The 931,333-nt window shown below is 36.3% G+C and overlaps 56 protein-coding genes and 3 long non-coding RNA genes across 106 annotated transcripts; 31 read left to right on the top strand and 28 right to left on the bottom strand.

The window, feature by feature from the left end:
- Positions 1-4,972: 4,972 nt before the first annotated feature.
- LOC129793503 (proton-coupled amino acid transporter-like protein pathetic) lies at positions 4,973-30,197 on the top strand. 2 transcript variants are annotated; one of them, XM_055833598.1, is made up of 4 exons: positions 4,973-5,861; positions 27,998-29,022; positions 29,136-29,292; positions 29,508-30,197. In XM_055833598.1, the coding sequence occupies exons 2-4, from the start codon at positions 28,088-28,090 to the stop codon at positions 29,757-29,759; spliced, it is 1,344 nt and encodes a 447-aa protein (XP_055689573.1). In that variant the 5' UTR covers positions 4,973-5,861; positions 27,998-28,087; the 3' UTR covers positions 29,760-30,197. The 2 variants fall into 2 exon arrangements, with proteins under 2 accessions (XP_055689573.1, XP_055689572.1); XM_055833597.1 differs by lacking the exon at positions 4,973-5,861 and adding an exon at positions 15,718-16,416.
- Positions 30,198-43,357: 13,160 nt separating this feature from the next.
- On the bottom strand, positions 43,358-45,186 carry LOC129793558 (uncharacterized). The gene is made up of 2 exons (XR_008750933.1): positions 44,165-45,186; positions 43,358-44,073 (listed from the first exon to the last, which is right to left on the bottom strand). It is a non-coding gene; the product is annotated as an uncharacterized LOC129793558 (long non-coding RNA).
- A 45,548-nt stretch (positions 45,187-90,734) lies between these two features.
- On the top strand, positions 90,735-141,188 carry LOC129793520 (early growth response protein 4). Of its 6 annotated transcripts, none has more exons than XM_055833623.1 (4): positions 90,735-90,817; positions 92,244-92,805; positions 122,076-122,092; positions 139,089-141,188. In XM_055833623.1, exon 4 carries the CDS (start codon positions 139,232-139,234, stop codon positions 140,510-140,512), a length of 1,281 nt encoding a protein of 426 aa, XP_055689598.1. In that variant the 5' UTR covers positions 90,735-90,817; positions 92,244-92,805; positions 122,076-122,092; positions 139,089-139,231; the 3' UTR covers positions 140,513-141,188. The 6 variants fall into 6 exon arrangements, with proteins under 6 accessions (XP_055689598.1, XP_055689599.1, XP_055689596.1 ...); XM_055833624.1 differs by having other exon boundaries at positions 90,735-91,233; positions 92,495-92,805; XM_055833621.1 differs by having other exon boundaries at positions 90,735-91,233.
- Positions 141,189-198,446: 57,258 nt separating this feature from the next.
- LOC129793509 (BTB/POZ domain-containing protein 3-like) lies at positions 198,447-200,769 on the bottom strand. Its single transcript, XM_055833604.1, has 2 exons — positions 200,669-200,769; positions 198,447-199,934 (listed from the first exon to the last, which is right to left on the bottom strand). The coding sequence occupies exon 2, from the start codon at positions 199,931-199,933 to the stop codon at positions 198,497-198,499; it is 1,437 nt and encodes a 478-aa protein (XP_055689579.1). The 5' UTR covers position 199,934; positions 200,669-200,769; the 3' UTR covers positions 198,447-198,496.
- A 910-nt stretch (positions 200,770-201,679) lies between these two features.
- On the top strand, positions 201,680-207,088 carry LOC129793508 (BTB/POZ domain-containing protein 3-like). Its single transcript, XM_055833603.1, has 3 exons — positions 201,680-201,788; positions 205,045-205,119; positions 205,281-207,088. The coding sequence occupies exons 2-3, from the start codon at positions 205,046-205,048 to the stop codon at positions 206,650-206,652; spliced, it is 1,446 nt and encodes a 481-aa protein (XP_055689578.1). The 5' UTR covers positions 201,680-201,788; position 205,045; the 3' UTR covers positions 206,653-207,088.
- A 9,677-nt stretch (positions 207,089-216,765) lies between these two features.
- LOC129793484 (kinesin-like protein KIF18A) lies at positions 216,766-221,901 on the bottom strand. 2 transcript variants are annotated; one of them, XM_055833558.1, is made up of 3 exons: positions 220,266-221,901; positions 217,089-217,980; positions 216,766-217,017 (listed from the first exon to the last, which is right to left on the bottom strand). In XM_055833558.1, exons 1-3 carry the CDS (start codon positions 221,706-221,708, stop codon positions 216,944-216,946), a joined length of 2,409 nt encoding a protein of 802 aa, XP_055689533.1. In that variant the 5' UTR covers positions 221,709-221,901; the 3' UTR covers positions 216,766-216,943. The 2 variants fall into 2 exon arrangements, with proteins under 2 accessions (XP_055689533.1, XP_055689534.1); XM_055833559.1 differs by having other exon boundaries at positions 216,766-217,014; positions 220,266-221,892.
- Positions 218,915-219,858, bottom strand: LOC129793537 (ribosome-recycling factor, mitochondrial). Its single transcript, XM_055833644.1, has one exon. It carries the CDS (start codon positions 219,790-219,792, stop codon positions 219,040-219,042), a length of 753 nt encoding a protein of 250 aa, XP_055689619.1. The 5' UTR covers positions 219,793-219,858; the 3' UTR covers positions 218,915-219,039.
- Positions 221,902-222,694: 793 nt separating the features above from the next.
- Positions 222,695-225,410, bottom strand: LOC129793518 (RNA-binding protein 45). Its single transcript, XM_055833616.1, has 4 exons — positions 224,753-225,410; positions 223,679-224,264; positions 223,386-223,610; positions 222,695-223,201 (listed from the first exon to the last, which is right to left on the bottom strand). The coding sequence occupies exons 1-3, from the start codon at positions 225,247-225,249 to the stop codon at positions 223,386-223,388; spliced, it is 1,308 nt and encodes a 435-aa protein (XP_055689591.1). The 5' UTR covers positions 225,250-225,410; the 3' UTR covers positions 222,695-223,201.
- A 57-nt stretch (positions 225,411-225,467) lies between these two features.
- Positions 225,468-227,190, bottom strand: LOC129793511 (differentially expressed in FDCP 8 homolog). 2 transcript variants are annotated; one of them, XM_055833607.1, is made up of 3 exons: positions 226,370-227,190; positions 225,850-226,313; positions 225,468-225,738 (listed from the first exon to the last, which is right to left on the bottom strand). In XM_055833607.1, the coding sequence occupies exons 1-3, from the start codon at positions 227,085-227,087 to the stop codon at positions 225,514-225,516; spliced, it is 1,407 nt and encodes a 468-aa protein (XP_055689582.1). In that variant the 5' UTR covers positions 227,088-227,190; the 3' UTR covers positions 225,468-225,513. The 2 variants fall into 2 exon arrangements, with proteins under 2 accessions (XP_055689582.1, XP_055689583.1); XM_055833608.1 differs by having other exon boundaries at positions 226,439-227,190.
- Positions 227,191-227,792: 602 nt separating this feature from the next.
- On the bottom strand, positions 227,793-245,214 carry LOC129793532 (calcium release-activated calcium channel protein 1). 2 transcript variants are annotated; one of them, XM_055833636.1, is made up of 4 exons: positions 244,475-245,214; positions 235,177-235,495; positions 231,832-231,969; positions 227,793-228,911 (listed from the first exon to the last, which is right to left on the bottom strand). In XM_055833636.1, exons 2-4 carry the CDS (start codon positions 235,486-235,488, stop codon positions 228,375-228,377), a joined length of 987 nt encoding a protein of 328 aa, XP_055689611.1. In that variant the 5' UTR covers positions 235,489-235,495; positions 244,475-245,214; the 3' UTR covers positions 227,793-228,374. The 2 variants fall into 2 exon arrangements, with proteins under 2 accessions (XP_055689611.1, XP_055689612.1); XM_055833637.1 differs by lacking the exon at positions 244,475-245,214 and adding an exon at positions 239,664-239,682.
- Positions 245,215-254,667: 9,453 nt separating this feature from the next.
- LOC129793494 (uncharacterized) lies at positions 254,668-349,500 on the top strand. Of its 7 annotated transcripts, XM_055833587.1 has the most exons (7): positions 254,668-254,914; positions 273,672-274,868; positions 274,929-275,022; positions 275,108-275,218; positions 276,002-276,080; positions 276,803-276,932; positions 343,906-349,500. In XM_055833587.1, exons 2-7 carry the CDS (start codon positions 273,749-273,751, stop codon positions 344,010-344,012), a joined length of 1,641 nt encoding a protein of 546 aa, XP_055689562.1. In that variant the 5' UTR covers positions 254,668-254,914; positions 273,672-273,748; the 3' UTR covers positions 344,013-349,500. The 7 variants fall into 7 exon arrangements, 1 of the variants encoding a protein (XP_055689562.1); XR_008750927.1 differs by lacking the exons at positions 254,668-254,914; positions 273,672-274,868; positions 274,929-275,022; ... (1 more) ...; positions 276,002-276,080; positions 276,803-276,932 and adding exons at positions 304,422-305,479; positions 338,296-340,204 and having other exon boundaries at positions 343,906-344,720; positions 344,759-349,500; XR_008750926.1 differs by lacking the exons at positions 254,668-254,914; positions 273,672-274,868; positions 274,929-275,022; ... (1 more) ...; positions 276,002-276,080; positions 276,803-276,932 and adding exons at positions 304,422-305,614; positions 338,296-340,204 and having other exon boundaries at positions 343,906-344,720; positions 344,759-349,500.
- Positions 349,501-349,997: 497 nt separating this feature from the next.
- Positions 349,998-359,709, top strand: LOC129793525 (acidic leucine-rich nuclear phosphoprotein 32 family member A). Of its 2 annotated transcripts, XM_055833630.1 has the most exons (8): positions 350,036-350,296; positions 356,534-356,697; positions 356,760-356,972; positions 357,037-357,122; positions 357,357-357,659; positions 357,724-357,793; positions 357,858-358,063; positions 358,704-359,709. In XM_055833630.1, the coding sequence occupies exons 1-8, from the start codon at positions 350,249-350,251 to the stop codon at positions 358,745-358,747; spliced, it is 1,134 nt and encodes a 377-aa protein (XP_055689605.1). In that variant the 5' UTR covers positions 350,036-350,248; the 3' UTR covers positions 358,748-359,709. The 2 variants fall into 2 exon arrangements, with proteins under 2 accessions (XP_055689606.1, XP_055689605.1); XM_055833631.1 differs by lacking the exon at positions 357,357-357,659 and having other exon boundaries at positions 349,998-350,296.
- Positions 359,710-362,486: 2,777 nt separating this feature from the next.
- LOC129793557 (uncharacterized) lies at positions 362,487-364,608 on the top strand. Its single transcript, XR_008750932.1, has 3 exons — positions 362,487-363,621; positions 363,856-364,092; positions 364,172-364,608. It is a non-coding gene; the product is annotated as an uncharacterized LOC129793557 (long non-coding RNA).
- A 324-nt stretch (positions 364,609-364,932) lies between these two features.
- LOC129792335 (dynein axonemal assembly factor 3 homolog) lies at positions 364,933-366,332 on the top strand. Its single transcript, XM_055831246.1, has 2 exons — positions 364,933-365,471; positions 365,534-366,332. Exons 1-2 carry the CDS (start codon positions 364,933-364,935, stop codon positions 366,330-366,332), a joined length of 1,338 nt encoding a protein of 445 aa, XP_055687221.1.
- On the bottom strand, positions 366,333-367,014 carry LOC129793552 (ragulator complex protein LAMTOR2 homolog). Its single transcript, XM_055833660.1, has 3 exons — positions 366,824-367,014; positions 366,567-366,759; positions 366,333-366,502 (listed from the first exon to the last, which is right to left on the bottom strand). The coding sequence occupies exons 1-3, from the start codon at positions 366,892-366,894 to the stop codon at positions 366,377-366,379; spliced, it is 390 nt and encodes a 129-aa protein (XP_055689635.1). The 5' UTR covers positions 366,895-367,014; the 3' UTR covers positions 366,333-366,376.
- Positions 367,015-368,212: 1,198 nt separating this feature from the next.
- LOC129793490 (F-box/LRR-repeat protein 6) lies at positions 368,213-376,223 on the top strand. Of its 2 annotated transcripts, XR_008750922.1 has the most exons (6): positions 368,213-370,274; positions 370,345-370,512; positions 370,576-370,805; positions 370,887-371,088; positions 371,341-371,838; positions 372,359-376,223. XR_008750922.1 is itself a non-coding variant. In XM_055833582.1 (5 exons), the coding sequence occupies exons 1-5, from the start codon at positions 369,057-369,059 to the stop codon at positions 373,273-373,275; spliced, it is 1,965 nt and encodes a 654-aa protein (XP_055689557.1). In that variant the 5' UTR covers positions 368,215-369,056; the 3' UTR covers positions 373,276-376,223. The 2 variants fall into 2 exon arrangements, 1 of the variants encoding a protein (XP_055689557.1); XM_055833582.1 differs by lacking the exon at positions 371,341-371,838 and having other exon boundaries at positions 368,215-370,274; positions 370,887-371,021; positions 373,062-376,223.
- A 595-nt stretch (positions 376,224-376,818) lies between these two features.
- LOC129793499 (bifunctional coenzyme A synthase) lies at positions 376,819-378,758 on the top strand. The gene is made up of 4 exons (XM_055833592.1): positions 376,819-377,492; positions 377,562-377,911; positions 377,976-378,230; positions 378,290-378,758. The coding sequence occupies exons 1-4, from the start codon at positions 376,946-376,948 to the stop codon at positions 378,689-378,691; spliced, it is 1,554 nt and encodes a 517-aa protein (XP_055689567.1). The 5' UTR covers positions 376,819-376,945; the 3' UTR covers positions 378,692-378,758.
- Positions 378,759-378,910: 152 nt separating this feature from the next.
- LOC129793529 (alcohol dehydrogenase class-3) lies at positions 378,911-382,286 on the top strand. Its single transcript, XM_055833632.1, has 3 exons — positions 378,911-379,082; positions 379,162-379,503; positions 381,446-382,286. The coding sequence occupies exons 1-3, from the start codon at positions 379,062-379,064 to the stop codon at positions 382,214-382,216; spliced, it is 1,134 nt and encodes a 377-aa protein (XP_055689607.1). The 5' UTR covers positions 378,911-379,061; the 3' UTR covers positions 382,217-382,286.
- Positions 382,287-384,437: 2,151 nt separating this feature from the next.
- On the bottom strand, positions 384,438-403,391 carry LOC129793471 (spectrin alpha chain). 4 transcript variants are annotated; one of them, XM_055833538.1, is made up of 9 exons: positions 403,257-403,391; positions 395,810-398,189; positions 392,989-394,611; positions 392,739-392,780; positions 389,320-391,243; positions 388,640-389,243; positions 388,514-388,543; positions 384,904-385,504; positions 384,438-384,833 (listed from the first exon to the last, which is right to left on the bottom strand). In XM_055833538.1, exons 2-9 carry the CDS (start codon positions 398,171-398,173, stop codon positions 384,705-384,707), a joined length of 7,317 nt encoding a protein of 2,438 aa, XP_055689513.1. In that variant the 5' UTR covers positions 398,174-398,189; positions 403,257-403,391; the 3' UTR covers positions 384,438-384,704. The 4 variants fall into 4 exon arrangements, with proteins under 4 accessions (XP_055689513.1, XP_055689514.1, XP_055689515.1 ...); XM_055833539.1 differs by lacking the exon at positions 388,514-388,543; XM_055833540.1 differs by lacking the exon at positions 392,739-392,780.
- A 324-nt stretch (positions 403,392-403,715) lies between these two features.
- Positions 403,716-404,706, top strand: LOC129793554 (ragulator complex protein LAMTOR4 homolog). Its single transcript, XM_055833663.1, has 2 exons — positions 403,716-403,938; positions 404,461-404,706. The coding sequence occupies exons 1-2, from the start codon at positions 403,793-403,795 to the stop codon at positions 404,591-404,593; spliced, it is 279 nt and encodes a 92-aa protein (XP_055689638.1). The 5' UTR covers positions 403,716-403,792; the 3' UTR covers positions 404,594-404,706.
- Positions 404,625-406,908, bottom strand: LOC129793505 (vacuolar fusion protein CCZ1 homolog). 2 transcript variants are annotated; one of them, XM_055833601.1, is made up of 7 exons: positions 406,792-406,908; positions 406,534-406,725; positions 406,258-406,476; positions 406,020-406,195; positions 405,249-405,577; positions 404,788-405,192; positions 404,625-404,723 (listed from the first exon to the last, which is right to left on the bottom strand). In XM_055833601.1, exons 1-7 carry the CDS (start codon positions 406,864-406,866, stop codon positions 404,662-404,664), a joined length of 1,458 nt encoding a protein of 485 aa, XP_055689576.1. In that variant the 5' UTR covers positions 406,867-406,908; the 3' UTR covers positions 404,625-404,661. The 2 variants fall into 2 exon arrangements, with proteins under 2 accessions (XP_055689576.1, XP_055689575.1); XM_055833600.1 differs by having other exon boundaries at positions 404,625-405,192.
- A 17-nt stretch (positions 406,909-406,925) lies between these two features.
- Positions 406,926-411,849, top strand: LOC129793482 (mediator of RNA polymerase II transcription subunit 16). Its single transcript, XM_055833557.1, has 9 exons — positions 406,926-407,130; positions 407,196-407,324; positions 407,389-407,676; positions 407,737-408,005; positions 408,067-408,401; positions 409,295-409,964; positions 410,027-410,217; positions 411,112-411,417; positions 411,484-411,849. The coding sequence occupies exons 1-9, from the start codon at positions 407,066-407,068 to the stop codon at positions 411,751-411,753; spliced, it is 2,523 nt and encodes an 840-aa protein (XP_055689532.1). The 5' UTR covers positions 406,926-407,065; the 3' UTR covers positions 411,754-411,849.
- LOC129793498 (GA-binding protein subunit beta-1) lies at positions 411,815-414,080 on the bottom strand. The gene is made up of 4 exons (XM_055833591.1): positions 413,800-414,080; positions 412,827-413,638; positions 412,301-412,740; positions 411,815-412,232 (listed from the first exon to the last, which is right to left on the bottom strand). Exons 2-4 carry the CDS (start codon positions 413,626-413,628, stop codon positions 411,888-411,890), a joined length of 1,587 nt encoding a protein of 528 aa, XP_055689566.1. The 5' UTR covers positions 413,629-413,638; positions 413,800-414,080; the 3' UTR covers positions 411,815-411,887.
- Positions 414,081-414,504: 424 nt separating this feature from the next.
- On the top strand, positions 414,505-427,070 carry LOC129793524 (V-type proton ATPase subunit C-like). Its single transcript, XM_055833629.1, has 6 exons — positions 414,505-414,682; positions 417,052-417,365; positions 423,511-423,697; positions 423,773-423,871; positions 425,066-425,558; positions 426,259-427,070. The coding sequence occupies exons 2-6, from the start codon at positions 417,080-417,082 to the stop codon at positions 426,352-426,354; spliced, it is 1,161 nt and encodes a 386-aa protein (XP_055689604.1). The 5' UTR covers positions 414,505-414,682; positions 417,052-417,079; the 3' UTR covers positions 426,355-427,070.
- LOC129793543 (uncharacterized) lies at positions 417,372-422,288 on the top strand. Its single transcript, XM_055833652.1, has 2 exons — positions 417,372-420,435; positions 421,780-422,288. Exons 1-2 carry the CDS (start codon positions 420,146-420,148, stop codon positions 422,009-422,011), a joined length of 522 nt encoding a protein of 173 aa, XP_055689627.1. The 5' UTR covers positions 417,372-420,145; the 3' UTR covers positions 422,012-422,288.
- Positions 427,071-428,327: 1,257 nt separating the features above from the next.
- LOC129793541 (apolipoprotein D-like) lies at positions 428,328-429,227 on the top strand. The gene is made up of 3 exons (XM_055833648.1): positions 428,328-428,408; positions 428,479-429,042; positions 429,114-429,227. Exons 1-3 carry the CDS (start codon positions 428,364-428,366, stop codon positions 429,144-429,146), a joined length of 642 nt encoding a protein of 213 aa, XP_055689623.1. The 5' UTR covers positions 428,328-428,363; the 3' UTR covers positions 429,147-429,227.
- Positions 429,228-429,934: 707 nt separating this feature from the next.
- LOC129793539 (apolipoprotein D-like) lies at positions 429,935-430,995 on the bottom strand. Its single transcript, XM_055833646.1, has 3 exons — positions 430,728-430,995; positions 430,100-430,663; positions 429,935-430,032 (listed from the first exon to the last, which is right to left on the bottom strand). The coding sequence occupies exons 1-3, from the start codon at positions 430,851-430,853 to the stop codon at positions 429,994-429,996; spliced, it is 729 nt and encodes a 242-aa protein (XP_055689621.1). The 5' UTR covers positions 430,854-430,995; the 3' UTR covers positions 429,935-429,993.
- Positions 430,996-431,085: 90 nt separating this feature from the next.
- Positions 431,086-433,365, bottom strand: LOC129793540 (non-structural maintenance of chromosomes element 1 homolog). The gene is made up of 4 exons (XM_055833647.1): positions 433,159-433,365; positions 432,923-433,085; positions 432,556-432,865; positions 431,086-431,489 (listed from the first exon to the last, which is right to left on the bottom strand). The coding sequence occupies exons 1-4, from the start codon at positions 433,268-433,270 to the stop codon at positions 431,373-431,375; spliced, it is 702 nt and encodes a 233-aa protein (XP_055689622.1). The 5' UTR covers positions 433,271-433,365; the 3' UTR covers positions 431,086-431,372.
- A 45-nt stretch (positions 433,366-433,410) lies between these two features.
- LOC129793512 (nitrilase and fragile histidine triad fusion protein NitFhit) lies at positions 433,411-435,367 on the top strand. The gene is given in 5 exon segments (XM_055833609.1): positions 433,411-433,642; positions 433,731-434,049; positions 434,052-434,095; positions 434,168-434,666; positions 434,858-435,367. Coding segments are annotated over 5 exon segments (1,401 nt in total). The 5' UTR covers positions 433,411-433,456; the 3' UTR covers positions 435,211-435,367.
- Positions 435,236-477,583, bottom strand: LOC129793516 (autophagy-related protein 13 homolog). The gene is made up of 5 exons (XM_055833614.1): positions 477,305-477,583; positions 465,120-465,477; positions 445,477-445,675; positions 440,132-440,534; positions 435,236-438,116 (listed from the first exon to the last, which is right to left on the bottom strand). Exons 1-5 carry the CDS (start codon positions 477,434-477,436, stop codon positions 437,886-437,888), a joined length of 1,323 nt encoding a protein of 440 aa, XP_055689589.1. The 5' UTR covers positions 477,437-477,583; the 3' UTR covers positions 435,236-437,885.
- Positions 477,584-477,982: 399 nt separating this feature from the next.
- Positions 477,983-509,859, top strand: LOC129793018 (fibrillin-1). Of its 2 annotated transcripts, none has more exons than XM_055832542.1 (15): positions 477,983-478,249; positions 484,056-484,259; positions 488,996-489,191; positions 490,224-490,387; positions 491,651-492,073; positions 497,072-497,197; positions 500,569-500,922; positions 501,393-501,623; positions 501,686-502,429; positions 502,499-502,912; positions 502,981-503,590; positions 504,129-504,430; positions 504,698-504,828; positions 506,742-506,955; positions 509,358-509,859. In XM_055832542.1, exons 1-15 carry the CDS (start codon positions 478,192-478,194, stop codon positions 509,423-509,425), a joined length of 4,239 nt encoding a protein of 1,412 aa, XP_055688517.1. In that variant the 5' UTR covers positions 477,983-478,191; the 3' UTR covers positions 509,426-509,859. The 2 variants fall into 2 exon arrangements, with proteins under 2 accessions (XP_055688517.1, XP_055688516.1); XM_055832541.1 differs by having other exon boundaries at positions 491,648-492,073.
- On the bottom strand, positions 506,961-568,891 carry LOC129793019 (sushi, von Willebrand factor type A, EGF and pentraxin domain-containing protein 1). 2 transcript variants are annotated; one of them, XM_055832544.1, is made up of 15 exons: positions 568,361-568,867; positions 531,475-531,604; positions 528,568-528,902; positions 528,402-528,501; positions 522,777-523,066; positions 522,556-522,672; positions 521,296-521,339; positions 521,090-521,234; positions 520,763-521,011; positions 517,065-517,187; positions 513,106-513,366; positions 512,793-513,038; positions 512,355-512,494; positions 509,994-510,169; positions 509,784-509,808 (listed from the first exon to the last, which is right to left on the bottom strand). In XM_055832544.1, the coding sequence occupies exons 1-14, from the start codon at positions 568,413-568,415 to the stop codon at positions 509,999-510,001; spliced, it is 2,406 nt and encodes an 801-aa protein (XP_055688519.1). In that variant the 5' UTR covers positions 568,416-568,867; the 3' UTR covers positions 509,784-509,808; positions 509,994-509,998. The 2 variants fall into 2 exon arrangements, with proteins under 2 accessions (XP_055688518.1, XP_055688519.1); XM_055832543.1 differs by having other exon boundaries at positions 506,961-510,169; positions 568,361-568,891.
- A 1,321-nt stretch (positions 568,892-570,212) lies between these two features.
- Positions 570,213-573,738, top strand: LOC129793032 (protein henna). Its single transcript, XM_055832564.1, has 6 exons — positions 570,213-570,921; positions 571,343-571,718; positions 571,806-572,042; positions 572,494-572,810; positions 573,075-573,304; positions 573,374-573,738. Exons 1-6 carry the CDS (start codon positions 570,895-570,897, stop codon positions 573,534-573,536), a joined length of 1,350 nt encoding a protein of 449 aa, XP_055688539.1. The 5' UTR covers positions 570,213-570,894; the 3' UTR covers positions 573,537-573,738.
- On the bottom strand, positions 572,356-642,203 carry LOC129793022 (circadian locomoter output cycles protein kaput). Of its 3 annotated transcripts, none has more exons than XM_055832548.1 (10): positions 642,189-642,203; positions 593,779-593,991; positions 593,386-593,716; positions 592,866-592,986; positions 592,124-592,225; positions 591,556-591,867; positions 590,757-591,196; positions 590,522-590,684; positions 575,122-575,201; positions 572,356-574,530 (listed from the first exon to the last, which is right to left on the bottom strand). In XM_055832548.1, the coding sequence occupies exons 2-10, from the start codon at positions 593,814-593,816 to the stop codon at positions 574,027-574,029; spliced, it is 2,091 nt and encodes a 696-aa protein (XP_055688523.1). In that variant the 5' UTR covers positions 593,817-593,991; positions 642,189-642,203; the 3' UTR covers positions 572,356-574,026. The 3 variants fall into 3 exon arrangements, with proteins under 3 accessions (XP_055688523.1, XP_055688522.1, XP_055688525.1); XM_055832547.1 differs by lacking the exon at positions 642,189-642,203 and adding an exon at positions 596,350-596,765; XM_055832550.1 differs by lacking the exons at positions 572,356-574,530; positions 575,122-575,201; positions 642,189-642,203 and adding an exon at positions 596,350-596,752 and having other exon boundaries at positions 590,298-590,684.
- LOC129793042 (uncharacterized) lies at positions 575,778-585,803 on the top strand. Its single transcript, XR_008750872.1, has 2 exons — positions 575,778-576,285; positions 585,336-585,803. It is a non-coding gene; the product is annotated as an uncharacterized LOC129793042 (long non-coding RNA).
- LOC129793021 (LON peptidase N-terminal domain and RING finger protein 3) lies at positions 598,516-676,027 on the bottom strand. 2 transcript variants are annotated; one of them, XM_055832545.1, is made up of 8 exons: positions 675,428-676,027; positions 632,339-634,701; positions 611,935-612,053; positions 605,447-605,581; positions 604,246-604,519; positions 603,028-603,158; positions 601,195-601,914; positions 598,516-600,176 (listed from the first exon to the last, which is right to left on the bottom strand). In XM_055832545.1, the coding sequence occupies exons 2-8, from the start codon at positions 632,985-632,987 to the stop codon at positions 599,943-599,945; spliced, it is 2,262 nt and encodes a 753-aa protein (XP_055688520.1). In that variant the 5' UTR covers positions 632,988-634,701; positions 675,428-676,027; the 3' UTR covers positions 598,516-599,942. The 2 variants fall into 2 exon arrangements, with proteins under 2 accessions (XP_055688520.1, XP_055688521.1); XM_055832546.1 differs by lacking the exon at positions 675,428-676,027 and adding an exon at positions 654,782-655,082.
- On the top strand, positions 635,988-637,878 carry LOC129793033 (uncharacterized). The gene is made up of 2 exons (XM_055832565.1): positions 635,988-636,103; positions 636,175-637,878. Exon 2 carries the CDS (start codon positions 636,185-636,187, stop codon positions 637,472-637,474), a length of 1,290 nt encoding a protein of 429 aa, XP_055688540.1. The 5' UTR covers positions 635,988-636,103; positions 636,175-636,184; the 3' UTR covers positions 637,475-637,878.
- A 1,365-nt stretch (positions 676,028-677,392) lies between the features above and the next one.
- Positions 677,393-771,935, bottom strand: LOC129793035 (hepatic leukemia factor). Of its 15 annotated transcripts, none has more exons than XM_055832576.1 (6): positions 770,049-771,935; positions 734,027-734,077; positions 691,839-691,987; positions 688,419-688,647; positions 687,003-687,259; positions 677,393-686,133 (listed from the first exon to the last, which is right to left on the bottom strand). In XM_055832576.1, the coding sequence occupies exons 1-6, from the start codon at positions 770,149-770,151 to the stop codon at positions 686,047-686,049; spliced, it is 876 nt and encodes a 291-aa protein (XP_055688551.1). In that variant the 5' UTR covers positions 770,152-771,935; the 3' UTR covers positions 677,393-686,046. The 15 variants fall into 15 exon arrangements, with proteins under 15 accessions (XP_055688551.1, XP_055688552.1, XP_055688553.1 ...); XM_055832577.1 differs by having other exon boundaries at positions 687,003-687,244; XM_055832578.1 differs by having other exon boundaries at positions 687,003-687,244; positions 691,848-691,987.
- A 3,689-nt stretch (positions 771,936-775,624) lies between these two features.
- LOC129793037 (uncharacterized) lies at positions 775,625-791,964 on the top strand. Of its 2 annotated transcripts, none has more exons than XM_055832584.1 (5): positions 775,625-775,862; positions 776,880-777,421; positions 789,992-790,199; positions 790,266-790,461; positions 790,815-791,964. In XM_055832584.1, exons 2-5 carry the CDS (start codon positions 777,068-777,070, stop codon positions 790,999-791,001), a joined length of 945 nt encoding a protein of 314 aa, XP_055688559.1. In that variant the 5' UTR covers positions 775,625-775,862; positions 776,880-777,067; the 3' UTR covers positions 791,002-791,964. The 2 variants fall into 2 exon arrangements, with proteins under 2 accessions (XP_055688559.1, XP_055688558.1); XM_055832583.1 differs by having other exon boundaries at positions 776,877-777,421.
- Positions 791,965-793,189: 1,225 nt separating this feature from the next.
- On the bottom strand, positions 793,190-796,773 carry LOC129793026 (cytosol aminopeptidase). The gene is made up of 3 exons (XM_055832557.1): positions 796,289-796,773; positions 795,131-796,232; positions 793,190-793,940 (listed from the first exon to the last, which is right to left on the bottom strand). The coding sequence occupies exons 1-3, from the start codon at positions 796,499-796,501 to the stop codon at positions 793,633-793,635; spliced, it is 1,623 nt and encodes a 540-aa protein (XP_055688532.1). The 5' UTR covers positions 796,502-796,773; the 3' UTR covers positions 793,190-793,632.
- Positions 796,669-798,605, top strand: LOC129793034 (TBC1 domain family member 13). Its single transcript, XM_055832566.1, has 6 exons — positions 796,669-796,767; positions 796,835-796,908; positions 796,975-797,390; positions 797,635-797,833; positions 797,917-798,241; positions 798,308-798,605. Exons 1-6 carry the CDS (start codon positions 796,748-796,750, stop codon positions 798,420-798,422), a joined length of 1,149 nt encoding a protein of 382 aa, XP_055688541.1. The 5' UTR covers positions 796,669-796,747; the 3' UTR covers positions 798,423-798,605.
- Positions 798,606-799,833: 1,228 nt separating this feature from the next.
- LOC129793017 (uncharacterized) lies at positions 799,834-819,643 on the top strand. Of its 2 annotated transcripts, none has more exons than XM_055832540.1 (7): positions 799,834-800,222; positions 804,003-804,688; positions 805,089-806,482; positions 812,834-814,781; positions 814,842-815,059; positions 816,411-816,620; positions 816,695-819,643. In XM_055832540.1, the coding sequence occupies exons 1-7, from the start codon at positions 800,198-800,200 to the stop codon at positions 818,505-818,507; spliced, it is 6,294 nt and encodes a 2,097-aa protein (XP_055688515.1). In that variant the 5' UTR covers positions 799,834-800,197; the 3' UTR covers positions 818,508-819,643. The 2 variants fall into 2 exon arrangements, with proteins under 2 accessions (XP_055688515.1, XP_055688514.1); XM_055832539.1 differs by lacking the exon at positions 799,834-800,222 and adding an exon at positions 802,388-802,726.
- Positions 819,640-820,727, bottom strand: LOC129793041 (negative elongation factor E). The gene is made up of 2 exons (XM_055832587.1): positions 820,563-820,727; positions 819,640-820,497 (listed from the first exon to the last, which is right to left on the bottom strand). Exons 1-2 carry the CDS (start codon positions 820,641-820,643, stop codon positions 819,712-819,714), a joined length of 867 nt encoding a protein of 288 aa, XP_055688562.1. The 5' UTR covers positions 820,644-820,727; the 3' UTR covers positions 819,640-819,711.
- On the bottom strand, positions 820,682-823,058 carry LOC129793023 (pseudouridylate synthase 7 homolog). The gene is made up of 4 exons (XM_055832551.1): positions 822,393-823,058; positions 822,215-822,329; positions 821,162-822,142; positions 820,682-821,095 (listed from the first exon to the last, which is right to left on the bottom strand). Exons 1-4 carry the CDS (start codon positions 822,928-822,930, stop codon positions 820,768-820,770), a joined length of 1,962 nt encoding a protein of 653 aa, XP_055688526.1. The 5' UTR covers positions 822,931-823,058; the 3' UTR covers positions 820,682-820,767.
- Positions 823,059-826,519: 3,461 nt separating this feature from the next.
- Positions 826,520-834,017, top strand: LOC129793025 (zinc finger and BTB domain-containing protein 17). 3 transcript variants are annotated; one of them, XM_055832555.1, is made up of 8 exons: positions 826,526-826,851; positions 829,838-830,004; positions 830,131-830,230; positions 831,378-831,939; positions 832,001-832,458; positions 832,539-832,684; positions 832,896-833,011; positions 833,060-834,017. In XM_055832555.1, exons 2-8 carry the CDS (start codon positions 829,916-829,918, stop codon positions 833,203-833,205), a joined length of 1,617 nt encoding a protein of 538 aa, XP_055688530.1. In that variant the 5' UTR covers positions 826,526-826,851; positions 829,838-829,915; the 3' UTR covers positions 833,206-834,017. The 3 variants fall into 3 exon arrangements, with proteins under 3 accessions (XP_055688529.1, XP_055688530.1, XP_055688531.1); XM_055832556.1 differs by having other exon boundaries at positions 826,530-826,851; positions 833,082-834,017; XM_055832554.1 differs by having other exon boundaries at positions 826,520-826,851; positions 832,896-834,017.
- Positions 833,910-838,315, bottom strand: LOC129793038 (pyrimidodiazepine synthase-like). Of its 2 annotated transcripts, none has more exons than XM_055832585.1 (4): positions 838,092-838,315; positions 837,004-837,584; positions 835,614-835,735; positions 833,910-834,668 (listed from the first exon to the last, which is right to left on the bottom strand). In XM_055832585.1, the coding sequence occupies exons 1-4, from the start codon at positions 838,261-838,263 to the stop codon at positions 834,617-834,619; spliced, it is 927 nt and encodes a 308-aa protein (XP_055688560.1). In that variant the 5' UTR covers positions 838,264-838,315; the 3' UTR covers positions 833,910-834,616. The 2 variants fall into 2 exon arrangements, with proteins under 2 accessions (XP_055688560.1, XP_055688561.1); XM_055832586.1 differs by lacking the exon at positions 833,910-834,668 and adding an exon at positions 835,105-835,354 and having other exon boundaries at positions 838,092-838,307.
- Positions 838,316-839,340: 1,025 nt separating this feature from the next.
- Positions 839,341-841,044, top strand: LOC129792333 (UDP-glycosyltransferase UGT5-like). Its single transcript, XM_055831245.1, has 2 exons — positions 839,341-839,724; positions 839,878-841,044. The coding sequence occupies exons 1-2, from the start codon at positions 839,401-839,403 to the stop codon at positions 841,042-841,044; spliced, it is 1,491 nt and encodes a 496-aa protein (XP_055687220.1). The 5' UTR covers positions 839,341-839,400.
- A 328-nt stretch (positions 841,045-841,372) lies between these two features.
- LOC129792332 (uncharacterized) lies at positions 841,373-845,744 on the top strand. The gene is made up of 4 exons (XM_055831244.1): positions 841,373-842,111; positions 842,229-843,395; positions 844,006-844,419; positions 844,494-845,744. The coding sequence occupies exons 1-4, from the start codon at positions 841,716-841,718 to the stop codon at positions 845,661-845,663; spliced, it is 3,147 nt and encodes a 1,048-aa protein (XP_055687219.1). The 5' UTR covers positions 841,373-841,715; the 3' UTR covers positions 845,664-845,744.
- Positions 845,745-846,484: 740 nt separating this feature from the next.
- LOC129793028 (UDP-glycosyltransferase UGT5-like) lies at positions 846,485-848,827 on the top strand. Its single transcript, XM_055832558.1, has 2 exons — positions 846,485-846,938; positions 847,390-848,827. Exons 1-2 carry the CDS (start codon positions 846,543-846,545, stop codon positions 848,560-848,562), a joined length of 1,569 nt encoding a protein of 522 aa, XP_055688533.1. The 5' UTR covers positions 846,485-846,542; the 3' UTR covers positions 848,563-848,827.
- An 87-nt stretch (positions 848,828-848,914) lies between these two features.
- On the top strand, positions 848,915-851,036 carry LOC129793024 (UDP-glucosyltransferase 2-like). Of its 2 annotated transcripts, XM_055832552.1 has the most exons (2): positions 848,915-849,756; positions 849,820-851,036. In XM_055832552.1, exons 1-2 carry the CDS (start codon positions 849,214-849,216, stop codon positions 850,987-850,989), a joined length of 1,713 nt encoding a protein of 570 aa, XP_055688527.1. In that variant the 5' UTR covers positions 848,915-849,213; the 3' UTR covers positions 850,990-851,036. The 2 variants fall into 2 exon arrangements, with proteins under 2 accessions (XP_055688527.1, XP_055688528.1); XM_055832553.1 differs by having other exon boundaries at positions 849,658-851,036.
- Positions 851,037-851,043: 7 nt separating this feature from the next.
- LOC129793031 (UDP-glycosyltransferase UGT5-like) lies at positions 851,044-855,512 on the bottom strand. The gene is made up of 4 exons (XM_055832563.1): positions 855,075-855,512; positions 852,298-852,735; positions 851,541-851,882; positions 851,044-851,484 (listed from the first exon to the last, which is right to left on the bottom strand). Exons 1-4 carry the CDS (start codon positions 855,450-855,452, stop codon positions 851,095-851,097), a joined length of 1,548 nt encoding a protein of 515 aa, XP_055688538.1. The 5' UTR covers positions 855,453-855,512; the 3' UTR covers positions 851,044-851,094.
- A 1,610-nt stretch (positions 855,513-857,122) lies between these two features.
- Positions 857,123-859,139, bottom strand: LOC129793030 (UDP-glycosyltransferase UGT5-like). The gene is made up of 2 exons (XM_055832561.1): positions 858,429-859,139; positions 857,123-858,360 (listed from the first exon to the last, which is right to left on the bottom strand). The coding sequence occupies exons 1-2, from the start codon at positions 858,807-858,809 to the stop codon at positions 857,203-857,205; spliced, it is 1,539 nt and encodes a 512-aa protein (XP_055688536.1). The 5' UTR covers positions 858,810-859,139; the 3' UTR covers positions 857,123-857,202.
- A 448-nt stretch (positions 859,140-859,587) lies between these two features.
- On the bottom strand, positions 859,588-861,654 carry LOC129793029 (UDP-glucosyltransferase 2-like). Of its 2 annotated transcripts, XM_055832560.1 has the most exons (4): positions 861,391-861,654; positions 860,360-861,327; positions 860,045-860,304; positions 859,588-859,978 (listed from the first exon to the last, which is right to left on the bottom strand). In XM_055832560.1, exons 1-4 carry the CDS (start codon positions 861,578-861,580, stop codon positions 859,912-859,914), a joined length of 1,485 nt encoding a protein of 494 aa, XP_055688535.1. In that variant the 5' UTR covers positions 861,581-861,654; the 3' UTR covers positions 859,588-859,911. The 2 variants fall into 2 exon arrangements, with proteins under 2 accessions (XP_055688535.1, XP_055688534.1); XM_055832559.1 differs by having other exon boundaries at positions 859,588-860,304.
- Positions 861,655-862,915: 1,261 nt separating this feature from the next.
- Positions 862,916-865,156, top strand: LOC129793015 (UDP-glucosyltransferase 2-like). The gene is made up of 2 exons (XM_055832537.1): positions 862,916-864,180; positions 864,622-865,156. Exons 1-2 carry the CDS (start codon positions 863,014-863,016, stop codon positions 865,015-865,017), a joined length of 1,563 nt encoding a protein of 520 aa, XP_055688512.1. The 5' UTR covers positions 862,916-863,013; the 3' UTR covers positions 865,018-865,156.
- A 114-nt stretch (positions 865,157-865,270) lies between these two features.
- LOC129793014 (UDP-glucosyltransferase 2-like) lies at positions 865,271-868,370 on the top strand. The gene is made up of 2 exons (XM_055832535.1): positions 865,271-866,850; positions 867,533-868,370. The coding sequence occupies exons 1-2, from the start codon at positions 865,675-865,677 to the stop codon at positions 867,926-867,928; spliced, it is 1,572 nt and encodes a 523-aa protein (XP_055688510.1). The 5' UTR covers positions 865,271-865,674; the 3' UTR covers positions 867,929-868,370.
- LOC129793016 (SH3 domain-binding glutamic acid-rich protein) lies at positions 868,360-875,902 on the bottom strand. The gene is made up of 5 exons (XM_055832538.1): positions 875,463-875,902; positions 871,789-872,157; positions 869,660-870,298; positions 869,170-869,301; positions 868,360-868,704 (listed from the first exon to the last, which is right to left on the bottom strand). The coding sequence occupies exons 1-5, from the start codon at positions 875,505-875,507 to the stop codon at positions 868,612-868,614; spliced, it is 1,278 nt and encodes a 425-aa protein (XP_055688513.1). The 5' UTR covers positions 875,508-875,902; the 3' UTR covers positions 868,360-868,611.
- Positions 875,903-880,465: 4,563 nt separating this feature from the next.
- On the bottom strand, positions 880,466-881,305 carry LOC129793013 (farnesol dehydrogenase-like). Its single transcript, XM_055832534.1, has 2 exons — positions 881,257-881,305; positions 880,466-881,187 (listed from the first exon to the last, which is right to left on the bottom strand). The coding sequence occupies exons 1-2, from the start codon at positions 881,303-881,305 to the stop codon at positions 880,484-880,486; spliced, it is 753 nt and encodes a 250-aa protein (XP_055688509.1). The 3' UTR covers positions 880,466-880,483.
- A 3,090-nt stretch (positions 881,306-884,395) lies between these two features.
- LOC129793012 (fork head domain-containing protein L1) lies at positions 884,396-886,610 on the top strand. The gene is made up of 4 exons (XM_055832533.1): positions 884,396-884,742; positions 885,820-885,889; positions 885,991-886,161; positions 886,236-886,610. The coding sequence occupies exons 1-4, from the start codon at positions 884,489-884,491 to the stop codon at positions 886,524-886,526; spliced, it is 786 nt and encodes a 261-aa protein (XP_055688508.1). The 5' UTR covers positions 884,396-884,488; the 3' UTR covers positions 886,527-886,610.
- A 15,330-nt stretch (positions 886,611-901,940) lies between these two features.
- LOC129793011 (MIT domain-containing protein 1) lies at positions 901,941-904,467 on the bottom strand. The gene is made up of 4 exons (XM_055832532.1): positions 902,853-904,467; positions 902,549-902,787; positions 902,234-902,427; positions 901,941-902,176 (listed from the first exon to the last, which is right to left on the bottom strand). The coding sequence occupies exons 1-4, from the start codon at positions 902,965-902,967 to the stop codon at positions 902,026-902,028; spliced, it is 699 nt and encodes a 232-aa protein (XP_055688507.1). The 5' UTR covers positions 902,968-904,467; the 3' UTR covers positions 901,941-902,025.
- Between the last annotated feature and the right edge of the window lie 26,866 nt (positions 904,468-931,333).

Raw genomic sequence — 931,333 nt, 5'->3', positions numbered from 1 at the left:
TGCAAAAAAGAAAGATTTCTTTTATTGTGGACTTCCCGTCAGAGACAAAGGTGATCCCAAAGCGGGGAAATACGATGCGGTGCTGATCGATACATCTTATATAGAGAGCCCACAGATAAGAAGCCGCTGGTGGTCTGTAGTAGAGTTAAGAAAAAAAACCCTGCTGAGGAATGTCTGACGTGTGAAAAGTGAAATTTTCCACTCACTCCCACTTGAGGATTCTTCTTTTTTTTCTCCCCATTCTGTGATTACTTCCAACGCAACGACACACGAGTTCTCGGTGGAAAGCATCTGTCGATCAAGAGGTCACCCCCACATAGCCTCGTGACATCACGCAAATCCCTGATAGGGTGTGGAAATTTCTACATCAGTTGCAAATACCTCTGCAAGTAGTTCATACGCAGATAATCAATCCTCGAGTGGCTACAAAAACATTCTTATTTGCTTTCAACGGCTATGCGCATTAGTTCTATTAAATGTTTTTTTGCACTCCCGATAAAACCCTTGAAAATATTTCAACCCATCGCAACAATGCAATTATAGGGCTCAAAAGCGTGACAATGTTTTTTATTGTTTGACCCGAAAGAACCCATAAAACTCAATAATATTGAATAAACATCGCAATTCATGAACATTTTTTTGGCACTCAAGGGGAAATCCCAAACCAACTGTTTTTTTTTATTCCTACACTAAAGTACATATTTTTAGAGAAGAAAATTTATGAGGAATTTAGCAAATATTACATTCCATTCCAGAATCTCTTGACGTGGTGAAAGATTCAATGAGAGGTGGCAAAAAATGGAAATTAAAAATAAATTGAATTTCTTCTTTTATTTATGATTTTCTTTGCTTAGAATTTATAAATTTTAGAATTTGGGATTTTTTTTGGAGTCATGGTTAAAGAACTTTTATAAATCTTGTAAATTACATTTGAGGCTTTATCAATTGCATGACGGCAAAAGAATTTAATATTCATTCCAAATGAATCATTCAAATCTTACTTAATTGTTTGCTTAGAATTATTTTGAACTCAATAATCATTTTTAATGCAAATTCTGATAAAATAAATCACAGATTAATGAGTCAAAATGACTACATTGGCAAAATTTTATCCCTTCTAGTTGATCTTCACTTATTTAAGTTCTTAAAAATAATTATTGATTGCAATGGAGACGCCTGGTAGTTATTTGTCAATTTTCATTCAAAATAAATTAGATATTTTTAAGTAATAAATTGTTTGCATTGTAATAGCTGAGGAAATTTTAAAATTTCAGTGGAGGCGCCAGGTTAAAAAAAAGCACAAAGTCGCTGCATTTTTTGCCTGTAAAATTTCGTATTTTAACGATTCTTCTTATTTATTTAATTATTATTTAAGCGATAGAAATTTATCTTCCATCTAAAACTTCGTCTAAAAAAACAAAAATTCTATGAATTGACAAACCCCCCACAGTACCAGCCTCGAGATCTCCCTATAAATCTCCTCTAATCACATTTTTGCCTAATTTTTCCATTTCAAGTGCAGCTTTAAAGCTCTGCTGCTTAACAAGCTTAATAAGCTATGATTTATTTTTTAATTACTAGAACAACTGCTCTGTTTATAAATTCCTCACATCACTTACAACCACACTTCTTTACACATTTCTTATTCATTTTTTTTACACTTTAATTGCGTCGAGGTAAAAAATTCTCTGATTATCCGGTAGGAATGCATTTTGCTTCATTTTTCTCTCTCTCTCTTTTCCTCAATCAGGCATATTTTATCTTGCGAGATGAAGATCTAAGAAAAGAAGAGACGTTGATGCTTCAGACAGATCGTGCTATTTTTTTTGCTTTTAATAAACTTTCCGCTGCTTTTGGTGGGTAAATAAGGATTCAAGTTCAGTGGAGATTTGCTGAGTTTTATTTGCTTATTTATAAAGCAAATAAAGCACACAAGTGTGTGGCAAAAAAGCTCCAGCAAATTGGACCAGGGAACTTACAAAAAACAGGAGGTTTCAGAGGTTGAAGGTTCGCTGTAAGCATCGTGCAGATTGGTGGTTTAATTTGGTTTAACTCTGAGTTTAAATTTAAGAAAAATCTAAGATGACTTCTTAGGAATATTCATCTTGAATTTGATTAAAAAAATCTTTTTTCTATAGAATTATTAAGTATTTATTTTCTGCAGAAATAATTGTTTTATTTTCCAGTGATTTTTGATTTATTTTTAAAGACTTCTGGATCGTGCTAAAAATTAATAAAGCTTAATTTATGACATTAAATCACTCTAAAATCGAAAAATAATTTTCTTTATGTTTCAACATCATTAAAAAAATAATTTTACAAGAAAAATTATATGAAAGTGAATGAAAATTTTCTTCAGTGATAAAATTTTGGTTTCCAGCGACGTTTTGGATTTTTTGAACACTTCTATATCGTCTTGAAAATAGACAGAAATATTTTTTAGTTGTTGACTTGACTCTTTGTAGTTCATTCATCAACTAAACCTCAATGATCTCACTCTGAAAGAGACCTTAAAGTCAATTTACGTAACTTTTCTGTTACATATTTTCCATAACAACAAAGAAATTATATCTCCAATCCGTTAGTGGAATATTTTTTTTCTACTTTCAAATTGAATTTGGGAGAAGGATAGTTGCGGCTCCGTGAGAAGTACAAACAGTTGTGGCCTCTGCACGCAATTTAAAGCACTGCCCGGGTAATTTGAAAAGGTAATAAATTCGAGGAATGTGTCGTCAACAATCGAAAAGTGCTCAAATAAGGAAATGTCTACTTGAATATCCTATACGGACGTCGGAGAGGCACAAATGCTCCACTAATGGGGAATTATCGCCAAGGTTCTCTTGCGAAAAAGCCACCCGGGAGAAGTCAATTGGTGGTGATAAATTGACGAAAAAAATAGCTTCGGAGGAAGCGATTTAGCGGGATTGACAATAAATTGGCTAACGAGGTGAGTGGGTGAAGCGTTTGTTATCACCACTGATTGTACTCTTGTTTTCACACAACATCGTTGAGGAGCTGCTTCACTGTGTTACCGCCGGAAAAAAATGCGTTTGACGCCGTACAAAATGAAAATGAATTAATCGTTAGCTTTATGACTTCTGATTGTTGACGCAAACAACAACAAAAAAAACTCCTCTGGACAAGCGCGCGAAAGAGCAAATGAGAGAGACATTCTAGGAAGTCCACAGCAATTAATTTGTTCACGCAATACCTTGAAAATCACAACTTGAGCGCATGTTCTGCATGGTTCTTATTTTTCCAACACTATGCGAGCATTCCTTAAGTTTTTCGCCGAAAAAGTTGTGATTCCTTATTTAAATATTATCGTCCATGGCGCGTTTTGCTTCAATTAGGCCGTAAGAATCAAGAGGAAATTCCAGAGGTAATTGAATAAATATTAATCTGTATACGAAAACAAGACTCAATCGTCCAAAAATATAACTCCACTCACGATGTGTGGACAATTTTTCGCACATATTTCCAATCATCGTAAACTTGTCGAGAAGAATAGCCCACTCGCGCGCGTTTTTTTGGAAAGCTAATTCACATAAATTGTAAATTTTCTCGGAATTCGCGAGAAAATGGGCCGACAGAATAAATAAATTGTACGATGAACCAAAAAGCTCGCTCGTCAGCCGAAAAAGTACCAAAAATCATGCAGAATACATCGATGGAGGCGCCGGGTGTGGCACCAGGCGCCTCCACTTGCGAATTTTTATACGAGTTTCTTTCTTTCCCACTGCTGCATGACTTATCTCGAAAGCTTATCAGGTGTATGAATACAATTTGCACTTTGATAAGGTACTTAAATACCTGAGGTGCAATGGAAAAAATCTAGATATTGCTTTCCGGTATTTGCCGCTTAAGAAGTACAATAAAAGACTGCAACTTAATTCGCACAGTGAGTGTAGGAGTGGCACAATGGAGAAAATTGAGACATACCTTTTTTATTCGATTGTCTTTGATAGTTTTGAAATATTTGCTTATATCATTAATTAATTGTTAACCCTGATATGTCCAGGAAGCTTTTTTCTTTTAGATGGTTATGAGAAAAGTTTTAATGATTTTAAATTTGGTAAAAGAATTTTTAGAAACAAAAATGTTCTGGGGGAAACAGAGTCCGACTTAAAAAAACTGACTAAAAATTTTAAGTCTGACTTAAAAAAACTGACTTAAAATTTTAATCCAGACTTAAATAACTGACATAAAATTTTAATCCCGACAAAAAAACTGACTTAAAATTTTAATCCCGACTTCTAAAACTGACTTAAAATTAAAAAAAAAAATATTTCCAAAGAGAAAGGACATTATGCATTCATTAATTTTTTTTAATCATTTTTGTTTTTAATTTTGAAGAATTTCTATAAAGATTTCTAAGAAATACCTTTGTAGAAAATTCCATAAAGTCCTTAATTGTAAAAAAAAGGATTTTTCTACGCAAGATAATCACGTTAATTAATTCTTGTAGCTCTTACAGCTTTAGCAGAAGAAAGAGGCTTTTCAGCGCTTAAAAATTCAGTATGATAAACCCCTCAATAAGACCAAAAGCTCCCTATATATAGTGAAAAAGCTCCTTCCTTTGTGAAATGCGAAATTTTCGTGTGTAGGCTGTTTTTTACATCAAATTCCTCTGGGTGTTGGCTATTTCTGTGTCATGTAGCTGTTCTCATCATAACCACGTCATTGCGAATTTCTCTTTAGCTCTGGGTTTTTTCTTCCTCTCAACTAAAGACAGAGAGCTAAAAATCCACCTGCTAGGAGGCCCCATCAAAAGCCGCCAAAGCTCTCAAATTTGCAATGTGCTAAATGCGAAAGAAAACTGCAAAAATTGAGAAGAAATTGGAATTATCCAGTATGCCGGTGTGGCGTCCAATGCGCGACTGATATGGGTATGTTCTCACGTTGATATGCAACCACACACTGGCTAGAGTCCCGCGTGTGGGTGCAGTAAATGGTGCATTGCAACAGATCCGTCCTAAAATCCGTCTCCTGACCAACAATTAAATTTGAATTGGTAATCAACTGGAAAGCCAGAAGTGTTCGCAATGGTGAAGGTTAACCAAGAACCGCCGCCGCCCTGCGATTGGCATTGAATGCGTGGAAAAAAAAATCACGATAAACCTGAATTAGACGGGCACAGGTTCTAAGGTAGGGGCCTTTGGAGCTAAGCTCGAAAAAAATTGCCAATGTGTGTGTAAAAGTAATTCTTGGGGGCCCAAATAAGCCGCAAAGAAGTGTCGGTGGGTTTAGGAGAATTCTTCGCTTTTTTTCGCGCGAGCGTGATTTTTTTCTTAGCCGCAATGGCCCATCACATATTCGCAAACATCGACGGCCTCACGGGCGGTTGATGGGGCTTGATTAATTGAAAGGTTCCCGTCCGCATTTGAAGCAGACTCCGCATCAATCCGCCGTGATATTCCGTCGTGTACGGCTCGTGAGATTTTTGTGCGGTGGCATTGAGAGCTCTCCAACATATTATGTCAACCACTCTCCCAGTGATTTTGTAATAATAAAGAATTTGATTAATTCCTAAAGCAGTGCGAATACGCGCATCAGTGATTTATAAGCCGTGAGCCCGCAAACACTTTGCTCCCCATTTCAGTGCTTCATATTGCAATTTTTTTTATTTTAAATTTATTTCTCAACCGAAAAGCCCCCCAATTTGGACATTTTTCGTGCAATTTTAAATCATCACAGAGCAGGGGATTGGTGGACAATTACTTGGTGCTCTTGAGCGTGCAGAGTGAACTAAAGATCATCATTTTCGAGAGGATCGTACGGAGTGTTCTTCTTGACATTGAAGATCGTCTATTTGAGGAGTTTTTGTTGGCTTCAAAGAAGACAAAAACGCCAGATTTTGAGTAAGTTTTTTTTCAATATTTCTTTTAGAATTAATCATCCTCATTCTACAAGTTCTTCGTTCTAAGAAATTTTAATTTTATTATACATACTTGAAATTATTATTAAGAATTCTATCTGTCACCATTTTCTGTTTTGGGAAGAAAAACTATATAAAAGTGCGAGTTTTTAGCTCCTTAGTAAAAGCACAAAGAGAAGAATACTCGTGTGATTTAAAGGTCTTAAAAAAACATTAAATAAAAATGGATTTTTATGACAAAGAAATTAAAAGTTCTCAAGTATGAAATAGTAGAAAGAATCTCAGTAAGTGATATTAGTTGGTGTTCCACTTCGTGGCCAACACCAAGTATTGTAATCGTCGGATTTTCCGACCACCTCAGATCGGGCTCAAACTTGGTATGAGCACGTTTCAGACAACCCACATTCCAAAAATGGTGGTGGAAAATTTTTGATCCGGCCGGCCGGCCGGTCGCCCAAACTTTGCCTTATAGCTCGAGAACGGTAACAGATAGAGACTTCAGGTTTGAAGTTTTCTATAGAAATGTAGGTGTAAAATTTCATATTTTTACATTTTTAAAATCCAAGATGGCCGCCGTCCGCCATTTTGAAACACCGTCAACCAGTTCCCTTATAGCTAGAGGTCTGAAATTTTAGTATGATGTAGAGCTCAGTGAGACGTTTTCATCAATAATTCATACTTGAAAATCGGTCAAGCCGTTTAGCAAATATGGCGGCTCAAAGCAAAAAGTGTTTTTTCGATATAACTCGAGAACGGCTTGACCGATTTTGACCATCTTGGTATCAAATGAAAGGTATTGAGAAGCCCTACAACTGTCTAGAACATTCCAAGTTTCAAAAATATCCGCAAGAGGCGCTAAAATCAAAAACAAAAATTGCATAACTTTAAGGGGCTATATCTCCGAATTGCCATCATCGATTTCCTTTAAATTTTGATATGTTGTAGCCTGACTCAATATCTTTCATCAGTCCGAAAATGAAGAAATTCTATGTCGCCGTTTAGAAGATATAGCCATTTGAAAAATTCTTACATTTGAAAAGTTCTAAGAGCCATATCTCTTGAACCGCTTGTCCGATTTTGCTCAATTTGGTATCAAATTAAAGGTTTTGCAATTATCTACAACTTTCTAAAACATCAGAAACCTCTAAAGCCATTCCTTGAGGACGAAAAATGCGAAAAACTCTTTTTGTGAATCAAAAATCCGCCATTTTGTGTTCTAGAGGTGACCTTGAAAATCATTGAGATATATGTCAAATTATAGCTTATTTCAAGATCTTTCCAAAACTAGTCACGAAATTTCTGTAGGTTTTATAGAACTAGAGATATGTCTATTTTTATGCATCAAATTGCTGAATTTCACAAAAAAATTCAACTTTGCCTAATAGTTACTGCTCAAAAATCAATTTTAACGCATATATAAACTTTTCCACGTTGTGGGACACCAACTCTTATAACTGGACGCGTTATGATTGACTTTCTTCCGGTTTCCGTTCAATGAAAGTAATAAAAATACAAAAAATAATTGAGACCTTTAGTGCTTCAATGCTTCAATATATCGGTAAACGCGTCTTATTGTTTTACAGCACTATTATTTTGCTTAAGAACATAGAAGAATTATAAAATAGAATAAAAATGTGGTTTGACAAACCATGCCAGGGCCACAATATCAAATTATTATTTCTATGTACAATTCAATAGATGGTAATAAAATGTACAAACTAAATAAATTTCATTGCAGAGAATTTTCTGAGAAAATACCAAAGGGGCCTTCCCCTGAAATGCGTAAGGAAGAGTAAATGCGTAAGATAGTTATGAGATATAAATCGCGACAAAAACATTCAAAATATTTTTTCTAAGCATTCCTTTAAATTTAATTGCTAAGCGTAAAACGTAAGCGCGTAAAAAAGTCATCTGTGTAAAAAAAAAGTGTTTTGCTTGTTAAAAAGAGCTTTAAAGATGGTTTATACTTCATTTTACACGTTTTCCTTATGACTTTTATTGGGGAATTCACTGATATAATCATAAAATTAAAATAAATCCGGAAAACAATTATGGCGTAATTTTTTAACGCTTGTTAACACAAAAATCACAAATGTAACAATTAAACAATTGTCTTCTTAAAAAAATTGTAATAAATTAACAATTTGTTGTTTTAAAGACGACAAATGTGCAAAAAAAACGAATTGAATTTTGTTAGAAGGATGTAATCAATATGTGAGGTTATGTCTGTTTAGGTTTTGATTTTCGCGATCTAGAGAATTTTCTTACAGAAAATGTTCTAAAATTGATAGGTAAATGCGTACTGGGGTAAAAAAAAGATTAGATATTTCTTTATTCGATCTTAATTTTACTTTCACTCTGTGTCAATTAAACAACAAAGTTTGAGGTTATGTTTCTTGACAAGATGGTAAATTCCACAAAAGATATATTTTTTATAGCCTTAATCGTTAAAATTTTTTAAGGAAAACAGGAACTAAAATTTCTTATAATACAACTTACATTAACCTTTTACTTAAGTCCCTCTTATACGTTTTTACAAAAGTTTTCTAAATATTCTAATATTCGTACACAAAACTTTACAATCTACCAGGGAGTTCCCTTATTAGATTACCATACAAAATCTTTTTATTTTCCTCAAAAAATTCAATTTTTCCTTTTCTTTTACAATCAACTCTGCGGTTACTTAGCAGAGGTGAATAAGCCTAATATTTTCAGAGCAAGAGCATAAAATCTCAAAAATCACCACCAAAAAATTCCATTAAATGCTTTTCTTATAGACTTTCTGACCTTTTTGAATTTCGCAGCGGAGCGCACATTAAGAAATAATTTTTTTGCTCGCTGTTTCAACACAATTAAATTCCTGGCGGGTGTCTGTGTGTTGGTGGTTCAATTCTTCCACCAACTCTCTTTTTTCGGCAGATTTAATTCATATGAGATCATGATCTCATCGCAATCATCGTGGCTCACGTGTTGCACAGACTCCCGTGCGCGGGAAAAAATCCATATTGTGTGTTTTGTCACATTATAGAATTTCCTTGTTCTCACAGACGACAAATTGTCAATTTCCTCATCTCACTGTGTCCGTTAAAACAATTAAATATGCGGGGAAATTTATTCAACTTTTATAGAAAATCGCACGGTGTGTGGATAACTTTTCCACACGCGCGCGCGCCGTTTTGTTGCAAAAAGTTTGTCTTTTTGTCCCAAAAGCTCCCAGAAGGTGGAGCTTTGCAGGCGGGAGCTTTCTTCTTAATTTCAAAATCTGTTATACGAAATATTTCTCTAACGGGTTTTCTCAACTATGATAGGTATATATAATTTTCTTATCAGACAGGTAATTTATCATCTCTCTTCAAGACTCTTTAACGCTCTTTCGCAAAATATATTGCTCACAGATTTAGATAATTTGCAATATTGGGGATTAATACTTAATTGAGCTTGAAAGGTCGACATTTAATCGATTTTTTTCATACTCATGAATGGAAGCATTTACGTAATTTTCCATTCTGCGGTGGAGTCTTTTTATTCCGCACTGAAAGAGAACAAGAATGCAAATTGTTTAGTGGCTAAAAATTATTGGTGATTTCACCGTACTTCCTTCAATTGGAGTTCTGTCATGGAATTTATGACAAATCGCTTTTATTCTGAATACAAAAAGAGTCTAAAATAAACGTTGAAAGGTTCTTTTTTATGGCAATTTATTTTAAAGAGTTCTAGATAGAATTATTCGTTTATCAGAATATTTTTAAAATTTCTCTAAAACTCTTCTCAATTCCCCAGAAAAAAATATTCTTCTCTTTAATCGTTCAATTAAAAACTCTTAAAGGAATCTAAATATTCTCAATGAAATTATTTACATTTCCCCATTGCTTTTGGGCCACGATGTGCGGAGAAATGAGAAATTGAAAAATCTGGCAGGATATAATATTTTTCGCCATGATCATTGGAATGTCTCTGAAGTTATTAATTTGGGGAGGTGGTGTTGCTAAAATTAAACTTGTTTTGATCAAAAATTTCTTTGCCATACGTCACCCGGTCAAATTATGTACAACACACCTCCGCGTCCTCAGAGTGTGAAGAAAAAAAAACTCGCGACACACTCCCCCTTCTGAGATCTCGTGCCTCTGTCCTGAGAAGCTGAAAGTCCCGTCATTTGCGCGGGCTTTTCTTCAAGAACAACGCACTTTGGGGGGCTCGAATGGACTTGGAACGGACGCGCCATGTATTTTCAAATTGAGATAGACGTCCGAAAAATGTTTGTCAATTAATTGAGTTTATATAGATGTGCTGGAGCGACGTTTTGCGCACCCTCGTTAACTTTTTCTTCGCACCAATGACGTGCGACACACTAAAAGTACGCCGAGGGTCATTTTGGCCATTTAAGAACGGATGAGGATGTTATTTTGCAGTTAACTTTTACACACAGTGTGTCGTTTTTATCACTTAGCCCCATGATGTGGTCCACAATTGGTCAATTTGTCTCTCCATACAAAACTTCGCGACATACACACTTATCAAGCACCTTAAACCCCCTTTTTCCTCCATGGCCTATCCCCCACAAGATCCTCCACAAAGAAAAGAAAAAAAAAACGTTTCACTTCCATTTTATTCTATCTTTGGACATTTGTTTGGACTCGCGTGGTAAATTAACCGAATCACATGCCTCACACTTTATATAGAAACAAATAAACTACGTCTTTGCAGTGAGAAGTGAGACAACTTTTTCCGCAAAATTTCCACAAAAACGTCTCAATTTTTGCCCACGATGCCAGTTGAGTTTAGATTGACTGCGCTAATTTAATTAGCAAATTTATTGACTTTTCCATCGTTTGAGCAGAGAGAGAAGAAAAGCTCAAAACTCACAATAATTGCAAAAATATAAACACGTGGAAAATTCATAAGAAGTCACTTCGGTGTGGTTTACATTTCCAATTTCCAGCTGCACAAGTGTGTTTTCCTGTAAACAATTCTATTAGAATTATATCACGATGTTGGGAGCAATTAATGCGACAATATGGAAATCCCATGATCAATGCTAATTTATCCCATTACTCCGTTGAATCTTCAATCCGCGGGGATTTGTTGTGACGAGAAATGTGGTTTAAAGGCTAAAATGCAAGCCCACAGGGTGGATCAGTTGGTGGGAAAAAATATTATTAATTGATTGAGATTGGAAAGACTTGAAAAATCTAAAAAAAAAAGGTTTGATGAAAAAGCTCCAAAACTTAACTAGAATTGTTTTCAATTAAAAAGAATTGAAAAATTTGTTACACAGTGTTGTATTAATCCTTAAAAAATATTTGGATAAGAAATTGGATAAAATTAAAGATAATAAGAAAGTTTTTTAATATGAGCACTTTTTACCTATTTAGAAGATTTTATAATCTCTCTTCATGCAACGTTTTTAGAAAAAAAAGTTGGATAAAATAACATTTTTTAAAAATTTCGGGAAAATATTAAATAAGGAAAATAATCATAAAAAGTTTCCTTTAATTCAATAGGTTTCAGTCAAGATATCAAAGAAATATTAAAGAATAAAAAAATACTTCTAATTTAATTATTTTAAATTCTCTGGCCAATAGAGTTATGAATACTTAATTCATTTAAAATCCTTCAAAAATTGTTGCACAGTGTAAAATCAAGCAAAATTCACGCACGAAGAAAATTTAATCGTTTCGCTTCTTAGTTGAATATTTTTGTGATTTGCGGTTTATTTAATTTTTGCCAGTGAACAGAAACGGAATTATTGCGTCTAGAAGAGTCAAAAGACTCAAGAATTCTCGTGGATTTCCACTAAAAAGTCATTTTCATTGCAATTTAACGGGCACGTGTTTAACTTTTTCTCTTTTATTTTTAAATTTATCTCTTTTTGCATGAAGATTTTTATATTAAAAGAAAATTATTATTTTTCTTGGCAATAAAATTCCATCAATCATAAAATGTTGACGAAGCACGCAAAGGAATTTTCTTTGCGGGAGCTTTCACAGCAGCAAAAGCTCTTTAACCTTCACACGAGACTCGCAATTTGTGATGACTTGCAAAGAAGCCAAAGACGGTGGAAGTTTTGGTTATTTTATCTACCACAAGTTGTGATAAAGTTTAGAGTTTAATTAATTTTTTACGATGATTATTTTTCACAAGAAAAAATAATAAACACTTTGATACGTTATCTGAAATTTTTTCTGTGTTTTCCCCACGAAAAAAAAACGTTTTAAATGTGCAAAAGGTATTTTTGCCGAAAGGTTTGAAAATATTCCAAATTATTTGTGATCAATCAAAAGGAAAATTTGTTTTTTGCGCGAGCTAATTTTAGCGCGCGGAACAATAATATTAATTTACTGATTAAATACGCGGACGACACCTTGTGATTTGAGTCTTGTTAACACAAAGTTAATATCTTGAATCAATCTTGCAGACTGGTTGAAAAGAAAAACATCAATATTTGTGCATTGTGTGATTAAAAAAGCCCCCTCTCGAGCATTTTTTATTGGTTATTTGAATGGAAATGTGTGTTATATTTTATTTTTAGCTTCGTAGAACTTTTCGCTGCTGCTTTTCCTCATTGTTGCGCCTCTACGTTGGCAAATTAGCATTGCTGCAAGAAGAAAAAAAATACACCATAATAATGCATTCAATGGAATTGAACTTCATTCTCAGGAAGTAAATTAATTCTATATTATTGCCATGCAAAATTCCACACAGACTGAAATTATAGAGAACTTTTTACTTCTGCAGTTGAGCTTCCTCCGAACCAGAAAGCTCTTGCAGTGGAGACGCCGGGTGGATTTGGTGCATGAGCGGAAAAATCAATCACCTAATCAATAAAATTGCTTCCACTAATTGAAAAATTATCTCCCCCACTTGTGAATAACTGGAATTTTCTCACCACTGTGGCGCTATATCATTGACAATACGTCAGAGATTCATTTTTTTCCCTTGAATCGGATGCTATGCGTTCATTCAACTAATACCTTTTCGCTCCTCAACTTTTCCACGGAAATTTGTATTTTCTCACCTAAATTGACGTCACCAAATCAACAACATTGTGCCCATAGTGCACCTCACCATGACTACGAAGGTTCGTTTGTAGTGCTTTTGCGAATGCCTCAGAAGGGAGACGAAAAGGTCAAGAAAATTGTATGTGTGGGAGGTTGCATGATAAGACACATTAGTTTGTACGCCGTGTCTTTGATTTTTCAAAATGATTTTCAAGAGCAAAAGGTTAAATTGCTTTCCTTCTGCAGAATATTTTTTGACCTAGAAAAGTCATAATATAGTCTGCCTCGTCTGCTCAAATAAATGGTGAAGTTTTTAATATTCTTTTCCGAGAGGTGGAAAGATTTTCTTAAGAAAATACATTCTGACGTGAATTTTGAGACAGAAATTTTGGGAAAATCAAAAGAATTGGTTATAGATAAGGTTCTAAGCCCGTTCATAAGAAAGGATTTTCATAAGAATCTGTAAGAACTGTTGGGGGAAATTTTCAAAATTCTTACCTAAGAATCAATTAGAACTTTATGATCTGAATTTTTTTTTCAAATGTATTTTATTAAAACAAAATTTTAAAAATTCTTTATATTTTAAACGTGATCTTGAATTTAATAAATAGTTCTAAATACAATTAAAATTTAATAGTTAGAGTTTCACTTTTGCTATTAATTCATTTTCTTTAGAAAGATCATAATTCATTTTCAACATCTAACTGATTTAAAAGTTTTATTTAGAACTTCTAAAATCTAAAGTGATTCAAATGTTATTTAGAACTTCTTAACCAATTTGAAGTTTTTTTTGAATTTCTAAACTGATTTAAAAGTTATTTAGAGCTTTTAATAAGATTTAAAAGTTATTTAGAACTTTAGAATTGGGTCGAATAATAAATCGAATAATTTTAATATTTTTTTAATGTCTTCTACTGAAAACTAATAAATTTTTTCCAGAAATTTTATTTTTTAATCTTTTCATAGGGTGGCTCAGATTGATGATGTTATATCTCAAGTTTTTTTTTTTCTAAATAATGATTTTTTCCAAAAATTTCCACTTAAAAGCTTCAAGTTCTCCATCAAGCAATAGTGCTTTAGTCACAGCTTCTCAACATTTTTTCACGCATTTATCAGCCCTCCTGACTCACACATCAGTAAGCTTTTACAACAATTTATTATTTCTCCCATTATGAAATGGCTGTAAAATAATTTTCGCCACATACTTAAGAGCCCCATATATGACTAAATGGGGGGAAAAGGCTTCTCTGTGAGGAACTCTGCATTTTTCAACATAATGTAAATATTGTTTCTTTTTAAAGTGTTTATTCGTGTGATTATTTTGCCACTTTGCCAATTCAGCTGGTGCCATGGGTGGATTAGTAAAATTCCACACTAGAAGACGTCACGACCAAACTGAATGTGATTTATATTTTAATGCGAAAAAAGAATACCTACATTGTTCTCATATTTTAATCTTTGCCACCCCCTGAATCACGATGGGATGATTTTTAGTCACTCGGCAGACAAGTGATTTAACAACATAAAAATGCCGCATGCTCTTAAATCAAGGAGGGAATAAAGTCAAGGATGTTGAGGGAAGATAAAAAATAAAATAAGAAGACGTATTTCTCGTGCACGGACTCATCACAATCAGCAGTGTGTGTGGGGAAGTACTATCACACGACGGACTGATAAGTTTCGTATACACCTTGTGGTGGAAATTATTGATTGACTTAAGCAATTAGACACACATATCATGGCGCAATTTCTCAGCTTTATTTTTAAAATCGCACCACACATAAGCGCTCACTTGGAAAGAATATAAACGTTAAAATAGACGAAAATGTAAATAAATGAAAACGTAACTGAGAACGTAACAGTGTAAAGAAAAATGTTGAAGAATAAAAAGCAGAAGGTAAAATGTTGGTTGAAAGCAAACATTCATGGCAACATACTCGCGCATATGTGTTTGAAAATATCACGAGAATGGAAGATTTTTTTCTTTAATTAAAAAGTTTGACGACATAGATGAGAAAAGGAGAAGAAGAAATGTTTACAAAATAGATACACAACATCCAGAATATTTGCAGAAATTGATAAGAAAAAAATGTTAAATATTGAAATATATTTTGTAAAATAAATTTAATACGATGAGTAAATTCATTTTTTTTTATTCTTTAACGTAGCAAAGAATTTTTCGTGAAGAGTAGAGGTGGGTGTCTTGGCTAAATGTCAATTGAAAGTGCAACATCTTCGTTTGATCAGCAACGTTTTGCTTTTTGTTTAATAACTAATTTTGCAAGATTGTAGAGATTTTTTTTTTAAATATTGAAAATACATAAAAAAAATTAGGAAAACCGTCAATTTTTTATTCTTTTTTGTTAATTATTGTTGTTAATAAAAAATAATTTTTCAACAAACATAACAAGAAGCTCTCTATCAATTGCACAGCGAGACTCACAAGTTGATAAAACATCGAAATATAATTTTATTGCAGTTTCCCTGCCTTTTTCCCCCTATTTTCTCATTTTCAACTATGTTAAATCGATCACTGTGCCCCGTAGGTGGGGGCTTTACCGCAAGGCGGCGCCACAGAGATAGTTTATTCGATGCACAAACCATCTTTTCACAGTAAGAAGTGCACCGAATGCGCTACTGAGGGTTGAATATCGCTATCGTGGCAGTTTTCGGTTTATGAGTCTCGATCGAGCACCATCTCGAAAATTTACCACATACACACTCCACACATACGCACACCATTCAGCCCCAGGGTGAATTGGTGTGTGTCACCGTGTGGTATGAGAAGTTGGTCTGTGTGTTTAGGCGATGGTATAAATATTGGTCGCGTACACATAGTACGAAGCACAAGTGAAGAAGTAAAGGCACATGCCGTGGAAATCGGCATTCTATTTTGATATTCGCTGATTAAGAGACTCTCATTCCTATTTAGAACAGCTTGAAAAACGGTCGTCTCAGTGAAATTCCTCGAATCTTGCGCTCCGCCATTGAACTAAATTAATTATTTTATTTTAATTTGCGAAGCGCCCTGAGGAAAATTATTAATTTCTGTATTGATCTTTTCCAATACTGACAAAAAAATAAATATATATTTTTTTTTTTAATAATTTGGAGAATTTCTCTAACTTCGCGAAGCATTTTGTTGAAGAGGAACGAGAGAAAAGAGAGACAATTTTTGCTCGTCGTGGCTCAAAGTGAATTTCTTGCGTGTGCAGTGTTTGAGAAATTTTGTCGCAAAGTAGAGGGTCATTAATGTGGCAAAAATTGAGATTTAAGTGACCAACAAAAGGACTCTTTTTTTTTGCTGACCAAAGTTCCAAGAAAGTTTTTTTTTTCGTATTGTATTGTAAGAAACATTTGACTGTGCAAAGAGGCACATTTTGAGACTCAAACGAACGGATTTTTGGAAAGAGAAACTCGAGTGTGGTGAAGACCTCCAAAAAACATCTTCTTGGTGGGAATTTATCCAGAAAACTGACCAATATGGATCGAATTCACAAAAGTTCTTCCAAAACGCCACTGGCGCCAACGGAATACTCTGTAAGTTGATTAAAATCATAATTTTTTCTCTCTTAACACCATGTGTACACTCATAATCACACCCCGTGTGATAAAAAGCGCGGAAATGATAAATTTCCCTCCAAATAAAAAAATTCAACACAGTGGAAAAATTCCTATATATTAATCCCCCGAAACAACATGAATCAATACCCCGTACAGCGATTGTGGAATCAGCTTTAGGAAGTTTTTTTTTGCACTTGGGCGTATGCTTGCTCTGGCGCCTTGAAGGTTCTTCACTTATCTGGAAATTTTTCTCCAGCAAGAAAAATGCTGTGAAATTTCTTAATCACGTGCTTAGCTTTTTTTCTCCTCTCATCAACACTCAATAAAACACAAATTGGGCTTTGATAACGTTTCACGTACAATATGCTCAAGTGAGGTTACATAAAATGCTCTCGCATATAAAAAATTTGCCTTATCAGTGAGCCCTGTGCAACGATAAAAAGAGGAAATAGTTTTATGGTCAAAGATTGGGGGGAAAATGGAGTTTGTTGGCAAATTCGTAATGTATATAGAAGTTGAATTAAATATAGCTTGAGAGCGCGTCTGAAGATTCTCCGTTCGCGAGAATGTTTCTCAATTTTTTGGCAGGGGGTAAAATTCATATTCAATTCCCAATTAATCTAGGATACCTAGAGACGAATTTCCTGGACTTCCTCCACTTCCTCTTTCCCCCAGGGCACCTCACATGAAAAATTTTCCACACTCATCCAATTTCTCCAGCATCAGCAATTTTCTATCCACCAAAAGATTAAGTATGTTGTCCGTAGTCACCGCACTCGCACGGCGATGGCGCTGTGTGCTTGAGGATAGTTTTATTTTAAAGTTTTTACTATATACAACAAAAATGTATATTTATAGCTCCTCTCTCTCTCAGGCTACCATATAAACTACGTATGTAGTTGTGAGTGGAAAATTCCGTTCGCGAAATAAGCGAAAACGCATTCTGAAGAACATCCAACCCAGTGAGAGCTCTATACCTTCCTTTACGGTGTACGGAGCCCCCGATGTATTTGAGAAACGGGCATATGAGAAAGACGCGGCAAAAAGAGCATAAAACAGGGTGACACAATCATTCTTGTCGGAGATCACCACCCAAGATCATGCCGCAAGATCTTTTACGTGGAGTCTCCCTCTTTTTCTCGAAATTTCTATTTATATCTCAACGTTCTCAACGCAATCTCATCGCATTGGTCGTATGGAGTTTGCCTTAGAGCCCTAATGGCCACTAATACCACGTTATATAACATTAGTAGGTTCATTGGGCCGTGATCGGCTTATATGCCACATCTGGCAAATTCCCCAAGATAGCAGAGAACACCAATACCACCAAACTCATACCAAGCTCAGACTATGGAGTTTGACCTTTATAGAAGTAGTTTAGAATATGGTTTAAGTTGCTTTTTGCACAGCTTTCGAGATTACCTTCATCAACGTTTCCTGTCGTTCTTTATTAGATGAATAGCCTTTTGTAGCTTTTAGATTTAGATTTTTATTCAATCTTACCTTTAGAATTAATCTAAAAAAATTAAGGATTCAAGTCCTGAAGAAGATCCTGATCAGATTTTGAAAAAAGCATTAATCGAAGCTTTTTTTTTTAACTTAAATCTCTAGCCTCTTGTTGATATTATGCAGATCAGCTTAGACAACACCTGCTATCCATTAATGAAAGATTAGACGATTTCCTAGTTATTATTGATTAAAATTCAATTATTTGTACTCACCTCCTTTATCTTTGTCTTGAAGATAATTTTAATTCATTAAATTAATTGCGGAATTTACTTACTTGATTTTTTTACAAACCTTTACATAAGCTCAGATCTTGAAGGATTTGAGAAAGATATCTTGAAAAAATCTTATTATTCCGGCTCGTTGGATCATTCTAACCTTTTTGTCGCCATTTATGTATTTCCATGTCTTACGCCATCTTACCGTTTACTATTTGATAATCTTCAAGCTGAGAACGAAACTCTCGACGCTTGCTTTCAGTCATTACTTAAATAAATCTTACCTCACGAGTGGAATCCAAAGAATTTAACTTAAAACTTGCAGAAAAACTGACATTCGCGAAGAGTCTTTACATAATTGTTTGTATTCTCCGCAAGGTGCGCTCCTTGCAGTGCTATTGCACTTACCCGATAAAAATAGCGTCTGATGCGCGGAAATGTCTTCGGAGAAGTCGTAAAAGCCAACTAATTGAAGGAAATTAGTCAAACCACGATGAAAAAAAAAACTAAACGTCGCAGATAATGAACTTAAAATTTGCAGAATTACTCATTCAGCATTACTCATCTTTTTTTGACCTAATCTGTTTGACTTTTCTATCAATCTTCATTATCGCGCGTACTATTTGTCTTGCATTTTTTCAGTGTACCATGAAGAACAAGAAGTTAATGGTTTATGTGTACAAAAGACATGTTTGGAGATGTTTGTTGAATGGAAGAATTTATTCATTCTTTTTAAAGGTGGAATTTTTATGGCACACCTGAATACTTAAGTCATTAGTACATGAGACTGGAATTATCCTGAAACTTTTAGACTCTAAAACAACATCTGAGAATTGGTTTTTTTTCTCTATATTTGTTATATTTAATTAGATAATAAAAGTTTATTTGTCTTTTTTCGGAAAGATTTACAAAAGTTTCTGCGCAATATTTTAGGAATGTTTTTAACTGGTTTTAAGGAGTTTTGTTTTCCTGAGATTCATAAATCACAATTTAACTGTTTTTAAAGCTTTTTTAAAATGAAATCGGAGTTAATTAAACTTTATAGGAATATTCTAAAGGAAGTCAGAGTAAGGAGGTTTAGAACGCTAGTCCTTCAATATTTTCCTTCAAATGGAATAAACGTAAACTTACAAAACCGTTACCAATTAATACCCATTAACCATTTTATTCGATTTTATCCCAGTGAAGATCACATGATCTTCTACCCTATTTTCTTAATCCGTTGTCTAGGTTTCCAATCAGTCAATGTTATCTATTTTAGCACCTTAATCCATTCATGAGAAGCCCATGCGAGACTTGTAGAGCAAACAACGCATGTTGATCCCAAAATATTCCTACAAAACTCCATATTTATTTACATGGACGCATTACTCGCGATCGCGACCTTTTCCACATTCGGAAGATTCCACAGCAGCTGGATTGGATGAAGAACAGACCCTCTCATCAACTTTCTCTCCATTTAGACAGCTTTAAGAGGAATTTTCCGTAGCTCCCGTACCGCCATTAATGTGAAATCGAATGTAAACATTTCGCGCGTATTGTCAATGGAGATCATCTTCGTGCGCTATGGCGTCATTCATAATTTGGCTTCTGTTGCCCCAAAGATAGAGTGGTGATAATTTCGCAAGTGAGGGAAATTTATCTCCATTATCTTTATGATTCACGAGGTGTGCGTCACATGTAGGACATAATAGCATGGAATGGAGCACGAGATCACGCTGTAAGACCTCACACACAATATTTGCATTTGAATTAACCACTGATAGCGCGCGTGGAATGTTTCCAGAGAGTATGGGGCTATTTTTAGATGTCACTGGATTTTTCTGCTTCGTATAAATTGGTTGAAGTACGAAAAAAAAGTGATCTTCACGATCGTAGTTTGTCGAAATTTTTTTTCTTGGGCCTTGATTGATTTATCAGCGAGACGGGACCACAATTGAGGCGAGATAGTAACGTGGCGATGTGAATAACTGGCAATCAAGAGTCATTTAGCGAATTTGTGAATGATCGGGGTACGCACGATCTTTTAGACGAGATGATCAATGAGAGACCTAAAATAGTCTTAGTCATTCAATTATCGGCGTGACGTCGTTAGCGGAAGGCGGGAATAGTAAAAGAGAAATTGATAATGCACCCCACGCACGAGATCGCCGGCCAATGATCGCATCAAGTCGCGTGATCATCAATAGATGGAGTCGCGTGCGTTCGCTACCTACATTGATCGAATTGCTATATATCTCCACAATATATATTAATAATTTTCTGCAGCTTCAAAAGCCACTGAATCACCCTGCTCTTGAGAGTTTCAAGATCGTCCGCGTACCGTGGTGAGAGGCAAAAAGCCTCTACCGATGTGTGCGTTTTCGAACAGAACTGTGGACGTTTTTTTTGTACATATCCCCCTTTTTTGGGCTTAAATTTTTGTATGTTCCATACATATTTCAACCACAATGGCATTTTTTTTACATCTCCTACGATTTTGCTCTCCATTCTATACATAAAAGTCTCTTTTTCCCACTTCTTTTCCAATTTTTTTTGTTGTACAAAAACCCATTTCTTGTGAACTCGATCGTCGTCCGCTGGAATTAATGGTCTTTCACGTCTCGCACACATTCACAGTGCCATCTATATATGAAAAAGTAAATAAGTGATGGCCATAAAAATGATTGGTTCCAAACGTGAATTGAATACTCATCGCTCATTGAGCTGTGGTGACAAAAAAATTAATTCCATGAATTTGCATTTTACCTGCATACACAGTGCTACACGTGCCCTGGTCTGTTCATTAGCAGATTTTTTTCCTCTTCAACCAGCAGCGCCGCCACTCTGTCGAAAGTTCAGTCAATTTGAACTCGGCGCATTTTTTCGCGATTACTGATTGACTTTTCCTGAACTGCCGATGACACATTTCATCATTCCTGATGCCATAATACACGAGATTTGCGAGATTTCCCTTTATTACATTCCACCGCCGTGAGATAAGATAGGCATCTAGACGGAAATCTAGACTGGGGATGTCACGGAAAATTTGCAATCGTCATATCATATTTCTCAGCAATCAATCACCACACGTATTGATTGCGTGGCAAGTTGGGGGGAATTCGGATGTGGTGGCGTCTGATAAGGAAAATATAAAGAATCATGCGGAAAATTTGTGAACAACTGATTTGATTGAAAATGAATTTGAACTGATCTAACAAATATTTTACTGACTAGAAATAAATTTTTATGACCAAAGAAAAATTTTACTGATCAGAAGAAATTTTTAATGATTTAAGGGTGATTGTACGGTTTGATTATTAAATGAATATTTTTTTGATCAGACTAATCTAAACTACTACTGATCTAAAGACAAACCAGACAATTTTTTTTGATAAATAAAAAATTTTTAGTAAAGAAAAAATAGTTTACTGATCAAATTTAATTTTAACTGATCAAACGAATATTTTTTCAAATAAACGAACACTTTATCAAATAAATATTATATTTCGGGGAAATCATCTGAATTGATGGAACCCGTAATAAAAAAAAATAAATATTTTACTGGCCTAAGAAATATTTTTTTACTTAATTTTTTGAGTATTTTGAGAATTTGCTTTGATTATTCAAATCATTTTTCTACGATCCTAATTAAAAGAAATATTTTAAGACAAATATAGAACATTTTTGGGTCTGATAAAGATGCAAAAAAGCTCCAAAACTTCGAAAAAAAGCTTCAAATCTGCCTCACGTTGTAAAAACCATTCAAAATAAGAAAATCAACTCACTACAAAAACTCCAATTTCTGTTCATTACTCCTCAACTCTGAGGAATTTCTAATTTTGTATACAAAATCTCTGCAAATACATAAGCAACAAAAAATGTGGAAGCTCCTCTGTGCTAAAGATTACATCGACCCGCTCTCGCGCGGCACTTTTTTTGCCCTCATCCAACTTTTGCGATTTTCACGATGACCCTGTGAAATAGTAAACAATTGCAAACGAGAGTCATGACCTCAAATAGCAACAAAAATATATAAATCTGCGGCCAAAAAAAAATCTTCGTGGGGAGTCATCGTGCGTTATCTCATTTGGTGCTGTTTTTTCTTTTCATTTTTACTTCACCTCAAGACGGTGTGTGAGCTTAATAAGAAGCTCAATGGATCGCGCCAGGTGAATGGCAGTCCGGAAATCTCTCTGTGCGATTGATTGCTGGACGTGGCTCTTAGCGGGCTTTTTATGGGATTTTATCAGATGCAAAGTGAGAAACTAGTTGAATCTGGTTCCGTGTATGAGGCACCGATTGACGCCTTCTTTTAGCTCCTACACACACCGTGTACCATTTTGGCACTTATTGTGACTTTCACGGCGTGGTGTGCCGATGAATTGTGTGGGAAAAATGAAAAGGACAGTGACACGGTTTACGTGCAATGAGTTCCCGCATTCGCCAATTTTCCCGCCAAAAGACCTTCTTGGTGCGAAGGGACGCCGATGCGGTGTTAAAACGGAATTGCAACGGGAAGGAAAACCCTCGCGAGGCCTTTGAAGATTGTGCGGAAGTACACGCGTGACCCTCATTAAGGTATCTCGGTGTGGTTGGACTTTGAGCTGGCGATTGCACAGAATTGCTTAATGCTGCGCTAAATGTAAATATTTGCAGCACGAGGTTTAACCGAAATGCGCGCGCAACACAGAGATACCCAAAAAAAAAAAGATTAACATGTGCCAAATGCCAATATCTCCTCTTCTCTTTGGGGCCTTGAGGGATTTTATCAGGTGCTTGATTGAAGATTTAGTTCAACCACAGACACACACATAGTCAGGCAGGAATGATAAATCCCCCCGACATGGAATCTCCTTGACATTCTTTTTGGCAACGACGGGAAATTCAAATTCATCGACCCAAAGATGAGATTTTTGCTTCCTTAAAGACGAGTTTTTAGCTCGATATGATGCAATATTGAGTTGAGATGAATAACATTATTGGAAAGCTTTCCAAGCCTTTAAATTGGTTTGAAATTGAGAATTATTTGATAGAACTTTTAGCACGGATAAGCTGCAAATTTAGTTTTCAAAATAAGATATTAATTTGATTTGAATCATTTTATTGGTTTGAAAGTTAAAATCGTTAAATTTTTTTTAAAGATTTCTTGTTGTCCATAAACAAATATATTTTTTAAAATTATTTTCTGGATATATTTGATTTTAATCTGATTTAGTTCCTAAAAAAAATTTGCAAGATATCATTGGATAAATTAAAATAAAACAAATGTTAGGTATAAATTTTTATCCAAATACTAACAATTTCAGAATTAAAATTTTCATTCAGACTCGACTTCCTTGAACCGAATTCGAAAAATTTAAAATTTAACCGAAAATAGATTCATTTTATCAAATTAATCTAAAAAATAAATCTATTATCTTAAAATTATTAAAATGAAAACCCTTAAAAAAAATTAAAGAAATAAAACTCCATTGTAAGACTACTAAACCTGCTAAAGACTAAAATCTTTTAGAAACTTTTCGACCTTCAGACATTCCAGAGCTTTCTCAAACCAATATTCTGAGAAAGTGCAAAAAAACAACACAAAAACCAACATTTAGATTCTCCAAACCGCAAAATGAATTTCATGTGCGGAATGTTTATCATTTCGTTCTTGTGCGTGAATTTAATGTCTTTGTGCCATTTCGGTGGTGGTTCTTGAGATGTTTGACCTTTCTGTACGTTGTTTATAAAGTCTCAATGTTGAATTTACATTTCGCCACTGAATGTCTTTTTTATCTACTTTTGTTTAAATTCATTTTCTTGAGGAAGGAGAAAGTTTAGAAATTCTTTTCAAGATAGTTTAGTTTTTGAAGAATGCATCGCGTTCTTCATTGAAGAATTTTAGGGATAGTCTTCTGTCAAAATACTTCTGTCAATTTACTTCAGTCACTTTAACTCTGTCAAACTACTTCTGTCAAATTATTGCTGTCAGTTAACTTCTGTCAGATTGCCTCTGTCATAATACTTCTGTCAAACTACTCCTGTCAAACCATTTCTTCTGTCAAAATTCAAACTAACTTAACGACATCAACAGGAGTCTCCTTATATATTTTTCAACTGAAATTTCATATCAAGAAGAGATATATTGTGCATGATCTCAATGCAATTTTTGTGTCGCATTAGTTGGTGAAAGATGATTCTGAAGGTTGTTGCGCAGACCCAACGTGGCAACATGCTTCTCCTCTTACATAGCATAGCCACACTCTCTGCATTACATTGTCCACTTGCGAAGTCAATTTGGCACGTCAAAGAGAACATTTCATGTGGTTTGGGAGCAATGTGAAAAAATATGCGGATTCTTGGCAGAAGATCCCACAATTCCGCACCAGAGTGGATGATTTTTTTTAAACCAATCCTTCCTCAGAGTGTGGGCGAGGGTGGATAATTTAGCTACGAAGGCGGTAGCTGTATTTAATATTTGGTCAGAGTTTTATTTTTTGGCAATTAAATTACCATGTTAGTGGCTTTCTTTTGAGGGCGAAGCAATTTGTCACATAATTTCAGCGCATATGCAAATCCCGCCAGAGAGATTATCATTCAGATATGCGTTGCTGTAATGGGATCATTTTTTTCGTGGGAGGGAGAGGAGTATATACCCATTAATGTTCTCTCTGGATACATCCAAAAATATACAAACTCTCTTGTTTAATTTATTGTGCAAGATGGGCACTATGTGAGTAAACAAATCACTCGGTTAAACATCATCAAAAAATCACAAAAAAAGAAGAGAAAAATCCTCCAAGGCTTGAATTTTTTTTCTTCCAACAGTCTGAATGAAATCTGTGTCAGTCTTCAATTTGAACTTTTCTCCCCAAGGTTGTTAGTCGATTGGGCAAGATTGGGAGGGTGGGGAAATTTTTCACAATATATCCCCTCATTTTTGCGTGTTTGCTACCGAATGAAAGGCAAACATGATAGAGTATTGATTAAGAAAATAATTGAGCTGATTCACCCAAAAGGGTGGGCAAGTAAAGAAGAAAAACAAAACAATCTTTTCTCCTTAAGAATATTTATACGTTTGAAGGGGATTGAAATTCAAGTGGATATGTTTTGAATTTGATAAGGAAAATTTGTTTTCTCTATGAAAATTCAATTATTTTGCTGGAGTCGTTGAAGATGAATATTAATTGGAGTTTTGTATTTTATCTGTTTATTTTTTTTATCGTCCAAGAGTTTGTTAAAATCGCAAAAGATTTGAAATATTCGTTAAGAATGCTTGACTTGGAAAATATTCTCAATATTTAGAGAGAATTAAACGTTATGCGTTAAATATTCTAATTTTATTGTTCAAAAAATCTCCTTTTTTGTTAAAACAGCTCGATAAATTATTAAAAAAAATGATAATTTGAAGGAATTCTTCGTTATTCTTTGAATATTCATAAATATTCTTCGTTGTTTCTCAAATATTCTTCGTCATTCATCAAATATTCTTCGTTATTTCTTAAATATTTTGTTTAAGTGTTCTTTGTTCTTCTTGAAATATTCTTTTTTAATGTTTGTCTAATATTTTTCTTTATTTTACAAATATTCTGCTTAAATATTCGTCAAAAAATATTCATAAAATATTCTTCGTTATTAGTCAAATATTCTGTTTAGATTCTCTAATAATATTTTCAATATTCGCCAAAGTTCTAGCCTCATCAAATAAATAAAGAAAACCTTAGAATTATGAAATGTCCTAAAAAAGAATTCTCCAAAAACTCCCCCATAAAACGCAATGAGTCAATTCTTTTGGAGAACTTATCAACCCCTAAGGATTTAAATTCTTGGCCAATTTTGTGGGATGTCTGGGGTATCGGAAGGCGGTTATTGTGGCGAACCTTGAAAATTCGACGCTATTTTTAGTGGCGAGAGAGAGGAATAAAAAAAAACATCAACCACCAGGCGTCTCCATTAAAGAGGTCGCGCAATAATGCACAAGCACATGTCCTTCAATCTTGTCAAGTTTATCTCCAATTTGCAAAATGAATTGAAACCCCGAAAATTTGCGGAGATCCACCCACAATTTATCTGCGTTTCCTTCCACGCGGACAGATGATTTATTCCGCACACGATCGCGAGAAGGCGTGTTCCTTGTTTTCCAAGCTAAACGTTCTCGTGAATGAATGTTTAGAGATTCTATTTTCGACAATAGCTTTTTGGGAGAGTGAATTATTTAATAAGGTAAAATTTGTGTGTACAAACCCACTCAACCTTCCCCCGATTAACCAGTTTGAGGCCAGAAGGCGTTCATTGCACCAAAATCCAATGCCAAAAATTCCCTCTCAACACAAAAATTCGAAGAGGCTTTCACATAACAATTGACTATGTTTACTTCCACGCAATAATCCGCATTTTTTTGGTGGAATTTCAACTTTGAAAAAATATTTTTATGCATTTTTTGAATAATTCAGAGCTTTCGGCTTTTAGTTTTATAAATATAGCACCCTTGACACAAACCTGAAAACTATAACTTGTAGGAAAGAATCTTAATAAGAAGGAAAATGTTTACAAAATTTAATTGAATTATTCAAGACTGTTTAAGAATAAAAAAAAACTAAAGAACTGTTATAAATCATTTTTAAAAAAATTTTCAGAATTCTCAAAATTACAAAAAGGAATATTTCTTCTTTTTAAAAAATTTCTCAAAGTGTCCGACCTCTAACAAGGACACAGTGACCTTGACATAACCCCATAAAATTATCAAAAATTCCCAAAATGTTCAAAATTGAAAATTGGCCAAAAGACTGCAGAGAAATGAATGAAATTTCTCTAAATAGAAGCCATTTGACTCGGCAGATCAGCTCCCACGCAATTTTTCTTGCCCAAAAGAAATTTAATTCCCGCCTGAATCTCATTCACATACAGCCGGCGGCGGGATATTCAATCAACGGACATGATGAACATTTTGCTTTTGCTTCGTGAGGGAAGATTGCGGAAAAATGCCAAGTGCGTTGGATATCTCGGCACACATGAGATTTCTTTTCAAATGTTAAAAATAGCATTTTGCCACGACGCACAAAAATTCTCAATGCGAGGATCTTTTCTTTTATTTGTGCGCGCACGGATGAAAGACACATAAGAAATTGATTAGCATTTTATGCTGTTTGGCACCAAATGTGGGCGCACGAGAGGGGGGTGATTTTGGTAATGTTTTCATGTGATTTTCACACACTTTAAATCAAGCAAAAATATCAAGCATTTGGCGCCTTGTGGCAAGGGGAATGTGCTTCGAAAATAAACCAAAACATACGTCAATGGAGACGCCTGGTGAGATGGGGACGCCTAGTTTGCTATGTGGAGACATTTAGTGTAGACACATAGTTTGCTTCCGTGCGCCAAGAGGTTTTATTCACGTGAAAATTTCAATGAAAGATTTCATGAAAATTATTTTCTGTTAATGTTTTGTTATTTGAATATTTTTTTAAACTTCTTGATTACTTAGAAAGATTTTTTTTACTTGAACTGAAATGTTTATTTGAAATTAAATTTCTGTTAATTAAAAAGAATAATTAGAATTTATTGCGGAAGGTCAGAATTAGACAATCTTCCCCTATTTCGTAAGATAATAAAACTTTAATAAGAATTATGCAAAATATGCAAAATATGCAAAATTCAAGGTCAGGAGCAAGAATTTAAATTAAAGAGACAAGATAAAATTTGAAGATTGTTCTTGAAACTCCCACTTTCTAAATTTTCGGAATAATTAAATTCTTAATTGGATTTTATGTACAATACATAGCATACATATGTATGTATATAATTAGTTAATTTGTGGGAAATTAAATGAAATAATTTTCTAATTGAAAAATATCTTTTTTTCTTTGCAGGAATTCCCGATCATCACACAGTATGATCAGAGGAAGCAGAGTGCGAGGACTGAATTGAGAGACTCACTGTACACGAAAGTAAAGGCTGAGATGAATGACGTACCAGCAGCTCAGGCAGCCGGTTCAACGCTGCCCCTTGTGCAGCTCCGGAAGGATGAAGAAGCGGGCGAGTACAACCCCTTTGAGCACCGAAAGGTCGCCCATCCAACCACAAACACCGAAACCCTCGTCCATCTCCTCAAGGGATCCCTCGGCTCGGGAATCCTGGCTATGCCACTGGCCTTCCTGAATGCTGGGCTGTGGTTCGGTCTCATTGCCACCTTTGCCATTGGCATCATCTGCACGTACTGCGTCCACATCCTCGTCAAGTGTTCGCACATCCTCTGCCGTCGTGCCCAGATCCCGTCACTCGGATTCGCCGACATTGCCGAAACGGCCTTCCTGGCTGGTCCAGATGGGCTCCACAAGTGGTCACGATTCGCTCGATTTATCATCAATCTCTTCCTCGTGGTTGACCTCATTGGTTGCTGCTGCGTGTACGTTGTCTTCGTCGCTACGAATATTAAGCAAGTTGTCGATCACTACTACTCCGTGGATCTCGATGTGCGCGTCTACATGGCCGCCCTGTTGCTCCCACTGATCCTCATCAATCTCATCCGCAATCTCAAGTACCTCACTCCCTTCTCCATGGTGGCTAATGTGCTCATTGCTGCAGGGATGGGAATCACAATGTGGTACATTCTCACCGATACGCCCTCCGTGTCTGAACGCCATGCCGTTGCGGACTTCAAGCAGTGGCCAATGTTCTTCGGCACTGTCATCTTCGCCCTGGAAGGCATTGGTGTTGTCATGTCGCTGGAGAACAACATGAAGAGCCCACAGCACTTTATTGGATGCCCCGGAGTTCTCAATACTGGAATGGCCTTTGTTGTTGGCCTATACGCCTCCGTGGGATTCCTCGGCTACCTCAAGTACGGCGAAGAAACCAAGGGGAGCATCACGCTCAATCTTCCCACAGAAGAAATGTAAGTAAAGGTTTCTTTCTTTTTTTTTAAAGCTTAAAGAAGTTTATTAATTTTGGGATTTTCTTGAAATTAAATTTATAAAAAATGTTCTAATTGTGAAATTTTTCTTTCAGTTTGGCTCAATCTGTGAAGCTAATGATTGCCATTGCCATCTTCCTGACATACTCCCTCCAGTTCTACGTCCCAATGGAGATTCTGTGGAAGAATCTGAAGGGAAATTTCAATGAGCACAGGAATGCCGCTGAATATTCACTCAGGATTGGTCTTGTGGTAAGTTTAGGATCATTTTCGTTAATTTGCTCTAGTTTATACAGTGATGGTCATAAAAATCTTTTTATTGGGTTTGTTTTTAAGAAATTTCGGGATAAGATTTTTTTATTTCTATTTTAGAATTCTAATTGATTCTTTGTAAAGAATTTAAGTCAATTTCTGAACAATTCTCATCAAAGCTTAAACCTTTATTTTCTTTTCCTTAATCTTTGCAGATCCTAACAGTGGGTATTGCAGCTGCCATCCCCAATTTGGGGCCCTTCATTTCCCTCATTGGTGCCGTCTGCCTTAGCACACTTGGCCTGATCTTCCCATCAGTCATTGAGATCGTCACATACTGGGAAGATGGTATGGGCCGATTTAACTGGAGGCTATGGAAGAATATCCTTCTCATCCTTTTCGGCATTATTGGCTTCATCACTGGCACCTATGTCAGTGTAATTGAAATAATCGAATCGCATCTGTAGACTAAAATTATTTCGCCCCCACGAGAGAATCTTCTTGCGATGTATTTATCCTGACTCTGTCCGCAAAGGAAGCAGCAAAGAAAAATTCAAGAAAATTTTATCATTTCAACATCATCCTTCACGCATGTTTTATCCTTTTCTTTAGTTAGCGAATTTACTGTGTCGATTTTCTTTTCTTTTTCTAGTGAAAATGATAAAATTGTGATTTCTCTCAATGTCCTATATTATATAATATTTTATTTCTCTTTAGTTGTATGAAAGACAAAAATATTATTAAAAAAAATCAACGTTTTTTTAAAAAATAAATTAACGTACTTTTAGGCAAATTTCAGGATAGTATCTATTAGAAGGAAAAAAAAGCTCAAAAAACCCTTTGAAAAAAAAAGTCTATTGCATTGGAAGAATTTTCTAAAAAAACTGTGGTGAAAAAAAGAAAAATGTATGCGTCTGTTTTTAGATTTTAAGATGATTTTATTTAGTGAGAAGAAAAAGAAGAAAGTAAATAATAAGGCTTTACTTTTAGCTTTTAAATAATTATTTTCCTCAATAGGAAATGCCTATAAATATATTTTTCCTCATATGGAAAATAAAATTAATAATTCTAAAACTATCGGTCGCTATAAAACCGCATCATAGACTTGGAACAAAGAAGTAGAAGAAAATTGTTAAAAGAAAAAATTTTAGTCTCTTAAAAAGTAAGTTCTCGCACGTTGAAGCTTTATCTGGAAACGGAGATTGATCGATAAATTTATCGTTAGATACCAAAAATATTAAAAAAAAAACTTTTTATTTAGTATTTAATGATAACACCCAGAATCTTAATGCTTAGGAGAGCCTAGTTTTTAAGAAACCAAAATTTGTTTTTGCACCTCCTCCGTCTGTGATCGGCACAACAAACTACTAGACTTATCTTTTTTTTGTTTTTAATTTCCAAGTATTACAAAAAGAAAATCAATAAAAAAAAAGGAAACTTACCCCAATTTTTTTGGTTTCAGATTCAGAAAATTAAGAAATTCAGAAAATTAAGAAAAAAATCTTTTCGATAAACAAAACGCCAGAGAAACATTGATGAAAAGTGTGATAATATCATAGTTTTTAAAGAAAAAAAAATCTATTTACTCAAAAAATATGTGCTGATATGTATGATAAAAGAAAAATTCGAAGAAAAAAATCTCCCAGACCTAAAGCCGAAAGCTCACGTTGTCGTTGACTTTTGTGTGCTTGAAGTTCAACATAAAACTGTTTAAACAAAAAAAATCTAACGAATAATTAATTGTGGAATAAATGAAAAGTTAGTAAAAAAACGAATATTAGAACTTCCTAGACCTTCTTTCGAATCAAAAAAAAAAAATACAAACATGGAACTGTATAGAGTGTTAGTAGCTCGTAAGGACTAATTGGTTTTGTAGTGATAGACTTGAATCAATATTTTGTTATTTTTTAAAGACAATAAAAATACAATAAAGAAAATAAAATGAAAAGTTTTTCTTCTTTTTCTTATTGAATTTTCAAAAGTACAACGAGCATCAGTTTGGGGCAACGATGATCTTTTCTCAATTGTTCGTTATTTCGGTTATTATTCTTTGTAAAAATCTTTTTTTTTTTACAATTTAATTTATTAAATTTGTTTTAGATTTTTTCTTAGTCATCCTAGACACACGCTAACACATCCCGCGAAAACTTTTAAATTTTTGCATACCTTCAGGCAATCTACAACGATGCATGAAATTAAATCTACACACATTTTACAGACTTATGCTAAAAATAATGAATCAGACTAAGATTTTTTAAAATTCATTTTTCTTAAAGACCTTCTGTGTATTTTTAAAGTTTTTTTTTTTTCACTTGAAAATCTGTAAGTAGTCAAAAGCTCCTTAGAAAACTTTGTATATCAAATTCTTCAACATTTAAAGACGCCAAAGAGTCAACGAAAAATAAATCCTTTGTATTTATTTCCAGCACATACCTGTGGACTTCTTATCAATATTTTCCCACGCATGATAATCCGCACAAATCTCTCCCCGTATCGGAATTTCTCATGATAGATAAAAAAAAAATACAAAATTCCCCCACTTTTGTGATTATTTTCCCGTGAGAGTCTTCAGGGACACCTCGACCTACCTTATGAGCTACCAAACAATCGCCCCTGTTTATTGGGGCTCCCCATCGAGTAAATCCTTTCCCCTTTGGTGGCCTCTGATAAGGCAATCAATACTGTGCCGCTCTATTTGTTTGCACAGCAAGACGCAATCTCACGCCCAAGACAAGAAGCCGTGGGAGTTTTTTCTTCTTCTCAAATTGATGGAATGACTTCATTCCTCAAACACTTTCTTTCTCCTCTCAAATTCCCGGAATATTCTTTTCTTTGCTGCCTCCATCGTTGCCGATTAACATAATATTCAAATTTCACTGGACTCTGAAAAGTATGTGATCTGCTTTTGGAGAGCTTTCTGCCCAATTATAATCACATTATCTGGTGGGCCCATTGGCGGTGTTGGCTTTTAAGTGGTCGCACTCAGGCCACCCACCTCAATGGGGGCACCATCGTACAAGTGCTCCAAAGTGGATCGACCGCAGCATCTGGTGCTTTAGATGATGAAGAAGAAGAAAAATCAAGTAGAGAGATTCACATTTTATTGGGCAAAAGTCATAAAAATTGTGGAGAGAGACACTTAATGAGATAATCAACTTCCCCGCCATGTCCGCGTAATGAGTGATGATCTCCCGAAAGAGGCAAACAAGTAATTAAGCCGATTGGCACGTCATCCAATCCATCCTAATGCTCACCTCTAATGGGCCAGCTTCCAATCTGCAGTAGTTGGCGCTATTTTAGCTCTCATTTCTTCTCCGCAGAATGAAGAAAAAAAGTAAAGTTGTAGGTGGATTTGGATGGTGATGGTGCGAGATTTTGCTTGCAAATGAGGTGTGGGATGATGATCCTTACCATTTTAAATCAATTAAGAAGCAATAATGCGTAATTTTTGAGAGAATATTTAAAACACAAGAGAGATGAAATTGATCCAGTCTGATGCCATCGAGATTGCTAAATTAAGAAACTGACGGCGAGACTTTGTTTCGTTTCTTTATTAAATTAATATTTGTGGGAGGATTTTTTAAAGGCAAATTGTAATGAAGACTTTAATAAAAAAATTCGTTAATTAATTGAGATTTTTTATTTATTTCTTAAACTTTATTTTATTTCAGAGATTGTTTGGATTTTTTAATACAGAATGGAGTAGAATCAATTAATCTTTCATGGGCAGAAAATTATTCAGATCAAGATCAATAAGAAAAATAAAATTATACACTGTAATTCAAATTTTAATTATCATTACTAAAACTGGCACTGACGGAGCTGTTTTTTAGTAAAGAAAACTTTAATAAAAGAAGAAAAAAATTATTGTAGTTTTTTGTCCTAATATTCAAGTTGGCATAACTAAAGAATTTTATTACTTACTTATGTTCTTATACTGAAAACTTTAGTAAAGAATTTGACTAAATTGCCTACTAAGCTTTAGTAAGAGAGAAGTAAAACTGAAAATTTTAGTTACCTTCACTAAAAAATTTACAGCTAAATGGAATTTTAGTGAAGATAACAAAGACTTTAGTGATTCCAGGCATCATAACTAATATATTCTGTTATAATTACTAAAATTTTTAGTAAATATTCCATTACTACAGACTTTTGTAGAAGTTTACTAAAATTTTGAATGACAGTGTACATTTTAAGGATTAGAAAATAGTATTCCGCGTATTTCAATAAATATGAAAAAAAACTGTAAAACTTATTTAAGCTTAGTTTTATTTATTTTTTAATTCTAAGCTAGTTTTAAAGAATTTGAATAATTCTTGAATTCTAAGAAACTCAAGAATTCTTAGATATTGGGGATATTTTCTAAAACCTTAAAAGATTTTTGAATATAAATGTTTTCAAAGTTCTATACTTAAAAATTCTTTAGGATTTTGTTAGAACTAATAAAGAAAAAAAAAACATAGAGAATTTGTTAGTTCCAATTCCTTCGAATTAAACATTTTCTTTTATTTGTTCCACGCGGTGTTACGCATAGAAAATCAAAAGAAACTTGCCTACCACAAGAAGTAGAAGAACATTCATCATCTTGCCTCGTTGCTATCACAAAACAACCGCTTTAATTTGACAATTCAACAAAACTTCTTGTCTTTATCACACCAAGAAAACCCGGACATAAATCTCTGCGGCAATTTAACTTAATTCTTTTAGGAGTGGCCACGATCACAACAAATCGCGATCTATGTTTCTTCGATGGAGTGATTGTGGTTACACCGCGAGATTATCAAGAGGTTCGTTTTTTTTTTGTTCTTCAAAATAGATTTCTTCATCGAGTGGAGATTTGAGCATTTGAGAAAGGCGCAAAGGGCGACAATGGGACAATTTTAACGATCATTCCAGTATTTATGCTCAGTCATTTTAGGAGGGGGCCCCATTACTTCTTCGCCTGATATTTAGGGGGAAGCCCTTTCGCGTGATTGAACCGTGTGTGTGGGTCGATGGATTTCGATTCACTTTAATGCCTCAATCATTGCTCGATGGTAGCTTTTGGGGCACATACATGATGGTTCTAATTTGTTAGACAGGTGATGCATCGCGGAGAGAGAAAGAGCTATTAAATGGACTTTTCCATCTGCCTGAAGTCGTGTGTGATCGACCGTGTGGTCGCAGGTGATTTGGCCGCCTTCAGTGATTTCTCTGAGTCGTTTTGTCCGTGCATTCGCGTCCCACTGCTGTGGAGGAAATGGATTGCATTGGGGCGAGGGCAATTGATAAATCTCACCCAACAATAGAGGCATCTCTCAGCACGTGTCCCGCACAAGAATGTCTTTCAGCATCATAGCGTATGGTTTGAGGCGCGACTTTAGCTTATGAAGATCACCTCTAAGATCCTTCATCTTTCCACGATACTTTTGTGAGCTTTGTGAGTAATTCATATGACACACATTGGGGTGCAATAATTCCATGATTGACCGCCTTTATACAAATTTCCCGCGATAAAATTCAAAAGGATCACCTTTTCTTCGCAATCTCACGTACAATCGCTGATCTTGATCACTTTTGAAACTTCAATAGTCAGGGCGATCAATGACGGGGTGCAGAGGAAAGGTAAGAAGAGAGAAGATATAGCAAAAAAAAACGGCCAGTAGAGGCACTTGCAATGTGAAAAGAGATCTCTGAATAAATGATTTTTAATTAATTGCTCACCCATTTGTTATGTCTCATGTTGCGATCGCACAATTCTGCACATGAGACAAACTCACTACACTGCGTGAGAGACAATAGCCCATCGTCTGCGCAAAGAAAGAAAAAAAAAGCACCACAGAGCCCCCTTTTCCGGTGGATCGTGCACACTGAAGATGGTGATCCTCTTATTTGAAATTCACCGCCAACCGCCATATCGTTCGGTGATCGAGACGCGATCGCATGAAAATGGCAAGAGTCAGGGAGGAGTGAATATTTCAGCAAGATGCAAGAAACACTCCTGATTATGCTGCTTTTTACGCGTTACCCCTCTTTCCCCTACACCGCAATCTGCAACCCATCTTGTGTTCTACTTTCCTACACTACCCATGCATGAGTTAACGAACATTCCGTTGAGAAAATTTTATTTTTAAATGATTTTGCAGCATTAAATTTGGGTCTCATACTTTGATTAGAAAATTAGGTTTTATGGTCAGAAAATTATGCTTTTGGTTAGAAGAACATTCTGTTTTGCTCTGGAAAATGTTCTTTTTTGTCAGGAAAACGCTATTTTCGTTCATAAAAATCTGTCATTATGATCATGAAAATGTGCCATTCGATCAGGATAATAAGCAATTGATCAGTGAAACGGATTCTTGATCAGAAGAATAATGTTTTCTGGTCAGGAAAAACATACAGGATCATCATGAAATAAAGGCTTTTGTCATGAAAATAAGAGTTTTTTATACAACTGTTGAATTTTTCATATTCACTTTTCAGTTTAAAAAGATACGCCAAAACAATGAAAATGCCATTTTATAAAAATAAAATTATAAAATAAACCTAAAATATGGGAAAAAACGACAATAAAATATTTTATTTAAGCTTTCTTTAATTATTTTATTTTCTTCTTTTCTTTTTTTCTTATACTTATTCCTTTTGGCCTTCAAAGGATATCTGGAGAAGAGACAAATAAATTATTTGACCAAATAAATCTCCAATGAGGTGTACATTGAAGTGTATTTCCATCAACGGGAGTCCCACTGCATAAGCATCATGCTGATAAAAATTTTCTATACGACAAATCGAACATAAATTAAAATTGTTAATTTAATACATTTCCTTTAATTTATGTAATTAAATTTGTTTTACAAAATACCCCCTCAACGAATATCCACTTTTTACTCGCGCGCGCACACACACCTCACACTTATCATGCAGACTTTATGGGGGATTGCTAAAACGGACAAGGTTCTTCTTGGTGCACCTAGCTCCCAACTTTACTCACTCTTTATATTTTATTTTATTTTTTTTTATATCGTCGGCAGGTGTCCTTATCACGTCAATTTATTAATGTGAAATATAAAAAGTAAATACGATCAATTAATTACTCTAACGATTCATTTTAATTTGCAAAGCTCTCAAATGGTTTTGGCATTTATTTTTTTAAAATTTATTTCTTCTTAATGGAGAGAGAAAAAAGGCCGCTTGAGGTGACAAAAACGGTGCAATTTATTAAAATTCTGAGGGTTTATTTATGGCTTAATTCGCGATTTCCAAGTGTTGTTCCATTGGACATTTGGAGATTGATGGATACGATCTCTTACAGAGGCCATGGCATGAGAGATCACGGGAAAAAAAGTCCACGCAGCGGATGCCAATTAAATCAGAAATTTAAATTTGATAACAGGTGATAATTAAACCGTTTCCTCATCCGCCCAATCATCTCCCTCACGAAGCTCGATGATTTTATTGCCCATATAGCCACACAATCATTTGACCGCGAATCTATAAATTCCAATCAACCGCGGCTCACAGGTCGCTCACAGGCGCAACAGAAGAAAAGTTCCCTGTGAGGCCTTTTGATGTAACTTGAAATGAAAAAAAAAAAGAAATAAAAGAAAAATCTCCTCGAGTTTATTGGAAGCGCCAAATGATTCACAAAGTCCTCTTATTTTACAACACAGTGTCGCATAGCCAGTTAATTCCTTATTTCAATTAGTTTTTAATTGAATGGCGTTGTCAAACAAATTTACAATAATTTCAATTAAAATACGTTGGAAACTTGTTTAACGATGTGTCGCCAATACTTGGCGTATTTCTCCGTGGGGTGGTGAAATCTTCCTCTATGCGCGCGTATCTCTACGATGTCACTACGATGCCATCCTCCTATCCAAAATACTTTTCTCTGATGAGAATTGAGAAAATTCTAAATACGTACAAGGCTGGAATGTTTTGCTAAATGCTGTTAATTTGCGTATGAAAATTCATTAAAATTTGGTATTGTGTTTGAAAAATGCCATTGTGTATAGAGAGTATAGTAAGGAAATTTTTTAAAGGCCTTGCAGCGCCATCTGTATGTTGAATTATTTTTGTTAACCCTTGAAGGATTTTGCTGGACAAAGTGTCCAATTCGAATTTTTTTAATGGCCAAAAGATTAAAATCTATTTCACATTTCGTGATAATTTCTACATCTGTGTATAGGAAGTTTCATTACTTCAATATCGTCGAAAGAAAACATGGAAAAATATTTTCTTTTGAGAGAAAATGAAGGTCAAACATTTGAGGTTAAAAACCTCGATCCTCTAAGTGTTAAAAAAGGATTCTGATGCAGAATTACAAAGAAAAATCCGAGAAAGGCGCCATCTGTTGAAGTAATTGTACAACTTCTTTTTTTTTCAAACTACAAATGATAAAAGACAATGCATCTAAGAAAGCAACGATGTAGAAGAAATCCACAAATCGGAAAATATTGTAATTCCATCTGTGTGCCCGAGTTATTTCTAAACCACATCGATGCTCAAACGTGTCGGAGGTGGAATTGGAAATATCAGTTCTCTCATATACATAGCTATATGTAGGTATAAAACATAAATGTAGGAGAGTTGCTCTGCAATTCCTCCTTCGCACCCATTTGGCGAAGGTGTCGGATGGATAATTTATTTATTTGCTCAACTGTCGCTGTCCTCCTGCGCCTGGCCCTACAACCACCGTGGATTGGAAATTAAATATGAACAAGGCTATGCACTTGTTTTATGGTTGTAAATGCATGCTGGGGAGGTATGGAGCGGAGGGGCTGACCGTGTGAAACTACACGAAGGAGTTCTCCATCCTCGATAAGATCGTCTTATGGGGTATATATACTCTCACACGTGAGTTATTTAATTGATTAAAAGCGCCTAGTCTTGAGTCGCTTTTCGGGGTATAATGCATCTCTTAGCGCACCATCCATTGCGGATTTGTCCCATTCCCGCTGGTACACACACACGCCGTGTCGTCCCCATCGGCTACGGCACCGCGCTCCACCCATCGAACCCCGCGCGCGATTGATGTGATAATTCTCCTATATAAATGTTAATTAATAAATCTCATTCGTCGTCGAGTTATTTAATGTTTGCTCAGTGATCGTGCAGATGAGCTTCGCTCTTAAACCTGCTGGCGGCGAATGTTGGAACCATAGAAAGCCAGGAGAGTTTGGGAATTGAGATGAGTTGCTAAAATTCGCTATATACATACATAGTGAGCTAATTGAATTTTTTTTATGAACAAGAAAATAAAAAAAAGAAATCTCATTTCTTTGACAAAGTATAAAAACTCCTTTCTTACAGTTTAAATTGTAGTCTAAATGCTCTCAAATATCGCGCTAAGAATTACAGTCATTAGTGACGGAGTGACCGCCAATTTGCGCGGGAAAACAATAATTTCTCCCTCACCCGCCATTGAGGCCCATTTAGCGCCAACACTAAAACGCCCAGCAATTTGTTCCACTTTAAATTGCAGTTCCGCGAAACACTAATCAAACCACGCGTAATTACACCGCTGCTGCGTTCCTTTTTTTGTGCGTTTTTTCAGGTGCGCGGGTGTGCTTTGAAGGGATTTTTCTTCCTCTCTCTATCACCGTGAAAAAAAAAAGAAGAAAATTCTTCGTAACATTGAAAAGCTATGCTATATAGCTTCTGTTGTGTGCAGGAGGAGAAGGAGAGAGTAGGAGGATTGGATGAAGGGAACCTGTTGCCGTGATCAATCGTTAATTGCACACCTCATCGTCGGCAGCACTTTAATTGGGATCATTTTGCCTATATGTATAATGCAAGAATAGCTTTTGAAAATGCAAACTGAGAGAGCAAAATTTCCCGCGAGTCGAGATGGCAGGCGATAGCGTTGTGGGTGTTACTGTGTGAGGCTGTTGCTCCTGTCGCGCCATGAGGCGGTGGAATTCCATAATTTTTGCAACACCACCAGAGAGTGTGCATAGATCCTGTGGATGAGATAAAGATTAAGTGCGACCCGGTAAAGTGAGAAAGCACATCAAATGGCGTTTGCATGTGCCCAGAGGCAAATTTCTTCCTCTCGCAGCTCTCCCCCGTTCAAGGCGACAGACATTGTCCACAAGGTGTCCAACACACCGTCTATACCTGTCCTCCCTTCACCTTCACACCGCGTGCTGCAGCAATTTCGCGTGTGTGCACCATTTAAATGATCTCGCGGCGGCGTGCGAAATAAAATGGACAATTTATATTAACAGCTGCACATTGCGGGGCTCCTCTCACACTATTTTTCTGCGCGGTGATTTTCTTCATCTTCACCATCATCGTGGTTGTGGGACCTTTACCCATTGAATGGTAGAAACTCTCGCATTTTGGGGTTCTGCACGCGCGCGACAACCTAAAACTCGGGGAAAATCACCTGCGCTTCTGTCAAAATTAGCTTGAAACATGCAATTTTAATTGACCACCGAGCTCGCACAATATCCCCAATACAATCTACAAACAGATACAAAACCCAATTGATCTCAACTCTCCCTCCTCTCAATACCATTGCTGTGTCCTTCGGCCATCAATGAGATGCGCACCAGTAATGCTCGCAATCTTCCAAGCATTGTAGCGGGCTAGGAGATGATCTTCTTTCTCTTTTGAGTCACTTTTATAGCGTTTTTGTTATAAAAACTCCTTGTGGGAAGTTTGAATGTTTTTTTCTTTCAGATATTTCCAAGTAAAATGATTTTAGAACCTGATGAAAGGCTGATTTATACTCGAAGCTTTGAGGAAGATTTAGATGGAGACGCCTGGTAATTTACTTGAAATATATTTTTGCATTTATTTGAAACGTTTCCGGTCTTTGATTAATTTTATTAAGAATTTTTTGTAAAAAAAAATTACATAGAATTCAGAATTCAATTAAAATCTTGCTCAAAATTAATAAAACATCAAAATTTTGGCTCTTACACTGTCATTCAAATTTTCGCACCCAGTACTAAAACTAGAATTAAGAGTAGATCAGAAAAATTATGAAATTATAAGAAAAAGTAAAAAATTTCCAATTTTTTACTAAAAATTTCACTGAATTCAAAATTTGTCAATTTGATCAATTTAGTGAATAAAATAAATTTCTGATTGGCATTGCTAAAACTTTAGTTAAAAAAACTTTACTAAAATTCTAGTTGGAGGGAACTAAAGAATTTAGTACTTATGTATTTACTGGAAACTTTAGTAAATAATTTGACTAAATTGGCTACTAAAGTTTAGTTTTAAGGGTGTAGAACTAAAAATTTTAGATACCAGCACTAAGAAAAAACACATTTTAGTGAAAAGATCTAAAGAGTTTAGTGAATCGAGTCTAAATGACTAAAATTTCCAGTTATGGCTACTAAAATTTTTAGTATAAATTCAATTACTAAAGACTTTAGTAGGACTTTACTAAAATTTGAATGACAGTGTGCCAGGCGCCTCCACTGTTTTCTTAATTACACCAAAATGATTAATTTGAGCTTTATTCAAGGTTTTGTTTTAGCAACCTAGCGCCTCCATTGCAGCTCAAAATAACTAAAAATATCAAAATTATGTCCAAATGTTACACCAACCCGGCGCCTCCACTTTCCTCGAATTAAATTACCCAAAGCGAGCACACTGCGAAGTTTCATCTCTCCCTCCGTAGATCTTCACACCAATTTTTTCTCAGCCCCACAAGAGGGATATCAATTCATATTATTATTCCCTCATTAACATGTTTTGCAATTTTTTTCTTTGTTGCACTGTGCTGAGAAAAACAACAAGTGCACCTTCCTGTGAACGTCACGACTGCTCCGGAGGCTTAAAGCTTAGCGTATTCCGGGAAATGAGAGATATTTTGGGGATGTCCTGGCAGGTTTTTCCGCTCTTCTGGTAAAAAAGAGCAAAACAACATCAATTTTTGGCGGGATAATGATTGCCCAAAATATAATGCGTAATTTGCGCGTGCGTTAATGTGGTGTTTTGTGTACCTTTATACGAAAAATAAGAAAAAATAAAGAACAGAGACATCTCTTCGAGGCATGTTCCATCCACAATCATTAATTAGAGATTGTCTGCATGGTGTTCAATTGATGTAATAATTTGCTGTGTGCGAGTAATTAAAATGTAACAGAAATTATTGCTCAACTTGTCAACGGTTGCAGCTAATAAATCATAAAATTATGGTGCAAAATCCCAATGGCTTTACTGCTCCCCGGTGTGGTGGATTTTCTTTTTTTCCTTTCTTTTCAATTTCTTGACTCTGTGGGTTTTGCTGGTGGAGTTGTCTCTTGAGGGGGCTTTTTTGTGCTTTTTGGGGCGCTGTCTGGGTGACCTGATCAGGGTTTTGGGGGGAGGGGGGAGGGAAAATCCGTTTACATGCGGCAAATGGGCGGCAAAAGGGCGCGCGATTGCAAACGCAATGCATGGGGGGCAAAAAGTGCCGCCTCTTTGATATCAACAATCCGCGATTGATCGGATTGTCGTCCACCTTTTGAAACATGGAGCGCACATTTCCGACATAGCAGCGGAAAATCATTGGACGTACATGGAAGTATTTTTGGAATCTCAGCTCCTCGCACGCCATCCCATTGCGCGTTACGTGCAATTGCCGGAATCCGCCGCAAAGGGGAGATGATGCTCTCTTTCAGGTGCTCATCATCACCACACTCCGCCCCACCAGATCATTTCGGAGGAGGCGGAAAATGCAGCAAATCACGAGCAATCCATCGCGCGGCTAATTTCTAATCAATTATCTTTGTCTCCGGCACAGCTTTGTGACAATTTGCCGGAGATTTCCGCGGCTTACCTTTCCAATTGCGGTCATTTCAGACATTATAAGATCTGCTACATATGTACATACATATTGCACATAGCATAGATAGATAGTTAAGGTACACATAAGTGGGAGATGCGCGATATGGCAAAAAAAAGAGAGAGAAAGATGATTAAGGAAGGGGCAGATGATGGTATAGAAAATCAATTGATTGACGATAATTGATGGAGTCGACGCATTTGCAGGCAATTATCATCATTTCATTGTGAAATGGACTCACAACTCACAAGACTCACAATATGAAAGGTCTTCGTTTGCTTTGCCATCAAAGAACGCGCAAATGCGGGAGGATTATATGAAAAGCTTGTACATAAGCCTCAAGAATGGCTAAAGACAATGAATAAAGGAGGTTATTTGTGTCTGTATTTTATTTAAAAAAATATAGATTGTAGGACGATATTCCTACATGGGCTATTAAGTACCCTTAATTAGAGAGCTAACGGGTCCCGAACTGAATCGGACGAGCAACAGTGGGCTACTGATACCTATGAGTGCCTGATGAGCGGCATAGAGCTAACGACTCATCTCACTCTTTCACCCAGAGCAGTCCAACCCTAGACACACATAGTGCCACAGCTCAACGTATTATTACGGTAGAAGGGTTTCTCTACCGGGGCACATAGCATTGTTCTACATCTCGGCCTTCCTGATATGATCAATGTCCTCATTGATGAAGTGAATGGTCAATCCAGTGTACTGATTTCTTCCGCTATAATTCATCGTTGTCATCCTGTTTCTTTAATTTCTTGTTTCTTTCTTTTTCCATGATGGAGTACACATAGTACTATGAGCTCTGTGAAGCAACTAAGCCTGGGGCTCAGCAGGTGAAGACGAAGTCTTCTTGCTTCGGCTCTCGACTTGGCCAATGATTTTATCTTCCTTCTATCCAGTTTTCAATTCCTTTTATATGCGTCAGGTTGCTTTTCTTCATTGCATCTACTTGATCTTGAATCCTTGGTTTAGCGCACTCAGCTTTCAAGCGGCACACAGCCATTGCTTGACTTTGGCACATAGCCTTCCTTAAGATCTATCGAGTCCTCAATTCCTGTCGTACGCTTGAGATTCTCTTCCTTCTTTGCTTCTATCTTGTGTCTGAGCGGGGCATATAATATTTGATATTTTAAATCCTTGACATTTCTTTGTTGCATCCTCGTTGTATGGCCATAATCTAAAATGACAAAGAAATTATTCTCCATTCTATTTAGTAGTCTTACCTTGAGATCTTAATTTCATTTTTTCTGTCCTGAAAAACAACTAATTAAAATCTCGAAATAATAATAATGCCTTTCTGTAATTTCTTTTATTTGATCTCACACTTTACTACACTCAGTGGGCTTAAGATTCTTTATTTACACAAATTCAATTTAATTATCATCTGCTTGGAATTCATTGGAATTAGTTACTGATTGTGGCCATTGAACAATCAAATTTCCGGGCTTCTTGCACCTATAGTACAGTTTCTCAGAGCATTCGTCGATCTTCGGTGGTTTTCTGCTCTCTCTCCTTTTTTGGCTTCCTTGTGTGCTTCACATTGTCATTCTTCTTACCATGGCAGTACGGATGGTATCGCCCTGAATTCTACCCATAATTGCACTTGGAATCGTCTACGTTCAATGTTTTGTTCCACATCAATTAGTACGCGGAGAAGTTGCGGGAGAGATTCGAAAGTTTGTGTCAACAATGATGTCCTTAAATCCACAACGGTAGGAAAGAATTGCAACAATTAATCACGAAATTTTGCCACGTATCCAGCCTCGCTTTGGCTCTACGGATTCATTTTTCAGCTGCCCTCTCAATCTCATGGATGCACAGCACATAGAATTCTCACTCTCTCTTCCCAATGATACATAAACGTGCCTTTTCAACTTCTACAAGCCAATCTTCTGTGTCAATGCAGTCGGTCAAATCTGGATCAAATCGCTCAATTATTGCGCTTAGCTTCTTTGTTCCCATGGGCATGGCAACCGTGGTGTTTTGCCTTCTCGACTTTGTGTTTCCTGCAGTTGAAAGAATTGAATTACACATAGCATCTCTAACTTTTTACCTTTGAAAATCCTCTCTGTCTCTCTTTTCTATCATCTTACTTACTCTGCTGCGATTTCTTTGCGCAATTTATTGAAATTTTTCTTGAATTTCCTCACAAATACCTTGAAAACTCAAACGACGCAAATAAATAACAAAAATATGACACAATATCCGAACATTCAATCGGCACGACCGAAATGTCACGATGTGGTCAAATTCCAACAAAACATTTCGTGTTTCTCAATCTCGTCGAAACTTGTTTCATGAAACACGGCTAATTTCACTTTCGTATGAAACACTTCTACAAATTCGCATTTTTTCTCATGAATTTTTCTATGTAATTTAGCATAAAATATGATCAAGAATTTTCATATATCGCCTGAAAAGGAATTCTTGTTAAGACATGTTCTCAACACAGATAATTATTTTGTGCGGGTGGCCACCATTCACACAGAGAATACACAAAAGGGTTAACACAAAGAAATTTCTGGAATTGCCAAAAATTTCTCAGAATTCCATAAAAAAATGTCAAAGCTCAAAGAAACTCAATTTTTTTCTCTCTTTATTTCTTTTCCTGGGGGGCACTTAGGGGTACTTGCGGTACTTCCATCGCTGGGTGCTCCTCCACACAGTTGCTGGGGCGCTTCTCGATGGTCTTCGCAGTCCCATCTAGCCGCTTTTCGCTGCTTCTACGCCGCATTTTTTTCTCCACACGGTGGCGGCCATGTTGCTCTCGCTGCCCTCTGCGTTGTCCTCTCCGCAATTTTCCACTTTTTTCCTCACTCGCGCCGTGATTTTCACGGTTTTCCACACGCAGTGGCACACGCGGACCCTATCCCACTTCTGATATGTAGGACGATATTCCTACATGGGCTATTAAGTACCCTTAATTAGAGAGCTAACGGGTCCCGAACTGAATCGGACGAGCAACAGTGGGCTACTGATACCTATGAGTGCCTGATGAGCGGCATAGAGCTAACGACTCATCTCACTCTTTCACCCAGAGCAGTCCAACCCTAGACACACATAGTGCCACAGCTCAACGTATTATTACGGTAGAAGGGTTTCTCTACCGGGGCACATAGCATTGTTCTACAAGATTTTTACTTTAAAGAGTTTCAATTTATTTCCTAAATTTTGATCTCTAAACATGATCCATCAGAATCATCTAGAAATGATTTTTAATTTTTAAAATAGCAACGATTGCATTTCCTTTAAATTATATATTTTTCAACCTGTTGCAGGCCCCCCAAAAGTCACTCAGAAGGCACGAATTTAATTAAAACTTTATAAATTCTTTTTGTTCATTCAATAAATTTGTTATTTCAATTTGCTCACAACAATGTAAGTAATTGAGTGAAATTTCAAGAGATTCGACTTATAAATGAGAAGATCTCATTGCGGGGGGTGTTTATGCGTGCATCGTACCAGCAAAGTTATGCAGAACACCCCTTGGGGGCTCTGTGGGACCCTCCTGGTGCACAAAGTCAAAAAATTGAATGTTGAAGGTGCGTGAGATGCATATCGTGAATCAATCTAATAATAATTTACTTATTAACTTTCCTCCCTGCACCCCCAGTTCTTCCTCGCATTTGGGCACACAAATGGTGGCTAAGAGTGGAGACGGTGGAGAGAGTCCAACTGGTTGGGTTTCTTGGCGTTAAATTGGTGGACATCGGACGCCTCCTGCGGGGCAGATGGCTGCACAGTTAAGTGATTATTTTCGTTTAGCTCTTTAGCAGGTGAAGCCACGAATCAGTCGCTTTTGTGGTGTTATGCCCCCAACCACCCATCCGGAACTCCGCGACAGATGATGTGAAGAAGAAGCTGTAAGAGGAAGGGGGGACGGCTGATTGTGAAGCTTGATTATGTGACTTGACACAGCGGGGGCGGATGGGATCCACGCGAGTTTCCTGGAGGAGCCCTCTGCGTAGGAAACCCTGTCTGCTGAAGTCTCCTCATTATCTTGAAATTTATTCACTGCATCGCAGAGAGGTGACACTAATGACGATGCAATAAAGCATCTCTCGTGGGACTCGCGGAACTCGTCTGCCCCAGCATTGCCGAGCATTCCGCGAATTCATCAAACCATCCATTAAATTAATACTGAAATGTGAATTTTCTAATTATTTTGCAAAATAATTTATTTAAAGCATTAAAAAGATGTTTTTTAAATAAAATCTTTTTTAATTAGTTTTAGAGTTTGAGTAATTAAGTTCAGAAAGATATGAAAATGTTTCAAAAAAAATGCTTCAAGAATTTTATAAATTTTGTGAATTTCATTGAGGAAAAAGTAATTTGATGAAAGTTTGTTAATTCTTGCAAAATAATGCTATTTTTAAATTTTATTTTCTTTAAATATTTTTTCAAAATCAAACGTTTTAATGTATTTAGTAGCTAAAATATCTTCAAAGTCTTTAGGACCGATAAAAAATTATTTGTAATACTTCGTTATAATTGCCAATACCTTCAGGAATTTAAAATTGTTTATACTTTAGGGGTAAATTCTAATAAAATTTTTGAATTTGAATTTGTTGTTCAGGATAATAGTCAGAAAGATCTCTGCAGAGGCCTGGAATAGGAATTTTTCCTTCAAAAATCCGATTTAAGATAGAATTAAAAAATGTCAAAATGTCAAAAATTTTATAACTGACGAGTTGTATAAGAAAAGAAAAGATTTTTATCAGAATCTATTCCTTAGTTAAAAAATTAATTTTTTCCTCAATTTTGTGCGATTTTTAAATTCTCTTCTCCAAGTTTCATTTTCAAAATCTTTAAAATCACAAAATTCCTTAAAACTTAAAACTAAAAATTGCCCCTACTGAAATTTTAAACCCCATTTTACGATTTTTAATTTTTTTTTTGCATTTTTCAATTAATTTTATTTCATTCACAGCTCATTTCAATTGATCCATTAAGTTTTACTACTTATATACCTTTTGCCTGTGACTAAAGCCCAAACTAATAGAATTTGTGTTCAATTTATCTGCCCTGGAAGCTTTTTTTCTTCACGAACCTCATCCGTCTCTCGCTGGTCTGCCCCGCGAGAAGTGATTAATTGGCGCTCTTCATGTTAATTAGCAGGTTCCCATCGAGTGGGGCTGAATTGCCCGAGCAAGCTGACCCCGCTCGACCATTTCTCTATTAAATATACATTCCATTAATACAAATATTTTATGTGCAACCAATAAATTTTCGACACTCTGCGACCTCTTGGTTTATTATTTGTTGAACAAAAAAACAGCTTCCAAGCAGCGTCATGTAGCCACACGAATGCGTCCCCGAAAATTTCTGCACATAGACAAAACCTCTGCGTGAGGTGTTAGCTATATGCAATGGAATAATTTTCTCACAACAATATTATTCCATTTAAATGACTCCCCGAATGGCTTTTCTCGTACATAGTTGGAGCTTTCTGCAAATTGAATATTTCTTTTCCCGCGTGCACGATGAATATTCAGTGAGAAAAGTTGCAATATGTGGTGAATGGAAGGTACAAAAAAAAACAGAGTAGAAGAGGAAAAAAAAAGAAGTGAGCAATTGGAGGTAAAATTGCTATTTGGTATTTCACACAAATCCCCACAATGTGGTAAGAAATGAGACGGGGAATGCTATTAAAATGAAATGTAGAACACAGAGCTATGATGGGTATATAGTTATGTACATACATAGCGTATTATATATAGCAAACGAGATATGTGTATAGGTATGTGTGTATTAAATAGTATAATTTCTTGGACGGGAAATTGTAAATCCACCTGCCACAATTACCTGCCGGGGCAGAGATAGTCTCTCTTCTAAGTCCATTCGATTGCGTGTCAATCACCTTCGCGGCGTGGCTGCAATGGGTTTTGCGCGAAGACACCGCGATGTATTAGAGGTGGGTGCAGTGGGGTCAAGAGGGAGCGGCTGCTCCAATAAAATGTCCAATAAAAGTACATAAATCAGCTAATTGATTTAATTGTTGAACGCGTCAATTGTGCACAAAACCCGCGTGCACATTGATCCCGAATTGAGATGGCGCGCGATTAGTGCAATCAATGTCCGGCCGATCAATTTAGCCGCCCCAATCAGTGAGATTCCTGTCCACAACCTCATGGAATCTGCACTCAAGAAATTTCCACGCACATTGCACTTCTTCTTTTTTTCTCTCTCCACAGCAGCTTCCCCCTTGGGAAGGCGGGAGGGGGGAAAGGAAAACGGGGGACAAATTGAGCGCCTGTCGACGAGGAGCTGCAAAACAACATGGTCTCACCAAGTGGACAGAAATTGATGGTTGATGCTCAAATAAATCTCTCTCGGTGTCTCCTACTCCCCACACTTATTCCTCCAGCGTGACCCTTCCCCGCCTTCACATCCCTCACCATTGTGGCCCATCGAGAGCTTGTGTGTACAACATTATGCTCCCAGAAGAGACGCTCAGCTCGTCCATCAGCCTTCTTGTCTAATGGGAGTAAATTGGTTTTGATTAGGTCGCGGAATGCAACCCACCACCATCAAAGGGTACATGTGAGGTACATTGAAGGCGAACTATATAATTTTCTTCTTCAGCAGTGAAGGAGTATTATTTGATTGCTAATTGACATGTTTTTTGGGGTTGTTTCTTTTTACCAAAAATCCCACCAAAATTAACAGACTTTTTTCTCTGAATTACAAAGTATTTTCTGTTTGATTTTGGGAGTTTTTGAATTTAATTGAAGTTATTACGTCATTGAATTATTAAAATTATTTCATGTACTTAACGGGTGAGATTGTCAGACAGATTTAAGATTCCTTAATAAAGACTTAAATTTTCTTAAGATTCTTTAAGTTTTCTTAAGAATGTCTCAAGTTTTCATAAATTTTATTTATAAGATTCTTTAAAGTAAGAAATACCAACTAATAACTTAATATACCTTAGGAATTTAAGTAAATTAGCAAAATGCATATTTTTGATAATTTTTACGAATTTCAATGTCCAAAGGCGATCAGAAAATCATCGAAAAATGTGCATTTTGCCCAGCCTGACATAGAAAATCTTAAGTTTTGCTGAAGAAAATTAAAAATATTAAAGTTTTTTCTTAAGGAATGTTTAGAAATTTCATGAAAATTTTAGACATTCTCAAGAAAACTTAAAGAATCTCAAGTAAACTTAAGTTTTTATTAAGAAATCTTAAGTTTCTTGAGAAATGTAAAGTTTTTTCTTAATGAATGTTTAGAAATCTCATGATAATTTAAGACATTCTTTAGAAAGCTTAATGAATCTTAATTGATTAAAAAGTTGCTAAATCCTTAAAGTTCAAAATAACAATAAAAAGTCTTCTCTACATTTAATATTTATTCGTAAGATCTTCTATTATTCTTATAAAATAAGAGAATGCAAATCTTGATAAGACAACCCGGAAAAATTATGAAGAATTTCAAACCTAATATTTCTTATTAAGAATACATTATTGTGCATAAGAAGATCGCAGCATCTTTTTGCATATTCTTCTTCCTTGAACTCCATTTGCTCCCCATTGCAAATTGTCTAATTATTCCCGGAAATTTCCCCCATCTTTTGCGATTGTTGTGTTCGACAAAGCTGGTGGGTAGTACGACGAGCAACCTCTTCCACCAGCAGCCACCTGTGCAAATTCTGTCCCATCCGCCGTGGCCCCATGCGGGCATCGAACCACGAAGAAACTTCTCAAAGAGACCTCATCCCATCCTCTTGCTCTTGCAAAAAGATCTTGTGGTGTCGCCCCCACATTTTTGTGCTGTAGTAGCCCCACAAACGGTGTGTGTGTGTGAGTGTTGTGCTTTTTTGTGGTTTTTTTCAATTTGTCAGCAAATTCAGGTGGTGCGGCCTGTGTGTCGTGCAGAGAGAGAATTTCCATAATTGATGCTATTAGCGGAGCGAAATGTCTGTGCAATCCATTTCCGCGAATGGTAAGAAAAATTAGCCGCGAAGGGGCGACACAATAAAATTCAATTCACCAAAGAGAGCGTTAGCATCGCGGTTCCTTAATTGGACGATTTGATTGCATGCAATCGATCCACTGACACTGCAGATTGCATCTAAAAAAAAACGCGAAAAGAATAGTGGAGCAAAAAAATAAAACAGGAGGCACATTAAGATTTTTTTTGCTCATCTCTTTCTCTCTCCTTTTTTGCGATGTGTCATGTGGATAAAACGATGCAGGAGTATATAGGAATTCATCTGACAAATTGGCATTTCAAAATGTCTTTGTCCTTCGTTTTTTTTTGCACACATAAACAGGAAGAAGAGATGAAGGATTAAAAAGAAAACGATGAGAATTTGAATTTGAAGAAATTGTTTTTAATTAAATTTGACATATTGACATATGGAAGTGTCAGGCCGTGGTGTCAGCCTTCAGAATAAATGGACATGCACTTCTGATACTTCCATGTTGTGGGTTTTTTAATGTCCTGAATGCTAAAACATGAGTAAACAATTATTAGATTTATTTGCAGAAACATTAGAAAATTTGACAGGATGTTGTTATGATATTTAATATTTGACAGATGCTTTATCATTTTGACAGAATTGTCTAAGACGTTAGAAGAATTTATTATAAATCCATTTATTTGACAGAAGCTTTTAACAATTGTGTATAAAATGTCAAAATGATAACTTTAAACATCCGTTAGAATATCATATAAAACTCCCCTGTATTTTCTTTTAAATTTCCGTTAAAAAAATTCAAAAACGCAAGAGAAAGCAATAAAGATGAAAGTTTCTTACATAAAATTTTTAAAAGCTCCTCCAGTGTATATCCAGCACACCCAGAAGATATTATTGAACGATAACACATATTTAATTTCATTTTTTGTTCTTATCAAAAAGAAGATCCATCGTACTCTGTGCATTCTCAATTACATGGATATAATATCCCATTTTCTCAATGAGAATTTTATTGGGCCGCACATACTTCGAGGGCCATCTCTTCTGCGATGGTGCACACACTGAATTTGATGACGATCATCGTAAAAGTTAATTTATATCGTCAATTTGAAGATCTGTCAGCGACGATATTCGTGCGAGAGGTGTTTAATTGAAAAAAAGAAAGAAAGAAGCAATGTTGCTGCATGGCATCCGCGTGCGATCTTTCTCCCCAACATTTTAATTATGAATTTCGCTGTGAGCACCTGTCAACCGTGCAGAAATTAATAATAATAAGATGAAATGTGTGTGACATATGTCGATCACTGTAATCAACAAGGTATAAAGGGACAAGCGGTGCACGTGTATAAGCGCGCAGATGAGTATATGGTTTGAATTTGTCTCCACGCTTGCACTTTTCCGTGCCATACAATTAATGTAACAGAACAGTTTGTTGTGTACTCTTGTACGTAATAATGCACACAGTAGGTAGGGCCCAAGTGGATGCAGCAATTTGGGGCTCCCTACGAGGTGCATCTCTCTTTTTGGGGAAGAGAAATGTGTCGAATTTTTCACAGTCCTCGAGAGAACACGTGCTAAAAAGTGTTTTTAACCCTTTGGCGACTTCTATAAAGTTGGTTGATAGGAATAGATTTTTTTTAAAAATTTTATTCAACTTTTTTTTTATTATTCAATGAAAGCTTAAACATTGAAAATAAAGGCCAAAAGTTTTGGTAAAATCTGCAAAAATGAAAGACCAAGAAAAATATCGCAGTGGAGGCGCCTGGTAATGACTTTAGGCGACAATTTAACTCTTTAATTAGGAAGAACAGTTAAAAAGAAAGATAATTTTTTTTTAAATTGAAATTTCATATAAAATCAGTAAAATAATAAGATGGAAAAGCATGATGGTTATTGCTTGAAAATTCGATTTAAGTAGAAAATCTGCTACATAGTGGCAGTGGAGTCGCCTGGTGGTTTATTTTTATATCTATTGCACAGACTTCAATTAATATTGGTAATATTAATATTAATATTGGTTACCAGGCGTCTCCATCTCGATCTACCAGTGTATTCTGAAGCTTTTTACACAACCAGGCGGCTCCATTGTACATTAAATTGAAGCTATTTTTCATAAGAAAATGTCTATCTCTTGTTTTTTGTAAGAACTGTCTATCTAGTTAATTTCTTTGTACTTTCTTCAATCTTCAGTGTTTCATTAAGAATTAATAATTAAATTGAAAGAATTGGATCACGCATGGGCTAAACCGTCAAAATATGCCTCCTCCTAGCCACCCAGGCTGGTCACAGAGAACGACGAAAAGGGTTAATGAGACGGTTGACATTATGCATATATAAGTACCTACCTACATACATACATAGCTCCCCTCTCTGCTGGTGGTTGGATTAATGAATAAACATTGAAAAACTATGATGAGGCAGTGCGTCCATAACCGGTAGCGCATGCGGACACAACAAGATCACTCTCACTGATAAGATGTGCGATGTTTTGTGAAAATGCGTAAAGTGCACCGCGATGGATGATGGAAGGGCGCTCCCAGGGTTCAAGATGTTTTCGTTTTTGCTGGGTAGGTGCATCAGGAGGAAAAGGAGTGTGGTGGCTGCGCGATGTTGGTGCATTCCATTTGAGAAAATGCAGAGTGCAACGGTTTTTCAACCTCCCCTTTTGGTTCACCTGAGATAACGTCTTCGTCATAACTTGGCACACAGCGTGTCCAATGGTTGGGAGCCACACCAACCATAATATCAATTTAATGCGTATCAGCCTGCAGTTCTGACCTCATTATTGTCCAATTATGTGACTTAATTAATATGAATTTTCACATATATAACGCACTTCTGTAAGGTGCAGTATGATTAAAAAATGAAAATGTTGCTGCAGATGGTGCATTGTGCACACACATAGCGTATAAAGAAATTGCAATTGCAATTATGGGACTGCGAACAACGCACATTTGACAAGATCTCCTCTTCGGGGGCTCCTGCCCACTTTTTTTCTCCATACTTACTTGTACTCCAGCTTATACATAGTATGTACACAAAAATTACCCGTTCGAGTGCATGATCGTTACTTTTGTCACTGGAATGATCTGTTCATTTTTTTGCTTCATTCCATCCATCAAGGAAGATCTTCCGCGGTCAATTCACGCGAAAAATGCCATACAAGGAACCTCCCGTGAGTCCCCTTTTTATTCCTTTGAAAATTAAAGTAAAAAAAAGCCACGCGCAAATTGCAGAAAAGGTGGAAGTTAGGTGTGTGTGCGGCGGAGGTGCAAAAAGACGTATCACATGAGCCATGTCGCGCAGAAACGGGTGAGAAATTAATAAATAATTTAGAAGAAATGAAAGAATGTTTTGCTGACTGATCAAATGGAAAAATATGATCACGCATTGAGATCAACTTTTCTTATATTGCTCCGGTTGAATTGCAATTTGATTGGGCTCCAAGTGGATGGGGGAAGAAAAGCCAACCAGGTAGGACTTCTTGGTTTATTGCAAAGGAGATTCCTCTGTCTTAACTTGTAGTTTTGAAGAAGAAAGAAAGATTTTTTGAAAAATGTTTATGAAATTTTGTTAAATACTTTTGACTTTCTTAATTAGCTCTAATGATGCATTAAAATTAATTAAAATTGTTTTGAGAAGAAATTTTTACACAGAGGGGACTTGTTGAAGATCTTCTAGTACAGTGGGACCCCAGTACAACGACCACTCGGTTGAACTACTCTTGCGCATTAAAAATAATGAGTGTGAAGAGTACATCCGAGTGGTCGTTGTACTGGGGTCCCACTGTATTCTCGAAAGCTATAAAAATCAGTAAGACTGATTGAATAAAATCCGAATATTTTTGAAGAATTTTCCTTTCACAGATAAATGCTTTTGATGAATTACAATAGCTGTGCCCCAATTACAACTCCATAGGATAGTTCCTTCATCTAATAACCCCTACATATGTACATATGTATGTATAAGGTGTAAGTGAGAAATGTGCAAAATGCCTGTGTGCCGATCCTTTCTCTCGCACCTCATCCAGCATCATTTTTGCCGAGGTGTTTGACTCTATGATCGTTTCTTGCATTTCAACAGCATTTTTATGCAAATAGCAACACGTCTCATTGCACTTATCACTTTGACACGGTGACATGCGTCTAATCCATAACGATTACTCATTGTTTGCACAACATAACGCATACATACGTCATTATTCGGAGAAGGTGTGAGAAACATCATAATGGACAATGTATATAGCAAATTAGTTGGGTGATGATATGAGAACAGAGACACAAAATGTGAAAAGAATGGGGGAGCAGCGTGCCCAACAAGTTGCTCCGGAGACAATAGAATTGATGGCACGCGCCGGATATGAGGTGAGCGTGCCCCGCGTGGGGGTTCCACTTGGGCGCCTCCGCAAGTGGAGGCGCCAGGTGAATTCCTCGTGAATTCTTTCATCAACAATTAAAATGCTACCATTTGGGGGAGAGGCAATTTGTACGTCACACTCTTGGCACAATGCCTCGTGGATGCCACACTGTGACTTTCTTTTGCACCTTACTGAGTAATTTAGCACGAGGGTGGGTGTTATTCGATGCGGATAATTAAATTTAAAGGCCCCTAAAATTATATTTTAAAGCAAAAGAGGCTCGTTTAGCTGCTCATTTAGGAATTAAGATCATGAGGATTGATGAAATATGGTGGGAAATTTCTTAGTTCATTCATTTGTAATAATACCGTCAAGTGGGGTGAATAGGATGACAAGGAATGTTCTTAAGATCTTAAAGTAATCTACAAAAGAGAAATAGAAATAAAAACGATCATCAGACGCTTCCATTTCTATAGAATATTATTATTTAAATAAAATTATCGGTTTTATTGTAAAATTAAAAGTTCATTCTTTAAAATAAATGTAAGTATGAGAGAATCAAGAGAATACCAGGCGTCTCCACTGTGAAAATAATTTATACCTCCAAATTTAATGAAAAGAACTTTTTGATGAATTCTGGCTAACTAAGTGCTTTCATTGTGATCTCAAAGCCTTTTTTGAACGTTATAGAGACCGTTATAGAGGCGTCTCCATTGTAAAGTAATTTTAATATATTGATATTTAAATAAAGATTTTTATTCAATCCGATGAATTAGACGCCTCTACTGTGATATTTAAACTTATTCTCACTTGCAGTGGAGACGCCAACTACTCACCAGGCGTCTCCATTGTAAGATTAATTTATTAAACATGAATTAAATAAACATTTTTTGTATAATTCGTTTAACCAGGCGTCTCCACTGCAAAATTTCTTCAAAACCTTCCAATTAAACAGACTATCACAGTTTAAATGACGTTTTTGACAAAACCAGGCGCCTCCATCGTCTACCTATTTATTTAATATTGAACAAAAAGATTTCATTGCAAAGGAAATCTCATAAATTGAAGAGTTTTCCTCTCTTTCAATTCCCGATATGAGACACTTTTTAGAGGTAAAACAACAAATTCATGAAAGTGTCCAACACGATGGCGACTGGCGCTCACTTCTGGCAGTGCAAATGAGCAGAATATCAATTAGCACGTACAGCACGCCGGGGACAGATTAGAAATTACACGCATTTGCACGAGAAAAAATGCCACATTGCATTTCACATGGGATTGCGCACCTTTGAATTGCAATAATAATAATAAAATGCGCGTTTTATTTGATTGACTACCTTCAGCCTCAATATACTGTTAATCGGTGTGATTATGAAATCGATAAATCATGTCGACAGCCGATCTCAAATGCACGCGGTGAGCGCTTCCCCCCTTTACCCTGTGCTGTGCCAGCATTGATGGCGCAAAAGAAGGAGCGATGAGTGTGGCTTTGGTCGCCGGAGATTGTAAGATGAGCCTTTCTCTCATATGAGTGTTGTTGGTGTTCCCAATTGAGATGGAATCGCCACTTTGCGGATTTGTCATGAGGAGGAATCCCACTTAATCTGCAAGTACAGCCGCGGCAAACCAATGAACTTCTTTCAGCTGCACCCAGCACTCAATTGGCCGCCAATGGGTACTTTGCCGGCAATTTCACGCGCTATGACACTCTACACTGCTGCTGAGCAGCCCTCTCTGGTCACCCCGTCGCTATCCTCCCCTTCCCTACCCACTGGGTGCGCTGAGAAAATTTATTTTTCATGAATTATTAATCAAACCACACACATACAGCAATTTTCTGGACGTGAAGGAAAAAAATAGAAAGAATGATGACATAAATATTTGTACAATTTATTCACTCTTTTCTTCAGCTCGGCTGCGACGATTTTCTTGTGGCTTCTTATCGCACCGCGACTCCCTCAGTGCTGGGAGAGTCGCTGATATTGTCATTTGTTCGAGAAACTTGAAAACAAGACAATGAATTTTTATTGAATTTCAGCAAAAAAAATTCTAAAAAATCATAAAATCCTTAATTTCTAAAACAGAAATTCTGAAATTCCTGGGTTTGTCAAAAGTCTCAGAATGAAAAATCCTTGAAATTAAATTCAAATTTTCAAATGAAAATAGAATAGAAATTTAGGTCAAAAGATCTATATGGATTTCTAGAATTATATGTATGTTAAAAAAAGTTCTTATCCCTAGAAAATCACCTAGAAATTTAAAACTGTTTTTTAGTTTTAAAATAACGCTTTTTCTTCTTCTTTTATTGTTTTCTGGGCTAGACTTCGAAATATAAATGCCTAGAAATATTTTTTCCTGGAATCCTAGATTTTATTAGAAGCTTTTCTCCAAAAAATCTTGTTCTTAGTTCTTCTGATTTTACGCTGTTTAATAGCTCAAGAATTCTAGTTGAGCAAACTAAGAAAAAGAACTTTCAACAATTTTGAGACATTCTTGAAATTCCTTCTCTAGAACTCAGACTAGAAATTAAACTAGGAATTAAGTTAAAAATATTTTAGGTTTCTCATTTTTTTTAATGTTCTGCTTTTGGCGGGAATTTTCTATGGAACTATCTAGGAATATTGTTGGAAATTCTGCTAGTTTCAGCTGATTTTAATATCTAGAAATTACAGTCATTTTTTCTCATAGAACTTGAAAAGCAATAATCAGAACTTTGATAAGAAATAATCATTGTTTTAATCTTCTTTAAATAACTCTTACTATTCACCCCGATTTTTCTTCCAATAAAAATCCTAAATTATTAAAAAAAAAAAATTTAAATAAATAATTCATTTTACCCCACAAAGGTAATCTGGTCAGCACAAGAATCTCAACAACAGCAACGCAATAAACCTCTGTGGAGGACATTAATCTTTTTCGCGCTGTCGTCAGAGGATTGTGGTGCGTATGGTTGGGTAAAAATCAACAGGAAAGGAGTCTGCCTGTGCCACCACACTCTCTTTACCAAAGCCATGCCACGACAAAGTGGGTGATACAGTGAGAAATACAGTGTTGGAAAAATGTCGTCCATTTTTCCTTCAACTTTCTCAATTTAGTCATTGTCTTGCCGTTCCAGTCGCCGACGCGCAAGAAATGCGCAATAAAATGTGGATTTGTCAAAAAGCACAGAAAATGTGCATTTTGTACAATTTTATCTACAAACATGATCTGGCGCAAGACGACCTTATTGGGTGGTGGTGCTCAACGAGGTGCGGTGGTCAATTTACTTAAATGGCCAGACGAGATAACCGCACGACGATTCCGCGATAACGCTGCTTGGGAGCCGCAGAGGGTCCGTTGGAAAGTTCTTCTTTTACAACTTAGATTGGCTTTACCAGAGTGAAGTTGAGAAAAAAAGAAATAAGAAGAAACACGATCGCCCTGCATTGATAGCTATTTATGTTTTATTGCTTTGTCGCGATTAATCAATAATTTAGCATTAGTAATACATGTATTAGTTTGTAGAGTTTTTTTCTTCTCAGGAGGTCCAAGCTTTTATTCTAGAGAACTTCTAGAGCTTTAGAATTAGCTTTTAGTTTCTTCGTTCGTGTAACTTCGTGCATCTTCGTGCCGCGATCCTTTAAGAAATTCAATTGATCTTGAGCACGATTTTTTACGAAGTTGCACGATGGCTTCCGATCGTTTCTTTTATCACTTAAGGTCACTGAGGAAAGCTTCTTATCGATCTCAGTCATTCTTAATCAATTTTTATCGAACCTCATAGGTTCTCGATCGATTCTGATAGCTCTCAAATCTTCCTTATTGCTCTTCATAGTTCCTAATTGCTTTAAATCACTCCTGAAAGCTTCTAATCAATCTTGATCGTTTCTTATTTATCACTCTCGATCACTCCCGATACTTCCTAATCGTCCTTGACCGTTTTTAATAACTTTTAATTGTATTTAATTCCTGTTGATCACTCCTAAAAGCTTCTTAATCAATCTTAAAAGTTTCTAAATTATCCTTAAAAGATTCTAATCGCTCTTGATCGTTATAAATCTTTCTCAATAACTCGATCTTTAAAAAAAATTCCAAAAAAAATTTAAAAAAAATTCAAATTATAGTGCAAAATAACGCACGAATATTCCAACAAACTAACATTGATCTCCTTTATTAAGCTCTCTTGGGGCGTATTTACGAAAATTTGTGTGATGGGTAACACACCTAAAAAAAAACTCAACATAAATACCTACTAATATTCAATGTGACACGGAAATGCACTGTGGAAATGCCGCTGAAAAGTATCTGCGTAAATGCAATTTGAGGAAGTCTCAAAGGAGAGAGAGCTAAATGTCATTTTCATGTCAATCCCATTCCATTCTGTCGCAATTAAGTTAGAAAATCTCAACAAATCACTTTAATTGTTTCCACGCACGTTGCACATATTGTCCAGATTGGGATCGGCATTGCCATGCAGCCATTCTGCCGCAGCAGCAGACGATCTTGTATGAATGTTAGCAACCAATATGTCGCAGAGCGAAGGTGGATGGTGCAAAAAGTTGCCATGATGGCAAAAGGACAAGGTGAGGTTTATTGGGCGCACACAAGAGGCTAAGAAGATGAAATGAAGAGAGAAGAAAAAAAGAGTTGCACACAGAATTGCAGTTTAATGAGTTTGCCATCTGATTTATTGGGCACTGTGAGCAACAATTACCATGATCGTGTAGTAATCCATCCGCATGATCCACCTTCCATATCCAACTCCCTGACCAAAAGTATACGCGGCAGTCAACATGGAGCTGTGATGAGCATCTCTGCTGCTGCGATGGATCAAGTGTGGCAAAAATAGAGGAACTTTTATAAAATGTTTAAGGTGCGCGGGATAAAAAGAACTGGATGGAATGGAGAAATTCCAATATTGTATGAGAGGAAGAACAACAAAAAAGTGAACCTTAAAGAGGAACAATAAAATGCTCCTCCGTGATCATGACCCAAACAAGATAAATGATGTATATCATTAATTAGTTGCTCAAGTCCATCTAATTAATCGCACGCGATTAATCAATTTCCATTTGAGATCGCATACAATTCATTTTATTTCCACTTTTCTCATCTTCTATCTCACTCCAATTTTTTTTTCTCTCTCCACAGACTCTTCCTTACATGCTTTGCTTTTTTCCTACAACTTTCCTCAAGATGGTAAAGTATAAATATATTGAAAAGTTATGGGCATCCCAAGTGATCAGAAGGTGATTAAATTGCTGTCTTTGAGCTGCATGTGAAGTCTCTTAATTTGAAATGATAATCTCGACTCGATGAGTGCAGTTGATGTGAATGTCGTTGATAATATGTAGGAATGACGCGAAAAAAATTCTTGTTTTTTAGAAAAGTAAATTTCTAGAGATATTAAAACTATTGAGAGGAGAGAGGAGCAAAGAAATCACACAAGAGTCCAGGAAAAGCTCAAAATATTAGATATATTTCTAGGCGAGATAAAGTAAAGTATGGTCTGTTCAGTTTTTCCTGAGTCTTGTATGATTATATTTGTCTTGCTTTCCCCTACGGTTTTCTCTGAAAATCTCTTGTAAAAGTAGGTTAAAAAAAATTCCTTGTTTTTCTTATAAACAATTATAACAGATCGAATGAATAAGTTTTCTCTTTTTTAACAGCCTAAAAATTAATGTTCGTTTTCTTAATCTCGTATTGTGGGCCTGGGGTGCAATGGATAGAGCGCTTGAGTGCGCATCCAAAGGTCGCCGGTTCGAATACAGAACCCGGCAACGCACCCCATCCGCCAACGTGCAATTAGATCACGTTAACCGGTTGGATCAGGAGATTGATACACTCCTATCCGTAAAATGGCCCACACGTGGTAGTATCTCGCAAGCCGCCCACTACTTCTCCGCAAGGGGAACAACAACATAATAGGGCGGCCGGCCCTGTTCCTAATATGGGACGTAGTGCCAAAATATTTTTTAATCTCGTATTAATTTAAAATAAAAATATTATATTTACGGAAATGATCTACAGCTGAAAAAACAAAATTTTTATCAGAGCGAAAAGTCTTAAAAGACCGAAAAGGCTTAAAAGAATAATTTTTAAACGTCAGATCTTTGAAATTTTTTTTTTTAAGTTAAATATTAGACTCGGAAAAGAATTATTTAAAATCATCATCATTCATCAAGAATTATTTGAAATTCTTCTGAGAAGCAAAAAAAATCCTTTTAAGCACAAAACAACCCTATTCACCCCAGTTTCCTTTTAAAAATAAAACTAAAAACAATAATAATCTTTATTATAAACTTCCTCCATCGCACAGAGCATGACAAATAAGTTTAGTTAGGAGGCGAGAAGCTACGTAAAATACAAACCTACGCATTAGAATGGAAACTAACTTTAGGCTTGACCATTTGGGGTTATCAGGGAGGTTTTGTTTTAAGTATTTTAGTTGTTTCTCAAAATAGCCGCAGATGGTGGTTTTTGCCCCATGTCCCAGATGTTGATAGCAAAAAAAAAAACGAGGCATTTGAGAGACCTCCCGAGGTCTCCACCACTCTGCTGGGCAGCCAATAGAGCTTGAAAGTTGCAAAGGCAGACCTCTCTCTGTGAGCTACTCTATGTGAAAAAAAAAGCACGAACAGAGATCCCTCCGAAAATCTCCTCAGTCGTCACTGCTGGGTGGTGTGTTTTGCCTTGATAAGCTATCGCGAGGCTTGTGAGTCGATTCCCCGAAAGGTCAGTACTTGCGTCTCATCGGGTGGTGTCAAAGTGGGGGATTTCTTATCACACATATCGCACCCAAGTGGGATGAATACTTAAAAACCACGACAGTCCGACCACGCACACCACCAACATTTTCTTATGAGAACTTCTATCTTATATGTACATTTTTTTCCTCATTTAGGAAACATGAAAACAATTTTTAGCGCGCGTTTTGTGGTGGAAAAGGCCACGCGATCCATGATTTTTGCGATGTGTTGGGGTGGAGCAGCAAAAAAAAAACGCTGAGTGAGAAGAAAAACGGAGAGCTTCTGTATTATCACTTTGGTGGAGGTAGTAAGAAGAAAATAATAATTAAAAGAGATTGTGAAGCAACTTAATGTGCTGCTTTGGCACATCCAATACAAACCAACAAATCACAGATCCATTCATTAAAAATTGTGGGGTATCGCCGCGAGTTGTGTGTTCGAATCTCAATTGAGTGCGTAAATGATTGCGGCGGGGTCACAGGTCATCCCGTTGTGACGTAAATGCATTTCGAGTCATTCAAGTGCGACAAATGCTATAAATAATCACCCATCTAATGGCAAAATAGCGCTGTTCGCAGCAAAAAAGGAGCACAAGTAGCGGAAAATTTAAAGATTTATTTATTTTGCTAAATAAGATGTATTAAATATTGCTGGTTATTTGTTAAAGAGGATGATTTAGTAATTCTCAGAGCTTCTCAAGTCACTCTTTAGGAAAGGAAATTATGAAATTTAATTGATTTAATTTAATTGAGAAGAAGCTTCTTTTCTGTTGAGAATTTCTTCCTCTTAGATGATTTAAATAAAATATTTTTTACTAAAATGGGAAAATTTGTATATTTCCAGAACTTTTCCAGGAAATTAAAAAAAAAAATGAATTTTGTAAAAGAGAAGTTGTATCCGAAGAATACGAATAAGTCCTTTTCTTTATTAATTTTTCTTTTAATTTGCGATTTTATTTATTAATATTCATTGAAAAAAATTTATGTTTTTACAGGCATAAAAAACATTTTTTTTTAGAATTTTTAGCTAAGACACATTTCGTATTTTAAATAATTTTTTAGTGTAGGTACATACCTTATAAATCCTTTTATTTTAATTCAGGGAAACTAGAGGTGTTTTGCTTCCAATTCTAGGTTCATTTTATAGCAAGAAATTATATAAAACTATATATTTGAGAGTAATGTTTTTAATTTGAAAATTATGCAGATCAAAATAAAAAAAAAAACGTCGCTTGAAAACACCAAAATTTTCCTTTTCATTGACTGCCCTTTTAAAAAGAAAGGAGTTCATGCACAGGCCATGTAAAAACTTCTTCTATCGCAGAACAATTTTGAACCATTCCACCTTGTAGAAAATAAAAGATCAATGAAAATCCGTGAGAGAAACTCCCCAATACCCATTGGGATAACATTGAAAAATGCAAATAAAAATAAAAATTGTGTAATTTTATTTTACTCGACTAAAACATAGACCTAATAGCCAAGACACATTTCACACTATAAAAGAAATTTTTAATATTTTTCTTTGTCACACTAAAAGGACAAAAAATATTTCCAAGATAATAAATACGAATTATTTTAAACTTAAGCTTAACGGAAAAATGAAAAATGAGGGAATTTCAACTTTCAGACATTTTTTTTGCACAAAAAAAACCCAAAGTTTTGCCACCCAGAGCTATTCAGTTTTGCTGTGTACAATGTGGCGGCATTTTAGTGTAAAAGAGTTAAAAGGTGCGAGATGCTTTAGGAGAAGCAATTAATTTTCACTTTAATAGCAATATCGTGAGCAATGGGTATATAAGCATTAAGCAGCGAAGGGGGATAGAGACAAAGTCGTACAAATTGCTTGTGTCTCCATTGGGGCCTAATTGGTGTTGGTATGAAGCAGAAGATAGCAAGGAGCCCCTTTTCGCATTGAATTCGTATAGAGAATTTACATGGAAGCTCTTGCCGCACAAGAGAGATCGGACTCACGGTAATTGATTGTTCAATTAATGTCGCTCAATTGCCATCAAGGTTATCAATTTGTGCGTTTCCCACACCCGCCTACAAGACGGCGGCGGTGGGGCTGATTGGCGCGGCTGCTGTGGGTTAATAAATTGGAAAACAATTTGCCATGCGCCGGGAGATTTCTTTCGGAGCGCCGCGGCTTTCCACCGAGCACAGCAAATTGTGACCCTGATCGCTATTTGGCTTGTGGATCCCAGGCATGCAAAAATTTACCCACAAAACACAAAACGAAGGTCAATATCGTCTGCGGACAGAGTCTCCCCATATAGCTCCTGATTTCCATTGCAAATGGCCCGCCTCGTTTGGGGCACACACTTGCATAAATTGCATACAATTTTCACTATTTTTTCTCTTCTCTTTGACATTTTAGCTGTGTTTCTTTCAGACACAGCTTTTGTGTACCGAGCAAAATCGAAAGTCGTCAGATCGGGCTCAAACTTGGGATGAGCACGAATTAGGGTCCCCACATTCCAAAAAATGTATGCGCCAAAAAAATTTTTTTTCCGGCCGGCCGTCCGTCCGTCCGGCCGGCCGGCCGGCCGGATCATAAACTTAAATTGCGAGAGAACGGTGATAGATAGAGACTTGCGGTAAACGGCAAAGTTTAAATATCGACCTGAAGAAATCCGAATATGAGGTCAAATTCACCCCCCCACCCCCGCGTCCGCCATTTTGAATAACCTCAAAATTTTGTTTTCGTTATATCTCAGCCGCTATTATAGCTAGAGGTCTGAAATTTTGATATGTTGTAGGGGCCATCAAGACCTTTCCAACGATACTTCATTTTCGAAAATCGGTCAAGCCGTTTAGTCAATATGGCCGCCACAATTTTTCATCGAAAATCGACCATAACTCGAAAACGGCTTGACCGATTTTGATCAACTCGGGGTCAAATGAAAGATCTCAACAAACCCTACAACTCTCTAGAACGTCTGAAGTTTCAAAAGTGACCGCTAGGGGGCCAAAAATCAAAAACAAAATTTTCGATGAGTTTTCGATGAATATCTCGAAAACGACGACATAAATTTTTTTCATTTTTTGATATGTTGTAGCTGACCATATTATCTAGCTTCATGCCAAAAATGAAGAAAATCTATGGATCCGTTCTCGAGATATAGCTTTCCAAAGTTGACATGTCATATCTCGGGTTCTACAAGTCCGATCATGATCAACTCAAGCGCAAATGAAAGGTTTCGAGAAACCCTACAAATGTCTAGAACATTGCAACTTCAAGAAATGACCGCAAGAGGCGCTAAAGTCAAAAACAAAGTTTTCGAAAATTTCGAACTCGAATTTTTCGAAAATGGCGACATAATTTTTTTTCATTTTTCGATATGTTATAGCTGACTTCAAGACCTTTCAAACAAAAAAAAAATTATGAAAATCTATGGATCCGTTCTCGAGATATGGCCTTCCAAACATTTCTTAGGGTATGACTTTTCTACTTTTCCCGACTTTGCGCGTATTTAAACTAATTCGCGTTCTAGTTTGCTCTCACAAAATTGGTACACTGAAAGAAACACAGCTCCCGTAAGCTTGATCAGCTTACCAGTACATTTTTTCTTCAAACCATCTTCGTTGGGAACTTCTTTCTTTTTTTTCCATATACAATCTGAATAAAACAGTGCCCGCAAACTCCACACTCTCTGTATATATTTTCTTCCCATCCTTCCCAACGCCCAGCATTGAAGAGGCTGCTGACCTACAAAAGGCGACTGTCCCATTGGGGACAGGCTACGAAGGGGGGAATTTATTCCTTCTGGGTGAGAGAAAAGATTGAACTGTGAGATGTGTCCACAATTTTAAATTCGGGAGGTTACTGTTGCATTTTCAATTTCAACTCACCAAACATCATCAATTATTTATCCGTTTCAGGAGAGTGTCCCCATATCGGCTCTCTATATACATATATACGTAGAGATATACTTTCCATGCTCGATGGGTGACTGTGAGGAAAATCATTAACTTTTCATTTATTCTCACGTCTAAAAAAAAGACCTTCTGGCTGTTGGAAAACAGGGGAAAGAAATCTAAAGCAAAAAAAAGTGTCCGTTGCCTTCCTCTCTAAATAAACACTGCGAGAAATCGAATGGGAAAATGTTTTGTAAATGATTTTGTAAAAGCTTTTTTTTGTAAGAGAGGCGATCCTTTTAATTAAGAATATATTTTAAAAGTTACTATTAAAATATTTAAAAAGTGCAAAAAATAATAAAACATCGCAGAAGTCACAATATTGCAAAAAAAAACTTCAAAATCTTCAAAGTTGCAGAAAAAGCTTCAAAATCACAGAAAAATCTTCAAAATCACAGAAAAATCTTCAAAATCGCAGACAAAGCTTCAAAATCGCAGAAAAATCTACTTAAATATGAAAAAGCCAAAAATTCGTGAAATAAGTTTTAAGAATACTTAAGAAAGTAATTAAAAAAAAACAGAGAAAAAGTCTTAAAATTCAAGAAGAATAAATTTAAAGCAATATTAAAAATAAAGATATAGAGCTAAATATTAATTTGTGGTTTAGAACATTTTGGAAAGATTTTGAGATCTTATAAAAGTTATAAAAACTTTAATAAATTCATTAAAAAATGTTATTTAAAACCCTTGACACTTGCTTGAAATCTTTGAAATCTGTACTTAAATTTCAAGATTTTAAGGATTTCTAAGTCGTTGAATACTAACCATTATTTAAAGTTTAAGAATTTCAATTTCTATTGACTCTGAACCTTTTTCATCTTTTATTAGAACTCCTGGGAGTTAATTTAAACTTTTTAACGGTCTTTTCCAACAACTAGCACCATCTTTGAGACATTTAGAATTATATTAAGTACTACAGCACCATCTATTATCAAAACGATCACGTACAGAATGAACTCAACCAATATGACCAATTAATTCATTTCAAGATCAAGGAATAAGAATTTAAACTCAACAAGAAATAAAAAAGAATCAAATTATTTTTTGCAGTGTAGCTTTTTAAGGAAATGAAACCATATATAGCACAGTGTTGTTGGCCATGCTATATAGCTGTTTGTCTCATTGGGAATACACCAACCCCGCGAGGGGTGGCAGGAAGAAAAGGGGCGAAGAAGAGCTGGGAAAAAAGAGGAGGAAGTTGGGCATACACACAATATATGAATATGAGGCAGCAAATGGCCATTTATCAACTAGAGGGAAAATTTCCATCCAATTCATTTGCATTTTATTCTAATGCCAAATCTTTCTCCCCGCGCTTGGCTTGTACCATCAACAAACTGAATTAAATGCGCCTGGTGCGAGATACGCGCCGGGGAGACGGATCGGACAGAAAGGTGTCAATGGCCCAGGTCGATTGATCTGCCTGCCAAAGGCGCATTATCATATTTTGCTGGGCGATCTGGCGCGCATTTTTTCCCCACGAAGAGAGACAAACTGCACTACATGAATTTTCCTCCCGCACGGCGTCCCTTGTGCTCGGTGTGTGTACTGAGAGTGAGCTCCATGAGACATGGCGAAGGCGAGGTCGTCGAACATTTTGCGCGTTGTAGGCGTCGTCGGTCTGGAGGAGCGACCTCAATTATCATTTTCGCTTGGGCCGATATCTCGGATGCAAATAAATTCAAACGGAGAAAATTGCTATTCAGCGAAATACTTGTCGTGTCTCTTCTGCTTGAAATTTCAAATGCACAATCAAAGCTCTTTTTTCTCCCATTTTGCTCTTATACCGCAAATTCTCTCCCAAATTATGTACATAAATGGGCCCCATAGACGACACCACTCTTTAGGCCAAGCCGATCGGTTTCGATGACTTTGGGATTTAGAATTTCTTATCATTGAGACACCACAGCTGGGCTAGAGGAGTTGTGTAGTAGAAGAAAAAAATACGCAAAAGAACTTTCCCACACACTACTTTTTCTTCTAAATGCGACAACTTTCCCACAACATGCCCACAATGAGTGGTTCTGTTGTCGTCGCCATGTCACCCCAACTTCTTGTGCAAATTCCATCCAATCCGCGAATTCCCACACAACTCGCATTCTCGCAGATTGCTCTATTGGGCAAACACGCGCTCGCGAAAAAAAACTCACCCTAAATCAACAATTTCGGTGCTGATGAATACCCAGACATCGCGATCCACACTGATAAGGGGGCGAAGATCGCGTAATTCCTTTTCCCACGCGCGCCCCTTCTCATAACTTTTTTTTCTTGCCGTTCAACCTTCAGCAGATTTTTATGTACAAAACCCCCTCCGCGATTTTGGCCACACCTTTACTGAACGAAAAAAAAAATATGCCTGTGGGAAATTTTTGGCGCGAAATGACAAAAGTCCCTTTTCACATCATACACTTGGCTGAATAATTACGCGAACGGCTGTGGGAAGATGGCGAGAAGAAGCCATAAAATTCGTGGGTTGAGTGCTGTTGTGGATATTTTTGACAAAAACGACACTGCAATGAAATTTGCATGATTTATTCTTGAGACATTTAAAAGAAATTCATGAAAAATAAATTAATTAGAAAAAATGGGTTTGGTGGACATAACGGAAAATTATTTGAAATAAAATATCAAATTTTCTGTCAAAAATTAAATGTCAGAAAAGCGTTGTCAAAAAATTAATTCTTTTCCTATTTCTTACAAAGTGTTCTGGATTTTTAACAGGCACGAAATATAATTTAATTTGTTTGGAAAAAGAACCAGAAATTTTATGAACTGTTAAAATTATTTGACAAGAGAAAAATGTCAGAATACCTGTCAAAATAATAGTTAAATAATTCTGAATTAAATGAACGCTTTTAAATTTAGGGCTCAATTTTTTTGTGACTGAAGAGAATGAAATTTTAACACTGCGTGATGAAAAGTTTTAATGTCTGTCAAATATTAAACGTCAAAAATATGCTGTCAAATATATATTTTCTGATGTTCTATTTAAGAAAACTGTCTTAGAGATCTTAGATATCATTTTTACGTTTTATTTTAAATAATTTATCTCCTAATATAGGTACCATAATGAAAAGAAAAACAACGTAGCAAACTGTCAGATAAAATGTCAAATATACTGTCAAATATTAAATGTCAAAAAGAACTGTCATTATTTACCTGTCAAATTCAAAACATAATCAAAATAAGCAACCCACCATAATAAACATTTTTATCAATTTATTCACACCACAAACATTGCGATGATTAATAGAGAAAATTTTCATTCAAGGGCATTTTGTATGTCGCGCAATTACACGAATTTGTGTACACATAGCATACATATATTTTTTCGCTAGAACGCGCATTTATTAGTATTTGCATTTGTCAATCAACGATCGGGTTATTTTTTTCTCGATATGGCATTTAGGAAGGCAATATGAAGTGCATTTTTATCACAATTACATTTTCTTTCCTCCACCTCCATTTTATGCGCGACGCGCTATCGCCTAATCTATCACACCTTCGGGTGAACACGTGAGACCGTATACCGACCCATAATACCTCGTCGTTGGTTGTGGACTTCGAGGAAAGGGCAGGAGAGTGATGGATTTTTTTTTCGATGGGCAAATGCGGCAATAAATTATCAGCTCAACAAATATGTTTGACACGAAAATTGAACAAAAATCATAAATTTGTACAGCAACGAGGTGGCTTCTCCATAATGCTTTAGTAGAGAGAGAGGAAATTCAATGCCTTTGTGCTACATCTCAAAGGGATATTCGATGGGATCTCTCAGTCTACACAGTGAGGCCCCGGGAACTCGCCCCCGGTTGCATTGGTTTGGTATACAAGACGTTGAGATGAAAGGAAGAAGGCCTTTCTGAGCACGTGGCAAGATGTTTTCATTGTTAAATCGCGCCCACGACACAAATTGCACACATTAGAGATTTGCACACTGTTAGAAATCATACGCAGAGCGTTGCCTAAGTAAATAGAAGGGTATTAAGTACACTGTTTAGTTCATGGAAAATCCTAGAGATATTTTGAAGAATAATTTTTGGAAAATTTGTCTTTTTTTTTATTAAAGAAAAAAACAGACCTTTTTAAAAAGTCATTATTTAATACCACAGCTAATTGTTTTTCTCTCATGCGGCCACCGCCGTCTTAGCATTGACTGCAAATCTCCAAAATAAAAAAAGAAAAACTTCACAAAGAATATCCGCCAAACACAAAAGTACAAACAAAGAGTGAAAAAGAAAAATTGAAAGTTAAAAAGGAAAAATCTGCGGGAAACCCCAATGAGTGTGTGGAGCATAGAGAGAGGAGGACAATCCCCAAGTAACAACAAGCAAAACCACTGAAGAAGAGCCACTATTGGGCTCGAAAGCTTTGGCATAAATTGCTGCTTTTCCTTGGGTGAGCGAGAATTTTCCTCTGACGAACACCGGAAGCCTCTAGCAACATAAAAAAAGAAAATTTCTTTTTTCCATTTTTTTTAGACTGTGAAACATTACTTCATATTCTAAGATCAATTTAATTTCTTTTCAAATTATTCTAAAGAACTGTCATAAAATCCCAAGATATTAAAATCTTTACTCCAGAATTCGATTCAATGTAAAGCAAAAGAACTTTCAATATCCTTCTAATGTTTTATTCATTCAATTTCTAACAGTGTTGATGAAAGAAGCAAATCTACGGCAACAGAGGCAGCATATGGCGCATTTTGGAGCGCATCCTATAAAGTACAAATTCACCAAACATCTTTCTCACCTTCCCCCTTTTGTGTGATGTCTTCTGAGACTTTTATATTTTCCTCCTTGTCTGCTCCTTCGTGAAATCTCTTTGCAGTTGGATGCATTTTTTTTCTCCACACTCACAACACACTCGGGGTCCCTTTAAATCATTTCGTTAAACCGCAGCATATTACGGTTGTTTATGTTTAACATGCCTCCCGGAATTGTATGAGGTACAAATAGCACGGTGCACATTATGTAATAAACGACAATAGAGGACAGATTCAGTTACTCTCTCGGCAACAGCCATTTATCGAATGTTGATGAATGAAACATCCAGCTGGGCATTTTAAAATGTCTTTTCTCTTTGACTGGATTTTTTCTTGCGCCAGCAGCAACCATGAACTTGGTGAGATGAGGTTTTAAGGAAGCACAAGGAGGAGGAAAGAAAATAATATATAAATCTTCCTTCAAGAAGGGCAAACGGTGTGGAGGAGACGACATGAAAAAAAAGTAACATTGAAACTAAATAAAAATTAAAAGTTGAGGGTGAGGTATTGGCGTGAGGCTGCTAAGAAATTCCATCCACACCGAGCGTGTTAAAGAGACATAACATTTTCAATTAAGCTTGATGTGAATGCCTAATAGCCTTGCGATAGAACAAAATGCTAAATATATGCGATGAATTGATGCATTTTATTCTCACCTCTTTCAAACTATGTGACACTCTTTCTGTCTCCTCTCGAAGGTATATTATCGCAAACGACGTCGCGTGTGTTCCTTTTGTTGAGATGCGCAAGACGTATCAATGGGGCCTTGTTTGGGTGCTTTGTCACCCCATAAATTTCGATATCGTCCACCCAGAGAGTGAGAGAAATGCCTCCCAAAGCACCCAATGTGACTTATTGAACAGTTTAATCACTGGTGGATGGTTCAACATGATTTTCGTGGGCGTTTGGGTGACTCTCTGAGTTTGTTTTACATCACAAAATCCCCATACACCGTGAGTCGCACAAATGGCTCTTAATGTCACGATAGGTGAGCTCCAGCTATAAAATACCAAACTGACTTATTCGTTGGAGGTGGCTCTCACACTCACAACACTTTTTTATTTATTTGATAAACTCCACACAATCTATTTTACACTCATATATACTTCTTGGATATTTTCCTTCCTTCCTGGGAATTTTAATTCCAACAAGAAGTTTGAATTTTTATGTGGAAATAATTTTTTTGGCTTCGGGTTCCTCGTTTGTGTCATTGAAGTCTTTTGATTTCGCACTAAAGGCCGTGAGGGAAGGGTTGACGAAAAGGCTCATGGAGGCGCTGTTTAAGGGAGAATGTAAGGGGTTTGTTAAGAATTTTTACTAATTTTTAATTATTACTTAAGCTCTTCCCTCGTACAGTAATGTTTCATATAAAGATTCTGATTCACTTAAGGCTCTTTTAAATATTTTTTCTCAGAGAATGATTTAACGTCTAAATTAATAATTTTTCTTTTAATTCTAAGTTTAATAAATGACATTCTATTTTAATGAAAAAGTTAATAATTTTTTCATGAGTTTTTGGCATTTAAAAAGACCTTCGTCAGTAGATAAATATTCATTTTATTGAATTTCTGATGTTTTCCTTTCTTCTTATTCATAATTTCAATGAAATGAAAGAAATAATTATTTGAAAAAAGGAAGCTTTGAACTTCATTTCGACTTATTCTCTTTACTGCAAAGATAATTTCTCAAAGAATTATAAAAGAAAATTTGTCCTGTTTTCCCCACATCATCTCACCCACATTCACAAGGAAACCTAACAAAAAAAGAACCTAAATTTATTCAAAAAATGAGAAGACAACTTCCTTCTTTTCTTTTTACCATAAAACATCTCCCATGAAGAGAGTGCAGAAGTTTTGTAATTCAAACGGGAAACTTTTGTGCTTTGTTCTTGTTCACACTGCAAATTGGTCGTGACTTCTCTGAACTCTTCGGGATATGGAGAGAAAGGTGCAAATATTCTGATTTATATTTCACTTCTGCTATGCACTGAATTGTCTAGACTCTCAATGCGGGAGAACTCGCGCGCTGGGTTGCGATCAAACAAATCACAAACTCATTATTTGCATAAACACATGTTTAGCAAACAATGCTTAACCAAATATATACATAGAAGAGCACCTAAAAAGAGTCCCACAAAACTTCCAAATGCCCAAAGAGAAGAAAATATTTAAGAGACTCTATTTGACATTATGCCATCGCGCGCTGTACGAAAGGTATTCGGGGAGAGCTTGAAAAAATAATTCCGGTGAGATTTTTGAAGTGGTTTGTTGGGAATGAACCTCCCACGATTCCTCCTGTACACGAGATATTTTTTTTCTTCACCTGCGGGATTCATCATTTCATGTGTGACCCAACAATTGCTCTTTGGGAAGAGAAGCGTTTGAGACGTTGCCCATATATAGGAGAACCATTCAAATATTTTACTGTCAACAGCAAATATTTACAAATATTTAAATACTTTCCACACATTAGCTGAAGCGATTTGTTTGTCCGTAGCCAACGTTTGGGTGGATGGAAATTATTATTTAGTTGATGTTTGCAAACAATACAGCGCACCAAAATTATAATTTGGTATTCCGTGTGCCACACGGTGGTCAAAATTGCTCTATGGGGGCCACCTTCCGAAAATGGGGGTACACTAAAATTCAATTTTCCGCCAATTTGGAGACATAGAAAGGAGATAAGAAAAAGAAGAGAGATAGATCTGAAAATAGCATATATTTAGGGGAGGGGTGTTTATCTGGCGGGGAATTTATGTTAAAACCGAAGATTTTCGGAAATTTTTTATATGAATACCGGAGAATTTTGATCCAAATGTTTTGGCAAATAGATTGAATATTCTGAAGATATTGGAGAATTGCTTGAATATTCCGCAAATTGACAAATTTTCTGAATATTCCGAATATTTAAAAAAAAAAACTGAATGTTCTGAATATTGGTTTTAACCCAAATACAGAATTTTAGTTTTCGATTGTTATAGCTTTTTGTTATTCTTAAACTTAAAAAAAAATATCCATGAAATTATTTAGAATATATTTTTATTTATTTATCTTTCAAATTTCCTTCAGAAATTATTCGGAAGAATTGATTGTTATTTATTCTAAATTATTATTCATTCCAATTAATTTAAATTTTTGGATTTTCCAGAATACAAAGCAAAAGATTTAAATTGAAATAAACTTAAAAAAAAATCAATTGGAAATTCCAATTTAAATGAAAAGAATAAATATTAACTAATATATTCCTAATCACTTAATCACCCCTTGCAAAAAAGCTCCTTCTGTAGCACTTAAAATGGGAAATTGGAGAGAATTGAGGCAAAAATAGATGAATATGGCTAAATGTGATGGAATGATTCAACAATAAATGTGTGGATATTTTTGTGAAAGTACCAATTTGATCTTCTCACGAGATTTTTCACGCAATTCCCCGTGAGATGTTGGGGCACTGCGGAAAAAAAACGAGGCACTAAATCATTTCATGGGGCAGAAGAGATGAAAAACAACAGTGAGACACTCTAATCTGTTTCTATACCAGCACCAGTCATCAAATTACCACGGCGGGCTAACATAAAAAATTATGCTGCCGCGATGATTCTGGCATGTGTGTAGAAAAAAAAGTAAGAGAGAGAGATTTGGTGGACGCGTCACGAGGAGGTGAATTTGTTTGGAAGATGGGTGCTGAATGCTGCGAACAGGTGAATGTGGAGGAGTGGCTTTTATCGCTTTTATATATACGATATTGTATAATATGGCTTCATTGTTGCTCTCCAACTCTTTATGGGGAATTATAAAAATCTTTCAGTGTCTCACAAAGTGAGGAAACCCAATGCTATATATGGCTTAAGCACGCAAAGAAAGAAAAAAAATTCGACAACTCAATTTATTAAAACAAGGGGCATTGCGAGGGTATAACGTTTGTGATCACAACCATTTTTATTGGCATCCTCCTCCTTCTGAGAAAATATTGTTCAACTCTTTGGGTGTAAAACAGATACAATTTCCTGCTTTGTTTTTTTTGATATATCGTCAATGATGGAGAAATTGACCATGCGGGCCATACGGAGATGGGAACGAGAACATCCCAATAGACGCAAGAAGTGATCTTGGCAAGGTGAAAAAGTCATTCGAGCGATCCATCTGGGACTTGGCGGAAAAGATCGCGCGCGACAAAAAAACAGCGTCACAGAGTAATTTAGTGAAAAATTTATTGACTCTCCGCGGCCACGGAGTTCCTTCCAAAATAGAAATCGTGTGAAAATGTTTGCAGATCAATTTTTTTTTAATAGAAGTCCACACCAAAGTGATCATTATTGCTGATTTTTAGGCAATAATTCACGCAAAATTAGCTAGAACTGGGTCAAAGATTGTTTAACTTAACAACCTTTTCCACTGCAAATTAACCCTTTCGCGTCCACGTGAAACATTGAAACATGAGCTCTTTTTATCACGATATTTATTGCCTAGATCCTATCAGAGGATTTTTGCGTAAATTTGATGCATTTGTAACTTGGAAAAACAATTAAATTCATAAATAATTGGAAAAATAAAATGTTTCATGTTTGGGTCAGCATATGACCCTAAAAACGCGAAAGGGTTAATCAACGATTTTCTTTTTATTTTAAAAGCTTTTTTTCTTTAAACTCAACATGTTTCTTAAAGAAATTTAAAACTGTCGAAAATTTCAAACTAAAATCAAAGAAATTCTCAAAAAATCATTTTTGAGGGATGCTTTTGTACAACAGAAAGATGAAGCCCTACGCGTAATAGTTGATCATTGAAGTCTTTCGTGACTCTATGGGTCTTTGATGATTTTTTTTTTTTGAAGTTAAGAAGTTACCAACATAATGTTGCAGAGGAGCTCTTTGCTGAGGAGACGGGGGCATTGAAGTGGGAAACCGCAAATTTGCATCGCTCGCGGCATTTCCGATCATTTTCCTCTGCATTTGCGTGCTTTTCACCCTGGAAGCTCTCGGGAGTTTTGTTAAATGTAAGCACGCACACGGGTAAATTGGTGGCTCTGAAGATCGCGTGGGTAGCTGCCGGGTGGAGAGTGGTGGGCGACTTGTGGCCAGGAGTCCAAAGAAGAATTTCAACAACCAACAAGTAAGAAGAAAAAAGTGCAATGGCAAAGCACTCTTGAGATATGCATGAATGAGGCCACAAATGCCCTCGAGGGAGTAAATGCTCGAGCAGCACATGAAAGATGACTCCTCTAGGACGGAGAACGATCCACAACCTGATCATTACACCTTAAATGCTCCCCATCCGCCGAGGTCGCCGAGGTTCCATTAAAATATCCACCACACCGGTGTGCGAAGGTGTATACCTGCTTCGCAAAAATTCCTTTTTAATATTTAGCCACAACCGAGTGCAAGGAGTGATCTCATGTCCATTGGAGACGGAGCGGAGTTGAAGCACATCACCGGGGCCCGGGAGAGAAGATGATGATTATTATTTCCCTTCTTTTGCTGCTGCTACTTTGGCTACCTCCACTTGTGCAGCTTCTGCATCGGCTGCTGTTGGTGCTGCAGCAACCAAAGATAAATGGGGCGTCAATGGGAGCAAAAAGAATGCACATATTGCAATAATTTTGTAATATCGCCATCACATACGCATCCGTGGAGCAAACCCATTGGGATGATGGAGTGAATGGGCTGGAGATCCCTAAATTGCATCTCTCCCCCTCCATCCTGCGTATGCGATACGCCAATTCCAACATTTTTTTTCCATCCCAAAAGATAGCCCCCGGTCACGATGTTTCGATCGCGCTTTTTTGGGCCCTCACACACGCTTTTTCTCTGCCCCGTTTGCCACATATACTTAACATCTCTTATATGGTCTCACATGCCCGCCGCAAGAAAACACTCTGACTGTGTTTTTCAGAGTTTCTTCACCCAAATCACTTTGGGGAGTTTCATGTGCGGGGTTTTTTCCTCGTGTACACTCCAACTTGTACGCCTTCTTCCCAAATTGTAGGCTCTCGTTTTATTTTCAACCAAATGCACGCAGGTACAGAGGGAGGAAATTGAAGTGAAAAAAAAAACTTTTTGGGATATTTTTCTTAAAAATGTTTTCAAAAAAAAATTTAAATTGATTTTGGTTGATGCAAACAAAAATATGTCTAAATCAACAGGAGAGCCAGAAAATACGAAAAACTGATTTTAGCCAAAAATATGTCGAAACTTGAAGGAAAAAATTGAAAATTCTTATTTTTTGTGTCTGAAACTTCCCTTTGGTACATATCGATCAGGCTCATCGATGAACCTGCGGGTACGGGATGACCCAAAAATCCATTCAGATTTGCTCTAAAATCAACAGGAGAGCCAGAAAATGCAAAAAACTGATTTTGGCCAAAAATATGTTCAAACTTGAAGGAAAAAATTGAAAATTCTTATTTTTGTGTCTGAAACTTCCCTTTGGTACATATCGATCAGGCTCATCGATCAACCTGCGGGTACGGGATGACCCAAAAATCCATTCAGATTTGCTCTAAAATCAACAGGAGAGCCAGAAAATGCAAAAAACTGATTTTGGCCAAAAATATGTCCAAACTTGAAGGAAAAAATTGAAAATTCTTATTTTTTGTGTCTGAAACTTCCCTTTGGTACATATCGATCAGGCTCATCGATGAACCTGCGGGTACGGGATGACCCAAAAATCCATTCAGATTTGCTCTAAAATCAACAGGAGAGCCAGAAAATGCAAAAAACTGATTTTGGCCAAAAATATGTCGAAACTTGAAGGAAAAATTTGAAAATTCTTATTTTTTGTGTCTGAAACTTCCCTTTGGTACATATCGATCAGGCTCATCGATGAACCTGCGGGTACGGGATGACCCAAAAATCCATTCAGATTTGCTCTAAAATCAACAGGAGAGCCAGAAAATGCAAAAAACTGATTTTGGCCAAAAATATGTCGAAACTTGAAGGAAAAATTTGAAAATTCTTATTTTTTGTGTCTGAAACTTCCCTTTGGTACATATCGATCAGGCTCATCGATGAACCTGCGGGTACGGGATGACCCAAAAATCCATTCAGATTTGCTCTAAAATCAACAGGAGAGCCAGAAAATGCAAAAAACTGATTTTGGCCAAAAATATGTCGAAACTTGAAGGAAAAATTTGAAAATTCTTATTTTTTGTGTCTGAAACTTCCCTTTGGTACATATCGATCAGGCTCATCGATGAACCTGCGGGTACGGGATGACCCAAAAATCCATTCAGATTTGCTCTAAAATCAACAGGAGAGCCAGAAAATGCAAAAAACTGATTTTGGCCAAAAATATGTCCAAACTTGAAGGAAAAAATTGAAAATTCTTATTTTTTGTGTCTGAAACTTCCCTTTGGTACATATCGATCAGGCTCATCGATGAACCTGCGGGTACGGGATGACCCAAAAATCCATTCAGATTTGCTCTAAAATCAACAGGAGAGCCAGAAAATGCAAAAAACTGATTTTGGCCAAAAATATGTCGAAACTTGAAGGAAAAATTTGAAAATTCTTATTTTTTGTGTCTGAAACTTCCCTTTGGTACATATCGATCAGGCTCATCGATGAACCTGCGGGTACGGGATGACCCAAAAATCCATTCAGATTTGCTCTAAAATCAACAGGAGAGCCAGAAAATGCAAAAAACTGATTTTGGCCAAAAATATGTCGAAACTTGAAGGAAAAATTTGAAAATTCTTATTTTTTGTGTCTGAAACTTCCCTTTGGTACATATCGATCAGGCTCATCGATGAACCTGCGGGTACGGGATGACCCAAAAATCCATTCAGATTTGCTCTAAAATCAACAGGAGAGCCAGAAAATGCAAAAAACTGATTTTGGCCAAAAATATGTCGAAACTTGAAGGAAAAATTTGAAAATTCTTATTTTTTGTGTCTGAAACTTCCCTTTGGTACATATCGATCAGGCTCATCGATGAACCTGCGGGTACGGGATGACCCAAAAATCCATTCAGATTTGCTCTAAAATCAACAGGAGAGCCAGAAAATGCAAAAAACTGATTTTGGCCAAAAATATGTCCAAACTTGAAGGAAAAAATTGAAAAGTCTTATTTTTTGTGTCTGAAACTTCCCTTTGGTACATATCGATCAGGCTCATCGATGAACCTGCGGGTACGGGATGACCCAAAAATCCATTCAGATTTGCTCTAAAATCAACAGGAGAGCCAGAAAATGCAAAAAACTGATTTTGGCCAAAAATATGTTTTGTATGTTTCAATTCTCAATAAATATTATTTATTTATTTTTTTAATAAAATCTTCATGCAAAAAAAAATTTAGGTTTTTAATTTTTAAAGAAAATGAGAGAATAATTTGAGAGGTCAATACCAAGAAATCACAAAGATTTTTTTCTTTAACTTCAGCCGTCTGACAGATCATCTCAATTGGCTTACCCTGTGCCGGTCTCCTTTGCTCACATGTCTCACAGATGCAGAAAAAACCACCTCTATGAAGTGCTTGGATTCCTCTAATTAAATTTGACGGAATTATTGTAATAAACACCCGTAACATGGCGAGAAAGCCAAGGACAATAATTTTTTCCTTCACTTCTGCACGGAAAAAAATCGTCAAGAAACCCTTCACTTGTGGTGAACGTTTTTTTTGGTGCGAGTGGAGCGTTATGAAATGGTTTTAATGTTGACGATTTTTGCACCTTAGGTTCTCCGCCCATTGGGAGATGCAAACGTATTAATCATAAAATGTAATCATTGCGGTGGAAAAATGATGAAATGGAGCCATCACGGGAGTTTTTTTGCGTTCTTCATGGCGCCCAAAAAACTCTTCTACTTTCCTTGCATCACTTTCCATTTAAGTGGATTGAGTGCCATCTTCAGATGCTGAGATATGGGGGGAGTTTCTTGATTAAAACAATTTTTTATGCTTCATTGGAAGACTTTGCCATTCTAAAATGCAAATGAATTCCCTTCTTGAATTCCGCAAAAGGGTTTGAAATTGAAAGCGCGCTCTGTGTGAAGGAAAAAGACACCAAAAGACTTCTGAAGCTGAATTTCGTATCATTTTGATTGATGAGGATATAAATGGCGGGAAAAATTGTGAACTGACAAAAAATGGCCACTCTCCGAAGAAGCTGCAACAATTTTCAGTGAATGAATGCTGTGCAGATATAATTGATTCCAAGCTGGTGGAGGAAGACCAAAAAAAAGCCCCAACTGCAGCGATGTAAGTTAAGACAAAAAAAAAAACGACGAGTTGGAAAAAATTAAATGGCCAATCGAGGAAATTACAGGCAAGTTGAGCCAAAGAGTGGCATCCGCGGGACTTTTACTTGAGTATCCCACAAAAAATTGAGAGAAACTGCCAGCAGCTAGAGACGAAGGCTCCTCCGCAATTAAGCACGGAAAGGACACACCGGAGCAGTTCCATTGATAGATGATTTTGGGGTTTAGTCTCTTCAGCGATGCTTTTGAGACAAAAAAAAAAGAAGAAAAAAGGGAAAATAGGGCGCGAGGGAAATTGGAACTGCAGAAACAATGATGATGGGGCTTCGATTGCGTTGCCCGCCCCGTCTAAACGTTTCTGACCGATTTCCCTTTTTGGGTGCAAAAGGGCTATTAAAGTGTGATTAGAGGCAGACCCGCCAGAGAAATCTCTCTATTCCCTGGAGAGACGCAACGGACGTATAGCCATTCCAGAGCAGATCCTCCTGCATTGGACATGAAGCATTCTGCCATACTTCCAAAATGACCTGAAATTATCGCAGACTCTCTCACTTTTTTTTGGCATCTCGCACGCGATTGTGGCCACGCAGGGTTTTTGGTGGAAGTTGAAATGCCCCGAAAAAGATGCAGAAATTTGCAGGCGGAAGAAGCCAACGAAACAAAAAACTGGACCTGCATCCTCAATGGAATGCTTCGGGTGTGTGCCATTCTCCCTGCAATCGCAAAATGATTGCCGGTGACGCGAAATTAAGTTTGTCAATTAGCACACACATAGCGGAAAATCATGCAGCCGCCGTGGATATTTTTAATTCCACACACACCCGTGGAATGGAATGGACTTCCGGCGGGATTGGTCAGGCGCTAATTGAGTGAGTCTCTCTGTCAATTTTTCCATCTTATCTCGCGCACCTTCACCACATCTCATTTTTGCGAAGGGATTTGTCTCTTCAAATGCTTTCTTATTACGCTTCAAATGGTTATTTTGCTGATTTGATATTCATAAAAATCGAGAATTGCAGTGGAGACGCCGGGTGGGTATATACTAAAACTTTTTCAAGCTTCAAATAAATTATCTGAATAATTTTTTTTAAGAAATTCCAATTGAAGTCTTTCCTTTTACCTAAAGCTTAAAGAAAGAAGAATTCAATGGCAAAGACTTTTTATTTACAATATCATTTCTCTCGAATTTATGATCCCCAGAAATTCGCTTTTATCTATTGACAGCGCCACCCCTCAAATCTCTCGCAGTTTTTGTTCAATTTTCTCCTATCCAGGTGTGTGGTTCTCATCAACCCTCCATATGAGGATTTTCTCCTATGATGAAGAAGAAGTACTGCTGACGATGAAATTGCGATATTAAAGACACACACAGAGAGTTCCGTTGACGCAACAGATAAAGTTAAGATGGGCCATTCAATTGTACTTCACCCTCTTTGATTTTTTTTAACCACCCTTCTTTTGCATATAAATTTCTCCCCCTGGAACGTCTTCTCTTCCTTGCGCTGTGTGCGAATTGTAGTTGGAATCGGATTGAAGTATCGGAATGCCATGGGTATTGTTGACGCACCCTCCTTTTGTACATCGTTGTAGCCCAGATAGGTATGTAAGGAAGGAATTAAAAAAAACAAGAGAGACTTGAAGAGAACGGATGGATGAGCCGACCTTTTGATTTCCCTCCCCAACGCCACGCAACGGAAATGCCCTTGAAGGGAAGAATGTATATATTTTCGTGTTGTTTCAACAACAAAAAAGTCATCAAATTGGTAAAAATCGCGCCCTGTGAACATCTGCCGTGCAATCACAAATATATACAATTCACATTTGACCCCATCGCCCACCTTTTGTAGGGGGGTCACCCTCGTGGGAAGGTGAACGCGCGCATTTTTCTTTACGCGCGCAGTAGCTTAGTGACCTCCTATATGTGGGACTGTGGGGAAACTTTGTTTATAATTTGGGGCCTCTGCCCCACACTTTGCATATAATGACATCCGATGAATTAAAATTTATGCAAATTGTCGCCGCGTTGATTTCTTTCATGAGCCCAACACCTGCGTCAAAAGGCGGTTTTTCATGAGCAAAACCCCCATCAAAATAGCCACAAAGAAAGAAATTTTTACCGCATCCGAAACTTCTTTCGTGTCCTCGAGGAACTCATCCTCTGAGGGCATCTTTTTCATTTTATTTGACTTCCCGAGAAAATTGTTGCGATTCTACATCCAATAAAAAGACTTCTTCATGCTTTTTGCATCAATTCTTCCGAATATTGTGTCTTTGATTCAGCTTCTGGGCATGCTTGGGCACGGCTTGGGCAGTGCCTGGGCATTCGCAGAAATTGCCAAAAATAATCATTTTCATCCAGAAGAAATTGATCGATCTTAAAGAAAAAAAACAAGACTGATAGAATAAAATATTTGAGGGAGAAAGAAATTTATGAATGATTAGAATAATTTTATATTGAAATAAAAGAATTTCTTTTGAGGCTTTTCTTGAGAAATAAATTAGCAAAAATGAATAAATAATTCAGGGACGTTTTTTATTTATGTTTTTATGCATTTGATTAATTTGCATATATTTAGGGAATCTCTGATAGCAAAATCATCTAAAAAATTGCCAAAAAATTACAGAAAATTGTTGAAAAAAGAACTGAATTGATTTTTCCAAGGAAAATCTGAAGAATGAGAAACATAGCAAAATTGCAATTTAAATATTTCTTAAGATTTTTTTTCTATAATCTTTCTTTTTAATTTTCTCTTATTTCCCCACCTGTCTATATTCCTAAACATGCAATAAATACCTTCAATTTTTATTACAAAAATCTCACTGAAAAGCCATGAAAAGAAATGAAATTTCACATCATTTTAATTCACCTTTAATCTCCCTCACTTCTCTATTATAAAAGAAATTTCCTACAAATCCCCCCTCCCACAGGAGAAGAGGAAGAAGAAAAAGCAGCCAAATTTGTTGAGTCTGTATATAAAATGATTTGATACAAGTATTAAAAATTTTGGCTAATCGGCATTCCATCGAACGGAAAAAGATTCGTAGTTAGTGATCCAAGACGAGCAACAGTATCGCTCCACGGTCGAGTCAATTTCTCCATCCATCATCTCAAAGTCTTTTGGATTCGTTGCTGTTTCTAAATCATTCCAATCCGCCGCAATTAGAATATTTTTCCCACGAATGGATTTTGATGGGGCTTTTCCACGCTGCAGAACGCACCGCGCGATGTGAAAGACATCGATTTGCCGCAATTGGAGCCAACAAACGTGCGTTACACATCCAAAAATCAATACACAATTTTTTCTTGCTTTATTTGAAATAAAATGAATGAAAAAAACAACCAGAAAAGACGTGTTAAGAAGTGAGAAAAAAGTTATTCGGAAGAGGTAGAAAATTCACAGGGTTTTGTATGTCCATAAAATTCCCAATTTGATTGAGCTTCCTCTCATTCGAGATCTCTTTGAGTTGTTACGTTTTGTGATCTTTTTTTTTTATCCACGCGATCCAATGCTCTTATTTTCCGAAGAGGTCATCCCATTGACGACGATGGTAGCCGCGAGAGGTGAATTACTTTTTGGTGCTGCGGATTGTTACATTAGAAAATGGGAGGATGGAAGGAGTTGAGAAAGAATATCGGGGAGAATGAAGAAAAAAAGATGATTTATAGCTCATTGTGGAGGCTCTGCTTACGACAGGAGAGTGGTTTTTGAGATGATTTCCATTGAAATTGCTCCACTTCTGTGTGCCTCAACCATTTGCCTTGTTCTGACTATAATCTCCTCAATTTTGTATCCAATATGCCTTTTCAATTAATTCATATCGTCTTTATGTGTACCTATTCACCCCATTTGCAGAGATTTTTTGAAATTCTCACGCCATTTTCTCATTAATCAGACATTGATTGGATTTTTTTCTGCATCAAAATGGCGGGAGGAAATTATGGTTAAATTCATTTTAAAGAATTTTCTTTAACTTTAGCTATTTTATTGTTAAATTTTTGTATTTTTATTACAAAGAATAAAGAAAAGGTTGTGCTCAAAGTACAAATTAAGGACAACTTTTTCTCTCTTTCTCAATCTAAATTTAAGTGGGAAATTATGACTTTTCTTTCAAATATTCTCATTGCGCTCATTGCTAAAGCTTTGAAAAAAAAATCAGTTAGAGGATTCATAGAAAAATAGTTTTAATTGCGAGAAAAACGAGATCATAACACATTAGAAAATTCTAGACGGCGTCTGTTTTAAATTCTTTTAAATTTATGAATATATCCTCCTTTTGTTCGTTATACGAAACAACCAAAATAAAGTAAAACATTCTCAATGAGGTTCTTCACTGTAATATTTACAAAGAGGAATTTTTGCGTAAATCCCTACAACATAAGAAATTGGTGGGAAAACTCGTTAGAATGGAGTTGAAGGATAATTTTTCATTGAGAGTGACCAACAAATAGCTGAATATGTAGGAGAATAGAATTGCGGGGAGGCAACAAAACCTAAAAGGCGATCGAGAGAAATTGCAAATTGTGTGGCAAAATTGCATTTTAAATTCGATTGGAATTGTTCAATTGTTTGCTAATTCCTCGACGCGTTTCGTCGTTGCACTTTTTTTTCTTTTCCTCCCAGAAGACCATCCATAAAATGTGGAACTGTATGTACGTACATAGAGTTATTTTATATATATCGAACATTCCACCAAACATGCAAAAATGGCTAAAATGGCTAAAATGTTATAATAAAATAGCGAAATTGTGAGGAATTTGCGCATTCTTCACTCTCACTCGACGAGGAGTATCCCGGAAAGGACAATAATTTGCCTTCTTGACGCTGAGCAAATCCTTAATTTATGGTAATTTCATCGCATCTTGGCTCTTTGGTAGCATCAAACAATCACCCCATTCCCCCAGCAGCTTCTCCACTATCCTCCTTCATCTTTCTTATTTTTTTAAGTTTTTCTTGTTATTGTAGCTCCTCTCCTTGTGATGCCCCAACTTAAGCACTACACACGGGTATAATTTAGATGCAGCAGCAATTTGCGGTGGAGATAAGATCTCGCTTCTTCTTGGTCTCCTTCTTTTGCCGGTGCTTCCTCTCCTCGCTCTCTCTCTACGTGTAGATTCAAGTGAGAGTGGATTGCGAGCGCGAGGAAGCACCAAGTTAGTAGCTACTTATGGAGTCTTGTGGGCAATGAATTGAGATTGGTGATGTTACATGAAAAACCCAATTGTGCCTGACCATCATGTAGATGGATTTTGATGGAGTGAAGAAAAAAAGGCAATGAGATCGTGGAGGTGGATGAGAGAAGGAAGCGAGAATTAAATATGTGTGCACATAAATATTCTGTAGAGATATAAAAGTTCAAATGATTCTTATGTTGACCACGAGCTTTGAATTCGTTTATTATTATTTTTCTATTAATATTGTTTCTTTAATAATTTATTTATATAAGAAATTGATAACCTCCATTAATTTTGCAAAGTTTTTTTTTAGAATTCAAAGTCTTAAAAAGCTTTTTTTAAGGAATTCTTACGAAGCAATTTGGCGAAATGTTTGAAAGCAGTCAAGAAAACCATTTCGCTTCTTTATTATATGAAATTCATCTTAAAAATATTTTTTTGAAAATAGGGTAAGATGATAATTTTTGAAATCTTAACTGTTGAAAATGCATTCTCAGATTAGATAAAGCACAATAAATACAAAAACAACTTTCTGTTTTTAATTTCTAAAAAAGTAAGAAACATTCATGCAATAGATGGCGCTCAAGTCAAAGAAAATTCATAACAGATGGCTCCACTAAATCTTTATCAAATTTTAAGGCAGTAAAAAGAACAAAAATTAGGGAAAAAAAGAAAATATCTGAAAACAAATAAGGGAAAAATAGCAGTATATCTTAAAAGATTATGAAGACTTATCTTAATCTTTCTTAAAGATATTTAGATTCATTACAACATCAGTGAATGTTTTTGAATGAGAAGCAAGTAAACTCCCCAATCTCTGGAGATCAGGGGAGTAAATTGACTCAGAGGCACATACTTACAGAGATAGTTTTTGTAAAATATATATACTGCGGTGGGATGTTGGACCCACATTTTGAGATTGAGTCAAAAAATTCCGTGGAATCTTGGCTGTGGCATCGTCATCCTCCTCAACCATAAAATATGAAAGAAGATGAAATGTGTAAGAATTCATCAGTCAAGTGGCCTTCTCTTCCTCCATCGAACCACACTCAATTCTTCTCTGCAGGCGACAACGTGGTGATTATACACCAAACAAGTTTAGCAGATGAAGCAGCATCGGGATGGAGATGCGCGCGAGGAGGTTGAAAAAAAAGGAGATCCACAGCGAAGCAAAATGAAATCTAGACAGATCAAATTGATTGTCGGAGATATTTTTCTATCTGTGAGAGAGAAATTTTTTCGGTTGTTGAACCAAAACGAGCTTTGTTGTAGGTGTGGGAATTTCTTCCCATGGCGCATTATTCAAATTGTTTTCTTTTTCTTTTCTTATTCCCTTGTCCCTTTGGCAGCTTCGCCGGAGGCCATGAGAAGCTATTGGGCAATGTTGTTGGAAGCTAAAAAGGAAATTTTGTCCACCAAACGTTCCCACACATTGTCAAGCCACCTTCGAGGGGTGAGACGTTGAAAGACGCAATTTCTGTAAAGCAACGCGTAATTTCTGCAGGACGTCCTTTTGCACATGAAACACCGAAGGGGAGGAGGACAAAGGAAAATTATAGCAAAATTCCGTCATATACCTCCTACCAGAGGGGTGCTCTCTCTCTTTGAAAATCCCTCAAGTTTCCCTCCTTAATTCTCAACCCGGCTGGCTTTATGCGTTGAAGTATTTTCAATGAGTCCTTTTGAAGGATATTTTTAAATCAAATTTATATTAAAAATCACAGCTAATTGTAAGTCCAAAGTAAATAAGGACATGACTTTAATCCTTAAAACCCTTAAAATCGATAAAGAATTTAAGAAAAAAATTTTATATAGAATTTGTATTTCCAGAAAAATTCTTAAATAATATAATAATTCGGGGGCTAAATTGTAAAACCCGCTAAGACGGTTCGGATCCCATACAATGGTTAGCCGGTTTTACAATGTAGCATAGTTAGCTGTTAAAAATCAAATTGATCTAAATCGCATAAAACATTTAAATAAAGAATTGGATTTTTATTTTAAAAAAATTATAAAGAATTTAATATATTAAACATAAAAGATAGAATTTCTGAATTGAATTTTAAAAACAATCTAGAATGGGAATGAATGACAAAGTTAATCAAAATCGGATAACGTTTTTTTAACAATCATATTTTGTTTAAAATAAAAATTTAAAAATGAAATTCTTTTAACGAATATCCAACAATTAATACATAGCTATTAGGAACCAAAATCTAATTAAACAAAAACTTTTGAATTAAGAACGCTTTTATGAAATTTATCAAAATCGGATAAAAGATTTTATTTTAATTACAATAAAATAAATAAATAGATTTTTTTTTTAAATTTTAAACGAATAAAATAACTCAAAAAATCTTTGAAAGTTTAATGAAAAACGTTTTAAATAAAATAAATTAAATCAGATTTAAAACACTGACCCCTAAGGTATTCGTTTGCGGTTTCTACAAGAACCTTGAGGGCCTTGAAGCACCTGGTTATAGCGTGGATTTTTATTAAACAATCACCGTAATACCAGCCAACCATGCCCAAAGTCCTCAATCTTAAAGTTCTTTCTCTCTCGCTTTTTCCATACAATCACACCTCACATGAGAAAGAATCAGAGGATATATTGTTGAGGACGTCAAGGGGAAGACGTGCAGTTGAGGAAAATATTATAAATGTAGAGAGAGAAATGGGGTGGCGATTCCACCTCTATTGAATCAAACCATCTCTTGTGCTGTAATAAATTAACAATTCCATTCATTGTTGCGTCGTGATTTTCATTCTTTGGCAGCTCTACTGCGGCATTCTCTGTTGGATTCTGCAACATCTCGCAAGAGGTTTCCTCCTTCTCATGGGGTGGCTCACCGTGAGAAAATTGCACCCTTCCTTTGAGGTGCGCATTAAGGGTACACAACACACACACATTATGTGCCCATGAGGTCGTGGAGGGTGAACTTTTGGGTGGGGTGGCGGAGGCAAGCTAAATGCGAGGGAATTTCTTGTGCTATATGTGACGCAATGGTGTTGAACATCTGCCCGTTTGGATGATTTAATCCTCGAGGAAGGAAGAAAAGTGATTTGGGTGTTGTCTTCTCATTTTTTGGATAGGTAGGTTACACTACTAAGGGGTGGAAAGCCGGTTTTCTAGGGTGGAAGATGAGTTTTCTTCACATAGGCTACAATTTGGGTGGGTACTTAATGAACCATGCCATTCTCTCCTTCAACTACACGAAGCTTCAGCAAATATAAATCCTCTCACGGACTCTTAAATTGGGAGCCCATTGTGTACCCCTTGGGCAAAAGCATCCACCACAGCTGCCTTCGTAACGGGCTATGAGATCCTCACCCTCTCTCTTATTCCACCCTTAAAAAATCACTTTTCTTCCTGAATCATCTTCCCGCTTCTTCGTTTTTTCTTTCTTTTTTTACCTTCCACGAGAAATCTTCAATGAAATAAAAAAAAGAAATTCACTTTCAATCAACGAGGGTGTCTCGTGCGTCTTCATTTGCTGTGTGTAGCATCCCTCAACTTCTTGATCGCAGCTTGATTCGCAAAAAAAATCCTCAAGAAAAGCCAATGTGGCATATGGTTGGCGCATGGATTTTGGTACAAGATGTTCAAATATAAAAAGAAAACTTTCTTAAACATCCCAAAATTCGCACGTGCTAACGTCTTGGGAAGAAAAGAAGAAAAAAGGAACAATAATCCGATACTCAGAGTCCCTTCTTCGCATTGCTTTTGATATAGAGGTGAAATGAAAACGAAGACAACACGTGAGACGATGTGGATTTATATGCAAATCTGATTGTTATTTTTTCCGTTTCATTTAAAATGCACAAATTGGTTGAACTGATTCCGGATTTCCTCCCAAACTGACAAACTCTTCTTCCACGTTTGTTAGTTTGTGTGTTTGTAGAGGTACCTATTCATTAATATGCCGATTTTTTGGGTCATGCTGTATAAATTCGAGAAGATTTTTTAGATAGTTTCAATGGATTCGAACCTTTCAAACCCATTTTGTTAATTCCCCCCGTCGAAATGCAATCAATGTGCTCTAAATCATTTGGTAGAGAATTACGCGAAAGACTCTTTGAAGGGGAAAAAAAGAATTATTTTCTATAAATCAAATAAAATGTTTCAGATACAAAAAGATTTTTTGAATGAAAAAGTATTTAAAATTGAGTTTAATTTTAAATACGAAGAGTCGTCTAAAGGTGAGAATAATAAAGATTTTAATGATTTGTTTATACAGTGGAAGATTTCGAATGAATTTTATGATTTTAATTAAAAGTTTTTCTTATTGTTTGTTAAGGGGTTTGAGTTTTATTTTTAACAACTTAAAACGATTGTAAAAATAAAAGAAATTCCAACAAAAAAAAAATATTCTAAAATATTTATTTAATCAAAAAGAAAGTTTTTATAACTTGATTTAAAATTGTTTATAACTGAACAATAATTGAAATAGTCAGAATTGATAAAATTTGAATTAATTCAGCAAAATTCAGTGATAAGTTCACAAAATTAAAAAAAAAGAAAATTTGTGAATCTCAGAAAGTTCTCCAAAATTCATCACATATTACAGAATTCAGGGAAATAAAAGAAAATTCAATAGAATCCTGATAATTGATTGAACAAATAAATTATAAAAGAAAATTTATTAAAATAAGATTTGATGATTTATGTAAGGTAAAAATTTTTTGCGAAGGAGTTTATTCGTTTTCGTACAAGAAAAGTTATATTTTAGAGAACTAATCAAAGCACATGCACTAACTTTAATGAACAAAAACAAAGAATAAGATACTGCCGGATTTCTTATTTTCTATTGAAATCAGTTGTGAAAAGTCAGTAAATATTATTTCAAAAAATTGTAAAAAAAATTACGTTATTTTTGTGATTTTTGGACCTTTTAATGCATGAAGCATTAATGCTAATGCTTCGTGGATAGTTTGTAGCAGTTTATGATTCTTTAAAATTGTGTGAATCTAAATTAAGGGATGGTCACGTTATTTTGGAAACTCGGGGACTTTCAAAAGCGATTTTCAAGCTAATTTTGAAACCAAAAATTCGAAATTTGCTTGCATTCTTGTTAAATGGCCAAATATTGATGAGATTTCAGCAATTTCGATTTAGAAAAAGAAATTTTTGTGCTCAAAAAAATTATTTGAAATTCTCACATTTTGGCCATTTTGTTCCTGTAGAGTTTCCAAAATAACGTGACCATCCCTTATTTATTTGAAAATAGAATTCTCTGTAAGCGAAGTGAATAAATTCATTTCAATTTATTGATTTACAAAAACTTTTAAATAAATTCCCTGAAGACAAACATAAAAGACGTAAATCTTCTCAATTTACCCCTCAAACTCCTTCTAAAAATTAAACCAAAAATTCTTTTCATTCCTTACTCTTTTAAACCGCTTTAAACCCAATTAAAACCCCCAGAAATCCGTAAAAATATTTGCTACACGTCATCTCCCATGATTGCTCGCTGTATCTCTTCCTCAATTTCATTAACACAACATTCATCTTATAGCCTCAGAAGAAATTTGTGACTCTTTTTCTCACGTCCACCATTTTAATTGCTGACTATGTGGACATTTTTGCGAAGAGCCCCCCAAAAAAATCAATTAGTTTTAATGCGCGCGGAAATAAATTGGTTTGTGAAATGGTTCGTCGCGGCGACCGAAGATGGGCGATTTTGTTGTGCCCGATGGCAATTAACATAAAAATTCGTTTGTGTTAATTAATCAGCGCATGAGAAGTTAATTGTTGCCACCGTCGAAGGAATTTTTGGCTTTTCGTTGAGACACCCGCAATCAGCTCTTTCGTTTAGTTGGGAATTTGTTCTTGTGCCTCTTCCTCCCCTACCACCCCCACCCTGGGAGGATTGGGGGTTTTCTGTCCAAGAGTGTTAAATTAGGGAAGAAGGGGGGAGAGACGCGGGGGGGGGGGGTAGGGGTGGGTGTAGGTGAGAAGGGAGAGTTCTTGAGAATTTTATAGGCTCACCGTGTGGTTCCCCTCCCTTCCGCGCATGGTGGTGGGTGGGTGTGAGAGGGGGATGGTAGGGTTTAGCGCTTGTCTTCTCACTCCCACCCTCGCTTACGTGAAGTTTGGCGCTCTTCATCCAAGTGGCTCTAGCCTGCGCATTACGTAATTAACCGAGTAGTGGGGGAGGTAGTTGGGAGGGTAGGGGGAAGGGGAATAGTGTGCTGTCTGTCTCCTTCCCGGGTGTGAGGGAGATGGCATGCAATATTTGGCACATGGAGCATGATGGTGATGACTGCCGGTGTGAGAGAGACAAATAGGGGTGGATCTCTTGAAATTCGCGAACTACACGCACTTCTCTCTCTCTCTCTCGGTGCTCACACACACATATCCACCCCCTTTGCAATGCTTCAAAGAGAGCGTGGCTATACACGTGTGTGAGCACACTGTGAGCACCAATTGGCGCGCTAACGTAGTGGTGCGCTCTCTCACGCACACATACATGACGTGTAGGAAAGAGAAGAAGAATGCGAGGGAGAGTGAGAGGTACTGATAAAACTCCTCGTGCTGTTGTGTCGCGGGAGAATGTGAAAGAATGAGAAGGTGCCCCCGTGCTTGCGAACGTTCCAACACACAACACACTAAGTCAGTGTCGGTTTGGACGCCGACTAGAACCTTTAGTTTCTTTCTCACCCGAAACTCGTCTCTATTGTCGCCTTCGTATCGATGCGGTGCGGGTCAATTTCTTGTTATTTGCCAAACAATTGCAAAACTTCTTTAACAACACCCCTTAAGGAACAATTTGTCCCCCTCACTGGACAACTCAACCACTTCCCAGACGCCTCACGGGAATTTTTCATTTAAAACATTCGCAAATTCGCGAAACAAATTGAATTTCGCGCGTGTTTTTTGTGTTTCGGAAGCTAATTTTTGTTTCCGGTTTCTGTGAATTTTCCTTGCGTTTTCTGCAACAACAATAAATCTCTTAATTTTGTGGTAAAAATCAAAGAAAAAAAACTGTTGAACTTTTGCGTGTGAAGAAGTGAAAAATAAATTGAAGGAAAAATTCCAAAACGAAGCAAAAATGCGAAACAACAACTAAAACCGCAACAGTGGACAAATAAATCATCTGATTGTGAAGACGACGGTTTGAAATAATTTTTTTTCTTCGCATCTTGAATCATCAATAACTCCAATAAACATTAAATCAATCTGAATTGCATTAAAGTCCAATAAGCAAGAAGAATCTTATACGAGCTTCTTCGTCAATGTTGGAGATTGTGACAAATCAGCAATAAAAAGAATTATGATTGACTGTTTGTGATAAAAAAAATCGTGTGGAGAGCACCCCCAATTCTCTCTCTTTAAAACAAATAAATAATAAAAGAAAATCAATCTTAAATAAAACTCATGTGATTTTTGAATTAATTCAAAAAAATAAATAAATTCAACAATATCTCCGGATCTGAATGAAATTTTCGTGAAGCATCGAAAGACTTGTGCGAGACGAATCTTTTTTTTTTTACTATTAAACAAAACAATAATAAATAATAAAAAAATAATACAAAAGACAAAAAATCTCTATTGCTGACCAATAAAGCTAAAAACAAAAATTCATCTCTAAGCAAACAATCATCAATATCAAACTATCTTCCTTCCTATTTATATAAAACTTCTCTAATGAACGCCAATATACTAAAATAAACAACAAAAATACAATTTTACATTTATGTATTAAAAAAAAAACAAAGTGCAGTGCTTGAGAATTCTCGATGAACTTTCATTGTACAATATATAAGATATTATATACCAATATAGCAAACAAATAAATTATAAAGGAAAAAAGTTTAAAAGTACCTCAATTTAATGCTTAAATAGGCACACGGAGTTTTTCCAAGGAAGAACGCGGATTTTTACTGCATTAAAACTCTTCTTTTTTTTAATACAATTAACCACACGATATTCTTCCATGCAAACTTGGAAACGAGATTAAAATTGCGAATGAAAAAGCGCCAAAAAATCAATTTTTAATGATATTCCAACAATTTTTTAAACGTGGCAATGCCCAAACTGCAAGCAATACCTATACTTCAAGAAGAAATTAACGGATTCGTTGAACAAATTTCCTCATTAAAATCGCGCACTATGTGCATATAGTTATTTTAGGAAGAAACTAATAAAAGAAATTAAAAGAAAAAAATATAAATTGAGAAGCCAGCAACAAAGTGTCTTAAGAAATTGGTGATATTGAGAAAAAAAACACACACAACGTAAAGAAAAAACAAATCCCTATTAAGTCTCCGCAAGTGCGAGTGAAATTCCCAAAATGTGCTAAATAACGTTAATATAATTCAAAACTTGATAATTGTTTTAGTAAGATATATATAAAACATACATATATTTGATAGGCTATAAGCACGAAAAGAGTCGCGTTTTGAAATACATTTTTTTTTCACGGGAGAAGAAAAATTTTCGGAGACAGCTCAAGTGGAGACGACGCAGTGCCAGCGATAATTTTTTTTTTGAGTGCATTTCCCACTTTTCCTCCTCATCCGCCAAGAAGAAGTGTTTTGGAGACAAACTGTGTGTGTGTAACCCACGTGGTCCATCATCCCCCGAAAGAAAGGAAAAAGTCTACAAGAAAGTTTTATGCAGATACCCAAACAGTGCGGAACGGATAAATTTCTGCAGGAGCCGCCAACATTCCCATATTGCAGTGGTAAGTTTCCAACAATATTTTCAGCATGCAAAAATGACTTTCATACACCCCCCGCTGTGACCTCAGCCACTCAACAATGTAACAATGTATCCCACAATAATGAGGGTGGACCTAATTAGAGCCAAAACCCAGCATGAAATTTTTTCCTCAAAAGCTCATTTCACTCAAATTGTCGCCTTTTTGGAATTCTTTTTCCATTTCTTGGCAATTTATTTGTGAAGAGCTACCTGCCAATTTCTCCCACAACTGCCGCCCAACCCATTTACTACCTGCACATACCTACCAAAGAGGCGCTTGTCGTGTAAAAGTAAATTTCAAACAACGTCGGTGCTGATACAATCAAAACGACCTAATATTTTGTGAATAAGCACATAGCATCCAACTTAAAACAAGAACGGAAGCAATAGAAGATGTTTCAGATTGAAGATATTGTGCGTGCTTGATTGGCGGCATTTTACCTTAAGAGCTATCACACAGAGCTACCTACTTAGGCTGAAGGGCCTGCAGAGGTATAATTTGGACAAAGGATTCTCATTAAAAACACATCTCCTGGGAAAACCTCAAAAATAATTTAAATATGATTTATTTAAGAACATTTTAATGATTTCAAAGGTTTTTCCTACAAAAACCTTCAAAAGTAATTACTTAGGAGCATTTTTCTTTCTTAATATGTAAAGTTTTTCTTAACCCGAATTCTTGGGAAATCTTCTTTGTTTCCTTTGAGTTCTTAACCCACATTTGCATATAAATAATTGTTGAAATTTTCAATAAGTTTAATTTACATGATGAAACTTTAAATAATGATAAACGTAAAAGACTTTTCTCTGTTAACCTTGATATATCTAAGATGCAATTTCTGATTGAAAAATTATCTAAAAAGATTAATTCTTAATAAAAAAATTAAATTTCGTGCACAAAGTTCAAAAAAATATTCTTTTAACCCAAATTCGGTTCTTATGAATATAAAAATTTTATATTTTAAATTAAAAGTTTTATTTTTTTTTTAGCTTTTGGAAATCCATTTTCTAGAAAATCAGACTTATTTTTTAGATATTTGATCTTTAAGCTGAATAGGATTTTGTTTTATTATTCTGAAAATTTTATATTAAATTTCTTTAAAAATTGGGAATTTCTTCCGAATGAATCTTGAATTACAATTTAAGACCATTTCAATTAAATAGTTTAATGCATTATTTAATTCTCTCCATCCATCCTCCCCCACAATCCTAGAAACTAATCAAAATTGTTCATCCAAAGAAATCAAACTTTAAAGAATTAATTTGCATGAGAGTAAAAAAAAACAAATCAATGCGTTAAGTGCGTGACATATTTGACAGTATTTCAAAATTTTGAAAAATGACTGTACCGTTTATCGACACCTCTGCACCACCTTGATTCGCTTTGCCACCCAAAAATTCTCTTCCGCCTGAATAAATCTCAAAATCGAAACTGCATACATAATATGCGTTGTTTTTTTTGTCTCTCTCGAATTAAGCCATATAATATTATTTTTGTGAGAAGTCTCTTTGATATCTCTTCTGCATCTCTTCCTCACTGTCCATGTGTGGGAGGAAAGTCACCGCGTGAGCCCCCGAAATTTCAATCAATCCACCGACGCAATTTAAGAAGTTGAAGGAAAAAAAATTAATGAATTTTCTGTGCTTTTCTCACGAAAAAATTGCAAAGGTGGGAAATTAGTTCATTGCTTATGTGCAACGTGCTGTGTGCTAAATTGTGGGTCAGAAAGACATACTTTTTTTTTTGTCAATGTGCTTGATTGATTTTCGATGACGGTGTATTTGGGTAAGACGCGGGGGCGATTTCACCATTTTTCGTGTGATTTTTGACGCCCTGTTGACGCAGCAAATGGGCACTGAAAGCCAAAGAGAAAAAAAATCGCGCGATAATAAAAGAAGTTCAATATATTCAAAAATTCATTTCAAATATAGATGAAGAGAGAGACACCGTGGAATAATATTGACTTTGGGCACAATTTGCTTTTATTGCTGCCATGTGAATCTCACGCGCGCGCACGCGGGAGGTGGGCCAAGAGGACTCCTTTCTACGGTGGAACCATCAAAGCTCAGAAGATCCCACGATTTTTCCACCATTTGTCACTCTATTTAATGAGTGACATCACGGAAAAGTCAGTCAATAATTTTCAATCAAGCCTGCGCGAAAGAATTGTGGGGAAAAAAAAGAAGATCTTTGAATGCTGATTAGTCAGCATGATTTCTTATTCTTCGCAGTATTTTTTTATTTACCTATCTTCACATAAAAATTAATTCCGATTAATTTTATATTTATATTTATATACACAATTTTATATGATCCACCAACGAATAGGGGGAGCTTGTGTGTGAGCCGGCGGGTGGCTGGTCTTTTTAGCATCTTCCTCTCATCTCTCACCAAAACTATATTCATTCGTTGAAGTCTTTCATACAACAGTGGAAGAAAAAAAAATTGAAATAAATATTTCGCTGACTGTGCCGTCTCACGCAGCCAAGAGAATCGTCAATTTATACATCAAAAACCACCCGCATGTTTACTTCTTTCGTCTTCTCCTTCGCAGCATCTCTTGTGTGTGTCCCATTTGGTGGAATTCCATGCCCAATTGTGGCCTTAAAAATATTTCACAGCCATATACAGATGTGATGTTCACACAAAAAAAATCAAAATTTAATACTCGCGGTGCTAAATGGCCACACAAAGGCCATCCAGCCAGAAAAAAATGGCTTATGTTGATGAAAATCACATTTTAAATCAATACTCATTATTTAACATCGCATTGTGGTTCGGTAATGCCATTCCTGCACTGCGACAACTCTTTTTTTCGGGCCGTGCACTTTTGCCCTCCCCCCACACACGGTGGGTGGTGAACTGGAAAAAATATGCGCATTTTATGGAGAACATTTATGGTGCTCAACACTGAATTGTTTAGCAATTAGTCAACAAATTAGATTAAGTCCGAAAATAACGAAGGGTGTTGGATTGTATAAATGCGATGAAATTATCAGAGGAAACAGCGTGGAAAATTGTGTGGAGTTACAAAAGGTAGCGCGTGGGGATAGTATGGCTACCTATATACTCTGTGATGAGGTGCTAAAGTGCGAAAAATAGGGAGGAATTTTTACAACATCACCGACCTCACGTATAAGTGATTTTTATGGAATGTACGAGGGGAAGTAGGATAGATTTTTTCCATATTAATTCACGAAATTTTATGGGAAATATTATTTGAAGGGTACAGTGGGGACTCGCAGTATGGCTTTATTTGTGAAGTTTTCAATTTATGTATATTGTTTTTATTACGTGGGCGAAATCGTGACGACAGAAATTCCTCTTCAAGTTGAAAATTAAGGGTTCTTCCAATTTTTGTGTCTCCAAAGGAGTTTACGGAGTTTCCCGTTCCTGAACAAGAAAATCAATAATTTGTAATCAAAATAAATCTTTTAAAGATTCGGAAAGGATTAAGAAATTGCATACAAGGCTTTCCAATTTCTTCCAAAGTCATTATTGTGTTTTCTTATCACAGTATACGGAGGGTTAATGCTTTTTCCTAGCAAATCTCAGTGAAAATTGAGAAATATTTAGCGATTTTCTATTTATTTTCTAACTAAAAGATTTCGCGTTTCCACATAGTTTTCTCGAATGAAGAATTTCCCCAAGCTGTTCTGCTTGACACTACTGTAGTTTATTAAGAAGTAAATCAGGAACATTCTTCGCAATTTTCTATTCTCAAAAAATAAATTCTGCGCCTATATTCAGCAAAAGCTCTTCAGTGTAACTTCCAAAGAACTAAATTTAAAAAAAAGTTCTTAATCCATCTTGAAAATCTTGTAAAATCTTCTTGAGATATATTTATAATATGTGAGATGTTTAAGATGACAGAGAAGAGATAGATGTACTATTGAACATACTACTGCCACCATTTCTATAGCTTCTTTTACCACATTTATTAGGTAGCTCCTTGGCAATGTGGCTAAAAGGAGTTTTAATATTCATTCAATGATAGCCAATAACTTTTGCACAAACGTGCATTAAAAAGCCCTCCCCCCGTCATCCTTAAGCCTGCCTGTGTGGATAAAATATGCAACAGAAGCCACCAATTTGAGGTATCCAACGGCAACTGCCCCACTGCACACGGGGGTTTTATGTTCTCTTCCCCAGGAATTGTTAATTGGCACTCAAATTGTACAGGAGTGCAATTAATTCACGATTTATGGGTGTAACAATCGCTCGTGAGTGCGTGCGAGGGAACTTTCGCGAATTGACCGCAAAAGTGTCAAAAGTATTATGTTCCGGGGAGGGAATACTATATGCATGTGCTATCTATATTATGTAGGTATGCTTGTATGTTGTGTGTATGTGCAAGATGCGGATAAAAGTGATGCTTGTTTATTAAACACCACACAACATTTTACACATTAAAATTTTAACACTCAATATTCAATAAACACCTGAGCATAAGGTGAGACAGAGAGAGCTGTATGGGGCTCAAATTGACTTTTATTGTGAGATTGCGTGCCTGATTTATTTGTGTTGAAAAAAAATATATGTTGCGATTATATAAAATGTGTATATGAGTATGAAATTATAGGACTTACGGACGTTCTCTTGTGGCTGGTATAACAAATTTTTCCCATATCTTTGAGAGAGTTCTTTGGGGCCCGCGCGCATATCACCTTTCCTCGCGCGGTGAGGCTGCTCGCGAAAGGCGAGAGAAAGGGTTAAAGGGTTCCCATCTTATTGCGTGCCTTATGATTAACGGCCTCACACTCGGGTGCTCCGTACGTAAAGAGAGGAATATTCTCCTCCGGAAAAAAAGAACACCTTCTCCTACACGTTGAATTTGCACACCACACGCGCTAATGCCGTTGCTCAGGTGTTAAATTTGAAAATGTGCCTCTTTTTCTCGAAAAGGCAAATGAAACTAACCACCTTCTCGTGAGAGACACCATCAGAATCTCTTACATGTTTGATTACAAAGTTGTCTGTGGGTACCTCTTGCAGTGTGAGAGGTGGGATCAAGAATTCTTTTTCTTTTGCTTCTTTTTTTTTTTCAAAATAAACTCCCTGCGCACACACAAGAAAACCCGCTGAGGTTCTCCGGGTCTTGGCATGTCACGCATCCGGTGTGGGTGCTGCATTCCATCGAGAAACCACTTGGTCTCCTTCTAAATGAAGAAAGAATGAAGTATATGTAAAAAAAGAGGTCCACATCGGTGCACTTTACAACACCAATATAAAATTACCCAGCACGATTTAGTTCGCTCTCACCGCTGGACTTTCCGCACGCCAAATTGCCCCCAAGCGTACCTTTCGTGTTTCAGCGCAGTGGCAGGTTAAAAATTTCGAAAATTTTTCTATATGTCTCCCTCTATTTCTTCTAACTTGTTCTTAATTGCTCAGCAATCAGCAATACCAGCTATTTTTTTGCATTGTTTTTTTTTCTTCTCTTGTGTTTGTCTTTGCTCTCTTAACGGCTTTAACGGCAAATCTTTTAAACATTCCATCTCACGAAGTAATCTTGAAGGATCAGAATTTTTTCTTTTGGACTTCTTTTCAATATTCCCCCAAAAAGAAAAAGAAATTCTTGTTTATAAAGCATTGAAAAACATGACAGTGACGTCATTTTGTGTATTTTTTAACAAATTTCTGCTGAATTCTCTTAAGATGATCCTAAAAGTAAAAGAAACGTTTTTTTTTTCGAATCAAAGGTTTTCCAAGGGTTTTCCATACAAGAACGGATAAATTCCTTTATCAAAGCCTCTCTATCAGGTTTGAAAGAGACTTAAATCCGAAATTTAACGATCAAAAGTCTTAAAAATTTAATCCTTCATCTATTGCACAGAAAATCCCTGAACCCAGCTGGACAATAATTCTCGTCGACTCATTCGCTCATTCAAATCATTCTTCAATTCTCATAAAGCTCATTACTAGCTGCCAGCAGAGAACTTTAGTGGAGTTCTTCTACCTTCACTTGCTTCAATCACTTTCATAATATAATACCCAACAATGGCTTGACCACCTGTTCTGCCGGCCGATCAATACTTCTTCGCCACTCCGGATGGAATTTTGTCCTAAACGGTTAAATGAACCCATTCTTCACCCTCATCACAGATGATTTTTCGATACACGTGAATAATTTTCTCCCAAGAATCTCCATAATATAATCTCTCTCTTACCACCTAATGTGGGATAGATCTCTTCGTGTGGAAGATGCTGCATGAGGGAGCAAAAAAAACAGCGATAAAAACGACATGCTGGAGTCCGTTAAATTGGGATGAAGAAAAAAAAACGAATCCCAAAGCGTCCATTTGAATATGATTAAGATGCTATAATTCACAATTATTAATATTTTTTGTGCTCAAGCGGCTGTTTTTTTTTTTTGCACACACCAACCATAACGGCGATGGTTTTGCGGGAAGATTCAAAATTTCTTGGCAATCGTAAAAATCTCAATGAGATGATTTCCAATGGAAACGCCCTCGCAAGTCGATGTGAGAAAAATTCCTCGCGGCTTGATGCTGTGTGGTACAAACAAAAAAAAGAAGATCATGCGGAAAGAAAACGAAAATTTCGGGCGCACATCTTTTTCTTTGACTAAATTGCCCGCCGTGAAATCGCATGACAATTTGCCGCCACAATTAATTATGCCACAAAACATATTTATTATGCGTATTCAAAAGTGGGGGACCTATAACCATTCTTTCAATTCTTTCTCCCGCGAGGCCCGCGAATGGACGAAGATTGCGATGAGAAAAGTCCATTAAGGTCTTTCGTTGAGTTTTTTTTGTGTGTGTTCTTCATCTCTTCGTGGACGGAAATGAGATGAGAGATCACAATTTGTAGATCAATAATTAAATTCGAGTCAATGATTAGTTGGGAGTAGATGTTTTTCTTGTGTTTCATCTCTCTCTCCCATCCAGTGTTATCATCTCCCTTCATGCCACCACATCCCAACGAAAAGAAGACGATGCGGTGGGATGGAGACGGCAGGGTCGTCACCATTTACTATCACATGCCGATTGGAATATTTGAAGGCATTTTGTGCGTCATCTTGCCAATATATCTGTCCCATTCCTTCGTGTATTGTTGTTAAAGTGTTGTGGGAAAGATCAGCGGGAATGTACAATGATATGAAAAAAGATTGAAAAAGAAAATTGAGAGGAATAAGCAAAAGAATATGTTGATGAAAAAAAAAAGATCAAACTGCCCGGCACGGAAGATGGAAGAAGTAGCAACCGGAGAAACGATAGTCGATGGATCGATTATTCGATTGCTGGTGTTTCAGTTTTTTTTCATTCGTTTTCTCATTTTTTTTAACTGTACGTACATCTGTGTGTTCACATAGAGAAAATTGTTTTTAAAAAAGTTTCGAATTCGCGATATAAAATTGAAGATCAGTTGAAAAGTTCGTTGATTTCGTAATTTTTGGTTTTTCGTTAAGTTATCTGTCTGTGAATTTACGTTTGGTTTAGATAGTTGTCATTGCAGTGACATTTTGTTAAATTAGTTGTCATTGCATTGACTTTTCGTTAAATTACTTGTCAATACATTAAATTTTCGTTAAGTTTGTTATCAATGAGTTGATTTTCAGTATTTTCTCTAGGTAATTACGTATGAAGTCTCAAAGAAGTGGAAAAAAACCAAACAAATGGAATATGGCAAACTTTCGTTAAGTTTATAACTCGACTAAATATCTTCCCGTGAAAATTTAAAATTCAAAATTTCTTCACAAAAAACATTAAATCAAACCTCTTTTACTAAAATAAAAACTTAAAAAAAAAAAAACAAATAAAAAAAAATGATAAAAATCATTTCAACGAATTTCTCTCAGTGTCCAATTCAAATGGACTGTGCTGGTGTTCATCTCCTCCCGCATATTTCCCACTTAATTCCCTCGTCTTTGGCCACTCTTTCGTTCAGCCCAACTCAATGAGGGAGGCTGTGAGAGATGAAAAAAAATCCCGTCGTATAATAAATAGCCAATTACAAAATACATTTCAATACATTTATACAAAACATTTCTTGCTGCGCGGTGTTCGGGTAATTGGTGTGAGGGAGAGAGCGCGGCGGCTTACGTATGGAAATATCCGATCCAGCAGACATAAAAAAGGGGAACACAGCGCCAAACAGCAATAACCCGAAAAGAAGATGATGATGGTCAGAAAAAAAGGAGAATTAACAATCCTCATGGAGTAGTGCGATGGGTGCGGGGGGTGGAGGTATCCACACACCAAGAAATAAGAAGAGTTTTGAGGAGAAGACGAGAAGAAAAAAAACGAAGGCACACAAGAGACAAGAAACGAAGTAAAAGAAATCCACCTCCAATTTCCTACAAGCACACAAACAGCATCGTCAGAAGCACCTAAAGCCAAGAAGCATTAAATTCCCCGTGAGAGATCATCATCCGTGTGTGTTGAGATCTTTGCGCGCATTAAAATGGAAATAATGATGAAAAATACGGCATACCAGGCAGGATGACGAGCGCGATGGTTCGGAGAACAATGATGGAAACAAGTGCATAAATCCACAAGATACTAATTTTATTGACGAAGCAGGTGTCAAGATTGGATATCTCCTTCGTCGTTCCAAAAGCCTTCGCAAGTGGGCTTCTCTCCCTCACACCAAAATCACGATATGAGGGACAACGCAGAATCGTGAGAAAATTGTCAAGCATCTTTCGTGTGGATCAATTTTTTATTTTATTTGAGAAACGGATTACTCTCATGTGGCAATAAATGCTTGAGCAGTGCGATTTCGCATATCGATTAATCCACTCACATACACACACCTAACTAAGCTAGAGGTGGGAAAGTAACTGGGGAAGAGAACGGAAGATTCCTGTCATGAGAGATCTCCGAAGAATAAGTGAGAGGTGAATGGAAGGGAAGCTCAAGTCAAAAACATTTACAAGACTCTGAGATGAAAAGGTTCATTTAGTATGAATAAATTATGGAAAAATGCAATGGAGGCGCCTGGTGATTCCGAGCGGGAGTTTTCGTTAAGTATTTTAATGATCTGTTTTTTTTCGTAAAGTATTGATAGAACCAGAGAATTGTAGAAAAAATTGTCAGTGCATCTTAAGATGGTTAACGAAAGGGTTGTTTGTGATTTTTCATGATTGATTTTAACGACTTTTCTGCAAAAAATAATACTTTCGTTAAAATGTTAAGATCTTAACGATGTGTTAGAAATTGAATATTTTTAATTTTTACTTCCATTCAAAACTTACTTAATTAAATTACTTTAAAAAATTAAAGAAATAAAATGATTTAACGAAGACTTTTGCTGATTAACAATTGACAAATAATTCAACGAAACGTCAAATTCCTGATCTGTCGAACAGTACTCCTTCGATGAAAAAACTGAAATTACTTGACTTTCTTTTCTAATAAAAAAAAGTACCTGTGATTTAGATTCTATTTTATTAAAAAAAACAAGCAAAATAAGAAACGAAGAAAAAAGTAGATGGAGGCGCCTGGTATTTGTTAATTATTCTAATTTACTAATTCTAAGCTAAACATTGCAATTCAACAGAATTTCTAAAAATTAATATGTTCATTAATATATGTTTAGAAAACTTCTCTGTTTGACTGAATCGACTGAATATTGAAATCACAATGGCAATGGAGACGCCTGGTGAATATTAAATTAATTTTTAAAATATTCATTTCTGGTAAGATAGATTTTATCATTACCAGGCGTGTCCACTGTATTCCTTATTATATTTTGTAATAAATTTAAGACATTCATTGATAACCAGGCGCCTCCACTGCGTTCTTTAACTTATTAAATGATTAATAAGAAATTCTCGAAATTCTAGAACGACCAGGCTTCTCCACCTTTTTTTTTAATTGAAATCTTCAAAAACTAAGAAAAATCCGCAAAAGCTCAATTAGATAAAATGACCTAAGATTCCACTAGTTGTCAACCCCTTGACATATCTGCTCGCTATATGTCCAAATGACCCTGGGAAATCTTTTTTCGCACTCCACAAGCGAGAGAATTGATCACAATCAATAATTTATCTTTCCGTTGGGTCCACGGAGAATTTTTGTGTAACGGAGGGCGGCGGGAAGGGGAGGGGGCAGAGGAGAAAAATCTCACTTAACGGAAACTACAAAAAGCGGGAGAAAGACGGAAGAGCCAAAACACATCTTTTTGGTAGCATAAATTTGGTTTGATGTCCAACTTTTGTGTGGAGCACACACCGCGGGCACACACTGCCCAAAAAGCCATCCTGTGAACGTATATACATATGTGAGAGCTTTCCGCGCGAGATAGTTGAATGACGATCGTCCAGTAAATAAATTTTTATGTGCAATGAAACACATTATACGATCAGTCAACGATTGCGCGCGGCTATTTTTTTCTGCCTCCTTCATTTTACTTTAATCGCTCTCTCGGGGTCCCAACTTTGCTGGTTGTGAGGAGTGTTTTGTATTTACGCGAGCGCAATTGATACGGCGCGCGGGATGGGTGTTTAGAAAAACAATTCGGACGGGGACATTGGTGGGGAATGAATAGGGAAGATAAACATGGAGGTATTACACAAAAGGACATTACAAATGGGAATACAACCATTGTTTTGCTTAAGCCACGACGTATCTTTTTATCTTTCTCCACCAAAGAATTTCACCGAGAGCGCAGCTTTTTTTCCGTTGTACCTCCTTTTCTTTCGCTTCATTCCACCGCAAAGGTGTAGAGAGAGAGAGAGAGAGAGTCCATACAGTGGGTGGCAGAAGGATCGAGACGTCCTCATGATCACTAAGGGGTGATGATGAGGCACCTGATATTGAGGGAATTTGTTTGATCTTTCGCCGAAAGTTCGATAAAAATGAGGAATTTTCTTGTGGAATTTTTTTCATTGCCAGGAAATGATTGCAATTGCCAGAATGGGGTGAAAAATACGGACTGTGGGAGGAGATTGAGAACATAAAGTAAATTAAAGGAGAAAATGGGCTTGATTCAGCGACCAAGAAACCCTTGAAATCTTTGAATTTTGTACCGAAATTTCAAGATTTCAAGCGAATTTTATGGGTTTCTTGGTTCCTGAATAAGGCCCAATATGTGGAAAAATATGAAAAAAAAATAAATGATTAATTTGCAAAAATTCGTTACAATATAAAATATTTTACAATATTCAATATTTTTAAGAATATTTTTTAAAAAATCCTAAAATTATGTATTTTAAAATCAGTTTTAAGTTTCTTCAGTTTAAGTTTAAGTTGAGAACATTTTTCCTTTAGGAAGTTCTTCAATTCATCATAAATACGGCAAGAAAAATTGCCCAAAGCTCATGTAAAATATCTCCTGTAAAAAATTCATGAGGTATATTACCCGGAACTGAATATTTTAATATTTTTCTCTATACAAATTTTTCCCGCCTTTTTGTGGCTTTTCAAACTTTTCCACAGACAAATTCCTATTGATCGTCATTGCTTGTATAAAATAAAAAATCATGGGGCACGTAGTAAAACGAGCACGTTTCAGCTGTGGCTTATTTTTTGCTTTTCTTTCTGTGAAATGTTTTTATTTTAGATTGATAATCTCCACAGTGTGGCTTTAATGTAAAGAAAGGTCACAACAGTCCCCCAAGTGCAATCATTTTCATTTCACTGTGGCTTCTGCTTTGGGATGGGGAATCCCATCGTATTGTTGCAAAATGAGTGGGAGAATGGGTGGGAGATAAACCGGGATTTTTGAGAATCAATTTAGGTGAATTGATCTGTTTTTTTGACAGTTGCATTTGAACTTTTGTGGTTGAAACGTAAAGTTCTGTGAAGAAATTGATTAATTTGCTGGGATTTATTCGGTAAGAGCTTTTTACTATGTAGTTTCTATGTATAAAATAGAGATTAGCTTTGAGCTTTCGCATGAATTTGCCTCAATCTTTGTGCCACCCACTGTATGATCGTCAGTGCTTTTGTGACGCCACACGGCGAGGTTGGCTGAAGTTCCACATTACTGGAAAATTGCTGCTCACAAAAAAAGCTGCAGAGACGTAGATTCAGTAGGAAATTATCAATAGTTTTCTGTGACAAAGCACACAAACTGATAAAGTAAAACTTCACATTATTGTCGATAGTCATCGCATCATTTCCTCCCGCAGACGTGTGTGGTTTACGGACACATTTCTCAAAATAATGAAGAAAAAAATCTACAACTGCGGTTTTCCTCGAAAGAAGTCGCTCAGTGAGTGTGAAATATTTCACATGGTGAACAATGACACAAATTTTTCCTTTTCACCCGAAATGGTTGCGTGAGTGCGGTTTTTCGTAATGGCTCCGACGAGGGGCGGAGGTGCGAGGGCAGAAAATGTGGTGGCCGGGATAGCGCAAAAAGCACGCAGATATGGCCTGTCGAAGCTCCGGCAAAAGCAAGTTAAAATGGTGATATTATAAATAATTTATGTTCCCATTTTGATCGTTGACAATGCAACAAATAAAACAAGCATTCAGCAATAACAATAAATGGCCAACAATAATAATATAAACATTAAGAAGTTCCTCACCAACATCATGTTGTATGTTGCGTTGTGATGGGAGAAGGTGAAGATGTGGCCACATAGAGGAATGTCGGGATATGGAGGAAAATACGCGCGCACCATTGAGAAAAAATTAAACAATAAATGCAACCTGTTTTCACGCTTCCTCTCTGGCGTATCCCACACTATTTATTCGCATGAGGACATTGCACCACAATGCAGGCAAAACAATAAATCCCATTCTGGTCAAATATTCCTCAATTTTACAAAAAATATTCCGAATAATTATAAATATTCCCCGAATAATCCGTTTCTTGGCCGTTTTAGCGATTCTTTATTCGGAATACTTCGCAAAAAAACCGAATATTTTCAATTTTTAAAATTTAACAGCCTCTTATAAGTCAAAAGTAGCTTTATTTGGATCCTGTTTGGCATCATTCACAAATTTTCAACTCCCTCCGTGCTCTGCTGTGACCTGCCCCCCCGTAGCCATCCCACCCATTTCCACATGCCACACAACGCACTCATTTCCACTGAATAGCCGTCCGAGAAGCGTCCAAATGGCTATTTAGCAATTCAATCCATCGACAATATATTAATTATTCATTGAAATGTGCAATTCGATAAATAAATCAGCCACAAGGGGAGTTTATACGGCCATGGTGATGGCAAAAATATTATGGGGCAGCCAACAACACTATGAAGAATCTTTCGAAGAAGATGAAAGATTTAGAGACAAAAGAGAGACGCGCGGAGAAAATGTCACCCGGTTTGGCAACTTTATTGTCGACGTCGTCTTGCAAAAAGGAACAGGCCAGCGCGACGACAGCAGAATTGCTAAAATGCAACCACGTGTGGACCACAAAAAATATTGTTATATTGGTAAGTCTGCCAACAAGTGCAGCAGCAGATCTCGCACGAAGGTGACTCTCGCGGAGTCAGGGCACTCCGGAAGATCGCGCGCCATGAATGCAAAGTTCCCGAAGAAAATTGTCAAGAACAATGGCAAAATGTTCTATTCGGGCAAAACAACTCAAAAGCTTTCTCTCTGTGATAAATTTGTTCACACAAATTATTTTTATGTAGGAAGGACTTCGGAAAAGGGTTTTATATAGAGTCACGTAATTTATTGTTTCATTGAAGGTTTTTTGTGCTTGATTTAGAGGCTGAGATTAAAGGGGGTACTATAATTGGTTTATTCACATTCCATTTTTGATTACACATTTTCCCTATACATTTTTAATCTACAAATTCAATTTGCGATGTATGATGTAAGAGTGGGCGCGTAGATCATCTCTGGAATGGATACGCCGCACCGGAGTCTGTAGTGTAGACTGTGTTGGCTGCGGGGGGGATGTAGATTATCCCGTCTGCGGCAGAGGTCCGGCAACTGGAGGAGGATTTCACAACTTAGATGCAGTCCGCTGACAATCGATCTTTTATAGCCACCGGGAGACAGTTCAGGGCACTCGATCACTATAGTTGCATCTTTCGCCAGATAGATGGTGCTGCAGTTATGCCCGCCTCAAAGTAACTCGAATGTGCGTTGGAGCAGGAAAGGATGAACTGTGGAATGGAAAGGAAAGAGAGGATAGGAAGCACGGGCCATGAACGGCGAAAAAACCGCAGGGGGATTCGAACCCTCTACTCCGGGGAGGTATGACCAAGAGTCGTGCTTAAACCCTCTCGGCCTAACTAATTGAGGGAATAGAACCCAGTAGAACGTCTTGAGAATTTTTTTTTGATAATTGTTTTAAAGAAAAATTCTAAAGAATTGAGAAAATTCGATCATGTTGTGATCATTGATTAATTGTTAAAAAAAAACAAAGAAAAATAATTTTTCTTCCAACGGAATTGATAGTTTTTAAAATAAGTATGAAATTAGGTCAGCCGGGTCTTCTATTTGACGTGAGAAGCGTCACAAATTTTTTGGGATTTGGGAAGAGACAAAGAAGTATATTAGAGTGTCAGCCGGGTTATCATACTGAAATGTCAACAGGTTTAGAATTTTATAAATATTTTTTTTTCGTGAAAATTTAGAAAAGATATTGATTGTAATTGCACAGAAATTCAGTTTCAATAAAGTAAATCAGAATTTGAACCGCAGACTTATAAATTTGACAGATATTATGACGTCTGTCAATTGAAATTTTTCCCTATTCGTACTAAATGAAATACCAAAATAATAAGCAATACACCAAAGACCCATGAAATAAACAAATGTCCCACTGGGATCTCTGAAGAAATTTATTTCTTTTTAGCACAATATTCAGCATATCAGCGCGCGCGGCAATTAACAAGCAATATAAATTTCCTTTTACCACCGTTAAAATGAAATTTATTTAACACAAATTGCTAAGGAAATCTTTCGTTTTTCCGCATAATAAATAAATTAATATGATGATGATCCCCCAAGATGAATTTTACATTAAGTTCTAATGGAAATTGTATTAAAATTTTGAGATTCTCAGCATGTTAGTGCTCCTTAAAAGTGATGCAGAATTAAGTGATAAACATCATGAATATCACTATGGGTCAGCAGAGGTGTGGGAAAAAAAAAGCATACTTTATGGGAAGAAATGTAAAGAGACACTTGCTATTTAATCCTCCAGCGAAATCCTGCTTTTCACCTTGAAGCTTTATTTTTTTTCTTGATGGTTTTGTTGTTTGTTAAGTTAGGTCTTGTATATGTGGACAAATTCAACTCCCACGATGTATCCACTTTGTGTATTAAAGAACGTCTCCTCATGCTATCTTATCGCAGTGGTTTCCATTCTCTCGCCGCACTCGGTCGTCTCGATGAAATGTGATCTGTTGATCATTATTTTCCTCTTCTTTGCTTTTTTTCTCCTCTCTTTGTATCCATCGTCGTGTATAATTAACAAAACTCGAGGTTTCTCTCATTTCACATACACCCTCAATATTCACTTTTTTTTCGGAAGGAGTGGGGGAGAGCCGAGCAAAGGGGGGGGATTCTTGAAATTTCAATATAAAACTTTTCAGCACGATCAAGTGGAAAAGTTATTTCTCAAGATCCCATCGCTCGGACGCGCATATCAGTTAGTAGAATTTTTATATAAATAATGTCCCTGGCCAGTATTAATTCTCATGCAGAGATGAAGGAGTTGTGTGGCATTATAAATTCATGATCATCCATCGACAAGAGGCTATAAACCACTGTTTTTTAATGTCTTCTCTTTCCTCACTCTTTTTTTCGGCGTTGGTGGGGCTTCTTTGATAGAGTTGAAAGTTCAATAAGAAATAGAAAATTTACATAAAAAAATTGACAAAGCACAGCTGGTGCTATATAGTTTATTTCTTAAGCAAATATCTCCCGTAAGACGCCATATTATTAATTAATTCAAAATCAATTAGAAAGATTAGAAATGGGAAGAAATTGAAAAAAGTGTGAAGAACTTAAAAGACAAAGGAAAGGAGTTTGAAAGTGAAAAAAATAGAAATTATTTTTAAAAGAATTTTAAGAAATAGAATCTACCGCCTGACATTCAATAAAGCTTAGTATAGAAGGAAATAGCTCAATCGATAAGCGCATAAGCTTACACGCAAATTGTAGCAAGATCGAGTCCAAAGACGAATTATTTTTTTTTCTTTTTTTTTTCATTGACTGAAAGATAAAATTGAATAACTTTACAAGCAATATGAGTAAGATCGAATCTTAAGACAAATTATTTATTTTCTTTGACCTTTTTCTCATCATTTGCTTTTTTTAAGAAAACCAAATTAATATGTGTTAGAAAAAATTAGAACAGTAATTAAAGACAAGAGCTTAGAAGTAAATTGTTGTTTAGGTTCAAATAGATAGTTACTTAGATCAAATCCCACCCACAATAAGCTTGCTTTAGCTGCAGTGGATTGGAAACGACCTTAGTCGCGGCCACCCCAAACAAATCTGAATCTAGATCAAATCCCAGATCAAAATTCTTCATTTTTCTTAATTTTCCTACTTTCTCCAATATTTTTCCTAACTTTTCCATCATTCTCTTACCTTCTTCACCTCGTTTACATCTTATATTAATGCTAATTCATTTTCTTTAAAAAATAATTAATTGTAGTTTAAAGGGCATTAATCAAAAAGATTCTAAACTCAGACTAACTTCTATTTTTTTCTCGATCTTTTCCTCAACTTTTTAATCGTTTTCTTTATACCTTTTAATTGATGTTAGAAGTGAGTAAAAATGAAAAATTAGAATCAGTAAAGTGTTAAATTACCTGCATTACACAGAGACATGCACCGCGTAGAGATCATTTTATACCACAACTCGCATCACGTTTTCCCGCAGCAAACTATATTAGGTCACATTCTGTATTAGGCTAAATTGCAATTTCAAACTGAATTATTTTGTGCAGAAGGAGTTTAAAATGATGTTTATGAGTAGCATGTATTAGGTACTAAATCAACAATTTTTCTTTCTTTTTTTATTTGAGAAAAATTAATGTAGGTGTTTTGTTGGCATTTCGCGTTTCACCTACATACCATAAATCATGACATACAACCACGTTTTGGGTGCAAAATTCCACACTGCCTGTGAAAAATTATTAGCTTAAATTATTTTTTAATTGCACCTGAAACCAGGTGGCTCCCTTGGTGCTGCTACTGCTGTAATTGTGTCACGAACTATTTAGAGGTTGAAGTAGTTTAAACACACACCGAAAAATTACTCCTGCCTACCTTTTTTGGTGCCGTGGGAGTGTTTTTAAATGTCGTCTAGAGAATCGCTACTTCTGGGCTATATTGTGAGGAATGGAGGAGGGAAGGTCCCACATATGTGGATGCACATAGAGAGAAGGCACCTGGAGAGGAAGCAAAGGTGTGTGGAATGCAGTGAGAGACTCTATAAAGCAGCACACAAAGGGGAGCGCGGGGAAAAAATGCTACACAGAATTGCGCTTCAAATTGAGTAATGATATATAATTATGGCAAATACCTCTAATGTGTTGGACAAAGGTCTCGCGGGGGCCTGTGGAGGTAGAGGTATGAGCACAAATGGATCACAAAACAGTAGCAATTCCTTCACATACAAACCACCTCATTGTGCCGAAGTAATGGGATCTTTCGATTGATTTATTAGTCAAAAGCCAAGAGGTTTTATGCGGTGTGGGGATTTTGTGCCTTTTGGGCTAAGACGAGGAAGACTTTCTCATGTAAAGCTCTTTGTGGATCAATTAACCTTGAGCTCGTCTCTTAATTCTGTGAACGAATCTCTTTTTTGAACTTCTCGCCTGAAAATTCTTCACCACACGAAGATTTATCGTTTGAAACAAAAGAGACTAATTTAATGGATTTTAAGCTTAATTTTTGTTAAATTTATTGAAGCATAAAAAATATGCTCACCACCTGCCTTCTCTTCGTATTTCAGCATATTTTTTATGCCATGACAATTCCTCATTCGTTTTGAAGAAATCTCCATGGGGAAATGTCTCAATCTTCCACATTAGATTTATGTCCCACAGATCAAAAATTCTGCTGAGACATGAAAGATTAGGCGCCACTTGACAATCACATCAATCCAATAAAATCATCCATGAACATGAGATCAAGAATTGACTGATCTCGCTCACACAGAAAAATCTCAATTAACGTGATAATTTTGCTACTATATGGCGCAGCTTTTGAAGATGCCCGCGAAGGAGGTATTAAATACCTTACAGATTTCTTTTCATCTTATTCATTTCAATTTACTCGGGGAATTGCTCGTGTTTTTCAACATGTGGGTTTGTGAAGGTGGAAGAAAAAGTGCTCCAAAAGAAATTGAATGGAAGCACCAATTGAGGCCTTCTAACGTAGAGTTGTGTGTATGTCTCAAGATCTCACCAGTTTGATGATGATTTTAACGATGAATTTACCGTAATTGATTGATCGTTACTCATTTTAATAATTTAACTGTTTTGTTTTCTCCAACAATCAAAAACCCGTCAAGTGATTTTTCTTCTTGGATCGCTTAGCGCCAAGGTGCTCAAGACACACGGAATCTCCATTTTGTAGTGTTTTGGAATGAAAAGAAACCTCAAAGTCCGTTAAAAATTAATTTTTTGTGTTTGAAGTTTCTTTTGAAATTTGTTAGAATGTTTTCGTTTAGTTTTCAGGAATTGTTCGTTAAGAATTAGTTAGTGTTCCACTTCGTGGCCAACACCAAGTATTTTACATTGGAAATTCTTACGTCAGAAATTATTCGTTAAAACATTTACGAAAGAAATTCTTTGTGAAAAATCTTACATTAGAAACACATAGTCAAAAGTTAGATATTCTACCTAATAAATCCCTCGTTAAATATATTTTACATTGAAATACTTGAAAAAAAAATCTTACGTTAGATATTCTTCGTTAAAATCTTACATTAGAAATTCTTTAAAAAATTCCTACTTAAAAAATTTCTCAACCAAGTATTTTTATTTGAAATTATTTTATTTAAGAATTACTGCTGAAAAAGCCTTTGTTAATTAAGATTCGTTAAAAATTTATCTTGGTAAAATTTTCGTTATCCGTTAATTTTTTCCTGAGCATGTCTTTTTTAATTAAAACTTTTCTAGAAAAATTCTTTCGTTAAGAAATTTTGCTTGAAATTTATAGTCAAAATGATTTGATTTTATTAATTCTTCGTAAAAAAATATTCATAAAATATCATTCGTTAAAAATTCTTAAAATTCTTTCGTTAAAAAATTTTAGTTTGAAATTTATAATAAAAATGATTTGATGTTATTTATTCTTCATAAAAAAAAATGTTCATAAAAAATCATTCGTTAAAAATTATTAAAATTCTTTCGTTAAAAACTTCTTTTTAAATATTTTCTGAGAAATTCATAAGATAAAAAAAAATTTGAATATATCTCCTTTTACAAAATATTTAAAACTCTTTCGTTAAATATTCAAAAAATAAACATCAAAACAAACGTAATTTATGTCTGGAGCACCTTGTGCGTGTGGGGCTTTCTTATGTTCACCATTGAGCATTTTTATGTATATGGTTATCGTGAGAAATTTGCCAATTCTGCCAGATTTCATCAAACAGCCTCTCTCGTGTCTTTTTTCTCGTGCAGCACCTGTTGAAATTCTTTCTTGCGGGGTTCAAGCAATAAAAGTAGATTTTAGGAGCGCGCGCGCACACACGAGAAATTCGACGGGGACATTCGTACAGACAAGAAGGTGCTCAAATTGCGGGAATGACTCTCGATCACGCTAAAGAGCCGCCCACGCGCGCGCGCGCGAAGATCTCTCGAGTACTTTGAGTGGCACCAAGAAGGCAATCGTTCACCTGTGCCTCAACCAATTCCCCATGTCGTGCTGTTTGAATCTACTTTTTTTTCCACCACACTCCACCCCGTTTCTTGAGCGCATATACATTTCACACATGATGGCTGTGAGAAGCATAAAGCTCCATCGAAGCTCGCGGTATACATAATATGCCCAAAGAGTCATAAATACAGAAAATATGATGTCATTGTCTTGGCGATCTCACTCGCACCCGCCGCGGATGGTTTTGTCTCCGCCGATACTACATGGCGAAGAAGTCGCGCGGCTCCGTTATGTCTGGGTCCGTATGGTGAGTTTGGAGAGTTAAATATTATTTAGCAACAGCAGGCAGGAATGCTGTTTGGTTGTCACTTAAAAGCATTTAATATTTGGTCTTTTGGGGCCGAAAATCAATATTAATGGTCTGCTGGGAGAAGATGTAAAAAAAATCTTACCTATATTGTATATTCAAACTAAACTCGCTCTTTGCATAAAATGTTAATCAAACGCAACGTGAGATATTCGAGTGATTTTCAAATAAATAACAAATCCACCAAGCGACATTAAAACTTTAAATAACTATTCAATGATCACTGTCAATTGACTCAGCGTGTCTATTGAGTAATGGTAAATAAGTGTTGATTTATAATTGGCGATGGTGGAGATAGTCAATTCACATAAAATCCACCTTCATATGGAATTTCTTCTACATAAACTATTTTCATGTGAATTGCTGCATGGAAGTTGGGGGCGAAAGAATTTTAACACAGAAAAAAAAGAAAGGAAAATTGTGTGAGAGCGAATACAGCGCGTAGAAGGATTTTGGTGATGAGGAAAAAATCAATATGAAAAGAAGTGAATCAAAGCGGAAATTGACGCTTTGACCTCGTAGTGTGGACAGCTTCACAAATTGGTCCATGTCCATAAAGTGCTGAAAATGCGAAGCGACGATGGTGTTTCGGCATTGTTTGAGAATTGCATACACTCCCAGCCTTTATTTTAGGGACAACTTAACGATTTCTTTTTTGAAATTTTGTTTATATCTGTGTCATTTATGGTTAAGACGCTAAGACAGTGATAGACGCAAAAAGTCATTGAAATGAAAGAAAAAAATGATTTAGTTTTAACGTTTTAATTCAGTTCTGTCAATCTTTATAATGGTTGTCAAATCAGGTGCTGTCAGTTTTACTTTTTTCTGTCAAACTTGTCACTGTCATAAATTTTCTCAAAATATTCCAAGCCCTTTTTAGCTGTGATTCTTTTTTCAATTTTACATAGAATTTCACACAAAGAATTTTTAAATAAGAAAATGTTTTGAATGTATTTTTTTTTTATAGATTTAATGTTCGCGAAACCGTATTTTACGCGATAAATTACACTTTATTACGAAGCAAGTACGTTTGCATCCGTACACTTTGCCTTCTAAATTCGATCTGTCATATTTGCCGCCAAATCATTCTTTTTCCCCACATTCACTTTTTTCACCACTCGAATTCACCACTTCAAGTGCGCGCCAAATTCAAATATTAGGCTTTATTCAGCGACCCTTAAAATTCGCTTGAAATCTTGAAATTTCAGTACAAAATTCAAAGATTTCAATGGTTTCTTGGTCGCTGAATTAGGCTCAATTATTTTATTTCTTAAGTTTTCCAAACATTTAAAAAGTTATAAATTCAAAAATTAATAATTAATCTTTTAATCGTTGAGTTCTTTCTGAAACACTCTTTTTGTTAGAAAATCTTCTTAAATTCTTCTTCTTTATCTTCCTAAGACATTCTGATTTAATTTGCTTCTTCCGAAGAAGAATTTCAATTCCTCTTTTGTATTTATCCTTTGAAAATTTTTTCAAGCTAAAGTGCTTCAAAAAAAGTGCCATGAAGTGTATTTATTGTTCCCTGACGTCACCCACTCTCAATTCCACCCGCCGCCAAAAGCCCCAACAGTGAGTCCGCGTGAGAGCGAGAGAATGTTAATTAGCGGAATGGATATAGCCCGATGGTGACCATCGTAGCGGGCATGTGTATGGGATATTTATTCACAAAAGCACATTGGATGCATTTTGAGCTTGGCGCAGTATGCAAGAGCGGGAAGGCGATTGTCATGGGATGATGTTGCCAATTTGTGGCGGGCAAATAGAGTGAATGTGTGCTGTGTGGCGGAGACTGAGTCGCGGCACCTGCAAAGATCGCGCATTTCGAAAGCCCTCCACACACCATCGATTGCCATTGACTTTTGATGAGGCACACATGAGGAGTGAGAGACCAGAGAGTCACCCAAAAGAATGGGATGTAGTGTGAGAAAGTTTCCAAACCGAAAATTTTTCAATGAGATTCATGCCACACATCCGTCCGACTAATAGTTTTCCAGATAATAATAGCGCGATTAATTACAGTTACACCTTCCCCGGAGCACCGGTGATCGATGCTCGCGTTTTCGCGCCATGCCAGCTGTGGGCTGGGAAAGGTGTTGCGGCTTATCGTGTTTCAGGCTGTGCGACATCGCGCGGGCACAAAATTGAGAGAGGAGCACCATTAAATGTGAAGAGCCTTCGGTTGGGATGATTAAATTATTAGTGGCCTAAGTGCTGCTTCTCATTCTCCTATATAGTCCCCGCCATAATATATATAGGTATTCCTCATTCGCACCACAAAAGCTCCACCACACGCTCTCAAGCGCCATATCTCTCCCAGCTCCGGAATAATTAGAATGTATGAGAAAAACGTGTGAGAACCCATCCATTTTCCTCACCTTCAACTCCAAGATTAGACCACTCTCCGTGGAAGGTGTTAAAATTCATTTTGAAAAAAAAAGTCAAGACACTTTTCCGTTGGCGCAGTTAAATTTTTCAATTTTATTCAATTTATCCATTTTGACTGAAAACCCGACAAAAAGCCCCCTCAAAATGAGCGCGTAAGAAGTTCCCCCCATTAGCGCAGCAAACGAGAAGAATGGCTTTAATGAAATTTCCCTAATCGATGGCTATTATAATACAAATTTGGCTGGATGCACAAAAAAACAACAACACACACTGATCACATAAATCTTCCCCACAAATTCGTCTCAATTATTGTCTTCTGCTGTTTCGTATATTGAGGATGGTGGACAAAAAAAGCCGCAGCTTTTAGAGCTTCATTTTTTTTTCAAATTCAAAGAAATGCAACACAAAACACCTGAAAGTCGCTTCTTTTTTTATTTAGCTCTTTTACTGAGCCGTTTTAGGTGTTTTGTTGAAGCTAACCTCGTTGGTTTTTGTAGAATTTTCTTGGATTTTATTTTTGGAAGGAAAATTATAAAAAAAAAAATTTTTCAAAGCATTTTAAGTACATTTCATTCTTTTTGTTAGAAAGTGTACAAAGTGGATGTAGCTTTGGCCAATAAAAATATCAGATTTATTCTCTCGTTGAAATGTAGATGAATAAGAAGAAGAATTGAAGGTTTTCCCTGATTGGTTGAATAAACTTAAGCAGAACGTTCATTGGTTTATTTTTTACTGAATCTCTTGATTTATTGGTGGAGCTTTTTAATTTTTATTTATTATTCCAAAATTTCAACGGACCTTCATCAGGTCCTCAAATATTTTGTCTAACTTAAACTTCATTAGTTTGATCTTAATTTTTTATTTAAATTAAAGGAATTCTTTCTGAATTTTTTTTGTAAGTTTTAAACTTTTTTATTGAGAAACGAACAAGATAAAAAAAATTAAAATTAAATAATTACTTTCAAACAGTTTTCTAAAGCAAAAAATAAATAAAACTCAATTTTTTTTTAATTTCACTTGAAATTTAATTTGAAAAATTAATTTAAATGCTCTGTGGTGAAAATCATCTCACAAAAGCTCTCAAGCACTCGACATTCATTCACCTCTGACCAAAATAATCATCTTGCACCGCGCCAGCCTCATTGGAATGAAGCTTCCTAAAATTTTCTACACAAAAAGTTCCCATGGAGATTTCTTCTTGCGATATGATAATGGCTCAAACTTGTTGATTTCCATACGAAAAATATTAATTTAATAACCCATATAGTTAGAGGGGCAACACATAATTTTTAATGGGACCCACAAATTCTCAATCGATTCTCATTCTCATCCTCCCTCCTCTTGCTTGAAGGTAAATAATAAAGGTGTGCGAGGGAGATGCACAGGAAGGGTATCTGATCAATTTTATGACTTCATTAATTGCCAAGATAGCTATGGAGCTAATTAATCCCACTTCCCCTCCTCCCGCATTTCCATCTGCCCGGGAGATTTGCATTTCCTACGATGCTCTGGGTTGTCTCACCCAACTCCCATTCTGTATGAGGGGCATTTTGCATGTACATTGGCTAAACAGTTTAAGATTAAATCCGGGGGATTTGCAGAGTATTCGGGGTTGTAAATTGATGGTGAGGGGGTGACAGGAATTGATGCCTTGTGGGCTTCTCTGGCCTTTAGAAAGATGAAGCACTCCCGGCATTCTATAGCCAACCACCTATTGATTATCTCTCGATACAATTAATTAGTGTGGCCATGTCTCATGCTTTTTAGTCCCCCTGCATTGGCTCTGCAGACTTCTGACTCTTTTTTATTCTCTGAGTTCTTTAACCGAAATCTGTGACCGTTTTTGCAGTGAGAATTTAATTAAGCTAAAAGTACTTTCAGCCATCTTTAACCAAATTACAACAAGAGCGTCCCTTTTTTTCTTTCCCTTTGTTGGGTGAATTTTCTTATTAATGTTATGTCGAATGACAATAAAATTTTGAGAAAAGAAAACGTCAGCAGCAAGCACGACATATCAAAATGTTTTGATTGGGAATGCGCTAAAATGGCATAAAATGGTGGATTTTATATGAGAGAAGTGTGCAAATTTTATGGTTTTTCGTGTTAATTGCATTATATATACCTCCGATTATATATAAACTTTTCACTTGGTGAGTTGGTGGGATTCTTTAAAGCCCAAATGAGCCATGCTTAACGGTGTGGAGCAATGAAGTTAATGAGGCACAAGTTGCTTTAGCACAAGAGAGACATGAGCATTGCCTAATTCGGCAGAGCATTGATCGTCTTCCTCTCCGTATTTCTTCGCAAATAGCTTTGTGCAAAATGAATGATTAAAGTCGGTACCTGGAGGTGGGAGTGCGCAATCATCCAGCTTGCCCTGCCCTCGAATCGCGCGCATTTTACGATGTCCTCTGGCTTTTTTCGCGAACAAAAAGAAGAACTTTTAAAACCTTAACGAGGGTATCGCGTCGCAATTTAGATGTCATTCGTGCACAAGGTATACGTTTGATTGACGGGCACAGCGGAGCGAGGTGTAGGAATGTACACGAAAATTTAAAAGGGTCACCATTGGGTCATTTTTGCATTTTATTCTCCTTTCCGTTATTTTTAATTCAAAATCATTTTCGAAAGATTTCTATTTTGCTCTTTGTCTTTGGATTTTCTCATTGCCCTTTGAAATTTAAATGTGGTGGGAAATGTGTTGTGTCATGAAAGTTATGTCAAAAAAAAGGTTCTGTCAAACACGAATGTGACAAACGAAGTTCTTTCATTTATTCTCTTGTCAAATAAAAACTTACTGTTAAACACTCGTAAAATGAACCTCTATTGAGAGATCTGTCAATGAAACTTGTCAAATTAACTTCTGTCAAAAATAGTTTTTTTTTTAATCAGTTAAATTGTCGTCAAACAAATTTTCTGATGAACAGAATTTTTCAATTAAATTCCGGTAAAATTTAAAAAGACTTGTACTCATTTAAATTCTTACTAAACATGACTGTTTCATTGTCCTGTCAAATAGACTCCTGTCAAAAATAACTCCTGTCAAAACAATAGCTGTCAATTAAACTCCTGTCACAATAATTTAACACTCCTAACAATTTAATAAATCAAGAAATAAATGAATTACAATGTCTTTCGGTGAGACACCCCAAAAAGCCTCTTCTTCATTTCATTTCTTTCTCATAAAATGTTGAATGCGTGCGGAAGCTATGTGGAATGGGAGAGGTGTGAGAAATTAGATGACAGTAATTGTCAAGTCACATCCATTGAATTAACGCACATTTGCGTACGCAATTTACACATTCTTGAGCACCGCGACCTTTCCTCATACACCCATTGCGCCCACAACAGCCCCCCATTTTTTTCCATTTCATATGGGAAGGAAGACCCGAGCTGAGAGCGTCTTCTGCATTAGTTCTTATGCGCCAGATCAATTTGTTTAACAAGCAATAAATCAAATTGGATCGTTGGTGGCGGATCTGCGGATGTGATGGATTATCTGCAGGAGGAGAGCGAGAGCATGGTGATCAGTGGACGTTGTGGTGGGATCACGCGGTGGTGGTTTACCGACTCACGCTGGGGTCCAATAACAATTATAAACTTCTTCTTTAGGAATAAGGTGCCTTAGAAAGCGCACACAGTTCCCCCCTTTTAAAAATCTCCAGCATAGCCAGCATCAGTCAGCATGGCAAAAGAGATGCTTCATATGAGGAAGAGCATAAAATAAAAGGAAAAGAAAAAAGAACATACAAATTGTACTGCACTATTTGGCGGGAAAGAGAGACGCCACAGTGAGGTTAGGGAGGGAGAAGAAAAAGACGCCACATGGCGCGAAGAGGCTGCCAAAGGAAAAAGGGTGTATCGGGATGATTAATTGATTTCAATTATGAGAAAGGAGCGCGTTATTTGTTTACGGATACCTCATTGTGTTTGTACCTTCATTAAGACTTTTCTCTTCTCGTATCTCCAGTTGTTGGGTTGTCTGTCAGGTCTCCACCGGAATGGCCAGAGTGTGTGTGAATTATCTCAAGATGAGATGGGTGAAACGTGCCAACAGAGATTCCTGGGGCCGTTGATGGATGGGATGGTACTGAGAAATTGATTATCGCTTTCCATATTCACTCCATAGACGAGGCTGAGGGTGGGCATTCACCATCCATACCTGTAGCTTCACTTTTTTTCTCCTTTTCTTCTTTCTAAATATTATTTTGCGATTGAAACTTCCAAGTTATGTTGTAAGTTGCAAATTGTCTATTTATTTTGCACGTAAAACTGTTTAGTTGATTAAAAAAAATCGTTACTTCTTACATTTTTTTAAAACATTAATTCCATCAAACCGATTTTCATCGATCTTAACCAATAACTTCCAGTCCTTCCAGTAAATGGCTTGTGGGAAAAGCCCGCAAAAGTCAAAAATTCAATCTAACCTCAAAAGTTTGCCTTGGAGTGTGAAGAACTGAAGAAAAGTTCTCCAAAAATTCAATTAATTTCGTGATTTCTGTTAATTCTTTTACTTCAGTTTTAAAATTTAGTTTTCTTGTCTATTAAACGATAGAAGAAATTCGTGAAAATCAACAATTTTGAGAGGAAAAAATTTAAATACTTTGTAACAGGTTAGTAAAAGTTTGGCAAGAAAAAAAACAAAGCTCAATTTTCTCATTTTACGTTAATCTATAAAAATCTAAAAGTTACACGTTGTTCAAGGTAATGCCTTCGTTTTATGTTTAAAGATTCAGTAGGGGAGGGCGGGGCTAATAAAGTCACTTAAGGGTTTAGAAAAAGCTTAAAATAGCATATTTCCTAGCTATATAGAACAAAATGATCTGAGAAAGAGTTATAAGGCACTAAATCTCCTAAAGAGATGAGCTATACATTTCGCTTTATCCATTTGAGAAATATGATATTTTGAGCTTTTTTTAAACCCTTAAGTGACTTTTTTAACCCCGCTCTCCCCTACATAAAAAATAAAACTCTCAAATGTGCTCAACAAGCAGCTATAATCGATAATTTGCTGATCATTTCGCAAATGGTGTCAATCGAATTACTCAAATCGCCACATGATCAATGAGGAAAAGGTTCGCTCATTGATCATCTGTCACGGATGATCAACAATCGCGCGCTAAACTACAAAATGCAAAATTCATCATATAAGCAATTATTTAATATTAACTCGATTTCGATGCAATGGCACTCTCCACCAGCCCCACCAGCTTATGTATCGGGGATAAGACGTCGATCGCGGTTGCATCATCTCCCGCGCGAGCATTCAGCTCGTGATTTATGGCCACACCGCGTTGTTTTTGTCTGACAATTTTGCAAAAAGAAGCAAAAATGAAGAGAAGAAAAAAAGCAGCAGCAGAGAGCCTGAAATCTCCGGCACTTGCTCCTCACCGTCTCTCTTGTTTTATGGGTGGTGATCATGAGGTGCGTGCACCAAGTTTAAGTGCAGAAAACACACACTTGGTAGCCATTTGTTTGCCTTCTTGTTGCGCAATTAACTCATGTAGATTTGTTAAATTAATTGCTTTACTTGTAGCTTAATTGTTCTTCGGACAATTCTCTGGCGATGCCCCCTTCTTAAGGTCTCCCCCCGCTATTATTCACAACCGCATTCGCGCAGGGTCTGATCACCATCAACCCCTCAGAGATTTTTCGCATCATCAGTGAAGAAGAAGAACATCTTTCACCTTCAACTTCAAGTACCTCTTTGGCCTCTTTGCTCATATTTGAGAAATAATTGTTAAAGAATTTTCTGTTTGAAGGAAAATCTTAAGCTTTGGAAGCTTTTATTGTTTCTTGAAGATTTTTCAAGACTTATTTAAATTCCTAATGAAATTTGATAGAATGACAAATTTTTATCAGATTTATTCCAAAGGTTTTAAGCTTCAGCATTTTATAGGGGAGAATGGCGCGATTTGGACCCCTTTTTATTCTTTAAATTACTCTGCAAATTTTCTTATTACGAGAGCTTTTCATACTGTTCATTCATAGGTAGAAAATAATAATAATAATAATAATAATAATTATTGGTTTATTCACATTCCATTTTTGATTACACATTTTCCCTATACATTTTTAATCTACAAATTCAATTTGCGATGTATGATGTAAGAGTGGGCGCGTAGATCATCTCTGGAATGGATACGCCGCACCGGAGTCTGTAGTGTAGACTGTGTTGGCTGCGGGGGGGGATGTAGATTATCCCGTCTGCGGCAGAGGTCCGGCAACTGGAGGAGGATTTCACAACTTAGATGCTTAGAATTAACTTAGAATTAAAGGAGTAGATTCTGATAAAAATATTTTCTTTTGTAACAATTTAAAAGTTTGTTGTAAGATTTTTAAACCGTCTTTTTGTCGTTTTATACAAAAGAAAAGCAAAGAATTAATTGTTCCAGAAAACAGTCAGAAAGAACTATAAAAAGCCTTGGAGAAGTTATTTCCTTTCAGAAATCCATTTCAAGGAAGAAATAAAATGCTAAAATCTTATAACATTTTTCCCAGAATACCAAAATTCTTATAATTGACTCTCAAGCGATCTTTTTCCTTTCTAACTTTAAACTGTCTTTGTTGCTCAAAGCTACTTCACGGGTCCACCCTGGAGGGTCCGTAAATGTCACGCGGAAAGCTCAAAATTTATTGAAATGAATACCAAAAGGCCAATGAAGAAGAATTTTGTGATGAAAAAAAGATGAAAGCTAATTGAAATAGAGTCGTCATTTGTAATATTTCACTCACAATGGTTTTTTTTCTTCTCTCTCTCGTTACAGATCTCTCTTAGATGGTGGTAAGTCATAACTCGATCATATTTAACGTCTCTATCGAATGGTTGGTGCGCACGTTTGGTCGCGCGAAGGCAGCTGGATCTCACAATTGTGGGCACACTGTGTGAGAGTTGGGTACCACATCTAGATTTGAATAAATCAACCGCACTCACACAAATGACCACCAATATTGCTGAAGGAATAATTATTTTCAATTCAAGTAGCTAAAACCCCAACAAATTGACGGTGAGTGCAAAAAGGAGGTACAAAATGATACTTTATGCCTACATGGGGCTGCTTTATGGGTTTGTTTCGCAAAAGGAGTGATGCGGAGGAATGAAGGGAGGGAGGGGAGAGATGTGTGAGAAATCCTACAAGAAATCAACCACAATCTGTCAGTTGGGCGTCTCATCGAGACGCATTGCTTTGGCACCAGCAGACAAAGTTGTGTGGAAAAAGTGGTGCATAAAAAGGCATAATGTTGTAGGTAAAGAAAGAAATGAAGAAACAGACGATCCTCTCCGTGTTCTTTGTTGCCCTCATCGTAAGAGAAACATCATCTGGGCATGAAGAAGCTCGATGTGCTTTAAGAGTCTCTCCTTTAGATCTCTTCAAACGTGTATGCAAATCGCCCAATAATTCAACCTTCTATACACTACACCGCGCGCGATCGTTCTCGCGGTGTGATCGTAGCTTCCGCCACTTCACAATATACACTCAAATGAAGCAAAAGCATTTTAATACAGCAACTTCGTGATCTAATTTAGATTTGATGGCGATTTTACAATCGCATTTGACTACCTTTTTTCTCCACCCGGTTCCTATATAAGTTGAAGAGAAAATACCTATATATCCTCAGCATAATGAAAAATTTATGTTGAAAACACTAAAATACAGAAAATGATTATTTTTCTCCACGCCGTCCGTTCCCACAAAAACCGTGAAGAAATCTCTTTCTTCTCCTTCACTAGAAAAAAAAATTCCACCATCATTTCTCCTAGCTTGTCGCGCTTAAAGTGTCCCCCCCTCATCTCCCCACGCTTAAGCCATCCCGTACAGTGTCTTCTGCTGTAGTTCTTATCATAAACTACCAAAAGAGACATTTATTATCATGCTACTAATGCGTATTGAAAAATGTTACTCAAGAACCTTATCTCATCCCGGTCTCGGTCATCCCAGCGCGAGAGAATTTCTTCCCATCGAATGGCTAATTTTTTCTTTAAATTTTCATCGTTTGAAGGCGCCAAAGTTTGAGTTTTTCAAATAGATTACAGATACATTATAATGAAAATCTAAATGAGATAAGAGCATTCGTATTGATTTCCATCGACTAAACCATGGAGAATATGTATGACAATAAACAGTGCTTGAGAGAATTTTAGGGACAAATTAAATAAATATTTCTTTTTGGTGATTTGTAGTTGGTTTTCAGCTTTATTTTAAAGCTAAGAAAGATTTAAAAATTGAAACTTTAAATTAAACCGAATATTAAATTCGAATGGAGGCTCCTAAGAGGATAAATCGCCGTTCTTTAAATCAAGGTTCAACCAGGCGTCTCCATCGTGATACTTAATTGATTTTTAAAGTTAAAATTGTAGTCCCTTTAAAATTAACAACCCTGGTTTTGAAATTTAACGAATTTTGTATTTTTAAATTAAAAATTAAGTTCGTAAATAATATTAAACTACCCTAAAATTCCTCCTCACTTATTAATTAACACTTAAAGCTTTGTCTGACAGATCTGTCTTAAAAATTAAAGATTCTAAATTAAATCAGTTTTCTGAACTCTAAAAGCTGAATTAAGTATTGAAAACTAGAGTAAAAAATTTAATTTTTAAATAAATACACTGTCATTCAAAATTTTAGTAAATTGCTACAAAAGTCTGTAGTAATGAAACATTTACTAAATTTTTTAGTAATTATAACAGTAAGTTTTAGTTATGTTGCTAAATTAGTTATTTTTACATCTGCTTTAAAAAGTTTTAAGTTAGAAATTAAAGACTTAAAATTAAATTAAAAGTGTTTTTATTTTTAACCAGGCGTCTCCATCGTTATACTAAATTGACCTGGAATCAAAATTACACGAACAATTAATTTTTTTTTTTATAAAAAAAAGTATTACTTGACGAATTGGGATCATTTTTAATGCTAAAAGTCTAAATCAAATTGAAAGATTTTTCTTAAAATTGATTAAAAAATTCTTTTAAAAAACTGATCCAAATTTCCTCCTCTGCACTGTGCCCTTTACAGTTTCTTGCGGGGGGGGAGAGAAAAATAGATAAAGTTCTCTCAGTGCGGCGCTGTGTGTATCTTGGAAGTCCCAATGTGGTTTGCCGCAATTTCCTCCCAATATAGTAGACCGGATGATATGAATTATATTTTTTTTCATCATACCACTCAAATTGCAATTATTTGCTCAAACAGATCGTGGAGCGTGTAAAATCTGTCAATTGAACATTTCTCAGGTATTTTCCATTAATTTCCACCTTATTTCCAAGCAAACACACCACTTTTTTCTCTGTCTCACTCCCTGGCAATATGCCTCATGCTTAAAAGAAAACACCTTCTCTGTGCTGAGAGCCGTACAAGTCTTTTGAAGATGAAGCCCAAGATGGGGCAGAAAAAAAGGCATCTCCTCTAAGCTAAACAAGTTCTTCTTTTGCCGAGTTAATCTCCGCGGGCATTTTTTTCCACCATCGCCATTCTCTGTGTCCCATTGCTTCTATCTCAAGCATTTCAATTTATTAACAAAAATGGTGATATGCCATCTAAAATGTCTCTTAAGAAGTTACTTAGTTTACACGAGCTGGCGGGAGAGAATTGTATGGAATAGAGCTGTTTTTTTTTCTTCTTCGTTTTATTCCTAAAGGAGTGAATGGCTTTGGTATGTGCCAAACTGTGTCTTGTCTGTCGCTTTTGATGCAATTTTTCCATATTACACGTTATTAAGCGTTTTTTTCTGCTTCATCTCAATAGAGACTCTCTCAATAGCCCATTGGGGAGCTCTTGGCGTGTCGTTTTTGCCATAATTGCGTGGAAAAACTATTCCGAGGTTGAATGAATACGCGCCTGGGCAAAAATGACCAAATGTGGCTTCTCGGCATGTCGCACGCGCGTTCGCAATCACATTGACTTGTACTTGCCGTGATGATGATCCACCCAATGCTGCTGTGGAAGCCGATGGGGCGTCTCACAATTAATGCATTTTTATTTTGTTTTTATCCCTTAATTGGAAAAATTTGTGCTCCTATAATTTTTTTTAGTCAAGACACGTTTTTATGCTATAAAAATACGAAATTTCGGTTATAAATTATAAATAGTTCAAAATAAATGATGGAAGAACTCAATCAAGTCCTTATAAATCAAAAGAATCTATGAAAGCTATTTTAAAGTAAATGAAAAATTAAAGAATGAACCTTATGGTTTTATAGATTGCCTCTTTACTATAATTTTTTTTTCAGAATAAAACATTTTTTTCCAAAATAAAACATTTTTTTATACAGAATTTAGACATATTGACGTCAATTTTGTGAAATATATTTCCACTCTTCTCTTTCAAATTTTATTTTACAAATATAAAGTTCTTTATTTTATAGCACAAAATGTGTCTTGGCTAAATTGTTACAAACTTTTTTTTTTTCAAATCAGTCTTTAAGAATTCATTCCTTTTCTTTTTATAAAAAAAAATAAACTTAAAAGCTCAAAATTTCGACAGTCTAACCTTGCTGTGCGTCACCGGTGTGGCTCTCACCTCTCGAATCTATTTGAGAGTGATCACTTTCATACCTGATCTCTGGTGTGCGTATTTGTTTGCAGGTTAAGCTCGAAGGACCCCATGTAGCAGGCATGTAGCATAAAGTCTGTGCAAACGCGATGGTTTTGCCGTGTTGCGAATTTTAATTGAAATTTTCATTCGATACTGATCAATAAAGTCATGCCTTGCGTTTGCCGGCAATCGATCCAAAGTGAAAATTCATAAATTTTCACACGGTCTCAGTGTCACGGAGAGTAGAGGAATTCATAATTGGCGACTGTTACATGCAGATTTAATTAATTCATGATTAATGAGGTGAGCACTCGATAGTTAGATACATTTCCAATTTACACCTTCCAACACGATGATCGCATGTGGCGTGAAACGGTCTTATCTCGTCTCTGGACGTCGATGATCTTCTTTTTCTCCTTCCATCTCTGAGCTCCTCGCAGCTTTGTGAGATGTGTGTCTTATTGTTCCTCCGCCATGGAGATCTTTCTTGTCTTTCTCAAGAGGCAAAACTTTGCGATTATTTGACAATTTTTTGGAGATTTTTTCCTTCTTAATTCAAATCAAACTTTTAACGATCATTTGTACATGCAGATTGTTGATAAATAAAAAAAAAACATTCTCACATAACACCTCATGCAATACGAGAGAGTAAAAGATACATTTTCCTCTTTCCCTCTCTCACGAGCTTTCGGAAATTCAATATCGGCAATTTATGTGATGATTTGGGAGGGAAAAAGCTTCGTGAAGAATCATAAATTGTCAGATTAATTGCTGAAAGAAAAAAGAATCTCAATAGTTCGTGCTGATTTGTTTGCAATAAAATTACGATAATTTATACTAAAATCCCCGCAAAAGAAAAATCACATAAAGAAAAGAAGCATAAGATGGGAATTTAGCTATTCCCAAGACGCGACTCTTAATGATCTGTATTATTTCTTTCTTTTGTAATTAATAAATGAGAGATGTGTGCGATAGATGGGAAAGCACAGCTGGAATTTGACATAGATTCTATTGATAGTGATTATTTTAATTTACAGCCAATATCGACATTCACATATAGCTACTAAATTGCAACACGTGGAAGATTGTCTTTCACTACCTGTATTTTTGTGGGAGATTTATTCTAACGCCACACAAGATTTGTCTTCCTTAGAAGACGTCATTGATTGTTAATGAGAAAGTTGAGATTTATTGAAAAGAAATTTCTATTTTTAAACATCTTTTTTTTTGCATTCTTTCGGCTGAGATTAGATTTGGGGAATTTCATGGGAGGGTATTGAATTAATAATAAAATTTCTAGATAAAGAATTTTTGATAAGGAAAATTTAATATAAGCACCTGAAAATTCAAAAGGTTTTGTTTCTTTAAATTTTTTCTTATTTGTAATTATTCTGTTTATTTTGCTCATATTCTGAATATTCTTAAAGATTCTAAAAATCACTAATATTCTTTTTATTTGAGAAATAATATTCTCACTCGAATAATTTTATTAATTTTTTCAATATTCTCTTCGCAAAAGTACTCTTTATTCATAAATATTATATTCATTCCGAATCATTATATCAATTCGCAGAAATATTCCATTAATTCACAGACATTTTTCCAATTTACAAATATTCCGTTCCTTAGCTGAAATTTTGCATATTCGCAAATATATTCTGTTGATTCTGTACTCTTAAATATATCATTTCTTCTTAAAATTCGTAATTTTTCTACAAGACTGTATATAATTATTCCCAAAACTTCAGAATTACGTTCCACTATTCCATTAATTATTTGCCCCTTAAGAAATCCATTTAACAATTCTTTTTTTTACAAAAAAAATCACCAAACAAATGAAATTTAACGCCGTTAGATTTTACATTTAATTACATCCAATTTGGCAAAGTCTCGTCTAATATTTATCTAGGACACATACCAGTTATAAATTTTAACTAGTCTGCAAAAACGTCTCCATTGACTCTCAAAACTTTTCAAAAATCCATTTTCGAGACATCTTAAATTGAATTCAGATTTTATCTGTCCAGATAGAGAAATTCATTTAGAAATTCTAAAGTCTCAAGTTGATGCCAAAATTTTTGTGAATAAATTCATTTTTTTTTTTGGAAAAACAAAAAGATGAAAAAAGTCATCGTGTGGTTGTGAAAATTAGCATAAAATAATTTTTCGTGGTTGAAAGAGGAAGGGGTTGTGTTTCTGTGATAAATTCACAATGGAATAAGGAAGGAAAAATTTGCAAAATTTGATAATTTTTCAAGTGAATTGATGCCATGACAGAGATAAGGCATTGCCAGAAAATTCTCTTGATTTCTTTGAATAAATTCTTGTGTTCATGGCTGTTATGAGGAATCAGTCTCTAAGAAATTGTTGGGGAGTTGTCATTGAGAAAAATGGTAGTATAGCAATAAAATTCCATTGCAAATACTTCTTGAAGAAAAAAAGGAGGAAAATCACTTCCACGAGAGAAGAAAAGCTCCCTTTAGCCAGCTACCGCTCTCGCCTTATCATTGATCTCTGGGAGCCGTTTGATTATAAATAGAGACAAGGCTAATAAGCTCCCTACCATGGCTTGGTTGGGGGCAAGGGAGGGATCTCTTGTGAATTGGCTGCTGTTTGATGTAATCGCCACTTTAGCTCTTCTCTGCTGAAGCTCTTTTGCCACAGCATCTTAGCTCAAAATCTCAAACTCTCTCCCACTTCCCTTTGTCGAGGCATCTCTTACTCAATGTATGTAATTACTTGCTGCTGTGTAGGGAATTATGCCAGCCGATTGAGTGCTACACTTTTTTTTTTATTCTTTTACCATCATCCATCTTCGTTTCTTTACTTCTTTTTTCAATTTTTTTTTCCTCTTCCTTCCAACATATAGAGAATTATGTGCGACATGGCGGTGGAATTCGTCGTTCTTAAACCGCTGAAAGTGAGGAAAAATTAGCATATTCGATAGAAACATGAACATAATATATCTAACGTATAACACTAAAAATTACTGCTGAAGAGCCCCATCAGGGGCAATCAAAATATCTCCACTTTTATCTCTCACTCATGGACAAGATTCCCCTGAGCACAGTTTACGAGGTCGCACAACTTTACACGGAATTGGCTCCAAATCGATGGGCATTAAATTGATATTCTTTCTTTTCTTCGTTTTTTTTTCACCTCCTCTCGTAATTTTTATAGCGGGCGGAATAACAATTCCACTTGATTTCTCCCATTCTTCGCTGCCCCTCCAATCACATTTTACTCACCAGCTTGTGCGTCCCAAATTTAATAATAGGTTTTATAGTGGTACCAAACATAAATCCCGCTCGATTGTTATGAGTTTTATGCCTCTTCTTGGCGATCCGACAAGAATTTTCGGTGAGAGAATCTCCTTTTGCACAAAAAGGAGAATGTAAAGCTTCCTTATTTCAATCCATGAGAGGCGAAAGGAACATCAAAAGAAGAAGAATTTTATTAATCATCAAGCGAATAAATCTAAATTAAATAGTTTTTCTCTGATCTTGTTTATCGAAAAAATTGAAGAGTTTTTTTTTTCTTGGACTCGAATTGAAATTTCCATTAATTCTTCGACAATGTGACAAAAGCCAAAACCTCAATGCCCAAAGTCCATCGATAGAGAGAAAAGGAGATGAAGCGAAAAATTGGTGTGACGATGGAAGAAAAGCCCCCAAGTTTTTCCCCAAAAAGAAAAAAAAGAAAAACTAAAAAAAAATATGAAGAACTCCCCGAATAGACCAATGTAACGAAGAGCAAACTGTGAGACAATCAATCTCGGGTTAGGGTAGGGAAAAATACATGAAATTGCTACCAGCTGCAGCATCTTCGGGGGTTTTGGGTTTGAATTATTCATACACAACCACCCCCACGGTGTGTGGTATTTGTTGGCATCTCGTGAAATAAATATCCAATTCCCCAAAACCACGGGAAATGGGGACAAAAATCGCATTTTAAATTTATAATAGAGAGCATCAGTTAGATGCAGAAGAAAGCAGCTCGTTCGTGTCTTCTTTTTTTCTTCTTTCTTCTTTATTTGCTCCTGCCTTTTTCCTTTCGCCTTACCTTCTGGCAATCTTTGGATTCGGGGGTGGTAGGTGTGGCAACACCCCCGATATGGCTTTTGCAAACACATGGGCAATAAATTTATAAGCATATTGTGAAACATTTCGTGTAATCCACCCCTGCCCTATGACCCAATCCACCCCCGCATGGCGACAAACAGCAAGGCGAGAAGCTGCAAGCGCGCCAAGCGAGATGAACAAGTGCATGCCCTCCCTGAAAAAAAAAAAACGTGGAGCAAATCCCAAGGCGGAATAAAATCGCTAAAGGGTAGACGGGGGTGGGTGGGTGGTTGATGTGTCTTGGGGCCACCATAGCGCCTGGCAGCGTCATGGGTGCGGGAGGGAGAGCAAAATGGGAACAGTGGATCTTTTTAGAGTGCATCGAAAGGTTGCCAGGAATAAATTGTACAGCTCATTGTACACTTTTGCCACCACCCCTGCCCAGCTACTTCCACACACGCCCAACCAACCCCCATCAGCAACTCCCACCATTTCGCCTATCTTCTTGGCAAAATCCAAATGAATTTCACGAAACAGTGGTGGCTTCATCCGTTACGTGACCAAAAAGAAGTTGCAAGGCCCACTCCCCCTCGGGCAGCTCCGCCAAAAAAGAAAAAGAAATTTCTCGCCCTGGAAGACTTTTGGCTAATTTTTTTTTTACTCTCTCTCCTCATGCTTTAAGCTCACCCACCCCGTGGGCAAGGCATCGATTTCACTTGTCTTCCTCCAACTTCCGGACATGGTGGGTGAATTGCTCAGTGAATTTGCTCACTCGAAACAATGTTAGACGCGAAGAGAGAAAAATTCATGAACTTCCTTTCCGCCCTTCCGATCGTCATTCCCACAAGGGAGCCAAAGAATGTGCTGCAAATCCGGACACTAATGGTTTGACGGGGTGGCGGCCAAAGCTTTTATGCTGCTTGTGTGTATGTGGATATATATTAGTGTTGTTAGCCTACATTTTATGGAAGCAATTGAATAGAAATTGTTGGATTAAATTGAAGAAATTCCATTTAAGCGCCATTCTAATAAAGATGTTTTGTTGGTCAAAAAGAGAGGGAATTGAGGAATTAATCTTCTCTAAAACTTCGTCTTGAGATTATAATTTAATTAAATTTATTGTTCTTTATTTAGAACAGTTTTTAAGACAAGAACTTATGCAGAAAAAATTCTAAAAGCAAGATTTCTTCATTTTTTATTAAGAAAGCTTGCTTTTTAGATCTTCTTAACCACTAAAACAGCTTCAGATTTTAGTTTAAAGCTCTGGAGAATTTATCAGATATTTTCTAAGAAGAAAATTCTCCTTAATAAATTAAGCTAAGTAATTATGAATTTTGAAACTTTTGCACTGAAAATAATGAATTCCAGACCACCCACTGCTGCAAAAATTTGCCACAAATTCCCTCCATGTCGCAGAACACTATATCACCCCTTCTATCTAATTTTCAACCCTTCAAGATATTTTTTCTTCCTACAATTCCCCGAGAATTCCTTACAAATTAAAGCTTCTTGTCATATGGACAACCTGAAAAATTCCTGAAATATGTCCGTTCGCTATATACATACATAGCGAACTATATAATTTGTATATTGACATTCTTCTCCCCCCCCTCATTTGTGCCTCCCGACCGGAGAGAAATTGCAGTGCAAAATGGAACCAAAAAAGGGAATACACCATAAAACTCCTCCAAAGATGATTATCAATCACACGCATCATTCTCGCATTTTGTACATGAGGTAGAACATAAGAAGTTATATTGGATGGGGTAAAAATTGTGTGGCTTCGGTAAGTGATCCGTGGCTGCATGTGAAATTACATGAAACACGCAGATGAGTCCCCTAAGGGCACCCACAGTGCTCAGCCCTCTGCATCTGGGGCTCTCTTGTGTGGAGGAAAATAAGCATTCCTCCCGGATTGCCCGTGGGTGCTCATCAGTGTGGTTTCACCGATCCACACCGATTGATCGTCAGCCAGATGCGGTGCTAGCAGCCCTGGAGAAGCCATACAATAATGGTTTTCTCTTGAAAGTCCTGTGCAGCAGGAACTTTAGCCGGCTGATATGGTTTTGTTTGGCTTTGATGAGTTCTATCTTGGAACTTTTATCTTGTTTCGAGTCTTTATACATTTATTCTTAATTTGTTTTTGCTGTCTTAGTGATTTATATTCTAATTTCTTTATTATTTTTAATGAAATTAAGAGCATAAAAGGTGAATTTCATTGACGAAAGCTTTGAAAACTATAGAATGAATATTCTCTAGGAGAATATTTGATGAGAATAGTTTGAGGAAAAATAATTCAGTAGTAAAGATTTTCTTACAAGCAGCTAGAACTTTTGCAATTTTTTTTCAAACTAAATTTCCCATTAGATGGCGCTATTTGTCACAAATTTTTCAGAGCTTCTGAAGAATTTAGTTTAAGCAAATAAACCATTAACTCTTTAGTAAACTTTATGAAAAAAAACAGAACTATATCTTAATGTTAAAAGTGAAAATAAAACAAAAAAATCTTCTGCCATTTCCTTCTAACTAAATTTCCCACTAGATGGCGCTAGTTGACTCGAATTCTTTTAGAACTCTTTAAGCATTTAATTAAATCAAATAAACACGAAAATACTAAACTTATTGAAACAAAACTGAGCTTCAAGATCCTAAAACTAAAGAGAATAAACAAAAAATTAGCCGCCGCAAAAATTTCAAAAATTGCCGGCTAAGTGTAGCAGCGCAATGGTTGTCTTGCAATTTGAAAAGGTGCGCGAATAGATCGCGCGCGAGTCTTTGGAAGCTAGAGCCCCACTTAAACTCATAGTCGCAAACATTGTGGGGGATCCACAGAGCAAACTCCCCCCACCCACACTGAGTGCGAGCGCCAATAGACGCCTCCGAAAGCGGAACAGGTGCAAAGTCTTGCCATTTGCGCCGGGGCACCTTGTTTGCTCACCAACACTCACGCCGTACGAGTGAGTGAGACGGCGGCATTGTTGAGCATAATTTGTGTGTGCGCGGGCTTCACGTTTTGCCTCTTTGCTGAATGTGAATCAATGTGGATTTTTCAACCAACGCCACTGAGGCGTCAACGTGAATCCACTCTAATGGCGGCTTAGCCACCCAAATAACATTTAAAATTAAAAGAAAAAAAGTCCTCCGCCCCGCCGCGCAACTTTCCTTAAACTTATAAACTAATTAAGTCCTCAATTCTGGTGGATTTTCTGTAGCGCCGGGTGTGCTGCATTGCGTGATCAGGGATCATGTTTATGGCAAAAATGGAGACATTGTTGCTAATATTTTAAAAAATGAAAGGAAGACAGAAGGAAGAAAAAACGAAAAAAGGCGCAGATCACGATCGCCCTCGGCGGCGTCGATCACTTTTCATCAATCAAACGATCATACAACACAACACATACACCGAGAGAGGGTTGATCAATGAGTTTGATTGAGGATGGAGCAATTACTCACAACCCTCTGATTAGCATCGCGTTGATCGTAAAATGTATGTTGCGCACATCACCGCGAGAAGAGAGATCACAATCAGATGTGAGATTTAAATAAACATTGCTAGGTTGCAAATACCACCGCACAGCTGTAATTACTACTAATAATTTTCTCATTTCTCTGCTCCTTCTTCCCGCACCATTAAAATCTTTTACAGCCATTCACTTGATCATCAAAATCAGTTATCGTTTATTTAATTTATTTTCCATCGTATACGTTCAATTAGCATCCACTTTTTCATTTCACAGTAGCTTCACTTGCTACTACACTACACACAGCAGTAGTTTCGCAAGTTCCCCATAAACATCCCGCAGTGGGGTGATTTTAATCTGCAATTAAAAGGCACGAAATTGTTTTGAAGAATAAGTTGGGAAGATCCAAAAATTATTATTTTTAATTCTTTTTAAATAAATGTTGCAAAGTTCTAATGTTTGACAAGTTTTTAGCTGGCATGTTAAGAAACTAGAGAATTATAGTTCTGTGGAACATGCGAAACCAGTAAAAAGATTTTGTAAATGTGATAAATATTTATTTGAATGAAAATCTTTTAAAAAAAGAGAATAAAAAAATCTAATACGAGTTCCTAAGAAACCAAAAAAACATAAGATGACTAAATGAGCCGGGTAGAACCATAAAACTGTTCTGAACAAAGATTGTTTCGCAGAGAGGATAATTTAATTCCCGCGCATTTTCCTCTTTTAAAAATCAAGGTAAAGTTTTCCTTTCTTGACTAAAAAACATCCTCCTGAACGGGAATGGGTTAACCATATCTATAAATCTCAATAATCCTCAAAAGTGCTCCACTTGTCTCGAGTACTTGACTCACTTGACTTTATTATCTAGCAATAAGCTCTCGTTGCGCGCGCGAGGGTTCTGTAGTGGGTGTGAAGTGAAGGTCTCGGGTGAAGAAGGAGAGTTGAAAATAAATTTCAAGGGCTCATTGAGGCTAAATCTGTGCGAGAATTAATGGTGCTAAAACTAGTTGATTCTGGGTTTGTGATTCCTAATTAATTTCCTTTTAAAAATGCCTTCAACTTGCGCCAAGCTGTGTGATAAATTAGAGCTTTTTTCCCATCTTCTTCGTAAGGGGGGGTTTGTGTGGTGAAAGTCTGTGGGAATTTATTGGGATTTTATCATTTGGAAATGGCAATTGAAAGTTGAAAATGTGAAAAAGTATTGGAGATTCCCTAAAAATTTGCTGTGGGCTGTACGTGTAGATGGGGGGATGGGAGGTTGCAACACAAAAAGTTCTTTTATATATTATGAAAAGAGAATTTTATGTATGTAGATACATGAGAAAAATCTCTCAAAATGTGTACGAACTTGGAATGGTGTCCGGCTCCGGTTGGCTCAGCTCATGCCAAAAACTACTGGCTGTAAGTTACACTTTTATGTATCCACTTTTCAAATGGCTCTTCTCATGTTCCATTTTTTTTCGCCTCTCTCTATGCTGGCTTTCCCCGGCCCCCAAACTCCCCGTGTGCCACGCGGTATATATTTCAACACCACCCTCCCGTCCAGTTGCCGCCCATTTGTCTCATTTAATTTAAACCATACTCATTGTTTTATCGTGCCACTTTTCTCACTTTGACGAGGTCCGTCGTCGTTGTTTTTTCTCACGTCTTTTTTTGCGCAATGCCATCTCACATGTCGCGTCCACCCAAAGTGACGGAAATCACTCAAAGAGTCACACACAAGACGTGTGCCGTGGAGAAAAAGTTTCCTGTGCACATTGAGGAGCAAAAAAAGCCCCAACAAGTCACCCAAAATTTTCCCATTAATTCTCCTCCTTTTCTGCCCAATTCGCTGTGGCCAGTTGATTTAGCAATGAAGCTCCGCAGCTAAATTGGAATTCCTCAGAATGAGGGGGGTAGTGCGCCCTTTTTTTCTTCCCTCCCACCCACCCCCTTCGCCTGGCACACAGAGAGAGTCGCCAAACGTTAGAGACCCTCCATCGTTACACTGCAATGAAATAAAGACACACGAGGCTCTTCATTTCTAGTGCACTCTTGCGTGGGACATAAATGAAGCTATAAAAATTACAAATTTATAGCCTCCAGTGCAATGTGCGCGCGGGGAGATGTTGGAGCCATGTCTTGTGCAGCTACAGCTATATAGGCTCTCAGGGCAATAAGAATAGATATTCGTGATATTTTATTTGTCACGAGATTTCTCGCACATTTAATTGTACTCTCATACCTATAATACTATATGTATATATGTATGTATGTATGTACAACATTCTGCAGGTGTCCCCAAAGAGGGAATTTTCACTTAAAAACACCTTTAATTGCCCGCTTAAATTCATTTAACCTTCTCCATGCACACAAGAGACACACACCCAAGAATTGAAAAAAAAGGAAGAAAAAAAGATTCCCAAATGCAAGGAAAGTGATAATTCAATTTAGGCAGAGTCATATATTTCACCACAAGAATGGGGACGCAAGAAAGCGTGTGGGAAAAAATGGACACTGGAGATGATTTATTGGTACAATTTCGCCCTTCTTGTGCCTCCCTCCAAGGTCCTTTTCGCATGAGATTTCTACCATTGCAATGCATTTGCACTCTATTCACCGAATGGTGGAGCAAAGTGATGATGCTGCAAGCCTTTCAGGGGATTTCCAACACTTAAAGGATTGAATGTCTCTCAGTATAGGAATTTTTTTTTTTAAGGAGAGGCACATCTTTCCTTAAAGACTTTTCTTTTTGTCTCAAAGTGTTTGGTTATTTAAGACATTTTTGTGTTATTCGGATTTTTCTTTAATTTATTTTTGTTTTTTCTTTACTGCGTGGAATATTTTACACAGCAAGTTGCGGTTTTTTTAAAAGGTTAAATACCGGTATAATACTGGAGAATATTTTTATACAACATGTAATAAATGCGAATATAAAAATTTTACCCGACTGGTTCATTCATCTTATTAAACTCTCAAAAAAAATTTAGCAAAAGTTCGTTAAAATTAACGAACTTCTGTAAAATCTGACTTTTGTAATATTTTTGCCCAAGAATTTCAATAAAACTACTTCAAAACTTAAAGATTTTAATTGATTTTTCAAATCTTTTTAAAGCTTCCGAAAGCTTCATTAAGCAAAACTCTCAGAAAAATCCAATAAATCAGCATTAAAAATTCCTTATTCTCAAACAATCCTTCTGCTCTAAAACTTCAAGGAAAAAAATTCTTAAATTCATCTCATACATTAAAGGCATTAAAGTGATAAAAATCCTTAGAGGAGGATATGGAAACCTTGTCCATTATAATCATTCACATGGCAAAAAGCCTTGCGACGGAAATTTTAAAATATAAATTAAGCTTACTTTATGAGACCGGCAGAAGAGATGAATTTCTTGTTATATGCCCCAACCCCCTGCTAGAGTGGGGGTAGGACACAAATTTTCATGACCAAGAAAAATTTTTCGTTACACCCCGTTCCTTTTTCTGTCCAGGCGACAGAGAGAAAAATGCTGAAATGGACTTCGGAGGGGGTGGTGGTGGTGGTAGGAAAATCCGGGGGACACCACCCTCTGTGCTTTGGCGTTGACTTTAGCCAAAAATTATCCATTTTTCAGGCGTCTTCCGCCTGAATTGTATTTATGTATTTCATTTTGAAAAATTTCCTCTACTTTCATCCTATACGCATTTTGTGCTGTTAGCCCCATACTCCCCTCCCTTCTGGGGGACACTGAAAATTGATGCTGCAACATTGGGGAGCTATATGGGGTGGGCTGTGTGTGTAGCAGGGTGGTGGTGAAAGAAGTATGAGACACCCAGTGACAACGGACTTGGGCAAGTGGGTGGTTTCGGACTTGGTGGACAATGGAGTTTGTGCCCAGGCCTTTTGCCCAGACAACCCAGGCTATATCGCACAGTGTGGAGAAAATGTACTCGATCCATATATAAATTGTATCTCTCCGCGCCATGGCTATATGTGGAGCTTTTCCACAGAGAGACGACGAGATATGCTCGCTGGAAAATACTGCAGGGGACATTTTCGGTCGCTCACCCTCCACCCTTTCCCCCAGTTAGCCAGGCCCACCCACAAAGGAGCCCCCGCCTGCAATTTTTATTGTTTATCCATCCCGCTGCGATGCAAAAATCCAACACTGCACTGCCGCGGAGACTCCGGACTTCCAACGCGGCAGAAAAAAAAACACCCACAAGGAAAATCGTCATCGTCGCGACTCTATGAATACATAATGACACCCTTCCGCCACCCCCTCTAGGGCCTCTGTGGCCATTTCTCAGAAGTGGGATGAATTTATAGTCTCGCGAGTTTTTCTTTTTTTTTTGCACCCCCAGCTAGCTCTCTCTTTTTTTCTGCCAACCGGCCCACATTTTTGCATGCTCAAACCACCCTCTCATGCACTCTTTTGCCCAATTTTCACGTCCACCCACCCACCCTTTCTCTCTCAAATAAAAAAAAGCTCCCACCCCCTCATCCCATTTCTGATTTCCTCTCATAACCCTCCTCCTCCTCCCCGCCCCTCATATCGTTGCAGCAACCATACAGGCGTGGGGAGAAGGGTTTGAGGTGGCACGGGGCGTATAAGAGAGTACTTTAGCGCCGGAATTGGATGGTGGAAAAAAATTTTTAATGGCGCAATTAGTTTGTTGAAATGGAAATTAATGATATGCGGCGCCCAATGCACCACTCGTCGACGCCACCGCCGCCACCGAGAGGATCATCATGGGAATTTATTCGCTCAACACTATCCACCCAAGCACAGTGTTTTCCTTACACCCCCTTCCCCCCGCCATGCCTAAACTTTTGAAATTCCTTTTGGTTTGCAATGGAGAGAAACAATTCTACACAGCAAACACATTCTTTTTTATTGCCCCCAACGAGGCGGTAGAGGTTGCCCACTAAAAGTCACTCTCAAGTACTCATCGACAGTAGCTGTGTGTGCATCCTCCACCTCATGGGAGACACACCATTTGCCGTGCAGATGCACCAGCAGGAGGCGATAAACAGATTTGCAGCACACTGGGAAGGCGCAATTGGGATTCATTTGGAGGGCAATTAGAATGTGTGCAATTGGATTGATTTGAATGAACGTCATTAGCATAAAAAACACCGCGGTTTACGTGTGAGGGAGGATGCAATAATTGTCTCTTCTGCTTATGCTTCATTTGCATATGCTGCATCTAATTGCAAATTAATTTTATATTTCAATGTGAAATCAAATTAAATTAAATGAAATGGGAGGCTATTAAATTTTTATTCAGGGATATAAAAGATTTTACAAAATACAATTAAAATTAAGAATTATTTTTGAAAAAAAAGGATTTTTTTATCTATTCCATGTAGAAGTATTGTAACTTTACAGGATGTTGTATTTACTGTAAGGAAGCTTTTGCTCAAACGAAACTATATACTTTCTATAAAAAGCTTTAAAAGAATATTTCAAATAGATAAAATTATAAAGGTTTTCTTTAAAAATAATAAAATTCATTCACCTAGTCCATGTATAAGTATCCCAACTCAATGAACCTGCATTAATGTATCTATTTAATTTTAATGGAGTTTCTTACGATATAATTCAACAGAAAATATTTCTAGGATTTCTATCTAGCTGCCTACCAAATCTTCCAACCATTTCGATATTTTTTTATTAAAATTTAAATAAAAAAGATAAAAAATAATCAAAATTAAAAAAAATTAGGCAGTTAAACTAACCTCAATTTTTTTTCTTTCTGTTTCCAGGCATCACCGTGGCGAGAATCAAGACTGCTAGAGCGACTTTGTCAGCTGTGACCGATCTACCCAGGAGGTGGTAGATCGCAGCTGTGGGCGTGAAGATTGATTTATTTGTTGAGACACGAAACGCCACCATCAATCCGGACCCCATGACGATGGCGGAGGGCAGTGACCCCATGGGGCCCAGTCCGCATCACCATCCGCCGCCCTATCAATCCACAACACAACCCCAACCCAAATCATCACCCACAGTTCAGCCCGTCAACAACAATCATCCCCTGATCAGCAATCAGAATGTCCCGTGGAAGCAGCGCAAGAGGAAACGACTCAGTGCTGTGCTGGATAAGTTGCACAACAACAACATCATCAGCCTGCACAACAATAATCAGGGTGAGTCGAGTTTTAAGGTGAAGTGTACGGACAATAGTCGCTCAAGTGAGGAGGATCAGGAGTCAGATGTCTTCAGTACGGCCGATAGTCCGCGAATAAGTGTCAGCCCCCTGAGATTGGCTGATGTGGATACGCTGAGGTTGCAGGTGAAGCAGGAGCCACTGCCGAGCCCAAATGATCGCTACTTCCCAATGTCATCACCTCTATTTGGGTACTACTTGCAAGCCAAATACCTGCCAGACTTCTTCCGGCGACGCAGCCATTCAGATTCCGATCTCCAGACGACGCCTGAGATGATGCTGATGGCACAACAACCGCAGGAGTTCCCACTGGATCTCTCCATGAAGTCGTGCGGGAAGCAAGCACCCAGCATTGCGGACTCAATGTTTATGTCACGTACTCTGGGCGCCATGAGTGCTCTGAGTAGTATCCTGCCACCAGGAGCTGTAGGTGTGCCCGTTGTGAAGGGTGATGTGGCTTCACCGACAACAAAAGAATCCGTTGCATCACGCTACAACCTGGATGTGTCGCCCGTTGTTGAGGAGATGCCTCCGGGATCGGATGTAGCCTACGTGTGTCCTGTTTGTGGGCAGATGTTCTCGCTGCATGATCGTCTGGCTAAGCATATGGCCAGTCGTCATAAGAATCGCACAACATCAACGGACATCACAAAGGCCTACGTGTGTGAGGTGTGTCATCGATCATTTGCTCGTTCGGATATGCTAACACGCCACATGCGCCTCCATACAGGCGTCAAGCCGTACACGTGCAAAGTGTGCGGACAGGTGTTCTCACGATCGGATCACCTGAGCACCCACCAGCGTACACACACCGGCGAGAAACCCTACAAATGCCCACAGTGCCCGTATGCTGCCTGCCGGCGTGACATGATAACGCGCCATATGCGCACGCACGCACGCTACGACGCCCAACGACCAAGTGCGGCCGTTGCGGCACCCGTGAAGCTCGAAACACCGCCACTCACGATGGTCAAAATGGAGCCACCGCAGTTGGCAATCGTGAAGACGGAGAGCGCCTAGAGGCTCCCCCACACACACCCCCAAGACTGACAGCAGAGACATCCCCGCCATCCCCTTTCTTCATCCTCACCACCCGTGCACCACTTCTCTCAACACATTAGGAACAGCACTGAAGAGGTAGTTTGACTGACAAGAAAAAGTCACAAAAAATTTGAAATTCTTAACTTATCCATTCCCATTCTTCCTTAGATCAAGGTTGTGAGCATTTTTTAGTAGCGATTAGTTTTTTTTTCTTAGTTAATAGGTTTTTCAACTTGATAATGATAATTATGTTTTATTTTCTTCACAATGTGGCTTCATTTGAACTCTCTGTGGGGCCTTGAAAGCAATTAATTGAGAACTTTTTGCCCCTTTTAACGGATTTTTAAAATAAAACTTTTTCAATGACAGGAAGCAGTTTGACAGATGTTGGGAACTGTCAAAATTAACTTTTGTTTTGAATTTGGATTAAAGTTTAACATTCTGTTACTCTGTATTGATTAGATGAATTATTTAGAAAAAGTTGCAAAAAAATATGAAAACATCCGTAAAGAAATAACTGAGATTAAATGATTTGACAGATGTGTCAAAATATCTTGTCAATTTTTTGTTTTCAATTTAAAATAACTGTAAAAATTGTTCTTTGTATTCTTAAAATGAAAATAAAGTAGAACTTGCAACAAAAACAAATGAAAAATTCTCGTGAAAAAATTATGAAAATATTTTAATGATTAATATGTGACGGAAAATAATTTTGACAGGAGTTAAAAGCTGTCAAATAATTTCTCTCAATTTTCCCTTTTTCAAATTAAATTGAAAAAAATTTTAAAAATATTTATTCTGTTCAGAAATTATAAAGAAATTTCATGTAGATTTAACTTCAAATAAATAACAGAAGAAAGATTGACAGGTAATGAAGAACTGTCAATTTTCTTCTGTAATTGCAATAAAATTTCAAACTCAATTTAAAATAAATTCGTTCTTTCTTGAATAAAAGTTCGATTTTCTTTGTTAAAGTTTAAACCCTTTAATGTGATGAACCCTTTACTTTATTTAAGTAAAAGAACTACCTTCCTCCACAGTCGTGGAGCAGAAGAAAGAATAAAATAAAGAAAAAAACGACGAGGTTGGCCCTGTGAGAGAGTACGAGGAAGCTACACAGAAGAAAAATGTAATGAAGTTCATTTTTTCGTGTATATAAAAAAACGAAGAGATGTTAAGACAGAATTCTAAGAAATTAAGTGTCTTTTGCCAGCGACATAAAAAAAACTGTGAGAAAGCACTAAGCTGAATTAGATTTTTCTATACATAATAACATTACAGGATTCGTACATTTAAGCTGAGAGAAAAGAAGATGAAGAAATTTTGTGTGTTTGATAGTGATCTTATTTTACTTTTTATTTTCTCCCTCAAAAAAAAAAATGTGAATTTTTCATGGAAATGTTGCGAAGGAGGTGAGACAAAATATCTCTCGTGTGAGACATAAAAATCTCACCAAAGAGATTTCCACGGAATTGGTTAAAAATTTAAGAAATGCGGAGAAGGAGGAGAGTAAAACTCTGAAGGAGTGAATATTTTGTCTATCAATTTTTAATGGCAAAATCCCACTTCTTCGCCTTTTTATTGGGTTTTAGACCACAGCCGCAGAGTAAATCAATTGATTCTCAATACACATGCTCTTGGCAAAAATTTATCGTGAATTAGATGAAAATTTGCGGAATTTCTGAACATTTTCCATGCGAAGGTAGTTAAGTTTTCAACAAAAAAAGTTAGGTTAGCGTCCTTTCTAAGCTTTCATGCATCGTTATCAATGTTTTGCCCACTTTGCTATTTTTTAAAGCTTCTTTAAAGGCTCTAAATACATATTTTCCCTTTAAAATTAATCCTTAAAACTGCAAAAGAAACCAAACGAAAGGAACCAAGATAGATAAGAAAATGATTGAATACGCCATTTACGTCAGCACAAACGCCATATTGCTCAACATAACCTCACAATATTCAAAATTCGCATCACATTCGGTTATTAATCAATCCCATTCGGGGCCGTTTGGCACCAAAACTCCACCCGGGGTGTGTTTCACCCGCCCAAAGCGACGAAATCTCCACGATATGGTATCATCCAGGATCTAACAATAAATCATGTGGATTTGAATTAGCGTGGGATTGACTCGAGGCTGATGGTGAAAATGTGAGTTCATAGGAGAGGGGCAGAAGGAGGGGGGTGGGGGTTAGTGGGCAAATTGAGCGCACCAAAGGTGATACATCGATAATGTATGACGAGAGTATCGCGTTTTAGTATCACATAATCGGAAATGGATATTTGCACCCACCCCTTCCTACTACACAATATAGATAGTTTGCATATATAGGCCACCCCATGCCGCCCACCCCCACCTAGTGGAGCCACACAGCGACAGAATATGCAGTAGATGGCATCGATAATTCATCCACCCCGGGGGACCATCCGGGATTCGAGTCACATGGCGACTTCTTCAGCCACACCACTGAGTCGCATCCAATTTATTATTCCACCAACCACCCCACCCAGAAGCTTCTTCCCCACCCTCTACTCTACACGAATTCTCGCTCTTGACAATTTTCCCACTTATGCATCACCTTCAATTTACATCGCCCTCCTTTGCTCGTTTTTTTTTAAGTTCTTTCTTAAAAAGCAACACAACATACACTCAAACCACCACCTCCCACATTTTTCCCAAGCAGCGGAGATTCTTCCCCCGGGAGGGAAGGGAGTGTGGAATCCCATGTGAGGTTCCTTTTTAAAGTAGTCAATGGGGAGGATGAGAGAGAAAAAAAAGAGAGAGAAACGAGTGTACTTTTCCGCATTGAAAGAGTGACGGAGGAAATTTTAAGGAATTTCCACTTCATGACCCTTTCACTATGTGTCTGACTCCGCCTCTGAGACTGCCAGTGTGGGTGGTTTTGGGGGGTTAACAAGGCGAAATCATGTGTCGTCTGCTTGTTCTGAAGCTCGTCTCAAAAGGAATCTCGTTCTTGTGAGGGACTTGGGCGATTTGTTGTAATTTCTTGATAACGGACGTTTGAATTTAAATTAACAATGTTTTTTTGACGGATGTAATTTTTAAATGTCAAAAATCTATCGTTTTGTATGAAACTGATTTTATTTTAATTGTCAGTATTTCATTACTTTGCTGTTTTTTTGAAGATTTTGGTAGATTTTTGGAAAATTCTTGAGAAGAAAAATTCTTGCAGTTTGTCACTAGAATTTTTACAAATAACCTTTTGTTTATTTCTTAAATAAAAAAAACTCTAAATTAGTCAACTGCAAGAAAAAGGCAAATTACAAAAATTACAAGAAAATTCTATAACTACTTATCAAGAAATTGAAATTGATTTTTCTTTAAACTCTAAAAAATTCTCAAATTGCTTTAGAATTTCTTATTAGGTTTTTATAAAATTCTAGTAGTTTTCAATAGAAACTTTAATAGGATGTTTAAAGCTTTAAATTTTAACATCTTAAGATACTAATCAATAATTCTTCTATGGAAAATCTTATAAGGAAAAAATCGGCTAGAATTTAGTCCAAAATACAGGAATCTGCGAGAATAATTTTGAAAACTTCTTAAATTTTTAATTTCTTTTCCATAACATTTATAATTTTGATAAAGAAAAGACAAAAATAAATCAAGAACACAAATACGTCTGAAGTAATTACTAAAAACTGCAAGAAAACTAACAAAACTTTTAAAACTCCCCCTCAAACCGTTATTAATTTAAATTCAACGTTCCTGTTTCAAGAATCTTCACAATTTATCAAAAAAAAAAGAATTTTCCTCAATTTATTAATTTCATTTAAATGAAAAAGAACAAAACAAACTTAAGAAAAAAATCCATTGCGGCAATACAGCAAAGTTCTTTTGCTTTGAAAGTCTCTTTTTGCCTATGTGCCTGACTTTAGTGTGGCGGCAAAACTTGAACGACACAGTCCCAGTGTGTTGGGTGGGTGTGGGGGTAGCATCGTGCGCGGCAGAGAGGAAATGACTGCGACCAACCCCATCATCCGGCCACCCCCACACCCCGTACGCCCACCCAGAAGCGCTCCGACTGCAGCGGGTGCAATGCGGGTTGCGGCTAATGCTGACCCTGTTTCCTACATTCCGTGCGAGGGCGGCAAACTGCAACCACCCCCATCTTCTTGAGGTGTGTGTGTGTGCAGCACATGCGGGTGGTTTGTGAAATATATGTAGCAGCTCCCCCACACAATTCAATCAATATATGCCGTGTTTGAGGGAATTTTCTACACTCTAAACTGTTGCTCTCTGGGTATACGGCTTTACGCGGGCAAATCAATCTTTTTCCACCTTTCCGCCTTCATCCATGCGATTTCAATCGACCTGCCAGCACTCACCCCCACACACACGCTCATTTGCAATTGAAATTGCAACCAGAACCACTTTGCAACACTCAACAACAATACAAAACCTACCCTCTCACCATGCAGGGCACCGGGTTAGCAGGGTGGCAAAGGGGACAGGGGTGGGTGGAAAGTGTGGTGAACCAACACGGAAGGGATCGTTCTGTAGGGCAAAAAAGTCATCGCGTTTTATGCCTCTTTTTTGTGCTCTTTCTCCTTTATTCTCGTGCTGTACTGTGCAAGTTCAGGGGGTTAAAGCTGAGTGAAGGATTTTCAGTTAAAAAGGAATGTTAAAGGAACTTTCATTTAAAAGTTTCTTTCTTTCAAAAGTTTGCAAGATCCTATGATATCTTTATTGAATGGAATTTAAGGATTAAATTGGGAATCTAGCTAGACTATCTGATTTATTTTAAAGAAAAAAATCTTAAACTGGTTAAAAATTTTTGAAAAGAATTTGTAAAAATAATTAAAACTTAAAAAATTATCCGGCGGTTCCATCCTCGAACCAGTGACCTTTTGGTTACAAACTGAGAGTCCTATCATAGCACTATGTGGCTCTCAATTTTGTTGCTGTAAAAAATTCTTTATTAGGGATTTTTTCTTAAATAAAATGTTTATTTCATTAGATATTTACAAAATTTTTTAAGAGTTCACAGATCTGTCTTCAACTTACAATATATAGAAAAAGAACAATTAATGAACAAAATATAATATATATACATTAAATGAAGAGAAAATAAAAAAAACTCTTCCAAAATTGAAAAGAATAGAAATAACAAAGAAAACAAAACAAGACAAGGATTTTTTAAAGTTTATTATCCTTTAAATTTTTTCAAATCTTTTTAAAAAAATATCATTTTAATAATTATTCGAAAATATTTTTTTAATAAAAAACAGCACCTAATTAAAAAAAAACAGATTTTGCTCATTCTTCGTAGAATTTAAAGCCCTTTGAATCTAAGTCATTAAATCCAATGAAATGACTTTAAATTGAAGGACTTAGACGACGTAATACTGCGAGACTTCACTGTAATTAATTGTTCAATATTAGTTACAAACCCCTTGACTCAAAATGCATTGAAAACTCACCCTTTAAACTCTTCGGCTGTGCCCTTTACCCAATTTATATTTTCTTCGCAAATTTTTGAGAAGAAAACTCAAAAGAGTTTTCCCTTAAATTTCCTTCGTAATTACTCTTCATTCTTCTCGCGCGACATTTCGCAAATTAAATTGAATTAATGCGTTTTGTTACACTGCAATTTATATGTATACATTTTTTTGTATTGCAACGACGATCAAGTGCCAAAATTAGACTTTGCCAAAGGCAAGAGGGGGACAAGAAAATTAAAACAAAAAAATATTAAAGGAAATTGCAAAGACGAGAAGTCTTTAAGAAAAAAAAAACAAAATAAGAAATGAAAATATTAACATAAGAAGAGCACAGAAAACATGACTCCAGCATTAAATCTAAACATTTTTTTTCATTGAAGAAGTTATTACAAAAGCTGGATGAAGCTGTAGACACACACAAAATTGGAGCTTGAATTTTGCAATTTAGGAAAAACAGAAAAAAGAAGAAAATGATAAAAAGTAATGGCCAGTTTTTCTTTCCTCTCTCTCCATAAAGACATTTTGTAGTTATTAACAACAAAAAAAAGAATGAAGAAATAGAAAATCTCTTTATATACAAAAGACTCTCAAGAATAAAATCTCATGAAATAAATCGAATATTTTTTGTGTAAAACGTAGAATCTTTCCAATAGTTTGTATTTTTTACCGGATTTTTACTTAAAAACCATTTAGTTGTCTAATTAGAGGAAAGTATATTATGCTGAGTTTATTTCTTTGTAAAGTATTCCAAAAAGAGGATGTATTCCAAGGGGGCATATAGCTGGTGATTTTGCAGTACATTTCTATTCGTTTCAATGCAAATTTTGTTGAATTTTTCATGAACTACTGAAATTAATCTTTATGAGGAATTCAGAAGTATTCTGAAATATTCGAAATTGTTCAGAATCATTCGGAAATATGAAGAATCCTAAATAATATGATCGAAAAAAAATCGATTAGAAAACCATAAAAATCTAAATATTCAAAAATCAACAGTTGAATCCCCCTTGGATGTATTCCAACTATGAGTTCCCCCTAAATTTTAAGTGGAAATAAAATAATTAGAAAATAAAGAAAAAGAAAATTAAGTACCTTTGTGAATTTTTCTTCCTTTCTATCGAGAATTCTGTGAAAAGTTGAAAATTAAAAAAAAAATGTGGTGTTTAAAATACTTTTTAAAAGTATATTGAAGAAATATTTTGTTTTGAAAAGTAAAACTGAGGCTCTCTCGAGCGAAGAAAAGAAAAGCAAGAAAATAAATACTTTGTAAAAGAATCGTATACTCAAAACGAAGAGAGAGAAAAAAGAATAAAAAGATTTTTAAATAAAGAAAAAAAAAGAATTTTCAACTAAAGAAAACTTCTCATGTAATTTATATATTAAACTGTAAGGATTTCAAGTGAAAAGGACATTATATTTATTTATTATTTAAAAAACAAGAAAAAATTAAAAGTAAAAAAGAATTTTAAGTAAGGATATTTTTGCATTTTATTATTAGTTTTGTATGAAGTTGAGTTTGTTACTTGAATTATGTTTTTTTTCATGCTCTATTATCATTTTTTTCTCTTTATAAGACATCCTCTCCATTTTACTTATATACATATTTTATTTAAGGAACAACACAGTAGGTTTTAAGGATGAAGAAAATAAAAGATATTAGATTTTAGGAATCCTCTGTAGGACTTTAAGTTTTTTTTTCTTAAATTATTGACTTTTTTTCCTTTATTGTGAAATAAAAATTGTTTTGTGAGTACAAAATGAGAAATTTTTCTTTTATTTCTGGTTTTTTTTCGTTTCTTTTGGTTTTTCTCTATTTGCTCCAAAAGCAGGTTTTTTTTTTCAAATAAATTTTTAAAAATATTTTTTTTTTGTGTTTTATTTTTTTGATTTCTTTTTAAGTTTTCTCGCTTATGGTTTCGCGCAGATCTTTCAGTTCTTGCAGCAATTTATCCGTCATTTAGCAGTGCCTTCTATTGTATAGTATACAACAACAAGAAAAATAAAAGTATTAAAAGCATTGTAAAATAGATTTAATAAGAAAAAATGATGCGAAAAAATACTTATGAGCATTTTAATACAATTTTCTCCCGCAACAAAACTTAAGAAGAAAAACTAATAAAAAAAACATAGATAGGTTAAAAACAAATTAAACTTTCCCATAACTTAAAAGCCAATAGTTTAGACACTCTATCCAAGTTTGAAAGAATACAAAAATAAAATAATTAACGCCATGACTTTGCAGCAATAATACATTTGCAGAAAACACTAAAGAAGCTCAGCTGGAGGAAGCATTAAAATTAAATGAAAAAAAAAAACTCTTTAAAAAAGATTTAAAAATAAAAATGAAAAACATATCAAAGTGTCTTAATGAGGGCACATTTTATTAACTCCTAAATGTGTTTCCGTTTTTTTAATCTCCCCCTAAATAGCAATTAAAAAAAATTCACGTAATGGCCGAACGTAGAATTTTTGCTGAATGCAGAAAAACTTCAAAAAAAAAAAAAACAATTTATCAAAGAAATTTAGCGGATATTTTCTTAATCATATTCAAACGCCATAAAAATAATTTTAAAAATAAAAATAAATTAACAACTATTGTAAAAAAAAGAAAAAAAATATTTGAAAAAGAAAATTCAGGGCTTCATAAAATAAAAAATAACTAAAGCGCAATCTTAGAAAATTAATGCTCAAATTACCCGAAAAAAAAGAAAACTAAACAGTTGAATATTTTTAAAACTATTGTACAGAATATTTCCCCTAAAAACAAATATTAAATAAAAATTATATTAAAATTAAATAAAAATTACCAAAAAAGCAGCGCTGACAAAACTCGACAATTATTGTTAAAAAAAAGATACCATTTATGAACTGATTTTTGCTATACATTGTAAGAACTTAACTGGGAGGAAGGACAACGATACAATTTTATCTATATATTATAACGTGAAAGAAAAAAAAACAAATAAAATTTATGAAAACATTTCCAACTGCATAAATTCCGCAGCGGCTTCCTGTTGCGCTTCTTTTGCGCGAAGAAATTGAGGAATTTATAGGTGAGGAGGAACAGCGAATAACTCTCAAGGGGGCCAATTTGAGTGGAACAATAAAATATTCCAGGAGCGCCCAGGAGTGGTGCACACACCGACCCATTGACCCTTCTTGCACACACAGATGAGGAATCTTTTTTTTTCTTTAAAAAAAACGTTGCCTCTCATCGGGGGATCCTTCAAATGTTTTCCCTTTTATTTTTTTTCTTTTACTGGCGGGGACAAACGCTGCATGATGGATTTGTCTAGGGGGCGGTGAACTAATCGAATTGAATGCATTATTCTGTGAACAAGAGAATATTTCTCTTTTTTCTCTTTTGTGATGTTTCAGGATCAGAAGGTAAATTTTATAATAACTAAGAAAAATATACAAGAAGTTTATTCATTTTGGGTTTCTCTGGACCTTTCTTAAAAAAAAAAAAAAACTTCGGAATCTTGCAAAATTTTGCAATTTTACAACGAAACTAGAAGATTAGAATATTTTACGTAGAATTTTCTTTCTTTTCTTAGAAAGTATTATAAATCCCTCAAGTCCCTCACTTTTATACTTTAATTCTTTTAAATTATTAACTTTTTGTTCATTAAAAAAAGGTTTCCGAATATTTTTCTTTCAGTTAAATCGCGTTCAAAATTTTCTTGAATGAAAGCTTTTGGTTTTTATTCGTAGAGGAACGTGGCCCAATTTTGACCTACAAAGGTCTGGGCAGAATAAGAAAACAAAGGTAGAAAATAAAATAAATACTCTTAAAGGTACTATCTTAAAGCCAATTTAATGCTCTTTTTACTCCAATAACTTTCAACACTTAAAGTTTTATCAGTTTTAAGTATTAACGGATTCAAAATGGCTTTAAGAGGTTCGAATTGAGCCACGTTCCGTTATTGTCTTAAAAGTAAAAATAAGGAAAGAAAATAAATTCCCTCCAAATCCGTAATTATACGCCCCTTTGGATGAAACATGAAATCCATGCATTGTGAATCGAGAGATTTGTCACACAGAAGCTCCCATGCAGAGGTCCTGTGGATGAAGTTTTTGTTTGTAGCTAGACGAAGGTGCATAGTATGCAAAAGACATGTCGCAAGAAAATTCCTCCTGCCCATCAGAGAGAGGTTTGAGGGTAAAAAATTCCCACCCAGAGGTGCACGAGAAGTCTCCAAAAAGGAGGAAGTGAGTACAGAGGGGACAACAATTAGAGAAGACATGGCTTGGCCAAATGGGCGCACTGCTGGGATCCCAGGCAGTGAGAGAGAGCTTGGGTGGATGCAGGCAGGTCCCCGCGCAAGTTGAGAGTATCAAGTGGATTGCGAGACATCCAACGCCTCGGTGGTGCAATGGAGGCCAGCATGCAGCATCGGGCGCGATAGTTAAACGTGTTTGGCGTATGAGTTATGACCTCGCGAATGGTGGTGGCTCGTTTGTCTGTTTGTTCTACGGCGCGCGGTCCCCATTGCCGAGGTTCGCGTGTGTGTCCAAAGGTGCTCTCCTCCGTTGGGACTGCGCGCGGAGGTGCGAGAGACACTGTGCTGGCCATGGCGCAATGGAGGAAGGGGAGTCTCAGGTGCGGTGGCGGCAGTGACTAAGTACTCTTCCCAGTTTCCTGCCTCCAATATCAATTCGCGCAGCCCAGACAGACGCTGTAGCGCATTAAAATATATCATTTTCGTGGTGCGTGAGACTTTTCTTTCGTACTCCACGGCCAAGTCATCTTCCCACCGCCATTTGGACTGCGCCGTGTGGAAACATTTTAATTAATCTCCTTCTTGTCTTATGCGTGGATTTTATTGCTCTCACAATTTCCGCCCCACTATTATGAGTTCAATTAAAAAATTAACAAAATACCTCTCGTCGACGTAGTGTCGCCTCGTGGGATGGAACTTTTACAATATTACATTACATGTGAAATTCTTTAAACTCCTCTCGTTGGAATCTCCATCTTAATCCGCTGATTTTATACTCTTTTTAGCCCTTATTGACTCTTTAAGCCTTTCAAAGGTTCCCGCTTTATTCTTTCTGTTTTATGTAATTCAAAGAGAAGTTTTAAGAATAATTTTCAGCATTTTGATCTTGATTTCTTTTTATAAAAATCTCTTTTTTTTTAAATTAAATATCTTTATTAAGAAGCTTTCAGAATTCTCTAAAAAAAATTTAATATGATTTAAAAAATCAGTAGTTATAAACCCCTTAGCCAAGACACATCTCAGAAATTTTATTTAATAGCAAAGTTTTTTCTGACACATTTCTATAATATTTCGTGATAAATTTTACATCCTGTGTGTAGGGAAATTTATTTACTTCAAGCTAATCGAAAGAAAACTTGGAAAAATATTTTCTTTTTGAGTCAAAGCTCTGAGGTTAGAAATATTGATCTTCTATCTAAGGGTTAAAATTAAATAAAAATAAAACTTTTTACATAAAACGAAGCCAGAAACAAGTTTAGGCCTTAGAATTCTTTTTAAAAGTTCCAAATAAAGAATTGAATCTTATTGAAGCTTTAGCGGAGTTTGGGTTGTTTGTGGAGCAGAACGACCCAAATTTTCGTTCAGTGGGACATTTGGGTGCGCAGAGGGCATCAACGGAGCCAGTCTTGGTGCTGTATTTGCTTTCCATCAATCAACAGGTGATAATAAAGTCATTGACTAATCCATCAGTCGGTCCAATTAGTATCGCCAACTGAATGTCTTCATCCGCACAGTTTCCACACTTTCCACCGAACAGAATGTGAAATTTTTCAAATGAGAATCCTCATGAATTTGTGCCTAATGAATGGGCATACAACGACAAAAAAAATAGGATCAAATTGCAAAATTGACAAACCATTTGTCAGCATTTGGCAAAATGTGTGCAGTGTGACATACATGGGATGAACGCGACAGCATCTCACGGAAGCGCAGTGGGAGCTAAATGATGGACGACAGAGTGACAGGACAATGTGGTAGAATATTGTTTTAATACCTTTTTGCACGCGGTGGAGGGCGGTATGAGCCTCTGTGAGAAATTCCTCAATATGGGAAGGTTATTTGCAGAGGGAGAGAGAGAATGAGCTGCCAGGCAGCAGCAGCATGCGAAATGCAATTTTGAATTATTGATGATTCGACGGGAAGTTTTGTGGTTTGAAATTTGTGTGTTTGTATCCAATTCTGATTTATTGCCACAATGCGTGGGATGCTTGCCACGGAGAAGATGAAATATTCTCTGTGGATTTCTTATTACAAAGTACATTTATGTGAGCTTCACCTCCATTATCTCCTCAAGCATACCAAACACTGAGAGAAAAAATCATATAGTAGGGAAAAATTAATATTATCAGACCACCAGGCGTCTCCACTGCAATATTTAAATGTTCATTTAATATTTGTAAAAAAAAATCTTTTCCTTATAGTTTTTAATAAACCACCAGGCGCCTCCATTAAAAATAAAACTTAATAATGTCTCAAATATGAAGAATTCTCTTTTTTTTAATCCACCAGACGCCTCCATCAAAAAATATCTGAATTATTTGATCTTAAAAATAGAATTGTGTTTAAAAATCATTCAAACACATCCATCGGAAAGTATTATGATTTTTTAACCTAAAAAATTAGGATTTTTTTAAAAGACCTATTATATTTATGTAGCCTTGAAGGGTTAAAATAATTCAGCAAAAAAAATCTACATTGCGCCTTTATTTAAAAATTAGGAATTATGTTTAAAAGCAAGAATCAGGCGTCTCCATTGCGAAGTTTCAGAGTTTTTATAGATTTAAAAGGAGAATTTAATGTCTAAAAATCTACTAGGCACATCCATTGACAGATTACTGAGCAATTTAAGTGTAAAAATAAAATATTTTAAATCTTTTATTTGCTTTATATCCACCAGGCGTCTCCACTGCAACATTTATTTATCATTTTACCTAAAATAATGAATATTTTCAAGCCTGAAAACTCACCCGATGCCTTCATTGCAAAATTTTTAATATTCTGTAGCGCATATAAAAAAGAATCATTTTCTTCTTAGAAATTCACCAGGCGCATCCATTCCCAACGAGAAAAATCGCTTGAAAATAGGGAAAATTTTCGTAAATCCGTCGGCAGGGATTTGTCGAGAATTGGTCAAAATCTCGACGCCTCGACGAAAATGGGGAATAAAAATCCCAATTTTTCTGCCGACAGTTCGTCGAAAGCATCTTCCCTATTTCTGCCCAATTGGGAAGCTGATGTCGAAACGTGGCCGACCATATTCCGACCTACCGTCGAAATAGGGCAGAAATAGGAAAAATTTTCGAAAGTATGTCGACATATATTGCTTTGATTTCCTCGTTATTTGTCTCTTTCTCTCCAATAAGATTCAATTCAAACAACATATTTTTATATTCTTCTGCACTTTTCACACATCAGATGATTATATTGGGGCCTTCATGGCGTTATTTTACATAACAACAATAAAATGCCAAGACAAAATGGAACACGATATTAATAAATATTATTATTTTTATATTGAGACTTATCCTGACGCTTGGTCTTTGGAAAACCATGCCACACCCTTTTCCCGTCATGAATATTTGCCATAGGCGATAAAATGCCATTGCATTTCATAAAAAATTTAATTTTTAATTTTATTTTAATTACACATAAAAAATGAAATTTTCCAAAACCTTGTTGAAAGTATTTTTAAAATTTCTTTACACATCCTGAAACATATTGGTCAACTTATTTTGGATGCAAAAGTCTCAGATAATTAATAAATCAAATTTAATTTTAGCAAGTAAATTTTTGATTTGCCGCGCACGAATAATACGCCATTGAGCTCATTAACCTCCAAACCTTAAAGTCCATCTGTTGACAAAATATGAAATCAAAAATCTGGAGAAGGGCAGAAATTGGGAAGAAATAGGGCAAAAATTGGGAAGATTGTCGAAAGCATGTCGAATATTAGTCGACAAGTTGCCTTATTTTTTCCCTAATATTAAAGGAAATGGAGGAAGGAAAAATTTCGACAGACTGTCCACGCCCAATTCCCTATTGGGAAGGCGTCGAAACTTTTTCGAGATATCTTCCACTTGGGCTGCCCAATTTTTTTACTTAAAAATAGGGCAGAAATTGGGCTGTTTGATAAGGAAATATGCCGAATATATTACGAAAGATGATTTCCTTCCAAAATAGGGCAGCTTCTTTCGACATATTTTGGAAATTATTTCCACAAAGTCAACATTTGGGAAAATAGTTCTCGTTGGGTTGTAATACTTGGATTTATCTTACATTAAAAAGAGTTGAAAATCCTATTTTAAAAATCCACTAGTCTATCTATTTCTTTTATGATTTTTAAACCAAAATTATCATCTTTGTGCATCAGTTTTTGATAAGAATTTTCCTCTCAGTGTCTTAAAGTACATGTGAGGAGAGCGCGAGGGAATTTACTGGAGTGTATATGAGGAGGAGAGACACAGAAGCCACTGGGAAGCCGGCCTGAGGCTGGAAAAGAGATGGGAAGAGCTTAGAAACTCAACAAAACATAAATGCTGATGGAACTGGTCGTCGATTCCACCTGTGATACACACTGCATCATCATCATCCGGTCAGTTCTTTACACAGCCAAGTGCCGAGGGAATTATCATCTGTGTGTTGCCACAGTGTGCAGAATCATTGCGGGTGAGAGAGTGGGGAAAAAATCTCGCGCCATCCTCGAGAAAATAAAACCATGTCAAATTTAATCGCTTCCACTCTACCCAGAACTTTGGTTGCTCCATGAGAGAGAAAAAAATCCCCTGCGAGCGTCTTAAGCGGGTGAGAAAGGAGATGAGATTCTTTTTTTTTTTCTTTGAATTTTATTCTTTTTCTGGAGGAGAATGAGGCGGTAATGAGAGGAGAAAGATGCTTGACGGCAGATAATAAATGGAAGCTGGTGAAGAATTTTTTGGGCAGAACGATAGAGTCCACAAACTTTTCACGATCTCGCGCGCATGAATTTCTTTTAATTGAAATTCTTCCGAAAGATTTCCCGCCGATAGAAAATCACGGCGGGAAGAGGATCTTAATTAGCAGGTGGATGCCAGAGCGAGAGTTAGTACTACCGCGGGTGGATGAACCGCACAATCTCCCAAAAGGATCTCCGACGCAAAGCCATTTTTTGCTTTATTAAAAATCCATCGATAGACGCGCCAAGAAGAGTTTTGAGAAGAAAAAAAAACGTCCGTGGAATGATTTTTCGAACATCTGGCTGTGAGACGTCTGTGTGAGAGCTCTTTTGAGCAAAAAGTCAAAAGAAACGGAAGGAATGTGGCTTTTTCTTGCAAACCTTACCAAAAGGAAACTCAAATCGTGGGAGAGAAACTTTTCCCGCGTGTGTGTGCAAAAGTTCTTGCTTTCTGCAGAAACTCCCCGACAGCCGGAAAGGCGGGAGGAATAAACTGTCGGTGCAAATTTCCCACACTTTTGAAATTTGACACGTTTAATTGCCTTTTTTTTTCGCGTACCACAACCTGATTTTCTTGCCATGGGGGCTTTTTTTTTCAGCAACACCTCATTTGTCATTTCTTCAACTGTGTGGTGTGATTGCCTCTAGTTTGAAGTCTTCGCACAAGGAGTACGTTGAATACACTTTTGAGATTAAATAGTTTTGAAGAGGAAATGAGGGAAGTTTTCAAGTTTTCAATCGCAGAGGTTTGAATTAGAAGTATAAAATGGAGCTAAAAAGAGAGAAAAATAAATTAGAAAACTTCGTTTGAAATACGTTTTTTTTTTTAAAGAATTAATTTAGGATTTTTTCTTGGGTAAGAAGTAGAATTTTAAATCTAATACTGATCATTCAGAATTAAAATTAAAGTTGGACAAACTTGCATGACGCTTTCGTCTGATCTTGAAGGATATTTTCAGATGAGATTCTTCTTCCTTAAAAATGTTTAAAGTTAAAGTTAGTGTTCTGCTCTTCTTACAGCTAATCTTGAGGCGTAAAAAAAAAGAAATTGACTGAATTCAACAGTACAGACTTTAGTTCAGACCACGCTGTCAATTTTTTTTTAAAAAAAGAAGGTAATTTTTACGGTTAAATTTTTTTGAAACATTTTTTAATCTGAGTTAGTACCTATATTTAGGCTGCTGAAAACGAGAAAATTAATAAGAATTAGGAAATTGTATTAAGTTTTCTTCAAACATCAAAGTCTTTTGTTACAAAACGGTTTCGTCCGATCTCTGATAACTTTGAAATATTTGATAGATACTCAAAGCAAAGTTCGTCCTGAGAAAAATAAATGTTTTTAACGTTTTTTTTTTATTTAAGTTGGAGCTGCTAACGTGCCTTACTATTAACCAAAATTATGAATTGATTAAGATAAAAACTAAGAATAAAAATCAGAAGCTGTCTTAGTCAAAACTAGGTTTCATAATTTTCTTTTTTTATATTATTTTCTTAAATTTTTCTAGTATCTGAGTTTATCTATTTAGTTCCTTACAAAGCGAAAATTAAGCAGAATTCACCAAATTTCGTTAGATTTGTAACTCTGGACTCTTTCGTTGCAAGCCTGTTTCGTCTGATCTAATCTGTTTCACGACTTCTTCACTAAATATTAATGAAAATTTATATCCTGTACTAGGCTCGCAAGACTATTCATTCATTTTATTAAAGCTTCTCTCCTCTTTGTAAGAAATCGGTCTTTGAATGCTTCCTTTAGCAGAAATAAATCTGTAGCCCACAACTTTAAATCAATCCTCCTTCATACTCAAAAAAATTTATTTGGAAGAAATAACAACAGAGACCTTATTTTTGGGTCACATATGCCCATTCACAAGTTGATGAGAAGCTCCTCTCATGCATTGAGAACAAGCAAAACGAGAAAAGCTCCCAGAGCGAGGAGGAACAAAAAAAACGAGGAAAACAGTGCAGTGTGGAAGGAAAAATGCAGTGTGTGTGCAATTTTTACGATCTCTTCGTGTCCGTTTCAACCTAATTACAATCACGTCGTCTTTTTCGCGGTAGCTTAATTGAGAATTATTCGATTTCACGTCGGGAGGAAATGCTTAAAGCCAGATGCCCAATAATTCATTTATTGCATCCGAAACTGCCAATTGTGTCTGCGCACTGAGTTGGCTCTCCTGGGTGTTTTAATTTTCATTCCGCATCCTCCGTGGCTCATTCGCACTCCGCTGAAGCTCACACCCAAGATGATTGTTTTCTCCATCGCGCTCCGTGGCAATTTATTATCCACACCGACGCCACTTGCATTATTATTTTTTGGGAAGCTTCTTTCATCTTTTTTTTTGCAGTTCTCTCTTTGCTTTGACCCGAAATACCTTTCAATTCAATGGGCTTCGGCTCTTTTGCAATTTCCTCTACAATCCCTGTGTCCTGAGCATATGCATTCATTCGCCCTATCCTTTCATTGTGCTGGGAAAGATCAACCTAATCAATTACACCTCACCCCCCTTCCCAGTTTTTTACAAGAAAAAAAAGCAAGAAGAGATCTCCATTGATGAATCCCTCTACGTAGCCTAGAGGGCTACGGACGAACCCACAGTGTGTGTGTGAGACGCGCCCCAACATCCCCGGTGTAATTGTCTTAGCGGATGGGGTCATAAAGCAAAATTGTTGGGGGGCAGGCAGCAACAACGCGAAAAAAAAATCAAAACACATGCAGGAAAATTGCATGCGTGTCTGGAAGCGCAAGTTTCTGCCAACAATTACATCTCCCCCGGATCCTCTGCCATTCTTCATCTGTGCCGTCATCGGGCGATCTCCTCCTGTTCGTTATCGCGCCACCCGATCGCCGGACAAATTTTGGTGTTCAGTGGCAAATTCAGTGGGTGCATCCTGGGCCATTATTTATGTATGCATGATTTTTTATGCTCACTCCGTGCAATTCTGGGGCTCCCATTCTCCGAGTAATTGTTGCGTTGCGCGTACATCAAGTGGGCGAGCCCCAGGCTGAAGGTGGAATTGCATGCGTGATTCTTCGTTACACCCTCCCCGTCCTGCTGCATCAATGTACACTGCATTTTTCTTTTCCTTCCTTGACGTGAAAAAAGGGGCTACACACTTGAGGAGAAATCTGTACCTGATTGTTTGGAGATGTCTGAATGAAGACTTTTATAGCTAAGTTAGTATTGAAGAAGATTACAAGTTAGAGTTGCTTTAGTCTTAAGGCTGATCCTGAGAATTTGTTGGATTAGAAATTAAAAAAAAAATGATGCGAAAATATTCAGTAGAAAAGGTTTGATCAGTTCAAAGGCAGAATTCACTTATCAGTCAGACTTATAAATTTAAGTCGATTTTTAAGTCGGTCTTAAGGTTTTAGGTCAGTTTTTTTTTAAAGTCTGAATTAAAAATTTTAAGACCAACTTACAAATTTTAATTAAGACTTAAAACCTTAAGACAGACTTAAATTTTTACCCCGACTGAGTAGTGAATTCCGCTCCAAGTCAGATCTGTGCTTCTAGACTATCTTTCTTATAGTAAAATACTAGGCAAACTATAGCCTAGACAGACTTTCATATTCTCTAGACTAGATAAAAATTAGCTTAGTTGCTCTAACTCCTCTAACTCTAGGACTTCACTGTTTCTTTGCTCTAAAATTATTTTATTACAAAACGGTTTCGTCTAATCTCATTACTTCAACGACTTAAATGTTGATTTTTTTAATTAAAATTGATGACCTAATGACCTGTTTTCATAGAGCATGTACATATGTTTTTAATCTTAAATCTGATTTAATAATACTTGTTACGTAAGGGTAAAATTTTTTAAATTTTTAGATGTTTCAACTATTGATTAACTAACTAATATTATTAACTTATTTGCATTTGACTTATAAAGCCATGCTGATTTTATTTAAGAATTTTGTTTTGTTAAAAATATAAAAATAATTAGAAAAAAGAACTAAAAATCCTTTTTAGAAGGCCATTAAAATTCCATTCCCTAAGAAGGCATAAACTCCTTTAGCATTTACGCAATCTTTTAAATGAATTCTTAGTCTCAAAACCAAACTCTGTCCCTATTTGACTCTTTCTCTTCGAAAATAATTCGCAAAATGATTAAAGTCCTTCAAAAAAGGATCTCATCAGTATAAAAAACTTCAAAAAAGTATCTCAAATAGTGTACTGATACACCCCCCGTTGATTTGTGAATCAATGGCCCGGGTAGACTGGGAGAATTCGTCGATGAAGCCCTCGGAGGCCACCTCCAAATTGGTTTCTTTCGTGTATCTCAATTTTTCTTAAGAACATTCTCCGGTGCGTTTTTTTGCAGCAGCAAAAGGAGAAAAGTCGTTCTTGAAGCTGCTTTTTTTCGCCCCCCAGTGCAAAATTTTTAATTCATTGTCTCTCAGAGCAATGCTTGGCCGGAGAAGAAACTTGAATTCCTTAATGGCTTTCAATGGGGGCTGTGTGTGCTTGAAATTAAAGTGATATCACGAATGCATCTCAAAATCACTTCCTCAGCGACTTCTTTATCAATTGATGGTGGTTTGACCACTTGGGTGCTGCTCTCTGTGTGTGCAGCACCCAATGTGACGAGCAATGCGAACAAAATGAATGGGGAGCACACAGGAAAAGTCGGAGCGCTTGTGAGAATGAATCGGAAGGTGAAAAATAAGAGCAGAAGAAAATTGATTTTATGAATGAACGCCAAGAACTCACCGTACCACGTGTGCTGTCTCGCTCCCACCGATTGGGGCTCAGGTGAAATCGAGTAGCGTTCCCGCATGATGAGGTATTTCAGGTGTAGGCTGGCCGTGCGGCTCTTGCTGTGGCTCTTGGTGTGGTTTTTCAGCGGCGCGATCATTGCTTTAGGAAGCAAATGAAGGAGAAAAAAAAGGTAACAATTTTGTATGCATCCAGCACACAGAAATGCTGCATCTCTTTCGCGTGCACACCTGAGTTTGAGGTGAGTCTGATTGGGGTGTAGGTAAGGTACAACTCTGCGCGCGGCATGAAGAAGGGAAAAACGATCTATAATTTTGCCGTGGAATTGCTGCTGCACTCACTGTCGAGCCCCAATCATTCTGTGAGGGGGCCCCATTGCCGTTTGCGGTGATTTGTGGTGGCGAACGGACATGTGGCTGATGGACGGAAAGCACGAGTATTGGTGGCAAAATTATCTTCACCAAATTGCCCCTTTTGCTCTCTGGATACGATGATCATTCATTCATCCAACTGGATCGATATCTCTGCCACATCTTAAGCAAATCACCTCAAAGATCCTCCGTGGAGACAAATTATATCTTCAGCTTATCTTGAGCTTCTTCCCTGACTGATGCATCGGCGCAGATTCCTCAATGCTCAATGAAAATTCAAATGAGCACCGATAAGAGAATTTATGTCAAAATGCGCGCAAATGAATAAAATTTCACAGCAAAAGAGACTCAAAACATGCCGGAGAAACAAGACATTGTGGGTTGTCGTGGGTGCCTTCAGCAACCAAAGCGGTGATTCAGCGTCTGGCTATTGTTGCATGTGCTATATAATTAGCTTTTAGCTCAATGCGAAAGTGATTGAATTGCAAAGAGAACATGAGCAAAGAACCCACGGAATTCGACATTTCTGACAGACTTTTCCCTCAACATCCGACAACTCATTCAAAGACGACACCCATCTGGCTCCACGCCAGCGGACTCTCATATCTAATCACTCGCGCGCTCTCCACCCAGAAGGAACCACTCACAAATGGCGCAAACTCACACTCACTGCCCCACAATCTTGGACAATGATTCCTTCTTTGAGGGAAATTCCAAGGAAAATTCCTTATGGTTGGGATTTTCTTGAGGAGCTTTAAAAGGAAGCTCTTTTGATATATTCTTTAAGGATATTTTAATAAAATCAAAATTATTTAATTTTTAAATATTTTTTCTATGATTTTCTTGATCTACAAGGTGGGTCAAAAGTTGATGCATGTGTTTGGTCGTTTATATCTTTTGACTTAGGTAGTTGAGATATCTGAATACGTTAAAAAGCAAATGAATTAAAACTCAAAAATTCTCATTTGCTTCCAATTTGAAGTCGATATCTCAAAAATTCTGGGAGCTAAACCCAAAAATGTGGAGAAGGAACTTCGAAGATTTTCACATTTTAGAGTCTAGCTCCCACAATTTTTGAGATATCGACGTCAAATTGGAAGAAAATGAAAATTTTTGAATTTTAATTCATTTTGCTTTTCAGCGCATTAATATATTTCAACCCAGTCAAAAGATATAGACGATCAAACACGTGAATTAACTTTTGGCTCACCTGGTATTTTACCTTTTAAGGAGTTTACAGATTCAATATGTACCCTACTTGGCAACGCCACAGCTAAACTTCCCCTAAATCTCTCTTGCAGAAAAATTGAAGTCCATGGATGGCCGCTAGTTTAAGTCATGTAAATTCCATGTCTTAAGGTGCAAAAGCATGCTGGCAATTAAGGGACAACATACAGAGAGGGCCATCAGAGAGAATGGGAAGGAATCTCGCGCACGTCCTTCTCACCTTGGCTCAACATGCGCATAACATCTCACGTGACACAAGTGGGTGATGCATCGTGTTGGGTTCATTGCGATAAATAAATAATAGCACCACAGTGTGGAAGGCGATAGAGGGGCCCTCTTTTTTTTTCTCCTACTGCCATCTCCTTGTGTGCTACAATAAATCCATCACACCGCCACCCACACACACCGTCTGGGGCGCACATCTCTCCCCATTGAATTGCGCATTTTACCTTCGATATTTTATCCGTGCTGGTGCAACAATTTTATATGCCATCTAAAATATGCACACATACAGGTCGCTGCAACACATAATTTACTGATCAGTTGCACTTCATTTATTTTTCTTATGATGGCGCGATATCTTTTCTTTTCTTTTCTTTTTGCCCCCATGACACTTTCCCGCGGGTGAGGTCCACCACGCAGCATCAGGCGCGGGGGCAAAGGAGACGACGCAACAGTGTGATGGAGCCCACAAAGGAAGAGACACTGAAGAGGGAAAAAAACAAGAGAAAGATATTCATGCAATCAGTGACTAATTTGTTGGTTTTAGAGCCTCATCGCGTATCACACCACGCATCCACCACACGGAGATTGTAATCTTTGACAAACAAGAAATAATTTCACTTACTTTTCAATTTAAACTCGTTGCATGCAACTTGACTTTAATCACACTCTAATACAGATGACGATGATGCTAATGGCATTCCCGCGGTGGCTCCGCAGATTGCATCGAGCGATAATTAAGTCATTCCTAACGGCAATCTTAAGAGACTTAATACATGTACTATAGTGCATCATCTTTTCTTCCCCACATCATCTTCTTCTCACATTGTCGCGTGTCGTGGGGATACATTTTATGTTGTATGTATACCAGCAAATATGTATGTTCTCTTTGAGGCCAGGTTGCAATTGTTGGAGGATTCGCCTCCACATCCTGCCAGGATTAAGATGTCTATTGAAGCGTAATAGTTAGAGGTAGGAATTGAGGTAAATACTTATGGAAACGTGGCTAAACTCTGACCTTCAAAGGTCCGCGCAGAATGAGAAAAAAATGGTATAAAATAAAAAGCAAATTTTTTTAAAGGATACCATTTTAAAGCCCATTTAATGCTCTTTTCACTCCCATAACTTACTACATTTGTAGCTTTATCGGTTTTAAGTAATATCGGATTGAAAAAAGGTCGAAGGAGGTCGAAATTGGGCCACGTTCCCTTATAGTATAAGGCCTTTTTAAACAATTCAAAATCATACAAAAAATGTTTTATTCATTGTTATTCACAATTAACAATGTTTAAAAATTTTACAAAATATTCACTTTTTTGTGCCTTTTTAGTTTCAAAAGGAGTTTACGCGTATCTGTACACTAAAACTCCTAATTGTAAGAAAGAATAAAGATATGGAATTTTTTTATATACAGACGATAAAAAGTAGAATAAAAATTTGCTCATCTGATTATAAATTTCCATTGGGATCAACTGGGAAAAATTCCAACAAAGATTTCTCCAAAAATGTGTAAAACTACGTCATAATTGGATTTTTTGTCTATTTAAATGTCTTATTAAGCCTTTGTGCGAATGCTTCAATAATTTTAATTTTAATTTTTCCTTTAAATAAATCACTTTTAAAATGCATTGAAAAAGATTTAAAAAATGCAATAGTGACGTCATTTTGTGCATTTTAGAGCAAATCTTCGCCAATTTTTTTTTAGTTCATCTAAATGTGTTTTTATTGATTTTTTTATTCTTTCTGAGCCTGTCTACAAGATACACGTGTATCAATATTATATTTTCAAACGAGGTGTTTTCTCTGTAGAAAGCGGATAAACTCCTTTTTCAGAAAATTTACCAACTCACAATATTCTGATGATTTTCTTTAAAAAAAGTATTTTCTTGACTTCCTTCCTTTCCAAAATAAAACTTTAAAAATTAATTAAAGAAAATAAAGAAACCGGAATATTTGGCATAAAATAAAAGAATTTCTTTTTATTGTTCTCCCAGGCGAAGAGAGTTGAGAAATTCTTAAAGTGTTTTCCCCGTAAGAAAGGTGAAGTCTCGCAGAGGAGCTGTGTGTGCAGAAAAGAAGGTAATTCCTCTTGTATCACTCACATGGTGTGTTGTCTTTTTCGTGGAATCTGCCTGAATTTTTATAGCACTATAATGTGCCCGCATGTTGCGTTTGTTCTTTTGAGGGTAAAAAGGTGATGCGGTCAAAGTTTGAGGGGGACATGGGAAGCGAAGATTTTGGACTGATTTTCTCCTGCTTTGAGTATTTCCACTGAATCCTCGCGTGCTGTATTGTTCCGCCGCCGTGCGAGTTTTCGAAAAGAAAAAGGAATAAAAAAAAACTCCGCGAGAATCTTCCTGGATCATCGTCTTGGTCGTCTGCGGGGGGAATGGCTCTTGCTCGCGCAGAAAATTCTGCCGGCACAGAAGATGTGGTGACAACAGACAATACTTCGCATGATGTGTGTGTTTTATTTATCTCCTCAACACAAGAGTTGGGTATTTTGACGATGTCTCCATGGCCCCACATCTCCTTCTAAGCGAGCAGCTGTCGCTTTCATCGTCGACTTGGTGCATGATTCGCGACAGTCATCCTCCTCAGAATAGCGGCGTTGTGTGCACCTCCGCCCTCCGCTGAGATCAGCAAATTTCCCGTAAAGAAAATAATTGTTCGCAACTCATCCCTCGCGCACGATCCAGGCTATTCTTGGGCCTAAACCCCGCGCCATGCGATCAAAATAATTCCCACACTCCAACGTCTGGGCTTGAATTTTGTGGAATTGGCGCATTGTATGGTGTGTGTGTACAAAATTCAAAATTCAAACTAAATTTTGTACGAAGAGCGGGCGGATTGTGTGTGTCCCACCCAGGAGTGGGACGATGAAGAAACCCTCCGCCGCTGCAAAAGACGAGGGAGAAAGGGGGAGGAGAGAGAGAAAAGAAATGCAATGAGGCGTCTAATAAATTAGCAATATAAATTATGCTCGTATGAATATGATATTCGCACTACATAGCATGAGATTTATTCAGCAATTCCCGAAGAGATCACCGCCGTAAATGAGCCATTTCGCACTCTCTCCTCTCTCTCTCGCGCCGTACAATAATAAAACTCCATTCTGCCGCGAGAAGTGCGTCTGGGTGTTTATAAATAAATTTATTATGTATTATATTTAAAAGATTCCTCCCCTGATTAATTGAACCTCCACTGTTTCTCTCACTCTCGTTGCGCGCACCTCGATCACATGGCGATCATGTGGAATTTATGGTACAATACCTCACACACTATACATTCAACTTCACCCACAATTTTATTTTACACTGAATACCGCCGCCGCACGAAAATGATATAAAAGCAAAAATGGAAATCCAACCACTATCAGCACCCATAAATAACCCACGAGCTACATAATAATTCCTCCTGGCGTTGGAGATCTTCTCTCTCACCTTCCGAAGGTGAAATTCTTCAACGAAAGACTTTTTTTTAAAAGAGATTTTCTCTCCCACAAAAATCTTTCTTTTTTTACATCGCGTAATTAAACGCGATTTCTCTATCAGTTTTCTTTGAAAAAAAAAAACGTTTTTTTTTATTTAATGAAAGAAATCCAATAAAAATCACTTCTCGGTATTTTTTTCTTTAGAAATTCTTTTTCTTTGAGAATAAGAAGTGTTCCGCAGAAAAGCAATAAAACACCAAAAAAGCACGGAGAGATTGCGAGCATTGGTGTTGTGACCACCAATTTGTTTATGTTTTGTGAAGAGGTAAAAGAGATAATCCAAATTTGTGATTTAATTTTAGGAAAAAAACCGCTGTTTTTTTAAGTTAATAACCAATTTTTAATTTGTAGTGTACTTTAGTTAAAATTCGGAATAAAATTAAGGGGCAATTGGGCAATTAATTGAATCAATGAATTGAATGAAATGGTGAATTAATGGATCAAAAATTTGAATTTATCCTGAAAAATATCCTTTTAACATTTTAATCTTAAATCGCTCGATTCGCTCCTAAAATGTAATTACTTGAAAGCCCCTTTAATTTATTTTATGCTGCACTATGTGTGCGCATCGATTTGCCAGGGTTGTCTTTTTGAATTCCCGCGAGGATGAATCTTGTGCGCATGGGAGAGATGTCTTGGTGAGTGATGGTGAAGAATCATGTTTTTCGGATGAACAAATTAATTCGACGGTTGGTAACATCCAACAACGGCCTGCTGGCCAAGACACAAGCTCCTTCTGGGCAAACACCTGAAGACTTCTCCTCTTGCCCATTATGCGATCGCACCCAGCATCTCATCATCATCATGAATTGTACATGGGACGCATTGTGGGGAAGGCGCCGAAGAGAAATCACCAAACACGAAAACCCCCAATTATGTCCAATCCAAACATTTACGGGGGGAGTAATTCATGCACATATTTATGTACGATTAGTTCAATCTCCCGCCATGGACAATGGGGCATCCAAGAAGGAGGAGGCGGATGCCGGACACGCGGGGAAGAAAACAACGCACCGACAACAATCTCAAGAGAAGGTCCCGCCACTCCTTGTGCCACAGCTCATTCTCATCCTCTCTCTCTATGCTCTGCCTACCCTCCTATATGTTGCCTAACTTCCTCCCCACACTCTCCGCCAAGCCTACTGCCCTCCTCCTCCTCCTCCCAACTTCCCCCCATCTCTCAATGACTAACGACAATGGCAGATCATTTGCTGTTGAATTTACTGTTGCCGGTAATTACAATTGGCCACTATTATATGTTTACGATACAATAATAATTCCCTCGTCTCATTGAATACCATCAGCCGCATTACACTTGCTCCTGCTCTCTCTCTCTCTCACTGTGCACAAACCAAAGTACATTGAGCATAGATACGGCAGCATTAGGGGGAGGGGCAAAGAGGGGGGTTTAGTAGCAGCAGCATAAGCACATTGTATTGAGGTCTCTGTTCAGGAATAACACCCCAAAGGTATACTCCTCATGAGGGAAATTCGAGATATTGGAGCATAAGTGCTGTGTACTATGGATTTTGTTGACTATTAATAAGGTCCCAATAGTCAGGATGTTGGACAATTTCCTCGTGAGCTTTTGCAAGGGAGGAGGGGGGCTATTGGGCAAACCCCACTGTTTTGCTGACACATACAAATTGCCCCTTAGTTGCCAATAAAATGTAAAAATTTCCCCTGATTTCCACACAGTCAGAAAGCTTGCTCTTGGGCTTTTTCTTGGTAATTTTTTTTTTGATTTTTAACTGACATTTTTTTCTGTGAGGCTCTAAATAATGAAATTTCAGCATACTCGTTGCCATCATCAAGCTTTTCTTTATTGTATAAATGAAAATAATTGAGTCAATGAGTCCAACGGTTATTTAAATTTAAATTAGTCAAGCCACAAAAGTGAGGTTACGGCTAAATTCGAAAGGACGCCAAAAGTTTTCCCTTCAACGTATAAAACACAAAAGTTTGTCTCACGCTTTTCCACATGGCAGGATGTGCGCAATTAGAAGCTGGATCATATTTCACTCATTTTGGTATTAGTGATGGATCTGCCCTTTGAGCAAAATAAATCTCCCCACATATAGCTGTTGCCTAAGAAAGCCAATGGGTACCAAATGGAAAAATGTTTTCTTTCTAAGCAAATGACCATGAGGAGAGAAAGATGCTACGTACAGTGGTACGGGATGACTGAATGGAAGAATCAAATGGCCATTAAGGTGTAAAAGAGATTCTATGTAAAGAAGCAAACCCAGCACGACGGTGAAAAAGAGCGTCCATCAGCGAAGGAAATATAATTGCAGTAATTGGTAATCTCATTCAAAAGGTACTTCCATCGCACCTTTTGTATACACACACACACCTTCCCCTCCCCCCGCAAGTGTGGGCCTCTCTCGCGCGCACAGAATGAGAAATTAACATTGTAATTTGGACATAGTTACAGCCATTAGAACCCAATCTAATGCGCAAACGACCGGCAAGAAGATCGCCATGAGAATTATGTATTGAAGGAACTTTCGCGTGTGTTACGTGCAAAAGAAAATCATACAAATTTCACCACAATTCAACAATAATTCACCTGTCGCCTTCTGTTATAATCCCCGCCAAAGTGATGTGTGTGTACACCGTACCATATGTTAAGTGTGCTAAGTGAGAATTGCGAAGGGTTCGTATAATATAAATTCCTATATACTTATTCTCCCGTCACTTTAAATATCATCATAATGTACAAACATTGTTGTTTAATTTTAAATTTGTTGATGATATTGTTTGATATTTACTTAATTTTCTAATGCTATGTGTCAAGGATAACGCCAAGTGGTTTTTTATTGTTTCTCTATTACTTTTTGAATGTTCTCTGATTTTCTCTAGAAAATTATTTCTTACACACTTCGAGGTGTTTAACCCTTTGGGGGCTAATAGACGTCTTGAAGCATCTAATTGGCAGTTTTTTCCATGTAGAATAGGGGAAACGGGTTAAATGGTGAACGTGAAAAAAAATAAGATTTATATCTCAAAAACTAGTAGCTACTAATCTGTCTAATCTTGTCAGTAGTTGCACTTCTTACCCCTGCCTAAGCCTAGAAAGTTACATATTAATTGATCCAATATTTTGGCTTTTTGGCTAAACTAAAAAAAAAGGAAATTTCTTAAATTTAACGTTTTTTATATTTTTTGTCTTTTTTTATTAAAAAAAAAAGTTTTAACTGGTACACAAATCTCTCATTTTCAATAGATGTTACACTGCCTTGCTAAAATAGTTTCATTAAATTAAGATTTAGGGAACAAAAAACCGCAATTAACCATTTTACCCCACGGTTGGGGCGAAATGGTGAAAGTGCAAGGGTTTGGAAAATGAACTGAAAATGCATTTTCTCATTGAGATAGAATGAAATGGTCTGAGAAAAAGTTGTAGCCCGGAAAATTTGCTATAAGATAGTTGTCACGGGAAAATTCAAATATTTCCACGGAACTCAGGAAAATTATCTCCCAAAAATTCACCATTTTACCCCAGATTTCCCTACTGTTAAAAACAGTTAGAATTTTTAGTTCTAATATTTTTTTGTAATCTCCCTAGATTCCATTGAAATATTTCATAGGTATTCTAGAGGAAATTTTTGAAGATATTTCAGCATGAATCATAATGTTAAAAAAAAGCTTTTAACTCAACATCCAGATTTTTTTCTCTAAAATTTTTAAAGCATATCTGAGGGAATGAAAAAAATCTGCAAAGAAATTATGTCAGACATTTGTCTTGGCAACGACAAACCACATCCACAGTGGCGTTACAGCAATTGAGTTTTGGACAGCAATTTGGGTGGTTTAAAAAAAATGTCCCCAATATAGAGGCGGTCATATTATGATAGCAATCAGTGCTGAGTTGAGGAGTCAATGTGTGGCTGGCAAAGCACAAAAACCACACGCCACCCCCACAATTTGCCCTGAATCGTCCCACGGTGGGATCGTCAAACGAAATTTGAACAAATCCACACGGTAAATCTTGTCCATATGTGACAGATATACCGCTCATGGGTTCGATTTCGCGCCACTCTTTACCTACCAGAGAAGAGATTTTCTCAAGCTGCGTGATCGCGGCACAAGAACAAAAAGGCAAAGCAATAATAATGATAAAATGTGAGTGAGGCGTAGTGCAATATATTTCACAATTGCACCACAAAACTCCACTCTTTGTAGCGTTTTTGTGAGAATGTTCTTTTTGCGTTTTCTTCCATTGGCTATGTGTGTTTGTTTAGTTTGAGTTCTCTCCTCAAAATGCATTTTGAACACAACGAGAATGGGGAAATATAATACCACCAAATTGCAACCTGTTCCTTTCTCCATCACACACCGTATACAACGTACCTCTTGGGAGTGAGCAAAAGCCGCCACCGCCGTCATAGTATCCAAAAGAAATCCACCCAGCAAATTTATTCGCGCATTGTCTCGTTGAAAAATTTATATCATCTCACCACCATCCGGGAGTTTATTTTATATCTCCTCCTCCACTCAACTTCCTCTCTTCTATATATGTATAATGTTGGGTACCTCTAGAGCGGTCTTCTGTGTCCGCAGGGGGGTTCATCTGGTTCTATTTAACTGCAAGCAAAAGGTATTGCAATTTTAATGAATTTGATTGAATTTGAGGATTTTCTTTGAATTTTTAACATTTTCAATGATTTAATGAAGGAAAATTCATTTTTTTTAGTTAATTTCTTTCTGGGGTCTCGTTTTACATACTTGCTGATGGAGACGCCTGGTATTTGATCGATATCTCCATTTCTTTTTCAAAAATAATTCATAAAGAGTTTAAAAGTCTTCAAGTTTTATTTTAAAATTGAGAAAAGATGAAGATGGAGACGCCTGGTGAAGACTAGGCGTCTCCATCTATTAAAAACCTACATAAAGAGGTTAGAAAAACAAACATTTCAATGTTTTTTCAAAAGGAAAAACATTAATTCAAGGATCTCAATGGAGACGCCTGGTACAGAAAAAATACAAAAATTCAGGTTTAAGTAAACGTATGATCAAATAGTAATAAAAGGGTTATTGCAAAATATAGAACAAATTATTAAACATTCCCTTAACACATTTTTTCACCAGATAATTTCCCCCTCTGATTTTGCAAATCTATTCTCCAAACTCTCTACACACGCTACTCTCGTCCAAATCTATTGAATTGCAATTTTCTCTCGCCACTTGAGGCTCTTTTGAAGTGCCTCTAGTATTAAAAAAAATCCCAAGAATAAGCCGCCAAAAAAGAAACTCCAAATACCCCCTGAAAAATTTTCTTTATTGCACAACAGACCTCGATGATTTCCGGTCAAGTCATCCACGATAAAATTCCACTGAGAAGATGAAAGAGTAAAAACGGAAATAAAATATCCACTCCGGGAGACACATTCAGCAATTTGTACGTGAAAATTTATAAATCCGATTCGCATAAAAATATTTTTGCATGCCTTTCTCCTGTCCTCACCCACGGCCGCGTGCGCGTGTAAATTGATGATCATTATGGGGCTCCAATCATAAACTCCCGCGAGACTTCGTGACAAATATCACCGACACATTATTTCATGCCTGTCATGGTGGCAGCAGCAACGAAAAAAAACTCTCCTTGGTCATTTTTCTTAATTAATTAACACCCCTGTTAATTGGCACATTCATTTCTTTGTGATGTCAAAACAGCGAATTTTTGCTGCTTGCTTCTCTCCTCAGTTGAGGAACATTTATTTAGCGCGGGGTTGACAAGTCGGCTGAAAAGAGTGTTTGTGTGTGGCATAAATAAAGAGCCACAGCCAGATGGAAAGGAAATATATTTAATTTTTTTTAAATGAATTTAAACTGAATTTTAAACTGATCCTAACTGGATGGCCAGAAAGAGATTATATAAATTATATAAATTTCTTCACACTATTAGTTTGATAAATTCTTTGAGAAAAATTATTGGTCCAATTTTTTGATCAGAAAATTCTGCTTTTGATCAGAAGAATTATTCTGTTTTGATCAGAAAAATGTTCCAATTCGAAGAGGAATGTTTTTCCCATTTTCGGGCTCTCTGTTGATTTTTAGAACGAATCTGAATGGATTTTTGGGTAATCCCGTACCCAAAAATCTTAGTTTTCTGATCAAAAGCAGAATTTTCTGATCAAAAGGTTTGATGCAAAAATTATTTTAAGAAAATCCAATAATTGAAGAAAATTTCAGAAAATTCATTAAATTTTCTTCTATCATTTCTTAGCTTTATAAGTAATGGATAATACCTAAAATGTATGCATATAACATTCCTCTTCAAGGAAGGTATTATGACAAAAATTCCAACAGCAAAGTCATCAATGGCTGGATGAGAATAAATTCCACATTGATGCTACATGCTGGAGAGCTTATTATTGGATTTAATGTCCAATTGTTGTCTTGGAATTTTAATACAATTTATTGTGATTGAAAATGCATGCGGAGAAAAATTTACACTTTCAAAGAAAAGAGTAAAATTGAAAATCTTCTAGGAATTCCAATCACTTAGGAGAGTATGGCCAACTAGCGTCATCTAGCGCTTAAATCAAAGAGGGACATGTGGCTAAATCTTCTACACCCTTTAAACATTTAAAAATTATATTTGTTCTCACAAAAAAATCTTTATTATTCAGCCCAAAATATCACAAAAGACGGTTAAAGTAGATAATTATTCTCACATTAAAATATTCTTAAATACAATAAAACAATCCCGATGATCTACAAATGACTGAAATACTGCCTCAAACGATAAATCTTCTTCGTCTAAATTTGAAAGATTTATAACAATATTAGCCCATATTGCTATTATGAGATGAAATGCAGAGAAATGGATGAAATTATCGCAGAGGAAGATGCTGAGAATGGGTTGTCACATCAAATTCATTCATTGAGACAATTCGTCTCATTCAAAAAGTGATAGTAAACTCTCCAAATTAATGACCTCATGCGAAAAGTCACAATAGATTAAAAGAAAGGCCGGGCACACTAATTGCCACATTTATTGCATGCCAAATCCGCGAAATGCTTCATTCTTTCCTTCTTCTTTTTTTTCCTCTCGTTCTTTCACTTTGGGTGCAAAAGCCAAAAATTGTAAATCAAAATCCCCCTGTTTTCGCGCATACAGGCCTTTAGCCGACGCGTGGTGTGTGCAAGAATGGAAGCAAGATCTTGGCGGTGAAGCGTGAAAAGTCTCTCGCACAATTCATGTATTATTTTAAATAAAATGTGTATTATTATTAAATAAAGGAGCAGCCAAGAAGGGAAGGGGGGGGGGGCGACGGAAAGAAGGGGCCAAAAAGGAGAAGAGCCCATGATGGGCCAATTTGTTTGCAAAGTGAATGGGATTGTCTTCCCGTATGGTGGCCCGATGATGATGATTACGTGAATGTCGACCGGGCAAAGTAGAAGACACCACATTAATCAGGGAGATGTCAAGCGGATGATGTCGCTTGATTCCATATCAGTATACGCGCGTTTCTTCAGCCCAAGCACCCTCGTCCCTTTCACGGGCTGTGACCATCTTCATTTTATTTTATATATTTAACCAACTAAAATGCACTCCAATCTCGGGCGTGCAATTTATTTGTGCACTGTTGTCGCTTTAATTACGTCAAATTCCATGCAACTGGTCGTGTTCGACTTTTATTGTTGTCATTTGGCGACACGAGGTGGTTACACACAGTGAGAGATGCCCTCGTGCTCGCCCCTCGTAGCCGCCAACCCCGCGGGTGCCGCTGCTCGCGTCTCACCCAAAGAGAAGTGAACCACGCGGCTGCTGTGCGCGCTCCCTCCGCGAAATCTCATTAAAATGACTCAAAAGACACCAACAGTGAAAGATGCAGAGGATCGTCCACTCTTCATCAATTTTCCCACCTAACCCGCCACATCCCGCGGACGCCCTTCGTGGGATTCCTATTTTCGTTGTTGTTTAAATAAATCGCGTCCACTGTGCACATGTGTCATGTACCCGTCAGACCTCAACATTTGCTCAATCCCTCAATGATGAGACACATTGTGTGCGCACATCTCTTTTTCTTCCTTCTCTTTTATTCTTTCGCGCTCCTGCCTCAACATACCGCAACGTGGACAAGGCTGTTGCTATGCTATATGCTGGCTATGTCGGCATGCTCTCCTCAGTAATTCAATGCTTTTCCTCAAACAATTTGAAATTAACAGGCTCTCTTTTTAATCAGAAATTTAAAAGGAAAACGGAAAATTTTAAAAAAGAATTCAAAGTCTTGAAAATAATTCTATTTTTAAAAGCTTCCAGTATTAGATTTGTTTCAAAGATAGTAGTTGATTCTATATAAAAAAAAATTAAATTGTGTAAGTTTGATAATTTTGAGTAGGAACTTAAACAATATTTTATTGATGATGCTGATCGACCGTAAATAATTGTTTAAAAAAAATGGTTAATGTTAATTGATTTGATGCCCTGAGGAAGGACTCATACAGTCCGAAACGTCGGCGGTCAATAAAAAATAATTAGCCTAAAATAATACCGAAAATCCGTCTTCTAATTTTCTTAAACAATATTTTATTACTTTTTAGACATATTTTGATTCTGTTTTAAACAATTTTTTTGATAATAATTAATTTTTCAATGTCAAAAAGTTTTTTTTTTAAACTTCGTGTATTGTAGGCTAAAAGAAAACCTCAACCAATTTTTCCTAAATTGGACTGCCAAAATATCCTCCACATTAACTCCCTTCTTAGCCTGATAAATCAAGAAAATTAAAAGCTCCTTCCACTTAATATTTTCCATTCTTGTATATTGCTTTTAGACAAATTCATTGAGCTCTGTATGTATTAAAAATCCACAAAACTCTCAATTTCCAAGCATTAAATTACATCTGAAGTTCATAAATAAGTCATTAGTTAAAATGATATGAAAAAAAAGAAAAATCATCATTAGATAATCCAAAAGCTTTATTCTACTTTGATAAAAGTCATCCAATAATGGGAGATTAATAGGAAAGTCAATCATAACGCGTCCAGTTATTAGAGTTGGTATACCACAACGCGGATGGGTCAGTCTATGCATTGTAATTTAATTTGTGAGTAGTATTAGTAGGCAAAGTCTATTTTTTGTAAAATTTAGCAATTTGACGGATTAAAATGCTTATATCTTTAGTTCTATTAGACCTACAGAAATTTCTTGACTAGTTATGGAAAGCTATTAAAATAAGCTATAATCTGATGTATATTGCGATACATTTCAAGGTCATCTCCAGAACACAAAATGGCGGATTTTTGTTCTACGAAAACAGTTTTTTGCACTTTTTGTCCACAAGGAATGGTTCTAGAGGTTTCTGATGTTTCGGAAAGTTATAGAGTTTTGCAAAACCTTTAATTTGATACCAAATTGAGCAAAATCGGACAGACCGTTCAAGAGATATGGCTCTTAGAACTTTTCAAATTCAAGAATTTTTCAAATGGCTATATCTTCTAAACGGAGACATAGATTTTCTTCATTTTCGGACTGATGATAGATATTGAGTCAGGCTACAACATATCAAAATTTAAAGGAAATCTATAACAGATGTTCGGAGATATTGCCCCTTAAAGTTAGGCAATTTTTGTTTTCGATTTTAGCGCCTCTTGCGGATGTTTTTGAAACTTGGAATGTTCTAGACTGTTGTAGGGCTTCTCAATACCTTTCATTTGATACCAAGATGGTCAAAATCGGTCAAGCCGTTCTCGAGTTATATTGAAAAAACACTTTTTGCTTTAGGCCGCCATATTTGCTAAACCGCTTGACCGATTTTCAAGTATGATTTGTTGATGAAAACATCTCACTGAGCACTACAACATACTAAAATTTCAGACCTCTAACTATAAGGGAAGTGGTTCACGGTATTTCAAAATGGCGGACGGCGGCCATTTTGAATTTTGAAAATGTGAAAAAATGAAATTTTACACCCACATTTCTATAGAAAACTTCAAACCGGAAGTCTCTATCTGTTACCGTTCTCGAGTTATAAGGTAAAGTTTGGCGCAGAGGCCGGCCGGCCGGCCGGCAGGCCGGCCGGCCGGATCAAAAATTTTCCACCACCAGTTTCGTAATGTGGGATGTCTAAAACGTGCTCATACCAAGTTTGAGCCCGATCTGAGATGGTCGGTTTTTCCGACGATTACAATACTTGGTATGCCACGATTGTGGTATACCAACTAATGGAAGTCAGTGAGCGATCCCTTTGCCGCCTGAATTGATTCTCTCTTCCACGGGGAGTAATGAGCGTCACATTGAATTTCAAAGTGAACAATAAAGAAGGAGATGCGGCGTGGAAACGTTTGTACCGCCCGGGTTAAAATGGATGGTAAAACAATCGGCAAATCAATTGGAATTAGGAATTGCAATGCGAAAATGTGGCAAAAAGTGTACCGCAGAGCGATTGGGGAGCAAAGCGACAAAAAACGTGCCAAAAGGAGCATTCACAACGCGAGAAAAAAAAACTTTTGAGGAAGAATAAAATCTTCTTATAAGAAAAAAATAAAGGTTACGTTAAGAATTCAATTAGATTGGATTTGTTATTTTCTTAGCAATGAAAAAGCTTTCAAAATAGATTCTAAAAAGCTCTTTAATGCAAAATTTAATTTTAATATGAAGAATTTATTTGTTGACTAAAAAAGATTTCCAAATTATTTTGGGCCTGATGAAGAGATCCTTATGTTACTCAAAAACGTTAAAATTAAATCAAATTTTTGAAATTGTTATGGAATCTTTATTACATTTTCTGAGAGATTTTTTTTACTAATAGCCCAATTTTCAAGCTTTCAAAAAAGAACTAACAAAAAACATAATTTTCTCTGTGAATGCACCCCAAAAGCATTCTCATACCAACCCCGTAAGTACTGACGATTTAAATATAAGTGCGAACGTATAATAGAGGGGAGAGAGGGTGGAAGGCAACATATATGTATATGTTGCAAAGTAGAGGAGTGAAGGCAGAAAAAAGAGGAGAGAAGAGGGAAAAGAATATATGTATATAAAACACTGAAATCAAATGCAAGCGCGTTCGATTGATATCAGCTCGTGGGGCAGTCAAGTGTCGTCCATGCAGCAAGAGCATCCACCAACAGCCCTGGTTTAGATCCGTATAGATTATGGGGCCACAATATAGCGCATGAGGAGAGCATCATGTGTGAGCATTTGGTTGCGGAGAAAGAACACACGGAGGACATATGGGGAGAGCATATAGCATTGGTTGCGAGATTTAGCACACAAAAGCTTGAGCGCGCGCGGGTGACAGATAAGCCGGGCGGCGGTGGCACTTGAATCCCGAATATGGTGATGATGTTATCAGAAATTGAAGCGAGATGCGGACAATTTATTGCCAGCAAACATGTAATTTATGGTGAGCATGTAGGCGAAAAGTCATTTATTTGCGTAATTTTATTGATCTCAGCCTCGTCAATTTTCCACCCATTTAAATTTTCCCCGGGTCGCTTCAGCTTCCTGGGTTTGTGTATTCTGCTCGTCCGCAAGACAGGTAATCGCGATTGCAATCAAACTTCATGGAGGAGAGGTGATTGGCAGGTGAGGGAGAGAAAATCCGATTCAATGGACGAGGAGAATTTGTGCTATGCTTCAGCAACATTAGCATTTTATATATAAATTCTTTGACATTCAATGGGCAAATATGTGTCACGAAGAAGAAAGCTTTTCTCCTTTAGAACTTTCAGAAGCTTCAGAACAATTTATAGCCATTTAGTTTAGAGAGAAATTCTCATTCTTAAATAGCTGAAGTTTCTGTTAAAAAGAAATGAAAGTTTCTGAAGAAATTCTGAAGTTGAGGGAAAAATTAATTTGCAATTTTATGTGTAAATTTAGCACAGAAAATTGATCATTCTTCAGGTCTTTGGATCAAATGGAAAAAAAATATGATTTTCTGACCTGCAAATGTTGTTTGTATGTATATAGCCCGTAGTGGACATAGCTCGTGCTCTCTCGATCTGCCCACATGTACGGAACATCGCCCTTTGGGCTGTCACGATGCAAAAAGCAAAATCATCCCGCACAATTTGCACATAAATAAAATGCAATGGAAAAAGTTTAACAGACACTCTGGGCGTTTGTCAACACTCCATTCGCCTCTTTGATAGCCCCTCAAACAATTGTATGTTCTGGCTTTTCATGCCCGCGCGCGCATTGTTCTGCTGGTGGAATTTGCGCGCTGATTCCCCATTTGAACGTCTCTCGCTGACATTGCACGCGGCTCTTGGTTTTCCCTTCCAAACACACATATTTCGGGCATTGAAGTTTTCCCTCCAAAAAATCCACCGACAAAAATAACCTCCTACAAAATGTGATTCAACGCGCGGCGAAATACTTCCCAAAAAGAACGGATTTCTTCTTTTTCGTGAAGAATTCTTCTCATTCTTCGTGTGCTGCGGAACAATGTCAAACAAATAGAGCCGGAGAGCTACCAAATGGCGTGCGGAAGAAAAAAAAAAGAGAAGAAGTTCTTTTGTGGCCAGAAATCCCATTGTGTTGTGGGTTCTTTTTGACTTCTGTGGCGGAGTGAAAGCACACGAGATGATCGTATTGTGCAGTAGCTTTGGCAGAAGCCACAAAGTCTTTTGAGAATCCCTCCATCCGCACACTTCACGACTTCTAAACAAATCCATGCGAGAAAGTTGGGAATTTGATTTTAATGAGATGAGGTGTTGAAGCTTTTCAGTCTAGAGGCGTAGCTTAGAATCTATTTAAGGGGGTGGTTTGGAGAGAAATTTCTTTTAAATTTAAAAGACACCAAAATTGAAAAAATCGGAACAATAGGCATAATTCAGCGACCAAGAAACCTTTGAAATCTTTTAATTTTGTACTGAAATTTCAAGATTTCAAGCGAATTTTAAGGGTTCCTTGGTCGCTGAATAAGGCCCAATATTTGAAATATATTAATGGAGATTTCTTAATCATTTAATCTCTATTTAAACAATATTATTAGTCTGTAGTAATAGTTGGTAATTAAAAAAGCAAAATTCATTTAAAAATAAATCGTTTAAATATATTTTTGACAGTTATTTTTCAAATCAATTATTAAAATTTTTAAAATCTTTTGAGATAAATTAAAATCAATTAGTTTAATCAATGAGATCTCATCGCATCATCCGGGATGTGGCTTCCATGTTTTATTAAATTAAGGCGTCCTCGCAAATGAGGTATAAGAAAATGCGAAAGAACCAAACGAATAAGGAGTTTCCGTGAAAGAAATTTTCCTAAAGGTAATAAATTAAATCAAATTAAAACTGATTAGATTGTTGCGGAAGCTCTCTTGCAAGTTTAATTTATTGTAACCAATCACCCTTCAATCTAATACAGAGCAAAAGCATAATATGAGAGAGATTCACACGGACGTCGCGGTGCTTCTTTAACGAGAGTAATGAAGAGCACAGAGAGAGAGTCTCTACCTGTCCAACAATTTTGCAATATAGGCCCCTCACGAATAAAAGTCCGAATGTAATGCTGCTCATCACGTTTGTGCGCGGCAGCAAAAGGCCGGAGTTTCTTGTTACATAAAAGTAAAAGATTTATAATTGGGTTTGGCGAAGGCAGGGTGAGGTGGTGCGAGAGAAGGAACGATTACTGGGAATTTCATGGTGAGATCCATGGTGGTCTATTTATGTCAAAGTGGATTATCTTGACCCTTAAACGACTACCATCATTGTCATATTGCGCGGCGACGTTACCTGAAGAGAGGAAGGTTCTTGATGAATGTGTCTCAAGACGCAGTTTTATTATCACATTTTTATCATTACTTAATAATTGTGTCTTATATTCATGAGATCTTTTGCACAGTGCATCTTCCTCTCTCTCTCTTTCCTTCTGCTTTAGCGATCAAATTTAATGCTCCCTCCGCTATACATGGGCATCTCTTCGCATGCTGATGCACCGCGATAAGGCATTGCAAATCTCGTGCGAGGCACCTTTGGGGGATTTTTGAATCATCTCTTGTTTTTTTCTTCTTTCGTCGTATACCTTCTTCATCTTGGACACTCGACGAATCACTTCTTTTGGGGGGATCTGTTGACATGATGATGGGTCAAGAGACAGGTCACTCCAAGAGGAGAATGTCAGTGTCGAGTTTTCTCTTCATCGCCCGCTTTTACTCCACATACAAACAAACCACAAAAGGGGGTTATCATTTTATTAAAAAAAATGTTTTGCACTTGAAGTTAATTTTTCAGAGAAATGGCGCCATTTTACTTTTAACATTTACAAACTTTTTACAAATTATTTTAGCAAATTTCAGTCGAAAAATCTATGAATTGTATTTAATTTTGATAAAATACAATTAAAATAAAAAAAAAATAGAAAATAACAATGAACCATAAATTGCAGTAGAGTCGCCCGGTAGCTGCATTTTATTCCATTTCACTGATAAAAAATGAGATGGATTTTTTTTCAAGTTGTGAATTAACAATAAATTATAAATGTAAAATTCAATTCAATGCAAATCTACAAAAATTGTTTTAAAAATTAATTGAAAAAACTAAAAAGTAAAAATAATCATTTTTCTCTAATTCTTCTATAAAGAGAAAAAAAATTGTCAGCCTAGACACACTTCATGCTATAAAATAATTCTAATTCAGATGGCTCTTGTTCTAAAAAGAATAAACATTTTACAAAAGTTTTTTTAGGAAGTAAAATAATTAATTAAGTGCCGGTCTTTTTATAGTGTTAAATCTGTTTAATATAAATTGATAAAAAAGTAAAATTTTGTGGTATGTGTCTAGACTATTTTTTTAAATCATACAAATTATTAAAATTACTTTTACGATTTTCTTCATTTTCCTCAAAATTAAGAAAAATTGAATATTAAAGATTTTCACAATAAAGATCAATGATTTTTGGATTAAATACCCTCTTGAATTTTTATGGTGCCTCGTGTAGGTGCCCCCACTAACTCCCGCGGTAGAAAACTTACGGGAGATCACGGGGGAATTGAGATTGGAATTAAGATTTCGCGGAAAAGTGTCTTTATGTTGCAATGGTATGTCTCAGAGAATTCTTTTCTGGTATTTTTTCTGTCCCTCCACTTCTTCATCGCTGAGGTTTGACGAAAAGAAAGCCCTCCGGGGGAGACACGAGAACATTTCCAAGAGTAAGAGAGGGAGGTAGAGGCTGCACGGGGGAAAAAAAGAGGTCGTGTGAAATGCGAGAAGAGGGAATAATTTAATTGGGCGTCAGAAGAATTAGTTTTACAAGGTGTATGTTAATACATCGCCATTCTTGTTCTATCCAGAACTGCTGCTGCTGCTGCCTGCCCCTCTCTCGGGGGCCTCTTGTGTGGCTCACGGGCGCGCGATATTATATGGAAATGCTTTTGTGGATCTATGGGCAGGAGGGACGTATAGTATTTGGACTTTGGCGGCACAAAACATTCGAGCGTCTCCTTCCTCCCCAGATGGCAATTAATCTTCCAAGAATGGGCTATTCCCCGCTCACATCCTCACACAACCCCACTCAATAGCCCCATTGTCCATGTGCGCGCGCGATCTCCCCGCAAGTGCTATAAATAAAATATAAACCAAACTCCTCGTGACTTCCACGGAGATGGGTCCTACGGCACAGCGCGGTGTTTTGCCGTCGATGACAAAGGCTCGCGGGGCCACAAGATCGGTGTTGTGGCGCGGCTGGAGCATCGGCAGAAGCGCACGCGGGATGTGGAGGTGGCTACCTATTCAATGCCGCTTCTCCACCATCCGGCGCTATTGTTTACCATCCACAAACCTTTCTCCCTTTTATCCCATTTTACATTTATATACCCACTGTACCCCCCCCCCACAATCGATCCTTCCGCTGCGGGTGCAAAGCAAATCCCCCCACCCTCGCGTGAATCAATTTCTCACCTGAACGAGAAATCATTAATTGAACACGAAAGCGATTCAATGTCATCCACCAGCCATCCTCCACGTCCCATTCCTTATACTGCTCTCCCCCCCTCGCAGCCTCGCACCTCCCTCGCGACGACGACGGTGGAAGAACAATAACCATGCCGCTGGCATTGTGCTCTGCCGAAGAATGCGACGAAGAGGAGCACACAAGATCGACACGATGGGAAACAACAGCGATCAGAACAAAGTGGTGTTGCTTGGAAGCTGATCTCTTTCACTTGACACTCCCCACTGCACCCCCCACGGGGGCTCTTGTGAGAAGCGGGTGGAAGACACTCTCAGGTGTTTTTTGCCGTGGTGTGCACAAAAAGAGGCACCTTCACGATTGAATTGCGAGATTGGCCGCGGTGTGGTGAAGAGATATTGTATGAGAGACTCCAAAGAATCAAAGAAGGTATATAGTGACCAAACAGTTGGGGAAAGAAGTTTTGGGGCATTGAAATTTTCTATTTAATTTTATTCAATGATTTATGACAAGCTTTTGTAAAATTTGATGTGGAAAATATGAAATGTACTGGTAAGCTGACCAAGCTTACGGGAGCTGTGTTTCTTTCAGTGTACCAATTTTGTGAGAGCAAACTAGAACGCAAATTAATTTAAATACGCGCAAAGTCGGGAAAAGTTGAAAAGTCATACCCTAAGAAATCTTTAGAAGGCTATATCTCGAGAACGGATCCATAGATTTTCATAAATTTTTTTTTGTTTTAAAAGTCTCGAAGTCAGCTATAACATATCGAAAAATGAAAAAAAATTATGTCGCCATTTTCGAAAAATTCGAGTTCGAAATTTTCGAAAACTTTGTTTTTGACTTTAGCGCCTCTTGCGGTCATTTCTCGAAGTTGCAATGTTCTAGAGATTTGTAGGGTTTCTCGAAACCTTTTATTTGCGCTTGAGTTGATCAAGATCGGACTTGTAGAACCCGAGATATGACATGCCAACTTTGGAAGGCTATATCTCGAGAACGGATCCATAGATTTTCTTCATTTTTGGCATGAAGCTAGATAATATGGTCAGCTACAACATATAAAAAAATGAAAAAAATTTATGTCGTCGTTTTCGAGATATTCATCGAAAACTCATCGAAAATTTTGTTTTTGATTTTTGGCCCCCTAGCGGTCACTTTTGAAACTTCGGATATTCTAGAGAGTTGTAGGGTTTGTTGAGATCTTTCATTTGACCCCGGGTTGATCAAAATCGGTCAAGCCGTTTTCGAGTTATGGTCGATTTTCGATGAAAAATTGTGGCTGCCATATTGACTAAACGGCTTGACCGATTTTCGAAAATGAAGTATCGTTGGAAAGCTCTTGATGGCCCCTACAACATATCAAAATTTCAGCCCTCTAGCTATAATAGCGGCTGAGATATAGCGAAAACAAAATTTTGAGGTTATTCAAAATGGCGGACGGAGGGGAGGGGGGGTGGATTTGATCTCATAATCGGATGTCTTCCGGTCGATATTTAAACTTTGCCGTTTACCGCAAGTCTCTATCTATTACCGTTCTCTTGCAATATAGCGATAGGTTCCGGCCGGACGGCCGGCCGGCCGGCCGGACGGACGGCCGGCCGGAAAAAAAAATTTTTTGGCGCATACGTTTTTTGGAATGTGGGGACCCTAATTCGTGCTCATCCCAAGTTTGAGCCCGATCTGACGACTTTCGATTTTGCTCGGTACACAAAAGCTGTGTCTGAAAGAAACACAGCTAAAATATTTTAATTTCTTTGTTAGTAGATTTGAATCCTGATTTTAATTTAAGATTAATTAATTATCGTTTTTCTTTAAATTGTGGATTATTTTTTGAAATTGCTAAGGAAAGTTATTCAGATTTTTTCTGTAGGTTCGACAGATTTCTTATATTTTTTTTACTTTTCCTTTAAATTAATTTTAGCTCGTTTTCTTCTTGAGAAAGAAACTTCTTGTAGTTTTTTTCTTTTATAAAAAGCTTTATCTTTTTATTAAAACCTTTTAATTTTAATATTTAATTAGTTAATTTTAATTAATTTATTTATTCAAATTAATTTTAATCTTTTAAAACCTAATTAAAGAAACATATTTCAGTGTAAAAATTAATATAAAATATAAATTAACGAGGTAAATTGTCGCTTCGCTCCAATTTACCTCGCCCCGCTTCGCGGGGATTTGTTGCGCTTCGCGCAAATTTTAGAGGAAAAAAAATTGTGATGGTTTGATTGAGGCCACTTATAAATCCCGGAGAAAAATTTTGCAAAGAGAAGAAATCAATTTCATACAATACTTTAGGCGCCAAATTCAAAAATTTGCACAAACTGCATGAAATCTCTATGGGGGCTACCTGAAGGGGGGCTTTGGGGGGAAAATGAATACGGCCATCTGAAACGGCCTGTTATAAGGAGCCTCTGTACCAAATTTCATCGTGATCGGTCAAACGGTGTGGATTTGTATAGAAAAGTCGGAACGACGTTCACCAACAAACAGACCTTTCTTTATTATATAGATAATGTAATTAATGAAAGAATAAAAAAAACATTTTAATGGTTTTGTAGAATTTTCGCGTCATCATTTTTATGCAATTTAAATTCTAGTTTAGCTAAGGAACTTAATTTTAGATGTAGGATTTTTTTTAATATCTTGAAGTGTTAAAAGTCCTTAATATTATGTCTTAAGAACCCTGTAATTCAATGATTCATTAATACATAATTCAATGACTTTTCAATCAATATAGAACCTTCTTAAGAACATTATAAATTATCCCAAAATAATTAATTAAAATTCTCATCCAACAGATCAACTAAAATTCTTAATTTTTCTTACTTTAAACTGATTTGGCTCTAACTTCTTCTCCGTGAGTGTTTTGGTGGGAGATCATTTTGAAAACGAATCTTGTGTACATGCTCAGATCCATTGTTGTACACCATCACTCGATGGATATCGATAAATTAAAGTAGTTTTTCAGTACGAGGTGCTCATCTCAATTAACACCGTTCAACTTTATTGTTTCAAATGCTTCAACAAAAAAAAAAAAAGAATCTCAGACTTGGATGCTTTGTACAAAATGCAATTCAGAGGCGCGTCCAATGTGTGTCTCCTCAGTTTCTACCTTGGAGGCACAAACACTCCAAAAGACAAAAGTTAAGCACGATGTTAGAAAACAATTGGGCGGGTGTAGGAGGTGACTTTGGGGGCGTTTTTATTGGTCACACAGCAGTCGTATGAGTCACGATGTCGCCCCATTGAGGGGCCCCCTTGGCTTGAATCTTTTCTTTTTTTTTCGTGGGAATTCACGATGTGCAAAGTGTCTGGGGCACACACAGAGTGAGTAATTGCCACGGTAATTCATTGAACTTCTCTCACTCTCCTCGCACAAACGGGCGGCCACGCGGAGTGCGCAGAGGCAGGGCACTCCGCGGTGATCAAGAAGTGATTCTCCTCGTTTGTAAACCACGCACATCCATAAAAATGTCATTCATGTAGTGTAATTATTTTGCGATTATCTTAAACAATTGATGCGTTTGCACCTGGTGACGGGCTCTATTTTATGAGATACCACCTCACATATCTTGCGATCGCTCACGCAAAAGCAAATCTATGCAGGCTATAGGACCATTGCGCGACTATTTGTGGCATTTGTGGTCCATCTGAAGAGGAAGCTGACCGTTTGTACGTGTGGCGATAGATTTGCTAGCAAATGGCCCATTATTGTGGTCTTGTCTTTTTCTCTGTGAATGGCCATTCAAATTTCATTCTCATCCATTTGCCGCGCGCCACAAATGCTAATTAGAATTTGACACAAAGTACTCAACTTATGGCAGAAATCATTTATTTAGAAGAAAGCTTGATTTAAGGTAGGCTAGAAGCTTTTTCTTTTGATTCTTTTGAGAGAGCTTTTGACTACTTACTTGCATTTTTGTTCTTTTAGTACGTCTTACTGGTAGAAGGTATAGATGGAGACGCCTGGTGGACTTTACTTGACCTTATTTTACACTAAAAAATATTACCCGGCGGCTCCACTGCTATTTGTGACTCTCTGTGTATAAGAAAATGAATTTTTAGAGTAATTAAGTGAGGAAAAATTAAAAAAAAAAAAACCAGGCGCCTCCACTACCTGCCAAATGTCCCAATTTAATAAAATTAAAAACTTATTTATTAAAAAAAAAATGCCGTGAAATTCACATAAAAAAAGAAAACGGAAACACCAGGCGCCTCCACCGCAGAAAACATTTAATACCTTTTTTACGCCCTCCACGTAATTTTTCTTAGCCGCTCTTTTACTTTTTAACGGTGGCTTCCCGTAATATAAATTCTTTTAAAAAGAACGAGCAAATATTTAAGAGAAAAATCAAAGAAATTAAGAGTAAATTGAAAGAAAATTAATGTTAGATATCGGTCAAAGAAAACAACACCTTGCCACAGAAAGAGAAAGAGAGAGAGAGAACGGTAAAAGAATGGTGGAAATAAGGAAGTTCCTTCTAACATATCTCAAAAGCAAAATGACTCCAATGTTCCCGTGAGCAGTTCCTTATTGTTGTGCCAATGCTCAAATTGCCATTTGATGGAGAAAGCAGGAGGGAGAGAGTTATGCGAAGAAATTTTACTGTGTGAGGAAGATTGATAGGAATTCGTTTGTTGGTTGGGTATTTACATGTGAATAAATTAATAAATTAATAAATCCACATCTTACTCATTGTGATGCTGGGTGCACCATCAGAGGTACTTTCGCGCACACAAGGTCTCGCCGTGAGAGAGATTTTGCTCCGCTGTGGTGTGCAAAGTGGCAACTTTGTTGGCATCACTAATGCGCGTCTTCACGTGAAATTTATTGAATGGATTCTAATGGAAAAAGATCTTTCAAATGGGAGGTAAAAAAAAGAAATGAAATGGCAATGGAGCTCCTCTTGTGGATTCTCTGCAATGCAATATTTGTGCGGTGGATTGCAAAATAGTCTCCTTAATGAAATGTTCTGGATGCGATGGCTCTCATGGGAGTTGCGATGATGATGGTGGATGATGGTGTGTACGGATGGAGAACCAGTCCATCATTGGGCGGCAATTGCCCATCGAGGAGCCCCATTGAACATTGAAAATTGTCATTTCTTGCAATTTCCACAACACCCATCGTCAACCCGCGCGCGCACAATTCAAACCACAAAACGTCGCGCGAGACGTCGCGGGCAAAAAAAAAGGATTGCAAAAAAGGAACAAATGGCGCAAAAAGGAACTGGAAATCCCATTAGGGCTTGACGTATTATCCTCTATTTGCTCTCACTTCTCTCCTATATATCGCATCCACCCAAAGAGACTTCATTGCTGTGCTGAAATGTGACAAGACCATAAATAAAATTCTTTCGACTCTCCGCACATCCAATTTCAATTGGACTATAAAAATTCCTCCAGTCTAAATTTATATTATTAAAACACAAAATCCACGTCGACCGATGATCTCTTCCCCCGACGCTCTTTGGGTGTGCTGCCTTTGGTTTATATAGACGGAGCCCATGGTTGGGAGGGTGGGGAAGGGGGCAAAAAAGCGTTTGAGCTTTAATTAAATATAGAAAATGGCATCCCATCAGGACGCGACGAGACACTCTCTTAATGTGACGATGCACTCTTTAAGAGGCTGTGGTGCAGCCACCGCAGACAGTTGAATTGCACCAAGAGAATGAACAATTTATGGCAAATGAGACCATCCCCGCACTGACCCCATGCGTGGATTCATGCTCTCCTTCATCTTTGCCACGATCATATACATACAGAGAAGGTGCCTCAAATTGCCAAAGAGACGACACCATTTGACACATGGACATCCCTTTGATTTCTACTGCTCTCGATTTATCCGCACCACACTACATTTTTCCGTTTCTATTCTATCGATGCCAGATCAAAGGCGCCCCCAGTCCAGTAGAGGGACATATGTATGTAGGTATGATACTGCTATATACATATGTACGCAAAGTTATCTACCTATTATTGTAGATATTTTCAATATATGAACTGAACATATATCCGTTCGATTCAAATACTTATTTAGAGCTGAAATGTTTTTAAATGCTTAATCAGTAAAAAATAATTAATTTAAAAGGATTATTTAAAAACAAAAAAGAACTAATGATAAGTTAATTGATTGAAACATTAATACATAATTGAATTTAATTATTCTAAATATTCCCTACACTGTCATTCAAATTTTCGTTAGTACTACTTAGCACTTTACTAAAATTTAAATGACAGTGTAACATCAATAAATATCTCAAATCTTTCTACATTTTGTACAAAATTTATAATAAAATTTTCTAATATTAAGAGAGTAATTTAAAGATTTCTAAAATTGCAAATTCCATAATTTACAAAGAATTTTGACCTCAAACTTCTTGCTTATTCCTTTTTCAAAGTTAATCATTCAATGTTATTCTCCCCCGAAGTCTTTTATACCTACATTTTTATTTCTGGCTGCAATTTGGTGGATCCACAGTTCTTCCCCTGAGGTTATCCACACCAAAAACATATTAGAGGGTTTATTGTGATGGAATTTGATTTCGTGGAATTATTTTTCAACTCTGGCGATCTTCCTGGAAAAATTCTCGCGCACTGGAATGCCGCCATCCTTCGGGGGAAAAGGCGTTCTCATGCTTCATGTTCTGCATCAGTGCGTTGGAGTTTTGGGGGGCTAATGCCCACCTACAAATTCTTTTGCATATCCAACAGATCCCACAACATCGGGAAGTCCTTAAAATTCCATACATCAAAGGAAACGAGGGGGGGTATCAGGAAAGGCCGGATGCGTGAAGGTAAGAAAACAAGCACGCGGTGTTGTGAGTGAAAATGTTTTATTGACTGAAGCAAATTAATTGGAGGGATTTTCTACATGTTTTACCCACTTACGGGTGGAATGAGGGGAGAACGACAAGCTGTGGCAATAAAATTGAATTAAGTTGAACATCCAACAATCTAATGATGAGTGAGGAAAAATTATGAGATAGTTTAACCCATGTGCGCCTCTTTTTTTTCTTGCCTCCTGCACTCTCTCACTCATTGAGGAACAAGATGATTCCTCCTGTTGCTTCTTTGTTTATTCCAAATGACAGATTAAACAAGTGCACAAGGTATTGTAGAGGTACCTACTGTAGGTATGACGGATGGACAGGAGAAGGAATATAATGAAACTCGTTGCGCAAAGAGAGTTTTATGTGCATTTCATTTGGTTATGTTTAAAACACGATGTTGCATACCTACCTACATATATATCTGAACTTTTTATCTGTAACCCCCACCTCCCCTCTAGCCTCCTGCTGGCTCTTTTGCAATTCGGGATGCAATGGGTGGGAAGGTGAAGCTTGTAAACAATCATGATTCACTCGGGGAGTTGAACATGGCAGAAGCTGGGAAAGGTATCTGGCTACCTGTTTGCCCGGGCAGAAGTGAGAGAAACTCCTCCTGGTGTGCAAGAATGGGTGGATTGTGAGTCAAATAGAAGTTAATTGCTGTCCTACGGGCACATCTTGGGCCTATTTTGTAATATGTACCTCCACACACATTATAGAGGAGGCCCTAGGGTGGATCATATGAGCTGCGATCGAAGGATGGGAGATGGACGGAGATATCCTCTCACTATGATGCTGTTGGGTTTGTGCAATGAATGCATCTTGGGGAGAGGCGGCAACTTTGGGGTGTGATTTATGGAGTACACTTCTTCGTCTGACCATGACCAACAATCTCATATAAACAGTGTACTTTCTGTGTTTTTCCACAGCAAAAATCCAAGAAGGGGGTAATCATTGAGGGGAAAGTTTATCCAATTCTTTTGTGTTTTTCCTTTCAAATAAAGGATTGATTGTGAAAAAGATTTTTTTTTAAACATTCATTCTGTAAAATTTCTTTGATTCTGTAAGTTCTTTTTCTTCCTTTAATTTTTTACATTTTATAAATACTTTTCAATTTTTTTTTTAACTTTAAAAAAATGATTTTCCGACTCGTAGCGATAATAATGATTTTCCGGGTTTTGCGTCAGTTAAATGGGAGTTTCTCACCCAGAAAAACTCACGTTTTCCAGAGTTTTCGGCTCCGTTCAGTTCCGTTCGGCGCCCAAAAATAAGGAAAATTTCTTCACGCTTGAGTGAGTGGAAAATTGTTCCTTCAATTCCTTCTCTCTGTAGCCACTGAAGAAGGCTCGGAACGGAGCCGAAAGCTCTGGAAAATGTGAGTTTTTCTGGGTAAGAAACTCCCATTAAAACGACGAAAAACCCGGAAAATCATTATTTTAAATTAAAATTTTAACTCTCAGAAATAGCGGAAAAATTGTTGAAAAATAAGCTTAAAAAATTCATTCAATTCTTGTTTACAGAAAAGATGGAAAGCTTTGGGAAAAATAATTTTATGTATAAAATAGAGAAATAAATAACTACAAGAGACAAAAAAAATTAACTAAACAAGAAAAAAATATATTTAAAAAATAAGAAATATGTTGAATTTTTCTAAAAAAAAAAATTTAAGGAAAATTCTTCTTATCAGTTAAACCAGAGAAAATTCGGGTGATTACCCCCTTTTGTGTGGCAAAGCACCCGATTTTGAAGACATCTTTCTTCATCAACTCACACAAGATCATCAAGTAGCTGGAAGAGGCGCAATTTCGCGGATATATTCCTTTCTTGGCTTATGCCACATCTCCTGTCCATCGAGGAAAGAGAATATACCTTCCCATGTTTCCCACACAATGTTGTGCTCTTTGCCTGCAGCGGAAAGGAAAACAAGAAGAAGCAGCAAAAAAAAGCCAACAAGAGCCAGGGAGGTAGGGAGAGAAAAAAAGTCTTATGCGAAAATACTTTGTGAGGATGAAAATGTCTCTGCGTGCATTTATTATTGAAAATGTAACAAGAAAGATATTAAGAGCACATCGAGATGAAGGAATATAATAATAAAAAAAAACAGAGCAGAACAAGAGCGGGAGTGAGACACACGCAGCATCATTGATTGTTGGCATTTAACTAAATGATTGCTCTCTTGTGAGTTAATCAAAACAATGCCATTTATAGCATTTCAAACAACTCTCGGGTTTGATGTTGCCTTTTTTATGTTGCCGGACTTGTGATGCGAAAGACAGGAGGGGGGGGGGTGCGACGAGAAAATTCACTTTATTCGCGTAACTGAGAATTTATACATATATATACCATAGCGCTATATATATGTTTTGTGAACTGATTGCAAGAAAAACAGGGTGGTAGCATTTCTGCCATGTTGGTGGGATGCCCTCGTGAGAAGGATTGCAAAATTGCCATCCAAATGGTATCGCGGATGCATTTCTTCATTCACGCCCGTTTTTCTTGCAAAACTCTCCGCGGTGGATGGATCTTCTGGGAGAGACATTTTTCTCTTCTCTCCTGCAAAGCTAAAAATTCCAATCTTGTTCGGAATATTCGCAGTCATTTAAGTCATTGGTGCGTTAAGGAGAATGAGGATTGGCACCCTACAAGACAAAGTTATTGCTTCAGAAACGAGAAAAGCAAGTTACAAAAAAATAGAAAATAATTCATTTTTTTAAATCATTTTTAATTCAAGTCAAGCAATTAAAGAAAGATTTTCAATGAATGGGTTTTCTTAAAAGACGGATTTTCGGTCTCAAGCTTGGTTAATTAAATTTTATTTAAGTCCTTCCTCTGGGTCTACAACAGTTGTAGATTTTCTTTGAATCTTAATAAAAAAAATTTTTCTGCAACACCTGATGAAGGCTTGTAGCATAATCGAAATATCTGAAAAAAATAATTGTATTTTTTATTTATTTTTATTATGAGAATTATTTTATTTAGATAAACATTTTTTTTATTTAAATGATTTATTTGGAAATTATTCTGTTTAGTCAAATAAAATCGTTTTTAGTAAAAGACGTTTCTAGCCTAATTTGAGGTCCTGATGAAAATCCTATCTAGATCTAAACGTCAACAAATATGTAAAAAAAGAACTAAAAGAATTTTCACATTTTTAAAAAATAAATTTATTTTAAATCTTCATTCTGTGGAAAAGCTTTTCTTTCCTTAACAAATTCTGAGCTTTTCATTCAAATAATAAAACAAAAAACAAAAAAAGAAAAATTTTAATTGAAAGAAAAAAATAATCAAATAAACCTTAAATAAGTCTCAAATAAATAAATAAAGAAGCCCCAATAAACCAACTTCCCAATCAAACCCTGAAGTTGAGTATGAAAATTGTGTAAAAGAGAATTGCAAAACGATAAACATTAATGTGGATCATGTCAGCGTTATATAGTTTGTGGGATTGTGGGTGCCTAAATGGTGCAACCGATTGGCGGCAAAGTTCAAAGGATAATCTCTCAGAGTCATGGCTGGTGGGTTCCGCATTAATCGGGTCAGGTAATCTAAAAGGGAAGGAAAGGAGAAATGAAGTCAATTGCTTGGCGATTGCGCCACAGAAAGTCAACCAAAAATGCCGCAGCAGGTGGTTTTAGTTACGGTGGCAGGTAAAAGGCCATAAGAGGGTGGAATATATGTACATATATAGTCAAGAATGCATCCAAAAGATATCCTCGTTAAACCCAAAACTCTTTGCAAAGGGAGAGATTTTTGTGTTGACATTGAAGACTTTTCGATAAAATAATTTTTCTTAAGGAAGAAGAAAGTTCTGAGAGAAAAAAAAAGATAATAAAAAAGGAGTTTACTCGTTTCCGTACAGATTAACCCAAAATTCGAAGAAACAATTGGAAATCGAGAGGATAACAAAATTATAAGTCCTCGAAAACGTCATTGTTTGTATTTTTGAGCAAATACTCGCCGTATTTTTTCCAGCTGATCTCTCTAAATGTCTTGAACGTTTTAACTAAATTACAATATCTGTGACGCACGAAATTCACGTGAGTAATAAAATAGAGAAGAAAATTAGGGACAGAGAGACAATTTAGGGCAATTTAGGGAGAAATTGTGAGTCCAAGGGCGCCGGAAGGGTGAAGTGATTTTCACAAAAATGTCAATTCACGATTAATTTATTAGGGGACTTTCAAACCCAATTTGAGAATTTAGGGGTTGATGTTATATTTTTTCTGCCTTTTATGCGGGATGACCTTTTTTTGCGGCATTGCGCCACTCCCCCAATATTATCTCGCAACATTCGACTGAGGTCAAGTGGCTGGCACTTGAGGAAGGTGCAGGCAGAGACTCTTTCACCTGAGCAACTACCTGTTCGATTCCATGAGCGAGAGAACTCTGTGTTGCCACCTGTTGCATTCCCGTGTGGGTCGTTTCTAGTTTTCTCACTCTCGCTCCTCATCATGTGGCCAACTGTACATAATATAGCATAGAGGCCAATGCTGCAGTGAAGAAGAGTCCGCAGAAAGAGAGATGGAGGATCTAAATTGAGGGGAAGACGAATTATATGTATACAGACAAGTGCTGGCTGGGAATTTCATGAGTGTGGGTGGACGCGCAGTAATAAAAAAAAAAACGTTTCCACGAATAAATTGCCATCCACGGAGAACTTCTTCTTTTTTGTGCCCTCGTAGAGAGACAGACGACCAGAAGGATGTCAAACAAGCACGGAAAGTAGAAGAAAACACGACGAGGAATGGGAGAGAGAAAAAAAAAGGGAAATCACTCTGAAACCTTTAATGGGGAATCAACAAGTGGCAGATTTTCTCCCAATCGACACAACAAACACAGCAGAAGTTGCGGAGGAAATTGGGGATGGAGGCAGTACAATAAAATTCCAATAAATTAGTGTTATTAATTCATTTGGCTGAAACCAACAAAAAGCACCATCATTAGTTCCCAAAGAAAAATATATTAACCATCATCTGCACACCCTGCCTCACAACTTCTTGCTGGTTTGCTTGCGAGCACAACTCATTCTCCATTCAATCCTTGTGTAAAAATTCCCATACAGCACTCTTGTGGATGGAATAAAAGTAGGGAATAAAGCGAAAAACATGGCAATTTAGTTAATTAATTGGCAGATATTTGATGATGACACTCCAACATATTGAGAACATGCTCATTTTTCTTACACAAAGCAAATTGGTGGAATTTTTCAAAAGGAATCATCGCACACAGGAAGAAAATTGGCCTATAACTTACTCTTTATAACCGTTTTAATTTCTTTTTATTGTGCAAATTAATTAGCAAATGAAGTGTTTGATTTTTTTTTTCTTCTTTGGTAGATGTATACTTTATTGCTGAATTTATAAACTACTTAATCTATTATTTATTTTAAATTAATCAAATTAATTCTTCTTAATTGAATTTTAAATAAAAGTTTCTCAAGATAAATGAGAAAATTTATAGTTAAAGTTTTTATGGCACCCAAGATCACATGACGAAGGGGTGTTGAAGTTTAAAGGAAAATAAATGATAGAGATGTTCAATCTGTCACATATTTATTGCTTTTGATTACAATGTGCGCATTATAAAGTATTTTAGAAACTTTCAAAGTTACTTTTATAATAAATATGTGAATTATTAATAAATTTATAAATATTATTAATACTAAATATGATTTCCATACAAATTCACCAATTTTTCATTAATTTAGTATATTTTCTCTATTCTTAAGAATATGTTGGGGTACTCTATCTGTTCAACCCTCACTCACCCCTTCTTCTGATGTACGCCCCTCACTCTCCCTCACTATTGTACCTTCAAATGGAAATTGCTCACGCATGAGTGGGGGCTCGGGTTGATTAGCACTTCTATAAAATATTAAATAAGGTATAGCTTCAAAATCATTCCTCATTAAGTGTACTTGATGATCATCATCGTATGTCTTTGCGGAAGAATTAAATAATATTGGCACCCTTTCGTAGAATTTGCAGTAGAGGGCGTACCATTTTCCAGGTAGTATTGCTTTGGGTTTTTTAAAATGTGTCTCATTGTAGCTAAAATCCCAACAAACTTTGCAATATTCATACTGAAGTGGTTCCACATTGCATTTCTTCGCATTTGAGGGATCTTCCACATCAATTAATTCAGTAATGATGATGTTCGCTTCACATCCAACATCAATGAAGAAACCAAAACCCATTAATTCCTTCGGCGTGTCACTCTTGAATACAATGGACAACTCAGATGACCAGATGTTTGTCCTCTTTGGATCATCTTCGAAACAATTTACTGTATACTTCCCAGCTAACACATAATAACTTTGACTTTACTTACTATTTATTAACGTTATAATAACGTTAGATTATCGTCAAAAATGGTCAGAATTTAGTCATTAGCTTACTAAATTCTAACGTCAGAATAACGTTATTATTTGGTAAGTAAAGTCAGTAAAAATTGAGGCATTTTTAGTCATTTTGCAGAAATCAAAGTTTTAGTCATTAAAACATTACAAATCTATTTGTAGATGACCAAAAAGCTATTAAAAGACGTTTTTGCTTTATTTACTTCATTTTTTTCGCATAAATTCATTTTTTTGTGTAAACGTTGGAATATCGTCAGAAATAAGTCATTAAAGGTCAGTAAGATGAAAAATCAATCATTTTTTCTATCATCAAAAACTAATTAAAATGGCATATAAATGCATTAAAATGATTGTTTGAAAGAGAGCAAATAGTTTTAGAAGCTTTTTTGGGCAGAAAAATCTCATTTATTATAAGAAAATATACTTTCAATTTCTTCCTTGAGAACGTCAGTATACCGTAAGAAAGCACAAAATTTCTGACCCTCCATCAACTTTGGCCAAAATTCCTGCCGCAATCTCAACGTCAGAATACCGTAAGTATACTTACCCTCCACCAACCTTTGGTGTTGAGGAAGAGACAGAAAGAGAAAGACTGCGTGGGATATTTCTTTTTTGTATTTCTGCACTCTTCTTTTGACCTTTGACAGGCGTTTGTTTTGGTTTAGGTTTTTCACGATTTTCTCGAATAAATCAATAAAAATGAGCAAAATGATCAATGGAATCGTTAAGGGAGATCATAATGAGGGTGCGCCAGGTCTTGTTCATTAAGAAATACGTCATTTATTGCCGCAATTTGAGTATTTCGCGCATGTCATATAACTATAGGGAAGAATGCTTATGCGGGTGACCAAGATTGTGCGTAGGTGTCTTGGAAGACCTTTTCAGAAATTCCCTAAGGAAAAACGAGCGTTCAAAAAGGGACATCCGAACGTAAGGAAATCCGCATAGAATTTCTTAAGATTCAAATGTAAACCTATCGCGTGCACAAAATTAAGAATAATTAATCTGTTTTCTTTTCAATAAAAAAGATCACAAAAATATTTTTTTCTATTAGACCCATAAAATCATTTGATAGAAATGATTTTTATCAATTTATGGCAATATTTTCCTACAGTTTATTTTAAGCTTTTTTTCTAGAATAAGAGAAAAAATACATTATGGGCATATAATATGTATTGCATAAACTTTAATTGCCAAATCTTACATTTTTCTTTTCAAAATAAATATTTAAGGTCCTTAAAAACCCTAAACTATTCCCAGGTAGTCAATTTAATTGCCCTTGCTTTGCAGTTTACAAGGGTTGATCTCCTTATCTCTTAAATGTTTATTGCAGGCTTGCAGGTCATAATCCGTATAAGACAAAATGTATTAGGCTGAGTTTTCATTTTAGGTACATACTTTTAAAGAAATACTTCTGAGAAAATAGGTTCAGGTAAAAACTTATTTTGCTTGAAGATTAAACAATATTTAATTTGATCGCATTTAATATGTTTTCGTTTTACCTAAAATAATTTAATGATGCACACTTTACTTTTTGATTTGATTCGATAATATACGAAATCTATTCAAAAGTATAATAAAGTTTATTAGAAAAAAAACTTTTTTTCCTCTACATTTTATATCATTTATCTGTTCATTTTAACGTTTCGGTCAAATACAATATATGTGACAAAAATTTTCAAGCTACGAGATATGGCGTAGATTTAAGTGTCCGGGAGTATCAATAATTTTTATAGCGAAATTCAGGATATTTAATTGCCTTTGAATCAAGCCGGGTCAGCATTTTAAGCAATAGGAAGGATGTCTAAGACATTTTAAATAAGTAGTAAAGACAAAGTCTATTTTCCATCATCAGAAATATTTCAAAAATTTTTATAAAAAATAATTAATTTTTAATGAAAGGTCCATTTTAGGTTCTTTTTGACTTATTTGCGACGGTAAAGTATTTCGGCATATAAATTTGAGATATAGAAAATTTCGAAAAAAAATTATAAATATTCCTTGTAAAATATATCATATTAATAAATATGGTATATTGGTAGGGAAATAGAGAAGACACCATTATCCTATGCTACCATGTATGCTAGAGAGAGAAATATGTTTGGGAAATTTTTTTTGGGATGCCATGTCAAAAATTTCCCCTTTTGGTCTCAAATTTTAAAGGTCAGTAGAACGTAAGAAAAAGGTCAGAAATTTCTTCCAATAACGTTATTCTGACGGTGTACTGACTTTCAACGTGGGTCTTTTTTATTCCCCATTATCACGTAAAACGACTTATTTTTGACGAATAATCAACGTTATTCTAACGATCATTTTCGGCACATTAGACCTTATAATGACCTTTGGTGCCGGCTGGGTTCCTAACCAAAGGCACAGAGGCAGGTAATTCATTAATACCCCTGATATGATCATTTCCATATTTTCGTGGATTTTGCTTAAATTTGCAGCTGAATTGTAGTTTTTTCTTTATTAATTTCAAAATCATTGAAATTTCATGCGCTGTAAGAAGGCCTGGGTAGTATTCTTGAATTTCATTCAACCACTCTTGGCGCATAATTGGAAAGCGAATCTCATAGAAGACATTTTTTAGCACTCTTCTTAGATTTCTTGGTTCATCCACAATGCCAATCTTATTGCACTTATTCTTTGCCCATTTTATTGTAGTCATGAAAAGTTCCATTTCGTCACAAGTCAAATTTTCCGATTGAACAATTCGCTGCAATTTCTTCAATGGAATATCAATGCAATCGTAGTTGAAACTCACATGAAAACTCTCTTCAATCTTTTCAAAAATTCTCCTCTTCAACTGTGAATCTTCTCTGAGGAATGTATCGTTCACGTAGAACATTAGGCATGAGTAGGCATTCAAATTCTTACCCAAGAACTCCTCACACATTGCAATTAAGGGATGGTCACGTTATTTTGGAAACTCGGGGACTTTCAAGAGCGATTTTCAAGCCAATTTTGAAACCAAAAATTCGAAATTTGCTTGCACTCTTGTTAAATGGCCAAAAACTGATAAGAATTCAGTATTTTCAATTTTGAAAAATAATTTTTGTGCTCAAAAAAATTATTTGAAATTCACACATTTTGGCCATTTTGTTCCTGTAGAGTTTCCAAAATAACGTGACCATCCCTTAGTTCCTTCTCATTGAATCTAGAGGCTAATTTGAGGATATCCCATGCATTGTAGGGCGTTAACAATTCAAATTCAGTCAGATTAATTTTTCCCTTGTAGATAAATTGCAAAACGTACAAAAATACTTCGTACTTTGCATCCTCAATAATGAGAATTTCTTGTTGGTCCAACTTCAGTAGACGAAACGCAACGTAGAAGGTCCAACTGCACGTACTAAGTGCTAATCTATGACCTGGAATCAACTTTTGATCGTCCGCAATGACAAAGTAGATATCAGAAAGATTTTTATCCAAGAAGAGATCTGCAAATTGACCTTTGTTGCTGCTAAATTTTTCACACCATTCATCGTAGGTCGCTATATTAACTCTATCCGAACGGAGGCTTAATGTTAGATCAGAGCTTTGTCCAGTAGTGCCTGAAGCAGAACTTCTGCTACATCCTGCAGAGCTAGCCATTCTCAGATGAATTCTAAAGGGAAAATTTTCTTTTCTTCAAGACGTTCTTCAATTTCACGAATTCCTCTTAATTCGCAATGATTCACCATTTACTCGAAAAAGCCGATAAATCTCAATCTCACCCACTTATCGCGTAAGAAACAAAGTGAAACGTTTGATGTCTTCGCAGTCGTAGCTTGCAGTAGACTAAAGAGTCAAAATAGAAATGCGAAAGCTAAATGGTCTTATCGTGCAGATAAGCGCGAAATTAATAACTTTCTTGGAAAGCAATAGATTTCCGAAAAATATAATAATAGAAATCGACAGTAAGATAGTGAAGAACGTGGATAAGACAAAGAAAAGAGATTGCAAGTAGGGACGCCTGGTTCAGCACCTTATACAGTTGCGAGAATTTAATAAGCTTATCAAAATATAGATATGTAGCCTATAAAGTCGGTCCATTTTATCTTGACCGCCTTATTGATATAGATAGAAGCGTCACGTTATACCTACCTACCTACCTATCATATATCTTCTATTGGTACCTTTGTGTGCATATCGTATGGAAGAAAGAATGAATTTTAAAATCACAGTAAATATATTTTGCCAATAATTGATCAATTATTGAGCTAAATATTGTGTCAATGAAAATCCGTATAGAGGATCAATTAGCTGATCAATCATAATTGATATGATATTGATTAATTGCTAATGAACAATCTGATTGAGTCAACTATGATTGAATATTTTTTGGCTCAGTCATTTGTTTACTAGGAATGATTGACTTGCGTCAATGTTATCCTTTTTCCTTCACCTTGATGAATGGCCGTAATATGGTTGTCAGTCGAAAAAAAATCATTATTTTCTCAAAGTATTTTTTTATTTATTCAAAAAATGTTTAAATCAGTTTATTCATCAAATATCAAACAGGGTACATCTGCTCTGGAACGAACTGCGGAATGAAAATCTATTGTAGGATCTCTAAAGGAATCATCAATACAGGAATAATCGAAACAATATGGTAACTCTTCTTTAAAATGACCAAAAAAATCATAAGTATATTTTGGATCAATGTAAACTTTTTGTGTAAAATAAAATTCTCTATAAGTGACATTATTAGGTAATTTACTTGTCTTAGAACCCATCGTCCCATAAGAAATTACATGTGCATGTCTTACTAAGGGGGAAATTTTGATTTCAATAAAAAATTTATCTTGTAAATTAACTTTATCTTCTGCAAGAAATCCAAATCCAATTAAATTTCTTGGTTTTTTAGTTTTAAATGTTATAGAAATAAATGCTTTCGTCTTAGACATAAGGGGTGAACGACATGGTTCTTTATTGATGCAAAATACTCTTTTTTTGTTATCTGACAAAAAAACTTCGTTCATTATCCATGAAACTTTTATTCTACAATCTAGAATGTATCTTCTGAAAGTATTTTTAAATTTTCCACATGACTCTTCCTTAATATTAATGGGTGGCCTTTTTTCAACCTTTGCCTGAATTTCAATTTCTTCCATACATTTATACCACTTCCTATTATTTATACATTTAATAATCTTCGAAATTTCGTCTGTTGTAAATAAATCTGCATAATCTGCAAGAATATCAATGAATACTTCCATTCGCATATTTGGAAAACGAATCTCATAGAAGACATCACCCAAAATTCTTCTAAGATTTTTTAGATCACTTGGAATTCCTGCCTTTCCACAATTTTCTTTTGCCCAATATAACAACATATTAAACAAGAAAACTTCAGAACAATTCGTATTATGTGACTGTGCTAAGATTTTCATCTTACTTATTGAAAGATTCTTAGAATCAACATTCAAACAACCCAAACGACTCATGTGATTACATATCATATCCCTAATCTTGTTGTTAAGCTCTAGGCTCACATATCGAAATGTATCTCTTGCATAAAAATTCATACAAGTCCCAAGATTTAATTCTTTGTTCAGAAAATCTTCACAAAATTCTTCAAGATGCTTCACTTCGAATCTGTGGGCTAATTTAAGTAATTCCCACACATTGTCGATGTTAAGTACAATTGTTCCTTTGTACAGGAATTCCAGAAATAATTGAAAATCATTGAGTTTCACGTCCTCAATGATTATTTCGTCCAATTTCAGCAAACATAATGCAACGTTAAATATCCAACATGCAGAGCTCAATGCTTCTTTGTGTCCAGGAAAAGGCCAGCGTTTTGGTCCAACTAGTAATGTAACGTCAGATTGAGTTTCATCCAGGAATAAATTTGCAAATTTTCCTTTAGGAATCCGTTTTAATGTTTCACTCCATTGACTAAAATTCGTGAAGTTCGATGAAGAAGAAGCCATGCTGAAAAAATAGATAAATTTTCATTTAATCTGTACTAGATTAATACTGTAAAAATTTTAGTTCTTTTATGGGTTAAGAACACTTAGAGAGCTAAACTGATAAATATTTAAAATTGTTTTCTTCTTAAGTTAAAAATGATTAAATTGCTGTAAATGTCGTAGAAGCTAAAGAATTTATTTTCGCAAGGAATACCCTCTGGTGCAACATAAGACCCAATAGACGCGAAAGGGATAGATACATGATGAAATGATATGACCGAATGTTTCAATGTTTCATGCGATCTCGAAGGGGACCATAGGACTTCTTTCAGAAAATCTCTGGGTAAAAAAGTAAATATCATAAACTATACTAAAGATATCTTATCTTTTACACGATATTATGCTGACTTCGCTAAACGGAGAAATATTTATAAAACTATAGGGGAGCGTGGGGCTAATTATGTAAGTCAAATTGCATAAATCTCTATCTTCAGGACTTCCACGAAGCAAGAACTTCTCGATAAGTCATTCTTAAAGGAAATTTCCTTGCCAACAACTTTGTCTCAAACCATTTTTCTCTATCACTACGGGAAATATGAGTTTTCGAGCTTCCCTACAATGAAGAAAGTGAAATGAAACAAATCGTACGACTTATCTTCTGGTCTATCTTGGGCGTTTCTCCAACAAAAAGTTTCCGAAAACTTATACATATTTTAAGATTTTGAGTAAAAAATTTAATAAAACTTTTAAACTTACTTTTAACACCTTAAATGCTAAAAGAATTATCCAAAATATTGAAATTCACACACTTTAACAAAGAAAACTCCACAATTTCAAACTTCTTGTTGCTGCGAATGCTCCTTAACTGCTGAAGACTGCTTGCTTGCTTGACAAAGTGCTGTGGATTGCAGAAAATACAATTCAAAAGGGCAAGAAACACACACACTTTTATAAAGATTTTTCAATGTGTGCAAGAAATTAAGTCTTTTTCTAAGTAAGATCCGAAAGACCTGAAGGATCACAAGGGGGTCATATAATACCTTATACTTGTGTGCCATTTTTTTTATTTGGAAGTCATTACCATTACAGACACAATTATAAGTCCAGACGGATAATACAAGACAGAATTTTAAATGAGTGTCTCGAAAGAGATTTGAGTTAACCCTTTAAGGACCGTAAGGAATCCAATTATTCACATATTATTAAAAAGAATTTCTAAGGGTTACCTTTAAGTTTTTGGTGTTTTAGGATACCTTTAGCTCAATTAAGACAATTTTTGTCAAAACATTCCATCTCTGAACTTTATTTTCGTTAAAATGTTTAGAACTTATCAAAGCGAAGTCCTACAAAAATCATGACTCAACAAAAATTTTATAAAAATCATTTTCAAAAAAGACCTAAACGAAGAAAACTTTGAAGGCTCTTAAAGGGTTAAATCGAGCGTCTCAAGTTTTAAGGGCTTTTTAATCGATTGCTTCTAATTGCTTTAGCTTTACTTACTATGCAACATTTTTAGGTTTTTATAAAGACTCCCAGGCGTACCTAGAACTCAAATTTTGAGTACATTTTAATGATTCCCAATATGGACAGAACAGGACACATTAGGTAAAGCTTTATGACCATCGATCCTTCCTAGAAAATATTTCTTGAAAATTCGCACACATTGAAGAATATTTCGTACAAGTGTGTTTGTTTCTTGCCCTAACTCAATAGCTCGTCAGCAATTTTCAATACTTTGTCAAACAGTCTCAATCAAGGAAGGTTCACTAAAGGCAGCAGAGCATCAAGAAAACTTAACATTGTGAACTTTTCTTTGTGAAAGTGCGTGAATTTTTATATTTTGTACCATTCTTTGAAGATTCAACAAGTAAAAAAAGTAAGTTTAATAGTTTTTATTAAATTTTTCTGCCAAAATAACGAACTATGTCGAAGATTTTGGAGAGATTTAGTGGAAGAAAACGGTCATGATATATGCCATACATTATTTATTCTTTTCTTATCTCTTCCCTGTTTACATAATATGTTGAAGCGTCTTTTAAGCATGATGTTTATGTGTGGATGGATGCTTCAAGAGGAGATTTCTTATAGTTAAAACTTTCCATTGATATCTTCCACGCAAATTTTATTTCTATGAAACAAATTAAATTAAGTTTAATTTTAATTAACCCTTTCACGTTAACTTGCGGACTTTTTATCATAATATTCTATGGATGCTCTCAGAACACATTTCTCAGTCAGAACGTCTTCTTTATCCTTAATTAAATATATTCATCATAGTTTAACTTGAAAAGAAAAACTGAATTCATTAAAATTGAGAAAAAATAAAGTTCACATGTGTCGATCAGCGTCCAATGGACGCGTAAGGGTTAAATTTTTTATAATTTTCATTTTACTGCAAAAATACATTTTCTCTTGCTTTTTTCTTATCATTTTTAGTTGATTTAGCTTAAAATTTCCTAAATATGTAAAACTGAAACTATTAGCGTAAACCGTTTAGGACTTTCTTTTCCGTAGTTGAGACATAAAAGTAAAATTTAAAATCAAAATAGATCGTTGATTTATTGCAATTCCACGTGAAAAGGTTAAATATTGGGCAGAATATTCATAGATAGCAAAATATCATTGCAAAAAGCCAACTTAATTTACCATTTTGCAATCTCTGCTGGGGGGATAAAAATATAAATATAAATCAAAATGATGTTTGGGTGTGAAATACCAAGTACTTGCAGAAGGATAAAATTCCTCCTGTATGCTATAATAGAATTTATGATCACGCAAGAAGTTTTTCGCAAAATGCCAAACGATCATTTGCCGCTCACACACAGCGGCTTTCGGGCGACTACCTCTCCCCACCTTTGGGGCCCCACCAGAGTGCCTGGCCTATCCGGGATTGCATTGGAATGAAGATAAGTAGCGCATATAGATCTACATTTATGACGAGAAGAACCTCCCCCAAGGCCATTCATTAACTTAATTATAGCCCGTCTGGCGCGCTCTTCCTTCTTTATTTTTTTCTCATTGTGCCCCCCGCTTCATGCACGTACACACCAACAATTTTGGTGCAGTCACCGCGATGCTGTGCATCAGCTGCCGCCACCGCAGCCGCGACATTGCTGCCAGATGAAGAAGAAGTAAAGAGAGGCAAAAAAAAGAAAGACAACAGAAGCAGGAGAAAATCTTTGCGATTTCTCAATTCCACAGCTCTGTCACTGAATAAAAAAAATCCCGCGAATACGGAAAGTGCGTAACACACGGAGACTGTTGGGATGAGATGCCCAGCTGAGATCCACCGCGTGAGTCGTGTTATTCCGAAAAAGAAACCACGGAGCTGTGCAACATTATTAAAAGATTCCGTTCCTCCTTTTGCCTTTAACTCCCATTCCCGGATTGAACGCGTGAAAAATTAATGGGATGAAACTGCTTCAGTTATTGATCATTTTTAAGGGAAGGAAATTCCGCAAGAGATGGCGATAGTTGGTGGATAGATGATCTTAAATCTAGACCTAAACGACCTAGACTATTTCACATTTTCTATCACTAAAAGCCTTGAAAGCGCTCTTGTGTGCTTCCACAATGGACCTTATTTTGGAATTCTAATATTTTAGAAAATTAAGAAAATATTTAATTTCGGTTAGAACTGTTAGAACGTTTTTAATTGAAGCATTTTTTTTTATTTTTCCTTATTATATTTCACTGAGTAAATTCATCAACTGACAGCAACTTTTCAGCTCTGATTCTTTCTTACACGCAAAATCCTTTCATTTGGAAGAAATTTCTCAATTTTTGAAAAAAAAAAATTTATAACTTTAAAAAAAAAATTTTTCATCCTGTAAACAATTTTTTAATAAGAAAATATAAAATAATTTTTAAATTTTTTTAATTCTAAAAAGAATAATTAAAAAAAATGATTTTTTCTGATAGTTAAATGAAAGTAATTGCTTGGTTTTATTAATTAAAATCAATCAAAAAATATTTTAAAAGTACATCATTGACATACAAATTCCAGCTTCTGACATATTTTTGACAATTGTATTAACAGTGACAGAATATTCCAGATCTATCAATTAAAAATTTCAAACAAAATACCGTTAACAACGATTTTTCTATAGAAAGAAATTCATTCATAAGAAAAACCTTCTTCTAACAATTTAAAAGACAGCACAATGCAATGTTCAATCACCTCCCACCATTCCACGCAGTTTGTTGGAAAATCTCTTTAATTTTTTTTGCATCTCCCCGCACAACGCATTTTGTGTCTCGCACGGAGTTTGGGTGCATTCGCACATAACACCCAAAGTATATAACACAGAGAAAATGCAAATGGATGTAATTTTAGAAAATTTGCATTTATCCCCCCGCGCACTTGGCATTCTCTCGCCATGCAATGTGGTGTCTCATTTTCATATGAAGAATCTCTGAGGCTGCTGCAAGTGCGTGGGTGGTGTGACGGCTAGACTCGAATTTTGCTCTTTTACTCCTCATTTTGTACGTTGTTGTTGTTTTTCTTTTATTTTTTTGCAATGTTGGGGCGGCTGAGGAAAAAGCCATGCACAGACAGCGGGAGTCAAAAGATGTGTGCGATGCCAAAAAGGATGAAAGGAGGGGGCGCGCAAAGAAAATGTCTCTCCGCGACGACGGGAGACTCACGCCAGTCGTGCAACTGTTGATAATTATAATTAGTATTCATAAATCATTCGTCGTTCTCCTTTCTTTTTGCTGCTGCCCCCCACTCCCCCCTTGTTGGTCACATTCTGTATGGTATGGCAAAATAAAATAGCCCCGCGTGCACACAAAAACATTTTCCTCATCACAACAAATTGGAATTCACACCTGTCGCATAGAATTCTTAGGTCAGCACGCGGGAAAATTTTGTGCATTAGCTTACACCTAACTTGCTTAATTTGATTACTTATCGTTAATGAGAAGATAATAAGAATGATAATGTAATACAAATCATCTTTATTCGCTGATGAGTGATTTTGCTTTCTTTCCTTCAGTTTTTCACATTTTTTTCATAACTTATCGTACATTTAATATACCTACATATAAAAATTTCCTACCAGGATATAATATAACAAATCAATCTTTTTAGTTGAAATCCATAAAAAATACAAAAACATTTTTTTTTCTAGGATGGCTGTTAACCCACGTTACAGTGACTATCGGCTCGAGGAGCATTACGATATTTCAGAAAAAGAAAAATTTAGGTAAAACTACTTTAGATTCTGCGACATCTACAGTTATTTAATCATTTTTAATTTTTTAACTTGAAAAAAAATTGAACTTTATCAGTCGTGTCCTCCTGTGTGAATAATAATCCTTGTAAGGACCATATGAACTAAAAAAAATTAATGAAAAAACTTTTCAGGATGAATATGCATTTAGCGAGAACATTCGAAAAAAAAATTGATGAAGATAAATATGCTGATTTATTCATGGATGAAACTCAATCTGATGTAACATTCCTAGTTGGACCAAAACGATGGACTATTCCTGGACACAAAGAAGCATTGAGCTCTGCATGTTGGATATTTAACGTTGCATTATGTTTGCTGAAATTGGACAAAGACGAAATAATCATTGAGGACGTGAAACTCAATGATTTTCTATTATTTCTGGAACTCCTGTACAAAGGGAATATTAGAGTGGACATCGCAATTGCGTGGGATTTACTTAAATTAGCTTACAGATTTGATGTAGTGTATATTATAAATATGTGCGAACTGTTCCTAGGGGAGGAATTAAAATTTAAAAACTGTTGTTATTATTATGAAAGAGATACATTTCTGAAGGAAGATTCAGAACTTAAAAAATTTTATTCTTTTATGTTACATAAATGGAATAATTCCCTTCTTATTAATGAGTTAAAAAATATCCCATTAGGAATGATGATACGTATACTTCAATCAGAGAATCTAAATTATACTGAAATTAAATTGTTTAAAATATTATTAAATTGGGCAAAAGAAACTTGTAAAAAGGAAGCAATTCCGATTGATTCAAGAAATCTTCGCAGAATTATGGGTGATGCTTTCTATGAGATTCGTTTTCCAACGATGTCAATAGAGAGCTTTAACAATATCCTTGAAGATTTTTCAAGTTTATTTACCACAGAAGAGATTTCTATGATTATCAAATGCATAAAGGGTAAGAAAGAGTCATGTGGAAAATTTAAAAACAATTTTAGGTCGTATTGTAAATTATATCAGTCAATCTGCGAAGTTGAAAGAAAAGTAAGAGAATTGAAAGAAATTTTCTCGCAAGATGACAAAAAACGACTCTTTTGCATTTATACAGATATATCTTTAACAGGTTGCACGAATTTGTTTCTGTACTTTAAATTTAGAAGTGAATGTTCAAGAAATCTTCTTGGATATGGATTTTATTCCGAAGATGAAGGAAATTTAATTGCCTTATGTACTCACGTTGTTCTTGATTCAGATGTTGGAAGAAAATTGAATATTAAATGTAAAATTAGCCCCAAAAAACATAACGATAATGGCTATTTTTACAGAGAAGTCTATTTTAACGAAAGAATTCAAATAGAACCAAACTCATTGTACACATTATACTTATCAAAATATTCTAATTTAGAATATTTGTCTAAACTTTGTCACGAACCTATTGAAGAAACCTGCTATAATGCAGATTTAAAAATAAAACACTTTATGTGTTACAGCTTGGATTACTATCGATACGACTACCTACTGCCCGCACATTGTTTAATATTTGATAGATAAATTGTAGGTACTGCTTACAGATACAGAATATTAATAAAAAAAATTCTCTAAAAAATTGTTTTTTACTACTATTTACTACTTTTTGTTGTAATCAAAAGAATACTTATCAAACAAAAATATTATTATAATAAATAATACATAATCGAAGGCTAATCAATAAAAGGTCGTAAGTCCACAAAAGTGAATTTTACAGGAGAGCCGAAAAACGATATTGAAGAAAACCCCGACCGGAGGGGTCGTGGAAACAAAAATTCTTTTTTTTTATTCACGAGATTTTCTCTACACCAATATTTGTTAGATTTTGATTCACTTCTATGGCCAAATGATGAGCAGACTCTTTTATGATCTGTCCAGAAAATCCCTCTTTCCTTGTTTAGCCTTCAATATTTTAAAACATTCCTTCTGTGAGTTTTTCCTGATCTAAGAAAATTTTAAATCTTTCTTACCATAACATTCTTCTTTGATCTTCTACCTACAAGCTTACACATATCCTGAATTTTTCCTCTCATTTTATTTTATTTATTTATTTTATTTTATTCTGACAATAAAAAACCAATAAACTCTAATGAAAAAAATAACTTCTTTCTTGCAAAGAAAATTTCAAAACTTTTGGATTCCTTTGTGAGTATAAATTCCCAAATGGGGGATGATTGCTGTGCTGCTGACAAAAGCTTCCACTCTGGCAGGCAATCTTGTGCGGCACAATGGTCCAGCATAGCATAGAAGCACGGAGGAACGATTAAAGTGGTCACACAGATGATGATGGAAAATTGCCGATTGATCTTCATGGTCTCCGCCACATCAGGATGGAGAGTCAGAGGCCTTTGGATGCTGCCCTTTTTATCGCTCCACCACGCAGCGACACTTTTATTTAGCTCTGCGCGACATTCGAGCACGCATCTGGCGCACCTCGAAAAGTGGGAGCGAGGTCATTTTCAGTTCTTCTTATAGAAAATTGCGATAAATCTTTTTATGGTGAAGACACATCCACTGGAGAAGATGTTCCGCGCAGAGAAGGGAAGTACAAGAAGGAAAAAAGAAGAGACATCGTCTGAGATGTGCGAGAATTTTTCGGGCGACAAACCCGGGAATGCTCTTTCGGCATTTGTGGTGGCCTTTGAACCATGCCGCCGCACTCGTAATTGACCCCAAAAAGTCATCTTCTTTCCCCCCCCGCGCTTTGGCACAAGAGGTGGGAGGACGCATCACACAGGAGGGCAATAAAAAGATATCGCATTTCACCACATCATTCTCCATGTCCACTCTGGTGGGAGGAAGATTTGTGTTTTGCCAAAGAGATTTTTATGTTGCTTCTGAAACAGCATTAAGCAACTTCTCTCTGAGCATCGATAAAATTTCCAACATTTTTTATGCTTCATCCACCACAGCAAATTCTTCAATTTCAATCCATTCTTTTGCTATCGCGTACCATCAATCGCACGAATGTAGCATTAAAAGTGAAATTCAAGATGGCGGCAGAAGATTTATTGCATAAAATATATTTTTCGGGGGGCAATAAAGGTTGTCCCACAGAAAAAAAACGCGCGAGTCAATGGATATCGCGGAGGGGTGATCATTGCAGAAAAAGAGAAGAAATTAATTAAGAAATAATGTCTCATGCCGCTCAGAAGCGCAGCATAAAGCGAGTGACTTTTAGTGTTTATGGGAGTTAATGTCCATTCGGGAAGGGATTGTTTGCTAATTAAATTAAACCGTGTGTGCATAAGGTGAATGTTACGACCGGATGCAAGTTAATATCTCGCTGCTTTGGGAAGAATAAATGAGGGATGCAGATTTTTATTTGCCGATCAACACCATGCTGCAAAGTTTATGCTTCGCAGTTTTTTTTTTAATTTATTTTTTTCTTCAACAGCGAGATTAGAGTCGATTTTTAAGGGGTCTTGTGAAAATATTAAAGGATTTTTAATTGGAAATGTCAATTATTTAATGAATAAAGAAAACATCACAAAAGGTGCCTTATGAAAGTAAAAAGAAAATACCGAAACGTCGCTGTTTTTCCTTTTTCGGACATTGACTTTTTTATTGACTTTGATCATATTTCTCTGCAATCTGCTAAAATAATTCGCTAAAAAATACTAAATTCTTGATCCTATTTTACCAAATTAAGCTTTTCTTATTTAATATACGCACATAGAGCATATGCGTCAGTGCTTTCCAAGTGACTTTACTGGAAAATGGAAAGTTTGTTTAGCTTCCCTTTATTCTTCAAAATTTTCTTTGAATTCTTAATTTTATTTAAATTTTTTAGGAATGTTTTTACTTTTAAGTTTATGGAAACCCTCAAAAGTGAATAAACTCCTTTTAATAAAAATCCTTCAGTTAAGTATTTTGCCTAGCACTTGAATGCAAAAATCGCAGGAATAAAAAGAATTTTTTTTATATAAATTCACGCATTCAACCCCAGTATCCTCTATTATATTTTATTCCAATATAGCTTTAAAGTCAATTTAGAAAGTCAAAAGAAACACAAATTCTGCTGCCTGGTTTAATTCATCAGCAAAAGAGAAACATTTGCGGATAAATCAATCGCAATTCGACATCTTGTGTATTTTATTTCGCGCCTTTTTTCTCTCTCTCAATTTTCTCATCCACCGCCGATTTAAGCATAGATCCCGTATAGATTTTGCTATGTATGATGAACCTATGTTGCAGGAGAAGAGGGGGAGCTTCACAGAAAGTCATGACAAAATGCAAATCTCTCAATTTGTGCACAGAGTCATCGTGCAAAGAGAGAAAATTAATTTTGTACAATTTTCAATTTTAAAATGAGAATTTGGTAGTTGATTCCTATGCATAGAAGGGGGGGGGGGGAAGGGGCATCGCAGAACAAGCAAAATCGACAAGAGCGCGAATTTCCACACAAGAAAAGACACATTTTCGTTTGCAGCGCCGCAATGAATTTATGGGGACATTGAGTGGTGTGCGCGCTAAGTGCAAAAGCCGAGGGAGGAAAATTGTGCAATATCATCAGCATTTTCGCACTCATGTTGTGTGTCACATTTTGCCATGTAGGAGGCGTAATAAGTTTTGATTTGATTATCCAATAAACACCATAATAATTTGCATAATATCTCACGTCATTACACCACCAAATGCTGAAGCGCGCGGGATGGTTGGTGGCAAGCTCTCGCGTACACGGATGCTGGCTGAAGCGTCTCTCTCTTCTCAGCTTATGTTGCCGGCCGGTGATGGAGAAGCACGTGCGTGACACTCCGTGCATGCACTTTGTGATGCGACGTGACTCTCTCGCGCGACTTTATTGCAATGCAGAGTGACATTTTACACCAAGCAAAATTTTCCTGCTAAAACAAATAATCATCATTGAGACTTATTTGATATGTATAGGTGAATATAAAATCATAAATTGGGGGTGGAAATATATTTTTAATATTTTTTTAATTATTTAAATTAATTTGAAAAGAAAAATGCATTCTTCTGATTTAATTGAGTTTAAGCAAATTATTTTCTTTAACCCTTTCGCGTTCCTTGGGTCGCCCAATCGTGATTTTTTTTTTCAAATCTTTATTAATTTATCAATCTTTATTTGCATTTTTCTGTGTGATCCCAGTGGATATTGGCGAGTTTTTTCTCATAATCCTTCAATGTTTTTTCATCCTATCGTTTTATTGTCGTTCTAAAAGTGAAAAACGAGAAAAACAAAGTATTAGTTGTTCCAGAAAGTCAAAGAAAACCTTACAGAACTCTAGAAAAGTAATTTTCTTTTAGTAACCCGTTTAAAGAAAGAAATAAATATCAAAATTTTATAAGATTTTTCCCAGAATACCAAAAATCTTATAACTGACCTAACTAACGAATTGTGAGGAAAAAAAAAGAAAAGATTTGTATCAGAATCTATCTCTATATTTAGATTTTAATTTTTAATAAATGGGAATTTATTTATTTCTGTTTTATTTGAATTTTAATATTTTTTTAACTGACACAATACTCTATTTTCCTGATCAAATATCATTCTTCTCACTAATTTAAATATTTTTCTGACTAAAAAAAATATCATCTTTAGATTTTTAAAAAAAAATCTTTTTTTTTCAATAAATTTTAAATGATTTTACAAGCTTTGATGTCTTTCAAGGGCAAGAAGAAGCGAAAAAAAGAATGTTCAGTTCTGGCAATTTATTGTCTTAGGAAAATAGGTACCTTTCAGACAAGACAAGAAGTCCATCCATCTCTCCTTTCATGCGCCATCCCATCACCCTTCTTCTCAGCAACATCCAAAGCACTATTATGTGTATTTTCACCTGTAATTTACTTTATGACTTTTAAATGATATTGCGGGAAAATTATTCAAAGGAAAGGGCATCACAACAGACTGAGGGCTCCCTTTGGAGGAGAAGCAGAAAATCTCTCTGAGGTGCACGGAGGTGGATGCACAATGGGGGAAGAATTTGAATCTGTCAGGTAGTATAGCCGCGCGTCCGGTGCACGAATAAATTGAGGTGCGCACCAGAATAGACGAGAAGAAATTGAACCATAAAATAATGAGAGAACATGTAAGTGCCATTAAGGAGGTGATTTTATAGAGCTGCCCGCTTTTCTGCAACAGATGTGTTACACTTTGCACTCTCACGCATCCGGCGGTGTCCCGGATCTGTGCTGTGTGGCGGGATGAGGGATCGCGCGGTTTTGATCGCAGAAAGGCGCATAATTTGGCGCGCGCGTGAAATATGATCTGTTGCAGATCAATGCGATTTTTCTTCTTCCCTGCGCTCTTGCTCTGCTCTCTCAACTCCATAATTCATCTTTTCTGTAGACGAGGGTCAAGACGAAGGAGTTTGGTTGTCCACCCGGCATGATTGCAATGCGCGCAATGATCCACAATGTTGTGGTGATGCTTCTGCGCCCACTTGTGGTGGTTGGATCATTTAATGACGACAACGATGGGATCGTAGCAATTTGCAATCATCATGCCCTGGCGATCTCTCCAGCATCTCGCTCTTCTGGGACGCGGGATGGCGAAGAGCGCATCGTGCTCTCAGTCAGTGCAGGTAATTGACAAATTGGAGCGACAGGGATGTGACTTTGGTGCGCGATCTTTTCCGCCATTGCATCTGCCTGCGCCCATATCGCCATGGCATCGACAGCAAATTAACACGCCATCCCGCTCATCTCTCTTCTGCCCCAGCATCCTCAGTGCTGCTTTTTTATTGCCCCACACAGCCTAATTAGACACCACTCCGGTGCATCCTTCCCCTGCCTGCCCGCCTGCTCGCTTATCCAGAATCATTTGTGGAATGCAACAACATCGGAGGGAGAATGATGAGCATCCAGGTGTGTGGGAGCCAAAAGAGGAGTGAGACACATTTTCCTCATGCAGAAACAGCAGAAGATGAGCAACTTGGTCGAATGACTTTATGCTTTTGCCATTCCCGCCCTTTAAAATGTTTAAAATGCATAACTCTAAAATTCACACGCAATCCTCATTCTTTCAGACATCATTATTTTCCTTTCTTTTCTTATTTTTAAAAGAAATTTAATGAGTGGACAAATCAATGATCAGAAATTATTGAAGATAAATTAAAGAAAATTTATTGATTTCGTTACTATTAAAAAACCTTTGTTCCTTCGTTAAAACCGTTAACACAATTTCAAAAGTTTGACAGAAAATTTGACAATCTGTCAAAATTTGACACACAATATTCAAATTCAAATTTCACCCGTTTATCACACAAATCTCCCCCCGCATAGCGTTGAAGTGCAAAGAGAAGGCGCGAAAAAGAAAGACGGACGAAGAAGAAAATTTTTATGCTCACCCAGAGCAATTTGATTGAGGTCAATCGATGTCAAAAGAGATGGAGAGAATGATAGTTGATGTTCAAATTTTTTTTTCCATGATTGCCATGCTGAAGAGGTTGATTTAGCCCAACCAGCAGTGACTTGCGTTGCGCACTGCTTGTGGGAGTTTTTCGAGTATCTCTCCTATAACGTCTTGTTTGTCAAACATATCAATGTTGGCTGGAGGAAATATATACAATCTTTAATTGATTTCCACTTCTCCTACTTAATGCTTTGGATATTTCTTGATGTATCATCTCAATTTATGTTGAGGGAGAGGGGCATGGAATGTGCCAAAAAGCCCCCCAAAGACAGATCGACATGCTTTTCAGCAATTCACGCGCGCGCGCGAAGATTGAGCGTCATCAGTGAGTGAGAGGATGATGCCCAATGGCTTCTCTATAAGAAAATCTCGTTCATATCCAGATGAGAGAGACAATCATCAATAAATATCAAATACTCTGCAGAGATTCTGTGGCTGATGGAGATGGACGTGAGCAAGAGATTCGAGGGCTCCATCTTCTTTCTCAGATTTTTAGCATCAGCTCACACCGACTCTGACTTTCCGTGTTGAGTTGAATGATTGAAAGTGACTGTCTTGAGACTTTTTTCTTCTCTTTCTTAAACTTCTTTTGCCTTATCATTTTGGTTGGGATGTATCAATTGATGAAGATGGGGCCGCGTGTTCTTTCACGCCGAGCAACTTGCTGCATTTGCCACTTAGTTCATTTTATTATTCTTTTTTCCTCGAGAAGAGATCAATCACGAGAGTTGGAGGTGGAAGGCAGGTTGAGAGGTTCACCTTCTTTTTTTTTGGGGGCATAATCGGAAGGTTTATCACTTTTCAAATAAACTAAACGTCTATCCATGTTTCGCTGTCTTTCATTTCTTCTTCATTTCTTTTGTATTAGAGGAGCACACCCAGGTTGCCCTCTCAGTCTGAAGAGAAAGAAAAATTCAATGACTTGAGAGATTTTTGGTTTGATTCTTTTCTTTTCCAAAAGGGCATCACTAACCTATTTATTTTTCAAAAGGAAAAATGGATCAGATTTTGCTAATTTTTGTTCAAGGAAGGCTGAAGGTGGACGTGTTGAGGATTTGCTTTCGTCAATTTCAAATAAAAGTCGTTATTTTTTAAATCTTTTGGTCAGTTAAAATTTCAAATTTGATTTTATTTAATTTTTAACGGATTTTTCCATTATTTGGCCTTCTTTCTTCAGGCATTAGGTATCAATATGATGGAAAATCACAAAATAATAAGTTTTCCCAGCAGATTTCCACCAGAAGCAATATTCCAAATGAAAAGACATACAAAATACTACAAACCAGACAAACCTCGTAAGTATCACTTGTTTCTGTTCAATATTGTGAAAATTAGAGGTAAAAGAAAAGTCCGCGTCCGGAAAAACTCGCGATCTCTCCTCTTTCTAGGGACTCTTGGAAAACTGTCTTCACCACATTACATTAAGCATTGAAAAAGCTTTGATTTGGCACAAAAAAAAATTCTCCAAAAGCTCCAAAATTATTATAAATTGGGAAATAAATTAAAGTTTTTATTTATAATTTTATTTCTGAACACTTTTCGGGCTCTTTCAACCCTAAATATTCCGAATTAATATTTTTTGATGTGTTGTCTTGAATTCCTGCAATTATCAACCCCTTGAATTTTAAGAACTTCACCCCAAAATCTCATTTAATTGATTATCTTTTCTTAGATATTTTTACAAATAAAATTAAACTATAATAATGAATGTAAACAACTCGTCCCAATTTGCGTAATTTTTTAATAAATCTGATTATTTTATTGCTCATTTATAAGAGCATTTAGAAGCTCATTCTTTGCATCGTTTGCAATGCCGCTTGCATGGGTTTTCCTGCAAAAAAAATTAACTCTTTTTAGTAATACATAAAAGTGCTGCGTAATGTTTTAATCTTCCTTAATCGCCATAGTAAAACCAAACATTTTATGTCACATTATGTTGAGCCTGTTGAGCAGATTAATCCAGAGCGATCGCCAGGAGATATCAAAAATAAAATTGTAGGTAAATAAAATAGTTAAAATGGGTATTAATGCGTAATTTGAAAGAACATCTCGAGGAGGAGGAGGGGATGAGGAGGAAGAAAAAAAAGTGGAGGAAACTTGCAAAATCCACACAATTAATCGGAATATTATGGCAATTAGAGAGTCATATTGGGGGGCTTTTATATAATTTAATTGCCGCGCGCCACACCGCAATTTAATTGTTGACTCCGCACAGCACACACAGGAGAGCAGCTCCCCTAACCGCCACATTGGTCGTTGCTGTTCTTTTTTTTACATCATAAATTCAAACATCATTTAAATGTAAGTTTAAATGGCCTGCCCGCGGAAGATCTTCGCACGCCGACCCCGCACCCATCATCACAACGTGGTGGTGGTGGCAGTAAAGTGGCCATCAAAGCGCATTTAGAGAGTCATAGAGAGTGACTAAAATTTCTTTATTATGTACATATACCCCCCTTTGGATGCCCCCCTTTCCCTCATCCACTGCGGGATGTTTCATTCCATTCAAATACACACGCGTGCGCATTTTAATTTACGATTATTTATTTTTATTGAATTGCAAGTCTTCCTCCTTCTCCTCGATGGTGGAAAGAATATCGCGCGGCAGCATCCAAATGCGACACACAAGAGCATTATTATATTTCTTAACTGCGCGCGGCCACTCTTCGGCGTGTTGTGTATGCCTTTGGGTCCCTCTCATCGCAGTTTGGTGTTAAATGATAATTAAAGTGCGTTCTTTTTGTGCTTTCTCATCTATAAAGAGCGACATTTCTCAATTTAACGACCCACAAGACAAATAAACATGCGTGCTGAAACATTTTGAATTTATCCATTCGCTGCTGGGCTCTCCCTCCTCTTCTGCTTTAAGCTTTGATTGCGTTACTTTTTTTTTACATTAATTTATAGTAAAGAATATTTTATTTAGTCATTGAATTTGATTTTATTGCGAAAGGGTTGAAGGAATGATTTTTTAAGCATAAATTAGTTTAACCCTTTCGCGTCCACATGCACTCCTATTATCTCGATATTAATTCTATGGATGTTCTCAATAAACATTCCTTAGACAGTAGAACATCTTATTTGGCTTAATTTACATAAAGGAGTTCATGCACTGGTCATGTAAAAACTTCCTCTATCGCAGAACAATTTTGATCCATTTTATCTTGTGTTGTCCAATATTTATCCGGATTTTTAGCCTAACATTTTTACCATTACATTCAATGGGTGTGAATGAGACAGAAAATTTACTGAATTTATGTGAATATGTTAGGTTAAATATCCGTGTAAATATTGGACAAACCAATAGTTAAATACTCCATCTGTCAAAATCTTACAACAAAATTTTGAGTTGTTAGAAAAGAAAAGTTTTTTATCAGAATCTACCCCATACACTTTATTAAATGAAGAAAATAATAAAGAATGTGAATACAATAAAACTAATTAATTAAATATAAAATATTGTAGTAAACCGACGTGTAGGTATGAATTACGTCACACAATTAATTTAGATGTTATTTTACCACTGAGGGTGACACGTAGAGTGTCGAAAGCTCTGGCAATTCAAATGTTTTAATTGTTAAATTTAATTTACGCTCACCGGAGAAAATTCAAGAAATTTTCGAATAATTCTTAAATATAAAACTTTTTTCGCTTCTCTACTCTTTTCAACTTCTCACAAAATCCCTCCCAGCTAACACAGAATAGTTTTGACTTTTCTGACTATTTATTAATGTTATAATAACGTTAGATTATCGTCAAAAATGGTCAGAATTTAGTCATTAACTTACTAAATCCTAACGTCATGATAGCATCATTATTTGTTAACCCTTTAAGGTCTATTGGGTCATACGCTGACTCAAAGGCTCGATATTGAGTCCAAATTAGTACAAGAGTACTGTCTTAACAATCCTTGATCATTTTATGACCACAAAAGGACATCATCAAGGACTCACAGGATCAGGAAGAACGAAAAACTGAAAATTTTTAAGTTGGGATTATGAAAAAAATTGTTTAGTACCTATTTAAAAAAAAAAGAAAATTTTTTTTAATTCAATGCTCGCTAGATTGATCGCGGTCCTGAAAGGGTTAAGTATGTAAAGTCAGTGAAAATTGATGCATTTTTAATACTTGTTTTACACGAAAAACTAACGTTATTCTTACGCACATTTTGTGCAGATTTCACCTGAAAGTCAATCTTCAATCATGACAAATAACTAACAAAAATGAATAGACTCCTTTATTTTTAAGAATAAAACACATTTTTTTTAGCTGGGAAAATGTTCTTTTAATTGCAAAATATGTGCTCCTCCTGTTGTTTTGAAACATTTTTAATGTTGAAAATATGATTTTTCTCTCATGTTGGTGCAGTCTCTTCACTCGATTAATTTACAAAATATAAATCAAAATTCATCTGAAAATCTCTTCTTCTTCCGTTTTTTACTTCCAGAACTTCTGGACAGCTGATTCCTTCTTCTGCAACGCATTGATTCCATTGCGGAAAGGCAAACCTGCTGGAAAAAGGATTTAAATAGGAATAAAATTATTGACTTTTAACGATTTTTGAGGATCTTTAAAAATTTACCTTTGGCAATTGGAATTGGTCTCTTCATCGTCCGGGGACTCTTCTTTACGCGATATGGGGAATTGCGTTTGTTCTCATTATTTGTGGCCTTACTGAGTCCTGCCAATCTCTTTGGGGACGACCTCACAGCGTGAGCCTTTGTGCTGTTGCCACTTAGATTCCTCTTCTGATCCGTGAGGACCGTTGAGACGCGGAATGTGTGATTCATCTCCTGAGCAGCTGGGGCATCCTCAAGGGGCGCCACACCACTCATGACATGCGTCTCATTGGGATTGGGTGGGGCAAATAGGGGTACCGGTGGCAGTGATGTTGATGCTGCCGCCTCATCCATAAGGAGCCTCTTTCGCTTCGCCGGCATCCCCATGCTGTCATCCTCGAGCATCCTCTTCCCACCACCCACACCCACGACGGCCACATCAAAGTCCAACACACGAATCTTACTCAATGCCTCAAAGGAATCCTCCTGATCGTCATCGGCAAACTTTATACTCGCCTTCCCCTCAATGAGTTTCGCCAACTTCTGCAACTTCCGCTTGAGATTCACATCCATTGCCACATTATTTGCCCGCATTAGCAAATACATTTGCTGCACAAGTTCACATCCCATCAGCTGGGCCGCCTTGCCGCTCTCCATGTCATTCTTGATGAGCGTCATCATCTTATTGATGTGCAAATGCCTCTGATCCTGATACATAATTGTCCTCTCACGCTCCTTCGCTTTCATGTACATCTCCACCATCTCCTGCCCAGCTGTCCCCTGAATATCCTGCCGTAGGGCATCCAATTCCATCACTAGTGCCTGATACTTGCCCTGCCACTCATCCATCATCTTCTTCTGATCATCCACTTGGCGGGAATACTTGTCTATTGATGCCTCCAAACGGGAGATGTCCTGAAATAAAAGAATTTTCCTCTTCTGAACATTTTATTTTCTTTATAAATTCCTTTCCGGGATGGATTAAAATTCTCTTTTCTGGAATTCTATAGGAAATTTGAGAAGATTAAGGAATGTCTTATGGAACCACAGGAAGCTCTAAAAATCTTGCTGGAAGCGCAAAAAATCTGGAAATCCTTCTAAGTAAGAATTCAAAGCTCAGAAATTTTTTCCAGGAACTTTGCAACGCCAGAAAATTCAGAAATTTCCTTTCAAAAGCGCTCAAAGTCTAGGAATCCTTTAAAGAAATTCCAGGAAGGTTTAAAAACTCAGAATTCTTCATTCGGATCCCTCAAATGTCTTTGAATCCTCTGAATGAATTTCAGAAATGTTAGAAATCTTTCCCAGGGACCCCCCAGATAATCAGAGGAGCTTCAGAAAACTTTTATTGGATCAACAGGAAACAGAAGAATCCCAGAAATTAGTTCCGGAAGCTTAAAAAAAAACCTTTGAATCCGTTTAAAGAATCCCTGAAAGACTTCACGAACCCCGGAAATCCTCTCGTAGATGATAAATAAAAGTCTAAGGACCCTTTATCCGAATTCTGGAAAGCTTTAGTAGTTCAGAGATTCGTTTAAGAATCTCCAGAAATTCCAGAAGTCTCAGAAATTCCAGAAGTTAAGAGGAAGCTAATTTTTTTTTAAGTCAGAAGAAGATCCTTTAAAAAAGACTATCAGCAAGTCTCGAAAGCCCAGAAATTATTTTCAGATACTCAGGAAATCCAGAAATTCCCTTTTTGGACATCAGAAGAGCATGAGAACCTTAATAATCTTTTAATTTTATCATTAAAAATTTCTGGAAATTCTCTGAAGCATTCTTCTTAAAAACCAGGAAATTCAGAAATCCCTAAAATCTTCTCCAGGACAACCGAAAGTCTAAGAAAAAATCCCCCTGAATTTTCTATAAAAATCCTTTATTAATAAATCTCTATATTGAACAATTTTATTCGCCGAAGAAATCTCCTCAAAAAACCTTCCTCCAGCACCTTCCGGAAGCAACAGAGACAACAAATTAGAACTACTTCCTGTCCCCAAGAAGCTCTTTGTGCTTCACATCGTGAATTTTCTCTGCTTCTGCCACGAATTTATCCCCAATTGCCACAACTTGCTGCTGAATGCTGAAGCCAACATCCTCACTGATACTCCCGGATTTGCGGATCTTCTTCACTGTGTCATTCTGGGCCGTCCTGATGGTATCACGGCATTTGATGAAGAGCGCCTTTGCCCCCTTGGCGAGCTGCTCACGATGCTCCTTCGTCACGGGGGGCACAGTGACAAAGAGCGTCGTCCCATCCTGCTGTGGATTGAGGTTCATCCCACTCTTCTGCAGTGCCCCCAACACGGCGGGAATAGTCTGCGGGAATCCACTGAGATTTATCACAATCACCTGTGGATTCTTCCGGATAATCTGTCCCAATTCCTGCAATTTATGCTCCTTCCCATCCACGCGAACCTTCAACTCTTCCAGTGCGCCCGTTGAGGAACGCAGAGAAATATTCCGGATGTAGTCCTCCTTGAGATTTTCAATTGCCTTCTCCATCTGCCCCAGCAATGCTTCGTACTTCACATGTTCCCGCAGAATCTCCTCATTTATCTCCACCTTTCCCGGCTTCTTATCCTTCTTCTTGTCCTTACTCTTATCCCAACGCTGTGTGAGTGAGATACACCGCCGGTAGGAGATTCCCGGAAGTTCTGTGGGGAATTTTTGCAGGACAATTGCTTGCCTGAGATGTGGGAGGATTCTTGAACAGCTACGAATTGATGACAACATTCTCCGAAAGATATTTCAGGGTGTTTTTGGGGTTTTTTTGTTCCACAGCCGGTTTCACTTTGTCACTTTATTATGTTTATCTTAATTCATAACCTCACTTTTTTGCACGAATGATTTCAAAACAATGGGATTTGAAGGGTTTCTTTTGGGTTGGATATTTGAAACATTTGAAAAAACAAATAAACGATTTTTAATCTCTAAATTTTTTATGTTAAAAATCTTTTATAATAAATTTTTTATTGAAAATGTGTTTTTAATGAAAATAAAAAGGGACTTTATGCATTTTTTTGCCTAAAATAGTGCCAAATGCAGGAAAATGTGTTTTTAATGAAAATAATACTAAAAACCGAAAATATCCGAATAATCCCGAAGACAAAAAATGTCTCCAAAACACGCTCCCCGTGAGTTTCAAACGAATCAAATCACGCAGATCGATTGCAATATCAGTCAAAGGAAAAAAGAAGAAAACTCACCGAGTTCATTTGAGTCCCATCGAGATAGAGAAGCTTCTTCTGCTCCTCAATGCACTTCTTGAACTTTGTCTTGAGAATGAGAATGTTCTGCTTGCTGTTGATCTGAATGAGCGTTGTCATGGCGCTGCGGATTTCCTCGTAGATCCTATCGATCCTCCTGTAGGTCTCCTTGAGATCTGGCTGTGCTGGAGCTTCCCGGGAAAGCTCCCTGGGCTGAATGTTCTCCTGATTTGCTCCATTCTCCGCTTCGAGACGTTTTATTTCTGCCACCTGGATGGCATTGCGCTCCTCCAGCTGCTTCACGAGCTTCTTGAGTGCCTCAATCTCCTCTTCCTGCGCAACAGTTTTCTTCGCATAGAATTCCGCTGGGAGATTCGCCCGGAGGACATTCTGCTTGCAGGCAATGCGAATCTTCTTAGCCCTGCTGGCATACTTGAGAGTATTGTAGGTATCATCGTACATGAGGGATGATGGGGAAACATTGGCAATCATGACTGTTTGACAATTCCCCCCGAGGCTATCCTTGAGGATGCGCGTGAGATTGGAATCTCTGTAGGGGATATGGGCAATCCCATCGGCCAGCTTATTGATGCAATTCCCCAGCGCCAGGAGGGATTTATTGATGCTCGCGCCTTCCTTGAAACGCACCCCAATCCCCTTGGTACTCGAGGCACGCTCACTACCCGCCAAATCGATCATTGACAGCTTCACGGTGCGCTTCTGCCCGGTTTTCCTGTCCCCCATGCGGATGTGAACCTGGAAGATTGCATGACTCCTGCTACTCTCTGCATTGGCATCCGTGGGGTGCTGAGTACGATTGAGATTCCCCTGTGCCAGGAGCCCAATGAGCTCCTTTGAACTGAAGATTGGCTTCAAACTCAGCCCACTCACGACAACCCCCGAAGAGTCCTCACGCAACTTCAGCGGTCCCACCTTTGTGAGGAGATTCATCACCTGCTCATTGTACACCTCCAAGTAGGACACCCCAATGTCAAACTTCCGCTCATCACTGAGCTCCTCCATCTGCCGGAAGAGCTCCTGAATGGTGAGATACGTTATCCCCGGAACATTCTCCTTGCCAAGCATTGTGAATGTCTTCCCAGCTCCCGTTGCCCCGTACACAAACACCGAGCAATTGTATCCATCCATCACCGAGCTAATTAGGGGCTTCATGCATCTCTCGTAGATGTCGTCATTCGTAGCTTCCGCCCCAAAGACATGATCATACTCCATGGGCAGCTTCTTCCGGACGCGTTTTGTGATATCCCGATGCTTCATTTTGGAGCCATGAAAGAAGAATTCATCCTCATCGTCATCCGGATCAAACAGCAAGTTCTGCTCATCAATCACCCGGACAATTATCCGCTGATTTGCTTCCATTTCCTGCCGATTGAACGGCCGGATACGTACGGCAACTTTCATCTTTCCCTCCTTCTTTGCCATTTTCCCCCTCTTTTTTCCACGAAAATTCCACCAATTTCACAATCCTCCAACGCACGCACCGCTCACGAGCTGCCCTCGACACAAATTTCACGAATTTTTCACGTTTTTCCCTGAATTTTCGTACTTTTCCACACAATTTTCACCAAAAAACATTCAAAGAGCGTTTGTTTGCATCGAAAACCGTTTGTTTTCTAGCAGTAGGCGTCGTGCTGACTTGATTTCCCGCAAGAGGGCGAACTTCTCAAAAAAATTGTTAACGGTCATTTAACTCTTTGTTTTTCCCTTCGTGAAAAATCCCCGAAAAAAGGAAAGAAAATTAATTCATTCAAATAAAATGAATTTGAGCTAATTAAAAATAGATATTTTTAAAGTCTTTCAATGAAAATGTTGATTTCTTGAATGAATTTTCCTTAGAAAATGAATGAAAAATGAGCGAAGACAATTTGATGGTTTTCGTGAGAATCACAGATATTGTAATTGACTGAAAATAAGACATCGAGTGGAAAATTATAAAATAATTTGGAATTGATAAATAAATTAAAAGGAAAAATGTTAAACACAGCCAAAGCGTGAAAATTTCAATAATCATGAGAATTTTTGAAATTTTCACGAAGATTGATTTCAAAATTAGATCTTATTCAGCGACTAAGAAACCCTTGAAACTCGCTTGAAATCTTGAAATTTCAGTAAAAAATTCATAGATTTCAAAGGTTTCTTGGTCGCTGAATAAGGTCCAATGAATCTCTGGAAGTTATATTCTCATTCAATTTTCTTGAAACTCCCAATCTTTTTTTTTTTCCTTAATTAATTTTTTTCCTTATTTTTTCCCTAATCGAATCTGTTTGACTTTTGTAAAAAAAAAAAAAAAAAAAAAACAAGAGAATGAGATTTAAAAATACGCAGGACTCATATTAATAAAAATCTGCAACGATCTAATCTAAAGAAAAAGAACAATAAAAAAAAAGAATAAAAAAAAGACCAAAATGTAAAATTTTCATCCATTTATTTTACGTCAAACACCTGTTGTACAAGTTTTAAAAGGGAAAAAATACATTAATAAAAATACTTATTCCCTTTCCTCCCACACCATCTCAAGTTTGCTTTGCAAATTGCTCTTCGGCGTGAGAGAAATTAGGTGGAGTATTTTTTCATGCACACACACTATAATAAAATCATTTGCACAATTTAAAATTTCTCTCGAGAATTAAATGTTTTGCAATTAAATTAAAAATAAGAGAGAAAATTAATCCCACCAATTAATGTCCAATTTTATTAATCATGTGACTCACATCCTTGTCGTCAGTGTCAAGAATTTTGTGCGTTTCACACTCAAAATGTCAGGATAATGATATAAAATGTTTTCCTACTGGATAAGGTTTTATGTTGCGGTCTGTCCGTTTTTTTTTAATTTAATCATCAATACGTTAAATATTTTTTTAGTTTATGTGCGTTCATGCGTCTTCATTGTCGTCATCAGTGTGTCTCATCATTCTCTGTGAAAGATGGTATAAGGAAAGAAAGTGAATTTCCATTCACGCACTTTTGTCTTTTCTGAAAATTAAATTTTTGTTCTTTTAAAAATAACATGAGGACCTCTGTGGGAATCATTGAGATCCATTCAGGTACATTTGAGGGTGCTGAAAGTAAAAGAAAGAAACTGTGTTAGTTCGTACATACCTAATCATCACGTCGCTGCCTTTTTCTATCGCTCAGCTCTTCGGCTTCCATGACTTTCAAGCGAACCCCATAGACTTCGGCTCCATTTAGCTTCTCAATGGCCTTTCGACAGCTTTCCTCACGTGCAAATTTAGCATAGCCACAATTTTTGTTTGGCAACAAGTAAACCTCAATCAGGTCCCCGAAGCGGCAAAAAACATTGCGGAGTATTTGAACAGGAATTGCCTGACAAAAAACAGAAGTTGATCTTGCTTAATTTTGCTGAAAATTTGAATTTAAAAAAAAGTTCTAACCTGCGACACGCAGACGATAAAACAACGCTGTGCAACGGTGGCCGATGAACCAGCTAGTGGCTGTACAGGTGGCAACTGAACAGAGCACTGAATATCCCCCTGGGATTCACTCTGCGGCACTAGTGGTGGAATAGGTGCCGCATCAGCACCACCCTTCACAATTAACCTCTCCCCCATGGGATATTCAAAACCATGCAGCTTTTCTCGTGCATATGAGGCGGAATTTGAATTGGAATACGCAACAATGGCACAATTTGAATTCCTGTTAAACTCCCCCGTAATGTGGCAATAGTCAAGGCCGGGAATGATGTCAAAGAGACGCCAAAGTTGATCTTGATTGATCAACGAACTGCAAATCACATTGAGTGTAGATTCTTGTGTTGATATGGGTCGATTTAGGCCACTTGGGGGCTCACTGAAGAGTGGCGGAATTAATCCACTTCCGGACATTCTACGATTCACATTGGGGCAATTCATGAGGGAATCATGCGAAGAAATCATATCATTCTTCTGGGGTTTCGGTTCCGCAAACATGGCTTTGTACTTGCGATCGCAATTTTCAAAGGCATTTGCTGCACCTGAGAACCTAAAGCGAGGGGGATTTATATTTTAGTTATAAAAAGATGTTAAATCTTTTTTTTTAATGGATTTTTTTTAAATTATTCTTTTCTATAATTTGTTTTTTTTTTAATTGACAAATTGCCTCAATTTCCATAGCAAAGTTTTTTATTTCAGAAATCTTTCAAATAGATTTTTCGTCAGAACTAAAAAAGGAAATAAAGTAACAAAACCAAAAAGATTTTGGCAAAATCTTTTTTCGAAAAAATTATCCAAAAACGAATTAAAAATTATTTTATGTATTAAATACTTTTCAAATTATAGTAAGAAAGCTTTAAAAAAATTTAAAAATCCTAAACAAAAATTTTCCGTAAATAGTAAGGAAAAAACTAACCCCGTGGTTAATTTTAGAATCACAATTTGACAAGCAATGTCTTTAGCCTATCTCTTTGCATGTCCCTAAAATTTTCGCAGTAAGTGTAAAGAAAGAAAGAAAAATAATAATTCTCCACTTACTTTCTGAACTTTACGTAAGCAAATCCCTTTGTCTCCCTGCTGGCCTTATCCCGGATGATTGTCACGTAGTCCACCTCACCGAATTGGCTAAATTCTTCCTGCAGCTCATCCTCATTCATTGTCCGTGGGATGAGAACAAACAGCCGGACGCATTTTTCATTCTCATCAGCTGCCTTCCGTGTGCCCTGGGAACGATTTGAAGCCACCAGGACTTTAATGGGGCGCTCCCCATTCACGAGAACTTTTCCATTGAGTGCCTCCAGGGCCAGGGCAGCTTCGGAAGTTTTACTGAACTTCACATAGACTACCCCTTTACTCTCTCCCGTGTTCCTATCCTTCACCATCCACACCTCCTCCACATTCCCATAGGGCTGGAAGAGCTTCGTGAATTCCTCCTCGGTGTGATCCTTCCCACACACAACAAATAACCGAGACATTGGGGGCTCATCCAGGGCATGTCTCTCATCCCGGAATGAACTTGATCGCTTTGCTGCCATGCCCACGTGACGTCTTGCACTTCCTGGACAAACAAATTCAACGGGAAATTCAGGGAAAATCACGGAAAATGCTGCGAAAAGTGTGGAAAAGTGCACAGAAACATTTTCTCCTCGCACAGCGAAAGGTGTCAAAACTGTGACGTCATCATTATTTCGTCCACTCACTCAGCTATTCTTCAATGAGGTATGATGAGATGGGAGGATGAAGGAAATGCTCATTTAGTTGTTCAATTTTTTATTTTTAAAAAATTAACGAACTTTCTGTTAGCTCAGATCAGGATCATCGGGAATTCCTTGGGGCATTTCGGCATCTCTGGAGCGTCTCTGTTCAAGACGAATACACTTAATGCAGGTCTGGTTCTTCCTCAACCAGCAGACACGGTGGTAGATTGAGTTGCACTTCCGGCAGGGCATGGAACAGTCATCAAATGGAAAGATAACCTCATTGTTCCCACAGACTTCACAAAGGTATCCCTTTCCGGAACAAATCTAATGGGAATAGAGAGCTCTTCAGCCACTCAGCACTCGGAGAGTTACATAATACGCGCCCAGAAAACTTGATCCAGGTGACATAACCTCAAAAATTATGGGAGTTTTTACCTGACAATGGCGAATGTGTCGCTCAAAGGTATCAAAGATCTTCGTGAGGAACTCCAGCAGCGTTCCCGTTTCCACAGCCACGAGATCCGCCACACTGTACATCTGTGGGGTCTGCAGGAGGTACCTCCGAGCACCCGAGAGGGCATCCATTAGCTTATCTCCAGCAGCCAGGCGACATTCCGTGAGGTACTTCTTCATGTGATGCAGATCACTGCGAATCTTCTTAATATGCGCCAATTTCTGCACAAAAGAAAAGAGCTTCGGGTTGAGTTCTTCGAGATTGATGACTGGCTTATCGTGCAGCAGGAGGAGTTCCTGCAGCGATGCCCTTGCCACGCGCTTCGGCGTGAAATCCCAATTGTGGACAATCCGTGCTGGGATGGGGCTTGTATTGTTCCAGTGGCACGTTGGACAGAAGTGGAGGCCACTGTAGTCACACAGACGCGCCTCAGTCCAGGGAATTTCTGGAAAGATTGCAAAATCAAAGGGATAGAAGGTGGATCTCCAGGGGATGACAAACCTTCCAGCCGTAGGGGCTTCTTCATTCCGAAGCATGCGAAGGATTCATGCATGAAGGATGAGGACTTACTGGTGAATGTCAGTGGGATGCTGCATTCGGCACATTTGTACTTCTGCCCCGAAAGCCCCGCTTCCGGACAAATTTCCTCAACGGGAATCTTCCTCTCTGTGGCCACGACATGCGCACAAACCCGAAGCACGCTACTTAGGCACTTGTGATGGACGCAGAAGGAGCAATCGGAGCAAATGTACGATGCCTGGACAACACTCCAAATAATCCCCGTGCAGTGATCACAGTACTGCTTCGTGGTCACATTGAGCTGCCCTGTAACGAAGTGATGCCCCAACACGACCCTTGCAGCCGGTGTGGCAGCTCCTGTGGGATCCTCAGCCACGTCCTGAATCTCTCGCAGCCGGAAACGCAGCTCAACGAGATGTCGAACAATCCACTTTCTCTCCGTGCTCCCCTCCTCGTAGTCCAGCACCAACTTCCTGCACAACTCAATGGCATTCTGCAGATCAATCATCCCGGCTTCCTGGCCCAGTACCAATTGCCACTGTTCCCGGATCAGGGCATGTGGGATTGCCTGAGAAACATCCGATGATGTCGAAATCTCATCTGAGTGGGTGGAGGAACTCGATAAACTGCCCACAGCAGGATGATTCTCACTCACATCACCACCACGGGATGCAATAATACGTCCCTGAACTGATTCCATTCCCGCACTGTTGTCCTTAATCCATTTAAATGGAATTTCTGGGGCGATTTCTCTTTGTTGAAGACAAAACTTTCTGGCAGAACCTTGATAAAAATACCTCACAGTGAAAGCCCTTACTGAATCACTACGCGAATGGTATTGAGTAGGGAAACGTTCACCATCAGAGTGCGCTGTTGTCGCTGTTCTGCAAAGTCAAAGGGAGAAAGTTTTGGCGGGAAAAAATGTCGTGAGACAAGTTTCTCCAACGAAAAATGATAGCAAAGGAGACTTTAGGAGCACAGAACTTTTACCAGAACCGTTGGCAGGGAACCCGCGTCTTAATCCAGCCGAATTAAAACTACTATCTATCTATAAGAGTCCAGTAAAAAGTTGGAAATGTTGAAATGTTGGTCTGTAATCATGGAATGAAGTATTACTGCAAATTAGAAAAATGAAATCTAAAAGAAATACTCAGATTACGTATTCTTCAGGTCAATGAAGCCGTTCAGTATGTAATCCTAAGATGACTACTGCAGCTCCTATATTAGAATCTTCTTCTAATCGTGACACCGGAACATATAACTGATGAAATCTGATCTCAGAAACAATTCCTACACAACAAATCAGTAGAACATAGAATCAGATTTGTCTCTATTCGCAGATCTATGTCTCCTCTACAAAGCCCAGAAAACGAGGAATTTTCCGCAAAATCACACAATTTGGCTCTTATTTTGGTGAGTTTGTTGTTAAATTATTTATTCCATCTAAATTAAACCTATTTACATGTTTTATTATATAAAAAAAAACATTGGCGTGTACATATTGCTAGCAATTTGAGGTTATGTTCTCCGGCTTGAGGGCAACGCCGCAAATGAGCTTCCCCTCATTTGCCCCCGGATCTCAAATGGAAGACTTCTAGACGCGCATGAGTTCCCAAAAATTCTTAAAACAATAAGTACACCTTAATACTAAAAGAAATAAATCAAATTAAAAGCTCAAATTCTCTCCCTCAACATGGAGGTGCGCTCTTGAACTTGAATTTCCGGGGGGAAGGATGGTTAATTTAATTTACAAAAAATGAGATTATGGAAAGAATTATAAAAAAAATCGTTCTGTAAGTCATCTTCAGATCACATTCACACGGAAGGGGTTGTCTTTATGAATTTCGTCTTGCTGCTTTTTTGTAAAACGCAATCACATTTTTTTTAAGATTTAAGAGATTTCCATTCCGGGAATCTCCGCGCAGGCACTTTTGAGCTTGAGGGGACGCGCGTTTCCTCTGTGTGTCACAGTGTTGTGCACAACAGCTTAGACAATCTCAGCTGATGCACTGTTGTAGTGTAGGCCATTGTTAACACTCCGATGATGCTCCAAGTGGTCATGTTCCATTTGCTCCTTGAGGATCTCCAACTCCCGAATCCCGGACACCGTGACCTCATATTTGTGCGTCATGAGGGAACGGTAGAAGTGTATGGCGAACGCCAGGAAGACCACGAGGACGGGAATGAGCACAATACATGCTGACCATGCGGCAGCCTGGCTCAAATCGTAGAACTTCACCCAGCACAAGATGGCGATCTCGAGGAGGAAGAGAATGAGCCCCAGGAGTGTGGAGAAGGCCCACGCGGTCTCAATGTACCAATGAAGTCGCTCGTGCGGGGATTCGTGGACAAGTGAGATGCTATGGAGATTGCAGACAGTCTCAATATTGGGCAGGATGCACGTGCTGATCATGAGGGCTAGCATGTGCACAGCCACAAGGAGTGTCGTACAAATGGCGAAGGCTATTAGCATTCCCGTTGGCACCTCTGTATCATTGTTCAGCTGAACTTCCACCATTGCGACCTGCCAGACAGACAAATGCAAAACTTATTAGCATTAGAACGGAAGAGAACGTTTAAGTTGCGAAGATTCTCAACTGTTTTTTGTTCCCACCCTTGTCTCATCTAAGGAAGGAATTGAATTGATTTTATGGACTGTGGCGATTTACTGCATCTTGTACTGATTATTTTCATGCTTTATGTAGCATTTAATTTGATAATAAAGATTTTAATTGAGATTAAAAATTTTTCTTTTAATAAAAAAGCAACATGGCATCTTGCATAAAGACGCCGCGTCTATAAAAATTAGTTTGAAGAAATCCACTAGAGGCGCTACAAGCAATAAGGTTCCTAATAATTCTTCATTCTTGCACATCTAGCACAGTCTAGTTAGATGAGCTAAACAGTGCTTCTAGAATAAATAAAAAGATGAAGAAATAATTTTTTTAGCATTTAGTTGTCTCTTTAATAATTCAATGAGAGTTTTTAGATTTTTTAGAAGTAAAAGTCTTTTTTCCTGCTTGTGGCGCCTCTACAGGGAATTTTTTTCTTAACCTAAAAAATTAAGCGTCCTTTCAATACATGTTTAAAATCAAAATAATTTAGTATAAAATTACATATGGATGTTAAAGCAAAATCTTTTCCCTAATATAACAAGCCATTTACTTTATTTCAAAAAAAAAACCAATAAAAACAAACTATATAGAGCAGAAAAAACTAAACTCCTCGTGACTCCACGAACTACAAACTATAGGTAATTATAATTGTGAGAAAGTCGCTCAATTCAATGAACTACGAGGTGTTTGTGTTCACACCGCGACCTTACGATTTTTCTCTTTGATACTCCCAGACTTTTTTTTGCACAACCAATAATTCCCGATGCGTGAATATTTATTGATATTTGTGGGAATAATCTGAAGCGCGAAAAAGCAATTCGCGGGAAGTGTGTTTGGATGTATGCCAAACGTTCTAATGATGAATAATCTTGGAAATAATGAGAAATTAATTCGCATGCGGGGAAGGTGAAGCATAGCGAGGAGGAGGGTTCTAATATTAGATCTATTTTCACAATGAAGGTCCCCCCGGAAATCATGCGGAAGTATTTAGCTAAATTGAATTAGAAAATGGCGCTCTAACGGACAGAAAGCTTCACCTGATGGTTCTATTTAGAAATACCCTGTTCTTGAATTTTGGTTCAATTTTAGATAGGATTCCATGTTCATGATCAAGTTGTGGATTATTGGGATTGATATTAAACTTTGTGTGAGTGGATTTTAGGAGAGTGTCAGATTTGTTATTTTTGAATTTCAAAATGTCTCCATTCTTTTAAAATTTGGCACTTTAGCTGTAGAATGGTTTGTCCTAATTTATTAAAATGGAATTTCAAATATTCTTTTCTCTAAAAATGATTTAAAAGTCGCTGAAATTATAATAATGTGAAGTTTTTCTTCAACAAAAAAAGGAATAAAAAATAACCCCAGACTCTCCTATTTGAGAACTTTCCATCGTTTCTATCAGAAATATCTCTCTGGCTCATTAAAATTCATCAATAAATCACATCGATAAATTCCTCTTAAATATCTTTCTCAATTCAATTCTAATGAATTAATTTTTAACGCATACCATTCACTGAATCAATGAAAGTTTTGAATATCAAATAATTTAAAATTTGCTTTGGTTCATCTTAGATTTTTTCATATCTATAAAACTCAGTTTTTTTCACAGTGAAATTAATCATTCCTTTTATCCTACAAAAAATAAACGAACACGACAGCAGTCTACTAAAAAGTCATCGCTCTCTTGGTAGAATGCGAACAGCAGTGTTGAAAAGTCTATGTAAAAACTTTTAACTAAAGTAAATTATCTTAGGGGAGAATGGGCTTAAAATGATCTTTTGCTTTATTAAGAAAGAATTGAAATAAAAGAATAATTTTAAAAAGTTTGTTATAAAAACATTTCTGAGCATGAAGGAATAAAAATTAGTGTAAAAATTCATTGTCAAAAATATCATATCCGAGACACATTTTGTGCTATAAAATAACTAGAATTATCGCAAAGAATTTTCAAAGAAAACATTAATATGATTTATTAATTTCATTCAAATCAAAAAAATCTCATGATGATCTTTTCCAGTAATTTTCAAAGCTAACAAATCATTATTATTCTGATTTTATGGCATGTGTCTTGACTAGGTACTATAAAACTTCTTGAATGCAAAATTTCGTCCGGCTATGAAAATATTAAAAAAGAAAAAGAAACTAATGCAAAATTAACCATAAAAACGACAAAAAAATATTTTTTTAAAGATCTCATATCCGAGACACATTTTGTACTATAAAATAATTAGAAGTATCGCAATAAATCTGCAAAAAAAACCTTTCAAATAATTAATCAATTTCATTGAAATTTTAGAAACAATCTACAGATATTATCTTTTTTCATTAACTTTTAAAGCTAACAGGACATTATTCTGATTTTATGGCATGTGTCTTGACTACCATAAAATTTTTCAATGCAAAATTTTACCATAAAACTCTCTCTGGATATACTAGAATTTTGTTTCCCCTCTTTTGTAATTTTTTCATCGTGTTTTTTTTACGTTAGTTTTGGTCTGATTCAACCCACCCTCCCCTACACGTAGATTAAAGAGCGGATTAATATGCAAAGCAAATACATATATAGAGACGCAGAGAGAAATAAAATAGTGCTAAATGAGTATGATTGCGGTAGGAGAGAAGATTTGCGTTGAAAAGCTTGCCAAAATGGTGCAAAACAAATTAAATTGCGTCAATAAATCAGGCAGTTTTGCTGACTGAGGTGGGATGGGTGGGATGATAAATTCAGGGATGCAGAGGGTGTCCTTGAGTGATAAAAATAATTCTTTAAAAAAAATGTTCTTCTAAGAAGAAGAAGAAGATACTTAGGGGGGAGAGTAGTTGACTCACCATTGCAAATCCTGATAGGAGAGCCGATGTCTTGCTGGATGCTTTGAGCTTGGCACGACTTAGCTGTAGCTTTCGCCATGATAGGTAGCTGGGTGAATGGAGATCCTCACCTGACTGCGACATCCCGATTGAGCGTCTCTGCACGGAAGAGAGAAAATTCACTTTTTGACCACTGTGACCACCAAAGTACCTGCCACGAGTGTCACATTGAGGCACTAATGTGTAGTTGTGTCGTGAATTTGGGCACAAATTGTAATCTGAACAACTGGGATGAAGCAATGACATCGCAGCTTCTCTGTCTTTTGCACACACAAATTTATACGAAAATCTACAAAAGAATTCTTTGACTCTCTCCCGCCACAGGAGACGAGCGCGCACCACAAGTTCAGGGAAACTTCTTTCGGGGGAATTTAATTAAATTTATATAGACGTTTTTCTTTTATTTTTTTTATTCGGTTTTTGTCTTCACGAAGAGCACAACTGTGTGCACAACAACAGGCTGTCGTCCACACACCCAACGACACTACCTACAACTCATTATTGTTATACTTCACAAAAGCTTCTTCACAGACTTTTCACATATATATTTGATAATTTTTCTGATATTGTATTTTACGATTGTGAAGCTTTTCCCGCTTCAATACACACACGTAAAATTATATATAATCCAACTATATATAGTGTGTGCGTGTTTTATATATTTAACGAGATAGAATAAATTCACAAGTTTGAGAGAATTTATTTTCCGTTTTCATTAATTGAAAAGTCACCACGAAATTCATGTTGTTGCGATGTACAACAGTCACACGACCACCACTGACTTTTCCACGCGAGACAGAAGATTTTCTTGCTTTGCGGCAGAAGTCTTGACGGTGCCCGGAGTGCTCCGAAGTTGGGGAAAAACTGGATGACAAGCCTCGGGGAATCATTCATACGTGTCGGAAGCACACTGTTCACACGGTGCAGGGTGTTCAGAATTTTTTCTTTTCAACTTCATTTCATTCTACAAATCGCGGAAATTCCATGCGAGAGCTCATCTCACATTTTTCACTCCACCCACACACGTTGCACATTAATGCAGATTAATGTTCCGCGCGCAACGCACCCGAGTCTACCCTACTTTTTTTTGCACCTTTTTTCCCGCGATTATTTGGCACATTAATGGGTCCCCATTGCACGTTAATAAAAAATTGCAAACTGTGCCAACGACACCACAACGTTCATTGAGGCAGCAGCGTCAAAAAAGTCCTTGAATTGAATAAATCACGATCGATCGGCAATTTTGAACACTATCAGTGGCACCAAACGTCTCAATCGCGGACTGAATGAGTGTTGATAAGATTATTTTTTTTATTATTGTCTTCATTGTGTAAATATTTGAGCTTCTCTAGAGAGCTTTCTTCATACAATTTCTTCGCAATACTTAGCTAATTCGGGGAGCTTCTTTATCATTGAATAAAAAAAATATTCCTTATCAAATCTGTTTGAATTGCTAAACCTCTAATGCAAACGTTTTTGTTAGAAGTATATGTATATAGATAAGATAGATAACATAGATAAGGATAGAGATGAAATATGACCTCTATTGCGCGAATGATAGAGATTGTCTTTTAGATAATTTTGCTAGAAAAAAAAATTAAAATTATAGTATTTCTTTTGTATTTTTACTTTCTGCTTTCTTTTTTTTTACATTAAAATCTTTAGGGGAAATTGAGGTAAATTTGCATGTTTTATCGCGCTCACAACTAGCCTTTAACGTTTCAAACATAACCTCAATTTTCGAACGAGTTCTAACGATAGAAACTTGCTGAGATATTGATTTAGTTTTATTAATAAATTGTTTCTTAAAAAAAAAGAAATAAAAAAAATATTCAAAGTTTCCGTTTGTTTGATCGAATTTTTCGATTGATCAACATTTTTGTTAACAGAATTGTCAAATGAACTATCAAAGAACTATTTTGCCTTCAGAACCTACCTGAACGTCTCAGAGCTCAGAGCTCTCAAATCGATTAAGTCAATCTACCTTTTAAAACATTTTAATTTTACCTATTTTTTTTTAATTTGTTCAATCCCTAGGTAAGCCTTAAAGTCCTATAAAACGTGTTTTTTTTTAATAGAAATTTACTATTTCATGGATATATTTCCAATGCATAGTTTTTATTTTATGTAAAGCACATAACCTCAAATTTATTTTTAAAATAAAACTATAAATTGAGAGAAATAAGATTTTTTTTTTAAAAATCGTTTTAACAGAAAATGAAAAAAAAATATTAAGGTGAAATCTATTTCTTGATTTTATCTTATTAATGCATTTTATCAATGCTTATGTGTTGTTTTACAGTTTTATGAAAGTTTTTAAATCTATTTAGATGATATTTTAAACATTTTTATGAAATCTTCTATACAAATCTATGTAGAAGTATTTTCTGAAGCATTTTTTGAAAATTTTTAAGAGTTCCTAATTTTCTTTTTCACCGAATCAATTCGATTTTTGTAAGAAATAAAAACAACTTAACAGTTTTTATACTGTCAATGTCAAAACTTAAGTCATATTTTTAAGAACTTTTTATACCTAATGAAGAACGCAAAATTAAACGAAACGTCATAAAAAATAAAATCCCTCGAATAAAAAAAAATTTCAAAGAAATATTTATCTTTAATCTCTCATCTTTGTATGATCAACTCTGTATCAAATGGTGTGTTTTTATTTTTATTCCTGCACATTACCGAAACTGTGGGAAATACCACAATAAAATTAATTTAGATCAAAGAGGACACTAATTCCAATAAGAATTAACTTCTTCTTGATCTTCAAATGATCTTCTTTGCTCAATTTGGGGTTTTCTTTGTCCAAGATCGTTATTCTTTTGTAATTAATTATTGAACGTCTATAAACGTCTAATTAAATTCAAATCTTTAAGCTCAAAAGCTTATTTATGAGTTGTTTTGAGATGGATTTTTCTTGAGAAAGAATTGTTCTATATTTAGATCATTCATTGCATCAACTAATCAATCATTATTGGGTCATTTTAGCGTGTGCTCTCTCAGGGAGTTATTTGGAATTCTTTGTGGGCAAATATTTAGAAGAGAGAAGAAATCTCTGGAATTTGTTGTTCTTTTCAACTACCTATAGTTTGCTGCTGAATGATTGGATTCTGACACAGTACAGGCTGGGATTCTTTTTGTTTTGCTTGTTGGTGGCTAAACAATAGAATGATGGAGGAGAAACTGTGTGAAGTACCCACGAGGTTGGGGGGAAAAGTCTTTGTGGTGATTGATCTTTGCCTGCTATGTGCGGTGGCTGTGAGAAAATGATGCTGAGAGAATGAAAAAAAAATTGGTTACCTTGGGGTGATTGATGCCGGTACTTGTGGTGAAGTTGGGTTGCTTCCAGTACGTGGGCGGGGTGACGGGATAGCTGAAGCTGGGATTGCAATGGCCTCCTGGTGATGATCCGGAGACGGATCCACTGCCGCTACTTGGTTGCTGAGGCTGCGCCACCTGCTGCTGCGTCTGGTGGTAGTTGAGATGATGCGACGAATTTGATGGCTTCAGATTGAGGTTGTTGTGATGACGGGTGAGGCTGTGGCTGGCCGTGCCGAGTGTTGTGGCAAGAACTGTGTCCAAACCGGCACTACTCGTTGTCCAAATAGACATTGCTCACCTGGAATGCAGTGAGCGCCATTTTAGACAAATCTTTCCGCAGCATCACACAGAAAACTTTTTTTTTTCTCTATATAAATTGTCTCCAACAACGACACTTCTCAAGTCTAATTAAAAATGCTTTTTTGAGATTCAAGCGGAGAGAGAATGTATAATTATATATAGGGAGGTTGACACGAAAAAGGTGAACACACTGACAGCGTAGCGAAACAACTGTGGGATTGAGAATTTTCATTTTTTCATTACAAACTTTGCAAAAACATTCCCTATCTCACTTGCATATAGGCACCCTAGGTCTGTAGTTAAAGGGAGACAACCATAGTTACAAAATCAGCTGTCAGGCTATTTGACGTAAATGCTATTTCCCCATAGATGGAGCCACTCTCGCGGCGCGCAGTTCAAACTAATACGCAAACTATGCACTCATTTACGCACAAATACGGGAAAAATATTTTAATTAGATCAACGAAGATTCGCTTGAAGGGTATTTCCTTCTCAATCTTGTCAACACCATATTAGATTTCTTACACAGCATTAATTTTCACCTCCCCACCAAGAAGCATTTCGGTACACCTTGAAGTAATACAGCGAGGGGGATAAATAAATGTTTGCACACAATTTCCATATTTGCTTATCATGGCAAAAAAAAAGAATGTAAATTCCTCGTATAAGAGGAAAATTGTTCAAGACCTATAATTTGACTTTTAATTAGTCAACAAATTGCTTTATTTACGCACTTTTCAATACTTTCCCAGCTTTCGAAACATTTTCTCATATTTCCCTGAAGTTTGTATTGAGAATGTATGAACCATTAATTTACCTACTTCATCATTTGTATTAATTAACCTATTTACGACGTTACCTCAAAAAATAGGTTTTTTTTAAGATGAATTAGAAGAAAACTATTCGAAATTGAGTTTTGATATCGATATTTAATACACAAAGAAACGGTATAATACGCGGAAATTAATTACTAAAAGACGTGTATTAAAATCAATGGTACGTAAAAATTTACCAAACTGGTCCATAATTTTCTGACATTGTTCTTTCCTTATCGAAAGATAAATGAAATGAAATGAAAATGAGATATTTTTCTCTGATTTCCTATTTTCCATAAAACTTCTTTAATTTTTTTTTATGTTTCTTATGATCTTATGAAGGGATAATTAAATTCAACATTTGCCACAAATGGGTTAACAATATTTTACAAGTCGATTAACAAATTGTTTACATTCCAAAAAATTCCCCGTGAGATAAATTAAATTTCCTCCCACAAAGATGATTAATTAGTTTACGTGGAGACAAATACTTTTGCGGTTTAATGCGTACACCATCACCTGTTGATTTGGCTTAGTGCCAGAAAAGGATTATCTGGCTATAAGAGCATAACACATAACTTTTATAGACAAATCTCAATTCAAGCTCAAGGTGTAGTAATTTGAACGTAAATTCGCTGTATGGAAGATGGGGTGGATGGTGTGCCAAGCAGCATTGCTTTGCAGTGGCATTTTGGATTAGGGCCAAAAGACTCAGCTCAGAAGAAGCTAAAAGAGAAGGGGCTGAAGAGACGAAGAAAGAAATGCAGCAGGAATTACGATTAGCTGATTAAATTAATCCTTTTGCAATTTTGCTAAATGACTCGAAGTTTTTGTTTTAATTGATTAGCTAAATTGCATTTGAAGCTTTTAAATTTACTTCTCCGCCATATAGCGCCATCTATTGATAATAAATCATTCCCATTCCATGCACCTTATTAATCAACACCATTAACTCACAGTCGTATAATTAATTTTATGACGTTTCAAATGAAAAATTATGCTTAAAAATAACATGAAATGTTTATTTGAGCATACTCTCATAACTTTTTCCCCCCAATTCATTATTCATTCAGCTTTTGCGATAAAAAAAGTAAAAGAGCACTTAAAATTTTAATTCAATGAGTCACTTTATGAAAATTTCAATTGCCAATGCGTCACAATATTCAAAACATACCCATAGAAAAATATTAAAAATAAAATTGAGCGATTAAAGCATTTTAGAGCATTAAATCTCAAAGTATTTTCCTCGTTATTTTTTACATCAACGAGGTTTTTGCACCCAGAATGGGAATGTTTTTGTTTCATTTCTCAATCAAGACGTTTAAATTCAATTTAAAGAGGTACATTACGCGCCATGCGATGGGGATTTTGCATTGAAATTGATTCAATTTGCATAATAAATTGAAATTGATTATCGATGGAATGTGATAAACGTGAAATATGAGGAGTTTTCTTGGTTGCATTGCCAGCGTCTAAATCATTTTCTTCTCTTAGAAAATTAAATGGGGTTTTTTGCATGGAAAATTTTCACGATTTTCTTGTTTTAGGAATCCACATTGGTGTCTTTGAACTAGAAAACAGCAAGTATTAAATCAAGAACGAGTCACAGAATTAGTTGGAAAATTTATTTTAACTTGTTCAGCTAACAATGTCGCGGAGATTTAGCTAATTTATTACATTTATTGGATTGTTAATCAACGGATAAGTCTTTTATTTAAATTATTCATTGAAGAGGATTTAATTGAAGAGCTTTTTTTCTTTGCAAGTGCTATTGGAATGCGAAGGTTTGAAATTTTTAAAAATAATCAAAGAAGAAGTCTTAGATGCAGCCATAAGTCAATAAGTCTGTATGAATTATATTTTAAGTACAAGGCTTAACTAAATTCATAATATGTCGTATTAATTTCAAGAAAAAAGGAATCATTCTTAGAAAAAAATGGTCTAAATGACCAAAGTAATCTGCCATATGGCATTTTAGCCGAATTGGTCGTAATGACTGATGGACTTCAGTAAAATTGACAAAATAATTCAGTTAATGCTTAATCATTTGAATTGGTCAAAATCGATGAAAAAAATGGTTAAATATCTTTGACCAAATAAATTAGTCAATATATGTACTCTCGCTGAATAAAATGGTCAAATATCCTCTAAATAAATTTGTCAAAATAACCAAATTTTTGACCAAAGTAAATTAGTGGAAGATCGATATCGAAATTTTCAGTTAAAAGAGCTGAAATATTTTTTAGTGATAAAATGTAAAAAATTCATTGAAGACCGCATTTTTAAAGTACTAAAAAAGTACTAATTTTTAGACCTGTCAAGTCTTAAAATTTTTATTCACAGAATACCACAAAAAACTTCCTGAAAAACACAAAATCATTCGAAATGCGAAAGAAAACTAATTCTTATATCAAGATTTCCTATTCTATAGAACAGACTTTCAAGAATCTAACATTTTTTCTCTGTAGATTAGATGTTTCTCTAGACTTTTTTCAGCCCCTTTGCGATCACATTGATGCAATCATTTGTAGAATTTTAATTTAATTATTATTCATTACATCGACGACAACTCTATGCCATTGAACTTAATGTCTCTAACTTCGTGATATTTTTTTTTCAAATTATAAATTCAAAACATGTGGGTGGGGAAATGCATGTACGACGATATTCCCGCTGCATTTCACTTGTATTGTTCATTCTGTGAAATTCCAAAAGCGCACCGGAGACGTCCAAGTGCGAGATTTTTTTGACGTCATTGATTACAAAAGTCGCAATAGTATTGGAGAGAATGTAAATTTTATGCATAAAATATGGAAGAAAAAAAATAAGCCGGAGGCGTGTTATTTCTCTCGCATACTGTGGAATAAAAATATGCAAATTGAGTGTGAAAACATTGAGAAAATTTTCCGAAAAGAAATATCTTCCGTGTCGTTTTCACCTCTTTGAAATTGTCCTTCTTTTTTTTTGGAAAATGTTTTCTCCGCAAACACATCTGGATGATTTTCTCCCTCTTTCTCTCTCATTCACCTTTGTGTGTGGGTGGGTGGGATTCATTCAAGAAAGCATAGAAAGAGTGCTAATAATGAAGAAAAAAGTGTGATGAGACGAACGTGCAAAATGTGACTGCAGCTGAAGATCTCATCGTGCTCATCAGTTTGATTTGCAATAATTACAAATAGCATGAATTGTGAATTATTGGCACGTGAAATTTCCCTCCAGCTTTTCTGTGTCAATTCTCTGCGACAAAAACACTAATTTTTGAATTTCATTTCACGGCAAAATGCAATTTAATACATTAAAAATCGATTGTAGAGCAATAATTTTCGTTTAAAAAAAAACTATTTGGATCACCTGCTTTGCTGCATTTTAATAACACGCTCCATGGAGGTTATCAATGTTAAATAAAAATCCTCTTATCGTTGATGACAATTTGTTTTTTAACTCATTGCAAAAAAATCTGCAAATAATGCTTCAGACAGACCATGGCGGAAAATTGTGAAGCAGAAACATATTTCTTTGAATCAGTGATGTGTAGCTAGAGTAGGATGTTTGGCTTTGGAAATTACTCTAAAATTTGAGGGATTTTTCTGAATTACTCTTTTACTTTAAAAAGAGATAATCGAACGTTAAAAAATTGAAACATTATAAAAGAAACGAAATCTGTTGGAAAATAAACGTCAAACATTTGAAATAAAACGTCAAACGTTGGAAATAAAATATAAAACGTTAAGAAATCAAACATTATAAAGAAGTAGAAAAGATAATTAAAAATATTTATAATTTTTGGTTGATCCGGTCTTCGTCAGTAATTAAAAAGGAAAAAAAATTCAAAATGGCCGCAATTCTTTTCAAAATGGCGTTTTTTAGCCTCATATTTAGTAATGTTTAGTAAGTTTTTTTTCACTTATCAATTAATAATCCATTGAAACACAATTTTTGAGGCAGAGGTGGTGAAAGAACCTGGCGACCATTTTGAAAAAGGTCAAAAAATATTCAAAATTCGTTTTCTGCCATATTTTCGTTTTTAGGACAGCTAGAGAGCTGAAATTTTGATATGTTGCAAAGAATATCATTCTCAATAAGATGATAGACTTAGGACTCACTAGCGGCCATTTTGAAATTGTTTGATTTCTCAATATTTTCACTTCCAGAGCACCTAGAAGGCTCAAATTCGTATATGTTGCTCAAGTTAACATTTCCTATCGATTAAACGCTAGATGTTATTATGTTCTATTAAAACGTCAAACAAATTTGTCATTTTTACTATTTATATCTCTTTTTTTATGGAACATATTTAAAAATATTCATCAAACTTCTCCGCATATAAATTCAGCATTAAAAATAAATATTAATTGCTTCACAATTTTAGCCATGTATCTGTTGGTGCACAATGTAGTTCACTAAAATTATGGTTTTCCATGCAATTTGCTGTATGGAGGAAAAATTGTTGGTAATTCTGTCCCGGCACTAAAATGGCACTGAATGTGTATCCAATTTTTCATCGTCACACAAACTCGTGTAGTTTTTTTCTTCTCTTCCTTCTCCTATAACAATCTCATCACTATGGGGCGCGAGGGGCAGAATGTCGAGTCCCCCCAATTAATGGGGTATTTTGTATGCTGTGGCACGAAAAAAGCACTTCCTGCGACCACTTTGGGTATCTCGAGGGGAGCTGTAGCAGCACAGGCAGCGTTGATGATGATGAAAAGCACCAGCGAGGGAGCTTTTCGACGTGCGCGGTGTAGTGACAAAGAGAAGAAAATCACTTGTTGCCGAATGAAAAATGAGTTTTTGGGTGGAACGCGCGGGATGTGCAACGGAGGACGGGAAAAAGCGAACAAAATGGAAACTAGTTGGGGTCTTATAAGACCAATCGATCCGATTTGATGAATACTAATTGACTACTTGGGAGAGCTTGGTGCTTTGGTGCACAGTTCACTACATTGAGTTTTCCACTCAATATTCACATTGAGTTTGATCCATTGATCATTGCGGGTTATATCACAAAAGCATCTTATAGTGGGGATAAAATAGGGTGAAGCGTATTTGTCTTAATTAATTCCTCATTAATTTTATTATGAGCTTCTTTTTGCGGAATAAATCTTATGTGACAGAAGAAAAACCTCTTCCGGGAATGTTGAGTCAAGTACAAATAAAATTTGTTTTTCCCATTCCCGGAATTGTTGATCCGGAAACTGAAAGGGGTATTACTTTTATGAGACACCCAGTAAATTAATTTACTTCACACGCGCCGAGAAATTCCAACAACATTTTATTGGGATGAATTTTAATTGAAAGAATTTTATCTTTTACATCTTTTCAACATGAGAATAATTTAAAATATTTATAACAATGAATTTCACACAAATTTGAATATTTACGCACAGTTTAATGAATTTGTGAAAACAAATTTGAATTTAGAAAATTAGATCTTACACGGAATTCGCTTTAGGAGCAGTGCTTTTGCTATGAATTAGTTAAGAAAAAATTTTTAATAAATTCTTCAAGACTTTTCATGACTTTTCTTGGACAGTTAAAGAGAAGAGTTTTTGTTCTTTTCTACAATTTAAATATTCTGAGTGTGATAAACTGAATTTTGAAAAAGGTTTCAGGAAATTGTCTACGAAAAATAACGAACTAATGACGTGAAAAACATTATAAGTTCATCGAAGCTTAATTTTTCCCTTCTTTGACAACCTGTTTTCATGAAAATACTTAAAAGGAGGTTTACTTACTTAATAATTCTTTAAAGAAAAACAATTTTACAAAAAGCAAATGAGTCATAAAAATATATAAAATTTAATGAAGTATTAAATCTTTTCATTGCCATTAGGAAAAACTTTCGCAATAAAAAGTGAATTTTACACAACAAAAATGCCTCAATAGTCTTCCTAAAACAAAAAGCTTCAGCACCTTTCGGTAAAGAAAAATCTTCTTAAATTCTTCGTGAGATTTTTCCAGCTGTGTGTGGGTGTACGAAGTGTATGAATTAATAATTTGCGAGTAATTAAATTGGATACTTGTCGCGAGCTCCACCCACGTAACATAAAATAAAAAAAAAAACAAGCCACCGTTGCATTGTTTTGATTAATCCACCTTGAGTGTCTTGTTGAATGTTTTGTAGGTCTTTGTGAACAAACTACCTTCTGTGTTATCGTATTGTTTGCAGAGAATTATAAGACCACAATTACAAATCATGTTTACTTCCCTCGGATTTATCTTATACAAAGCACTTGCATGCGACTTGATGTCATCGTGAGATTTGCAAAAGTTGCAAAAAATATGCTGTGAGCTTTGTCATGGGATTATTTTTTAATTATTATTTAAGAAAATCACCGATGGGGGTACACTGTTGAAGAAAATTTCCGCAAAAACTACGAAGTGTTTTTGTTTGTTTTATTTCTTGAATTTTCTTTAATTAGTATTTTTTTTAAAACATTTCTAGAACATCATTGGGAACTTTTAAGACTTCTTAAAAACTTCTTGTAAAATTCTATAAACCTAAAACAGCTAGAATTTTTTATTAATAACGTCTTAAGAGATTTCTTTTCCATTCTAGAATATTTTGATAAGCAAACATTTTTTCAATGAATAATCAAAAAATTATTCAAATTTCCATAAAATAAATAAAAGAAAAATATTCCAACAACTATTTGCAGCCTTTCGTAAGTCTAAGAGAAATTTAATTTAGCCGTGTAATGGCCTTTAGTAAATATAGTAGCTTGAGTTGAGTGCAATAACTAATAAAGCTATTAATTGTTGCTTCTGCTTTTGCCATTTCAAATGACTCCTCACCACACTGACATCCATTGATGGGGTTAAGTGGCAAAGTTACAATGTTTTCTCTCCATCCTCTTCCATTCCACCCAACCAAACCGCTCTGTACGGACACAGTGTGAGAAGGAAAATAGCATGAGAAGTGCCTTCAATTGATAAGAAAACAATTCAACTTGTTATTTTCACCTCATTTCACACTTCTTTGCGTGGGTAGAAAAAAAATCATGGACAAAAAAGAGAGAAGAATAAACATTTTATTGACAATTTACGTGAGAAAAACAAACTTAATTTAGAAGAGCAACTAGCCAAGTCAAGAAGAACAAAAAAAAGAAAAAAAAAAAGCTTCTGATGTCGACAGAAAAGCTCACAGCTGGTGGTTGAAAAAAATCATTCTTGAGATTATTGATTTAACGTCAATTGCAAATGGTTCTTGCCATGCATGAGAGATTCAAGAGGAAAATATATGCCATGAAAAAAACTCAAACTTTGGTCAAAAAGCTCCACCACCAGGAAATTTCTGTGGAATAAATGATTTATTCAGTATGGCGCGGGGGATCAAAAGAAAGCTCAAGTTGCTGTATATATATTTTTGAGTTTTGAATTGAAATTGCATATAGCAAAGCTTTTTTCCTTGGGCGTCAAGAGGTAAACCTTCATTTTCGCATCTTTGGGAGGGAAACAAGAACTCTCTCTCTCGGGAAAGGATAAAGGTTCAAAGGATCAAAAGGTTATTTGAAAAGTTTTTGAGTATGTACTTCATACTTGAGTTTCTTTGAAGCCTTTCTGTTTTTCAATGAGATTTCTTTTAAGTATCCTTCTCATATCTTTTAAAACTCATTTTCTTCTATTTAAGGGAACTTCCTTGATAGCTTTTCAACACTTTTAGTTCTTTATATTACGGTATATGGGTGTATTTTTTTTGTTAATAGTTTGTGATGAAATTTTGTCGGTGAAAGTCGTTAAAAAGAATTTTTTTAAGGATCTTCTTGAATTAAATATGAGGAATTTTTCTATTCGGTCAGAAAGTTCTTTTATTTTGTCATCAAGATCATTTATTCTGTCAGCAAAATCAGGTTTGAAAATATTTCTTTTTTTTTAAGGATAAAGTTTAAATTATTTAACCAATTAATTAAAACGAAATTTTTTAGAGCAGAATTTCCATTCTTCAGTGAGCTTTTGAGTCAAGAAATTTCTTCTTTAACCCAATTTCTCTTTTCTCTCTCTCTCTGAATCTTTTAACTATTTTCATTGTTTGCTTATGCAGAACATTTTAAAGCTTTTTTGGAGCCAAAATCCACCCCAATTAATGCTTTTACACCCCACAAGCCCCATTTACAAAACACCTCAAATGAGAAGTAAAAAGTGAAATGATTTGTCACACTTACCACTTCCTTTTAGCAAATCTCAATTGAGGAGGGAATAAAGTGTGGGAAAGTCGGCGCGAACGAAGAAAAAGGCGCGGAAAGCACTTAAGATTGAGGAGGTCGATAAAAGGGCGCAGAATTATGGTGGGAAAACACGCGGAACTTTGGTGTGTGAAGGCACCAAAAAAAGCTCACGCCGGAATGTCACAACATATTCTCCATGTTCGCAGGAACTTATGCGTGCACCATCAGCACAAAAAAAGAGTAAAACCTCACTCCTCCTAAAGTTTATTGCACCAAGAAGGGATTGAGAATTAAATGTCGATTTTATTGGATGTCTTTTCGCGCACACACCACCACCTCTCGTTTGGCGCGATGTCAACTAAAAAACAATTCGATATGAAGGGGGCTTTTTGTCTTCCACTCGCCAGCACTATGTGTCCGCGTGATGATTGATTTCTCTTGCAATTGATGCGATACAAGGAATCATTGGGTCTAATATTAACATTACGCTATGAACGAGCACTTTGCAATTGACGGTTATCAATTTTGAAAAGAAATAACGTAAAAATTGCGCGCACTCATGGAGCCATCCGCAGCAGGAAGTTCTTGTCGCGCGAGCACTTTCACGGAAATCAGACAAATTTGAAACTTTATAAAATGAAATGAAAACACTTCACGCAACCACGTGTATGGCGTGGGAACGAATCAAGCGTTCAGAACAAATATGCGTCCGACGTCTGATAAGTTCAGAAGCACTGTGCATGTGGACTTGTGAAGCAAAAGCGTGAGATGCTCCGCGCTCACCTTCGCTCAACACGGAGTATTTGTACATTATGTCGATTCTATGACGAGATTTTCATTCTCAAACCCACACCGTCTCGCTCTGGCACACAAGTCGATATGTGAGCATATTAAAACCACATTAAATAACAGCCTGTGAGAGAATTTTATTGAATGAAGAGGGGGGAGGGGAGAGAGTGTTGCTCAAAGAAAGTGTTGAGATTCAGCGACGTATGACTTACACTGCGAGTCTATTTGATTTGTTGAATTAATTTAATCGATTTAATCACAATATGATAGATTCTTTAGCATATCTGAAGTTCAGTCTGCCGCAGCAAGTGCACGGTGTGAAGGAAATATTTGTATTGAGATTTTCAATATTCTTTTAATTTTGATTTTCTGACGGAGAAAAATATTTTTTGCTATTTATATTTTTTTATTCTATTAAGAAATAAATATTCTGTAAGCTAAATCTATTATTCTGTAAGAGGAACCTATTATTCGGTGGGCAAAATCTATTATTATGTAAGCTAAATGTTATATTCTGTCAGCGAAATATTTTATTCTATAAGCAATAGAATACAAATTAGTTTTTTCTTTCAGAAAATTAATTAATTTAGTGAGGATATACTTTGTTGTTAGCAAAATCTTTTATTCTATCAGAAAAATCTTTTATTCTGTCAGCAAAATATTTTCATTTTCTCGATTTATTCTCTCTGCAGAATACATATTTTTATTCTCTCTGAAGATTCTTAAACCTTTTTTTTAGCAAATTCTTGTTTCGTTTCTTCAAGAATTAGTTTATTCTGTCAGCAAATATTTTATTCTGCTAAATTTGTTTTTTTATTCTGTTTGCAACCATCTTCAAATAAATTTTAAATCAATTATTTTGAAGGTCAGTATTTTCATCAAGTTGATAAATTCACACCATAGAATCAGTGTGAAGCAGCAGAATGTCCCTCAAGCTCCAGTTTACTCCTTTCGTGATTTATTGCCTAAAAATCCCGAGCAAAAGCACCCCCAAGAGATAAATCTGTGTCGAATGAATGGAAAACTATCTAACGAGGTTGCATCACCTGAAATTTCTATCGACCAATTAATGCAATTGATTGAGTATCAATTTAAGCTTCGATGCTGTGGATAAAGTTTGAATATTCTCTTTACAATCAAAACCTCAATGTACCTAACCCATTGAATTTACTACCCAAAATCGATTTTTGAACTAAATCTCACACCGTGAGGTGAATTATGTTCAATTTGCATTGATGAGAGAGAGAGAGGGAAAAAAAGCTTCGACAAAAACAAGATGTGAAAAAGCTTCAAAAAATCAAAATTGCCACCAATTTGGCGTCATTCGGCCCAATATTTGTTTTAAAATCCCATTGTAACCAAAATAGTTTGAGGGGGAAAACCGCTGTTGCGGAAATGCAGAGAAAAACGAGTTAGCTTTTCGATAAAAAAACACGCAAACTATCCGGGTGGATTGTGGCTTTAATCATTCAAATGTTCTTACCGCGTGTCAATTGAACTATTTTCCTCTGTAAAAAGTCGCTTTTAAAGTTTATTTGTTTATTTTATTGTCTTTTTTCAAATGTAGGTAGTTATCTAATATTTTTTCACACCTAAAGTTAGTGAATCATCATATTATGCTTTTTTTTAAATTAAGAAGTATCTACTTCCTTGAATATTAAATTGTTCTTTGTTACTTTTGAGCTTTTTAGATAATTGAGAATTTATTGGCTCAAAGAAAAACAAGAGACAGGGAAGAAATGTTTTAGTATTTTTAAAAGAATAACGTAAAAAAGATTTTACTGTCATGGCTTCTAAGCGTCCCTCACACCGACATTAGCGCCACCAAAACTGAATTTAAACATAGAGAATAGAAAGTCAACAAAATCGTCCTTTACGATAAATTTTCTTTGCATATTTCTTTTTCCTTCCTTTTAAGCATTATGTTTATGCGAAATATACAAAATTATTTAAAAATAAATTAAAAATTATCTTGAAGAAGTCATTTGGTCGATATCAATGTTAACTAAGCGTCCCCCACGCTGACATCAGCGCCACCAAATACTGAATTGAATTTTAAACAATTAAAAATAGACAAAATTCATCCAATTTAATGAATTTACTTTGCAAGAAATTCTTCTTAGCTCTTGTTCTACTGACGCAAAAGGTCCCATAACTCCTGGAATTTTTTCTTGCTTTTCCGTCAATGGAAATCCAAATCATTTTTTACCGTAGCTTGTAACATTTTTGCAGTAAATGTTTGATAAATGTTCCAAAGGCCATGATTTTCTTGACGTCAACACACAATTTCTTTGCGATAGACTTCTATTGTCTGGTATTGTGTTTGAGTGACTCAATGAATTATATTTTATTGTGTATTATGTAGTTTTTTTCTGTCCGGTGGGTGGAAAACATTTTCACTACAACTGAAAGAAATTGATTTTCCCAGAAGCACGTGCGACAAACTGATTATTCTTTAGATGTTTTAGTATACATAGCTCTAACATAGAAAGAAGTTAAGAAATAAGTGAAGAATGGAAATGGTTTCAGTTGCTAAATACAATTTGTTATATGACTTGTGGGGAATTTATATGTTTAGAATGGAGATAAAAGAGTTTTCTCGAAGACTCCGCGTGAAAATGAACAGAAAACGTCTGGAGATGTCTCACCCGCAACCACAAAAATTTATTTCAAAAATAAATATTTTCCTTTTGAGCTCTTATCTCATCTTTTTTCTTTCTTTCTCTTCAGCATTCCAACGGAGATTCATTAACATTTTTTTCACGCGATTCTTATCAGAAATTAAAAGTTGTTTGCAAAAATTTGTCGAGTAGTGTTAGGAGTTTAAGTATTTTCCACGTGATTTGTATACATTTGGGCGCGTTATGAATTTTTCCCACCCACACTGTGGGCATAAGAATAAACTACACTGTGTGGTGCCCTTTTGTGCATGATGTAGCTCCTTTTGAGGTCATTCTGAGAGTCAATCTATCACCATCATCAGATTGACTTTGTCACTCAGCCAGACGTGCAAATGGGAAGATGGGCAATAAAATTCAATGAGAACATCAATCACGTAGACTTTTCCATCCCAAAGATGAGATCAAATGCCATGCCAGAGGACAAATAAATCGACAATTTTCACATCTAATTTTTGGGTCTCACAGGAGGAAAATTCCTCAAATATCTAACTCATGAAAATCACCCCATTGGGGTCAGTTTTATTCCAATCAAGCACGTCTTGTGATGGGAAAGATTCCAGTATCTTGAGGAATTTTCAGTGTGAAATAACTCACGTGAAATATGTTGGAAAATGGAGCAAAAGTGTGCATGAATTGTTCAATAAATTTTCAAATGGGTTGTGTGCAAAATTGGCGCAATTTATCCAATAAAACCATTACAATATGATTTATTCCACAAGAATTTATGTGTTGGGGAAGGTTAAATAAAAGAATACAAAGAGTTTAAATAAAAATGGAGACCGCTCTAACTTCCTGAGCGTTAAATTGGAAGCTTTAATGGAAAAAATTACTAAGAAATGCTAGAAAATAATTAAAAATACATTTAGCATGGTAAAGTTTTAGCTTAAATCTGCTAGAAAATTAGCAAAAACTTACCGTATAGCTTAAATTATCACATACAATTTGTATGATACAAAGCTTCAGCAATAATTTTATTGTTATGGATATAGCATTTATGTAAAAGCGGTAAAAGCTCATCATTAAGTAAATTTCATATTAGTAGTATTATCCTTTATTGCACTCGTTGTCATAAAATTACATAGAAAATCTACATACAATTTCCCTTCCACTTAAATCTCTTTATATTCCACAATTTCCACGAATAAATTCTAGCTAGAAAATTGTAACACTAAATTAGGTTTGTAATGAAGGTTCTTCGGGTTCTTCCTGCATTTTAATGCAAGAGTTGTGTCGCATATTTTTTTCCCCGTTGAAATGGAGATGAAAAGTAAATGGAGATTGGACCACTTTTTGTAAATTCAAGAGAGAACGCTAAATACGATGTAATTAAAAAGTTCCATGGAGAAAAATACGTTCTTTTGAAATTCTTTCCATGTTTCATGGAGCATTTTAAAAATTCTATTCTACCACGTCTGTTAGCCCTTCACAGGAAACTCAAAGTTGGTGCACATTTTATGAGAACATACAGTGTGGCGTGGGGGGAGGAGGTGGGACGCGCGGGAGCATTGCGATAGGAAAAGCAAGAGTGTGAAAATGGAAACTAAACTTTTGTGGAGATTGAACAAAAAAAAAACGCTGGTACTGTGCAGATGGATAAAAGTTATATGTAGAGAATGAGAAATATGCTTCAGCTGAAGGTGGATTTTGTGTGTATATTGCAAAAGGGAGACATGGAGGGATGTTAAAAAAAAAAGTTTCTGCATCACAGTGGTTGATATCTCTGTCTGTATGAAATAAATTCGAGAAGTGGGTGGAAGGATATTGTCCGACTTTTATATTTTTTGAAAACCTTTTGGAAAAAATAGATAAAATACGCCAAAAATATTTTTTTTACGCGAGATGTAATAAATGGATAATAGAGTCGTAAAAAATTGCCCGGCTGGACTACAACTGACATTTAAACCCTGAAGGGATTTATAGGTAAAAAAAATTAGCTAATTTCTGACTTTTCGCTCGTCATTATGGTCTCCATCAGGAGCTTTTTACATCATGGAATATATTATAAAAAAAATTAAGATGAAAACCATTGAAACTGAATAGACTCCTGTTCGAGAAACTGATAAAAAATATAATTTTTGATTTTGGCGCACACTCGAAGCGAGATAATCATGGTGGTGAATTCGAGTGGTGAAAACAAAGAATGTGGGGAAAAGGACAGATTTGGCGGCAAAAATGAGACATCGGATTTAGTAGGCAAGGTGTACGTATGCAAACGTGCTTGATATAAAATCGGACGTAGCAACTGCTTTAACTCTTATATACATAACTGTACTGTAGCGATTGTATCCATATGTATGTATACATGTGAGAATAATGGGAAAAAATGAAATTGAAAAGAGAAACCGTGAATGAGAGGCAAACATTGGGGTGCAGGCGGAGGAAAATCTCCCCAAAAAGTCTCCTCCTGTACACAAAGTTAATTCATGAACTCTCACACGGCTACCACACTCTCATGCCCAATCTTGCTACACAGTTTTCGATACGTATTGTTGGGAAAAATTTCCACGAGACCGTGGAAATTCATCGTCTCACAATGGGGTGGCTTTTCTGGGTGTGAGTACTCCCCATGGGTCGTGTGCGGACGGATGATGGTGTTGAGAGGCCCAATGCGATGAGGAAAATAGAAGAAAATATTCTGCCAAAACATAAATTCTTAACACGGCTTCGCTACTCTAATATACAGATGGGAAACTCTCTGAGTGAGAGGAGCTGCATCTTTAATTCATTTTTTGGGGGCTAAACCCCTCAAGATACACATAATTCTCAATTAATCAACATCTCATGGGGAGCGAGAGAGGAGGACGCGTCACCCCCACCCATAAAAGAAGAATTTAATCCAATCGAAAGCTCAATTAATTTTCTCTATATACAATGATGGTGGAAAAAGAAAATCGCATTTAATCAATTGAGAGTATCAATTGATCTGTAAAGCTTCTCTGAATCAAATCGTTCTCCGCAGTTAGTTACCAACAAATGTAGAGCCATTTTTCAAAGTGAAAACTTTTTGTGTGTACCAGAATGATTTTCATTTTCCACGCAGGAAAAACAAACGTTGTGAATTAGAATGCAATTTACTTAATAGTTTTGCGGTGGAAAGTGCAAAGTGAGAGCCATTTTGCATTTAAATGGAGATGAAATTTAAATAAAAAAGCATTTAATTTATTTCATTCTGACGAAATGAATGAATTTTCACGGAAAATGCTTCTTTTCCTCATCTACTTCTACTCTGTCAGCATATTTTAGGTGTTGAATCAAAATTATTCGTCACACGAAGGCTTTTTGTGCAGTCGTAGGGAAAAGCTTGACTAATTTTCCTTGCAAAAACCAGATGAAAATTCGTCTAAATCTTCTAATTTTCACAAATAAATTTCCTTCCGCTTTTCATCTACGACTTTGAAAGAAATGTAGCACGTGTGGTTTTCCACTGCAATGCACCAGAAACTCGCTCTCAATTCTTGCACAATACCAATGCCGTGCAATGGGACCATTTTCATACGGAAAACTCTTCGTGAAAATCTTCAATAATCTTTTTTTTCTCTGTGTAGTCATAAAAAGAAAAAAATCACAATGAGTCATTCTTCAGTGATTTTAGAAGCATACCTAACCGCTGCCTGACCACACTTTCAGATAAACATTACCCATGGTGGCAGAAGGAAAAAACTTTCCGTGTATGTGAGGATTAAAACAAAGCATTGGGGGAAATAAAGAATTTGTTAGAGAGAAAAATCAGAATGAAAGAGATTGCGGAAAAACAATAAATACCCATTTTACGACTCTTTTCGTCCGCAATTGATGTATAGCTCCGTGTGTTCTATGTGAGAATTTATACTCACAAACGTCCACTGCAGAACTTTTCTGCTGCTTGGTGGTGCTTTGAGGGTCAAAATGTAACAGAGTGGGATGGAAAAGTAGTTTGAAAATTCAGAAAAACTATTGGAAACTCTCACAGAGATTTTTTTTAAAGAAATCCAATTCAAATAGAAATTAGGACGTTACAAATTTTTTTTTTCATTCGTTTTTTAAAGAATTATGAAAAATATTTTCAAGAGAAAATAATGCAGCTGAAAGGCAGCTACAGTGATGCCTCGCAGTGAGACTTTTCTTAAATCCCTCAACCTGTATGACCCCAATTTCAACGGGAAATTAATCAGAATCAAATTTAAAGCCGATCCTAAGAAAATTGGGACTATACATGTCGTATTTTATTATTTTGAAGTTGAGATTAGAATTCCTATTACTTCTGCTGAACTATAAATAAATCATTTGCCGAATAACTAGCCAAAGCTTCAATTGGATTTTCCTAAATTTCGCGCTGTAATTCCACTCTCTCTATCTGTAGTTGCAACACACCGTTAACACGGATGTGAGGAAATTGCAAATGATGCTGACACATGAGATGCTTTTGTGAAGTCTGTTGCCCAAAATACTGAATTATCCATAGAGAGAATGTAATTCATCCTCGCATGTAGGCCAGCACGGGATTTCCGGAGTTTTCCTCTTAGAGTGAGGACAAGGTGTGGGTGGATGAGGGATGGTGTACCATGTAAACACAACGTATAAAGTGCTGCGAATTTTTGTTAATATTTCATGAGGGCAGATGCGATAAAGATTGAGAGTGTCGCACAATTTACTTCCTTCACGTGGGAGTTTGTTGTTTTTTTCCGAGAGGGATGAGGAGCTGTTGTGCCACACAAATTGATTGAATTTCCACCGCAAATTGACATTTTGACTTTTTGGCCGTTAAAAATATCTTTCCCCTTCCTCAATTTTTACCTGCTTATGGGTTGCTTACTCAATTACAGCTGAGAGATTACTTTTCCCTCTCATCCTTCTCCTGAATTTGAAGATTGTCTCAAGATTAATGCATTATTATTCATTGTTTTGAGATTAAAATTATGTTTAAATCATTTTCTAGCAGTTTTTAATAATTACTTTATCCGATATAATTTAATATCAAGGACACACTCCGGAGCCCCCGGAAGTCGTCAAGAAAAAAAAGTAATTAAGGAAAAGGAATTCTCCCAACCCTGACCTCCAATCCAACGTTGTTATGTATATGTAAATTTCCTTTCCATTTTCGCAGCTTTCTCCGTACAAGAAGTTCCCACAGCTCGCGTGCGTCATTTAATAAATTTCCGGAAATACTTCATTACCCACCATCGCAGATCACGACATTTTGTGGGGAATTTGCTCGATATCTTGCATGTTAAGCATAACTTGTTGCCACTCCGCTCGTCCTTTTTGTCTTTTATTGTTCTGTTTATCGGGAATTTCTGCCACTATATACCATCTCTTACCATTTCCTTGTGATATCATGGCTTTGTTTACCGCATATCCCGCGATAAAAAATAAATGAGCTTCTTTTGCCTCAACGAAGGACGTGCACCAGGCGCCTCCACCGTATGGGGGAGGCCTGTGCGCGCGGGGAGAAGTGCGAAGGCGTCCATTGCTCTCAGCTGGCATTTTTTTGTGTGTGCCTTCTCACACGTCACGCCGTACGAGCAGCCTCTCAATTTCAGGGCTGCCGATCATTTAAAGTCTCGGTGCTCTCGTTGTTTGGGGGGCTGAGACTCTTTTTCGCATTGGGGGTCCACCTTGCTATTTCTCTCTCTCTCTGGGGGAATGCCTCTCAACGTGTGCTTCCTCGCAAAACCAACACGGCGGCGCACAATGTGGAGTAGAGGAATGTGCTGGATGATTTTCCAAAGGCTGTAATCATATTTTTTGGATTTTTTCATGTTTTTTTTTTTAATTTTTGTTGTAAGAATTGTTTTTTTTAATGAAATTTTACGTTGGAATCCTGCAAATTCTAGCAGTTTTTTTTTCTTGAAGAATTTTCATTCAAAAGCTTACAGTGTGACGTATTAGGACGTCTAAACTGACAGATCTTGAATTGTGATTTTGTAAGAAAACAAGCACTAGAAAAACTGCTAGAATTGGATAATCTGTGACGTTTCTCTTCTTAAGAATTTTATGGAAAATGCTGTCATTGAACGTTAAACTTATGAAATTTTTAAATTGAAAGGACCATTTATTTTTGCATAAGTCTATATGCCTGATGAAGTAGAAAATTTTAACACGCGATACGTCAGAGCCTTCATCAGGTTCTTGAATCAGACATTGAACTTTTTCTTTATATTAATTTATTGTATTTATTTTTATTTGTTTGTTCTGAACCTTCAGAACATCTTCAAAAGCAATTTAAAGCTCTAGAACGTTAGAAAATAATTCTAACCGTTTAAAAATTCTCCAGTGCAGTCCTCTAAATTAGCCACGGTTATGAAGAGTAAAAGCCAAAAGCACTGAACAAGTGAGAGCAAGTAGAGAGAGCTTTTGAAAGCGAATTGTGAGTTGGTGGATAGGAGCTACCATCATCGTCGTTTGTATATAGCATGGAATTTGTGAAGCCCCTTGTACCGTGGCGGGAGAGCCGTCCAAAGAGAGCGACGTCGCGCGGCATCGTGCGGGGAGCTTCTCTCACCGCACTATGTACATGTTGAATATTTGACAAGAGTCGGTGGTATCGCAGTGCAAAATGGGACTTTGGCGCGAACGGATGTTGTGCTTGTCGTCTGCACAGAGTTAGCATCCACAAAAGTGCTCTTGGTGGATATCATTTTCCCAGCCACACACACGGGAGAGTGAGAGCGAGAGTGTGGTGTGTGAGAGGAAAATGCCAATGGGTGAGAGTGAGAGAGTGATATGTTAAGGATACGACGACTACAGCTCAAAAAAAAAAAAGATAAATTGAGAGTATAAAATTTTACAAGAATGTCTGCGTGTTATGTGTCTCAGTGGTTGTAGTTTTTTTTGTTATTGAGAGTTAATATATGTAATTTAAATATAGTGTGAGGAAAAATCAACAATTTTTTCCCCAAAGAACACACAGTAAGGAGCTGAGATAGTTCTCAACACAGGAGTTCCCACGCACCTGGATAAAAAAAATCGAGGAGAGGAGATACAGTGTGTAAGGAGAGCTTTTTTTCGTTGGAGGGATTTTCATTTTCATGAGGGAGATTTTCCACAAAATTCCCACATTTTGGGAGCATTTTCATTGTATTTGCGAAAGGAAAATTACTCTCGGGGAGCTTTTTAAAGCTTAAACTCTGCTGGAAAATTATTTTGTAAAATATGAAGGAGCAAAGGATCGAAAAGATCCATCGAAGAAAGTTTTTCATTTTTGCCAAAATGATTGCAACGACGAGTAGGTAGCACAGCATAAGAATGAGATTAATTGCTGCGAAATGTGAGAAAAGTTTTCCCTTGTGCTTTCCCTCCGCCACCCCCACACACCGTGTACACGCGAACAACCCTCGGAAAATGCAAATTTCATCCACCATGCAACTCTTCGCATTTCTAATTCTTTCACCCCATTATCCCTCGCAAGCTCCGCACAGGAACTTCTTCCCACCTCTCGATTCTGCAAAAAGCTCCAAAGTAGAAGGAAGAAAATAAGAGAAGAAAAAAAGCACAGAGATAATTGGAAAACTGAAGGAATCACAGTGAAAAGTCCCGCTAAAATGCGTGGGTGGTTTCCACAGGATACTTCGCCGTATAAATTTTAGCACACCCACCCCCGCATTCGTCTTCCTCTCATTATCATTTGTACCTGATTTTCGCTCCATCACACACATGTGGAATCAATTGAAAATACAAGAATTGGGGTGGCTATGAGCTCCTTCCACCACCCACACTCACTCTCCTCCTGCCTCACCCCCCGTCTCACGTTCCTGCCTGAGCGAATCCTCCTGGTATTTTCGTATATCCGGTGATCCTCTCGCTCACACAAATTTCCCACGCTCTCTATGTATTCCTCAGTTAGGATATTCAGGGGGGTGTAGGACACGTTGTGCGTTAGAGTGAGACAAACTGCTTGGTTCTTGTCCTGTCTTTATGTGCGTTTTCTCCCCAATGGTTTTGTTTGTATCCCATGTAGGTAGGAACAGGGATCGCTCATTGCTAGCATACTCATCCACCTCTTTTTCTCTCAATTATTTTTTTTTTGTTGGTCTTATGAAAAATCCAAGAAAAATGAATGATTTATTGTATAACCAGGCGTCTCCACTGCAGTCTTTGAACCACATTAATTAAGCTAAAAATGAAATTTTTAATTCGATACCTGGCGTCTCCATCTTGATCCAATCAATAATTTTAATGGATTAATCCTAAGCAGAAAATGCCTCAGTATTTTCTAGATTAACAGAAATCTATTATTTTTACAAATTTTGAATGAGAAAAAGTTTAAAAGCTCTGGATCTCTTCCATTTGAGATTTAAGATGTAAATTATATAGTTCAAATTATTTTAGAGCTTTTAGAATAACAATTCCAGTGAAACATTTAGTTCAATTAAATCTTTTTGCTTTGTTTAAAGTTTGAGGAACTTAATTTCCTTAAAAATTGTTTTTTAATTTAAACTTTTAAAATAAATTTATTAAACAATTTAAATTCTAAAATTCTTAAGACTTTAGGGTTTAAGTATCTCCCCTGTTTCCTTATCAGAAAGAGTATTTGACACAAGTTTAGACTAAACTTTAAAGGACTGAAGATGCTAATGCTTAGAATCTAAGTATTCGCCTTTTGAAAATCTTTAACATTAAAATTCTCTTTCTTTCGAAGAAAATTTTCCAATTTCAATGGATTCTTTTACTTGATTTTCTCCCACAAATATCTATACCTAAAGAGAATTTAAATTTTTTAGTTTTAACAGATAAAAGAGTATACTTTTAGACACCGACCGTATAAATTGTGCCTTGAGAGCAATGAAGGAGCTACAATGAGTAAGCCAAAATGCTGGTGTGGGCTTGATGAACATGAGAGGCTTGCGCCAAAAATGAAAAAGAGGAAATATGGGGTACTGGTGTGTATGTTATTTTCCATATATAGAAAACATATTCCCGTATTTCTCTCCTGTTTATGTTGAGAGAATATTCTCCCCGAGAGAACAAGAAACATCCGCTCGAGCCCAGAGCTTCGGGGCAGGGGGTGAGGTTTCTTTTTTGTCTGGGGCATGAGATTCCTCCAACAATGCTAATGACCACAAATGTTACTCTTTTGATCGTCTTGTTTGACTTTTTTTTTTTCACCATCAAATCCATCCTAAAATGCCTTTTGAAAATTCGATCGACAAAAGAGCTTTTCGTGAGAGAGAGAGAGGGAAAATGTATTTGGGTGTATGATTTTTTAAGCATAATTTTTGGGAGCTTTTAGAGTGCTACAAAATTTATTATACATGGTAGAGGAAAATTTAGGGGTATTGTTGAGAGTTTCGAGAGGATGTTGTGATAAAGCGGTACACATATGGGGGATGCGCTAATTTAGTCTCTTGCTTTAAAATAAATTTCCTCTTTTTTTGCTGCAAAAATTATCCGTGAAAATTGCTTCAGAGCCGGGAAAATTTGTGTGGAAATTCAATACAAAATCCAAATATCGATTTTCTTCATCAACGTTTCATCTTTCAGCCAGAATTTTCCTTCTCATATACACATTTTTGTTTACAAGCCAAAAGGGAAAGAATATTGTCTTTACGAGTTATTTTTATTTGTTACTTCAAGGCACAGAAGCTTTTCCCACGCAGACAGATGTACCACGTAGTACAGCCCGTAAATGATAAAAGGGAATGGATGGGAGAGATGCGGAAGAGTCAGGAGAAAAGTTTTGGCTGTTTTTGGGGATTTAAATATGTGTACGGTGACATACACACCCGGATTATGCAGAGGGAATTAATTTTGGGAATCCCATCAGTTTAATTTATTGCATGTAATTTAAATGCAAACTCCTGAGAAATTGTGCCACATGACACGGAAGAGCTCGCGCGAATTCGCATTATATGTGGAGCTTTCACCCATTTTGGCGAGGAGCGGGGAGGGAAAAGTCAATGAAAATGTAGGTGGTTCATGTAAGTTCTTAAAGTCATTGTAATTCTGCCTTTTTCCCCCGTCAAATTTAATACTAATACATAAATCATTCATTCGGCCCAACATCAAAAGAGAAAAAAAGAAAACTTCATTGCTTCTTCCTTCACAGAGATACATCGACGTTAAATTTGAAATCTCATCACAATTTTGTCGATTTGTTATGACAAGCCGCAATAATTTTGCAATATTTGACTCTTGATTTCCTTTTGAATTTTTGAGTTCTTGGCCTCCGCATATTCTTTGGTGCTCCCAAGAGGAGAATTTTCATTGAAAAATCTCCTTTACATTGTTGTGGGAGGAAAATCTTCATGTGGGAATGACTAAAAAAAACTTTCACAAAATAACTCAATGCGGGTCAGAAGCTTTCCAAAATTAACATACATATCATAATTATATATGTAGAGGTAGCATTATATATAATTTGCGATTGCGTATTTTGTACATTTAGCCGAGAACAAATATTAATGCGGATAGTGCTAAATTTCTCATTGTCTCGTACAGATTTTCAGCAACCCCGAAATGGTCAATAAATTGATTTCTCTTCACCACGCGCATGAGAAAGTTTCATTCGCAAAATAACCTTCTCTCAATTATTAGTTTACGCCAATAGAGTTGGTGTTGTAAGATAAGAACGGTGTTTGACATGAAGAAAAATCTCTCGAGCACTTTCACGATACAGTATGTAGCCCTCCGAATCATGATAAATGACCAACATCTCTATTTGATCGCCATGTGAAAAGTACACAGAAATACAATTTTCTGCAACAAAATTTATTGCTTACCCATTTTTCACGGGAAAAAGGGATAATTTTGCTGGTTAAAATGCATTTCCTTTAGATTAAAAGTGAATTTGATGGATTACCGGAAAGATTTAAATAGATTTTCCCGCCATTTTGTTTGTTTTATATGAATTTTGTAGGAGAGAGTGGAACTAACAGACTATGTTAACCCTTGGAGGATTTTGCTGACTAAAATGGTCACTTCGACATTTTTCGATCGAAGTTTTATTACTTCAAGATCATCGAAAGAAAACTTGGAAAACTATTTTCTTTTGAGAGAAAATGAAGGTCAAATTTTTGAGGTTAGAAACCTCGATCCTCCAAGAGTTAGCAATGGCGTATTCTAGCAGTTTCTTTCCAAAATGTTTTATATTAAAGAATTACTTATTTAATGTTTAAATTTATTAAGATTCAAAAAACAATTCCAGCATAATAAATTGTACAGGGATAAAACTGCTAGAATTTTTTTCAATTACTGCGTTAGAGCTTTTCAAAAGGATAATAAAGGCAAAATAAATGCATTTTTAACATTCTTATTAGTTGGAAATTAAACGAGCTTAATCAATCCCCCTTTCCACTGCCTTTAAAATTTTAAATCTTTTTATTTTTCTTGCAAATTTTGCATTCTTCTAATCAAAAGTAAGGATACTTTGATGCGAGATTAATTCTTTGTACCGTAAAATTCTGACAGATTTTTGTGTGTGTGGAATTTAGCAAGGAATGCGCACGCAGAGGAGCTTTTTTTTTGAATATTCAAAGAGAGTTCCTTGAATTACCTCAATCTACAACACACGGTGAGGAATTTTTATCTACCAGATAAAAATCTCCATGTCACATGAAAATTCCTTCTCAAGTGCCAAAAGATAGTACATCGTGTGCTTTTTATATGAAGTTACATTGACGTGCTATGTATACGTTTATATATGTATATAACATACATATCTGCAGTGGCACCTCGCAGTATAATTTTTTTTAATATTCAATATTCTTTTGGGGACTACTGGACGCTTTAAAACGTTGAAAGCAAATAAATTCTAGCAGTTTATTCTTGTAGAATTTTACATTAAGAACTCCAACCTGATAAGTCTTAAAGGATCAAGTTCTTCTTTGTAGTGAATTTTAAAACTGCTCGAATTTAACAAATACAAGCAAAGTTGTGTTAAAAACTGCTAGAATAAGCATTACCACATCAAAGTAATTACTCCAATCTGCTATAAATTTTACAAAAAGCAGAAATTCTGCTTTCAAAATCAACTACATTTTATTCTACAATAAAACAAAACAAGTCCTTAAAAATTCTTTTCAAATCTCTTTAGTATGCTATTGTGCGGAGCCTCACTGTATTTTCAAATTTCTCCCTCCAGCGAAGATATATGAATTTTTTCGCCATAGTGGTGTTCATATTCTTATTTCATGCGAGGAAGTCCTCGCAATTCGTGTTGGAGAATATGAGAGATTTTACTGCGTGAAATTAATATTTCAATTGGCCATAAAGGAATTTCTTTTTCACATACTTCCCATCCATCCCTTTTGTGCCATGCCGCATACACACCACTCCCACCCCCTGGGGGGCCACGTAATTGGTGTTCACATCCGTTAATATTGCAAATCATCGTGAGAGGGAAATGATTTTTTCCTTCACTTGGAAATTCTTCTCAATTTTCTCTAATTTTATCGGCAATTTCTCGCTTCCACTCACCCCCATGTACTTGAATTCTGGGGCCTTGTATGCCATTGAGGAAGTTTTTTTTACCCCTCATGTTTTACAGTGTTTTTGGAGTGAAAAAAAAAAGAAAAAGAAAATTCTCTGAACGGACGGTTTTGATTACAGGGCATTGGCACAGAGAAGAGAAAGAATTGAAAAATCAATCCTCAAAATAGGATATTTATTCAATTTTCTTCCTAGTTATTGCCTCATTTTGCATATTTCTCACATAACATCATTCCATCTTCTTGCCACATATTCCATTTTGCAACAGTTTAGCTTGTCTTCGGGGCTCTCTCTCTTTGCAAACACCTGTGACGGTTGAAAGTTACTTTGTATATACATATCGAAAAGTAAGAAGAAAAGTTAGAGACAACAACTTGTTTTAAATGATACCAAATATATATATTAAGAAAAGTTTCTCAAAAGTTTTTAGTCCTCTCGATGAAATTGATATGAAGAAGATTGTCCTGAAAGTTTTAACGATTTACGGGTGGTCTTAGAGATTTTTTAAAGGTTCTTTGTGGTTCTTAAGGATCTTTGATAGGTGGTAGAGCCGGTAGAGCTGTGGAGCCTTGATTTCCAGCTTAGAATTTCAATTTAGAGGTTCCTCTTTTGAAGAATTCGGACAAGAAAATTTAATTTTAATCGACTTTCATATTTTTATTAAATTTAAAAAGTTAATTTTTGAATATTCTACTAACTATAAAAAATCTTCTTTCAATCTGAAATAAATTGCACGACCTAAGCTTCATTTTCATTTTGCGCCTAAAAGTATGCTCTGCTCGTGTTTTCGCGAAGACGTGTAATGACCATTATTCCTCATAAAAATTTAAGAAATGCAAGGAAAAGGAGGTCGAATGAGGAGATTCTTGAACTCCCAAAGGTCGCATTTTCCCCACTACTTGCTGCACCGGATGCTGCAATTGGGTTCCTTTAGCATCCACTCTGTGAGGGATTACAAGGATCGATTTTCCATGCAGTACAGCAGGAAAAATTGTGGTGGGTGTGTGAGGGAAAAAAAGCTCCGTCAAGAGATAATCCTGCTTTGTGCAGAAATATTCTTCGTAAGCATATTTTGCATATATATACGTACATGCAAATGTCTGTTGGGACAAAACTTTACACCCACCCACATCCCGAGAAAACCCACAAGAGGCACAATTTAGAGTAGATTATTCTCCGCCGAAACTTGTGTTAACTTTCACCATCAAAATTATATCTCTCACATGGAGTTTAATAATCTTTGCCAATGTTATTTGTGTGGTTTGTAATTTTGAAACTAGAAAATGTAATATACGTTGCATAAAGCACAACGAACCACTATGTAGAGAAAGGAGGGGAGGGAGGAATTCTCAAGTTTTGTGCAAATATTGCAATTCTGTGCGTGACAAAATTGCAACAGGGAGCACTTCTCTAAGGAAAATATGTGGGGAATTCGTCTACAAAATAATTAGAGAAAAGTGGCTAAATTATGTTCTTACACTGAAAAAAAATTTGTAAAATTTTCTTCTTAATTTTTCTTTCTAGAATTATTTTTTTTAACAGAAAATTTGTATTCTAAGAATCTTTGCATTATTCATTCACAAAAAGTCTCACATTGAAATGTAAACAAATAAGAAGAAGAATTAAGTCTTCTCTGATTGGTAGATCAATTCGTAGTTAAGAGAGGGGTGGAGCTTCTGTGCTAAGTTGTTTTGAATAGATTAAATGATTGAGAAAAATTTAATATAAAATTGCTCTTTTCCATTTGCTCAAACAAGAACCTATTTAACGGCCCATTGCCTATTAATTTGTCTTTTTTTTATCAAATTTGAAAACCAAAATTAAAATGCAATGAAAAACATGCTAAAAAAATAATATTCTCTTGTGTTTTATATACAAAACCATGGAGCAATAATAAAGACATCCGGAAGCGCATAAATAAACATTTTGGGGAGTTCATTAAAATTCATATTCATCTCCGAATGGGCGTTTTGTTTGCAAATGTTTGATAAATGCAACATAAACAGAAGCTTTGCCAACAAATTTTTTTTTAGATAAAAATTCATCCACAAAATTCAGCTTTTACAATTTTCTGAATAAATTATAAAGCTTCCTGCTGCTCTCTTCTGTTATGTGGAGAAAGTTCTTTCAAATCTAACTTTAATTTTCTTTCTCTCCCTCCTCTTGGGGTCCATTTGGTGGAAATAAAATACTAAACATAAAAAAAGCTGACTGAGAGGATGTGGCTGTACTCATCCTTCCCGCATGCTGGCAAATGCGGGCAGTATGGTTAACAATCTGACTAATTAATCTCACATCAGCATTCTCCACGTGAAAGTGCCACATTCCGGAGAAATGCATTTGAAGTATCAATTTCAGATATTTCCAGCACAATCCACTGTCACGTCCACCTCTCGGGAATAATTAATTAATTCTGAGAGTTCTCTCATTTGGCGTAATTTATGATTAATGTTTGAAGGAATAACCTTTCGATAAACATTTCATCGGGTTGATTTATTGAGAATTAAAGTCTAGTTCTCAATATTACACCAAGCAACGATTAAAGTTGCTTTACTATTGTCTAGATTTTATAGAATAAATTTTGAGCGTTTTGACAAAGCTCTTAGAATTCATTAAATTTAAAATTGAGTGTAACGGTCAAAGTTTAATTCTCTAACATCTTGTTCCTTATTCAATAAATTGACTTTAAAAGTTCTTTAATTTTTCATTTAAAATTCAATTTTAAAAAGCTATAAAAATTTTCAATCTAAATCCCAATAAATCCCTCAATAAATCCCTCAATTAATCCCCCCCAATCCGCTAAGAAAAAAACCCAAAAATTCTTCATTTAATTTGATAAATCAAATAGTCTGCTTTTTAGCACCGCGACGACCTCAATAAAGCGCGTAATTTTGCATGAGGAAACGTCTCATAAAAGAACAAAGAGCTTTGTTTATTCCATGGCAGAGTTCAGGCCCAGGCATACACACAAAAAATCCTCTCGATTGCGAGCAATTTGGCTGTGAATGGTCGAATGAAAAAAGATTATGAGATTTTGAGGGAGATTTTTATGATTAATAACATTTTATTTTATCGAATTTTGGTAGTTTGAGGAATTTTTGGGGGGACAGCTTTAAGGTGGGGGGTGGAATGGGGAGGGAGCTTTTAATTAATTTCTCTCCAAAATTATTTGGCAAACTCCTTGGTAAGAGCCCTACATCCTGCACACACAGAAGAGGATTCAGGCTGGTGTACTCTGCATATATAGAGAGAGGTGCCGCTTTGTGGTCGCCACCCTGTGGAGAGGAGAGAGAGGGTGACCTCAGCAATATAACGCATTCACACTGCAGTGAACTATATTTAACCCATATGGGTCGGAATTCAGCAGTGTGACGTCACACGGCGAGACAACGTCGCTCCATTCCATTTGGGAGTCACTTTTGCACCGATATGTCGGCAAGTGGGAGTGTTTGGGGGGTAACATTTGGAGGAAATTGCGCCATTGTGGTGGGAAAAAGGAGGAGATGAAAGGCGCGGAAAAGCCATTCTTCGGGGCTTTGCACCTCGCGGCAGCAAATCTCTCTTCTCAATCTCAAAGTTTGTATGCCATGCCATTTCCTCTTGTTCTCCCTCCAACTCATTCAATTGTGGCAATTTTCGTCCCCCCACCCTCCCTCGTGAAATCGATGGCATCCATCAACACCCCAACCCATTGATTTATCGACAAGACCATTTTCTCCTTTTCACAACCAATATAATTGTTTATTAGTTGGTGTTCCACTTCGTGGCCAACACCAAGTATTGTAATCGTCGGAAAAACCGGCCACCTCAGATCGGGTTCAAACTTGGTATGAGCACGTTTTAGACATCCCACATTACGAAAATGGTGGTGGAAAATTTTTGATCCGGCCGGCCTGCCGGCCGGCCTGCCGGCCTGCCGGCCGGTCGCCTAAACTTTGCCTTATAACTTTCGAACGGTAAGAGATAGAGACTTCCGGTTTGAAGTTTTCTATAGAAATATGGGTGTAAAATTTCATTTTTTCGCATTTTCAAAATCCAAGATGGCCGCCGTCCGCCATTTTGAAATACTATCAATCACTTCCCTTATAGCTAGAGGTCTGAAATTTTAGTATGTTGTAGAGCTCAGAGAGACGTTTTCATCAACAATTCATACTTGACAATCGGTCAAGCGGTTTAGCAAATATGGCGGCCTTAAGCAAAAAGTGTTTTTTCGATACAACTCGAGAACGGCTTGACCGATTTTGATCATCTTGGTATCAAATGAAAGGTTTCAAGAAGCCCTACAACTGTATAGAACATTCCAAGTTCCAAAAACATCCGCAAGAGGCGCTAAAATCAAAAACAAAAATTGCCTAACTTTAAGAGGCAATATCTCCCAACATCTGTTATAGATTTCCTTTAAATTTTGATATGTTGTAGCCTGACTCAATATCTGTCACCAGTCCGAAAATGAAGAAAATCTATGTCGCCGTTTAGAAGATATGGCCATTTGAATAATTCTTGCATTTGAAAAGTTCTAAGAACCATATCTCTTGAACCGCTTGTCCGATTTGACTCAACTTTGTATCAAATTAAAGGTTTTGCAATTATCTACAACTTTCTAGAACATCAGAAACCTCTAGAACCATTCCTTCAGGACGAAAAATGCGAAAAACTGTTTTGGTGAAACAAAAATCCGCCATTTTGTGTTCTGGAGGTGACCTTGAAAATTATTGAGATATATGTCAAATTATAGCTTATTTCAAGACCTTTCCAAAACTAGTCATGAAATTTCTGTAGGTGTTATAGAACAAGAGATATGACAATTTTTATGCATCAAATTGCTGAATTTCACTAAAAAATCAACTTTGCCTACTAATATTGTTCACAAATAGTATTACAACGCATAAACAAACTTCTACACGTTGTGGGACACCAACTCTTATAACTGGACGCGTTATGATTGACTTTTCACATCGTAAAATTTGTTTATGCAACTCTCTGCTATAGTCTATTGGGTACTCATCTGAACTATGGTTTGTTTTTATTTAAAGATTATTGAATTCCACTCTCAATTAACCATCCGCACCTTTTTATTCGCTCTTTCGGGATGCAATGAGAGCCAATGAGGCGGCTAAACTTTCGTTTTATTGAAATGTTTTATTTTATTTCAATCACGGGGCCAAATGAATCAGTACGATTTTTGTGCAAAATTCTCAATTAATTTCACTTATTTGCATTTTTTATATTTATCCGATTAAAGCTTTTAACGATTTTGCTATTTTATTAATTTTTAAAATGAATAAACCAAACTTTTGTCAAAATTAAGCAATTTTGTTTTCACCAGGGAAATTCACTGGCTGAAAAAGATGAAAAAGCGGTTGAAAATTATTTTATTCTTTATGATTCAACGGTGAAAAAATATTTAAAAATGCGATTTAGTGGGTCTAGTACGTCTAAAGAAATCTATCGGATGATTTTATCCTAAATTCCAATTTGAATTTTATTCACAAAAAAGGAATTTGAATTTTCAGTTTTGGATAAAAACACTGAAAGAACGAGCTTGAAAGCCCATTTATATTCTAAAAAATGGTTTCAATAATAGATTTTAAGGTTTATCTTAATGATTTTGCGATTAATGAACGTTTATGCAGCGATTTAACACTTAAAATTGACAATCAACATTTTTGCCCCGTTCGTAAATTTTTTTTTTTTATTATTCTTTATTCTCAATCCACATTTGATCTTTACACTATTCTATACATTTATCATCTACAAATTCAATTTGTGATTATGATGTACGATGGGCATAGATACATAGAATTAAATACATAGAATTAACAGAAATTTAAAAGAAAATCGAGTAAATATGTCAAAAAATCATTTCATTTACAATTAGAACGATTTAATTTACAATATTATGTACTTTTGATTAAAAAAAAATATCTGTTTTACTCACAGACAGAAATAGATGTGACTGAAATGATCCAAATTACCCCTGAACTGGGGTCAATAAAATCACGATTAAATTTACTACTTTTCTACTAAATCAGAAAAATTTTCAAGCCGCCGCTAAAGCAATTTTCGACTCCTAAAAGTCATTTGAAAGCATAACATTCTAACAATTTTCACCACCAATTTTCATCTCACTATTTTTCTTTTATGCACAATTTGGTGGAAATTTATTAAGGAGAATTATCTCGCGTGATTATTGACCGTGATAAAATGGTGTGGTGAACATACTTTTCAGCGTATTCAGTTAGTTTTTATCTTACTTGACTTTCCAACACACCCCCACTCGGCGCCTCCACTGGCGACCATCAACAAGTGTCTTGTTTAAATTAAAATCTCCCTCGCATCTGAAGAAAAGTCCCTCCTGCACTGTGGAGGAGGAACTTTTGCATCACATGGCAACTGCCAAATGCAATCCAACTGTAAAGAATATTATAAACTTTGTTGCAGAAAACTTTTTGCCTCCTCCCACTTATTTTAAAGAGCAAAAAACATTTGTAGAAAGTTGTTTTGATGCGGGGGATGTGCCTTGGCAAGTACACGATGATATCAATTCTTTGCAACAATCTTCAGGTTGCATTTGACGGATGGGGAAAGAGGATGGATTGTTGAGAGAGCAAATGAGGCATAATGTTGTCGATAATCCTCAATAGAAAAAAAATGAAACCTCTTGCAAAAAAATCATCTTTTTGCCGAACTTTCCCCGCGCGTTGAGAGTTTCAATAAAAATTGATACGATGCTCTTGATTTATTGTGAAGAGAGTCAAATTGCTCAGTGGTGGTGGGAGCTCGGAGTGTGTGTTGGAGGAATCCCAAAAGCTCCGACATATGTATGTGCGGGGGGTGTGAGGTAATATTTTATGACTTACGCAATATATCCATCACGCACCCTCCACCCTGCCACTATGTCTGTCTCAATGTAATGAGGCAGAGAGATGGGTTTTATGTGTCATTCATAGGGCAATATATGGGCATGAATATCGTAAATCGGATTCTATTTATCCTTTTCATTCACCCCCACAACGCGTTGTGGGCTTCTCAGCTCCACAGGAGCTCCACCGCCCCATATTGCTGATCACTGTGTGTTACGAGAAGGACTCTTTCACATGGAATCACGTCGTAAAATATTTACAACTGCTTATTGCTGGACAACAACGTTGAAAGGACTTTCCGTGTGTGCTCACAGGCCAATGCAATGACCCAATGCAATAAATTAATTCTCATAAATCGTTAAAATGGATATCTGTTTAGTAGTCTTTTTCTATGTGGAATTTGTGGAATGTGTTCACTATTGAGCAGGTTAACATTTGTTTAAAATGAGCAGGAACGGCTTTAGAAAGCTTTGGAATTTTTTTAAATTTTTCTAAGCGCGTTTCTTGAGCCTTTGCTACGTTGATTTTACTTCACTTCGTGTGATTTTATGCTGAAAATGAGTTGAATAATTTTGCTCCAAAAACGAATATTCGGAATGAATTTGAATGAATTTATATGAATATGATACACCCGTCAATTAAGTCATACGATGATGATACAAACGAGAAACATTTCATTTTAAATTTATTTAATTATTTTCCCACTTTTTCTAAGCTACAAATGCGTTAAAATTTTGTACAATAGACCAAGGAAGACGTTTTGATTGAGAAGTGTCTTTTGACAGAGTCTATTGATTAAAAATCCATTTGAGAATACTGAATGTTTTAATGTTTCTATACTGTTTCATGTCGAAATGAAAGAGTTGTACAAAACAATTATACAAGATTCTTAAAGACGTTGGTTGTATTTTTAACACAACATTAAAATCATTCAACTATGCTCTATTTTAAATCATATTTCTCACATACAAATCATTATTTTATTGGCGAAGGGAACATTGCACTCACTGTGAACTAGTTAATATTTAATTTGAAATACGGAAGAGAAATCAATACGCAACCATATGCAATACATTTTAGGATGAAACTTATGCTATTTGCACTCCACTCGGATGTTTCTGCCCCAAATAATAAGTATTGTTATTGCAATTCAATCTTCTATGTTTATTTCAGAGTCTCTTCAAATTGATATACAATTTCATATTTTTAGATTTATTTTCCGGAGAATTTTCGCAATGAACGCAAAGTTCTGTATCGATGTAGTTAAATGCATAAAGCATATGCTTCAATTGATTTTTCTCTAGCTCTTTCGTGCCCACGTGAAACATAGAAACCTTGAAACATGCGCTATTTTTATCGCAATGTTTATTCTCCAAAAGATTTCAGAAGAAATTTTTCAGAAAAAATGTCTTTTTTAGCCTCTTCTGCGTGAATTTAATTCATTTATAACTTTAAAAAACAATTAAATCCATAAATATTTGGGGAATTTAAATGTTTCACGTTTAGATCTACGTATGATCCAAAGATCGCGAAAGGGTTAAAATTCAAATGCAAACGTAAAGAATAATTCGTATATCTATACTTGAATTGCTTGTAGCTTAATTCGGAGCCTCAGTGTAATTTTATCAAGAAATTTTCTTTCAAAATATTTTCTTTTGGCTTTTCTTTGATCCCCGCTCTTCAAAAGAACCCAAACACTCCGTAAAGTTTATTTATTAAAGACTCCTATATTTATTATTTTAGTCTCCCCCCGAAAGCTGATTGATTTTGTCCAACTAAATACCCGAAATTTTCCCACAAAACACATTTAATTTTCTCCAAGAATGCACAAGAGATGAATTTTAATAAAACTTTTAACTATTCTCACAGAAGTTTTTCCCCGACAATGCGACTCTGTGGCGCGAATCAACGTGCTGAGGAAATTATGCTCATTGCCGCGTGTATATGCTATTTGGCTTTTAAGAGGATGCGAATGCAAAGCAAATGTTTGTCGAAACATCATAATAAACGTTTAATTTGTTTATTTTCATTTCATTTTATGGGGCAAAGTGAATTTACAGTCTGTTTATTTCTTCCACCCCAAACGCGAAAGATTGCGTGTCATGTTGCAGTTGCAAATCCGTCTGTTTTTTTTTAAACAGGGTGTACCAATTGAATTGTTTGGTGTAAAAAAAATTCAAAAGAAAGATTTTTTTATTTGTCTGATTGATTGAATTCTCACAGAGATCGTTTTTTTTGCAATTTATTGAGGTTTCTCAATTCTCAATTGAAATTCAAAAATTTACGAAATTTGATAAGAAGAGAAATGAGAAATTGGCACAAAAGGAGATGAGAACAATTCTCAAAGAAGATATTTTTTTGAATTTCCAATTTGCCAGAAAGGGAGGGAAAAGAGAAAATTCATGCAAATTCAATTGCATTCCAAAGCAACTTCTATTTCTCCAGAGAGAGAGAATGCATGTGGAATTTTGTTCAAAGTTTGCCCGATTCCTTGAATATGCATCTAATATTGAACTTTTGGGGGGTGGGTGGGTGGTTTAGCGCCAATATGTGGAGGATTTTCGGTGTTGGCTGGATTTTGGATGCTTTTGCGCTCTCCCTCAGCAACAGGTTGCATTCGTAATTCATATAGAGCTTCGTGTAGGCGAATGAAGGGAGTTTTTTTGTGGGTCAGCATCGAGGAAAAACTTCGCAATCGATGGGCGGATTTTTTGCCATGATCGCTTCTGCGAAAATGGAGCAAATTATTCCTTGAATGTCCTGCGGAGGAATAAATCATTGAATATTTACAGTGTGATCCCGCATTAAGCGGCAGAACGTTATCTGGGACATGTAAAGTAAAATATTTTTGTGATTTTAACGATTTTCTGCATGCAAACTCGCATAAAAATTCACCCTTCATCCCTTTCATGATGTACGTGGGAGCTTTTCGCAATCGCACGGCGGAAACATTCCGAGAGATATTCATTCTTCTTATCCTTCCACCCTCCTCCGTTTCATTGTCAACATCATTTCTTCCGGACAATGCAAAAAAAAAAGCTTCTCAAGCATTATGTCAACGAGACAACTTTGGTGAGAGAAAGAGTGGAAAGTGGGTGGGAGACGATGTGGTGCAAGAAACTGCCACTGATTCCGCAAGTTTTTATCTCAACAAACCAAGGAAATTTGTGAGACGACGGGGAAGGAGGGGGATGTGAATTGTGAACAGACGGATATCCTTGAAAGTTGGTGGTGCGAAAATGATTAAATGCAACCAATTTGAATGGTATGATGGGGAAATCAAACAGGATATTGAAATTCTTGTCATGGGATTTGCCATTAAATATTTCAAGAGGAATCCCTTTCTGAGTGAAGGATTCCCCAGCACTATCCTTTATTCCTTGTGTGTGTGAGGGAGAATAGCAAGGAATCCTTCATGACAAAGTGAATTGCAGTGCAATTTTTCTCACACCGTGAGTGGCAATCACTTTTCTTTCTTCTTTCATTGCTGATGCAAAGAATCTGTGTGAAAACACACAGAGAGATAGAAGAGATAAAAGCATGAAAAGCTGGAATAAAAAATGCTTAAATTTGGTTGTTATTTTTGCCTGAGAAAAGAAGTTAGATTTCTCAATAGATGGCGTTGGAAAAAGATACTTTAATTTGCTGTATAATAAAAAAAAAATTTTCAAACGTTGAATTTAAGTTAGAAGTTTTGTCTTAATGGTTTAACAATTGATTTTATCCCTTTAAAATTCTAACGTTTGACGTTTCTAGCCTCACAAGCTTGTAACTTTTGACGTTTCCCTATATCAAAATTCTAATGTACGATTTTTCAATTATTTAAAAAAACGAATTTAAATGTTTTATTCATGCCTTATTCATTTAAATTCGTATTTTATAAATTATTCTAAAATCGTACTTTAGAAATTTAAGAAGGAAATATCAATTGATTGAATTTTCTAAAGTTAATGCCATTTGTTAGAATTTTAGAAGTAAAACGTCAAACATTAGAATTTTAAACGAATAAAATCAGTTAAACGGTTATAAATAAGAGAAAAGTCAAACGTTAGTAATTGTTACTGTTTAATTTTTGAAAATTCAGAATTTCTAATTGAGAAAATTTAACATCAATATATTTGGAAGTTTGACTTTAATTTCCAAATCTGTCTTACAATTAACGTGTGCCCTCCCACACAAACAATTAACGTTAAAATTTCAACAAGTTTACGTTTATTTTAGCCTCAAATACATTCTTTATTTGAAATTTTTAATTTTATCCAAAAAAGAATATTTTCTACCAATAATTTTAATGGTTTAAACTTTTATCTAGCTTAATGGGCTTAATCTAAGTCTGAATTGACTGAAATTAACGGAAATACATAAATATAATTGAAGAAAAAATACTTTTTAAAGGAATTCCAATATCTAGGTACGTTAGAAATTACTCTTCTTGAGCTTCATGATGCGTCTGCCGCAATTTTATGATTCTCAATCATTTCTTTCTCATAATATATTATTTTCTTGCCTTTCTAAGCCCCCAAATTACATTCAGATTATTACAAATTAATTCAGTGAATAATAAAAAAAATCAGGAAACTTCAAAGTTCATATTTATTGCAAAAAAAACCGAAAGCACAAAGTTGAAAAGTTAATGTTGGTGAGTTTTCCGTACGGGTGGCTAGAAAATTATTTATCGTCTTGAGTCTATTTTTTTCTCCTTGCTTGTGTATCGTGGACATGGTGCAAAAATCCTCACAGCATCCACAGCATAGAGATGTCCTTTTTATGTTGAAAAGCACCATGACATTGGCTTGAATGCCTCTCTTGGGGAGCTTTTTTCTTCCTGTGCTCATGGAAAATCTCTCGAGTATTTTATTGCATCAATGGGCCAAGTGGTGGAGCTTCAATCCCCGATTGGGATAAGTTCTGAATGCGTTTTGTATGCTCAAATAGAGCTTCACAAGTGCCCCCAACATGTGTGTCTGTGTGTGGATTTCTCATCTTCCTGCTTCTACAGGAAGTGAGGGAGTTCCTTTAGCAGCAACAACACAAAAAAGCCGCTCCTGACTCTGCTATTGATTTGCAAAACGAGAACGAGGTATGAAGGAGGAAATTCCACGCAGAAAGGGGGTTGAGTGAATGGAGCCAAAAGGTGCCTGAATTGAAACTAATTGACAGCCAAGGACGACAAAGAATAAAATCCTTCTTTTGATGTTGAGGATGGTGGTGGAAAAAAAAGAAGCCGCAATTTTCTACACACGCTGCGGGGGATGCTTAAAAATTCACAGGACGCACAAAGTTTGCTCTTTCCCCAGCTTCGTGGTTTACTACGAAGGTTTCATTTGACAAAACTTTCCTGCAGAGTGAAAAAATAAAAACATATTTTCATTCCTCCGGAAGTTTTGCATGTCCCACGCAGACAAGCGTCAAGGCAGACCTTCTGCAAAATATGCCCTTCATGCCAAGTTAAAAAAAAACTATTATTTTTGGACACAAAATGTGGGCGTTGAAGCACGAATGATTCCAAATTTACGACAACTGTGTGGCGGATATATATTTTGCAGCTTTTTGCAGGAGCTTTTTGGTGTAAAATCAATTTCTCTTCTGTTGAAATATTAAAAGCCAAAAAGGTGCTAACTTTTCAATTAAACTCGTTCACATTTTCACCCATTAATCACCATCCCTGTCCATTAAACTTTTAGATGTACCTACATGGTTATTTGCAGGATATCCTTCAGGAAATTTAGGGTATTGAAATATTCCAAAAAAAAAAATTCTCTGGAAAAAGGAAAATTATTTATTGATTTTTCATTCAAAAAAGGCTTATTTTTCATTTGAAATTTATGCCAAAACGGCCTTAAAAATCTCCGCATGTCCTTGAATAATCTACAGAAGTCTCTTTTCTCTTCAGGGGGAAATCATCTGTATGAATATTAAACGGATATTCGGAATTAAAAACAAATATTCTGTTTATTTGTAGAATATTTGAAAATTATTCAATAAATAAAGAAAAAAAAATAAAGAAATGTTTGGAAATAATTGATAAACATTCACGCGAATCAAAAAAGTCAATAAGACATCGATAAAGGGTGAAATTCACCATTCAGACAGTCTTAAGAAATCTTAAGAATTCTTAAGATTTCTTAAGTTTTCTTAACTTTTCTTAAGAAATCTTAAGTTTTTCTTAAGTAATCTTAAGATTTCGTAAGACTGTCTGAATGGTGAATTTCACCCAATGTCCAAATATCCCCCAGATAAGCACCCCTTGCTGAATTTCTTTTTGCAACTTCTCCATGAAAGGGTGGCTTTTCATATGAGAATGCGAACCATTAGCTTTAAGGACCATTATTTTGAAGCTTCGTTGTTGTATGGGAAATGGCCAGGAAGGGAATTTTCAATGCAAATTCCTTCCTTTTGTCCGTGATAAACTATCTTTTTCTCCGTCTTAACTAAAATGTTGCCTTTCATTTGCAGATCTCACCCACAACGAGGAATTGCTGAAAGGGCGAGAAATGTTGCTCCAGTAATGGTGAGGAAGTGCAGATGGTGCAATGAAGGTGGACAAGGCTGTGTGCACAAGCGATGTCCTGGAAGATCTGAGTCGTGCCATTAAATTCGAGGCGGTTTTCACGACACTCGTGGAGAACAAGATTGTGGCCATCAAGAGGGAATGCGAGGAGAAGGCACGACTGAAGCAGGCCAAAAAGAGGCGCTTCCTGTTTGGGAGGCGCTTTTTCGGTCGCCCACCGGATGAGGTGGATACAGAGTGTGCTGCTGCAGAGTCAGCAAATGGGAAGGTGCAGCAGGAGGATACTGTGGAGGCGGTGGAGATGGCACCCGTGAGGGCGGAAGTGGAGGAAGTGCCACGATGTGAATCACCTGCAGTGGACAGCCCACGGATGCTGAGTCTGCAAGCGGAGACGGATACAAGTGGGAGTGGGGTTGCTGTGGAGCTGGATCACTTTGATATCGTCAGCATCCGGAGCGATATGTGCCGGACCGGGGAGGCAGCAGCAACGGCGGCCATTAGAGATGTGGCCGATGGGGAGAAGTTGAGTCAGAGTGATGATGTCATTGTACGGATGAAGCCACGACGGCAGGTACGGGCGAGATTCAAAGAGGACATCCTGGAGACTCCGTGCGTATCACCCGAAGCCCCGCGGAAAGTGGATGTGGTCAAAAGCACAAAGAGGAAGTACAATTTGCGCGAAGCGAGTCTCCTGCTGGAACAGGAGCGACATCGTTTGCGTATCCTCGAGGCAAAATCCATTAGTGCACAGTGCAGCCCCATCCTGCCGCGGCATCTGCAGAGCGACTCTCCGGATCTCAGTATCCACTCTGGCCAATCCGCTCCAGCAGCTACGTCCGAGCCAAGGCCAGAGGTGGCCAGGACAGAGCCACGGGCACGGGGTCGTCGGGAAAGCACGGGTGCCAGTCACCACGAGGCCTCAGTCAATTATCAGGCGACAAATCCCCTGTCGCAGGGATTCGTGAGTAGTTTTAATCAATTAGCACAGTCACACATGCCTGTGATGGCGACTGCCAATAAGACTCCATGTGATATGATCAAGATGCATCGTTTGCCAAAGGCACGACATGATGACGAAGTGCCGCCCCCAGCGGAAGAGTCCATTGGCGAGGACTCGGCGAGGAAGAAAAAGAACTGGCACAGTAAGTCACCTCCTCAACAACACATCCAAAGTACTCACAAAAGTAATTTATCTTTCACAGAGAGAGCTCATCGACTCTCAGACCCCGTTCTCGTGTATCCGTCTACCAGTGGCCTCCAGCATTGCATCCTAAGTCGACCACCCAACCAACCCATGTAAGTCATCACCGCTGCCGCCATTCCCTCAGGGAAGGCATTTTGTTCTGGGCTAATGAAACATTGTGTATGCCATTTTGCACAGAGATCTCCACTACGATGAGGACTTCATCTACGATGTGTCGCTGCAAATCGACCCGGAGCGCAATGGAGACGTTGAGGCTGTCATCCCAGGACAACGGAGGCACAAGCACAAGTGAGTTGGAGGCCAAATTCTCATTTAGAATAGTCCTATAATTAATTAGTTCCCATGGACCGTGCATACCGAGTTGCCCAGCAGCTAAATGAGAGATTAAAGATTAAATTCATTGATTTTTGCAGAAGATATTTATGATATATACGTTTAAAAAATAAATTCTAGAAGAGATTAAGAGCTTTTTGTCTAAAGAAGCTAACCTAGCAATGGGATTTTCTAGAATCTTAAAAACTGAAGACTATTTGAGGATAAAGTATCGCAATAATTTTTAAGAAAATCCTATTTATGTGAATAAATGCTTAAAATATAAAATTTCTATTTATTTTTCTAAATTTCAATGTTTCTATTTTAAAGAAGATAAAAATTAAATTAAATAATTCTTCATTTAAAACTTTTATAAAAAAAATCTAACTTTGTTTAAAGAAACTGTGTATCATTCACAACGTTATAGCGCTATAAAATCAATTAAACAATTCAATCACTTCGAAATCTTATCTAGAATCCTGCAGAACTTCTTAATTCTACTAGAAAATGCTATTGTAGTATAATTTCGTTTTGCCATACAAATCCCCTGGCAACTTATCGTGTTGAGAGAGTATTTCACAAAACTTGAAACAATTAAATGGAATGAAGGCTCAAATGAAGATAAAACTACTTCTGGAATGCTTTAAAGTTAATTAAGAATATTCTATAAAGTTTCTGATGAAATATTCTTTAAATTTTTTTAAAAATAAATTATTAATTTTTAACGAGTTTTGTTTCTTTTCTTTTTTGTAATTTCAGACATCATAAGCATTGTAAGAAGAAAAGACACAAAACAAGGAAGATTTTGGTGCACGATCTCGATGAGCAGACTGTGAAAGTGAGTATTCTGTCTATAGAAAACTTTGTGGAATTATTTAGAATTTAAAGCTCCAGAAAAGAAGTTGATTTTTTAAGAATCTTTAGTTAACAATTCATTAGAATTTGAAAATTCTTAAAAGAGATTTGACTTCAATCCTTAACAGGTTAAGATTAAAGTTTGAAGGAAATTTTCGGTGCAATTTTTTCTCGTACTTAATAAAATATTTAATGATTTAATGATTAAATAAATTCGATTTTTTTTTCAATCAAATTCGCATCACATATTAAATCAATTAAATTTCAATTCAAAATACTAATTTTTTTTCTAAAACCTTCAAAAAACTTCTGGTCCTCAATCAATAAATCTTGTGGGAATTACAGACTAAACCATGTAGATTAGTATTTTGGTTTTTGGCCCATTTACCATGATGATTGGGATATGGTTCGTGGGTCCTTTCCTAAATGGAGCTTTTCCGCAGCAATATGTGGCCAATTGAAATATTTAAATTGTGAAATAGCACAAAGCTGACGCACGAAAGCTTCGTTGTAATATCTAATGGGGAGGGGGAATGGGGAATGGAATTGACATTCCCCAGAGAGACATCTTCTGTGTGTGTCTTTGACCTAAAACATGCGGAAACATCACCACAATATTTCCCAGACATAAAACCGTCTGTCTATTCCATCCATACTAACACGTGGCGATGGTTGGGCTCTCTCTCTCTCTCTCCCATCGCACAGGTAATCGATCCTGATGACCTCCCGAAGAGGGCTCGATGGACGATAATCGCAACGGCTTGTCTTCTTCTGGTAATGTGCCTCTTATTGGTAGGAGTTACCCTCCGTATGGCCCCAATTATCGACGACATGGGTAAGTCTCGTCTTCATTTAACTTAAAAAGCTCTTTAAAATTCCCAAAATGTTCCCTCCCTCCCACACATTTTCCCCCCACGTAGAAAGCATATAAAATTTTTGGCTGCATTTCAAGGAATTCTTGATGTGTGGTGGGTGCAACCGCCACCAACCCCTTTTGGTTGCCGAAAGAGTTGGAAGTTGTGTAGCAGCGATAAATTTAAAGTCCACAAACACATTTCCTGTTGCACAGAGAAACTTCCCTCACAGAATGGGGCGGGGGTGATGCTATTTGGGGGTTATATACACAACACTAATTATATTGAAGTCAGTTGCATTGAAACTGAAATATTTACTATATTCATCCCAAAATTGCTCATAATATTCTGCAGAAGTTGCTGGAAGTTACCATTTCAGAGAGAGGTTTGTATTGTACTTTCTAGCCAGTCTATCTTTAAACTTTATATTGCTTTGAAAAGCCTTTGGGGATTTAATTGATAAACAAATATCGAATTGTTGGGGGTGAAGTTTATTTATTAATTATTATAGTTTTGTATTAGTTTATAATTGAAATTAAACTAATAAAAAAGGAAATTTTGAAACAAGGGGTGTTTATCTGATTTGAAATATTCGGATTTTCACAGATGATTCGTTAGAAGAAATTAAAAGTAGTAAATTCAAGCATAAAAAGGAATTAATTTTAGCCGAAAAGTAGTAAATTCAAGCCTAAAAATACTGAATTCAAGCTTGAAACAGAATACATTCAAACTGAAAAATGTTATTTGGTTTTCAGTTTAAAAAGACATAGACTAAAAAGCAGATAGCATAAAAAAATATTTAGTTTAAGCCTAAAAAGGACTAAATTCAAGCCGGAAATTAGTAAATTCAAGTCTGAACAGTAGTAAATTCAGGCTGAAAAATATAATTTGGTTTTAAGTCCTAAAATAGGTCTAAATTCAAGCCGAAAAAAAGTAAATTTAAGCCTAAAATTATTAATTTTAAGTAGAAAAAACTATTCTGATTTTAGTCCTAAAGAGATTCAGATTATGGAGTAAAGAATCACAGCTAAAAGGCTTTTCGAAGATATTTTTAGACTTTCATCAGGCATTTAATTAAACTAAATTCTATATTGAATAAATTCAATCGAATTGAAATGTTTGAATTCGAATAAACAATTAATTTCCATTGAAAGAAATTATTTCCCTTTTTCATATAACTTTTTCCTGACCTCTTTGCTTAATTTTTTTTTGCTCCAAAGAAAAGTAATCTTTTAAAATTCTTAAATTCAAAGATTTTATTAGAACAACTTCTATCACATTCTCACCCAATTTTCTTACGTAATAAAACTCAACCCTTACCACACTTATTTTACCAAAAAAAAATAAACCAATAAAGGTAAAGCAAATGCAAACTTTTACATAAAACTATCACGAAGAACTTCCATAAAACATTCTCTACTCTACTGATGGGATTATTTTTTTTGTATGGAGAAAAAAGCTCAACGGGGGAGCTTTGACAGTGTTTTATGGGGAAAATTTTAATACTTTCTATGCTATGATTAAAAACTACTTGTCAGTCTTGTAAAAATAAACGTGAATCAATTTATTATGGTTTGCCACTGAGGTGTGTGCTGGAAAATTTGTGAGGAAAAAAGACTTTGTTGCGATATGTTACGAATTTGTGAAAAAAATGTGTTGCTAAGTGAATCTAGCTTAGACTCATGTACGCCATAAAATTTGAAATTTATCTACAATTCGGCTTTTAGCTGCTATAAAATTTAGAAACAGAACCCTCACAGAAAACATTTTCTTCAAAATAATTCAAGAAACAAATTTAATTTTCATTTCACTCGAAAAAAGCTTTTCTCAGAAGAATTTTCCATTTTAGAGCTTTAACATCCACGCGCGCGAAACACGAATGAATTTTTAATCGTTTCTTTTTTGGGAATTACATGAAAATTGAATTATTATCTGCAATAAGGACGAGGAAAATTTCAATAATTTATTATCATGGCATTAATTCCAAATAAAGCTCCCTTATTCTTGTCAAATTATTCGCATCAATCTAATTGAGAATAATTACTGCCACCATTTAGCATGAAGCTGCTTTTGGAATTTAATTATATATTATAAATTACGCACTTTTATTGCAAAATGGCTATTATATGCTTTATTTCATGGTGCTTTATATTTCTGCACAAGACATGATTATTGCAAATTATTTAGCTCCTTCACGGAGAGGGAATAAACTTCGAAATTTTATGTTACAACTTGGAGGGGATTTTTTTATTATTTCTTTTCTAGTACATTTTAATTTATTTATTATAGGAGATCCTTAAAATTAATTTAGCGGGAACTTTTATTAGGTAATAGCGTCTTTAAATACAAGATAATTGTTATGAAAATGCAGGTTTTAAAATTTTCATTGAAACCTTAACTATTTTGTTAAGTTTGAATGGATATTTGCATACTTTCAGGCGTAATTTGGCAGTAAGAACTATTCCCTATAAAAATTCTCTCTTAAATTCAAAATAAGTTTGAAAAATCGTTTAAAAATCCTCCTGAAAACAATTTTTAAAAAATATCTCAAGCGAAATTCAAAAGCCTTTAAGCATTTCTCTTTATTCTCTCTCCTTGAGGGAACTATGAAAGAAAACAAAAACATAGTCTAACATAAGAACAATGCCCATATCTTGTTGATTCTCGCCCCTTCATCTCCTCCTCATCTTCTCTATCTTCATTATTTTAAGACTGGAAACAGAGCAAAAATCATGGTTGGGAATTAATGCAAAATCCTCATGACCTATTTCTCCTCACGCGAGGCCAACAAGGGCTCTTTCTCTCTCTGTGTAGCACCTCTTTTATGGGGCGCTCTCCAAGTACAATCCATGTTAATTATGATTTTATTTTTTTTGTACATGTATAATGAGAGACCAGTGTGGTGTGGATTTGTGAAAAGTCAGTGAAAATTATCATGAAAACATCTCCATGCCGAACCACAAATTTTTCCGGAAGGTCTCCACGCAGGGCAGGTTGTCTCTTTTGCACACAAAAAGAGGGGAATTTTCCGGGAAATGAGGGGAAAAATGTGCGCAGCAACTTGTGTGGTTTCCTCCAGAATTTTCTTACATCAGTCTCCTCTGAGCTTTAGAGCTGAATGGGTGGGCTTTGAAGGAATCCTTTTCTGGGAGTTTTTCGCGAGATCGAGCGAGGACATCGTACCGAAGCCCTTTATTGAGGAATTTGTATGCATGAAAGCTCCTACGGGGAGATGTTCAATGAAACAGAGGGGGATGGATTTTCCCAATGTTAGTATATAGTATAAGAAAAATCTCAGCAACGTGCAATTTCATCGGAATTTGGCTGTTACGCCCACCCCCTAAACGCACTCACACTCCCCTCTCAGGCTCATACACAATGTTTTCATCCCTTTTTACATCCTTTCTTGTGGTTTGGGGCTTGTCAGCTTTTGGTTTTTAACACATTTTTTATCATTGCGCGAGGTTTGGGAATTATAAAATGGAGGAAGAGTAAAAGAAAATCTGGGGAAGGGGATGAGATGGTATCGGTTGTAAATTTTATTCATCTCGCCTTGCTACGCGTTGTTCTTTTTTTTACGTCTTTACATTCAGCCCATGGATGGTGGGGTTTTTGCGTCATTAGGCCCCAATTCATAAAGCGGGGATGGCTGGATGTATCGGGAGAGGAGGATCCCCCAGGAAGGCTTCTCAATACACGCGTACTACAGTGATTGATTGAATTGAAATGCAAATTCACGGGGAAATTTTGCAAAGGAAGGAATTTAATTCATTCTAAGTAGAACTTCCCATGTAGGTATAGAGGTTATTTATAATTTAAGTGATTCTTTTTATTATTTTTCTTTGTTCTTTAGAAATAATTTTTCTGGAGTTTAGAATAATCGAAAAAAAAATTCCAACATTTTATTAACTTTCAAAGAACTTATTTTCAAACACTTTTCAAATGAAAGCTTTCAAAGAAAAAAAAAATTTGAGAAAAAAAAGCTCCTCTCACGAAAAACAAAATTCTCCAGCTAAATCTTTCTCTCTAGTCAATCTCAGAGCTTTCACCTTTTCCACGGAAAAAAGTGAAGTCATTCCCGGAAAGGTTAAGGAAGAAAATCAACAAGAAAAAAATCAATAAACCCCCCCCCCCCTAAATATAAAATGATAACCAAACCCAATCACTCAGCCAAACCAACACTTCCAATGCGTTCTAATGGAAAATTTATATAAATCTCTGCTGCGGGAAAGATGTTTTATCAAACGACAAATGATTCGTGAAATCGATTGACATTGCGGCTTGTTTATTCAAGTACAACACCCCCATCTCTCCTCCTCATTGCCTTCCCCCCTCAAGTTTCCTCATCAGCGGGAAAAATTCTAAAAAACCACATTTTCCTCCCATATTTAGACAAGACGATAAAATATTCTTCAAATTGTTTGAGCAAAAAAAAAGTGCAAATAAAAATTAATATATAAATAATTTTATGATGGATGCCACATTATCGACAATTTATGTATCATGAGAATTTTATATCCCCGCAGGACATTTATCAAATATACAAATTCATCGCAAGAAAGTACCATAAAATACATATTAGTGTCTATATGATATTTTATATTTATACTTTATGGTTAAAAAATAGAGAAATTGATGAAAATTTGTAGAGAAATTGAATTTATCAAAGACGTCGTAGATAAATTTTCTCTGCAAGGGAAAACCTTAAATTGAGAGAAAGAACATCCAATTTTGGAATTTTTGGTCAAAATAAATCAAATTATGGGAATGGAGGAGACTTCTAAACAGACCCCTTATAGCTGTTGCATCTTATATGAGCAATAAAACATCTTGTATAGAAAGAAGAACATTAAACCAATAAAATGCAGTGAAGAATTTTCACGAATTTAATGTATTCTGAATTTTACTTTCTTCAATACTTTTATGAGAATCACAGACTGGAAAATTATAAATTTCCAACAAAATTCAAAGGAGTGTTCTTGTGTTTAAAATTATTCAACAGCCAAGATGTTCTAGGCATGTTTTCTTTGCGGAAGTTTTAAGAATCTTAGATTTCCATGAAAGTAGTTTTAAAAAGGAGCTTATGCATGCTTATATGAGTTATGATTTCATTCGAGAAAATAATTCGGACACATAATTTCATACGAGAGGGTTAAAGAAAAAAAGTTAAACGCCAAAAAAATCTTCTCATTCTGTTAATTGAACAGACTGAAAAATTCGCTAAAAATGCAAAAAAAAATGACGTCACTTTTGTGTTTTTATGTTTTTTCTTTTAACGCCAATCTACCTACAAATTGACGAAACATCAGCTCAAATGTTTCATGTATTTTTTTTACAAGTACATGAAACGTTATTGTTTACCTCCTCTTCCAGTAGAATAAGGAAAGTGCCTTTGGCGGATTCTTATTCCTTTCAATACCCTTCTTCAAGGACATTTCTTCTAATTGTTTCTTAGAATAAAACTAATTATGGGTCATATTGAAATGAATAAACTCCTTTCAATGCCTACTTCTTTTGCAAATCAGTCAACGACATTCGCCTCAAAAATCTCTTCTAATTCTCTGTGTCTCGAACATCTTGATCATTTTCATTCTCGCAGTCAAAACGACTTGTTCTGTTAGCACATTATATTTTGGGCTGTTTTTTTTTCTTCGGTCTGGGCATGGGGGAGGTTGCAGGGTGAATGGGGAAAGAGTAGAAATATGAGAAAAATTTCCATAAAACAATAAAATTACGATGAACGAGACCAGAATTGTGCGGAGAGAGTTTGGAAAAAAGTCATAAAAATAAACTTTCCTTCTCCAAGGCTTCTCTATAAGGGGGTTGCAATATTTTCCAATAACAAATTGATTAAATTTTTCCTTTCGACAAGATGTATGATTTTTCATGTTGGGCTATTGCATTCTCCTTAAAATCCCCCTTTCCCCTTCTTCGTGTCTTCTTTGCTTTTCCTGCTACACACTGTGCTGCGCATAAATGAAATAATTTGCAGTTTAAACTTAAAATGTATTTATTTGTGAACAACACATTATACACATCAAACATAAACAATAGATTTGCGCATATTGTATTGCAAAAATAGAAATGGAAAAATTCAATGCAGTCTATATGGATTATTTTTTTCCTCCATTTTCCGCTATCTGTATTCCGTATCTGTATATAATAATAAATACTGTATGTAAACAAAAAACCATCAGGAAAATGTAAATAGAGAGAAAGAGATTTAGATGCGGGGACAAGATTTAAACAGAGGAGTATTTGAGGAAAAAAAGCACCGAGAACTCCACTCAGTGTGGCCACAATATTTCGTACAGCTTTGGCGGGGTTATTAAATGAGTTTTTGAGAATATTCATGTAAAAAAAAATATGACTACTTTTCCCATTTTCATGTGGTCGGTGGTACACACAGAATGATTCCAGAGATAAATTTTAATTGGAAAATGTTTGGTTTGGTGTTGCTTTTAACCCAAATAATCCCCACATTATTATTTTGTGTGGTCGTCTGCATTTTTTTTCTTCCAAAATTATGTGAATTTTCATGGAAAGTAACTGAAAATCTTTATGGAGATCTTGTCAAGCTTTAAGCTCAGGTTATTACCTATATTGTATTGAATTTAGTTTAATCGGAAGTCGGAATCGGAGCTCTTATTTTCATAAAAAAATCAATTGAATTCGATTTAAGGAAATATTTTAGAACTTTTTCTGCAATATTTCAAGAATTTTAATTGAAAATTAAATGTTTTAGTCAGTTTTGAAAACAAACTTTGCGAAAATTTAAAAAAAAATCCTGGAGATTAGATTAGGAAGTAGAAATTTTGTTTAATTAACCATTTTTGATAAATTGTGAAAATGTATAAACATTTCGTCTTTAATGAAACTTTTAAAGTCTAAATCGGTTAATGGATTATTTTTTAAGGAATTTCAGTGAAAGGACTTAGATTTATAGATGCATTTGGGTTAATTAAAAATACTTTTTGATTCTTAAAACCGTTTTTTGATTGAATTTTGCATTCAAGATCCCCCGAACGTTATCTTGGAGAATCTCTGACCTCCCACCTCTACTAAATTATTCATTTATATTTTTTTTAATAGGATTCTAAAAGAAAATTTTTAAATTTCCTCTGATGAAACATTAATTAACAACTTCACCAAGAAAAATGAGAAAACTTTGCAAATTAAAAGTTCTTGAGAAATTGAAATAAATATATTGAAAAACTATTGATAAACATTTGTCATTTGGACACTCTTAATTGCACAAAACGCTTATAAATTGCAATTAAATGGAATGATGGTCTTTTGAGGAATCCATCGTACCTCCAGCAAATGTCTTTGTTTAATGTTTAAAATGTAAGCAAAAGAACAAAGTGTGTGTGTAGTTTAATTTCCAGAGAGAGCGGTCGTATTTCTTTCTCATGGGATGTATTTAAGTGAAATTAGCGGAATGTTATTTACCACAATGACAATTTGTTTGGTTTAATTAAATTTATGCGGTTGGCACGAATGTGTTTTCACTTCTTTCGCACATCCGCGTGGTACTTTCTTGTAAATCACCAACTTTGTTGTTTTGCGTGGGTGTGCCGACGTCGCTACAACAAAATACGGTTGTGTGTGATGGTGCAAAAAAGGGGCAATTAATTTCACTTTTTAATTACCTTCCCCAACTTTCACGTGTTTTATGCAAAAGTATATAGCTCACCCTTATCGAGCTTTCGTGTCGATGCTCAAAGAGGTGTAACGACAGAGCGGTCAGTTCGATGGAAAATTAACAAGCGAATATCCTAAATATACGGTTGAAGCAGCATCACGCCTCATGGAGCTTTACTTGTGGGGCTAAAAGCACGTCCTACAAAACCCCTCAAAGTATCCTCATCGTGTGAGATTATTGCTCCCAACATGGATCGTGTTGACATAGAATGTCTCTGTAGTCTGTTGGAGGGACCCCTAATGGGTATAGGTCCTCGAAAAGCGACTCTTAATACAATTTCCACGAAATCGACATGTGTGGCCAAATTGTATGTGAACGATGAGAGTCATTTAATGAATTCAATTTATATCTTTGTCTCCTCCGTGTAACACGTCAACCGTGATTTTGCATTTTCTTCCATGCCACCTTCCAATGAGCCACACATCGTCCTTTTCAACATAGGATAAATTCTTAACAAAGTTTTGTAGTTTAATATTGATTAACACGTGTTTATGTGTTTTGCGAACATACTTCAGCTTAATTTGAGACTCAATTAACACCTTGATAATGAATTTGAGAAGTTTTTGCGAGAGAACTTTGTTAAGAATTGATTGAATTGTAAAGGGCTGGAGAGCATGGAAGTCTATACGGGGTGAATTTAGTACAAATGGGTGGGGAATTTTATTCAAATACCATCAATTGGGGTGAGTTGGAACATCGAGAATTGTGTTTTGAATTTTTAAAAGGACTTCATAAATTTTCTAATAAAATAAAATTGTTTCCTTTGAGAACAAAAAAATCAAAAACTTGTACAAAAATTAGAGCTTTTATGGTTAACCAGGCGCCTCCATTGCAATGCAATATATGCGAAAGACTGCAGTGGAGGCGCCTGGTCTGCTTCTTTATTCCTAATTAATTTATCAAAAAAATATAGTGAGAATATTCAGAAATTGCTCAATTGTATCGCAAAATAAACATTCTTCACCCTTAAAAATTTATACCTGAAGAAGGAGCTTTATATCTACAAAACAATGAGCAAATGACAGCCGAGAAAATTCGTAAAAAGTCAAATCCTGAATTTCATCTTCTCCTTCTCCGACAATTGACCATAAAATGATCAATTTTTCTTCTTAAGAAAATGAAACGAGAAATTCCCAACAGAATGAAAGGAAAAGTTAATTTCCAAATAAGCTTAACTTTTCAGTGGAGGCGCCTAGTATCCTGTCAGATGGACCTTATAGTTCGCTCTTGTGGGAAGGATTAAATACTTCTATAAAAATAATTTCTCTCATGTGTTTTACATTAATTCAAGCAAAATCTCTTCTCTCTAAAATAAACTTTTGAGGAAAGTTGAAGCGTCAAAGCTTTATATACATATGTGCAATTTTTAACACCCTCCGGTAATCTTCTTAACAATTTTACGAACAGCCAAAAACATAATATTGTAGACTACATGTTTTTTTTTTTTGAGAAAGAAGCAGCAATATTATGTATTTTTGCACACAAAAAGAAATTCAAGTTTGAGTGGAAAAGAGTCTATCTTACTTAACAATAGTGTGCTCTCTATGGTGGAGTCTTTTACATTTTCCACTCGTGGGTGGGAGGGACTTTTTTCCGCAATGACGGGTGGAAATTCAAAAATGAAGGCAGAAAGTTGCACGAGAGAGTTCGGGATGAAAAGAAAGGAGAAAATGTACGAGAAGAATGGGAAAAATGGGAAGGGGGAATATGGGAATTTTTCCATCCATCCCTCCACCCCCCTAAAGTAAAGAATGTGTGCACGTTGGGAGCCTTTTAATGTGCAGACATAATGGGCAGGTTTATTTGGTGTACTCGCGCACCAGTGTATCCACAATGTCTACGACATGAGAAGCAAAAGGGGAGGAGTAGGATACTGCACCAGAAACTTCCCGACAAGATTTAGTTTTTATTTTCTTTCCGGATAATTTTCTTCTTCTCCTCTTTTTTCTGGGACTTGCAATACTTGTGCATTTTTCCACTTTCACATTGAAAAGAAAATTTGGAACACTTTAGGGAAATTTTTATGTGCTTTTAGTGGAAGTTCTGGGGAGCTTTTTTTTACATTTTACATTTGGGAATGAATTTCTACATTCGCAAAGGTTTTAGTGGCAAAATATTCAATTTCTTTCCATTTTAGAAGAAAGTTTGAAGCAATAAAAGCTTCAATTCTGAAGAAAATCTTTTCTAAGCATACTTAATTAAAATTCTCAAATTAAAGTTAATTAAATCAAAGAAAACTCCGAACCCATTCTCATGTTTACCCCAGTCTCCCCTAATTTATAAATATTTTGATCAAAAGTAGGTTAAAATAGTCAATATATCTTTAATAAAGAAATAATTTCCGACGGCAAAATACGAGTAAACATCCAGATAATGCAAATTTCCCCAAAGTTTCCCCCCAGCTCATAAAAGGAATTTCCTTTGCTTTCCAACTACCTCAGCCCCTGCCCCAAACGAAGCTATTTAGTTGGGGTTTCTTTTCCTGGCATGTATTTCCAATCTCCGTGTATGTTTTTTCCTCCCAAACCCCGAAAAGCAACACATAAAGCTATGAAATTGAAACGAGAAAATGAAAATGTCATCATCCATTGTGCTCACTTTATCCCTACTTCGTGAGCTCTTTCAACCCTTTTTCTCGCTCCTGGCCAGACGGGGCGAAATTTCCTTCCACCCTCTTTTTTTTTGCCAAAGCCAAACTATCGGTCTAACCATTTCTCTAATACAGATATTTTTACAAACTCCTGGGGGTGGAGAAGAAATTGTTTATTTCCCGGATTTTCTGTGCAATATTGTGGCACAACAGGGAGACCACATCAAGTATCTTTTCGTCCTCCCTGTGTAAGTACCCACCATACCTTTGGGTTGGTGCGGGAGAGCAGGTGATACGGAGTGGAGTTTGCCAAGCAAAAGGAGATAATTTCATTTCCTCCCGTATCTTTTCCACTGTGTGTGCAAACATTATGATCTTATGGAAATCTTCCTTCTTCTGTGAGAAGGTGTGAAAAAAAGTTACAATGAGAAGCATTTTGCGATACGAATCTGCATAAAATCGTTGTTTAAGTCAGTTTGCAGTCCTGTGTAAACTCCTAAACGAGCTAGACGTGATTGTGAGAGCACAGAGCGAAATTTTTGATTTTTAAGCCTTAAAAGGTTTATAATTTGATTTATTGATTTTTTTTTCACTCCTATCGGAAAAGTTCATCTAAAAAAGTTTTATTTAAGTGATGAGTGAATTATCGGGGGGCCCAGGCCCCCCTGAGCCATTTAACCTTTATAACATTGTACATCGTGGCGAAATGCCCGCTGTAAATGAAGTGCCAAAAAAGAAGACATACAAAGCTTTGAAGACATCATTCTTTACACATCCCTCGGATGTAGAAAAGTACTTCGTCTTGGGAGGAGACACCATAAGGAATCTTGATGTATTCGATATCCACGAGGGTCTTGAGCTCATAAGCAAAGATGGGTTCAAAAACTGCACAATTCTCGGAAGTGGCGACATTCTCATACAAACGCAAAATGCACAGCAAATTGAGGCACTGAAGGCAGCAAAAACTTTTGGGGCTAAAAAGCTTCCAGTTTCAATTTCTGAGAATGGTGTGCTTAATCAGTCACATGCACTGATTCGCTGCAAACACATCATGAAAATTAAACTTGAACGTATTTCCGAGAAATTGGCCGATCAGCATGTTATCAATGTGCAGCGTTTGAAGAAGAAAGAGGGCAACACATGGATCGACACACCAACACATTTGCTCACCTTCAACACCCCTGTATGCCCAGCGGAAGTACGGGTAGGATTTATCCACCTCAAAACCGAACTGTACATACCTGCCCCATTCAGGTGTGCTATATGTCAAAAGATCGGACACACCAAGAAACGCTGCAGTTCATCGGCGAAGCATCTTTGTGGTTTTTGTGCCCAAGATTATCACGGGAATGAGCAATGCACCTCACCGGCAAAGTGCGTCAACTGTAATGGGTCTCATCCCAGCTTCAGCAAGACATGCCCCATTTATTTGGAAGAACGGGAGATCAACGCTATTCGCGTGACTATGCGAATCCCATACAACCTTGCCAGACAGGAATTTAGGAAACGTAAACCTATTCCCACTCCACAACCTTCTTCTTCAAAAAATGTCAGCAAACCATCTTTCTCAAAGGTTTTGCAATCTTCACCATCCAAAGACATGCCTTCAATGGTGTCTTCAAGATCATCAATGGATACAACCACCTCCCATCCTACGGGCAACTCTCATTCTTCACTGACTAATTCTTCAAATTCTGGGAACGTAGCTGTGTCTGCGATGGATACCACTCCACCTAAGGATATGCCATGTACATCATCAACGGCCGCATCCACTACAACAAATATTAATACTAAAAATGACCATGAAAAACCTTTAAGCCTTTCTCCGAAAAAACAATCTCGCAAAATGACATTCAAACAAGCCAAACGCTTAAACATTAAGACGCAAGAACTTAAATCACTTAGAAAATCAAAAGGTATAAATCACAACCTCCCAAAGGCTCTTGACGACCAAAGTAATTATTCACACAAAAATTCTATAACTCAAACGACAACACCAACTCGTACACAAACATCCACAACAATGATGCCTGTTGGCACATCAAATGATATTCCCCCTTCCCTTCCCTTATTATCCCCTTCTGTCCCCTTTATCCCATCCATTTCTCCTGCTCCTGGCCCTATCCTCCGTCCTAAACCCCCTGATCCCCCCGACGATGATATTAACACTTCTGCGATCTCAGACTCTGATGAAAATTATGATTCACCCGAAGCCGGGTATTGTTAAAACTTTTTTATGAATTCTGAATTTCTCTTATGAGCTGAAACGGCTTTCTTAATAAAAAGTCGATCTTCATGCTCTTGATATTAAAAGAACTTAAAACTATTTTTCAAATAATTCCCAGTATCCTTTTTACATACTGGGATTGTATTAAAATTTTTGTTGGAAAAACACTTTCGGAAAAGGCAAAACTTGTAACTTGAAATTGTAATTATATGTACTGAATTATTACTACTCAAACTATACGGTGCAATATTAAGAAACGCACCTAATTTTTTGTTTTAAATAAAATAAATAAAATAAGTCAGTTTGTCTGTATTTAAATCCTATTTTTGTGTGGAGATTTGTGAGAATGAGAAAATCCTCAAGAAGTACTTAACATCATGAGAAACTTTTTAAACTACACACAAGAAGAAGCGTGCAGGGAAATTTAAATTACAACGGTTATTACTCGTTGAATATTTTAGAGGTTATGGTGAATATTTTAGGCAGATAATATCTTTTTCTTTTAAGGAATCGTGATAATTATCGTAATTATTTTCAAAATTAGTTGAAAACTAAATTATTTCCTTGAAAGATTTTTTATTATAGTATAAAATAAATCTTTATGACACCTCAGACACATACCACATTATTTCTACATTTTCTTTAGAATAAGAAAAAAATAGAGTAAACGTTTTCATCTGGACAACATTAAAGCATAAAAGTAGTAAGCATACAAACATTAAAACATTCCTCATGAATTCTCTTCAAATATACAGTTAAAACTTATTTTATGGCACAAAATGTGTCTTGACTAAAAATAGGGGAGACCGGGGTTAAAAAAGTCACTTAAGGGTTTAGAAAAAGCTCAAAATATCATATTTCCCAAATAGAGCGGAATGTATAGCTCATTTCTTTAGGAAATTTATTGCCCTACAACTCTTTCTCAGATCATTTTGTTCTATCTAGCTAGGAAATATGATATTTTAGGCTTTTTCCAAACCCTTAAGTGACTTTATTAGCCCCGGTCTCCCCTACCAATAAAAAGAAATTCTCGTATGTATAGAAGAAACTTATATTTTTTGGTGAATTTCACAAAAAGAAAAGATAATATTTTTCTCAAAATTTATGCCTAAATCTGTGTTGAATACCTTATGGTTCCCTTGTGTGCTATAAAAATAAACAAATTCATATAGACTCCCCTCAATCATGCTACTCTTCACCTTATTTTCTTGGTAAAAAAAATTTCTCGGAACTCTTCAAGGATCAATTCACAAATTTATCACAAGCTCTCATCGCTTTTGGCGCAAAATCAATGAAACATCCCGTAGCAGGATATTAAAATTAAAATTATCTTGCATATTTTATAGGAACGCAAAAAAATCTCTCATTTTTTTCCCTCATCTCTCTCACCTCCGGCTTTGACAAAAAATTAACCTTCTTTTTTTCACATTATTGTCTTTAAAATCCTCTTGAATGGATCCAAAGGATGAGGGAGAGAGTGTATTCAAAGGCACTTTCTCGGAAGAAAAAAAAGGCGAAAGGTGTACGACAAAAAAAGGATTAAAAAGGAAAAATTTTGCCATTAAAGCAAGAATCTCACCGTGATTTAATCAGTGCTCTCTTAATTATCTCTCGGTATCATTTTACATTTTTTCCACCCATCGTTCAACCCCTTTTTGAATCTAATTAAATTTTCACTCCACTCTTTGCCTGTGGAACGAAGAATTTTTTCTCGATAAAAATGCAAGCTGTGAGAATTTACTGCCTAATTTTTTTTTAAAGGGAGAGATTCTTGCAACGCTGCATTTTGTATGTTCTTTGAGGGATGAACTTCTGCGGAAAACCAAAGAAATTCACCAATAAACTTTACTTCCTCCCTCTGCGTATAAAACAGTATAAAGTCTCTAAGCAGGGTAATTTTAGCGTACACAGAGTACGTTAGGTCTGTTGTAAGGCAGTTTAGGGTTTAATAAGAAGCTTTCCCTTTGCACAAGAAAACTCCATTTGCTTGCAAGAAAAAGCTCAACTTACACAAGAAGCGCACACCTTTTCATTTTCCAACACGAAAATTGCCAGGCATTTACCAATGAAGAAACTCCACGCGCGGGCTTCATGTTATGTCTCACTATCACAACATGAAGGGAGAGAGAGAAAATTTCAATTAATTGAAAGGACTGCAGTGCAGCCAACAACAACAAAAAATGCAAAATGTTGCACATAAAACCAACATTTTATCCTACTGTGGGTTTTTTTTTTAATTACGATAAATACAAAAAAAGGATGCAAAATTAATTTTGCAATATTTTCCACAGAAGCCAGAGTGATAAAAAAAGGGTTTGTAGGTATATCAGATGACACATCAAAATCCATTAATTTATGTAAATCGGCATGAATATTTCATAATCAAAAGTAATGAGTTTTTGTTGTGAATTCATCGATAGTTTTTCTGTTTTATTATTTATTTATTTGGTCCATTGTCATACAAAATTAACTAAAAAAAAAAGTTTGTGGGATATTTTTTAATCATTAATTATGAAAATGAATGATTTAGTTATAAATATTTTAATTTGGGAGTTAATTGCATACTTTTAGGCGCTTTTAGATAATATTTTTCTGGGTTATTAATTGTTTTTAATGCAAAAGCCTTATTGTACAAAATTCTTAAAGAATTTTTTTTTTGAATTCTTAGTTAAGGAATTACAATTATTTTATTTTAAAAAAAATCATAGTTAAGGAATTAAAAAAGATTTATATTATTCTAAAGATTGCAAAATTGTTTAAATTTTCATATTTTTAGGCACTTATTTTTGTATTCTTTCAGGCACTTTTGTGATAAATATTTTTAAAGATTAATTTCTTATTTTTTTTCATTAAGAGAGCAATAATTCTCTTTAAACAAAATGTTTTTAAGACATTTCTTAAATGAATTATATTATTTTTTATTATTTATTTTTAAAAAAAAGTTTATAAAATTAAAGAACATTGTTTCTTTCTGATTTCTGATTTCACTCTGTGACAATTTAGTTTTAATTAAAAATAAATAACTAAAAAGTACTTTTAATTTCATTTTTTAATTAAAAATTATTTAATTAGCAATATTTTCATTTAATTATATCCACTTCATTGCGAAAGGGTTTGTCTCCTTTTGTGCTGCAATAAGTATACATTGAAAAGCGCCTGAGTGTAGATAAAACACAATTTTTTTGCACTGAACTATTCTTTGCTTTTGAGAGATTTCCAATATTAATTTTCCCACAAAAAAAGCAATACAAATAGACATTCTTCACCAGCTAAAATGGGATTTCAAGTGTGCAAAGAGGATGGCAATTTGCTCCTTCTGTGCAAACATTTTACAAAATATCTCCCGAGACTTTCGAAATGAAATCACTTCTCTCCCTTTTCCCTTCTATATGGGTGGATAAAAAAAGTGCACCATCAAATTGTTATTTACTTTTTCCTTTTTGGGTTCTACACGCGTGAAAAATGTGCAAGATGGTACAAAAATATTTCCACAAATCTTTATGAAATGTTCCTTTTTCGTAGAATTTTTTTTTTGGGGGAAAATTACAATAAATCTTTGACATCCATTCGCGAATGCATTCAAAAATTGAAAATCAACACTCACAGAGATGTTTCACACAATTCTCTGCACCTGCTGCCACCCCCAACCAACCCTTAAGCTCTGCCGTGTGAGGCAAAACAAGACAGGAGGCAGCACACCACGGAAAAGTATTCATTGTGGCTTTCAGTTTTTGCCAGATAATTCGTATATTTTCCCATCCGACAGATGTTCTCTCTGTGCACCCTGTTAACCCATAAAGGAGTCCTTTTGGATGTGCAAAGAAATGTAGATAATTTTGTACATGAGATATATCACACTGACAGCTTTCTCTTTATCTCCGCCACAGCCTTTTAAGGGCTCCCTTTCCCCCTCCTTTCACAAATTATACCAAAAAGCTCGCTCCATTCTTGAGCTCTGTTTTGGCTCAATGCAAATGGAAAACTGATAAGCTTTTTGCAGTAGTCAAAAGCAGCAAGAGAGCTTTTGGGGGAGAACGAGAACATTTTCAACTCCTTCATATCCTATTTATTTACTGCCTGTCCAATTTGACTATCACACTGCAAGTGGATTTTAGTCAGCAAAATTTACATTCAATTTTCCTTTCAGTATGGAGTACAACAGGGGAGGCTTTTTGTGCTTTTTTGAAGCTTTTTTTTACGATAGAAATTTTATGAAAGGAAAGTTTTTTTTTGAGGTCGATTAATAGTATTTTTAAGAAATATTTCGGATTTTACAAAAGCTAGATTAATGAGGTGAGGAATTAGACATTTTTTGAGTCCATAAAAAGCATTTTTTGGGTTCTTAAAAGATATTTTGTGACTCCCTAAATTTACATATTCAAAAACCAAAGAAATTTTGTAACGCCCAAATCATTTCTGTATATTCCATGTAATAGAGCCTGAAGATGCCAAAAATACATTTGGCGAAACGCGTCGCTGGATAGCATAAAATGCTGTTTTTAAAAACCAAAGATTTCCCACGAAAAAATCTCTTTTTTTTTAATTAAAAATAAAAAAAAATAAACAACTCCACCACACCCTGTACAAATTGAAGAAAGAATTACAGCTAAAAGGAAAAACTTCTGCATAATTTTTCAACTTCCTTCTGGCATTCGTCCTTACATTTTCTCATGACAAAATCACAAGAAACCCTCACAAGGTTGAAAATGGAGAAAAAAGGACTGAAGAAAGGCAAAGAGAAATGAATCTTGATTGAAGATTTATGCAAGGATTTTTCCTTTAGTGAACCTTAAAAGGATTTTTTTTCCATTCACAAAATGAAGAAAAAAATGCCAACAAGAACAGATGACATTTTAATTAATTCATAATGCAGTATTGCGTCTTAAAGTATAATCGCTTTTTTTCTAAGGAAAACTGCCGCGTTGAAAATCTCTTCAGATGACTCAGGAGGTTTATTTTAAATTGGAAAAAAATGAGAAATTTCCTCCTTATTATACGATGAAGAACTTCTTAGAAGCTTACGAAGGAATCAAATTTTCCTTAACAAGAAAAATTCAATTGAAACTTAGGGGAGACCGGGGTAAAAATAGTCATTTTGGAATTTTCAAATGCCAATTTCTCCCAAAATATAAATCGGAAAAATCGGAAAAAATTAGGGTGCAAAGCCCTACCAACCTATAATTTTTGACAGTAATTTGGAGGTTATGTGATCAGTACTTTGGGAGTTAAAAATGAAAATAGATTTTTGGCCCATTTCCCAAACTTTTGCGTATTGAGAAAAACGCGTTTTCCGAACATTTCCTTCAGCAGTTTTCCCATCTGATAATTTTTCTCACTAGCTGGATTAGTGCAGAAAATGTTGCCAAGGTGTATTCTTCAATAACTTTTAATGATTTTTCTCTACAATTTTTTGAATCAAAACATACCCCTTGGGGTAGATCGGGTCAACCCATGTAAATCATATGGGAGTTCGAAATTTTTGACACATTTTCTATCCAATTGTTGCAAAATGGTGTGTTTGAGAAAATCGCAAAATTCTCTGTTTTAGTGCGTATAAAAGTGAAATTCCTTGTCGCGGATCAAAAGGTGAGAAGTTTAGCTATCAACTACTATCAATCTCTCAGGTGGAAAATCATTGGAAATGCCGGAAAATTCGACCGACTTTATTTAGCCAACTGGTGACTATATTTACCCGCCGCGTCTAAAAAAAGTCAGATGCGGAAGGGTTTAGGAAAAGCTCGAAAACTCATATTTCCCGTGGAGATAGAGAAAAGTGGTCTGAGAGAAAGTTGTAGGCCAGGAAATTTCCTATAAGACTGACCTATCGAGGAAATTTTCTTGCCCTTGGGGAATCCTGCAGATAAGGATTTACGCAAATTGACTATTTTTACCCCGGTCTCCCCTATCAATTTTTCAAAAATACACGCTTAGTGGAGAGATTGTTGGCTAAATTAATCCTTCTTCTTGGTAAGAAAATAAAATCCATAAAATGGAGTAAGATTGAGTTTAGGAGAGAAAATGAAAAAATGTCACAAGTGAGAGAGATAGAGCACCACCGGGTGATTCAAGCGGGTTTGGGGTAAATGCGGAAGACACAAATTTAATGATGCATAATGGAGTTGAAGAATATTGAATTCTGAAGCAGATACGAGAGGAGCACACACAAAAAAAAAGACCCAGGATTTGCTGACAACGATGAAATTAGATCCTCGAGTACCCGATGTTCTTCAGCAAATTTTCAATGTCTCCCATGTCTCGCAAATTCTCCTCTTAAACTCCATCACTCTCACTTTTTCCAAGACTTTTCCTCTGCATTATGAAATTGTATGTTGTTGAGGTATTCAGGTCAAAATGAGAGAATTTTCTACTCGTAAAAGGTAAAATTTTTGTATTAGAAATTTTATTTGGGGTGATTTTTAAAGTTTTCGGCTCATTGAGGCTTTTTCAGGACCTCAATTGATTGAAATTTTTAGTTTTAAATGTTCTTCATCATTTAGATGTTTTTCAGTCTAAGTTTAAGGACAATGAGTCGAACCATTCACAAAATTAGATAATTATTATTGTGGAAACACCCTCGCATGATTTTCCTTTGACATTTTCAGCATGTGTAAACATCATGCTCTCTAAGAAGTAGATCCCAAACCCACCCCCATTCCTGCCACGCCATCAAACCCCAAGAGAATCTTCTAAGGTGATACAACACAACTCATATGTCATAAGCCTTGTGTCTCGATGGATTCCAATGGAGGAGAGTGAAATAATGTTTATTGGTGAAATCAATAAAGTCATCCCTACTTTTCACATAAATCATATCCACGAAGGATACGTGGAGAGACATGGGGGATGGGGATGCTAAACAGGCGACTCCCCTCATCCGATATTATGTCATTCCGTGCAACAAGATGAATCCGGATTCGTTGTCAGGCAAAGTACTCGGTGAGGACGGAATTTCTGTCAGCTTAAATGGAGGTGTGGAGATGGTTGTTGGGCGAAAACCCCAATGGTGTGGGCACTGGTGATAGATGATGGTAGGTTGGGGAAAGCTCGGTTGACGTGCATTGGGGTTATTGTTGGGTGGGGAAGGGAGGGAGGAAAAATTGAAAAGGAAACATTTTCACCATTCACGTGTGAAGGGATTCTTTTCTTCGATTTTGGACCAAAATGAGTGCATTGGTGCGGAAATCGGAAGCTTCACACAGAGAGCATTCAAACGGGCTTACAATTCAATATTTGCAACCATATATGTATGTACCTTCCTCTGTCATCCCCTAATAAATATTGCACATGATTTTCCTCACCCTTCACCACACCCCCACATCGGCATATTGTCTCCCAATGCAAACCATTGTTATGGGGAAAAGATTACAACTCTGGAAAATGTCTATTAATAAACCCCTCTCTAAGACTAGTTTGTGATATATAGCAGGAGGAAGGATTTGCATGAGGATTCCCCTTGATGTTTCCGCAATCACGTTGAGAGGTATACAATAAGAGGGTGTGTGTGTGTGTGGAAGAGAAAATTGGATGTTAGAATTGAATTGGAGGGATACCTATGTAAATACGGAAGTTGAATCAAATGAGAAAAATCCCTGAGAATTTATTCTTCTGGTTAAAAATAAACTTCTAAGACATTCCTTATTCTTTCAAAGTGAAATTCATGCTTTTACCTTTTCTGGACATAATCCTGAAATCTGTGAATTATTTCTGAGATGATAAAGAACCAGATAAAAACCTATAAGAAATAATTGAAAAAAAATCAGTCATATATTTGAATGTAAAATTAACGAGAGATGGCGCTCAGTTTAGACTTTAGACACAATTGTATTTGTATTTCTAAGACACACTCCCTAAATCTCTGAATAAAATCCTTCATAAAAAATACAGGTGAAGGCCACAAAAGCAATGAATGATATACAAGCAAAAATTTTTGTTAGTGATAATTAAATAAATTATCGTTTTTTTTATGGGAATGTAAAATCAACGATAGATGGCGTTCTATTACCTTAGACATAATCCTTAAATTTCTGAATAAATTCTTTATTAAATAGTACAGATTAGGGCCTTAAAAGCTATTGAAATTAATGAAAAAAAAGAAAAAGCTTCCTCAATCTTAAAAGCTCAAACTAATAAAAAATGCATAGAACGCCATCTTTTGCTTATTTCTTAACATTTACAATGTCAATTCACTTCTTATTTCTCAGGAAATGAATGGAGAATATTTGTGGTATCTCAAAGCCGCAAATTGTTCTATAAATATACCACGTTTTAATGGCATACCCAAGAATCTCTTTAGAATTGTCCGTAAACAGCTTATGAAGGTATAAAGTGGAGACGCCTGGTGGTTTTCAAGTTACTCCAAGAAATAGTTTTCTCCTCAATACGCATGAAACGTTGTAACTACTTTTTCTTTTTCGTAATATTTTTTTTTCTTATCAGTTTATAAAGAAAATATTACAAAATCTCTTAACCTCAAAATTTAACCTAAACCTCATAATCTGTACTGAGCTTTATTATGGAAATAATTTTTTCAAATTCCTTCAACAAACACCTTTAATCTCTATATAGAACACCTCAAAACACGATGGAATTTTTAATGGGAGACTGAATTTTAATTAAAAATTCGGGAAGGGGTCAGCGTTTTCGCAAGGGGGTTACGGAGGCTGCGAAGGGGTTTACGCCGTAGCCAATTAATAAATTTGCATTTTCACGGGAAATTTAGTTTGAATTTAATTATGTAAAACAGGATGAAAAAAATCAGTGAAAATTACTTCGAGGGGCCTCTAATACTTCCGCATATTGGGGGGTGTTTGGAATTGAATAAGAGCTAATGAAAAAAAAGGAAGCCACGGGGTTTATTTTTCTTTTACTTTTTTAATAAATTCTTTTGATTTTTTTTTAAATTATTTTCTGAAAAAAAAAATGTTTAAAAAAAATATTTTTGCTCCTTTTGGGGATTCTATTTATAGCAAATAGTTTAAACTATAATTTATATCACAAATAAACCCCATTGGGGATGTACTAAAGGGTATCCAAAGCCAAAAACTCACATTTAGAAGAGTCGAACCGAAAAGTTTATTATACATAAACGCTGTAAACTAGTTTAATTAAAAGGAATTTTCTAACTAAAGCACAAAACTTTCTCACAAGTTTAGTTAATGTAATTTAATGCTTCTTGCTCTCAAATGGGGGTAGTATATTTACGAAAAATAAATACACATAAGGATTCGAAACATCCCCCCTTCAATAGGAATTGAATTACATCCCCCAAAGGAGAAGGGTGGATGAACAAAGAAAAAAAAGTCCCTTTTGCTGAGGAGGTTCAAAGGTGAAGACGAACGATAGTTATTTTCCGGGAAGAGGAGGAAAAAATGTATATAAAAGAGAAGAATCATCTCCTTTTGCTATTGAATTTCCAAAAGACAAACACTTGAGCTTTTCTCAATTCTCAGAATATTATTTCTTCGCACAAAAGCATCTTTTATTGTATTTTTGTAAAATAAGAAAATTCTCACCCATTTCTTGTGTCCAAGAGTCCTTCTCCACCAGTACTCTTCCCATGGGATGAGCCCAAAGGAAATTGCGCAAAATCATAAGTTTTTTCTGTCTTTCTTTCCTCGTTGGAACATGAAAATGTAAATAATAAAGTTGGGAGGTAAAAGGCGAACAAGCTGGCAAAATTATATGTGCAAAGATACGCCAAAAGCTCTTTTGCTTAATGTTTGTGGCCAGAAGAGAAGAAAAAAAGTGTGTGCAGCGTGTGCAGAAAAAGCTGCGAAAAAATAAATAAAATAACACCATTCGTGGCAATAAAAGGAAATAACACAAATATCCTCCAAGCCAGTTTCCTTGCGTTTATTGCACGTCAAGATCCTGAATGGGGAGCTTCCTTGTCTTGCTAAGGGTAACAGCTCCTTCAACCCCCCGTCGAATAAAAAAAATATCACAAATCACCCAAAATGCTGCGGAAATATGCCAATATTTTGCAATTTAAATTCAATTTTATCAGAGCTTTATGGTTGAGATAACAAAAAGGGAAAGGTTCCGTGGAAAGTTCTCTGTGATGATATTCCTGGCGCGCAGGCCGAAAAAAAATTGAAGAAAAAAGTTTAATGGCAAACCCACAAAAGCTTCTGCAGACTTTCAAATGCTTTTTTTTCGAGCTATGATTTTTCCTCCTTTTTCTTTCCCAAAAAAAATTTCCACCCTCCCCAAAAATTTACTCCAAATTTTTTTTTACCCAAAAAAAAGTTCCAAAAGAAAATATCTCGCCTTTATCTGGCAATAGAGACGTGTTTTTTCCGAACAATTTGAAATGGAAGAATTTTTTGCAGCGCGGGGGAGAAGTGGCAAAACCACAGAGAGGAATCTTCACACAATTTTCCGATGCTTCAGGCCATTTTTAGTCCACACAAACAACAATAAACGGGCGTCCTGCAAAAAATCCCACCCCCCGTGCCACCCCCGCCCCATATGGGCATCAGCATGTAGAAGTACTATATATAGGGAGAAAAAGTTGATATATCAATAATAATGCCCCGTAGTAAGTCTGCATTAAGTCCAACTTCTATCCATTTTGCTCATTTCCTTCGTCGTTTCCTGGCACCCCTCATCCGGTATCCCCATCCACCACACCCTCCCTGCAAAACCACGAATGACCGAGTAAATCGTAAAAAATGCGAAGCTCCCCCCAATCCCCTGAAAAAAGCTCCTGGTGGTTGGGGCTTGAAATAAAATGTATTTTATTTTAGCCTTCGTATCCTTCCCCCTTTTTCACTCTCTCTCTCTGAAAAGCGAAGGTTACAAAATTCCTATGATTGATGACCATGGAGAATCATAAAAGTGCGTGATGCTTCAGGCACTCAAACTTTTTTTTTTACCATCCGTATTTATACGCAGAATCTCTTCGATTCCTGCGGCGAATTTACAGCACACGGAAGGAAATTTATTTGGTGCGGTATTAGAAGTTTTTTTTATGGAGATTGTTTGGAGTAAATCCCAGATTACAGCTCAATTCGCCTGAGACATGCACCTTTCACTGTGTCTGTGTCTTGGGTGACATGATAATCTACAGCTGTCGATTTAAGGTTTATGTTTTTCTTTTTATACACATAAATAAAATTGAGGGTATTTTGGGAGTGAAGGTGGAGCTTATTTTTCATTTTTTTTAAATTTTTTTAATAAAATTATTTTAAGAATAATTTGTTACGGATATAGGTCCTGATGAAGGTTATCTGAGAGCCGAAAATAATATTTGATAAAATGTTAAATTAGAAAAATTAAATAGGACCAACTCAGGCAGTTAGAATTGATTTTGAACGGTTTATCGATTGATCGAATAACTATTCGATTAGTAAATTGGGTAATTAACCATTAAATCGAAACAATAACTTACGTAGACTTCTTAACATGAAAATCATCTAAAATAACTTAAGTTAAATAACCGTTAAACGATTCATCATTTATTTTAAACCTAATTAAATAATAAATCGAATTTTGGGAAATTAAACGATCAAACAGTTTTGTTTAACCGAGATAGATTAATTAAATCCAATAATTAGTTTTTATTTAACTTATTTTACAAATATTTTCGATCATGATCGATTTATACGTCGAATAATTAGCTAATTAATCGACGAATTAACTTTCTTAGTTAATTGATTAATCGGTTATTTAATCCATAATCTGTATTGAAACAGGTTAAATATACAAACCGCCTAAAAATAAATCTTTTCTTTGTAAAAATATAAAGTGAAACGCAAATATGTGAAGAAAATCCCCCTGGTGGAGAATTTTTATCAAACTACCACCATCTAGTGGCCATCTTGACACCAACTAAAACAACAATAAATCTCTCATTGATACTGTATTCTATTTCATTAGGCACAAACACGGACACATGACATATTTTTCATTTGTAACAATGATTAATGATTTTCATAGCAAAATTTCTGCTATTGGCCAGTCAGTGACCCCTTGCGAAAAAAATGGCCAGAGTGGGTCAAAGTTCCAATTTTCAGTTGAACAAATTTACTCGTAGTTTGAACACAAATCCTCCTCCACCCACCCCCATTTGAATCAAAATTCAACACAAAAGAGGAGATTTACGGGGCGGGAAAAAATTTCCACCCCCAAAACATAAAAAGCCCTCAATCGGATAGCAAAAACATTAAAATGCTGCAACGCCACAAAATGGTTCACTTATTGTGAAACGATAAAAATTCATCCATGTCCATTTAATTCTTTTTTTTTTCGACATACCTCCATATCTTTGATTTTGCGTTTTTATCGTTGTCCAGCCACGTGGGCGTGTGTGTAGGAAATTCATGGTAAATCCAAAGCAACATAAAACAAACATTAAAAAAGAACATTTGAGATTTGACAGAGGGGTTGAATTTTCGGTCATTTCGGTGATGGTGAAAATTTATCATTGTCCATTGACCAGAGATTCTCAACGTTTTTTTTCCTCATGGATCTCGAGATATTGTTGCTTTTCTGTGATAAATTTTCTTCATGAACAAAGTCGGAGGTTTTCTCGCTCATGTACTGTAGAATGGGGGGAGTTTTTAGATGAATAATAGTGTTATTAGGGGTTAGTTTTGGTTTAAAGCTTTTCTTCTTGAAAACTTTAGAAATCTTCTGCTTTAGATCTCTTTATTAAGATGTTGTTCATGCAAACAGCAATAGAAATCTTTTTAATGTGTCATAAAAACAATTTCAATTCAATTCAAATAATTTTTAAAACAAAATAGGGTTAGTTTGATTTAATTTTTACTTTTAAGAGAAAGGAAATAGGAAATCTTCCAGAATTTCTTATAAAAAAAACTTGAATCTGTAAACATACAAATTTCTCCCCCCACAAGTATTCCTATCATCCCACCAACTCACCCCAATTTACGGTATTTTGATTAATTTTTCTTCTCCCGCATGGAGAAATAATTTCTTCGAGTTTCTCCATGGAAGGTTTCCTGTGAGAAAATTAATTTCAAATAATCTACAATCATTTTGTGTGAGTTTTAGTGGCTTCAGATTGATTACCGGGGCTGGGATAGATGTGGCCAATTGGAAGCATTAACAAACGCTCCCTCCTGCACCCCCCAATGACCCGTGACCCCCAGAGGGCAGAGAAATATTAATGCTTAATTAATTACTCTGTTTGGGATTGGAAATGTGCAAATCACAGAAATTATTATTTTTTTCTCAAAGGTCATGGCTCTCTTCGGAGAAATATTTCTTCTTTTTTTTCGTGGGCCGTTGGATGAGTTTGTTTTTAGATTAATTCACGCAAGAGTTCGACGAAGATATTTCTATAATGAGCTTTGGATTCCATCCCACGTTATTTGGTCATTGGAACGTGGGATGAGTTGGGGGAAAGAAAAATGTTCAAGAAAAGTCAAGTTTCCACATTTTTTCCTCATAAAAATCCTTCTAAGAAATCTGTAAAAGAGTTTTAGTATCAACTGGTGGTTTGCGTGAGAGTTGAGCATTAAGATTTTCAAGAAAGCTCAGCTAATGCTCTTGCCCAGAGATTTTGTGTCTTGTGGAAATTTCTGAAGACACTTTATTGAGAGAAGAAGTATTTTGGTGGGCGTTAAAGCCAACCCACCTCCTTTAAATTAAGGCTTCTCCTCTGCCAGAGAGCTAAATAAGATGGAGCCACTCCTTTGGAGGGAAAATGGGAGGAAAAACAAACCTCTGGCATGGGCATGACCATCAATTGAGCTCACAAAAAGTGGGCCATTTGATTAATTTTGTAGCCCTCTCGGGCAAATGGGGTTGAAATGAAAGACAAGAAATTAAATAAATGAAATATGACTCACGAAGTGCCCCAACCAAATATTTTTCATCCTCGATGGGACAAATTTTTCATTTGAATTTCATTCGGAAAAAGAAGAAATTAATTTCCGGGCCGTAATTCACAGAGACTCGCGTACTTCGCAGTTGATTGTTTTAATGTCCTAAAATTGCGAGGACAAAGGTTTTCTTCCATTTTGTCATTATAATGTCTTATTTATCATTTTTTTGTTTTATTTTTCTTGTAAAGTTCTTTCTATTTATTGTTCATCGTGCTTTCAGTGAGTTGTCGAGGGGAAATTCTTTTTTGAAGTAGAATTAAAATCAATTATTGAAGCTTATTTTGTATTCAACAAAAGCTTTGCTTAGCTGAAAAAGTCGTTCGGGTTTTAAATATTCCTTAGGAAGAGCTTAAAAAAAATCAACTGTTGAAAAGAAAAGATTTTTCTTCCATCTGGTTGATGAATAAAATACAAACAGCGCCATCTGTGAATGAAAAATTCTTTAAAATTAACTTTTTCTTAATTGATTAACAAACTCAGAAACAACAATTACGTGTACTGAAACTTAGATCTTAATAAATGAACTATAATGCGCTTTCCTTTAAAAAGAAAATTAAAAATAGTTATTTGTGATAGCGCCATCTATGAACAAAATTTCCTCCTCATCTAAAGTTTCTTCCCTAAATCCGTTAACAATCTACGTAAAAAAAATACTCCAGCTAAGGAATTCAGTTCTTAATTTTAAAAATTCAGACCTCATTCTGAATGTAAATGTAAAAGAATTTAAATAAGCGCCATCTATGGACAAAAAACTCTCCAACCTTTTACGTTTATCTCTCTAATCCGTTAACAAACCACGAAAAAAAACATCAGCAAAAGAGTTTTCTCTTTTGCAGACTATTTCTTCTCTATACATCATTCCATTTCCTGCATTTTAGACAGGGACCCCCTGTATAAGCTTGTAATTAGATAAGGGCTGAATGTAAGGGAGAAAAAAAGGCCTCTGCCTAGCCGTGCTTCTGCAAAATTGCAGTACAATGTGTGCCCAGTGGGTGGCAAAATTGAGCGGGGGTGGTTTTCGGGGTAGAAAAAAAACGTGAGTACAGCTACATGATGGCACAGTTCGTGCGAGAAATATCATTGTGGCATGTTCAGTGTCGCCACTCTGTGCTATATATGTAGCATACATATCGCAAGAGGTGGAGGAGGGCACAGGGTGTGTTAGTTGTGTGTGAGCTTTTTGGGTGAGCTTTCATGTACACACAACCGCCTGTGTGACCCCCTTTTGCACAGAATCCAACGCGCCGCCGTCCCCCCAATTGTATGGAGAGCTTTTTACCCACCCGCGCGCGCGTCCCGACGCCAACATGTTGCTTCTCACCATAAAATACAAAACGCTGAGACGCTCAGTTGGGAATCTGCAACGCTCCGAGCATGTGGTGTGGTTCCGCGTTTCGCGTCCATCCGATGAACCATCATCACTTCTTCAGCAAAATCTCCTCCACACGCAAAAAAGTGCCCTAAAAATCGGTGCCAAAAATTTGCTGATGCGATAAATTTCCTCCTGACCACAATCCTTTTTTTAATTTAAACTTTCCTTTTACATCTTCGCACGTACGCACGTTTTTTTTTGGGGAAAACCACACTGCACAATATTTTTTTCAACCTTAAATACTACGGAAAAAAGGACATTTATTGTTGTATTAAAAGTGAATTAAAAACTGCAATTTTGTGCATTTTTTTAAAAAGAATAATCAACCCTTGAAGACAATAGTGAAGCTCTTCCGTGCAAGCCAAATTTTGCAACAAAAAAGGATTAATTTTTTAAGCAGTTTCATTTTAAAATGAATTGAAAACTCCTTTTTAAAAAAAATTGTGCGTGTGTTCGCAGTGAAATCTAAAACAGGGATACTTTCAAATTAAAAAGAAAACTATTAAGTGTTAAGGAGAGAGGATTCCAAAAAAATCAGCATAAAGTGATTCTAGGGCACAAAAGTGCATGAATCTGAGTTCCTTCGAGAGACAGAGAGGACTTTATCATTAATATTTTTACTCAAGCAAAAAAAAGATCCTTAAATACAAATTGTGTAGAGTTTTTACCAACAAAAAAATCCGTGTCTTAAAAGTTAAAAAAAATGTTTTGTAGGAATGCTCTTGTAGCCGAGGATTAGTGTTTGTACTCAAAAAAAATTGTTGAGTGTTTCATCCCTCACGTTAGTTAACAATCTACCACTCCTCCTGTTGAGAGACCCCCCTTTTCTTCCATTTGGTGCAAAAGAAGAAAAAAAACCATCAGAAAAACTCCCTTCAGTGCTGCGAAAATCCCCTTTTTGAAAGAGATATCTTGTGTATATATTGTGTAGGCGCAGTTGTAAGGTTTCCTTGTTAACACTTTTTAATCAAGAAAATCCCGCGAGGGATGTATGAACTGTAAGAACTCTTAAGAAGCACGAAAGATGCTCATTGTTGCAAAGTGAACACAATATAGGATTAATGTGGCTTTAATTAATGTTTAACAAACAAAACAAGCACTGCAAAAAATAACGTACGGACATCATACTATTTTTTCCCACGCTCTGAAACTTCTTTTCCTCTTTGCCATGTAACGGATAAAAATCTCTCTCTCTGGATGTTTCCGGTCAAATGGGAATGGGAGTGGTTAAAAACGGAAGCACACTGCTAGAGAAATCGATCAATGGATGAGCTTATATACAGATGAGGAACAAAAAAAGGGTGGCAATTGTAGTCTTTTTGTGTAGAAGGGAATGTACTCAAATATGCACTCAACAGTTTTCCACTAAAATGCACTAAGAGAAAAAATTCAAAAGTGCCTTTTGTGGAATTTAGACGAGTTTTGCATCACAGAATGCTGACGAAGAAAAGAATTTGATGAAGCGAATTTGATTTTCTTCGATATTTTATTTAGTTATGTGAAAATACTCGAAAAACATACTTTAGACCAGTTTGTTTATAGCGTTCGACGAGTGTGATATCCACCAAATTAATATACTTGAAAAACCTTAACACAAAAGTGGCATAAACGTTCAACATGTGCTATATTCATTACGAAGTTTGAAAAATAGGACATTGTACCACTTTCGACGAATTCCTTATTACGAATTTTTATACTCGAAGAAGGTCTTCCTATTATTGGTTTTTCTTTTAAAATGAAATACAAGCCTGAGAATTCAACTTTGCTTTATTTAACAAACACATTTTGTACCACTTCGACTAGTTTCATGAATTTTTGTACTGTAAGAAAATATTTTTTTTTAAACAATTTTTAAGAAATGAAATATTAAACTATGAATATTTAAGCTTGACCTTTAAGCTTTTGTACAAAATTATTTTTGTAAGAAAAAATCCAAAGCTTTCGGCTCTAGTCTTACGAAATTAAATAAATATAAAAGAGGCTGAAAAAGTTTATTCTCATTTCTAACAGCTCAAAATAAAAGAATAGAAGTGTAGAAGCATTATTAATTAACTTTAGGGTAATTAAAATGATTTGATTCATTAAAATTTCAACTTTAGACCAGTTAGACCACAATTTTCAGCCGCAAAGTTTAACTCGCAAAAACTAATCTCCCTCTTGCCTTTTTTACACCTTATTTCTCTATGTGTATGTATTTCTATTCATGCAAACTTTTGCACATTTTTCTGAATTCTCTGCATTTACTTCTTATCATTTTACTTCAAAAAAAATAGCAAAGTGAAAAAGTAATAATTAGCAAAGTCTCGGAAAGCTTTTAAAAGCTTTCTACGAATGCTCAGCGAAAAACTTTTAATTTCTTTAATCAGAATGCATTTTTCTTCTGGCGTGAATTAGTTCTTCACTAAAAAAAAAGTCTCTGTGCGCAATTTCATTTAATTTTCTAAGCGACTTCCTCACTTGGAAATTCCATACAATATCATTTATCTCAAGTAGCTCCCCTATGAGTCATTCGCAGCTGGACGAATGGAGATGAAAATAGAAAAGAAAAATTCTTCTTTTCCTAATTTTCCCTTCAACTCATCCAGAGAGGAGGCTTCCTTCTGTTTGGTGCGAATTGTTCTCTCCCAACGTTGGCAATCTACTCGACAAGCAATTTACTCCTAATAATGTTCGCGTGTATATGAGAAAGAATAAGATGTTTTGGGTTGTGTCTGGATGACGGAGCGAGGGGGTGGAGGCGTACAAAAAGGAAAATGTGGGGCGCGTGGAAAATCCCAGTGTGTGAAAACTAAAAAGACATACCGTGTGGGTGGGGTTTTTCAAGGAGGAGCAGGGGGAGTGTGGGGTGAAAGTGATATGAAGTGGAAATCATCTCTGTGCTGCGAATATTTTGCATACTTTTCTCAATTCAGCTCCATGGCATCCCAAACGAGTCTCGCTGTAATCGGATTCTCCTCTTTTTGAATCCTCCGCGCGCGCCATTCCAGAACGGGTTGTTGTGTATGAGAATTCTTTAGCTTTTGGTATTCCCTCCATGTTCACTGCGAGGGGGAATGGGGTGGGTGGTAGACGCCACCCCCCACCCCTCCGAAAATGGGAGGTGATCCACCCTCGTGACATCGATGTTTGTTGCAGAAATGAAAAATCTGTGTAATAGTGAAATGGATGATCTGGTGAAGAGCAAAAAAAATCCCGAGTCTGAAGAACTCTGTGCGGAGGACCAGAGTAAAGGCATCCCAAAATGTCTGTGACACACCCAGAAAACTGCCACTGCGTCTCCGTCTTGGCGCGCAATTTTCCACCCTGCCCGAATGCTCTCGCAGCATCAAACTAAACTCATCGTGAACTAATTTCCCACAACCGTGTGGCCCCAAAAGCCACCGCCCCTACCCCCAAATCCCTAAAATTTAACTGCAAAATAAAATATCCTCTTCAAAATTAATTTCCAACGCGAGCTTCGGTTATGTAACCGACGCCATTTTGAAAATTAACCTCCCCCAATTCAAACAGACACCCCCCGCTCTCAACGGATGTAGAGACATCGCCCCAAAAATATGCTTTGTCTTCACGAATGCAAAACAAAAACTAATTAAAATTGCATTGAATGTGCAACATATCTGATACGCACGTATATGCAACACCAAAAAGGCAGAATATTGGGGGAAATTCGTTTTTTTTTTCTTTTAACTTTGTGTCCCTCGATGAGTCTTTTGTGTTGTCCCCCACCCTCGCAGGTGTGTGTGTGATTTACAGGATGGCAGTGTTTTTGTGTGGTTGGTTTTTTTGAAAAAAAAAAAACCTCAAAAGAGTGAATTTTGTGTGAGAGATACGCGGTGAAAAGAATGGGAAGCAACAGAGGTTATATAAGTACCAAAACCATTCAGAAGCAAAAAGTTGGGCAGAGTGCTCGCTCTTGGGAATCCATACTAATCTCCATAGACGGTTTAACTTTAAAAGTTAGTGGCATCGGCTAAATACATAGCAGTTACATTGAAGAAATATGAAAAAATAATCTTGTGTGAACTAAAAGGACATTATGTATGCACAAAGTATGGAAAAAAAATTCTTAAAATTTAAACGATATTTAGCTTTAAAACAATTAATTGGATGCTTATAGACTACCTAATGAAAATCGTGACAGTTTTCAAGAAAATGCTGTTGAATTTTTGAAACTATCTACGTCAAAAAATATTTTATCTTTAAACCTTGAAGGATTTTGCTGGCCAAAGTGGCCAAATCTACTTTTTTAATCGACAAAAAATTATTCTAATTGCTTACATTAGTTTTTAAGAGATAATTAAGATAGAAATGAAATTCTTACTTCTTTTACTCCCAAAAATTATTTGAACCGCTTTAAATAGTTTTTGAGCGAATAAAAAAAAAGATTTTGAACAATTTAAATTAGTTTTCAACTCTCAATTATTATTTTAACTGCTCAAAATATTTTTTTTTACGAGTTAAAAATAATTGCTTATGACTTACTACTTCAAATTGATCTTTTTATTCCATATATTGTGTAGAATTTCCATTAAAATACCACTGACTTTTGCTTAATTTGCAAGAAAACTAACTAAAAATCGATCGATTACATAACTCCTTCACCCGCGAGACAGTACCTGCGTGTTCATAGCCACAAAGTGAGCTTGCTTTACAAGCGGATTCCGTCAGAAATAATGTGATCTTTCGCCAATATGAAGAAAAACATGCCGTTGCGAAGCCATAAGGATATTTTCATTTTTCCCCTGAAAAAAGCCAGAAGGAAAAAAATGAGAAAAAAATGCGAATGGCAAAAATTAAGGGTGGGGCCGAGGTGGTGAATTGAAAAGAGACGTTCTTTGGAAGAAGAGAAAAAAAAAGTGGAGAAGCAGCCTAAATATTATTTATTCACGATGCCAACGTTTGAAAATGTTGGGGCGTCTCTGCCATATCTATCGCAATAAAATATACTTTGGCACGTGTATCAGCAATATTTTTGATGAATATTCCTTACTCGCATATCCCTTTTTTATGCTCCTCAAGCATAACACCTTGAGATAGTAAAATGTATAAATTTTCCCGCGCACAGCACCACATGTGCGACCCACTCACGGTCTTATATCCGTTTTAGTGGCAATTAGTTAAATGGAAAATTGTGTTTAACACCATCACCGTTCTTTAGACCCACCCTCACTACCACCCTCAACTTATTAACCCGATATACATGCACTTTTGGAAAACCCTTCCTCCCCACCCTTTTAGGGGACTTATTTTGTAGCATGAAATTCTCGTAGAAATTTTCACAGAGAGTCTCCTCTATTCAAAATAATTTATATTGTTTATGTGTTTGCAGTAGCAAAATCAACTTGCAGACTCTCTTGGCAAATTTTCACGAATTTTTATGGCATTGCTGTGAAAATGAAATTTACGAAAATTACTCTTCTTGCTCTCGTTTCAATGTTTATTCACTTACGAATCGTTTTCTGTATCTATGCTGCCCAATCACGCTGAATAATTGTGAGGGGTTGGAATGTGTAAACGGATAATTCTCTTGGAATATTTGGGAATTCGTAAATTTTGGGGCAAAGTAAAGAATTTATTTAACCCTTTCGCATTTTTTTTTTGGGTCATACACTGACACAAACGTGAAACATTTTATTTTTCCAATTATTTATGAATTTAATTGTTTTTTCCAAGTTACCAATGCATCAAATCCCCGCAAAAGGGGCCAAAGAAGAAGTTCTGAGTGTGAAAAGTCCTCTGAAAACATCCACAGAATAAATATCGTTATAAAAGAGTACATGTTTCAATGTTTTTATGTTTCACGCTAGACGCGAAAGGGTTAAAGGAAAAATTTAACGTATTTCAAGTATTGAGTCTATTTCTAACTCTTTATAGACTCTAATGAAGTGACCAAATAAGACAGTCAAAAGAAATTAAAATAAGTAAATAAATATTATTTAAAATATAGGGGAGGGCGGGGCTAATAAAGTCACTTAAAGGTTTGGAAAAAGCTTAAAATATCATATTTCCTAGCTAGATAGAACAAAATGATCTGAGAACGAGTTGTAGGGCAGTAAATTTCCTAAAGAAATGAGCCATACATTTCGCTTTATCTTTTTGGGAAATATGATATTTTGAGCATTTTCTAAACCCTTAAGTGACTTTATTAGCCCCGCTCTCCCCTACCTTTTTTGTAATTAAAAATTATTCATGGAGCTTTTGCCAACAGAATAAAATATTTAACAAAAGCGAGCATTTAGCGAAGCTCCAATTGACTGCATCAAAGTTTCTTTTCTTACCCGTATAGTTAGGGGGCACGAAGAAACAGTTCATTTAAAGCAATATCCGAAGAATTTCAGTAAATATTTACTCACTTAATTCCCAAAGTAGTTTAATATCGAAACCCATTTTCTTCCATTTACCGCAATTTACATAAATTACAGAGAAATATTCACAGTTAGAAGAAAGAATTTCCTCCAAGAATCATTGAAATTTCACTAATAAATCAACCATGTTGAGAAATAATCATGAGTTTTCAAAACTATGCTGTTGCTGATTCGCAACAGAGCATAGAGTGTTCAAATAATGCTATTTATGCTTGAATTAGGCATGTTTATTCCAGCCGAGAATTCCCTGCAAAATATGCTTTAGTTTATCGAGTTTTATACAAGCCGTAAAATGATTTATTGAGCTTTTAGAGCTTAAAAAATTAACGATAATATTCAAAGTATTTAATTAACAATTTCCGGAAAGAATGCAGAACTTCCGCAAAGGTTTTTTTTATGTGTTAATTAAATGTTCAATATAAATTCAAAAATTTAGTAAATTCCTATCGTGATTTTTTTTCGCCACTTTCCACTCAATTTATTGCTGCATGGAATTTTCATGTGAACTTTTCGGAAAATATTCTCCTCTTTGCGAATTGGAAAGTTTTCTCCACTGGTTTTCTCCATTATCGTTCATTTTGCAGAATTTAATTTAAAATTTTTATTACAAAAAGAAATCATTCGATGGAACTTTTCTCATCAGTCTTTCATTCAGAAAAAAGAAGTCATGGAAACATAAATCTTTCTGATTTCTGTAAAAGTAGTCAAAATGTGTTTTTTTTCCATGTATATTTCATGTGATTTTCCACACTTTAGAAGACTTTTAAATAAATTTCCTTTTGACAAGGGTTGTTAATGGAAAGTTTTTGCAACAAGTGCAAACGGTGCACGAGAAAATGTAAAATTTGTCAATTTGTGACAACTTGTCACATATTCTAGGGTTTAGAAGCCAAGTTTTTGATTTCCTGATTTTACATAAAACTTCAAAACAAGAAAAATCACTGATTTAATTCGTTTAAAATCGTAAAAGAAGCTTTAGTTTTCAATAAAGGAAATCAAAGGTAAAGGACAAAGGAGAAAATTTGTCGGTTATTTCAATAAATTTATTTGTAGTATTTAACTACCTACTAATTTTGATTATTGGGTACTTTCTATGATAATAATTACCTACAGGAATAATTATCCTATTTGCATGATATATTTGAAATATAGCCGGATGAATAAGCTTTTAACCTATTTATCTCCTTCAATGAATTTAAACGAACTACAAATGTTATAAAAGAAGTGTCAAAAAATCGTTAGAAGTTAAAATAAACGTCAAATATTTAGAAAAGAAATGTCAAACGAAAGGAAAGAAAAGTCAAACGTTAGAAAAGAAACGTCAAACATTATAAAGGATGAATTAGATGTTTAAACGAACTTCAATTGTTATAAAAGTATCAAGACTGAAAACAAACGTCGAACGTTAAAAAGAGATTGTCAAGCTTCTAAAATTAACGTCAAGCGTTTTAAAAAGAATGTCAAATCAAACACCTCTTCGAATTGATTTCTACTTACGCCCCTGAAGTTTATAAAGAAAAAAAATGCAGCCTGAAAAATTGAATTGCATTCTCCTTTACCCTCCTAAAACCCTAAAATATCTATATACCTACATACATACATATATGTAAATGGATCCGGGAAAAAGAGCATTCATTTTAGGGGAGTGGTTGTATTTACTTTGGTGCACGGTTTGTCATGTAATTCTATTTATCAGTGGCCAATTGGAGCGGAAAGTGCTCCAAGTGAGACCTGAAAAACTCATGCAATTATCCAGCAATTAAGTGTTGGATTAAATCCTCTTCTCTTCATTGCAAAACCGCTGTGCCACTCTCTCTCCCCCTGTATAGTAGAGAGTCCTCTTCTCATGGTATACACGTATTAATTCAATGTTTTAACATACCGCCAAATGTGTGGAAGGGTTCTCATTTGAAATCCCATAAAAAGACACAAATGCCACTAACAAACTCCTCGCTCGCTCTCTCTCTTAGTTAAGAACAAAACCCAAATAATTGTGGGTAGTTTTGTGGAAAATAGACGAGGGGCAAAAAAAGAAATTAAATAAAAGTCCGGAAAATTTGTGAATAAAAGGTAAAATTTAGGTCGAAGGGAAAATCTCATTTTAACTATAAGGCATTTCCAAGGGGGGCTGGAACAAGAGATAAAATTCAAGCTGAATCGTCGTGGGGGTGTAGTATAAAATTTAATATTTCGCGTTTCCACCTGTCAGCAGCAGAATCACTCGTCTGTACTTCCTCAGAATCTCATTCTCTTAAACTTGATGGTAAAACCAGACAATGATCCCTTTTGAGGAAATATCTCAACGACCAACCCATTTGAGAATTTCTCCCGTACAAAGTCACGAATTTGACCTCCATCGAGGTGAGAATGGGCGGAAAACCGACATGGGTTGAATAATTAAATATGTAATTTACATTATGCGATATATAGTTCCGTGAGAACTTCCATACGCAACCTGTGGAAACCCTGGAAGCCTGTCAGTACTAATTATAAAGCATCCAAGCGGGGGAAGGTCGAAGTTATTTTTATATTTTCGCAAAATGGAATAAAATTTTCCAATATAAATCACCTGGAAATTGAAAATTATCATTTCTACTGACCACAGAAAGGGGAAAATGGGGGAAAATGTGGATAAAAAACCGCATAAAATGTTAAATTTTATAAAAAAAATAATAATAATTAAAAATATTAAGTGTAAAGTAGCTACTTTATAATAATTAAAATGGAATTATTGTACGTGAGAGCGGGGTTAAGTTAGTCATTTGAGAGTAAATTTATTTTACTGCAAAGTTTTCTGTTAGGATGGTTAGGATGAACGAAAGAAAAATGAATAAAGGAGATTATTCATTTTGAGTGGTATGCAGGGAAAAATCATAAAAGGTCCAAGAAAATCTTAGAAAAAATCTTCAAAGTTTTATGCCAAAACAAGGGGTGTTTATCTGGCGAACATTTTCGTATTTTAAGGGAAATATCCACTAATTTACGAAGGTCTGAATATTTGACTTCACATGAACATTTTTTGCTAAAAACCGAACAACTCAAAACCGAAAAAGTTCCAAAAACGTATTTAGGACTTTTTGGTTTAAATTAAGTCTTTTTATGGGGTCAATTTACTGCTTTTCAACATTAGTTTACTACTTTTTTGCTTTGAATTTAGTTTTTTTTTTTTTTTGAGGCTTTAATGACTTTTTATTTTTAAACATTTTGTGTCTCAATCTATGTTGTTTTGGAACTAAAAACCAAACATTTATCGGCTTGGATTTAGTAGTTTTTGGGTTGAATTTACTACTTTTCGGTTTGGTTTAAGACTTTTTATGCTTGAATTTTACATTTTAAAGCTTAGAGTTGTACACGAATTTCTTTGGCAAATCATCCGAATAAAACCCCCTTGTGCAAAAAATCGCTAAATTAAAAATCAAAATTTTCACAATTGCCTCTAAATCAAGCCCAAAATGAAAAGAATTTTTTTTGTATTCAAAAATGGATAAATATTAAACAAATTTACCCCACTCTACCCTAATTTTGGGAGTATTTAAATTATTTCAAGAGAACAATTCCCATTTCATCTCACTCTATTGGCTGTTAATTTCATTGCGATTTTCACGTCAAATTTAATCAAATTTATTGAAACACGAATTGTAATTACATAATGTTTGCGATGAAATAGTTAATATTTTAATTAAAAATATTTAATTATGGTAAAAGAGTAATTTATGAAATTTAAACGCCGTATCCATCATTAACCCATTTGTGTCATTTATCGGATTTTGAGACAATTGAGAAATTTTTTTATTTGGAAAATTTTATCGTATTATGCTTTGTTTTTGAAAGACCTGAAAATTGCGGGAAAAATTGAGTCCACAAAAAAAAACTTTTCAAGTGCCAAAAACTCTTTTAGTCAATTAAGGTCAATTAACATTGATAACTATATTCCTCAAGAAGCACATCTGGAGTAAATAATATAAATTGCACCATAGAACCTATTTCTTCCATATCATGTAGCAATTTCAATAAAATTGTTACAAATTGCACAAAGGAACTTTTTTTTTCTCTTCATTTTGGCTCAAAAACATTTGCTTCGTTTCTGGGATTCATTTTGAAGATTACCAGAGTAATTGAATTCCATCGAGTGAGTCACTTACATTGCATATAAATTCGTTTGAAATTGATGCAGAAAAAGGCGCGCATTGAGAGAAAGAGAAATAAATAACGCGGAATTGGTCTATCAGGGTATATGTATGTTGAGTATATAGCATAGCCAAGGAATACGGGATGAACTTCAAGTGCCCACAACCCATTGCTCGTTTGCACGTACAACGGAAGCTATATGGAGAACACGTAGACAATGCAAGCTGAATGTTGTACAGAACGACACCCTGCCTTCTCTTATTTTCCACCACCCACACCACCCATGAAGTTTCTCTCTATAGTAGACACATACACACAATGATCTACACGAAGCGAGGATTCAGTTTGGAAGATTATTTGGGGATAAAAGTGACTCTATATGATGCACTACGCGAGTATTACGGAGCAAACTGTGATATATGATAAGTATCATGGCAATTTTAACGAAACGATAGTGTTGGAACCTTAATAGAGAAGGTATTAACACAGAAAGTTGTCATACTTTAACCATTAACCGCAGTAGAAGTTGATAAAGCAACATAAATTATATATCATAAACAAGTATACGATATAATGCCTGAAAACCAATTAAATCGTGCCAAGAGGTTTAAGATATTTTTGATATTTATTGGCTGTAAAATATACAAAACGAGGTAAATTGTCGCTTCGCTCCAATTTTCCTCGCCCCGCTTCGCGGGGGGTTTTGCGCTTCGCGCAAATTTTAGAGAAAAAAAATTGTGATGATTTATACGTTGATTGGAGTCACTCATCAACCCCAAAAAAATTGCAAAGAGAAGAAATCATTTTCATACAACATTTCAGGCGCGAAATTCAAAAATTCGCAAAAAATGCATGACTGTTATATGGGAGCTACCTGAAGGGGGGCTTTGGGGGGAAAATGGATACGGCCACTCGAAACCGCCTGTTATAAGGAGCCTCTGTACCAAATTTCATCGCGATCGGTCAAACGGTGTAGATTTGTATAGCCGAACACGACGGAAGATTACCAACAAACAGACCTTTCTTTATTATATAGATGGAGAGCTCTCATCAATCTCAAAAAAAAAAAATTGCAAAGAGAAGAAATCATTTTCATACAACATTTCCGGCGCCAAATTCAAAAATTCGCAAAAAATGCATGACTGTTATATGGGGGCTACCTGAAGGGGGGCTTTGGGGGGAAAATGAATACGGCCACTCGAAACCGCCTGTTATAAGGAGCCTCTGTGCCAAATTTCATCGCGATCGGTCAAACGGTGTAGATTTGTATAGCCGAACACGACGGAAGATTACCAACAAACAGACCTTTCTTTATTATATAGATGGAGAGCACTCATCAAACCCAAAGAAAAAAAATTTGCAAAGCGAAGAAATCATTTTCATACAACATTTCCGGCGCCAAATTCAAAAATTCGCAAAAAAAAGCATGAGAGTTATATGGGGGCTACCTGAAGGGGGGCTTTGGGGGGAAAATGAATACGGCCACTCGAAACCGCCTGTTATAAGGAGCCTCTGTACCAAATTTCATCGCGATCGGTCAAACGGTGTAGATTTGTATAGCCGAACACGACTGATTACCAACAAACAGACCTTTCTTTATTATATAGATGGAGAGCTCTCATCAATCTCAAAAAAAAAAAATTGCAAAGAGAAGAAATCATTTTCATACAACATTTCCGGCGCCAAATTCAAAAATTCGCAAAAAATTCATGACTGTTGTATGGGGGCTACCTGAAGGGGGGCTTTGGGGGGAAAATGAATACGGCCACTCGAAACCGCCTGTTATAAGGAGCCTCTGTACCAAATTTCATCGCGATCGGTCAAACGGTGTAGATTTGTATAGCCGAACACGACGGAAGATTACCAACAAACAGACCTTTCTTTATTATATAGAAGAAAGATAGATGGAGAGCTCTCATCAATCTCAAAAAAAAAAAAAAATTGCAAAGAGAAGAAATCATTTTCATACAACATTTCCGGCGCCAAATCTACACTGTTACTGTTATAAGGAGCCTCTGTACCAAATTTCATCGCGATCGGTCAAACGGTGTAGATTTGTATAGCCGAACACGACGGAAGATTACCAACAAACAGACCTTTCTTTATTATATAGATCGAGAGGTCTCATCAATTCCAAAAGAAAAATTTGCAAAGCGAAGAAATCATTTTCATACAACATTTCGGGCGCCAAATTCAAAAATTCGCAAAAAAAGCATGAGAGTTATATGGGGGCTACCTGAAGGGGGGCTTCGGGGGGAAAATGGATACGGCCACTCGAAACCGCCTATTATAAGGAGCCTCTGTACCAAATTTCATCGCGATCGGACAAACGGTGTAGATTTGTATAGCCGAACACGACGGAAGATTACCAACAAACAGACCTTTCTTTATTATATAGATCGAGAGGTCTCATCAATTCCAAAAGAAAAATTTGCAAAGCGAAGAAATCATTTTCATACAACATTTCAGGCGCCAAATTCAAAAATTCGCAAAAAAAGCATGAGAGTTATATGGGGGCTACCTGAAGGGGGGCTTCGGGGGGAAAATGGATACGGCCACTCGAAACCGCCTGTTATAAGGAGCCTCTGTACCAAATTTCATCGCGATCGGTCAAACGGTGTAGATTTGTATAGCCGAACACGACGGAAGATTACCAACAAACAGACCTTTCTTTATTATATAGATATAGGTATTGCAGGCATGTAGACAAAATTATCACCCAATAAGATTTTTTAAAAGCTCATAAATGGGTGTTAACTTTGTAGGGATTCTGTGTCGCAGGATTTTATTCATTTTTATGTCGTTTTATTATATTTCTTTTGAAAAAAAAAATATTTTTTCCTTTCTTTATGTTTCATGGAAAAAGAAAGGAGTTTATTCATCCCTATATGCACTAAAATAATATTTTGCCAAGACAACCCAAAATACAAAAAAATTTGCCTAAAAAATACAACAATGACGTCATTATTGTGTATTTTTGATCTCTTTTAAACCACAGTATAAAGTGAACCGAATTTCGAATCGTCCAATTCGTTGGTTTTAAATTGTTTTCTTTAATACTTGGAGGACAAAACTGGTAATCGCTGCCAATTTGGCTTTTCTAAACCACCATAGATTAAAATCTATCCAACTTATCTTGATAAATTCTACATATTTGTGTACCTAGGCGACTTTAAATACTAGAAGTTGGTCAAAAGAATTTCTGGAAAAAACGTTTTCTTAATCATAGAAAATTAAGTTCAAAGTTTGAGGTTAGAAATTCGTGTCCTCCAAGTGTTAAGTTAAACCCTAAAATTTTAGCCAAATATTTAAGTTTAAGCATTCTAGTATTTCAGCATTTTTTTCTTCAGAAAACATCCTAAAAGAATTCAAAATTGTACGTTTATATGATTTTAATCGTTTAATTGAGAGGTTCAATCCGTTTGGTGTGTATTTGGGTATTAATTATCTTGTGCACGAACTAATGTATCTACCAATTAAACACATATTTGAATACTTAATGAATGTTCGAAAATAATTCTCACTTATTGGTTTCAATTAAAATTTCATAACCACAGCAAATGTGTGTTCCATCGGGGAATTGAGTTTATCAGCTTCTGTGTATGATTTACCTTGGAATGCTTTCAATCGACTACATTAATATAGAATAAAATAGACAGAATCCATGATTGTGTGCCAAAACTTTTTGTATTTGAAGTTGAAGGGAAAAATCGATGCAAAAAAAAGTAGCTCTGACAGTAAATATGCTCTCGAATAGAGCAATGGGTGGGTATTTGTTGCGGAAATTGAGAATCATTTCTATTTGATTTATGTTGGCTATTTGAGAAACAATATATTGCTGAATTTTCATCCCCCACAGGCAATCATTTTTCAGTGTATAATCTACAAAAATTCCCCGTTTGTTCGCATTTGCTATACTCTAGAAAGCATATTTTACAACTTTACTATGTTGTGGAGCTTTTTTTCTACCAACATGTCAACGAAAAAAAAGAAGAACGAATTCAGAACTTTGGGGTTGTGACCTAAATATTTAAAAAATTCTCGCATAGAATTTATTAAAGAAGCATCTTCTTCATAGAATTTAATTATGAATATACAATGCAGCAATGCAGCATTGCCTAGAGGGGTGAAACTTTCAGGGAAAAGTTGCTTCATTTCTCTTGTTGTAGATTATTATGTTTCTTACATTATCTCAATTAGTCGTAATTACTTTCTGTATAGCTGAAGAATGCATAAATTGCATTGCAATTTCATTAAAGAATGGCAGTCATATGCTTTAGATTCAAAAATAAACCGTTTATATTTAAATCTTGTTCTAAAATCATTGTGATAGTCAGAATTATTTAGAAAATAGATATTTAGATATGTTCTTACGGCTTATCTAAAGCTACTTTCTACTTATATGTACGTTAAATTTAATCCTCATTCGAGGAAATTTGAATATTGAACTGATGCGTTCGTTATAGAGGGCGTGGCATCATGACCGCCCCCTCATTTCAATGAATTTATTATTCCAACAAGAAATATATTGATACATACATTCATCCACAATATTGGCAAGAGATTTTGGGAGCAATTTGCATTGAGGCATGAAATTCTGTGCCGCACGATAGAGTTAATCCGCTTACATTAATGGGGAATTTAGTATTGGAAAATGTCAAGAAATCAATGTTGGAAAATCATTTGAAAATTCATCAAAGAAAAGATTTCTCCATTTACGTTGACATGAAGTAAATTGAGCGAAAAATAGCCGCTGAAAAAAGCAGTCAAACCTTCATTTTTTATGACATCTGTCAAATTTTGAAAGCTAAAAGAACTGTCACATGAAGTTGTGTCATAGCACAATTCAATTTACCAGCAAATCCATGTAATGAACTCATTTTGGTATGATTATGTTCACAGAAAAGTTTACAAAACATCTCCCTGGGTGAAAAACAATACTCAACTGGCGGGAAATGAGATAAGAAAATGTGTCAGAGCTTTTGCATTCACTAAACATTGTCTGTCACCAAACTGTCGGGACGTGGAGTTCAATAAGTTTCACACAGAGCTGCTCTCCGTGTGAATTTTCTTTCTGCACCAATGTCCATGGAGCATTGCAATTGACAATTGTCCTTATGTAAGCTATTTCGCCAAACAACATGTTCAATAGTTTAGAGCGTGAGGGGGAGGTGGGTGCATCCGTCTTGGCGTCCTTTGGGGAATTGTGTAGAACGAAACGATGGTATTTGTCAATTTCTAAAGGGATGTGTTGCTGTAAATAAACAAGATTCAGGTAAAAGGTCAATAATTTGTTTGAATCCTTTGTCATTTTGCTCCTGAAGGCAATAAAATTTGCCAAATGGCACATCAGGGTTAACATATTCGCAATTTTCGTTAAATATTCACAGAATATTCTCGATATTTATTAATATTCTCATCGATACGCTAAATTTTATATAAATATTCTAAACAAATCATTTATTATTAATATATTTTCAATATATTCGCTTAATATTTATCAATATCCAAAATATTCATGAAAATGTACTTTTCTGGAACTCCTAAAATGCATTTCAATTTTCATTTCAAATTAATGTCACAATTTATTTGAAAATCTATTTCATTTGCATTTTAAATAAACACTAAACTTAAAAGCTGGCAAATATTGTAACAAACTCTGTGCATACATATAGAGAAACACGTCATGCTATAAATGGACACATTATGGGTCATGAACAATGAAAGTTTTGCGTTTCCGCAATCCGTTTTGCACCCCATTCAAATATACATTTGCACACCATTTAACTCCTCTACTAAACTTTTGTTTTATTTATATTAAAAACCCCCCCTCCGTCGCCATCACCCCCGCTCCTGTGTCCATTGCACTAAGAGAGTATTCTGGTAAAGCTAAAATATTACATTTTGCGAGAGATCTTTTGTTATTTTATACTTTTTTTGTTTTCTAAAAGTTTCTTTTTTTTTCAAAAAAGCTCCCCCAGTTTAGAAGCTTTTGTTGTCACAACAGAGAGAAAGGGGAAATTAGGTTAATAACTTATGGGAATCTATAGAGTTTACTTATCACCCTTCTCATGGATTTATCTCATATTTTATTCACGAGTGACAAATTTAAATTACTCAATGGATTCATAGTGTGGGGGGTGGTTGCCTGTAAATTATCCCCAATAGAGCAGCAATTTGCACTCACTGAAATATGCATCACTTTTACTTTGCACAAGAAAAAAATTATCTTGAATAGCTCAAGGGATTTCCATGCAATTTTCCATGTAAATGAAAAATGCACTACATTCACCATTTTACCCCAGTTACCCCTATATATATTAAAAATGGAACTATATGTAAAATGTTGGGATGAACAAAAAGAGAAAAAGAATAGAAAATATCCCATAAAATACATACATATTTATAGAAGCTCGCACAGTGTGGTGGAGAAAAGAAAATGCCTTTGGGGGTGTTTTCGTGTAATTTTTTGAGGAAAAAGTTTCGTACTAGTTATAATTTTCTTTTATTTAATTAGAAAATGGGGAAAAGCATCGCAGAGAGAGTTTTCTCTGCAGCTTTTGTGTGTTTTCTTTGTGAAGATCTATTGAAGAATTCTCCGGAAAATCTCTTAAAGACAATAATGCTGTTGCATAGAGTGGAGGCGCCAGGTGGTTTTATACTTAAACCCAGAAAAGCTTCTTTTCTTTTTAATTTCTATTATAGTTCATTTTGCTACATTTTTATTCGCAACGATGTTAAATTTTTAAATGCTTTAAAGAATTTTACTAAAAATTTTGCAAATGATTCGCAATGGAGATGCCTGGTGGTTTGGTAGTCAATTTATTCAAAGAATTATTAAAAAATGTTCATATGTTTTTATTTATTTCCTTTTAATTCGTTATTTTAATTGATTACAGTGTAATTTCAGTAGAAAGATTGAAAATCACAAATAAAATTCAATGGAGACGCCTGGTTGTTTGTCAGTTATTGAAAAGCATTTTCTTTACAATTTACAAATTGATTGTTTATTCATTTTAATTACTAAAAAAATTTAAAAAATTCCTGTAATTTATATTAAACAATATTCTTAAATTTTTCAAAGGGATAAAATGTTTTAAAAATAAATAACAATGGAGACGCCTGGTGGTTTGTAACTTATTCAAAGAAATCATTCATTTTATGCTTAATTCTAGAAATTTAGTGAGAAAATAGGGACGTTTAGGAGTGAATTTACGGTTCGTAGTTTCCTTTAACCTAGATGATTCCTAAACAGGCGTAAAAAATTTCCCATTACCCACAATTTCTGAGAAATTAAATCAATTAAACTTCGATCTCAATAAGATTAAAATACACTGAAAAAATAACTCCAAATGGAGGCGCCTGATGGTTTTAAATTTCTTTCCCAGCGGAGCTTTCTTTTCCACATAAAATCTATGATCATTTCAAGTTACTTTACCGCAGAAATCTTTGTATTATTGCCCTCAAAGGCGTTTTATAACTCAATTTTCCTTGAGGCAAGTCCAAAAGGGAGGACCCCCAAGGATTGCTCAGTTGAATTTTCGTGAGTCGATGGAATCGCAAACTTTGCAGAATGTTCTATGACGGAGAGATATTTTGGCAACAAGCAAGCTGCGGTGTACAGGGGTAGGAGTAGATGGGAATTCTATAACTTTGGTGCAGCCCAGAGAGCTAAAAGCCCCAGATAGTGAAATTGTTTTGTAACTCTTGCAAAAACCCTTTTCTCTCTGTGTTGTTGTACCCTTTGATCATGCAAAACTTTGCAGACCTTTTGGAATTTCTCTTCTTATCTCGAGCTTTTTGTAGGAGATGAGGTGTGGGGTGGCTGGAGGAAAACGGAGGGGGGGGGATGAGCATCGAAAAGGACTGACAAAAACCCTTTTTTGGAATGGAAGGGGGGGAGCTTTTGCATGCACTTGATGCAATTTTGAGGGTAAAAGCTCCCGAAGGCCATAACGTACAGAGACAGTAGTGTAATTAAATGCACCAAGAGGTATGTCATTAATTCACAAAAGGACTACACACACGGTGTGCTTTCTCTCCATGACAAAAATCCACTTTATCAGGAAATCCTCGTGGATTTTGTCTCACAGGATGTGATTTATTGGAAGAAATCTCGACTCTTGTTAGCTCTTCATCCAACTTCATCGTATAAATCCATCCAAATGGAGCGAGTGACTGAAGATGGATTAATTTTATTGTGTGTATGTGTGGGAAATTGACCAAAATAGAAAGGAGCCTTTGACTAAATAAACCACCACATATCCTATTGAATCTGAACGGTGTGTTTGTGAGGGGGATACGTGAAATAATTGCCAGCACCCTGTATTTGGTCACGCAATTCATTTTTATTTGGATGCGTGAAGATTTCTTAATGAAATTGTGCGTATGTGTGTGTCGCTTAAATAAACGACAAAATATATATATGAGGGGATATATAGAAAATCTCACTCTATGGGAACAAATAATACTCATTCACATGAAAACTTTTCTCCTATCTTCTCATGCACTAAAAGGAAGATTTATGATGCTTTATGCCTTGTTCTTATTGACTTTGCCTACAATACCCCAGGAGAGAAGACAAGTTTTTTTCTTCTTGCGCCCCGCCACATTATTGTTGTTTGCCCATGCGAAAATATATATAGTTGTAGATGAGTGTTTGAGTAATTTATTCGCCAATGTAAGTTCCTCAAGGATGGAAATTGATAAATATTTCACTTGTTGTGTGTGGGGGTGGTGTTGGGAAAAGTCAAAAGCTCACACACTGTGGAATCTCCCAGCATGGGGTCAAGCATAGGGCAGAAGATAGAAATCTTTCTCTCTGTGCTAGCACACGAGACCATTTGTATTAGTTCCTTCCGCACACACAAGAAAGTTTTTAGCATTAAAGGAAGACCACTAAGAAGGATAAAAATCACTGACATGGGTTGAAATATCTCGGTGTGATGTGAAAAAATCCTCGTAGACTGGAAATTAGATGGAATTCAGGGGAATTTTCTTCTGGAATTAGTGGGATGATTTATAATTTATTCAAATGAACTTTGAACTGAAGATCAACCTAGTTTGTCAGAAACTAACCAGTGATCAATCTCCTTTAATTCATTCAATTAATCAGAGAAGATTTCTTAAGAATCACCCTCTAATCCAAAGAAAACTTATGATTCTTTTGCTTAAATTCTTATCATTTATCAATTAATTTTTACTGCTAAAAAACTCAAGAAAAAATCCAAGAAGAAAATGACAGCTTCATGAACCAAATAAAGAACAGTTTAAGTTAAGAAGATTTAGAGCCAAAAGCAGTCATACAAACCAATAATTTATTTAGATTTATTGTCCCATTGAACTCCTAATCTCACAAATAGTTTCTAAAAATATCATGAAAAATCCCTTTTTCTCGGAAAACCTTCACCTCAACCTCATCCCCAACCTTCTTTGCTTTTTCACAAACTATAAATAATTCCTTCTTCTATACTTTCACCACCACACCGTACAACTCGATATTTCAAAAAGTCGACAAGCTTTATATTGAATTTCATTTTGAAGGATATCCCATGAGGGTGTGAGAGAGAGTAAGAATATAATGAGATATTTCCACCAAAACCACGTCAAATGTATCCAAAAAGCTCTTCGTGAGCTTTCCCCCCAAGAGAGAGCTTTTACTAATCCCTCCCCAACAAGTACTGACTTGAAACTTGCACACAACTGAAAATTTTTAACTGCGAGTAGCTTAAGAATTTTCTTCTCCTCCCTCACGCCCCAAAAGGCTTTTAAATGGAGGAGGGATGGCTCTTGAAAAAAAAAAAAGCCTCTTGTAGAAAAAAAGGCATTTTTCTCCCCTTGAGGGATAAGCGAAATACACTTTGTGTGAAAAATTGCAAAGCTCAATGGGAGATTGAGTGTGTAATAATCTGCTACGAGGAAGGTGTCCCAATTCATCTGCTGTTCCCAACTCTCACACACCTTTTGCGTGTAATTATTGAGATCCCCACGGTAAGCGAGGGATGGAGAAGGGTAGATGGGCGGGAAAAGTGATGAAGATGAATGTGGCGCGTAAGATGGGGACCGCTCTGATGGATGAGAGATGACTCAGTGGCTAGAGGAATTTGAACGATTAGGTGGTTGGAATTTTCACGACATTTTAAATTTAACACCACCACACCCGATGGCTTTCCCCCCCACTTTTCCCACCATCTACTGTGCTTTTCCGAGTTTTAAATAAAATTTTCCAACCTCCCTATATAAAGCTTTTAAAATTGCATTAAATGCTTTGAAATGGGAAAGTTCTAAATAAAACACAGAATATTCTTCTAATTCAATCGTCAACTGTGAATGTTTTTTTGAGAATCCTTCAAAAGTCAACATGCGTTGTGTTTGAAATTTGTATTCATAAAGTGAATTAAATTGATTTAATTACTCCCTGAAACATTCATCAGCAATGAAAATGTTGAAGTAAAAGTAAAAGTTCAGTGCTTAAAGCTCGAGCTTTTACACTTTAACAAGCGATAGGATAAAATCATTTTGAAGGGTTTAGAAGGCAAAAAAGTTGGGTCAAAAATTTATTTCTTTTTTTTATGTATTCTGAAATTTTTTTAATCTTAATTTTTTTTATTTAATGATTAAAATTCGATTAAAATATTTCATAAAAACCCCAAGAAAAGTCTTAATTTCTCTTTAGTTTAGTAAAACAAACTTAAGATTCCTTAAGACTTAAATTTTTCTAAGATTCTTTAAGTTTTCTTAAGATTCTTTAAATTTTCTTAAGAAAGAACTTAAGATTTATAGGAAAAATTTAAGATTCTTAAGTTTTCTTAATGCAAATTTAAGAATTCTTAAGTAAATCGAGAGTGAAATGAACGTATTTTAATGATTTTTACGAAATTTGATGCCCGAAATTGATCAGAAAAAATCGTCTGAAAATGCACATTTAGCCCGATTCAGCCTGACTGAAGAAATCTTAAGTTTCTCTTAAGAAAGTAATAAATTTTAGCGACGTGGGATGAACACTGAAAATGAATTTGAAAGCCAAACTCGCCGGTAGCGTCGCAAAGAGGAATTTGTGTCTCTTAAGAAAGCTTAAAATTCTTAAATTGTTCTTAACAAGAAATCTTATGAAAACTTAAGATATTCTTGAGGAAACTTAAATATTCTTAAGAATACTTAAGACTTTCTTAAGGAATCTTAAGTCTATCTGACTAGTAAATTTCACCCACTAAGTTCAAAAAAAAATAAGTTTTAGCCCAAAATGAATAATCTCTTTTGCAAAACTTTGGGAACAACTCAGTGAAAGGGAAAAGAATTCATACCGTATCCATCCTCCTTGAAAAGTTTGTCATACCAAAAAGAGAAGATACTTTTTGTGTGGAGTTTATTCAAAAATTTATCATCTTCTTGTTTTACGATATTCATTTTCAATTTGCACAAATTTTAACTCCTTCACATCTCCTCTTATTTCACGTGTCACCCGCAACTTTTCTCGGAAGCGCCTGTATTGAGGGATGGGGCGAAGTCGGTAGCAGAAATAACTCTTCTTTTGGGAATGTTCACACTTTTGTACACAGACTCAATGGGGGGTTCTTCAACACCACATTTTCTTGCATTTTATCATTCCCCAAACCCACAGAAAGGGGGATGAAGTTTGTGTGGATGGTGGGGGAGGTTGGGAAAAAGGGGTATATTTGTTTAGATTGGCTAAGGCGTGCCGAGGTTGTGGAGTTGGGTATTTGAACGGAAATACCATACACTCAATCATGCCATGTTGAATTCACATGCGGAGATGGGCGGTTTTTGGGCGACAACCCCAAAACCCCGTGGGTGGATCGTAGAGTCTTTTTACTTCGACATAGAAATATCTATGTACGTGTTTGCATATTATACCTCCACACCCTTTGATTTATAATCACAACCACCCCCACCCTCTCGTTGGAAGTTATGTTTGGAAAACTCCGTTCGGTACAGGAGAGGATCCCCACACACACACACACGATAGTCATCTGCCAGAGTGTCACACACATCCGCAGCGCGAAGGTCGACGGTCTCGGGGAAGATTCATCAATTCGCTTTTCCCCATAAATTTATCATAAAACGATACACCAGTTGGGGCATCATTCTGCCTCCCAGAGTATCACCCCCATCCCCCTTTCCCCATTGAAATATTGATGAGAGTCACAGAAGCTTCAAAGTTACCGAGTATAAATAGATTAATTATGAAGGAGGTTGGAACTGTGCGAATGGATCGAGGTGAAAATGAAATGAACAAAATGATGAAAAAGTTATTGTTGAAATTGGATGGACAGCCTAGTGGCTCTTTCTACCAGAGCTTTTTGAGCTTTCCTAGAAAAATTGTAACTTGTCAGCCTTTCAGTTTTTGTGACTTGTTGGGAATTATTTGTGCATCAGTGAAACTCATTGTTCGGAAATCTTACGAAATAGAGTAATATTTGAATATGGCGCGCACTCGAAGTGGTGAATTCGAATGGTGAAAATAGAGAATGTGGGGAAAAAGGAATGATTTGGCGGCAAAAAAGACAGATGGGATTTAGAAACGCGTATAATTTAGGAAATTTCGCGAACACTCATTTTTACATCTTTTCTCCTCTTAAAGTAAAGAGGGTGTTCTCCGGGACTCCACTGTACTAACGAATTATTTTCGAAATATGTTTTTTCCTCTAAATTACCTTTCAAGTAAATGAATATTGACGCAGTTGTTTATTAAAAAACTTTTTCCCTGCGTAGAAGCTGCTATTGACATTTAATAACACCATATTTTGCGATTTTTTTTTTTCGAGGAAATATTACCACCCACAGTCAACAAGAAATGACTCCTTGTAGCTTCTAGTAAAATTGAAATAATGACAAAAAATCCAGATTTGTACTTCCAATCAAATTAATTCATCATACAGAGAAGATAAAATGCGATTAAATGATTTTTTATTAATTTTTTTGGCGGGAATTAAAACGCATAAAATTCGTGATAAAAAATTTTGTCATTTTGTGCGCGAAAATTAATGTATCGCAGTTATTTTCACAAAGAGAATATCTAAAGTGAAATGCGACAGGTGAGTTGATGATCCCTTTTTGCAACGCGCGGGACCAATTATTTCCATGAATAATTGAGAAATACAACTCATTCGTGAAAATTTCAAAAAGCACACGCAATTTTCATGATTAACAAAACGAACGCTAAATCCACACAAATGGTGGAAAATTCGAGCTACAACACGTAAATTTTGTAATTACTTTTGCCATTGGCGAGAGATTTTCTTCACTGCACGGGAGTTTGTGCAAAATTTTCATCCTGCTCTTAGCTACTTCTTCATTTCTATAAGACAATCATCCATCTCTCTGGGAGAAAGCTTTGGTAAATTGCATTCGCAGCGTAGCTTTGTACAGAATGTGAATGATTTTGGATTTTAAACTAGAAACTCTATGTGAGAATGGAGGAAGAACACCTCGCTCGGAGGCGGCAGCGTGTTGGGTACCCATATATAGCAACAAGAAGAAGAAGTTGAAGGATATGGTAGAGAAAATTACATTTCTCATCCAAAGTCTCTTTGAATTTGGAGCTTTGCACAGACAGCAAAGTCATGTGAAATGCTATATTTGTGCTATGGCACATCCATTGGGCTTGGCACATCATGTCTTGTGCCAAAAGTGCCACAAAACAATCTCGCACACACACTGCAAAAGGAAAGCATAGTAGAGTCCATTTCCCAACGAGTTAAAGAGGAAAATTGAGAGTCCAGAGGAGTCGTTCGTGTTTTATCTCCATCCCCAATCTCTCATGCATATAAGTACCCTACTAAAAGCCAAAGGGGGGTAGTGAAAAGGGGGTGAGCTCCATGAGATACTTGGGCGTAGACACTGGAGGGCGGTGGCAGGCCAATAGCCCCATTGAATCTCTTTGTGGTCGCTCTGTTGGCAAAATATCATGGTCATTTATAAAATCCATACGCACATCTTTTGAATTTTCTCCCAACCACCCCCCCCCCCAGTCCAATAGAAAATAAACCCCCAAACCTTCAAGTAGAGGAACCATTGAATTCTCTCGCCTCATGACATATTCCTTCAACTATTATCACTTCCGGGTCTTTTTGGGGGTTGTAGCATTAAAAATGAGTTACATTTTGTTATTTTTTTTTCTTCTTCTTCAACGTGCCCCACACAAAGGAAATCCATTGAGTTAAGCTGGATGAAAAATAGCTTTGAAGGAGCACCACACATATTGATGCATTTTACCCAACAGTCTGTTTAACAAATGTGGAAATTTTATTTGTTTTTGAATGTTCGGAAAACTTATGATATAAAATAATATTTGAATTTGGCGCGCACTCAAAGTGGTGAAAATAGAGAATGTGGAGAAAAAGGAATGATTTGGCGGCAAAAAAGACAGATCGGAATTAGAAGATAGAAGACAAAGTTTACGGATGCAAACGTGCTTGCTGCGTAATAAAATGTAATTTTATCGCGTAAAATATGGAAATTTCACGAACAATCGCGGACCTTAAAGGGTTAATATTAATCTTTTTTTAACGCAAAAAAAATCAGCAATTTAGGATTTCTAAATAAACATTAAGCACAAATCTTTTAAGAATTTCGTCTTTGTCCAAGATTATGTTCCTTCCGGAAATATCTTTTTCCCTGCGTCGTCTCCTCTTTAGGACTTTGTCCTTTGATTCATCCACGCTAAACTTAGGTACAAAATAAGATCTTTTTGTGTGTTGTTTAGAAATGAATATCATCAGCTAAGCAAATACATTCAAAAGGCTTTTCTTTTCAATGACTCATTTTATTAAATTTTCCCATTTTCCACTGACCTTTTGTCATTTAATATCTCTCTGGGCTTTTGCTTTTCTTTGATGGGGAGGAGGCGCAACGAAATTCTCATTTAAATCCCTTCTTTCATCTTTTTGTGTGTGTGCTGTGCCGCAAATGAGCCTGAGGGGATGTGTTCTAAATATGTTCTAAATAGATTCTAAATCTGCAAATTATGTTGAATTTAATTTTAAACTTGAATCGCCTATTCTGCAAACAACTGGCTACTTTCCAGAATATTTTATTAAAGACTTTTAGATGTCTTACGGGCTTTCTCCTATCTGCATTTGCACATTTTTGGCACTTGAACAAAATGGCAAGTGGCAAAAGTTTAGGAAGTGTTCAGAAAATCACATTATCTCTATTGAGATTGAGTGAAATATTTTAAATGGAAAGTTATAGAGAAGGAAAGGAGCAGTGGCGTAGCCAGAAGGAAGTTTTAGGGGTCAAAACCCCCAATTCGAACCAAATTAACTCGAGAACAGATTGACCAAAAATTTCAAATTTGCAAAATATCTCATCAAGGCTACTTAACATCTTTTTTTATTTCGTACTAGCTACGTCCCTGGAAAAGAGATTATTCATTTTTGATTTTTTTTAAACATCTTTTGGGGAGTTAATAAAAAAAAACAAAAGGAATTTTATTGCAAGATAGAAAATCATTGTAAAGATCAAAATTTTCCACAACCTCTAAAAATTTTCCGAGAAATAAAATCATTTCAGACAAAAGTTGAAGGACAATTTCTTTGGAATTTCACTTAAATAAATAAATCAAAAGGCCATTTCAAGAAATTCTTTAAATTAAAGAGATCTTCATAGAATATAAAACACCTTAAAAGGTAATTTTATTGTAATTACTGGTGAAATAATTAATTCAAAAGACAACTGGCCATTCACACGAATTCACTTTCCTGTTTATGAATCCCAATTATTGTGATGTCCTTTAATGCATTGTTTGAACTTCTTTGGGTCCATTCCGCCCCCTTAATTCTTGGTCTTTGAGCGTAAACAAGAACTTACTATATATGTATGCTCACTTTAGTGTTCCCGGATGCAATGATTGAATGAGCGCTGTGCTACAGGGGAGACCCCATACACACTCTCTCTCCCTCTTTCCCCTTTTCATTGGCTTCTATTTGCCAGGAGAAAAGTTGAATGGGGGTGGCGAATTACATTGAGAGGCCAATATTGACATTGCTGGCGCATTTCTGTTTTCCTTGTAAATTGCTGTGTTGAAGCTTCTGACTCCACCCTTCCTGTTGAAACTTTTCTCCCCCAAAATGGGAGAGTCAGTCTCGCCCCAGCTATGGGGGAAAGGGTTGAAGAAAGCAAAACGTCAGGGTGCTGGGTTGCATTGAGAAATAATAGTACACCCGCTTCAGGTGAGCTGAACAGGTCAACTCTAAGGGATAATATTTCACCGCACACACACACTTGTGTTGAATTGTGTAATTACCAAACACCTCCTTACTTTTCATTACACCATTCTTTGTTTACCCACGTCAAGATGTTTTGTTTGCTATGAGAATCACTACATGTGATTTAAAAAGAGATTTTTGAAGTGAAATCGCCCGTTAAACCCACTCGTACGCCATTTTGTTAGCATCAAGGCGTCCCCTTTGCCAACACCCAGCGCCCTCTTGAGGAATTTTCAATACACCGCAAATACTATGAAATATTTAAATTGAATTAAATACAAATTCCACGAGAGATAATTAATCAAAATGAAGGGGAAATTTATAGGGAGATAAATGAGATAAACTACATTATTTCTTACCGCACCATTGAGAAATCTAACAGTGGAATTTCACACTGATTTTTGATTTTATAACCCATCTCTCTCACCTTTTTGCGTGTTGAGTGTGTGTGAAAAAGGGGTGTGAGAAAGTTAATTAGATTTGTGTTCTCTTCCCATCTAAATTCGCAAGCTCTTGAAGGGAGGTAGGTGGGATTAATTTGCAAAGTTGTTGACGAAAACTTCTCTATATAAGCCCATAAATCTTCACACTGTTTTCCGGAGGGTTCGTTAAACACAAAAGCCTATATACTGAAGGAATTAATGCACGTGAGATTTTAAGATAATTGATTATGAATTTTAATAATTATGAATAAATTTTGTAGTGACAAGGAGAGTTCTCATGTTTTGTATTAATATTTTATTGTGGTGTTGCCTTGAATTCAATATGGCGAATCCTTAAGTTCTGCGTCCCACATGTGTACAAGAATGCCATCTATCGTTACATATCCTCGTGTATTCTCCTCATTATTCGTTTAATTTGAAAAGTTGCTTTATTTACAAAATCTCTCCCATAAGACATTGTTTAAATCTCTTTGTGATAATTTTCTCTGGGTGTGTGTATAAATGAATTCTTTGAAATGAAATTTAATTACAACATGTGAGAATCCGTGTTTTCACTTTATTTGACTTTCATGGGGAAAATTTTCTCAAAATAAATAAGCAAAGAGAGTGAAAATTTAACATGATTTTGAGCTTGATTTTGAGTTATTCAATTTACAGCAATACTCTCAAGATAATCTCTATTTTAAATCATCTTTGAATTAGTATTTTATATAACTTCATGGTTGAGAAAGATATTTTTAGCTTTTAAATATTTTTTTCCTGAAAACCTTGAAGAGAGAGCTTTTCCCAAAAATCCTTTCACATGAAGAGAAAGAGAGCATTTTTCTGAATAAATAATATAAGATAAAAGAACCATTAATGAGACTTTTAAGGGCGAATTTCTAGAGATAATAAATCAATAAAGAAATAAAATTGATTCTAAATGAAATTTCCACCCTTAAATCTCACAAATCATAAAATTCTTTCCGTTAGAACTTTTAAATAAAAGGAAAAAGGGCCCCTCTTTCTAAAATTTTCTATTACATCAAATTATCCACTGTTGAGTGTGTGGCAAGGGAAGAGGGGGGTAGGGGTAGTCAAGGTGACACCCGGAGGATGCGAAAATTAGAAGAAAATGATGATGATGGAAACCATGGGGTATTGATTTCTAATTAAATCACACCGCAAAATTTACACGACTTTTCAATAAATCTCATCCGGAGGACACAAAATTGAACTCCTACCGTAGTTGGGTGGATGGGTGGGTGGTTGGTTTGAATTCCAAGAAGGTTTCCTCAAAATGGAATTCATCTCGCACAAGGTATTGACTTGGGGAGAGGTTTGAGGGTGAAATTTTCATTCGAGTTAGATCCCGGAATATGCAGAAAATTTACAATCTCATGGAATTTTTCGCATGAAGAATTTTGTGCCAAAATTTTCAATTGATTCGAGTATTGCGGGGGACGGGGAAGGGACTTTGAGGATTTTCTTGATTTGTGACAAGGAGAGAGTGTCCTGTCAAAAGGGATATCGTGTGGTCCATCCTTGCGTGTGAAGTCAACATTATTTCTTCATGAGTTGGGGAAGGTGAATTATTAATCCATCATGAGTGTAATCATGTGATGGAGGAGGCAGCACATCGGGAAAACAGGAGAGTCATGTCTTGCTCATTTCAAATCTATCAAAAGATCTTCCAAAGTTATTAATCACCAAAGTGTTTTCACTCAGTCGCCTACAAAATCCTTCGTCCTCCCCCCCTTTTCGCTCTCAAATACACATAGTATGAGCTTTCAACGGTTTAGTGGGAGAGGCACAAAATAAGGAGAGCTTCAGTGCTCATCTGTTCGACATGACATAAGCATAAAGCTTATAAGTAAGAGCTTTTGGCAAAGTAGCGCTTCTATAGTGAAATATTGCAAATATTTGCCGGTATTAAACGTCAATTTAGTATGAGAGAGAGTTATTTACAGTATTTATTATAACTTCTCCCTCATACCCAAAACGTAACATACTATACAGGTGGAAACATGCCTACAGGAGACTTGTGAAAATTTGCAAAATCAACAAAGAGCGACACAGGAAAAGCCGCAGAAAGTGATTTTCAAAGAGGCGATGTATACAAAATTTCCTCACATATAGCATCATATGTAGAGCATACATATATTGTTCCGAGAGACATTTACACACACACAAATTCACCCCCCTTTAGGGCAAAAAACAGAGGAAGGAAAGATGAAAAATACCAACCTATTCATACAAAACCCACTGACACAAATTAAACTTAAATGAAATGGAAAATTAGAATTTTATTTTGTTTACTCTGCGCGCCGCTTTTCCTCAAAACTTCCTCATGTAGGGTTAAAAAAAAGCCACATAATTTGCTTGTAAATTGAGTATTTGGGAAAATCATTTCTCTTTGCACAAGGGGTGTTTGTTCCGAATACAAAAAATATTCGGATCTTCGAAAATGTTTGGATAATTCGTTAAGAAAAGCAAAATATTCGACACCTTTTAGTTTTTAGTCATAAATAAACATGGATTAGAAAAAAAAAGCTTGAAAAGGTATTAAAATTAAAGCTGAAAAAAGTTATTCAGATTTTAATCCTAAAGAGGCTCTGATTGAGAAGAAAAAGCTTATATAAAAGAACTTAATTCAAGCCTAAAATGTAGTTAATTTAAAGCCTAAAAACTGTTAAATTAAACCCTAAAAATTAATTGAATAGAGCCTAAAAATTTATATGATTTTTGATACTAAAAACCTTAGATTGAGGATAAAAGGGATAAAAAGATTATAAAAGTACATATACTTAAATCAAGTCTGAAAAGTATTTAATTCTAGCCAAAAAAGTGCTACATTTAAGCCTAAAAAGTACTTAATTCAAGCTGAATAAAGTTATTTGGCTTTTAGCATGGGGTGTCTGTCTGAAGGAAATATTCGGCAGTTACACACCCCTTTTAATAGATAAAAAGGACGTTATGCAAAATATTCAAGTTCCTGGAAAAATTATTATCAATGAGCAAGACCTTTTCGATATTAATAGAAGAAAAGCTTACATTTTTTCCTGGAAAATGATGAAAAATTTTCATTTTCTCAACAATAAATGAATTTTTCACATTTAGAAGAATTTTGACATGAAAAGTTTGTTTTTTTTTTAATTCTTAATAAAAGAAAAAGCACAATTTTCTAAGGATCTCATCTTCTGTTCCATATTGGGATGAATAACCTCCTTTAACACGATTAGGACAATCTCAAATTTCTTAAACTTCTTTCTTCGAGTCTCTACTGTAAATTACAAAAGGAAACTCAAAAAAAGACTCAAAAAGATGATTTTTATGACATCCTGCTGAGGAAGCTTCTAATATATTTATTTTGCTTATCATTTTCTCACATTTCCCATTCATTCCCACACACAAACACACAAAAATTATCACCGGAAAAACATTCTGCGTGTAAAATATTCAATGAAAAATTCGCGACATTTATTTGATACTTTTTTGCCACATGTCGCTTTTTTCTACAAAAAAAATCCCAATAATCCGGCATGGAATTATTTTCTTGCAAAGCTCATAAAATATATGTTATGTTTAATATCAAATAACACGCGGGGCATGTTTGTTAGGCAAGAGTAAATATTTTAAAGCCATGAAAATGTTAATTATCGCACAATGTGCGAATAATTTGGGACTTTTGAATGCTCTACGAACATTCTCTCTGTGGTAGTTTTTGAAGTGGAAAAGCGAAGCTAATTTTGGGAAACTATTTCCCCTGCTATATAGGTACATAATGGGATTGATTTACATGCCAATGCACGATGTTCGCGTGGAATTTTGAGTCGTCATTTTTATCCCCATTGGGAAGGTAGCTCTCCCAACAATGAAAATTCCTGCATTATTTGAAGTTTTCAATGGGCCCAATCTGTGCCATTGATGGGCTGTCTTCCCATGAGAAAGGGTACATAAACACCCATCTCACGTCATCCCCCTTGATAGCTGAAGACATTGAAGGGGTTGTACGGAGCTGGGAGGGGGTGTGGGTGGGATGAGGCGTCCGTATTGTGAAGACGTCGCATAAAGATCGCCGCGTGATGGAAGTCAGGAGGGATTTAGATATCGTTATGGGGAGCCCTCAGAATATATACACCACACCTTATATTCACTTTTGATCCGTCGTCAGCCTAAAAATATTCCCATCAAACGTACGACAGGATTGGGGAGCGTAAGGATTTTTCCGTTGTGAAGCTCCATAAAGCGCGCTGTTCAGTTATGAAAGGATTGGAAAGTTCGGTGAAAGATTGAAATGATTGGAAATATTTCTTTTTCTGGGAAATAAAGGATGAAATCAGGCGAATCCATCTTCTTTTCTGCTTGATTTTGAAGGGAAGTTGAGACGATGAGTCATACCAGGCGCCTCCATCGTCTTCTCTACTTTATTTTGAATGAAAACGGAGGTGTTGAGTCTTACAAAGCGCCTCCATCTTGATTTCTGTTTACCTTTAAATAAAAAATAAGAAGCTGTGTCGCACCAGGCGCCTCCATCTTCAATTCTGCTCAATTTTAATGGAAAATAAAGCCGCAAACTCAAACCAGGTGCCTCCATCTTGACTTACGTTTACTTTAAAATCAAAATGGAAGGATCTTATCTAACTATGGCGCCTATTTATTGCAATTCCTTGTCAAATTTGACCTAAAGCCGGATAAATATCCTCCCACTGCCCTAAAAAAATCTATCATCACTCCTTAATTCCAAAACTCAAAGAAAATTATTCGTTTTATTTCAATCAATAGAGGCAATTTTAAATTAATGAAGTTCAATTTCCGTAATATCAGCAATTTCTTTTCTTTTTTTCTTGAGAAAATTTGCATAATCAGTAGCTGATAAGGAATGTGAATTTCCACGAGGTGGTGGTGAGGAAAACCTCTCCATTTTACCTTTACATGTTGAAATTTATCGAAAGATATAACTTAATGGTGGAAAGTCGCCGAAGGAATCAGCAGCGACCCACATCAGTTGGATCAGGGAAAATCCATAAGAGGGTGAAAAATCTTCATTATGCCTAACAGTCCTGCTTGCTGGCTTTTGGATTTGAGGGGGGAGGAGGGTTTGGAAAAAAAATTCAACGTAGGGATGGTGAGAGACAAGAAGTCATGGAGGAATGGATCAATTTTACAATGAGTGGAATTAAATCGGCATTTCCTCCGCAGCTCAAATTGTACGTTGATGATGATGAAGATAATTCACCGGGGAAGCGGAATGGGGGATTGGTGATGATGGCATATCTCTCGTGATAATCCACAAGTCGTGCGTGTTTTATTTTTAGTGCTCTTGAAGCCATCATTAACCTTCCGCCATCCGTTTTTTTGTTGCGCACTTTTTGGCACACAAAAAGTCAATCTAAATCCGCCATGAATTTTCAATGAGAATGCGACAAATGTCCTCAAACATTTTCCTTCTTCTGGACTTTCCACCCAGATGGAATTTCTTTGCTGAGACACTTGATGACTGTTGCCCTCCTTTGGAGTGTCTTTTTGTTGAGCTCTCTTAAAAGAACATTCAATATAAATTGCGAAGTCTTCCCATTGTGATTTTGTGCAAGATTCACATTTCATTTTGTGCACCATTTTGAATCTCAACTCTTCGCGCTTTTTTTCTTCTGTCTCTCTCAATTGAAAAGTAATTTGGAGAAAAGTAGGGTTATGCGTCCTTATGAATATAAAATGGCGAGTAATGCCCACAAATAGACAAAATGGACAAAATAGATTAAAAAGAACTCTGAAAGATACAAAATGATATAAATAAATGAAATTGCTAAATTGATTTTCTCTATCAACTCTCTGATATTATTCTTTCCGCTCCTGGCATGAATATTTCATCAGGAGCAAATAAATTTGTTCTCCCTTTGGGTGCTTTTGGAGATTCTTTTGCAATAAGCAATAAAATATGTGGCTAAAATGTTATTTGTTTTTATATTCTGCAGAAATACATGATAAAATTATTTTTAGCGCAATTTTGGTTGGTTAGCGTGCCCCACCCGGCTGGCCATGCGCGTGAATAACTCGCTAACCCAGCTGACCTGTTGTAAAATTTAATGAGGTCATTTTTTGTACCTTCTCGTGTATTTCCCGCCTTTTCCGCAGTATTTTCTGCTCTTTAGTTTGAGAATTTTTCAAGAGAAAATTTTCTCAGCAGGAAAGCAATATTTTGCGACTTGCTTTTAATTACACACAGCAGATTATCTCATAATCCGCAGAGAATGGGTCATTTTCCTCATATTTCCCACCGTGTGCTTTAGCTTCTTTTTATTTCTTTATAAACACAACAGTAAGAGGATGCACAAGCAGCACAGGTTAATGTAATCTTGTCCATTGATTAAGGAGATTAAAAAAGAAAAGATGGCAAAGAGGAAAGGAAAGGAAGAGACAAATATTAAAAATTCTAACGTTGGTGTCTTTTAGTGTTAAAGGTTCAGATGTACTTTATCCACTTTATGACAATAATTTGATTTAAAAATATAAATAAAACACAAAAAATAACGACATTTGCTCAAAAAAAATGTGCAGGAAATACTAAAAGAAAAGTGAAATATTTGTGCAAAGTGACAAGGAGTAGGTGTGAAAATCAAAAGAAAAACCAACATCCACCAGATTGACAATAATACGCCAAAAAGAAAAAAAGATTGAGGTGAAAAAAAGGGTTTTTATTAAACTAAAGAAAAAGGCGGTAAATTTGAACACCGAGTCTGTGCAGTCTTCCGGGTGTGCAAAGTGAGAGAGAACTTTTTTAACGCCACACATAGATTTATTCTTTGAGATAGCATTTTATCACGTGTGCCAATGGATCCAGACGGAGCTATGATACGCCAGGAGGTGTCAACGGGGGCGAAAAAGAGACCACCGAAGCTGAAAAACACCGATCGCACAATTTCAATAACAATCGAGAACTACAAACCACCAGCACCGGTCATTGTGGACGATGGCATGATCCTCGAGGAGATTGACAACCTACCACCGCATCCATCATCAGCACCACTAGATGACTACAACCAGCCAAATATTTTCTACGTCGACGGAGGAAGTACGGGCGCCATTAGTTACGACGACTACTCACACGGCCTGTATGCAGCACGAAGGGCTAGCTTTCGCAGATCCGATACCCTCGATGTGAGCGCTCCGGGATTGCTGCAGATGCGAAAGACACGATCTTTCCACACGAATGAACCACCAACGGTTGAGGATGTCCTGATGGCGCGTCGAACTAGCAGCAGTGTACGAAACTCACTGCTATATCCTAATGAATTAGCAGTTGCACCCTTAGCTACTCCGGAACACTCCCCCTCATCAGATCGTCGCAACTGCTCAATGCATCGCTCCTTCAATGATGCTCAAAAGCAGAGGATCATGAGTCGTAGGGATGCCATGAAGTGTCACTCCTTCAGCGAGAACATCTACCCCGATGACTCAGAAGAGCGACGAACAGATGTGAAAAAATTCAGCTCAGCCAATGTTTCCCTAGAAAATGAACTATTCCGATCACGAAGCAATAGTAGAACCCATAGTCAGCAGGGTGAGGAAACAGTGGATATCCGTGTGGAGTACAGTCCACGTCCTGCCCGTCCTGCCGTTCTCAAGCGCCAAATGACAACGGTGCACTCCCCCGAGCCCGCCCACGCTCTCAGTAGATCCTCCCGTACGGCAAAAAGTTTCTACCTATCGCCAGCATCATACGATGAACTACGTTCAGTTTCCCCGCGAAGATCACCAGCAGACGCAAGGAAGGTCTACAGTTCGAGTATGAAGTACAAAATGGACAAGGAGAATGCAGGTTTACTGGCACCTGGTGGTGCCAAAAAATCCAAGAGTTTCATTGCTGACGCCTTACCCGTGCCACGGGCCTTTGAACTAGAGCGAAACATATCACCCTACGGCTGGGATCGTGGCAAACTCTTTCCCACCGATGAAATTACAAAAGTACAGCGAAGTCCACGGCTGACGCAAAGTATAAAACTCCCAGAAACGCGATCATCGTATGAGAGTCGACGTAGTTCCCTTGGGTTCGATACAATAGGTGATGTTGACTACGACGCTGTACTACGGTCCTACAGGCAGAGTCATCGAACACGACGGAAGAGTAGCACGGCGTCGCGGAGTAAATCGAAACGCACGACGGACTTTGATGAAAGTGACGAAAGTATTCGGAAACGCAAGAAAATTGTTTGTATTGTAACGACGGTGTTTGTAAGCCTAGTTTTTGCAACGGTTTTCGTGGTTATTGTCTCACTAGCACACTCAAGTAGTTCAACGCAAACGCACACCAAATCACAGAAGTTCTATCCTGTAACCAGAGGGCTGCCGCTGCACTATAATGGTGAATAATTTTACTTTTTTTCTTACAGAGAAAGTCTTTGAAAGTTTTTCAAATGAAATAATACGTTACATTTGTAATTAGTACTTTACACCACTTACGTATTTCTTACAGAGTACTAATTGTAGGGAAATCTATTTTGAACTTCCTAATTTTTAATTGTGTGGTTTCTTGAATAAAAATATCATTAATAAATCAATTTGGTTTAATATGGCAGAAATAATTCAAATAAATTCAAATTCAATTTAAAAATTTAATATTGACATTTTTTTGTATTACTGTACCACTTACAGTATACCTTAGGTATCCCTTACAGAGTACAAAATATTACAAAAAGTACGTTATATTTGTAATTTCTACTTTACACCACTTACGTATTCCTTACAGAGTGCTTAAAAATTCTTAATTTATAATTGAGTGGTTTTTAGAATAAAAATATTATTATTAATTCATTTTTTTTTAATACGGCAGAATTGAAATTCAATTCAAATAAATTCAAACTGAATTTAAAATTAAAAAAAAATTAATGGCATTTGTATACTACTGTACCACTTACAGTATACCTTACGCATCCCTTACAGAGTACAAAATATTACAAAAATAGCTAAATAATTTTGAAATAACCCTAATTTCTTAGAAACTATTTCAAATAATTAATAAAATCAATACAACAAATTTTCAGAGTTTTCCTTACGAAGAAAATATGCAAAAATATGTAAATTTGCTAAGAAAACCTTCCTTTGCACCTTTGGCACGTCATAGAAGGGTTAATGGGTTCCTATCTAGCATACTAATTTCCCAATTGCCAAGAAAATCACGAATATGCCGGTGAATTTTGAATATGAATAACATCTACGCAAAATTTACACATTCGACAGATTTATTCCATCATCCTTAAGCTATTCAAAATGCGCCCCATTGTTTCACAGCCTACGGCATGTGGAGCAAACACCCCTTTCCGGAAATTACCTGAGCGATGGGGGAGATGATTTGAGAGACACGATAAGAGCTTTTTTTTAAGCATAAGTAACCTTTCCCGCAGTAATGTGTTGGCGGGAAAATGGACGAGAGGGAGGATTTTTAATTATTTTTCAAGTGAACAATAATTGGGGTAAAAAATTCACTTAAAAAAAAAGAATTACGTGGAAAAGTCGAGAAAATTTTAAGGGGAAAAATGGGCAGTTAAAGAAGGAAAATAAAATGAAAAGAAATTAATCAAAAGAACTTCACTAAAATGTCCAAAAGAAGAATCACAAATTACCATAAGTTTATGACTTGTAGCAACGCAACAATGCCACCCACATATGGGGCGAAGACACGTGAAAAATCTCTCAAAAGCACAAAGTTTTCCACATTGAAAATGAACGATTAAAATGATTATTTTATTTAAAGAGAGGCCTCTACATAAGCTTCCGTCGAGATAAGAAAGTTGTTTGAAGTTGATGCCACAAAAGAAAATTGCTTTCATTTTCCTTCTCACTTTGGGGGGGGATGGCTGGGGTGAGCCGGATGGGGGAAGTTTGTCCGCATAAGCTTTCCACGAGGAAGGACGCATAAAAATGATTTATATGTAGCCTCTGGAAGTTCCTGAATCCGCGCCACTCAAAGTTTATTCACCATTTTTTGGATGGAGGAGGTGCGATTATTTTAAAATATATAGCCTTTGGGGTGCTAAAAGAACGACAACAAAGTACTTTATTGTTTAAAAATCAGTGTGTAGCGGATAAGGAGAGGAAAATATGAAAAGTTCTCACCTAAGGGGAACCTATATTATTTAATTCTCACAGTACTGTGTCTCTTTTGAATGTAAAGAAATATGAGTAATTTCACGGGAAAAAGGGAAGTTATTCAAGCATGTATGGGGACATGAATTGATGAAACAATTTCAACCGGAATTATCTTTTAAAGAATCGATCAAAAAGAATAAGAAATTGCCAAAAATCTGACCTTTTTTCCCATTGGGATTACGTAGGCAGAAGCTGGAAGAAAATTACTCACATTTCCTATTTTATCCCTTTGAATGTTTCAAAACATTCGCGACAATGTTTCATTGATGAATATGTTGCTAAGAAACATTAACGCGAATCTTTTGAAAAATTCGCGCCTGAATAGCCTCCTTTCATGTGATTTTCATTGGAAATTCTCAAAGTGTTAGCACATGAAAAAAATTCATTCAATGCCATTATAAATTGAAAAATGAAATTTTTCCCGAAAAAGACGACGTATTGGTGAAAATTTTATATCAAAATTAATTCATGGATTGATTCCCATATACTTGAGACGGTACAACAAAAAGAGATTCGCAGCACATTGTTATAATCAAATTCAATATAAAGACTCTCCCTTTTTCTTCATCGAAATTTACATATGGCAAAGCAACAAAGAAAACTTTTCCCATAAAAGCCTTTTGTTGCTACCCGAGGAAGGAAAAGTGAATTCAGGACTTTTTTCTTCTTCTTAACTCGGTGTTGGCTCAATTATAATGGAATTTAAAATCATTTTTGAGGAATTTTGTGCATCATTGTAACGCACAAAAAAAATGTGAAAAGATCCCTTTTTCCCAGCAGAAAGGGTGGTGGTGGGAAATAACTAATGCAACGTGCCTTTTCATCCCCTTCTTTTATGACTTATGGGGACAAATTCACGAAGATTTCTCGTATTTCATCCTGGGGAAAGGTGACAAAAATACATTACCATAAATCTCAGAGAGGAGAGGTGCGTTGGGGCTTCCGTGTCCGTTGAAAGCACCTTTCCATGCCAGTGAGAACAGAATGCCAAAAAGCATTAAAATGTTTTGCTGAACTTTACATGTTGGCCATGCAGGTAGATGGGTGAGTGGGGAACACCCTAAAAAATCACTTCAAACAATCACTTTTATTAAAGTTATAGTTTTGATGGAATATTCTGTGAGGGAAGTGAAGTTTTCTACTTTCATCAGGTCTGAGAATAATTAGAAATATTCTTTTTTAAGGGAAAATTTTTAAATCTAAATTTTATTTTATAAGTAGCAATGAAAAGCACGTTTAAAGCTCCAATTAAAATATTTGCGAATCTTCATTCTAAAAATATTTGAAAAGAAATATTTTCTAATTCCATTTTATCAATTTTTAGTTAAAAAATATACATATAGTGGAAAATAAACGAATGAATTTTCATCTCTCACGTATTTATAGTTTCCTGCATATTTACGGCATTTTTCGTTAAACCTCCCTCTTGGTAATCTCAGCAATAATCTTCCTAAATTGGAAACCTGTGGCGAGGAACTTCCACGAACTACCCACCCACTCAGCACCCCCATCTCATCCCCTTCTAAAAACACGTGTTTGGGGATCGCATGTGAATCATGTCAGACGTCGTCATTTGGGGTTGGTTACTGTGGGAGGGGTTGCTTTGGGAGGACGTGGAGTCAAAACCCTGGGAGTTAAACAATCCACCGTGCGGTTGGTCTGTGTCACATTCATACAATTTCCCCAACATCTCTTTCGCCCTTTTTCCCCTTCATTCACCGTTGAATATGAAGGGAAAAGGCGTAAATTAGAGGGTTTCAATTCCGCCGGCACATCGTGAAAATTGCTTTCGTAACCACCCTGCATCCCCCCCCTACCCCCATTTTAGCATACATATATGCGAGAAGAATGGCAGCTTTTTAGAGCTTTTGGAGAATAACTTTTCCCCCCTTTTGTTTTCTTCTTTCTTTTCGGCAGTTCGGCAGGAGAATGAGCGCCTCATGCAGGAATCCCTGAATAGGGCAAAGTTTGCCAAAAATTTCACCGATTCTGCTGCTTTAACTGCACAAGAAGAAATTCCATAACGATGCTTTGAATTCTTCCCTCGGCATCCGCATCTTCATCCAGCACCGTATGGGCTGTGGGTGCTGCTGTTGCTGCTCTGCACGGAGGGAAGTGATGTGGGGTATTTTGGCAAAAAATCACCACACGGTAGCTGATGAGGTCTTCCACGTGGGACAATCTCGTGTGACCACCCTCCTCCTCAGGAAGGACAGGATTTTTTTTTCTTTTGATTTTCAGAGAGAGGGTGGAAGTCTGTTTTTGGCGCCCACGCATCTCCTTCGCCGCACACGAAGACGACACACCTTTCTGCAAGGAGGGTGTGGGTTGCTATGTACACAGAGAGGAAGACTCTGTCATCAAAGAGAATTTCCATTGTAGGTAGAGAAAATGCATTTTAAGCCGTCTCCCCCGCCGCAACAATGCAAAATGAGAGATAACTTATGCCGAGAGCACAATAGTTGGAGGGTTTATCAATTTACTATTTATGTGTGTATTACCTCTCCTTTATACATAGTTTAAAGGCCCCAAAGGGGGTTACAACGCAAAGGGTAATATGAAATTGAAATTTCCGCTCAATTTAGGATTTATAATTAATTTCTAAATGCAAAATTAAATGATTGACTAGATAGAAATTCATTTTTAATTGATTTTAGAGAAATTAATCATTAAATAATATCTTTGATGTTAGGAAATATAAACAAAACGAACAAAACAATTTAATTTACTAGGTATAAATTAAATTGTTTAATTTAATTTAATTTACTAGGTATAAATTAAATTGTTTTGTTAATTTTTTTCAAAGCAAAATGGTGGTAAAATAATTTGAAATCAATATTTTTGTGTTCTTTGGGCCTTATTCAGCGACCAAGAAACCCTTGAAATTCGCTTGAAATCTTGAAATTTCAGTACAAAATTCAAAGATTTCAAGGGTTTCTTGGTCGCTGAATTAGGCCGTTTATTCCATAAAAAACGAAAGGATCAATTACATTTTATTTATTTGATAGAAATCAATGTTGTTTTGAATGTATCAGGATTATTCAGTTAGTGATACATACGAATGAATCGATTACTGATCATTTATTTTAGTTATTGAATTGAAAACAAAAGAAACAAAGTAATAAATGATTGAATGAATAAGTAACTTAACGATTCATTAAAATCAATCCAATCTATCAATTTTTGGGTCAAATCGTTGAATGTTTCAATCATTGACTGAATCGTTGAATGTTTCAATCATTCATTGACTGAATCTTTGAATGTTTCAATCATTGATTGAATCTTATGTTTTTTTTTAAGTTTATTTTCTGTTTTTCATTCTAACTTTTCTCTGCTTTTAAATTTTATTTTTAGTTATTTTAACACTCTGTATTCTAACCTAAAATATCTATATTTTTTTTTAAATCCTTCATTAAAGATTCAATTCAAAGATCTCTTCATTTTAAAGTACAACATGGCCTTTTTCAAAGCTTTTAAAGCACATAAGTTTTGAAAAAAATATTCCCCAAACTCATTACACTGAAATAATAATTTGATAAACCCCTCAAGCTTTCTTCCAAAAAAAAATGAGATTTAAAAAAAATGAAAGGAGATCGCGAATCTTTAAAAAATCGCTTTGTAGGCCTATGCCAATGAATATTTTGTACGGTTGTAATAACAATAAATAGAACACACACACGTTAGCTTTTAAAACAAAGGTGAAAAAAAGAAAATTTTAATCTTAGAAGTGTGCAAAAAGAAAAGCTAAAAAAAAAGCGAGTTGTTGGACATTGGAAAATAAGTGTGATATGAAGAGAACCAAGAAGAGGAAAAAGAAAGTTGCTAGAACTTTGTATTTGTGTTATGTTTTTCTGTTTCGGATGTTATATAAAAATAATATATATTTCTGTGAGTGTTTTAGAAGAGAGGAAAAAAGCTTCCAATTCCTTGAAGAGACCCTGAAAGAAATTGCTGTGAACGAGAGAAAATTTCTCTTTCATGCGCATTTTCTCCCAATATAATACCTACGTGAAATCTGCAATAATTTGTTGAAATTCAATCCGCCCTGAAATTTTCTCTCCTTTCGTTGTAAAACAATAAAATAAAAAAAAGAATATTTTTTAAGAAAAATCATGCCAACTGCAAGAAAATATTACAAGCCAGTCAGTGAAAAAAAACGGGGAAGCTTTTAATGGGGCTTCCTGGCAGGAAAAGCTTTAATATTTTGAGCAGCTATAAATCAATTTGTAAAGTGGGTTATGTCCTTAATTGATTACCAATAAGTACTTCATATCCTAAATGGTGGTTATTGGAACAATGAATCAGTATTAAATCCCCAGGATTCAATCGACAGAGCAAAGTGGTCCAGGCTGAATAATTAATTTATTGGGTGAATAGGATTGAAGTGTCTCTTTTAGGAGGATCTTTTGTGAATTATTTCATTGAATTTCTCTCAGGATTTTCAATTTTATTCTTGATTTTATTACTTTGAAAGCTTCTAAAAAAATATTTATTAAAAATTCAAAGATGGCAATACGTTAGATTTTTCAAGGAAAAACTAAGGTTATGTTCATCATGTGAAAGTTTTGTAGCCATTTTGATTTTTTCATATTAATAACCTAAGATTGTAGAAATAAAATGGAAAATGGATAGAAAAATATCTCGTATTTACTTAGAAATCTTTGTTTCATATCTTTTACTAAATTTTATAGGTAAGATAATCAATGAAATCATTTACAATTGAGGTTAAGTTATTTAGAAAGTGGTTCAATTGTACTTTCTACCTGAATAAATTTTAATTCAGATTCCATTTTCTTTGTTTTTTTTTCTTGACTAAAACGTCAAGTCAATTTCTCTTCTATCTTTAAATATTTCCTGAAATCTCTTTGAATTTTCTTCTTCAATCTCTGATTTTTCATTTTCTTAAGTTTTTTATAACATTTTATTATTATTTTATGAATTCTCTCCATATTCCTCATAATTCGCAAAAAAAAGAATTATCTGGCATTTCAGAAAGATTGTATCGTTATTAAACGTCTATATTTCAACAAAAAAGGGACGCCATGTTGTACCCCAACGCCTCCATTTTATCTTATTCATCTCCTAACCTAAAAAAAACTTAACCCTCAAATGGACATTTCATTCCAAATCACCCAATAAATGAACTAAATTGGCTTTTTCACACCAAAATCCAACACAATTAAACTTATAGAGTGAACAATGTACGCTGTATTTAGTGAATTGTAAATAAAATTAGTTAAAATGGTTAAAATTGAGGGTGATTAGAAGAGAAAAAAAAGAAAATGAATCGAATGTCGAAAGGTACGCAGCCTTTCTATTGACACGATGTACAGAAATACTTTGCAAAGAAAAATCGAAAATAAATAGAAAATGGTATCAAAAAAAAACTCCTCAAACGGGTAAAAGAAATTTTCATAGATGAATCCACATCTCAATTAATTCTTGTCAATTTTATTCTCTATTTTTTTTACACTAAATACAACAAATGAAAATCTCATAGAAAAGACAAAAAAAATTTCTTTAATTTTCTTGCTTTAAAATCTCACTGGTAGCCTTTGAAATCAATAAAAAAATCAAGAATTTGCATTAGGAAAATATTCTTCACTAAATTAGAATTTTTAAAAGAAGAAAATCAGAGAAAAAAATGAAAAAGTTTTAAGTCACTAAATAGAAACGGTTTCTTAATGTTAACCCATCAATTTAAGCTGTGTAATGATGATGAAAAAAATTGTTGTATATTTTCTGTATTAAAGATGGCTGCTTTAGCGTGCGACGTATTTATTGCCCACAGAGCCAAAAAAAGAAAAAGAAATTAAATTTAAAAGAAAAGTGTTTTGAGATAAATTCCTCATCAATTTGAAACGCTTAAAAATCAACAGATACGAGATTTTAGGAAATAAAAAAAAATTGTTGACATTTTTGATTGAATGACAAATCTTCCTGACACTTGTCCCTAACAGCTGTCACACAGTTGTCAACAGGTTATGTCACCTAACAACCGCGTGTAAATTGTGAAAGAATGAATACTATTTCAGTGTTTATGTACAAAATGAAAGAAAAAAAACAATATCACTAAAAAAGAAAAATCAAAACCCATTTCAAAATGAAATAAAACTTGTAATCACATTTAAATGAAAACTAATCTCCAAGAAAAATCATAAAATAGCAACAAAATATTTAATTACACACATTATTATACATAAAATTAATAATCCGACGAAAAGTATTTAGAGAGAAAAAAAAATGAAATCATAACATTAGAAATCCGACAAGCTTTGAAAGTTCTAAAAAAATCAATTTTTACCTAAGCCATTGTACATAGGAAATAGTGTCAAGAAAAGCATTTATATAAAAAAAAATATTAGAAATATTAATCAACATTTTGATGCAAGAAAAGCTCTTCAGAGCTTTCATGAAAAAATCATGAAATTTTCAGCAGAAAAGAATCCGAAATAAAATTTAATAAATCTCTGAATAAAAAGTCATCAAATAAGGTTATTTATATAGACTTCATTTGAGCTTTTCAAAGGAAGGAAAAAATGCTTAAGAAAGAAGTAAATAAAAAAAAAGAACTGAGAATTTTGTCAAAATGTTAAGTTTTTGAGGTTTCTATTCCGTTTAGAAGTTCAGTAAACTCCGTTTAAAGCAATCTTTCAATTTCTTGTTGACATTTTAATAAACAAGAAGAAGAATTATAAGTTTCAGGGTCGAAAGCTATGGAAATAAATTATTTTTTATCATTTTTTTTGCTATAATTACTGTCTTTCTTTAATTCTTTAAGACTTTATTTTAACAAACCTTCTTAACATTTTGGCTCATTGTCAACAATTTGATAAAACATTCAAAATGGTGAAAAAGAAAAACATGGCGCGTGAAATACAATGAAGAAGAACAACAACAAAATGGAATTGAATGTGTTTTTAGAGAACCCACGAGTAGATTTATTGAAATAAATTTAAATTTAAAACTTAAATATAAAAATTAAAAAAGAAAATTGAACGAGAGGTGAGAAATCAAGTAAAAAAAAACGATGTTTAGTGACCATTTTACAGGGTTAATGACTACTTAAAAAAATGCTAAATGTACATTCACAAAATAAATGAAAGAGGTAAAATATCGAGGAAAAAAACGCAGAAAATTAGGAAAAATTATAGTCAAGAAGTAAATCATTTTGTGTAAATAATCGTGAATTTGTCAAAAAAAAAGAAATTATTGTTCCCTATGGAGATGACACCCTGTGAAGAAAAATCCTTGTGAAGAAACACAAAGAATTATCATCTTTAAAAGACAAAAAAAGCTGGCGAGAAGAATTTAAAAGCAACGCCGGAAGCGAAAGCGTTTTGTGGGAGTGAAGAAAAAAAGAAGAAAATACTCTAGAAAATTTTGAGAAAAAAATGACATTATATGAATTAATCGAATATACGTATGTTGTTGATGAAAAAAAAAATATTGAAAAAAAAACAAGAAAAAATGAAGTGGAAGAAAGAAAATAAATAATATTCCATGGTTAAATGTTTGTTTTATTGATGCCAAGACAGCAGTCTTGAAATTCTCAACAGGTGGCGTTAGTTGGCTAACGGAATTTGGGTAATTAAAACAAAATATTTTCATTGTTTTTATTTTTAACTTTATTCTCTTTATTACTCATTTTTTGTAAATCTTCTTAAAGGATTTCGTTCTATTCTTTTTATTTTTTCCTTTATCAAAATTCCGAATTTTTAATCTCAACTGTCAAAATTTCTGCGGGCCTCAATTTCTGCACAGAGGGACTCTCCGGAAGCTGAGAAGCACCTCCAGGTACTCTAGGAGCCCCAAACATGTATTCTGTACACAAGAATTTATGAGAAAAACAAGAAAAAAAATTCGTTAAAGTTCAAATTTTATTATTCGGGCTGGCCGTTCTATGGCGCTGTTAGTTGAGGAGAGAATGAGACGGATGTACATGCTATTTCACAGCGTTATTTTCATGCGTGAAATCCGTTAATTCAAAAAGAAAATGCTTCATCCATGTATCTCAGCATGGGAAGGCACGTGAAACATGAATTTCATTGGTGTTTGTCATGTGGGAATGGAGTAAACATGTCGTCGCAAAACAGCGCCTCTAAACAGCGCCAGCAGAATTAAAAGTGAAGAAGAAATAATTTTTTCTCCGTTGAAAAAACTGCAATATTATTGTTTATTTGGTGTGCGACCAAACAAGTACGGTGTGGCTAATTAATCGGTGTGTCCGTACGGTGTGCAAAATCAACGAAAAGTCGAAATGGAGAAGCGGATAGATTTGGAAAAGCGAGGAAGGCCGGCGTCGCAGGTGAGTTTCACTCTCGAACTGTTCTTTTTCTTTCCCTTTTTTTCATGAAAATCCCCCCTTCCGGATTGCACGCCTGCCCCGAAGGTGGCCCTGACGGAGGGCCGCTGTGCCTTTGGGATTTTCCCCCGGGGGCATTGTGGGGATTGTGTGCCCGTGGAATGCCCGCTGGGGGTGACTTTTCATTGTCTCCGCGCGAGGACTTCGTCACCAACTTCTCTCCCTCTTTTGCCCTCCGCACACACACACTGCTTGACCCCCTTTTTTGCACGATGCCCCCCCTTTCCTCATTGCATTGTCCCTTTTTCACGGCCCCGCAGTTACACAATTGAGGGGCCCCTTGTGTGCAAAATGAGGGGCACCGTGGCAGGAAAAATGTCGCGCATTCAATTTCTAATGGTGGCCAGGCCAAAAGAAGTTTTTCAATGCCACACACTTCCCATATTCGCGTAGATGCCCAAAAATGCAGTGACGCTCCACATTGAGGCCACGCCGTGGACTCACAAACCACCACCAAAGTGTTCCAACCACCAACCACCCGGTACGTTTCACCCCCGTGCGTGCTGCGTGACAATCCCGTTGTCCTCATAGTAAAATCAGCCGCGCCAAAAGGTGCCCTGCTTTGGACGCGTGGATAATTCACCGCCATGTCCTGAGATCTTCCACCCCCCCGTTTCGGCATGCCCCGCGACACAACCCATTCCAACCCACCCACCACACCGTCCACGGGGTGGGAAATGTCCCATGGGTGGGTGGACGTGTCGCGCGCGCTAGGAAAAACGGCAGAGTTGCCCATGAAAATTTCAAACCCGCCATATTGGGCTACATTGTGGACACACACACAGTCGCGTGCGTGCGTGTGTGTGCATTAATCGCCAATTTGTTGATGGCCATGTTTATAACAAACGAATAATGAGCTATTTGGCTGCGCGTCTATGCTCCTTCCCTGCCCCCCTTCTATGCCCCATCTACCACCCTACGCCCCCCCCCTCCACCGTGTAGTAGGAAATACATTACAAATAGAAAATCTACGGAAGTATGCGACCTATACCCACCAATACTATCTCACTATTCAACTTCCATGCTTCTCTCTATAAAGAAAAAAAAACAATGGGGCCAAAATGCGTTGAAAAGTGCAAAATGCTGCAATACCCACGGAGGGAAATGGAGCAAACAATATTGTGCATTAGCCCTCCCTCCTAGTAGGCCCTCCAGGGCACTGCGGGGCATTGAAACTAAACATGGAAAATACATCGTTGGGTGCGTGAGAGAGAGAAATAATTTGAAATGAGATAGCTCCCCTCACCCCCACATCATAGGTCAGAACAGTAAACAACGTAATTTCTAAAATTTTCAACACATTTCCTCAAAAAATTCCCCTTAAATTGCCACCCTGATCTACCTTCAAAAATTACGCGCAATTTAATGGTGGAAAAACATCCCCTAAGGCCCAAAATCAACCCTTAAAATGTGTTTAGGTGGTAAATTTGCCATCAATGTGGCAAACAAAAAAAATTCAATGAATATAGTGCGCTGTTGCACTAAAAGAAATCGGACAAGTCGTCTCGTTCACGCACCTTTTGATCTGTAAGAGCAACAAAGGGGTTTTCGCGCGCGCTGTCTCCCTCCCACCCTCATTGAACACACATCCAAAACCCTTTCGCGTGTATTGGTGCAGCCCTATTCGATGCCCATTGCCGCTGTATGGCATAGCGGTGGCGCTACTGTAGCACACACATTCATACAGCTGGTAGCCATTTTTCAATTGCGACGTTTCGTAATGCTCCCTCGCGTCCGCCATTGTGGTGAATGTCAAAAAATCCAACACATTTTCACAAATTTTGGATATTTCGAACCATACCACACGCATAAATAACCATCTAAGTACGTCAGCTGGGTGGTGGCCATATGCCGTGCACTTTTTTTCAACGTTTTTATCACTATAAGTGACCAAAAAATCATTGGGGGTGGCTAAACGGGAACTAATGGCTTCAATGAACGCGAAAAGGCGACTAGTTTGTCGAATTGGTGTACATTCACGAGATGAGGTGCCATTTCACACAAATACACCCCAAACTTCCTGTACGAATGTATGCGCATCATGGTGGTGGTATTTGGAGAGAACACTGTGTAGGTAGTGGTGGTGTGTGTGGGAATGGGTGAAAGAGCAAAGAAATCAACTCGTGCGTACTCACATAGATGAATGAGACAAAAAATGGGCCTAAGATGCGGTCACTGAGAATGTAAAGAGCAAATTTAAAAAATTAACCGGCAATTTGAAACACCTTGCATTGTTTTTTTGTTTTTCCATAGCTTTCGACACTATTGTTTTTCTTTACAAACAAATAAAATAAGTTTTCTAATTGATAAAGTTAGTATTTTTGTACATCTAAAGAAAAACTACTAATTTATCATAGCTTTCGACACTATTTTAAAAATTTTTCAGTGATTTTTTGCGAATTATCTAAAACTAATATTTCTTATCAATAAAAATTTTGTTTTTTTCAAGGGTTTAATTAAAAATTGAGAGGAAAATCTGAGAATTTAATCCATAGCTTCCGACATTAAACGTTTTGTTCACGAACCTGTGTGATGATTTATATAAAATTAGATGAAATGTAGACTGTATGAGCCCATCTGGAGAGAAGGATCAAAAATTTCCTTCCAGGATCCACTTTAATAAAATAACTGCTGAAACTTTTAATTTAATTTGCACTTTATTAATTTCTCTTTGCGCGAATGAAAAATGCGTCTTTCTTTCTTTGTGATTTTGGCTGAAGTGAATTTATTAACAGTATAAAATATAAAACTGGCTCAAGATTATGAGCAATGAGCCACTTGAAAAACAGGTGTCCACGCATATTGAGCGGGAGTTTCAATTTAGGTTTTAAATTAACCGAAAATCCTAAACATTCTCCCCCTTTTTCAAGGGGCGTTTAAAAATAAACATAATTTCAGTGAATTTGTATAAAATAATATAAATTTTGATAACAATTGATGTGAATATTCTAATTCAAAGAAAAATAACAATTCTAAATTTCAGATTTCAGAAATTATAGAGAATTTAACAATATTTCAAATAAATTTAGGACCTATCGAAAGCCTAATAAGCCACAAGAGAGATTTGTTGAGGTAAATCATGCTAGAGCTTGCCTTGTTTGCCATACGTAGATCCCTTTTTTATCAAATTTTCTCAAGTGAAGACGCCAAGAATTTATCTGGGGAGCTATCTTCAATGATGCAAAAGTCCTGGAGCCATCTTCCTTCTCCTGCCGCAGCACTTGAGTCACAAGAGAGCATGGTTGAGTGCCATTTGAATGTACAGATGCCATCAATCCATCGTTGTTCAAGCTCATCAAAGTTGAAGTCCCGAAAAAAGCCTTGGCGCAGAAATCTTCAATTTGTGGCGGAACCGTTGAGCTATAGTCATCCTTAGCTCTCTGATGTTCAAGATGGAGAGGTGGTCTCTCAGGTGTTGCCGAAATTCTCCCAAAATTCCAATGGGAATTGTCCATACTCATCAACATTGGCATCAGTGGCACCTTCTCAGGGGCAAAAAACTTCTTTGAGGGGAAGCATAAATTTTCCATGGGCCCTCTGAGGATAAATTGTTGGAGTAGGGCGAGATTTGTGTCATTTAACCATAAATGTGTGGAGTAACCGTGTGCTGGTGACGTAATCATCCCAAAAAACGTGTTCTCCAAAAATTTTGTGCATAGAAATGCAACTGGAAAAATCCATGAAAGTATTTTGATTGTGTTGGTGCAACGCACACATCGCTGTTTCTTCATCAATGGCCTGGGTGAGTCCTAATCCCTCAATCACACAAAATTTATGCTCAGGGTCCAAACTTTGGCACTGGCGCGTGGGAGTGGTTAGGTATTCTCCGTAGGATGCTACTGTGAGTATCAATCCCCAAGGCATCAAAAAATCAAGTCCCAAATTCTTCTCCATTGTAGTTGCAAGTTCAGCCGTAGATTTTGCTCCCCCAGTGGCTCCAAAAAATCGTGGGGTAGCACAAATGGTGGGAGGACAATCGCTACTAGCAAGAGGTAGGGCTTTTGTGGTACTCTCTTGGGCTTTTACAATGTCAACTACCTGAGTTCTTGAGCTTGAAAATTCTTTAGGCAAAAAACTGAATTGATTTTCATAAAATTCATGACAAATATTTTGAATGTCACTGTAAATTGAATTGAATTTAGTGCGACAATTTTGGCTAAGCTGAAGGCTTCGCATTGAATTTACCCTTTGCTTAATCTGAATGCTCAAGAATTGCCTACAATCTAAATTTCTTAATTGAATTTCTTTGGATACTGCGCAAGTATAAACGGTTAGGCTTGACTTACATTGATGTTGCTCTACCGCTGCTGGATGACATGGGAGATCACTACGCTCCTTGTGAAGTAGATCGGTGACATCCTGGGTGATCTGTGCATCCACAGGGTCCAATTCTCTGCACAAGTTCGCTGATTGATGGTCAAGAAGTTCCACGGTCAATTGAGAACACCGAGGCACCCGCTCAGGTAGCTGCAGAGAATCATGGGCAGTCGTAACTGGCTGGGATGCAATCTCCTGATGCTGTAAAATCTCCTTGGGACTCATGTGGATATTCATCGTGCCATCATTGTGAATCTCTGGAACATTCCATGCAACCTTGTCGCTGGTATCAATGAATGGGCGACTATTGAAAGCCAAATCACTTGGAGAAGCCCATAAATGCTCATCACTGTGTACCGTTGGGATGGCCACAGATCCATTGGAGCTTATCTCGTCACAGAGTGTGGTTGCTTCTCTGTGCGCGCGCAATTGAACATTAATGCCGTTGGCTGTGGGGAGCTTTGATGACTCCAAATTGGGCATTTGTTCACTCGAAATTTGTGCAATGATGCTGCATGGGGATTCACTAGGCACACCCTTCGTGGAATTCTCAACTAGGCTCCGCATATCCTTCGTGTGGGCAGAAATGACGTCCTCCAAATTTTCACATTCTCCACGGCGTTTTTGGCGATTCAATTGAAGTTCTTGCGACAATGTGCAGATCAATTGCAACACATTGTGATTTTGCGAATCAGCTGCACTCACCGGAGATGATGTGGGATGATGTGAAGACTTTGCAGCAATCGTCTCAAGGAGGATGCTACACTCCATTTCAGCGCACCGACAATCCTGAGAGAAATTCAGCAGCTCCCTTTTTTCACTCTCTAGGTGATCCTGAGGTGCTTCGTGGATGATTTCTGTCTGAATTCTCCTGAATTTTCTTTCTATGCTGCCTGCGAGCATTTTATTGGCCATTAGCTCCACCTGAGCATCTTTTTCCTCCAACAGTTTGGGATTTTCCTGGTAATTGGTGATAACTTCCTTCACTTTGTGTAGCTGCCCTTTGTAGGTGCGGAGACACAATTTTCTGGGCATCTCGCTGGGTGAAGATCCACTTGTCTTCTTCCAGGGTGTTGAAGGACCAAATGTTCACGAACCTGTGTGATGATTTATATAAAATTAGATGAAATGTAGACTGTATGAGCCCATCTGGAGAGAAGGATCAAAAATTTCCTTCCAGGATCCACTTTAATAAAATAACTGCTGAAACTTTTAATTTAATTTGCACTTTATTAATTTCTCTTTGCGCAAATGAAAAATGCGACTTTCTTTCTTTGTGATTTTGGCTGAAGTGAATTTATTAACAGTATAAAATATAAAACTGGCTCAAGATTATGAGCAATGAGCCACTTGAAAAACAGGTGTCCACGCATATTGAGCGGGAGTTTCAATTTAGGTTTTAAATTAACCGAAAATCCTAAACACGTTTTCTTGATCTATTTGTTAGATATTTTTTATGTGTAGATCTTGAAACATTTTGCACTATAATCGTTCAGAAAGTTCAGAATAAGTTCAATAATTTTCAAGATCTCTGCTACGAAACTCATAAGTCTTGAAATAAATTTAGGAAAAAAACAAATATTCGTAGGAATATTCTTACGTCGAAAGTACAAATTCCTTGGAATCCCATGCAGTAATATCCTTATTTGTTGCTAGGAAACGCGGTGATTTCTTAATGGAATATTATGGAATATTTTTGTTGGTTTACGCGGAAAATTCCTACGAAGTCCTACGATATTTAGAATCTTTGAATATTTTCTCTTATTTTCAAATAAATTCTTCAGTTCTTTTTTGTGAAGGAAGAAATTTTAAAAATTTAAATTCATAATTAACTTTAAAAAAATATATTGTAACGTCTTTAAGATCACTGAGCTTAACTTGGACAACTGCAGAAGTACAAATATTGTTGGCCTCAATGAAGAATTTGTGAATTTGAAGCAGCTCAGCCTGATAAATGTTGGTCTTACCACCCTCAAAGGATTCCCAAAATTACCAAATCTCAAAAAGTTGGAGCTCTCTGATAACAGGTAGGTCTTTCCTTCTCAATTGAACTTAAAACTGAAAAAATTAACCTCAAAATTTTGCTTAGAATTTCAAATGGCTTGAATTACCTGGAAGTATCACCAAACATTACGCACTTGAATCTATCTGGGAACAGACTAAATGAGTTGGATGCCTTGAAACCCCTTGAGAATTTCAAACATTTAGAAGTACTCGATTTGTTCAACAATGAAGTCACTGTCAAGGAGAATTACCGCGAGAAGACCTTCCAGATGCTTCCATCGCTGAAATATCTCGATGGGTGAGGAAAAATAAAATGAAAAATTGATAAAAAGAAAGAAAGTTCTAACGCTTAGTTTGTGTAGATTTGACTCCAAAGACATGGAAGCTCCGTCTGATGCTGATGACGATGAAGAAGTTAATGGGTACGCCAATGCAGATAACTATGAAGGTAAGAAATGCAGACACGCTGTTTAATGGGTGTTGGGAAGGACGCTTGTTTAAGGGGTGTCATGGCGGATTTGTGTTTGAAATTTGGCCGTTAAGACGCCATCTTTCAAACATTAATCAATTTTTTTAAGAGCTTTCTTAGGGAATTTGGTTAAATTTTTCTCACTCTGCTGAAGATGGGAAAAAAGAAATTCTCGTTGGATTTTATTTTTCCGTTGGGGAATTGTGGTTACAGATGAGGAAGAAGCCTTCAGCATAGGGGGTCTGGAGATTGATTTGAAGGAATTGGCACTCTTTGAGAAGCACCTCAAAGAGAAACGTGCCCAACAAGCGCCAAAGGAGGGAATTCGCGAAGAAAACTGTGATACAAATGTGCCAGATGATTTAGATGAATATTTAGAGCAATTAAAGCTCAATGAGAGTCAAAGGAGAGATTGCGTGGAGGTGGAGGAGAAGCAGAAAGAGGAGAAACGTGTTTCATTCCTCACGATGTTCTTTACCCTCCTGGCTATTCTGTCTTTGGGAAATTTAGTTTTTCGTAAGAAGACCTCAAATGGCATATCTGCAGGATTTCAATGTCTCTCCTGTGTTTTCTCTTGCAGGTTCCGGTGAGAGTGGCGAAGAGGATGAGGATGAAGATGATGATGACGACGATGATGATGAGGATGAGAAGTAAGAGGAAATTCTCTCACAATTAAAAATGTTTCGAATTAACTAAATTTTTGCAATTTTTTAGTGATGATGATGATGGGGACAATGGAGATGTTTCCCTGTCCGAGGTGTACAATGATGACATTGAGGAGGACAACTCGGACTGGAATGAGGAGAATGAGGAAGGTGGGGAGGAGGGGGATGATGATATTGATTCCGATGAAGATGCAGAAGAAGGTGCCCAACAACCCAAAGATGGTGAAGATGGAGCCGCAGCGGCTGTTGCAGAAGGTAAAACGCGAAATTCTTTGATTTCTTTGGCATTGAGATTTTTCTAATTTTGAAGCCCTGATGAATGTGCTAAATGAGATCGAAACGTCAAGATTTAAAGTTTAAAATGAGGAAACAGTGATGATAAGAAATTCAAAAGTTTTCGTTGAATGCTTCAAGCCAAATACGATTTCTTAGCGAGATGTAGCATAAGTCTCATGTGACATGAGCTTGCGACATATGCTCCACCTCTACACTACTTTTGATGCAGCATAATTTTTACATAAGTTACATTTTGGTATTCATCGCAAATAAATTAGAGAACAGGAAAAATTATACCAAAAGGGAATTAAAGTTAACATGATTAAAGAACTTGCAGCATAGAATGCACTTTAATTCAATTTGCAGCATAAGATGTGCGGGAATTGCATCTCACGCTAAGTCTTTGAATATTATTGCAGCATATGTCGCGTGTTAATAAACTTCTAATTTCAATAGATAAATAAGGTAATGCTTAAGGTCTTGTAATTACCAAGAAGCATAAGTCGCACGAATCATGGCTCCGAGGAAAAGAAACCTAAATCAATGAAAGTTTAATATAAAAATTAAACTTTTACTGATTGTATCGTTTAAAATTATGTTTTATTTTTCAATTTTACAGAAGAATCCCCTGCAAGAGGCAAAAAGCGGAAGCACGATGGGTAAATGAGTGTGAAAGAGGTGAAAAGTTGGGTTGCGACGAATAATGCATCACACCCCCACTTGTAGCATTTTAATTTTTTCATTGTACAATTTATTTTTTTTTTTTTTGAGTTACTAGCATTAGGAAGATTTAAGTGAAAGAACGGAGAGAGCATGCAAGGTAAGAGTAAAAAAAAATAAATAATTGAAATAGAAATGGTTTTAAGACATCCCCGCACATAAAAACACGCAAGTGAATTGAATAGAAATTGCGCTTGGAATCAAATTTAAAGAATACAGGACTGTTGAAGAGAGGAAAAGGTTGAAAAAAAGGGACGAAATAATTCAATGAAGCAGAATAGACATGAAAAATAAGGTCCATCATATCGTTTTAAAGGAAATATTTGCCATCAAAGAGAATGCTCTCGTTGTTTTTTGGATGTTTTTTCTCCCGAGTCTTGCTTAAATTTCTTTTTAAAAAAAACTGCAGTCTTTAATTTTTAATATTGTCTGTTTAAACGTCCATGAAGCTTATGCTTCTGACGCATCATGGCTGACTTTTTTCGAGTTTTTGTCCTCCATTTTTTTTATTTAAAAAAAGTCTTTCAATTTAATTCTAAATTCAAAGAAAAAGGGAGAAAAAAGGTGTAAGGAAAAGTAATAGAAAGTACATTAAGGTTTCATTTGTTGTACATAAGCACCACACAACTAACACTAATAAGATGCATTTTATTATAAATGTAATTTTTATGTTTTTTTTCTCTTCTTCCTGTATTCAAATTTTTGTTTTACTTTATCTTTTTGTTTTCAATTTTCTCCTTTTGCAAACTAATCACAATTTTTAATAAAAATTCTAAGTAGATTTTAATTATATATAAATACATAAATCACTTTATTTGTTTTTCTTCGCTACTAAGCAGTAAATGTGTGAACGTGAAAATTAATTATTCAGTGAAAAAGAAATATAAAAACCAGAAATAGAAAAATTTCCACAAGAAAAGCTTCAAAATTCAAACGAAGCATGCGAATTTATTTTCTTTCTGTCCTCAAACATTTGATGTATAGCTGTCTCATTCTCTCACAGTAGTAATGTGTGAAAGAGACAACTATATGTTAAAAGATTAAACATAAAGTGAAGCAGATTGAAAGATTTCCAGCGACGTTCTGCCCTTTCTTATTTTTGAAGCTTTTAGAAGAAGAAAAATAAATCCACTATCCAAGAACCAGAAATAACATAAATAAAAAAAAGGTCACTCTACACCAGAATACTTTTCTAAATATAGATTTAACAAACAAAAAATAAATTGGGAAAGTAAATAAAAAAGAGACGGAATAATTAAAGAAAAAACATGGAAAATTTCTTGTTGCAATGCAATGTGAAAAAAAATTTAAATAAATATTTTCGATATATTTTGTATATAATAAAAAAATGAAATTAAGTAAAAAAAAAAACTTCACAAAAAAGGACGAAATTCGAATTAATTGTAGTTAAATAAAAGATTTTTTGTGTAAAAGCGAAAAAATGCTGCAACAGGAAATTTTTCAATGAAGTTAATCAAAGTAAAAAGAAAATGATGATGAAAAAAAAAGAAAAAAAAACATTTTTTATAATTATCTACATTATATAAATAAAATTAAAATGAAGAAAAAAAATAGATTGAGAGAAAAGATATTCTCCTAATGATGGTTCAATAAAAAAGTATATATATATATATTCTAATACAACATAAAAATATATATATTTATTTTATGATTGTAGCAACTAAGTGAAGTTGTTTGATTTTTATTTTGGTCTCTTTTTTAATGTTAGATGAACCACACAATTCTAATTCATATATTGAATATTAATTATATTAAACTTAATGAAGAAAAAAAAGTAAAACTTGTATTATGGATAAAATTACAAAAGAAACCTACAAAATATATATTGAGATGAAAACACAAAGTAAGAAAAAAAAGCATTGTAAAGTTGTTTATAAATGTGTAAAAGAATGTTTTCTCTTCGTCACGAAATCTTCTTTTCCGTTTTTTTAATGAGAAAAAAAATTCTTCTCAATAATTTTTTTTACAAAATATATAATTTTTTTCTTTTGGTTTAGCAACTAAAAAAACAGAAAAAGACATAATTTTGAGAGTTTTTTGTTCCCAAACAAGAAGAAAAGAAGTTTATGAAAATATCAAAGAATAAAAAAAAAACATTTGGTAATTTAATTCCTCTGAACTTATGATAAAAATATATCTTCAATATGTTTTATCTTCTTTCATTGTACATTTTATTATATATTTTAGTATTTTGACAATAAAAAAAGTAAAAAAAAAAATCATAAAGGCTCTTTTAATTTTTCAAGATTTTCTTTATGGTGAAGAAAACATACTTCACAAAGAATTGGCGGTATTCTTGGATAAATATAAAGATCAAAATAAAGAAAAAAACCAAGATTTGGTATTCTAGTTTAAAATTCCAAGAAATTTTTAAGATAATCTTGGAAATTCAAAATATTTCAAGATTTGGTATTCTAAGATAGAGATTTACGGTCGAACCATAACCTAAAAATCTTGTTTCTCCATACAACTTCCAAGACTTTTAGTATTCTGAGATACGAATCAAAATCAAAATAAAGATTTACAAAATGAGCTGTCAAAAGAGACTTGGATAAAAATATTCCAAGATTCTGTATTCTACGATAGAGATTTACGGTCTTATTATAACGTAAATTGTCTTGGATTTATGTGAAATTCCAAGACGGTTTTGGGGTCCTTTGAAAAATTGGTTTTCAAATGAGGTAAAGACAAAGTAAATTCAGAATGGGAGATATGAAAACTCTTGAACAAATAGGGGATGCAGATGAAAAAAGACGGGTTTTTGCCGGATTTGTGTTCACTCCATCTTGCTATTGATGGAGTGACCTCCGGATTGGGGATCTCATCCCCGGATTGTCACATTCTGGACAATCCTGGGATGCTGGTGCAAAAATGTTTGTTTTTTGCCGGAATTATGGTCACTTCTCCTTTGTAATGATAAAGTGACCTCCAGATTGGGGATCTCATCCCAGGATTGTCACATCCTGGGCAATCCTGGAATTCTGGTGCAAAATTGTGGGTTTTTCGCCGGAATTGTGGTCACTCCTGATTGGTAATGATGGAGTGACCTCCAGATTGAGGATCTCATCCCAGGATTATCAAGTCCTGGACAATTAGGGGATGCTGGTGCAAAATTGTGGGTTTTTCGCCGGATTTATGGTCACTTCCTATTAGTAATGTTGGAGTGACCACTACTCTGGCGAAAAAACCACAATTTTGCACCAGCATTCCCTAATTGTCCAGGGCTTGATAGTTCTGGGATGAAATCCCTGGTCCGGAGGTCACTTTATCATTACCAATGAGAAGTGACCACAATTCCGGCGAAAAACAAACATTTTTGCACCAGCATTCCAGGATTGTCCAGAATGTGACAATCCGGGGATGAGATGCCCAATCCGGAGATCACTTTATTATTACCAATGAGAAGTCACCATAAATCCTGGAAAATTTTTTTTAAATTCCCCAGAATCCTAGGATTGTCCAGGATGTGACAATCCTGGGATGAGATCCTTAATCCGGAGGTCACTCCATCAATAGCAAGAAGAAATGACCACGATTCTTAAGAAAAATTCAAAATTTTGCAGTAGCATACCCCCCCCCCCCCCCAGTTACCACCAAATTATCATAACTGGAGGCAGAAAGCACCTCTCCGACAATATTCATTCTATTCCCGGAGCCATAATGCCTGGGAATAATAGCCGCGATTATACAATCAAGGCTCATGCATGTAATGGTCATAAGGAAAAAATTCCCATAAAGTGTTTAAATTTCGTTGAATTGTCATCCGAGAGCGAACGAGAAAGCGTAATAAAAAAATTTAATGCGTTAGAAAGAGATATCGCTAAAGTTTTCTTGGCGCGAAGCTGAAACCAAGAAACTGACAAGTAGGATAACGCAAATTTTGATTTTACTTTTCTGGATAATTCGTCGTAAAGTAGAATACCGACAGTCTTGGTCTTTATTTTGATTTTTATCTTGATCTGAAAGGTGTCTCTATCCTAGAATACCACCCAATATCCGCCAAACACAAAAGTACAAAACCAATAAAGAATGGAAAATAGAAAATAGAAAATTAAAAATTAAAAAGAAAATTCTGAGGAAATCCCTAATGAGTGAAACCACTGAAGAAGACCCGCTATTAGGGTCGAAAGCTTTGGTTTTAATTGCTGCTTTTCCTTGGGTGAGCGGGAATTCCTTCTGACGAACACCGGAAACCTTGAAAAACGAAGAAAACAAAATTCGAAAAATCGCTAGAACATTTTTTCAGCATAATAGGTTCTAAAAGAAAATAATCAGTCTAATGAGCAAAGCATTGAAGCATATGTTCCATGCATGTAAAGGGGAAAAGGCGTGGCTTTACATTTTTCTTTGCCTGTTCGAAATTTTTTAAGCAAATTTTATATGTAAAAAGAAAAAATCTCTGAATTTTCATGAATATGATTTGTTTTTTTTTTCAAACTCTTCATTATTTCATTAATTGTAGGCAGGCAAACTCTAAAAAATCCTTTTTTTATAATACTACAGTATTAGTACACAAAATTTTAACGATTCAAATCTCATGTTTCAATGAACTTCCTTAATTAGGAAAATGGTCGTGCAGCTACGGAAAATCGTGGTTTAATAAAGAAAATTATTTGCATTTTTTCGTGCAGAAAAATCACGATTGTCGCTCCTTTTAGCCACATAAAATGGAAAAAGAATAAAAGTTTCATTGTCTGTTTATTTTTCATTACAAACGGTTGTGTTGATTTTTCTTGCCAAAAAATTTTCTTTGTGTGATTTTAAAAATAAGGAAATTCCTGCTAAATTGGAGATTGGTGAGTGTTTAAAAGAAAAATCAGGAAGTTTTGTTTTAGAGAGTAATCAATGAAGATTATTTTGTGGGAAATAGTAAAAGAGGTAAAAGAAAATCTTAGGAAATGTCTAACATATGGTTACTTCTCAACACAGTAACGTGGCAATTTAACTACTTAACCATTTTCATTAATTTTCGTCCCTTTTATCTTTATTTAAATAAAAAAGAAACATTTTTCTTGCTTTTTACTTTTCAGATTGTAAAAAAAATGAAATTAATGGTTTTAATGATTTTCATTGGTTTCTGCTATGGAAAGCCACTTAGTTTGAATTTTCTGAATCCTGTTGATCCTGTTAAGCAATTTGAAATATTTTGTGCACAAAATCCATCAACAGACGATACCATGGAAGATCCTAATGATTGTTCTAAATACTACGAGTGCAACAATGGACAAGTAGAATCAGTTTCTTGCCCCGAAGGATTTTTTTATGACGTAAGTCACAATTTATGGGGTCTTTATAAGGCAAATAAGTATAAATTACAAATTCTTTAAAAAACATTTAATTAAATAGGAAGAAGATGACGAGTGTTATCAACCAACTGCACTTGAAATAAGGATGTGTTCTGGAATTGTAAATGCAGCATTAGGCCCAAGAGATTTATACTTAGATATATATGACAATATACGTTTCGAATATCAACCTCAGCGTTCCCTCGATCTTGCACGCTTTCTGGCAGGTTCCTCAGGAGGAAATGCAGTAAGTGTAACATTCAATGAATCTTATTATAAGAAATAGAAATTTAATCTCTTTACGACATTTATTGATGCAATTAACGATTTTATTCACAAGAAAAATATGTTTAATATTTTTATTTTCTAATGTTTTTTGCCTCTTATTTTGATTTTGAAGATTTTTTTTTAACATTTCCAGAAGTAATCTCGTTAATCTATTCAATGATTCAATTTTCACATTTTTTTTGGTTATGGAAATAAAAATTGTAAAACAAATTAATCTTTTAATACTTATTCTATATTTAGAAAAAAAAACTTTTATACACACAATCTCCATTTTATAACTTATTCGCTTGTGGGTAAAAATTCAAAATGGCGTACGGCGTCTGATGCTCTTCCTCGCACCATTTTGTATTTTTTTAAATAACCGTTAGAAAGTCGAAATGAAGAAGAATTCAAGGAGAAGAAAAAAAACGTTTTATTTCGTCTTGTTTGATCAATAAAATCCCTACAACCTTTCTCACAAATTAAAGGAAGTCAAGGAAACCAATCCTAAGCTTCTAAAATCAACAAATCCTCCAATTTGGCATTAAAATCAGGATGTTTTGGGGCTGGAGTGAATCCTTGAATTTGCTGGAGAAATGGCGGGATCATTTCAAAGCCGACATCCTTCCAGGGGACTTCAATATCCTCCTATTTGGCCCTGGAGATCCACGACATATCCTCACGCTCCTGGCCAAGAGCTACAACCTCCCTGAAGGTATTTCTGTGAATTTCTTCCAAGTGGACAGTTGTATGGAGCACGTTGCAAGGAATCTTCTGCTTCTCACGGTGGCATTGGAGAGTGGTCAGGAAATGTCTGTGCGCGGGAAGACGCACCTATTCATGGATATCTTTGGGAATAGCCACCTAAGACCGGCTTCTGCAAACTACCTCAAGGGACGCACAAAATTCTTCACAAAAGTAGCAACGGATGGGGATTTTGGGCAGGAAAATATGCCAATGGTGTCACTTGGGGAGTTAAAGTACCGCGAGAGGGATAAATTGGAAGCAACATTTAGTTTCTGGGCCAATGAAGGTGTTCCTTTTGAGATTAAATCCATCTGGGATCGTCGTTTGAGGGAGAATCTCAAGACCAGGTGAGATTCCTTGTCCCAAAGAAATTATTTCAGGGAATTAATAGAGATTTTGGGGCTGCCAGGTACGACTACCGGAATGGAGTCTTTGATTGGGACTTGCAGATGCAACTGAGGGATCGTGGAGCTGGTCAGATTTGTCCACAAGAGTACACCCATTGGCGTGAATGTGGGATTGGCTTTGTCTTCCCGGAATTTGAACAAGTCATCCCCAATAAGACTCTGGGAATTAATTCCGGGAATCAATGGGCTTTCCTGGGTGACATGACAGTGGGTCCTTTTATTTCCTTCGGCCTCAACTGTCCTGATGAGAGGATGCTGAAATCCCAGCATGGAGTCAATGAATACCGAGCCACGGATGTTACAGAAAGGAATCTAATGGAGATCTTCCACGAAATCCTGGAGAGGAAGCATTTTTCCCCAACTTCTGAGGATTATCATCGCTTTGGAGGAGCTTCCCTGAAAATGGGATCAATTCTTCCCTCTTCCGGACTTGACTCCGGTTCTTTGCCCAAATCCCGAGAAAACTTCCCACCACTCCTGAAATTCCCTAACTTTTCCCTTACTTTCGTCTCTCCGGAAGATTTGGAGAGATTTCTCGGGCAGGAGAGAATGCAGGAGAAGTTCTCCGTTATCTTTGTTGGTCAGAACTTCTTCCCTGTCTTTCGCGAAGAGTTTGTAAGCACCCTTCACCCCAAGGGATTGATTCTCTTCGAAACAAGACGCTTCACAACCCTCCGGAAGGACACAGTGAATGAGTTCTCATCCCAAATCCGAGATTTCTGCTCCAGGAACTCCCTTATATCCCTCAATCTGCCACTTAATCAACATTTCTCGATACTTTTGTACAAGAAAAAAGAATAATTTGCAATAAGAAACAAGGAATCGTGTTTTAATCATGTGGAATCTCAAGATGTATGACAGACTCTAGCAATTGAGGGTTCCAGGTACTTGGCCAGTGCCTTGGCCTTCTGACTCAGCATCCCCAGGCCGACGTTTTCTTTGGCATAGAGGCACAGCAGCAAGTTTGCCACCTAAAACAGGAAGATTTTCTTAATAAAAGGGAAAGTATTTGGTGGGCATGATAGGATTCCTCACCTGGGTAATTGCAACATTGCCATTCTCACACTGCAGCAGAACCACTTGGAGGTGATCTTCATTTCTTCTAAATGTATTCCGCCCGTGCTTCTCATACGCCGCCCACACATTGCTGGCAATTGCAGCAGTTACCCGGGCATCCTTGTCACCGTACCCAGAGTATGCCAATAAGCTCCCCTCGTGATTCAGGAGGCTGAAATAAAGCCACAGAGATCATTCTGCAGGAACTTGCAGGAAGAGAGACAAAAACAACTCACAGAGTATTCTCCACACCGCCTGTATTCGCCTGCCCCAGGACCTGTGTGAGGAGTTTAGGCTTCAGCATCATTTCCAATGGATTTCCGGGAGTTCCTGGTGGATGGAAGTGCAGGAATTTGCACAAAACTCCCCGCCCACAAAAACAACAAAACAATGAACGAAATTGAACCCAGTTGACAACACGCGACTCACTACAAAGTCATTATTTTCTCCTTACGCGTAAGTGAAAAATAAGTCTTTTTATTAAAATATTCTTGATTACTTGATTTTTGAAAGAAAATTCAATGTTTTTCGTGTAAAATGCATGAAAATATGATGGAAAGCAAAGAAAAAAAAACAATTTCAGAGTACTGAAAAAAAATTATCTCAACAAAATCACAAAAAAAAATTGAAAATAATAAAATTCAAGAACAGAAAATTGAAGAAAAATAAATATTTGAACTGAATTACCTTAAATCTGACTCAAAATATATATCAAATGAAATCGTTAAATTGAATTTATACGTATGTATTTTTCTTACTGGAAAATGCCATCTAAAATCATCTGGGGAATGAATATCGAAATAAAAAAGCCTGAATGTTTGATGCGGACCCGAAATGCAAGAAATCTTTAAAAAATCGAAAAAATCTGAAAAACTTCCCAGAAAAGTTTTCTTATGAATAGGTATTCAAAATTTTTAAAAATCTCAAAATGAACTTAACACTGAAGGACAAAACTGGTAATCGCTGCCAATTCGACTTTTTTAAACGGCCATAGATTGAAATCTATCCATCCTATCTTGATAAATTTTTCATCTCTGTGTAGACGACTTCAAATAATAGAAGTTCGTCAAAAGAAAATCTGGAAAAACGTTTTCTTTGAGGTTAGAAAATTGTATCCTCCAAGTGTTAAAAATTGCACAGAAAACCCTAAAATATTCTCAAAAGTCGTAAAATTATTTTAAGAAGTATAAAAATCTATATAAAATAATCCAAATTCGTTAAAAATTCGCAAAAATCTCTTTTTTACAAATCAGAAAAGATTTTATTTTCAAATCTCGCGCGGAATTTCATCGAAAACTTTCCAGCGCCATCTGGGAAAGAGAGAGACGTCTATTTTATTTCCTTCTCTTTCCCTTTCGCAAGAAGCCAAACTCAATTGAATTTTTTACACACAACTCTTACAAACTCCACTGAAAAATTCTTTCATTGATTTTCTCAATTTTCTCACATTTTCCTGCCATTTTATGCCTGTTTCTACTTGAGAGGATATTTAATAGAACTTTTCTAATGATTTCTTTATACTTTAGAGTTATTTTATGCAATCTTCTTTTATAAAAAGTATAAAAATCAATAAACTTTCCCAATAAGATTTTACTCCAACACCAATTTTACAGTGTACTAACGGTGTATTTTGACATTTTGTTTGTTTTCTTTGACACTGTTTTCAGTGTGGTGCGCGAGGGAGCTGCAATATCAGGAAATTAATTAAATTAGAGAACGATTGAGTGGCCGCACCGTGCAAAAGGCACCAAGAAGGTATCCCGGAGTACCGTGGCAACGTGCGTGCGTGCACAGTGGTAGTGTGGAATGTTTTGTGTGAGTGGTGTGTGACCTAAAAAGAAGCAAAAAGGTTTTCTTTTGCCATCAAAATACGCCTTTTTCCACACATAAATTGTGACAACTTCTCCCTGCGCCTACTGTGTTTGTGCCCGTGTGCCCCGGGGGCTTCCCCCCCTCAAGGTGCCGTACAGATGTGGCTTGGCTGGTGGTGCAGTGAATCCCAGTAGGGGGGCTACACACACCGTTGGTGTTTTGCCTTTTTGCAAAAGGGGCCCATCAATTTGCGCCGAGGTGTGTTGCTTTGGTGTTTACAAATTTCCCCCATATCTGTGTGTCCGGAAGACAGAGACACACATCTTTTGGGCCCCACGCAGTGCTGTGTGCGCGAGTGAGACGGGACGCTGTGGAAGATTTTTCGTGCGAGGACAGACCCGAAGTGTAACGGGGCCCGTGCCCGAGAGAGAGCCGCGCGCGAGAGAGAGAAAAGTGCGTGGAAAAGAGTTTTTCCTGACCCTCCTCCGCAAGAGACGCTCTTCATCTTACTCTCGCAATTACGCGCGCCAAAAGTTCTCATCCTCCTACACATAAGAAAAGAAAAACATTAATCTGTGCGGAGAGGAGACAATGTGAACTTCCAGTGAGGAGCCCCCAAGTTTAGAGTACGCGTGTGTGTGTGTGAGAGACTCCAGAATGGAGCAAGATAGTGATTCGAGGATTCCTTCTGTGGAGGAACTTCCACCAAGTACGAGTCCGGAAGTGAAGGAGAAGGAAGAGAAATCTCCTGTAGTGGAAGCAGCAGCAGCAACTCCAGTTGAACCTCAACCATCGTCTTCAACGCAGAGCGATGGGAGTACACCTCAACCGTCATCCAGTACATCCCCACCAGGTGATGCAGGCCCCGCGGGAGCCCCCGAGAAGCCCACAAGTCAAGAAGCACCGAAGAAGAGCACGGAGAAGGCATCAAAGCGCGATGGGGTGCGATCGTACGCCAATGGGAGCCTGCAGCCCACAACTGGTGGGAAACCCCTCATGGCTGCCCTCACGCGGAAGCTGTCAAAGCCCCGTGGCAGGCCGAAGCGCAAAGCCCTCGTGAAGATGTACCAGAGTGAGATAAGTGACAACAAATTGGGCATTAAGTTGTGCATCAAGAAGTCCGATGCAGCGGCTCCGGTGAAGCAGAAGAGCAGCCGGAAGCGCTCACGGAAGTCCAAAGCAAAACGCGCCTCAGACAGTGATGATTCGGACTATGAGAAGAAACGGCGGAAGGAGTTGATAAAGCAACGGGCAAACAACAATACGGATCGAGGGAAGGAAGTTGTGGAATTTGTGGAGCCCGAAGAGCAAAGTTGCTGGGGTTCAACCCTCCCGAAGAATGTCCTCCACACAATCTTCCTGTTTGCCGTCCAGGAGGAAGGATGCCTGCCAACACTAATCAATCTCGGACGTGTCTGTACCCTGTGGCATGATGTCTCACTGAATTCCGCCCTGTGGCACACACTGGATCTCAGTGCGTGGGTTAAGGATCGCTTCAAGACGGAGCTGAAGCTCAAGTGGTTCATTGACAATCGCCTGCGGGGGTGTCAGGATGTCAATGTGAGCAATTGGAAGGTGACAAATGTGCAATGTGTGCTGGAGAAGATGTACGATGCCTGTCCAAATCTCATTGGGATCACCCTTGCGGGCTGGAAGTTCCTCCTGAGTGATCATCTCAGCTACATCGTTGAGAACTTCCGGAAGTTGGAACGGCTCGATTTGAGCTCAATTAATCTCGAAGCGAATGCCAATAAGACCGCCGTGGGCTTCACATCACTCTGCAATGCCATTCAGGGGCTCAATACGCGCCTTACGCATCTCGTGCTGGCACACAATAAACTCGGTGGACTCCCACAGATCATCTCTGCCCTGGCGGTGAGTTCTCTCTCCTTCCGGGAAGTCTCTAAAGTCCTCTTAAATGTTTGTTTTTTCGTTATTCTTACAGACGCACTGCCCAAATTTAGTTTTGCTGGACTTTTCAAACATTTGCACCCTGGCCATGTCTCATGCCATCCTGCACATTGAGAAGCTCCAGCAGGGTTGTCCGAAACTCAAGGTGCTCCGGATAACAAATGCCCAAATCACGTTGAGTCAGATAACGCTTCAGGAGCAGGTAAAATAGCCCCCAAAACCCCCCGAAAAACCCAAAAAACTGACCAAATTCTCTTCCCTTTAGATGGACTCTCCGGGCTTTCCGGAATTGGAGGAACTGAGTGTGGCCTCCTTGGCGGAATCGCGCGTCATTAATGATGATTTCGTGCAGAGAATCCTAAAGACAAGTACAAAATTGAAGCTACTGGATGTGCGGGGTTGTGCACGACTCACGCACGACAGTCTCATTCGTCTCCCAGCGTGGGACATTAAGCATCTCTTCCTGTCCGGATGCTCAGTTACTCGGGACTATGGGTGAGAAAAACAGCAGAGAGAGAGAGAGTTAAAAAAAAAGGAGTTTATTCACTTTTGCGCCTCTTCTTGTTGTCTTTGTAGGTCCGGATTGGAGTTAATTGCCTCAAAGTGGGCACATAGTCTGACGGAGATTGATCTGGCGTGGGCTAATGTGCAAGGACCACTGGATAATGCTCTTAAAGCGCTGGCGGAGAAGAAATCTGAATCTCCTCTCAGGTAAATTCCATTTTTTTCTTTTTTGGTTAATTGATTAAATTTTTATTCGAATTTTGAATGAATAAAAGTCAAATTAAATGGAAAAGTGAATTTGAATTAAAAAAAAACCCCAAAATCTGTAATAAAATTCTACAAATTTTATTGTTCCCTAAAAATAGGGAAGACTGGGGCAAAGAAATCACTTTATTGAAAAATTAACCAAAAAAATGTTTGAGGATAGAAATTTGTAGGTTATGTAGAATCTCAGATATTTTGAAGTTAAGATTTTTCACAATTACACAATGAATGCCTCAAAGAAAATTAATCCGATTCAAACAAGTTGAATTATTTTCGGTAAAATCATTACATATTCTTATTCAAATTCTGAATAAATAAAATAAAATTCAATAAAATTCAAGCTAAATTTTCAATTAAAATTCTGCAAATTATTCTTCAATAAATAGGGAAGAGTGGGGCCGAACGAATGACTTTATATTAAATGTTAATGAAGTTTATTAGCGACAGAAATTGATCATTATGTTGAAAAACAAATACTGAGGAATGTAAAAAACAAAGAAAACAGCTTAACAGCGACGTTTCGATTTTTTGTTTCCTTAAGGTTGAATTTAATTAATTTAATTTAATTTTCAATAAAGAATTAAATTGGTTTTTATTAAAACTAATCATTTTAATTCAAATAAATTTCAATTTATAAGAATAAAATTTAAGTGAAAAAAACCCTTAATCTTTAATAAAAATTCCCCAACACATAATTGATTATTCTTTAAAAAAAAATAGGGAAAACTGGGGCGAAGAAATCATTTTATTGAAAAACGAGGTAAATTGTCGCTTCGCTCCAATTTACCTCGCCCCGCTTCGCGGGGATTTGTTGCGCTTCGCGCAAATTTTATATAGAGAAAATAATTGAGATGAAAAAAGTCCAATAGAAAATGTATTCGTTGGTAACAATCGCCTGGTATCAGTAGTCTCTGTACCAAATTTCATCACGATCGGACCAACGGTGTAGAAATGCATAGCTGAACAGACACCATATTTTTGAGAGACCTTTCTTTATTATATAGATGGGCCACGCAAAAACCTCCAACAGATATTTCAAAGGGAAAAAGTGAATTTCACACAACATTTTTGGCGCAAAATTCAAAAAGTAGTCAAAATAGCATGAATTTTATATGGGGGCTATATGAAGGGGGGCTCTGGGGGGAAAATGAGTGCCGTTGGTAAAAACCGCCTGGTATCAGTAGTCTCTGTACCAAATTTCATCACGATCGGACCAACGGTGTAGAAATGCATAGCTGAACAGACACCATATTTTAGAGAGACCTTTCTTTATTATATAGATTAACCCATTTCTGCAGGCTCCTAGACACTCTTGACAGATTAAAATGAAAATTTCATAAATTTTCTTGACTAAAAAAATGTTTGGGGATAAACTAGAAATTTTTAGGTTATGTAGAATCTCAGATATTTTGAAGTTAAGATTTTTCACGATTGCATAATCCGATTCAAACAAATTAAATTTATAAATTTTCTTTGTTTTTTTGAAGAACATTTCGAAAAAAAAATTATCAAAATCGGTCCAGTAGATATTTTATAATAAAAGAAAATGTTAGTTCAAGGTCGTTTGAAAATAAAGATGGCGCCATTTTTATTAGAACGATATATCTTCAATCACTTCTAAAAAAAATTTCGTCAGAATAAAACTTAATGATTTTTTCCTGGATAGAAAAACATGTTTGCTCGGTTATATTGACTAAACGGCTTTACCGATTTTCAGCTTAAATTAATAATTTTCATAATTTTATTTATTTTTTACTAATTGGAAAGAAATAATTATCTCTAAATCATACTAAAATATTTAGACTGAAATTGATAAAAATAAATAATTACAAGAACTCAAAGAATCTGCTCAACTTTGCCACCCTTTCCCCTATTAAAACAGTTTTATTTAATTCTGAAATTAAAACAAAAAAAGGATTTATTTTTAAGAGAATTTTCCAAGGAAATAAGGCATTGAGAGCTCCTTAATTCTTTACTTTGCAGCCACCTAAACTTGTGTGGATCATCAGTTTCATTGGAGGCTGTCAAGGAGATCCTCAGCAATTGTCCCCTACTGAGCTCCATAAATTTATCCTCATGCCGTGGGCTACCGCGTGGTTTCAAGCGCCTCCTGCAGGGCCCCACGGAGATCACGGAATTGCGTGAGAATCTCGGGGCGCCCCTACTTGTGGGGCCCAAGAAGGAGGACGCCGAATGAATGAATGTTTTGGGGCATGGGCAGTAAGTGAATGTGCGTGATTTGAGTGGCAATTTGCGTGCGTGAACACACAAAAATTCTCCGAAGAAATCTCCATGGGGAGAAGGAACTTCCCTGATCCTTCGCAAGGATTTCTAACGTAAGTTACGTAATGAAAAATCTTTTAATTATTATGAAAGAAAAGTTTTAAGAAGAAAATGAATTAATTAATTAAGAAGAAAGGTGAAGAGAGAACTAACAGAAAACAAATAAAATGAAATTTAAGGACACATTTTTACACCCAAATATCGCGTAAAGGACGTATAAGAAAAAAGATTAATTAAAATTAGAAAATAATTCAGAATCACACAAAAAATGAATTTTGTGATAAAAAAAAATCAATAGAAAGAGTTAAAGAAAAATTAATTAATTAAAAATGCAATTAACAAAAAAAAAAAGGATATTGAAGGTAAGTCTTTACACAACACACACAAACACACAACATTGACATAGTTATGTAAGGGAGAGCATAGAAAGAGCAACAAATAAAATTTAAGGAATTGTGTATAGAAAAAACAAAATATTTCTTTGGTGTTGCAAAAAAAAAGATTTTTTAATAAATAAAATTAAAAATAGAAAGAGAAAGAACAAAAGAAAATTAAACTGCATGTGATAAAAAACATTTTAGCTTCGCTAATATTGCAATTAATTTGTGTTTAATCACGCAGAATTAATCAGTCTCTGATTTGGATTTAAGGGTTTAAGTCTTAAGAATTAAATTCTCAAGTTTTGTGAATAAAAAAAAATCAGAAAAAAGGAAAGTTCTTAGAAGAAAAATTGGAAAAATTTAATTTTTAAAATTAGAAGAGAGGGAAAAATTTTAACAAAAGAATTCTTTAAGATTTTAACCCTTAAATTCACGCCAGAGTGGATTTTAGAACAAAAATAAAGAAAAACTCGAAGATTTCTTGAGTAAGTTGGTGGTACAAATTTTTTAGTGTGGATATTTTTTTTTAGCTTTTTGCAACTTGAAAAGCTGTAAAAAAGAGAAAATCTAATAAGAAAGAAAAATCATCTTAAAATCTTCTGCATCAGCATTTTTTCTTGATCTCATTTCTCACTTTAGAACAAAGCTTTTATTGCTACATAATATATTTTTTCTTAATTGAAAATTGAACAAAGAAGAAAAGCAATAGAAGGGATTTATTTTTATTTTCTGTTTGTGAATTAAATGGTTTGTTTTTCAATTGTACTAAAAAAAATTAACAGTTTAGTACTCACAATTTTAGTACTGATTTTTTATCGCCTTTAAAGGATCTACTTTTGACGCAAAAATAGCTCTAAGGGCACGGAAAACTGTGAAATAATCCAAAAATCAATCATGTACTAAAATTGAAGGTACTAAACAGTTGTTTAATCGGTTATTATTGAAAAACTCTAACTTGGTATTTTTTGGTATTCTGTCTTGGAGGATTGTGGGATTTCACAGTTCTAAAAACTTTAGTACATACTTTTAGAACTCATAGCCGAGACATTCTTCGCTCTCTAAAACAAAAGGATTTTATATTTTGCCAGATTATTTATCAGGTGAGACACATTTAACGAATTTGACGCTACAAAAGAAATATTTTTATTAGTGCTCCTACTATACGAAGAAAGTCCTACGTAGATATAACATGTGTCTTGACTAAAAAAGGTCTAAAAATATAAGTTTTTAGAACTGTCAAATCATACAAAGATTACACACAATTTTTTTTAAAGAGTTCTCCAATATTTTTTAAATGAAAAGTCTTTGAAATAAAATGAAAAGAAATATCAATCTCGATATTTAATCTAATTTGTACAAAAGAAAAATATTTGCAGAATTAAACAAAAAAGAGATTTAAATCGAATTATTAAAAAATATAAATTAATTAGGGGCAATGGGAACGACGTAGTTGTGTTTTCCACGTAGAAAAGTAATTTTCCTAATTGTTGTGTGTGCTTCATAATTTTCTCGCGCCTTGCAAAATAAACAAAAAAAGAAAACAAATACATTATTAACAATAAAAGAAAACTTATGATGAAGAAATATTTTTAGCTAATAGTTAAAATAATTAAATGAAAAATGCCAGGCAGTGGTCAACAAATTCCCAAAATTTCATGTTTGTTCATTTTTGAAATTTTATTTTTCAAACTTTTGAAATTTTGACAGATTTTTAGAGAATTTTCTGTTGATTTTAAGGACTTGTTTCAGATCTCAATTGACCCGTTTTTTTTCCTCCTCCTGTTGACCATTCCCATGGCATTTTTTGGTCACGTTAAAAAGTCTGCTTGCACGCAAAATGAAAAAATGTACAAAGAAAATATATTTCCGTAACAAATTATCTTTAGATTTTTACTTTTTTTCTAAGTTTTAAATCTTTCAAAAGAAAATCATTCTTCATAAGCAATTTTTTCTTGTTTTCTTCTTCAAAACTTTAATAAATCACAGCTAATGAAAAACTATCATCTCATTCTGAAAGAAAACTCACGAAAATCTCATTTTTTTAGCTGAAAAAATTGCATAAAACACAAGAGAAATTATAGTTATAAAAAGTAGGGTTATGTAAAAAATAAAACGTAATTTGTGCACAAAAAAAGTGGAAACAAAAGGAGAAAAAAGTTGTAAAAAATGATTTGAAATTTTAGTATGAGAGTAGTGCTAAAAAAATATATAAATACATTTTAATTCTTAAGTTCTTTTGAAAAATGAGGAAAAATGAGATATTAATCAATATAATAAAATAAGTGTAAGAATATTAAAAGAAAATTATTAAATAATAAAAATCACACACAATTAAAAAAAATGAAAGATTATAAATTAGTATTTAATACTTAAGAGAGGATTAAATAGACAAAAGAAAACACTATATTAAGGAATTGTATAGAAACATTATACACGTTAATTGAGACAGAAAAAAAATAAAAGAAATCCCGAGTTAATTTTATTCCGGAAGTGTTTTTATTGGCATTGTGCAAAAGGAAATTGAATTTGGTTTAAATATTCTTTTATTTGAGGGTAAAATGATTAAAATCAGCCCACGAGAAGTGAAATTATTCGTTTTTCAGCAATAAAATCCAAAAAATCAAAATGGCGGCATTTAAATATTTTTTTAACGGAAGACATATCCTTCTGGTTGATGAGTTCAACAAAAATATTTTATATCTTTGAGATATATTTCTTATTATACTCGAAAAGTAAACTTACAGAAGAATTATTTAAAAAATCAAAATGGCGACTGAAGTATTTTCCGTTCTCTAGAAATTCATAGGAAAATCATTCAGCATTCACTCAATTTTTATTTTTTATCGAGATTATTTTTTATTTCATTTTCATTGTTAAAAAAAATAATCAAAATCGGACCCAGAAGAATAGAAATAACTCAAGAAATATTAATAAAAAGATTAAAAATTCAAAATGGCTGCATTTAGAGCAGTTTTGAATAAATCAGCGCGGACTTCTAACCAAAATTTCCCCTCAAGAGAAATTTTCAAGTAAATAAAAGTTTCAGAAACTTTTCAAACATTATGATGAAATGAATGAAATATTCACCCAAAGTTGGGAAGCCATATAAAAATTGACGGACTCGTGAGATTTTTCTTCACAGCTGAAGTTTCGTCATCCAGGGTCGTCGGGATTTAATTACTTTATTTGCGGAAGAGGTGTGTGATGGCGAAAACAGGGCTCCTGCTCACATCCAGCCTGGCCCGGTTGCCATTTTGCCTGCAGGCTGCCCGGAAGCACGTCGCCAAGACCCTCTACATCCAGATTGAGCCACGGAGTAGCAATATTCAGTGCGTCCCCATCTACAGCACTGCTATAAATCGCATTTATACCTCCTCCAGCATCCACTGCAATCATCTGGATGTCCGGGTGCTCATCACGAACCTCCGGGGGCAGCGTGTGCAGAGCCTCAGTCAGCAGGTGGATGTCCTGATGTTTGATGCTGATGTTCCCCAGGCAGAGGCTACACTCCTGGCTGAGGGGCTCCGTGCCCCCAGTGTTGTGCAGCTGGAGAATCCGGAAGCAGTTGAATCCCAGGGATTTACCACGGAGGATGGTGATTCACCGGATAGCTACAAAATGCACGACAATGTTGTCCTGGGAGGAACATTCGATCGCCTCCATATGGGGCACAAAATCCTCCTTTCCAATGCCGTTCTGCGTGCCAAGAAGCGCCTTGTTGTGGGTGTCACGGATGCCAGTATGGTTAAATGTAAGAATAATCCATTTTTCAGGAAGCCTGTATAAGTCTCCCTAACCCTACTTTTCTTATTCAAATTAGCAAAGAAACTCCCGGAACTTATTCTTCCGGTAGATCAGAGGATTAACGATGTAACAAACTTCCTCAAGGACATTGATCACTCCCTGAGGTACGAAGTGGTACCCATAAGTGATCCCTTTGGCCCCACAGCAACAGATCCGGATATGGATTTAATTGTTGTGAGTCAGGAAACCCAGAGAGGTGGGGAGAAAGTCAATGAGTTGCGGCAGAAGAATAATCTGAATAAACTCCAAATTCACTGCATTGGGATGCTTGAAGGGGAATCCGTGGGCGAGGAGGACAAGGAGGTGAAAATCAGCTCGAGCAATCAACGGATGGATCTCCTGGGAACGAGAATCCGGGAGCCAGAGGTGAGAGAATTCAATCAATTTTGCCAAAGAGAATCTTGAGAGTTAAGAAATCTCTGTTTTGCAGCCAAAGGGGCACCTGGAGAAGCATCCGTATTTGATTGGTCTGCTGGGTGGGATTGCCTCAGGGAAGAGTATCATGTGTGAGCGATTCAAGCGCTTTGGGGCTGCTGTAATTGACTGCGATAAGCTAGCCCATTCACTCTATGAGCCCGGAACTGAGTGCTTCAATGCCCTTAAGGAGCATTTTGGTGCTGGGATTGTGGGCAGTGATGGGAAGATTGACCGGAAGATCCTTGGATCGATTGTTTTCAGCCAAAAGGTGAGAAATCCTCCCTTTTCCCAACTTTCAAAACCATTCTGAAGTATTTTATTGCGCAGGAAAAGCTCGAGGAGCTCAATGGGATTGTCTGGCCAAAGCTCCTGGATGCCGTGAAGGTTCGCATTGAGGAGATTAGGAAGCAGGGGCAGCATCGAGTGGTCTTCATTGAAGCCGCCGTACTCCTCAAAGCTGGCTGGCAGAATCACGTTCACGAAGTCTGGAGCCTCATTATCCCACCGGAGGAGGCTATTCGACGTCTCCAGGAGAGGAATAACCTCACCGAAGAGGAAGCAAAAATGCGCATTAATTCCCAGCTCAGCAATGACGTCATCGTTCAGCATTCCAATGTTGTCTTCTCCTCGCAGTGGAGCTATGAATTCACCGAGAAACAAGCAGTCCGGGCATGGGAAATCCTCATGAAGGACCTGGACACTTGTCCGGAAGTTTCATCCAAGATTTAGTCTTTTTTAACTGGAATTTTGTAACATTTTATGGTTGTTTGTTGGATAAAAGTTTTAATTTTTGTTCTTTGCATCATTTTATTGGGATTTCCAGTGTTATTGGAGCTTCTGGTTAGAAGTTTAAGCGCTTCCGGAAAGAAAATCTCGCGCGAAATATTTCGAAAGGCGAAAAATGGCGAATTTCAACTGCCAAAACCAATATTTGAATTTGAGATTTCCGTTAATCACTGAATCTGCGCACGTCCCGCATATTCATCTGTTGCTCTTCTCAGTTCGGTTCCGCTTCAGGGCAGTTTTTGGGTCTCCTGGACACAGACATCCTGCCAATTAATCCTCCAATACCTCATTAAACATCCCAGAAGGAGTAGAAATGTCCAGCACTGCGGGAAAAGTGAGTAAATTCACGGAAAATCTCCTTTTGGTTATAATTTCCTGACCCGGCTTTCACTCTCCCTCCTCCCCGCTCAAAGGTTATCAAGTGTCGTGCTGCGGTGGCATGGAAGGAGAAGCAACCACTGACCATTGAGGAGATTGAAGTGGATCCCCCGAAGGCTCATGAGGTGCGCATTAAGATCCTGGCAACGGGAGTCTGCCACACGGATGCCTACACTTTGGGCGGATTTGATTCTGAGGGCGTTTTCCCCGTTATCCTGGGTCATGAGGGAGCAGGAATCGTGGAGAGTGTCGGTGAGGGTGTGACGGGATTCAAGGAGGGCGATCACGTCATCCCGCTGTACATTCCGCAGTGCAATGAATGCAAATTCTGCAAATCCGGCAAAACCAATCTCTGCCAGAAGATTCGTGTCACGCAGGTAAGTCAAGATGGGACTTCCGGATGAGAATTTTGTGGGAGATTCTGGGGTTTAGAAGGAGCAAGAGGGGAGGGAGACCTTGAAGTGACCTCGTTTATCATTTTTTATTCATTTTTTGCCGCGATTTGGGCAATTTCTCGATTCCATTTGATTGAAAGAAGCAACAGCTATTGCAATCGAGTTGGAATTTGATTTTCTTCCAATTAGATTAAAATTTTAAAAAGAAAAATAATTCTTATTGGAATTAAGTGAATTCATTCAAATTTCATGAAAAAAATAGTTTAACCCTTGGAATGCGGAGCGGGGTCGTTGAACGACCCCAGCGCTATATTTCGTGTTATATCTCCATAAATATAAAAGATACCATTCCCATCTTTTGGAAATAAGTTCTTTGGTTATCTGAGGAAGTTGTGTAAAAATTTCAGCTCAATCCATCCACCACAAGAAAAGTTATTAAGGAAAATGTAGAAGAAGGGAATTCAAAAATTGATGTAACGGCCATGCTGCGGAAAATTTCTTAGAATGAAGTTAGTCACATCATAAATTATATGGTTGAAGGGGGTTGAAGGGTTGTGTTTACTTTCTCACTTTACCATCTCAGTGTCAGAATTATCGCGAATAAGTAACATAAACAACATAAATCATAATTAGAAGCATATAAATGTGCAAAACAATAAAGAATATTCGAGAAATATTGCCATTTATCACGGTGCGGGAAATGTGGGGAAGTAGTGGAAAAAATAGTGGTTGCGGTCAACTTCGTGGCAAATTTCTCACGACGAAAGTGTGAAAAATGAGTGAAAAATGTTTTTCCCTAATATCTTCTTCTGCGTGTTTCCGGGTGGCGAATTTGTGATGCAAGGGGCAAGAGGACTATATAAGGAATCTATAGGCACTAACCCGACAACTCCAGGTTTTATAATTTGGGAAAAAATTGGCCTTCTTTTTGGGGTCGTTCAACGACCCCACCTTCGCATTCTACGTAACTACCAAGGCCTCCGCATTCCAAAGGTTAAATTTTAAGGAAAACCTCCTTGGACAGGATTAAATATGGAATGATTCAAAAACCTTAGGGGAACGTGGGCAAATTCGGACCTCCAAAGGTTTACACAGAGGACACAGAGTGAGAAGAAATAGTATAAAATAGAAAAGCAATAATCTTGAATTTGGAACCATTTTTAAAGCCCATTTAATGCTCTTTTTACTTACCAAAATCGGACAAGCGGTTTAGCCAATAAAGAGTTATCGAAAATCGGCCATAACTCCTACACCGCTTGACTGATTTGAACCAAATCGGTTTTGAATGGAACATCTCAAGAAGATCTACAATTATCTATACATAGGAAGTTTCATAAGTTACCATTAGGGGGTCTAAAATCAAAAACATTTCTACATTTAAAGTTTTATCAGTTTTAAGTAATTGTGGATTGAAAAAGAACGTAAAAGGTCCGAATTGGGCCACGTTCTATTAAAAATTAGAAATAAATCAAACGATTGGATCACTGCCAATTTGATTTATAAGTCGTTACAGAATAAAGTCAAACTATTCAATTATTTCAATTTTGCGGAAAGAAAACTCGGAAAAAGAGAAAATTTAGGACAAAGTTTGAAAGGACTTTATTACATAAATCGTTTTTTATTTTCAAAATTTTTTCAGTAATCTTTCACTAAAACTGTTTCCGTGCTAGTAAATCAATTTTTCACACACTGTCCTTTCTTTTACTGGAAAATTACTAATTCTCTCAGAAAACTTTGTCTTCAATTAAAAAAAAAAAACATTTAAATCTTCTTCACCCTCAAATACAATTGTCCTTCGTAAGAATCACAAAAACCTCCAATGTGGCTTACCTTTACCCTCCAACAAAAATGAAGAAAAAAACGTCACAAGCTCCAAAATTTGACCTTGAACATAGATTTAGAGGAGAAAATTGCTTAATTTCAGGGTCGTGGGGTGATGCCGGATGGTACAAGCCGCTTCCGGTGTCGCGGTGAGACGGTGTTCCATTTTATGGGCACTTCCACCTTCTCCGAGTACACCGTCGTGGCGGACGTCTCGTTGTGCCGCATCGATCGTGCGGCGCCCCTTGAGAAGGTCTGCCTGCTTGGTTGTGGCATCCCCACTGGGTATGGGGCTGCCCTGAATACGGCCAAAGTGGAACCCGGCACGACGTGCGTCATCTTCGGCCTCGGCTGCGTCGGGCTAGCTGCTGCGATGGGATGCAAAAAGGCCGGCGCCACGCGTATCATTGGCGTCGATCTAAATCCCGGCAAATTCGACGTTGGCCGCACATTCGGGTGCACTGAATTCGTGAATCCCAAAGATCACACGCGCCCCATTCAGGAAGTTCTCGTTGAACTCACAGATGGCGGTGCTGATTACACGTTTGAGTGCATTGGGAATGTCGCGACGATGCGTGCCGCCCTGGAGGCTTGCTGCAAAGGTTGGGGCACTTCGGTGATTATTGGCGTCGCAGCGGCCGGGCAGGAGATCAGCACGAAGCCCTTCTACCTCGTAACGGGCCGCTCGTGGAAGGGAAGCGCCTTCGGGGGATGGAAGAGCATTGACAGTGTGCCAATGCTCGTTGGGGAGTACCTCAACAAAGAGCTCCTCATTGATGAATTCGTCACGCACACCATGTCCTTGGACAAGATCAACGAGGCATTTGACCTCATGCACGAGGGCAAGAGCATCAGGAGTGTCGTCAATTTCTAAAATTCTTTCTTTTTTTGTAACTGATGAGATTCTTTTTTTTTTGGAAAATATACTCTGGCATTTAACTGAAGGAATTTTATTTATTTTTTTGGGAAAGATTTCATAGGTGGGTTGAAAAAAAATCGAGATTTGCAAGTTAATGAAAATGTCAAGCAAATGGAAGCAATAATTGTTCTGATAACAAGACTGACTGATTGGGAAGGTTTATCAGAGAACTAAATGAGTAAACGTACTGATTTTGCTAATTTGATAAGAAAAATTGCAGAAAATTGAGTAAAAAAAAAACAATACTGCAGCTTTCTAATCGGAAAATGGGGGATTACTGAACATTGCTAAAGATATTCTACAAGAACTTTCTATCCATAAAATATCTATTCTTAAAGGATAACTCAGAATTTCATTTGGAAATTAACCCTTTCACGTTCATTGGCTAACAGGGCTAATATAAATGTTATACATTTTATTTTATCGATTTTAATTTATTTTAAATTTTTTTCGAAGTTGGAAATTCTTTAGATTTCCTTAAGAAAAAAAAGGCCAAAGAAGACGTTTTGACTGAAAAATGTCGTCTTGTGGGAAAATTCATAGAAGTAATATTGGAATAGAAAGTACGCATGTTTCAGACAAAAACATTTCTTTTTTTAGTCTTAAATCGGCAGACTAAGGAGTAAAAGTCTAAAAAGTACTAAATTCTAGACGAAGTAAAATTCAATTTAGCACTTTTTCCCATCGTATTCAGTATACTTTTTCAGCTAGAATTACTGATTTTTGAATTAAATTTAGTACTTCTTCAGCTTGAATTTACCTTTTTAGGCTTAAATTTAGTACTTTTTCGTCTTTTAAGTACTTTTTCCTATTGAATTCAGAACTTTTTCGATTTGAATTTATACTATTTAATTACTTCGGCTAGAATTTCGTACTTTTTTTTTAATTCAATAAATAAAAGTACTAAATTCTAGTTGAAAATATAGTAAATTCCAACCGAAAAAGTTCTGAATTCAATAGGAAAAAGTACTTATTTTAAGCCGAAAAAGTACTTAAAAGACGAAAAGGTACTAAATTTAAGCCTAAAAAGGTAAATTCAAGCTGAAGAAGTACTAAATTCTAGCTGAAAATGAGAATACATATTCAGAAACATTAGATATTCCTGAATTTCAATGAATTTAATTGTTTTATTAAAGTCAGAAATAATTTTTTTTAAATTTTTTGTTAATCTGGGCTTCGTTAGTGGGGGCTTTTCTTCTTAACCAGGAGTTAAGTATATAAAGTCAGAAATGTGTTGAATTAACGTAAATAAGGTTAAAGACGTTCTGCGACTGATAAATGTCCTCTAAAGAGCGTCCATAAAATAGAAATCGTAATGAAAAGATTGAATATTTCAATGAATTATGCGGACGCGAAAGGGTTAACCATTCTTATTGATTTTTAGCTTAATTTTTAAGATAAATTAATATTACAAAAAAAAACCAAATGTTCAAGAATATTCTATTAAAAATCTTTCCATATAAAAATTACTTCAAAAATCCTCCCAAGAAATCCCTAAAATCGTTCTAAAATCACTTTGTTTCATTGAATTAAATGCCTCTGAATTTATTCCAAAAATAATCATCTGACTCAACAATTTGCTTCGTTCTCAATGATTTTATTTATCTGACTGTCCAAGGTCAGTGTTGTGTTTTTTATTTATTCTTTTTTTTTTTTTTACTGCGATCCAGTGACTTTGCTAAAAGATAAACTTTGCACGCGAATTATGTAATAAAGTCATTTAAAAAACGTTCCATTTAATCGCTCCGACATTCCGGCAATCACGTTCTGAATTTTCCTTTCAAAACACTTTTAAAAATAAAAGATAAATTCTTTAATCTACCGAAGAATGATTATTATTTATTGGCTTTCCAAAAGCAGTGATACAAACATTTTTTTTCTTATCTTCCAGCTTCTAAGCTTTTCTCTCTTTGCTTTCAAGCTTTTTGCAGAAAAATTCTTTTGCTAAATTTCTTTAGCAAAAAATTTTCTCAAATGTTTTTCTTCCTCTAAAATTACTTCAAGCCATTTATTTTTTATTTTACGATTAAATGCTTTTGATTTTTTATTTTTTAAAAATTCTTGAAGAAAAACAAACAAATATAGAATTTTCTTTCCTCTAAAAAATATAAAGTGATGCTCTTTTCTAACTTTCTAACCACACACAGAAAACACTAAATATTCATTTTTTTCATATATGTATGAATAATTAATAATAATAATAATAAGAATAAGAGATAAATTGATGAAAGGAAAGAAGATTACTCATGATTGAAAAATCTTGAAGATTTTGCAGAGTGCTGGAAAAATTTGCGGGGTAGTGGAGGAATATATTTTTATGTGATTTGTTTATATAATTTAAATTTGAAGTTTCTTCTTAAAAATTCTATCCCAACCCCTTCTCTCTCTCTCTCTCTAAAGGCAGGAAGCAGCTGCTGGCGGAAGCTCTCTCTTCATTCTTTTATTAATTCTGGAAGAGCGTTCTTGTGAAATCAATATAATCCAGCGCCCCCGCAACGGCATTTCCGGATTTGGGATCCACATAGGGTTTCATTCGATTTACACAATAATCCGCCATATCCTTTGTCAGGTTCTACAGAAAAAAAAAAGATTTTTCATTGAAAAACTTGAAGAAAAAAAAAGATTTTTAAGTAATTTCTTACGCAATAGAGCTCCTCCTTCGTGACATAGGGTCGATCTGAGGCCGTTATAGCTCTAAATGCATTCTCAATCTCCTCATAACTCTGCACATTCTCCGTCTCTTTCGATATCATGAAGGCAATGTACTCCTGCAGTGACACATACCCATCCCTATTCGGGTCGACAACACTCAAAATATCCTCAAATTCCGGATCCGGCTGACCCTCCTCCACCATTGGTAGGTCATAGCCGAGGGCACGGAGGCAACTCTTGAATTCCTGATGATTCAACTTTCCACTCTTATCCTTGTCAAAGTGCTTAAACATCATACTGAACTCCTTCAGGCTGTCCTCCGACACCCCCGAGTGATTACGCGCCTGAATTTGCTGCTCCAAATTGTGCTGCATTCGCATTGAGAGCTGATCAAGTTGATCCCATTGCTGTGCCAAACCCACCGTTGAATGTTCCGTGTAGCGATTATCGAGAATCAAATGTTCCTCCAGGAGGGCGCCCAATTCTTCAATTTTCTTCAAATCAACCCGACGGGCACGCACTTCAACCGCCTTAATGCGCAACGCCTCCAATTGTTGCTCCAACGATCCCGAACCCTCCATCATTGATGTTCTGTGTTGAATTAATTTTTTATTAATTTCTTTTATTCACTTTAAATGATTTTTTTGTGAGAAAAAATAATAAGCTTCAACGCTGCTGTTAAAATATTGATTTGTGAGTTAGAATTTGCAAAATTGCATACTTTTAGGCGATTTTTGGTAATTCTAAATTTATTTGATTTTTAGAGAAGAAATTTTCATTTAAAAAAAATTAATTTATTTTTTTTATCAACTATGGGTGAAATTCCCAAGTCAGACTTAAGATTTTTTAAAATAGACTCAAGTTCGCTTAAGATCCTTTAAGTTTTCTTAAGAATGTCCCGGCTGACACAACTTTAAGATTTTTTAAAGATTTTCACAATTCGCGTCAATAGAACTCGTCAGTAGTTCCCATATAAAGTTTTCCGACTATTTGTTAGAAAATGGCACTTTTTTGTGTGTGTGTGTATTAGTGAGTAGCGCTGAGTAGCTCATCCGTGTGAGTAGCAAATTTACCGACTCCTTCATTTACGCGACAGTAGAATAGTCGCAAAACTAAACCAAATTTAATTTTAAGACCACAATAATATATTTTTTCAATGGTCCTAATACATAATATTTTAAAATTTCTTTTAAAATTATATATAAATTTATATATATGTATGTATATATACATACATATTATGTATATAAATAAAACAAATTTGACTTTGTGAATATTTATTATACTTTTATTGAAAAATTTAAGTTTCATATTCGCTCTCTGAAGATGATTCATCTACCAGGTCATTCTGTCGTCATCTTAAAGTTGCTGCTCCTTAGCGTAGGCGACTCTGAGATGCCTGAATTTGGGATGCCTGATTTTCGGGATATTCCATTGGCGTCTAGAATACAGAAAAATAAAATTTTTAATTCATTTTGATATTCAGGATTCTGTAATAATGGGTTATAGAAAACTTACCAATTCTTTTCTCAGCAAATATTTTCCTTGTTTCTTTTTAAACTCCACAATACTCACAGCAACACCTTGATTAAAAATGATTCACAAAGCACTGGATGTCAAATAACATAGACTGCAGCGATCCTAGCTAGGAAAAAGAAAACTTAAATTTTTATTTACGCGATGTAATAAAATCGTCAAGAAATCAGGACTGCTCGTAGGTGAAATAAATTTCGTAATTTTTTTAAGACTAATTTTTGAAAAATCTATATGATTTCATATGATACCGACGCTGTAGCCAATGAGTATTAAAACTATTCACATTCGCGTTATCGAAAGAGTCGGTTTTTACTTGGGTGCAAATGTATGTGTGAGCTCACTCTGAGTTTCGCCTATTTGCCACTAGGTTTGTTGACGCGAAGTGTGAAAATCTTATTGATATAGGTATTTCTCATGTGCAAAAGTAATTTCAAGATTATTTTCCGACTAATATCTTGAAACTTTTTCCTGACCCGTAAAAACCACTGACTCTGTGTCAGCCGGGAAGTTTTAAGAAGATTCCTTGAAAAAACTTAAGGATTTTCAAGTTTTCTTAGGTAAAACTATAAGAGATTTCTTCAGTCAAGTTGAATCAGGTTAAATGAACATTTTTGATGATTTTTTTCTAATTACCTTCGGGCATCGAAATTAATAAAAATTATCAAGAAATATGTAATTTTGCTCGATTTACTTAAGAAATCTTAAGTTTCGCTTAAAGAAAATTTAAGAAAGTTAATTTTTCCTAAAAAAAAATCGTTAAGATATTTTAAGCTCTGGAGGTTGGTTGACAACACTAAGACGCCCAAGGGCGCATGAAGGTAGGACAAATGTAATTGAGATGAATAAATTTGAAATTGAAAAAATTTAAAATTGAAATTGTCTGACTAGTGAATTTTAGCCAATAGTAAATTAAAATAAGACAAAATAAAATTAAAATTAAATTAATTAAAAAAAAAGTAATAAAAAAACAATAAAATAAAGTAAATTAAATCAAATTAAATTAAAAAATAAATAAATAATAAAGTAACATAAAATAAATATGGGTAGGACAGGCCGTGTACGCGACTCAATTTTTGTATGGAATTCTTTGGTAAAAAATGAAGTTGGACTGCGCTTTTTTACTGACAGCAGCAATCTCAAATCCGTTTGTACCATTAAATTCTACAACTAATAACCTACAAAATGATAGATTCTCAGCGTGCGATCAGTATTCTAAATGTCAAAAAATTAAAATTTTATTATCAAAGGCGAAAAATTCCCATACAAAAAGTGAGCCATTTTTGCTCTTCAACTTCAAAACAAAGTAGACCGTGTACAGGGCCAGGGGTGGGATTAACTACGCAGTTGGGCTTAAAATTTTAATTCAGTTTTTAAGTCAGTCTGTTTTTAAAACGGTAGGTCTTACAGTTTTATATAACTTTTAAAATTTAAAGCCCGACTCACTCAGTAATGAATTCCGCCCAATATTTTTATTTTATTTTACTTTATTATAATTTTTTTTATTTTTTTATTTCTTTTATTTTATTCCTTTTTTTATTTTACTTTTTTTAATTATATTTTATTTTATCTTTTTTTATTTCATAAAAAGTCTAAGACCGACTTAAAAATTTTAAGTCAGACTTTAAAAAATGACTTAAGACCTTAAGATCGACTTAAAAACCGATTTAAAATTTTATGCACGCCCTGAATCATTATTGGAAAAAATACTATGGGTTATGTGGCCCAATTCAGACATTCAAACGTTCGCTTTGAATAGTATTTGAAAGCCCCTATAATGCCCTTTAGATGGAGAAGAAAAATCTCCATCTCTTTGCCCTTCATTTCTCTTAATTAACAACAAAAGACTACAACAACACAGAGACAAAGTTATTCTTGATATTTGTTTGTTAATTTTAGCTGTTTTTAAATCATTTTTTAAACTGTTTTGCTGCAAAATTGCATAAAGCTCTTTATTAAATTTCCATTCTCTAGGATAGAGAAAGATAATTAGAGTGCGCTTAGAGCATTAATAAAGGCAATAAATCACAACAAATTCTTCACAACATTTTCCTCTTTTCTTTTTACCCATTATTATCCCAGCCGAGAATAAAAAATCTACAAAATATAATATTTAAATGAAAATGTTTTTAAATGAAATTTTAAAAAAAGTTTCAAAAAATAAACAAAAAATAAATAAAAAAGATTTCTTACCTCGTTTCTGTGAGCCACTGATGGAAGAGATTGGCATGCTTGGCGAATTCCTTCCTTAACTTATCATTCTCCTCTTGGCGGTGAGCCTCCTTGGCGAGTTCCCCATCGCGTTCTTCGATAATCTTCTGCAGGTTGCGCCAGGTGTCCTCGAGGGCCTCCATCGTGAACCACGTGTACGGGTTGGGACCAACATTGAAGCTCTTTATCTTCTGATCAAGCGCCGCGAGTGCCTTGAAGTCCGCCTCAGCCGACGAGAGGGATGCCTGGAATTGGGCATGAGCCTCACGCAGAGCTTTGATCTCCTCAATTGAATTGCACCGAACGGGATCCGTGAGATCCTCTTCGGCATTCTCAAACCACGAATTGAAGGCCGAAGCCTTCTTGGCGAATGTCAAGTACAGCTCCTCAATCTGCCGGAATTGATCTTGCATTGAGAGAAGGCGGAATTTGCGAGCATCAGATGCCTCACGCAACTTCTGCCAACGCGCCAGGACATCCTCATGGCGCTTAATGATTGACGGGGATTGTGCGTGATTTGCGCCAATTAGTTGATCCTTCAGCGCTGTGATGTTGTGGATACCCTCCTGCTCAAAAGCTGTGAGACCTACGGGGGAATTTTTTGATTTTTTAGCTCCTTTCTTACCTGGAAGTTAGACAAACTGAGAAGAGATCAGACTTACCAGCATCAAAGGTCTCCTGTTTCGTGAGCAGTGTCTGCACGGTGGACAGATCACGTCCGTACTCCTCGCTCCGCACGTAGTTCTCCTTGTCGGCAATCCAACTCTCAACAACGTCCGCCTTCCACATGAACTGCAAGTACGCCGAATTGTCCAGGAGAGCCGCCTTGCGCCTTGTAGCCAAGCTCGACAAGTTATCGAGTTTCGTCTGCAGCTGTGCACATCTCTGCTTAATGCTGTCCTGATGATGATTATTGTTCGCCACGAGTTTCGCTCCGTGCTCACAAATGTCGGAGCAACGATCACGATGTGCCGCAAAGTCCGTCTCAAAGGCGTCGTGCTTCTTCAGCAAACCCTGAACGGCTGCCATGGAGTCTCCGTAGTCCTCAACGGATAGCAGCTGTTGCTTCTCCGTAATCCAGGCTTCTTCCTCCTCAACCTTCGCAAGGAATTGCTGATAGATCAACGATTCATCGAGCTTCTGCCCACGTGTGGCTGCTAAGCCCTTAAGTTCAGCCCATGCCTGATTGAGAGCCTTGAGACGCTGCTCAATCTCCGGAACGCCCAAATTGGAGACATCCATCAACTTCTCTCCAGCCTCCTGGACAGCCTGAATAGCTGGTTCGTGCGATGCCAACTCAGCCTCGAGACGTTTGTGCTTCTTCTTGAGATTCTGCACACCCGTCAAATCTCGCCCGTAGTCGTCGCTTCCCACAAGGAGCTTCTTCTCCTTGATCCAACTCTCCTCATCGGCAATGTCACGGAAGAACTGATGCAGCGTTAGAGCCTCATTGAGCCTTGCCTGACGATGAGCTGCCAAATTCCTAATACGCTCATAGCGCTCATTAATCGATTGACGCTTCTCCTGAATGCCAGCACTGTCAAACTGCCCACTATCAACCAAGGAGTCAGCCTGTTGATTCATATCCTTAATACGATCCTCATGTGCCTGAATATCCGCCTCAACCAGCTGTTGCTTCTTCATCAAATTCTGCACTGAGGCCAAATCCTTCCCGGCATCCTCAGACGTTAGCAAACTCTCAACTTCTCCGAGCCAGAAGTCAAGATCCTTGACGGCTGCAATGTAAGTCCTCTGCTTGTTGGCCTCCTTCAACTTCAACGACTTCTCCGTTGTCTTCTGCGTCAGATACTCCCACTGATCCGCAATGGATGACAAGCGCTTCTGAACGGCATCCTCACTTCCGCTGCACTGCTTCTTATCGATCAAATTCCCACCCATGGCAAGGACGCTCTGAATACGATCAGCATTGGCTGCCAATTCAGCCTCAAAGGCCTGATGCTTCTGATGTTTCGACTGAATATTCGCGGGATCCTTGTAGCTCTCCTCCGTTGCCAATTGCAACTTCTCCGCAATCCAATTTTCAATCTCATCTGCATCCCGACTGAATTGCTGGAGTGTCTGCTCATCCCCGAGTCTTGAGCGCTTCTCAATCAATCCCTCCTTGAGGTGTCTCCAACGTTCCAACACCTGCTGGCGCTTGTCGTCAATCTCCTTCGATGCGTAGTGATCCTGTGCTGTTAACTGATCAGCCAACACCTGCAGCGCTGCAATCTTCTCCTCATGCCCATTGATGGCCTTGTCAAAGTCCTCGTGCTTCTTTATCAGCGCCTCTACGTTGTCCCCCTTGGAGTCCACCTCTTCAGCATTGAGGAAGGCCTCACGGGCCGACATCCAGTTCTCCGCTTGCTCGCAATCACGCAAATACAGCTGAAGATCGAGATTTTGATCCAACTGCAAACGACGCATTGTCCATGCCTTCTCCAACTCCTCACGAGCCTTTGCTAGCCCATCAATCTTCTCCTGAATCTCAGGCGATGCGTAGTGATTGGCCTGCAGCAGCTCCGTCCCGAATTGCTCAAAAGCCGCAAAAGTCCCGGCACGTGCATCAATTTCCGTGCGATGTTCCTTTTTTGTTGTTGTTGTTGAGAATCAAAATCATTTGATCAGTTAAAACTTTATAATTTTTTTTTGCAGCAAAACATTCACTGATGAGAGATTAATTTTTATTTATGTGTGTGAAAAACAACAAAAAAATCATGCTTAAGAAGATTTTCTTTTTTCGAGTGACTGCGAATGAATAGAATCCTCAATTTCTTTTCTAATTTTTTTTAATCTTTGTATTGAATTTTATTTTGAAAAAAATCCTTAAAAGATTTAAAAGGTAATAAATCTCTAAAAATTAAAGAAATAACCCTTAGCTTTGAAATGGTATTTGTTTGAAAAAAAATTGAAGATTCCAGAGCTTCCAGAATGATTAAAAATCGATTAAAAGACAAAACAAAACCACACGAAGCTTTAGCTTTATTTTTGTTTGAAAGTTTGCTTCAAGAGAAATCTGCGCTAGATTTATTTGAGAAAAATGATCGTTGCAGAAAAAACCGTTTGATTTTTTTGAAATACTTTTATCTGTCAAAATTAAAATTTAACGTCAAAGTTTTGATAACTTTTGATTTTTTCCTGTCAAAATAATTTTTCTGTTAAAAAATTTTAAAAGTTCTCCTGTCAAAAATTCTGTCATTTTGTACTTCTGTCAAAGCAACTTGTCACCTAACTTCCGAAGAAACTTTCACTAGATTTACTTGAAAAAAAAAAAATAATTGAGTAAAATTCTTTAAGAACTTAAAAAAACGCAAGGAAAATTGTTTCTTTTTTTATTTTAAAAAGTGTTACTTTTTTAATTAAAATGTTAGCAAAAACGCTAACCTATGTCAATTTGACAGCTGTAACTGACATAAAAGTCAGAATTATGTCCAACCTTTGACAGTTCATGGTTTAGGAACTGTTAAAATAATTTCTTCATTTCTTCTCGTTCAATTTTCTTGCAAAAAAATCGTTTTTCTTTTTCAATATTTCCGTCTGTCAATATAAAAAAATTAACGTCAAAGTTTTGACATTCATGATTTTTTTCTGTCAAAATTACCTCTGTCAAAAATTCCTAAATTCAGTAGTCCTTCTGTCAATAATACATCTTCTATTTTCCAGGCTGAACGTAATTTCGACATCCACACATTAGCTGTCAAAAATTCATCTGTCAAATCAACTCCTGTCACCTAACTTTCTTAACTTCCTCATTCTAGCGCAGAAATCTCTTCAATCTCAAGCTGAAAACCTTTTTGTTTTTTAAATACTTTCACTTTGCAAAGGCTCCACAAAACTCCACAAAATTGCAGTTGAATAAATTTTGGTGATAGAAAAACAAAAAACAAACAAATAGAAAAAAGTTGACGTTTAAATTTTGAAAATTAAAGCAAGAATCTGTGTTTTTATCATTTTTTTTTAGTTGAAGTGTCAACAAAAATTTTAAAAATCACAAATATCACGACACTGAATCCAAGAAAAAAAGATAAGAAAACAAAATTCATAAAAAAAGCCAGGACAGTGTTGTTCTTGCCCAATATACCTGTGGAATACCGTAACGGAAATCAAATTCTGCCCGTTGATTCTATAACATTGACACACACACACATGATTGAACGTAGGGGGTGGTTGTGTGGGGGGATGGAGGAGAAACAACATGATCATGAAAGAAGAAAAATGAGAACATAAGATGATGAGGCGACGATGAGGCTGAACTGATTTGTTCTTCATGGTGGGAGAAGGAACTTCTGATAAAGAAGAGAATCTAATTGTTTGTTAAAAGAGACACTCACCTGATGACGCTCAATCAGGGCTTCGGCTCCGGTAACGTCATTTGCAAGCTCCTCAGACGTCACAAGACCCATCATGGAGCTGATCCAAGCCATTAGATCCCGATAGTCACTCAAGAAGCGCTGAAGATCGTACGAATCAAGAAGTTTCTCCTTGCGCGCCGTTGCTTTTGTTGTGATCTGATCCCACATTTCGTTGATCTCCTTCTGCTTAGCGTACGTCTGTTCAGCACTGTCTGGATGGGATTGCATGAGACGATTTGCCGTCTCATCCAGTTGACGGATCTTATCGCGAAGGGCAGCTAGATCTCGTTCGAGTCCTTCATGTTTGCGCTGGAGTGTTTGAACGCTGCGCAAATCCTTCCCAAGATCATCATTGTTCAGCGCATTCTCCTTCTCAGCAATCCAATCCTTTGTCTCATCAATATCCCGATGGAACCGCTGAACTTCATGTGCTGACCCCAGTTGGGAGGCACGTTCAGTCGTCACTTGCTGCAACGTGGCCCATTTCTCATTGAGATCCTGCATTTGCGTCTGGATTTTCAGAGCAGCTTCAGTCTGCCCCAAGGATGTCAACTGAACGGCAATCTCATTCATATTCGCCAGACGAACTTCATTCGCTTTGAGGTCATCATTGAAGTCATCAAACTTCTTCTGGAGCACTTCGACTTCCTCCAAGTCTTCTCCGACATCCTTGATCTGAGCATGATTCTCCTTATCCTTGATCCAAGCAGCCAAATCAGCAGCCTCACGCACAAGGACGTACGCCTTCACGGTCTCATTGAGCTTATTTTGACGCTCACGCGCTAAGGCCAGAAGGTTGTCGTACTGCGCATTAATCTGCGCCTGCCTCTTGCCAATTGAGTAGCCATCGACTAAATTCTGCTGACTTGCCGACAAACCCGCATCGATCTTCTTAATGTACGCCGCTGGAACGAATCCTTGACGATCATTCACCTCAACCTTCCACCAATCTTTGTTGTTGCTATTCAGCAGTGTCAAAACATCTCCCTTCTTCATTGAAACCTCCCTTGGGGACTTCTCTGTGTAATCATACAGCGCTACAACACACTCCTTGCCCGTAATATCCACAACAGGAGTCTCCTGTTGCCTGCAATTCTTTGCCTGTTCCTGCAACAACTGAATTGTATTCCCAAAAGCCTCAAGATCCGACACGAGCGCCTCATGCTTCTTCAACAGAGCCTCTGAGCTGTCTTCGTCCTTCCCGTAGTCCGTACTCGACACAATTGGCTCCTTCTCCTTCATCCACGACTCCGCCTCATTGGCATCAGCAAAGTACTGATGTGCCTGCAAGGAATCCTCAAGATCCTGCTTCCGCTGCAGGGCTTTCTCCTTGAGATTAGCCCATTGATCCTTCAGCGCATCGAGACGCTGCTTAATGCCCTCACTGGCAAATGGCTGCTCATTCAGCATCACTTCGCCATTCTGCACAACCGCAGCGAGGCGACTCTCGTGATTGTTGATCTCCGCAAGGACAGCCTGGTGCTTCTTGATGAGATTCTGAACCCCAATCAAGTCACGACCGCGATTTGTGGAACCAGCAATGGGTTCCTTCTCACGAATCCACGCGGCTTCGTCTTCCAAGTCGCGGAAGAGTTGTTGGACCTACACACCCCAAGCGTAGGAAGGGCTAATATTATTATTCCTAATTTTACTTCTGATCAGACTTAGAACACTTTTCCCTTAAGATTTCAATGAAACTTTCAAGGTTTTTACTGTTAAATTTGAATCAGATAAAGTTTTGATGAGATTTTAAGTATAATTTAGAAAAATAATTTACAAGAAAAAAGGCTTAAAAAATATTTTCGTTTACTTTTGATTTGATTTAGGTCAGATTTTGATAAGATTTTAAAAATATTTTGTATTAGATTTAGAAAAGAAAAAGATTTAGAATAGTCTTCAGAGCAGATAGGGGCTGAAATTCTTTAGGCGGATTTTATATAAATCTGGTACATATAGTGAAATTTAAATATAACCCCTGAAATTTTACTTCAGATCATGAAATTTAAAATTAAAAATCCTTAAACTGAAAGTTTCATAGAAAACGATTTAAGAAAAGACTGAAATGTATCCAATATAAGTCAGATTTTGATTTTCTGAATCAGAAATTTTGCATAAGGTTTCAGAGAATTTCTTTATATTTCGGAAACTTATTTTTTCGATTCTGAAATTTATGAAATTTTCAACAAAGTTCAATAAATTTTACTTGAAGGCATGAAATTTAAAATTCAGTTACTGAAATTTTAAATTTTCCCAAAACTGATTTTTTTCAATTTATCATAATTATTGAAATTTTCAACACATTCCATGAAATTTTAGTTAAAGGCATTTAATTTAAAATTCATGCCATTCAGGCATTGAAATTTTTTTTTGAATCTGATTTTATCACATTTTGGGGAATAAAACATATGAAATTTTAAGCACAACTTTTGAAATTTTACTTGAAAGCATGAAATTTAAATTAAAAACTTTCAAATATTAAAGTTTATGTACTGAAATTTATGAAATTTTCAAAACCGTAAATTAAATTGTTCTTCAAAGAATGAAATTTAAAATTCCTTCATTGTAATTTACATTTCCGAAGCTGAAATTTTTCATTTTGATACCAAAAACTTATGAAATTTTGTATAAAAACACTGAAATTTTACTTGAAGGCATGAAATTTAAAGTCTAAGCTTTGAAATTTTAAATATTTCCCAACAAATTCCTTCCATTTATAGAATTAATAATTTAAAAAAAAAATCCAAACTAAATTCTGATCAAATCCTAATAAATATTTTTTTCAAAGAAAATCTCCACTAACCTGAAGGGAGTCAAGAAGGCGCTTCCTGCGATCCCCCATTGGAGCTGCGAGGGTTTCATATCTCTTCGAGAGCGCCTTCTCCTTGTTGTCAATGTTCTCCGCATCGAAATGCCCACTCTCCACGAACTTCCCAGCAGCCACTTTGATGCTCTCAATACGATCCTGATGCGCCAGGACGTCCGCCTCGAGGAGAGCGTGCTTCTTCTGCAGATTCTGCACACTCGTCAAATCCTTGCCGTAGTCCTCGGACATGAGTTGCCCCTCAATCTCACTCACCCACAACTCAATGTCCTCAATGGTGCGATTGAATTGCTGCTGCTGCGATGCCTCCTGGAGTTTGCATCCCTTCTTATCCGAAGCCTGCACGAGTGTCTCCCAGAGTGTGATAATCTCCTGCATGCGCGAATTTATCTGATCCGCCGCGTAGTGATTGCGATCAACGAGCTCTGAACCCACTGTTGTGATGTCCTCAATGCGAGATTTATTTGCATTGAGTTCCTGCTCAAAATTCTGATGTTTCTGCACCTTCCCGTTGATGTTTGTTGGGTCTAGGTAGCTGTCATCTGTTGCGAATTTTAGCTTCTCACTGATCCATCCCTTTGTCTCATCGCAATCCCGCTCAAATTGCTGGAGTTTGTTCGAGTCCTCAAGCAGGAGGCGTCGTGCACTGGACTTCTCCAGGAGAGCTGATCGCCTTGCCAGGAGCATAGCACGCCTCTGGGCTACATCATCAGCTGCATAGTGCTGCCCATCAATGAGTTTTGTTGCAAAAATGTCGAGAGCTTTGATTTTCTCTTCCTGCGCTGCGAGACTCTTCTCAAAATCTTCGTGCTTCTTAATGAGCGCCTCCACGGAATCCAGGGAATCACCGAGATCCTCATTGGCCAGGAAAGCTTCCTGCTTTGCCATCCATGTGTCTGCTTGTTCGGTGTCACGATAGAAGAGCTGCAAATCCATACATTGCTCATAGAGAATCCTACGATCCTCCCAGAGGCTGTGAAGGGATGTCTTCTCACTCTCCAGCACGGTGAGCTTCTCTTGCACTTCCGACGCGGCATAGTGTTGACGCTCAAGGAGATGATGCCCTGATTCAGCAGTGAGGCGGAAACTATCTTCACGTGCATCAATTTCACCTTTGTGCTCCTGATGACGCTCAAGGAGAGCCTCAGCCCCAGCCACATCCTTTGCCAGCTCATCAGCTGAAATAATCGCCTTCATGCCATTAATCCACGAGATGAGATCACGGAAATCCGCAAGGAAACGATGCAAATAGTAGGATTCATCGAGCTTCTCCTTCCTGTCCTTTGCTTTATTCTTCAGTGATTCCCAATTCTGCACAATCTCCGCTAGTTTATCCCGAATCTGCCCACCGTGATCATCATGAGAGCTACACAGGCGCTGAGCTTCATCACTCAGTGTCGCCACTTTATCCTCCAGCGCCGCCAAATCACGCTCAACACCCTCATGCTTGCGCTGAAGGGCCTGAACACTGGCTAAATCCCTCCCATGATCATCAGATGACAACACAACATCCTTCTCAGCAATCCACGCAACAGTCTCATCAGCATCACGATTGAAACGTTGAATCTCATGCGCCCCAAAGAGCTTCTCTTGGCGCAAAATTGCCAATTGCTTGAGCCGCTGCCATGCCTCATTGAGCTCCTCCTTCTTCCGCGTAATTATCTCCCTCTCCGGATGCCCATCTTGTATCAATTTGTCCGCCATCTGATTCACTTCCGTCACACGATACTCCTGCGACGCCATATCCTTCTGGAATTCATCAAACTTCCGCTGCAACACCTCAACATGCTCCAAATCCTGCCCAAATTCATCTGCCGTGACAAAGGCCTCCTTGTCCTTAATCCAGAACATCACCTCCTCACAGTGACGGAGGAATTGCACCAGAACCAGAGCCTGTTGCAGCTTCATCCCCTTCTCAGCAAGACGCGACAGGAGCAACTCCCACAGACGATGAAGCTCATCGAGACGCCTCTGAATGGTCTCCGAGGCAAAATGTTGCTGATTAATCATCTCCTGCCCCGTATTATCGAGCGTCACGATGGCATTGCTGTGCGCCGACACTTCAGCCTCAAAGGCCTGATGCTTCTGGATTTTTGCCTGCAAATTCGTCGGATCGCGATAGCTCTCCTCACTCGCAGCCTGGAGTTTCTCATGAATCCAACTCTCGAGCTCATCGGCGTCGCGTTTGAAGTACTGAAAACGTCGCGAATCCTCCAGTTTCTCCCTCTTCTGACGCGTCTCCAACTTGAAGTCATTGTAGCGCCCCAACACCTGCTCACGACGCTCCTGAATGTCCTCAACTGTCTCCAAAATACGAACTTCCTTCGGCGTAAATTGCTCCATCTTCCCTTGACGATTTCTGAAAAGGATTTCAAAGAGAAAAATTTCTTTTTAAGGGAGATTTCAGGAAAAAAATTCAATCCAAATAAAAAACTCATTTTAAAGCCACATTTTGGAGATTTTGCTTTAAATGTGCTTTGCGGTAAAATTCAAAATCAAACATTTAAACATTCTTTTGCGATTAGATAAGGTCGTTGCTTTAAGAAAATCTCACGTTTCGCACGAAGTGGAAAAAAATGAAAGAAACTTTTGCACTGAATTTCTCTTTTTTAGCTCTCTTTTAGCGTTTTGCGTGAAAATTTTCATAGATTAAATTGTTTTTGAGCTCAAAATGAAGAGAATTCAAAATATTTTACACGGGGTAGGGAAGACTGGGGTTAAATGGCTTTAATTCATTGAATTTTTCTATATAAAAGATTTCTTGTTAAATTTTTATTGTTTTGTTTCATTAAATCATTTTTTTAACTTTGAAAAATGATTTAAAGTTTCACAAAACGTTAAATTTTAAGAAGAAAATAAATAAAAAATTAATTTTCTTAAAACTTCGGCTTAATCTGGCAGAAAAGGATTAAAATTTTAAATAAAATTTTTTAAGACTTTATAGAAAAAGAAATCTTTTCATACTAATTAAAAAAAATTAAAATAAATCGTTAAAAGTTTCCTTTGAGAAAGAATTTTTTATAGAATTTCTGTGAATTTAAGTGAAAAGAACCCCATCAGACATGAAAGGGTTAACCATTAAATTGAAATTAATTGATTTTCAATGCACAAATAGCTCTAAATTAAATCAAATAGACATGATTAAGCCATTCCTATTGTACTTTCATTAGAACAACGACGGAACAGACGATAAATTCTCTTTGAGTCTCTTTTATTGCTTCGAATCTAGGACAAATGGAAAAGGAGTTATTTACACAACCTCCTGGGAGCTTCAAGACGCCCTTCTGGGGGCAATAAAACGCGCCTCATTTGCTAAATAAAAGGATCGATATTCTGTCACCTCTGCAGGATTCCGTTCTCCCCTTTTTGCAGTTTCTTTGATTTCTTATGGTGCTATGCAGGAAAAGAATGTCAAGTAAAAATGATCATGACATTTTTTTGTCATTCCATCTCACTCCCACTAATGTATTTTCCTATCTTTCGTCTTTCTCTCACGCATGTTTCCGACATCTTTTTTTTTCATGGCATGCTTTTTTTCTTGCGCACAACATGTTTTTATTTCCTTGAATTTTCTCACCATTTGGGGATATATTCCTCAAAGAAAAGTGGAAAATGCTTAGCTAAAGAATCCACTGGGCCAGGAAAACAGTGAAAAATGGAAAATTACCGTCATTTATGGGCCAAATATGTGAAAATGTACGAAGTAAAAATCAAAACATTCTTTCCCTGACCAATTTTTACGGGATACTTTTCGGATTTTGACCACACAAATCACTTCCTGCAGGTTTTTTGGACCTTCCTACAGGTCATCTGCACACGGAAGGTCTTGTGGGATCAGGGAAATGCTTCCTGGATCGTACAAAAAACTCCTGAACACGGAAAAACTTTGTCCGGGAGTGAATGTTTTGCTGTCGAACTTCACTGTTTTCACTTATTTGGCCGATAAATACCCACGATTTTCCACTTTTCACACTTTCACAGGCACTAAGAACACTTCCACAAGTCGCTTTTCACTTTTCCCAAGCTAAAATATCACAATTTACAGAGAAAATTGCAGAAAACTGACAAATACGTTCACTTCACAAGAGCTGGAAAAAGAATGTCAGAAAAAAACATCTTCCTGCGACATTCTTTTTCAAGCTCTTGCGTAGTCAACACGTTTCTTATTTTTCGTCAATTTTCTCTGTGAGTTGTGATATTTTATCTCGGGAAAAGTGAAAAGCGGCTTGTGGAAGTGTTCTTAGTGCCTGTGAAAGTGTGAAAAGTGGAAAATCGTGGGTATTTATCGGCCAAATAAGTGAAAACAGTGAAGTTCAACAGCAAAACATTCACTCCCGGACAAGTTTTTCGCGTTCAGGTGGGATTCCACCACCCAGGAAGCATTTCCCTGACCCCACACAGACCTTCCGTGTGCAGATGACCTGTAGGAAGGTCCAAAAAACCTGCAGGAAGTGATTTGTGAGGTGAAAATCCGAAAAGAATCCCGTAAAAATTGGTCAGGAAAGAATGTTTTGATTTTTACTTCGTACATTTTCACATATTTGGCCCATAAATGACCGTAAATTTCGATTTTTCACTGTTTTGCTGGCACTGTGGACTCTTTTGCTAAGCATTTTCCACTTTTCTTTGAGGAAAATATCCCCAAATGTTGAGAAAATTCAAGGAAATAAAAACATGTTGTGCGCAAGAAAAAAAGCATGCCATGAAAAAAAAAAGATGTCGGAAACATGCGTGAGAGAAAGACGAAAGATAGGAAAATACATTAGTGGGAGTGAGATGGAATGACAAAAAAATGTCAGGAAAAATGTCATGATCATTTTTTCTTGACATTCTTTTCCTGCATAGCACCATTACTTATTTTCTTCTATACAAAAGATTTTTTTGTGTGTGAAGAACTTTAAGGATTTGTTTTGAGAGGTTTAAAAGATTATTTTCATATTAAGTTATCCGTGAAAGTCTTTCAAACTTTCTAAAGATTTTCTAGAAAAGTTTTTAAGGAATTTTTCTAAAGTTTTCTGACGGATTTTCATGGAGTATTTTTGAACAAATTATTAAAAGAATTTTGGAAGTCTTTTGAGGGTTTTTTTTAAATTAAAATTTAAGTAGAATTTTCAGATTTTTTTTCATAAATTTTCTAAATTTTATTTACGAAAATATTTTAGGCATTGGAGGTTTTAGGAAGAATTGTTCTAGAAATCTCTTCAAAAAATTTTCTTAAATTTTTTCAATAATTTCAACATTTTCTGAGATTTTTCTCTTGAATTATTTTTTTAGCCAAATTATTTTAAAATTCTTGAAGTTTTATATGGGATTCATGAAAATGTATTTGAGATAGAATTTTTCTGTAGTCTTGAAGATTTTTTGTTAAAAAGTTTATCAGGAGTTTCCTCAAGTTTTGCTTGTTTTCTCTGGAAATTGTCTCATTTTTCTTTGAAGAACTCTCTGAACTCTTTGGAGGATTTTCTTTGAAGCACTTCAGGGATAATTTTTTAAAGGTTCTTGAAGATATTATCCTTTAAAATTTTCTTGCTTTTGTAAGTCATTTTCCGTCAATTTCTCTGTTTTTTCAACGGAACACCTTGAGTTTTTTTAAGCGTTTTGAGGATTTTTTTTTTTGCAATTCTTTCAATTTAATTAAAACAATAAGAAAAATTAATTAAAATTCCCTTTTAATTAAAAATAAATAAACCAACAAAGAAAGAAGCTATAGAATGCAATAAAAAAATCAAAATTTAGCCCTCCTTATCGCCCCAAAATAACTTCCAGCTCCCCCAGATGCGTCATTAATCACCTCCCGGCCTGCAAAGTCTGCGGAAATTAATCCCCTCTGAATGAATTTTCCAGATTAAAAGCCAAAAGGAAAAAAGTGATGACTTCATAGCTCTTCTGTGGCACTCCCAGAAGTTTATTCTTCACGCCAACTGCCCTCAATGTCGTTCTCAATTAGCAAATATACAGCCCAAAGTCACAATGTCACAGCAACTCTCTGAAGCGCCCCCATCAGGGTCATCCGGGTGAGGAATGTTCTCCACAAATTACTTCTCTTTTAAAAGTAAAATATTCTCTTTTGACTTTTCCGCGAGCCTCTTTACTGGGCAAACGAGCAGTGTATGGGGGGAGCTCCGCACTCAGCTGCGATGCGGAGAATTAATTGATTTTTCCGGTCAAAAAACTGAACTGCGGGGCCCACCAGGCACGTCGCGAGCCTCTCTGGAATCCGCGCCTCACACGCCAACTGCCCTCCTCAATGTCAGTCTCAATCATTTAATAATTAAAAAATTTCGTGTCTGTAGGGGAGGGCGGGGCTAATAAAGTCACTTAAGGGTTTGGAAAAGCCTAAAATATCATATTTCCTAGCTAGATAGAACAAAATGATCTGAGAAAGAGTTGTAGGGCAGTAAATTTCCTAAATAAATGAGCTATGCATTCCACTTTATCTGTTTGGAAAATATGATATTTTGAGCTTTTTCTAAACCCTCAAGTGACTTTTTTAACCCCGCTCTCCCCTACAGCTATACAAATCTACACCGTTGGTCCGATCGCGATGAAATTTGGTACAGAGACTCCTGATACCAGGCGGATTTTACCAACGACATTCATTTCCCCCCCAGAGCCCCCCTTCGTAGCGCCCCCATATAAAATTCATGCTTTTTTGACTACTTTTTGAAATTGGCGCGGTAAAAATTTAGTTCCAAAAGCCACCACTACTATTTTTTGGTACATTTTGTATAAGAGAAAACGAGACAGTGCACGTCACTGATACTGTCTCCCTCCCACATTCAGTTTTTCGCAGTTTTCTCGCGTTTTCCGCCGAATTTCCCAGAGAAAGTGCGTTTTTTGTGACCAGGAAGCGACGCCGCGCCGTTTGGTGCCCCTGGTTCAAAACTCTCAAAATCCGCGCCAGAAAAAGTCGTGCAAATTCCCCAAAAAAATCCGGGGAGTTGCGCCACCAAATTTTTACTGAACGTACTTTGGGCCCCCCTGAGCCACCCGCCAACTTTTGGCGCCCCAAAAAATGAGTTTTTCCATGAAAAATTAATTTTTTTAAATTTTTCCGCACAACTACAAACAAACGTCACGCACTCCCCCCACCAGAAAATGACAGAGTGAGAGGAATTGATTTTTCCGGTCGCGATTAATCGCGATGCGCCGCTGCCTTAAAATAGCACCGTGACGTAACACCCTGTGCCGAGGAAATGATCAAAAAGGGAACCGGCATGTCCTTCCTGTTCCACTCAAGGCCGGAAATTGCCACGGAAATGCGGAAATTGCCATGAAAATGCGGAAATTTCAAGAAAACTTTTTATTGATTTGTTTTGAAGGAGAATTTGGGCCGCAGTGGGTGTGGCAAAAAACTTTCCCAACATTTGCTAATTTTTCCCATAAATCCACCGAATTTCCCATGGATTTCACGTGATTTCCCTACCTTGATCCTTATTCTTGAAAACTGCACACAATTTAGCACAACACAAACGACTTTTTCACACTTTTTTTCACTTTTCCACAAGCAGGGTCGATTTTTCGGTCTAATTTCTTCTTCTTCGTCAAATGGCGTCACCCTCTAATTAAGAAGCGAGAATGGGATGCAAAATAAACTTTGGTGTGGTAAGAGCGAGATGGAAGAAAGTGAAAGAAGAAACACATACCCATGAAACATTTCTCTTTGAAACATTTTTTACTCCATTGAATGTGAAATGTTTCCTAAAAATGATTCTTTCATTAATTTTGGATAAATCACTTTCTTCGCTCTTCCTTTTCATCTTTAATTTCTTTTCTAAAGCACCAGAATCCAAAACTCGAGAATTTCATTGAGAAAATTCAAGAAAACAACGACTGAAGCAATTTATGGGGCAGTCTAATTAATTTTGTTGTACATTTTCAATGAAACATGTGTTTCATACGTCTTGTTTGGGTTTGTTTTGATCACAAAATTCATTGAGAAATATTCAATTTTTGTGCATTATGCCTACGAGTTTTGAGAGAATTCCCGACCAAATTGGATATTTGGTGCTCACTGAAGATGGGGCAGTGCTTGCATCCGGAGGTGACCTGGAGAATAACGAGGCAAAGGCCAATATTATTACGGGGTTGGTGAATCTCACGGAAAAGTAAGTAAACCCTTGGGTAGGGCAAGGATTCGCAAAACCAACAGAGATTCACAAGTTTACCAAAAGCCTTTACTTTTTCCAAAGTTCTTTAAATAATTTTATTTATCAATTTTCTTATATTATTTTGTAAGATTGAATGGAAATGTTAAGACAACACGTTAAAATATTAATTTAATTTATTGAAAAAAAAAATAATAAAATGATTTTAATGCAATTTAAAAATTGTGAGGTTATGGGGCAATTTGAGGCAAGAAAACGAGTAAAAAAAATGAAAATTCAATAACTTTTTAAAATTTATTTAAATCAGTAATAAGGCTATCTTAGGCAATTTTTTACAAGCTTTTCTTCCATTTTCTGAACTTTGTTAATGCATCAATTTACCCCATTACTGAGATTATTGTATTTACGAAGAAAAATATAACAAAACTACAAAATTATTGTATTCTTTTAACAAATTTTTTTACTAAAAACATCAAAGCAATTTAAATATTGCAACAATAAAATATATTCTAAATTTCACAGCATCGATCCAAAAGTCTTCCCGCAGAATGGCTGCAAGAGGATATCAATTGTCTACGATGACTTCAGCTACACCATTTGCCTGTCCAATAAGAAGATCTACGTTGTGAAGAGGCGCTTCTCGGCGGGAAATTAACTATTTTTTTTTTTTCATGAAAAATCCTATCTATTTACAATTTAACTTTATTACTGTATAAATTGCAATTATATTTGTTTGTCGAAGAATACATTCTTTATATGTTGCTCACACATCTTGGTGGTTTCCTCTGCGAAGGAAAGAATTGCAATAGGTCAGGCAATGCTGAAAACCAGAAAGGTCTTTAGATTTACCGGCAATCTCCAAGAGGGTGGCATTCTTGTTCACAATGGCTATAAAGTGGCGTGAATTGGATTTTTTGTGTGTTATCCAGAAGTCATTGCACATCTTCACAACTGTCTCCTCGCTGCTACTCCCTGCGTTGCGCTCCTCATAGAGATCAGCAATAACATTCATAATGTCCCGAGACATGTTTGCATTTTTGTGCACGCTCCGCCCGTCGGTGTAGAATGTTGTGTCATGCTGCAAACTGAACTCGTTGAAATAGAGGAATTTTGGGGAGAATCCTTCGGGGAAGTCATTCGTGATGAATGTGTCCTTTGCGTAATTTTCACTAACTTCCGATGAGATCGTCGTCAATTGTGGCCCAATGAATGACTGAAGTTCCCCATAGAGATCCTCCGTGAGTGCTGTGGAATCTACAAAACAAAATTACTCAAAGGGCCACCAAGAACTTACTTTTGCGTAAACACACCATTAACGAAAAGACAAATTATTGCTCCAAATGCACGATAGATGACCAAATGGTAGCCACTATTGTCACTCAATGCCCCTTCACTGTCATAAAGGTACATTCCTGATTGGGAGGACTTTTTTGTGGTTTCATCGCTCTGAAAGAGAAATACTCGGGGTGGTTTGACGGCATCCTGCCCATTGCCGCCCGTGAGGAAATTTCCACGCTGATTTTGCGTGAAACTCCGTGAAATTGAGCCTCCCTGGAGATCAGATTGAAGCATCTTTGGAAAAATTGTTCCACTCAAATACTCATAAATACAATAAAGTTCCTTCGGGTTGACTCCACTCCTGTAGGGAAAATTTTTTAGTGTTTTATTGTTTTTTTTAATGTGTTTTATGGAGGTTTATTTGCGTTTGGATTTTTTGTTGAGAATATTGAATTTATTCTTAAATGATTTAGAACGTTTTGACTACATTTTCTTTTTAAAATCTTCTTAAAAAAATATGAAATGATATTTTAAAAATAAATTGTGAAATGAAAAAAAAAGTATTTGCTTTAATTTTCTAACCTCAAATATTCGATAAAAATTGTTCAAACACAAAATAAATTTTCAAAGTTTTTTAAGGAAAATAAAATACTTTTTTTTTATATTTCAGAGACTTTAAGGCCTTTAAGAGTTTTCTTACAGCTCAAAGGGAAATAATTCAAAGTAAATCAATTTTTCAATCGATTGCAATAGCTGTGGATTTTATCAAACTCAATGCGAGAAGTGAAAGAAAAAGTTCTTACCAGACAATTTGCTCATTGTAGAGGAAGATGCACCTTTTTACGTACTCAAACGTGGACTCAATCATGCTGATGAAATTGTGGATGCGTAGGAAGAGTGTCTGATTGAGCGGAAGATACTGAACAGTCCTGGTCACATCCACAATGTCACAGTTTCCAATTTTCAGCGTCAAGATGTACTGAAAAGAAGAGTTTTGGAAGTTATTTCGTCGCCTGGGAGGCTTCTTTTTCGCTTTATTACTTTGCTGAAAAATTGCTGAAGCTTCTGGGAGAGACTCTGGGCATGCTCTTCAGTGGAATCTCCCATCATGTGCTCCCGGAATGTCCCAACAAAGAGCCTAAACATACTGTAGGATTGCTCCAAGAGAGCCCCGTAGATTGTGTCGTGTACATCATCCCCACGGTACTCATTGTACTCCACACCATCTTTTGTCTTCACCAGGAAGGGCACATTCACTGTCTGATGAAGGAAAAATCAGGAAGTTTTCCAGGAAATGAAGAAAAACGGGAAACTAACCATAACCATCCAGAAATCTGGCTCTGGTTCAAAGAAAACCTGACAGGTCTTCTGTGTCCGGAAGGTTTTGCACTCCTCAAAGGGACTGAAGGTGTCTGTGAACTTTATAACAGCCTCACTGAGTCCCACATCCTTAATCTTCTGATCCTTTTCCGTGTCTTCCGGGTGGTAGAAGAGAACTTTCTTTTCTTCCTGAAATGTTTGGGAAATTTTCAATTTTTCATGCAATTTTGCATGTTGGCTTGTTGGGGAACTCACCTCGCCCTCATCTGTGGCCAGAGAGGAGTTGTAAATGAAGAAATTCTTCAATTTTATCTCACTTTTCCTGGCCATTGCTGTTTGTTTTGGTTTTTTCTCAAATGTCAAATTTATTTCTCGGTTTAGCCACTTGACAGTGGCGGCGCTGCTGCGTTTGTTTATTGTCTTGTTGCGGGAATTTCTTGGAGGAGATTTTATTCAAAAGGATTTTCTTGCATTTTCCAGTGTTTTTGTGTGTTTTCCTGGACGAAGTTTTCCGGAGAAGTGTTCAGCAATGTTGGACCTTTTGTTTTCAGTTCACAAAAAAATCCCCACAGCCCTTCCCATTGACACAAGCAAGTAAGACTGGATGGCGTCTCCATGGAGAAGGAGATTTTTCTCTAAGACTTTCCTCATTTTCTCAGTTCCAGGAATTTTGTGACTGTCTCCTCGTGCAATATCATCGCCTTTACGTCCAATTTTGACCTCACGACTGGAGCTTATGGCTATCATTGCTACATTTGCGACATAAACGCCCCATGGAACGTCTACAAGTGAGCAAAGAAAGCCTCCTAACCGGCTTCTTCAGACTCCTCATGGATTTTCTTCCCTTTCCAGGGTAACTTCCAACAAGTATCCAATTTCAATTCTTGCCTGGGATGTTTTGGGGAAGTACCTCCTTATCGGGAATACTTTTGGCTCAATCTGCATTTGGATGCAAAAGGATAATTTCCTGTCTGAGTGGTGCCACGTCTATACGGCTACCTTCCCCGGGGAATGCATCATCAAGGCGGTGTTCTTCCACAATGGCAGGAAGATCTCCTTCAATGCTGACAAGAAGGAAGCCTCCTCGTATTCGGATAAATTCCAAAAAGTCAAATTCTTCCCCAGTGTCCGGCAATTTGGGTGAGAAAAGACCTTCCGGATGGGTTTTTAGGGGAGTTTTCTGACCATCTGGCATTTCAGGGGTGTCCCCACGGATGGATTCTTGGTTATTACGGCTAGTGGACTTATTGGGGCTGTGGCAATTCCTCCGGAACAACCTACAGCCCCATCTCCGGCTCCTCCACCGGCTAATCCTCCTGCTCAGCCGGCTGCCACTCAACCCCAAGCAGCTCCTCTGCCACCGCCACAGCCTCCAGTTATCGTAATTCCCCACATCCTGGCCACGGTGACTGAGAGTCTCGGCCAAACACGAAGCTTCTACACAACAGCTGACGTTTGCTACGGGAAAAGTAAGAATGTCACAGATATTGCAATTGAGTGAAAAATGAAATTTATCTCATCCTCCACCAGATGGTCACTTCCTGATTGCTGCCTCGAACAATGACTACCAGAATCGAACGCTCATTGTTCAATGCTTCAGGGTAATTGTGAAGAAAGTCGAGGAAAAGTTGACAATAACGAGCCATTCTTTGCCGAGTTTCTTCCTCAATGAGGGCATCGGGAGGGATCTTCCGGACTTGGATCTGCTGAAGCTGAAATGGACATTCCAGGAGGACACAGATACGCTCATTGTTGCCATGAATTCCAGCATTGGGGGCTTCATTGAAGTGTGGGGCCTCGTGGAGAAATCCACGCCCATCCATAAACTCTTCCAGGCCAACAAATCCGAAGTCTTCAAAGCTTTTGTGAGTTTTATTTTTTTATGAAGGAGTTTGGAGTTTTTTGGTGTTGTCTGAAGTCTCTGAACTGTTTTAGTCTTGATCTGTTAGTCTTTGTTTTTCTTTTCTTAATAATTCAGAACTTTTCGTTAATTCTTCAGGGTTTTTTTGTTCAGAATCTTTAAGTTTTTGTGTTCTCTGATCTGATTGAAGTCTCTGTCTTTTTGCTTGTCTGAACTGCTCTTCAGAGTCTTTCCTTTTTTGTTCTCTGATCTGTTCTTCAGAGTCTTTAGTTTATTTTTGTTCTCTGATCTGTTTTTCAGAGTCTTTCCTTTTTTGTTCTCTGATCTGTTCTTTAGAGTCTTTAGCTTATTTGTTATCTGATCTATTCAGTCTGGATTTTTGCTGCTCTGAACTTTTTGGGGTCTTTCGCTTCTTTTTGTTCTTTGAACTGATTGGAGTCTTTCCTTTTTTGTTCTCTGATCTGTTCCTCAGAGTCTTTAGTTTATTTTTGTTGTCTGATCTCTTATTCAGAGTCTTTAGTTTATTTTTGTTGTCTGATCTCTTATTCAGAGTCTTTAGTTTATTTTTGCTGCTCTGAACTGTTCTTCAGAGTCTTTAATTTATTTTTGTTGCTCTGATCTATTCAGTCTGGGTTTTCGCTGCTCTGAACTGTTTGTAGTCTTTCGCTTCTTTTTGTTTTCAGATCTGTTCAAAGTCTTTTATTCTTTTGTTCTCTGAACTGATCAGAATCCTCCACTTCCTGCTTCCCTGAACTGTGCTGTGTAGTCTTTGACTTTCCTGATTCTCCGAACTAAACAGTTCCAAAGTCTTTAATTCCAAGTCATCAAAATAGTTCCTCTAAAGTCTTGTTCCAATCCTGAAGAACAGCTTCATAAGTTAGGTCTCCTTCCTTCTAGGTTTGGACTCCACAAAGTCATTTTCGGTATACTTCGAAGATCCTCAATATTTGCACGAGTAAACTCCAACTTGGCTCATCAGGCTACATTTCCGTCGTGATGGCAGACAATTCTGTTTTCTGCCTTCATCGGGATACCCTGAGTAAGGCAGCTAGTGGAAGTTTGAGCATTGCTCATCGCATCGATGACGGAGCGAAGCAGACAAAATTGAATTCAACTCCGAGAGACATTGATGTGTCGTGGATGGGGCATCTTTTGGTTTGTCTTGACAATCTCGGGCAGTTGTTTGTCTTCAAGAGCAACAACATGCCCGAGCAGCTGGGGATGCCGTCTACAATACAGCACACGGTGTCTCTTCTTGAGTACTGCATCGTAGCGGGATATGACTATCTGGATATTCTCCTGGCTATTCGGTCAAGTACAATTGATAATATCGTTGAGAGATTATCGGAGAACTTCAACAGGCAAGTTAATCCGATTCAGCAGTTTTACTACGTTAACTTCCTCACAATGAAGACGAATCTCTACCGATTATCCCCGTCGGGGCAGTCAAAGTCTCAAGATTTAGCCTGTCTCCTTATGCTTCATTCCATTTTAATTGCCTTCAAGAGCCTCCTTCGTCCGTCAGATCTCACTTGTCATGATAAAGGCCCGGCGGAATATTTGGCCAGTAAGTCTCACCTGTCTTCAGGATTTTGGCTTTCAACTTAATTTGTTTTATTCCCTTTTTAGTGGGCCTCTCAGAGTCCAATACAGACGTTGACAAAGTTCTGTTGAATCTCGAAGCAAAGGACTTTACGGTGGAACCTTCAACGCTGCAGAGTCTTCAGCAGCTGATTCAGTGGGTTTCAGACTTGGCGCTCAATATTCTCGCCCGGCTTCCTGAAACACGTTCTAGTGGAGGGAATATGAAGAACACAGGGGTGAGTTGATGATGACATAATACAATTTGTTTGAGACATGTTTAGCAGGTAAAAGAAGGACTTAGTGTTGAGTCTGGAGAAGGTTTCCTTTGATTTTTTTTGATACCCGAATTGAAGATCAGAAAACTTGTTAATTTTATCAGAAGAAGTTTAAAGATTTAGAAGTTCATCTGATGTCTGAACTTTATTCAAGTCTTCTAATCTTAATACAGAGCGTAATACGTTTACGTTTAATACGTTTTGATCATGCTTTCTTAGAGTCCTTTAAGCTCTGATCTGTTTTAGATTGGCTGTTAAAGATACAAGCTGGTCTGAGTTCGTTAGACGATCTGTTAACTGATATAGGCTTGTTTAAAAACAGACGAAACAGTTTGATCTTCGTCTGATTAACGACTACCACAGCTACAGTTGTCTGTTTTACATATGATCTTAAAGCCTTTAAAGGTTTCTCAGAAAAAATCATTCAACTAGCTTCCTGAAAATAGAGCAGGTAAACCTTTGTTTAATCAGAAGAAGTTTAAAGACTTAGAAGGTCGTCTGATATCTGAAATTCATAGAAATCTTCTGATCTTAATGCAGAGCAGGACATCTTTGATTAAACTTTCATGGAGTCTTTTAAGTTCTGATCTGTTTTAGATTGGTTGTTAAAGATAAGAGCCGATCTGACATAAAAGGCCAATAAAATCGTTAGATGATCTGTTTACTGATACAGGCTTGCTTAAAAACAAACGAAACAGTTTGTTCTTTGTCTGATCAACGGCTACAGATGTTTGTTTTACAAATGATCCTAAAGCCTTTAAAGGCTTCTCAGAAGAAATTATTCAACTAGCTTCCTGAAAATAGAGCAGGTGAAGAAACAACCTATAAGAGTCCTAACTAATGAATCCTTTTCAGTACGAAATAAGTCATGACGTCGTGGCGCTCAACAGTATTCGCGAACTTCTGGTTATGATTAGAATTTGGGGCCTGCTAAAGGAGCAGTGTTTACCCATTTTTGCACGTGCCGATAGCCTGGATATCCTCTCGACGGTCTTCCGGCTTCTCACGCGTCTGGCCTTCAATCCCAATGAACCAGACGACATGCTTCTGGATGAGTGTTGCCTACTACCGAGTCAGGTGATGATCCCGCAGTTGCCCTTTGTCACAATGCGCGTCTCAGTGGCTTCTCCACTTCTGGCCAACTTGAATCTTCCGCTCTATGTAAGGAAGTCAGAGCAGGGACGGAGGGATTTCTGGATGATTTTTGTTGGTTTGTTTCTTTTGCAGTTTGAGTACAACGTTGAACCGGAATGTTTGAAGTTTTCCGTGGATAACAATCCCATGGAGAATGGTGGGGTGTCCAATGATAGTGTTGTGGATTCAGTGAGACACCTGCAGCTGGGAAAGATGCCTCCAATGCTCCGGAAATGCTGCCGGTGTGGAGCTGCAACAGCCATGAATAGTGTTGCTCGAACTGCTGCAATGAAAGCTTGGGAGCAGCGTTGGTCAAGCGGATGTCGCTGCGGGGGATTCTGGCGCCTCCAATCGTACGTCTAAAACCCCACACAGAGCATCCGGAAGCAAGAGAAGAGGACAAGCATGAGCAGAAAACAAAGAATTGTGTAGAAAAAAATATTTATTTGACAACTAAAATTCATTTTTTTCTCTCCTTGTAAAATTATCCTTAAGTTTTATGAGTTGATATGCGACCTTTGTCGTCTCTCGAGCTCCTTCTCCTGCTCCAACTTCTCCAGTCGCACCTTGTATTCCTCATTCTGTCGCTGGGAGATCTCCAGCTGCCGCCGGAGCTCCTCTGTTTGCTTCTTTAGGTCCAGGAGTTGCTTTTCAATCTCCGACAGACCCATTGCTGTGGGGAGGTTCCCTTTCGTGTCGTCACGTGGACTTGGAGACTTGTCCGGCACAGCCAGAACATCCAGATCTGCAGTGTAGTCATCGAGATCCGTGTCTGGGGCCTCCTCAGCGTGGATATCCAATAAATTTGGCACTTGATTCGGTTTAATTCTGCAACTGTCGCTCTGTGGGTGGAATTCATTTTTTTAGTCTTCTTCCGGAAGTGGATTTGGGTGGATTGGGATGGTCTTACCTCGGCAAAAATATCCGTGGCTGCTGGAAGGAGTTCCGGTCGCCGGCTAAGAAGCATTTGCCGCCTCTGCTTGGCCGGTACCATCGCCCCATTTGCCTTTAATTGCACTTTCTTCGTGGCACTGAGATCTCCGGACAGCATTCGCTTGAATTCCTCCGCTGTGACGATCTTTATGACCTTATTGGGGGGCTTTAGGGGCTTCACAGATGCCGGAGATATACTCAGGCGGCTCGTGGAGCCCCCAGGGGGCATTTGTGATGTACTCCGTCGGGCTTTTGTCTCATTCATCATGAGCTTCCCCGCTTCGGAGAGAACGAGCTTCCGGCCACCCTGAAGGGCTGAGGAAATAAATGCATTCTCTGTGTCCTCCGTGGGTAGCATTGAGATCCCGTGATCCTTAAGCATTTGCAACGTTGACGAGGGATTTATACTCCGGGTATCTGTGCGGGAAGGAAAAGTGAGGTTATGTCACTTCAAGGACTCGAAAAAAGCTCGAAAGGTGAAAAAATTGATAAAAAAAACTCACCGTCGATTGTCTGGAGGCGAATTATGGCATCACTGAGGGTCATACCATTGTCCTCGTCGATGGAACTGGAATTAATGGGTGGTGAGGGTGTATTGATGACATCAATTGCTTCCTGCACCACCGTTGCCGTCCTCCCGTTGGACTTGACGTCCGGATGGGGGTTTGTGGCAGCTGGAGGTGGTCGCTGGAAGTGCTCTGGGTTCTCCAGGCGTACCCTGAAGGCAGCATCGAGCATGAGGTAGATGTCATTGTAGCCGTGCTCCAGTGCCATGCTCGTGGGTGTTTTCCGGAACTTTGATTCCGCACTCGGATCAGCTCCGTGCCGCAGGAGGATCTCCACGATGCGTCTGTGGCGCTTCTCTACAGCCCAGTGCAGGGGAGTCATCCGGAGCATGTCACGCGCATCGACGTCACACTGATTGGCCACAAGGAGCTCCACAATCTGTTCGTGCCCCTCGTACACGGCAAAATGCAACGGGGTCCTGTCCACTTTGGTGCGCGCGTCCTTATTCAGGCCCGCCCTGATGAGAACCTCACACGTGTCCAGGTGATTGTTCATCGCAGCCAGGTGCAGAGGAGACGTTCCCAGCCAGTCTGTACTGAAGGGGGCTCCCTTGGTCATAAGCTCGCGCACTTGGGGCGTATTCCCCTCCTTGGCACTCAGCAGGAGCATCTTCCCCAAATCCATCACCGTAAATACGGGCTTTGTGGCATCTTCCCCAACCGGAAGCATCGCCCCACTACTGCCAATCTTCTCCGGCTCCTTCTTAATGGCATTCCCAAATAAACTATCCGTCATCATCTTCAAGTGTCTGCGTGTGGAGGGAGAAGAGAAAAAAAGCAACAAATCAGTCGCCATAATCCCATTTCCGCTCATGAGCGGAAGTTGGTAATTTATCATGAAGAAATGCCCGGAAATGCCTCCTTCACGCTCAATGCTAAACACACAAACATCCCCCGGATACCACCTCACCTGGTACTCAGTGCAATTCCTGGGAAATTCCCCAGGAAATGGGGAAAATGTGGAAGAGATTCGGTGCAAGAGGTGAAATTTCAAATTGATCCTTTCTTGCATTTGACCCCCTTCCGATGGCGGTGGGTACGTTCTGTGGCAGCTGGAATGTCTGCTGGGCACCACACAGTGTTGGTCATTCGCAAATTTAATCGGGAAATGGGAAAAACTCTTAGAAAAAACTTCTTTTCCTTTGATTCTGAGAAAAACCCAAACACAAAATATTTTTCACGGGCAACTGTCAATCATAGATGGCGCCAGATGTTTTACCCGGCTGGTCTTTGTTTTATTATTTTTCTCTTTGTAATTTTTTTTGTTTTCTTTTTCTCTGAAATGAATGAATGTTTGATTAGAAATTAATTTAAAAAACTTGTTTAAATTGAATAAAAAGCTAAAATATTTATTACAAATCCAATTTTTTGCATTTTTCAATGAAAAAATAAGAGAAAAATCTTATTCTATAGCCCCAATTTCCCTAAAGAAGCATATTTCGTGTTTCATTTGCATTTCATCTCCCCCACATAAACATGAGAAACATGAATTTCCTCGTGCGCCGACTTTGTGAAACATGTTTCCTATTTGCATAGCATTTTGCAAATGTGTTGTGAAACATTTTCAGTGTGTGCGTAGAGATGTTTCATGTGACAATGTTTCCTACCTCTTGGGGTGTATTGTTCTCTCACTCTTGCACATGCAAGAAGGCAATTTTGCATCCCATTCTCACGTAGATTTCATTCGAACATCGAAGTCACGGGATTTTTCGTGGAAAATTCGCTCAAAATTTTTCAAGTCGACTTTTCGCCCTTAAAGCAGGACGTTTCCACCCATCAATTGGATTAAAAGGGTAATGTAGTATCCCATCAGGTGGCCCCCATATGAATCCCCGTGAAACTCCTGCGGGAAGTTGGTGAAATTCAGTGGAAAAGTGCATGCGTGTTGCGAAGGATGAATCCTTCATGTCCTCGGCGCGACACATTAAAATCAATTTCCTCACACAGTGGGAAAGCATAAAATCCCCACGAGGTGCACATCCTGGCTCAGTTGGTTGGTCACAGTGACACAGTGCGAGGATGGCACGAAAAGTTGCGGGAGTGGTGTGAAAAGTGAATCCTTCGGAAGTGTCTCTGTGGCGCCATCCTTCCGGGCTGGCTCTTCCTCCTTTTCTTCCTGATTCTCAATGTGGGTGTGCCGCCGCCCCCATTTGTGGGGGTTTTCCACTCTGTGGAGGGTCGTGTGGCAAATGGGGCTGGTTGTGGGTAAAAAGATGAACGCGCGTCATGTGACTGATAGTGAAGAGAGAACAGCTGACCTCTTCCTCGCATTACCCATCAGCGGCAATCTGGAAAGGGACAACCTCCGCATGCACCTTTCCTATTGATTCATTTTGCGAATTATTAATGCTGGACACTGAGTCCTGGAAAAGATGTGAATTATTGAGGGAGCTGCCCTTCTTGCGTCTAATGGCAGAAATCCCACAAAACTCCCATTTCTACAAAGTTCTGTCTCTTCACCAACTTCCCAAAGAGTTTTTTTTTCCTAATCTCTTGAAGCTCTCACTTGTGTCCTTTATCCTCCAGTAGTTAGAAGGATTTATTTATTTTTTTTTTAAATTTAATTTTCCCCAAAAGAATCAATTTTCCGGAAGATTCGTCAAAATAAAGGGCTAAATGGGCTGAAATCTTTGGCAGGGATTCAATTGCGCGTCTCAATTGGGCACTATCTCACCCGCGGTGGGAGTTAAACAAGCCCTAAAGTTGCATTTTCAAGGCCAGGAAATCTCAAATTGAGATTTACTCAGATATCGTCAAGGGGGAGTGAATTGGTGGATGTGGTGTACCAAAGTTTTTTTTATTTATTTGAATGAATATTTTAATTTTTTTAAAAATTGTTTCTATTAATGCCCTAGTTTGTTGAGCTAGCTATAGGGGAGTGACTTGAAGTTTGTACACTTTTCTTCCTGGAACGTTTTGATGTGCTTCCCGGAAAGTGCCTTAAGTGGCTAGAAATTGTGTGGTTATCCTTCCCATTGCATTAGGAAGTTTCTAAGGGATCTTAGGAACTTCCTTTTCAACTCCCGGTTGATTCTTGATGTCATCTTTGGGTTAAAATATAAGTTTCTAAAAATGCTTCATGAAATTGCAAAGGGGACTTCTTGAATGTACAGATTTTGACCCAAAGATGACATCAAGGATCAGCCGGGAGCTGAAAAGGTAGTTCCTAAGATCCCTAAGAAACTGTCTGATGCAATGGGAAGGATGACTACGCAACTTCTAGCCACTTATGGCACTTTCCGGGAACATATCAAATCGTTCCGGGAAGAAGAGTTTATTCAAAAAATGTACAAACTTCAAGTTGTTGTATAGGGGATTTTATCCAAAACCTAATAAAGCATAAAAAACTATTTCCGGAAAGACAATATTTCCGAATTTCTTTAATTGCCAGAAAGAAGTTTTTCTACACAAAGAATAATTTACATTTAAAACAAATTCTTAAGGAAATGAATAAATTAAAGCTAAATTAGCTTAACCCTTTAGGTTTTTTGGGTCATACGCTGACCCAAACGTGAAACATTTTAATTTTTCAATTATTTATGAATGTAATTGTTTTTCCATGTTACAAATGAATCAAATTCACGCATAAGGGGTCAAAGAAGACGTTCTGAGTGTGAAAAGTCCTCTAAAAAAATTCATAGAATAAAAATCGCGATAAAAGAGCGCATGTTTCAATGTTTCTATGTTTCACGTTGGACGTTAAAGGGTTAATCCTTTCGCGTCCACATGAAACATTGAAACATGAGGTCTTCTTATCAGAATATTTATTCTATGGATGCTCCCAGGAAATATTTATTCGTCAGAACGTTGGCTGCTTTTGGCCTTATATCTACGTAAATTCAACTCATTCCTAACTTGGAAAAAAAAAAACATTAAATTTAATAAAATTCGGGAAAATAAAATATTTCACGTTCTGGTCTACGTATGGCCCAAAGAACGCGAAAGGGTTAATAACAAAATTTTTAAAATAATATTCAAGTACACCACATCCCAAAAATATTTCCCCCTTGGCTAAATTTCAATTTTAGCGCAATTAAATGATTTTTTAAACGCGTTTTAACTGAAATTGTTTATCCTTAAATAATTTGTTTTTAAATTAGTCGTTCTTTATTAAAATAAAATAAAAAAATAAATAAAAAAATATTTTTGTTTGATTTTTCAGGGATTTCTTGTGAGAAAAGTGCGCGAGAATGTCTGAATACTGGCTCATATCGGCTCCTGGCGACAAGACATGCCAGCAAACGTGGGAGACGATGAACAACGTGACGAGCAAGCAGGGGAATCTGTGCGAGAACTACAAGATGCACATCCCGGACCTCAAGGTGGGCACCCTTGATCAGCTCGTGGGCCTGTCGGACGATCTCGGCAAGTTGGACACCTACGTGGAGTCCATTACGCGCAAGGTGGCCGCCTATTTGGGTGAGGTGCTCGAGGATCAGCGCGATAAGCTCCAGGAGAATTTGCTGGCCAACAACAGTGAGTCCCTCAAATTTCTTTCTTTTTTTTCCTTGAAAATTGTTCGTTTTATTAAACTTTTCCCCTGCCGGGAAGCTCTTCTTTGGCGTCCCTGGCGTTGATTTCAAGAGAAAAAGAAATCAAACCCATCCCGTCGTCTCCCTTAATTGGCATTTTCGTGTTTAATTTCTTTTTTGTATTTCTTTCAAAACTTTCTCCCCTTGTTTGAGCTCAAGGCGGTGGGAAGTTTGTAGAACATTTTTTTTCTCCTTAAGAACAAACAGAAGAAAAGATTTTTCTGTTTTAGAACAATTTTTTTTAAAATTTATTTACGAAGCATCCTCTTGATAGAAATTCTTCCAAATTTTTTGCTGTTTCCTTTTCACAGTTATTCTTTAGATTTCTTTTTTCCTTTCCAATTGGCAATTAGAGTTCAGATAGATTTCTTTTTTAATTCATTTTTCGCGTCAATGCATCGCTTTTCTAATTCAAGAACTTTAATCATTTTTAATTGAAAATATGATAAAAATTAACCCTAAAAAATAATTATAGAATAGATTTTTAACACGGATTTTTGCTTTTTTAACTTGTTTTTTTTTTAATTTGATTTTCTTTTTGTTGTTTTTTCTTTTCTTTTTAATCATTCGCGCATTCATTCAACCTCTAATAATTCAAGAAAAAAAAATCAGTGATTTTCAACAAATTTTCTGTAGATTTCTTATCAAAAATTTGCAAAGATTTTGGTATTTATTTTGTGATTTCTAAATAAGGAATAATTGAAGAGTTTCAAATAAAACTGTTTGGAAAATTGTAGGTATTTAATATATAAAAATTTAATTTACTTTTTGAATGTTTGATTATTGCAAAAAAAAAATAATCTGACTTTTCTGAGAACCCTGAAATTTTTATTTAGTACCTTTCAGACCTTAAAGTATAAAATTCAGCCTCTGAAAATTCTAATATATTTAATTTATGTAAAATTCTAATACTCTAAATCTAGAATTGATTAATTTAAGAAACTGAATTAAGTATGTCCCTAATTTATTACTCTAACGTTAAATTTACTATTCAGACTTCAGAAAAATTGATAATTCATGTCGTGAAACTTTAAGTAAAAAAATTGAAAGTAATTTTTGAATTTCTAAAATTGAAAATTAAAATTTTGAAATTTAAATTGCCAAATTTTCATTGCTAATTTTATTCTTTTTTATTGAACTAAAAATTGAATTTCAAAAGAATTTTAAAATTTTCTTTCTGTCTTAAAAAAATTAAAAGAATATTGTTAGATGCTATAGCAAAATTTTAAAGGATATTTTTGCAATTTATTTTGACTTCATTAGGAAATTTCTAAAATCTGAATTTTCTCATTATTCTTACAATTTAAAGTGTGAGGAATTCTTGAATCTAAGCAGCAGTCAATAAATGAAAAACTAAATTATGCTAATCAGCAAAGTTTCAACAATTCCTCACACTACACAGTCATTAAAAATGTCTCAAAATTTTACAATTAAATTAAAAAAATAATAATTCTTTAAATTGAAAATCACTAATTTCTTCCTTGTTTTGCTTTTAAAATTTTTGTTTCATTTCTATCACTCACAAATTAATTCCAAGGCCCCATTTCTTTCTTATTAGACAAATCGTCAATAGAATAAATTATTTCCATAATTTCCTTTAGCAAATATTTCATTAGAAAATTCCTCCATTAAATGGAAATCATCCTTCAATTAGGAAATAAAAGAAGTAGTTTTATTTTTTATTCTGTTCTTTAAGTGGAATTGATTTTCTTTTTGGTTTGCATTTCTCTGTTGATTGTTTGTTCTTTGCGTTTTGTTATTTGCTTTTTTACCGCGAAAAAGTAGATTAAATAAAAAAGTCAATGTTGATGCATTCTTTCTCTCTCTGTGATGTCTTTCTAAAAAAATAAAAAGAAAATGCACCAAAAGAGATTTTTCTTTGCTCTCTGAATGACAAGGAAAAAGAGAAAATTGTCTTCCAGAGATGTCTTGTTGGGCTCTCCCTCCGCAAAAGGACCTTCCGGGAGAGCCCACAAGACGTCCCGAAAAAAAAATGAAAAAAGGGAGGAAATTCAATTTGCCGAAGAGACTAATATCGATGGATCGCGTGCATTTGTTTGAGGGGGTAATTAATTAATTTTTGATGCATTCGAGAGAATTCTTATTTGCTGCTCTGGATGAAAAATTTAGGATATTTATATTGCAGACCTTGATGGAATATTCAGGGGGGTTATGTGTGCTGACTTGGCCCTCAAATATCCATCGATAAAATACTCTCTTTGACTTTCCTCAACATTTTCCCAGCATTTTCCCTTCACGTCGTCGTCGTCGTTGGTGTCTGTTTGTGTATGATTGATATCTTTTGCCTGAATGAGAGATTTTCCTTTTTTTTTGTTTTAAAGTTTTACTTTTAAAATTCAATAAAAAAATTAGTTTTAGTCAAAGGAAAAAATTTGAGATTTATTAATTTGAATTTAGCAACAATCCCCAAATCACAAAACCATCACCAACACCTCATGAATTTATTATTATTTATTTTAATTTAATTTTTTTTTTATACAAGAAAACATTTTTTTATGTTGTGCAGAAATTTCTCTACTTTTGCTTCTTTATTTTCTGTTTCTATTTTTATGATTTTTTATTCTATTTATTTTGCGCCAAATTTTATATTATTATTTTGCAACAAAAAAAATCCCAATGAGACAAAGAAAAATTAAGCAAAATTTTATACAGCACCCCAGAGTTGATGAGATGGTAGATGAAAGATAAAGATAAATTTAGTTTATGTTATTACGTGTTGTTTGCGCCGAAGGTCCGGGTCCGCCGGATGATGACTCACCAGATGGCACGCAAGTTGTTCAGTTATCTTGCCATAGCCATGACACAGACCCATGTACATCCTGCCAACGGAGCTTAGCTAATTCAGTGAGCTCAGAACGGTGTGATTCGGAATGTGCGTGCGGCATTACAAACAACAACAACAACACAACAGGCCAAAATCATCACAACCGACACAGTGACAATGATCCATTTGATTGGTGGTTTCACAGAAGTAAAAGCTCCAAAAAGAGCAGGTACACAAATGAAATAGAGGGAAAGGGAACTAGTAGGCACCTTAGTTTGAATTCTAGAGCACTCAATGCGATCCGGAATGTCCGGAATAGGGAAAATTGTTTTATATTTGTGATCTTCTTCATTGGAATTTATTTATTTTGCTGAATATTGTTGGATTCTTGCAAATATTGGTTTAGAAATGAGCAAATTTGAAGTTCCGGAATGAATAATAAGTAAGGTTATGTTGGACGTATTTTCCGGACAATTTTTTCGGTTTTAGAAAAGGAATAGAGAGAAGTTTTTTGATCAAATTACTTACAAAGCTCTTCAAATTTTTGCAAATAAATTGAATGAATTTGTGTCTCAATGAGTTAGATCCGAAGCCGCCATTTTGTATTTCTAACCTCAAAATTCATTGTCATATAGGCACGGAACGCACTGAAGAATATGCATTCTATTCAGATCGAATAATTATAATGAATGATAGAGAAGAAATAAGGCCAAACGGAAAAAAAAATATTTGCATTCAATTAAGATTTCTGTGGACGTAGATTTTACTTCTAGTTCATAACCTCAAAATTCCCGTTAATTTTAAAACTTTTTAATGGCGTCTGTTTTCATTTTTCACAAAGATTGAAACTGTCGTAGTTTAATCAATTAATCCAGAAAATAAATATTTTTATCCATTGAAATAATTTATTAAGAATCTTTGAATCCTATACGTCTTTATAATTCAATCTTCAAGAAATTTTGCGGACAATTTAAATGATTTTTTTTTCGCGAGGAATTTTATTTTTTAAATGGATTAATAAAGATACATAAAACTTCAAAACAGCGGATTTCTTTTTCGAATGAAAATCTTCATTAACTTTGAAGTTCTTTGTGAAATGATTGTTATTAATTTTTTCAATAATTTCTAATAAAACCGGAAGATTCTTTGAGGTTAATTTTGTATAAAAGTCCGTTAGAATTTGAAATTTAACTTGATAATAAGATGGCGGACTCAGAATGGCGCCACTGAATCCGCCATTTTGTGTTTCTCTTTCGTTAAGAGTAAAAATATCTCATTTTATGCAAGATAATGACGTGAAGATCACAGAAAAAGGTCATAATACAAATAAAATCAGCAAATTGAAGAGAAATTTCGTTAAATAATTTAAAAATTGAAAGAAAAATGAAGAATTGATGAATTTTTAACGGTTAATCTGCGGGTTTTGTTTTCGAATGACAATACGTCGCGATCGCAAATGCTGTGGGCTTGCTTTAAAGAAACAAAAATAGGGGAACTAGTTAGAGGGGTTTGCGTGGTATTTGCGTAATGGAATTGTAATAGCCTGTGCCATCCACTCCCCCCTCATACAAAGGAGTCATTCGTCGAGTCAATTGCACATGGGCGGAAGTGGAAATGGCGGCGGTGGTGGTGGTGGTGGAGGCGGATCAACGCATCGCTCCTCACCGGTCAGCAGTTGCTGCGGCAGCAGTCAGGGACGATCGAGTCCCGATGATGAAGATGGGCTCAGGGAGCCACCCAGTTTCCCCCTAAGTCCAGGTCAGCACAAAATAGCAAAGAAAACTCACGCAAAAAAAAATAAATAAGAGAATAATTAAGAAGAGAATGTGAAAGAGGATCAACCACCAGCATTAATCACATTGAACACACTTTTATCTTTTTTTTGTGTTATTTTTTTATTTATTCTTTTAGTGAAGGATTTCATCATAATCATCGAAATATTATTTTTTTTTATTATGATTTTTGAAAATATTTTTTTATTAGGAAAATTTTCATGTGAAATTCATTTCTTTTTGCGAAAATGTTTGTAAAATGTTGAAATTGATGCAATTTGTTGTTGGCGTTTTGTAAAAAAAAAGAAAACAACTCATTTTAAATGTTTGTTTGAAATTTAAATGAAGAAGAAGAAGAATTTGTATTTCAGACAAGGAGATTTCTGATTGGTTAGTAGGTTCAAGCCAAAGCATTCTCATTGGCTACTCAATATCGCGTCTACGACGCCATCTGGCGGAGTTTCAGTTTTACGTTAATTTGAAAGAAAACTTTGTCCTTTAAAATTTTTTTCCGAGGGGTATTTTAAATTTTTAAAATGAGTTGATTAAAAAAATTTCATTCATCGTTGTTTTTCATTTTATTTTCTTAATTTTTAAGGAAGTTTTCCCACCATTTCATCCCCATTCAAAGTCATTGAATCAAGTATATAAAAAATATTTTTCTTATTCTATCTAAATAAATATTCCAAAAGTGTCGCTCCTTGTTGTCTCTCTCAATTGTCCTGTGTAAGAAGAATCTTTAAAAAAAATATATTTTTGTAATTTAATTTTTATTTCCTGCAGCTGCAACGTTGTTGTTGATTTATTTTCTTTTGGAAAGAAAGTCTCGTGGAAATTCTCTCTCTTCCTGTACTGCTGTCTTCCTTCCTATTTGTGGTTTTTTAGCGTGTGTGTGTTGTGTGACCATCAGGAGTGTTTGATGTCCTTTATCCTTTTATCGTTCCACGAAAAAAGAAATGTACAAAAAAGCACATTTAGCTCACTTTTTAATGCTGCTTCTGCCACTATTTTTTCACTTCAATTTAGTCGAAAAAAATGTGTTAGGAAATGAAACGAATGAAGGTTGAAAAAGAAGAGAAAAAACAGTAAAAAAGTCACTTCCACCTACCCCTTTTTGCTGCTCATTTTTATATTATGAATTTTTATTTATATCCTCCCTGGCGCTTAGTCCTGCCTGTCTTTTAGTTCACGGCCAACAAAGCCCCTTTTCCACACATTGAGCCCTACTTTTTCCTTCCTCTTCTTTTCGATATATATTGACGATTACTCAATTCAATTTGTATTAATAGATCAATATTTTAAGTATGATGATGATGCATTTGTAAATAGATGGCAACACCGTGCGTCCTTTTTTTTGGCCTTTTCTCTACAATTGCTTTGTGCCACTAAATGGAAAGGCTTTTAAAGGCATTTTCTGCATGAACTTTTACTTTTCTGCAAGCACGTAAATTTTTAAAAGATTTTTTCTCCAAAGAAAAGAATTTAAGAAGAAATGAAGGGAAAAGAGAAATTCTCAAAACTAAATTTTTCAGCTGATCTTCCATTGTACATCACCCGCTTTCAGTGGGATATGGCCAAGTATCCAATAAAGCAATCGCTAAGAAATATCGCTGATATCATCTCGAAGCAAGTTGGGCAGATTGATGCAGACCTCAAGGTTAAGTCGTCAGCCTACAACAGCCTCAAGGGGAACTTGCAGAATTTGGAGAAGAAGCAAACGTGAGTCTCTCTGCTTGATGAAAGATGGAGAATTTTGGGGCAAGAAGGATTTCTTTTTTAATTTATTATTTTCAGTGGAAGCCTCCTTACGCGCAATTTGGCGGATATCGTCAAGAGGGAGCACTTTATCCTCGATTCTGAGTATCTCACGACGCTCCTCGTAATTGTGCCCAAGTAAGTTAATTTTCTTGTTCTCTTTTTTAACAGAATTATGATTTTTATTAAAGTTAAATTATCATTGATTTTGACTAAAGAATTGAATTTTTGGTAAATTGGTAAATTAATTTAAAACTGTAGTAAAAAATGGTAAAAGAAATTATTTTCTTCGTTGCTTCTTGTTAATTTATTTTTGCACTAAAAGGTGTAGAAAATTGGATATTTAATACGGCCTTTACTTATTTTCTTACACTGATATTTTGCCACGAAAAATCGTGGTAAAAATTGGCATTTTTGTAAATATTTTGGTTAATTATTGGTTAACAAAATTTTTGGTAATTTGTTGATAAAAAATATTTTTTTTAATTTATTATGAACACAAACTAAATTGACGACAAAAGATTTAGTTGGTATTGGTGGTAAAATATCGGTAAAATGGTACTATATCAATATTAGTAATTTTTGGTAAATTATTCCTTAAATTCAAATAGAAAATAGGCTTCAAATTATAACCATTGGTAATTAGTAATTTAGTAAAGGAATGAAAATATGTAGAAAAAAATAAAACCAAAACATTGGTAAATTTCTGCTAAATTATTGGTAAAAAAAATTGTTTTAAATAAGCAGATAAATTATTCAATTCATTGTTAATCTTCAGTTAAATCGTTCGTAAAACTAAGAGTATTCTGTAAAAAAAAAAGTAGCCGGAGTACTTAGAAACCTCATTTGAAGGCAACAGAAATTCAATGAGAGTGGTAATTTTTTGGTAAATAGTGGTTAAAGGAATTCTTACCAAAGTTTTTTTTTGTTAAAGTTAGATAGTTTGGTAAAGTAAAGAACTACAAATTTTTACCAAAAATTTATATTTCAGGAGCAAAATATACTAACTTTTACCATAAATTTTTTACCAACACATTCCATATGGAAAAAACACTGATATATTAGTAAATTGTTTAATAACCATTAAATATTTTTCCAATAAAAAATACCATTTAATTTATTTGATTTTTAACCAGAAATCGGTAATAATTAACCCTTTTCCTTAGCTATTTTTCAATTTTCTTTTAAATAATTTCTTTGGCCATTTTCTTGACCATCACTGTACTCTAGAAGAATAAATTCCTTAAAATAATATCTCTGAAAATCAATAAAAAAATGATAACAAAAAATAGAATAAACAATAAACTGAGAAAATAACTTCTTCGTGCATAGGGCCCTCGTGCAGGACTGGAATGGTCACTACGAGAAACTTACGGACATGATTGTACCGCGTTCAACGCAGTGCATTACGCAGGATCAGGACTTTGCCCTTTACACGGTGACACTATTCAAGAAGGTTGTTGATGAGTTCAAGCTGCATGCGCGTGAGAAGAAGTTCGTCGTGCGTGAGTTCACGTACAACGAGGAAGAGCTCGCGGCGGGTAAGAATGAAATCACGAAACTCGTGACGGACAAGAAGAAGCAATTTGGGCCGCTTGTGCGATGGCTCAAGGTGAACTTCAGTGAGTGCTTCTGTGCGTGGATTCACGTGAAGGCACTCCGTGTCTTTGTGGAGTCCGTACTGCGGTATGGATTGCCCGTAAACTTCCAGGCTATCCTCATTCATCCGCACAAGAAGAGTACCAAGAGACTCCGCGATGTCCTCAATCAGCTCTATGGGCACTTGGATGGTTCTGCGGCATCTTCCGGCGGTAGCAATGCCGACGTGAGTAGAGAAAAATTTTCTTTTTTTTCGTTTCATTTTTACGTCATTTTGCTCATTTTTTTGTGATTTTTTCTTGTGAATTGGTTAACTCCCCAAGTAACCTCCACCCTCGTCCTCACTCGATACTACAGAGCACTTTGAGCTAACAGAGCTCTGACTAACTCTACTCTCTTTATCACTCTCTACTACTCTCTCAGTGCTCTCCTATATTCTCTTGAGGATCCTTGAGCCGTTACAGTTACCGCCAATCTAAGGGTACTCAACTCACTCTACGAGCAGGTTAATATTCGCTGGATAGTGAGTCGGGCGCTACAATTTTTTTTCTGTTTTTTTTTTTTTGTTTATTGAGGAAGAATTTTTACAAAATTTCTGAAAGAAAAATTAATTTAGAAGAATTCTTTGAAAGATCTAAAAAGTTCTAGGTCTTATAGGTCACCTAGGTTTGTTTTTTTTTTAACAGAAATATTCAAAATATTTATTTTTTAGTAAGTTTTCATTTTTTTCTTTGATTTTGTGAGATTTTTGTCCATTCTAAAAGTATTAAAGTGAATTAAGAGAAAAAAGACGCTACTACATTCGGCCCTTCCCTGACACTGTGACGTCCTTCAGCCATTAAACATTCTTTTCATTTTCATTTTTTTTTAAATTAATTTGTGACTTGAAAATAATTAAAAACAATTTAATAATTTTTGCATTTCAGACCGTTGATATTCCTGGCCTTGGATTCGGTCAGTCTGAATACTATCCGTATGTGTACTACAAATTAAATATCGATATGGTGGAGTCGAAGATGTAAAACAAAAATACGCAGCCAGCTTTATGAGCCGAATGAGTTAATCGATAATAAAAGAAAAAAAAATAATAAGAAATTATCTTTGCAAAAAAAAGAAGATAAAACAATAACACATGCGGGCCATTTGTAGATGAATAATTTTAGTTGATTTTTTCTCCCATTTCCTTTTTTGTTTTTCGCAAAAAAAATCCATTAAAAAGAAGAAAATTTTGAGAAATGAAAATGAAAAATTGCGATTGAAGAAAAATCAGTATTTAGCGGATTTAGGTTGTTAAGTGGAAAAACAAAATAAAAAAAAGAAAAATCGTGTAAAGAAAATTATCCAAAAATTAATGAAAAAAGACGGATAAATTGTAAATATTTGTAATTTTTTGAAATTTCCAAATAATTTGTCCTCCTTCATTGTTTTTTTTTCTCCTTGTTTTGTTTCCTAAAAGCATCAAAGTGGTGGCATAAAGTTCATTCAATTTTTAGCGTCAATGTTAGTGAAGAAATAAACATTAAAAAAAAGTTTCAAAAAAACATTTCAATGTATTTAAAAAAAATTATTGCATGTGGAGCGTTGTCCTTTATTCGAGAAGAAGTAAAAAAAGGATTTAAAAAAAAACGCCCGCCCGGCGTTTCAGGATAGAGTTTATAAAAACAAACGGAAATCTGTTGAAAAAAATGAGTTATTATTGTAAATAAAGAAAATATATAGAGAGAAAACATTCCAATAAGTTTTGTGTTTTATTGCTGAATTAAAAGTAAAAGGACTCTATTCATTTTCGACTGTTTCGCAATGTTTTTTCTTTGGAAGAAAAATAATTTCTTTTGGAGGATCAAAAAATAGTCCAGAATAGACAAAAAAAACTCCAATTTCAATGGAATTAACTGAAAAAAAAATCAGAAATTTGATTGGAAATACAAAAATCACGCCCCTATTGCATGAAGCATATGCATCATTGCTTCGATTGATGCTTCTTTGATAGATTTCGAGGTTCTTAGAAGCAATAGTGCATTGATTTTTTTATGATTTCACTAAAACTTCTCCTTATTTTCTATTTATTTTTTTTAAAAAGATTTTTAGATTGATCTAAACGCTTTTTTTGCTCATTTGTTTGTTGAATTAATTAAACATAAAATTATCGCCAAAAAAGGTTATCAAATTGTTGTTAAAAAAAACTAAATACGTTATCTTGTATGGCCAAGCCTGCTTCAAGCTATTAATAAACCTCCGGTGATCTTGAAAATAAAAAAAAAGACAATTTTTTAAGAAAACATTTTTTTTAATTCATTTTAATGCAAAATTTCTGTTAAAAACTTTGTCCTGTTTGTCCTTATTTAAGCAGTCTATAAGAATTAATATTATAGCTTTAGCTCTTGATTTTACTTCTATGCAGTTCATTTAAGTTATTTTCTGTTTGCATTTTTACAAAAAAAAAAAACTAAAGAAAATATGAAAATTTCTGCACAGTTTAGCACATGAAACAATTCAGAATTTTATTAAAAAAAATGGGATTTTTTGGTGTTCTTGGAAATTATAAGACTTCTCAATACTTTTGATCACGTCACGTCCAAATAGAAAAACATTCCCGTTAAAGAAAAAAATCTAAATTCGTAAAGAAGACGAAATATGATTAATTTTGCCTTTAAACATCGCAAAGAATGAAAGAAAAAATAGCCAGGATAGAGCTCTAGCTCAGAAACTCTTAAACTTCTGCGCTGTTCAACTTTCTTTTTTCTTTCTATGCTGATTAACAGCTTCTTCGTCAGAGTATGTGAAGAGTGACGTCGTGATAAGCATGCCTCTAAAAGCTTTTTGGATGTTCTTTTGGAATTTCGAATTAATCATTCAGTCAACGCAACGCTTCGTAGAGAACAACTTTGGACTTCTTTTTTAATTAAAGAGAATTTCTTTAACCTCTTCTTTCTCTGAAAAAATGATCTTTGTCGGTTTGGGAATAAATAAACATTTCTTTCTTTTTGTGATAATTCTCACAACGTTTGTGTCTGGCCAGCAAATCAAGCAAATGTGTCCAGATGTGTCGCCCATGAAGGATTTCGACATGAATCAGGTACTTATTTCTTATTGAATTTTAAAATAAAATAAAAGAAATTTATTAATGTAAAAAAAATTTTATCAAGTTCCTGGGAACTTGGTATGTGATCCAGAAGACTATAACCGGGTACAGGTGCATTCAGCATCAGATTACACCGCTTGAGAATGAGCGAGAATATAAAATTTCTCAAGTTTCCCCAATTGACCTCCTGGACAAGCTGCTGCTAAAGAATGAGCACACCTATGCGGGTTTTCTGGTTGCAAATGCCGCCTGTCCAGCCCGAATGAAGGTTCACTATGCCTTCAGTATTGGCGAGGAGGCCTACATTGTCGTCACAACGGACTATGAGACCTATGCTGCGGTAGTGGAGTGCACAGTAGCCGGGAGGACAGCCACAATCCTCTCACGCACGCAGAGTCTCTCGGAATTCCGATTAGATGAAATTCGTGCAATGCTGGAGAAGTTCTGCATCCGAATTAACGATCTCAGCACAATTAGCCACAAAGATTGCCCGAGAGATAACGTCCGGGGGCTCAACATTCAAATTGATCATGATCTCCTGTCTCCGGATAGATACCAGAAGGAATCTGACGCGATGTGGCGTAATCTTAATCAGGCAATTCAGGATGCTCTGAACAATGGAGCAAAGGTGAAATAAAAAGTTATTAAGACTGATTAATTAAATTTATTTAATTTTTCTTTTATCTTTTTTTTAAATAGTTTCTGAATAGTCTTTTCAAACGGAAGAACTAATAAAAGAAGAAGGACAAAGGATGCCAAATCAGGAGTAAAGGAGCGCTAATTGTGCCAAAAAATTAAGATTTTGTGATTTATTTTAAGAATAAATAGATAATTTTTAAATAAAGGAAAAATTCTTTTTTTTTTAGATAAATTCTTTAAAACTTCAGGTCCTAATAGTTTTATTCTAGAAATTAAATTTTAGAGGCAAATAATTTTACGTAAGCATGCTTAGGGGAACGTAGCCCAATTCAGACTTCAAATGAAGAAAGTTATGGAAGTTAAAATAAAATAGCAATAAATGGGCTTTAAAATGGTACCAAATTAATAAAGAAAAAAATTATTTGAAATATGGATTAAAGGTCTTTCAAGGCTCTGATCACAATTAAGCAATGATGCATATGCTTCATACACTTAATTGAAGTGATAATAAAGAACAATAGGGGCGTGGTTTTTACATGTTTGTGCAAATATTTCCCGATTTTCTCTTGTAGATTCAGTGGAAAATTAAAAATCGTTCTTTTGGATCCCCTTTGAATGATTATTGTCCTACTTCAGATTTTCTTTGACTGGTTTGCGTCTTGAAATTATAGTTCATGCGATGAACGAATCTGAATAGACTCCTTTCTTCCATTTCAATTCAATTATTATAAAATTTATTTTTGACGAATTTTTATTTCTTTTTTAAGAGAAAGATTTTCTTCCCAACAGCTTTTCCAAACTTTTTCATAAAGAAAAAATTCTTTTTCTTTCTCATTTCATTGAGAGTTTATTTATTATTAAAAAAATCACAAATTATCAAATCGAAGGATTAATTAGCGCCTCAGTAATGCTCTTCTATTCCTTATCCTGTCCAGTTTCTTCAATTCTTCTTATTTCCTCCGAAAAGGCCGTTAAGGAACTATTAAAAAAAAAATAAGTAAATAATTAAATTAAATAAATAAATTAATATGAATAAGATTTTGTACATTAGCCCCATTTTGAAAAGCTCCCTCAATCGCCTGGCCCAGATCTCGCACCATCCCTGTTGCAGCTTTACTTATCCTGTCCGGAGACAGAAGATCATGTCCAATTTTAATATTAAGCCCCCTGACGCCATCCCTGGGGCAATTGTTGTGGCTAATTGTGCTGAGATCGTTGATTTTGATGCCAAAAGCCTCCAATTTTGCACGAATCTCATCAATTTGGAATTCTGAGAGATTCTGCGTCCGTGAGAGGATTGTGGCTGTTTTGGCGGCACCAGCACACTCAATTATCCCCGCGTAGGTCTCATAGTCCGTTGTGACGACAATGTAGGCTTCCTCGCCGAAGCTGAGAGCATAGCGAACCTTCATCCGTGCCGGGGAAGTTGCGTCTGTGACCAGGAAGCCCGCATAGGTGTGCTCATGCTTAAGCGGAAACTTGTCCAGGATGTGATGCGGAGAAACTTGAGAAATTCTGTATTCTCGCTCATTCTCAAGCGGTGTTATCTGATGCTGAATGCACCTGGACTCTGTTTTGGTCTTCTGGATCACATACCAAGTTCCCAGGAACTTAATAAAGAATAAATTTTTGGAAAGATTCTTTTATCTTTAATTTTAATTTGTTAATAAGTACCTGATCGATGTCAAAATCCTCCATTGGAAGGACATCTGGGCACTTTTGCTGACCAGAGATTGACGTTGTGAGGATTAGCACAGAGAGGATGGAAAATTTTATTCCAAAACCGACAAATTTGATCATTTCTGGGGAAAATAATTAAGAATAAATGCTTAGAATGCTCAAAAACTGCAAAGAAGTTGCTCTGCGGGATGCTTCGCATTGACTGAATCACATTTCGCGATCGCAAAAGAACGTCCGCGAGCTCACAGAGAAGCTTATCAAGACACTCGCGATGTCATTATTCTAACTCTCTGACGACGAAGGTTTAAAGACTCTTAAAAATCTCTAAAAAAATCATAAAAAAAGATTTCTTTGTACTTCATTTATTTATTTAATTAATTTATATTTTTTCTTTATCAATAACATCAATTAAAATGAATTAAAATTAACACTAAATGATTGAATTTGATGAACCTCCATCACACGAGAAACCGCAAATGATGACGAATAGTGGGAAAAAGAATTTACAAACAAGTAGAAAGCAAAAAAAGTGGGAATGTTGAATCAACGCATTGGTGGAATCGGGGAAGAACAGCCGGTGGGAAGAGATTCTCAAGTGAGAATTAATTTTTTTTTCTTCCAAAGAATTTGGGGCATTATTCAAGCCACCCATTTGCCTTTGCATGAGGGACACATATTGGGGAAGTTTTCGTGGTATCTGTTGATGCAGGATGAATGAGTGACGACGGAGCAGGATGATGCAGAGCATGACAGGGCCTGTGGAAGGGAAGAAAAGAAATAAAATCATTTAAATTAAGGAAATTTAGTTTTTTCTCTCAGTGTTTTCAGACAATTTGCATAGATTTTTAGACGAAAGAATTAGAAGAGTTTGTTAGTTTTTAGAATAAATTAGGCAGCTACTTTATTAATTTTCGTATTTAATTTAGACTTTAAATTACATTTGAATCATTCAAAATTTTCTACAAAGAAATTCTATCAATCAAATAGTATAAAAATGATTTAGTTGCATATTTTTAGGGACTATTAGACAATCAAAAATGCATCAATCTTCAATTAAATTGAAAAGTTTCTCTCTAAAATTTAATGTTTTCTTTAATGATTAAAAATTCTATTAATAAAATTTCTTTAAAGTAATATTTAACATGAAAATAATTTCTCTTTACTTCTAGATAAAACACTGAGTTTTCTGAATATTAAGGATCTGTTTAAACACCCAAATCTTTCCTGACAACTTCCCTTAAATTCTTCTAATTAAAAATGTTTTTTAAATTGAATTTTAAAGGTTTAAAGGTTCTTTAATGTTGATTGATAAATTCCTTTAAATTCACTTGTTTTGTCTACTTTTAAGGGCTTTTTGGTTAAAAGAAAGTTCTAAAAAAATCTCAGAAATGAAAATATTATATTTTGTTAATTTTTTTTAAAGAATTGAGCTTTTTAGCAGAAACTATAAAGTCCCGCCTAAATGTATGCTAAATAGATATTAAAATTTTATGTTATTTTAATGTCGAATTAAAGATTTCTTTTTAAATTAAAAACGATTTTTTGAAGAATAAAAATCTTTCTTCATTCTAATTTATCGTAAAAATAATTTTAAAAAAATAACGTTTTTAAATTTTCTTCAAGTTCATTTAATAAGAATTGAAAGATTTTCAGGAGAATGCATCCTAAATCTTTGGTTTAACCCGTTCATATTAACTTTGCAGCGATTCTAACCTCATTTTTTTTATCTAAAGTTTTTTGCCAAAATTTATGCAAAATCATACCAAAAGATTTTTTAAAACAGTTCCAAAGTTAAAAAAAAATTATCTGATGGAGGACTCACCTTGTAGACGGTATTCTTGCAAATGAAGCACATTTGGATGTAATCCGCAAAGTGAACAGCCAGGTATCCATTGAACTCCACAAGCATCCTCGGCCCTAAGAAAATCATGTCGTCAATCCGATGGAAGTATCCTACATCAGTCCACTCCTCAAGGAGCTCTTCGGCGCGTCCCTTTGTGATGGGAGTCTCGAGTTTTGATGACAAATTGAGGACGTCAATGGGACTAATGTTGGCTTCCTCCGTTGTAATTATCTCCTTGATGAGTGCAGGGAAGAACTGAATCTCCTCGTGTGTGTAGACATTCTGGAATCTTTGTGAACAGGAAGTTTAATGTGATTCCATTGCAAGAAAACGCAAGAAATCTTACCGATTCTCCGGGGATTGTGTCGTTGAGACAAAGACATAAAATTCCTCTCCGGAATATTCGTACTTTGTCAGGGAAATTGCAAAGTCATAATTTGCTAATTTCTCATTGATCTTCTCAAGGGTTGGCTCCACTTCTGCATCCACAACAGCCGGATGCTCAATATCTGCAAGAGAATTCCCGGAAAGATGAACCAAAGAAGGCTAAGATTGAAAAAGAATTTGAGGTTATGTACTCACAGTGATCTTTGAGTTCGTCAAAATTATCAATAAAATCATCCTTTTCCATTATCCCGCGACCCATCATGACCATCACAATGGCCTTGTGGAAGGGTAGAAAATCATCCACCATTGTGGGAAAAGCCAGCAGGAAAAGCGCACGAAGAAAAATCACACAAAAACAACCCCCGCAAAACAAAACAATCGGCGCGAAAACTAAATCAGCTGATTTTGAAGTTTCATGACAAACGGCGCGTTTTTGCAGAAACTTCAGCGTGGTTTGTTTTTCTTTTCAATTTCTCGCATTTTTTTTGGCGAGATGATATCGTTTTCTCACGCGATAAGGTACAAGATAAAAGGAATCTTTGCGCGAAATCTCACAGCAATGGCCAAGGAAGCTGGGAAGAGAGTGGCTGTGTGCCAGATGCGTGCCACAAATGACAAAGAAGGGAATTTCCAGCAAGTTCAGAGTCTCATTGAACAAGCTAAATCCAAAGGGGCTTATGTGAGTATCATTTTCCGGGAGTTTTGTGTGGTGATTGAGTGCAATGAGTGGTCAGGAGGATTCTCAAAGGTTTCCTGGATCTTTTCAGTTTGTCTTCCTACCGGAATGTTGTGATTTTGTTGGGGAAAATCGCCAGGAAACGTTGAAACTTTCTGAGAATTTGGGAGGGAATCTCATGAAGGCTTACAGGGATTTAGCAGCAAAGAACGGGGTGTGGTTGTCCCTTGGGGGGCTTCATGAGATCCCCTCGGATGCTCCGGATCCCCCATCGAAGATCTTCAACTGCCACGTCCTGATAGACAGCACAGGGAACGTTGCAGCTTCCTACAGGAAGCTCCATATGTTCAACGTTGATACGCCGGAGTTTCGTTTCCGGGAATCCGAAGTAGTGGCTCAAGGTCGGGGATTGTGATGCCAATAGAGACTCCAATAGGCTCAATAGGGCTGCAGATTGTAAGTAAAAAAAGGGCGGGAAGATCCTTTCCAGGGGGAAGTTTAAATAAGAAGAATTCTTCCTTCCGGCAGTGCTACGACGTTCGTTTTCCGGAAGTGAGTGGAATTCTCCGTTCTCGTGGCGCGCAAATCCTCACCTACCCTTCGGCCTTTGCCTACACAACGGGCTTAGCGCACTGGGAGACCCTTCTGAGGAGCAGGGCGATTGAGAATCAATGCTACGTCATTGCTGCAGCTCAGATGGGCTATCACAATCGCAAACGTCGCAGCTACGGGCATGCAATGATTGTGGATCCCTGGGGTGTGGTTGTGGCTGATTGTGGGGAGAAGGAGCTGGACCTGGCTGTGGTGGACGTTGACCTGGACAAGGTGGCTTCTGTGCGAAGGAATATGCCTTGCGAGGAGCATCGTAGCTCTTGCCAGGAGATCTACACGCGACTCCCGCTGCGAATTCATCCGGAAAATCAGGAAGGATTCACCTTTGGGGGCTTCCCAATCCCCAAAGAGACGATTTTCTACGAATCAGCTCACAGTTATGCCTTCACCAACATCCGCTGCGTCGTTCCTGGACGTAAGTACTCCTCCTCATTGTCTTTTTCGTGAATTTCTCAAGCCAGAAGCCTCCATAAATCAATTCACTTTCAGACTGATTTACAATCTTCGCAGAGTTTCTTTGCTTTTTGATTATTTTGATTATATTTGCAAAGAAATTTTGAGAATTTTGAGTAGAAAAATAAATAAAAAAGGAATTTAATCCTCCAGATTGCCTAATTGCGACGAAGAAGCCCTCAAAGCGTCTCTCAGACCTCTCAACGGAGGAAATTGGGGACTTCTTCAATGCCGCAGTTGTCGTTCAGAGCGTCCTGGAGGAATTCCACGGCGTCGCGGCGTCCAATGTGACTGTTCAGGATGGGAAGGAAGCCGGTCAGACGGTGCCACACGTTCACTGCCACATCCTACCGCGAAGGGAAAATGACTTCTCCTACACGGATAAGATCTACTCAGAGCTAAGACGTCACGACAGCACCCCCGTTGACTCCAATCGACGCCCTCTCGATGAAATGATCGCCGAGGCGGCAAAATATCGCGAAGTGCTGAAATCGCGGAGGAAATAGGAGAAAGAAAAGACAGCTCAATGGGTACTCTGGTTAGTGCCACAACTGGGCTCTTTATTCCACTGTTTTTAATGCTATATTACAACAAAAAAATAATGATAAAGTCCAAAAAAACAGATGAACTCTCAAATAAAAGGTTTTTGTGATAAAACAAAAATGTTTTCTTCTTAATTTTTTTTCTTTAACACTTTCTGCCAATTTTCTTTTTTTTTCTTTAATTTCTCATTCCCCACTGATATAAAGAGCTACATTTTTAATGCATTTTATCCTACAACTAATTTGCAGTCTTTTGCTTAACTGTCTCTCAAATTTTTAATGCCAGTTCTTTAGAAAAAAAATGAAAAGAAAATAATTAAAAGAAACCAAAAATTATAATTTATTAAATAAAGGATTTATTTATTTTCTTTTTAAAATTCTTTTTCCAAGTCTCTTTGTTTTTTTTTTAATTTAATTTTTACTTCGTCTTTGATCTACAATCAGGCATTAAATACAAAAGGATGTGGTGGGTAAGTTTGCATAGAGTTTGATGAGAATTCACAAGCTTTAAGGCTCCTAAAAAAAACTTTTTTTAGCCAAGACACATTTCTTGCTATAAAACAGAATAGCAAATTTATATTGAATATAATAAAGATGAAAAAATATAACAAATTATGTGTTTTTTAGGGATTTTTTTCAATCTGAATTAGTCAGAGTAAAATTCGTTTGTAAAATCCCATAAAGGAGGGAGAAGGTAATTTTTATAGTAGGTATGTGTCTAAGCTAAAGTTTATAAGATTAAAAAAAGATTGAATAAAATTAAAAAAAAAACTCTGTTCGTTAAAGAAATTAATTAGAAAATAGAAAAAATGAAAAAGTTTTCAGTAGTTCTCAATTTGGGAACAATTCAGTGACATTTCGGGTTTTTCTAAGAACTTCTTCAGGTCAAAATTTAGTAGGAAAAACAAATCAATTCTCTTACTATAAAAGAATAAAAATATTCTAGAACTGAAGGAACTTTTTATTCTTTGAAAAACTATAGAGAAACGAATAAATTTTCATCTCTTTAAAAATTTCCTAATTTTTTTAAAAAAAAATTTATTCTTTTAAATTCCTTTTTTTTTTTTAATAATCTGATCTGTTTTATCTATATCAGTGTAATTTTAAGTAAAAACTTTCCTTAAAATTCTTTCTCAACTTTCTTAATAAAGTTAGCCGCACTTAAATATTTTTTTCTTAAATTATTTTTCTCTTCTAATTTATTTTTCAAAAAACTTTTGTTTTCAAAAGCTCGTAAATTCCCTCAAAGCATTCTTCTTCTCCAAACCTCCACATCCATTGTACTTATTTTTTTATTATTAATAAAAATTTCCGCCAAACAAAACAATTTTAGCTATTTATAAGAAATTCATAACAAATTTTATAATTTTTCTCATCTTTTTTTCTTTCCGTTTTTTTTTGGTTAATATTTATGGTTTTATTTATTTATTAATTAATTTATTATTTAGAGTATATAACAATTTGTTTTCTTTTTCTGTATAAAAAACACTGGCTTGTGATTAATTTTCTTGCCACGTTGAAGTTTTATTTTCATGAAAAGAGGCATTTTTTTATTTTTTATAAATCTATTTCTATTATTTCTTTTATATTTTTTGATGTTGTTGTTATTATAGAAAATGGGAGAGAGTTTTATCTTGATTAATTTATTTCTTGATTCAATTTTTTAGTTTTTAGTTTTCTTTAAATGTTATGAAGATATTTTATCCATCAACTATTTAGTTTTATTATCGTATAGAATTTTTTTCTGGAGAAATGTTTTAGGTATTATTTGGAGTAAAAATGTTTGTTTTATTTTTAAGGATAAGAAGCTGATTAAATTTATTCTTTCAGAGATTAGAAAATTTTCTTTTCCGTGGAAATTTCCTAAAATTCATGTTTTTTTCTCTTAATGGAAAGTAGCTTTCATTCCGCTACTTAAGAACACTTTCTTCCCTTTTTTTTCTTAACTTCAAAAGATCTCCCTAAAAAAGTTTTAAGACTAAAATCTTCCGAATATCTTGCAACATTTTTTTTTCTTTTTGATAAAAAATGCAAAAAAACTTTTTTTTTTACAAAATTTCTGTGGAAAACTCTTGTTTATTTTTGCATGGAAACTTTGGCATTTGAAAGCCCTTTGAGGACTTTCTTTTGCACCCTTAAAAACTATTTTTTTTGTATTCTTTTGAAATTAACATCAATTTGGAGCCCCGAAACGAGTCAAAAAACGAAGAAGAAGAAACGTTACAAGAAAAAGGAGAAGAAGGAAATGGAAATTACATAAATTACAATGAAATAATAAACTTAGAGACTAAAATGGCCATCCCATTGATTAAAGCAACATCTCACCCATGGAGAACCTCTTAAAATTAATGCAAATAAGTCGGATATTTTGGAGACATTCACTTCCTTGCAAAAGGAACAAAAATAAAAGATTAACCCTTTAATTTAAATTTTAGATAAGCACGCAGTTTGTTTGTTTTATTTATTTATCTTATATACTTTGAGTAGATTTTTCTTTTCAATATTACATAGAATAAAATAAAGAAGTTGTACAAAAAAAAAAGAAAAATAAATTTTTGGGGGCATTTTGTTAGAAAATTAACAAAAAGTCTCACCCGGCTCGAAGGAATTATCACATCTCACTCACCACCACCGCCGTCTTAGCTGTTTAGATTGTCATCCACTGATTGACAGCAGAGTGACGTAACGAGGGAGTCAAAGTCCCCCAGTGACGTCTCGAATTGCTCCAACTGCTTCGTCAGGTCCTCCACTTCAATGTCATCGTCCAGCGGGGAGTCTGAGAAGCCCTGCAATGGGGGCGCATTGAAGCAATCGCGGTAGAATTTCGCGAGGTCACTGATGGGGGTGTTTGTTGTTGCAAATGGGAAATGCTGCAAAGAATTTTTTAATTAATTAATTTTGCGAATTTTCTTTGAATTTCATCTTTTGAAATGATCAAAGAAAACGCTCAAGTGATTTTTCTTATGAATTTGAAAGGAATCTATTAATTTTAAGACGAAGAAAAAATAAAATTCAGACGAAGAAATTTTCGAAAAAAATATAAAAGAAATGTTCTATTAAAATCAGCTGATAAAAAATCGTATTAATCCGGTATAAAACACAGAAGTCACGCCCCTAAATTAGTAAGCTTGAAGCAAATGCATCAATGCTCTATTGATGATTTATTTCAAATCTGAAGTGCCGTTAGGAACTGCTACTAATGTAATTGCTAAAGAAATTCTATCTTCATATGATTCTTTTGTTGTTCTGATTATAATGAAGCATATGCTTCATGTACAAAAACATAAGAAAAGAGGTTAAAAGACGTCAATACGATTGAATTCAATCCTAAAATCTTTTTTTTTTAGAACAGCATGAGGCGTCCTAATTCTGTTTTCGTTGCTTTTACGTTCATTTTTTGTGCAAAATATTTAATAAAATTTTAATAGTTTATTAAATTTGTTTGTATCACTTTCCTTTAACTCAGGTTATTGACCTTTAGATGATTATTACACTTTGTAAGATTTTATTATTTTAAAGCTTCATAAAAATGATAATAATTTGTAAAATAAACTTTGCTCAGTTTGTTTTTTTGGGAAGATCAATTAGTTAAATATTTTGTATTTCAACGTTCAAACTTTATTTTATTGAAGAAATTACTTTTAAATTACATAACAATTTTACCTTAAAAAACTACAATTAAACGTTGGAAAATAGGGAAAAAGACGCAACAGGTCCAAGCAAAGTTCTTTAAATTTTACTTTACGCAATAAAAATGGAGTCGCATAAATAAAATTTGCTGCGTACTTGCTGTTACGTTAGAACCATAACCTAATTTTTTTCATTAGACTTTTTTAGGTAAAATATCATGAATGAATTTTTAATAACTTATAGAATAAGGCGTAAGCAATAAAATTAAGTAATTGTAGGAAGGTAAAAACAAATAATAATAATTTTGGTGATAATTCTAACCTAAAACTATTAAGTTTGAGGTTATGTTCTTTATAAACTTTAGCTAAGCTTTGGTTTTCTGGTTCAAATTCTCAAGATAAAACAAGTTAATTACTTCTTTGATTTTGCTTTCCTTATCTTACTCTATACATCTGTTCTTCTTAAGTTCTTATGTAAGCTTTTTCATCATTAAATAAAAATGGCGCCTAATTTATTTATTTTAGCTGTGATTTCTTGCTTTTCAGTCTTGTTTTTGCTTATTTCTGTCCTAATTTTTTATAGAAATCATTCTGTCGTCTTTACTTTTTCCTTTGCAGGAATGTTGTGCAAAATGATCAATAAACCAACTTTAAATCCATAAACTAAATTGTTTTCTTTCATCAGTAAGTTTTTCTTCTTAATCTTTTAACGGTTTTTGGGACTTTTGAACGAAAAACTTAACTGCTTCTATTTTATTTCTCGTTCCAAAAGCTTTTTTTTGCAAATTTTATTACAAAATGTGATCCATTTCATTGAATATCGTCATTAAATTAATTGGCATGAAGATAAAATTCAGCTGTAGCCGTTAAAAATATTTTTTGGTGCTATTTTTTCGCACAAGCGTGTGGAAAATGTACAAAAATATCTCCAAGATCTAATCAAAATGATTTCTCTTGTTATTTCTGTACGTTGTTTTTCGCCCTTTTTTTTCAAACCTTCAGCCACCACAACAATTAATTCCGCTTATTTTTTTGATAAATTCCGCGTGATATGAAAGAATAGATTAGATGGATTTTTTTCCTTGAGGCGAGTTATATAGATTATTCTTCCGCGTGAACTTATGGCGCCTGATAAGGCGCGTTCTTGAGCAGGTTAAGCATTTTCTTTGTCTTTTTTTAGCTGAACTTTGTATAATTGGAATTGGAGCGATTATGAAATGAAATTTTTAATCTCAAAATGGAAATTTGGAACTCACCAGTTCTTTGAGCAACTTCTCATCTTCGGCAGGGACAACTCTTGAGGAGGACCATCGCGATGAGGGCCTTCGTGTGAGGTCCTGTGAACTGGGTGATGATCCATTGATGTCCTTCTCTTTACTCTCCTCGGCAACTTCGAGATTTCGCGTGGCATTGTTGTTGTTATTGCACACGCTGGCATCTTCAGTACTTTGTGGTGGTGCTGCTGCTGCTCTCATAGCCCCAGCGGCGGGTTTCTCCTCACCATCTGCGGGATCTTCCTTTGTTTTCCGCAACAGCCAACTAAATGGTGGCGTCTCCGGGAGGATGTAGTCATCCTCTGTGTACTGTTTCGTTCGACTTGGATCCACAAACGCCCCAATTCGCATTGGTTTGTCCAGATCAACGACTTTCTTCTCACATCTGCAATGTATACAAGAATCAGCCCCCACGCCGCGTTAGTCATTTGCATTCCATCAATGTATTGATCATTGATCAACGGTCTAATCTTGCAACTAGCTCCGTGAGGTGATTAATCGAGGTTAAATTTATTAATTCAAGAAAGGAAATGTTACAATTTTCTCCATAAATTCTAATCAATATTATTATTTTGCATTTCTCCTTCCTGCGCTCTTTCCTTTCTTTTCTCTTTATTTTCTCATTTTTTTTCCTCCACAGAACGGTTTTGCTAAATTACCTCCCAGAGAATGAAAAAAATTCCCATGAGAGAGAAGAAGAAAAAAATATTGCCTCAAGAAAGCCACAAAAGTTATATAATTTTGGAGAATGTATCGCCGAAAAATAAAATAATTATAAACCACACAAAATTCTCTCCTTGCTCTGATTGTCTTCAATTTAGCAAAGAGATTCGGCTGCGCAAAAAATTTCCTTGAAACGAAAGAGGCAGCAAAGCAGAAATGATATTTATTTGGGAATCTGCGAGTTATATAAAAAATTTTCTCTTTAACCCTTGGAATGCGGAGCGGGGTCGTTGAACGACCCCAGCGCTATATTTCGTGTTATATCTCCATAAATATATAAGATACCATTCCCATCTTTTGGAAATAAGTTCTTTGGTTATCTGAGGAGGTTGTGTAAAAATTTCAGCTCAATCCGACCACCACAAGAAAAGTTATTAAGGAAAATGTAGAAGAAGGGAATTCAAAAATTGGTGTAACGGTCATGCTGCGGAAAATTTTTTAGAGCATAAACAACATAAAACATAATTAGAAGCATGTAAATGTACAAAACAATAAAGAATATTCGAGAAATATTGCCATTTATCACTTTGCGGGAAGTTAGGGGAATGTGAGGAAGAGTGAAAAAAAAATTGCAGTTTCTTGGCAAATTTCTCAAAAAGAAATTGTGAAAAATGATTGAAAAATGTTTTTCCCTAATATCTCCTTCTAAGTATTTTAGGGCGACGAATTTGTGGTGCAGGGTGCAAGAGGACTATATAAGGAATCTATAGGCACTAACCCGACAACTCCAGGTTGTATAGTTTGGGAGAAAATTGGCCTTCTTTTTGGGGTCGTTCAACGACCCCACCTTCGCATTCTACGTAACTACCAAGGCCTCCGCATTCCAAAGGTTAAATTTTTGGTAAGTTGGAAGATTTTTTTTTAAATAGAAAAGAAACAACATTGAGCTAAATTCTCAATATAGAAAAAGAGTTTGGCCGTAGAAGTGAGGATTTGCATTAATTTTCAATTAATATGTGACTCGAAAAGTAAATTATGTGAAATGAAGAAAGAAACGTGATTGTGAGCGATAAACAATTTAATACATAGATAGGTACAGACTGTTGAGGAAAATTAGGGACAGTTTTTATTTATTAAACTAAATAATGAAACACGTGAAAAGAAGTTTCACGTATGTTTCATTAATGCTTCAAAAAATTATCCATTCTGTGAAATTTTCTTTAGAGCATTGATGCATATACTACGTGCATCATAAACGGTCAAACAAGTTACAATAGAGGAGTGATTTATGATTTTTTTCAAGAAATTTCAATAAAAAAAAACTCTTTTAGTATTTTATTAAATGTTTTACGAAATGTATTCTAATTTAATAAATTAATTTTTCTTTCTTTAAAATCAATTTTAAAGACAGACAGGAATGCTTTCTTGATCATGATGTAAACTTATTATTTTTTTAAATTATTATATTTCTCTACTTTGAAAATAAATTTTAGATAATTCTCATGTAGATGTGATTGTTTTTGAAATGTTTACTTATATTTTTCAGTTTATTTTTAGATGCTTCTAATACAAATAGAACTATAAAATAGATTAGAAAGAAATTCCAATTATTTGCAAATGTTTTATTGATTGAATAAAAGTTCTTCTTTTAAATATTATATAACTATCGGTGAGAAATGTGAATAATTTAATTTTTTTCTTGACGTAAACAATTGATAAGACAGATAAGACTTATTTACAATTCAATTTGCATATCAAGCATAAGCATTTTTGCAAAGAGTCAATGTCGTTATCAAGATTGGGAAGAATTGCGGATTTTCTTATAGTTACGCAAAAATCATCCGATTGCTGCCTAAAATCACAAAATTATTTCAATTAAATATCCTTCCATAAGATAAGGTAAATTGCTAATGAAGCATATGATGCATTGCATATGCTCTATGTTGTAAATTAAATAGGAAAAGAACAAAGAGAATTTACAATAAAATGCAGTTTATAAGCATTTTTCATTCAAATTCTTTCTGATTTTTCCCTCTCATTGCAATGAAAAGTCTGTTCAGATTTTTAAAATCCTTTTCTGATTCTCAAAAATGAATAAACTCATTTAAAAAACTTTATAACATTTCCAGAAGAAAATTAAGAATTTTTCTTAAACTTCCTTAAGCAAAAATAAATTAATAAAATTAAAAAACTAAATGAAATTCTTCGTTGAATTTCCCACCTGTCCTCATACTTCTGCCACCGCGTGTTTCTCGTAATACATACATTCCCCACTCTCTCATATACAAAAAGAAAATATCTTTCCCCAATAAAATTCCACCTATCAGTGGCTGACACATCAATACAACTATTTTCCGTTTAGTCAGCGATCTTTGCGCGCGTCAAAACTTCATGAGCCCAATAGCTGGGGCTTTGGCAATAAAATGAAGAGAATTAACGTGACTTTGACGGGGATTTTGTGGGAGAGAAAAAATTCGCAATCGATTAACGCTGTACTATAATTTTTCCATTTGTGCCCCTTCGCCCCCCATTCTGGCCCCTTACAGGCGCCACAACATTCCACACCGTTTGCACACTACAAACTATTTTTCATACCGATTCTATCATCTCTCTCTCACCCTGCAATTTGCTATGTAACCTTTTTTTTCCACTTCACTCTACTTCCCGCCCTAATCTGCTTACAATTTGCCACCATGTTTTTGCACACCTTCCCTCGACGTGTGATGTGTGGCACGTAAAAAAATAAATAAACAAATAGGCGCCACATTGCATAATCCAACACCTTTCGGGGAGAGCTTGCAAAATTTTTGCGGTGGTGCCTCTTTTTTTTGCGCACTCCTTGCATGGCCACACAGCCATCTGTTGAGCTTTTTGGGGGCCCATAAAAGTGCTCACAGTGGGGTGAAAGAGAAAATTCTCACTCAAACGACGCACAAATGGTGGGAAATTAAAAGCATGATGTGGTGGAATTGGCCAAATAATAATGAACAATGTTTTTGATGATTAGATAGGAGAGAAAAAAAATCCAGAATTTACATACACGAACCTCCCACACAAACCCATCTATTGCCTTTTTATTTGCACCCATCTAACGTCTAAATATTTTTACGACGGAGGGGTTCATTCTCTCAGTCAGAGGCATGTCGCCTATGACGTAAAGTTATAATGCAAATAACCCGGGAAAATTTACAAAATCTTCTCTCTCAGTTAAATATGCAGCAAAACCGGCGAATTTGCGTCACCTTTTTAATGGCCTTTTGAGGCTTTTTTTTTTAAAGGAACTGTTGAGAACATTTCTGCGCGAATTTTACGGGTGTAAATCACAAAAGTCTGGAGAGGAATTTGATAAGATTTTACTTTAGTCTAATTCATGCAGACTTTGCAAATATTTTGATAAGTTTTTCGAAGGATTAGATAATGGGTTTTTTGGGGAATTTTCTGACGAGATTTTTGAATAGATAAATTGCTTGAAAGCTGTGCGAAATTCATTATAAACTTTTGTGGAACTTTTTAGGGGACTTTCCCAAAAGCTTTAGAATTTTGCAAAGCTTTTAACGATGAAATAGTTTCTAAACTAAATAAAAATGATCAAAAATATTCTAAAAAATGCATTAAAATGTCGTGAAAGTTCTCAAAAATATTCTACGAAAGTATTTTATGAGCTTCCCAACAAAATAAATTATTTTTTAAAAAATATTTTTCATTCTAAAAAGATTTTGTTAGAATATTAATTATTTTCTTTTAATATAAAATGAGTGTGAGACTTTTGAATTAATATGTAAAAAACTTGTAGAATTTTGTAACTTTTTCGGGAAAATTTTATGGAAAATCAATTTCAGAATTATTTATTAATAATTTTCATAATTTTTTATATTTTGAAGAGCTTTTTGAAATGTTTTTTATACTTAAATATTTTTTCCTTTCCTGATTTTCCCAAAACAAATTGTTTTTCACAGCTTTAATTTGTTTTTTCTTCTTCTTCTCATTTTTTAATGAGAGAAGAAACAACAAAAAGTATCGTCTTAAATAGATTTTCATTAAGAGGTACGATAATAGCTGTTTCACACGGCGAACCACTTTGATCAGCAAGATTTTTCAAAATTCTTTTATTTCTAACTATTTTTGCAATTTTTATGTTTTTATTCAATAAAAACAACTACTTAGCTCCCTTAAATTAATTGATTGCCCCTATGTATCCCACCGCTGCCACCAATTGTCTCACAATCTTTCTTTCACAATTTACACTTTAATTTGGGACAAGATTAAGCGAAAATTTAGTGCGCCTTTAAACATCACACAATAGGGCGCAAATTGCCGCTAAATCATTCATTTTGAACTGGCTGTGGAGGAGAACTTTAACCCTCTCCTTCACATGAAAAGTCCACTTGAAACCTCTTTATCGGCATGATGTTGTAAATTGATACAAAATTAATCGCCTCGGTGCGAAAACACTCCACGAAAATCGCTATCAGGCAAAACGACGGCTCAATATTCTATTATTAACACCCTAGCCGGTTTCGCGCACCATCAGCTTTCCCTCGCGCACAAATCACATTTTTTTCACGGGCGCTATCAAACATTTTTTTTTCTATGCTTAGGCAGCATCACAATCACTGATAAATCCATAAATAATCAATTTTTTGAAAATTGCGCCGAGAACTTACGTTTTTCTGCTGCTGTGATGGTATCTTGTGTGCTTGGGACTGATATCCTTGAGAAAATGATCACTCTTCAGCATAATGGTGTTGTCCCTGCCCGTCTGCGTCGGCGAGATGGTCATCTTAGTGCGGTAGGCCACTTCCATGCTCAGCATACCAACTGTTGTGCACAATTGCCCGACCCGAAGTTGCTTGTGCCCGTCTCCTGTGTGGTTAAAGTCACGGAGGAGAGAATTTAGTTTTACTTCAACGGAAAGACCTACAACGCGATGTTGAGTGCTCAATCAAAAGCAACATACTGAATACTATTTTCTCGCGAGACTTTGCAATCAACTCTTTTTTTTTTTCCTCCCATTTTCTCTTCACTCTCATGTATGTAATAAACCACACTCATGTTTATATTTATCGCATGTATGTGTGGACTTTTTTTTTACTCACATCTTATCTTCAATAACATACAAACTCATATTTTCTTTGCCCGTTTGCATTGTATTTGTCCGCCTTAAGTCCAATACACAGCTCTGTGAGCAACATATGAGCTTGGTGGACGCGCGAGAGGAGAGCTTTTTTTGTCGATACAGCAAATATTTTCTTACACAATTACACTGACTACAGAAATAATTGGCACACCTATATGTAGGTAGAGGAAGGTGAGATGGCAATTGCGGTAGTGGCGCTAAATCCGCTAAATCCCCACACTTGAGATGCCACAGTGCTGGGAATTTAAATTTGAACAATTTACTTGAATGTTTTGAAAGAAAATTTTCTAATATTGTTGAAATAGGGTGAATAGGAAAGAAATGGGTTGAATAGGTGTGTATTGGTGTGAATAAGAATGAAATTGGGTGAATAGTAATGAATAGGAAGACCAAAAAGTTCAATTAAGATCATCAAGACATTGCAGAAAAGCATAAAAGAATCATATATTAATTCAAGACCGTTTTGACTTTAATTTAGGTTTTCTTTTTGTAACCCAAAAAATACAACCTAACTTAAAGAAATATAGCCTAATTAAAAAAAAAGTTAATCGAATAAAAAAGCGACGAATCTTATAATAAGGGGAACTCATCTTATTGGATGGAACCCGTAACAAAATTAAATAAAATAAAATCTTATAATAAAACGAAGGTATTCTGTTTTAAAAATACTGATGCTTCTTAATAAAAAATCTTGAAATTGAAGAACCTTACTTTAAATAATTGACTTAACTTTAAACCAGAAAAAAAATTATTTATGCTGTAATTCTTATAATACGTTCTTTTTTACAAAGTCTTGGACCATACAGTTAAAAAAAATTGAAATATAATAGTTTTTGTATATTTCTGAAGACGTTACCTTCATGATAAATTAAGCTTCCGGAAAGATATTAATTATTTTCCCGAATATCCTGAAAATTAGCTCACATAACTCTCAGGATACCCGAAAGATTCAAAAGTTTAAAGAATAGAACGTCATTGTAAAATTAACAGAAATTAAAATCATTCACATTTTTCAAAAATAAGCTTCCGGATTTTTGGCAAAACAAAATTTCCGGAAAATATATTTAGTCATTTTCCGGATGTTCTAAATATGAACTTACGTCTTTTTTTGCTTAATTCAAAGACTTAAGAGACTCAGATAGAGATGTTTTTGCAAAAGCATAAAAAAAAGTCTTTATATTCTTTCAAAATTGAGCTCCTGGACTTTAAAGCTAAAATTTCCGGAATTTTTTTTTTTTGAAAATATCCGTTTTCATAATTTAACAGAAAAAAAATATTGAGACAGAATTGGGTCAAAAAGAGAAAAATAAATTAATAAAATCACTTCTTATCACTCTTTGGGAAAACATTTCTCAATGTGCCCGCATAAATTTGCCACAGTGTGTTCTAAATTCGAATGTCTCCTTCAACCACATTGAGACACTCGTGATTTATTTATATCGAATGCTGGCGCTATTTTGATATTTATCCGTTTGGTAAATAAAATTATTAAATAATTCTTGTCCTCTCTCACTCACCTACCAGCATTCCCCGCATTAAATTCCTTTCCCCCATCGTTACAGAAAATGTAACAATAGATCGAACATTTTGCCGCGTCGAACAAGAAGCGGAATTTGAGCGTTCAATAGTAATGCTGTCCCCTTCCTAAGGTCGCCGCTGTGCTATAAAACCCATTAGCCGCGATGTGTGGACGAAAAGACATTCCGGTGTAATTTGAAATTAAAATAATTAATTTCTTTCAGCATATTTTCCCAATTAGCCGGGTAATTTCGTCTACCCATAGCATGTGGAGACACCGGAAATGGTAGTGAGTGATTTGAGAGCTCTAAAACATTCCATGCTGAATACCTTCGTGCAATTTTTTTCTAACGTTTTTTCATATTGTTCCTCAAGAGAGAAACTCTCATGAATAAAATATCCTTGAAAATAAGCAAAAGTTTTTTTTCTCTCTTTTTTTTACGCTAAAAACTTTTAATAAGAATCATCGCGAAATATGAAGCAAAAAAAAATGATCACGTGAATGACTAAATAGTGATGAACATTGAGACTTATCTGTGGGTAACAAGGGGTGTATTCGGCTTAAAATTAATACTTTTATAGGCTTTTAATTAATAATTTTATTCTTGAAATTTAGTACTTTATTACGCTTTAAATTAGTCTCTTTTAGGCTTGAAGTTTAGTACTTTCATAGGCCTTAAATTTAGTACTTTTATAAGACAGAAATTTAGTACTATTTTAGTCTTAAAATTTAGTATGTTTTAGGCTTTAAATTAGAGTTTTTAGGCTTTAAATTATTAATTTTAGGCTTGAAGTTTAGTACTTTCATGGGCCTGAAATTTAGTACTAGAAATTAGCATGTTTTAGGATTTAATAATTACTTTTTAGGCTTGAAATTTTTTACTTTATTAGGCTTGAATTTAGTACTTTTTTAGTCTTGAAATTTTTAGGCTTGAATTTAGTACTCTTTACTGGATTGCCAAATATTTCAATTTCTCTTTGAGAATAATCCGAATATTCTTGAAGATCTGAATTTTTCTATTCAGCTAAATATCCCTTTGTTGGTAACTTTCCGTGATCAATTTCACTTTCAAATGAATTTAATTCAATTGAGGAACTCGTCTGCGTGGAATTCTCAAACGTTCACAAAAACATCCTTCGCTCTATGCTTGGCGGTTTTGAGACACCGTAGCGCGTCTTTTTGGCATGGGGAAGGGCAAGATGTGCAGTGAGAATTGAGGAAGTGACACATTGAGAAAATTGAGCTGCCTCTCAAGTGAAACATCTTCATTTCCTCTCCACATAAGACGAAAATAAATCCATTTTGATATTAAATCAGGAAATTCTTGGTGAAATTTTATTTAGTGGTCAGAGGTGAATTTCATTCACTGTGGGATTACATTATTTATTTTTATTTCAATTGGAAAATTCAATTGGATTTCCCGGATGTTGCTTTACCAAATCATAACCAATTTGGTGTACCATTTTTCACCGAATACTGATTTATTTTTTAAATAAAAAAGCTCATGAATTGATTTATGGTTGTCGAAATTAATTTAAAAAAAATTAAATTTGAATAAAATTCATCACTTTTTGCAGATTTTGTGGGAAAATAATTTGAAGGGCGTCGTACCACAGAAGGAAAACCCTTCAGTTCGAATCTGGACTAAGAACATTTTCCACAAGAATTTATCAAAAGAATGTGGCACAACGTTCGGTATTTTGTCTGTTTTCATTAGTTTTTCTCGTTTTTCTTGTAAATTAGTGTCACTGTTGTGTGTAGTGTTGCACCCAATAGAGAACCTTGAGATAAAAAACCATTAATGTTCAACATTAATTTGGTTTTGCGGTCAAAAACCTCACCTCTGCAGAATAATTGAAGCATAAATAAAATTCCCCAAAATAAAGAGATAAAAATGCAATTCAAAAATCCCCAAACCACAGAGAACCTCACTCAATTATTTTTTATTCTTACTAAAAGCCACATGCAGACGCTTTTTTGTGAAATAAATAAGCAATATAATCAGCAAAAATTGCATATTTTCTTATGAAATTATTTTCCAAAAAAGAAATTGGAAGTTATGTAAATTTGGCAAAGCTCCCAAATAATTTGGCATCTCCAAAAAAGTAAAAGAATTATTTATTTTTTGCTGGAAAATTTTTATGCAGAATGAAGCATATTTTTATTGAATTGCTGGTGCATACATAGCCAAAAGAAAGGAAAATAATGCAAAAATGTATTGCTCAATAAAATGTTTCTTTGCATATAAAATAAAATCCGGATTGAACAGCCGGTTTCTCAAAAAGATTTATACGTGCCATGTGGCATGAAATATTTCTTTCTTAAAAAAATCACTTGTTGTTTCTCATTGCTTTTGCTTATGTATTGGAAATCATTGTTTATTTGTGAAAAAATACATACATAGAGCATAAATACAAACATATTTGCAAAGATAATGGAACAGTAAATAAAAGAAAATTATTTTTAAGCTCATGAATTGACAAAAGTGAAGTTTGAAGTGACAAAAATTAGGAAAAGCTTTAAGTAAAAAATTACTCATTAAGCACAGAGAAAGGAGAAAGGAATAGAACGTTTTTTACAAGAGCTTATATTATTTGAACGACTGCAAGAATTTTTATTACAATCTGTCGTAAGAAAGATCTTGTCTTCAGCATTAACATACTCAAATTTGATCAAAATCCATCGAGTAGCTTTTAAGATATTCATCAAAAAGCAATCAAATGATTTTTTTTTCAAGTAGCGCGCCTCTTGTGGTCGTTTTGCAAAATACTGATGTACTGGGAATTTGTAGAACATTATAAAAGCTTTTGTTTTTAATCAATTTTAATTGAATTCTATTTTTTTTTTAAATAATTTTAATCAAAATGAACTTGTCTAACTGAAGTTATGATCGATTTTTGTTAAAGTAAATTGCAAACGGTTTTATGGGCTATACGGCTTAACCGATTTTTAAATTAAAACTATTATTTGAAAGGTTATAAAATTCTCTAAAAATCCGCTAAAATTTCAACCTAAAAATGAGACAGAATCTCAGTAAAAAATACATTTTTTTACTTTTAACATTTCTTTCCTGAAAAGGGAAATGTTGTGCATTTTCAAAGACCTAATTTTTTCTTTCACGGCGGAGGGAAATTGCATCTTGCAAATTGATTACTTTTCCAGGCGTAGTATCTTATTGAAGCAAAAGCTAAATTCTGTCGAATAAACAAAGCTCTTCAAAGTTGCTTCTCTAAAATCTACTTTCAAAACCAAACCACTTCATTTTCACAAATTTAATTATAACGATTTCGTGGATGAAGTTTTCATCTGTATAAATTTCTCAAACTTCATCGTATATGAGCTTTAATCCGGAAAAGAAACAATACATCACAAACTTCCAATGAATTTTCACCAATTTGAGTTTTCTTCCACAGAGTGTTGAAGATTCTCTCGGAGCTTGTTCTCTCACACAGAACATGATGGTGGTGGGATTTTTTTGTTCTTAAAAAAGAAACAAACTCAATGAAGTCTTGCAAATAGCATAAACAAGCAGAGAGAAAGAGCAAAGGAATGCCATCGGGATAAATTGACTTAATGAACAAACGGACACAAAATGCAGACCGCGAAAGAAGTAAAGAGATGACCAAGAAGACGAAGGAAAAACTTTGCGTTGGAGGGTATTTGTGTGGGTTCAAAACCACATAAAAGAGCATAAAGCTTGTAGGGACTGATTGTATGAGATGGTGGAAACTTGCAAAATTGATAATTTAATATGTATGCTTCGCTGTAAGATGAACCTTGCACCAAGAGAATTCCGTCTAGACTCTCATTGTTCCACTCCATGCATAACTCGGTATGTATGCAATACTCGCATAGTGTAAGAAATTTATGTTGTGTGTAGCAATATAGCAACACCCATGAAATACTCTGAATTCCAATTCACTGACGAGAGGCGGACTAATCAACGTTTTTTTTTACTCCATCTGGGTGAATTTAAAACTTTTAACTTCAGTGGTTTTTTGACGAATTTACTACCAAGCCCAACTCTTACGTTTTACGTGGGTACAACCACCCCTCCCAAACCTAAAACCCGAAGCCCCAAAGAGGGAACCATTTATTCTTTTTACCACTCTATTTGTCTGTGGTTTCTATTTCAACCCCCAAAACTCATTCATTCCACCTCCCACAAACATTTTGGGTAAAACAAGCTTGAAAAAAAGAAGTAAAACAACCAAAACAGAAGCAGAAGAAACCTCAGGAGAAATTACAATCTTCCGCCTACCGCAAATTCCACTCTTTCTGCATTTTGGCAAAATAATAAACAACAGTAAAAGTCAACAAAATCAGTTGAATTGGAATAGAAAGTCAATCATAACGCGTCCAGTTATAAGAGTTGGTATACCACAACGCGGATGGGTCAGTCTATGCGTTGTAATTTAATTTTTAAGTAGTATTAGTAGGCAAAGGTGATTTTTTATATGAAATTCATCAATTCGAAAGACAAAAATGGTTATATCTCAAGTTCTATTGCATATACAGAAATTTCTTGACTAGTTTTGGAAAGGTATTCAAATAAGCTATAATCTGACATATATTTCAATACATTTCAAGGTCACCTCCAGAACACAAAATGGCGTTATTTTGTTCTACCAAAACAGTTTTTTGCACTTTTCGTCCTAAAGGAATGGTTCTAGAGGTTTCTGATGTTCTAGATAGTTGTAGAGAATTGCAAAACCTTTAATTTGATACTAAATTGACCAAAATCGGACAATCCGTTCAAGAGATATGGCTCTTAGAACTTTTCAAATTCAAGAATTTTTCAAATGGCCATATCTTCTAAACGGCGACATAGATTTTCTTCATTTTCGGACTGATGAAAGATATTGAGTCAGGCTACAACATATCAAAATTTAAAAGATTTGCCTAATGGGGATTCTGAGATATTGCCCCTTAAAGTTAGGCAATTTTTGTTTTTGTTTTTAGCGCCTCTTGCGGATGTTTTTGGAACTTGGAATGTTCTAGACAGTTGTAGGGCTTATCGTAACCTTTCATTTGATACCAAGATGGTCAAAATCGGTCAAGCCGTTCTCGAGTTATATCGAAAAAACACTTTTTGCTTTAGGCCGCCATATTTGCTAAACCGCTTGACCGATTTTCAAGTATGATTTGTTGATGAAAACGTCTCACTGAGCTCTACAACATACTAAAATTTCAGACCTGTAGCTGTAAGGGAAGTGGTTGATGGTAGTTCAAAATGGCGGACGGCGGCCATCTTGGATTTTGAAAATGCGAAAAAATGAAATTTTACACCCACATTTCTATAGAAAACTTCAAACCGGAAGTCTCTATCTCTTGCCGTTCTCGAGCTATAAGACAAAGTTTAGCGCACCGGCCGGCCGGCAGGCCGGCAGGCCGGCCGGATCAAAAAATTTCCACCACCATTTTCGTAATGTGGGATGTCTAAAACGTGCTCATACCAAGTTTGAGCCCGATCTGAGGTGGTCGGTTTTTCCGATGATTACAATACTTGGTATGCCACGATTGTGGTATACCAACTAATTTTTATTCTTCTACATTTGGGAATTTCCAACGTGAAATAAATTTTTCCACATTTTTTAGAAGATTTCTCAGAAGATTTGCAAGATATTTCAGTTGATTATGCTCATTTATTTCGCACAAGGTGATTAATCCCAGCCGGCACCAAAGGTCATTATAAGGTCTAATGTGCCGAAAATGATCGTTAGAATAACGTTGATTATTCGTCAAAAATAAGTCATTTTACGTGATAATGGGGAATAAAAAAGACCCACGTTGAAAGTCAGTACACCGTCAGAATAACGTTATTGGAAGAAATTTCTGACCTTTTTCTTACGTTGTACTGACCTTTAAAATTTGAGACCAAAAAGGGAAATTTTTGACATGGCATCTCAAAAAAAATTTCCCAAACATATTTCTCTCTCTAGCATACATGGTAGCATAGGATAATGGTGTCTTCTCTATTTCCCTACCAATATACCATATTTATTAATATGGTATATTTTACAAGGAATATTTATAATTTTTTTTCGAAATTTCCTATATCTCAAATTTATATGCCGAAATACTTTACCGTCGCAAATAAGTCAAAAAGAACCTAAAATGGACCTTTCATTAAAAATTAATTATTTTTTATAAAAATTTTTGAAATATTTCTGATGATAGAAAAAAAGATTTTGTCTTTACTACTCATATAAAATGTCTTAGACATCCTTCCTATTGCTTAAAGTGCTGACCCGGCTTGATTCAAAAGCAATTAAATATCCTGAATTTCGCGATAAAAATTATTGATACTCCCGGACACTTAAATCTACGCCATATCTCGTAGCTTAAAAATTTTTGTCACATATATTGTATTTGGCCGAAACGTTAAAATGAACAGATAAATGATATATAATGTAGAGGAAAAAGAGCTTTTTTTTAAATAAATTTTATTAGGTATATTTTTAAATAGGTATCATATATTTGTATATCAAAAAGCAGTGTGCATCAGTAAATTATTTTATGTAAAACGAAAACATATTAAATGCGATCAAATTAAATATTACTTAATCTTCAAGGAAACCAAGTTTTTACTTGAACCCATTTTCTCAGAAATATTTCTTTAAAAGTGTGTACCCAAAATGAAAACAGCCTAATACATTTTGTCTTATACGGATTATGACCTGCAAGCCTGCAATAAACATTTAAGAGATAAGAAGAGCAACCCTTGTAAACTGCAAAACAAGGGCAATTAAATTGCCTACCTGGGAATAATTTAGGGTTTTTAAGGACCTTAAATATTTATTTTGAAAAGAAAAATGTGAGATTTGGCAATTAAAGTTTATGCAATACATTATATGTACGTTAATGTATTTTTTCTCTTATTCTAGAAAAAAAAACTTGAAATAAATTGTAGGAAAATACTGCAAGAAATTGATGAAAATCATTTCTATCAAATGATCTTATGGGTCTAATAGAAAAAAAATATTTTTGTGATCTTTTTTATTGAAAAGAAAACAGATTAATTATTCTTAATTTTGTGCACGAGATAGGTTTACATACATTTGAATCTTAAGAAATTCTATGCGGATTTCCTTACGTTTGGATGTCCCTTTTTGAACGCTTGTTTCCTCTTAGGGAATTTCTGAAATGGTCTTCCAAGGCACCTACGTACAATCTTGGTCACCCGCATAAGCATTCTTCCCTATTGTTATATGACATGCACGAAATACTCAAATTGCGGCAATAAATGACGAGTTTCTTATTGAACAAGACCTGGCGCACCCTCATTATGATCTCCCTTAACGATTTCATTGATCATTTTGCTCATTTTTATTGATTTATTCGAGAAAATCGTGAAAAACCTAAACCAAAACAAACGCCTGTCAAAGGTCAATAGAAGAGTGCAGAAATACAAAAAAGAAATATCCCACGTAGTCTTTCTCTTTCTGTCTCTTCCTCAACACCAAAGGTTGGTGGAGGGTAAGTATACTTACGGTATTCTGACGTTGAGATTTCGGCAGGAATTTTGGCCAAAGTTGATGGAGGGTCAGAAATTTTGTGCTTTCTTACGGTATACTGACGTTCTCAAGGAAGAAATTGAAAGTATATTTTTATATAATAAATGAGATTCTTCTGCCAAGAAATGCTTCTAAAACTACTTGCTCTCTTTCAAACAATCATTTTAATGCATTTATATGCCATTTTAATTAGTTTTTGATGATAGAAAAAATGATTGATTTTTCATCTTACTGACCTTTAATGACTTATTTCTGACGATATTCCAACGTTTACACAAAAAATTGAATTTATGCGAAAAAATTGAAGTAAATGAAGCAAAAACGTCTTTTAATAGCTTTTTGATCATCTACAAATAGAATTGTAATGTTTTAATGACTAAAACTTTGATTTCTGAAAAATGACTAAAAGTGCCTCAATTTTTACTGACTTTACTTACCAAATAATAACGTTATTCTGACGTTAGAATTTAGTAAGCTAATGACGAAATTCTAACCATTTTTGACGATAATCTAACGTTATTATAACGTTAATAAATAGTAAGTAAAGTCAAAGTTATTATGTGTTAGCTGGGATGTTGCATGTTTATTTTTAGCACAGCACTTCTCACATGTTTTGAGCATCAAATTTCAAATTAAACTTCTCTATTTGGGTGGATTTTAATGTGTCCGCAATGACTGGAAAGGTTTTTGACCGAAAAAAAAACGCGGAAAAAGGTCACCTGAGATTGGATTTGAACCTGTGCTTTTTGGTTTGTGAAGGACGATCTCTAGGACTATGCTAAAATATTTCTTGCATCCCTTAAAATGGATGATTTATATTAGTAATCGTTTGATTTTTTTTACAGGATATTGTGTGTTTAGAACGTTTAGAAAGAAAATATTTCTAAAAGAATAGAGTTCCTTAGAATCTCCTAAGAATTGTCTAATCCTCCCATGGAAAAACTCCGTAGTTTTTCCACAAATATTCTCCTTGAGAACACCATAAAATAAAAGAATAAAATGATGTAACTTTAAGTAGAAAAAACAAGGAAATAAATTATGATGTGACTGCATAGCAACTTTTCTAAACCACTAAACACGATTTCTAGCTAATTCAGAAATTCCCGCAAATCTCCCGTGTGACACCACACACGATTTTTTCATTGGGAAATACGTGAGAAAAGTCACATAAGAGAAAAATTCCAAGAAAATTTAAATATTTTCCCCGCACTGTGCAAAGAAAGGTCCAAGGTGCGTTCATGGGGAAAAGGAGATCATGTAATTTATTGTGCAACATTTTGCAGCTCTCTGTGTCGTTGTTTACTACAAATTCATTATAGAGATTCCCTCCCGTCTCATCCCACCACCCCGTCACTCCTCTCTCGCATTTGTCCGATGCAAAGCTCATGCCAAGAGACAATTTGTGGTGACTCAATCAATCTAATCTCCATGTGCTCTATACGTTAGAGTCTTCGCTTGTGAGCCCTCTTGGCTTTGCCTCTTGGTGCGACAAACAACACTCCTCAAAGCAATCGTGTCGTGTTTGCAGAATCACACAGAAGATGGATTTTTCAATCTGTCCACATCTTTACGTGATGCATCAGCCCGCGAGTCAATTGATTGTCAATTCCACGATTTCTTCATCATTCACTTTTAGCATTGCAAAGTGCATTCAATTGGATTTTTCGAGCTTATTTTTTCGAGTCAAGGCAAAATGTTTAATTAAAAGAGCATAAAGTTAAATAAAAAGTCTTCTCGTGAGATGCATCGTGGTGTTGATGTTTAAAAATAGAAAAAGAGAATGCCACTGAAATGGGCATTATATTGATGTATTCATTACAATTTTTCTATGTACCCACATTGGAAGATGATTCTCTCGAATGTTCGTGCAGTAGTGCGATGGAATTTACTTACAACAAATATCTTCCCCTTGAACTTTTTTTCTCGTTGTTTGGGATACATTTAGGCATTATATTTCTTTCTGACGTTACACGCCACATGGGGTTGAGTGGAGGCTAAATGGGAATTTTGGGGGAGCGTCAAATAAAGAATGGAAAGAGCTTCAATAAATAAAGACGTCGTTTTTGGGCTGCTATATATGCTTTCATTAATGGTTTTGCCCTATAAGTTGCATAAAAGCTGAAAGGAATCAAATTTAGGGCATTCTTTTCAACTTTTACCTAATTTGGGTTAACCCTTTCGTGACATGTTTGTGTAAACAAAAGATTATCTATGAAAAGTAGTGATTTGAATGAAGACCTCTATTATTCGTTCTAATTAGTTTTCTTTGACTCTGTTCGCGAAATTTCTTTATTTCGATTTGTCTTTTTTGTCGCCAAATCATTTCCTTTTCCCCACATTCTATATTTTCACCACTCGAATTCACCACTTCGAGTGCGCGCCAAATTCAAATATTATTTTATTTTATAAGTTTTCCGAACACTGTCTAATTATCGTTTAAAGTAATTTTACGTCTTTTATTACGCCATTTACGTTTTTCTTTACCCAAATTGTAAGAACTTCGTACTTCCATAATAAATAGAGCTGAGTTAATTGAATCAATAGCAGCCTCAATATTTAATTACAAAATTCCTGCTTCCTAAACTATTCTCACGCACTTCTAAGCTGCACTTAGCAAGTTCAAATGAACTCTAAAGAAAGATCTCTCAATTAACTGCGTCATCCGTCTGGGAAAATGATTACATTTGACAATATAAAATGTTCTAGAAAAGTCTTTGAAAAAAAAAATTGGGTTAAATTTGATTTGGGGAAATAAACTTCAAAAGCAAATCATGCAATTTACTCGCTCATTTAGCATCCAAAAGCACTCACTCAGAGCACTCCGCTACAGCAGAAAGCTATTAACCCTTCCCGCCAGCACTGCTTGCTTGTTACGCTAACTTTCCCAGAATAATTAGGAGTTTTGCAAAATGATGCGCCCAGAGGTCAATTAACTACACTGATAGTGTTTATTTACTACGCATAAGCATAAAATTGTGAAAGAAAGAGAGAGAGATTATCAATGGAGCCATCGTAATCTCGCGGCTCCACCTTTAACACTTTGTTGGGGCATTAGAAATAGAAATAGATTCAATTTAAATTGAGAAGAAAAAAAAACGGCTCTCCCGAGTCACAAATGAAGGGTAAATGCGCGAAAAACATCGCGGTTAAAAGACGCAAAAAAATCTCTATAATCAGTATGAATATCATTTGCATGTTTAGACTTCTTTTTTCAGCACATTCTCCCCATCTCGGTGGAAGTGAATTTTCATTTTAAATTGTTTGACCAAACGAGAGATGAAAAAGAACGCACACACCAAGTTCAAACTGAAGGATGGTGGATTGACGTCAGCGTCGTTCATTCTCACGAGATTTTATCTCCTCCAAAAAATAAAAATTGAAATATATTTTGTAATTTTGCAGTGAAAACATATCACGGCAGTTTTTTCCGCGGAATCTATTGAATAATACCGATTGATTCAATGAAAGTCCTTCAATATACGTTATCTCCTCGAAATTCTATTGACTCCGTATCGCATGGAAAATTTTACACAACGATGTTTCTGCAGCAAATGGGCAGAGAGATGCTCTTATGTGGTGGAAATATTGATAAATAGTGAATTTGTTTATTGAGGCATATTTACTACAAATTATGTACCTAACTATAAATATAATATTTTCACATGAGAATGGGTTTGGCAAACTCTTCCCCCCTTTACACGAAGTTTACTCAATTAATTTGAACTATTTAAACACTAAAAATAACACTAAATGATTTGTTCGGAAAACTTATGAAATAAAATAATATTTGAATTTGGCGCGCACTCAAAGTGGTGAATTCGATTGGTGAAAATAGAGAATGTGGGGAAAAAGCAATGATTTGGCGGCAAAAATGACAGATCGGATTTAGAAGGACGTGCTTGCTCCGTAATAAAGTGTGTAATTTATTGCGTAAACTTTAGGAAATTTCGCGATCAGCGTTATTTTAAAGGAGATATAAACATTGTTTATTTGAGGGAATATTTTTTCACAATAGATGGCGCTGATATTACTTCTAAATATTGATTCAAGAAGATCAAAAAAGCGTAAAGAAAATCTAAAACTTTAAAATAGGCAGGTATGTTAGTTTTTTTTTGCTATAACCTTGACAAACATAGACAACAGGTAGTCCAAAGCTTTGGAAAAAATTAATTTTCATATTTGAAAGCTCTTAAGCTTGATTATTATGATTTATTAAACAAAATTTCTTAAAGAAATTTAGATTAAAAAATTTAAAGAGCAAAACTTTAAAAACCAAAATAGTAGAATTGTTATAATTTTCGTTTAAGAACTAAACGAAAATTTTAAAAATTTGTTAGCAAATCTGTTCCACAAATTTACTTGAGGATGTATTTGTAATGTAGTTTATTCAAAAAGAATTTTCACTTAATAATAAAAAAAAAATAATTAAATATTTTAAAAAAATTGAAAAATTAATAATAAATTGTTCCCTCTGGTATTTTTACATTAAAACAAATGCTTGTGATGCATAACAAAATAGCAATAATGCTACAAAGTCTATTTGTGAGTCACAAAGAGAAAATATCTACATGGAAGTTTTTTTTTTTGCAACAGCAAAAGAATGAATTGGATAAAATTTACGATGATTGTGACAATGGCTTGTGGAATGCTTGATGAAAGAATAAACTTCATTTTGATGCTATTTCTCTCATCCTCATTCCATCGTTATTTGCTAGTTTATTAACACTTAGAGGATTTATGTGGACACCGTGTCCATTTCGAGTTTTTAAATCGTCATAGATTAAAATGTATTGAACCTATCGTGATAAATACCACGTCTATGTGTAGGAAATTTCAATTACTTTAAGTTAGGCTAAAGAAAATCCGGAAAATATTTTGCTTTTTAAAAGATAATTAAGATCAAAGTCGAAAATATACGCGGAGGATGAAAATGGTCACCGTGACCAACGGTTTTTTTTTGAAAAAAATCGACGCGCCCGAAGATTATGAACCATACTCCTGTGTTAAAAGATAGAAATATGGTTCATAATCTTCGGGCACGTCGAAATACTCTTTTGCACAATTGTCAAAGTGTTGTTTACTTTTTTTTTTACATAAAAACTCCGGAAAATTCAATACTTAAAATAAGCAAATACAAGGATTAATCTAAAAAAAACCCTTCAGGTAGCCTCCCTAAATTGTTTTCTTTTGAGATTGATAAGTGGTTTCAGCGCACCCATAAAAACCAATATTTTAGATTGTCTATCGCTTTCAATCTTCCATTATAATATTTTTTTATCCAAAATTTGCGCGAAGCGCAATAAATCCCCCCATTAATTGAATAAAATATGCACGCATAGTTATTTTGCAAATGCAATCTTCCATATTTCCTTGAAATGTTTGAAAAAAAAACCGTTGGTCATTCTGTCCAATTTCATCCTCCGCGTAAGTGAAAATTTCCCGGTCCTCCGAGTGTTAAATGTGCAGCAGAGACAGACACAAGTGAATGGAAGGCATTGTCTGACATCTCGAGGAATGTCTCATTTTCATCAATATATGATTTCTCCCATTGATTGCATTGCAGATGTCTCACTGGCATTGTCCTCATTTCCCTTTTTGTTGGTGCAAAAAAGAGAAGAATTGAAAGCAATAAAAACTTTTCTAACGCTTTTCATGACATTTTATGATTTTCTTCTTGATGCACAAAATGAGTTTTAATTAAATTGCATGAGTATTATGTATATTGAGATTGAAATATGATTTAAATTGCATTTGAAGCATAAAATTTTCCTATATAATCTGAGAATTCAAAAGTTTTCCAATAAAATCCATTGCTTATTGCTATTTAAATGGGATGCTTTTGATATTACCTATATATTGTGCAAAAAGGATGTTATGTATGATTATATGGAACACGTTTAATATCAAATTGGAATGCCTGTAATTCTTGGAAAACAAAAAGCACGAGAAATGGAAGAACATTTGATATGGAGAAAGTTTTGGAAAATTAAAAGATTTTTCAATGAGAAATTAGAACAAAGAACCGTTCCTATTCAAATTAATCTTTGCAAAAATTATCAAAATGACATTGATTTTGCAATAAATTCAAATCTCTTAAACTGCCATAAACGGCCAATAACTATTGAACAATTTATTTCCCACCAATATAAAAATGATGAATGATTAAAAAGAAACTTTGGATGAAAAAAGATTTATGCTTTTTATGCAAAACATTACGTGCAACAACTCACGTAAGATGTCTTTGAGGAGACAAACTCCAATCGATTTTAATATTGCTTGGAAACCACGTTTCTCCTCACCACACACCAACAAAAAGTTGTTTACAATTTTTTTCTCTCTCCTTCCTAATATTCCACGAATTTACACAATATCACATGACTTAGAAGAGGCAGAATGTTGTACGACATATAGCAGAAAAGTTGTAGGCACAATATTATGAAGGAAAAAAAAAGAACAGCAACAGCAGCATGTTTACCAAAATGATTTTATTATTACTTTCGTCAAAGTCACATTAAGACTAGTTTGAGGCAGATTTTGTGGCAGAAAAAAATTAAGATAAATTATCTTTCCTATTTGAATACTTTACTCACACTTTATATTATAAAATCTTCAATATCTTCATGCCTAAATGAAGCAATTTCCACGCAAGTTTTATTTTTCTCACACTTTAAGTGTCATAAACAAATCAATAGTGAATGACAATTTTTTCTTCTTATGAATATTGGATAGGATAGCAGGTGCTAAATGAATTATTTGGCACGTGGAATTAGTTAAAATGCAAAATAGGAAATATTTCCGATAAACAACATTTTGATTGCCACGAGGAGGGATATTTCCTTTGGTGCAGCAGAAAGAAATATTATAAAATTAAAAATATAATTAGATAATTCTGAAGGAAGTAGGTATTTAAACATAATCATCGTGAGTTGTGTTTATTTCTACTGAGAAAATTAACAATATTGACAAAGTGCAATGAAATAATATAATCAGAGTGAGTGAGAGAGAGAGTCATTGAACTAAATATTTGTGAGACTTCATCACTTTTCCAAACTTTACCCCCCAAGAGAAGTTCAACGATCGATAGAAATGGATAATTGTTAGTTTGTGAATTAAACTTGGCCACTATCTCTCGTGTACAACTCTGCTTTGCTTAATGAAGTTGCTTTTGCTTGCTTATTGTTTGGGTTTGTTGTTGTTTTAAAATAAAAGACGATTGCCCCTGGTCGATGGTAATCACAGAATGAATGCAAAAAGAATAAAATTTGCATTGTGCCCAATCATTCCTGCACTGTGTGCGTGCACTGTCTTTTGTGGACAATGCAGTTGTCTGTTGATTTTTTTTATCATCGCACAATAAGCCCATCAACCCATTGATTTGCATTTTATTTCCTTTTTTTTTTGGTAAATTGTTTCGAATGAATTTTTTTTAAAGGAAAATATTTAGCAAGACAACAATTTTTCCCCCAAATTTATTTATTTTTTCTCCCCAATTTTTTTATTCCACGAAGTTCGCAAACATTGAATTGGTTGTTGTTGGATTTTTTGTTTTTATTGCCTCGTCACGAGTATTAATGGAACAATGGCTACAAATTGTTGATTATGCAAATTTTCACGTAAAAATGTGTTTAATTAGGATTGGTTGGGTTGAAGAAGGAAAAAAAAGAGAGAATTTAATGGGGAAAAGTTGCTCAGTGTTTGCACAGAAAATAAAACACCTGTCATTTTGCAATTTAATCTCATATTTCTACAACAAAACTGACGTTGCTCTAGTTCTTTAATCTCGGAAATACTCAGGTGTGGAGCTTTTGGAATTCATTTTTGACGTAGTACGGTGGGAATTGGACGCGAAATTGCAAGAAGTGAGACAAGAATTTATTGGTGGAACTACTTAATTCTCGTTCTTCCACTTTGCAAATAAAATTTTCTTATCTTTTTAGCTTATTTGTGTAACCTCTTGAAATGTAATTCACTATGGTTCTTGAAAGAATTATCAGGCTTTGTGTGCTTGTTAGGGAAGAATTTTCTTCTACTTGAGAGCTGAAAACTAAATGAAAATCCATGGATTTTCCAAAGGAAATGATTTTTTCTCTCATTGAAAATTTATTTGGAATTCTTTCATCATCTTATGAGTTCTAAAGGAGTCTATTTACATTTGTGCGTCGTTTGAGATTTTTTCAAGAATACACAGAAAGTAAAGAATCTTGTAGACTTAAAAAAATGCAAGGAAAGCTAATTATTCTTCTCATATTTTATCTGGGATCAATGCAAAATTCACGTATCTACTTTACACAGTTTCCTTATTTAATGTATCAAGCATATGCTTCACTGCTTTCTTAACAGTGTTTTATTGCTGGAAGCTTAACCTAAAAACGCTAAAAGTCTTTTTTTTGTCAAGAAAAATATTTTTAAGCATTTCAGCTCATTTTCTTTTTGATTTTTTTATGTTCAGAATAAGGTCATAAAATTAGCAAAAATGAATAAACTCCTCTAAAGTAATATGTAATTTACAATTTTCTACTTCTTGTAATTCTTTTTCTCTCTTTTCCTTTTCCCTGCAATTTCTCACAAATCATTCACTTATTGCATAAATTTGCAAAGAATTCTTCACTTTGCAACGAATGCGAGCAATTTAAATAAATAACTATTTAAAATGATTTACCTATTCAGTGTAAGAAATAATTCTAAAAAGCTTCTTTCCCATTAAAAATCAATAAATTCCGCTTAAAATTTACATCCAATAACTTCAAGTCAATGACTTTTTAGTATCTATCTCGTGAAGCATCCCACCTTTGCGCTGAACTATAAAATAAAATATGCTTTTAAGGTGAAATATCGACATGAACGAATTGCTCATGGGAGCAAATAAATCGTGTTAATCATGAAATTTAACACTCTGTGGAAAAATCATCTTCCTGCATTTAATCTTTTTCTCTTTCTCTCTCATTTTTATTACTTTTTTTTTTAAACTAAAATTCGCGTTTCTTCACTGAGAATGCCCCCGAAAAAAAAGAAGAGATTTTTATTGCAAAATGTTCCACATCAGTGAGAGTCTGAATGAAGAAAAAAAGCACAAAAAAATGGAAAGATAATTATTTTGCTTGAACAATTTAATAGATTATTAGGCGAAGCATGGGAAAGAAGAAAGAATTAGTCGAGAGATAGAGATAGAGTGAGAGAGGGAATTTTTAGAAGAAATGAAGGTTTTGTCTTGAGGCAATATTGTCTTGAAGATTCTGTTTTATTTTTTTTTCCTCTTATTCAAACCGGGGTCGCGTGGAGACAACGGAAGAAGCGCAAAAAAAGGAGATCGCTGCTGGTAATCTCCTTAATTCTCTCCACCACTGTCAGGATGATTAATTAAAATTATCAGTGAGCTTTTTTTCTCCCACCACCACCCAATATTCTAAAAAATTTGTACAGAGAAAAAAGTCCATTATTGAGAAGTTAACTCGAGGCGGTGTTGCTTTATCTACTCATACTTTTTTTTTCCTCAGAAAGTCACAAAACTTTCCTCAAGGACTCCAAGTTGAGTTTTCAATGAGAATTTGTCTAAATGTCAGTGACTTTGAGGGGGGGGGGGCGAGAGAGAGCAAAAAACTTGACTTTTTTTTTCCTCCAGCTTATAAGGAAATAAAATCCACGTTTTGACTTCCTTCTTCCACATTTAATCTATAAATAAATCTGTTATTTTTTTCCATATCTCACATTTATGTTCTCTGTAGTATTTTTCCATGGAGATGCTGGTCTAAAAATAGCACAGTTGTAGTATTTTTTGCCACATAGACAGTTTTTCCTTGATTTTCTGGAGAAAATTTGATTGTTCTCAAAAGAGGGCTCTGTGGGGCTTTTAAGGATAAGAGTAGCTAAGACATCTACTTAACTCAATTTTTTGGATAAATCCTTTGAAAAAAAAAATAATTAAAAGTCGCTATTTTTTCTTTCCAGCGACGTTTTGGTCTAGTTTTTTTCAAAAGTTTTGCAATAAAAGAAATATTCAAAAGAAGTTTGCTGATTTTTTCCCACAATTCTTTAAAAAAAATTTCAAATTTTTGATAAGAGTTGATTGCAAAGTACATTTTTAAATATTAAAATAAAATTCATCTAAAAGAAAATTTAAAAAAGAAGAAAACTCACCGAGTGAGTGGGTGTCTGGATCTCCAACGTAGACTCTGTAGAGGATTTGATAGGAATCCGTGCTCTGACGCCTTGAGAGTTTGTAAGCCGGCGTTTGCCTTGTGATGGATATGAGGGACTTAAGGAGGATGGCCATGCGATTGTAGACTGTGTACGATGCCCTCTGTGTGGGATCGCATCGATCAGTCGCCAATCCCAGGTACCACACCTCAAGCACCATCGAATCATCCTCAACTGTCTTCAGGGAAATTTCCACACAAAGTGGCAAACGACTGAGGATTGATTCACCCGAAATGAGATTGAGTGCCTTCTTTGTTTCCTCCGTCACATCCTGGTAGTCCTCAATGGATATATTGAACTGCAGGAGTTTACAAAGAGAGAGAGACAATACAGCGCTCATGTCAAAAATATCTTTTTCAAGAGAATTAAAAGGGGGAAAATAAAATGTTTGCTAATGCATCATCGGAGTTTTAAGCAAAGTAAACAACATGATGGGATTTTTCCAGTGTGACTTAGGAAAAATCACTTGCAAGTGATTTACAGCACCGTCGTGGAGATTTGCAAAAGAGGAGAAAACTGCTTTTAACCAGTTCTTCCCATTGGAATTGACTTGTTTATTTGCACTTTGCCAATAAAAATTCTCTCTACTCTTCACTTTGTATGTAATTCCTCCTCCTTTCGAGTATGATCACTTTGGTGCTGCCATGCCCCCGCCCGCCATCCCTCATCGTTTATTTTCTGGAGGACAAATGCACAATAACATGAGAGATAGAGCTTCTCACGTTTTTCCAAACAACCCATTCTCAAGAACAATAGCGTCACTTTTCTTATCGCTTTTCATCACCATACTCTCCATACTACTTATAGCAGTTCTTCCCATTCCTGATTGCCGCCGTGCGATGTCGGCGTCGCACTTAAAACGCGCCGATCTATTTTCAGGCACCTACATGTCATTAAAACATACTTAGAGGCACAAATTGTGGGTATTTTTAGCAAAAGAAAAGAAAAAAAAAACAACCAACAGAGAAAATGAGAGACTCTCTTTTTTTACCTCCACCTAGTTTCCCAACGTGGCTCTAGGCGCCAATCAAATGCTCGTCACGTTGTGACAATTTTCCCGGCGGGATGATTCAACATCAATTCGCAAAATTAAGCACAATGCATGAGAATTAAATAAACATTCGCACTGAATTGTTTTGTTACATATAAAGCATGATAAGTTTGCTCTGAAAGGAAACATTTAAGATAAGAAATTGTGCTTATTGTCATGCTGTGGAGCTATGCTAAAGATAAGGTTTTTTCTAGTCCACGAGATGGCGCTATGTTGATGAGCATGCTTCCCTGCCCTCATTATCAATGATATATGCTGTCACATCAATCATTTCATTCAATGCTCATTAATTCCCCTTAGTGTGTCTATTGGGTCAATCGGTTAAAAGAAGTGACTGATAGTGGAAAGATTGTGGGTTCGAGTCTTGCACGGGGAGACTGAGAGATTTTTTTTACATATTCTTTTAGTTTTTTATTCAAAATTATAGAAATAAGTAAAGAAGAATTATGTGTTGGTTGAATGAATTTAATGAAAATTATTAGTTAAAAATATAAAATTTAACTGAAATAAATATTTTTCAAAAAAGTGATTTTCTGACGTATAGAGACAATAATTTTCCGGGTTTTTCGTCGCTTTCTCCTATTTAAAAATTACTAAACTCATTTTTTTTTATTAAAAATGGATTGATAGACGGGAAAAATATTTAATAATAATTTTCCGGGTTTTTCGTCGATTAAATAGATGTTCTAAAAAAAAATACGTTTTCCAGAGATTTCAGCTCCGTTCGGAACCTTTTTCAGTGGCTACAGAGCCGAAAGCTCTGGAAAACGTGAGTTTTTCCGGGTGAAAACCCCCATTTAACCCACGAAAAACCCGGAAAATTATTATTAAATATTTTTCCTTTCTATCAATTTATAGTTAATGCAAAAGGAGTTTAGTCATTTTTATATTGGAGAACTTTTTCTTTGAAGAAACAATTTATTAATTATGTAGAATTAAAAACATAGTGATATGTTTTATGCCAATGAGTGCTACAGAGATCCCAAAAACATGGCCCAACACTTGATGAAAAATTTTCTTGCTGTAGCACTAAACCGTTTATACCGCCAAAGATGGTAAATGCAAAAACTTTTACTTTTTCTCCGCAATGTACAAATTCCACATTAAAACTTTAACACCGCGCTCATGGGGAGCAATAGAAGGAGCAACAACAAAAAAAGAAGTAAAAGAAGTTTGAATCATTTAAAAATTAGCTGCTGGATGAAGAAAGAGAAAAAGTGTTGAGATTTCTTTTGCACGTCAAATTCTTCCCTTTCGCTTCGCGTAATTTACACCAAAGCAAAAAAGACTTTTTTTTTGACAAGAAAAAAATGAGTGGAAATGGGCTTTTTGTGGGGGGAAATGTGATTTTTCCACTACAGCCGGAAAAACGAGTTAAAAGTTTGTCGTGGGCGGGTTTTTATGCGGTGCAAAATTGCGTGTGCAAATTTATGTGCAAAATAATCGATTTATGAGGATGGAAATTAAATTACTTTTCCGTGGGAATATTACGTGGAAAATTGCATGAATGTGTGGGAAAAATTGCCAAAAATTATTGGTTCAGTGAATTTTTCTTCTCATTACCACCCAATGGATGATTTTTTTTTCGAGGAGGAATTTTACACTGAATGGCGAATAAGACGAGTCATCGATTGATTTGGGATCAAAGTCTCATTCATACGTCCGTCGTCTTCCTCCACAGGAGGACTGAGGGGGGACAATCAATGGAGATTTCCAGCAATAAATTGGCATTGGTTGTCAAATTGGAATTGACATGAAATTAATTTGGAGCATCATTCGATCGATCTCCAGGCAATGGGGTACACTACACACACAGAGTGCTCCCAAAGAGATGGCCCCAAAGCAGAGGAATTACTGCAACACAATTCAATTGTCTTTCACAGATTTGCCGCACTCAGGCTTCAAGAGTATAACCTAACCACCCCCACGCCCCTTGATCCCCTTTCCAATTTCTCTATAGAACTTACTTATACAGCTCGCACCTCTCTGTGGGAATTGTGTGGGTGGAAAATCAATGGAAATTACCCTTACTTGGCAAAACTCGCAGTCTTTCTTCTTATTTTAGCTGTGATTCTTTCGTTTTTCTTCTTCTTTATCTCCTTTTGGGTAAGGAATAAGAGATGTGAGAGAGATTCTTTACACCCACCGAATCATCCCTCCTTTATTGAATTATTGGCAATTTTCATGGCACTTGGGAATGATCTTGAGATTTCATTTGGCAATGGTTGGAACGACATGGATTCTCAAAGCACCTCCGAAGAAAAAAATATATATATATATCAGAATGACTCCTCGCTAGTAAACACGCAAAGTACACTCGTACGTGCCTCCAGAGACGTACACTCTGTGCAATTTAATTACGCCCACATTTGAGACATTAGAAAAGCAAGGAAAATTCCATACAGAGCATAAACTTGTTGACTTTGTTTTCTAATCTATTTAATGCTTAATGTGACTAATTTTGACTCTCAAGGCTCATTGCTTTTAATCTTTCAACACTGAAAGTTATTTTTAGGCTCTCAGATTTAAAAGTAAACGGGAGATGTATTGGGGGTGTGTTTGATAAAAGAGAAAGAATTAAATTGAATAAAGAAAAAAAAAGATATTAGAGTTAAAAAATAAACGATTGCGTCCATCGCAAACTTACTCCATCAATCAACGTCCTAAGAAAACAGCAGAAAAGGTGAAAAAATTTCTTCCTAGGTCCTCAAATGAAATTTTATCTTTGTCTAATTGGTCTGAGAAAATTTATTATTCTATTTTGAAGAACATTCAGAAGATTCTTAAAAGTGAAATAAAATCTAAAATTAACGAACGCGACAATTTAGATCTTAGGATATTTTTTTATTACTTTCTTTAGAAGAAAATGAAAAATCTTTTAAACGAACGATAAAAAAAGTAAATCTCTCTAAAAAAAAATTGCAGACAGAAATAATAATATAAAAATCTTCAAGAAACATCAGAAAAGTTGGTTAAAATGTCTTAGAAATATCCATTTTCTTCTTTTATTTGACCATTTAATTCATTTTTATTATTTCTTATACCTACTTAAAATAAATTATTAAAAGCAAAATAAAGGTTATTCAGGTTATTCTTACTCTTAAAATGAGCTAAACTTGGAACATTTTAAATGCTCTACTGATTCTTAATGGAAAACTGGTGGTTTAAACAGTAAGATGTTTGCTTCTCAACTCTAAAGTTTTGGGTTCAAATCCGGTTCTAAAAACTTTTTCTATGTTTTAAAAATTATTTTTTTTACAACTTCCTCTTCAAGAGAAGTTTAATATTCTTTTTATGGAGATTCATAAGAGCACGAACAGACCACAAAATACACCCTAGAAAATCTCTGTTGAAAATCCCTAAAGGAAAATGAGACAAAAGTATTGAAAAAATCCTCTCTATTTTGCAAATCCTTTTGGATTTATTTTTATCCCATCCACTGTATACGAGTTTTGTATATCAAATAAAGAAGAAAAAGAAGCTCCCCAAGAGTATGTACCACCAATGCAGTTGAAGCCACATATGGTGGAGAAGGTGAGAGTGAAAAAGTGTCGAATGTTGTTTGGCATCTCTTGTATGGAAACTGGAGTTTGTTATTGCAAAAAAAAATCAGCAAAAGATCTATTTAAAATGCTACGACTCCATAAATTGAAAGAGAAAGTTGCGAAGGCGGTTTTTGAGAAATTCAGTGCAAATGATTTATTAAATCTGACAAGTCTGCGTGTAATCTCTCACGTTGAGAAGCTTTCTGTGAAACAATTCCTTTGTCATTCCATTTTTGGGATTCAAGTTTACCTCCCAACCCCCCACTTTTCCCGCCCCCGCACAGCTGAGGGAGGCCAGCTGGGCGTCAAATGGGAAAGTCATTTAGAAACAGCCATCAAAAGAGAGTGAGAGAAAATGTGTGAGGGTGAAAATTAGCAGCATGAGAGATAAGAGATAATGAGTATGTTTAAGATATTCCCAAGGAGGTGTGTCCCGCAGTGAAAAACATTTTCATTGCCACATCTACTATCACCATCTCGCGATGTTTATCTTTCGGTGCGCATCTTCCCCCGCCTGGGAGGGAAATTCACTTTGCATTGAGATTTTAGTATATATTTTGCTGATGAGGGAAAAGTTGTGGTCACGCGCTAAGAGGAAAAATCAACATTTTGCCGCCACTTTAAGCCACCGCGTGCTTAATTAAACACAAATAAAATTTATGAGCTTAATGGGAATAATAGGAGGAGAACTTTGAGGCCTTTGGGGGAATAAATTGCTTTTGAATTTTTCTCAAAATGCCCTCTGTTGACTCAAAAATCTCGAAATCAACTAAAGACCTAATTTTAACAAAAATTTGTCGCAATATGTTGTAAGTTTTGACAGTTTAAAGTCCACCCTCTTCTCAATTATATATATTTACTATATAAAATGAGAGATAATTTTTCCCCAAATTGACTTCTCAATATGAAACTTCTAAAATAATTACACACACACCATATTGCAAAACTTATTAACTTCAATGTCTCTCCGGAAGCTTCTCTAATACTCGCAATACAAAGTTTCTCATTTTATTAACTCTAAACTTTCCGTTAATGACAATTTTTTCCACACCAACTGATATTTCCTAATTGACTACTATTCATCGACATTCAAGCATTGGGTTTTCCTGTATTTTTCCCCACATGATCTTCTGGTATTAAACACGTATTAAATGTGAGTTCTTTCACTCGGGCTCTTTTTTCTTTATCTCTTTCAATGTTTTGCATAAATATCCGCCCACACATGGCAAAATCTATGTGGGAAGAGCTATTCATTTAAAACTTTTGAGGGGGAAGTAAAATGTATAGCTCCACATTGATTCAACCAGCAAGCTAAAAGAGAGAAATTCATCAAGAAATTGAAGAGTGAATGGGTGGAATTTATATAGAGCAAAAGGAAAATTAATTGGTGCTCAAGGTACCTACAGAATACCATTGACTACGGAATTCTATGTTGAAATTTAAAGATTTTGCAGTTTAATTCATTTATTTCTTTGCTAGTTATTTGGGAAATATTGTTTAATTGAAATTTAAAAAAATATATAGATTCGTCTTTTTTAGAGCTTCATGTGAAGATTTAAAGAAATCCGAAAGCTTTGAAAAAAAAAATTAAGCTTGCATTCAAAAATCCTTCTTTTCATCTGAAAGTTTTTAGAAGTTGTCTCGATACATAGGTATTCTAAACAAATTCGAATAAAAATAATAATATTAATCCAAGAATTCTTTCTTTACCATCTCTCAGTTAAGAAATCGTTTAAAACTTTCCCACAACAATTGATTGAAAACCTCAATTTATATAATTTTCTTTATTCCCCTCTTTTAGCTCTCACTTTACCGCACAATTCTTTCCCTGAAATGTTCTCGAAGAAATAATTGAACATCATAAAAGTGCAACATTTTCCGTGGAAATTTTCCAAGCAAAAGGCTATCTTTTTCTGTCAGCACAAGGAAAAGTTCCTCGCGCGGTGGTGAAAAGACTCCACAGCCGTGGAAAAATAATAAAACTTTCCAAAACACAATATTTCTTCTCATAAAACTTCAGAATTTTTTTTCTTATGTTGATGGCGGCTCTTTCCACCTCCTCGACATTTTATTACATTTATCTCTAATATAATATTTCATAGTCATAAATTTCAATTACAACTTTTCGTTGGAATAACTTTAATAAAGGAGAAAAAAGAATTTAAAAATTTTCACCCTAAAAATTCTTCTTGAAATCCTGGAGTTTTTCTTGGATATTTTCTCTCATCATAATTCCCATAATTCGTTCCAGAGCCATTTGAGACTGTCCTTGTTTCTCGTGACAACTTTTATTTATGAGATCATTAAAGAATTTGTCATTTCAACGAAATGATATGCATTCAAAATGCAAACGTCCTTTTGTTGAAATGAGCTATTTGCGTATGGATGAGACGGTTTCATGAGATATTCTGAAGAATTGTTGATTTTGATTAACAAATAGAAGAAGAGTTTAATTTATTGAGATTTCTGTTGCATTTTAGAAACGTTGAGAAAGATATGAATGAGGAAAAAAATCAATTTGTCTTGAGATTCGAACTCACGATATTTGGTTTCTTTCACCATGTCTTTACCTATTAACCTAATACTTGAATAAAGAATAAAGAAAAGACTAATTAATTAATTTTTTTTATTAGCGTTTTTTACAAAATTGTTCAGATTCTGTACATATATAAAATGATTCAGCAGAGGTTTTGAATCAATAAAATTTATTTGGGCGTTAATTTTTCTTTCAGATCTTAATAGATAAATTCGAGATAAATCCTTGTCAAAACTGTCAAAAAATCGCGCTGGGCTCCCCACACATGCACAGTCTTCACACCCACAATTCCGCCGATGGGTATTGTGTATGAAATTGAAGCCCACACACTCGAAAGTATGAATGAAATAATGGAACGCTGCGAGACAGTGAAATTCATTGTGATTCACTCCGAAATTGATGGTCTGGGGAGTAATCATCAGACAAGAGATCCGAGACGATGATTGCAACTACTGGATACATAATGTACCTACATATACTGTTGTGTGTGGTGGGAGAAATGGGCGAGAGGTGGATGTGAAAGACGAAGAAATCCGCTGTGATTTCCGTTCTGTGGCAGCAGAGCATAAATATAATACTCAAATGCATAAAGGCTGGAGGGGCAAGTTGGTGCTCGAGCGGGGAGAATGTATCAATGAAAAAATTACGTTTATATTTGTGAATAAACAAAGCGAGATAGTAAGATAAATTTACGCTGATTGAGTGTCTTAAAAGGTAGGAAATTTGTTGGGCCACACCATCAAATTCTTCGCGCAAAAGTGATCTTGAAGTCATTGACGTTGTTGCGTATATCATACACGCCCCAAGAGCTATTAAATAGGCCCTAAATCCAGCATCAAACGTATTTAATTGTCCCTCATTGAAGGCCTTTTCTCTTTTCAAATTCAAACGATAATCGCAGTGAAACCTCTTTATGGAAGACTCTGCTTAACAAAAAAAACTCTGCATTTCACTTCAATTTAGAATTCTTTCTGCCATGCAATGCGGAGGCATTTTTATGGGGAATTCGTTAGATGCAACATAATTCACTGAAATGGATGGTCATTTCATTTGCAGAGCACTCCATTGGTGCAGGAATCAAGTCCAACGTGTATTAGCGCGTGCTTCAACTGTATACGATGATGATTAGCGCATTCCTCAAAGATGCACTCAAATGCCGTTTTAAATCCCATTGCCTCCGCCAACTTTTATATATTTTTTATGGTTCTTAACTTGCTGCAATTGCATTCTTCCGGTACTAAACAATTCTAATTATGTATCCCTTTAATTTGATTTTAAAACTCTCATTTTGTTTTAATTGATTAATTAATTAATTTTTAAAAAAGACACGATTTATTAGAAAATTTTAACCGTGAATTTAAAAATTCTGTGTGATTTCTTAATTCCATATATAAACACCTAAATTTTGACATTAATGCCCACATTGCGTTAATTTTTATAATTTTATCAAATTCATTTTTCGTCGTATTTGTGGATACAAATTTGGTATTAAACCAAGTTTTTGACATTTAAAAAAAAATTAGGGGAAAATCAGATCGAATTTTTGAAATGTTATCTGTGTAAATTTTGACATTTATCTTTGAATTTTGACATTAGTTCGAAATTTTGACATTTAATTGAGAAAAACAATTAATAAAATGTCATTAATTGATGTATTTGACATGGCTTTTTGAATTTTAAAATTTTGACAAAAAATAAAGCTAACGTCAAATTAAATTCCCGATTTTCAATTTGACATTAAAATTTAGATTTTGACATTAATGCCTAATTTTGACACAAATGGCTAAATTTTGAAATTTCTTTTCACTTAATTTACTTCAATTACAAAAAATATGCTTCAGTTTAACTACCCGAAACGAATAGCTTTAAATGTGGTCAAAATCTGGAACAATTGCTATGAATAAAAAGCAAATATAAGTACAAAATAAATAAAAAATTTAACGACTTGTGAATTTCTGCATTGAGGGCAAGTCTTTAAGTTTCATAACTTATTCAATGGATGCCATCTAATGTTCGTTGGATGCAAACTTTGGTCATTTTATCAAACACTCCACAGCCATAAAGAATACTTGTGGTGAACAGAGGACAAAAATAACTCAAATGGTATGTGCAAATATTTGCAAACTTTTAAAGTGAGGTAGGTATTAAATTTTCATATTATTGCCCCCTTTGACTTGGTGTTGATGTGCATAGAGTGAAAGCTTTTGGTGTGGAGTTGGATGTTCCACGAAATGTTTTTGCTCTACACTCACTGTTTATTCGGGAGAATGCCAGAGAGAATGACTTTAGAAGTGACTGAGTGAATTTTCTTCACATCTCTGTGTGAAAATTTTCCAGCAATATGCGGAAGATGCCAAGAGCAGCCAAGAAATTCGTGTCAACGACTCTTTAGCGAAAAAAACGTCTCAATTTTAATGGACCAGAAAAATGTTATGCAAAATGATTCAATGTTCTTTTAAAAGGGAACTTTCAACTCTATTTATGTTCATTTTAACTTCATCTTTTGCGGAAAGTACATCCTTAAGGAAAGGAAAATATCAATTTCATGAGAGCTCTCATATTTTCTTCCCACAGGAATGACTTTTCCTCATCTGCAGAGAAACCCTTTGAATAAAAACTCGAAGGAGAATGATATGGTGCATTAGAGAGAGAGGGGGCTTATTTGCAAAAAGAGCAAAATAAATATTTACAGAGATGTTTTAGCATGCAAAAATTTTCACAAACCAACACTCTGGAATATTGTGTACACGAGAACATCATGGAAATTCTTCGTTCAAGGAGAAATAAAGCAAAAAACATCGAGAGTGGTGGAAAAGTTTCTTGGAAAAAATGAGTATATATTTTAAATGTGGAAGAAATAAACAAACTTGAAGGAGATTTATTTTTAATGTTGTTTTTGTTGTTTGGATGGACAACAGATGGTATTGACAGTATTTAAAGCTTTTCAAAATGCAGTCAATAAACTCTGAATGTCAGTTTTATTCTTTGAAATAACGATTTGAAGTCTAACAACTTTTAATAGCCCTGATGAAGGTCTTTTCTTGTCCAAAACGTCACCTAATAAAAAGCGTAAAAAGCTGATTTTTGACAGAAGCTGTCACATTGTTTGAATTTGAATTTAAACGAACTTAACGGTTTATTTCTCTAGAGATATTTTCTCATTCTTTTGAAACTTCTAGAAGGCTTTTGCTTTGTCTTTTGTAAAGTCAGTAGCATTATTAATTTTCTTCACACGGTCATACATTGATAAAGAGACACATTGTTACGCAAAGATGGGGAAATTATTTAACCTTTTTTTTCGTAGTAAAATACATTCCACGCATGTCATTGCCGTAGGATAAGATTATGGGTATTACCCAGGCAAATAAACAACAACAAAAAATATCAGGGTGAGAAAAATGGAGCACGAATTAAATGAATTAAATGCATTTATTTTTTGCATTTGGAGCACAATATCTGTGGGATAACATGCTCGTAGCATATTCGCGCTGCTGTGAATGCTATTGACAAGGCCCACATTTTATTTTTGCACCATCGATTCAGAGAAGAGGCACAAAGGCACCCAGATAGAATTGCTTCACGCAAAAATCACGCATTGAGTTGCACAATGTCTGCAAAAAAAGCGCGCGCGGGTATAAATTGAGAATGAAGGGCAATTGCCAAAGACTTCCTTGGCATGCCCCCTTACTTTGCCACCATAGAAAGTCCATAATAGTAAAGTAAGGAGAAAAAAAGCGCTAGAGTGGTGCACATGGATTCACACACACTCTCCAAATTAATGTTAATGACTTGTACGATGCGGAGAAGATCCACGAAAGACTGTTAATTATTCAGCTTTAATTTTCATGAGAGACTGCACGTATACCATAGAGTTTTCTTTCTCAAATGTTGGGGATTTAAACCAACAATCTGCCACGCATTCCACCTCAATTTTTTCGACGATGCAGGTGAGAGAGAAGCCACATATGGGTCTACTTTTTGTGTGCGACTTGTATTTCGCAAGCTGAGCTTTTGTGGATTAACAGCCTCCGTGCAGAGTTGCTTACGCAGATTAATTGCCTTGAATAGGCTGGAGGAAGCATGTGAGTCACTCCATATGGCGCCAAAAGCATGACTTTGCCATTCTCCAACACATGCAGATATTTCTGGATTTTCTTCTTAAGTATTCGGGAAGTTATTCTTACTAATTCTTGGAATTTTGAAGTTTTAGGAAAAGAAATAAACTTGAATTTTAAAAATTTCCATTTAGAAGCTTTGTATTCTAGAGAAAAAAAATTGGCCTGACTGTTATTCGAACCTAAGGTATTTGAATTGACTGTCAAGCTCTCTAACGATTGTTCTATAAAGGAAGTAAGGCACGAATTTGTTGGGTATTAATTCTTTAAAGAAATATTAATTTTTCCATAGCTTTCGGCTATGCACATCTTATGCAGTCAGTACATATTATAAATTCACATGATTTCATTCGAAGTCTGTTCTAACGTTGGACAGTAACGTTAGAAATCTGCCTGATATAATTTTTGTTTTTTTATCCTTTTGGAATTTTGAACATATTGGATCTATAAGGTCTAACCAAAGCTTTTTGTAAGAAATGCGTTTTCGTTGTTTTTTTTTCACTTGCTCCTTGTCCAATTGTATCGCGCTGTCACTGTCAAACAAGAAACGAGATTATAAAACATAGAACATAGAAAATCATCTTCTTAACAAAAGGTATGGGTACAGTTTTAATCCTTCTCTTCCTCTAACATTTTCCTCCTTCTCTCCATTTCTCTTAGTTTAGCATATAAATCTCCTTGACCTTTGCAAATTCCTCAGAAGTCTATTTTGCAAACCGTTTCTAACAGTGTAGTCATGCGCCACATGATACAGAGGACGCCACTGTTCCCGGAATGTTCCACGCGTCCTCCGGGTGGGTCCTTTCGCCCACACATTCCCAACCCCTGGGACATCCCAGGCATAACATATTGTGCCCCACAGAGGCTCCATAACTTACCCAGTCTGAGTTTGAAGACTGCAACTTTCCGGATGTTTGAATTTTCTCACCAAGGCGCGACTGTACAATCACCTGGGGACACTTTAGCATGAATCCCTTGATGAATTTCTCAAGTTCCTTCTTATCTTGCATTGTTGCACGCACAAATACCCTCCTGGGGGGTGCACAGAACACCAAAAAAGAATTTTGCGAAAACCTTCACAAGAAAAACACAAAAATATTTTTCTTTTGCCTTTCAAGAAAGAAACACATTTCACTTCTCGCGAAACATTTTGTAAATAAGGGGAATGTTTCATTGATGAAGCGGCAAAAACGTTGAAGAAACTACTGGAAGTTTCAAAAATTCCTCTACATTATGGCGCAAACGCGTGAAAAGGGCGCAAAATGAAAAGTAGGGTTAGTTTTCACCCCAAAACTTCCCTTTTCTTATTGGAATAATGAGAAAAGTAAATATAATGAGAAAATCCTATAAGAAATTAGATGAAAATCATTGAACAGATTTAATTTTCTTCAAAAAGAAATTTTCGTCGAAAGCTTTATAAACTAGATGTGTCTTGGAGTGAGAAATATGGCGCTTTTAGATGGCTCGTCGCCAAGAAAATCAGAGAAATTCGTCGAAATCCAAGAAGAAGATCGTTTTTCTCCCAATCCAACCGATCACAATCTCACAGAGGAATCAGTTTGTGATCGCCATTCAAGCTAACCGGAAGGAAATAAAAATCTCTCTGCGTGGACTAAAAGCCGCCATCGTGAAAAAAAATCCGTTAATTAGTGAAGATTTTCATTTAAAGGAATTTCCAGTGAAATGTGGTGAAGGGAATGGATTTTTCTTTCAAACTGAAAGGAAACGTGAAAAGTGAGCCTTGTGAGAGAAAAACAGTGTGAAAATGTGGATTGATCGTGCGAAGGAGTTTCTGTGGATTATTCTCCTTGTCGCAACCATTCGTAAGTTAATTGCCCTGAATTTATCAGAATTAATGAGTTTTCCCCGGGAAATTGACCGCAAAGATGACCAGAGATTCCTTCTTTTTGCTTAATTGAAGGAGATTTTCCACTCAAGTCTGCTTTTCATGGATTATTAGGTCAAAAAATTCAATGGTTGCGAAGAATTATTTTTTCCCGGAGTTTTAATTCTCATCCTTTTTAAATCCTGCTGCAGAGTTGATGATTTTATAGATAAAAGAACGTTGAAAATCTTACAAAATGAAGAAATAATAAACTTTTTACATTTTAATTTGAGATTTTTTTTTAAATTGCGTTAGTTCAGAAAATACTGGAAAAATAAAAAAAATAAAACTGCCAAAGATACTCCCATATTTTATCTTTTTTACTTTAAAATATGCATTAAGCGTACGCATCATTGCTCTATTAATTATTGATTTACTTTTAACATAAATCATCATTGATATAGGCGTTGACTGGGTTAGAAAAGCAAAAAAAGCATCTATTTTATTTCTTGAATTAGGTAATAAGAAGCACTGAAGCATATGTTTGATGCATTTATTAATCAAATATAGTACAACTAGTCAACCCGAGCCCCCAATCACGTGTGAGCAATCACCATTTTAAGCTTTATAAAGGGGCGTATATTAGTTGGGGGGATGAATAATACGGTACCCCGAAAAATTTTTTAAATAAAAAAATCCGTTATCTGACCCTTCAGTAGGTAGAAAATGGGGAAAAAATCAGTTTTTCTGTGGGGGCGCTATAAAGGGGGGTCGGGGCGGAATCCCATATAGCGCTTGCAACTCGTATTGACCCCCTCTACCCCCATACCAAATTTCATCAAAATCGGCCCAGCCGTTTCGGAGGAGTTCATGTGCCACAGACAGACAGACTTTTCAGCTTTATATATTAAGATGAAGACGTGGCTTTTGTATTTTTTTTTGCATAAATCATCTCCATTTGCTATGAAAATCTAGACAATAAAACATTATAATTTTCAATTCAAAATAAAAAGTTTGACTTTTTCTTAATTTTCTGAATCTTTATCGAATTATTTTTCAGCTAAAATTCCTTGTATGATTAAAATGAATGAACTCCTTTCTCTCAACATCCTTTGAATAGTAATTTTCTTTACAAAAAAAGCTCCGCTTATTAAAATTAGTTGGTATACCACAATCGTGGCATACCAAGTATTGTAATCGTCGGAAAAACCGACCACCTCGGATCGGGCTCAAACTTAATATGAGCACGTTTTAGACATCCCACATTATGAAAATGGTGGTGGAAAATTTTTGATCCGGCCGGCCGGTGCGCCAAACTTTGCCTTATAGCTCAAGAACTGTAACAGATAGAGACTTCCGGTTTGAAGTTTTCTATAGAAATGTGGGTGTAAATTTTCATATTTTCGCATTTTCAAAATCCAAGATGGCCGACGTCCGCCATTTTGAAACACCGTCAACCAGTTCCCTTATAGCTAGAGGTCTGAAATTTTAGTATGTTGTATAGCTCAGTGAGACGTTTTCATCAACAATTCATACTTGACAATCGGTCAAGCGGTTTAGCACATATGGCGGCCGAAAGCAAAAAGTGTTTTTTCGATATAACTCGAGAACGGCTTGACCGATTTTGACCATCTTGGTATCAAATGAAAGGTATTGAGAAGCCCTACAACTGTCTAGAACATTTCAAGTTTCAGAAACATCCGCAAGAGGCGCTAAAAACAAAAACAAAAATTGCCTAACTTTAAGGGGCTATATCTCCCAACATCTGTTATCGTTTTCCTTTAAATTTTGATATGTTGTGGCCTGACTCAATATCTTTCATCAGTCCGAAAATGAAGAAATTCTATGTCGCCGTTTAGAAGATATAGCCATTTGAAAAATTCTTGAATTTGAAAAGTTCTAAGAGCCATATCTCTTGAACCGCTTGTCCGATTTGACTCAACTTAGTATCAAATTAAAGGTTTTGCAATTATCTACATCTTTCTAGAACACCAGAAACTTCTAGAATCATTCTTTCAGGACGAAAAGTGCAAAAAACTGTTTTGGTAGAACATAAATCCGCCATTTTGTGTTCTGGGGGTGACCTTGAAATGTATCGAAATATATGTCAGATTATAGCTTATTTCAATACCTTTCCAGAACTAGTCAAGAAATTTCTGTAGGTCTAATAGAACTTAAGATATAAGCATTTTAATCTGTCAAATTGCTAAATTTTACAAAAAATCCGTTTTGCCTACTAATATTACTTAAAAATTAAATTACAACGCATAGACTGACCCATCCGCGTTGTGGTATACCAACTCTAATAACTGGACGCGTTATGATTGACTTTCTTTTCAAAGCTTCTTTTGTGAAATCAACATTCTTCCTCAGAATTCTCTTCAATAAAAATAAATCCGAATGATAAATAAAAAATCAAGATAAAATTATATTTTCATTGAATTTTCATTTTGAAAGTCTTCAAAGAAAATGCGCAATGCGTGCTTGAATGGCTTCAATAATTTCAACCCCATTTCCTTATGGAATTTTCACCAGTCTTGTTTTCCCATCATCTTCCAGAGTCTTTATCTTCGCTCCAATAACTCCTTATCATCCCTCAGGTTACGCAATAAAATTTCTTATTTGGATTTATTCTCAATATTTCCTGGAAGCCGCGCATTTCCACGGAATCGCGATGTGAATCAAACCATTGCCAAAGTCGAGAGGCATGAAAAGGGGGTAAAATTTTACATTTTGTGCCATTTGAGAATTTTCCAGGCTTTTCCCCACAAAAGAGTCCCGTTTTTCCCAATTTTTTTCGTGTTGTTTTTCAAGCTGAAAAAAAAACGAGGCAGCAATAAACGTCGGAAATATCTGGCAAACGTGTGATTGTTTTCTCAGAGCGGAAATTGAAGGCAAAAGATGGCAAAAGGGGAGCTTTTGTGCCGCGAAATTTCCACGATGGTAAATACACTGTCTGTGCGCGTACAAAATCCACGATATTGTCCCCAACAAAAGCTCCATTTGTTGCCAATACGACCATTGTCGCAGGAGGGCTCTTTTGAGGGATTTCCCTGGATTCCAGGAGATTTTACAACCCACCCACGCATTGACCACACGGAAAAGCTTCAACGGAAAAGCCCCACAGGGAGAGAATAAGGGCGGTGTATTTTGATTCTGCGAAAAGCTTTCCCAATTGACTTCATGCTGTGCGTGCAATCAAAACCAATCAAAATCAATTTGTTGCCTAAAAGGGAGAATTTGTAGCATATTATTCAAAATTAGATGGAAGTTTGAAGCTTTCAAGAGAAGCCTTAAAAGCTTTCTCTTTAGAATTAACAGGAATTTAAAAAAAAAAGAGGAAAGCTTTGTAATATTCTCTGAGTTTTTGTGTGGTCAGAAGACGGTTGAATTCATTGAAGTACAAACGTTTAAAAAAATACATAATGTAACCATTCCTTCAATCTCTTACTAATTAATCCAAAAGCATACCCTTTTAAGCTTTTCAACACACACACAACAAGGGAAAAAACTCATTTCTCTGGTGTGACCACACCAAATTAAATGAACGAGAGCTTTTTGAAGCTTTTTTCTCCATATTATACCATATAGTTTAACAACGAAACTTTCCTCCCAAACTATCCCAACTACGATAATGCGTGGTGAAAGCCACACTGCAGCTGGTCCCTCTCTCTGGGTAAAATTTAATAATGTGCAAATTGATGGACATTGCAGCAATGTTGCGAGAATTATCATCATTTGGTGGCTAGAGCTGCGAGTAAAAGAATTACATATATATGTTGCAACAGTTGCTGCTGAGTTGAATCAACCATTAACCGAGCTTTTAATTACTCTGCGCCCGCACTAAATTTTTCGGGCCTGACTTTAATTGCAAAACCCGCGGATAGTTGGAAAATTTTGTGCAAAAATATATATATATAAAATGGGAGAACTATTGCTATGTATGCTCGCCAGCTCTAGCTTGAAAATTAATATATTTAGCATTAAGTCTGGTGTGACAAGTTATGGGAGTTGTGAACAAGAATAGCATGCAATTTGCATCATAATGCACCATCTATGCAACATGTGATTAATCTGTGTGACTCCATAATACCAACTGCTGTGCCATTTTAGCAAGTGTTCGCTATGTACATACATAACGCACTGTGAGAATGAGAAAATCCAAGAAAAAAACAAGGAAAGGCTTTGTTGGGATTTTGTCGCATAAGAGAGAACCATAACAATGCTTCAAATTGTCATGGAGTCCAGTCTTTTGGTTATCCGCAGGAGAGATTTATTCTTTAAAAAAAAAATAATCCTGGCTCAGGAGAAGTTAAAGTTCCGTGCCCTACTTTGAGGCAATTGTAGAATGAAGAATTTGGCTGGCACACATAAGATTAAGCAACAGATCTATTGAATTTTACTGCCCCCAAATGAGCCACAATACCGCACAATACCCCATAATTTGGACGAGCTCCATCATTTCCCTCCCCCTGTGTGCCAATTTCTCTCACTCAATATGATGAGGCGTGAGCGACAGGGCACAACAATCAACATAATTTTGCATAATTAACACATTGCAAGACATGAAATTGCATCGTAATGCTGTCATATCTAATTCAGGTTGATGGCATATGGGCAGCTAATCGATTCTTATACCAACACCAGACCTGAGCAAATAAGCATCATCGTGGAATGATAAAAGAAATTAATTTTATTCATTAAATAAGAGTTGATGTACTTTAAGAATTTATAGATTGAAGGGAATTTTACATAATAATTTCAAGAATTTTTGGAAATTCTCGCCATGTAATACTTAAAAATTGCCTAGGAAGGTCAATTTTTAACCAAAATTCTTGAAATTTTGCACAAGAACTTTTGAAATTCTTTTTTTGAGCTTCAATTTTTAACGTTCTGTATTTTGTTCATAAACTTTAACCGTTTTTATTTGAAAATATTCGTATTTAGTGCTCAAAATTCAAGAATAAACTTTAACAGTTTAAATTTCGAATAAAAATCAGAATAAAAATTTAAGAACAGAAACTCTAAGTTAGAATATTTAGATGTATAAATATAATTCTAATGTTAAAAAAAATTAGGCTTAAATATTTTACTACAGATATTCAAAGTAAAACTAACAGATAATTCATTTTAGAATCAAAAATGTTTAAAGTGTTGTTTAACCTTAATTTTCTTTTGATAAATTGACTTAGAATTTCTGTTAGTTCATTCCTAAATGGTTTTTATTCCAAAATTCCAATCACAAGTTGAATTAAATCATTAAAAATTCGTTGATCAAAGAAAGTTAACTACTTTTACAATTTAATTTTCAATTAGGGGGTAAGTATCTGGAGAAATTTGTGTTTTTTGTCGAATATTTGTGATTAATCTGAATATTTTGTATGTATTAAATAAACGCACCAAATCTTGACGAATATTTTCAATTAGATTTCATAGCATAAGAATTAAATATATATTAATATATATTTGTTAATTTTGAATCACGTTTCGTTCTTTCATGCGTTTCGTTTCTGTAAATATCACTTCGTTCATTAAAATTTTGTTTCTTAAATACGTTCTGTTAAATATTTCGTGCTATTTAAATTCCTTTTCCGAGTATTCTCTACAGTATTCGGAATATTTGTACATATCCTTTTTCTTCAGATAAACTCCCCTCGTCGTCCTCAGCCGATTTTTTATTAAAAAATAACTGTTCCAAAGAAATAAAATAAAATAATTTCCTAAAGACTTTTAATTTATAATATCCTTCATGGAGATTTTAATTCCTTCACTATCTTTAATCTACACATGCTAATGCATTGCAGATAACGTTAACGGCCAGTACTTTGACTGCGAGCAACCACCTCCCGTTGAGCATGCATCCTCAACGCTCTCCGTGGACGATGCTGAGGATAGTGTAGCTGCCAGGTACACGTGTGATTCCGGATTTGAGCTGCAGGGCCAGCCAGATCTCTTCTGCGACCTCGACACGGACGAATGGCAGGGGCAGCTCCCCACCTGTCGACCATGTGAGTATTTTTCCTCCATAATACACCTGCAGTGGCGAAATTTTCGCACGCGTGGATGTGGGTTGAATAAAAATCGATTTCGCCATGCAGAATTTTGGTGCATCACCACCCCCGATGTTTAATTAAATCCTCCACTGTCGCGCAATGCGTCCCCAAAATGGTTACAACTTCGGTCACAGAGAATTATGTTGGTTTTCCGGGAGGCATAAAAACAATTTAATTTTTCACGAGATTTTTTGGCGATGATTTCACATGGCACATTTTTTGCTTATTTTCCTGAAAATTTGCCAGAAAATGTGTGAAAAATTTAATGGATTTGCGGGGTGGATGCGAGACAGGAAAAAATGCGCAAGGAAAACACAATTTATTTAATGTTCTTCTGGGAATTGGTTGTGTGTGAAAATAAAAATATACATATCACCTTATGTTCGCATAGAACGCATGAAAATTAAATACACGTCTCGTGGAAAAGTTTTCTCTGCGTCTTTCGAACCCTTGTTCCGGGGAGGATTGGAAAAAAATACGTCGATAATCCTCAATGGATTCCCCAATCATATTTTCAAACCTTTTCTCCATAGCATGCGTCCACTATGGGACAATTCGAATGACCGTATAAAAGATGTTAAGAGATCAATAAAGAGAGCTCAAACATTAATAATATCTCACATTTTATATCGTCTTTTTTTCGGCTCCTTCTTTTTGGGTTTCTCAATAAAATTTTATACCCATTTTCCCAGATGCTTTTTCTTTCGTCCCATCATCCCAACCGATTCAGGGAATAAAAGACGACACCCGTAGAATATACTCAAACTGCGGAGGAGGGGGAGAGGGGGGTATGTATGTGTCTACGGGGGTGAATATTTCCACGGAGGTATTGCCATTCATATTTATTTTTATCACCATTCAGAAAGTTTGCAAAAATGGAAAATCTCTCAATCGGTTGAATTGAATGCGCGGATAATGTTTCGTTTTAAAGGTGATGGTTTGATTTTAAATTTGGCAGTTAATCTTGACAGATAAAATTTTCAAATGTCAAATTTATTCTGTCAAAATTGAAAGCATCTTTGAAGCGCGAAGATATAAAAATTTATTTTCTTTGGGATTAAAAATAAATGGATCATTTTTTTAATTTGACAGTCAATCTGGTTCGAAAGAAGTTTCATGTGTCAAATCTATGCTTTCATACAGATATAAATCACATCACTTTAAAATTCGCAAAATCAATAATTTCATCCGTTGGAAAAAGTCATTGATTTGTGAGATTTGAAAAAAGAATGATCTTATTATTATTTGTTATAAATGACGTTAATAATAATTAACGACGTTAATTATTAATGACGTTAATTATTTGTTATAAATTTGATAAACTTGAAGCTTTCAACGATTTCTTTTTGTATGGTATTTGACAGCTGTCAGAGAAAATGAAACTTTTAATAGAATTTTCATCAAAATCTCTGGATTTTTCAAGCATAAACTGAAACTATTTAATAAATTATTTTTGCTTATGCTCCCAAAATTCACCGAACTGAATATTTTCCATCCACGCGTGGTTTTATTCTTCCGTTGAGTGAATAAAACTTTCGAGGTGATAAACGAATGGGGATTTAGGAGTGAAGTTTGCCACAAAACCACAGGAAGTCATCTCTTTTCGTGGGAAAATGAGAAATTTAGTTTTACACAACAAAATATGCGGGATGAGGCTTTCAAGCTTCCGACCGGACGTTATTTAACTTTTTGGTCCGTTTATTGATTTCCAAGACTTCCAAGGAAATACATAATTAATTGATAAGGTTTCGAGGGGAGGGGGTGGCATTACAATGCGAATTTGATTGATTTGGGAATTACAGCCACAACAATTTGATCACATATATAGAGCAAAGACTTAACTCTTGGGGGCAAAAGTCATTCACTAATTTATGGATGAGTTCGTCATTTGGTGGGTGATTTATCGATTCATGTGCGTTGGTGTGTCCATGAGAATTTGTTTTAACGCCCCGTTCCCCAAAATGGCATCGATAAATCAATGGGATGGCGGGGAAATTAACACAGCGAATCACAACTCAAAATCCAATAGATAAATCTCGAAAAGGGAAGCGCATCATTTTGTGATTTAGGGCCCTCAATGGGAAATGTCTTAACATTTTTTTTGTTCTTCAGAAATCCACACACTGGGCGATGCATTAAATTTTTATCACCCACTAAAAAGCTCTTTTTTATAGATTTTTTTGTCAATCCCATTTCTGAAATTGATCACTGAGCCTGGAGATTTAATTAAACCACCGGAAAGAATGAAAAAAAAATCATTCATTTCGCCCACTCAATTGAGTGGGGAGGGTGGGGCTGGGACCTTCTATCTGGTACACCCATTTAACTGCCGAATGATTTTGCAAATATAGCCTAAGTTGCACTCATTAATTCCGTCGCCCTCTGGGGGGACGCCCCACAAGTTTCTGCCTCACGGCGATAAGAGAGTACTTAAGGGGGCATGCAAAATTAATTACCTCCCCTTCCGCGCGCCCCTCAATTTCCATGGAAATTTTCCCACCCAAAGAGCGCACAAGAAAACATCAAAGCACATTCAGCGGGAAAATCCTCTCTGTGTGCCAGAGAGAGCTCACAGCGTGTGGGAAAATGTGTGCAAACAATTACAAGTTGTGAGTTAATAATTTCACCACATGATACACCCAGTACCCGAGATAAATTTCTCCCTCACTGTGTGGACAAGCAACCTACCCCCACACATATATTGGCAATGTCTCCACGCCACCATTTACCCGGTGGTTTTTGCATGCTTCTGTGAGAGTATACGAACCAGCCCGCAAAGTCATTTGCATAAGACGATCAAACAGCATGGGGCAATTTATGGCTCGATGGTGAGTTAAATGACAATAATTTCATGTTTTATGCCACATTCTGCACAGTTTCACAACCTCATTCTTGTGGCCATCATCCCCCTATTTATGGACTCTTGCCGGGAAACTTTTCTTAGGTGGGGGTTGAGGGGAGGAAAAGGAAAGATTCCTGGAGGAAATTGAGTAATCTTACCGTATAACACTCACTTAATATTCCATGGCAACACTCAAAGCGTTGGAATTCAAGAAGTTACCATGCAAATTTGTGGTTAACTTGTAAAAGTGTCCCACATTGAAAGTTTAAAGGAACTTTACGGGAGAAATATGACTTTCACAGAGGAAATAATCAGTGAAAAATCTTCTCTGGGTGAGAGCAAAGAGAAACAAGTCAGAATTTCTTGAAAAAAAGATAAATTAGAATTAAGAGAAAGGATTTTTGGAATTTTTTATTAATCAAATAAACAACTTGTTATTTAAAAAAGAAAAATCATAGTTTTCATTGACTAAATTCTCAAAAATGTCCCGAAAAAGCTTTAAAAAAGCTTTTTCACTCCATATATGTAAAGTTTTGTACGTGTACCGCTCATGCAATAGATATAATGATACATATTTCGTCCTCAATGTTCTCGAGAGCAACTCTGTGGAGAGGAGATTGAATGAATGAAAAAAATACATAGAAGCAAACTTCCATTGATATTCAGAATGAGAATCTCTCGAGGTTCTTCGTTTCAATCGTATCAATGCTCAAATGAACTTGTCGAACACGCCGTTCCAGCGCGAGAAATCTCCAATTTATCACTGCATTCGCCCATTTTTTCCCTTCATTGTACATTGACACAAATTTTCTTTTTTTTTCATCATTCCTCTTCTGATGGAAAGTGGGAAACATGCTCTTAAAGTGATTAGATTGCCGCCCAAAAAAAAATTCTTTTCTTCATTTTTTTTGTTAAAAGAAGTATTTTGCCCTCCTTCATAAGTCATCGATTGTGGAGAAAGAAAAGCCAAAAGATATGAAAAATCATAACTTTGATGGAATTATATTGAGGTCCAGTGATTTTGGGGAGCACCTCTTCTATTGTTGTGCTGCGTGGGTGGGCGAAGGTGAATCTGTCGTAAATTAGTCGCTTGCGGGGAAATTATCATTTAAATGAGGAGCGACATTTGTGGCACATGGTTGTATTTTTTTTGTCCCTCCACGCTCCATCACAATTTGTGGCTCAATTAGCCAAACGAGATTGCAGCAGAGTTCGTCAAATACTCTTGAGGAGTTTTTGCCCACACTCCACACTTTGGGGGCCCTTCTTTGCACATGGAGAGCGCCCTTCTTGACGTGAGAAGACATTTGAAAATTGCTGTAATTATTTAGCAAAGCTCTTCACAAGCTTCACGTCCCCCGCTCTTCCAGCAGAAGCTCCTTCATCCCCACTACTGCTGTGCACTTTACCAAATGAGCTTTTCTCAATGAACCTTAGGCGCCGTAATGTGGCATTGTCACATGAACAATGAAATTATTTTAAGCAGGAAACTGACAGTCAGGAAAACTGTGGAAAATTCAAGAAAACTTTCTCATTAGAATCTGTTTTTGACACAAAAATCATGAAAGTGTTCAAAATTTCAAATTTAATCGTTTAAAAGAGGGGAAAAAAGATCTCTCCAAGTGTCTCGTGCGGTGATCAATACCGTGAGATTTGATTGTGGGAGGATTCTTTATCAGATTCTTGAGAAAAAAAATCTAGAATTTCATCTGGATTCCGCTAATAAATTAAAAATAAAAAGAATCTCAAAAAAATTGTGGGTGTCTTTTATTGATTTTAACACTCGCGTGCGAAGATCATGGGATGCACCCATCGCACATTGTGAGATTAATGTCTTGTCCACACACAGCTGATGATGCCAGGGCGTCTGAAGGGGCCACGGGCGACCACCAGCAGCAGAGGAAGCGACTCCGTAACCAGAACATCCAAGAGGAGACCGCAGTCGATGATGATTTAGCGAGTCAGCTTGACCTTTCGTGCATGGGAGGTCAGAGCGCCGTCAAGCCGCCCAATATTGAGAATGCGTACGTCGTGAAGTTCAACAGGTAAGGCAGTTTGCTCTTCTTTCCAATTCTTTCTCATTCACCTTCTCCCTGCCGCGATCACGGGATATTTATGGGATCTTTGTCAGAGCAACTCAATAGAGCACCTTTCTCAGAAAGATTGTTGATTTTTCTTTGTCCAAGAGCAGCTTTTAATAGATAAAATCGTGTGTCTTAAAGTGTCGCATAAATTTAGTAGAGCGGTTATTTCTTGAGGTTTCCAAAAAGGGGGAAGTAGAGGCTCCAAGAAGCATTTGGAGGCAATTAAGGATGCAACAGTAGCGTGTTTGAAAATTAACAAATATTTGTTGAAAAACCAAAGTTAAGAGAAATGTACGTTCAGGTCAGAAAGGAAAATTTTTCAAATAAAGGAGTTCATTCATTTTAATGCCTTCATTGAGTGATGTAATTGAAACACACGAAAAATATTCTAAAGGGGTCATGAATCATCAAGGGAAAGCGGAAAAGTGTTAAAAAAAGCTACATTCAGATTATAAAATTGTTTTGATTTGATTCTCTTTGCGAATGAAGCATATGCTGCACACTCATAGAACAAACTCCCGTTTTATCACCGCAAAGTGATAAATACAGAATTCTCTTATATGAAACACCACTTTTGCAGTGATAAATACGGAATTTTTTCTATGAGTGCATTGAGTGATTTTTTTACTTTTAATTCAAGACTTTCAACGCATCTTCAACACTTAATTATTGGCTGAAGCATATAAACAATTCTGCAAATAATAAACTTGATTTTGTGATCAGATAGCTAAGCCTTTCGTATAAATTTCATTTAATCGATAAAGCATAATGCTTCTTTAGATATCTTTTAAAAAATGTTCGATGAGCATAAAAATGAATAAAGTTCTTTTAAATTTTTGTAAAAAATCTTTCGTAATTTTAATAATTTTGATACAGTAATTTTGCAAATTATTTTTACAATTCACAATGTTAATTTTTCCTAAATAATTTTCCAGATTTTCCTTGTTAATTTTCAGAATTAAAAATTAAATTTATTTGTCTTTGAATTCCCAGACGAAGAAAGGGCGACAACATCTTCCTAGTAGCTTTCTACGAATGCGAAGACTACCACGAGTTGAAGGATCCCCACGTGGATAGGATGTACTGCAGTCGTCAGGCGTGGGTGGGCACAAAGCCAGAGTGCGTCTATGTTGAGGACGGCGAAGACGGTGAAGACGGTGAGTTGCCTCCAGAAATAGGATCCATCCCGCAATTTTGGCCAATTTGTCCGCGCCACATTGGTCGCACGCATAAATTCTCCTTCTCAACATCTTCAACGCGGGAAATTTATCAAAATTTCTGACAAATTCTAAGCAACTAAACGATTATTGGTGGGCATAAATTACTCGCCAAAACGCTGTGAGCGGGAGAAGAAAGAATTGTTGATTATTTTGGCACAACGCCTGAAAGATTCATGCGGACAATTTAGTTGAGGAGGGATTTTTGTGGAGATTTAAAATCCTCACTGCGCGCAACTCCTTTCGGGTTTTTGAATTCATGTGATTTGGGGTTTACGGATGTCTCCCGTTGCCGCCCCGCAATTTATTGTGAGCCTGGTTTGTGGTGCGGGAGAGTGTCTCAAATGGGGGCTAAATTGATGCTACTTCTCCACAAAACTGGCGAAAGGAGATGTTTTTGTCGCTGGAATGCGAAGAAGGGACAAAAATAGAACCATTGAGACATTCTTGGGCAGCAATTAACTCCCTTGGATACGTAATTTACGGAAGAGTGGGAACACTGCGGGGTATAAAAATAGGGCCAATCGGGGGCTATTGAAGAAGGAATAAAGAGGAATTATTTAGGGCAATTCTCAGGGGTTTATTGGCTTTTAGAAATAAATCTGAATTTTATGAAAAAAAAAGTATTTTATTTAATAGTTTTTGCTTATTAGTTGGAAAGGATATTATGCACAATGTATGGCACAATTAATATCTATTTATCGATTTCAATCTTGCGCTATTTTTTTTTAATAAAATCTTTAAGATCTCTGTTGTGTGGCCGGCTCTTGACTTAAGTGTATCATTATTTTTTTTATTTCTCTTTTAATAGGTGAAAAAAATGGAAAAAATTGAGAGATTATCCAAGAAATCTTCCGTAAATTCTCCTAACTTTTTCTACAATATTTTCCTTCAAGACTCATAAAGAAATTTCAAAGCTTTTCGGTAAAAGATTATTATTCAACTGAGGAATTTATAAAAAAAATAAAATAAAAAGAATATTCCTCAATTGTTTAGAGATTAATTTCCATATTTTCTCCACGGAAAAGTCCGTTCTCCATATTTTTTTCCATGATATTTTAAATTAAAATCCATGGAAAAAATCTCATTTCGGCTTTTAAAAAATTACTCTTTTAATGACAAATTTTCTGACAAAATTGCCAAGGAGTTCTTAATATTTTTTCCGCCACTTTAGGCAAGTTGTTTTGCTCTTTTCCACAGAAGATTACGATGATACGAGGTACGATGATGAAATTAGTCAGGAGATTCATTCAAATGAAGCAATTCATCCTGAGGATGTGGTGGAGGAGGGTGAGGAGGAGGAGTATGACTATGAGCATGAAAATCAGGAGATTCCTGAGGAAGTGCAGCCACCTGAACAACATGAAGTGGTCACTGAGAGTCACAGAATTGAGGAGGAAACTCCATCTCCGTCCACAGCAGCTCCCACCACTGAACAACCAGCCCCTACTGAGCCACCCTACATTGAGCCAACAACACCCTTTGATCCCAGTTGTGGGCCAGATCGTGGAGGATGCGATCATGAGTGCCGAAGGGTGCGGCTGGATCATGGGCACGAGAGCCACGTGGAGTGTTCCTGCTTCCCGGGCTATGAGCTGAACGTCCGCGATGGGCGCACCTGCAACGGTGAGTACCCAGTTGTGTGGGGATTTTTGGGTGATAGAGATCAACATGAGAGGTCGAGCATTGCGGCCATCGGCAATTTGTCACGCTGTGGTGAGAGAAACATTTAAATCACGCGGCGCCCGCGTTATTTTTAGGAGTTTGAATGAAGAACTCTCTCTCTGACACCCACGAAATGAGCCATCGACAGAGATTCTCACACCAGCAGTGAGGAACAACACGTCAGGCAATTAGTTCACGATATGAGATTAAATGGTGGATCTTCCTTTGGGATGTTGAGCACGTGTTTTCCGTCTTCGTGATGCTAAAGAGGATGGACAAATATTTAATCAGTCCAAGACAAATATTTTGCAATCGAATGATTCTTCTTTTCCTCAGCGTGATTGTCTTCCGCGAGGGAGAATTTAAGTAATTTGATGTTCGATCTAGATTCTTCGGATTTCTGCACACGCAGCCACCACAGGTCGATGGCAGAATCTTTGAATGTTTGTCTGACGCTTCTTTACGTAATTAAATATTTAGACTTTGAGGAATAAATTGGGATTTGCGTGAGCTTCCAAAACACTGTCACGGGGGGATTTTTAACAGCTCTCTCGCGGTGAATGTAAAATAGGAGTCAAGATGACACGGACAGAGGAATTTATTAGAAAATCTGTGGCTGAATCACTTTTTTATTTTCATTTTTTTAATGGGAAGAAAATGTGAGAGTTTTCTTCACGGGGGAAATTTCATTTTCTTCAACGCGACGATTCAGAGATTTATTAAATTCATAAAATTAGAATGTTTAAAAGGGGAAATCTTATTAATTCTTGGATTATTTTCTATTACATTACAAACTACATTGTAAGGGTACGTACACTTATGGAGGTGAAAATATTCCTTCCGAGGGGGATTTATCTGAAGAAAATTTATGCAAATATTCGTATTATCTATATAATAAAGAAAGGTCTGTTTGTTGGTGAACGTCGTTCCGACTTTTCTATACAAATCCACACCGTTTGACCGATCGCGATGAAATTTGGTACAGAGGCCCCTTATAACAGGCCGTTTCAGATGGCCGTATTCATTTTCCCCCCAAAGCCCCCCTTCAGGTAGCCCCCATAGAGATTTCATGCAGTTTTTGCAAATTTTTTAATTTGGCGCCTGAAATGTTGTATGAAATTGATTTCTTCTCTTTGCAATTTTTTTTCTTTTTCGTTCGATAAGTGGCCCAAATCTGCCTTTAAACCATTACAATATTACAATTTATTTTCTCTCTAAAATTTGCGCGAAGCGCAACAAATCCCCGCGAAGCGGGGCGAGGTAAATTGGAGCGAAGCGACAATTTACCTCGTTCTGAATATTTAAAAGAATTGATTTTAAACTTTTTTTTAAATATAATTCTTTATAAAGATTTTAATAGTTTCGACACAAATTCTATTTTATTTTGTGACGTTTTTCTTTTAACTTTGAAAATAAAATAAAAAAAAGTTCAATAATTTTAAAGAAAACAATTTAAATCTCCAAATATTCAGATTTATATGCTAATAAATAAAATAAAAAAAATAAAATTCATAAATATGTATTCCGCAGCATTCGAAAGAATTTTCAACAAAAAAATTCTCCAGATAATCACCCCTTTGATTCCAATGGAGCTTTTTTCCTCAGTTCAACGTGCTTTCAGCACTAAATAAAGCTTCCGGCATTTTCTGCAATAAATTCAATTTATGATGTTCCCATCGATTTCTCTTAAAGCTATTTCCTCACAGTAGATAGCAAAAAAGCTCCCTTTTTCCACTTCCCCGCCTCCTAAACCCCCCCCGGCCCATTGAGCATCCATGCGTACTTTCTCTATGCATTTTTTTGCCCGGAAGTTTTCATTGAATTGGCGAATGTCCTCGGAAGGATTATTTATTGAGAAAACACGTTTATGCCCGAGGAAACAATTCCATTTCCTCCGCATATCGGCTCTGGGAAGGAAATGAAAGAATTTCCTCAATTTGGAGCTTTCCTCCAGGGGGTGGAGAGGGAGGAATGCAAGAAGAGGGTTTGAAAAAAAAATATATGTGGAGCATACAGAGAGCAATTAGCCTTTGTCGTGTGCTTGAGAGATATTTATTTGAGTTGGGGGGAATGGGATTAGCCACAACTGTCGGTTTCAATTACAAATCCCGTCACACACGACTTTATCGCCGCCCACGCGTCTTGTAGAGAAGTTGTCTGTGTTTGTGAGGATTTTGGACGTGGGCCAGGGGATCTCTCTCTGTGAGAAAATCTCCACTGAAACGCGCCTCTTCCTGGGTTTTCCTCAGTGACACGCGGCGCGAAAAGGGGTTTGTGTATTCCCTCGCATATGTGCTTGTTGTCATCACCCACAGCAATTCAAACATACCTTAAGAGATGTTAAGTAAACAATTCATGAGATCTTATGTTGGGAAACCGCATCATTCAGAGCCCCATGCCCCCTTGCTCGACATGCTCGTGTTGACATATATTTAGGGCAATGGGTACATAGCACGGAAAAGTTGACAAAATAAAAATGAAGAGAGAAAAAAAGCTTTAGCACGTTATGACTTCATAAAAGTCCATGTAACGATATTGTTAACCTTTAACACGCCGCCGTGAGAGCCATTGAATTTTGAGGACTCACATTGAGCTACTTCCGCGCACTCCACCAAGAGGGTAGAAAATTAATATTCCTCAATCCCCCCTCCCCGCGCATTGTCTTCATTTTGTGAAATTAATCTGTGAGACTTTCCGCCAAAAATAGGAGGATGTGCCAATGGGGGAAAAGTTGTTAATCGACGACGAAGATGTTGGTGCTGGAAAATTTTCCAGTTGTATCGCATGGCGAAAAGGCAACAATTTATCCATCGTCTGCCTCGTCTAAACTTTTCTCACATCGTCCTCCCCATTTATAGTTTTCCATGCGCGGCATTCAGACACGAGCCAATTTGTATAAATTTTCAAGATGCGATGAGGAACATGGTAACGTCGCGATGAAGCTTCTGGCGATACAACACCTCATCCCGCTTCTTATTTTCCCTCCATCAGACACTTTAAATTTTCACCAAACATGCGCCTACAACTTGAGAAAGTAATTATGTATTAAATTTTAGCGAGAGAGACGTTCCTCATCTCACAGTCTTGTGAGACTTGCAAAGTTTGTTAGGAAATTTTTGGTTTTACGAACACCGTAGTTGAGTTGCTTAAAATACAGTGAAGACACGGAGTAGGGAATTAAATTGAGTGGGAAACATTAAAATTGTTGATTTATTTGTAAAATTAAAATAATTAATAAAAGCATAATCAGTATATTACACGAAAATTAATATTTTACGCAACGTGTAATAAAATGATCAATTTGGTAGAAAAAGTTTACCCGGCTGGTCTAGTTTTCACGGTAAGTTTTAACGTCTGGCCCTGAAAAACATAAAAAGAAGAAGAAGAAGATTGCTTTAAATATTTAGGAACTAAAAGAAAATGTCTCAAAAAAAAATCAGAAAAAAGTTCCGCGGAACATGAGAAACTTGAAAGAAGCGAATACGTGAAAAATAGTTAAAACCTATATCTACGAAAAACTAGAAACCTTAAAAAAAACAAGAAAATGTCAAACGTCAGGATAAAACATTACTGGAATACGTTAAAATAACTTATAAAAACCTGCGAAACATGAAAAGCCTCAAAGTCTGTAGGTTGCAAAAATAGGGAAACTTCTGAGATTTGCAAAATTTTAAAGATCTAACACAAGTTTGAAAACATACGAAACCATAAAAAAAACTATATGAAGTGAAAAATAGCGAAATTAGTGTTGCGAAACAGAAGAAATTAGATAAATAAGCAAAACTATCGGTCAGAACTATTGAATTTAATAAATTTTTGTGGTGAAAGATTTAAATTTTCATCGTTTTTTTTAAATATTGGGCCTTAATCAGCGACCAAGAAACCCTTGAAATTCGCTTGAAATCTTGAAATTTCAGTACAAAATTCAAACATTTCAAGGGTTTCTTGGTCGCTAAATAAGGCCCGTTATCCCTGTTTCCCATGTTCATTGAAGTGTTTCGTTTATTTCGTTCAACTGTTTCGTATCTTTCATAAGCTCCGGTACATTTACTTGTTTCTTGTGTTTCACAAATCAGTTTAAGACTTTTCTTACGCTCTGTCGATTTTTTTACGTTTTATAGAGCTCAGGTTTCATATACCAGTGAACATTTACTGTTTTCTAGTGTTTCAAGGAATTATTTGTGAATTTTTGATATTTCACGGTAACTAATTATGATTCTCTTTCATTTCGTCCATCTTTATCTATTTTTTTGGGTTTCGTTGAACTTGTTCCGGAGTTTTCATATTCTGCGAAACTTTTTTTTGTTTCTTGTGTTTCACAAAACAATTAACGATTTTTTACGCTTCTGCGAACTTTCAACTTACCTCTCAACTTGTGTAAAAGCTAAATTAGAATTTTCAACATTCTGAGGCTTTTCTCTGGTTTCTCATGTTCCACAAAATTAGTTTCAATTAGTTTAAATTCTCATTTACCAATTTATTTTTCCCTCCAAAACATTTCCCCTAAATTTCCCTCAAACTTTCCATGAGATTTTCCGTTTTTTTTCCCTTTCAAAATATTTTAACGACATGCTAACCACAATTTAGCCCCTCGTATGGCACCCAAATAAAATGCATCTGGGATTACTTCTTGTTTAGTACCCCCACAAACTTTTCGATTTCTCTCTTAGCAAATTGCTGGCGTCTCGATGGGATTTTCCAACCACATTTTATTTTCTCTTCTGCGATTTATGGCCTCAATTCCTTTTTTTCCTCTCTTCACATCTCGTTTGAAAAAAATGTGTTCCCATTCAACGGAGGGCGTCGTATTTTAATAGGCTCTCCGTCATAACTAAAGGTAAAGGAATATCGTAAATTTGGAACATGTTCCGCGGTATATAAGCGAAATATCTTAATGAGGAGTGAAGTTATGAGGGGATTTTTATCGCGCCGTCATTTTGGGGTTCTTTTCTGTTGCAGATATCGACGAATGTGCCATCCGGAATGGAGGTTGTGAGCAGCATTGTCGGAATGTTGCTGGATCTTTTGAGTGCTTCTGCGAGGAGGGTCTGCAGATTGATACGGCAAATGGAAGATCATGCATTGGTGAGTCCTTTAAACAGAAAAAAAAAACATTTTTCAGATGAAATTGAATATGACAAACGACCTCTTCTCCGCGAGATTTTCCAGGAGAAATATTTTTAGTTAATAATGTTGGAATTTCATCGACGATCTTTTGGTCGTTTTGCTCTATTTTTGGGCACAATATAGTGCCGCTCTGGGCAAAAAGTTGAGAGAGAATGGGGAAGAGCACGTGAAAAGTCTCCCTAAAAATACTTTGGGAGCAACAGCTGCATTAGCCATTTAATTTAATTTAATTCTTCATTTTCCCGCGCCTGACTTTTCTCCAGATTAGCTATATACATGGGACTTACAGAGAGTCCATTTTCGTCACATATTTCATTTCGCTCAATTTCCCAGCGAAAGTGCAGAAAAAAAGGCAAGAAAAGCATCGTAGATTTTGACGATGACGAAGGCCAAACATTCCCAATTTTCCATTTAAATTCCTTGGCGCACGTCTTGGGGTTTTTATTTTCTTTTGCGATGTGTGTGTGCAGCATTTAAAGGGAAATGAGATGGGAATTTAATTAAATAAAGCCCCACGTGATCCCTTCTTTGCTTTATTTTTCCACCACATCGTCCCTCATTAAAAATCCAACCGAACCCACCCAGGAGACGGAACAATGAAGCAACGCGGGGGGCTTAAAAGTCCACCCCGAAGTCCAACCAGAGTAGTGGGCAAAAGAATGGGGAAATCATCAAGCAATTTGTGCAAATGAAATGTGAATTATTTGCAGGAGATTTTCAGGTGAAATTAATTGCACCGAGGTCAGTGCCAATAAATTAATTACGACAATTAATTACAATGCATTGTGAATGAACTTTGAATGAGGACGGAATTGATGGGGCACTAATGAAAATATTGTGTAGCAAATTGCATTGAGCGAGTACACGTGATGGGCAATTGTTGTGATAAATTTCATTGACTTTCAATTTGGGTGGGTTATAAAATTTGTTGCCATTTAGTATACAAATTGAAAGGAAATTTTATTGATTACATTATGAAATCATGATTGATTAACATGCTTTCTATGCTCGTTTCATGTTTAGTTTTTAATGAGGTTGAAATGAAAGGTTGATAGTTGTTATTTAATGAAGCAAATTTATTCATTTGTTTGGTTCTAGAAATTTTTTTACACTGAGAATTTGAAATTTTGGCCCTTTTAAAGCTTTTATGGTACTAAAAAAATAAAATCAGGGCGTCTAAAACTTATTAATTAGCGTCTGATTTCTTTTAAGAGCCTAAAGAGAAATTCATGAGCTTAGAACTTTGTTTATTCTACACACAGATATTAAAGAATCCGTCCATAGAATTTTTTTTGGATCTTTAAATTTAAAATTTATTTATTTATTTTTTTCATTTTTTATGGAACTAAAATTTAACGTTGGGGTATTAGAATTAAATAAAAAAAATTTAAATAAAAAATAAACTTAATTGATTTAAAAGAATTTTATATTTCAAACTCAAAAATTGCTTTTGAGCATTGAGAATCTGAAAGCAAAACTTCAGACCTTAAATACTTAAAAGAAAATTTAATTTACAATTACTTTTTTAAGTTATAAAATAATTTTTTGAGATCTTGAATTATAAGAAAAATCAGAATATTAAATTAGTTTTCAGGCTCTAAAATTAGGTCTTTAAACTTGAACTCTGAATAGACTCTGAAACTTTAAAACTAATACTCTTATGTAATTTAAAAAATCTTACTTTAAACTTTTATATGACCTTTAAATGTAAAAATTTAGACTTTCAGACTTTTTACAGTCAAAATTAAAAATCTGTAAATATAATAATATTAATGTTTTAAACTCTAATTTATTTCTAGAACCTTTAAAACCGTTTAACAACATTTGAAAAATAATTTCCCGAAAAGAAAAACCTTTTAAGATTCTTTCTGAAAACGATTTTCTTCTACAAAAATTAGAATTTTAAGACTCTTCGTTCCTTAAAGTTTTTTGTAAATAAAAACTTATTTTAATACTTTTAAATTCTTTTACTTGCTAAAGAAAGTTAAAAAGAAATTTCAAATAGAAAAGAATTTTCAAGATCTTTCATTTTGTGGAAAAAAAAACTTATATTTTTTCTCAACATTCAATGACCCTTCGGATGTGCCTTAAAAGACATTTTCATGTTAAATTTCCGCCTTCCTTTACACCGCCACCCACCTATTTTCCCCTTCTCCAAGTTGGTCGAATGAGTACGCGACGACAAATCAATGACGAAATCCTCAAAAGCACGAACACCTGCATGTTATCAACTTCACCTCCGAACTCAATTCCACCTGCTTTTGAAAATGTAAGTGCTCTCCGTGATGAGAATTTTCCATGGACTTCTTCCCTTAACCAGAATGTGTAATACTTATCGGTTTGCTGGAAAATAGAGAAAATATCTTCCTGACAAAAAAGATAAAATCTCCTGTGAGTTTTCCCTTTTTTCTCACAAATCGACAAGAAATTCTTCTTCTCCTGACTTTGATGGAATTGAAATAGAGACAAACGGGGCCATCTTTTTCTGGGTTATTTTCTCAACAGAATATAGAATAGAATTGAGCTGGGAAATCTTCTGGAACTTTTGGGAATTTCCATTTCTGCTAAATTATTTCCTCAGAAAAAATAAAGAAAGTTCCATTTTTATGTCAAAAATTTGTGCTGGAAAAAAGGAAAATTAGATTGATGGAAAGGATGGGAGGAAATTCAATGCTCTAAATTACTTACTCCTTCATTTTGAGAGCGTCCTACAAGGGAAAACCTGAGGGAATTCCCAATGAAAAATCCACCTGAAGCCTAAAGTATCCATTTCATGTGTAAAAGTCAGGAAATATCCCTCCTTCTGGAGAAGCATCAATGCCTTTCACTCACATGGAGAAAATTCTTCCCACAAAAAGTGAGTTTGAGAAGGTGCTGAGTGTCGAACAGATATGAGATTAGAGGCATCAATCATCACTCAGTTGCAACATCAAGCAAGCAAGAGAGAGAGAGAGGAAGAAGCTTATTAATGGGAAGCGAAACAACCAAATGACTTGTAATGATGACGATTTATTAATATATTTATTGACTTTACATCACTCACTCAGGAGATTTTCTTGCGACACTGAAAGAAAATTCTCCCAGACGGATGATTTACCGCCTGCGTGGCAATAATTGCCAGCATAGATCAATTTAGGGGGGATTCAAAGTGTCCAGAGTCAAAAATTCAGCCAACCCATTTCATATTTTTAATAAACTGCCACACATTTCCGCAAAAGAAATAAATCATTTTAGCATTTTTTTTTCTTAATTCATATTTATTTATTAGATTGTTTATTTCTCATTTATTTTACTTTCTTGACTTTCTCAAAAAAAAAAATGTTCTTCAGACATTAATGAATGCCTGGATGAAACGATAGCCGCTCAGTGCCCGTATGGATGTGAAAATGTCCATGGTTCCTATCGTTGTCTGGAACCGCCAACAACAACGACAACAGAAGCTCCATCTTTGCCTGTTTCTGTGTCTCCTGAATATGAGGAGAAGCCGCAGGAGGGTGAAGATCCTCTTCGTGGAGATCACAGAAGGGAAGAAGATGAATACGAAGGTCCCGATGAGGATGATATTTACGGAGAGTACGAAGAAAGGAACAATGAAGTTGAAGGAGTTCACCCAGAACAGGCTCCACCGCAGGAACATGCCTGTCCTGAAGGTTTCAATAGGAATCACCAAGGAGAATGCGAAGGTAAGAACTAAGGAATGAAGCTCAAACTTTTTTAACGTTGCTGCTAATTTAAATCAGTTAGAAGGGATTGTAAAGAAGGAAGAATGTTTGTTGAAGTAGGATACAAAAAAGGCTTCAAAATCAGGCAAGAGCTAATAAGAAACAATATTAAAAATCAAACAGAAACTATATTCTAAAACCTTAAATAAAATTAGTTTTTATGAATAAGAAGCTTTAGCTCTTAGAGGATATAAAATAGGCAGGTATCATAGACTTTTAAAAAGGAATTATAAAAATGATCTAAGAACTAATTCCAAATCTAATTTCTTTATTAAAAAAATTTAAAAAATATTTTCTATTGCAAAATTAAAATCATTTTAAAGCAAAATTAAAAAGAAAGTTTGCCTTCAAGTTAAGAAGTTAGATCGGTTAGAAGTTTGTAAAAATCTTCTCCTTTGCAAAACTTTCTGTTGATCTCTTTACTTTCAAAGACATCAATGAATGTGAGGATCCACACCAGGGGGGTCGTTGTCCATACGGTTGTGTAAACGTAGAGGGGAGCTACTACTGCGCTGATCCTCCACCTCCAACAACTACTGAAGCAGTAGCTCCAGTTGTTGAAGCATCAGAAGCTTCTGAGGTTACATCTGAGCAACCAACTCCTGCTCCACCATCACCGTGCGGAGATGGTTTCAGGAGGAATTCAGATGGATACTGTGAAGGTAAACTTCTTGTATTTCCATACTCCTAAAAAAAATGAATCAACAGATGGACTCCTTTCTAGACATCGATGAGTGTCAGGAGTCACACACAGGTTGTGATTTCTGCAAAAACGTTCACGGAGGGTTTGAATGTTACTGCCCACCTGGGTATGAGATGGGAGCAGACGAGAAGACCTGCAACGACATCAACGAGTGCGAAATCTACGGACAAGGAAGTGAAGGATCTTCCGTTCTCTGCTCGCATCTCTGTGAAAATACTCCCGGATCCTTTGCTTGTCTGTGTCCTGAAGATTATCACCTTGACTACGATAGAAGGACATGTGTGAAGGACTCCTGTGCAGATCTCGCAGCTTCAGGGAAAACTTTATGTTCTCACAGTTGCATCGACAATGGTGATGGGCATTACACCTGCCAATGTCCTCCTGGATTCTCCCTGAGTGGTGACCAGAAAACTTGTATTGAGACAGTTGATCCCTGTTCTGGGCACGCAGCTTGTCATCCTGGACGTTGTTTCCCTGTTGAAGATTACTCAGGAAGTCACTCCTTCCGGTGTGATTGCCCCGCAGGATACACAGAGAAGCATCAGAGGTGTTTGGATGTTGATGAATGTGCTTCAGGGAGTGTTTCCTGCACACACGGATGCAGGAATACTGAAGGTGGGTATCAGTGTGTCTGCCCTGCTGGATTTGAACTTGCAGAAGATGGGGCAACCTGTTTGGATCAGGATGAATGCTTAGGAGAGAATCCTTGTGGATCCCTGCGCTGTGTTAATACTCTCGGAAGCTACAAATGTGTTTGTCCTGAAGGTAAATCTTCTTCAGGGATTTTTCAAGTTTAAACTGAACCGTTATTAACATATTTATTTAATTTTGTAGGTCAGGAGCTTCATTCTGATGGCTTAACTTGTACTTCCGCTGATCCCTGTGCTCAGGATAACGGAGGTTGTTCACATCAGTGCAATTCTCACTCCGGCGTTATCTTTTGCTCCTGCCCAGGTGGCTTTGAATTGGGATCTGATGGTAAAACTTGCCGGGATGTGGATGAGTGTGCATCACCAACACGCGGAGGATGTGATTCATCCAATGGAGCCTGTGTTAACTCTGCAGGATCATACAGCTGCCTCTGTCGTCCTGGGTTTGAACTCTCAGCCGACAATCACACCTGCCGATCACTTAATCCTTGCGATTCGGCTGGTTGTGGTCATTACTGCGATGTGAACGATCGTGGAGAACCTACCTGTTCCTGCAGGATTGGCTTCAAGCTCGATCGCGATAGGAAGTCTTGTTTAGGTGAGTACAGAAGGTCAAAGAAAAATCCAAAGTTTCAGAAATAAAAAAAAATCTTTATTGTTTGGCAGAAATAAGAGACCTCTGTCCACCAATTAAGGCTCCTCAGTATGGAGAAATGCGCTGCTCTCGTTCACGCCATCCTACGCAATATTTCTACCGCACTCGTTGCAGTATTTGGTGCCAGAAGGGCTACAAACTCGATGGGGCGTCTGTTCGTACGTGCAATGGAACCGGCATGTGGGATGCTGAAGAACCAACCTGTGTTCCGCGTGCCTGTCCACGACTTCCACGACCACAATTCGGCACAATCTTCCCAACGTCTTGCATGCTAAACGGCTCTGCAACAGGAGATCGTTGCCTCATACACTGCTTCCCAGGATTCAAGCCAGCCGGGAAGCGTTCAGCACTGTGTGATGCACAACAGAACTGGACTCCTAGTGGGGAATTAACGTGCGTTTCAGCTCTGGAAGCTGAGAATCGCGTTGAAATTGTTCGGCCTTTTATCCGGTGCCCCGAAGATGTGACTGTTGTGGCTCCAAAAGGTCAAACTGCCTTCAATATTCGTCTCCAGAGACCACAGACTAACGTTGACTGGTGGAAGTACGTTGATACGCATCCAGAATGGGCAAAACACCTCGAGGGAACAGTTCCACTTGGTGTTACGGAAATTACTTTCAGGTAACTTTATGTTGTAAGATTTAGTTTGTTAACTTATGTCTTCATATCAATTTTTAAGGTATGATATAAGTCTGTTTAGCAGCTAGATCGGAATTTTGGGGTATTTACTGGCTGTTCTTTATTTTCTTCAGACTTTTGTGTCAAAAGAGAGCTCATTAGTAACTTAGAAGCTATTAGGTACTAAAATGTCAGAAACTTGGTCAGAAAAGTAGGATTCATCTAGGACAGTTATGGCTCCAACATTTTGAATTCAATTTTGAAGTTTTGAAGAAAGACTATGCTCTATCAGGTTCTGTCTGCTTTATCAGGAATAGCCTGCTCTGTCAAAAACCATCTGGACTTTCAGGAATAGATAGTTGTCTACTCTGTCAAGAACCGTCTGATCTATCAGGATCAGTCTGCTTAATCAAAAAATGTCTGTTATATCAGAAACTTCCTGATCTAAAAAGAATTGCTCATTCTGTAAAAATCTGTCTGATCTTTCAAGAAAGGTTCCCAACTAGACGGCTTTTGAACTCTTCACAACTTTTCATTTCAGAGCACGTAGTCCAAATGCAAACCTCAATGAGATCTGTCGTATGAAGGTTACCGTGAAGGAGCAGCAGCCGCCAGAAGTAACTTTCTGCCCTGAAAGTATTGCAGTTCAGCTTGAGGAGGGAGAAACCTTCAAGGCTGTCTTTTGGAAAGAGCCTACATTTTCCTCCCACAGCCACCTAAAGCAGATCTATAAGTCCAGACAACCAGGAGAGAGATTTGCTCCTGGTGTTCACTTTGTCACGTACGTTGCAACTGATTTTGAAGGCATGAGCTCCAAGTGCAGCTTCAGAATTGTTGTAAAAGGTAGGTACTACACTTTATTACGGAGCAAGCACGTTTATATCCGTACACCTTGCCTTCTAAATCCGATTTGTCATTTTTGCCGCCAAATCTGTCCTTTTCCCCACATTCCTTGTTTTCACCACTCGAATTCACCACCATGATTATCCCGTTTCGAGTGCGCGCCTATTTCAAATAATATTTTTTATCAGTTTCTCAAACAGCAGGAAAACAGTTGGAATGGGTTTGGAGGTAGACGTTAATTTAGGGTTTTTTTTTTAAATTCCGTAGAGCCTGTCTCAGAAGCCCCGAAGGCAGTTCAGTTCATCCCATCTGAGAGAACTTCAAAGCTTCTGGACAATCATGAGTCTTTCCTGGTTTGCCCAGGGAAGGCTGCGGTGAGAATTGATACAAACTACCCCGTAAGTAGAGTCCGAATCTTTTATCACCATCTTCGACATCATTCCAAAAGTGCCCACATCGATCCACCGAAGCATTTCATTGACATTTATCACTGGCTTTTGCGATAACGCCTTCCGAGCTTTTGGTCTCCCTCTCTCTCTCTGTTCAACAAAGACCACGCTGCCATACTTTCTTCTCCGACTTCTTCATTTCTCAACACTTTTTTTTTTACTCTTTGCATTTCTTTACTCCATAAGAATATTTTGAAGTTTTTTTTTGGTAAGTTTTCTGTGTTATTCGTGTATACTGTTTTTTTTGGAGCAATAATTCCTCAATGTGTTCCGATTACATTTTACACATCACGTCTTTTACTTTTCCCCAACATCCCGGCGTTGGTGTCGTCGCCCGCATCTGATGCACTCTGTGTTGCTCCGTCGAACTTCCAAGTCGAACTTTGCTGCCGTGCTAAACATCCTCAATTGCTCGTAAATCACCGTACTTCTATCATTTTGCACACAACATTTTGTTCCCCATGAGATTCCTCCATAGAGCTTTTATTCCCTAAAACAGAACGGATTTTCCTCATCATGAAGCTTTAAGCTTCCAATTTATATACACACAAATATACATAGCAACAGTCGCAATTGGGAATTATTTTGTGATTGCAACTATATGCCAATTTCACGCTTGAAACTCATCTCATACCCGACTGTTTGTTTGTTAGACGCAAATTCACCACACATAGCATTCATCACGTACATATTTTCCCGACTATTTGCGAAATATATCCATTTTTTTTATTTATTTAATACTTTTTCACTGTTTACGACATTTTATACGGGACGTTTTTATGCTTTTTATGTTGCTAAAAAATATTCTCTTCATTGAAAAATTCTCTATGTGAGATTTAATTTCACTTCTTTTGCTACAATTTTTTATTAAGGTTTTAATAGGAAAGAGAAAATCTGTTAGTTTGTAGGGAAAATTAATTTTTTTTCTAGCAAAAATTAGAAGGATATTTCTAGATTAAAAATTATGTGAAAACTAGTAATGAATAATTTTAAAAATCAAAGGGGGTTTATCTGAATGAAAAATAAACGGATATTCGTGTTTTATGATAAATATTCGGAATATTTGTGAAATAATTTACTAATATTTTGTGGAAACATATTAAATTAAAAATATTTCGGGGAGAGTGGGGCAAAAAGAGTCAGTTAAGGGTTTGAAAAAAACTTAAGGGTTTGAGAAAGAGTTGTAGGGCAATAAATATCTTAAAGAAATGAGCTATTACATTTTGCTTTATCTGTTTGGAAAATATGATATTTTGAGCTTTTTTTTATCACTTAAGTATCTTTTTTGCCCCACTCTCCTCTATGAATTATTTAAAATTTAACCAGAAATATTTTGCAATGATTACCTACCAAATATTCGCCAGATAAACTCCTCTCGCTTCTAATTAAGTAAATTATTTTTAAGGAGATTTTTTGATCTTCTTTGCTTTCTTCATTTTAACAAAACATGCCAAACATACTTACCCATAATTTGCCAAGAGCTTTCAAGCTTTTCTCGAAGCATTTAATTCCAACAAAGGAAGCTTTTCAAAATTAAAAAAAATACATCTAAAAGACAATTTGTGCGAGAGCTTTTGCTGTACAAAGACGGAGCTTTTTCTCTCGCTGACGCATTTACTCCCCTGGAAATGTCGCAAGTGGTCCACGGAGAAGCGCTCAGACGTAATGGATTTGTGACAAACCAGAGCGTGCTTTTGCCTATCTTCACCCCACAGCTTCATAGTACATTGGTACGTCATGGAACATCATCAGCTTTGTGTGCCCATTTGTCACCACTCCGTCACAATCGCGTTGTCGTGATCGCCACACCCACACACGCGATCCAGTGTGTAACGATAGATTTCCACTTTCCCGTTCATCAGCTACACCTCCCACCTGGATGCTACGTCAAGAATATCCTCATTCGCTACAATGTCCACCGGAAGCCGCAGCAGCTACAGGGGGCAACGCAGCAGCAGCAGTTGCCGCAGCAACAGCTGCCACAGCAGCAGCTACCGCAGCAACCAATACCGCAGAGGATCCCAGTTAGGCGGTACCACGTGCCAGGGATCGGCGTGTGGCCCCATCAAATACAAAGTGAGTTTCTTTTATCCAAAAAGGTGTCTTTATTTTCCTTCTAGACAATTTTACATTAAATGGGTCACACCCTTCTTTCACGCACATAAATTATAGCCAGGGGGTTGTCGGTTAAATTTCAAAAATTAACTGAATTTTCAGAGCTTTCAACGGTGAAATTTTGGTGGGAATTTCAAAATTTTGGAGTCGATTCTCTTAAAGAAGAAAGTTAAAAATTCCTTATTTCCCTTAAAAATCATTTTAAATTTTCTTTCTTAAAATATTCTTAAACAAATTGCAATCTTGGTACGTTAATAGCCTCAATGACAACCCCCTTTTGGAACTATTGAAAAACAAGAATTTCTCCACAATTATTCCCACTCTTTGAACATAAAAATTCCTTTCAAAACTCATTCGGAGGCAGAAAACTCCACTTTAGATTCCCCAAAGAATTTCTGTAAGTTTTCCGGGAAAGCTTTTTCTTCTCTCCTCTTAATAGTTTATTGTCCTTTTAGGAGAAGCTTTAGCAGCGATTGGTGCACATTCTCCCCTCCACCCACAACCCCTTTTTAATCGAATCCACCCAACCCCGGCCCCAAAGAGCGTGGGAACTTTCACTCCACGATTCAAAAGAAAAAAAAATTGAGAAGAAAAAAGGAAAAGCTGCATGGAAAGAGGGGGGAGGGGAGAGGGAAATGCAAAACACTTTCCCAGAAAGTTCGTGGGTAAAGTGAAAAATCTGCATTTTTGCACAATTACCGAAGATCTTAAATTTTAATTACTTAATCGCCTGCCAACTTTCATGTGATGATGAAAAAGTTCAACGAGGGTACGCGCGGGGTGAAAATGCTCCCCCCCTCTTCCCACAGCACAAGAAGCGAGTTTTGTGAATAAAAAAAATTCAACAAATGCACCGACACTCGCTGAATATCAATTGTTTAGCAAGTTGTAAGCCCAGCAAGAGCGTGTCTGAGGGTAGTCTCCCTGCCCCTCAAAGCGGAGGGAAAGTTTGTGAAACTTTTGCATGCGCGGAAGTACAAAAAATGGACCAATTTATCAAGCAAGATGAGAATTTCTTAAACAATTTCTTCCTTTTTTTGCGCGGGGATGATGTGAAACTCATTGCCTGCACCTTTTTTCTTGCACCGTTTTGCAGAGATCATAAAAAATGAAAGTTTTGCATGCAAAAGGGGTTAATAAATAAGTAGCTAAAATGTATTTTTGGGAGGCCAAACGATTTGTGCTATTTGGCAGAAATTCAAGAGAAAAATTTTTTTTCTTTAAATAAATTAAGTTATTGGAATTCATTAAAAATTAATGAATTATTGTGATATGTTTTATTTAATAAGCTAAAAATACTTTTAATCAGTTTCAAAATAAATTTAAAATTTAATTTAATTAGTAAAATAAAATACCTATTTATTCTGAAGGTTTAAATTAGCACTGAATTTGATTAAAAAGAAGGCATCCGGAAGAATTGGGGGCTTCGAATTGAATTTAGAACAGATTTAGAACAAAAATTTAGAACCAAAAGTCTTCATCTTGAGTTAAAGCTCAGTTTTAGCTCAATTGAAGGCGCCGGGTAGAACTCAGGCGCTTCCACTTCAATTTAGTACAGATTTAGAACTGAAATTGAGTACTAAGCGCCACTCAATCTTGATCTAGAGTTCAGTTTTAGCTCAAATTAAGGGGCCGGGTAAATTCAAATGCTCTTTCATCAATTTAGAATAAAAAATTGAGCAATAGTCGTCTCCATATTGATTTAGAACTTATTTTTAAATAATATGGAGGCGCCTGGTGATACTAGAGCTTAGCATACCTGCAATTTCATGCTAATTTTCACCTTAAACTGAAAATTAGGCGTTTCCATATGAATTTTGAGAAAATTTTGAATTGTAGTGGAAACGCCGGGTAATCTGGTTTAATTTAGAACTGCTTTAGAACTAAATTTGAGAACGCTGAGAAGAACTAGGCGCCTCCATCTTAATCCAACAGCTAATTTGTATTCAAAATTGAAAACTAAACGTCTTCATCACTTTGTCAATTTCATTTTTAAGCCAAATGGAGGCGCCTGGTTGTTCTTGGCTCTTCTATTTGGATTCTGCGAGCTAATTTAGAACTACAGTGGAGGCGCCAGGTAGAACCAGGTGTTTCTTATCCTGAATTTTAGCTGATTTTTAGCCAACCATTTCAAGCTAATTTTTATGTTTAGTGGACGCGTCAGTAATTACCAGGCGCCTCCATCTCAATTTCAAGTTCTTCCTCAAAATTTGCAATAAATCAACCCTGTTTTGCTCCTATTCACCCCACTTTACTGTACGAAATAAAAAAAAGAACATTTCTGATTTATTTTGCTGAATTATTAATAGATTTCTTGGAAGTATTTAAATGGATTTTTCACATTTTCTTTGTTTTTCTTTTAGGTCCTTTCCGGCACTACCATCGCTGGGCTTTTCCTCACACCCATTTCCAGCATGGAAGATGGAATTGAGGGGCAAATATTCTTGAGATAAAGCTTCTGCTGGCAAAAATATCTACCTCCGCAATGAGTTCTCATTGATATTGCATTTTACAATGAATTTATCTTTTTTTTTGGCAATTACGCGCACACTCTTAGCCATGTTTTTATTACTATATATACGAATATATCCTTAACTCACGAGTTCTTCTTTTGCAGCAGGTGCCACATCATACCTTATCTAATTAATCTATATTTCTATCATTTATTTTAGTAGTTAAATTTCTTTTATCTCTAATTTGGGGAGGAAGAAAAAAGAAACTAAAAAAAAGAGCAAAATACTCATTTTTTTTTCATCTTATTGGAGTTGAAAATTTCTTCTTTTCTTCATTTTTTTCTTCATTTATTTTCTCTCTCTGTGAAAGAAGGGATATGAATTTGTGAATAAAAGTTACTAATGAATGATACAGCATTGTTTTTTTCTTTCTTATTCTTTTTTTTGTACATGTTTTGCATGAAGAAATGGCGCGCATGGGGGAGGGAGGATGAGATGGAGATTTTAATCTATCACATAGGTTTGAACAAACTATCGCACACTCACTTTTCTCAGTACAGTTCGTGGTACTTGGGGAGTTGCGAGCGTACAAATTGCTGCTGGAGGCGCCTCATTGAGCTCACAATGACAATTTTGAAGCTGCATTTTGTGCTCCAACCTGCTTTATCGTGAGCTGTGTAGGTCACCAAATGGCTGCCAACGCCGAAGAAATTTCCAGGAATCTGCAAAGAGAGGTAGGCACAACGAGTGCACCACAGTAAGTACACCGCAGCACAGTTTTCCCCTAAAGAACTTTGAGCCAACAAGTGCGAGCCAGCAGTAGCCTCACCCCCTGTTGGGATCCCCATTTTGGAATAAATTTGCATCGTTAGGAGGGATAATCTTTGGCAATTTACATGCCTTTGGCTTCAAAATCTCTTCCCCCAGCCCACTCTTCTTCGCAGAATAACGAGCTGGAGCTTTTATGGTCAATATGTTGCTCCTGGGGGAGATTTAATAAGACGATCTCGGTGACTTCTGCGAATTTCTAATCACCTGCTTCTTCACAAAAGTACGTAAAACATTAAAGACGTTCCCAAACCCCTAATAGACTGAAAAACCCTCCCACCGCACCCACCCCCTTCCGTGTCCACCCAAACAACAAATTGATACTTGAAAAGTTAAACATTTGTCCATTTGATTGCCGTACTAAATACCTAAAAAGCAATGACTTAAAAGGGAATGAGAAGCAAAAGCTCTCCCCAAAAAGCTTATGCATAGAGGGGGGGAGCATTTAATATTAAATTTTAATAGCTCAATGACTACTAAATATGGGTGTAATTCGAGAATAAGAGGGGGGTAGGTACAAAGCTGACAATAAATTTTAATTCAGGCCACATAGAGAGAAATTTCCTCTCCTAAAATCGATGCTATCTCGGGCATTGCCGGGATTATCGAGCCATGGAACATTAAAATCGTTATGAAACTCCATAACAACATAAAGTCATTATTTAATGAGTGGGGGAATATCATATACACCGTGAGAAATGGGAATGCAATATGCTATGTATAATTTACACTTAATTGCAATATAAATTTGCTTGTTAATTGAGAGAATAGATCGCGTAATAACTGCACGATATTTTTAGGATACAATCCAATATGATAGAAATGAATTAAAGCGCTTTTATTGCATGTTTCACAGTGGGTGGAATTGTTGCAATAATTTTTCAAAGGATCCATCCATTAAATTTTGAAAATATTTTGTTATAGTTTTTGTAGAATTTTTTAGAGTAAATTAAACCAGGGAGACAATTTCTGTTAGTTAATTGAAGAACAAAATATAGAATTGTAACGATTTTGAGATTTTTAAATTATTTTTCGTTATTTTTTTACTCGTTTATCCGTTAATTAGCTTAGTCCGTTTTCTTGGTTATTCCTTTTTTTCCATTTATTTTGTTTATTTCATCCGTTTGATTCCTTATTCGTTCTCGTTTTTTCGTTAATTTATTCGTTGGATTTTTACTTTGTTTGTTTTTTAACGATTTGTCCGTTTATTTATTCGTTTGTTCGTTGTTTTTAAATCAAGTTGTCTGTTTAGTTATTTTATCCTTTTATTCATGTAGGTCAGTGCGATATTCGTTGTTAATTTTTTTCGTTGTCTGCTAGTTTTTTTTTAAACTTACATACATTTTCGATTTTTTTGTTCGTCGTTATACATAAATCGGTTCTTCCGTTAATTTTTTAAATCTTTTAATTCGTTTATGCTTTATTTCTAATCTATCCTCTTCTTTTTTCGAACGTTTGTTCGTTTATTCATTTCTCCGATATTCGTTAATTCGTTTGTCCGCAAGTTCATTTATTGTAAACAATTATATTTTCTTCGTTTATTTATTTGACCGTTTTCCGTTTATTTATTTGACCGTTTTCCGTTTATTCTTTTATTATTTGAAGTTTTTTTCGTTGGACAGTTTAACCGTTTTTCGTTTGTTGGTTTAACCGGTTTAAGCATTTTTTCAAGTGTTCGTTAACCATTTTTTCGTTATTTTTGTTAATTATCCGTTTTGAAACGTACTCTGATCCGATTTTTGACTATATTCTTCAAATCAAACCCAAACATTGTTTTTTTTTAAAGGTATTTTTAATTAAAAATTCTACGTTTTATTGAGCCTTTCATCCCCCAACCCTTATCTTTAATTCTGTAAGGGAATTTTTAATATTCCTTCAGCAATAAATGGGCATGAAAAATGACTGAGAATCCTTCCCTCCTATTCCTTCCCTCCTGATTTCTCATGGTTGGGTTTGAAATTATTCATACTGAACGATGCAATTAATTATGGGCTGGGTGTGGGTGGCTGGGGAAGCGTGGCAAGTACAAAGGGATGGGCTGGTCTCTTGGGGTGGGCGGATATTCTCTTGTTCTCTTACATTTGTTCTCGTGACATCTGACACGTTGACGTTGTCCGCGAAAGATGGTTCTGACCATGTAACGGGGATGCTGCTCGAGTTGTCGTCCAGCATGTGCCTCTGTGCTGCTGGACAGGATGTCACAGAGGGTGGTTGTCCGTCTGTAAAAGGATCACGGGGGTCAGCAGCAGAGTTGGGGAATCACACTGATTTTATAGATTTTCCCGAAAAGTTCTTTGATTTTCTTTTAAAGTTTTTTTTAACGGTTTTATAGGTAATTTATACATAATTTTAGCATAAAAAGAATTTTCAAAAAAATAGAAATAAAATTATTTACATGAAAAGCTTGAAATATCAACTCTGGAGGGGATTAAACAGAGGATTTCCCGGCAGAAAATAAACATTTATGCATGGTTTAATTTAATTAGGGGTATAGGAGCATTTTGGCGGTGAACTCACCGAGAACAGTGACGGAAAAACTGCAGGAGACGGAAATGCGCGATATGGGATGCCTAGCGATGTACGTGATGTTGATGGTACCAACGTGAAGGCGCAATTTCCCGCTCTGTGCCAGCACCCAGCCGGGAAGGCTCTCCACAACAGATGTGTCTGTTCTCGGAGTTACCTCAACTGTGGCTGCATCATCCCCTGGAGGAACTTCCACCAGCATATCAGGTGGACAGATGAGATGTGGTGCTGGATATTCTGCAATGAGACACATCACCTCGCATCACCCTCACCGCCCTTGTGGCTACTCGGTTAATTAACTTACTGATGCACACGCCATCCTGGTCCCCGCTCCAGCTACCCTGATCATTGCATTCCACGGAAAATCTCCCGGAGACCCGAAATCCACCTGGACAGCGTAGAATGCAGACGCTTCCGGGGGAATTTGTAACTCGTGTCGTCTCCTGAACATCCTCCGTGTCGCTTCTCCCATCCCCAGAGCGACTGCACTCTAGGTAGCCGTGTCGTGGTGGAAAGAGGGGCGGACAAGAGACGCCGAGGGTGGCACTGCTACCCACTTCGAGTGCTGGAAGGTAGACAAGAGTGACCATTTTGAATAAATGCACAGCGTCAGCCATATTAATTGCAAAACTTTTCCCCGCCAGGAAGTCAAATGGAAACGGGACAAGCAAATAAGCTGAGGCTATACGCTGTAGCTGGTATTCCCCCATTTTAAATCGAAATTAATGAGCTGGAATTTTATTTATTCGCTCAATTGCAAAAGTTGTTAATTTTTTGAGGAATTTTATTAAAAAGTTTGTTTAAAATGTCCAAGTAATTTAATTAAATACGAATTTAAAAATTGAAAAGAAATGCAGTAGAAAATATTTAAAGTTTTTGAATTTTCTTAAAAAAAAAAACTTTTAGAATTTAAATTAATACTGAAAGCGAGATTTTTCTTGAAAGTTTTGACAAAAATGCTTTTATTACACTCATTTAAAAATTATTTAAGAATCTCTTAACTCGATACTTAATAGATCCGTTGAACTGTTTAGAGCGCCATCTATATAAATCAAAATGGTGGGAGTTTTCTAGCGAAAAGTTATCATAACTCTGGTTTTACTGATCCGATTTGGATCATATCGGGTTCAAATGAAAGCTTATTTTCCATCCCAAAAATCTTATTAATATTATTAAAATTTTTAGAAAATTCCAACCCGCTTCTCTAACACTTTTCTAATCTAAACAATTTATAAAATAATTAAAAATTAAAATTGAATAAAACTTTTTTTTTTAAATTAAAATGCTTTCGTTATATTCTGTGTAATAAAAAGTAACTTTTGGGACATTTAAAATGTCCTAAAATGCTCAAATTTACCCCTAAATGTTGTTAAAACTTTTTTTTTTACCCAGGATTACATGAAAAACAATTTAGCAACAATGATGGTGGAATACCAACTAAAAAAAATCAAATGGATGCAATTTTTCCCCCCAAATTGGTCCAGTCGGTGTCGCTTTTGTGTCCTCAAATTTGCAGTTCCACGCCGGGGGATGTTTTATGTACATTTTTTTTTGGCTCTGTAGACTTTGTGCCACAAACTAGCACATTTTTTTGTTAGAAAAATGTTAGTTGGAAAAAAAAGCAGAAAGGCTTTGAAAGTAAACAGAAAAATAGAGTTGTACTCGACAGGAATTGTTCATTTGAAGTTCTTTTTCTGTTTGATTTTAACAATTTTCCGGGAATGCAAGAGAGAAACATTAAAGGAGAGCTTTTATTCAAAGAATTATGTACATTTTGCGCAGCTTTTGATTGCTAGGTAAATAAAATAATTAACTGCCTGGGAGCTTTCCAAGAAGCTTCAACATTTTTCCTCAAGATTTCTTTGAGGAAAAGAAAAGATAGAAAGGAGATGAAAAAAAAAAGTCGATAAAACATGTTGAATAATAAATTCTCCCCTTAAGTGCTGGAATGTTCACCCTATGGAGGCTTTTGGCACCTCTGGAGGCACATTTAGAGCACATTTAAATGCCCCCAGAGCCATCAGAGTCAGCATCCTTGGGAGCATAGCCGGGTCAGGGTGAGCGATTGATCACCCCATAAATTGAACATTTTGTGAGGAATTCCAATAATTCCCAAACACTCCGTGTCAAGCCAATGAATTGCAATTGTTGTGAAAGTTTCATGGGAGCCATTGAGGAGAAGCTGTGGGGGTGGTGGGGACTTGAAAGTGACACCCACGCCCAGGAGGCATTATCAACGCACCCAGGAAGAAAAGTTTTAATGAAATAAATTTCAGGGACGGGGAATTAAACTAATTTTGCAATAATGAGCCTCACGCGGGGAGGTATGGCGATGAAACCCAAACACACGTGCAGAACTTCTCAAGGAGTTATGATTCCCATCCACATTCCTTCACCGGATATCTCATCGCTTTTCATTCTCTCTCTTTCCCTCTCTCGTGGAACTCATGAGGAATTTTCCAGAGGAGTGTGGAAATTAAAATAGAAGGAGACGAAGAAATTCACTTAAAGTGAAATTCTTTAGCAAGACTGCACTGCCTTGTGCATCAAAGTTAATATATCGAAGTTTTTGGGAGAAAGTTTTCGGAGAGAAATTTATTTAAAGGGAGAACGAGAACTACTCCTTGAGGCAATGCAAGAGAATTCTATGGGGGTGGGATCCGTTTAGATAACTTTCCAGGGGAATGGAGAAAATTAAATTTAAATTATCCGTGCGAAGAATTTTCAGTTGACCAACTTACTGCGGGGGAATGTGAAGGAGCACTAGTTGAATTGGTTAGAGTTTCATTTTGATCTTGTTAGAAACTTAGAGAGAAGAAGAATTCGAAGATGCAGAAGAAAAGGGTAAGATCAAGGAAATCAGGAGAGAATTCTTAAGCTCTTTTCAAAGCAATCTTCCAGTAAGAATCCCTTAATTTGAAAGAGTTTGTTTTTCAGTTTATTTCATTAACCGTATTAACCTAATAATTAGCTGCTAAAACCTTTCGTTGAAATTTGAAGAAGATTAATGAATCTTTAAACATCCTGATCAAAACTTAATTTTATGGATAATAAAAATTGGTTTTAAAATTGGTCAAGATCTAAGTCAGGATCGTAAAGAATCTAACCAAGATTTTGATTTTCAAGCTGAAAACATTAAGGATTCTGAATAAACCTAGTTAGTTTTCTGGCTAGGAACTAGGAATCTAAACAATCAATAGAAAGGAATATCAGAAATCTTAAAAATATCTTTTAGTTTTCTAGTTGATAAAAAAACGAAATTGATTTTCTAGTCAGAAATACTAAATATTTCTTTATCTTTTCTGGCCTGGACAGTAAGAAATTCAGGAAAATTAAAAGATTTTCTAGCCAGAAAATTCAGATAACTAGAAAACCAAAGAGATTTTTTTTACTAGCATGATATTCTAGATGTTTAAGTTTAACTGAAAGTAGGTTATTCTTAGTAAAAATTCATTTAAGAACGTAATTCTAACTTGAGTTGAATTTGTAATATTCTAGATTAGAAAGGAATTTCAGAAATTCAAGGAATTTTCTTTAATGAAACAATAGTAGGGGAGACCGGGGCTAATAAAGTCACCTAAGGGTTTGGAAAAAGCCTAAAATATCATATTTTCTAGCTAGATAGAACAAAATGGTCTGAGAAAGAGTTGTAGGGCAGTAAATTTCCTAAAGAAATGAGCTATACATTTTGCTTTATCTATTTGGGAAATATGATATTTTGTGCTTTTTCTAAACCCTTAAGTGACTTTTTTAACCCCGGTCTCCCCTAAGAATTAACGTTCTTAAATGAATTTTTTACTGAAAATAACCTGCTTTCAGTTAAATTTAAACATTTCAAATTAATTTTCTAATTTAAAAAAAATCAAAACTATCAAAGAATATTGTCCAGAAGAGATTATAAAAATAATTTTAAATAAAAAATTGTTCCCAGAATTATATAAAAATTCTCCACTAAATAGAATAAAATGTTCAAAGCCCTTTTGAAGAACTAAAATATCGCACTCGAATAGCCAATTCACTACATTGTATTCAATTTTCAGCTCTATGGTTTGTCCCCTTTTCAATAATCCATTGCGGATTTGCAAAATATGACAAAATACTTCCGATCGAAATTGAAAGCAAATTGCCTCCCACACACACATTCCTCTATGCTATATACCGGAATTTAACTTTTGGGGATGCTCTCCACATGGATGATTGGCACGAAACATTGTACAAATTGCAATTTAAGCACATGAATGGGGATACAAAAAAATTCCTCACCTCTGCACGTGATTTTGTCGTCGGCAAAAATAAAGTTGGGCTGACACGAGCAGTAAAAGCTCCCCATGGTGTTGGTGCATTTTTGATGACACCCCCCATTGTCCTCACGACATTCGTCAACGTCTGCAAAGTGGATTGGATTAATGAGAGAGAGCTACATCACACACATATACGGGGAAGTTCATCTTGGGGTGACGAAGGGGCTGTCAGGGATGCAGATAAATTTACTTGGGGGCAATGCAGTTTTGTGCAGTAGCAGAAAATAAAGGGAATAAATCATCTTTTGACCATTTTGGACGCTTCATGGCTCGGTCAGTTCCCCAAAAAAAATGTACCAATAAATCAGCTGTTGAATGAACAATCCATTCACGATGAATGTTTCACAGCTTGGTGGAGCTTTTATTAAATAAGTCCAACAATAAATCTATCGAGCTTTGGGAATTAATGTATGTATGTAGCCGAAAGGTCGAGTCCATGTTTTGGCAATTTTTCACCAATATTTTGGGCTCTATGCAAAAAATATCAATGGTTAGGCCTTTTCCAGTCATGTAAGTTTGTTTAGCGCATCGTGGGGATTTATCTGTGTGTTGAAATTTGATTTATCAGTTTTATAAGAAGATTTTGAAAGAATTTCAATATTCTAGATATTTGTAGACTTTTTTTTAAATGTATATAAATCGTTGAAATTGATTAAATAATGCCTTAATCGATTTTGAAATAGTTTTTAAGTTTTGATTGAACCTCACCAATATGTATATAAAACTTTTAAATCTCTAGCTGTAACGAAAATAGTTGACGTTAGAATTAAAAAAGAGGAAAAGCGGCCATAAATTCTAATAAAAAAAGCAAAATTTAGAGCAAGGGGTGTTTTTCTGCCGAATATTTCGATTATTTTGTCGAATCGTCCGAATCTTAGCAAAGAGAAGAATCATATAGAATACTCCGAAACTTAACGAATAATATTCCTATTCTTGACGAATATAGTTATAATATTGATGAACAATTCGAATCGTTAGAAACTTCTTGATGAATAGTTCTAATCTGCCTGACCAATAATCTTAATCTTCTTGACGAATAATCCGAATCTTGCAGAGTTCTAATCATGACAAATAATCTGAATCTTGACGAATAATCCGAATTTTGATGAATAGTCCGAATCTTCTGTGCTAATTATTAAATTCTTGAAAATCCTATCATAACGAATAATCCGGATCTCGACGAATAGTCTATGTCTTGGCAAACTGTCCGAAACTTCTTGACAATTAATCCAAAACTTGACGAATAATCCGAATATTTACGAATAGTTTGAATCTTCTCAACGATTAATCCGAATCTTGACGAATAATCCGAAAATTTTCATTCAGATAAACTCCCTTCCATTTAGAGGAAAATTTTGAACCTTCATGCAAAATATGCCCCCACAAAGTTTGATCCCAAATTGTGGGCAATGAGTTCTTCCAACAATTCGCAATATTTGGTACGCCATCGTGTATTGTGCGGTAATACCAACAAATTGATGAATTTGTGGTGAAGAGAGGAAAACCCCTGGAGCTGGAAAATTTTGGGATATAAAAGGTAAATTTTGTTGGACGTTATAATCTCGTAAGGCATGGTGGATTAGCAATGAAAACATTTTGGCAAAGCCATGATGATATTCCATTTATTATTAGTTGGTGTTCCACTTCGTGGCCAACACCAAGTATTGTAATCGTCGGAAAAACCGACCACTTCAGATCGGGCTCAAACTTGGTATTAGCACGTTTTAGACATCCCACATTATGAAAATGGTGGTGGAAAATTTTTGATCCGGCCGGCCGGCCTGCCGGCCTGCCGGCCGGTCGCCTAAACTTTGTCTTATAACTTTCGAACGGCAAGAGATAGAGACTTCCGGTTTGAAGTTTTCTATAGAAATGTGGGTGTAAAATTTCATTTTTTCGCATTTTCAAAATCCAAGATGGCCGCCATCCGCCATTTTGAACTACCGTCAACCACTTCCCTTACAGCTAGAGGTCTGAAATTTTAGTATGTTGTAAAGCTCAGTGAGACATTTTCATCGATAATACATACTTGAAAATCGGTCAAGCGGTTTAGCAAATATGGCGGCCTAAAGCAAAAAGTGTTTTTTCGATATAACTCGAGAACGGCTTGACCGATTTTGACCATCTTGGTATCAAATGAAAGGTATTGAGAAGCCCTACAACTGTCTAGAACATTCGAAGTTTCAAAAACATCCGCAAGAGGCGCTAAAATCAAAAACAAAAATTGCCTAACTTTAAGGGGCAATATCTCCGAATCCCCATTAGGCAAATCTTTTAAATTTTGATATGTTGTAGCCTGACTCAATATCTTTCACCAGTCCGAAAATTAAGAAAATCTATGTCGCCGTTTAGAAGATATAGCCATTTGAAAAATTCTTGAATTTGAAAAGTTCTAAGAGCCATATCTTCTGCACTGCTTGACCGATTTTGCTCATCTTAGTATCAAATTAAAGGTTTTTCAAAACTCTACAACTTTCTAGAACATCAGAAACCTCTAGAACCATTTCTTCAGGACGAAAAATGCGAAAAACTCATTTTGTGAAACAAAAATCCTCCATATTGTGTTCTAGAGGTGACCTTGAAAATCATTGAGACATATATCAAATTATAGCTTATGTCAATAGCTTTCCAAAACTAGTCACGAAATTTCTGTAGGTCATATAAAACCAGAGATATGGACATTTTTATCCATCAAATTGCTGAATTTCACAAAAAAAAATCAACTTTGCCTACTAATATTGCTCACAAATAATATTCCAACGCATAAACAAACTTCTACACGTTGTGGGACACCAACTCTTATAACTGGACGCGTTATGATTGACTTTCATTTTTGCATGTGTCGGTTTGAGTAAAAGACCAATAAATATTGGTTTTTCATCGTCCCCAATTATTTCTGCTGATGCAAAAAATAAACATTTACCCCCCAAAACTATGATTAAAATTGCACTAGTTGGATAATCTGTTTGTATTTCTCTTGAATTTTGCATTTTGGGTAGTTGGTGTAGAGCATTGGAATGTGTTCATTCCATTCGCCTCAAAGAGAGAGTGGAGCTTTTTGCATATGTACAGACGTAAAAGCTCTCACAGATTTCACTAAAATATATATTTTAATATTTTGAACACGAAGCATATTTCGGGGAAATGCGGAGAAAATTTTACTCTCAGAGGACGACTATATGCCGCATAAATAAATGGATGATACTTTCAGCATACAAGCTGTATGATTATACCCCCGGAGGGGCTGTAGGAAGAATTTTCCAAATTGGAAGGGATATTAAGGAGGTGCAGCTTGTGTGCGTTTTAGTTAATTTTGCACATTTAATCAGGAAGCTTCCCGTCAAAAGGATTTCAGAGGTGCAATTTTATTCTTCCCCCCCCCCCAAATTCTCATCGCCCGGAGAGACTCCAGAGGGGATTATTTTGCTTCCCAGATAAATCAATGCAATTTGGGAGATTCTCCATGGGAAAATTTTCTCTTCACCTGCAATAATGCAGAATTTTCATGCAACAGCATGCACGCCAAAGGATTTAAGATCTTTGCACATGGAATTATCTTCACTTGTGTCTTTTGAAATATTTAAATAGCAATTTTATCAAGATAAAGGCTCTAAGTTAGAGAGTCATTTTTGGATGAAAACTATGAAGCTTTAAGCTCACCTTCACACTCTCTCGTGGCTGAATTGAACGTGAATCCCACTGGGCAGGTTGTCATGAGGATTTGGGTATCTTCCGGAGGTTCATTGCTGTTTAAATTTTCCACACACTGATAACTTCCGATGGTATTCACGCACTCATATGCACAAACTCTTCCCTCTCCTTCCGTTTCATCGCATTCATTGATATCCTGGCAATTTTTGGCATCATCTCCAAGCTTCCAACCATCAGGGCAGTCACAGAAAGCCGTTCCTGCCACACAAAAATCAATGAAAAATAAATGAAAAATTAAAGCTTTAGCCGAAAGTACTTTAAGAGCTTTCTCCTTACCCATCAGAGAGTGGCAGGTGTGGGAACAATTTCCATTATTAATTGTGCATTGATCTAAAAATTCACAACTTTGCCCATCTTCAGCTAATTTTGCTTCAGGACGACAACTGCAGAACCACGATCCATGAGTATTGTGACAAAAGTCCTTGAAAGAAAGCTTTGGGTGAGCTTTGAGGAGTTTTTTAGATAATTTTTTATTTATTTACCTGACATGGGCCATGACCATTCCGAAGGAGGCATTCATTTACATCTGAAACATGGAGGTTTAATGTTAACCCTTTGAGGACAGTTGAGTTTAAGATAAAATTAGAGATTATTCTATTTTTGCAGATTATTAGTAATTTAATAATTTTTCAAAATTGATTTTATGTCTTGAGTTTGACCAAAGAAATGCAGTTTCATCGATATTTTCATGCAATTGATGCGATATTTTCCTGTATAAAAGACGTTAAAAAATAAATAAATTTTACACCTTTTATTGATTTTCTTCTTAATTTTTTGCATTTTCTTGGAACGTTTAATATTAAAAAAATTCCTTTGAGACATAAGCTTTGAATTAGTATGGTTTTCTAAATTTTTCCTCTTTGGAATAAATATTACTTTTCAAACCAAAATTGGAGGGAAAACAAGGACATAGTCTGAAATCTTATTAATGAGATTTCTAGAATTTTTTTTCAACTTTATTGACTTGAAAATCGATTAAAAAACGTCTTTGACATTTATTTACAAACGTTTGACATATTTTTTAAAGGTCTCACGTATTTTTTTTTAACTTTGACGTTTCTTTTTTAACATTTCGATAAGTTTGACGTTTCTTTTCTTTTTGAGAAATTAGGAAAAGATTTAATTAAATCTACTTTTTATGATAAAATTTATTTCTTTAAACTTCTGAAAAAAAAAGTCTGAGCTTTCTGTGTTTTCAAGTGGGTGTTCAGACACCCAAACCCCCCCCCACTACACTAATGAAAGAAGATATGAATAAATTAATTATTCTACAAATTCAATTACATTTCTCATTTATTTTCATTTCAATTTTATTCATTTCTCTGTGGTTATTCTATTCAACGATCGATTTTCCAAATATTACGGATAATGAGGTACCCACACACAGAGATGGAAGCTATATGAATTTGTTTTGGGGTTGTTGTGGGAATGTTAATTCAAAATTTTCCAAAAGTCACGTTGACTTCATTTCGAGGAACGTCAGGAAAATCACATCGAATCATTATTTCAAATTTTATCGCTTCAATGGTCGAAATTCTAATAATTCCTTCCACCCCAAATATTTTCTCCCTTCTGATTGGTACACACGAAAATTCCCCAAATATAGGTACCGATTGGTTCTTCGCTTTGTGCAATTGACTCCGCTATATCGGAGGGAAGAGAGGGCGAGGGGATGAAGGGAAAACTGCAGCAAAATGTCGAGTATTTACAAAATAAATTGCTTAATCCAAACACAAACTCACCCACGCAGGTGTTCCCTTCCAACCGAAGTCCTTTGGGGCATTTGCATCGAAATGAACCTGCCGTGTTGTGGCACTCGAATTCACATGGTGACTCACTCTCGGTGCACTCATTCACGTCTGAAATGTGTGGATGAGAGAGAGATGGTGGAAAATGACAGGCTTTTACTAATTGCAATCCCCATTGGGAGCTACACCCAAATATTCTCTTCTATATAGCTTACCCAGGCACACCCCGTCGATCATTCGGAAGCCGCGGAAGCAGGAGCACGTCTCATTGCCATTGTCCTCCACAAAGCACAACTGATCACATTCCTTTTGGTCGCACGTCTTCTCAATACGCTTCACTAGCACTGTGGTCTCAATGCGTAGGCATTTAGGTCGTTGTCCCACCCACGATCTGTGACGGCAGAAAATTCGCGTGGATGCATTTGCTTCCAGGTGCATTTCAAAGCCATCCCTGCAGTGGTATTGTGCCTCCAGGTAGGCATTTTCAGCGCCAAGAGCGTCATTTCTGTATGGGAGAAAATTAATTTAATCAATTTGACTTAGGGGCAACTGGGGTAAAATGGTGAACGTGAAAACAATTAAAATCATATCTCAAAAAGTAGTGGCTACTAATTTGTCTAATTTTGTCAGTAGTTGCACTTTGAACCCCTGCCTAAAGCCTAGAAAGTTTCATAATAATTCATCCAATATTTTGGATTTTATTTGAAAAACAAATTCGAACCTCAAAGTTACTCTGACCTCTCAACTATAAATTAAGTTTTGGCGAAATTCTCTGAATTTTTTTTGTTCCAAATGAATTTTTAGATAAAGTAACTATATTGCAAAATACGAATCTAATATGAATTTTCCAAAAAAAAAAACAATTCCGATTTTCCCCATAGAACACTAATAGTAAAAAGTATCCCTTGGGGCAAAATGGTTAATTTTTGAAAAACAATTTTTTTTCAGATAAGAATTAACGACCGTAAATGTTGATGTGAAGGAAAATCGTCGGAATAGCGGTCGGAAAAAGGGGGTAAGAAAAACGCAACTTTTTCTGCATTCCCTTTATGACAAGAAATGTGACGCCTGCAGAGTGAGTCAAAGAATTTTCCTATTTTTGTGAATTTTGTAGAAGTTTTTTCTTAGACTTTTTTTTTATAAAAAAAATGTTTAACAACTTAGTAATCCAACTGTGTAAAATTTATGTATTCCTAGAGCCTGAGGATCAATACAAACTATTCGAAACGTCGCTGAATGCAGAAAAAGTTGCGTTTTTCTTGCCCCCTTTTCCCGACCGCTATTCCGATGATTTTCCTTCACAATTTTTTTACAATTTAGGATGTTTGATCACTCACTATTACCAATTTTTATAAACTAAATAAAAATTTAAAAATGAAAATTTCGTAAATTAAACGTTTTTTTTATTATTTGTATTTTTTGTATTAATATAAAAGTTTTAATTGGTACACAAATCTCTCATTCTCAATAGATATTATAGTGCATTGCTAAAATAATTTCATTATATTAAGATTAGGGAACAAAAAACCGTAATTCACCATTTTACCTCAGGGTTGGGGCAAAATGGTGTGCTGAAAATGCATTTTCTCGTTGAGATAGAAAGAAATTGTATCAGACAGTGTTGTATCCCGAAAAAGCTATAATCAGGAATCAGGAAAAATGGGAAAAATTATCTCCCAAAAATTCGACATTTTACTCCAGGTTCCCCAAAATATTTTCCTTAATTCCTATTAAATTTAGAATTTTTCTTCACACAAAAAAATGAATTAAAAATTGACAGAGAAGTCCTGAAAAGCTGAGAAGAATGATCTGATAAGTAGAGAGCAACCCCATGAGGTGGTACATAAATTTCGATTGAGGGATGAATTTATCGATCTTCCCCGATGCGGAAGAGAATTTCATTCACATTAAGATAAATTGGACAAGACAGGAAACATCATTTGGGGAGTTGTGGGGTAAAATGGAAGCTGCAAAGTGGAAATTATTCGATGGGAAAATGGTAAATAATGCGAATTAGCTGCCACACTTCAGGCGGTGTGAGATTGTGAAATGAGAAATGATTCAGCGAAGGGGATTTCCACCCACCTCTCGTGTGAATTATCCCAAAGAGTCCTCCCAATGTGGACTCAATCATTTATAATTCACATCATTTTGGGGTTTTGCACCAACATAACTTCCCCAGGATAATACCATTTCATGATTACTCGCCGCACGTGCAGAATGTGCTTTACCCAATTTGACCAAAAAAGCTCCATGATTTATTCCCGAGGCTTTTTTCTGTGGGTGAGGGTGGTTAAAAATTTTAAGGTTTGTCGGTTTTATCCCTCAAATAAAAAAAACTTCTCTCCCACAAATGGTGGAGAACGAATTAACGAGGCATAGAGTAAGCCCGATAGTTTAGCGGGATAGGGGAGGTGGGGGTGGTTTGGTATTTATTTCAGAATATTGTGTTTCATTATTTTGCGCAATAATCCGCTTTTAGCCCCCCCGAAAAAGCATATTGCATTTATCTGGGAATCAATTTCCACAGCGAGGATCAATTAAATTTTCCCCTCTCAGAGCCAAAAAGCTCAATTGCACGGAAAGTTAATCTGAGAACTTTATGCTTCGACTAGCACATTATATTAATTAATTTTCACCTATACTGCAAATTAATTTGGAGATGAAAATACCGGGAATATCGAGACTTGAGGCAATTGAAATGAATTTTAATAGGAAATTTTATATTTTCCATCCTCTCAGTGTCGAATAATATTTTACATTTGAAGCATTTTTAACCCTTTCATATCGGTTTGTAGATTTCTAGTAGAAAACAGGCTGTTCTCAGAGCTTTTATTAAGCTTTCTTTTAGGATAATTTTTCTTCAATATTTGACATTTAAAATGAAAGAAAAATCCTGGTGAATGAAGCATGAAGAAAGCTCAACCATTTGGTAATATTTTTCGACATCTTGCAAATAAATCTCTCGCCTATGTAGTTGGGGAGCTTCCACGCGATAAAGCATGCCCAACTTTTCCACTAAATCCAACATGGAAACATTTTAAATCCTCTTTTTTCGGCATTCCATTTCGCTTCGAAGAGATTTTTTCCCATATTTGCATTTTTTTTTGGTTTGAGATGAAGAAATATTTGCAATGCGGGGGTGTTTGAGGACGCTCTCTCTCTCTTTCTCTCTCTTGGAGCTGGTATAGAAGAGCGACTACCCCCTTTAGGGGAGAATGATGAGATGTGTGGAATGCCTTTTGTGTGCAACACTTGGCGGTACATCAAAGGCATTCTTCCCACAAATAAATCCCATTTCTCCCCACCCCCCCTTCCCTGGGGTTGATATGTGTTCTTGTATGCGGGAGTGTGTGTGCAATTTCGGAGTCGGAACAATGTTGAAATGAAAACGACAATATTTCCACTTACTTTGCTATGGAATTCATTCACCGCGGTGCTTTCTGCAAGTCAGAGCAAAAGCTCATTTTGAGACTCTCGAGGATTATTGCTTTTACAGCTAAAAAGGGTTGGGGCGAGGGGTTTTCTAACCCACAGGGGGTGAGACAATATGCTTTTGGCAAACATAAACCAACACAAATATTCCTTCCGAAATTCCCAAACAATTTTTGGATGAGATTTCATGGGAGAAATTTGCAGAGAAAGCTCAACTTGGAGTGTTCTTGTGCTTAAGCTGCATACAACACTATGTTTGTTTCACATAAAATAATTGCAATTAAGCAAATGCCTGGAATGTTTGTTTAAGCTTCATTAAGCATCAATAATTACATTCTCGTTGAGGGAGAAATTTCAAAGTTAATTAACATTTAATTAACTAATTATATTGCATCGCAAGCATTGATGAGGGAGCACACTTTGCAAAAGGAACTTGTTGAAACTTATTCTTGGCATGAAAGGAGCTGCATTTATTTAAATATTGAGGACAAGAATGCTCACAAAGTTCCTTTTTTTTTAATTATTTATTAGCAGGAAAAAGAGAACTTTTACTTATAACTCAATTATGTACATACAATTCCGTTTTAGAGCTTTTCTTCAAAGAGGTGGTCATCATGATTTAATTATTACTTTCCTTCGACCACTTTATTGATGAATTTTAATTGAACTCTTGGAGCTTTCTTGTAGATGTATTTAATCAGTATAATGGAGACAGAACTTTAACGTAATTTTTAGTCAAAAGTGTTTCAAATACTTTCAATTGGGGCTATTTGGAGGACTTAAAGTTAAAACATAAAAAATACGTTTTAACGATCTTAAAAAAATGTTTACTCGGCGTCTTCATTGCAATTTTGACGAATTTTTGCAGTTAAATAGTTATAATCAGAATTTTTCATTCAAATTTTAACTGATTTGTAAATAGATCGAGTTAAATTGTATAACCTGGCGCCTCCATCCAAATATTCTTATTGGTAAGTAAAATAAAATTACGAACGTAAAATGAGTAAATTCAATATATTTAAGACTTCAAAACATTTGAATTCGAAGAAATTAAGTAAAATATCTGTTTGTTTTTCAAAATGGCGACTGTAGTAGCGTCAGAAGAGCTTTATCAAACACAAAACTATATATTTCTATTTTGATTATTATTTTAAAATTTATTTAGAAAATTTCTCCTTCATTTATCGTCTATTTTCTCTTCAAAATTTTCCTTCTTCCTGATAAAACGAATAAATTTCACTTCGAAAGCCCCTTCTTCTTTTCTCAAAATGATTACTTATATATTACAAAATGAAGATTTACTTTACGTATTATTTGTTTAAATTAAAAAGACCCAGACAACCCATAGCTTCTGTTGTATTGTGAGAAAATTTCCATAAACAACCCTGTCGCACAGATCCACCTCCAATTTTCCTTTTGTTGCTTTTTCGCCTCTTATGGATTTTCCACCCTCACTGTGCAATTCAACTGTTATTGTCCCCAGGGGTGACGTAGCGCATTTTCTTTCATTTTTCCCCTCCCTCGCATTGAGAGAGTATTATGCGCGTCTCTCCCTGAAGAATAAAACATCCACATGGGTGGAAAGATTGTAATATCATATCTGACTACCAGGAAAGATGTAATTTATTTCGCACTCCGATTGGGGGCTTTGATTCGATTTTCCCCCTCTCACAGAGCATTATGAAAAAGCTTTCGCACATTGTTATCATGGAAGCTTTGATTCCCTCCACATCCAATACGCGCCATCCAAAATCAACAAAAGGGAGGGCTAAAGGGAACACAGGGGGAGGTGGTTGCGATGGCATAGGGGACTCCATAGATTATCCGAATCACTCTGTGCGATTGATGATTATTGAACTGAAAAGCTCACTCTCTCAGTGAGTTTGAGCTTGTAAACAATAAGGGGGATTTATGGGGTTTTCCCGTAATTACTTTGCAGATGATTCAGGATCCATCTTTGTCGCCTGGGGGACGATTATTAGGCTCATTAGGTGGATGTTACAATTTATAAGGTTTTACAGGGGGGCTGGTACATAAGGAAGGTGCTCTGTATTGCCTCTCTGGGAGGCATTTTGCATTAATTTATTTGTTGAAGAGGAAAAATCGGAAGTTTCTGTCCGGAAAAGGGATCTCTGGTGGCTGAAAATGGTGAGAAAAAATAGGAAAAAACTCTCCTTCTAGTCGAATTTAAGAAAGCTTTAAGCTTATGAATTTTTAAAGACCTTTTTAAAGCTTCTTTTTTATGAAAGCCTTTTTAAGTAAATATCCCGAAGCTTTTGAAGAGTTATTCAAAGCCAAAAAAAACTCAATAAAGAAGGGATTCTTTAAAATTTAACCCAAATCCCCTATTTGGCAGCAATTGAGGGAGCTTTAGATGCTCTATAGTACATATTTGCATTACTTACTTTATATACTTCACATCGGCATTTTCCACCCTCGGTGCTGGCACGAAGGTCCTCCGCATGCACGATAAATCTCCACGGAGCCACTGCCCGGCGTCGATGTCTGTTGAAAGGGCAAAAATTCGTGAATGGCAGAGCGGCGCTTGTGAATCGCAAAGTTCTCACTCACCTGTTGCTTGGAGCATTTTCTGCCGCAGCTTTTCCGCCCGAAGAGCTTTTCGCTCTTCCCGCATTCGCATCTTCTCCTCGCGACGTCTCTGCCGTACCTCAAGCAGACGCTCTTTTTCCGCCACCTCCATAAGATGTGCCTCTTCCTGCAACCTCTGCATCTCCTTCTCCCTTTCCGGATTCTTCCCAACATCCCCTTTGCGGCGTCTCTTTGCCTTGTGCCGCCTCTTTGGCCCCACAACCTCCCCCATGCTCACACTTCCGACATCCTCCGCCGGTCGTGCGGGCTTTTTTCTCGCTCTCCTGGCGGCTTTCGTTGAGCTAAATGTGGGTTTTCTGCAAAAATAAACACAAACCCAGCATGTTGCAAGAAGAGGAAATTTTTTTTCACGGAAATTCCTCATCATGAAACTACATATAAATTGAATTTCTCAACAGAGAGCCATGGAAAGGGGGATGAGAAAGAAAAAAATTAGCACACAAAATTGCCGACAAATTGACTCTGCCGGAGGAAGGAAGTGCAACATCCGCATATGGGGCGGAGTATAAAAAGCGCGGGATGAGCTGGAAAATTGAGAAAATTCCATGGGAAGCATTAAAACTGCCGAGAATTTAATAAACATCTGCCAACAAGATACTCCATTTGGGGAGGCACAGCAGTGTAATATAGCGAGTTAATGGAGGTGGGAGTCGCAAGGGCTTCATAGGGTAGTCTTGTTTTTTTATGTTTGAATCACATTTAAGCTTTTTATGTGTTGGAAACTTTTGCATAAAATTGACCAAAGAGTGCAAAAGTAACTGAAACGTTAATTGGATTGAATTTTCTGCCGTTTATTTAGTTAAAATAAGTTAATAAATGAGTTAATTAAATTATAATGTTAGATATTATTTTTCTTTTTTTATGAAAACTATTTTTAATCATTCGGAATCGAATTGGTTGAAATAATTCAAACTCAATTTTTAAATTAATTTTTTCATTAAAATATAAAATTTTTGGAAGAAGAAATCGTTACATTTGTCATGAAAGGGTTAATGAATTTTATCAACATAATTAATAGTCTAAATGTTTTTTTTTTAATTTATGGAAAAAATAGTCTGATTTTTTTTAAACAAACTAAACAATGAAATTTATGGTTTCTCCTAAACTTTCGGTCATTCTTTGACTCTTCCTCAGGTGTCTAAAAAATTGAATAGTAGGTAACTAGTAAAAAAATCATTTTGTTCGAGGACGTCAAATGAGCAGAATCAATATTTTTAAAATGATAAATTGCTTCGTTTGATAATAAATTAATTTAATTAAAATAGTATTTATCAGGTGACGAAAAAACCATCATTTTGGTTATTTATTTTATCCTATATAATCACATATTATTTGGCTTAAATAAATTATTATATTTAATTCAATTTAATTAAACTGAATTGAAAAGTTTTAATTGAATTTTTTCATCATTTCTCTCACTCAATAATTTTATTGAATTAATTTAATAAATCATTTATAGTGATTAAATAAATAAAATATTATTAAGAATTTATTATTTTGTTGCTATAACTAATTTTCAAGTTCTTTTTCAAATATTTGTCTACAGATGAAAAATTCAAAATTAAGTAATTACGAATAATTTACTTCAAAGTGCTAAAAAATGTTATAATTGAAGACTAATTAATAAATAAAAATTTTTTTCTAAAAATCTCCGGTAGATGTTCAGAAAGAAACTTAAAAAAAAAAATAGAAAAAAGTCAATTTATTTTTTTTTACATTACTCGTAAGCTTCGGGTGAACTACATTCCCACGATTCATCGAAATGTAATGTTCTAGTGATGTTTAAATGGTAAAATCAGCTAAATCTGTTTAGGATTCGAACAATTTACCTGCTTTTACAATAAAAAATGAATAGAAAATTATTTTAGACCTGAAGGAGGAGGGAAGTCACATCAAAAACGCACCAGAAAAAATTAATGAGAATTAAAAATTAAAATTAAAAGGGAAGATATTTTATTTTAACAGTATAAATAGAACTCTTTCTTGATTAAATTAAATTTTTTTTCTGACTGAAATTGACTAATACGGATCAAATGGATCAAATAGATAACTTTAGTTATTAAAATTCCGCCCTTTCGTGCCCCTTCGACTCCCATTTCCATGTAATTGTAATACAAACATATATTGTTATTGCATTTTCGCAAAATTGTTCGGCCTCTTGTGCAATTTTCTCTAATTTCCAGGGCATGTGCTTAAATAACTGTGCAATGTGAGAAATGATCTGTGGAGATTTATGCGTTGAAACCTCACTGGAGATGGAATGCACAGAGAGTGAAATTGCAGCTGCAGAGATTGCAGTACAGCATTTGAAGATTTATTGCCTTCTCCAGTTGATTAATTAATATCTTTCTGCCCACCATCATATTATTATTATTGGGTACAACATAACATTTCTATATTTCTCTCTCTTTCTCTGTGTGGCTTCCTTTGCAATTTTGGCCCTGCTGCTGAATGTTTTGCTCTTGGAAGGAAAAATTCCCGGGGGTGGAGGGTTCAAATGTGGGTGGAGAATTTAGTTTTTGGAATAGTGGAAGCTGGAATTGTGGGAGGAGAGAGAACATTGCTTTATTTGAATGCTAATTTGAATCCCTTGTGATTGCAGATGATGAAAACAGATGGAATCTCTCAATTGGTTTGATTTCAAACAGCACACACACATTGCTCGATATTACGTACAAATTGATTTATCATGGCTCAGAGATTTCAATGTGGGTGGGAGATAATTATCATAATTAAACAATATTTCCAATAGTATTGCGTGCATTTGATGCATTATGTCGATGAGTCAAAAAGCTTTCAAATATATAGGGAATATTTAGTTGAATTTCACATTTGAAAGCTCCTAATTAAATTTTCCGGTGAACCTACCTGGCGGGATTCATTGGGAAGTTGAGTAGCTCATCATCGGAATCCTGACGTGTGATGACACTGAGAAAATCATCACTATTCTCCAGCGCTTGAAGCTCATCCAACTGATGCTCTCCAATTTCCACGAATTCTGCAATTGTATATAGAGAAAAGCTCCTTTGTCTCAATTCCGCCATATACATACAGTCATAGAGAAAGTTTCGCACGATTAGCCACAATCGGGGTGGATTTAGTGCTACGTGGGAGTGTGGATTCACCCAAGAAATCCGAATGTGTGTTTGTTTTGCACCCACACCCACCACAGAAATCGATATTAACCCCCCGAACTCACATAAATTTACACGAAAAGCTTCCTCTTGGGGTTTTATTAAAATGCTTTAAAAGTTTCCTCTTCCCCCCCCCCCACCCAACTGGAGCTCTTTTATCCCCATAATGAGGATTCACACCGCAGATTTGGGGCTAAACTGTTTGTGGAATAAAATTATATTTACTATGTATTAATGAATGCGTACGCGGGGGCGGGAAATAATGTTTTGGGGTTTATTAATTATTGCTCTCTAATTGAATTTAATGTTTCAATTTTAAGGCTCAATTTAATAATTAGTCTGCTTAAGTATTTATTTAATTAAAATATTATTTTTAGGCCTTTTAGTGGGGGCAAAAATTGTTCTATAAGGGTGCTTCAAAATAATGCTATCTGTTTAGCTGAGTTAAATAACAGATTAATAGGGAGAGGAATTTGAAGAGAGAATCAATCAATAAAAGCTTTGATGGAATTTTAGAAATTATCCGATTCTCCTATGCAATTTCGTACAATTTCATGGAACGTTCTACAATTATTCCAGAAAAACCCTGAATTATTTTTCTTAAAGTTTTTTTGAGCTTTATTTCAAATTAAGCCGAAATTAGGCAGAAACTAAAAGATAATAAAAAAATAAATTTCAAACTTAATCCGGATCTTTATTCCTTTTCTTTTTATATAATTTTGTTCCCCTTAAAGTTCAGCTTTAAAAATTCCCTCGTTTTCATTAAATTTTCATCAATACCTCACTGCGGAGAACCCTTTATCCTTTTACAGAGCTTTTGTCTCCCATCTACAGTGATAAAAGCTTTTCCATTGGATTAATGGAAAAATTGAGTGATAAAAGACAGAAAATCCACAACATTGTCCCCACCCTCCGATTAATCAGTGCTCCTTACATCCCGAAGCAATTCATCACGTGCTGTTGTGAGATTGTCAAGAAGAGATTGTCGAAGGATTCACATCCATATATAGAGATTTCTTTCCAAAGGACGACATTTCTTGAATTTTCTACAAACTTTTGTTTAAATTAAAACCAATTTAATGAGAGTTTTTCATTGGAATTTGTGAATCTTTCATTTTCTTTTTTTCTGTTAAAAAGAAAACGTCTAAATTATTTTAAATTTTAAATAATTTTCATCACAGAAAATAACTTTTGTATTCTCTTCACGTGAAAAGTTGCAAAAAGCTCAGTCATTTGGAAGCAATGCTCAGTGTGCCCTACATTAAAGAACATACATTTAGGTCCACAAATAAATTCTCCTGCGGTTGGTGAGGAATAGGGATCGAGTGAGAGCCCATAAATTTATTAGGAAATAGTGCTTTATTGAGATTTATCGTGCTGAAATATTCAGTGTGGAACTTTTGGGGAAGAAAACTGGAAATTTACCACAAACAACCTTTCTCTTTTGCACTTTTCCATGCAATTTTGGAGCTTTCTACGCGATATATGGAAACTTGAGAGCTTTTTCGGTGATGGGGAAAACCGACAGCACCTGGCAAAGGAGGTGTGATGAGTTTTTGGAACAGAAACAAAACGTGTGTGTGTGAGAAGATAAAGTTTCTCACTCATTTTCGTCTTAAAGGAAAAGTCTCACTCTCTCTCTGTATTATGTATCTCAGGGATTGCACGTGAAATCCATACACAGAGGACAGAGATTCTGCACAAGCATCACAACAAATGGAGGATTTTCGTGGAGAAAAGCTCCCAAAGAATAAAGACGAAGCTTTAAAACTTCCCTCTAAAACTTTCTCATTCATCCAACTACGCGGAGTTTTCCCTGCACAAGGATGGGGGGGGGGATCTTTTCAATCTTACGGAAGGTAAAGGTTTATGGTTTTATTTTATTCACAGCCATGCATCATTCGGCAGCTCATTCACAGTGAAAACTCACATGAAGAACTTTCACAGCCATTTCTGCAAAATGACTTCTCCCACACAGTCTCTGTGCGTCCCTGTGGGGTGCCCAATTCAATTGGAAAATTGATCAATGAAGCTCAAATTAATTTTCCAATTTGTGGCTTCATCTCTGCGCTTTTTTGCAGCACACAGATAAATTTTCTGCAGATTCAAAATCAAAAGTTTCCCCACAAAAAAACTTTTCCTCAATGAGAAGAAAAGTGTTTTGGGGGGAAAAGTGCTGTTCAAGTGCCATTTGTCTCGTGATTTCCATGCGGGAAAAGAAGAAAAATTTCTTATATATTGAGACAATACTCCTATAGCCAATTTGGGAGATAATATTCGAAAGTTGGGCACGAAAGTTCAAACATAGATGACCTGCCAAGTTCCCAAAAGTACCACCACCCACCCCGTGTGGAGCATCTGGCTCCTCACCCCCACGAAGTTGAGGGAATTGGGAATAATATTGGCAAACTTTTGCGTATACTCTTCATCCCAAAGTGCCATCAAACCCAGGAAAACTTTTTTTTCTTGTGCAAAAATGTCCCGAGAAAATCATTGAGTGGTCCCCTGAGTGGAGGCATGAAGCAAAAAAAAAGTATTAATGCCATGGAGTTTATTAATTTTGCAAAATTCTCCATGGGGGTGGGTTTGGGGTGGAAATATTTTGTTGGGGCGAACGTAATGAAATTACAATTTTGGGGTCTTTCCCTTTGGGAGATGGCATTTCGCATTCAATCACTATCAATTTGAATATTTCCATTAGGATAGCATTAATGCCTTCTATAATGCAGTGTATGGCGTAATGAAATAACGCGCGCGATGGTACTGAATTTGTTTTACGGAAGCCTAATTAATTATATTGCGAATTGTCCGCGTTAGTCATAAATTATAGGGACTAAATCAATTTGTTCAGCCATCAACAGTGTCCTCTGTGTACGTCCCTGATGATCCTGAATATAATTTTTGATTAATATTTGAGAAAAAAATTCTGAGAAAGTCAGAAATCCTTAAGGAAAAGTAGTAGAGGGCTATCCTGATGCACTGCAACGAGAGGCCGTTTTAATGAATGGAAATATCCGCGGATTAAGTTTGTTAAATATGAAAAAATTATCGAATTAAATAAAGTTATTAATTTAAGAACAATAATGTAGAAAAATAATTATAAAAAATGTATTTCTTTTTCATTTTAATTTCATAATTAGTTTTCATGCAAAATCCTCATTAAAAGTGTGCATAATTAAATGTAATGGTGACCCCTAAAGGGTGGTGGAGTTTATTAAATTGAAAGCCCATTTAATTTTAATATATATTTCAATTTCAAATATTGACTTTTAATTTCACAATTTAATACAACCGTCGGGCATTAAAATGAAATGCATTTTCATTTTCCATTTAGTATTTGCATTAGATATGCTGGGGGGTGGAAGAGGAATAAAAAAAAAGCTCCCAAAAAGAGGCATCACTGTGGGTGGTAATACTGGGGCTTTGGCCAAGGGTGGTCCTGTCTAGTTAAAAAAAAAAATCCCAGCCAGGGAGCTTTCTACAGCAGAACTCTTTATTTCACACAACAAATTAATATATTGTGTGGGCGGGAGGTGATAAAAAAGGGGTGACAGGATAAAATATATTTTCCACCCACAGCATCATTTCTCGCAGCATCAGTGAGTATTTTTGGCGTTTACACTAAACCATTTAAATGGAGCCTTTTTGAATCGTGATAAATTACACCACCCTTGGAAGATATTTCGACCTCCTGTGTGGCAACCACCCCCTTCCCGTCCTTGAACCTCGGTGTATTGTGGATTTTTTTTGTTGGGAGAAAAGGCCGATGATGGTGGAAAAAAAGCTTCGCGTTGGGCCGCAATAAAGCTCCACACTGCTGAATGCCTCACTCTGGAAGCTCCGGAGAATTTGCGGGAATTTATGCTCCGGGGAAATATTCTTTTTTTTTCCTCCTACCACCCCTTTTTTGGCGCACGTTTCAATGCTGGGAGATGGGCGTGGGGGAGCACCCCTTTCACCCCCATCCAGCAACACCCATTTTTCACACGAAAATGGGAAAATGATAAAATGGCTCGTTTTTATCGCGCATATGGCGCTCCATTCGAGCATAAAATATCACTCAATTGAATAATACGAAAAGCAGTGGGGTGCCCGTATCGCGCTTCCTGTGCCCAAATCATCCCCCCGTCGCGTATCTTGTGTGTGTGGGGGTGAATTCATCTGTGATTTACCACCATTGAGTCTTTCATGCCAACTTCCTCCTTTTCACGGCACCTTCCGCCGCACAAAATGCAATTTATGACCCCCTCCACCTCCCTACATTTGGAACCATTTCAATTTGCCATGTAAATCATCCCTCGAGAGCTTTCACTTTTACCACGGGCGTCTCGTAGTAGTACTTCAAAAGCACGCGTTATACTGAACTTTGCCTCTTTCCACACATAATGAGGAAATCATGATTTAGCTTTGGCTTCTTGTTCTCACAGGAGAATATGTACCAACATTGACTTTCTCCTCGATAAATTTTCCACTTTGGGGGATGAAAGTTCTTCAGCGGAGGGAGGAGGTTGGAGGAAAAGATTAACTTTCGACAGGTATTGACGTGCAATGGTCCCAAATAGCTCTTCCTGTTTACACTGAAAACTTTCCAAGAGAAAGATTATGCAATCTAAGTCCAAAACCATCTAAAACAGGACTTTCAAAAGTTTTCGAATTAAATTACATCCTTTGGGGGAAATCATCCGTGAGATTGCACCAAGATGAGTGATTGTCTGGATGTCTTAAAATAGAATTTTACTCATCTTGATAATTCTAATCATTCTAATATTATATAGACAGTTATTATGTATAAAATGTCTTGAAAGCTTTATTTGAAATTTTAATTCAAAGGATGAGTAGTCGTTGATTACTTGGGGTGGAAATTATGTAAAAATCTTTAGAGAATAAACATTTTAAAAGCTTTCAGATACATAATCAAAAGAACTTTCGAACTTTAGAAAGGAAACGTTAAACTTTGGAACTACTCAATTGTTTTAAAAATAAATCTCTATATTTTCATTGATTTATTTCTTCAAAGTCGTGCAATGAATATAAAAGTGAATAAACCCCTTTTTGAGGCAACAGTTAACGACCAATTAAGCTTTCAGAAGAAATTGTGGATTTTCTCATTAAGTAAAAGAATAATAAATTAATTATTTTTAATTGCATGTCAGTGTAAAATCAACGCGCATTTTGTGCTTGAAAGTCCAACACACAATTTCCTCATAAAGCAATTTGGTGTCAGAAGTGGGATGCCCTTTCCATTTTCCATGCTTCATGCAATTACATTTTCTTACATTGCAATACTCGGGGACTTTCGCGTCCATATATTTCATTTAAAAAATTGCATGAATGAGAAATTCTCTGCAAAGAGCATAATTACAAAATTTATTCTCAATGCAATTCGGAATGAGAAAGAAAATTGCAATTTCATCGTACTTACAGAAGGTTACAACCCTCCGCCACACACAAGGGTAAAATTTTTATTGCAATGACTTTAATGAGATGCTCCCGAGGAATTGTTCCCCATCTCCGCATGGATGATTTTAATTAAAATAGCCCAATGATGGTGTTTGCATTAATGCATCATAAGCAGCAGAGTTGAATTAAATATTTGAAATGCTACATTCACCCAAACCTCCCTCACTTCTCACCCCAGCACCACCATTTCCTCCATATATATAGAAATCTCTCCGGTTGCAGCGCTTATTTTGGAATCAGTTCAATCCCCACCCACATACACACACGCCCACACACTGATATGAAAGATAAATAGCGGAAGGGGTATTCGCTTCGGGGGTTGTTTTTGGGGGATGTTTTCCCAATCAATAGCATAAATGTTCCCCCAAAACATCCTCATATATACATTAAAAGCTTCTATCTTACTAAATTTCCGTCTTTTGGCTACAGAATATGATACAGAAGAGCTTCAAAAGCTCTTTAGAAGCTTGAATTAAGGAACCACATTAAAGGGACAGAAAAAGAATCATCCACTAAATGATCTCTCAACTGAGAAAAAGTAATGCAAGTGCCTATGATGTGTATGAGTGGTAAAGAAAGCTCGACCCTCATGGATTTTTTTCAGTGCACACAAGCAGACGAGGGTGCAGAGGCGTCTGATGGAGACGCCGGGTAGGTTTATGATGGCAGCACCAACAAAAAAAAACGAAAAAGGGAAAAGAAGCTCCTGATGGGGAGCACTTTGAAGGCAAGTCGACGGAGCACGGGATAAATTTATTGTTTCGTGAACGGATGTTTTATCGCCCCGAAAAATGTGGGGGACTGTTTTTCTCCGGAATATCCACACCAGCAAAAGATTTGGAGCAATCTCCAGGGCACGTACCAAGCTAGAGTTGGTTATTATAGATTAATTTGGGATGTGCTTAGCGTAGTAGATTGTACGTTATAAAATTAATAATTCTATCAGCTTTAGACGAGTTAGACCATTTTAGCGGAGACATGTACCTAACTTTCTTGCGAAGGAAGCGAAGAAAAGAAGAAGCTACAGAAATCAGTAAATTCTACTGAAAGTTTATTGCACCAGTTTCTATCATCCATGATTTAATTTAATTATTTAATAAAATGTCTAATTATCTCCGGTTTAGACAAGCAGAGATTCAATTTTAGTACAATTTTACACAAAGTGTGTGTGTGTGTCTTAACTTCAAAACCGATTCTGATAATTTATCCTTCTTATCAAAGACACACACAAAAATTAAATTTAAAATTCTCCATTTTTCTTTATCAAAAGTCTTAAAAAGCCTCTCATGAAAATTTCTCAACTCTGTTTTTACAACACTCTTTCGGACTGTTTTTCTGGGAGAAAAGCTCGACGTGCCCGCATGGGAAAGTCTCTATCTCTCGTGCATGAGGTGAGGTCGTGTCGAGGATGGAAAAAGGGCTTTTTCTGGGGTAGTGTGAGGTGAGAAAAACCTCTCTTTCCACCCACTCGATCCCGTCTGTCTCCCATTGATGCCAGAAATGTGAGCCTTTCACCCCCACACATCAAACCCCTCTCTCCCACCCTCCCTCCAAGTCACCCAACTCCCAACGGGGGTGAATTTTGTGGCGAGAATGAATTCACACCATGAAATATTGTTAACATAAATTTAGTGCAAGTGACTTAACTGGAAGTTTGCTACATTTTTTATCATGATGCCACCCCTCCATCAACCAACCCCGACCCCCTTCTTGCCCTCCCAGGTGAATAATATTTCACCACCCTAAGACTGAGAGACTTCCCGGTTGGTAATTTCTATAAATTTAACTCGCCTTCCTGCCGCTAATGTGTTATACCCCCTCTTCGCGCTCCATTGCTGCCCTTTTGCCCTCTTGTGCAGGAGGGGATTATTCCGCGGTGGGACTATCTATTTAACTTCGTTTAAGGGGGGTTGCGAGAGCATCTCCGCACAACCCTTCACCAAATTACCTCACTTTTACACTTTAGATAATGATCGGAATTCTACGCCACGTCTGTGAGAGCGCGCAACCCCTTTCAGCAACGTTTCTCTTGCACAATTCCACGTGCGAGATATGGTTTGGAACTCACGAGGAATATTTGATACGGAATGTTAACCATATGGTATGTGCTTGTGTATAGAGAAAGGAAATACTCGCAAAGTTTAAGTTTTAATTGAACATTTCGTTTATTTAAAAGATTATTCATTCTGTTTTATTATTTTGTAACTGTCTCTAGTTTTGAATTAAAAAAAAAATCATAAATTTTGTAGAAAATAGATTTGGTTTAAATCCGATAGTTTATTACAATTCGTTATTTTTATTGTTTAATCATTCGATAATATTGTCTTCATTTTTGAATTAAAAAGGCAAAAAAATCAAGAGCTTCAGGGATTTTTTTATAAAGAGAATTTTCTCCATTAGAGGGCTAAGTTTGTAGTATTTTGGTTTTAATAAAATATCTATGAATATTCTTTTAAATTAAATCATATGTAATTTTGATTAATCTTAGAAAGATTAAAATCAGAATTCCCAAGAAAAAGGATTTTCTCCACAAGACGCCAACTAAGCTACAAAGCGACATCTATTGTCAAAATCAATTTAGCAAAGAAAGACAGACGTTTTAACCCTCAAACATTGACTGTAAAAACTGAATCCTTTCTTCCCACAAAGCAGCAAGATAAAAGAGCAGATTTTCCCTTTTTCGGAAAATAGAGGAAAAATTGAGTGATAGAAGGCGGGAAAATCTTTTTGCACACACTGCCCCACCCTCCGATTAATCAGTGCTCATAACATCCTCCCGAAGCAATTCATCACGTGCTGTTGCGAGGTTGTCAACAAGGGATGGCCGAAGGATTTCGCGCGCGATATTTCATTTACAGACTGGAAATTATGGCATAAATTGAATGATTGAGTCAATATGGCGCAGCTGCTGGGGGGATGGTTGCTCCAGCAGCTTCGCCACCCTTTGTGGGGCTTCTGGGGGGGGGGTAGGCAGGGCGGCACATTATTTTTCCGATAAATATTAATTAGGTATTTTGGGCGTGAATATCAGGGACAATTTGCATCATTTTCCCCGGGTAGGAAAGTTTAATTATTAAACTGCTAATGGGCACTCACAATCCCATACCAATTAATATTTCAAGTGACTTTCGAATGGGACGGAGGGGGCTGATTAATGGGTGAAAAAGCACCCCATCAATTTGCAGCTACATTTGCTTTAATGTCCCTATTCTTCCTGTTTGAAATAAAGAGAGAACAAATAAGCAACGTGGTGGCAGTTGTGAACTTTTGACTACCCCCCCACATGAAGCTTCGCGGGCTTTTGCTGAAGCTTACAAGGCGTGCGGCCAAGGATCTCGTGCGGTAATAAATTCATTTAGGCATGAAAGGGAATAAATATTAATTAGCGTCTCAATTTGAGAGTCAGTGGTGTTTCTAATTACCGCCTTGAAGAATTTCCTGATATACTATGTGTCCAAAAGCTCCGCATGAGGAGCTTTTACATGAGGATTCTCTCAGCAAGCATTAACGTCAACCTCCCTGTCACGCTATTTTCTCTTCGGTTTCTTTTTTTTTTTGCCTCCCATCATCTGTGCCCATCTTCGTGGAAAGCAGAACGACATGCAATTCGCTACCAAATGCAATTAAGTTGTAGTTTTTCATCCTCCGGTGTCTCTTCTCATTTTTCCATCCACCCACCAACTATCCCTTCTCCCCCATTTCTTGGACAAGTTGTATTGAGAGAAAAACTCATTTTTCCATGTGGGAGAATGTCCTGTCTCATCCGTCTTCGCAGCCAGCAGTGAGTGCCAGTGACAGACGATGGGAGCTTTGGAAGCGTGATATTTCCTCCGTGGAAGCAGCATGAAGTGGCAAAGAATACTGCTGAGATAGAGAAATGTGCCAGGATGTGTAGCACTGTGGGAGGCAACGAGAACATCTTCATTATTTGAATCTACTGGACGAAGATTTCTATCCTGCGGGATTTCTTCACCGAGTGAGTTTTATTGCATCTCTCAAAATTGCATTCTACTCTATATAATACGCATGATATGGAAAAGCTCCGGTGAAGCTTCTTTGTTATTTCAAGAAAGCTTCCGTCACCGGATATTTGATTTTTTTTTCACAGAAATCTAGCCCTCTGGGTGGCTTTCCTAACATATAGTTTGCTTTCAATCTTATTCATGGAGTTATAGGAATAGCTCAGCGTGGAGTTGGGGGAAAATTTGAAAGAACTGCATTTTATGAATTCATTGATTGATCCTTGCAATCCTTTCAGTTGTATATTAATTAAACATCGTTTTGCTTTTAGTTCCAAACGATGAATTGTGATTAATATTACAGTATTGTCCAGTGCAAAAATAGTCACAGTGATGGTCATAAAAAACGGATACACTTTGATGAAAATAGGAATTTTAATTATTTTTTCTAAGAATTTTTCTTCCTAAAAGCTCCCAAAATAGCTTTAGAGATTATTTATTTTGCAGAATCCATTTAACTTTAATGAAGTATTTGAGAAGTTAACTAACAATTTTTCGTTCAGTTTTTTTTGCAGTAGCTTTGTAGTTTTCTTGTGTTTCTTGTATAGTCATATAGTTTAAATTAAGTGCAGTAACCAATAAATAGAGCAGTTTTAATGTTCAGTAACCACGCAGTAAAATCATTAGGTAATTTTTATTTCAGACAGTAACCATCTTGTTCATGTGCTTTGTAATGGAAATGTTAAAAATGAAACAATATTCACGCAGTTTCAATGCAATTTTCATGCAGTATCTACACAGTATAATGTGCAGTAACCATTCCAGCGAAGAAAAGAAATATTTTTAATCACAGAGTTTTTTTTTCAATAATTCAGTCAATGAAGTATATTTAGAAACATTTCTTTTTCTAATTGTCATGTCCCCGCGAGGATCTTTTGATGGTCCTTTCTATGTTATTAGCTCATTTTTAGTCAAGCTGTTGTGCATAAAGTTTCCTCCATTTGACGAGGAACCTCTTGGTGATCTCTCTTCCAGGCGCGCCCTCATCAAAATACAAATTCAGCCAAACTTTTTGCATGAATTTATTACAAAAACAGACGAAGAAGCACCTCATTGTGTAACAAAAGCGCCTAGAAAACTTACACAGAGCAAAGACTCTCTGGGATGGTAACATGAAACTGTGACTCTGTCGAAAACATCTTCGCGTCGAGTGCTTTTGAAGCGACTTTTTGGCTGAAGGGTGGAAAATTTTTGAGAACTCACCCCCTCATCGTGCAGCCTCCGTGCATTTTCTTGTCTCCCCAGCTAAAAAGCCAGGTAAATTATTTATCTGAAACACTCTCGCGCTTGGAGCTTTTGAAGCTCATTTTCGGGAAAGGGTTGACGAGAGAAGACTGTCAAGTATGGGGCGGGTGGCTCAATAGAAAATTCACAGCTCAGATATCCCATCATGGACCATTTTGGGGAAAAAGGGGCTGAATTCCATCGGAAGGCAGCAGAGAAGAGAGTGATATTGAAAAGCTTACAGCCTACGAAAAATCTATTTGCCCGGAAGAACTCCTTCGGGGGGTGAGTTAAAATTTACATTTCCCCCCTGAGATTGTTTGCCCCAGAAATTCGTGCGAAACTCTCGGGGATTTCTGGGGGTTATATACATAGATGGGGTGAGCACATACATCCTCAATTGTGCGGAAGGTGTATGGTTTTCTCAATGAATTTTGCAAGTCAGTGTAGATGGAAAAAAGGGGGGAATTTAATTATGTTGGCATGAAACTTTCCTCCCAAATACACCAACTTTTCCGGGGGGAAGGAGAGAAAACATTTTGCCTTGGCTAACTCTCCGAGAGAGAGGAAACTTTTTTTCTTGCATTCCCTTTTGCTACCTTTGGGGAAAGGTATCCAAATACAAGAGAGTCCAAAACAAACACACGTGCTGCCATATCTTCAGAAAAAAAGTAACTTTAAAAATAGCTTCAGAGATTAATTGTGGGGATAGAACCTTTAGGCCCACTTTAGGCCCACTTTAGGCAAGAAAAAGGATATTTGAGGAAGATTTTAAGGCGTTCTCTTGCATTTTTAATGAACTTTTTTTCCAAGAAGCTTTTATAACCTTTTTGGTAAATGTTTAAAAATTTGGAATCTTCAGTTTTCTTTTTAGTATCTTTCACGTATAGGGTGGGGTAGCTGAAGTGCCATCTTGTACAAGCTACAAGCATTTATTGGGGAGATAGAGGAAGTCAACTATAAAAGAATGTCGTAAAGATTTTTCACTCAGAAACCATAAAGATTTTATAGACGAGGAAAAATTTTATTAAAATTAAAGATTTTGAGATAAAACATTGCCAAGAAAACGTTTTTCTAAATTTTCTTTAAACGAACTTGAAATAATTTTTGTTAAAGATTTCGATTAATGATGATTTTAAAAATTCAAACTGGCAGCAAGTACCAGAAATGTCCTCCGACTGTTAAATATGATATTGAAGTCATTCTGAGTATTTGTATTCAACCATGTTTAACATTTTACAAATACGAATTCAAGTTACTTTGTTTATTACATTTAAAATAGAAAAAAATCATAATAGTGACGTCATTAATCTTCTTTTTAGTCAAATTCTGCAGACATTTTGACAATTTCTTATTCTTTTTATTATTTTTAAGCTTAGGCGTATTTAATTGTAAAATTTTATCAATTTTATCTGTTTTATCTGTTGATTAAAAAAATGCAAAAATTGTCGAAATCGTGACAAAAATTGGAGAAGATCTTACAAAATAATTTTTCCCAATTATATACTAATTAAAGCTTAAGACCTATAAATCCACATAGACTTAACTAAAGTCTAAATTGAATAGGTACAAGTTTCCTTCACGTACATTCTGCTTAACAAACTTATCAATATTTTACTTCTTTCCACATCGTTTAAGTTTCACGAAAACTTTAAATTAATTTTGCAGAGTTTCATAATCTCTGCGTGGGTGGGTTTCAGTTGCATCCTATCTATCTAATTTCCCAAGAATCTTTACGATCTAATTTCCTCATACACACACACCAAACTTCTCATTCAACGCTATAATTTCGCTGAGAGTATAAATTTCTTTTGAGAAAATCCCTTGCAATTCTCGTTAAAATTGTGAGAAAGTTTCAATGTGAGAAAAGCAGGTGGAATGTTTTGTATGTGAGTGGCTTTTTGGCATTTTATGCTGGGTGGCTTGGTGGTGGATGGAAGGAATTGCAGGTCATGCAAGCTTCACCCTTCGGCCCACCCCAGATACAGCCACCCACCCACAGTGTGTCAGACGAAACTCGAATGTTTCGTCCTGTGGGAGGATGAGGACACAGAGCAAAAGTGGAGATTTCCGGGTGAAGAAGGAAAAGCTGCTCTCGAGATAAACTTTTAAAGCACACACACGATATTCATTAGATTGTGTGTAAAAGTTTGCACCCGACAGAGGGTGTGTGTAGTATGTGCACAACACGAAAATGCATAAGATTTTATGATTTCCTGAGGGAAGGTTTGGCTTCTCCAGCAACCACCATCGCCCCTCCCTGCGCGGCATCTGGAACAGACTCCACGGAGCTTCTGGTCCTGACAAGGGAAAATTCGAAAGGCAAACACAAATTGATTCTCATGGCGCGCGTCTTTTTTGCCCCATAGTCGCGTTCTTTCACCTCCGTCTGGAACTTTTGTCGAGATAAGACAAATATTTCCTCAAGCTCCATGATATGAATAATTTGCCCCCAACCCCTTCGTTGAATTTCTCTCTCTCTCCCACAAATTGAGCTTTTTTTTGCTACATGCTGAGAAAATCATGTAGGGGGATTTTTCTTTAACTTCGTGGTGGTTCAATTGAGTCAATCCGTGAGCTTTTTTCGCACAACTGAAATTTTTTATAAATAATTTTAATGAAATATTTAATTTTCCAACCCCTTCTGCGAAAATTTCCAAATGTGAAATTTTCCTTTCAAAAATTGAATAAATATAAATAAATTTTCAATTATTATTCAGAAATTGTAATGAAGCTTTAATGAGTGAATAATTACTCAATAATTTGATATTCATTAGTTTTTCTTTTTAGCGTGAAAATCATGTAATGTATGAATACAAAATAAAAATTGACCGTTTTTTTTTTAATGAACTGTCGCATCGGGAAATTGAATATGTCAATGGCTTGCATTTTTAATTGGAATGTATTTTCATGCGAGAAAATATGGTTTGGGGTAAACAATGAATTTTTTTTAATAACTTCTGAGCCGGAAAATAATCATAAACTCCATTCGCAATTTGTCTTTGTTTTCATGAATTAATTATTATCCATCCCCAAAAAAAAATAATTTGCAATATATGCCAATTTAATTGCTAATTTAGCAACTCAATTTTTTTTATAAAAAGGATTGTTTTTCCGCGAAATTTAATTTTGTCAAGCTCTCAGAGCTTTCAGAGCTTCGAAATAATTAATATTTTTGATATATTTAGAGCTTTATGATAATTTGTGAGACTTAATTAACGACTAAAGCTCCACAATATTCAGTATTATAGCTCGGGATAGTTGGAGTTCTTAACAAAATTTCTGTTGCAGCAATTACTTGCGCAGAACATCTAATTTTGTGGAAAATCCTCCTAAATCATTTTGCAGGAGTTTTCCGAGAAAATCGGTTAAACTTTTCGACTTCCACTAGCTCAGCCTGATAAATGCTCCTGAAATTCTCCTTAAGCGTGTTCCAAACACAAATCTCGTCGCATCTCTCGACTACACAGACTACACAGCACAGAGTCTTCTCCATATGCAGTTTGATGCATCTGCAAAGTTGCAACGAGTACGCCAGAAGGCACCTCTAACTACCTATACCCTCATTTGGTGGAGAGTTGAAAATCCCCTCCTAACTGGGAAGGGGATTCTCGAGGGTTTAGGCGGGTGGGTGGCCGAGGGGGGTATGTGATAATTAAATGAAAGAGAAGTGAGATTGCAAGAGTGTCGGAGATGTAGCTGCAGGTAAAACTTTAAATGGAATTAGATGGTGTACAAGACAAAAGATGCCATCGCATGCGGAGGACTTTCCACCGCAATTAACATTACAGGGTGCCACACAGCTCAATCTTTCGTGTCTCGGGGATTGCATCACCGGGGCTTCCGGCAGCGGAAGGGGACGGTAAGTTAAGCCAAATGACACGCTCACGTGTTAATTGGATATTTCACTCAATGGATGAGCCTTTGAGGCGACAAACACCGCATCGTGGGGTGATGCTTCGGGTGGAAAGATTGACTGCTAATGTACGAGGTATGGGGTGATATGTGGGGTACAAATTTTCCCGGGAAAACATGGAGGGTTTCACTTTGGCTGACTTGGTGGTACACTGAGAGAAATTCTTTGGCATATATTTTCAATTTTGCGTAGAATCTCTTAATTTTGAATGAAATAGTTTTAGTCTTGAGAATCTAGTTAGGATCTTAGCAACAGATTGAATTCTGAGCTGAATTGCACCAGAATTTACATTAATTTATGTTTAAATTAGTTTATGAAGCATATGCATCTGATGCATAAGAAGTGTAGGTATATATTTGTATATAGAACATTCTATAAAAAGTAATACCGAAGTATTCAAAAAAAAATCTTTTCAAAATATTTTTAAATTGTTTTCGTTAAAGTATTCGATTTAAAGAAAAATAAACTTTTAAAATCAAATGAAGCATAAGTTTAATTAAATAAAAAAAAACTTCAAGCTTTGCACTGCGTTAATTCTGAAAAAAATTCAAATGAAGTATTTGCACATGAAGCATAAACACACATAATTTACACAAAATGCAACTCCAGGTAATACTATCCTAACTCAAATTTAAATGAGAATAAATTCAAAAAAAAAAATTTCTCCGAGTGTTGTGGCTGAAAGTGATGCCATAAACACGACAGCTAAGATAATTTCTTAGCTAGAGCTAAAAGTCTTACAGCAGTGGAATTTCCCGAGGAAGCTTTCATACAGCATAAACTGAATAAATCCACCAATTCAATTTACCACAAGCCGAAGCTCTTGCAAATCTTGTAAAATTTGATGAATTTGTTTAAGAACTTTGCCATCAGTGCGAGAGTAGCAACTATGTGCGGATATTCTCCTCTTGTCATTGTGGTAATTAGATATAAAAACGGGGTGGTTCTGCCACTCGCCCCTCAATCCCATCACGAATATACCTCATTAAAGCCCGTCAGGGATGGTGGGAAAAATTCTCGTGGAAACTTAAATCCCCGTCTAAATTGGAAAATTCTCAACCATTTCCCCCCATGCAAATGACTCACTGCGGTCAAGTATAATGTTCATTGAAATCGCATCCTCCTCCCCCGCATAAAGTACATAATTGTAAAAAGCTTCCTCCGCTGTGTGAAGCTTTTCCCTTCGTTTTTTGTGTGTACCCCGGAAAATCCTTCCGTCGTCGTCGGTAACGAGAACGAGATTTATAAACCGAGAATGAACTCTTCATTCGCAAAATTTAATATTTCTGCTGTGAGAGCAAATGTTGAGGAAACTTTCGGATGAGTTACTCGCAAATGCGATGTGGGTGGGTTTTGTGAAATAGTAATATAAACACGTTAAATGCTAAGAAAAACCTTCCCCGAGGAGCTTTCTAAATCATTTAACAATGATGAGGTATACACAACACGGGCAAAAAAAAGTACGGATAAACTCAATTCTTCCGTGAGTTATTAGGGTACAACCCCCCGTTCTTTCATCCGCAGATCTTTTTTGCAAGGAAATTTTCTCAAGGAAAAATCACAGCGCAAAGGATATATTTGTACATGTTTCCATCTCTTTGCTCCAACTCCTTCACCCTTTATGGATGTGAGGGGGTGGGGTGATGGTAGCAGAAGGATTTGCCATTGAAATGCCCTCGTAAGCACTTTTAATGATATATCAATATATGATTTCTTTCAATTTCTTCTCCTTCAAATCCCCAGAGCGTATGCTAACATTTTCAATCCCATTTCTGGATTGCAATGGGTTCACGGGAAGGTTCTGGGATTTATATTTTCCAGGAAATATTCAATATAAAAAAGATTTTCTTGGAAATTTTCATTAATAATTAAATATAGTTATTTTGGACCCTGAAGAAGATTCTTTTTATTACCGAAACGTTAAATTTGACAGGAAAAAAATTGAAACATAACCTCAAAGTTTTTTGTATATTTTCTAAATTTAATCTTACTTTCAGTCCTTTGATGAGGAAAAACCGAAGTGAAAATAAATTATTTGAAATGGATTTTCAATAAATTCATTTGTTGAAATGAAGAAGATCCTTCTCATCGATTGAAACGTCAGCTTTTACAAATGCAGAACGAAATAACCTAAAAATTGGATTCCGCAATTTCTCAAAATGGCGAGAAAAAATGACCTAAAAGTAATCTTAAGTCTTAATCGGTTTCAATGCATTAAAACAAAATGTAAAATTGACTAAAGATTACCTTATGGAAAAAGCTTTAGACTCTATCTCTGTGCTCCACCTCAAAAGCTACTAAAAGAGAAACTTTGCAAGTCCTCAAACCTTTTTTTTTTAAGATTTTCTCCCCTTAACTTGGCTTTGAACTTTACCAACAACTCCTCGTATATCAAGAATCCTTCCGCCCCCTTTTCCGTCCCACAAACCCCTGTGTAAAAGTTGAGATTTGACAAGAAAACTGGCCACTTGGAGAAGACTTTTCAACCCACATGCAATTTTGATTTTACCCTCCTTCATGCTATTTTGCAATGCTATAAAATAAAACATCATTCTTTTGGGATTATTTTCCTCCCTCCATCCCCTGATGTTTCCCTAAATGGGAGGAACCTTCTATTTGGAAATTTTTATTCCTATCCATTTCCTGTGTTTTTTTGGTTGGTTGGGGGAAGGAAAAATATGGCAAATGATGAGCTTTTCCGCATCTTCCGAGTGTGGGGAGAAAACTTTCACCACCCCCAGTAGATCAGTCAATTTATGTGATTTCTTGTGGGTGTTGGGAGGAAAAAAAGATGCGGATAGGTTTTGTATACTATTGAATTTTTCAACCCTTTTCCCCTTCCCCTCGTAGCTAAGGGTGAAACCAACAAAGCACATCCGAAGGGGAAGGTGAAAGTTAATCTGTGTGCTTTCGTTCAGGGTTTTTCGTGTTACATATGAAAATGGTGTTGGGAAAGTCATCAATTTCTATCAACAATCCAACTTTTCGATTGATTGATAATCCTGGGTGGTTTTTTTTGCCCTTATTCTCTCTTCTAGGAGGCTCTTTCGAGTTTGGGGGGTGATGCCCGCAAATTCAGGAAAGCCTTGTCAATCTCACGGAACGCGACCATAAATTTATAGGCAACAATAAAATTCTACGATGGACAAGCTAATAAATTACATCTTTGACCGCGTTGTGATTGATTTGAGAGCTTTTGCACCCTCGCTACTGCTAAAAAAAAGAGCTTTGTGATTAGGGTGCGTGTAGCAAAGTACAACAAAAAAAAAGATGGAAATTGGCACGAATCCATAAGATTTTTTTATCGGATAAATTGGAAAATTTTTGGTTGAGAGAAACAAGAGAGAGTAAAATTGTGCCAAATTCTCACCATTGAGCCCATTTATCATCAATTGGGCCATTTGTTATAACCCCCCACCAACAGCAAAGCGGAAAGGAGTAGGGGATGCTGCGAATTGGCAAAAATAAATAATTTCCGCCAACAATATGGCTTGGAAGCAGATCAAATGGCGCGAACAATTGCCAAATTAATTTATTTGACTGTGCAAAACCACACGCGAAGGCAATAAAAGTCCCCAGCAATGGGAATCCATAAAAGCTCTGACCGCTCTTGTGAGCTTTTTCCTGGGGATACATGCTACAAATACCTATTGACAGGATGGGAAATTTATGTCCGGTAGTGTAGCATATTGAGCGAATCATAATTTCATTGAGTAACAACTCCTCATAAAGATGTTTTATATGGGGGAGGTGTGAAAAAATCCCTGCAGAAAAAATTATGATTGCTGAAAGAGGAGGATTTTATGCTAATTCATTGACCTTTTGACTTTTTCTCCTGCAAAATGTTATTTTATCATGAAAAAGCTCATTCAACGGGGCTTTTTTGCATCATCCTACCACACTTTGCCAGACAATTCTGAATCAAGGTTTTGCGGGGGTGCAAACAACCCCCGCAAAACCCCAAAAGTCCCACAATAGATTAAAATCCCACAGAGGTGCTTGTTTAGCATTTTACTTGTGCATTTTATGACTCTGTTAATGGGTTTGCTTTCACTGTTGCCCACACACTTTGCATGCTGATGTAGTCTCCCCTTTTTATTGGTCAATTTTCTACTACTGCTGAAAGCTCACCTACATATACACGAAGCTCCCTGTCCAAAATATTCATCCACCAACAAAAATCCCTCATGGACTTTATTCCCAAAAGAGTACTCGCTACATAGAGGAAGCTCCCTATATTATTTTTCCCTCCATCATCGTCCTATTTTGCATGCAAAAATGCATTTTCAAACCACAACGTATCAAATTTCCTCGTTGATCGTGATTCCCCCTCAGCAGAGAAAGTTTCCCAAATGACGGGGAGGGGGGTGGTGCGGAAAAGCCAAAAGGGAAACTCATCTGAATTTCAATCTAATCGCCTCTTCGGATTGCCTGACGCAGGGCGCAGGGTGGGTAGGAGTAGGAAAGAAATCACCCCGGGATTATCGTTGAGATTAAATTTTAATTAAACACCATGGATTAATTGGAAAAGACGAAGGTATATCACGGTCGGGGAAATTGAGTAGAAATTTGCTTCAACGAATCCTCAGCGCAGAATATGCGAGCTTTTCTCATGGGGGTTGATTTATGGTATGTTTTGGGGGTATTATTTTGCAAATTGGGGTAGATGTAGAGAATTTAATTATTTTTCAACCTTTTTTTTTCATTCCTACAAAATGAAAAATTACGGAGGAAGAATATTGGAAAAAATTAAAGGAGTTACGTTATTAACGGTTTGCCTGAAAAAATAATTTGCCTTCAATTTTCCCAGAGGCATTGGTAAAAGAAGTCAATCATAACGCGTTATGGTTAAGAGTTTAAAATGGTTAAAGATCATTTCTGTGTGAAATTTTCAATCCTCTAACTTTATTCGAATCATATAAATGAGATTCTTAACTTCTCTACACGAAAATTCATTTAAAACATTGAAAAATCCATGAATGGAATACTTCAAGCTTATCTCGTTTCGGTTCCATCAACGTTCTCTCCACACCTGGCCACAGAATTACTCTCTAACACTGTACGTACAAGCACTAGTTAATCACGTCTTGTACTCTACATTTGTTCACAAATACCGAGAATTTCTCCATATTCACCACACTTATCCACCCCCGCAAATTACCCCCTCGAACAACCAGCAGAGGTACAAAATTGGCATACAAGAGGGGGTACTTCAGACATATTTTCCCTTCATCACTGACTCTTTTATGCATTCCCACTCGCTGGGAAGACAAGAGCTTTTCTCTATTGCATTTCCCAGAGCTTTTCATAGTCTGTGTGTGCCATTGAATTGGGCTCCATCCATCTACTTTCACTTGTGAGCTCTCAAGCACCAACATATAATCCCCGCAACGGTGTACAAATGGATTGATTTTCTATTCCGGGAAAAAAGTCCCCTAGCTGACTAATTAAATTTCTGCCTGGGGAGCTTTTACACAAAAAGGAGTTCCACAATGTGAAGATCCCTGGCAATGTTCTGTTTATGAAATTACCCGCCATTCACGAGGGAGGTTTTTTGTATGTATTAAGAGCTTTTTTTCGCAGGGGGTGGGGGCTTGTAAATAAGAAGCGATTAAATTAGAAAGACATGGAGGTACGGGGAAGTTTTTTTCTGTGTATGTGTCGTGTCCTGAGGGCGTTGTGGTTTGGGATAAATTTGAAACGAAAGCTCCGTGAGGGTTGCACAGCAGCAAAATTCCGCATTTGGGGTTGTTCCACCACACTGCTGGAAGATGGGAGTGTCTGGACAGTAGAAATTGACACGATTTTCACACATTTATTTCCAAATTGAGCCATTTGTAGGAAAGCTCTTGACACTTTCCATTCAACCCCATTTTTCCCCGTTTTTCCGATGTTCTCAGCACATTTTTTTTCTTCTTCGGTGTTCATCCCCAAATGAATGCGACGAACAAAAGAATGTAGCTTTTTTTTGTGCCTTCGTTTGTATTTTTCTCGTTTTGCGGAAAATGTTAGAGCTTTTAATTATGTGTAGCACTCGGTGCATAAAACATATTTCTGAAGAAATATTTTTTATTTGTTGAAATGTTTTACACCGCTTTTAGGGTGGGTGGAATAACAATGCAAAAAAAACACCCTCAAAATGGGAGCTTTTGCAGCCTGAAGTAAAGGGGTTTTGTATGGTTGGGGATGGGGTGTGACATTTGAAAATAGATAGCACGAACTATTCTGTATATATTTCCGCTCTTCCGGCTTGGGAGCTTAGTATTAAATGGCAGTGACATTGTGGGTTGGTTTGGCGCACTCCCCCGCTCTCTCTGTGATTCTGGGTTGCTCATATTGCAATAATGGAGTCGTGAAAGCGGAAGAGCGCGAGATAGTTTGCATGAATTGAAAAGTCCCTTTTGCACTACAAACTGTCCCAGCTTCCTGAGCTACCGCCATTCCACGAACAATACGATGCAAAATGCAATGAGGGAGTGGGTGGAGAAGAAAAAGCTCCCTTACTCCGCCTAAGTGAAAAGCTCCACCTCGCACCATCTCTCGAAAAGTACACCCCATTTGCATTCGTAGCACCACCTCACATGCAGATTATGAGAGGATTGCTTGTTATTCTCATACCCACCCACCACCCACCCCCCTCTCCAATACGTACCCACCAAGCCTCAAAATATCAAATTGTTGTACCGTCAATCGAAAAGCTGCGAGATGCAACTGTGCCAAGCACACTCCTCTTATTCACAAGACTCTCCCCAAACTCCTTAGACAGAGCAGGATGGCGTTGGAGACAATGAAGGTGGAATAGTGTGGAGTTTCACGAGAAAACCCCCGAAAGAGATGGGGAGGAATGAATGCAAGCAAATATTTCCACATCTCATTTCAGGGACTTTTCCTCAGCGAACATTGTTTCATTTCTTGAAGTATAACATTTTACATGGTGAAAGCGCGAGACAATAAAGGGAGCTTTTTATGTAGTCTCCGTTGTATTTTGGTAAACAAACCGTGGAAAATGGAAAGAAAATTCATATTTTCAAAATATAAAATGAATAAAATTTTCTCATGGAAAATATGTCAAAGCTCTGTGGGGAAAATTGAGAGAAAGAAAAAAAAACTACACGATGAAACAAATTAGAATATTACAAAATAAATTAAATTGGGGTTTTTGCGAAGGGCGGAGGGGTGGAGAGATGGGGATGTGCACAGTTGTATGAGGTCCAAATATATGTTTCGTTATTTTATGTCTTTTATGTAAGTATTATGTATATATGTAATTTTGAGAATATTTTTGAAATATTCAAGAAAATAATTGAAATAATTCTCCAAGTCAAATATTTCCAGAAAATATATTTTTTTTAAAAGTATTTAATAAAACAAATCACTATAAATTTAAGAAGAAGTGATTTTCCGAGTTTTTCGTCGGTTAAATAGGGAGTTTCTCACCAAGAAAAATTTACTATTAAACTTTAATTAATAAATTGACTCTGTTTGAAAAAATTGCTGTTACAACTCTTTTCTTCTTTGTGAAGAAAATTTTTGACGTAGTGCCTTCTCGTTCTGCCAAATTGTTATGCGCCAGGAGATAGGGAAAATTTCCCCACGTTTGACCACTGAAGAAGGCTTCGATCAGAGCCGAAAGCTATGGAAAACGCGAGTTTTTCTGGGTTAGAAACCCCCATTTAACCGACGAAAAACTCGGAAACTCATTATTATAAATTTAAGCTTTAAAAGTCATTAAAATCCTCCAATTTTATTTAAAGATTTTTCACTGAAATCTTAAAGAATTGCATGAAGAATTTAATTTAAAAACTCTCAGACTTTTCATTCGGATTTCCTTCCACAACAAGAAAATTTTTTTCCTTCCTTCCTCAATATTTTCCTTCTGTACTGGATGCAACCATATAGTTGCAAATTCGTTGAATTTTCATTTCCCTAAGTACCCTTTTTACCTTTCACCATGAGTTCATTGAGAATTGCAACTGCAAGCTTTCCCGTGTATTTTATCCCTTTGGAAAATTAAGAAAAGTGAAAGCACAAACACTCAATTATTTATGTTGGGAGAAACTTGTTTGCTTTTGATGATCTCTTTGCCATATGGAAAGTGGTGCTGTGAAGAAGAAGAAAAAAAGAAACTCTCGCGGAAAGTTTCTTTTGAGGAAAAGCTCGTGGAAAAGAGAACATCCCTTTTACACAAACTAAATATTTCAAGCTGCATGAAAGATATTCGCATGTATTACATATCGTATGATATGTATGGAAAATGTTCATAATTCATTCAAGCTCCAAAAAGCTCAGAGAGCTTTCCGCGCGACGGGTGCTTTCTTATAAATTCCACGCGAGTGGAAATGCGAATGTAATTCACTTGAAAAGCAAACCAAGAGTTTTGGGATCCTCTATTGAGGTTTTTGGGGAATTTCCACCAAGAATTGCGAGTCAATTTAATTTTGTTGCCCGCTGCGAATCCGTCGAGCTTTCCGCATCAATGTGCTTTTTCCATGAGTATGGGGGTTGGTATAGACAAAGCCCCATCCTCATGTGAATTTTCCAAGCACTTGTGTGGGCTTTTATTGAGAAGCTTCTGCATGGTCCACTGAAAAATACTTTCTCCTCCCAACATAAAATGCCTTTTGCATTGTTTTTCTCAGCTTGATTTTTCTCTCGTCTGCTCTATTTTTTTTCGGGGACAGAGTGCGCGGAGAAAATTCCGTGTGAATGGTTTTTGGTGAATTCAGTTCACACCATAGAGTGTGGAGAAAATTAACTTGGGTCCATGCGGTAGAATAAAAGGGGGCGGGGTTGGTACAAATTGAAGTATAAATTTCGGGAAAATTGCATAAAATGCCCCCGAGGGGAGTTTTCGAATCCCAAAAGTTTCCACATTTTGCTTGCCACACACCTCCATTTGACCGTATTTATCTCCTCACGATGGTGGAAATTCAATTTTCTGATAAAAACTCCAACATATAGCGCGATGCATTTTGCACGAGAATTTCGCATACATACCTCAACTAAATGTATGTACATTTGACCTCCTTCGACAATTTCGTGCGCAAGCTTTTACTGCCATTCCGGCATCCGCTCTAGAAGCACTCATAACCATCCACCACCACCCCCCGTACGCCCCCTGGGTGAACACATATGGAATCTCAATGATTACCCCCCGACTGACCACACGACTATAAAAAAAAGGGAACGAAATGCCCGGGGTTGGCGTGCGAAGTGGCCACCACAAGAGGTGAATAAAAAAAAAGCTCTCACACGACAAAAGAAAAGCTTAATGAGTTTTTCACCGAGTCCACCCAATTTGATGGCGAAAATGAATTTTAAATGACTCCCGTGCACTTTTTATCGCAACAATATGTTTCTAAGTGGCACTCATGCCCGTGAAAAGGAAATTACTCAGCTCATGACTACCCCCAACCTCCCGTACGAAAGCTCCATACCATGATGACTCCCTGCAGTAGTTGGGTGCACTTTCCGGGCACACGGTTCAATTACACGGAGCGTCCTCGCACACCCCTCGTTAGCAATTCTGATTAATTTCTCAATCGAATGGCGAATGTGGGGCAAAAGAGAAAACCATGGAGCTTTTCTAATTACCACGAAGAGTGCGCGATGGATTAACTCCAATATACCTCAAAGGATGTATATAAAGACTTTTTTTTTTCAGAGTACAGGATGGAGGGATTTTGAATTACTTTTCATTTAAAGTGAGAAATTAGATTTGGAGTTTATTACAACGTGGACTATAAAAGATTGTAGCAAAATCGAAGGATTTTGATTTGAAAAAGCTCATTTAAATTGAGATTGATTTAGACATAGAGGTTGGAAAAAGGGGTGTTTATCTGAATGAAAATATTCGGATGATTCGCCAAAGAAATCAAAATATTTAACAGAAGAATATTTCTTTTTTTTATTATTTTAAATTGGTAGAGATTGGAAAGCAAAAGCCTAAAGAGTACTAAATTCTAGCCAAAGAAGTAAAATTCAATTTAGTACTTTTTTTCCGATTGAATTCAGAACTTTTCTAGTTAGAATTCAATATATTTTTTGGCTAGAATTTAGTGTATTTTCCGATAGAATTTACTACTTTTACAACTTGAATTAGTTGCTTCGACTAGATTTTAGTATTAAATAAAGTAAATTCAATAATTTTAAGAAATTATTTTAATAAAAAAATTCTATTTATTAAAAGAAAAGTTACAGAAATTACATTGACCTCACTGTTCCTATTCACCCTATTTTCAGGGTATCCCTTTAAGCTTTCCTAATGGTAGTTTTATTTACAACAAAAATAAATAACACAAAAATAAAAGCAATTATGGTGCTCACATACCGAATCTTTACAATTTATCTTTCATTTCAACATAGAAATGCACAAAATTTCCACATGACATAAATTCCCCTGAAATTTTCCAACAGCCCCCCAACCGTAATGGATGCTTCGACAGCAAAAAGCATTCAAACTTATGGCCATAATTTGTAGAAAATTCCACGACATGGAGAGCTTTCCCGGGCAAAAACACATTTACACGGAAATATTCTCTCAATGAGTGCTGTAAATGTTTTGGCACTACTCCGCAGGGAAAATTTATGGGATTTCTGAAAGCATGTGCTGAGTGGACAAAGTCCCCACCCACACCCCACCCACAGCTTGTAATGTACCTGTGAGTAAAACCGCAAGGCATTGAATTTTCGCCACCCGCACCCCCAACTCATGAGAGGGAATCATTTGTTGCAACTTTTCGTGTACATTCCGCTCAGAGAAAGTTGATTTTGGTATTTAATTCGTTGGGAGATTTTGAGGGAAATGATAAGCTCAACGAGCGCAGTGGTTGAAGTGGAAAATTGTTACTGAGCTTTTCACGGGAAGAGGAGGTGCATGCTACTTATTGGAAAGTCAGGCAAATAATCTTGTAAATAAATCACGTGAGAAATTTAGCGGAGAATAAGCTTTATGTGCAATTTGGTGCCGTAAGTTGCGTCATTCGATTATCATATTTTAAAGTTGGATGATTTATGTTCCCATTTGTTTCATATACGCGAGCCCCCGTGAGCTGTGGGAGAGGTGTAATTGATCGCGAGGATTTATTGATTGGAAATTTGTGGTTGTATTTTCAGTATGAGTGCGATTCCTGCGGGAATGGGTTAACCCTGAGGAGCAGCTTCCGCTCCCATCTAATCCATTGAATTCTTCTCAATTTTTCCGACTTTACATACATAAATGTAATTGTTGCAATTTATGGTTAAATTGTTGGCAAAAGGAGGCCAAAAGCTCTGGAATTGCGCACGTACATGTTGTTTGTAATTTCGCATCGAAATGAACCAATTTGATGATGTGCAACTTAATTCCCAGGATTACTAAGGAGTGTGTGTGGTGTGTATGCCAAGAGGACCTTTGTTGTGTGTACAGATAGAGAGGTAGATAGGCAAAGAGATGCTGCAAAGTGTATCCAATTGTATACCTGAGTACCTTTCAATACTGCAGAATAATCGGAGAAATTCTGGGTGTTGAATTGTCATGGAGTAGTACCCAATGAATCCCTCAAATGCAAATTGTGTGCATGTCACCTCCAAAACATGCCCACTTTGTCACCTTTCCACCCACAACCCACTACCAACTGTGAGACTAAACCCTCCAAAAAGCTCCCCCTAAAAGCTCCGCATATAAAACCAACAAAACAAAGAAGAAAATTTCCACAATTTCTTCTTAAAGTTCTCATTTTTTCATTGATAGCTCCGATGGGAAGATAAATTGAATACGAAGAGTGGAGACAGAACTCATTGAACGGAGTGTCTGAATGTTCATCAGATGTGGAGAAAAATAACATTGGAATGATAACAAAAAAAAACTCCACTGAAGGATAATTCCAATTGTCATGAAAAATTCATGCTCAGAATGATTCCTCAATTATTCAGTGTCGAAGAGAGATTGCAAAAGTTGTCCCTTATGGGTTTGCAAAAGAATTGATTTTCTTCTCTCTTTCACAGCGAAGTAGAGAAAGGAAAAAAGGAAAAACTTGCTGTAAGAATTTTATTGCTAACAAACTCACAAGACCACGCGGGGGGTGGATAAAGTTGTTCCGCAATTAATTGTTAAAATGAAAAATGTTTAACGAAGAATTTGCAAAAGGAGATAATTATGGAAAATTGTGAAAATTGCATTCAAAAGAGGAAATGCAAACTACAGCAGAGTTTTCCTTTCACGAATATTATTAGTGATAGTTAATAGTTTTCTAACCTTTTCAATTTTTTAAAAAATACTTTAATTACAAAAAATCCTCAAAATAAATGAGAAAAGAACAGACAAAACCTACACAACCACCCCAATAAATTTGGTCCGATATTCTGCTAAAAGTGTACTAAAAAATTCAAAGCTCGCATAAAAAATTATCCCTTTTCCCAAGCTAAATTTTAGCTAAAACTCAACTTTATAAATTTTTAATTTTTTGTCACGTTCGTAATTTGAATTCATAATTTAACTGTCATTCAAAAATTCAGCAGAACCCCCCGTACACTTCTCTAAACACTTCCCGTGCTCTAGCTCTATTTTATAACATCGTCTCTTGGGCAAAAAAGCATCGCCTAAGAGCTGTTGCTTTTAGCTTGCTCTTGCTCAAACAAGAAAAATAAATAAAAAGGAAATTTCTGACATTTTTTCCCTCGTCTCCATTAATTTTCCATCACTGTGTGAGGGCGAAAAAAAATTCCAAGCAAACGAAAGGGATGAGAGTGCGCGATGAAAAACTAATAAAGTTGCTGTTTTGTAAATTATCCTGCGACAGCGTGTTTCAGGACGATGCGGCGGGATGGGGATAAGGGAGGCATCATACTGGGGATTCTGTCACGTGTCCTTTTTTATGTGCCTGCCGCACCACCACCACCTTGCAAAAGAACTCGCAGGCTGTGGAATTTCCCGTATTCGTTGAGGCTTGAGGGGGTGAAATGAGAGTATAGAAGAAAAAAGCTCGCAGAGCGACAAACTTTAAGTTTTCATACAATTCTCATGCGTTGATTGATGATTCCATCCTGAATTCCAATATTTCATTCTCGGGTGACGCTTTCTTCAACCCATCCCCCTTACGCGCCACCCCACAAACCACCCCCTCACGCCCTCCCCTTCGTACTGCTGAGGAAGAGCGAAAGATAAAGTTGACAAGTGCTCAGTTTAATGGAATACTTCTGTTGTCGAGTAGCGGAGTAAATGGGGGTGGTATGGGGCGAAAGAACATACACACATACATACAACATTTTATGGAGAAGCAGGAAGCTCCGAATAATAATGAAAAGCTCATGAAACAACATGATTGCAACTTTTCCTCGCCTCTTCCGCTTTTTCCTTTTGCTCGCGGGATCACATCAAAAATGGCATGTAGTTGGGTATTGCGGAAGGAGCTGCTACCCTATGCGAGGTGAGGGTGGGGGAAGCTCACAGACACGACGATGATAATGGGAGGACAATTTGATAAACTATTTTCTCCCCGGAGCTCTTCATTGTCTCATTTGTTTCGCATTCAGCCATAGAAGAATATGATGGTGCCTCTTCACGACAGTATAAGAGAGATGTAAGCCACTCCAACCCCTTTTGCAACTCCCCACGCGCACAGCTTTCTCCCCCTTCCCCCCTAAGTACATCCTCAGGAGGGAAATTGTGCGAGAAGAATTGCAAATATTACACACAAATTTCACAATTTAGCATTTTCCTTTTCCACCTCCCTCTCCTCATATAGCCAACAATTTTCTCCCGCCAATGCACAGAAAGCATCCCCAAAAGCTGCTTGGGGTGTACTCTCAAAATTCCAATTGAGTTGTGTGCTATATATGGAAACAATTTCGGCATATTGGGAGGGATGGAAGAGAGAGAACCCCGAAAAAGTGGCCAGGAAGAGCAATCTCCTCCATATTGGCCCGGATATTTGGTCGAATAAATCGATTGCCGGTCAGATCGCCCTCCCTGCCTGCAAATGGACGTAAAGAGAGATACTTTTATTGACCGAAGAAGCTCAAAGTTGAAGAAATTGAGAGGAGGCACCGGACTACTCACCCTCCCAAGGAGCAATTTAATGTAGCAAAACTCCATGCGAGCTTTTCCTTTTTTTTTTGCTTTTAAGTCCCAAAATTGAGAAAATACGGCCGCGAATTTACCTTTTCTTGAGTGAGTATAAAAAGCTTTTGCACAAAAAAACACTGAGAGGAAATTTATTTTAAGATGGAGAAGAGGTCAATTGAGTTTAGGATCCTTTTTATTTAAGAGGAGATGGAAATGATGATAAAATAGAAAGGACTTTTTAGGGATATTTTAGAGAGATATAATGTAGAGGAAGAGTCGTTGAAAAAGGATAAAAATATATTTGGGCAGTAAGGAAATAATTGAACCAACAAATGCTGAATTGTTATTGAATCAATCAGATTGGTGAAATATTGATCAATAATTGATAAATCCATAGAAACAGTCAATCTAATTAATCAATTATTGACCGAGGATTGATTAATATTTGTTCAAATCTGACTGTTAAATAACTTTTGTTTACTGGGTAATTGGAATTCTTTTTTAAGATTAAGCAGTTAGAGAACTTTGTAAAATATATTTAATAAGAATTTAAACTGGTAGATGATCAAATAAAAAAAACAATTAACTTAAAAGGATTTTTTTTGAAATAATAATAAAAAACATACTGTTGGAACTCACTTTAAAACAAAATACTTTCCTCTCCATAAAACTAAAATATCTCTTTTCATTGTATTTGTTAATAAAACGTGATAAAATAATTTAATTTTAAAAAATTTCAAAAAATCTCTTCATAAAGCTTTATTTATATAAATCACGTTTCTCAGGGAAATTCTCTTCCAAAAAACATCCAAATAAAATTGAAATTTCCCCGAAAAACCTTTGAAAAATTTATTTTGAATAAATGTAGAATGGGATTTTAGATGAAAATTCACCAACACAATGGTCGAATTTTTCCCACACAACTTTCACGCATTTCCCCCCAAATCACATGCACCTTTTTGCCGCAGAATTTGCTTTTATATACATACACGAATGAATTGAATTTTTGTGCGGGGTGGTGGAAAAAAAGCCAGTGAAATATATTCTGTGAATACTCAATGAGTGGAGCTCATGGTTAAAAAAAAATCCACCCCTCCTCCCCTAAATCGTATTATCAATTAGAATTTTCATTTTAAACCCAACTCACGCGGGGGATGGTTTCTGGAAGATTTACGAAAACGAATTGCATTAGTTTACGTGGGGGCGGTGCCACCCCATCGTGATGCATCACGGGTACTCTGAAGCTATGGGGGATGGAGAATAAATTTCACATCAGTTGCATACGAAATGGGCAATGATTCTCTCGCAGCCATGTGATTAATTTACTGCCAATAAATAAAATAAACAACCAGCCAAATACTGCGGGGTTAGACTTTCAAATTCACCTCGTGGGGCCCTTTTGGGGTGGGAGGGTGAAATGAATTTGCATGAAAATAAATTTTCCAGGTAGTTTCTGAGGGGGGCGGTGTGAGGAGTAAGAAAATTTCCCGCCACAAATTTATTTGTTGCGCATTTTTGGGGTAAAATAAGGAGCACAAAATACCCACTAAATTTGCTCATATTCCACATACAAAAATATTCTTTATTTCATGGAACTTCACCCCCTACTCAACCCCTTTCCCGCCCGTCATGTAGGGCCAAACATTGCCCGTAACGTTGTTTCTCTCCGCCGCGTGTGAAGCATTTTTAGATGGGGACGGGGGGATAATTTAAATGATGCTCCATTTCATTCGGGGAACGATAAAAAATTGCACATAAAAAGGGGAGATTTTTGCGCTATAATGTTTTAAGTTTTCGCAGTTTGGGAAAATGGAAAATATTTATGCTTTGTCCGAGAGATGGAATTTTTCCTGGAATTCCAACGAGCTTTTCCATGACGGCGTGGGGGGCGGCATATTCTGTAGAAAATGACGGGAATGCTCATAGAAAGTGAGGGAGAGATAGGATGGAAAAAACAGCAAATGGGAAAGCTATTTATGAAATGTTGCTTTATATATAAATGCTCATATTTATTTACACTAAATTATTACTTGTAGCTTTTCCAACAGAATTGTTTGTTTTTGCTGTAAAATGAAAGAAAAAAATCCTTTTTTTCTCCCAAAATAATAACTCTGTGTTACCAAAAAGCTAATTGAACAATTAAAAAAAAAAGTAATTTTCACCAGAGATCTTTCAACACCAGTGCACAATTTTCATTCACACTGAACCGACACTCTAAGTGCCACCTCTTGCTAATTCTTCTGCTGGTTTTTCTCACAATTTTCCCACTCACACACCCCCCTTTTTGTCGCCCTGAATGCCAAGAAAAGTGACACATAAAAGAACAATTAAAGAAAACTTTATATTCAACTACCGCAAGCAATTTTCTCAACGCCTCCATTCGTAGTTTTCCTGTTTTCTTTTTTTTTCCTTTGCGCATTAAGGGGGGTCTCTTTTGAGAGCTGGTGAAATTAAATATTTTTATTTTTCTTGGGGTTTTTCTTAAACTAGGTTTTCCAATATTGGTTACATTTGTAGCATAATTACTGAAGAGTAAGAAAATCACTTTCCGCCATCTTAGGTGCGACGCCATCTTGTGATTTTCGTCAAAACACAAAGGTAGGTTTTTCTCAGGATCTACTGGATGGATTTTGATGGGGTAAAAAGCAAATGATAGAGGAAATACCCATGCAGATTTTGATGTAGCAGAATTTTGAATTTCCACTCTGGAGCTGAGAAAAGTGGAAAAATGTGACTTTTGTTTACAAGTTTTTGACATTTTTGCACTTTTCTCAGCCCCAGAGTGGAAATTCAAAATTCTGCTACATCAAAATCTGCATTGGTATTTCCTCTTCAATTTGCTTTTTACCCCATCAAAATCCATCCAGTAGATCCTGAGAAAAACCTACCTTTGTTTTTTAGGGCAGTTCTGTGGAAAAGTCGGAAAATCACAAGATGGCGTCGCACTTAAAATGGCGAAAAGTGATTTTCTTACCCTTCAATAATTTAACTTCAAATGTAACCAACATCGGATATCCAAGTTTAAGAAAAACCCCAAAAAATGACAATATTAATAATGTGTAAATTCTAACAGTTTTCACAAGAGACCCCCCTTAAATAAGAGCTTTTTGGTACACATGTTGCGAACGGGGGAAGTTCTCTCGGTGATTTTTGCAAATTATAGCAGAGAGAGCCAAAGAAGAAAAAATTGGAAAAAAAGAGCAAAAACTTTTCATGTTCGTCTGCCTTTCCTCGGGCCACACAATGTTGCGATGAATGAGCTTGATGGAAAAATAAATACATAATAAAATATGTGTGTTTGAAATTGAAAACATGTACAGTACATATATAGCAAGCAAGAGAAGATGAGGGTATTGAGATAAAATCAATTAACAATGAAAGAAATTTCGCTTTGTCATTTTTTTTTTATCATTCGTGAATGTTTTACAGAAAGCAAAATAAAAGGGAAATTGAGAAATTTTATTAGAGTTATAGAGGAAAATTATATTTTTCTTCAGAGTCGAATATTGGGTCGATTCTCCTCCTTTTTGTAAAGGAATAAATTACTTAATGAAAGTGAGTGGGGTAAATTGGGGAATTTTTAATTTTTGTTTCATCAAGGGGCGTTTATCTGGCGAATTATTGAAAAGCAGTTTATTGGTTTCTGTATGGGAAAGTCCTCAATTGTTTTCCTAATTTTATTAACTGTCTTAAAATGTCGGAAAAACCTTGCGATCATCTTGGAAATTTCCTAAAATTCTTAAAATCAGGCTTAGAATCACCTAAAATTAGTTTTCAGTTAGGTTTTAAGCGATATTTTCGCTTCTAAAGCACTTAGAGAGCTGTAATTTAATAATGATTCATTCAGGATTCATTAGCGGCCATTTTGAATTTTTTTCTTGATTAGTAGGTATCTTCCTTTCTATTAAAGACGTTAATATACTCTAATTTGAAAAGAATACAAAATGAAACATTTTTATGGCTTAAAAATTGAAACTAATGATTTTTCCATAATTTCTTTCAGCCATTTCCCTTCTTTATTATAAAAAAAATAAATTATTGCAACTAATTCCTCTCCGTGGGGCTTCTGCCTTGATTTTCTGTCGCTCATTTTCCTTGTAGTACAAAGTGGTGGGATTTAAGCTCACGAGGAGATTTTCTCTTGTAGAATGGCACACGGAAAATTCCCCGAGATAGTTTCCCTGTCAATCCTGCGGAAAGTTTTTCAGTGTGGTTTGTTTTAGCAGTAGTTGGGTGATGAGGGAGCGATGTGACAGTACAGAGAGGGAGGTGAGAGGAGAGTTCGTTAATGGGTGATGGCTTTGAATTTCCTGAGAAACACCTGCGATTCAGTGGCTGTGGGGTTAATGTGATTTATGATTATTTCCCCTTGAGAGGGTCACACCGATGACTCAGCCAAAAAGCTCCCATCTTGCAGAATGTTATATACTGAAAGCTCCCACAGACAAAATCAACATGTCCCCTTGGTTTGAATATCTCTGTTATGTGCTCTTCAAGCGGTATATCTTTTATTTCTTCTTTTTTTTCTGCCCCTTATGGGCCTCACGAGATGAAGAAAGAATTTCGATGTGAGGTGCAAAGGCAAAAGCTTCGCTACTTGCTGCATTTATATGGATTTTTTGAGTGAGAAAAGGAAGCTTTTTTTAATGATTTTTCATTCGAAATTATTAAGAAATAATCACAAAGAATACCTGTAGTAGAAAGAAATCGAGAAAACGTATTTTCTTCGCCTAAAGAAATAAAGAAAAGTCCCAAAGAATGCGGAAGCCATCAAATGAAAATATTTTTTTTACAGTGAGGGAAATGTTGTGTGGTGAAGAAAATTCAACTGAATCCTCAAAAAATTCCAATCATTCAATGAAAAATCATCGATTTTATTACATTCCTATGTGCCCGTTCATTGCTCCAACTCATAGGGGCGAGTTTTCTGTGCAACAAAAGTGACGAAGGCAGTGGTGAGGAAAAATATTCAGCATTTTTCCTTCCACTTTGTACGGTTTTTTTATTCTTCGTCTATGGCCCTCGGTGGAGGTTTTCTCTTGAAGAAAACCGCAAGATCCTGATAAACGATTTTGTCCCTTTTAGCAAGTTTTTGTGTGTGTGGTGCTTTCACCCCATAAACGAATAATCCGTAAACCCTGCTGACCCCGCATTTACATACGCACAAGAGTCCGTTTTGGAAGCCATGGGGTGCCCTTTCCCTTTTCCTACAATGGCCCACCACCACCTGCCCAAAAGGCCGACTCCACTGAATAATTCACCTTGTTTTTGCCGGGCAATGGTTCACCCTCAATCATAAACATGGCCACAAGGGGAATGGTGGTGGGTCTCGAGCGGCCTGTGCCATGAGAACGCCAAAATCCCCCATTTGTGGGCGAAGAAGTGCGGGCTTTCAGCGCAACGAACCGGAAGTATCGCATTGTGGGCAACATGAGTAATTTACCATGATGGATGGACCCCAACTTTTGGCAATATCTCGAATTATATTCCTCACACAGTTGCACATCCATTACACCTCAAATGGCAGGGGTGCTATACACGTATGAGATTGGAGGGATTGGAGGTGCCGTCCCCTCTGTAACTTTTCACATCTTCCAATTTTTCCACTCCAAAAAAAAAAGAAATCAAGCAAAAATCACCAAAGAAAAAATTCAGCCTAAACAGGAAGGAAAGAAATTAAGATTATCTCCCAGTGATAAGGACATATTTTATGGTTGATTTTTTTTATTCTTCGCCATGGGGATTGCCATTCATGTACATTGAAGAATATAAAAGCCCTCTAATGGACCATTTACGAGAATTACAAATGTAAAATATTTTTTCTTTTGCTATAAATGAAATAACATTCATTCATGGTGGAACGGAAGTTACCTGGCCCATAAAACTTTTTTTTATGCCACCCTTGAAATTTATCTTTATTGGTTTTCGCGTTGTAAATTAATCTATAGGAGAAGTTATTTATAGAGAGAAAGGGAGAGAAAAAGAATTAGGAAAAAAATTATTTTCCTTCGTAAATTGAATAAATTGGAATTCTTTTGCAAAAGAAATCTCATTCAGAATGATCTATTGATGTTTATTCTATGCTATGGCTTTATTAAGTTGATTTTATTGAGTTGACTGGAGAAGATTAAGCATTAAATATACATACCTACTAATTAAAGAAATAATTAGGGAATTTATATTGCGGAGAAAGGGACAGTGTGGAAGATTTTAATTTTTTTAATAGGAGAGACGGGATAATTAAATGATTTGAACAAGCAATATTCTTTTAACGATTATTCTTCTAGAAAATTTCCCGTTCTAAAATCTTATTTTTAACGATTTTAGCTTTTTAAATGAAATCTCTTAATGTTTTCTTGAAATTTTTTTTAAAGATCTCAAAGAGCTAGAATCAAACAATGAGATAAAATTCTGCCCAAATATTTTGCCAAATCTTCATTATTCACAACGAAATAATTTTTATCAAACCTTTCTTAAATCAGCCCCTAATTTCCGTTTCAAGACCAATTTTATAATCTCTTAACTGCACTTAAACCCAACTAAAATCCCCTATAAAGCGATAATTCTTAATTTTACTGCAGATTAACAGAGCTGTTTGTTTGTTTATTTGCTCAGTTGTTTATTAATGCTGCGCTGAGATTTCCACAAGTTGTTAAACAAAATACGTATTCAATTGGGAAAAGGAAAAGCTTTAGAAAAGTTGTCAAGTATACATACAGAATAAATCCAAAAGAGAAAGGCATTGCAAGACAAACAACTTCTTTTCTCATACGTATTTGCCCAAAGAAATCCCACCAATGTTATTCAAATTCAAAGAACACGAATGTTTTCTTGGGGATTTTTCCTTCCATAGAGAAAAGCTCACCCAGTTCTCGTCCATTTAATCCTCCATATCTTAATCTGATTATGGCTTTACGAATTATTTTCCTTGGAAGATTCTCCGAAAGCCATGTCTCGATTGAAAGATTGCATGATGTTGTGATAAAAACTTATTTGATCCTCTTTGCAGGATTTAGTTTTTGAATGTATTCAGTGTGTTTTAGGTGTAAAGGATTTTCCTCGAAGAACATATTAATGTGGGTTTTCTATATACCTTGGAAAATTCAAACATAAATGCATTTATGCTTCAAATAGCTTTTGAAACATAAATGAGGGAAACTCATTTAATTTTCAATTACAGTTTGCACTTTTTTTTTTAAATTTTTTCCAGGAAATTTTCATTTGTAGTGACAAAGAGCTTTTTTTGGAGATGAAAAGTTCCCCATTTAGTGAGTTTAAAATTTATTTAAAACCATTTAAAATGGGGGTTGTGGAAAATTGCATTTTGTTAAAATTTTGTTGTAGGAGTCGTTGATGAGGTTCTCACAGACGGCATTGTGAAAGGAAAATTTTAGAACTTTTCCTGCCGCTGAATTTCTCTCAAGTCTTCTTACATGCAAGGCAGTGTGAAAACTTTCTCTAATGCACTATTGAAAATTAGTTCAGTGCATAATTTTTGGACTCTGGGAGTGCGATGAAGGCTCATTGAAATTCATTGATGCACCGCCTTTGGTGGATTAATTCACAAAATGTGGTTTGGGGTGGTTTTGAGTGGGTGTGGGAGGTTTTTGCGTTGCAATTCAATTGAACTTTTCGATGGGATTTCGGTGGGTGGGCGATGGGAGGGATGAGGTATGTGTGTGTGTGGTCAAGAGTTTGGAAAACATGCTAATCTGTGTGGAAGGTTTTTGTGATGCTTCACACACCCAGAAGGTGAATGAAAAATGATAATTTTCCTAGGAAAAACATATATAGAAAAGCTCTCGTTGCACATATTGCAAAGCTCTGTGTCTGCCAGGGAAAAGTTTTAATTAGGACGACTTCTTCGTCTGCTTTGTGTGAATGGGTCGTATTTTTCACGATAAGTCCCCTCCACAGTGTTGGGAGGGTGGGAAGAACAATTGAAAACTCAACTTACCGGAAGGCGGAAGGAGCACCAAATTGATGACAACAATCAACGTAATCCCATTCATATTGGCTACCCCCGCGAGGGATTTTCCTCCAGCACAGGGTGATCACCCCCTCACTGTGTTCAAGTGCGCTCACACACAATTTTCCCTCCAAAAAGCCAATTAAGCAATTTGCCTCTTTGTTGTGTTTTTCCACCCACCCTCTCTCTCCCTCTCGTCTAAACTCTCCAACCGACTTTTCTTTTTCCCCACACAAAAATATGTAACGCACAACGAACTTGTTGCTTTTGCTCCTTTTGCCACACTCTCTCTCTTTGTGGCTTCTCCAGAGGGAAAACACCAAAGAGGTATTCTCAAAAGGAAACCGCACTTTCTAATTTTCCCATTTCACAAGCAAACAACATTTTCTCCCCTTACACACAATGAATGAGAATTCACCGCCAAAAAACGCGCGCTTTGACACCAAAAGAAAACACTTCTCGGAAAACTTTTGGAGGAAAAGCTACGTCCGAACAGTTTGGAGGATGATGGAAAACTGTGAAGAACACTTTGCTCAATGAATTTTCCACACTGAGGGTGATGAAAAATTCCCCACTGAGAATTTTCCCCACAGAGTTTCTAGCAAGCGCAGCAAAGCTTCAATCCACATCAAAACCAAATGAAAAAGCTCCCAAAGCTTGACGCATTTGAATTTGTACTGGAAATTCATTATTTGAAACCAAAATAAAGTAAAAAAAATCAACGATTTGCGGATTTCTTTTTAATTCAGAGTAAGTAAAAAATTAAGTGATGGAATAAACAGAAAGTTTGGCGCAGATTTCCCCAAGGAAATTCATTGTGTAAATAAGACGTAAAAGTTATCATTGGAGTGACTCGCAGAAACCTCACGGGCAAGTGCTGGATGTTATTTTGATACTTTTTGATGTTTTTGCTGACCGCAAGAAATCGCTCCCTCACCCCAGCAGAGGCAAGGTCAAGCCCCAGCGAGCCCACTTTTCGGGAGGAATTTATATTTGTCCAGTACAATCAGGTGCAGTTGAACTGCAGGCAAATTCGAATTTTCCTTTAATTTCGATCATTATTTTTATTGAATCTATTTTTAGGTCGTTGAAATTAATTTAAATTAATTCAAGGGTTATCTATGCCTGATTTGTGATCTGAAGAATATTTCTTGAATATTTTTTAATCCTGCGTGGAGTAGATGGAAAGAGCAGCACATTTAGAATCTCAGCAACGTTTTGATTTATTCTTTAATGAAGATTTAATTTTTCATAAGCAAAATACAGAACGTTTTTGTAGGAATACTATTCTCCTTTCGGGGGCGTCAATAGTGTGGATGCGGCTTTAAAAGAAACTATATCTTTTCCAAAGCTTTCGGAATCCACACTATTGACGCCCCTGGAAGAAGAGTAATGCTCCTACAAAAACATCTGCGAATTACCGTCAAGAATTTACAAATTAAGTATAGAACATTTCCGAGCCTAATAATGGTTTAAATTAAATGAAAAATTTTCAAAATTTTTTAATATTCTTTTTTAAAAAAGCTTAAATTATATTTATTAGCTTATTTGTTAAGTTTTCTAATTAATTACTGAACCAACATGTTCTGAGAAGTATTTGTCTAAATGGAATCTATAATTTCCCAAGAAAATCTCACAAAGATCTCATAATATTTTAATGAAAAATCATAAACATTCCGGGATCAACAAATAATTCCTTTAAAAAACTATAAATACGTTATTAAGAAGAATTGTTTAATGTTTATTGATTGAACCCTCACTGTATATTATTTATTATTTCTATATCTGATTTATGCACGTGTAAATCACATTCATTGCGCTACGTCTGGAGACTCAATCGCACGCATGCATATCGCGATCAATGATCATCTCTCATTACAGCTTAAATGAAACTTTCCGTGTAAAACAAGCTAAATGTAGCTTCACAACAACTTGTTTTGCTTTTGTGACTCAATAAGAAGGTTGATAATTAGTTGTGATTGTTGTTAAGCCTGAGGAAAGAAAAAAGAAAATTCTCTTGATACAAATTTATAATTTTTCCTTCAAAGAATCATTTCAAGTGCCCCACAGTATTGTAATTTGAAGCTCTTCACGGGAAAGGCTCGTGGGAAGATGACCCCCAAAAAATCACTTAGCCTCGCACGAAATAAAGTTGAAATCGGGCATGAAAAAGGGTGGGAAGTCAAATAAAGAAGCTCCAACAAGTGGTGAAAAAAATCTCAATGATTGGTGGAAAAAATGCTTTCGGTTGCGATAACTGCAGCGCGCTATCAATAGAGCAGATAGAGGAGCAATATAGAGCGTCAATTGCGACAAGTAACGTGATTTGGTGAGGCGTTTAAATGTTAAAATACTTGATTCCCATCCTGAGCTGCCTCAGTCGACAACTTGCTCTCAGCTGGATTACCAACTCTCAAGTTTTTCCCCATTTCTGTGCCTATTCGTGGTGTCTTTTAAAGTGTTTTAAAAAAAGGAGCTTTTTGTGAACTTTGTGCTTTTCTTTTAAACTTTCTTCCTGCAAAATGTATCGGCAGAATTCCGTGGATACTGTGAGTGTGATCCTTTCGAAGATTTTTCTTTAATTTTCCATGAAAAATAAGTTTTTTCAGTGAGAAAATCTTTGAGAAAATTAGCTGGAAAATTGCTTTCTAGAGTGGGGAAGTTGAAGGGCGATCAGTTTCTTGAATTAAAAAAATGTTAATTTCAGAGCTTTTTTCCAGCTTTTTTTTCTTCAACTTTTCTCTATCTCAATGTTCTGTTGTCCCTGGTGTGGATGCTTTTATTGTATTGCAATCGCACATTAATTGATTTAAATTTAAATTCACGCGAGAAGCGCAATTGACCCTTTGACCTGCCCTCGCGGGCTGTTGGTCGAAACTGGATTCTGATGAAACTTTCTCAAGCCATTGCTCAGTGAAAATTCTTTTCAATTTTCCTTTTATTAAATGTTGTTTTGCCTCCTCTGTGTAGCCTCAACGCAAGGAGGGTGGATCGTATGTTATTGAGGAGAATGAATCGCGTGAAGCCAAGAATACCTGCATCATCTTTTCCCCATCAAATGATGGCGCAGGGATTCTCGCCAAGACACTCAAAATCTTTAATGACAACGACGTCAATCTCGTGCACATTGAGTCGAGGTCCTCCACCCGTGGACCAGGATATGAGTTCTTTGTCGAATGCGACAGTAGATCTGGGTCCTTGGGCACGGCAATTGAGCAGTTGCGCGAACATTGCTCCTACCTCAGCATTATTTCGCGCGACTACAAGGACAATATGGCTGCTGTGCCGTGGTTCCCGCGCCGTATTAGGGATCTCGATCGTTTCGCCAATCAAATCTTATCCTACGGTGAGACTTTTGAGCTTCTGATCTTCTATCTTCCTTCTCTTTGATCCCAGAGGCCTGATTTCTTGAGATTTTTTTTCCTTGTTTTAGGCTCCGAACTTGACTCAGATCATCCTGGATTCACCGATCCTGTGTACAGGGCTCGTCGCAAGTACTTTGCCGACTTAGCCTATAACTACCGTCATGGGCAACCACTACCCAGGGTAGACTACACCAAGGAGGAAGTTGAAACCTGGAGGGTTATCTTCAACAATCTAACTGAGCTCTATCCAACGCACGCTTGCAAACAATTTAATCACATTTTCCCTCTTCTAATTGACAACTGCGGTGAGTTAGAATTTTCCTTTTTCTTTGATCAGTTTGGAGTTTTCTTCTTATTTTGGGATTTTTTTTAAAGAAAGACTAAAAGAATCACAGCTAAAAGGAAACTTTTAGTTTCTTCGATCGTTTTTAGGCTAATTATTTTTTTCTTATTCACCGGCGTTAATGTTAATTGATTGATGCCCTGAGGAAAGACTCATACAGTCCGAAACATCGGCAAAGAATAAAAAATAATTAGCCTAAAAACGACTGAAAATCCGTCTTCTTATTTTCTTAATTAATAATTTACGGTCGACACATCCCCTTTGCAAACTTTCAATTTGTTCAAAATTAACTTTTTTATTTATTATGAAAATTAATATTTTTTAAAAACAATCTTTAAAGAAGATTAAATAAAACCTGAAGAATATTAAAAACTTAACAGTTTCTTCTATATTTTTTTTTCATTCCTAAATAGGCTACCGCGAGGACAATATCCCGCAACTGGAGGACGTTTCGAACTTCTTGAAAGATTGTACAGGATTTACGCTACGTCCTGTTGCTGGTCTTCTCTCCTCTCGTGATTTTCTCGCTGGACTTGCTTTCCGTGTCTTCCACTCAACGCAATATATTCGTCATCCCAGCAAGCCTCTCTACACACCTGAACCAGATGTCTGTCATGAACTCTTGGGTCATGCTCCGCTCTTCAGTGATCCAGAATTCGCTCAATTCTCCCAGGAAATTGGATTGGCTTCTCTTGGAGCTCCTGATGATTACATCGAGAAGCTAGCTACGGTAAGTTGAAGAATTTTGGTAAGAAATTTGTTGGAGTTAACAGTTTAGTTAAAGAATTCTGCTAAGTTGAAGAAACCTGCTTAGTTGGAGAACCCAGATTAGTTGAAGTTGCCTGCTTAAGCCACTCTGTTGATTTTTCTGATAAATCCTTCTCTTTTACTACGCTAAATAAATAATAAGGCTTAACCAGAAAAGCTAGCTCAGTTAGCTGAACAAGTTCTGACTCTTCATGATTTTACTGAAGTCTCTGGTTTTTCTTTTCAGTGCTTTTGGTTCACAGTGGAATTTGGCCTGTGCAGGCAGGGTGATGAACTTAAGGCCTACGGAGCTGGTCTGCTTTCATCATACGGTGAACTGCAGTACTGCCTCAGTGACAAGCCTGAAGTACGTGAATTTGATCCAGAGAAGACCGGCCTGCAGAAGTACCCAATTACAGAGTACCAGCCGGTTTATTACATCGCCGACAGTTTTGAGGATTCAAAGGAGAAAATGATGTAAGTCTGCTTCCTGCTTTAACAATAATTCTAAAAGAAGCCTTTTAATGAATTTTCTGTGCTTTGTAGCAAATACGCCAATACAATCCCGAGGCCTTTTGGTGTTCGCTATAACCCCTACACCCAGAGCGTTGATATCCTCGACTCCAAGCCACAGATTGCGAATCTGATGAACAACATCAACTTGGAGTTTAGTGTCCTCCAGAATGCATTTAGGAAGTTAAAGGCATGATCTGTTTTGTTCGTGCGGAGTCCAAATGTGCTTCTGCGTTTCAGAAATTGTACTACTTATGTATGTTAAGTGTTATATATATGTAATATTTTCTTTTATAAAGTCAAATTGTGCGCTATCGCAGTTTAAAGCCTCTCTGACCTCTCAATTGATTTGTCCCCAACCCCGAGATGGGAAATAAAAGACATATTGTCACACTTAAGATTTATTTTTCACAGCGTTTTACCCTGTTTGAGATGCTGAGGACGTCACACGCCTCTGGTTTTCGGGGCGAGATGCTCTCTATACACAAATCTACTTGACTTAGTAATTTAATTTAGAGTGTTTGGTCGTAACACATGCTTAACCCATGCGATAACCTTCGCTCAATGTATTCTCCTCTGACATGTCACAGCAATAATTAAATTCTTCCACTTTTTTTTTAATTTAATTTCAAGACTTTTTTTTTCTCCCTGCACGGGCCTGCGGATTTATTCTCTCACTCCTCTGTCTATTGACTGTGCGGCTCTGATGAAGGAGAACGGAGATTCCCGGGATCGAACATAATCTGACCCTGATCTGGCATCTGGTACGACAGCGGCTCAGCATCGGAATGTTGCTGCTGATTCTGCTGCTGCAGGTGTGACGAAGGAACGGGATTCAGTTGCATGTATGACACAATCTCACCACCTCCCTGATCTGTTGTCATACTCCCATCTTGCTCAGGATGCTCAATCATGGGAACGGCGTTCTGTGCAGGTGTTGCGTGCAGGTGGGTTACAGTGCTGTTAACGGACTGACGATTGGATGGCCCACTCGATGGGGCCAGTGTGACGTTCACAATCGACGGAAGCAGCCCGTAGCGAGCCATGAGGAGTTGTTCTGAAACCCTCCGTAGCTCTTCCTGCTGCTGCACAATTAGATGCTGCAACTCCTCGTGTTTCCGTTGCAGTTGATCCTGGATCTGGCTCTGGGCGGATGTCATCACAACGCCACTATGGATGAGTTCAGTGGGCTGAAACCCAAGAAAACAAGCATTTATTAGGCATAAATGGGAGTAAGAGCAAAAATACTGAAAGGGTCAATTGAACTGAATTTGTGATTTTGCTTTCTTTGAGTGAATGTTAATTGAAAATTAAAACAGAGTAAAAGGAAAGGAGATTATTATTTTATTTATTTTTAATTATTTATTTAATTTATTTAATTATTTTAATTATATTTAATTGAAAAATAAATTATTTGAATAATAAAACAAAATATTAAATGAGAAAAGAGATTTTTTTTAATTTAAAAGAATAATTTTAATAAAATTTTAAATTTATTCAGAAACTTATTTCTTTGGTATCTTCCATGAATTTTTACTTATCCGCAACTTCAATTTATGCCTGACTGAGCTTTCAACAAGGATAAGCAAAAGTATTTCTGAACGGAATCATTAATTTGGCTCTAACGAACACCGGAAGTTGCGGATAATTCTTCCTTAATTATTCCAGGTTAAAGAATTTTATCCCAACGAAGCACAAAAAGAAATTAAATTGAGAATAAAAGGGATTTAAAGAGAATTTCCTGACGGAAAGGGGATGATTTTTTTGTTTATTAAATGCACCTGGAGGGGTTGAATGACTGTCGCGGCGGCTGTGAAGGGTGCCGGCGCCAGTACGGGCTGCACAGGAATGGCTGTGATGTTACGTTACGTTAAATGGGGTCCGGAGATTTTCATCTCCTGTGCACTGCGGCCCATGTGGGCCTATTGTGCATCCCCTTGGTTAGTGTTGGATATTGAGGCGTTTAATAAATTTGACGACCTCAATTGGAGTAATGCTTTTTGGGAGAGGCAATTTGCAGGTGCCTGTGCCCAAATGCAACCTCCTAGAGTGGACCCAAGCGTCACACTGGCAGAGTAAATGTTCGGCAGTTTCCACTTCAGAATTACAGAATCTGCAAACGTCGGTGTCGGACCTGCCGAATTTTTTAAGCATGTAGTTCAAAGGGCCATGGCCCGTTGCGAACCATGCGTAAGTTCTAAGCAACGGTTTGCTCAGATTAATGATTTCAGGGTGTTTTGGTAGGCTCGTTCCGAAGAACTGTAACGTGCATATTTTTTGAAAATTATCCATAATGGGGGAATTAACGTCCAATTCAAAAATGTCTCCAAAGAGGGGAAGAGTGCTGAAAATTATGTATATGTGTGTGTGTGTATCAGCTGGTTGCCCGCTGCTCTGTCAGTGGGCCCAGTAGTCTTAATTTGATTCTCTAAAAGGGATAAATTCTGTGAAGTCCTTGAGGAGTGCTCCACAACTCCTCCCGTGTAGCTAGAGGCTATCCCGAAGCCTGTGAAGAGAACGAGGATCCGTCTGTGCCGGAATTCTGCTGGTCAGGAGCTGGAAGGAAGAAATTTCCCCCTGTATTGCACCGAGGGGATTGTAAGTCCCAGAAGAACCACTAGAGGGGCTACGCCCTACCCTTGGGGATCTACGAGAGGTTCAGAAGATTGCACAGGAGGGCTACGTCCAGCCCTAAAGAGGCTACCGCATATTAGGGCTACGTTCTGGCCCCAAGAAGCCACCGACAGCACCAGAGGGCCACACCCTACCTCGAGAAGCCACAGAAAGCAGAAGACGTCGTAGAAGAGAAGGAAGCGACGACCGACTTACCCCCAAGAAGAAGAAGACAAATTTTGTACATTGAGAGGAGAATAAACTGCCCCGTGTGGGGAAAAAGAGGAAAACGAACTCTATATGGCGCCCAACCACCGCTGGAACTCACGCAAGTAGCATTTAAGAGTCTCAGGGTTGAAAAAAAAATTAAATTATAGAGTAAAATTATTAGAGAATTTTTCTTTAAAGTTTTTCATAAAAGTTAGCCTCTACGGAGGAATAAAAATTTTTTTTCTGTGTCGTCCAATTTGTGAAGTTTTGTGCTTTGTCTCCTTGCGATTCTCAGAAACCGCAACCCCCAAACAATAAGCTTTTGAGTGATCATTTTGGGCTTTAGTGCAGAAATAATTTTTTTGACCATTTGGCGGGGATTTTTCTTTGAAGTTTCCCTTACGGATCCCGCTATACATAGCACAAAAGTAGTATTGGGGAGAGTTTTATAAACTTTTGATGGTCAAAAATTAAAATTGCCTTTGAGAATAAAATAATTTATTAAATTTTGCAACTGCATTTCTGCAATTTTTTTTTTTGGTCACCTTGATCAAAGTCTCGGTTTGGGGGCTCTTTGAAAGTCACCTTGGGATTTTTGAGGATCATCCGGGAGTTTTTGGGAAGCCATCCGGAGGTAGAAGAATTTTTTTTTCTTTTTCTCTGGTTTTTCTTTTTTTTTGTAAGTGAGGAAATCCCCTTCCAGGATTTTAAATTTAATAATTGTTGTTAATAATATAGTAAGTTTAAGGAATATTTGAAGCAATTATTTCTGGAAGTTTTCTTGAATTGGAAATTTGAGAATATACTTGGGATTGTTTCGTTTGATTGAATAAAGAATATATTAAGAATTGAATAATTATTTTTGGGATTTTTCTTGATTTGGGATTGAGTTTGGTTCTCCCTTTGAAAGTTTTTTTTTGATTTTTCTGGGAAAATTTCTGATTTTCATTTCGATTTTGTCAATATGGTTGGGACGCGAAAGAATCCTTCCGGGAACCAGCCACCACCCAGTGCTGTTGCACAGGCACCACCAGTTTCCATGGAACAACCACCCTCCACAAGCCAACAGCCACCAACTGCTTCGGTGGCCAGCACACCACAAGAATCAAGAATTCCGCGAACCCCTCTGATGGGAAGTGGTCGTGGGATTGCAATCAATAGATGGGAGGAACGTTTCTTGCGATTGGAGCGAGAGTGTGAGGAAAATAGACACCTTGTTGAGACCTTGGGAACAACCACCGAGAGGTTCTTAAGGCAACAGGAGGAAAGGAACAGAGAGATATATGAAACCTTTCAAGGAAACAGCGACAGGATGAATCAGCAAATGAGCACTCTGGCCTCCACAATGAACACCTTGGTGGACAAGATGTCGTTACTGCAGTTCCACAATGCTCCTCAAGTAACCCCCAGAGCTCGGCACGAGCAGACGCCACAACTTCCGCGACTCTCACGCGCGGGACCTTCGAGGGATTTTGCTGCGGCCTTGAATGCTGCGGCTCTGAATGCCACGACATACCATTCTTTGGAAAGTATTCCTGAAGAAGTGGGAGCCGTCGGTGGACAGGATGTGCCACAGGATTCTGGCAATCCACAGCCGGAAGTACATTCTCAGCCTAGGAGCCTTGATACATCTGTGGTGACCACTGTTGCTCCTCCAGTTGGCAACCTCACCACCTTTAAACCCATTCCATTGAAGGATTGGGGGATCACTTTCTCTGGTGATCTCAAAGGAGCGCGCGTTGGAACATTTTTGCGCGAAATGGAGAGGATGTCACGGGCACAGAAAGTAGCCGCCGATTCAGTGTTGTCAAGTGTGCATTTGTGCTTGAGTGGTGACGCGTTACGCTGGTATCGGTCCTGCGAATTATTCCCCACATGGGAGGACTTCTCACGCGCAATTAAGACCACATTCGATCGGTCTGATTGCGATTTATCAGTGCGTAGGAGATTGGAGGACAGAAAGCAACGCGATGGGGAACGTGTGGGTGTTTTCATTGCCGATATTCGTGCGTTGTTTCGTGAGTTGGATGTCCCTTTGGATGAAGCAACCCAGATTCAGATGATACGCCGGAATCTCGCCCCAAGGATTCGAGAGTCAATTTTGTTGCGGGAATTTTCATCCGTGTTGGATTTAGAAAATGCGCTCCGTGTGATCGAAAATAACATGCTCATCGCGAGTGAGGATTCTGCGCGCCAAAGACCATCGCGCATCAATGCTGTGGAAACAATGAGAACCAATGAACCTCCGCGAAGGAGTAATCCTCGGAACAACAACAGGAGGAACACAGGTCAAACCACGGAGACCAATCGAAGCCGTCCACAAACTAATTCACCCTTGTGTCTGAATTGTTACATTGGAAATCATCCTTTAGATCAATGCACACAGCCTCGCCGTGCTAGGATCTTATGCTATGGGTGTGGTGCAGCCAATGTGACGAGGAGAGAGTGTCCTGCATGTTCGGGGGAAGCATCTCCGGGACACTAGGAGGGATGGTGGACACCGGCATATCCCCAACAATCCCTCAACCGCCGCAGAAAAAACCCATGAGGAAGAGAAAACACAAGAAGAACCCCAAAGTTGTTAATAATATAGATAAAGATTTAGATATTGTCGATGAATATATTTTTGATGAATTTGAAGCATTCGCGGTGGATTTTGAAAATTATTCTGAAGTGGATGAAGAGTTGGACCGCGTATTGCAGAGAATTCCTTTATTTGAGGACGTAGAAGAAGTTAATGGAGTTGATTTGTCATCTTCTGGTGAGGAAGCGCTCAATTCATCTATCTCTGTCACAACTCTGGATGTGATTAAATCAGCTGGAGAATGTGCATTGATAGACTTTGCTGCGGATACAATTGAGTGCACGGATTTAATTGATTTTGGTGAACCCCTTCCGATTTTTCACCCAAGGATTGCTCAGGATTTCAGCTGTAATGTTGTCACAATTTGTGAGGTAGACGACAGGCCGTTAGGCACTCCTGATGAGGATGATCGTCGACCTTACGCCGCGGTGAGAATTTTTGATCGCGATGTGATTGGACTGCTGGATAGTGGAGCAACTCACACGTGTTTGGGAAAAGGATCGGAGGAATTATTGAAGGGAAGTCGTTTAATATCTCGTGCAGCATCAAAATTAATTTTTATCCGAACTGCAGACGGCAGCATGCATGAGTGCACCGAACTCGTCGATGTTCCAATCACCTTCGATGGAAGAACACACCTTTTACCTGTCCTCATTGTCCCCGATTTGCATTCGCCATTGATACTGGGAGTGGATTTTTGGATGAAGTTTGACTTGAGGATAATCAAGCCAAATCCACGGAGGTGTGATGCTTTAAGTCGACATCCCGTGATTCTCAGCAGCGAGGAACGCGCCGGATTGGATAAAGTTATCCCTCAATTTCCCATCACCACGGAGGATAATTTTGGACGTACTCATCTGATCACCCACAAAATTGATACCCTCGACAACGCACCTGTGCATCAACGGTGTTATCCGGTTCCAACCCACCTGATGAAGGCTGTGGATGTGGAATTGGATCGTCTTTTGAAACGTGGCGTGATTAGGGAATGCGAGCCCACTCCGTGGTTGAACCCGGTAACAATTCGCGACAAGAAGGATGGGCGTATTCGATTTTGTTTGGATGCGCGAGGATTAAATAACGTCACCGTGAGGGACACATTCCCCTTGCCCCATATTGAGGCGATTTTGTCCCAGCTGTCTGGCACACAGTACTTATCCAGCATTGATCTCTCAGAGGCATTTTTCCAGATCCCTTTGGATCCCCAGGATCAACAGAAGACAGCCTTTGCGTTACCTGGAAGGAAGTTATACTGTTTTCAGCGAACTCCTTTTGGGTTAGTCAATTCTCCCATGACTATGGCAAGGTTGATGTCACTGGTGTTGGGGCATGATCTGGAGCCCTTTGTGTATTATTACCTGGATGATGTGCTTGTCGTGACACCTGATTTTGAGACCCATGTGCGGATGTTGGGAGAAGTTGCAAAGCGGCTCAAGGCCGCAAATCTCACGATCAATTTGGCGAAGTCAAAGTTCTGCGTCCCCGAATTGAGCTTTTTGGGATTAACAATTTCTTCAGAGGGAATCTCTACCAACACAGAGAAGATTGATGCCATCATTCAACTCACCCCTCCGCGCACGGTGAAGGGACTTCGCCAGGTAATTGGAATGATGTCCTGGTATCGCAAATTCATCCCTAATTTTTCAACCACCATTCTGCCCCTCACCAATCTTCTCAAGGGAAAACCCAAATCAATTGAGTGGTCGCCTGAGGCTGACCGTGCCTTTGAGGATCTCAAGCGTGCCCTGATTTCCGCGCCTATACTGGCCACCGCCGATTATTCCAAACCCTTCCGAGTGAAGACAGATAGTAGCGACTTCGGATGTGGAGGCGTTCTCGTGCAGGGGGAGGATGATAAGGAGCGGGTAATTGCCTATATGTCGAGGAAGTTCACGGCCGCCGAGAAAAATTACACCACCACGGAGCAGGAGCTTCTGGGTGTGCTGTACAGCATTGAAAAATTCCGCCAGTACCTTGTGGGAGCCCGGTTTGTGGTAGAAACAGACCACTCAGCACTACAGTGGCTGTTAAGGCAGAAGGAGGCTCGTGGCCGTCTTGCTCGTTGGATTTTGAGGTTGCAAGAGTTTGATTTTGAGGTGAGACATCGGCCAGGAAGGGAAAACATAGTTCCTGATGCTCTGTCAAGATGCTTCGATGTCAGCTCCGTCGCCCAAGTTCAAGACAAGTGGTACAGTTCTCTCTTTGAGAAGGCCACACAGACTCCTGAGAAGCTTCCCGAGTACAAGGTGGAGGATGGAAGGCTGTATAAGCTCTGCAGGGTGCTCAACGATGTGGGTGTGGTGGAACATCGGTGGAAGTTGGTGGTTCCCAAAGAGGATCGCGTTGATGTGATGCGGAAGTACCACGATGAGCCAAGAGCTGGACATTTTGGTTATTTCAAAACCTTAAACCGTATTTCCACCCTTTATTATTGGCCAAAAATGAGGAAGGAGGTCAGCAAATATATAAAGGACTGCCAGATTTGCAAAGCCTCAAAAGCCCCAAATGTAGCTTTAGCTCCCCCTATGGGAAAATTTGTGGAGGCAACGAGGCCCTGGCAGACCATTTCCTTAGATTACATTGGTCCTTTAGTTAAAACCTCCAAAGGCTTTACTGATATTTTAGTAGTGGTGGATAGGTTTTCGAAATTTGTCCTGGCTTTTCCTTTAAGGAATGCCAAAGCTCCGCAGCTCGTCGAGGTGCTTGAGAATCGTGTGTTTTGTGTTTTCGGCATTCCTCAAATCATTCTTTCAGATAATGGAGTACAATTTGAATCCAAATTATTCAAATCCTTCCTCCAAGGATATGGCATCCAGCATTGGAAAACGCCACTTTACCACCCCCAGTCCAATCCAACTGAGCGTGCTAATCGTACCTTGATTACCTCAATGCGGGCCTACATTAAGAAACACCATAAGGAGTGGGGGGATCATATTTATCAGGTTCAGTGTGCGATGAATTCAGCCATTCATGAGGGTACTAAAATGTCACCCTACTTTGTAAATTTTGGAATGGAGATGATCACGGATTCAGATCAGTATTCTATTGTAAATATACGACCTCCTCTGGGTTTGAAGGAGAGATTAAAGCAGCTAGAAGATGCCAGAGGGAATGTGGGACCTCGATTGCGCCAGGCGCACCAATCTAATGCTAAGAATTATGATCTCCGTAAGAGGGTTCATTCTTTTAATGTGGGAGATATAGTGTGGCGCCGAAATTTTGGGCAATCTGATCAGGCTAAAGGCATCCAACATAAATTTCTTCTCTGGGTCAAAGCTAAAGTAATCTCAAAACAAGGACATACCTATGAGTTAGAGGACGTGGATTCGGGTAGAATTGCAAGATACCACAAAAAGGATATTAAGCCTAATTAAAACATAATTCACGAAATAATATAAAATCCCCTCAGGGATTTAATTCTAATTATTATTTTTGGTTGATTAACTTTCTTTAATTGCAATTAGGTGTGTCTCAATTTTCTTATTTCTTCTGTAACAAAATTTGAGTATGAAAGAATATCTTTCAGCGATTTTGCATCGCCCAAAAGGGATCTGAGAATGATCAGAGCTTGTGTAACGCCCTTTTGCATACATCACAAGGAGTTAAGGAGATTAAGGCAAATTCCGATGGAATTAGGTTCTTACTGCCTTTTCTAACTCCCTCCTTATTTATTTTTCCACTTTTCTTATCCGAAGGAAGGTAACGGAGTGCCAATTAACAAATTACTATTGATGGATCCTCAGTAGTTATAATATGAGGGAAGATTTAGCATGAGCACCTTTGGGGTCGCTCCCTAAAAGTTGTTGTTCTGCCTTGGAGCGTCCTTGGCGAGAATCGCGTCTTAAAATTTGTGGGAGTCATATCCTGCCTTTTGGCAAGAGCTCTTTCGAATGGCATTCGTTTGATTCACAAGCTAAGATGTTTGTTCCTTGAATTTTTTTCCTTACTCTATGCACAATCCATATAATTCCTTCCCTTCAAACCCTTATAAAATTACATGCGGTAGCTAAGTACAATTATTAAAGTTTTTACGCACGAGATTTTTCCCTCTCATGCTAAAACATTTAATTTCTAAATTTCTTTTTGTCAATTTCACTATAAAAAGACGGCGAACAAGAATAAGGTTCATGTTTCTTTATAAAGCTTCGTGTTGTGAGAACCGAATGCTAAAATGTGAATGAAGGGTTGATTCTCTAGTGTTGGTTGTTGATTGGCTAGCGAGTAGCCAGGGATAGGATTTCATCCACCTTTATGGGTTTGCCCTGCAATTCTCAAAAATCATGAGATTGCCACCTGAGATCAATTTTCTTCCCAAACTATTATTATCCCTAAATCTTTCCATTTCCATAAAACCTAATAATCCCTTTCTACTACTTTTCTCTTGATCACGTCAGGGGAAAAATATTGTTTTGTTTCCTTAAAGAGGAGAAATATGGGTTAAAATGGAAATTAAATTTCTTAAGATTGATCATTTTGTTTTGTAGAACTTCTCGATGAAAAAAAAAAATATTATCCCTTGATTTCTTTGCAATTAATAGACTTTAAATTTTATATTTTCTTTGAAAATAGAGAAGATGTTGCCTCGAGGTGTTAGAAGGATCGATCTGGATACAAGCGATTTGTAGGGAGTTCAGGAGTGAGTCCTGCGACTTTACTGAAGAGAAGTGCGTGAGGCACTCCAAAGAAATGCGTGAGGCAAATAAAACCCAATGCGAGAGGCAAGGCGAATTCTTCGACAATTACTCCGAAATTGAATTGTTTTTTTTAAGTAAACTGATTTCTTAGTTAGTCATGCGGGCTTCCACCGTAACTTTATATAGCATTCTGCCACATTCTTTGCAAACATCTTCGTATTTTTACTGCTCATAATGTAGGCTACACATTTACTAGCCTGAGCAGGTGGCTAGCAATTACATAATCGAAGAAGGATTTTGCTACTCTACAATAATTAAATTTTAAGCAAATCCATGATAGTTTCTTCGCTACAAACATTAAAATTGATATGCTAGACCACCACAATTGAATCTCGTGAAGAGAATATAACATCTTCGAATTGGGTACTCTGTGTGAGACAGAAATCAACATGAAAATCGTTAAGAGAATGCACTTAGAAAATTATGAAGCCATTGACGAAACTAATGCTGCGTGGAGTAATATCGCCCTATAGTAAATTGAATTCAGTAAGCTCCTAAGATTGATTAACCTTCTATGTATAATCGAGGTGTGAAAGGCATCAGAACAACCGTGAGGGTTGAGTCTAGCAAAGAATTTCTCGGGATCAGAGAATGTTCAAGGGGGGATAAACCTAAATCATGAATATTGAAAATTTTGATTTTTCTATTTTTTCCTCTGACGCATCATAACGCCCACACTAAACCTTCCCGTTACCTCAAGAATTTTTCTCTAGCAGAAATTATGCTAATAAGCGTGAGGCTTAACGAAAAAGGGCGCATACGCGTGAGGCTATGCTGATAAAGGTGATTGCGTGTAGCAAGGACGATGTGATTTCGGAGCGAACGCAAGAAAAATCCAAATGTGCGTAGCAAGGACGGCGTGAGGTCGGAGCGAGCACTTTCATTTTCCCTTTGTGCGTAGCAAGGACGACGTGAGGTCGGAGCTAGCACTTTAATCATCCCTATGCGTGTATCAAGGAGGACGTGAGGTCTGAGTGAGCGCATAGAGCCCAACAGAAGAATCAATCACCAGAATACCTTTTATATTTTCACATTTTCTGATTTCTAAATTTTCCCTTTGAACCGGTTGTATGTTACACTTGCCGAAGAATATCAATTATGAAACAACGGAGCTACCGCATTCCTTGAAAAATTGCTTTTCTCCATGCACCAAAATTTCCCTTTTAATTTTCCCCGTTTCACCTGAGGAGAAATTCATTGATCAATCGAAATGCATCGATGCCATCAACGAGGATCAAGCTTTGAATTTTGATACCTTCGGTGAGACACACTAATCTGCAAGGGATTAATTTACGAATTCTGAGGGGTATAAAATGAGAAAACGTTCCTGGAAATGTCCTTTTCATTGGGGTTTGTATTTGAATACTCCAGGTGATCAAGTTCTTATATTTTTGCTTTGAGCCTTTGGCCTCGCACATTGAATCTTTATTAGAACAATTCTTTCTTATTTATACTCCTTATTTATTTATATGCATGGTGTTAATAAGTTAAGATAAATTTGTTTAAATAAGGCCTTGTAATTTTAAGATTAGTTTTAATTTTCTTTTGCAAATGAGGTATTAGTATTATATTCATGTTTCTTTTTACACGCTCTTCCTTGTTTAATGGACTTAAGGGCCCTGCACGTTCATCCCCTTTTCTTTTTTTTTAATCTTTTTTGTTTTCTTTTCACAACGTACGGGTGATGTAACGTGCATATTTTTTGAAAATTATCCATAATGGGGGAATTAACGTCCAATTCAAAAATGTCTCCAAAGAGGGGAAGAGTGCTGAAAATTATGTATATGTGTGTGTGTGTATCAGCTGGTTGCCCGCTGCTCTGTCAGTGGGCCCAGTAGTCTTAATTTGATTCTCTTGGGGAAAAGACCCATTAAATTTTCTTCTCTCCCAAAAGGGATAAATTCTGTGAAGTCCTTGAGGAGTGCTCCACAACTCCTCCCGTGTAGCTAGAGGCTATCCCGAAGCCTGTGAAGAGAACGAGGATCCGTCTGTGCCGGAATTCTGCTGGTCAGGAGCTGGAAGGAAGAAATTTCCCCCTGTATTGCACCGAGGGGATTGTAAGTCCCAGAAGAACCACTAGAGGGGCTACGCCCTACCCTTGGGGATCTACGAGAGGTTCAGAAGATTGCACAGGAGGGCTACGTCCAGCCCTAAAGAGGCTACCGCATATTAGGGCTACGTTCTGGCCCCAAGAAGCCACCGACAGCACCAGAGGGCCACACCCTACCTCGAGAAGCCACAGAAAGCAGAAGACGTCGTAGAAGAGAAGGAAGCGACGACCGACTTACCCCCAAGAAGAAGAAGACAAATTTTGTACATTGAGAGGAGAATAAACTGCCCCGTGTGGGGAAAAAGAGGAAAACGAACTCTATAGAACTTTTTAGCCTGTTTCATCCCCTTAGAGGTATTCCAGTGGTGTGTTCTGCGTTTGAACTCCCATTCCCGGATACGACTTTTATATTCACTTGCAGCGAAACCAAAAACGGGTTCTGGCCCTATTAGGCTTTTGCTAGAGCCAAGTCTAGCTAGCTCATCTGCCATTTCATTCCCGCTAATGTTCGAGTGGCCTGGGGCCCATAGCAGTGAAACTTTGTTCTTCTGAGAGAGTTTTTTCAGATTGTTATAGCATTCCCAAACTAGTTTCGAGTCAAACTTTGCTGAACTCAGTGCTAGTAGGGCTGCTTGACTATCTGATATAATAAAAATTGTGGCGTTGCGGTAATTCCTTTTCAGACATTGCAGGACGCAAATATCTATGGCGAAGGTTTCCGCCTGGAAGACGGTGGGATGTGAGCCTAGAGGGATAGCCTGTCGATAGCCAGGTCCAACTACTCCCGCTCCCGTACCTTCTTCGGTTTTGGAGCCATCTGTATACCAGATGCACGCATGCTTAGGTAGTGATGAGATGACGTCCTTAACGAGGTCTCTGCTCTCCAATCGTACCTCGAAGTTCTTGTCCGTATCTATCTGTTTAGACATGCAGTCAGAGACAGGATGTATAATACCCTTTTCCTGCATTTCCAGTATGATACGGAGATGTCCAGTTAAATTGCCTGGTTTAAGATTTTGCCTAAGGTGGATCCTGTGGGCACCGAATGCCGCCGCACTCTTGACAAAGATATGCAAAGGCGGTAAATCCAGCAGCACTTCCAGGGCAGCCGTAGGAGAGGTTCTCATTGCCCCACTAGTGCTGAGACACGCTAGTCTCTGCACTTTGGCAAGGGCATTTCGCGCACCTATCTGCGTGGTTTTTGGCCACCAGACCAGCGCAGCGTAAGAGATTATTGGTCTGACTATAGTTTTAAATAGCCAGAGGGTCATTTTGGGGTTTAGTCCCCAAGTTTTGCCAATCATTCTTTGACAGGCGTAGAACGCCTTTGTTGCTTTGGCAGTTATTTTATTTATGTGGGTATTCCAAGTCAATGACTGATCTATATGAATCCCCAGATATTTTACTTCTTTAGAAAGAGGTATAGAGATCCCATTAATCTTAGGTGCCGAAATATTCAGCTTTTTCCTATTCGTAAATGGGACAACCGTTGTCTTTTGAGGGTTGACAGACAGACCCCTCTCATGACACCAATTGAGTGTCAGATCAATAGCACTCTGCATGCGGTCTGATACCACATTATCAAATTTACCCGCGGTCATAAGGACCAGGTCATCTGCGTAACCTTGGGCCCCAAACCCGCAGTCGTGTAATTTGACAAGTAAGTCGTCCATCACCAGGAGCCAGAGAAGAGGTGAAATTACTCCTCCCTGTGGACATCCTTTCATGACAGCGATGGTTTTGGTTGAACTGCCCAATTGAGCAGTCACTCTGCGTGTTTTTAACATATTAGTAATCCAGTCTACTGTAGGCACTTCTATGCCCTTTTTCAGAGCTGTTTGTCTAATTATGTTAAAGTTGCAATTGTCGAAGGCTCCTTGGATGTCCAGGAAAGTACATACCAGCACTTCTTTGCAATCAAGTGTACGCTCAATCCTTCGAACGAGTTCGTGGAGAGCTGTTTCAGTGGATTTGCCTGTTTGAAAGGCATGTTGACTTTTATGAAGTGGTCTTTGGAGTAGAACCGTACTTCTAATATGGTAGTCAACTAGTTTCTCCATAGTTTTTAGGAGAAAAGAGGTCAGACTAATTGGTCTGTAAGACTTGGCCTCGGTTGCGAGTCTTTTCCCCGCTTTAGGGATAAAAATCACGTTAACCTTACGCCAAGAACCGGGCACATAAGCAAATCTGTAACTTGCCCTAAAAATATTTATAAGATGGGGTAGGAGTAGTTCTAAACCCTTCTGGAGTAATGCAGGGAAGATCTGGTCTCCTCCGGGGGACTTAAAAGGGCTAAACGAGTTAACAGCCCATTTGACCCTAGCCGGGGTGAAGATTCCTGCCGGTTCACTGCAGATATTATTTGGGAGTACCTGATGACATAAGTCATCTTCAACCTCTACATCATCTACAATCCTAGATTCTGGGAAATGAGTTCTAAGAAGGACCTCTAATGTTTCCCCATTTGATTTTGTGTAGCTGCCATCGGCTAGCTCAATGGACCCTAAAGGGTTAGTATGATCTCGAGAAAGAGTTTTGTGGAGTCTCGAAGCTGCAGGAAGATCAGAGATTCTCTCACAGTACGTCCTCCAACTCCTCCTTTTAGATCTCCTAACCTCGGAGTTATAGTCAGTTAATGCTTTGCGATAAGGGTCCCAATTCCCTGTATTTTTAGCACTATTAAAGAGTTTACGAGTAAGCTTCCTTTTGAGCTCAAGCTCTCGATTCCACCACGGGACATCACGTCGACCTTGGACAGTAATCATAGGGGAGCTGCTCTCGTAAGATTGAATTATTGATAGTTGCAGCTTATTCGCTACCAACTCAAGTTCCGCGCTAGATTCGATGCTCTTATCAGAGAGGACGAGATTCTGTTGCAGATGTAACTTATACTGGTCCCAATCCGTATTTTTTGGGATTCTGAGTCTGGTTTGATGTATCTGAGGCACTGTTAAGTCAAACCCTATAAACATATGGTCCGACATACTAGCCTCCTTCAACACTCGCCAGTTATGTATTAAGTCAATGGTAGTAGAGTTCGTGAGAGTGAGGTCTAGAACCTCTTCTCTAATTGCATTGACAAAAGTAGGGTTGCTACCTATATTAGCAAAGTAAATCTCATTATGAATAAAATATTCTAAAAGGGACTCACCTCGCTCATTTATATCGCTGCTTCCCCAGGCAGTGTGATGCGCATTTGCGTCGCAGGCGATGATGAGCTGCTTATTGCTCTGTTTACAGTGCTGTATGAGTCGATCAACAATCTCTGGAGGGGGGCACTCATCTTCCCCTGGGAAGTAGGATGACGCTAGGATAATTTCCTTGGTTCCTCCTTGAGGTAGTGCAACTTCAATGGAGACTGCTACGAGATCTCTGCTAATGAATTCGCACAAAGGGAAGATTTTATGCTTAGGGTTGAACAGGATGGCCGTTCTGGGCCTATCGCAACCTGTGGCATATATTATCTTCCCGTATTTGTTGTTGGGTAGGCCCAACACACGTCCATTGTGCGCCCAGGGCTCCTGTATAAGAACTAGATCCCATGAATTAAGCGCATAGAGGCGGCACAAGTTAGCAGCCGCAACTTTAGCCCTGTGTAGGTTAATTTGGACGCATTTGAGGCTACACAGGGGATTAATGTTGGTGTGGGTGTTCATCGGGATTTTGTATGAGGGCGTGGGTCGCCGCTCTTGCCCCGATGGTAATCATTCCGGTTCCCTTGACCTGACCCCCGTCTCCCATAATTATTGGGATGGGGCTTGGGATCGGTGCCTCTGTTGCGAGGATTGTATCCTGTACGTGGCTTGCTACATGAACCACTGGTGGAGGGCCTGTTCAGCTCTTCGCGCTTAGTCCCATTTGTCACCCTTCTCGTACTGGTAGGGGCGGTTGGGGTGCTGGCAATGGGGTTGCTCTGCCCCTTACTCCCTGTTGTTGCATTACCCTCTCTATCATTAGAGTTTGAGGGCGCGTCGGTCGGTGGATTAATCACCTTCCTGGGCCTTGCCGCAGACCTACCTCTAGGGGCATTACCGGAGGCGTTGCCGGAGGCACTAGGTGTGCTGGCAGCTTGGGCTTCACCAGTGGGACGTGCCGTCTCCTTCCTGGGATGGGGTTTATTCAGAGTGCGCTTTAGTCTAGCAAACACAACTCCAAACATCCAGTAGATCTCAAATTTGTTGTCTTTGAGGCGCTTCGAGGACTCTCGGTCGAGCGAAATTGTCAGGACGACCTTGTTGCCATCCATGCTTCGGTTCAGCACTCTCCACTCCTCGGACCTAAGGCAGGCATTCTGCACTCTAATCCTTTTGAGGATCTTCTCAGTTGGCTGATCCTCACACCTCGGAAGGTGGAGGATGTAGATCTCAGGTCGGGGAATATTATTTTCCTCCAAAACCACGAGTTCAGCTCCTTCCCAGGGTTTAATCCTAGGGATGGTATCCCGAATCCATTGTGCCGTCTCCTCGTTGACACAGGAGAGAAGCATCCAGCCAGGCTTGTGGGAACAGCCTCTAAAATTAGGCCTGATGCTCTCTTCCTCTTGTTCCAACATCAGCTCAAGAAGAGCATTCTCAACAGAGATAATCTGCTCCGTCGTGAGCAGCTGGTAAGGATACCCTTGTTGGGATATAGCGAGTCGTTTCGTAGATGTCACTTCGCTATACAGCCTCGGTTGACGCGCAGAAGACTGCGTAGCCGAGTTTCGCTGCTTTTTAGTGGCTTCTTGACCTACTATAGAATCATCGGAGCGATTCCTTTTACTTGCGCCAATTGTCTCTCTACAACGTTCACGGGCTACCGACTCATCGAGCCCCTGACGGATGAGATAGCGCATACGCTTTCTTGCGGCACCGCTGAGCTTTATCTTGCGAGGCTTAGGCTTCCCAGAAGAGGGATCCTTTGAGTCCTCGCGAGGTTTAGGCTTCCCAGAAGAGGAATCCTTTGACCCTTTGCGAGGTTTAGGCTCCCCGGAGGGGAGATCCTTTGACCCCTTGGAGGATTCAACAGCAGCTGAAGCATGGCTGTGATGTACTGCGGTGGTTCTAGGAATGTTGGACCCATCATCTGTGGCGCCTGCACCTGTCGCTGATGGACATTCTGCGATGCCGTCTGCCCAGATGCTTGAGTCATCTGGTGTATCCCCTGCGATTGGGTAGTCTTCGATGGGTGGGAATGTTGTCGCAACCGAGAGCGCTGAGAAAATTAAAAATTTAACGATTTTTTCATAAAGAAAATTTAAATTTTCAAACATTTCCAAGAACTTACAGAACTGTACTGCGTGATAAGAGAATGGCGGCTTGTGTGGGATTCCGCTGAGACGGATGAATCAGACCCAGTTCCGTGGTAGGTGTTATACCTTTGGCGACTCTTAACACTCGGGGAACCCGGTGTGACGGCAAATCTGGACATGCGGGAACTTTTTGAGCTCCACGGAGAATTTGCCGTGGTTGGCATTTGTCGATCTGTCGTCCCATCGACTTCTTCGAGATCCTTCTCCAGGGAATCCGTCATTTCGGCATCTCCGCCATTCCTGGATTGCTTCATCACGTCCGCATAGCTTACCACCCTGTGCGTACAAACCACAAATTCGGGCTTTGAATTCCATTGGTGGTACGTTATGTAGAAGCGTGTCTGCAGCCAGATCCACTGCTGCCCTTTTGTTAGGAAGCGATAGTAGCAGGATGTTCCTTCGCCTTTCTGCATCACTGCGATAAAGGGAATAAATAGAATTAAAAGAATTTGTTAAAGAAACATTAAATTAATATTTTCTTTTAATAAAAAAAAATCAATTCTTTCGTCGTATTGTGAGCTTTTTCCTTTACAAGACTTGAGCACTTTTTGGTAAAGCGAGAAAAGCTCTTGAGGAGAAATTTTCAACACTTCCTCTCCACAAAATATAATTTTACCCACATATTGCGTAAGTTTTTTTCAAAGAAAAACCCCGCAGTATATAGAAAACTTACATAATCTCATGCTATGTAGAATTTATTTTTGAAATATGAGAAATATTTCCCAGAAAGATTCTTTTCCTTTAAATAAAACGGATAATCCCATTTAAACTTACATGCTTCATGGCAGGTTATGACCTTCTCGAGATCATCAAAGTGATAGTAGTCGTATCCTGATGTCCCGAGGACTTCAAAGGGCAAATAGCCAATAATGGGAGGAGCTCTGTGGTCGAGAAAGAGGAATTTCCACTCCAAACTATGCCTGGAGGTGAATTCGCTCTTTGTTGAATCCACAATGGACATCTCCCGAATAAGTTGAGGAGTCTGCAAACGTCCTGTTCCCACAAAAATTAATCTTGTATCAGCATCCGATGGGTAAATGCAATTCCGTGCATTTGGAAGCATATTCTCGATGTCGACGTCAGTTCCTACAGAGAAAAAAAGCTTTCTTGAAAGATTCAAATGAGAAGCACGCTTTTAGCTAAAACAAAAGCTCCCGCGAATTACGTAAAATATACATTTTCAATTCATTCATTGAGAGCATTGAGAGTTATGCAATGATTGTGCTGAAATTACATCGCCAACAAACCAGCAAATAGAGCTAAAACAAAGCTCGCTCAAAGCACGCGATTCAAGCGAGCGCGAGAAAAGCTCACTGTGCTATGTATGTAGGTATATACTTACGGAAATAGCCAACAAATTGAACAAGCTCATAGGTGAGTCCATCACGGTTATCATTCTCACTGGATCCTCGTTTCAGGTGGCACGAAAAGAGAATTTGATTTTCTGAAAAAATTAGTTTTTTTTTAATTCTTGAAATTTGGCTTAAGAAGCTTCAAAACTCTCCCATTTATCTGAATTTTTTAAAACGATTTTTGCAGAAATAAAAATTAAAATGAAATGAAATTTTTGGGTCTAATCTTTTGATCAGGAGAGCCTGCTTTTGGTCAGGAGAATATTCAATTTATTAATGTTTTCTTTTTGTCAAAAAAATCTGCCATTTTCCTACATATTTTTGATTGAAATCACTTTTTCTCATTTTCTGACTCTCCTGTTGATTTTATAGCAAATCTGAATGGATTTTTGGGTCATCCCGTACCCGCAGGTTCATCGATGAGCCTGATCGACATGTACCAAAGGCAAGTTTCAATTGCAAAAAATAAGAATTTTCAATTTTTCCCTTGAAGTTTAGACATATTTTTGATTGAAATCAGTTTTTCTCATTTTCTGACTCTCCTGTTGATTTTAGAGCAAATCTTTTGGGTCATCCCGTAACCGCAGATTTTCCTGACCAAAAGCAGTATTTTCTGATCAAAAGATTTGATCCGAAATTACTTAACGTTCAAAGTCAATAAAGAAAATTTCCAGAGAAATGAAAATAAATGAAAATGGGAAAATCGAAATTAATTTTGTTTAATGTTCATACCTCTTGTGAGATTATTCTGCAGAGGATCTGTTATAGCTGCAGGATTCAGTAGGACGTTGTAAAGCTCTGAGTGATCCTCTTCGTATGCCAGGTCATAGATCGTCATGTTGAGGAGATCGCTCTACAAGGCAAATTAAACAAAATTAATGAAAATCTTTTATGTATTTTTAAACGATTAATTAAGTTTAGAACAAGGAAACAATTTCAGTCAATTTAATCAATCATTGATCTGTGAAAAGTCCTTCACAATTTGCTTAAAATAACTTCTCTTGCCTTCCTTTCTCTGAAATATTGTGTAGAATTCTGAGAAATAGTTTCTCAAGGAAATTTCCAGCTCTAGAACTTTCCTTCAAGGCTTTTCTCTTTAATCTTGCAAAGAAATAGGATTTGTAGAACTTTTGCCAAAGTTATGAATGACCTAGTTTATACCCCAGTTTAATGATTTTATCGTAATTTTTTTAAAACTTCTTCAATCAAGATTTTCCCGCAAAATCCTTGAAATGGAGCAAAAGGTACTCACCGGAAGATGCCCAAGGAGTGAGGTAATACTTTCGGAGGCATAAAAAATCCTCCCGGTGGATGAGAAGACCATGATGAAGCCATCGAGAGCCTCCAGGATGAGGTGGGTGAATTCTTCATTTGATAGGAATGATGGTTTCCAATCTTCCTGAATTTCGTGGCTTCGTGATCTCAGTGCAATCTCGTTGTGATTCTTCAGGAATGCAATTGTTGACTTTAGCACTGTTGATTTGTCCATTTTCCTATTATTGGACGACACCATGGAGCTCAATTCGTTCACAAGTAAATTAAATTGATCTCTGCGCTTTTTTTCGCTCAAATTTCGAGATTTTCTGCAAAAGAAAATTAATAATTAAAAAGAAGGATTAAAGAAAGAGAAAAATAGATCTCCAACCTCTTGGAATCATCTTTGTCCTCCGTGTCATCGTCCATGATGTCCTCAAAGTCCCTCGAAGGAATGGTTGAAGAGTTTTCTCTACGCTTTGGTGTAAAAAAAGGGAAATTTTCTGGGGCTCTCAGTTGCAGCTGCAGCTCCACACGAAGGGATCACAGTGAAAGAAGAAAAATACCCTCAACATTGTAGGGGGTCCAGTGAAAATAAATCAACCTGCAATGTGTGTACAAAAGTATAAACTTGCAATGATGATAAACCCATACAAGATTCCCACCCCCATCCCTCCACCCCCCGGGAAGGGTTGTGTGGAAAACTTTCTAGATGACGGAGGTGGTAAGAAAAAGTTCCGCAGATGGAACAAAAGCAACAGAAAGCCATAAATTAGTGCACCAGCGCAGCTCCACATGATTCAATGGAATTTCCGCAAATGATGATGAAGTAGAGAGAAAAAATGCGACGGGGTGATTTTACAATTGCCAAGGGGCGAGGGTGGTTTTCTCAACAGGTGTGGGTGGAAACGAGGGGGTGCCTGCGCGTGGCAGGTGACGCGGGGTGGCTTTTTCAGAAGGGGGTTTCTTCAGCATGGCAATTATACACCCCTGTATTGCTTCGAAAATGAAGTCGCAGCACAAATTGTCTGTAGGTGAGGAGGATGTGCTTTGTCCTCCGGAGCAATCAGATAAAAATACACGTCGTAATATAGATATTTTGACTCACAAACCGGCATTCAATTTAACCCAACTCAATGGAAATTTTATGCTTCATTTCCTTTTAAGCGGGGGTGAAGGTATTTCAGGGAGTCTTTAATACACCTACAGAGTTAAAATTGGTGGAATTATAAATAAAATTATTCAGATAGGCACATAATAGATTTTTTTCCAGAAAACAAATTTTGCCTGATATTTGATCAAATATTGAGTTAAGAGCATTTCGCCTTAATAGTGTTCTTTTTCACAAACTGAAGATGAGAAAAAGAGTTTAAACTTCTAAGATTGCTTCCCAAGAAATTGATCAATATTTGGGCAATATTTACAAAATTGATCAAATATTGTGCAATTCTTGATCAAATATTGTTTTCAATGATTTTATCAAAAAAATCAATCAACCTTTGTCCGTTTTTTAATCAAATATTTTATTCTGTAATTTAAGGAATATTTCAGGGTATTTGAATCAATTTGCTCAATATTGAGTCAATATTGGGTCAAACAGAGCGTGCTAATTTTGTTTGAACAATATTTAGGTTAAGGAACGATTAATTAACGATTACCTAATTAAATAGAAATAATTAAGGGAAATATTGGGTAAGACCTTTTAAGCTATCAAACGGCAAAAAAACGCATAAAAATAAATATTGTGAAAATTTATCAATAAAATAATTAAAGAACATTATTCCCAAAAAAATATTTATGAAGACATTTTTAAAATAAATATGGATAAAAAATTAAAAATATGAATTACAAATTTTTGACAAATTATCCCTTTATTTTTACACTAAACATTTTAATTACCTCATTGAACACAATTGATCAAAATTTGGCCAAATATTGAGCTCAGTTTACGAATTTTATTGTAAAATTCCATACCCTTTGAATAAAATTATCCATAAAACTTTTCGAAACAAGAAAATTTCAAAATTGAGCAGAAATTAAAAGAAAATTGAGCTATAATGGGGCAATTGATGAGCAATATTGATCCATGATTAACACTACCCAAAAAATTCAACATAAAATCAAATCAAATACTTAAATATTTTAATTGCTACTGAAGTCTTTATTTATAAGTTATTTTCTTAAAAAAAAATTGAAGGAAAAAATTCTAGAGAAGTAAAGGGGAAAGTGATGAATAATTCCACCCTAAAACGACTTAATTCATCAAGAATATTTTCAAAGCTTTTCTTGAAAGTTCTAAATTCTCAGCGTAGAATTTTGTCTGATTTGTTTGAAGGTAATTTAAGGACAAAAATTAAATTCTAATCGCTTCAAATTCATTTTGTTTTCTCTACATATGTAGGTACATATATATAAAAAAAGCTCTCCCGGAATAGAAAAGCTCCTCTCATAAATTGTATTATTTTAGAACGAGAATACGATTAAGTATCAGAATGCATCACAATGCACTCTGTAGGGGTGTGCGTGTGTGTGTTGCACAGCTTTGCGAATTGATCCACAATCTCGTGGTTTTGCTGGGCGGGAGAGGGAAGGTGGGTGGGAGGGTTCTGTCGCGCGAGTGATTCTTCTGTGTGCCGTCTGTTCTCGGCACACCAACACACGCTTCTCAATCGCATCAATCAATAAATTGCTGCTTAATAACTCATACACGGTGTTGCACAATACGTTTGTTATGCCAGTGGGAATGACGTAGGGCATCCGGAGGGCTGCTGCCGTTGGAGGGTGCCACAGATGGGTTCACCTCCCTTATATAAATATATGTACATATAATAGAAAGTTCATGAAAAAGGGGAAAAGCTTCCACAGAAGCAGCAGCACCTACAAGAAACCTGTGGATTTTTCCACGACACATCGCGGAAAATTCCTTTTTCGCGCCACTCTTTAACAAAAAAAAAATCTTCACCTTTTTGTGAAATTTTCCTTTTTTTTCTTTTATGAACTGGATGATATTTTGAGCTTTCGCCTTGACACTGCTGGGTCACGACTATGTTGCAATTCCACTCTAAACCTTCTCTCACACTTCTTTGCTGCAGCACACTAATTCTCAAGCACTTTTGCAATTTACGACGTCACTGCGTTGATAAAATCCGATGCACTTCCTCTTTCCAACTCACTTTTCATCGCTTTTCATCACACTTTCCCCGCAATTTTGGCACACAAAATACCTCCAGGTGCACAAGACGGGCTAAAATAGCCAAAAACTTGCGGAAAATACGTGAAAAAGTCGGAAAATCTTGCAGAAAAGATGAGGAAAAAAAGGAACGTCTCGCGACAATCGATAAGAAGTGTTGCGATTATTTGCAATATGCGGGAGAAACTGAGTGAAGGGGTTTCTGTATTTTCAGTTCCAGTCTATATGCTGAAAATTCGCAATTTTCCGACAACTCCGCTCATGCGCATTTGCCAGCATCAAACTTCTCCTTCGGAAGCTTCCAACACAGACGCATCCCAGACTTTTTGCACTCTCTCTCTCTCTCTCTCTGGAACAAGGCAGATTTATTTGCTAATATGTGAGTGCATTGGTGGGAGCTGCAAAAGTTCATTTCCAAGTCTAATTGGTGGATGAGCTACACACTCCTGGAACACTCTACGAGGGTACTTTTGAGGGATCTATATAGTAAGTCAGAAGTTTCAAAAGGGCAGAGAGATTAAGGGTTACCGAGAAGGACTTATTGGAGATTAATTGATGGACAATAGAAGTCAGAAGAGGCAAAATCTGAGAAGATTAGATGATCTTTTGTAGTTTATTTTATTATGGAAAGTTTGCCGCAATAACTTGTTGCAAATTGGCGGGAAAAAAGCTCGAAGCATACGCTTTACACTTCGATATCAATTTTTTTTTAATAAATAAAAAAAATCTTTGATGCGCATAGAAATTTTTTTAAAGATCTTTGAAGCTAAATTAGAAATAAAAGAGATTTCCCTTCGTTTCTTCAAGAAAATGTTTTATTTGATCAGCAGAATGTTGTGCAAATTACACGAGAAAAATGATAAAAATAACAAAATATATTGTAAGAATGAGAGAATAAAATTCAATAGGAGGTCAATATATCCAAACAAGCCCTAAAACTCGATCAAGCGGGGTTTACCTGGGAAATATTTTTATATTTGCTATAAACCCAATAATTTTTAATTAGCTTGAATTTAATATTTTTAGAGTTCAATTTAGTACTACTAAATTAATACTTTTATTTAGTAACTATTAAATTTTAGTCCAGAAAGTATGAAAAAATTTCTTTAATTTTCCTCCGTTAAGCGTCGGGTAATATTCCTTTCAAAATTAAATTATGTGAATTGCCAGAATTTTGAATTTAGTACTTTTACGCTTCTATTTAGTACTTTAATATTAAAACTTTAATTTAGTACTTTCTAAGATTTTACTCCTCAATATGAGACTTGGCGCCTGAAAACTAAATTATATTATTTCCGGTTGAAATTCTAGGTTTGAATTTAGTACTTTTTGGGCTTGAATTTAGAACCTTTTAGGCTTTATTTTGTTTTTTTAAGCTTAAATTTAGTACATTCTAAGCTTAAACTCCTCAAGATGAAAATTTTGAAAGCTATAAACCGAATAACTTTTATTTAGCTTAAATTTAGTATTTTTAGGCTTCAATTTAGAACTATTTAGTATATTTTAGTACCGAAAGTATGCAAAAAAAATTCTTTAACTTTCTGATCAATTTTTTTCCTTGCGAAGGAGATGATGTATTCCTGGCGGAAGTAAAAATGCAAATTCAATTTGTGGCTACTTTTTTGCGTGATATAACTCCTCTCAGGATGATGGAATGCATGAATCACATCCACCACCTAATTTAAATACGTATCTCCCGACCCTTCCGGTTGATTTGCTTTCGGGGTCAGTGCAGAGGTCCTCCATTTGAGTGGTTCTCTCTACATTGGTATCCGATGGATTTTGCAGACTGCAGATGGAAGATTAATGACTCAAAAGCTCCAAGTTAAATTAATTGTTTGGCCACTTTGGCTTCAGGAGCTTTTCGCAGGTACATGGGGGTACAGCTCATCCACCCCCCACACCCCTCCTTAACCCAAAAAGAAAATAAAAGAAAAATTACATTGATGGAGGAATTTATTTTTAAAAAAATGTTTTATTACATTTTCCTTTTTCTCTCTCAAATTTCTCTCTTTTTTTTCTTACAGCAAAGAGCTAAAAGTGTGTGTGTGGTGTGGATTTTCCTCTCACATTTTCTTTGTTTATAAATAATATAATTTAAAATGTATAAGATCAATTTAAATAGTAGAACTAACTAGTTGTGGTCGTATAAAAAATCGAGAAATATAATTTTTTCATTTATATATATTTTTTTTCACTCTCTAAACATATTTTCTAATATATCACATTTAAACATTTATCTCTGTTGAATTTCTACCATTTTTTTTATAGTAAGATTTTTTTGCAGAGGATCTCTTTTTGTTCTAATCTTGCTAGAAATATAGAAAGTCATAATTTAGTCATTATTTTAGTAGTTATTGGTAAAAAAATGAAATGTCTAAATACTCTTCTTTTATTTATTTATTTTTTCCTTTTAATTCTCAGATCTTGGACTAAAAATCTAATGAATTTTCATCCATCCGACGTTTAAATACAATATTTTTCATCTTCTTTCTCTTTCTCTTTCTTTATTTATTTAGTTCTAATGCCCACCCTAACCGCCTCAAGAAGTACATTTAACATCTACCTACATTCTACTTAAGATATTTTCTTCTCTCTTTATCTCTTCATTGTGAATTAAATGGCTCATTGTTTCACTATGCTAAAGAAAACCTTCCTTGTTCATTTTCTCCTCTTTTCTTCTTAAACTTGGTTCTTAAAAATGGAGTTTCCTTTGAATCTGCTAAAAAGAAAATTTTTATGCAAAACCCCCTTCAAAAGGACATTGCATTGGATAAATTCATTATTTGTGTGCCGAAAAAAAAAGAATAAATTAAATTATAAATTAAAACCTTATTTAATGCAACTGTTAGACCCTTCATCAGGTATTTTATAACACAGATTTTTCTTTTCTCAACATGCATCTCTATACAGCCTAACATCTACACACGGTTACTGCCAAAGTTCAACTCTGGCGGAAAGTTTTATTTATTTTTATTTTATTTTATTTTTTTTTTTGGAAAAAAGGAAGGCCAGAAGAACAGCCCCCAAATTAGGGGCTGTAAGAAATGGAAAAGAGTTTGGAAAAAAAGAATGTGAGCGTATTGAAAAAAAAAATTGAGAATGGTTCCATTAAGATTGTCAATTCACAGCGCCCGTCCTGTCCATTTTTTTTCATCTTTCTCGTCAAAAACTTGCTTAAATACATTTTTGTTTGTTGGAGTGGCACGCATCTTCCTCTGACCTGGAACGGTGTGTTGTTTTGTGGAACAGAAGAAAGTGAAGACTCGCATCTCCCGTAGTTTTTTAAAGCTCAAGTCCTTGCTCCTCTCTTTGTTTCATTTTCTTTTCTCTCTTTTTTTTTATGGGAGGGGAGGCATTTAAAGCTACATGAGGAAGTGTGTGGCATGCCCTGGGGCTGTGCCTTCATCGAGATGCGTTGAAGATGGACTACGTTGGCAACAGTCAACTGTAGGACAATCCTGAAGCCCATCGCTGCCACATGGGGAGCACGGTTCAGCAGATTGGCGCTTCTGTGATGTTGCTTTGTCCTGCCAATTGAGCGTCTTATCGATGGCCAGGAGCCGTTTCTCCAGATTGGTCTCCATCAAAATTGTGCCCTGAAATTGAAACATAAAATGACTCCTGAATTGAACTGATTTTGATTATTTGATTAAAGTAAAGAATTTTATCTAAACTCTCAGAATTTTAGGGATTTAAATTAAAGATTGATTTTAAGATTTTTTTAAAGATTCTTACCAGTTAAACCGATTACAGACTAGATCTTCAGAAAATAAGAACTAGGCTAAATTCGTAAAAGACCTAACTTAAAATCAATGAAATCTCTAGTTTTATGTTCAATAAAAGTTCTTACTAGACTTATTCTAAAAATTTCGGAAAAGTCCTTAAAAAAAATAAGCCTTAAGTCTGATCTAAATTCTTGTCAGGTATAGTCTGAAGTATTAACAGATAAAGGGTGTTTTCTGGATCTAGCTGTAAACCTGTTTAAAAATCTTATCAGATAACTTGAATCATGTTGAGAATCAATAAGAAAACTACTTTGAAGTCTAATAAAAACTCTAGGATATCAAGTTAAAAGCTAGTTTTCAATCTTTACAAAATCTAAGTCAATGGCCTCTACTAAACATCTTAAGTCTGATCAATTTCTTCTTTTGTCAGATTTCATCTAAAGCCGGCTTAAAATCTTCTAACAGATTCACTTTGAAATCTTCTCAAAATTATAGTCAGATCTAGTCTAAATTCTACGTTAAATCAATCTTCAGAAAACCTTATGTCCTAAAGTCAAGTCTGCTTAAAATTCATGTTCGATCTATGATTTAAGCCCGTGAAATTTCTTCAACGATCTATTATAAAATCCGTATAAAACCCTTTAAAGACTTTGCCTGATTCTTGATCATACTTCTTAACAACTCTAGTCTACAACCTGCTTGAAATTTCTCTTTTAGATCTGATTTTATTCCTGCTCTAAGTTCTTGTCAGAACTGCCTTAAAGCCTTGCAGGATCAGGCTTGATTAGATTTACTTTTTTTCTTTCTTCTTTATTTTAAATTGAAGGATTGTTGAAATCTTTTAGGATTCTAAAACAGAAAGCTTCTCCGAACTCTTTTCTTTACTCACCTTGAGCTGTTGATTGAGCGGCAAGATGGCAATAATCCACCAAGCCCACGCTGGTCCATCACGTTCCGTCACCCATTCCTCCTCAACTTGCGGCATATGCCCGAAGCTTCTCAAGATTTCCGTTTTGTACGTCTCGGGAAGTCGCTCGAACCAATCCACTGCTTTCCCAAGGACCTTCTCATGCAACTTCGCCACATAGCCGGTGCGCTCCCTGCTGATGGGACTATCGCAGATGTACTCCACTTTGGCCGTGTCGTACCCATCCTTCTCCCCACGTGCAATTACACGGAATCTCCGACTGCCTACGGTGCTGAGGATGGAGCATCCGTTGCCGAGTAGAACACAGTCCCGGATGTCCAACATGGTCCCGTACTCAAAGTACTGCTGCCGCCCATTCTGTGGGGGTTTCCCACTTGGCTGCGCTATCCCGAAATGCCTATCTCCGCTCTCAATGGCCTGTCGCACCATGAGCCTGTATCGTGGTTCAGACACAAGAAGAGGACATGGCACACTGGGGAAGGCCGTGGTGCAGATGAAGATGGGCACCGACGGTTCCAACTCCTGGCGCTTCCGCTTTGTGTACGCAACGGGAATGAAGCGCTGCATGGCAACTTCCAGGAAGCGTGTGGCTCCATGCCTTGCCAGGGACATTGTATCCTCAATGTAAAACATACAGAGCGGGCATTGCTGCTTGTAGTCCATGCAGCGATCCAGGCAGATCTACAACAAAGAAATTAAATTCAAATAAAGAAAATAAATTCAAACGAGGAAGAAAGGAGAAGAGTCTGTGGCCAGGGTAACCACAAACAACCCCCGAAGAATTAATTCAAATTAACCAACAGGATGTTCTCCGATGCATTTTCCCTTCTAGCAGAATATTTCATGGTGAGGAGATGTTGCATTTGAGGAAATAAACTTGAATTTATTCCATCTCCCCACATAAATTCAACTTGTTCTAAGTCAATTCAATATCCTCCCGTACTTCCGGAAGGTTAATTTATAGCTCCATATAGTAGACCCCAGCACAGGATTATTCTCCTAACGAAAAGCAATTTTCGTTTATGCTAATTTATGGGAATTTTGAATGGAATTTCTTCAATTTTGCGGTCAATTCGTTTTTGGTTTTATACAAAGAAAATATATTATGCTTTGAGGATTTCACCAGGGGGCTATAAACTTGGAAATTTATTTGAAAAAAATCGTAAATTTATAGCACAATTTCAGCTATGAATTTAAAAAAAAATAAAGTGATTACAATAAAATTTGAAGAGGTTTTTAGAAGGTTAATTTGTTTTTTAATACTAGATTTTTTTGTACTTGCTATAAATTTTTTATAGCAAATTATTAGGTACTTTAAATATCATTTGAAATAGTAATTATTCTTTTTTTATTTCCAATTTTCAGGTAACTTTTTGTCTGATTTTTCCACCTAATGCAATTTTATAGCACCACATCTCCACTGAAAATTTTTATAGCATAAATTGTACACAGGAAAAAAAACCTTCAAACATTGTAAATCACAACTCTCACATTGACTTTTAATTCAATTTGCCATACGTGCCAAAATCTCCTCCCTGAAAATTATTTTTTCTCTCCCATAAATATTCTATAAATCGGAAAAAGCTCCAACAAAGGGCTCATGCACACCCTCTAAATCATTCATCGATTGCGAAAGCAATATTTCTTTGTCTCGCACGTTAGACCCCCTGATTTTCTCATTTCCTCCAAGGCTGCATCGTGTAATTTATACATCCGGTCGTGCGACAGGGCATTGCCACCACCACCCTGGTTGTAACTGATGGGGCGTCGGAAGTGCCGGGAATTTGTACTTACCGAGCAGTATGTGTGTCCGCAGGGTGTCACAACGGGCTTCCACAGGGTGCGGCAGCAGAGCACGCAATCAAAATCCGAGGCCTCAATCAACGTGGGATTCACATGAGGTGGGTTCGTGCGGGAATCTGCACCTGTTGCACGGGGGAAAAAAGTAAATAAATTTTTATTGCACACCCCCCGCTAAAAAACTTTCTCTTGGCACCCTTTCAATTAATACAATATCATGAGTATTTGTTCTTTAATTCAATTTGCAAACATTTTATGGCACATTCTCCATACATGTCGATTATTGCCAAATTTTTGGAACATATATTTTTATCAATAAATTGGCAATTAGAGTGATTATTAAAATTTAACACATACTCTATATATAATTATGCAAAGTACTTTGGTTACAGCAATCAAAATGAAATTGATTTTTACTAATTTTATAGCACACTGTAGTGGAAGTTTAATTATATTAATTAATTATTTATTTTTCAATTAGTTCACATAATATTAAAAAATTGAAAATTGGGAAGAACGTTAATTTTCTTTAATTAATTTTAAAGCATAGACATATTGAAGTTTTTTTTTAAATTAAATAATTTATAGCAAAACTTTTTTGAGATTCTTAATCGTAAAATGTAATCATTTTATTGATTATGTTCATCATGAGAAATGTTGCCAATTTATATTGTTTAGTTATAAAAAAAATAAACGAATATTGAGATGCTATAATTTTTATAGTAAGTATTTTTCTACATATAAAAGTAATATTTCAGTACATATTAGTGAAATAAAAAAAGTTCCCATAATACTTCATCTTTGAACTTTATGGCACTAGAGTTTTTATAGGAAATTGTTCTTTTATTTATGGTTTTACAAAATCCTTTCCGATTGAAGATTCAATAAAAAATCTTTGCTGATTTATTTGTTATTATTTTCAAGTTGGAATAAAGGTCTTTTTATAAATTTTACATGCCATAAAATGTTTAGTTCATTAATCGAAAGTTTCATGATTTTTTGCATTTTCTTAATCAATTAATTCTCTTAACTGCATCAAATCTAGCACAATGAACGTCTTTCCGTTTAATTTTTAAATTATTCGATCGTTAACTTTTTTTAACAGTATTAATATTATTAACCAATTTAAATAAATTAAACCTTAAAAAAAAACGAATAGCGTTGCAATTTTCAACTAACTGGAAAAATTAATAAAGAAAATTGAAAACTCACGTCTGTTCTTCTGAACTTCCTGATGAATGCGCTCAAGGAGAGACCTTAGCCGCGCATTGGGCGGTGGAATGACATCATCCCCGGGTCTTCCGGCGGATCTTCGACTCCTCTTTGGGGCATGAAGAAAATTCTCTTCCTCCCCACAGCTGGAATTCCCATCCTCACAGTCGCTCAGGGAGCGCACGGTGAAGACTTTCCGGCGCTTCCTGAAGGGTGTGGGCATCGTGGTGCTCTGGTGGACCCGATACTGTGGCACAAGGAGTCGATGGAGGAGCTGCGGGGGCAAAGAAAACACAGCCGTTAACTCAGGCGTGATTGTGAGAATTTCCTTTTCGGAGAGGGTATGGAGGATGCCTCGTTGCTAAATTTGAAGCGTGAAATTCAATTGGAGTCTATTTGACAAATTATCATCGCGCCCGGAGTTGGTGAAAATTCACAGGGAGGTGGGGAAAACTTTCTGTACACGAAAAGCTTTTTGGGGGCTTTCAGCGGAGTGGGAGGGGGGTGTACGAAGGGTGTATGCGGAGTGGTGGAGAGTATTAGTTGTTCTAGTTTATCATTCACTCTGGCAAATTTGTTCATCAGAGCTTCGAAAGCTCTGCAGTTTTGCGGCTTTTTTCCACATACAAACTTTTGCCAAAAGTTTATTTTATAGTTTTAATGCGCACATAGGGGGTAAAATATAGCATTTCATGCTGCAGATTCACCTTAAGACGTTATCAACGTGAATTTCATCAAACTTTATACTATCTGTTGATTAAGGGAGAATGTTTGGGGCCGGGGGAGGAGCTGAGAAAATGTTTCTCTTGATTAGTTCAATGAATCATGCAGGAAATTCTCTTCAGTATCTTTGAAGATCTCTTACACGGAGAGACGTATATCGCCCTTTTGGACTTCCTCAACTCATCCACCCACTTTACCCAGTCTCAAAGATCTCCGATGCCTTACATGAAAACTCATTAGAGAATCAGAGAAATAGCCCCATGAAGAGCTTCATAGCATCATATGTATGTGTCACAGAGGAATGCCTTGAGCAACTTCCGCGAGATATGTCTTCTTCATTTCAAATTCATCCCAATGAATTATTTAATCCCCAAAGAGAAGCTCCTTCGTGATGAGCTTTTCTGCATTCAGGAGCTTAGTGTAGTGGTAGGTAAATGGGCGGAGTGGGAGGTTATAGTTTGTTTTAAGGGAAACTTACTCGTGTGATGTCATGCTTGAGGGCGGTAGTGGTACTCAGACCAGACTTATCGAGGCTCACGGCAACACAATGCGCCACTAGGGCTTCCTCATTGCGTCCCAAACTTGTTAGGGCAGCTGCTCTCCGGAAATGTGCCTGCAAGGAGGAAAAGCAAAAGCTCATTAATTTTCAACTCCCACCAAAAAAAAAGGAAAAGGAAATTTAGGGCATGAGAAAGAGCTTTTCGGGAAACTTTTCTGGAATTTATTTTTGTTGCTAGAGTTCAAATCCCTTTTGCCTTATCTACATGCAATAATTCACCCACTAGATGGCTCTCACAAAGAGCGGGAAATTCAATTTTATTTTATTCAAACTTCCTGTAAAATGATGCAAAATGTTTTCTTTTCATTGCAACAGAGCAAAAGTTGATTTCTTTGTTGCTAAAACAGGAAGGAAATCATTTATTTTTGCAGAAGAGACTCTAAAAAGAATCATGAAGAAATTCTCACTTCAACTTGAAGGACAATGAGAAAAGTTTTCTCACATCACTCCGAATATCATCCTTGAGCGCCTTGAGAGTGCAATGCTTACAAAATGTTCAACATTGTGCTACAATTTTTTTCTCAAGCAATCTCAATGGTTGAATGGCGGGGAGGGGCGGCGTGGGGATGGACAGAGTTAGCAGCAGTCATAAAGTTGAGTTTTGTGGAAATGTAAATCTCACCGTAAATATTGGCGGTAAGGCACATTGGTGTCTACTTTCGAGAGATTGACCCACTTCTCTTGCACAACCACCCTCACTGCCTATATTCTGCGCCTTTTCTCTCCCCCCCCCCAATGCCTGACAGCAAAAGCTCAAGGGTAGGTTGCAAGGAAGAAAAGGATTATGCGAAAAGTAGCACAAAAGTCCTCATCATGAGACGATTAAAATAGCTAAAGAGGCCATTTGAGGGATCTTTCACGGAGTACGAGCTCACAGTCTCATTTTGAACGTGTCCCCATCCCCATCATCCAGGTAAAATGGAAATAAAAGAGCTCACAAGCAATTCAATTAACATTTCTTATGCGCTATGTATGTAATGCAAAACTCAATTATTCAGAGTGCTTTCCAGATTTCTCTCTGAGAGCCAATTGTGGGGTGCAAAAATGGGGTCAAATTAATCAGGAAACAATTTCAATATGAATATTATATACAGAATTCTATTTTAGAATTTCAATTTACTTAATTTTGAGTGAGTGAATTTATAAAATTTTAGTGGTTTGATGTATTCAATAGACGTATCAAAGCTCAAAATATGATCTTGGAGCTTTTGCAATTGCAGGTAATCAAAGCTCTGTGAGAGAAAATTGCTAATTGTTATTGATTTTGTGGTCAAAATACTCAATAATATCAAACTTCTGACAAATTGGAAGAGAAATTTGATAAGTTTGTCCATATTTAGGTTGATTTTCTGTCCTTATAGTTCTTAGAATAGTCAGAATTGTTGAGAATTTCAAACAGATTTTATTCCAAATATGAGAAATTTAATTGAATCCTTGTTTTGAAAATTTAAAATTTGTTTCAAAATAATAAATTAAGAAATTTTGATAGATTTTTTAATCATAATTCTAGAGAAAATAAATCTATTCACTCTTGTTTAAACACAAAGACACATTCTAGTCTAATAAAATCTTAATAAAAAGCTTTTAAAACTTAAAAAAAAAACTAATAAAGAACGTCTGTAGGTGATGAAGGGATTTTCTTAAAAGACGGATTTTCGGTTTCAAGCTCGGCTAATTAAATTTTATTCAAAGCCAACGTTTCGGACTATTTAAATCCTTCCTCAGAACATTCAATAAGGACTTAAATAGTCCGAAACGTTGGCCTTGAATAAAATTTAATTAGCCGAGCTTGAGACCAAAAATCCGTCTTTTAAGAAAATCCTTTCAAGAAAAGTCAAAAAGAATTCTAATTTATCATGAAAACATTACGGGAAGAATTTTCCGGAAATACGAAAATGAATAAACTCCTTTGAATATTAAATTAATTTTTAATCAAAATTCAAAGGGAAATATAACGATTTAGATTAGACCCTTTTGAGTACATTGAATGCAATCAAAAGCAATACAGAATTGCATTGGAAAGCTTAAATAGATGCAATATAGAGCCAAAATACTGTCAGCTGCAGTAATTACCTTTGAAGTATTCCCATCAAGAAAACAGAGCTTCCCAATCTCAATTTCGAAGGAAGCAATTCTCCTCTGTGTCTGTCTGTGTTATATCTACCGCCCCACTTAAATTGGATTCAATCAAATAAATTAATCGAGAGGTGAGCCCAAACTGATTCCGGCCATTTCCCCCCATTCCCAAAATTTATTCTCCTCATTTTCAAACTAACACAGAGTTGGTGTTGATTTGGTGAAATGGCCTAGAAACAAACCCAATAAATGGCAGGTCGCCAATTATTGTCAATTAAAATGAGGAAGAATTTATTTGCTTTTCAAAATTGGAACTTCCCCCGATCGATGGGGGTCATACGAATTGCTCCATTGTTTCGTGAATCACGCACAGAATTTCGTAGAGAGCTTTTCCCCCTATTCCCCCTTGAAAGCTCACGGGTGACACACCACTACAGAAGCGTGTTGGGTGTTAAAAAAAAGAACACGATGTGGGAGGTTTGAGCGGCGAAAAAAAAACGGCACAAACAATTATGAAGCAGAAAGTAGAATGGAAAATAATATGCTAATTTCTATTTTCTCCGCTCTTGGTCACGCAATTAATACATCGGGTAGCAATTTCTCATCAGAGAATTGATAACACCTTTTTTGTCGAAGCACTGATTACAGTTTTTCCCCACATAGCATTTTTTCCACTGAGCTTTTCGTAGCTTTTTCATTAAATTGTGCTTTTTTTCAGCACGAGACGATTTCTCGACTTTTTAAAGCAATTCCTCAAATGTGTGTGTGAGGCAGAAAAAAGGCAAGAGAGAGAGAGGTAAAAGAAATACATTTTTCAACCAATTTCAACAGACTATAATGTCACGGAGCAATTTTTGGCGTGATGAATGTGCTGCTGCACAAAAATATTGCCGAAGAATTTATTTCTACTCGATTGTTTTGACAAATTTCGTCTGGCTCAGCGGGAGGATTTAAAATTTCTGCTAAAAATTTTCTTTTCCGAAAGATATTTGAAAGTTTTGAAAGATTATAAGAAATATTTTTTTTAGTAGGAGGGAAAGAGACTAAAATTCTTGATTGAATCAAATCTGAAAAATTTCATTTCCAACCAGAAAGGTACTCTAGCTGTAGAGCACGCAACTCTAGGCTATAGAGAAAATACAATAAAAGCCATTTCACGATGATTAATTGAAGAAAAAGCTGAACAATACCTACATATTGGAAAAAGCTCAAAAAAATAATTTAAAAGAATAAGGAACAAACTGCTAGAGGATGGTCGTTAAATTTAATTTATTACATATAAAAATCAGTTAAAAAGCAACCTGTAGATTGACTTTTAATCATTTCTTGATTATTTCTTTGTTTTCTATTAGCTGTGATTCTTTCGAAGAAAAGAATAGCACAGCTTCTGTGTACCACCTAAAATGCAAAGTCGTCAGATCGGGCTCAAACTTGGGATGAGCACGAATTAGGGTCCCCACATTCCAAAAAACGTATGTCAAAAAATTTTTTTTCCGGCCGTCCGTCCGTCCGTCCGTCCGGCCGTCCGTAGTACAACGCTTAATTACAAGAGAACGGTAATAGATAGAGACTTGCGGTCAAAAGCAAAGTTAGTATATCGACCTGATGTCGTCTGATGGTGAGGTCAAATCCACCCCCCCACCCCTCCGTCCGCCATTTTGGAACACCCCTAAATTTTGTTTTCGCTATATCTCAGGCCCTATTATAGCTAGAGGGCTGAAATTTTGATATGTTGTAGGGGCCATCAAGAGCTTTCCAACGATGCCTCATTTTCGAAAATCGGTCAAGCCGTTTAGCCAATATGGCCGCCACAATTTTTCATCGAAAATCGACCATAACTCGAAAACGGCTTGACCGATTTTGATCAACTCGAGCTCAAACGAAAGATTTCAACAAGCCCTACAACTCTTTAGAACATCAGAAGTTCCAAAAGTGACCACTAGAGGGCCTAAAACCAAAAACAAAATTTTCTATTACTTTTCGATGAATATCTCGGAAACTGCACCATGCATTTTCTTCAAATTTTAATATGTTATAGCTGACTATATTATCTAGCTCCATGCCAAAAATGAAGAAAATCTATGTCGCCGTTCTCGAGATATAGCCTTCCAAAGTTGGCATGTCATATCTCAGGTTCTACAAGTCCGATTTTAATCAACTCAAGCGCAAATGAAAGGTTTCGTGAAGCCCTACAAATGTCTAGAACATTGCAATTTCGAGAAATGGCCGCAAGAGGCGCTAAAGTCAATATTTTGCATATCCAAAATTTTTAAGTCTAAATATCTCAAAAACTGTACTATGCATTTCGTTAAAATTTCAGTATGTTATAGCTGAGGTCAAGACCTTTCCAACAACAGGTTATTTAAGAAAATCTATGGAGCCGTTCAGGAGATATAAGGGTTTTAATTTTTTATTTAATTAATTCGCAAATTCTTAGGCGCCCCGCTTCGCGGGGCGCCTTATATATAAGGTATATGAATATAAATGCAGAGTAAAATATAACGGTAAAATATAAATATATATAGTTGCATGTTTAATTAGTACGCAAACTATTTGGCGCCCCGCGAAGCGGGGCGCCTTATATATAAGGTATATAAATATAAATGTAAATGCAAAGTAAAATATAACGGTAAAATATAAATATATATAGATACATGGTACAGATTAAGGAGAAAAGGGAATGTACATGGTAAGTTTCACTTACGGGCTGTGATTCTTCCTTCAGAGGCCAAGTTAAATATATGTAAATGCAAAGTCTAATAGATAGCTGCAGAGTATGGATTAATCAGAAAAGGGAATGTACTGGTAAGTTTCACTTACGGGCTGTGATTCTTCCTTCAGAGGTCAGTCTAAGTGTGATATTTGATATAAGTTTGGTGGTGCAAACTCTGGGGAAGGATGACTCGCGCCACGAATCACAGCCAATGCGCGAGTTAGCCTTCCCCCAGAGTTTGCACCACCAAACTTATATCAAATATCACACTTAGACTGACCTCTGAAGGAAGAATCACAGCCCGTAAGTGAAACTTACCAGTACATTCCCTTTTCTGATTAATCCATACTCTGCAGCTATCTATTAGACTTTGCATTTACATACATATATTTAACTTGGCCTCTGAAGGAAGAATCACAGCCCGTAAGTGAAACTTACCATGTACATTCCCTTTTCTCCTTAATCTGTACCATGTATCTATATATATTTATATTTTACCGTTATATTTTACTTTGCATTTACATTTATATTTATATACCTTATATATAAGTTTTTTTTGTGCAAACTTATTGTTTTATTTGCGCTAAAATAAAGACATTAAGTAACCACCAGGCTCTATTGCAATTTATTTTCATATTTTGCATTAAAATGAAAATTTCAGGAGGACTTTAGAATGATTTTTCGCAATTTATGTTTGATTTTGAAGAAAAGTAAAAATTTTCTAGAACAACCTGGCTCCTTCATTGCAAACTATTGATGATTTCGGACGGATTTTGCTCTAAAATTAATACTTTTGACAATTACCAGGCGGCTCCATTGCAATTTTTATACTATTTTGCAATAAAATATTAATTTAAAGAAATCTTCAGAATTATTTTTCGTAATTTACGCTTGATTTTGAAGTAAAATAAAGATTTTCAGTACAAGCTGGCGCCTCCACTGCGATCCTTGGTTAAGTTTGTGATACTGAATATGCTAGGGAAGTACCAGGCGCCTCCATCGTGATATTATTGTTTAAGTTTTACGTAAAAAAAAGTTTCAAAACAACCTAGCGCCTACAATGCAAATTCTTGATGATTTTCAACGGATTTTACTCTAAAAATGCTACTTTTGACAATTACCTGGCGTTTCCATTGGATAAAAAATTAAATTCAATGCACAATGATGGTTATTGGCATAACCCGGCGTCTCCACTGCAATATTTCTGCGTATATAAAATCCTCTAGAGTAATTTTCTTCAATATTTTCAAATTAAAAATTTTTTTTTGAAACAATAAAAGATTTCTTTTGCTAAAAATAAATTTAATTAATTTCTCTAATTTTTCGAAAAACTTTCACTTCAATCACCCCACACTGTAAAGCTGTGTTTTTTGTGGTAGTATTTTGCTATCACCTTCGTGAAATTTACGTGGAATGTAATAAACAAATTTTTCAGTTCCGTCTCGCGGAAAGCCATTTGTGGGTCTTGTGATCAAAATACTTTTCCCCTCTCTTTTTTTCTTCTTTAAATGTGGGGAGAGTACAAAAAAGTTTTGGTAGTGCGGTGGAGGGATTTGGTAGCTTGTTAGCACATTGGGCTACAATTGGCAATTATTGATATTTGCCATCTCATACTGACCTTGTACGATGTTGGTCTGCATCTCAGGGCATTGTCTGCGTCGGCCAAGGAACTCTGGAATTGATTGAGACAGTAGAGGACCTCGGAACGCGTCAGAAGGCCCTTGAAGTTGTTGGGAGCTGCAAGAAGAAAAAAAAAGAAGAAAAATGTTGAGAAGTTAGTTTTGTGGTGGCTCACAGTGTGTTTTGACTTTGTGTAACAGCGTGGTGTGGAAGATGCAAAATGGGAATCTTGGCCTTGATCGCAGTCAATCAACTGCACTCGCACAGACGGGACCACATTCAAAAATAAACCTACAAATATATATGCATGTATGTAGCATCTCTCAGAGTTTTGTGCCGATAAGATAGAGGCGGTTTGTGCTAATCACGCTGTTTATGCAACAAATTACTTTGTTGCTTGCAAGTTCAAATTCCACAAATTGCCAGTCGGGCGTCTGCACTCCCCAGGCGGGAGCTCTTTTGTGCTGACGACGTGGGGCTTCACCCATCCCACACACACGGCTCCCCCAATTGTTGCACATACTAACCGATTCTTGCACTGGGTCAATCCGTTTTCACTTAATCTACCATCATCGCATCAATTACACGGAGAAAAATAACTACTAATACTAGCTGGAAACTCTTGCTATGCCAACAGTTTGGCGTCAGAATTGTTACATTGTTGGCAGAGCTGAAGTTTGCTTCTAACTCAACTACAAACTGGCTATGTCGCCAATGAGTCAGAAGGAAATGGCGTATATGCACACACATTTTGTCTCATTCGTTTTGATTTTTGTATGCCATAATTGGAGAAAAAGAGACATCTATATCTTTAAAATTATATATCTCGTCTTTTCACAAGTCGGCAAAGCCGTCGACTGAAGTAGCATGTTACGCATCTGCACAACATTTATAAAGCAAATACGAGACAAGGTTGCGCAGTCGACGAAAAGCCACAGTGACAAATGTGTGAGAAGAGCAGAAAATCTCATTTGATTCTACAGGAATTTCTAGTTGGCACAGCTGGAGTCTCCGGCTAGTGCAAATGGACAGTGGCGGGTACAATAACATTATAACTTGCTATTGTAACAAGTACTGAATTTTTGCGCCGCCTCAACTTTTTTCTTTCCGTGTATGCTGTCGTGTCGGAGCAAATAGCTCTCTCCTCTCTCTGCATACCCACCCTCGCACCTTCCCTTACAAACTTTGAGAGCTTTCCCAAGCCAAACATACCACCCTTTTGTGAAAGGGCGCGATGTCACTTACACTTTGGCACCCATTCATCCCCCACCTTTATTTTTCTTCCTTATCCACCAGGAAGCGGAAAAGCCCCAACCTTTTCCCCCAAAATTGCAACACTCAACACATGCAAATGCTCCACAACTCCTAAAAAGCTACCTATGTACATAAATATACGGGAAATGATCAATAAACTTCCCGAAAAAGCTTTGTGGGTGACAAAACATTCCGAAAGCTTTCCCAGCAGGCAATACAGAGGAATTTATGAGAATATTTTTGGGCTAAAAACTTCTAGCCAGAGTGTAAAGGAAAACTGTTGATTATTGAGGGTCACGTGCATAAGTATTTCTCTAGCACTGACCCCGCATAGAGGCATCAAGGTTTAACAAACACAACCTCAATGCAATTTGATAAATCGGTATCAAGTGAAAAATGTAATTTTTACTTCAGTCTAAATTACTGATTACGATGTTTTTTCTTTATTTTTGTTTGGGATCGATTGGAGATTGCTGCTTCACATTAATTCATACTGTAGTAGGGGGTGAATTTCAAGAAATTGTGTGAAAAGGAAAATTAGAAAATTGAAAAAAAGCACAAATTGTGGGGAATAGATAATCGAAAAATTGATATATTTGTAATATTCTGTATTTTGAAAGTGAAATATTCATAATCTTATGAAATACCTAATAAAAAAAATGACGTTACATTTGTAAAAATCATTAAGAAATTCTGTTTAAATTTTCTTTATAATAAAGACAAGTTAAAAGTAAAAGAACCAATGAAAGTTTTTAACAAAGATCTTGAAGATTTATTGTTATCCACTATTGTTTCATTCGCTTTAAAATTAGTTTTTTAACGATTATTAAAATGATTTATTACAAAAAAATTGAAAAAAAATCCTATTTATTTATTAAATTTCTAAAGAGACAAAACCCATAAAATAACCCACAAATATCGAAATTTAACCTAAAATTTTCCACAAATTCAGGTCAATTGCAAATGCAATAATAATGCTCACCTTGCATAAATTAAAATCGATTTGACATCATTGAAAGGTAGATAAGCATTTAACAATAGATCTTTAATACTGTGCACGGCCACAATTATTATTGTCTGATAATCAAAATTCAATTTATTATTTAAACGAAGGCCCAACAATGAAGCATTTATTGCACTGAACACCCCCTCAAGCATTCTTGAATGAAATGAATTTAACTAAACACCATAAACAGAGGGGTTATGCAATTCATAGTACATTGTAAAATGCAATGAATACCCCCGCATTATAAATGGGAGTTGATTTATTCGCACCCTTATTGCGCTCTGTATTATGTTTGCATTTTGTATGTTAGAATTTTCTCCACTACAAAAACCTTCTGCCACAAATGCCATTAATACGTGTCGAAAGTGCCAATGGGTCCCCACGGGGGTTGTACCAATATATATTTGGCATTCAAAATTGCCCATGAGGAGCATCCCGAATAATCAGTTGCTGTCGATATAAATTGCCTCTCCGTACACAATCAGCTATCTCGTAATTAGTTCTCATGTGCCCCACCATATTTGCCGGGAGTTTCGGGGGAAATATTTCCAAAGCACGTAGCCACGCCACCCCACCCCCCTTCCTACCCTCTGTGTACATGGAGAGAACAATATAGAGAGAAAGCTCAAAAAGGGCGATGCATCCACCACCCAAAATAACCAGATGGAGTACCCCAAGGGAAGGACGACAACCGCGATAAATCATCCCTCATGGTCCACAAATATATATGTACATATGAGAGGCTCATATGCATTTTCGACGCATTGCAGCTACGACGCTGCAAACGTCCTCGTTTCCCGGAGGACTTTTATGGAAAAATTCAAATTAAAAACTTTCCATATTTGCATACAAGCGCTTTCTCATCTCACCACTTTCCCCCATCCCTCTTCTATCTCAACCCCCTTGCGCTTTTTCTCCCCTCACTCAACTATACTACCAAAAATGCCCCGCAAAGTCACCAAAAAGATGATGAGAGAAGTTGAAATGGGTTGAATGACGCTTTGAAAATAAAAAAAAAAGCTCCGGCGCCTCCACTGGACTTTTTCCGCGGTGCTCTCTGTGCCTTCTCTTATGTAAATCAGTTGTGTGGAAGATTGTACCTCTATTTATGTCTCACACAACTCTTTGCGTCACACAAGACTTTGCTGGCCAGTCGTGCTTACATAAAGGTCAACACCCTCTCCCACCAACAGCTTGGCGTGCGGGATTGGCTGCCACAACGATAAATGTATAGAGCAAGTTCATTTGAACAGAAGAGACACTGGGCAGAGTTGCTGTATATTGTCTCTAAATGTAGATTTAATTATCAATTTTATTGTCTTTTTGTATGAATAAATGATTATGTACAATGATAATTGAATTCCTTGGAAGAAATTATTTGCTAAAGTTTTGATATCAGTTGTGATGAAGAAAAACATTTTACACATTTTTTGTTATTTGTAATGTAATTTAAATTTGATACTAGATGACTCCACTAGTATGGTTAGCCCTCTAGCGGTAGAAAAGCTCTTAGTGATCGAAGTATGTTCACCAAATAAAAATTAACAGAGATTTTTAAAAGAAACTTCAAGAGAATTCTTTTAGTGCCAGTAGAAGCTGAAAAAAATCATCAAAAGCATTTTTCAAGTCTTCAAGAAGCATTGAAAAATATCCAGAAGCCTTTGAGAATCTTCAGGAAGTTTTTGAAGTCTAAATAAATGCCACAAAAACCTTAAAGAGCTTTCAAGAGCTTTCGACAAGCCTTAAGTAGCTTCAAATGTTCAGGACCATACAGAAGCTTTTAAGAGCTTTTACGGAATTTAAGAAGACTTAAGAACTTTTCAAAAGTCTTTAAAAAATTCAGAAGCCTTGAAAAGTCTTCATGTGACTTAAAAGTTTTCAATGACATACAAAAAAGCTTCCAGAGCATTTAAAAATGTATAGAAACCTTTACTTATATTTTAAACACATTGAGGATTATTAAATCCTACAGTTTTATTTCTTATAGGTTTGACATTTTAGGGTGCTCCCTAAAGAATTAAAACTTAATTTAAAACATGTGAAAAAATAAAGTTAGTCAAGTTTTGAAATTAAGTTCCAAGATAATTTTAAAAGTTTTCTTAAAAAATAATTTTAAGTTCATTCTCATTAACGTAAAAAGCACCCCTTTAATTTTTTTTACCACCAGAGGGCTATAGGTTAGTGGTGCCACCTAGTATTAAAATCAAATGAAATAATAAACCGTTAAAGAAAACTTTCTGCATAACATTTAACAAATAACTTTTGTACGATCTTCAATCTACCTTCGTGCACAGCTCTAACCATTTCTTTTTCCAACCAATTTCCGGTATAATCTCTTCGTGGTTGAAGCATATGCATCGTGCTGTGCTTGCACTTCAACTCTTTCACCGCGTTCAAGGTTGCGGAGAAAGGTGGGGGAGCTGGCTGTCGATAAAATAAAGTGAAGAAATCAATGAAAAATGATCTTTTCGGCCATCTGCTTGCTTTCCACTGAAAACCACCGCGGCGGACGATTAAGGCGGCCACCGCCGCGATAAGAGCCGCGTTTGGAACAACAAAAAGTCGCGAAGAAATGTGTGGTCTTCGCACTCTGATAATTTTCTCCCCGCGCTCACACAGTCGCACGATAAGGTAAATGAACTCTCAAATGGCTTATTGCGCGTCAACTTTTTTTTCCTCTCTTTTCTGGCCGCCTCAAAGTCAAGTGGGAATTTTTGTGTTTTTCCTCGTGTCGGGGGAGGAGGGTGTGCGAGCACGAGGGGCCCCCATCGTGGCAAAACAACTCCATTTGAGTCTTTCGTCTATATGTAGTAATATCTTTTCAGGTGAGCTCACCCCCAGTTATATCATTATGTACGTATGTATGTGAGTATATTTGCAACATAAGAACATTACATAGAATAGAAAATATGGGAGTTGCTCATGTGGAATATTTAAATGAATCCCCCTCCTGTGTTTTTATCAACAAAACTTGGGAAAAAATTGAAAAAGTATCTTGCGAGGTTTCCGAGCTTCCTACATGCATGAATTGGTCTTCATTTCGCCAAAAAAGAAAAGTAATTGTTGCATTTTCTTTCATATGTAATAAAGAAAAATGTCTGATTTTCTTTTGTCCAAAGAAAAAATGGGAAATTGGCGTAGAAGTTGCAAAAGTAAATTTAAAAATTTTAAATTAGAGTTTATTTTCATACATAGTATGTGGAGCTTTCAGGAAGCTTTTATAATATTTATGAAGCACTAATATAATTTTTTATCATGAAAATGGAGAAAATTCTATAGCCAATTTTAAATAATTGGAAAGTAAACAGGAATTATGCGAAAAGCTCTTACTAATTTTTGTAAAAGCTCTCTAGAATGAGAGCTTTGCTTTTTGTATATATTGACAAATCTCTCCGAGAAATTTTCCCACAATTCCTGCACCTCTTTAGTAGCCTAATTTAGATTAAAAAAAATGTCTTGAAGACCTTAAAATGAAGAATATCCTTTATCAAAATCTATTGAAAAGAAAAATCAGATTTTATCAATTGAAAAATGGAATTTCAAACTAAAAATATTGGGCCTTATTCAGCGACAAAGAAATCCTTGAAAACTTTAAATTTTGTACTGAAATTTCAAGATTTCAAGCGAATTTCAAAGGTTTCTTAGTCGCTTAAAAGGGTCCATTAATTAATTTTCTTCATTTCTGTTAACGAATTTGTCTCTAAAATTAATTGGAAAATGCCAGATTCTTTGTAAAAACATGAAAAACATAAATTAGGCCTTCAACAAACTTCCCCAAACACCTGAACCCACACATTGTGTACCATGAGACAATGCGTGTAATTCTGTCAACTTTTCATCCTCAATCAATCACACGGAGAGAGAGCGAAAAATCCTCCAATTTGACTGGAGGAAGATGAGTTTGTATGTGTATGCGGAAAATCCAACTAGGATGTCACGTGAAATTGAGCACCTGGAAAAGCCTTTGATTTTTTAATTAAATCCGACAACGAAGCTTCCGTTTGGTGGCGAGTTAGAAAGCGCCTGACCCAGTTTATGCTGCAAAATTGCAAATTTCTGCAACGAAATTTCACAATGTTGCGCATTTTATTGGTACTCTGAGACATTTTCTAGTCAGAGAGGTTTATCAGCTTGAGGCTTTTTGTGATGGAAAAGTGTGTGAAGAGGGCAAAACTTTCAAAAAAAAAAATAACGTCCAAATTGACAATTGCTGTGGATTTTCTTTCGTTCATTTGGAAGTAAAGCAATTAAATATGCTCCAAGTTAATGTTGCGCGTTGTTCTGTGAGAGAGAAAGAAGAGGAAATGCATGAGAATTCGCATGATGCTCTTTTAGCACAACAATTAAGAGATTGTTGATGATAAAATATTTAACGATCTGTTGCTTTTTAATGGTGATTCGTCATTTATTTTGCTTTGCAGTTCGACGATCTAGTGCGGAGCAATGACCCCGTCGGTGTAGCAATGCTATTTTGCATATGAATGAATTTTCAATCAGAAAACTCCATCCAATTGGCGAGGAAGAAATTAAAATGCGAACAATTTTCCGCGGTAGAATTTTAGGCGGGGAAATTGCATATAGAACAATGTCTCATCAGAGAATTTCTATGAGAATTCCCAATGACGCATCTTGGCGCAGAAATTATGTATATATGTAGGTAACAGCACCAGACATACATTCATATATATAGTTTAGTCTGTGAGAACAAAGAAAAGCAATATTGATGGCTGGGGCAGAATTGCATGATTTTTGCCAAAGAGAAGGGAGCGCAAAAGAGTCAAATCTTGCACAATTTTATCTCATAATTGCGGTGGAAACTTATGGGTTAAATATTGGCACACGAGAGATGAATAATCGTGTTATAAAATCATTCTTCGCTATATGGGAGCAATACATACATATAAATGAATGAGAGTTTGGTCTCTCTAATTTGAAATAATCTGCAGCTGTTCTCCTCTTGCATATTATTCCGGTCACCCACGTCAAAATCACATTTTAACATACATACAAAGTATGTTTGTACTGTACATATGTACCTCTTATATACATATAACACCCCAGCGTCATACGCGATTGCACGTTCAACGATTTGGGAGAATTATGGGGACAATTATATCGCACTTTTTTCATTTTTCGCAAAATTTCTTCCTCATTTTTAGCACCATTTCAGCCTCCTTCTCCCCCAGCTCAAATCTCTTCAGCAGCTGCATATTTGTTCTGATTTTCCTCACGAAAATTGGGTTAGAGCTTTTTCTTTCGGTGGGAGGGGAGCTTTTAGAGACTCTTTTGGAATTCCAAGCACGTGTCAGCAGCAAAATGCCAAATGGAAAAGATTTTGTGAATTAAAAGAGAAAAAGCATTTGAAAAGTCATTTTAGAAATTTTGGAGACTATCCAAAATATTGCATAAATTTAATTTTGGGACAACGTTAAAATTCAACCCCATATTGCGCCAATTGCCATGTAGAAATTTAATTTAATTTATTCCTGAAAATTTTGGGAATATTTTTTTTAAAATAATTTTCCGTTGTGTTTGGGGAATATTTTCTTGAGATTTTAGCTTGGGAGAATCTCTCTAGCCTAGAGTGGATTTTCACGTTTCAATGTTTCTATGTTTCACGTTGGACGCGAAAGGGTTAAATTAAATAAAAAAATCTCTGCATTAGTATTCCCCGCACAGGTCTTTAATTAAATTTTCAGAGACAATGTCAAAGGAAAACCCCAAAAGTACACCTTAAAATTATCAAGTAAATGCTTGGCAAATGGTTCATGTAGAATTTCTCCATTTCGTTGAATTTCCATTTTACCCCGAAGAAGAGAGTGTGTAAAGTCATTCTAAACATTCCTGAGCGTGTCTTTTGGAGAACTTGGAGAGAGACACTCTGCGAATTCCCGAGAAGTTTGTGTGTGAGTGTGAATTGAAAAGAGTGGCAATTTGACCCAATTTACCTTATTACATGTGAATAATGCATGAATTGAGACATTCACTGTCAATTTAGTGTCATGAAAATTCGCAATGAAAAACGACCGTCTGGGAAAGTTATGCTACATATATGTAGAAGGGGGTGACAGCACTATGAAAGCTCATGCGATTTTCCTGCAAAAAGCTCATGTTGGAGAGGGTGGATGTACATAGTTCTTTTTTTTTCGTTCTGCTTTCGCCAACTCATCTCATCCCGCGGGGAGTGTTTGCTGTGAAAATGCAGCAACATAGCAATGTTGGGGCTATGCAATATATCGGGACTCACCATCGGCCCTCAAAGAGCGTGTGTATGTCAATATGTGACGGAGCAATTGCAATCGCGGGTCGGCAATCGAAGGGGGACCTTATATAATTTTCCCCAACAAGCTTACATCACCGCACAAACCATTATTCATTTCGGCACTCACAGCACACAGAAATGTGTACAAATGGTACAAATGAGTTCATCAAAATATTGATTTTAGTGGAACATGTTGGATTTTCGTTATCACTTTTTGATGCGCGCGGGAGACGCGTGGGAGGGAAGAGGCAAACATACCGACGACGTATGTTTGTGGGGGCCCTTTTAGACTCAAATGAAAATTACACAAATTGATGCGAACGCGCGGGGGTCTTTTATCACACACAAAAAAAAGGAAAACTCATTACACGCGCACACCTTCCTCCACCGTAATTATGCTATTTATGTAATGGCATCGCCCCCCATTGCCCCTCCCGCCGCACAGAGTCTTGGGCACGTCGACAATTCCATTTATTCCAAACCAAAAAAGCAATCAAAACAAGGTGAGTCTGAACTTGTGCTATTGCGTGGAATATTTATCTGTCTAGACTCACATGCAATTTTTTCTTCTTCTCTCCTCAACATTTGAGATGAGTGAAAAGACACAACACGCGTCTTCTTCTCCCCAGATATTTCTACTTGCGAAATGAGTAATTATTTGATAAAAAAAATTGTTTAACTTTGTGTCGTTGTTTTCCACGCTTCCACGGAATTTTCATGACGGAACAGATGCGATGAAAAATAAATCTTTCTTTGATAAAAATCCACAGAGAATGTTATGTATCATTGAAGAATTTTATTTACATTTTATTGCGGAGTATTAGGGGAGCTTTTGGAGCTTAACAAAATAGATCAAAGTTGTAAAAAATAAATTACGAAGAAATATTGCAATATTGATTACAAAAACGTAAATGGTTTGAAGGGATTTTTAACCCATATACATTACCAATCAAAAGTTTCCGGGCAAGCAAAAATTGCGTATTTTTGAAGGAAAATTTCAAAGACCTGTATCTCCGGTTGTGGTTAACCGATTATCATTAAAAAGAACCGTGTAACAGATCTAAATGAATTTAAAAAAAAAAAGTTAGGGGATATGTTTAGCTATCATTAGAATCCGAGTTTGTTTAAATCGACCAACCTGACTTTTTCACTATGGTTCACTATAATGGCTTTCACGTCCGAACCGCTTAACCGATTTTCAAAAATTTATCAAATTTGAAAAGGGAATTAAATTACCTTTCCAACGACAATCTATTCATCAAAATCGGTGGACTAGCGGCCGCGATGCAAGTGGTCAAAGTGAAAATTTGTGAAATTGTGAAAAAAAATGTTTGTCTAGATTTACAAAAATGGCTGCCACGAAATAACGGGTTGACCGATTTTCAAAAATTTACCAGTTTTGGAAAGGTGAGAAATGTACCTTTTCAAAACTAATTAATTTTTGAAAATCGGTCAATCATAACCAGAGTTACAGCAACCTGAAATTTGCCTTCAAAAATACGCAAATTTTGCTTGCCCGAAAACTTTTGAGCTTTTCCTCCCTGATTTTCCTTTCTTCTCAATAAATAGTAAAAAGCTTCAGCTAAGAATGTGAAAATAAATTCAAAGTCTAATTAAAAGATTTTTCTTCCACTTCCCCGGAATTTTTCCTTTATTTTCTTAAACAATTCACCCCCACCCTCATTCCAATCTACCCCCACTGGACGGTATTTTCTCACAGAGCAGTGTAACGGAGATGATTTTCTTGTCCAATTTCCCACAGAAAAGTTAAATCCGTTATTTCAACGCCTGACACACGGGAAAATCTTTTCCACATTTTCTCCTTACAAATCCTCCCCCCATATGTATCCCTCGGGGAAATTCCTGTAATTTTTTATGAGCCCCTGCATCATGGGTTGAATTTCCCAAATTTCCTCGGAGAATGCAATTTATGGATGTGTCTCAGTGGTACTTAAAATGAAACTCCTTGCCATTCTTGAGCTTCTGTCACTGAATTTCATCCCCTTTGCCACCCCTCCCCTCTCACCCCTCCCGTAAATTCGTCTGTTTTTGAGAGAACGTCATGGGGTAGAGCACACATAAACATTGAGGACAAAAGGGGATGCTGCTGTAGCAATTTGGTTGGTGAGAATTGCATGTTATTCTTGTTGTGAGAAATTTTGCAATGCTGCTCCCTGGAGATACAGCAACGTTGCCTCGTTGTTTTTTTTTTTCTGCTGTGCCAAGTAAAAAGCCTTGTCACATTTTATGGCTTGGTTGTTGAGATTATCTAGAAATAGGGACGACGAGGGTGGTGGTATGAAGGAGTAAATGACAAAATCTCGTGCCTGTCGCAAAAGGGAATGATTCCCAAGGCTCATGTTCCCACAAATACTGTTGTGAAAAGCACACAACAAGCCGTTTTGGGGGAACCCCTAAATGGGCTATCGTATCCCGAAATTCAATTCTTGCTGCCTCCTAAATCATTTTCGCCACGCACGTGATTCTCTTCCTTTAAACCCCTCCATCCGCGCCTTCCCATGGGCACGTAGAAGATTTGCCCATCTCGATAAAATTGCCAAAAAGAAAAACCTTCTCACCATGAACATCTCTTTCATCCACACTTCTATAAAAGGGAAAGGGAAATGCACAAGCGAAAGGCAAAAGGCTCTCCGCACAATCCCTTTTATTGCTGTGCGTGGTGAGATGGAGAGAAAAAAAAATGGGAAAAAGTATAAAAGCTCTGAGAAAATATTCATAAACTCACGAAAGTACAAATGATATTGTGAGCCGGAGAAATTCTTGATCCTTCTCGAGAGCTTTATTAATCTTTTTTCATGAACACTTTCCATAAAAGTGAATTTGTATGAATAAAATTTTATAGTGCGAAAGTTGGTTGTTTTATCACTATTGTAAGGGGAAAGGGGTCTCGTGAAAAGCTTCAAACAGAAACTTTTGCACTGGGAGCTTGGGCGCACTGAGAGAATCTCTGGGAATGTTTCCGAAAGTCGTGAGAATTTTGCTTATCAATGAAAGCGTCTGGTTCATTTCAAATTTTACGAGTAATGTGAGAAACTTTTTGAAATTATTTTTCAATGTTTTTTCTTACAAAACATTTGGGAAATTTTAAATAAATTTTCTCTAATCGTTCAAAAAAACTTTTAAATGGTTTCCTAACGTCAAAATGAATAAACTTTTTTGTTAAAAGAAATCCATCACAGTTCTTTAACCCCTAGCTGGTCATAAAAAGTTTAAAAATAATTAAAAACAGATTTTCTAAATTTTCAACCCCTTTTAGAACTTTCTAAATTTCCCTAAATTTCCTACGGCAATTTTCTCGCCAATAAAAGCAAGAATTCAGCTCATTTGGTGTCTGCCACGAGAAAATGAGGACTTCTTTCTCAATCCCATGACATTCATTCGCCCCTCCGGTTAATATGAGAAGGGTGTTGTGAAACATTTTGCGCAAATCGTGTCGCGCAATATAATTCTTTTAAATCTCCTCGTCCACGGTGCGCGTATGCAGAAGGCATAAGAGAAGCAACATATAAGAAAAACCACCCATTGATGATGGAGAGTTTGTGTATCAAACTGGCTGTGAAGCTTTGATTTCGAAAACATCAAACAAATATACAAAAAAAATCAAAAGAAAAATAAAAGCCACATTGCTTTACAATTTGCACAAAATGCAAGAAGTCTTGTGACGCGCAGACATAAGGCTTGGCTTCTCTGCGAGTAAGCTCCACCATTGAAAATATTTCATAAAATATTTTTCGAGCTGTTGCATACATGTTATGTCACACACACCTAAAATGCTACAATCGGGGAGTTTCTCAAAGAGGGAAACAAGTAGAGAGAAAAGGAAAAAAATCTACAACTTCACTTGGGATTTGTGCAATACCGAAAGCTCTCTATTTTTTCTTCTTTTTTTTCTCAACTTGCAATATGGCTTCTCTCCTTGCAAAAGTTCTACTTTTAAATGTTGCCTCACTCTTGGGGTATTTTATAATATATTTATTTTGATTTTGTTTTTTAAATAGGAAATGCAAATTCTTTTCTCTCTTTTCATGCATTTTTATTGCATCATAAAACGGAAGCAAAAGGGACGTTTAGAAAACTTTTCCAAATAAGTTATACAAAAAAGTTAGATAATCATCATCATCATCATAAGCTATGCTAAAAAGAATTAATTTAATTTTTCTAAAGATCTTTTAGGGGAGCTAGGGGAGGGAGGAAGGTTAATACGTTGAAAATTTAATAAAGAAAAGGTGCACGTGCTTGGAAAGTCCTCAAATTTTGCGAAGAGCTCTCAATGAGTTTGAGTGGAATGACATGGATTACTTACTGAAGAATATTATATATGTAGAGTACATAATATAGATAAAAATACCTGCAAAGTATACTTAAACTCACGGGAAATATTCAATGAAAATCATGTAGAGATAAACTCAAGAAAATAATTAAATTTTCCTCAAAGGAACTTTTCAAAAATATTCAGAACTGTTTTAGTTCTTCCCATCCTCAAGATATTCTTTGATTTTCCTCCCATAAAAATCATTTTCAGATATTTTATGATTCCTCCAGCTTTTTTGGAGCTTTATCAAACGCACAAACTCACCCCAAAAGCACCCATTTCCCATGCCCTCCTAAAACACTTCTCTACTATTTTACTGCCGTGCGAAATATCCTTTCACTTTGTGCAATATGACCAGCCGTTTGGCAAGGAAATGTCATGGAGTTTATGCCCTGAAAAGCACCCCAGAGAGGGAACATATTCAAGCTGTGTGTGTGTCGTAGTATATAAAATTCCATCGTACCGACCATTTCCCATTACGTCCTTCCGGGACGCTCGAAAAAGCTCCTTTCACATCGTTCATGGTGAATTAATAAACCGCGTTTCATGATTTATAGCTAACGCAGTGGGGGAACATATCCCAACACCCTGTTGTTGAGGGGGGAGGTAGAACGGTTAAAGATTATCTCTGCGGAATTTCCCAAAAGGAGGGATTTTTCTCATGCACATGACTTTTATGCATTTTCCATTCTTATAGGAAAAGCTCAAGGAAAAGCAGCTCCAGCTGTGAAAGTTGTGTGAAATGGTGAAAGATTTTAAATGAAGATTTCCCCGCAAGAATTTATGGGATTTCCTGTAAAGGTGTGTTTTACTTTGATTAAGATTTCCATCTTGCTGAGCTTTAATGTCTTTTTTGTGCCATGGAAAATTCTATTAAATCGGTTTATGTTTAATTTTCTTTCTCTCTTGAATTGCAATTTACTCAACGTTCAATAGGAAAAATTTCACGGGAAAATCTAAAGGAAAACCCTTTTGTAAAATTTCCTTTTGCAATTCTTTACAAAAGCATTTGAAGGCAATTTTTAAGGCAAGAGAAGTCTTGAGAAAATTGCAGAGGAGCTTTCTGTGGGTGTTGACGCGAAAAATTGCTCATTGTTTTGCAATTTGCCGCTCAATTTTCCCTCCTAGATCTCTATCTTACCTCTCTTTGCACCTCTTGCACTACCTCAATTTCCCCTTTCAACACATCATGGGGATGGGTGGAAATGTTGTGTGTCAGGAAAGTGAATGAGGAAATTCCTGATTGTGAAACTTTTCTTAATTATTTCTTCAATTTTCACGAATTTCCTGACATACCTACACATAGTTTTTTTTTCTTCAATGTCCTCACTGCGTCTCGCAATGAAAATTAGCAATGTGTGCCATATAGAATGCAACATAACTCACATAAATATCACATCGTGAACATTATATATTGTTTTATTGCTCAACACATTTTATAAAATACAAAATGAAAAAAAAACCAACAGCAGCATAAGCGGAGAATTTTAGAGGTAAAGTAGTGTGTAAGAAGGGTAGGATGGGGGGAATGTAGTGCAAAATGGGGAGAAAAGTGCCGTAAGAGCTTTAGCTTATATGCACCTAAATACTTGCGATAAACACTCGTAAGTTTTGTGTGTTTATGTGATTGTTTTTGGGGGAGACGCAGTGTGAGATTGCAATTGCACAACATGCTGCTATGAAGTCTCAAGAGAAGGCTAAATTGGAGCACATTTTGCACCAAAAATGGGTATATAGCTTTACTATAAATATGGAGGCAGGGAGAGCTTTCTGCATCAATGAGAACAAAGGGAACTACATATACCCCAAAAGCTTATTTCAGTGCAGTAGCATACATATGTATGTAGGTCTCTGAGGAGAGAACCCAGAGCTACTTACATAAATGTCATGAATTTATTTGATGATTTTATAAATGAAAATTGCAACCGAAAATGTCATCCACAAGCAGGTCATGGGCAATTGGTGTGAGAAGAGTTAATGCGAAGAGAAGAAGAAGTAAAAAAAAGAGTCCGCAGACTCTCGATGATATTTCGAAGCTCTCCACACAATTGCCCATCTTATGCAACACCTCAGAGTTCCCATTTAGTCACGAGAGTGAGCAGTCGAATTTTAGTTCTCTCTCTGATATTGTGAATTTTTTGGCGTAATTAAAGCGGTTTTTTGGTAGAAATTCCAAGTTAAATAATTTTTAAAGTTGCAATTAGTATTTTAAAGAAGTTTTGAAGTGGTGAAAAAGACTTTTCCGCAGTTTTCTTTCAAAATTTAAACTTTTTATTTCTCTTTTGTAAAGTACTATACAAACTAGTTTCTGTGTGAGTGAGTGAAAGAGACAGGAAGATGGCGGCAGCGTCGTCAGGCGCTAGCCGAAAGAGAGGGATGAATTTGGCAACGGACACTGATTTTCCCCCACTGGACTCTGGACAAAAGAAGAGAAACCGGAATATTTTTTTTTTTGGAAGAGGTGATGAATTGAGCAGCCCACGTTATCTGGTTGTGGAGAGAACTGGAGAAGGGGAGAGTATGAAATCTCTCTCTGTATTCAAAGTGAAGAGAGAAATTACCAAACTAGTTGGCAAGGTCAAACGCCTGCAACCGCTGATGCAAGGAAAGACACTACTGATTGAGATTTCCTCTGATGATCAGGCTAAAAAGCTCCTGGAAATGAAAATTCTCGCTGGAAAATCTGTCAAGGTATCATGGCATCATACCATGAACAAGAGCAAGGGTATCATAGCGTGCTTTGATTGGACATACATTCCTTTGGATGAGCTTAAAGAGGAATTGAAAGCTTTCAACATCTCTGACGTCACGGCGATCAAGAGAAAGGCTGAATCAGGACAAATGATTGATACTGGGACATTTATCGTCACTTTTGATTCTCCGAACTTGCCGGATTCAATTGATGCATTCTATTATCCTCTCAAGGTCAAGATCTTTGTACCAAATCCTGCGCGGTGCTTCAAATGTCAGAAATACGGTCACTTTGTGGATAAGTGCCGTATCACGAGGAAAATTTGTGGAAAATGCTTGCACGATGAACACGAGGGAGAATGTCAGCATCCTCACATTTGCGCAAATTGTGGAGAAAATCACCTCTCTTGGTCCAGGAAGTGTCCGATTTTCAAGCAGGAATTCGCGATCATGCGAATCAAGGTCACACAGAAGATGTCGTATTATGCTGCTAAGCAAGAATACAAGAGGAACAGAAGTATGGATCAGTCCTTTGCGGAGACGGTGGCGAAATCCAAGGCCACGAAGATGCTGAAGAATATTCAACCGGCAAAGAAAAATGTTTTTCCTGGACATGAACAAGAAAAGTCAAGTACAGCTGGAGTTAATGGAGTGGGGCTTCCCTCGACGGAATTTGTGAATTCACTGAGAAACGATAGGATGAATGTAGACGATCCACAACCTGGCACATCGACGGATGGACATCAGCTCGCAGGTGTCTCCCCAGGAGACACCTCTTTGGGTGCTATTCCTAGCACCGGTAGCTTTTTAAGTCTTCCAACAACAGGAATTTTGATCAGAGAAGCGATAAATGCTTTAGCTGAAGAATATTAGATTAATTATATATACTTTTGTATATATAATTAATTTTTTTAAAGAATTTTTTCTTACTATATTAATTTTTTTTGGTAAATAATGGCTCTTTGGAGTCAATTAGTTGAAGAATTGAATAGTAATTGATTTTTTAATATATATATTATTTGTCGAGAAGTTATGTATTATACACGCTATGGCTTCGGCCCCTGTGTAATTTTATCTTAAATATATATATATATATGCAACACCTCACAACCACGCTAGGTGATGGCAGAAAATCACAAAATTCATCAATTTGCATCTGTGGTGGCGTATATTTTCACATGACCGCCAAATCGATTCAATTTCCTCCCACCCACATGAAGCCAAAAAGCGTTTGATCGAAATTCTCAGCATAATGCGATATGAAGGGCACCCCCGAAGGGGGATGCGAGTGAGTTCTGTGAGTCCTTCTCATATCCATTTATATGATAATTTATGCATAAGAGTCGATAACTATCTCTCATACATTTCAGTGGACCCCGCCCGCTCTTTTTCAGCGTGTGCACAACATTTCCCTTCATGGAAAATTTCTTCTTCTTCTCCCACTCTAACCTAGAGCACGGAGAAGTCAGTAGCACAGAGCCCCCTTAGACACAGAGAATATCCAATTTGTACCCAAATGAGATCCACTCCAAGGCAACCCCCCTCCGTAAGATAAGACATCACCAAAATGATCATGAAAATGTCTCAAGTGAAGGCATCCAATTTACTTACTTCTCATGCATGGAGGGAGCTTTTTGAATTATCGCTGCACCACTTTTGGCCATGGTCAATGAAATTATTTCATCTTCTGACCTCTTTTAACCATCAAAATGTGTGTACATTCTCTCACACCATGCGCCATTCAACTCAATTAATTTTCCACATATATGGATATATGAGGAGAGTGGGGTTAATTAAGTCAAACAAGGGTTTAGAGGGAAAGCTCTCAAAATTCGGAGAGAGAGAAAAAGCAAACAAAACTGTATGAAAAAGAGCACAAGAGTGGAAAAATTCAGAAAATTCCCACAGAAATTGTCAATTTAACTAAAATTCATGACCACATAAATACACCCCAGTCTTCCCTACAGATAAATGGATTTTTGCCACGAATGCATTGTAGGGAAAATTAATTTCCCATTCGTCTCGTGGTGAAGGATGTTTCATTTTTTTTCTCTACACTGTGAAAAAATGCATCAGCAACAACCCTCAAGGGATGACGAGACATTTCAATGTAATTCATGGTTTCCTGCAGAGTGGAAAATATAGTGAAAAAATCAAGAAAATAAATATTCCATCAATCTAAGAGTTTTCCGAATAAAAAAATACAAACTCTATTGTGATGGAAAATTCTTTAAATAAGGTAGTGGGGGTTGAAAGGAAGGAATAAAAAATTTCTTTATGTGTATTTTATTTTAATCTTGAAACCAGAAAAAAAATCTTTTCAGCAGATTTTTGTTTATACGTTTAAATCAGATAAATATTCCTTTGTTCAGCAAATCTCCTTTCTTTTCATTTAGAAGAAATTCCTTTTGATTAGAATAAGAAGTCAAATTTATTTTAATAAGAAAATGCCGCTTCATTAGATTTTTCTTTCAGATATACTATAAATATTTTTTTTTCATCATAACCTTTCTTTTGGAGCAAATAAAATATTCTTTCTACTAAAATAAATTCCTTATTTGAGAAGGAAAATATTTTTTTCAATCAAAAGAATCTATATTTTCATTGAATAAAATTCTCTTTCTACCAGAAAAAAATCTTTTATACAAACTAATATTCCTTTTATTACAAAAAAAATATTTTTCTTTATTACAAAATTGTCTTTCAACCGAAAACCTTGTAAGACTCTTTAAGAATTTCTTCTGAAATTTTACTAAAATCCGACCTTAGGGTTTCCTAGAAAATTCATTTTCAATCAAATTTTTTGAAATTTCTCCCAAAAAGTTCTAACATTGTTCTTTTAACGGAATTCATTTAACTTTTATGAAAATAACAATATTTTATGGCTGTTTTTATGTACACAAGAATCATCTAGGAAAATTTTCCCGAAAACTGTGTTAAAGTAAATTATTTTATTAAAAAAAATATCATTCAATAGGCCGGATTCAAAGTAAAGATTTCTTTTAGGTAATTTAAAAAAAAACATTTCTCTTAATATATATACCAAAAGCATATCTATTTAAAAACATAATTCTCCAATGATCAATTTAGCTTTCAAATTACTCAAATCTCCTTTCAAATTTTCAATTTATCCAACAACAACTTGCAACCCAAAACCTCATTGAATTTGAGGTGTGCGAATGAATGAGAGAAGAAGAGAAGAAAAAAAAAGCTCTCGATTGCGGAGCTTTCAGGTGACAGAATCAATGACGAAATGCTCACCCAACAAAATGTATTTGCAATCATCCAACTTGAATGCCGGTTGCGAGAGCGTCTTGGTATGGTTTTTTTTGCGCGCACACCGTGCAACTTCTTTTGCCCTCTCTTTTCTCTCGACTGGTGGCACAGAAAATATCGAAGTCAATATCCCCTCATCATTGGGTGTCCAAAGAGCTGGCAAAAATGTGTTAATTCACCGACATATACGTGTGTGTGGTGGATTTCATTATTTCACAGCATAAAAAGGCACCCAAGTAAAGTGAAATAACACTGAGCTAATATTTCTCTCGCTTCGCGACCTCATTTTGCGATTTATTCGACAAAATTAATGAAGAAGAAAATATACTTAATGCCTTACATGAGCCGCAATGGCATGAAATGCTCAACAATTGGGTGGGGGGTGGGTGAGTGCTACAAACAAGTAACAAAAAAATGCGACCAAATGGCCGGTGCATCGCACGCAATGCCACAGTGGGTGGTGGGTGACTTTTGTATTGAGGAAGAGGAACCCATATTGAGCACTTAATTTATATTGCTGTGTGTGTGTGTGTGGTTGTAGCCCACAATTTGCGGGGAAGTAATTTTATTAATTAATTTTCCTAAAGGTAGTTGATTAGTTTAGGGTGAGCTATGGATGTGCTTTTAATAATGAGCTTTTGAGGGTTTTGCCAAAAAGAGCTTTGAAGATGCTAAAGAGGAGCTTAAATGCTTTAGAACTTGGGGGGAGATTCTCTCAAAGGAACAATAAAACCATTAATTTGGTTTAATTAGTAAAATTTCCCTTCTAAATTCAACTACAAAGATCTAAAGAAATTAATTGAAAAATCATCCAGAATTATCAAAATTTCAATTTAAATTTTAAACTTTGAATTAACGTCAATGGTTTTGGTAGAAGCGGATATACCGTCTATGCAATTCGCTTCATAATTGCTTTATTTCCAATCCCACCCGACTTGGCCTGTATACTGATGAGTGCAAACTGCCCAATAAAGACTGAACTGAATGCTACTGAGCATTGATATTGGCAAGAAAATTTCCCGGCAAATTGCTTCTTAAAATATTCAAAAACCTTGAGGAAAGCAAACCAATTCCAAAACGTTTGCAATAAAGCCATTTTCGTGCAAACCGATAATCCATTTAGTTTGCTAAAAAGCTCTTATAATGATTAACATTTAAGATTCTTAATGATTAAATTTTTAGGGAAATTTTTTTTTTTTTGTATAGAAAAATTAATGAAAAATTTGGAACATTTCCGGTCTGAATATTTCATGGTTTTGGTGAATTTTTTAATGATATTATCCAGATATATTTTTTTGCCTGAAGAAATCCATTCCGTTAAATTAAATTATGGTCTTTTCTGCGCTTAAAAACTCCCAAAAAATATTTTAAAAGTCATAAAAAAGAATCGCAGCTAAAAATAAAGTAAATTAATTTGAATAATATTTTTCGATGGGTCCAAAAGAAACTAACTTAACGTAAAATTCATTATATCCGATTTGAATTTATTATATCAGAACTCAAAGAATAAGCGCAAGAATATATAATAATGTCCCACAGAGCCAATACTTTAAAGTTTTCAAAGAAAAGATCAGACTTACCTTGCTCTAGGCTCTGGTTACAACACCTTAGGGCCTCGTCGTAGAGACATTTCTCCAGAAATCTCTGAGCTTGCTCATTGGTGCTCTCAACTTTAATATCCTGACCCCACCAGCGCTCAATTAGTCGACACACGAGAACATCCTTCTCCTGATCCCCTGAATCGATCTTATGGCCACACACACGGCAAGCTAGCCGTTCACGCATGCACGATTTGCAGTGAGTATGCCCACAGACAAGCGTGACCGGCGTGCGGGGAATTTCTTCGCAAACCGGACACAGGAGAGCATCTACTATAGCCTCGGGATAAGGTGTGCCGGGGATTGCATTGGCCGCCGTGATGGTGGAGAGTGATGATCGCCGCGAGAGGGCGGGTAGGGTGCAACTCTGAATGAGGGCTAGTGTTGCATGGCGCCATCTCTCGAGTGGTACAATACATCCTGGCGCCAGGTTGAGCCCCACATGAGCGTATGCGTCGAAAGCTTCGGGTAGACGACCTAGATGCGCTAGGCAGTCGGCATAGCCGAAGTAGAGATCACATAGGGGTACAGTGGCACTACTGTCGCGCATACATTGCACATAGAGCTCGATGGCATTGCCAAAATTGGACTTGGCAAATTCACTCTTGGCCACATCGATCAGTGTCGCCATCTCGATTTGCCGGATCACTGAACATCACCCGTGACACGCGCGTATAGAGGATCGTACGCACTTTTTTTTTGTTTTACTACGTTCGTGCACAAGGTGTGATCACGTGAAGGGTTTCACAGCAAAATAAAAAATCAAAATTTGTTCCCTTTTAGCAGGTGAAGCCTGTATGTGTGTGCATTTAACTGATCTTCACTGACGATCTTCACTCTTGGGTGGCGTTATATAAATTCCAATATAATTTGATAGTAGTGTGTGAATCACGTTTTATTTCTGTGACACACACGCGGCACTTTTTAGAGCGACACTTTTTTTCTTTTATTTATTTTTCTTTTTCTTAGCGAGGATCGCGATCGGAGCTGGAAGGTTGTTCCCTATGTTGGATGCTACTACCCTGAGAACGCGCGCAGGAATTGCAGGCAGAAAAAAATCCAAATGGCGGATGTTTGTGGGGAGGGAATCGGATCACAAAGTGCCTTTGTTTGTTTCCCAGAACCGTGATACCAGGGACTTGGTCATGTACTTATGTAATCGGGGTTCGCAGATAAAATGTTGTGACGTGTGGTGTTTGTGTTTTGTGTGAAAAAGCTGCCTCGCACCGAGGTTAACGTGTTTGCAATTTTAAAAGAAAAACGTCTTTTTGTGCGCCTTTTCTTAACACAAATTCCTCACTTCCTCGCAAGATTATTCCCAACTGCAGATGCTTTGCAAACTTTTTTTTTTAATTTTTTTTAAACAGTCGGAGGAATTGGCGCGCTTGGAGGCTTTTGGCACCCACTTTTGGCTTTTTTGTCCGTTACGCACGTTGAGTCCACGATGAGACAAAGAACTTGGTGCGAGAATGAACCCACACACGGGGCTAGATGACTCACTCAATCACACAAAAAAACTGGAGATGCCACAGCACAAAATAAATTTATTTCTGATTAATTTCCTCTCTCATATGCCCAGATTGCACAACACTCACAGAACACTGTTCCCCAAAGAAAATCCTTGCAGATTTTTCCCGCGGGATTCTTTGCGCGGGAAAATGTCCTCGAGGTGTCCTTCGCGGTATTCCCTCGCAGAAAATTTACGTTCTAAATCACCACGTAAAAAAACAGCGCAGAAAGTCCACAAAAATTCAACACAATGTGTGGTTGAATAATTCGTTCTTGTATTACATAATATTTTTGCCTCGAAACACGATTGAATCACACACTTGGCCTCACTTTTGAGATCTTCTCACCCAAAAAATATTTAATTCAATTTTTTTCTCTTAATTAAAAAGGAATCTCCTCACACTGATCCCCTCACAGCAGGAGTGTGTCCTTAAGAATTCACAAGACACCGCACACAGCACACGGAATGCTCTTCTTTGGAGCACTTCTCTCGTTTTTTTTTCTGTTCAACTTGTGTAAGAAACTTATTGGCGGAGCCACGAGTTGGCACGTCCGGCGTGCAATGAGTGTTCGATGCGAATGAAGCGGGCGCTATGGGACGACTGAATGAGAGGCGCAAACGGAGAGTAGCTCGTCGCGCAGAGAGCGACGTGCAGACGTTGTGCGGGGCAACACTGTATGCGCGTGGAGCTTCTGCACGTTGCCCCGGTGTGAGGGAGACAACAGCGGCTGTCTGAATTGCTTAGAACACTCCGCTTAGAAGTTGAGAGACAATTGGGTGATGATGATGCGATGCTCCGCGATGAGAGCTGACTTCAAGACAATTTCCTTGAGATCTGCAAAGAAATTAAAAAAAAAATTATTAAATTTTTGAAAAAAAAAAAATTTAAACGTGTTTTATAAAAAAAACTGAATGAAAAAAAGAAATACGGAAATCTGAGTCATACAATAAAGTTTGAGATCGAGAAAAGATCTTTTTTATTTTATTTTATGAAAAATTTATAATCAAATGTAAAAAAAATTATGCAGAAATAAAAAAAATAATAAAAATATAAAATTATTTAGTTGTTTTCTTTGCAAAAAAAATTCTAAAGATCTGTAAAGCAATATATTTTTTTTTGTTAATTTATGTAAAAAAAATTAAATGTAGTTATGCTTTTTTTTTTTGAAAAAAAAATAAAATTTCTTAAATTTCTGTTTTTTAGAAATAAAATTAGCATGAAAACTACAAGGAAATGACAGAAATTAAATTCATAAAGCAAATAAAATTTTTAATAATAGTTTTAACCCCAGTTTTACAGTGTAAAATATAAGTTTGGCATTTTTGACAACGCAATGATCCCTAAAGATCCTTCGAAGTTGTCGATGAGATCGCACAATTCTTCTGTCCTTCACACGATTTTTTTTTCGATATACAAAATCGATACTATCGACTAAGAAGAAATTTTATTTTTTTTTAACACTTAGAGGACCCAACTTTTAGCACAACGTGAAGGACAAAATATGGTCTTCAGTACCATCTAAGAACGAATAACACAGTCAATTATCTTCCAGAGAAAAGATTTTTCTCTGGATTTTCTTACTACGCAAGAATTCTCTACACATAGATGCTAAATTCATCAAGATAAGTCCAACAGATTTTATTCTGAGACGATTTTAAAATTCAAACATGGTAGAAAGTACCAGTTTAATCCTTCAAGTGTAAAGCAAATTAATTTTTTTAACTCATTAGAAAATCGAAAGAAAATATAAGAAATTTTGTTTTATTTTCTGACGTTAAGGATTTGTTTTTTAAGGCTTCTGGTGTTCGTCAGAGGAAATTCTCGCTCACCCAAGAAAAAGCAGCAATTAAAACCAAAGCTTTCGACCCTAATAAAATAATGAAATAAAATAAAAGAAAATTATCAAAATAATGTTTTTGGGAACATTTTCATGCATTGTGATTTTAATCGTTGCACTACAAACATGGAAACTATCGATAGATCGCACAATCGATATGCGATCCTTTTATTCCTTCCCCGGGAGGTCTCTTCTACTGCCCTTCTAAAACGTCAAAGATAAAATAGGATCACGCCGTTCCACTTAATTCTTTTTTCTTCCCAAATTAATATCTTTTTAATTCTTTTTATTACTTACGTTAACCTAGTAGCTTGTGAGTGATTTTATTATCTTGAATTTATTATTCCAAATTGAAATTTAAAGTTTTTTTCGAAAAAAAAAGTTAAAGCGTCACACGCGGTAAGTTTGATTAGTTTTTCTCGGAAATTTTCCTTGAGATTTAATTTTGATCCTTAATCCATTTTATTCAGAATTTTTATCATGGAAAGTTCATCTAAGCCACCTTTTCGCCGACGAGAGCAAAAGGTTGTGTGGGAATGTCCTGCGCATGAGACTAAAACAATCCTGAATACTTTAAACAATGACTGCCTGTTTCGCATTATGTCCTACCTCAATCTTCGCGAATTATTAATTGCGGAGGAAGTCTGCATGAGATTTAAGATTGTTGCTGAAATGGTATATCGAACAACCCATACTTTCAATTCTTATAAATTAGCCTGGTGTATTCCTCGTATAACTATGAACATGCCAAGAGTAGAGGCATTAAAAATCATGTCTAGAGTGGGTCCTTATATAAATACACTCACGATATTCCCGGATTGTTATTCACGGGTCAAGAATGGGTGCTTTATTATTCCCTTAATTGCCCAATGCAGAAGATTGGAAACTATCACATTGAGAAACTTCAGTTATTTCATCAATCATACCATTAAGGAACTATCTCGGTATCTGAAACGGATGAAAATCAAATCATTGGACATCCACAAAATCAATGACGAACAGTTAATAACTCTGACGGAAAATATGGAATCGTTGGAGGAATTAAGTTTAGCGTGCAATGAGATCGATGGTGAATGTCTTATTAAGATGCAACCCCAAAATGTACGAAACATCTACCTATCCTCTTGCTCATACTTGGAACCAGTCCCCTTCAAAAAATTCTGCAGGAAAACCCGTCAATTGGAAAAGCTGATTATCAACGATTGTAATAAACTTGATGATTCCTGCCTCCATGAAATTCCAAAATATCTGAAAAACTTGAAAACCCTAATAATAAGCAATACCTACAGAAATTGCTCAGCAGATGACTATTTAGTCTTGGCAGACTTACCGGAATTGACGAATTTTGCAATATGTTTTTCTCCATCTTCTAAACATACAAACAACGTTGGAAAACTCCTTTTGGAGTTATCTACTCAGGAACGTATAAAACATTTAAATCTTGAACGTTGCACTTTTACAAATGACATTAAATATGCACTTGGGCAGTTTAAGCACCTCCATTCCTTGAGATTGTACGATTGTAAGAACTGCTCTGATATACTGCAGAGTCTATCATGCACGGAAACGATTCAGTTTTTAGATACAAAACAAACAGATATCACACTGGAGGAGGCGAAGTTGTTTAAGAAAAAATGCAAGAACCTTAGAAGCATGGTTGGAGGTGTTATAAATTTTAGGAGACCTTCCCTTATAGACAACGGTGAAAGGTTCCATTACGGCTGTGAATGTTTCTTGGGGAAAATTCGGAAAAGCAGCCAGAAAAACTAAGCACCACATTCTTCTGTTCACTAGCCATGGACAACCATTGCATTGACTGATCTAACCATAAAAGCTGCTGGAATTTATGTTTTTTTTTTCTCCAGGGGGATGCCCAACCCCGAGAAATCAGTACTTTTAGTGAGGCAGCAGGTTCTTCCGATCAAAATAAGGGATCAGTTTGCACAATTCCACTTGCAATCGAAAGTACATTTAATTAGCTCTCGGTTGATCCCTTCTCATCATCGAAATAACATTATTAATATAAAAAAAAGTTAAAGTGTTTCTCGGGAATCGGTCGAGATTGAGCGAGATTCGAGAATTCCTCATACATTTTGTTCAACAAAAAGTGACTTTTCTTCACTGATAATGAGGTTAAACTATCCCCTTGTTTTTCTCTATAATAAATGCATAAAAAATAACGCAAGATTGTTTTATTAATTTTTATATTCTTGATTTTGAAATTGATTATAAATAAAATTTTATTGCTTTTCTCTAATCTTTTATTCACTGATTTCTTTTCCAAGAAACTGACAAAAATCTATTCTTTGCTGTATAAGTTTTGAAAATTATATGCAAAGTCCAAGTAAAATGAACCTAACTCGGTACAAAATAAATCTGTTCTTAAAAAAATCAAATATATGACGTTTCGAAGGCTTTATCCCCTCTTCATCAGGTAAGTGAAATCTACGGGAAAAATTCGCCGAAAAACTTTTTTAAAAAAATCTAAAATTAATCACAATCAACCCAAATAAATTTTCCGTTCACCTTTAAAGCATAATCAAGCACCTAAATTGATTCATTTAATCGTTTCGGCCCATCCCTTGTTTTGTATTTAAAATTTAATTAGACTCCTGGCAAACACTTGTCGTTAATATTAAAATTAGGTGTCTAATTTCACGACGATAGCTCCCGCGTAAAGCACCGTATTCTCGGCCCGTGAAATTGCTTTCTTTGGGTGATTATTTCTCACACGGTGGGTATTGTTGTATTAAAATAAATACAACCGCCTTTAATGCACGTTTTGTACTCTTAGCATCTCATTTGTGTATGAATTATGGGCTTACATAAAGCCACTGTGTTGTTGCGAAAATTCCGGCACACGATGGGACCATCGAGACTGTTCTTGGGCTGTTTTTGGGTTAATTTTTGGGTGGACTTTTAGGCTATTTTTTGGGATTATTTTTACTGAAGGGAAAACCTTAATCAGAAAAGCTCTCTTATAGGGCGAAGGGAAAAGCCTCAATGTGTCTTAGTAAGCTCACATGAGGGCTCCATAATGTGTGAGTGTGTGTGTGTGTGTGAATGAATTAAATGGTGGGATGATTGGGAATTACTCAATTTTTGCAAAGAAAAATTTGTCGGCAATTGGCCATATAATACCTTGTCGTAATATGCTTCTTATGATCTTTTGCCTCACATAAGCGACTCATTGTTACTCATGTAACGTCGTATTTAACTTTTAGCTTGGAATATACTCAAATACACCATAATTATAATATGTTACTCAAAAGTGTTTTATAACTCTCCGTGTTGGCTGCTGCTCTCCGTTGCCAAGATAAAGCTTCTCAATACGCGGTTTTTTCTTCATTCTCCCTCCTGCCTCACCAACCATTGACTTTATTATTTTGTTAGCGTAAATCTCTCGCTCTCTCGCGATCACATAATGTGTGTGTACAGCAGTGGCCCCAACATTAAAAGCTGGTGCGCGCATTTTCGATCTCAATATTTCGCTATATGTACCTAACATACATATGTATGTATGAAAAACGAGTCATTTGGATGTGCGATGACTTTTTCTCCGGCTCACTGGGGTCCCTTCCCAGCGCGCAGCCGAGTATGATTATCAAAATGTGCTCAATTGGATAATTGCCACCGATTTAGTGTTGAACTCAATTTTTCATACAGAACCCGCACACATATGGGGAGTCTGTGGGGACCCATTTTGTGGGTCAGTGAACCTCCACAACATTTGGCCGGAGAACCAGTTGAATCAATTTAATCTATTTTTAGCTTCATCTCTCTTCTCTCTCAATCCCCCCACACAACAGGGGGCAGAGCATATCCAGTAGACACCACAATCACAGATCAAGTGGAGCTTTCTGCGGCTGACACAACGCTCCCACAACCCCCCTTTAACGCAATGTGAAAGCTCTCATGGCCACATCGAGGGCTTTCATCTTCAATGTAATCAAAAATTTAAAGAACCCACCACAGTAAATCGATTCAAACATTATTAGGGTTTGTTTGAATAGCACAGGAAGGGGTGATTGAACTGTGTGTAGTTTTATCGATTAATAATTATATAAAAATGTGAGAAAATAATTTTAAATTAAGCACAATTGGTTTGTAAAAAGAAAGCTTATGAAGAACTCAAGGTATGAAAATTTTCCTGATTTTCTTTAACATTTCGGAGATTTTGATTCCTTCATCAGGTATAGTTTAAAAATATTTTTGAATTATTTGCAAAAAATCGTTTTCTTAATTTACATTAATAAAACTAAAATATTAAAATTATTATTTATTTATTTATTTATGGGAAAAGATTCGTTTCTTTTAAACCCGCATCCCCTATTGACGCCCCCGGAGGTAGAAAAATACTCCTACAAAAACATTCTGCAAAGTTTCTGTCAAGAAGTTATTAATTAAAATTATTTTATTATTCAAAAGTTTAATAAAAAAATATTTATATTAGATAAAAGATTTGTTTAGTACTTTAATTTTTTTAAGCTGTGTTTATCCGCGGAATCTTTGTTTTTTGCAAATCATTCAAATATTGGAAAACAATCTAAATATTTTCATTTAGATAAATATCCCATAGTTCAAATAATTCTTCGGCTTGAATTAATAGAATTTTTTGGGCTTGAATTTAGTACTTTTTAGGCAAAAATTTAGTACTTTTTCTGTTTAAATTTTGTATTTTTTCGGTTAAAATTCAGCATTTCTTAAACTTTAATTTAGTACTCTTTATACTTTTGCTCCTTAATCTAAGCTGTTAAGGACTGCAGATCAAATGAATGTTTTCGACACGAAGTCAATTTTTTTTTAGCTTTAATTTAGTTCTTTTATATTTTGGCTTCAATTTAGAACTTTTTGTGCTATATTTTAGTACCTTTCAGGCTCTCACTCCTCAATCTAAGCCTGTTCCACAAATAATCAACCAAGTTTCATCAACATTCGCCAATATTCAAAATATTCATTTATAATAAATTAAATTATTCTGCAAATTACTTCCTCAAATATTTAAAATAAATTAAATATTACTAAAAGTTTAACATTCTGAGCTTTTCCCTCACATCCCTATCCTTGATAAATCCAATCACAATACTCCAGAGTAGAAGGGAGCTTTATACGTGAGCTTTAGATAATGCTAAGAGACATTTTCAATGGGGGAGTTCACAAAACTTCTCCATATGAGAACAAAGAATTCCTTCGCACGAAGCACCTTCAGCTGAATCAACCCGAATTACTTTCTATGCGCATAATGTTTTACAAAACACAGCATGTTCTGCAGCATAATCCGTTAAATTTTCCATTCGATCGATTGAAAGTTCTTGGGGAAGGGAGGGAGGGATGTCATGTGGAGGGTGGTGGATCCAATGATTTGAGAGTTTGCTTGAAGGATTCAAGGGTGGATTTTCTCAATTTCTGACACTAAATCGCTTAGTTGCGACAAAGAGGGTATCAGTGGAATTCTCGGGAGTGACACTCCAATTTGACAAAGGGGTTGGGGGGGGGGGAGACGGTGGATTGGATGAGGGAAAATAATAAGCGAAAAAGCTCATGTGGGTGCTGAAAAAGCACCATTGGATGCACTTTGGGTGGTATTTCGTGTCACTTTTAGGGTTAATGTGGGGGGATGGTAAGGTGAGAGAAGCGTGGAAATTTATAGTTTGTGGTTTGACTTGCCAAGGGGGTGTGTGTGGAGTAATAAAAATGCCACAGTGTGGGTGGTGCAGTTTTTTTCCAAACCAACCAAGCCACACAACCCCTTAAGCTCCAGCGGGATCAAAGTCAGGGCGAAGTGGCAAATGGGTGGAATTTACACCACATACACACAATTCTCTGTACACAGCCCCCACTTAGTTGGCAACAGTACTGGTGATAAATGATTGTGCCATAAGTTGGCACCCCCACACCCCCCGCAATGGAACTAAATATTCCCCAAAGGTGAGTCAACTATGTGATTAAAAAATTTTTCTTTCTCTTCACTTTCGTAACGTCGTTCTGGAGCTTTTGCCTCATCCACCCTCGTGTGAAATGGTTTAAAAAAAAGTAGATATAAAAGCAAAATATATAGCACCTCGGATGGGGTTTAAAAAGCGCACAAGGATCCCGAGGAAATGGAGATTGTATCATCCCATCCCATAAATTCACCCCCAAAAAATGCTAGAGGCACAATAGAGGGCATTTATGCTAAAAGAAGATTTGCCTCTGTTGTTCGCCTTCTCTTTTTTTTAACGTCCCACCCACGTGCCCCCAAAACCACCCCCACCTCAGCACTGCAGCCCTGGAGTATTCATAAACAAGGTACAAGGGTATAGTCCTGTGTAGACGTGAATGGGCGCACGTGGAGAAAATTCTAATTTGCTCACGAACATCCCCCGAAAATCACTCCATCAAACCAACATCATAATTTCTCACCAATTTTTCCTCACCGATAAAATTTTCACGTTTCTCTCTTTTATAGTGGTGTGTCTGCTGCAGGGGTTGGTTTTCACAATACCTTTTTGTAAAATTTCAACTGGTTTGAGAAGACAAAGGAAAATCACAGAGATTTGCACTGAATGTACAGAGGGGGGCGATTAAAGTGTCAAAGAAAATGGAAAATATTTTCATAAACTGAATAAACTTTAACATTTTCAAATAAATGCCATGAGAATATTCGTAAAAGCACATCCAAAGGGAGAAAATTGCTATGCTATGTGTGTGGGAGTCTTTGATGTAGTTTAGTGTTTCTCTGTGTTGTGAAAATTAAATTATAAAATTAAATTTATGGTGAATTTTCATAGAAAGGATTTTCTTTGTCTGATGAAGGGAAGAAACACACTCGAAATTTCATTAAGAATTTACAACAAAAGTTTTCTTCGAAGCTTTCTTTAGTCCCTTTAGTTTCGCATCGTGAAACATCTAAAAATAAACTTATAACGTTAGAAAAGCAGTATCAAACATTAATAATGAAAACGTTAAACTTTAAAATGGATACATCAATCGTAAGAACAGAAACGAAAGGAATATCTTTTGAGCTTTTCCTGTTTCTTTATTTTAATTTTCCTCTCAATTTTCCACCAATATTTTATGATTTGTCCATGTTTTTTTTCTCAATCTGTGCTCATTTTATTATCCAGTTATTTTTTTATCATTGTTTTTAAGTAGATTTCATCTCATTTAATTTTCTTTGTGAATAAATGATTCAAAGAAAATTCACTCTGAAACCCGTCAAAGCTCTTTCAATGAGCTTCCAAAGAAATTATGTAAACTGGATGCTTTTAATAAATTTTTCCCTTTGATTGTTTGAAAAAAACTTTCGCTTCGGGAAATCTTTTGCATTTTTCCACGAAATTTCAACTGAATTAAAAATGAAAATTCTCCTGCTTTTGTACTCGGTGATACGTTCTTTTCTGCAGCCCAAAACAACCTTCCAAATGTGAAATTTATTTATTCTTCTGATCAGAGACTTTCCTTTGAAGAATTCCTTGTCATTTTGCTGATTTAATTCAATGCTTTTGCTGAATTTTGAATGAATCTCTGAGAATTTTTTGTGCCGAAGAAAAGATATTTTTTCTTCTCATTCCAATAAATTTTCTTTTTCTTTTCCAAGTGAACTTTGTCACAAAGTGCGTGGGGGCGCACACCACGCAATAATATTCCACCCACAATTGCCCTTGATTGTACATTCAGGCATGCCAACAGATGGGAAATCATCAACATCTTATACCAAAGAATAATAAGAGGTTGCTTGTTGATAAACATCATGTTGCGAAGGTTTCTTATCAAAATAAAATTAAAGAGAAATCCTTTTCTTCATTGAAAGTTTCTTACGCTCTGCCGAGAATATCCCACCACGCGACACTTGAAGGGATTTTTTCCTTGGTGATCCAACCGTATTGCTCAAGTTTTCTTGTTCATTCCTGGAATTATCCTTTTGCAATATAATTCCATTTGGATTGCATAAGAAAAGTTTCCTCCTCGTGGTTGTGTAAAAGCTCCTCAAAAGGAAAGTTTTATGTTGTATGTTTTGCGAATAAGCGGGGGTTGTTTTGTTAAATCATCCGACGGTAACTTTTCTTTCCTATTTTTCCTTAAAGATACAGAGGGTGGAAGGGGAGGGAGGAGGGAAAACACCTTGTTCTATCAATAGATTCCTTCCATGTCGATCTCTTTGAATTGTGAACAACAATAAGTTGAGGGCAAATGGAAATAGATACATATTCATCTTTTCTTCATTGAACAAAAGGAGTTTATTCACTTTTGTGTGTATCTGATTTCTCGTATTGTGATGTGATTTAAAGATTTGTATTTGATTTTCCACGCAAATATGAAAAATTTTGTGGAAAAGAAGAATTTATCTAAATTATTAAAAAAAATAAATCAATTAAAAGTCATGCCCATATCTCAACTAACTTTCCCTTTTAAACGCTTAATGCATATGCATCTTTGCTTCAACTGTTTATCATATTTATGTGGAGATGACGAATTAAGTGAAGAAACATTAAAGACGTTACAAATGAATTAGTGTGTGTGTGTATGACTGGGAAACTGAATTAGTGTAAGTGTGACGAGGACCAAGCAGAAGTTAGTAGGCGACAAGCGTTCATCATAAAAAGAACAAAATTTTTGGTGAGTGAATTTTCTTACTAAAAAATCCTACTCTCTATATTTATTTTCCTTAATTTACAGTTTTATTTGGGAAATGTTTTCATCAATAATGATTGTAATTTCTTACTGAAGATATTTTTGGAAGCTTTGAAGCATATGTTTGATGCATTAAAATTGAAGAAAATCTTTCTTTTATTTTTTGTCAAACTTTCCCACTTTGTTTTCCAACTGATCTCAATGGAAAAGATTGACTTTCTTGGGCATTTTTCGAAAGTTTTCTTCAACATCTGCAATTTTTCGTTGACACAGACAAGAATGAATAGACTCCTTTTCTCCAGAAGGCGCTTCGGGGATTTTTATGAAACACAGAAGATTATATCTGAGATGTGGGAGATGTTTTTGAAAGGCAATCCCCACCCCATTTGGGTGGTTGGGAAATTTTCAGCTGAATGAAAAGCTAAGGGGTGGAGGAAAATGCGAAGGAGTGGTTGGGACGTCATCTGGTTGTGCCATTATTTCCTCCCTGAGGATACAAAAGGCGACCATGTACGCAATTGAATGGACAACTAATCGATATGTGTAACTCCAAAGTGAGAGAAGCTTCCCTCATTATGTGGCACACGGCTCACTAAAAATACCACCCCCTCTCCCCCTCTCCCGCGCCGACGTGTCCCTTTTGGGGTGGTGAACTTTCAATGCGACACAGTGAGGTGGATCCAATGTACATATTTGCCTTTGGGGTACCTCATCTCTATTTTCACAAGAGAAAACATACAGAGTACACAATGGCCCCAAATTTTCTTCCAAATACGGAAAATTCCTCTCTGGGCCTTTCATTTATGGGGTTTGGGTGTGTGGAAGCTTTCAGGTTTTTACTAATTAGACCACACTGCGAAAGCTCTTTAGCTGCTTTCAACATCATTTTCCTTCTGACTTCCACTTGAATAAATCACTTCATTCGCCATTGAGCTTTTCCCGCTTTTCCACTCCCCCACCCCTTCTCGTGACCATCCCCCAAAAAGGCACACACACACATTATTTGCTGAGATGGGAAGATAATCCGTAAGGAAAAGTTTTTGAGGACGCGCAAGCAACTTTTCTCACAGAAATCTCAACGCAAATCAACCCTTAAAGTCTGTTTGACCATCTGTTGGACTCACCCTCCCCTCTCACACCTCCACAAGCCTATGCACACAGTTTATATAATTCCCCACGGAGAATTTCCATGCGGAAATGCATTTAATTCCGTGAAAATGCTCCACCAAATTATCCCCGCGGGAAAGGGAAATGTTGTGCCATCTACAAACTCGTAAAATGTTGCATTTTGGTACTTTCTCGCAGCAAATTCTCTCATTCCGTTCAAACGCTTGTTCTAATCACGATGCGAAACTTCTAAACTAAACAACTTGCAAGTTTTCCAAGCATACAGGTCACGCTCTCAAATTTCCCGCGCATAACTTCCCAAACACAAAGGCATTGTTTGGTGTGAATATTGTTAATAATTTTCCGTGGTACAGTGATAAAATGAAGATAACTCTGCAGTCAGCGTCTGAAATGGTGAAAAATACATCACCCACACCCCCATGCAATGAGCTTTTGCACAGCGTCAACGCAGCTCTCGCGGGTTGTTTACCAAAACAATCTATTTTTAAAATTAATCTATACACTATATAGATTTATGATAAAAGCAAGAACGAGCTCATGCTGCGATATTTCATACAAGCCATTAACACAGTTTTTCTTTGCTTCTCTCGGGGAATTTTTATTTTTACAAAAGTTTTGCATTATTTTGTCATGGGTGGAATGGGGATGCACGGGGGGAGGGTATGTTTGCGACTTTGCAAGTTTATGTGGTGTGTGGTTTTTTTTCTATTTAGAATTTTATGAGCGTTCTTGTAAATTCAATGAAAAATGCAGAGGAATTTTTGATGCTTAAAGAAAGTCGTGAGAATCTTATGAAATTCACAAGAACAAGGGAGAAAGAGTTTGAAAATGAGGTGTACGTTATTATTTAAATTTTACTATAACGACTATTTTATAGAAAATTTTCCGAGCTAAGTTTGTCTTAAACGATTTTTCTCTATCTCAAAGGAAAAATGAATATTTAGCTAATTTTTCAAACCTTTCCACTTAAAACTTTTTGCCTTTACTTTGGGGTAAGTAGGGGAACGTGGCCCAATTCGGACCTCCAAAGGTCCATGCAGAATGAGAAAAAAATGATATAAAATAAAAAACAATTTTCCTAAATTTAGTACCATTTAAAAGCTCATTTAATGCTCTTTTAACTCCCATAAATTTCTACATTTCAATTTTTATCAATTTTAAATAATATCGGATTGAAAAAGGCCTTAAAGACCCGAATTGGGCCACGTTCCCCTATTAATTTCTAAATTAAACGTACACCACTCTCCCTGAGAAGTTTCTCCTTGGAAAATTAACTTCTTGTGAGGAAGAATTTTCCATAATTTCTCTATTTTCATGAGTGGTTTTTTCTTCTTACTGAAGACCGAAGAAAAATGCCTGCATAATAGATGAGCTGAGCTTTCCATTCTCCTCGAAAGCTCCTTCTTACACACAACAAACTTTTCCACCATCTTGGAGAGTTTTAGAAATTAGCAGCAAGTGCTGCAGTTGAACAAAAAAAGCTCCGCATCACCCTCTGGGGGATGGAGTTTTTTTTGTGTGATGCTGCGCGTTTATTTACTACATTCGCAGCGATGTTGAAAAATTAATAGAGAGTGAAATTTTTTGAAGGGGAAAAAGGAACAAATGGGAGCATGTTGGGGTAAATTGGGCGAAAATTTCATGTTTTAATTCATTCTTTGTCATATTTTTTCACACACCATTTAACACTTTTTCACAGAATGCCCACATACTTTTTTTTTCCTCTACGCAGTGTGGGTTTTTTGTCACACCCCCAACAATAGGAAAAAATGCGACAATTTATTCACGAAGCATCATAGAATTTTTCCTCCATAGAGCTTCGATATTTTTACTATGTACATAATACGTGGGTGGGAGGGTGAAAGTTGTGTAAAAGCTCAGTGTGTGGGGCTTTTGCGTTGCAAGAATGATACGAGAATAGAGCAGGGTGGGAGGGGGATCTATACAATAAATAGAAAAGTGCTTGTTTGGAATGTTAAAGGTCCATAAGAAATCTCCATATCGCTCACATTGATGCCCATGAAATGGTTATATTTCTTTTCTTTTTCATTGAGAAATTTTCCCGTGAAAGCATGCCAGAGTGGGGTTTGTGGAAAAGCTCCCACATAGAGCGGCTTTAGTGGTTGCGAGCCATTCTTTAGCCATTGCTGCGTAGAGCTGTGGCGGAGAGGCCACAATCGAAATGACTTTCGCGGTTTCGGCGGTCGTTTGATTACGAAACACACAGAGTGTATATGGCGGAAAGCACCAGCACGACCTTCAGACACAAAATGAGATCATTAACTCTTGTTTGGCGCGTATTTTCCGTCATTTTTAAAAGCACCAACGACAATGTAGATGATACAGTGCGCGAGAATCGCTGAATTAATACCTATTTTTAGTTTATTTTTTTTCCTTGTTCTCACAGCTAAATTAATTAGCGAGAACTTGCGGGCTGGATGGAAAAAAAAATGCTAAACATTCCAAGAAATTCTCCTTAGAATTCTAATGAAGCTCCAGCGGAAATAAAACTCTTGCTGCAATTGCTTAAAAATTCAAAATGTGTCTCACAAAACCACCCTGTCAAAGTTCACAACCCCCCGAAAAAAAATTCATTCCCTCACAGCAAACAAATCCTCACAGGGCCTCATAAAAAAGAAGGGAAGGACGAGGGAATCCCATGAACTTTCTGCGAGGAGGGTGTCAGTGGGAAAATATTTGCGTCGTGTCAAAGTTCACGAGACTTTTTAATGGCAGCGCGACCAATTAAATATTTTGAATGAGAGTTGTCGGGAATTCACTCAGAAATGCAGACATGGATGCTTTTTAATTAAAACCCATGTGTTTTCACAACAAAACTTTTGCCAATGTGTGGTGTGATAAGATAACGACATGCCCACCATAAAATTTTCTCCTCCCATTGACGCCTGTGTTGAATTGCAAACAATCCGCGATGTTCTCTGTGACAAATTGGGAGCATTTTTTGCCCCATGTCTCGTCAATGAAATTATTCAATTAGAAACAGAATGTGTGTAGCAGAGCTTTCAGGCTGTGAAGCTTTCCTGCACAGAATATTTTATACATATAGCATTTGAGGGGTGAATATTTTCCTTTCAATCCCCATGGGAATGAATTATGGTGACAGGATAAATCAGGGGGCGTGTAAACCGCAATCAATTGAGTTTGCCTTTATCATTGGATACGATGCGTATGGCTCGAGTGCCATCAACTTGCCACGAGGGATTGTCTGCAAATAATATTTTTCCATTGACTTTTGGGCGGTTATTTAGTACATAAAATGGGAAATTTTGATAGAATAATAATCTATTTATGACGGATAATTGAGGAAATTCATTATTTCTGCATCAAATACGCAGAAAGGGGCAATTGAAATGATACTTAATTATTACTTTTATTTGGTTTTATTACACTCGCAATTCGGAATTTGCCAGTCAAAGAGGAATATTGGAAATTAATGAGCTTTTTGGGAAGATTTAATTTGAATGCAAAATAATCGTATTTTATGGGAAATATTCGGAAATTAAAATATTTGGTGGAAAAAAATGTATTTGAATAGAGAAAAAAAAAAGTTTTCGAATTATATAAATTCTTTGAATGGGTATAATATTTGTTGGGTCCAAATGAAAAGATCCAAACTTAAATTTAACTAGAAGTTAATGATTACACATTATTCACAAAAAGAGAAGCATAAATTAGATAGGAAAATTGCTTCAAATGACATAAAAATCAGTTGAAAATTGTAAAAGTTTAATAAAATTGCATAATAAAAGCACCGAAAGCTCGTCAAAAACATAAAAAATCCTTTTTCCTAAGAAATTGTAAAAAAAAATGTTTAAGATGTGATTTTATCGTACAAATTGAAACGAAAATGCGAGTAATGTGCACAGATTTTAAAAATTTAAATTCAAAATCTCTTTTAAATATTTATTTCTTGATTTTCGTATATAATTTTTGTTATTTATTTTAGGTTTATTAAAGTTTTTTTTAGTCAAAGATATAAATTATCTGGAAATTATCCTTAAAACTGCTAAATATTCAGGTTGGATAAAAATCTAAAGATTTTTCCTAATGATTCAAAATTCAAATTCAAATTCATTTATTCATTCCATTACCTAAATTACAATCAAATTCTATTTGTTTTACAATTATTGGTATTGGAAGATATACACAGCACCGAAGTCCGTTGACTTGTTTGGTGCTGGAAATTGCAGAATACAGATGTCGTCATTATCAGTGATGGCATCCGCGTAGATCACTCCTCCAGTCGATCAGATCCTCCCCCTTCTGGGGACAGTTAGCGTAGACACAACAGATCGGCATTAGCCAGCACAGACACATCGGGAAGCAGCTCCTTATTCCCAGACAGATGTCACCGAGGGGGTGCAGAAGGTAGCCGTTAGACCACAGAATTTTTCGCCAATTATGGCTCAATCAGACTCCAGAACTTTCAGAAAGGCACAGTTGCCTCAAAATTGGGAAGGATAAATTTTTGTAGAAGAGATAGGAAAGAAGGAAAGAAGGAAACACGGGCCAGAACGGCAAGCCGCAGCGGGAATCGAACCCGCAACCTCGGCCGGGAATGGCGTGGTGTTGTGTTTTAACTCACTACACCACCGAGGCATCTAGATTTTAGATGAATTTAGATGAATTTTCACACTTTTTCATTTTTTCTTTATGAGTTAAAATCTGAAACTTTATGAGAAAGTTCAGTTCTTCTTACATTAAGCTAGAACTTTATGATCCTAGTTGCTCTCTTTGCTCATTTTCTCTCTCCCAGAGCTTTTAATTCTAAATTATTTCACCAAGGAGCGGAGTAAAGTTAACCAGAAGCACCAGCTGGTGTAATACTTTTCCTCTAAAATTCCTTAAATACTCATAAACTATATGTCCTCTAAAATTTCCTCCTTATCACATTTCCACCCCAACAAATTCAAAATCATCCAACAGAAAAGATTTATGAATAAACAGAAACTTGCGTCCATTTACAACTGATAAAGTCACCAACTAGACACATTAAGAAATTTAATGATTTAGCACAAAAATCCTCCCTCCATCCATGGAGAAATTCATCAAGTTCTTTTTTTTGTTAAAGTCATCTGACGTCTAAATTTAGTGCGGCAAAAGCAAAATTGTAGCAGTAGAAGTAATTCATTTAATGGGGAAGCAATATTTGTGCTCATGAAAGTGTTCATAATTTGATTTTTGCGATAAGAACGGTGCCACGGAGAAATTGTTCTATCCCCCGCATATACCCGCCTGCCCCCACCCCATTGTGTATGAACTTTTTCCCCGCATATATTCTTGTTTTCTATAAGGCGAAAATTGGGCGACGCCAAACACATAAAAGCTCCTCGAGGACTTTTCAATTAAGGCCCAAAATATATGGCAAAATGAATAATAATTTCTGCAATGTGCTTTTACTTGAGCTTAGGAGTGGGCGGGGGGGGGGGGTGGTTCTTGTGTCTCATGGGTACTTCAGTGTGGCAGACAAGAACGTCAAAAACGTGATTCTGTCGGTGCTATGTATGTTGGGAATATTAGAAAAGACCCTCGAGGGAGCTTTTTCCCCCACACCGAATGGGAGCTTTCTGCCGGTTTTTTCGTCGTCGACAGGGTGAAAATCAATAAATTGATTTGAGTAATGAGAAGAGGAATATATCTATAACTTTTTCTCCCGCGGGGGGGTGAGACGAATAATATTTTGAGCACGTGAGAATTGATCACGTTTCATGGATTCTTTGAGAAATTCTTCTTCTCAAGCAAATTTCAGGTATATACCCACCACCATCCTCCGCTGAAAAACGATGAGAGATATTTTCGCACCCACGCGACGCTCTTGAGAGTTTCTTGGCGCCGAAAAGCTCTCACACCCTCCCATGTGGTATTTTCTATATATTACTGAGGAAAATGCGTAGGAGAGATTTTCCTCTGACCTTCTCACATTTTCGCATTTGAAATCAATCTCTTCGATGAATTTTTTTCTCTAAATTTCCCCCAAAAAAAAAAAGTTTTTTGGGAGACAAAAAAGCTCCCCTTCGTATAGTAGAAAATTCCATATATGTTTGAAAGCTCCAGGGATGGCCAAAATGGGGGCTGGAAAATTAATTAAAACCTCCCCACGGTATGGGAAAACAGCACAGAGCTTCGGGGAGAAAATGAATGAGGTTTGGTGGTGAGAAAAAATGCACAGCAATTTCCAACGCAAGGGGAATTTTGTGCATAAACCACGTCTATTGGGGTAAATACAATCCCCCTGGAGCGTTGGGGGGTAAAACAATGCCGAAAGGGGTGGAAAAGTGCCTGAAAGTTGAGCTGAGAGATAGAGTCCATTAAATGTACTGTAAAGACACATTTTCTTGGCAAGATGCGAATGTCTCGAGCCCCAAAGCTTCTCACATGGCGATAAATAGCAAATAAATTGTGATTTATTCCCATACGTGACATCAACTCTGTGACCCCGCAACCCCGTTGAGGGGATTTCACTGGGAGAAGGATGAAAATTGGAAAATTTCCACTTTTATTTCGTGTTGTGCCATAAAAGGGGGCACAAATTGTCGCAATGGACAATTTTCCATGGCGGGAATGTACTTACATTAATGTCTTCTGTGAGCTTTTCCCCAAACACCCTCCTCACCCCCATTCCCATCCATGCTGCTGTCGAGAACTCACTCATTCACTAGCTTTTATGACAACAAACTTTCTCACCCAGATCCACCGCCAAAAAGCTCTTCCGGCTTAATGAAAAACAATCACATACAACACATCATCTCATCTCGTTATGAAGCATCAACGAACTACTCCTCTTTTAGTTTTTCCTCCCACACCCCACCTCCACCCCACCCCCACATTCTGCTTCGTCAAATTGAAAAGGAGCTCACTCTCTCGAAAGCCACACTAAATGATGTGTGCCAAAGAGGAAGTTGCAGCAGCAGCAAAAAAAAAAGCTTCTAGATGTTATTCAATCGCCAGAGCTTTTGTGCATTCCATTGCATAATTGCCAGAAGCTTGCGTAACTTCTCGATGGAGAATTGAAGAATCTTCACAGTAGCGTACACTATCGAAAATTCCATCACAAACCTTTTGCATAAGAACCCGCACCAATCGATTATGCCCAAAGATAGATGGAGAATGAGAATTTTTATTAGAAATTTGCAAAGAATGCAAAATAAATTTTCTAAAGGAAATATTAATTGCGAGAAAATCCACTTTTTTTAATTTTCTTCGTTGCACAAGAATTTTTTATTTGTTGCAGAAAGTTTTCTTTCTATTTTCAAACAAACTTGTGGTTCTTGCGAAATTATTCTTTCAAAAGAATACATAAAGTATTCTAAAGTAAGAACTAATTAATATTACAATTAAATTACTTATGAAGGGAATTTTATAAATAGAAAGGAAAGTTTTTCTTCGTGAAAGTTTTAATTTTCCTTGGTATTTATTCAAAATCTCCTCATTGTTCGATTTTTTAAATTTATTTTTAAGGAAGAATGAATGTGGGGAAAATCACGAAAAAGAGACGACAATAAATAAAAAAAAATTCATGATTTTTCTTGCAAAATATTTTGTATAAAATAAAATGAAATCAAACTAATTGAAGAGGCATTTTAAGATTTATTTTAAGAAAAACTTTACAATGAGTAAAGTTCTAAGAAAAATCTATTCTTAAAGAAAAAGTGATTTTACATTAAAGAAATTTTTTTAGTTGATTAATTTAATCATAAAAAAATCAACAAAAATATATTTCTAGATAAGATAGGGTAGGACCAAGTTAATAAAGTCAAATACAGGTTAAGGAAAAGCTCTAAAAATCATATTTTTCAACAAAATAAAAGAATTTTCCGCCTTTTTATTTTTCTTCAGACTTATTTCCTTTAAATTGTTGAAAATTATGTTTTTTTTTTAAATTTTAATTTAATCTCTTGATTGGTTTTTAATAGCCTCAGTCTTCCCTATCAATGTATTTATCTGAAGAAATTCTTTTCTATGTAACATTCTAAGAAGAAAAAACTATTCTACAAGAAAATCAATTAATTTGTTAAAGAAAAATCAATTGATGTGATAAAAGAAACGCAAGAAACATTGATTTATTAGTTAAATATGTAAAATATCACATAAAATCGTTAATTGAATTATAAAATCATTTATAATAAGACACACTTTATGTTGTCCTCCTCAAAGCACCAAGCACTGACTTTCTTTTTTGCACGAGAAGTGGAATGAATGAGAATTGGTCTATTTATGCAATTCCCCCAGTGCATGAGACTTTAATTTGTTCTCTCGCGGGGCCGACAAAACAAGGCGCTTGATGAGAGATATTAATTGTTGTGCACGATGTTGTCGCACCCATGATGCGGAATATTAATTCGCAATTAATTCATAGAGAAAATGGTTTGCATTCACTAAATCGAGCATTTTCCGCATCAATTTCCCTCACAAATACACACGCAAGAACCTTGGCGGGGGGACGGTGCATGCTAAAAAGAAGCAATATTTCAGGAAATATTATTTTGCCACCACGAAAGTTGTTGGCATTCACGTCTCGTGTCGTTTGTGTATTTAGTGATTTAACTTGATAGTTTATTGTATTATTTGTTACCACCAGGCGGATGAACACACTCATCATGGGTTATGTAAGCGACGTCTGGTTTTTCTTGCACACACAGGGCCATTTGTGGGTGGGAAGGAAAAAAATGGCCAAAAGGGTGGGTTTTGGCTTATTATATTTGGTGGAGGTTTTTCTTTTCAGCTTTTTTTTTCTTTCGGGAAAAATTCCGTCAGTCAGGAGGTTGACAATACACAAACTGGGTGAGGATGAATTTTAAGAGGGGCTCTGTGCAAATATTTCAAGCATTCAACAAGTCCTCCGCACACCAAAAGTCCACCCACAAATTTTCCATGCAGTGTGAGCTTTTCCAAGCTCACCCAACACTGAGTTGGAGTTATATAAGCCCCAGACGACAATCTCGCGTGGATGGGCCCATCGCTTAATCATGCAGCTTTCACCGCACAAGGAGTTGGGCTTTGTGCGACGATGGGACCACACTAAAGCTTACGGCGAAGGCTTCCATCGGAGCTTTTTCGTCTGTCTGGCTGTGCGTACGTCCCCGAGTCTTTTATCGTCCAATTTGAGCCATGAACACTTTGGGTTATGTAATGAGTTATAGAATGAAGTTACACAACAAAGTCCTCCGTTGGACCTTTTTTTTTTCCTTCACACACAAATATTTTAGGGGCTATATTTTCCCACACGAGAATTTTCCCTGTCAATGTGTTTTGGGGAAAACGTCTGGAAACAAGCCAGGATTTGTTGAAGAGAATGATGAGGATAAAAAAACTCACCGGCTTCCTTTTGCAAAAAGAATCCTTCACAAAAAAGGGGAAAATCTTTCAATGGAAAATTGGGGAATTTCAGTCAGAATTTCCACCCTTTGGGGTGCACAGAGAGACACACTTTTGGGGGGTTGAAAAGCACTGAGAAAATATGAATTTTCTTGGACACTTTATTCCTCACAAGTGCTCCAGGAGCTCACGAGATTGCGAATGCAGCACATAGAATGGCCAGCAAAGTGCTCTGCAGGCTAGGAGTTGACTGAGAAAGAGTGTTTACATAACATGACGATGACACTGTCGGGCACCAACCACTTCAATCCTCGTGCTGGGTTCGTTTAGAGGGGAACAAACCCCAACACTAAACCCCCAATTCACCTACACAGAATTTCATTGAAAAAGCTCCCAAAAAAGCTCTCGAAAAATTCCTTTATACATTTTTTATTTAATCCCCTTAATTTTATTTTTAAAATTCATTAAGAATATATAAAAGAAAAGAAAAATCGTCAAAAACAGCTCATCGAATAAGACTTTTCCCAACCCTGGCTGGGTTTTTCCACACATGCGCAGTTTGTGATACCCCCCTGAGGGGGTTAAAAAGTTGCGCTGTTTTTACATCATTTTGCTTTACATGCGGCGGGGAATGAACTCCCGACGATGTAATTCACCCCCTGTGGCCCTCCGCCAGCTCCCTTTAGCCCTGGAACACACCCCTGTGTGTATGAGGGCCTAACCAAAAATTCAGGGCTCCCCACTGAAATAGGAAGGAAATCAATACGCTCATGCCGGACGATGCGAAAATGGGGGGATTCGCATACAAGATAGGGAGGACACACAAATTTATGGAGCTTAATCATAATAAAACATTATACACGTCTCTCATGGTGGACAAATTGATGGACGATGCAAAGTGCGCACATTCTGGGGGAAGAGGAAGGTTCTGGGGTGGTTGAAATTATTTCTGTAATTTAAATATCCTCCCCTCGTATAGCCGTGAGGCATTGTAGGCGAGAGTTTTGAATTTCATCGGACAGGAAAAAAAAGAGGAACTCCGCATAATTAAATAACTCAATTAAAAAATATATATTTTGTCATGGAATTGGAAAGTTTAATTTTCAGATCAATAGTGGGATTCTCAGAGGAGGAAAAGTTGGAAAAAAGAGATACAAAAATTCATAATTAAAATTAATTAAGATTGACAGTAATTTGAGAACTTTTAAAAGTTGCAAAAGAGCTTTTTAAAAAATATATAAAGCTGAAATATATAATGGCATCAAGTGGAGTGAAAGGGATGATTTTCTTATGAATATCTGGACATTTTTGTTGAATATTCTTGGCTGATATAAACAGTCGCTTGCATCAGCACTTGATGTATAATTGTTTAAGCTTTTCAATGGAAAAAGACGTTTTTTTTTTAGGATAAAAGGCTGATGTTTACAACAATTGCAGAAAAATTCAACTCTATGCGATTCAATTAATTCCGTAGAACGAATAGATCCAATAGAACGTACAAAATATAGTTCAAACAATCAATCTAATTAAACGTCTCTGGGAAAACCATAAAGCTTTATAGTTTTAATAAATATCCAGCAAAGCTTTTCTCTGGGGAAGAATCATTTTGATTAAATAAAAATCGAGCAAAAAAAACGGGAATGAAATCAGAAACGATTTTCCTATAAAAGTTGTACACAGACGTTTTCTCCATTGTTCGGATAATTTTCTTTAAAAATTCAACTGCTGAGAATGCTGATTCTCAGTTTTACGACACATCCCTTTCTCCGAAACTGAATTTCCAAAGAAGCTCTGCTTCAATGGGGGGTGGGAGTGTGTGGTGGAGGTCATCTGCATCCCATGAGAATTTTCCCATATTGCTGCAACTACGACGACGTGGGATGACCAATTTGGGGAAAGTTTGTTAAAAAGTTCAAAAATTAAATTGAAAATGAAATAAACTTAATTTTATTACCGTCGTATACCTTTAGGCGCTCAGTGGTAGTGACTTAAACTCATGAAAATTAACTCATAATAATTTATTTAACTTCTTCTCTTTAATTTGCAATTAAAATTTTATCATTCATCGTTTTTTTTATCATCAATGAAGGTTTTTCATTTTTTTTAAAAATATATTTGCATTCAAATCGTGCCTAAAAGTATGCAAATTAAAAAAAAAAACAAACATAATATGCAGTAAATCATAGCATAATCATAAATCAGGAATTTTATGGCGTTGCAGCACAAAAAAATCCCCCCATTCTTCAATTTGCACAGCAGCCAGAAGCCATTCTCTGTTACTGCATCGAATAGTTTCGAGTTTTTTTTGTCCACTTGTGTAGCATCAAAAATTGATGATTTTTCCATGCAGAAATACGACTGTACTGCTATATATTTCACGTTTTATCCTCCCCCCACCAGCCCGAAAAAGGATTGCTCAACACAATGTTTCCCCCCAGTTCGGATTTCTAGCTAAAACTTCTCACATTTTTTTTACGAACTGGTACAAAAAAATTATGCTTCAGGGGGGAGCTTTGCGTGGCTGTATAAGTTCATGCAATCGACCCATAAAAAGCCCACAAAATGAGCATAAATTTTCCAGAAGAAGTACTTTATGCTCAAAGGAATTTCCCATCAAAATTCACAAAATAGTTCCCAGGGGATCCATTACTTAATTCAAATTAAATCTTCTTTTTGCAAATGAATTATTAAAGCAAAAGAAAAAATTCACACACAAAAAAAACTTTCCAGAAACCAGAAACTTTTTTTTGGAGAGCGGGGGAAAAGGTGAGTTTATTTTGGGAAACCCCTGAGGCAATTTTTTTCTCTGCAGCGTATTTGGGGTTCAACCGCAGAATTGCTGCAGTGAAAAAATTGCTAAATTATTTTTACAACCACTTTTTTTGCACGTTAAAAAATTCGCCATGCAATTGTTGGGGGAAATTGCGAACGAGGTAGAGGTGGATTAATTTACGGGATTTGTGATTTTTTGGGAGAACATAAGATGGTTACGCGAAAAAAATTCAAACTATGCCTCCATTGTGAAGCAAATGCATCAGAGCTTCATTGATCATTTATTTAATATTATTAATAGAAAATCTATGAATATGTAGAGAGATAATCAGTTAAAAGGTATGCAGCATATGCGCAAATGCTTCATAAGCTGAAAAATCAAATGTAATCAGAATAGGGGCGTGTTTTATGATCTTTTGACAAAATCTTTCTAAAACTCTCCATTCTTTTCTTTACTAAACTCATTGGATTTCGAATTTTCTGTGATGTTTTTTTTATATATCTAGTTTGAGGACAGCGTTTAAATGAATAAACCCCTTTTAAAATATTAATTTTATATATACATATATAATTAAGAGATTTTTCGATTAATTTAAAATACTTTGAGCTTTCCTACGCAACGAATAAATATCCCTCAATAATTCCTACTTAATTGCAATATCAGTGAAAAGGTAATTTTTAGCAAAAGCTCTCATACCATTGAAACAATCAAGAACCATCCGGAATATTGAAAATACACGTGAAAATGCTTTTTTGTTAAACTTTTACAGCACATGAGGTTTCTGGTTCCACACTGTGCTCCACCGGGAAAAAAAAGAACAATAAAAATGTTAGTCCATTAAAGTACTTTAAGCTCACATTTCTGAGCTTTTTTTTTCATTGCATGTCGCTGGAATTTCCACAGGGTTGTATCTCCTAATGATTTTCTAATCGATTTAATCTCACTTCGTGCATCGTTGGAGATTATTCTCAAAAAGAAAAAAGTGTGAGAAATGCATAAAATCCTTCGGAGCTTTTCCACATACATACCCCCTTTGGCAGTCATGGGGGAAATTTTTGTGTGATAATTTTTTGTGTTCCAGGCGCAACATTTAGCCCCTTATCGTGCGGGAGAAAATTTTTCTCTACGGCATTTCCGGCCCAAATGGTGGTGTAAAATTTTACGACGCAATTTCCGTGCCCAGAAAAATGCCATAGACATAAAAATCGACTATTTCTTTCGATTTGCAAAACAGAATTCCATTTTCACGAAATACTCCTCGCGCGTTTTTCCCCCACGGGGAAAGGGCACGTGGGTGGGTTTCGGGGAGGTATTTTCAGTTCATTGAGCAACACGGGTGGAGGCTCGATAGCGTCGTGGTAAATTACCATGAGATCGATAGCGCGGGAGATATTGCGTTGGAATATGGATTAAATAATTCCTCCTCTACCTGTTGCCGCCATAACTTCCTCCTCTATCGCCATGGCCCCGATATGGTGCGATGTATAATCAGTAGCATTTGTGCTCTCTCAGTTTCCCATCTCCCCATCATGTCCCACCTCTTCCCGCCCCCAACAAACTCCTCTCTGGGCACAAAATGATAAAACAGATGGGAAATTATTTTAATGGCAACGAAAAACAAGTTCAACGGACACATTTCTGTGTCGAGCGTTATGTAAAAGGGGGAATTTCGCAGTAGATGATCTCGAAAAATTATGTAACCATTCTGAATTGAGAATCAAGACATTTTATTAGATCTCTCATGGTGTTTAAGCGCCTCAAATCTCCCCGCTCATGTGCACCACACACATCACATACTTTGGGAAATGCGATAAAATAACGAAACGTCGTGTGTTAGACACATATTTCAGCAGGGCTGTTCGTAAAGTTTATTTGAGGTCTCAGTGAGTGAGTTAGGTGTGATTTAGATCCCCCCATCAAAGGGGGGGGGGGGCAAGGAGGAAAACTCTTAGGTGAGGAATTTCAATTTATGTACTATTTTTTATTATATTTTTCAAGAAGCTTTTCTTCTTTGTTTGTGTTTGTTGAATTTTCCGGGAATTTTTGTTTTTGTAACAAATTTCTTTTAAATTATTTTTGTTAAAGAATTTTAAGAGCTGAAATGCGGAAATTGATCTCTGTCTGTTTTTTTCTTCATTTTTTGACTTTTCGATTTTAATAGAATCTTTTGGGTCAAGCAGAAATTCTCTTAAAAAGAATTCAAGGTTGAATTGGATAAACTTTTCTTTTATAGCACAAAATGTGTCTTCGCTACATGGAGCTCTAAAATTACACTGTGAATGATTCCTTGAAAAATTATTTTTTTCTGTTTCTTTCAATTCTAGAAATTTAAGTATTTTTAGTATCAAATCTGTAAAAATTAATTTAAAAAATTACCAAGTCTGAAGAACAGCATTTTTAAGAACTTTTTAGCCAAGACACACGTTGTGCTATAAAATTTATTTTAACTTTCTGAACATACCGTCTTAACAATCAAAATAATTTTTTTTTGAGTCTCAAATATCTTCTCTTTATTCTCTCGCGGTGTAAGAATGCTAAATTTGTGTCTTACATAAATACCGCGAGTGTTGCGAATTTTAATCAACACACACACACGCACGGGGATCATCTTCAGCCCCCCCCCCTCTACTCGTCATTCAAATCAATTTTCCTACCGGGGAAAGATCTAAATCGAATGCCATTAGAGCTTTATTTTTAATTGAAAATTCCTCTATCATCGTGACTCTTATGATGGGATGTTGATCGGGGGGAAAACACTTTGCTTTTTCTTTTGTGCCTTCGAGGCATTCTTGCCGCAAATTCTTTGTGAGTATTTTCAGCAATAAGTATCGTGCCCTTTTCACGCAAATTGCAATCATCTTAGACAAGTAGGAATTCATTAGGGCATTCCATTTGTGTCGAAAGACTTTGCCGCAAATTTCATGGAACTTTTCCCGCAAAATGACCATCAATTTTCATGCTGCTTTTCCATGTACATTGTTTTAAGAGGGAGGAGGTGGGTGAGAGATGTTTGTAATGAACTCACAAATGACCCAAAAAACGAGAGACGGCTTACAGCGATTAATTGAGACAGAGAGTAATAAATTTTGGGATAATTTGATGAGGCATTTGCAATAGTTTTGCGCGGAGAAATTGTGGGAGGTTTTTTTGGGCGGCTTTTTGCCAAAGATTTCTGTTTTTTTTATCTCGACTTTTGTGAAGAAACTTTTTGTTGTAGTTGGTTGTGTTTGTGGGAAATTTAATCATGAAATTCTTTTTCTCTTTGATGATTTTGCCAAATTTCTTTGAAAGAACAGAGAATAGTTTGAAGTAGTTTTTTTAATGTAAATTTATATTCAAATGATACGTAAAATGGGATTTATTTCCTCGATTAAATAACTTATTTACATTTTTTTAAATACCTTCTTAAGCTATTTAATCAAGGTTTTAAACTAAAAGAAAAATCTGTTTATAAAATAGAAAAAAATCACACATTGAAAATGTTTTAAGACAGAATAAAAATTGCTAACGGAATATTTGAATTTATAAAGGAATACGTGAAAAGAATAAAAAATTGATGAAAGAATAAATTTAAAAAAAATCATAAAAAATGAAAAAAAATAATCACAAAGGATAAGAATACTTTAAAGAATTTAACAAATTAAAAAATAAAATGAATTCCTTGATGTGAACAAAATTTTCCTTACAGAATAGAATAATAATTTGCTTACAGAATAAATATTATTTGCTTACAAAATAACAATTTCCCAGCAAACAAAATTACATAAACAAATCAATTTAATACTGCAAAGCCAAATTTTAATCATAATTTGAATTAAATAAATAATTTTACTTGCTTGTCTGCCTGTGTGGTCCGATAATTTAAATTAATTTGTATTCAAAGGGAATTTGCCAATCTTATTTATATTTTTGTTGGAATTATTGGGAACAGCTGTGTCTTCTCAAATTATTCTCATCGCACCATCCCTTCTCGCTCTGTGCTCTGTCTGTTGAAAATATATACTTATTTTCCTCACCTGTTCACAAAATTTCCATCACACGGCACTTTTCCCTGCAGGGGCCGGAATTTGGATTAAAAATAATTACATGGGCGCAGATTATATTGAGATTAATTCTCGTGGGTGGGATTCGCGAACACGCGAAGATGGATTGCCATGTATCTGCGCCGTAGAATTTCATCGAAGTGATAAATAATTCAAGTTGAGGCAAATATTGGTTCTTGTGTCGATTGAATTAAAAGAAAATAAGAAAGAATTGGCACGTCAGGAGTGAGAAAATTCCTCTGAATTTTCCACCCACCACTCAGCGCCCCATGTAGGAATGAAATGTGAATGAATTATGAGGCCACGCGGGAGCTTTCTGCGTGATCCTGGTGTAAAAAGCTCCCTTATGTATTATTGCGAAATGGGCAATTTGCAGTGACTTCCATGTCCTCTTGGGATGTCATTTGGCGTGCATTGGGGTCGAATTACATAAAAAATCAATTATTATGTAAGAGAAAATTATATAAACACGGCCATATAGCTGTGCGGAGAGTAGGTACTACAAACTCATGCAAAACGTTCACGTGTTCGCGTTTCAGAGTGACGACTGAGGCTCACGGGAGGTCATTCAGCGCCCAATCTCCCCGTACACACGTTTTTTTTTCCCACAGGTGATCCCAGCAAGTGATTAGTGCTTGGAAAATGCCCGTGATTTTTTCTCTCTCGCCACCCTCATGCCCTTTCCACTGCCGCAGTGAGCACTCTCCTTGCCTGAAAGGCACCTCAAGTGGACAACCATTGACCCAGGTCGGAGCTCAATGAAGTATCAGGGCGGAACTTTGGCGATTAGCTGGCCGGTGTTGGAGATAAAATCACAAAAAAGGAGGATTGATATTCCAAACGAGGGGATTTCATCAGACACTTCACCCACCCCCCGCCCCAAAGCTCTAAGCCCATCGAGAAGTTTAATCAGGAGATTCGGCATTTCTTCTTTCAGAGCACGGAAGAGGAGCTTAATGTTTGTCTGGCACGAGGAATTGGCGGCATGAGAAGAATTTCCCCAAACAAAACAGGAAGTTTAAAGCTCACACGGAGAGCTTTGCATGAACTTTCCCAAATTGTTTTTTTTTCTACCCCCTTTTTGTTGGGGTGTCGTGTTACATGTCAATTAAAAACAATAAAGGAACTTACTCTGTATAAGAGAGGTTGTGTTGCTTTTTTATAGACCCCCCACCCGAAAGCTTTAAGTTCATCATTGGGATGTTCCTTGAAATTCAAGATTTTATAGACTTATTGTTATACAAAAGGATTTTTGCATTGAGAAAGAATTTTTCAGTTAAAAAGAATTCTTATTGCTTTACTGTACTGAATGATAATGATTCAGGAAGTTTTGTGGTTTGGAGAAAAATTTAAAGCATTAAGACTTTTTAATTCTTTTTTTTTAATTTTAATAGGAAAAAGAAACTTATTTTTTGAAGAAATTAACCAGCAAGCTAATTTTTTGAATCAGAAAAAGTCCTAAAACTGTTTTCCAATAAACTTAATTTACGTTTTGCCGTTTAAGATATTCAAGTAAGGTAGATTAGTCTTGCCAATCAGAATCTGAAGATTTCTCATTTAGTGATCAACAATTATTGTTTTTCGCCTAATTTCTGTTCTTACTTAATTACTGATTAATTCAAACTCCTCTTACTCAATTACCTAACTTCTTCTCTTCTTGACTCAGAACCTAAGGACATCTAAATTTGCTTCAGAACCAGGCGTCAATTTTTTTTACATTCTTCAAAAGCTCACTTACCTAAGTCCAAGAAAAAATGTTAATTTAAGACCTCTATTTAACCCTCGGAATGAGCGCATTTAATCCAATGAAAACTGCATTATAAAATTGAATAGAAAAATTGAATAAAAGGTAATAAAAATGTAAAAGGTTTTGTAATTGAATCGATCATGGGCAATTGTTGCATGGGCTGTATCGCAAATGCGGAAAAGCTGTGTTGAGATGTCTACGCGAGATTGAGCGAAATTGCCTTATAATCTCATGTGTGAACGAATCTACGCGAAGGTGATTAATGTTCCTCTGGGTAAGTGCATTGTGAACGTGCGCCAGGTGGAAACGTGCTCCGTCCGAGGCACAATCACGTGTTACTTCTCAGCAATGTCGGGGGTGGGAAGAAGGCGCATGTGTGCCCCTATGCCAGTTTATTTTATTTTTTTCTGTACATGACTTCATATCATTTTATTAGGGAAGAAAATATTGCGTGGAGTTGGTAGCCACGTGGTGATGGACTCAGAGTGAGTCTCAAAGTCCCCATCGCGGGGAGGAGATCATGACGGGCACGATGGACTTTAGTGGTTCATGACCGTTACGCCCAAGAGAATCTGAGTTATTCAATTAAAGTCTGATGTGGTGACATTTTTTGCTTTCTTGCACCGACAATGTTGGTGAACATTTGGCATGGTTTCTGTTCATGCTTATGTAACACATGGCGCGCTCACGAATACAATGCGAACGCAACTCACCTCGTTTTTCCCCCCATTTGTAGACAGTCCATTTAATTTAATTGTCGCCTTTTAGCCACAATCAAAATCAAACATCACATCGTACAGCACGCAGGGAGAATCCCATGTAGCATCTTCAGACACCTCCTTAGACAATCTCTTGATGATCTGCCAAAGCGCTATTGCACTACCCGCGTTGGGAGCAAAGCCCACTTGCGACGGAAAGCGCGTGTCACGCAGCATCCAAAATAGTTTCCCCATCTTTAATTTTTTTTATCCCCACATCATTCAGCACTGATTCAAGTAAAAAAAAAAAGAGATGAAAAGACGTGACATTCCTCATGTTTCCCCGCGACACAAGAACATCGCAAATTGTGGGTGAAAGAAAAAAAAACTTGAGCCATGGTAGACGAATCTGTGCGAATCCAAGGAAAGAATTAGTGCCAGGGGCACAAATTCAATTATTAACCCACAATAAATTTGCAAAAGAGAGTGAGAAATTGAGCCAAGGTGACGACAGTACTCACACAAAGGGGGAAGCCAACACCCAGAGACATTTCCTCGCGAGACAATTTCTTTTGGCAAAAGAAAATCTCTCCCCCTCCATGCCCGCACAAGAGGCTGCAACACACATTTTTCATAGAGCAAGTTGGTTGCAAAATTAAATTTATATATTCTCCTCCAGTCACTTTGAAATAAGTTCCTTTCAATCTGACGATTTTATAACCAACATACAAAATACATATTACTTGAATTTCTTATGCAATTGCCCATCTATTTCAATATCACCTCTATAAAAGATATTTCTGCACTCGCAAGTTTAGAGAAAATATCAACACTGAGATTTTGTTACGAATAAAGCGTTGAAAATCAATTGCGCCACTAAATATTTGAATTTTAATCACTAAACTGGGCTTTCTAAAAGGATAATTGACGTCTTAGAGTTATTTTTTAAAGGTTTTTTTTTATGAATTTCTTGCGAAAATTCTATTTATTACATAATTTGGAGATTTTTTTTTTAAATCATGATTTCACTAAATATTTACAAAATTTCTTAAGAGATTTCATCAACTTACAATAATAAAAAAGAAAAGAAAAATGAATTAAACATGAAGAGAAAATAATCAAAAACTTCCTAAATTGAAAAATTATTTTTTGGAGTACATATTTTATTTATATTTTTTGTATTTTTATGGTGTGAACTTTTTCAATATTTCAGAAATATTCTATTTTCTTAAAAGAATAAAAATTATTAATAATATTTAACTTGAGACAGAACTAAAAAATTCATTTTATTCTCCTTTTATTATTAAAGAAAAAATATAAATGGAATAAAATGCAATTTTGCGTGTTTAACAAGGAAAAATCTTCCCCACATTGTGAATATAAAAATATCACACAAGAAATTTCTCATAATGCAGCGACAATGTTGTGAAAATCTGCAGTGGAAGTGCCAACATGGTCACAAAGTCTCAGCATAGAAAATGTTATTTGAATAATTGAAGCACAAAATGCACAAAATATACACAACACCACAGACTTGACCCAGAAAAGCTCTCACTCTACATTTTAGTAATTTTCCGGGTGGGAAAATTATGCGTTGGATAATTGGAAAGTCGCTTGGTGCACACGGGGGCTGCAATTAACACCTGCACGGAAAATTTGTCCAGGTGTGTCATATTGTAGCAATTAGAGAGGATGAAACCCACTGGAGATCGTGCTTTGGATTTCGAAGACATTCGCAATTGCTTAATTTTGGCGCTTTTCCTTCTCTCGGATGCTGGGAAAAATTACTCCCCACCCGCTCAACTGTGCTTATTTAATTATGAAGAGAAGAAGGAGATCAGCAGTGTAAACATTTTGATTTATTTTCGGCAACGTTATGCCCCACTTCCCAAAAAGATTCTTCACACGTTTTTCTCCCGCGCTCGAGATAAAATACATTCACTTCCTGAATTGCTTCCAAATTTTCCACCCGCTATATGCGGTGTTGGGAAGCTTTCGCCCCACACAATGGCAGCCCCATCCACGTGTGGCTTTTCTTCTTGGCATGGAAAATGATTTGTCGCATAAACCATTTGTTTTGCCTACAAAAACTACAGGAGAGTGAGCAGAAAATTATTTTGTGTATTTATTTATGAATCAGGAATGTACTTTCGGGAAATATTTTATTTGTGACAATTAAAGCTAAATTAGCACATTTGTTGGGATTTGTTGCCAAAAAGGTAATGCAAAAGTTGCTGAATTGTGGAAGCTTTGTTTTATTGAATTTATATTTATTTATTTATTTATAAATTGTTTAATTGCATAGAAATAGTTGTGTGATAATTTAGTAGAAAGTTCCTGGTTTAAATTTAAAATAGCTCAATTGAATAAATAATCAATTATTAATTTAAATTAATTAATTAATTAATTAAGCCTTTAGCGTACAACGTGAAACATAAAAACATTGAAACATGCGCTCTTTTATCGCACTTTTTATTCTATGATTTTTTTAGAGGACTTTTCTCAATCAGAACGTCTTCTTTGGCCCCTTATGCGTGAATTTGGTGCATTTGTAACATGGAAAAACAATTACATTAATAAAGCTCGTAAAATAATTGAAAAAATAAAATGTTTCACGTTTGGATCAGCGGATGACCCAAAAAACGTGAAAGGGTTAAGATTTATTTGAAGCTTCGAATTTTGAAATGACTCCATATAAAAACGAATAAACTCCTTTCAATTTGAAAGAATATTCATTTTAATTTTTATAATATGCCTCACATCATAAAACTTCAATTTTTTTTATCTAAAAAAAGTGATTTTTCGACCCAGAAAAACTCACGTTTTCACAGCTTTCGGTTTTGTTCGGAGCCTTCTTCAATGGCTAGAGGAAGGAATTTATTTACAAACATTTTTTATAAAAATAAATAAATTCCTTCTCTCTGTAGCCACTGAAGAATGCTCTACACGGAGCCGAAAGCTCTGGAAAACGTGAGTTTTTCTGAGTGAGAACCACCCTTTAACCTACGAAAAGCCCGGAAAATTATTATAATTTTATCTAAATGTTCAAATTATTCTTTGTCAAAAAAAAATTCATCATACAAACACCCTTCAATGAAAGCTCTGCAATATACATAAAATAAGCTCCTGACTGCGTCATCCAAAAATGAACATTGCGTTCCAATTACGTACCTTGATTTTCTCGACAAAAAACGAATAAATATTTCAGTGCAAACGCTCGCATAACTAAGTAAGGTTTATTATTTGCAATAATGGTTTCATATGCAAATTTACATGTTATGTAAAAAGCCCCCCATAAGCGTACATTGGAAGTTCTTCTAGGACTGTACACAGCAATAATCATTGCAAAAGTCTCATTTGGCGAAACATCTCGTCTTACAATCGTGCCTAAATCATCGCGCAAAGACGCCCCTTATGCAATGCGGTGCCTTTTTCTGGGGTTTTTTTTTTCTTTTCAATTAGTTAATTTTCCCAAAAAGTGCTCTCATTGAGACACTCAAGGGGCGTGCTTGGGTCTTGCAAACAATTCTTACAAGAGCATCGTAGAAAAGTCTTCACCTGGCTGAAAATGCGAGAGAGAGAGAGAGAGACGTGGTTAAATAACCATTCCATCGATTGCCATATGTATGTCCTTCACCGAAGCTCGACCTGCTGAAATGTTAAGCTCAAAGGGTTATGTAAAAAAATATTTTATTGAGATCTCTCTGAGAATTTTCTGTATGGCGGAGCATTTTTTTCTTCTTCTCTGGAGTATGCTTTGGGTGATGATGCAGATGAAGAAAAAAAAACCCAAATATGAATTATCACGAGATTTCATACACAAATGGAGTTATATAAGAACACTCAATAAATTACATACAATATTATTTCTAGGTTACCCATTATGCAATTCCACCAGCTTAAACACAAATAGAAGATGAATGGATGGCAAAAAAAGCGAATAGTTTTTTTTTCTTCTTTACTTCTTGTACTTGTTGGGCCTCTGTGCGGAGGAGTTGGAGGGAAAAATTTGCCATATAGCGCACACCACGCGGTTACTTCATCAACCTGCACAGAGATGCAGTGTCGCAAAAAATTGTATATATAATACATGAAGTGAGTGGGTGGGGGACGGTATGATTTTTTTTACATAACACATTTTACGTAATTGTTCTAGCAAGAATTTTCTCTGCAAGGTTTTTTATTCTTTCACCACAAAAACAAGGAAGAAAATTAACTTGACTGCGCGATGTTATTTTCTTATCACATGATTCTCTTCAATGTTTTTATTTTTATATACCACAGAGTGCTGATTATTGAAAACATTATATATATTTTCTATGTACAAGAGAAAATTACATACAGAGGAGAATCTATTGAATAATTTGCGCAGATAAGCATCAAGATGACCCCAAGTGGCGGCAATTTATGTTGTCGCAGTGAGAAATGTTGCAGATTTTTTTCTTCCATCACGAGAAAATTCCTCTCAGAGGGCCTCAGGGGGTCCCATAGGGCAGATTTGGGGCAAAAATTAACCTTTTGAGAAGTTTTTAGGTGTGCAAATGGAAGAAAAAAGAGGGAGCAAAGTGGGATGAACCACGCAATAGAGCACTTAAGCAACTCCCCTGAGATTTCAGAAGATCATTTAAGCAATAATCTCAATTGTTACATGACCGACCATTACATCACTTCTTGCACTGTTCGTCGACATGAAATTACGTGACACAATTGCCAGTCAATAATTCACACAAGCAAGACTTACAGCCGAAAAAAATAAACTTCACCAACTTGTGGAACCCCCGCGCGTCAAGGGGAGCTTTTTTGGCCATCAATATCGCCCAGTAGCACTGTGTAAAAGCTTTCGCGTCAGCATAAGAAAATGCCCTCTAATTAGGCATTTAATAGGGGTGGGTAATTTGAATATTTAATTCCCTTCAGAGTCGACGTGTTTTCCGTGATTTTCACCTCTATTTCACTGCACAACCCCCAACAATGCGGACGGGGATGGAGGAGTATTTCCTCTATGTTATTTCGTGGACAAACCACATTTGCATAGGGGTGGGTTTTAATTGCGAAGGTGAATATGTAAAGTGGTGCAATTAAATTTATTCCACGGCATCTCACCCTTAGCACCCCCACCCCTCCCTATGATTAGCACGGTGGCAAAAAGCCTACAGAAGATTTTTTTTTCGCAAAAAGGCCTTACGCGACGGGTTAAGGTTTCAATCATAAATTTGTTGTGAATGTTTCACTGAAATTTTTCCAACGAACATTAAAAATAGATAGTTTTTTTTAATATTCATAAAAGTCAAAATGATATAAAGAAATTAGTGTAAATACCAATTAATATATTCCAGAATTGCTCAGATATTTTCCTTGAAATTTTCTTCCAATTTTGATTTTAACTTAAGATAGGCTTAAGTTTTCTTAAAATTATTTAAATTTCCTTAACAATGGGCTTTATTCAGCCACAAAGAAACCCTTGAAATTCGCTTGAAATGCTTGAAATTTTTAAATTTCAGTACAAAATTCAAAGATTTTAAGGGTTTCTTGGTCGCTGAATAAGGCACAATGTCTTAAGATTTTATTAGATAACATAAGATTCCTTGAGAAAAAATTAAAATTTCCTAAGAAACATTTTAGATTCTCAAGTTTTTTAAGCGAAACTTAAGATTTCTTCAATCAGGCTGAATCGAGCTAAATGCACATTTTTCCGAAAATTTTTTGATCGCCTTTGAGTAACAAATTCATAGAAATCTTAAGTTTTGCTTAAAAAAAATTAGGAATCTTAAATTTTTCTTATGAAATTTTAAGTTTTTCTTAAGGAAATTTAAGAAATCTTATGAAAGCTTAAGATAATCTTAAGAAAACTTAGGTCTTTCTTAAGGAATCTCAAGTGTGTCTAACTATAGTGAATTTCACCCATGTCTAGAAAGATAAGGAGTGTCGCGATTATTTCCTCAAATGAAGGGTTTTCCCATTCAAAAATGAATAAAAGATTTTTCCTTTTCATGAAATTTCCCTAAAAGATGTCTTTAAAGCCCTTCTTCTTTAAAACCCCAACAAGACCTTGATTCTTTCGTAATTCCTCCCATTGCGTAGAGCAATAACTTTTATCATTCTTTTATTGCCCATCCCACTTTTATCACTATTTGGTATTAAAAGTATTTCCCCGGGTATTCGTGGAGGGGATTAAGTAAAGTTATTACTTATCTTCTTGTAAATACCGGCATTTTACAAATTACTATCTTGCGCACAAGTTTCTTCACAACTTCCACAAACTCTTCCATTTTCCCCGAAAAAAAAACTCTACTGCGGAATTTATTAAACGATTTTCTTTTTTTTCTGTATGGTGCTTCATTTGCCACCCGATTGGCAAATAGCGTTGAGAAATTCCGCTGAAGTTTTGGAGGCATTTGAAGGTCCTTTGATAAAATATTCAAGAGTGGAGAAAATCCTCAGACCAATTGGAAATAATGAGAACGAACTCCCATCAAACATTTTCGGGGGTAATTTGCAAAATTTCGATGGAGTGGGAAATAATCCATTTTTCCTTCGGCACCCCCCGTCCCAAAAGCGAGGCTGTATGAGAATAAATATTTGAGGAGATGGGGTTTCGATGAAAGCTCTCTACGCCCGTCCCATGGGCAAACCACCACCACCCTTCAACCCCTTTTACACTGTTATAGCCATTCGTTGTTCAATCTCTTCGCATCATTCCAGCGGAATTACAAGTTGGGCTGTAGTCCAACAGCTAGAAAAAAAAACGAAGAGAACGAAGCCCTCTCACTGCTGTGAATTGAAACGAGAAGATAAATTCGAGAGATGGCTTTTTGTGTGTTCGCATGAGCCCAGCCCATGGTGGGATTCCCATGAATTGCAAGAAGCCAAAAGAGAAAATGCCAAAACTGTCGGAATAAACTATTGTTATTATTTTTTATTCTTTAAACCTCCCCAACTCACTGTTCCAATGGATTTTTTTCTACACACATTTTCTCTCTCAGTGCTGTGATTGGGGCAAAAGAGAATTCAATTTTCCAAAAGGAAAGAGGATCCTGAATGGCGGAGAGCTTTTCATGTATAGGAGAATTTAAAGAAAAAAAATCTAATGGAAATTTCACATCCAGACCCCATCTCTTTTGGAAAATATGTAAGGAAAGACGAAGGAAAAATTTTCAAGGAAATAGTCTCCGGGGAAATATGAAGTTTTTACAACCTCACGCTATTCTTGTGCAATTGCACAGCAGCAAATTAAATGAGTAAGGATTCATAGTTGCGGACACTTAAGCTCCACCGAAGGAAAAGCTCACAAAACTTCTCGCCGGAGCGCAGGATTTCATAAAGAGCTTTCAGAATTTTATGGTTTCCCCCTTGAAGTTAAGTATCTCTCTTGGAAATGTTTTCATGCGACTGAAAACATCAAAGAATGCTACTTTAGGGGGAGAAGAAGGATGGGGTATATGAGAGAGCTTTTACGATGTCTGATAGATAAAGTAAACAAACTTTTCCATTTCCAATGAATGTGTTTCTATTTGTGAAAAGCTTTTGGGATTTAATAATAATTTGATTACTGAAAGAATTGATTTTTTTTATCGAAAAAAAGCCTGATGAAGGATAATTTTTTGTTCGAAATAACTTTGAAAAGTTTCCTTAGTGAATGCATACATATATAGCATTGAAAGCTCCAAAAATGTTTTTTTTTTTAACGAAGACGTATTAACCCAGGTAAGTTCAGATTGGTTTTAAATGTTGGGCTTAGGACCTTTGAGAAAGCTTTTTCGGAATCTATTTAGAAATATAATAATTGGAGAAAAAATATATCTCAAAATCAGCTTGAGAGAAAGCAATTAAGTTCATAATTTGATTTTATTTTTAATGTAATAAAAATAAAAACTTTTTGTGAATATTTAAATTTAAAAAATATGCAAAAATATTCTAATTATGGAAAAAATTTTTGTATATTCAGAAATCAAAGAAATTAAGCTTCTGTAATAAAAAAGATCTTAAAAAAAATTTTTTTTCGATGGAAGCTGTGCTATTTATAAAAAATAAGATTAAAAGCTCTGAATTTTATCGTAAACAAAATATCCATTAAAATTTTATAAAATAATTTTTCAAGGAATTTTTCCATAATTTTCACACTGAAAAAAATCAAGAGATATTTTCTTAAGAATTTTCTCTAAACTGCAAAGAAGATTTCAATTTCTTAATAATAAATTAAAGAATTAACGCCAGCAATATTATTTTCATTAAAAGTATAAATTTTTCATGAAAAATATTTTTCATTCAAACTAATTATTTTTCTTCTATCGTCAAATTGCTTTTGCTAAAATTCCAAATTAATTCGTAGAAAAGCTCAACCCGAAAAAAATCTCAATTTGCTTTAAAACTTTTCTCTCTCTCTCTTTGGTTCTTGAGGGGGCTTTTTCATAAATTTCACGCATCACCCAAAGTTTGAAATGGTTCTCACAGGAAACCCGTAAAATCCCTCTCTTTGGGAACTCTCTGTGTGACCCAGTTGAGTTTTGGGGGGAAAGTACTTTGCTAAATATTTATTTTTCCACACTTTTCCGGTCACTTTCTGTGCTCATCCTAAATTTGATGCTGTGCTTGCACAGAGACCATACGCACGCACTATCAAAACTCTCTGTGGGTGACACCATCTGGTGCTTCCAATCATCCCCCGTTTGGGGAAAAGCTCCCCGAAAAAAAAGCTCCCAGGGCGCTATTTTGTATGCACATGGCGTGGCTGTGTGTGTGTGGCGATCTCTCAACTGCGAACGGCGCAGACTTTGCTGTATTATGTAAACATGTCAATGTAAGGCAAACAACCGAATTTGTGTCAAATATTATGTAAGTCGTGCGAGCGGGACGGGGCACCGTGCGACCGGCCGGCCCAGTAGAGCGAACAAGCGAGACCGTGGCTGGCTTGTGAGCATCTGTTTGATAGATTGAGCGGCTAAATGATTTTTTTTTCACTCTCTTCTTATACCTTCCTTCGCCTCCACCTTCGCGCGGCATATCGCGCATTCTGAGGCCGCCACATCACAGAATAGCCGGCCGAGAGATCCCACACAGAGGCACACGGACGCCGCGAGACGAGAGGCATGATATTGTCGTCATTATGTAACGACGCGCAGCACGCGGCCCAATGGCTCTTTTGTATTCTTTGCAACATACAAGAGAGCCCATAAGCAACAAAGAACGCAAAGTTATGGGGTTCAATTTTCAATGTTGTGTGCCACATTCGCTCCGCACTCGGTTGCAGCAGCAGCAGCAGCAATTAAATTTGGCGCAATGCAAGTGGTGCAATTTTTGCACCATCCACAAGGAGGGATGAAAATGCGAAAAAAATGGGGTGGACGTGAAAATTCGGTTGGAACAAAAAGGAGTTTCCTCACACAAATTCAGCCCCTTCCTCCACCTCTTTATCCTCCTTCTCGCTGCTGCCCCGCAATGTGTTAAGTAACATCAGAATGTTCAAACATAGTGCCGACGGGGAGGAGTGTTCAATTTTCTACACGTAATTTATGCCATCATACAGCTGCATCAATGGGGAAAAAGGAAAAGTTTTCAAATAATTTATGTTGGAAAAGTTTTTGGGAAATAAATTTTTGAATTCTTCACTAAGAAGATTTTAATATAATTTTGGTGGAAATCGATTTTTGCAGGGAGTACATTGGAATTTACTTTTAAGTTGTTTGGAAATCTTATTTTTTTTTTACATGAATATTTATGAATTTTCTAAGCTCAGAAAATTATTAAGGAGCAGTGAAAAGTCTTACAAAAAGAACTTGGAACATATTTACCTCAAAAAATATTCTGTAAGAAATACAGAAAAGAATTTGATTTTCTTTTTTTTTAAATTAATAATTACGTATACTTTTTTAGTCCTTCGAAGTATTCGGTCTAAAGGATCATCCAATATCACTAATTAGTACCTAATCTATATACCTACATTTATAAACAATTTAACACGTAAAGAACCGATATAATACTCGAAAAATATTTTTTACGCGACGTGTAATAAATATTCAAGACAGTAGAAAAAGTTTACCCGGCTGGTCCACAGTTTTACGAATATTTTGCATACTCTATCACAATATGGTTTAATAACGAGAATGAATTAGAATATGAGAAACACGTAAGAAAGTCTTTTGCCTCTGCTTAGTTTTTTTTTTAATATTCTAATTGAGAATTATTATCTCTGTGTGAAAGCTTTATTTAGAATTCCATGTAAAACTACATTGTATGTCATATTATTTTCATAACATATCAATTTAATGCTCAATCATAGATTAAATTCTCATCTCCTAATCGCTGAAAAAAAAAATAAATTCTCAAGACTTTAATCAAGACTCCGCCAACACGTGAGGAATTTTATTTGCATTCTAATTAACAATTTATTCTACGCGGTATTCTAGTGTAGTAAAAGTATTTCTTGCCTCACCCATTGAATGTGAAAAAAATTGAAAACAATAAATCATCGTGGTTTTGGTCAACATTCGAGGAGTGGAGTTGATTTTACCCACAAATGGGCCCGACGTCGCGTCGTGTGTGCGAATTTTTTGAATCACCCCGCAATGAAAATTTTCCAAGTGCAACCCGGCGCGTCAATTTATTTTTAAAACTGGCCTCCATGCTGATTCCATTTTAATTTTGTGTTGAATTACATAAGAATCATCACCCAGAGCGGAGAGACTATTCGTCGGTTTTGTCTTTATGCGTTGCGTAATTCAAATGGAATGAATCAATTTTTTTCTTCTCTCGCGTTCTAGAGGAATTCTCACTAACATTTTCTCGGTGAGTTTTATTTATTCTTTTTTCATAAGAAGTAGTTGATTTTTCTCTGTAGAGAAAATTCTTTGGAGATTTTTTTTTACGTAACAATTTGGGTGCGGAAAAATTCTGGAGGCAACAGTGAGGAGTTTTTGATGAATTTCTATGTAGAGTGGGATGATGCATTTGGGGAGGAAAAATTCTCAGAGGGTAAGCACCAGGCGCCCCCATTGCGAGGGGAGTGTCGCGCGAAAATGCAGATGGTTGCATCACACGTGGCCTCTTGTGAGGAGAGAAGAGAAAAAAAATTGTACATATGACATAATCGAATTATCAATTCTCTCTACACACTGTTCGAGTGCCTGTTACATTTCGCAGATGATGGCACAATTAATTTATCGCGCACAGACGTCTGCTGGACACAAACTTTACGGGGGTTGATTGTCTGTACAAATCCTCCCCCACACGCAAGAAAGCCAAAGCTTTCCGAGAGAGAGCTTAAATTGCTCAATTGATTGGACTTTTATAATCATTTTAATCTCCCTCCCATAATCACATTATTATATCACATCCCTCCGTGGCAGCTGCTGCCAAAAAAAAAAGCCCGAAGAAGAAGGAAAAACTCACCTCAGAGAGAACCCGGCCACTCCACTGGGAATTCACAATCAAATGTTCCTTCCACAAATAGTCCTCCGTGGGAAATAGATCAAGGAAAACACTTTCTCACCCTCTAGCCGTGAAAAGTCAATGGATTTTCCACAAAATCACACAGAATTGGGAAAACAAGATCACTTTTGAGAGTCTCTCTGAATTGGGAGGAAAAAAAGTGTTTTGTAATCACACCGAAAGAACACAGAGTTGTGAGAATTGTAAAACACACTTCATGCGTACATTTGTTAGGTAATCGCTGTCGCGCACATACATACACACAACCAACATTAGTGTAGCTTTTAGACCCGAAAATTTGTGTATGACATGGAAAATGTTCTTCGGCAGCCAACAAGGGAAAATCTCACGTTTTCCGGGTTCTCCGGGGTATTGCCGCACGATTGAACAAACGCTAATGGGGGCTTGGTTGGGGAGTTCACATTACATCCACATGGATGGCTTTTGAGCACTACACCACCCTCCCCCAAAAAATACGGGGAGAAATGATGGGAAAATCAAGTTCAGTCTCTCCCGCAAGAAATTATGTGACGATTTGAACTTCTTGTGGAGGCACAAAAATATACACAGAACATACACACAAATACCAAACTTTTAGCACATGTTTGTGTGCGTTGAGCACGTTTTGTGGATTCGGCAAGTGAGACAACTTGAAGATTTTTCTGTTTCACACCAAAAGAGACGATATATAGCACGCGACATGGGAGAGAGATAAAAATACATAACAAAAAGCTCAAGGAAAGCTCAGAAAAGCTTACTTGGGTTTAGTAGTGAGAGGTTGAGAGCTATGATCGAATGGAAAAGTTTAGTACAGAATTGAAATATTTTTTGAGTTTCTGTTGGAAAATTTAAATTGCTTTTTCATCCGATTTTCCCGTGTTTAGAACAGCTTTTACGATTTTTGTAATTTTTTATCGTTTTTTTTTCTTGAATGTTGTAACATTGTTTTCTAATCACGTATTTATAAGACTTTTAGGAAATTTTAATAGTTTATTGATTTTTATGACGTTCTTAGAAGTCTTTAACCCTTTGGAGACCATTAAATGTCAGTATACGTATATAGACGTATATGTCTATAGACGTTCAATTCAAAGTATTATATTTTATGTAAAATCTTATTTCAAACTGCTAGAATTTTAAGACAATGGATTTGTTAATTTAATTAGCATAAAAGAAATTTCAAAAAAAAAATTCGTAGTTTATCGTACTTGTTTAGCAATTAAATAAGTTTTATTTTGACACAAATCATTAAGTTTTATCTAAATCTAACTCTTTCTATCGTATTTTACTTACTTTAATAGCTTTATTTTAGCAATATTACTGCATTTTTATACATATTATTGCAGTAAAATATAATTTACTTAATTTTATTGTAGAATAAAAAACTAATTCTAGCGGTTTTGTGACTTTCCGAATTATCCAATAAAAAACTGAAATTTGGACACCTTATGGAGTCTATAGGTTCTCGAAGCATGTAACTAATAAGCAGTTCTTTAATGTGAATTTACACGATTAAAATTTGTTAAAAATTTTCTAGTTCTGAATGTGAGTACGAGTTTAGTAATCCCAAAAGGGTTAAATAAACATTTGGCTGCAAAATTAAAAACCTTTCTCTCAGTTTAACCATCCTTTGGAGACTTAATACGTTAACTATAAGCAAATTCTAGCAGTTTTCATAACTGGAAATTATTTTAAAAATATAATTAATGTCTCCGTGGTCTTCAAAGGGTTAAAACTTTAACGAATTGTTCTAATATAACGATTATTTCTTAAAAACTTAAAATTATCAAAATATTACTTACTCAGAAATATTTTTTAAATCCATTTGATGACTCTTGGAGGCTGTAAACTAACAAATTACAAGACTTCCGATGAATTTTCTCCGCAAACCTCCCTAGAATTTCAACGAATAAGGAAAAGCCAGAGTTTTTTTTTAAACTTCTGTAATTTGAACGTTTATTTTTATTTCATCACAAAAATTACACATCTCTTACTGTTTGTGTGTGTGTTCATTCAATTAATATTATTCAATATAATTAATATTAATCATGGTATTTCTTTTCTTTTTTTTTTATTCATAAAGTATTTCTTCAATGTGGTGTGGGTGTCTTCATGTGTTCTTTGAGTGTAACGTTTTTTTATATGCAATGTTCTTTTTTTTTCTTCATTTTTATTCACTAACGGTGATAACGCTAAAGCCAACATCCATCGATGTTAAGTAGGTTTCTCAATTAGTCCTTATTAATGTGTTTTTATGCGCCCTAGCACTTCATTTTGCATTCATTTTCTTCATTTAAATTTAACTAAAACTCAACTTGTTCTTCTTAATGCTTCGCATTATTAGTCACTTAATGTTTTTTTTTTTATTTTACAGTGGGTGTCCCTTCTTATTCTTTTTACATTAAACTTACTCCTTAACTGCCTTTTAACTGCACATTTTTCATGTTTTTTTTAGCACAGCTTTTGTGCTTTTGCTGATCTAAAATAGAGGAAAAGAAAATGACGAATATACAGATCTTGGTCTAAAATAATGAATCATTTGGGGGGAAATTACTTTAAAAAAAAAACTAAAAGCAATTAGCAGAGAAGCGGACTGCTTGACTGATTTTGATTAAAAAATTTTTTTATTGAATTCTCTCAAGAAAATGATTATTAGAGCTTTTACTAAAGAAAACCTAGTCAAAGGTAAAAAAAAAAAATTTTCAAAATATTTTTAGAGATAATTTAAAAGCTTCCCAAAGCATTGGTTCACTATTTTTGACCATGATCTGTACAAAAGAACTCCACCAATCTTTTTTTTTTCTTTGTAAAAAAGTATTTCCTACCAGAATTAAATTTTTTTCTTTTAGTTAATTAACCTCTATGTATCTGAGTATATAACTATAGTTTCTTTAATCAATTTACTTTTTATTTTCAGCTTTTATAGGTAATCATGTACATAGGGGTTCTTTCTTTAAATGTAGAGCGAATGTTTTTTCTTTGTTTGATGGTTACTAATTTTTTTCTTCATTATGAAATTATTTTTAGTGGTACCTTTTTGCTACAATTAGTATTTTTTTTTGCCTTCTATATTTTGCTACTAATTTTTTGCAGAGCTTTTTCTCATGAATTTTCTTTATTTACCATTTTTTTTCTTAAGACAAACAGACAAAGCATTTTCTGGTAGTTTGAGTGCTTTGTTCTTCTAAAGAGAGAAAATTCCATTACATTTTTTTTTGTTCTAAAATTGTTGTTTTTTCTTAAATAGTTTCGCTATATGGGTTGAGCTAAAAGTTTCTTTATATTTTTTTTAATACAAATCAGAGATTTTCTTTCTCTAAACTTGATTAGAAAAAAACGGGCGGGTTTTTTAAGGAAAGAAAATGCCGAAATTAGTGGCAACTTAGGGCGATGTTTGGCTAAAGAATAAATCTTCTATTAAGGAAGGTTAATGAGAATGTTTTTTCTTCTATTAATTTCTCAAAATACTACGCACCATTTGCAATCTTTCTTCACTTCTTTTGCATTTTCTTGTCTCTTAGCAGGAGTCTCTCTCAAGGATTTCTTCTAGTAATCCTCAGAGTGCTTCCTGAAGATAATTTTCATGCCATCAAATTGCCTTCACAGCACCTCCAATGAAAATTTTCTTTAATTTTTTCAATTTGATGCCAAGAAAATTCACTGAAGACAAGAAAATGCTTTTTTGAGGAAAAATCATTTGATTATTTTTCCACATTTCTTCACCTTTATTTTGTACAAAATATTATTTTCTTCACTTTAATTTCTCCACATTTTTTTTTACACACACGATCAACAAATTGGCCGTTTAGCGACAATGCTTACAAAATCCATTATCAGGCACTTTAAAAGTTCATCCAAAAATTGTTTTAAAAATTTATTTTTTTCTCTTTCTCTTTATATTCATCCATCCATCTCTCTATAAGCGTTATTGTGTTATTAGACTCTCTCATTATTTTATCTTTTGAAGTTTTTTCTTCAATTTATTGGGCTAATCTCCCCCAATAATGCGTGAAAGACATTTTTTGGAAATTGTGCTCAAGCTTTCTGAGAGAGATTTTGCATTTTACTTATTTGGAATTTATTTCATTTTATGGGTATTTATTCGGCATAAGGGGTGGAGGGGGGATTCTGTAAAGTCGCCAGGGGTTAGTTACGAGGTCTTAACTCTGTTACCAGATGCTAGGTTTGAAGGATTTTCACATTTTTTGTGCTCAAATCCCTCAAGTCAGATTTTAAAAATTTATTTAGAGTAGAAAATTCGCCTTCAAGTTAGGCAAAGAAAAAAAATTGTTAGCAATGAAAATTGAGCATAAAGTTAGGCTAAAATTTCCATTAGGTTAAAAGAAAATTTAAGATAAGAAAAATTATATAGCTCGAAAATCAAATCGGCTAAAGGGAAGTCAGCCAGGGAAGACAGCCGAGAAAGCCTTTGAAAAAAAAAACGTTATCTTTCTTAACTATTTTGTTCTTAAAAAGTTCTTAATTTTTTTTTTAAATTTAACTTAATTGTCTCTAAAAAAAAGCTTATTTAAAAAAATTCTGAAAGATAAAAGGGATGAAACCGATTTAACCAGATGCTTCCATTTAATTTTTAAATTCTTAATAGTTAAATTCAACTCTCTTCTTCAAAAAGAAGATTTTTTTAAAGATTTGTTTTAAGAATTTTCTTTTTCATTAGAAATAAAAACCCTTCTTTGATTAGTAGAAAAAAAATCTTCATCCACAAAGCGGGATAATATTCTCAGAGCTTCAATGAAATTATTTCTTCAAAATTTATATTCTCAAAAATATTTCAAAATAAATATTTACAAAATATTGAGAAAATAAGACATTTTATTGTTTTAATTTGAAGTTGTTTTTTTTTATTTCAAAGCCCCCAAAGCGACCCTACAGAATTCCTTTTCTTGCAATTTTATCAGGAGTTTTAATTCTCCATTTAAATCAATGAAATTAAAAAGAAAAAATAACGTAGTGTGCTCTTTAGCCATCCATTTAACATGTTTTTAATCATCGATAATTGCACAATTTATTATTTCTCTACAATTTATAGTATTTTTATGGTAATTTATTATAAACATTTTCTTCTTATTTTCCTTATTAATTCACCTCAACAGCAATATTGGTGTGAGTCTCTTCATTTAGATTTTTTTCCTCGTTTCTTGCACGTCTTTAGCATTTTAATTACATGGATATTCTCTCATTCGCTCTCTCTCTTAGATTTTATTCTTGTTTCTTATTGTTCTCTGTTTTGTAGTTTTTAAATGTTTTCTCTATTTATTTTTTTGATAACATTTAAAAAATTTTGTCTCTCTAGAAAATGATGTAAAAACTTTCACAGTTTTGTGTAATCTTCAAATTGCTTTCAATTTATTTTTCTTTTTATTAATTTTCTTTTAAATCGTGCGACAATTTTTTTTTGTACAAATTCTCATAAATTTCTCTCTCATCAAAATTTCAACAAATCAGTGCAAAAGGACGGACATTTGGACATTATTTTGGAAACCTTCTGTGTGGAGGAAACAAAGAAATATTTTTCGGAAAATTTTGGCGGGATTTTGGGTGAGTTTTTGTTCTTAATTCTTTTTTTTAGAAATTCTCAGAAGATTACACAAAATGCTTTTCTTTTTCCTTTTAATTTTAACACTGCCCCATCGCTTCGTCGCGTGAGAATTTTGCAAAAGTCCTTTTTTGTGCAGAAAAAAATAATATCCCCAAAATTATTAAACTAAATAAATCAAAGAAAACTATACAAAAAAAAAACGATCATTAGTCTACAGTGGGTGGTAATGAAATTATTAGCAGTTGTAAAAATAATATGGGTACGAAATGGTAACGATTTTTTGCTAATATAAAATATTTCACGTTTTACGTATCAATTGTTTTTATTTTTTTTTAATTACATTCTCTCACAATTAATTCCTATACGAAACTCAATAAACATCTCATGGTCTTCTGCTGTGTTGCTGAGGGATGTTTTGACGTGCAAAATGTTGTATTTTGACGTTTGACGTTTATTTGACAACTGTCAGTTAGACATATATACAGTTTTAGGTCTTTTTTTTAAAGTTCTTTTTATACTTTATTTTAAATGAAAAGTTTTCATCTTTTGACATTTGTTCTTTCTTTGAGAACTGTTATTTTTTTGACAGTTATTACAATTTTGACAGCTGGTAATGTTTTATATGAGAACCAAAGACACGAGCTTTTTTTTAAATCTTCAATAAAAATTTGATAGAAGTTAATTTACAGTCAAATTGACAGAAGAAAGTTTGACAGATCGTAAAATTCAACATAATTCACGTCATTCGCCCTCCTTACACGTCACAGCTCAACGAATAAAAATTGTGTAACAATTCCACCACTAAATTGGTAACTTGCGCGCCATTCCAACCTTCTTATTCAGGTTGGTTTATTTTTTTCTTGGTACTAAATTTCATTTAAAAAATTTGAGATACATTTAAAAGTAGCGGGTGAGGGAAGGAAAAGAGCTTTTGGTATTTCTTCTTCTTCACTTGAACATCCCACACTCTCTCGCTCACTCGTACTTATCTCTAACAAAAAAAAGATACAACAAACAAAAAGTAAAAACAAAAAAATATTTCTACAGTAACTTGTTTTTTTTTTAGTAATAATTGGATATAATTATTTTTTTTTAATTTCATTTAAACATAATTCCATTCTATATATACTCTTCATCACTATTTATATTCAAAAAATTTACAATTACATTTTACACTATTTGCTATTATTGTACAAATATTTCTCAATTTAACATTACAATATTATATATAATTTTATTTATTTATTAATAATTGTGTTTTTTTATCCATCATCAATGCAAATGGGAACTGAATTAGCAAATTTATAACGAGACTTAGGAGCTACACAACTTGTTTTAATTCTCTGCAATTTTTTATTTATTTATTTTTTCCTTATTTTCAATTTTTCTCATCAACTACATCTCATCAATCTAAAACTTTTAATTTTTTTCATCTCTAAAATCCATTCTAAGTGTTTTTCATTCTTTTTCTTTTTGTTTAATAACTACTCAATGAATGTGTTAATAATGCCTAATCAGACTACGTTGTATATTTCATTTTTTTTTAAATTTATTTTTCTTCTATTGATAAACTCTTTTTTTTTGTAATTATTTTATATATAAAAAATGAACTGAAAAATGGAAGTGAAATTTCACAGAAGAGGTTTTAAATTTATTTTATAAAAAAAATTTAAACACAACTTTGCATTATTTTAGGGATATAATAATCTTTTAGCTGCCACATTGCACTAAGGGTTCATTCACGTGCGAGGCTTTAGTTTGCTTAACTATTGACTTAATTTAGAACTGAAGAAGAAAAGTAGAAGAATTTGATTGTAGAGGAATTGTTTAAAAATGAAAAAAAGAAATAGAAAAAAATTGAGGGGCAAATAACTAACCGAATAAAGACGCAAAAGAAACAAGTATTCCGCATATTTCTGTGCGTAAGCTGTTGTGTACTCTCAGTTTTAGTGAAAAATATTCAAATAAAACAAAAATTAAAACGAAATTAAGGGCCTTATTCAACTACCAAGAAACCCTTGAAATTCTTTTGAAATCTTGAAATTTCAGTACAAAATTCAAAGATTTTAAGGGTTTCTTGGTCGCTGAATTAGGCCCAAATTCTGGTTTTGTTATTAGTAAAGGGATTCAACATGTGATAATAATATTAGTCACGAGTTAAAAGTCAGACTGCAGTCCTACAAAAAATGGAGATTTCAGGCGAGTCTTATGATATTATAATTATATCCAGCATATGACTATCGCTCTGATGAAAATGCAAAAAAATTTTTTGCGTCATTGGATGAGAAGCATCCACTTTCAACATACCTCAAAAATTGTAGAGTTCACTCTTAAACTGTCTTTATTATAATGAATAGCATGTTTTGCCTATAGCGCCACCTATCTACATTACATCACAAAAATGTGCTACAATTTTGTGGGTATAGCTCACAACAATCTTTTCGAACCATAAAGCAGAAACATACGATGAGATTGAGAAAAGTGTCCGGGAAGATTTGACGAAAATATGTGGCACGCCCTACTAAGAGTACTTTGGTATTTATACTTCGAAGCCGGAATTGTTTAAAATCCCACAAGGGCACAAAACTCTAATTGAAAAAGCGTTGAAATCGATGAGAAATCAATTCTCTACCAATGCCACAAAGAGAAAAGTTTCGGATGACCACGTTCCTCCAGCTCAATCCAATACTAAGCGTACAAGACCGAATGAAACGGATGATATTAAAGATAAGCTGCACACCGCTTTGAAGAACATCTTTAAATAAGATTTTGATAGCTAAGAAGTAAAAATTGAAGTAAGTAGGTCTTCATTTTTTGCAACGATTACCTGCCCCATGTGCAAGATGGCGATAAAACTATCTCAAGACAACAGAAGAAAGAAGTGCATCAGTGTTTACAATTTTGAGGGACTTTGGAAAAAAACACAAGAAGAATGATGACGAAGCATCATGCAGTGCTCAGGTACCTGTACTGCAGTACTTCAAACGCGATGTACCAGGACCAACTTTAAACTAGTTCAGCGAGTCCGGTTTGAGCTTTTATGCCAGTCTTGTGAATGTCCTTCTGAGAGTGCCATTGCACTTTGCAATTTAGGTAACAGATCTAAACCAGGACATGAAATCTCTAATAGTGAAAAACTCCCGTGATAAACTCCTGGAGGCTTTAGCGTTTTAAAAGTAGCTCCCGTGAAGTTTTCCTCACTTTTTCCCTGCAAAAAGCCTTCGGGAGTTTATCACGAGAGTTTTTCGCTCTTAGAGAATACAGCCCCAGGTCTTCTAATAATAGTCGCTTTTCGGAGGGAGTATTTGAAGGCCTGTTTTTAAGAGGTTAACTCCCGATCAATAGATTTTACATTAGTTCCGAAAGAAAAACTAATTCAAATATTTTGTTAAATCAATAAAAATCTTTGTAAATATTCTAGAAATCTTTAGAAATATTAGGACAGAAGTTTAGTGTTTAAAAAAATCCCTAATTTCTGCAGTTAAAGCCTTGCACGTGAACTTTTACACCTCGTGCACATTTAAATTAAACCCCATTCTTTTGAATTTATTCCGTTTAATGAGCCTCACTGATCCGTACAAGATCAAGCACAAAATTCCTTGGATTATCCTTTCTCTTCAAGAGAGGGTTCAACCCCAAATGCGCACGAGGGTTAATGATTAATTAAAACAAAAATACAAACAGCATGGAGACCAATTGAAAAAAAAAAAAATATCATACAAACTTTTTTTTCATGGTTATAAAGCTTCTCAATTAGATTCTAAAAAAATGGTACAAAAAATTATGATTTTAACTATTCCTATGATCGTTTTTGCGAATCAACAGAGATCTTTGAGAATTTTCCATCCTCTCAGGATTTCATATTCCATTTTCCAGGTGGTTTTTTCGCGCACTTTCACCCAAAAACGCATTTATCAAAAAGAATTAACAACATTTTTTTTTTCATTACAAAATAAACTCTGACTGATTGCTTCTCATTTAATTAGTTTTTTTGTTTAACATCAGTCAACTTTTGCTGCCTTTTTTTTCCTAAGGAGAGAACCTTTGCTGGATTTCTTTCTCTTGATTTATTTTTTCAATTAACCATTTGAGGATTTTTCTAATTTTCATTTTAAATTAATTTTTGCTGAAACATCTTGAGCCAAAGAAAATGAGGAAATAAAAATTTAATTCAAGAACTTTAAGCCATCATCATTACTGTGCACAGAACTTTACTTATTTTCTCATTATTCCTCATTACGGCGTGCAAATTAAATGGGATTTTTTAATCATCTCTCAGAGATTTTTCTTTTCCTGTGTGTTTGATCGGCTGAGAAAGAAAAACAGCTAAAGATTTTTTTCATCTAACTTCTTCACAACTTCGACGCATTCAAGTTGGTTTTGTTGTTGTCTTAAAGGTGGTTTATTTTCGGCTCTTAAAATACTTCATCCTAATTAATATTCGACGTGATTTGTGATTAAAAATTTCACATGAATATCCCCCAATTTTTTTTCTTTTTACAATTTTCCCTCCCCCATCGTTCCCAGAGGAACTTCTTCTAATCGGCAGTGGCTTTTGGTATTCCAACCGTTTTTCTTTAGGCTTTTCCAGGGCATAGTGTATAGCCTGGATTGGGCCAACTTGAATGGCGTTCGAGAAGAAAATTTCATCGACACATCACCGTCACTAACAAGTTTAGCCTTAGAAATTAAATCATGATTAATTAAACGAGTTTATCCACTAAATCCAATGAAATTAAATGACAATTAAACTAGGTTTTTCTCTCATTTTTTGTCGTTGCTCATGGTGTGCCCACAAGATGGGGGCTTATGCTGTTTTTCTTGCCGCAAAAAACCCGCATCAATGGACTCCTCAAAGCTCCTTCCCAGAAGCTTTTGGCGCGTGCTTTTAGTCTTCGCCCCAGCTGTGGGCTGGAGCGCCCGTGTGGCCAAAAAAAAGTGTGTCCAATGTGATGAAACAAGATGTGTGTGTGTGGGGGTGTGATGGATTTTTTCTTCTTCTTAAAAAGTCTTGGATTAATTACACTTCTTGATATTTTGAGAGGCGAGAACGAAGCTCCAGGTTCTCCTGTCGTAGCTGATCAACTTCTTGCTGTAAACTCATATTCTGAAAGATAATTAATGGACACAGAAAGGAAAATTCATTAATAATGATTTAAAAGTCATTTTGGAAAATTATTTTGATCAAATGTAGGGGAGTATGATCTGAAAACGACCGTTTCATGCATTATTTTCAATGATTTTTATTTGTAACTTAACCCAGTAAATAGATTTGGCCAATCAAACTGATGGAAAATTAATTGAGCTCAAATTGAGTCAATATTGATTGTTCCAATAATGAATCAATGTTCATTCCACACATAGAGTCAATTATTGAGCAATCAGATTGAGTGATCTTATGTTTTTCAATTATTAAACAAATCGTAAAGCAATCTTATTGACTCAATCATAATTGAGCATTTGTTGGCTCAATGCTCAATCAATTGAATTAGTTCACGGCACAACATTTACCTTTCCCCATTTAAATCTTTGAAATTAACTGACCTTTTCATGCATTTTTTTCAATGATTATTTCTCAAAATTTCTTCTATTCTTTTTAACTTAATTTAGTAAACATATTCTGCCAATCATACTTGAATGAAAAATTTATTGAACTCAAATTAACTTGATATTGATTGTTTCATTAATGAATCAATATTCGGTCCACATAGAGGATCAATTATTGAGCAATCAGATTCAGTGATCTTATGTTTTATCAATTATTGATCAATCATAGAGCAATCTGACTGACTAAATCATGATTGAGCATTTGTTGACTCAATTAATTGTTTTCTGAGTTTTTAATTCACCGAAAAACTCAAAAAAAAAACTTTCTACAAAACCTAAAATAAGGCACAACAAATCATTTTCCTTTCCCCATTTAAATTTTAAAAATAACAGAAATTTAAAGGTTATTTTTGTTGAAATTCCACCCACCTCTTTTTCCAGGTATCTCGCCCTCATGGCTATTTGATTCTCCTTCTGTCGCCGGGCGTCCCTCGAACGCTTCGCGGCAATGTTGTTCTTTCGTCGGCGTGCCCAGTACTTGTCATCTTTCAGCTCTTCTGGAACAAATTGCTTCCTAGATTTTTTGATCATTGGTTGTGGTTTGAGCTCCTCATCTGAAAACGCGCGTGTACGTGGATCAAAATCTCTACCAGATGATGCAAATGAAAAGGCTGCAACATCGAAAACTAAAGTCAACTATTTTTGGGGGACTTGTCCACAGTTTTTTTGCAATTTCAAATTTCAACAAAAAAATAATTATAAAAGAATTTAAAAAAAAAAAGATTTTTTTTTGTTTAATCAGAGAAAGAAAAAAAAGTAAAAACATTCATTCATCATTCACGCTAATGTGTGGTAATTTTTGAATTTAGTTGAAGCCCTCAGAGAGAAAAAAAAAACAATATGAAGTTAGAAAAGCACAAAAGAAGTTTAAAAGTATAAAAAAGAGAGAATTTGGATCAATTAAAATGAGATTATGAAGACAACAATTGAGGTTAGGAAGAAAGATTTGAATTAAAAAGACGTTAGAAGTTTAAAAAAGAAATGAAAAACTAAGGTTCGGATCAACTAAGTTGAGCTTAATACAAGCAAAATTAGACTTAGAGGGAATAAAGTTGCCTAAAGAAGGTTAAAAATTAAGCCTAGAAAGTAAAAAATTAAGACTGAAAAAAATGAAATTAAGAATAAAATAAGATTAAAGAAAAGAAACGAAGTTAGGATGAAAAAAAAACTTGAGGTTATGATGAAAATAAATGAGGTTAGGAATAGAGAAGGGAGACAAGATTAAAGACGCACACGCACACACAAAGGCGAAAGATGAAATTCAGCGGAGATTCGCAAGAAAAACATGTGAACGTTAAAACTGATCTGAATGGACATTGACACGATTGAGGGTATTTTGCCATAGGATTTCTATGTCCCAGGTCTTGAAATTCAAAATGGCGGCGGGATAGCCTGAGATAGTCAACAGAGGCAGCTTATATGACAAACTCCAGGAGCTGAGATTTCTGTTAGACTCTTTGTTTGGATTGAAAGATCGAAGAATTTAATTGATTAAAAAACAAACGATTAAAAGCAATGAGTTTTTGTGAACTCACACCTGACACCATTTGTATCGTCATGTCTCTGTGAATTTTCTATATGGATTTAAATTTGAATTTTAAAGAGTCCAACAGTCCCTTTTTGTGTGGAGGTACTTTTTCACAGCAGATTGGTTCACAGAGAACAACAATTAAGTATGATTTGGTGTGTCAGTCAGTCAGTCCTGGGAATATACTTTGCAGTGGCTCTCTCACCATCAACTTCCCCTTTATTGGGCCATAGCGGCCGACGGCTCTGTATACTTACTTGATTCCGCCGGCGATGGGGGGTTCATCGTGTCCGGACTGACACAGTCGGAGGGTGAGGGTGAGCGCTCGCGCTTCGTGGTCACCTGACTGAGGCCAAGTGAGAGACCCGCACTGTGACCCAGGGAGTCGGATCTGTGGCCGAGACCATTGCTGTGGCCCAAATGCCCACCCGGTAGGCCGTCCACTGGAATATTGTTCTCCGACAGGAATTCATCCAAGTCCACGTACTACAAAAGGAATATTTTTAACAAAGATTTAATACAAAATTAACAATTTAAATTGAATAATTTATAAAGAAGCTTTGCAAAGAACAAAATAAAAAAAAAAGCTTTTTGCAAGAATTCTTTTCTTTTTCTTTAATTTCGAGGAGTTCTCTGAATTTTCTTATATTAAGACACTGAGAAAAAATAAACAAAAAGCAAAAGTCCCAAATTTCTTCATTAAAATATCATGTTAAACAACTCAAACATTTGAGGAAACCACAAACTTCCCAGAGAGAGAATAAAAGTGAAAATAAAATGAAAAGCAATATAACATTTAAATCTACATATATTTTGAGTGATAATAAAGGTAATAAAGGAATTTTAATAGCTCACAATGTCTCAGAGTTAATTGTTTAAGGTTATTCTTAGACCTTTTCCTATTACATCTAAATTAATTACTTTCTTCAAACTATAACCGTTTTGCTAATGGTCGCAATTTTTTCTTTCTTTTTTTATTTCATGCATTTCATTACCCTAAATTCCACGGCTTTTATGAATGATAAAATGCGGAAAAAGGAAATAAGAAAAGGGATTTTAAATATTTAATTGGAGATACAATGTAGGAACAAATTGGCAGAAAATATCTAAAAGAGATGATGGAAGGAAGAAATTTGAAAAATTTGAATTATTTTTACTTCAAAGTTTGCTAAAATATTAAATTAAATTAAAAACTTTAAGAAAAATGCTTTCTTTTTCTAAATTTTAAATCAACAGCCTTTAACACTTTGCAAGAATATAAAAGAAATTAAAACATTTATTAAGTCTTGATTTCCACTTTCTTCAGAAAATTAAGTATTAACGGTCAGTAGAGTCTACATAGAGACTCATCCTATTTAGAGAACCCTTTAAAATCCCATATAAAAGTCATTAATTGAGACTGACGAAGAGCTAATAAAATTCACAATAAAAAGCTTCCTGTCTGTGGCACAAAGAAATCCTTTGTACAAAGCTAATTAAAAGCTCCGCATGGAAAGTATCCCCAAAGGTACTACCCAACAAATTAATTCTCCATTTTATTATTTTTAAGGAGCTAATTTAAATTAAAGACAAAATACGGGAAAATTATGTGAAAATTCTCCTTCGATGTTATTTTTTTTCCTTTTTCTTTCACGGAGGAATTGTGAGTGGAATTTATGGCACGCAGTTCTTGAGATTTATACGATGCGTCTGCCCCAGAGTGACGTCATTTGTTGAGGAAATTAATGTACACGCACGAGAGAAGTTTAGCTGCGTCCGTCGAGACTCACTGTGGCCGCCGCACATATAATGGTCCACGAAGAGACATAAATTTCATCACAGAAACGCCGAGTAAATGAATTCAACTAAAAAAGATTTTTTTATTCTCAATTTGGCAAGAAGGAGAGGAAAATGTTGTTTCATTGAGAGTTGGAAACAAACAATTTTCTTTTGTACACTGAAAAGCCCTTCAATTGAGCCTCGAATTTCCCCAATCAAAGGGTTAAGAAGCGAAAGAAAAATTTAAAAGAATTCTAGAGAAAAATTCCCTGTCATGATGTTAATTTTCTCCCACATTATCACGTGGGTGGGTGTGGACGTGAAAGAAAATTAACAACTAAACCATTCGCGCGTAGAGTTTGAGAAAAATCTGGAGGAAACTCGATTCAATTGGATGCGAGGGCTTGAGATGAATTTTCTTTCTACGATAAAATATTCGAATAAAATGTCTTGCAAACTGGCACGAACATTTATACATTTGCTCTGTCGCAAATTGATTTTCCAACAAACCACCACCACCATCATGCCCAGAAATAACCGATCAATTATCATCCACAGACAATTGCAATGCCAGATGCATCCAAAATCTTCTGCCTCGACGAATCACTCCACACACATTTTGCTTTCTATTTCGAGAACATTTAACTCTCTCTCACAGAACATTCCCATATTTTATTTCTTCGGAGAGGCATTGAGGGGAAATTTTAAATGTTGTTATATTTTGGTTAATTTGTTTGAGAGAAATGTGAAGATTGTTGCAGAATTGGAGGGTTTTTTGACGATTTTTTTTTTGCAGAATCTAGAACATTTTGAAATACTCAAGAATTTTAAAACAAATATAAACAAATTCTTTAAGAAAAAACTTAAGATTTTCTTAGAAACATTTAAGATATTTAAGTTTTCTTAAGCGAAACCTACGATATCTTTAGTCAGGCTGAATACGACTAAATCCACATTTTTCGATGATTTTTTTCTGATCGCTTTCGGACATTGGAAGTTGTAAAATTCATCAAAAATATGCTTTTAGCTTGACTTACTTAAGAAATCTTAAGTTTCCCTTAAGAAGAACTAAGAATCTTAAATTTTTCCTGGAAAATTTTAAGTTTATTCTTAAAGAGACTTAAGAAACTTTAAGACATTCTAATGAAAACTTAAAGAATCTTCAGAAAACCTTAATAAACTTTAGAAAACTTTTAAATGTCTGACTAGTAAATTTCACCCAATAACGAAGATTTAGAAATATTTATTAAGTTTTAGAGAAATATTAATAAATTTTTCAAAATATTCTCGAACTTTTAAAAAAAATTCAAATAGTTAGAAAAATTAGGGAGCATTTAAAAATATTTTCGCATCTTAAGAAATATTCTCGAACGTTTAGAAATTTTCTCGAATAGCTAAAAATATTCAGAAATATTAAGAAAAGTTTAGAAATATTCAGGAACAAACATTAAAAATTTTAAGGAAATTTTCTTAGCACCTTCTTCTCCCCAAAGACGTTAAAGCCTAACTCCTTCCTCATACTCAATTGAATTGACAAAATGTCCCCCAAATCCACTTCTCAATGTGATTAATCCAAAATAAAGCTCCCATGAAAATCCCTTTCAATCAATAACAAGCAATCCCTCTATATCCCCCTCCCTTCCTCGACCACCTTATTGGAGGCAATATCTTAATCTTCTTGTAAATTCAGAGAACTCCCTCACACACACAGACGTGGTTTGATTGAGTAACATCCTGAAAATTCCTTTTGTGCTGTCTCCCTGCTATCTGTGTCACACCAAATCCCATCCCCCATTTTCCGGAAGGAATGGGAAAAGCTAGGGGGGTTTGTGGGGATGGGCTGGGTCCACAGTGGCAGTCTTATCCGTTCACGGAGGAAACTTAAAGAGTTCACAAAAGAGAACTGGAAAGTTACTAACTTGGTGTACCTTGAGGTCGGCATCATAGGGGAGGGTTTTGTCCCACAAATTGGGCCCCAGAAATGCAGCTTGAGCTTCCACATTCCACGGATCCCCATCCTCTTTGTGTTTGTCATCGCCGCAGATGTCTTTGCTGTTGCCCGATTTACCTGCAAGAAGCCAAAAAAAAAGAAGAAAAAAGTTAAGTTTTTGTCGAGCTTTGAGTTGAAAAAAAAATTGATTCTTCATTCAAAATTTAAATGAATTGTGGAGACAGAGGAACTTTTTGAATGGGCTAGTCGAGGCCACACCTTTTATATACCATCGTCATCCCAAAACGACGCTATCTAGCGTAGCACCGACAAAATGACGACAATCGCACCTGAGCACACAAACGACGAATATAATCGAGATGAGATGAGCTCCAATACAGTGAAAATCAAAACTATTAGTTAGCATTATGATACAGAGTTGTGATGTTAATAGATTTACGATAAAGATTAAAAGTTTGTAGAAAATAATAATTCTGAGAGCTTTATTCATATTTTTTGAGCATTATGATGTCGTTAATACAAAATCTACAAAATTAGGGGAATAAAGGGAGGTTTGGAGCAGTTTTAGGAACTAAAGAGTTAAAGGAACTGAGAAAATTATTCATTTTCCATAAAATTCAGTTACGAAGCTAGAAAGCTTAGATTTTTTTTAGAAAAACTTAAGCTTAAAATCAATGAATTACGTATTGATTAGGGGTGGAATTCACTACTTTGTCGGGTTAAAAACTTTAAGTCGGTTTTCTAGTTGGTCTTAAGGTTTAAAGTCATTTTTTTCAAGTCTAACTTACTATTTTTAAGTCGGTTTTAAAATATTAAGCCAGACTTAAAACAACTGACTTAAAACCTTAAGACAGACTTAAAAAGCGACTTAAATTTTTAAGCCCGACTGAGTAGTGAATTCCGCCCTAGATATCTGTGATAAATAGTAGAAGAACAAATGTTTGTGAGAAAAAAATAACCAAATTTTCAATATTTCTTTTAGTCCTTTTACTTTCTTTCTAAATAAAATATTTAAATTGGAAAACTGTTTGTTTAAATGCAAAGTAAATTTTCATATTTTCAAGCTAAATGAAAACAAAAACGAATTTCTCGAATTATTGAATGACAAAAGTATAAAAATTTTATAATTCCTTTTCAGAATATAGGTAAGCTTAAATTAATTTTGAGTATTAGAAACTAAAAGTTCTAAAAAACTTACAAAGATTTAAGGCTCTTAACAACCTACGACGTAAAATGCATTGAGTAGAAATCGGAGAATTAGATCTGAGCCAAGATTTAGGAGAACGTGGCTCAATTCGGACCTTCAAAGGTCCACAAAGAATAAGAAAAACATAGTAAAATAAAAAGCAATATTCTTAAATTTGATAACATTTTAAAGCCCATTTAATGCTCTTTTAACTCCCATAACTTTCTACATTTAAAATTTTATCAGTTTTAAGTAATAGCGAATTGAAAAAGTCCTTAAAGGTCCGAATTGGGCCACGTTCCCCTAAAGTTAAAGTTCTGTCCGTCTTATGCCGAAAGCTCTGGTAAAATTGGAACTTTAATTCTGAGTAGGAGATTGAGATTCAATTTTCAAATTCTGACAGGTGGAAAAATGATTTTCCGATTTTTCTCGACTAAATCAAACGATTAAAAGTAAAATATATTCTCCGAATTCTTGAATTTAAACAAACGTGTAAGAAACAAGAAGGTAAATCATCAAAAAAAATCGAATCTTTAATCTATCTCCATCGCATTTGCCATCATGATCAGCTCTATGGGTGAATTTGCTGATGAAGAAACAAAATAAAAAAAAACTAAGCGTGGTAAATCAAACAAGAAACACACTAACACAGAGGACTGGTGAGAAAAGTTCAGAAATTGAAAGTGAAATTTCTCCGGCTTTTATTTGCTTCCTGCTTCGCGTCAGGTTCTGCTTGTTGATTTTCGCTCTCATTGGTGTGGTTTCCATTTTGTACTCGCGGTATGGTTGTGTGTGCGATTGATTCTTTTGCATCATCGCAAATTGATATTGGAAATTATGCAATATGTTTCGCCTTACTTTTTCCCGCGTGAAAGAGCTTTCTTTCTGCCGCAGAAAGCTCCGTGTTGCAAGTATTGGAATTTTCTTTTCATTTTTTCCCCCAAAATCAGTCACAGAGTTTTTTCCATTTCTTTTTAAGTCTTTTTGATTTTTCGTGGTTTCAATTGGGAAGAGAAGGAGGGGAGGGACACATAGTATTTCCTCATTGAACCATACAATGTTGGAGCAGAGATTGAGAAAATGTCATGTTAATTTGGAGAGAGACAGACAAGTTAATCCAACTCCTCAGACTTTTTCCCCATTTTACCACACGACACACGCTATGTAGAGGAAAATAAAGTTATTTTTTTTTCAACTGCACAGACACTGCGGTGCTGACTGGCTCGATGTTTTTACTTTCGCCCAAGCCAAATGCAATTATTTAATAATATTTACACCTCTGTGAGCTTGCTGATGCATTCGATGGGCGGTTAGCTAACCCGAAGCCCTACATTCAATGCACTGATTTCTTTATGTGAGAAAAGACAATTTTCTCTCACACACTTTCGCGCGCATTTGCTTGCATTTCCCGCTTTGAAAGAAAATTTTTCTTTCGTTATGTTTTCTTTTTCCCTTCCTCGCAATGTTGGCTTTTCCATTCTCAAGAAGTTTTTCAAAAATAAAAATACTTCCTCGTTAATACCTACAAAAGGTAATTTTTCTTCATTGCAAAATTATGTATCTTACCTACATTTTCCATCAAAGAAGAATATTTTTCCATGTGCACTCAAAAGCAAGGTGCTACACAGAGCTTACATGAGAGCAAAGGAGAAGCGCAAGGCGATTTGTGTGTGGAAAATCCATCAAGAAAATAATTAAATATTTATTTTTACGATGGTCATAAAAATTTTCCTCACCGCCCACCCCATTTGAGGTATCTTTCCTCTCTTTGGGTCGCTTCTCCATTGCTTGCTGCAAACCTCATGCATTTCTTTTAGCACCTCTCTTAGCACCACAAATAGAACAATTTATTTCACTTTAGAAGAACAGAGTGGAAGAGAGAAGAAGAAAAACCTCGCGCATTGACTTGTTAAAGCTGAAAAGCCATTTTAATGTTGGGTTTGTTTTTTTTTACGAGTTCTAGGTCAAGGTGAACTGATTGGGATGACTAATAGAGGTGAGGTTAATTTCCGTCCAACTCATCTGCATCACATAAAAAATGCATTCCATTCATTTCTATGCTGCAAATGCATTTTCAGACATTTGAAAAATCGCGATTTTCACGAAACAAAATTCTAAAGGAAAAATTTGAATAATTTCCGCATTTTTGGTGGGAAAAAGTTTGAAAAAAAATAAGAGAGAAGTACATGCAAAATAATTATCATGAAAATATGCACTCAAGCGGTGTGTCGAAAATTTATTTTAGTCATCTGTCATACCGTGTTCTTTAGCACCTCAGCTGAACACTAGTGCAGTACACAAGCGTTTAAGAATTTCTTGCATTATGTTTTTGGGTTTAATTTTCTTTTTTTTTTTTGTTTTTTTTCTTTGTGAACAAAGCATCATGAATTGATAATATTTCTTAAACGGTTTAAAATTGGGTTGAAAGCGTTGTAAGTAATGCAAAAGATGTCAGAAAAGGTCAGGAAAATATATTTTTTTAATACATACAATTAGATTTTAAAAAATAAGTTTTTCTGAATAAAAATACTGAAAAGTAATAATTATTAGAATAAGTTTTAATATAAAATAGATAATGGGCCTTATTCAGCGACCAAGAAACACTTGAAATCTTTAAATTTTGTACTAAAATTTCAAGATTTCAAACAAATTTCAAGGATTTCTTGGTCGCTGAATAAATTGGCCCAATATTAAACAATAGATAACTATTCGCTTTGAAGTAATTTCTGGATAAGTTTTTACTTTAAAAATGATAAGACAGAAACAATTTTTCATGAAAAACAATTAAAATATATGAAGAATATTTAAATTATTCGTGAAATTTTAAAAATATTGGGAATTTTAAATATATTCAATTAAAATAACTACCTAATTGAATCTTCTTCAATTTCTTCTTCTTATCTTATGCAAATTCCAACACATAAACAGCTCAATCAACAAAGATTCTTCTCACCAAAAAATGAAGAAACTTTGCTGAACATTGAACTAAACAGACACTTTATTATGTGGTGCAAAAAAAAACTCAAAATGAAGTCATCACCTACACACAATATACTTCCCCAACCCATTTTAGCTTGAAGCATCAAAATTTTCCAAAGTGCTCTTTTCAAAAACAATTTCCAAACTGCACCACTTTTTCATTTGCTGGCGGAAAATGCACTCATTTCTGCTTCAAAAAACTTGAATGATTTTTGTGAAAAATATTCTCTTCTGGCAAATGCAAATGTAGAACAATTTCACATACTAGATGAGTCTGCTGGTGGAGTGCTAAAAGTCTCAATTGGGTGGAAATTTAATGCACAGAAAATTTTCCATCAATTGAGTGAGAAAATTTGCACTGCTGGTAGAATAATGTGTGACAAAAGTAATTAGTAAGTTAGTGAAATGTATTCCAAGTTAACGTCCCTTTGACTTTTTCCAGGAGCTTTTTTTTTGGACGCGATATATGTGAGGTGCTTCTGCAAACGAGGGGATACCAAGATGCGACAAAAGCTTCCTCCACACCCATCCGTTTTTTTTTTTTTTGCCAATATGTTGCTATTACAATTGGCAATTGTACGCGATAGTTTTGGGATTGACGCTGTGCAAAAGACAAAAAAACACGAAGAAGAGAATATTCAAATAGCGCACCCTTGAACTAAATCAGAGTGCAGAAAAAAAAGCTGCAAACATGATCGAGAAAGATGTTTTTTTTGTCATTATCTCTCTCTCTGTGCACTTAATTGGCGGATATAGCTTTTGAAGTTTTGTCATGAGACGCATTGTGTTGGTGCACGTTATCTTCGGAACATCTCACCGCGATGGGAATTTTATTTATAAATCCCTAAGCACTGACTTTTAATGACAACCATTTGTTCCACTCCAAGAACTTTAAAGCTGCTTTGCTAGCAGGAAAAATGGCTATTTCAGGGGAAAATTCATTACTTCCGCGATGCACGGAGCTTTTTATTCCACCTTTTAGCATGGAAAATCTAATGCCAGAGATGTGGGATTAATCTCGTGGTAAAAGGATGCTGTGTTGAGAAGCAATAATAGAGTGAATAATATGGGGTGAAAACTGATTCGCAGATCTAATTATCAAAGAGGATCATGCCAAGTTTTTCTATTTCAACTTGAAAAAAATTTTCAGTCAAGTTTTCAGTGATAAAATCAAAATGTTTCAATGAGCTGGTTAATTTTTAAATTTAGTACTATTGAGATAAAGTTTGGCTCTTTCCTACAGGAATCAGTGAGTATAATGCATATACTGCAATGCAAGTATTACAATTTGTTGCACGTTTATGTTTTAGGACGAAAATTATATTAATTTGTTTTTGAAAAATTACTAATCAGTTGAATTAAGCTCTTTATAACCGAATTTGATTTTTGCTTCATTTAACGAGGCAATCACACTTAAGCTTCAAGTGCTTGAGCATCATAACCTCTGTGTGAGTGCGAGAGCGACAACAATACTGTTTTTTCTAGAATTTTTTTTTAACATGTAAAATCTTAAGCATCAAGTGCTTAGAGCTTAAGTGTGATAGCTGTCTTACCTTGAGCTTATGCTCATTGTTATTTCACTTTGCAAGGATTTAATTAAATAATTTTTATTCTCTTTATAACAATGTTTGTTTTTGGAAAAAATAATTCAAAGTGAATGTGCTTCATGAGCTTAAGCTTCATTGTCTTTTTATGCATTTATTTTATTTCACGTATCATATTTGCATGGATTCGAGCATATGCTTCACTCGAGTATATCATTTATTTTTAGATAAATCTGCATGTGATTCATTTTAACATTTTCAACGACAAAAACTTAATTCATGCTCAACATCATCCTGACTATAAAATGAATTTTAGTTCTATCTACATTGTATCATTCGAGGTGACAATAAAATTAATCTGATGAGCCCCAATATTGCCGCGACAAATCATTTATTACTCCATTTAGACAGATTGTTAGTTGATGCACATCCAAATGAAGCACAGCCAAGCGAGGAATTTAACACTTTGCCAATTTAGAGACAAAATGTGTTCCCAATGCTCGCCAAAATGCAAATTGAACTCGCGATGTTTTTTTTTTGTGTGTTGCTCCTTTTTGTACCCATCCCCAAAGGAAAAAAAACACCAAAATATATATAAAGCATTCTGTGCACTCCTCCTCATTCCACAACTCACATGCCTGTCATGAGGTTCTAACCATATGATGACTGTCACGGGGGGCATTTTTTCTCTCTTTCGTGTTTGTGGTGCTTTTTTCTTGTCTTATTTGCTCACACAACACTGTAGAAGATGATGGTTTGGGGGGATTTAAGAATAGAAAAGTGATGCGCGTCGATCCATTCAACACATTTTGAGGCACTTCATCGTCTCGCACTAAACAACAATGTTGTGCTGCCAGTGTTGGAAGGGAACATCAATAATGATTCATATATTGCATGTAGTTAAATTCATGTAAAACTAATTGTTTCACTAAGAGTCTCCTAAATTTGCCAATTGTCTCTTGTACCGTCATTTATCTCTTCTTTTTGCACGATATATAATTTAATCCCCATTTCCACGAAGAATTTTCTTTCATTTTCTCTTAGCCCTCTGCACCCTTGCTGTATGTTGTAGCATAAATAGCGTCCTTCATGACGATAAGCAGTAGCGTGAAGCAATGAGAAAACTCTCCGCATGGTGACACATAACAAATGATCTTCCTATGGGTGAAGAGAGTCCATGAGAATTGCTATATCAAAAAACGAAGCAAAATGTTGAGCGATGTGAATATTTTTCCCACATCCAAACTGACACACTCACTGTGAGAGGTTCCCTGAGGAAAACTCAATGGAAAACGACGACAAGAATTGCCAATAATTGTGCTGTGCTGCTGAGATGTAAAGCTTCCGTGATTTATGCTTATGTGGGGTCGTTAAGATTGCGTTTTAACAAAGTACTACGTTAAGAGAGGTTTGGTATATGTAGTAATCTTTTTGAGAGATATTACACAGCCTTTTCCATAAAATCCCCCTCAAAATAATTCATAATCTTCACACAATGATGATGATGTTGAGATGTAATGTGAGAACATGAGTGGGAAGAAGGTTTTGTGTGATTAATTCAGGTGAAAATTAATTTTAAAGATTAATTACAAATTCTAAACATTTTTTTTTTACATTTTCATTTAATTATTTTATTTCAACAAGAATTCTAATATAAGAAGCTCATTATATAGGTAAAATGAGGGCTTTAGAAAAATTTTTAAAGGGTTTTTTAAAAACATTTTAGAGGATTTTCTGAAGTTGAGGAATTTTATGAAAGTCTAAGATTTTTATAGAGCTTAAAATAGCCCAAAAGAAAATTATTGATAACTTAAGAAAATAATTTATATTAATCACACACTGCTCTCAATTCAAACTAAACTTATTCGAAACTTCCCCTTTCAGAACTTAACTAATTTCGCATAAAGTGTCATCAATATGTATTAAATAAATTATTTAAAAAGCTCATTATCAGAGAAATATTCATAGAAATGAATTCTAATGAAAAAAAAATTGTGTTAAAATATTCATCTTTAAAATTTTCCCAAATTGAATTTTAAAGAAAACTAATTCTTTGAATTCTAATTTCTTGAGAAAATTCTAAGGTTTTAAATTGGAAAATTGGAAAAATATTATTGAGATTAGAATTTTAAAAGCTTCTTTTCAAGTTTTTAATTATTAATTAAGTACGATATTTTTGATCAAAACATCGATTTTTAAATTTTTGGTTTTTCGAAAAAAAAAATTTTTTCTTTAAATAAAACATTTTGTGAGTACCAGGAGACCCCATTGTCATCATTTTGTATGTAATTTTTCTATTTAAAATGACAAGATAAATAATTACCAGGCGTCTCCATCTTCATGATTAATTACAGAACATGAATGAATAGTTGCTATATATGTATGTACATATGTAATTACCAGGCGTCCCTCCTGGTACATAGAAATTTCCAAAAAGCTTAAAAAGGTCCCTTTTAGCTCTGAAACATTTCCAAACACTCAAACAAACATAAAACATAGACACAACATTACAAAATTCTTCCTCTTCAATTAATTCTTCAAACATTCTGTGTCTGAAGCATCTTGGTTCAAGTATCAATCACAGAGAATTCTTTTGCACAAAAAAAAACTCCAAGATAAAAAATCGGTGCGATTGTAGAGAAGAAAAATCACGAAGCGACAGTGACAGAAAATGGTCTTCTGTGGAATTCACCTTCGCCTTGCAAAATTTAAAGTTTCTGACACAACCTCCGGGCATTTTTTCACATCAAGAGAGAACTTTTTTCCACTCTCATATATTTATAAAATTTTCCTCCTCACTCTACATGTCACATGAAGTAGACATTTTCTCACTTTAAATGCTCCCAAGGAGTCATTCAAGAAAAATAAATAAAGTTTGTCAGAGTGGAAAGGAAGACTTTGACTGAAATAGAAGCTGCAGATTCAAAAATTTAAGAAACGGTAGGAAAAAGAAATATTTTTATGATGGAAAAATCACCACCAAGTTGTCAATAAATATTGACACGGTATTACGTGTGGCGTGTGTGTCTTATGGTCATTTAGGTGAGAAGGTGAGAAGGTGAGAAGGTAGGAAGGAAAGAAAAATTAACAATCAATAAACGCACCCCAGAATCACTTTCACCGAAAAATCTCAGCTCACACAGATGGGTGGGTATGATAAAAAGAGAATGGATGGCTCCTCGTCGAAAGGAGATTTCAATCAACGGGCAATTAGTAAGAAATTAACTCTGGCAAACCCAGCGTCCCAGCTTGAGCTTCTCACCGGAGCTTTTTTCTCTGCAAACATACATACATATTATGGAAGCTCGTGTGGTGCGTGAAAAAAAATTTTTCGAGCTCTCAGCCTAATGCTAATCTCATTCATCAAGTCTGACGCATTGAACTTCAACGACAGCGAAAGTTAATTTTTTTTCACCTCACTTCTTGCGTATTTCGTCGGACACAAGAATGGCGAGACGATGGGGGAAGGCCCCCTTTTCGGCAAATGAGAAGAAAAAAAATGTACAAGTGGTGTTCTTTTGCCTTCGCTCCAATGGGTCCACTTTCACCCGAAAATTCACTTTCCTGCTGGCACAAGAAGTCTCTCTGGAAAAGCTTTAGGGCTTTATCCAAAGCTTTGACTTATTTAGAGAATTCTTCTTCCTATAAAGATCCTCTCAATTCAACATAAATTTCCATTCCAAAATGTTGAAATTCCTCAATGAAATCATGCACAGAAATTCACAAAAAAAAATTACACAAAAAACACCTGAGAGGTGACAATAAAATTCATTGAAAAAAAAACTTTAAAATTCATGCAATAAAATCAACATAAAGCACCAATTTAAATCAAGTTGCAAGAGTAGCGGAAGGATTGTAAAATATATTTTACGAGCTTATGGCAAATTTATCTCTCAGAGAGAAATTTTAATAGCTTTTGGGCATTTCTGCTTGATCTGTATGCATTAAGTTTTTTTTCCTTAAAGCTCTGTTTTACGCCGAATAATGAGCAAATTGTTGATTTTAAGGATCATTTGCTAAAGAAGAATATTTAATGCATTCTCAATAAAAAAATTCTATTCTTGGGGCTTTTGGGAGTTTAAAAACTATTTTTTTTTCAATGTTTTTTTAACCCTGGAGAATTTTGCTGGCCAATGTGGCCAATTCGACTTTTTTCAATCGCCACAGAATTAAAATCTATTTAACATTTCGTGATAAATTCTACATCTGTTTATAGGGAAGTTTCATTATTTCAATATCGTCGAAAGAAAACTTGGAAAAATATTTTCTTTCGAGAGAAAATTAAGCTCAAACTTTTGAGGTTAGAAACCTCGATCCTCCAAATGTTAATATTCTGAATAATCTTAACCCTTTCGCGTCCAAACGTGAAACATAAAAACATTGAAACATGCCCTATTTTATAACGATAATTATTCTATGGATGCTCTCAGACGACATTTCTCAGTTAGAACGACTTCTTTGGCATCTTTAACATAAAATTAATTTATTTCTTACTAGAAAACACAATTGAATTCATAAAAAATTGGGAAAATAAAATGTTTCATGTTTGGGTCAACGTATGACCCAAAAAAACACAAAAGGATTAATGAGAAAAGAATTCCAAAAGAGTGACAATTAGTGTTCAAAACTCCTTCATCTCACACTAATTTAATTGAAACAATAAATTTTTCTTTTAGGCTTAAAATTTTCAACTCTTCTACAACAATTTCCACACTTTTCAAACAAACAGTCCCTAAATGTTTCCCTCTCTCTCTATTGAGTTGTTGATATTTCAACAATCCTTCTAAGCGATTTATTTTCAACAACATTTTGTGAATTCGTGATGGGTGAATATTTTTTCAGTACAACTTGGCCACCCCTTCAATCGATTCTCTGTTCTTCACTTCCTCGCGGGAGATGAATTGAAATTGAAATGGGCAAAAATTCAACGGCTGTCAATTGTACATTCCAATTTGCATGTGGCAGGAGAGGTAAAGAGTGCGCGGGGGAGGAGAGAGAATAGGAGAAAAAAAAGAAGTGAAGACAAAAAGAAGAACAAGACAAATAAATAGAATCGGTGTTTGTTCAATATTTTTCCGCTGTATTTATGTGTCTTTTGCCGAAATGGCAATAGCCTGATGCGGAAAAATAGCTATTTCCTCTCCCATCACAGAGAGAGGGAGGATCCCACCCACTCTGGAAAAATCGCGCCAAAAATGCATTTTTCTGATGCTTAGAAAAATATAAAAATTTTCCTTGCAAATTGTGTGGTAAATGAGTGTGTGACTAAAACCCATTGGGTACACACCAATTTCGAAGGTGATGCCAAGAGGTTGTCTGATGAACTTTTCACTAAATTATCGACAGTTTTCGCAGACATCCCAACAATTCGCTTAAGGTTGAATTCCACAAATCGCACATCGCAAACGAGATTTCGTGTGTAAAGCAACACCCATTTTCTAATGCCTCGTCCCACACTTCTTCCCATCACCCATCCCAACACCATTTGGGATTTATTTTAAGTGATTTGTCGTCTTGAGAACTTCCTCTCTTTGCAATCTTCGCGTTTTGTACCCAACTCTGTGCACATTGACAGTTGGGAGTGCAAGAAGAACTCATCATTTGATGGCACAAATCGATTGGAGGGAGAACGCGACAATTTTTCTTTTGTCTTTTCCTTTTATTGGTATCTTCTACATATTTCCTTCTAAAAAGCTCGCGCCACGAAGAGACTTTGCTTTGTACCCGCGTGAAGAGCAACTTAGAAAACGTACGACGAAAAGACTCAAAGAGTACACACACAGGAAAATTTAAGAAGAAGAAAAAATATACTTCAGCACACAGAGCTAAAGCCGCACTTCAACACCTTCGTGTGTTTTCCTCTTCAAGCTCTCAAAATTGTCCTTCAAGCACTTCTTCTTTTTGTTTTTAGTACATCTCCCAAGTATTATTTGAAGTTTGTTGTCTTTTTGCCTTTTTTTTTTTAGAAATTTTGTGAGGAAAACTGAAAATTATTTCATTTGAAAATTATCAGAAATTGAACTTTTACATTGCCATGGGAGCTTTTCTTTAAGAATTCTATAAAGAGGAAGAGAAATGTTTTGCCACATTAAGCAGAAGCAAGGAAGGTTTATCTGAACAAAATTATTCGGATCTTTGGAAATATTCGGATGATTCGCCAAGGAAAATATAAATCTAAAAGATTAAAAATCTCAAATTGCATAAAAACACTTAAATCAAACCTAAAAGTAGTAAATTCAACCCAAAGAAAAAGAATAAATTCAAGCCGATAAATATTTGGTTTTCAGCCCCAAAAATGCACAGATTGAGGAATAAAATTTTTAAAAAATATATTAAAGCCTCAAAAAGAACTAAAAAACCAAAAAGTCTTAAAAACATTTTTGGATTTTTTCGGTTTTGGGTTTTTAGCAAAAAAAATGTTCATGTGAAGTCAAATATTCAGATCTTCGTAAGTATTCAGATGATTCGCTTAAAAAACCAAAATATTCGCCAGATAAACACCCCTTGAGCATAAGGAATTTTTCAGCATAAAGAGCTTTGAAAATCCAAAAAAAAAAAGCAATTTATTAAACTTAAGAAAATAGAATAATTAGTTTGACGAAGAATGTGAATTATTCTGCGTACAATGTATTAAAAATCTATCAGAAATCTCATTCTTATTTCTTCTGGTTTTAAGATTTGTTTTTTTGATCAAAATATTTCAACTATCGACCCGATTCTAGTAAAAATCTTTTCATTTCTTGTCTAACAACTTAAAAATTGTTGTAAGATTTTGACAGTTTGTGTTCTTAAATCGTTCTATTGTTGTCGCATAAAATGAAACACAAAGAATTTGTTGTTCCAGAAAACAGTCTGGAAAAACTTTAAAGAGCTCTGGAACATTAATTTTTCTTTAAAAAGACAATTAAAGAAAGAAGTAAAATGTCATAATCTTATAAGACTTTTCCCAGAATACCAAAAATCTTATAACTAATGAATTTTAAGAAAAGAAAAAAATCATATCAGAATCTACCCTAATTTCTTTAAAATTTCTTCTTCATTTATTTTTTAAAAATCCTCATATCGTCATAAATAAATTTTCATTGCTTGCCGCAGCGTTTGAAAGAAAATCTTTGACTTTTCCCTTAGTGTGTGAGCTTTACCCCATTCTCTGAAAGCCCATGTAAGCATATCTTGAGTCCATCAATTCCCTCATAAAATCCCCAATTTCTCTGAAAAATTTATGCATTTTGGGCACTTTGGACGACATTACATTGCAGGGAATAGGGGGGAGGGCTTTTTGGTGCAGCAATATTTTACCCACATTCCCTAAACTCGAATGTTGAAAGAGAAGCTCTTTTTTGTCTTTCTTTTATTACTTTTAATTTTCGGGGGAAGGACAATGATGAAAGTGAGAGGAATTTAATTTCGAAAGGAGAAGAAAGGCCATCCATTTCCATTTGGTGTGTACGAAGTTGTGGGATTGTGCAATTATATGTACATTTAGTGACCCACCCGTAGTGGACTCAAAAATAAAGTTTTCTGGTTTCAACTTTTTTCTTTCTTATTTTTGTTTCAAAAAATCAGTATCATTTCACTTTCATCTGAAAAATTGGCATATTGCTGTGAAGTGGTTATATTTCAGTGTGCGCGACTGCCCTAAAATGGTCTCAAAATTGCAAATTTTGAAAGGAGTTTTTTCCTGGTGCAGAAGAAGGAAAAAAAATTGCTCAAAGAGAAGTGAAAGAAATCGTCTGGAAGACAATCGCTTGGAATTTTTTTATCTCTCAACTTTCGTCTTTTATTTTTGGCATTTGGTGGGTAGGAGTGTAAAAGGGCATGCGGAAAGAACACGACCGTGCAGGAGAAAGGTCATTCGTATTGCTATATATAGTTTTTTGCTATATACATATGTAATTTATCAAAACAGCAGATCGATTATGAAATTTTTTGTGAAAGAAGATATACCGCACAAGCAATGTTTTGGGACTTTCCTGGGTAGGTAGGTATTGTTGGCCAGCCCCTGAAAATATCATTCTGAGTGCGGTGAGAGAGAAAGTCTCTTGACGAATGCTGGTTGAGCTGGGTTTTTTTTTGGCGAGTGCCACAAATGGCTCAGAAGATGGTTCATCTCCAAAATGAAAATTGCGCCCAAAAGATCATGGCGCGTCTCTTCATCAAAGTCATGCGAACAACCATCATTCAAGCATCACACGCAGAAAGTCTTCGGCAGCAGCAATTAGTGCAAAGTAACGAAAAATTTTTCTGATGTGCGGTTTGAAAAGCTTGCGCTTCTTCCTCTTTTCTCTCACACTGCGTGTCACTCAATGGGCTTTTTTTTTAAAGTCTTTTTCTTTCTCCCGCAAATCTTCATTTTTTTTAGCTTCTTCTTTGTCTCAGAAGATGATTTTCGTGTGTTTGGCGTTTTTTTCCCAGAGCGCACACACAACTTCTTTCATCATCCCATGGTGATCTTCTGCGCCACAAAATTCGACAAATTTCACTTTCTACACCCATCATTGAGGCACATTTTTTTGCAGAGCCCGAAACACGTACCAAAGAGGGGCCAAAGACAGAGCGCGGCTCTCTTGAAGCAACGATGATGGGTCTTTTGGTCGAAAACAATGACGAACAATTAGACCTTCTTGGACAGATATTTTTTCTTCGCGTTTCTGCACAAAATTTCATATTTATTGCCATATTTTTGTCAACATTTAATTTTCACTTTCAGCCTTTCAGTGCACATTCCCTTTAGAAAATGAAAGGAAAATCCCCCATGAAAAAAAACCCTTGAGAGTGTGATGAAAAATTAATATTCACTGACTTTTTAATTGTGCTTTGGGTGCTTTGCAAACAGCAGAAACCCATTAAATTGATTGGGATCAATAAAAAAGCGCTCTCTTCTCTTTCTTTTTTTACGCCACATTTGAAATTCTTCTTGCACCCAAAGAAAATTGTTTACGAGATGGTCAATCTCTTCCGGATACATCGATCCAACTTCCACACATGTAGCCAACATAGGTATGTGGCATTGCATAATGTTGTGGAATACATATTGCCTTCTTTTTTTTCAGCCTCGCTTTTATTTTCTTCACAAACACGACTCTCACGCCAAAAGGGACATGACTTTTGTGCTGGGGAGGGAGGAAAAACAATGGGAAATTTATTATTATTATTATTTTGCATTTTTCCCAAAGACGTGACGGAAAACAAAGATGATGCACCAAATCTACATTTTTTTTTCATTTGAGAAGTTACTTTTTTTTCTCGCAAAGTTTTGTGTCAATTCTCCTCTCCTGCTGACACAATCATCTACAAGATATGATGATGGATGTATGATGGTTGCTTGGGAAAATTTTATAGTGACGGACATAAAAAAACGCATAAAATACTTTTGATTTTTTTACTTTGAAGATCTCGTTTGATTGATAAAGAAATTATCAAAAATGTCATAAGGATAACATAACGTTAGGGGAGACCGGGGTAAAGAAAGTCAGTTTGGGATTATCGGGATTATCAAATGGCAATTTCTCCCAAATCGAGCATCGAGCTTTTAATTCATTCAAATTAAAATTCAATTCAAAGAATATTAATCATTTATTTCAATTTCTTTTCTTTAAGAAAACTTCATGAAATTTTCTTTGATTAGTTTTCAAGATAAGATTTTAAATTGAAGATATTTTCAATACAAGAAATTGACCCCTTTACGAAGCCCCATATCTCCCCCCTTCCATAGACTATAGGTTATTTTTAGAAGAATAAAATTCAAAGATAAACCCACAATATGTTTGAAGATGAAATTTCGGTCATTCCTCTTTATCAGTTCTCAATAGATTGGGCCGTGAAAGTGGTGCGATAAGAGAGCATGAGATAGACGATTTTCCTTTTGATAAAGAAAAAAAGAAAAAGCTTTTTATTTGCTTCATTATGAAGAAGAAATAAAGAAGAAATGGGCCTGTGGGTTTCTGTGCAATAAACTTATTGCGAGGAGGAGCCCTTTCGTGTTATGCTAAACATAATTTGTTTGTTGTGACTGTGTTTTTGTGTTTTATCAATTGGCCACCAACACTTGCTGTTGTACAGCCGTGCACACAGAAACTTTCATACCTCAGTGACTTGGGCAACAGACCACTGAGGAGACTTCTTGCATTATTCACGCGATTCTCATAACTCCAGGAAGTGGATTTGGATTTCCAAGTTTCCACATAATGCCCAAAAGAATGGGGGAGAAAGAGTGAGAGCGAAATTATTGTGCTGCACAAGATACCTACATTGTGTACATATATGGGGCTTTAGCTCACAAGTATAAAGTATAGATAGCTTAAACTTTTCCACGTGAGACATGCAAACCCCATAGAAGCTCTTTTTTTTCTTCTTTTCTTTTCTTCTTTTTGAGCCTTGTTTTGAAGCTACTTTTGCCAATACAAACACCCACTGCAATGTAGGTTAAAAGGAGAACGGTATGCATTTTGGCATTCCATGTGCAAATTTTTTTTCTTTCACCTGCTCATGCATTTCTTCCTCTCCCCCATGTGGTGATGAAAATAATAAAGAAAAAATAAATAAATAAAATGCACACACCAATCTTTCTCTTTCACATTGCGCAACACCGCGTGCTTTCATTTTGAATTTTCATCCATGGGAAAATATTTTTGTGTAAAGTGCAAAAAGTTGGAAAAACTCGGCAATCTCTTTGGGTGAAAAATTCCCAAGGGGTAAGTAGCTGGGGAGAATTAAGAGAACTCCAAGGGAATTTTGAATTCATTTAGAATATTATTTTTTATGGTTTTAAGATAAAAATTTAACCACTGAGAATATAAGTATAATAAGAATAAAAGTAAAACAAAAAAGCATCAATTTCTATACCACACAGCGACGTTTTGATATATTTTAGTTCTCTTTTTGCCATTTTATATGTTCTTCAAGCTTTGTTGATTGAATGTTTATGATTTTCTTGTAATTATATAACTTTTGTACGTTTCTTGGACGATTTTTTGCTCTTAGAATTTATAAAAAGTAATATTCCGGAAGATTCAAAGAAATAATTCGAAGTTGTGAATAATTTTTGAATCCTTCTGTGTAAAAAGTTTCTGAGTTCAATGTGATCAAATAATTCTGGATAACTTTTAGTTATTTTAAGATTTGAAACATTTTTTTATCAATTCTTTTTGTACCACTTTTGATTATTTTTGAGCCATTTATGCCTTCCCAAAGATTTTCCAAAAATATTCTGAAAGTCAAAAATGAATTTTCCGGGAGTTTAAAATAAGTAATCCAGGAGCTTTTAAAGAAGAGTCCGAAAGTTAAATCCAGTGAAGAATTTCTTATATTTTAATTACTTCCTAAAACAAGTTTAATTTTGCATGTTTTCATGTTTCGGAAAATTTCATAAGGAGCATAATTCTCAGAGTTTTCAAGCAATTATCACGAGATCGAATCTCTTTTTTGATTTCCTTTTTGAGCAATCCTACAATCTTAATTTTACATTCTTTCTCTCAACAAGGTGTTAAAAAAGCGTTCAATAAAGCTTTCAATCATGTAGAAATCAGAATATTCTGCAATAGAATTTTAATAAAATTCATAAATTCTATTCCGAATAAATGTTCCAAAAATCACACAGATATACACCCCTTGCATATAAAGAGCAGCTACTCCGCTTATCATATGAATATTATGGAATAGCTGCAGAAACTTTTGCGAGTGATTGAATTAAAATTCCTCCACAGCTCTACCTCTTGGATTAGACGCTTCATGTTAAAAAAACGACGCATTTTCTGCGATGCTCCCGCAGAGGTGTGTTGCATAACAAAACGCGATAGCCACTGAATATCGCTTTGGTGCACACAGAAAAGTCATTTCGTTCCATTCCACTTACACTATCATTGGGCAATTTGGTTGATGTCTTTCACTATGGGCAAAAATACAGAAACTCTCGCTTTCTTCGGAGAGTGAGACCGAAAGTGCGACACATGCGGAAAGATTAATCACGAAAACGGTGGAAAAAAATTAATTCAATGATAATTTTTCTTTTTTTTTCCGCAAAAAGCGCTCTGTTTTTTGGAAATGCAAAGGAGGAATTTCGTAAGATTTTTAACATGTAGCTGTTGACGACAAGCTGGCCTAATCTGTCTGTTTTTCTTTCCAAATTAGTAGCTGTCGTCAAGATCTCCATCATACTGTTTGACCTCTTGACATCCCGCACTGGTCATACACTGCAATTTTCCCACCAAGGAAAAAAGAAAAAGAATGAGAAGAAAAAAACGAGAAACTGGCCATGTTAGCAATCTTGTGGCAAAATCAATTCCGCGTGAAAAGACCATTTGGACACACACACGTGCACCCAAAGAGATAAAAATCCAAAAAATGAGGAAGAAAGACATCTCAATCGCAAATTCAATAAAAGAGTCTGGGCTGCGTGAAAAAGGGGAAAGTGCTTTTTGGCAAAATAGTGTGTATAGAAGACGAAGCAACTTCCAAAGAAAAAGACAAAAAGGCGCACAGACAATTTTTGGCAGCTTTGTTTTCACTTTTCGCACACAGTCCGGATGATGAAATTGGTGGCGCATAGAAAAGACTATTAAAAAGTCGTGTTTGGTCTGAGAGCTGAGGTCATGGTGTGGAGGAAAGAAGCAAAAGAGTCGGAAGTCTTAGGCAAAGAAAGACCAACGCTGCAAAGAATTGAAGAAGAAATAAAATTGCAAAAGAAGAATGATCAATGAATAGAAGAAAAGGAAAATTAAGTTGGAAAATAAACTCTTTTAAAAGGAGTTTATTCATTTTACTTAGAATTACTAAACGGATTTTTTAAATAAAAAATTATCCAGATTTTTATGAAGCTTTTAAAAGACGCTAAAAGAATTTTTTTACTCTTTTATTTTAGGTATTTATTTATTTTTTATTAGATTAAAAAAATTAGTTGGAACAATCATGTTTTTTTTTTAACTTTTCAGGGTAATGAAAATATTTTAAAACACTAAAATCATCCCACAAAAGACACATTTTCCCTTCTGCCAAGTACATCAAATCCTATCTTTGAGCTTAAATATGTATATTTGAAATTAATATCCAAAATAAATCACAAACCGTCTAAACAAATCCTAAGTTAAAATATGAGAACAAAAATCATCCAACATCCCCCAATCAGCAATAAAATGTTGCAACAATGCGTGGAAAACGCAAAAAAATAGAAGAAAAAGATCCACAATGAGAGGAAAATGCGAGCATAAAATCATCTCTTCGTGAGAATTTGCAATTGGAGTGCGTCTCGCGACTGAAGAAAATGAAAATTGCAATAGCGGAAGACATTATCCAAGCCTCGAATCAACTAAGTCAGTAAGTTAAGTAAAGAAGGCAGACAAACCCGTTCAGTAAGTCTCTCAATTGACTGAGTTTGAGTTGGAGAAAGTTTTTCGCTCATTTCACACAAAATACAAATACTCACAGAGGAGCTCTTTATGCCATAAAAACATTATGTTTGTGTGTTTGTGTTATGCTTGCAGATTCAATGATGATTTCTGCACAAGAAGCTCCTAATTTAGCGAAGGAAATATGAAAAAGCTCCAGAAAGTTCCTTCCGTTTGATTTTTTATTAAAGGGATTTTCTTAAAGGACTTTTAGAATAATTGTGTTTAATCTTGGAATGATTAATACAAATTTTATGATTTATTTTCTTTATTTAATATGGTTGCGTAATAAGAAAGGCAAAGAAATGTAATAAGAAGCTTTAATTTCTGGGAAAACTTTGTAACTTCTCACGCCTTAAAATCAACAAAGGTTCCTTAAGAATAAAGGGCCAAAAATCCCTCCTTTCTGTCCCAAAAAAATAATTCGAGCACAACCTCTTCCCCTTCAAAAAAAAAGTATGTAGCTCAGAACATATTTCTCAGTAAACATATTCGCAATGATGGATGTCAAGGTAAGTAACAATGCAAAAATTGACCACTTTCATTTGTCGCAAAGTCTCATTTCACTCACCCATACACCATTTTGGCGTGGAAAGAGAAAGAGCGCGCACCCAAAAGAGCCCCAAAATTTTCGTTACTACAAAACCCGCAAGTTGTTGATCTTTGTGTTCGCCCAGTCTTTTTTTTGGGCGGCTGAAAAAGTGAAAGCCAGACGCGAGAAATTCACGAAATATACACGCACTTTTTTTCGGTGAGAGAAGGAGGAATAAATAATGAATCAAAGAGCAAAGTTTTGACGCATCTCAAGCGGAAATGTGGAGATTTTTCCAAACTAACTTCCGCACAATCGCGTTTTCATCCACAAACCTATCATGCTATGAAGACATAGTGCTGCAGCATAAAATTTGCAAAAATTTCTGCAGAAGGTTCTCTTCGTGAGATGCTCATAAAAGTATTTTTTTTCATCAATTTCTTTTTTAATTGAACAGAAAGGTCAAAGAGAATATTTTTTGGAAAGGTGAAAGGTACGCGCGAAGATGCAAATAAGTAAAAAAAAATCGACTTAACAGACATTCAAACAGATTAGAAGGTTTAAGTGCTTGTAATCTGATGTTGAGTCCGTTGAGGAAGTTTATTTGATTTTATTTTAGATCAGGAGAAAAAAATGAAACATATTAATCTTAAGAGAAGTCAGTCGATTTAAGGGGTTAAATCGATTAAATTAAAGTTTAAATCGCATTTTTAGGCTTGGTTGAATATTGATTTTTCTTTTATTTATTTTTTCTTAATAAATTATGAATTTTCTTATTTAATTTTATTTCTGTTCGAGAGATTTTGAAGAAGTTGGGTAAACTGTTCAAATTTTCTGAGATATGATTTTTAAGTCAAGTTGAAAGAAATGAATAGACGCTGAATTGGAGCTGAATTGATGAAAAATCAAAGCTGAATTTGGGGTTGAAATGAGGGTAAATTAGGGATGATTTGAGGGTAAAACGAAACTGCATTGATGCTGAATTGAAGCTGAATTTATGCTGAATTGAGGGTAAATCGAAACTGTATTGATACTAAATTGAGAATTATTTGGGGTTGGATTGAAGCTGAATTAATGCTGAATTGGGGCTGAATTTAGCAGCTGGAATGCAGCTCAATTAGAGCTGAATTGATTATAAGTCGATACTGAAAGCTAGATTAAGGCACAATTGGAGCTGAATTAAAGCTAAATTAAAGACTGAATTCAAATCAATTCAATCCAATATTAATCATTTAGAATTAGGACAAAATTAAGGTTTTAAAAAAAGGTACGTTTTTGAGGACTGAATTGGAGTTAAATTGAGGTTGAGTTTAAAATAAAATTTAGGATAATTTTGCTGAATTAAATTACAAATTAAGGCATTTTACTACGTTCAATTAAGAGCATTTCAGCGTTGTGCTGAATATCAAATTAATTCATAATTCAAAGAAAAAAAATTCCCAAATCATTTTTTATATTCAAGATAATTTTTGAACTTTTTTAATCCTTTGTAAATTACTATTGCAAAATTATGCTTAGCTGGAGCTAATTTTAGACTGATTTTGATCTTAAAGATTTTCCGAGTTCTCAATCCAAGCAGAATTTTAAGAAAAGGGCCTAAAATTTGTTTTTATCCTTAAATTCCATAAATAATAAATTCTTTGAAATTAATTTGCAAGTACTTTAATTTTTAAAACTACCGGATCATATCTTAACTCATCCACAGGTAAAACTAAGTCAGCAGCATTGTAAAGTTTTAAGGCTAGATTTCGTACCTGAGATCGGAAGATCACAAAGAAGGAATAAAGATCACTTACATTTCCTTTTTTTCTTTCTTTTGATCATGAATTTTCCTTATTTTTTAAGGATCCTAAATAGATCTTTTAAGATCTTATCAACTCAAATTCTGTGTTTTTCCACCCCTTTGACGCCTTTAAGACTCAACCAACACACACGATCCTTTTGAAAGAAAAAGAGTTAAGAAGGGACATTACCATTGAGATATGCATGATGTCGCCATAGTTGCTGAACCTGAAACTGTGTCCATCTGTTGCCTTCTTCACCGTTTACCCCATTAGCCCCATTATTCCCATTCATCCCTCCGTTGGGCCCTCCATTTGGTGTTTGCCCATTTGGCGTGCCATTAGTCCCATTTGTCTGATGATGCACCTGGAGGATCTGCGATGGGGGTGGCAAATTCTGGGAGTTGTGCTGCTGCGATGCACCCCCACCATTTTGTGCTCCATTCGGGGGATTCATATGGGGCAAATGGATCACCTGAAGGGGCATGTTTGGCAGTGAATTCGGGGGTTGCATCGACGGCAGTATCTGCGGGGAGTTCTGCATGATCTGAATATGGGGACTCGGAGCTGGGGTTGGGGGTCCAATGGGCATTTGCTGCGGTAACTGGTAATCCATTTTTTTTCTCGGGGGAGTTGCTTTGTGACGAGAGTGTGTTGGTTGGAAAAAAAAAACTTTTTTTTCGGGAGTTTTCACGTTCACTTCACCAAATCACACGACACTTTCACTTTCGCTGCGCGCGCGGAAGTCCACACGCGATCTCAATGGGGGGTGGATGGACAAAAGGGATACTCTTTGCTATGGTAGGTCTTTTCACATGAATGGCGACCCTTGTGTCGCCCATTTAAAGTCCCAAAATTTCCCGGGATGTTTTTTTTCTTCAAAAATTTCTTCTCTGACTGTGCGTGGAGTATTTGTGGGGCTACTGTGTAATGTTTCTACCACCTACACCGTGTCACAAAATACGTAGAAATCGTCGAACACGAAGGAATTCCAGGATAATTTTTGGCACAATTTTGTCCAGAGAGACACCAAATGGATCTGTCACCAATAACATTACTCCACATAAAGAGTTCGACCTTCTACGTGCTACTCCATGCGTTGCAAATTGATAGTCAATGCTTGGGGATGGGTATTGTTGTGTTGTTCTTTTTCACAGGTACATGTATGTATGTAAAAAAAAATCTCCCATTCAGAACATCGCATATACACAATTTTTCTCACAGCATCCAATCACTCGCGCAAAATTTTTCAAACGTTCTCCCTGGTATTTGTGATCTCATCGGAGATCTTCACACCTATTGTACCAACCACTAGGCGTTCAAACAGGTAAAGAATCCACTATGTAAAGTCTCAAATCACACTGAAGGAAACAGTCACACATCCGCCTTTTGAGTACACTTCCAAGTTTTTCCGATTTTTCTCCTTTATTGATATTCAAAAGAAAATTTTCATTCAAATTCACACACAAAATTTTTTCAGAAGAAAAAGTTTGAAGAAAAAAAGTCTCTCTCCCCGATAAGGGCGATTTTTTCTTCTTCTCTCGTCACACAGGTATATTGAAGAGATTGATAAGAAATTTTTTTTTGGCGACACACGCACAAGAAGGTAACCAAAAACTCACATCTAACCTGCCCGCGAATTGCAACGAAAATGAACGATGGGGCTTCTCTGTGTTCCGCGTTCGCGATATCTTCGCGCACACAGCTACCTTCCGCTAGCGCCCCACGGTGCCCCCCACCTCGGGATGCCCCACCGTTTGTCCGAAAGGTAAATAAGAGTCTCTCCAGGTGAGCATATACACACATGTACCCACACACACACACACGCGGGGCAACTTAAATCCCCCCATGTATATACGCGGGAAAAGCACTTCCAGCTATGTATGTGTTGAACAAATGCGAAAAACGCCGGCAACGAGCATTTCTTTCAGTATTCACTGTGACTCTTTTTTTGGGGTCCCAACACACAGGGGCCAGGGGGTCACATAAATCATACAAAGGGGCAAAAATATTCAAACACGTGAGCCCTGTTTTTCCGCCCAAAACCTCGCGCCCAGCAAAAAGAGCTTTTTTGGAGAGCTTTTCGCAAAAGTATTTGTCTTAAGAATTTTATTACCTTGACAATCGCTCAGAGAGATATTTTTTCTATATTTATACGCTGCTGCTTGCGTTGTGTGATAGCGATGATCTTGCTGAATTGGAGATTCTGCGGGGAAAATGCCAAGTCACTCGCATATATATTGTGTGGCATTTTCAGTGTGAGTATCTTGGAGAAAAAGTCAACTTGGAAGTTGACAAAATATGGCAAGAAAAGATTGAAGATGATTGAAGACTGAAGAGAGATTGAAAAAGATTAAAATTCTTTCCAAGATCGTCAATTTATTTAGACAGTTATAACAGGGTGAATAGAACAGTATTAAAAAGAATCACAGCAGACGTTTTTGATGTTCCTATTTACTCCACTTAGCAGCAGTTAAATAGAAGAAATTAATGAAATTTTAATTTGAGGTAAATTAATTCAAATTAATAATGCTCAATTGAAATAATTATTATAAAACTCGTTTCGCATCTGGTCGCAACATTAATAAAATAATTAAATTATTATGATTTGCGTCAGATAAGGAGAAATATAATCTGTTTTATACTCTTTGAGCATAAGAATAAGAATAGAACAGATGCTAAAAGAATTAGTTTAATTTTGATTTCTTTTAAGTTTAAGGAATTCCTTGAGTTTAATTTTTCAAATAATTTTAGCTATATTCAGCACATTGATTGTAAGTGCTGATAAAGCTGATAATGCTGAAATTTATGCTCAATTTTATTCTCAAATTAAAGGTTTTTTTTTTCAACAGTCACCTAAAGCTCACAATTTTGCTGAATTAAATTACAAATTAAGACATTTTCTATGTTAAATTAAGAGCATTTCAGCGTTGTGCGTTGAATATCAAATTAAGTCATAGTTCAGAACAAAAACAAATTCTCAAAAAAATTTTATATTCAAGTTAATTTGTTAACTTTTTTTGTTAATCCTTTATAAATTACTATTTCTAGTCATTGTATTCAGCAAGCTTAATTTTTAAGGTAAGTTTAGCTAAAATTACGCTGAATACAATTTATTTAGTATTCTTTGCTCTAATTTTTCCTAAAAGTTAACAAAACATTAATTTTTGCTAAAAAAAAACATTTTAATAATCTTTGTAGCCTTGAAAGCTTCCTGCGGACTTTAAGAATTTCAGCGATTTTTAAGAATTTTGTCTGAATAAAATCAGCAAAATTTAAGATCCAGCAAAATAGAATTTTAGGACAAAAATATATTCAGCAAAAGAAAAAATGAAAAAATTATATTTTCAGCAACTTTTAAAATATTCTTTCGTTTATTGAATTTATTATTTGGGTTTTACTTCCTTTTAAGACTTTTATGGACCTATTTAGCCCCCTTAGCATAAGATAAAACTTATTTAAAATTTTGATCTTCAGTATTTAAAGGTTCAATATTACCTTAATTTTCATAACAATATTTGAATCGAAATTCAATACAAAACCCCTCAAAATTATACTTTTTTTCCAATATATTTTCAACATAGACTGTCCCCTCTTGCCCATACAATAATGTATACAAAAACATGTATGTCCCCTCGGTCGTACGATCCCCCCCTACTATTTGTATGGAAGGAAAGAAGTCTTGCTGAGGCTTTCTCGTGAGCACTCAACATCTTTCTTCGACTCTTTTCTCACTGTTGAGCTTCAATTCAGCCCATAAATTCCAACACACTACACAATTCTCTTCCTTCCCCCATCACGGTGCACTTTTTTGCCATCTCTTCGCGGTAAGAAAATTTTGAAATGAAATCGAAAGTGAACTCTCACTCTTCACCAACCCATAACACCATGCATACAGCTCTTTTGCACTGGTGGTGGTACTTGCGCGCACACCAAAAGCTCGCAATCATTTTGGTGCAGAAAATGGCATAAAGAAGAAGTTTGTGAAGAGAAGGAAATTACAATGCAGACAATCTTCAGCTTATATACATATTTATGCTATGAAATATATATATGAGTGTGCTCTGCTCCATTAGTTTGTAATGCTGCTGCAAATAATATATACATATGTAGCACCTTTAGGGGCGCGCGGGAGCACGAAACGAAGACGATTAAAAGTGTTGGAAGAAATGCAATGCGAATGAGGAAGGAGAGAAGTAGGACACTAGTTCAGTACGTTTTGAACACCACCTTCGTTGTTTTTCTTCTTCTACGAAATTACACACACACCTCCCACCACCCCCTGGGAGCTTTTCTTCGCATCCACATATTTATTTATTAGATAGATATGTCTCTCTTTCTCCGTGAATCACGGATCGTCACAAGTTGCGCAACATCACGATTAATTGCACGAATATATATTTTTTCTTTTCTTCAACTTTTTTTTTTTTCATCTCTTCTATTAAAAAACCTTCTCTATACTGTCTTCACCAATATTGTATGCATTTTTACAAGGAGGGTAATTAATGTGTATTCACCTCACAAATCCCACGAAAAGTCACACACAATTCTTTTTGGATTATGTAAAATATATAGGTAGGTAGGTAAGTATATAGAAGGGCAATTAGTGAGGCACTCACATCAGTGATCAACCGATATAATATATTCTATGTGATCATCTGATTAGGTAGGTAGTACCAGCTACTAAATTAGGGGCTATCTGTTGGTTTTGTAATCATTTCTTTCCATTCCTTCCATGCCTTGTTAACCTTTCAATCATCTTTCTTTCATCACTCAAAATCAAAATTAAAGGTTCAGTTTAGAAGAAATTTTTCTAAGAAGGAAGTACGAATCATAAAGGAGTTTATTCATCTCTGTCTTAGAAAACTCCTAATTGGATTAAATAATAAAAGTATTCGAATATTCATGTAGAGTACCAAAAAAGAAGAAATCACCAAAAAAACTTTTAATTTTCCACTGACATTAACTGGGGTATGCCGGCAAAGATTTGCCCAAAAATACAAACAATGACGTCACTATTGTATTTTTATCTGTTTAATTCATGAAGCTTTTATGTTAAAGCTTCATTGATGATTCTTATACAAAGTATTTCTACATTTCATGAACTGAAAAAAAAATTTAAAAAAAAATCATAAAAGTGACGTCACTATTTGCGTTTTTTTTTGGTAATTTTCTTCTGTGTTACCCAACGAATCCCTATGGAAAAAGAGAAAAGTCTTGCACGATTTCTTAATCTTTATTACCCTAGTTTAATTCCTCTAATGAAGAATTTTTGCCGTATAAAGATGAATGAACACCTTCTAAGTAAGAAAATTAATTTATCTACAAATTCAATTGAGATTAAAGAGAGTTCAGCATTCGACTTGCAAGAAAGTTCTTTAATTTGATAAGAGAACTTCTTTTATTAATTAAAAGAAAAACTTTTCTTTTCAAATTAAAAACTGAATTAATTAAATTGAAACATTAGTTGAACCTAATTTATTTTATTTTCAGATTTTTTTCTGATGTAATAAGATTCATTTAAAAAATACTTTTTTTGCTTTTTTGTGTTAATTATTGATTAGAGAAGAATGTTTTAAACAAGTCCAAGAGCCCCATAAAAAAGCATTTTTAAATTAAAGAAAATCTTTGTTTTCTGTTTATTACCAAGATTGATCGCGGACCTGAAAGGGTTAAAACAAAACAATGATTTTCAAAGCAAAATCCTAATCTTTTTAAAAAAAAATCAATTACAGAATATTCAATTTAAGAGTAATGCTCCTCTAGTAATTTATTAATTTTAAAAAATCTATAAAAATTGCAAAGATCGTTTTAAAAAAAATTCTAAAAGTTTCTCCTGAACATTTTCCAAATAAACTTGTATCTATAAATTTTCTCACTTTTCACCTTTTTTCGCAGCTTTTTTGTAAATCATTTTACTTTCAACAACAACCTGAAACCATATAAAAGTTCCCTCAAGTCCACACTTTGCAATTCTTTGTAAATTAAAGGAAAAAAAATCCAAAAAAAAAACTTTAAGAGATAATTTGACGAATGTGCGACGAAATTTCAATCTTAATTCAATTATCTGGATATGCATTTCTTTTTCTTTTTTCCTTTAACGGGGGAGGAAGGTAAAATTCCCATGTGACTGAGCAACAATACCCATTATTCATACATCACACACTCATCTTGTAACAACAACAAGAAGAAAAAAAAACCCATGGACTTCCTCAGCGTCTACCACGGAGACCACGCGAGCCCATCGCTACAATCTTTTGCTTCTTTGCATTCTCTTGTATACATTTTCGGACACACCGTGGGGCCCACCACTCCGCGGCCCCTTCCGCATCGCCAAGACGACTTTTTTTATTCGCTTGCTTTTTGGGTGTTTTTTGTGGCTCCACCAGCCTAATGAATTATCGATAAAAATTTCACTTTTGCTCCAAAGTGCGAAAAAAAGAGTTTCAAATGAAAACGAAAGTTTCACGGCGGGATTAACACAGACGCGCGCGCGTCTCAAGAGATTTTTCTTTCAAAAAGCCCGCAAATCATTTTTTCCGTTTAAGTTTTTTGTGTGAGAAGATGATTCTTTTTTTTGCCATTTATTTTTCTATCAGAATTCGCAGCTTCACACGGCTGGTCTCATATTTAAGTTAAATTCAACCCAATATTCTGCCACACTTCTCACGCCAAAAAAGTATTTTTCTCATATTTAAATGTAATTTTTCAAAGTTCCTGCAGAAGAGGAAAATGATTTTTCCATTTTTTTTTCGCTTGATAAATAAGATAAAAGTGCAAATTCATGTTTATTTCCACAGATCCATCTTCTGCGAACTCACGCATGCAAACACCCACACAGGGGGTATTGGGGGAGGGTAGGAGGTAGAGGAGTAATGCAGAATATTGAGAAAATATGGTAAATCATTTCCCTCGCTATAAGGTGAGATTTTTCTCCGTTAACCCTTCTGTGGGCAAGTGGTCGAAGAGAATTCAAATATTTTCTTTTTAATTTTGAGAATTTGAAAGAAAATCTTTGAAATTTTCCCATAAAGTTTTTCTTTAAGTGTTCTGTGTTGCAAAGAATATTTGTATTCAAAAATATTTTCAACTAAAATTCCTACGCAGCACTAAAGGGTTAACCTGGCACCTTATCATCGTAGGTGGAGAAAATGAAATGAAATTGCGATAATGCTGCCCGAAAATGATAAACATTTTCCAATCTAATCGCCCTAAGTGGCTTCTTCGGGAGATTCATATCGCAATGCGTGTGAAAATATGAATTTATAAGTTTTCCATTTTCTTTCACTTCAATCTCATCAAATTTCCACCATCCTCGCTCTCTTTCCTCCCACGGCTCACAGGCAATTTAATCTCAACAAGAGTAAAAAAGGATTATTGATGGAAACCAAGGAAATCCTTCCGTTTAGAAGGAAGGGAAATGGAAAGGATTCTTGGAAGAATGGAAAGAGGGGGATCATATGGCGGGAAACGTGACCTGTGGGAGGACTTTGAGAGCTTTTCTGGATGTTGGGAATAACGTAAAATTGGCGTAAAGTTCACCAAAACGGTGGAATAAAGAAAAAACTTTCAGCTTGTGGAACTTGTGCAGAGTTATGGGGGCTTTTTATTAGCCGCGGAGTATTCCAGCAATGAGAGAAAAATCGTAAACACAAACCTGAGAGCGACAGGTAGCGCTTGGGCGGTTGGTGGCTCAGATTGTCATGAGGCACAGATGGGGCCGCCTGTGAGCCCGCAATGTACCCATAGTGCTCATACGGACGCCCTGGGAAGCTCGGTGGCACCGTTTGGGTACTCTGTGGGAAGCTCCATGGCATTTTCTGCCCCGAAAATTGTCCCTGTGTCTGCTGCACCATTGCAACTGCCTCTCCTGCCATCATTGGCCACCCTTGATTGCTCCCCATGGGCGCTTGTTGATGAAAGTACCCACCCGTGGCAGGAGCTGGATGGTAGAATGTCTTTGCCTCATCCATGCGGGATTTCATTCTGCCGCAAAACACTTTGCAATCCCTTAAGTTTGTCTCTCCTCCTTCCTCTTGCAACGTCCTTTCTTACTCTCAGCAAACTTCCTTTTTCTCCTTGACTTTCTTAGCGTTTCACGGAAATTCTCAAAACTTCCACGTTTTTTAATACATCAGCACAAGGAAAGTTTGTCAGCATCTTCAAACTCCTTCTTCTCTCTCTCACCCTTGGTCTTGATGGATCAATTTTTCTGCTCAAATTTCCAAGAACAAGACACACGCAAAGGGTAAAAAACTTCTCACAGCAGCAGCCAAAGTTTAAAATCTTCACCAAACACTCTGAAAAATTGCAAGCTGAGCTTTTTTCTCGGCAGATTCTTCTCAATTTGTCCACTTCTTTAGAAAGTTCTCACAGCACTCAATGTTCTACATATATTTTTAAGCTTTTTTAATATTTATAAAAATGTTTAGTAGGTTGTTTTTATTGCACGATCCCTAAAGAAAACTTTAAAACAAAGTGCGAGAAGTAAGCTCCTGAGATTTAAAAAAAATTCAAGAGAAGATTTATCAGATTTTAGTAAAATTTTTGAAGATTTTTTTCAGATTTAATAATTTTTAAGGAGTTTTGGGCTTAATTTTTAATTTTCTGGATTACTCGTAAGCTTTAAACAAAGCATTTTAAAATGTATAGAGTTAAATATTAAACAAAGAAAAGTTCAAAGGGACATTCATCTATGATTTTTTTTTTACCAAACGATAAATGAATTTTTAGAAATAATTTAAAGAAATTCTTTTATAAATAAACATGAAATAAAATTGTTTTTTGGTCCTGCTTTTTCTTGCTTGAATAAAATTAGTTATTAAATTTAAAAAATTTAAGTTATTATTATGATTTTTTATATTTTTTATTTTTCTTGAGGCTTAACTTTGACCAAGAAAAAAGTTTCGAATATTTTTTAAGAAGATATTTTAACTAAAAAACTAAAAAAATGTTGAAACTGCCTCTAAGACTTTTTTAAAAGAGCTTTTCAAGAAATATTTCATTTAGGTTTAGAAAAAAAAAACCCATATACCTAAAGGCTTTTTAGAAACAATATTTTCCCTCAATGAATGTCCCCTTTGTTGAACTTTTTTTCCATTCTACTTTACAAGAATTTGTAAGAATTTTCCAAACTTTTGCCAGCTTGCCAGAAAGAATAAAAAAATTGAAAAATATCCTGGAAAATACTTCTCTCTCTCTGAGAAATCTGGAGCCTTACTTATTTAAAATCTCTGACACTTTTGAATGCTTTGCACTTAATAAAATTACTTTTGCACAAACTTTTCATACGAATGTCTCCTTTGGGACACTTTTCACGGATGGCTAGTCCTTTGGCGAATGCCAGAAAGTTTTTCTGAAAAAGGATTTAGCAAAAAAAAAGCCACAAAGATGAGATTTTTCACTGTCAGAATTTCCACACACGCGAGAAGAATGAAAAACTGTATGTAGGATTGTATCCTTCTTTTAGAGGGAGCTAAGTGGTTCACAGGATCAAACACGAATGTTGAGGTGGTGGCGTAGGACTCACTGGTGTGGCGTCCGGAATGAAACTGTGCGATTTGTTTGTTATTGCCGGCTGCGGGAGAGGCGTTCGAAATGTGGGGCAGATGCGAGGAGACGTGTCCAGAACACGGGGTGGAGCCACCTCACGTGGACGGAGGCACGACTGCCAGGTAAGATGCGAAATACTCACGTGGCGACGTCCGTGGTAGCCTCGCGTCCGTCCCCGCGGCAAGCTGTGGCGCATGGGAAGGCACACGACGCAAGTCAATGCGTCCCATTGGAATTTGTAATCAATCCCAGATCTTTTATGCATCCCGTCAATTCAGTTCATTGTGCCAGTGCGCTCTCTATCCGCTTTGTGTATGGGGGACTGATGGAGGGAAAATTGCCTCCATCCCATCACCACATACTACATATATTGTAGGTATTTTCCATGATCCACTATTATATGTTGTGGAGCCACCACACCAACTCATTTTACCAGCACCGCCGGCGCCCTAGGGGGCTGCTAAGTGCTCTCAAAATGTCTTTTGAAATTATTTTAGAACATTAACTACTAATTTTAATTAAATAAAATCATATTTATTTATCAATCGAATGAAAAGAAGATAAAGAATAATATTCTTTTGTATAATTTTACATTGAAATACAGCAAAAGCTCACAAGGACAATTACACCTCTTGCTTCCATTTTAACTAGTTTTCCTCCCCTTGGCGTCTACGACCGAGTCACGTTGTATTTTCACGTGAATGGCTTCCACCTCAAACTTCCCGCGCGCGCAAAAAGAAACTACGGAGAGATTTCTATGCCCCAGAGAGCTTTTCTGAAGCTACATAGCACACCGCAGAAAATGCTCCCAAATGTTGTTTTTTTTGTGCATTTTTGAGGTGATAAAACTTTTTCGCAGATGACCCCCCATGGCTCCCGTAAAAAGAGCATTTGGGTGGGAAGAGCTAAATACATGCGATATGGGCTATCAGCAGTGGGGACGCCGAGTTATCAGAGGGAGCCGCGCGTTTTTGCAGCGATAATTTGACGCGCCTCCGGTTGATGTCTCCACTGTTGCCATGGTGACACGCAGCCAGACCCAAAATTCTCGGGCACGTGATGCACAACACCCCAAATGGATGGCCGCGTGAGTACCACCTCCACCCAACCAGGGTTAACATAATGGGGTTGAGGCAGCCCTACAACGTCGCCCATCTTCTCTAGTGACGCATCAACGATTTTGGGATAAATCTCCCAGTGAATAGGGGTTGAAAGTTGGTTTAAAGTTCAAGGGTTGAAGGGTGGTGGGCTTCTGACCGGAACCATACTTTGGTGAGAATTCTTGGTGAGAATTTTGGATGAAATATTTAAGTTGGAAGATGGAAATAAATTTGGTGGTAAGATAAAGCTCTGCACGGAGCTTTTCTTCTCTGTTGAAGGAATTTTTCATGAGGAGTTTTTGAACACAAAGTACATAGCACAGCGAGGTGAGATTTATGTTCTACATTACAATGAGATGAATAAACTTACTACAACTACTACATTGCCCTACTTGGAGGGCATACAAGGGAGATTTTGAAAGTAAATGATCGATAGAATTAATATATAAAAATTATTGATTTTTTAAAGATTTTAGCAAAATATACATATAAAAACCTTTAAAGAATTTTAAATTAAAAAATTTAAATAATTACCCAATTCAATTTAAAAAAAAATATTTAGGAGGTAGAAAAATTCTTTTTAGAATTTCTAACTTCAAAATCCGATTTAAGAATGATAAATCATACATCAAAATCATAAAATGGCCATAAAAACAGAGCCTTAATACATTGAGAAATAGAAAAAAAAATTTTTAAAAAAACTTGAGAATTAAATGGGAAAACAAGGGGTGTTTATCTAAATGAAAATATTCGGATTATTCGCCAAAAAATCTAAAAAAAAAAAATAAGTAGATAATCCTAATCTCATAAAGATTCAGATGAAGAAAGGAAAACTTAAGAAGTAGTAAATCTAACCGTAAAAGGTAGTAAGTCTAAGCCTAAAAATACTCAATTTAAGCCTAAAAAAGATTAAGAAATTTTTAGATCAAGAAAGAAATCTTAAAAAATACTAAAACCTGAAATGAGTTATTCGGTTTTAGTCCCTTAAATGTTCAGATAAAGAAAAGCTGAAGAAGTATTAAATCTAAGCCTAAAAATGCCAAATTAAAGCCTAAATAGTACTAACTTCAAGCCGGAAAAAGTTAATTCGCTTTTAAGCAAAAATCTTTAATCTGAATGAAAGCATTCAGATCTTCGGAAATACTTGGATTTATTCACCAATCTTCGCATTAATCGTCAAAAAATTCACAACACTCGGCAGATAAACCAGATAAACACTCCTTGTGGGAAAATCAAAACTAAAAAACTAGGTATTAAAAATATAAAATAAAAGAAAATTGAAATTTAAATTAAAACCTCCTAAAAAGAAAAATTAGGAATTAGAATAGAGAGAAAATTTTAAGCTAAAAATTTAAACGGATTAATGATTAATCTAATAAATTAAATTATTTAAGCTACAAAATTTGAGTTTTTAAAATTCTTGTCTTAAATTGTCTGAAAAATCAGTCTGAAAAGCTTCAACAACATAACGTTGAGCTTTCTTGTGTTTTATTGAATTTCTTCTTTAACTGCTGTCTTTTATTTTTATTTATATAATTTTTCAATTTCTTTAATCTTCTAATTTCAATTTTCTTCTTTAGCTTTTCATCTTTTAATTTCAATTTTCTTCTTTAGCTTTTCATCTTTTAATTTTCTTAAAATTATTTTCAGGCATTCTAACGGCCTAATTTTGAAACTCAATAATTCGGATATTTCAAGCAAAATGACCGCAAATTTTCCATTATCTGTGGTCAAGTCATTGAGTCTTTGGCAATTCTCCTCAATTTATTTGCGCACCTCTCTCCTATTCTTGGATTCTCTTGAAATTCTCTTGAGAATTTTCAGGTATTTCCAGGTGAGTCTTATATGCGAAAGTCACCATAGCCTTATTGAGAGTGTTTTATCAGCTAATCCATTGTGGTTGTTTTGATTGCAGATTCTCAAGTGTTGGAGAGCTTTTTTTTTCCTCGCAGTTTAAAAGAGATTGACGATCACTCCCAACACCACACTGTCGCAACTGCACTCAATTCACTGCAGATTGAGCTGAAAAATCACGTAGGTGAAGTCAGAGAGACCATCGCAGCACAGAAGAATTTAGCACTCGCATCGTCAAATAACTTGTCGCTTTTTTACGATCGCACCATCCACCAAATAATTGCGCACCCGTGTAGCACATCTTCGGGGCACGAAGCAGCGCTGTAATTTACTGTGAGACAAGAATTGCACCCATAAATCCCACTGAATGCTCACAAAATTTCAACTCCAACATTTTATGATGAAGAAAATTCATATTCTCACAGAATGGACACACACATTGAGCGCATTCATTGCTTCATTCCCCCGACGAAAAAGTTCCACCACGGAATTTTCCAAAAGACTCAAAGGGAAAGCTCTGACCGAATTTCTCAAGCACAACAAATCGTGGCATTGCGACATGTGAGCCGCGGGAAGAGGGCTGTATGTTATCAATTTATTGCGACGACGATGTCGGTCTAGAAAATCTTTTTGGTTGTTTACAGAGAGCCCCAATATTCCCTTTTAAATCAATTTATTCCAATCAAACAAGACGAGCCTCTTTTTTTTCTCTCTCTTCGTTCTCTCGCGGGCGCATCCAGCACCATAAATCACACTCCAAAATTATTCCAATTAATTCACCACCATTGTGCGTGGACAGAGGAGATTTTTGACCAGAAATGCAGAGCTGCATACTAAATAATTGCATCATTCGGGGATTCACAGAATTTCGATGAGGTATTGGTAGGATTTTCAATAAGCCAATCCCTCACCGCGTCCCCCAAAGCAAACAGAGAGATTTAGTAAATTCACAAATTTTTGCATACACTGTAAAATAAATTGTTTTGAAATATTTACAAACTTTGTTGTTGGTCCGGGGAAAATGATTAATTAAAAGTTTGTTAAAGTTTGAAAGTTCATTTTGTTTTAATGAGGGCAACATTAACCATCATGGCGGAGCTTTTATTAAATAATTTTTATTGAAAAACTGCATGAATTTACTAATTTATTCATAAGACAACGAGGGATTTAGCGGGTTAATAAATTTTGTATTACAGCACAGGCAGATGTGAGGTTTAAGTCGGGAAAAATCCCATTTTGGATAAAAATCTTTTTCATGGCTTATTATTTTTAAAATTTCGTGTTCTTTTCTGCAGTTGTTTTCTCATAAAAGTCGATAAGTTTGCAATAAAAATTAAGCAATAATTAAAGTAAAGAGATTCATGAAAAAAAAAAATTAATTCAATACGCCAGGGGCGTATCCAGGGAGAGTTTTTGGGTGTTTAAACACCCCTCTAAAGTCTAGAAGTTTAGGAAGTTAACGCTTCTCTTTATAAGTTAAAAGAAATTATGTTCATGCTAAAGATTATATTAAAAATATTATAAAATGGTTTTTCAAACGTATCAAACGATAGACGTCAAATGTTGAAAAAAGAAATGTCAAAAAAGTATTTAAAAAAAAGTAAAAAAATAAGCGTTTGTAAATAAATGTCAAAATGTTTTTTAACCTATTTTCACCTATTTTCAACATGCTTCAATTAAAAAAACAAAACAAAAACACCTCCCTGATATGATTTCTAACTACGTCCCTTTATTCCTGCTATTTTTTTTTTAAAGAACTATAGAAATTCCAAAACTTCTCTGAAAAGGAAACTTCTTTATTCAAACTTAATTTGCGAAAGTTCTCAAAAGTTTCCTTACTGCACTGAAAGCTCTTCAAATTTTTGCCACCTTTTTCTCTCCTTCAAGCTCTCAATTTCAACGAGTGAAGTTTAAATAAAAAAAAATCTCTTCTATGAGTAAAATTTTCCACTATTTGCGAGTAATTCTGGAAAAAACGAGCTTTTTTTGCTTCTTTGGATGAATTTTGTGCTTTTTTGTCGCTGCTGCTGCTTTTTTTAAACTTTATTCAGATGTATCGAGTTTGGTATTTTCTGCACGATCATTGGTGGTGCTTAATTTTCCATGGTGATGGCGTTTTTTTGGCAATCTCAACGCCAATCAAGCACCATTGTCCAACATTTCTGGCACACTTGCTGCATGGAATTTCCATTTCCCGAAAACTTCCAGTAGCATACTACATCGCTCTCTCACTCTCTGTGTGTTTAGTTTATTTCCAAATACAGATGTTTCGTCGGGAATTGTTTTCTATTGGGGGTAGGAGAAGAGACAAGATACATACATAACATACATAAATATTTCAAGAGTTAGAAATTAAGAGATGGCCAGCATATGCGGCCGAAAAGTCGATTTTCCTTCACACCCTCGCACTTTATGCTGTGGCCAACACTACTGAGAGAAGTTTTGGCATTATTCTCTGTGAGTCATCGCATGTTGAATTTTCATGCACACACATAGCATTTGCTCCATCACATGACACCCCCTCCCCAGAATAGAAATCATCACTCCTGTGCGGATCTTTTGATAAAAAAGCTTGTTGCGGCGTCTCGTGCAGTGACGTCGTTGGACGCGTTTCCGCAGCAAAGAGAAAATTTTCTGAAGAGATGGAACACACACAGCAAGAAAAAAAAGCCACTAATTGCCAAAATATCGGGCAGGTGACGTGATCCTGAGTCAATCACATGGTCATGTGGGCCGTTGGTGAATTGTATTTATAGCATCAAGTCAAACATACATCGTACGCCCCGAAAATAGTGGCAACACAGCACGAGAACATCATCGATCCAAAGGCAACGTCATGGTTAATTGGCCGGAAAGTTAAACTCCAAAATACCTCCAAAACACGCGCGCCCAGAAGGGGCTTCATCGTGTGTGTGTGTAGGTACCGAAACTAGCCTGCCCTGGGAAGAGCTTTTAGTGGGAAAAACAATCAACATGGAAGGAATCCTGGGGACAAAGTGGCCCAAAATGCTCCCCAAATTGCTCTCATGGTCAATTGTGATGAGGAAGTGGCTCAACTTGTCGCATGTGAGATTGCCAAAACATGACGGAGAGACACTATAAATCTTCATTTTACGATAATTTCTCACTAATGATGCCAAAAGATGACCAACGAAACTCTCAATAAACTTGAGAATATTTTCCTTCTTATTTTGCTTCCTTTGCATTCAATTTATCCCCAAATAGTAAATTACATCGTGAATATGAAAATTATGTTGTTTGCTTAAAAGTGGATTTGAACCCATGGCAACTATTAGCGTTGTTCTAAGTTGATTAATTTTTTTATATTGTTTACTGGTAAAAACTGCAAATAAATCATGGAGAAGTTTTATTAAAAGGATTCAATTAATTGATTAAATCGAGGAAAGAAAATTAATTAACTTGGATCTGATTATTCGATTTTATTAATAATTTATTTCCTAAATCATCTATCCAAATTAATTAAACATTAAAGAGATAAAAGAAGAGTAATGATAAACCCTTTCTCGTCCACATGAAACATACGGCCTTTTTATCACGATATTTACTCTCCAAAAGCTTTTAGAGGACATTTTTCAGCCTGAACGATTTCTTAGTCTTATTTACGTGAATTCAGATCATTTCCAACTTTAAAAAATATTTTAATTCAGTAAAATTCGTGAAAATAAAATGTTTCACTTATGGATGAACTTCTGACCCAAAAAAAACGCGAAAGGGTTAAAAAAGAAAAGAAAAAATAAGATACAAAAATAATTAATTAAGAAGAAATCTAGTTTTTCTTTTAATAATTAAATTTTTGCTCTTAGAATTAGAAGAAATAGTAAGTTAGAAAAACCCTAAAATGTCGAATTTAGGTCATCATCCCATAGCATTAAATCTACTTACTTTATAGCTATTTAGTCCCCTTGTAGAAAGCTCAATATACTTATATTTCCCTCCCCTCTCTATAAGAAACAAGCAAAGCTCTCAAAAGCCAATGAAGCCATTGAAATTCATTAAGTTCAACCTACTTTATCTCCCCTTTTTTTTGCTTTGGCTTTTTTGGTTTCTTCGAAACTTTTTCTTCCCGCCCCACAGCACACCTTCAATCACCTTCCTGTGCGGAGGGCTCATCAATCCTCCGATTGAGCTCCCCTCGAGCTTTTATGTCTTGTTTTTCGGGGGGAAATCCCATGGCAGTGAATCAGAGTAATAAAAAGAATCATCATTGAAGTGAACCCCCTGACCAGGGTCCAGAAAGGTCAATGATGGCGTGAGGTGTGTAATATCGCATTGAAAATTCCTCTGGCGTCTGCAAATCACTCTCTTTGCACCTCATGAGCTTTCGGTATAAGAAGAATTTAAGGTGGGTGTGTGAAAGTGATTTATACCCTTGCTGGATACCGTATCGGGGCAAAAGCTCCCCGGGCTGTGACGCTTCCCGCAAAATTCCCTTTCAGTGCTGATAAAGAGTTCGCCACACCGCGCGCGTCGTGAACCTTGAACTACATATTTTGTTAAGCCGCATTCCGCCGGTTTTCAATAAATATGGGTTTTCCTCCGTGTGCAGAAAAAAACATACATACAGCACAGACCGCAGTTTCTTCGTGGAAAAGCCCCCGCCACGGGTCCAAAGTTCCCCCGGTGTGTGTTGATTAGAGATTGAAGATTTTAATCTTGAAAAACAGGTCTTCAATGCCTCTACACTTTTTATGCTTTTTTTTTCTCTCTCAATTCATTGGATTTTAGACACATTTTTTACATGTACGTGATGAAATTTTTAGTAGGTTCTGTGTAGCTATATGTTGATTCTCTCGCTGAGCACATTTTTCCATGTGCCTGGACCACAAAAACACAAGCAGACACAATTCAACCATAAAACAAATAGACGACAACAAATTGAATGTTTCTCAATAGATGGTCACGGAGCTGATGGAAATTTTATGACTTGAGCTTTTTTTATTGGGGGGAGCTTTCAGTGTAAAAATTGCACTTGATGATTTTCAAATTGAGGGGAATTTTTTTCTTTACGTAGGAGGGTTTTTCTTTTCACCAGGCGCCTTCACTTGAAATAATTTTCTACCCTTGTCGTAAAAAAACCTTGCAGAGGTTTTATTTTAAGGGTTTCGCTTCTTTATGGGGGAAAAACGACTATGTATATCGATGAATAGTTAATGAGGGGGTGCGTAGTGTGGAAGAAATGCGTGTGGAAATCAATAATCACTCCATGTGGGGTGAAATCAAAAGGAGATAATTGATCAAATGAAGTGTTTTCGTCAAATGAATTGATTGCGGAGTGACCTCCACAATCCATTACACTACACGCTCTACAATACGAACAGTCAGGTTGTTAAATAAATTTTCTTCTATCAAGCAAACTGAAAGAAAGAATTTTTCAATGTAAAAATAAGCTTAGAAAGCTAAATGGGAAAAGAAAATACTGAAATAAAGAGCTTTTAAAGCCCATTCAAGATTCTTAACCTCACAAAAAGTTCTAAACGCTAAAAAGCTAAAAGCTCACTTTTAATAAATTTATTTTAAAGGGAAGGGAAATGTTGTGAAAATGATTTTTTAAATTCTCCCTAAAATGTCTTTCATAGAGAACTTTAAAAGATTTTTCCAAGATTTCCTGGTCCGGAAAGATTTCTGAATTTTACTTAATGATTTATTTAAAATGCTTAAAAGCTCTGTTTGAACGAATTTCAATTACGAAAAGGAAAATGTTGTGCAAAGTGTGCTGCTTAAATATTATAATATATAAGTCTCTCAGAATAGATCTTTGAACGACTTAAAGCCTTTTCTCCAGTTTTTTCAAAGCCCCAGAGAGGCTCTAAATTTCACTTAAAAGATCTCTTACGAAATTGTTTTATGTTAAAAAGTTTCTAAAGCTCAATTCATCAAAATTAATTTTCTTGTGCAGAAGAATTTTTCAAATTTTCGCAAAAGCATCCTTCATTAAGCTTCAAAAGCTTTTTTTTTTGGTTTCTTAATCCAACAGAATGAACGAAGTTTTATATTAAAGTTCATAATAAAGCCGTGGAAAAGCTCAAAAGCATAATTTTAAATAATTTGAGGGAATGGAAAATATTCTCGAAATTTCAGAACTGTCTTTCATAAAAATCTTCAAAAGCTCTCTCAACTGAACATAATTTGCGAATTATTATTTAAAAGCTCATTTTTCATATTTGTTCAAAAAAAAAGAACTGAAAAGCTTTCGTTTAACATGTTTCCTTAAGGAAAAGGGAAATGTTGTGCTAAAATCTATATTTTTTTTAATATTCTCAAAAGCCTCCCAAAAGAGCTTTAAAAATTCAAAAGAAAGTTTTTCTTAACTTCTCCGCAAGTCTAAAATTCAATTTAAAAATTCATTTCTGTTTAAACTTCGTAATGTAGGACAACTAGTGTAATTTTTTTGTTTACTGAGAAAATAAATCAATGCTGTGAGTATGTGCGTAGAAAGAGTAGCCTCAACATGGGGTCGAGTTGATTATGATTTTTATTACCCGGGTGTATGCCTGGCAAAATCGTTATCAATGTACCCAACCGCATGAACCCATTTTGCATGTGCGCATCCACATTTTGCACAAGGTGTTATCGGTCAGTGGGATCGAGAAACTTTCTGCAAACACCGCATTTGAACCACGTCATTTGATAGCCCCTTCCCCCACTCTTCACACCTCGAGCCAGCTCCATAGTGTGGAAGTATCTGGCCCCTTGGAGCTCCCCCCACACCCCTGCCCATTTGCCACCACGCAATTTGTCATCAATCGATTGATGAGAAAGCAATTTAGTGTGTATAGTTTTTATCGCTTCCACCCAGAGATGGAACCCCCAAGAGGTTGAAATTTGCACGCAAGAAGAAGCTTTCTCGCAGAGCTTTTGAAACTTCCACAAAACAATTTAATTATATTTAATGTTGGTGAAAAATTGAATTCACACCAGAGATTTTCTTTTAATTAATTTAATTTTTTTCCCGGTGAAATTGAATGAAATTTTCAGAGCTAAATTCAAAAAGAAAATTAAATTAAAAAAATAATTTGGAAACTTTCAGAGATGTTGAAAGTTTTTATTGGTAATTGAAGTGGAATTAATTAAAAAGCTCTAAAACTATATAAACTCTCTGTAGGTAATACAGGATGTTGAGGTAGTTTTGCAAAAGCTTTCAGAGGAATTAATTAAGAATTTATTAGAATAAATAAAATTTTAACAAAAGATTGGAATCATGAATGCAAATTAATTGAAATTTTCATCCAGGGAGAGGGAAATGTTGTGCTTTTTTGAAAGTTTCTTAAATGTCCTCCCGCAGAGAGCAAAAGCTCCTCCCCCAAGTTCCTCAGGCTTTTACCCCTCCCCCACACAGAAAAATACGACTTCCAAATTCCATTTGAGACTTTTCCACATATGAAAAGAAGCTTTCATTGCCATTTTTCTTCCTAATGGCAATAATTTTGCACAAAGTACAAATTTCTCAACCTCAAAAGTGTTCCGTTTCTCCTCAAATACTTCCTCAATGGCACCAACATTAAGCGATTTATATGCATTTTTGGAACATTTTACATGCATTTCACTGCATCATTTCAACTTCCTTTTTGGCTGCATTTTTGTCAGCATATTTTTTTTCTCTTGGTTACGCTTAAATTTGCTTCTACACAAGTGAAAGATAGATCTGTTCTTTTCATCGGCAATGGTAAAGCTCTCTATATATGTGAGAGAATGATGCACGCGCACACAATTTGGGATGGATTTGTCGTGAAGGGCTCTTGAATGGTGGCCAATGAATTTCTCAATGCTAATGTGGAACGTGTTGTTGGTATAAAATACAGTATATAAATGTATTTTGATGCGAAAAAGGGTGAGCGCATCAAAGGAATAAAATGAGGAAAAGTCAATTGGGCCTGAGTTTTCGCATCGCACACAAAACACACGAGAAAAGCTAAAGCTATTATGCTGCGTAGTGTTTGGCTTGTGAACCGAAAAACTCTCCGTCAGTGCGAGGAAAAGCTTTAATTATCAATTCATTCACGCTTGAAGCTAGATTAATGGCTTCTAATATGCCTTTTCATTGAATTACACTGGTAGCTTGGCTCAATTGGTCCCAAAGCAGCGCGTCCATCATTCGAGTGTTTCATTTGGGTATATTTTTAGTTAATGGCCAGAAAAACTTAATGGAAGAACTTGTGGGTTTTAAGCATAAGAGAAGAATCAACTTATACCAAAAAAAAACAATAAAAATGCTTTTTATACTGTACTTGAACTACTGCGGCTACTGAATATGCAAGCAGTGTCGATACTCTCAAGTTCTAGAACGAAAAAAAAGAGAGAGAAGGAGAAATAATAAAAAAGATGCAAAAAAGTAAAAACAAAAATAAACACACACACGTAGGAAAGTTTTGTGAATTAAAAGAGAGAAAATTAAATAAAAAAAAAACATTGCAGAGAGATAGAATGGCAAAAGAATAACAAAAATAGAGAAAAGAGGCGGAGGATGGAATTACCATAAAGTAATAAGCTTATGGTGGAATTATCATGATTTTGTATTTAAATTTATTATTATTAAATGATTTATTCTAGAGGAAAATTAGGGTCAACTTTATATTTAAAATTTTCAGAATAAATTATGTTCTCACGAGAAATCATCAGGGGGTCAATAACTTGAGGTGAAAGAAATGTATTTTAGAACTGAATAATTTTTTAGAACTCTTTTTATCGTAAAGAATTAAAATAAATGTATTGTTTCTAATATTTTCTTAATAAGTAGTAGAGGACTTTCAGGCTACAAGAACGTAGAAACTTTTTTATGTAGAGGGTGTTTAAAAAACATTTATAGTTCTTAAAGCTTAAGAATTGAGGAGAATTAATAAATAAATCAATTAATTATATGAAATTTGTTCCTTTTTATTCTTACACTGTACAGTTTAATTGATGAATAAATTATTATTATTATTATATTAATTTAATTTAATCATGTTCTTCTCATTTTTTCGTTCAATTATTTTTCCTCTAAACTGAGGATCTGTAGAATATCATATAAAGAACATTTGGTGAAAGTTAGAACTCAATCGAAGCTCTTAAATTACGAGATTTCTTTCTAATTAAATTGTTCTTGGGGACGATTTAAAATTGTTTTCCCTTTTTAATTTAAATTTAAATGATTTTTCACATAAATTTCGGATATTAAACATTTTTCTGCAGCACTTAACCCCTCTGCATTTCCCATCTAGATCTAACCTAAACCTCTACGCACCGCACATATGTATATAGCATTGATGTGTGTGCGAAAATACATTGTAAAATAAACAGAAATAAATGTTGTATGTGTGTGCAGATAATTGTGGATTGTGGTCCATTATTGCATGTCCCCAATGAATAATTGCTATCGCCGCAAACTTGTAGCAGATTTAAATTGAGCGTCCACAGTGAATGGTGTATTGAAAATAGCTTAATATTTTCCAACAACACACAAAATTGACTTCACCACCAGAATGATTTTGTACAACCTGACCGGTCATGTGCATTTTAATTCATTGAGACACATCAAGAAATGCCTCAAATGAGCCAAAAAAATAATCACGTGAAAATGTTTTCTTCACTCCTCTGGTGGCATTATAAATATATCCCACAATTAGAGGGCCGAAAATAGATTATTGGGAATTTATTTAGACACCAGTGGCAAAATGATACGGAATTGTACTGCTTGGGTGCTACAAGTTTGGTTTTTGGGGTGATGAAAAGATCAAAAGCAATGTTGAGATGAAATTAATCCAATCTATCGAGAGAATCATAAATTATGGGGCCAAAAAGGAATCTTAAGTATTTTCATTCAGAAAATTCTTGCGATATTCACTGAAACATTCAATTCTACCCTCATTAGCGCTGTACCAGGAGGAAATTCTAGGACAGAGTTGATTTCGTAGTAGATTTGAAATACTTTTAAGACCGAGAATGCGATGGTTTTCGCATTTTTCTTTTGATTAAAGCTTTTTCTTACATATAGAGAGCTTTTTACTATATACAGTTGAACTATACATATGTTGAAAACTTTTTTCTATCTAAAAAGTCTTTTTTTATATTTCAAAGTTTCTTTTTCTCTTGAAAAAAACTTTTTTGTCCTATAACGTCTACCACAGACTTACTATTGCAAACCTCCCTAGGAAAACAGCAGAAAAATTAGCTCTCCGTGCAGTCAGACACATGCATAATCCACCCAAATTTTGGAACAATCTCAATGCAAATTTACCAGCAATTTGCTCTAAATATTTGGCACATTCTTCGCCCCCGTAATGATGCCATTAAGAGCTCTAGAACTTTGGAGAAGTGTCAAAAGTTAGGCTATATTATGGGCCTTTCTATGCAAAAGACAAATAATGCCCAACACATATCTTCTCCACACGAATAAATGAACTTCTGTATAAAAGCTCCCTCTCATAGCTTGCCCTAAGCAATTTTTCCAGACTTGTGTGGATGCATTCCAAGAAAACATTCACCCATTTTGCATTAAACAGTTTGGGCAAAATTCTCATCTTCACCTCAAATGTGCATTTAGAGAGTTTGCTTTGGTGAATATTTTGGCCCCAGAAATAGCTCCTCGTTATACCTTCCCCCCTCTTGCCCTTCTCTTCATCACCCCGTATGGAGTTATATTTTGTCTGTTTGGATTACAAAAAGACAATCCAGAGAATGGGTTATGAATGAAGACTATGTGAGACCTCACGTAGGTACAGAGAAAATGTAGTTTTCCATTTTACACGACATAATTGCGACTGGCACTGAATCAATTTAATGTTGCGTCTTTCAGCACAATTCCTTGCGGCATGCAAAAGTGATCCTATCAATCTCGACGCTTCGCACCATATTCCCTGTGTTTTGATTTTAATTAAGCACACACCACACATGCTGCAAATCCATTTGTATGGAAATTCAAGTGAGAGACAAACCCAGACTCCCAGAGAGAAAAAAAGCATCGCTGATGATTTTTTCATAGCCTCTCGTATGTTTTCGGGAGTAGGGAGCTTTTTCCGTGCTACCTACTTTCTACTACCCCAGATGCCATGCAAATTTTTCCACTTTGTAGAGCTTTTCCGGGCACTCTTCCAATCAAAATGCTAAAAGCTCAATGAATATCTAAAAGCTCCTCCTTTGAAGGAGTTTTATTTTAGCGATATGGAAACAATAATCTATTCAAATAAATTTTACATATTCTCCTCATTTTACATTACAAATATATGATTTTCCCTGACAATTTTCTTCTAATTCACGTTGAGGATTTGCAGTGAGTTTTGTAAAGGTTCTGCTAATTATAAGTCACATAGTCATTTTGTACGTCAATCATTGGAAAAATAGTTGCGTGTATGATTTCAACACTATCTCTAAACTTCTCGACAGGCTTCAAAATACAACAGAACAACGATTAAGATCGCCTTGGAGCTCTTATCTAGCAGACAACATAAGTATTTAATGCATAATCTCCTTACCCATTGTATATCATTTTGATAGTACTGTGCAAGTCAGTGTATAGTACTATGCGCGAGAGTAGTACATCCGATTGTTCGTTGATGTGGACTTGCACTGTATAAAAATTCAATTTGTCATCGTAACAATGGGAAGAAATTGTAAAAGAAATTTGTTTTTTTTTTAATTCTCTAAGCAATTTTCTATTCTGTTAAAAAATTATTTATTTTTATTGTTAGTTGTAACTTAAAATTATTCTATTCTATTCAAAAACTCTTGTATTCTGTTAATATATAATTAAATATTGTCAGGATATTTTTTATTGTCAGCATTTTCTTATTTTGTCAGCATTTTTTATTGTCAATATTTTTATTCTATCAGCATTTTTATTGTCAAAAGTTTTTTTATTCTGTCAGTATTTTTTTATTCTGTCATCATTTTTTTATTCTATTAGCATTTTTGAATTGCCAAAATTTTTATATTTTTCTAAAGTTCCCATTCTTTGAAGAGAATTTCAGTAATATTCTGTTCATTCTTTGAAATTTCATCCAAGTAGTCTGCTAACCGTATTCTTTGATATTTATATCCTGTAAGCATTCTTATATATTTTGTCAGCATTTTATATTCTGTTAGCATTTTTTTTACACTGTAAGCATTTATTATTCTGTCTGCATTATTTATTCTGTCAGTATTTTTTATTCTATCAGGATTTTTTTATTCTGTCAGAATTTTTCTATTCTATCAGCATATTTTATTCTATGGGCATTTTTTAAAATTTTGTCAGCATGTTTTTGTTGTAAAAAAAATTCTAATTCTCTCAAGATTTTCTTATTCGGTCAGCATTTTAAAAAAAAAAATTGTTTTTTGGCTCTCATTCTTTCAAGAGAATTTTATAAAATTTCTTAAAAATTTCACCCAAGTATTCTGCCAACAATATTATGTAAAAATTTATATTCTGTATGCATTCTTATATATTCTGTCAGCAAAATTTATTTATTCTATTTTAAAAATTTCCCTCATTTCCATAGCAAAGTTTATTTAATTCTTTCAGCAAAGCTTTTTTTCATTGTTTCATCCATTTCACCAAAGAATTCAGCTTTCAGAAAATTCCGCATAAATTAACTTGATAATAGAATAAAAAAAAACTTTGCTGGCAAGTGTCCTGAATACGCTTCATCAGTAATTTAATAAATTGAACAATTCATGCGGGGGATGTCATGTAAAACATTCTCGGAGCATCAGCATGGAATATTTTCCACAATATCATGGGAAATTGAAGCTCCACGCGCATTTTTTCGCAGAATTCTCTCATGGCTCAATTTCAAGTTCTGTGTCAGAATTTCCTGAGAGCGGCTTGTTCCCCAAAAAATTCCTCATGTGCCAATGACGAGCACTTGATGGATTTCTGTGACGCCATAAAATTTACTCTGTGTGAAAAAATTCGCGTGGGAGGGTTTTTCTTTCGCGAATAATTGTCACAAATTTTCCACAATTTTTTTGGAGAGATTTTCTACCGCGTTGGGTCTTGATGAACAATGAAAATTATGGGAAATTGTACATAGTATTAAGGCATAAATATTTTCCATCTGTTCCGACGGTTTTTCTTGGGGATTTTCCGATAAGTGGATAAGGAAAGTGTATGTGTCTGATTTTTTTCTAGGTTGACATTGCGCCTTTGATATGTTCTCTGTGGCGGGCGGACGGATTCAGTCAAAGTTGATAAATTTACAATCACGTCATAAATAATCTTTTGGATTGTCAATTGATCGACATATTTCTTCCACGAATATTTCCTTCGTATTTCACGATTTCCGTCGCTCTGTGATCATCTTTGTACTTTGATATGGCATCGTTTGTGTTGTTGTGTCGTGGAAATTGGTTGTAAAAAGTCTTTTGGAGGAATTTTCGATTCTTATCAGAAATTCTTCTCTCTCTCTCTCTTCGTGCATTTGCCACCCAGCAATGGGTCACGCATAATTGTGTGTAGATTTGGGTGTCTATTCACCCAGTAAATTGGCCGCATGTCATGAATTGAGTGCGATAGAGGTTCAAACATAATCCAATTCACATGATGTATGTTTTGCGTATTAATTTGGCGGAAAAGCTTCTCACATATTTAGCAATTGAATCCCGCACAGAGGTCCATCGTCGTTGCATTTTGTAAATCTTGTTATGATGTGCTCACAATTCCCATAAATCATCCAAAATGAAAATTTTAAGTAGACAGGAAAGCTCCTCTTTCTCATCGTCTTTACTATGGGAATGTCCCAGCTGTTAGCGACTAAATCAAAACTCCGCAAGAGAGCAGAATTATCCCAAAAAGTACCAAGTAATGTGTTTTTCATTCAGGTATGTTGAATTTATAAATTTCTATTCACTTTCAGCAACATTATTGTGTAGTGAGTCACTTAAACATCTAATTTTAACAGAATTTCTAAAACTCTAAGAATGGAATCAATATTTTCCCGCTCTCTGAGATTAATGAAAATAGAAAACCATTTAAAGAAATCAGAAATATTGAAAGAATAAGTTTTTTTTTTCAGCAATATTTAATCAATACAGGAAATTTTTGATTCTAAATAATAAAATTGCACCTCCCACGAGGAAAATATTTTATTTGCACCCATGAAAAAGTAGTTGACCCAAATAAATAAATTTAAAATAAATACAAAATATCGATTTGCAAAAAAAAACAAATCCCCAAAGCAAAATAAAACCCAAAAACAAATCCCAAGAGCTTAACAATAATGTGCAAATTAAGTCAATTTCAATTGCTCATTAATCACAGTTATTAATGATTCTAAATGCTGTCTTTGAGGCTATTGTCACGGGTATTTTGTGATTTTCTTCCCATTTAGAATTCTTGGTTGCAAAACTATTTTTGCCCTCCCCGCAGAGAGTTTATGAACAATACATCTCTTTAAATGCATATTAAATGCCACAAATTGCGACAAATACTACTTGCAATTTGAAGTATATGCCAGGCAAAATAAATCGTTTGATGCAACATAAGTATCTATTTCAGATTTTAGAGCAATTTTCACTGAAAGATGTTTCAATTTATGCTCAATGTATATGGCTTATGCGAGATCATTATTCTACATGAGAAATATTTGAACATTATTCTGTTGTTTACATTAAAATCCACGTACGAGAACCATAAATTAATCCCTTGGGGTTTTTTTATAGAATTTATTTATTGATAGAGTTCTGCTTAAAATAAATTTAATTTCTTCCTCTTATGCATATTCTAATTATGAGGATAAGATTCTTGACGTTTGCTTGACAAGTTATTGACATTTGTAGTTTGACAAAACCTTTTTGACGTTCATTTGGCAACTTCGTTGGCGTTTGCAGTTTGACACTACATTTTTGACATTTACTTGACACATTTTTTTGATATTTAAAATTTGAATAAAAAATTTGAAGCTTACTCGACATTCATTAACCATTTTATTTTCTTGAAGATATCATTAAAGTTTGTAATTTGAAAAAAAAATTTTTGACGTTTACTTATCAATTCATTGACACTTGTATTTTGACATAACTTTTTGTTCTTCATTTGGCAATTTCGCTGACGTTTACAGTTTGACACTACATTTCTGACATTTACTTGACACATATTTTTGACATTTGTAATTTGAGAAAAAATTTGAAGCTTACTTGACGAAAATTCACAAAACATTTTTAAATTTTCTGAAAGGTACTTGGCAATATCAATTAATTCAATCAATTGGAAATATCAATTTTCAATTTGACTTAAAAACTTCGCATTTTTTTGAAAAAATGATTTTTAGCAAAGAATTTATGATTATTTCCATGATTTTCCCAAATATTTCGTGAAGCTTTTTTTCTATAAATTTCCTAAAAGAGCTTTTCCTATCTTTCCTATAAGAATTCCATTAATTTTGATTTGTGGCAATGTGGGCGCTAGAGCTTAGATTAAAAAGGCTTTAGAAGGACTAATCCAAGCCCACTTTTGGAAAATAAATGCCCCCTACAAATTCATCTTGATTGTGAGGTGGAGAAAAGTTTCATGAGCTTTTACTTGCCTCCTATGTAATTTTCTGCCCCACCGAGGGACGTTTTATCAATTTTCTCTTTTAAGGGGGAAATGGAAAGAGCTTAAAGTACATAATTTGGGAAATATAATTTAAATTCAAGAATCAACTTTGGGTAATTTTGTTTGTGGTTTGGACGATTTATTAGACGAAATTTTGGAATCTGCGCAATGAAGATGATTTTGAAGCAATTATCAATGTCCAATCGATTAATTAATTGGCATTTGAATTTGAAATTTGCATTTGAATGTTGCATTGAAGGCATTTCGGTCCTAATTTTCATGTGCGGCAAACCCACATGCATACACAGCATCATCTCGATGGGTAACTGGGAATGTCTCTTTGGCAATCTTGGCACGTTATTTCATGAATGAAAACCATACAATAATTGCCATTCTGATCGAAAAATTCCTCCCAAGAGTGATTCTGTGCGAGAGCTTTTTAGCTGCAGAGTCGCCACAGCTTCTCAAATTAGAGTTGCGCGACAATGGTCATCGCACAAGTATTTTTTTTCCTACGACATTTGTGTGCGTTGTCCCTCCTGAAGACTTATGAGTTTTTGCCTCATCTGTCCTCATGGTTCAAAAACCGAATTATGGGAAGGAGCGAGGTACAAGCGCAAAAAAATGAGAGAGTCTTATGGTTGAGACGCGTCACGAGGGAGATTAGGAAAATGTCGCGACTTTTAAAAATATCCCAATTCACGGCTAAAAATATGCTGTCATCAACAACAATCTCTACCTATGTATATTAAAACAAACCCAACATTTTCCAACACCACACAAATACCAACGAAAATCGCCGCGTCAATTTTCCCAAATACATTCCCTCCCCTTTCGTGGCACTGCCAAAAAAAAATATGAAAAATTCCTCAAGAGTGTTGCAGTAGGAAAGAGAGAAAATTTCAATTTGGAGTTGCGCTAAAAGTAATTTTTGGGTCTTTTCTCAGACAAATCTGTGAAAATTCTCTGTGTGGGTCACAAAGTCATAAAAACATCTCAATTATGTTGTACTTGAGTGAAATTTTAATGGCAAAGTCAGAACTGCAGCAGATAAGATTCATTCCTCCCATTAAATTTCTTACAATGCTTTCCGAACGAAATTACACCCACCCTGTCATTTGAATGCTGAATCTTCTTTACAGTATGTATACTGAGAAATTGCAGAAGCCTCAAAGCTCAATAAAAGCTCACAGACATATTTTGTGAATCTAAAAAATAATATAACTTCGGTTAAAAAAATAATGATTTCAGAACAATAAAAAAAATGAATTCGAAATATTTTTTAACACTTGGAGGACACGAATTTCTAACCTCAAACTTTGAGCTTAATTTTCTATTAAAGAAAACGTTATTCCAGATTTTCTTTTGGTGAACTTCTAGTACTTGAAGTCGCTTACAAATAGATGTCACATTTATCAAAATAAATGGGCCTGGGGTGCAGTGGATAGAGCGCTTGATTGCGCATCCAAAGGTCGCCGGTTCGAATACAGAACCCGGCAACGCGCCCCATCCGCCAACGTGCAATTAGATCACGTTGACCGGTTGGATCAGGAGATTGATACACTCCTATCTGTAAAATGGCCCACACGTGGTAGTATCTAGCAAGGCCGCCCACTACTTCTCCGCAAGGAGAACAACAACATTATATAGGGCGGCCGGCCCTGTTCCTATATGGGACGTAGCGCCAAAATATTTTTTTTTTTATTATATATTATCAAGATAAATTAATAGATTTTAATCTAGGGCGGTTTAAAAAAGTCTAACTGCCAGTTTTGTCCTCCAAGTGTTAAAATAATTCAACGTTCCCATTCGAAATTTCCTCTTCTCTTAAAAATTTTGTAAATTGATAAAATTTCATCTCTTTAATTTGATTAAATAAGTTGTTTATACAAAACTTTTTTCATAACCCACAAATTAGCTATTATTTCCCCCCAAAAAAAGGTATTTGTCTAAATATATTCAAACAACATTGTTAAGAATAAATGAGGAATAATATATAAAGAAAACAATAAAATGAAAATAATTTCGTACACAAAATGTTGGGAGGAACCATTTCCGATGAGCTCCCAGTTCAATTCATCACGAGATGCGAGTAAAACAGAGAGTCCGGGATGGGAAGATTTGGTGGGTAATTTGTAATTGAACGTGTGGGCCCCATCCGTAAGCATAATTATTCTCCTGGGGTACGCGATGTCATTTTCATGGCAGTTGGTAACGAAAGACTGCGAGAAAAGTTGGTCGTCAGAGTACCGTGTCCCGCTTATGAAATATGGAAGTCCAATTAGATGAGATGCTCTAATGGATTTAGTCACGAAGTGCCTTCAAATGGAAGGTGAAATACTCGCACATTTTGTCTCCATATTTTGCCGGTATCATCCCAAGAAACTATTTAACCGCTGAATTTTCTTATCAATTTTTTTTTTAATTTATTGAAACCCCCTTTTCTTGCACCTCAAAGATGTGTCCTCAATGAATTTGTAAAAGTAATCAATACAGAGTAATAAATCAACTTTTGATTTTTCTTTGGGCACAAAGCTCTGGCATATTTTTCACATCAACTTCGCAGCTTCAAGCTATCCAATTTACATGGCGATTAATTAAAATGTTCCCATGTGGTGGACTTGAGAGACTTTCAAAGAAGCAAAATTTATTTAAAATGACAACATTTTAGATCATTTTCCACAAAACACTTTCCCGCGACCTTGTTCCGCCACTCAGACACCACTATCGCAAATCAACATTGCGCCACGAATTGCAACATTGCAATCTATTCTGTATACATAGTGGAGCTTTAGTCAGGTAAGCACCGTCTGCATCGCCCCTAATCCTTCTGCCAACAGAGCTCTGGAGATTTTAGGAAAATATAGTAATTGTGATGTACGGAAGATAAACGCCTGGAGAAGCCGCAGTGTGACTTTGTGCGACTCAACGTTCAGCTCAATATGAAGAGAAAATCAATATTGAGACGAGCTTTGTTGGAATATCGAACTATCCACTTTTCTCCGTTGCATGTTTAGACATTTATAATATTTAGAGGAGCTTTGGCTGAATTAATTTGCTCAAACAGAAATTTTTCTATTGATTTTCCTTTCAGATTGATCATTTATTATATTTGAAAAAAAACATGATTTAGCTTTTTTTTCTTTAATTCAGATTAAAATTTGTTTATTAAATAATTAAAATTGTATTTAATGTCATTCTGATTTCGACGTAAAACAACATTCGACATTTAATTTTAAACATCTAATTTTTTTAAGTTAACTGTTTTTTTTCTATCGATAGATATTTCTTTTCAAAAGTTTGACAGTTCTTCTCTTCTATTTGACAGTTCTTTTTTTGTCTGACAGTTCTTTTCTACCGTCTGGCGGTTTTTTTTCTACCATCTGACAGTTCTTTTCTACCGTTTGACAGTTCTTTTTTTAACATTTGTCATGTTTTACCTTACGTTTAAAGTTTCTTTTTTGACAGTTCCATTCTAACGTTTGACAGTTCATTTGATAATTTTCAAATTCTTATAATTTTCTCCTTTGAAATAAAACTGCTATTGTGCTGATTTCGACTCACAAAAATATCCATTCCAACACTTTTAAATATAAATAAAATCCTCTATCGAAATATGTCTGAAGATAATAAAAAATAATAATAATATCTGACGTTATGCTGTCTGTCTGTTTAATAATAAAAATATCACACTCTGTCTTTTAATTGCATTTTTTGTGGTTTTATTTTTAAAATTTTAATTTAATTCGCCCCTCAAAAAATATGCGAATGTTTATAAATAAAATGTTATTAACATCCCCAACACAGTGGGGAGCTTTATAATATTTTCATAAAAGCTCATTTATGTTATCACGAGCTATGCATTTTATATTGCAATGAATGCAACTTAATCTGTTTTAATGATTATTCGGGGAGATTGTTGTGGGATTAAATGCAAATTATTGCTACAATTCATGTATTAGATCAGAAAATCATTGGCAATTTTGCAATTTTCATGAATTTTTCACCTCTCCCACGCTCTGGGGAAATTTAATTTTCTCTCACCTGTCGACTAGTTGAAAAGAAAAAAAACTTTGAAGAAATTATTTCGAGATTTTACTTTTCAATCATCCGGCAATGATTAAATTTTCTCTACTATTGCAGAAAATACAGATTTAATTTAAACTTTTCTCTGATTAAAAATAATTTAGAAGAAAATCCAATTATCTTCGATAAAATTCATCTGCAATAAAAAGGCATCCTCAAAAAAATTGTACCGGAAAAAATGCAATCAAAATGTTATGTATAATACAAGGACTATATATAATATTTTCCGCAATACCATTTCCAAAAAAAAAATTGGAGTTTTCGGTTGGAAAAGTGCTGCGGGTGGTTGTATTTTGTATAAGTTGGGGGTTAGTGAGTGTGGGGGTGGAGGAAAACATTTGGGAAATTGGCAAATTGTGCAGAGAAATGCGCAGAAGCCGCACACGGAAGAATTTTTCAATACTTTTACCACCCCCACATACGAGAGAGAGAGAAAATTATTGTCAAAGAAAATTTTCCGGGGCTGGAGAGAATTTTCCAAGCTACAAACATCATTTTGAGCGGAAAGGGGGAGTAAACAGAATTTTCGGGAGGAAAATTAGCAAATTAATGAGCTTTTCGTGGAGAATTTTCATCTCTCTCTCTCAGCCACCTAACCTCGCGCCGTGTACAGTTGGAGCTAAAAAGTTAATTAATCGTCTGGGAAAATTGCAAATTTTGATTTATTCGTTTGTTTTTCTTTGCCATCTCTCAAACTTCTTCAACGACCCATTTTCAGCCAATGATGTGATTGTTTTGTGCACCAAGGAGGGATTTTTCTTTGCACAGAAAAAAAACTTTTCTCATGCCTGAGGAAATTACAGTGCGGAATTGCTCAGAAACAATAAAATTGTGTCTGTTCTTAGCCCCCCCCCCGGCCCCTTCACGGCATCCAGCATTGCATGTCTCTCGAAAATCATTCACGCCACAGAATCATCAATGCTCGCAACTCATATTAACTTTTGAATGTCATCGTGTCATGGGGTTGAGACTCAATCGCAACTTTATCTGCCTCTACTGCCGCCGTTTTTTCCTCTCGTTGTCAGTTCGTTTTTCCCACAAAAAAAGCAACAACAAAAAAAGAAAAGAAAAACGAAACCTCCACGACTTTATCAATAATTTAATTTGTATGGAGACACTGCTGCCATTTACCCGCCGCACACACATTCTTCTCGCAACAACAACTCCTTTTAGAGCTCTGTTTTTCCATCGTTTTCTTCTTCCAATTCTTTTTTGCTGGCAAACTCTCCTCGCGTATCAAGCCGAAAATTGATTTTATGTGCCCCCAAACAGCATGTGAGCGCATATAGACTTTAGTCACATGAGGGGATTAAGGTGGACGGGGTTTCAAAGCTCAATTACCGGGCTTTTCATTGAGAAATGAGTGACGTGAGTGATTTTGTGTTCAATAAATGGGCGCACTGGGAAGCGCACACACATACCAGGCAGGTGAAAAATTCATAATTCTCCATTCAGCTCAACCCAGATGGGGACAAACTTCAATTGGAATGTTTAAAATCTTTTGGGAAATTCAGGGAAATTGGTTGAAAATGTTTCCTTGTGAAGCTCACCCGAAGGGATACTGCATCTCCTGTTTCACATATCTTTTGGGAAATATTTCTATTTATTTACGGATATTTAGTTTCAGCGACGTTTTGAAAAATTTTATTTTTTTTTCTCTAAGGAATTTTTGTACAAATAAATTAATTTTGTTCTCAATAAATGAATTCAAATAGTTTTTAAGATGTTTTCTTTAGACAAGTAGTTCATTTAAGCGTTAAAAACTTTTAACTTCAAAGCTCAAAATGAAATACAAAATGAATTAAATTTTCAAAAAAAAAATCATTCAAGCAAAGTATTCTAAGAATTGACAAAGAAAAATCACAGAAAAAATTTATTCAAAAATTTCCTTCTTAAAAATTCCCAAAAATAAATCATACATTGTGACGAAAAAAATGGAAAATCGTGAAATTAGTGAGTTTTGTCCTATTTGCCTTTGTCACTACGGCACTGAAGAAGCAATTGCAGTACCATTGAGTTGCAAACATCACTTCTGCTCAGGATGCTTACAAAAATGGGCTGCAATGCATCAAATCTGCCCCATTGATCGTCAAAAGGTTAGAAGTATATTGATTTTCCAAAATTTCGATTCCTTCACTACCGCCATTGAGCACTTGGAACCACAGCAGAAGCTTTCAAATATAATTTGCCAAATTTGTGGTTTCTTGGACACAGATCCAATGAGAAAATGTAGCACTTGCTGCAGCTTCTACCACGATGATTGCCTGGATCAGGAGGATTGCAACATAATATGGAAATATCAAGCAGATGGAAAGGATTTACTCAAGCATGACTTCTGCTTTAGGAAAAACTTTCAGTATTTATCTATTATTACGATAAATACTGATTCACTCAGCATGGAAACTGACGAAAGCATGGAAAGCTCATCTGAAGACAATGCTGCAGCTGAAGATTCAGGAGCATCAGAAGCAGATTTGGACATGTCAGAAGAAGAAGAAGAAGAAGAAGAAGAAGAAGAAGAATAAGAAGAAGAATAAGAAGAAGAAGAAGAAGAAGAAGAAGAAGAGGAGGAGGAGGAGGAGGAGGAGGAGGAAGATATGGCAGCATCTGATGGAAGGGAGGATTTGGACTCAACAGACGAAAATTTACAAGAAGCAGAAAATCAGGAAGAAACTTAAGAAGATTGCTAAATTATCATGCAAAAAAAATTCTATTTGTTATTATATTTATTTATGAAATATTTAATAACATATTTTAATCCAAAAGATAAATAAAACTAAATTATAAATTTTCTTATTTTTCTTTTTTTTTTATTAAATGCACTAAATAAATTTTTAAAGGCAATTATTCTTTTTAAAATGTTTTAGGTCCTGAAGAAAGACTTACACATATAGACCGGAACGTTAACTTTAAGTAAAAGTTAATTTAGCCTTGTAACGACTGAAATTCTTTCTTCTTCAATTTTTCAAATTCATCTGTTTCGTATTATATGTTGACTGGAATTTCATACGACTAATCTGTCGAACTTCATAGGATTATCCTCTACAGTAGTCTCATAGTGATTTCCCAATGAAATCTTCCAATCATTTTCTAAGTCAATTTCCTTGAAAAATTTCAACAAAATAATAAAATTTACTAAATAATCTTAATAACTCCTTCCCCAAATAAATTCCGCAAAAGAAAAGTGGAAAATTCAGCGTCAAGAAAACATTACCATCGTTGCTATATAGCTTTCATCATATTCTCTCAATTATCAAGAGCGCTTTCTTAGAATTACTTTTAAACTTTTCTTATCAGTTTATTGACTGATTAGCACTTTTACGAGCGCGTGATGTAAATTATTCGGCAAAATTGATTTGCGGTGCGATTGGGAACACAACGCACATTTCTTGAGCTTACACCCATTTTGCTGCATGAAATTTCACGTATATCGCATAGAGTAATGGCTCGTGAGATGCTCGTGTATCTAATCAGAATTATCATGGCGCAAGGTGGGCGATAAACATTAAGGAATCTCAGGGAACAATTTCATCTCCCGCGTTTGCGACACAATGCGACACATGAAATGATAGCAAAGTCACTTTATCGGAGCTCAAGATATGGTCGGGGGCCTAATGTCGCGCCTCGTATAAATCTCCTCATGCTGGAGTTAATAAATTCTTTCCGCGACTACTTCTTCGCGCCGAGCAATTTGCTGTTTGTGCTATTCGTGTGACGCTGTGTATGTGTTTGATGGACACAATTCTTCAATTAAATTGAGAAAAAAATAAGCATGAATGTGTTGGACATGCTGGGAAGACATCCAAAGCATTAGATCCAGTGCGGATAGTTCGAGCCTCCAGACATTGCTGGTCTTGCTGGTGGAGCTATAAGTCATATGATTAGATTTTGTCTGTTTTTTTTCTTCTTTATTACTTCTCGTCCGTTTCACCGTGTTTGTGCTCCACATAGCACAGGCTAAATTGTCGCCAATGCGCAAGAGTTTGGCCTACACACAAGTACAATGTTCTCGGCTCGTATCTTGTGTATTCCGTGCCATTTCAACAATTTTTAATTTAGACAATTCACTTAATTGTCCATCAACTACACAAACTCCTCTCTGGCAACTTCCCCATTTTCTCTTGTGAGACACCTCACCAATTATGCGGTATGTCTTCTGTGCTGGATGCTATGCTGCTCCTGCCACACACAGATTTCTTTTTATTACCATAAAACCACAATTGGGCAGAGAAATTTTATCTTAAAAGATTTTTTTTAAAGCCAATCTAGGGGTAAAAAAGGAAAATTCCTTGGGTTTCTCTACTGAAAAATATTTAGATAATGCTATGAAATTTCATTGGATCATCCTATGAAAATCCATTAGAAAATTACTAATTATTCTAAAAGGACTGTGGAAATATCTCATAGAAAATACGTTAGAAAATAATAATAGTACAGCAGATTTAAAAATTTACCTCGAAATAATTGAACTAGGATATATGTAGATCCAATTTTTCTCGGGATCGGCCTAAAATTTGATCCTGATCAATTTCCCGTTGAAATTGGGGTCATACAGGTTGAGGAAAATGAGCACTTTCCTCGATTAATTTTCCCATATGTTTTCCAAGAATTTGAATGAAATTGTACAAGTGGCGCCAACTGGTGGTCATAAAATTAAATTTAGGTTGACAAATTTATGTTTTTTGTGACTTTATTTTCAAAGAATTTATGCTGTAATGTTATGTTTTTAGTGCATTTTATGCTTTTATATTAAAGAAATATGTGTAATAAGTGCATATAAATAACCCAAAGGGCAGTGCGATGTGACAATAAGTGCATTTTTTGTGGTCAAAAAAGGTGAAAAACATCACTTTTTCCAGGTGAGTTTTCCGCATGAAAAACACCTCAGAATGCAATGCGACTACCTCACAACGATTCTAGAACGCATGCAGAATCTGAGGAAATCATATTTGATCAGGGAAAACCCCCCAATTTTCCGAAACAGAGCTCCAAAGTTTTCCCGCGAAATTGCATAGGGTCGTAGTGGAGACATCATATCGCGTGAATTTTCCAATTTATTTGTATTAAAAATGCTATGAAACCCTTCACATAAAGTCTACAACGCATTTAGAATGTAAGGAAAATCAATTTAGGCCTGGAAAACATCTCAATTTTTAGGAAAACGCCCCAAAAAAATTCCAATCACCTCACATAAAAAATGTAAACAAAGGGTTGACAATATTGTCAATGATTTCGCGGGAAAACTTTGGAGCTCTGTTCCGGAAAATTGGGGGGTTTTCCCTGACCAAATATGATTTCCTCAGATTCTGCATGCGTTCTAGAATCGTTGTGAGGTAGTCGCATTGCATTCTGAGGTGTTTTTCATGCGGAAAACTCACCTGGAAAAAGTGATGTTTTTCACCTTTTTTGACCACAAAAAATGCACTTATTGTCACATCGCACTGCCCTTTGGGTTATTTATATGCACTTATTACACATATTTCTTTAATATAAAAGCATAAAATGCACTAAAAACATAACACTACAGCATAAATTCTTTGAAAAAAAAGTCACAGAAAACATAAATTTCGTCAACTTGAAATTATTTTTGTGGCCACTCGTGGCGCCACCTGTTCAATTTTATTCAAATTCTTGGAAAACTATGGCGAAAATGAAAATGGGAAAATGCTCAGAAAGCTCAACCTGTAATACCCCAATTTCAACGGGAAATCAATCAGAATCAAATTCTGAGCCGTTCCTGAAAAAATTGGGATTACACGTGTCATTTTAATTATTTTGAGGTTGAGGTTAGAAAACATATTAATTTTCTTGGTCTATAAGGAAAAGGAAGAACCTATATAATTTTCTGAAATAATTAAAAAAAAGATTTTCCCAATTAATTCACAAGAAAATTCTTCATTGTTTGCAGAACTTTAAATCCTCCCTGCCAAAAAAAATGATCAAATAAAGCCTCAAAATTCAAAGAAAAAAATGTTTGCAAAATTAATTTTTCCATTAGAAGCGAATATCTAATCTGGCTCGAGCGGCACAAGAATAAATCAGACGGAAATTCCCTCATGGAATATTCATTGCAATTTGCATCAATTCCATGCGACATTTTACACGGTTTTCCTATACCTCCGTGCTATCATCTCTCGGAGAAAAGTTACGACGAATAGCGTGAGGCGTATAATCTCAAAATTTGATGAATCCGTCCCGAGATGATAAAAAAGACCCAAGTTCTGGGCACAAGCATGGTTGGATACTCCAAAAAAAACGTATATAAAGTATATAAAAGTAAATGCAAAGTAAAATATAACGGTAAAATATATATAGGTATATATAGCTGCAAAGTATAAATTAAGCAGAAATAGGAATGTACATGGTAAGTTTCACTTACGGGCTGTGATTCTTCCTTCAGAGGCCAAGTTAAATATATGTAAATGCAAAGTTTTATAGATAGCTGCAGAGTTTGGATTAATCAGAAAAGGGAATGTACTGGTAAGTTTCACTTACGGGCTGTGATTCTTCCTTCAGAGGTCAGTCTAAGTGTGATATTTGATGAAGATTTGATGGTGCAAACTCTTGGGGAAGGCTAACTCGCGCAGTGGCTGTGATTCGTGGCGCGAGTTATCCTTCCCCAGAGTTTGTACCATCAAATCTTCATCAAATATCACACTTAGACTGACCTCTGAAGGAAGAATCACAGCCCGTAAGTGAAACTTACCAGTACATTCCCTTTTCTGATTAATCCAAACTCTGCAGCTATCTATAAAACTTTGCATTTACATATATTTAACTTGGCCTCTGAAGGAAGAATCACAGCCCGTAAGTGAAACTTACCATGTACATTCCTATTTCTGCTTAATTTATACTTTGCAGCTATATATACCTATATATATTTTACCGTTATATTTTACTTTGCATTTACTTTTATATACTTTATATACGTTATATATAAGGCGCCCCGCTTCGCGGGGCGCCAAAGGATTATTGTCTTAATTTGCATTTATATATACATATATATTTATATACATTATATATAAGGCGCCCCGCTTCGCGGGGCGCCAATAGGCTATTGTGTTATTTTACATTTATATTTATATACTTATATATAAAGCGCCCCGCTTTGCGGGGCGATAATTGGTTGAAATTTTACTTAGCACTTTTATGTACAAAAATAATAAACAACTTAATTTCATTCGTATTTTATTTTATTCCTTGCTTTTATAATGTAATCCTCAATCTTTTTACGTACAATTTTTTGTAATCAAATATATTCTTAATCTGATCCTACATATGGTTGTAGGAATTGTACGAATATGTATGAAGCGAAATTGTGTGTTCTAAACCGCTAACAATCTTCACAAAATTGATTGATTGATTCAAAGAAGGCTCTCGCATTAAATTACCTTGAAAGATACTCTTTACTTCTCTACTAGAATATGAACAACAATTACATCATAGAGCAGATTTTTTTAACAACAATATAACAATTAAACTTCGAGAGTAAGTATGGAGATAGCTTTATCCATGCACTTCGCATTCATCTCGTCTTCCGCCCACACGGCGCTGTTCGATTGCAATCATTTTGAGTTACCAGGGAACCTACGCGATCTTTTTTTTTTACCACCTGGCCACTGATCTTTTGGGCCGACCACTGTACTGTTGGGAGCGAAGGAGACATTCCTGTCCGAGCGAGATCTTTTTTCATATCTGCGCTACAGACTACCGAATATCACCTGTCCCGCATACGCCACTCACAGAGACATCCCTGACCGAGTGAGATCTTTTTTCATATCTACACTACGGCCTACCGGACATCACCGAGCCACAAACACACCACCAGCGGAGACATTCCTGACCGAGTGAGATCTTATCTCATATCTACACTACAGCCTATCAAATGCCGCCGGTCCCAAACACGCACACGCAGGCATTCCTGACCGAGTGAGATCTTATCTCATATCTGCACTACGGCCGATCAAATACCTCCGGTTCCAAACACATCACACGCGGCATTCCTGACCGAGCGAGATCTTATCTCATATCTGCACTACGGCCTATCGAATACCGCCGCCCCACCGGGCTGAATACAACTCAAAAAAAGTGGTTCAAATTTTCAAATCCGTAGTCCCACAAGAAGATTAACAATCTTGCAACGAACAATTGTTTGTTCAACGAGTACAACGTTCTTTACACTGAATAACGCCCATCTCAATTGTAACTCTCTACTGAAAACAGTTCATGATAAAATATTAGTATTTAAATTGTGACGTCCTTAGACGGATGAGCATTAGACAAAATGCTGGCTAATTTTAAATAAAGAATTGGAGCTCCCAATGTTGATAACAATTTTTCTTCAATGAACTTCAATGGTCGAGGAGCGTTCCGGAAGTGACAGTGCTACTTGGTGGATGCGAAGTCATTCTAAATAAAAAAAAACAAGACAAATAAGATTTTTTTCACAATACTACATACCACGGTCACAAATAAGACGAATTTTTAAAGAAAGGTATGAAATCGTATTCTTACCTGTCATGTCATCCGGGCCAGATCTAGCAGCTGCGGTGCGCCTCCTACTTGAGGAGGCGGCCGAGGAGATTGCAGAAACAATGGGCCTCTTGACTATGTTGCCCAATCCGGCTATATCCGGATAATACAGCTGCGGTGCGCCTCCGTTGAAGGAGGTGGCCGAGAAGGATTCCGGAAGTAGTGGTGAATTTTTGGCTAGAAAATAGGACAAAATAAATCAGAATAATTTATATTATAAATAACAGCAATAATAATAGTAAGTTCTTACCTGTTGTATCGTTAGAGCCAGATAAAGCAGCTGCGGTACGCCTCCTACTTGATGAGGCGGCCGAGGAAACTTTGGAGGAAGTGGGCCTGTTGATGCTGCCCAGTCCGGCTGAAGAATGCTTCATACAGTCCGGATACAGCTGCTGCGGTGCGCCTCCTATAAAAGGAGGCGGCCGAGGAGAGTTCCGGAACTTGTAGCGGGTGTGATATTTTCCGGCTAGATAACAGGACATAAAAGAACTTAGATTTTTTTTTCATAATACTACAAAATTCCAATCAGACATTAATTGTAAAATAATAATAATGAAAGCTAGAAATTTTATACATACCTATCGTGTCGTCCAAGCCAGGTCCAGCAGCTGCGGTGCGCCTCCTATTACAGGAGGCGGCCGAGGAAATACACTTTTAAGTGGGCCTGTTGGTGGAGGTGGCCCTGTCCGGCTGATTTCGAGCCGGAGACAGCTGCTGCGGTGCGCCTCCGATGGCAGGAGGCGACCGAGGAGTGTTCCGGAACAAGTTGTGAGCCGGCTAGAAAATTTAACAAAAACGAATTGATTTTTCCAATTTTTTACTTGTTGAAGGATCAAATAACAGGTTTTATTCAAATAGAATTTGCACACACGTGATTGGGAGCTCGGGTTAACTAGTTATAAAATAATAATGAAAGCTAGAAATTTTATACATACCTATCGTGTCGTCCAAGCCGGGTCTAGCAGCTGCGGTGCGCCTCCTATGACAGGAGGCGGCCGAGGAAATTGTGTGCCAAGTGGGCCTGTTGTTGGCGGTGGCCCAGTCCGGCTGATTTTGAGCCGGAGACAGCTGCTGCGGTGCGCCTCCGATGGCAGGAGGCGACCGAGGAGTGTTCCGGAACAAGTTGTGAGCCGGCTAGAAAATTTAACAAAAACGAATTTAGAGATTTTCTTATAAATACTACAAATAAAACATAAATTATAAATAAATAAATAATAAAATATTATGATAAAAGTTAGAAATTGTTTTCTTACCTCTTGTATCGTTGAGCCGGATCAAACTGCTGCGCACCGCCTCCCATAAAAGGAGGCGGCCGAGAAGTTAGTGTGGGGCAAAACTACTAACTAAAATAAACTAAGAAATATACTCATACGCCTATTTATTATTTTTTTTAAAACAAATTTTAATTTCAATTGCGCATTACCTACTCTGTGGGGAATGGCAAAATAACTCCACTTTCCAAAATATTTTTAAGGTGATCTCTCATTCTTGGTATTATGTATTTCTGATCACATGGGTCTTTTCCTAACACATAACTAACTGCATTGGCCATGGCAAAAATTCCGCACATCACATTATCCGGTTGTGGCATAACTTTATTAAATCTAATATATTTCGTTAGTGGTTTCAAATGCGGATGCAATTTACTTAGAATATTTTTAGCTTGTTGATTAAGTACTCTACCATTTAAGGAATCGTAATAATCTATTATATTATCGCCGTTGTACACCGCAAGTGTATAATGTCCTATAAAATTCGGCACGTTTTCATTTGTAGCAATAATTTGCAAGTGTCTTCTATTAGGAGGAATTACTGGACATTTACTTCCTTGGTCTACACTACTAAATCCAAATTCAGGGGTAACTTTTTTAAATTCAGGATATTTTTCATTAAGGATATCCATGAAACGATATATGTGATCTGTCACTACATATTGTGTGGCTGATGTAATATCATAGTCTTTCCAGAAATCAATTACAAAATCAGGTGGCCAACAATTATCACGTTCTGTTTCTGGAATATTAGTGCCTTTATTGGGTGGATTTATAGGTTTTTCCGGACTCTTATCTTTAACTACTTTCTTACTTGTTGTTGGAGAATCAATTGGTTTAGGGACTTTGACTACTTTAGGTGTTGGTAATTGTTCGGGTGTATAGGACCGTTTGGGTGACTTTTCAATGTCTTTATCGGGTTTCTTTATATTTTTATTTTCTCCTATTATGCAATATACGGGGCGATGATCAGAGAAATAGGATTCATATATTCCTGCTGAAAAATTATTTTCCGGTATATTACTCAAAACTACGTCTATTTGACTATCATACTTTGTCGTAGCTTGTTCAGGATTAAGTTTAGTTTCCAAATTATATTCTGCGACGTATAAATACTTCAAATGGTACCTTCGGCGACTTGTACCCAGAAATAATATAAAATTGTTTTCCGTATTCCAAAGCAAACAAACTCAAGCTAAATTTCTTAGTATGATCGATTCTAGTATCTTCCGCTATTACGTTAATTTTCGTTTTATCCTCATTTTTAATCAAACACAAAAGACCTCCAATATTTTCTATCTCATTGTCTTGTCTATATAAAACGTGGTAACCTTTGAAAGATGGAATAGAATAATTCTTAAGTGTTTTCGTTTCCGAAAATATTACAATATTAAAGCATTTGTACCATGAATCCGTATCAATATCATTAAAGTGTTTATGCAATGAGACAATATTTTGATAACAAATTTTTACTTTTTTCGGGTCTACTCTACGAACATCTTCAAAAAAGTCTTTAAGACGTTTTTCCGTTCTCAATTTATGAATTTCGTTAATTATCCGTTGTCCACTATGTGAAAGGCGTTGTGGAATAAATGTTCCAATTATATACAATCCATTTAGTGATGTTACTCTACTAAGTGCTACATACGTCATGCACAATGTAATTCTTTCTAGTTTAGTAAAATCAAGACATATAGATTGGTACGTTTGTCCCTGACTCTTATGTATCGTTATAGCTTCTGCCGGCATGACTGGAAATTGCGTTCTTGATATTGTAGTCGTACTACTATTATTCAATCTAAAAACGAAATTGCATTTCTCAAGTGGTACAAGATTTTCTTTCAAATTATGCTTTTTAAGATAATTTTGATACCGTTGCTCTTTTGTAATTTTCTTACCGACACGATCTTCAAGAAATTCTAGCCATATTACACCTACATTATTTTTTGAATCAAAAGTTATATGGCGAAGTATACCTGCAGCTCCATTAACTAGACCGTCTGAAACATCGATATTTTTAATAATCATATATTTTATACCCAACTTCAAATGCAAGGTATGGACAGCTCCAGCGCTTTTACTTGGATCTCGATTTTCTATGTCTTTAAGGATTTTATTTTGTTCATTTTCACTTTTAGGTTTAGACTTTTTGTCGCTCATTACTTTATCTATAGCTACAAACGTATGTAGTTCTCCTGGGTAATTTGCAATTTTTCGTTCGTTAAACTCATCTACATTTCTACGAGTAGCAAACAATCGTATTGCTTCCGGTGGAACTTCATTTACATTTTTAACCGTTCTAGATCTAATAAGACTTATATCCTTTTCTGTCATTTTTCCAATGGCCAAGTTATTCAATGCATTCGTAAAGTTCAAATCATCTTTTTGACGCATTATTTCGGTTAGTTCAAAATATTTAAATTCCTCCCAAAGTGGATTTATATCTAGTATACCTGCATTACTTTTATCTGGGGCACGAAATATGGATTTATCTCCAACAGGTGCTATTTGGTTAAGATCTCCTACAAAAATAACTGATATTCCGCCAAAGCTTTGGTGAACTCCAACAATTTGTATTAGTCGCTGACTAACTTTCACTGAGGTATTTGAGCCTACCATTGAAACTTCATCAATTACAATTAGTTTCACGTCTTTAAATTCACAACGAATTGTATTTGCAATATCTTCTGAAAAGTGGTCAATATCTACGGGGTTTTGGGTATTAGGTAGAGCAAAAGCCAAATGTAGGGTCATTCCATTAATCAAAAAGGCTGCCATGCCACTTGGTGCACAAAGCAATACCTTCATAGATTCAGGGTTACTATTGGGCAAATTATCGAAATGATGTGTGATTAGTTGATACAGGCAATTAATTACACGGGTTTTACCTACGCCAGCAGAGCCAGAAAGGAATATACGTATTGGCAAGGTATTTGATGTGAAACACTTGTATATGTGCATTACAATTTGCCTTTGTTTTTCATTGAGGGATTGCATATTTTGGCACAATTCTTCTTTAGTAATTCTAACTGGAGTAATGTACTTACGCGGTTTTTTATCACCGGGCTTCTCTTCAGGAGGTGTAAAATGAAATTCTTGGGACTTGGATACGGGTTTGTTCACAGGATCATCATCATCATCATCACTGTTTACATCACGAACTTTTCCCATAGCTTCAATTACTTCTTCTTCAGATATAAAATTAAATTTATCTCGCACCTGCTTTATCGCTTCGAAATTTTTAAGATAAATTTGCTTACAATCAGCATCTTCAATTTCAGTCTTTTCATCTCTAAATGGAAAATACAACAAACATTGCATACGATAGTATTGGTGTTCATCCTGAAGCTTATCATATCTCTTAAATCTAACAATTTTTGACCTTTTCCTTACACTTATGTCTTTCTCATCATCACTATCATCCTCTTCTTTGCTTCTCTTAACCTCAGTATAATCTGCTGCATATTCAATCAAAGTTACATCATTAAGTTCTTGTTTTCTCTTTTGATACTTTTGAATAATATCTTGAGCAAATATATCTTTGGAATCTGGGGGTAGTTGTCTCAATTGTTTTATCTGTTTCAACATTCTTGTTCGCTCATTTATAGGTCTAGTATTTATGTAAACATTTGATCTACTACATTGAGTCATTGGAATTGACAAACAATAATAAGCTGCTTCTTGAGCACTTACTAGTTTACTATTAAGAAATGCACTTGCATATTTACGCATCCTTTCTTGCAATGTATAATTCTTGTTTACTTTGATCTCATCAGAAATGTCTTTCAAAATCTTTGCTAGAGCTGAGTCAACTTTTGTTACATAGTCAACAAGGTATTTTGCCAATGCATATACTTCACATACAGGTTGAATGTCCATATTTGATTCAGTATAATTTAGAATGTCTTCATTATATGCATTAATATTAACTTCCATAGTGCTTCGTTTAAGGAACACACGAGGTCGCTTAATACGAGATCTTATTGCTAATATATACTTTTCTCTGGTAATACCAAGTTTTAACATAAAATCATCAAAAGACATATCAACAAATTTTAGTGAAAAGTTCTTAACTTCATTTTCAATCTTTACATATATTAGCTTTAGATTTTCTAGGTTTTGTAATTTACTCTCTTCTTCAGTAAAAGGCCACAAAATTTCAGTTTTATCCATAGGTGGAATAGGGATATTAAATCTACATCGTTTTCTCTTTCCTTTGTAACATGTTTCAGAATGCCTATGCATTTGTCTCTTGATTAGAGGAAACTTTTTAGGATCTTTGTATTTACATGTAGCAATTTTATCAATGAATTTAATAGTTTTTTCAACAGATTCAGGGTTGTTTTGGTCAAAATCAGGGATATCTTTACACCACAATAGTATGTGCATATGTGGACTTCCTCTCATTTGAAATTCAACTCTTTCAAAATAATCAATAACAAAATTATCTCCAAATGGACCACATTTTCCTGGTTGTTCGTTAGGATTAATAGTCAACATTTTCATCAAATTCTTAGACTTGTTTGAAAAATATCTTACACAAGATACGGGATCATTTTGAATCATTAAAGTTCTATCGGCTTTTTCAAGATTCATACTTTCAGTGGGTGACAATTTTTTTCCTGATTGTTTTGCTAGATTTTGCAATAGTTCTGGACAATGCATTTCAGAACAGGTAATTGTTAGAAACAAATGTGGTTTACCCAATTGTCTAACCATACCAAGAATTAGTTGTTGTTTTTCTGCATTGTAAGCAGGAGTAAGAGCAATATTTTTAAGGAATCTAAAACCATCATCAACTTCAACTAGTTTATCCATTTTTGTATCACTAAGTGCATCACCAGCAGTTACATCTTGAACATTTTTCGATTTTCTCAGACATGTGTTTACGGTACTTGTAACAGAATTTCTCAATTTAACACTAGTCATGTACAATACTTTCTTTGGTATACGACATCGTGGATCTTTTCTACGCAATTCTGATTTAACACGTTGATGGTAGTAAATTTTTTCAATTCTATATTTTTCTCCACAATATATCTTTGGAAATGACAATTCTTCTAGGTTTTTATTAGAATCAAAATATATAGGTTTCTTGCCCTGTCCAGGTGCCATAATTTTAATTTTGCTTGCTGCTGCTTCATATGCATCTAGATCAAGAAGCATTACATCTTCATTTGGTATTGGTATATTGTCATCATCTTCAAAAATATCTACAAGTTTTCCTTTATCTTCTTCCTTTTCAATTTTAATCTTCTTATTAGGTTGGCTAATTGGTTTTTCTTCTTTAGTTTCTTCCTTTTCTTTTTCTTTATTTACATCTTCAGTATTTTCTTCTTCATCACGTTTTCTCTTATTTAAAGGAGATACACAATCCTCTATAAGTTTTGCAATTTTCATTAACATATCATCTTCAGAGTCACTATTATTTTCGTTATTTTGTATTTCTTCACACATTTCAATAGAGCTTGATGGGTCTATTGGAAACATTGATACATCTTCTGTTTTAAGTATATTATACAAATGATCTCTCATTTCTTCAATTTTATAACAAAGATTGCTTGGATCAATATTATTTAGCAAAGCTACACTATTTGCAATAGCATGTACACCACAGGAGTAGCTATCATTTTGTTGACAAGTTTTCATGTATTTAATTGAATTTTTATTTTTCATTGTTGTTGGATACATTTTCTTCAAAAATTTCAAACAAATTTCATTAAGACTTTTCCAATCTAGAGAGTCATAAACATAAATGGTTTTATTTTTGTGAACAGTCGTAACCCAATGACCAATTTTATCATTTCCTTTTGGTTCCAAAAACAAAATTTGTACATTTCTCTTATTTCTTCCTTTTGCCTTTACATGTTTTAGGCCCATATCACATATAAAATCAGTTGGAAACATATAATTATTTGTGTAACATTTATTTATAATATCTATAAATCGAGTTATATGATGGTTAGTTACATATACTTCGGTATTTCGAATATCTTGTATGTTCCATTCAGGAATTGGTTCATGAGAAGGTGGCTTTGGTTTTGGTTCACCAGACAATGTAAATATTTCAGGGGGATCTTCTTTCTTTTTAGGACTTTTAGTTTTTCTTGGGTCATTTTCTTTACCATCTTTTACTTTATCTTTATCAGCTGGATCACTTATAAATTCAATTTCCTTATCTTCTATATCTTTCAAATAATTTGGATCTACTGTAATACCTTCAGATTTGTAAAGAGGTGTATTTATAAGATAATTTATTGCTTCCAAAACTTTCTTTATTCGTACCGTTTCAAACATATAGTGATTTTTATAATCTTCATGTCTCTTCAATTTGATCTGTACTGTACCCATATTATCAAATCTTCGGGGCAAAACTTTAACCATGTCATTGATTTCAACTGGTATGTGAACAACACTACCTTTTAGACCTTTCTGTGGATTCAATGCGTACTTTTTCAATTCTCTAATTTCCATAAAATTAATAATAGGTGCTACCATTCTCTCTTCCAAGTCACTCAAATCTTTAAGACAATCTGGTATTTCTGGGAACTCTAGACCATTTTTAATCGCAAGTGTGGGCAATTTATTTTTATTCAAATACAAATGGCATGTAGTACAACAATATTGTGAAATTTTGAGAAAATCTTCAAGATCAGATTTATTTTTATATTTACATCTATCAATATTCAATTTCTTTACATTGTGTTTGAAAAATTTACCTTCACAACATCCACAAATAAATTCAGTTACTTGTTTTCTCTTTGAAAAATATTCCAAAAGTGTTCGATTTTTGTCTTTCATTTTCTTAATTTTCATTTTAAAATTTTTATTTCCCAAGTTTTTCTTATATTTGTAATTGATCTTAATTTTAAGGGATCGTTTAAGTCTATCTCTAAACATAAGAATCTGATTTTCAAATTTAGTTTGATCAACACCAGAATATTTAGATTTTTTTCTTTTCAATTTTTTTATCAATTTTATTTGAAATTTTATTTTTCTTTAAATCATTCGAAATTTTATTATCACTAGCCTTTTTCATTCTCATTTTTCTCAAAAAATTTTCTTTTTCTCTGAAGCTTAAATCTTTACGTGATTTTAAATGTCTCTGTCTTCTTCCTTCATTATCAATTAATCTCTTTTTGTTGTCATTTCTTTCAAGTCTTCGTTCAATTTTCCTCTTTAAATTTTCATGGGTTCTCTTAACTGGGTCATTTCTCTCTAGTTTATGTCTCATTTTTCTCTCTATATTTTCAATGGATTTCTTATATGGATCTTTTCTTTCCACTTTATGTCTTATTTTTCTATCTATATTTTCACGGAATCTATTTTCAGGGTTTTTTCTTTCTACTTCGAGTTTTTCTCTCCTCACTGTATTTTCAAGAATTCTCTTTTCATGGTCTTTCCTTTCTACTATATGTCTTTCTTTTCTTTCTAAATTTTCTATTGATCTTTTTCTTGGGTCTTTCCTTTCTGCTTTATGTCTTTCTCTTCTTTCTAAATTTTCAAGGGATTTTTTCTTTGGATCTCTCCTTTCCGTTTTATGTCTTTCTCTCCGATCTAGATTCTCCATTATTCTCTTTGGTGAAATAGATCTATTTTGTTTATGTGCTTGTCGTCGTCTTACATTCTCATTCATTTTAAATGCTTTACTTTGCGATCTCAAAAAACTTTTATAATTTCTATTGTATTCACTCTTTTTATCCATAAGTATTGCATCTTTGGAATCCAAAATTTTTTTTGCGTTAATTTCCTTCTTGGACTCAAAAGTTTTAGATTCTTGTACATCATTTTGCATTTGAACTTTCTTCTTTAAATTACATTCAATTTTTTCACTTAAAACTTCATCTTCATCACACTCTTTAGCTGTTACAAGTTCACCTAATTTCGTTAATTTAACATTTACCGGCTGTATTGAAAAACGGATCATTCCACTGTATTTCAAATTTCCATACAGAAAATTATACTTCAAAATATGAAACAAGGAAACAAGTTCAGAATAACCACATAATGTAGACGTACCATTTTTCTGAACAAATTGACCAAAGGCACCACGTGGATGACTATCAAAGTAATAATAAATATTATTAATCTTGAAAATTGCTACTGATATTGAATTAGTTGTAGTAATTACTCCAAATTCAAAATAAGTAAAAAAATGCTGCAGTGCATATTCAAGGCTATATTCTCCACCATGTCCAAGAATTTCACCTTGCAAACCAAAAAATAATGTATTAACTTCTTTACCATTTTCCAAGCTTACAAGCTGAATGTTAATTTTGGTGTTTAAAATATTAAATTTATCACAAACTTCTTCTACATTTAGATAAGATTTTGCAATATTTTTTGTCTTACGAGAAATTACGTATATTTCATTACCTTTTAAGAGAATATCATCCATTGTACTCGTTAACCAACTTGATATAGGAACGACATGAGCATATGCAATTGCTGCAATTGAATTTGCTGTACATTGATTATTATTAGAATATGAACCAAAAAGTGCAATATTGTCTTGACTATAGGAACCATGAACAAAGTAGCAGGGGGCAAAAACGTTAAACTCTTTATAATAATTTTGATCTTTAAAAACAATTTTCTTATTTTTCTTCGTAAAACCACCGCCAGATTGCAACGTGTAAATTTTTTGGTCAGACTTTTTATGTAAATTTAATTGTGGTTCAATTGATAAGGAAATAGATGGTACTGTTCGAGCTCGAGTAGTACTGTCTGAGTTTTGAGGTATTTTGAAATTTTGGCTGGAAAAAAAGTTTTTGGTTAGATTCAAAGGCAAGGCCGTAGCCGTTTCCCCGACGGAGTCGGGGACTTCACGCCCTACAGCTAGGTAGGGGGCGGAACCAATCGCATCAGATTTTAACCTGTAAAAAAATAATTTTGTACCAACTATCTATGTTTTTTTTAATATACATATATAATTGACGTATAAAAAAAAGATTTTTAAGAAATAATTAAAAGTACAATTATTTATTCAAAAGAAAAAAAATTATATAATTAAATATAAAATATATGTATTTACAGTCAGGTATTGATTAGCGTCACCTCGGTTGTACTCTTCCCTCCCATTAAAAATAATGAGCATAAGGAGTATATCTGATGTGATACTAACTAACCATTACCTGACTGTATACAAAAAATCTATCATTACGCGTCGAGTTATAATAGTGGGTGTCCCACAACGTGTAGAATTGATTATGGGTTGAAATAGTATTGTAATCGTCGGTAAAATCGACCCCTCAGATCTGCCTCAAAATTGATATCAGCAGGTTTCTGAATTCTGACATCCCAGATTACGAAAATGGCTGTGGAAAAATTTTGATCTAGCCGTTCGGCCTGCCGGACAGGACTAGAAACTTTGCCTTATATCTCAAATCTCAAAAACGATAAGAGATAGAGTCTTCCGTTTTAAAGATTTTAATGTAAAGGTGCGTCTAAGATTTCATTTTTCCGCATTTTCGCCATTTATAGCAAGAGGTTTGAAATTTTAGTATACTGTGGAGCTCAATGAGGTGTTTTCATAAATAATTTTTACTTAAATATCGGTCAAGCGGTTTAGCAAATATGGTGGCCTAAAGCCAAAAGTATTTTTTCGATATAACTCGAGAACGGCTTGACCGATTTTGACCAACTTAAGCTCAAATGAAATATTTCAAGAAGCCGTAAGTTTTTTTTGAAAATCAACAATTTGATGGATAAAAATGGTCATATCTCTAGTTTTCTAAGATCTTCAGAAATTTCTTGACTAGTTTTGGGAAGGTCTTGAAATAAGCTATAATTTCGGATATAATATTAAGATACTTTTCAAGGTCACCTCTAGAACACAAAATGGTTGTTTCTTGTTTTATCGAAAAAAGAATTTGGCACATGCCGTCATCAAGGGATGGTCCTAGAGGTTTCTGATGTTCTAAAAAGTTCTAGAGAATTGCAAAATCTTCCATTTGATATCAAGTTGAGCAAAATGGAACAACTTATTCAATAGATATGGCTCTTGGAACTTTTCAAATTCAAGAATTTTTCAAATGGCCATATCTTCTAAACGGCGACATAGATTTTCTTCATTTTCATATTAATGAAAGGTATTGAGTCAGGTTAAACATATCAAAATGTAAAAGATTTGCCTAATGGGGAGTCGGAGATATTGCCCCTTAAAGTTGGGCAATTTTTATTTTTGATTTTAGCGCCTCTTGCGGATGTTTTTGAAACTTTACATGTTCTACGCAGTTGTAGGGCTTCTCAATACCTTTCATTTGATACCAATATTGTCAAAATCGATCAATCCGTTCTCAAGTTATGTCGAAAAAATACTTTTTGCTTTAAACCGCCATATTTGATAAACGGCTTAACCGATTTTCAAGTATGAATTATCGATGAAAACGTCTCACTGAGCCCTACAACATACTAAAATTTCAGACCTTTAGCTCTAAGGAAACTGGTTGATGGTATTTCAAAATGGCGGACGGCGGCCATCTTGGATTTTGAAAAGGCGAAAAAATGAGATTTTACACCCACATTTCTATAGAAAACTTCAAACCGGAAGTCTCTATCTGTTACTGTTCTCGAGTTATAATGCAAAATGTCGACCACCATTTTTGTAATGTGGGATGTCTGAAATGTGCTCATACCAAATTTGAGCCCGATCTGAAGTGGTCGGTTGTTCCGACGTTTACAATACTTACATTAGTATGCCACGATTGTGATATACCAACTAATATTCAAATACATTTTTCATTACTATACACAAGTGTACCTCCTGATAGTGAAGGCCCCTATTATTTATTGAGTGTAATGAAAATGAGTCAAAATTTATGATTTTTTCGGTGGAATTTCCCAAGCATCATAACCCCACTGGGAAAGAACCATTCATTCGACTCCAAGGGGATGATACATCCTTTAAAATACATATAATACAACTTGATGAAGTAATTTAACAGATTGACACACAAAATGTATAGAAAAATTTTCGATAGTATCGATATTTTACCGAATCGCGAGATTTTTTTTTTACTTTTCGTTCATTAATAAGTCGATCCGGTGGTGATATAGGGATTGATCGAAAGCTAATTAAATAAACTTTCGAATAGGGGTGGAATTTTGTAAACTAATCCCTTTTCTTTCTGACCGGTATTGATCGTTTCTTCAAAAATATCGGAGTCAGGCAATCCCTTATTCGACTCAATTAACCTTTCACGTCTAACAATATTTTGCAAATTTTCGATAAAATAAAACGGAAAACTTACCTGATGCGAGCCCCTGGACTTCCTCCCTGGCCAGTCTTCTCCTTGACACCACCTTCCATCGCACAATTTCACTTATTAAACCTCCTTTTTATTTAAAGAAAATTCCTGCTCGTAAGGAACGTGTTTTCATCACTTTTTTCATCACTTCTAATTTGACATTACAAAAAAAAATGTTTCAATGAACAATAAAACAAATTGTAGAAATACTCATGAAATGAGCATGAAATTTCAGTTAAACAAAAAAAAAGTTTATTATGCATAAAGTAATATCTTAATATATAAAGCTGAAAATGTTTGTTTGTCTGTCTGTGGCACATGAACTCCTCCGAAACGGCTGGGCCGATCTTGATGAAATTTGGTATGGGGGTAGAGGGGGTCAATACGAGTTGCAAGCGCTATATGGGATTCCGCCCCAACCCCCCTTTATAGCGCCCCCACAGAAAAATTGATTTTTTCCCATTTTCTACCTGCTGAAGGGTCAAATAACGGGATTTTTTTATTTTTAGAATTTCTCGGGGTACCGTATTATTCATCCCCCCTATTAATATACGCCCACCTTTTCTAGCTTAAAATGGTGATTGCTCACACGTGATTGGGGGCTCGGGTTGACTAGTACATACATAAATAAATATGCAATAAATTAATGGAATATTTTTTATTTATGTATTTTTAAAGATGATTTATGAGAACATGGAGTTACATAATCAATCCCAAAAAAAATTTTGCAAAGAGAAGATATCAATTTTTTCGCTAAATCAAAGTTATGCTAAACGTGCTAAACAGCATGAATTTTATATAAGGGTTATCTGAAGGGGAACTCGTAGGGGGGGGATTAAATGGCCATTTGAAATCATCTAACACTTAGATTTAAAAGTTCTAGAAAATAAAAATATTGATTTTAGCGTCTCTGGGAGTTATTCCTTGAAATTGAAATATTTAGATGTGATTAAACATGTGTAGGGTTTCACGAAACATTTCATTTGCGCTTGATTTGATTAAAATCAAACAAAAATTGATTTGATTAAAATCAAACAAAAAATAGAAACCTGAGATACAGGATCTCAACTTTAAAAGACAATATCTCGAGAACGGCTCCATAAATTTTTCTAAATTTTTTTTTGTTTAAAAGGTATTAAAGTTAGCTATAACATACTGAAATTTTAACGAAATGCATAGTACTGTTTTTGAGATATTTTGACTTAAAATTTTTGGATTACAAAATATTGACTTTAGCGCCTCTTGCGGTCATTTCTCGAAATTGCAATGTTCTAGACATTTGTAGGGCTACACGACACCTTTTATTTGCGCTTGAGTTGATCAAAATCGGACCTGTAGAACCCGAGATATTACATGCTAACTTTGGAAGGCTATATCTCGAGAACGGCGACATAGATTTTCTTCATTTTTGGCATGGAGCTAGATAATATAGTCAGCTATAACATATTAAAATTTGAAGAAAATGCATAGTGCAGTTTCCGAGATATTCATCGAAAACTCATCGAAAATTTTGTTTTTGATTTTTGGCCCCCTAGCGGTCACTTTTGAAACTTCCGATGTTCTAGAGAGTTGTAGGGCTTCTTGAGATCTTTCATTTGAGCCCGGGTTGATCAAAATCGGTCAAGCCGTTTTCGAGTTATGGTCGATTTTCGATGAAAAATTGTGGCGGCCATATTGACTAAACGGCTTGACCGATTTTCGAAAATGAGGCATCGTTGGAAAGATCTTGATGGCCCCTACAACATATCAAAATTTCAGACTTCTAGCTATAACAGGGGCTGAGATATAGGCAAAACAAAATTTAGGGGTGTTCCAAAATGGCGGACGGAGGGGTGGGGGGGAGGATTTGACCTCACCATGAGACGACATCAGGTCGATATACTAACTTTGCCGTTGACCGCAAGTCTCTATCTATTACCGTTCTCTTGTAATTAAGCGTCAAACTCCGGCCGGCCGGCCGGCCGGACGGCCGGCCGGACGGCCGGAAGAATTTTTTTTTGACATACGTTTTTTGGAATGTGGGGACCCTAATTCGTGCTCATCCCGAGTTTGAGCCCGATCTGACGACTTTGCATTTTAGGTGGTACACAGAAGCTGTGCTATTCTTTTCTTCGAAAGAATCACAGCTAAAAACGAGCAAAGAATCATCGTGAGATTGATAGCAAACCCCGAGAGCCCCGAGACGAAAACAGAGGAAGGACAGCTTCTAAAATTTTCGTCTTTTTTTCCCATCTACACTTTTTTCTTTTTAGCTGAATTTGTTGGCTGACTTTTTTTTTCTTCTCACTCTCCGTGTCTTGCAGTGCTAATCCATCGCCACATTTTGGACTCAAAATTCACTTTCATGCCCCACCAATACGAGCGCAAAAGGCCTTATTTCTGCCGCTGAGTTTTTGTGTGTTTGCGTTACGAATTGAAATGGAAAACGCAAGAGGCGTGCAAGTAGCCGAATCGAAGGAAAATGTTAAAGAATATTTGAATTTATTCAATTTTTCATTGAATTTTAGTATTTTCTGGATAGAATTTAGTTTTTTTTTTGACAAATCGGAAACTGTTTAAAGAAAAATTTAAGACTGCAGAAGAAATATATAATAATCTTCTAAATATTAAAGAGTATCTAACTAAATGAAACATAAAAAATTCCAACAATTATACTTCACCGGAAACATTAAAAAAAATGTGAAAAAGAATCCCAGATAATGAGGAATATTAGAGTTAATTTTAATGATTTAACGGAACACATCATCCTGTATTCGGTCCCAGTTTTATTCCGAATATTCGAATAAATTTTTGTCAAGACAAAACGATCATATTTAATTCACTAAAAATAAATCTTTTTAAAGATATCATGTTCAAATTCTCCTCAACAACAAATTGTTCATTTCCAAGAGAAAAACATTTTAATTAAAATGTGATCGTAAAACAGTTTTTATTACGAAAAAAATTAAATTCGTTTGTAAAAATGCAGACCGGATGATATAACTTTACTACTAACTAACACCTTAAAGTGTTTAGTAAGTAGCTTTATTCATGATCATAAACATAAAACACCTTTGAGAACATTCGAAAGAATAAATTGTTTGGTTTGTTTCAAGTAAAATTCTTCTCTGAAACGAATATATTCGAATTCAGTGACAGAAAATTATTAAATATTTGAAATTTTCATCTGAAATTCTTAGAATCTTCTGAGAATCTATTCAAACACAATTTTGTTTCTTTTCTCTATTTTCTGCAAGAAACGACGAATAATAACAAAAAAGAGGAATAGTTTTCAAAGAAAGAGGCCTTGTATTCTGTTAGTTGTAACCCCTTTAATTTTCGGGGGTACTTGAAGTACTTTTTCCGTGGCTCACTGCCACTGTGTGCTGTTGGAATTTACACACAAGCTCGTGTTTTAATCAAAATTATCACATCACATGTCTTCAGGTCTCCGAATGTGTCGCAGACTGAATAAATTATGGAATTTTTTTTGCTCACCGGCATCGCACGGAAAATTTCTCTCTTTTTCTTCACTTAAACACATCCAATGACGAAAAAAAGCTCCCATAATGGGATACTTAGGGAGGGTTGTTTTTTTAGGGGGCGGGAGAGGCAAAACGTACATAGATGGGTGGTGACTTACCATTTATTCCACTGATTAGGGGGTAGTTGCTGTCGCGTCCACCGATGAGTGTCTTTAATCCACTTTCAATGAGAGTTGGGGACGATCGCTCCCTGTCACTCATTATCTCCTGAGGGATGTTGGCGAGGGCGTTGCACAAAACACAATTTTTTTTGGCTCAAATTCACACGGGGGTGGATTTGGGCACCACACACACAAAATGGGCTTTGGGGTTTGGGGCTAGGTGGCCTTAGAGGGCCTCTATAGAGCACTGGAACACTTTTTCTTATTTGTGCGGCACTTTTGGGGTTGCAAATTTTTTTTTATTTGGTATGTTGTTGGAGAAAAGCACTCTTCTTCACTTTTATAGATTTTCTCGGTGACAGAAGGAAAATTTTCCGCACACACCGTTTTTCCTTCCCCACACAGGGTGATACCTCACAATGGGGGTGGCGTGGGTGATTTGACAGAAGGGATAACGGGCAAAAATCTATCAACCCCTGCAGCGATGGCCGTGGAAGCTTTCGCGCTTGCTATGTAGGCGGGGGTGAGCTTTTCTCTCGCGCACCCTTCGCGTCTCAACACACGCGCCCTAAGTGGCTATAGTGGGGGTTTGTACCGCGGGGAACGTCCACACGGGTGCTCCTCACCGGACACTTTTCACACAATCGACTAAATCGATTTTTGTGCCGAGCTACTCTGCAGACCATCGATTGCGGGCACACTCGCGAAATGAAGAATTTTCTTTTCGTTTTCTTCACGGGGCGTCTCCGACGGGAGGGTTGGCGGAGCTTTTCACACGCAAAGTTTGCCTTTTTCTTCCCTCTACTTTTGGTGGCGCTATGTGTGGATGGCACCTTCGCAGAAAAGAGCCGAGCAAGTGCCTTCAGTGATGGCCCAAAAGGTTGCAACTGTGTCGTTGAAATTTTTGGGTGGGCACTCAGCAGATGCGCGTGATTCGCTTATTGAATTTCTCACCACTCTTGCTCTCTGGGCTTGTGTGGATCAGGCCCCAAAAAACTTCTCCTTCCGCAGGGGTAAAAGAGAATTCTGCCTCTCACGTGAACACTCGCGCACAGGAAAAATTTCTTCACAAATTTTCAAAAAATTTCCGTGTTCGTTTTTTTGCACGTTGAAAAAAAATCAGCCCCGCCGTGGAAAAGCTCTCGCGGGGTTTTCTTTAGAATTTTTTCTTTGCTACTTTCTTCCCTTTTTGGGAGGGAAGTTTAGCGGATTTGAAGGAGGAGAAGAAGAGAAAAACGTCGTGGAGACACCGAAAGATTTTCTCGAACGCGCGACACCCGTTCGACAACTTGGAGGAACCTTCCAATACTCTCTGGTTGAGTTGTTGATCAAAAAATAACACCGAGTCGTGGTTGGGAGCTGGTATTGAGCTATGAGAACAGCACACATACACATGCACTTGTACACAGAATTGTGGAAATTGGAAGCCCCTCTGCACACATACACGCAGACGCGCGCGGCACGTCTAAAGGGGGGCAAAGAAATGCGCTCGTACACGAGGAAAATCAGCAGGAAAAGCTCAAACGTGGGTAAAGGATTCCCCACAGAAAGGCTACCGGAACTCCTGAATTTTTTAAATTAATTTTCAAAATGGAATTTTCAAATTTTTAACGTAAATTCACCGGGAGGGAACTTCCAGAGTGTGAAAGATTTTTGTAAGTCACGAGGTGCTAAAAATCGCGGACACAGACACCGAATCGCGTTAGAACACTGCACACATTTGGAATGGATCACATGAAGAGAAGCCCCCCTCAATACCGACCGAGACGACACGATGTTGGGGCTTTCGGGTTGGCCCGAAAAGCCCCAACTCGCGCATATCCCAGAGTTGGATGCCAACGGAAAATTCTCACCATGTAGATGGATGAAAAAGCGCCCGGCGAAAGGCTAAAGGTGAACCCCATGTGCCACCGGAATGGCGCGCAAAATCGCATCTCTCATGATAATCTCCTGGTGATTAGATAGCCGTAGGCAGAGTAGCAAGCTTATGCTATAGGCATGGGCAGCACTGATAAGGCTTGACACACAAATGGGCATTTGTGGGATTTGGGGTGATTTGATGGTAAACAAATCACACAACATTGGCCACATCATTGACGTGCGATCAGTGATTTTATTTCATTTTTTTTTCGCTTCTACTCCCTCCTTTCGTCACGATGAGTGATTGAGGGGGCTAAGAAAGCGCGCGAGTGAGAGATTTAAACATAAAAGCACCCAGCATGCTTAAGGGCACGCACTGCCTGATGACCTTCGCTATCGCAAATGCTGGAAAATCAGCAGAGAGCTGCCGTTGGGTTGTTGTAAATATTTATTTGGTGGAAAAGCCTAAATGGGAAAAAGTGGATGATTTTGAAAACACAGCACCTCGTGCCACAGACGCGTCGCCCAAACACACACACCCAGGTCAGTGTGCTCGTAGGGAAGGCAGCATGCCTGCCTGGCTAGTAGCAGGCAGCAACAACTTCAATCAGTGAGCAAAAAAACTACTTATTTACAACAAATAACCCTGAAAGAGCCCAATGAGTGAATTTTCTGCTTTTAAGCAGATTTTAAAGAAAAATATATTTGTAAAATAAAAAAAAAATAAAGATAAAAATATATTTTTTAAACTTATGTAGTGTAATAATAAAAAAAAATTATTACAGTAGCAAAGATTTTCCTAGCTGATCCATAACTTACATATTGAAATTTCCCTCATTTTTCGTAGAGAATTATTTAAACAATTTAAAAACATTTTAAAAACTCTAAAGAGCAGATTTCTTAAAAAGCTTCTTTTTTAACGTTTAAGATTGTTTTAAAGCGTTTCAAATTTTCATTCTTACGTTTTTTAGCTTCTGACGCTTCTTTTGATATTTTTCATCATTCCTGATATTTATTTTATGACTTATTTTATTTTTATAAAATCGTTCAACACGTTTGAATTTTTTATTTCAAATATTAAACCTTTCTCTCCTAACGTTTAATGTTTTTTAGCTGTGATTCTTTCGAAGAAAAGAATAGCACAGCTTCTGTGTACCACCTAAAATGCAAAGTCGTCAGATCGGGCTCAAACTTGGGATGAGCACGAATTAGGGTCCCCACATTCCAAAAAACGTATGTCAAAAATTTTTTTTTCCGGCCGTCCGTCCGTCCGTCCGTCCGGCCGTCCGTAGTACAACGCTTAATTACAAGAGAACGGTAATAGATAGAGACTTGCGGTCAAAAGCAAAGTTAGTATATCGACCTGATGTCGTCTGATGGTGAGGTCAAATCCACCCCCCCACCCCTCCGTCCGCCATTTTGGAACACCCCTAAATTTTGTTTTCGCTATATCTCCGACCCTATTATAGCTAGAGGGCTGAAATTTTGATATGTTGTAGGGGCCATCAAGAGCTTTCCAGCGATGCCTCATTTTTGAAAATCGGTCAAGCTGTTTAGCCAATATGGCCGCCACAATTTTTCATTGAAAATCGACCATAACTCGAAAACGGCTTGACCGATTTTGATCAACCCGGGCTCAAACGAAAGATCTCAACAAGCCCTACAACTCTTTAGAACATCAGAAGTTCCAAAAGTGACCACTAGAGGGCCTAAAACCAAAAACAGAATTTTCGATTACTTTTCGATGAATATCTCGGAAACTGCACCATGCATTTTCTTCAAATTTTAATATGTTCAAGCTGACTATATTATCTAGTTCCATGCCAAAAATGAAGAAAATCTATGTCGCCGTTCTCGAGATATAGCCTTCCAAAGTTGGCATGTCATATCTCAGGTTCTACAAGTCCGATTTTAATCAACTCAAGCGCAAATGAAAGGTTTCGTGAAGCCCTACAAATGTCTAGAACATTGCAATTTCGAGAAATGACCGCAAGAGGCGCTAAAGTCAATATTTTGTATATCCAAAATTTTTAAGTCTAAATATCTCAAAAACTGTACTATGCATTTCGTTAAAATTTCAGTATGTTATAGCTGAGGTCAAGACCTTTCCAACAACAGGTTATTTAAGAAAATCTATGGAGCCGTTCAGGAGATATAAGGGTTTTAATTTTTTATTTAATAAATTCGCAAATTCTTAGGCGCCCCGCGAAGCGGGGCGCCTTATATATAAGGTATATGAATATAAATGCAGAGTAAAATATAACGGTAAAATATAAATATATATAGTTGCATGTTTAATTAGTACGCTAACTATTTGGCGCCCCGCGAAGCGGGGCGCCTTATATATAAGGTATATAAATATAAATGTAAATGCAAAGTAAAATATAACGGTAAAATATAAATATATATAGATACATGGTACAGATTAAGGAGAAAAGGGAATGTACATGGTAAGTTTCACTTACGGGCTGTGATTCTTCCTTCATAGGCCAAGTTAAATACATGTAAATGCAAAGTCTAATAGATAGCTGCAGAGTATGGATTAATCAGAATCGGGAATGTACTGGTAAGTTTCACTTACGGGCTGTGATTCTTCCTTCAGAGGTCAGTCTAAGTGTGATATTTGATATAAGTTTGGTGGTGCAAACTCTGGGGAAGGATGACTCGCGCCACGAATCACAGCCAATGCGCGAGTTAGCCTTCCCCCAGAGTTTGCACCACCAAACTTATATCAAATATCACACTTAGACTGACCTCTGAAGGAAGAATCACAGCCCGTAAGTGAAACTTACCAGTACATTCCCGATTCTGATTAATCCATACTCTGCAGCTATCTATTAGACTTTGCATTTACATGTATTTAACTTGGCCTATGAATTTTTTTAATTTAACGTTTATGTTAACGTCTGTCTTTTTTTCTAAAATTTGACATTTTTAATCTTTAGAAAATCCTTTTAAATGCCTGATAATTATTTTATTTTGATTTTTGACCTTTAAGAACCTGCTGGACGTTTTCAAACTAAAATTCAGCAGATTTTGAAAAATACTAACAATTTCGCGTCCGCATAAAACATAGAAACATTCACATGCGATCATTTTATAGCAATATTTATTCAGTAAATGCTCTCAAAGGCCATTTTGGAGTCAAAACGTCTTCTTTGGCTTTTTCTACGTAAATTTCATATATTTTTAACTTGGAAAAATAATTAAATTCATTTAAATTCAAGAAAATAAAATGTTTCACGTTTTGGTCAGCGTATGAACGCGAAAGGTTTAAACATATAATACCATAAAAGAAAAATAAATTCTTTTTATTCCCTTAAGGCAAGAAAGAAAATTTGTTTCTTTTTTTTTTGATGATTTTTAATTTTTTCTTTGCAGAATTTTTTAAAAGCTCTCATGAACAAAGCTTTCTTGGCTAAATTTATAAAACTTTATTTTCTTGTTAAATTTTCCATCAAACATTTTCATTTTTTTTTCTTCTTGAAAGTAAATTTAGTTTCCTATATTCTCCATCAATAAATAAATATTCAAAGCTCTCAAAATCCGTTGTGGAACGAACCAACGAAAGCTAACTTTGTGGAATAAATTTTGAAATTTCACCAGAAAGCTCTCCATGCGCGGGTTTTCATCCACAAACCCGGCGCCTCCACTGCCATCACCTGATACTCTCCGGGAAGGCGCAGTCTCGCCTCCGGTCGTCCATCTGAAAATAGTTCAGCGACAGCCGTGGCTTCGGGTGCACACATTTCTTGCGCACTACTCGCGATTTGCTGTGAAAGTCATCAGGAGAAAAGTGCCCCATTCATACACATATTAGTTTGGAGAAAAAAAATTCTCTTTGCGTGAAGGAATTTTTTCTTTTAATTTTATTCTAAATTCTGTGTTCGACTAAAAGCTCTCTCCCTCCTTAACCTGTGATCTTTGGGTGCATTCTCTTCCTGTGGAAAAGTATGGAAAATTCCTGAGCATGTTGAAGATTCTGCGGGGGGCGCTAAAGGGGGAAAGTGTGAGCGAGAGATGCTATATGGAATTTTAATGGGAGCGCACGGGGGGAAGGTTTTTGGCATTATATAAAATATAAATCACATCTGGCGTCCCCATTAGGTTCGCTTTTTTGTGTGTGCACAGAAAACCACTCAATGGGTTTTGAAGGCATTTTGCGGGGAAGTTTTTGAAGAATGCTGAAGGTTTTTTTTTTCGGCGGGACTTTTGTGCATTTTGAGGGATGTGCTCTCTGGGCATGGGTGCTTCCGCCTCAATATCCGCTTCATTCATCCACACATCGTGCATTCTTGTGCTGTGTGAGAAGTTCAAGGTGGTGTGGTTGAGGAATAAAAGGAACTTCCCATCCAATAGACAATTTCTACATTGTTCTTGAACTACTTCTAGGCCACTCTCTTCAGCCTTCTCCCTCTCTTTTTCCCACTACCCCTTGATGGTATCATTAAAGGCAAATTTCCACCCTTTCTATGAATAGTTTTCTTTCCACTTTATACCTCTAAACTCCCACAAAAGCTTTAAAGATTCAAATAAAGGATTAATAAGAATTTTCTTAACGAAGAAAAGCTCAGGGAAAGCTTTAAAAAATCCCCTACGAAACATATTAAATTTCCTATATGCAAATGATGCAAATCCCCCTGAAAGCTTTAATTTAAATCCCTAATTTATTGCTCAAAACTTTAATTAACTTCCATGCTGCTGGGAAATTTGCATTTAATTGAACTTTAAATGTTCAATGCAGAGAAGTGGAGCTTTTAGGCCCAATATGCTATATATAATACAAACCATCTCGCAAATTTAGGTCATGAACTACATAAAATGTGAGACAGCACTCCCCCGCCGCTCCCCAACAACATTCCCAAATCTTCCAAAAAGCTCTCACAAGCTTCGCTTTCTCACAGCTTTTCTTTTTTTCGTTTATTTTTTTTTCTCCTTTTGCTCATAAGTTCTTCCTCTCACCAGCAGAATATCTCTTCGATTGTTGCATTTTTGGAAGTCGTGCCAAATTTTTCTGTGGCAAGTCATCCGAGGCAAATTACCTCCCTCCTCCCTCACCAGTATGGAGCATCAATGTGAATTTACGGCCAAAAACATCCACCCCTGCTGAGTGGGTGTGTGTGTGCAGGAAAAGAGTGCAAAGAACCCCCCACAATATGGCTATTCAGGTCCTCGACTACGACCACTTTGCCATAAGTGCAATCGTCACGGTTGCCATGCAGATCATCTTCTTCATCATCGCAGCAACATTCCAGCTGGATAAACTCACGGACTTTGCCGGTGGGGTGAACTTCATCATTGTTGCCCTCCTCACGTTCTTCCTGGGGCAAATTGATCGTACCATGAAGGCCTACGATAGTCGTCAGCTGATGGTGACTGTGTTCGTTTGCATCTGGGGTGCAAGGCTGTCCGGCTACCTCCTGTATCGCATCGTTAAAATCGGCAGGGATAAGCAGTTTGAGGATACAAAACGCAATGTTATTCGTTTCGCCGTCTTCTGGACCTTCCAGGTACATTTTGCACACAGAAAATTTATTCGCAATCCTACCAAAAATTAAAGAAATATTTTTTATTAACCGTTTAAGGACCATTGGGTCATACGCCCAAAGACTCAAATTTGAAAATGTTTCATTTTGTATCGTTATTTTTTAAATATTGAGTTCAAATTAGTACAAAACAATGTCTTTACAATCCCTGATCATTTTATGACCACAAAAAGACATCCCCAAGGACTCACAGGATCATGAAGGACGAAAAACCGTAATTTTTTGAGTTGAGTTTTTTTGCGAAAAATTTATTATTTGAATTCAAAGGAACCCCCAAAAATTATTTTAAGTTCAATCAGCTCGCTGAGCTCGCTAGATTAATCGCGGACCTTAAAGGGTTAAAGGAATAGAAGGTGTTTATTCACTTTTTTTTAAGGAAAAATCTCTTATTCGAAGGAAAATCGAAATATGAGAAATATGCGAAATCTTGAAGAGTAAAATTAAAAGAAGCTACAAAAAAAATATTAAAAAAAAATTAAATTTATGCATCTTTTTCCCAACAAAACATCGTAGCTGAGAAACATTTAACATACTATAAAAAGATTTTATTCCTTTTTAGTATCCTTAAAAAATCCAGGAACTATGTATTATATATAAATCAGCTAAAGAATTTTTAAAATATATTTTTTAAGTTGATAAAAAAAAACTTTTTTTTTTCAAATCCTTTAAAATAACTTATATTCTTGCAACTTTTTCAACTCACATCAATCACATAATATCCCAAATAGGACACTTTTTGTGACATTAGCAAGGACTTTTAGTTAAAGGATAAAATTCTTTTCCAAACATTTTTGGACACTTTATGTAAGTCGCCTGTCCATTAGGGAATTAAAATTGAGATATATCCTCTAACTTTCAACTAAAACACCCCTCCTCCTCGCCCTGAGAGGCACAGAAACTCTGTGAAAATTCCTCTAGAGAAGCAACTTCAGAAGGCATTTCCCATTTCCAAAAATCATTTCCTTTTCTTCTCAAACTTTTCCCCTGACATTGCAGAATGTTTTCCTTTTGTTTCTTCTCTCAGATAGGAAATGCACTACTTGGGGGTCGAGTGGGTGGTACGTGGCTTTAATACTTGGGGGGTGGTGGTGAGCTGTCGCAAGTTATTCCGAATGGCAAAAGGAATTTATATGTATACATTTCTCTTGCTTGACACGCAGAGCGACCTTCACGGCATACCGAAGCACTTTGGTGAATTGAGAAAATGCATTCTTTATGGGCGGAAGCCTCCCCGCTGTGCCAATTGGCTGAAAGACTCCCCATTTGGCCGTTAAACCCGATGACTAAATCAATTATTTATGCTTCCCAGCTTGTTGATGTTTCGCCTGATTGGCTCTCTAAATGCAACAATTACAGAGCAATTTGGACGCGGAATATTTTTCAATTGAGTCGTTTGATTTTAATACTTTTAAGGGGCTTTTGGGAGCTTTTAGGAGCTTCTGAAAATTTTGACAATATCTGTGCCTTCCTTAAGGATTTATTTTGCATTTATAAGCAATTTGGAATGTTTAATACAAAACTGGGAATTAAAGATAAAAATAATTTCTCAAAAAAAAGATCAATTTCAATTTGCTCTAAAAATTCAATTAAATATTCTTTATTCCCGAAGACTATTCCCCAAAACAAAATATTCAATTTTAAAGATCTCTTGCTGGTCAAATTCTCATTATTCGCCTTCCTCCTCTCAAAAATCACCCATCAGCAGCTAAGTGTTTAGCGTTGAAAGTTAATATTTCAGCCAAAAATACCGATAAATGATCTTTTCCTCGCAAGTTGATTGATTTTTTTGTAAACATTCCTCTCTACAAAACAGAAATTCGATAGAGCGGCGCCTTCGCTCCAATGCAAATTAACTCTGCAGCACCACCATGTTCCGTCGAGACTCCTCTCTGTGTATGAATGCAAATAAATCATTTTGTCCTCCATCCATGTGTTTCGTAATTTTGCATGAGAGGGGTGTATTTTTAAACGCTGAAAATGCACATATTTTCCTCCAACACATTTTATGTATCGATGTTACCTCCGTGCGAAAACACAAACAGCACACTAAAATAGCGGGGAGAGGAGGAAGGTGGGATAAGCGTGTGTGTACGGCCACTTTTCGGCGTGCAAATTGCTCACGAAAGGCTTCCACACTGAGAATATATTGGAAAATAGTCCATTTACAAGGCTCTAAAATTTAAAATAAAATTCATGGTAGTTGTTATGGAAAATAAATTTACTTCTAATCACGCAGAGGAAAGGACTTTAGTCATTTTTCGTGCTGTTCTCCGTAAATTCATAACCGAATTTTAAAGGATCATAAAGCATTCAGGGAAATGTAGAAGAAAATCTTAATTTTTGTTTCCAAAAATCCCTGGAAAAATCTGAAAATTGAGATTCTGAACTCGCCCATATCTTAATTCTTAATTAACCCTTGGAGGATTTTCTGGCCACCGTGACCAGTTTTTCTGTTTTAAATCGTCCCAAATTAAAATATATTTAAAATTTCGTGATAAATTATGTTACATATAAGGAAATTTATTTTATTTAATTATTTTTTATTTCATCTTTTTTTTATTTTTTGTCTTTTATTTATCTTTATTTATTTTATTTTATTACTTTTATTCTATTTATTTTTTAATTTTATTTTATTTTATCTTTTTTTTTATTTTCTTTTATCTTATATTATTTTATTTTATTTACTGATAAAAAATTTAAAAAATATATATATTATAAAAAATCGGTATTCTGCATGAAATATTTTTTATATAATGTAAGTCTTTTATTTAATTTAAAACGCACTCACGGACATACACGCACGCACGGGCTGGGACTGTCGCCCTTTTTCATGCTGTGGAGAGGAACACAGTCTGCGGTGACGTGTGTTCGCTCTCACAGCATCAGCCCAACTGATCTTTCTCAATTGGGCTGCAGTCCTCAGCACCGTTATGGGAGAGAGAGGAATTTAGGGAGAGGAGAGGGTTTACATTTGACCGTCGAGAGGGCTCTCTTCTCGAATTGGTCAATGCGCTCCTACATTCGGCCATTCTGATCTTGTTGCCGTCCCTTGGCAACTCACAGTGAATAGTAGGAACCCGAGCTAGGAGCTTAGCTCAACTAGCCCGTTCCTTTAAACCCATAGCACCGTGAGTACCAAGGTCCGTTGAACTCAATCAGAACTAGGCGCGAATACCTTTAAAATTCCGCAATTTTATGAGCGCTCAGTTCTACTTCCAGAACTGAAAGACAGAACACATCTGTCAGTGGTAGATTCGGTTCTACCCTAGCATCTCTGTGCTACGAAAGACAGAACACATCTGTCAGTGGTAGATTCGGTTCTACCCTCGCATCCTTATGATACTTTACACACAGCAGCTTTAACCTATGAGGCCCAAAACCTTCATTGGTGAACCACTATGTGTAAATGATCACTTCGGATTGGATGCTTCACTTGGCATGTCACCCATGCCATCGGTGGCTTGTTTCCACCACAACATCCCTGTGATATTCTTCCACGCACACCAGCTCAACTCATGAGGCCCAGTACCTACAAGAGTCAACCACTGTGCGTAGAAAAACACACTGGATGGCTCTTAACTTCTTCGGACCGTTCCCATGGGTGTTAAGACATATGAGATCTTTCTCGCATACGAAACTTGACACCCATGAGAGATTGTCCTCGCAATACTACTGATACTCCATGACTTAAGTAAGGCATCACTACTGGCCATGGAACTCAAGTATCAGCTAGTTAGAAAGGGCAAAACCTTCTTCCGTTTATTCCAGCATTCTAGAGAGAAAACACTGGTATATCACCAAAGAATATCCATCACGTTTCATGTACAACAGATGCACTAATCCTACTTTCAAAACTGATGGATCACTGGGCAACGCAGGAAATTAGTGAACATACACAACACACATGATATTAGCTTTGGGCCCACTGTCTCAATTCCGAGACTAACGACACCTAAGGAGAACCTTGAGAAGCTTGAGCATCCAATACACCCTGTGGTATCTCTACATTTGGCCCACGGCCATTGCTAATATCACATACTGCACTACAGACCTATTTCTACGCCAAAGTGAGAATTTGGGAACTCAACGCCCTAAGACCTCATTGTCTGCCTACCTTAGGAAACCTCTAACCTTCCAACATTTACTACACTAGCAACGCTAGACCTCTAAAATGTGGAAGAAACAAGAACCCTAACATGACCGATTGAATAATCCGCCAATTATATCGTCTATCGTATCCAATCCAGTAAGCACTGTTCTCCTGAGTCTCTTCCTACTAGAGACACCACGATTTCCAGTCTCATTCCTAGCGGTCACACCATTGTTCACTCTATATCAGATGTACTCGTTCTCCGCAACAGCACACACTTATTGATGATATTGTTTCTGCTGTCTGGGACCAGATATGGTGCATTCCTGTGCCATCTCTCTAAGCCCCCAACACGTCCAGTAGTAACCTCGCAGTCATGCATGTCATTCCTCCGCGTCCTCATGTCAACCCGGTACTCATCTCTCTGACACCTGGCATTGATCTCCCGTTGTATTGCTATCCGTGATCCAGCACTTTGAATGCTCCTCTGTAGCATTTCGGCTCTTTTCCATTCAGAATCAGCGATATATTCGACCCACTCTGCTGTTAATGCACCCGATAGAAGACTGCAAACATTCTCTTCTGTTGCCAAATTGGATTTTTTTTTTCTGTCTTCCATCCTCAGAGCTCCTTCTCAATGACTTCTCTCACCTCAGGCTGCCAGAATCTTCTCATGAATATATGTCATTCCATGATACAGTTGTTAGGATGAAACAACTCTGGTAAATTCATCCTATTCTGATCCTCTATAGAAGTTGCGGATTCACAGCCGCAAGTTCTGAGCCTTATCTGACAAGCCATGCGTATCACTACGCATGCCCGTGATGAGTTACTGAATTCCCTTCATGCCTCGCAGACGCTTGATTTCTTTTCAACTGAAGCCTTAGCTTGTGTCCGTTCTTTAACCCCACTGCATCGGTATAAGTCATCTTGCCTTAGACATTTTTTTAAATAAACATCCTGGGCCATCAACTGTCCAAAAACCGCATAGCACAGACAGAACTCTTTGTTGAGATGAAGATAGTGGTATCCATCCATTCACGCTCATTCATCAACGAACAGTTATATCTCATTACTCTAAACTTCTGACCGAAACATTGACTCATTTTTCGTGACTACACTATCATTACACTTCCTTTCGCTGCTCATTACCTCCCTACCTTTTGTGTCTTTAACCCACATGGTTTCACGCCACTCTCACTCAAATCCATCTGAATTTGAAGTTGGTGAGTTCGATCGATGAGGCTTTGGATAAGTACTGGTACTTTCATGATGTCCATTAAGGTGACCATTGATTCAGTTTACGACCAATGTCCCTGCTCATCATACTTCCATGAATCTACACTTCTTCCTTAACATGTTTCCAATTCCGAATTTCACATGTAGGAACATGTAGGAGCGCATTGACCAATTCGAGAAGAGAGCCCTCTCGACGGTCAAATGTAACCCTCTCCTCTCCCTAAATTCCTCTCTCTCCCATAACGGTGCTGAGGACTGCAGCCCAATTGAGAAAGATCAGTTGGGCTGTTGCTGTGAGAGCGAACACACGTCACCGCAGACTGTGTTCCTCCACAGCATGAAAAAGGGCGAAAGTCCCAGCCCGTGTTTTAGTTATTTTATTAACTTACATTTCAGAAGTGGGATTTATCCACGGTCACGTCACGAAGTGAAGAAAAGTGCACGTGGTCGGAAAATGTGACAAAAAAAATGAATTCACGGGACGGGTGAACTCTGATAGTGAGTGAAAATGTACTGTGCGGTTTCTCAGGAGCTTTTATTTCCGGAAGAGTCACCCGGAAATGTGTTGGAAAATAAAGAGTGCTCACAAAAAAGTGAATTGTGATAAAAAGTGAGGTTAAGTTTTGTGTGAAAATGGAAAGAAATCATTCTTATTTATTTATGAGAAAATGAGTGGAAAAAAAAACAGCAGTTTGTGGGAGGATTGGCGGAGAAAGCGGCTGGGAGGCTCCTGAACGATGCTCTTATGCCTTTTGGGGGATTTGGTTGACGTCCGGGTGCCAATTGGTTGTGAATCTCCGGGGTTTTGCCTTCGTTCAGTGTGAGAGTCCGGAAGATGCGGCTGCTGCCATGGAAAACGTGATTGATTACGAGATCAATGTTTTCAATGTGGAAGAGAGGAAAATTTAGGAAATTTCCAACATGGATGCCACCAAATTCCAGGAACTTCATGAAAATATCCTGAATGGCAGAAAATGAGATTCAGTGACATCAAGGAGAAGCTTTGATGGAAAATCTCAACCAAACAAATAAAAATCAGCTTTAGATGCCTGGGTCGTCAGAAAAGTTATCTACGGTAATTCGGGGGCCCAGCAGACAGGAAACTGTACTCAAATTGGAAAAAATGGGCATCTGTTTGGGAATACGAGATCATGGTGACCACTAATCAGGAACATGGAAGAAATTTAGCATTCAGCAGGGAACTTTGGGTGCTCGATTATGCTCGCCAATGGCAGAAGAAAACAAATGATTGCTGTTAGAGATGCGTGAAGAGGCGTTCGTGAAACAGGAGTCAGCGTCGCGTGATGGCACACCTTTAGAAGGAATTCAGCTGCAGAGGATGTACGTGTTTGAGCAGTGGAGTGCACCGGATGCAGTGACAGAATGAGAAGTTCTTGCGAGCATCATTTGACGACTGGAAAGTTCCCCATGCCATCAGACAGTATCTTTAATGGTGAACGACAGCATTCGTAGCGGTGTGGTTCGTGTTCCAGCCGGAGATGCCTCTTAGAGAAAAACAATTTCCTGGGAAGATCAGAGAAGTATAAGTGTGCATGTTTGTTGAATGAGGGGCCCCGTGTGAATGATTGAATGAATAATTGTACAGCGAGTGCTGTGAAATGTTGTGTATTATTTCAAGCGTCTAGGTACAATTTTTCAATGAAAAGTAATTGCTCTCTGCTTGAGCTATATTTTCAGAGGCAGCGTACTGCTGGGTTGTACTAACCCACGAAAGAGTTCATGGTGGACACAAGACCGAGATACATCCAGCACAGTCTTCAGTGATGGTGGCAGTATCTGATGACCTTGATTGAACATGCCACGGTGACACAATAGGGGTAGCTGCAATGAGATGCATCGACAGACGTGAGAAATTGATGTTCATCAATTGTGAATTTACGCAAATTAAGGAGTTCTGCAGTGAAGTCTGTGTCTCGTCGTGAAGACCCAACAGGACGAGACATTTAAGAAGGTGGAGGATCTTCAAGATCGTTGCGAGTGAAGAGCGAAAAGGACACGGATGATCAGTGAAGAATTGCTCTCCTCCCCGGGTTATAAGCGTAGGAAACAATAGGTGAAGGTCACAGAGAGGATCAGAAGGTTTTCTTGGAGCCATTCCATGACACGGTGCTGCAGTATTCCTATGGTATGGGTGATTGTACACCATCGGATGAAAGGAATAAATAGATGACACGAAAAGAGGTTAATAACTCAATTCATGTCGACAGCGGGCACCTAGCAACACATTAGGTACAAGAGAATACCTCAATTATGCATATGGAGCACCTAATAAGTGAGACTGCTGTGCACCTCAGTCGTGGGAGTAGATATTCTCAACGATATGTCATGACAGCAGGAAGCTATGGATATTGAGAAACATGAGCTGTTGACAGGTGGAGTTAAGCATCGTAGATCGTCGTCAGGGGTATCGGTTCGGTAGTTCGTTGAGATATAACGAAAGATGTGCTTCGGAATTGAAAGCATTTTAAGGATGAAGTGTAGATTCATGGAAGTATGATGAGCAGGGAGATTGGTCGTAGACGGAATCTATGGTTACCTTAATGGACATCATGAAAGTACCAGTACTTATCCAAAGCCTTATCGATCGAGTTCACCAACTTCAAATTCAGATAGATGATCAGTGGCGTGAAACCATGTGGGTTGGAGACACAAAAGGTAGGGAGTTTGGAGTAATGAGATATAGCTGTTCGTTGATGAATGGAGTGTGAATGGATGGATACCACTATCTTCATCTCAACAAAGAGTTCTGTCTGTGCTATGCGGTTTTTGGACAGTTGATGACCCAGGATGTGTCTTTAAAATTGGTACCAATTTAAGACTGGTACCGAGGCGGTGTGGTTACAGAACCGGACACAAGCTAAGGCTTCAGTTGTAAAGAAATCACGCGTCTGCGAGGTATGAAGGGAATTCAGTAACTCATCACGGGCATGCGTAGTGATACGCATGGCTTGTCAGATAAGGCTCAGAACTTGCGGCTGTGAATCCGCAACTTCTATAGAGGATCAGAATAGGGTGAATTTACCAGTGTTGTTTCATCCTAACTGTATCATGGAATGATATACATTCGTGAGAAGATTCCGACAGCCACTGAGGCGAGAGAAGTCATTGAGACGGAGCTCTGAGGATGGACAAAAAAATCCAATTTGGCAACAGAAGAGAATGTTTGCAGTCTTTTATCGGGCACATTAACAGCAGAGTGGGTCGAATATATCGCTGATTCTGAATGGAAAGAGCCGTAATGCTACAGGGGAGCATTCAAAGTGCTGGATCACGGAAGATCAATGCCAGGCGTCAGAGAGATGAGTACCGGGTTGACATAAGGACGCGAAGGAATGACATGCATGACTGCGAGGTTACTGCTGGACGTGTTGGGGGCTTAGAGAGATGGCACAGGAATGCACCATATCTGGTCCCAGACAGCAGAAACAATATCATCAATAAGTGGGTGCTGTTGCGGAGAACGAGTACATCTGATATAGGGTGAACAATGGTGTGACCGCTAGGAATGAGACTGTGGAAGTCGTGGTGTCTCTAGTAGGAAGAGACTCAGGAGAACAGTGCTTACTGGATTGGATACGATAGACGATATAATTGGCGGATTATTCAATCGGTCGTGTTAGAGTTCTTGTTTCTTCCACATTTCAGGGGTCTAGCGTTGCTAGTATAGTAAATGTTGGAAGGTTAGAGGTCTCCCAAGGTAGACAGACAATGAGGTCTTATGGCGTTAAGTTCTCAAATTCTCATTGTGGCGTAGGAAATGGGTCTGTAGTGCGGTATGTGATATTATCAATGGCCGTGTGCCAAGGATAAAGATATCACGGGTTGTGTTGGTTGCTCCAGTTCTTAAGGTTCTCATTAGGTGTCGTTTGTGTCGTTAGTCTTGGAATTGAGGCTTGCAGTGTGTTGAAAGCAATATCCTGTGTGTATTCCTCAATTTCCTGCGTTGCACAGTGTTCCATCAGTTTGGCAAGTAGGATTTGTGCATCCGTTGTCCATGAAAAGTGAGGATAGCAAGGATGGAAGGATAAGTTCACTGAAGATGGAAACGTTGCAAGAGAGATCGAAAGAGTATGAGAATTTGCCAAAGGTCGCTCCAAATGGAGTATCAGTTGTATTGAGAGTCAGCCTCTCATAGATGTCAAGTTTCGTGTGCGAGAAAGATCGCATATGTCTTGACTCTATGGGAACAGTCCGAACAGAAGTTATGGACACTGAGAAGTTAAGAGCCATCCAGTGTATTTTTCTACGCACAGTAGTTGACTCTTGTAGGTTTAGGGCCTCATGAGTTGAGCTGGTGTGCGTGAAAGAATATCACAGGGATGTTGTGGTGGAAACTAGCCACCAATGGCATGAGTGACATGCCAAGGGAAGCATCCAATCTGAAGTGATCATTTACACATAGTGGTTCACCTATGAAGGTTTTGGGCCTCATAGGTTAAAGCTGTTGTGTGTAAAGTATCATAGGGATGCGAGGGTAGAACCGAATCTACCACTGACAGATGTATTCTGTCTTTCGTAGCACAGAGATGCTAGGGTAGAACCGAATCTACCACTGACAGATGTGTTCTGTCTTTCAGTTCTGGAAGTAGAACTGAGCGCTCATAAAATTGCGGAATTTTAAAGGTATTCGCGCCTAGTTCTGATTGAGTTCAACGGACCTTGGTACTCACGGTGTTATGGGTTTAAAGGAACGGGCTAGTTGAGCTAAGCTCCTAGCTCGGGTTCCTACTATTCACTGTGAGTTGCCAAGGGACGGCAACAAGATCAGAATGGCCGAATGTAGGAGCGCATTGACCAATTCGAGAAGAGAGCCCTCTCGACGGTCAAATGTAACCCTCTCCTCTCCCTAAATTCCTCTCTCTCCCATAACGGTGCTGAGGACTGCAGCCCAATTGAGAAAGATCAGTTGGGCTGTTGCTGTGAGAGCGAACACACGTCACCGCAGACTGTGTTCCTCCACAGCATGAAAAAGGGCGAAAGTCCCAGCCCGTGTTTTAGTTATTTTATTAACTTACATTGTACATGTAATTTCATGCGAATTTCACAGCACTCGCTGTACAATTATTCATTCAATCATTCACACGGGGCCCCTCATTCAACAAACATGCACACTTATACTTCTCTGATCTTCCCAGCAAATTGTTTTTCTCGAAGAGGCATCTCCGGCTGGAACACGAACCACACCGCTACGAATGCTGTCATTCACCATTAAAGATACTGTCTGATGGCATGGGGGAACTTTCCAGTCGTCAAATGATGCTCGCAGGATCTTCTCATTCTGTCACTGCATCCGGTACACTCCACTGCTCAAACACGTTCATCCTCTGCAGACGAATTCCTTCAAAAGGTGTGCCATCACGCGACGCTGACTCCTGTTTCACGAACGCTTCTTCTCGCATCTCTAACAACGACTATTTGTTTTCTTCTGCCCTTGGCGAGCATAATCGCACCTCCGAAGTTTCCCTGCTGCTAAATTTCTTTCTTGTTCCTCATTAGTGGTCACCATGATCTCGTATTTTTGAGAAAATGCCCATTTCCCGATTTGTTGCTGTTTGCTGGGCCTTCAAATTCCCGTAGAACGTTTTCCTGATGATCCGAGCATCTCAAGGCGATTATTCTTCGTTTGGTTGAGATTTTCCGTCATAAAGATTCTCCTTGATTCCATTGAATCTCATTTTCTGCCATTCAGGATATCTTCATGAAGTTCCTGGAATTTGGTGGCATCCATGACGGAAATTATTCCTGACACAGCACAATGAAACACTGAATTCAATCCATTCATTCATGATCTATCCGGAGAGAATTCAATCCACTCTTATGCATCCCTTGAAGCTGCCACCATGACGTCACAGACACCTTTTTTTCCGTTATTGACTTTCTCCAATCTCTCACGATGCTTCATGAACCCCCAATCGGAACTTCAAAGACATTTCCGCCCGCAAAACGCCCCCTGAGACGCACATTGTGTGCATTTCACAGCCGAGATAACACCTTTTCACTCGTTTTCCACACTAATTGTGCACTTTTTTCACTATTTCTCACATTATCCCCATCTTCTGGTCACTCCTCATCTTCCTGGAAAGCCCCGTCGTGACAATCACGCACCATAACTCCACACGCACTTTTTCGCACAACACTTCACTCCGCGACCGCGAATTCAATCCCACTTCTGATTTGTAAGTCTTTTATTTAATTTAAAACGCACTCACGGACATACACGCACGCACGGGCTGGGACTGTCGCCCTTTTTCATGCTGTGGAGAGGAACACAGTCTGCGGTGACGTGTGTTCGCTCTCACAGCATCAGCCCAACTGATCTTTCTCAATTGGGCTGCAGTCCTCAGCACCGTTATGGGAGAGAGAGGAATTTAGGGAGAGGAGAGGGTTTACATTTGACCGTCGAGAGGGCTCTCTTCTCGAATTGGTCAATGCGCTCCTACAATAATAAAAGATTCTTTTGACGATTTTTACGATAAAAGTTCATAAAATAAAAGTAAACGATTTTTTACTCTGAAATATGATCCTTAATTAGTTCAAATTCATAGAAAAAAAACTTTAAAAAAATATTGTTTTTAAAAGAAAATGAAGGTCAAAGTTTTGAGGTTAGAAAGCTCGATCTTCGAACGGTTAAATGCACAAAATATAAGCCAAAGTTCTACTGTAAATGTTTATGATAGAGTTCAAGTTTTCCTTTACAAATTAAACAAACACTTTCAAACGTTATTGTTCACCAATCGTTCAAATAAATGTCAAACGCTTATAAATAAATTCGAAATGTTCAGATAAACGTCAAACGTTAGAAGAAACATGACTAAATAAAACAAAATTGTTGCTAGATGATCAGATAATTATTTAACGATACGGATGAAATGTCAGATATTCAAAAAAAAAGTTTAACGTTAAAAAATAAACGTCAAACGTTTAAAAAAAATGTGCTCATCTTTACAATTAATAAATTCTTGATGGAACCTTTGCAGAATGTTTTTGTAGGAGTATTTTTGTCCTTCCGGGGGCGTCAATATAGTGGATGCTGGTTTAAAAGAAACCAATCTTTTCCCTAAGCTTTTGGCATTAACCACGCCTTCCATATAATACTCACAGTGAATAGACTCCTTCTCATGCGGGCAAAAAGGAAATGCAATAAATTTAATTTTGATATTTGTTTTGGGAAATTTCATTTACAGGCCGTGTGGGTGTTTGTTGTGTCTCTCCCTGTGATAATTATAAATTCACCGCGGCATTCTCAGCCAAAAGCTCCGCGGACAATGACGACCCTGGATTCGGCCGGTACGGGTATGTTTACGGTGGGTCTACTGGCTGAGACGTATGCTGACCTCCAGAAGTTCAGCTTTCGCCAAGATCCGGCGAATCAGGGAAAATTCTGCAATGATGGTGAGGAAAATTTGATTTTTTATTGAGAAAAACTCTTTCTAAAGGGCTAAAGGGTCCTTTTTGTAGGTCTGTGGCGTCTTTCGCGGCATCCAAACTACTTCGGGGAAATCGTCATTTGGTGGGGTATCTTTGTCATCTCGATTAATGTGATTGATGGCCTCGAATGGGTCGCCATCCTATCGCCCATCTTCACCACCTTTATCATTCTCTTCCTGTCTGGAATCCCCCTCCGTGAGAGATCCTCAGACAACAAATACCGAGAGTAAGTCTTTAACGATTTTTTTTTGAATAGTTTTGAAGTTGATTTGATTGATTTTCAATCTTGAAGATTTTCTAGGAGAATTTCTCGTTTTAACGTATACTTCGTAAGAGTAACACTGTTGAGAATTAATTAAATTCTGAAGTTCTTTGATTGATTCTTGATCCAGAAGCCCATTTCAATTCTTAAAATTGAACAGTACTTCCAGATCTAAAGATTAAAAAAAAATGTATATTTAATTAATTTCCTGTGAGGTTTATTTGACGAAGTATATTCAAAAATTGAGAAAATCCTTTAAAAAAATTTCTCAAAGTAATTTCAAAGACCCTTTTTTGCTTTTTCATGTGTCCTTTCAGCAACATTGAGTACCGGAAATACAAAGCTTCCACCTCACCACTCATCCCCATCCCACCGGCTGTCTACAGCGAAGTCCCGCGTGCCCTCAAGTTCATCCTGTGCTGCGAATTTCCCCTCTACGACAGCCTGGACATCCACACGGAGGAAATGCCGTACGCCATTTCACTCGCCCACTCCCACACATAGCAATCAATGCCCGGACCCAGCTCACAGCATCACAGAGCTTCTGGGTCCGGGCATCAGCGTAGCGCCACCGCAGCCACATCCTCATCCGCGTCGACGGTGCACGAGGATCAGGAGACAAAGCAGTACGTCGTGTCGGCCACTGCAACTCACTGCATTCCCGGAGCCACGGGCAGCTCCACCATCACCACCATTCTGTGATTCCGCCACGCAGGAGGTGGCCTGGCCATGGGATGCTCAGTGCGTGGATGGTAATTAAACAAAACATACATAAATATATTTTTTTAAAGGTAGCAAAAGATGAATTTAATTAAGATTTATGCGGAGGTTGCTGAATTTTGTTCGTTATGCTCAAAACTCTCCAAATTCTATGCTCAAAACTTGATCTATCTTTCGCTCAAAGGGTTGAGAATGAAGTTTCTAGAAAAATATTTCTTTTATAGAAAAACATTTCTTTTATTTCTTAAAGAGAAAGACTTGCTTGAGGAATCTTAATTTTGTGAAAATTCAGCTGATATTTTTAACAAAAAGAAAATTAAAGACAAGAAATTTCTTTAAAAAATCGCTTTTATTCACTAAAAGGTTGATCTATTTCACCAAAAATATTTTTTAAAAACATTTTTTTTTACTTTTTTCACAAAACAATTTTTTAGACAATTTTTTTTTCAAAGATTTAACATTTTAAATTCATATCAAAGTGCACAAAAATGTATTTCTTTAAATATCCTTTTAAATCCGTTTAATAAAAGGAAAAATATTTGAAAAAAAAAACTTTTTTTAATTACTAAAAAAATATAAAACTATTAAGAAAAAACTTTAGCAAATTATTAGAAAATAAGTTAGTTTGTTACCTATAATTTAGCCCATCAACAGTGTTGAATAAATAAATTTATTATGTAGAAGATTTAATATAAATTCTAGTTTTAGAATAATTTTGCTACCCACTGAAGAACAAAATATTTGCAATTAAAAGGAATTTTGAAAAGAAAAAACCCATCCTGTTAAACAAAAAAAATGTCGACAAACAGAAGACAAAAAAATATCCTGCCAGTGAAAAATCCTCACAGAAATCTAAATGAAAAAAACTTTTATTTTTTTAAATACTGAACATAAAATATTGAAAAAATAATAATAATTCAGCTTTTCAATATTGAAAAAAATAAACTTTTATGACTAAATAAATCCACCGGCTTGTTTTTTAAATATATAATAAAATAATTTAATAAAATAATTTGAAAAATAGAAAAAATAAAATTTAATACGCAACAGGTTAATAAATGAGAGATAAACTTAATTTTTTAATTCACCCACTTAAAAATTTCAATTTAATGCACTTAATTGCCATTTTAAAAAAATCAACAACATAAAAGCTCATAAATTTGTGAAAGAATTCTCATAAAAATAATTGCTCAGAAAAACAAACAAACAATGGCTAATCGGGGAGCTATTAAAAACCAATAAATGGCCATGCGGACACTGTAATAAAAAAAAATGTTTGTATATTGATGAAAAACAAACTATAGGAAGGAAAAAAAAAATATTTACTAAAAAGAAAATAAATAAAAAAAATGTTATATTGAATGTTGTAAAAATGAATTTTAAGAAAAAAAATAAACCCAAGAAAAATGTTTATGAAATCTTCAGGAGATTTTATTCAATTCAGTTAACTAAATTGGGACAAAAAAAACATGAGCCTAACTAATCAATCATCTTGTTAATAAAAAAAATATAAATATAGAAAATACTTGAGAAAATATTTCTAAAAGCAAAATTATTGTTCAATTCAAGAAAATCCAAAAATCGCTCGATATCGAAAGATTTTTAACATTAAAAATGAAAAAAATATTAAATAATAAAAAAACATATCTTGCGGGAAGAATTTTTAGACATCTTTCGAATTATTAAAAAAAATCTAATAATAAAGCAAGAAAAAGAACAATAATCTACTAATGGTGTCTATTAGAAAATAATAAAAAAGTCAACATATCTCTAAAGAAAAACTAAGAAAAACTTGTGCCAACTCAATGAAAAAATTTCCTCGAAAGCACAAGAATTACGAAGAAAGATTTCTCGCAAAAAAACTCAAATTAATAAATTTATGGGGCTTAAACAAGGGGCAAACAGTTAATAAATTCACTGACTTTATTTAAAGTCTTTTATTCCCTTAAAGCTTTTCTTAACTTTTCATTGATTTTTTGAATTTTCAAATTATTTTTTATTTAATTTTTTCTCCAATTAGAAAAATTCAAAAAATTTTCAATTGCAAGATTTAAACAAAAAAAAGTTGTTTGCCCTTTGCTTCTGAATAAACTGTGTGAATTGATGAAAATGTGGTATTACTGTTAAATAAATTATTAAATAGAATTAAAAATAAAATAGGAAAAAAATTGAGCCAGGAAAATCTAGCTCAAATACTATGAAAAAATAGAAAAAAAATCAAACCAATTTCCAAAAGTTTTTGAGTTGTTTCTTCAAGAATTATTCTCCGTTGTGAGAAGAAAGAAAAGTTATTATTCATTGTATTTAGCAAAGAAGAAGAATAAATTAGACAAATTTTACAAATGATTTTTCCTTCAAAGTTTTCCAAGAATTTCCTTTAATCAATTTAAAGAAATTTTTCCGCAAAGAATTTCCTTACTCACTTTCCAAGGAATATCGTTGGTGCTCTTTAACGGCTGATTTTGCAATCATTTCAATGAGAGTCCTCGTGGGGCGTCCTGCCATGCCTTCCTGGAGGTACGGTTTGTCCCTTCCGTTGGTCACCATCACCCCGTAGACGTCCATATGCAGCCAATCCACGGAATCGACGAATTCATTTAGAATTGCCGCTGATTTGCACGTGTAGCCACTGCCCACCCCCACATTAGTCACGTCCACATGCGGGTAGGCCGTTATCTTCTTCCGGAAAATATCCCACAGAGGAAGGCGCCAAACACGATCACCTGGACAAGAAGGAAAACTCAGAAAATTATCCCCGAAACGTTCAAGATTAATTTTTTTACCATTTTCAGGAAATTCAATTTTCAAAATTTCTTTTGAAAAAGTTAATCATAAAGCGTCCAGTTATAAGAGTTGGTATACCAAAACGCGAAGGGGTCAGTCTATGTGTTGTAATTTAATTTATGACCAGAATTGGTAGTCAAAGTTGATTTTTTTGTAAAATTCAGCAATTTGAAAGATAAAAATGCTCATATCTCAAGTTCTATTAGTAGACCTACAGAAATTTCCTGACTAGTTTTGGAAAGGACTTGAAATAAGCTATAATTTGACATATATTTCGATACATTTCAAGGTCACTTCCAGAACACAAAATGGCGGATCCTTCTTTTACCAAAACAGTGTTTTGCAGTTTTTATCCTCAAGGAACGGTTCTAGAGGGTTCTAATGTTCTAGAAAGTTGTAAAGAATTGCAAAACCTTTAATTTGATACCAAGATGAGCAAAATCGGACAAGTCGTTCAAAAGATATGGCTCTTAGAACGTTTGAAAATACAAGAATTTTTCAAATGGTTATATCTTCTAAACGGCGACAAAGAATTTCTTCATTTTCGAGATGGTGAAAGATTATAAGTACAGTTATAACGAAAAAAGTCGATAATGGGGATTCGGAGATATTGCCCCTTAAAGTTAGGCAATTTATGTTTTTGGTTTTAGCGCCTCTTGCGGATGTTTTTGAAACTTGAAATGTTCTAGAGAGTTGTATGGCTTCTTGAAACCTTTCATTTGAGCTTGAGTTGGTCTAAATCGGTCAAGCCGTTCTCGAGTTATATCGAAAAAACACTTTTTGCTTTAGGCCGCCATATTTGCTAAACGGCTTGACCGATTGTCAAGTATGAATTGTTGATAAAAACGTCTCACTGAGCCCTACAACATACTAAAATTTTAGGCCTCTATCTCTAAGGGAACTGTTTGACAGTATTTCAAAATGGCGGACGGCGGCCATCTTGGATTTTGAAAATGTAAAAAAATGAAATTTTACACTCACATTTCTATAGAAAACTTCAAACCGGAAGTCTCTATCTGTTACCGTTCAGGAGGTATAGGGCATTGTTTGGGCAACCGGCCGGCCACAATTGTGGTATACCAACTAATTCATCCCAATTAGAAGAAGAAAAATAAAAAAAATTCCTGACCTGTATGGAAGCTGGCTTCGCGCATTTCATTCCAGAGGTACTCAGAATTTGTGAAGACAGTACTGACTTCACTGCCAAAGGTGTGTTTAATCTCCCTGGAGATCGTCCCGACGTCAATCACGTAGCGCGGGAAGTAGTTCTTGGCATAGAGGAGAGCATCAACGATCACCAGCGGCCCCTCGTAGTCCGTATTGGCCACTTCAATGCACTTCCCGTTCATTGTTTTCACCACATCTCCCGGCTTCATGGCTGATGATCCCATGATGTGCTCACAGAGTGGGATGAGGCAGCGAATGTTCACGGGAAGGTGCATGGAAGCGATGGCACGGCATGCAGCCACCACCACAGCAGCTCCTGTCATGTCCCCACGTCCATACTCCTGCTCAGCTGCTGACTGCCTGCACAGCCCACCGCTGTCGTAGGTTGTCCCTTGGCCAATGAGAACAATTGGGCGCTCATCGTAGCTTGTGCCGAAGTAGCTGAGCTCCAGGAAGATTGGTGGCTCACACGATCCCTTGGCAACGGCCAGGAAGGAATTCATCTGGTGCGTCTCCGCCCAATCCTTCACCTTCACCTCCACATTCACACCCGACTGCATGAGGATGTTGAGGATTTTCTGGGCAAACAGGAGGGGTGTGAGCTTATTAGCAGGGGTGTCCTGCAGCTGTCGCGTCAAATTCTGTGCTTCTGCCTTCTGCAATCCAATTTGCCACCCCACGTGATCCGCTTCCTGCCCCTCAATCTCCAGCAGTCGAATATTTGGCGCAATCTTCCGTCCAATGCTGCGATTCTCATCATTTGTCCACGTGGCCAGGGCAGCTCCTTCAGCAGCTGATTCAGCATGCCCAAAACTCTCAACACGCACATCAATTGTCTGGAGTTTCTGCAACTCCCTGCATCCCATGGCAGCAGCAATCCTTATTGCTTCCTTCTGATCATCCATGCACTCCATCTCATTGTCATCCGGACATTCATTCCCCAAGCCCACCAAGACAACAGCAGAGTAGTAAGGATCAACGTTGAAGAAGGTCCTGAAGTCACCGAGCCTTGGGCATGGGCGGGAATACTTCAGCAGCTCAGTAATCCTTCCGTTTGCATATTTCTGGAAGAGAAAAAAATTCAAGAGAAGCAAAAGGAAAAAAATTAGGAAAATCTCACATTATTGAACATCATGGCGGTGGGAGTTAATCTTCCCAGATCATTGGGATCATCTTCATCGCAGTAAATCCCCAAAACGAGTCCCCTGGTTGATGTTTCGTGGCATGAATCGTCAAGATCGAGCTTCTGGTAGACACCACGATGAATGGTGAGGAAGTTCTCAGGCTTTGGTCTCAGGAGGAGCTTGCTGATGAATCTCAATGGGGACAACATCGTGAACTTCTGAACAATTTAATTTTCCTAGGAGCAGCGATTGCTGATTTGAGATTTAATTTTTTCCTGATTAATTCGGCAGTCTGAGATGCTTGAAAATTGGCGGGAAGGTCTTCCCGGACCATGTGGCGCCATCTGCTGCACACAGAGCATCGTGGGCATCATGTGTTGGAGTAGTGGCTAAATCAGCTGTCGCATGAGGAAGTCAACAACAGCATCCAGTGGGAGGAATAAAGTTGCCTCAGAATGTCTCTCTACAAGACGAGGTAGGTTTCCTCCACATCATCAACCACCACCCCATCATCCCCTAAAGCCACCCTTTGTGCATTGCAGAGTGAAGGAGTTCGAGACCTTGCTGGCCAACGATGTCATTGACCTGAGAAGTCTCAAGGGGCTCTGCTTCAATGGTGAGAACCTCCCACAATTTTATCCCACTGGGCATTTAAATCACATTTCTTCGGGATTTTCTACAGGCATCCCTGATGGTGGTGGCTTCCGGGCACTCTGCTGGCGTTTACTGCTTGGCTACCTTGGTCCACACAAATCCACCTGGACGCAGACGTTGCAGAAAAAGCGTCAACTCTATCAGCAATTTATCGATGAGATGGTTGTCTCTCCTGGCACATCAGGGGACTCCTCTTGCTCCGATCATCCACTCAGTGATGGCCCAGAGAGTGCATGGAGTACCTTCTTCAAGGATAACGAGGTTCTTTTGCAGATTGACAAGGATGTCCGGAGACTCTGCCCGGATATCTCATTCTTCCAGCAGGCAACGGAATTCCCCTGCCAGGTGGTGGTGAATAGCAATGGGGAGCGAAGACTTCACTCCAGAGTGGCTCCATCGAAGCTCTCCTCAGCCAATGTTGAGGGGAAAATGGGAATGACAAAGGTAGGATCTTCCGGATGGGCTTCCTGGGCATTTTTCTTCATCATTCTTCCATCTAAAATTTCATTCAAATTAACCAATTTATTGCTTTCTAATCTTCCCTAATCATGCGGCAATGTAGCAAGTAAGTTTTTGGGAATTAATTAATCAAGGGGAGATTATCTGGGGAATTTTTGAACATTTATTCGGAATACATACAGCAGAATCTCGCAGTAGAGCTTCCTACTAAACTTTCTCTCCCTCTCAGATCAATCTCATTACAAAACGTGCCCCGGAAAATTATGAAGCAATGGAGGAGGGTCAGGAAGCGCACTGGGAAGTAGTTCAGAGGATTCTCTTTATTTTTGCAAAACTCAATCCGGGAATTGGGTATGTGCAGGGCATGAATGAGATTGTTGGACCAATTTACTACGTCATGGCGTCAGATCCAAACATTGTGTTCAGAGGTTTGTTCCCTGATCCTTCCGGGAAGTTCTGGGAGAAGCTTTTACCAGCTTTTACATAATTTTTCTTTCAATTTTGGGAGTAGAATTTGCCGAGGCGGATTGCTTCTTCTGCTTCACAGCGCTGATGGGGGAGATTCGGGATTTCTTCATGAAGACACTGGATGAGTCTGAGGGTGGGATAAAGGCAATGATGAATAAGATGACAAAGTTGCTGGAGGTGAAGGATCAGGAAGTGTGGCAGCGTTTGCGGGATCAGGAGCTCTATCCGCAGTACTACGGATTCCGGTGGCTAACTCTTCTGCTTTCGCAGGAGTTCCCCCTTCCGGATGTGGTCCGAATCTGGGATTCTGTGCTATCGGATGAGAATCGTTTTGAATTCCTCATTCTCATCTGTTGCGCCATGATCATGTGAGTCCTTCCTGTCCCTAAATTCTGCAGAGAATCTCCTTACCAGGAGCTTCTATTTATTTGCAGATTACTTAGGGAGCAAATTCTGGAGCAGGATTTTGCATGCAATGTTAAACTACTTCAAAATTTCCCCCCAATGGACATCAATGTGGTCCTCCTCAAGGCAACAACACTCAAATAGCTCCCTCCTCATGGAGAAAATTGTATCCACGGAAATGCAGGGAGCTTATTAGGGATCTGGAAATCTCCAAAAGCGAATAATTTTCCATTTTCTTTTTTTTACAAAGCAATGCATTTTGTATAAAAATTCTCTTTACAAGCCTGAGAAAAAGGCGAATAGAAATAAAAGTTTTTTCATTAAAAATTCTGAAGTTATTTTTTCTCTTAGATTTTAACCCTTTGACGACGGAATTCGAGGGATTTTATTGAGAAATTTGAGGGAAAAAAGAATAAAATTTTATCTAAAAAAAAAGTCTTTAAAAAATTATTGAAACGCAAGAAGAATAATTAAAAAAATTAAAAAAATTAAAAAAATTTCCAAGGGGCATTCATCTGGTGATTTTTTGGAATTCTTTTCAGAGTTTTGCTGATTTTTCTAGCAAATAAATTAAATTCAAAATAATGTTGAGAATCATTTTGAAATCATGCAAAAAAAGATTTCCCATTAACCCTTTGAGGATCGTGAGAAATCCAAGGGGCTGAATGTATTAAAAACACAAAATAATTTTTGGGTCTATTTTGTGCTCAAATAAGTCATTTTTGTCCAAAACTCCCAAACATTAATAAACTGGATATGCTAAATTAAAAATATTAATTTTGCTGTCTTTTAAAAAATCAAAATGGCCGCCATTTGCAATTTGAATGACAAAAACGGTTCAAAACATTTTTTGCGATTTTTGCTGCTTGATTTTAATCTCTGAGCAGATTTTTTTTCTATTTAAGTTTATTTCAAAGTTTATTCTGGCAAGATGTCATTTTGACATCCACACTCAAAACTTTAGAAAAATCAAAAACCTGAAAACTTAACTTTACCTAAAACAAAAACTTTTTTTTTCCTATCGCTTTATATATTTTTCAAAGTTTAACATTTCTTTTTTGTCATTAGACATTAATCCTAATTTTTAATGTTTCCTTACAGACACTTGACGTTTCAATTGTTTTAGGTTGACATTTTATTAGAATCCTTGACGTTTGCTTTTTTTTAACGTTTAACGTTTATTTTCAAATTTTTTACGTTATTTTTCTGTAAAAACTTTTGGAAATTCTTGTTATTACCTTTTTATTTAGAATAAATTTCTTTTGGCATCTTAAGAAAAGAAAAAGCCTGACCTATCTGACCTTTCTAGGGTGTTTAGACACCCCCAAACACCCTTCTTAGCTACACAACTATGCTAAAAAATCTTCCCAAAGGATAAACAAGTGGGAAATTCTCGCCTAGGTCCTTGACTCCTCACGGGAAAATCCACACAAACACACACAGACACACAGCTGACCTCCTACCTCTTTGGATTGGCTCGGAAATGATTCCAATTTGATGTCCCCACGAAAATAGTCACCAGTCATCGTCAATTTTGCTTTTAATTTAATTTTAGAACACACAAAATGAACATCGAGAGCTTCTCCACAGCACGCACTTGATCCGCTGAATTACTCCGTTCCTCTTCGGCATCTCATTTGCACAGAGATCCGCACCAAGAATCGCTGGCCGAAACAGCCCCGTGCGCATCGCAGAGATAAAGGCAATCCCGCGGATGCAAGTGATTCAGATTTAGTGCGACCTGATCGTGGGACTGATCGTGAACTTGATTAGATCGCGTGTGTGATCAAAAGTTGCATTTATGGCCGTTGGCCCAAAGTTTTCTTTTAAAGTTTTTCTTTTGAGGGATTTTTTTGTGTGTGATCTTCTGTGATCTTGTGCGATCTTGTGATCTGTGCATGTGTTGATGTGCCAATAGAATGGAGGAAGAAGACCGTTTGGAAGGTAAGAAGTCTCTCTCTTCATTTTTTTCTTCTTGCATTTTCATACATCCGTGCAAAGTATTTTTACTGCACGATCCTCATAAGTTGTGAGATCGCAGAAACTTCGTCACACACTTTTTTCACACCCACCCCACCCTCGCGCGCGCTTTTCTTCTGTGCCTGCAGAAAAAAAGTGGGTCTCGGGGGAGGGCTTCACCTCTAAAAATACAAACTGATCTCGTGATGAAAAATCACTCCAATGCCCGCAATATTTGTCCATTTTCCTCCTCAATAAAAAACTAGGAAAACTTCATTTTCCTTTGGGCTGCGCGATTGCAAAAGCAACATCTTGAGTGGAAAAGCCAAGCCAGATGTTTGTGCCGCGCGTAATGGAAAACATGATTTGTGATCCATCAAGGAGAGCAAATCGAGTTTATATTTCTTTCTGGTGCTTTACCCTATAAAAATGCTAAAAAGAATAATTTTGATGATTTATTCTGAAATTTTGCGATGTAATGATCCAATTATCCGTGGTTTTAATCCCATAATTCGCATTCACCTTGTCATTGATCTTGGGTCGTTTTTCTTCATCACATCCATCATTGAGGGAAAATCGACGTAAATCGGTGATCCGTGAAGGCCTGTGGAGACGCCGTGTCCCACCAGGCGTCTCCATTTGCGCACGGATGATTTACAGACCCACGCGGAATTTATTATCGCTCTTAAATTAAATTGTTTTAATTTCTTCTGGTTCAACCTTAATATTATTTAGTATTCTGCGACCTTAATTACACTTTTATATTATTTTTTTATCCCTTATTAAGAGTTTATTAGGATAAATAAAAATTATACCAGAAATGTCACCCGTTAGAAAAATCATCAAACGGTAGAAAATCAATATAAAGTATTTGAAATTATAGAAGTTAAAAAGAGTTGTCAAAAGTTAATAATAGTTTGTCAAAGATTAGAAAAATGTGAAAAAATATCAGGCTTAGAAAAAATATGAAACGTAAAAAAAAATGTCAAACGTTAGAAATATCAAGTCATTTTAAATAAAAAACAATTTAAATAACCTTTTCGAAAGATTTTTGACGTGATTCTTTTAAAAGAAAACTAAATTTTAACTTTTTTAGAACAAAATTAGTACTTTTACACATGAATTTGAATTTTTTAGATCAAAATTAGTACTTTTACGAATAAATTTGAGCTTTTTTAGATCGAAATTAGTACATTTACAAATAAATATGCCATTGTACTGCAAGCTGACAAAAAATATTTTTCAAATTTTTTCCTCAATATTTTAAAGATTTTTTGGTTTGACGCAGAGCCCTTAGCCAATGAAATTTCAAGCCGCTACGATTCTGTCAAAAAATCTATTTTCTTAATTAAAAAATAATTATAAGATTTTTCATAGAAAAAAAACGTAAGAAAGAATTTTTACCAAAATCCACCCCAAGCTTTCAACGTCCATCGACTTATAATTTTTCTTTAAAAGATTTCAAGAAACTTTTCAATCTATTTTTTTGCTAAAAATTAAATTTAAAAATAAAATTGTTTCAACAAATCTTGCATGGATCTGTAAAAAATACCCCAAGACAATAAAATCATCATTAATTTTGCATTTTATGTCTTTTTAAACAAATAAAAACAAACAATTTTAGCTTTTTCAGCACAAAGAAAAGAAAATTAAAAGAAAAATTCTGCTGCTCTTGAAAAAATTATGAAATAAAATTAAAGAATTTTTGTGAAATAAAAATAGGTATAATTGTGAAATTTCTGGCATCATCATCACTGCAAAAGGGTAATAATCTCATGTTTTTCTTTACTCACTGCTACGAAGAGGGAGAGAAAGCCAGAATGTTGCGAATTGTTTTGGGAGAATTAAAAACTAAAATTAGTCCACCTTCCCACCCACTGCTCAGAGTAAATAATACGACTGAGAGGAAAATGCGAAAATTTAGGTGAAAATTTTCTTATTTGTATTAAGCTGTTTACAATGTTTTCGCCTCGTTCTTATCGTACAGCAGCACATGAGGAGCGAATTGAGAATGATAACGTCGCTTGATTACATTAGCAATTACCTCTCGAGCATGAAGCACATCGCACAACTACATATGGCGCATTTTCATTGACGGAAAATTCTTACATAATTTTTCGAAGGCAAATTCGCCCGTATAGCCAGTCAATTGACTCAGTTTGTCTCATGATTTTGCTTGAGTTATTTGCCAAAGAGAAGCAACAATAAAAATTCATTTTCTGTGAGATCTCTCAATTTTCTTCCCCATAAGGTGTTTGCTCTGTGTGTTGGAGCAGCCTCTCCCGCACGTTCAACATGATCATTCTTTTTAGCACATCCAGTGCTGTAAATCGTGCCTCAATTCCGCTATCAATTAGCAAAGAATCTACGTGATTTTTCAGTGTGGTTGCGCAGATGTAGGTCCCACCGCGCAACTTAACTTTTATCTCCCCAACCTTTAAACATTCCCCAAATGATTACCATCTTCTTCAGTTTGGTCGCAAATTACGGTGAGTTTTTTCTTTTTCTTTTCTTTAATTTTTTAATCTTTTTTGGCACACCCCCTCATTTGAGAAATCGCAGTGAAATCTCTCTCGCGGGGAAAATGAAAAGAAAATCAATTGTATTGGCAAAATGTGTATACGTGAGTGGCTTTTGGGTGTATTTATTGGCCCATTTTGCCAAAAAGTGATACAACAGAGATCAAAATGCTAAAAATAATCACACGGTGTCCCCTTGTATTCATGAAAATTCAATCTCTCAGCTGTATTGGTGTCGTCTAAATGAATTTTATGTGGTCCCAGGAAATATATTTTTCACTCTTCGTCTCTCATTTTCGCAAACTACATCACACATTAGGGGAGAACAGGGTTAAATGTGAATTTTCCGAAAGGACAACGTACTTGAAGGGAAATTTTTGAAAAATAAGGTTTAACTTGACTTTAAGAAAATGAAAGAATTTACTTATTAGAAGAAAAGTTGGAAAAACTTCTGAATATAAAATGTTGAATAAATTGTGAAAAATAAACTCATTTCTGCTGAAAGTTGCTCTCAAGAGATTTCAGAGAAAATAGAAAATTTTTAAGATAATTCTTAAAGTTTATTTATAAAAACCAATGAAAAAAGGCTGAATTTTGTTTGAAAAAAATTTAAAAATCTTAAACTTGAGACTAATGTTTGATTATGAAACAAAAATTTAATTTTTCCATGGATTTTAATAACTTCTGAGGATTGCCTTTAACCGATTGCCTTTTAATTTAAAAAATTAAATTTTTCTAACATGATTTATTTTCTAACTTATAAAATAAAAGATTTGAATAAGAATTGTAAGATTAAATATTCGAAAAAATCAAATAATTAAAAAAAAATTAACTAAGTTTTGCGATTCAAAAACTTTTTTTTTATTATATAAAAAAAAAGATTTAATTGTTCTTTCAATCAAGGGAAATAAAAAAAAATAATTTTAACTAAAAAACATTGAAACTTTATTATTTTTTATTTATTTCTATTCTTTTATTAAAATATTATTTTTAATTAAAAACAAAGAACAGAAAACATTCAAGATTTTTTTTAAATGTTTTATTTCTGAAGAAATTGTAAAATTTCAAAGTTTCTACTTTTCTTTCTCCACCAAGAAGAAAACTCAAATTTTCAAGCATTCTACCCACTTCTCCCCTACACTGAGCATCACGTCCATCTCGTCCCATATTATTCTTTCTCACACACAATCTCATGCCCACCCAAAATGTTCCCAAGAGGATCATTTAACTCTGAGAATCATTTCAGTGTCTCTGCCGGGCGCTGGAGAGACGGAGTCACAGACAATACTCGAACAACTCAATCAAGGACTCTGTGCACGGGTGGTGAAGACGGAAGGGGCTTCAGTGAGCCTTGAGGAAAATCCGGAAGTTGGTGGTGAAAGTGTGCTGCAAACTGAGGTGATTCAGTGTGAAGAAAAATCCGATTTGGCGCCTAATTTGGGTGCTGAAAAAAGTGAGAGTGTAGCTGAAGGAAGTACTACGGCGGAACTCTGTGAGGAAGTACTGAAAATAGCCACAGAATCCGTTGATGAGGGTGTGAAGGAGGTAAAAACTGAAGAAGATGAAGTGATTGAGAAAATTTTTCAAGATCCCAGTCCTGAGGAAGAGATCCGCATTGAGGATTTATTGGAGGAAGAAATTGGCGGGAAAAGTGTCGTCCAGGAGTGTGGTGAAGATTTTGAAAGTAGGTGTAACGGTCAAGGTGAAGAAGAAAGGGTGGTCGAAGTGGGTGTTGTAGCTGAAGGTCAAGGTGAAGAAGGGTTTGAGGATTTGAGAGGAGCGAGCTTAGAGGCTGCAGAAGAAGAAGAGCAAGACTCCCACATTTCGTCTCAAATTGCCAGCTTCTACGATCAAGACAGGGAAGACGACTCTCGCCCACCGGTACCGATTAAGACATACCGCTGGGAAGACGTTCGACGTGCCAAACAACAGGTTGGTGCCATTGCAAATAATTCACCCTCCTAATGCATTTTCCTGCAACATTTTAATCCCAATTTTAAAGATTGAAAGAAAAGAAGAAGAAAAAATTGAGGAAAAGGCCTCAATCAGTGCACATTTGCAGAGGAAATTTTCCATCATTAGCGTGCAAAAAGCCATAAAGCCCCTCTCGAGGTATATATTGCTGTAAACAAAAATAGAATGATGGTTCTGAGACGCGAATTCCAAGACAGATGTGTTTATGTAACTCAAGCGTTCTTTATCTCTTGAGAAAACTTTTAGTATATTTGCTGCTCTCATTTTGCCCAAGGACAGAATATTCGTCAATGAGCCTCAAAATTGCTCCCAATTTTAGCTTTAAAAAATCTCTTTTATTTTCAATTCAAATTTTCAGGGTGGCTACCCATGGACACACCTCTACAAGGAACCCCTAGGTCCAGATGATGAACCCGAAGTGATCTTTAGGTACAGATCATCCCCCAAAAATCGTCGATCATTCGAAGAGAAACTCCTTGATTCCCCAAAGTCAGAAAAACGTGTTCGGATAGATACTGAAGTATCCGTGCAGGATTGCTGCTACCCCGATATCCTTGACGACGACGACGATCCCCATGTAACCGAATCGAATGCAAGCGAAGACGTCGCTGAGCATACCGAACATACCGAACCAAGTAAAGAAGAATCCGTCCAACCACGGAGAAGAAGCTTTAGGCAAATTTTCAGCCCCAAAAGCATCCTAAAGCGATCTGTAAAGTCAGATCGAGCAAAACAGTCTCCTGCAAAGAAGGAGCCTGATACGTCTCCCAACCGCGTACGGTATTGCCATCCAATTGTTGACAAACTCAAAACCATGGCTGAGAAGCAATTATCCAAGACACAGGGGAAGAAGGTAAAAAAAATCCCCCTGCAGGAAAGCAATAAAATATCCCTGGAAGAAGAGCAGAAAATTCTGAAGCTCAAGGATTCTCCGAAGGCTAAACATCGTGAAATTACGTGCTTCGAGGAGCGGCAGGATAGTGATGATATTGTTGAAATTGTTGAGCTTGATGAGTCCCCAGGGGAGGCAAGAAGACGAAGGGATGAGAAGAAGGACTCAACAAGTCATGTAACGCCAGACGAAATTATTGAGCTGCCCGTACAGAGCTCAGATGTTGAACTGAAAAATCAACCAGAAGATCAACCAAAAGATCAGCCAAAAGATGACAAAGAATCTTCAGATGAACACACTGAAGAGCCAAAGAAAAAAATCCCCCGGCGTCAAGAGCACGTCTACGAAGACATACAGACTCCGGTAATTCTTACAGGAGACAGTATGGATCCAAGTTTCCTTCACGAGATCATTGCACCGACAGATTTGAAAACATCCCTAAAAATCCAAGATAAGCAACTTTTTGCCGAAGTGGAGTACAAGAGGAAACCCCTTGAGGACATAACGCAGAGTTCGGAGGAGAGTCAAAAGTCCACAACAGGACTACTAGCTCCAATCTGCTCCGTTGATTCTGCTTCATCAGACGATGAACGCAAAGCCACCCTTCAGGCAGTTGTCGAGGAGAGTGATGCTGAAAATACAGCTGATAAAATCCCCGAAATAACAACAAGCGCTCCGGAAAATGAAGACACAGCAACGGATGTTGAACTGAAGTCCGTTCTGAAGACTGAAGCTTCCCCATCTCTGGATAAACGCGTCACATTCTCCTCTAGCACAGAAGATGATCCGGATCTTCTCAAGGAAGATGTTGAACTTGCAGGATTGGATGCGAATTTGAGCAGTCGGTGGTCCAATATGAGGTGAGATGTTGTTCAGAGCATAAAGTTCGTTCCTTAACCATTCCTAATATCTGTACAAAGTTTGTTAAATATCTATTAAAAATTAAATCTAACTGGTGTTGTGTTTTTTTCTTGGTTTTGTGTGATTAATAACAATTTGTTTTGGATTGGTTTTTATGGGAAAACCTTGAGTTTTCTGGTAAGTTTGGAGCAAGGTTGAGAAAGCTTTGTAGAAATTGAATTAGTTTTGGATTATTGGAGGTGGGAGCAAAGAGCTTTAATTGTAGTTAGATGCACAAAAGTTGTTTAAAAAAAATCACGAAAAAGCACAAACATATTCTCTAAGATTTATTATCCTTGTTACAGAAAAGCCGCTTTTCTGATTAAGGAGTTAGATTAATAGTTGGTTAATTTTCAAAGCAGATTTAGCTCAATTCAGTAAATTGCAGACTTTAGACAGAGGAAAGAATTACCAAATTAGCCTAAATTCGTATGTTTTACCAAATTAGGAATAATCAGATAAAATCGGATTAGTTTTCATACTGTTTAAGCCAGACTAAGGGTGAAATTCAAAGCAATCTCTTAGACATCTTAAGTTTTCTTGAGGTTTTCTTAAGTTTTCTTTAAGTTAAAAAAAAACTAAGATTTCCAAGGGATGTTAATCTCAATAAAAAGTCAATCATAACGCGTCCAGTTATTAAAGTTGGTATACCACAACGCGGATGGGTCAGGCTAAGCGTTGTAATTTAATTTGTGAGCAGAATTAGTAGGCAAAGTTGATTTTTTTATGATATTCATCAATATGAAAGATAAAAATGCTAAGTTCTATAAGACCTACAGAAATTTCTTGACTAGTTTTGGAAAGGTATTAAAATAGGCTATAAATTGACATAAATTTCAATAATTTTCATGGTCACCTCTAGAACACAAAATGGCGGATTTTTGTTTTTCCAAAACAGTTTTTGGCATTTTTTGACCTCAAGGAATGGTTCTAAAGGTTTTTAATGTTCTAGATAGTTGTAGAGTTTTGCAAAACCTTTAATTTGATACCAAATTGAGCAAAATCGGACAATCCGTTCAAGAGATATGACTCTTAGAACTTTTCAAATTCAAGAATTTTTCAAATGGTCATATCTTCTAAACGGCGACATAGATTTTCTTCATTTTCGGACTGATGAAAGATATTGAGTCAGGCGACAACATATCAAAATTTAAAGGAAATCTATAACAGATGTTCGGAGATATAGCCCCTTAAAGTTAGGCAATTTTTGTTTTTGATTTTAGCGCCTCTTGTGGCCATTTTAGGAACTTGGAATGTTCTAGAGAGTTGTAGGGCTTCTTGAAACCTTTCATTTGAGCCTGAGTTGGTCAAAATCGGTCAAGCCGTTCTCGAGTTATATCGAAAAAACACTTTTTGCTTTAGGCCGCCATATTTGCTAAACGGCTTGACCGATTTTGAAGTATGAATTGTTGATGAAAACGTCTCACTGAGCTCTACAACATACTAAAATTTCAGACCTCTAGCTATAAGGGAAGTGGTTGACAGTATTCCAAAATGGCGGACGGCGGCCATCTTAGATTTTGAAAATGCAAAAATATGAAAATTTACACCCACATTTCTATAGAAAACTTCAAACCGGAAGTCTCTATCTATTACCGTTCTCGAGCTATAAGGCAAAATGGGGACCAACGGCAGGCCGGCCGGCCGGCAGGCCGGCCGGATCAAAAATTTTCCACCACCATTTTTAGAATGTGGGTTGTCTAAAACGTGCTCATACCAAGTTTGAGCCCGATCTGAGGTGGTCGGTTTTTCCGACGATTACAATACTTGGTATGCCACGATTGTGGTATACCAACTAATATGCCACGATTGTGGTATACCAACTAATATTCGGATCTTCAAAAAGAAATCTAAATTTACGACACAAAAAACTTTAATTTTTAGAGCTAAGAAGGCGCAGATTAAGGAAATAAAAGTAAAGTAAAATATATATAAATGCATAGATATATACATTATATATACATATAAAAATGCAAAGAAAAATATTAAATATAGCATGGATGGAACAGTATAAAGCGAAAGAACGGTAAGTAAAACTTACGGGCTGTGATTCTTTCTTTGTCATTGAAATGTGAAGATGGCTGAAAATTGAGGATGAGCAAATTTTGAGGAGAGACTTACTCGCGAGCCGAATCACAGCCAACGCGCAGATATTTTGAAGAAAGCCTTAATCGTGGTGGGCGTTGGCTGTGATTCGTCTCACGAGTAAGTCTCTCCTCAAAATTTGCTCATCCTCAATTTTCAGCCATCTTCACATTTCAATGACAAAGAAAGAATCACAGCCCGTAAGTTTTACTTACCGTTCTTTCGCTTTATACTGTTCCATCCATGCTATATTTAATATTTTTCTTTGCATTTTTATATGTATATATAATGTATATATCTATGCATTTATATATATTTTACTTTACTTTTATATGTGTATATAAAAAACGCCCCGCTTCGCGGGGCATTGGTCTTATGCAACTCAAGATATGACATGTTAACTTTGAAACGCGATATCTCCGGAACGGCTACATAGATTTTCTTCATTTTTGGCATGATGAAAGATATTATAGCCAGCTATAACATATCAAAATTTGAAGCAATTTTATAAAGCGGTGCTCGAGATATTCATCGAAAACTCATCGAAAATTTTGTTTTCGATTTTAGCGCCACTTGCGGTCATTTTTTGAACTTGCAATGTTCCGAGCAGTTGTAGGGCTCATTAATATCTTTCATTTGAGCCCGAGTTGATCAAAATCGGTCAAGCCGTTCTCGAGTTATGGCCGATTTTCGATGAAAAATTGTGGCGGCCATATTGACTAAACGGCTTGACCGATTTTCAAAAATGAGGTATCGTTGGAAAGGTCTTGATGGCCCCTACAACATACCAAAATTTCAGAACTCTAGCTATTACAGGGGCTGAGATATAGCGAAAACAAAATTTGGGGGTTATTCAAAATGGCGGACGGAGGGGTGGGGGGTCGGATCTGACTTCATAATCGGATGTCTTCCACCCGATATATGAACTTTGCCGTTGACCGCAAGTCTCTATCTATTACCGTTCTCTTGTAATTTAGCAAAAGGTTCCGGACGGACGGCCGGACGGACGGAAAGATTTTTGGCGCATACGTTTTTTGGAATGTAGGGACCCTAATTCGTGCTCACCCCGAGTTTGAGCCCGATCTGACGACTTTGCATTTTTGAGTGTACACAGAAGCTGTGCTTCTTTGAAGAAAGAATCACAGCTAAAAAGGCATAAAAAAAAGTACAAGAAGTCTGAAAAGAATTAAATTAAAGTTTAAAAGGAATTAAATTTAAGCAGAAAAAAGTTTTTATGGGTTTAGTTAAAAAAAAAGGATTAGATTAAAGAGAAAAATCTTTAAAAAATCCCTTAATTCAAGCCTGAAAAGTATTAATTTTAAACCGAAAAAAGTTATGGAAATATTCTGATGATACATCAGAAAAGTCTAAATCGACGCTCCCGAAGATTATGAACCATACTCCTGTGTTAAAAGATAGGAATATGGTTCATAATCTTCGGGCACGTCGAAATATTTGCCAGATAAACACCCCTTGAATTTTTTATCAATTTTATAAGTTTCCCTAATATTTCTTAAAAATCCTTAAGTTTTCCTTAAGAAAAACGTAATTTTTTACGTTTTCTTAGGAAAATCTTGAGATTTCAGCATATCAAGCTGAATCGGACTTGATTTTTAAGTAGGTATCTTATGCCTGAAGACGTTATGGAAAAATCATCCTGAGTTTCCATCAAGACAACTTAAGTAGTTGTAAATTTTTCTTATGAAATATTAAGATTCTCTTTAAAAAACTTAAGATATTTTGAAAAAAAAAAACCTTTTTTTTCTTTAAGAAACCTTAAGACGTTCTATCCGTTCTAAGCAGTGAGTTTAAATCAGTCAACTGTAGCTTTAAAAAAATAACGACGAATTCTCAATTTTTGCTTTTTGATCATGATTTTACTTATATTCTAAAAGATTTATTATTGATTAGATCAGACGTTATCAATTAAAACTAAACTAAAAAGTCATTTAAAACCAATCAAGAAGATTTCTCAGCCAACAGTCCTAAATTCTTCTTCAAAGAAATCTTGCGGGTATTGAATGATGCCCAAATGCTCACTCAACAAGCAGAGAATAAATTTATTTCCCATGTTGAACAATGAGAGGAAGAACACAGAGTATATTGTGTGAGCAAATGGACACCGCATCCATTTAATCAACAAGCACACAAGTCTCTGATTTGGATGGTATTTGCGCAACCGAAATGTTATATTTCAGGAGAGACAAAATAAAAGAGTTTGAGAGTGGCGACCACTGCCAAGAAGACATTGCGACACGACCAAAATAGCCATAGCTCAATGGCATGCAGCAGAATTTATCTGTGGGCAATTTCTCAGTGTGTCCACGCGAAATCGCGAGGAGTCAGTGGCAATTAGGATTCGCAGAGATGAACGTCTCTTGAGAAAATCGCCCCTCGTTTTTTTCTCTTTTTCGCCGCACAAAAGAAAAGCCCAATGGAATGGGAACTTCTCCATTTTTTTTAAATAGCGCGCGTGTGTGACCTTTCGCGATAGTGGTGTGCCTGATAGGACGCGAATGGTAGCTGGAGCTATTCCTGAGAAGGCAGGCGGCTCCACAAATAGAATCTCTGCAGCCATTGTACCTGCGATCTTGCAATTTTGCTAAATTTCGCATTGGCTTTCGCAAAATAAGATCTCGTGCGTGTCTTTCCTCCGTGTGCTCAAATGAGGATATTTTTAAAACGCGATCATTACATAAAAGTTTAGTGATCTGCTCGCGAAGATCGCGGCGCGCGGAAACACTGTAGCATACAAACGAGGATCACTGATTGCAACTGCTGCGAATGTCATCGAGAATACGATCATCATCCGTGGGAGCAGCACCCCGTGTTAAGCCTGTAACAATCTCACGTGCAGACAGTGCTCAGGCAACAGTACCGGAAGTCCGGTGTGCCTGTCAGTTCTATCAGAGTGACTCACTCCTGCCCGAACGGATAAACCCCGTGGGATCGCGCCCATCGTCGCGTACGGATTACTACACGGAAACAATCTCATCGCGACCCAGTTCAAGGGGTGGTGAGCTCATTCACACATCAGATCATCCCACGGATCTCCCCCATGAGTCCCGCGCATCAAATCTTGGATTTGAGCCAAAATTCGGGGAGTTTCACACGGAAGAAGTCACCATGCCAAGTCCACCGAGTACATCAATGATTGCCACTGTTGCGCGAGATCGTGATCTCTTTGGCGGCATGAAGTACGGTGAGGGCTACACAATGTCCAGGAGTAGCTCCCAGGATCGCCCATCGAGTGTTAGGAGCTCAGTAGATCGTTTCCCGAGCGCCGGGAAAATCATGAAGACAGTTAGCTTTGATTCGGACAAAAGTGGCGGAATTAGGGATTCAGATCAGGTTATAGGACAGGTGAAGTTTCAGCTTCACAATCGCGCTGCACTTGGATTGGATCGTAACTACGATATTCGGTGGGTTCTAAGGGCTACAATACATACAATTTATGAGTAAAAAATCTCTCAGTAAACAAAGGATTGAGCCAATAAAAAGCTCAATGAGATTGATCAGTGATTGATCAATAATTGATGAATCAATTGATTCTGTTAATTGATTAATCAATCATTTGTCAATTATTGGTCAATTTTAGATCAATTTTGATCGTTCAATCCGTGATCAATAATTGATTGTGAAATTGATCATGGATTAAGCAATCAAAATTGACTTTAGATTGACTAATAATTGACCAATGATTGATCAATTCATGATAAAATTGATTGAGTAATTGATCATGGATTAAGTACCTAGTAAATTTTGCCAATTATTGATCAATTATTTAGATCAATATTGAGTCAATATTGATCAATCAAAATTGATTGAGCTATCAATATCAGTCAACTGTAATTCAATCAATTATTGATCATGGATTGATCAACTATTGATCAATTATTGTTCTTCGATTTTTTTTATCAATCTGTTGGTCAATTTATACTCAATTATTGAACAATTAATATTGAGTCAATTTTGACTAAACTGAAATTGATCATTGATTGATCAACAGTTATTTATACTCCACAATCGGTCAATCAAATGTTCAAAGATTTGAATTGCTGCACATTAACGAATTTAATTGATATTTTTTAATTAATTTTAATTATTCTGACCTTTCTCTAAAAAATTGCTTGTCTATGACTAACTTTATAAATTTTATTTGAAAACAAAAAAGAAAACTAGAAAAATTCTAATTCCTTTTTTATTATTTTTTTTTTTCATTTTAGTGATCATGAATACGAACCAATCGGTCAGCCTGTTGATGAAGCCGCTCGGGCTGATACAGAAGATGTGGAACTGGAGGGTGCTGTTGGGGGACAAGAATCCCCCGTGGCTGAACCATCGAAGCGTCCAGCATCAGAAGCATCCAGCATAACGTCGCACGAGCGTAAACTCCTTCGTGTCCCAACGGAAGAGGAAGGAGCCGACGATGAGATGAGCGTGCAGGACATCCAGAAGGACATTGAAGATCGTTACTTCACAAGTGCAACCCCTGAATCACGCACAGATGGTGAACTGCACACAAGTGCCGTTGACTCCAGTGCCATTGAGGATCTCCCCCTGGATCGTGGTAGCCGGAAGAAGACTATGCTAACATCTGCCCAGGATCGTGGACGCCAAATGCAGCAGAAACTGAGGACTCAAGCTGGAAAACTCCGCTCAAAACTTCGTGGTATGAAGAAGGCACCAAATGGGAAGAAGGACAGCCCACCTGCGAAGGAAAGAAAGAAGTTCAAAACTCCGGAATTTACAAAGCTGAAAAACATCCACATGCCGAAGGTGAATAAGCCAGAGATGCCTAAATTCAAGAGGCCCGAATTCACAAAGATTGAATTCAAGAAACCCGACTTCTCCAAAATTACTCTCCCTGAGCGTCCTAGCATGTCTAAACTGAGAATTCCTGAGCGATTTAGCAGCCTCAAGTTGCGCCGAAGTCGCTCAATGAAGGAATCAACGGGCTCAACGGGAGACTCAACATCGGGAACTAATGAGCCACCAGCAGCTACAAAGAAACGATTTGACTTTGCAACATATCCACGGATTTTTGATAAGATGCGGAAGCAAAAAACAGTTGATGGAGAGAAACCTGTGAGGCCAGGAACTCCTCCACCTGCAACATTTGCAACAGTTGCCAAGACAGCCGTTAAAAAGGATTCCCTTGCTCCGGAAGAGAGTGTTGGAGAAGAGAGCGCAGATCAGCGACAGGATTCACTGGAAGAGGAGGAATTTCATCGTGAGAGCTCCCTTGAGAGGCGCATGAGGCAGCATTTTATGCGACAACGTGAAGAGAGTGAACAGGAACAAGCTCTGGAGACTGAAGAGCAACGCCAAATGGCTGATTTTGATAAGGAAAATCGTGAAATTCACGAAATATCCCTTGCAAGGCAAGAGGAATTCAAGCAGCGCCCCTTAGTGCATCAAGATTCAGACTTGGTGTCAGAGGAGAGTGCAGGAAAGTGGACGGGTTCGTTAAATCTGAATCAGAGCTCTTCACTGCAGGGCAGTGAAAAGTTCGATTTCGACAGCAATACAATTCCGATTGAGGTGAAGGAACCCCAGAAGGGTGTAATTGAGCAGATTGATGATGATGAATTTTTCCTGAGATCCAAAGGGATCTCGCAGGATAACATTCAGATAGGAGAGTACATTAGTTCTGCCATAAGAGAAGGCCTAACAACTCCCATGAATACTTTAGCACAAGTTGGAAGGTATTCTCCTTACTACGATGAAGATGTTGACCTGAATAGTGAACCCATTGATTATGGTTACGATGTTCCGAAGAAGCCACGAAGGGTACGGGATCGTAGTAGTTTAGAGGGTGAAGAATTCTTCGGAACCTATCCACCTACAAAGCCAATGCGTAAGCATCGGAATTATGAATCAGACGAAAGGATCGTCCCGCAAACGGGCACGTACTACAATGAAGGAGAAAATCAATCCTTCTATGATAACAACATGGAGGGCATGGATCAGCCTGATATGTACATTGATGATGAGGAAGAACAGAAATCGGATATGCAGGAATGTCTGCCGTTCCCGCCAACCCCACCAAAAGCACCCAAAAGACGCAGAAAGCTCCACAGACCATCACCAAGGAGCATCCCTGGCTATGATAATCTGGCCGGAAGGTCTGTGTCCAACAACTACATCCCCAACGGTGATACTGACGAAAATGTGAGATGATCTTGCTTATTGATAAAGCGTAGTTGTTATCCTGTTTCCTTCTCTTTGCAGATTATTGTCTACCGAACACAACACGAATATCCTGTCCCATTAGCAACTCCTGAAACCTTTACACCGATCCCTACACCTAGATCAAGATCACGTTCGCAAACTTCGAGGATTACCGATGACGATCGTACCTCTCACGGTGCTGAATCCTTGATATCTGACACGCATATGCAGATCCAAGAATTCCTAAGGAATGAACTTGAGATCACGGGAAATAATGGGTAAGAAATCCTGTAGAAGGCAAAGTCTTCTGTTAACTGATTTAGGAGTCTAAGTCTTCTATTAAGTGAAGCTTAAGTTCAATTAACTGATCTAGAAAATTAAGTTTTCTGTTAACTGAATTAGGATTGAGAAGCCTAAGTCATTCGTAACTGTAGACGACATGACTTAAGGCTACTTAAGTACTTTAGGAGAATTTTTTTTTTAACTAGTTTAGAAACTTAAGTCTTCTATTAACTGATTTAATGAGCCATGGCAGCAAATGTGAAAATCCCATTACTTGCAGGGCACTTTCTATTTTTTGGCTGTCCGGCTCCATTTTCACTCGAAATAAAAAAAAACAATATATCACTGACGCCATCTGCTTATTTTCAATTTATTAATGCACGAACTACTCGAATTACTAGAATTCATGTCATTTTGACAATCAGTAAACAAAAGCCCCAGAAAACAAAAATTCTCTGAATTTTTCACATTTTTCCTTTGGTGTAATTTTCAAATTTTTTGAAATTTTTCTTTGAGAGATAAATTTTCTGTTGCCTTTTTTAGGAGCCGAAGTCTTTTGTTAACTGCTCTAGAAGATTAAGTCTTTTCTTATCTGATTTAGAAGGCTAAATCATATCTGTAAATTGATCTAGAAAATTTAGTTTTCTGTTAACTGATTTAAGATTTAGGAGCCTAAATCTTCTGTTAACTGATCTACAAAATTAAATCTTATGCTAACTGAATTAGGATTGGAAAGCCTAAGTCTTCCGTAACTACTTTTGGTGAAAAAATCTTTTCTTACCTGGTTTAGAAATTTAAGGCTTCTGTTAACTGATCTAGAAAATTAAGTTTTAACATAACTGATTTAGGATTTAGTAGCCTAAAGCTTCTGTTAACCGCTTTAGGATCCTAAATCTTCTGTAAAATTTCTTAATCAACCCTTTTTGCGAGTCAACTTTTTCTCGTGGAATATCTGAAACTGACAGAACAAAACTGTTCAAGACAACGCTCAAGAGAGGGAGAGATAAAAAAATAATGGTCAAATTTTCAAACCATTTATTTTTAACCGTTTTTTCCACATCTTCTGTTAACTATTTTAGAAGAATAAGTCTTATTCTTAACTAAGTATTCTAGGAGCCTAAGTATTCTATTAAATGCTTTAAGAGACTAAGTTCTCAGTTTACTGCCTTAAAAACCTAAGTCGTAAACTTTCTTAAAAGATTAAGTTAGTTAAACGATTTTGTAGCCTAAGTCTTCTGCTAACTCATTTAGGATTTAGGAGCCTTATTTTTCTGTTAACTGCTTCAGATGCCTTAGTAACAATTCTCTTGCCTGGAAGCCTAAATCTCCTGTAAACAATTTTTCCAGCTATGCCATTGTCAAGAAGGAACCACCACCACGACCACCGCCACCGCGTCGGAAGAAAACTTCGAAGGCTCTGGGAGAGAGTCAATTTGCCACAATGCCCCTGCCCAAGAGGAGTGTGACACCCCCAACTCGCCCAAAGCGAAATTACAGCACAATCGCCCCATCCAGACCACCCCGAACGAAGTCTACTTCGAGTCTTGGGGAAGACAAGTAAGTCCAGCTTAAACTGCTGCATTTTCTTTTTTTTTTTTTCAAACTCCATTAATTTTTAAATCCTTTTTTAGACCCTACAGAAGTCCCTCCCCTGACTTGACACAATACGAAGAGATTGATGATGTGGATTCGTACAAAGATCTTCAATCGGGGGATATTATAAAGAAAATGAAGGAACGTCCTTTACCACCACCCCCGCGTCCTACACGATCACTCAGAAGGCCCAAAAAGGACAACAAAGATGATAAACCCGATGATGATCGTGATGGTGGAGGAATTCGTGATGCTGCCCTGAATGCTGATGAAGTTGAGGTTTCCACGCAAACAGATCCACTTCCGGATGATTTTTGTTGCGAAGAATTTGAAATAACGAGCGATATGAAGACCATTACACCGAGTCAGTGTAAAACACTTGAGGATATCCTGAAGGAAGAGCAGGAAGCGGAAATTGAACGAGCGCAGCAACTTGCAGCCGAGCAGAGCCTAACGAGGGGGCTGCAGAGGTTCAGGGAGGGGAATCACAGGAGTTTATCTGAACGGTCGAAGGCATCAACGTTGGATAGGCCAAAGACACCCGGAAGTCGGCCCGGAAGTAGGCCCATTTCCCCCAATGCAGTTGTTGTTGAGCGGAAGATCTCAACGCCAACAATGCTAACAGAGGCTACGCTATCAGTTGAGCCTGTTGATGAACCAACAACAGCAGAACTCAGCCGAGAAATCCAGGGAATCCTCAGTCAAGAACTTCAGCCCGTGCAACCGGAAATGCGGGAAGAAAGTGAAGTAAGGACTGAAATTCTCAGTGATGTAGCCTCTGATAGGGTGAGTATAGGACAAGAGGAGGAAAGACTTGAAATTGTTGAAGCCACGAATGAGCAAAGAGTCCCAGAACCCAGTCAGGAAGTGCAGGAAGATGTTCCGGAAGAGGTACAACCGAGTCAGGAAGAAATTACCAGGAGAATGCATGATGAAGTTGAAGCTGAACTTGAGAGATGTGCTCAGAGATTGGAGCAGGTTATTGATGTTTTGCAGCAAGATGACATCCCTCCAGTTCCACCTCCAAGGAGAAAATCCTCCGCTGGTGATTCCCTCATCCCACAGACTTCATCTGGAAATCTCCAATTGAGAGATCTCACTGTAGATCATCTCAATGTTAATCAACTTCAAGCTGGGAAACTTCTGGTTTCCGAATTGGAAGGATCATCCCTCAGCACGCAGGAACTTGAATGTAAATCTGGGAATTTGGTGGTGAAAAGCTTAGAACTGCCCAAGGGGTTAATTGAGGAGATTGTTGATCGTGTAAGGAGTCAACTTCCTGCAGCACCACCACCTCCAGCTACAACCACAACCACAACCGTCCATGAAGATCCAGAGTTGGAGAAGGAACCACCCCCACCAACAAGGCCACCCCCTCCACATAGCTACTACCATCTTCCCACGGAATTCTATCCCTACTCTCTGCCCCCTCCGTCCTTCTACCGCCTGCGGAATCCCTCAGATGAAGATGAGGAGCCCCCCAGCACAAGTCATCGTCGCAGGCGCCACCACCGGGCACATCGGGATTCCTCCGAAGAGGAAGAGCACGTGCGTGAGCCTCGGAATCGCAGCCGACACAGCTCCCGCACACCAGATGTGATTGATCTTGGTGGGCAGTTCCTCCGTGCCTGCAGCTCAGCAGCCGGAAGGTCTGTGAGGCAAACGCTGCAACTCGTGCGCGCCATGGTGGTCAAGGAGGAGAATCGCAACGAGGTGAATGTGGTAGCAATGCTCCTCATTGTCCTCATGGCGAGTCTCGTCCTGATTTGCATGGGTGGCAGCGACAAGACTGTCCATCATCATCACTGGGACTTTTTCAATGCTCCCGGAAATGGGAATCTGCCCAAATGATGCGTGCGTGGGTGGTGGAAGTAGCGCCTGAGAAGTGCTCCTTTTCTTTTAGAGGAAACGCAGGAAAAATGCATTTCACACTTCTCATTTCACACCATAATATACATTTTGTGCGGAAATGCTGAGAAAAGGGCCAGGAGTTGATTTGGAGTGAAATTAAGGAGGAATTGAGTGAAAATTGAGAAAAAATTGAGTGAAAATTGTGAAGAAATTGAGAGGAAATCTAGAAAAATTTGAGAATAAATTGGAGGAAAAATGATAAAAGATTTGGGCAGAATTGGGAGGAAATTGAGAAAAAATTGTGTGAAAATTGAGAGGAATTTGAGAAGAAATTGAAGGGAAATTGAGTGCAAATTGACAAGAAATTTAGATGAAATTGAAAAAATGGGAAGAAATGGAAGAAAAATGCTGAAAGATTTGGGAACAAATTAAAAACAAATTGAAAGAAAATGGTGTGGAAATTAAAGGAAAATAGCAAGATTTGAAAAGAAATTTAAAAAACATTGAGAAGAATTTGAGTAAAAATTGAGGTGAAATTGATAAAATATTGAAAGAAAAATGAAAAAAAAATTACCCAGTAAAGAAATGACTGAGTCAATAAAAGCTCTATCAATATTGATTGATTAATTGATCAATAATTGATAAATCAATTGAGCCTGTCAATCGATTGATCAATCGTTGGTCAATCTCAGATCAATTCTGATTGCTCAACAATTGATCATCTATGCGGACCTATATTAATTAGAATTTAATTTCCATGAAATTCTTCCTTTCTCCTAGAAACAAATCAAAAACTTTCCAACATAAGTCAATATTTGCCCCACGTTTGCTCAATATTTGCTACACATCTCTATTCTTCTCAAAAATATTCTTTTCTGCTCATATTCCGAATTTTCTACCCAAGTATTTCTTCTCAATGTACTCCAAAAGCATTAAAAATTAAAGAATTTTCAATTTTCCTCAAAAAATCAACGCGTCCTGCTCAGAAATTTCCGCAAAAGAAAAAACTTCATTTTCATGTAGTTTTTATAAAAAAAAATTATTTTCCAATCTGGAATAATTTCGAAGGAAAAAATCCCTTTTTGTGCTCCACATGGGAACCACACGATGTTTAAAATAAAAACCATAAAGATTTATTTAGAGAAGTTTTATTTGTGTAATTTTGGGGACATTTTGGGGCAATTTTGGAGTCATTTTCGGACGTTTATGAGGAGAACATGTCGTCATAGTGGACCATTTCACGCTTATCCTTGAGACTGCCCTTCTGTGAGTGGCTAGCCGCCAGAGTGGACCACACCGCTGACGATGAGGCATCATTGATGGGCTCAATTTGTGGCTGTCTCCTCGCCAGCTGCACCTGAAGTTGAATCCCCGAAGCTGGCTTTCCGTGCATGTCGTGAATGGCTTTCTCAGCGGATTCTGCCTTTGAGAACGTTATGAATCCCCGTCCCTTCTCAATCTCCATTGAGACATTGACAATTGTCCCAAAGGACGCAAAGTGCTTCCTCAGGAAGTCCTCGGTGACCTTATTCCCGGACACGTAGATCGTATTGCCGGTACGTGGTTTATCGGGACGCAATACTGGTGCCTCCACGGCCTTCTTATCCAACAGCCCACGCTCCTCGCGGTCCCTCTCCGTGGCTAGCTGCTGGTAGAGATTCTGCACACGCCCGGCAACTTCCTTTTCCGGATCAATTGGCGCCCCTGTGGGTGCTCCAGCTTCTGCCGTGGCTTGTGTTGCTGAGAAGGGTTGATAGGTGGCAACAGTGGCAGGACTTTCGGGCAGAACACGCTTCCTCTCCTGCCCCTTGGGACGCTTGAATGAGACCTGATCTTGTTTGCTCTGTGGCTTCTGAATTGCCTGGATTGCTCCGCTTTTGATCAGCTTCCTCGCCACTTCACGGGCATCTCTCGCATCAGCTGGTCTCTTGGGGATCAGGGGCTTTTCAGGCTCCTGTTTTGGCGTCTTCAGAGCCTGGAGGGCTTTTTTCTGCCAAGGAAAATCCAAAATTTCCTGAATCTCTACAATTATTAAGATTTCCCCCGGAATCTTACCTTTTTCTTCAACTTTTGATACTTTGTCTGCAGCATTAGCTCCTCCTCGGTCAGATTTGATGGGAAATGGATGTAAACCATGATGATTTCCTTGAGAAAATCAAAGAAAACTCACCGAAAATCGTCAAAATGTTTATTTTTCTTCTCAATAAACAATAAAGTGAGGTTATGGCAGCCACCTAGCGGCAAAATTATCCACGGAATTTCAAATTTTTGTCTTCTTAACGGCTTCTGGTTCAGAAGGGGCTGAGAAATCCTCCTTTGGATTCAATTTTATCTGTGCCGCAGTGGATGTATCTGACTTGAGAACCTCCCTGAGGGCCATGGTGGCGTAGGTGCTCGATGGAAGGCAGAAATCAAGCAGCAGGGCTGTTTTATCTCCATCCGGATATTCCGGGATTTTTTTCCCGCGTAGCTCATCAACATCTGAGGGCAGAAGCAGATCATTTGTCGTGTTATACTTGGCTAGGCTCCACGTGAGTTTCTCAGGCTTAGCCATAAACTTCCGGTAAGTCCCCCCGAGGGAGTAGGTCCTGAAAAGAAATGAATTTTATTAGTTCGAGAAATTCCCGGGAAGAAAATTTCCCGTCAATCATTACTTGTTTTTCTGCTTCAATTTTTCCGATGAAAGATCATCACTGGCCAGGAGTTCTTGGTACCAGGCCCCGCATTCATTGTCTGGGTATGTTATATCGTGTCCAGGAAGTGGCAGAACAACGTCAAAAATGCTCCAAGAGCTGGATTTTGCTTCTTCTTCCGTTAAACTTCGCACCATTGATTTAAATTTGCTCTCCTGGACTTCTTCCTCAACTTCCTGACCTTCCTCTTGTTCTTCATTCTTCTCCTCACTAGCTTCCAAATCCTCATCGAGAGACTCTGAAAGTTTCACAGCACCATCTTCGCGGAAAACTAAATCTCCCGCCAAGGGTTGAAGGCCCAATTTGAAACGTCTGGAAGCAATTTTATTCCAGATGAGGCTCTGATAGGAATGAATGTACAGCAGCCTCGTATTCCTTGGCACCTGCTCCAGAGCCCCCACAAAGTTATTCGGCCCCTGCTGTGCCAAACCCCGCAGCAAATCAATCTCAATGCATTTAATGTGTCCCGTGTTGAGATCCAGAGCTTTCTGAGCATCCCTCGTCTCCCACCAGCACTCCCGGATACGCTGCATGGGTGGCAGGTCTCCAGGACGCGGTTTAAGGATTAATTCACAAGCTTCCCGCCAGTTTCCCTTGAGGAGGGCTTTCCCGATCAAATAAGTCGGGACTATGGCGGAATTCCCGAATCTCTGCAGGCCGTAGTAGTTGATGAATCCACGCTCCCGGAAGCTCTCAAGCGATTCCCGGATATTGTCTTCAGTGGCTGTGATCTCACGCAAAACAATCCGGAAGCGATTCCCGCGCAGGTGGCCCAATTTGAGAACTTCCGGACGGGAAGAAAAATTCCCAACCATGACGTTTTGTGTCCTCCTGGCTGCTTCCAGGATTTTCTGCGGCTCCCGGCGTTTAATGCAGAACATCTGGGATGTTAGGGCACGCTTATCCTTTGTTCCTGCATACGTGAGGCAGGATACTTTGACGCTGGAAGAGAGAAAAGATCCGGAGAAGTTTTTTCAGAAAGATTTCTTCGAAGCAGGAAGTTGAGAAACTCACCCGAGATTCTGTGCCAGGAACGAAGCAGCACGCATTGTATCTAAGTTTGTCTTGTGCAGTACAAAGTGGATGTACTGATGTGGCCAGAGCCATCGAGTTCTCTCCTTTTCCGGTTCTGCAAAAAAAAAGAAAGATTAATTCTTCTCTGGCCAGGACGAGGATTAAAATCTCTACTTACTGGCTTTGTTGGCTCTGAAGCACTTGATGAACTTCCTATCCTCCCGTGCAATCGTGTTGGAGATGATGGCCTTGTCAAACAACTCCCGGATTCCTGAATGAATCCTCGTTCGCATCTCTTTGCTCATCTCTGTCACATCAATTTCGTGAACTTCCTTCGGGTCTTCCGCACTCAGGAGCTTCTCAAGTGCTTCAACAGTCTCCTGTGCTAGCGGAGACTCTTCCTGACCACTTTCCTGGGCATCTGGGATGATATTTAGGCACTTTGGCAGGGATGTGTCGGTCAGTTTGACAACATTCCCATCCTGATCAATTTCATTGACCTGGAAGTCGGAATATTTGCACTTGATCACTCCAGTGAACCCCTCAGCACTTCCAGCGTACTCAGTGATCCCAACATCCACTTCCTGGACATTTATCATCTCCCTCTGATGATTCTCCGTGGAATTTTCGCTGAATTCTGTGGATTTGGAGCTTCCTGGGAATTTTCTCTTCTGCCCATGAAATCGTCCTCCAGGTCTTCCTCCACGTTTGCCCATTCTGACCTTCCTGGAGCACCTGAATCACCAAAATCTTCCTCACTGAATCCCCAAACAAGAGCAACAGAAAACAATATAAACTTGACATGCGGCGTCATCAACAAAGCACGTGGCGCCAGGGAAAAGTCAATTATAACGCGTCCAGTTATAAGAGTTGGTATACCACAACGCGGAGGGGTCGGTCTATGCGTTGTAATTTAATTTATAAGCAGTATTATGTAGTAGACAAAGTTGATTTTTTTTAATAAAATTCATCAATTTGAAAGATAAAATGAATTTTTTTTGACTAGTTTTGGAAAGTTGAAAAAGGCTATAATCTGACGATATATTTCAAGGTCACCTTTAGAACACAAAATGGCGGATCCTTGTTTTACCAAAAAAGTTTCTTGCAGTTTTTGTCATCAAGGAATGGTTTTAGAGGTTTCTGATGTTCCAGAAAGTTGTTGAGAATTGCAAAACCTTTAACACATCCAGGACGGCTTGACGCACATCGGCGTCAACTGACAGTTCTCAATTCTACGCTGTAACAATTTGCCACTCTTTTTGCGTTTGACATTTACCCGGTAGGAAAACTTCTCCAACATTTTTTCAGCCAATTTTAATTGCTGACTCGTGAGGTGTTCATATATGATTAATAAATTTTTATTTATTAAATTTCTGAAATGTGTTGGAATCAATTTGAAATTATTTGAGATTGATAGTGACAAGAAAATGTAATATCTAGAATATTCTATTCTATTAATCTTGATATTGACAATAGAACGAATAGAACATTCTTAGATATTATTATCCTATAAAGAAAAAATATGAAAAATATCATGTCAGGACTGTCAGGAGTAATAAAATTTTCAAAAATTAAAAAAAAAAAAAACAAGAAATAAGTAGAAGGATATTTAGAATATTCTAGTTTTTTTTAATTGCTCTGTCACAGAGAAGATTTTAGCTAAATACATGTATTATGAAGTTTTCAGAATTTTTAGAACAAAAAAATCAACCTGCTCGTTCACGTTATCATTACCATTTATTTTTAATATAAAATAATGTAAATGCTAGAAAATTCTCAAAATGGTTCAGAACGGATGGCGAAGCAATTTTTTTTTGACATATCTGGTATATTTTCTCGTTTCAACATAACCTAATTTTTATTCTGGTGCCCGAAAAAAGTGAGAATTATGGAATAAATTAGCAAAGAAAAGCTTCCAGAAGTTTCCCTTTAAGCTATAAAATAATGTTCTAGCTGAAAATTCACATGGAAATTTAATTTTAAGTGTTTTGTAGCGGAAAATTTCATCGTGTAAAACTTTAGGTGAGATAGGTTATATATTTTGTGAAAAGAAAATTTTCCTATTACATAACCTCAATTTAATTTTTGTAGTAAAAAAAATGCTACATAATGTTTAATAGAATAAAGGAAACTCGTCTGACAGATTTTCACTGAAATTATCCCATAAATCTGACTTTTTCCCACGTAAATATAAAAGTGCGGTTATGTTGGAATGAGAAAAGAATGCCAAATATGTCCAAAAAATTCTCTTCACCAATATCATACCTTTTAAACTATACCTCTGACTGTTCTGTGAGCTTGAATTTGATGTTCAACATACAACAGTTAGTGAAATCTTAAAGAAAGATTTTTTAAATTTAAATTGTATTTTAATTTGAATATTATTCTTTTTTTTATTGTTTTGTTTTCTATTATTTTATATTAAAAGAATATTTGTGTTTCACTTAAGTGAGTATTCTCTCAAATAAATATTTTCTGATAACGTGCGAAGAACATAAGCACACTATGGTCCCACCGGGTAACATTTCTGGACGCCAGTGACTAATTGTTACATGTCGCGTAAAAAACCTTTGGGAAGTATTTTACCCGTCGTCAGTGTGTTAATTTGATACTAAGATGAGCAAAATCGGCCAAGTAGAACAAGAGATATGGCTATTAGAACTTTTCAAATTGGTTTATTTTTATGTTGGAAAATTTTGAAAGAAATTGTTTATGTAGTTTCTATGCCTATGTTGAAAGAACCACATAGGTAATAAAATTCCTAACTCGATATTTTACCTAACAGAATTGTAATGTGTTTTGTAACGAAAATAGGGGAATATTATTCAAATTCGACCTCTTTCTGTACGCAAAGTTTTTGTACATGTAGAACAATGCTATGTGCCCCGGTAGAGAAACCCTTCTACCGTATATATGTTGAGCTATGGCACTGTGTGTCTAGGGTTGGACTGCTCTGGGTGAAAGAGTGAGATGAGTCGTTAGCTCTATGCCGCTCATCAGGCACTCACAGGTATCAGTAGCCCACTGTTGCTCGTCCGATTCAGTTCGGGACCCGTTAGCTCTTCAAATAAGGGTAGTTAATAGCCCCTGTAGGAATATCGTCCTACATACAGAAATCTAGAAATCTATCATTGAAAATAGCCTACTGAGGCAGCAGTTCGTGAGTTAGGCAAATCCTTCAAAATGTTAAAAAAAAAAAATAATTTACTCACCCCCCGCCGTTGCCGGGAGCAATTCTCTCACATCGTTGATTTTTTGAAGTCTCCATCGTTGGTGAGAGTGCTCCACCAGATTGCTTGCTGCAGGTGTTCAGCTGCAAAATGAATCGTAATAGAGCATTAGTTTTCAGTCCAAAAAATTTAATTAATTTCTGTCAGCAAACATGAACTATTTTGGCGCTCTTTTTGGGTCATTTATTTCAAATTTAAATGTTTTCCGTTGCACAGAGTGTAATGCAAAAAGCAGTGCTGAAGTGGGCCGAAGGCCCCCAGCCGAAAAAGATTGAGTCTTGGCTAAAACTGATTGAATTCGATTAAATGGAGAAATTTCAAAAGTTTTTTTTTGTGAATTTATTGCTTGAGAATTGACTTTAGAAAATTTTTAAATCCTTTAAAGAATTAAAAAAAATTGTAGGACCTATCTGGGTTAAAGCATTTTCCATCTTCCATCAATAAAATTCGGGAAAAAACAATTTTACTCATTTGTGTCGGCGTTAAACCCGTATAACCCACTAAACGTGAAAGGGTTAAACTTTTTTTCATTTTAATAAAATGAAGAAAAAGGTTTAGCAAATTAAGAAAGAAATATTTTTTAAGCAAATAAATAAAATAAAATCAACCCTTTCATGACCAGTTAGTCAGTCTTTTTATCATCATATTTAATTTATGAAAAAAAAATTTTTTTTGCTTTTCTTTCAAAGACTTAATCGAACTATTTAAAAGCTCCCCAAGGGGCAAACCCAAAGCTCCCCAAAGTGTTCAAATGTAAAAAAATTCCAAAAATTTATATATTTTTTTAAGAATATGTAATCCGGGAGATCTGGGAGATTGTCCTCATCACACCCCTCCCATCATAGCTATGTGTAGTATAGGGATTCCACTCCCACACCCGCTGCGTGGCGGGAAAAAAAGGTGGCGAAAAAGTGGTTAGAATCCACGCGCGCCAAAGAGAGCGGAATGCCATACCAGCCGGAAAATCAATATTAACGGACAGTCACATGTATCGATTTTCCCGAGGCTTTCCACCACCAGCCAGTCGTCCCTTTTGCGCATCCCACTGCGAAAGCATGGCAAAAGAGCGAGAGAGCATGCGAGGAGGGAAAACTCTGTGAGTGAGAGATGTGTGGCAAAGGGAGCGTCGATTTTCGCTTGCGTTATATTGTCGCTTTGCATGCGGAATCTGTAGCATCGCACCTCCTTTCTTCTCTTCTCTTGTTTTTCGGTGGTGGTGTGTTCGTGCAGAGGAAGGCCCCTCAAGAGGACTTCCGTGCCCAGAGTGTTTGTTGCACATCGTGTCTGGTGTTGTGTGATAACATCGCAGTGATTCCCTGAATTTTTTTCTCGGTCGTGCTGAAAATCCCCCAAAAAGCACCCCCTACGGTGAAAACAAAAAAAAAGGGCGCAGGAAAATCAATTGAGGTGTGTATCTCACAAGTATATATTGTTGAGCTTTGAGCTTTCATCCAGGCTCCTTATTTTTATTCTTTGTGGGAGGAGAAGATTCCCTATTTTCCTGGATAATTGTGATCGTCTCAGGAAGCTTTTGTGAGGGGAGATTAAAATATAATTCTTAGGATCGTTGAAGAAAGGAAAGAAAAAAAGAATTTTGAATTGCGCGGGGGTGGGAAAGCATTGAGATGCTTCCCCCACCCTGCAATGTCTCGCATTGAGCTGCTCCAAAATGTGGCGGGAAATGCAGACAAGGAGTAAATTTTTTTGCCCCAAGAGCCACGAGTTGCCTCGGAAAATTTCCCTGGACATACCAGGAGGATAAAGAAGCAATCAACCCTCCGTGGCTGCCCTCCCCTGCTGCAAAAGTAGCCAGGGCAGCTCGCTCTTGTATTGAGCAAAAGCACTTTTGGCCCAAATCGATAAAAGGTGAAATTTGAGGAAATCAATAAAATCGCGCTTTGTGTGCTCTTTGCCTACGATGCCGTTTTTCCTCTCGCTCTGTCTATGTACTTATGTATTGGAAAATGTGCGCCTCAAAAGGGAGGGAAAATTTTCCGTTATTGATTTCCCTCCGTTTCTGGGAAATCTCTCTCCAACACACACTCCCCCGTGTCTGTCTGTATTGGATTGTATTGGGCGTGTGTTTTTCTTTTCTTTTTTTTTTTGTTAAATTTATTTTTAAATAAATTTTTATTTTTAAACAATTTTCCATTTATGGAATTTAACTGCAATTTTCTCCACCACATTTTGTTGATTTTTCTTCTTCATTTCCCTTCCCCCTCACCCTTCTTTCCTTTTCTTTGTCATGCTGCAGGAAGTTTCTTTTATTTGCATCTTAAAGGCTATATGTATTTATAGTTTAACAAAAATACGTGCGTGCGTGGGTGGGGGTGGCAAATAAAAATTCACACAACCTGTAGATGTGAAAAGTGGGGAAAAATTGACATTTTCCTGTTGTGAGGCAAAAAAAAAGTTTTCCGTCTAGCATTTGGCGCCCAGGAAAAATCGATGAATGGGATCGCCTCATATATAGCTTTTAACTCAATTATATCCCTCCATATATGTTGAAGATCTCACAGAGAGAGAGGACGCCTGGGGAAGCTCAATAAAGGGGTACTTATCTGGTTTAAAATCAATGCAAAGAGTTACCTGTTCGAATTTTACACTTTGAAGCAAAATATTCGGAATTTTTATGAAAATTCTGTTGACATTTGTGTGGAATTAATTGGAAAAAAATAATAATTTCTTTATTATTTGAAAATCAAAGTAAAAAGTAATGAACGTAAATAAAATTAAAATATTAAAATCAATAGAATTGAATTCTTAATTGATAAAATCTGCTAAAGTAGCGCAAATTGAGCAACATTCAAAAAAAACTATAAAGAATTCAAGCAATCCTAATGGCTTTAGAAAATCTTTCTTCTAACATAACCTCACTTATTTTTCTGGGACAAAAGCGAGATTTAGAGGAAGGAAACGGACAGATTTTTCCCCGGAGAGTGGCTCTTTATGCCAATGAATTGAATTAATTGATATCAAACTGAAAAAACTACGTTAACTCTGCACCTATCTCCATATTTTTATAGCAAAAATATTTTTAAAAGTTAGATTAACTTACCAGCGGAATTTTAAGTTCTTAAAAGCTTTTGTATTTTATCTTTAAGACACTTTTGCCTTTAAGAAAATGAGAAAAGTCATTCCGATTGTTAAAATATCCTCTTCTCACGTTAGAAAATCTTAGTTTCTCAGCTACCATAACCTCACTTTTATTTTTATAGCAAAAATGTCGATTTGAGGGTGGATTTAAACCTGAAATTGATTAATTGACAGAATAGACAGGGCGTCAATCCCGGAATTTCTCTTAACCCTTTAAGGTTTTTTGGGTCATACGCTGACCCAAACGTGAAACATTTTATTTTTTCAATTATTTATGAATGTAATTGTTTTTCCATGTTACAAATGCATCAAATTCACGCATAAGGGGTCAAAGAAGACGTTCTGAGTGAGAAAAGTCCTCTAAAAAAATTCATAGAATAAAAATCGCGATAAAAGAGCGCATGTTTCAATGTTTTTATGTTTCACGTTGGACGTTAAAGGGTTAATTAAATTTCTTTTTTCCCGTATATCATTCTTTTATTGAAATTAATTTTTAATTGAGGTTATGACACCAGAATTTAACGAATAAAATTATTTAGATTTTATCGATTTTATGTATTGAAAATTTCTAGATTCTAAATTGTAAAGATTCCATGCTTTCACAAAATTCAAATACGTTTAGTTAACATAAAATTTTTAGAACTTTTCGTGCGAAACAATAAATACAGTGAGAAATGAATTTTTTTAAAACAATTTTGAAATAAAATATCGTAAAATTTTCAAAAAATTCCTGAGAATATCTGAGTGTAAATACATGAGTTTTTAACAATAATTCCTTTAATATTAAGAGGGTCAAACGCAGGATCTGACATTTTTGAAACTCCTTTATAATTTTTTCACGTTCTGGAGCTTTATTTCTCCTTCCTCAGGCTTGTAATTGCATTATTGACAATGTTTTTAAATTTACATAATTTTTAACACTTTGAAATATCTTTTAAACATTTTCGTTATTGAGATTAATTTCTTCACAATTTTAGAGAAAATATTTAAAATTGACTAAAGTTCAATATAATTGTTAATTTCTTTAATATTCGGAATATTCCACCGTATTCAGAATATTCGGAATAAAATATCCAAACGTGCCCAATTTATTCCCCAGATGAATGCCCCTTGAAGCTCAACCCTCGTACTGAGAAATCAATGACGTCACGGTCACGGGGGAGGAATTTCGTGTCATTTATCCATTAGGAAAAAAATCATTGTACTCAATGGAAATTCAATTTTAAAATTTTCATTTTATTTTCACTTCTTAAATGCCAATTGATTTTTTTTCTTCTTCAATTTTCTTCAAATTCAGAACAACAAGAAGAAAAAAAAAGAAGAAAGAGAGTCTTTGGCAATTAGTAAAAGAAGGAGCGAGGAGTGGGTGGAAAGGATGAGTTCGGCAGCTCAAGCGGAGAATTATCAATTAAAGTGGCACTCCCACCTGTCGAATTTGAATTCCTCAGTTGCCACACTTTACAGGTGAGTCCAAAAGCCCCCGCCCCCGCCCTGCCCGATTTTTGAGGGGTACGGGGGTGGATGGGAATATGTTGGGTGTTTGTTATGTGGGAGCCCTCGTGTGAATGGGACTTTCCTGTATGTTGACAGAAATGACAAATTCGCCGACGTGATGCTCCTACCGAGCAACAGTGTGGAGTGTGGTGTGGGGATTCCTGCTCACAAAATCATCCTGAGCACCTGCAGCCATGTAAGTTTTTTTTTCAAAACTTTCTTTACTTCTTCACCCACAACCCGTCACTTTAAAATTAATTACACTTGCAGTGCGGCACTCGGGTAATGGGTGGGAAATTAAGGAGAAATGTGGGAGGGAGGAGCAAACAAATGTACAAAAGAAAAAAAAATTAAAGCTATTTTCAAAATGTCTCAGTTGGAAGATTTATTTGTTGAGGAACAAAAAAAGGCAGAACTTTGATTTATTTATGTCATATTGTGAGCTTTTATTTGATTTATTTCTTTAGTTTCATCAGTTTTCATCCGTTTCTCACGGAAATCTCGGGGATACTTTAGGGGAGAATGGGGCTACTTGTTTAACGGTCAAGAGATGTCTATTTGAGTGAAAATCTTCGGATTATTCGTCGAGATTCGGATTATTCGTCAATTAGTTTCGGATTATTCGATAAAATTCAGAATATTCGTTGAGTTCTGAATTATTCGTCAAAATTCAGATTATTACTTCAGATTCAGATTATTTTCAAAATTCTAACTATTTGTTACTAAAATTCTGATTATTCGCCAAGATTCCAACTATTCTTCGGGATTATTCAGATTATTTGTCAAGGATATTCGGATTATTCGTTAAAATTTAGCTTATTCATTGAGATTTGAATTATTCGTCTAGATTCAAGTTATTCGGATTTGGATTATTCGTCAATTAGATTCGGATTACAGATTATTCGTCAAGATTAGGATTATTCGTTAAGATTCAGATTATTCGAACAGAATTTCATTATTCTTCAAGATTCAGATTATTTGGATTCGGATTATTATCATCAATTAGATTCGCATTATTTGTTAAAATTCTGATTATTCTCAAAATTCAAACTATTCGTCAAGAAAATTCAGATTATTCGTCGAGTTTCGGATGATTCGGTAAAATAAATCGAAATATTCAACAGATAAACACCCCTTGTTAACGGTTTTACTTCTCAAAAAAATTCATTCAAAAAATTATTTAATTTTCTTATTAAAAAGTCTTCAAATAATCTGAGAATTTGATGCAAATTTTATGTACAAAAATTCTTGTTAATTCAAAAAAATTAAATAAATAAAAAATAATATTTTTTAAAAAATTCTTTTTATGCATTCTCTTTGCAAAAAAAAATTAAATAAAATAGTACTTCGCATCGATCTTTGAGAACAATCCAACACCCCCGAATTCCCTGATCTACGTCGTCCTCCCAGCTGAGCTGAGCCGCAAAGCGCTCCAGATTCTCATTCAGTACATGTACAGTGGTGAAGCCACCGTATCCAACGACATCCTCAACGAAGTCCTCCGCGGTGGGGAACTCCTCCGCATTCGCGGTCTCTGGCGCAGTAGCCACCACGCCGATGCACAAGCCCCATCGCGCCCCACTGAAGCAGCTGGAGCCACGCGAGTGATCAAGCAGGAAGTCAGTGTCATTGATAAGCACCTCCCGGAAATGGTGGGGAAGCCACCGAGCAATGGAGCCCTCAAAGAGAGCCCTGTGCTCGTGATGCATCCCCACGTGTCGGCTGCACCACCTGCCTACACGACGGCTCCTGTGCAGAATATTGCCGTGAAGAAGGATGTGGCAATTGATCCGGGTGAGGGTCGACCTATCCCTTCGAGTCACTACGGGCTGGTGTCGCTGCAAATAGCTGCGGCTGTTAAGAAAGCTCAACAGCACTCTGAGAAACGCATCAAAAGCTTATCAAGTACGCGGGAGCTTTTTCTCTTTGTGAAAATTGCGCCAAAAAAATTCAAAATTACTTTCAGGTGAAAACGGCCAGTCGGGGCAGAATGCGCCGGGAAAGTCTTCGGAAGCAGCCACATCACGTTGTATCCTCACAGCTGATCTCCGTAGTGATTCCTCACGTTCCAGCGGGGAATCCCGTCGCGTGCTGGAGGTGGCTCCACGTCAAGATCTTCCTGAGAGTGAGCACGATCTGAGCTTCCTGGGCATTAAGCAGGAGCCCGTGGAATGGGGGGAGTTTGAGCAGCAAAATGGCGTCGAGAGGCAGCACATGGAGATCACGGTGAAGCCCGAAATGGTGTATCAGGATGATGCTGCCGATGATCACCATGAGGACATGCAGGAGCCCATCTATTCACCACTCACGTGCGAATTGTGCAGCGAAACCTTCACCATTCCCGGCGAATGGGTGCGTCACATTGAGAATTTCCACTCAGACTCCCCATCGCAGACGGTACCCAAGAAGAGGCGACGAACTGATGTGAGTCCTGGTTGTGGGATGGGAGGGAAGAGAAGAAGCTTTCTGGGATGATTATTTGGGGGTTGTTGTTTCACTTTCAGGACAACACGAGCGATAACATTGCAGCTCTGCGGTGTGATTTGTGCTCCATGTTCTTCATAACACCAGCCGAATGGGTCAGGCACGTGCAAAACACGCACACGGAAACGGAACTGGCCATCTCCAATAACAGCGCACCCCCAAAGAGGTAAATTGCAAAGAATTTAAGTAATTTGCAAGAGGTTTGTGAATGGAGGCGCCTGGTGGTGGAATAACAAGCTTTTGAGCCTTAATTCTTTTTTAATTTAGTAATTCTTTTTGTAGGAAATTTAGGGAAAAAGGACAGAACTTTGCTACCAGGCGCCTCCATTGTCGCAGTAAAAGCTCAAAAAATAAAACAAAAAAAATCTCTTTTGCAGAAACATCCGCGTTAGCCGGCCTATGGATGGTCAGACACAGGACAAGTGTTGCTCCATCTGCCACAAAACCTTCCCATCGTACGCAAGCATGGAGATCCACAAGCGGACACACACAGGTGAGCATTCCAGGAGCCATCCTGAGCACTGTCGTGAGGCCCCCATAGGTGAAAGGCCCTTCTATTGCAGCCTGTGCAGCAAGGGATTCAATGTAAAGTCCAACCTCCTGCGCCACATGCGCACGCTCCACAATCAATTCATCAATCCATCGAGTGTCCAGGACCAAGCGGATCTGGATAGTGGCTCCGAGTGATGCTGGCACGTGTCCAAAGGCTTAAATGGTTAGTGAATCGACGGTGTAAGTTAATGCAAAAACAACATAACTTTTCTCTTATAAAATCTCCTTGTCGTTGTGGTAGAAAAAAAAGAAGAAAACAATGCAGAGTATATAAGGAAACCCCTTGTTCCCCCTCAATTAATAGGATCCTCCTCATTCATGGGATGTGCGCCCCCATTTCATCCCTTAATTATTTGATTTTTCAAAATAAAATTCTTCCCGTAGACCACCGTAGAAAGTTTATTCGTGTTGAGCGAAAAGAAGAAAGAATTTTCCAAAAATAATTGAAAATTAAAGATTTTTTTCTAGAACTTCAAAACTATTCTAAAATTTTCCTAAAAGTTCAAAAACTTAAGGAAAAATGAAAAAAAAACTCTTCCCAAAAGTTTTTCAAGATGATTTCAATTGTCTTTATTGCAATTTAATGAACTTAACATCAAATTTCTCAATCTCCTAGAATCTATTACCTAAAAGTTTCAACAATATTCCTTTTCATATCAAACTAACCTGTAGAGAAAAGAAAAATAAAAAATTCTATAAATTAAATAAAAGCGAAAAAGAAGAACGTTCAACGCACATCCCAAATGTTTTCCATTCCCAAATAAAGAAAATCCTTAAACAAAAAATAATTCCTTTCGATGTTCTTTCGTGCAATTTGAAGAATTTGTAAATAGGACAAAAATTATTCAAGTGATTATATTTTTTACGATATATACATTTATTATAAAAATAAATTATGGATTTATTTGGAAAGAGAAGAAATATAGATTAAAAATTCTGGAAACCAACAAGACTTTTTTTTCTTTAAATAGTAAAAAGTCTTTCTTATCTAAGAGGTAGATTTGTTATCTATCTTCAGTGAATTTTCAAGGGGGCAATCATTGAGATTTGCAGTAGGATGGGGTTTGCTGGACTTGATGGATGTGCGAGGGAAGTTCTGGGACTCAAAGAGGAACTTCTAGGTTTTGTTTTTACTTAAAATGAGATATTTATTAATTTAATGACTCTTGTTGAAAGATTTATAGTATTTGTGGGACTTAAAGGACATGAAAAAATATTTTTAGGATTGTCAAGATAATCAAAAGTTTTTGAGATTTCCGAAACAGTTTTTCCATAGAATCTGTGAAGCTTTTGAGATTTAATTTTGTTTAAAAGGATTTTTAGTATTTGTTGTATTGGAAAGATTTGAAAAATTAAATAAAAAGTTTCAAAATTTTGATGAAAGATAAAAAATATAGCTCAAAATATTAAAAGAAATTCAGGAATAGATTTATTTGTATTTTTAAAAAATAATTAGGCTATATGTAGGATTTTTTTATGAACGATTTTGTGGTAAAAATTTCTCAAATGACTACCCCCTTTTTAAAACTTCCAAGAAGATTTTTTTTCACCAATTTCTCTCTACTGTGTGGTGGAAGATTCTTTTCCTCCCAAGACGACTGCAAAGACATAGAAAATAATCGAATACGTTCTTGAGATGAGATTTTTTGTTTGGTGGGAATGAAGTGAAAAAAGCTCCACAAATGGCAGGGTTATCAGCAACGAGATATTTACAAAATAAAATGTTTTTTTTTATTCAAAAAATATTTCCAAAAAAGCCTCTGAGTGATTTGTTTTGGTTTTTTTGGAGCCACACTGAGGCCCTAAATTGCCTCATTTGTCGTCTTAAATGTTTTCTTTGGTGATTTCTCAATTAATTACATAAGAAGCTCATAGCCATGAATTAAAGCACCAGCCCATGGAAGATCAAACATTTTTCTTTTGAACATTTCATCAGCACTTCTTACAGCAAATCCGAAACTTTCAAAACATTTTCTACGACGTTTTTTTGTACTTTTACTTCCCTCAACGGAAATTTAACAAAAAACCATCAAATTCTTTCTTCAATAAAGTCTTTATTTTTGATAATTATTTTTTCAACATCGTGTAAACATCCATAAATGCATCATCTAATAATAAAAAGAATTTTCATAATCTTGGAAAAGATCCTTAAGGCCATCAGAGCGTTATGCGAGACAAATTATAAAGACAAAAAGTTTGTAAATAAAAAAAAATAATTAAAAGGATGTGGGCACTTGAAAAGCACGAGATTTGTTAGGATGTTCGCTGTTTTTTAGCAACATTTCTGAAATGTAGAGAAAAAATCCAGATTTCGTTTTTAGAAAACTTTCCCCGCAAAACAAATCGTTAAGAAATAATCATTAAAAAAAATGATTAGCATTTTGGCCAAAAAGAATTTTGAATGTTTGAGTGAGAATTAAAAACAAAAAATTAATTAAAAAGAGGTCAAAGGTGATGAATTACTGTGTGAAAATTAGTGCAGGCTACACGGAATTAGTCGAGAACATTGGTTTTGTTAAAAGGATGTGGATAGGTCCGCTTACACGAGCATATCGTAGTCAGGGACTCCCTGGCGATGTGTCTCCATGAATTTAGCGTAGTTCTCGCCGGAAATGTAGGAAGCTTTTACAGCTTTATCCTCCTTCATCAGGCTTCTCCACTTGACCTAAAACAAGAAGAAAAAAAATGGTAAGTTATATGGAATTTATTCGTTTTAATTTCTGAATTTTTATCAATATAAAATATTCTATTAATAAAAAAATCGATGTTTCACTGCTGATATTTTAACAGAGAATTTTCATCTCATCCTATTCCTTATTTTCGATGTTTTCTATTTTACAATTTTAATTGTTGGCGAAGAAATTAGAAAAGATTTTCATTCATTCGATTTTTTAACTTAAAGTGATAAAATTCTATGTTTAAAAATAAATAAAATAATAAAATTTAATACAGTTTATTCGATGTTTTAATGTCAATTAAAAAATTTCATCATTTCCATCCATTTCCATCTTTTAAATTAAGTTTATGGATTTAAAATTTTAACATTAAATTATAAATTCCGACGTCTTAATCTAAATTCGATGTTTTACTACTTTAAGGTTTTAAAAGAATAATTAAAAAACAATTAATTGTGTCTTGTGGAACTTCAAAAAGATATAATTTCTTATAAGTTTATCCTTGTTTTGTTCTATTCTATTAAAAAATCGCAAATTTTTACTTTCTATGTTTTAACCTTAAAACATAGAATTTTTAAAAAGTAAATAAATGAATTGATATTTGTTCATTAAAAACTCATTTAAATCTCTAATATAAACTGAAACATAAACTTTAATCAGCAAATGTCGCATCCGCTGATAAATCTATATCTTTGGTATTATGTTTGCTGATTCAGATAGCGACAAATAGACTTAAACCTCTAATCATATCGAGGTATAATGTTGCAGAAATCAATATGAGTGCCTCTTGTATTTAATTTCATATACAAACAATTTGAAATTCTCATCATTCTCGATTTTTTGTTTGTATTTCTTATCAATCTATCTAATCTATGTTTTGTTTTATTTTTTTTTTAAATTTCCAATCCCAAATAATAATCTTGGTTTTCTTTCTGAAGCTAATCTTGATTTCTTTTTAATATTTAGCTCTGTTCTAAAATATTAAGAACACTAAATTTAACCATTTTAGGCTATTTGCGTCCGCATGAAACATAGAAATATTGAAATTTTCGATCTTTTCATCATGAATTTATTTATTTTATGAGACTTTCAGAGAATATTTTTAAGTCAAAACGTATTCTTTGATCTAATTTACATAAATTCAACGAATTTCTCTCTTGGAAAAAGAATTAAATTCTTCAAAGTCCTCGTATGACCCAAAGGACGAGAAAGGGTTAAAAGCTCAATATATTTAAAAAAAAAATTAAATAAATCTCACCAATTTGGGAAATCTCTCCTCATCGAGGACGTACTTGTCGCCCAGTAGGTAGGTGAGCATGTCAGCCCTTTCACACCATGGCCAGATCATGTAGTCCACCATACCGGGTACGTTGCCGCCGAAGAAGTCACTTCCGCGTGCCTGCAGCTCCTTCTCGAAGAAGTCCAGCCTGTTGCTGATCTCCGTGATGGTGCCTGGCACGTGGGTGCCCATGAAGACCTTGTACATGACCTCGATGACCGTGTCGAATTTCTTAATGAGCAGCCGCTCCTTGGCCTTCCCCAGTGGGGTACGGGGGTAGAGGGGGCGCTGTGGGAACTTCTCATCCAGATAGTCAGCAATGACGAGGGATTCGTACAAATGGGCGCCGCCGCTCTCGTTGGGCAAATCAATAGCCGGCACGGTGCCACCGGGGCTACGGTTGTACAGCCATTCGGGTTTTGCCTTCAAATTCACATAGATCGAGTGGTAGGGAATGTCCTTGGCGTCCAGGACGAGGTGAATACGATGGGCATACGGGCAGAAGCGCATTGAATACAGCCGAAGCTTCCCATCGTCGCTCAGGGACGGTAACGCAGCACCTGAAATGTGAAATTTTTTTATCTTCATCAATTTCTTCTTTGAGATTTTTTCAAGAGTCTTCTTATCTTGAGCGAGATAAAAAAAAACTCGAACTCTGAAGCCTCGTTTCTTTCTCTCTTCAACTAATCTCCTGCTAATCTCCAGCAGCATATTAAATAATTTTTTCTTATAAGAAAAATGGAGAAATTCTTGAAATTCTCACACTTTACTGCTGTATTGTTGCTGCTACTCAGGAGGAGGTTTCAGTGAAAGAGTCGTCGTTCAATGTTATTACGTCATGCCTAAAAATATGTCACTGACGCTCTCTCTCTACTAAAATCACTTTCACCCATTCATTGAGCCCCTTAGAAAATTTCATTGAACACCCAAAACCTTCCCAAAAACTCTTCTAAACTCTAACAAATTTTTCTTGACGAATTCTTTAAGCAACACGCCCAAGAAAATCTAATTTATGCACAACCTCGCCATGAATTTTCTGGGAGCTCATTGCCGGCGAATTAACTCACCTGTAGCCAAGTGTTTTCCGTTGCTCATTTCACGGCACTTTTGGTGGACTGACCAAGTTTTTAGATGCCTCAGAAGAGGTGCAAAGAAACCAACGGAGGTGGCTTTAGCGGCGTGCCAAACAACAATCTTCAACTCCGGCGAGTGACTGAACTCACGAACAACTTTTGACATCACCTACTGTGACTGGGTGGGCAGGAGAAGTGGAATGGGGGGCAGCTGATGGAGGCCAGATGCTTCCATTCCACGCTGGTTTGCATCTTCACTGTTCCACGCTTCAAAAAGCCAACGGAATTCTCATACAGAGGGATTCAGAATAAATGTTTTTGCTTCATTATTTAAATACTGGAATTAAATATTTAAAGCTTCTGAGCTTTTAAAGGAAACTTTCTTCAATTGGAAGAGGGAAATTTTCTGAATAATTAAAAAAAAAAAGATAAAAATATTTTTAAGCTCAATTTATATATTACACAAAGCTTTTAAGTTTGCAGTAAGCAAAAAAGAATATTTTAAAAACAAATTGTTCAACAAATAGAATATTTTTTATTAAATTAAATAAATTGTCTAACAAAGCCAACAAAGCGTTTCTTCTGAATCTTTCTTAGCTTTCCGCGCTTTCCGAGATTTTTTACAACAGATCCAGTACCAACAGCAAACAGTCTTCAGAGAGATAAAACCTCCAATCAAAATGACGATAAGACAAGACATCCCAAGACTCCCGAGTTGCCAATCCTTAATCAAGCGATGAGTATTTCATGAAAGTCACATTGGGATACCTGAGGACGAACTCAGTCCACCAAACTGACCGCTCCAGAGGAGTTTCCTTCTAAACGGTCGCACAATCACTAATTTTTGAAACTCACGAAGTTCCAAATCTTATCAAGACGCCACGACAAGCATGTGATAAGGACTTTGGCTAAAATATTTATTTTACAATGATAGTAATATTTCTGTCTTTTTGTGATGCTATTTATAATTTCAGTTAATTTAAATTTTAAGTTGTTTTTTTATCTGTTATTCTTTCGTTTTTAAGCGAACTTAAAGTTCTCCTTTGAAATGAGAAAACTAGAAAATTAATCAAGTCCAAAAATTAAATACACCTTTCGAGGCAGCCAAAATTGCCATCTCATCGCTTATCGCAAATTATAAAATGATTTTGCTTAAAATCGCAGTCTAGCTAAAAAAAATCATAAGATTAACGGTTAGTTTCTTCGCACCAGTCCATGAAGACAGTTCACCATGAGCCCTACATTTCTCTTCCTCCTTCTCCCGTGCCTTGTGAGCTCTGCTAACATTCTTGTCCTGGAAACAATGGCTTCCCCGAGTCATCACATCTGGATACGAACTCTGACAACAGCCTTAGCAGCCAGGGGTCACAATGTAACGTCTCTTTCAACGGATATTGAGGAAAACCCCCCGGAAAATCTTCACTACCTCCACTTGGACAGAGTCTACGAGGTCCTGTATAATCCAGAAGATGAAGATTTTAACGAGGAGATTGATTTCTTTGATATGGGCAGTATGAATCCTTATCTTCAGCTCTTTATATTTTTGGATTTCTCAGAGAGCTCTGTTAAAGGATGCATCAAGTCCAAAGGATTCAAGCAGTTGATGGCATATCCGGATAGTTTTAAAGTAAGTTTCAGTTATCAATTTGATTTTTTTTCTTTTCTTGATCCTAATTTATTTTTTTTATTTTTTTGATCCTTGAAATGCGTTTATTACCCTTTGCTATTGAACTTTAGATTTTTTTTGAACTTTTTAACGGATTTAACATCTTTTTCGCAGTTTGATTTGGTAATCTACGACTTCCTAGTTGACGGAATAATGCTGCCATTTGTACAGAAGTTCCATGATCCACCAGTTATTGCCCTAACTGCATTCTATTCTGTGGAATATGCAACGCAAATTGTCGGAGGAACATTCAATCCTGCCTTTGTTAAATACATAATCTATGAAGGAGATCTCAGTACATTTAGTGGGAGGCTCAATAATTTTCTTCTAAGTCATTTGGATTACTTTCTTAGGATGTACTACGTGGCGCCTCAAATTAATTCAATTCTGAGGACGGAAATGCCCTGGGCAAAGGATATCAGAGAGCTAAATCAACTTGCTAAGATTGTCCTACTTAACAAGCATCCAGGTCTCGATATCATTGAACCTGCTCTTCCGAATGTTATCTCCGTTGGAGGAATGCAAATTCAACGGAATAAAGGACTCCCCAAAGATCTTCAGGAAATCCTCGACTCTGCAAAGGAAGGAGTGATCCTCTTCTCATTGGGAACTAACGTAAAGAGCGCAATGTTGGGTGATGCTCGTCAAACGGAAATCTTGGAGGCTTTCAGGAGTCTTCCTCAGTACATGTTCATTTGGAAATTTGAAGTGGAATCCCTTCCTGTGGAAGTTCCTAAGAATGTAATAATTCGCAAATTTGTGCCCCAGAGTGATCTTCTGGCTCATCCCAATCTCAAGCTCTTCATTAGCCACTGTGGACTACTGAGTACGCAGGAAGCAGCCTGGTATGGAGTCCCAATCCTTGGGCTTCCTGTCTTTGCGGATCAGCACCAAAATATGAAGTTGAGCTTGAAGACAGGAATGGCTCTGGAGGGAGATATTGGAAAAATCGAACAGAATTCATTTAGAAAATTAATCGAGGAAATGCTGCAAAATCCAAAGTACAGAGAAAACGCCCGGATGCGTTCGGAGATCTTCAGGGATCAGAAGGAAACTCCTTTGGAGCGGGCAGTTTGGTGGACTGAGTTCGTCCTCAGGCATCCCAATGTGACTTTCATGAAATCCCCATCGCTTGATTTAGGATTGGCAGCTCGGCAGTCATGGGATGTCTTGGCTTTCTTATTTATCGTCATTTCGATCGGAGTTTTTATCTCTCTGAAGACTATTTGCTGTTGCTACCGGATATGTTGCAAAAAATCCCGGAAAGCTAAGAAAGATTAATGAAAAATGCTCCGTTAGAAAATTTATTTAATTTAATAAAATGATTTAATTGTTGAAAGATTTTTTTACATGTTAAGTATATTTTATGCTCGAGTTTAATTGAAAATCAATTCAATATTGACTTTCTTCCTTAAAAAAAAAATTAAGATTTAGAGATTTGCGAAAAATCATTTTTTATGTGTTTGTCTACTCAACTTTAATAGAAGAATATTTTGCATTGCAAATAGGTATTTGTTGTGACGTCATACAGATTGTGATTGTGCTCAATGAATGAAATGATAAGGTCATTTGGCATAATCAAAGCATCAAGCAAACATCTTGGGGTCTTACAGTGAAGAAATTCTAAGCAGTGATTTAAATTTTAATCCCGAAATTAACCAAAAATAGGCTTTGCTTTACGGAAGAATTTTGCAAATATTTTCGCCAAAACAAGAAAAGATCTCCAGATGAAAATAGATTTTCACCGAGACTTGCTTTATCATTTTCTATCTTTGATAATGTCCAACACTACATAATCACTCAAGTGTTTGAATGACTGCCAAGGTTGCGCGAAAAAATCGCCGTATCATCATCACTTGAATTAGTTGCGCTCTTGCTTTCATAGAAGGAAGACTTCTGAATCTTCTTCCTATTTTCTTCTTCTGTGAAAATATTTTTTTTTTGTGTGAAAAATGAAATTTCTTCTCCTTTTGGGCTTATTGCCATGTTTCGTAAATTCAGCGAATATTCTTGTTCTTGAAACCACTGCCTCTCCAAGTCATCATATCTGGATGAAAACTTTGCTGATGGCTCTAGCTGAACGAGGGCACAACATTACATCCCTTTCACCGGATTTTGTGAAGGAAAAAATCCCAAATCTTCACTACATTCACCTGGAGAAGGTCTACGATGTCCTTTACGACACATCGAGTGACGATCATACTGAAGATTTGGATTTCTTCGCAATGGGCGATATGAATGCTTTTGCACAGTACATGACTTTCATTAGCTACACGAAGCAAAGCTTAAAAGGGATCTTGTTGTCTAAAGGATTCAAGCAACTTCTAGATTATCCTGATGATTTTAAGGTGAAGGAAAACGTTAAAAATCCTATTTTTAAATTTATTAAATGATGATTTCCTTTCTTAAAATTTCCTAAATTTTTTTTGTTAAAATCCTTAATAAATTCAAAGCTTTTCTTTTAGGTTGATCTAATTATTCACGACTACGTGTCAGGACCAATGGTGATTAATTTTATGGATAAATTTGGGAATCCTCCATTGATTGCTGCAACGGCCTTCTTCTCATCGAGCCTTGCAAGTGAACTCGTGGGTGGAATCCTTGCGCCATCCTTTGTACCCTACCCTCTAGTTGATATAAGTCTCAAGACATTCTGGGGTAGAGTAACAAACTATCTCCTCGTTTTCTACGATAGATTTTACAGAAAACACATAATTGCAACAGAAACGAATAAACTCGTCAAAAAGGACTTTCCCAAAGGAACAGACGTTAATGAATTGGAGAAGAGGACAAAGCTTGTCCTCCTCAATAAACATCCAGCTTTGGATATAAATGAGCCCATTATGACGAATGTAATCTCAGTTGGGGGGCTTCAAATTCAACGAAATAAAGGACTCCCGAAGGATCTTCAGGAAATTATGGATTCAGCCAAGGGTGGAGTGATCCTCTTCTCCCTGGGAACAAATTTAAAGAGCGCCCTTCTTGGTCAGGAACGACAAACTGAAATCCTCGAAGCTTTCAGAGCTTTGCCTCAGTACACAATTATCTGGAAATTTGAGGCTGAATCATTGCCCGTTGAAGTCCCTAAGAATGTTCTGATACGCAAATTTGTCCCACAGAGTGATCTCCTGGCTCATCCCAATCTCAAGCTCTTCATCAGCCACTGTGGGCTGCTAAGTACTCAGGAAGCTGTCTGGCACGGCGTCCCCATTCTTGGGCTTCCAGTCTTTGCAGATCAGCACATCAATTTGAAGCTGAGTGTGAAAAATGGAGTAGCTGAAGAAGGAAATTTGGGAAAAATTGAGCGAAATTCTTTCCGAAAACTCATTGAGAAAATGATGAAGGATCCAAAGTACAGGGAAAAGGCAAATATTCAATCGAAAATCTTTAGAGATCAGAAGGAGACTCCTCTGGAGCGGGCAGTTTGGTGGACAGAGTATGTTCTCAGGCATCCCGACATGACTTTCATGAGATCGGAGTCTTTGGATCTCAGTCTACCAATTAGACACTCCTGGGATGTTCTGGCTTTCTTCTTCTCCGTCATTTTGGGGGTTTTATTGATACTCCTTAAGATTTCTTGTCGCATTTTTAGGAGTCTCTGTTCAAATACAAATTCCGTTAAACATAAAAGAGAATAGAAGAAGAAAACAAATTTTGTATTATGGAAAAATGGCCTAAATCAGACCCAAAAGATTGAATTTTTGTTAAATTATTTTTTGTTCATTAAAAATATGTTAAGAAAAACTAAGAAGGGGAAAAATTTAAATTTAGGTCATTTATAAACATACCTAAAAATTAAAGAATTGGAAATAAATCTTATTTGTTGTTAGATTGTTTTTTTTCTAACCCCTTTACAAAGGATTCAAATGAATCTCAGAAGTTGTCAGTGACAAACCAGAATTTTTCTTTCAATGTGGTTTAAGTTTTTCATCATTTAAATGTGCCTCTACTCTATTTTCTCTTTGAATTCAAAAAGGATCTAATTTAGACCTAATTTTTTCTTCAATAAATCATCTCCTTTCTATTTGTCTAAAATGCAAGAACACGAGGAAATTGAACAGCAAAAACCAATTTACACACACATAAATCTTTCCGCCAAAATATCAAATAAAACTTCTAATCTCACCGCATTGCGTTGCGTCATATCAAGGTCTCTGTAGTCTCACCATGACTTGATAAAAAAAAACTAATCTTATGCTATTTTGGCGATTTGGGTTTCAGTATGTTCCCAACTGGTGAAAGAAATACTCCACAATGAAATTCTTCCCAATTGTAATCGTTTTCTTGCTCCCAATCCTTGTGCACGCAGCCAATATCCTTGTGCTGGAGCCTGTTCCATCTCCTAGTCACCACATTTGGATACGAACTCTGACAACAGCCTTAGCAGCCAGGGGTCACAATGTAACGTCCATTTCCCCTGATATTGAGGAAAACACCCCGGAAAATCTTCACTACCTCCATTTGGACAGAGTTTACGAGGTCCTGTATAATCCAGAAGATGAGGATTTTGGTGAAGAAATGGATTTTTTCGAGATGGGAAAAATCAATCCTTATCTGCAGATGTTAATGTTCTTTGATTTTCCCGTCCAAACTATGAAGGGAGTGCTTAAATCCACAGGATTCCATCAACTTCTTGCCTATCCTGATGATTTTAAGGTATGAAGAACTAGCGTAGCTAACAAGGATCCTTTTAAGGAGTCCTAAATCTTTTTTTTTTATTTCTTTTGTAGTTTGATTTGGTGCTTTATGATTTTCTTATGGATGGAGCTATGCTACCATTTGTGCAGAAGTTCAACTACTCTCCAGTTATTGCCCTAACTGCCTTCTTCTCTGTGGAATTGGCATCTTCAGTCATTGGAGGGACGCTCAATCCTTCCTACGTTCCATATGGAATCAGCAAAGGAGACTTGAGTGGATTCTGTGGGCGTTTGGATAATTTCCTCTTAAGTCATTTGGACTACTTTCTCAGGGAGTATTTTACATCACCGAAAATCAATCAAATGATAAGAAAAGAAATTCCATGGGCTAGAGATATTACGGAACTCAATCAAATCGCTAAGATTGTCCTACTAAACAAGCATCCTGGTCTAGATGTCATTGAACCTGCCCTGCCGAATGTTATCTCCGTTGGAGGAATGCAAATTCAACGGAATGAAGGACTCCCAAAGGATCTTCAGGAAATCCTCGACTCTGCAAAGGAAGGAGTGATCCTGTTCTCATTGGGAACTAACGTAAAGAGCGCAATGTTGGGTGATGCTCGTCAAATAGAGCTTTTGGAAGCTTTCAGGAGTCTCCCTCAGTACACGTTCCTGTGGAAATTTGAAGCTGAATCCCTTCCTGTGGAAGTTCCTAAGAATGTAATAATTCGCAAATGGCTGCCTCAGAGTGATCTTCTCGCTCATCCCAATCTTAAGTTGTTTATCAGCCACTGTGGCCTTCTTAGCATCCAAGAAGCTGCATGGTTTGGTGTCCCTGTGCTAGGATTTCCAGTTTTTGCCGATCAATTCTTCAATCTTCAACTCAGCGTGAAATCTGGCGTGGCTGAGGAGGGAAATTTGGAAAAAATCGAACGCAAATCCTTTGCAAAACTCATTGAGAAGATGATAAAGGATCCAAAATATCGTGAGAATGCAAAAGTTCGTTCAGAGATCTTCAGGGATCAGAAGGAAAGCCCACTGGAGAGAGCAATTTGGTGGACAGAGTTCGTCCTCAGGCATCCCAACATGACATTTATGCGTTCGGACTCTCTCAATTATGGCCTAGCAATTAGGCAATCCTGGGATGTCCTTGCCTTCCTATTCTCAGCTATTTTAATTGGAATATTTATTTTATTGAAGATTTCCTGCTGTATCTGTAGAAGTTGCTCCAAGAAGAAACCAAGGAAAAGTAAAAGGGATTAATGAGGGATTTCCTGACTTATTTTCTTTTGTAATTTAGGAATGAAAAAGCTTTAATTAAAAGAAATTTTTAGAAAGAAAAAATGAACTCTTTTACTTTTTCGACTTTTTTCTATCCGTTAATGCTTGAAATAAATTATCAGAGGACTGAGAAAGGAGTCTATTCATTTTTAAATGACATGACGCAAGTGTTGGATCAATAATAAAAAGAGAAAAATTCTTTTCTTAAGAAAATGACTGAAAAGGATCAATATTAAGGACCTGGAGCATCTCAAACAAATCTTAATAAGAAATAAGAAATTTTAACAGTCGCAAAAGAACTCCGTCTGTGCTTCCAAACTCACGAATAGAACAACACTGAAGTTCATAAAACTCATAAAGCTCTGGCGACCGAATGTAATGCTTCAATGGAGATAAATTCGTTATGTGTGTGAGTTTTAAAATTATCTATTACATAATTCTATTATTTTGACGCAACAACGCAACTATGTATGTATGTTCGTGTATATTTTATTCAATATCAAGGTGATTGTTCAATTTATTTACAAATTCAGTTTATTTTTACTCGAAGGAGGGGCTGATAATTTACAAAAATCAAATCATTTTGTAGTCTTTCTTCTAAATCAATTTAAATCCATCAGTTGAACTTTAAGCTTTTAAAGAGTTTATTCAGCGTGATTTGCTTTTGTTTTATCGCTAAAAGTCTCCCAGCTTGATCACAAATTTCCAGTGTCACGATAATGTTACGAAAAAATCACCATTTTATCTAATCAAGTGAGTGAAATAAAAAAAAAATAAACCGCCGCAGCCCCAGACAGAAAATCAGTTGTTGAAATACCGCCGTTGAGAGTCGATGGGAAAAAATATTTTCCGAAGTGAAAAATGAAGTTTTTTATTGTGCTTTGTTTCCTCTTTTGTCTAGCAAATGGAGCCAATATTCTTGTTCTTGAGAATACAGCTTCACCCAGTCATCATATTTGGATAAAAACTCTGCTAACGGCTCTGGCTGAGCGAGGTCACAACATAACTTCCCTTTCACCTGATCGTGAAGAGAACAAAATCCCAAATCTTCACTACATTCACCTGGAGAAGGTCTACGAAGTTCTCTATGATGCCAACAATGCTGAACATACGGAAGATATGGATTTTTTCAGTATGACCGACATGCCTCCGACTGCAATGTACTTTATGTGGATTGAGTACTGTACGCAGATAATAAGTGGAGCTGCTAGTTCAAAGGGGTACCAAGAACTCTTAAATTATCCCGATGATTTTAAGGTGGGTGTGCTATTTTAGATAGGATTTTAAAGGACATAATGCACAATACTTGAAAGTTTTCATTTGAAAAAAAAAATATTAAATCGTTAAAAAAGTCGTTACGTTAGAAAAAAAAATAAAACGTTAGAATAAAAGTCAAAGGTAAGAAAAAAAATATGTACAAATGAAAAACTTGTCTAAATTCCTTTGAATTTGACTTATTTTATTAGGGAATTTTGTTAAAAATTTGATTGATTAGGTTTTGGGAAAACTCAAGAGAAAAATTTATATTCTAGGAAACTATATGAGATTTTTTTTAAACCTATTAACCCAGATTTAGTTCTCTTTTTCACAATTTTTAGATATGCTTTTCTAGGAGCTCTTCAAGTCCTTTGATAAAGATTAAGGAAAATGTAGTCCTTTTCTTAAATATTAATTAAAAAAATTTCAATTTTTTTCCTCTATCCCACAGTTTGATTTAATAATCTACGACTACATAATTGGACCAATGTTCCTCAACTTTGCTGAAAAATTCGGAAACCCTCCTATAATTGCCGCTACTGCCTTCTATTCAGCCAGTATGACGACCAACATGGTTGGAGGCGCAATTTCACCGTCCTACATTCCACTACCGTTCCTCACATTTGATCTCAACACCTTCTGGGGGAGGGTACAAAATTACTTTATATGCACGCTTGATCATCTCATCAAGACCTACTACATTGCTCCGAAACTGAATGCCATAGCAAGGAAAGACTTTCCCAATGGAGCTGATCTTCGGGATTTAGAGAAGAGAACCAAATTGGTGTTGGTTAATAAAAATCCTGCTTCTGATGTGATTGAACCCCTTCTGCCGAATGTTATTCCCGTGGGAGGACTTCAAATTCAGCGGAATAAAGGACTTCCGGAGGATCTGCAGAAGGTAATGGATTCTGCAAAGGAAGGAGCAATCCTCTTTTCATTGGGAACAAATGTTCAGAGCGCTATGCTGGGAAAAGCTCGTCAAACGGAAATTCTGGAAGCTTTCAGAGCTTTGCCTCAGTACACGTTTCTGTGGAAATTTGAGGCTGATGAGCTACCTGTTAAGGTACCGGATAATGTGATTGTGAGAAAATGGCTGCCACAGAGTGATCTTCTCGCTCATCCCAATCTTAAGCTCTTCATCAGTCACTCAGGATTGCTCAGTACACAGGAAGCAGCCTGGTTTGGTGTTCCAATCCTTGGGCTTCCCGTCTTTGCTGATCAATTTGATAATCTTCGGATGAGCATGCAAGCTGGAGTTGCAGAGCAAGGCAGTATTGGGAAGATTGAGCGGTTTGATTTCCAAAAACTCATTGAGAAAATGATGAAGGATCCAAAGTACAGAGAAAATGCCAAAATTCGCTCTCTGGCTTTTAGAGATCAGAAGGAAACACCTCTGGAGCGGGCTGTTTGGTGGACAGAGTTTGTTCTCAGGCATCCAAATATGACTTTCTTGAGATCTTCATCTGTTGACTTTGGTTTCTTTGTGAAGCAATCCTGGGACGTCCTTGCGTTCTTCTTTTTTGTCTCTCTGTTCTCCTTTTTAATTTTCTTGAAGATAACTTGTCTGATCTTCCGAAGCTGCTACAAGAAGAAGAAGTCGAGGAAGTCGAAGAAGGATTAAAAGAAATGAAGAATTGAGGAAAACTAGGGCGAAAGTGAAATTAGCTTGAAGGAAGATTTGAAGCCTTGCTCAGAGTAGAAGATCAAATTATAGGAGCAAAAGGAGTCCCGTTCAAAGGGTATCAGCAACAGGCTTCTATGTGGCTTGCTCTTAGGTGAAGACCGCACTTTCTTTGAAGAAAAGGAGTTTGATTTAACTCGTACTTAATGCGTGTAAAACCACTACTAAAAGAGAACCAATAAAATATTTTTTCTTGATTTTCAAATTGTTTTTGAAAATTTATTCCTTTGGAATTTTTGGAAATTCTTTAATCGTTTTTGGTTAGAAAAATACTGAATTGTGATCTTTACTAAAAAATAATCTGTCTGGGATACAAGTTAAAGCTCAAAAAGTCTTCAAACAAAATCAACGTTCAAGAGAGACAAAAACGGAATAAAAAAAGAAAAAGAAATGGCGCGCATGATACAATTGGATTTGAGTTCACATAATAATTTTTTGAATGCCTAAAATTGTTAATCAAATGAAACCACAAGTTACGGGTCAATGGAATTCGCTCACTTTTGCCCGGGGGTCAGACTAGTTGAATCTAGACTCGAATATTCTTTTCAACTCGTTCCGCACAGACATTCAAGTACAACGTAATTATGATTGATGAAAAAATTCGCTTCTCATCCAAATTTTAGCCGGTCCAACATACACGCAAGCCTCAGTGGACATCAGTTTAACATAATCTTTCAGAGAGAGAACTATTCAGAATTTATTTTTATAAAAATTAATGGAAAATTTTTAATTAAAAAAATGAAATTTGTGATTTTTTTGTGCTTCCTTCCGTACTTTGTGAGAGCAGCCAATATTCTTGTTCTTGAGAATATTGCGTCACCAAGTCATCATATTTGGATGAAAACTCTGTTAATGGCACTAGTTGAGCGAGGTCACAACATAACTTCCCTTTCACCAGATTATGAGAAAGAAAAAATCCCAAATCTTCACTACATTCACCTGGAGAAGGTCTACGATGCTCTCTATGATGCCAACAGTGAGGATCATACGGAGGATTTGGATTTTTTGGATATGGGAACAAAGAATCCTTATTTGATGTACAACGTCTTCATGGTTTACAGCAATTTGTTCTTTCAAGGATGTGCTAGTTCACAAGGATACAGACAACTACTCAACTATCCTAAAGATTTTAAAGTATAAAAGCTTTTGTTTTAAATCCAACTATTTTTCTTTTAATGAAAATTCTTTTTTTTTCAGTTCGACTTAATCATTTATGATTTTTTGGTTGGGCCGATTTTCCTGAATTTTGCGGAACAATTTGGAAACCCTCCAATTATTGGAGCCACAGGTTTCTACTCAACTAGCTTCTCTGGACACATTATAGGCGATATCCTTGCACCGTCTTCCGTTCCAGCTCCTATGTATACAACAGATCTTTCCTCATTCTGGGATAGAGTCAATAACTACGTCCTAACTACGTTCTACCAGCTTGTCCGAGAGTACTACATTTCATCGAAAGTCAATAAAATCCACAAGGATATCTTTCCCAATGGAGCAGATGTACGTGAATTGGAACAAAAAATGAAACTGATACTCCTAAATAAACATCCTGCTTTGGATTTTATTGAACCAATACTGCCAAATGTAATTTCCGTTGGAGGACTTCAAATTCAACGGAATAAAGGACTCCCGAAGGATCTTCAAGAACTCCTTGACACAGCAGAAAATGGAGTAATATTATTCTCTCTGGGAACAAATGTTAAGAGTTCAATGCTAGGAGTTGAGAGACAAATTGAAATTTTGGAAACTTTCCGGAGTTTGCCTCAGTATACGTTCCTGTGGAAGATTGAAGTGGAATCAATGCCTGTGGAAGTTCCTAAGAACGTCCTGATACGCAAATTTGTGCCCCAGAGTGATCTCCTGGCTCATCCCAATCTCAAGCTCTTCATCAGCCATTGTGGATTGTTGAGTACACAGGAGGCAGCCTGGTTTGGTGTACCAATCCTTGGGCTTCCTGTCTTTGCAGATCAATTTGATAATGTGCGGATGAGCATTAGAGCTGGGATGGCTGAACAGGGGAGCATTGTTAACATTGAACGAAATTCATTCAAAAAATTGATTCTAAAAATGATTAATGATCCAAAGTACAGAGAAAATGCAAAAGCTCGCTCTGAGGCATTTAGAGATCAGAAAGAGACACCTCTGGAGAGAGCAGTGTGGTGGACGGAGTTTGTCCTGCGTCATCCTAATATGACTTACATGAAATCTCCATCTGTAAACCTTTCCTTCCCTGTGAAGCAATCATGGGATGTTTTAGCCTTCCTGTTCTCTCTTGCTCTGATATCAATCTTTATGTTCATGAAGCTGACTTGCTTCATTATCCTACGTCTTTACAGAAGACAATCAAAGAAATCTAAAAAGGACTAAATGTAAAACATATTTTTCTTTATTCAATAAACTCTGTTACAATCAAATTAAAAGGTGGTTTTATTAATTTAACAGGCTAGTAAAATTAAGGATAATCGGCTAGTTTTATTGTTTCTTATGCTTCTTTACTTCTTTGCCTGCAAACTTCCGTAAAATTTTGAAGGCAATCTTATAAATTATGTACAAAAGAATAAGAAGAATTGTGTAGATGAATACAACGATATCCCATGAATGTCTCTGAATGAATCCTTTATCTACAGAATCAGACCTCATGTGAGTCATGTTGGGATGTCGAAGAACGTATTCAGTCCACCATACTGCTCTCTCCAGAGGAGACTCCTTCTGATCTCGTACAGCGCTAGATCGCGCCTTTGCATTTTCTCCGTACTTCGGATTCTTTAGTACCCGTTCTATGAGCCGCTGAAAGGCATGACGTTCAATCGTAATGAGGTCTTGATGCTCTCCAAGTCCATCTCTCACCAACATTCTAATATTCTAAAATCAGAGAAGTATTAAAGAAGTTTCTGAAAAAAAAATGATCTTCAACCTACATCAAATTGTTCCGAAATTATTGGAATTCCTATCATGGGAACTCCATGCCAGAGGGCTTCTTGGACGCTGAGTAGTCCACAGTGAGTGATAAAGAGTTTCACTTTTGGATGAGCTAAGACGTCATTTTGAGGCAACCATTTAATTGAGACAACATTCTTCGGTAAGTCCACTGGAAATTTCTCCACGTCAGTTTTGAATAGAAACGTGTAGTCTGGTAGAGCTCTGAAGGCTTCCAAAATCTCCGTAAAGCAATCATTGTTGAGCATATCGCTCATTACGTTGGTACCCAAAGAAAATATAACAACGCCTTTCTTTGCTTCGTTCATGATTGAAAGGATATTCTTAAGAGAAGAAAAAAATGATTTAGGGTGAAATTCTTTTCTAAGTCCGGATTAAGTTTCCTAAGTTAGGTATAAGTTCTTTTTTTAAGTTAAGCTTAATTTTTTTTATATTAGGCCTTGATTTTTTAAACTAGGCCTTAGCTTTTTAGTCTATAAAACTTTTGTTTTTAAGACCGGGGTTAATTTTTTTAAGGCTAATTCAGGCTGAATTAAAACTAAATCCTAAAACAGATTTAACAGTAATTCAGCTTTCTTAAAACCTTATGAGCCTGATTAAAAAAACTTACTCCCGGCCTAAATAAGAAAGTTGTTTTAAGTCACTAAAGCCTGGTTTACGAAACGGACTAAACCGAAATTAATAGTTATCGTCATTTCCAGATAAATTAGGAAAACTCTTCCTGTTTTATGTTCTTACCTTTGGAAGATCATTAATTCTCCGAATCTGCATTCCTCCAACAAAGACAACGTTGGGTAAGGATTGTTCAGGAACACCAATAGATGAATCCTTATTCAGCAGAACAATTTTGGTCAATTTGTCCAACTCTGTGACATCTTTTAAGTTTGGGAAATCTTTCCCAAGCGTACTGTGAATTTTAGGAGCGATGTAGTAATCTCTGATGAAGTAGTCCACGTAAAGTGCAACAAAGTTAGTTAGGCGATCTTTGAATGAAGTCAAATCGGATGCGAAGAAGATGTAGGGAACGTATGAAGGTGTTGCGACTCCTCCGACAAGTGGAAGGGCGAAACTAACTGAGTAGTGAGCTGAAGCTCCAATAATGGGAACATTTTGAAATTTAGTTGCAAATGGAAGAAGAATCGGACCCGCAGTAAAGTCGTTGATGATCAGATCAAACTGTTCAAAAACGGTTTATTTTGAGCATAAAATGATCAGTAAAAAATAAATTTGGACAGTAAATTATTTAATTTGATCAGTACAATATTGTTAAAACTGTCTAATTAGGGGAACGTGGCCCAATTCGGACCACCGCCCAATTGCGACCTCCCCTTTTTCTCGTAAATGACGAAATATTATAAAATTAGTTTCACTACATTATGAAGATATTATAGTAAGATAATGTTAGCGCCTAAAATAAATTAATTTGGTACACAACAGGACTAATAAAAAATCAAAATTCATTTTCAGCACTTGGCCGACATTTTCTGATTTTAGAAACTAAGGGAGCAATTTTGGACAAAATAAAATATATTTTGTCTTTTGTGAAGTCTACAAAAGACATTTTATGAAGAGCAATTTTGAATAAAATATCTTTTGGGAGACTTTTGATACATTTTGTCGCCTTTTGTGACGTGTTTTTCTTTCGAGTGGAGAGTTTACAGATGGAAAAAATAATAAGAAGATAACATTCCTATTAGGTTATGTTTACGTTTGGGGCAATTGAACAATCTGAACTGAATCAATTTTTTTGGGAAGACCAAAAAACCATCTGGCTTTTAGCTCATCAGTTCGATTTTCATTACACCAAGAAAATGTTAATGAGTCACTCTGATATGATTGTTTTACATAAATTGATTGACTCATATTTATTGCATTAATTAGTCCTACATATTTCGTTTTTGCACATAAAAACTCGTATCGGGAACATAGGAAAGGGATCTCTGACCCAAAATCCTGATTATATAGGGTTAGAACTTGTCAGCGATCTCCCAAATTTTTGCCGGAAAGACACAGAAATTCTCCATAACATTTTTGCCCAACACCGCGAAAAGGGAAAATGGACACAGCTAAATTGGCTGAATTTCATATCATTCCACAAATTCCCTTTGCACAAAGCTTCACAATTAACCGAAATTGCATTATTATCCATTGCTATTTCGAGAAACATGATAGAAAACTTCTAAAAATGCAACGCGTAAACACCAGTTTGACAAAAGATTTTGGTTTTACAAAAGCACCTCGACGAGATGCTTGTAAAGCACAAAATATTTCTTGTATAATGTACAAAATATTTTGTGCAAAATTACAATTCTCCTATAAAAATCTTTTGTGGAGACGTTCTCACAAGATTGTCAAAAGATTGACACAAAAAAACTTTTGTCTTTTGTCTAAAATTGCATTAAACGTCAAAATTTTTCAGTTTTTCAAAATATTTCACCTTTTATTGTACCTAAAATTGCAAAAATTTCTTTTGTGGAGAGATTGACGAAAGTTTTAGAGAAATATTTTGTGCAAAATTACATTTAATGTCAAAATATTTTGTATTTTCAAAATATTTTGTCTTTTATTTTGTCCAAAATTGCTCCCTAAGTTGATATGAGTTTTTTTCCCATTATTATGTCTCATATTATGCCGCGTTTCTGTACCTTAGAGGGTCTAGTTTATTACTTGATTTACAATTTTTTGAAAGATTTTAGGTATTTTAAGTAATTAAGTGAAAATGTAATACATGCAAAATGTTCTAATTGCGACCCCCAAAATGTTCCAATTCGGACCGTCTATTTCCACCATTCACCACGGTAAAGCAGTCGCGCATGCGTGTAGTGGTGTGGAAGTTTCTTTCTCACACAGATCGCCCTGTGTTTTGATTCCAGGAAAATCATTATTTTTTACGTTTCTTGGAAGTTTTTTCGCAGTGAAAATGTTCCTAAAGCCAAAGGGGAGTGCAGTTAGTGTAATTTACGCATTCCTCAGAAGAATTTTCGTGGATTTTCTGCGAATTACGTCAGTGAGTGCGCAATTGTCGGTGTGTGTGAAAGTGTGTGTAGTCACCTCGAGGGCGAAATGTCAAAACAAATGTGGGGAAAATTGAAAATAAATTCTTGATTTTCCGGCTTTTCCGTGTAATTCATGGCGTTTTTCCTATTTATAGTAGTGATAAAAGTGATCTATTAGTGAAAAACCCACAAATTACGGCAAAAACAGGGGGTCGCAATTGGAACACTCGGGGGGTCGCAATTAGAACACCGTGGTGAAAAAGTGCAATTTTAGCAACTTTTTTTAATTCGATTATTACTCAGAACAGGTAAGAGTTAGAATGTTTGCATCTATAGAACAAAGTTAGCCTATTAAATGACCTTTCCAATGGTACCAAACTTGGAAAGATTCAATTCATTTTAATATGACTTTTTTCAATCCTTCTGAAACAGAATTTAGGGGGTCGCAATTGGGCCACGTTCCCCTACAGATCCTATTGCATTTTTATTGATCACAGATTAGATAAAAGAATATATTACCTTAAAGTCATCAGGATAATTCAGAAGTTTTTGATATCCAGTTGAAATTGCGCTTCCTTGCAGTGCTCTCATTGTAAAAGCCACATAAACAAGAATTTTCATAAAAACATTTGATCTTCCCAATTCAACGTAGTTCATATCACCAGAACCATCGTACAAGACCTCATAAACTCTATCTAAATGAAGGTAATGAACATTTTTTGGAGCATTCTCCTCAATGTCCACTGATATTGATGTAATGTTGTGCCCTCTCTCAGCTAGAGCATAGATCAGTGTCCTCATCCAAACATGATGACTCGGACTAGGAACTCCTTCGAGAAATAAAATATTCGCGCACTGAACTATTCCAGGGAGTAAGAAAATCAAAAATATCCTCATGATCACTTCAAAATTTTGCCCCAAAGAACTACTTTTTCTCTCAATTGTTCATGTGAAACTGAGAAAAATGCCCTGGGGTACGTTTCTTTTAATTGGGATCACCGCTTGAGGTCTTATCAAAGCAAATAGATGTTGAAAACTTTCGGTGAGACGTTTTTATTGGCCCCCAGTAAAAATTTGATTGAGTCAAATACCTCTCAATTAAAATTGACACAAATTGATTGATTAAAATTTGCCCAAACAATTTTGAGCAATATTTGCTTCGAAAGATGGTAACTTGTTGGTAAAAGTTGTCGCATATTATGGTCATAATTAACCCAACATTGGGCAACATAATCGAAGTTAAAATTGGTTAAAGTTTTAATCAAATAATTGACTCGAAATTGACTAATATTTGTTAAAATAATAATGAATTGTTCATATATTTTTTTTAGGAAATGATTATAAATTTTTCCTAATTTTAGGCTTGAACAAACAATAAAACACAAAAGTTAAATATTTACAATATAATTCGGAATGATTATGTAATGTACAATTAATCAATATTTGCTCAAATATCTGCCAATACTTTTGAGATTTAATTTTGTAATAGTGCAGAAAATGATTTAGATAATACAAATCTTAAGCAAAATAAGAATTAAAAATTTGTCAATATTTCATTAATCATTGACTTCAATATTGAGTCAAATGAAAATAGATTTAGAGGCAATTATTAATCAACTGTTTGCTTGATAATTATTAGTTATTTTTGAACCACCGCAACAATGATTAAAACGTGAAATCAGATATGTAAGAGAGATTTAGGGGTTTAAATAATCAATTTCTTGTCAATAATTGATTTAGTCACTGAAGCAAACATATTTACTAGAGGAACGTGGCCAAATTCGGACCTCTTAATGCCTTTTTCAATCAATTGTTACTCAAAACTGATAAAACTTTAAATGTAGAAAGTTATGGAACTAAAAAGATCATTTAATGGGCTTTAAAATGGTACCAAATTCAAGAATATTGCTTTTTATTTTGTTCCATTTTTTTCTGATTCTGCGCAGACCTTTGCAGGTTCGAATTGGGCCACGTTCTCCAAATAATTTATCAATTATTAAAATTAATTAATTAATATTATTAAATGTGATTGAGCTCAGTTATTTGAGCAAAAGAAGTTTTTTAATTAATAAAAAAAAGTCCGCCGACACTCTTTAAGAATATGAATTTTAATTTGATATGTTTGAGTCAAATTTTGCTCAATTTTTACCCAATTTCCGGTCATTTTTTGAAGAAAAGTGTGAATTTTATTTATAAAACTCTTTCTTAATATTCAAATAAATATTCTAAACATTCAATGAATTGAAAATTAATTGAAATAAACATTTTTTAAGTATTAACCAAAAAACGACGTTCTAGTTTGGATAGAAAAATTACTAAACAAAATTACCTCAACATTTGTTCAAAAATTGATCAATTTCATTTACTGGGCTGTCTTATCGCATTGTTATAATTCAATTAAATACTACGCAGAGTAAAACCTTCTAGTTAAAGGATTACTAAATTGTACTCACAGCAGACGGTGCGTAGATTTGAAGATAGCATAGTTTATCTTTTAAAATATCTTTTGTGTTTTGAAATAAACACATGAGATTTTCAATGGCACGTGTAAGATCATAAATGTCTGATATGCTCACCGAAGATTATTTAGCTTCCATTTATTTTCGGTTTCTTTACAATTATATTTATAATATTTATTAGAATAAATTTATTCATTTTTGACCTTCCTGAAATGACTAAATAAATATTTTTTTATGCATTTTCTTATGAAGAAGGAAATCAAGACAAAAATTATGTAAAAAATAATAAGAAAAATTGAAAAGATGAAAGCCAAAACATCCCATGAATGCCTGATGAAGGGGCTAACATCTGTATAAGGAGGACTCATAAAGGTCATATTAGGATGACGCATGACGAACTCTGTCCACCAAACAGCTCGCTCCAGAGGACTGTCTATCTGATCCCTGAAGAGTTTAGAATGCAGCTTCACGTTCTCCTTGTATTTTGGGTCATTTATCATCTTTATAATTAGTTTCTTGAAGGAATTCCGTTCAATCTTCGTTATATCTTCTTCCTCGGCGAATCCTGATCCTACACAGTATTCAATGTTGCTAAATTGGTCAAGTAAAACGGGAACACCGAGGGCAGGAACACCATGCCAAATAGTTTCATGAATACTGAGAATACCGCCGTGTGTGATGAATAGTTTCACATTGGGATGGGCCAGGATATCATTCTGAGGCAGCCATTTCCTTATTACCACATTTGGAGGTCTTTCAAAGAGCAAGAAGCTGTTCTCGTACTTCCAGAGGAACGTGTACTGCGGTAGAGCACGAAAAGCTTCCACAATTTCCGTTAAACGAGCTTTTCCCAACTTTGAACTCTCTGCAACTGTTCCCAAAGAGAAAAGGATCGCTCCATCTTTCGCTTTATCCAGAATATCCTTAAGATCTTTTGGTAGATCCTTAGAGGGTTTAATGTGAAGTCCTCCGACAGGAATCACATTCGGCCAAAGCGGAGAAAGTTCATCCGCTGCAGGATGTTTATTGACAAGGATTAATTTGACTTTTCTCTTAAATTCAACGTTTTTCAGTTGGTTTAAAGGCATTGCATTGTATCGTTTGTAAATCTCCATCCGAAAAATATTTAAATAATTTACAAATCTTCCGCAGAAACCCGACAAACTCCTACTATTCCTTATGAAATTATATTTCACAAATGATGGCGAAATTAAACTCGGAATGACGTAATTGGAAACAAATGGTACAGCTACGGATGAGGCACCAATTATTGGTGGATCTCCGAACTTTTCGACAATATCTAGTAGAATTGGCTCTTCTGTATATTCAAATATAACCAAATCAAACTGCAAAAAAAAAGATAAATTCTTTTTAATCTTTTTAAAATTAACGAATAATTCAAAAAGACTTTAACCTTAAAATCGTCAGGATACTCCAGGAGTCGTTGATAACCCGTTGATTGAGCACAGGTGTTTTGTATAACTCTAAATTCATTGATAAACAAATCTATGTTAATTTCTTCCCCCATCGCAAACAGATCAAATTCTTCTACTGCTTTCTTATGCATTTCTTTTGTCACGTCTAATTGAAGATGATGCATATTTGGCATTTCTTTGCCATAAATATCAGTTGATAAGAACGTGATGTTGTGTCCTCTTTCAGCTAGTTCGGTAGCTAAGACATTTATCCACACAATATGACTTTTATACGGACGTGCTATCAGAACAAGGATATTACCAGCATTTGTAAAATGCGAAAAGATAAAAAGAATAAATAATTTCGTCTTAATTTCCATTTTTCAATGCTTTAAGGGGCACACAATTCTTATCCTTTTAATCCCTTTTATCTGTTATTTAATAATATTCTTTCTCCACCATATGTTTGAACTTCCTGTCTTGTTTTCTCCTTCAATGCACTTTCATAAAACTTGTAAACTTCTTTTTTATAATTGCTTCTTCCTTAAATTCTTTTTTAGGAATCTTCTTTTGTAGTAAGTCCTTAGTTTTAGTCCTTTTCCTTTTTTTTATCTAAATTCACAGCTTTTCACCAACTATTGCTCTTCTGCTTTCTTCTTCCGAATAAATGAAACTAATGCTTTTTCTTATGCTAAGAGAGCAAAAACCGAAGCTTCGTGACAAGAGTGAGGCACGTGCATCACGACAAATATTTCTGATTGACTAAAAAATTTCTACAATCACGAATTCTCAGACTTTTTTCATAAAAACAATACAGAAAAAAATTCCAAATAAGCTTTTGAACTTTGTTTATAAAATTATTTGAACATTTTATTTTATTTTAGTCTTTAAGATAAAGCGCCTTATTAACCCTTGAAATCTTTGAAATTTGTACTGAAATTTCAAGATTTCAAGCGAGTTTCAAGGGTTCCTTGGTTACTCAATTAAGGCACATTACCGTATTGTTATTTTCCAGAAAGATTTTCTAAAAAAAATGTAACGATTTTTTCATTTCAAAGAGCTCTTTAGATCTGTTATAAAATCCTTTTAAAAAAGGTATGTGTAAGACAATAAGGGCCTTTTATAAGTTCCTTAAGGAATACTTAAAAAAAAAAAACATTTTAAAATTCTAAATTCTTCTTTCCTTTTCTTTATTTATTTATTTTAATTCCTTTATTGCATTCTTAACTTTCTTCAACATATACAAAAGCAAGAATGTAATAAATTCTCCCCAGAAGTTATTTATTTTTCAAATTATTTATCTCCTTAATTCTTCTCTCAACAAGCTGATGGGTTTAACATATTGCATTATCACAGTGCATGTGTACAAGATAAAGTCAGAAAGAGATAAGAAATTAAATAAGAAAGTTCACTGTTCCCAAGAATCTCAGACAAGATTAAATAAAATGAATTTTCCTTTTGTCAATTTTTGTTCCAAATGTTTTAATCTTTCTTCCTTTTGTCTCTCATTAAGCTTCTCCAGATCTTCCTTAATACTGCAACTGTGATTCTGTAGGATACGTAAAGAAGGACGATAAGGACAGAGAACAAGAAGACAACAATATCTACATCATGCCTCTGGAAGATATTCATCTCAAGTGTTTCAGACTTGAAAATATTCTCATTGGGATTCCTGAGAACGTATTCAATCCACCAGATTGCTCGATCAAGAGGCTTCTCGGGCTGATCTCTGAAAAGCTTGCTCCTGATCATGGCGTTTTCCTTGTACTTTGGATTTGTAATCATTTCCAGAATTGCTGCTTTGAAGGTTTCCTTCTTTACATTTCTAATATCGTATTCAAGGGCCATGCCAGCCTTGACAGCTCTGATAGTGTTCTGAAAACAGGTATGATCAAACCTTGTCTAACGAGAAAAATTGCAAAATACTAACCATGAATTGATCTAATATTATGGGAACTCCGAGTATTGGGACACCCCTCCAGGTTGCTTCGTGCGTACTAAGGAGTCCACAATGGCTTATGAAGAGTTTAGCATTTGGGTGAGCAAGTAGATCTGACTGAGGAAACCACGGTCGTTGTACTAGATTTGTAGGCAGATGAATCTCAAGTTTCCCTTTGACTTTCCAGAAGAACGTAAATTCCTTTAATTCCCCAATTGCTTCAACAATATACCTGAGCCTCTCCTCACCCAACCATTCAGGTTGTGTGTTTGTGCCTAAACTGAAGAAGATAAATCCCCGATCTGCAGCTAACTTTGCCAGATCTTCAGGAAGGGGTTTTGGGTCCATAATCTGCAGTCCTGCAATACCAATTACGCCTGGAAGCATAGGTTCTGCCGGTTCAAAGACCGGATGGTAATTTATCATAGCTATGCGTGCTGTTTCTTCTAGCTGAGCCAGTGAAGGTAGATCAGGTAGATCTTTCCGGAGTCCAGCTTCAATCTTAGGCAAGATGAAGTATTTTCTTAGAAAGTAGTCTAACCAGTGGAGAACGTAGTTTCCTACGCGCTTTAGGAAGCCATTTTGATCGTCTAATCTGCAGTGATGAGGCACAAAAGCTGAGTGATAGGGTGAACCAAGAAGGGTGCTGGTCTGAGAGATTGCATTGTACCCCGTTAAACCGATCAAGGGTGGATTGTTGAATTTGTGCATAAATCCAAGAAGTAGAGGACAAGCAATGAAGTCGTAGATTACGAGATCGACTTCAAAGTCATCAGGATAGTTCAGTAACTGCTTGTAGCCTGATGATTTCTGGACACCGCTGAAAGTCTTCAAGATCAACTGAGCTAAGATCACAAATGTCATCAAAGGGTTAACTTTTCCAATATCAATTAAATTAATATCTCCATCAGCGTACAAAGTCTCATAGACACGATCTAGATGTAGGTAGGTCAGGTTTGCTGGAGAAAAATTACGAAGTTTGCTTCAAAAGTATTCAGTTTGAATTTTTGGCTTGTTCTCACCTTTGGGCTTTTGATCAATATCCGCACTAATTGATGTAACATTGTGACCTCGAGCTGCTAGAGCTCTATTAACTACACTAAAAAGCACATGATGACTAGGCGATGGGAGACCTTCGAGTACTAAAATATTAGCTCCAAAAATCAAAGAAAATCCACCAAAAACCAAAAAGCTCAATGCAAAAAGCTTCATTTTAAAATTCTCAAAATCAATCTCTTCAGTGTGGATCAGCACACAATGACTCTCAGACTTGCACTGAAAAGACTAAAAAAGAATTATCTTGGATTCAAAAATCATCATGTAGTGTAGATAATTGTGTGAATGTGTGTCAAAAATCATTAAATAATATCGTGACGCAACTGTTGGACTCTCAACACGAAGTTCTTTCAGAGTTTTTTCACATTGAGGTGTTTAATAGTTTTTTTTTGCTCTTAACAAAATATTGAGGAAAATATTTTGGAACATTGTGTTGCAGAATTTTATTTTAATTTAAGGAAGGTAATTCGAATAATTCTAGTTTTCTTTTAAATCATAAAAATACTTTGTTTCTGCATTTAAAGAGACAATAGTATACCAACAACGTTAATATTTGAATTTTTAGACTAAATGTTTGCTGATTTTTTAAAATTACTTTCAGATTCAATACATGAATAAAGATATTCCGAATATCCCAATTCTTACCTCATAATGGAGACTCCTTTAATAAACTCTGACTATAGGGTCAATTCTGATAAAAAAAATTTCTTTTCTTTTCTAAAAATTTAAAAGTTGTAAGATTTTAACAAATAGTATTTTTTAATCCTTCTATTGTCGTTTACAAGAAAAAAAAGAGAATTTTTTGTTCAAGAAAACAGCATAAAAACTCTTTAAAGAGCAGAGAAAAAATATTTTTCTTTCAAAAACTCAATCTTATAAGATTTTTCCCAGAATACCAAAGAAAAGATAAGATTTATATCAAAATCTACTCGTATAATCCCAAGCTTAAAGCTCATTTAAATGAGCTTTAAGATTTTCTTTAAAAAAATTAAAGTTTCCTTAGCACTTTAATTATTTTCGCATAATTCCATTAGCTTCCTTACGGTTCTTAAGCGGTTAAGAACTTTACTGGAAATCATCCACAATCTTCTTATATTAAAAAAAATTAAAAGTCCTAAAAGTTATTTAATTGATACTTATATTCTGTACACTGAGAACTTACAATTAGGCTACATTTAGGTGTAATAAAATATACTTAAGTGTCTCATTATTCTGTGACGAAGAGAAAAATAATTTTTGCATTTCTTCTGGACCATTTAAGACGTCATAAATTGCATGTAATTTATAAGTCGTCACCTTTGGGCGCCACGATAAAATTTATAGAGAAGAAGATGAGATTTTTTTCATAAAACCTTTAAAGATAAATGAAATAAAAAGCCTGGTAGTTATCAAGAAATCACACAAGATAATGAAAATTATTTTGAGGAGAAAAAACTTAATGATACTTACGCAAGAATATGAGAAAAATACATAAGTAGCATTATATATAGCTTGGGAGAATCAATGAGTAGGCAGAATAGTTGAGAGACGTTCCTCAGTCTGGAGATAAGTATCGTTGACGAAAGGCGCGAGTTTCGGTGTGATTTAAAATGTTGTGGATTTTTGTGATTTTGGGATTAAGTTGTGAGGTATTTGGTGCAAATATTCTCGTTCTTGAGGGCTTAGCATCGCATAGTCATCACATTTTTATGCGGGTGGTCAATGAAGCTCTCGCAGCTCAAGGGCACAATGTCACGTCTATTAGTGCAGATGTTGAGACAAAGCCTGTGGCTAATTTAACGTACTTGCACAACGAAAGGGTTTACTCAGAGCTGTATCAGGGAACGGAATCTGATGGAAATATGAATTTAATGGATTTCGGGAGTGCTGGAAATATTGCAACAATCCTAGAAGTTGAAGAGTACTACCTAAACACACTCAAAGGGATTAAGAAGTCCTCAGGATACCGCCAATTGCTTGACTATCCGGATGATTTTCACTTTGATCTCGTAATTTACGACAACATGGCTTATCCTCTTCTTCTGGCCTTCCATCACAAATTCCACAATCCACCTCTTATCACGATAACAGCCTTCAATGGAATTTCACCAACGATCTCTCTCCTTGGATCGTCGTACTACCCATCGTACATACCCTTCTTCTTCGGCTCAGGCTTCAAGGAGACCTTCCTTGGGAGAGTTGAGAATTTCTTCATTTGCTTCTTTGACTACTTCTACCGGAACTACGTCATACTACCCAAAATTCATTCAATTGTCAATGAAGATTTTCCTGGATTGCCTCATTTGAACGATCTGGAGCGCCAAGCACGTCTCTCAATGATCAACTACAGCCCTGCTGTGCATGATCCTGAACCAATGCTCCCGAATGTGGTGCCAATTGCTGGGATGCACATGCAGAAAATTAAACCTCTTCCCCAGGAATTCCAGGAGATCCTCGATGGAGCCAAAGGTGGTCTTATACTCTTCAGTTTGGGCACAAATGTTAAGAGTTGGATGCTGGGAGATGAGATAATTCAGAAGTTCATTGAAGCCTTCAGGAGGGTCCCTCAGTACACAATTTTGTGGAAATTCGACAGCGAAAAAATCCCAAATATGCCCAAAAATGTCATCATAAAGCGTTGGATTCCGCAGAATGATGTCCTGGCGCATCCCAATACAAAGCTCTTTATGAGCCACTGTGGACTTCTAAGTACACTGGAATCAACCTGGCATGGAGTACCCATCCTTGGATTTCCCGTATTTCTCGATCAATTTACGGTAGGTTGTTTTCCTTAATTTATTTGCTTCTAATTAAAATTTTTAAGGCTTTGAAAGGCTTAAGATCAGACTTAAGTTTAAATTGCTTACTAATTTCAGTCTTTTGATTAAAGATTCTCTATTGTGGGGAATCGAAAAAATCAGGGATTGAATTTAAAATTTGTGTTTGAAGAAAAGCTTTAGTGAGTAAAAAAGTTTCTTTAAAAATAGTCTTACAGACACAGATATAAAAATTAAAAATTGGATATCAAACGGCTTTTAGCTAAAATTTAGTAAACTAGTTTAAAATTAAAGCAAAATGCATTAAATCAAATCAATAAAAATATCTAGAGCTTAGAAGTTAAGTCACGATCTAGGCATAAAAAAATTTCATTTCAAGCTTGTAGCCTTATCAAGCTTTACGGAGAATTTTCAATGTAAAAGTTCCTTTTAAATTTCCAGAATTCCGCTCAAGTGATCAAGGCTGGTTTAGCCGAAAGGATTTTCATTAAATCCTTTACGTCTGATGAACTTCAAAAGGTCATCAGTAACATGATGACTGAAACTAAATATCGAGACAATGCCAAAACAAGATCGCGGCTATTTAAGGATCAACCCCAACCACCCCTTGAGAGGACTCTCTGGTGGATTGATTTCATCCTCCGGAACCCCGACGTGGAGTTCCTGCGAAGCAAATCCCGATTTTTAGACATCTTTACGCTTCACAGTGTTGACGTGATTGCCTTCTACGTAGTTTCCATTCTTCTAGTTGTTTTAGTTCTCCTTAAAATCTCCTGCCTTATTTGCCGGGCATTTAAATTATCCCCAAAATCGGAAAGTAAAAAGAAAACCAATTAAGGAGTAAAAGTTTTATATTTTCTAAATTAACTTTGTTAATTATTATGTGTTTCTTGCCATAAGTAGTTAAATGTTCTACTTTTAATTTTCTTTTTTAATGAGGATCAAATGATGTTTATTAAACGAACACTTTTTTTTATTTATTGTTTTTTTCTATAGGTAATGCAAAAGCTCTTGACTTACGAAAATAATTAATTTTATTACGTTGTTCTTACCTTGCAACGGGATTTTTCTTCATGGCCGTTGAGGTGATTTACTAGCGTTTTAAGCCCTTTAAATTTGTAGTTGAAAGCCTGGATCTTCTAGTTGGAAAACTTAATTTTCTTTATCAATTGTTTTATCGTCTTCTATTAGAGCTTTCGCAAAATTAGTACATATTAAAATTTGCTGAATAATTCGGAATAATTTTTTAAACATCTAATTAGTAAATTATTTGTTAAACACGTATATAAAAATACGATTAATCATCTCAATACTGATACGAAGAGGAGAGCTTTTACTCTCTCAAATACTCATATCAAGCACATATGTTATGTAATACGCATTTTGTTCACACTGATACAGCAAAATATCTCGTTGATTGTTCCATTAGTTGATTAACTTGTACGAAAGAAAGATCTTTTCGTGGTTTTTTCTTGTGTTATTTCTTGTGTTAGAATGTTTTGGCGGTTTTTGCTTTTGGGATTAATTTTTGCGGGAAATCTGTGGCAGGAAGTTCTTAGTGCTAATATTCTTATTCTGGAAGGTCTCGCCTCACCGAGTCATCATGTTTTTATTCGCGTGATCAATGAAGCTCTCGCAGCTCAAGGGCACAATGTCACGTCCATCAGTGCGGACGTTGAGGCCAAGCCTGTAGCTAATTTAACGTACTTGCACAACGATAAAGTCTACGAACATTTGTACTCTGGGAGTGAAGATTGGAATATTATGGATTTTAGCAGTGCAGGAACAATCGGAACGATCAAATCCGTTGAAGAGTATCACCTGAACATGCTCGATGGGATAAGGAAGTCTGCAGGATATCACCAACTTTTGGCCTATCCGGATGATTTTCATTTTGATCTCGTAATTTATGATTTTATGGCAATGCCAGTTCTTCTTGGGTTCCAACATAAATTCCACAATCCCCCTCTGATTGGAATATCCCCCTCCTTTGGTTTAGGCTTCACAATTAACGTAGTTGGATCATCCTTCTACCCATCCTACATCCCTTTCTACTTCGGCATTGACTATCAAGAAAATTTCTGCGGGAAAGTGAAGAATTTCTTCTTCTACTTCTACGAATATTTTCACCGGAAGTACGTGGCTTTGCCGAAAATTTATTCAACAATTAAAGATGATTTTCCTGGACTTCCTGCACTTGATGAACTGGAGCTCCAAACTCTTCTAGCCCTGGTTAACTACAGCCCTGCTGTGCATGATCCTGAACCAATGCTCCCCAATGTGGTGCCAATTGGTGGATTACATATTAAACAAGCAAAGAACCTCCCTGAAGAGTATCAAAAAATCCTAAATAGCGCCTCAAAGGGGCTCATTCTCTTCAGTATGGGCACAAATATTAAAAGTAGAATGCTCGGTGAGGAGAGAATTGGCAAAATAATTGAAGCTTTCCGGAAGCTCCCTCAGTTCACATTTCTATGGAAGTTTGAAGATGAAAACATCCCCAATCTCCCAGAGAATGTTCTCGTGAGGAAGTGGATGCCTCAGAATGATATTCTTGCTCATCCGAATACGAAGCTCTTTATGAGTCATTGTGGTTTGATGAGTACTCTTGAGTCTTCCTGGCATGGAGTTCCAATCCTGGCACTTCCTGTGCTTCTGGATCAATTTACGGTGAGTTTATAATTTTTATTAAATTCATTTTTCAACAATTCACAAAATGCTCAATTTTCACTCAATCTCTTCTCAATTAATTTTCATGCGCAGCACTAATTTTTAGTGATTAATCAACAATTGAGCAATTATTGTTTGTCAATCAGATTGACAAATAATTGATCATTTATGCGGATCTTGATTAATTTTTGTTTAAGTGGAGGAAATCATCTCATTTGCAGTCAAATTTTATTCTGTGTTGTTTGAATGAATCATTTCTTTATCGGATGCTTGAAAGTTTCTAAACCTTAAAGTAACCCCAGTAAACAAATGATTCAGCCAATAAAGGTTCAATCACGATTGAATCAATCAGATTGATAAATGATTGATCAATAATTGATAAATCAATTGAGCCTGTCAATCGATTGATCAATCATTGGTCAATTATTGGTCAATCGCAGATTAATTCCGATTGATCAACTATTGATCATCTATGCGGACCTATATTGACTCAATATTGACTTCAATGATTGATCAATGATTGGCAAAATTTGTTTACTGGGAACTTTACTGAAATCTCTATGAAAATTTGCTCTCTAAGTTTGTAAAAAATTGTCAAATAATTGTCCAATTATTGCTCATTAATTTGACAAATATTTGAGTCAATAAATTAATCAGAAATTTTCTTTAATTTTTTCCTTAGAATGCAAATCAATTGGTTAAAACTGGCGTAGCTGAGAGGATTAACTTGAATTCATTCACATCGGATGAGCTCCAGAAAATTATCCTAAAAATGATGTCAGACACAAAATACCAGGAAAATGCAAAGACAAGGTCAAGATTGTTTCAAGATCAACCTCAAACGCCTCTGGAAAGAGCTCTCTGGTGGATAAACTTTGTCCTCCGAAACCCCGATGTGGAATTTCTGCAAAGCAAATCTCGATTCTTGAATGTTTTAACACTTCACAGTGTCGATGTGATTGCATTTTACGTAATTTTGATTCTAATTACTGTCTTCGTTCTAATGAAAATCACGTGTTTTATCTTTTGCTTTAAAAAGTCTTCCAAAAATACAGGAAAGAAGCTTAAAACCAAATAAAGTTTTCAGAATATAACCCAGAGTTCTGATAAGTATTAGATTTTATGCTTTTTATCTTGATTTTTCAAAGCTTCTTGCCCATTTTTGTATAAGTTTTTATAAAAAAAAAAAATCAATAAAGCTTGTTTGAAAAAGAATTTTCTCGTATCTTTTGCACAATGAACTCAGATTTCTTTGAAAAATGATCTAAAGAAGCCGAAGAGTTGATTTCCAAATAGCAAACTTTCAACAAACTTTACCAAACTTTTTACAAATTATTTTTGTGAACGAAGAACAAAATTGATATTTAATAGCTTCAATGCATCTTGAATATAAAAAAACTGTATTATTCCTATTTTATGAAAATGTATTTTTCTTTGGACATTAATAAATGAAATCTAATCTAATCTAAAATCAACGAAAAAAGCTTCAAGAATAAAATAAACTTTTGATTTTTTTCTCAGTTTATTTTTTATTTTATCAATAAGTCAGTTTTCTTTTGAATTTCACTTTCGTTGTGTCTTCATTATTGTGTCAATATATATTGCGAAAATTCCAGCCAAGAATGTGTGTGGAGAGAAAGAGAAGAAAAGTAAATGTCTGATGTGGAAGTATTTTTTTACGCGATAGATTATTTTTTTTATTTCAGGATCCCCTGATGTCCCATTTTCTTTTGAATAAATAAGCGCACCAGTTGAGGAATTTTAGTTCTCTTCACCATCTTCCTTATTAATACTCCCATTCTCCTTGGGGTTCTCCTCCGTTGCTGCTGTTTCTTCATTCGTGCCATCGTTATTCTGATGAACAGAAAACAGATTTTATTAAGTTTTTTTTTAGTTATTAAAAGGAAATTTTGTTTTTTTTTATTTAGTCAATATTTTTTACGAAAAAAAAATATTTGTGAGGTTTTTACAGCTTCTTAAAACTAAAAAAAATCAATAATAAATTTTAAGAAACTTTTTTAAGTAGACAACTTTAAATTCTATATTCGTTTTAAGTTAAACATAAATACTCAAAAATTTAATTCGTAATTAAAAAAAAAACCTAAATATTAATTTTAAAATTTTTAATCAGATTTAAAAACTCTAGTGATAATAATTTAAAAAAAAATTGCATAATTAGCATGAATCTTTTATTAAAATTCTCAATTTATTTACGAAATTTTATAAATTAACGTTTCTTACTAGCGTAAAAAATACTTAAATTATTTCAAATTTCAACGCAAAAAAAAGTTAAAAACAATCATAAAACACACATCAAACCTTATCTAAGTTTTGAGTCTCTTCAGGAGCTTGGGCTTCTTCTTCCGGTCCACTCGGATCGGGCGGACTTCCTGCATCGTCTTTGCTTTTCGTTTCATCTTGTGTCTCTTCATTGACCATTTCCTCGACTTTCTTCACTCCCAAATTTTTCAAAATGAAAGAAAAAACGGGGGTGCGGGGTGAAAAGTAAAAAAAAAAACAAATTAGGACGCATTTCAGGGGAATGACTGTCACACCAATTTGCTGAATTCCATTACAATGATAAAAATTGCCTCATCTTCATCATCCAAAACTACGCATCGTTCTAAGCTGAATTCTAGCTTTCTTTTGTAGCTCTATGAAATTGAGTAATTTGAGAATAAGCTTCGGGGATTAATGCATGCGTCCAGAAAAAAACCAATAGAGATGATTAGTTATAAAGGAAAATTTTAGTGGTAGGAGAGAGAGAATAGTGAGTATTTTACAAGACTTTGCGGCCACATTTTCAAACCTCTTCCTCAGCTTCGGCATCTTCGTCTGATTCTTCGGATCCTTCATCTTCATCTTCGTTGGAATCTTCAGTCTCATTGGCTTCTTTGTTCTCTTCTGCCTTCTTCTCAATACTTTCTTCGTTCTTTGGTAAAGCTTCTTTGGTTGTTTTGCCTTCAGTCGTGCTCTCATCAACCTTCTCTTCTGACGCATCTTCACTTGGTTTTGCATCTTTGGTTTCTTCATTTTCTTGAGTTTCTTCGTTTTCTTTGTTTTCTTCATTTTCTTTGGCTTCTTTAGTTTCTTTGGTTTCCTCTTCATCTTCAGAAGCATCAGATTCTTCAGCTTCTGAGCCATCTTCTTCATTCTCAACCCCATCTTCAGCGACCTTCTCTCCTCCAGTATCTTCACTGGATTTGGCTTCTTTAGTTTCTTTGTTATCTTCACCTTCAGAAGCTTCTTTTCCATCGACTACACATTCTTCTGTCTTGTCTTCTTTTCCAGCCTCATCTTCATCAACCTTCTTTGGCTTCTTCTTCGGCTCATCATCTTCATTCCCGAAGATATCGTCAATCTCTTCTTCAACTTCTCCATTCTCCTTCGTCTCACCATCTTTCTTCTCCGCATCTTCATCCGTCTTCTCGCCATTTTCCACAACTTTCTTCATGGGCCGAATTTTTGGATTTTTTTGTTTTTGGAAATTTGCCAATGATTTTTTATGTGAAGGGGGAGCAGATGCAGGAGATGAAAAATCAACATGGAAATCTTATATGATAAATTATACTTTTATTTGATTTTTTTAAAGTTTCTTTTAAAAATAAATTTGTTTTATCAAATATTTTTCTTAATTTTGGTTAAAAATACAAAATAAAAATAATTCTTATGCTCTTGCGATGAACAAACATTTTTTTTATTAAAATTCAACGAACAAAATGCACGTTATTTTGGCTTACAAAAAAACTCCACTCTGTGAGCTCGATTGTTATTTTGCACAAACATAAATTATTTAATTTTGATACATTTTTTAAAGGTTTGAATGTTGTTTTTTCTTATAAATTTAGGAGACAATCTCAACGACATTTGCAATGTTTTTTTCTTTTAGATTCTTTTGATTTGTTTTCAATGTTTTTTATTTGTTAAAATAATGAGAAATTATTAATTATTTTTGCATTCTTGTGGTGAATTTGTCTCATAAAAAACACTTAAAGTGTCTTAAATTTGAATTAATTTTTAGAATAAGAAGTAAAACAAAGAGTGTGGAAGCATAAATGCAAGATTATTTGGTTTTAAATGTTTCTATAAAAAATATTTAATTTTTATGAAAAATTATTAAAATTTTGTGTTAAATTGAATCAGCTTAAAAGAAAACTGCGTAAGCTAATTTTTATATTTAATATTAATTGACTTTTAACTAAAAATTCGTTTGTTTTAAAAGAATATGTAAAAAATAATATAAAAGGAGTTTATTCATTTTACTGTTCCTTTATTTTTTTTTAATTCAAAATTAAAAGTTTTTTATTATTTTTATACTGAAAAACACTAAAAGCCACGAATTTTTTTAAAAATTATTTTTATTCTTTCGAAATATCACAAAATATATTTTTTTGTCTTCCTTTTTGGAATGTTTTTTTTTCTCTCATTTTATTTTAAATGCTTGCATTTGTGTTGTCACACTCTGTTCCATGCATAATTATTTGTTCAAGAAAGGACTGTTAACTGCTTAGCGATAAAAGAACGAAAATACAAAAAAATCGTTACAAATGATTACTTCAAACATATATTTTTATTATATAATTTTAAAGCTTATTGCAATAGTACAAATTGCCATTAATTTAGCAAAAAATATATCGCTTACTAATTTTTTAATTAATAATAATAATATTGATAACATGGATTAATGATTATGTATATAAAAAAAAGATCCGACTATGTTTTCTCGTGTATATAATCTTAGTGTCTTGTACGCTTCCTTATCAGTTACAGAGGGGGGTTAATGGTGAAGAAAACTATAAGCTATTAAACGGCCATCGTGCCACGAAGCTACGGAATGCAAAAAACATCTTTTTTTGGGAGAGTTTTGTGTGAGAAAAAAGGGGCTGAGGGAGGAAAAAAAAAGAAAAACGCGAGCAGAAGGGAAAATCTTGCTCAAACCTCTCTGTTTTCGGTCTCTTCGCTGTTCTCCTTATTCTCCTCGGCATGCCCATTCTTGTCCTTCGCCGTGGACAATTCAATTTCCGCCGTGGAGACTGCGGGCTCCACCTTGAGAAATTGCTCCAGTGTGTCAACCTCATTGTGCAGATCGAAGCTGTCGTAGTCCCCGCAGTATTCTGTATCGTTGTAGATCTGCGGTGGGAGCGGATGTCGTGGGGTGGGATCGTTGCACGTGGCGCCGGTGCTCGAAGAATTGGCGTGCATAAACTCCTTTTCGGCTTCCTTGCCTGGCTCCGCAATGTCCACCACCTCATATTTGATGTTTTTGCTGTCGAGGATCATCAAGACGCGTTGCTGTCGTTTCTTCACCTGCAAAATGAGTTGAAAAAAATAATTTATTTACTTTTTGATTTTATTTTAACATTTGTTGTGCTTTTCTCCCGAAGTATTCAAGTAAAAATTGAAAATTATAATTTTAAATAATATTTTTGCATTTTTAGAGGGGTCAGATAGCATATAAATATTAAAAGAAGTACATAAATAAAATACTTATAAATTAAAAGAATTTTATTGATCTTGATGGAGGCAAAGACAGCTGACACAGTTCTTAAGATCTTTAGATCTAATTTAACCCTTGAAATGCGGAGCGGGGTCGTTGAACGACCCCAGCGCTATATTTCGTGCTATAACTCAATAAATATAAAAGATAGCGTTCCCATCTTTTGGAAATAAGTTCCTTGGTTAACTGAGGAGGTTGTGTAAAAATTTCAGCTCAATCCGACCACCACAAGAAAAGTTATTAAGGAAAATGTAGAAGAAGGGAATTCAAAAATTGGTGTAACGGCCATGCTGCGGAAAATTTCTTAGAATGAAGTTAGTCACATCATAAATCATATGGTTGATGGGGGTTGAAGGGTTGTGTTTACTTTCTCACTTTACCTTCTCAGTGTCAAAATTATTGCGAATAAGTAGCATAAATCGCATAAAACATAGTCAGAAGCACATAAATGTTGAAAAGTATAAAGAATTTTCTAGAAATATTGCCATTTATTACGGTGCGGGAAGTGAGGGGAATGATGGGGAAATAGTGAAAAAAATAGCAGTTGCAGTCAACTTCGTGGCAAATTTCTCAAGAAGAAATTGTGAAAAATGAGTGAAAAATGTTTTTCCTTAATATCTTGTTCTACGTGTTTTGTGGTGGAAAACTTGTGATGCAAGGGGCATGAGGACTATATAAGGAGTCTAAAGGTAGTGACCCGCCAGTTCCCGGTTGTATAGTTTATGAGAAAATTGACTTCCTTCTTGGGGTCGTTCAACGACCCCACCTTGGCGCTCTAAGAAAGTTCCAAGGTCTTGGCGGCTTGCAGGTTAACTTCTATAACTGCTCTTACTGCTTTCAATTTTTTTACAAGTGAAAGTACAACGAGAGCCATCTTCAGCTTGAAAACGAAGCGTAGATCTTACAAAAATACGTTAAAAAAATTATTGACGCACTTGAAGCATATGCTTTATGCTAAAAAATAAAATTAGATAAAAAGTAATAAATAAATAACCTACTAATTTTTCCTTAATTTTCTAAATCTAAACAAAATTTCCTGAAAAATCGTAATTAAATAATTAGGTTAAATATTTACCAAAAAATACGAAAAACACGCCCCCATTGAAACTATTTTAGTGATTTCCACATAAAGCATATACTTTTATGCTTCAATGAATAACTTCTAATTTTTTTTATGAAATTCTTTACAGACCCAAAATGAATAAACTCCTTTCTACACACCTCTAGCAAATCTACAAACAATTCATTTAGCTATTTAAGGAAAATTCCCCAGATTAATTTGGAACACTGAAAAGCCGCTGAATGCTTAACAGTTGGCTGAATATTAGGAACCAAAGTGAATCATAATTTCATGTCTCTCACACAATTCGCTATGCGCGAGAGATTTCTTGTTCTCGTACAGCAAAAGAATTAATTTTGTGTGAACTGCATTTATTAATTGGGGCCTCTTCGGTGAGTATTTCTCTGTGAGTCATGTTGACTATATCGCACCATTGGGGGGACTTTTAATCTCCAAATGCTTGATTTTCTATGTTAGACTTTGAAGGTTAATGTGAAATTTATGGAAAGTTTCATTAAAAATTTCAAAGATATTTTCTTTTGGTTCTTTTTTCATTTTGTCTGCAAAATTTTCAAATGGAGCATATGCTTTTGGGCTTGATGCATGATCTTTGGAGAATGCAATAGAAATTTAATGGAGTTATCACACAAGCTTTAAGCACTTGATGCATAAGATTTTACATGTGATAAGACGAGAAAAAACAGCATTGTTCTTTTTCGTACTCAAATAGAGGTTATGATGCTCTAGCACTTGGAGCTTAAGTGTGATAGCCGCGTAACTTTATCTGATTTCGGCATTCAAGCAGCATAAGCTTCACGTATTCATTCCTTTCTTTTCATAAAAAAAAAGAAAGAAGACGTTATTATAAAAAATTTGCAATACATATAAGGGAAGGAAGACGTTTCAATTGACAGTCGGCAACACTTTTTAAAATATTCGTATTTGAGAATATTTGTAACGTTTTTTATATCTCGAGAATATTAAAATAAAGAATAAACTAAGAAACTTCTTCTTATTGTTCTAACTTTATAAAAATCATGAAAAAGTGTTTGAAATCTTTCAAAATTTTCAAGAAAACAACAATCTCTACTTCTTGCGCATACAAAACATTGTATGAAGCATTTGCGAGATTGTAAAGTTAAGAATTTATTATACAGCCCAAAAATACATTACTTTATCAGCTGTTTATTGACTTTAGGCGGTACCTGTATTGGCAATAATTCATTTATTGCAAAAATAAAGCGACAAAGTTTCCACAGCAACGTATTGCGCCCTTAATTAAAATTGATTCTCTCAAATGCGCGCCTCAATTGGATGCTGCATTTGTGCTGCATACTTAATGCGCGCTTATGCCTTATTTGGCTTAAGCCTTGCTCACCACAGACCTTATTGAATTAGCCGCTTTGTATTGAATCTTTGGAGTCCGTGCAGTACGTGAGCACCGATCTGGGGGGGGGGGGCAATGATGGCAAATTTTATGCTTTTAGAAGTAAAGAAAAAAATGAAGAAAAGATGGAAAATGTTGCGAATGATGTTGCGGATGTTGCCGCAGATGTTGCGGAACAACAAGTGGCTCTTTTTTTTCGCTTTCCTGTTCCATCCATGTTATATTTATTATTTATTTTTCGATGGCACATCATCTTCGGACATTCGAAATGTTCCCACAGCCGTGATCTTGTCCCCGAAAAGAGGTAAAAACACGCCACGAGAGCCAAAAATGTTGGGGATTTTATTATTAGAAATTTTCCTCTCTCTTCAATTGAAAGGGGGTTCGTGGTTGTGATGAGCGCGTCTCCGGAAGAGGAAGATAAACTGGGTGGTGTCCCCCAAAAGAATGCGCCAAATACAATAAATTTTCCACAAAATCTGGGACAAAAGTATTTTGTTTGTGAGGCATTTACTCAGTGGGGGAAACTGAGGGAGTTGCCTTGAGGAAATTTGGGGAAAACTTTCAAAGTAAAATATGCGGTTTTACCGTGAACAAAGTGCCAACAAAGATGGTGGCCCCTTCCCTAAAAGCAATACCCCCTTTCTATTTTTTCAACAATATCTCACCTCCTTATTTCCCGACATTCCACTTATATACACCTTAACCACCATTTTTGCCGCACTTTTCTTCTATGACACAACGTTTGGGTAAAATGAACTTAATTATTTTTTAATATAGAAAAATTCACACACAAAAATCGCGTACGGAAAAGTCTCAGCGAACGTCAAATCGCTTCTCTTTCGCACTCTATATGGGAAAATGTTTTGTGTCAAAAATCTCAATGTATGGGGAAAAGAGAGAGCAATAGGATATGAAAATGGGAAAAACAAATGCTTTTGCACACTTTTTCCCCACAAATTTGCAATGAAAGCACCAAGAGTGGGGCCAAGGAGGAATATTTTAGCAAACTGGATGTTTATTTAGCAAATCATGAATTTATAGAAAAGTTTTTTGCACAATAAAACTCAATTGACACTTTAAATTTAATAAAAAACAACGTATATTCATCTCTTTTGTACAAAAATTTGATTGCCTGTGGCGCCGCCTACAAGGAGCTTAACTCCGCTAAGGAACGATATTTCAGTGTTCACCGCATATGGGGTAATGGCGCTACTTTCGACACAAATGAAACTTTAAATTTTCACCAGTTTATTAGCCCCTTTCCCCACTGCGCGAGGAAAAAGGAAAATTATCTCACCCCTTTGGGATTTAGCAATATAATTGTGAATTTTCCTCATTAATCCCTTTTTGGAATTTTCAGGAGAGAACTTGTGGCTCTCCCAAATCCACCCACATATTACATTTTCATCCCCACTTAACATACGAGAAAATACAGAAAATCCATCCAATTTTAAACTTTTCTCAGCGACACCTTAAAACTACCCCCAACCAACCCCTAAACCACCTCCAATTAAACTCGAACCAATCTAAAATGCTAAACTCTCATTGCGGGGTTTAAGTTGCGATAATTACTTCAATGATTTCTGGCACAGCAAATTTTCCTTGAGCCCACATTTATAGCCCTCTCGGTGCGGCTTTTAATGCCTTTTGGAGATTTCACCCGAAAAGAGCGGTGCGAGGGCCACTCCCGGAAAATTGTATGAAGCCCTAAACGGGGTGTGAGGGCCTGAATCTCATTTCCATTCTCTCATGCCGCGTGTGTGGCCAGACAATAAAATTCTATTTGTATATAAATGCGAACAGGGATTTTATGTCAGCTTCGAGAGTCTTTTCATCGCAACATTCGACTCTCGGCGCTCGATCTTTGTGTTTCAATTGAAGATGATACCCCAACCGCATTATATAATTGACTGTATGTTGCAAGTAATGAAGGGTGGGGGAGTTTGGGTGAATGATAGGGGTAGTTGATGGACCAAAGTTTGGGGGGTTGCACGTGGAAAAGGTTTGTTAAGGCTCTTATTAGAGAGAAAAATTCATGAGAAATGTTTCTACATTTTTCTTGGATGGAAAATTGATAAGAATAAAAAAAATCTCTTGTTTAATAGGGAAAAACGCAAAAGCTTAAGATTTCTGAGCTTTTTGTCTTCTTTTTCTTTCAGAATTTTAATTGATTTTTTTTTATTAAAATTCTAGTCGAAAAGTTTTCAAAATTTTCCATTTTCTTACATTTTTCCAATGAGAAATAAAATAAATTACAGATAGATTTTTTCAGATTAACCTTTTCGGGTTCGCAATCAATCTAGTGAGAAGATTGAACTAAAAATAATTTTTGTGGGTTCCTTTGAGCTTAAATTAGACAAACCTAAATTGTTTGATCGTTTAAGATTTTAAACGATCAAACTTTATCGATGATTCGATCAAATCATCATTAAAATTTTCTTTGACTTAAAATTTAAGGAAAAATTCATGTCTAAAGCTTTTACAATTTTTCTGGAGCTTTTCTATATTCCCATCTCCCATCATTAAAAAATAAGAGATTTAAAAGACAATTTAAATCCTCAAAAATTCAAAATAAGAAGTCTTTTCTCTTTAAATTTTCTGTGGGAAAATTGTTGGGCAATGAATCAGGAGCTTGGCAGACACTTCCTCTTCATGATCCTTCTGGTGGTTCCCCGCCCTTTTTTCGCCTTCTAAAAGCTTCACCGTGTGCTTAAACAGAGCGAAGGAAGTTGGTTGAGAAAGTTGTTGAGACGTTGTTGAACACGGAGGGATCTCACGAGGATGATGTTCTTCTTGCAATATGCGTGAATTTTCTTCCCATGTCGCGTCCCTATTTGTTTTCCACTTGTAGAAAAATAAACATCCATTTATTTGCCGCCACGTAATTCCTCCGCACACCGGTGAAGGCGACACGGCAATCAATAACTCCTGAAATTTCAAGGTACAACATCCACCACCACCCCCCATCTAACATGTGAAATCTCCCTTTTTGCTAGGTTTCAGCAGAGGAGGCATTTAGTGGAGGTGCGGAAGGAGTCGCGGAGCTCCTCTAAGTGCTCCATACATGTCGTGTGCAAATATGAGAAATACACACAATAACTTCCATTCTGCTCAAGAGGATTATCTCCACCAGCTCTCTCGCACTTTTCTCTCCATCCCAGAAAAAAAAACATATATGCCCACATATTTTCCACCTGAAAAATGTCCCCCAAAATTCTCTTCTGACACCCTTTTTTCGGCAACAAAAAGATTCCGCCTCGCGTGTGATTTTCCTCCTTTCTTCAGCTGCTTGGGATTTCTTCAGATATTCATGGGAAAAAAAGCACAATCATCCCTCACACCAGGCGACAAAATGCAAAAATGACATCAATACGAAATCGGAGAGAACAATTTGTAATGCCGAATTCCGCGAATATGTGTCGGGGGTGGATCAACCCCTCTTTCCTCAAGACTCACATGGCAAAAAAAAGAGGAAGAATTCGCATGCTTCGAGAAGTTCTCTTGCAGACGAATTGGATGGAGAGGCGATGGATTTCTTTTCTTTTGTATATAGAAAATCAGTTATCAGGAATTTAAAGAGAATATCTGGATTTATTTTCCAGGAGAAAATTTTCCTTTTTCTGGATAAAAATAAATAAGGGATGGTCTTGAAATTTTGGAAACTCGGGGACTTTCAAGAGCGGTTTTAGAGCCAATTTTGAAACCAAAAATTAGAATTTGGCTTGCACTCTCGTTAATATATTGATAAGAATTCAGTATTTTCAATTTCGAAAATTAATTTTTCTGCTCAAAAAAATTATTTGAAATTCTCACATTCTGGACATTTTTTTCCTGTGGAGTTTCCAAAAGTTCTTGGTCATTAAAGAACTTCAGGATTAAGAATTGATTTTCCGGCTCATAGAGACAATAATAATTTTTCGGCTTTTTTTGTCGGTTAAATGGGCGTTCTAACCCAGAAAAACTCAAGACAATTTTCCACTCACCCAAGCTTGGGGAAATTGTCGTGTTTTTGTAGAAATTGTGTGTAAATAAATTCCTTCTCTCTGTAGCCACTGAAGAAGGCTCCAAACGAAGTCGAAAGCTCTGGAAAACGTGAGTTTTTCTGGGTGAGAACGCCCATTTAACCGACGAGAAACCCGGGAAATTATTATTAACTTAAGGATTAATTTCTTTTATTTTCTTCAATTTTTAAGTTTCAATTTATTTGACAAAATCATCAAAAAATCCAAAAAATCGGGAAAACCTCAAATTCCATTAATTCGTTTTATTTTTCTTCGATTGGCCAATAATTTGTATGGAGGCATTTGATGCCTTTTCGCGCCTTTTTCAGTGGACAAGGCGATGTGTGGTGGAAAAGTTATAACATTATTTACTTGTGTTATTTTGTAGTGTGGGCGTTTGATGGTGGAGAAACATCAAGAAAAAACCGCATAAAACATTTACACAGGCGCGCGGTTAGTTGTTAAAATGTTGTGTGTTGAAAATGTTTACGGGGAAAATTCAAAGGAAAATATTTACGAAGCGGGTGAAATCGCTTTTGATCTGTAAGCGGTTGTCCTCCATATAAATGAGCCCTTTTCTTTCCGCACAGCCTCCGTGCTTTGCCCCATTTCGCACCCCTTCTCCTCCTCAAGGGTGTCCATCCACAACCAACTTCTCAAGTGTGGGGGTGCGGCATTCTTAATTGCCCCATGACTCCCACCCGCAGCGCTGCTTAAACGATGGGAATGAGATCTTTTACACGCGTTGGGGTAAAAAAAAGAACTCTGCAGAAAATGCCGCCTCGTGCACTAATTTGGGGAGCACTGCTGGAGCAAAAAGAGAAAAATTAAAGAAGAAAAGGGCAGCACTTTGCTTTATTAACCGTGCAACAGATGAAAAATAAATAAATTCCGGGAAAAAATTATACAACCATTTCGTAGGTGATGGATGAATGAGTGTAGCAGCAAAGGCAAAATAGCGCGCCTCTGCGGGAAGAACACATTTGTACAAACATTATTTGTTTATTTAATATAACCCGAAATTAACTTTATTGCTTTTCTTTGATACATCTATTTTCCGTGTGTGTGTGTGTTGTTTGCCAAATGAAAAGGAGTCACACTCATTTCACCGATTTGTGTGGCTTCCAAGGGGCACACAATTGCACCATATTTGTGTTGAACTGTGGTTCATGATTGTGGTAATTTTTTTATGATATTTCTTTATTAAAATCAAAAAAGAAATTCTATGTGGAAAACCTCTTCATTTGAGAGACTTTTGAATTTTCCTTTAAAATCAGTTGGGAAAAACCAGCGAATATTTATTAAAAACAGTAAAAGAATGACGTCACTATTGTATTTTTTTGATTCTTTAAATGTATCGCCTAGTTAAAAATCATCGACGAGGCATGAGCATGAATACTTCTCTTCCTGAATTTTAAAACAGATAAAAAATTGAAGAGTGACGTCAGACTTTGCATTTTAAAATAAATCTTTGGGGTTTTACTCACGAGCTAATCCCAGTAGATAATGGGAAGTTTTTCAGTAGATAATTTACCGTATCCAAATTATTTAAAAATGAAAAATTTTCCCATGTTGAAATGAATAAACTCCTCTAAATTTTAATCAAAGAACTTTTTTTTTAAACATTTATTTAAAAATTTCAGAATATTAACGAAAATTAAAAAACAAACCTTGCGTGCGAATTACTAAAGATTCTCCCCGAAGGGTTTAATGGTAAGTTCGTGAATTTGAACATGCGTAGGAGTCCCTAGAACATGAAGAATGCTATTGGAAACATCTTCAGGTTTGAGCATTGGCATATCCGGGAAGGATTCTTTGTAGCACTTAGACAGCAGATCCGTATCAACAGCTCCAGGACTAACTGAGGTCACCTTAATGTGATGCTTACTTCGGATAAATTCCTGTCGATGAATTTCTGTTATGGCCGTTACGGCCCACTTACTTGGCGCATAGATATTGTGCGATGGCATTGAAAGTGGACGAATTATGCCATGCCCCGCAATGCTATTTATGTGAACAACATGAGAATTCCTTCCATGCTTCTCCATTGATTTGTAGGTTTCGCGTGTGGAGAAAACCAATCCAAGAACATTCGTATCGATCACTTGACGAATTTTTGCTGAATTATCTCCTTTTATCAAGTCCATATCATACGTCGCTCCGGCGTTGTTAATCAACACATCAATCCCATTGAATTTTGCATCAATTGCCGAGAAAACTTTAACAATTTCATCTTCTTTCGTAATATCGCAGCTGTAGGCATGAAGATTGCTCTGAAGGGACGTTGGAAGATCCTTCTTCAATGCTTCAATGCGCTCAACCCTTCGCGCCAAACCGATCGTTATCATTCCCGCTTTAACGAGATCCTTGGCGACTGCAGCGCCAATTCCTTGAATTTCAAATGAAATGGGCGTTAGAAAAAAAAGATGGCTGGCTTATCATATTTTTGACGATTTACCTGAAGAAGCTCCTGTTACAACGGCTACACGACCCTTCCACTGCTCCATTTTTTGAAGACGATATTTAATTGATAGAATTCAGAACTAAACTAGCTGATATTTTCGTCTTACCGGCGTATTTATTCCCAAATGATAATGATTGAGAGTTTTATGAGAGTAATTGAGGTGTTATCACCGAATTTTCTTATCTTTACAATGTTTTGGAAATGGTTTAGATAAGCTAATTTTCAATTAGTATCCCCTGAAGAGTTATATCAAAGACTAAATAATCTGAAATTTTTAGAGAGCTATTGTTTGGTACAAAATTTAATAATTTAAAAAATAAATAATAAACGTTTCGATTCTAAACAACTACTTCTTCAGGCAATGCAGCAGCTTTATTTGCAAGCTCTAAATTCTTCATGACAATATTCTGTCAAACCACGAAGCATAAAAATCATTAATTGTTTAACCCCTTCTAAAATTGCTTCATTGCTCAAATAACTATAAACGAATAACATGAAAAATAGAGATCCTAAAACACATTTAAATACTATAACGATGTTAGTTCTGTTTAGACACCAACATCTTGCATTGATCGAAGTCAAGGAGAATCCTGCAGCTGAGACTTTTCTTTTAATCTTGTCAGCCTTTAGTGAATTTAGGCGCTAAAATTAGTCTCTGGTGCTTAACGGGCATTCATTGCAGATATAGCAAAAGGCAGCACTAAAACATGCCTCCATATTTCATTATACTCTCTCTATATGGGATTAAGATCCTCTCTGTCTTCTCATGTTGTTGCATAAAATGAATTTAAAATAAATAAAAAAAAGACAGAGAATTATAATGAATTTAGATTCCATATTTTGTGAAACATGCCAATGTGCGGGGGTGTGTTATACGTTCTGTTATTAAAGATTATTGAGGCAATATATATTTTCAAACTCAATGCATGGCATTTGAATTTGATCTAATTTATTCCTCAAAACAATAACACTGTTTTGTTGTCTTTTCCCCCGGAATTCCAGCCTTGGGTTGCCTCCTCTGAAATCCTCTCAATGTACGCTCAATGTGGCTCTCGCCCCTTGTTTATGTCTCCTCAAGTGTCTCTTCAGCGTGTCAAACACGCACAATGTTGCGATGTTGTATCTACTATTTCCTCGTATTGCTCAACACCGACATAGTTTAGCATCGAATTAATTCTCAAATGCACCTTCTTCGTGTGATTTGCAATGAAGGATTAAATTATTTTGGCACCACAAATCCCCCCTTTATTGATGATTCAGACACAGAGGTGATTGGCAAGTTGATCTTATGCGTTGTATTATGTATACTGTGTAGTGTATATAGTACAAACAATAGTCGTTATTTCTAACTATATTTATAAATTAGCCATGAAACAGTTTTTTTTTTGCAACTAAAACAATGAATAGGAGAGGTAAAAATAAATAAACAAATAAACATTTGATAACCCTTTCAATCTTAAAAACTTGATTTAGAAAAACTTAAACTACACTAATCTTAATATTAGTTTAAAAACTTAAGTTTAGCTTGAAATCTTAAGACTAGCATCGAAATCTTAGATCTACCTTAAAAAATTTAAGACTAGCTTCGACATATTAAGTCTATGTAGCTTAAAAATTTGTCTGCCCTAAAACACGGATTAAGGCGGGACTCAGTAGTGAATATCAAGCAATATGTCTACATATCTATCTAGAAACCTATCGATGCTATCGATCTAGCTCGTAAGATTTATATAGCTCTTTATCTAAATATCAATCTATCTAATTATTTATTTAGCTACCTACCCGTCTATCTATCTATCTGTCTGTCTATCTAGCTATCTCCTATCTAGCTATTTACCTGACTCTGTTTATCTATATCTATGTATTTAGCTATATAGCCAGTTTTCTAGCTATCCACCCACCTACTTCCCTACTTACCTATCTTCCTATCTACCTACCTATCTAATTAACTAACTACTTACCAAAAATTTCCCAAAAAATAACTCCAAAAAACATAATTACGAAAAACTGTTTCACATATTCAATCAATAGGAAAAGAAAAGCTCCAATCCTTACCCCTGCAAAAAAAAATCCCAAAGACGCCTTTTGTCGTCTGATCAGAAATGCCTTCAGCAAATTTAAATAAAGGCGGGTTCCTGTAAAAGAAATGTTTACAATTCCGTCTACTCGCATATCTGGCCAATCCCTCCGATTCCACATGGATTTTCCACTGTGTGCGGAAATTTTCTCCGCCTTTCTGTGGCCGCCAAATAAAACTAAGAAAAATCACTGGTGTGTGTTTGAATTAAATATTTTGATGATTTTCAAATCAATTAACTCAATCGTGGGAGAGGGGTGGTCAAAAGCCAGCTGGCTTTCACAAGATGCGCTCTGAGGCTGCTGTGGCGTAGTGCCGGGGTGCGGGTGGGAGAAGAATTCTGGGAGGATGAATTTGTCACACGACGAGTAAAGAAGTATCTTTTTATGTCATTTTTACATCCCGGAAATTTTACGATGCGCCATAACGTGCATTAAAAGAAAACCAGAGAGAATTTAATAAACACACACACACCGTGGAGTACTTGTGGGGTGATTATTGAGGGGTTGAGAACTCCCTCTCAGCGTGTGTGTGTACCCACAAAATAGGTCCACGCGCGGGAAAATTCGAGGTTCAGGAGATAAAGAGTGAGATGTGTGGGAGTTTTTATGGGGGAGGGGGAAGAAAAAAGGAAATCAAAGCGCAATTAAATGAGTTGTATGTTTACAAAACACACCACAATCTTATGGCATCGTAAAAATCAATCGTGTGATCTTCTTTTGCCATTGCCGGCCTCCTAAATGGGGGGATTTAACAGCAAACCCAATTTGTAATCGTTTTCCATTGGTGGGTGGAGCCCCAAAGGAATTTTCCATCCACATGGAACTCTCTACCGGGGGGTGTGGGTGGGAAGGGAAGATGAGCTCAACACATCTATAGCCATGAAAAGACGATGCAAATGCGTGAGATTTTTTCGGGACACAATCTCTGCATAAACATTCCTCGCGCCCCGCTTTTTCTTTCCCGCCTTTTTATTGCCCACCAGCGGTTGTTTCTGTTTCTGTTCAGCGAAAAACAAATAGATCACTTTGCTGCTGTTTAAGATCTCCTTGGTCGTTTAGTGATCTGTCAGACGTTCTGTGGTTTTGTGGTGAAAGTCGCGCAGCTCTTCCACGCAAGAAGAAAGTAAAAAAAATTAACCGACGGCAAATGCGAAAGATGTTTCCCGCCTATGGACCTCTTGAGCAATTTAGTAATCTCCAACCGTACTATCGGTGTCTACATGAAAATCCATATATGGCCTTTCCCGAAGGGCTCTGGCCCCTACCTTTGTCCCTCGTGAAGGCAAATCATCGCCCCGAGAAGCCACCCTTCTCCTACATTGCCCTCATTGCAATGGCCATCAGTAGTGCTCCCAATCAGAGGCTAACCCTCAGTGGAATCTATAAATTCATCATGGATAAGTGAGTGTGATTATATTGTGGTGCAATGTGGTGTTAATAAAGAGAAAAAATATTTAATTCAAACCTTATTTTAAAAGCTGAAAAATACGTTAAATTGTGTAAAAAAAATTCTTAAACGGATTACGGAAGATCAGGGTTAAAGAAGTCAAAAAGGGTTTAAAAAGAGTTCGAAGGATAGTGTTTTCAAAAAAAAAAAAATAGAACAAAATTGTCTAAGAAAAAGTCGTAGAACGTTCTAAAAATTATTCTGTTTTAAAATTTAATTTGTTTAAAAGTGAAATAAAAAATACAGAAGAGGTTTAAAGTGATATTTCGTTTTTTTTTTAACTTATAGTGCCCCTGATAAAGAAGTCTCAAAAAATCGAAAATTTGAAAAAGTTTTTTTTTATCAAATATTTTTAAGAAGGAAGAAAAATCTAATTCAGTAGAGGAGGGCGGGGCTAATAAAGTCACTTAAGGGTTTAGAAAAAGCCTAAAATATCATATTTCCTAGCTAGATAGAATAAAATGATCTGAGAAAGAGTTGTAGGGCAGTAAATTTCCTAAAGAAATGAGCTAAACATTTCGCTTTATCCATTTGGGAAATATGATATTTTGAGCTTTTTCTAAACCCTTAAGTGACTTTTTTAACCCCGCTCTCCCCTAACTATCTAAAAAATGAAAAATTTCTTCTAAAGAAATTTTACACAAAGAAGTTTTTTTTTAAAAGATTTCTTAAAGGTTTAGGAGATTGCTTGTTTTATTTAATATTATTTCGAAGTATCAGTTTTTTTTTTAATTTTTATTTTGCAAGTCTTAAAGATTTACATATTTTTATGTACAAAATAAATTAAAACAAATCTTTGTAACAGGTGTAGGTAGACCTTGATTAAATTTAATAATCTGCAACTAATTTAATTTTCTTTTCAATGTTTGTGTTTGCAAAATAAAAGTTTAATTTAAGAGCTTAAGAAAACTATATTTTCTTAATTCGATTCAGTGAAAAATTTCGGCCCTTATTTATATTGTTTAAAAACATCTTAAAAGAAGATTTTTAAAATTTCTAATCTTTTAAGTATCTCCTTTTTCATCAAATAGATTTCCCTACTATCGAGACAACAAGCAAGGTTGGCAAAATTCAATTCGGCACAACTTGTCCTTAAACGATGTAAGTGAATGAGCTTTCATTTTGAGCTTTTGCACACAAAGCTCCCATCAAAAGAAAAACCCCCATTTCACCCTTAATTGCTTTACTGACCTTAATTGCAGTGCTTCGTCAAAGTTCCGCGGGATAAGAGTACACTGGATGAAGGTGAAGGTGCCTCAGCGGGCAAAGGGAGCTACTGGATGCTGGACCCATCGGCTGCCGATATGTTTGAGCAGGGTAACTACCGACGGAGACGTACGAGACGCCAGAGACATTCAAAACTCCTCTTTCACGTAAGGCCCATGTCACGGGAGATTTATCGCAAATGATTTATTAACCCCAAGAATGTATGTGGGTTCCTCTGCAGGATACCACCCCCTATCCATTTGCCAACCTCCTCCAGCTGAGCGGCGGCAATACGAGGCATACGGGTGAGCGGGATTTCCTAGCAAACCTCACGAAACCCGAAGAAAATATCGCCGGGAGCGACTTTGCTGCAATTCAGCAAAACTACTTGGCGCACTTTAGTGAAAATTTGAATACCCTCCTCGGTGGTTTCCCACGGAACTTCCTTGCCTCCACGCTGGATCTCACAGCCGACACCGCAACCGCCCCCAAGTCGAATCTCTTCACAATTGAGAATCTCATCAAGAAGTAATAGCACCAAAGATGCCGCATCTCCATTATTGAGGCAAAATGTAAGTCGATGATTTGCTTTTCAATAAAAAAAAAACATCCCCGCAATTTTGGGTCATTTTGTGTGATTCATGTGGAATAATGAGTGCGATTTTTCCTGGGAGGGGATGTTTTTTTCGTCCTCTGCCTTCTCTTGAGGGGCGAAATGGCGAATTTTCTGCGAATTGTGGACGTGAGTTGTATGCCAAAAAAATGGGCGGGTGGGTGAGGGAGGAGGGTGGGGGATGAGGGGCGCGTAGTGACCAAAAACAGCCCCGGAATACATTTGCCTATTGTTGAAAATTTGCTGGCAAACGTGACAAAATGACCATGAGGAAATGGCCCAGAGGAGCTCAATGGCTTTTCATTGCACACACACAGAAATATCTTCATTCGACCACGGGACCACGGAAGAGCATCCGAAGGATATTTCGTTGTGAACCAGAGAATTAACATTGGTGAGCAAAAACACGAGAAATATTTAAAGAAAATTCATAAAATTCAAGATTTTAGAATAAAGAATTAAAAAAATAAAAATCCGAGAATAAATTGAGCAAACTTTAAGATCAATCAATTATTCATCAATTATTGATCAATCATTGATTGATTTGATAGATTGAAACTTTAAGAATTCTGGGATAAATTGACGAACGTTAGAAGTTCTAGGATAAATCATCAAGCGTTAGGAATTTCGGGATAAATTGTCAAACTCAAAATTTAAGTCTTCGTTGAAAATTCTGAAACTATTCTTTTCAAATTTATCCCTTAGAATTTACTGAACAAATTAAATTTTTCCTGGTCAACTAATCAGCTTTACTGATTAACAAAGATCCTTTTTTTAAATAAAATTTTTTTTTCTTAAAAATTAATAAATCTGATTAATTTTCTCCCAAAGAAAAACTTTTCTATCAATTTCAATTTATTCAAATAAATAATAAATATTTCTCAATGAATTTTGACCACCTCCCATCAAGCTCCATTCCACCCCCTATTGTTGATGACTCTATGGCAGCGGGGTGAGACTCAAAGTGTTAAAGCTATTGAGCTAAATCACACACACAGACGTACAATTTTCATGCAAACACCAACATATTTCCATTTATTCGCAATCCTCCACTCAAAATGTGCTTTCTGGAGCCAATCATCGTTTTTGGTATGTTTTGAGGGTGCAGTCATTGGAAAAATAGCATACAAAAATGCCAAATGTTTGGTGACTGAAAAAAGCTCAACAGAGGAATTTTCAGTGCTGGTGGAGTGTTGAAATTCAACAAACGCCTGTAGAAGCAACAGTGCCTTTCATTCACCCACCCACCCTTCTCTATTCCACCCCCGAAATTGCTTTATTTGGGTTTTTTTTAGTTGTGTATTTGTGTCGATATTAAAGCAATAGTTTGGCATAAAATAGCACATAGTTCTCGTATCGTTAGATAAACAAAACTTGGTGACTCAATCCTCCTCAATCCATCATCCCCAAAAGGAGAAACTTGAAAAACTTAATTTATTACGGAGTAGCGCATCAAAGGAGTTTAAACCCCTTTCTCCCCATCAGAGCACGACTGAAATTAAATCAGGAATCAGGATCATTAGTTCATCGATGGGTTGAGGGGGTGACTTTTCTTCGTGCACTGAGAGAGAGAAAACTTTGAAAGGAGCTTTTCCCGCCCGAGGAAAATGGATGACTTGAGACGCACCAGTGTCACGATGTATTTGATCTTCCGCAGAAGCGGCAAAAAGAAGGCTCCACGGGGTTGAGGAGGGGGTGGAAAGCTCATTGATTAATCAATGCATCGATGGCGGCACTTGGCAATCTCATCATTCAAAAAGAAGAAAATCCTCCGTTCGCATAAAAAAGTCACCAAAGGGGGCGTCTTGATGGGATTAAACTATGCTCGGTATTGCCAGGGGATGAGTGGGGGGTATGAGTTTTATATTCCAGATGTGGGAGGGGTGGTGGATCAATTATTTCATTCAAAGAAACTGACCAAAGGACGAGGGATGAAAAATTATGAGAAAAATACCTTTGATCACAAACCTCCTTTTGGACTCGATTCCCTTCATTTTTTATTCGATTCAAAAAAAGGGAAAATGGGCAGAAGGTATTGTTAGAGGGAGGGGCTCCTCATTTCTTCTTTTTCATTACCTCCAAGGGTAAAATGCAACAAGGATAATAGGAAAAAATAGTTAAAAGTGAGTAGAATAAGATAAAATTTTGAAAAAATAGTTTAAAGCGCGAAGTATATGATACGGCAATATTCGGAATAGTTAGAAATATTCGGCAAAAATTATCAACTATTCACTAGATAAATATCCTTTGAATTTTCATTTTAACTAAAATTTTTTTGAACTCGAATAAACTCAGCAATATTTTGTTAAGTCTGATTTCAAAACAATTTAGAAAAATCATTTCGTAAGAATTATTTTTGAAATTTCTTACAAAACCATTAAAATTCTTTCATTAACCGATTCAATTTTAATTTTATGAGTATGAAACGAATAAAATTTCTTTCAATGCCAGTTCTAAGCCCTCAAAGTCAATAAAAAAATATTCACTAAACGAATAAAGTTCTAAAAGAATTTTTCTTTCATGCACAGAATTAAATTCTATTAGTTATTCACCCCTTTTGGGTTCATGGGAACTTCTTCTTGGAAGTCTTCGTTTTTTTTGCAATTTCTTCTGCTCTGGGAAAGAAATCAATCGAACAGTGCGCGCCTTTGAAGCGTATATTTTAATGGGCAAAGGCAAAACTTCCCTTCGTTTCACCTTTCACAGAGCGGGGGTGGATGGTTTTAGGTGACTCCTGTTTTTCAGTTTGACGGCTGGAGTTTGGGGGAAAGAGCCCTTGACATATCAAATATTTAAGCATGACCCTCATGAACCCACACACGATTTATTTGTGGCGTCTCCCTATCGCTCTTTTGTGTTTGCAAGAGATGGATCCTTCAGAAATGCTAATTTCCAAACGGAAGGGCATTTAAGACGATGTCCTGGGTACCCTCCCGTGCACCGAAGGGTGTGTGTGTTGTCTTCCGTACCGCTGGGGTGCGCCTTTCACATGGAAAATCCACCCCCCGAACCCCTTCGCATCCATACAAAAGGGAGTTAGGTGACACATTTTGTTGAGAAAGTGTATTTGGATGAATGTTCCATGATGGGTTTGCCTTTTACACAGTATCATACCTTTCTCACATGCTCCTTTTACTTCACTTTTTTTTTCTTTTTCTTTCACTTCTCACCCATCCATCGTGAAAGAACCTCAAACCCCTCTTGATGGGGTAAATCCTTGTGTGTGTTTACCAGGAAGTCGTCGCAGAGGGGTTGTTCTTCTTAAAAAAAAAGGGGCGGAAGAAGGATTAAGACGACAAGGAAAAACTTTAAGAAGATCATCACATACAAAAGTTTGTGGCAGGCGAAAGTTTCCTTTTTTATTTTGAAAAAAAAAAGTATCAACTCCCTTTCCACCAAATGGGTGAAAGCTCAAAAGCTCCCTCGGGAAGAAAAGATTGAAAATTTCACCCTCACCCCGTAATTACAATTAAACTTTTTTTTTGCCAGACAAAACACAGCAAATCAATCATGTTTCGCAAGATGAGGGATGGAGGAAAGAAAAAAAAGAATAGCCCAAACCACCTTCCGCGTGATTCGATTACTGGACCCCATTTAGTCCAATTACACCCCCAAAATTCATCCCCAATAGGACCTCCGGGTAATGATTTCCGGGTAGACCCAACTGCGGGAATTTCTAGCCAAAAGCTCCCGCCCTCGCACTGAATTCATAAATATTAAATGCATTAAAATTTTCTTCTATTATTTCCTTCCACCCGATTTTCATCTCAACGGATATTCCTCTCCGAAACACTCGCACACAACCCCCCATCCCTCTCCCAGTCCAAAGTCCTAACTTATATTGTACCAATTGTCGGGTAAACTTTTTAATTTATTATTAACACAATACTACTTCGTTTTGCCTTCTTCAATATTTTAAATTCGTTATACACCAACGACTTTTGCTATTGTCGATGGTACGAGGAAGGAGGGTGTTCTTATGTACTTCCTTTACAGTTCCTGCAATGATTTTTACTCGCAAGTCTCACAATTATTTTCAGAGTTATCTTTTACGTATGAATTTTTTACTTCAAGTAGATGGATTTGCAATTTTTTCCAATTTACTCAAAATTTCATTGAAAAATTGCTTCTTTAACCTGTTCTTTAATAATTTTATTTTGCTACTTAAGTTTGTACTTGATTTTCTTACATAAATCATATACTTCGCACTATTTACACTTCACAGAAGAGTTCAAAAATTTTGATTTATAAAGTTTATAAAATTAATTTTTTCACATTATTCATATACTTCAGGCGAGCTTCACATATTCAATGAATTGAACAATATATTGGTCAAAACCTTTTAAAATGTTCGGGAAGAACAAAAATTACTAAATTAGATTTATGCAAAATTATTTATTTCTCTTTCAGTGTGATAATTACATAACTTGCTGTATGAATTAATTTTATGTGGACTCTACATTTAACTATGAAATGAAGAGTTTTATGCTTAGACAATGCAATGACCAATTTCAAGATTTCTGAAAAGAATTTATTTTTTATTCTTAATTTAATTTTGTTTTCTTTTTTGACTCATTTCTGTCTATTTAAAATAAAGAAAATGTTGCAATTCTCAGCTAAAATAACCCCTTAGTCAAGTTCAATTTAAGTCCCAAAACAAACCTTAAGAAAAGAAACCCCTGCTCGTAATTTTACAGTGTGGCACTGTTAAAAACAGCAAGACTGCAGTGTGCAAGAAGTGGATGCTGCCGGGCTTCGTCTCTTTGTGGGTGGTATCCACTCACAGTTCCCTCGAGACACTGCCATCTCCACGGGCGTTTGGGGATGCAACACTCAAGTATAGGGGGTGCCATCTTCAGCAACAAACGCCCATGGAGCGAAAAGGTGTGTATGTGTGTGTTACAACTCCCCCGCACAAGCCACCCATCCTTGCAATGGTCTTAGGCGAGAAAATGGGAACTCCAATAGTGAGTTATTTTCACCGACGTGGAAACTCCTCATAGTGTGCTGGCTGGAAAAAACAGAAAAGAAGAAAAAGCTGTAGAATCAAGTGGAGGAATCTCTTCGTGAGAAATCGCTCTGCAGCACCCACGGAGACTTTACAATTTTCGGGAGGGGGTGGAGGGTGAGAAAGGGGTGCACAAAACACGAATTCCCGCCTGATTTTTCCTCTTGTTGCTCCCCCCCAAACTCTCGTAAATTTTTTGGGAGGGGTGTGAGGGTGGAATTGAACAATCGATACATTTTTAGATGGGGGTGCGATGTGTGAGAAAATAGCTTGGGAAATCTGCGGTGATTCTCATTGGGGCGCAATTGAAAATTTTTGCCCAATAAAAGTGTGGAAAACTTTTTACCAAGTCGATTTATCAATTTTCACCCTTATCCCGCGTAATGATAGAATTTTACACGCCATAATACGACCCTCGTGCCATGAGGGGGTGGCATGGAGGTGAGAGAGGGTTGATGGAGGCGCCAGTTGATGGAAAACAAGCCATTAATCAGGGACCTCGCACGTTCAGGTTTACCCCACTCGCAATTGCTGAAAATGGCTCTGTTGGATGAACTTTTTGTCTTTTAGGCCTTCCCCCTGAGGGTTGAAATGATTTCTTCGGTGAATTTTAGTTGAGTCAAATGAAAAGCTAAGATTTTGTGAAATAAACTGAATTTGTAGGAATCTTTCTCTTTAACTTTCTAATCACTTTCAGGTCACTAAATTGAGTATCAACCCCCAAGTCTGACCTCTGTGTAGATTTTATTCATAGAGCTCCATCCTAGCCCTATCTAGCTCCAAAATCTCCCATAATTTCCAACCCCATCTACCTTTTTTATTTCTCTTATTCTCGGTGTACACAAAAAGCTCCCAAAGCATAGGCAAGGTGCCCAACAACCTCACCCCATTCTTCTTGTAGCTTTTCAGCACAAACCATTTCTCTCCATGATGTGTTTCACTTTAAGTGGAAGGATTTTGCCGAATGGATTTGAATATTTGAAAAAGGCCCCCAACCCCTCACCTCGTCGCCATTCCGCCCCACTCGTTCTTGCACTCTGCAGTGCGTATAGCCCCCTGTAAGGGACATTTGTATGTAAATTTTTACTCCAAGTGTCTTAATAAAATTTATCAACGCCCCCAAGAGCGAAAAAATTGGCAAGTGGTCTTGGGCTCTGTTGGAGAAAGGTCCTTTCGTCCCTCTCATCCTCCACACGGGCCTTTCAATTTCTTTTACACACTTTTGTGCTTTTTCTGCACGGAGCTTTTTTTCTTTGGGGGTTGGTGGAGCTTCTCTTGGGCCATAAAGGGAAAGTGTTTGGAATTATGTTTTCATTTTGCGACCTAATATGTTTCGCATGTCCTCGAGTTTGGCTACCAACTCACTTTCATGGGCCAGGGTTTTTCGTTAATCCTGGATAAGCCAAAAGCTCACACAGCTACGGGGCGTGTTATGTAGTTGATTTATCCAGTGTGTGTCAACTTTTTTTGTTCGGGGTTGCAATGGTTCCAAAGGAAAGATTTTAATGAGATGGAAAAAGTCAGGGGAAGGATGATAATTTCTTTATTTTCTTCTCTCAGGAATGATTAAAAAATTTAAATACATTTTTGGAGGGTTTTTTAAAATACTTTTTATGGTATTTTATTTATTTATTTTTTTTTTAATTATTAAATTAGAGATGACAATATAAAAATAATTTCAATTTTTTCTACGTTAAAGAGTGTCTGATTTATAGCTGATTTCGACGAGAAAAATAAGCAAATTATTTACTTTTAATACCTACCTTGATACCTACAGAATAATTTTCCAATATAATTTTTATTTTCAGCTGAAATGTGTCTGATTTATGGCTGATTTCGACCTGAAAATCAACCAAATTGAATATTTTCAAAATTTTTTCCGTTAAATTTTTAACAAAGTACCAAAATTTGAGCAAAATTCATCCTTTACTTTCCCTGCAAAAAATAAATTCATTGCAGAAAGGTACCCCTTCCAAAAACTTCCCCTAAATCTTTACACTGCGCTACAGAAGAACACAAAATTCGAGCATTTTGCCACCCTTCGCACATTCTGCAATCGCGTGAGAAAAATGCGTGCGAAATTCGTGGGCGGGCAACACGGAGGGGGAGGATGAGATGGTTCTGCTAATCTCTGTCGATTTGCTGATGAGAAGCTCAAATTCAGCCCTTGTGAAAATGGTCCTCGAGACACTCTCCAAGAAATGGAAAGTGTCAGAAGCTGCCACATTCGAGGAGCGAACTTTCTCTCACTTCTCGCAGGAAAATGGCATAAAGAAAATCGCGCGGGGGTGCAGGCAGCAAAAAAAAAAAGAAGAAGCCGGGAGGAATTTTGCCTTGGAATTCACACACATACACTTGAAGGCTGGTGTAGTGAGGATGTTTGTGACAGTGATTGATTATATCGACATAAACCCGCACTCAGAGGGCTTTTCACCACCATTCTCTCGGGATGAAGCAACAAAAAGTGATAACCGCGTTTTTCATTCCATCCCCCGTTTTTCTTCATCGTCCTTCGAGCCTCTATGTGTGTGCATCACTAATCCATCCCCTCCCTCTCAAGGAGAAGCTCCATGTCCCACATCCCTGCCAGAGGAACAACCAGGACATCCTCCACGCGTGTCATCGTCGCCATTTTCTTCCAGGATTCACGAAGGATGTTTATTTCCCTTCTTCTTCTCTATATCCTGGTGTGTTCATTTGACAAGGAAAGTGCTTAAAGAGAGTATAGGTAACTATACATAGTTCAATCCTGTGGATTGGTACACCCGGTAATCCACTCCTCCTTTGTGTAGCATTTATCAGTAACTGAGATGGCAAGAGAAAAGTCCATCGAAATGTCCCCGCAAACAGCATCCGACAGCGAGATATTTGGTCAATTGCGGAGAGAAAAGGTAGAAGCAAATAAGATAATTTCATTGTGAAAGTTGGACACAATTCTTCTAGCTTCTGGAAATTCAATAACATTGACCAATATCACAATTGATTGGAGAGCGAGTGGATGAACGGAGTATGGAGCACAAGAGCAATTCCTCAAAGTCCAACTTTTGTGCACGGGAAAAACTTTTCATGCTGGGGGGTTGGTTGACTTAAAGCTCACTCTCTCTCAATTTTCTTATTTATGCGAGAAAATTTATGATTTAAAATTATGAAATTTGTGAACTGTAGCAGCAACTACATAAAAGAGCATCCTCCGTATAGGATACTCAAGTATACGCATTAATTATGTGAAAATATCTTCATGGTGTCTTTGGAGTTTTTGATTAACTTTCAAAGGTTGTGCACCGTGTCGTTTAGAGGAATTCTTTAATGGGAAGGTGTGAGAATAAAGCTCTCAGGGTAAAAAAAATAAGCACCAAAGTGATAAAGACTTCTTATATCCCTTTTATAAGCAGTTTTTGAGGAAAAAATAAAGATTTCTTTAAAAATTTTTAATATTTTTTTATTATTGAAATCAATTTTACTCATTAGCCCTTTAGCGTTCTTTGGGACATTTACTTTACGCTTACTTTACGCTAAGTGGGGCCCGGAGACTTTCATCTCCTTGTGCACTGCGGCCCATGTGGGCCTATTGTGCATCCCCTTTATTTTCCTACTCAATTTACAATGTTTCTTATCACAAATTCAATTTGTTTCTAATTACAATGTAGATTTTGTAGGGGGAGAGTCCCGTCGGTGGCGACTGCACGGGAAGTTCCGCAATCATTCAGCACAGACGCTGGGCACTGGTGTTCGTTCGGCAGGCCACACAGTGTAGATCGGTTTTTACCAGCGTTGTCCCTCCGCCACCAGGTTGCTCTGTTCATCTTTGGCTCCGACCCATATATATAGGAAGTTCCGCAAACGCAGGCACTCACTGTATGCAGCTGCACATTATCGCTGATTGACCGGCACACGACTATGGGACTCTGTCTACTTGTTGCCCTTCCGTCTCGCAGATGGCGCTGATGTTGATGTTGGCTCCATCCCGTTTGGGGGCAGCAGTCGTCCGAGCAGGAAAGGAATAGCTGTGGAGTAGAAAGGAAAGAAAGGGAAGGAAGCGCCAGGCCAGAAACGGCGAACCGCTGCGGGAATCGAACCCACAACCCCAGTGATGGGTGGTATTGAGTGGCGCTTTAGCTCTCTTTACCACTGGAGCTTCGTTCTTTGGGACATACGTTGAATTAATTTGTTTTTCAAAGTCAGAGATCTCTCCATTTTATGGAATCTCTCCCACAAATTAAGCTCTTTTGCGGGAAAATTGAACTTAATTTGATAAATAAACTCAAATATATAAAATTTCGTGCCTTTAAATAATTTTTCACAATCAAAAGCTCTCATGTCTCGTCCACCATAAATTCCGGAAATATTTTTGAAGAGAACGCTCATTGTTGGAAATCTCCGGTAGATCCTTCAAATAAAAAAAGAAAGATATCTCTCTTGAAAGTTTTCATGAGATTATAAATTGTTGTTATCCTTTTGTTGATGGTGGGTGCTGGAAGGAGGAGAGAGAAAAAAAGGATTCGCTTCCTTTTCATATTTCAATCGTTTCCGCGCTTTGTTATCAAAGATAAAATACCGGAACTGCATAAACATACAGAAATTTCTCTGCCATTTTTTCTCTATGCCGTTTTTTTTTTGGGGGGTTGGAAAAGTTCTCGCGAGGGGTTGGAAAATGTCTTGTATATACAATCGCGCAACCCCCCCCCCACGCACAAAACTCAGAAATATTAACTCAATTTATTATCTCTTTCCACATGAGTTTTGCACTTGGCGCAAGGGCTTGGGGGTGCTGTGGTGGTGTACTCACAGGGCGAACCACCCCACGGCATCTAATAACATTTACCCCACGTCGAAGGGAGTGAGAGAGGGCGGTGTGAAAAAAAGAGAGAGGAAATACTCGAAGGAAAAATGTGTATTATATACTTTGGTGCTTGTTAAATAAAACCATTTATCACCGCTCTATAAATATGTTGGTGGGATTCATTTGTCAAGTGTGATATATATTTTTCAAATAAATTATTCCTTTTTCACATGAATAAAAACGAATATATCATTTTATAGGCTCTGCTTTTTCCTACCCCGGGCGTGGAGGGTGCTTGCCCTTAGCGCGGGTTTTTTCCCACAGAACACGTACGCACTTCTCCTACAGGGAAGTGTCTACGAAGCTCTTTTCAAGTGACGACGGTGCTGGAAAAAGTGTCCTCCAAGAAACTTCCTTCCTTCCTCCAGACGCCTTTTCATCTGGGGGTGGGGGCCTCACTGCCTCAAAAAAGGAGCCAAAAGCTCGCGTTCAGGGTGCAAAAAAAGCAGTAAGTTTGAAATTAATTTGGGGCCAGAGAGAGAGTGGAGTGAATTTGGGTCCAATTGGGGCCTTTCGTGGTGAACAGAAGGCCACCCCTCCAGCATGGGGGAGAGCCATAGCTACATAGAGAGCCGAATGAATCCATTCCGACAAATTGCTCCAAATGTGCGGTGAAACACAATACTTTTCCTGCTTTGGCGCGTGTAATCACATGCGATTCAGAGGGCCGCCTCTCCTCCCCCCAATATTGATTGCCAATTGTTCGCAGAGTGAGTTGCTCGTTAGGAAATATTGCCTGCGGTCGCTTCCACTTCACACCAACCCCAACCATCAATTGCCAGCCCCCCGGGGGTACTCTCCATTTTTACTCATTTCCCCCCTCGAAAACACCCTTTTTTCCCACTCCCACGGACAATGAGATAATTGCCCCAGGAGCTTCTCTCATCCCGTTGAAAATTGCATGGAGGATCATTTAATTCACATGAGGGAGACATCACCCTCTTGCATCCTTTTTGCCTAATCGGGACCTCATCTCGTGGCTTCCTTTAGCATTTTACGTTTAGTGTGTTGCTTAGAATTTTGCTTTGTAGTTCTCGGATATTTTGGACCTTTTAAAATGGGAGCTTTTTTGCATTTGCTTCCCTTAGAGAAAGGGGTGTGCTTCATTGTTATTTAGCGCATAATTCAGTCTGAATTTATTTTATTAAAAAAAATTACAGAAATTAAAGTTAGAACAAAGTTAGAAAGAATCGTTTGACATTGGGTGAAATGAAATTCACTATAGTCGGACAGACTTAAGATTCCTTAAGAAAGACTTGAATTTTTTTAAGATTCTCAAAGTTTTCTTAAGATTCTTTAAGTTTTCTAAAGAATGCCTTAAGTTTTCATAAGTTCCTTAGTTATTTAGGGAAACTTAAGATTTCTTAAGTAAATTGAGCTCATTCCATATTTTTTGATGATTTTTACGAATTTCGATGCCCAAAGGCGATCAGAAAAATCATCGAAAAATGTGCAATTAGCCCGATTCAGCCTAACTGAGGAAATCTTAAGTTTCGCTTAGGAAAACTTAATAATCTTAAATTTTTCTTAGGAAAACTCAAGTTTTTTAATAGAATTTTAAGAAATCTTAAGAAAACTTCAAAAATATTAAGAAAAAATTCTTTCTTAAGGAATTTTAAGTCTGTCTAAATAGTGAATTTTACCCATTTTCCAAGTATTCAAACTGCTTCATCAGGCCAAGAAAAATCTCTTCATTTGAAAATTTTATTCAGACCTTTAAAGAAAGCACAATCGCACTAAGCTCCAATGAGAGAGATTCTAAGATTTCTCAACTAAATACAACATCTTTAGTCTTTAATTACACAGCAGTGGAAAAATCCTTAAGTGACATTCTGAGAATTCCATCCGCTGCGATCTGCTCATTAAATATCTTTGCTGTAATGTGGATTTCTCTTTGGTACAAAATGGCATTTGAGTTTGCGGAAAATGAAAGAGCTTTTGGCGTCTTAAGTACCACCAAAAACTTTTCCACACACACACATGCGATGGGGTTGTGCCGGCAAATACATGTGTTAATAGCAGTCTTTGGGACCAAGACAGCAATGGGGTGGGGGTGGGTGCTTTTTTCTCCACCATAGTTATGTGTCTATTCGCTGTAACGACAAATGGGACGCGGGGGAGTGTGCAAATGAGACGCTATATGCATTTCCACATTTTCAGCGTTAAAGAGAGAGGGGGGTGTGGGGTTGGGAATGAAAAAGCCGTCTCCTCGACTTCTTCATTTTGTGTTGAGCTCACTGTGAGACATTATAGAGCCGTCGTCGTCACATTAGATTTATTTCCACAGTGTGCAAATGACTCCTTCGTGTACCTCAATGTCCTCTACCCCTCATACCCCGCCCCCTCCCCCCTCCCGCCCAAAATGGCCCTCAAACTATAAGGGTGCAGCACCCTGTTGAATTGTTGCTGTGGCGCACTTAATTCCGGGTTATGGAGGGAGTGAAGTGAGGACTTCTTTGCCTCTCAAATTGCCGCCCCTGGCACTATTTTCGGGCTTGGTGAATTGATTTTGTTTTGGCATGAAATTGAAGTAAACAAAACACACTTTACCACCATTTGCATACACTAATTGTTTTTGTACTTCCCAAACTATTGCTTGTTTTCCATCCCAGCTCCCCACCCTGTATACTCGACACCCCCGTGCTCGGCAGGTTTAACTTGCCTTTTCAGCTTTTCCACCACCTACACCTCGAGCCTCGGGTTCTGCACAATGAAAAACCACCCTCAAACCCCAACATCTTACCACCATCATTTCTCTTTGGCTCCACGAAGGGCCTCGAGGGTGCACCCCTGCATCGCACTCCAAAAAGTCATGGCAGATGGAAGGAAATGCCACCCCCACACAAGCATCTTATTGGGGGTGAATTATTGAAAATGACCAGAAATTGTTTGAAGAAAGAAGTTTAAATATATAAATATTGCTAAATTATTTAGTAATGAAAGGGGTTTATTCATTTCTGTATGAGCAATCCCCTCATTCAACAAAATAATTGAGATATGTATGTGAAATGTTATTTGGAACAAAATAAAGAATAAAAGTGACTTTTCTTTTAAGCTTTAAAAACTTATTGTTTGATTTATTTTAAGAATCTTCAGCCATGTTTAAGAACTGTATAGTTGGCTTAAAAAAATTATAAAATTAACCAACTTTTCTATTTAATAATGACTCAGAGAAAACAACACTTTATGACAATAAATTGATATTATTAGCACTCTATTTTTTCTATAATATTAACAAGCCTCAGAGGGGGGGAAATTCTTTACTCAACAGCATTTACAAAGGGTTGGGAGGGTGGTTGGTGATCTATTAGGGCGTCCACCCACTTTGCGTAAGCCAAACATACTTGAAGTCCTCCCCAAAAAACGCACTGGGCGGAAAAGTCGGGGGTGGAAAAGCGAAAAATTGTTGGAGAGCCATAGCCGGTGCCACCCCCATCGGTAAATGGGGCAAAGGGATGGAATCACCTTGTCTCGTCAGGGTATTATTAAATTTAGTCGTTTACACAATTGTCGTGCTTATTTACATTTGTCTCCACTTGTGCATACAAAACAATTGTTGATGGCAAAAGCGGATGGAAAAGGTGGAAATGTTATGACAAAGTGGGTACCTATATATCTACATCGTATACGGGGTAAGGGATGAATGTTCCCTCCGCGATCACACCACCCTCGCAATTTCCCGATCAGTACACACAGGGCTGGGATAGGGGTACGTGTGTGCGGGGTAGGACAAACATCCATTCATTTACCAAATACAAACCACAATTAAATATTCCGGCAGTAGAGTGGGAGAAATTGAGATAATTCTATATGCAAACACTGATTAAAAATGACGATAGGTAGCAAATAATACAAGCCAATTCCACGATATTCAATTCTCGGCCGCAGAAAATTGGTTTTTGTGATTCAATCAGTTTAAGTTCATGGATTTTATTATACATATACCCCCATATGATACATACATAGGTATACATATATTTTATATTCAACCATGCAATTGTATGTAGTTAAAATAAATTGAAACGATTGCAGGGGGTTCTTTATTGGCTGTCAATGGGATAATTGGAAATATACCTATAATTGTTTTTTTTATTGAACATTTCATTCAAGAAGATCTTTTTTTTAATTATATTAATGCATATTAAAAAAAATTTAATTGCTTAACCACCAATAAGCTAAAGTTGATAAATTGGGGGGATAAGTTCGTTAATGCAATTAAAGCTCGTTTTTCGTATTCATGAAAAGCCAAATAAAAATTCTAGAATAAAATTCATTTAAATAAATGTTCAAACGGATGAAAACTGCAAGATTAGTGTACATCATGAACCTGAAATCAATTAATTATTCAAAGGAGTCGCAGGGCCTCATCAAGAAAATCTCAAAGCACCGGCAACACATCCAACTATTACAGAAAATTAAGGGAAACAACGGAAACAACCCTTTTGAAAAAAAAAAACCTGACTAAGGAACTTGTGAAAATTCCACAAGAAAATCACTGAAAGTTTAGTTAGCTTTATATTTTAATACTCTGCAAGCTTGACTGAGCTGGAGACCCTCGCGGTCTCCGGATATCGTTCCTAATCTGATTCCTTCCCCTCAGCTAAACATCCCCGATATTGCTGATCTCTCTTTCAAATGTAAATTTGAGATGAATAATAAATGTAATGTAATACTTGCAGCATTTGTCGCAAAACTGATAAAAATTAAATTTATAAAAATAGATTTTAAATTTAAATTAAAATTAAACTAGAAGCCAAAATGAAGCTTTTCAACTTAAGGTAAATTTTCCGAACTTCATTCTAGTTTTAGTTTCTCTTCTAATGAATTTTCAGTGCTAATAAAAGCATGAATTTTGATGGAAAATGGGCAGAACATAGTGAAATTGATGATTTACACATACTCCCATTGAAAATCGGATGAGGTAGCAAAGTCATCAAATGCGGCAATTAAGGATGTATTATGCAAAAGGGCTCACATTCTATGTTGTGCGCACCGTGTATATATTTGCAAAAAGCTCCCAATTTTGCAAGGGCAGGGGGAGGCGCAGCATTTAAACCAATAATGCCATATGGCTGAGCGTTTATTTAATTAGAATGCTATTTGAATTTTTTGGGGCCACACAGCGCGGGGGTGGGTGGAGTAAATCTACGGCATTAGCGCACTGTCATTTGATCAAATTAATAATGGATTACGGCAGCGCGCGTGAAAATTCAGCAACGCCTGGCGCGGGGGTACACATTTTTTCTGGCTGGGATTTTGCCAGATTGCCTGTTTAAATAGGCGCTAAAGGATACATAATTTGGATGGCTGATTGGTTTAAAACGAAACGCAAACAGTGCGAGGGGGTTGATTTAAAAATTCCACCACAGAGCAATTACAAAATTTCAATTATTAATTTGTGGTTCGCTTGCTTTTGCTTGTGGCTCTCTTGCGCACGCTGCTGCTAACCCCTCTCAAAAGAAGATTCAAGAATTAACAAAAAAAATCATCAAGATTGTAATTTACTTTTAAATTTCTTGGCCAAAAAAATCACATTAATTTGAAAAGAATTTTTACATTTTTCTTGAGTTTTATTTTATATTTTCAGGACAGAAGAGGATGTCAACATTGGTTTCACGGCACTCACGAAAGTCAAAGTCATACGTTCCAAGGCAGTATTTTTCGGCTTTCTTGAAGTAATTTAAACCTCGTCCGATTTTGATAATATGGCCATTGCTGAGGCTGCAAAGAAATTTTTTTTGAATTTTTTTTAAGAGGATTTTGAGGATTTTTCCTTACAGAATCTGCCTGTCGTGGATATGATCGGAAAATTCAACACTTAGATTAACTCCACGCAACGTCTTAAGGCTTTCATTGAGCTGCTTAAAGGCTTCCAGTTGATCTGGACCAGCTTTGGTGGTTTTAACATTGATGCATTTGAGATTTTTGCAATTCACAACGGCTAATTCGCAAAACATCACTAAATTCGTCAACTAAAAATAATTAGAAGCTTTATAAAGCTCAATTTTAAACTTAATTTTAAGCAGAAATTTATAATTTGTAAAGGAAACAAAAAAATAAATAAAATAAAAAGAAATATCTATTCAATCTTACTTGAAAATGTTCCCTCAAATAGGGTTCCTCCACAAGAATTTCCTTAACATTTCCATCCAAATATTTCCCAAAAAGACTTTTATAGCTGTGTCCTGTTGAATTTTCAACAATTAGTATTTTATCCTTAATCTCTCCTTTCGTGCGCATCCTTTCCTGTTGATCTTTCAGCAATTTAGCCCGATTTCTGTACTCCTGAATTTTTGCTTCAAAATGCCTCCTTTTTGCTGGATCTGTTGCGTCTGAAAATAATTAATTATTTTATCTAATTCTTTATTTTTTTTTCTTTTTTTTTATTTAAACTTACTTCGTGCCATTGTGGCTAATCCTTCTGCACCTTCTTCGTACAATTTCACAGCCTCAACATGCCTTCCGGAATTATCAAACTCCACGGCTCTCTCAAGCAACTGAATGGCATTCATTGTAAAGAACTTCACTTTACACTATTTAAAAAAATACAAAAATTAGTTTTTAAAAATTATTTAACAAAAACTCATAATTCTTTAAGGAATTTCGTGAGATTTTTGTGAAATTTCAAGTGCCGAACTTGGTTTTTATTTTGCTGTGGTTGTCAAGAACTAGAAGATAAACAATAATCCCAGGCCCGTACTGAGGTAAGGAAACGTGCGCGATCAATCGCAGAGTCATCTATTGGCGGACATGCAACAGAGTATCTAAAACAGTTGAGGAATTTTCAAAGAAAAAAACGTTAGAAAACACGTAAGGAAAATCACGAAATAAGAATGAATGTCTGGTTAATTTTTTTCTATAGGTACTAACTTAGTTTATTAGGTCATATTTCGTACGAAGCCGTAGAATTAAAGTCAATTTTTGACGTTTATTCTAACATTTGACGTTTTCTTTAACGTTAGACATATAAAAAAAAACTTTTTAATTTTTTTAAAAATTGTTTTTTAGAATTTTTTTTATCAATTTGACAGACGTTAAAAATTGCCTAGAAAACGACATGATAATTTGTTAGAAATGTTTGACATTTTTCTTCTAACGTTTGACGATTCTTTTTTTTTTAACGTCTGACGTTTCTCTTTCCATAATTGACAGAAGTTTAAACATCTGACATTTTTCTTAAATCAAAAAATTCTTCAACGTTTGCAGTTTCTTTTGAACTGTCGTCTGATGTTGCTTTTCTAACGTTTGACGTTTCTTTTTGTTGAAATGTTTGACGTTATTTTTTCTAACGTTTAGTATACATTTTTACTTATTAATTTTTTTAAATTAATATTGATTAAAATTATCTACGAAAAAGAGAAAAATATATTATTAAAGCTTACTTGACTTACGTCAAAGCTTTTTTCTCACGTTAATTTACATTTTTTTAACGTGCGTAGGTTATTACTTGACGTAAACTACAAATTGCTTAAGTAGATAAATTCAACAATAAACAGAAGTGGATTTAGTTTATTCCAAAATGGAATTAAATTGATTGTCTCCAAACCAAAAGCCACGATGGAGATCAATTACGACAATTACGTGGGATTAATTTGTGGCTTTCCCGAACTTAAGGGAAAATGCCGCCAAACTACGGGGAATGGCATCTCCGCAAAATTTAGCGCGTGATTGTTAAGGCAAAAAGCATCCCTCACGTGTGTAATTGGGCCCACCCTATTGGGTTCCTTCGACATGAAGGGAGAGAGAGGGTTGGAAAATTTCTTAGACGGAGATTTGGCGTCTTTCCCCGGATCGGTGGTTTTGGTTTATCGGTGAAGCTCCATACCGAAACTTAAATAGATTTAAATGATTTTCGCATTAGGTATTCACTTTGCACACGCTTCTGGCTCAACTGTGGTGAAATGTTATTTGTTGATGCGATGCTCAATTAGTACATTGAGACGTGCCTCTCTTTGCCCGAAATGTATCACAAGAAGAGGGCTGGGGGGGTTGGTTGGCGAGGTGGGTTTTGTATTTAACCACCCACACCGCATAGCTGACTTCGAGGAGGTGGAGGACACATTTTAGCCCCCCTCCTGATGGGGAGAGAGAGATTTAAGCGCCAGAAAATTCGAGTAAAATCCACGGAGCCATATACTCTCCTAAATCTCTTCATTACATCCCCCTTGGTGAGATATGCATGGAAATTACTTCCCCTACATTTGATAAATACCACCACCAGCAACATCCTCCATTCCCCCCACATACAGAAAATGCTCCATTTGAATTTATTCACGCACCACGATCTCACTCAATTCACCCTCATTTTGCGCCAAGCGACGCTATTCGCCATGGGACGATACGAAATTGAAGTGGAGGTCCCTTATTTTGGATTGAAGTACTTTTCGGTATACAAAGCTACATTTACCAAGCTTAACCTTCCTTACCAAACCCCCTGAAAGCTCATCGCTCCCCCATGCAAAGCTCCCCTAAGGCTCTCTGGGAGAAAATTCCTCTTCTCACCAGTTAAGTTAAGAACGCTAAATCCACCTCGCCAGTGGACATCTTTTGCCCTGCAATTCGTTAGCCCTTTCAATTTCGCCGGGATACGCTCACACACGGAGCCTTTTTGGAAGCACCATCGAGGCCAATCAACGAAGACCCAGAGATTAAGAGATTGCCCTTATCCACCCCGACCCCAATTCCTTTCGCAATCCATGCGGATCGCCGAGAGAAAATTGACTCCGTCACGATTGTGGCGCAATCTTGTGAGCTGACTATTAATTGGAGATGATTCCTGATAAGTTTAATTGGGTTATAGTGGAGCATAAGGGAAAGAAGGAGCTCCATGCCAAGATGTTTGCACAGTGCATTTGGTCTTTAAAATGCAAATTGCACCAAGTACCACTATATATGTTGGGGAGGGTGTGTGTGGTGCAATGCGGGGTTATCATACGTAAAAGAGTATGGCAATAGGGGGTGGAAGTCTAGCAACTACTATGTACGTACATAACTTAAAGAGCAACAGAGTGTTTGTTCTTTAAAGAAACTTATTACGGGGTAAAGGAAAGAATTAATTTTTATATGCAAAATAGCAAATTTCTTTCACTTTAAGGACAAACTTTTTTTTATAATAAAATTACTAAAACTATTTTTAATAAATATTATATAGTCCTCTCATAGATCATTATGTATCTCTGGGATATAATAAATTTTATGTATTCTATTCTACAGTTTCTTGCAATATAATTACATTACTTGTTTTTCTTATTTTTGTTTTTTTTTTAATTTTATTTCATTAAATTTACATATTTATATTTATTTTAGTTTTTTTATTTTTTTTTGTATTTTTCAATATAATTACATCAGTTTCTTAATTTAATTCTTGTTTTTTTTATTATTTTTATTATTTAAGAACATTCTATAAAAGAAATTTGAGGGCCTTTTTTAAATCATTTCTGATTATTACAGTCATACCCCGCATAATCAAGTCTTGGTTAAACTCTTCTTACCCATTAAAACTAATGCGTAAGAAGAGTTTAACCAAGACTTGATTAAGCGGGGTATGACTGTATAGAGTTGTTTTTTAAGGGATCCGAATAGTTGAAAAATGTTTATACTCAACTAAATATTTTTTGCTTCTTTTTTGAATTAAAGTTTTCAGTATTCTAGCAAGTTCTAAGTATATGTATGCATCTTAGAAATCATCTTAGCATCTTTAGCACCCATTTTTTCAGCGCCAGAAGCCTTTGTAAGAATCCTAGAAATCCAACTTAATTTTTTATTAATAAAAAATGATTATTTTTTAATAAAGAAATTTCAACATAAAAATTGAGATAGATTTTAGGTGAAATGTAACCTTGAGTTGGAGCAAGACAATCTGTGAATAATTTATCCATGGTCCAGGAAATTAATAGGCTGAGTCGTCCGATGGAGTGACCGTGCCCTTTTCGCCCACATATGCCGTGATATATTGTCGGGGTCAGAGGTAATCCCGTTGGGAGCACATAATTTTCGTTCAATCGATTTGTATGACAGGTGTCAAGGCCTCCCCAAGTATAGAACTTGGGATTTCGCCCTGGTGTGCTCTACGGAACATCTTGCCGGGACGGCGTCTGAATATATGAGGCATCACATGGTTTGTACTTTCACACAGCCCCCATCAGAGTTGAAAAGCTTCCAGTTGAGATGTCTCCATTTGAGGACTTTGAGAAATTTTCCTTTAATTTATCTTTTTTTCTCTCAATGGGGTGTATTTCATCTAATAGAACGAGCTATTTGCTATGACCATGGCGGAGAATCTAGATATATTTTCTATCTGTAAAAAGGAACTTAACTTCTTTTATTAACTCACCCATATATAGGAAGATGGTGGTGAAAGAATTTCGCCTTTAGTAGACAAGGAAAGGGGGTGGAACGTGTGGGGGATGCAGGGTGTAAAAAAATGCTATATAGAACAAAAAAATAGATGAAAAGTGTGTGCCCTTCATGTGTCGCACCTCAAACCATTGACTACCTTGAATTTTTTTCTCTACAAGAGGGAATACAGTGAGGAAAAGTGGTGAGAAAATAGGGCTGGCAAATGCTCAGGCAAGCCAAAAATCCCTTCTTCACACCCCCTCACTCCCTCCCAGTGAATTCCCCCCCCCCCCCCCAACGTCATGTGGGGGGTTTGGGGAATGTCTCAACAGTAGAGACGTACATTTGTAGTACATTGTAGGACATCTATGCTCCTAAATATATGGGCATTTCGTATGTCGACATTCATGAAAATTATTGCACACTCTCCGAATTTTCCTCCGGAACAAGCAAAAGGGGGACGAAACGCTTATACCCGAAGCATTTCTTTCATGGATATAAATCTTGTTCAATGTTTTTGGCCTATACACACATATTTGGGGCAAAATGCTGGCGCACACACACACAGGAGCGCTATATAGTGGAAGGAAATATCTGTACGATGAGCTAGAAAACTATGCGATGATTTCGAATATTGCTGATGTCGCAGGATGAAGAAGAACTACCACTGTTATTGAACCTTACTACCCGTATACATACATATTGGATGTCATTATGGCACCATTTCCTTCCTAAAAGAGAATCGAGAGAGAGAGAGAGAGAAAGAAGACAGAGCAAACCAGGCAGGAAAAATACCAAGCCATTTAGGCCAAATTGCATGGGATATACATGAAATTCCAAAAAAGGATATTTTCGACCATGAAAAGCGCTAGGTGGAATAAAGAATAGATAATACAAAATGAAGATAAAATAAATTTTCAAAAACGAAACATTTATGTTGTGAATGCATTCAAAATTAAATTATTTTTTTTATATTTACAAAAGTTTTGATTAACTCTTGGAGAATCGATGTTATTAGTTCTAATGTCAAAACATTAATTTTAGTTTTCTCCCAAAAAGAATTTTTTTCAAGTTATCTTTCGGAAAAATTGAAAATTGGACATCAATTACTTCAATTAGATGTAGAATCTAACACAAAATCTTCAATAGATTTCGATTCTATGATAATTAAAAGAAAAGTAGAATTAGCCTCGGTGGCCAGTAAAATTATCCAAGGGTTAAACGCAAGTTCTTTAAGACCAATCAAATTTTTTGTAAATAGAGGGTGTAGGGTTGTATTCTGCAGACAAGGAATCTTTGAAATCTTTGTAATTCCAGAAGGAATTCTTGAAATTTTTAGGATTCTTTGGTCGCAGAATATGCAAACGCAATATCCAATGTATATCAACACAACGAATTTAAAGACGAAATGATCTTTAAAGGTTTGATGGAGAATGATCGACAGGTAAAGGATCTCTTTAGATTGGTCGTGATCAAGAATTTCAGCTGTGGCGAAACTCTCTCAGATCCTTTTGAGTGAATCTTGCCTTCAAGTGACCTACGAAGACTTGCAGAAGTCTCTGACGGTCTTATTATCAAAAAATAACATATATTTTCACTAATTGGTCATTTTAATTGGCTCGCTGTTAATCTCTTAAAGACCGTGCAAGATTATCGAGATTAATTCTCAATAATCTTGCACGATCGTAAATAGTTTCTATAGAGTGGCGCATAAGTTAATGCATGATTTAAGGCTGCTTTATATGCAAAATCATGCATTAACTTATGCGCCACCTAGTACAATACAAATATTTATTTAGAATTACAACACAACTTTTCCTGGACCCCTTATTTCTTTTTTTCTTTAGGATGTTGCACGGGTCGTTTTAAATTTCAAAATGTGTCAGAGACCCAATATACAGGGCAATAAGGTGCATTCTCTAATTCTCTCGCAAGAGAGAATTTGTAGATATGAACACCAAAAGAAATAATTGCGCGGGCTCAACCGGCCTCTCTGATCTGGACCAGCGCCGAAGCAACAGCTCCGTGACGTGTACTTCATAAAAATTTACTTTAAATTAAATCAATTGTTTTTTTCTTTTCTTTAAATTAAAAATTATAAAGTGTTTTCTTATTTTTTAAAATTGTTCAATTTTCTTTATTTTCTTGATTAAAATTGTGATTGGAATGGAGTAAGTGAATTTTCTTTCTTTATTTTATTCTCCCGCAATAAGGAAAATTAAGATAATTTCAGGAAGATGAGGAAAATTAACAAAATGTCATTAATAGCAGCAAAATTGACCCAAAAGAAATTTTGAGAGCACTAGCAAATAATGAGTTAGAAAGAGTTGTTTAAAGATTTATTGCTATTCTATTTTTTTTTAAATCATATAAATTTATGTAAAAAAAATTATCCACTGAAGAAGACCCGTTATTAGGGTCGAAAGCTTTGGCTTTAATTGCTGCTTTAATTCCTGGAATTTCCTTTGACGAACACCGGAAGCCTTGAAAAACACTAGCAAATAGATTTTTTTTAAAAGTTCTAACAATTCCCATTTAAGTCAATCTGAATTTGATGACCAAAATTCTCTGGAAAATTTTCAAACGGCCCCTTTTTTTTAATTTTTCAATTTCTATATCAAAATTAAAAATGCATCAATTTGGACAATTTCTACATTTCTCGATCTCACTAAGAATTTTCCGAAGCAACAATTCTTTAGGAAAATATTGCCATTTCTACCATCAACTTCTGCTCCGATCTACCTACATGCATTCACATTAGGTTGAGCTCTGGGTGGGGGGTTGCAACTTTTCTTTTACTACTCTCTTCCTTCCCCTTTACAGAAGTCAGAAAAAAATTGAGAAAGAATGGCAAAAGGAAGAGCAACTTAATATACTCCCTTCCCCCAGGGGGAAGGTTTGAGAAATTCCCTCAGCACTTCCCCGTTCCGTAATGCAATGCACATTTACTTCTTCTCTTTTTTTTTACCCCCGAAAGGCAATCAAGAATGTTCCTTCGCGTCGCACTTCTTCTTATGTGTGTACCCCACCGAGGAAAAAAAAAAGGAAGTTGTGTGGCGCAACGGTGAAAATTTTATTTCTGCAAGTCACGTGATTTGGGGGTAACAAAGTGCAAATTTGTATTCAGAAAACAAACCGCATTTTGATGCCTTCCCGTGGGGCAGAAACTTGGTGTGGTGGTGAATCCTTCGAGGTACATGCTTGGCCAAAAATTCCACCCCATTCCCCGGGTACACCGAGAATGTCGGCGTTGGAATTTTCTCGGGGATTCTTTGGGAACTTGTGCAGTTAATCCCCTCACTCCCCTTCGCCACTTACCCCTCGGGAAAAATGGCCTTACAGACAAGAATTGCAGAATTATCATTCCTTCAGCTTTTATGAGCATTTCTTTTTGGCATTTATATTCAATTTCTGCTGAAGCGCGCACAAAATGCGCCACCCATGCCTTCGGGGGTGTTACTCACACCACCCCCATCTTGCGTCTCCAAATGTCGTGCAATTCTTGGGTGGAATTGGGAGTTAATCATAAAGAGAAGAATTGGTGGTGGATGATGATGAAAAAAAAAAGAGAGAAGAATTAAATGAGAAGAAAAACTTTTCACACAGGAGGTAATTTCACGCCCTTCCAATTACCATATTAACCCAACTGACAGCAAGAATAAACTCTGGGGAGCTTTTTTTAGCTCCCCACAGTGGACATGGAGAAATCTTTCGCAATTCTCGAATAATTTTTCAAACGTTGCACAAATTAATCTCAAAGAGATTGTGGGGGAGGGAAGGGAAAAAAAAAGTTGATAAGTCTGGGTAAATCTGCGAGTTGCATTCGAAATCCAACTAAAATGGGAGGGCAGAGGGTGGAATTTTGGCGAAAAAACAACTCTAATCTGCCACCTCAATCGCCACCCGTATCCTTTCACCATTGTCCGACACTTGAGTTGTATATTGGAGAGAGGAAGACCATTTTATCCTCTTGGACTTCAATATCCTCCCAAACAGACTTTTGCCTGAGTTGAGATGACATGATTTTCTTTTAGATAATAGATTGAGATAATTTTTGAAATATTTTTCCAAATAATTGAATTGAATTCTATGTTTTTTAAATAGCTTAAAGTTTCCCTGAATTGCCTAACAAAAATCTCCAAGAACTTTTCTAAAGAATTATTTTGAAAATCTTTTTTTAATTTTTATGTATTTCTTTTCTTTATTTAAAGAGATTTTTTTTAATTTCCGTAAAAGGATAACATTTTATTATACAGGTAACGAAAATTAAATTAAAACTTCCCTTTTTTTATTAAAATAAACAATTCGTTTTCTTCCCTAGTTTGAGCTGATCTTCTATTTACCAAAATTAAAGGATTTTGAATGATTTTTTCTCTTTTCTTATCATTATGATTTCTTTAAATATTCTTACGTTATTAAATAAACTTTTTTCCCCTCAATTCTCATTGCTTATGCTTCAAAATTAATTTAATTAACAAATAAAAGAAAATTGAGCAATTGGGGTAGATTCTGATAAAATCTTTCCTTTTCTTTTCTAACAATTGAAAAGTTTCTGTAAGATTTTAACAGATGACTGTTTTTAAATCGTTTAATTGTCGTTCTATAAAAGAAAAACAATGAATTTGTTGTTCAGAAAAATAGTCAGAAAGATATCTGGAAGAAGCCTGGAAAGGTAATTTTCCTTCAAAAATACGATTAAGGAAAGAAATAAAATATCTTATAAGATTTTTCACAGAATACCAAAAATCTTATAATTGACGAATTGTAAGAAAAGAAAGAAAAGATTTTTATCAGAATCTACCCCTAATATCTTAGAATTTCCTCAAGTTCATTTTCTTCTTTCTTTGATGAGAATTTTTCATCTAAACCTCATCCAAATCGGGATGTGTTGAAGGTAAAGTGGTGTGGTGGAGAAAGGCACACAAACCTAATGCTGAGCATCCTCAATAGCTCAGCTAGAGCCATTGAGCATCGCTCCTTCGTCTCATGATGCCCACACCCCCGTCGAGTACATCCCCTCATACCCCTTGAACATTTGTCAACCCGTATAATCAACCTGCTGACTAGAATGTGCGTGTGTAACAAAGTAGCTCCGAGGCAATAATGTCCCACCCTGTGCCATACACTGACGGGGGTGGTTGGGGCGATTGTGAGCTACGGGAGAAAAATCACAGCTCTCGAGTACACCCCCCGAAGCCGGTGGAGACACTCTGTGGCACACAAAAGCACTCGAGGAGCAGCATGTTGCGAAAAAGGGGTGTCAGAGGATCGCACTCTCTCACTCCGTGCACCCTCCCCCGAGTCGAACTTAATTTATACGACCCTAAAATGCTGCCGGGGAGAAGCAATAAATTCTTAATTCACACTGCGATTTATTTTTTCTTCACAGGCAATCTGCTCCACTCACCCCTAACTTTGCTTCTTTTTTTTTCTTCTTCGTCTTTTGGTCTGCAGTGGGTGCGGAGGAAGGAGCCCCCTCTGCAGTCACCCCAGCTTTCTTCCCAGTGTGACACCTTTCCGTGTTAGACCTGGGTACAAAAGGCCATTCTCTCGGGGGAGGTATGTATTCTTCGAAATTCAACCCGCCTCGGGGGTACGATGGGGTTGGACTCTTCCAAACGCCCAAAGACGTTATAATTGATGTTAATGAATGCCGAGAAAATAGTTGGAAAAGTGCACAAGAAACTCGCGTTGGATGGTGTGTTTCCTTCACAATTACCATCCCCCATCATTGGCATCTTCGTGAGATCATAAGAATTTCACGAGTTTGCACAACACTTTGGGTATACACAGAAATTTCGCAAACTCAATTCACAAAACTTCATCGCGCCCCACCTTCCTTTTTCTTCGCTTAAAATTCAACTGAATGCTAGAAAAAAGGAAGAAGAGCATAAAAAAGAAAGCTTTCAAATCAATAAAACGGCAATAGTTTCTCCCGAGTAATCATTCACGGGGAAAGATAGATATTAGGGAGCTCCATTGGGGGAATCCATCTACCTACCTGTCGTTAATTATTCATTCGTACCGCTTCCAAATGAATTAGGATCGATGCTGCGAATAGGCGGAAGCTCTAATGGAAAAATAAGTGTCACAGTCGAGGAGTCACTTATTCAATTTGGTGGATTGTTTCAGACAAGAAAGCTTCGCTAAGGGTTGGGATGAAACCCCTAACATACCTACGTATATAGTCGGTACTGTTAAGGGGGAAATTATCACGAAAAATACGCAAAGAAATCTTTCGAATTAATTTAATTAAATAACGTTCATTTTCTTTATTTTTCGATTAATAATCTTTTGACTAACTATTTCTTTAGTTAGGAGAAAAAAATATTTTTAAAATTATCGTAAAACTGTTTATATTTTCAGCCAAAAATATGTCTGAACTTCAAAGTAAAAATTAAAATTTTTTATTTTCACATTCGAAACTTCCCTTTGCTATACATCGATCAGGTTCATCGATGAACCTACGAGATTTGCTATAAAATCAACAGGAGAGCCAGAAAATGCGAAAAACTGTTTTGAGCCAAAAATATGTCTAAAGAGCAACAATAAACTGATTTAATACCATTTTCCTTCCCAAACAGATCTAATTGAATTCTTTAGGAACTGAGAAAAAAAATTTCTAGAACTGGGTTTGAACCCATGATGATCTCTTTCTTAATAACATGCCTTAACCACTTTACCAATAATTTGAAAGATTTATAAGATTTTAGAATAGATTTCTCCTGAAAGATTCAATTTTTCCACAACCTTCATGCTGAGTTTTTCATCTCCTAGCTTGATCAGGTCTGCATCCCAACTCCCACACAGCCCCCACCCCCATTCTCACCTATCGTGAAAGTGATTCCTGTCGCTACGAAGAGAATTCCTCGCCCGTTTGGCACAAATGAAAGGACAATGATTAGTGTTGCTCCTTCTCACGTGGCGAAATAAATGATGGCATTGCAGGCGAATGCCTCACACAGCCGCCACCCCCACTTTTGGGGAACAGAGAGGGGAGAAAAAAGCACTTAATGAATGTTTCGTGGTGGAAAAAAGACACGAGGTGGAAAACTTCAATTGCGGTCTTCGCAAGAGACAGGAGAGCAGAAAACCAATAATGAATGCCCCAATGATAAATGAGACGAGTGCAGACCCCGTCAATTGGGGGGTGGGTGGGTGGATGTGGAAAAAGTTTTTCGTGGAAAATGGATTTGTCGGAGTGGCAGAAAGAGGTTTAACCCAATGGGCAAAAAAATTTTATTCCATGCGCCCTTCCATTTCGATGGGATAAGAAGGACTGGACACTTTGCGATAACCTTCATAGAGTAGAGTTGATGCAAAAGGGTCAATGCGTTCTTCTAGATGAGATGAATTTGAAAAATTTTATATAAATATTTGTATTTTCTTTTGAATTTGATTTTTTTTTTATTTAAGAAATAACAAAAATATTTATTTTCTTTTTCTTTATTTTTTAATTAAAATCAATTTAATAAATCTCAATTTGTCTGGTTTTGGATTCAATTAACTCATTTTGCAAGAGATATGTTCTTTTACACAGATAAAGGAGATTGAAGCCTTCTTTTAATTTTATACATACATAAGTCAGAAAATTAACTCTTCAATAAATCTTTTAAATATTTTTATTCACAATCTTGAAAAGAAAATTAAAGAAAAACAATTTAATTTAGTCCAAAAGATATTTCTAACTTTGTCTGGTTAGAATTGCTAATATTTTGGGTTTAAGTTCTCAAGATCTTTATTTTTCTCATGATGTTTTAGATAAATTCTCTAGATAAATAAGTCAAGATTAACGTTAGGAATCAAAAGTTTTTAGTTCATTCTCCGTATTCTGGATTCAAGATTTCAAGATCTTGATTTTCTTCGTTTAATTTACTCTAAATGGAATTTCAAGGCAAAGATAAGTCAAGATTAAATTCAGAATAATGGCAAAACAATTAAGATTTTATTTCTTGCTAGTTCCTAGCTAACAAATAAATCCTCTCTAGAAAAATCTCAAATCTACAAAATCTTCTATTTTAGCAAGAAATCTCAACTCCGCTCTGGGAATCCCTCAATTTCATTACGGATGTTTTTGCATCGAATTTCAATATCAATTTTTTTCTTCCACTTTTCCCTGGGTGAGCGAGAAATATGATACAGATGGAAGTAAAAGATTTCTTATATATGCGGGGGTGTATAAGAAGCGCATATTCAATTGTATGTATATACGTTCTGCGGGGGTGTGGATTTCTCATGAGTTGGAGGGAGAAATGGTGAAAAAGCTCCAAATTTATGTCTGAATTTTAGCATATCAACAGTCATGCACGCCTCAGACGGAGCCAAAGTGTGTGTTTGGCTCAAAATGGGTGAAATTTGACCCAAAGTTTTTCCCTCCCGAAGGAAAAGCCAAGCGCAACCCCGAGGCATATTACGTAAGAGCAGAAGCAAATGGATGTATTTTTCGATGAGAAAATTTCTGTGCTACAACACATAAATCTGTTGCTATCGGGGCACCAAGGAGAAATTGTTAGACAATTTTTCTAGCCATTATTTATATGATATGGCGAGAAGTTCTCGTTCTACTCCACCCCTCATTCCATATACACAGCATTTTGGAGGTGGTGTTTTTGGTGTTTGTGACCCATCGTGATTTTTCTTATACATACATATATTTTATTCCTTTGGCGCGCGGGAAAAATAGGCCTGATCCGGATGGGGTGTGGATCCGGGGCCACGCCAATTTGGAGCCAAGACCACCATATAGTCCCCAAAAATGGGATGTATGTACATATTTTTGCCACCAAAAACGTAAGACGAACTTTCCTCGTGGATTGCCACACATACACACAAGGGGCGAACAATTGGTGGGAAAGAATTCTTCAACACTCATGGTAGAATTTTAAATTAGATTTTTTCCATAAAATGCTCTGAGTATAACAGATATACAAACATTGAACTAAAAACTATGTAATGAGGTTAAGTGTTTTCGTTCAAAACCTCAATAAATTGGTTAACAAAAATTACTCAACGTAGTGATAGGATAAGGACTTTAGAGTCTAAAGTTCTTATCCTATCTATGAGGATAGTTAATTAAATTTGATTATTACGTAAGAAATAAAGAAAATCAATTTATTCACAATTTAAATCAGTTGAGTGTTTTCCTGAAGAAACCAATGAGAGGAGATAGAGAAAGCCGTGTTGTGGATGTAGTGATTTTTGATTATTTCTTGACGTGATTAATTTTGTCTATTGATTGTAAGAAAATAATGTAATGTAGGTCTTTTTGAGTCTTATGTATTCTTTTATATTGTTGTAGGCCCTAAGGAAGGACTTAAACAGTTCGAAACGTTGGCCGGAAATAAAAATTAATTAGCCGAGTGTGAGACCGAAAATCCGTCTTGAGAAAATCCATTCCTGAAGAAGTTTCGAATATTTCGTGAAGAGTCTGTTTTGGCGCAATTGATAAACCCTCAGCCATAATGCCAACATAGGCTCTTCACGAAATATTTTCTAATGATGGGCGGTCTGTATAAATGAAAATAGACTGAAGTACCTCAGACCTTCATTATCTACGGCAAACAGGTACGTAGACAACACGGAGGCCGTACCAACGGAAGGTGTTTGCAGAGCGACAGAGCTCATTGATTTTTCGGAAAAGAGGCACCTGAGGAAGCCAATTTGGCTGGCAGAAGACGCAACGCGGATCTGTCCAATACAATCCAAGAACTAACTACACAACAAGCCTAATGGCTATGACTAACTAAGAAAACTTACTTTTTTCATCCGCAGGTGTCAGGCAAGTGTCACTGACCAAAATAAGTTCAACTCAAGCGTAAAGATGAAGATATGACGTCAGAGGAAAGTCAAAATTAACAAAAGTTTTCTGATAGCCAGATCTAAAAGGAAGAGAAACTCTGCAAAGAATATCGTTTGGAAGAGATTTTCTCAGGGCTTACACAGAATCACTTGGATTACTTTTTTCAGCATCCAAAGATTACGTTAGGTATTGGCTAGCGTCATATCAAAAGCACCCTATTTGCTGGTTAAAGTAATCAGCTTAAAAATACTGCCTCTGATATGACGCTAACCAATACCCGTCTTTATAGAAAATATTAAATAGATCTGACTGAGAAGTACAAAGCAAAGAAGCAAAATATAAATTTTCAAACTACCGACGCCATGACATTGGATAGACAGTAGACAAAGCTTAAGAAAAAATGTTTTGACAAGCAATTTATGTGATGGTTTTGAGGTACCTATCTCCTATGTTGAAACTTCACATGGTGTCAGAAGTGGGCTTCGAATTGATGCCCTAAAGTATATCTATCTATATAATAAAGAAATGTCTATTTGTTGGTAATTTTCAGTCGTCTTCGGCTATACAAATCACACCAAGTGGCATAAAAATTATTGACCATTTCAATCTGTATAACATCACTCTGACTCCTCTGGACTTAAAAGTCTGGGAGATTTAAAAAAGGAAATAAAGGCTGGTTAAGCCGCCTTTGCATTAATCTGAAATCGGCTCTACGAGCTGAGGACCTTAGGGGTGAAGGAGGGTAAAAAAAAATTCGTCACTTGTCGCTACTTTTGTTGTATCTTTCACAAAACTTTATATAAAAAAAAACGTTTTTTACGACAAAAGTAGCGACAAGTGACGAAATCCCATGGCCCGTCAAAGGTCATCATCGCTTAGTTGTAGTTTTTTATGGTTGACGTATCATCTCAGTGAAAGAAAAAATAGCATACTCATTCAGAAGTACCTAAATAAAACGAAGGCAGAATTGGATAACAGCGATCCCAGTGCCAAAAACAATCTTCGATCTTCCATAACTCTAAGAAAGAAAAGTTTGTCGAAAGAGTTCTTTCTCCTGAAAAAACTAAGTCTCAGAACTTTCTTTTTCTTTATTCTCAATCCACATTTGATTTTTACACACTATTCTATACATTTTATTATCTACAAATTCAATTTGTGATTTTGATGTACGATAGGCGCGCAAGATCATCTGTGGAGCGGTACGCCGCGCCGGAGTCTTGTAGACTGTGTTGGCTACGGGGGGGATGATAATATCCTGTCGGCGGCAGAGGTCAGTCGGTCCAAGTTGGCTTCCGTAACTTTAGGCGCAGGCCGCCGGCAGTCGATCGTCCTCAGCCACCGGGAGACAGTTCTGGGCACTCGGTGAGCGTAGTTTCATCTTCCGCCAGATAGATGGCGCTGCAGTTAGGCTCCGCCTCAAAGCGACACAAACGTGCGTTAGAGCAGGAAAGGATGAACTGTGGAATGGAAAGGAAAGAGAGGATAGGAAGCACGGGCCATGAACGGCGAAAAAACCGCAGGGGGATTCGAACCCTCTACTCCGGGGAGGTATGACCGAGAGTCGTGCTTAAACCCACTCGGCCACCGGAGCTCAACTCCTGAAAAAAAATCTAAACTTTAGCTGTAAGAATAAGATCGGAGATCAGTCTCAAACAAACCGAATTCCGCATTTTCTTCAACTCAAATATAAGAGACAACAATGGAAAACTCCATTTCTTAGCCCCTTGATTTGCGAATTGAAGTATAGAGTAAAATGAATTTTCGCGCAATTCAACTCCCATTCATGTCATTTTGTTTGTTCAACTGCTGAGAAAATTCAACTTCTTTGCAAAACAAGGTCATGAGGACGTAATTCTCTTTTCTTTTATTGCCAAGGATACTTTTGATTTAGATTCTTTTGATGAGAATGCGCGATGAGATTGCTGTGGTGAGATTTTTCTGTGTTTTTTTTTTCGGAAAATTGTCTATAAATCTTTAAGGGAAAAAATAAGATTTTGGCATGTTATTCCCTTTTTTTTCTAATTTGCTTCCTCACATCTTTTGAAATCTTAAAGTTTTCTTGTGGAAGACTTTGAAAGTTCTTTGTTCTACTCTCTTGTGAGAAGATTGAGAAATTTTTGGCATTTATCCAAAGATTTATTCTTTAGAATTGAGATAAATAGGATTAGAAAAAAATGATTGAAAATATTTTTCCAAATATACAATTTTCTAAAATTCTTTTATCTTCGGAAAAATCATCCCTATTTCAGGAATTTTATGATTTATTTTCCATCCTTAAAATCCACCCCATTGAATCAATTTTCAATCTTCTCAAATGACGGTCTTCAAATTATCTTCTTATGCTTATTACCCGTGTGTGTGGCAATAATTTACAGAATTGCCCAGGTTGAGGGCAACAGCCATGGGGTGCTTGGGGGCTTGAACCCTCATCTGCTGTGTACAGATATTTTTGGGATTTTCCCAGTTTCGGAGGGAAAAATCTGACAGAGAAACGACATTTCTCAGGCAATTGAGTGAATTGACCTGAGCATGGTGAGGAAAGGTTTGACGGTGAGTGCTGAAAATGGCCACATTAACGCCACTCTCCTTCCTCCCCACCCCAGGGTGATCCCCAAATGCAATATATCAATAAAATCCGCAATGAAGTCGGACCCCTTTTGGCGTAGAAGTGTGTTTGCCAGCCACTCGGAAAATGCCTCGTGCATCTTAAGCGGAGTCTCTAAAAATCGCTTCGAGTCTATTTTCTTTAAATTTCTTCGCCCTCCTTTCGCTCCAGTGGACTTGTTCAATGTTCATGTTTATTGATGGACGTGCATTCACTGAGTGGGTGTGAATGGTTCCTTGGGGATGAATTACGGTCCAATAGAGTGGAGAATACAAAAGGAAATTGGAATTCTTTACCATTTTTTTTTTCATCCAGCAAGAGTTTTCTCTCCACTACTGTGCTAAAAGAACTTTTCATCTAATGAGAAGGGAAGTTTTTTTCCACACATCTACGCATTCCCAAATCGATTTGAGGCAATCAAACCTCCTGGGCTATTTTCTCTTCAAAGTAAACATATGGAATTCTTTTCAATTTTTTTTTCTTTTTCTTTAAAACTACCCCCTCCTTGGGGGAAAAGTTTCCCTTGTGCCGGGAGAAAGGCGAAAAAAAGTCTCTTAAGATAAACAATCAAGCAACCCCTATGTGAGGGGGTGATTAAGTAAAATCCCACATTGTGTGAATTGGCAGCTCCTTGGCGAGAAATTCATCACATTGCCATGAGGGTTGATGGCAGAGGGGGGTGGCTTTCTTGCAATATTGACCAATTGAGGCAAATTGCCCCTAAAACACTCTCACCTGCATTTACCTTCTTGTCCCAATGCCATACCCACAGGTTCGCCAAAGGAGCATGTCAATATTTGTTGGATTTCATGGCGTCTACACAGGTAGGTTACCTCTCAGGGTATCCGAAACACTCGCTTCCGGCAGCTGTCAAGAAATTATATATATACGCCAGGGAGCCATTTTTGCCCTCCCCAAACCAACCGCCCTTCACCTGACTTCCGTCCACTACTCCATGAAGACAATTACACCAAAATAGCCCAAAACAGAAAGGGGTTTCACTTGCCAGAGCTTTCTGTGGAGAAGCGAAAAGCGAGCAAAACATCAATTGAGGTAAATTTGGGGTCATTACTGCTCCTTATTCCTCTCCCCCTGCACCAGTTTGTTTTCCTTGTTTCCCTTCTTGTTTTGAAAAAGAAAAATATTTTCAGGGAGTTGCTGGTGAATTTATAAAGCCCCTGAAAAGTCTGTGGTCCTTTGGAAAGTTTTGTGATTTTGCAAGGAGTGCTTTTACATATGTATATGCCTCAAAGCTCTCAAAAGTTTAACTTCAATGTGATTGAGTTGTGTGAATTTTTTATAAGTGGAAATATTTAATTAATTTCCTCACAAAACTTGGTGATAAATTGGTAGAAAAATGTGAATATTTTTTAGTAAAAATTTGATGGTTTTATAAAATTTTTTGCAAGTACTTTGCATTGTTTAAAAATTTCCTGAAATAATTTTCATAATAAAAAACATAATAAATAAATATAAATATTCATAAATAATAATATTGGTCGTATAATGTGCTCTTTGGCATGTTTTTTGGTATTCTTTTGGGGCTTTTGGTATCCTTTCGGAAATAATAGATTCCTCCCAAATATTTCAATGATATTGAGGAAATTTTTAAACCCACCATAAAACAACATTATGCGTGAAGTATAAGGACAACGTGTAAAAATAAATCTTTAAGGAATTGTTAAATTTAATAATTTATGTCCTTGTACAAGAGCCAACAGGATGAAGTATACAAGCAAAATGTAAAAAATGGAAAAAATAACTCATTCAGAATTTTATTATTTCTATACGAAGTCGGAGTGCAAGGAGGCTGAAGTATAAGAAAATTTGCAAAATAAGAGATACATTTGGGATCATCTGAAGTTGCGAGCTTAGAAATGCATACAAATCATCTAAATAAAAGCATAAATAAATTTATTAAATAAAATTAATTTTCAATGTAAAGCTTTTCTTTCTAAAGGCGCCACATTGAGCACTTCTGTGAAAAGCTGTTTGGTGTAAATTTTCCCTGAAAGCAGAGTAAAAGAGCTTCATCGACGTTTTGTTTATTTTATCCACACACACACACATCCCCAAATTGAGACAACACCCACCCCGACGACGACGACGTGAAAGCAATCTGCATTATGTTCACGAGACATTATTACCTTGTAAATATATCGGGGAGCTTCAGCGGAAGCGGATTTTATTGTTATGACTGCGTGGGGAAGGATGCTTCCCGCGTGAAGGAGGGTAAAAGAACATTGAAAAATATCCCGATAATTGCCTCGCCACCTAATTATTCGCTCTCGCGCCATGCCCAGGGGTGGTGATAAACTTTATATCGCTGTGTCTCGTTACAGCCATCGATCAATTCAATAAAATTTTTATTTTATCCCATGGACCGCCCTTGAGGGAGAAAAAAAACGCACCCACCCACCCCCATCTGAGGCTCACCCCTGTTCTTCCACGGCGGCGACAGCAAAAATAAACAGCTTCTCGTACAATAAACGTCTCACACTGCCGGGGTTTGGGGGGGAAGGCGAAGTGTGTGTGGAGCGCACACTTGTGCCGCGTGGAAAATGACCCAAACGATAAAAACATCCCCCTCGACATCCCTTTTGGTGCTCTCGAGAGCTTGTGCTGACCGATCAAATCTCCTTATATGTGTCGCACACCCCCCCCCAAAGTCAGGATGGCGATTTCTCCGGCCATTCGTCGATATTATGTTTTTTTTAGCTGTGCGTCCGTGGGGGGAAAATCTGTGGAGGTCACCAGCCATAAAGGGAATCCTTTGCTCAATACTTTTTTTTTTCCTTTCCATCCCCCCTTCGAATCATGCCTCTTCTGGAGCCGTTAAAAAACTTATATATATATGTTGGATCATTCGGTGCGGAAAAAATGAGGCAGAAGGCGAGCATTTTATGTCATTCACATCTTTTCAGCCCAATTTTCCACGCATTTCCAAACGCCGTGAATTTTTTTTGCAACCCCATGCATTGGATAAGGGTGAGTGTTCTTAAGAAGGGGTGAGGAAGTGTCCACGCAATTTATTAGTGGGCAGAGGTTTGCAAGATTAAGAAGAGGCAAGAGGAAGGAAGAAGAAAATCTTTAAACGGCTTACGTTGAGGGGAAAGAATGTGGAGAAAATAAAACCAAAAATATACGAATTTTTGGAATAATCGGAGAATAATAAGAAAGAAGATTTTAAATGTTCTCAGAATGTTGAGAAAATTCCCCAATTTATTTTTGAACTTTTACAAATATTCTCAGCACTTAATATTCTTAATCTTTGTAATATTCAATTAGAGAATATTTGTAATATTTCATGAATATGCAGAATAATTATGGTGAGTATTCATGAATATTTTCTTCTTGAAATTTTCACAAGTTTCATCCTTTTTTTTTCAATTCAAAACCTTCAATTTTAATCAACTTTTCTTTTTAATTTCCCACAGGAAAATAAATTAAATGCAACGGTGTCAGAATTTGTTAAGAAAAAGCCATTCAAAAATAAAAGGATTTTTCTAAGCTCCACTTAGCATAGCAAACACTATTTATGTTTTCTTTTTTTTTCCTTCGTACTTTTCCTCAAAATGTGAATCGGAAAAATCTCTGGAAATCCTCTCCACAATACACGATTGGGGTCAAAGGGAATCTCAACTCTTGAAGGCAAAAGCAACTTCGTGTGAATCATTAAAAAAAAATCCTTGTATAAGGGGTTGCATCGTATCAAAGGGATAAAGGAAAGAATATCCGCACCGACAAAAGGAATCGCGTGGAGTATTTTCATCGTGTTCTGTATTAAAATGCCAGGAGGGCTTTTGATCATGTTTCACCTCTTCACGTTGAGGAAAAAAGGGGTGCAAAAATCCACTTTTCACCTGTTGTGCTCATTTATGTGCGAAGGTGCTGCGAAAGTCGCACAATCCGGGTGCTTTTGTACCAACACCACCCCATCGAGACAAGAGCTAAAAGGTGCGAGAACGTCCGCCTGTTTCACTTCATGGTGTGTTTTTATTATTCAGGTGTGATGAAAATGTCTGCTGAATGTAGCTTTTCAGGACTTCTTTTTTTTATATTTTTTTTTCTTTCATCAGGATATTGAGAATTTTTCTGATTCAAATAAGTGCTGTCTTTTCAAACTTGAATAAATAATGAAAAGTTTATTGAAAAAAAAATATAGTTCTCTGGAGATTTTTTTTGCATTCTCGGTTGGATAATCATTTTCTATTTAAAAGAAGAAAGAAATATATTTTTTCAGTTCCTAAATGGTTTAAGGTAAATAATTACTAAAAGTCTGAAGATGATGTTAATGGTGTTATTGAGCTAAAAACTTGGGAAAAATCTGGATCTTGATATTTTTTTTATCGTTTTCTCTCACTTAGCCTACCGTAATTACTTTTTTTTTCAAATGGGAATAGCACCATAAAGCTGAAAATCTTTCTAAGGTTAAACGAAATTTAATTCAAGCTTAAACCGTTTTCGCTTCTTTACTATTGTGAATACTTGTGATAATAAAAATTCCTAAATTAATTTTTTCCTATAAAATTAATAACAAAAAAATTAAATTTCACTTTCATTTGGAATTTTGATCCAAATATTAATTTAAAAACTATAAAGCATTACATTTTCTTAATATTTCAAATTAAATTTTTGGAATTTATCCCTGAATTTATCTTCTCCGAAAATCCTCCCCGTTAATCTGTCTTCGCTTCTTAAGTTTCTTTTTTCTCTGTGCACTTAAAATCCCTTTAAGGAACTTTGTTAATAAACTCCAACGAAGGGAGCAGTTCGTTGTCATTATTTAGTTATTATGGGACTTTCACGAAGGTAATTTCGACTGCGCGACAACCCCATCTCCGACGTTGTCCTCTTTTTTTTTTTCGGGAGGTGCATTCTCTGGGAAATTCCACGTGCAGCGGAAGCTGTCGTTGGGGCTGCAGTTTTCACCCCTTCAAGGTAAATATTTAATGCGCTTTTCGGGGGGAATATTGCAACAAGAAGAAGAAAAAAACCTCACACGGCTGCATTAATAAGTTTTTAGAGGGAAAGTTGTTTGAGTTTTTCGGAAAAAAAGGAAAAGTTCCTTGCGGTAGATGTCCTCCATGGACGATTAGGCATTTAGTGTGCGGATGAAATTGTCTGAAAAGTTTGTTGCTTAATCCACCCCCGTGGGGAATTGAGAGAAGCATTTCTTTCCAATTAACTTTATTTCGGAAAATAAACGCGAAAAAAGGAAACTAGGCACAGGGGGAGGGCTTAAGGCGAAAGCTTCTCTGGGGTGACTTTTTTTCTACGACGCCCTTGGTGTTGTATATTTGAATGAAATTTAAATTAAGTTCAACCGCTAAATCTAGGACGAAATCCTCTCAGGGGAGGGATTTTTCAACTCATCGAATTTATGTTTGAATTTCAAGTGCAATTTTATTATCGTACGCGCTTAAGTTGGGTATCTCAATAGCCATATATCAGACTAAGCCGATAAATAGATTAGGTTCCATCAGCCAGACACCCGCATTCGTGGTGTGAATTCTGTTCGTTTGCACCCCCCACCCAGGGCTCTCTCGGGCACAACACGCCCTCCCCCCATCAGTCTCCGTTCCAGCCCTTGGAGAAATTATATAGCGTATGTGAGTGTTAAGGGGGTGGTGGTAATTTGAGGGGTAGGTATGGTAAACTTTAGCCGGATGTTGGTGAATCTACAGCATTTTCCTTTCTCTGAAATAACTCGCCCCCCGGAATTCATCTCACCCACATAAGAGAGAGAGACATCGTTCGACGCGGCACAAGTTTAATCCAGCAAGGATTACATTAAGTGTACCATAGATTCAGCGATTTCGGGGGCGAAACAAGGAATCAGGAGCAATGTTGCGTTAAAAGGATACCCTTGTCTCCCGCTCCTTTTACCGGATATCGGAGTGGTTGACACTACAAGAATTCCCATTCACTCCTCCACACACACCCAGAGAGATACTCAATTTGCGTGAATCCATTTTGGGAAGTTGAATTCGACGGGGGGTGAGGGGGTGCGTGTGCTCTTTTTCCGGGCGATGTGCTTGCTTTTTCGAAAATAAATTAACTTCATAATAACACCCCCTCACCCACCCAAACCCCCACAACAGCTCAAGAGGCAATTCACTGTCGCCTCCACTTTTCCATCCCTACATGATGATGTTTCTCATGCCAGAGGAATTGAAATAAGTTTCCGTGTAAGAGAGAGCTTTGGTGGTTTACCCTCTGCAAATGCTTCTTATTGAGAACTAACAGTGATGATTCGTTCTGACACCTGTTCGTTAAACGATACAGGATATTTTTTCTTTTTATTCTTTTAAGAAAATAATTTAAAATTTAAATAATTATAAAACATTAAATTTCATTTTAAATTAAGGAACTGATTGAAGTATTAATTGGGAAAAGGTGGCGAAGGTTTACTCAAAAATGCAAAGAATGACGTCACTGTTGAGTTTTTATCTCTTTCAAAGCATGAAGCATTTATTCTTATCGAGGGCTACATTGTAAAATGTACTGGAAAGCTGACCAAGCTTACGAGAGCTGTGTTTCTTTCAGTGTACCAATTTTGTGAGAGCAAACTATAACGCAAATTCATTTAAATACGCGCAAAGTCCGAAAAAGTTGAAAAGTCATCCCCCAAGAAATCTTTAAAACGCCATATCTCTGGAACGGCTCCATAGATTTTCGAGTTTGAGCTATCGTTGGAAAGGTCTTAACTTCAACTATAACATATTAAAATATGAAGCAAATCGACTTTCGATTTTGCTCGGTACACAAAAGCTGTGTCTGAAAGAAACACAGCTAAAAGTGGCTAAGTCGACTAACTTTGTATGGACTCCGAACCGACTTAGCCGTTTTTACAATGTAGCCCTCGTTATTCTTTTTGATAATTTAATGCTTCGCTTTTAAAGAGACAAAAAGCATAATAGTGACGTCATTCACGGTATTTTTGGATAAATTTTTGTCGATTTTTTTCCCAGCTGATCCCAGTAGAAAATAAGAAATTTCATTGGAGATTTCTTACAACTTAAATGGTGTCCCGATTATTCCCTCAAACGCAGTTTTTTCATACAAAATCGAATAAACCCCTTCAAATTTTCTTTATTTATTTTTATTTAATTTTGTTACGGGTTCCATCCAATAAGATGATTTCCCCTTTTCTTTATTATTCACGTAAATTCTGCATAAATTTGAACTTATTTTTCATAGAATAAAATAAAGTTTTTTTTTTCAATTCAGATATGTTTTAATGAATTTCCCCCTGAAGCCTTGAATAAATTAAATTGTCTTTAAGCTGCAAAAGGAGCGTCTTAATGCAGGGAAAAAGTACAATTAATTTAATTATGAACTATTCTCTTAATCAACTTTCGACTTTTCTCATAGAGTCTTGGTTGTAGTGGCGTAGAAGTCAATGTTGATGCAGGAAAATCCTCATGGGGATGAAGAAGTCAACTTATACAGCATCACTCGTCTTATTGCTTAAATCTTGCGCAGGGATTTTATGAAGTTTTTGTTTGCACAAAAAAAATAAAATAACTGCTTTTGTAGTAAAATTAATTTGAAATTTATTATTCTCTCATAGTTCAATTAAAGTTCTTTTCTACTACATATTCTTGTAAGAAAAATAACGAAAAGCTCTCTCACGGGGTAATCTTGGACTATCAAAAACTTTCTCTTCCTCTTTTAGCTGTGATTCTTTCGAAGAAAAGAATAGCACAGCTTCTGTGTACCACCTAAAATGCAAAGTCGTCAGATCGGGCTCAAACTTGGGATGAGCACGAATTAGGGTCCCCACATTCCAAAAAACGTATGTCAAAAATTTTTTTTTCCGGCCGTCCGTCCGTCCGTCCGTCCGTCCGTCCGGCCGTCCGTAGTACAACGCTTAATTACAAGAGAACGGTAATAGATAGAGACTTGCGGTCAAAAGCAAAGTTAGTATATCGACCTGATGTCGTCTGATGGTGAGGTCAAATCCACCCCCCCACCCCTCCGTCCGCCATTTTGGAACACCCCTAAATTTTGTTTTCGCTATATCTCCGGCCCTATTATAGCTAGAGGGCTGAAATTTTGATATGTTGTAGGGGCCATCAAGAGCTTTCCAGCGATGCTTAATTTTTGAAAATCGGTCAAGCTGTTTAGCCAATATGGCCGCCACAATTTTTCATTGAAAATCGACCATAACTCGAAAACGGCTTGACCGATTTTGATCAACCCGGGCTCAAACGAAAGATCTCAACAAGCCCTACAACTCTTTAGAACATCAGAAGTTCCAAAAGTGACCACTAGAGGGCCTAAAACCAAAAACAGAATTTTCGATTACTTTTCGATGAATATCTCGGAAACTGCACCATGCATTTTCTTCAAATTTTAATATGTTCAAGCTGACTATATTATCTAGTTCCATGCCAAAAATGAAGAAAATCTATGTCGCCGTTCTCGAGATATAGCCTTCCAAAGTTGGCATGTCATATCTCAGGTTCTACAAGTCCGATTTTAATCAACTCAAGCGCAAATGAAAGGTTTCGTGAAGCCCTACAAATGTCTAGAACATTGCAATTTCGAGAAATGACCGCAAGAGGCGCTAAAGTCAATATTTTGTATATCCAAAATTTTTAAGTCTAAATATCTCAAAAACTGTACTATGCATTTCGTTAAAATTTCAGTATGTTATAGCTGAGGTCAAGACCTTTCCAACAACAGGTTATTTAAGAAAATCTATGGAGCCGTTCAGGAGATATAAGGGTTTTAATTTTTTATTTAATAAATTCGCAAATTCTTAGGCGCCCCGCGAAGCGGGGCGCCTTATATATAAGGTATATGAATATAAATGCAGAGTAAAATATAACGGTAAAATATAAATATATATAGTTGCATGTTTAATTAGTACGCTAACTATTTGGCGCCCCGCGAAGCGGGGCGCCTTATATATAAGGTATATAAATATGAATATAAATGCAGAGTAAAATATAACGGTAAAATATAAATATATATAGTTGCATGTTTAATTAGTACGCTAACTATTTGGCGCCCCGCGAAGCGGGGCGCCTTATATATAAGGTATATAAATATAAATGTAAATGCAAAGTAAAATATAACGGTAAAATATAAATATATACAGTCATACCCCGCATAATCAAGTCGAGGTTATACTCTTCTTACGCATTAAAATTAATGGGTGAGAAGAGTATAACCTCGACTTGATTATGCGGGGTATGACTGTATAGATACATGGTACAGATTAAGGAGAAAAGGGAATGTACATGGTAAGTTTCACTTACGGGCTGTGATTCTTCCTTCAGAGGCCAAGTTAAATACATGTAAATGCAAAGTCTAATAGATAGCTGCAGAGTATGGATTAATCAGAATCGGGAATGTACTGGTAAGTTTCACTTACGAGCTGTGATTCTTCCTTCAGTGATCAGTCTAAGTGTGATATTTGATATAAGTTTGGTGGTGCAAACTCTGGGAAGGATGACTCGCGCCACGAATCACAGCCAATGCGCGAGTTAGCCTTCCCCCAGAGTTTGCACCACCAAACTTATATCAAATATCACACTTAGACTGACCTCTGAAGGAAGAATCACAGCTCGTAAGTGAAACTTACCAGTACATTCCCGATTCTGATTAATCCATACTCTGCAGCTATCTATTAGACTTTGCATTTACATGTATTTAACTTGGCCTCTGAAGGAAGAATCACAGCCCGTAAGTGAAACTTACCATGTACATTCCCTTTTCTCCTTAATCTGTACCATGTATCTATACATATATATTTATATTTTACCGTTATATTTTACTTTGCATTTACATTTATATTTATATACCTTATATTTCTCCGGCATCGTTGTTATTTTTCACCAAAGTTCTGTACTTGATGGAGTTCCTTCGTCCCTTCGTCAATTTTATTTTTTGGTATTCAACACACCACCACCCCCTCTCCCACCTTTTCGCCCCAATTGGTGAGTAAATAATTTTTTCTGTGGCCGCAAAACGGATCTATCATTGATGTCTCCCATGGAAAATGCTGTTTTTGCTATTTGGCACGATTTATTTTTGCACAATATTTCTGTGAATTGGATTTTTTTTTCACACCTAACTCAGACCCATTCTTCACCACCACCCCCCGCCCCCCTTGGAAAGCTGGGCATGAATTTCCAAGTGGAGTGCGTAGCCAGAGAGAGGGGGATGGTGGGTGGGTGGGTAGCGCCTCTATGTGTGTGTGACAGATATGAAAAATGTTGAAAATTTGCATGTTGTTGATATAGAAAAATGGAACAATTTATCATCGTAATCATAAAGAGTTTTTCCAAATAAATCTCATCTCATTTTTTCCCACTCAAACCCACTCGGTGCGTCTTTTGCCGATGCGCCCACGAGGATACCCCTTGTGTGCATGTGCTGCTGCTGCTGCCCTCCCAGCCCCCACACATTGAGGGTTTCTTTTTTAATGCGCCGATCACTTTTCCACCCACCCACCCACTCCCCCTTGTATACGGTGGTTGTTGGGATTACCCACCCCATCGTGCTGGCGTCCATCAATTCTCACCAATCAAAGTGGGAAAAGTCTTGGGCGGGTGACAAGGGAAGGATCGAAATTCGATCAGTGGCGTAAATGGCTTTTTCTGAGTATATCCCTCCACAAGTCTCTCTTCCCGCAGCATCCCCCGCAATACAATAAAGAATAACTCACTTTTGCCCATTGCCATAGAAGAGCTCCGAGGAAGTCACCCACGGAGATGTTTTACGCGTGCAAAAGGGGATGATGCGAATGTTGTGGAGAATTCACCACACTCTCAATCTCACGACCTTCTGTCCACTTCCACTTGTTTACACTGCCCAGTGTTGGTTGCTTCAGCAAGTGTTGGAAGCAACAAATTGCAAAAGTAAGAAGTGAAAAATTTTCTGGAAAAATTCTTGAAATCTTTCGTGAGTTTTTTTAAAAGTTTTTCTTCAATTTTTTCATGATTCTATAAAATATTTTTAGTGCTTCATCTAAAAAAAAAATAAAAATAAAATGAGAGAAGAACATAAAAATTAACAAAACCCTTGAAAATTTTTTACTTAATGTATAAATTGCAAAAAAAAACCGTCGGAAAATTAAGAAAATGATTTAAAAAATAGATTGAAAACCAACACATGTAAGATTCTTTAAAAAATCCTATTTATCAGGTAAAATCGTTAAAATCTCAATAGAATTGATCCCTTAACATAATTAGGTAAATCAGGTAATTATTAGGTCTTATAATTACGGAGATTTGGACTTAATGACGTGCAATTAAGAAATGCTTTTTAAGGATTATTTCCTTTTAATGGCTTTTTTTTTAACTTAATTAAAAGTGTTTTCGTGATTGATAGAATATTAAAAAAATTCCTTTAATTTTTTCTTTATTTCTGTCTATATTTTTAATTTTTAATTTTGATCTATTTCCTAAAATTATTTTTTTTTTATATTCTGCTACAAAGAGTTAGGACATTTTAAGATTCCACTGAATATTTTAGAAAATTTTTTAAATAAATAATTTCAACAAAAAAAAATGAAACTGAAACTAAACAAAAAAAATTTAAATAGTGAAAATCTTGGTTCTTAGGAAAACTAAAAAAACTTTAAGGAAGATCTAAATTAATTATAATTAGGGGAGAGCGGGGTTAAAAAAGTCACTTAAGGGTTTAGAAAAAGCTCAAAATATCATATTTCCCAAAAAGATAAAGCGAAATGTATTGCTCATTTCTATAGGAAATTTACTGCCCTACAACTCTTTCTCAGATCATTTTGTTCTATCTAGCTAAGAAATATGATATTTTAAGCTTTTTCCAAACCCTTAAGTGACTTTATTAGCCCCGCCCTCCCCTAATAAGAAAATATTAAAACCCTTAAATAGATATTAATTAAGCTTATCGGATTACACTAAATGCTCAAGGCAGGTAGTCAAAGAAAGGTGATCAAGTCATGATTGTTCTATCGAACCTTCAAGAAGCAAAGCAACAGTGAAAAGGATAGCTTGAAAGGTATAAAAGACCACTGAGGCTCGGCATTATCTTCAGTTATACTCAAAGAATTCAAAGTGATCAGACGTATTCAGCAGAGTTTTTCCAAGTTACAAAGCCGTTAAAGTGAAGTTATTTTTAAGTGTACGAAAGAGAC

The sequence above is a fragment of the Lutzomyia longipalpis genome, chromosome 3 (genome assembly GCF_024334085.1).
Source record: "Lutzomyia longipalpis isolate SR_M1_2022 chromosome 3, ASM2433408v1".
NCBI lineage: Eukaryota > Metazoa > Arthropoda > Insecta > Diptera > Psychodidae > Lutzomyia > Lutzomyia longipalpis.
The sequence above is the reverse complement of the archived record's forward strand: the minus strand, read 5'-3'. Positions and strand labels throughout refer to the sequence as shown.

Excerpts from the sequence above, each read along its gene's own strand:
- LOC129793033 (XM_055832565.1), top strand. The coding sequence starts at position 636,185 with ATGGAAAGTTCATCTAAGCCACCTTTTCGCCGACGAGAGCAAAAGGTT.
- LOC129793540 (XM_055833647.1), bottom strand. The coding sequence starts at position 433,270 with ATGGTGGATGATTTTCTACCCTTCCACAAGGCCATTGTGATGGTCATG. Across the intron at positions 433,086-433,158 it reads TGACGAACTCAAAGATCACT|ATATTGAGCATCCGGCTGTT; the intron begins GTGAGTACATAA and ends ATTCTCTTGCAG. Across the intron at positions 431,490-432,555 it reads GCAAGAATACCGTCTACAAG|GCCCTGTCATGCTCTGCATC; the intron begins GTGAGTCCTCCA and ends TCCCTTCCACAG.
- LOC129793525 (XM_055833630.1), top strand. The coding sequence starts at position 350,249 with ATGGAGAAGCGGATAGATTTGGAAAAGCGAGGAAGGCCGGCGTCGCAG. Across the intron at positions 350,297-356,533 it reads GAGGAAGGCCGGCGTCGCAG|ATCACTGAGCTTAACTTGGA; the intron begins GTGAGTTTCACT and ends AACGTCTTTAAG. Across the intron at positions 357,123-357,356 it reads CAATGCAGATAACTATGAAG|ATGAGGAAGAAGCCTTCAGC; the intron begins GTAAGAAATGCA and ends TTGTGGTTACAG.
- LOC129792333 (XM_055831245.1), top strand. The coding sequence starts at position 839,401 with ATGGCTTCCCCGAGTCATCACATCTGGATACGAACTCTGACAACAGCC. Across the intron at positions 839,725-839,877 it reads CATATCCGGATAGTTTTAAA|TTTGATTTGGTAATCTACGA; the intron begins GTAAGTTTCAGT and ends TCTTTTTCGCAG.
- LOC129793024 (XM_055832552.1), top strand. The coding sequence starts at position 849,214 with ATGAAAAAATTCGCTTCTCATCCAAATTTTAGCCGGTCCAACATACAC. Across the intron at positions 849,757-849,819 it reads ACTATCCTAAAGATTTTAAA|TTCGACTTAATCATTTATGA; the intron begins GTATAAAAGCTT and ends TTTTTTTTTCAG.
- LOC129793013 (XM_055832534.1), bottom strand. The coding sequence starts at position 881,305 with ATGGAGCAGTGGAAGGGTCGTGTAGCCGTTGTAACAGGAGCTTCTTCA. Across the intron at positions 881,188-881,256 it reads TGTAACAGGAGCTTCTTCAG|GAATTGGCGCTGCAGTCGCC; the intron begins GTAAATCGTCAA and ends TTGAAATTCAAG.
- LOC129793031 (XM_055832563.1), bottom strand. The coding sequence starts at position 855,452 with ATGAGGATATTTTTGATTTTCTTACTCCCTGGAATAGTTCAGTGCGCG. Across the intron at positions 852,736-855,074 it reads ATTATCCTGATGACTTTAAG|TTTGATCTGATCATCAACGA; the intron begins GTAATATATTCT and ends GTTTTTGAACAG. Across the intron at positions 851,883-852,297 it reads GAATTAATGATCTTCCAAAG|AATATCCTTTCAATCATGAA; the intron begins GTAAGAACATAA and ends TCTTCTCTTAAG.
- LOC129793532 (XM_055833636.1), bottom strand. The coding sequence starts at position 235,488 with ATGTCTATTTGGACAACGAGTAGTGCCGGTTTGGACACAGTTCTTGCC. Across the intron at positions 231,970-235,176 it reads CCGGCATCAATCACCCCAAG|AGACGCTCAATCGGGATGTC; the intron begins GTAACCAATTTT and ends TCTTCCGTGCAG. Across the intron at positions 228,912-231,831 it reads TCCTATCAGGATTTGCAATG|GTCGCAATGGTGGAAGTTCA; the intron begins GTGAGTCAACTA and ends TCTGTCTGGCAG.
- LOC129793539 (XM_055833646.1), bottom strand. The coding sequence starts at position 430,853 with ATGATCAAATTTGTCGGTTTTGGAATAAAATTTTCCATCCTCTCTGTG. Across the intron at positions 430,664-430,727 it reads AGGATTTTGACATCGATCAG|TTCCTGGGAACTTGGTATGT; the intron begins GTACTTATTAAC and ends TTCTTTATTAAG. Across the intron at positions 430,033-430,099 it reads CTTTTCAAAATGGGGCTAAT|TTCCTTAACGGCCTTTTCGG; the intron begins GTACAAAATCTT and ends TTTTTTTAATAG.
- LOC129793025 (XM_055832554.1), top strand. The coding sequence starts at position 829,916 with ATGAGTTCGGCAGCTCAAGCGGAGAATTATCAATTAAAGTGGCACTCC. Across the intron at positions 830,005-830,130 it reads TCAGTTGCCACACTTTACAG|AAATGACAAATTCGCCGACG; the intron begins GTGAGTCCAAAA and ends GTATGTTGACAG. Across the intron at positions 831,940-832,000 it reads ACGCATCAAAAGCTTATCAA|GTGAAAACGGCCAGTCGGGG; the intron begins GTACGCGGGAGC and ends AATTACTTTCAG.
- LOC129793018 (XM_055832541.1), top strand. The coding sequence starts at position 478,192 with ATGTGGATTGATCGTGCGAAGGAGTTTCTGTGGATTATTCTCCTTGTC. Across the intron at positions 502,913-502,980 it reads CGATAGGAAGTCTTGTTTAG|AAATAAGAGACCTCTGTCCA; the intron begins GTGAGTACAGAA and ends ATTGTTTGGCAG. Across the intron at positions 504,431-504,697 it reads CTTCAGAATTGTTGTAAAAG|AGCCTGTCTCAGAAGCCCCG; the intron begins GTAGGTACTACA and ends TAAATTCCGTAG.
- LOC129793503 (XM_055833597.1), top strand. The coding sequence starts at position 16,360 with ATGGATCGAATTCACAAAAGTTCTTCCAAAACGCCACTGGCGCCAACG. Across the intron at positions 16,417-27,997 it reads TGGCGCCAACGGAATACTCT|GAATTCCCGATCATCACACA; the intron begins GTAAGTTGATTA and ends TTTTCTTTGCAG. Across the intron at positions 29,023-29,135 it reads AATCTTCCCACAGAAGAAAT|TTTGGCTCAATCTGTGAAGC; the intron begins GTAAGTAAAGGT and ends TTTTTCTTTCAG.
- LOC129793490 (XM_055833582.1), top strand. The coding sequence starts at position 369,057 with ATGGAGCAAGATAGTGATTCGAGGATTCCTTCTGTGGAGGAACTTCCA. Across the intron at positions 370,513-370,575 it reads AGATAACGCTTCAGGAGCAG|ATGGACTCTCCGGGCTTTCC; the intron begins GTAAAATAGCCC and ends TCTTCCCTTTAG. Across the intron at positions 370,806-370,886 it reads TCAGTTACTCGGGACTATGG|GTCCGGATTGGAGTTAATTG; the intron begins GTGAGAAAAACA and ends TTGTCTTTGTAG.
- LOC129793032 (XM_055832564.1), top strand. The coding sequence starts at position 570,895 with ATGTATCGGCAGAATTCCGTGGATACT. Across the intron at positions 570,922-571,342 it reads GGCAGAATTCCGTGGATACT|CCTCAACGCAAGGAGGGTGG; the intron begins GTGAGTGTGATC and ends TCCTCTGTGTAG. Across the intron at positions 571,719-571,805 it reads CAATCAAATCTTATCCTACG|GCTCCGAACTTGACTCAGAT; the intron begins GTGAGACTTTTG and ends TCCTTGTTTTAG.
- LOC129793537 (XM_055833644.1), bottom strand. The coding sequence starts at position 219,792 with ATGTTGTCATCAATTCGTAGCTGTTCAAGAATCCTCCCACATCTCAGG.
- LOC129793509 (XM_055833604.1), bottom strand. The coding sequence starts at position 199,933 with ATGGCTTCTTCTTCATCGAACTTCACGAATTTTAGTCAATGGAGTGAA.
- LOC129793508 (XM_055833603.1), top strand. The coding sequence starts at position 205,046 with ATGGCTGTTAACCCACGTTACAGTGACTATCGGCTCGAGGAGCATTAC. Across the intron at positions 205,120-205,280 it reads TCAGAAAAAGAAAAATTTAG|GATGAATATGCATTTAGCGA; the intron begins GTAAAACTACTT and ends AAAACTTTTCAG.
- LOC129793035 (XM_055832567.1), bottom strand. The coding sequence starts at position 713,890 with ATGGATTACCAGTTACCGCAGCAAATGCCCATTGGACCCCCAACCCCA. Across the intron at positions 688,648-691,838 it reads CCGACCTCAAGGTACACCAA|TACGTGGACTTGGATGAATT; the intron begins GTTAGTAACTTT and ends TTCCTTTTGTAG. Across the intron at positions 686,134-687,002 it reads CGAGATACCTGGAAAAAGAG|AATATGAGTTTACAGCAAGA; the intron begins GTGGGTGGAATT and ends ATTATCTTTCAG.
- LOC129793543 (XM_055833652.1), top strand. The coding sequence starts at position 420,146 with ATGTTATTACGTGTTGTTTGCGCCGAAGGTCCGGGTCCGCCGGATGAT. Across the intron at positions 420,436-421,779 it reads AAAAGCTCCAAAAAGAGCAG|GAGTCATTCGTCGAGTCAAT; the intron begins GTACACAAATGA and ends CCTCATACAAAG.
- LOC129793038 (XM_055832585.1), bottom strand. The coding sequence starts at position 838,263 with ATGTCAAAAGTTGTTCGTGAGTTCAGTCACTCGCCGGAGTTGAAGATT. Across the intron at positions 837,585-838,091 it reads CGGAAAACACTTGGCTACAG|GTGCTGCGTTACCGTCCCTG; the intron begins GTGAGTTAATTC and ends TTCACATTTCAG. Across the intron at positions 835,736-837,003 it reads AGGAGAGATTTCCCAAATTG|GTCAAGTGGAGAAGCCTGAT; the intron begins GTGAGATTTATT and ends TTCTTGTTTTAG.
- LOC129793012 (XM_055832533.1), top strand. The coding sequence starts at position 884,489 with ATGCGAAAGATGTTTCCCGCCTATGGACCTCTTGAGCAATTTAGTAAT. Across the intron at positions 884,743-885,819 it reads TATAAATTCATCATGGATAA|ATTTCCCTACTATCGAGACA; the intron begins GTGAGTGTGATT and ends TTCATCAAATAG. Across the intron at positions 885,890-885,990 it reads ACAACTTGTCCTTAAACGAT|TGCTTCGTCAAAGTTCCGCG; the intron begins GTAAGTGAATGA and ends CCTTAATTGCAG.
- LOC129793015 (XM_055832537.1), top strand. The coding sequence starts at position 863,014 with ATGTTGTGGATTTTTGTGATTTTGGGATTAAGTTGTGAGGTATTTGGT. Across the intron at positions 864,181-864,621 it reads TATTTCTCGATCAATTTACG|AATTCCGCTCAAGTGATCAA; the intron begins GTAGGTTGTTTT and ends TTAAATTTCCAG.
- LOC129793524 (XM_055833629.1), top strand. The coding sequence starts at position 417,080 with ATGTCTGAATACTGGCTCATATCGGCTCCTGGCGACAAGACATGCCAG. Across the intron at positions 423,872-425,065 it reads CTCCTCGTAATTGTGCCCAA|GGCCCTCGTGCAGGACTGGA; the intron begins GTAAGTTAATTT and ends CTTCGTGCATAG. Across the intron at positions 425,559-426,258 it reads CCGGCGGTAGCAATGCCGAC|ACCGTTGATATTCCTGGCCT; the intron begins GTGAGTAGAGAA and ends TTTGCATTTCAG.
- LOC129793022 (XM_055832548.1), bottom strand. The coding sequence starts at position 593,816 with ATGGACGATGACACGGAGGACAAAGATGATTCCAAGAG. Across the intron at positions 593,717-593,778 it reads GACAAAGATGATTCCAAGAG|AAAATCTCGAAATTTGAGCG; the intron begins GTTGGAGATCTA and ends TTTCTTTTGCAG. Across the intron at positions 574,531-575,121 it reads CAGTCATTCAACCCCTCCAG|CCCACTGAACTCATCCATAG; the intron begins GTGCATTTAATA and ends CTTGGGTTTCAG.
- LOC129793028 (XM_055832558.1), top strand. The coding sequence starts at position 846,543 with ATGAAGTTTTTTATTGTGCTTTGTTTCCTCTTTTGTCTAGCAAATGGA. Across the intron at positions 846,939-847,389 it reads ATTATCCCGATGATTTTAAG|TTTGATTTAATAATCTACGA; the intron begins GTGGGTGTGCTA and ends TCTATCCCACAG.
- LOC129793518 (XM_055833616.1), bottom strand. The coding sequence starts at position 225,249 with ATGGCAGCAAAGCGATCAAGTTCATTCCGGGATGAGAGACATGCCCTG. Across the intron at positions 224,265-224,752 it reads GCTTACGTAAAGTTCAGAAA|GTTCTCAGGTGCAGCAAATG; the intron begins GTAAGTGGAGAA and ends CCCTCGCTTTAG. Across the intron at positions 223,611-223,678 it reads TTATCGTCTGCGTGTCGCAG|GCAATTCCTGTTCAAATACT; the intron begins GTTAGAACTTTT and ends GTTTTTTGTCAG.
- LOC129793029 (XM_055832559.1), bottom strand. The coding sequence starts at position 861,580 with ATGAAGCTTTTTGCATTGAGCTTTTTGGTTTTTGGTGGATTTTCTTTG. Across the intron at positions 861,328-861,390 it reads TATTGATCAAAAGCCCAAAG|CAAACCTGACCTACCTACAT; the intron begins GTGAGAACAAGC and ends ATTTTTCTCCAG. Across the intron at positions 860,305-860,359 it reads TAATATTAGATCAATTCATG|AACACTATCAGAGCTGTCAA; the intron begins GTTAGTATTTTG and ends ACCTGTTTTCAG.
- LOC129793030 (XM_055832561.1), bottom strand. The coding sequence starts at position 858,809 with ATGGAAATTAAGACGAAATTATTTATTCTTTTTATCTTTTCGCATTTT. Across the intron at positions 858,361-858,428 it reads AGTATCCTGACGATTTTAAG|TTTGATTTGGTTATATTTGA; the intron begins GTTAAAGTCTTT and ends TTTTTTTTGCAG.
- LOC129793019 (XM_055832543.1), bottom strand. The coding sequence starts at position 568,415 with ATGAATGGGATTACGTTGATTGTTGTCATCAATTTGGTGCTCCTTCCG. Across the intron at positions 521,235-521,295 it reads ATGGTCATGGCCCATGTCAG|GACTTTTGTCACAATACTCA; the intron begins GTAAATAAATAA and ends CTTTCTTTCAAG. Across the intron at positions 517,188-520,762 it reads AGCCACGAGAGAGTGTGAAG|ACGTTGACGAATGTCGTGAG; the intron begins GTGAGCTTAAAG and ends TCCACTTTGCAG.
- LOC129793026 (XM_055832557.1), bottom strand. The coding sequence starts at position 796,501 with ATGTTGTCCCCATTGAGATTCATCAGCAAGCTCCTCCTGAGACCAAAG. Across the intron at positions 796,233-796,288 it reads CCGCCATGATGTTCAATAAT|AAATATGCAAACGGAAGGAT; the intron begins GTGAGATTTTCC and ends TTTCTCTTCCAG. Across the intron at positions 793,941-795,130 it reads CGAAGCCAGCTTCCATACAG|GTGATCGTGTTTGGCGCCTT; the intron begins GTCAGGAATTTT and ends CTTCTTGTCCAG.
- LOC129793520 (XM_055833623.1), top strand. The coding sequence starts at position 139,232 with ATGACGATGGCGGAGGGCAGTGACCCCATGGGGCCCAGTCCGCATCAC.
- LOC129793471 (XM_055833538.1), bottom strand. The coding sequence starts at position 398,173 with ATGGAGCAATTTACGCCGAAGGAAGTTCGTATTTTGGAGACAGTTGAG. Across the intron at positions 388,544-388,639 it reads CAGTGGCTCACAGAAACGAG|ATTTTTTATTCTCGGCTGGG; the intron begins GTAAGAAATCTT and ends TATATTTTGTAG. Across the intron at positions 384,834-384,903 it reads CGAAGGAGGAGCTCTATTGC|AACCTGACAAAGGATATGGC; the intron begins GTAAGAAATTAC and ends TTTTTTCTGTAG.
- LOC129793014 (XM_055832535.1), top strand. The coding sequence starts at position 865,675 with ATGTTTTGGCGGTTTTTGCTTTTGGGATTAATTTTTGCGGGAAATCTG. Across the intron at positions 866,851-867,532 it reads TGCTTCTGGATCAATTTACG|AATGCAAATCAATTGGTTAA; the intron begins GTGAGTTTATAA and ends TTTTTTCCTTAG.
- LOC129793505 (XM_055833600.1), bottom strand. The coding sequence starts at position 406,866 with ATGGCCAGGAAAAGTGAGATAAAATTGAAGAATTTCTTCATTTACAAC. Across the intron at positions 406,726-406,791 it reads TGGCCACAGATGAGGGCGAG|GAAGAAAAGAAAGTTCTCTT; the intron begins GTGAGTTCCCCA and ends CAAACATTTCAG. Across the intron at positions 405,193-405,248 it reads AATTTGTCTTTTCGTTAATG|ATTCCACAGCACTCACGGAG; the intron begins GTGTGTTTACGC and ends TTTGTTTTGTAG.
- LOC129793016 (XM_055832538.1), bottom strand. The coding sequence starts at position 875,507 with ATGGTGGTTAAGGTGTATATAAGTGGAATGTCGGGAAATAAGGAG. Across the intron at positions 870,299-871,788 it reads AAGAGACCGAAAACAGAGAG|AAAGTTGTGGAAAATGGCGA; the intron begins GTTTGAGCAAGA and ends CGGCCCATGAAG. Across the intron at positions 868,705-869,169 it reads AGACTCAAAACTTAGATAAG|AATAACGATGGCACGAATGA; the intron begins GTTTGATGTGTG and ends TCTGTTCATCAG.
- LOC129793529 (XM_055833632.1), top strand. The coding sequence starts at position 379,062 with ATGTCCAGCACTGCGGGAAAA. Across the intron at positions 379,083-379,161 it reads TGTCCAGCACTGCGGGAAAA|GTTATCAAGTGTCGTGCTGC; the intron begins GTGAGTAAATTC and ends CCCCGCTCAAAG. Across the intron at positions 379,504-381,445 it reads AGAAGATTCGTGTCACGCAG|GGTCGTGGGGTGATGCCGGA; the intron begins GTAAGTCAAGAT and ends GCTTAATTTCAG.
- LOC129793494 (XM_055833587.1), top strand. The coding sequence starts at position 273,749 with ATGAAGGTGGACAAGGCTGTGTGCACAAGCGATGTCCTGGAAGATCTG. Across the intron at positions 274,869-274,928 it reads GAAGAAAAAGAACTGGCACA|AGAGAGCTCATCGACTCTCA; the intron begins GTAAGTCACCTC and ends TATCTTTCACAG. Across the intron at positions 276,081-276,802 it reads TCGATGAGCAGACTGTGAAA|GTAATCGATCCTGATGACCT; the intron begins GTGAGTATTCTG and ends CCCATCGCACAG.
- LOC129793499 (XM_055833592.1), top strand. The coding sequence starts at position 376,946 with ATGGCGAAAACAGGGCTCCTGCTCACATCCAGCCTGGCCCGGTTGCCA. Across the intron at positions 377,493-377,561 it reads GGATGCCAGTATGGTTAAAT|CAAAGAAACTCCCGGAACTT; the intron begins GTAAGAATAATC and ends TATTCAAATTAG. Across the intron at positions 377,912-377,975 it reads CGAGAATCCGGGAGCCAGAG|CCAAAGGGGCACCTGGAGAA; the intron begins GTGAGAGAATTC and ends TCTGTTTTGCAG.
- LOC129793011 (XM_055832532.1), bottom strand. The coding sequence starts at position 902,967 with ATGAATGCCATTCAGTTGCTTGAGAGAGCCGTGGAGTTTGATAATTCC. Across the intron at positions 902,788-902,852 it reads ATTAGCCACAATGGCACGAA|ACGCAACAGATCCAGCAAAA; the intron begins GTAAGTTTAAAT and ends AATTATTTTCAG. Across the intron at positions 902,428-902,548 it reads ATTTGAGGGAACATTTTCAA|TTGACGAATTTAGTGATGTT; the intron begins GTAAGATTGAAT and ends AATTATTTTTAG.
- LOC129792332 (XM_055831244.1), top strand. The coding sequence starts at position 841,716 with ATGAAATTTCTTCTCCTTTTGGGCTTATTGCCATGTTTCGTAAATTCA. Across the intron at positions 842,112-842,228 it reads ATTATCCTGATGATTTTAAG|GTTGATCTAATTATTCACGA; the intron begins GTGAAGGAAAAC and ends CTTTTCTTTTAG. Across the intron at positions 844,420-844,493 it reads CCTATCCTGATGATTTTAAG|TTTGATTTGGTGCTTTATGA; the intron begins GTATGAAGAACT and ends TTTCTTTTGTAG.
- LOC129793041 (XM_055832587.1), bottom strand. The coding sequence starts at position 820,643 with ATGGTTTACATCCATTTCCCATCAAATCTGACCGAGGAGGAGCTAATG. Across the intron at positions 820,498-820,562 it reads ATCAAAAGTTGAAGAAAAAG|AAAAAAGCCCTCCAGGCTCT; the intron begins GTAAGATTCCGG and ends TTTCCTTGGCAG.
- LOC129793541 (XM_055833648.1), top strand. The coding sequence starts at position 428,364 with ATGTGTCCAGATGTGTCGCCCATGAAGGATTTCGACATGAATCAG. Across the intron at positions 428,409-428,478 it reads AGGATTTCGACATGAATCAG|TTCCTGGGAACTTGGTATGT; the intron begins GTACTTATTTCT and ends AATTTTATCAAG. Across the intron at positions 429,043-429,113 it reads CTCTGAACAATGGAGCAAAG|TTTCTGAATAGTCTTTTCAA; the intron begins GTGAAATAAAAA and ends TTTTTTAAATAG.
- LOC129793498 (XM_055833591.1), bottom strand. The coding sequence starts at position 413,628 with ATGATGACGGATAGTTTATTTGGGAATGCCATTAAGAAGGAGCCGGAG. Across the intron at positions 412,741-412,826 it reads TCGCCTCCAGACAATCGACG|ATACCCGGAGTATAAATCCC; the intron begins GTGAGTTTTTTT and ends CTTCCCGCACAG. Across the intron at positions 412,233-412,300 it reads CCACGGATATTTTTGCCGAG|AGCGACAGTTGCAGAATTAA; the intron begins GTAAGACCATCC and ends TTCCACCCACAG.
- LOC129793021 (XM_055832545.1), bottom strand. The coding sequence starts at position 632,987 with ATGGCGACACTGATCGATGTGGCCAAGAGTGAATTTGCCAAGTCCAAT. Across the intron at positions 603,159-604,245 it reads GGAAGTTCAGAAGAACAGAC|GTGCAGATTCCCGCACGAAC; the intron begins GTGAGTTTTCAA and ends CCCGTGCAACAG. Across the intron at positions 601,915-603,027 it reads GCGGACACACATACTGCTCG|ATCTGCCTGGATCGCTGCAT; the intron begins GTAAGTACAAAT and ends TCTTTGTTGTAG.
- LOC129793482 (XM_055833557.1), top strand. The coding sequence starts at position 407,066 with ATGTTGGACCTTTTGTTTTCAGTTCACAAAAAAATCCCCACAGCCCTT. Across the intron at positions 407,325-407,388 it reads GCCCCATGGAACGTCTACAA|GGTAACTTCCAACAAGTATC; the intron begins GTGAGCAAAGAA and ends TTCCCTTTCCAG. Across the intron at positions 408,006-408,066 it reads TGACGTTTGCTACGGGAAAA|ATGGTCACTTCCTGATTGCT; the intron begins GTAAGAATGTCA and ends ATCCTCCACCAG.
- LOC129793484 (XM_055833558.1), bottom strand. The coding sequence starts at position 221,708 with ATGGCAAAGAAGGAGGGAAAGATGAAAGTTGCCGTACGTATCCGGCCG. Across the intron at positions 217,981-220,265 it reads ATGGGACTCAAATGAACTCG|GACATCTCCCGTTTGGAGGC; the intron begins GTGAGTTTTCTT and ends CTTTTATTTCAG. Across the intron at positions 217,018-217,088 it reads ACCAATTCCAATTGCCAAAG|CAGGTTTGCCTTTCCGCAAT; the intron begins GTAAATTTTTAA and ends TCCTTTTTCCAG.
- LOC129793511 (XM_055833607.1), bottom strand. The coding sequence starts at position 227,087 with ATGGAATCAGTTCAGGGACGTATTATTGCATCCCGTGGTGGTGATGTG. Across the intron at positions 226,314-226,369 it reads GAAGCCCCTACGGCTGGAAG|AAATTCCCTGGACTGAGGCG; the intron begins GTTTGTCATCCC and ends CAATCTTTCCAG. Across the intron at positions 225,739-225,849 it reads GACACATTCGCCATTGTCAG|ATTTGTTCCGGAAAGGGATA; the intron begins GTAAAAACTCCC and ends TATTCCCATTAG.
- LOC129793023 (XM_055832551.1), bottom strand. The coding sequence starts at position 822,930 with ATGGGCAAACGTGGAGGAAGACCTGGAGGACGATTTCATGGGCAGAAG. Across the intron at positions 822,143-822,214 it reads TTCCTGGCACAGAATCTCGG|CGTCAAAGTATCCTGCCTCA; the intron begins GTGAGTTTCTCA and ends TCTCTCTTCCAG. Across the intron at positions 821,096-821,161 it reads AAATTGAAGCAGAAAAACAA|GACCTACTCCCTCGGGGGGA; the intron begins GTAATGATTGAC and ends ATTTCTTTTCAG.
- LOC129793516 (XM_055833614.1), bottom strand. The coding sequence starts at position 477,436 with ATGCAAGATAAGAAGGAACTTGAGAAATTCATCAAGGGATTCATGCTA. Across the intron at positions 440,535-445,476 it reads CATCACAGCAGCAGAAAAAC|ATGTGAGAAGAAAGTCGTTG; the intron begins GTAAGTTCTCGG and ends TATACATTGCAG. Across the intron at positions 438,117-440,131 it reads AGAAGTTGCTCAAAGAACTG|CATTTCCCATTTGCAACAAC; the intron begins GTGAGTTCCAAA and ends AATTCTTTGCAG.
- LOC129793554 (XM_055833663.1), top strand. The coding sequence starts at position 403,793 with ATGCCTACGAGTTTTGAGAGAATTCCCGACCAAATTGGATATTTGGTG. Across the intron at positions 403,939-404,460 it reads TTGGTGAATCTCACGGAAAA|CATCGATCCAAAAGTCTTCC; the intron begins GTAAGTAAACCC and ends TAAATTTCACAG.
- LOC129792335 (XM_055831246.1), top strand. The coding sequence starts at position 364,933 with ATGTTTTGGGGCTGGAGTGAATCCTTGAATTTGCTGGAGAAATGGCGG. Across the intron at positions 365,472-365,533 it reads AGGGAGAATCTCAAGACCAG|GTACGACTACCGGAATGGAG; the intron begins GTGAGATTCCTT and ends TGGGGCTGCCAG.
- LOC129793037 (XM_055832584.1), top strand. The coding sequence starts at position 777,068 with ATGGCTATTCAGGTCCTCGACTACGACCACTTTGCCATAAGTGCAATC. Across the intron at positions 777,422-789,991 it reads CCGTCTTCTGGACCTTCCAG|GCCGTGTGGGTGTTTGTTGT; the intron begins GTACATTTTGCA and ends TTTCATTTACAG. Across the intron at positions 790,462-790,814 it reads TCAGACAACAAATACCGAGA|CAACATTGAGTACCGGAAAT; the intron begins GTAAGTCTTTAA and ends GTGTCCTTTCAG.
- LOC129793552 (XM_055833660.1), bottom strand. The coding sequence starts at position 366,894 with ATGATGCTGAAGCCTAAACTCCTCACACAGGTCCTGGGGCAGGCGAAT. Across the intron at positions 366,760-366,823 it reads GGCGGTGTGGAGAATACTCT|CCTCCTGAATCACGAGGGGA; the intron begins GTGAGTTGTTTT and ends GCTTTATTTCAG. Across the intron at positions 366,503-366,566 it reads GCAATGTTGCAATTACCCAG|GTGGCAAACTTGCTGCTGTG; the intron begins GTGAGGAATCCT and ends TTCCTGTTTTAG.
- LOC129793017 (XM_055832539.1), top strand. The coding sequence starts at position 802,690 with ATGATTACCATCTTCTTCAGTTTGGTCGCAAATTACG. Across the intron at positions 802,727-804,002 it reads CAGTTTGGTCGCAAATTACG|TGTCTCTGCCGGGCGCTGGA; the intron begins GTGAGTTTTTTC and ends GAATCATTTCAG. Across the intron at positions 804,689-805,088 it reads TTCGACGTGCCAAACAACAG|GGTGGCTACCCATGGACACA; the intron begins GTTGGTGCCATT and ends TCAAATTTTCAG.
- LOC129793034 (XM_055832566.1), top strand. The coding sequence starts at position 796,748 with ATGTCTCTCTACAAGACGAG. Across the intron at positions 797,391-797,634 it reads GGAAAATGGGAATGACAAAG|ATCAATCTCATTACAAAACG; the intron begins GTAGGATCTTCC and ends TCTCCCTCTCAG. Across the intron at positions 798,242-798,307 it reads ATCTGTTGCGCCATGATCAT|ATTACTTAGGGAGCAAATTC; the intron begins GTGAGTCCTTCC and ends ATTTATTTGCAG.